Source organism: Pleurodeles waltl, chromosome 9, assembly GCF_031143425.1.
Source record: "Pleurodeles waltl isolate 20211129_DDA chromosome 9, aPleWal1.hap1.20221129, whole genome shotgun sequence".
Lineage (NCBI taxonomy): Eukaryota > Metazoa > Chordata > Amphibia > Caudata > Salamandridae > Pleurodeles > Pleurodeles waltl.
In genome coordinates, this window is record NC_090448.1 from 1,175,958,430 (window position 1) to 1,176,874,649 (window position 916,220).

Below are 916,220 nucleotides of genomic sequence, written 5' to 3' on the forward strand. Positions count from 1 at the left end.
TAAACCTGAAGCACAACAAATAATCCTGAATTTGCATTCTCCGGGAAGACACTCTTCAGATCACATGCGGGTGACAAAATGTTGCTTATGAAAACCGAAAGACACCTTTAAAGCTGTAGGTTTAGAGAAGAAGAAAGAATACAAGAGAAGATGCAGGTCCTATGACAGACGTTACTGCCCTCAGAGGGTTAAAACCCCTCTGCTCTTATCGCTGACAATAACTTCAATAAAGGCGGTCTTACCACCAACGCAAAACCTCTAGATGGAGAAGAGGACAACATCAGCTGCCTGCAATCTCGGAGGACTCCCACGAAAAATAAGTTACTTCTTACCTCACCTCCGTTAGTCACTGGTTAGAGGAAGTATTGTCACACACTTTACAAGGTGGCATCTAATAACGGCAAAAAACTGAGTCTTGTATATTGTTCAGAATGTATAGTTTCTTCACTACAGCATCTCCCTCCACCAAAACATAATGCCAAAACACCGAAAGTTCTTAGAGTTTACAGACGGGTCCAGACATTTTCAATACAAAGTCCTACCATTTCACTAAAATCAACTCCGCGAACATTTGCAAAATGTCTGTCATTGCAGCACATCTAGGCAAACAAAAGATATTTGTCTGCCTTTACCTAGACGACAAGTTAATAAAATAAACAAACCTTGAACCATTTTCGAATATGCCTCAACACTCTGGCCAAATTGGGACTGCATGGGGAACCTCTGGAAATCCGTTGCCCTCCGTCTTAAAAAAATAATAATACCCTATGCAAGAGGTATAATAGATACCCAGTCCATCAGACTGCAGCCTTCAGTGGCGAGACGTTCATCAGTCCAATTGAAATGTATTGTTCCATTGCAAACTCCTCATCCAACAGCTCGACAAATATCAAGCCTAGTGGGATCAATAGCATATCCTGTTTTTCTGGTCCCTCATTCCAGGCTTCACATAAGGCCTTTGGAGCACTGTCTAGAGGACCAGTGGAACCAGTTTGAGGACAACTGGGAAAAGAAATTGACTCACGTTTGGCCATTCAGACACTTCCATGGTGGATCAGGTTTAAACATCTAATGAAAGGGACCTCATTCCATCAGAATCTCCCAGTACAAACTCACATCACATCTCTTTCCAAAGATATGGAATACTCCTGGGCCACTTAAGTAACAAAGTTTTCGATTGCATCTGTCGCTGTAGATACACATGTTGTGCATAGCCCGCCATCTGGTGTTGGGTCGGAGTGTTGCAAGTTGTTTTTCTTCGAAGAAGTCTTTCGAGTCACGGGACCGAGGGACTCCTCCTCTTTGTCTCCATTGCGCATGGGCGTCGACTCCATCTTCGATTGTTTTCTTTCCGCCATCGGGTTCGGACGTGTTCCTTTCGCTCCGGTTTCGGAACGGAAAGTTGGCTCAAAATCGGAAAATTACGTCGGTATTGTTGCGTTTGGGATCGGGTTAGATAGCATCTACATCGAATCGAAACGATAACATCTCCGTTGCCCTTCGGGGTAGTTTTCGATCCCCCGTCGGGGCCTGGTCGGCCCGACCGCGTGTGACATCGACGCTGATGGAACGGACCCCGTTCCGATTCTGTCCTAAATGCCACAACAAATACCCATATACAGACCAACATTCGGTCTGTAACCTGTCGCCCGAGCACAGGGAAGAAACTTGTGAGGCCTGTCGTGCGTTCCGGTCCCGAAAAACGCTCCGTGACCGACGAGCTAGAAGACTGCAAATGGCGTCCACGCCGACAGGACACCGAGAATTCGAGGAACAAGAAGAAGTAGAAGCCTTCTTGATCCATGAATCGGACTCAGACGAATTCGATGACCATGAAACAGTGAGTAAGACGTCGAAGATTGCACACAAGAAAACTGACAAGGCCCAGGGGACGCCACTGCCATCAGGCCATGGCTCAACCCATAAAATCGGTGACTGACCATCGGCACCGAAGATGGCCGAAATAGTGCCGAGATCGTCCGACTCGGGTCGAGACACAGGCACCCAGCCATCTCGGGACCGAGATAGTGCTGCCGACAAAGATCGACACCGAGATAGCGGAGCCGAAGCTGCTCGACGCAGAGACAGCGGCACCGAGGAGGATCGACGCCGAGAGGGTTCGACTCCGAAAAAGAGAAAAGTCGCCTCAGAGCTGAAAAAGAGCGTGGACATAGTTTCGGTGCCAAAACGACCCGCAACCGAGCCAACTACCGGTTCCTATTCAGAGGAACAATCACTGTCCTCTCAAATGCGAAAGCATAGATTCGAGGAGGAATTACAATCCACCGAGGTAGACCACACTCAAAAACGGATTTTTATACAGAGTGGAACAGGGAAAATAAGCACCCTTCCCCCTATTAGGAGGAAGAGGAGACTTGAATTCCAACAAGAACAAGCACCACAAACAAAACTGGTGAAGAAGGTAACTCCGCCACCCTCTCCTCCACCTGTAGCTCACATTTCACCGGCACAGACTCCGTCACATTCACCGGCTCACACCACCTTAAGCCAAGGTGACCAGGACCAAGATGCTTGGGACTTATACGACGCCCCAGTGTCAGACAACAGTCCAGAGGCGTATCCTACAAAGCCCTCACCACCAGAAGACAGCACAGCATATTCACAATTGGTGGCTAGAGCAGCAGAGTTCCATAACGTGTCTCTACACTCGGAGCCTGTCGAGGATGACTTCCTCTTCAACACCCTCTCTTCCACACATAGCACCTACCAAAGCCTGCCTATGCTCCCAGGAATGCTAAGGCACGCAAAGGACATATTCAAAGAGCCTGTCAAAAGTAGGGCAATAACACCGAGGGTGGAAAAGAAATATAAAGCACCTCCCACAGACCCAGCTTTCATCACCTCACAACTGCCACCAGATTCGGTTGTGGTAGGGGCAGCTCGCAAGAGAGCAAACTCTCACACTTCGGGCGATGCACCACCCCCGGATAAGGAGAGCCGCAAGTTCGATGCAGCCGGTAAAAGGGTCGCAGTACAGGCTGCAAACCAGTGGCGCATCGCTAACTCTCAAGCGCTTCTAGCGCGATATGACAGAGCCCACTGGGACGAGATGCAACACCTCCTTGAGCATCTACCCACAGAACTACAAAAGAGGGCAAAACAAGTGGTTGAGGAGGGCCAAAACATCTCCAATAACCAGATACGCTCCTCTATGGACGCAGCGGACACAGCAGCAAGAACAATTAACACGGCAGTAACCATACGAAGGCACGCGTGGCTACGAACATCTGGTTTTAAACCAGAAATACAGCAGGCGGCGCTCAATATGCCATTCAATGAGCAACAATTGTTCGGACCTGAAGTGGACACGGCAATTGAGAAGCTAAAAAAGGACACTGACACTGCAAAAGCCATGGGCGCGCTCTACTCCCCGCAGAGCAGAGGCACTTTCAACACCTTCCGCAAGACAACCTTTAGAGGGGGGTTTCGGGGTCAAGCCACACAAGCCAGTACCTCACATTCAACACCGTCCACCTACCAGGGACAGTACCAAAGGGGAGGCTTTCGGGGACAATACAGAGGAGGACAATTCCCTAGAAGCAGGGGAAAATTTCAAAGCCCCAAAACACCTACAACCAAACAGTGACTCACACGTCACTCATCCTCTCCACACAACACCAGTGGGGGGAAGAATAAGTCAGTATTACCAAGCGTGGGAGAAAATAACAACAGACACTTGGGTCTTAGCAATTATCCAACATGGTTATTGCATAGAATTTCTACAAATTCCTCCAAACATACCACCAAAAACACAGAATATATCAAAACAACATTCAGACCTCCTAGAAATAGAAGTTCAAGCATTACTGCAAAAGAACGCAATAGAACTGGTACCAGATACACAAACAAATACAGGGGTTTACTCACTGTACTTTCTAATACCAAAGAAGGACAAAACACTAAGACCAATCCTAGACCTCAGAACACTAAACACATACATCAAATCAGAACACTTTCACATGGTCACGCTACAGGAAGTGTTACCATTGCTAAAGCAACAAGATTACATGACAACCTTAGATCTCAAAGACGTGTATTTCCACATACCAATACATCCGTCGCACAGAAAATACCTAAGGTTCCTATTCAAAGGAATACATTACCAATTCAAAGTATTGCCGTTCGGTTTAACAACTGCACCAAGAGTCTTCACAAAATGCCTAGCAGTAGTGGCTGCACACATCAGAAGGCAGCAAATACACGTATTCCCGTATCTAGACGACTGGCTAATCAAGACTGACTCACTGACAAGGTGCTCACACCACACAGATCAGGTCATACAAACCCTCTACAAACTCGGTTTCACCATCAACTATGCGAAATCACACATTCTGCCGTGCAAAGTACAACAATACCTAGGAGCGACAATAGACACAACGAGGGGAATAGCTACTCCAAGTCCACAAAGGGTTCAAAATTTCCAAAAGATTATACAACGCATGTATCCAACACAAACGATACAGGCGAAGATGATATTACAACTCCTAGGCATGATGTCCTCATGCATAGCCATTGTCCCGAAGACTACACATGATGCCCTTACAACAGTGCCTAGCATCACAATGGTCACAAGCACAGGGTCGCCTTCTAGATCTGGTGTTAATAAACCGCCTAACATACCTCTCGCTTCTATGGTGGAACAATATAAATTTAAACAAAGGGCGGCCTTTCCAAGACCCAGTGCCACAATACGTGATAACAACAGATGCTTCCATGACAGGGTGGGGAGCACACCTCAATCAACACAGCATACAAGGACAATGGGATGTACATCAAAGAAAGCTGCATATAAATCACCTCGAACTACTAGCAGTTTTCCAAGCATTAAAAGCATTTCAACCAATCATAACTCACAAATACATTCTTGTCAAAACGGACAACATGACAACAATGTATTATCTAAACAAACGGGGGGACACACTCGACACAGCTGTGCCTTCTGGCACAAAAAATATGGCAATGGGCAATTCACAACCACATTCGCCTAATAGCACAGTTTATTCCAGGGATCCAGAATCAACTTGCAGACAATCTCTCTCGAGATCACCAACAGGTCCACAAATGGGAAATTCACCCCCAAATTCTAAACACTTACTTCAAACGTTGGGGAACACCTCAAATAGACTTATTTGCAACAAAGGAGAACGCAAAATGCCAAAACTTCGCATCCAGATACCCACACAGGCAGTCTCAAGGCAATGCCCTATGGATGAACTGGTCAGGGATATTTGTGTACGCTTTTCCCCCTCTCCCTCTCCTTCCATATCTAGTAAACAAATTGAGTCAAAACAAACTCAAATTCATACTGATAGCACCAACATGGGCAAGGCAACCATGGTACACAACACTGCTAGACCTATCAGTAGTACCCCACGTCAAGTTGCCCAACAGGCCAGATCTGTTAACACAACACAAACAACAGATCAGGCATCCAAACCCAGCATCGCTGAATCTAGCAATCTGGCTCCTGGAATCCTAGAGTTCGGACACTTAAACCTCACACAAGAATGTATGGAAGTCATAAAGCAAGCTAGAAGACCATCCACTAGACACTGCTATGCAAACAAATGGAAAAGGTTTGTTTGCTACTGTCATCATAATCAAATTCAACCATTACACGCATCCCCAAAGGATGTAGTGGGTTACTTACTACACTTACAAAAATCGAACCTGGCCTTCTCTTCCATTAAAATACACCTCGCAGCAATATCTGCATACCTGCAGATTACCCATTCAACTTCACTATTTAGGATACCTGTCATTAAAGCGTTTATGGAAGGCCTCAAAAGAATTATACCACCAAGGACACCACCCGTTCCTTCATGGAACCTCAACATCGTCTTAACAAGACTCATGGGTCCACCCTTTGAACCTATGCATTCTTGCGAAATACAATTCCTAACCTGGAAAGTTGCATTTCTCATCGCCATCACATCTCTAAGAAGAGTAAGTGAAATTCAGGCGTTTACAATACAAGAACCTTTTATCCAACTACACAAAAATAAAGTCCTAAGGACCAATCCTAAATTTTTGCCAAAGGTTGTTTCACCGTTCCACCTAAATCAAACGGTAGAGCTACCAGTGTTCTTCCCACAGCCAGATTCCATAGCTGAAAGGGCACTACATACATTAGACGTCAAAAGAGCACTAATGTACTACATCGACAGAACTAAAAACATCAGAAAAACTAAACAACTGTTTATTGCATTTCAAAACCCTCACGCAGGAAACCCAATATCGAAACAGGGTATAGCCAGATGGATAGTTAAGTGCATCCAAATCTGCTACCTTAAAGCAAAAAGACAACTGCCCATTACACCAAGGACACACTCAACCAGAAAGAAAGGTGCTACCATGGCCTTCCTAGGGAATATTCCAATGCACGAAATATGTAAGGCAGCCACATGGTCTACGCCTCACACATTTACCAAGCACTACTGTGTAGACGTGCTATCCGCACAACAAGCCACAGTAGGTCAAGCCGTATTAAGAACCTTATTTCAAACTACTTCCACTCCTACAGGCTGAGCCACCGCTTTTGGGGAGATAACTGCTTACTAGTCTATGCACAGCATGTGTATCTACAGCGACAGATGCCATCGAACTGAAAATGTCACTTACCCAGTGTACATCTGTTCGTGGCATCAGTCGCTGAAGATTCACATGTGCCCACCCACCTCCCCGGGAGCCTGTAGCCGTTTGGAAGTTAGCTTCAACTTTGTACATTTGTAAATATATTAAATCTTAAATAGGTACATACTTATTCACTCCATTGCATGGGCACTATTACTAACAAACAACTCCTACCTCACCCTCTGCGGGGAAAACAATCGAAGATGGAGTCGACGCCCATGCGCAATGGAGACAAAAGGAGGAGTCACTCGGTCCCGTGACTCGAAAGACTTCTTCGAAGAAAAACAACTTGTAACACTCCGACCCAACACCAGATGGCGAGCTATGCACAACATGTGAATCTTCAGCGACTGATGCCACGAACAGATGTACACTGGGTAAGTGACATTTTCATTATGGTAACTGAAAGAGAGAACCTACCACATCAACCTGCTAGAATTGAGAGCAGTTCATCTGACATTGAAATATGTTCTTCCTTCAATCAAAACAGCTTTTCTGCTTGTTCAGACAAACAGCTTAACTATAATGTACTACCTGAACCTGCAGGGAGGAACACATTCAAGGCCTCTGTCTTATATGGAAGGCAGCTGCCTTAATCACTATTACCTCTGTACGCAGAGTGAGTTTCAGGCTTTGTTCTAGAAACAGAGTGGTAATTAGAACACACCCCGCTTTTCTTCCTTAGAAGGTTTCAGATTTCCACTGTAACCAAGCCATTTATTTTCCTACATTCTTTCCTTATCCGTTTACACCGCTGAGAAACCTTTTCATTCTGTGGATGTGAAATTGTATTTAGACAAACCTAACGGTACACCACAATCAGATCATATTTTCATTAATTAACGTACAGTAAGAACAGGCTTACCTTCTTCAAAACATTCCATTTCTTGATGGATAGTTTGCTGTATACTTCTTTCATACCAGCCAGCTAAGAAGCCCCTACCTGGTAGGCCTAAACGCACGTTCCACAATCTTTTGCTAGACACCCTTGTCTAGATTCGGACTTGAGAGCGAATACTCAAGTAGGGCAGGCTTCTTTGAGGAACGTTTTTGGGTGATTACTGAAGCTGTTTCCACTGCATGTCCCCTTATTTATGGGCTAGGATTGCTATTCTGTTCAGTGCTTATGGCCATTGATGAGGGTCCCCTAGACGTGAAGCAAAACTTTCTCACCTGTAATCCTAGTTTTCTTCCAGAGGAATCCTCATAAAAGTCATAAGCAACCCTCCAACCTCCCTGGACAAGAAATCACAGTTTTCAGCAAACCTTTACCCAGGAACCTCGACCTGTCCTGTCACTGGTGAGACATGATCTGATTCGGGGGGTACTGTGAGGTTCGTAAAGGGACAATGCCAGTTTTTCCTCTGCTGTGCTTTGCATTCCAGCCTATTGGCCATCACTGTCATAGATTCCCTTTCCTTTTCTTTAAAAAAAATAAAAGTTTATGAAAGATTTTTTATGGTCACTTTTCTATCAGTGACTGATTTTTGTGTGATTGGCTTATTTTTGTAAATGAAAATGAAATTATTTCTAGCCTCCCTTTGGGGTACAGACATATAGGTAATGTGCTGTTGTACAATGTTATATATACACATGTTTAATTTTTAAAGGTGCTCTGGGATTCCTGTGTGTGGACGGGGACTATTCAGTGCTTATGACTGTGATGAGGATTTCCCTGGAAGAGAACTAAGGTTACAAGTGAGTAACCTTTCCTTCTCATTAGGTCTCCATTACACATCGTCAAGAGGAGGAAGCCTCGACCCACGTGGGAAGAGAAAAGAAGAACACTATTGCCACTACCTTCTGGCTCCTCAGTCCTGGAGGACCACATGTGTCTCTGCATGACCTTGGGAATCAGATTCCACTAGTGAACCTGGCAGTGTTCTCCTCCAGAGGACGCCACTATTGGACCCACACGCAGATGACTGCCCTCAAACCAGTAGTAATTGGTAAGGTGGAAGGGCCTTGTGGTGCAGGCAAGCACTGCTTCTCGCTGCCTGACAGCGAGGGAGCAAGGAAGGTCAAGAATGAGCCCGTCCACCCAGAATGTTGAGGTGACCTTAGGAGCTGCACACCGACTGTGGGAACACAGTAAGAGCATCCTGAAAGTAAGAACAAGAGCTTTGATATTCTGTCCTCAGCCAGCAGTCAGGCTCTCCTAGAGGGCATCACTTGTGCCTTTTCACCCTACCACGAGTTTCCATGATTGAAAATAAAGTGAATTGTGATGCCCTGTGAACCGTGAAACCCAGCACACTCAAAGTGAGAGCAGACATTGTCAGCACCCATGTTAGAGGGAGACTCCTTACCCTGTCCCCTGGAAAGCAACTCAACCAGGGGTGGGGAGCATCACCCTGTAGTCACACACTGTCGTCATAGGGAACCAAAACCAACACATTGGATATGTCTGATTACGCCACTTTGTGTTATAGCTTTTCTATGTGGTTTGTAGTTTAGACTGCTTGTTACCCTGTTTTCAGACCTGACATCGCGGTACAAACGTAGGAGGAGCCTACCCTCGAATAAGAGAAACACACCTCAGAAATGCCCCACATGTTTGTGTCATTTTCCTTTACTGTAATCGTAGTGAGTGATGATAAACCGTGTGGCTGAAACACATACAACATCAGATATACCCACACTTCTCAGTTTCAAGGATATCTCACCCAATCAAACATGCCATGCAATACACACATTGAGCTGTTTAAGGTCACATGCGAAGAAGGGATAATGCAGCCAAAATATGATCTCGGGGCCATGCAACGATCCAGTCCTACTTGTCATGACCATAAGACTACCAAAGACATCGGTGTTGGGCGCCTCGAATTTCGCTAGAGTCCGTCTCGCTTACTTCATCCAGGGTCCGGTGCTGCATTTAGGCCAATCTTCGCCCTACACCAGTCCAGGGAACGCTAGCTTGTATAAATGCAGTCCGGCGGAGGCACTTCAGAGATGCCTTACTTCGGGACATCAAGGCGTCCATTTTGAAGGCAGCTAAACCACTAACTCTACTCACTCGGTGGCGCATGACTGAACTCCTGATGTCAGCATCCATTTTTAAAAAGCTACACCGCTAATTGTATGAGGTCAAAGGCAACTTTCACAGCAATTGGGAAAATGTGGGGTGCTATGTTCTTCGTCTTGGTAATCCCCTCCATTGTCCTTAAATCTGCGTAACCCTTCTCTCTGTGACTGTTGTGATAAAGTTCATATAAATGACAATAATCACAGTGCATAGTTAAAAAGGCGCCAGAACGGAGGAAAATCCAGACAGGACTGTAGCATTGTCCGGCTCGAAGGCATATTCATGGAGCATATTTTAGCCACTATTGAGATGATGCCGGGGTGTGGTCGTTGAGTCCTCTTAGATGGCTGCTAAGCCTAAATATCCAACATTATTCCCGTTTAAAAAGGAAATGTTGCATATCTCTCTGGCCCATTGGTGTGGTTGGCTTGTTCAACGCAGCCCAACTGAAACCATTGATAGTGTTGGTTTTGTTACAAAAAGAAGTGTTGTCCGTTTTTGTCTTTTTACATCTGATGTTACTTCTGTGCTCCATTATCCTTCTCTTCACCTTCCTGGTGGTCCTCCCCACATAGACAGGCTTATGTGGACAAGTGATAAGGTTTTTAGCGTTCTCTGAGCTACATTTCGTATTATTATTTAGATATTCAGAATCTGTGGATCTTTCAAGCCCATGTGTCGCCCATGCTCTGAGAGTCACACTGACCTGTTAGAGGGGTGTGAATGACAGGGTGGTGGGGTTTGTTTCATCAAGGTCATCAAATCCATAGTAACTCCTCCACAGTCCCCCCTATTGTCCTACATTCCTGTGGCCTGCGCCTATCCTTGTGGGGCACCCGTCACCACAGCGGCCATGCGTTGGTCCATCTGGACTATGTGGGAGATACTTGGTTTCCACACGCCCTTGTAAGATCCTGTTGGAGACTGAGCTCCAAGGATTTGAATAGGTCTGTATTTCTGGGTAAATCCATGGGGCATTGCCATTCTCACCAAACTTTACCTCATACCTGTCAATTCTTCCAGTATATCACTCCAATACCTATGGATCACCCTGAAATCCCGAGTGCGTGCAGGAGTATCCTCTGTCCTTCCTCACATTCCAGGCACCCATCACTTGTGATGGAGTTCTGTGCTTCCTCACATTCCAGGCACCCATCACTCGTGATGAAGTTCTGTCCTTCCTCACATTCAAGGCACCTGTCATTCGTGATGAAGTTCTGTCCTTCCTAACATCCCAGGCGCCCGTCACTCGTGATGAAGTTATGTCCTTCCTCACATTCCAGACACCCATCAATCGTGATGAAGTTCTGTGCTTCCTCAGGGACGCATCACTCGGGATGACGTTCTGTCCTTTCTCACATTCCAGGCGCCCGTCACTCATGCTGAAGTTCTGTCCTTCCTCACATTCCAGGTGCCCGTCACTCGTGATTAAGTTCTGTCCTTCCTCACATTCCAGGCGTCAATCACTCGAGATGGAGTTCTGTGCTTCCTCCCATCTCTTGTGATGAAGTTCTGTCCTTCCGCAAATTCCAGGTGCCCGTCATTCGTGATGAAGTTCTGTCCTTCTTCACATTCCAGGCGCCCATCACTTGTGATGAAGTTCTGTCCTTCCTAACATCCCAGGCACAGATCACTCGTGATGAAGTTCTTTCCTTCCTCACATTCCAGGCGCCCGTCACTCGTGATGAAGTTCTGTCCTTCCTAACATCCCAGGCACAGATCACTCGTGATGAAGTTCTGTCTGTCCTCACATTCCAGGCACCCATCACTCGTAATGGAGTTCTCTGCTTCCTCCCATCACTCATGATGGAGTTCTGTCCTTTCTCACATTCCAGGTGCCTGTCACTCGTGATGAAGTTCTGTCCTTCCTCACATTCCAGGCACCCGTCACTTGTGATGAAGTTCTGTCCTTCCTCACATTCCAGGCACCCGTCACTGGTGATGAAGTTCTGTACACCCTCACATTCCAGGCACCCGTCACTTGTGATGAAGTGCTGTCCTTCCTCACATTCCAGATGCCTGTCACTCGTGATGAAGTTCTGTCCTTCCTCAGATTCCAGACACCCATCAATCGTGATGAAGTTCTATCCTTTTTCACATTCCAGGCGCCTGTCACTCGTGATGAAGTTCTGTCCTTCCTCACATACCAGGCGCCTGTCCCTCGTGATGAAGTTCTGTCCTTCCTAACATCCCAGGCACCTGTCACTCGTGATGAAGTGCTGTCCTTCCTCACATTCCAGGCACCCGTCACTCTTGATGGAGTTCTGTCCTTCCTCACATTCCAGGCACCCGTCACTCTTGATGGAGTTCTGTCCTTCCTCACATTCCAGGCTCCTGTCACTCGTGATGAAGTTCTGTTGTTCCTCACATTCCAGGCGCATGTCACTCGTGATGAAGTTCTGTCTAGGCGCCCGTCACTCGTGATGAAGTTCTGTCCTTCCTCACATTCCAGGCACCCGTCACTCTTGATGGAGTTCTGTCCTTCCTCACATTCCAGGCACCGGTCCCTCTTGATGGAGTTCTGTCCTTCCTCACATTCCAGGCGCCTGTCACTCGTGATGAAGTTCTGTTGTTCCTCACATTCCAGGCGCATGCCACTCGTGATGAAGTTCTGTCTAGGCGCCCGTCACTCGTGATGAAGTTCTGTCCTTCCTCACATTCCAGGCACCCGTCACTTGTGATGAAGTTCTGTCCTTCCTCACATTCCAGGCACCCGTCACTTTTGATGGAGTTCTGTCCTTCCTCACATTCCAGGCACCTGTCACTCGTGATGAAGTTCTGTTGTTCCTCACATTCCAGGCGCATGTCACTCATGATGAAGTTCTGTCTAGGCGCCCGTCACTCGTGATGAAGTTCTGTCCTTCCTCACATTCCAGGCACCCAGGCACCCGTCACTCTTGATGGAGTTCTGTCCTTCCTCACATTCCAGGCACCTGTCACTCTTGATGTAGTTCTGTCCTTCCTCACATTCCAGGCGCCTGTCACTCGTGATGAAGTTCTGTTGTTCCTCACATTCCAGGCACATGTCACTCGTGATGAAGTTCTGTCTAGGCGCCCGTCACTCGTGATGAAGTTCTGTCCTTCCTCACATTCCAGGCACCCGTCACTCTTGATGGAGTTATTCCAGGCGCCTGACACTCGTGATGAAGTTCTGTTGTTCCTCGCATTCCAGGCGCATGTCACTCGTGATGAAGTTCTGTCTAGGCGCCTGTCACTCGTGGTGATGAAGTTCTGTCCTTCCTCACATTCCAGGCACCCGTCACTCTTGATGGAGTTCTGTTCTTCCTCACATTCCAGACCCCTGTCATTTGTGATGAAGTTCTGTCGTTCCTCACATTCCAGGTGCCCGTCACTCGTGATGAAGTTGGGTGCTTCCTCACATTCGAGCACCTGTCACTGATGATGACATACTGTACTCCCTCACATTCCAGGCACCTGTCACTCGTGATGAAGTTCTGTCCTTCCTCACATTCCAGGCGCCCGTCACTTGTGATGAAGTTCTGTTCTTCCTAACATCCCAGGCACAGATCACTTGTGATGAAGTTCTGTCTGTCCTCACATTCCAGGCACCCATCACTCGTAATGTAGTTCTCTGCTTCCTCCCATCACTCATGATGGAGTTCTGTCCTTTCTCACATTCCAGGTGCCTGTCACTCGTAATGTAGTTCTCTGCTTCCTCCCATCACTCATGATGGAGTTCTGTCCTTTCTCACATTCCAGGTGCCTGTCACTCGTGATGAAGTTCTGTCCTTCCTCACATTCCAGGGGCCTGTCACTCGTGATGAAGTTCTGTACTTCCTAACATCCCAGGCGCCCGTCACTTGCGACGAGGCTCATCTTGTTCAACCTGCTCTTGTTGTACTGAAGTTTGTTAAAAAATGTTGTTGAATGAGCACATGCTCTTATTGCACCCTCTATTATTGCGGCCTTCCAGGCTGCATTCTCCAGTGGTGCTGCATCATTCTCCCACGAGCTTCTCAGACGTGGTAGACCGTCTGGTGCGTTTGTGATAGGGGTTTTGTGTACGGACGATATGTTTGCTAGGGAGAAATCTATATATTTTTTTGCATTTGATTAGGTCATCGGTTCCCCTTCCCCATGTTTGTCTCCCAGTTTGAATACGCCTATACCCCATGATGAGTGTTTTTCTTGCCATTTTCCACACCAGATTCTGAGTGCGTTAGCTCGCTCCCATCCCTGTATCATTGTGGTAGAGTGGCCCCTGCCCATGTTCTAGGCAGTGTTGAACCTCCTGGCTGGATGTGGCATGGTGTTCCCCTGCTCTAGGAAGCATTGGGCCTCTTGGCTGGATGTGGTAGAGCATCTCCTGCCCCCGATCTAGGCAGTGTTGCCCCTCCTGGATGGACCGCTCTGTCTAGGCCACCAACGCTATTTGTCGGATCTCCCCTCCCACACAAAGCCTGAATTTCTGCCTCAAGGTTTTGTAAAGAAGGTGTTTGGGATCAGGGATGGAGTGTTTGACAGTACATAGCAGTGTTTTGAACAACGTTGCAGTTTTATATAAGGCAGGTGTTTCCTGGCATTAAAATTGAAAGTATACGCCATCTCCCCACTTCATCAATGACACTAATACCGACCCCCAAACCCCCTACCTTTCAGCTCCTGTCTCCAGGTATTTATACCCTCCCGGGATGCATTCCCATCTTTGGTTTGTATCTCTTCTGTGTCCAAGTGATTTATTTTCAAAATAACCGATTCCCTTTAGGCTTAACTCGCTAACTTGTTTTAGTCCTTGTGTCCAGCTCTCTGGCAGACCCGGGTTGCGAGTGCCGTGTTTCTGAGTACCTCCGCTGACTGCCTTACCCTGCCCCTTGTCCTTTCCTTGCCGCCGTCCTTTCCGTTTCCGCCTTAACGTCCGACTTGTGACATGGCCGGAAAAGTTGGGGATGGGGTGCTTGCTTCTTTGGGGGCACATCCGCTCCCCCGCCATCCCTTTGTTTTTTTTTGCATGCCGAAACCAGCGCGTTTTATCTCTGGGCCGCGGTGTGGTTTCCGCTCCGGCCCCATCGAGCTCCCTGTGGTTGCCGGCCTTCGCTCAGAACAAAGGCAGAGAGGAGGCAACAGTGTTTGCTGATTGTGCATCCTCGGCCCTGCCCCACCTGCCGCCTTGAAGACCGGTCCTCCAGGAGAATGAGGAAGAAGTAAAGAGGGAGCAGAGTCTCACTCAGCCTGAGGCCTGCAGGCTTCAAAGGAGACTCTCTGAAGTGCAGTATTTGTATTTGCCGAGGATCACACCATTTGGTGAAAAAGGAAAGGCGAGATTGAGGCCAGATTTTACCTTTTTACACTGCACAATTAAGCTAACATTTGCGCTTAATGGTTTTTATCGACTTAATAAAGGGATAGATTACAACGTGGGTTTTCTGCTTTAACATTCTTCTTTCACTTGTATTATATATTTTTTATTTTCAAGTTTCATGAGTACAGACAGAAACAATTGGCAAATAAAGAATAACAGTTAGATGTGAATACATTGTTAATAGATCCACAGGAATTATGCGGCAGGAGAGGGCTAAGTTATGTAGAAGTGTTGACTAAATTAAGCGGCAAACAGGCAAATTATGCAGCATGTGATAGTATTTTATTACTTTGACATTTGTGCACTTTTTAACACTCTCTGGGTTTAGGCTACACCTCATTAGCCAGTTTAACACCTAAATATAGCAACAAGCAAAAGAAAGGTGACCAGTCAACTTTTGCAAAGGGGCCTTCCACTGTGCAGCAACTTGTCCTGCTAGTGTCCCAAAGGCAAAGGGTCTGCTGAAGCCCTGAACTGGAAGGCTAACGTGTGTCCAGAGTAGAGACTCTCTTCTTCAAACGCATCAGCAGAAGTAAAACTTCTCCGAGTGGCAGGAAAGGTACCGTGCTTCGAGTATTTTAAGACAGACCCAGCAAAGCCAAAGGCCTGTAGCAGAGGGGCCTGGGCCCTCCAGGCCACAATTCAAGAAAAGTCAATATCTCTTACAATACATTGAAAACAGCATTACTCCAACACCGGTAACCAATAGAAACAAAATATATGTGTCTATATATGTGTGGAAAAAACCAAAGGTCACAGGGACGTTATAGTTAGGCTCACATTTCAAACATACAAAACCATAGAAATTGAGCTGGTATAGTTAGTTATTTCAAGTAACTATAACTCGTGCACTAAGGTAACTATAACTTGCACCCCCACATGCACAGGTTTCTCATTAATAATGTTACTGCAGCTTATACAGTGATATTATCAATGATGTCATCAAAGATCTCTGCAGCCTCCTGGATCTCTCTGCAGCCTTCGACACGGTCTGCCACCGCACCCTGATAGACCGCCTCTGCAGTGCCGGCATCAGAGGCAAGGCCCTGGAATGGGTCATCTCCTTCCTCTCCGGAAGGACCCAGAGAGTCCGCCTCCCCCCCTTCAGATCCGCAGCCACGGAGATCATCTGCGGCGTACCCCAAGGATCCTCCCTCAGCCCCACCCTATTCAACGTCTACATGACCCCCCTGGCAAACATCGCACGCAAACACGGACTCGACATCATATCCTACGCCGACGACACCCAGCTCATCTTATCCCTCACCAACAACCCCACATCAGCAAGGACCAGACTGCACGACGGCATGAAGGAAGTAGCGACCTGGATTACAGACAGCCGACTGAAACTGAACACAGATAAAACGGAGGTCCTCATCCTCGGCCCTACCCCCTCCGCATGGGACGACTCCTGGTGGCCCCCCGCCCTAGGCAGCACTCCCCAACCGACCACCCACGCACGCAACCTCGGCTTCATCCTGGACTCCTCCCTCTCGATGACCAGACAGGTCAACTCAGTGACCTCAGCGTGCTTGTAGGAGGCTGGACTGGCTTGTAGTGAGTACCAAGGGGTACTTGCACCTTGCACCAGGCCCAGTTATCCCTTATTAGTGTATAGGGTGTCTAGCAGCTTAGGCTGATAGATAATGGTAGCTTAGCAGAGCAGCTTAGGCTGAACTAGGAGACGTGTGAAGCTACTACAGTACCACCTAGTGTCATATGCACAATATCATAAGAAAACACAATACACAGTTATACTAAAAATAAAGGTACTTTATTTTTATGACAATATGCCAAAGTATCTTAGAGTGTACCCTCAGTGAGAGGATAGGAAATATACACAAGATATATATACACAATAGCAAAAATATGCAGTATAGTCTTAGAAAACAGTGCAAACAATGTATAGTTACAATAGGATGCAATGGGGAAACATAGGGATAGGGGCAACACAAACCATATACTCCAAAAGTGGAATGCGAACCACGAATGGACCCCAAACCTATGTGACCTTGTAGAGGGTCGCTGGGACTATTAGAAAATAGTGAGAGTTAGAAAAATAACCCTCCCCAAGACCCTGAAAAGTGAGTGCAAAGTGCACTAAAGTTCCCCTAAGGACAAAGAAGTCGTGTTAGAGGAATAATGCAGGAAAGACACAAACCAGCAATGCAACAACTGTGGATTTCCAATCTAGGGTACCTGTGGAACAAGGGGACCAAGTCCAAAAGTCACAAGCAAGTCGGAGCTGGGCAGATGCCCAGGAAATGCCAGCTGCGGGTGCAAAGAAGCTTCGACTGGACAGAAGAAGCTGAGGTTTCTGCAGGAACGAAAAGGGCTAGAGACTTCCCCTTTGGTGGACGGATCCCTCTCGCCTTGGAGAGTCGTGCAGAAGTGTTTTCCCGCCGAAAGGACGCCAACAAGCCTTGCTAGGCGCAAATCGTGCGTTTGGCGTTTTTGGACGCTGCTGGGGCCCAGGAGGGACCAGGAGGTCGCAAATTGGACCTGAAGAGAGAGGGGACGTCGAGCAAGACAAAGAGCCCTCACTGAAGCAGGTAGCACCCGGAGAAGTGCCAGAAACAGGCACTACGAGGATGCGTGAAACGGTGCTCGCCAAAGTTGCACAAAGGAGTCCCACGTCGCCGGAGACCAACTTAGAAAGTCGTGCAATGCAGGTTAGAGTGCCGTGGACCCAGGCTTGGCTGTGCACAAAGGATTTCCGCCGGAAGTGCACAGGGGCCGGAGTAGCTGCAAAGTCGCGGTTCCCAGCAATGCAGCCCAGCGAGGTGAGGCAAGGACTTACCTCCACCAAACTTGGGCTGAAGAGTCACTGGACTGTGGGGGTCACTTGGACAGAGTTGCTGGATTCGAGGGACCTCGCTCGTCGTGCTGAGAGGAGACCCAAGGGACCGGTAATGCAGCTTTTTGGTGCCTGCGGTTGCAGGGGGAAGATTCTGTCGACCCACGGGAGATTTCTTCGGAGCTTCTGGTGCAGAGAGGAGGCAGGCTACCCCCACAGCATGCACAAGCAGGAAAACAGTCGAGAAGGCGGCAGGATCAGCGTTACAGAGTTGCAGTAGTCGTCTTTGCTACTATGTTGCAGGTTTGCAGGTTTGCAGGCTTGCAGGCTTCCAGCGCGGTCAGCAGTCGATTCCTTATCAGAAGGTGAAGAGAGAGATGCAGAGGAACTCGGCTGAGCTCATGCATTCGTTATCTGAAGTTTCCCAGAGACAGAGACCCTAAATAGCCAGAAAAGAGGGTTTGGCTACCTAGGAGAGAGGATAGGCTACTAACACCTGAAGGAGCCTATCAGCAGGAGTCTCTGACGTCACCTGGTGGCACTGGCCACTCAGAGCAGTCCAGTGTGCCAGCAGCACCTCTGTTTCCAAGATGGCAGAGGTCTGGGGCACACTGGAGGAGCTCTGGACACCTCCCAGGGGAGGTGCAGGTCAGGGGAGTGGTCACTCCCCTTTCCTTTGTCCAGTTTCGCGCCAGAGCAGGGGCTAAGGGGTCCCTGAACCGGTGTAGACTGGCTTATGCAGAATTGGGCACATCTGTGCCCAAGAAAGCATTTCCAGAGGCTGGGGGAGGCTACTCCTCCCCTGCCTTCACACCATTTTCCAAAGGGAGAGGGTGTCACACCCTCTCTCAGAGGAAGTTCTTTGTTCTGCCATCCTGGGCTAGGCCTGGCTGGACCCCAGGAGGGCAAATGCCTGTCTGAGGGGTTGGCAGCAGCAGCAGCTGCAGTGAAACCCCAGGAAGGGCAGTTTGGCAGTACCAGGGTCTGTGCTACAGACCACTGGGATCATGGGATTGTGCCAACTATGCCAGGATGGCATAGAGGGGGTAATTCCATGATCATAGACATGTTACATGGCCATATTCGGAGTTACCATTGTGAAGCTACATATAGGTAGTGACCTTTATGTAGTGCACGCGTGTAATGGTGTCCCCGCACTCACAAAGTTCAGGGAATTGGCTCTGAACAATGTGGGGGCACCTTGGCTAGTGCCAGGGTGCCCTCACACTAAGTAACTTTGCACCCAACCTTTACCAGGTAAAGGTTAGACATATAGGTGACTTATAAGTTACTTAAGTGCAGTGTAAAATGGCTGTGAAATAACGTGGACGTTATTTCACTCAGGCTGCAGTGGCAGGCCTGTGTAAGAATTGTCAGAGCTCCCTATGGGTGGCAAAAGAAATGCTGCAGCCCATAGGGATCTCCTGGAACCCCAATACCCTGGGTACCTCAGTACCATATACTAGGGAATTATAAGGGTGTTCCAGTAAGCCAATGTAAATTGGTAAAAATGGTCACTAGCCTGTTAGTGACAATTTGAAATAAATGAGAGAGCATAACCACTGAGGTTCTGGTTAGCAGAGCCTCAGTGAGACAGTTAGGCACCACACAGGGAACATATACATGCACACCTATGAGCACTGGGGCCCTGTGTGACAGGGTCCCAGTGACACATACATATAGGCCACAAACCTATGAGCACTGGGGTCCTGACCAGCAGGATCCCAGTGACACATAACAAACATACTGAAAACATAGTGTTTTCACTATGAGCACTGAGGCCTGGTTATCAGGATCCCAGTGAGACAGTGAAAACAGTGACAAACACCCTGACATACACTCACAAACAGGCCAAAAGTGGGGGTAACAAGGCTAGAAAGAGGCTACCTTCTCACACAACCCCCCCCCAAACGAAGGACAATAAGGCTAACCTTGGCCAGTTGAGACTTTATTGTCTAAGTGGTGATAAGTAGAGAGTAGCTCTGCAATAGACTGGTTACTCCCTTTATCATCCACTATATGGTTACTTCCCTGTGGGGATGTAAACCACCCTGTTTGAAGTTTTTTAGCTAAGCAACAATGTGAAGATGTATTTTTAGAGTTTCTATCAGTAAGTTTTAGTTTAGAGCAGTGGGAATTGTCCACTGAACCTATTTGTAGTGATGGAAATGCCAGACAGGGATGCTGTCTCAGAAAAGCCATAGCTGGGCAAAAACTTTGTCCATGTGGCTGGAAGAGAGAACAGGGATGCTGTTTCTCTTGGGTTGGAGCAGGGCAGGGATGCTGTCCTATGAGCTCCACACTAGGGCAGGGATGCTGTCCTAAGTGTTGTGAGGCAGTGCAGGGTTTCTGCACTAAAGTTTCTCTGGTAGGGTTGGAGGGATGCTCCATGTTAACTAAAATGGTGCTCTTTTTCTCACCAATGTTAGTTATCCCACAGAGAGGTACTTCCACCTCAGGGAGTCCAGCTTTGCCAGCTGATGATTCCCTTGGAACAGGTACCACCCCAGGAGAGGTTTCTCCCACCACAGGAATGGTATCCTGAATGGTAGGGTGGTTAGGGGATACTGTGATACCCTTTTTACCTGTTGATGGAGAGGGATCCTGAGTTTTCAGGCCTTCTCTCCTTTGCTTTTTCATTTCACTTGAAATGAGAGGGAACAATTCCTCAGGGATGCCCAGCATGGCTGCATGGGCATAAAACTCTACATCAGCCCAACCTGAGGCCTCTAGGTCATTACCTAAGAGACAGTCTACAGGTAAGCTAGGTGATACCACCACCTGCTTAGGGCCAGTAACTCCACCCCAACTAAACTGAATTATAGCTAAGGGAAGAAACTTAGTGGAGTTATGGACATCAATAATCTTATACTGTTGTCCAATGATGTGTTGTTCAGGAGCCACAAGGTTTTCAGTCACCAAAGTGAAACTGGCACCTGTGTCCCTGTAGGCCAAGGCCTCAACACCATTTATTGAAACTGTATGCCTGTACTTATCCATTGTAAGGGGACAAGCAGCCAGTGTGGCAAGGCCAATGCCACTAGGTGTGACAGAAACTGTCTTGGGACTGATTACTTCAGTTTCCACTATGGACCCATAAGTGAACCCAACTACACCCTTTGCTTGACTGTTGCCAGCAGTCCCACCACTAGTACCACTACTGCTAGGGGCACTAGAGCTTGATGTATTAGTGGTGGTAGGCTCAGGGGGTTTACCTGGACAGGACTTATCCCCTGGCCTATGGCCTCTGTTTTTACACACAAAGCACCAAGGCTTTTTAATGTGTGCAGGTTGAGAAGAAGAGGAAGAATTATTTTTATCCCCACCCTCTGAAGAGTGTTTAAGATTTGAAGTGGGATCTTTGGTTTTACCCTTGTCCCCATGCTTATCTTGAGATTTTTCACCATCTTTCTTCTTATTGCCATCTTTGTCACCCCCTGTATGAACTTTTCTGTTCACCCTTGTTCTGACCCATTTGTCTGCCTTCTTTCCCAATTCTTGGGGAGAGGTCAGATCAGAGTCTACCAGGTACTGGTGCAACAAATCAGACACACAATTATTAAGTATATGCTCTCTCAGGATTGTGTTATACAGGCTTTCATAATCAGTAACTTTACTGCCATGTAACCACCCCTCCAAGGCCTTCACTGAATGGTCAATGAAATCAACCCAGTCTTGTGAAGACTCCTTTTTGGTCTCTCTGAACTTTATCCTGTACTGTTCAGTGGTTAAGCCATAACCATCCAGGAGTGCATTCTTAAGAACTGTAAAATTATTAGCATCATTTTCTTTCACAGTAAGGAGCCTATCCCTACCTTTTCCACTAAATGATAGCCATAGGATAGCAGCCCACTGCCTTTGAGGGACATCCTGTACAACACAGGCCCTCTCAAGTGCAGCAAACCACTTGTTAATGTCATCCCCCTCCTTATAAGGGGGAACTATCTTGTGCAGATTCCTGGAATCATGCTCTTTTGCAGGATGACTATGGGGAATACTGCTGCTGCCACCATGGGTATCTAAACCCAACTTCTGTCTTTCCTTCTCTAATTCAAAAGACTGTCTATCCAAATCCAGCTGTTGCTTTTTAAGCTTCAGTCTGGTTTGTTCCACCCTCAACTTATTGAGTTCCCTCTCTAACATTCTGTCATCAGGGTTGGTGGGAGGGACATTTCTAGAAACAGAGCTATGATGGGAATGAACAGAAGGAGACCTGTCCCTTACAGAAGCCACCCTAACAGCTTGGTTTACAGAAACATTACTACCAGTATGGTGAGAATAAATGCTTTTGCTATGATGTGAGACAACACTATTTATTTGGTGTGGCTCATCATCATTACCATCTATGCTAGATTGTCTAGTAATGGGCAGGCTAGGAAGTTTCTTTCCTGAATCTTTTCCTGGGGGAGTCCCTGAATCAGATTGAGAACTATTAGGTACTTTTTCAACAGATGGGGCACCTATGGCCTTATCCTGTTCTCTAAGCATGTTAAGTAACAGTTCCAAGGAAGGATTCTTCCCTACACTCAAACCTCTCTCTATACAGAGACTCCTTGCTCTTTTCCAGCTAAGGTTGTCATATGCAAGTTTGGACAGATCAACACTTTGGCCTGTGCCAGACATTTTTTAGAGAGAGTTAAAGTGATAGAAAAAGAGAAAAAAGTTTTCAGAACTTTTTGGAAAGACAGAAAAAAACTTTTTAAACTTTTAAGAACTTTTTGAAAGTTTAGGAGTACTTTTCAGCACTTAGAAAAGAGTGAAAAGAGGAAATGCAAAACTTTTTGGCTATGTGTATATACACTGACCTTGTTTTGTATATTTTTCTCTTATGAAAAGTACAATGACAAGAGTGGTAAGTAGTCTCAAGCACTTATCCCACCACTGCACAACCAATGTAGGAGGCTGGACTGGCTTGTAGTGAGTACCAAGGGGTACTTGCACCTTGCACCAGGCCCAGTTATCCCTTATTAGTGTATAGGGTGTCTAGCAGCTTAGGCTGATAGATAATGGTAGCTTAGCAGAGCAGCTTAGGCTGAACTAGGAGACGTGTGAAGCTACTACAGTACCACCTAGTGTCATATGCACAATATCATAAGAAAACACAATACACAGTTATACTAAAAATAAAGGTACTTTATTTTTATGACAATATGCCAAAGTATCTTAGAGTGTACCCTCAGTGAGAGGATAGGAAATATACACAAGATATATATACACAATAGCAAAAATATGCAGTATAGTCTTAGAAAACAGTGCAAACAATGTATAGTTACAATAGGATGCAATGGGGAAACATAGGGATAGGGGCAACACAAACCATATACTCCAAAAGTGGAATGCGAACCACGAATGGACCCCAAACCTATGTGACCTTGTAGAGGGTCGCTGGGACTATTAGAAAATAGTGAGAGTTAGAAAAATAACCCTCCCCAAGACCCTGAAAAGTGAGTGCAAAGTGCACTAAAGTTCCCCTAAGGACAAAATAGTCGTGTTAGAGGAATAATGCAGGAAAGACACAAACCAGCAATGCAACAACTGTGGATTTCCAATCTAGGGTACCTGTGGAACAAGGGGACCAAGTCCAAAAGTCACAAGCAAGTCGGAGCTGGGCAGATGCCCAGGAAATGCCAGCTGCGGGTGCAAAGAAGCTTCGACTGGACAGAAGAAGCTGAGGTTTCTGCAGGAACGAAAAGGGCTAGAGACTTCCCCTTTGGTGGACGGATCCCTCTCGCCTTGGAGAGTCGTGCAGAAGTGTTTTCCCGCCGAAAGGACGCCAACAAGCCTTGCTAGGCGCAAATCGTGCGTTTGGCGTTTTTGGACGCTGCTGGGGCCCAGGAGGGAGCAGGAGGTCGCAAATTGGACCTGAAGAGAGAGGAGACGTCGAGCAAGACAAAGAGCCCTCACTGAAGCAGGTAGCTCCCGGAGAAGTGCCAGAAACAGGCACTACAAGGATGCGTGAAACGGTGCTCGCCGAAGTTGCACAAAGGAGTCCCACGTCGCCGGAGACCAACTTAGAAAGTCGTGCAATGCAGGTTAGAGTGCCGTGGACCCAGGCTTGGCTGTGCACAAAGGATTTCCGCCGGAAGTGCACAGGGGCCGGAGTAGCTGCAAAGTCGCGGTTCCCAGCAATGCAGCCCAGCGAGGTGAGGCAAGGACTTACCTCCACCAAACTTGGGCTGAAGAGTCACTGGACTGTGGGGGTCACTTGGACAGAGTTGCTGGATTCGAGGGACCTCGCTCGTCGTGCTGAGAGGAGACCCAAGGGACCGGTAATGCAGCTTTTTGGTGCCTGCGGTTGCAGGGGGAAGATTCCGTCGACCCACGGGAGATTTCTTCGGAGCTTCTGGTGCAGAGAGGAGGCAGGCTACCCCCACAGCATGCACAAGCAGGAAAACAGTCGAGAAGGCGGCAGGATCAGCGTTACAGAGTTGCAGTAGTCGTCTTTGCTACTATGTTGCAGGTTTGCAGGCTTCCAGCGCAGTCAGCAGTCGATTCCTTATCAGAAGGTGAAGAGAGAGATGCAGAGGAACTCGGCTGAGCTCATGCATTCGTTATCTGAAGTTTCCCCAGAGACAGAGACCCTAAATAGCCAGAAAAGAGGGTTTGGCTACCTAGGAGAGAGGATAGGCTACTAACACCTGAAGGAGCCTATCAGCAGGAGTCTCTGACGTCACCTGGTGGCACTGGCCACTCAGAGCAGTCCAGTGTGCCAGCAGCACCTCTGTTTCCAAGATGGCAGAGGTCTGGGGCACACTGGAGGAGCTCTGGACACCTCCCAGGGGAGGTGCAGGTCAGGGGAGTGGTCACTCCCCTTTCCTTTGTCCAGTTTCGCGCCAGAGCAGGGGCTAAGGGGTCCCTGAACCGGTGTAGACTGGCTTATGCAGAATTGGGCACATCTGTGCCCAAGAAAGCATTTCCAGAGGCTGGGGGAGGCTACTCCTCCCCTGCCTTCACACCATTTTCCAAAGGGAGAGGGTGTCACACCCTCTCTCAGAGGAAGTTCTTTGTTCTGCCATCCTGGGCCAGGCCTGGCTGGACCCCAGGAGGGCAGATGCCTGTCTGAGGGGTTGGCAGCAGCAGCAGCTGCAGTGAAACCCCAGGAAGGGCAGTTTGGCAGTACCAGGGTCTGTGCTACAGACCACTGGGATCATGGGATTGTGCCAACTATGCCAGGATGGCATAGAGGGGGTAATTCCATGATCATAGACATGTTACATGGCCATATTCGGAGTTACCATTGTGAAGCTACATATAGGTAGTGACCTATATGTAGTGCACGCATGTAATGGTGTCCCCGCACTCACAAAGTTCAGGGAATTGGCTCTGAACAATGTGGGGGCACCTTGGCTAGTGCCAGGGTGCCCTCACACTAAGTAACTTTGCACCCAACCTTTACCAGGTAAAGGTTAGACATATAGGTGACTTATAAGTTACTTAAGTGCAGTGTAAAATGGCTGTGAAATAACGTGGACGTTATTTCACTCAGGCTGCAGTGGCAGGCCTGTGTAAGAATTGTCAGAGCTCCCTATGGGTGGCAAAAGAAATGCTGCAGCCCATAGGGATCTCCTGGAACCCCAATACCCTGGGTACCTCAGTACCATATACTAGGGAATTATAAGGGTGTTCCAGTAAGCCAATGTAAATTGGTAAAAATGGTCACTAGCCTGTTAGTGACAATTTGAAATAAATGAGAGAGCATAACCACTGAGGTTCTGGTTAGCAGAGCCTCAGTGAGACAGTTAGGCACCACACAGGGAACATATACATGCACACCTATGAGCACTGGGGCCCTGTGTGACAGGGTCCCAGTGACACATACATATAGGCCACAAACCTATGAGCACTGGGGTCCTGACCAGCAGGATCCCAGTGACACATAACAAACATACTGAAAACATAGTGTTTTCACTATGAGCACTGAGGCCTGGTTATCAGGATCCCAGTGAGACAGTGAAAACAGTGACAAACACCCTGACATACACTCACAAACAGGCCAAAAGTGGGGGTAACAAGGCTAGAAAGAGGCTACCTTCTCACAGTGCTTCAACACCCTCCGCATGCTCCGCAAGATCTTCCGCTGGATCCCCATCGACACCAGGAAGACCGTCACCCACGCCCTCGTCACCAGCCGCCTGGACTACGGGAACACTCTGTACGCCGGCATCACCAACAAGCTGCAGAGGAAACTTCAACGGATCCAGAACGCCGCAGCACGACTCATCCTGGACATACCTCGCCACCACCACATCTCCGGACACCTGAGAAAACTCCATTGGCTCCCGGTCAACAAGAGGATCACCTTCAGACTCCTCACCCACGCACACAAAGCCCTCTACAACCTCGGACCCAAACTCATCAACTCCCGCGTCTCCTTCTACACTCCTCCGCACACTCTGCGCTCCACCGGTCAGGCCTTGGCAGCCGTTCCCCGCATCCGCAAAACCACTGCCGGAGGAAAATCCTTCTCTTTTCTGGCAGCGAAGACCTGGAACTCCCTGCCCAGTCACCTTCGCGCCATACCCGAACACCTCCCCTTCAGAAGGCAGCTCAAGACCTGGCTCTTCGAGCACTGACCCCCTCCCCCCCAGCGCCTTGAGACCCTTATGGGTGAGTAGCGCGCTTTATCAATGTGATTGATTGATTGATTGATTGATTGATTGAAAGATGCCAGGAGTGCTGTAATTTGTGGGGTAATTAGCAGTGCATGGCGAGGGTGTGAGTTATAGTTACCTTACGGCACGAGTCAAAGTTACTTGAAATACCTCTAACCATTACTAGTGAATGTCTATGGTTTTGTATGTTTGAGCCTGACTATAACATCCCTGTAACCTTTGGTTTCTTAAGTGACTTTCTAAGGTTTTTATAATTCTGTTTCCTAACCATAAAGTCCCTGTCACCTTTGTTTTTTTCTGTGAATTTCTATTTTTTTATTGTTATTTTAAAGTTGAGTAATTTTGATTACTTTAATCCAACCACCACCGTTCACGGGGTTGGCCTGAGGGCTGTGGCCAACCCCTTATAACCACTTGACCACAGGGCCACGTGGGGTCCTTTTAGTAAGCTGTGCATCATCCTGGGCAAATGGCAGAGGATGTTGCATACCACTAATGTATATGAGGAGGGGCCAAAACGGTGGGGCTTCAAGGCCATTTTACATGCTTGTAGTTTTAAAAGGGAGAACACGATCTCTGGTTTCAGCAGCAAATTACACGAGAGAACCCACTCGTCACACCTCCATCAAGGATGGTGGAAATGCAGAGAAAAACACTTGCTTTGCCTTGAACATGCACAAGAAGGCAGGATGATTAGTACTTTACAGAAGAGGGCCTTCGACATGGGCACCTGCTTTGTTTATATCTTTTGGGTGGGGTGCAAACAGGTATGCCTTCTAGGCCATTTCACATGTTTGTAGTTTTTAAAAGGGAGAACACAATCTGTGGTCTTAACAGGAGACGACAAGGAAGACCCCACTCGTCAGAGTCACTACTTGAGATATTGCGCTATAAAAAGCAAGGGTGCAAACACCTCATCAAGGATTACAGATAACACTTCATGGCGGAATTGCAGAGAGAACCCTTGCTCTGCCTTCACCGTGCGCAACAAATTAGGGTTCTTAGTACTTCACAGAATTGAAGCTTCCTTGGGCACCTACTTTGGTTATATCTCTAAGTGCTTCCCGTTGAGGCTTTATTTCTATAAAAAGAGCATTGTGCCAGAAGTAATCCTGCCCTTCATATTTATCTAACATAAATAAGCAGGGCTGGAATAATTTTTTTCTTAAATAAATGTCGGGGACCACAGGAGGGGGAAGCCTCAAGGCCGCTGTGGTCCCAGCTGGCTTTCTGCCTCCTGTGGGAGCCGGCATTGCTCCCTTATGCAGAAGACAGCTCGAAATGTGTTGTGGAGCAATACTTTCCTCTCTTTCGGGCAGGGAGAGAGATGAAAACTCTGCTTTCAGCAAGTGGGAGCATTTTGACAGCTTGTGCTTGCTGGAAGCAGAGTGTTTGCTTTTGCTTGGCAGGAGCTGGCCCAACCCCAAACTGATCCAGGTGCGTGTGTTGAAGAACCTTGCCGCACTGCAAAAGACGACTCCACAAGTCTCTAGGTCTCAGTTACGTGGATGGTCCCGGACTCACTATTGGTGTTGTTCCTGTTGGTCATTGTCAAAGTCAAAATCTTAGTCGGGTAAGTCCCACGAGAAAAGAACAACCAAGCAGTTGAAGAGTTCTCTGACTTCAGTATGCCAGTCCAAGTCAACAGACTAGCCATGGAAACAATGTCACAAGTCTCGGCCACCCTCCCACACTTCCTCACAGAGCTTGAGCCTGCGCCCACTCCACGGCTCACAGAATTTCCCACAGGCAGACCGACCTCCACCAGGTGGATCTGAGGGTCCTTATGGTTATGCTGGAATCCTTGGCTGAGGTAACTGGTATGAGGACCTTGCTGATGCCAGTGATCTGGGCACCTCACCTCCTAGTGTGGCTATGGCAGAAGGGGGGTCTTTGCCATGGTACTGTGGAGGGCAGCTGGAGGTCAAGAACAAGTTCTTCAACCTGGGGTATCCCAAACAGACTCTCTTCTCTCCTCCAATTAATCCCTCACTGTGTCTTGCTTGGGGCCTGGGCCAAGCCCTGCAGAAGCACCCCTGTTCACAGGATGATCGCCCGTCGCCACCACCCACTCCAGGGGATCCAGATCCAGACTGCTGCTCTGTCCGCTAGGTTTCACTCATAAAGCACCGTGAAATTGAACTTCACATTATGGAACAAAGCCAAACCCATGTAATGTGTGAGTTATGACTATCTATACAAGCCATAATTCATGCTCCGCCATCCCCTGCTCATGTTGCACATTACCTCACTGATTAATCTCAAATTAGATCATTGATATCTGAAGCCAGGTCCTGCATCCAACTCACAGGACAAGCAGCACTGGTTCTCGGAGTCTTGGGTTGTGTGCAGACAATATGATATCGGCTCTTCACCGTGTGATAGGAGCTGATATCGTGTGACTCACAGTGGCACCGCGTGAGTTGGCACGTCTGGATATCTGAAGCCAGGCCCTGCATCCAACTCACTGGACAACCAACCCTGCTGCTGCGAATCTCAAGTTGTGTGCAGGTTGGGGGTTAGTAAAGGCCTGCTTCCATCCCACCAGCTGGCCAACGCCCACTACACATGACTTTCAGCTGTGTACAGAGACTGGTTGCTGGCTCAGCCCTCAGTCCAAATTACCTAGTGACCAACCCCTCCTACCCTGGGCAGCAAAAGTACCTGCGCCCCTCTCACTGTGTAGCGAGTGAGATATATATATATATATATATATATATATATATATATATATATATAACTGTTGAGCATGATTCCTAGTCGGACCCAGTGCCCTCTCACCAGGTGTCTGCTGTTGCACACGTCCTCTGTCAGTGTGCTGCTGGGTTAACTTAAGAATGTGTCCTTTGGGAGGCCTATACATCTGATATCAATCAGGATTTATAAAGCGCAGTAAATCACCCATGAGGGTGTGGAGGCGCTAGAGCTGCTAGCTGCTTTTTGATGCTCTATTCATTCGAACAGTTAGGTCTTGAGTCCTTTCCTGAATTCCTGGACGGATGAGGCTGTCCTAAGGTGCAGGGGATGGTCACTCCAGGCTTTGGCTGACAGGTGAGAGAAGGAATGTCCTCCTGAAGCCTTGGCTTGGGTGTCTGCAAGAAAGAGGGAAGCCTATTGCAGGTGTCTGGTTGGTTGGTGGAAAGTTATTTGTTTGTTGATGTCTGCTGGTCCTTCCTTGTGTAGGGCTTTGTATTCGTGAGTCAGCCTCTTGAACTCGCATCTCTTCTGGATCAGGAGCCAGTGTAACTTCTTGAGGTCTGGTGTGAAGTGGGTTCGGCTGGGAGGTCGAGGATGAGTCTTTCTGCTGAGTTTTGTAATGTCTAGTTTCTTCAGGCGGCGTGAGGTGATTCCTGCGTAGAGAGTGTTCGCGTAGCCCAGCCTGCTGGTGATGAGGCCTGTGTGACGGTCCTTCTGGTGTTGACTGTGAGCCACCTGATAATCTTACGGAGCATGCGTAGGGTGTGGAAGCAGGTGGATGAGACTGTTTATCAGTTTCTTCATCAATAACTTGCTGTCCAAGATGATGCAGAGGTTGTGGGCGTAGTCTGTCGGAGTGAGGGATGGGCCGAGGTCTAGTCAAGTATTGATAATCAGTCCCCTATTATGCACCAATTTCATAAGAAGTCCAGTTTACAAATGTACAGGGTGTCGGACAAGAGGTAAGTTGTCCATATAAAATGTGGAAATGAGAGGGTAAAAAGTCATGTTTTTTGTAATCAAAGTATTTGGTAATCATAAGAACCCTTTTTTGTGGTGCTGTGGGCTTTTGCAATTTTCTCTTTTTTCTGTTATTTCCCCAGCGTTCAATGAATTTACCAAATCTTTCTTTCTGAAGAGTCTAGGGAATAGATCCTGTTGCCATATTATTGGCTGCTGCTACATCTCAGGCTGTGTGAAGAAGAGGTCAGTTGCAGGTCCTAGCTGCTTGCTAGGCCCTACCCCAGCCCACCGTGCACCAGAACCCCCTGTGCATGGCCTTTGCAGTGCACCACAGGGGCTCCCTGCCTACTGTCACACTACGGTTGGTGTAATTATGTTCAGCAGGTCTTACTGCAGCGTTGAGTAAAAATTCCTAGGGAAACTGGAAATTAAAACAAACTTTCACAACCCCTTTCACCCCAGCAGGGATCTGTATGAAATGTGATCTTCCAAAACTGAGCCCGACAGAAGTGCTAAGTTTTGTGCAAATTCATCAAATGGCGCCAACGTTATGAACATATATAAATATATATACATATATATATATATATATATATATATATATATATATATATATATATATATATATATATAAACAAAACAGACTAAAATTCCCCTGGGACAGTAAATAATAATGATTTAAAAAAGCCAAGCAAGGAGTACATTAATACAGTAGGAAATAAAAAAACAGGGGGATTAAACATGAGTGGCGCAAGGACTGTTTCCTCTGAGTCAATGAGATTCTCAGCGAAAGTCAACCTCTCTGATGTTATAATGAGTCAGTTTCGGTCAAACCAGTGCTTAATTTGTATTTAAAAAAAGTGTCAGGTCCATAGCCAGGAGGCCACTTCCGCTTGTACCGCGCATTGCTGCGGTCAGTGCTGCCGGTTACCATAACAACACAACTAACAACCCTCAGACACCTACAAGTGTGACAATTCTGACAATTCCAGGCTCCCAAGGGGAAAACAAGGGCTCTGGCAGCTGGTATTAGTCATTCATAGTGTATGTTTAATTAATTAACAATTGTTGTGCTTGTCTCTAAGTTACACAAACAGTGCCACCATGTGGCAGCTGTCATAAGTGCCGGTGTCAAGCTCTGGAAACCACCGGCTCAAATTAAGCACTGGGCCGATGTAGGAAAGTACCATCTTGCCTGGCATGTTACCCCCATTTTTCACTGTATATATGTTGTTTTAGTTGTATGTGTCACTGGGACCCTGGTAACCCAGGGCCCCAGTGCTCATAAGTGTGCCTGAATGTGTTACCTGTGTAGTGACTAACTGTCTCACTGAGGCTCTGCTAATCAGAACCTCAGTGGTTATGCTCTCTCATTTCTTTCCAAATTGTCACTGACAGGCTAGTGACCATTTTTACCAATTTACATTGGCTTACTGGAACACCCTTATAATTCCCTAGTATATGGTACTGAGGTACCCAGGGTATTGGGGTTCCAGGAGATCCCTATGGGCTGCAGCATTTCTTTTGCCACCCATAGGGAGCTCTGACAATTCTTACACAGGCCTGCCACTGCAGCCTGAGTGAAATAACGTCCACGTTATTTCACAGCCATTTTACACTGCACTTAAGTAACTTATAAGTCACCTATATGTCTAACCTTTACCTGGTAAAGGTTAGGTGCAAAGTTACTTAGTGTGAGGGCACCCTGGCACTAGCCAAGGTGCCCCCACATTGTTCAGAGCCAATTCACTGAACTTTGTGAGTGCGGGGACACCATTACACGCGTGCACTACATATAGGTCACTACCTATATGTAGCTTCACCATGGTAACTCCGAATATGGCCATGTAACATGTCTATGATCATGGAATTGCCCCCTCTATGCCATCCTGGCATTGTTGGTACAATTCCATGATCCCAGTGGTCTGTAGCACAGACCCTGGTACTGCCAGACTGCCCTTCCTGGGGTTTCTCTGCAGCTGCTGCTGCTGCCAACCCCTCAGACAGGCAGCTGCCCTCCTGGGGTCCAGCCAGGCCTGGCCCAGGATGGCAGAACAAAGAACTTCCTCTGAGAGAGGGTGTGACACCCTCTCCCTTTGGAAAATGGTGTGAAGGCAGGGGAGGAGTAGCCTCCCCCAGCCTCTGGAAATGCTTTGTTGGGCACAGATGTGCCCAATTCTGCATAAGCCAGTCTACACCGGTTCAGGGACCCCTTAGCCCCTGCTCTGGCGCGAAACTGGACAAAGGAAAGGGGAGTGACCACTCCCCTGACCTGCACCTCCCCTGGGAGGTGTCCAGAGCTCCTCCAGTGTGCTCCAGACCTCTGCCATCTTGGAAACAGAGGTGCTGCTGGCACACTGGACTGCTCTGAGTGGCCAGTGCCACCAGGTGACGTCAGAGACTCCTTGTGATAGGCTCCTTCAGGTGTTAGTAGCCTTTCCTCTCTCCTAGGTAGCCAAACCCTCTTTTCTGGCTATTTAGGGTCTCTGTCTCTGGGGAAACTTTAGATAACGAATGCATGAGCTCAGCCGAGTTCCTCTGCATCTCCCTCTTCACCTTCTGATAAGGAATCGACCGCTGACCGCGCTGGAAGCCTGCAAACCTGCAACATAGTAGTAAAGACGACAACTGCAACTCTGTAACGCTGATCCTGCCGCCTTCTCGACTGTTTTCCTGCTTGTGCATGCTGTGGGGGTAGCCTGCCTCCTCTCTGCACCAGAAGCTCCGAAGAAATCTCCCGTGGGTCGACGGAATCTTCCCCCTGCAACCGCAGGCACCAAAAAGCTGCATTACCGGTCCCTTGGGTCTCCTCTCAGCACGACGAGCGAGGTCCCTCGAATCCAGCGACGCTGTCCAAGTGACCCCCACAGTCCAGTGACTCTTCAGCCCAAGTTTGGTGGAGGTAAGTCCTTGCCTCACCTCGCTGGGCTGCATTGCTGGGAACCGCGACTTCGCAGCTACTCCGGCCCCTGTGCACTTCCGGCGGAAATCCTTCGTGCACAGCCAAGCCTGGGTCCACGGCACTCTAACCTGCATTGCACGACTTTCTAAGTTGGTCTCCGGCGACGTGGGACTCCTTTGTGCAACTTCGGCGAGCACTGTTTTCACGCATCCTCGTAGTGCCTGTTTCTGGCACTTCTCCGGGTGCTACCTGCTTCAGTGAGGGCTCTTTGTCTTGCTTGACGTCCCCTCTCTCTGCAGGTCCAATTTGCGACCTCCTGGTCCCTCCTGGGCCCCAGCAGCGTCCAAAAACGCCAAACGCACGATTTGCGTGTAGCAAGGCTTGTTGGCGTCCTTCCGGCGGGAAAACACTTCTGCACGACTCTCCAAGGCGAGAGGGATCCGTCCACAAAAGGGGAAGTCTCTAGCCCTTTTCGTTCCTGCAGAAACCTCAGCTTCTTCTGTCCATTCGAAGCTTCTTTGCACCCGCAGCTGGCATTTCCTGGGCATCTGCCCATCTCCGACTTTCTTGTGACTTTTGGACTTGGTCCCCTTATTCCACAGGTACCCTAGATTGGAAATCCACAGTTGTTGCATTGCTGGGTTGTGTCTTTCCTGCATTATTCCTCTAACACGACTTCTTTGTCCTTAGGGGAACTTTAGTGCACTTTGCACTCACTTTTCAGGGTCTTGGGGAGGGTTATTTTTCTAACTCTCACTATTTTCTAATAGTCCCAGCGACCCTCTACAAGGTCACATAGGTTTGGGGTCCATTCGTGGTTCGCATTCCACTTCTGGAGTATGTGGTTTGTGTTGCCCCTATCCCTATGTTTCCCCATTGCATCCTATTGTAACTATACATTGTTTGCACTGTTTTCTAAGACTATACTGCATATTTTTGCTATTGTGTATATATATCTTGTGTATATTTCCTATCCTCTCACTGAGGGTACACTCTAAGATACTTTGGCATATTGTCATAAAAATAAAGTACCTTTATTTTTAGTATAACTGTGTATTGTGTTTTCTTATGATATTGTGCATATGACACTAAGTGGTACTGTAGTAGCTTCACACGTCTCCTAGTTCAGCCTAAGCTGCTCTGCTAAGCTACCATTATCTAGCAGCCTAAGCTGCTAGACACCCTATACACTAATAAGGGATAACTGGGCCTGGTGCAAGGTGCAAGTACCCCTTGGTACTCACTACAAGCCAGTCCAGCCTCCTACATTGGTTGTGCAGTGGTGGGATAAGTGCTTGAGACTACTTACCACTCTTGTCATTGTACTTTTCATAAGAGAAAAATATACAAAACAAGGTCAGTGTATATACACATAGCCAAAAAGTTTTGCATTTCCTCTTTTCACTCTTTTCTAAGTGCTGAAAAGTACTCCTAAACTTTCAAAAAGTTCTTAAAAGTTTAAAAAGTTTTTTTCTGTCTTTTCAAAAAGTTCTGAAAACTTTTTTCTCTTTTTCTATCACTTTAACTCTCTCTAAAAAAAATGTCTGGTACAGGCCAAAATGTTGAACTGTCCAAAATTGCATATGATCACCTTAGCTGGAAAGGAGCAAGGAGTCTCTGCATAGGGAGAGGTTTGAGTAGGGAAGAATCCTTCCTTAGAACTGTTAATTAATATGCTTAGAGTACAGGATAAGGCCATAAGTGCCCAATCTGGTGAAAAAGTAGCTAATGGTTCTCAATCTGATCCAGGGACTCCCCCAGGAAAAGGTTCAGGAAAGAAACTTCTCAGCCTGCCCATTACTAGACAGTCTAGCATAGTTGGTACAGAGGTTGAATCACACCATACTGATGGTGTGCTCTCACATTATGCTGGTAGCCAAGCTGTTAGGGTGCCCTCTGTAAGGGACAGGTCTCCTTCTGTTCATTCCCATCATACCTCTGTATCTAGAAATGTCCCTTCCACCCACCCTGATGACAGATTGTTAGAAAGGGAGCTCAATAGATTGAGAGTGGAACAAACCAGACTGAAGCTCAAGAAGCAACAGCTGGATTTGGATAGACAGTCTTTAGAATTAGAGAAGGAAAGACAGAAGTTGGGTTTAGATACCCATGGTGGCAGCAGCAGTATTCCCCATAGTCATCCTGCAAAAGAGCATGATTCCAGGAATCTGCACAAGATAGTTCCCCCTTATAAGGAGGGGGATGACATTAACAAGTGGTTTGCTGCACTTGAGAGGGCCTGTGCTGTACAGGATGTCCCTCAAAAGCAGTGGGCTGCTATCCTATGGCTATCATTTAGTGGAAAAGGTAGGGATAGGCTCCTTACAGTGAAAGAAAATGATGCCAATAATTTCCAAGTTCTTAAGAATGCACTCCTGGATGGTTATGGCTTAACCACTGAACAGTACAGGATAAAGTTCAGAGAGACCAAAAAGGAGTCTTCACAAGACTGGGTTGATTTCATTGACCAGGCAGTGAAGGCCTTAGAGGGGTGGTTACATGGCAGTAAAGTTACTGATTATGACAGCCTGTATAACTTGATCCTGAGAGAGCATATTCTTAATAATTGTGTGTCTGATTTGTTGCACCAGTACTTGGTGGACTCTGATCTGACCTCTCCCCAAGAATTGGGAAAGAAGGCAGACAAATGGGTCAGAACAAGAGTGAACAGAAAAGTTCATACAGGGGGTGACAAAGATGGCAACAAAAAGAAGGATGGTAAGTCTTCTGACAAGGGTGGGGACAAATCTAAAAATGAGTCTTCATCAGGCCCACAAAAACACTCTGGTGGGGGTGGTGGGTCCAAATCCTCCTTTAATCAGAACAAGGAAAATAAACCATGGTGCTATTTATGTAAAATAAAAGGCCATTGGACAACAGATCCCAGTTGTCCAAAGAAAGGCACCACAGCTCCTACCACTACAACCCCTACTGCTACACCTAGTGTCCCTACTAATAGCAGTGGTGGTGGGAGCAAACCTACTAATAGCCAATCCAAGGGAGTAGCTGGGCTCACTTTTGGTAATTTAGTTGGGGTTGGTCTGATTAGGGAGACCACAGAGGCTACTTTAGTCTCTGAAGGGGCTATTGATTTAGCCACTTTGGTTGCTTGCCCCCATAACTTGGAGAAGTACAAGCAACTAACCCTAATAAATGGTGTTGAGGTCCAGGCCTACAGGGACACAGGTGCCAGTGTCACAATGGTGATTGAGAAACTGGTGCACCCTGAACAACACATACTTGGACACCAGTACCAAGTAACCGATGCTCACAACATAACACAAAGCCACCCCATGGCTGTTGTAAATCTCAACTGGGGGGGGGTAACTGGTCCAAAGAAAGTTGTGGTAGCTTCAGATTTACCTGTAGACTGTCTATTAGGGAATGATTTGGAGACATCAGCTTGGTCAGATGTGGAGTTGGAGGCCCATGCAGCAATGCTGGGCATCCCAGGGCATATTTTTGCTTTGACAAGGGCTCAGGCCAAAAAGCAAAAAGGACAGGGAAGCTTGGATCCTGGAACAATGGACCAAGTGCTCCCTAAAGCTAGGGCTAGTAGAAGCAAACCACTTCCTACTATCCCTCCCTCTACAGTGGATTCTAATTCTGAGGAAGAAGAATTCCCTCCCTGTGCAGAACCTACACCAGAGGAGCTGGAAGCAGACACTGCTGAGCTTTTGGGTGAAGGGGGGCCTGCCAGGGAGGAGCTGAGTGTGGCACAGCAAACCTGTCCCACATTAGAGGGTCTCAGACAGCAAGCTGTCAAACAGGCTAATGGGGATGTCAGTGACTCTCACAGAGTTTACTGGGAGGACAACCTCTTGTACACTGAGCATAGGGATCCTAAACCTGGAGCTGCCAGGAGATTAGTGATTCCTCAGGAGTACAGAAAGTTCCTCCTAACACTGGCACATGACATTCCCTTAGCTGGGCACCTGGGTCAAATGAAAACTTGGGACAGATTGGTACCATTGTTTCATTGGCCTAGGATGTCTGAGGACACAAAGGAATTTTGTAAGTCCTTTGAAACCTGTCAAGCCAGTGGCAAGACAGGTGGCACTCCAAAGGCACCCCTTATCCCACTGCCTGTGGTTGGGGTTCCCTTTGAAAGGGTAGGGGTTGACATAGTTGGCCCCCTTGACCCTCCTACTGCTTCAGGCAATAGGTTTATCTTGGTGGTAGTGGACCATGCCACAAGATATCCTGAAGCTATTCCTTTAAGGACCACTACAGCACCTGCAGTGGCAAAGGCCCTCCTGGGAATATTTTCCAGGGTGGGCTTCCCAAAGGAAGTAGTATCAGACAGGGGAAGCAATTTCATGTCTGCATACTTAAAGGCCATGTGGAAGGAGTGTGGTGTAACTTACAAGTTCACAACACCCTATCATCCACAAACAAATGGACTGGTGGAGAGATTTAATAAAACTCTCAAAGGCATGATTATGGGTCTCCCTGAAAAACTCCGCAGGAGATGGGATATCCTTCTACCATGCCTCCTTTTTGCCTACAGGGAGGTACCCCAGAAAGGAGTGGGCTTCAGCCCCTTTGAACTTCTTTTTGGACACCCTGTTAGGGGTCCACTCACACTTGTAAAGGAGGGTTGGGAACAACATTTAAAAGCTCCTAAGCAGGATATTGTGGACTATTTACTTGGCCTCAGATCAAGGATGGCTGAGTACATGAAAAAGGCCAGTAAAAACCTTCAGGCCAGCCAAGAGCTCCAGAAGCAATGGCATGATCAGAAGGCTGTTTTGGTTCAGTACCAACCAGGGCAGAAAGTGTGGGTCTTGGAGCCTGTGGCCCCAAGAGCACTCCAAGATAAATGGAGTGGACCCCACACAATTGTTGAAAAGAAGGGTGAAGTCACCTACTTGGTTGACTTAGGCACTGCCAGGAGTCCCCTTAGGGTGCTCCATGTCAACCGCCTGAAACCCTACTATGACAGGGCTGATCTCACCCTGCTCATGGCAACAGATGAGGGACAGGAAGAAGACAGTGATCCTCTACCTGATCTCTTCTCTTCCACAGAACAAGATGCTCTTGTGGAAGGTGTAGTTTTGGCTGATTGTCTTACTGCTGAGCAGAAAGATAATTGCATAAATCTCCTAGGACAATTTTCAGAACTCTTCTCCATTGTGCCAGGCACCACTTCTTGGTGTGAGCACACTATAGATACTGGAGACAGTTTACCTGTCAAAAGTAAGATCTATAGGCAGCCTGACCATGTCAGGGACTGCATAAAGCAAGAAGTTCAGAAAATGTTGGAACTAGGAGTAGTTGAGCACTCTGACAGTCCATGGGCTTCTCCTGTGGTACTGGTACCAAAACCCAATTCTAAAGATGGAAAGAAGGAAATGAGGTTTTGTGTAGACTATAGAGGTCTCAACTTGGTAACCAAAACTGATGCTCACCCTATACCCAGGGCAGATGAGCTCATAGATACACTGGCATCTGCCAAGTATCTAAGCACTTTTGATTTGACTGCAGGGTATTGGCAGATCAAATTGTCAGAAGATGCTAAACCTAAGACTGCATTTTCTACCATTGGAGGACATTACCAGTTTACTGTAATGCCTTTTGGTTTGAAAAATGCACCTGCCACTTTTCAGAGGTTGGTGAACACAGTCCTGCAAGGGCTGGAAGCTTTCAGTGCAGCATATTTGGACGATATAGCTGTCTTTAGCTCCAGCTGGGATGATCACCTGGTCCACCTTTGGAAAGTTTTAGAGGCCCTGCAAAAGGCAGGCCTCACTATCAAGGCTTCAAAGTGCCAGATAGGGCAGGGTAAGGTGGTTTATCTGGGACACCTTGTTGGTGGGGAACAGATTGCACCACTTCAGGGGAAAATCCAAACTATTATTGATTGGGTTCCCCCTACCACTCAGACTCAGGTGAGAGCCTTTCTAGGCCTCACTGGGTATTACAGGAGGTTCATTAAGAACTATGGCTCCATTGCAGCCCCTCTTAATGACCTCACATCCAAGAAAATGCCTAAAAAGGTATTATGGACAGCAAGCTGTCAGAAAGCTTTTGAGGAGCTGAAGCAGGCCATGTGCTCTGCACCTGTCCTGAAAAGCCCTTGTTACTCTAAAAAATTCTATGTCCAAACTGATGCATCTGAATTAGGAGTAGGGGCAGTCCTATCACAACTTAATTCTGAGGGCCAGGATCAACCTGTTGCTTTTATTAGTAGGAGGTTGACCCCTAGAGAAAAGCGTTGGTCTGCCATTGAGAGGGAGGCCTTTGCTGTGGTCTGGGCTCTGAAGAAGTTGAGGCCATACCTGTTTGGCACTCACTTCATTGTTCAGACAGACCACAAACCTCTACTTTGGCTAAAACAAATGAAAGGTGAAAATCCTAAATTGTTGAGGTGGTCCATATCCCTACAGGGAATGGACTATACAGTGGAACATAGACCTGGGAGTAGCCACTCCAATGCAGATGGACTCTCCAGATATTTCCACTTAGACAATGAAGACTCATCAGGTAATGGCTAGTCTTATTGTCCTTCGTTTGGGGGGGGGTTGTGTAGGAAAGTACCATCTTGCCTGGCATGTTACCCCCATTTTTCACTGTATATATGTTGTTTTAGTTGTATGTGTCACTGGGACCCTGGTAACCCAGGGCCCCAGTGCTCATAAGTGTGCCTGAATGTGTTACCTGTGTAGTGACTAACTGTCTCACTGAGGCTCTGCTAATCAGAACCTCAGTGGTTATGCTATCTCATTTCTTTCCAAATTGTCACTGACAGGCTAGTGACCATTTTTACCAATTTACATTGGCTTACTGGAACACCCTTATAATTCCCTAGTATATGGTACTGAGGTACCCAGGGTATTGGGGTTCCAGGAGATCCCTATGGGCTGCAGCATTTCTTTTGCCACCCATAGGGAGCTCTGACAATTCTTACACAGGCCTGCCACTGCAGCCTGAGTGAAATAACGTCCACGTTATTTCACAGCCATTTTACACTGCACTTAAGTAACTTATAAGTCACCTATATGTCTAACCTTTACCTGGTAAAGGTTAGGTGCAAAGTTACTTAGTGTGAGGGCACCCTGGCACTAGCCAAGGTGCCCCCACATTGTTCAGAGCCAATTCACTGAACTTTGTGAGTGCGGGGACACCATTACACGCGTGCACTACATATAGGTCACTACCTATATGTAGCTTCACCATGGTAACTCCGAATATGGCCATGTAACATGTCTATGATCATGGAATTGCCCCCTCTATGCCATCCTGGCATTGTTGGTACAATTCCATGATCCCAGTGGTCTGTAGCACAGACCCTGGTACTGCCAGACTGCCCTTCCTGGGGTTTCTCTGCAGCTGCTGCTGCTGCCAACCCCTCAGACAGGCAGCTGCCCTCCTGGGGTCCAGCCAGGCCTGGCCCAGGATGGCAGAACAAAGAACTTCCTCTGAGAGAGGGTGTGACACCCTCTCCCTTTGGAAAATGGTGTGAAGGCAGGGGAGGAGTAGCCTCCCCCAGCCTCTGGAAATGCTTTGTTGGGCACAGATGTGCCCAATTCTGCATAAGCCAGTCTACACCGGTTCAGGGACCCCTTAGCCCCTGCTCTGGCGCGAAACTGGACAAAGGAAAGGGGAGTGACCACTCCCCTGACCTGCACCTCCCCTGGGAGGTGTCCAGAGCTCCTCCAGTGTGCTCCAGACCTCTGCCATCTTGGAAACAGAGGTGCTGCTGGCACACTGGACTGCTCTGAGTGGCCAGTGCCACCAGGTGACGTCAGAGACTCCTTGTGATAGGCTCCTTCAGGTGTTAGTAGCCTTTCCTCTCTCCTAGGTAGCCAAACCCTCTTTTCTGGCTATTTAGGGTCTCTGTCTCTGGGGAAACTTTAGATAACGAATGCATGAGCTCAGCCGAGTTCCTCTGCATCTCCCTCTTCCCCTTCTGATAAGGAATCGACCGCTGACCGCGCTGGAAGCCTGCAAACCTGCAACATAGTAGCAAAGACGACTACTGCAACTCTGTAACGCTGATCCTGCCGCCTTCTCGACTGTTTTCCTGCTTGTGCATGCTGTGGGGGTAGCCTGCCTCCTCTCTGCACCAGAAGCTCCGAAGAAATCTCCCGTGGGTCGACGGAATCTTCCCCCTGCAACCGCAGGCACCAAAAAGCTGCATTACCGGTCCCTTGGGTCTCCTCTCAGCACGACGAGCGAGGTCCCTCGAATCCAGCGACGCTGTCCAAGTGACCCCCACAGTCCAGTGACTCTTCAGCCCAAGTTTGGTGGAGGTAAGTCCTTGCCTCACCTCGCTGGGCTGCATTGCTGGGAACCGCGACTTCGCAGCTACTCCGGCCCCTGTGCACTTCCGGCGGAAATCCTTCATGCACAGCCAAGCCTGGGTCCACGGCACTCTAACCTGCATTGCACGACTTTCTAAGTTGGTCTCCGGCGACGTGGGACTCCTTTGTGCAACTTCGGCGAGCACCGTTTTCACGCATCCTCGTAGTGCCTGTTTCTGGCACTTCTCCGGGTGCTACCTGCTTCAGTGAGGGCTCTTTGTCTTGCTCGACGTCCCCTCTCTCTGCAGGTCCAATTTGCGACCTCCTGGTCCCTCCTGGGCCCCAGCAGCGTCCAAAAACGCCAAACGCACGATTTGCGTGTAGCAAGGCTTGTTGGCGTCCTTCCGGCGGGAAAACACTTCTGCACGACTCTCCAAGGCGAGAGGGATCCGTCCACAAAAGGGGAAGTCTCTAGCCCTTTTCGTTCCTGCAGAAACCTCAGCTTCTTCTGTCCAGTCAAAGCTTCTTTGCACCCGCAGCTGGCATTTCCTGGGCATCTGCCCATCTCCGACTTTCTTGTGACTTGTGGACTTGGTCCCCTTGTTCCACAGGTACCCTAGATTGGAAATCCACAGTTGTTGCATTGCTGGGTTGTGTCTTTCCTGCATTATTCCTCTAACACGACTTCTTTGTCCTTAGGGGAACTTTAGTGCACTTTGCACTCACTTTTCAGGGTCTTGGGGAGGGTTATTTTTCTAACTCTCACTATTTTCTAATAGTCCCAGCGACCCTCAACAAGGTCACATAGGTTTGGGGTCCATTCGTGGTTCGCATTCCACTTCTGGAGTATATGGTTTGTGTTGCCCCTATCCCTATGTTTCCCCATTGCATCCTATTGTAACTATACATTGTTTGCACTGTTTTCTAAGACTATACTGCATATTTTTGCTATTGTGTATATATATCTTGTGTATATTTCCTATCCTCTCACTGAGGGTACACTCTAAGATACTTTGGCATATTGTCATAAAAATAAAGTACCTTTATTTTTAGTATAACTGTGTATTGTGTTTTCTTATGATATTGTGCATATGACACTAAGTGGTACTGTAGTAGCTTCACACGTCTCCTAGTTCAGCCTAAGCTGCTCTGCTAAGCTACCATTATCTATCAGCCTAAGCTGCTAGACACCCTATACACTAATAAGGGATAACTGGGCCTGGTGCAAGGTGCAAGTACCCCTTGGTACTCACTACAAGCCAGTCCAGCCTCCTAGAGCCGATCCATGCTTTTCCCTTAAACAAAACTAGGAATGTATCCGGGGAAAGGCATGAAGGCACCAAACTTCTGCAGGGTGACCAGGCGTCCCAGATTTGCCGGGACAGTCCCTGTTTCTCACCAGGCGTCCCGGCAGGTTTCAGGAAATTTAGCTCATGTCCCGTTTTTTAGAAAAGTTCAACTGAAAATGATGGGAGGTGAATTGTTTTTGTTTTCCAAAGCAGAGCTAGTTAGAAGGTTTTATCAGAAAACAACTTACTTAAAAGACATTACACTGGCTTTAAAAATCACATTTTGTTTATGTTCTTAGTGTCCCTGCTGTAATTCTGTGCTGGTGAGCGCTGCCATTCTGTGGCTCCGTTGGAATAAAATTGTGGCCCTTCTGTTTTTATAACATGTCCCAGTTTTTGGCTTTAAAATTCTGGTCACCTTCTGTTAGAACGAAGATGAACCCTCCCTGGGTTCTGAGGCTGGTCCCAATGAACCTGGGCAGTGCCCCTGTGCCTGGCTTGCACCTGGTCTCCTGGCTGCCACAGACATTCCCGGCAGCCGTTTTATAACACGGGCGAATAATTCATGAGTCGCTTCGGTGCCCGCGCCATGTGCTGTTTGCAAACATGTCCTTCATTAAGGCAGCGAGTAACAACTTTCCTGTGCACTTGATAAGCGGCTCTGTGCTCAGATGTGCCCTGATGGTTCACACGTACCCAGATGTGCCCTGATGGTTCACACGTGCCCAGATGTGCCCTGGTGGTTCACACGTGCTCAGATGTGCCCTGATGGTTCACACGTGCTCAGATGTGCCCTGGTGATTCACACGTGCCCAGATGTGCCCTGGTGGTTCACACGTGCTCAGATGTGCCCTGATGGTTCACACGTGCTCAGATGTGCCCTGATGGTTCACACGTGCACAGATGTACCCTGATGGTTCACACGTGCTCAGATGTGCCCTGGTGATTCACACGTGCCCAGATGTGCCCTGATGGTTCACACGTGCACAGATGTACCCTGATGGTTCACACGTGCTCAGATGTGCCCTGATGGTTCACACGTGTGATTAAACGGCGCCTCTGGAAGGTTCTCCCGAAGAGGCGGGGTAATTTGCTTTCTGGTAGGCTGAAGACAGAGGAGGGGGCCATCGAGCATGCCAGCATCATACATGCCAACATGTTCAAGCGTAGAGAGGTGACCCTGGATAGAATCGGGGGAGTTTATTTTCATCATTGGGTTACACGGAAGGGAAGCAATCTTAGTGGGGAGACAGCGGAAATTAAACCGCTTTGGCTTGAAACCTGGGGGGTCTCTGGCCTGAATGGAGTGGGCTGGTAGTGTGAGGGTCCGAGAAGGGGCCACTGCAGACCCCACTGACCCGGGTTACCTTTGACCCCGATCCTCGCAGGAGCCCCCAACCGTGTCAAGAGGAATGAAATAGGAGCCGGTGCCGAGATAAAAGTGCCCCCCATTAGTGAATTAGTAAACAAAAGAGGCCATGTTTGCAAATTGGTGCAGTTTTCAATTTGTACAGACAGGCTGTATAAGGTATAAGTGTTCTGAAAGATATAAGAGACTGTATGCGTTTGTGTTTGCTGATGCCAATGTTTGTTTTAATATCAGGGAAATCAACATTAAAATCTAGACCATAAGGCCCACAAAGCGCCTAAAAGCCTGCCCACACTCTACTCGCCCAGCTCATCAGGCACTGCCTGACAGCCCTACAGGCTGGTGCACAGAGGTTGACCTCCTAGTTAAAGTGCAGTGGCACAGAGTGCAGTGAGGCAGAGTGCAGTGGTGCAGAGTGGAGGTTGACCTCCTAGTTAAAGTGCAGTGGCGCAGAGTGCAGTGGCGCCAAGTGCAGTGGTGCAGAGTGGAGTGGTGCAGAGTGATACAGGGTGCAGTGCCACAGAGTGCAGTGATGCAGAGTGGAGTGGCATAGAGTGGTGCAGGGTGCAGTGGCGCAGAGTGCAGTGGTGCAGAGTGCAGTGACGCAAAGTGCAGTGGTGCAGAGTGCGGTGACGCAGAGTGCAGTGGTGCAGAGTGCAGTGGTGCAGAATGGAGTGGCATAGAGTTCAGTGATACAAAAGGCAGTGGCGCCGAGTAGAGTTGAATGGTTTAGAGTGCATTGGCATGCAGAGTATAGTACCATAGAGTACAGTGCCATAACGTGCAGAGTCGTAGAGTGGCGTAGTGCAGAGTAGGGTGCCTAGAGGTGTTCAGTGGCGTAAAGTGCAGTGTTGCAGAGTATAGTGTCAGAGTGCAGTGACGCAGAGTGCAGTGGTGCAGAGTGCGGTGACGCAGAGTGCAGTGGTGCAGAGTGGAGTGGTGCAGAGTGATACAGGGTGCAGTGATGCAGAGTGGAGTGGCATAGAGTGGTGCAGGGTGCAGTGGCGCAGAGTGCAGTGGTGCAGAGTGCAGTGATGCAGAGTGCAGTGGTGCTGAGTGCAGTGACGCAGAGTGCAGTGGTGCAGAGTGCATTGGTGCAGAATGGAGTGGCATAGAGTTCAGTGATACAAAAGGCAGTGGCGCCGAGTAGAGTTGAATGGTTTAGAGTGCATTGGCATGCAGAGTATAGTACCATAGAGTACAGTGCCATAACGTGCAGAGTCGTAGAGTGGCGTAGTGCAGAGTAGGGTGCCTAGAGGTGTTCAGTGGCGTAAAGTGCAGTGTTGCAGAGTATAGTGTCAGAGTGCAGTGGTGCAGAGTGCAGTGGTGCAGAGTAGAGTAGAGTGATGTAGAGCAGTGGTGTAGAGTACATTGATGCAGAGTAGAGTGCAGTGGCGTAGAGCACAGTGACAGAGTGCAGTGGTGAAGAGTGCAGTGACGCAGAGTGCAGTGGTGCAGAGTTGAGTGGCATAGAGTGATGCAGGGTGCAGTGGCACAGAGTGCAGTGATGCAGAGTGGAGTGGCATAGAGTGGTGCAGGGTGCAGTGACGCAGAGTGCAGTGGCGCAGAGTGCAGTGACGCAGAGTGCAGTGGCGCCGAGTGCAGTGGTCCAGAGTGGAGTGGTGCAGAGTGATACAGGGTGCAGTGGCACAGAGTGCAGTGATGCAGAGTGGAGTGGCATAGAGTGGTGCAGGGTGCAGTGGCGCAGAGTGCAGTGGTGCAGAGTGCGGTGACACAGAGTGCAGTGGTGCTGAGTGCGGTGACGCAGAGTGCAGTGAGGCAGAGTGCAGTGGTGCAGAGTGGAGGTTGACCTCCTAGTTAAAGTGCAGTGGCGCAGAGTGCAGTGGCGCCAAGTGCAGTGGTGCAGAGTGGAGTGGTGCAGAGTGATACAGGGTGCAGTGGTGCAGAGTGCAGTGATGCAGAGTGGAGTGGCATAGAGTGGTGCAGGGTGCAGTGGCGCAGAGTGCAGTGGTGCAGAGTGCGGTGACACAGAGTGCGGTGACACAGAGTGCAGTGGTGCTGAGTGCGGTGACGCAGAGTGCAGTGGTGCAGAATGGAGTGGCATAGAGTTCAGTGATACAAAAGGCAGTGGCGCCGAGTAGAGTTGAATGGTTTAGAGTGCATTGGCATGCAGAGTATAGTACCATAGAGTACAGTGCCATAACGTGCAGAGTCGTAGAGTGGCGTAGTGCAGAGTAGGGTGCCTAGAGGAGTTCAGTGGCGTAAAGTGCAGTGTTGCAGAGTATAGTGTCAGAGTGCAGTGGTGCAGAGTGCAGTGGTGCAGAGTAGAGTAGAGTGATGTAGAGCAGTGGTGTAGAGTACAGTGATGCAGAGTAGAGTGCAGTGGCGTAGAGCACAGTGACAGAGTGCAGTTGTGGAGAGTGCAATGGTTAAGAGTAGAGTGGCGTAGAGTGCAGTGGTGTACAGTGGTGCAGAGTAGAGTATAGTGCCTTGGAGTACAGTGCTGTAGAGTGGAGTAGCGTAGAGTGCAGTAGTGCAGTAGTGCAGAGTAGAGTGGCATAGAGTTTAGTGGCCGAGAGTGCAGTGTTGTACAGTAGAGTAGAGTGATGTAGAGAGCAGTGGTGTAGAGTACAGTGATGCAGAGTAGAGTGCAGTGGCGTAGAGCACAGTGACAGAGTGCAGTTGTGTAGAGTGCAGTGGCGTAGAGTGCAGTGGTTAAGAGTAGAGTGGCACAGAGTTCAGTGGCGGAGAGTGCAGTGTTGCACAGTAGAGTGTCAGAGTGCAGTGGTGCAGAGTGGAGTAGAGTGATGTAGAGAGCAGTGGTGTAGAGTACATTGATGCAGAGTAGAGTGCAGTGGCGTAGAGCACAGTGACAGAGTGCAGTTGTGGAGAGTGCAATGGTTAAGAGTAGAGTGGCGGAGAGTGCAGTGGCATACAGTGGTGCTGAGTAGAGTATAGTGCCTTAGAGTACAGTGCTGTAGAGTGGAGTAGTGTAGAGTGCAGTAGTGCAGAGTAGAGTGGCTTAGACTTCAGTGGTGGAGAGTGCAGTGTTGCACAGTAGAGTAGAGTGGAGTAGAGTGATGTACAGAGCAGTGGTGTAGCGTACAGTGAGGCAGAGTAGAGTGCAGTGGCGTAGAGCACAGGGATAGAGTACAGTTGTGTAGAGTGCAATGGTTAAGAGTAGAGTGGCGTAGAGTGCAGTGGTTGAGTAGAGTGGCATAGAGTTCAGTGGTGGAGAGGGCAGTGTTGCACAGTAGAGTGTCAGAGTGCAGTGGTGTAGAGATCGGTGGCCTAGAGTACATTGATGCAGAGTAGAGTGCAGTGGCGTAGAGCACAGTGACAGAGTGCATTTGTGGAGAGTGCAATGGTTAAGAGTAGAGCGGCGTAGAGAGCAGTGGCATAGAGTGGTGCAGAGTAGAGTATAGTGCCTTAGAGTACAGTGCTGTGGAGTGGAGTAGCATAGAGTGCAATAGCGCAGAGTAGAGTGGCATAGAGTTCAGTGGTGGAAAGTGCAGTGTTGCACAGTAGAGTAGAGTGGAGTAGAGTGATGTACAGAGCAGTGGTGTAGAGTACAGTGATGCAGAGTAGAGTGCAGTGGCGTAGAGCACAGGGATAGAGTACAGTTGTGTAGAGTGCAATGGTTAAGAGTAGAGTGGCGTAGAGTGCAGTGGTTAAGAGTAGAGTGGCATAGAGTTCAGTGGTGGAGAGGGCAGTGAGGCACAGTAGAGTGTCAGAGTGCAGTGGTGTAGAGTGGTGTAGAGAGCGGTGGCCTAGAGTACAGTGATGCAGAGTAGAGTGCAGTGGAATAGAGCACAGGGACAGAATACAGTTGTGTAGAGTGCAATGGTTAAGAGTAGAGTGCAGTGGCGCAGAGTAGAGTGGCATAGAGTAGATTGTTTTATAGTAGAGGGAAGTGGTGTAAAATGTAGTGGTGCAGGGTGGAGGGCAGTTGCGTAGAGTGGCATAGAGTCGAATGCCATAAAGTGAAGTGGTATAGAGTACAGTGGCATAGATTGCAGTGGTGCAGAGTAGATTAGACTGGCATGCAGTGGGTTAGCGTAGAAGGTAGGGGCATAGGGTTGAGTGTTACAGAGTGAAGTGCATTGGCATAAAGTGCAGTGGCATAGAGTGCAGTGTTGCAGATTAGAACGGCCAAGAGTGCACTGGCATGGAGTAGAGTGGTACAGGGTAGAGAGGTGTAGCGTGAAGTGGCGTGGAGTGCAGTGGAGTAGGGTGAAGTGGTGCAGAATGCAGTGATGTGGATTGGTGCGAAGTGGAGTGGTGTAGAGTGGAGTATTCTTGGTGTGGTAGTGCACTGCCATTACAGACAACACTTTTGCAACTGAAATGAGCATTACATTTGTACAGACATACAGTTTTACAAATAAAACTATAGAGTGCACTGAAGAAAATGTGTGGAAATTGCATCACCTAGTGTAATGATTTGTTTGATCGTATTCAAGTATTTGTCTCCAACCGACTTCAGAAATAAAAATATGCTGCATTTGTGTTTCTAATTCTGATATATTCTGAAATACCTACACAGTTCATTTAAATGTTGTTGTGTGCTAGAAAAAAGCTTTCCTTCCCCCAGTGTCCACGAAGATTGTCACATAAATTCATTTGTGTTGTCGTGTGCTAGAAAAAAGCTTTCCTACCTCCAGTGTCCAGCAAGATTGTCCCAAAAATCTGGCCACTTTGAAGTCACAGAAAGAAAAGTAAATAGGTGCCCTCGGAAAACAGCGTCTGACATTGCACCTCATTCTTTGAATGCACAGCAAATGCAACAACATAAGAGCATATCCAAAAGGGGACAGTTCACGTGGCATCTGACAGTCTGCACATCAGTTAACTCACTTAGGTATCTATGCAATGTAAATATATACTGGGCGTAGGATAATTTCTTACCCTTTCTACCCCTACTTTTGGGAAGCTCTTGGTCCATTGTTCCAGGGTCCAGGTTTCCCTGTTGTAGGAAGCTGGCTCTGTATATACTATCTCAGAGTGAGAGATAGTGTGCACAGAGTCCAAGGGTTCCCCTTAGAGGTAAGATAGTGGCAAAAAGAGATAATTCTAATGCTCTTTTTTGTGGTAGTGTGGTCGAGCAGTAGGCTTATCAGAGGGTAGTGTTAAGCATTTGTTGTACATACACAGGCAATAAATGAGGAACACACACTCAAAGACTTAACTCCAGGCCAATAGTTTTTTATATAGAAAAATATGTTTTTCTTAATTTATTTTAGAACCACAAGATTCAGAATTCAAGTAAGTACATAAATTGTAAGGTACTTGGCATAGGTAAGTATTGAACTTTGAAATAAAACTGTAAGAATGTTAATACACTATTTTAAAAGTGGACACTGTGCACAAATCAACAGTTCCTGGGAGAGGTAAATACAAGTTAGTTTGTCAGGTAAGTACTTCAGTCTCCGGGGCATAGGCAGCCCACCGTTGGGGGTTCAAGTCAACCCCAAACCCTCAGCACCAGCAACACAGGGCCGGTCAGGTGCAGAGGTCAAAGAGGGGCCCAAATAGCATAGGCGCCTATAGAGACTAGGGGTGCTCCGGTTCCAGTCTGCTAGCAGGTAAGTACCTGCGTCCTCGGGGAGCAGACTAGGGGGGTTTGTAGAGCACAGGGGGGTTCCCAAACAGGCACACAAAATACATCCTCAGCGGCAGAGGGGCGGCCGGGTGCAGTGTGCAAAGTAGGTTTCGGGTATTGAATACAAATCAATGGAGGGACCTGGGGGTCACTCTGGCCATGCAGGCAGGGCACAGGGGGCTTCTCAGGCCAGCCACCGACTGGGCAAGGATGAGGGCTGCCTGCTGGTCACTCCTGCACCATTAGTTGGTTTCTCTCCGGCCTGGGGGCTGCGGTGCAGTGCTTCTTCCAGGTGTCAGGTTGTTTGTTACTGGGCAGTCGCGGTCAGGGGGATCCTCTGGATTCTCTCTGCAGGCATCACCATGGGGGTGCAAGGAGGTCGTCTCAGGGGGTCCTCGCTGCAGCATTAGTTTCTCTGGACAAGAGCCGGGGGCATTGGGTGCAGAGTTTTGGGGACTCACGCTTCTGGAGTGAGGCTGGAGTCCCTTTAAAGATGGTTTCTTTGTTGTTTGGACAGAGCCGGCGTCCGCGTGAGTTTCTTGGTCCTTTGGGTGCAGGGCAGTCCTCTGAGTCGGCACAGGTCACTGGTCCCGCTGGATGCGTCGCTGTTGCAGGTTCTTGGAGTCTGGAGACAGGCCGGTAGGGCTGGGGCCAAGTCAGTTGTCGTCTCCGTTGTCTCTGCGGGGCTTTCAGGTCAGCAGCCCTTCTTCTTCTTTAGGTCATCAGGAAATCTGTTTTCCTGGGTTCAGGGTCGCCCCTAAATAATAAATTTAGGGGTGTGTTTAGGGCTGGAGGGCAGTAGCCAATGGCAACTGTCCCTGAGGGTGGCTACACCCTCCTTGTGCCTCCTCCCTTTTGGGAAGGGGGCACATTCCCTAATCCTATTGGGGGAAATCCTCCAAAGCAAGATGGAGGATTTTCTAAGGAAGGGGGTCACCTCAGCTCAGGACACCTTAGGGGCTGTCCTGGCTGGAGGGTGGCTCCTCCTTGTTTTTCTCATAATATCTTCTGGACTTGCAGACAAAAGTGGGGGCTGTGTCTGGGGGGCAGGCATCTCCACTAGCTGGAGTGCCCTAGGGCGCTGTAACACCAGGCTTGAGCCTTTGAGGCTCAGCGCCAGGTGTTACAGTTCCTCCAGGGGGAGGTGAGAAGCACCTCCACCCTGTACAGGCTTGTTCCTGGTCACAGAGTGCACAAAGGCACTCACCCCATGTGGCCAGAAACCCGTCTGGATGTGTCAGGCTGGCAGAAACTCATCAGCCTAGCACTAGTAGTTTGGCTGGTATGCAGGGGACATCTCTAAGATGCCCTCTGTGTGCATTTCTCAATAAATCCCACACTGGCATCAGTGTGGATTTATTGTGCTGAGATGTTTGATACCAAACTTCCCAGTATTCAGTGTAGCTGTTATGGAACTGTGAAGTTCATGTTTGACAAACTCCCAGACCATATACTCTGTGGCTACCCTGCACTTACAATGTCTAAGAATTGTCTTAGACACTGTAGGGGCATAGTGCTCACCTGTGGTATACCCTGCCTTAGGACTGTAAGGCCTGCTAGAGGGATGACTTACCTATGCCACAGGCAGTAAGAGGTTGGCAGGGCACTCTGAGGGGAGTGCCATGTAAACTTAGTCATTTTCTCCCCACCAGCACACACAAGCTGTGAGGCAGTATGCATGTGCTGAGTGAGGGGTCCCCAGGATGGCATAATACATGCTGCAGCCCTTAGAGACCTTCCCTGGCCACAGGGCCCTTGGTTCCATGGGTACCATTTACAAGGGACTTATCTGTGTGCCAGGGCTGGGCCAATTGTGGAGACAAAGGTTCAGTTTTAGGAAAAGAACACTGGTGCTGGGGCCTGGTTAGCAGGGTTCCAGCACACTTTCAATTATAACTAGCATCAACAAAAGGCAAAAAGTTAGGGGGTAACCATGCCAACAGTGGCATTTTCCTACACCTGTCCTCTTTGTCTCTTGGCCTGAGCCCTGGTGAGAGCAAAGACGTGCCCAGGAATGCCCAGCATTGCTGCATGAGCCTCCACTTCAGCCCAAGCTGAAGTCTCCAAATCATTGCACAAATCATTGCCTAGTAGACAATCTACAGGTAGGTCAGTGGATACCACAACTCTCTTTGGACCAGTAATGCCCCCCCGGTTGAGATTCACAACAGCCATGGGGTAGCTAACAGTATTGTTAGGGGAGTCAGTCACTTGGTACTGATGATCAAGTAGGTGTTGCTCAGGGGGTACCAGTTTTTCAGTCACCATAATGACACTGGCACCTGTGTCCATGTATGCCTCTGCCTGAACACCATTTATTAGGGGTTGTTACTTGTACTTATCCATATTAAGGGGGCCAGCAACAAGGGTGGCAAGGTCAATGCCACCATCGGAGACTAAACAGCCTCAGTGGTCTCCCTAACTAAACCAACCCCACTACACTTCCCAGAGTGAGCCCTGCCACACCCGTGGATTGACTATTGGTAGTGTTATTTTTCCAACCACCACTGCTATAGCTAGGGGCACTGGTTGAAGCAGTGGGGGTTGTGGTGGTGGGAGGCTTGGTCCTTTCTTTGGACAAGTACTATCACTTGCCCAATGGCCTTTGTTTTTACACATATAGCACCAAGGCTTTTTATTCTGTTGGTTGGAAGAGGTTTTAGACCCACCACAGACGATGTTTGTGGTCCTGATGAAGTCTCCTTGTTTTTGTCTTTGTCCTCACCACTGTCATGAGACTTACCATCCTTCTGCTTGTCCTTGTCACCCCCTGCATGAGCTTCGCTGCTCACCCTTGGTCTGACCCATGTGTCTGCCTTCTTTCCCAATTCTTGGGGGGAGGTCAGATCTGAGTCTACCAAGTACTGGTGCAACAAGTCAGACACACAGTTATTCAAAATCTGCTCTCTCAAAATCAGATTGTATAAGCCCTCATAATCAGACAATTTGCTGCCATGTAACCAGACTTCTAAAGCTTTAACAGAACAGTCCACAAAGTCAACCCAATCCTGTGAGGACTCTTTTCTGGTTTCTCTGAACGAATCCTGTGTTGTTCTGTGGTTAAACCAAATCCATCCAGGAGTGCAGTTTTAAGAAAACCATAGTTGTCTGAGCCGCTTCTCTTACAGTGAGAAGTCTATCCCTCCCTTTGTCAGAGAAGGACAACCACAGAATAGCAGCCCCTCCTTTGAGGAACCCTCTGAACTTTGCAGGCCCTCTCAAGTGCAGCAAACCACTTATAGATGTGATCCCCCACCTTGTATGGGGGGATCATTTTTCACAGGATCCTAGAATCAATGAGTAGTTGCGGTTTATAAGCCATGATCTGATTTGATAAAGAACTTGTCACTGACAGGGTTGCACTGGACTGGCACAGGAGTGAAGAGTCTGGCACCACCAGGGTTGCACTGGACTGGCACAGGAGTGAAGAGCCTGGCACCCCTAGGGTTGCACTGGATTGGCACTGGGATAAACAGCCTGTCACTGCCAGGGATGCACTGGATTGGCACAGGAGTGAAGAGCCTGGCACCGCTAGGGTTGCACTGGATTGGCACAGGAGTAAAGAGCCTGGCACCCCTAGGGTTGCACTGGACTGGCACAGGAGTGAAGAGCCTGGCACCCCTAGGGTTGCACTGGATTGGCACAGGAGTGAAGAGCCTGGCATCCCTAGGGTTGCACTGGACTGGCACAGGAGTGTAGAGCCTGGCACCCGTAGGGTTGCACTGGATTGGCACAGGAGTGAAGAGCCTGGCACCCCTAGGGTTGCACTGGACTGGCACAGGAGTGAAGAGCCTGTCACTGCCAGGGATGCACTGGACTGGCACAGGAGTGAAGAGCCTGGCACCCTTAGGGTTGCACTGGACTGGCACAGGAGTGAAGAGCCTGTCACCACCAGGGTTGCACTGGACTGGCACAGGAGTGAAGAGCCTGGCACCCCTAGGGTTGCACTGGATTGGCACAGGGATAAACAGCCTGTCACTGCCAGGGATGCACTGGACTGGCACAGGAGTGAAGAGCCTGGCACCGCTAGGGTTGCACTGGACTGGCACAGGAGTGAAGAGCCTGGCACCCCTAGGGTTGCACTGGATTGGCACAGGGATAAACAGCCTGTCACTGCCAGGGTTGCACTGGATTGGCACAGGAGTGAAGAACCTGGCACCGCTAGGGTTGCATTGGATTAAATGAAGAGCCTGTCACTGTTAGGCTTCCACTGGACTGGCACAGGGGTGAAGAGCCCCCCCACCGACAGGGTTGCACTGGACTGGCATAGTGGTACAGAGCTGTGTTTGAGGTATAGGACTATTTTGTAGACGAGAGGTAGGGAGCCTGTCACTTTCATGATTAGGTGAGTTGGGAACTGGCTCAGATGTCCTGCATTTCTTGGGATTACAGACACTCCGAGCCTGCCACCTCTAGGACTGGGTGGTTTGGGGTTGCACAGTGGCACAGTCTCCCACATTGAGGAGTGAATGACAAGGTGATTATTCAGACCTACAATCTGCCACTTGGGGCTGAGTGGTTTGGGGTTGCACAGGGGCACAGAGCCTGCACCTCTGGGACTAGGTGGACTGGGGTTTGCACAGTGGTAGAGATGTGGTTTGGGGTTTGCACGGGGTACAGAGCCTGCCACCTCTAGGAACTACTGTTTTGGACTTTGCACGGGGTAGAAAGTGGGTAGAAAACCTACCACCATTGGAACTGAATGGCTCAGGGGATTGAACGGGCTAGAGAGCCTGTCTCCTCTAGGAGTGGATGGTTTGGATTTGCACAGGGGCACAGAGTCTGCCACCGTGAGGACTAAGGAGCATATTTATACTTTTTGATGCAAAACTGCACTAATGCAGTTTTGCATTGAAACGTTTAGCACCGGCTTGAGCCATTCTTGAGCGCCAGCTGGGCGCCATATTTATGGAATGGCACAAGCCGGTGCAAAGGGTGGGCTAGCGTACAAACAAAAATGCCGTTAGCCAGGTGGGGGTGGCGGTTTGGGAGAAGGGCGTTTTGCAGCAAAAAAAATGCTCTAACCAGCCTAGCGTCATTTTCTGACACAAAACCATCCATTCCACATGACTCCTGTCTTAGAAAAGACAAAGTCATGCCCACCAACCCAATAGCCAGCACAGGGGACCAGGTTGGGCCCCCAATGGCACTTTAATTTAAAATAAATAATACTTACCTATACATACCTGGGATGGGGTTCCCCGTCCTCTGATGTCCCTCTTGTTTGGGTGGGGGTGTTTCTGGAGCTTGAGGAGGGCACCTGTGGACCTATTCCATGGTGTTTACCCATGGAAATGAGTCCACAGGTCCCCTAACGCCTGGTGTGACCCAGGCGTTAATTTATGGTGCAAAGCAAGCTTTGCACCATTATCTAGCCCCTCCTCCCACCTCTGCATCATTTTAGCATGGGGATAAATATGGGGCTATGGGGTTAGCACCATTTTTTAAATGGGAACGCCTACCTTGCATCTCATTGACACAAGGTAGGTTCATGCATCTAAAAAATGGTGCAAACTCCAATATTTTGAGGTTAGACGTGTCTAACGTCAAAATATAAATATGGAGTTAGTTTTGTGCCAAATTTGCATAAAAAAGACGCAATTCGGCGCAAATTGAGTATAAATATGCCCCTAGGTGTTTTGGGGTTTGCACAGGGGCACAGAGCCTGATATCTTCAGGAATGCGTACTTCGTAATTACACAGGGGTAGAAACCGGGCAGAGAGCCTGCCTTTATTGGGGCTGAATGGCTTTAGGGACAGGATGGGCTACAGAGCCTGTGACCTTTAGGACTGAGTGGTTTGGTTTTGGCAGAGGGGTAGAGAGCCTGATTTTAGATTTTCAAAGGGGTACAGGGTCTTCCAACTCTAGGACTGGGAGGATTGGGTTTTGCACAAGGCTACAGGGTCTGTCACCTCGAGGGCTGGGCGGTTTGGGGTTTGCACAAGGGTACAGAGCCTGCCACCTCTAGGGCTGGGCGGTTTGGGGTTTGCACCGGGGTACAGAGCCTGCCACCTCTAGGGCTGGGAGGTTTGGGGTTTGCACAGGAGTATAGAGCCTGCCACTACTAGGTCAGGGTGCTTTGGGGTTTGCACAGGGGTACAGAGCCTGCCACTTCTAGGTCAGGGTGCTTTGGGGTTTGCACAGGGGTACAGAGCCTGCCACTTCTAGGTCAGGGTGCTTTGGGGTTTGCACAGGGGTACAGAGCCTGCCACTTCTAGGTCAGGGTGCTTTGGGGTTAGCACAGGGGTACAGAGCCTGCCACTTCTAGGACTGGGTGGTTTGGGGTCTGCACATGGATGCATAGCCTGTCACCCTTGTAAATGATTGGTTGGGGTTTGCACAGGGGTACTTTGGGGTTTGCACAGGGGTACAGAGCCTGCCCCTTCTAGGTCAGGGTGCTTTGGGGTTTGCACAGGGGTACAGAGCCTGCCACTTCTAGGTCAGGGTGCTTTGGGGTTTGCACAGGGGTACAGAGCCTGCCACCTCTAGTCAGGGTGTTTTGGGGTTTGCACAGGGGTACAGAGCCAGCCACCTCTAGGACTGGGCGGTTTGGGGTTTACACGGTGGCCCACATATCTAGGAGTGAGTAGTTGTGGGTTTGTGCAGGGGTACAGGGCATGTGACCTTTAGGGCTGAGTGGTTTAGTGTTGGCACAGGGCTAGAGAGCCTGTAACCTGTAATGCTGGGAGGCTTGGGGTTTCTACAGGAGCACAGAGCCTGCCACCTCTAGGACTGGGTGGTCTGGGGGTATGCACCGAGGTACAGAATATGTGACCTTTAGAGCTGAGTGTTTTGGTGTTGGCACAAGGGTACAGAGCCTGGCACCTCCAGACCTGGGTGCTTTGGGATTTGCACAAGGGTTCAGAGCCTGCCACCTGTAGGTCTGGGTGGTCTGGTGGTATGCACCGGGGTGGGGTACAGCACATGTGACCTTTAGAGCTGAGTGTTTGGTGTTGGCACAAGGGTACAGAGCCTGGCACTTCAAGGCCTCGGTGCTTTGGGGTTTGTACAGGAGCACAGAGCCTGCCACCTCTAGGACTGGGTGGTCTGGGGGTATGCACCGGGGTACAGCACATGTGACCTTTAGAGCTGAGTGTTTGGTGTTGGCACAAGGGTACAGAGCCTGGCACCTCCAGACCTGGGTGCTTTGGGGTTTATTCAGGAGCCCAGAGCCTGCCACCTGTAGGACTGGGTGGTCTGGTGGTATGCACCGGGGTACAGCACATGTGACCTTCAGAGCTGAGTGTTTGGTGTTGGCACGGGGTACAGAGCCTGGCACCTCCAGACCTGGGTGGGTTGGGGTTTCTACAGGAGCACAGAACCTGCCACCTGTAGGGCTGGGTGGTTTGGGGGTATGCACCGGGGTACAGCGCATGTGACCTTTAGAGCTGAGTTTTTGGTGTTGGCACAAGGGCACAGAGCCTGGCACGTCTAGGACTGGGTGGTCTGGTGGTATGCACCGGGGTATAGAGCATGTGACCTTTAGAGCTGAGTGGTGTTGGCACAAGGGTACAGAGCCTGGCACCTCCAGACCTGGGTGCTTTGGGTTCCTACAAGGGTTCAGAGTCTGCCACGTCTAGAAGTCGGTGGTCTGGTGGTATGCACCGGGGTACAGAGCATGTGACCTTTAGAGCTGAGTGTTTGGTGTTGGCACAAGGGTACAGAGCCTGGCACGTCTAGGAGTGGGCGGTCTGGTGGTATGCACCGGGGTACAGCACATGTGACCTTCAGAGCTGAGTGTTTGGTGTTGGCACAGGGGCACAGAGCCTGGCACCTCCAGACCTGGGTGCTTTGGGGTTTATTCAGGAGCCCAGAGCCTGCCACCTGTAGGACTGGGTGGTCTGGTGGTATGCACCGGGGTACAGCACATGTGACCTTCAGAGTTGAGTGTTTGGTGTTGGCACGGGGTACAGAGCCTGGCACCTCCAGACCTGGGTGGGTTGGGGTTTCTACAGGAGCACAGAACCTGCCACCTGTAGGACTGGGTGGTTTGGGGGTATGCACCGGGGTACAGCACATGTGACCTTTAGAGCTGAGTGTTTGGTGTTGGCACGGGGTACAGAGCCTGGCACGTCTAGGACTGGGTGGTCTGCTGGTATGCACCGGGGTATAGAGCATGTGACCTTTAGAGCTGAGTGGTGTTGGCACAGGGGCACAGAGTCTGGCACCTCCAGACCTGGGTGGTTTGGGTTCCTACCAGGGTTCAGAGTCTGCCACGTCTAGGAGTGGGTGGTCTGGTGGTATGCACCGGGGTACAGCACATGTGACCTTTAGAGCTGAGTGTTTGGTGTTGGCACAAGGGTACAGAGCCTGGCACGTCTAGGAGTGGGTGGTCTGGTGGTATGCACCGGGGTACAGCACATGTGACCTTTAGAGCTGAGTGTTTGGTGTTGGCACAGGGGTACAGAGCCTGGCACCTCCAGACCTGGGTGGTTTGGGTTCCTACAAGGGTTCAGAGTCTGCCACATCTAGGACGAGTGGTCTGACGTTCGCACAAGGGCACAGACGTTGTCATAGCCATGATTGGGTGGTTTCTGGCACATAGCCCACCGCGTTAAAGGCTGGATCGTTTGAGGAATAAGTCGGAAAGAAGTTAGATGCTCTCACGCAAGTCCCCAGAAGCCAAACACCGCCTGGGTTAGAGGAAACACCCCCTAAAAGGACGCGTTGGCCTCTGTGGCATCGCCAATAATGAGCCTGTGGGTGAGGGGATCCCCACAAGCTGAGGAGAGGCTGAAGCAAAGAGCCCCGCCTTCCTCCCCACCCCTTGTACCACCGAGCATGAAACTGGGGGGCAGTCTGAAGTCAGGTGAAGGGCGGCTACACCCCCACCTCCACAAAAACCCATAAAGGAAGATAAACTTGTGGTCTCTGGCAAGCACTTGGATGTTTTCAATAACAGCATTCACCCCTAGAGCCAGGGACCGCTGAGTGCCGCTTCTAGGCACTATCTGAAGCCGCTTTATTGATCTAAAAGAAGACATGGGCCTACTCTTGTCACCAACACAAGGCGGATACCTCACCCTGGACAGCTCTTCAAAGCTGCCATCCTCCTGAAAACCATGAGCTGCATTCCATTCCACCATAACCACGCCTGGGTGGTCATCACACACGTCACTTCCCACACAGGATGAAAACAAAGGCAGCACACTTCCCACCAGGCTGCCTCAGCGCCCCTCATCGAGTTAGTAGGCGCTATGTAAATGTTGCAACACAAAGCACTTTATTGGCATGACGCGTTGGGCAACTGGTGCCACATATATGATAAATACTACACTGGTCCCAGCTGGGGACATTTCAGATTCTTTTTTTTTATTTCTCCATTTCCTTGCAGATAGTGTCACAATAGGTGCCAGGAGGAGAAAATGTCTTCCAGTCTTCAACAGCTACAACCCCAACACCAGTGTGCCCCTTCTCCCTAACCCAGACCCCCCCCAGCAATACGTCACTAAAACAGCAGATAGGATATTAACGCCTATTCACTGAGTGGTAATACATCATCAAAAGCAAAAGCTGTTCTAAATTAAACGATTTAAAAGGAGGGCCCAGCACTAACCTTTTGGAAGTCACACATAAATGCTTTAAAAGTAATTTGAGTTGGATGATATGCCTACTGTCAATGGGATGATGTGCTCTCCTAGTGGTAACCTATGGCCAGAGATCCTAAACATTTTTATAGTTTCAAACACTCCTAGTCGGAGCTTGGGACCGCGCAAACATTTTTCCAAATATGCTACACCTATTCACATTCACGTGTAAAGATTTACTAACCTCCTAAACCTCCTGAAATGAGTTCAGAGTGTTTTGCACAAGTTCTTTCCAAATAGTGATGACATTCTGTGGTGTCTTACAAGTTCTATGTCAGAACCTTTTTGGCTCTGAACAGACTCTGTAGTTGTGACGTAATCGCCGGAGTGGGATGTAATGAAAGATTGGCTTAGAATGTTGGAGTTCACAGGTACGCGCAGAGCAATAAAGACGTGTGATTTACAGCTCCCTGTGTGGCTGGGGAGGACCCTACACATTCCATATGTATCAATGATTTGGGGCCAAAATAGGCTGTAAAACATTGAAAAGTTACCAACCCCTAAGTTGAGTTGGTAAATTATTAACAAAAGTCAGTGGATCCCCTTTGAACCTCTTCTCTTTGTAACAAAACGTTTCGGAGGGGTAGGCAGCGATCCAGGGGGCCGCAGCCTTCTCTCAAATTTATAAAGATAGTCAGACTTGGTGGTATGTTGAGCCTTGTCCCCTTCTATCCCTGTGATAGCTACCAATAGGAGTCAGCCACAATTTGTAACCTCTCATGAATATTAATAAGGTAGGTTGGATTGCGGCCTACTTCAATTCAGAATTTTGTCAACCAACCTACTTGTACATAGATTGTTTTTCAAAACTCCATGCTGATTGCAAAAATATTGGTTGCAAATTATGACCAATTTTTGTCACTAGTCTATTTGTAAACCTGGCTGTAGATTTTATGAGATCAACATGAGCAGGATAAATCATACTCATTTATGCTACTCTGCCTCTCTATAAATGTTCTTTTCTAGTTTCACTACCACAACCCCACTCTCTCCTGCCTCTGTCACGTTAGTAGGAGCTTCTTATTTAGAGCGCTCCGAATATGCCCTTTAAATATGGGTTTTAATGTGCATCTCAAAATGGCCAGCCATTTGGAAAAACTTTGCAAATTTTCAAGCTAGCTACTTTTCAGCTGGGTCTGCGATCTTGACCATGTCTCATCTCATCAACTCAGCTGGGTCTTTTTCTTGCTAAGAAGGTTTGTCTCTCCTCATCTCCATGTCTCCCAAGTTTTCATGTTTTAATTTTAACGTTCTTTGGCCCCCAAGCATCCGATGCTTCCAAAATATAAATAATCAATGCATCAGCAAATAACAAAAACAAGAATTGGCAAATGGAAGCATAGATTAGGGAGTTAAGGAAGGCTCTGTACAGAGTCAGTGAATTTCAGGAATTAAGAGGCTCAGTTGAGGGGATGAGGCCTTTTTATTCCATGAAAGAGTCGAGAAAGGAATTTACTTTGCTTTACTGCATTGTCCAAGTGAGTTTAGTTCAAATGTTGTACTTATTAATTTGGGTTCTTGTATCACTGCATGCCTCTTGAAGGCAGACTTGCAGAGCAGAGGAGGAACAGTCTGATTGTACATGTGCAGAGGAGGAAATGTTCAAGCAGATATGTGAGCCTAAAGTGGTTTGCGCTGGGACGATGGTGGTAGCCAAGCCACAGACGTTGAGTTGAACAAGTACAGGAATGACGAGCGTCTTCGGCGTACGATCATTGACAGTGGCGTGCAGGAAGCTAGACTGAAGGGAAGGGGTTCCACCACAGATGAGTCTGGTTCTTACCCAAATATGAACCAGTGGAGGTAGATTTGCAAGTGTCTTAAAATGTAGGAGGTTTGCATCTAGTCTACAGTGTGTCGGGCCGCAAACCTGTGTCTCGTTTACTTGCCCAATGCACACCAAGCGGTGGGACGAGAGCGGTGTAGTCCCTAATGGACTTTGATGCTCCCACGTGGACTTGTCTCTACTTTATTAAATCTCACATATTAGAATTAAGTTGTAACCACTCTCAATAAGAATGGCATACGAGGGATAACATTTAAAAGTTTGCACGAAGCATAGAAGTACAGAAACACATAACCTAGACCATCAATCAATTAAGCATTAAGTTATAAAAATCGTAGAGAACAAAATAACTCAGTAAAGTTCTTCAGAAATTCCAGCATAGATTCCTCTTGTGTGAAAGGGGAGAGTGGGGGCTCCCAAACAGAAAAAGCAGGTCCTTTTATAGGACTTTAGACAAAAGATTTCAGGCATTCACTACACCGCTAATCGATTTTCATGAATGCACCAATAAGAGACATGCAAGAAGGAAGATTTAACCACAGAAGACATTTGATTATACTCTCACAATTCTACTATATAAGATCAAGATGTTCCCAAAATCTGTCCTGGTGATGTGACTTGTTGCGTAGTCGGTTATTCAGTCTGGGACAGGGTTGTCCTTGATTAGGTACATCACGTTCAATGCGACTGGGAACATCTTAGGGCCTGATTTAGATATTGACGGATGGGTTACTCTGTCACAACTGTGACAGATGTCCCATCCGCCGAAATATAAATCCTTTTGTTTCCTATTGGATTTATATCTCGGCGGATGGGATATCCGTGACGTTGTGACACAGTAACCCATCTGTGAAATCTAAATCAGGCCCTTAGGCTTTCATTGTAAGCCTGTAATTCTTTATTACAGCAGAAAAACAACAGTGGCAGTGTCCAGGGAGTACATTACAGTGTCACAGCCAAAACAGAAACAAGCAGAGATTTGTCTTAAGTTAGTCCGAGCTTGATTTCTGGTGTTTTGAACACTACCAACATGAGAACAGATCCCACGGGTGTGTTAGGCTCTAATTCCAAGATGTGAAGCCTTGGATATGTGGAGATTGTTGGGCAAGCTGGAGCTCTGGCCTAGTTCTACAAGGTTTGGCCCTCAAATCCACAGGTGCCAGAACTTAGTTCAGTGCGCCCACACTTGAGCGTGAAAGTCCAGGTTGTTGTAGACCCAAGTGACATACTTGTCTTTGTGGTGTCCGTGCTTTCTGTCGCCGGAGGCTCCTCCGTTATGGTGGAGGAGCATCGCCCCAAAGATGGAGCCAGCAGATGAAAACGTGTAAAATAAAATTATACCTAAGCAATTAATAAAACAGCTTTATTATAATTTTATTTTACATGATGGAGTCGGAGCCGACTCTTGAGGGCGGGGCCATCCCTCGACAGCAGCAGGAGGAGTGGTGGGCACTGCAAGTGCGCATGTCGGTTTGTCCGGCTGTCTTAGGACGGCCAAAATGACATGCGCACTTAGATATCTCCAGGCTGTTGCATGGAGAATAGCAGGCCCTGGCGCCCACTCCCTGTTGGAGCATAATATCAGCCTGCTCTACCCAAACCCACCACTTCTCTCATGCTGGGTAATGCCAGCCAGAGAGCAGCATCTGGATTGGCACAGGGGAGTCTGGGAGCCTCTGCATCAGGAACTGGAGAACACCGACAGCGAGGCGGCGTGAGGCAAATAAGTTTTAGTTTTTTGGTCTTCTCCATGCTGCCTCACCACTTTTCCCTGCTAACAGCTGCCAGTGCTTTCTGGGTTACTAACAGATGGAATAGTAATTCAAACCCAGTTTTGTTCTCCATAATAGCACACGCAAGTACTGTACTAAGAAAACGACACTAAGGGCCTGATTTCGACCTTGGCGGATGGGATACTCCGTCACAAACGTGATGGATATCCCGCCCACCGTTTTACAATTTCCATTGGGTATAATGGAACTTGCGATATGGCGGACGGGATATCCGTCACTTTTGTGACCGAGTAGGCCTTATCCGCCAAGGTCATAATCAGGCCCTATATATCTAAATATGTAAAAGTCTTCGTTTCAGTCTCATCCTGTTGGTTAGTACATGAGCAATAACACGTAGAATATAATTAAAACAGCAGTAGTACATGTGCAGTATCGTTTTTATAAAACGTATGACTGTGCAAATGTGCAATGTTAAGTAAAAAATTATTTCATAAATGTTGGGGTTTTAATGATGCATTGAGTCGTAATTACTGAATTCATGACGATGCACTTGAAATGAGTTTACTGAGTAATCTAGACATGCAGTTAGCACTGTGAAATGGTTACGCCACATTTTCGCATGAAATGCCATTCGTTTTATTATGGATGAAGTTTATGGTCTGTTCATCTTGCTCCTGCTCGTTCCGCGTCCCAATCACTGTCCCGCTGCAAACCATGTGCCATCTTGTTTGTGCGGAGCATCGAGTGAATGACGGGAATGATATAAAGTGAACTACGGTGTTAGGAAATGTGCATTGAGACTGACTCTTCCGTCGTGTACCCAAAGTATCATATTCAAGGTCTCCCCTCCCCCCTCCACCTCAGCGCCTTGAGACCCTCACGGGTGAGTAGTGCACTTTACAAATTCCTGATTGATTGATTGATTCCACTGGAAGTTCTGGTGCAGTCACGTTGGCGTTGATTCAATGAGCAGCTGCTGAGAAATGCTTAATTTTCTGCTAATAATCTCCGGAGGGCAGGTGCTGAGAGCAGGTGAAAGACTTCTCTTACCTTAAGAAATGGGTTGGTTCTAAATAATTACATGGTTTTAGTTATTACGTTGCTATTTCTGATTTGCCAATACGAACTATGATCATACCATGCTGAATTTGCAGAATATATTAAGAGAAATGTGATTTGTTTCAAAAGATCTTGGGTCTTGCTATCAGGGTGCTATTTTGTTCATATTAAAAAGTCATAGTCGACGTCGAAGTACCATTTTGACTTTTTAAGATAATTTGTGCCAAGCCTTCATCAGGAATATATATTTTTTGGGTACAGAATGATATCACTTTTGTCTGGTGCAATGGAAGAAATCTTACTGTGACTGACAAATATGAATACTTCTCTTTTCATATTGGTCAGTGAGATATCCCTCATCGATGCGGGTGCAATATTCCTGAGGAATAACTGAGGGACCGCTGTGAGCCACAAGTTGTAGAGCGAGGTCGCTCGCCATGACAAAGAATTGTACAGCAGCCAGTGGAAGGGGAGAGCAAGCGAACTGTGGTGGCAACTCCAGATGAGTCAACCGTCCATGCGACCCATCGTGAACCACCAGAGGAAGCGGTGTTCAAGCGGTTCAGCTGTGGTGAGTAACCTGGTGGGGTGACCCGAGAAGATCGCACCATCGGAGGCAGAAGTCCAAGCTGTCCGAACATCTGCAGCCCCAATTCATGCACCATGAACGCCTGGCTCACTCAGATGGATGTTAGAGGAGCAGGTAAGTGGGAAATTCATGTTATAATGTTTGTGAATACGCTTGAAGCTGTCACTCTGAGGTAGTACATCCCTCACCGTGGGATGTCATCACACAGTAACACAACAAAACGGTACATTCCCTGTGTGCCAGAATACATTCCCCATTCCCAATGACACCATACCTGCTTCTCCCAACACATCCCTTATTTTCCATACCCTATTCTCTATTTCTCTATCTCAGTCAGTAGACAAGCTGACCCTTTTTTTTGCATTTTTATGTAGCGCAAACTCAACCCGAAGGTATTGGAGCCCTTGACATGAGCACCAGTTACAATACATTACCCAAGGACATATTCATTTGTTTTTGTTTTTTTCAGCTTGGGGGCGACTAAGCCCCAGAATTATTAAGGGCTTGCATTGCCCTTGCATCACGCAATGTAACGCAAGCCGTCAAGTTGGATTTACTAAGCCACGCAGAGTAAATCTAGAGTAACGCAAGGCAGTGCAAGTCGCTGTCTTGCGTTATTCTGTGTTGGGAAGGTGTCCATGGGTGGAGTGACGGCGTTCCCACACAACCACCCACAGAGTTTGGTGCATCCTCAGGTTTACTAAGAGAAGTAAACCTGGGAATTCTGAATGATCCGCCTTCCCTACAGAGTTGTGAAGCAAGGAAAGGAAATATGCTTACTTCCCCTAGTTATTTCCTTTGTCTACGCGTGCTGCACTCTGCCTCTGAGGATTGTTTTTGTGGCGGAAGGTGCTCCTTCCTGCACAAAGCAATCCTGCTGTAACACAGGCGCAATGGACCACTCAGTGCACCAGCGCAGGGAGGGAGCGGGAATGCGTCATATCTTAGCACATGTGGTGCATTCCTGCTCATTCCCTGTCATGCAGTCCAGCATGTTGTCTTGCTGCGTTGTGAGACTTTTTAGTAAATTTGGGCCAAAGTGGTTTGCCTAGTATAAGAAAATACTGAGCTGACGCCGAGACTCAAACCTGGGGCCGTATTTATGGGCAAGTGACTCAGTGCAGGAAGTCACTTTCCTCCACTGCATCATAGGGAAGACCGGGAATGTGCTGTATTTAAAAGAATGTGGCACGTTCCTACCTTTGTCCCTGCACTGGCATTGTTTTTGCAGCCTAGCGCCAATGCAGGTACCCTTGCACCACTGTGCCAGGGTGCCTCCGTTGTAAGGAGGATTGTTTTTGTGCAGGAAGGGGTGCCTTCCTGCGCAAAAACAATCCCCTGATGCATATTCCTCTTTCTATGTGCGCTGCAGGACGCAGCACACATAGAAAGAGGGAGTGACAAGAAGACATACAGATATTTCTCCTCGTTACGCCTCATCGGGGCAGGCGTAGGTTTTTGTCGCATTCCCAGGTCTACCACTTCTGGCAAATCTGGGAATACGTCAAATTCCATAAGTTTTGCATGGGAACACCCACGCAACACCTTCTAGGCGCAGAGTAACGCATCGTAGCAATTTGCGCTGCGTCGCTTTAGTCCAGGTTTTTGAAGCGGCCTTGCGTGGCTTTGTAGATCTGACTTTGGGCTTGCGTCGCTCCTGGTTACGTTGCGTGGTGCAAGAGCGATGCAACGAGGCTCATCAGTGGCCCCCTGGTTTTTCCGATTCAAAGTCAGCAGCACTGGCAGTTACGCCACATCCTCTGCCGCCTGCAGATTAGGGCTCAGTGTGAGACTGCCCCCCCCCCAGTGACGTCAGTGACCCCCTAATGGGGAAGATGGAAGGAAACCTTTCTATTAAAGTTAGTCCCTGAACAGGAGAGCTGTGATGACTGCAGTACAAGGTGCAAATGATGTTTTATTATCCATTGCCGTTTAACATATTCCCAAAAACCATGAAACTGCTAACTGGATCTGGAAACCCGTTGTAAATGGTCAACTGGGGCTTCTGAAAGACGTTTTATGCCACGGTGTTCTGAGACCTTTTAAGACAAAGGCAAAGTGGGCAACCGCCCGGGGCACCGACTTTGAAAAAGATGCCCCTGATAAAGTGATCTGTGCCTCCGACCCTCTCTCTCAGGCCCCTGTCTCTGCCTACCCTCACCTCTGACGTTCACTGCCCCGTGTCATTTTCAGGGTTTGTGGTGCCCCGGGAAAGACCTTCAGTTGTTTTTGTGTGAAACTTAAAGTATAAAAATAGTTTGGCATGGTATGAGTGAACTAGCTGAAAATAGGCAACACATAACATTCCAATTAGTTTCAAACAGTGGCCCCATAAATGTCCTTGTCCAGGTCCCCGGAGGTCTTCCCGATGGCACTGGTGTGCCGTGGGGGGCAGCAAACGTTGTAGAAGAGCTGGGAGGCAGGTGGGGGGCTGGGGATCCCACAGGTGGAGAGGAACTGCTGCAACGTGAACAGATCCCGCACTTGGGAGAATGATGGGGGCAGTTTGTGGAGCTGGCGCTCCCTCTGCTGGATAAAGTGCAGTACAGCGCCCTCCTTCGGCAGGACGAGCATTGTTATCAATAACAATAATATGATGTGAATGACTTGTGGAGCTGCGGTTCACGCTCAGGGTGCTTAGATGCACTTTATACCGCTATATCTGTTGAACCATGGTGACTACAGCTCCGGAAAAGAGGGGGCTGGCCTTCTCTGACAGGATGACATCTCTGCATCCCTCCGGGGCTAGTAATTGGGAAAATACACACACCTGCAGAGCTCCCCTGCCAAGTTCCCAGGTCCTTGCGTGGTGCTGCTCCAGTCTGGGTTTTTCACTTTTAATTCTGGGACTTGTACTCTTGTTTATTGCATTATAAAACAGGACTACAAGTCCCACAATTCAAAGAAAAAGAAACCTGAACTGGAGCAGCGCATCAGGCATGGCCCTGGGAAACGTGGCAGCTATGAGAGAGTAAAGGATGGTTCTGGGTGGGTTGGGACGATGCAGGCTCACCCCACTTGCTTTCCGGATGTCCACTCTCATCTGGTTGCACAGATGTGTTTTTGGGACGGCTCAAGGTCGTGGCCACGCAATCCGGATGTATTACCTCAAGGAGATCTGAAGGTCACCTACATGCAGGCTTCAGTCAGCTGTACATTCCCTCTTTATCTCCCCTGTCAGGGGTCTGCACCTCTGTCTCCACACCTGTGTCCTTCCCTTCCAGGTCACACGAGCAGCTCCTCCTTCCAGCTTCGTGGCCTAAGCACTTTGAAAGGTTAGCGCGCTTGCTAAATCAAACCAGAATAAATAGGTATTTTTTAAGTGTCTCTATCTCCGAGGCCTTGCACAGACTGGCTGAACAGCCTGGGCTTGCTAAAAAAATCAGAAAACAAGTAACAAACTGGTTAATTTGTAACTCTAGACAGTGTGTGAACTCTCCTGAAACGTTCGTGGGGGGCACATTTGAAGGCGGGGGCCCTGGCCCAGAGCCCAGTGTGCCCATGCCTTAAAACGTCTCTGCTTAGACTGAACCCAGACTCTCTCTGCCAATCTACCTCTTTGCTGCTGGTCGGTGCCTAGTAAAACTCTGAGAGAGGGAAGGCGCTGTCCGGGGGCTCAGCATCGAAGTCATTGATATGTCCCAAGCCCACCTCATATCTACAGGCTCCCTCGAGGAAACGGATGCAGCGCGGCCCAGCTTTACCAGCCACCTCGGAGTCTGTCTCTACAAAGATCTACTCCCTCCAGACAAGTCCAGACATTCACTCATTCTGTCAGTGAAAGACACTTGTAGCCCCATGCCCCTAAAAGGTGCAGTGTTACGCTCAGCCAGAATCCGCACTGTCACGCCCAGCTGAAAGATGCAGTGTCACGCTCAGCCAGAAGCCCACAGTGTCACGCCCAGCTGAAAGCTGCAGTGTCACGCTCAGCCAGAAGCCCACAGTGTCACGCCAAGTCAGAAGAAGCAGTCACACCCAGCCGAACGCCAGTGTCACTCCCAGCCCAAAGTTGCAGTGTTATACTCGGTCACAATCTATCCAGAATCAAGTGTCACGCTGAACCAGAAGCCACTGTGTTATGCCACGCCAGAAGCCACCTTGTTACAGCAAGCAGAAGCCACTGTGTTATGCTCAACCAGAAGCCACCGTGTTACAGAATAGATTTTGAAGGTAGCAGATAGGTTGAACGCTGTGGTGTTTGTAGGAAATTTTATTTTCGACCAATAGAACTCGTTTCAGGCTATGCTTTGAGGGGTTTTGGACATGCATAATGCTAGCCCCCTGTCTTGACATAAATGATCAATTCCTATAGGTTTCACTGCATAGAGATTTGTAATTTTATTACCTTTTGGGAGGGGTTATTATTTTAAAGAAACAAGTTTGAGGGAAATTTGTGAGTAAGACAAATATATTTAGTATGGTTTGCTTGTTGTAGATACTGAGTATTAGCTTCATGTGCGAAAGTGGGGAAAGATATGCTGTTTTTGTGTTTCACAGAATAAGGAGAGTGCTTTGAAGTGGAGGAAAGAAGTAAGATCTATTAGAAGGAACAAACAAAAGAGGAAAAATATGGTGGACAGGAGGATTTTATTGGACTAAGGCCCATATTTATACTTTTTTAGCGCTGCTTTTTGATGCAAAAATGGCCCAAACTAACAAAATACAATTGTATTTTGCAAGTTTGTGCCACTTTTGCGTCAAAAAATGACGCAAATGTGGCGCTAAAAAAGTATAAATATGGGCCTAAATGATTTTACTGTGTTGCATGTTCATTCTGTGTTGTATTTCATGATTCTTTGAAGAGTTTGCTGCTCAGAAGTGGTGAATAAACGTTAATGCATAATGCTAGCCTCCTTGTCTTTAAAAAAATTGAGATTTTCTATCCAGAAAATCCTATGAAAATTGTCATTCCCAAGGGAGATGTAACTGAAAAGTTATCACTTTGGACCAACTCATCCTGCAGTGTTCACACGATGATGTGGCGTGACGTGTTATTAGCAGCTCCTTTACATCGAAATACATACATCTCTAGGGAATAAAATTGAAAATGTTTGAAAATAAAAAAATCAAGGCTGGTAGAGGTAAATATAGGTGAAAGATAAGGGTAAATTGATCAGTAGTTAATAAGGGATTTGGTCAAATGGATTTAGAGGAAATGGGTAATTTTACAGGATGTAAGGGGGTTCAGGGGTCTGCATTCTTAACTGAATTAAAAACAGAGATTGCCCAAATATTGTAATGATAATGAAGATCACAGGAGGTCGACATTATTCACTCTCAGATTAATGAAACAAGGTAAATCTGGAAATGATTAATGACCTTAAAATAACACTTTGAACCGATGCCCCCCAACTTCTCCTGTCCAGTCCAAGGTGTGCTCTGCTTTAGGGACCAAGAGTACAGAGGCCTCTGGGTTCCAATAGAAACCTCCCCTGTGGAATATACAATATACATTTATGGAGGGATTTCTAAGAAGCCTGAAGGTAGATCTATATTAGGAGAAAAGAAGGTCCCATCCACTTGACATCGGTTCTTCCCAGCAACTGATAATATTCAGAACATAACACTCTATGCTCCTGGTGATGACATGCCCGGTGTTCTATATCTTGCTCTCAGACTCTAACAAGTGTAAGATTCTGCAGTTGCGGAGCCAGATACCACACACCTCCCTCCTTTCACAAAAAATAACAAATATTTACACAATAAACATTTATTTGTCTATTAATTACATAATATTACAAACTAGAGAGCAACCAAAAAAAAAGCCACAGGATGGACAGGGAAAGAAGGTAAATTTTCTTTATTAGAACATTTTTCACCCTCCAGGGTTCTCCCTTGGTGGCATGCTTCATCATTGGGTTTCTTCCCGCTCCGCTGCGGAGCAGGGCGTGCTACGACCAATGAATTACGTGTGAGCACTGTTGTAGTCTCATCAACGTGGATCACAAGAGGGATAGGAGTGGTGGGGTCTCGGGTGAGTTAAAAATACCTGCCTCCAAGTGATTTCGATGAGTTAATAGATCTCACGGAGACGGTATAATTAAAAGGTGGGCATCAGAAGTGAGGTGTGTTATGTACCCCACTTCGGGGTCTACATGTTTCGGAGCCTTACCCCTATGCTCCTCTTCAAGAGCAGAGTTGACTCCCTAATGTCACTCCTAGCATGACTACCATTATTAAGAGCACTGGTGTATTACATAGATTATGATAGTACTGGTGTATTACACAGATTACCATAGTACTGGTGTATTACATGGATTACGAAAGTACTAGTGTATTACATAGAGTATGAAAGTAATGGTGCATTACATAGATTACAATAGTACTGGTGTATTACATAGATTACGATAGTACTGGTGTATTACATGGATAACGATAGTACTGGTGTAATACATAGATTACTACAGTACTGGTGTATTACATGGATTACAATAGTACTGGTGTATAATATAGATTACGATAGTACTGGTGTGTTACATAGTGTAGTATTGGGTATTTCTCTGTTGTATTTTGTATTGCCCTTGTCTGTTCTTTGCATGTGTTCTTTTTCTATATATACTCTGTTAATTGGTACATTCCTGCCACCCCTACTCTGTTATTGTTTCAGTAGCTTGGAATGTTGGGTGACATTCCAATCTGACTGAGGATCGTGGTGAGAGAGAGATCCTGGGCGTTGTGGAAGGAGTTTCCTTTTCCCTGGCTTGTAACTTTGAATAAATTCAAGTCCTGCTTTCAGCACATCGAACGTGTTCTTCAATTTCTTGGATATCGTACACCTCACTGCATTTTGGCGATGATTGGCGCTTTGAACCTACTTCAGGATTTTAAGGAAACTCCAACTCATCTTTCTTGTCGGCTCACCTTCAACTTTATTGTATATTATCTATTCTCTACTGCTCAAGGTACTGTGTTTCATTGTCTTGTGTACACGTTTTAACTTTCCTTTGTGAAATTCGCATTTTTCTCCTGCTGGCGCCAGCGTTCCTTGGCAACAGTTACTCTTTTTGAGACGTTTCCCGTGCGCGTGCTCTCTTCAAGAGACTCTTGGCAACAGTTACACGCACGTGTGTGTGTGCGTGCACCCTGCAAGCTGCTCCCCTTCACAGCTGACCGACGTTTCTTAGCAACAGTTAGATGTGCATTTTGTGTGCGCGCGCATCTTCTCAGTCCTCTTCAGATCTGCCTGATGTTTCTTGGCTACAGTTAGACACGCATCTTTATTGAGCGCGTCCTTCAAGTTCTATTCAAGTTGCTGGGCTCTCTTCAGACCTGCACTACGTTTTATGACTACTGTTGCTCTATGTTTAATGTGTGTCTTTCGTGCGTGTATAATTACTGTGTTTATGGTTATTAAACTTATTAAGCACCCATTTTTTTAAATTCCTCGTTCCAGGAACATTTTCAACTATTTTGCTTTCTGCGCACAGCATTTACTGCTTTCAAGTCATTTTTTTATTTCTAACCAACTTAGTTTTTTTTTGCAAATTAATATGCAGAACATTACTCCACCTCCTTTCTTTTTATATATTCCTGGAGATCCTGCGATACCTTGGCCCAAATGGAAGAAGGTATTTTTAACATACATTCGTGTTTGTGGTAGTAACTTATCAGCAGATAGGAAAACATCTGTTTTACAGCATTGTCTTGGAGCAGAAGGTCAAAAAGTTTGGAAACACTACCTACAATTTCTTCTCCTCATGGCGCTGAAGGAGATACTTCATTAAACGAATTTGAGTGAACCTTGGTTAGGTTGGACAGACATTATTTGCCAAAAATTTCCATCATTCTTCAGAGGTATTATTTTGGAAAACGTAAACAAAATGAAGAAGAATCTGTTGAAGACTATGTCACTGCATTACACAAATTAGCTGCTCTCTGCAATTTTGGGGAGAGTGTTGATGAACGCATTCATGATCAATTTATGCTTGAGTGTAAAAGTGATAAGGTCAGAGAAGCTTTGTGGTCAAAATCTGACCCTACGTTAGATGAAGTATTGACAGTAGCTAAACAGGTTGAACATTCCATGTCATGCATAGAAGATTTGAAAAAATCTAAAAGTGCTAACATTAATGTGCAAGTTCTTGATACCAAACCTAAATGTAAAACTCTAGTAAGTTCTAAAACACATTTTATTTATTTTAGGTGTGGTCCATGACTCATCTGGCTAATAGCAAAGAATGTTCTGCACTCAGTGCGGTTTGCAATAAGTGTGGGAAAAAGGGTAATTTTGCTAAATGTTGTAAATCGCTTGCTAAATCCAAGTTCAAGATTCACAAAGTTGATTGCAATGAGAATGGTGAAGATTATGATTTCATTCTTCAAATTGTTAATGATGTTAATTGCGTTTCTAATATTCATTGTGAATATCCTTCAGATTTTGTTGATGTGAATGGTATCTCTGTATCTATGATGATGGATTCTGGAGCGAAATTGTCTCGTGATGCAAACTGATTTTGCCAAATATTTTCAAGGGAATAAATTGCATTTAGATCCTGATGTTACATCCTATAGTCACAGAGGGAAACCCATAGAACTGAAGGGGTACTTTAATGCTACTATTACTTTTAGAGAAAACAAGATCTGGGGTAAAGTCTGTGTCCCTGTTGTTGGTGATACCATTTTGAGCTGGCCTCATCAGAAGTTGTTAGGTATCATTTTGAATCCTAATGCTGTTCCACAAGTGCAAATACACAAAGTAGGAGATATAGGTACTGATCTCATGAATGAATTTCCTGAGGTTTTTAACTCCAAAGTTGGATGTATAACTGGGTACAAACATTGCATCTGTTTGAAGGAAGGCTCTAAACCTGTGGCATGTGAAGTGAGTAGTATTCCTTTTAACTTGCAGAGTAAAGTAAAACTAGAACTTCAAAGGTTACAATCAGAGGGTGTTATTGAAGAGGTTGACGCTGCACAATGGATTGCCCTGATTGTGGTTGCTACGAAAGATCTGGGGACATCAGATTGTGCATTGACCTCATGCATCTCAATAAAGCTATTATTGAACATAAGTTTCCACTGCCAAAACATTAACGAAATGGTCAGCTCGTTAGGTAAAGCCAAGTATTTTACTACTTTAGACCTGAGTTCTGCGTATCATCAGGCTCAGTTGTGTGAAGAATCAAAGTTATTAACCTCATTTATTACTCCATTTGGGGTTTATAAGTTTAATAGGATGTCTTTTGGCTTATGATCAGCAGCTTCTGTCTTCCAGAGGATTATGAATGTGATTCTTGGAAAATTGGAAGGCGTCAAATTCTTTCAGGATGATGTACTTGTCTTCTCGTACACTCTTGAACAACAAACAGGCAAGGCAATAGACCCTTCTCAATTGGGATCCTGGGCAGCGCATCCGCTTCACAGGTGAGTTTCTGTTTTAGCGCCACGTCTCCCCATCTTTTATCCCTTAAACTAACTCTAGAGGAAGATTCTAGTAACCTCCTCCCTTCTGTTATGGAATTCAACGCTGGCTGTACTTTGTCTGTGTCAAAAACACGCAAAAGAGCTGCCCAGGCTCTGGTGCTTGTGTTGAGGCGAAACTGTACATTCCTCTGATAAGACGTTCTTAACCTTGTGAGTCTGCATCCCCCATCATATGTTCCAGCACTGACTGACCCTGTTCTTGTAGAGAGAAAAACAAGTTCTGTGTGGAAAAAACACCTGCATGACCCTGCATTCGCAACAGGGCACAAAATGGAATCACTTGCACAAAAATAGAGTCGATGGTCAAATGATGGCTAAATCTAAATAGCATCACACTTCACCCTTTAACCATTGACTCTCATAGCATACTGGTTTAAAATCCATCTTTTTAGGTTGAAACATAGAGATTAGGTACGCATTGGACACAGCAGCATAGCATTATTATAATACAGATTACCATAAGTATCCCACCCAAAATCAGGGAGCCATCCAAAGAACCAGCCCCACTGTTTTTTGTCTACATCTTGTGTCACCCCATTTACCAATTCATGCAAGGCTCCAATGTGAGACTGGATAGGTTTAGAATGGTCTGACAAGTTAAAACAACACATTCCTTCAAATTCTGAGCAACCGGGGCCATGCTTTATAAGCAAGTAGTCAATGGCTGCTTTATTTTGTAAAGCAGCTTTTCCAATGCCTCGTATAGCTAGTAATAGTTCTGCCAAAGCAGCACATGTATGATTAGATTGATGTGAAGGAGTCGCAATTTTCACTGAGTTGAACTGTTTCCTCTGTGTTTCAAGTACGTAATGCTGAGTGTAATGGAAACATCATAAGTCCTAGCTGCGTGAAAGCACATGACCCTCCTGTTATATTTGCAGGTATGTACGTATATGTGACATTTCCACAAGAAAATAACCATCCGACTGGCAACTTGATGCGCTTCATATAACTAGCAGCAGGCGTTTTACTCTCGCAGACCACGCTATTAGTTACATTGATGCACATTTTCTCAGTTCTAGTCTGAGGTTGTTTGAGTCTTTTCGAGTCTGGGCCCATTTGCCAATGTGGTTGGCATCACAAGTTAAATTATAACACATGTCACTGGCAGTGACTTTGTAAATAATCACCTGTATTAGATTGTTCAATCTGTCATCAGTTGTTTCTTGACAAAACCGACAGTACTCATAAGGTGAAAAATTAGTCAGTACACCACTTTCCTCCACCGCCTCTTCTTTATTGGTATCATTAAATACTTGCAGCAAAACACTATCAGGAGTTGGAATGGTGACGAGGCAGGTGGAAACGACATCTGTGGTGCTTTTCTTGTTCATCATACAAAAATCCAACCTGTTAAGCACAGTCTGTGCTAGGTAGGTACAGACGTTTTCAGGCTGGTGCAGCAGAGGTGTCGATTGGTGCTCTCGGTCGGTCACTTCGGAGCAGGAGGCCTTCGGTCCCTCCTGACCCCACTCGGACATCCCAAAAAATACCCCATACAGCACAATCATCACAACGGCACCTCGTAGTATGATCTGTAAAAGAGACAAGTATGATCATTCTTGCAAAATTTGCAGCTGGTACATGTTCCCACTTTTCCTATCCTGGTTTCATGACTAATAGAATGTTATCTTTTCCTTTTGAAATGACTTCTGCTTGTTCAGGGGGACAATTTGGTGAGTCTATCCATGGCTTGGCACCGGGATTCTTCTCAGTGGAGCCAAAGCCTTCCTCCCCTCACACTGTAAGAAGGGACGGAGCATCCTCCTTTTTGACTATTCCTCCGTATACAGGAAAGATCACTTTTTGAGCAATTCTTTCTCCAGGTTGTACTATCAAAAAGCGTATCCACTGTTCAACAAAATTACCTTAATTTTGCCTTGGTAGTCTGCATCGATTACCCCGCCCTGCAACCTGAATACCCTTGAGTGCCAACCCAGATTGAGGAGCAATCAATCCGAAATGCTCCAGGGGAATTTGTATCCCGACTTCTGTTTCAGTCAGTACCATATCTCTTGGTTTCAGTCTGTACAGGTTCAAAGTAGGCAAATTAAGACCTGCAGCTTCTGGAGTTGCTTGGTACTGAGCTAAAGCTCCTGTTTTTGTCTCCCAACACGTAATAGGATTAGTCACCACAGGAGTTTTTATCTGTAATGTTAGGGTCAACTTTTGCGTCAAAGGAGTTTCTGCATTTGTCACAGGTCTATTGTTTAGTATTAGTAGTGCTTTCTTTATATGATCTCTCCAATTTTTCAGCAATCCATCTGACAGCTTATGTAACTGGGATTTCAACAGTCCATTCATTCTCTCAATCAATCCTGTAGCTTGTGGGTAATATGGAACATGATAAATCCATTCTATATTGTGCTGCCAACAGTAATCTTGCACCAAGTGACCTTTAAAATGTGAACCGTTATCACTTTGGATCTGGAGTGGAACTCCATAGTACAACATCACCAAGTCTAGGGTCTTAATCATATTGAACTGAGTAGCACATTAACATAGACACTATCAGATAGCCAGAATAAGTATCTAACACTGTGCAGGCATACTGACAACCACGACCAATGGGCATTGGCCCAATGTAATCAGTCTGCCGTATCTGCTCTGGCAACATTCCTCTTCCCAACTGACCTCTAACTGTCTGCAGGACAGAAATCTTTTGTATGTGTTGACAAATAGGACATTGCATGATAATTGTCTTAATCATATCTGGGGTAATTTGCATCCCTCTAAACTCTGCCCAGCCGTTAGTGGCCTTCTTTCCCAGGTGTCCACATTTTTGGTGCGCCCAGTTAGCCATCCCCACCAAATCAGAATCCTGTGTCACCCTGCGAGACTTTGGCCTTTTCGTCTGCAAGGGAATTAAATCATCGTTCTAGTGAGTCAGTGGGACAGTCAACATCTACATGGTATACAGTGACGGTACTTTGCTGTAACATGTCCCAGATTTCCTGCCACAATTCTTTACCCCACACCTCCTTCTAATGTATTTGTCAGTTATGTGCATGCCATGTGGGGAGCCACGTAGCTAGCCCGTTGGCAGTAGACCAAGAATCAGTACAAATGTGACATTTCCCACGTGACTCTTGTTTTAGAGTTTGATATACAGCGTACAATTCTGCATTTTGGCTGCTCTTTCCTTCTCCAGTAGTGGAAAGCAACTTTTTTGTTACTGTATTGAATGACACTGCTTTCCAATGTCTCTTGTGTAGGAGGTTGGCCCCCTATGTAGTGTGCAAAGCTTAGCACACTGTGGAGGGGGTCCAGGCAACCACACATTGGTTTACAGGGACAAAAAGTAGATCAACTAATGCTCTAAATTTTAAGGTACCTTGGTTGAGCAGTTAGGCCAGTCTTGGAGAAGTACTCACAGCATCAATCTTGCAGCTCACACACTCAAAGGAATAACTGAAGATCAATTTATAAAAATACTTTAGATTTTTATGTAAAATTTTAAGACCAAGATTATTAAAATTGGTTAAGTACTTTTTGAGATATGAATTTTTGAAGTTTCATAAATATAGACTTTCTGTGCATAATTATGCACCATAGGAACCACAGGTGGATCACCTGTAAAAATACATATGAAATCAGTGGGTTTACCAAGTTTACCAAGTTCTTGGTCGAGGTTGTCGGTGGGCATGCTGTGCCAGCTGGAGAAGTTTGGGTGGCTCCTGCTTCCGACTAGAGCAGCCGGAAAAGATCTCTGGAGCTGGTGCAGGGCCACTGTGGGGGACCACTTGGAAAAGCACTGCACAGGTAAGTTTAATCGTGAATCCATGGGGTCCTCTTGTATTCTCGAGGTCACAAGGGGTGGGCGACCCTTAGAGCACAGTTGGTTTTTTGGTGCAGGGCACAGGGTGCAGATTGGATCGGTGAGCCAGGAGCAGTGTGCAAGGATGCCGTCAGGAACAGGAGGTAGGTTGGTTCAAGGGTTGTTTGCAGGACAATGGGGGCACACTGGCAGGGGTTACAGGGTGTTCCTAAAGTACCTCAACTGGGGCTTCCTTCTGGTCCTTTTGCAGTCCCAGGCGGCCTGTTTTTCTTGGTGTTTGAAGTTGGCTGACCAATACCCAGGGTATTGGCACGGTTTGACCGCAAGAGGACAAAATGCCACCAAACTTAACACACTGGCAGTGTTTGTCCTCGCAATTATTGGGATGGAGTTTGGTCTGGTGCGGCATCCGGTCCGATAGTTAGCTTCCAGTCAGTTAAGTGAACCTCACTGACATGTTGGTTTTCTGTGGTTTTAGAGTGGTACCTCCATTCTGGAGGGAGTTCTCTGGTGATTTGCAAAGCCTGGAGGTCGTCAGGGGTTTTTGTGGCATTGTCCAGTTGTCCAGCAGCTCCTCAGCTGTGATTGTCGGGCAGTGGCTTTTCTTTGATGCAGCAGGTCCACAGTTCTCATGCTTCGGATCTTCTTGGTGCTGGTCTTCTTTTGTCTGTCAAATCTGATTTCTTGGTCTAGGGATGCCCACTAAATACTGTATTTAGTGGGCGCTTTAGGGGGAACCTGGTAGTGACCAATGTGTCATCTACCTTGAGGTGACTACACCCACTAAGCGACCACTTCTTGTGGGCAGGGGTCAGTACCCTAACCCTGATTGGCTACTTTCCTTCCATCCACGATGGAGGAAAATGAAATAGAGGGTTCACATTGCAGGCAACACCCTAGGGGTGGTGCATACCAAGTGGGATGACGCATCCTGTCCTTTGTTTGAATTTCCCACTGTTGCTCCCACCAAAAGTGGGGGTTTGCAATGGGGGTGACCATCTGCTGCTAGCAGTAGGCCTGGGGGTTGAGTTTCAAAGGCGGTAAGCCCTTTGAAGCTCACCACCAGGGCAGTGCACACTCCTGATGGAAGGGGTGTTGGCACCCCCCTCCCAAGAAGGACTTTGTTCTGCAACCCAGAAAGAAGGATCTCTCACCCCAAGGTTGTAGATTGGCTGCCTGGCAGTGGCAGGCTGGTTAGGGCCAGTCAGCAACCATGCCTGGATAGTTAGCTTTTGCAGGGGGCACCGCTAAGGTGACCCCTGGGTACATTTAGTAATACATGTAATACTGGTACCAGTTTGTATTTATCTTTCTGAGTTGTTTGATACCAAAGAACCCAGGGTTCAGAGTGGTCATCCTGTAGCTGTGAACTCGTACTGACCAGTGCCCAGCACATGCATTTAGAATGGCTGCTCTGTTCACTCACGATGTCCCAGGTTTGGCAGGGACACTGTGGGGGCATATTGCTCATGCAGCTATGCCCTCATGTACATTATAGTGCACCCTGTCTTAGGGTTGGAAGGCCTGCCAAAGGGGTGTCTTACCCATAGTATATGCACTGTATATTGGGCAGGGCACACAACTAGTGTGCCATGTCGTGTTTGTGTTTTAGGTTTGCCCCAGAGTACTCAGCCTACAATGGTAGGACTAGATACATCTGGATGCCTGGCCCCAAAGGATGGCACAGTCATTGCTGCTGCCCTCAGGGGCCTACCCTTAGTACCCCATGCCCTGGTACCTAAGTACCTTTTTACTAGGGACTTACAGTGGCAGCTACAGGTGTCTCCAATTGTGCCAATGCATCACAACAGTTTAGGGAAAGAGCTCTGACCGAGGGAACCTGGTTAGCAGGGACCCTGGGCACAACAATTTCTAGGCTACGTCATACACCAGGCAAAATGTGGGGGCTAACCATGCCAAAAAGAGGCCTTTTCTCACATCTTGGCCCCTACATATTTTGTTGAACCATTGGTGAACCATACATGCTTCCTGTCCCCAGGGGACAAGGACTCAAATGGCTCACCCCACCTCCCTGGTGACTCTTTTACCTGTGGTACCTCCTATACTACCTCCACATCCTCCACGGGAGATTGTACCACCTGTTCATGCAGGACAGCAGTTCCAATGCCATAAACATATCTCTCCCAGATACTCAGTTATTATCTGTGTGACCTTCAGACCAAGAGGCTCTCTCAGGTTTCGTCCATTCTCCCAGCTCTCCCAACTCACGGACAGCCTCCAGTACATCCTTTAAGGGATTGAGGGGCATATTTAAGAGGCCCTAGCGCCATAGGAGAGTCACTTTATGTGACGCTCCAGTGACGCTAACCTCTGCTCCATATTTACAAGGAGATGTAACACCACTTTTTGTGGCATTACGCTTCCTTGTAAATACGGGCCCCTCTGATGCAGTTTTCTGCGTCATAGGGGTGAGCAATGGGTGTTGGTGCGAGTGTGCCACAGCAACACCCATTGCATTTCGATGCTGCCTCAGATTTACGAGATTTTGTAAACCTGAGGCAGAGCCAAAATCTAACTACACCCTGGAGGTGGCGTTAGGAAGGCGCAACAAGGAGGAATGCTTTTATTCCTCCCCGTTTTTTGCTTTTCTTCTGTGTGTTCTGCTTTCTGCAGCACACACAGAAGAAGCAAAATGCCATGAATGATTGTTTATGTGCGGGAAGGTGTACCTTCCTGCACATAACAATCATTTGAAAATGATGCTTTGGCATATCTTGGGACAACACAGGGGTGCGCCGTATTCAATTAAATATGGTGCATCCCTGCGTTGTGAAAATGACGCAGCGCGGCGCTGCCAATTTTGGCCCAGCATTCCGCTCCGTCACTTTCCTATAAATATGGTCCTCAGTGTTTTCTGTAGTGTATGGAGTCAGGCTGCACGGCGTGGCGCTGTGTAAATCTAGCTCCTGCTCAGACAAACACTTTCTCTAAGACAGCCTCAGACCTCTACCCCTTCATAGCACAGGAAGGCAACTTCAGAGAATGTGTGTTCAGGTTAACAGAACCAGCAGACACTTGCATCAAGAAACCACTCAGTGAAGCTCCCAGAGCAACTTAGCTAAAAAAAAGTATTTTATGATCACACTAAGACCAAAACGGCAAACATTGGCTCAGTCACTGCAAAACTGTTGCTTTCTAATGTGACATTTCTGTTGCATATGGCTTCTGCATTCTCCATGGAGAGTCAGTGAAAGTTCCTGTGCAGTACTCAGGTGTGGTCTCTGGAGGCTTTGTTTACCTCCAGTCCCACAGCAGGAGTCCCTGCTCCCTCTGGCACTCAGCCAGACCAGAGGGGCTGGATGGCAGTCAGTCGTCTTGGCAGTAAGACTCTGTTCTCAGCTTCCAAACTTCACAGAGTTCCTCTAGGGGTGCCTCTGGCTTGTGTCTCTATGGCAGACAGAGTGTCTCTGGTCTTTCCAAGTTTACCTAATCAACAGACCAATGCAAGTTGCTATTGACCACTCTTGCTTCAGCAAACATTTTTAAAATGTTAATATATGAACAAAGTAGCGACCTTTCATTCTTTACCTTTCACTTTATATAGTTTTACTTCATCATTACGCTCTTTTCTACTGCTGGTTCCCGTGTTCAGAGGCACTCTGCAGTATTTCCTTCGAACTGCACTGACTTCTGACCCCTAGATTTCCTACACAATCCTCAGCTCCCTGCCCATTTGTTTTTAGTATCGACACGATCGCCATTTTTACTTTGCTGCTCCATTTTCCGACCGCCATCTTGGTCGGCAGTCTAGTTGTTGGGCATCCATTTTTTGGATGCACTATTTAAACAGCTGTACGTGCCGGCCGTGCCGCTGGCACGCCTGGGAGAGCCCAGAGGCCAGTTATTCTGTTGGAAAGACCTTTAAAAGGTTAGTTTACTCACGCCAACAACTGTTGGCCTATAACAATATCCCTTTGGACATATCCCACTCGGTTTACACTCTTGATTCTGTAAATTGGGCATGCCACAGCTGCCTCTGGACCCTTCTACACGTCTTGCCACCCCCCACTACTAACGTTACTAAACACCTGGGCAGACTCTTTTTGGTCAACTGTCGTTCCTTGTCTGCCCACATCCTACATATTTTTTCATTACTAGAAGATTATCGTCCAGACACGTTATTTCTGACGGAAACATGACTCAATGAAGACTCCTCCCCCGAAGTATTAAGGGCTCTACCACAGGGCTGAGAACTCAGGCCAGGGGTAGAGGTATTGCCATCATCCATAAAAAGTCCATCAAATGCTCCACTACTCCCCTAGACATCCCTGGATACGAAAGCTTGTTTTTTTCTTTATATCTTAGTGCAACATTCACCTTCTCAGGAATACTCATCTATCCTTATGGGAGCTTTTTACAGGCCCTGACAGACTTTGTAGCAGGCATTTCTTGCAAACCCCCCCAATTTTACCATACTCAGAGACTTCAATATTCATGTTGACAATGCACACTGTTCTTCTGCCAAAACGCTCCTTTCGAACGCGGCAGCACTAGACCAGACTCAGCACATCACAGAACCCACCCATAGTAAAGGCCATACTATCGACTTAGCCTTCTCTGACTTTCTTTTCTATACTCCTATGCCTCTTATTTGGACAGACCATTACTTACTTTCATTTACACCACTATGTGGAGCTCCTTCCTTCCACCAACCTCCTCTAAAGACAACTTCTCGCCAATGGTCAAAATTAGATCCTAGAGGTTGGCAGGATACTCTCTGTCTTTCATCTTTTAACCACAATGAACCTAATACTGGTCATGTAGAAAACTTTAACAACTGGATCTCTACTTCTCTAGATACTCTCCTTCCGGTTAAGGCGATTGTTAAAAGGCCCAAGCATAAGGCCAAACCCTGGTTCACACCTCAACTGCTGGAACTAAAAAAAGAGTGTAAGAAGTTAGAAAGACGTTGGAGGAAAGACTACAGCATCCCCTCAAAAAAATATATAGGGTGGCTATTATAATCTATCATGAGGGAATCAAATCAGCTCAATCTTCATTTTACAGTACTAGAATAGAACAATCTGCTAATTCTCAGAAAGAGATTTTCCATATTTTCAAAGAATTTACTCATATTTCCCCTGATGATCCTCCTATAGAGGCCTCTATTGATCATAGTAACAATCTGGCAGATTTCTTTCAGAAAAAGATCACTGATATCTACTCCTCCTTTCCGGTCATTTCTGGTCAGGAAATACATAGTGACCCATACATTAGCACCCAGCCCTCACTGTTTCCGCTTGCAGTTTTTCAGCCTCCAACAGAGGCGCTTGTTACGTGGGGCCAGATGCAGGAAACGATTAGCGAGTCGCAAACGGCAAAATTTGCCATTTGCGACTCGCTAATCGCATTTCCTGATGCAGAAATGCATATTGCGAGTCGGGACCGACTCGCAATATGCATTTCAGAATCGCAAATAGGAAGGGGTGTTCCCTTCCTATTTGCGATTCGGAGTGGCATGCAATACCATTAGCGACCGCATATGCGGTTGCAAATGGTATCGCAGTTACCATCCACTTCAAGTGGATGGTAACCCACTCGCAAATTGGAAGGGGTCCCCATGGGACCCCTTCCCCTTTGCGAATGGACCCAAAACCATTTTTCAGGGCAGGTAGTGGTCCAAGGGACCACTACCTGCCCTGAAAAAATACCGAAACTAAAGGTTTCGGTTTTTTTTTTAAGTGCAGCTCGTTTTCCTTTAAGGAAAACGGGCTACACTTAAAAAAAAAAACTGCTTTATTGATAAAGCAGTCACGAACATGGAGGTCTGCTGACGACAGCAGGCCTCCATGTTTGCGAGTGCCTAGACTCGCTATGGGGCCGCAATTTGCGACCCACCTCATTAATATTAATGAGGTGGGTCATTGCGACCCCATAGCGACTCGCAGACGGTGTCTGAGACATTGTTCTGAATACCAATTTGCGAGTTGCAAATTGCGAGTCGCAGGGACTCGCAATTTGCAAGTCGCAAATTGACATTTTCCTACATCTGGCCCTAACTGTCTCCACAATATAAAATCAGGATCTCCCCTTGGCCCTCCTCCTCCCTCTATTTTAGCGCTGGCCTCCAACATAATATCTCCTCCTCTGACAAATATTCTTAACCACTTCTTAACGTCAGGATTTATACCCCAATCCCTTAAACATGCCGTGGTCAAACCCCAGCTGAAAAAACATAAGCTCGTCCCCACATTGCTAAGCACCTACAGGCCTATTGCTCTTCTTCCGATTCTGGCTAAGATTATGGAAAAGCATGTCAATAATCAGCTGACATGTTTCCTCGAAGACCATGAACTTCTGGACCCTTTTCAAATGGGATTCAGGCCCCAGCACAGCTCAGAATCAGCTCTACTAGCAGTCAATGAAAGCACCCGCCAATTGTTCGATCGCGGTGGACACGCAGCCATCATCCTGTTAGATCTCAGTGCCGCATTTGACACAGTAGACCACAACATCCTCCTCCAAAGACTTTCTGCTATAGGAATAGAAGGCACAGTATTGAGCTGGTTTTCCTCATTCCTGAAAGGCAGAACCTTTCAAGTTCTTGACCGATCGTTTCTGTCTAAACACTCCCCCTTACATGCGGTGTCCCTCAGGGCTCCTGGTTGAGCCCTACACTTTTTAATATCTATCTCTCTTCTTTAGCCAAAGTCGTGGAACTCCATGGCCTTTCCGTGGTCTCATATGCTGATGACACACAGTTAGTAATGTCACTCTCCAACGTCAAGGGTCCGTCTCATATGAACCTTTCACTCAGATGTAGCCAAATGGATGACTGAGTCCAAACTTAAACTTAATGATGGAAAGTCAGAAGTAATGATTGTGGGTAACTGTGCCCCCTCTAACTTCCCGGCACTACTTCCAGAAGATTTTAATAATCTTCTGCTCCCTAAGGATCAAATAAAGAGTCTAGGCTTCTGGCTAGACCGTTGCCTTACGATGGAGCAGCAATCTAAAAAGATTGCCTCATCATGTTTTTGCCTCTTAAGAGCCTTAAGGAAAATTCTTAATCTCCTGCCTCCTCTTTCCAGGAGAATTCTTATCCAGGCCCTGATATTGTCACGAATGGACTATGGCAATTCCCTCTTTCTCAGCTCCCCTGGCTATGTGATAAGGAGACTGCAGGTTGCGCAAAATGCGGCTGCAAGATTACGCATGAACATACCTGAAATATCTATCAGATAAACCTGCTTTAGTCTCCCTTCACTGGCTACCCATAGGACATCGGATTAACTTTAAGGCCCTATGCATGACACACAAAGCCCTTCATAATAAAGGCCCTACATTTTTTAGGCAAAACACCTCATTTTACGTTCCTACAAGGAACAGCTAGTCCATATCGCTCTAGTCATGAGATCCTCTTGGGGAGGTAACTCTTTTTTAGTTAACGCTGCTCATCTTTGGAATTCCCTGTCCCTAGAACTCCGACAAGAACCTTTGGAACTACCTTTCCGTAAAAAATTGAAGACCTTTTTATTTTCATCACAGTTCTTCTCTTCGGCTTTCTGTTCTGAGCTGTCACTTACCTTTCAGTGCTGGGAGGCCTTCGGGTAGCCATGTGCTTTACAAATTACCTAAACTAAACTAAACTATTTCCAAAGAAGACAATTAAACAAGAAATGTAAAACCGTTGACATTGGGGCATGATCCATCTCCATCACACAAGGGTTGTGTGCGCTTCTCCTATCCATTAACTAGTTAGGGCTTCTCATTATAAAGTGAAATAGAGCAAACTTTTTATATTAATATTTACGATATTCATAAATACTCCCCCAAACCAAAATTCCTTCACTGAACAGGGGAGCTGAAATGCTTCATAAGTAACTCACATTTAAGGTTTGTTCCAAAAGCAAAGTATGACGATACATTGAAACAAAACAAAAAAAAGTAATTTGGTGATAAAGAAATAGGCGACAACAAGTATTGGCCGAGCTGCGGAAACTGCACATTCTCTCTTTCACTCCCTTCCAGCAGTAAATGTGCACAGAGTGACCATCAAGCTGGAGTTAGAGGCTCACATTTTTTTTAAATATTGTTCTGTGGTTTTGAGGGCCTTACTTTGAGGATCAAGGGGCAGGTTGGTTGAAAGAGGTGAGGCTGGGATGTAAAGAGGAGATGCAAACATGAATGTTGTAGGTTTCCTCTGAATGTTGTCTACATTGATGCAAAATCTGAGCCACCAGCCCTGACCTCAGGAGTTCCTCAAGGTTCAGCTTTGAGCCCATTACTATTCAACATCTATGCCGCCCCCTAGCAGATCTAATAGAGAGCTGCGGGATCTCTCTTTTTACATATACAGATGACACACCGATTATTTTCTGTCTGTCATCGGCCCAGAACCAGGACTTGTCGATCTTGAACCTGGGCTTCAGGAAAATCTCAGGATGGATGAATAAAAACTCCCTCAAGCTCAATGGTGATAAGACAGAGGTCATGGTTCTGGGTAAGAACGCCGCTCTCTGGGGCCCTAGACATCGGCCAGCTTCTTTAGAGAACTTGCCTACTCCATCCACAAAGGTGAAAAACTCGGGCATCCTTATAGATGGTGAATTGACCTTGAAACTGCAGGTGACTAAAGTAACGGGCACCTGTTTTATGGTTCTCAGATGGGTAAGAAAGATCATCTGGCTAATTCCCCCTGCAGCTCAGAGGGCCGTAATCCAAGCTCTAATTATATCTAGACTGGGTGACGGAAACATGCTCTCTCTTGGCGTTGATAAGTCAACGATTCACTGCTTACAGTGCAGAATGCTCTTCAACTTACCCAAATCAGACTCAGTTTCTCACCTGCTACAGGGACCTACACTGGCTTAGGATAGCCAGGACACCTTTGGCTTGATAGTGATTGTTTTCCTTTCATTACTCATTAAGGGGGTCATTACAACATTGCCGCCCACCAAGTTGTAACCGCCGGACGGCCACCAATGTGGCCGCACTCACGCAGTGCCCATTTCGACATCCCCACTGGGCCGGCGGGCGGAAACCGAGTTTCCGCCCGCCGGCCCAGCGGGGATGTGGGCCGCAACATGGAGCCGGCACCAATGGAGCCGGCGGTGTTGCGGCCGTGGGACGGGTGCAGACAGTGAAAAGCCGCATGGGGCCCTGTCAGGGGGCCCCTGCCCTGCCCATGCCAGTGGCATGGGCAGTGCAGGGGCCCCCAGGGGCTCCGCGACTCCCCATACCGCCATCCTTTTCCTGGCGGTTCAAACCGCCAGGAAAAGGATTGCGGTCGGGGACTCGTAATCCCCTGGGCAGCGCTGCAATTACTACCACCGGGGCCATTGTGGCGAAAACCGCCGGCCCCGATGGTGCGAACGCGGCGCTTCTGCCGCGGTCGTAATCCCCCAGGAAGCACCACGAGCCTGTTGGCAGTGCTTCTGTCATTTTAGCCCTGGCGGTCTCGTACCGCCAGGGTCAAAATGACCCCCTAAGTCTCTAGGCGTATGGATCTTACAGTATACCCCCCAGCTTCAGACTAAACTCTGAGCGACCTTTGACCCTGTCACCAGGCAGGCCGCCCCCCCCATCTGCCACGCAGCCCCCTGTGGGTTGAACCTCCGTTGCCGCTTTGCCGCCTGACTACTCGCTCCCTTTTTTTCTGTACCCCTGCGCTTGGCTTCTGCGCCACTTAGTTTTTTCATTCTGTGCCCCTGTGTTTTGCTTTCGGTACCCCTGTGCTCTGTTGTCCCTCTCCAGCCGTCTTTTCCTGCCCTTTTTTCCCCGGGTTTTTCCCTCGCCGCTGAGCCCCTGCTGCCCCGCCCCCTTCACTCCCATTAGCTGCCCCGCTCCCACCTCCCAGCTGCTCCTCCCTCCCTCTGCCCTCATATGGAGGCCGCAAAGCGGTGGTAGAGAGCGACCTTTGACCCTGTCTCCAGGCAGGCCGCCCCCCCCATCTGCCACGCAGGCCCCTGTGGGTTGAACCTCCGTTGCCGCTTTGCCGCCTGACTACTCGCTCCCTTTTTTTCTGTACCCCTGCGCTTGGCTTCTGTGCCACTTCGTTTTTTCATTCTGTGCCCCTGTGTTTTGCTTTCGGTACCCCTGTGCTCTGTTGTCCCTCTCCAGCCGTCTTTTCCCGCCCTTTTTTCCCCAGGTTTTTCCCTCGCCGCTGAGCCCCTGCTGCCCCGCCCCCTTCACTCCCATTAGCTGCCCGCTCCCACCTCCCAGCTGCTCCTCCCTCCCTCTGCCCTCATATGGAGGCCGTGAAGCAGTGGTAGAGAGCGACCTTTGACCCTGTCACCAGGCAGGTCGCTTCCCCCATCTGCCACGCAGCCCCCTGTGGGTTGAACCTCCGTTGCCGCTTTGCCGCCTGACTACTCGCTCCCTTTTTTCTGTACCCCTGCGCTTGGCTTCTGTGCCACTTCGCTTTTTCATTCTGTGCCTCTGTGTTTTGCTTTCTGTACCCCTGTGCTCTGTCGTCCCTCTCCAGCCGTCTTTTTCCCGCCGTTTTTTCCCCGGGTTTTTCCCTCGCCGCTGAGCCCCTGCTGCCCCGCCCCCTTCACTCCCATTGGCCGCCCGGCTCCCACCTCCCAGCTGCTCCTCCCTCCCTCTGCCCTCATATGGAGGCTGCGAAGCGGCCGCGCAGCGGCCGCGCAGCGGCCGTGCGCAGCGGGCGTGCCACTGGCACACCGTAGGCGCGCCTAAGGCAAGCCCGTCTGCGCCTGTCCGCGCCTGGACCACACCCAGCACCAGAACCCCTGGAACCCGCACTCACTGCAACACCAGACTGCACTACGACGCAAGCATCCTCCACGCACTCAACACCAGACAAGACCACCCCTGCTACCGGGCCACCCTGAAACGCACCCAGGGGCCTTTCGCCTGCCGGAACTGCAGATTCACCAGCATCCAACCCTCCACACCACCAGCCAGAGAACCCAACCACCTCCGCTGCATCCTCCTCAACACCTGCTCCGCTCGCAAGCACGCCATCGAACTTTGGGACCTCCTAGACTCCACCGCCCCCGACGTTGCCTTCCTGACGGAGACCTGGCTAAACGCCACCTCAGCACCAGACATCGCCATAGCCATCCCACAGGGCTACAAGATCTCCCGCAGAGACCGCACCAACGGAGTGGGAGGAGGAATCGCTATCATCCACAAAGACTCCATCAAAATCTCAACGAACACCGATGACACCCTCACCACCGCCGAGCACATGCACTTCCAGATCGACACCGACCCCAACACCACCCTCAGAGGAACTCTCATCTACAGACCTCCCGGACCCCGCCCACAGTTCAGTGACACCATCGCCGACCTCATCAGCACCCACGCCCTCGCTTCCCCGCCTACATCCTCCTCGGGGACCTGAACTTCCACCTCGAGAACAACAACGACGCCAACTCCACCGCCCTGATCGCCAACCTCGCCAACCTCGGACTCAAACAGCACGTAACGACACCTACTCACGCCGCTGGACACACGCTTGACCCCATCTTCTCCGCAAGCCCCCACGTCTCCTTCAACCACACCACTGAACCACACTGGACCGACCACAGATGCGTCCACTTCACCTTCGGAAAACCCACCACACACCACCGCACCCAACAGCTACCACGCCGCTGCTGGGGCAAGGTCACCGAGGACCTACTGACTACCGCCCTCGCCCTGAGACCACCCACCGACCCCACCGACCCAGACACCGCCGCGACCAACCTCACACAGTGGATCAACAACTGCACCAACACCCTCGCCCCTCTCAAGACCTCTACAACCAACCACACCAACAAGAAAGCCGCCTGGTTCACCGAGGACCTCCGGATCTCCAAGCACACCTGTTGGAAGCTGGAGAAGAAATAGCTCCACGACCGAACACCAGACAACCACACAGCCCTCAAGAGCGCCACCCGCAGACACCACCAACTCATCAGGACCGCCAAGAAGACCGCCTTCAAGGACCGCCTAGACAACAACGCACACAACACCAAAGAGCTCTTCAGCATCGTGAAAGAACTCTCCAACCCCAGCTCCATTACCAACGACATCCCGCCATCTCAAGACCTGTGCGACTCACTGGCCACCTTCTTCCACCGCAAGATCACCGACATCCACGACAGCTTCAACCCCGACCCCCCGCACCCACCACCGAGTCCACCACCCCTGCGACTACCACTTGCACCAGTCGCCTGACCGTCTGGTCCAGCGTCAGCGACGAAGGCACCATCAAAACCATGAACTCCATCCACTCCGGATCCCCATCGGACCCCTGCCCTCACCACGTCTTCAACAAAGCCAGCGCAGCCATCGCACCCCAGCTCTGGAAAACAATCAACTGTTCCTTCGAGACAGCAACCTTCCCAGAAAGCTGGAAGCACGCTGAGATCAACGCCCTTCTGAAGAAGCCCAAGGCGGACCCCAAGGACCTCAAGAACTACCGGCCCATCTCCCTGCTCCCTTTCCCGGCAAAAGTGACAGAGAAGATTGTCAACAAACAGCTGACCCGCTACCACATCCTTCCTCTCCAGCAGAACCCAAAGCGTCCGCCTCCCACCCTTCTGCTTCAAAACCACTGAGATCATCTGCGGCGTCCCACAGGGATCTTCCCTCAGCCCGACACTGTTCAATATCTACATGGCCCCCCTCGCCCACGTCGCACGACAACACAACCTCAACATCATCTCCTACGCCGACGACACCCAGCTGATCATATCCCTCACCGAAGATCCCCACACCGCCAAAGCTAACCTCCACCGAGGGTTGAAGGCCGTAGCCGACTGGATGAAGGACAGCAGACTGAAGCTGAACTCAGACAAGACGGAGGTCCTCATTCTCGGACCCACCCCATCAGCCTGGGACGACTCTTGGTGGCCCACGTCACTAGGCACAGCCTCGGAACCCACGGACCACGCACGCAACCTGGGGGTCATCCTCGACTCCACTCTCTCCATGACCAAGCAAGTCAACGCTGTCTCTGCATCCTGCTTCAACACCCTCAGTATGCTCCGCAGGATCTTCAAATGGATCCCCCTCGTCACGAGAAAAAACGTTACCCAGGCCCTCATCACCAACTGACTCGACTACGGGAACGCCCTCTACTCAGGAACTACAAAAAAGCTCCTGAGGCGACTCCAACGCATCCAGAACGTCTCGGCCCGACTCATCCTCGATGCCCCCCGCCGCAGCCACATCACACTCCACCTGAGAGGCCTGCACTGGCTCCCCGTCAACAAAAGGATCACCTTCAAGCTCCTGATCCACGCACACAAAGCACTGCACAACACCGGACCCACCTACCTCAACAACCGACTCAGCTAACACACCCCCACCCGAAGCCTCCGCTCAGCCAACCTCGCCCTCGCCACAGTCTCCCGCATCTGAAAAACCACCGCTGGTGGCAGATCCTTCTCCTACCTCGCCGTCAAGACCTGGAACACTCTCACCACCATCCTAAGACAGACCCAGGACCTGCTGGCCTTCAGAAGACTCCTCAAGACCTGGCTCTTCGACCAGTAGCACCCCCCCTCCCCAGCGCCTTGAGACCCTCATGGGTATGTAGCGCACTTTACAAATGCAGTGATTGATTGATTGATTGAAAGAAACACACAGTCTGTCCCATTGGGTTCTCTTTACTCAGTCATATTCTTCCTTCCCTTGAGGAGATAAAAAGACCGCCTTTGGGATCCTTTGCAAGTATCTGGTCCTGTTACTTTGCCCCGTTTCTGATCTGTCCATACATTTGCAAGGAGGAGTGTTTTGCTCCAAAGCCACCACCAGGTCGCTTATTGGATCTTGCATATATGGATTTGACGCATGGGGCTTGAGAGCCAATGCAAGTTCTAGGAACTGCTGTCCATTGTTTCTGGGGAGAAGCCTGTTTAAAATTAAGCTCCACCTCCCCGTCTTAGAGGATGATAGAGTGTCTTTTCCCTTCTCTCTAGGACTGTGAATACCTGCAGGGTCTCTGTGGCTGACCTGAAGCCAGGCCAGCGGCAAGTACAGAAGGTTGACTTCCTGACCTCCAGTTGCGCCCTGATGCCCCACCCACAGGAGCCAACATTGCCCATGGTCTTCTGTTTCATGAGATACAGCCTAAGGACATTTTATGCTCCTGAGCTGGTGCGCATGTCAGGACCTGCTCGCATCCAACATCTCTACGATTATTGTTCCTATCCATTTGGGCTTTGGAATACCTAAGTGTTTCCCTAAAATGGGTACAAATCTGGAATGTTGGGCTCAGGGATGGGATGACTATTGGCAATAGAGGCCATAGGTGGATGGGGTGTTTTCTTTAGTAAATGGTGGGCACACGGTTACAGTCCACTTCTGCCTCAGAAAAGGGTGTCTCCTCCCTGTAGCCATGGTGCCAACCTGCCCAGAGGAGTGGACATGAAATGTGTCAAGTTTCTCCTTCAGAGGTAAAACCCCACCAAGGGGGAAACTTCATTGCCATAGTTTAGCTTTGATTGAAGATGAAGATTTATACTGAAAAACTCAACAATTAATGAAACCCCCCCTGAAAGCAAGAAGGAGAAATGAGCTGAGAAATAATTCCAGGTGTAGAATTCAGAAGAAGATTAAACTGCTAATAGCAAGAACCTGGGCAACGTAGTGGCAAAGGACCGTGTAATATGATGGGAAATAAGGGAACAAATGTGTTGTGGTGCTCTTCCTCATGTTAGGGCCTGAATGTGAGCACATGGATGGCATCGTCCATCTTGGAACGCTGACAGTCTTGGATACGTCCTTGACGCGGCTTTCGGGATGGATGTAGCAACACCTTAGTGTTGAAAGTAAGTGCTGTCTCTGACATGAAATACTTTTTCACTCCAGGTTTGTAGGGTAATTTGAGTATTATTAAGATTATGACAGTAATAATGATACATAGGATACATAGGATATCCATTAGTTTAAATGTATACAGATATTTTAGTTTACTCAGGAGTTCTGTGGTCATATAGAAGCACAAATCTGCATTCCAAGGTCATGCGACTCCAAGGTGAGTTGCAACATCCTCTTCCTGTATGATTGGGTGTATGCAATTTATTCTGAAATATTGCAACTGCTGTCTAAAAATTTAATTAAAAATGATATAAGCCTTCAAAAAAGCTACGTTGGTTCGCGAACATGTGTAGGCTCAAAGTTTATGAAACACCAATGAAGACTGGGACATTTTTTGACAGTTCTGTAGCGAACACTTAGAGCTGTGTGATGATAATCTATTTGTGATTGGTCATTGACTCAGTGTCTCTAACCTTATTTACAAGTATTTATTGTACTCCTAGGTTGTAGTATTAAAACAGGACAGCACTCGTCTCATCTAATAGTAGTGAAAATCCAAAGTGAACCCTTCACTCCCTTATGGGCAGCAAGGGGAACATTGGAGAGGTACAGAGACAACAAGAACACAGCTGGTGCAGCATTTTTTGTAGAGTTGGTTTTTAGATTGTCTGTTTGAAAAATGCCACTTTTAGAAAGTGGGCATTTTCTTGCTTAACCATTCTGTGCCTCTGCCTGCCTATGGAATCCACATCTGGGTCAGACTGACAGGTGGGCTGTTTGTGAATTCTCTCTAGACAGTGACACAAAGGGAGCTGAGGTGTGTCCTGCATATCCCGATGAGTTTCCTGGGCTAGAGTGGGGAGGGAGGAGCTGACACTTACACCTGCATGGGCTGTGCCTGTCCTCACACAATGCCGTCTCCGACCCCCTGGAGTGTGTCTGAAGCCTGGCCTGGGCAAAGCAGGATCTTGTCAACAAAAGAGACGTTCCTTTGAAGTTTGCCTACTTCAAAGGCAGAAATGAGTATTAGTAGTGGACCCAAAACCCCAGATTTTTAGATCACTTCTGGATCAAAACGAACATCTGCCAAGGAGAAGAGCTGAAGAGCTAGAGGAGGAGTGCTGCCCTTTTGCTGTGTGTGCTTTGCTGGGTTGGCTTGCAGTTGCTACTTCTGCATCAAAGAGGACAAAGTCTGGACTTTGCTGTGTATCCTGCTTGTGAAGATTCTCCAAGGGCTTGGACTTAGCTTGCCTCCTGTTAAGAAGTCTCAGGGACATTAAAGACTTCATCTGCCGGCACCTGGGCTCTTTTGCTGAGACCCCTTAATTCGCCAAGTGGTGCCACATTCAGTCCCTGGGTCCTGGAAGAAGAAGCTGGCAGAACCAGAGAGAAAATCCAATCACCGGAGCCAAGCAGCAGAAAAATCGAAGCAGAGTCTGTACCACAGCTGAAAAATCAATGCTGCGCTGGTGAAATTGATGCATCGCCAGCTCAGCGCAGATTCATCACTGCCGTGCGTCCAGATTTTCCACGCATCGTCTCTGTGCATCAGAATTTTCAACATCTCCACATGGACCCGAGGCTGCTGGTCCAGAAACTGGTGCATTGCTTACCCGATGGAGAAAGAATCGACGCACGGCCTCACTTGCGAGTAAGGAATCAATGCATTGCTTTCTTTTCAGATGCACACTCGCCTGTGCTGCTTTATTTTTCACGCATACCAGGTACTTTGTGCTAAAACAATGCATTGATTGATTTCTATGGTTTAAGACTCTTTTTTACTTTAAAAATTCATATCTCTGCTTGTGAATGTTGGATTTTTTTTGTTTTGGTCTTGTTTGGTTTAGATAAATATTGGCTATTTTTTAAAACAGTGCAGAGTGCACTGTATTACTGTGTGTGTTTGTGCAAATACTTTACACATTGCCTCTGACATAAGCCTGACTGCTTCTGCCAAGCTACCAAGGGGGTGAGCAGGGGTCATCTGAGCTGTGTAGCTTCCTTACCCTGACTTACCCTGACTTGAGTGAGAGTCCCTACTTGAACAGGGTGTAGACTGACTGCCAACTACAGACCCCATTTCTAACACTCATAAACAAATGCCAGAGGGTGCTAACAACATTCAGAAGTTCTTTCCAGAATTTTGATACAAACTGGGTTCCTGTCACCCAAGATCCCATCCTGCACAAATTTTTTTTTGGTGAAAGATTTCGCTATTAAAAACAGCTGCGAAGATGGTGGCGTTGGCAATTGTTTTAGAGGTATAAAGTATTCCATTCTTTGAATTCAGGTTATTATTTGCGAAGGATGTGAGTCGCTCACAAGTAATAAGTCTGAAATTGTCTTTTTACTAGGATCCAAGAACCCTATTGTGGCACTTGGCCTACTCAGGGGAAGTGGTGTGGGCTATTAACCCCAGTCCGCTGCAACAACAAAACTCTATAACTCTTTGCCCAGTCAGTGCTTTTCCTTCTGAAAAAGAACAGTACTATTATTACATACACATTACTAAATGTTAAGCATGAAATTACAAATATGTTCATTAGGTAGATGAGGACACCTTTGTGACACCCTGTGACGGGCCGATCGGAGACAGCCCGCACACAACACCAACTTGTGCTGACACTGCCCCAGGTGCTTAGGAACATCCTGGGGCAGGAACCAATCAGACGTCCCGGCTGGCCGTGACCCTGCGTCCAGGAAGCAGTAACACAGATCCTGGAGGAGAAGAAAAGGTGGCGTCTCACAGACGTGAGGGGCGCGATGAGGAGGAAGAGGAAAGCGTTGTCGTTGGATTGCAGACAATTTTCACCCGGAGAGAAGAAGACGAGGGGCAGGCCAACGGAGGAACGAAGTCCGCGGTGGCCCCGGGAGGCAGACCAAGAAACCCCGCCACGCTTCTGGAGAAGCGTGGCATAATCAGGTGCATGTCCATACCCAAATGAGGGGAACCAGGGTGGCGGGAGGACGGGAGTGGACGGACTAATAAGCAAGGGGGAGTGGGTAGCGGGTATAACGAAAAGGAGAAGCAATACAGGCACTTTAAGGGCATAACCCCGATAAAAGAAGGCACCAAGGTATAAAGCCACTACATTACAAGGTCCCACAGTAGACCAGCACCGAGAGGAAGGGCTCCAGCAACAAACTACCAAAAAGAGCAGCAGAGGAAGGAGAAGGAGCCATACGAGGAATGAATACCTGAAAGATAGAAAGGGCAAGAAGAGGACAGTAAAGGCTAAGCAAATGAAGGAAAAGCCAGTATAGCAGAAGATAGTAGCAGAAGTAAAGAGACGCAGAATCCTAGTAAAGAAAGAGACAAGAGAGAGAGAGAGAAACATTCGTAAGCTAATCCAGAGCTTCGTGTCGTCCTTTAACCCGGCCAACCACACACCCTAACATGATGTTAAACTCCTAGTGGGTCCTGAAACTGATTGTCACACCACTCCCACGTATACCAGATGTAACATCACAATATATGGGGATGTAATTTGAAACAAGACAACCCTACTGGTTTTGTCAGGTTATCACCACATTAATAAAATCTGCCACATTATGTTTTAACATGGCACCTCCTTTAAAATCACCAAGAACAGTATTAATCATCAATAGAGTGCACCATAATGGCAAACATTGTACTGTCAGTATCCGTGTTAATAAAGAATTTGAAATTCAAAAACATGGGTGTGGGATTCTTCTTTTTACTACAACTAGAATGCTGCTACAATCACAGAACCCACCACAAGTGGTCCACACACTCCAGAGTCTCTGTACAATAGTACAGGCTCTAGGATTGCTTGAAATCAGTGCAAAACTCTCCCTGGGTCATTGATTAAGGGCCACATGTACGTATATTTGGAATTGCGATTCCCTAATTGCGATTCCATGCGAATCGCAATTGGGGAATAGCAATTCCAAATGCAAGAAACTCCATTGAGTTTCTTTTGTGATTCCCGGTGGGTCGCAAATAGACCTGCCTCATTAATATTAATGAGGTAGGTCGCAATTTGCGACCCACTGGGAATCGCAAAAATCACAGGGATGGTGGCCTGCTGGTGTCAGCAGACCACCATGTCTGTGATTGCTTTTAAATAAAGCAATCTTTTTTTTTAAACGCAGCCCGTTTTCCTTAAAGGAAAACAGGCTGCCTTTAAAAAGAAAATGAAACGTTTCATTTTTGAAGAGTAGGCAGTGGTCGCACCAATTTGAAATTGCTAACTGCGATTGTTTTGCGACCTCATTCACGGTCACTCAACAATCATACATACCATTTATATTCGGTATTAGGAAGGGACACCCTGAACACGCCCCTTCCTAATACCGAATCGCAAAACACAAATTGCGATTCAGTAACAAGTTACTGAATTGCAGTTTGGGCCTTGTACATCCCAAAAAGCATTTTGCTAGTCGCAAACGGGCCGATTCTGCGAATAGGCCCTTTTGCGACTAGAATAATGCTTTGTACATGTGGCCCTGAATTCCTTGGGAGAGGAGGGATAACTTCTGTGAAACCATTTGCAAACCCCTATGGGGGGAGCCCAAAGCCCAAGAGCATCATCTGCAGAGTTCCCAAGGATCCTCCCTTAGCCCCACCCTCTTCAACGCCTACATGATGCCATTGGTTGACATCATCCACACCCATGGACTCAAAATCATCTCATATGCTGACAACACCCAACTAATCCTTTCGCTCATGGAGGACAGAGCCACCACCAGATCCAACTTTCAGAACGCCATGACCAATGTCGCCGACTGGTTGAGGTCCTACTACTAAATCTGAACACTGACAAGATGGTAGTGCTTATCTTTGGAAGGAACACGTCCCCATTGGGATGACACTTGGTGGCCCACTGCACTCGGACCCTCACCTACCCCCTCCAACCACTCCCGCAACCTCTGCATCATCCTGAACAGTGATCTCTACATGAAGCGTCAGGTCAACGCAGTAGCCTCCTCCTGCTTCCACACCCTCTGCATGCTTCGTAAGGTTTTCAGATGGATCCCCGTCAGCACCAGGATAATGGTGACTCAAGCCCTCGTCACCAGCCAACTGGACTACAGAAATGCACTCTATGTCGGAACCACTACCCATTTCCTCAAGAGACTTCAGACCATACAGAACGCCACAGCCAGACTCATCCTCGACCTCCCCAAGTGGACTACCATCACCCCCCACCTCAGAAGCCTCCACTTGTTCCCCGTCCAGAAGGGATACCAGTTCAAGCTGCTGGCTCATGCCTACAAGGCCCTTCAGAACTCCAGCATCAACTACCGCCTGACCTTCTACCAGACGACCAGACAACTCTGATCCGCCTCCTTTGTATGCGTCTCCTTCATCCGGCAGAGCCGTGGTGGAGGTCATTCTTTTTCTTACCTTGCAGCTAAGTCCTGGATCGACCTCCCGCTCCACCTCCATATCTCCCCTTTGCTCACCAACTTCAGAGGGGTACTCAAGACTTGGCTCTTCAACTAAGACCCTGGAAACCCCGGGGTGATTTGCCATGCTATAAAACACTGATTGATTGATTGACTGGCCCAGGCAGTCACCGCAGTTTCTCTGCGCATTCATACACCTCGTGTGTTGCGTGTGGGAGTTGGCATCTTTAATTCTGCTCCCTCCAAAGCAGGAGGAAAGTTTTTTAGTCCTGCTGTGCACTCTCTTCTGCCCAGGAGGTTGGCATGACCTGCCCCAAGACATGATCATGAGGGATTGGCAATGCACCATCTCACTGCCTCACAGGCACCAGGGAGTAGGGTGCCCAGGACCCTATGGCTTGTGGCAGTCTCTGTGGAGATAGGGCCTCTTGGGGCAAGAATGTGTTTGGGGAGGGGGCCCCCACACATACCTCACTTCCCAGGCACCCATAAAATAACATTGTGCTGACTCCCAGAAGATTGGCCCTCCCCGAGGTATATTTTAGGAGATCTAGTGAAGCCCTCCTTCCTTTGCTTTTCTTTCAGTTTTGTCCTTGGAGGCACAGCTTCATAGGGCTGTTTCTCAGGCCAAATTAGGCCAGTTTCAGCACGTTTGGGCTCATTTTGCTCCCAGCGACCAGCAATAGCCACCAGAAGCATTTTCTTTAGGTCTTATGGCCTCTAAAGGAGTGCTCTTCAGGGGAATCTGAAAAGCACCACTTCTCCAGACCTCTCCCTTGCTTGAATTCTGGTGCCATTCTCCTGCCAGTGGGGGCATCTTGTGCCACCCCTCTGCAACCAACATGCAAGCATCCTCCCTGCCATACTTCTGAGGCCTCAGGGCCTCCTGGCTTATTGAAGGGCACCAGTGGGTCAGCAGAGTACAGGACCAGTCCACAGCAGTCCTAGAGTGATCATCCAGGGTGCTCCAATAGGTCTATTTCTCCAACTATTCCTCAGGGGGCATAGGAAGACCAGCAGCACTGCCCCTGAAGAGACCCATCCTAGTCCTGAGGGTGAGCTGGGGAGTCAACTTCCTTAGTTCATCCATGTAGGGCATCAGATGGCTTCTCCTTCCAGCTATGCATTCTTGCACTGTTGTTGCTTCCAGTTTCAGGGTCTTCTCATCTATCTCTCTCTTTTGCAGGGGTTTATAAGTGGGGGTGGAGAGTTTTAGGGGCCAGGGACTCTGGCCAATCATAGGACAACACCCCATACCTCCACCCCTGCCCCAACCCTCCTGCACCACAAGGCAACTGAGGCGAGTAAGTAGTTGTCCTACAGGGCTCTGTTGAGCAACTTTGGCCTGAGCAAACGTCAGACTCTTTCATATGAAGGACTTGACAGTTCTGGCTGTAAAGGGACACAAACAATGTCAGGTAAGCTGATCATTAGTCTTTCTTCCTGCTGGATGCATTGCTGTCAGGGAATCGTGGCACCATTGGATGGCAGTAACTTGTAGTTTTCTGCAAGCAAGTATAATCAGTTCTCATGGAATAACAAACCATCTTGATGTTTCCTGATGTGTAATACTTTTCTTTGATGTGAGTATTACCCTTCATTTTTTCATATGCTCTGCATTTTCTTGTGACGCTGCCAGAACAGAAGGGGCTTGTTCTTTCGTCCTGTGGCTGGCCAGCATCCTGAGAGAGTGCATCTGCTTAAACATGTTGGGTGCGTGGACAGTGGGAAATAAAGTATAGGAAAGAGGAAAAAAACAATGCCACCGAGTATGGCAGGGATTGACACACTTCAGAGTTTTAAGAAATTAAAGAGTCTTCTAATCAGTCAAAACAAGAACTGGTTTCAGTGCTGCTTCCAAATAATGTCTGCAACAAGCAAAGGCTTCCTTGATTGCCAAACGCTCTTGGTAAATGGTGTGAATTTTGTCTGCATCCATAAGTGCCCTGCAGTAGAAGGATAAAGGGTTTAAGCTACAGTTATTCAGTCTCTTTGCAATGGTGTTGACCCACTGCCCCACAGTCTGTGCATCCTTTTCCATAAAGACCTGTGGATTGGGAGCTAGAAGTCGTGAGATAGGTTCTGTTGTGAATTCCCTTTTAGGATTACACAAAGTCACCTCTTGCTCTGCACCCCATATGGAAGGTGTCCCCTCTGAGTAAGGTTCACAATGGGTTTGATAATATCAGAAAGGTTTAGTGTGAAATGGTGATACAGATTCACAAACCCAGTGAACCTTTGTGTCTCCTTCATAGGCTTGGGTTGAGGCCACTTTTCTACAGCTTTGATTTTGACATGGTCTGTGCTTTTTTCAGAGACAACGAAACACAAAGGTATCACTTCAGTGGCTTGAAATGTACCTTTCTCCATCTTTGAGTAGAGACGGTGCTTTCTTAGATGATATAATGCTTCACGAAGATGTGTTCGATGTTAGTCTTTGTTAATACCTCACTATCATCAAGTAGATGATGAGATCTAATAGTCCTCTAAAAATGTAAGTTACAAGGTGTTGGAAGAGGGCTGGAGCATTACTCATTCCAAAAAGCACAAACAGATGTTGCACTCAATTCCCTTTTAAGTGTGCACTAGATTAAAACACCTCTGAGATCCAACCTAGTGAATTCTCTGACATCTTGATCTAATTCAGCAAAGCAGGTATTAATAGAAGAATAATGGTTGTGGATTGTGACAGAACTTTATTTCCTATTGTGCATACAAAATCCATACTCTAATCACATCTGGATGTGGGAAAAAGGATGATTTTAGCCCCAGGTGAGGATCTGGAGTGCTGAATGAAATCCTTTTCTAATCTATTTTACAAATATTCCTTTAAAACTTCAGGTACGTTAACTGTGAGCAGATAGATTTTGCCTTGTAGTGTACTTGCTCCAGAAATTATACTCATACAATCATGCTCCTGATGAGGGCGAGAGTATCCACCCCTTCATTGGTAAATATATCCAGAAAGTCTTTATATGCATCTGGTAATCCTGATACATTAAGCATCTGTAATTGTAATTGCAAATTGTATTTATATAGCACTTACTACCCTTGACAAGGCATTGAAGCACTTTTTCAGTGAGTAGCACGCTACTCGGGAACCCAGAGGATTAGTGGTGGACTAGTACAAGTAAATATAAATTGTCCCTGTTGGTGTCAAACTTGAAAATTCAGTATGGTTTTTCCTCTGGCCACTTGACTACTGGGTCATAACACTGAAGCAACAAAGTCCCAGGAACATGGCAAACCCTTCACAACCTATAATATTTCACTTCCAGCCTTCCAAATGTCCTGATTGTTTTAAAATGACCAAATTTTCAGTTTAATAGATTTCATCCCCTGAGGTTGGATTAGTGTAATCGCACTAAAAATAAGTTGGTGTATTTTTCCTTTGGATGGGTGTGTTGTTCTGTTAAAAGGTTTGATCCCTAAATATGCCACAAGGTACAGAATCGGCTGAGGCTAATGAGGCAAGAGGATATTGCCTACCAGCAGCTAGAACTGGAAGAAACAAATGTGCTTTCTTTGAAACAGGTTTATCCAAAGGGACATGCTTGGTCCTGTCTTGTCTTCAGGACTAAAAGGGCTCCCTCCAACTAAATCATGGCAAGTCAGTAAAATGGCTGAGGTGTCCAAGCCTTCAGGTCTTCCCTCTTTCCAGTTTGGGTCAAGGGTTTGTGCATGTTTCCTGTATGTATAGTTTCTTCCTTTGTGTCTTCTACTGGTGGTGCCTCAATTGTGAACAGAACCGAAGGTGTCTTTGTTGAGCATTGACATATAAAAGTAGGTCCACCAAATCTGCAGAGGCTGTAGGTCAGTTCTCTGCTAGTGAGAGGGTGTCCTTGAGATCTTCCCTCAGGTCTCAAAAAAAGCTGTCACCTCGGTAGTCCACCCAGTTTCTCCAAAGAGTTGCTGGGAATGAACTCTCTAGCTAATGAGATCCCTGGGCCCTTGGTGAGGAGGCAGCAGCCCTGTTTGGGCTGATTATAGCGTCAGATGTTTACCAATGATGGCATGAATTGTTAGATAGTAAGGTTATAAGTTTCCAACCAGGGTCTCTTACTCAGTATGACGAGAAGCCAGCAGCATGGCATCCTTGTTCAAACAGGGGAGAATAAAGGCCACCCGCTCGTTGTGAGTCTGAAAATATTATCTGCGACCCAAGAAGTGAGGATTGCATTGAGTGAGGAAAGTCTGGAAAGTATATGGGTCATGTCTATGTTTATCAGGGAAGGCTAACGGAGAGCTACCCCCTCATAGCAGAGGAAGATTCTAGGAGTGAGCATTAAATTCCTTTTTGCTGGTGGAGTTGGCAGACTTTTGGCTATTCTCCGTTACGTGGAGTTCTGACCAAATTCCGCCCACCGCCGCCGTTTCCAACTATAAGATGGTGAGCAAGAATTTGGGTCCCTCAGCGTGATTTTCGGATGCTAGGAGGGCACCTGGGGAGATTTTCTCACCACAAACTGTTGCAAGTGTTCGCTGTGAGAAAGCTGTCGCTCAAGCAGAAAATCTACTCTATCTGCAACAAAATCAAGTCGAGCAGCAGCGCGCTGTGGTGCACCTTGTTGAGCATGTCGGCTTGGAACAAACTCCTGGTGCCATAAATCAGTACAACCAGCGTGATGTGCTGATTCCTGTCAGTTTGTGGAACTCTGCGGAATCTCCTGGAGTTTTCATATAACTCAGTGGAATTCCATGGAGTGAAACTCTGCGAGTTCAGCCCACCCGTAGAAGATGCCACCAGAAAGCATATCACTATTAGCACTATTTCCCGCTGAGGAATCAGGACTAGCATTGGCCCTGCCGTAGGGTCTTGAAATAACTGAGGCACTGGTTGTGATTGGTGGAGGAGGTCACGCCAACTCATTGATCTCCTCTAAAAGAAACCCCCCCTTTTTTTTGTTGTATAGTTTCCAAGTCATGTCGGATTTTAGATATTGCTTGAGGCATCGCCTCTAAAGGGTTCAATCCGATTTGTTGGAGACTGTAAACTTCTCAAGGTCTAAAAGTGATGAGAACCTGACCCAAGCCATCCGCATCCGTCACTGGGGTAAGTGTCTCTGGTAGATGGCTAAAGGCAGTGACCAGTAAGCGGTGCATGTGGAGGATAGAGAGACGCAGGAAGAGAGGGCGCAAGAAGACACAGCTGTCCCAGCATCTCTTCGTGTCTCGGCTCGTGCCTAACTCCCTCATGACAAACGGTGCTCAAGAGATAAGTTTGTGCTGGATCGAAGCCTGAGCCTTAATACCTGGATGGCAATCACAGATAAATGCAAGTAGTGAGCACATAACACTAGTAACACAATTCTTCAGCGGTCTATACTCCTATCAGTACTCACACCTCTGATGCTGTGATGGTCGCTGCGATAGACCAGGAGATATTCCAACCAACCCAACGAAAGGAGAGGATACAAGAGACCCGTACCTCCCGAGGAGGAGAAGACGCTCAAAACACATCCATTCTAACCACAGTAGGAGAAACAAGAAAGAAAGGCCCTATAAAGGGAACAACACAACAAACACAAAGAGGGAGAAGACTGGGTAACAAACTTTACCTTTTCTCTGCTTCTACACATCAGGGCTTCCATCTCTCTTCTTGAATCCAGAAAGCAGCTGATGGCCTGGTTTTTCTAGTAGTCCCACTAGGCCCTTGGTGTGCCTAGACTCACATCTGCTCAGCGCTAAGAGACACTCCTGTGTGATAGTGCGCGCTACAAATCTGCATAACAAAAGAGCAAAAAAGTGTGAATGTACTATAAGAAACTGGCCTTTGATGCAGTTACCCCCCTCGTTTTGCCTGATGCTGATGCTGTCTTGCCTGAGAGTGTGCTGCGACCCTGCTAACAAGGCCCCAGCACCATTGTTCTCTTCCTAAAAACTGTACCATTGTGTCCACAATTAGCACACCCCTGGCACACAGATAAGTTCCTTGTAAAAGGTACCAGTGGTACCAAGGGGTCTGTGGCCAGGGAGGGTCCCTAAGGGTTGCAGCATATGTTGTGCCACCCTAAGGGACCCATGCACACTGCCACTGCAGATTGTGTGTGTTGGTGGGGAGAAAAAGGCAAAGTCGACATGGCATCCCTCTCAGGGTACAATGTCCACAAAACACTGCCTGTGGCATAGGTAAGTCACCCCTCTAGCAGGCCTTAAAGCCCGAAGGCAGGGTGCACTATACCACAGGTGATGGCATAGCTGCATGAGCAATATGCTCCTAGAGTGTCTAAGTCCATTGTTGGATATTGTAAGTACAGTTTGGCCATAGTAAGTTCATGGGCCCCGAGTTTTTCATTACGAACTCCACAGCTCCATGATGGCTTCACTGAAGGCTGGGAAGTTTGGTATCAAACTTCTCAGCACAATAAACCTATACTGATGTCAGTGCTGGATTTCTTGTAAAAAGCACACAGAGAGATATTCCCTGTATTTTACCCAACCCTCTAGTGTAGGGCTGACTGGTCTGTGCCAGCCTGCCACTAGCAGACACGTTCCTGACCCTATTGGATGAGAACCTTTCTGCTCACTGAGGACAGGAACAAAGCCTGCTTTAGGTGGAGGTGCTTCACACCTCCCCCTGCAGGAACTGGAACACCTAGCAGTGAGCCTCAAAGGCTCAGGCTTCCTGTTACAGAGGCCCAGGGCACTCCAGCTAGTGGAGATTCCCACCCCCCAGACAAAGCCCAACTTCGGTGGCAAGTCTGGCGGGGAAACTAGGGAAAACAAGGAGGAGTGACTACTTCAGCTGGGACCACCCCTAAGGTGCCCAGAGCTGAAGTGACCCCCTCCTTGCAAAATCCTCCATCTTGGTTTGGAGGACAGGGACCAAAAGGGTTAGGTCTGTGTCTCCCTCCACAAAGGGAGGGGACACCGGAAGGGTGTAGTCACCCTGAGAGACAGTAGTCATTGGCTACTGGCCTCTGACCTCTGGAACACCCCTAAATCCAGGATTCAAGGGCTCCCCTGAACCTAGCACGTCAGATTTCTGGTGATCTCACAAGAAGAAAGAAGGACTGCTAAGCCGATCCCCAGCAGAGAAGACTGAAGACCCCAACTGACTTGGCCCCAACCCTACAGGCCTGTCTCCAGCTTCTGAAGCCCTGCAACCAAAAGGTGACGCATCCTGCAGGACCAGCGACCTCTTAAAAGCCTCAAGAAGACTGCCTGCACCTCAGAGGACCAAGAACTCCCGTGGACAGTGGCCCTGTCCAGAAAAAAACACCAACAAGGGACTGCAGAACTGCCTCGATCCGCAAGTCCTGCCCACTCTGCTCCCGACGCCCATGGCCTGTGTCCAGGTGGTCCAACCGACTAGAGCTGGTCCCCAGAAGATTCGGGCCTAGGGCCTGATTCTAACTTTGGAGGACGGTGTTAAACCGTCCCAAAAGTGGCGGATATACCACCTACCGTATTACGAGTCCATTATATCCTATGGAACTCGTAATACGGTAGGTGGTATATCCGCCACTTTTGGGACGGTTTAACACCGTCCTCCAAAGTTAGAATCAGGCCCCTAGTGTCCACACTAGGTTGACCCCTCCTGCCCAACACGACGACACCTGCAGCCTAAATCCAGAGGACCCCCCTGACCACAAGAGAACGGGACGAAGATACTCAACGCCCAAAGGCAGCACTGAACCTGCAGCCCCCTGACCTTGGGGAATCTGACCACCAGTCCACCGATGTCTAGCAGGTGGCCCTCCTCCTTGTCCCGCCTTTGGTTTTCTGGAACCGACCTCCTGGACTTAGCCTGCAGCATCTTTTGTGACCCCGGGGTCCTCCTATGGGAAAGCATTAGGGGCCCTATGCTGTGTTTGCGCCCTGCACCCGGCTGCCCCTGCGCCGCTGAGGGTGTGTGTTTGGTGCTGACCTGTGCCTCCTTCCCCTGGTGCTGCTCTAAACCCCCCAGGCCTGCCCTCTGAAGACGCAGGTACTTACCTGCAGGTAGGTCTGATCCCAAGTGCCCCCAGTCTCCATAGGAGCCCAGGTTAAATCCACCTCAACTTTGACCTCTGCACCCGGCCAGCCCCGTGTTGCTGGTGGTAGGTGTTTGGCGTTAACTTGAACCTCAACCTGTGGACATCCTAACCCCGAGCGTGAAACTGTAAGTCTTGTACTTACCTCGAAACTGAGCTAACTTTTCTTTCCCCAGTACAGTCTTTGAAAATTGCAGTGTCGACTTTTCCTTTACAAAGAGCACCGTAGTAGACAATACAATAAAATCGGGACCAAGCTAAAGTTACATTTCACAACATCATCATTGTGCCATTACCTGAAGTTCTCTTAAACTAGTGTGGACTTATAACACCAAACTTGGTTATGGTTATAGAATGCTAAATGACGTATAGGTGATCTTTAAAAAGGTAACATACCCACATCTTGCGATACATAGTAGTTACTTCTGACATAAGAAAAATTACCTGCATCTATTAAAATTGTAGGATCTGGGTGCACGTATGAGAACTTATTGGAAGGAATTATGTAAAAGTCACCTCAATATGTATGGGGTGTGCAAACCTACACGGAAGATAAAACAAATTTAATTACAAACATATAGATAAAACTAATGCCTAAAAAAAGTATAATAAAATACCAAAGAAATAAGTGAATTAAGCCAAACCTATAACCATATGTATAAAAAATCACTAAAAAAACGTTTACAACGGAAATACAGGTATCCTGCAATACATAATCTGCCTCAAATTCAGGTCATGCCACTTGTAACAGTGTACTAATGTACAGGGTCTGTGTTTTAGGTCTCATATGTAAGTGCCGATGGAGCGTACAATTGCCCATTTGAAACTATTCTCAGTCAACATTTGGGGGGGGGGGGTGACAGCTGCCTCCCACTTTTTAATTCCTGTAAATTGTTGGGCATGTGCTTGCAGACGGTTTCTCCTCATGATGATGAAGAATTTCCCAAGACGAGCAAGCTTCATGGGAATCTCTGCAGTAAATATGTATTTAACGGCTTCTTTACATGTCCTTAGACCATATTTCAGAAAAAGAGGTTTTAAAAGTCGGTGTCTCTCTGAGGCTAAACCCAGGCAGCAGCATATTAAGTGACAAATGGATTCAGTGTGGTAATTAAATAGGATGCATTTCTAAGCGTGTCGCCGTATGTAAAATGCTTTGAAAAGTTCGAGCTCCCAGGGCTGCTGTCATATACGGCTGAAGGTTAGCAACACTATGCGACACAGCTAAACCCTCTTCCCCCCTGATTTCCAGGATTATGGTGATGTCTGTACTCTTGAGATTTGCGTACCGTGATCTTTCAGTATCTTTTTCAAAAGGGTCTTCGATACTAAGGGATCCGATGAACACGAGAGGACTAGATCAAAAAGACCCTCGGCGTGCCTGAGATAGATGGCCCGCTGCTGGAGACGCCTTCAAAGATTACTTTCGGCGAACCCCTCAAACTATCGGTATTGGCCCTTGAAACAGCATGAAATAACTTCATTATATCCATTTTACAATTTATATCCATACTTGTTATGTTAAATTCTTGGCGTATCCCTGCATGTCTGGTGGATTTAGGGATTTGAAAAATCATTTTGTTTGATCTCATTTGACATTTCTCCAGAGTTTTTGTTATCCTGCCAGGGCATGCTAAATGGCCATATGTAATAGTGGGTAGAAGTTTAGCTTTTATACCTCTCCTTATTGATTCGGATGTAGAGGCTTGGAGCCGGAGATAAAGTTTAGCTAAGGCTTAGCAGGTTCTCTCTGCCTTTGTCCTTAGTGCTGTTGCCTGGTGTAATATTTTACCGGCATTAGATAGCCATACCCCAAAGTACTAGTATTTTTCCTCCATGTCTATACGTAAAGCGCCAAGCTTCCATACTCTTGGATATTTCTGTGACTGGCGTCCGAACACTAACACCTTGGTTTTCGCTGCATTAACCTTCACAGCGTTTTTTTCATTGAGTCCTGCAGGATGTCCAGGCCCCTTTTCAAGCCGAGTTGAGTCTGGGCGAGCAGGACTAGATCATCAGCATATTGGATTATTGGAAGCACTGTCTTTCCCAATTTTGGGGGAAATCTGTTTCCTCTGAGTAGGTCTTTACCAAGGTCGGCCGTATGCAGATTGAAAAGGGTGGGGGCAATGACACAGCCTTGTTTTAGGCCTTTGTTAGTATATATTCTTTTAGTCACATGTGTGTTCGAAACCTTTACTCTCACCTATGTATCAGAGTTGAGTGCCATTATTGCCGCCAGTAAATTCCCAGGTATCGCCCAGGAGGCCAACTTCTTCCAGAGTATGTGGCGTACTACGCCATCAAAAGCCGCACAGTAGTCGATGAAGCATGCAAAGAGTGGTTGAGCTGCTGGTTTCAAGGTTTTCTGACCTAAATATGTGAGAGCCAGCACATTATCTAGGGTGGATGAGCCTGGCGTAAATCCTGTTTTAGTACGTTGGTATAATGTGATCTAATGTTCCAATTCCCAAAGCAGGACCCTTGCATAGGCCTTGCCATCCACATCCAATAGGGCTATTGACCTGTAATTTCCTGGGAGGGTAGAGTCACCTTTTTTAAGAACGGGATGCAATAGTGAGCCTTTCCAGGCTCCAGGAATGTCTGATTGACTTAGGCAGTTGTTAAAGAGGGTGGCCAAGGGGACTGCCCAAAAGTCTTGGTCATCCTTAAATATGCTCCCGGGTAAACCATTTGGGCCTGGGGCTCTGTCCCGCCTAATACTACTTAGGATAATTTTAGTCGACTTGGCTGTGACCGTTAATGTGCTGTTTTCTAGACCTTCAAGATCGAGTTTCCGCCCGATAGTACCCTGGATTTCAATGCGTCCTGGATCTACATTAAGGGAGCCCACATGTTTTTCCCAGGCACTGGCTGCTATTGCGTTAGCCTTACTCGCTTGCCCAAGTTCTAGGGCGTTTATGTAATTCCAGAACTCTCTACTTTTGTTAGGCGGCAACAAAGCTTGTAGGTGGATCCAGTGTTCTTCAATCTCCTTCTGCTTCATTTTCCATATCTTCCCCTTAAGATCTTTCCTCGCCTGTCTCCTGAAGATTTCTACTGCCGGGGATTTGTTCCGTCTGTATCTTTTTTCTAGCTGCCTGCATTTTCGTTTGCTCTGAACGTATTCCCTTGTTGAATTAGGCAGCAATACCTTTTGTCTGTTGGTGTCTATGAGCCCTTGTTGAGCTGGGCCGCTTAATGAGGAACGTAAGGATTTTATCATATATGCTCACTGTTTACCAATCTTACTAGTCTCTCCTTCTAAAGTTGGAGGACCGTGGGCCTTCTTCCAAAGCTCGCATTTTTCCTTATCCTTCTCACTCCATTTGATTCTCTTTGTCAATGGACACAAGTTAGTTACGGATTGCTGACCACTAGCTATATAGGACGGCAGACTTGTTGCTTCCAAAGTGATTTATATTGTAATGAGGTTGTGATCACTCTCTGATCTTTGAACCACTTTGTAGTTTAGGCATCTATGCCATAGGGCCGGACTCAGAAAGATATAATCTAAAGTAGAGACGTTTTTAAATGTTGGAATAGATGGGCCCTGCCTCGTCGTCTTAACATGTGATGATCTCAGATGGTGTTCTGTAAAAAAGGACTTTAGGGCAGATCTCGATGCGTCTCCAGGGAGACTTGCGACCTGCCCGAGTTGTCGAATGTTGAAATCACCCGCAATTAGAAGTTCATGATCTGGGTACTCATATACATATTCCTTTAGTGTAGACAGGATTGACTTCAGTTTTGTCTGTTTAGTTTCTCGGTTAGGATTTAAATATAAATTTATAATTGCAATTGGTGTTGCTTTTTTAGTCAAGATGAAGCCATATATGGTTATTACATGGACCTCGTTGGTTGATTTCTCCCCCGGGACTGATTTTACCACTCGTTCTAAGTTAAGATATGTTGCGAGACCACCCATGTGTCTTCCAAACAAATTTTCTTTTTTTTGCGGGAATATGAGTGGTTTGCGAAACCGGCAATGGTTTGTGGTTCCTTCATCCAGGTTTCCTGGAAGCAGAGAATATCTGCATTTTTTAGGAAGTCCTCAATGCTGGGGCTAGCAATGAGAGAGGCTAGCCCCGCTCGACCCAGCTGATTTCCTTAATCGGATTGTCCATGTTGCTTGGTGGGGGACCAAGAATGTTAAAGACACCTTTTTCCATTGATGGTCAAAACTGTAGGAAGCCAGTCCCAGGTCGACTTACCCGAGATACAATAGTCTGTTCTTACGTTCTCCTATTGGGGCTTTCCAGTGTGTTTTTGTTAGCTGTATGGAGATCTTCTTATCTATTTTCAATGGTTCTACCACCGGAGTGCCTCTCAAGGTGCTGAATGTTTCTTTTGTCAGGCATATGGCTTGAGTTTCCCTGGTCAGCACTTGCGGATAACGCTCCTTTCTTGGTTTACTAATTTTTATGCCCCATTCATCCAGGAGTCCCTCATGTTCGAAACTTTTATCAACCAAGGCCTGGTTGGCCCAAGATGTTAATGTAGATTTTCCTGGGCAGATCCGTGGGTATTCTTTAAAGTTTACTGTGAGGAGGTCCCCTGGTGTGAGAATCCGTAATGATGGTATGTGATGCAATAATCGCAGGATATTTGCCCTGTTTAGTATATCCTAGCAGCCCTGTCATGCGTACAGAGGGGAGAATATTATTGTCGGCTGTTTGCCGAATTCTTTCCAATTTCTGCTACTTGTATTTGAAGACCCCTGGTACACCCGCTCTTTCTCTAACTTATTTATGATGCAGTGTTCTGATTGGACGGTGTGTACAAGTGTTTGCTGTCTATGATCTCTGCTCCGGGCGTCCCGCTGAGCAGCCTCCCTTGCGTCTGTACGTGCAGGTAATTCCTCGTGAGCTTCTAATCAGCTCTTTTTTTGCTTGGGCTAGGTTCCCGGAGGTATTCCTCCTGTATCCCTTCCATTCAGTTGGTTACTGCGTCCTTGTGTGAGTGGGTCCTGGAATTGGTATCGGGTTGCGGGACTCGTTGTGACCTTTCTATTGGACATTTCATACAGTTTGAGAGCGTCATTGTTAATATATAAGGATGTTTCTGTTTCCTTATCCCATTTGATGCTCCTTCCAACAACTGGGGCCGGCTGACTGGTTGAGAGGGGCTGCTTTTTGTTAACTGCCCCTTCTACGACGGCCACGCCTCCCACAGCCGTGGCCAGTTGTTCTAGGGCTGTCACAGCCTCTGTCTCACCAGTCGATGAGGCTGCTTGTTCTCCTGTTGGAGTTGAGTTATTCTTTACTATTCCATGCTCATTGCCATTAGGGAGTGTTGAATCCGTGGCTGCTTTGTGTTCAATCATCGCTATGGTGGAGCACTCATTCGTTTCAATGCCCTTGTGAAGCTTTACCTTCCCTGTTCCAGCCTGATCGATTGCTCTACCAATCTGAGCCTGGACCCAGGATTCATGTGTCATATTTGATTGTGGCCTCCGTCGGAAAATTGGATAGGACTCGATCTGCCCGGGTGGCTGCTGAGGGTCCCCAATTCCGCTGTGTCTTTAATTTTTGTTTTTTTGCTTCGCGACTTTAAGTGTTTTTTCAGCTTCTTTTTCTGCTACCTTGTCAATTGTGGTTGCTGCTTGACCCTAAGATCATGCTGGCACAATGATTTGTGGTTAACGTCAGGGACTTGCTCTTCTATGCTGGTTACTGACATATTGGTTACTACAGACTAGTAGTCGGTTCTAGGGGTTCCGCTTTTTGGTGCATATTGTCTAACACCCCACTTCCCTCTTCCCCTTCCGTGGGCACTGTTGGACCTTCTTTGGAGGGTAACTCGATGGGAACAGTCTCTTGCCTGTTGTCCACTGCTCCCATACCAGATGTTTTTTTTACAGTTCCCTGCAGCTGTTCTGCAGCGCTGGATAATACTGGTTAGTAGATCTGGGAGGGTCGCCAGTGTATCTATTATTTCTTCATTTCGTGCCCCCATGGCCGCCTTCTCCTCTCTCCCCCTGTGGTCCCAGTTCTCTATCTTCCCACACAATGAGCTCAGTTTACTATCTATAGTTATCATGCTTTGGGTCAGCATGTGGGTGAATTCTGGGTGGATCTCTATTTTGTGTGACTGCCAGGTTAGAGCTTTTATGTCGGCTAACAGGGAGGCGTTGATGGTTTCTACAAAGTACTCTGGTCTAGTCACATCTCCCCTGTCCTTGTGGGGGTCGTTTTGGAGTAGCTTTTCCTCCTTGGGATTCTTGGACCCTTCCTCGTGCTTTGTGATCCCATATTTATTTCTCGCAGTGTCCAATCATCTTGCTCTAATAAGGTTGGCCATTCCCGTGAGGCTTTAATTAAGCTGTGTAACAGAGTAGAACAAGCTCACCCCTTGTCTGTAGAGTCATTTGCAAATGTACTTAACTGTAAACTGAATTTTGTGGTTCTAGAGATAAATTAAGAAAATAATATTTTTCGATACAAAAACCTATTGGCCTGGAATTGTCTTTGAGTGTGTGTTCCTCATTTATTGCCTGTGTGTGTACAACAAATGCTTAACACTACTCCTTTGATAAGCCTACTGCTCGACCACACTACCACAAAGAGAGCTTTAGAATTATCTACTTTTGCCACTATCTTACCTCTAAGGGGAACCCTTGGACTCCGTGCACTCTGTCTCTCACGTTGAGATAGTATATACAGAGCCAACTTCCTACAAGTACTGCTAGGTATAAGCTAATAACATGCGAATAAATCTACATTCCTTTAGCATTCCTGAATAGGGTCCTGTATATTGTTTACTTTTGTACAAACTCCGGAATCTCTTGCTGCACAGGAGACCTTCATGCTACAAGAGCCTGGGTCCGTCACGAAATGTTCTCACCTGAAGCTTTGTCGCGACAGACACAGCATAGACTCACCCCTCGCGCGGGTGCGGATTATAAATGCTTTTTGTAAAGGCAGCGCTGGGATCACCCCTGCACTTGCCCTCGCCCTTAACAACCTCCCCCGGCCTCAGGTGTGCGGCTCTTGGGACCCTGTATTTTGTGTTTTTATTTCATACTAGGGCATGTTATAAAAGGGGTGTATCATTACAGCTGAACCCCAATGCAGCGCTTTGGATCCTGCGCAGGACTTCGCCCCGCATCTATTTCTAATGATTTCACGTGAAAAGGTCGCTGGAATAAAGCCGAGCCTTTCGAAAAGGGGGCAGATGCTGACTTTAGTGATGTATATCCTGTTCGTCTGGGTTTCTTATAGCGAGATTGGGTTTGTTGGCAAAAGCAGCTCTGACTCCCTCTAACACGTGTCTGCGCTCTGATTGGTCCGCGCACAGTTCTCATCCCGCCCCTGGAAGGGAGGACCAGTATCCAGCTCATCCCGTTGCCCTGGTGACGACAGCCCTTCCCAGCATCTCCATCCCTCGGTGACGACAGAGCATCATGCAGCAGGGCCCAGCGGCCACACCCGCAGCCACAGACCTCCAGGCGCACCGGGCCCGTGAGGACAGGGCGCTGACAGGTGAGCCCCGCGTGGCTGGGATGGTGGGTGCCATAGCGCCACGAGGCGCCCAGGACTTCTCTGCGGGTTATTCAGCGGATAAATGCATCTGGGGGTGCTTGTTGTGCGGCAGGGAGGGTGGGTGGGGCTGAACACAGGGCACAGCTTCTCACAGTGCGGATTCAATAGCGCTGAGTGGGGTGCCCTGGTGACTTTGTAGCGCCTTATCGAACGTACAGTGACAGCTGGGTGGAGGTACGGAGGGGTGCTGAGGATCACAGGGTGGTGGGATGTTGGGGTGCTCTTGGTATTGTCTCGAGCTATCACCACATGGCTCTCGGGGCGCCTGGGAGTCTTTCTGGGGGCGCCGCATCGAGCGTACGGTGATGTGTCAGATGGGGGAGGTGGGGGTCGTGGAATGGGAGGATCGGGGCCGGCCTTCTCAGACAGGCTGGGACAAAGGCCCGAGCCTTCCGAGGGACGGAAGGGCTAAGCTGTTCTCTGATTGCGGTGGCTCTGGTTGATGTCCTTCCCATGTGATGGGGACGGGGCGGGGGTGCCTGACTGGCGGGGGTGTCTGGCTGGGGTACCCCCGGGGGTCTGGCGCTGCATGAATACATATGACTTTTTACAGGGTATGTGAGATGCTTGTGTTATCGGGGCCGGGACCCTCGGTGCAAGGACAGGGCTTGGGGGCTGGGGAGGGGCTTGTTTACCTCCAGCCCTTCCGCGGAAGGATACATAGCAGTCTTGACTATACGGGGTCCTCCCCATTCTCCCGGGCGGACAGGGGCCCCCCAACCCCGGAAGAAGATGCTGCGCCCCCCGGGGTGATGTGCAGTCGGTACCTGAGGCTGGGGCATGTCGATGCTGCTGGCACGCAAGGCACTGGGTGGCGAGGTGCCTGGTACCCGGGGAAAGAGACGCTGCTCGTGGTGCAGGTGTCAATTAGAGCACGGGTGATGTACACGCACGTGGTACCTAGTGTCCCAAGGGAAGGAGCTGCAGAGGTATTGGGCGCCTCGAGGACGGAGATGCAGGTGTTACCCGGCCTGGGTACCACCTGCATCTCCGTCCCCGAGGATGGGATGGAGATGCAGGTGCTAACCAGGACCCCAGGATAGAGTTGCAGGTGATATCCAGGGCTCCAAGGATGAAGATGCAAGTGGTAATCAAGGCCCCAGGGATGGAGACCCAGGGCGGGGCTCCTAGGAGTGAGATGCAGGTGGTACCCTGGGCCCCAGGAAAGGAGATGCAAGTGGTACCCAGGGCCCCCAGGATGGAGATTCAGGTGGTACCATGGGCGGGGCCCGTAGGATTGAGATGCAGTTGGTATTCCGGGTCCTAAAGATGGAGATGCAGGTGGTACCCAGGGCCCCAGGGATGGAGATGCCAGGGCCCCTGGGATGGAGATACAGGTAGTTCCCAGGGTCCCAAAGATGAAGACGCAAATGGTACTCAGGGCAGGGCTTCGGGGAGTGAAATGCAGGTGGTACTCAGGGCCCCAAGGGATAGAGATGGTCCCTAGGGCGGGTTACTTAGGAGTGAGCTGCAGGTGGTTCCCAGAGCTCGAAGGGTGGTGATGTAGGTGGTATCCAGGGTCCCAGGGATGGAGATGTCAGGGTTTTTGAGATGGAGATACAGGTGGTTTCCATAGCCCTAGGGATGGGCATTCAGGCGGTACACAGGGCTCCAGATGGAGATGCCCTGGCACCCACGATCGTAGGAATGGAGATGCCAGGGCCCCGGGGATGGCGGTTCATGCGGTAGCCAGGTCCCTCTGGATAGAGAAGCAGGCGGTACTCAGGAACCCGAGGGCGGAGATGCAAACGGTTCCTAGGGCCCTAGGCATGGGTTTTCACGTGGTAACCAGGACCTCAGGAATGGAGATGCAAGAGGTACCCAGGGCGGGGCCCCCAGGAGTGAGATGGAAGAGTACTCGGGGCAAGAAGGATGGAGTTGCAGGTGGTACCCTAGGTAGGGCCCCCAGGAGTGAAATGGAAGTGGTACCAAGGGCCCCAATGGTGGAGATACATGTGGTACCCGGGGGAGGGGAAGGAGTCAGATGCAGGTGGTACCCAGGGCCCTAAGGATGGAGATGCAGGTGGTACCCAGGGGTGAGATGCACGTGGTACCCAGGGCGGGGCCCGCAGGAGTCAGATGCAGGTGTACCCATGTCCCCAGAGATAGAGAAGCAGGTGGTATCCAGGTCCCAAGGGATGGAGATGCGGGTGGTACCCAGGGCGGGCCCCATGAGTCAGATGCAGGTGGTACCCAGGACCCTAAGGATGGAGATGCAGGTGTTACCCATCGCGCCAGAGTTGGAGATTCATGAGGTATACAGGGCCCCAAGGGAGTGAGATGCAAGTGGTACCCAGGGCGGGGCCCCTAGCAGTCAGATGCAGGTGGTACCCATGGCCCCAGAGATAGAGAAGCAGGTGGTATCCAGGTCCCAAGGGATGGAGATTCAGGTGGTACCCGGGCCCAAAGAGATGAAGATGCAGGTGATACCCAGGTCCCAAGGGATGGAGATGCAGGTGGTACCCGGGCCCCAAGGGATGAAGATGCAGGTGGTACCCATGGCCCCAGAGATAGAGAAGCAGGTGGTATCCAGGTCCCTAGGAATGGAGATGCAGGTGGTACCCAGGTCCCAAGAGATGGGGATTCTGCCGGCATCCAGGTCGCAGGGGGTGTAGAAGGAGCTGGGTTCCTGGCCCCTCTCGGCGCGTCTGCCTTTCAGATGCAGACCTTCCTCTGCGGTGTTCTCCGTCTCCGCTCTTGATGCCAGACTTCCCTCCATCGCCCTCTGTCTCCCCCCGTCCTCTGCTAACACTGGCAGGGAATGGCTGCCGGGGAGGCCGGAGGAGGCGGTGGCCTCTGGTCCGTCTCAGCCTTTTACACGTCATTTTATTATTTATAGCGCTCGGAGTTCCTCTGAGCGCTATATGAAAGATATTATTATGTGCTATTCGTGTGCCTGCTGTGTTAGGCATCCTGAATGCTTGGGTCCAAATCAGAGCGAGTTCCCTGTATAATGACCACCCCCCCCACCCCAAAGCTAGGCCTGTCTTCTCTACCCACCCCCTGACTGCGAGGGTTGTTTCTAGGCCCCTCTAGGCCGTGTGTCCTATTTAGCTGCTGTGGGAAGTAGTTCGAGGGTGGCCCTAGGTCTGTCGATTCCACCTGTTGACCTGTGAGTGCTGGTCTTAGGGACCCTTAAGCGACTCGATCTAGTCCTGTGCTGGTCCCGGGGACCCCTTGGCCTCTCAATTCCACCTCTACCTCTGTGAGTACTGCCTCTAGGCACGCCTAGACCTCTCAATTCCACCTCTACCGCTGTGAGTGCTGTCTCTAGGCACATTTAGGCCTCTAATTCCACCTCTGCTTCTGTCAGTACTGGCTCTAGGCACCCCTAGACCTCTCAATTCCACCTCTACCTCTGTGAGTGCTGTCTCTAGGCACCCCTAGACCTCTCAATTCCACCTCTACCTCTGTGAGTAATGGCTCTAGCCACCCCTAGGCCTCTCAATTCCACCTCTACCTCTGTGAGTACTGCCTCTAGGCACCCCTAGGGCTCCCAAGCCCCCATCTGCCTCTGTGAGTACTGGCTCTAGGCACCCCTAGGGCTCTCAATCCCCCATCTGCCTCTGTGAGTCCTGGCTATAGGCACCCCTATGCCTCTCAATTCCTCCTCTGCCTCAGTGAGTACTGGCTCTAGCACCCCTATGCCTCTCAATTCCACCTCTACCTTTGTGAGTACTGGCTCTAGCCACCCTAGGGCTCTCAATTCCTCCTCTGCCTCTGTGAGTACTGGCTCTAGGCACCCCTAGGGCTCTCGACCCCCCATCTGCCTCTGTGAGTCCTGGCTCTAGGCACCCCTAGGCCTCTCAATTCCACCTCTACCTCTGTGAGTACTGCCTCTAGGCACCCCTAGACCTCTCAATTCCACCTCTACCTCTGTGAGTGCTGTCTCTAGGCACATTTAGGCCTCTAATTCCACCTCTGCTTCTGTCAGTACTGGCTCTAGGCACCCCTAGGCCTCTCAATTCCACCTCTACCTCTGCGAGTACTGCCTCTAGACACCCCTAGGGCTCCCAAGCCCCCATCTGCCTCTGTCAGTACTGGCTCTAGGCACCCCTATGCCTCCACAATTCCTCCTCTGCCTCTGTGAGTCCTGGCTCTAGGCACCCCTAGGGCTCTCAATTTCACCTCTACCTCTGTGAGTACTGCCTCTAGGCACCCCTAGACCTCTCAATTCCTCCTCTGCCTATGTGAGTACTGGCTCTAGGCACCCCTAGGGCTCTCGACCCCCCATCTGCCTCTGTGAGTACTGGCTCTAAGCACCCCCAGGGCTCCCAATTCCTCCTCTGCCTATGTGAGTACTGGCTCTATGCACATCTAGGCCTCTAATTCCACTTCTGCTTCTGTCAGTACTGGCTCTAGACACCCCCAGGGCTCCACAATTCCACCTCTGCCGTGTGAGTGCTGGCTCTAGGCACCCCTATGCCTCTCAATTCCACCTCTGCCTCTGTGAGTACTAGCTCTAGGCACCCCTAGGGCTCTCAATTCCACCTCTGCCTCTGTGAGTACTGTCTCTAGGCACCCCTATGCCTCTCAATTCCTCCTCTGCCTCTGTGAGTACTGGCTCTAGGTACCCCATGCCTCTCAATTCCACCTCTGCCTCTGTGAGTACTGCCTTTAGGCACCCCTAGGGCTCTCAATCCCCCATCTGCCTCTGTGAGTCCTGGCTCTAGGCACCCCTAGGGCTCTCAATTCCTCCTCTGCCTCTGTGAGTACTGTCTCTAGGCATCCCTAGGCCTCTCAATTCCACCTCTGCCTCTGTGAGTACTGCCGTTAGGCACCCCTAGGGCTCTCAATTCCTCCTCTGCCTCTGTGAGTACTGTCTCTAGGCATCCCTAGGCCTCTCAATTCCACCTCTGCCTCTGTGAGTAATGGCTCTAGCACCCCTATGCCTCTCAATTCCACCTCTGCCTCTGTGAGTACTGGCTCTAGCCACCCCTAGGGCTCTCAATTCCTCCTCTGCCTCTGTGAGTACTGGCTCTAGGCACCCCTAGGGCTCTCAATTCCTCTTCTGCCTCTGTGGGTACTGGCTCTAGGCACCCCTAGGGCTCTTAATTCCTTCTCTGCCTCTGTGAATACTGGCTCTAGGCACCCCTAGGGCTCTCAATTCCACCTCTACCGTGTGAGTGCTGGCTCTAGGCACCCCTATGCCTCTTAATTCCTTCTCTGCCTCTGTGAATACTGGCTCTAGGCACCCCTAGGGCTCTCAATTCCACCTCTGCCTCTGTGAGTACTGGGGCTAGACACCCCTATGCCTCTCAATTCCTCCTCTGCCTCTGTGAGTACTGGCTCTAGGCACCCCCAAGGCTCTCAATTCCTCCTCTGCCTCTGTGGGTACTGGCTCTGTGCACCATACGCCTCTAAATTCCACCTCTTCCTCTGTGAGTACTGGGGCTAGGCACCCCTGGCCCCTCAGTTCCACCCTCCCCCTTATGGGTACTGGTTCTCATGGCGGTTTCATGTGAAAACACAGTGTAAAACCCAGACTTGTTAAACCTCGACATTGAAAACTCCCAGTGCAGCAATGCCCTATAGTCTATTTCCAAACACTACCAACATCACATCATGCGAACATTAGAAGTGGGTTAATTGACTAATCTAACTCCAGTCTAGGTGGATATTTTTGCAGGTTGTTATAAGATAAACATTTTGGTGGTCTATGTTTCAAATTATGTTTCTAGAAAATATGTTTCTGGTGTTGATGGTTTCACATGCTACTCTAGGGGTCTGTTGATTTCACACTTTTTCCCTAGGGCTGTTGATCTCACCACCTTACTGTTGGTGCAGGTCCTAGGGGTGCCCTAGCCCTGCCAGTGTCACCCACATGTCCACCTGTAGGTGTTGTTACCAGCAGAGGCACAGGCTTGTGGTTTGCACCCATCCTCCTGTAATGTGCAACTTACACTTGTCTATAGTGAGAAGGGGGCTGACTGCACTCTCTCACCACCCACAGGTCCCTCTGCTCCAGGTATTATTTGGAGGTGGGCACCTGTCAAAAACTGGTGTACTTCCCATCTTCCACCAATCAGCTTCCAGCCTCACGTGGCGTCAGGGGATCCGCTCAGTTTCTGAGGGTGGAGCGTCTGCTCGCGCCACCCAGCAGACCAGTCGCCGGAGAGCCACGCCTTTCCTACTAGGGCGAGGCTTCTAGGGCAGCGCTCCAGGGCGCTCTGTCCTGCAGGGGCCGCCATGTGTCCGCCACATTCTGAGGAGAAGTCCCAGCATGTCAGGGACATTATTTTTGTTTTGCCAGAAACAACCCCCTGCTTTTGGGGTTAGTTTTTGAAAAATAAAAGTTAACACTGACCACCATTGAACTGTGACATGGTGGATATTGAACAAATTTGCCGAAAGTGCGCCTGCCGTGTTGCAGTAGTATGTTTGGTGAAAAATAACCTGGCCTTCTGGCAGGGATGATTCAGTATGGGGGCAGGAGATGGCTGGACTGACTGAGGTCACATCTGTGCTGCCAGGAACGTCTCCGTGGCTGCTCTGAAGGCTCTTCCTTCCAGAAGATACATTGTCTTTTTTGGGGGATCGAAAGCCAGTCCAAACACAGCGCTCTGCAGCTGAGACGATCTGAGCTTGACCAAGCCCAACTAGCGGTACTGAACTCCAACCTGGAGTTGCCTGCGTCTCCAAGTGAGATCACAAAATCATTTGGAACATGATGATCTTGTGAGGGTGATCCTCCAAATCATCTATAGTAAAATATGCCTTTGTGTAGACCTTAGATATTTCACTTCAACCCTAGGCCAGAAGTTGTTGTTAAAGAATGGGATAGTAACGCAGATGGTTCTGTGATGCCAAATCTGACTTCAGGCTGAGAAGACACTGAGGGGGTCATTCTGACCCTGGCGGTCATGGACCGCCAGGGCCAACGACCGCGGAAGCACCGCCAACAGGCTGGTGGTGCTTCCGGGGGCATTCTGACCGCGGCGGTAAAGCTGCGGTCAGAAAAGGGAAGCCAGCGGTTTCCCGACGGCTTCCCGCTGTCCCAGGGAATCCTCCACGGCGGCGCTGCAAGCAGCTCCGCCATGGGGATTCCGACCCCCTTCCCGCCAGCCTGGTTCTGGCGGTTCTCACCGCCAGAACCTGGCTGGCGGGAACGGGTGTCGTGGGGCCCCCTAACAGGGCCCCACATTGATTTTCAGTGTCTGCGTGGCAGACACTGAAAATCGCGACGGGTGCAACTGCACCCGTCGCACACCAGCAACTCCGCGGGCTCCATTCGGAGCCGGCTTCCTCGTTGCTGGTGCTTTCCCGCTGGGCGGGCGGGCGGCCTTTTGGCGGTCGCCCGCCAGCCCAGCGGGAAAGTCAGAATGACCGCTGCGGTCTTTTGACCGCGGTACGGTCTTCTGGCGGTTCCCGCCAGGCCGGCGGCTTCCGCCGCCGGCGGGGGTCAGAATGACCCCCTGAATCTTACAGCAAGCTGCGATTCCCCCAGTGTTCAATATTGTTAAAGTCTGAAAGATTGAGAAAGGGGCAGTTGCAGTTGAACCTTTACCGCAACTAAGAATCATTAAAAGACTGGAAACTCACATCGTGGGTGTGGACGGTTTAATTCCAGATTGAGAGTGGAGCCCTGAGGACCTCAGTGAGATCGAAATGTTCCTACACAGAAGTGTTGATCGCTTTGTCGATGAAAAGTGAAGAACTACTGCATGATGTAGGAGTTTACCCCAGCTTCTGCTTTTAGGTGTTGGCCACTAATCCATAGTCCCCTGTGTCGAAGGCCGTTGACAACTTGACTCAATGTAAGGGATCAACAAGCCAATACCTCTATTATCCATGATTTCTAGAACATTTGTCGACTAGCGCAGGCTCAGTTTCTTCCCTCAGCAAGCACCTGATTGATTACCATCCACAATGTTTCAGTTAAGGTGATGGGCCCATAATTGATGATTCACCACTTTCTCTCAGATCTTACTGAATTTGGAGTAGGCAAAAGGACTGCTGTGTTTGATGTTTGTGCAGTGGAAAGAGAGACAGCTCTTCTATAGTGAGGCGAGACAGTGAACAAATTAATGATGACATTGACTTCAAAGGTGCCCAGAAGCAGATTTCTAATTGTGGTCAGTTTTACCCTGACTTTTCAGAGTAAATTCAATTTCATTTAAGACAAGCAAGTTTGCTAAGGATTGGGTGTGGAAGAGTGAGGGCCAACTGTGGGCTCAATAGGCTTAGCTGTTACACAAAGGTCAATCCGCATGGTGTTCATTTTATTCTGGACGGGAGGTGGCCACGCTGGACAATTCCATTGTAGGGTGGCATGGAGTCTTGGTAGCTCTGAGTTTCAAGGATGTCCGAAGAGAGCCAAAAGGTGTCACAGCATTCCAGGCGTCCTCACCCGGGCCACCATACCTACTTCACAGAAGACCAACCTTTCGAATGAGTTTGTTTCCTTGATTGTGTTTTGCGGGTAAAAGCAAACTTGGTAGTGTTGTACATGAGTATATAGAAAAAATGCCCAATTGGGGCTCAGAGTGGCAAAGTTTCTACAGTGACCTTAATTCTGTCTCATTTTTCACAGGGTTTAGGAACAGTAAAAATAGCTATTATGGGTCAAAACTTGATCCAAACTCTGCTAACCGCTCAGAAGAAATGACCACAAATACTTTAGGGGTGAACGAAAGAATATTGGGGTGGGGTTGACCATGGACACCTGTCTCATCCTAGGGAGGATTGTTAAAAGTAAAATCTTTCCCTAGCAGAGCCTTGTAGTTCGGTCCGAGGTAGTGAAGTTATTTCAGGAGCAGGACCGCGCCGAGATGCCACGAGTCACGATATAAGGTCCTGAAGCCCAAAGTTACCACAGGGGTAAACCGGTTGTTGTTTTTCGATATAGTGCTGCTTTCTCATATTGGAGAAGATAGTGAATTCAGGGCAGCACCCACCTACAGACACAGCAACACAGCTTTTGGGAGCCTCCTGAGAGGATCAGTAGTGCTTTTGCAGGCACTGTGACTTCAAAGCCCTGGAGACTTAAAGGCAGGTCTGAGATGGCAGTCCCACACTTTCAGACACTACATATCAGACTTCGCAACGCTACCGCATGGCGACTGCATCACCTGAAGACAGTGCAGGTTAATTGTTAATAACGTTATCGTAAGATCATCTGTCAAGGACATCACACCACTAGAGTTTGTAATAGACAATCTACACCCAAGGGGACAACTCTTTTTGTAAACGATATTTAGGAAAACATATTTATGTCAGCCCATATTTCTGCCATGATGTGCTGACATCTGAGCATGGTAGGGGTGGGGCATAGTAAGATCATCCTGTGACGTCACTGGGAATAAGGACAGAAAGAGGCGTTACTTTTTCTAGTGAGGTGATCACATTTCTGGGTCATAAAGACCCAGTGCTTAATTTGAGCCGGAGTCAACACCGGGGCTTGTACCAGTCTGTCACATGGTAGCGCTGCCTGTCTAATTTAGAGATGAGCACGTCAGCCGTTCTTATACCTCTGGGGGCCTGGGATAGGCTGAATTGTCGCTCTCATAAGAGTGTGATGATTAGTAATTGTGTTGGTTCTGCCATTGGTTGAGCTGCAGCGACCTCCTGATGAGGGCCCTGGCACTCACTGTTCTACAAATTAAGAACCGTGAAGGCCTGTACTGGCAACCCACACAGGACCTCTACGTGTCCTCATGCCATTGTTAACCTGACCTTTGACATCGTGTCACCAACATGTGACCCCATCTGACCGCGAGTGAACTGCACACGGCCAGCGTGAGTGTCTGATGTCACGCTTGTGCTCACACTGGTGTGTGACATCACACGCATGCTGCACATGTGATTCGTTGAATGGGTCGGGACACAAGGCCGTCCACCATTAAGGAATATGTAAAGCAGGTTGTCGGTTCCACTCATCGCTAGTGGACAGTTATGTCTGATTAGGTTCTGATTTAGCCATTGATTCATATTATTTTCATATCATTTGCTAAAAAATTGGACGTGGGAAAAATCTTTGAAAATATGACACCATTTTTATGGCAGGTAAGTCATGGGGACCTTCCACAGAAAATGAAGAGAGAGACAGACTTCTGGTTCAGTATCTTGTAATTTTTTTAAATGTCTTCTCTGACTACAAGTTCCTATCAATGTTTCTACTGTATTAGGTGGGCCGAGGGCATTACAATGAGGGATCTCAGTCTTGAGGAAGGCGTTCGATCTTAGATGGAGCTGGTCTTTAGGCTGAAACATGTCGACAAATAGTATAGGAGCGATGCGTCCCCAGCCTCATTTACCGGCTCCCAATTTTAGATTTTTTTTTTTTAATTTCCGTCTGTATTTATCCATATTTATTTTTTGGTAATTTTATGTGTATTTATCCATATTTATTTTGGGTATTGTGAAAAAAATGAAGCTGGAGAGGGTATATATCTACATTGATTTAACTAAAAAAATTTAAACTTATGCCTTGAATGCCTGGCAGTTTTCAGTGATATAAACACACTCAGGTGATATGTTATGTTCTTATAAGAAATCATTCAGATTTTAGTTTGTGCACATCTACTGCTGTATAAGGCTCTTTACTCAAATGAATTTCTTTTTTCCAAACCCCCCCCTTACCTGTCAATCCGTACAGCTCTGGGCTTGGCAGTCATGGCGGACGGCATTTAGAATCACTAAAAAAACACAACACAAATTCCGTTTTTATCCACATTGAAAAATACAGACATTAAAATCCATTTTTGCGTGTCTATATTTATCTATAAAAAAAAATGAGTAAAAACGGAAAACAGAGAGCCTTACTTATAGTTTTTAAACGTACCCTAGGGAGACAACAGTGCATGACTCTTTCTGTCTAACATTAGATGATTTCATTGCTGGTACACAGCCCCCTTCCTTTTTGAAAGCAGGGCATCTGATTCAGCTGTAAGTATTTTCAGGGGATAAAACATTCTAGCCCCTTAGAATTTCCATGTAGGAGCCCACCCGGCACAGAACCTCTGCGAGTGTGCGGAACAGACCCTATGATGAAGCATGCCACCCAGGCGGGTGAGGATCATGCGTCCTAAGAAATACATGTATTAAACAATGAATTATCTTGTTCTCCACCTCATGATTTACACTGAAGCCACCTTAATAGTCCCCACTTTCCAGTCTTTGTCACCTTATGTTTTTGGAGTTAGTACCTGTGATATCATGCTCATATCTGACCTCAGTGGTTGAGCTATGACACCATACCAATGTCTGGCAGTACCTGACTCATGGATGCTGCTACATCTAATAATGCCTGCCCTGTGATCTAATTTCTACATCTGACAGTGCCAACCCTGTGACATCACGCTAACATCCATCTGACATCACCTGTCAGTCCCCGAGTTGTGATTGCATGCCAACATCTAGCCTTCTTCTCTGCCTGGGCTCTCTATGATGCCACCTTCCACACCCTGTGGGCTCAAGGGTGGTGATGTTTGTTGATGCATTTTTGGAGAGTACTTGCTCACTCATCTTCACCGCCACCACGGATGTGGGTGAAGATGGGTCTGGGGTTGATTCAGCTGTCTTGGTGGGTGAAGGAAGCGCTGAAGGAGCTGTGCCTGCAGGAGGTGGCATGGACATGTCTGCATCAGATGCTTCAGCTGGGACATTTACAGATGTTTCCTCACTGGTTTTCCTTGAGAAGGAGCACAGTCATCTTTTGTGCAGGTGAAATGCAGAATCCATGCCTGAGGCTCATTGTCATGTCTGAGGTTCGGCAGGCGTGAGTGTTGGCTGTTTGCCTGGGGAGGATGGTGGTGGTAGCGATGCCATTGACAGTGTGGCTGGTGCTGGGATGGGTGCCACGGATGCTGGTGGCTTTATTGCAATTGATGCTGGCGGCCTTGTAGTCTTCTTTTCCAAATTTGTCCTGTAGCTGCAATAGTTGGGGGTCAGACTTCCGGTGTGGCTGGTGGCACAGAGAGCACCTGATCTGGGTGAGGGCAGCAGAAGCGGGCAGAGAAGCAATAGTGTTAGTCACGGCAGATATGAATGCACCTTCTTCTCTAACTTTTGGGATGGCAAATGTGGGTGGGGTCCGCAAGGAGATGGTCATGGCAGATCTGTTCACATCTGAACAAATGTCAAAGATATTCTTGACCTTCACAATACTCATGTGTACCTTCTGGCATCTTGATCACAGTTTCAAAGCAATTCTCAGGTCACATCCACTGTGAGTCTAAGGACCTCACCCCTTGGGGAACCTGAATCCAAGGCCCCCCACATGCAATGGCCTTAGGGGTGGGTATGGCCCTACTCTGAAATGCCTTTCCTGTGCGTCCTGTTTTATTCACGCCTTCAGCTTGTCATGACTGGAGAATACAGAAGCCTACACCAGTGGTCACTGACAACACAGATGCACAGACCTTCTTCCACAGACCCTGGTACTCTTGCCCTCTAACCTTCCTCCCAAATAGCTTAGCTCTCTTCATCAATCTCTTATCTGACACCTCCCCGTGGCCCCTACCTCGCCACCTGCTGAGCCTGGGTGAATGGAGCTCTCAGGAGACCTAGCAGCAGCAATACACACTAAGGCCCCTATTTATGGGTTTTTGGCGTAGCAGGGTGAGTTGTCGCACTGCCATGTGTCAAAAGGAAATGGCAGGAATGCCCCATATCTATAGCATACAGCACATTTCTGTCCTTTCCCCCTGCACTGGCACACAATGGGCAGCCTAGCGCCAATGTAGGCACCCTTGCACTATGGTCCAAGGGTACCTGCATTGCATAAAGGATTGTTTTTGTGCAAGAAGGGGCAAATAAACAGATTTCTCCTTGTTACGCCTCCCCTGGGAGGTGTAAGATTTTGGGGCATCCTCAGGTTTACAAGTCCTTGTAAATCTGGGGCTGCATCAAAATCCATGGGTGTTGCATAGGGAAACCCACCGCAACGCCCATGGAACACCTTCCTAGTGCAGAAAAAGGCAGCGCAGCGACTTGCGCTGCCTCGCCTTACTCCATATCTATGAGGCCACGCAAAGCCACGCAGAGTGGTTGCAATGTTTGTGCCACCGTAGCACCAAAGACAGTGACACAACGGCAGTGCAAGGGGCTCGTGAACATGTCTCTTACCTCGCAGAAAGAACTGGTACAGCCTGGGCAACAAACCCTGAGCCTGGCGGGTCGCTGACCCCAGCAGTGTGTGCCGGCTGGTGCGAGGGCTAGAGTGGGCAACAAACCCTGAGCCTGGCGGGTGCCTGACCCCAGCAGTGTGTGCCGGCTGGTGCGAGGGCTAGGGTGGGCAACAAACCCTGAGCCTGGCGGGTGCCTGACCCCAGCAGTGTGTGCCGGCTGGTGCGAGGGCTAGGGTGGGCAACAAACCCTGAGCCTGGCGGGTGCCTGACCCCAGCAGTGTGTGCCGGCTGGTGCGAGGGCTAGGGTGGGCAACAAACCCTGAGCCTGGCGGGTGCCCGACCCCAGCAGTGTGTGCCGGCTGGTGCGAGGTCTAGGGTGGGCAACAAACCCTGAGCCTGGCGGGTCGCTGACCCCAGCAGTGTGTGCCGGCTGGTGCGAGGGCTAGGGTGGGCAACAAACCCTGAGCCTGGCGGGTGCCTGACCCCAGCAGTGTGTGCCGGCTGGTGCGAGGGCTAGGGTGGGCAACAAACCCTGAGCCTGGCGGGTGCCTGACCCCAGCAGTGTGTGCCGGCTGGTGCGAGGGCTAGGGTGGGCAACAAACCCTGAGCCTGGCGGGTGTCTGACCCCAGCAGTGTGTGCCGGCTGGTGCAAGGGCTAGGGTGGGCAACAAACCCTGAGCCTGGCGGGTGCCCGACCCCAGCAGTGTGTGCCGGCTGGTGCGAGGTCTAGGGTGGGCAACAAACCCTGAGCCTGGCGGGTGCCTGACCCCAGAAGTGTGTGCCGGCTGGTGTGAGGGCTAGGGTTTGTGGGGAGGAGGCCTCCTGGCCTTGGAGTATGAGTCCAGAGCTGTAGAGGTGCAGAAGTCCCCGCAGTGGATACAGGCAGGAGGGTGAGGGTAGATGCCAGCTCAGGTTCTCGGGATAGTGGCTTCCTGCCGACACCTCTGTCTCCCCTGTCTTCCCTCGGTGCTGATCTGTAAGCCGTCCAGCCCTGACATGTGGCATGTTTTCTCCCCACCTGTAGGAGGTGATCAGTCAGCTGTTGATACAAGCCCCAAGTCACCTTCACAGACTGTTTGCTTGGTCTCAGTGGACTGGGGTTGAGCTCTCTTACGCACTCTTGTGGCCCTTGTAGACACTGATACAATATAATTGGCTTCACAGCACCAAGAAAACACAACTAAACACTATAAAATGTGGGTTATACTTTAATACACTAGGATAATTTTATAGACTTTGTTGGAAAGCAACTGAACAGTTTTTTAGCTGCATTTGATGAATACTTATTACAGGTATTGGTATCAATGAAAGTGTTGCTGGGTACCCCAGTGTTATTTGTGGGTGGCGTGGGATGTGGTAACAGCAGCATTGAGCCTGCCTGCTTCCACCTGTCCACATTAAATAGTAAAACGTACCCCTTTTTTATTATGGAATTGAAATAATCATGTTGTGTGATGATAACATGGATTTGTATTTGGTGATGCAGTAAATGTCTTCGCAGGAATGCCTCTATCGTGGGTGAAAGTGAGGCCAGCAGCCCCAGCCAAGCCAGCTGACCCTGAGCGGGCCCTCTCGGCCCAAGGATCCTTGCACACGGCTGCACATACATGCGGCCAGTGACCCACTGTGGTGCACACAGTGCCCTGCAGATCATGGAATCTCTTCATGACGTCCTCCATGTTTTGAAGAAGATGGCTCAGCGTTTACCTTCGTAGCGAGCCCCTCCCCCAGCCTGGTGCATCAGCATCAAACGACCCATCAACCCCTCAGCCACTCCAACCTCTAATCCTTGGTCTGAAATGTGCTTTTCTTTATTTCCTGGCAGCCATGATTCAGCGCTGAGCACTGCCAGGGGCTAACACTGCCTCTGTGGTGGTGGGTCCAGAAGACATGCCAGTTCAAGATGCTGACCCACGCATAAAAAGCCCTGCCCAACTAAAGACCAGCATGCATCAACAAATGAATGACCTTCCACCAACCACCAGACACCTGCAATCTGCCTCTCATTTCCTCGCAGACATCCTCCTGGATCTGTCGATCCAACAGCGGAGGACGCTCCTTTTCTTATCTGGTAGCCAAATCCTGGAAAATCCTTCCCCTGCGCATCATGAATGCTGCATCACTTAGGGAATTCAGAAAAGGACTCAAGACATGGCTGCTTGCAACTCCAGGGTCCTCAGACCCTCTGGGGTGTTTGCTGTGCTTTATAAACCCTGACTGATTGATGGCAGCGGATTGCTCCGGCTGCTCAGTGCCTTAGATCAGCAGCTTCCAACATGGCCACCTCCTGGTGACTGCCTGTTGTAGGGGGAGGCAGTGTGGTGCTGGCCTGCCTGTGTGGTTCGTCAGTGTAGTGTGTGTGTCTAGGGCCCTAGAGCAAGGAAGGACATTGGCACTATAGCCATTGATTGAATGATAAAATCCAGCAATAATCAGTCTCAGTGGTCCCCGGTACTCCTGCACCTGTCGCACCCATGGAGGCCACGCCCCTGGTGTGGTTATGGATGCCAAACTCTGACTTATACACACTGCAGTCCCTTGGTAAATACTGGGTGCAGTAAATATCACATGTAATGTTTTACCCATGCCATTTTTAGTCCATACAGTCTTTAACAAACATATTAAATAGCAATTTAGTAGGGTGCTTTAAAAATCATGATGGCACGATTTTCACCCCACAGAATTGGTATTTACCAATACAGAGGCGAGTGTGGTGTTTTGAATCATTCTCCTGATCTTGACTTACGTCAATAATTTCCATTTAGGAGTATAAAAGTGTATGTAAATTTATATCATCCTGAAAATCAGTCATACATTCTGCCCTTGTGGACACTAAGCTGGACACCGCTGCTTTAAGAAGCAGTTCAGTGCTCAGCAACCACCATAGCCAATTCAGCCAGCGCCTCGAGACTGGGCTTCTTGGCACTGGGAAGCAACCCTGTTGGGGTTTTGTTCAGGAACCTGCTGCCTTCCTGTTTCTCTTCTTTTCTGGGGTTCAGCAGCTTAGCACAAGGGTCTAGCCATGGAACCTCTAGGCACTGGGGCACAATGCAGTCAGACATAGCTCAGTGGGCAGAGGGGATTCATAGACTGGCCACCTATGCCAAGGCCCAGTGCTCCACAAGGACACTCTTGTTGGTATGCAAGGCAGCTCCAGGATGGAAGAATTGTGCCCATTGCTGGTTCACTCTGCTGTGTTCATCAGTAGAGCTGGTTTGGGGCACTAGAATGGCTTCCAAGATCCGCGGAGGAGATCAGCACCAACTTCCATGGGGGCACCAGAGCTTGGCCCCAAAAATATTTTCAGGTTAGGATAGTGGGGCTGCTTTCCATCATTACTTCAGAAGACCAGTCCTTCCAAGGTCACTTGGCTCCACCCAGGAGAGTATTTTTCTCTCTCACCTCATATCATTGGCTGTTCAGTGTATCATTCCGCCTGCTATGGAGTGCTTGCATTGCAATGCGGGACTATTTTACATCTCAAAAACACACTGAATCAGCACACACTAAATCCTTTCTATTATAAATGTGCTGTCTACAAAAGACAACTAGTTTAGCTTCTTTCACCATAACAGGCTTTTTTAAGTTTTACTGAGGACCCACACTTAGGGTTGCCAACCTCTCTTCTCAGGACACTTTGTGTGTGTCACACATACTGAGCACAAACAGACATGAGAAGTTGTTGGTGGGTGCGGGGGCCATGTCATGATCTGGGTCCCCCTTGGAGCCACAAGCTCTTAGTGCATAAAATACGTGTGGTATCCACAGAGTGCAAAAATAAATGCAGCAATGCGTGACATAACCAGCGAAACCAATGTAAACATTCCTAACATGGTTAGTACAGTCCTAGCCTTCTAACAGCCTATCATTCAAACTTAGCAGGAGCAGGAAATAGCAAAACCATAAATCTAGATTCTTAAGATGGATTGCACAGGATGCCCATCACTTTAACTGTTCTCTGGCACTGCCCTTACCCAGGAATGATAAGCAATGCCAGGCTGAAGGCTACTTCTCTGTGTCACTCTGAGCCCCTGAGCAGCCCCCCATTGGGGTTAGTTTGTAGCAAACCGGCGTGACCTCTGGCCTGATAGTTCACCCACAAAGCCACTCCAAACTATGTCCAAATTCTGTTTTTTTTATCTCATGTTCATCAGGTTGGCAGCACTAAAGTCCCAGTAAGACAAAATAAGTATGAACCTCAATGCGCCATTTCAGGCCAAATGTTGACATTTTACCCTCCGCCGGATGTGTCCATATTAGTCTGACAAGGACCGTAAGATACACAATGGAAATATGTCAGCCTTGGTGGGGGGCAAACATGATGCTAATCCTTCTAGGTGTGCTTAAAACTTCACAGTCTGATAGAAAGAGATAGCAGAGTTTGCAGGGCAGCATAGAGTATGAATACAAGAGGTTAAAACTGGGCCTGTCACAGTGCTCGCATTTTTGGGGTTTCATTCTAAATCAGCCATTTACAAAGATTACTCGCCTGAAGATTGAATTTATCGGGCGCGATTACTCCTCACACTGTATTTGAGGTCTAATCTCTTTGCCTCCTCCTTGGCAAAGGCTTCACTTCTCATTGTTGCAACTTTTGAGAATCAGATTTAGAAAGTGAAGATCTCTGCTTTGAACATGGAGCAGGCACACTGCCCAGTAACCACCTACTGCCCAGGACACAAAGGAAAGGGAGTGAGTGCTGTTACAGACCCCCTGACAGGAGCACCAGCAAGGAGGGGGGGCAGACCTAGAAGTGGCCGAATGGGCGTGCTTCTGCCTGGAGCTGGAATTCTTACCCTCTCATCTCTGCTTTGCCACTTCACCTAAACATGCTGGAAGTAAACACTGTGGGAATGACTCACAAACTGCTGTGCAGAACTCACTACAAGGTGCTGTTCACAAGCTGCAGTCCTGGAGTAACTTACACCTTTGTAGTAACTTACACCTTTGTAGCAAGTATCTACCTCCATCACTTTCTGGGGAGGGCGGGGCAGCGCCAGTGGTTGGCCACCTGCGGTGCTGGAATTACTACAAAATTGTAAATTACTACAAAAGTGCAGTTTGTGAATATCAAAAGGTAGTAAACTTACTCAAAAGCGTGAGTTACCTATGTGAATCAGCCCCGTGGTTTCAATGCCGGCCTCCGTTTGGCCAGTTGGGCGCTCGTGGGTAATCACTTCTTGGACGGATCCCCCTCCTCCTTTTCTAGCAGCATTGGCAGCATTTAGAATCATTGGAAAAATTGCTATTAAGTGTCAACTTAAAAAATGACTGAATATTACCCAGAGGTTGGGAAAGTGCCCACTCATTCAATGTTTACCAAAATGCAAGTGGCATAAGGTATTGCCCTTTCAGCGAGTTGCAATCCTCTGCAGACTCAGGTCTACTACCTTAACCAACTGTTTGATCCTGGGCAGATCCTACTCTCCCTGTGCCTCTGTAGACTGATCTGACCATATTTTTCATCACTGAGAGAACCTTAATGGAAGAAATAAGCAGACACTCCCAGGACAGGTAGTCAGCATGGCTTTCATCTACACATTCAGAGTTGTGTTTAGGCGGGTTGTAGGGTTTGCATCTCAATATCTGAACAGCTCCTGAGGCTGGATGGTGCAGGGCCCCTTCTGAGCTGCAGATCCTGCCTCCCAGCCACCAATAGGCATCTCCTTTACAGTTCATAAAGGCCTGAATGAGTGAAAGTTGCTTGTCCTTTGAGAAGGTTGAAGATTGTGGGAACAAAATGGGGGGCAATTGGTGTCCATTAGTGCCTCTGTTCTGGCAGCAGGACAGGGCACACGATTACAGGACAAACCTGCAAAGTGCAGGACATCTGGTGGCCCTAGGTTAGGGACCTAGATACAGGGCCGGCTTTAGGGCCCTGTGACTACTGCTGCCTCTTGGGCATTAAGCTCGAGTGGGTGCCCCGGGCATGACAGGCTGAGGCCAGATAAGAGCAGCCTGAGAGCTCTCTGGGCGCCCGGCAACTATCAGAGAATAATAACAATGGTTTGATAACTCTGGTGGTTAATGCACCTGTTGGTGAAATCTGTGATTTGTCTATTCACAGTTTTGACTCACGATAAAGTAGCATAGAGGGTAAATGTTCCTGCTGCAAAGAACAACTTGTGCCATGCAGATCACAGATTTCTACTTTGTATAGATAGCTCAGGGGGTGTTTGCTTTGGTCACAGAGGTCCTTTTGTTACTTGGAGTTCATAAGTTACAATCGGTCTAATGTAGCACATTGAACTATGAACTGGCATCAAAGCGCTGCGTGCAAATTGAAAAGGTATAGGTTTAGAACGTTCTTATGTTTTTCCTCATTCTTTTATTATTCTGAGTTTGCAAAAAAGTGTTCATTTGGGTAGTAATATGAGACCCAAATCATTGTGTTACTTTTCAAATCCTGAGTTTAGGGGGTGGATTTGCTAACACTTTGTTACTGTTGCAAGTGTGTGTTTTCCAAAATGTGTACACATGATCCGAATGGAAGCAATCTGTAGTAACACATTTATAGACGTAGAAGAACATAGCTTGGGAATCAGAAACTTGATATCTCCACCTGGTTCCATTCATTGCACATATTTATTTCCTCTGATTAGTAATGAAGAATCTATATGGAAATGGACAAAAGTCCTCACGTTGACAATCCTGGCACCCATAGAAGTAATTATATACCCCTGACTGCATCCCAAGGCAGCATCTTGTGGTAATTGTCCTTGGTGATATTCACCTTGGCATCCTAGTGTCTCACGTTGGCGCCATACACCGCGAGAGGACCGCAGAGGCAAGATGCGGACAGGTCGATTGGAGAAGTTGCCCAAACCCTCAAAATAGTGGAATATTTCTCCTTGTTGAACTGAACAAAAAAACACAAACCAAGGGTATTAGTGAGTAGGTCGGAGTGTCGGGCCTAAATGACATTGTTTACTAACTCTTTGTACCTGGGTTGTATCACAAAGTCACACAAAGAGCTGTTTTGAGGTTCACTTTCCAGCACAACTCCTGATTGCATCGGTGAGTAGCTCTGAAGTAACACGAGGAAGCATCACTCAGTATGGGCATCACGGAGGCACACCAGGGGTAGTACATGCATGTTCCCATGCACTCGCCAGTGGAGTTAGGGATGCTAATTCATATCTATTATCCTTGATACAAAGGGATCTTCATCAAAATATTACACCTTCTTGAGGCAGGCGTTATTTGGAGAAAAGATGTGTGTACTCCAAGCTTTGCATACATGCTGCATGGTACAGCACACATGCAAAGTGGTAAAGTGTTGTGCTCTCTCCTTTTTACGCAATGCAGCACAGTAACTTTGAGTTTTGTGCTGTTAAAAAACTTAGTAAATCTGCCCCTTTGTTTCTAATGCCTACCGCTGTGGGTGACACGTGACTCCTATACTGTGTAGCGCTCATTGTCTTTTTTTTATAAACAAAGTTTTATTGTTTTGTGGACAAAACAGCAACTCACTATTACAGGTCAAATAAATATCAGCCCGCCCTGTCCGTGGTTCGTGTATACCCATTATATCAGGTACATATCATGCAATACGTAAGACAGCATCACCGTAATAAGACGATCATCCCCATTGTTACAGCAGTTCAGTGTCCACTCCTGTACCATGGAACAATTTATTCTAGCTCTTGGCATGTTTTTTTGGACACCCCTGTGCCAATTACACCACTCCTTCCATCTGGGCACACCAGTCTACCCCTCACTTCAAAACTGCAGGAGGGCCAGGTGCCTTCCAGTGCACCTCAATATCTCTTTTAGCAACCATTAGGAGGATGCGGAGCAGAATCTTGTCTGCCCATGAACCCCCCCGCCATCCTTCACTCCCAATAGAACTGCAAGTGGGGAGAGGTCCATTGTTTGACCCAGCACCATGGAAAGCTGAGCCAGGATTGCCTTCCAGTAGCGTGCTATGACTGGGCATGACCAGAACATATGGAAGGAGTTGGCTGACGAGTGGGAGCAGCGGTTGCACTGTGGAGTGGCCCGAAGACCTGCCCTATGCGTCTGACAGTGGTAAGATAAGCACAGTGTAGATCGTATACCTCCACCAGTCGTAACCTGGCAGAGATCGTGCTGACTCTAGGCGCCATCAATGGATCCCACCAGTCTTCCTTCTCCAAGTGTCAAGTCCAATTTCCCCAGCGGGTCTTAAGGGAATGGAGAGCCTCAGGGGTGCTTAGAATCAGGCATCAGTATATCTGAGAGACCCCTCCTTTACCAGGGCCCCCATTACCATCTTAGCTTCCATAGGACTGAATTGTGGTACAGAGGTGTCGGGGGATGTGTACTCTCAATGCATGATACAGCTGCAAGAATTTATGAAATTTATGGTTGGATAATACATAGCTCTGTTGGAGTTCTTGGAAAGATACCATGTTCGTGCCTATCCACATGTCTCCCACAAGGGCGATTCCTATGGTCTCCCATTGGATAAAACCTTCTAAAGTGACCACATCCCGCAACGACGTACCATGCCACAGAGAGGTATGTTGAGTGATTTTCTTCCACCATCCCGTGTGTCGCTGGGGGGCTCTCCACCCATAAAATGCCACCCTAGTAACCTCTGGAATGCTCGCAGAAATGGGGCCACAATAACGCAGTTTCATAATACGAAGGAAGCCCAACAAGGTAAGTTCTTGTCAGTAAGCTGGGTCTGTCCAGCCCCCAGTGAGGCAATCATTAATAACCAGGATTTGGGGCGTAAAGTAGTAGAAGTATAGGTTGGACATGTCCAACCCTCCCTCGTACGGTGCGCGTGGACAGGTGCGCAGAGCTAAGCGTGATCTGCTGTTATGCCGGAGGAAACAAATGGCCATGGAATCCATTTCCTTAAACCAGTGGCAGGAGTTGCTGATTGGAAAGTTTTGGAAAAGATATAAAAAGGAGGCCATACCATCATCTTATATAATGCAATTCGTCCTGGGACGTTTAGTGGTAAAGATTGCCACTTTCTGAGATCTGTTTTGACCTTGCGGACTCTCTGTGTAATGTTGAGGGACCAGTTCAGGAATGGGTCAAGAGCTACATGCCTAGATACCGGACGCAGAGGCGTCAGATTGGTACGACGCTTGCCAGTCCACATTGCCCTCCTTGTCTTGAGTAACATTTCCTATAGACTGATTTACACACTTGCTAGACTCTTTGTCGCTGCATAATATGTTTTTGATTGAAAGCGCTTTAACACTCTACAGCAGAGTGAGTAGTGCTATAAATTAAATAAATGTGAGGTTGGGCCAAGGAGAGATGAGGGGCTCCATTTCAGGGTGGTAGTGAGGGAATACGTGAAGAAGAAGGCCATGGGGGGGGGGCAACAAAGATTGCTACACTGGGTGCATCAACGCTAAAGCTGGCCCTGCTTAGATAGTGGGGCAGGGTCTGGGTGAGTCTGTCCTCCGGGCTTTGCTCTTGGAGTGAGTCCTGAGATCCGAGCCCTTCACTTCCTAAGCTGACAAGGGGTGGTCCTGCTGCTTAAGCAGCTGCTATGTCACGGAGCAGAAGGGACCCTGTGCAAAGGGGGCTGGGATTGTGAGGAGATAGGCCAGGGAGCACAGAGGCTAGTGTGCTAGCAAAGGGGGCAGTTGTGAGCAGATGGGGCCAAGGGCAGTGTGTGAGCAGAGGGGGCAGGGAGCAGGGTGTGAGCAAAGGTGCAGTGTGTGAGCAGATGGGGCAAATTGCAGTGTGGGAGCAGAGGGGGCAGTTGTGAGCAGATGGGTCCAAGGGCAGTATGGGAGCAGAGGGGGCCGGGAGCAGAGTGTGAGCAAAGGGAGCAGTGTGTGAGCAGATGGGGCAAATGGCAGTGTGGGAGCAGGGAGCAGAGTGTGAGCAAAGGGGGCAGTTGAGAGCAGATGGGGCCAAGGGTAGTGTGGGAGCAGAGAGGGCAGGGAGCAGAGTGTGAACACAGGGAGCAGTGTGTGAGCAGATCGAGCCAAGGGCAGTGTGGGAGCAGAGAGGGCAGGGTGTGAGCAAAGGGAGCAGTGTGTGAGCAGATGGGGCAAATGGTAGTGTGGGAGCAGAGGGGGCAGAGATCAGATTGTGAGCAAAGGGGCAGTGTGTGGGAAGATGGGGCAAATGGCAGTGTGGGAGCAGAGGGGGCAGGGATCAGATTGTGAGCAAAGGGGCAGTGTGTGGGAAGATGGGGCAAATGGCAGTGTGGGAGCAGAGGGGGCAGGCAGCAGGGTGTGGGCAAAGGGGCAGTGTGTGAGCAGATGGGGAAAGGGAGCAGCATGTCAGCAGTAGAGGACTGGGTTCACATGGTCAATATGTGAGCAAAGGAGGTGGTGTGGGAGTAAAAGCGGCAGCGAGCAGATGGGCAGTATATTGACAAATGTGGGAGTGTGTGAGCAGGGGCAGAGTATGAGTAGAACACGAAAGGAGCAAAGGTGACGTGCATGAGCAGAAGGGGCAGGGAGTGAGAAAAGTGGGCAGTGTGTGAGCAGAAGGGACAGAGAACAGATGGGGCAGTGTTTGAACAGAAAGGCAACATGCAAAGGGGGCAGTGTATGAGCAAAGTAGGTAGTGTGTGAGCGTAAGGGACAGGGAGCAGCGTGCTAGCAGAACAGGCAAGGACCAGATGAGGCAGAATATGAGCAGAAGAGGCAATGGGGGAGTAAAAGCGTCAGGAAGCAGATTGGTCAATGCATATTAGATGGGACAGTGTGTGAACAGGGGAAGTGTGTGAATAAAAGAGGGACGGAGCAATATGGGCAGTGCACGAGCAGAGGGGGAAGGGTATGAGCAAAGTAGGGCAGTGGTGGGCAGAAGCGACTGGAGCAGAAGGGCCAAAGTGTAAGCAGATCAGGCAGCGAGCAGAAGGGACAGTGTGTGAGCTAAGGGAAAGTGTGTTAGAAAAAGGGGCAGAGATTGGGGTGGTGTGTGAACAAACGGGACAGTATATGAACAGGAGTGGCAGGTGGCAGAGGAGTGAGTGTGGGAGGAAAGGTTTTCCAGCGTCCATCAACATTACAGCACAGAAACAGTCCTTCTAGGAGCTACAGAATCCATTCAGACAATCTTAGACAAGGAACAAGGCTGCTCTCATTCTCCTGGACCTCTCTGCTGCATTTGATATGTTTTCTCATGCCATCCTTCCAGACAGAGGGGGTTATTCCAACTTTGGAGGAGGTGTTAATCCGTCCCAAAAGTGACTGAAAAGTGACGGATTTACCACCAGCCGTATTACGAGTCCATTATATCCTATGGAACTCGTAATACGGCTGGTGGTATATCCGTCACTTTACCGTCACTTTTGGGACGGATTAACACTCCTCCAAAGTTGGAATAACCCCCAGAGTGTCTAACCTAGGACTCTGCTGTGCCGCACTTCATTGGTTCCGCTCTTTTCTTTCAAATTGCTCTCAGAAGGTCTCTATATACCCCTTCCTATCTTCCAGCTTTGACCTGCCCTACGGAGTACCACAAGACTCGCCCCTCAGTCCTACTCTGTTCAACATATATATACGGTTTCGCTCGCAAGCCTTGTTCACTCCTTTGGCATTTACATTTTGTCCAGTGCTGATGATACTCAACTCATTGTTACCCTCTCAGAAACTGACTCTACCTTCCAAGTGAACTTTAGAAACTATTTGTGCTCAGTAGCCAGACAGAGGACTTCCAGCTGCCCATTCTGTCCAGGCCCCCATCCTTGATCTGTCTGTGGCCTGGTGGCCAGAAGAACGTGGCCATCCTTCAGAACCATCCTATGCAGTCAGAAATCTGGAAATCAGGACTGATGTCAAGGTCTATCTTTTCCCACTGATTACCTCTATATCTGCCTGTTTCTCTCTCATGGAATTGCTTAGAAAGATCTTTGAGAATGTCCCTCCACTTTAGAGGGAGAGGTAGTATTTTCAACTTTGGACCTTGCCAGTGCCTATCATCAGGTGGTCTTGGAGGGACATCTCAGGCATCTTAATGGTTTATTAACATCAGAAGGAATCTTCCATTCCAAAAGAATGCCCTTTGCATTAGTGGATGTTGCATTTGTCTTCCAAAGTATCATGAAAGAAGCTCTTGTTGGTGTAGATGGGGTAATAGCCTGTCACAATTATATTTTGGTGTTTGGTAGGGACAATATCACCATGATCTGAGGTTGTGCAAATTCTACAAGGCTCGTTAGCCAAAGGTGTTCTTTGATATTAAAGAAATGTTGTTCCAGGTGTGATGGAGTGAAACATCTAGGACATACACTATCCTGGGGGGGAATTAGACTAAAGGATTCAGGCCATTATAGAAGCTCCTGATCCAACCACAAACGTTTCCTTTCTTGGTCTTTCACAATTCTTTGAAAAGCTTGTAGAAAACTGTTCTTCTAAAGCTGAGCCTAGGAGACTATTGTTAAAGAGAAAGGATGAATTCATCTGGGTGGATATACAGAGAGAGTGTTTTGCAGAAGTAACACATGACATTGTGCAAGCTCTGTCGCTCAAACATTTAATTGTGGGTAAATAATGTTTATCAGCAGTAGATGCGAGTACCAAGGGGTTGGGGTCTGTACCACAGCAGACTGATGGGTGAGGGGAAAGGGGAGTAAGCTGTGGGTCGAGTGGTTTGCGTGAGACGAGTCTGAGAAACACTACTCAGTAACAGAGAAAGAACTGTTGACTGGTTTGTTGGTCGTGGATGATGTTTGCATGTTTCTGCGAGGAACAGATTTGTACTGCGGACAGATCACAAACTCCTGGTCCACATGTTTGCTCCTTGTGGGGGGAAGAGATATGACAAGCAGGATGGCCAGACTTATGGCAAGACTTCAAAATTAGAAATTGGACATTGAGCAAGTCTCAGGGAACATGAACACAGGCAGACGGCTTATCTCAGTTGTCCTCACCGCTTTCTGAAGCCAAGCTAGATGAGGTTGAAAAGGAAGTGGGTTTTATGCTCCAAGATATGTCTGCTATTTACTTTGACTCAAGGAGGACATGTTAGAGTGGAAACAGGTGACTGAGTATGATCTTGTCTTTAAGAGCACACTGTGCAATCTTGAACATGATTGGTGCGACATAAGGATACGCAAGGAGAAATTAAGTAATTTGCAAAAAAGTCATGCTGAGCTTTACTGGGAAGCAATGAAGGGAGATAAGAATTGTGCTGCCTGTTGGTGTTAGGCAGCGGCGGCTGGTAACCTTTAAAAGTGGTGGGCGTGATCCATGGCTTGATTCCAATGAGCTTCTTCTTGAAGGTTCTCTCACACCTTCTTGCACTGAGGGCCTCATTTACAAAGATTTGGCGTTGCCAAATGTCTTTTTGATGCTCTGCCGGACACCAAATTGAAAGGGCAGGAATGCACCATATCTATGAGATACTGTGCATTCCTGTCCTTTCAGCCAGCGCACCATTTGCTGCCTAGCACCAACGCAAGCACACTTGCCCCATGGCGCAAGGGTGTCTGTGTTGTTGGCTGGAGTGTTTTTGTTCAGGAAGGTTTTGTTTCTGCACAAAAAGAATCCATGGAGGCGTTTTCCTCTTTCTGTGTGTGCCGCAGTGGGCTAAAGAATGTTTAGGTGATTTTGTAAATCTGGGGCTTCATCAGAATCCATGGGTGTTGCGTGGGAACACCCACTGCGACGCCTCCTTGACGCAGAGTAGAGCATCGTAGCACTCTGCACTGCCTTGCCTTACTCCATATCTATGAGGCCGTGCAAGGCCACAATGGGTGGCTTTGCGTCGCCTCATAGATATGATTGAGGGGCCTTTGCCACCGGGACGTCTAAAAAAGTGACACTCCGGCAGCGCAGGTCTCTTGTAAATAACACCCTACATTCACTGTCTCACTGAGACTCGCTCAGTCTCACTAATTCATGCAGTCTCACGCATTCTACTCTGACCGTCTGTCTCACTCAGTCCCGAATTACTCAGTCTTCCTGTGACTCACTCTCCCTCACTCACTCACATTCATTCTCACACATGCTTGTCCTTACTGTAACTCATTCCCACTCACTTTGACTCACTCCTTCTCTGACTCTCTCTCACTTTCACTGACGCACAAAGTCACGCCAACATGCTCACGGTGCTGGGATTCCACCAGCTCTGAACAGTATCTCCGATGGCTGACGCAGTCACCTTCATGCACCCGTGCCAACAATCAAACAATGTCACAAGCTGCCTCAGTTTGTTGCTGGACTCAAAGCAGGTCTGCATTTTATTTTTATTATACCAAGAGTGAATAATTATTCACTGTTGATACAATAAAAATGGACCACAAAACAAGGAGGGTGTAGTGTAGCTGTGGAGGCCATCACTGTTCCAGGGATACCTATGTATCAAACATACCCATCCACTCAATCATTCACCCTTTAACTTATCCACCCTCTTTCATCCATCCATTCATCCATCTTTTCAATCAGCCATCCATCATTTCAATCCTCCATCTATTCACCCTTCCATCCATCCATCCATCCACCCTACCATTCGCTCATACAGCCTCTCTCTGTTTCACTCTTCCATTCTTACATCCATCCTTTCACTCATTCATTCATGCATCTATCCATCCATCATTTCATCCATTCATCCATCCACCCATTCTTCCTTTCACTCACTCACCCTCCCAAGTTAATTAAGAGCCTTTTTCTATCCATCTGCACACAGAAGAAGCCCATCAAGGGCCCCACCCCGCCTGTATGGAGTGGAGTGGAATGGGGTGGGGTGGGAGGGTGACGGTGCCCCTGATGTAGAAGCTTTACTGCACACTTACCTCTTGGTCCACTGGTCCAATTGTTGTGCAGCTGGTTCCCTCCTTCTCTTGGGCCTCTACAGAGCTGAGATAAGGAAACAGTCTGTTGTGGTCAGCTCCATAATGTTATTTTTCAAAGTGAAACCAAATGTAGTACTAAATGTGTCACTGCAAGGAGAGCAGCCCCCTGCACTCCTCCTACAGCCTGTCCCTCTGTGAAGGTTGTTGCCACCCACTTACTCTTTGTCCTCATGGCCTGCCCCACCCCCAGCGATTGAAGTGAATGGAGCTTTGAAACCCCTCCCAGGCAGAGCTTAATTTGTAAATGGAAACGTGCCGGTGCTCAAAGCCCTCCCCTGAAACACGGGGCTACTGCATTTATATTTTCGAGCACGGAATACTGAGGCATCGTAATCCTGAAGCCATCTCGGGCCTCTTCAATCTATTCACAGCCACTCTCTGCCCCTTCAGCTCACTCTTGCAGCTTTCTACCATTGTGACGCTTTTTCGTTTTCCTCTTCCTCCGTCTTTCCCATATGTGTCTTTGGCTCTCAGCAAATGCTTGAGGCTGAAGAAAAAGCCCCCGCCCTCAAAAAAAAGTGCTGGTGCTCAGCACTGGAAACAACAAGCACAAATTAAGCACTGCTCCCAGGGCTACTGTTTATGCGCCCAAAAGCAACCGGATCTATGGCTTTCTAATTCAACACTCCCCCTCTGATGATGTCACTGATGATGTCACTGCTGTAGCTTGTGCCTGTGGGTAGTGGGACTTCTGCAAAGTTCTCTAGAGCTCACCCAAGAGATTCACGCAGCGCCTCGGAGCAGTGATTTCTTTTCAGCTGCTCTGCGTTTGTTTTCGCTGTTCTTGCCTCTCCCCGGAGGGTGGCGGGCAACGCCCCTTGTGCCCATGCACACCAGTCGCCCCTGATGTCAGGTTGCAAATAATTGAACATGGCCGTCAGGGGAATATTGGCATGTCAGCAACTAAACGGAGGGTGTGCAGATATTTTGGGTTGTCCGGATTGGAAGACATGGCAGAGGGTGTAGTGCAGAGGTGTGGGACTTGTAATAAGAGTGACATGTCCTGTGTAGTGAAGGCCTCTCTGTTCACATTGCCAGAGAGACCTTGGAGAAAACTGGAAATAGATATTATGGGTTCTTTTAATAGGACAACTGGAAGGGATTCATGTGCTGTTGTGCGATATTGCACAGTGGCCGGCAGTTGGAGTGGTGCAGAGCGTCACTTCTGATGTGGCACCTAGGGCCTGATTGATGAACAGTGGCACAGCACCCAGTGCCGCACCTCTTTTCTTGTGCCTCTTAGCCCCACTAACGCCACCTTGTGTGCGCCATATCCAAGATATGGCGCACCTTGGCGGTAGTTACGGGAACTAAAGTCAACATTTTTTATGCTAGTTCGGAGCTTTGCAGGATTAGCATAAAAAATGTTGACGCTGATCCTGCAAAGCCCATTGAGGTCCATTGTACACAATGCTCTGCCTCCTTTTAACGCCTGCTCTGAGCAGGCGTTAAAAGTTCCGAAAAAAATGACTCAAAGAGATCTCTTAGGTTTCTTTGTGCCTTTTTTTGGCCTCCCTAACGGGGGAACCCCTCCTTTGCATACATTATGCCTGGCACAGGCATAATGTAGCGCAAAGGGTTACAAAGTGGCGCAATGCATGCAGTGCGCAACTTTGTAAATTTGGTGTGGCGACTTTGACCTTGTTGGGCCACATTAGTGTAAAAAAAAATGACACCTATGTGGTGCAAGGGGGCACTAGGGGTCTTAAATCTGCCCCTTAGTTTCCTTGAGGATGTTTTTTGTTTTGATGATCTTCCAAAAACAATTGTTACTGATACCGGACGTCAGTTCACCAGCACCAAATTTACAACTTATCTCAAGAGGTTTGGGATTCGGATATCCGTAGGTCATCCTCAAGCTAATGGGCTAGTAGAACAATTCAATCATGTTATCAAACAGTCAATTCAAGTGGCTGTTTGTGGAGAGTTGAAATTGTGTGTATTCACACCTAATTCTGTGACAGGGGTTTCCCCATTTTAGCTACCCAGAACGCGTAAACTAGGATCTTGTTTAGTTCCTTGGGGTCTCAAGAAAGATCTAGGTATCTCTGGATCCCTGAGTAGAGGTGAGTCGTCCATTCATGAAACAACCCTACAGAGAGTCAATGATTATAAAGAGAGGGTGTCATAATTTGGGTGTACAAAGGGGTAAGTCCACTGCCAGGGACATTCTCATTGGTCAGTTAAATGACGTGTAGATCTAGTCAGGAAGCGGTCTAGACCAGTCAGAGTTGTAGAACTATTCAGTTGTTCCGTGACAGTGGAACAGCGAGTAGGGCAGAACTTGTACTAATCCAGAATTTAGGACTCTTCTGATGTGGAGAGCTTGTCTGGTGGGATAAGAAAATGATGGATGAATCAGTGAATTAAACTTTACGTTCAGCTGACAGTGCTAAAGAGTCTAGCCTCTGTGTATGTGTGTGTGTAAATCTTTCTTTAAAAAGGTTGATTACTTTGCATTATCCTAGAAAATTGTTAAATCATTTTGTTCATGCTATATACATATTTCCATAGATAATATACACTATGCTGCGGGTAGGCGGTCACCTTTAAGCGAAGTGTTACAAAATGTGTTATCTTTGAGGAACATGTTACCTTTTTTTTCACCTCGTATCGGTCTGTTTGTAGAGGAGTAAGGTGTGGGGTGCTGTCTGTGTGAAGCATGGAGTCTTCTGTGTTTATGAGTGGAGTGTTTGAGTTTAACTAGTTAGGGTTGTGAAAAGGACTGTTCTGTGTGTTTGGACTTTACTTCCTAAATAAAGTCTTTACTGAAGAAACATCAGCTTACCTGTGTCATTTCAACAAAAGGCACAAGCTTTTGGTGTTATCAATCAATCAATCAGGATTTATGAAGTGTGGTGAATCACCTGTGAGGGTCTCAAGGCGTTGGAGCTGCTAGCTGCTTTGCGGTGCTCTGTTCATTCGAACAGCAAAGTCTTTAGTCCATTCCTGAATTTCCGGAGCAATGCAGCTTTCCTGAGGTTCAGGGGAAGGTAGTTCCAAGCACTGGCCATTAGGTGACCAAAAGAAGCCCTCCGCTGTTGGATTGGCAGATCCGGGGGGTGTCTGCGAGGAAGAGAGAGGCGGATTGCAGGCGTCTGGTCGGATGGTGGAAGGCCATTCGTTTGTTGATGTACGCTGGTCCTTCGTCGTGCGTGGCTTTGTATGCGCGGGCCAGCATCTTGAACTGGCGTCTCTTCTGGATCTGGAGCCAGTGGACCCTCTTGAGGTGCGGGGTGATGTGAGTCCGTCTGGGCAGGTCAAGGATGAGTCTTCCCGATGAGTTTTGTATTGTCTGTAGTCTCTTCAGGAGGCGTGCAGCGATTCCTATGTGATATTTCAATGATTCCTATGTGGAGATGTAGTGATTCCTATGTGGAGATGCAGTGATTCCTATGTGGAGATGCAGTGATTCCTACGTGTTTCTATGTGAAGATGCAGTGATTCCTACCTTAAGATGCAGTGGTTCCTATGTGGAGATGTAGTGATTCCTACGTGTTTCTATGTGAAGATGCAGTGATTCCTACACGAAGATGCAGTGATTCCTATGTGGAGATGCAGTGATTCCTATGTGGAGATGCAGTGATTCATGTGTGGAGATGCAGTGATTCCTACGTGTTTCTATGTGAAGATGCAGTGATTCCTACGTTAAGATGCAGTGGTTCCTATGTGGAGATGTAGTGATTCCTACGTGTTTCTATGTGAAGATGCAGTGATTCCTACACGAAGATGCAGTGATTCCTATGTGGAGATGCAGTGATTCCTATGTGGAGATGCAGTGATTCATGTGTGGAGATGCAGTGATTCCTACGTGTTTCTATGTGAAGATGCAGTGATTCCTACGTTAAGATGCAGTGGTTCCTATGTGGAGATGCAGTGATTCCTACGTGAAGATGCAGTGATTCCTACGTTAAGATGCAGTGGTTCCTATGTGGAGATGCAGTGATTCCTATGTGAAGATGCAGTGATTCCTATGTGGAGATGCAGTGATTTCTACGTGTTTCTATGTGAAGATGTAGTGATTCGTACACGAAGATGCAGTGATTCCTATGTGGAGATGCAGTGATTCCTATGTGAAGATGCAGTGATTCATGTGTGGAGATGCAGTGATTCCTACGTGTTTCTATGTGAAGATGCAGTGATTCCTATGTGGAGATGCTGTGATTCTTATGTGGAGATGCAGTGATTCCTACGTGAAGATGCAGTGATTCCTACGTGGAGATGCAGTGATTCCTATGTGGAGATGCAGTGATTCCTATGTGGAGATGCAGTGATTCCTACTTGAAGATGCAGTGATTCCTATGTGAAGATGCAGTGGTTCCTACGTGAAGATGCAGTGATTCCTATGTGGAGATGCAGTGATTCCTCCTTTAAGATGCAGTGATTCCTATGTGAAGATGCAGTGGTTCCTACGTGAAGATGCAGTGATTCCTATGTGGAGATGCAGTGATTCCTATGTGAAGATGCAGTGGTTCCTACGTGAAGGTGCAGTGATTCCTATGTGGAGATGCAGTGATTCCTACGTGTTTCTATGTGAAGATGCAGTGATTCCTACGTGAAGATGCAGTGATTCCTACGTGAAGATGCAGTGATTCCTATGTGGAGATGCAGTGATTCCTACGTGTTTCTATGTGAAGATGCAGTGATTCCTACACGAAGATGCAGTGATTCCTATGTGGAGATGCAGTGATTCCTACGTGTTTCTATGTGAAGATGCAGTGATTCCTACGTGAAGGTGCAGTGATTCCTATGTGGAGATGCAGTGATTCCTACGTGAAGGTGCAGTGATTCCTATGTGGAGATGCAGTGATTCCTACGTGTTTCTATGTGAAGATGCAGTGATTCCTATGTGAAGATGCAGTGGTTCCTACATGGAGATGCAGTGATTCCTACTTGAAGATGCAGTGATTCCTATGTGAAGATGCAGTGATTCCTATGTGAAGATGCAGTGATTCCTATGTGGAGATGCAGTGATTCCTACGTGTTTCTATGTGAAGATGCAGTGATTCCTACGTGAAGGTGCAGTGATTCCTATGTGGAGATGCAGTGATTCCTACGTGAAGATGCAGTGATTCCTATGTGGAGATGCAGTGATTCCTACTTGAAGATGCAGTGATTCCTACATGGAGATGCAGTGATTCCTATGTGGAGATGCAGTGATTCCTACTTGAAGATGCAGTGATTCCTACATGGAGATGCAGTGATTCCTATGTGAAGATGCAGTGATTCCTACGTGAAGATGCAGTGATTCCTATGTGGAGATGCAGTGATTCCTACTTGAAGATGCAGTGATTCCTACGTGAAGATGCAGTGATTCCTATGTGGAGATGCAGTGATTCCTACTTGAAGATGCAGTGATTCCTACATGGAGATGCAGTGATTCCTATGTGAAGATGCAGTGGTTCCTACATGGAGAGTGTTGCCGCAGTCCACCCTGCTGGTGACGGGAGCTTGAGTGAGTGTGGAATAGGCGATCAAGACTGCGGCTGTGTTTGCCTGTTTCTGCATAGATATCTTGCTGTCCAAGATGATGCTGAGGTTGAGGGCGTTGGGCGAGGGGAAGAGTTCAGCAAGCTACCAAGTGACATTCCATGGCGAGGTGTTGTTCCCAAAGATTAGGACTTCCGACCTGTCCGTGTTGAGCTTGAGAGAGTTGTGCTTCATCCAGTCGGTGACATTCATAATACATCCGTGGAAGCTGGCTCCGGTGGTCGAGGGGTCTTCTGACATCGAGAGGATGAGCTGGGTGTTGTCAGCATAGGAGATGATGTTGAGTCCATGCGATCTGACGGTGTCGGCCAAGGGGGTCACGTACGTGTTGAAGAGGGTGGGGCTGATGGACGATCCTTGGGAGACTCCACAGATGATCTTCTTGGTCTCTGAGATGAACAGTGGGAGACGGATCCTTTGGGTTCTGCCAGTGAGGTACGAGGCGATCCATTTGAGGATGCTTCCTTGAATGCTGATGTTGTGGAGTCTGTTTATCAGGATGTGGTTGGAAATGGTGTCAAACGTGGTGGACAGGTCCAGGAGGATGAGGGCTGCTATTTCCCCATGGTCTGGATGGGCCCTGATGTCGTCAGTGGCTGCGATCAGGGCTGTCTCTCCGTAAAGAGAGGGGCACAGAAGGTTGTCGTGTTCCAGGTGTTGGTGAGTTGCTGGTTGATTGCCTTTTTGTTACTTTCTTTGTCAAACCCTGGCTGCAGTGCTTTAAATGGGCCGGTACTCTCCGGTACTGAGTACCGGCACTTTTTTATTTTGAGAGGGAGAGTACCGGCACATCTCAAGAAAAACGTAATACTTTTAATTGGAGAGTACCGGCACTTCTCAGAAACAAGCAGGTACTCTATCACAGAGTACCTGCACTTCTATTGTTCCATTTAAAGCACTGCCTGGCTGTAAATGATAGCGAATAGGACAGTGGATGAGCTGACATCAGCTGGTGACTCTGGCAACCTATGAATAACCACATTTTGCTCAATCACATGTGCTCATCTGCCTTAATATTAGTGCAAGTTAGTGCCAAGCCTTGTGGACGAGGCATGGAGTTTTGCATTTAATCTTTTTCTGTGTTTTTTTCATTTCTTTCCTTCACCTGTTTGTATTTTTTTAGAGCGCCTGGCTGATCCGAAGACATTGCTACCAAACGTCTCGCTTGTTGCTCATTTCATCTGCAGTGCACCGCAATACTTGTGGCCACTGCTTCTAAATCAGGTGGTAGCTTGCAATGGTACTGTCCTTAGTGTACTGGTGGTATTGTTCCAAGATGGGTGACACATTTAGAATCAACATGTCTGCCGTCTTGTATGAGCACAGCAAGCAGGACCTGCTTTGTGGGTGAAGGAGTTGTGTGTTGACGATGCGTATGCAGGACCTGCCTGTGTGAAGGAAGCTCACACTTTTGCGGCATATGCAGGGCCTGGTCTGTGTATGAAGGAAGCTTGCACCGAGGCTGCCCATGCTGTTGCACATACTGTGTGTGCAGGAAGCTTGCAGGGTGCTCCCTCCTCTGTGTCTATCCTCTATGTATGAGGCTTGCACTGTCCCTGTGGATGCAGGGCCTGTTCTCTGTGTGCAGGAAGCTTACACTGCCCGTGCTGTGTGTGCAGGAAGCTTGCAGGATGCTCCCTTCTCTGTGTTCGTCCTCTGTGTAGGAGGCTTGCACTGCCCCTTTGTATGCAGGACCTGTTGTGTGTGTGAAGGAAGCTTGCACTGCCCGTGTCTCTGCAGTACCTGTTTTGTGTGTGAAGGAAGCTCACACCGAGGCTGTCCATGCTGTGTGTGCAGGAAGCTTGCAGGATGCCCCTCCTCTGTGTCCGTCCTCTGTGTACGAGGCCTGCACTGCCCCTGTGTATGCAGTACCTGTTTTGTGTGTGAAGGAAGCTTGCACTGCCCCAGTCTATGCAGGACCTGTTCTATGTGTGACGGAAGCTCACACCGGGGCTGCCCAGGCTGTGTGTGCAAGAAGCTTGCAGGGAGCTCCCTCCTCTGTGCCTGTCCTCTGTGTAGGAGGCTTGCACTGCCCCTGTGTATGCAGGACCTGTTCTGTGTGTGAGGGAAGCTTGCACTGCCCCTGTGTATGCAGGACCTGTTCTGTGTGTGCAGGAAGCTTGCAGGGAGCTCCCTCCTCTGCATCTGTCTCCTCTGTACCACTGTTGCCTGCTGCAGTGTCTGTGGTTACTCGGGGACTCGAGAGAGATCTCAGCTCCGAGGTGGTCCTTCGGTGACGTCAGCAGCAGAGCCCGGATGGTGAACGCACAATCTCAGGAAACAAACAATTTCCTGTTGAAACGAGTCTGAAGTCCTGGCTGCTGGCGGGCGGGTGACTCGCTGCTGATGTCAGCGGTTGTGGCTCGCACAGGCGTCGCAATTACTGCACTTTTATTGCGGTGCCGATACATTTAGCGTGAGGTGACATTACTGCATTAATGCGCATCACCTGCTATAAAAGCGGAAAACAGGAAAAAACACCAGAGGTGTGGTAATGTCCTCTTTGTAAGGTTATTATTCACCTTTCCCGAGTGACCCTCGTCCAAACTGTGCGATTAGGGTGACCACCCGTCCGTAAATTTCACGGCCTGTCCGTAATTTCGCCCTGCCGTCCGTTGTCCGTGATGAAACCTTTAACGGACGGCATTTGTCCGTAATTTTAGCCTTTCCCCTAAAGGGCAACGGAGGCAGGGCGAAATTACGGGCAGAGGAGTTTCCCCAGCTGGACTGGAAGGCAGGGGGTCTCCAGTGCTCTGAGGGAGGGGCAGACAGATAAGAATCAGACCTTCTTGCCAGGGGGTCTCCTTCCCTAAAGACATGCAAATGTGCCCAACTGGTAAATCTGCAAATACAAAGGGGCTTGAAAACCTGCATTGACTTTACTAAAAGGAGTCACTTGAAGTTTTCTGGTGGCAAATATATTTCTTTTATAGAGGTATTGTAATGGTGTTCCAAGGTGAGCTGTGGAGTGTGTGGTTTTAATGGAGTGTTATAACATTTTTTGGTACTAGGTATAAACTGTATATTATTCAAATCTGTATTTCAGTAGCACTTTTTTTTATTTAACCAAAATGTATTTGTGCATTTTGTAGCAGCCTTTATTATGATGTAATTGTATTTTTCACAGTTCTTTCAGGTACCTCGGTACCTCATAGTACTAACAAACATTGGCAAAGCCAATAGGTCTCATCTACGAAAGAGTTATTGGCTTTGTTAATGTGTTTTAGCCATTAGCCATGTTATACACCAGAGTAGCTGCTGTTCAGCATGGCTTAAAGCTAGTGGCATAGTGGTGTGGAGTGGAGTAGAGTAGCATAGGAGCAGTGGCGTAGAGCCCAGTGGTGCAAAGTACAGTGCAGTGGGGTACAGTGCAGTTGTTTAGAGTGTGTTAGCGTAGAGTGCAGTGGTTTAGAGTGCTGTGGCATGGAGTGGTGTGGGACAGAGTAGAGTGGCATAGAGTGCAGTGGAGTAGAGTTGCATACATTAGAGTGGCAGAGAGAGCAGTAGCGTAGAGTGGTGCAGTGGCATAGATTGCAGAGTAGACTGACGTTGCAGGGAGTGCAGTGGCATAGTGTAGAGTGGTGCAGAGTAGAGCAAAGTGCTGTAGAGTGGAGTGATGCAGAGTACAGTGGCATAGAGTGCAGTGGAATAGAATGCAGTAGTACATAGTACATAGTACATCGGTGTATAGTACAGTGGTGGAGAGTGCAACGCTGCCGAGTAGAGTGTCAGTGCAGTGATGTAGAGTGGAGTAGAGTGGCACAAAGAGCAGTGGTGTAGAGTACAGTGGTACAGAGTAGAGGGCAGTGGAGTACAGTGCAGTTGTTTAGAGTGCATTGGTGCAGAGTGCAGTGGCATAGAGTGGCACAGGGTAGAGTTGCATAGAGTGCAGTGGAGTAGTGTGGCATACAATAGAGTAGCAGAGTGCAGTAATGCAGAGTGGCGCAGTGTCATAGAGTGCAGAGTAGACTCATGTGGCACAGAGTGCAGTGGTGTAGAGTGGTACAGAAAGGATTATTGTAGAGTGGTGTAGAGTAGAGTATAGTGCCTAGAGTGCAGTGGCATAGAGTAGAGTGGTGTAGAGTGCAGAGTTGCAGAGTAAAGTGTCAGTGTAGTGGTGTAGAGTGGTACAGAGAACAGTGGCATAGAGTACAGTGGTACAGAGTAAAGGGCAGTGGCATACAGTGCAGTTGTTTAGAGTGCACTGGTGTAGAGTGCAGTTGCATATAGTGGCATTGGGCAGAGTAGAGTGGCCTAGAATGCAGTGGAATAGAGTACAGTGGTACAGAGTAGAGGGCAGTGGCGTACAGTGCAGTTGTTTAGAGTGCATTGGCGCAGAGTGCAGTGGCATAGAGTGGCATGGGGTAGAGTTACATAGAGTGCAGTGGAGTAGAGTGGCATACAATAGAGTAGCAGAGTGCAGTAATGCAGAGTGGTGCAGTGTCATAGAGTGCAGAGTAGACTCATGTGGCACAGAGTGCAGTGGTGCAGAGTGGAGTATTGTAGAGTGGTGTAGAGTAGAGTATAGTGCCTAGAGTGCAGTGGCATAGAGTAGAGTGGTGTAGAGTGCAGAGTTGCAGAGTAGAGTGTCAGTGTAGTGGTGTAGAGTGGTACAGAGAACAGTGGCATAGAGTACAGTGGTGCAGAGTAAAGGGCAGTGGCATACAGTGCAGTTGTTTAGAGTGCACTGGTGTAGAGTGCAGTTGCATAGAGTGGCATTGGGCAGAGTAGAGTGGCCTAGAATGCAGTGGAATAGAGTATATTGGTGCAGAATGCAGTAGTACAGAGCAGAGTGGAGTAGAATATAGTGGCGGCCAGTGCAGTGTTGCAGAGTGTCAGCGTGCAGTGGTGTAGAGTGCATTGAACTAGAGTGCAGTGGTCAGAGTGGTATAGAGTACAGTGGCGTAGAATAGATTGTTTCAGAGTAGAGTGCAGTTGCATAGAGTGGAGAGGTGCAGGGTAGAGTGCAGTGGCACAGAGTGCAGTGGCATAAAGTAGATTATTTCACAGTAGAGTGAGGTGGCTTAGAGTGGAGAGGTGCAGGTTATAGCAGAGTTGCATAAAGTGGCATAGAGTGTGATGGCATAGAGTAAAGTAGTGTAGAGTGCCGTGGCATAGAGTGCAGGGGTGCAGAGTAGATTATAGTGATGTACAGTGTATTGATGTAGAGTGCAGGGGCATAGAGTTGAGTGTTACAGAGTAAAGTGCATTAGCATAGAGTGTATTAGCTTCGAGTGCAGTGGCGTACAGTGCAGTGTTGCAGAGAGGCAGAGAGTGGAGTTGTGCGGATTAGATTGGTGTTGCCTAGACTGGAGTGGTATGGCGTGCAGACGAGCAGAGCGCAGTGGTGTAGAGAGGCGTAAAGTGCAGTGGCATAGAGTAGAGTGGTACAGAGTAGAGAGGCATAGTGTGAAGTACCATAGAGTGCAGTGGCATAATGTGCAGTGGTTCCGAATGGAGAAGAGTGCAGTGGCATGGAGTGGAGTAAAGTAGAGTGATACAGAGTAAGGTGCAGTAGCGTGTAGCGGTGCAGAGCAGAGTGGAGTGCAGTATGGATGGTATGCTAACACACTGCCATTACAGACAACACATTTTTGATTGAAATGACCGTTACATTTGCACAGATATAAAGTTTTTCAAATCAAACTATACTGTGCACAGATGATGATGTGTGGAAATTGCATCACCTAATGCAATGATTTGTTTTAATCATGTAAAGGTATTTGTTTCCAGCACAGTTCAGAATTAACAAGAATGTGCTTCATTTGTACTCCTAATTCTGATATATTCTGAGGTTTATTTAAATGTTGTCATGTGATAGAAAAAACTCTTTCCTAACCCCAGTATCCAGCAAGATTGTCGCATAAATCCTCTCACTTTGAAGTCAGAGAAAGGAAAGTAAACACTAAGTTCCCACCGAAGACAGAGCCTGACATTTGACTTTGTTCTTTAAATGCACAGCAAATATGATAAGATAAGAACAAGATTTACAGGCCTGTTTACAGAAAGGGAGCACTCGGCAGGATACTGTAAATAGGGTTTTGGCAAGGGAAGGGACGAATTCAAGCTGCATAGCCTAAAACAAATAAAGCCAGCAAATTGAAAGCAACAAATTGTGAGTTACAAACCACAAGGCCAATGGCAAGCAACGGACAGAATGCATTCACAAGGAAGCACTATGAATTTACTTAAAGTGACAGCTGTGGGATACTTTGTGGGGAAAGTCCAGTATTTTAGTCCATATCTCGCAGAGGTTTGGCTACATCAATCACCCAGGTAGTATGACGAGAAGACCTGGAGTGGTTTCCATGTTGCAGGATAGGTCTGCACACCCATTCTATCAGTTTGCCACCATTTCCTATGGTACAGAGCTTCTGGCACACCTCTTGTAGGGTTAGTGCTAGGTGGCAGACATGAAATAGGGCATTTAATGATTATTTAAGGTGGTTGTAAGTAAGGAGTTGACCGGGGTGAAGATGGTAGTCTGCCACAAGGGTTTGGAAATTTAGTACCTCACTGTTCAGAAACAAAGTCCCCAATTTTAAGACACCTGCAACATGCCACTGATGGAGTTGCACTGAGCACAGCCATCCTGTGCGAGTGGGAAGGCTTAGCAAAGGTAGTGCAGGAGCATAGGGTTTCTTTGTGTCAGTTTACAGGTTCTGGCCAGGCAAGAGAAAGCCGTGCATGATAACCCCGGATGGTGATCCATAGAATGGTCAGCAGGAAACAATGAGCAGTGCATTAAGCCCTCCTTAAAAGTCTTTACTGGTAAACCCCACCTCATGCAGGGAGGTGGGCAGAAAGCCAGTGAGCCACCCATTGGACCTGTGCAGCTGAATAAAAGCATTCTAAGTCCAGAAGACCTAATCCACCCGCAGTCACAGTTAGCTTTAGAGTGGAAAGAGCTCCAGATGGCGCCGCAGCGACCAAATCAGATGTGTGGCCTGTCTGAAGAAGCAATGAAGGACAATCAGGGGAAGGTTTGCAAAATAATACTATCATCGGGGTAGCACACCATCTTCACTAGTGCCACGTGGCCTCTACAGAAAGCAGAAGAGAAGACCAAAAAGCAAACTGGGCTTGGAGGGACCATTCGCTCTGCCGAGATTTCCATCCTGGAAATCAGTGTAAGAATGGTAGATATTAATCACTAGGTATCAAAAGGTAACTGGTTCCCAGTTCAATCTGAGATCCAATTGTATATGAAGGTGAAAACAGTGCCATATGTTAAAGAAACACTAATTACATTTTAAAATTTGTACATTTTGTTTGTGCAATTTACATCCCAAATATTTTGAAGATTCTATGTGTACTTGACACTTCGGGATAACCCAGATCACTAGTTTGGCTTTTGCTCAATTTCAAAACCATTTAAAGACATGGACAAAGCAGGCAATTGCCTTGCACAACCTTGCAAGGGGTCTGGCCCCTGCTCACCCTTCACAAGCACGAACTGCGGAGCATTGCACCAGAAGAGTTTGCCAAGGTGGATGGGTGTTACTTGTTCAACCACTTGACAGTGCCCCTTCTGTTTCACTCCTGTGTGCAGACAACTCCCCAGGTACCCAATACCTTTGAATAGTCTTGGCGGACCCATCTTGTCTGATTTTAGGAATTGTCCCACCTTGTTCTTCTCTTCTTTATTTGTCCAGTTGTTAGCAACAACCCTTTGAATTACTTGCCGTGGATCTCCCATTTGATCTCTGTTTCATCCTCCTCTTTTATTATCTTTGATTGGTGGTCCGGGCTCCCATTTCTGAGATAAATGTAGAGTCCCTTTCATACACTCTAGTGCAGTGAGACTACAGGCAAGTTATGGGTACATCACATCCTGACATTAGGTGTGAGACTGTCGTCCACACCATCTGCCTCTTTAAAAAAAAGTTAGGTTGAAAGTCCATGGGCGGTTGGGGTAAGCCAGATGTTTTTGTTCAATTTGTTTAAACTAGCATAAGGTTAATTACCTTAATGTTTCCCAAACTGTTTGCCAGGGGTTTTAAAATGTTCAGAAACATAATCAAACTTTTGCTGTTACTTTCTCTTCAGGAAAGATCGGGTAGATTTGGGTAGGGGTGATGGCCTTGCCATGAAGGGCATTAATTTACTACTGAACAAGGACGTAATGTGACACCTGAATGTAGCACACCAGGAGGCAATCACAAAAGGACCACAGTGAATAACTAGTGCTATGTTAAAAAAGAGTAAATAAATGCACTGACAACATAGTGAGGCATGGCCTCTCTTGCGCGTGTCTGTAAAACTGACATTTGTTCTTGAATTTTTTACCCTTTGTCCTGAATTTTTGTCCTGAATTTTGACCCTTTGTCCGGAATTTTTGTCCTGAATTTTGACCCTTTGTCCGGAATTTTTAACAGTCCTCTCCAGAATTTGCCTCAATGCCAGGAGGTCACCCTATGTGGGATGCACCAAAGGTGAATATACACCCCCCCTCCCTCATCAAAAGGGTCTTCCGGCCCCCATGATCCTCCGCGGTAGGACTGTTGTTGTAGGAACACCAGAGCCCCCCGACCCACTGCGGTGTGAGCACCAAAGAGAGCTCAGTCAGTGAATTAGGGCTTCAGCTGGGCCGGGTCCTGCCCTGTTCTTACCTTGACGGCCAGAGACACTGATGAATGTCTCAGGGATGAGGGTGACACCCCTAGGGTGATCATGCGAGCGGCGCCGCCCCCTTTAGTTTCACGTTCAGCTTCATCCATCACCCAATAAGGGTGTTTACATTTTACAGATTTGTGTTCCTCGTGTCACACTGGACTCCTATAGGTTGCATACTGTGCCTTGAGTCGCCCTTTCGGCGCCTTAGGTTGTGGGTGGTTGTTCACAACAGGACACGATGTAACAGCCCGGGCTGAGGCTGGAGACAGTGTGAGTTCCTCTCACTGCCTCTCAGGGGGTCGGAAAGGTGTTCAGACCTCATGCTCATACAATCCCTGGCCTCTTTGCTGAGGGCACAGACCGATGGTCACGAAAAGGCTCTCCGGACACTTGAGGAGAGAGTGAGTATCTGTGGATGTCTGTGAGAGACAGGCATAGTGTCTGTGGATGTCTGTGAGAGACAGGCATGGTATCTGCGGGTGTCCGTGAGAGGTAGGCATGGTGTCTGCGGATGTCCGTGAGAGACAGGCATGGTGTCTGTGGGTGTCCGTGAGAGGTAGGCATGGTGTCTGCGGATGTCCGTGAGAGACAGGCATGGTGTCTGTGAGAGACAGGCATGGTGTCTGCGGGTGTCCGTGAGAGACAGGCATGGTGGACGCAGGTGTCTGTGAGAGACAGGCATGGTGTCCATGAGAGACAGGCATGGTGTCTGTTGATGTCTGTGAGAGACAGGCATGGTGTCTGCGGGTGTCCGTGAAAGACAGGCATGGTGTCTGCGGGTGTCTGTCAGAGACAGACATGGTGTCTGTGAGAGACAGGCATGGTGTATGTGAATGTCTCTGAGAGACAGGTATGGTGTCTGCGAATGTCTGTGAGAGACAGGCATGGTGTCTGCAGGTGTCTGTGAGAGACAGGCATGGTGTCTGCGGATGTCTGTGAGAGACAGGCATAGTGTCTGTGGATGTCTGTGAGAGACAGGCATGGTATCTGCGGGTGTCCGTGAAAGACAGGCATGGTGTATGTGAATGTCTCTGAGAGACAGGTATGGTGTCTGCGAATGTCTGTGAGAGACAGGCATGGTGTCTGCAGGTGTCTGTGAGAGACAGGCATGGTGTCTGCGGGTGTCTGTGAGAGACAGGCATAGTGTCTGTGGATGTCTGTGAGAGACAGGCATGGTATCTGCGGGTGTCCGTGAAAGACAGGCATGGTGTCTGCGGGTGTCTGTCAGAGACAGACATGGTGTCTGTGAGAGACAGGCATGGTGTATGTGAATGTCTCTGAGAGACAGGTATGGTGTCTGCGAATGTCTGTGAGAGACAGGCATGGTGTCTGCAGGTGTCTGTGAGAGACAGGCATGGTGTCTGTGACAGACAGGCATGGTGTCTGCAGGTGTCTGTGAGAGACAGGCATGGTGTCTGCGGGTGTCCGTGAGAGACAGGCATGATGTCTGTGGATGTCTGTGAGAGACAGGCATAGTGTCTGTGGATGTCTGTGAGAGACAGGCATGGTGTCTGTGAGAGACAGGCATGGTGTATTACCCCGCAACAGCCACATCTCCGCACACCTGAGACACCTGCATTGGCTCCCAGTCAGCAAAAGGATCACCTTCCGTCTTCTCACCCACGCACACAAAGCCCTCCACAACAAGGGACCGGAATACCTCAACAGACGCCTCAGCTTCTACGTCCCCACCCGCCCCCTCCGCTCCGCTGGCCTCGCACTTGCTGCCGTCCCTCGCACCCGCCGCTCCACGGCGGGTGGGAGATCTTTCTCCTTCCTGGCGGCCAAGACCTGGAACTCCCTCCCCACCAGCCTCAGGACCACCCAGGACCACTCCGCTTTCCGGAGACTCCTAAAGACTTGGCTGTTCGAGCAGCGATAACCCCCCCTTTCCCCCCTAGCGCCTTGAGACCTGCACGGGTGAGTAGCGCGCTTTATAAATGTTAATGATTTGATTTGATTTGATTTGTATGTGGAAGTCTGTGAGAGACAGGTATGGTGTCTGCGTGTGTCTCTGAGAGACAGGTATGATGTCTGCGGATGTCTGTGAGAGACAGGCATGGTGTCTGCAGATGTCTGTGAGAGACAGGCATGGTGTCTGTGAGAGATAGGCATGGCGTCTGCGGGTGTCCATGAGAGACAGGCATGATGTCTGTGGATGTCTGTGAGAGACAGGCATGGTGTCCATGAGAGACAGGCATGGTGTCTATTGATGTCTGTGAGAGACAGGCATGGTGTCTGCGGGTGTCCGTGAGAGACAGACATGGTGTCTGCGGGTGTCCTTGAGAGACAGGCATGGTGTCCCTGGATGTCAGTGACAGACATGCATAGTGTCCGCAGATGTCTGTGAGAGACAGGCATGGTGTCTGTAGATGTCTGTTAAAAACAGGCATGTTGTCTGCGGGTCTCTGTGAGAGACAGGTATGGTGTCTGTGGGTGTCCGTGAGAGACAGGCATGGTGTCTGTGGGTGTCCGTGAGAGATAGGCATGGTGTCTGCGGATGTCACTGAGAGACAGGCATGGTGTCTGTGAGAGACAGGCATGGTGTCTGTGGATGTCTGTTAGAGACAGGCATGATGTCCGCGGATGTCTGGGACGGACAGGCATAGTGTCCGCAGATGTCTGTGAGAGACAGGCATGGTGTCTGTGGATGTCTGTTAGAGACAGGCATGGTGTCTGCGGGTGTCGATGTGACAGAGGCATGGTGTCTGCGGGTGTCGGTGAGACACAGGCATGGTGTCTGTGAGAGACAGGCATGGTTTTCTGCGGGTGTCCGTGAGAGACAGTCATGGTGTCTGTTGATGTCTGTGGGTGTCTGTGAGAGACATGGAATGGTGCAGAAGGGATGGTCCGAGGAAGTACACGCGCAAGGACAGAGTAAAAAGGGATGACGGGGAACGAGATGACGTGAGACATGCAGAAGGAGGATTTCAGAAGGATGTCTGGAGGACAAGCGCCTAGTGGGAAAATACACCTTATTTACAAGATGTGGCGCATTCCTGTCCTTTCCCCCTGCGCTGGCACCATTTTGGCAGCCTAGCGCCAACGCGGGCACCCTTGCAAGATGGTGCTAAAGTACCTGTGTTGCAGACAGGCTTGTTTTTATGCAGGAAGAGGCACCTTTCATCACAAAAACAATCGATGGAGGCGTTTTGCTCTTTCTATATGTGCTGCAGAATGCAGCACACATTGAAAGAGGAAACAAGCATTTGCAATGCAGTGGGTCTCGTGTTTGCTAGAGTTAGAGCTATTAGCGTCGTAAATTCCTAACTGGACTTTTCTTGCCACATAAATTGAAAATTAAAAGTAAAACAGGTGACATAAGCGAGCTGATTCAAAGCGCCGCCGTGAGCATGAGCGCGAAGGAGAGACACAAAAGGAAAAAGAAGTTTGCTCGCAGTCAAATGTATCGGCAATCGTGCAATTATCCATGTAACGGGATCGGTGTCCAAGGAGGTAACAAAACTGCCCCAAGGAGGGAAAACATAAAGCATTTACCAATGATAACAAAGGATTTTTGAAAGGCAAGCCCACGAACGAGTGATAGTGATGGGCGTGCGGTGGGCGTGGTTAAAAGTCCACAGATTGTATACAACAAATCAAAGCCATTTCACGTGCGACTTAAAAACGAGGAGAAATAAAGATATTTCTCCTCATTACGCCTTTCCTGGGGAGGCACACGGTTTTGACGCATTCCCAGATTTACAGATTTATGTGAATCTTGAAATGCGTCAGAACTCTTGCGCGTTGTGTGGTAACACCCACTGCAATGGCCATGGAGCGCCTCCCTGACACCATATCTACAAAGAAGTGAATAGTTATGCAAAGTGGCTTTGCGTGGCCTAGTACATATGGGTCTGCACTAGGCATCGACGCATGTGATGCACGGGGGCACATAGCTTGTAAGTATGCCCCTATGTGTTCAACGGCGGAAGACAGAGGTGGACTGGCCTGACGGCAGTCTAACACTCTGGCACTTCCAGATAGACCAATGTGTAGCTCGTGGCCGGGTTTAGGGCGGTGCGACTGGTGCTGCAGCACAGACACCTGGGGGGGCTTAGGCACTATGTTTTGAAATATATAATGGGCTTAAAAGTACCAGCTGCAGAAGGGCTTGTGTGTCCAGAAATTTTCAGGCAACAGTAAAATGTCGAGATACCTCTGGTGATTAAAGCTCCTGCTGCAGAGAGACAGGGTTTTGTCTAGTGGCAGTTTTGACTCTTCATAAAGGAGTATAGAGGGTCAATATGCCTGCTGCAAAGAACATGTACCATGCAGATCACAGAACAGGATATTAGGTAACTCAGTGTGTTACTGCTCTTGTCACAGAGATCCTTTTGTTACTGCGCAGTTCATACGTTACAATCCTAATCTAGCTCAGTGAGCTATGAACCGCCATCAGAGAGCTGCATGCAAACTGCAGGGTAAGGGTTAGAAAGTTATGTTTCTCCCGTCTTGCAATATCCTTATGTTGCTAAAAAGGAAATTCTTATTAGTAAATTCATCACCCACCGCTCAGCCGTGTAACTCAGGCCCCTGCAGGAATGTTCCTTGTTGTGTGATACATCTGGAGTCAATAACAGAAAACTTACAAAGAGCCCCAAAACTGCTGGTGAGGGGGTGGGGGGCGTGGCTTGTAAAGCACAGGGTTTAGTTTACAAGCTATAAGCCACACCTCGTAGCCCCTCAACCACGCCCCTTGGAAAGGACTCCTTGTTGCATCTATGGCCAGGTCCCTGTCAGAGACACCCGAGCCTTCCCGTCCCCTGGCAGGTGCCGAGCTCACCCAAGGTGGCTTGCCCCGGCCCGTTCTGAGATGCCAAGGTCCTGTATCCGCGCCTGTGTGCAATGAGGCGGCATGTCTTTGCACAGGTCCAAGCCCCTGTGTTCGGCTTTGGTAGCTCGAGACTATTATGCAGCACAGTATGTGGCATAAGCCCCTCCCCCCGGTGAAAGTTTTATTAAACTCGGCCCCTCTGGCCCACTGCTGCCTGTCAGACAAGAGAAGACAAGCGGGCCATTCTGTGGGTGAAACTGGGGTGCATTACAGGGCATTCACACTGGAGATGGTTATAGTACTTTAAATAGACCTGTCAAAGGTCACAAGTACTTCAAATAGATGTGTCAAAGGTCACAAGTACTTCAAATAGATGTGTCAAAGGTCACAGGGTTACACTTGCCTGACTAGAGTCTTTCTGGAATAGCCTGCATCTTGGGAGTGTGTGGCTGGGTAGGGAAGTTGTTTCTTCTGAAAGTCCCAGGAGACGCCCCATCCCTCCTGCTGTGTGTCCTGGCTCTAGCAGCTCTCGGGTTTGGTGGCCAAGGGCAGGTGACAGATGTCCTGTGTGCATCCTGAATGTGGGCATGGCAAGACCTTGGTACCAACCACCCTCGAAACGTCTGTGACCAGGAAGATCTGGGATGGAGAACCTGCCCCAACCCTGGTCCTTCCATGGCAACATTATAGGAGCCAAACCTCTAGGGTGGCAAAGGCCTTCACAGAGCCTGAAAACAGTATCCTTCCCCAATGACATCACCCCACGCCCTGGAGATCCAACCTCAGCCTCCTTCTTGGTTCGACAGCCCTGACCCTACACGCCTTGGTGGCGGTGTCCACCTCGTGTGACAATGTGCCACTGTACAGATCCTTAGTGTCCGGCGACCCTACACCAGTTCCAAAATGTAGACCCCACCCTCTCTGTCACAGGACAGAAGGTATGCACCCCAACCCGTCCCCACCTGTGAAGTTTCAAAGGGATGTGCTGTCTGCTCTGTGCAGTTACTCAGTTACACGCAGGAGGATGCCAAGACATAGAGGCAATGCTTAAAAACAGACTCTTGTTGGCGAGGACTGAGAACAAGTGCTTCCCGTGTCAAAGGTCAGTTCTCTTCCATGCAAGCGGCGGATGATTAATCCGCTGCGTTTTATATTTTAACAGAACCCATTTCTTTGTATGGCGTTGTTCCGGGATATCTATAGTGCCTCGTGCCCTTAAGAAGAACCCTAAGCGCTTCTTCTGTGGACCGTGGAGAGACTCCTCCTCTATTGGTTGTGATTGGCTGGTACAGCGTTGGATCGGTGTCCGCTGTGTGTGTGTGTGTGTGGTGGAGGGGGGGGGGGGGGGGGGGGGGCACACCTTCACTGCCCCTTTCAGAGTGTCAGGGGCCACACCCCGTGCAAGTGAAGAATTGGGCTCTAAGCTTTGACATTCACAGAGGGGCCCTGCATGTCCGTGTTTAACATCTAGCAGCACACAGGGCCCCGGAGCCAGCGGGGCTGATGTAAAGTGAGGGGGCCTGGAGGCCCTCCTGGGGAGGGGGCTGGAGAGGAAAGGCTGCTGGGGTCAGCACTCCGTCCACCCCAGCTCTTATGTGCAGAGTCCTGCCAATAAAATAATCTTTCACCTGTAGAAGTGAGTTACTGTTGGAACTGTGTCAGTGTCAATAAACAGATTGATAATAACCTGAAATGCTGCTTTCTGTGGAGCTTGCAAACCTGTCTCTTTGCCTGCCTAGAGATATTATTTGACTGTTTAATCAAACCTTTGTAATCACCCAGGGCTTGTTTCAATTTCTTTGTGTACCTTCGCCGTAGTTTCGCTGGAGAGCTGTTCCCATTGGTGTAAAGCCGGGGTGGCTTTACTCCACCTGAATACCAAGGTGCTGGTTTACTACCCTTTGTAACTGTTTGTAGAAGTCTGCCAGGGGAGAGGGAGTTCACAGGCGTATCCCCAAGCCCAGCGGAGGAAGGAGTTCATACTGCTGCTGCTTGTGGATTCCAGCCCCCGTGCCGGCCTCTACAAGTTACCCCTTGTCTGGACCTCCGGCCTCGGACTGGCGGCGCATCTTCCTTGGCTCACGGGCTAGTTGTGATAGACAGAGACGGTAGTGGGCGGCAGATGCCACCGGGATGGGGCACAACGACAGCCATGTTGTGCCAGCATGCACCATCCATTAGTCACCCACAGGGCCCAATCCAACAGGGCACAGCCATGCAACACGCAGACGTCACAGGTGGGTGAGGGGAAAAGCGGGTCCCATTTACAAAGTGTTCCATTTTAAACGTGGACAACAGTCATGCCACATAGGGGGACTTTACGGGGAACACGTGAAACAAGCATTGGCAAAGCCAGTAGGTCTGATGGTGGAGGTCAAACCTTCGGCTTTGTCAAAGTTGTTTTTGTGATGCTTTTTGTAAAACCCCATTACAAAAACGATTCCAGAAAGGACCGTCCATTAGTGCACACAGAGGCAACCACCTTATGATATTGTTAGTGATACAGTTTTACAAAAACCATTGAAAGATGGCCGCCTGTGTGTGCGCACGCTCACTCATGGAAGCGCCATCTCTGATGGGCAATGGTCTGCTCCTCTAGGTTTCAAGACTGATGGTGGCATGTGTTCTTGCCTTCTCTAAGCCTCCTAAATTATAATTTTTTGGGGGGAGGTATATTGCTGCACTGATTTGGATGCATTTGTAGGTCATGACGTGGGTTCTGACAATGTTGTGAGCTTTGAGTAGCAGACGAAGCAGGTCCTTCAGGGAAGGAGTATTGTTACCATGGCTAGGATGCTGCCCTGATAGGCCAGTGGAGGTGACATTACCCGTAGCCGCCCTGCCATCATTAATGTGCCATGATGTACCTGGGGCTGCTGGTGACATCACATGACACCAGGTGTGCTGCTCTGATATGCCCAGGGGAGCTGCAGCCTTGAGCCAGTGCTGATCTCTCACCTGGAGCTGCCATCTCGTGCCAGGAGGCTACCTTTGTATGTGATAGGGGCTCCATTACATACCTAGGGTACGCTGCCGTTGAGCTGTCTGTGCCCTACCTCTCCACCTCAGGGTGGCACCATTGCTGAGTGGCATCATACCGCGTGTTGCGCCCACCCTCCGGCTCTCCAATGCTCCCACCTGCCGCCTGGCACCAAACCCTCTTGGTGCCTTCTGCTCAAGCTCTGGGGCGAGGAGGGAGAATGCAGAAACTTCCTAGTTTCACGCCTAGTGCCCAGGCCACAAGGCCACGGGGGGCTCTGGAGAGGCTTTGGTGGTCTCCTTCAGTAAGAGTTTCTCTTGAACCTAGGGAAGGGACTCGGCCATTGCAGAAGCCAACACTTCCCAATCAGCTCACAGCTGCCAGGGCTGGCACTGACAGCAGGTGTGACAGAGGGAGCCATAGGGGTAACAAGGGGCATTATGGATGCTTCAGTGTGAATCTATAGGGACCCTCCATAGCCACCCCTCGGTGAGAAGTGATGCAGGCACTGGGAGCAGCACGCACCGAAGCACCCCATTAAATTATTAAACCTGATTGTTAAAACAAGAATCATTCATAAGTAAATGAACAGAAGTCTGGGGAGATTTTCTCTGTTTTTTTTCTGAGAAATGACTGGGTTATATGATGGAACCACGCATGCCTGAACAACACGTTTGGAACAACAACTGCGTTGTTTCCACGCATGCCTTTACCACGCATGCCTTTACAATGACTTTTCATTGTAAAGGCATGCCTTCTAAAGGCATGTGTGGAAACGGCATGCGTGGTTGTCGCATTCCACCCCCACCCCCAAAAATAAAACAACCCAACCCCTAAAAACAAAATTTCCTCGACCCCCCACTCCCACCCCTAAAAAAAGAAGTACCCCGACCCCCACTTTTAAAAACTACCCCCCACCTACCCTGAGCCCTAAAACCGACCCCACTCAAAAAATAAAATAACTCAATCCCTAAAAACAAAATTAGCCCATCCCCTCACCCCGCCCCTAAAAACCTGACCCACCCTACCCACCCTAAATTCAAAATGACCCCAACGCTCACCCCTAAAAATCCACCCGCCTTAAATTCAAAATTACCCTGACCCTCACCCCTAATAACCCACCCCCCACCTGCCCTAAGTAAAAAATTACACTGATTCCCCGCCCCTAAAAACCTGACTTCTCCACCCACTGAAATACAAAATTACCCGACCCCCCCCACCCCTGCCCCTAAAAACAAAATAACCCGACTCCCCGTCCTAAAACCCATAGTACCGACCCCCATTAAAATAAATACATATATAACCTAACCACCCAAACCCCTGCACCCCCACCCCTAAAAACTACCTCCGACCCTGTCCCAGCCCCTCTTACCTGACCGCGTCCTCTCCTGATGGAGCTTCCTTTTTCTCTGCTTTAACCACACATGTGCGTTGTTCAGCACATGCGTGGTTAAGGGAGAGAAACAGGCCTGCGTTGTTCAGCACATGCGTGGTTAATGGAGAGAAACAGGCCTGCGTGGTTCAGGGTGCGTTGTCCCTGATCTTTTCCAATGAATGTGGCTGTGAAAGACACTTAGGGGGTCATTCCGAGTTTCTGCCGCCCGCCAAGCAGGAACCGCCAATTGGCCGCACCGCGGTCAGAAGACCGCGGGGGCCATTCTGACTTTCCCGCTGGGTCGGCGGGCGCCCGCCAAGGGAGCGCCCGCCGGCCCAGCGGGAAAGGGCCTGCAACACTGAAGCCGGCTCCGAATGGAGCCGGCGGTGTTGCAGGTGTGCGACGGGTGCAGTTGCACCCGTCGCGCTTTTCACTGTCTGCTAAGCAGACAGTGAAAAGCATACTGGGGCCCTGTTAGGGGGTCCCTGCACTGCCCATGCCAGTGGCATGGGCAGTGCAGGGGCCCCCAGGGGCCCCAGGACACCCGTTCCAGCCATTCTGTTTCTGGCGGTGAAAACTGCCAGAAACAGGCTGGCAGGAAGGGGGTCGGAATCCCCATGGCGCGCTGCTTGCAGCGCCGCCATGGAGGATTCGCCCAGCCGGGGCTAATCCGTCGGGAAACCGCCGGGCCCGGTTTTCCAACCGCAGCTTTACAGCCGCGGTCGGAATGGGCAATGAAGCACCGCCAGCCTGTTGGCGGTGCTACAGTCGTTCTTGGCCCTGGCGGTCAGAGACCGCCAGGGTCAGAATGACCCCCTTAAAGAGTTGACCTTCAATTTATGGCACAAATTGAGTAGGTATTATTCAGTTTTAGTCAGTTTATTCGGTTATTATTAACCGATAACCACAAAACTAAATAAAATATAAAAACAGATACACAAATAAATAGATTGACAAGTAGTTTAAAAATTCACAGAGTTGAGCCAACATATTGCACTTCTGAGAAACGAACCCACAGCGAGACAGGCAGGAACATCTGCTGGCATGCGCAAAAAATAAAAGGCCAAGCCCTGTTCTTTTAAAATGGGCAATAAAACCCTAATCCTGAAAGGATCACAACATTAACAAAATCTAAGTGCAGCTGTAGGAAGTTGGCTCTGTATACTGTATACTATTCGAAGTAAAAAATAGCGTGCACAGAGTCCAAGGGTTCCCCTTAGAGGAAAGATAGTGGAAAAATTAGATAATACTAATGCTCTATTTGTGGTAGTGTGGTCGAGCGGTAGGCTTATCAGAGGGTAGTGTTAAGCATTTGTTGTACACACAGGCAATAAATGAGGAACACACACTCAAAGACAAATTCCAGGCCAATAGGTTTTTATATTGAAAAATATATTTTCTTAGTTTATTTTAAGAACCACAGGTTCAAGATTTGCAGTAAACACATTAAATGCAAGGTACTTCACTTAGATACTTTAGGTACTTTGAATAAAAGCAATATCATATACAGTCTTTGTAAAAATGGCAATAAGCTACTTTCAAAGTGGACACAGTGCAAAAATCAACAGTCCCTGGGGAAGGTAAGTAAAGGTTAGATTAGGAGGTAAGTAAAACACTTACAAGTCTCAGTTCTGGGGCATAGGCAGCTCACCGTTGGGGGTTCAAGGCAACCCCAAAGTTACCACACCAGCAGCTCAGGACTGGTCTGGTGCAGAGGTCAAAGAGGTGCCCAAAACACATAGGTGCCTATGGGGAACAGGGGTGCTCCGGTTCCAGTCTGCCAGCAGGTAAGTACCCACGTCCTCGGGGGGCAGACCAGGGGTGTTTTGTAGAGCACTGGGGGGGACACAAGTAGGCACACAAAACACACCCTCTTCGGCACAGGGGCGTCCGGGTGCAGTGTGCAAAGCAGGCATCGGGTTTTAGGTAGAAAACAATGGAGGGACCCCGGGGTCACTCTAGTGGTGCAGGCAGGCACGGGGGGCTTCTGGGGACAGCCACCATCTGGGCTAGGCAGAGGGTCGCCTGGGGGTCACTCCTGCGCTGAAGTTCGGTTCCTTCAGGTCCGGGGGGCTGCAGGTGCAATGTTAGTTCCAGGCGTCGGGTCCCGTGTTACAGGCAGTCGCGGTCAGGGGGAGCCTCTGGATTCTCTCTGCAGGCGTTGTTGTGGGAGCTCAGGGAGGTCGTCTCTGGTTACTCAAGGGCTCGCAGTCGCCGGGGAGTCCTCCCTGAGGTGTTGGTTCTCTGAATCTCGGGCCGGGGCGTCGGGTGCAGGGTCAGAAGTCTCACGCTTCCGGCGGAAAACGTGCAGTCTTTGGAAGTTGCTTCTTTGTTGCAAAGAAGTAGCTGGTTTTGAACAGGGCCGCTGTTCACTGGAGTTTCTTGGTCCTTTAGTCCAGGGCAGTCCTCTGAGGCTTCAGAGATCGCTGGTCCCTGTTGGATGCATCGCTGGTTGCAGGTTTTCGAAGTTGGAGACAGGCCGGTAGGGCTGGGGCCAAAGCAGTTGTCGTCTTCCTCCTTTTCTGCAGGCTTGTAGGTCAGCAGTCCTTCTTTCTTCAGGTTGCAGGAATCTGATTTCCTGGGATCTGGGGAGCCCCTCAATACTGAATTTAGGGGGGTGTTTAGGTCTGGGAGGGCAGTAGCCCATGGCTACTGTCCTTGAGGGTGGCTACACCCTCTTTGTGCCTCCTCCCTGTGGGGAGGGGGGCACATCCCTAATCCTATTGGGGGAATCCTCCAAACTCAAGATGGAGGATTTCTCAAGGCAGGGCTCACCTCAGCTCAAGACACCTTAGTGGCTGTCCTGACTGGCCAGTGACTCCTCCTTGTTTTTCTCATTATCTCCTCCAGCCTTGCCGCCAAAAGTGGGGGCAGTAGCCAGAGGGGCGTACATCTCCACTAGCTTGGATGCCCTGGGGCGCTGTAACAAAAGGGGTGAGCCTTTGAGGATCACCACCAGGTGCTACAGTTCCTGCAGGGGGAGGTGAGAAACACCTCCACCCAGTACAGGCTTTGTTCCTGGCCATAGAGTGACAAAGGCACTCTCCCCATGTGGCCAGCAACATGTCTGGTGTGTGGCAGGCTGGCAGAAACTGGTCAGCCTACACTAGAAGTCGGATTGGTATTTAGGGGGCATCTCTAAGATGCCCTCTGTGTGTATGTTACAATAAATTGCACACTGGCATCAGTGTGCATTTATTGTGCTGAGAAGTTTGATACCAAACTTCCTATATTTCAGTGTAGCCATTATGGTGCTGTGGAGTTCGTGTTTGACAAACTCCCAAACCATGTATTCTTTTGGCTACCCTGCACTTACAATGTCTAAGGTTTTGCTTAGACACTGTAGGGGCATAGTGCTCATGCACATATGCCCTCACCTGTGGTATAGTGCACCCTGCCTTAGGGCTGTAAGTCCTGCTATAGGGGTGACTTACCTATGCCACAGGCAGTGTGAGGTTGGCATGGCACTCTGAGGGGAATGCCATGTCGACTTAGTCTTTTTCTCCCCACCAGCACACACAAGCTGGCAAGCAGTGTGCATGTGCTGAGTGAGGGGTCCCCAGGGTGGCATAAGACATGCTGCAGCCCTTAGAGACCTTCCCTGCCATCAGGGCCCTTGGTACCAGGGGTACCAGTTACAAGGGACTTACCTGAGTGCCAGGGTGTGCCAATTGTAAAGACAAAGGTACAGGTTAGGGAAGGAACACTGGTGCTGGGGCCTGGTTAGCAGGCCTCAGCACACTTTCAAATCAAAGCTTAGCATCAGCAAAGGCAAAAGGTCAGGGGGGGTAACCATGCAAGGAGGCATTTTCTTACAGCAGCTAAGTCTGAGAAGATCCCCCCTTGCAGGGACACAAAGGGATCCTTTTCGGATCGAAGGGGCCCAAGGGAAACAGAAATCGCACCTAAGGGAACCCAGAGAAATCTGGTCACAAGCGCCCTCTCCCATGCATTATTGATCTGAAATAGGTAGGGCTCGGTCCCTTGGCATGTCTTTATCATGGCCGAATCTCGCACGGACCATTTCTCCAATTCACTTGATTCTCTATTAGCCTTGGCCAGTTTTTAGGGGCGAGCGCAGAGCGCTCCGTCCCTCTTCTAAACTCTCTTTAGGGGGATTTTAACCACACCCATGTTACGTCAGTCACTTTCATTGGTTCGTGGGCTTGCCTTTTAAAATCTGCTTGTTTTCACTTGTGAAAGGCATGCATACGTCATGCCCTTTCTGGTGTTTAGCCCTCCTCGAGAGCACCGGCCAACTACTGAAAACATACGTGGCTCCATGTTTTCCGTATGGTTTCCGGACTACTTTTTCCATTTATTTCGCAGCGCGATCGCGCTGTGTTTTATACAGCGCGATCGTGCTCATTTTTTTTTTTCTTTCAATATGGCAAGAAAAGTCAGCTTACGAGTTTACAACGCTAATAGCTCTAACTCGGCGTAATAAGAGACCCGTTGCATTGCAAATGCTTGTTTAAACTCACTCTTAGCCCAACCCTTCTCCCATTTATTCAGTGATTGCCGGGAAGTGAATAGCTCTGATGGGCCCAAGCTGTTAGCAATATTTCTAATACAGTTCAGCCAAGGAGTATGTATTATTCATTTGGGATGCCCCACTTTAACTTTATTAATAACTAGTGTTCTTTGGCATGAAGACTTTATTTAGTGGTTCAGAAATAAAGTTTACAAGAAAACTGAATAATTTATTGAAGCTTTGAAATATGTCTCCAGTCAGAGGATGTCTGACATGTGGTTACATGTGTTTTGAGATTGTTTATTGAACTTCAATTTAATTGTCGCTGATATTCTTGTCCTGAAGAAGAAATGTGCCACTCATCATGGAAGCCGAAACGTTGTCAATGCTAACTCTTTAAAAACGTGAACATTTGATCTTAGAGATATTTAGCTTACAGGATAAAATCTTGTGAAATAATTCAGATTCTGTTCTCCCCTACAAAATATCGTCAGTGGTATAAATGAGGGAATAGTCTATTAGTGTTTTGTGCATGAAGTTATGTAGGTCAACATGGTAGAGATTTTTAATGTATTTCATGTAAAATTAGGATTATATAGAGACTTGTTGTAATTAATATTAGTTATGCAGTGGGAGGAGGAGAGGTCAGGACTTGTTACCTGGGGGCCTGGGCTCTACTTATGTGTAGTGCACTGATTTACGCCACCTCGCGCTGTCTCAATTATATGTTATCATCCATCCGTCATTCAGTTATTGTATTCAGTCTTAACTGGGCCACACATGCCTCACTCCTCTTGTAAACAGCTTGTGCGTGGGGTGGTCCTGCTCCAAAAAGGATGCTCTCAGGTGGGTGTTCCTGGGGCCAGGTGGACTCTGCCTCAAATACCACATATACCACAAGAATGATGGGGCTTCGAGGCACAATTTAGAAGGGTTTATTAGAGTCCAAGGGGACTCTGCACTTTTCTAAGCTCATGAGTGCCCAGTGTTAATATCTCTAAGAGAGTCTCTTTGCATGTCTGTATATATATATATATATATATATATATATGTCTGTGTTTATGTACGCATGTATGTGTTTACAGAGAGCGGCAGAGACTGTATCGTGCAGCGAGATGCTGTCTCATACAGCTGTCTCATACAGAGAGCAGCAGAGGCTGTCTCAGTGGTGTGGGGATACTATCTCATACAGCACTCATACAGAGAGCGGCAGAGGCTGTCTCGTGCAGCGGTGGGGAGATGCAGTCGCATACAGAGAGCGGCAAAGGCTATCTCGTCAGTGGTGTGGGGATACTATCTCATAAAGCACTCTCATACTGAGAGCGGCAGAGGCTGTCTCGTGCAGCGGTGGGTAGATGCTGTCTCATACAGCACTCTCATAGAGAGAGCGGCAGAGGCTGTCTCGTACAGCGGTGGGGTGATGCTGTCTCATACTGAGAGCGGCAGAGGCTGTCTCGTGCAGCGGTGGGTAGATGCTGTCTCATACAGCACTCTCATAGAGAGAGCGGCAGAGGCTGTCTCGTACAGCGGTGGGGTGATGCTGTCTCATACAGCACTCTCATACAGAGAGCGGCAGAGGCTGTCTCGTGCAGCGGTGGGTAGATGCTGTCTCATACAGCACTCTCATACAGAGAGCGGCAGAGGCTGTCTCGTACAGCGGTGGGGTGATGCTGTCTCCTACAGCACTCTCATACAGAGAGCGGCAGAGGCTGTCTCGTGCAGCGGTGGGTAGATGCTGTCTCACACAGCACTCTCATAGAGAGAGCGGCAGAGGCTGTCTCGTGCAACGGTGGGTATAGGCTGTCTCACACAGCACTCTCATACAGAGAGCGGTAGAGGCTGTCTCGTACAGCGGTGGGGTGATGCTGTCTCATACAGCACTCTCATAGAGAAAGCGGCAGAGGCTGTCTCGTACAGCGGTGGGGTGATGCTGTCTCATACAGAGAGCGGCAGAGGCTGTCTCGTGCAACGGTGGGTAGATGCTGTCTCACACAGCACTCTCATAGAGAGAGCGGCAGAGGCTGTCTCGTGCAGCGGTGGGTAGATGCTGTCTCACACAGCACTCTCATAGAGAGAGCGGCAGAGGCTCTCTCGTGCAACGGTGGGTAGAGGCTGTCTCACACAGCACTCTCATACAGAGAGCGGCAGAGGCTGTCTCGTGCAGCGGTGGGAGAGATGCTGTCTCATACAGCACTCTCATACAGAGAGCGGCAGAGGCTGTCTCGTGCAACGGTGGGTAGATGCTGTCTCACACAGCACTCTCATAGAGAGAGCGGCAGAGGCTGTCTCGTGTAGCGGTGGGAGAGATGCTGTCTCATACAGAGAATGATAGAGGATGTTGGCTGCTGCTGGGCGAGGGATACTGTGTTATACAACCGTGTGGCAGAGGTGGACTCATTCGGAGAGTGGCGCGGGCTGTCGTAAACAGAGTGTCTGATGCTGTCTAATGTACCGGTGTGGTGGGGACTGTCTCTTACAGCAGTATGGCACATGTAGTCGTAAACAGCCGTGGGACCCAGGCTGTCTCATGCAGTACTGTGCCACAGAAGGTCTCATACTACAGGGTGGCAGAGACTGTCTCATGCAGCAGTGTGACCCAGGGTGTCTCATGCAGCAGAGTGCCACAGAAGGTCTCAGACCGCAGGGTGGCAGAGACTGTCTCCTGCAGCAGTGTTACCCAGGCTGTCTCATCCAGCGGTGTTTCCCAGGCTGTCTCATCCAGCAGTGTGACCCATGCTGTCTCATGCAGCAGTGTGACCCAGGCTGTCTCATGCAGCAGTGTTACCCAGGCTGTCTCATGCAGCAGTGTTACCCAGGCTGTCTCATCCAGCAGTGTGACCCAGGCTGTCTCATGCAGCAGTGTTACCCAGGCTGTCTCATGCAGCAGTGTTACCCAGGCTGTCTCATGCAGCAGTGTGACCCAGGCTGTCTCATCCAGCAGTGTGCCACAGAAAGTCTCAGACTGAAGAAGCAGACACTAAACAGACCTCAGGTGGCAGCCATCCTGGTATAATCAGTTTCTGCTCACAGCTAAATTGGTGCCAGGCCTATTTTTATCCCTCCTGGGGCTCCAGCATGGAAGACAAGTGACTTTACCAAGGAGGGCACAGCTGGCAGACACTGTGGGGAGTGAATCCCTCTGCCCTCCCAGGCCCTGCCTGACTCTGGTGCCCTGCACCCCCCCGGGGCCACGTGCCAGGGCACCGTGTGAATGCGGGCGTGGGCACGGTCTTCCCAGGGAGAGGCTCCCTGACGCACTAGAGCCTTGCAAGCAGCGCTACTATGGCGAGGCGCTGTATTCTCCTGAGCCAGGACCCACAGAGAAGGAGGATCCGGGCACACAAGCGCACCACAGACCCCTCCAGCGACAGGTAGGCACCACAGACCCCTCCACCGACAGGTAGGCCACCGCAGGCACCACAGACCCCTCCACTGACAGGTAGGCCACCACAGGCACCACAGACCCCTCCACTGACAGGTAGGCCACCACAGGCACCACAGGCCCCTCCACCCGCAGGTAGACCACCACAGGCACCACAGGCCCCTCCACCCGCAGGTAGACCACCACAGGCCCCTACACCCGCAGGTAGACCACCACAGACCCCCCCACACGCATGTAGGCTCTGGGCTTCCTCGAGGGCGTTGGGTTCAGAACAGGTCGCCCCTGGCGTGGGTGGGCCTTTCGCGCAGCGTCACAGCTGGCACTGCTGGGCAGCAGCGGGTGCCCCTTCCTGTCCCAGCTTCTCTCGCCAGCAGAGCTCAGTCTTTACAGAAACATCTCTGGCGCCTGCTGACCCATGTGCTGGACAGCTGGGCCCCACCAGGCCCCAACCCATGCCAACCCAGGCCCCACCCAGGACCAACACATGGCCCACCACAGCCCAGCCCCCACTCAGGTTCAACCCACGTCCAGCACAAGCCTCACTAGGGCCCAACATAGGCACCGCACAGTCTCCACCAGGGCCCAACCCAGTCCCCGCCCTGAGTGCACGAGGCCAAAGGGCGGGAATCGATCAGTCAGAGCGGGAATCGATTAGTCGGCTGGCTGTGCATTGGAATGGTGCTGTGAGCTCTCACTAAACCTCACCAGGAAGCCTGGGTTCAGGCACATTTTATGGATTTTGGGGGCCCTGAGCCAAATTATTTTGGAGGCCCCTTTTTTCCAAGATATTTGAACTTATGATCCAGTTTCAGTTCGTCCATGCCCTCCGTGTCCAGGTCGTTTACAGTGGAGACCCCCTCGTTCACATTCTAAATGTGTTTACAACTAATATTCAGGGATAGTGACGCGTTCTCAATCATGGGACAGACCAGCAACTCAGTAGCATTACTGCAATCACCTGACACCTCCCATTTCACATATCATATGCGGGGTCCTTTTTTGACCTAAGAAACCCTTTTTATTGATGTTGCATGAAACATAAACACAACATTTCTCTGCAAAATATTTGTAATATACTCTCAAACATCACCCACATTAAAATATATTAAAAGAAAACCGCATTTAAAACAACCTGTTTAAGAATTATTCAGAGTCATCAGGGCGAGACTCTTTGCGGAACAGAGGTGGCTCTATCAGGGGCCCCTGAAAAGCTGGGGTCCGGGGCCAGACCCCACTTTTTCCTGCCTTTAAACGTCTCTGCCTGGGTTTGCTCCGGTTGGGCCACTGGGTCTTGGGCACTGAACCCCCCAAAACGTACTCAAAGGCACCTGGCACCATTCACAGTCCTAAAAACCCGGGGGAAGGTTTTCCAACCCTGGCGCAGGGGCTGGTGTGACGGAATATAATTTGGCTCTGCGCTTGCAGACCTTTGTAGTGCATAGTAACTAGGCGCTACATTTTGTGTGGCATTGCGCCACGTGAGCACCTACAGAAAACTCTCATAAATCTAGGCCATGGGGTTTCAAAAGGAGAGGGCCAAACTCTACTCCAGTCCCAAAGTCCTCCAGTTTGGACTTCGCCACCGCCGCCGTGATTGGAGCCTCCGGCGCTCAAAGTAGAGCCAACCTCGGCAGCAAGGCTACCTCGAAGCACTACACTGACTGAGCGCATCTCTCCAGTCGTACGAGGAGCTGACGTATACTCACGCGTGCAAAACGTACAACACTCGACCATGGCCTGCCTAGCACAGAACTAAACATTCTTGGGGAGAACTGAACCCCCAGAAGCAAAGAAAGGCTGATGCTTGAAATTGCAAAATTTAAGATACTGCCTCAGTCCGTCCTTTTTGGGGACGCGCCTAGAATCTGGAGCGGCAGTCCTCAGGATTGCACCCTCATAAATTTCTTTTAGGAGAGGAACGCGGTATTAGGTACTGTAAAACAGTTCTTCACACTGACAGCTCATCATCTCCTGATAGCAGGAAGTAACACTGTCCGTTTCTCCCGGCCCCCTTTACGCGTGTGACAAGTTCTTTCTGTAGACCCTGCCTCAAGTTAAGAGCAACTAGTCCACGTGACCTGGTTGTAAGTTTAACCAGGACTCCTTGCTGCGTTTTGAGTCTTTATGAGGAATGATAACAAGGAGTCCATGTCATCTAGCTGTAAGCTTAACCAGGAACGAAGAATAATTGTACAGTCTCTCAGATTCCTTGTAGAGTCTGGAGCCTTAATGAGGACTGATAACAAAGGGTCTGATTCCCCCGGCTGTATGCTTAACCAGGAACCAAGAGTAATCGTAACGTCTCTGGGATTCCTTGTCCCGTCTCGAGTCTTAATGAGGAGTGATAACAAAGGGTCTGATTCCCCTGGCTGTATGCTTAACCAGGAACAAAGAGTAATCGTACCGTCTCCGGGATTCCTTGTCCCGTCTCGAGTCTTATTGAGGAGTGATAACAAAGGGTCTGATTCCCCTGGCTGTCTGCTTAACCAGGAACAAAGAGTAATCGTACCTTCTCTGGGATTCCTTGTCCCGTCTTGAGTCTTAATGAGGAGTGATAACAAAGGTGCCGATTCTCAGAGAGTGCACTGTGCTTACTGTGGCAGTGTCCCTGCCTACCTCCGCATCCCATCAATAGGCGGAAGTGTTCCCAGATTCCAGCAGTAAATCATGGATATTCCCAGTTCACTCTTGGGATTCTGGAGAGACCCCGGGGTCGTGCACGAGTGAGTCGCACCTACTGATAGGACACCCTTTGTGAAACGGGTCCAGAGTCTTTGGGGTGCCTCTGGTGCATCCCTGGGCCGTGAGCACGGGTCTTAAGCTCCCAGAAACCCTTTGTGTGCGTCGCTGCGCCTTGTTCTGAAGGACTGAGTCCACCCTCAGACGAACCCCCTTCTTCCGTTCCCCTTTCCAAGGTCCGAGAGCCCCCCTGCGTCCTGAGTCCCACAGCCCTCGAGTGGGCCTGGCCATCTCGCACCCTGTCACCGGGACATGGGCTGTGGCTGCTCTTCATGCTGCCCGAGTCCTCACCAGATGCTGCTGGTCTGCAGGGGGCGCTGGAGCCCGCTTTCCCACAATCTGTAGAGTCTGCAGGTGTCTCGTCTTGAAAGAAGGACTCACATCCCGCTTGTTGACTGCGAGCACGAGATGGAAACACACCAAAAGATGGAGCACGGCCTCTCTGCTCCCTAAGTTACTCAAGGGGTTAAAGGCCGGTTCCCAGTACACACCTCTGTGGATACCTACTCTCCTCTGGGGTTGAAACACTGATGTCTGAAGTCCACATCTGCTCCTGTGTCAGTCTGTAATATCTGACGTCAATCAATCAATCAATCAAGGATTTATAGAGCGCACTAATCACCCGTTAGGGTCTCAAGGCGCTGGAGGGGGAGCTACTGGTCGTAGAGCCATGTCTTGAGGCGTTTCCTGAATGTCAAGAGGTCTTGGGTCTGGCGAAGGTGGAGCAGTAGGGAGTTCCAGGTCTTGGCGGCAAGGTGAGAGAATGATCTTCCTCCGGCGATCGTGTGACGGATGCGAGGAACGTAGGCGAGGGCACAGTTGGCGGAGCGAAGGTTGCGGGTGTGAAAGGTGAGTCTGTCGTTGAGATAGGCTGGGCCTGTGTCGTGGAGGGCCTTGTGTGCGTGGATGAGGAGTTTGAAGGTGATCCTCTTTGACACTGGTAGCCAGTGAAGGTCTCTGAGGTGGGGGGAAATGTGGTCACGGCGTGGGATGTCCAGAATGAGGTGGGCGGATGCGTTCTGGATTCTTTGCAGCTTTGTTAGGAGTTTGGTTGTTATTCCTGCATATTGGGCGGTTCCGTAGTCCAATCGGCTGCTGACCAGGGCGTGGGTGACAGTTTTCCTGGTTTCGACGGGAATCCACTTGAAGATTTTGTGGAGCATGCGGAGAGTGTTATAGCAGGAAGAGGATATGGCGTTGACCTGCTGAGTCATGCTGAGTGTGGAGTCCAAGACGAAGCCCAGGTTGCGTGCATGGGTGGTGGGTGAGGGCGCTGTTCCTAGGGAGGTGGGCCACCAGGAGTCAGTCCAAGCTGAGGGGTTGGTGCCAAAGATGAGGATTTCTGTCTTGTCTGTGTTTAACTTGAGGTGGCTTGATTCCATCCAGCTGGCGATGGCGTGAAGTCCGTTGTGGAGGTTGTTCTTTGCAGTTGCAGGGTCTTTCGTGACGGCGAGGATGAGCTGAGTGTTGTCTGCGTAGGAAACTATGTTGATGTGGTGGGTTCGTGTGATGTTGGCGAGGGGGGCCATGTAAACGTTGAAGAGCGTGGGGCTGAGCGAGGATCCTTGGGGAACGCCACAGATGATTCTGGAGGCTTCTGACAGGAACGGTGGGAGGCGGACTCTCTGGGTTCTGCCTGAGAGAAATGACGAGATCCAGTTGAGTGCCTTGTCACGGATTCCAGCATTGTGGAGGCGTGTGCAGAGAGTGTGATGACATACCGTATCGAAAGCTGCGGAGAGGTCCAGGAGGATGAGTGCTGCTGTTTCTCCACCGTCCACCGTAGCTTCTATGTCAGTCACTAATGTCTGATGTCCACCTCGGCTCCTATGTCAGTCACTAATGTCTGAAGTCCATGTTGGTTTCTATGTCAGTCATTAATGTCTGATGTCCACCTCGGCTCCTATGTCAGTCACTAATGTCTGAAGTCCACATCTGCTCCTGTGTCAGTCGCTAATGTCTGGGGTCCATGTTGGCTCCTATGTTAGTCTCTAATGTCTGAAGTCCACATCTGCTCCTGTGTCAGTCACTAATGTCTGAGGTCCACCTCAGCTCCTATGTCAGTCACTAATGTCTGCGGTCCATGCTGGCTCCTGTGTCAGTCTCTAATGTCTGATGTCCAACTGTGCTGAAGTCCACCTCAGCTTCTATGTCAGTCACTAATGTCTGAGGTCCATGTTGGCTCCTATGTCAGTCACTAATGTCTGAACTCCACCTCGGCTCCTATGTCAGTCACTAATGTCTGAAGTCCACATCTGCTCCTGTGTCAGTCACTAATGTCTGATGTTCACCTCTGCTCCTATGTCAGTCTCTAATGTCTGACGTCCACCTCGGCTGCATATGTCAGTCCACGTGCATTCCTATATGAAGGAACTCGTGTGTGCACCAGTGCGTGATGTCACTTCCGCTACCCCTGTCAGTACGCACCTAACAAACCTTGACCAGTCGAGAGGGAGGGCAGTGCGGCCTTTCACCACTCGTAAAGGCATTCATTATTCAATGTGTGTGTAAAGCTGGAATTAAAGAACTCGACACGTCCTAGATAATACTTTGTATTACCCCTCGTTATCCAACCCCCTGGCAGCGGCCCCTGGTCCGAGGAGGGAGGGGTCACATGGGCCCTTGTCACTGCCACAGCAGAGCCACCTCTGCTAAGATAGCGCCCTGGGCGGAGAGATATTTGGCCCCTTGCTGATGGTGGTGAATTAATTGCGTCAGCAGGGGGTCCCTCTTGTGTTCCTTGGTCAGTACCTGGGGGAGCAGGGACTGGCCCCTGGACTCAAACATCCTCCTGGGGGAGCTGATGATCCGGGCATGAGGGGGAAAGATGACCTGCGGCTGCGGGCACTGCTGACATATGGAACCTCTGTCGGTGGCTGTACATGACACTCATGCAGCACAGCTAGCAAAGAGTGACACCCTAGTGCTTGCTGTAGGAGCCTGGCCTGGCTTGTAGTGGGTACCAAGAGGTACTTACACTCTGTACCAGGTCCAGTTATCCCTTATTAGTGTAGAAGAGGTGTTTCTAGCAGCTTAGGCTGATAGAAGGCAGCTATAGCAGAGCAGTTTAGGCTAAACTAGGAGACATGTAAAGCTCCTACTATACCACTGGTGTCATATGCACAATATCATAAGAAAACACAATACACAGATATACTAAAAATAAAGGTACTTTATTTTTATGACAATATGCCAAAAGTAACTCAGTGAGTACCCTCAGTAAGAAGGTAAGTAATACACACAAGTTATATGTACACAAACCCAAAACAGGTAAGTAAGAGTCAGAAAAGTAATGCAAATAGTGTAGAATTACAATAGGATGCAATAGGTGAACATAGGTCTAGGGGCAACACAAACCATATACTCCAAAAGTGGAATGCGAATCACGAATGGACCCCAGACCTATGTGAGCTGGTAGAGGGTCGCTGGGACTGTAAGAAAACAGTCAGGGTATCCAAGATACCCCACCCCAAGACCCTGAAAAGTAGGAGTATTTAGGTACCCCTACTACCCCAAAAGAGCACAATAGTCGTGATAGGGGGATTCTGCAAGAACAACAAACACCAGCAGTGCACTGAAAACGGATTCCTGGACCTGAGGACCTGCAAAGCAAGGGGAACAAGTCCAATAGTTGCAACAGTGTCCAGGGGGGCAGGAGCCCAGGAAACCCCGGATGAAGGTGCAAGTAAGCTGTCTCTGGACGGAAGAAGCTTGGAATTCTGCAAGAACGAAGAGGACTAGGAACTTCTCCTTTGGATGGAAGATGTCTCACGTTGCGATGAAGGTTGCAGAAGTGTTTCCACGCAGAAATACCGCAAACAAGCCTTGCTAGCTCCAAGGGTTGCGGTAGAGGTTTTTGGGTGCTGCTGGGGACCAGGAAGGACCAGGATATCGCCCCTTGGAGGTGGAGACAGAGGGGGCACTCAGCAACTTAGAGAGCCCCCACAGAAGCAGGCAGCACCTGCAGAAGTACCCGAACTGGAACTTAGAAGATTTGTGAACCGGAGCTGGCTCAGAGTCACGAAGGAGGGTCCCACTACGTCGGAGGCCAACTCAGAGAGTTGAGCACTGCAGGACGGAGTGCTGGGGACCCAGGCTAGGCTGTGCATGAAAGAAATCCTGGAAGAGTGCACAGGAGCCAGAGCAGCTGCAAATCACGCAGTACACAGGTTTGCAGTCTAGCGTGGGGAGGCAAGGACTTACTTCCACCAAACTTGGACTGAAGAATCCCTGGACTGTGGGAGTCACTTGGATAGAGTTCCTGTGTTCCAGGGACCATGCTCGTCAGAATGAGAGGGGACTCAGAGGACCGGTGATGCAGTCTTTTGGTGCCTGCATTAGCAGGGGGAAGAATCCGTCGACCCACGGGAGATTTCTTCTTGGCTTCCAGTGCAGGGTGAAGGCAGGTGACCCCCAGAGCATGCACCACCAGGAAACAGTCGAGAAAGCCAGCAGGATGACGCGCTACAATGTTGCTGGTAGTCGTTTTGCTACTTTGTTGCGGTTTTGCAGGCGTTCTGGAGCAGTCAGGGGTCGATCCTTGGTAGAAGTCGAAGAGGGAGATGCAGAGGAACTCTGGTGAGCTCTTGCATTCCTTATCTGAAGAATTCCCCAGAGGAGAGACCATAAATAGCCAGAAAAGGAGGTTTGGCTACCAAGAAAGGAGGATTGGCTACCAATAGAGGTAAGAGCCTATCAGAAGGAGTCTCTGACGTCACCTGCTGGCACTGGCCATTCAGAGCAGTCCAGTGTGCCCCAAACACCTCTGTTTCAAGATGGCAGAGGTCTGGGACACACTGGAGGAGCTCTGGGCACCTCCACTGGGAGGTACTGGTCAGGGCAGTGTTCACTCCCCTTTCCTTTGTCCAGTTTCACGCCAGAGCAGGGCTGGGGGATCCCAGAACCGGTGTAGACTGGCTGATGCAGAGATGGGCACCATCTGTGCCCATCAAAGCATTTCCAGAGGCTGGGGGAGGCTACTCCTTCCCAGCCCTGACACCTTAATCCAAAGGGAGAGGGTGTAACACCCTCTCTCAGAGGAAATCCTTTGTTCTGCCTTCCTGGGCCAGGGCTGCCTGGACCCCAGGAGGGCAGAAACCTGTCTGAGGGGTTGGCAGCAGCAGCAGCTGCAGTGGAGACCCCGGAAAGGCAGTTTGGCAGTACCCGGGTTCTGTGCTAGAGACCCCGGGGATCATGGAATTGTCCCCCCAATACCAGAATGGTATGGGGGTGACAATTCCATGATCTTAGACATGTTATATGGCCATGTTCGGAGTTACCATTGTGACGCTGTACATAGGTAGTGACCTATGCATAGTGCACGCGTGTAATGGTGTCCCTGCACTCACAAAGTCCGGGGAATTTGCCCTGAACAATGTGGGGGCACCTTGGCTAGTGCCAGGGTGCCCACACACAAAGTAACTTGGCACCCAACCTTCACCAGGTGAAGGTTAGACATATAGGTGACTAATAAGTTCCTTATGTGCAGTGAAAAATGGCTGTGAAATAACGTGGACGTTATTTCACTCAGGCTGCAGTGGCAGGCCTGTGTAAGAATTGTCTGAGCTCTCTATGGGTGGCAAAAGAAATGCTGCAGCCCATAGGGATCTCCTGGAACCCCAATACCCTGGGTACCTCAGTACCATATACAAGGGAATTATATGGGTGTACCAGTGTGCCAATGAGAATTGGTAAATTTAGTCACTAGCCTGCAGTGACAAGTTTAGAAAGCAGAGAGAGCATAAATACTGAGGTTCTGGTTAGCAGAGCCTCAGTGAGACAGTTAGGCATCACACAGGGAACACATACATATAGGCCACAAACTTATGAGCACTGGGGTCCTGGCTAGCAGGGTCCCAGTGACACATAACAAACACACTGACAACATAGGGTCTTCACTATGAGCACTGGGCCCTGGCTAGCAGGATCCCAGTGAGACAGTGAAAACACCCTGACATATACTCACAAACAGGCCAAAAGTGGGGGTAACAAGGCTAGAAAGAGGTTACCTTCCTACACTTGGGCACTGCGCCTTTTATGGAAGGCCTGCTAAGCACAACACGTGCAGCCAATTGCCTGACCAAGTTCTTCTCAGTTGAACAGGCACATAGGACCGCAGTATCACTGCTGCCATCGAGGGGGGCAGCCAGACCTATAATCTGTAACCTGTTAATCTACAGCCAAAGAGGCATTATCCTGCAGGGGGCTAGGCGACCCCAGCACTGTCAAAAAGTGGGCCAGCAGGGCAGTGTTCTTCAGCTTCTGCTCCTTGAAGAGACCCTGCGACGCACTATAGGGGATCACACACAGAATTTTTCACAGGGTGAACGGGTAACTGTAATCATGGTCATGGTATGAAGCTGACCTTGCCCATGCTGTGGCAAAAACCTCACTTCCAGTTGACTCGTGGTGGCAGCGAGGTGTGGAATGCATGCACTGAAATGTATTTGCACATTTTGTAGCAGCCTATATTATGATGTAATTGTATCTATTTAGCGCTTACTACCCCTGACGAGGCACTGAATGCATGTTTCAAATAAGGACTTACACATTCACAGTTCTTTCAGGGACCTTGGTACCTCATAGTACTAACAAACATTAGAAAAGCCAATAGGTCTATGCAAATGTTATTGGCTTTGCTCATGTGTTTTAGCCATGTTATACACCAGAGTGGCTGCCGTTCAGCATGGCTAAACGTTAGTGGCATAGTGGTGTGGAGTAGAGTGGCATAGGAGCAGTGGCGTAGAGCCCAGTGGTGCAGAGTACAGTGCAGTGGGGTACAGTGTAATTGTATAGAGTGCATTGGCGTAGAGTGCAGTGGTTTAGATTAAAGTGGCATGGAGTGGTGTGGGACAGAGTAGAGTGGCATAGAGTGCAGTGGACTAGAGTGGCATACAATAGAGTGGCAGAGAGTGCAGTAGTGTAGAGTGGTGCAGTGGCATAGAGTGCAGAGTAGACATGCGTGTCAGAGAGTGCAGTGGCGTAGTGTAGGGTGAGTATAGTGCTGTAGAGTGCAGTCGCATAAAGTGGAGTGATGCAGAGTAGAGTGGCATAGAGTGCAGTGGCAGAGTGCAGTGGCATAGAATGCAGTAGTACAGAGTAGATTGGTGTGCAGTACAGTGGCGAGAGTGCAATGCAGAGTAGAGTGTCAGTGCAGTGATGTAGAGTGGATTAGAGTGGTACAGAGAACAGTGGCGTAGAGTACAGTGGTGCAGAGAAGAGGGCAGTGGCGTGGGGTAGAGTAGCATAGAGTGCAGAGGAGTAGGGTAGCATACAATAGTGTGGCAGAGTGCATTAATGCAGAGTGGTGCAGTGTCATAGAGTGACATAGATTGAAATTACCATTACATTGCACAGATATACAGTTTTTCAAATCAAACTATATTGTGCACAGACAATGATGTGTGGAAATTGCATCACCTAATGCAATGATTTGTTTTAATCATATAAAGGTATTTGTTTCCAGTTCAGAATTAACAAAATGTGCTTCATTTGTACTCCTAATTCTGATATATTCTGAAGTTTATTTAAATGTTGTCATGTGATAGAAAAAAACTCTTTCCTAACCCCAACATCCAGCAAGATTGTCGCATAAATCCTCTCACTTTGAAGTCAGAGAACGAAAAGTAAACACTGAGTTCCCACTGAAGATAAAGCCTGACATTTGACTTTGTTCTTTGAATGCACAGCAAATGTGATGAGATAAGAACAAGATTTATAGGCCTGTTTACAGAAAGGGAGAACTCAGAAGTATATTGTACATAAGGTCTGGGCAAGGGAAGGGACAAACTCAAGCTGGACAGCCTAAAACATATAAAGCCAGCAAATTGAAAGCAACAAAATGTGAGAGAAAGTCGTGCATGATAACCCCGCATGGTGATCCGTAGAATGGTCAGTAGGAAACAATGAGCAGTGCATTAAGCCCTCCTTAAAAGTCTTTACTGGTAAACCCCATCTCATGCAGGGAGGTGGGCAGAAAGCAAGCGAACCACCCATTGGACCTGTGCAGCTGAATAATAGCATTCTAAGTCCAGAAGACCTAATCCACCCGCAGTCACAGGTAGCTTTAGAGTGGAAAGAGCTACCCGACGGTGTCACAGCGACGAAATCAGATGTGTGGCCTGTCTGAAGAAGCAATGAAGGACGAGCAGGGGAAGGTTTGCAAAATAATCCAATCATCGGGGTAGCACACCATCTTCACTAGAGCCACGTGGCCTCTACAAAAAACAGAAGGGAACACCAAAACGCAAACTGGGCTTGGAGGGACCGTGACACTCTGCTGAGATTTCCATCCTGAAAATCAGTGAGAGAATGGTAGATATTAATCACTAGGTATCAAAAGGTAACTGTTCCCATTTCAATCGGAGATCTAATTGTATAGAAAGGGGAAAACAGTGCCATATGTTAAAGAAACACTAATTACATTTTAACATTATTACTTTTTGTTTGTGCAATTTACATCCCAAATATTTTGAAGATTCTATGTGTACTTGACACTTCGGGATAACCCAGATCTCTAGTTTGGCTTTTGCTCAATTTCAAAACCATATAAAGACATGGACAAAGCAGGCAATTGCCTTGCACAACCTTGCAAGTGGTCTGGCCCCTGCTCACCCTTCACAAGCACTAACAGCGAACCATTGCACCAGAAGAGTTTGCCAAGGTGGATGGGTGTTACTTGTTCAACCACTTGACAGTGCCCCTTCTGTTTCTCTTCTGTGTGCAGACAACTCCCCAGGTACCCAATACCTTCCGTTAGTCCTGGTGGACACATCTTGTCTGATTTTAGGAATTGTCCCACCTTGTTCTTCTCTTCTTTATTTATCCAGTTGTTAGCAATAACCCTTTGAATTACTTGCCGTGGATCTCCCATTTGATCTCAATTTCATCCTCCTCTTTTATTATCTTTGATTGGTAGTCCGGGCTCCCATTTCTGAGATAAATGTAGAGTCCCAGACATACACTCTAGTGCAGTGAGACTACAGACAAGTTATGGGTACATCACATCCTGACATTAGTTGTGAGACTGTCGCCCACACCACCTGCCCCGCCTCATAAAATTATTTTTCGGTTGAAAGTCCATGGCCGGTCGTGGTGAGCTAGATGTTTTTGTTCAATTTGTTTAAACTAGCATAAGGTTAATTACCTTAATGTTTCCCAAACTGTTTGCCGGGGGTTTTAAAATGTTCAGAAACATAATCAATATGTTGCTGTTTCTTTCTCTTCAAGAAATATTGGGTAGACTTGGGTAGGGGTGATGGCTTGACACAGTAATGAAGGGCATTCATTTACTACTGAACAAGGACGTAATGTGACACCTGAATGTAGCACACCAGGAGGCAATCACAAAAGGTCCACAGTGAATAAATAGTGCTGTGTTAAAAAAGTAAATAAATGCACTGACAACATAGTGAGGCATGGCCTCTCTTGTGTGTGTCTGTAAAACTGACGTTTGTTCTTGAATTTGTGTCCTGAATTTTGACCCTTTGTCCTGAATTTTTACAGTCCGGTCCGAATTTGCCTCAGTGCCAGGTGGTCACTCTACTATTGGCGCCCTGTGCCTGGGCCCAGCTCGCCCAGGCTTAAGGCCGGCCCTGGCTGTATGAACCCCTTGGGCTCGTCCATGGCTTCGAGGAGGGAGGGAGGTGCATCGCTGGGCACCCCCACACAGAGAGGGGAGAAAGCTACCCGGGGCAAGCTCTGCGTGTGAGATTCCGTGAAAAACTAGGCCTGGCCTTCAAATTATTATGGAAGAAACGTTCCTCACATCCGACCACCTCCACAATCTGAATGAAAAGTACTTTAAAGGTTGACGTGAGAGAGTGGCGCATCTCTCATCAGCACCAAATATTCATTACTGGCGAGGAAATGAGCCACTTTGAGGGGGAAACTTGATGTAAGTGACCGAAAAGACAGAGTTAAACCTGGGAGCCGCTGGCTGGCGGGAGACGGGATTTCCGCGAGACTTTACGCGCGTTAATAAAAGCTGCGCACCCCTAAATCCAGAACTCGAGGCCAGAGTGAGAATGAGGCCTGTTCCTGCCCGTCCTGATGAAGTAACCACATTCATAATTAATCTTTCGGTCATTCCACCAGAGGGGAGCCCCTCCCCCTCCTGCGCACCCCAGGGACACTGCGCATGCGCCGACCAGGAGGCTGCTTGGGGCATCTTAGGTTACCCTCTTATCGACGAGGATCTGTAAACTGGTCTGCGCTCTGGGAGCCATTAAGGATGCAATTCCCATAGCAACCCAACACTTGGACCACTTGACGAAATAGAGCATCCTCTTAAAGGGGTAGCGGGCTTTTATTAGCCTGACAATAAATATACGTAAGTCATGGGACTCTTATTAACTTAGCACTCTTGACCAGTGCTTTAAATGGAAAAATAGAAGTGTTTCTGAGAAGTGCCGGTCCTCTCCAATTAAAAGTATTACGTTTTTCTTGAGATATGCCGGTACTCTCCTTCTCAAAATAAAAAAGTGCCGGTGCTCAGTACCGGAGAGTACCGGCCCATTTAAAGCACTGCTCTTGACGCTATAATGAATTGGCCTGTTATTAGCCTGGCACTGCGGTGTGTATAATAAATGGGTCTTTTATCACCCTGGCATTGCCTGTATCTGCATTTGGCCCTATTGTCAGCCTGGCACTGCGGTACGTGGAATAAAAGGGCCTTTTATTAACCTGGCACTGCGTTTGTACAACAAATGGGACTGTTTTCACCCTGGCACTGTTGCAAGTAGAGCATATAGTCCTACTGTAAGGTTGCCACTACAGTATGTATCATAAATGGGGCTTTTATTCGCCTGGCACTGCATGTGTATACAAATGTTCTTAGTCTGGCACTGTGGTATGTATTATAAATTGGCCTTTTACCAGCCTGGCACTTTTGACTGTACAATCAATGGCACTGTTATCATCATCCTGGCACTGCTGTCTGTGAAGTCATAGACCGGTTACCAGACTGGCACTGCTGTCTGTGAAGTCATAAACCGGTTACCAGACTGGCATTGCTTCTGAAATCAAGGGGCCGGTTACCAACCTCACACCAGTGAGTGTGATCAATGGCTCTGTGATAGCCTGGCACTGCAGTATGTATAATAAATGGCTCTGATATTAGCCTGGCTCTGCAGTATGTATAATGAATTGGCCTTTTATTAGCCTGGCACTGCGTGTGTATGCAAATGGCTGTGATATTCGTCTGGCACTACGGTATGTAGAATGAATGGATCTGTTATTAGCCTGGCACTGTGGTTTGTATAATAAATTGTCATTTTATTAGCCTGGCACTACGTGTGTATGCAAATGGCTGTGATATTCGTCTGGCACTACAGTATGTATAATGAATGGATGTTATTAGCCTGGCACTGCGGTTTGTAAATACATTGTCATTTTATTAGCTTGGCACTGCGTATGTTTGCAAATGGCCCTGTTATTATCCTGGTGCTTTTGCCTGTATAATTAATGGCACTGTTATCGTCAGCCTGGCACTGCTGTCTGTGAAGTCATAGACCGGTTATCAGACTGGCACTGCTTTTGGAATCAAGGGGCCGGTTACCAACCTAACACTGGTGATTGTGATCAACGAGGCTGTTATTGGCCAGGCCCTAATGGTTGCTCTCAGCCAGGCACTGAATCCTGTAACTTGTGAGTGTGTTTTAGGTCTGCCCTTGCTGGGTCTGCCAGAAGCATTTGTCTTGTGCCTGTACCAGAGGGGCTGTTTCTGGCCTGTAATCGTTGGCCCTGTTATCCGCCCGGCACTGTTGTCTGTAACACACGGCCTGTTATCAGCTTAGCACTGCTATTTGCATTACAGGTTGGTGTGTTATCAGCAGGCACTGTTCTGTGTAATTAATGAGACTATTATCAACAGGCACTGTTCTCTGTAATGGGACTATCATCAACAGCCACTGTTCTCTGTAATGGGACTATCATCAACAGGCACTGTTGTGTGTAATTAATGGGACTGTCGTCAGCAGGCACTGTTCTCTAATGGGACTATCATCAACAGGCACTGTTGTGTGTAATTAATGGGACTGTCGTCAGCAGGCACTGTTCTCTAATGGGACTATCATCAACAGGCACTGTTCTCTGTAATGGGACTATCATCAACAGGCACTGTTCTCTGTAATGGGACTATCATCAACAGGCACTGTTCTCTGTAATTAATGAGACTATTATCAACAGTCACTGTTCTCTAATGGGACTGTCATCAACAGGCACTTTTGCCTGTAAAACAAGTTCTGCACTGAAAAGTAAATTGGGGAAAAAACATTTTGTGCTGATTAGCGTCATTTTTGTGCTGCTACCCCTGTGCAAACTGTTAGTAAATCTACCCCTCTGTCTATCCCGGGTGAAGGTGTGAAAGGTAAAGATTGATGCACAGTCACCAGGGTAGACTGGGAGGCAAAATCAGCCACGGATAAAATGGCACAATCAGGCCACAGCCTTGTCTCCCTGCACAATCTCCCTCCTTCCATTCTCACCTCACGCCCCCACTTCTCCCTCGCCCCATCACTTTCTCTCTACCTGCCCCCCACCCTGCCTGCTGCAGGTACCCTGGGAGAGCTGAGAGACACCAGGCCCAGCCCTGTGCCCAGTAGAATGAAAGGCCTGTCCGGCCCTGCCGGTCAGTGACCAGATGCAGGAGGGGCTGGTGTGGTGCAGTCACCATAGTAGGGCACTCCTGACGCGCTGCCGACCTCATTTCCGGTGCGCGCGTAATCGGGTCCTAGAAACAGGAAGCCGAGGAGGGCTAGGGGCAGAATAGTGTTCGACCAGACGGGAATCATGTAGCGCCTGGATTCTAACGCATCTGGGCGCTAGCCATCAATTTGCCTCTAAACTCTCATTATGAGGCGCTCTGCAGCTGGCCTGGGAGTAATTTTAATAATCCTAACAGGGGCAATGTAAGCAGTGTAATTTTGTTGACCCTGCAATACTCTTTGACAAGGAATTACCAATAATTACGTGATTATGTCCTCTCTTATAATTAAGAGAAATTTAGGGGCCTGGGAAAGAAGCACAGAAACAAATGAATTCAGCCAGCACTAGTGTTGCATTTAGCGCTATTTTCGTAGCGCAAACTGCACCTCCATGTCCATTTTGGATGCAATGGTGCATGTTGTGCTAAGAAAATAGAATAAAATGTCGGGAGTAAGTTCAGGGAATAATCACGCTGCTATTCGTGTTCTGTTGCATTAAGCGGTAGTTCTGACTTCGAACTGCATCCTTGCGCCCATTTTGGATGCAAGGGGGAATTTTTACTCTAAGAAAATAGCACTAAATGGCAAATTATTCGTGTTGCATAATTATGCAGAATCTCGTATAATTTTCCACTAATTCTGTGAAAGTACGCTACAACAAATTACACGTGTTACGCCCACCCGTACAATAAAGTACTTCCTTTCCAGGGTCTGTGGTGATTGGATAATACAGTGGCGACCAGGCAGTTTCCTCCAAGGCATGAGCTGCCCGCATCTTCATCCATTACCTCCTCGTACGTCTTCCTCACCCAGTCCTTACTGCATCAGCAGGACTCTACTCTCACAGAAATTCATTAACTTGACCAGTCAGAAAATACCACCAACACGGCGATCCCTAGCCTAGCATGCTGTAAACAGGAAGCCCCACCTACCCACGTCCTGCCATATCCAACCCAAAAGAACCAAATCCAGGATGTAACCGGGGCAGGGAATCCAGGACTCAGACGAGGAAGACCTGTACTCGGAGTAATGACGTTTTTACTGGTAAGTAACCGGGCATGACTGGTGATCTCACCTCACTTGGTCCAACATCACTGAAGGATGTGTCAGACGCAGGTCACACAGTACACAAGGGGTGGGTGCCTCCAAGTCTCTCGCCAGGGCTAGTGCGCTTGGCCCCTTGTCCTGGGGGTTCAGCCATCTCTCACCTGGATGAAAGCGGTCAATCTGGCCCAGATGATGTCCTGGGTGAAAGACTTTGACCTGTGCTCTGACACTCCCAGTACAGAGAACAGAGAATGGTAAGCGCTTAGAGGCTTTATTGATGAAACGTGCAGCGCCTGGCACCAGGGACATTATACTGCAGATTCCAGGCCAAGGTCACAAGCGCCGATGCTGGGTTTAAGAACGGCCTCATGAAGTATCAGACGCCCCCAGGATAGGTGGACTTTGAGTGTTACGTCATACACCGCAGGCATCAGCACCTGGGTGGGAGCATTGATTCATTCATCACGCGCCTGGAAGGGGGCATCAAGCACTGTGATCTTGGCAAATATGCTGTGAGAAAGCGCTGAGACCTCGGATCTTTGCAGGATGTGAGTCGCTACAGCGTGGAAGATGGAAAGGCACATTACACAGTAGTAACATATCTTGACGTCTTGATATATTCCAAAATCCTGCTGAACATGACGGGAAAGTCTTGAAGCGCCTAAAGAAAAATAGTTTTCTGGTTACACCTGAAAAATGCTTGTCTGGTCATTCAGCTGAGTATTTGACATTTTTTTGCAGATCTATATAGCGTGAACTCCACCCAAAGGTATTGGAGCGCTTTACATGAGCACCAGATACGTTACACAAGGACACATTCATTTTTGGCCCGCACGGGGAGATTACGCGGTTTGCCCTGAATCATAGGATGTTGAATCAACACAGCGACAGCTCCAAAGTCGAGAGCCCCAACGTCGACAGCTCTGGCGTTACGCCACACCCCAACCACCCAATTTAATATTTCCACCCAATGAATTGCTGTGGATGACAAGAAGGTTAGAAATATTCTTGAGTGGCCAGTTCCGTCTACTGTAAAAGAAACTCAGAGTCTAATTGGATTAGCCACTTACTGTCGGAAATTGTGAAGAACTTGCCTGAAATTCTTCTTTGCGTCACTGATCGATTCAAGAAGCGGAATCCATTTCAGTGGCCAGAAGAAGCATCTCAGGCCTTTTCGGAGATTGAGGCAAGACTAGCGGAAGTCCCATATTGCTTTCTCTTTTCTCCAGGAAACCACTAATCATCAACACAGATGCTTCTGATCGGGCATTTGGAGCAGTCCTGCTTCAGGAGAGTCCGGACAAGGAGGAACATTCAGATGCCTACTGTTCCCACAAACTAACGCCACCAGAAAAAAATTACTCAATCCTAAAAACGAAATGTTAGCAGTCAAGACTGTGTTCAAGGAATGTAGACATTTTGGGCCTGATTACAACTTTGGAGGAGGTGTTAATCCATCCCAAAAGTGACGGTAAAGTGACGGATATACCACCAGCCGTATTACGAGTCCATTATATCCTATGGAACTCGTAATACGGCTGGTGGTATATCTGTCACTTTACCGTCACTTTTGGGACGGATTCACACCTCCTCCAAAGTTGTAATCAGGCCCTTTGTCTTGGGAGTTCCACAGTCTACAATTGCTAGGATTTGTCATAGAACCATACGTGTCTTACAACAAGAAGAATGTAGGAACAGCTCTCCAGCTAGATGGGCCTATGGTTCAGCAGTTTCATTTCATCATCACTTACACACCCGGAACAAGTGACTCTAGCTGATTGCCTCTCCAGGATGTATCCTGACCAAGGAAAGAAGTCCTTCCAGAAAAGGGTCTACGCTCTAAAGGAATCATCGCTCTCAACCCTCAAGTTGGACCTTTTCTAAATCAGTTAAAAGCTAAGAAGGAAGATATTAAGAAGTTTGCGATGAGTTATTATTTTTCAACCAAAGATTGTTTCTTCCATTTAAAGATCTTCAGTTGATAATTTTGTAAGATAGTCATGACACAGAGTTGGTTGGGTATCGTGGACAAAGATTTATGAAAGATCTTGTAAATCAAAAAATGTGTGGGCCATCGATAGGCAAATATAGGAAGTTAATTAAGTCTGGTGATACATATGTTTATGTGAAAGAGAAATTATAGAGCCTCAGGGCACTTACAATCAACAGAAATTCCTGCTTGACAGTAAGAGTTTATTTCAACTCATTTTATTATCCTTTTGCCTTTATCCACATTAATGGCAGTAACTAATTCTTTTTTTAAGATGGCTCATTTTGTTCCTCTAGCCAGTCTTCGGTCGACAGCTAAAAATGATGCTCATTTTCTTCTGGTGGTTAGGGTGCATAGATTGCCACAGAAGATTATCTAAAAAAAACGGTCTCAATTTGTCTCTAGATTTTGGTCCTTATTATTATTCAGATAGGAGTAAAGTTTAATTTTTTTTCAAAATAATTTATACAAAAAAACTTCAATTGAAATGCGTTTCAGTTTTTTAAATCACTGAGGATATGTTTCTCACAAAATGTTTCTATCAAAAGACCCATTGCAAAAAATCCTTTCTAAGTCCCTAGTTATTTACACCGGAGCAGACACAGCCTGGACTGAAACTGCTGATTGTTGCCAGGAGTGCTTTGTAATTAGGGCTCCCGGTTTTATGGTATTTATTTTTTGAACATTTCCGTCTGTATTTATCCATATTTATTTTTTGGCCATCTGATTGGTATTTATCCATATTTGTTTTGTGTTTTGTGACCAGATGAGGTTATAACTGGTATTTTTCCGCATTTCTTTAACAGATAAACGTGCACACATAATTTGATGCCTGCCAAGTTTTAGCACATTACACTGCCAAAAAACATAAAATAATAAAACAACATGAAAATAGCATAATAGCAAAAATGCATGTTGAGATACGCAGTCATTTAAGCAAATCTCATTCTCGTTTTAACTCCCCATGCTGCCAATACGTACAGCTAAAACTCATTAATCGCAGCACGGAGAATCACTCAAAATAAGCCAAATTATCTGTATTTTTCTGTTTTTAAAAAGTAAATACAGTCAGGAAACACAATGTTTTCTGTCTGTATTAGCTGTAAAAATCTGTAAAAAATGAAAACAGGGAGCCCTGTTTGTAATTCAGCCTGCAGAAAAGTGTGGCTGTGCAGATCTCAGTAGGTTTGTGGGAGCAGAGGTGGCTTTACTGCTGACTCATGCCAGGAGTGACTTGTAATCAGCCTGGGGGAGGGGGTTTGAATCTGCTGAGTCACAGTAGGTTTGTGGGAGCAGAAGAGGCTTTACTGCTGACTCATGCCAGGAGTGTCTTGTAATCAGCCTGGGGGAGGGGGTGTGAATCTGCAGAGTCACAGTAGGTTTGTGGGAGCAGAGGTGGCTTTACTGCTGACTCATGCCAGGAGTGTCTTGTAATCAGCCTGGGGAAGGGGGGTGTGAATCTGCAGAGTCACAGTAGGTTTGTGGGAGCAGTGGTGGCTTTACTGCTGACTCATGCCAGGAGTGTCTTGTAATCAGCCTGGGGGAGGGGGGGTGAATCTGCTGAGTCACAGTAGGTTTGTGGGAGCAGTGGTGGCTTTACTGCTGACTCATGCCAGGAGTGTCTTGTAATCAGCCTTGGGGAGGGGGTGTCATGCCAGGAGTGTCTTGTATTCAGCCTGGGGGAGGGGGGAGGGGTGAATCTGCAGAGTCACAGTAAGTTTGTGGGAGCAGAGGTGGCTTTACTGCTGACTCATGCCAGGAGTGTCTTGTAATCAGCCTGGGGGAGGGGTTGTGAATCTGCAGATTACACTGCAAGAACCAGTGCACCACAGCCCTCTATATCCCAACTCGGATTACACTGCAAGAACCAGTGCTCCACAGTCCTCCATATCCCAACTCAGATTACACTGCAAGAACCAGTGCTCCACAGCCCTCTATATCCCAACTCTGTTTACACTGCAAGAACCAGTGCACCACAGCCCTCCATTTCCCAACTCTACTTACACTGCAAGAACCAGTGCACCACAGCCCTCTAAATCCCAACTCTGCTTACACTGCAAGAACCAGTGCTCCACAGCCCTCTATATCCCAGCTCTGCTTACACTGCAAGAACCAGTGCTCCACAGCCCTCTATATCCCAACTCGGATTACACTGCAAGAACCAGTGCACCACAGCCCTCTATATCCCAACTCGGATTACACTGCAAGAACCAGTGCTCCACAGCCCTCTATATCCCAGCTCTGCTTACACTGCAAGAACCAGTGCACCACAACCCTCTATATCCCAGCTCTGCTTACACTGCAAGAGCCAGTGCACCACAGCCCTCTATATCCCAGCTCTGCTTACACTGCAAGAGCCAGTGCACCACAGCCCTCTATATCCCAGCTCTGCCTACACTGCAAGAGCCAGTGCACCACAGCCCTCTATATCCCAACTCAGATTACACTGCAAGAACCAGTGCACCACAGCCCTCTATATCCCAACTCAGATTACACTGCAAGAACCAGTGCACCACAGCCCTCTATATCCCAACTCTGTTTACACTGCAAGAACCAGTGCACCACAGCCCTCTATATCCCAACTCTGCTTACACTGCAAGAGCCAGTGCACCACAGCCCTCTATATCCCAACTCAGATTACACTGCAAGAACCAGTGCTCCACAGCCCTCTATATCCCAACTCTGTTTACACTGCAAGAACCAGTGCACCACAGCCCTCTATATCCCAACTCTGTTTACACTGCAAGAACCAGTGCACCACAGCCCTCTATATCCCAACTCGGATAATACTGCAAGAACCAGTGTACCACAGGCCTCTATATCCCAACTCGGATTACACTGCAAGAACTAGTGCACCGCAGCCCTCTATATCCCAACTCTGCTTACACTGCAAGAACCAGTGCACCACAGCCCTCTAAATCCCAACTCTGCTTACACTGCAAGAACCAGTGCTCCACAGCCCTCTATATCCCAACTCGGATTACACTGCAAGAACCAGTGCTCCACAGCCCTCTATATCCCAACTCGGATAATACTGCAAGAACCAGTGCACCACAGCCCTCTATATCCCAACTCGGATTACTCTGCAAGAACCAGTGCACCACAGCCCTCTATATCCCAACTCTGCTTACACTGCAAGAACCAGTGCACCAGAGCCCTCTATATCCCAACTCGGATAATACTGCAAGAACCAGTGCACCACAGCCCTCTATATCCCAACTCGGATTACTCTGCAAGAACCAGTGCACCACAGCCCTCTAAATCCCAACTCTGCTTACACTGCAAGAACCAGTGCTCCACAGCCCTCTATATCCCAACTCTGCTTACACTGCAAGAACCAGTGCTCCACAGCACTCCATATCCTAACTCGGATTACACTGCAAGAACCAGTGCACCACAGCCCTCCATATCCCAACTCTGTTTACACTGCAAGAACCAGTGCTCCACAGCCCTCTATATCCCAACTCTGCTTACACTGCAAGAACCAGTGCACCACAGCCCTCTATATCCCAACTCGGATTACACTGCAAGAACCAGTGCTCCACAGCCCTCTATATCCCAACTCGGATTACACTGCAAGAACCAGTGCTCCACAGCCCTCTATATCCCAACTCGGATAATACTGCAAGAACCAGTGCACCACAGCCCTCTATATCCCAACTCTGTTTACACTGCAAGAACCAGTGCACCACAGCCCTCTATATCCCAACTCGGATAATACTGCAAGAACTAGTGCACCACAACCCTCTATATCCCAGCTCTGCTTACACTGCAAGAGCCAGTGCACCACAGCCCTCTATATCCCAACTCGGATTACACTGCAAGAACCAGTGCTCCACAGCCCTCTATATCCCAACTCTGCTTACACTGCAAGAACCAGTGCTCCACAGCCCTCTATATCCCAACTCTGCTTACACTGCAAGAACCAGTGCACCACAACCCTCTATATCCCAGCTCTGCTTACACTGCAAGAACCAGTGCTCCACAGCCCTCTATATCCCAACTCTGTTTACACTGCAAGAACCAGTGCACCACAGCCCTCTATATCCCAACTCTGTTTACACTGCAAGAACCAGTGCACCACAGCCCTCTATATCCCAACTCTGCTTACACTGCAAGAACCAGTGCACCACAACCCTCTATATCCCAGCTCTGCTTACACTGCAAGAGCCAGTGCACCACAGCCCTCTATATCCCAACTCAGATTACACTGCAAGAACCAGTGCACCACAGCCCTCTATATCCCAACTCTGCTTACACTGCAAGAACCAGTGCACCACAGCCCTCTATATCCCAACTCGGATTACACTGCAAGAACCAGTGCTCCACAGCCCTCTATATCCCAACTCGGATTACACTGCAAGAACCAGTGCTCCACAGCCCTCTATATCCCAACTCGGATTACACTGCAAGAACCAGTGCACCACAGCCCTCTATATCCCAACTCTGCTTACACTGCAAGAGCCAGTGCACCACAGCCCTCTATATCCCAACTCGGATTACACTGCAAGAGCCAGTGCACCACAGCCCTCTATATCCCAACTCAGATTACACTGCAAGAACCAGTGCACCACAGCCCTCTATATCCCAACTCGGATAATACTGCAAGAACCAGTGCACCACAGCCCTCTATATCCCAACTCGGATTACTCTGCAAGAACCAGTGCACCACAGCCCTCTATATCCCAACTCGGATTACACTGCAAGAACCAGTGCACCACAGCCCTCTATATCCCAACTCGGATTACACTGCAAGAACCAGTGCTCCACAGCCCTCTATATCCCAGCTCTGCTTACACTGCAAGAACCAGTGCACCACAGGCCTCTATATCCCAACTCGGATTACACTGCAAGAGCCAGTGCACCAGAGCCCTCTATATCCCAGCTCTGCTTACACTGCAAGAGCCAGTGCACCACAGCCCTCTATATCCCAGCTCTGCTTACACTGCAAGAGCCAGTGCACCACAGCCCTCTATATCCCAACTCAGATTACACTGCAAGAGCCAGTGCACCACAGCCCTCTATATCCCAACTCAGATTACACTGCAAGAACCAGTGCTCCACAGCCCTCTATATCCCAACTCTGTTTACACTGCAAGAACCAGTGCACCACAGCCCTCTATATCCCAACTCGGATAATACTGCAAGAACCAGTGTACCACAGGCCTCTATATCCCAACTCTGCTTACACTGCAAGAACCAGTGCACCACAACCCTCTATATCCCAGCTCTGCTTACACTGCAAGAGCCAGTGCACCACAGCCCTCTATATCCCAACTCAGATTACACTGCAAGAACCAGTGCTCCACAGCCCTCTATATCCCAACTCTGTTTACACTGCAACAACCAGTGCACCACAGCCCTCTATATCCCAACTCTGTTTATACTGCAAGAACCAGTGCACCACAGCCCTCTATATCCCAACTCGGATAATACTGCAAGAACCAGTGTACCACAGGCCTCTATATCCCAACTCGGATTACACTGCAAGAACTAGTGCACCACAGCCCTCTATATCCCAACTCTGCTTACACTGCAAGAACCAGTGCACCACAGCCCTCTAAATCCCAACTCTGCTTACACTGCAAGAACGAGTGCTCCACAGCCCTCTATATCCCAACTCGGATTACACTGCAAGAACCAGTGCTCCACAGCCCTCTATATCCCAACTCGGATAATACTGCAAGAACCAGTGCACCACAGCCCTCTATATCCCAACTCGGATTACTCTGCAAGAACCAGTGCACCACAGCCCTCTATATCCCAACTCTGCTTACACTGCAAGAACCAGTGCACCAGAGCCCTCTATATCCCAACTCGGATAATACTGCAAGAACCAGTGCACCACAGCCCTCTATATCCCAACTCGGATTACACTGCAAGAACCAGTGCTCCACAGCCCTCTATATCCCAGCTCTGTTTACACTGCAAGAACCAGTGCACCACAGCCCTCTATTTCCCAACTCTGCTTACACTGCAAGAACCAGTGCACCACAGCCCTCTAAATCCCAACTCTGCTTACACTGCAAGAACCAGTGCTCCACAGCCCTCTATATCCCAACTCTGCTTACACTGCAAGAACCAGTGCACCACAGCCCTCTAAATCCCAACTCTGCTTACACTGCAAGAACCAGTGCTCCACAGCCCTCTATATCCCAACTCTGCTTACACTGCAAGAACCAGTGCACCACAGCCCTCTATATCCCAACTCTGTTTACACTGCAAGAACCAGTGCTCCACAGCCCTCTATATCCCAACTCTGTTTAGACTGCAAGAACCAGTGCACCACAGCCCTCTATATCCCAACTCTGCTTACACTGCAAGAACCAGTGCTCCACAGCCCTCTATATCCCAACTCTGTTTACACTGCAAGAACCAGTGCACCACAGCCCTCTATATCCCAACTCTGTTTACACTGCAAGAACCAGTGCACCACAGCCCTCTATATCCCAACTCGGATAATACTGCAAGAACTAGTGCACCACAGCCCTCTATATCCCAACTCGGATTACACTGCAAGAACCAGTGCACCACAGCCCTCTATATCCCAACTCTGTTTACACTGCAAGAACCAGTGCTCCACAGCCCTCTATATCCCAACTCTGCTTACACTGCAAGAACCAGTGCACCACAGCCCTCTATATCCCAACTCGGATTACACTGCAAGAACCAGTGCTCCACAGCCCTCTATATCCCAACTCGGATTACACTGCAAGAACCAGTGCTCCACAGCCCTCTATATCCCAACTCGGATAATACTGCAAGAACCAGTGCACCACAGCCCTCTATATCCCAACTCGGATTACTCTGCAAGAACCAGTGCACCACAGCCCTCTATATCCCAACTCTGCTTACACTGCAAGAACCAGTGCACCAGAGCCCTCTATATCCCAACTCGGATAACACTGCAAGAACCAGTGCTCCACAGCCCTCTATATCCCAACTCGGATTACACTGCAAGAACCAGTGCTCCACAGCCCTCTATATCCCAACTCGGATTACACTGCAAGAACCAGTGCTCCATAGCCCTCCATATCCCAACTCGGATTACACTGCAAGAACCAGTGCACCACAGCCCTCCATATCCCAACTCTGTTTACACTGCAAGAACCAGTGCTCCACAGCCCTCTATATCCCAACTCTGTTTACACTGCAAGAACCAGTGCTCCACAGCCCTCTATATCCCAACTCTGCTTACACTGCAAGAACCAGTGCTCCACAGCCCTCTATGTCCCAACTCGGATTACACTGCAAGAACCAATGCTCCACAGCCCTCTATGTCCCAACTCGGATTACACTGCAAGAATCGGATTACACTGCAAGAACCAGTGCTCCACAGCCCTCTATATCCCAACTCGGATAATACTGCAAGAACCAGTGCACCACAGCCCTCTATATCCCAACTCGGATTACTCTGCAAGAACCAGTGCACCACAGCCCTCTACATCCCAACTCTGCTTACACTGCAAGAACCAGTGCACCAGAGCCCTCTATATCCCAACTCGGATTACACTGCAAGAACCAGTGCTCCACAGCCCTCTATATCCCAACTCGGATTACACTGCAAGAACCAGTGCTCCACAGCCCTCTATATCCCAACTCGGATAATACTGCAAGAACCAGTGCACCACAGCCCTCTATATCCCAACTCGGATTACTCTGCAAGAACCAGTGCACCACAGCCCTCTATATCCCAACTCGGATTACACTGCAAGAACCAGTGCACCACAGCCCTCTATATCCCAACTCGGATTACTCTGCAAGAACCAGTGCACCACAGCCCTCTATATCCCAACTCGGATTACTCTGCAAGAACCAGTGCTCCACAGCCCTCTATATCCCAACTCTGTTTAGACTGCAAGAACCAGTGCACCACAGCCCTCTATATCGCAACTCTGCTTACACTGCAAGAACCAATGCTCCACAGCCCTCTATATCCCAACTCTGTTTATACTGCAAGAACCAGTGCACCACAGCCCTCTATATCCGAACTCTGTTTACACTGCAAGAACCAGTGCACCACAGCCCTCTATATCCCAACTCGGATAATACTGCAAGAACTAGTGCACCACAGCCCTCTATATCCCAACTCGGATTACACTGCAAGAACCAGTGCACCACAGCCCTCTATATCCCAACTCTGTTTACACTGCAAGAACCAGTGCTCCACAGCCCTCTATATCCCAACTCTGCTTACACTGCAAGAACCAGTGCTCCACAGCCCTCTATATCCCAACTCGGATTACACTGCAAGAACCAGTGCTCCACAGCCCTCTATATCCCAACTCGGATAATACTGCAAGAACCAGTGCACCACAGCCCTCTATATCCCAACTCGGATTACTCTGCAAGAACCAGTGCACCACAGCCCTCTATATCCCAACTCTGCTTACACTGCAAGAACCAGTGCACCAGAGCCCTCTATATCCCAACTCGGATTACACTGCAAGAACCAGTGCTCCACAGCCCTCTATATCCCAACTCGGATTACACTGCAAGAACCAGTGCTCCACAGCCCTCCATATCCCAACTCGGATTACACTGCAAGAACCAGTGCACCACAGCCCTCCATATCCCAACTCTGTTTACACTGCAAGAACCAGTGCTCCACAGCCCTCTATATCCCAACTCTGTTTACACTGCAAGAACCAGTGCTCCACAGCCCTCTATATCCCAACTCGGATTACACTGCAAGAACCAGTGCACCACAGCCCTCTATATCCCAACTCGGATTACACTGCAAGAACCAGTGCTCCACAGCCCTCTATATCCCAACTCGGATTACACTGCAAGAACCAGTGCTCCACAGCCCTCCATATCCCAACTCCGATTACACTGCAAGAACCAGTGCACCACAGCCCTCCATATCCCAACTCTGTTTACACTGCAAGAACCAGTGCTCCACATCCCTCTATATCCCAACTCTGTTTACACTGCAAGAACCAGTGCTCCACAGCCCTCTATATCCCAACTCTGTTTACACTGCAAGAACCAGTGCTCCACAGCCCTCTATATCCCAACTCTGCTTACACTGCAAGAACCAGTGCACCACAGCCCTCTATATCCCAACTCGGATTACACTGCAAGAACCAGTGCTCCACAGCCCTCTATATCCCAACTCGGATTACACTGCAAGAACCAGTGCTCCACAGCCCTCTATATCCCAACTCGGATAATACTGCAAGAACCAGTGCACCACAGCCCTCTATATCCCAACTCGGATTACTCTGCAAGAACCAGTGCACCACAGCCCTCTACATCCCAACTCTGCTTACACTGCAAGAACCAGTGCACCAGAGCCCTCTATATCCCAACTCGGATAACACTGCAAGAACCAGTGCTCCACAGCCCTCTATATCCCAACTCGGATTACACTGCAAGAACCAGTGCTCCACAGCCCTCTATATCCCAACTCGGATAATACTGCAAGAACCAGTGCACCACAGCCCTCTATATCCCAACTCGGATTACTCTGCAAGAACCAGTGCACCACAGCCCTCTATATCCGAACTCGGATTACACTGCAAGAACCAGTGCACCACAGCCCTCTATATCCCAACTCGGATTACTCTGCAAGAACCAGTGCACCACAGCCCTCTATATCCCAACTCGGATTACTCTGCAAGAACCAGTGCTCCACAGCCCTCTATATCCCAACTCTGTTTAGACTGCAAGAACCAGTGCACCACAGCCCTCTATATCGCAACTCTGCTTACACTGCAAGAACCAATGCTCCACAGCCCTCTATATCCCAACTCTGTTTACACTGCAAGAACCAGTGCACCACAGCCCTCTATATCCCAACTCTGTTTACACTGCAAGAACCAGTGCACCACAGCCCTCTATATCCCAACTCGGATAATACTGCAAGAACTAGTGCACCACAGCCCTCTATATCCCAACTCGGATTACACTGCAAGAACCAGTGCACCACAGCCCTCTATATCCCAACTCTGTTTACACTGCAAGAACCAGTGCTCCACAGCCCTCTATATCCCAACTCTGCTTACACTGCAAGAACCAGTGCACCACAGCCCTCTATATCCCAACTCGGATTACACTGCAAGAACCAGTGCTCCACAGCCCTCTATATCCCAACTCGGATTACACTGCAAGAACCAGTGCTCCACAGCCCTCTATATCCCAACTCGGATAATACTGCAAGAACCAGTGCACCACAGCCCTCTATATCCCAACTCGGATTACTCTGCAAGAACCAGTGCACCACAGCCCTCTACATCCCAACTCTGCTTACACTGCAAGAACCAGTGCACCAGAGCCCTCTATATCCCAACTCGGATTACACTGCAAGAACCAGTGCTCCACAGCCCTCTATATCCCAACTCGGATTACACTGCAAGAACCAGTGCTCCACAGCCCTCCATATCCCAACTCGGATTACACTGCAAGAACCAGTGCACCACAGCCCTCCATATCCCAACTCTGTTTACACTGCAAGAACCAGTGCTCCACAGCCCTCTATATCCCAACTCTGTTTACACTGCAAGAACCAGTGCTCCACAGCCCTCTATATCCCAACTCTGCTTACACTGCAAGAACCAGTGCACCACAGCCCTCTATATCCCAACTCGGATTACACTGCAAGAACCAGTGCTCCACAGCCCTCTATATCCCAACTCGGATTACACTGCAAGAACCAGTGCTCCACAGCCCTCTATATCCCAACTCGGATAATACTGCAAGAACCAGTGCACCACAGCCCTCTATATCCCAACTCGGATTACTCTGCAAGAACCAGTGCACCAGAGCCCTCTACATCCCAACTCTGCTTACACTGCAAGAACCAGTGCACCAGAGCCCTCTATATCCCAACTCGGATAACACTGCAAGAACCAGTGCTCCACAGCCCTCTATATCCCAACTCGGATTACACTGCAAGAACCAGTGCTCCACAGCCCTCTATATCCCAACTCGGATTACACTGCAAGAACCAGTGCTCCACAGCCCTCTATATCCCAACTCGGATAATACTGCAAGAACCAGTGCACCACAGCCCTCTATATCCCAACTCGGATTACTCTGCAAGAACCAGTGCACCACAGCCCTCTATATCCCAACTCTGCTTACACTGCAAGAACCAGTGCACCAGAGCCCTCCATATCCCAACTCGGATAATACTGCAAGAACCAGTGCACCACAGCCCTTCTTATTTCTGCTCCGATTATACTGCAGTAATCATCTGTGCTCTTTCCTTGCATTCCCTTTCCGAGGGTGCCTGGCCTGCTAGTTTGGGGTGGGCTGTTCCTATTGGAGCAGGACCAAGGCTGATTTGCATACGGCTGGTTCCTGTCTGAGGTGGCATGATGGGCAAAAAACAGATGGCGTGGCTTGCAGCCCAGAGTGATTACCAGTGGCTGAGCTTAATTCAAGGGATCCTGCCATCGCTTTATTGCTCTCCCTCTAAACCAGTGGTCTTCAAAGTGTGGGGTGCGGACCCCCAGGGAGCGGTACCTCACTCTAGGGGGTCACCAGCCTGACAACAAACCCCACAGGCTTTGTTTTCTCTGTTTGCGGTAGATCTTCTAACCAATGCTGAACTACCAGTGAAAAAGCCCCAAACAAGTTTAACCCACACAGTGGCGATGATACATACGTCACAGTCATTGTGTGGCTTGTTTTGGTCTTCTTTCCTTTAGCAGTTGGGCTTGTTCTGGGAGATGGGTCACTTGCTCTCACAGCAGATGCAGTCCCTGGAGTTGGGGAGAGGTGAATGAGCTGAGTAGTAACAATATGAAATATTCAGTGTTTCTGCTGTATAAAATAAACAGAGCACAAGAGACCGAGAGACCATGAAGATGTATCCGTCTCCAGGCCTCTGAAGGCAGGGTTGGGCTGGAGGGGAGTCAGTTGCTTGGCAGGCTGGCTGTGCCCAAGCACCAGCCTTTCAGAGGCACCTGTCAGGGCAGGGGGCAGAGTGACAGGAGTGGTGGCAGCAGGAAGGAGAGACAGCAGGAAATGGGGGCAGCCTAGGAGGACAGGAGCGGAAAGGGTGGGGGCAGGACCGGCTTTAGGTCAGTGCGACTTGTGCAGCCGCACTGGGAGCTGGCCTGGGGAAGGCGGTGCTGACCTCAGGGGTGCCCTGTCTTTAGCAATAAGGTACTATTTAAAACACCTGCTGCAGAGTTCCTTTTGCATCCAGCTTTCAGGCAACAATAAAAATGTATGTCAAGATAGCTCTTGTGATTTATGTTCGTGCTAGAGAGAGAGAGAGATGGAGTTGTGTCCAGGGGCCATTGCTTAATTTGTGCTTGTTGTTTCGGTGCGGAGCACCGCGGGCCGGCGCTTAGTCTCAAGCATTTACTGCAAGCAAAAGACACATGGGAAAGACGGAGGAAGAGAAAAACAAAAAAGCGACAGAAAGGGGAAAGCAGAAAGGTGTAAGAGTGAGCTGAAGGGGCAGGGAGTGCCTGTAAATGGATTAAGGAGGCCCGAGATGGCTTCAGGATTACCCTGCCTCAGTATTCCGTGCTCGCACATTTAATTGCAGCAGCGAGGAGGGCTTGAAGCACCAGCACTTTTTTATTTACAAATTAAGTACTGCCAGGGGCAGCTTTGACTCATGCAGTAGCGCAGAGGGTTAATGTCGCTGCTGCAAAGACTGTGTACCATGCAGATCACAGATCTCTATGTTATGTGGATATCTGAGTGGATTACTGCTATTACACAGAGATCCTTTTGTTACTGCAGTTCATAACATACAACCCTAGTATAGAACAGTGACTGTGATAACTGTCATCAAAGACCTGCATGCAAACTGCATAAAATAGGTCAGGACGTTATGTTTTTTTGCTAAAAAAGGGTTTGTTTGGGTGGATGTACATTCATATTAGTAAAGCCAGCCTTTACCAAAGTTTTGAAACAAATGAATGTATGTGAGAGAGGGGCTACGGAAAGATGAGGGGCACTCCTGCAGGGTGGTAGTAAAGGAATCCGAGCAGGAGGTCATGGAGAGGGGCTATGGAGAGATGAGGGCACTCCTGCAGGGTGGTAGTGAGGGAATCCGAGGAGGAGGTCATGGAGAGGGGCTACGGAGAGATGAGGGGCACTCCTGCCGGGTGGTAGTAAAGGAATCCGAGCAGGAGTTCATGGAGTGGGGGCACAAAAGGATGTGGCACTGGGTGCCACCAACGCTAATGCCGGCCCTGGTTACAGGTGAGGGGATGTGATGGGGAGGAAGCAGTGACGTGTGATGTGGGAGAGAGAGGAATGCTACGCTCATACGGGGAAAAAGTCCTCAACCACGTGCTGTAAACAACGCATACGTTTCCTGCGCAAGCGTAACCATGCTTGCCTGAACAGCGCATGGCTTTTTCTGTGCTTTAACCACGCATGTGCTAAACTTCGCATATGCGTGGTTAAGGCACAGAAAAAGCCATGCTTTGTTTGGGAGAGTACGCGGAGATCGCAGTGAGGTAAGTGGGGCTGGGGCAGGGGTGGGGGGTGGATTAAGGGATTCAGGTGGGTGGGGGCTGGGGGCGGGCTATTTTTTTTAAGGGGCAGGGTGGGGGATTGGGCATTTTTTTTAAGGGATTAGGGTGGGGGTCGGGCTATTTACTTATTCAGGGGCAGGAGTGGGGGGTTTGGGTAGTGTATTTTTAAAGGGGTTGGGAAGATTTAAGGAAGGGAGGGAGAGGAGAGGAGGAAGAATCAGGAGAGGACGCAGTGAGGTAAGTGGGGTTGGGGCAGAGTTGGTATGTAGTTTTTAGCCCTGGGGTGGATTTAGGGCTTAGGGTGTGTGGGGGGTTTCGGGTCGGTTAGCTTTAGTTTTAAGGGGCAGGGGTGGGGGGTTGGAGTATTTTTTGTATGACTCTGGGTGGGTGGGGGGTCGGGGTAATTTCGTTTTTAGGTGCTGAGATGGGGGGTCGGGATAGTTTTTTTTTTTAGGGCTTAGGGTGGGTAGGGGTTCGGGGTAGTTTAATTATTTGGGGAAGGTTTTAGGACTCAGGGCGGGTGGGAGTGTCGGGTAGTTTAGTTTTTAGGGGTGGGGGTACTTTTTGCTTAGGGCTCAGGGCAGGTGGGGGTCGGGGTAGTTTACTTGTTAGGGGTAGTTGTTGGGATCGTTTTTTTTTTTAGGGCTCAGGGTGGGTGGGGGTGTCAGGGTAGTTTACTTTTATGGGGCAGGGGTGGGGGGTCAGATAGTTTTCTTTTAGGTTTGGGGCAGGTGGGGGAGTCGGGGTACTTTAGTTTATAGAGGTAGGGTGTTGGGATAGTTTTTTTTAGGGCTCAGAGTGGGTTGAGGGGTCCGGGGTGGCTTTGGTATTAGGGGTGGGAGTAGTTTTGGGCCTCAGGGTGGGTGAGGGTGGTATGATAGAACCACGCATGCCGTTTTGCATGTCGTTTACACACATGCCTTTACTAGGAATGCTTTTACAATGAAAATTCGTTGTAAAGGCATGCATGGTAAAGGCGTTTGTGGAAACAATTCAGTCGTGGTTCCGACTGCGTTTTTAAGGCATGCGTGGTTCCAGCATACAACCCTCATACGAGCATCTACAGCAGGCAAAACATTGGCAGCAGCACAGCAGGCTGTGCTGCCACATACACAGACAGCAGCTGTGCAGGCTTCCCTCAAACACTCAGACAGTATCAGGCTGAGGCAGGGCAAGCTTCACCCATACAGAACAGGTACAGCAGAGGCATCTGCTGCGAAGCTTTTCTCACATGCAGAACAGGTAACAGCACAATCAACCGCGGATGCTTTACACAAAACATCACACAAGTATCGCGCAGGATGAAAGAGTGAAAATCAAGGCATTGCAACGGCAATAGTGCAGATTCACACACACACACACATGCACACACATACACATACACGTACACACACAGACACACACACCCATACACACACAGAGACACACAGACATACAAACACACACACACATGCACACACATACACATAAACACACACGTACACACACAGACACACACAAAGACACACACATGCACACACCCATACACACACAGAGGCACACAGACACACACACACACACACACACAGACATACAAACACACACACACATAAAAAGACACACATAACGCACATGCACACACAGACACACATACACAGACAGACACACACACATACACATAAACACACACGTACACAGACACACACATGCACACACACACCCATACACACACACAGACATGCAAACACACACACACACATACAAAGACACACATAACGCACATGCACACACATACACATAAACACACACATACACACACAGACACACATACTCACACAGACAGACACACACACACAGACACACATGCACACACTAAATTAAGCTGCCTCCGCCAACGCAGGCATTCTTGCCTTTAGTGCACGGATGTCTGGGTTGAGGGGAGTGATTGTGCATGTGCAGGAAGTAGTCCCTTCCAACAGATAAACAATCTACAGTAGTGACTGGGCACTTCTATGTGTGCTGCAGAATTCAGCACACGTAGAAGTACCAAAGTATCACTTTTGGATGATTGTTTACCTGCAGGAAGGGACACCTTTCTGCACATGAACAATCATTTCTGGCTGTTTGTTACTCCTATGTGTGCTGCAGGGTGCAACACACATAGAAAAAGCAAAAAAGGAGGAGGAATAAAAGTATTCCTCCTCATTGTGCCATTCTAACGCCACCCGTGGGGTGGCGTTAGTTTTTGGCGCTGCCACAGATTTACGATTTCTTCTAAATCTGGGGCAGCGTCAAAAGCAATGGTGTTGTGGTGGCGCACCCACTGCAACACCCATTGAACGCCCCTCTGATGCAGAAAACCGCGTCGGAGGGGTCCACATAAGGAGGCACATTGCCACAAAACGCGGCGTTACACCTCCTTGTGAATATGGAGCAGTGGTTAGCGCCACTGGAGCGCCACAAAAAGTGACGCTCCTGGTGTGATAGGGCCTTGTAAATCTGGCCCTATGTGTTTGTGTCTTCTGCCCCAGCGTCGGTGTCTCCCGCCCCAGCGTCTGCGTCTTTAGCCCCAGAGTCTGTGTCTCCTGTCCCAGCGTCTGCGTCTTTAGCCCCAGAGTCTGTGTCCTCATCCCCAGTGTCTGTGTCTCCCAGCCCCAGTGTCTGTGTCTCCCAGCATCTGTGTCTTTAGTCCCAGTGTCTGTGTCTCCTGCCCCAGTATCTGTGTCTTCAGCTTCAGTGTCTGTGTCTCCCAGTATCTGTGTCTCCTACCCCAGCATCTGTGTCTTTAGTCCCAGTGTCTGTGTCTCCCAGTGTCTGTGTCTCCCAGTATCTGTGTCTCCTACCGCAGTATCTGTGTCTTCAGCTCCAGTGTCTGTGCCCTCATCCCCAGTGTCTGTGTCTCCCACTGTTTGTGTCTCCCACTATCTTTGTCTTTGGTCCCAGTGCCTGTGTCTCCCAGTGTCTGTGTCTCCTGCCCCAGTATCTGTGTCTTCGGCCCTGGTGTGTGTGTCCTTCAGTCACACTGCCTGTCTCCCAGTGTCTGTGTCTCTGAAGATTTGTGTCTCCGAGACACTGTCTGTCTCAGTGCCAGAGCTTGGATCACGTGTTGTCTGTGTCCTCCGCGGTTTGGTTTTCCAGATCCTGTGTCTTTCAGTGGCAGTGCTTGGATCAGGTGTTGTCTGTGTCCCCTAGGGATTGTGTCTTCCAGACTCTGGGGGTGATTCTGACCGCGGCGGACGGCGGTCGCCGCCCGCCAAGCGGTTCCCGCCGAAAGACCGCTCCGCGGTCAAAAGACCACGGCGGTCATTCTGGCTTTCCCACTGGGCTGGTGGGCGACCGCCGAAAGTCCGCCCGCCAGCCCAGCGGGAAACACCCTTCCCACGAGGAAGCCGGCTCAGAATGGAGCCGGCGGAGTGGGAAGGTGCGACGGGTGCAGTTGCACCCGTTGCGAATTTCAGTGTCTGCAAAGCAGACACTGAAATTCTTTGTGGGGCCCTCTTACGGGGGCCCCTGCAGTGCCCATGCCATTGGCATGGGCACTGCAGGGGCCCCCAGGGGCCCCACGACACCCCATACCGCCATCCTGTTCATGGCGGGTGAACCGCCAGGAACAGGATGGCGGTATGGGCTGTCAGAATCCCCATGGCGGCGCAGCAAGCTGCGCCGCCATGGCGGATTCCCATGGGCAACGGAAAGTCGGCGGTACACCGCCGGCTTTCCGCTTCTGGCCGCGGCTGTACCGCCGCGGTAAGAATGCCCGGCGGAGCACCGCCAGCCTGTTGGCGGTGCTACCGCCAACCTCCGCCATGGCGGTAATTACCGCCAGGGTCAGAATGACCCCCTCTGTGTCTGTGTCTCTCAGTGCCAGTGCTTGGATCAGGTTTTTGCCTGTGTCTTTCAGTGGCAGTGCTTGGATCAGGTTTTTGTCTGTGTCCCCTACGACTTGTGTTTTTCAGACTCTGGGGCTTATTATGACTTTGGCAGATGGAAAAGCCCATCCGCCAAAGTCCAGACAAGTAGGTTGCCACCAGTGTGGCAGTCCCCGCCGGGCCCATTACGAGTTTCCTGCTGGGTCAGCGGGGGAAACTCAGTTTCCACCCACTGGCCCAGCAGGAAATGGCCTACAGCATTGTCTCCGGCTAGTAATAGAGCTGGTGGCAATACTGTAGTGTGTAGGGTGCACCAGCCCCCGTCGCAATGTTCACTGGCCCCTGCACTGCCGCCCCAGCACTGCCGTGAAACCGCTGGTGGAGAAGGGGATCGTAATCCTCAGGGCACGGATTAGGACCGCCAGCACCGCCAGACTGATGTGAAGTCGTATTGTCCGACTGAGGCGCTATCGCCACAGTCGTAATATGGCGCTCAGACCACTGCATTGGCAGCGGTCCGACCGCCACCACGACCTCGGCGCTCATTTTACCACCAGGGTCGTAATGAGGCCCTCTGTGTCTCTCAGTACCAGTCGTTGGACCCGGTGTTGCCTTTGTCTCCCATGGCTTGTGTCTCCCATCTCCAGTGCCTGTGACTTCAGCCCCCAGTGTGTGGGCGCTCAATCTCCAGTGCCTGTGCCTCCTAGTGTCTGTGCCTCCCACCCCAGTGCCTGTGACTTCAGCCCCCAGTGTGTGGGCGCTCCATCTGCAGTGCCTGTGCTTCCTAGTGTCTGTGTCTCCCACCCCAGTGCCTGTGACTTCAGCCCCCAGTGTGTGGGCGCTCCATCTGCAGTGCCTGTGCCTCCTAGTGTCTGTGTCTTCAGCCCCAGTGCCGGTGACTTCAGCCCCCAATGTGTGGGCGCTCCATATCCAGTGCCTGTGCCTCCTAGTGTCTGTGTCTCCCACGCCAGTGCCTGTGACTTCAGCCCCCAGTGTGTGGGCGCTCCATCTCCAGTGCCTGTGTCTCCTAGTGTCTGTGTCTCCCACCCCAGTGTCGGTGACTTCAGCCCCCAGTGTGTGGGCGCTCAATCTCCAGTGCCTGTGTCTCCTAGTGTCTGTGTCTTCAGCCCCAGTGCCTGTTACTTCAGCCCCAATGTGTGGGCGCTCCATCTCCAGTGCCTGTGCCTCCTAGTGTCTGTGTCTCCCGCCCCAGTGCCTGTGACTTCAGCCCCCAGTGTGTGGGCGCTCCATCTCCAGTGCCTGTGCCTCCTAGTGTCTGTGTCTCCAGCCCCAGTGCCTGTGACTTCAGCCCCCAGTGTGTGGGCGCTCCATCTCCAGTGCCTGTGCCTCCTAGTGTCTGTGTCTCCCACCCCAGTGCCTGTGACTTCAGCCCCCAGTGTGTGGGCGCTCCATCTCCAGTGCCTGTGTCTCCTAGTGTCTGTGTCTCCCACCCCAGTGCCGGTGACTTCAGCCCCCAGTGTGTGGGTGCTCATTCTCCAGTGCCTGTGTCTCCTAGTGTCTGTGTCTTCAGCCCCAGTGCCTGTGACTTCAGCCCCCCTGTGTGCGCGCTCCATCTCCAGTGCCTGTGTCTCCTAGTGTCTGTGTCTTCAGCCCCAGTGCCTGTTATTTCAGCCCCAATGTGTGGGCATTCAATCTCCAGTGCCTGTGCCTCCTAGTGTCTGTGTCTCCCACCCCAGTGCCTGTGACTTCAGACCCCAGTGTGTGGGAGCTCCATCTCCAGTGCCTGTGCCTCCTAGTGTCTGTGTCTCCCACCCCAGTGCCTGTGACATCAGCCCCAGTGTGTGGGCGCTCTATCTGCAGTGCCTGTGCCTCCTAGTGTCTGTGTCTCCAGCCCCAGTGCCTGTGACTTAGCCCCAGTGTGTGGCAGCTCCATCTCCAGTGCCTGTGTCTCCTAGTGTCTGTGTTTCCAGCCCCAGTGCCTGTTACTTCAGCCCCCAATGTGTGGGCGTTCCATCTCCAGTGCCTGTGCCTCCTAGTGTCTGTGTCTCCAGCCCCAGTGCCTGTGACTTAGCCCCAGTGTGTGGGCACTCCATCTCCAGTGCCTGTGTCTCCTAGTGTCTGTGTCTTCAGCCCCAGTGCCTGTGACTTAGCCCCAGTGTGTGGGCGATCCATCTCCAGTGCCTGTGCCTCCTAGTGTCTGTGTCTCCAGCCCCAGTGCCTGTTACTTCAGCCCCCAGTGTGTGGGCGCTCCATCTGCAGTGCCTGGGCCTCCTAGTGTCTGTGTCTCCAGCCCCAGTGCCTGTTACTTCAGCCCTAGTGTGTGGGCGCTCCATCTCCAGTGCCTGTGCCTCCTAGTGTCTGTGTCTCCCACCCCAGTGCCTGTGACGTCAGCCCCAGTGTGTGGGCGCTCTATCTGCAGTGCCTGTGCCTCCTAGTGTCTGTGTCTCCCACCCCAGTGCCTGTGACTTCAGCCCCCAGTGTGTGGGCGCTCCACCTCCAGTGCCTGTGTCTCCTAGTGTCTGTGTCTCCCACCCCAGTGCCTGTGACTTCAGCCCCCAGTGTGTGGGCGCTCCATCTGCAGTGCCTGTGTCTCCTAGTGTCTGTGTCTTCAGCCGCAGTGCCTGTGTCTCCTAGTGTCTGTGTCTCCAGCCCCAGTGCCTGTGACTTCAGCCCCCAGTGTGTGGGCGCTCCATCTCCAGTGCCTGTGCTTCCTAGTGTCTGTGTCTCCCACCCCAGTGCCTGTGACTTCAGCCCCCAGTGTGTGGGCGCTCCATCTGCAGTGCCTGTGCCTCCTAGTGTCTGTGTCTTCAGCCCCAGTGCCGGTGACTTCAGCCCCCAATGTGTGGGCGCTCCATATCCAGTGCCTGTGCCTCCTAGTGTCTGTGTCTCCCACCCCAGTGCCTGTGACTTCAGCCCCCAGTGTGTGGGCGCTCCATCTCCAGTGCCTGTGTCTCCTAGTGTCTGTGTCTCCCACCCCAGTGTCGGTGACTTCAGCCCCCAGTGTGTGGGCGCTCAATCTCCAGTGCCTGTGTCTCCTAGTGTCTGTGTCTTCAGCCCCAGTGCCTGTTACTTCAGCCCCAATGTGTGGGCGCTCCATCTCCAGTGCCTGTGCCTCCTAGTGTCTGTGTCTCCCGCCCCAGTGCCTGTGACTTCAGCCCCCAGTGTGTGGGCGCTCCATCTCCAGTGCCTGTGCTTCCTAGTGTCTGTGTCTCCCACCCCAGTGTCGGTGACTTCAGCCCCCAGTGTGTGGGCGCTCAATCTCCAGTGCCTGTGTCTCCTAGTGTCTGTGTCTTCAGCCCCAGTGCCTGTTACTTCAGCCCCAATGTGTGGGCATTCAATCTCCAGTGCCTGTGCCTCCTAGTGTCTGTGTCTCCCACCCCAGTGCCTGTGACTTCAGCCCCCAGTGTGTGGGAGCTCCATCTCCAGTGCCTGTGCCTCCTAGTGTCTGTGTCTCCCACCCCAGTGCCTGTGAAATCAGCCCCAGTGTGTGGGCGCTCTATCTGCAGTGCCTGTGCCTCCTAGTGTCTGTGTCTCCAGCCCCAGTGCCTGTGACTTAGCCCCAGTGTGTGGCAGCTCCATCTCCAGTGCCTGTGTCTCCTAGTGTCTGTGTTTCCAGCCCCAGTGCCTGTTACTTCAGCCCCCAATGTGTGGGCGCTCCATCTCCAGTGCCTGTGCCTCCTAGTGTCTGTGTCTCCAGCCCCAGTGCCTGTGACTTAGCCCCAGTGTGTGGGCACTCCATCTCCAGTGCCTGTGTCTCCTAGTGTCTGTGTCTTCAGCCCCAGTGCCTGTGACTTAGCCCCAGTGTGTGGGCGATCCATCTCCAGTGCCTGTGCCTCCTAGTGTCTGTGTCTCCAGCCCCAGTGCCTGTTACTTCAGCCCCCAGTGTGTGGGCGCTCCATCTGCAGTGCCTGGGCCTCCTAGTGTCTGTGTCTCCAGCCCCAGTGCCTGTGACTTAGCCCCAGTGTGTGGGAGCTCCATCTCCAGTGCCTGTGCCTCCTAGTGTCTGTGTCTCCAGCCCCAGTGCCGGTGACTTCAGCCCCCAGTGTGTGGGCGCTCCATCTGCAGTGCCTGTGCCTCCTAGTGTCTGTCTCCAGCCGCAGTGCCTGTTACTTCAGCCCCCAGTGTGTGGGCGCTCCATCTCCAGTGCCTGTGTCTCCTATTGTCTGTGTCTCCAGCCCCAGTGCCTGTGACTTCAGCCCTAGTGTTTGGGCGCTCCATCTGCAGTGCCCGTGTCTCCTAGTGTCTGTGTCTCCAGCCCCAGTGCCTGTGACGTCAGCCCCAGTGTGTGGGCGCTCCATCTGCAGTGCCTGTGCCTCCTAGTGTCTGTGTCTCCAGCCCCAGTGCCAGTGACTTCAGCCCCAGTGTGTGGGCGCTCCATCTGCGGTGCCTGTGTCTCCTAGTGTCTGTGTCTCCAGCCCCAGTGCCTGTGACGTCAGCCCCAGTGTGTGGGCGCTCCAGCCCCAGTGCCTGTGCCTCCTAGTGTCTGTGTCTCCCACCCCAGTGCCTGTGACTTCAGCCCCCAGTGTGTGGGCGCTCCATCTCCAGTGCCTGTGTCTCCTAGTGTCTGTGTCTCCCACCCCAGTGCCAGTGACTTCAGCCCCCAGTGTGTGGGCGCTCATTCTCCAGTGCCTGTGCCTCCTAGTGTCTGTGTCTCCAGCCCCAGTGCCTGTGACTTCAGACCCCAGTGTGTGCGCGCTCCATCTGCAGTGCCTGTGCCTCCTAGTGTCTGTGTCTCCAGCCCCAGTGCCTGTGACTTAGCCCCAGTGTGTGGGAGCTCCATCTCCAGTGCCTGTGCCTCCTAGTGTCTGTGTCTCCAGCCCCAGTGCCGGTGACTTCAGCCCCCAGTGTGTGGGCGCTCCATCTGCAGTGCCTGTGCCTCCTAGTGTCTGTCTCCAGCCGCAGTGCCTGTTACTTCAGCCCCCAGTGTGTGGGCGCTCCATCTCCAGTGCCTGTGTCTCCTATTGTCTGTGTCTCCAGCCCCAGTGCCTGTGACTTCAGCCCTAGTGTTTGGGCGCTCCATCTGCAGTGCCCGTGTCTCCTAGTGTCTGTGTCTCCAGCCCCAGTGCCTGTGACGTCAGCCCCAGTGTGTGGGCGCTCCATCTGCAGTGCCTGTGCCTCCTAGTGTCTGTGTCTCCAGCCCCAGTGCCAGTGACTTCAGCCCCAGTGTGTGGGCGCTCCATCTGCGGTGCCTGTGTCTCCTAGTGTCTGTGTCTCCAGCCCCAGTGCCTGTGACGTCAGCCCCAGTGTGTGGGCGCTCCAGCCCCAGTGCCTGTGCCTCCTAGTGTCTGTGTCTCCCACCCCAGTGCTTGTTACTTCAGCCCCCAGTGTGTGGGCGCTCCATCTCCAGTGCCTGTGCCTCCTAGTGTCTGTGTCTCCAGCCCCAGTGCCTGTGTCTCCTGGTGTCTGTGTCTTCAGCCCCAGTGCCTGTTACGTCAGCCCCCAGTGTGTGCGAGCTCCATCTCCAGTGCCTGTGCCTCCTAGTGTCTGTGCCTTCAGCCCCAGTGCCTGTTACTTCAGCGCCAATGTGTGGGCGCTCCATCTCCAGTGCCTGTGTCTCCTAGTGTCTGTGTCTCCCGGCCCAGTGCCTGTGACTTCAGCCCCCAGTGTGTGGGCGCTCCATCTGCAGTGGCTGTGCCTCCTAGTGTCTGTCTCCAGCCGCAGTGCCTGTGACTTCAGCCCCCAGTGTGTGCGCGCTCCATCTCCAGTGCCTGTGCCTCCTAGTGTCTGTGTCTCCCACCCCAGTGCCTGTGACTTCAGCCCCCAGTGTGTGGGCGCTCCACCTCCAGTGCCTGTGCCTCCTAGTGTCTGTGTCTCCCACCCCAGTGCCTGTGACGTCAGCCCCAGTGTGTGGGCGCTCCATCTCCAGTGCCTGTGCCTCCTAGTGTCTGTGTCTCCCACCCCAGTGCCTGTGACTTCAGCCCCCAGTGTGTGGGCGCTCCACCTCCATTGCCTGTGCCTCCTAGTGTCTGTGTCTCCAGCCCCAGTGCCTGTTACGTCAGCCCCCAGTGTGTGGGCGCTCCACCTCCAGTGCCTGTGCCTCCTAGTGCCTGTGTCTCCCACCCCAGTGCCTGTGACTTCAGCCCCAGTGTGTGGGCACTCCATCTCCAGTGCCTGTGCCTCCTAGTGTCTGTGTCTCCAGCCCCAGTGCCTGTGACTTCAGCCCCAGTGCGTGGGCGCTCCATCTGCAGTGCCTGTGACTTCAGCACCAGTGTGTGGGCGCTCCATCTCCAGTGCCTGTGTCTCCTAGTGTCTGTGTCTCCAGCCCCAGTGCCTGTGACTTCAGCCCCAGTGTGTGGGCGCTCCATCTGCAGTGCCTGTGCTTCCTAGTGTCTGTGTCTCCCACCCCAGTGCCTGTGACTTCAGCCCCCAGTGTGTGCGCGCTCCATCTGCAGTGCCTGTGCCTCCTAGTGTCTGTGTCTCCAGCCCCAGTGCCTGTTACTTCAGCCCTAGTGTGTGGGCGCTCCATCTCCAGTGCCTGTGCCTCCTAGTGTCTGTGTCTCCCACCCCAGTGCCTGTGACTTCAGCCCCCAGTGTGTGCGCGCTCCATCTGCAGTGCCTGTGCCTCCTAGTGTCTGTCTCCAGCCCCAGTGCCTGTGACTTCAGCCCCAGTGTGTGGGCGCTCCATCTCCAGTGCCTGTGCCTCCTAGTGTATGTGTCTCCCGCCCCAGTGCCTGTTACTTCAGCCCCCAGTGTGTGGGCGCTCCATCTCCAGTGCCTGTGCCTCCTAGTGTCGGTGTCTCCAGCCCCAGTGCCTGTGACTTCAGCCCCAGTGTGTGCGCTCTCCATCTGCAGTGCCTGTGCCTCCTAGTGTCTGTGTCTCCCACCCCAGTGCCTGTTACTTCAGCCACCAGTGTGTGGGCGCTCCATCTCCAGTGCCTGTGCCTCCTAGTATCTGTGTCTCCCACCCCAGTGCCTGTGTCTCCTGGTGTCTGTGTCTTCAGCCCCAGTGCCTGTTACGTCAGCCCCCAGTGTGTGGGCGCTCCATCTGCAGTGCCTGTGCTTCCTAGTGTCTGTGTCTCCCGCCCCAGTGCCTGTGTCTCCTGGTGTCTGTGTCTTCAGCCCCAGTGCCTGTTACTTCAGCCCCCCGTGTGTGGGCGCTCCATCTCCAGTGCCTGTGCCTCCTAGTGTCTGTGTCTCCCGCCCCAGTGCCTGTGTCTCCTAGTGTCTGTGTCTCCAGCCCCAGTGCCTGTGACTTCAGCCCCAGTGTGTGGGCGCTCCATCTGCAGTGCCTGTGCTTCCTAGTGTCTGTGTCTCCCACCCCAGTGCCTGTGACTTCAGCCCCCAGTGTGTGCGCGCTCCATCTGCAGTGCCTGTGCCTCCTAGTGTCTGTGTCTCCAGCCCCAGTGCCTGTTACTTCAGCCCTAGTGTGTGGGCGCTCCATCTCCAGTGCCTGTGCCTCCTAGTGTCTGTGTCTCCCACCCCAGTGCCTGTGACTTCAGCCCCCAGTGTGTGCGCGCTCCATCTGCAGTGCCTGTGCCTCCTAGTGTCTGTCTCCAGCCCCAGTGCCTGTGACTTCAGCCCCAGTGTGTGGGCGCTCCATCTCCAGTGCCTGTGCCTCCTAGTGTATGTGTCTCCCGACCCAGTGCCTGTTACTTCAGCCCCCAGTGTGTGGGCGCTCCATCTCCAGTGCCTGTGCCTCCTAGTGTCGGTGTCTCCAGCCCCAGTGCCTGTGACTTCAGCCCCAGTGTGTGCGCTCTCCATCTGCAGTGCCTGTGCCTCCTAGTGTCTGTGTCTCCCACCCCAGTGCCTGTTACTTCAGCCCCCAGTGTGTGGGCGCTCCATCTCCAGTGCCTGTGCCTCCTAGTGTCTGTGTCTCCCACCCCAGTGCCTGTGACTTCAGCCCCCAGTGTGTGCGCGCTCCATCTCCAGTGCTTGTGCCTCCTAGTGTCTGTGTCTCCAGCCCCAGTGCCTGTGACGTCAGTCCCAGTGTGTGCGTGCTCCATCTCCAGTGCCTGTGCCTCCTAGTGTCTGTGCCTTCAGCCCCAGTGCCTGTTACTTCAGCCCCAATGTGTGGGCGCTCCATCTCCAGTGCCTGTGCCTCCTAGTGTCTGTGTCTCCCGCCCCAGTGCCTGTGACTTCAGCCCCCAGTGTGTGGGCGCTCCACCTCCAGTGCCTGTGTCTCGTGGTGTCTGTCTCTTCAGCCCCAGTGCCTGTGACTTCAGCCCCAGTGTGTGGGCGCTCCAACTCCAGTGCCTGTGCCTCCTAGTGTCTGTGTCTCCCACCCCAGTGCCTGTGACTTCAGCCCCAGTGTGTGGGCGCTCCATCTCCAGTGCCTGTATCTCCTAGTGTCTGTGTCTCCACCTCCAGTGCCTGTGTCTCGTGGTGTCTGTGTTTCCCGCCCCAGTGCCTGTGACTTCAGCCCCCAGTGTGTGGGCGCTCCATCTCCAGTGCCTGTGCCTCCTAGTGTCTGTGTCTCCCACCCCAGTGCCTGTGACGTCAGCCCCAGTGTGTGGGCGCTCCATCTCCAGTGCCTGTGTCTCCTAGTGTCTGTGTCTCCCACCCCAGTGCCTGTGACTTCAGCCCCCAGTGTGTGGGCGCTCCATCTCCAGTGCCTGTGTCTCCTAGTGTCTGTGTCTCCCACCCCAGTGCCTGTTACTTCAGCCCCAGTGTGTGGGCGCTCCATCTCCAGTGCCTGTGTCTCCTAGTGTCTGTGTCTCCCACCCCAGTGCCTGTGTTAAATCCCCGTACATGCTGCACCTTCTGTTACCAGACTCCTGAGTTTCACTTCAAACACCTCACCCCTGCTACAGCCGCTGAGATTGAATAGGAGGGGAATACCTGGTAAATACCGGGACATACAGATTTTGGTGCCTTAGGCCTCAAAATCAGCCTGTTGCGCCCCCTTTCTGAAGGCATAACTTGGAATATGTGAGGAGTATCACACCGATCATCAGTGTGGGATTCCATCGGTGCAGGTCAGCACTTTAAGAAGGCTCTCAGTCCTAACACCACGCTAGGAATGTGACCCTACTAGGAGGACATTGTACGTCACCTTTTATCCTCTGATCTCCATCAGGTATCTACGCGAGGCGGGATGTAAATAATAAACTCAAAGATGGCTGACGCACCTCTGTGAAGACCGTGGATGAATGTCCTCTTCACATTACAGAGACGCAATCGCACACTGTGCGTCAGATAAATACTAGGGGTGGGCGTAACTCGCGTAATTCCGTGTACCATCATCACGTGGAATTATCTAAAAATTCTGCAAGATTAAGTCATTCTGTATTTAGCGCTATTTTCTTAGTGCAAAAATGCCCTTCACATCCAAACTGCACATCAAAGATGCGCTTTGCGCTAAAAATAGCGCTAAATACAACAAAACACAAACAGCGGCACTCGCTAAATGTGCTCTTGAGTTAGAAGTCCCCTCCCCAAATTAATCTTAGTTACATGAGTAGGCTTAATTGCATTATTACAAAGAATAACCCCGAATTACAGAAATTACTCTGATTACTCTGGCGTAATTGAAACTCCGCCCGGCCCAATAAATGCCCTTGGAAGCGTGTTTCCTTTGTTTGTACTTGGGCAAAGTGTTGAGCCTTTTCGTGTCAAAGGCACAACGTAATTAAAAAACCTGGATCACTACAATGCCTAAGTGTAAACGCGTAAATGATGACGCTCATCACACCTATGCAGCAAAAGAGTTCAGCAGGTTAAGTGCCTGCTGCCACTATCTACTGCAATCAGCAGGTTGGGGGTTCAAATCAACCTTTTATCATTTTGAGGTCGATAACTTGAGTACCAATAAGTGATTAATAGTGGTTAGAATTTTTAGAGCTCCAGTACACCACACTAGCACTAGAAAAGCAAACCACGAATCTACAATCGCTGTGACGTGTTTTGTTTTACGCCAACCATACACTGGGAAGTTTTACTCAAAAATGTGCAGGTGTTTTGCTTTGAAGAAGCTGTGCTTGTAGCAAGAGGACTGTGTAGTGCACACGTTGGCTGAATGTATATGTCAGTTACACTGGTGGTTGCATGTAAGTGATATTCTGCCCCGTCATGCCACCTTGCACCCTGGCTGCTCCGAGCTGTGCCAGGAGTTCCCGCCTCAGGGATCCCTGCAGCGTAGACTCAATCCTGCATCTTAAACTAATAGGCTTTGTGGCTGACACGGGGCCTCTGCAGGTGCGGCCTCAGCAGCCCCCCCCAGCGCCCCGCCCTACAGAAGCGGCGCCCTGTGCGGGTGCGGTGTGCTGCCCCCCGGGGGCGCCACGTGGACTCATCCTCTGCCCGCCGCATTCATTTGGGGGGAGTAAGTCTTTTATTTTTACCCCTATTTTTTATTTTGTATACACTTGAAGGCGAGTACTTCCAGGCGCTTTCCATGATAGTTTCAGCGGCGTACAGCTTCTTTTCGGTGATTTCGGGGTGTTGCAGATGCAGTGTGTATGTGTGTAGGTATATCCTTCGATAACCCCCACCCCTCCCCGGCTGACCCCAGGCAGGCCCTTGGGGTTCTCCCAGTGAGTGGAGCACTTCTCGTGGGCGGGGGGGGGGGGGCGGCTCCCATCAGTGGTACATGACCGAAGTCACACGGATTTGTGGCACCTCCAGCGTCAGACACAGGACAGGGTCCACGTGTCGTCACCAGGAGAGGGAGGGCTTGGTGTGGTGCGGTGTTGTATCACACTGCCACAAATGTATCACAAAACACAGCGTGGAACTGCACTAGCTGCGCATGTTCTATTGGAATTATCACTAAACTACAAAGTGTAAGAATTGGCTTTCAGGAAACATTCCATTTACCTATCACCAAATGTATTCATCTGTTGTGATCATATTAAACCCTTTGTACCCTACACACTTCAGAATCACAAAATAGAATCTTCAAGTGAGCTTTCACGACCTGCACCGAGTGCCCTGTCCGCAGCCAAAGGTCATCCCTGGGGCTGCTGAGACCTGAGCACCTGGTCACTGACCACAGCCTGGGGGTTCTGTGCCCTTAGCACCTGGGCACTGACCACAGCTAAAGGGCAAGCCTGGGGGTTCTGAGACCTGAGCACCTGGTCACTGACCACAGCCTGGGGGTTCTGAGACCCGAGCACCTGGACACTGACCACAGCTAAAGGTCATCCCTGGGGGTTCTGAGACCTGAGCACCTGGACACTGAACACAGATAAAGGGCAAGCCTAGGGGTGCTGAGACCTGAGCACCTGGTCACTGACCACAGCCTGGGGGTTCTGAGACCTGAGCACCTGGTCACTGACCACAGCTATAGGTCAAGCCTGGGGGTTCTGAGACCTGAGCACCTGGTCACTGACCACAGCCTGGGGGTTCTGAGACCCGAGCACCTGACATTGACCACAGCTAAAGGTCTTCCCTGTGGGTTCTGAGATCTGAGCACCTGGACACTGAACACAGATAAAGGGCAAGCCTGGTGCAGGAAGCCTGCTGTGTAAGACAAAAAAGCCAGCAAAGGGGATTTAGGGGCAAAGGGACCTGTGGACAGGGGTTAGACTATACAATAAGGACACACACACATAGGAAAAAACATTTTAAAAGGGAAATAAATGTTCTTTGATTGTATTACAAAATAAAATGTGCTGCAGAAACATAAAAATTGCCACAACTGCTGTAAATGCACTGTGTGTGACCTAGGCCATGAAGTCTCGGACGGACGTAGAAGCCTCGTAGAAGGCTGTGGCCATTCCATAAGGGCCCTAGTCCTGTGCCCCCCAATTACATTTTCCCTTCTCCCCATGTGATTGTGAGTTCTGAGTGTAACCTTTGTTCACTTCCAGCACTGGACCGAGGTCATGACCTCAGATCTGAATGGACTCTGTTTCAGAAGATTGGCTTACACCCAGTTCCCTCGTGCAGCACTCAAGGGGAGCCTGGCCCACACTCAGTCCTCTCGTACAGCACTCAAGGGGAGCCTGGCCCACACCCAGCCCCCTCATGCAGCACTCAGGAGGAGCCTGGCCCACACCCAGTCCTCTCATGCAGCGCTCAAGAGGAGCCTGGCCCACTCCCAGACCTCTCGTGCAGCACTCAAGAGGAGCCTGGCCCACACCCAGTCCTCTCGTGCAGTGCTCAAGAGCAGCCTGACCCACATCCAGTCCTCTGGCCCACACCCAGTCCTCTCGTGCAGCACTCAAGAGGAGCCTGGCCCACATCCAGTCCTCTCGTGCAGCACTTAAGAGGAGCCTGGCCCACACCCAGTCCTCTTGTGCAGGATTCAAGAGGAGCCTGGCCCAGTCCTCTCATGCAGCACCAAGATGAGCCTGGTCCTCTCGTGCAGCACTCAAGAGGAGCCTGGCCCACACCCAGTCCTCTCGTGCAGCACTCAAGAGGAGCCTGGCCCACACCCAGTCCTCTCATGCAGCACTCATGAGGAGCCTGGCCCACACCCAGTCCTCTCATGCAGCACTCAAGAGGAGCCTGGCGCACACCCATCAAGAGGAGCCTGGGCCACAGCCAGTCCTCTCGTGCAGCACTCAAGAGGAGCCTGGCCCACACCCAGTCCTCTCATGCAGCACTCAAGAGGAGCCTGGCGCACACCCATCAAGAGGAGCCTGGGCCACAGCCAGTCCTCTCGTGCAGTACTCAAGAGGAGCCTGGGCCACCCCAGTCCTCTTGTGCAGCACTCAAGAGGAGCCTGGCCCACACCCAGTCCTCTTCTGCAGGATTCAAGAGGAGCCTGGCCCAGTCCTCTCATGCAGCACCAAGATGAGCCTGGTCCTCTCATGCAGCACTCAAGAGGAGCCTGGCCCTGTCCTCTCGTGCAGCACTCAAGAGGAGCCCGGTCCTGTCCTCTCGTGCAGCACTCAAGAGGAGCCCGGCCCTGTCCTCTCGTGCAGCACTCAAGAGGAGCCCGGCCCTGTCCTCTCGTGCAGCACTCAAGAGGAGCCTGGCCCTGTCCTCTCGTGCAGCACTCAAGAGGAGCCTGGCCCACACCTAGTCCTCTCGTGCAACGCTCAAGAGGAGCCTGGCCCACACCCAGTCCTCTGGCCAACACCCAGTCCTCTCGTGCAGCACTCAAGGGCCCCATTGGTGAGGTGGGTCTTCAGGTGGCGGTGCCGTGGGGCGTGAGATGCCACCGTCACTCCAGCTGAGGCCCACAAAGCAGGTAGGAGGTTGTCGTTGTGTTCCTGTGTAAAGAGGGTGTGGACAAGCACTGTGGATGCACTGCTACATCTGGGGCAGGCAGAGGCTCATTGGCATATGTTTGGTCCTCCTAGGTAACGGTGCCCATGAGTTATAAAAACGTGGAATGAAATGCTACCTGGAGGCATTACAAGTGATTAAGATTCATTCTCGTGTCTGTGCATCCTTTCTCTGGTCGCCCAGGCCAGTTTCTTCCTTTCAGACACTCTGCAGTGTAGCCTGGCTGGTCCATTCTCTATACCTCCTCTCCACCCTAGGGTGTGACCAGCCCAGTCTCCATGGCAATGCTTTCTTCTGCTTTCACATTGACTCCGCCTCCTGTCCATCACCATCCTGCCTGCGTGACTCTAAGCGTCTCAGGCCTCCCATGCATGGGGCTGTGACTCAGCTGTAGCAGAGCCACACCATAACATGAAGCCTGGCTCCTAAACCACATCCGGTGTCATCAGTCATTGTTTCCTGTCCTGGTTGCATCAGACAGTGCACAGTGCACCCGGTCTCTGCTGCCAGTGACCTGCCTGTCTCAGGCCTGAAGCAACGGCCTGGTTTCTCTGCCTGACCCAGGGAGGGTCCTATGGGGACATCAGGCCTGACCCAGGGAGGGTCCTGTGGGGACATCAGGCCTGACCGAGGGAGGGGCAGGGATCTGCGGACTCAGCTGTGCTTCAAGGCTCACTGTGGTGTAGACAGAGAGCTCCCCAAGGACCCACCAGGGTGGTGCCCAACCAGTGGTTAACAAAACTTGAGGGCCCTCTGCAAAGAAAATGGAAGGGACCCCCTCCCAACCTTGTCAGGAACTCTCAGGCCAGGGGCCCACCGCCCGTGCACATTGCTGTGAGTGCTGAGGGCCCCCTTGAGCACGGGTTCCCTGCACCACGGGAGCTGTGGGGTCTAAAGTTACACCACTGCGCCTAACCACAGTGTGCTGTCGGTACGCTCTAATGAGAGCCAGTGTACAGCGTGTCGTCAGCTGTCAACATAGGCAGCGGAAGTAGTGGTGCATGGGTGGGTTGGGGCTGCAGGACCCCTTAACTAGACATGCTGGAGTTCAGAAGGGGAATGAAAGACAAAGATGCCTTCAAATTTTGTTTTTATCCTGTCACATTTGCTGTCTGTTCAAAGACAGAGGTCAGATGTCAGGCAGTGTCTTCTGACAAATTGCTGCTTATTCTTTTAACATGGAGATTGGTTTATTTTTCATTCACTGGCTACAAAGTTTGGAGATTTTGTGACGTGAACTAGGTGACAGTCTTGCTGGGACACAGGGAATGTGACAGGGAAGGCTCTAGGATGCCAGTTTTTCCTAACACATAAAATGAAAATACCTGTAAATGAACTGTACAAATATTTCCGAAAATACCAGTTGAAGACCCACCTCAGGGATGGGGCCAAGACAGGCTCCTCTTGAGCGCTGCATGAGAGAACTGGATGTGGGCCCATCTTTTGAAACAGAATACATTCAGGTCTGAGGTAATGACCTTGGTCCAGTGCTGGAAGTGGACAGAGGTCCCACTCTGCACCCAGTCCCTTGCCTCAGCTCAGGGCGCCCATAGGGCATAGCCTTCATCTGTGATTGGTGAGCTTTGGTCACAGGGTGAAGGGTGTGGCCTCTGACCATGCACTGTGCCCAGTCTCCAGACCCACAGGGCCCACTGGGCATGAGCATCAGCCATGCCCCTTGAAGTGTGGGTGCATAGTGTGACCTTTGGCAATGCCCTACACTCAGTCTTTCCACTGCAGACCACCAGGACAGGGCCTTTGGCCAGGGTCCGTGCTGACAGGACATAGGTAGTGGTATTCAGCCACACCTTGCAGACCCATAGTTTCCAACAGCTGACCCCCATGACCCACAGAGCCCTCAGAGATGGTGTTTAGATAGTTTCAGCAGGTTTTAGACACAGGGTGTGGCCTTTGACCATGCTCTGCATCCCCCCCCCTCACCCCTCCTCACCCCCTCCCACAGCCCAATGAGCAAAGGGCAAAGAATGTGGTTATACCTTTGGTGCACTCCCCCTACCAGTTGAAGCTTTTGGGCATGCCCTTTGGCCATGGACTGGGTACAAGGTGTGGTCGCCAGCCACACCCTGTACTCAGTACCCCACCTTGGAGGGTACTGTGCACATAGCACTACCTTTGGGCATGCCAGGAGTGCAGGCTTCACATCTCAGTACCCACTGGGCACACAGTCTAGACTTTGGACATGCCCTCTGCCCAAAATACCCACTCCCAGGGCCTGATTCACAAGGTAAAAAGATTGGTCTATTATGTGCAGAGACTGCACACTCGCAAAGATGGTACTGTGGAATCGCATTTTACAGTTCTTAGGTATGCTAGGCCTAGTGGCCCCTGTGATACACAATGACAATCTCTGCACAGGCCTAGCATTAAGTAAAGAGGCCTACAAATGTAATTCGCTACTGCTAGGAACGCATTATGTTGCAAGGCTTCCCTCTGAACAGCCACCATAAAACATCCTCGTCATTGCATGCTAACTGAAGCAATCTCCCTTCTGGAAAGTACCAGTCTGAGTACGTGATGTTCTCAAGTTCTGTCACAAGATGGACCATGTGATATTAGGCAGGTAGGCCACCTTGTGTAAAATCCTTGTCTATGCTTTACATTGCTATATGTGGTGTGATAGGAAAGAACCACCTTCCGCCATAATGTAGAAATAATCATACGTCAATGCCTAAGAACCAATAGAACGTCAAATTATGTTTGTGGTTTAATGTTATAAAAGAACGTGTATTACTTCCTTTAATCAGGCTGTTCGTGTACAACTAGTACCGAGCATCCTCCATGTACATGTCTTTCTATTCTATCCCTAATAAATTCTTTATGTTTATCTAGAAGAGCTGGCTAACGGTCGTTTGTATTCTGGATGGGTTCTGAATAATTAGGCTTCTACAGTACTCGTAAGTCCCTTTGTGAATAGCAAACAATTGTAAACTTACACAAAAGTGTACATTTACCTTTGTGAATCAGGCCCTCGGTGACAACTGGCAGAGCTGTTGCACGTGCCCAGTAGCAACTGGACTCAGACCACAGTCTCCAGCCCTGCACAGTGCTCTCTCAACAAGGGCTAGGCCATGTCCAGAAGATACTGGTCACAAACCGGGGCCTTGTGCCTCAGACTGCTGCGATTCCTCCACCTCCATACAAACTTGGTCTAGCCTTAAGCAACCGGTTTTGCAATTTTCCTTGTTATTAATTCACTATGGGAATTTCAAGGAAAAATGAAACCCATTTTAACTTTCCCCCTGTTTGACCAATGTTTTCCTAATACACCCTACGTTTGTCCGAAAAAACAGGTGAAGGGTAAATTGTTTCTGGCAATGGGTAGCAGATTGTGGAACAACCTGCCAGTAGACATTTGTGGTTCCCTACAATTGCTTCCTTCTAGGTAGAGGCTAAAAACCTTTATTATTTGAATAAACATGAGCTTCCGTCAAAGGTTGCTTGTACATAGCCAGCTGTTGGGCCACTCGCGCTACGTAAGTTTCTGATCTGTTCTGATTTGAATGTGTATGGATCTTTCCAAGATCAAACCAAACTGGACATATTTTGTTTTGAAAGATTTTGTGCAGATTCTTCATATACATATATATATATTCGCAAAAAACACTGGTTAAAGTGATGTTACAGTTATGTATGGTAATTAGATCTTAGCTTGTATTAAAATGCATAGAAATTCACAAAAAACAAAGATTAAAGTAACGTCAGAGTTAGGTGTTTGAAATATAGTAAACATTTTATGTGTAAAAAACCTAAAACACTAAAATTCACCAGTTAAAGTTTACTGATCGAAATGTAAATGGCACCCCTGCCATACATTGCTTATGACCTCGCATATTACACCACTCATTACTCGAATCACTGATGACTACTCAAGTGTTTGAGTTGGTGAGCGTAAACCTTGCAGGAAAGTGTAATTGTGCTTGCTGAACGTTGTAGAGTACACCGTTTGTGCAGTGCAAGCATTGGTCTATGATAAACGAGATGGAGGCCGAACGCAGCTGAGGCGGATGCAGAGGTATATTTGAAAATAGGTTGAGGCTTAGAGGTAAATCTTGTTTCAAAAGTCTGCGAGAAAGGCCAAATATTCTCTTAACAATAGATTATTCACCCATGGGTATCTGGACACAGCCCCATATTAAATAGTTGTAACACAGTTGTTATAGACACATTTTGTGTAGCGAGGATGTTTATAGGGAGTGGATGTTTATTTCCAGAACGCCGCTGAAGATTTTGAAGCGCTGGAGATTGCTGAGTAATGTAGAATGCTGGGGTGTCCCACTCAGAGGTGGTTTATCTCATGGCTCCAAGTGTGTTTGCCGTTGTTGCCGTTTCAGGAATGTGTGTAGTGCATTTTACTAAACTGCTGAGCATTGTCCATAGGGCCTGACAGAAGTTGTCTTTTCAGTGGCAAATGTCTATCTGTAAACCTCTTGAGGTCAAATTGCAGGTCTTGTGAACATTTTAACAGGGTGATCCGTTACGGTGAATAGAAAATGTCCCACAGATGTAGCTTGTTGATTTCCTTCATCTCCACAAACCCTATAGGAGGGTGTCACAATGATTATATGACATCATCAGTGATGTCATCGATAAAGTAATTTGGCATGTCATCAGTGATGTCATTTAACATGTCAACAGTGTCATGTGAAGTTATAAGCAGTGCAGTGGGAGGTGCGGTTATAGTTAGCTCAGTAAACTAAAGTTGGTGAATTTCAGTGTGTAGTTGGTTTTAAATATCGGCTTTTACCATCTTTTAATACTCAGCAATAATGCCACTTTAACACTTGTTTTTTCATTGAATTTCAGTTTTTTTCTTATTATATTCAGCCAACTCCTATTCAGGCCCAGTGCCCAACCCTGCCCCCAACTCTGAAGCCGGCAAACCTCTGATTTGCATGTCCTTTGGCCTTAGGAAGTGGGTGATTAGCTGCAGACACTCAATCACCCGCCGTGCAGGTCTTTAGCTGTGCGCTGCGAGGGGTTAGCCACAGGGTATGACCTCTGGCCTTAGGAAGCGGGTGATTAACTGCAGACACCCAATACCCGGCCGCACTGGTCTTTAGCTGTGCGCTGCGAGGGGTTAGCCACAGGGTCTGACCTCTGGACTTAGGAAGCGGGTGATTAACTGCAGACACCCAGCCACGCAGGTCTTTGGCTGTGCGCTGCGAGGGGTTAGCCACAGGGTCTGACCTCTGGCCTTAGGAAGCGGGTGATTAACTGCAGACACCCAGCCCCCAGCCGCGCAGGTCTTTAGCTGTGCGCTGCGAGGGGTTAGCCACAGGGTCTGACCTCTGGCCTTAGGAAGCGGGTGATTAGCTGCAGACACCCAATCCCCGGCCGCACTGGTCTTTAGCTGTGCGCTGCGAGGGGTTAGCCACAGGGCCTGACCTCTGGCCTTAGGAAGCGGGTGATTAACTGCAGACACCCAGCCCCCAGCCGCGCAGGTCTTTAGCTGTGCGCTGCGAGGGGTTAGCCACAGGGTCTGACCTCTGGCCTTAGGAAGCGGGTGATTAACTGCAGACACCCAGCCCCCAGCCGCGCAGGTCTTTAGCTGTGCGCTGCGAGGGGTTAGCCACAGGGTCTGACCTCTGGCCTTAGGAAGCGGGTGATTAACTGCAGACACCCAGCCCCCAGCCGCGCAGGTCTTTAGCTGTGCGCTGCGAGGGGTTAGCCACAGGGTCTGACCTCTGGCCTTAGGAAGCGGGTGATTAGCTGCAGACACCCAGTCCCCGGCCGCACTGGTCTTTAGCTGTGCGCTGCGAGGGGTTAGCCACAGGGCCTGACCTCTGGCCTTAGGAAGCGGGTGATTAACTGCAGACACCCAGCCCCCAGCCGCGCAGGTCTTTAGCTGTGAGCTGCGAGGGGTTAGCGACAGGGTCTGGCCTTAGTAAGCGGGTGATTAGCTGCAGACACCTAATCCCCGGCAGCGCAGGTCTTTAGCTGTGCGCTGCAAGGGGTTGGCCACAGGGTCTGGTCTATGGCCATGTCCATAAGGGGCTGGCGGTATGGCATGATCTTCGGTAGATGCGGAATTGTTGGCCCTTAGTGCTTGGCCTTTGGCAAAACTTTCATTTTTTTCTATTTTCTCTCCTACATAGGATTCACAACTCTGATGCAAGCTTCATACCCTGAAGCCTTCCTTGAATTGCCAGCCCTATTTCTCACTCACACATCCTCTACACTTAAAATGATGGCTGGGGCCACAGTACTGAGACAGGTGTAATCAGACTTCCCCATTATGTGGCTTTTTTACTTTTTGTAGCAAATGTAAACTAAGAGGAGCCCTATAAGAGTCCTCCTTCTCCCCCAAAGGCGCTCTGCCCCCCCACTGTGGACTTGGGGGTGGGGGGGCAGGATGTGGTTACTCTGTAGCCTTACAGGCTATTCTTTCATGAAGTTTCAGACACAGGGACTGAGCCCTGCACCCTGTATCAGTTGTTACAAGATAAATGTCTCTTTTGCAGCAGCCAATCAGATCTTTCTGTACTCCTGCAGTACTAAACAATAATAGGAGAAAGGGCCCCATCTTCAAATTAGATATATTTTTGTAATTTCTGTCCTAGGGAATCATTTGCAAATCCCAAACGGAAGCGATGTACAAAAATGTTAACACTTTAAAACCAACTCTGAACTTTTTGAAATTTTAATACCTCAAAAACTACTGAATGGATCTACACCAAACCAATGAACAGAAGTATCCTGGGTATTCTTTTAACGCTGGTTAATGTCTGGCGAAGGGTTTGTAGTGGGTCGTTATTTATGGTCGTCTTCAGGATTCATACATTCCGCGGCCTTACTGGGGAGCGATTGCGCAGAATAGACTCTAGGTGCACAGAGCACTTGTTTAATAAGGTGGCAGGTCCAGCCGGGCTTCTGTTTTTGGAGCGATGCTGTGAGAGGCTTGTTTATGAGAGGCTTGTGCCGCCGAAGTGTAATGTTTTGTGACGGCTTTGGTACCGCAAACCTCTCAACCATATCTATGAGGCCACAATAAGCCCCTTTGCGTGGCTTTGAATGGCCTCATTGATATGGAGTGAGACGAGGCAGCAGAAGTCGCTGCCGTGCCTTACTCTGCACCAGCGAGGCGTTCCATGGGCGCTGCGGTGGGTTTTCCCACGCAACACCCATGGATTCTGACACTGCCCCAGATTGACTTAATCACTTAAACCTAGGGAATCGCCAAAACCTTACGCCTCCTGAGGTGAGGCGTGACAAGGAGAAATATTTTTATTCCTTCTCATCTCTTCCTCTTTCCATGTGCGTTGCACTCTGCAGTACACATAGAAAGAGGAAAACGCCTCTCAGGTGTCCCTTCCTGCACACAAGCAATCCTGCATGCAATGCAGGCACCCTCGCATCATGGTGCAAGGGTGCCGGGGCGGGAAAGTAATGCAATGCATTAATGCATAATATTGCATAAATATGGTGCATTCTTGCCCTTTCACATTGGCGTAGGGCAGCGCAGCAAGAAGGCTTGGGGCGATGCCCAGCGCCAAGCACCCCGTAAATAAGGGCCTAAAAATGAATTGCACTGTGTTTCTGAACTGGTGAGGCATACGCCATTGAAGGCTAGAGACAGATGCCATATATAGGCCCTGGCTTATTTGTACCCTTTGTTGCTCCTTTGGAGGAGATACATGTGACTCAAATCCCTCAAAACGATGCCTGTCATTGTCTGTATTCCCAATAAATATACTTTTAGAGCAAATGCTAGCAGGGTGGGGCCTGATTTCAAGGATGCATGTGGGAGGGGGCGATAGTGTTTAATTAATGGAAATGCCACCATTTCTGTCTTTGTGCTCACTAGTGTTTGCGCACTAACTGAGCTTTGTCAAATCACTTATGCCACATTAGGAGAGTAAATAATCCTCTTCCACTGCTTTGTTTCCCACAGTGTTATTCGGAATGATTGTGGTGCTGGAGTTTCACTTTCGGACATGAGTATTGCGCTTTCCCCCATGATGTCTCAAGACCTGCACGCCCTGGTGGCCAGCACGTCCCCAAGGATGGCCAGTGGGCTGGACACAGGACCGCCCAGTGGGGACTATGGCCGCGCCAAAATGGACGACCATGGACAACGGTATGAGAAGCCGCCCCCGCTGCACACTGGGGCGGACTGGAAGATCGTCCTACACCTGCCGGAGATAGAGACGTGGCTGCGGGGCACCACGCGGAGGGTGCAGGATCTGACCTACTCGGTGCAGCAGGACTCTGAGAATCGCCACGTGGACGCGCACCTCGTGCAACTCAAGGTGAGCACTGCCTGAGTGGGGCAAATCCCAGATTTCACTCCTGTAATAATGCATCTATGGAGAAGCCACTGTGGCTCTTGCAACTTTTCAATATCAGTTGGGATGAAATAAAAGTACAAAGCAGTGACCTTAAATAAAAAAATAGTGGATTCAAGATTGGAGAAGGCCTTGTGTGGGACTAAGGAGAGACATTTGAGTAAAGATGCACAATATAGTTCTATAGTAAAAACAAATATTTACAGCTGTATGTAAACAATATGGTCATAATGAGCTTGATTTAGTATGTATCATATTATATAACCATTATGTTATGGTAACTAAAAGAGTAAATAGATTCCTGTTCTTGACAAATGCATGCGTAGGGGCCTATTCACAAAGGCAAATGTATGAGTGAGTAAATCTACACGTTTACCCTCACACTTTGTAGTACATTTATGCCTTTGGCTGAGTGTAAATTTACTAAAACGTGTAGACTTGCATGTCTCTACCCTCAGAAAGAGAGGCCGGAGCCAAATGTATGCGTGCAAAGCTACAAACAAAACAGAACAGTAGTAGCTCAGACCTGGAGTAAGTAATGCTTAATTTGGTCGCCAACGAGGTGGGAAGTTGACTGGGTGGGTAAAGAGACATTTCCACCTCTAACTGTAGATGTGGCTTTACCAAATATTTTGGTGATGAGATGTGAGCAGGTCTCTCAACCCTGGCATTTCCCTGGGTCAGAGCAGTTTTATTCTTCTTCAGGAGGTGAATGTCAGAACTAGAAGCCCCCTACGACCCTCCGCCAATCCCCGTTTATTTCCTCTCAGGGAAGAGGGGTCGCCCCCACCTGTGGGCGTGGAGCGAGTCCATTGGCTTGTCACGCTTGTGAGATGTGACTCAACCCTACTCCAGGCAGGCTGGGGAGGTCTGTGGGGCTGGATGCATGAGGAAGAACCTTTGCCCACCTGTCAGTAAGGCCAGTAAGGTGAATGCACCGATGTGTGACCTGCACCTGCGGGGTGACGTACACCTGTAAATCTCTATCCTGGTTAAGTAGGGTCACCTCTAATTCCATGTGAGAGAACATCTCAGGAGTATCTGTCTCAGTGTCTGAGTCCCAACTCCGTGCCTTGGCTCACGATTTACTGGTGTGAAAAGATGAATAAATGATAAAACCACATGTCATTGATCCTCTGCATCAAAGGGGACATGACTGACGAATATCGGAAAGGCCCTCCCTCCACAGTCAGACTCCAAGAACCCCACAGAGCTGACCTTTGCCTAAAGTCCACTGCTGTGAAGTAACTGGAATGATCTGAGGGCAATGCCATGATAGCAAGCACTGGCCGCAGGTGGGGCTCATACCTGGTCCACGGGAGGGGGGGGGATATGCCAGCATTATGCTTCTGCTGGAGTTTACTTTCAAACATTGCATCCTTTCCTGGGACACCATCAAGACTGCGCTTGGTGTTCATTGTCTGCCATGGGTCAGCGGGGTCGCCTGGGGGCTGTGCCCCTGCTGACCACCAATGGGCTCTGCCGTCTCCTGGTCACAAGCTTCGTGAAGCCCGCCCACCCGTCCCTTGATGTTTGGGGAGGTGAGCGGGAATTGTTATTGACATGGTTGGTTGTTTCTCTAGTTTTTTTTTCCTTAAGTATGTCCTCATGATTTGTCATATTTGTTGTGGGAGGAGACAGATTTGTCCACAAAGCCAGCAGACACCTTGGCACCTGGAACAGGAAGTCAGGCAGGTGACCTTGGCTTTCCGTGTCTCCAGTGCACTGCCCTGGGGATTGTGGGAAGGTGGAACTTGCGCCATGAGACCAAGACCTGGCCCGGCTGCCCAGGCCCATCTGATGGAGGGTGCTGGGGACCTCTCCGCTCTGGCATGGATGTTCAGGAGCTCAGCTGACTTTCAGGCCTTGTCTCCTCTCCTTGTGAGGGAGCAGAGGACTTCGCCTTGTAAGGACCATGTTTCGAGAGGCTCAGTGGCTCGCACTCGTGCTCCCCAATCAATTAGTCGGGGCTGTATCGGCCATTGGGGTGGACAAGTGTGACTCCAACAGTGTGGGTTAACTGATTCAAATGTGTAGCAGTTTTACAACTCTTTTTCATGAACATGTAGAATATGTACAATGTACTGTGGAAATCAAATGTCTTAATGTGATTCTGGTATGTAAGAAACATGGCCTGAGATTGGAGATTCTCGAATGCCAAATATGGTTAACTCAGGACAATTCTTTATCCTTGTCTGAGGAGGAGGTGGGGGCCCACCAAGTACTGGTGCAACAAATCAGACACACAATTATTAAGAATATGCTCTCTCAGGATTAAGTTATACAGGCTGTCATAATCAGTAACTTTACTGCCATGTAACCACCCCTCCAAGGCCTTCACTGCCTGGTCAATGAAATCAACCCAGTCTTGTGAAGTCTCCTTTTTGGTCTCTCTGAACTTTATCTTGTACTGTTCAGTGGTTAAGCCATAACCATCCAGGAGTGCATTCTTAAGAACTTGGAAATTATTAGCATCATTTTCTTTTACAGTAAGGAGCCTATCCCTACCTTTTCCAGTAAATGATAGCCATAGGATAGCAGCCCACTGCTTTTGAGGGACATCCTGTACAGTACAGGCCCTCTCAAGTGCAGCAAACCACTTGTTAATGTCATCCCCCTCCTTATAAGGGGGAACTATCTTGTGCAGATTCCTGGAATCATGCTCTTTTGCAGGATGACTATGGGGAATACTGCTGCTGCCACCATGGGTATCTAAACCCAACTTCTGTCTTTCCTTCTCTATTTCTAAAGACTGTCTATCCAAATCCAGCTGTTGCTTCTTGAGCTTCAGTCTGGTTTGTTCCACTCTCAATCTATTGAGCTCCCTTTCTAACAATCTGTCATCAGGGTGGGTGGGAGGGACATTTCTAGATACAGAGGTATGATGGGAATGAACAGAAGGAGACCTGTCCCTTACAGAGGGCACCCTAACAGCTTGGCTACCAGTATAATGTGAGAGCACACCATCAGTATGGTGTGATTCAACCTCTGTACCAACTATGCTAGACTGTCTAGTAATGGGCAGGCTGAGAAGTTTCTTTCCTGAATCTTTTCCTGGGGGAGTCCCTGGATCAGATTGAGAACCATTAGCTACTTTTTCCACAGATTGGGCACTTATGGCCTTATCCTGTACTCTAAGCATGTTAATTAACAGTTCCAAGGAAGGATTCTTCCCTACACTCAAACCTCTCTCTATGCAGAGACTCCTTGCTCCTTTCCAGCTAAGGTGATCATATGCAAGTTTGGACAGTTCAACATTTTTTCCTGTGCCAGACATTTTTTAGAGAGAGTTAAAGTGATAGAAAAAGAGAAAAAAAGTTTCCAGAACTTTTTGGAAAGACAGAAAAAACTTTTTAAACTTTTAAGAACTTTTTGAAAGTTTAGAAGTACTTTTCAGCACTTAGAAAAGAGTGAAAAGAGGAAATGCAAAACTTTTTGGCTATGTGTATATACACTGACCTTGTTTTGTATATTTTTCTCTTATGAAAAGTACAATGACAAGAGTGGTAAGTAGTCTCAAGCACTTATCCCACCACTGCACAACCAATGTAGGAGGCTGGACTGGCTTGTAGTGAGTACCAAGGGGTACTTGCACCTTGCACCAGGCCCAGTTATCCCTTATTAGTGTATAGGGTGTCTAGCAGCTTAGGCTGATAGATAATGGTAGCTTAGCAGAGCAGCTTAGGCTGAACTAGGAGACGTGTGAAGCTACTACAGTACCACTTAGTGTCATATGCACAATATCATAAGAAAACACAATACACAGTTATACTAAAAATAAAGGTACTTTATTTTTATGACAATATGCCAAAGTATCTTAGAGTGTACCCTCAGTGAGAGGATAGGAAATATACACAAGATATATATACACAATAGCAAAAATATGCAGTATAGTCTTAGAAAACAGTGCAAACAATGTATAGTTACAATAGGATGCAATGGGGAAACATAGGGATAGGGGCAACACAAACCATATACTCCAAAAGTGGAATGTGAACCACGAATGGACCCCAAACCTATGTGACCTTGTAGAGGGTCGCTGGGACTATTAGAAAATAGTGAGAGTTAGAAAAATAACCCTCCCCAAGACCCTGAAAAGTGAGTGCAAAGTGCACCAAAGTTCCCCTAAGGACAAAGAAGTCGTGTTAGAGGAATAATGCAGGAAAGACACAAACCAGCAATGCAACAACTGTGGATTTCCAATCTAGGGTACCTGTGGAACAAGGGGACCAAGTCCAAAAGTCACAAGCAAGTCGGAGATGGGCAGATGCCCAGGAAATGCCAGCTGCGGGTGCAAAGAAGCTTCGACTGGACAGCAGAAGCTGAGGTTTCTGCAGGAACGAAAAGGGCTAGAGACTTCCCCTTTGGTGGACGGATCCCTCTCGCCTTGGAGAGTCGTGCAGAAGTGTTTTCCCGCCGGAAGGACGCCAACAAGCCTTGCTACACGCAAATCGTGCGTTTGGCGTTTTTGGACGCTGCTGGGGCCCAGGAGGGACCAGGAGTTCGCAAATTGGACCTGCAGAGAGAGGGGACGTCGAGCAAGACAAAGAGCCCTCACTGAAGCAGGTAGCACCCGGAGAAGTGCCAGAAACAGGCACTACGAGGATGCGTGAAACGGTGCTCGCCGAAGTTGCACAAAGGAGTCCCACGTCGCCGGAGACCAACTTAGAAAGTCGTGCAATGCAGGTTAGAGTGCCGTGGACCCAGGCTTGGCTGTGCACAAAGGATTTCCGCCGGAAGTGCACAGGGGCCGGAGTAGCTGCAAAGTCGTGGTTCCCAGCAATGCAGCCCAGCGAGGTGAGGCAAGGACTTACCTCCACCAAACTTGGACTGAAGAGTCACTGGACTGTGGGGGTCACTTGGACAGAGTCGCTGGATTCGAGGGACCTCGCTCGTCGTGCTGAGAGGAGACCCAAGGGACCGGTAATGCAGCTTTTTGGTGCCTGCGGTTGCAGGGGGAAGATTCCGTCGACCCACGGGAGATTTCTTCGGAGCTTCTGGTGCAGAGAGGAGGCAGGCTACCCCCACAGCATGCACAAGCAGGAAAACAGTCGAGAAGGCGGCAGGATCAGCGTTACAGAGTTGCAGTAGTCGTCTTTGCTACTATGTTGCAGGTTTGCAGGCTTCCAGCGCGGTCAGCGGTCGTTTCCTTATCAGAAGGTGAAGAGAGAGATGCAGAGGAACTCGGCTGAGCTCATGCATTCGTTATCTAAAGTTTCCCCAGAGACAGAGACCCTAAATAGCCAGAAAAGAGGGTTTGGCTACCTAGGAGAGAGGAAAGGCTACTAACACCTGAAGGAGCCTATCAGCAGGAGTCTCTGACGTCACCTGGTGGCACTGGCCACTCAGAGCAGTCCAGTGTGCCAGCAGCACCTCTGTTTCCAAGATGGCAGAGGTCTGGAGCACACTGGAGGAGCTCTGGACACCTCCCAGGGGAGGTGCAGGTCAGGGGAGTGGTCACTCCCCTTTCCTTTGTCCAGTTTCGCGCCAGAGCAGGGGCTAAGGGGTCCCTGAACCGGTGTAGACTGGCTTATGCAGAATTGGGCACATCTGTGCCCAACAAAGCATTTCCAGAGGCTGGGGGAGGCTACTCCTCCCCTGCCTTCACACCATTTTCCAAAGGGAGAGGGTGTCACACCCTCTCTCAGAGGAAGTTCTTTGTTCTGCCATCCTGGGCCAGGCCTGGCTGGACCCCAGGAGGGCAGCTGCCTGTCTGAGGGGTTGGCAGCAGCAGCAGCTGCAGAGAAACCCCAGGAAGGGCAGTCTGGCAGTACCAGGGTCTGTGCTACAGACCACTGGGATCATGGAATTGTACCAACAATGCCAGGATGGCATAGAGGGGGCAATTCCATGATCATAGACATGTTACATGGCCATATTCGGAGTTACCATGGTGAAGCTACATATAGGTAGTGACCTATATGTAGTGCACGCGTGTAATGGTGTCCCCGCACTCACAAAGTTCAGTGAATTGGCTCTGAACAATGTGGGGGCACCTTGGCTAGTGCCAGGGTGCCCTCACACTAAGTAACTTTGCACCTAACCTTTACCAGGTAAAGGTTAGACATATAGGTGACTTATAAGTTACTTAAGTGCAGTGTAAAATGGCTGTGAAATAACGTGGACGTTATTTCACTCAGGCTGCAGTGGCAGGCCTGTGTAAGTATTGTCAGAGCTCCCTATGGGTGGCAAAAGAAATGCTGCAGCCCATAGGGATCTCCTGGAACCCCAATACCCTGGGTACCTCAGTACCATATACTAGGGAATTATAAGGGTGTTCCAGTAAGCCAATGTAAATTGGTAAAAATGGTCACTAGCCTGTCAGTGACAATTTGGAAAGAAATGAGAGAGCATAACCACTGAGGTTCTGATTAGCAGAGCCTCAGTGAGACAGTTAGTCACTACACAGGTAACACATTCAGGCACACTTATGAGCACTGGGGCCCTGGGTTACCAGGGTCCCAGTGACACATACAACTAAAACAACATATATACAGTGAAAAATGGGGGTAACATGCCAGGCAAGATGGTACTTTCCTACACAACCCCCCCCCAAACGAAGGACAATAAGACTAGCCATTACCTGATGAGTCTTCATTGTCTAAGTGGAAATATCTGGAGAGTCCATCTGCATTGGAGTGGCTACTTCCAGGTCTATGTTCCACTGTATAGTCCATTCCCTGTAGGGATATGGACCACCTCAACAATTTAGGATTTTCACCTTTCATTTGTTTTAGCCAAAGTAGAGGTTTGTGGTCTGTCTGAACAATGAAGTGAGTGCCAAACAGGTATGGCCTCAACTTCTTCAGAGCCCAGACCACAGCAAAGGCCTCCCTCTCAATGGCAGACCAACGCTTTTCTCTAGGGGTCAACCTTCTACTAATAAAAGCAACAGGTTGATCCTGGCCCTCAGAATTAAGTTGTGATAGGACTGCCCCTACTCCTAATTCAGATGCATCAGTTTGGACATAGAATTTTTTAGAGTAACAAGGGCTTTTCAGGACAGGTGCAGAGCACATGGCCTGCTTCAGCTCCTCAAAAGCTTTCTGACAGCTTGCTGTCCATAATACCTTTTTAGGCATTTTCTTGGATGTGAGGTCATTAAGAGGGGCTGCAATGGAGCCATAGTTCTTAATGAACCTCCTGTAATACCCAGTGAGGCCTAGGAAGGCTCTCACCTGAGTCTGAGTGGTAGGGGGAACCCAATTAATAATAGTTTGGATTTTCCCCTGAAGTGGTGCAATCTGTTCCCCACCAACAAGGTGTCCCAGATAAACCACCTTACCCTGCCCTATCTGGCACTTTGAAGCCTTGATAGTGAGGCCTGCCTTTTGCAGAGCCTCCAAAACTTTCCATAGGTGGACCAGGTGATCATCCCAGCTGGAGCTAAAGACAGCTATATCGTCCAAATATGCTGCACTGAAAGCTTCCAGCCCTTGCAGGACTGTGTTCACCAACCTCTGAAAAGTGGCAGGTGCATTTTTCAAACCAAAAGGCATTACAGTAAACTGGTAATGTCCTCCAATGGTAGAAAATGCAGTCTTAGGTTTAGCATCTTCTGACAATTTGATCTGCCAATACCCTGCAGTCAAATCAAAAGTGCTTAGATACTTGGCAGATGCCAGTGTATCTATAAGCTCATCTGCCCTGGGTATAGGGTGAGCATCAGTTTTGGTTACCAAGTTGAGACCTCTATAGTCTACACAAAACCTCATTTCTTTCTTTCCATCTTTAGAATTGGGTTTTGGTACCAGTACCACAGGAGAAGCCCATGGACTGTCAGAGTGCTCAACCACTCCTAGTTCCAACATTTTCTGAACTTCTTGCTTTATGCAGTCCCTGACATGGTCAGGCTGCCTATAGATCTTACTTTTGACAGGTAAACTGTCTCCAGTATCTATAGTGTGCTCACACCAAGAAGTGGTGCCTGGCACAGTAGAGAAGAGTTCTGAAAATTGTCCTAGGAGATTTATGCAATTATCTTTCTGCTCAGCAGTAAGACAATCAGCCAAAACTACACCTTCCACAAGAGCATCTTGTTCTGTGGAAGAGAAGAGATCAGGTAGAGGATCACTGTCTTCTTCCTGTCCCTCATCTGTTGCCATGAGCAGGGTGAGATCAGCCCTGTCATAGTAGGGTTTCAGGCGGTTGACATGGAGCACCCTAAGGGGACTCCTGGCAGTGCCTAAGTCAACCAAGTAGGTGACTTCACCCTTCTTTTCAACAATTGTGTGGGGTCCACTCCATTTATCTTGGAGTGCTCTTGGGGCCACAGGCTCCAAGACCCACACTTTCTGCCCTGGTTGGTACTGAACCAAAACAGCCTTCTGATCATGCCATTGCTTCTGGAGCTCTTGGCTGGCCTGAAGGTTTTTACTGGCCTTTTTCATGTACTCAGCCATCCTTGATCTGAGGCCAAGTACATAATCCACAATATCCTGTTTAGGAGCTTTTAAAGGTTGTTCCCAACCCTCCTTTACAAGTGTGAGTGGACCCCTAACAGGGTGTCCAAAAAGAAGTTCAAAGGGGCTGAAGCCCACTCCTTTCTGGGGTACCTCCCTGTAGGCAAAAAGGAGGCATGGTAGAAGGATGTCCCATCTCCTGCGGAGTTTTTCAGGGAGACCCATAATCATGCCTTTGAGAGTTTTATTAAATCTCTCCACCAGTCCATTTGTTTGTGGATGATAGGGTGTTGTGAACTTGTAAGTTACACCACACTCCTTCCACATGGCCTTTAAGTATGCAGACATGAAATTGCTTCCTCTGTCTGATACTACTTCCTTTGGGAAGCACACCCTGGAAAATATTCCCAGGAGGGCCTTTGCCACTGCAGGAGCTGTAGTGGTCCTTAAAGGAATAGCTTCAGGATATCTTGTGGCATGGTCCACTACCACCAAGATAAACCTATTGCCTGAAGCAGTAGGAGGGTCAAGGGGGCCAACTATGTCAACCCCTACCCTTTCAAAGGGAACCCCAACCACAGGCAGTGGGATAAGGGGTGCCTTTGGGGTGCCACCTGTCTTGCCACTGGCTTGACAGGTTTCACAGGACTTACAAAATTCCTTTGTGTCCTCAGACATCCTAGGCCAATGAAACAATGGTACCAATCTGTCCCAAGTTTTCATTTGACCCAGGTGCCCAGCTAAGGGAATGTCATGTGCCAGTGTTAGGAGGAACTTTCTGTACTCCTGAGGAATCACTAATCTCCTGGCAGCTCCAGGTTTAGGATCCCTATGCTCAGTGTACAAGAGGTTGTCCTCCCAGTAAACTCTGTGAGAGTCACTGACATCCCCATTAGCCTGTTTGACAGCTTGCTGTCTGAGACCCTCTAATGTGGGACAGGTTTGCTGTGCCACACTCAGCTCCTCCCTGGCAGGCCCCCCTTCACCCAAAAGCTCAGCAGTGTCTGCTTCCAGCTCCTCTGGTGTAGGTTCTGCACAGGGAGGGAATTCTTCTTCCTCAGAATTAGAATCCACTGTAGAGGGAGGGATAGTAGGAAGTGGTTTGCTTCTACTAGCCCTAGCTTTAGGGAGCACTTGGTCCATTGTTCCAGGATCCAAGCTTCCCTGTCCTTTTTGCTTTTTGGCCTGAGCCCTTGTCAAAGCAAAAATATGCCCTGGAATGCCCAGCATTGCTGCATGGGCCTCCAACTCCACATCTGACCAAGCTGATGTCTCCAAATCATTCCCTAATAGACAGTCTACAGGTAAATCTGAAGCTACCACAACTTTCTTTGGACCAGTTACCCCCCCCCCAGTTGAGATTTACAACAGCCATGGGGTGGCTTTGTGTTATGTTGTGAGCATCGGTTACTTGGTACTGGTGTCCAAGTATGTGTTGTTCAGGGTGCACCAGTTTCTCAATCACCATTGTGACACTGGCACCTGTGTCCCTGTAGGCCTGGACCTCAACACCATTTATTAGGGTTAGTTGCTTGTACTTCTCCAAGTTATGGGGGCAAGCAACCAAAGTGGCTAAATCAATAGCCCCTTCAGAGACTAAAGTAGCCTCTGTGGTCTCCCTAATCAGACCAACCCCAACTAAATTACCAAAAGTGAGCCCAGCTACTCCCTTGGATTGGCTATTAGTAGGTTTGCTCCCACCACCACTGCTATTAGTAGGGACACTAGGTGTAGCAGTAGGGGTTGTAGTGGTAGGAGCTGTGGTGCCTTTCTTTGGACAACTGGGATCTGTTGTCCAATGGCCTTTTATTTTACATAAATAGCACCATGGTTTCTTTTCCTTGTTCTGATTAAAGGAGGATTTGGACCCACCACCCCCACCAGAGTGTTTTTGTGGGCCTGATGAAGACTCATTTTTAGATTTGTCCCCACCTTTGTCAGAAGACTTACCATCCTTCTTTTTGTTGCCATCTTTGTCACCCCATGTATGAACTTTTCTGTTCACTCTTGTTCTGACCCATTTGTCTGCCTTCTTTCCCAATTCTTGGGGAGAGGTCAGATCAGAGTCCACCAAGTACTGGTGCAACAAATCAGACACACAATTATTAAGAATATGCTCTCTCAGGATTAAGTTATACAGGCTGTCATAATCAGTAACTTTACTGCCATGTAACCACCCCTCCAAGGCCTTCACTGCCTGGTCAATGAAATCAACCCAGTCTTGTGAAGTCTCCTTTTTGGTCTCTCTGAACTTTATCTTGTACTGTTCAGTGGTTAAGCCATAACCATCCAGGAGTGCATTCTTAAGAACTTGGAAATTATTAGCATCATTTTCTTTTACAGTAAGGAGCCTATCCCTACCTTTTCCAGTAAATGATAGCCATAGGATAGCAGCCCACTGCTTTTGAGGGACATCCTGTACAGTACAGGCCCTCTCAAGTGCAGCAAACCACTTGTTAATGTCATCCCCCTCCTTATAAGGGGGAACTATCTTGTGCAGATTCCTGGAATCATGCTCTTTTGCAGGATGACTATGGGGAATACTGCTGCTGCCACCATGGGTATCTAAACCCAACTTCTGTCTTTCCTTCTCTATTTCTAAAGACTGTCTATCCAAATCCAGCTGTTGCTTCTTGAGCTTCAGTCTGGTTTGTTCCACTCTCAATCTATTGAGCTCCCTTTCTAACAATCTGTCATCAGGGTGGGTGGGAGGGACATTTCTAGATACAGAGGTATGATGGGAATGAACAGAAGGAGACCTGTCCCTTACAGAGGGCACCCTAACAGCTTGGCTACCAGTATAATGTGAGAGCACACCATCAGTATGGTGTGATTCAACCTCTGTACCAACTATGCTAGACTGTCTAGTAATGGGCAGGCTGAGAAGTTTCTTTCCTGAATCTTTTCCTGGGGGAGTCCCTGGATCAGATTGAGAACCATTAGCTACTTTTTCCACAGATTGGGCACTTATGGCCTTATCCTGTACTCTAAGCATGTTAATTAACAGTTCCAAGGAAGGATTCTTCCCTACACTCAAACCTCTCTCTATGCAGAGACTCCTTGCTCCTTTCCAGCTAAGGTGATCATATGCAAGTTTGGACAGTTCAACATTTTTTCCTGTGCCAGACATTTTTTAGAGAGAGTTAAAGTGATAGAAAAAGAGAAAAAAAGTTTCCAGAACTTTTTGGAAAGACAGAAAAAACTTTTTAAACTTTTAAGAACTTTTTGAAAGTTTAGAAGTACTTTTCAGCACTTAGAAAAGAGTGAAAAGAGGAAATGCAAAACTTTTTGGCTATGTGTATATACACTGACCTTGTTTTGTATATTTTTCTCTTATGAAAAGTACAATGACAAGAGTGGTAAGTAGTCTCAAGCACTTATCCCACCACTGCACAACCAATGTAGGAGGCTGGACTGGCTTGTAGTGAGTACCAAGGGGTACTTGCACCTTGCACCAGGCCCAGTTATCCCTTATTAGTGTATAGGGTGTCTAGCAGCTTAGGCTGATAGATAATGGTAGCTTAGCAGAGCAGCTTAGGCTGAACTAGGAGACGTGTGAAGCTACTACAGTACCACTTAGTGTCATATGCACAATATCATAAGAAAACACAATACACAGTTATACTAAAAATAAAGGTACTTTATTTTTATGACAATATGCCAAAGTATCTTAGAGTGTACCCTCAGTGAGAGGATAGGAAATATACACAAGATATATATACACAATAGCAAAAATATGCAGTATAGTCTTAGAAAACAGTGCAAACAATGTATAGTTACAATAGGATGCAATGGGGAAACATAGGGAGAGGGGCAACACAAACCATATACTCCAAAAGTGGAATGCGAACCACGAATGGACCCCAAACCTATGTGACCTTGTAGAGGGTCGCTGGGACTATTAGAAAATAGTGAGAGTTAGCAAAATAACCCTCCCCACGACCCTGAAAAGTGAGTGCAAAGTGCACTAAAGTTCCCCTAAGGACAAAATAGTCGTGTTAGAGGAATAATGCAGGAAAGACACAAACCAGCAATGCAACAACTGTGGATTTCCAATCTAGGGTACCTGTGGAACAAGGGGACCAAGTCCAAAAGTCACAAGCAAGTCGGAGATGGGCAGATGCCCAGGAAATGCCAGCTGCGGGTGCAAAGAAGCTTTGACTGGACAGCAGAAGCTGAGGTTTCCGCAGGAACGAAAAGGGCTAGAGACTTTCCCTTTGGTGGACAGATCCCTCTCGCCTTGGAGAGTCGTGCAGAAGTGTTTTCCCGCCAGAAGGATGCCAACAAGCCTTGCTACACGCAAATCGTGCGTTTGGTGTTTTTGGACGCTGCTGGGGCCCAGGAGGGACCAGGAGTTCGCAAATTGGACTGGCAGAGAGAGGGGACGTCGAGCAAGACAAAGAGCCCTCACTGAAGCAGGTAGCACCCGGAGAAGTGCCAGAAACAGGCACTACAAGGATGCGTGAAACGGTGCTTGCCGAAGTTGCACAAAGGAGTCCCACGTCGCCGGAGACCAACTTAGAAAGTCGTGCAATGCAGGTTAGAGTGCCGTGGACCCAGGCTTGGCTGTGCACAAAGGATTTCTGCCGGAAGTGCACAGGGGCCGGAGTAGCTGCAAAGTCGCGGTTCCCAGCAATGCAGCCCAGCGAGGTGAGGCAAGGACTTACCTCCACCAAACTTGGACTGAAGAGTCACTGGACTGTGGGGGTCACTTGGACAGAGTCACTGGATTTGAGGGACCTTGCTCGTCATGCTGAGAGGAGACCCAAGGGACCGGTAATGCAGCTTTTTGGTGCCTGCGGTTGCAGGGGGAAGATTCCGTCGACCCACGGGAGATTTCTTCGGAGCTTCTGGTGCAGAGAGGAGGCAGACTACCCCCACAGCATGCACAAGCAGGAAAACAGTCGAGAAGGCGGCAGGATCAGCGTTACAGAGTTGCAGTAGTCGTCTTTGCTACTATGTTGCAGGTTTGCAGGCTTCCAGCGCGGTCAGCGGTCGTTTCCTTATCAGAAGGTGAAGAGAGAGATGCAGAGGAACTCGGCTGAGCTCATGCATTCGTTATCTAAAGTTTCCCCAGAGACAGAGACCCTAAATAGCCAGAAAAGAGGGTTTGGCTACCTAGGAGAGAGGAAAGGCTACTAACACCTGAAGGAGCCTATCAGCAGGAGTCTCTGACGTCACCTGGTGGCACTGGCCACTCAGAGCAGTCCAGTGTGCCAGCAGCACCTCTGTTTCCAAGATGGCAGAGGTCTGGAGCACACTGGAGGAGCTCTGGACACCTCCCAGGGGAGGTGCAGGTCAGGGGAGTGGTCACTCCCCTTTCCTTTGTCCAGTTTCGCGCCAGAGCAGGGGCTAAGGGGTCCCTGAACCGGTGTAGACTGGCTTATGCAGAATTGGGCACATATGTGCCCAACAAAGCATTTCCAGAGGCTGGGGGAGGCTACTCCTCCCCTGCCTTCACACCATTTTCCAAAGGGAGAGGGTGTCACACCCTCTCTCAGAGGAAGTTCTTTGTTCTGCCATCCTGGGCCAGGCCTGGCTGGACCCCAGGAGGGCAGCTGCCTGTCTGAGGGGTTGGCAGCAGCAGCAGCTGCAGAGAAACCCCAGGAAGGGCAGTCTGGCAGTACCAGGGTCTGTGCTACAGACCACTGGGATCATGGAATTGTACCAACAATGCCAGGATGGCATAGAGGGGGCAATTCCATGATCATAGACATGTTACATGGCCATATTCGGAGTTACCATGGTGAAGCTACATATAGGTAGTGACCTATATGTAGTGCACGCGTGTAATGGTGTCCCCGCACTCACAAAATCCGGGGAATTTGCCCTGAACAATGTGGGGGCACCTTGGCTAGTGCCAGGGTGCCCACACACTAAGTAACTTAGCACCCAACCTTTACCAGGTAAAGGTTAGACATATAGGTGACTTATAAGTTACTTAAGTGCAGTGTAAAATGGCTGTGAAATAACGTGGACGTTATTTCACTCAGGCTGCAGTGGCAGGCCTGTGTAAGAATTGTCAGAGCTCCCTATGGGTGGCAAAAGAAATGCTGCAGCCCATAGGGATCTCCTGGAACCCCAATACCCTGGGTACCTCAGTACCATATACTAGGGAATTATAAGGGTGTTCCAGTAAGCCAATGTAAATTGGTAAAAATGGTCACTAGCCTGTCAGTGACAATTTGGAAAGAAATGAGAGAGCATAACCACTGAGGTTCTGATTAGCAGAGCCTCAGTGAGACAGTTAGTCACTACACAGGTAACACATTCAGGCACACTTATGAGCACTGGGGCCCTGGGTTACCAGGGTCCCAGTGACACATACAACTAAAACAACATATATACAGTGAAAAATGGGGGTAACATGCCAGGCAAGATGGTACTTTCCTACAATAACTATATATTCTGCAGCAACCAACACCATTAACCTGCATGTTGACACAAGAGGATTTCTAATTAGATTAATTAGCTACCAGTTTTAAGTGCTGACATTCTGTATGCACGTTTTACCCTTTTAATCTGTTTCACACAGCTCAGCAATCCTGGCGGACTCACAGACACGTTGTGAACACTGTGAATTTCACACCTTACTGAATGGTGAACTGCAGTTACACAACAGAGAGAACAACACTTAGGGCCTGATTACTATCTCGGCAGATAGCAACCTCCGTCACAAATGCGAAGGATATTCCTTCCGCCGTATTACGACTTCCGTAGGATATAACGGATATCCATCATGTTTGGAACGGAGTAATCCCATCCGCCAAGGTCGGCCCTTAGATACTAAACGTTTAAATGTTCCTTTCTTACACCCTTATCTTAGGGAGGTTGAGCCTTCGCTGAGGCCTGGCCACGTCCTGATACAGTGCCCGCATCAAGGCTGGCACTGCCTCTCTTCCTTCCTCAAGGGGAGTTGAGGGCGCCAGGGTGGAGGACTGTACAATGGTACATCTTCTGGGAAAGGAGCCATGTCTATCGACCAGGTGAAATGCATCTGCAGAGAAGCGGAAGAGGCGGGCGGGAGGATGGAGGGGACCGATGGAGAGATGGCAGGACACAGTGAACACGTCCCTGCTCTTGGCTGCAGCTCCTACAAGGTGCAGGAGAGCAGGAAGACTTTGTACAGCTGGAGAACTCAGCAAGGAGGAACATAACATGCACATACATCACTTAGGGCAGTGGTTCTTAACCTGTGGTCCGGGGACCGCTAGGATTTCACGGAATCCAACTCTGGGGACCCCAACACCTGCGTAGAAAAATAAATAATATTAACAAATTAATAAAGTGTATATAAATAAAGAAGCAGACCATTTTAAAATGTTCTCTAAATGTGAAGGATTTTTTTTAAATAAAAGCTAAAAATTAAATTAGCCTCCTCAGATGGATTTGTGGGACAAGTGCATCAAACAGAATACAGCAAGGACACTGAGTGCCCTCAATTGGATTTAGAAAAGCTCCAACCTTCCCATTAAAATTAAAATTTTCCTTTTTTTATATTTGTTTGCAAATTACGTAAAATATTTTATCATTTGTCTATTTGTTTGGTGAATGGTTGTTTCTATTTTTGCTGTGTATTATTTTGCGGTTCAAACGACTGAAAATGCTTAGGGTAGGGTTCGCGGCTTCCAGTCATGACTCATTGGTGGTCCAATAATGATTTAGAGGGGGTCCCGAGTTCCAGTAATAGCTATGTGGGCTTCCACAGAAGTCAAAAGGTTAAGACCCACTGACAAAATCACAAGTATTTCTTGCTCCACTCCTGGTTTCCTTCCCTCCTTTATGGATGGTAAAAGCATTTAGTCCCCCTGCGGAGAATCAGTCGGACCCCCCGCTGCTAGGGGGCTGCTGACAGGAGCCCACCATATTTAGGGTGATTCTTCTGTGCTGCGGTTTCCTGCAAGGAAATGCCAAGCACCGGTGCAGCGGGCAACTCACAATTTACTAAGCGAGCAGAGGGGGGCCCTCATTACCCCCTTTTAAATAGGGGCTCCTCCCCCTGTCCCTTTTACCTCTCCCCCACCATCATAGGATAGTCACGCTCTTCTCTGGGGTCCTCGCGCTCTCTAGCCTGAGCTTCACATGCTGTTGAGCTGGGCTCCTGGTCCCTGGCTCTCCCTGACCTCACCCCCGATCTCTGGCACAGCAGAATACCAAGGATGCCGAGGGCCCTGGTGCAAGCAAGGAAAATGCCCCCTTTAAATGAGCAGCATACCATGGATGCCATGGGTCCTGGTGCAAGCAAGGAAAATGCCCCCTTTAAATGCTGTTGGAATAGTAAAATACAGCAATGTTTGTAGTTTACAAAACTAGTTTACAGCCATAAACTACAGCAACAACTGGCACGAAAATCATCAGGACATTCTTAATTCTTTCCCAGAGACTATGAACAGGAAAAGAGCCACACTTGGGTGGGAAAGAACTACTGGCATATAGGAACGCTTTCGTTGTTGAATAATGCATAAGAAAACGTGAACGAGTACCCCGATGCACTAAAAGGAACAGGATGACATAGATGTATTTAAAATTACACACTGATGAGAAACCCTGAGTGTTATGTTTTAATAATCTTAAAAGACTTTATATTAACACTTTCATCAAAGAGTAATGAACTAAAATACTTTTAAATAAACGTTAGCGAATTCAGCAGTCACAGGCTTAGATGGTGTAATGGGTCAACAAATCTATTTAAATAAACACCAAACTGAAATGAGTGCCAGAACACAAAAGCTATGATTTCACGTTTGCACGGAAGCTCCAAAGTTTTACAATTAAGTTAAAATGCAGATCAGAAGACTACGACGTATTAAAACCCAAAGCTTTCGCGGAGCATGTGCAGAGTGACTGGGCATGACACACACACACACTGCCATATAAAGTACAGACAGGGAACAGGGCGTATTTCCACGGCGTCTTGCCTACACCGAGGAGCACAGGCAGGTCGACTCTCCTTGATATAGCCTATCAGAAAGCGCACACTTTCCAGTACTCCGAGCCCTTTTAAAAGTAGCATGACCATGCGAGATCCCTACTGCTGCAGCACCCATACGCTCTGGGACAGTTAACACAGCGAAAAAGGTTCACTGACTACTTGAAAAGCAGACCACGAACAACTATGTAAATAAAAATCAGGTGCATACAGTCCTGCACCATAGCACTACATGGCCCCGTAGAACCACAACCACGTCTCTCCTTCTCACTGTAGTCACGCCCTATACTTCTGATTTTACGTACTTCAAAGCGCCATGGAGCACGAAACGGACAGAGAAAAGAAAAAAGTAGTTTGCACACAAAAACATTTAGGCAATGGTGCAATTATCCATCTAACAGGGCCAGTCTGCAAGGCGTGGCAAAGCAGCGTCAAGGCGGGGCAAACGTAAAGCATTTACCAATGACTTCACAATATTTTTGCAAAGCTAGCCAAAGGACGAATGAAAGCAGTGGGCGTAGTTAAAGCCCACAGATAGATAACAACACATCAGAAAAGCAGGGCTTGCACACTGCTACACTCCACCTCAAAATGACCTTCACTAATGGGGGGAAATCTCATGCTGTGGGTGGTCATTAGTTTTTTATTTTTCAAAACCAAGCTCCTGCTTTGGCAGTTTGTCTTTGAAAAATAGAAACTTTGGAAATGTTCTATCGGAAAGCCGTCATATTTGACAGATCTGTCCATCAAGTATTTCTTACATAATGGGAATCGCCATGATGGGGTTCCTGCCAGTGTATAGAGATATCCATGGGACCGATGGACATCTCTAAATTTTAGAGGCGGAGTAAACGCAGGTTATGGGATGTAAAGTCTTCCATCATTCTGCCTGCCTTTACTCCGTCTCTATGTCTTTTACTAGTATTCAGGAACGTAGGGCACTTAGAAAAACAAAAAGGTGATAGGCGGAAATCTTGAATTAATCACAACCTATGGTAGTTACTGGAGCCACATTCCAGTCCATGTTTTTTGCCCACTTTTAGACCTGGCCTCCTTGGCGTGGTCTCCCCTGTCTTTTTTGCCTCTGCTTCCCATGTTTTGACTGTGTGCTGGACTCTGTTTTTGCTGTTATTGGTACTCTGGGCACTTTACCACTGCTGACCAGTGCTAAGGTGCAAGTGCTCCTATGTAAAATGTATGTGTAATTGGCTTTTCCATGATTGGCATATTTGATTTACTAGTAAGTCCTTAGTAAAGTGCACTGGAGGTGCCCAGGGCCTGTAAATCAAATGCTATTAGTAGGTCTGCCGCACTGGCTGTGCCACCCACCTAAGTACCCTGTAAAACTGTCTCAGACCTGCCACTGCAGTGTCTGTGTGTGCACTTTTAAACTGCCAATTCGACCTGGCAGTGTACCCACTTGCCAGGCCCAAACCTTCCCTTTTGCTACATGTAAGGCACCCCTAAGGTAGGCCCTAGGTAGCCCCATGGGCTGGATGCAGTGTATGTTACAAATGGGATATGTACTGATGTGTTTACATGTCTTAACAGTGAAATACTGCCAATTTTGTTTTTCACTGTTGCAAGGCCTGTCTCTCTCATAGGTTAACATTGGGCTGCCTTTAAATATTCTTAAAGTGCAGTTTCCCTTTGAGAGCAGATAGAAATTTGGAGTTTGGGGTTTCTGAACTCACAATTTAAAAATACATCTTTTAGTGAAGTTGTTTTTTAGATTGTTAGTTTGAAAATGCCACTTTTAGAAAGTAGGCATATTCTTGCTTTAACCATTCTGTGACTCTACTTGTTTGTGGAGTTCCTGTCTGGGGCAGACTGCCAGTTGGGCTGTTTGTGAATCTCTTCTAGACAGTGAAAAAAAGGGAGCTGGGGTCTAGCCTGCATAACCAGATTAGCCATCTGGGCTGGAGTGGAGGGAGGAGTGGTCACTTACACCTGAAAGGACTGTGCCTGCCCTCGCACAATGCAGTCTCCAACCCCCTGGTGTGTGTCTGGGGCCTGGCCTGGGCAAGCAGGATCTTGTAAACAACAGAGACTTTCCTTTGAAGTTTGCCTACTTCAAAGGCAGAAGGGGGTATAAGTATTGGACCCAAAACTCCAGACTTTAAGATCATGTCTGGATTCAAGAGGAACCTCTGCCAAGGAGAAGAGCTGAAGAGCTGAGGAGAAGTGCTGCCCCTGCCCGTGACTGTGTTTTGTTGGGCTATCCTGCAGCTGCTGCTTCTGCCTGTGAAAGGGGACAAAGACTGGACTTTGTTGTGCATTCCTGCTTGAGAAGAATCTCCACGGGCTTGGACTGAGCTTGTTCGCGGTTCTGGAGTCTCAGGGCCATCAAAGACTTCCTCTGCCAGCACCTGAAATCACAGCTGACACTCCTGCCCTGCCGAGTGGTGCCCATCCAGTCCCTGGGCCCTTGAGAGGGGAAGTTGGCAGAACTAGTACTGAAATCCCTGGACTGAACACCGTGCAGGGAAATTTTCGATGCACCTCCTGCAATGCGGCTGATAAACGACACGCCACCTGCTTCGCGGTAAAGATCGATCCTCCACGTGCATCGTGGCTGGGAGATTGACGCATTGTTGCTGGAGAAATGACGCAAAACCTGCTTGCGGCTGCTGATAATGACGCAATCCCTACGCAGCGGGGTTTTCCAACACTGTGCGACCGGATTTCATGCGCATCGCCGCTGGGTGTCAAAGTCATCGTGAACCTGAGCGGATCTGAGGTGCCCCATCTGGAAATCGAGGCATCCCTCTCTTGCGATGGAGAAAAACGACACATCGCTGACCCGACTGGAGAAGGAATCAATGCATCGCTGACTTTTCCGACTCATGCTCACCCATGGGGCTTTATTTTTGACGGAAACCAGGTGCAGAGTGTAAAATCAATGTTTCCATTGTTTTCTATGGAGTAAGACTCTTATTCTTTTGAAAATTCATATTTTGACTTGTGTATGTTGGATTTTTGTCAATTTGGTCTTGTTTGATTTAGATAAATATTACCTATTTTTCTAAACTGATGTGATGTCCATTTTGTAGTGTTTTCACTCTATTACTTTGTGTGTTGGTACAAATACTTTACACATTTCTTCTGGGTTAAGCGTTTCAGCTCGTGCCAAGCCACCAAGGGAGTGAGTGGTGGTTAACAAGGTGTGTTCTCCTTTGCTCTGACGAGAGCGAGGGTCCTTGCTTGGACAGAGGACAACCTGACTGCCAACCAAAGACCCCATTTCTAACACCCACTATGGAGCTAGAGCTCGGAAATCAGATTTCACTCTGCTCCAGAAGGAACAATCTAGCTCTGACTGCCAGGCCAGGGTCCCTGCAGATGGAAACACAAGTAATGCCAGACTGGTTTCTGTCCTGTTGGCCTTATGGCACAGTGAGCATGTGGCCCACATCTGGCCATAAGCATCACACTTAGGGCACCTCACTTAGAAAAAACATTGCCTATGTTCATTTGTTGCCAGTCCAGACTGCGACCAGCCATATGCAAATGAAGCTTGGTCCTGCGCCAGTAGAGACATTTGGCTGGTACTGCCAGGCTAAGCGTTATGTTTATAGAAACACAAGCAGCAGCAAACTGGTTTCGGCCTTTTTGGGCATCATCAGCGTAATGCAGTTTTACAGCCAAGGCATACTGAGCACGGGAACCTCGCCTGGGCATACATGCCGCCCGTGGAAATACAAAAAGCAATGGGTGGACAGCTTGAATTAATTTCAGTCACTGGTAATTACTCAGGCCTTATACTTTTCTATAGTTTTTGGTCCACTGTGTCAGTGTGGACAGGGACCAGTCTTGGTCTTGGTACAACAGGAACAGTTCAGACCTAGCAGCCAGGTCAGGTCCCTGCAGGCAGAAAAAACAAACCCAGAATGTTACAGCCTTGTTGGTCATGTAGCAGAATTTGAATTAAGAACAACTGCGAAACCACATGATCCTAGCACCTTCTGGGGTAAAGTTTCCTCTCCCAAAAGATTTTTTTAGAAGAACTACTTTTGAAACCAAAGGTAGTTTTTTTAATAGAGTTAGCAAACCTTGTTTTGAGGTTTTAAATGATTTTTTTGGGACAAGTGTAATTGTAATCACAACATTACTTACATTTTCTAGTGTGTTAATTCTAATAACAACCATTGGCTTCCGCAGAAATGTTTTCAGGGAGTGGGGGCATAATTTAAACATCATCCAATCTCCGACCCTTTTTGACAGTGTCAATAAGGGCAGAGGCATAGTTGTTATCAGATAAAGCACAGGCAGGTAGAGGGGTGCATGCCTGCGCTTTATGTGACAGGGTTACACCAGGCTGTACCTAAATCCGGGGGATGGAGGGCAAGCCCCCCCTCTTCCCCTTCCCTACAGACGCCAATGATAACCACCATGGTAGTCCCAGGCATGTCAGATGCTCAGTCTGCCCTGTGCCACGTGCTTCTAAGTACACTTTCTCTCCAGGGCAGCTCTAGCGCATGGCGCAATCAGGTGGTTTTCTGTGTTTAGCTGAATCTTCATTAATAAACAGATAAGCTTCAGTTAAAGACTAGTAAACTTTCTTTGCAGCAGGTGAGCTTCTACGGGTGGCGCCTGGGGTATCATCGCCCTCTGCACGTCGCTGGCGATGGCACTGGGCAGGAGGGTATTCCAGTGATCGCGGCTGAGTGGACCGTGAAGTGATCCCTACTTACCCAATAAGACATGACATTCTCCATGCACCTTTAAACACTGTGTAAACACATAGGGCCTGGTTTACAGTGTGGAGTATGGGGTTACTCCATCACTAATGTGACGGGTATCCCATCGCCGTCTTACAATTCCATTATATCCTATGGAAATCGTAATACGGCCGACGGAATATCGGTCACGTTTATGACGGAGTAATCCGTCTGCCAAATTCTGAATCAGGCCCTTAGAAAAATTACGTAACTTCTTTCCCTTCAATATAGTAAGACTGTTATAATCTAATCCAGACTTTGCATCTACATTCTAAGGGGCTCATTTACCGTATGGAGTACAGAGATAGTCTGTCACACACGTGACGGGGCACCCTGGTTACAAAACCGCGGCTTGCGACACGCTGACCGCCTAATTTCTGGAGGCAGAGCCACGGTTGGCTTCATCGACGGAAAGCTCCCTCCGATGGCCCGACGGAGTAGGGGCTTGCAGAGAACGGGCACTACAGCGCTTACCCTACTTGAGGTGTGGAGAGTCATTTGTCTTTGATTTTTCACAAACAAACTTCCACTTTGGGAGTTTTTGAAAGGCAGTAAACGTTATAAGTTTAGAGTATGGTTGACAAAACTGACAGTGGACATCCACCAATCTTCTTGTACCTTAAAGGGAAGCCCTGAGACAACGGTTCCTTTCGAGGTACAGAGATTACTGTTGGGCCTGTGGTCATCCCTAAATTTGAAGGATGAAATACCATCAGGGTATCAAAGACAATATCCTCCATCTGCCAGTTTCTAAATTGGCCCCATAACTTTTATACAGCACAAAGCACCATCACTGGAGTAATAACTTCAGACTGTGCAGTTGGTCACAAACTCTCTTGAACTTCTGTTATATAATATTATGTTCTGATGAAGGCCTGGCAAGGGACCTAGCCGAAACATTCTGACTCGTTTGTGAAGCAGGTCATCGAATAACATGCACCGTGTTGAAAAAAGAATGTACAAAAAAAAGGATAAATAATAAGACCAATGACAGAACTTTTTGAGCACACAGCAGTGCTTAATTTGAGCCGGTAGTTTCCGCTGCTGAGCACCGGCACTTCTTTTTGAGGGCCGGCACTTATTTTTCTGCAGCAGGCTTTTACTGCGAGCAAAGGACACATATGGGAAAGACGGAGGAAGAGAAAAATTAAAAAGCGTCACAAAAGAGAAAGCAGAAAGCTGCAAGAGTGAGCTGAAGGGGCAGGGAGTGGCGGTAAATGAATTAAAGAGGCCCATTAAATGGGTTTAGGATTGCGCCACCTCAGTATTCATTGCTCACAAATTTAAATGCAGCAGCCACTTTTTTCAGAGGAGATCTCTGGGCACATTTTTATTTACAAATCAAGCACTGCCCCTATGGTGCTTGGAATAGTTTTGAACGGGTGCATATTCTCTCAGGCTTTGTGGTACAATCTTAATTAAGCATGTTCTTACACTATAAACCATAAAGTATCGTGAGTGTCAACTTCCCTTAAAACCCTATCCTCTCCCCGAATGATGCGCCATCTGTTGAAATGAATAAAATAATTGTTGCAATATTAAGCCACTGTTCTTCCTAAAACAATCTACCTTCAACCCTCGGACAGTCTCATTAAAAGCATTTGATAATCAAATATTATAAAATAGTACTAAACAAACGAAAAAATTGGGTTTTCAGAACCAAAGATGCGAGAGACATAGTATTAACTTGTTAAAAAAATGTTACTGTGTCCAAATGTTCTAGATGGCGCACTGACTGCCTCGTTTAATTACCATCTACATTGACATAATGATAATGAACCTAATACTTATCAGACAAAATAATAATTTAAAGAGAGATAGAAATTTTATGGACTTGAATACGCAAATGTGAGATTATTAATAACAATTAGAGAGGGTCTTTTCTTATAAACAATTTTGTCACCAGAGGCGCTTTAAAAGGCACACACAGAAGAAATCTACACAAGGGGACAAAAAGTTTTTTTTTTTAAACTGATATTGGGAAAGATTTGATGGTAAATAAATGAGTTTACATGCTGGTCTTAAAAGTATGTTAAATGTGAGAAACAGGCTTGCATGTAAAATGATTTTCGATTTCAACATTCAGTGAGTACCTTTTACAATGTAGCTTGTTTCCGCAAAGATTTGGTAGAACTTTACCCAAGCTCTGTTGTTATATATGTATTTGTTTGTTTTATAAAGTGCCTTGCGACACATTCATGGCGCTTTGATGACAGATAAATCGTTTAAACCAAAAGAAGGAGCTGGTGATGTAACAGGCGTGAGGTCCCTTACAATGTACAGGATTGCTCCTCGAAGGCCATATCCTGCTGGCCATATAGCGCTTGCTACTGCAGTCTTGCAGTTCTGTAAATAACACGTTATTACTATGCACGTCAGCGCTGCTAAATGTATCGATCTTCGGAGGATGACGGGGAGAATCGGCCCCACTGGGATGCCAAAGCCTTGATGTCATCCCAGGGACTTGTGGGTTAAGGGGACAAGCAGAGCTTTGCACGTCACTAGAATGGTCTGTCTTATGTTGCAAGTGTCAAAATGCCAAGATAAAGTGCGCCCCGGTGCATCATGGGGGTCACCACTGGAAGATACTTCAGCTCACTTCATTAAAGCCGTATTACCATCAATCGTTGTTTCAAAGTCAAGTATTCTCGACGGTTTATGTATTCCTGAGTCCTGCCAAAGCTCGTTCTACTGCTAAGTATTGGCAAAGCTTTACAGCATTATCAACAAGCACTGGAAAAGCCAGCTGGTCGGCCTTGGCAAGCTAGTGCAAGGATTCTTTTAGCGCAAGCATATGTCACAAAAAAAACAAAACAGCTTAAATGTGTTCGTTATGTGCCTGCAATCCAGTTTTAAACAACCACAGAATATAGACAGTATGGGTTTTCCTAGCAGGGGTGTGTGATCCAAACATGTAGAGAACCTGTTTTTAGTTTAACGCTCATCATGGGAAAATGTGTGTTTATTTTGACATTACTTTTGGGTTTGAATGACTGTGTCCTGAAGACATAGTTTATAAACACAAGGGTGACTAAAACAATAGAATAAGAAATGCAAAAGGAAAACGCATTGGCAAAGTGAGGTATTGGTTCCCAGCCCTGGCACGGGAGTGCACTTCTTTTTAGGCGGATGTGCACATGTGAGCGGACTAATAACTCTCTCACGGTGCAAGAAGACAATGGCGGAAGTGGGCGGGACATTTGCCCCATGCTGTGGCGAACAAAAGGAAAGTATGAATGACAGCTGACTAGACTAATGAACGAAGGGGGCTGACCCAATCAAAGCGTGCACTATTTGTTTAAGAATTCATCGTTATGCAGTGCTGGGAAGACGCCCTCTGGCTGTTGCTCAGGCCTGCTTCAGACCACAAAATATAAAGACTTCAAAACTCTACAGATTCCAGGGTACATCCAAAGCGGGTCAGAACTGCACAGACCCCATGCTTTGTGTATTTCATGGTATTACAAACTTTAAACAGTTCAGATATTACAGAATCACAGACATATTCAAAGCTGCACAGATTCCAAATTATTGTCACATCTTCACAGATTGCAAAGTTTCCCATTTTACAGAGTATTACAGACACAAAAACATTGGATGTGTTGTTTTAGCCATGCTGTTTTTTTATCCATTATACATTCAGGTATTTAACCGGAACAGCATACATAGGGTTCCAACTGTGCAATGCAGTAAACTCACAGTGAATAGTCCCTCGACTGTTGGCAGAGATGTTTTCTTCCGTAAAGTCATTGAGGGTGCATTCTGGGGAACTGATTCCTCACTTCCGCCGCTCTGTGCTAGAGCAATCAGGTACAACTTGGCCATTGCGCTGTCGTGATAAATTTGAGAATGTGACATTCCAAATTGATCTTATAATATTTCCAGGACAGTCTTGGAATCTTTGATCAAATCATCAAATTTATGTGAACTATTGGGAAGGTATGAATTACAAATTGGGATTCGCAATTTGAGGTTATTTATGTATTTTTGAAAAAGAATTGCTTTTAGAAATTATTGTATGAATGTCATATAGATCTGTTTTTTATGTAATGGATGTGGAAATACATTAGAAATAACATTGTTATAAATGACCCCTTCCGTGGTATTTTTGTTGAGGGTGTGGTATACAGGAGTGAATTTATTGAAGATTAAATTTACATGTATATAGTGTACATTTGTGACAGAGGGTAAACTTTAGGTCTGTTTGGAGTTTCCATTTATTTGGGCCCAGTGCCCTGTTCACACTTTCAGGTACGAAGCGTTGCTCTGTTCCTAGGTGCTTCTGTGTGTTTTCCGTTTCTCCTTCGGCTCACTCAGCCTGTTCTTTGTTAGAAAGGCCCTGTTTTTCCAATCCCCAGGTCTTTGTGCATGTCTGACAGTCAGTCTGTGATCACTCAGCTTGTACTTTGTTAGGATTTCCTTGTGGTTTCCATCCCCAGGTCTTTGTGCATGTCTGACAGTCAGTCTGTGATCACTCACCCTATAAATACTTCCCTGTATTTTCATGAGTTTGGAATTCTTATGGGAACATAAACCAACAACCAAACACTGAAGGGGGGGGGGGATGCCGACCTGAATGACAGCCCCTGGCAATTATTGGGGGCCACAGACATGCAGGTTCCTCTCTGCATCTGCAGGTCATTGGTCTTGATGTTCCTTTTGTATTGCTGCAATGTTTGAGCGCCCTCTATTGGTTTCCAGGCATCTCTACAGCACTCAAGCCCATAAGTAAAACAAGCACTGGCAATGCCCATAGTCCTGGCTTATGAATGAAAATGTCCTTTGGGTCATTGATGGGTTTTAGGCAATCAATAAGTCATCATACGTGTACTCGGTCACTCATCTTTGCATTCATGCATGCATGCATCCATCCACTGACTCAGTCTTGCATTCACCTTCTGAAACAACCACAATAGAAAACACACAAACTAAACAACATATGCAAGATAAATGAATAGAATGCAAGCAGAAAAAAGAAAACATGCTGCTGTTCAAACACAATGGGAATATGTTTGCAAAAACAAAACTGAACACAGCAGTGAGGGTCTGTCTTGCAGGTATCATAAAGTCTGTCATTGTTTTAAAGTTCCCGCATGGGCGCAACACTTAGAACAAACATGTTGCCCATCTTGGATAGTAAAACCATGACAGACAATGGACAACAGCACGTCACAATGGCCAGTTGGTTTAGAGGCAGTGCCCCGCACGATGCGTCGCGTTGCACGTGAAAAGAGCTGCAAGCAGGTGGCCCCCTACCACAGTTTGGGGAGCTATGGTACCCTTTGAAGAAAATTCAAATTAAAAGAAAGGGGCGGATGTAGGAGGCTGGACTGGCTTGTAGTGAGTACCAAGGGGTACTTGCACCTTGCACCAGGCACAGTTATTCCTTATTAGTGTATAGGGTGTCTAGCAGCTTAGGCTGATAGATAATGGTAGCTTAGCAAAGCAGCTCAGGCTGAACTAGGAGACGTGTGAAGCTACTACAGTACCACTTAGTGTCATATGCACAATATCATAAGAAAACACAATACACAGTTATACTAAAAATAAAGGTACTTTATTTTTATGACAATATGCCAAAGTATCTTAGAGTGTACCCTCAGTGAGAGGATAGGAAATATACACAAGATATATATACACAATAGCAAAAATATGCAGTATAGTCTTAGAAAACAGTGCAAACAATGTATAATTACAATAGGATGCAATGGGGAAACATAGGGATAGGGGCAACACAAACCATATACTCCAGAAGTGGAATGTGAACCACGAATGGACCCCAAACCTATGTGACCTTGTAGAGGGTCGCTGGGACTATTAGAAAATAGTGAGAGTTAGAAAAATAACCCTCCCCAAGACCCTGAAAAGTGAGTGCAAAGTGCACCAAAGTTCCCCTAAGGACAAAATAGTCGTGTTAGAGGGAGAATGCAAGGAAAACACAAATCAGCAATGCAACAACGATGGATTCCTGTCTGAAGGTACCTGTGGAACAAGGGGACCAAGTCCAAAAGTCACAAGCAGCTCGGAGATGGGCAGATGCCCAAGAAATGCCAGCGGTTGGTGCAAAGAAGCTCTTACTAGGCTGAAGAACTGTGAATACTGCAGGAACGACAAGGGCTAGAGACTTCCCCTTTGGAGGATGGATCCCCCACGCCTTGGAGAGTCGTGCAGAAGTGTTTTCCCGCCGGATGGACGCCAACAAGCCTTGCTACACGCAAATCGTGCGTTTGGCGTTTTTGGACGCTGCTGGGGCCCAGGAGGGACCAGAAGGTCGCAAATTGGACCTGCAGAGAGAGGGGACGTCGAGCAAGACAAAGAGCCCTCACTGAAGCAGGTAGCACCCGGAGAAGTGCCAGAAACAGGCACTACGAGGATGCGTGAAACGGTGCTCGCCGAAGTTGCACAAAGGAGTCCCACGTCGCCGGAGACCAACTTAGAAAGTCGTGCAATGCAGGTTAGAGTGCCGTGGACCCAGGCTTGGCTGTGCACACAGGATTTCCGCCGGAAGTGCACAGGGGCCGGAGAAGCTTGCAAAGTCGCGGTTCCCAGCAATGCAGCCCAGCGAGGTGAGGCAAGGACTTACCTCCACCAAACTTGGGCTGAAGAGTCACTGGACTGTGGGGGTCACTTGGACGGTGTCGCTGGATTCGAGGGACCTCGCTCGTCGTGCTGAGAGGAGACCCAAGGGACTGGAGATGCAGCTTTTTGGTGCCTGCGGTTGCAGGGGGAAGATTCCGTCGACCCACGGGAGATTTCTTCGGAGCTTCTGGTGCAGAGAGGAGGCAGACTACCCCCACAGCATGCACAAGCAGGAAAACAGTCGAGAAGGCGGCAGGATCAGCGTTACAGAGTTGCAGTAGTCGTCTTTGCTACTATGTTGCAGGTTTGCAGGCTTCCAGCGCGGTCAGCGGTCGATTCCTTATCAGAAGGTGAAGAGGGAGATGCAGAGGAACTCGGCTGAGCTCATGCATTCGTTATCTCCAGTTTCCCCAGAGACAGAGACCCTAAATAGCCAGAAAAGAGGGTTTGGCTACCTAGGAGAGAGGAAAGGCTACTAACACCTGAAGGAGCCTATCACAAGGAGTCTCTGACGTCACCTGGTGGCACTGGCCACTCAGAGCAGTCCAGTGTGCCAGCAGCACCTCTGTTTCCAAGATGGCAGAGGTCTGGAGCACACTGGAGGAGCTCTGGACACCTCCCAGGGGAGGTGCAGGTCAGGGGAGTGGTCACTCCCCTTTCCTTTGTCCAGTTTCGCGCCAGAGCAGGGGCTAAGGGGTCCCTGAACCGGTGTAGACTGGCTTATGCAGAATTGGGCACATCTGTGCCCAACAAAGCATTTCCAGAGGCTGGGGGAGGCTACTCCTCCCCTGCCTTCACACCATTTTCCAAAGGGAGAGGGTGTCACACCCTCTCTCAGAGGAAGTTCTTTGTTCTGCCATCCTGGGCCAGGCCTGGCTGGACCCCAGGAGGGCAGCTGCCTGTCTGAGGGGTTGGCAGCAGCAGCAGCTGCAGAGAAACCCCAGGAAGGGCAGTATGGCAGTACCAGGGTCTGTGCTACAGACCACTGGGATCATGGAATTGTACCAACAATGCCAGGATGGCATAGAGGGGGCAATTCCATGATCATAGACATGTTACATGGCCATATTCGGAGTTACCATGGTGAAGCTACATATAGGTAGTGACCCATATGTAGTGCACGCGTGTAATGGTGTCCCCGCACTCACAAAGTTCAGTGAATTGGCTCTGAACAATGTGGGGGCACCTTGGCTAGTGCCAGGGTGCCCTCACACTAAGTAACTTTGCACCTAACCTTTACCAGGTAAAGGTTAGACATATAGGTGACTTATAAGTTACTTAAGTGCAGTGTAAAATGGCTGTGAAATAACGTGGACGTTATTTCACTCAGGCTGCAGTGGCAGGCCTGTGTAAGATTTGTCAGAGCTCCCTATGGGTGGCAAAAGAAATGCTGCAGCCCCTAGGGATCTCTTGGAACCCCAATACCCTGGGTACCTCAGTACCATATACTAGGGAATTATAAGGGTGTTCCAGTAAGCCAATGTAAATTGGTAAAAATGGTCACTAGCCTGTCAGTGACAATTTGAAAGTAATGAGAGAGCATAACCACTGAGGTTCTGGTTAGCAGAGCCTCAGTGAGACAGTTAGGCACCACACAGGGAACATATACATGCACACCTATGAGCACTGGGGCCCTGTGTGACAGGGTCCCAGTGACACATACATATAGGCCACAAACCTATGAGCACTGGGGTCCTGACTAGCAGGATCCCAGTGACACATAACAACCATACTGAAAACATGGTGTTTTCACTATGAGCACTGAGGCCTGGCTATCAGGATCCCAGTGAGACAGTGAAAACAGTGACAAACACCCTGACATACACTCACAAACAGGCCAAAAGTGGGGGTAACAAGGCTAGAAAGAGGCTACCTTCTCACACAACCCCCCCCCAAACGAAGGACAATAAGGCTAACCTTGGCCAGTTGAGACTTTATTGTCTAAGTGGTGATAAGTAGAGAGTAGCTCTGCAATAGACTGGTTACTCCCTTTATCATCCACTATATGGTTACTTCCCTGTGGGGATGTAAACCACCCTGTTTGAAGTTTTTTAGCTAAGCAACAATGTGAAGATGTATTTTCAGAGTTTCTATCAGTAAGTTTTAGTTTAGAGCAGTGGGAATTGTCCACTGAACCTATTTGTAGTGATGGAAATGCCAGACAGGGATGCTGTCTCAGAAAAGCCATAGCTGGGCAAAAACTTTGTCCATGTGGCTGGAAGAGAGAACAGGGATGCTGTTTCTCTTGGGTTGGAGCAGGGCAGGGATGCTGTCCTATGAGCTCCACACTAGGGCAGGGATGCTGTCCTAAGTGTTGTGAGGCAGTGCAGGGTTTCTGCACTAAAGTTTCTCTGGGAGGGTTGGAGGGATGCTCCATGTTAACTAAAATGGTGCTCTTTTTCTCACCAATGTTAGTTATCCCACAGAGAGGTACTTCCACCTCAGGGAGTCCAGCTTTGCCAGCTGATGATTCCCTTGGAACAGGTACCACCCCAGGAGAGGTTTCTCCCACCACAGGAATGGTATCCTGAATGGTAGGGTGGTTAGGGGATACTGTGATACCCTTTTTACCTGTTGATGGAGAGGGATCCTGAGTTTTCAGGCCTTCTCTCCTTTGCTTTTTCATTTCACTTGAAATGAGAGGGAACAATTCCTCAGGGATGCCCAGCATGGCTGCATGGGCATAAAACTCTACATCAGCCCAACCTGAGGCCTCTAGGTCATTACCTAAGAGACAGTCTACAGGTAAGCTAGGTGATACCACCACCTGCTTAGGGCCAGTAACTCCACCCCAACTAAACTGAATTATAGCTAAGGGAAGAAACTTAGTGGAGTTATGGACATCAATAATCTTATACTGTTGTCCAATGATGTGTTGTTCAGGAGGCACTAGGTTTTCAGTCACCAAAGTGAAACTGGCACCTGTGTCCCTGTAGGCCAAGGCCTCAACACCATTTATTGAAACTGTCTGCCTGTACTTATCCATTGTAAGGGGACAAGCAGCCAGTGTGGCAAGGCCAATGCCACTAGGTGTGACAGAAACTGTCTTGGGACTGATGACATCAGTTTCCACTATGGACCCATAAGTGAACCCAACTACACCCTTTGCTTGACTGTTGCCAGCAGTCCCACCACTAGTACCACTACTGCTAGGGGCACTAGAGCTTGATGTATTAGTGGTGGTAGGCTCAGGGGGTTTACCTGGACAGGACTTATCCCCTGGCCTATGGCCTCTGTTTTTACACACAAAGCACCAAGGCTTTTTAATGTGTGCAGGTTGGGAAGAAGAGGAAGAATTTGTTTTATCCCCACCCTCTGAAGAGTGTTTAAGATTTGAAGTGGGATCTTTGGTTTTACCCTTATCCCCATGCTTATCTTGAGATTTTTCACCATCTTTCTTCTTATTGCCATCTTTGTCACCCCCTGTATGAACTTTTCTGTTCACCCTTGTTCTGACCCATTTGTCTGCCTTCTTTCCCAATTCTTGGGGAGAGGTCAGATCAGAGTCTACCAGGTACTGGTGCAACAAATCAGACACACAATTATTAAGTATATGCTCTCTCAGGATTGTGTTATACAGGCTTTCATAATCAGTAACTTTACTGCCATGTAACCACCCCTCCAAGGCCTTCACTGAATGGTCAATGAAATCAACCCAGTCTTGTGAAGACTCCTTTTTGGTATCTCTGAACTTTATCCTGTACTGTTCAGTGGTTAAGCCATAACCATCCAGGAGTGCATTCTTAAGAACTTGGAAATTGTTAGCATCATTTTCTTTTACAGTAAGGAGCCTATCCCTACCTTTTCCAGTAAATGATAGCCATAGGATAGCAGCCCACTGCTTTTGAGGGACATCCTGTACAGCACAGGCCCTCTCAAGTGCAGCAAACCACTTGTTAATGTCATCCCCCTCCTTGTAAGGGGGAACTATCTTATGCAGATTCCTGGAATCATGCTCTTTTGCAGGATGACTATGGGGAATACTGCTGCTGCCACCATGGGTATCTAAACCCATTTTCTGTCTTTCCCTCTCTATTTCTAAAGACTGTCTATCCAAATCCAGCTGTTGCTTCTTGAGCTTCAGTCTGGTTTGCTCCACTCTCAATCTATTGAGCTCCCTTTCTAACAATCTGTCATCAGGGTGGGTGGGAGGGACATTTCTAGATACAGAGGTATGATGGGAATGAACAGAAGGAGACCTGTCCCTTACAGAGGGCACCCTAACAGCTTGGCTACCAGTATAATGTGAGAGCACACCATCAGTATGGTGTGATTCAACCTCTGTACCAACTATGCTAGACTGTCTAGTAATGGGCAGGCTGAGAAGTTTCTTTCCTGAACCTTTTCCTGGGGGAGTCCCTGGATCAGATTGAGAACCATTAGCTACTTTTTCTACAGATTGGGCACTTATGGCCTTATCCTGTACTCTAAGCATATTAATTAACAGTTCTAAGGAAGGATTCTTCCCTACACTCAAACCTCTCTCTATGCAGAGACTCCTTGCTCCTTTCCAGCTAAGGTGATCATATTCAAGTTTGGACAGTTCAACTTTTTGGCCTGTGCCAGACATTTTTAGAGAGAGTTAAAGTGATAGACAAAGAGAAAAAAGTTTTCAGAACTTTTTGGAAAGACAGAAAAAAACTTTTTAAACTTTTAAGAACTTTTTGAAAGTTTAGAAGTACTTTTCAGCACTTAGAAAAGAGTGAAAAGAGGAAATGCAAAACTTTTTGGCTATGTGTATATACACTGACCTTGTTTTGTATATTTTTCTCTTATGAAAAGTACAATGACAAGAGTGGTAAGTAGTCTCAAAGCACTTATCCCACCACTGCACAACCAATGTAGGAGGCTGGACTGGCTTGTAGTGAGTACCAAGGGGTACTTGCACCTTGCACCAGGCACAGTTATTCCTTATTAGTGTATAGGGTGTCTAGCAGCTTAGGCTGATAGATAATGGTAGCTTAGCAAAGCAGCTCAGGCTGAACTAGGAGACGTGTGAAGCTACTACAGTACCACTTAGTGTCATATGCACAATATCATAAGAAAACACAATACACAGTTATACTAAAAATAAAGGTACTTTATTTTTATGACAATATGCCAAAGTATCTTAGAGTGTACCCTCAGTGAGAGGATAGGAAATATACACAAGATATATATACACAATAGCAAAAATATGCAGTATAGTCTTAGAAAACAGTACAAACAATGTATAATTACAATAGGATGCAATGGGGAAACATAGGGATAGGGGCAACACAAACCATATACTCCAGAAGTGGAATGTGAACCACGAATGGACCCCAAACCTATGTGACCTTGTAGAGGGTCGCTGGGACTATTAGAAAATAGTGAGAGTTAGAAAAATAACCCTCCCCAAGACCCTGAAAAGTGAGTGCAAAGTGCACCAAAGTTCCCCTAAGGACAAAATAGTCGTGTTAGAGGGAGAATGCAAGGAAAACACAAATCAGCAATGCAACAACGATGGATTCCTGTCTGAAGGTACCTGTGGAACAAGGGGACCAAGTCCAAAAGTCACAAGCAGCTCGGAGATGGGCAGATGCCCAAGAAATGCCAGCGGTTGGTGCAAAGAAGCTCTTACTAGGCTGAAGAACTGTGAATACTGCAGGAACGACAAGGGCTAGAGACTTCCCCTTTGGAGGATGGATCCCCCACGCCTTGGAGAGTCGTGCAGAAGTGTTTTCCCGCCGGATGGACGCCAACAAGCCTTGCTACACGCAAATCGTGCGTTTGGCGTTTTTGGACGCTGCTGGGGCCCAGGAGGGACCAGAAGGTCGCAAATTGGACCTGCAGAGAGAGGGGACGTCGAGCAAGACAAAGAGCCCTCACTGAAGCAGGTAGCACCCGGAGAAGTGCCAGAAACAGGCACTACGAGGATGCGTGAAACGGTGCTCGCCGAAGTTGCACAAAGGAGTCCCACGTCGCCGGAGACCAACTTAGAAAGTCGTGCAATGCAGGTTAGAGTGCCGTGGACCCAGGCTTGGCTGTGCACACAGGATTTCCGCCGGAAGTGCACAGGGGCCGGAGAAGCTTGCAAAGTCGCGGTTCCCAGCAATGCAGCCCAGCGAGGTGAGGCAAGGACTTACCTCCACCAAACTTGGGCTGAAGAGTCACTGGACTGTGGGGGTCACTTGGACGGTGTCGCTGGATTCGAGGGACCTCGCTCGTCGTGCTGAGAGGAGACCCAAGGGACCGGAGATGCAGCTTTTTGGTGCCTGCGGTTGCAGGGGGAAGATTCCGTCGACCCACGGGAGATTTCTTTGGAGCTTCTGGTGCAGAGAGGAGGCAGACTACCCCCACAGCATGCACAAGCAGGAAAACAGTCGAGAAGGCGGCAGGATCAGCGTTACAGAGTTGCAGTAGTCGTCTTTGCTACTATGTTGCAGGTTTGCAGGCTTCCAGCGCGGTCAGCGGTCGATTCCTTATCAGAAGGTGAAGAGGGAGATGCAGAGGAACTCGGCTGAGCTCATGCATTCGTTATCTCCAGTTTCCCCAGAGACAGAGACCCTAAATAGCCAGAAAAGAGGGTTTGGCTACCTAGGAGAGAGGAAAGGCTACTAACACCTGAAGGAGCCTATCACAAGGAGTCTCTGACGTCACCTGGTGGCACTGGCCACTCAGAGCAGTCCAGTGTGCCAGCAGCACCTCTGTTTCCAAGATGGCAGAGGTCTGGAGCACACTGGAGGAGCTCTGGACACCTCCCAGGGGAGGTGCAGGTCAGGGGAGTGGTCACTCCCCTTTCCTTTGTCCAGTTTCGCGCCAGAGCAGGGGCTAAGGGGTCCCTGAACCGGTGTAGACTGGCTTATGCAGAATTGGGCACATCTGTGCCCAACAAAGCATTTCCAGAGGCTGGGGGAGGCTACTCCTCCCCTGCCTTCACACCATTTTCCAAAGGGAGAGGGTGTCACACCCTCTCTCAGAGGAAGTTCTTTGTTCTGCCATCCTGGGCCAGGCCTGGCTGGACCCCAGGAGGGCAGCTGCCTGTCTGAGGGGTTGGCAGCAGCAGCAGCTGCAGAGAAACCCCAGGAAGGGCAGTATGGCAGTACCAGGGTCTGTGCTACAGACCACTGGGATCATGGAATTGTACCAACAATGCCAGGATGGCATAGAGGGGGCAATTCCATGATCATAGACATGTTACATGGCCATATTCGGAGTTACCATGGTGAAGCTACATATAGGTAGTGACCCATATGTAGTGCACGCGTGTAATGGTGTCCCCGCACTCACAAAGTTCAGTGAATTGGCTCTGAACAATGTGGGGGCACCTTGGCTAGTGCCAGGGTGCCCTCACACTAAGTAACTTTGCACCTAACCTTTACCAGGTAAAGGTTAGACATATAGGTGACTTATAAGTTACTTAAGTGCAGTGTAAAATGGCTGTGAAATAACGTGGACGTTATTTCACTCAGGCTGCAGTGGCAGGCCTGTGTAAGATTTGTCAGAGCTCCCTATGGGTGGCAAAAGAAATGCTGCAGCCCCTAGGGATCTCTTGGAACCCCAATACCCTGGGTACCTCAGTACCATATACTAGGGAATTATAAGGGTGTTCCAGTAAGCCAATGTAAATTGGTAAAAATGGTCACTAGCCTGTCAGTGACAATTTGAAAGTAATGAGAGAGCATAACCACTGAGGTTCTGGTTAGCAGAGCCTCAGTGAGACAGTTAGGCACCACACAGGGAACATATACATGCACACCTATGAGCACTGGGGCCCTGTGTGACAGGGTCCCAGTGACACATACATATAGGCCACAAACCTATGAGCACTGGGGTCCTGACTAGCAGGATCCCAGTGACACATAACAACCATACTGAAAACATGGTGTTTTCACTATGAGCACTGAGGCCTGGCTATCAGGATCCCAGTGAGACAGTGAAAACAGTGACAAACACCCTGACATACACTCACAAACAGGCCAAAAGTGGGGGTAACAAGGCTAGAAAGAGGCTACCTTCTCACAGCGGAGCAAAGAAATGAATAAGAACTACTGAATGACTAAATTGAAAAACTAAAAGGCTGACCAACCAGCCCTAGCACTGAAGTGCTCTCATTTTCAAGGACGCGTACGTGATCAGAAAATGCTGTCATTCACAGGGCAAGAGAGCCAATGACCAATGTGGACGGGACCATTATCCCGCTCAGTTTGCTGTCATGGATGGAAGGACAGAGTAAGTGACGCTCAGGCAGACCAATCAAATCAAATCAAATCATTAACATTTATAAAGCGCGCTACTCACCCGTGCGGGTCTCAAGGCGCTAGGGGGAAGGGGGTTACTGCTGCTCGAAGAGCCAGGTCTTGAGGAGTCTCCGGAATGCGGAGTGGTCCTGGGTGGTCCTGAGGCTGGTGGGGAGGGTGTTCCAGGTCTTGGCTGCCAGGTAGGAGAAAGACCTCCCACCCGCCATGGAGCGGCGGATGCGAGGAACGGCAGCGAGCGTGAGGCCGGTGGAACGGAGGAGATGGATGGGGGCGTAGAAGCTGAGGTGTCGGTTGAGGTATTCAGGTCCCTTGTCGTGGAGGGCTTTGTATGCGTGGGTGAGAAGTCGGAAGGTGATCCTTTTGCTGACTGGGAGCCAATGCAGGTGTCTCAGGTGTGCGGAGATGTGGCTGTTGCGGGGTACGTCGAGGATGAGGCGGGCGGAGGTGTTTTGGATACGTTGCAGACGTTTTTGGAGTTTTGCGGTGGTCCCAGCATAAAGGGTGTTGCCGTAGTCCAGGCGGCTCGTGGTGAGGGCGTGGGTCACGGTTTTTCTGGTGTCAGTGGGGATCCAGTGGAAGATCTTGCGGAGCATGCGGAGGGTGAGGAAGCAGGAGGAGGACACGGCGTTGACTTGTTTGGTCATGGTGAGAAGAGGGTCCAAGATGAAGCCGAGGTTGCGGGCGTGGTCTGAGGGGGTCGGTGCGGTGCCAAGGGCCGTGGGCCACCAGGAGTCGTCCCATGCGGTCGGGGTGTTGCCGAGGATGAGGACTTCCGATTTGTCTGAGTTCAGTTTTAGACGGCTGAGCCTCATCCAATCTGCGACGTCCTTCATGCCGTCTTGTAGGTAGGTCTTAGCGCTGGCGGGGTCCTTGGTGAGGGAAAGTATAAGTTGAGTGTCGTCGGCGTAGGAGGTGATGATGATGTTGTGCTTGCGTACGATGTCGGCGAGGGGGCTCATGTAGACATTGAAGAGTGTCGGGCTGAGCGAGGAGCCTTGAGGGACGCCGCAGATGATCTCGGTGGGGTCTGAGCGAAAAGGTGGGAGGTAGACTCTCTGAGAGCGGTTGGAGAGGAAGGAGGCGATCCAGTCCAGGGCCTGGCCTTGGATACCGGTGGAGCGGAGGCGGGTTATTAGGGTGCGGTGACAGACGGTGTCGAAGGCAGCCGAGAGGTCGAGGAGGATGAGGGCGACTGTTTCACCATTGTCCATCAGGGTTCTGATGTCGTCTGTGACTGAGATGAGGGCGGTTTCAGTGCTGTGGTTGGTTCGGAATCCGGATTGTGAAGGGTCGAGAAGGTTGTTGTCTTCCAGGAAGTTGGTAAGCTGTTTGTTGACGGTCTTCTCTATTACCTTGGCAGGGAAGGGGAGGAGCGAGATGGGGCGGAAGTTCTTCAGGTTGCTTGGATCAGCCGTGGGTTTCTTTAGTAGGGCGTTGACTTCGGCGTGTTTCCAGCTTTCGGGGAAGGTAGCAGATGAAAATGAGGAGTTGATGATGGTCTGGAGGAGCGGGGCGATGATGTCGTCGGCTTTATTGAAGATGAAGTGAGGGCAGGGTTCCGAGGGGGCGCCGGAGTGGATCGAGTTCATGGTGGTTTTGGTCTCTTCAGTGTTGATGTGGGTCCAGGCGTTGAGGGTGATGGCAGGGGGTGTGGGTTCGGTGTTGCTTGGCTGGGTCTGGTGTCCGAAGCTGTCGTGGAGGTCGGTGATCTTGCGATGGAAGAAGGTGGTGAGGGAGTTGCACAGGTCTTGTGAGGGCGTGATGGCGTTGGGGTTGGAGAATTCTTTAACGATGCTGAAGAGTTCTCTGCTGTTGTGACTGTTTTTGTCCAGTCTGTCGGTGAAGAAATTCCTTTTGGCTGCGCGGATCAGGTGGTGGTGTTCGTGGGACGCGTTCTTGAGGGCGGTCATGTTGTCAGCGGTGTGGTCCTTGCGCCAGGCTTTCTCGAGGGCGCGACAGGTTTTCTTCGATTCCCTAAGGGTGTCAGAGAACCAGAGAGGTTTTTTGGTGTTGGCCTGTCGATGCGTGCGTCTGAGGGGAGCAAGGTTGTCTGCGCAGTTGGTGATCCAGTTCATGAGGCTGAGGGCTGCGTCGTTGGGGTCGGTGGTGAGGGTAGGTTGGTTGACGGTGAGCGCGGAGAAGAGCTGTTCTTCGGGGATTTTGTTCCACTGTCGACGAGGGATGGGTTGAGTGCGGAGGTGGCGGGTCTCGCGTCGGAATGTGAAGTGGACACAGCTGTGGTTGGTCCAGTGTAGAACGGAGGCGTGGCTGAAGGAGACGTGTTTGCTGGCGGAGAAGATGGGGTCAAGCGTGTGTCCGGCGATGTGGGTGGGGGTGTTCACCAGTTGCTTGAGGCCGAGGTTGGCGAGGTTGTCGAGCAGGGCGGTGGTGTTGGGGTCGTTGTTGTGTTCCAGATGGAAGTTGAGGTCGCCTAGGAGGATGTAGTCCGGCGAGGCGAGGGCGTGCGGGGAGACGAAGTCGGTGATGGAGTCGCTGAAAGGGGCGCGCGGTCCGGGGGGGCGGTAGATGAGGGATCCTCTGAGGGTGGTCCTGGGGTCGGTGCGAATCTGGAAATGCAGGTGTTCTGCGGCGAGGGGGGTGTCTTCGGTGGAGGTGGTGATGCTGATGGAGTCCAATGGTAGAGGAGAGCTGACTCAAAGCCCCCCTATGTTTCTAGAGGGATCTATAGTCATATGTGTTGTAGATACCACTGAATGGTTTCTCTTGTTACAATATCCTGGAGACAGCTAAGCTTGTCAGGCGCTCCAGAGATAGCAAGAATTATTACGGTGTAAATGTTCTACTCCCAGGCCTTGCCAAAGGGAGTCACCACACAAAAATCCTTCCCTGCAAAGGTAGTCTGTGAGATTTTGTGTAACAAAATACCTGAATGTGGGTTTGAACATGGGGCAAAAACAACCCACCCTTAAAACCTATTGGTTTTAACACATCTAATACACAGTAAGTAAATCAGGGCTACTGCCTGTGTAATAATTTTTTATAATAAACAGATCAGACCTGTGGCATCTCAAATCCATTTTTCTAATGAACCAATCCAACCTGTAGTAGTTATCGCTGGCTAGTCACCACAACCAACTCGGTCTGCCGTATTGACATGCAGTTTGTCCACAAGACAACCAGCAGGTGTACAGTCATAAAACTACAAATGTATACAGAATTACTATAAGAAAAGGCAAAATACAATCTCTCTTCTAAGAGGTTCTAACAATGATTCTCACATTGCAAAACTTCTATATCCATGGTTTGCCGAAGGGGGTAACCAGAGCCAAAACTCTTGCCCACTGCAGTAATCTGTGAGATTCCATGTAACAAAATAACTATCGCTAGGCTTCAATACATCATGATAGCAATCCACCCGTAAGTGCTTCCCGACATTAACATAATACGTCAGTCCTACTGCCTTTGTCATAACGTTTCTTAATAAACCATTCAGCCTATGTTTATTATTGGTTTGTCACCATAACTAACTCAGGCCTACTGTCATGAGCATAAACTTTCCCACAAGGCAACCGTAAAGCATACAGTCATAAAATTGCAAATGTTTACAAAATTACAGTTGGCAAAGCAAAATACCGTCTCTCCTGAGAGAGTGAACAAGGATTTTCGCACCGCGAATCTTCAGTTTTCAAGGCCTGTTAGAAAGTGTAACAACAGAACGCTCTGGCCTACTCCAGTAGTCTGTGAGATTCCATGCAACAAATTACTTGCTGTCAGGCTTTAGCACAGTTTTTTAACACCCACCATTAAAAGCCTATTGGCTTTACCAAATGTTTTCACAATCACAATATGTAAGTTAGGCCTACCGGCTTTCTCATAACCTTTCATAATAATGATCAAACCTATGGAATTTAGCATAACTGTTTCCAATGAACTGATAACACCTATAGCCTTTGACTGACACCATAACCAACCAAGAAGTGCACATAAACTGACAACCATAATGCATACGGTTATAAAATTACACATATGTACAAAAATACAGTTTGCAAAACAATGTACTACTCCTGTCAACAGGACGTAACAAGAATGATCTCAGTGAAAACCTCCAGGGTTTGCAAGAGTGTGTGTCCAAGGCCCAAACCTTTGACTACTACTGTAATCTGTAAGATTACAAATTACAAAATACCGGTCTATAACCTGTAACACATTGTGGTGACAACCCGCAGTTAAAGGCCTCCTGGTTTTAATAAGTGTTTTTCACAATAACTGAGCTGGGCTTAATGCCTGTGTCATAACTTTTCAAAAAAAGCAGATCACACTTTTGACATTGGGCCTTGCTTTTCTCAAAGCAGCAATCAGTCCTGCAGCCCCTCATCATACCCACGTAGGGCTACTGTCCTGAGTGTAAGGGTTCCTATGTTGCAACCATTAGCACACTGCCATAAATTTGTAGAAGAATACAGGAGGATACGGTGCCCCCTTGGAGGGCCTAAGAAGGATTCTCACAGAGCAAATTTGTATCTGTGATTTGTCACACGGGATGACCAACACCAAAATGTTTGATGACTACAGTAATCTGTGAGATTCTATGTAACAAAACCGTACTCTGGAGGCTTTCATACAGCGCAATAACAGTCCACCTTTAAATGGGTGAATGTTATATGGTTTTCACAATACATACGTCAGGCCCACTACCTTCAAGGTAACATTTCACAATACACAGGTCAGCCCTTTAGCCATGATCATTTGCTTGCCACAGTATCCAGCTCACTCCAGCTGTATTAAGCATAAGCTATGCCCAGGGACCTGGAATTATGTGGCAGGACAAGGCCAAATTATGCAACAGGGTTGAGTAAATTAAGCTCTAAGAAAAGGCAAATTATGCTGCTTAATGTGCCCCATTTTGCAATAATATTACTTCATTAGTTCATCATTTTTAAACTTGCAACACTGTCTGGGCATTGACTGCACCTGATTAGTACCAGTTTAACACCCAAATACAGCAATAAGCAACAGAAAGTAGACCAGTCCGGCTTTACAAAGGACCTTCCACTGAGCAAGAACACGTGGCACTGAATTGTTATTAACTTTTAAACCATTTGAGTTGAGTTGGAAACAATTTCTTTAATTAAAATCTGCAGAGGATGTGACAAATGATGAGTTATGTGGGAAATGCGACAAATTAATAATTGTGTGAAAATCACATAATTCCAGTGACTCGGGCTATGCCAGAGGCCAAAGTTGTAATGCTAGCACTCATCGCAGTGGAGGCACGCATATTCTGCCCTATAAAATCCTAAACCCATATCTACGTGGAGCCTAAGCCCCTCTCTCAGTAACACTTTGAAAACTCTTTTTTAGGTTGTTCACATAAGGTCTGGTGACAGCTGCCCTGCCAAGCCAGACCTAAAAAGAGGATAGTCTGCAGTCTGGTAATGGGCCAGACTAGATTCATTTTAGGTCCAGCTTGGCAGTGCAGCACTAGAATGTTATGTGATCTAAAGAAAAAATGTTTTAAGGATCACTGCCGAGGAGGAGGCTTTGGCTCTGTTCACATTAATTTCCCTCACTAGAGCATTGATTAGAGAATTTGATTGGGAAGAAATTGTGCGCTCCCGCTGAGGAAGAATGTGTCACACTTTGTGCCTTGTTGGGAAGCTTATGCTAAGAGCAGTTGGCCGCAGTTGGTTAGGGTGACAAGCTAATGATGTCATAAGCAGAGCCACTGGAATTATGTGAATATGCGGCTACAGCGATTTTCACATATTTATTTATTTGCCGCATCTGCCAAATAATCCATTTTATGCTGCATAATCTGCAGTTTTTAACAAAAAAAAACTATGTTTTTCTAGCACAAACAGATCAAAAGTTACTGAAAATGTAGCAACACGTGTTGCTGCAAAGTGAAAGCCCCTTTGCAAAGGCTCACTGGTCATTTTTCTGTTGATTATTGCTATATTTGGCTGTTAAACTGGTCCTAATGAGGTGGAACCAATACCCAGACAGGATTAACAAGTGTTGAAATGAGAAAGTAATGACGTCATACTACCACAAAATGTGCCGCATTATGTGCCTAATTTTCCTTTTCTTGCCACATAATTTACTCAACCCTGCCACATAATTTGGCCCTCCCCTGCTGCATAATTAGAGTGGGCTTAGTCATAAGTAGGATGCCAGGAGGTATTGACCAGGGAGTATCTGTAAGATATGGGAGCCCTCCCTGGTGGACAGGTAGCTATGGTATTCGTGCATATACAAATAAAGTTGCAAAGATGCCGCTCCTGTTAGGTGCCTTTTTCAAAGTCATTAGGATCAATGGACCCCTTGCTGTCCTACTGGGTAACAATGTGTTAGTTTGGCGCATACAGAGGGTGAGGCTTGTTTCCCCTCTTTTGCCAGGCTATCTATTAACTTCACAGACATTGATCAGGTCGTTATTCGTTGAGTGTACGCGAGGGTTCAACAACAGTCGGCCCAGAAGAGAGAAAAACTTGCCTCTTTTCCGTGACCCCTTGCAACTGGGAGCAGCTCGGAGAGATGCCATCAGAAGGGGCACTTTCTGGGTTGTACAGTTGGACTTGGCTCAGCAGTGAGAAGTGGCCACATCATGTGGTGACCTTGTAGAAGAGATGCAGAGTAGTGCCTTAGAGTCACCTGAGAGATCGAGTTGTGACGTTTTCCCCATCAGTCAGGATCTACGCTACTGTCGTCTCCACCCACTGGGGAGTGCTTTAGTTGGGGTACCTGAAGATTCAAGTGGAGGTTGATTCTGTTGTGTAGAGGTACACCACACCAACAAACAAAGGACCTGATGTAGAAATTGACAGACACATTACTCCGTCACAACGGTGACTGATATCCAGTCCGCCGAAATCTAAATCCCATTATGTCCTATGGTATTTAGAATTTAGCGGACAGGATATTCGTCACCGTTGGCATGAAGCATCCCATCCACCAATATCTAAATCAGGCCCAAAGTGTGGATTTTTGGTGAAAAGGCAAGGACGGCTCAGGCGTTCAGTGTGGAATGCAGTAATCTCAGATGGTGATGCAGCGACAAACAACTGCACTGCATCGAGGGCCCTTGGGCAGGTGTGATACCAGGGGGGTGGCTAGGACGTGGATGGTGAAGACAGTACTGGAGCGTGTAAGCATGGAGTCTGGTTACATGGACCCACTCAGGCGAGAGGCACCTCTGGAGGAGGTTTATGTTTTATGGACAGTGAGAGGAGATGGGTGGTCTCCAATATGGCTGCCAAGTGACCCACGTCTGGCACCTTTATCCATTTGTGGGTTTTTATCCAACAATGTTATTATAGTACTGGAAAGAGAAGGCTACAACTCCCAGAATTCAGCGTCTTACTGGTTAAAAACCAAGTACATTTTCACATGTGGCGTTGTGGTCTAGACCAGTGGTTCGCAACCTGTGGTCCGCGGACCCCCAGGGGTCCGTGACACATTCCCAGGGGGTCCGCAGGCATGGGCTGGGAGGAAGGCACTTTTCCAGCTGGGGCCTCTGACAAACACTTCTGTGCATGTTTTTATATTTATTACTTCCTTTGTTGAGCAGTTTTAAACTGACTGCAAAGCTCCTTGTACTTCAAAAATAAAAGTGTCAAGCTAACTCAAGTGATTAATGTATCTGCTGGAGAGAGTTTTGTGCAGTGGCAGTTTTGACTCAAAGGTAGCGCAGATGGTTAATATGCCTGCTGCAAAGAATGTGTATCATGCAAAAACCAGTATTTTATGAGCATGGCACAGTTGGTTACTGCTTTTGTCACAGAGATTCTTTTGTTACTATGCAGTTCATAATCGTAATTTAGCACAGTGAGCTGTGAACTGCCATTAAAGAGCTGCATGCAAACCGCATGGCACAAATTAGAAAGTTATTTTTTTCCTAGCCTTTCATTTTCCTTATGCTGCTAAAAAAGGTTTGCTTGTGTAGAAATACATTCTTATTGCTAACGCATTGCTCAATTTGTGCTTGTTGTTTCCGGTGCTGAGCACCGGCACTTATTTTTGAGGGCCGGGGCTTATTCTTCTGCCTCAAGCATTTGCTACGAGCAAAAATCACATATGGGAAAGACGGAGGAAGGGAAAAACAAAAAAGTGTCACAAAGGGAGAAAGTAGAAAGCTGCGAGAGTGAGCTGAAGTGACAGGGAGTGGCTTTATATGGATTGAAGAGGCCCAAGATGGTTCAGGATTCTGCTGCCTCAGGATTCCGTGTACCCACATTTAATTGCAGCAGCCGCATGTTTAAGAGGAGGGCTTTGGGCACCGGCACGTTTTTATTTACAAATTAAGCACTGTGCTAACGTCATCGCTAATCACTGTGCTGTGTTATGAATTCTAAGTTTGTGCTTCTCCGGACCAAGCACTCTTAGAAAATACCTACCAGTGTGGATGACGTGAATCCTACACCTTGTAGTCCCCTGTAAAGTGCCCTGACACCCTACAGTGGTATGAGAAATGCTATAAAACAAATGAAGTACTTGTGAAAGAGAGGCTAGGGAGAGATGAGAGGCCCTTATGGTTTATTTAATTTCCGCTTCACTTATTTATGTGAAAAAGCTTTCTCAGATCTAGAATCCCTCAAAATTAAAAACAGAAATCGCTCCGGGAATGTAGAATCTGACCTGAGGATTCACCTTTTCTAAATAGAACCCAACATTGAAAAGGTAGTTGCCGAGATGCAGCGTCAACCTTCCCAATAAAATGTTTCGATTTTTGCATCTTTTTTTCAATATAAAAGAATTTTATCTTTAGTAATATGAGTATTTGTTTGGTGTGTACTTGTTATATTTTTTGCGAATTACTGTTTTAATGTTTGAAAATTAAATCGTACAAATTGCTGGGGGTCCCCGGCTTCCAGAAATGATTCATTGGGGGTCCTCAGGAGTCAAAAGGTTGGGAACCACTGGTCTATATGCTTCTCTTTATGCACATTGGATTGTACTTCCTTGTATAGGGAGTTACGTAAATTAAATTAAGATAAAAATGAAAGACAACAAAAAAGTGTACACAGTCTATGTATATTCATATACAGCACAGTTGTGATTGTCTGACCATGAAAATATTGCTCCATGTATTTACATATAGTGAGGTGTGAGCTGACAGCTCCCACCAAGCAAAAGCAAACAAAGTTCCCTTTCTGACTGTGGGAGCTGTCAAACAGCTCCCGCTGTCAGAAGGCGGAGATTTAATCAGTTTCCCTGCACGCAAATATGCGTGCAGGGAAAGAGGTGAAAACATTGCTTCCACAAGCAGGAAGCTGCTATTAAAAGCATCTCCCTGCTTGTGGGAGCAGTGCCGGCTCCCACAGGGCGTAAGGGTCCGGCTAGGATCGCAGGGCCTTCAGGCTCCCCGCGGTTGTGTCACTCTTTCTCTTTCTCTGTATCTATCTCTTCCATCCCATAGTGGGATTAGCCAAGAGTGACACAACCGCGGGGAGCCTGAAGGCCCCCGCGATCTTAGCGGGACCCTTACACCCTGTGGGAGCCGGCCATAGTGGGATGGAAGAGAGAGAGAGATTGTCATTGCAATGGTCTCTCCATGCAATGAGTTCAAAGTGTCAATCTAGCAAGATGCTTGGTACGAATGTTATAGTTACATTTCAATGCAGAGCAGAACAGTGTCATTTCTGGCCTAATTGTCAGCCTACTGAGTGACAGCAAAAGACCTTGACCACTAGCCAAGAAGTGACTCTGTTCTGCTCTGCATCCAAACATAACTTTAACATTGGTACCAAACATCTTGCTAGTCTTAGTCTTTGAAGTAATTGCATGGAGAGACCATTACAATAACAATCTCTCTCTCTCCCATCCCACTAGGGGATGGAGGCGAGAGAGTGTGACAGGACTGCAGGGGAGCCTAAAGGCCCTCACCGTCCTAGCTGGCTCTCCACATCCTGCGGGAGCCGGCATAGCTCCCACATGCAGAGAGCTGCTTTAAAAAGTAGCTCCCAGCTTGTGGGAGCAATGTTTTCATCTGTTTCCATGCATGCATGTTTGCATGCCGGGAAACAGATGAAAACTCCGCTTTCTGCCAGCGGGAACAGTATGACAGATCCCACTGTCAGAAAGCGGACTTTGTTTTCTGGAGGATTTGTGGACCCTTCGCTTCCATATATTTACTAATTTGGATTTTCTTTCATTTCTCAACAACTACTGAAAGGATTTACACCAAATACAAAAAGTGCAATTTCTGGACCAAGAGCTAAATTTTTGCCAAATTTGGTGTAATTCTGCCAAGTGGTTCGTGCTGTACACCTGTTCAAAATTCCTACGGGAATTAATATTGGAGACGCACCTTTATTTACCTCCCCTTTTTCTCGGCTCCCGCTTGATGGATTACCCTCAAACTTTCCAGACAGCAGCTGACGTGACTGTCAAATGTTTTTGAAAAATTTTGTGAAGCGTCACCAAGTGGCGTCAAAGATATAGGCAAGACAAAAAATGCTTTTCCTATAGAAAATATGTCCTAACTATAACTAACTAGTGGCGACCACCACTAGGTAATATATATATTTATATAGATATATATCCAAAGAAAAAGCGCTCCTTCAGGACTCGGGAGGCCCGTGAGGGGTGGTGCGTAAATCGGCAGAGCAAACCGATATATAAATCCACAAGCAAAAAACAATAATAAACTCAAACTCAGGACCTCAGGGACAGCATCACCATGGCAGGTTTAATCACACACAACGCGCTTCAGCTGACAACAGCAGCCTTGATCACATGCACTTGTCAAACAAACAGAATAACATAAATAGGACATGTTCATACACATAGACACAGGACAGCGAAAAATAAACAATTGAAATAAGTGATGTTTCTAAAAGTTACTTCCATAAACAAAGTCAAGAGAATTCAAATAAAAACATGTACATTTTCCTCTCTACTGGCATACTATATCAATTTAAAGGCTAATATATATAAAGCTCTTGGAGGAAGGGTTATACAGTTCATCTAGAGTTCAACGAAAACCTTTCTGGTTTCAGTTTCATATGTAGAAAGAAAATGTTTAAAATCAACTCTGGTGACAGTGCAATCAAGTTCATCCAAACCTTTTCTGGTTTCATTTTTACTTTCAACAAATAAAATGTTTCATCTGAGGCTGCTTTTATCTCTGAGAACAGTTTTTTTTCTTTTCTGAAACCAGAAAGGTTTTTCTTTGAACTGTAGATGAACTGTATAACCCTTTCTCCAAGTTGCATTCCTCTCCTCCCTCGTCTTCACCCAGCACATGCAGTGGAAAGGATGTTTTTCAGTGAAATAGAATGCAGGCCTCTCTCACAACTCTGATTGGCTGTTGCCAACCAATCAGTGTGAAGGTGTGTTTCACAAAACTGAAAATGTGTTGGTATGACTGAGGGATGAGTAATGAGGAATAGGGATGAGGTATGAGGAGTAGGAATGATGGAAGATGGATGAGAAGTAGGGATGAGAAGCAGGGATGATAATGAATAGTAGGGATGAGAAGCAGGGATGATGGATGAGAAATAAGGATGATGGATGAGTAATGAGGAATAGGGATGGGGTATGAGGAGTAGGAATGATGGAAGATGGATGAGAAGTAGGGATGAGAAGCAGGGATGATAATGAATAGTAGGGATGAGAAGCAGGGATGATGGATGAGAAATAAGGATGATGGATGAGAAGTAAGGATGATGTATGATGGGTGAGAAGTAGGGATGATGGATGAATAGTAGGGATGAGAAGCAAGGATGAGGGATAAGAAGTAGGGATGATGTATATTGGATGAGAAGCAGGAATGATGGATGAGAAGTAGGGATGATGTATGATGGATGAGTAGTAGGGATGATGGATGAGAAGCAGGGATGATGGATGAGAAGTAGGGATGAGATGCAGGGATGATGGAAGAGAAGTAGGGATGATAAATGAGAAGTAGGGATGAGATGCAGGGATGATGGAAGAGAAGTAGGGATGATAAATGAGAAGCAGGGATGATGTATGAAAGATGAGGAGTAGGGATGATGGATGAGAAGCAGGGATGATGGATGAGAAGTAGGGATGATGTATGATGGATGAGAAGTAGGGATGATGGAAGAGAGGCAGGGTTGATGGATGAGAAGCAGGAATGATGGATGAGAAGTAGGGATGATATATGATGGATGAGAAATAGGGATGATGGATGAAAAGTAGGGATAAGAAATAGGGATGATGGAAGAGAATTAGGGATGATAAATGAGAAGTAGGGATGAGATGCAAGGATGATGGAAGACAAGTAGGGATGATAAATGAGAAGCAGGGATGATGTATGATGGATGAGAAGTAGGGATGATGTATGATGGATGTGAAGTAGGGATGATGGATGAGAAGCAGGGATGAGAAGTAGAGATGTGGGGTGAGGGTGTCATAAAATAGATGCTGTATGAAAGGCTTTAGACTCACACCTAACCAATGAAACTAAGCTTCAAAGTATGAGACTTGTTGAGAGTCAGTGAACTGAACTCCAGTGTGTGAGACTCATAACCAGTGAGTGATGCTGTGCAGCAAGGTGTGACACTGACAATCAGTGCGACTAGGCTTCAAGGTTTGAGTCCAATAATCAGTGAGTGAGATCTGCTGCAGGGTGTGAGACTCACAGCCAATGAGTGTTCATTAACCAGTGAGATCTGCCTTTCAGTCCTTTGAGCGAGCACAGACATCAGTGAAGTCTTCAGCCTCTCCCTTCAGTCCTCCTAGTGACGAATCCTGGCGCAGCCTGAGATCTCAGCCCCCAGGTGTGGCCGTGTACAGTTTCAGAATACACTTTAGGAGAGGGGCGGTGATTTAGGTAAACAGTTTGCTAGATACTGGGAGGCAGCAGAGATCCTCTGGCCTCGGACACCCGATCCCTTTCCAAGGCCCCAGAGACCCCCTGCAGCCTCACACACGGCCGCCCTGGGTCTGGAGCCAGCAACTGAGGTCTTGGCAGAGGGGCCCTGACAGCTGAGGGTGACATCACTGCGCAGCTGCACCCTGATCTGAATAATCAATGAGGCCTACCGGGAAACTGGAAGAGACCAAGGCTGACCACTCCCACCAAAAGGCCAGCGGGGCCGGGGCACAGTCTCTCAGACACACCTCGGGGTGCTTAGAATCTGGCGTTACTCTGAGGATCTGGCACTGTGGGGTCGTGTGTCGCTTCGATGCTCTGGCTCTTGGAATGCTGTGTCTCTGGCACCCTGGTGCTTGGAATGTCGTGTCGCTTCAGTGCTCCCCTGGTGCTTGGAGTGTTGTGTTGGTTCAGTGCTCCTCTGGTGCTTGGAATGTTGTGTTGCTTCAGTGATCCCCTGGTGCTTGGAATGTCGTGTCGCTTCAGTGATCCCCTGGTGCTTGGAGTGTTGTGTTGGTTCAGTGCTCCTCTGGTGCTTGGAATGTTGTGTTGATTCAGTGATCCCCTGGTGCTTGGAATGTTGTGTTGGTTCAGTGCTCCCCTGGTGCTTGGAGTGTTGTGTTGGTTCAGTGCTCCCCTGGTGCTTGGAATGTTGTGTCTTTTCAGTGCTCTTCTGGTGCTTGGAATGTCGTGTTGCTTCAGTGATCCCCTGGTGCTTGGAGTGTTGCGTTGGTTGAGTGCTCCTCTGGTGATTGGAATGTTGTGTTGCTTTGATGCTCTGGAATATAGTATTGCTTTGATGTTCTGGTGCTTGGAATGTTGTGTTGCTTCAGAGCTCCTCTGGTGCTTGGAATGTTGTGTTGCTTCAGTGCTCCCCTGGTGCTTGGAATGTTGTGTCGCTTCAGTGCTTTTCTGGTGCTTGGAATGTTGTGTTGCTTCAGTGCTCCTCTGGTGCTTGGAATGTTGTGTTGCTTCAGTGCTCGTCTGGTGCTTGGAATGTTGTGTTGCTTCAGCACTCCACTTAGGCTTGGAATATTGGTTTCTTCAGTGCTCGCCTGGTGCTTGGAATGTTGTGTTGCTTCAGTGTTTGTCTGATGCTTGGAATGTTGTGTCGCTTCAGTGCTCCTCTGGTGCTTGGAATGTTGTGTCGCTTCAGTGCTCCTCTGGTGCTTGCAATGTTGTGTTGGTCCAGTGCTCGCCTGGTGCTTGGAATGTTGTGCTGGTCCAGTGCTCGTCTGGTGCTTGGAATGTTGTGTTGTTTCAGTGCTCGTCTGGTGCTTGGAATGTTGTGTTGCTTCAGCGCTCCACTTAGGCTTGGAATATTCTTTCCTTCAGTGCTCGCCTGGTGCTTGGAATGTTGTGTTGCTTCAGTGTTTGTCTGATGCTTGGAATGTTGTGTCGCTTCAGTACTCCTCTGGTGCTTGGAATGTTGTGTCGCTTCAGTGCTCCTCTGGTGCTTGGTATGTTGTGTCGCTTGACTGCTCCTCTGGTGCTTGGAATGTTGTGTTGCTTCAGTTCAGTGCTCGTCTGATGCTTGGAATGTTGTGTTGCATCAGTGCTCCTCTGGTGATTGGAATGTTGTGTTGGTCCAGTGCTCGCCTGGTGCTTGGAATGTTGTGTTGCATCAGTGCTCCTCTGGTGGTTGGAATGTTGTGTTGGTCCAGTGCTCGTTTGGTGCTTGGAATGTGGTATAGCTTCAGTGCTCCCCTTGGGCTTGGAATGTTGGTTCCTTCAGTGCTCGCCTGGTGCTTGGAATATTGTGTCACTTCAGTGCTCCTCTGATGCTTGGAATGTTGTATTACTCAAGTGCTTCTCCGGTGCCTGGAATGCTGTGTTGTTTAAGTCCTCCTCTGGTGCTTGGAATGTTGTGTTGCCTCAGTGCTCTTCTGGTGCTTGGAATGTTGTGTCGCTTCAGGCCTCGACTGGTACTTGGAATGTTGTGTTGCTTTACTGCTCATCAGGTCCTTGGAACATGGTGTCGCTTTGGTGCTCCTCTTGGGCTTGGAATGTTGTGTTGCTTCAGTACTCTTCTGGTGCTTGGAATGTTGTGTCGTGTCAGTGCTCCTCTGGTGCTTGGAATGTTGTGTTGCTTCAGTGCTCGACTAGTGCTTGGAATGTTTGTCACTTCAGTGCTCGACTGGTGCTTGGAATGTTGTGTCGCTTCAGTGCTCCTCTGGTGCTTGGAATGTTGTATTGTTTTAGTGCTCCTCTGGTGCTTGAAATGTTGTGTTGCTTCAGTGTTCCTCTGGTGATTATAATGTTGTGTTACTTTGATGCTTTGGAATATAGTATTGCCTTGATGTTCTGGTACTTGGAATGTTGTGTCTCTTCAGTACTTCTCTGATGCTTGGAATGTTGCGTTGCTGCAGTGCTCCTCCTGGCCTTGGAATGTTGTGTCACTTTAGTGCTCTTCTGTTGCTTGCAACGTTGTGTTACTTTGATACTCCCCTCCCCCATGCTTCCTCGGTTTTAGGGTTGAGCACGCGCAAGCGCCCTGGAACATGTTGTAATCTCTCTGTGGGCTTCTAACCACACCCATGTCACGTCAGTCACATTCATTGGTTCGTGGACTTGCCTTTTATTTAAATGTCGCTTTGTTCCATTTGTGAAAGGCATGCACATGTCATGTCTTTTCCGCTGTATAGCTCTCCTTGAGCACACCGGCCAACTACTGAAAACATACGAGGCTCCAAATTTTCAACTGGTTTCTGGACTACTTTAACTTTTCATTTTCTGTGCAGCGCGATCTCACTTTGCATGACATTGACCCTGTTACATGGATACCTGCACTTTTGCCAGTTACATGGATAATTGCACTTTTGCCAGTTACATGGATAATTGCACTTTTGCCGGTTACATGGATAATTGCACTTTTGCAGATAAGTTTCACTGCAAGTGAACTTCTGTTTCCTTTTCTGTGTCTCCTTCACGCTCATGGCAACCATCGGCTTGCATATGTGAAACTGTTTTACTTTTCATTATTAGTTTATGTGGCAAGAAAAGTCTGGTTCAGAGTTTACAACGCTAATAGCTCTAATGCGAGCAAACACAAGACCCGTTGCATTGCAAATGCTTGTTCTGTTTGAAATGTTTTCACAGGGTCCACAAATCCTTTCTCAGTTAGTCATGCACACTCAGGAGTAAATCAGGAGTAAATCCAGAAACAGGCACACCTTCTAAGAGCACTTCACACACACCTCTTTGTGAATCTGCCCCTTTGTGTTTTAATGCATGAGACACACATGTCCCCTGACACCTCCACCCCATGCCTCAGTGCTTCAGCCTGCATTCCTGGCACCCTCGGTCACTGCTGAGAATAGATCCCCAGTGAGTGCTCCGAGTGTGCAGGGACATTCTGCAGAGTGCAGCCCGGGTCACCGGCTGCTGCCTCCACTGGGAGCCTGGAGCATGTTTGAAGCAGCAGCTCAGAGCACAGACTGTGGACAGACACTGCACCAGGACCAGCTCAGAGCACAGACTGTGGACCCACACTGCACCAGGACCAGCTCAGAGCACAGACTGTGGACCCACACTGCACCAGGAACAGCTCTGAGCACAGACTGTGGACCCACACTGCAGCAGGAACAGCTTTGAGCACAGACTGTGGACCCACACTGCACCAGGAACAGCTCTGAGCACAGACTGTGGACCCACACTGCAGCAGGAACAGCTTTGAGCACAGACTGTGGACCCACACTGCACCAGGAACAGCTCTGAGCACAGACTGTGGACCCACACTGCACCAGGAACAGCTCTGAGCACAGACTGTGGACCCACACTGCACCAGGAACAGCTCTGAGCACAGACTGTGGACCCACACTGCACCAGGAACAGCTTTGAGCACAGACTGTGGACAGACACTGCACCAGGAACAGCTCTGAGCACAGACTGTGGACCCACACTGCACCAGGAACAGCTCTGAGCACAGACTGTGGACCCACACTGCACCAGGAACAGCTCTGGGCACAGACTGTGGACCCACACTGCACCAGGAACAGCTCTGATCATGTAGTGAAGATCCACCTCCTGCCGCTGCAACAGGACCAGCTCTGAGCACAGACCGTCGACCCACACTGCCTGCCCCTGCACCAGGACTGGCTCTGAACATGTTATGAGGGTCCACACCTCCTCACTTCCTGCACCAGCACCAGAACCAGCTCTGAGCAGGTTGTGAAGATCCACCTCCTGCCGCTGCAACAGGACCAGCTCTGAGCATGTTGTGAAGATCCACCTCTTGCCGCTGCAAAAGGACCAGCTCTGAGCTTGTCGTGAGGGTCCACACCTCCTGCATCAGCTCGAAACATGTAGTGTGGGCCGGCACCACTTGCACCAGCTCTGTGGCAGGACTGTGACTTGACAAGGACTCATCACACCAACTTGGAACACACTGCCAGCACCAGCTTAGAACCAGTAGGGTGATCTGGCAAGGCTTGCACCCGGATGGAACATGTAGGGAGGGTCCACACCGCCTGCATCAGCACCACTGTGGAACACGGTGTTGTGTGTAGTAACACCACCTGAATCACTACCTGGTTAGAACATGTAGGCTGGAGTGGCTGTGCATGCACCAGCCTGGGACACCTTGGCCGCAGCGGAGCCTGGGCAGAGGACCCCTGGTGGAGCTGCTTTAGGAGGGTACAGATCCTAGGTGAAGCTCCATGGGCTGGGCCTTGGAAGGTGAGGATTCCTTTTTGACTTCCATGAGCTGGACCTAAGCAGATGATGTCCTTTGATGGAGCACCAGAGCTGGACCTAAGCAGATGATGTCCTTTGATGGAGCTCCATGAGCTGGACCTAAGCAGATGATGTCCTTTGATGGAGCACCAGAGCTGGACCTAGGCAGATGAAGACCTTTGATGGAGCACAATGAGCTGGACCTAAGAAGATGGTGTCCTTTGATGGAGCACCAGAACTGGACCTAAGAAGATTAAGACCTTTGATGGAGCTCCATGAGCTGGACCAAAGAAGATGATGTCCTTTGATGGAGCTCCATGAGGTGCACCTAAGCAGATGATGTCCTTTGATGGAGCACCAGAACTGGACCTAAGAAGATGAAGACCTTTGGTGGAGCTCCATGAGCTGGATCTAAGAAGATGAAGTCTTCTGATGGAGCACCGGAGCTGGGCTAAGGAAGGAGAGGACCTTGGTGGACCTTCACGAATGGATATAGTGCCGCCATTTGGCGGCGCTGTATGACTGGACAGGAGGCGGGCTGGTGGAGCTGTGAGGCTGGGGTGGACATGGCATGCTTGGGTCATTACTGCATCCGCCCTTCCTGGAAGCGTCATCCGTTGGATGAGTACGTATCAGGCGGAACCGGAAGAGGACATTGAGGCCTGCTCTACACTACTAATCCTCTGACTGACCCCCAGAGGCTCACTCTGGGAATGCCGCTTACTCTGTGGATCCGGTGCTCCGTCCCTCCAGGTGACTGGGAATAACTTCTGGAGACCGGGGCCCTCACCAAGAGGCGTGAACTCATTCTGAGGGACATGGGCTCCCCCCGTGGCACCTCAACCCAACCTGGTCACTGTGGACTGATACGCTGGGGCCCGGGCTCACACTGAGGAACTTGGGTTCGAGAAACTTGAAGCTGCAAGGTTGTCTCACCCTGAGGGACGGAAATTGAACCTAAGGGACCTGGGCTCACTCTGAGGAACCTGGATCACGTCTGGTGAACATCGTCTTCTCCTGAGGGGTCCGAACTCACTCTGAGGCACCAGAGCTCATCCTGGGAAATGTGGACTCACGTCGTGGGACTGGGGTTCACTTGGTGACACTGGGGTCACACTCTAAGCAGGTACTGTACTTGTGAGTGTGGATGTGAGTAGAAGGGTTTATGTTGCACCAAAGAGTTGGACACATAGCGCTACAAGGCGAGCAGATGGAAAGAACAGCAAAGATCTTGTCCTGGGTGGCTGAGTGTGTTATGTTATGTATTTGTATAGCGCACAACTCACCCACGAGGGTATCCTGACGCTGAATGGTATCCTGGTGTGGTTAGAGGCAAATCCATGGGTACAAGGTGATATGTGTCTCTGGGCGAGGAGGGCAATGCCCAGCCATACATATTGTAATGTCATTTATTTTAAGAGTTAATTCCTGGTTTTGAGAGGCAACCCCAGTTCTTGGTGAGACATTTTAATGGAGTGACCAGGAGCTGGTTCAGGTCTCGGAGGGCCCTTTCCGCCCTAGAATCAGGAGGGGTGCAGACCCTAGCTTAACACCTTAAACTGAAATAATAACTCTACCCCGTTGTTAGACAGACCCTGAGACGAGGTGTCCTCTGACATGGGTTGCGTAAAACTAACTCTGCAGGCTGTGACCATCAGGAACCTTCAGCCTCTTAGCGTCCACCACATTGTAAACAGTAAGTGTAAACAAAAACTGTTTCCTGTATCAATCTCTGGATAGCTGGAGTTGCCTCTAGGCCAAAGAGTCAATAAACTACAGATGCTGACAGTGCAGATCTCTACATGTCTGTGATACTGCACTGAGCGCGTTTACTCTTTGGAGTTCCTGATAATGAGTGAGTGCTGATGAAGGCCGGTTTATTAGAAAAAGACTGACACATCCCAGACTGATTAACCCTGGTTCATTAGAGAAAAGGTAACAGAGTAAAACCAAATGATTTCAGACCACTTTATACAAACAATTCACCTTCTTAACTACCATTGCACACTTACACAAAAATGGTATCTCAGCGCCTGCAGAATATGTTGCTAAACGTTCGTGGGTACTGGAGGTAATATCACTGATGACATCACAGGGTTTATCCCTTGTCCCTGGTTAGCCCCCTCTCCCACCCCCACCCCAATCAGCTTCCTATTTGCTGCTTTGGGACCAGTGGAAGGGACAGAATTGGAAATTACAGAGAGTAAACATTCCAGTAAACACCCTGCCCTGCTACTGCCTTCATGGTGCCTGAGGGCACAGGGCTCAAGAGCAGTGCCAGGCAGGCCAAGGAGCAAACCAGGGGTGGCGTGGGGTAGTATCAGGGAGAGCCAGGGCCTTGGGTACTGTTTCAGTACTTGGAGTTTGGACAATATGGCACTTGCCAATGTTGTGTTGTTTTGTATAGTGCTTTATACCACCCTAATGCCGCCTCAAAGCGCTGAGGAGGACACCAGACGTGAACATGAGGGCCCAGGGCAGAAAGGAGGGAGTCAGGGGTGCAGGGAGCGAGGAAGGATGATGTTTGCAACGGTGTTTGTACCTCACAAGACTGAGGGGGTGTACACTGTGGACACTGGGTGAGTGGGTGAGTTAGTGACATCTTGGGAAGGAGGGAACAGGAAAGATACTGAGAGGGGGGTTTGGGGGGCAGAGGGACAGGAGAAGGGAGCAGAGAGGGTGCTTCAGCCCTAAGAGGGATCCAGGACTGACAGATACTTAGAATACATGGTTCACTGTTACAAGAGTACTGAGGCATCACACAAGCCCCCAGGAGGCAGGGACCCCCTGCACCCCCATACTGATCACACCGAGGCCATCCACTGAACTCCCTCTGCACGGTTACAGGGCTCCTAGAGTCACCCCAGGGAGCCCCAGGGAGGCAGGGAACCCTGCACCCCCATACTGCTGTACTGCTCACACCGAGGCCATCCACTTACCTGCCTGTGCACGGTTACAGGGCTCCTAGGGTCACCCCAGGGAGCCCCCAGGAGGCAGGGACCCCCTGCACCCCCATACTGCTGACACCGAGCCATCCACTCACCTGCCTGTGCACGGTTACAGGGCTCCTAGGGTCACCCCAGGGAGCCCCCAGGAGGCAGGGACCCCCTGTTCGTGCACGGTCACAGGGCTCCTGGGACATCTCCGAGAGCCCCTGGCAGAGGGGGTGGGGGGCCTCCCCACACGTTTTGCAGTCAGACCATCCACGCAGCATCTTTCCAATCGTCATATGTCACCGAGGGACCAGAGCAGGCGAGAGGGGGCAGGTGGGATACCGTGCAATCCCCCCCCTCCTCCCAAAGGTTTGCCCGGCACTCACCTGCCCACTGAGGGCTGAGCTCCCTGAACTCACCCTCGCCCAGGAGCCCCGCCTGCCTCCCTGGTGCGCCCCGGAGCTGCGGCCTGCTGAGGGGCTGAGCTCACGAATGAGACAAGGGGTGTCCGGGGTCGCATCACGAAGCATTGACAGCGCTTGTTGACACACTAGTGGGTTGGTGGTTGCCCTTGCAATGCAGTACAGTACAAACATGTTTTTGTTTCTGCAAGTCAAACAGGTCTTGCCCAAGGAAGTTCATGGGGCAGAGATAAGGCCTCATTTGCAGTTTGGTGGGCAGGGGTCGGCATCACAGCAGCGACAGAGCCCCCTGCTGGGTATCGGAGATAAATCATCCAACCGCCTGCCAAATCTAGTCTGGGCAGTCCGATGGCTTTTTTTACTATCCGTAAATATTTTTAAAAATGACCCCTACACTAGGGTAGAAAACTCCTACAGTGTTGGGCCATTAGTTTTTACTTTTCCCAAAACAAACTCTCTCTTTGAGAGTTTGTGTTTGAAAAAGGTCAAAACTTTTTTAAAGTTTGGTGTAAGCGTCCACCACCAATGACAGGCACACCACACTTTGGAATGGCTTTGTATGGACTGCCAGGATGGCTGTTTACACAAATCTACAGAGTTCACCAAATTACAGGTAGTGAACTCTAAAACTGGTGGGCGGAGTAAAAGCAGAGCGACGGACGTAAAGTCCTCTGCCAACCTGATTACCTTTACTCTGTCTGCTAAACTCTAAATCAGGATCCAGGACTCATACATGACAATTACACATGCTGCCCTTCGGACGCACTGAGGACTATATTACATCTGAAAAGTATGGTCAGTCACATTATATATTCTGTTCAGCAAAAGAACAGTCATTTCTGAGGTGCCGGTGCCCAAAGCCCTCTCTTAAACACGCGGCTGCTGCAATTAAATGTGCGAACACGGAATACTGAGGTGCGTAATCCTGAAGCCATCTCGGGGTTCTTTAATCCATTTAATCCATTTACAGACACTCCCTGCCCCTTCAGTTCACGCTTGCAGCTTTCTCCCATTGTGACGCTTTTTCGTTTTCCTCTTCCTCCGACTTTCCCATATGTGTCTTTTCCTTGCTGTAAATGCCTGAGGCAGAAAAAGAAGTGCCGGTGCCCCGCACCGGAAACTACAAGCACAAATTAAGCACTTGATGTTCATGTGTCCTGCTGCCAGGCACTGCTGTTAAGGGCGCCCAGCGGCTTCCTCCAGCCACACACAAACACATGCCAAGCCAATGGTTAGGGCTTATAAATCACAAAGCAAGCCAGACCTTTTGGTTTTGCCAGTGCTTGTCTTGGTTGTCATGTTTCTTTTGGTCGCATAGAGATCCATACATTGGCTCCCTCTCTTTACACGCCTTTGCCCTGTGCCAGAGCACCCCGTGCCCGCCTACATAGGCAGGCACTGCTGCTCACTCAGCCACTCAGGCTCTCCCTCAGCAGGTGCCCGCATCCCTCCTCACCCCTCTGCCTGCCCATGGTAGCTGGGGGCACTCCCCTGGGCATGCTTCTTTGTGCAGCAGGTGTGGGGCGTTGTAGCTGCCCCCTGCCACAATGGACGGGCCCATCGTGAAGTCGATTCTTGGGAGGGCCAATTCAGTCTTTCATCTTTCGAAATGAATAAAGTGCGCACTTTTAAACTGATAGATACCACCTGCTATTCATGGTGCTAGGTCTTTGCCCGCTCCCTCCCGTGTGCCTCGGTCTAATGTGCTTACACTGCACAGGTTAACGCAGACCTATTGCCCTTGCCAATGATTATTTTTAATGTGCTTCCTTCTGAGTGTAGTTCGACTTGCGCCATTATATATTCAGGACCACATGTCCCAGAATGCACAGTAAAACCTGGCCGGGTGAGCTTCCCTCCCCTGCCAACAGACAGCTGAAGATGTCGGTGGGTTATTTTTGCCTCCCTGGGTGTCAGGGGGCTGCCAGGGCCCAAGATAGGCCTCAGCAGGTGGGTGGGGCCCCAGCTGTCTGGGGTCTGAGTGACGGGGGCAGTTGATGGGCTCGTGTCGATGGCAACAAACACCCCGGGGCTGTCTGGACTCAGGGCAGGGCATGCAGTATGAGCTGGCGGGCGCCGAGGACTGAGTGGGGATTATTATAGCGCCAAGATGCCTCCGTACCAACTCCGGAGCGCTTCAGACCCCACACTGAAGGGACACACGGGGGTCTGCGACATACACAGGGATAAGGCGCGCCTGGACAACTTTCAGAAACTTCAGGGGCCCGAGCCACGGCCGAGGTAAGCTGGTTTTATTTCAGTGGAATTACTTATTAAGGTTATCATAGCGGTACAATACCCTCCCCGGGCCTCTAGGCGCGTTGGTAATGACTCGGCAGACAAGGCCTGGCCTCGGGCAGGGTAAGGACACTCTCTCCCTTACGGGCGCTTTTCAGCTCAGATGTGGGTTGGGTCCAAGAGCGACCTTTAGTGTAGACGAGACATCTTATCCAGTTCGGTGTTCGTGAAATGTCAGCGGGGCCGGGGCACACACCGGACAACGGAGGGACAGGGAGGAGGTTTTGGTTCCACCTGTAAAGTGACGCGGTGTTGACCCCTGTAGGAGCACATCTGTTGTTAAGGCGGGGTCGGGGGAGGTGGTGAGGGGGTCAGTGACAATCTAGGATACAGGGTCAAAGTTCAGGAGAAAGGGCCAAGTTTACCAACAGGTGTGTAAGTCAAGCAATACACCTACAGTAAATAAACACACAGCAGCACCGAGCAGCGTCCGTAGCTGGACTTGTTTACAGATGAAACAAACTAGCAAACCATGGCCAGATGTGACATTGAGAGAAGGGGCAGGAACCTCTGGATTCTGCCCGGACCCTGTCTGACAGGGGCAGGGCTCTGTTGATAATCCTGGATTCCCAGCTCCGAGGCAGTGACAGTCCCAGAGGAGGTCAGACATGTAGGGTGAGGGCTGTAGTGATGCTGTGTGAGGGCTGCTCACCTCTCAGGGACGAAGATGCAGACTCTCGTTGTGTAAGTGTGCGGTGTAGAGATGCTTTGTGTGGTGTACTCACCTTGTAGGGCACACAGTTGTGGAATCATTGTCCGTGTGTACATGTGAGGTGTACAAATGCGGTGTAGGGAGTAGGGTCTACTCACCTTGTAGGACGCACAGTTGTGGAATCATTGTCTTTGTATACCTGTGGGGTGTAGAGATGCTTTGTGTGGTGTATTCACCTTGTAGGACGCACAGTTGTGGAATCATTGTCTTTGTATACCTGTGGGGTGTAGAGATGCTTTGTGTGGTGTACTCACCTTGTAGGACGCACAGTTGTGGAATCTGTCTTTGTATACGTGTGGGGTGTGCAGATGCAGTGTAGGGGGGATGCTGTACTCACCTAGCAGGACAGATTGTTGCTGGCTTTTTGTCTTTGTACACGTGTGGGGTGTTGAGATGCGGTGTAGAGCGTGAGTGGTCTACTCACCTTGCAAGACACATTGTTGCAGACTCTTTGTGTAACGAGGGTGTGTAGAGGTGCATTGAGGGGTGTGTAGTTTAGTCACACAGAAGGACACACTGCTGCAGACTCTGTCTTTGCATAGGTGCTGGTGTAGAGACACAGTGTGGAGTTTGTGTGGTCCACTCACCTTGTAGGACAGCACTGCAGAACTATTATAAATGTGGAGTGAAGCGATGCAGTGTGGGGTGTGCGGTCTGCAGTGCGGGATGTGAGGTCTCCTCACCTTGCAGGGTTCACAGCTGCAGAATCGGTGTCTTTGTATAGTGATGCAGTGTGGGGTGTGAGGTCTCCTCACCTTGCAGGGTTCACAGCTGCAGAATCTGTGTCTTTGTATAGTGGTGCAGTGTGGGGTGTGAGGTCTCCTCTCTCTGTCTTTGTATAGTGATGCAGTGCGGGGTGTGAGGTCTCCTCACCTTGCAGGGTTCACAGCTGCAGACTCTGTGTCTTTGTATAGTGATGCAGTGTGGGGTGTGCGGTCTGCAGTGCGGGGTGTGAGGTCTCCTCACCTTGCAGGGTTCACTGCTGCAGAATCTGTGTCTTTGTATAGTGGTGCAGTGTGGGGTGTGAGGTCTCCTCTCTCTGTCTTTGTATAGTGATGCAGTGCGGGGTGTGAGGTCTCCTCACCTTGCAGGGTTCACAGCTGCAGACTCTGTGTCTTTGTATAGTGATGCAGTGTGGGGTGTGAGGTCTCCTCACCGTGCAGGGTTCACAGCTGCAGACTCTGTGTCTTTGTGTAGTGATGCAGTGCGGGGTGTGCGGTCTCCTCACCTTGCAGTGTTCACAGCAGCAGAATCTGTGTCTTTGTATAGTGATGCAGTGTGGGGTGTGAGGTCTGCAGTGCGGGGTGTGAGGTCCCCTCACCTTGCAGGGTTCACAGCTGCAGACTCTGTGTCTTTGTATAGAGATGCAGTGCGGGGTGTGCGGTCTCCTCACCTTGCAGGATACACAGCTGCAGAATCTGTGTCTTTGTATAGTGGTGCAGTGTGGGGTGTGTGGTCTGCTCACCTTGCAGGGTTCCCAGCTGCAGAATCTGTGTCTTTGTATAGTGGTGCAGTGCGGGGTGTGAGGTCTGCTCAGCTTGCAGGATACACAGCTGCAGAATCTGTGTCTTTGTATAGTGGTGCAGTGTGGGGTGTGTGGTCTGCTCACCTTGCAGGGTTCCCAGCTGCAGAATCTGTGTCTTTGCAAAGTGGTGCAGTGCGGGGTGTGAGGTCTGCTCAGCTTGCAGGGTTCGCAGCTGCAGAATCTGTGTCTTTGCATAGTGGTGCAGTGCGGGGTGTGAGGTCTGCTCAGCTTGCAGGGTTCGCAGCTGCAGAATCTGTGTCTTTGCATAGTGATGCAGTGCGGGGTTTGAGATCTCCTCACCTTGCAGGGTTCACAGCTGTAGACTCTGTGTCTTTGTATAGTGATGCAGTGTAGGGTGTGTGTGGTCCGCTCACCATGTAGGACACAGCTGCAGAATCTGTGTCTTTGTATAGTGATGCAGTGTGGGGTGTGAGGTCTGCTCACCTTGCAGGGTTCACAGCTGCAGAATCTCTGTCTTTGTATAGTGATGCAGTGCGGGGCGTGAGGTCTGCTCACCTTGCAGGGTTCACAGCTGCAGACTCTGTGTCTTTGTATAGTGGTGCAGTGCGGGGTGTGTGGTCTCCTCACCTTGCAGGGTTCACTGCTGCAGACTGTGTCTTTGTATAGAGATGCAGTGCGGGTGTGAGGCCTCCTCACCTTGCAGGGTTCACAGCTGCAGAATCTGTGTCCTTGCATAGTGGTGCAGTGCGGGGTGTGAGGTCTCCTCACCTTGCAGGGTTCGCAGCTGCAGAATCTGTGTCTTTGCATAGTGATGCAGTGCGGGTTGTGAGGTCTCCTCACCTTGCAGGGTTCGCAGCTGCAGAATCTGTGTCTTTGCATAGTGATGCAGTGCGGGGTTTGAGATCTCCTCACCTTGCATGGTTCACAGCTGCAGACTCTGTGTCTTTGTATAGTGATGCAGTGTAGGGTGTGTGTGGTCTGATCACCATGTAGGACACAGCTGCAGAATCTGTGTCTTTGTATAGTGATGCAGTGTGGGGTGTGAGGTCTGCTCACCTTGCAGGGTTCACAGCTGCAGAATCTCTGTCTTTGTATAGTGATGCAATGCGGGGCGTGAGGTCTGCTCACCTTGCAGGGTTCACAGCTGCAGAATCTCTGTCTTTGTATAGTGATGCAATGCGGGCGTGAGGTCTCCTCACCTTGCAGGGTTCACAGCTGCAGAATCTGTGTCTTTGTATAGAGATGCAGTGCGGGGTGTGAGGTCTCCTCACCTTGCAGGGTTCACAGCTGCAGACTCTGTGTCTTTGTATAGTGGTGCAGTGCGGGGTGTGTGGTCTCCTCACATTGCAGGGTTCACAGCTGCAGACTCTGTGTCTTTGTATAGTGATGCAGTGTAGGGTGTGTGTGGTCTGCTCACCATGTAGGACACAGCTGCAGAATCTGTGTCTTTGTATAGTGATGCAGTGTAGGCTGTGTGGTCTCCTCTCCTTTCAGGATACACAGCTGCAGACTCTGTGTCTTTATATAGTGGTGCAGTGCGGGGTGTGAGGTCTACTCACCTTGCAGGGTTCACAGCTGCAGACTCTGTGTCTTTGTATAGCGATGCAGTGCGGGGTGTGAGGTCTACTCACCTTGCAGGGTTCACAGCTGCAGAATCTGTGTCTTTGTATAGTGTTGCAGTGTGGGGTGTGAGGCTGCAGACTCTGTGTCTTTGTATAGTGATGCAGTGTAGGGTGTGAAGTCTCCTCACCTTGCAGGGTTCACAACTGCAGAATCTCTGTCTTTGTATAGTGATGCAGTGCGGGGCGTGAGGTCTGCTCACCTTGCAGGGTTCAGAGCTGCAGAATCTGTGTCTTTGTATAGTGATGCAGTGCGGGGTGTGAGGTCTCCTCACCTTGCAGGGTTCACAGCTGCAGACTCTGTGTCTTTGTGTAGTGATGCAGTGTAGGGCGTGTGTGGTCTGCTCACCGTGTAGGACACAGCTGCAGAATCTTTGTACTGGGGCGGGGTGCAGAGGTGCAGAGCTGGCTGTGTGTGGTCTGTTCACCTTGCAGGACACACTGTTGGAGACTGTTTTTGTATAGATGCGGATTATAGAAATGCAGTGTTGTGTGTGTGTAGTCTGTTCACCCAGCAGGACACATTGTTGCAGACTCTTTGACTCTGTATAATTGTGGGGTGTAAAGATGCAGTGTGGGGTTTGTGGTCTCACCTTGAAGGACACATTTGCAGGCCCTATGTGTTTGTATAAGTGTGCAGTGTATGCAGTGTGGGATGTGTGGCCTACTCACATTGAACATTAGTAAGTGCAAACTTTGGCCAGGAAGGGGGAAGTATAAACCTAGACTCCCACGGAAAACAAATTGTGATTCTATTCAATGGTGTATTTTTAAGTTGCTATGCATTTGATTTCTTTGCAACAACATCCAGTATGACCTTTTACATTGTAAATAAGCTTAAAATTAGTTCTTAATCATTCATTTCTAGGTGCTCTAAAAATAACAACACAGTGAAAGTGAATGTTGTGATAAATAAAGTGCTGGTGTTACGTACAATATATACAAAAATGTGGTTAAAAACAACAAACAATGAACTTCAAAAGGATTCCTTCAGTCCAGGATTCTTGAAGTCACTATATTATTTCTACAGTAATCCACATTGATAATTTTTTTCGACGTTTCGACCCTTATTAAGACATAAATCAGAAACGGGTGATCATCAGGACAGGGGATTCCTCTGAATTAGTAGCACCTATATTATCCGAGGTCATCCAGTGCCATAATCCCAGTATATTTCTTACATTAATCAGTGTCCTGCAGCGCGGTGTTCTTATCCGAAAAGAAGGAACATGAGCCTTAAAGTTACCCTTCGTCAGGGCAGCAAAGTGTAAGACGAATAGATTGATGCTATTCAAAACATCTCGGCTCTTTCATTGGCATCCCTAAGAAGATCATTTTTCAAATCTTGGATCTATGAAAAGGATAAATATTGCTGAAAACCTCCAATAAGAAACATACTGGGATTACAAGGTCCTCACTGAACCAGAACACGAGCAACCTAGGACCGGTTTCGCCCTGATAAGGGCTCTTCGGCCAGGTATAGCTTGGTTGCGGGTTGTAGCGATGCGTGTTGTCTATGGGTGATCCTCTCACCTTGTAGGACCGAGTTGCAGAACATTTCTCTCTGTCTAAGAAATGTTTTTTTTTGTTGAGAGGGGTGGAAGCCCCACTTAAATAATACACACAATCCTTGTGAGGGTGAACCACGAAAGCCACTAAATACACACAATCCTAGTGAGGGTGAACCACGAAAGCCACTAAATAAGCCTCTGCCTACAACTCTGGTGGCTTGGCAAGGGAGCAGCCAGGTTTAACTTAGAGGCACAGTGTTTATGCAGCGCACAAACAGTAACCAAGTGAAATCGCAACAAAAGAAAAATCTTAAATAATTTAATAAAATAGAGTAAAAATGTAATAATACAAAGACACTACAACAGCAAAAATCCAAGTAGATGAAACTATTGTCACAAAGCACCCCTTTTGGTTATCTGGTTGCACTGGAGCATGGGGTGGGGGTGGGGTGTTGCGAGGGCTAGAGTCACACATTCATGCTACCACGATTGTTTACGGTTCAGATACAGGGACCAAGTTGGCTCCAGGGAAGAAACCCTAAGGAAATGCCTCCTGTTGTATGGTCATCCCCAAAGTTTTGGACTGATGCTGCTGGTTTTCCGACTCAGAGTGCACTGAATCCTGCCAATCAAACCTCAGTGCCAGCGTTCTGACCCTACCAAGTGTATGGTTCGTTGACTTCCACCTACTTGGTATAATTGTACTTACTTGTACGTCCCATGGACATAGTATCAGTAGTACTCAGGGTCTGTAAGTTAAAGTATCCCAACTATGCTACAGTACCTATTGTGCCATCTGGAAGTGACAACGTGATTACCTGTCTGCCAGCCTGCCACTGCAGTCTGGCAGAGCACTTTTAAACTACTAACTCAACTTTGTCATTTTAACTGATGCCAAGCCCACACCTCCCTCTTTAATACATACGTCACCCTACAGTAGGCCTAACGATTCCTAAGCCAGAGTGCTGTTTAATGAAAGCATTGAACATGCATTTTGATATGTCCTAACACTAAAAACCCCAAATTGTCACTTTTACAGCGTAAACGTTAGTAGCCCCATTGGCAAGTACAATTTTACATGCTGACAACTCAATGGCGCGTACCTCTGAAGGGTACTACAAAAGTTGATACAAAGTTGATCATAATACTCGTAGCATTAAACCCGACTTGATGCTCAAGTGTGATTGGCTTGTATCGACAATGTAACTTTTTTTTGAAAGAAATGCAACTTTTAGAACGTTGGGACTCTGTTGCCCAAGTTGCCCCGTTGCCACTTGCATATGTTTTCCATAAGACACCCTTCTGCCCTCCTGGAGAGAAGTGTGAATGACTCCCAGGAGTACAAAGAATAGAAGTCTGCCTTCGGAAGGGGTGTTGCCTCATCCCCAGGAAGCCACACCGGAATTGAGCCCAAAAGGCGAGTTTCAAAGGGGAAGCCTACACAAGAAGGGCTGCTCTTTTTATGAGGAAAATGGGTTGGTGTCGGGAGCAGAGAGGCTAAACCAGTTGCCAAACTGTTTTTTCCCATGGGTGTGTAGCCTTCGGGTAGCCACGCCTCTAGGGGGCCGACCAATCTCCACACACTGAGAGAAGGGGCCTGACGTCATGAGAGTGAATGGAATAGTGCACTCTGGGATAGCTAGATACCACAGATTACAGGAAGTCATCATCAGGTGATGAGGGTCCTAGTAGCCCAGTGGCTAGTAATTTCTTCATCCCCCTAGAGCACTATCTGGGTAAAAATATGGCAACCCAGGCACCCAGGCCTGCAATCACATATGGACTAGAGAGACGACTAAAGGAGGACTGACCCTCTTATTCCTGGACCTGGCAAAGAGAGGTTGCACCAAAGACTTGATGGCACCTGCTGACCCTTGTGCTAGCAAAGATAAGACTGTGCCTGTGGTCCATGGCTTCCAGAAACGTCACTCCTGAGCCCCAGACAGAAGAGGTGAACACGAAGAGCAGGTCCTCATGCCAACTCTTCCTACAAAACCGCTGGTTTTGCTGTGACCGAAGACCAGTAGTCCTTTGGCAACTGGACTGTTGTTGGACCAAAGAAAACTTTGAGGTACATCGACCCTTTGGCAAAGACACCCTCCTGGACCATGAACCAAGGATTAGCCCCAGGAAGACCCCGGTCGACCTCATCACATCCTCAGCATCTTATAGCATCTTCTACATCCAGTATCCCTTGCATCAAGACCACTCCATTAAAGTCCAGGGCAGTTCGCCCTACAGCCTAGAACCTGACTTGAGACTGCTTTGGTGCCAAGGTAACAGTCCAACTACTACTCATTGGCCCTCCTGGCCTTCCCCCTGTTGGATATGGTAGAGCAGAGTGGGCAGGAGAAGCTCAACACAACTCTTTAAAAGTTTTCCAAAGTTTCCAAACTTTGTGGTTACCAATTCTTGATTGTGTTTTTGAGTGATATGCTGAGGTTTATCTTTTTCTTAAAAATCTGTATCTAATGGATTTTGTTTGTTTTGGTTTCTAAAAATTCTTAAAAATCATATACATTTTTATCAATTGGCATAGTTTTTCTTTCAATTTGTATCTTTCTTATTTAGTTGTTTTGGTACTTCTAAATGCTTTACACGTGTGCCCTTGTTTAAGCCTTGCTGCTCAAAGCCACGGTACCAAAGGCTGAGCTAAAGTTTAACAAACAAACCTGACTGGACCCAAGCCAGTAACCTGAGTGTATTTCATGGTGATGTCACACAACTATACCATATATAACACCACAATGACTCACAGTTCCCTTCTCACGTCTGGTGCAAAGGATGCTGTTGGATTTGGCTGGGGCTACAAGGAGGAGGCTATGGGTGCAAAGAGCATCGCAGACAATCATTTTTCTAGCACGAAGATCTGGTTGCAGCTGGGGGTTTGCATTGGTTGATCGTGGCGGATGGTCGCTATCAGCGTGAAGTGCATCTCTTGTGTTACCATTTATAGTGGATGGTTACTGTGGGTGCGAAGAGCAGGTCCCACTGAAGCTTTGCGTTGGCAGTCAATGTGAGCAGTTGATTCATGGTCACAAGGACCCAGAACTTCTGTACCTTTCCCTTGTTGTCAGAATGATTTCTCACTGATGCCAGTCAAGGGTGCAGGACCTGGGAGGCACCTCTTACGGGACAGGACTCACCCCAGCGGAGTTCAGTAACAGGGCTCCTGCAGGTACTCTTGGTGCTGGTCAGCTGGGCAGTTGCCCAGAGGCCTCTGGAAGCTTGTTGTGTCCCGGTAGCTCACACAAGTGGTCAGCAAACCGACCATTGGAGGCACTCTGGCAAGCCTAGGGTCAAGGCAAGCAGATCCAATCTTCCTTCTTCAGTCAGCAGGGCACTCTCTTTACTCCAGGCAGCAGGGCAGTCCTTCTGCTGAATCTTTTGCTGGTACAGGAGTGTTAAAATGAGAGATTCTGGAGATGCCACGTTTATACCTGTTGCCAAGCTTTGTGTGGGAAACTCACTGGCCTACTCCCAAAACTGGTTCTGGTTCATGCTCCTCCTCCCCTCGATTTGGCTTTAAACTGTCTAGGGTGTCAGCTTCCTTCGTGTGTGCTACAAGCAGGGCCCTTTGAAATGGAATTAGGACACGGTACGGCTCTCCCCCGGCCATCCTGTGAGGAAGAACCTCACACTTATGCCTCTTTTGCCTATATGCCTGGATGCGATGCACAAAACCCCACTGAAGAACCCTTCAGTCATGAGAGCCTGGGCACAGGCCGAAATGAACATTTGGGTAAGGGCAGAAACATGCCAACTTTCTAAACGTGGCATGTTTAGAATAGTAATTTAAAATCCAACTTTCCCACAGGATTCTAATTTACAAATAAGTTGAGTGTAAACATCATATCTCTATCTGGTCCAAAACAGAAGTTAGCACTTATTAAGTGTAATATGGTAAACAAATGTTACTCTATGGGAGAGATAGAATTATAACACTGAAAAACAACCTTAGGAGTTTTTTGCTTCTAGGATATGTAAAACTTAAACACGTATGTCCTACTTTTTGAGCACCATGCACCCTGCCCTATGGGTCTTTATGGCCTACTTTCGAGATAACCCATAAGTATTAAAAAGGAAGGTTTAGGCTTGAAAAAAGGTTTATTTTGCCAGGTCGAAAGTGCAGTTTAAAACCGCACTACAGGCTGCAGTGGAAGGCCTGAGATGTTTTAAACGGCTACTTAAGTGGTTGGCACAATCAGTGCTCCAGGCCCACCTTGGCGTTTAATTTACAGTCACTGAGTAAATGTAGTACCATTTACTAGGGACGTATAAGTAAATGAAATGCACCAATCAGGTGTAGGCCAATTTTACCACGTTTTCAAGGGTGAGCACAAGCACTTTAACACTGATGAGCAGAGAAAAAATGCAGAGTCCCAAAAGCCAATAAAAACAGGTTTAGCAGAGGAAGGCAAATATCTACAGTCACCCTCCATAAAGTGCCAGGTCCAACAGTGAGGTATACAGATGCATTATGGGGTGTGAGGTCTCATCTCCCAGCAGGGCACACTGTGGCAGACTCTGCCTTTGTATAATTGGAGGGTGTGTGTTGTTTACACACCTTGCAGGACACACTGTTGCAGATTCTTTATCTTTGCGTAAGTGTGGGGTGTAGTGACGCAGTGCTGGGCGTGTATGGTCTACTCACCATGGAGGACACAGTTGCAGAATCTTTGTAAGTGCGGGGTGTGGTGGTGCAGTGTTGAGTGTGTGTGGTCTACTAACCTTGGAGGACACAGTTGCAGAATCTCTGTATAAGTGAGGGGTGTGGTGGTGCAGTGTGGAGTGTGTGTGGTCTACTCACCTTGGAGAACACAGTTGCAAAATCTCTGTATAAGTGCGGGGTGTGGTGGTGCAGTGTGGAGTGTGTGTGGTCTACTCACCTTGGAGAACACAGTTGTAGAATCTTTGTATAAGTGAGTGTGTGGTGGTGCAGTGAGGACTGTGTGTGGTCTACTCACCTTGGAGAACACAGTTGCAAAATCTCTGTATAAGTGAGCGGTGTGGTGGTGCAGTGTGGAGTGTGTGTAGTCTACTCACCTTGGAGGACACAGTTGCAGAATCTTTGTATAAGTGTGGGGTGTGGTGGTGCAGTGTGGAGTGTGTGTGGTCTGCTCACCTTGTAGGACACAGTTGCAGAATCTCTGTATAAGTGAGGGGTGTGGTGGTGCCGTGTGTAGTGTGTGTGGTATGGTCACCTTGGAGAACACAGTTGCAGAATCTCTGTATAAGTGAGGGGTGTGGTGGTGGAGTGTGGAGTGTGTGTGGTTTGCTCACCTTGGAGAGCACAGTTGCAGAATCTGTATAAGTGAGGGGTGTGGTGGTGCAGTGTGGAGTGTGTGTGGTCTGCTCACCTTGGAGGACACAGTTGCAGAATCTCTGTATAAGTGCGGGATGTGGTGGTGCAGTGTGGTGTGTGTGTGGTTTGCTCATCTTGTAGGACACAGTTGCAGAATCTTTTTATAAGTGTGGGGTGTGGTGGTGCAGTGTGGAGTGTGTGTGGTTTGCTTACGTTGGAGAGCAGAGTTGCAGAATCTTTGTATAAGTGTGGGGTGTGGTGGTGCAGTGTGGAGTGTGTGTGGTCTGCTCACCTTGTAGGACACAGTTGCAGAATCTTTGTATAAGTGCTGGGTGTGGTGGTGCAGTGTGGGGTGTGTGTGGTTTGCTCACATTGGAGAACACAGTTGCAGAATCTGTATAAGTGCGGGCGTGGTGGCACAGTGTGGAGTGTGTGTGGTTTGCTCACCTTGTAGGATACAGTTGCAGAATCTTTGTATAAGTGCGGGTGTGGTGGTGCAGTGTGGAGTGTGTGTGGTCTGCTCACCTTGGAGCACAGTTGCAGAATCTTTGTATAAGTGCGGGTGTGGTGGTGCAGTGTGGAGTGTGTGTAGTTTGCTCACGTTGGAGAACACAGTTGCAGAATCTGTATAACTGTGGGGTGTGGTGGTGCAGAGCGGAGTGTGTGTGGTCTGCTCACCTTGAAGGACACAGTTGCAGAATCTCTGTATAAGTGCAGGGTGTGGTGGTGCAGTGTGGAGTGTGTGTGGTTTGCTCACCTTGGAGGACACAGTTGCAGAATCTCTAAGTGCAGGGTGTGGTGGTGCAGTGTGGAGTGTGTGTGGTTTGCTCACCTTGCAGGACACAGTTGAAGAATCTCTGGATAAGTGAGGGGTGTGGTGGTGCAGTGATGAGTGTGTGTGGTTTGCTCACCTTGGAGAGCACAGTTGCAGAATATTTGTATAAGTGCGGGTGTAGTGGTGCAGTGTGGATTGTGTGTGGTCTACTCACCTTGAAGAGCACAGTTGCAGAATCTCTGTATAAGTGAGGGGTGTGGTGGTGCAGTGTGAAGTGTGTGGTTTGCTCACCTGGGAGAGCCCAGTTGCAGAATCTCTGTATAAGTGGGGGGTGTAGTTGTGCAGTGTGGAGTGTGTGTGGTCTGCTCACCTTGGAGAGCACAGTTGCAGAATTTCTGTATACGTGAGGGGTGTGGTGGTGCAGTGTGGAGTGTGTGGATTGCTCACCTTGGAGAGCACAGTAGCAGAATCTCTGTATAAGTGCGGGGTGTGGTGGTGCAGTGCGGAGTGTATGTGGTCTGCTCACCTTGGAAAGCACAGTCACAGAATCTCTGTATAAGTGAGGGGTGTGGTGGTGCAGTGTGTGTGGTTTGCTCACCTTGGAGGCAGAATCTCTGTATAAGTGAGGGGTGTGGTGGTGCAGTGTGGAGTGTGAGTGGATTGCTCACCTTGGAGAGCACAGTTGCAGAATCTCTGTATAAGTGAGGGGTGTGGTGGTGCAGTGTGCAGTTTGAGTGGTTTGCTCACCTTGGAGAGCACAGTTGCAAAATCTTTGTATAAGTGCGGGGTGTGGTGGTGCAGTGTGGAGTGTGTGTGGTCTGCTCACCTTGTAGGACACAGTTGCAGAATCTTTTTATAAGTGCGGGATGTGGTGGTGCAGTGTGGTGTGTGTATGGTTTGCTCATCTTGTAGGACACAGTTGCAGAATCTTTTTATAAGTGTGGGGTGTGGTGGTGCAGTGTGGAGTGTGTGTGGTTTGCTTACGTTGGAGAGCAGAGTTGCAGAATCTTTGTATAAGTGTGGGGTGTGGTGGTGCAGTGTGGAGTGTGTGTGGTCTGCTCACCTTGTAGGACACAGTTGCAGAATCTTTGTATAAGTGCTGGGTGTGGTGGTGCAGTGTGGGGTGTGTGTGGTTTGCTCACATTGGAGAACACAGTTGCAGAATCTGTATAAGTGCGGGCGTGGTGGCGCAGTGTGGAGTGTGTGTGGTTTGCTCACCTTGTAGGATACAGTTGCAGAATCTTTGTATACGTGCGGGTGTGGTGGTGCAGTGTGGAGTGTGTGTGGTCTGCTCACCTTGGAGCACAGTTGCAGAATCTTTGTATAAGTGCGGGTGTGATGGTGCAGTGTGGAGTGTGTGTAGTTTGCTCACGTTGGAGAACACAGTTGCAGAATCTGTATAACTGTGGGGTGTGGTGGTGCAGTGTGGAGTGTGTGTGGTCTGCTCACCTTGAAGGACACAGTTGCAGAATCTCTGTATAAGTGCAGGGTGTGGTGGTGCAGTGTGGAGTGTGTGTGGTATGCTCACCTTGGAGGACACAGTTGCAGAATCTTTAAGTGCAGGGTGTGGTGGTGCAGTGTGGAGTGTGTGTGGTTTGCTCACCTTGCAGGACACAGTTGCAGAATCTCTGTATAAGTGAGGGGTGTGGTGGTGCAGTGATGAGTGTGTGTGGTTTGCTCACCTTGGAGAGCACAGTTGCAGAATAGTTGTATAAGTGCGGGTGTAGTGGTGCAGTGTGGATTGTGTGTGGTCTACTCACCTTGAAGAGCACAGTTGCAGAATCTCTGTATAAGTGAGGGGTGTGGTGGTGCAGTGTGAAGTGTGTGGTTTGCTCTCCTGGGAGAGCCCAGTTGCAGAATCTCTGTATAAGTGGGGGGTGTAGTGGTGCAGTGTGGAGTGTGTGTGGTCTACTCACCTTGAAGAGCACAGTTGCAGAATCTCTGTATAAGTGAGGGGTGTGGTGGTGCAGTGTGGAGTGTGTGGTTTGCTCACCTGGGAGAGCACAGTTGCAGAATCTCTGTATAAGTGGGGGGTGTAGTGGTGCAGTGTGGAGTGTGTGTGGTCTGCTCACCTTGGAGAGCACAGTTGCAGAATCTCTGTATAAGTGAGGGGTGTGGTGGTGCAGTGTGTGTGGTTTGCTCACGTTGGAGAGCACAGTTGCAGAATCTCTGTATAAGTGAGGGGTGTGGTGGTGCAGTGTGAAGTGTGTGGTTTGCTCACCTGGGAGAGCACAGTTGCAGAATCTCTGTATAAGTGGGGGGTGTAGTGGTGCAGTGTGGAGTGTGTGTGGTCTGCTCACCTTGGAGAGCACAGTTGCAGAATCTCTGTATAAGTGAGGGGTGTGGTGGTGCAGTGTGTGTGGTTTGCTCACCTTGGAGAGCACAGTTGCAGAATCTCTGTATAAGTGAGGGGTGTGGTGGTGCAGTGTGGAGTGTGAGTGGATTGCTCACCTCGGAGAGCACAGTTGCAGAATCTCTGTATAAGTGAGGGGTGTGGTGGTGCAGTGTGCAGTTTGAGTGGTTTGCTCACCTTGGAGAGCACAGTTGCAAAATCTTTGTATAAGTGCGGGGTGTGGTGGTGCAGTGTGGAGTGTGTGTGGTCTGCTCACCTTGTAGGACACAGTTGCAGAATCTTTTTATAAGTGCGGGTGTGGTGGTGCAGTGTTGAGTGTGTGTGGTTTGCTTACGCTGGAGAGCAGAGTTGCAGAATCTTTGTATAAGTGCAGGGTGTGGTGGTGCAGTGTGGAGTGTGTGTGGTTTGCTCACCTTGGAGGACACAGTTGCAGAATCTTTAAGTGCAGGGTGTGGTGGTGCAGTGTGGAGTGTGTGTGGTTTGCTCACCTTGCAGGACACAGTTGCAGAATCTCTGTATAAGTGAGGGGTGTGGTGGTGCAGTGATGAGTGTGTGTGGTTTGCTCACCTTGGAGAGCACAGTTGCAGAATATTTGTATACGTGCAGGTGTAGTGGTGCAGTGTGGATTGTGTGTGGTCTACTCACCTTGAAGAGCACAGTTGCAGAATCTCTGTATAAGTGAGGGGTGTGGTGGTGCAGTGTGAAGTGTGTGGTTTGCTCTCCTGGGAGAGCCCAGTTGCAGAATCTCTGTATAAGTGGGGGGTGTAGTGGTGCAGTGTGTGTGGTCGACTCACCTTGAAGAGCACAGTTGCAGAATCTCTGTATAAGTGAGGGGTGTGGTGGTGCAGTGTGAAGTGTGTGGTTTGCTCACCTGGGAGAGCACAGTTGCAGAATCTCTGTATAAGTGGGGGTGTAGTGGTGCAGTGTGGAGTGTGTGTGGTCTGCTCACCTTGGAGAGCACAGTTGCAGAATCTCTGTATAAGTGAGGGGTGTGGTGGTGCAGTGTGGAGTGTGAGTGGATTGCTCACCTTGGAGAGCACAGTTGCAGAATCTCTGTATAAGTGAGGGGTGTGGTGGTGCAGTGTGCAGTTTGAGTGGTTTGCTCACCTTGGAGAGCACAGTTGCAAAATCTTTGTATAAGTGCGGGGTGTGGTGGTGCAGTGTGGAGTGTGTGTGGTCTGCTCACCTTGTAGGACACAGTTGCAGAATCTTTTTATAAGTGCGGGTGTGGTGGTGCAGTGTTGAGTGTGTGTGGTTTGCTTACGTTGGAGAGCAGAGTTGCAGAATCTTTGTATAAGTGTGGGGTGTGGTGGTGCAGTGTGGAGTGTGTGTGGTCTGCTCACCTTGTAGGACACAGTTGCAGAATCTTTGTATAAGTGTGGGGTGTAGTGGTGCAGTGTGGAGTGTGTGTGGTCTGCTCACCTTGTAGGACACAGTTGCAGAATCTTTTTATAAGTGCGGGTGTGGTGGTGCAGTGTTGAGTGTGTGTGGTTTGCTTACGTTGGAGAGCAGAGTTGCAGAATCTTTGTATAAGTGTGGGGTGTGGTGGTGCAGTGTGGAGTGTGTGTGGTCTGCTCACCTTGTAGGACACAGTTGCAGAATCTTTGTATAAGTGCTGGGTGTGGTGGTGCAGTGTGGGGTGTATGTGGTTTGCTCACATTGGAGAACACAGTTGCAGAATCTGTATAAGTGCGGGCGTGGTGGCGCAGTGTGGAGTGTGTGTGGTCTGCTCACCTTGGAGCACAGTTGCAGAATCTTTGTATAAGTGCGGGGTGTGGTGGTGCAGTGTGGAGTGTGTGTAGTTTGCTCACGTTGGAGAACACAGTTGCAGAATCTGTATAACTGTGGGGTGTGGTGGTGCAGTGTGAAGTGTGTGTGGTTTGCTCACCTTGTAGGACACAGTTGCAGAATCTTTGTATAAGTGTGGGGTGTAGTGGTGCAGTGTGGAGTGTGTGTGGCCTGCTCACCTTTAAGGACACAGTTGCAGAATCTCTCTGTAAGTGCAGGGTGTGGTGGTGCAGTGTGGAGTGTGTGTGGTTTGCTCACCTTGGAGGACACAGTTGCAGAATCTCTAAGTGCAGGGTGTGGTGGTGCAGTGTGGAGTGTGTGTGGTTTGCTCACCTTGCAGGACACATTTGCAGAATCTCTGTATAAGTGAGGGGTGTGGTGGTGCAGTGATGAGTGTGTGTGGTTTGCTCACCTTGGAGAGCACAGTTGCAGAATATTTGTATAAGTGCGGGTGTAGTGGTGCAGTGTGGATTGTGTGTGGTCTACTCACCTTGAAGAGCACAGTTGCAGAATCTCGGTATAAGTGAGGGGTGTGGTGGTGCAGTGTGGAGTGTGAGTGGATTGGTCACCTTGGAGAGCACAGTTGCAGAATCTCTGTATAAGTAAGGGGTGTGGTGGTGCAGTGTGGAGTTTGAGTGGTTTTCTCACCTTGGAGAGCACAGTTGCAAAATCTTTGTATACGTGTGGGGTGTGGTGGTGCAGTGTGGAGTGTGTGTGGTTTGCTCACCTGGGAGGACACAGTTGCAGAATCTCTGTATAAGTGCGGGGTGTGGTGGTGCAGTGTGGAGTGTGTGTGGTTTGCTCACCTTGGAGAGCACAGGTGCAGAATCTCTGTATACGTGCGGGGTGTGGTGGTGCAGTGTGGAGTGAGTGTGGTTTGCTCACCTTGTAAGACACAGTTGCAGAATCTCTGTATAAGTGCGGGGTGTGGTGGTGCAGTGTGGAGTGTGTGTGGTCTGCTCACCTTGTAGGACACAGTTGCAGAAAGTTTGTATAAGTGCAGGGTGTGGTGGTGCAGTGTGGAGTGTGTGTGGTTTGCTCACCTTGTAGGACACAGTTGCAGAATCCGTATAAGTGAGGGGTGTGGTGGTGCAGTGTGGAGTGTGTATGGTCTGCTCACCTTGAAGGACACAGTTGCAGAATCTCTGTATAAGTGAGGGGTGTGGTGGTGCAGTGTGTGTGGTTTGCTCACCTTGGAGGACATAGTTGCAGAATCTCTGTATAAGTGCGGATGTGGTGGTGCAGTGTGGAGTGTGTGTGGTTTGCTCACCTTGTAGGACATAGTTGCAGAATCTCTGTATAAGTGAGGGGTGTGGTGGTGCAGTGTGTGTGGTTTGCTCACCTTGGAGGACATAGTTGCAGAATCTCTGTATAAGTGAGTGGTGTGGAGGTGCAGTGTAGAGTGTGTGTGGTTTGTTCACGTTGGAGGACACAATTGCAGAATCTTTTCCTGTGTTTTTGCTTGGATGTCATCCATGGTGGCTGCATCACCCCAGGAGCCTAGGAACCATGGAAGTAGGCCGCGGAGCGTAGATTGGTGTCAGCGCCACCTGTAACGTGAGATTCTTCTATCCTTTGTGACTGAAGTGGATGCAAGGGCCCCTCAGGTGGCTCCTTGTGGGTTTGTGTTTGGCATTGATGGTCCACTCTGGTGAGGAAGAACCTAGCACTGTGACACCACTGCCTCTGTACTTACTACTGGGGTGTGGGGAGGTAAGCCGGTGTCCACCTGGTGCTTGGACGCAGAAGTGACTTACCACAGCCTTGCAGCGACATGGCTGTGAGTTACCCACACTGTCGGGTGTCTCTTCGTGGGCATCCAGTGACATAGTAGTGTAGTGTACGTAGTGACAAGGTCTCTGAGGTCATGATGTGAGTTGGGTGTGAGATGGGACTTGAACAGGTGGGTGTGAAAGGTTTGCTGATGCAGACCTGCCAGGTAACCCCATGTCAATGGTAATATCTTCAGCCACTCCTGGCTCAGTAGTCAACAACACTGTGTGTTGTATGATTTCATGTAGTACTGGCAGTGTTAAAAGTAAAACTACAAGTCCCATGATGCAGTTTTCTGTCATCTAAAAACCAGGACTGGCCAGAGATGTCAAACATCTGGCCTCGTGCCAACCAGTCATTGCCTGGGGCCTCCTTCTCCTGTGTGTCCTCTGAGTGCACAGCTGCACTTCTGTGAAGTTGTCATCATCTGGGAAGTCACTTGGTATAAAGCTTTCTCCACGTATTGAGGGCAGAGAGGCGAGGGACTAAAGTACCCTCTGTGCACTTGTAGCTGTTGCAAGTGAGCGCCCGCAGAACTGCCAAGTTTCCCAGGGCCGTGCCTGGAGTGCTGATCCAGTCCACGTTTTTATTTTTAAACTCTGAGACGGGCAGTCCTGGTTTATAAAGGGATAAGTTTCCCAGATCCGCTCCTGGAGTGTTTATTCAGTCCAAGTTTTTCTTTTTAAACTCTGAGACGGGCAGTCCTGGTTTATGAAGGCATAAGTTTCCCAGGTCCGCTCCTGGAGTGTTTATCCAGTCCAGGTTTTTCTTTTTAAACTCTGAGACGTGCAGTCCTGGTTTATAAAGGGATACGTTTCCCAGGTCCGCTCCTGGAGTGTTGATCCAGTCCAGGTTTTTCTTTTTAAACTCTGAGACGTGCAGTCCTGGTTTATAAAGGGATAAGTTTCCCAGAACCACGCCTGGAGTGTTGATCCAGTCCAGGTTTTTCTTTTTAAACTCTGAGACGTGCAGGCCTGGTTTATAAAGGGATAAGTTTCCCAGGTCCACGCCTGGAGTGTTGATCCAGTCCAGGTCTCGGGACGTATAGTCCTGGTTTATAAAGGAATGTTTCCACGGTCCACGCCTGGTGTGCTGATCCACTCCATTTAAAAAACAAAACAATTCTTGGACGTGTGGTCCTGGTTTAAAAAGGAATAAACAAGACTGCAAGTCCCATAATTCAAAGAAAAAACCTGGACTGGAGCAACACATGACGATGGTGCAGTCTGCCCGGGCTCACACCATCCTGGCATCAAGGTGCATTGAGAGTGGTGTTGTGACATTGTGGGAGGGGTCCCCTGTAGGTGGTCTCGTCCCCCCCTAGATCTCTGCTAATCCACCTTTGTTATCGATATTCCACCCTGTGTGGTCTTTCCACGTTAGCTTTACTCTAAATAAAAGGACTTTTGTGCCATGTTCTTGTCTGCCCTGTACCAGTTCCTGGGTTCCACTTGCGAGGAGCTCACCCCGTCAAGATGTTTTCTTTCCATTCTGGTTCTTGTGATCCTGAATTTATTAATGGATAGATCAGTGCTTAATTTGTAAAGAAGTAAGTCCCAGGGCCCTGGTCAGTAGGCCACCGCGGTTTGCACCGCCCATTGCCCGTGCGAGCGCAGCCACCACAGTACCTACCCAACTACTGACCATCACACCCCGCGTGTGACAATTCAGACTATTCCAGGCCCCCAAAGCAATAAGAATAGCTCGGGGGGCAGGTGTTAGTTGGTTTTAATGCATGTTCAATTAATAAACAACTGTTTTTGTGCTCACTTCTAAATTACACAAACAGCGCCACCGTGTGGCAGCTGTCATAAGTGCTGGTGTTGACAATTAAGTGCGGGTGCCATGCACCGGAAACCACTGGCTCAAATTAAGCACTGGAGAAAGTAGGATTACAAATAACTGGACATGATTACCTACTCACGCACAAGAATACGGGGAACCCGGTAAATCACACAGTGGGTGTATGGGAAAAGCACCTTTTGTGCACCTTACATTTTGCATGCATCACGTGTGTGTCCCTATTTGTATCTGATGTGGCAGGTGGTTTGGGCTGCCTGATGGTAGAGTTTGCTTTTGGGGGCTTGACTGGTCCTGCAACTTTGGTCTTAAACGTTGATCCAGGCAGCGGCGAAGTCCGCCTCCAACACCTTCTCCACAGAATGTCACGAAGGGCCCTCAGGTCTCCAATATCTCACAAATATTCATAGGCTTTGGGCTCAATGGTGGCCCCCGGAAGGTCTGGGGTCCCCGAGGGGGCCTGTGTGACGCCTCTGGATCCAGGTCTTCGGGTGCCTTATGTTTTACTGCACACTGTGGTGTACTCGGCCTTGGCCTCAGCTTTTCAAAGTCCACCTGCCCTTCCTGTGGCCAAGGCTTAGTGTTTTGTGGCTGTGGAGTGCTGTCTCACCTTTCTCTCGTTCTTGCTGATTATTTGATTTCCTGAGTGGGGCTGTTTCTGCTCACTTAAAGTGTTCAAAGTCAAGTGACAGTTCTGCCAACAAGTATTTTGAACTTTTTGTAAATATATACAGAGTACTTTGTGAAATTAAACAAGGAAAACTTTGTAACCATGAAGTATTTGTTAATTTCACCTTCTGAGTAACGTTCTTGGATGTCTCAACCCCATTGGGACGGGAGCTTTTTCAAGCTTAAAACTCATTTACTTTCAGAAGCATTCGTTCAGTGAGTTGTTTGAAGCTGGGACCACATGTTCCAGAATGCACTGTTCTGTTAACTAAAGTCCAGGATGGAGAAAGATCTCTAGCAGACTTGGAGTCAGCCGGACTTTCATAGCAAAAGTATTAACAAACACTATAAACTCGTGCAGACACAAACGGCCAGCTGTACCAAGCCACTTAGCAATTCTGCCCCTTAAGAAATGCTATTTCTGGCCATTAAGAAATGCTAAATAGGCTTTACATATGTACCGCAACAGAAACGCAGTTCTGCAGTTCTACCCCGTAGAAATCCCAATTTGCGATTACCAAAACACGAAATTGCAAATAGGGAATTTCTATTTGCAATTCCTTAAGCACATGTACCAAGCATTTCCCAAATGTGAAATGAAATGAAACTTCAAGTTCCAGTACGTTTCCTCAGTGGATCGGAAAAGGGCAGTGGTCAAGTGGGCTTCCGGCAGGAGGCGAGGGTCGAAACAACCTTCTGGGGTTCTAAATTTTAAAAATCTAGTAAGCTGTAGTCCAGGCCTGGTGATTGTACAAGGTGACCAGAGAAACACCTCAGTTGATTTCACCTTGACAGGCTCCCCCAAGAGACAGGTAGGGCTGGGGAAGTGTCACTCTGAGTCAAATTGCACTTCAAGCTGACTGACTCTACACCAGCCCTACAGGCCTCAGATGCCCTGGCCTGCCAGCATGCTTCTGATTTCCTTATTATCAGATGCTCCAGTCATGGCCTTTTCATTTACAAATTATTTTCCGGTGAGTTGGCCCAGCCGAAAGACATGCATTAGCATTACCACGCGAGCGGAGGAGCGTCACCCCGCTAAGAAAAATGCTGCCAGGACAGCAAAATAAAATGGTAATAAACTCTGCTTATAACCCCTTTATTTTTCAGCTCCTCGTCCTGAACCGAGAGTCAGGACGGGGTCTGGCAATTGCTGCTGAGTGGCAGCAGTGAGCTGTGCACTTGTTTAAAGTGAGCATGTCCTTTTGGCCGGCCGTTTTGGGAAGGCCAGCCTGACATGCGCACTTTAATCTTCTCTAACACAACTGTCTTAAGACAGCTGGGATACAGAAAGCACTTGTGAGCGCTGACAGAGCCCGCTCCCACCAATCATGACGCTGCTTTCATGCTGGTTACCAGCATGAAAGAAGCGCCAGGATTGGCTAGTGCAGTTTCCTGGGTCCCGTCGTGCACTGGACTCTGGAGAGAAGGAGAAACATTGAGAGGAGGACGTCCAGCCTAAGGCAAGTGCCGTTTTTTTTCTTTTTTCTTTTATTTTTGGAACCCATTGTAAAGAAGAGCCAGTCGCCGCTGTGCATTAGGATCTTGAAGGACTTCTTGTGACAAATGTATCCGGCATCCATACCCCGTTGGCCCATGCACTTCTGATGGTTAAAGGTACTGGAGTTATGCAGTGAGGCGGGAGAGGGGAGGGGCTGCCAAGAGGTCTGTGATTAGAGCATGGGTACTCATAAACATTTTCCCGGGGGCCACAAAAGTTGGTCTTTGATGTGACCGAGGGCCGCATTGATGCCCGCGAGGTGGCTTTCGGAGTTTGGGTGTAGGGAGTTGGTGGTTTGGTGGGTGTTACCGAAGCAAAGGGTATACAACTAATGTCTGAATTGCACAATTTGAAACCAAAAGCCTGGGTTAATCCCAGCTTCTCCATTTAAGCAAATTGTGTGATCCTAGGCAATTGTTTTATTTCACTTCCCTCCTTTTTTCAGTATCACATATGAGGTCCTCGAAATACATGACTTCAGGATGTCTGCTGTACTAAACCATCTCTGGTGTTTGATGTAATAAACTTTAATGTTGTTCATGTATGTTAGAAACCCAGGCCACCCCAAGAGTGCACATAACTGACTTGCCTCAGTTCACTATGGGCATTGTCAATGTGTGGGGTAAGAATGAACATTTCTAAATTCATGGTTGAAAACATTTTACTTAAAAAATGCTTCTCAATGCTCTTATATACTAAGTCGAAACGGTTCTGCATGTTAATGAAATAAACCTTTTGCATTTTGAACCGTCTATGATACTTTTACACTCTTGCTGAAGGATGTCTTAAAAAATGGAGGTGTTTCTAAAGTTAAGTGGAGCAGGACACCCTAGGTACATCATTTCTTTAACTTCAGTTAACCTTTAAATAAAAGCTTGCCGGTTTAATATCTTTTTAATCGTAGTGCTGAGTCGAGAGCTGCTGTGGACCAGGGGCCACATGTAAAAGCCGGAAGGGCCGCATGTTGCCCTGGGCCCTAATTTTTAATATCACTGGTTTAGAGCATGCAGACATAAGAAATATTAAATACAGAGGGGTCGAACCCAGGGTGACCAGATGGCCGCATGTCACTGGGATACCAATCTTCCATTCCTGGGCTGTGTTTCTACAAATCATTGTTATCTGGGGTGTTGGTCCAATAACACAATCAAAATCAATACGACTGCAACTTCCAGAATACAGAATATGTTCAGTCAGTGGGCAGGTCCCTCCAGCTGTCAAGTAACCGCTTGGGCTAAGGGTGAGTTTCCTGCAGCTCTCAATGGGAAGGTCCCTCCAGCTGTCAAGTGGCCCCTTGGGCTGAGGGTGAGTTTCCTCCAGCCTTCAGTGGGTATGTCCCTCCAGCTGTCAAGTGGCCTCTTGGGCTCCTGGTGAGTTTCCTCCAGCCCTCAGTGGGCAGGTCCCTCCAGCTGTCAAGTGGCTCCTTGGGCTGAGGGTGAGTTTCCTCCAGCCTTCAGTGGGTATGTCTGTACAACTGTCAAGGGCCCCCTATGGCTAACAGTGAGTTTCCTCTAGTCCTCAGTGGGCAGGTCCCTCCAGATGTCAGGTGGCCCTTTGGGCTAAGCATGAGTTTCCTCCAGCCCTCAGTGGGCAGGTCCCTCCAGCTGTCAAGTGGCCCCTTGGGCTGAGGGTGAGTTTCCTCCAGCCTTCAGTGGGTATGTCCCTCCAGCTGTCAAGTGGCCCCCTTGGGCTCCTGGTGAGTTTTCTCCAGCCCTCAGTGGCCAGGTCCCTCCACCTGTCAAGTGGCCCCTTGGGCTAAGAGTGAGTGTCCTCCAGTCCTCAGTAGGCAGGTCCCTCCAGCTGTCAATTGCCCCGTAGGGCTAAGAGTGAGTGTCCTCCAGCCCTAAGTGGGTATGTCCCTCCAGCTGTCAAGTGGCCCCTTGGGCTCAGAGTGAGTGCCCTCCAGCCCTCAGTGGGCAGGTCTGTACAACTGTCAAGGGCCCCCTAGGGCTAACAGTGAGTTTCCTCCAGCCCTCAGTGGGCAGGTCCCTCCAGCTGTCAGGTGGCCCCTTGGGCTAAGGATGAGTTTCCTGCAGCCCTCAGTGGGCAGGTCCCTCCAGCTGTCAGGTGGCCCCTTGGGCTAAGGATGAGTTTCCTGCAGCCCTCAGTGGCCAGGTCCCGCCTGCTGTCAAGTGGCCCCTTAGGCTCAGGGTGAGTGCCCTCCAGCCCTCAGTGGCCAGGTCCCTCCAGCTGTCAAATGGCCCCTTGGGCTAAGAGTGAGTGTCCTCCAGCCCTCAGTGGCCAGGTCCCTTCACCTGTCAAGTGGCCCCTTGGGCTAAGAGTGAGTGTCCTGAGGTAGGCAGGTCCCGCCACCTGTCAAGTGGCCCCTTGGGCTAAGAGTGAGTGCCCTCAGCCCTCAGTAGGCAGGTCCCTCCAGTATCACACAGTTTGTCAAGCCGGGTAGGTAGGATTGGTCCCAGGTTTTCTTGTTTCACTGTGCAGTTCAGCCACTAGATGGGTATTTCTTTCTCACACCAAAGGTTAATCCTTTGGTTTTAATTACTGCCATATGAGGTTAGATGTGGGTGACAGACAGAAGACAGATTTTTGACAGTTGTTTATAGCACAGTCCTGGCCCAAGGACATAAGAGCACTTCCCAGGAGACCCCAAACACTTTTCCAGCAAAGATATATTAAGTGATTTGCTCTTCACTCACAGAATGTTACTTAAGCTAATGTTGGGTTTTGAACCTGGCTCCCAACGTGGCAGGATCAGGTGCTCTAGATACTTTGGGCCGGATTCACAAAGGTTTGGCAAATTGGTATTTACGTTGGTTTCTATGGAAAAGTGACGCCAGGCAGCGCGAAAAGCTGCTTCGCATTACTTTGCGTCGATTGGGCGTTACTTGGGTGGTACGTGGGGGTACCAGGGCTACCACCCATGCTTTTTGATGCTAAATCTACTAACATGAGTAGACAGGGTTTAGCACCAAAAACTAACACCACTTGAAAGCAGGCGTTAAACGCAGAAATGTTTTCATTTATCCGTGCTTTTCCGACTTTGCATGCGTGCTGCAGGTGCAAGTGGGAACAGCTTCTAAACTTGTTTGGTCATAGAATTTTGTACAGGAAGGGCACCCTTCCATACAAAACCTAGCTAGACTCATGCACACACCCTTGCACTGTGGCGGTAAGCTGTGTGTGTGGCGCGCGGCAGCTGAAATCAGCGCTGGCACTAGGGATAGGGGAGGAGAGAGCCATAGCTCTGTGAATATGGTGCTCGCCTCTCTCTCCCTGTCGCGCGATACAGCATCTCTGCGTGCTGCGCTGCGTTGCGTGACAGCTTTCAGAATCTGCGCCTTTGCGTCATATCCGCCTGTGAAAGCTCGGCTCGTTTTGGGCTTGAGGTTCCAAGAGGGCATCGAGCTGAGGCCGAGCCAAGCATCTGCCTCGAGCCTGGTCAAGTTGTTACTGGCTTACACAGCACTAGAACATCAGGCTTGTATTTTTTTAATTTTTATCTACACAGCTGGAATATACTGTGCAGATAAAACTCCAACTCCGCCTTTGTTAATTAATACATCTGCACACCATATCCTGTGGGAAAATGGAAAACTTTGTGCTCAAGCACTGCAGATCTTTTATTTTGGTAATATTTGTTCTTGCTTTGACGTAAGATTCACCCAATGTTGTTGTTGTGTGTGCTGTCATGTGAACCCTTGGTTGAAGGATTTTCTACATTGGTGACATGCAGACTGCATCAGTGGAGATCAATCATGCATGGAGGTTAGAGTTTTGGTTATGAATTTGTATAGAGTCCACCAAAGAAGCCGCGTGCCGGGCAGTTCATGGGGCAGAAGGGGGCAGAGCGGACAGCAGCATTGGCACAGTGCCACCACCAGGCATTATCCAACCTAGGGCAGCCCATAGTCATGTTTCTGGATAGGCCAGTGCCTCTGAGAGGCTGGTAGAGCTGGGGCAGAGGCAGACACATCGTATGTGGTTGACCCAATCCCCGCCGGACCTCCACAGAGTTGGAAAACTAAATTGTGTCCACATGGTGGAATACCTCGGTTTAGGAGGGAACATGTATCTTTCACCTTTTAATAATCTCTTCCCTCACTGGCTTCCCATCTACCTTTCCACGACCATTCAATATCGCTGATCTGTACCATTGTGTTGTCTTGGATGACCTTTTCCGCTGTTGCCAGGGATGCCAAGAAGTTCAAAACCTCTACAATATCTGCTGAACTGGGGGACCCCCCACCAATAGCAGCCATTCCATGACCCTCAGGCTGATTTGTAAGCACTGACCATGCCCCTAGCCCAAGAAGCCCTGGATATTCCCAGGAGCTGACTCTGAAAGTCCTGGATTGTCAGTGCACACCCTGAAAGGTACCAGGCCACCAGCACCCATTTGTGGTGACCTAGAACGCTGTGACTCAGAATGAACGAGCTTCGCAACATCTGAGGGATATACTGGAAGGTGACCGGGGCAGGCGTTGGACAGTTCCAACAAAATTGGGTACCAAGGGTGACTCTTCTACAAAGGGGTTACTACCACCAATGATGCTTGCGGATCTGGGCCAAACATCTGGAGATTATGGCAAACGCAGGAAAAGCATAATCATCCCCCCACCCCACTCTAACCCTCCACTCCCCCCAAACCCAGACCAGTCTTGGAGAACATCATCCATTGCCAAGGTGTCCGGATCTGGTCTCCAGCTGAAAAACATGTCCAGCTGAGTTATTACTCTGGAAGCGACAAGTCTATATCTAATGGCCCCATATTAGCATTCAGAGGTTTGGGCACCTGCCCCTCTAATCACCACTCTCTGCTGAGGCCCAGATGTCTTGAACACCAGTTGGCCCCTCTGTGGTCTGACCCATGGAGGAACCCGTTTAACAAGATACACCTTGCTGGGGATATAATCCTCACAAGGCTTTGGCTAACTCTGCCACAAATTTTCACTTTGTCCCTTCTGACATTTTTATGTATTTTACTGTGGTTAGGATGCCCATTCTAAGGAGAGCCACACACCCTGCCCTGCATTTTACAAAACTCTGGATTGCAAAGGAGCTTGTAAGAAGCTCTAAGAATTTATATGCTCCCTCTTGGACCCCGCTACTGAAAAAACGTATCTTTGCAGCAGGAAGAATTAATGGGGTCTAACATGGGATTTAGTTTTTAACGCACCAAAATCCACATGATACATCAAATACTGTATGTTTTCCCCTGTTGAAATACTTTGGCCCCTAATCGTTGGACGCAAACATGATAGCGCACTGAGTCGTGTATTACTCTCCAGTATCCCTCCATCCACCAACCGTGACCATATTTTGACTTTCTTTTCCTTATTTGAATTTTTCGTCTCCATGTCCACCTTTAATGTGCGGATAAGGACATTGAGCCTATTTTTGCAGGTTTTTCCCAGCATTTCTTACAAACCTTATGCAGTCTGTGGAAGAAAGCATTTGCAAACACTAAGAACATATTCAGTTATTGGGAATGTAGTCGTGATTTGATTGGTAATAGAAGTTAAGTCCTCCCAAAAAACATTAAAACTCCATGTCCCTGGGAGTCCACCTCTGGTATGGTAAAACACGCTGGCTGTACACTGAATACATATTTGTAGTTTAATGGTGTCTGTGCAACAGCACTGGAGGGCTGGTGTGCCCCTGTTACAGCCTTAACGCATGAACATTCCGCCCTAAATTTAGATTGGGCGTAAAATGGTGCTGTATTTTCAGTAAAGCGTTTGCATATTCAGTTAATTTTGGGTACAAACCATAAAACACACAGAAAACACCCGCGCAGTAGTAACATGGACAACGAATTTAAACCGGTAAGACAGTGATAGTCACTGCGCGCCAACAAACCGCTGCCTGGCAAGCTAGGCAGTGAAAGGGTAACTGGCCACAGCAGACACCATGTCAGTATGTGGTGGGACTTCAGTGTCTCCAGAGCAATTTTTACATTTTGGACACCTGTGTTTTTTTTTGTCAGTGCAGCAGCCATATGTGTGCCTCGTCTTCAGCAGCACCAGGGCAAACTAGACAACAAATGAATTGAGAAGCAGGGGTGTCCCGTTTGGAAATAAAGCTTTCTTTCTGAAGTGCCCCGTCCCTCACCCTGTCCATTCCTGCACCTGGCTGAAGTGCTCTGTCCCTCACACTGTCCATTCCTGCACCTGGCTGAAGTGCTCCGTCCCTCACACTGTCCATTCCTGCACCTGGCTGAAGTGCCCTGTTCCTCACCCTGTCCATTCCTGCACCTGGCTGAAGTGCCCTGTCCCTCACCCTGTCCATTCCTGCACCTCTCTGAAGTGCCCTGTCCCTCACCCTGTCCATTCCTGCACCTGGCTGAAGTGCTCCGTCCCTCACACTGTCCATTCCTGCACCTGGCTGAAGTGCCCTGTCCCTCACACTGTCCATTCCTGCACCTGGTTGAAGTGCCCTGTCCCTCACACTGTCCATTCCTGCACCTGGCCGAAGTGCCCCGTCCCTCACCCTGTCCATTCCTGCACCTGGCTGAAGTGCCCTGTCCCTCACACTGTCCATTCCTGCACCTGGCTGAAGTGCCCTGTCCCTCACACTGTCCATTCCTGCACCTGGTTGAAGTGCCCTGTCCCTCACACTGTTCATTCCTGCACCTGGCCGAAGTGCCCCGTCCCTCACACTGTCCATTCCTGCACCTGGCTGAAGTGCCCTGTCCCTCACACTGTCCATTCCTGCACCTCTCTGAAGTGCCCTGTCCCTCACCCTGTCCGTTCCTGCACCTGGCTGAAGTGCCCTGTCCCTGACCCTGTCCATTCCTGCACCTGGCTGAAGTGCCCTGTCCCTCACCCTGTCCATTCCTGCACCTGGCTGAAGTGCCCCGTCCCTCGGCTGAAGTGCCACGTCCCTCACACTGTCCATTCCTGCACCTGGTTGAAGTGCCCTGTCCCTCACACTGTCCATTCCTGCACCTGGCTGAAGTGCCCGGTCCCTCACACTGTCCATTCATACACCTGGCTGAAGTGCCCTGTCCCTCACCCTGTCCATTCCTGCACCTGGCTGAAGTGACCGGTCCCTCACACTGTCCATTCATACACCTGGCTGAAGTGCCCTGTCCCTCACACTGTCCATTCCTCCACCTGGCTGAAGTGCCCTGTGCCTCACCCTGTCCGTTCCTGCACCTGGCTGAAGTGCCCCGTCCCTCACACTGTCCATTCATACACCTGGCTGAAGTGCCCCGTCCCTCACACTGTCCATTCCTGCACCTGGTTGAAGTGCCCTGTGCCTCACCCTGTCCATTCCTGCACCTGGCTGAAGTGCCCTGTTTCTCACTCTGTCCATTCCTGCCCTAATGCAGGCTGGGGAGATGGTGAGGCAGCTGGAAGCCCTCCATGATGCCTCACTGCCCAGTGATTCTGGAGAGGCAGCTGGCATTCTGCTGTCTGCTGTCCTCCCACTGCTTACCGTTGCCTGGTACTGGTGGGTGGGGTGGCAGAGGGCACACTGTCTAGTCTTTCTCACTGCGCCTACTCCTTGCCAAGGCAGTTGCTGGGATCACATTTCTGCCCTCCCCGGACATGCCCAGCCTAATCCAGAAGCAGCTTTAGAAAGCATCAATCTCACTGCTGGAAAATTTAGAGGCCAAGGTCAAGTGGGCACCCGAAAAGGGCACTGGGACACAGGCTGGACATGGACACATAGGAGATATCAGATACCCATCGCAGGGCCCGTCTCTAGTGTGGTCAGGGTGGCCACACAAGACCCTCTCGAGGCCAGTGCATGGGTGCAGTTTCTTGCCCATGTACCACTTGTAGGAACAGCCAGGGGACGTGTAACCACCATAAACTTTTTGTGAAATATGAAACTCTTCTTTACGGAGGGCACGGTGGGGCTGTGAGAAGGCCTGATCTCATAAATGGACTAATATTAGGTCTGGCCTGACAGGGCAACCGTCTTAAAGATGTATTGTTACCACTGTTTTGAAATATACACAGAGTAGCTTTGCTCCACACAGAGGAGTATCGCCCTGTCACCGCTTTCTGTTGACTAATTTGTGTATCATTCCACCGTTCAGGAAGTGGTTCCATTGCAATGCATGGGGAACTACTTAACATCTAAAGGTGCACGCAGTCTTCACACTGTTCCTTACACGTCTTTGTCACTGTATGCACTCTGTGCAGAAGGCGCCCCTTTACTCTACTGCTGCCCTGTAATTGGCCACGTTCATAGGAAGGCTTTCATGTGATAAGCAGCATTTCTAGATACAACAAATGTGAACCGCATTTAGAAATACTTGTATAAGAATGTTTACGTGTGTTGGTACATTAAAACCAGAGCTATTGGATTTGCCAGTGCTTGTTTATATATACGCTAAAGCCCCTTATATCCCATACTCCCCTTGTGTATGATCTGGGTAGTGCAAGTCTCCAGGTAGTCCAGTGTCATTTAGGGGAGCTAATTCCAAGGCCGAATTCTTTCGGAAGGCCGCAGAACCCCCAGGGGTCTCCCAGCATCCCTCTCATGCACTGAGTGTAGTATGTGGAACCTCTTCAACACCCGATGCCATGGTTAGACTTGGCATCATGCTGTGGAAAAAGCGAATCTGTTTGTAGAGTGCCATTATAGCAGCACTGAGTTATGGGCCAGTGTTCAGAACATACTTGCGTAAAGGCAGCTTCGTGGCACCATAAGCAGAGTACATAAGAGATCTTAAAGTGTACATTTCACATTGTCACTGCATGTCACTTTAGTGACAGCTGTAAAGTGCTGAAGGTGGGGGCTGGTTTGTTCCAAGGTCAGAGCAGATGGTCCCATAAACGGACCCTAGAGACTGCCTTCCTGCCCGTCAGGGTCTAACCTACAGAGGGCTCACTTGAAAACTTACCTCTTCCAATCTGTACGGGTTTTCCTAAGCTTGCAGCAAATTTCCAAGTTTCATTACATTTTTAAATAAAGCCAGGAATATTTCTGGCTATCTGAATCTCTGGAAATGGGTGTGTAAGCCTGTCCTGTCTGTAGAGGAATGTTTTGATCACAGGTTAGGGTGTCAGTGTTATTCTGGGGCTGTGGAGAGATGCTTGTATCGTAGTTGGGGTGTAAATGTTCTCCTGCGGCAATGGAGGGATGTTTTTATTGTGTGTGGGACCATGGAGAGATGTTTTTTTTATCACAGGTTGTGGTGAGAGTGTAGAGTTGGGGCTGTGGAGAGATGTTATTGTGTGTTAGGGTGTATATGTTCTCCTGAGGTCATGGAGAGTTGTTTATATCATGTGTGGTTGTGTGAGTGTTCTCCTGGGGCTGTGTAGAGATGTTTTTATTTGTTGTGTGTGCTGGTGTGAGTGTTCTCCTGGGGCTGTGGAGAGGTGTTTTTTATTGTGTGTGGCGGTGTGAGTGTTCTCCTAGGGCTGTGGAGAGATGTTTTTATTTGTTGTGTGTGGTGGTGTGAGTGTTCTCCTGGGGCTGTGGAGACATGTTTTTATTGTGTGTGGTGGTGTGAGTGTTCTCCTGGGGCTGTGGAGAGATGTTTATATTGTGTGTGGTGGTGTGAGTGTTCCCCTGGGGCTGTGGAGAGATGTTTTTAGTGTGTGTGGTGGTGTGGGTGTTCTACCTGGGCTGTGGAGAGATGTTTTTATTTTATTGTGTGTGGGGGTGTGGGTGTTCCGCTGGGGTTGTTGAGAGATGTTTATTGTGTGTGGTGGTGTGGGTGTTCTGACGGGGCTGTGGAGAGATGTTCTTATTCTATTGTGTGTGGGGGTGTGGGTGTTCTGCTGGGGTTGTGGAGAGATGTTTATTGTGTGTGGTGGTGTGGGTGTTCTGCTGGGGCTGTGGAGAGATGTTCTTATTTTATTGTGTGTGAGGGTGTGGGTGTTCTGCTGGGGTTGTGTAGAGATGTTTATTGTGTGTGGTGGTGTGAGTGTTCTGCAGGCGCTGTGGAGAGATGTTTTTATTGTGTGTGGTGGTGTAGGTGTTCTGCTGGGGCTGTGGAGAGATGTTTTTATTGTGTGTGGTGCTGTGGGTGTTCTGCTGGGGTGGTGGAAAGATGTTTTTATTGTGTGTGGTGGTGTGAGTGTTCTTCTGGGGCGTGGAGAGATATTTTTATTGTGTGTGGTCGTGTGGGTGTTCTGCTCGGGCTATGCAGAGATGTGTTTATTGTGTGTGGTGGTGTGAGTGTTGTGAAGGACCTGTGGAGAGTTGCTTATATCGTGTGGTGGTGTGGGTGTTCTGCTGGGGCTGTGGAGAGATGTTTATTGTGTGTGGTGGTGTCGGTGTTCTGCTGGGGCTGTGGAGAGATGTTTCAATTGTGTGTGGTGATGTGGGTGTTCTGCTGGGACTGTGGAGAGATGTTTTTATTGTGTGTGGTGAAGTGAGTGTTCTGCTGGGGCTGTGAAGAGCTGTTTTTATTGTGTGTGGTGGTGTGGGTGTTCTGCTGGGGTTGCGCAGAGATGTTTATTGTGTGTGGTGGTGTGAGTGTTCTGCCGGCGCTGTGGAGAGATGTTTTATTGCGTGTGGTGATGTGGGTGTTCTGCTACGGCTCTGGAGATATGTTTTTATTGTGTGTGGTGGTGTGGGTGTTCTGCTGGGGCGGTGGACAGATGTTTTTATTGTCTGTGGTGGTGTTAGTGTTTTGGTAGGGCCGTGGAGAGTTGTTTTTATGACAGGTTATGGTGAGAGTGTACAGTTGGAGCTGTGGAGAGATGTTATCGTGAGTTACGGTGTATATGTTCTCCTGGGGCAGTGGAGAGATGTTTTTATTTTGTGTTGTGGTACAGGTGTTCTCCTATTGTGTGTGGCGGTGTGAATGTTCTGCTGGGCCTGTGGAGAGTTGTTTATATCATGTGTGATGGTATGGGTGTTCTGCTGGAGCCGTGGAGAGAAGTTTTTATGACAGGTCAGGGTGTGAGTGTTCTCGTGGGGCTGCGGAGAGATGTTTTTATTGTGTGTGCTGGGAGTGTCCTGCTGGGGATGTGGAAAGTTTTTTTTATCACAGGTTAGGGTGTGCGTGTTCTCTTGTGACTGTGGAGAGAAGTTTTATATTGTGTGTGGTGGTGTGAGTGTTCTCCTGGTGCTGTGGAGAGATGTTTTTAATGTGTGAGGTGGTGTGAGTGTTCTCCCGGGGGCTTGAGAGAGATGTTTTTATTGTGTGTGAGTGTTCTCTTGGGGCTGTGGAGAGATATTTTTAATGTGGGTGGTGGTGTGAGTGTTCTCCAGGTGCTGTGGAGAGATGTTTTTATTGCATGTGGTGGTGTGAGTGTTCTGCTGGGGCCGTGAAGAGATGTTTGTATGTTGTGTGTGGTGGTGTGAGTGTTTTGCTGGGCCTGTAGAGAGTTGCTTATATCATGTGGTGGTGTGGGTGTTATGCTGGGGCTGTGGAGAGATGTTTATTGTGTGTGGTGGTGTGAGTGTTCTCTTGGGCTGTGGAGAGATATTTTTAATGTGTGTGGTGGTGTGAGTGTTCTCCTGGTGCTGTGGAGAGATGTTTTTAATGTGTGAGGTGGTGTGAGTGTTCTCCCGGGGGCTTGAGAGAGATGTTTTTATTGTGTGTGAGTGTTCTCTTGGGGCTGTGGAGAGATATTTTTAATGTGGGTGGTGGTGTGAGTGTTCTCCAGGTGCTGTGGAGAGATGTTTTTATTGCATGTGGTGGTGTGAGTGTTCTGCTGGGGCCGTGAAGAGATGTTTGTATGTTGTGTGTGGTGGTGTGAGTGTTTTGCTGGGCCTGTAGAGAGTTGCTTATATCATGTGGTGGTGTGGGTGTTCTACTGGGGCTGTGGAGAGATGTTTATTGTGTGTGGTGGTGTGAGTGTTCTCTTGGGCTGTGGAGAGATATTTTTAATGTGTGTGGTGGTGTGAGTGTTCTCCTGGTGCTGTGGAGAGATGTTTTTATTGTGTGTGGTGGTGTGAGTGTTCTGCTGGGGTTGTGAAGAGATGTTTGTATGTTGTGTGTGGTGGTGTGAGTGTTCTGCTGGGCCTGTAGAGAGTTGCTTATATCGTGTGGTGGTGTGGGTGTTATGCTGGGGCTGTGGAGAAATGTTTATTGTGTGTGGTGGTATGAGTGTTCTGCTGGTGCCGTGGAGAGTTGTTTTTATCACAGGTTAGGGTGAAGTGTTTTCCCGGGGCAGTGGAGACATGATTTTTTATTATAGTTTGGGGTGTCAGTGTTCTGCTGGGGAAGCGAGGAGACGTTTTTACTATGTGTGGTGGTGTGAGTAACCTGGCTTTTATTGCAAGTTGGGGTGTTTGTGAGTGTGTTTGTGTGATTGTTGCCAGAACTGTTTCTAACAGTAGTCTTGTGTCACAGTGGTCTGTGTCTATGAAGGGGTGAACAGGGAAGGGTACAGGGTGTGGAACAGCTGTTGTCTCAGTTACTCCGCCCCATGAGAGCTAGCAAGGACCTGCAGTTGGGCGTGTGGGGAGAGGTATGTAGATGGCAATGTCACTTACAATGTGCACATCGGTCACATCGTGCACTGTATATTCACAGGGAGTAACAAAACTACCTGCAAAATAATATATAGGCAGGCCACAGTTTGTGACACCCTTTGACTGTAAATGCAGGTCTGGAGGGATGCAAGAGGCAGCAGACTTCCTCCCGGCATTTGTATTCAAGAATGGGAACAAGCCCTGGCAATGCCAATGGGTCTAACTCACCAATGAAAGTCCCTTTTGTGTCATTGAAGGATTAAGGCACTCAGTCATCATACATGCACTCTGTCACCCATCCTTGTACTTGGGCACTGATTTTATCCATCCACTGACTCCTTCTTGCATTCAACCTCTGAGACAACTGGAATAAAACACATGCATACAAGGTACATTAAAAGTCTAATGGTAGAGCAGCAGAGAACATGCAGCATATGCGGGCATATGCTTGCAATAACAAAATGAAACACAGCAGCGCAAGTCCTTCTTGCAGAGATATAGTACATGGCCTATTATTGTTTTAAAGTTTGTGCGTGACAGCCACTTTAGAACCAACATGTTGGCCATCTTGGAATAGTAAAGCAATCAATCATACACTATAAACAACAGAACTCATAAAGGTTTTCTGGTTTGGAAGAAAGGGCCCGATGGAAGAACAGAGCTTACCCAAAAGCCATCTGTGTCTTTCTACAAATATATGTTTATAGTTATGGATGTCTGTATTGGTTAATGATTTTTGTATTGCATGAACCGGGCAGACATCTAAGAAGAGATTCTAGCAAGCAGTAACAGTGCAAATTGTGTCCCCCCCAGCGTTTGTCAGAGGCAAGAATCAAGACCAAAATCATTCATTCCCCACATCTGTGCCATTACTTGTAAAAAAAAAAGAAAAAAGTACATATCTGTAGGCTTCGATACAGAGAAATAAAAATCCACCCCTAACTGCCTAATGACTTTAACAAATGCCTTTCACAATCAATATATCAACCTGTTGCCTTTAGCATAACATTTCACATTAGACAGATCAGACCTGTGGCATTTGAAATATTTTTTCCCAGTGAACCAATCAGACCTCCAGCTGTCACTAGATTGTAACCATGACCAACTCAAGTCTCCAATGCTGAGTTGAAGCTTTCCCACAAGGCAACCAGCAGGAACAGTCTTACAAAGTACACAGTATATAAAACTACAGTTGGCAAAGCAAACTACTCTCTCTCTGGTTAGAGGGCCCAACAAGGGTTCTGACAGCGCAAGTCTTCTGTGCCTATGGTTTGTCAGAGTGGGTGATCAACACCAAAACTCTTCTCTACTACGGGAATCCATGACATTACATGTAAAATAAATTCCTGTCAACTGTCAACATTGTGGAATAACAATGCACTTTTAGAGGCCTACTGGATTTAACACATGCTTTTCACAAAACAGCCAGGACTACTGCCTCTGTCACAATTTTTCATAAAGCCTCATAGCCCGCCGTAGCAGGCTATACGGCCATTAAATGGCCGTATAGGGAGGCGTATGTTAATGAGCGGTATATCCCAGCTACCAAGGGCTATAAGGCTATTAGAACACTCTGGCCCTCATTCTGACCCTGGCGGATACAATCCGCCAGGGCCAACGGGCGCGGGAGCACCGCCGACAGGCCGGCGGTGCCCCTAAGGGCATTCTGACCGCGGCGCTAATGCCGCGGTCAGACAGGGAAAACTGGCGGTCTCCCACCAGTTTCCCGCTGCCCTGGGGAATCCTCCATGGCGGCGCAGCATGCTGCGCCGCCATGGGGATTCCGACCCCCTTCCCGCCGGCCTGGCTCTGGCGGTTCTTACCGCCAGAACCTGGCCGGCGGGAACGGGCGTCTTGGGGCCCCTGGGGGCCCCTGCAGTGCCCATGCCCATGGCATGGGCACTGCAGGGGCCCCCTAACAGGGCCCAACTAGGCTTTTCAGTGTCTGCGATGCAGACACTGAAAAGCGCGACGGGTGCTGCTGCACCCGTCGCACGCCTTCCACTCCGCCGGCTCGATTCCGAGCCGGCTTCCTTGTGGAAGGCGCTTTCCCGCTGGGCCGGCGGGCGATCTGAATCAGATCGCCCGCCGGCCCAGCGGGAAAGTCAGAATACCCCTCGCGGTCTATTGACCGCGGGGCGGTATTCAGGCAGCTTCCGACGGGCGGGCGGCAACCGCCGCCCGCCTAGGTCGGAATGACCACCACTATCTCCTCAGGCTCCCTGAGGCCTTTGTTTTATTTATTAGAACATATTGCCCTCTAGTGGCAGAATGTTCTAATAGCCGTGTAGCCCTCCGTAGCTGGGAAATTAAAGTCCCACTCCCTTGTTAAAGGCCCTCGCCTTCGCTTGGGCCTTTAACACTGGAGCGGGCCTTTAGTGGCTGGTATAGCCTGCTTTTCACAAAAACTCGGTCAGGCCTACTGCCTTTCAAGTGCACATATACTGGCAACCATCATGCATAGAGTTATAAATCTGAAATACAGAAATATACAGTTTGCAAAACAACATGGAACCCCTTTCAATAGGGCCTAACAAGAATTGTTACAATGACCCTCTGCCCCCTCAGTGTTAGAGTGGGTGGCCAAAGTAAAACAAAGTTGCATACTACCATAATGTTTTAGATTATATGTAACAAAATACCTATTTATAGGCTTTAATTCAGAATAATCACAATCCACCCATAAATGCTTATTGACCTTAACAAATGCTTTTCATAATAAACACGTCAGGCCTAGTGCCCGGTACTTAACATTTCATAATAACATTGGCTTGCTATCATAACCAGCCCAGTCCTGCTGTATTGAGTGCAATCTTTCCCACCAGCGAAAAAGTGCAACACAAGCAATCTTTTTTGTATTGAAGTACACAAATTCCACCAAATCAAATCCTGTTTGAAGGGAAATCAATATGCGGGTGTAGATTAAGGCCTTTATTTGGTGGTACTTGGAAAGCTCTTTTACGTTGATCACATAAGGTTGGGCAACAGCTGTGATGTCAAGTCAGACCTACAAATCCAAGTAGATGAGCGTAGCCCCGACATCCTATATAGCTGTCAAACACACAACTGCAATCTGAAGTCTGAACTTACTGATGGATCAGAGAGTGCCGGGACTGGAAAACAATACATTCCTTATGCTAATGCGTCCCTTTATGACTAATTTACTCACTTTGGGACTCGTTTTAGGCCAATGAATTTTTTGACCCTGATTGAAGACACCTTAGGACGAGACAACTAATCAGCATGTCAATCAATAATTCAATAACGTCATCAAGGTTTACTGTAATAAGACAATTCAGATTAGTTAAAGACATTAATAAAACTCAGAAACCACCATGACCTTTCAGTCATGAATAACCACACTAGTTTAGTAATATTATATGAAGTTTATTCCCCTAATTGATTACAATTCTACTAGTAAGTTTAAGAATCTCAAAACCAAGAAACACATTAGCATAGTCACAATATGGCAACTCTGATAAGATTTCATCAAAGCAAGAATTTCAAACATTAGAATATAGCACGATGTCAACAATGGTTATCCTTAGCAGAGAATCATTATCACATTATTCAACAAAGCATAGATTCAGTCATTTGTCTGTTTGCGTCCGTTTAGTGAACCCCTTGTTTAACCTCGAATTAGCATTGGCATGTTGGGCTTCATGCAAACAATTTAGCAACACCAATTTAGAAAACATCTAGCTATGGTCTCTGTCAAAAGAAGCAGTTGGTAGCTAGAAAGGAAAAGCAAACAGACAATTACAATTTCCTTGTCATATAGTTACCCTCCGTATTGGGTCAGCACTCAGGTTCAGTCTTCGTCCTCAGGACATCAGTTGATTCGCCATGAGGAATTCAGCAATCGGGTAAAAAGGGCACTTCCCTCAAAGGAGGTAAAGTGTAAACGGGCAATATAAGGCAAGAATGGTTTTAAGAACCAAACAGCAAAGTCTCTATGCAGAGTGACAAAGTATCTGGGTCATAGCAAAACGTGACAGCATCTCCCTCTCATCTATCTCCTAATCTCCTATTCTCCTGTTCTAATTTACTTCCTTGTGTCAAGGGTTTTTATCCCTTTTCTGTTGTACAGTCCCCTAATTCTTCATTGGTTGAGGGGTTGCACCCCACTATCTCTATCCAATAGATTGCCAATTAGCTCATCAAATTTGTCACCCCATAACAGATCTCACGTAGTTTATTGGTCCTTATGATTGACGTCTTCAGCGGGTAGAATGTCCGGTATGATGTCATACTCTTGTGGTCCTCTTTGCATCTTCAGTCAGTGGCTCCATTGTCTGTACCGGTTTAGGAGACCTTGTACCTGCGAGTGGTCTACACTGTTGCATTCAGCAAGAATGTTTCACTAAGCAAGTCGAATTTCATGAGAACGGATCTACTACAGTTTCATTCATCTCCTAGCTTTGGACAAACAAGAGTTCATGTCCTTCAGCAAGTCAGCACACTGCACGTTAGAAAAATACATTTAATATGAAAGCCAGGCAGCTAGGCCTCGACTCATGCTAACTAAGGCCTAATGATTTATTAGCAGAACTTTTGCATATAACCTTTTATTATTAGTGCAAAATCATATTCTAACATAACTTATCAACATTATTAATCAGTTTCATTAGTCATTGTATATATTGGCGGCCACTCCCCGTGGGCACATTTCAAGCACACGTTTAGCAAAATACATTAATACATTTTCTATGCTGCATTATTACGCATTAGTTCATAAACATTACATGTTAATTTCTAAGTGAATAAGCTATGCTCTCTCACTTATAACTGTACTCCTGCGATCTGTAATGCTGACCAGGAAAAACAAAAACGTATCTAAGACACTTCAACAGCATTACAGTGACGTATGTACTCCTGTATGTTCAAGCTCTATTCCATTGCAAGCTTGGCACTTTATGCGTGTTACTGTGACACCTCGAGGCAGCCATGCTGCTGTGTGCACAGGCAGCTCAATAAACAAACAAAATAATCTCTGCTGCATGCACTGGAAGCACTTTTTGCCTGTGGAAGCACACAACTTCTACCCAATGAAATAATTTGCTCCTGCCCACCCACATGTGGGTGGAACCAAAGCCCTCTCTGTCGTAGTCCTAAAAGCTCTTTTTTAAGTTGATTACGTAAGGTTTGGCAGTAGCTTAGCCGTCAAGCCGTACCTACAAACAGAGAAACTTCCCACAGACAGCTTCCTCTTTGTGGCTTTAGGTGCCGCCCCCTTTGATCAATAGTTTGTGACCCCCTCTGCTTAAAAAAAACATTGATATTTCCCTCTCTGAATTGCAAAAAGGGGGTGGGGGATTATCTTTTTTTGGACGGGGTCGCAAAAGCCCCTTTACAGATCAGAAAGACTTTTCTGACCCATTAAAAAGAAAACTTCTGTGAATTGAAAAAAGGTATTTCCAACACACTAATCCTATGAGTTTGCAAATGACAGGCTTTGTGATAGTAAATACCTTTGCACATGAGGCCCTACAATATTAAGATACTTACTAAATGCATCCTGGTTCCCCTTAACAATTGGATGGAGGCAGTAAATAAACCCATCCCAATAAAAGTAGGCTCTAGAAACAGCTTGTTTTTCAATCAAGCATTTGTCGGACTCCCCTTTGTTGAGGAATTTAGTTCAACCAAGGAAATGTCACCGTACTTGTTATTCATGGACGAGAGCAGGGGGCGTGACAGCATCACTGGCAAAATCCTGTGGAAGAAACTGGAAAAAATGGCGATTAAACAGATCCCGAGAGCAGCAATACTGCAACTTTATAAGGATACCTAAGCCCAAGCGGGGATCCATCTGAATGCAGAGATGTCAGACTCAGTGAGATGTAATCGAGTTCCGAATGGTTTGTAGTCTTATAGGTAGTTGCTTGGTGATCCGACATAGAGAGTGTTCCCGTAGTCCAGCTTGCTGGTCACTGGGGTGTGATTGACAGTTCTTCTAGTGTTGGGTGGGAACCACTTGAAGATCTTGCTTGTGTCGCTGTTGACTTCTGCAGTCATGTCCAGTTTGCTGTTGATTATTCTGAGGTTCCTGGCATAGGTTCTAGGTGTGGGTTCGAATTCGGCCGGCCGCCAGTTGGACTCCCATGGTGAGGTGTTCGTGCCAAAGATCACTGCTTCTGTCTTGTTGGTGTTGACAGTTGGCTTTCATCCAGGTGGTGAACTTGTTTCTGGTGTTGGGGTGTTGCTTGAGAGGCAGAGTATGAGTTGTGTGTCATTGGCCTAGGAGAGGATGTTGATGTTGTGTGCATGGATTACATTGGCCAGAAGAATCGTCTAAGCGATGAAGAGGGTGTGGCTGAGCGATGAACCTTGAGGACTCCACAAGTGCGTTTGCAGGCTTCCGAGGAGAGAGGTGCCAGCTGACAGGTTGTGTTCTAGCCTATTACTTTTCAACCACCTTCACTTACGCTTTCATGCCTACCTTTTCTGCAATGCACTTTATTTTAATGTTTTCTACCAGACTCAGTATTTTATCCATTAATGACTTCCATCATTTTCATAATCTGGTGTCACCTTTCTTTGATTACACTGTTACCTAAGTCTTCACTCAATTCATTCTAATTATTAAATTGTTATTAAATCACTTAGGGCCTGACTTAGCACCCGGCGAATGAGTGGTGGACGTATATGCTATCTGCAGAAATACAAATCCCATAGGACATAATGCGACTTAGATTTCAGCGGACGGGATATCCATTACCGACAGAGTAACCTGTCCGCCAAGTTCGTAATCAGGCCCCTAGTTCTCTTTTAATGCGCCTCGTGTTGCCACTTGTTTTTCTCCTCTGTTCACTGGTTCTTCTATCTCCGTTTCCCTCACTCCTTGCCTCGTACATTCCCCATGTTCCTACCGTCATGGCGTTCTACTAGCATTGTTTGACTCGCCAGCTGTCATCAGTCAGGGGCTGCAATAAAGCTACTATCTTAAGTTCCTTTTCTGGACCTCTTAATTTCAACAATATGTTTCTTTAATTTCACACTCCGCCTTTTTTTTGTGTGAATGCCGAATACCTTAAATAAACTGGTTTGATTTGCAAATTGTAGGCAACCAGGGAAAAAGCAGGTTTTCCTACAAAAATCCTGAATGCTGAGCGTGTTCATGCATTTGCTGCAGCGATCCTGAGGTCACATGTCCCATTCCTGGCAAGATACTCAGTGGGTTATGCGCCTACGGCTTACACCTGCTTGTACTGTACAGTGCATTCGGCCTATTTATTAATTTTACTGTTTTAAAGTGCTGACTTGTGCCATGTTGCCACTTTGTAGCGCTAGATCTTTCATATGTTGGTGAGCTTTTCACGTGGTGTCAGCTGGTGGAGAATCTAAGGCATTAGGTTAATAGCTGAGGGGAGTTATGTACCCACCCCAAAGAATAATCACAACCCTTATGAAGGTGAACCCTCAAAGTCGCTAAATTGACCTGAGCTCAAACCCTTGCAGCCCTGGCGCAAAGCAGACAGGCTCAACTAAAAGGCACTGAGTAAAGTATTTATACTGAAACAGTAATAAAGTTGAAATGCAAAACAATAACAATCCCAAAAGGAGTTCGAAAATAGAGTAAACTTTAATAAACAAAATGACACCAAAAAGGGAAATATCCAATAAGCGGACGAAGAGATACGTTTTTTAAAGTGTCAGTAAGTGCCAAATAGTGCCAGTAAGTACAAATTGCCATGGTAGTCAATGGCTGTAGTTGAACAAGACCTAGTCGCAAGTTGATGCTGACCAGAATGGAGCACAGGTTGGCACGAGACCCAGGTTTCTTCTGATCAAAGATTGTACTTTCTGACTTTAGTCCTTTACGTCCCAAGCCACGATAGGAGTTCACTGCTAAAGTCCTCCAAGACCTCAAGGGAGGCATTAGAGGCTCACCTGGCGGCCAGCAGAGGCCAACAGGAGGGTCCAGTCCAGATGCAGCCACCACTGATCACAGTGCAGTTGCAGAAAAAGGACTCGTGTATCTTGTTGCGCGTCTGTAGCTTTAAAAGGAGGTTAGCCCTTTGACCCTTGAAGTCCACTCATCTGCCCTGGGTATAATAGAGAGAGCGGGTCCAGCCTTCTCTGGCATTGGACAGCAGGTTCAGTCCTCTTCTGACCTTCCACGGACCCAGGCGTGTTCTGAAGTTGGTGCCTGGAGGTGGTACATCTATGGATGGCAGGAGCTAGAGAGTGCGAATGACCGCTGGCGGCACCCTAACCAATGGGGAAAGGTTTGTCAGGGCCATCCATATCCAGTGGGCATTTTCAAGATAGCAACATACTTCAGCCACACTGAACTAGGTCTCTGAGGGGGTGAGGGTGGTGTGTGTAGTCTTCTTTAATAATCCTAGTGGCCTCCCTCATCTAACATTAAAATTCAGTTTTAGGCAGTCTGTGTATCACAAACAAACCCGGACACAGAAGTCTGGGAGGACAAAGCAAAGCTTTCAGTAACCAGACAGCAGATGCACACAAATTATTTTGGCATTCTGTTTCACTCCTTTAAAGTGCACCCCCAATGTCATATGAAAAACCCCAGCAGACCTGCCAAGCAGGCCTTGACACCCCAGCAGGATCTGGCACTGTGATGTAAACAAGGACTAACTGGGATGGAGCCTGGTTTGTCTGGAGGAACAAAAAAGGGTGCAGGCCTAGGCGTTAGGTAAATCTGCTTTGGAGGCCCATTTGAAGTTAATCAAGTCCTTGGGCCCAGCCCACAGGCCATCCTTCAAGGCTACAGCAGCACATCCCCACACTCATGGCCTTTTGTCCCTGCCCTGGGAACAAGTTCACACCTCATTCATGCTCACTGAAAAGCTAAGTAGTGGCTGGCAGAAGGGAGAGAGCAAAATGCCTATTTAGATTCCAGGGACTTCAGGCAGGGCAAAGGTGGCTTTTAAAAAGTCACCATTCAGAATTATGTATTACAAATCCGATTTCACCTATGAATTTGGCTTGTAATAAATGTTTTAAAAAATCCCAAATTTAAATTTTTAGCTGTTTCATTGGTGGATGTAAACCTAATATTGTATCCCACAGCTTTCCTATGCACAGCCAAACCTGCAACAGTGAAAATAGTTTGAGTTATTAGCCACTGTAGGGATATGTTTAATAATAATATTTATAGGTCCTACTTTTAAGTACCACGCACCCTGCCTTAATGAGCAGTAAGGCTTACTTAGGGGTGACTTATAAATATTTAAAAGGATAATTTTATGCCTGTCAAAAGGAGTTATTTGGACAGGTTGAATTTGCAGTTTAAATCTGCACAGCCAAGCTACTGATGGAAGGCCTACAAACGTTTTTACATTGTCACTGTTGTGGATAGCCAATGGGCGCTGAAGTACACTTATGACATTTAACGTACAGACCCTGGGTACACCATGGTATCCTGTACTAGGGACTTATAGGTAAATTAAGTATACCAATTAGAGGTGTATACCAATGTAATCATGTTGAAAGGAGGAGCAGAAGCACCTCACTGCGTCTTAACAGATCTATAGACAGCAAAAATTAGTTTCAACAAAAAAGAAAAAAAGAAAAAGAATCTGGGGTGACTCCCTGTGAGAAAGCGTACATTTCCAACAGAGTGCCACGGTCTGTCAGGAGTTCCGAGCAATACTTGTGTCATTTGTTGACTAGTGTAAGTGGGGCCATGCCTTCTAGAGAGAGGGGAGGTCTTGAGGTGTCTAGCTGGGAAGGCCTCTTTGAAGAGCCTGGTTTTCAGGCTTCTGTTGAAAGCCATCAGGTTATGTTGGCTTCTTAAGTCTGGACTTAGTAACTTCCACAGGTTCTTATTGTGTCTCCTCAAGGGATTTCCGGGTGAATGTGGGCTGAACAATAGTTTGCTTTACCTGATCTGAGGACCTAACTGTGTAAATTTGAAGTTGTGCTTTGTAGGTATTTCGGGCCTGTTCACCTCTGAGATTTGAAGACTGTACACAGGAGTTTGAATTTGACAGCCTAGGTCACCAGGAGCCAGTGCACATCTTCTAGAGCGGAGGTGATGTGAGTAGATTGAATGCCTGTATGGCTAAGTGAGTTTCTTTTGGCACTCAAAACAGGGGCTTATCAACAGTCAAGGTACTATTAAGTAATGGATGTTTTCTTTTGCTCTTGTGTGGTGGTAACACCCTGCTCCATGGCCTCCTAAAACATAACCATCTTCCAGAATATTTTATGTAGATTCTGCCTGCCTCCCTGACACCCTAGAGTGTGCTCCATAGTGAATAATGCCCCCGGCTCCCACATTGGGACCCATCTAATCAATGAGACGTTCTTAAGTTGTTTCACCTCATGCTACAGAGATCTGTGTTGAACTTTCAAGCCATGGGTTCAAATCCTGGACAGGTTGACTCAGCCTGTAGCCTTCGAACACTCCACAAACTAGCACCATTGAGTTGTGGGCTGATGACACCTAATATTAAAAAGACAAAGATGTGGTGGTGTCAGATGTGCACTGTGCGATTGGGAACATTTATTGTGGCTTCTCTCTTCTGCAGGACATCTGTGAGGACATCTCTGACCATGTGGAGCAGATCCATGCACTCCTGGAGACTGAGTTCTCACTGAAGCTGCTGTCCTACTCAGTGAGCGTCATTGTAGACATCCATAGTGTGCAGCTGTTGTGGCACCAGCTGCGCGTGTCGGTGCTGGTTCTGCGCGAGCGCATACTACGCGGGCTGCAGGACAGCAACGGTAACTACACCCGTCAGACGGACATCCTACAGGCCTTCTCTGCAGAGCCCACTGAGGTATGTATCTAGATTTCTTGGGTGGGGAATTGAGGGAGTGGTGGAGTATCTCGGGGACGGGAAGTAATGGTGAGAGATTGAGTAGAATTTTTGTGCCAATTGGTGAGAGCTGACCTGTACCATCATGATGGGACAGAGTAAGACATAGACCCAACACAAGCAAGATAAGAACAGCTTGCCCTAGTAAGATGGAGCTGACAAATTCAGGGTTAGCTGAGCTCTGAACCATAGTGAGTAGAAGGGATTGAGAAGCATGGTCTAACCGATCTGCAGACAAGGATTGATGGTGTAACTTATGAGGGAGAGGGAAGGACAGGTTTAATCAACCAAGTGGTGCTAAATGCAGAAGGACATTTATGGACTGACCTGACCAACCACAAGGAAGATACGAAAAGCATGACTAATGGTGGAAGTTAAGTTGGAGCCTCATAAGTGAGTGAGCACTGAGTCATGATTTTACAGAAAAGAGCATGACCTACACCTTTGAAGTTTATGTTTAATAAGCAAAGCATAGCAATTCCACAGCCATGATAGTTTACAGAGCGGAATACAGCACCTCTGCAGCAGTGTTAGTTTACAGAGCAGAATGCAGCACCTCTGCAGCAGTGTTAGTTTATGAAGCAGAATACAGCACCTCTGCAGTAGTGTTAGTTTACAGAGCAGAAAACAGCAACTCAATAGCAGTGTTAGTTTACAAAGCAGAATACAGCACCTATGCAGGAGTGTTAGTTTACAAAGCAGAATACAGCACCTCTGCAGCAGTGTTAGTTGACGAAGCAGAACGCAGCACCTCTGCAGCAGTGTTAGTTTATGAAGCAGAATGCAGCACCTCTGCAGCAGTGTTAGTTGACGAAGCAGAATGCAGCACCTCTGCAGCCGTGTTAGTTTACAGAGCAGAATGCAGCACCTCTGCAGCAGTGTTAGTTTACAAAGCAGAATGCAGCACCTCTGCAGTAGTGTTAGTTTACAAAGCAGAATACAGCACCTATCCAGCATTGTTAGTTTACAGAGCAGATTGCAGCAGCTCTCCAGCAGTGTTAGTTTACAGAGCAGAACACAGCACCTCTGCAGCAGTGTTAGTTTACGAAGCAGAATACAGCACCTCTGCAGTAGTGTTAGTTTACAGAGCAGAATACAGCACCTCTGCAGGAGTGTTAATTTACAAAGCAGAGTACAGCATCTCTGCAGCAGTGTTAGTTTACAGAGCAGATTGCAGCACCTCTGCAGCAGTGTTAGTTTATGAAGCAGAATACAGCACCTCTGCAGCAGTGTTAGTTTACGAAGCAGAATACACCACCTCTGCAGTAGTGTTAGTTTACAGAGCAGAATACAGCACCTCTGCAGCAGTGTTCATTTACAGAGCTGAAATAGCACCACTGCAACAGTGTTTGTTTACAAAGCAGAATACAGCACCTCTGCAGCAGTGTTAGTTTACAGAGCAGATTGCAGCAGCTCTGCAGCAGTGTTAGTTTACAGAGCAGAATACAGCACCTCTGCAGCAGTGTTAGTTTACGAAGCAGAATACACCACCTCTGCAGTAGTGTTAGTTTACAGAGCAGAATACAGCACCTCTGCAGGAGTGTTAGTTTACAAAGCAGAGTACAGCATCTCTGCAGCAGTGTTAGTTTACAGAGCAGATTGCAGCACCTCTGCAGCAGTGTTAGTTTATGAAGCAGAATACAGCACCTCTGCAGCAGTGTTAGTTTACGAAGCAGAATACAGCACCTCTGAAGTAGTGTTAGTTTACAGAGCAGAATACATCACCTCTGCAGGAGTGTTAGTTTACAAAGCAGAGTACAGCATCTCTGCAGCAGTGTTAGTTTGCAGAGCAGATTGCAGCACCTCTGCAGCAGTGTTAGTTTACGAAGCAGAATACAGCACCTCTGCAGTAGTGTTAGTTTATGAAGCAGAATGCAGCACCTCTGCAGGAGTATTAGTTTACAGAGCAGAATACAGCACCTCTGCAGGAGTGTTAGTTTACAAAGCAGAATACAGCATCTCTGCAGTAGTGTTTGTTTATGAAGCAGAATGCAGCACCTCTCCAGTAGTGTTAGTTTACAGAGCAGAATACAGCACCTCTGCAGGAGTGTTAGTTTACAAAGCAGAATACAGCATCTCTGCAGCAGTGTTTGTTTATGAAGCAGAATGCAGCACCTCTCCAGTAGTGTTAGTTTACAGAGCAGAATACAGCACCTCTGCAGGAGTGTTAGTTTACAAAGCAGAATACAGCATCTCTGCAGCAGTGTTAGTTTATGAAGCAGAATGCAGCACCTCTGCAGCAGTGTTAGTTTATGAAGCAGATTGCAGCACCTCTGCAGCAGTTTTAGTTTATGAAGCAGAATGCAGCACCTCTGCAGCAGTGTTAGTTTATGAAGCAGAATACAGCACCTCTGCAGGAGTGTTAGTTTACAAAGCAGAATACAGCATCTATGCAAAAGTGTTAGTTTATGAAGCAGAATGCAGCACCTCTGCAGCAGTGTTAGTTTATGAAGCAGAATACAGCACCTCTGCAGGAGTGTTAGTTGACAAAGCAGAATACAGCATCTCTGCAGCCATGTTAGTTTATGACGCAGAATACAGCGCCTCTGCAGCAGTGTTAGTTTACAGAGCAGAATGCAGCACCTCTGCAACAGTGTTTGTTTACAAAGCAGAATACAGCACCTCTGCAGCAGTGTTAGTTTACAGAGCAGAATGCAGCACCTCTGCAACAGTGTTTGTTTACAAAGCAGAATACAGCATCTCTGCAGCAGTGTTAGTTTATGAAGCAGAATACAGCACCTCTGCAGCAGTTTTACCTTGCAGAGCAGAATACAGTAGCTCAGCAGCAGTGTTAGTTTACAGAGCAGAAGACAGCACTGCTGCACCAGTGTTAGTTTACAGAGCAGAATACAGTAGCTCAGCAGCAGTGTTAGTTTACGAAGCAGAATACAGCGCCTCTGTAGCAGTGTTAGATTGAGAAGCAGAATGTAGGTCCTCTGCAGCAGTGTTACTTTGTTGTGTTGTATTGGGAGTGACTCCCTGTTAGAGGGAGTCACTTTTTGCTGGCCATTTTTGTTTGCAGTCCAGTTGTTAGGAGGAGAGTATAAATTACCTAGGCTTGCGCGACCTGTGGTGCCACCTGCGCACGGAGGGCGGGCCAAGGGCAAAGCCATCTTCGCCCATTCACGCACCAACCATGCACACGCCAGCCGCGCTACCGGTCGATTCACAGGCCACAAGGTAATTCCAAAGGCCTGTACTCGGTATTCTAGGGAACAGCAATTGGATATTGGGGGTGGGAGTCCCACTGGCCTCAAACTGGCCTGGGGGGAACATGTTACACTGGGCTTAGCTAGCAGCAAGAAGACTCATCTCGCCACCACCCTAAGATGTGGACTTCTGAATTTAAGGTCCCTAGTAAAGCATGCATCAGAGGTTCATTTGCCCCTCTAGTTAGGAGACTGGACGCGCTCTTCTTAACTGAAACCTGGACCTCTGCTGATTCTGCGGATGACCTGGGCATAGCCTGCCCGCTGGGTTCTAAGGTTTTTCACAAACCCCGTCTGAACAGGAAGGGAGGTGGTGTGGGCATTATCTTTAAGGACAAGTGGGATTTGGCCCAGACAGGTCTGAATGAACCAGCGGGTCCAGAACTCCTAGGTTTCTCTTTAAAGCTAGGTGGAGGTTGCTCATGTTCAGGCATTTTATGTTATCCACCCTGGACTTGCAATTTCACACTTACAGCCCCTCATTGAGCTTCTCAGCAATATGTGACGCAGGGTATCGTACATCCCGCTGCATTGTGAGTTTACAGAGCAGGTTAATGCAGCTATGCCTGCAGTGTGTGTTTACAGAGCAGGGTATGGTATATCCCGCTGCAGTGTGAGTTTACAGAGCAGGTTAATGCAGCTATGCCTGCAGTGTGTGTTTACAAAGCAGGGTATGGTATATCCCGCTGCAGTGTGAGTTTACAGAGCAGGGTATGGTATATCCCGCTGCAGTGTGAGTTTACAGAGCAGGTTAATGCAGCTATGCCTGCAGTGTGTGTTTACAGAGCTTGGTATCATGCATCCCGCTGCAGTGTGAGTTTACAGAGCAGGTTAATGCAGCTATGCCTGCAGTGTGTGCTTACAAAGCAGGGTATCATGCATCCCGCGGAAGTATGAGTTTGCAGAGCATGTTACTGCAGCTATGTCACCAGTGTGAGTTTACAGAGCATGTTACTGCAGCTATGTCACCAGTGTGAGTTTACAGAGCAGGTTAATGCAGCTATGCCTGCAGTGTGTGTTTACAGAGCTTGGTATCATGCATCCCGCTGCAGTGTGAGTTTACAGAGGAGGTCATGGTGACTAACTCTATAGTAAGAGTTTCCAGAGTTGGCTACTAGAGTAGTGCATGTCCCTCAGCAGCATGAGTGTGTTGAGCAGGATATTGCATCCCCTAGTGTTTTACCTCAGTATTATTTCTTTCTCCCTCAGGACCGCCTCGATGCGCTCACTGAAGTAGACGACTCAGGACAGCTCACCATACGATGCTCCCAGACCTACCTCTCCTTAGATTGTGGCATCACAGCCTTTGAACTGTCGGACTACAGCCCCAGTGAGGAGCTAATCAACGGCGGAGTGGGCGAGGTGGCCCCCGGGCTGGAGAGAGCCCCAGACCTGTGGGCCTGCACTGAGATGGAGCAGGATGTCCCAGACCTGGTGAAGAATGTAGGCCTGTTGACTGTTGTGACAAACCCTGCTGAAGTGGAGGTGCATGACAAGCCTTTGGCAAAAGGCAGTGAGACCCCTACCTCAGCAGGAGGTGGGAGCGCGAACAAGTCCATCGAAGACTCAGGTACATCAAGTGTTCTTCCTTCCTTACCTGTGGGCTCATTTTTAGGTGTTGATAGGGCGCCACATGTCAAAGGTGGACTGGCTGCTGAGGCCGATGCATTGTGGTCTCTTGTTGCCAATCAGCAATGCAGTACCCCACTGAGTGTTGAACCACATTGCAGGACCTCCCATCACTGTGAGAGCGCCCCTCCCAAGAGACCAATCAGAGACTGTTTCAACTACACCGAGGACTCACCCACGCAGCCCACCATGCCCAAGAGGGGTTTGTTTCTAGAAGATGTGGAGGTCTCGGAGAGAAGGACGAAGACCACCGGGCGGACAGCCAGCTCTCTCCTCGCCTTGAAGACCGAGCTGAGCCGCAGTTCTCCTTCACTACTGGATGTTCCTGACCGGTCCAAGCTGTGTCTGCCCCTGAAGGCATCTTACTGCAATGGCCCGTCCGGCATTAGCCAGTCATACGATTGCTTGTTCAGAACAGGAGATCAGCGATTGGAGGAGAAGCCCAAGAAGTCCCACAAAGCCACAAATCCCCACCCTGGAGAACATGCTGCATGTGGACGTCCAAACGGAAAGGTGAGGCAGAAGGCACTTGATGGGAAAGAGGGGGCTACCTGCCAAAAGAGGACAAGTGTGCCTGACTCAACCCCATCATGGCAGGAAAGTTCACACAGGGGAAGGGAGCTGGTGCCAGCCGCAGTACCCTCATGGACCTACCAGCTGGTTGATGGCCAGGATGTTGTGCCCACCCCTGTACCCCGTGACCTCCCAGCCTCACCGTCCCACAACAAACTAGAGAAAGCAGTTATCCCTCCAAGCAGTCTTAGGAGCTGGTCCTCGGAGGACTCAGGGACCTGGAACTGCTCCCCGCCTGCCCTGCAGGATGGTGGGGCCAAGGATGGCTCCTCGTCGGTCAGTGGGGAGAGCACCACTGGCAAGCAAGTGGGTGCCTGGTATGGGTCTGATGAGTACCTGGCCCTGCCATCTCACCTCAAGCAGACGGAGGTGCTAGCTCTCAAGCTGGAGAACCTGGCCAGGCTGGTGCCCCCCAGCTCCACTGGGGAGGCCATCCAGAACATTGATGACTGGGAACTGTCGGAGATGAATTCTGATTCCGAAATGTACCCCATCTTCCCCCTCCGCAAGAAGCAGCACAGGCTGGGCCGCGTTTCGCCCAGCTCTTCCAGCGACATGGCCCCATCTCTGGACGACAGTATTGAGTCCGGGCCTCTCAGCGACATTTTCTCTGACGAGGACATCTTTGTTCCATCACCTGGACCCAAAAGGTGTGACGCCTCCAGTCTGGACCACACTCCAAACCACCTTGGTCTGCCAACAGCCAGCAAAACTAGCCTCATCCAGCAGCTGGTGCAGGACATCCGGCACCAGGACAACTATGAGGCGGTCTGGGACAAAATTGAGGTAAGTGCTACCCCTTACCCTTCTGTTCTTGGCTTCATATTGGCATCAGAGCCAAAAGTTCGATGAATTTAGTATAATAGTTTGGCCGGCGTCTCAGGAGCATTCACAAGTGTGGATGCACGCTTGCAGCATCAAGTGTGCATCCCCGTAGGAACAGTATTTTCATATATCTGGCTATTTACACCAGGCATACAACCAGATTCATTTTTTAGGTACATTTTACAACATTATTAGGAAGGGATGAATTCTGATGAGTGTCATGAACAGATTCGAAAACAAAACATGTATCTTCTGGCCACGTTGGAAGTTGAGATGTTTGAGGTGGCCAGGGTGTCTTTCTCAAAGGTGGCTTTTCATGGAATTGTTCAGTTGGTTGAAGCAGGAGATACCATCATGGACAGTTTAAAGGGTTGTATGTCACTGTACCGGGCCTGACGGTTCAACTTGACTAAATACTGCAGCCACAATACCAGCCACGACCACATCCTCAAGGTGACGGCATGCAGGTGAGTGTAGCGGGACGTCTCTTCCCGCCACATCTGATTACCTGGACAGTACTGTGTTGTTTACAGGGTGATATTTCAGACACGACAGAGTGAAGTAACACACAGGCCGAGCTCCATAGCTGAGGCGCGTCATGAGGCATCTCGAGATGAATCCGAGTTCTCCCTGAAGTGTTGGGTCTGAAGACAGCAATTTCCTTTGCTTCCAATTATGGTCCTGATTTAGACTTCGACAGATGTTTTACTCCAGCACAACGGTGAGGGATGGCCCATCCACTGAAACATAAATCCAGTAGAATATAATGGGATTTACATCTCGGCGGAAGGGCTATCCATCACCGTTGGGACGGAGTAACCCATCCGTTGAGGCCTAAATCAGGCCCTATGTGGATGCTCCTGGAGGTGAGTGTTCGAGACAGATATTTTGGGGGTGTTAGATGGGAGGTAAGTTACACCCCTGCTTCACAGCAATCCTCAGCTGGTTTGAAGAGTTTGCAGTTTCAGTGTAGTTTGAGTTTGAAAAAGGTGCTTTGTACCAGGGTTTGAATGGGAACATGTAGGGTAAGGTTCTTCTCCACTAGGAGACCTAGGGGTGGAGCTGATTCTACTATTCAAGGGTGGAAGGCAACTTTCTGGGCTGCTTGTCTTTATATATCATTTAAGTAGAAGTTTGAGTTTGGAGAGAGGGAAGGAAGTTTGTGTTCAAGGTCATTTAGCAAGGACACAGTCACAAAATGAGGAGGGAGCACACTGCCTGGCATACCACCAAACAATTAGCCCAGATGCATTGTGGTAAACGTAGTCCATGATAACACTCATGTCAGTGACAGTCTTTAGTATTCACCGTTGTTGGTGCAAGCAGTGCTGTGTATCTCTAGACACATGTTTCAGGATTGTTGTCCTTCAGTAGAGAGTAACAAGTGAAATTTGGGGTGCTGGCAACACTGCACAGTCTTCTCAGGTTAAGTACCACTCCCTGAGCTCAGGTGCATCCCAGAGCTCGTCAGCCCAATAACTCAGCAAGGAGCCAATCACAAAAGGAGGAGGGAGCAAACTGCCTAGTATACCAAAAATGGTGAATACTGAAGAGGTTCAACTGAAGTGAGTGTTATCATGCACTGCATTTACCACAATGGATCTGGGCTAATTGTGTGCTGGTATGCCAGGCAGTGTGCTCCCCCTTCCTCAAGTTCATTTAGTTTCTGGAGCCTGCTGAGTGGTCGGATGTTGAACTGTGAGGCATAACTGAGTGATCCACATGGCGCTGAGAGTGCTCCCCACTTTTGCCAGGATGGCTCCAAGGGCATAGGCATAGACTGAGAGAGTTGCTAATGCTGCGCTTTGAGGTATCTTGCAGGACACAGGGACAGATGTGGATAGATCTCCAATGTGTGCGCTTTAAATATTGCGTGAAGCAGGATCTGTCCTTGTGGCGCTGACCAGTAGAGCTCTGAATGGCGTTGGCACGTGTGTGAAATGTGAATCCGCCATTTTTATGCGATTCTTCGGGGATGACAACAAGACTCAGGGGTCTACTCTTATGTCGTTGCTGGGTTCCTGAAAGAGCAGTGGTTCTTCTGTGGACCCCCACTTTTTCATTATTGGGACCTGTGAACCCCCTCTGAATCATTACTGGAACCCGGGCACCCCTGCTGAATCATTACTGGATCCTGAGCACCCGCACTGAATCATTACTGGAACCCGGGCACCCCCACTGAAACATTACTGGTACCCGGGCACCCCCACTGAATCATTACTGGAACCCGAGCACCCCCACTGAATCATTACTGGAACCCGAGCACCCGCACTGAATCATTACTGGAACCCGAGCACCCGCACTGAACCATTACTGGAACCCGGGCACCCCCACTGAATCATTACTGGAACCCGAGCACCCGCACTGAATCATTACTGGAACCCGGGCACCCCTGCTGAATCATTACTGGATCCTGAGCACCCGCACTGAATCATTACTGGAACCCGAGCACCCGCACTGAATCATTACTGGATCCTGAGCACCCGCACTGAATCATTACTGGAACCCGGGCACCCCCACTGAATCATTTCTGGATCCTGAGCACCCGCACTGAATCATTACTGGTACCCGGGCACCCCCACTGAATCATTACTGGATCCTGAGCACCCGCACTGAATCATTACTGGTACCCGGGCACCCCCACTGAATCATTACTGGAACCCGAGCACCCACACTGAATCATTACTGGATCCTGAGCACCCGCACTGAATCATTACTGGGAACCGTGCACCCACAATGAATCATTACTGGTACCCGGGCACCCCCACTGAATCATTACTGGAACCCTAGCACCCGCACTGAATCATTACTGAAACCTGACCACCCATACTGAATCATTACTGGAACCCGAGCACCCGCACTGAATCATTACTGAAACCTGAGCACCAGCACTGAATCATTACTGGAACCCTAGCACCCCCACTGAATCATTACTGGAACCCGGGCACCCCCGCTGAATCATTACTGGAACCCTAGCACCCCCACTGAATCATTACTGGTACCCGGGCACCCCCACTGAATCATTACTGGTACCCGAGCACCCGCACTGAATCATTACTGGAACCCTAGCACCCCCACTGAATCATTACTGGAACCCGAGCACCCCCGCTGAATCATTACTGGAACCCTAGCACCCCCACTGAATCATTACTGGAACCCGAGCACCCCCACTGAATCATTACTGGAACCCGGGCACCCCCTCTGAATCATTACTGGAACCCGAGCACCCCCACTGAATCATTACTGGAACCCTAGCACCCCCACTGAATCATTGCTGGAACCCGAGCACCCCCACTGAATCATTACTGGAACCCGAGCACCCCCACTGAATCATTACTGGAACCCGAGCACCCCCACTGAATCATTACTGAAACCCGAGCACCCCCACTGAATCATTACTGGAACCCGAGCACCCCCACTGAATCATTACTGGAACCTGAGCACCCGCACTGAATCATTACTGGAACCCGGGCACCCCTGCTGAATCATTACTGGAACCCAGGCACCCACGATGAATCATTACTGGAACCCGAGCACCCCCACTGAATCATTACTGGATCCGGAGCACCCGCACTGAATCATTACTGGAACCCGGGCACCAACACTGAATCATTACTGGAACCCGGGCACCCCCACTGAATCATTACTGGAACCCGGGCACCCGCACTGAATCATTACTGGAACCCGGGCACCCCCCACTGAATCATTACTGGGATCCGGGCACCCCTACTGAATTATTACTGGGATCCGGGCACCCCCACTGAATCATTACTGGAACTTGGGCACCCCCACTGAATCATTATTGGAACCCGGGTACCCGCACTGAATCATTACTGGGATCCGAGCACCCACACTGAATCATTACTGGAACCCGGGCACCCCCACTCAATCATTACTGGAACCCGACCACCCGCACTGAATCATTACTGAAACCCGACCACCCATACTGAATCATTACTGGAAACCGGGCACCCCCACTGAATCATTATTGGGATCCCAGCACCCACACTGAATCATTACTGGAACCCGGGTACCCATGCTGAATCATTACTGGAACCCGAGTACCCGCGCTGAATCATTACTGGAACCCGAGCACCCCCACTGAGTCATTACTGGAACCCGACCACCCGCACTGAATCATTACTGGAGCCCGACCACCCACACTGAATCATTACTGAAATCCGACCACCCACACTGAATTATTACTGGATTACCGGGCACTTCTGTATTATATAAGGGTCCGCAGACGCTTGTGTGGCCCTTTCTTTAATATAGATAGAGCTGATGCGCATATAGCACCAGTGTTATCACCAGAAGGTGTTCCCTCATTTGCGTGGGGCGTGGTCCATGCGGATGAGGGAATCCCTTTTCTTCTGCAACCCCATCGTATTATGGACACAGGGCAGAGGCCAAGAAGCTGATGGAAGGTGCACTGACAGCACACCCACTGATGGTAGCCCTCTGGAGGGGAGAAGGGGGTCACTCACTGCACTCGCCTGCAAGGGGATCTCTAATTGCCCTTAAAAGTGCTGACGGGTTGCTGCCTGCACAGTGAAATGTGGAGCGGCTGCTTCCAAGCCACTCTGTATTTCACTTGAATGCGCTACCCCTAGGGCCACGCGAGCTTGCGGCTCCCCTGGTGATGGCACATTCAAGGTATGGGGGTGCACTTTCTATGTTTGTGCCCGGTGCACCTGTTTTAAGGTGCACCATGGCACAAACAGAGAAGGTGCGCCCTGTGTGTGATAGGGCCCCAGGAATGTATGCACCATGTGGCTGTTTGGGCAGATGCAGCCAATGCTTTTATGCAGAGCCTGACGTCACAAATAGGACCGACTCTGTCAGGTGACTGGTTGGGTGTCTTTCCTGGCCGCTCTGGAAATGCAGGTAGGTGATGTTTTCAGTTCAGGCCTGATTACCTGTGCAGTGCATGCGTTGGACAGAGGGCCGCAGAGGAACACAGTCGCGGTTTGAAGCCCTGCTCCTCGATTCTCTGCAGGAGAATTTCTCCTCCTCAAGCTGCACCCGTTCCCATGGAGAAGGCCAAGACCCACTTTAGAGTTGGGATCCACTAGGGACACTGTCTTTGTGCTTTATTCACTGTGGTTGAGAAGGGTGGCCAGGAACCCCACCATCAAAAACCCTGTGTGAGGACCACTGGCATCTAGGCATAGTTGGCAAACCCAATGCCTTCTGTGCCAATTCAGCTGGTTCTGTAAATGGCTGCAGGTGCTTGGTCAAAGACATCCCCTTATTTGCATGATGCCACGCCCTTATGCAAATGTGGGACTCTCCCCACTTCACATTGCAGGGGCGTGGAATGTGCACCGGTGCTCTGGGTGTTACAGAAGGGGCCGCACAAGCATCTTATGCTCATTCTCTTACGCGAGTGCCCCAGGAAGTGAACATTGTTCCGTATAGTGTCCTAAGGCGGGGTTGTGCCTGCACCCAGTCTCTACACAAAATCAGGCAGCCAGCTTTTGCTCAGCTGGTAATTTGCACATTTGGTTGTGCGCAAGACAGAGTCACAAGTTTGAGGGTTTTTAAGACTCATTTGTTGGCATTCCCTCTGTGCTAATGTCGTCATAGGGAGGGTCTCTGTCTATCTGGTCCTAATTATTCTAAATGGGTCAATGCTACTTTTACCCAGTAATGCGACAGCCCACCGAATGGGGCACTTGGGGGTTATTAACAAGCCCTGTGCGCTGCTGCTGTGCCACTTTGTGGCTCACCGGCAGCACATTCTGCAGGCCCATATCTAGAGGGCCACGCAAAGCCACTTTGTGTGGCTTTTCATGTTCGTGCAGATATGGTGTAAGGTATCGCACCACAAGTCCTGGGTTCCCTTACCCTGTATCAGGGAGGAGTTCCATGGGCGTTGTGGTGGGTTTTTCCACACAACACCAATGGTTTTTGCCGCATTCCCAGATATACAAGGCATTGCAAACCTGGCAATGCGTCAAAATCTTACGCCTCCCCTGGAGAGGCGTAACGAGCAGAAATATCTTCATTTCTCCTCCTTTGTTCCTCTTTCTATGTGCGCTGCCTTTGTGATGGAAACAATCCTGTCTGTGACGCAGGCAGGCACCGTGGTGCAAGGATGCATGTGTCCACGCGAGGCAGCCCATTGTGTGCCAGCGCAGGGGGAGAGGACAGAAATGCACTGTATCTTGTAAACAGGGTACTTTTCTGCCCTTTCCCTGTGCACAGGGCAGCGCAGGAAGGGCCCCTGCTGCGCGGTTCTGACCCACAGGGCTTGTAAATAAGTCCCTCCGTGTCCAGGTCACTCCTGGTCGGGAGGGCAGAGGTCACTCTTTGTACCACCAGCATTTGGATGAGGGCTTGGCCACCGTCTCACACCTCATTACACAGGATCTCAGATTGCCACCTACAGTGGACCCCTCGGGAGGGGCTGCAGGACAGACCTCTGCCGCAGGGTGGGGGTGGGTGAACAGGTCCGGGTGGGCAGCTAGTCCATTGGCGCAAAAGTGACACGATTCATCGTGCCTCTGTTTTCAGAGATAATTCACAAAAGCCCCGAGTAAAGCACGAGCCTCTTGTAAGTTTTGTTTAAGATCCATGAAATCACTTAGGATTTGCCTGTGAGATAGACCAGTGGGTTGAACGCCTGTTGCACAGATCGAACTTTAACCTATAGGCCACAGTGTCTGGCTATATAAATAGGAATGATTTGTTTACTGCAGTGCTTGGATGCTGGATTTCCATTGCTCACAGCTGAGACTGAGTCACCACCTGCTATGCCCAAGGGGGGTGGCAGGGGCTGAAGGTAACACGTCTCTGCAGTGTGGAGACATCTGCCGTCCTCCCCTCCTCACAGGTCCCCCCAGCACGGGGGACAAGAGTGCTCCACGTCACTTTCGTTGTTTATGAACTATTTCTCCATCAGTACAAACATACTTTGTGCCACTTCTGTAAGTGGGAATGAAAATGAAGGAAATCTCTAAAGCGGCCTGGCCAAGGAAGAGCATCCAACGATCCTGCACAAGAGGCGTGGCCTGTGTAATCATGGGCGGGGCCTTACACAGGGGAAGTAACATGCATGTCTTTACACAGTGTGCTACCTAAAGGTATTTAGGGGCCACTTTGTGAATTTTCTACCATAGCATCCACACAGGTCACGCAATGTTTAGATGCCCCTGAAACAAGTCAGACCCATTGGCTTTACCAATGCTTGCTAGCACTGATTTTTACCAATGTCAGATGAATGAATAAAAACTCCCATGAGGTAATAAAGGGATTGCATCATTAACCGTCTGTGTGCATGTAATCCTCTAGGTCCCAAGCAGCTCAGGACTAGGGAGTCCCACAAACCTTGGAACTTCTCTAGGGAACGTACACCATGTTTACCTTCTGGGAAGGATGGGGAGGAGGGGCCGATGATGACGTTTGCCATCTTGGAGGTGAGGCCTCCATCTTTCTTAGGGGACGCCCCAAACATGGACCAGATACAGTTTATTTTGTACATGCACCAGATAGTTATTTTATACTTGGATAAGATACAGTTTATTTTATACATGCACCAGATACAGTTTAGTTTGTACATTCACAAGATACAGTTTATTTTTTACATGCACCGGATACAGTTTATTTGGTACATGCTCCAGATACAGCTTATTTTTTACATGATCCAGATACAGTTTATTTTGTACATGCACCAGATACAGTTTATTTTTTACATGCACTGGATACAGTGTATTTTGTACATGCACCAGATACAGTTTAGTTTGTACATGCACCAGGTACAGTTTATTTTATACATATTCCAGATACAGTTTATTTTGCACATTCACAAGATACAGTTTATTTTTTACATGCACCAGATACAGTTTAGTTTGTACATGCTCCAGATAGTTTATTTTATCCATGCACCAGGTACAGTTTATTTTATACATATTCCAGATACAGTTTATTTTGCACATTCACAAGATACAGTTTATTTTATAAATGCACCAGATACAGTTTATTTTTTACATGCACCGGATACAGTTTAGTTTGTACATTCACAAGATACAGTTTATTTTTTACATGCACCAGATACAGTTTATTTTTTACATGCACTGGATACAGTGTAGTTTGTACATGCACCAGATACAGTTTAGTTTGTACATGCACCAGGTACAGTTTATTTTATACATATTCCAGATACAGTTTATTTTGCACATTCATAAAATACAGTTTATTTTTTACATGCACTGGATACAGTGTAGTTTGTACATGCTCCAGATAGTTTATTTTATCCATGCACCAGATACAGTTTAGTTTGTACATGCACCAGATACAGTTTATTTTGTACATTTGTCAGTGGCACTGGCTCGCAAAGGGCCGATGAGACCCACGGCGGCACCTGGCTTCAACAGTCCCTGCTTGGCCAGGAGGGTCAGGGCGTATAGTTAGGGTCTCAGCCACAACTTCAAACGTTAACGTCACTGATTCAGACGACCCCCTTCACCTGAAAGAACTGGCCCCTGCGCTAGGAGTGTGAAGGCAGACTGCCCCCTCACCCATCTAGGGCTGGGGAGGGTCTGATACAGGCACCCCCTGCGTCCAAGAGGGGTCTGGGGTGGTGTAGGCTCGCCAGCACTTCCACTGTAGTAGCCCCTGGTTCTTCCGAGCCCTAGATTGTGGATCTGCACTGTTTCTGTGGCCCCTTGGAAAATGAGGTCATTAAGACAGATTTCATGCAGGTTTTTCAGTCAGCTCTGTCTTTTGAAATTCTTCCTCAGTGCTTAATTTGAGCCGGTGTGTTGTAGTACTCAGCACCGGCTCCTAATTGTCAGCAATGGTACTTATGGCTGCCTGCCACATGGTGCTGCTGTTTGCCTCATTTAGAGACAAGCACAACAACAGTTGTTTATTAATTCACTATATATTAAAAGGCCTAATATCTGCCGCCAAAGCCAATCCTATAGCTTTGGAGGTGAGGAGCAGTCAGATTTGTAACACTTGTAGAAATGTGATGTGTTGCTCTAGTGATTGGCACCGCTGACAGGGACTTTTGGCGGTGCACGTGGAAGTGGCCTCCTGATGAGAACCCTGGTACTTATAATTTTACATGTTAAACACTGGTCTTCCTAAGAGCAGGGTCTGTCCTTCTGGTAGGTGAATCCTAGCTCCTTGTGCAGGCAGCTAAGCATGTGAATCCTCCTATGGTCACAGTGCTGCCAGACATAGGCCTAGTCCTCGACAGAGGGTCTCCACCTGCCAAGGGGTCTTGGTGTTCGCACCCACGGAGTGCCCAGACAGTCCAGGAAATATTGGCCCAAGGAGGCCTGTATTTTATTTCTCCTCCAGTGACCACCTCTGGAAGCCAAACCAGATGTGTGCTGGATTTAAAAGCTCAGATACTGCTCCACTCCTGGCGAAGGGCGCCTTCCAGTTGTCCACGTTTTCCTGCAGTTTGGAGCCAAGAGCCACGTGCCAGACCATATTAGACTAGAAATGGTGGATTGCGTATCAGACCGAGCTCTGTCTGTGTTCCTGGTGCCTCGTAGACAACTAGGGATGCAGTAGGACAGCCTTGGACAGAATGCCAGTGAAATACATTCCACAACATGCACATTTTAAAATGCCACGAGCAGGACACGTGGCGGGCTTTGATTTGTCATTTTTTCACAAAAGCACACAGTGATTTGCGCTGCCTTGCGTTACTCCAGATCAAGCAAGCCATGCAGGACCACGCAGGGGGACCTTGTGTGCCTTGGTAAATCTCACTAACGTTTTAACTTGCACTTGAGCCCCCTGCGTGGCGCAAGGGCGACCAAAACCTTGATAAATTTGGCCCTAATGGTATTAATAGCGCAGAATGATTTTCATTGACCATAAGTAGCTGTTATTACAGAACGGACTGGAAACATCTGCCGTATACTAACTCCGAGAAATTCTTGGTTAAGGGTCCGAAAATGTACAATCCAGTAAAAGGAGGCGAAGCGCGCAGCTGTAACTTCGCACAGGGACTCTGGGTCTCAGTTAGATGTCGGTGGAGGGCATACTCCGTCACAGACGTGATGAATATCCCGTCTGTCGTATTATGATCCCCAGAGGCTATAATGGGATTGTAATCTGTCTCGTTTGTGATGGAGTAGCCCCCTCTGCCAACCTCTAACTCAGGCCCTCTGTGTGGTACGGATACTCGATTTCAAGCTGAACGATTTACAAGCAGGCCTTGGGCTCCCCCGTGTGGATATTTGTGGAATCACACATTTGTGTTTTTAAAAACATGGGAATAGAATGTCGGTGGGATAGAACAAGAGAGGGCCCTCGTTCTGATGGCTTTACCGCATCCGGTAGACACAGATACCCTATCTGCGGTATGTACTCAGGGTGGCAGGGCCTACCTATTCCGAGCTCAGCAGGTGGAGTGAGGCGGAACAGGCAATGGCAGCATCTGTGCACCTGGTCATCGCATGCTTTCACTTTCCCAAATATTTTATAACGAACTTCCATGTTTTTTTTTTTCTTTAATGGTGAACTGTGCCTGGGAATATTGTGACTATCCAAGAGTTACTTGTAATTTCCCTTGAATTGGGACTCACACAGCACTTGGTGCGAGGGACCATACCTGTGGAACAAAGCTAAAAAGGTAGTATTGGCAAAGCCAACAGGTCTGACTTGCATTGAATACTGACTAAAATTGCAAAAATATTAAATGCTTTTTTTATTGATAATAGTTTTTTCTTTTGAATTATTTATTTTTAATGCTGAAATTCAAAATGCATGTTTTGTGCATCTTCGGGGGAAAATATATCGCAATCACGACTCCAGGCCTGCACCCAGCTGGAGGGGAGAGGGTCATATTCACCTCAAGTGCCATTCATGGCAGGAAGCTGCAAGGCTGCGCCTCTGTAGTGTTTTCTTTAAAGTGTTTCCTACGATGTTGTCAGATAACTCGGCGCGAGTAGCAAACCAAGCAGCACTGACCTGTGTGAGTGGTTCCCAGCGCGAGTGATGGTCTGAAGGCAGACCTCTGCTGCCCCCTGCACCAACCTGATGAGAAAAAACACTCCACCAGGGGGAAGCACTGAGGGGTGGGGGGAGAAAACGAAGAAAGTGGGGGAGGAGAAAACTGCCCGCTTGCTCGCTCTTGGCCGCCCCCTGGAGTACTGGGGGTAGAGCACATCACATACCACGAGGAAGGGTCGATACCCCTGGAACACACGTAATTCTGAGAACGAGAGAGGTGTATAAACATAAACTGCACTTAAGACACTGCGCCATATAATGACCTGTAACACGTAAGGCCGACCTAGAACTTGTGCAATGTAGGTGGAGTTTCCAGGACGTGAGGGTGTGAAACAAATTTGGTGGGGGGGGGAAGGGGATGATTGGTAGTAGGGCTCAGGATGCAGGAGTTGTTCTTCAAATCAGAGTTTAAGGGCAGAGGGCAGACTGGGTGACGGCGCACCAATGGCCCTTGGCAAACTTCTCAGATGTTTGTTGGGCAGAATAGATTCCTCACCACCAAGGATCGATGGGGGCCTAGGACACGCGCTTCTGCATGCAGTTAATACAGCCTCCACTCACAAACCCCATAGTTAGCAGCAGTTCTTTGAAAAACCACACAACTACAAAGAGAGTGGTTAATTCAACTTTGTGGTTTGTTATTAAATAAAAAGCACAATAACATCTACTTAAAACATACTATGCCAAAGCCCTTGATGGGGCTGCTCTCTTATTAAAATAATTTCAGAGCAATTAGGGAATTCCTAATATTCTATTCAGAATCAGATTCTACTGGGTAAAAGTCCCACCCCTTAGGGAGGGGCGGCGAGCACACTAACTAGTTATATAAAAGTCAGGTCTGATGGACTGCCCGAGCCTATCAGCAAAGGCTCTGCCCCTTCACACAATGCGCCGCCCTTAGGGCGGTCCCAAATGACATGAAAGAATGCGGCTCCAGAGCCCCCACATTTTATGCAGGCTACGCTCCTCTACGGTTATTTATATGCAAAAGTGGAAGGACGGATTGATGGGTTGCGGCAGCTTAAATCTAGCGTTGCTCAAGGCCTGTTTCATGTCCCAGAATGCCAGCTAAGGGGGAGCATAAATCAGAGTAACTGAATCAAAAAGAATTACCTGCACATTCTGCAAGATTAGGTGGAATTATGCAAGAAGAGTAATTCTGCATTTAGCACTATTTTCTTAGCACAAAAAGTGCACTTGGGTTTGGATTTTTCCTCCAACTTACTCTCGGCATTTACTGTTAGTTTCTTACCGCAAAATACAGCAGAATTTAAAGAGCACTGCACAAGTGGGCCTAATCGCATTATTATTATTAACTCTGCATCAAACAGTGATGGGGAACTACGGAAATGTCTCTGATTACTCTGGCATAATTAAAATGACTCCCCGGTCGAGCTCCAGCCGTCTTTGGAAATGCTATTTGCGTTTAGTAGCCACTGTGTTGTGGCTTGTAATATACCTGACTGCGAGTAAACAATAAACAGACCTTTGCTTTTAGTAACACCTTTGGGACATTGCGCTCTTTATTTGTTTAATGGTTTTGCTGTTTATGTTGTTGCGTTGCTGTCCCCTAACTCGTCAATCTCAAGCAACACTACTGAAGCAGAAGAGAGAGACATTGGAAAGGAACCTCTTCTCCACCTCTGTGGGATGTCTCTGGTATGGGGGCTTCACCCTAGCTTTAAGCATCAATGGGGACTCCACCCTCCAGCCCAACATTGTGTATTCTCCCTCTAGTTCTGTTTGAAACTCATTTCCCTCAATCTCTGTGTTTCCCGGCTCTGTGTCAGTCCCAGTTCCCTCCTTACAGCCTGTTGGCGTGTCCTTTCATTTCACAGTCCCTGAGCTCCTCATGCCCCTCCCACTCTTGACACTTATTCATCTTTTACCCTTGTTAGGCCAAAGCTTCCAACTACTCTCTGGAGATAGACCTATTGTTTTAATATATATACCCTTACTCATGATTGGATGAAATTGCTGTCTGCTTTGATTTAGTGGCTTTCTTCTGTTCTTGTGTTTCTCCCACCCAGGAGCATGTTGGTCTCTCACTGCCCAGTTTGGATGAGTTGTATCGTTTCATGGCTCACTTGATGGAACTCTTTTTTTATTATTTATTTAGCACTCAGCACTCCATGGTAGTTCATTACCCTCTTCCCCGCTGTCGCTCATTCATCTCGCCACTATCATCTCTCTTTTCACTTACCTTCCCCTTCCCTGAAGCCCCCCATCCCCATCCCTGTCCGCTCCCCATCCAGCTTCGCGGTTTCAATGTTCACACTGTTCGTTGCCCAGTACCACTCTCATCCTGAGGGATGCCTAAAGATGGATCTCCTGTTCCTCACACACCTCCCCTCACTCTGGGAACACATTCCCTCCAAATAACTGGCACTGGCTGAGGTCACAAATGTCCCACGTAGGGGAAAACTCATTCTTCCCTCTCCAGCTGCACCCTGTGGAAACCTACGTCTCTTGATCTTCAGCAACAGTGAGATAATGAGTCACTCAACAGATGAACTCCTGGCAGTCTGTGACTACACATTCAAATCTCTCCTTCTCTCCATTTCTTCCATCTCCACCTCCCACCTCCTCTTGGAACCAACCCCCTCTATCTTCACATACCCGGTCTGTGATCTCCAACGCTCCTCTCCTCCCCCATCACCATCTCCATCTCCATGGACTTCTCTTGGTCCCACTCACTCTCTTCCCTGCAGGACACTTTTAACCCTCTTCTCATCTTCCCTCCCCTAACATCACCTGCCTGCTCCTTTCATCACAGTAGTACCATCTCCACCTACGTCATGTTAAAATTAATTTATAAAGCACACGTTCACCAAAGGTCTCTTGGGGCTGTAGTAAGACCCTGAAAGGGAGGTTTATTTTCAAAATAAATACAATCTTAAAGGCCTGTTTAAACAACAAGGTGTTTATGTTTTTGTGAACAACAAAATATCGACAGCTTGCCGAACTGTCCAAGGTGGAGAATTCAAGGTGATGGCGACCAACACTGCAAAGTTCGTGATCCTGATCTGCTCTCCTGAAATTGGGGAACAACAAGTAAATTAGAATGGCAGATCTTAAATTGCAAGAAGGGACATTAGGCCATATGTATGAATACATTTTCACACATGGGGGCCATGTGTTTAGCAAAACAGCATGTCGGAAAAGAGAAACATCTGCCAGAACTTTCATGCATGAAAACCACAAAAGCGTGAAAATACATCCTCCAATCAGGGTTGAGAAAACGGTGATTTCTTCATCACTACGGGCAAATACATGGCATGATGTTCATTAGAAGATGCATATATTAGGTGTCTAACCAATCACAATAAAACAACTTTTCGTGATGGCAGCGTGATACAAGATGACCACAAGTGTGACCTTCACATTACATTACATTACAATGGTTGGGACTTTCCAAGACATCACCAAAACACTTTCTTCACAACCTCTGTCCAATCGAACCCAGGCTCTTGGCCTCAGACCCATGTGGACATCCAGATGTCTGTCTGCTGCTGAGCGGATGAAGCGATGCATGTCACATGAGGTGCCTCTTTTGAGCAAGCCTTGCGTCACAAGCTATCTGTCTGGGTACATTGCTTTATCTGTGGTCATCCCAAATCTGAACATAGTTTGCAGGCCTTTGTCATCATCAAATATCATAAATCATGAACAAGATAAGATGGATTCCAAATAAAATAAATCATGCTTCTACACTGGACTGTCTAGTAAAGATACGTGTGGAGTAGGAGAGTGGATGATGGAGTGTAGGGTCGGGAGGTGGGAAGGGAACTGCCTTCAGGAAGGGAGGGGGCCCAATATCAGGAGGAGTTGTGAGGGCTTTGCCAGCGTTTGGTGAGAGGGTGTATTGAGAACGAGAGGAAAGCCTCTTTAGAGTGAGAGAATGTTTCTCTCCGAGGGAGACATGGGCAATTTTAAAGCAAATGTTTGACCTGCTCTGTCCACTGTCTGTACAATACTCACAAATATTGGTAATTGGACAGTTTAGTTTTCGAATTGAACCAGAGGGCATTGATAATAAAGGTCAAAAGGTTTTTAGAATCCATGATGTCCTTGAATTTTCAAGAACACATTACTGGGCCTACGCATATCAGGGGTCATATGCTGGATCTCGTCTTGTCACAGGATATTCAGGTGGCCGATATTAAAATGATCCTATGCATATGGTCCAATCATCATTTAACTGAATTTACTCTCCCAAACCGGAGACCGCTATCCACCAAGGTCTCAGTGACCAGGCAACTACGTAAGTGGCAGTCAGTTATTGGAAGAGAAATGGAACTTATACTCCAACAGTTTAAACCTGAGGGGAGTGTTTCTGCTCTGGAGGGTGGATGCAAAATCACACATTGGTTAATGGCAGAGGTCAACCTCCATGTGTCACCACCTGAGCAACAGACTCCGGTTAGGCCTAAATCCGCCCGTGCTTTACGGAAGAGTAAAAGGCGGCCAAACGCAAACCAAGGGCCTGATTTAACTTTTCGATGCAGGGGTTACTCAGTCACTACAGTGACACATATCCCATCTGCTGAAATCTAAATCCCATAGGAAACAATAAGGTTTAGATTTCGGAGGATGGGATATCTGTCACCGTTGTGAAAATATGAGGAAAATCTTAAAGTAAAATATAAGGAGGGATTAGCAAAATACAAAATGCTGCTAACTAAGTAAATGAAATTGCTATTCCAGTAAGATTATGGAAACCTCAAATAAGCAGACAGAAATTTTTAAAAATTTGAAGTAACTTACTTCCCCTAAAGCAGTGAAAGTTAAAATGATTCCTACTCAGGACTTTAATGGTGAACTTAATTTACTTTATTAATTAAATTCAGAATATTAGAGAGAGCATGTCCATTTACTCTTATCAGCTAAAGTGAAAATAGGCTCCCTGTGGGCCCTTGCCCTCCGGAATTGATAAAGTTTAAGGCTATAATCTTTCTGCCTTTATTAAATCTCTTTCTTCTATCGCTCTGGCAATAGGCGGTGTCTGGTATATTCAGTCACATGCAAGTGATTCCATTACTGAAAAAGCAGGGATTGGATCCAATGGAGTAAAACAATTACAGACCCATATCTCTGCTTCCCTTTCCTGCTAGGCTATTGGAAGCTCATGTTGCCTCCAAACTGTGTAAGTTCTTACAGGATTCAGAGTTTCTGCTCCCTGTTCCGGAAGGTTTCCATCCTTTACATGCCACAGAGTTGGTTTTACTGTCTGTAATTGATTATCTAAGATCGAAAAAGATCAGGTTGAAGACGCAGCATTGTTACTGTTTGATCACTTAGCGGCCATCGACATGGTCGATCACAAGATATTGATCGATTGTGTGAAGGACATGGAGATTCATGAAAGTGCACACTGCTGGACTGAATCCTTAGTTGGGGACCGCACTCTGTCATTGAGGCTAGGGCTAGGGCTCAGGCAAAAAGTTTGGAATGAGGTGTCCTTCCGGGATCTTCACTGTCTCCACATTTATTTAATCCTTATGTAAGGCCTCTTGTCACTGGACTGGTAATAGAGGTTGCAATGTTTATAACTACGCGCATTACTCTCAGTTATTATTTCCCTTGCACGGCACGGCTTCAGCACATGCACTCTTTCACGACGCCATGAGATACATTTCTGGTTGGATGGAGCTGAGCCAACGCACGTTAAATGCAGATAAAATGGAAGTAGTCTTGCTAAAAAAGAAGGCTAGGGTTTGGGATCAAGGCTATTGGCTTTCAGACTTAGGGCCTGGTTTAGATATTGGCAGACAAGTTACTGTGTCACAGCGGTGACAGATATCCCATCTGCTGAAATCTAAATCACATTATATCCTATGGGATTTTGATTTCGGTGGACAGAATATCCATCACCGTTGTGACTGAGTAATTAATTTGCCAATATCTAAATTAGGAGCAAGAAGACCAGCTACCATCTCCCTCATTGACGGTTAAGACTGTGGGGGTGATGACTGATGGCAGCTTGTCAATGCAGACTCAAGTGGGATCTCTGGTGTCTAAATGCACCTTCCTTTTAAAGCAATAAGGTAAACCCTCCCCCACCTCCCACAGTGACAATGGAAGTATGTAAAGTCATGATTATGGCTTCTATTTTATCCAGGTTGGATTCTGCTAGCGTGGTTTTTGCCGGCCAGCCTATCACTGTGGTACATAAACTTCAGGTGATGCAGAATGAGGCAACTCGGCTAATTTTCAGTGTTTCAAGAAATTCTCATGTCACACCATTGCTGAAAAAGCTACATTGGCTTCCCATGAAACAAAGGATAGATTTTAAACTTTGCTGTATGTTTTTTAAGAGGGTAAATTTAGCACCAAACGTTGTGGTGGATAACATTAAAAATCATGGTCTAGATGTATCAAAGAGTTTTACTCATTCTGTGGATGGATACAGCTACATATGAAACTTGACTTTGCCCGTGTGTCTTTATTTTGCTTCGACACTAGCATAGCTCTAGCACCAAGAACGTTCACAGAAGAGACGTAACGCCTCCTCTGAACTTAACGTACCTCCTCCTCTTCCAAGATGATCCCTCTGAACTTAACGTACCTCCTCCTCTTCCAAGAGGCTCTCTCTGAACTTAACGTACCTCCTCCTCTTCCAAGAGGCTCTTTCTGAACTTAACGTACCTCCTCCTCTTCCAAGGGGATCCCTCTGAACTTAACGCTACCTCGCTACATAATCTCACAACATGAGTACTGTGCAACCATGCCACCATGAGCCCCACTCCACAGCCAAAAAACACTCCCTCCTCCCAAACCCAGTACAAATTGCTCTCATGGACAACTTGGACTCCCTACTCCCTGAGATAAACTCTTTATCTTATTCCAGACTTCTCCTGTCCAGTACCTTGAAATGCCAGGAACTCACCTCCAACTCCCACCTACTGTCGCTGAACCCCCAAACAGATCTGATGACTCCACTAATTGTAATTCTAATTGTATTTATATAGCACTTACTACCCCTGACGAGGAATAGAAGTGCTTTTAGATGAGTAGCATGCTACTCCGGAACCCAAAAGGGATCAGCGATGGATTAGTACGGGGAAATGTGAGTTAATTTGAATGGTGGACATGTGAGTCTGTTAGTTGAGTTGAATAGGATAAGGAGAGATAGCAGTGCTTAATTTGTGCTTGTTGATTCTGGTGCGGAGCACCAGCACTTATTTTTGAGGAGCAGCACTCATTTTTCTGCCTCAAGCATTTACTGCGAGAAAAAAAACACATAAGGGAGAGAACAGAAAGCTGCAAGAGTGAGCTGAAGGGGCAGGGATTGGCTTTAAATGGGTTGAAGAGGCCCGAGATGGCTTTAGGATTACGCTGCCTCAGTATTCCATGCTCACACATTTAGCTGCAGCAGCCGCGTGTTTAAGAGGAGGGCTTTGGGCACCAGCATGTTCTTATTTACAAATTAAGCACTGAAGGATAGAGTAGGTAAGAGTCCGTAGAAATGTACTAGGGATATCATAGTAGTAAAAGTTACGACGAGTCAAAGGGCACATAGAGGCATGAAGCGCTTTGACAGGGTTATTTTGGAGACCACAGTAGTAGAATGAGGTTTGCAATGAGCCGGAGAGTGGAGAGGGGTGTGAAGCTGAGAACCCCCAACTCTCAGCAAACAGTGTAATGTGCCCAGCTGAAGAGGGTGTTATGCTGAGCTGTTCTGAAGGAAGAGGGTGAGTGCTAAGGTGGGTAGATTGGAGGGACAAGAGTGGAGAGGTAGATGAGGGAGCAGTGTTCTGAAAAAAGAACATCATTCCTGACAGCATCACTACAGAGACACAAACCAGAGACACAGGCCATGGCACAAAAAAGCACAGAACTTTTTAATGTTATTTTTTATTGTTTGGTATTTGCTATCCCTTGGTAGCAGCAAAACCATTTTGAGACGAAATATGGATTCACCAAAAAGGTGATCCTTCACAGCCGCCTTGAAGGAACAGGGATGTAGACTACACGTGAGCCTGGAGAGAGGTCCAGTGCTGGAGAACCAGTGACCAGAAGGCTGGACCCAGAGAGAACCAGTGACCAGAAGGCAGGACCCATAGAGAACCAGTGTAAGGAAATGCCTCCTTGGCATGGTTGCCCCCTGACTTTTTGCCTTTGCTGATGCTATGTTTACAATTGAAAGTGTGCTGAGGCCTGCTAACCAGGCCCCAGCACCAGTGTTCTTTCCCTAACCTGTACTTTTGTATCCACAATTGGCAGACCCTGGCATCCAGATAAGTCCCTTGTAACTGGTACTTCTAGTACCAAGGGCCCTGATGCCAAGGAAGGTCTCTAGGGGCTGCAGCATGTCTTATGCCACCCTGGAGACCTCTCACTCAGCACAGACACACTGCTTGCCAGCTTGTGTGTGCTAGTGAGGACAAAACGAGTAAGTCGACATGGCACTCCCCTCAGGGTGCCATGCCAGCCTCTCACTGCCTATGCAGTATAGGTAAGACACCCCTCTAGCAGGCCTTACAGCCCTAAGGCAGGGCGCACTATACCATAGGTGAGGGTACCAGTGCATGAGCATGGTACCCCTACAGTGTCTAAACAAAACCTTAGACATTGTAAGTGCAGGGTAGCCATAAGAGTATATGGTCTGGGAGTTTGTCAAACACGAACTCCACAGCACCATAATGGCTACACTGAAAACTGGGAAGTTTGGTATCAAACTTCTCAGCACAATAAATGCACACTGATGCCAGTGTACATTTTATTGTAAAATACACCACAGAGGGCACCTTAGAGGTGCCCCCTGAAACTTAACCGACTATCTGTGTAGGCAGACTAGTTTTAGCAGCCTGCCACAAACCGAGACATGTGGCTGGCCCCATGGGGAGAGTGCCTTTGTCACTCTGAGGCCAGTAACAAAGCCTGCACTGGGTGGAGATGCTAACACCTCCCCCAGGCAGGAATTGTCACACCTGGCGGTGAGCCTCAAAGGCTCACCTCCTTTGTGCCAACCCAGCAGGACACTCCAGCTAGTGGAGTTGCCCGCCCCCTCCGGCCAGGCCCCACTTTTGGCGGCAAGGCCGGAGAAGATAATGAGAAAAACAAGGAGGAGTCACTGACCAGTCAGGACAGCCCCTAAGGTGTCCTGAGCTGAAGTGACTCTAACTTTTAGAAATCCTCCATCTTGCAGATGGAGGATTCCCCCAATAGGGTTAGGATTGTGACCCCCTCCCCTTGGGAGGAGGCACAAAGAGGGTGTACCCACCCTCAGGGCTAGTAGCCATTGGCTACTAACCCCCCAGACCTAAACACGCCCTTAAATTTAGTATTTAAGGGCTACCCTGAACCCTAGAAAATTAGATTCCTGCAACTACAAGAAGAAGGACTGCCTAGCTGAAAACCCCTGCAGCGGAAGACCAGAAGACGACAACTGCCTTGGCTCCAGAAACTCACCGGCCTGTCTCCTGCCTTCCAAAGATCCTGCTCCAGCGACGCCTTCCAAAGGGACCAGCGACCTCGACATCCTCTGAGGACTGCCCCTGCTTCGAAAAGACAAGAAACTCCCGAGGACAGCGGACCTGCTCCAAGAAAAGCTGCAACTTTGTTTCCAGCAGCTTTAAAGAACCCTGCAAGCTCCCCGCAAGAAGCGTGAGACTTGCAACACTACACCCGGCGACCCCGACTCGGCTGGTGGCGATCCAACACCTCAGGAGGGACCCCAGGACTACTCTGATACTGTGAGTACCAAAACCTGTCCCCCCTGAGCCCCCACAGCGCCGCCTGCAGAGGGAATCCCGAGGCTTCCCCTGACCGCGACTCTTTGAACCTAAAGTCCCGACGCCTGGGAGAGACCCTGCACCCGCAGCCCCCAGGACCTGAAGGACCGGACTTTCACTGGAGAAGTGACCCCCAGGAGTCCCTCTCCCTTGCCCAAGTGGAGGTTTCCCCGAGGAATCCCCCCTTGCCTGCCTGCAGCGCTGAAGAGATCCCGAGATCTCTCATAGACTAACATTGCGAACCCGACGCCTGTTCCTACACTGCACCCGGCCGCCCCCGCGCTGCTGAGGGTGAAATTTCTGTGTGGACTTGTGTCCCCCCCGGTGCCCTACAAAACCCCCCTGGTCTGCCCTCCGAAGACGCGGGTACTTACCTGCAAGCAGACCGGAACCGGGGCACCCCCTTCTCTCCATTCTAGCCTATGTGTTTTGGGCACCACTTTGAACTCTGCACCTGACCGGCCCTGAGCTGCTGGTGTGGTGACTTTGGGGTTGCTCTGAACCCCCAACGGTGGGCTACCTTGGACCAAGAACTGAACCCTGTAAGTGTCTTACTTACCTGGTAAAACTAACAAAAACTTACCTCCCCCAGGAACTGTGAAAATTGCACTGTGTCCACTTTTAAAACAGCTATTTGTCAATAACTTGAAAAGTATACATGCAATTTTTATGATTTGAAGTTCCTAAAGTACTTACCTGCAATACCTTTCGAATGAGATATTACATGTAGAATTTGAACCTGTGGTTCTTAAAATAAACTAAGAAAAGATATTTTTCTATACAAAAACCTATTGGCTGGATTTGTCTCTGAGTGTGTGTACCTCATTTATTGTCTATGTGTATGTACAACAAATGCTTAACACTACTCCTTGGATAAGCCTACTGCTCGACCACACTACCACAAAATAGAGCATTAGTATTATCTATTTTTACCACTATTTTACCTCTAAGGGGAACCCTTGGACTCTGTGCATGCTATTCCTTACTTTGAAATAGCACATACAGAGCCAACTTCCTACATTGGTGGATCAGCGGTGGGGTACAAGACTTTGCATTTGCTGGACTACTCAGCCAATACCTGATCACACGACAAATTCCAAAATTGTCATTAGAAATTGATTTTTGCAATTTGAAAAGTTTTTCTAAATTCTTAAAAGTCCTGCTAGGGCCTTGTGTGTTAAGTCCCTGTTTAGCATTTCTTTTAGAGTTTAAAAGTTTGTAAAAGTTTGAATTAGATTCTAGAACCAGTTGTAGATTCTTAAAAAGTATTCCAACTTTTAGAAGCAAAATGTCTAGCACAGATGTGACTGTGGTGGAACTCGACACCACACCTTACCTCCATCTTAAGATGAGGGAGCTAAGGTCACTCTGTAAAATAAAGAAAATAACAATGGGCCCCAAACCTACCAAAATACAGCTCCAGGAGCTTTTGGCAGAGTTTGAAAAGGCCAACCCCTCTGAGGGTGGCAACTCAGAGGAAGAGGATAGTGACTTGGAGGACAATTCCCCCCTACCAGTCCTATCTAGGGAGAACAGGGTCCCTCAAACCCTGACTCCAAAAATAATAGTCAGAGATGCTGGTTCCCTCATAGGAGAGACCAACACCTCTGAAATCACTGAGGATAGCCCCAGTGAAGAGGACATCCAGTTAGCCAGGATGGCCAAAAGATTGGCTTTGGAAAGACAGATCCTAGCCATAGAGAGGGAAAGACAAGAGATGGGCCTAGGACCCATCAATGGTGGCAGCAATATAAATAGGCTCAGAGATTCTCCTGACATGTTGAAAATCCCTAAAGGGATTGTAACTAAATATGAAGATGGTGATGACATCACCAAATGGTTCACAGCTTTTGAGAGGGCTTGTGTAACCAGAAAAGTGAACAGATCTCACTGGGGTGCTCTCCTTTGGGAAATGTTCACAGGAAAGTGTAGGGATAGACTCCTCACACTCTCTGGACAAGATGCAGAATCTTATGACCTCATGAAGGGTACCCTGATTGAGGGCTTTGGATTCTCCACTGAGGAGTACAGGATTAGGTTCAGGGGGGCTCAAAAATCCTCGAGCCAGACCTGGGTTGACTTTGTTGACTACTCAGTGAAAACACTAGATGGTTGGATTCAAGGCAGTGGTGTAAGTAATTATGATGGGCTGTACAATTTATTTGTGAAAGAACACCTGTTAAGTAATTGTTTCAGTGATAAACTGCATCAGCATCTGGTAGACCTAGGACCAATTTCTCCCCAAGAATTGGGAAAGAAGGCGGACCATTGGGTCAAGACAAGGGTGTCCAAGACTTCAACAGGGGGTGACCAAAAGAAAGGGGTCACAAAGACTCCCCAGGGGAAGGGTGATGAGACAACCAAAACTAAAAATAGTAAAGAGTCTTCTACAGGCCCCCAAAAACCTGCACAGGAGGGTGGGCCCAGAGCCTCTTCACAAAACAATGGGTACAAGGGTAAAAACTTTGATCCCAAAAAGGCCTGGTGTCATAGCTGTAAACAGCATGGACACCAAACTGGAGACAAGGCCTGTCCCAAGAAAGATTCCACTCCAAACTCCCATCCAGGTAACACTGGTATGGCTAGTCTCCAAGTGGGATCAACAGTGTGCCCAGAGCAAATCAGGGTCCACACTGAAGCTACTCTAGTTTCTGAGGGTGGGGTGGATTTAGCCACACTAGCTGTCTGGCCGCCTAACATGCAAAAATACAGACAGCAACTCTTAATTAATGGGACTAGAATAGAGGGCCTGAGGGATACAGGTGCCAGTGTCACCATGGTGACAGAGAAACTGGTTTCCCCTGGCCAATACCTGACTGGAAAAACTTACACAGTCACCAACGCTGACAATCAGAGAAAAGTACATCCCATGGCAATGGTTACTTTAGAATGGGGAGGGGTCAATGGCCTGAAACAGGTGGTGGTCTCCTCTAATATCCCAGTGGACTGTCTGCTTGGAAATGACCTGGAGTCCTCAGCATGGGCTGAGGTAGAACTAAAAACCCATGCAGCAATGCTGGGTATCCCTGAACTGGTGTGTGTGAAAACAAGAGCACAATGCAAGGCACAGGGTGAACAAGTAGAGCTGGAGTCTGGAAGAATGGCCCAGCCTACCAAGAGAACAGGAAAGTCAGTTGGGAAACCAACTGCAACACAGCAAAAGAAAGGGAACCTCTCTTCTCAGGAAGAAGTTCTGCCCTCTGAGGGAACTGAGCCTTTGGAGCTTGAACCTTATCAGGTTGAGCTCTTAGGCCCAGGGGGACCCTCAAGGGAGGAGCTGTGTAAGGGACAAGAAACCTGTCCCTCTCTTGAAGGCCTTAGGCAGCAAGCTGCTGAAGAGTCCAAAGGCAAGAAAAATGGAACGCATAGGGTCTATTGGGAAGATGGACTCCTGTACACTGAGGCCAGAGACCCCAAACCTGGTGCCACTAGGAGAGTGGTAGTGCCTCAGCTGTTCAGGAAGTTCATCCTAACATTGGCCCATGACATTCCCCTTGCTGGACATTTGGGACAAACCAAGACGTGGGAGAGGTTAGTCAACCACTTCTACTGGCCCAATATGTCCAACATGGTTAAGGAGTTTTGCCTCTCCTGCCCCACCTGTCAAGCCAGTGGTAAGACAGGTGGGCATCCAAAGGCCCCCCTCATTCCACTTCCAGTGGTGGGGGTTCCCTTTGAAAGAGTGGGTGTGGACATAGTTGGTCCACTGGAACCTCCCACAGCCTCAGGAAATATGTATATCCTGGTAGTAGTGGATCATGCTACCAGGTATCCTGAAGCTATTCCCCTTAGGTCGACTACTGCCCCTGCAGTAGCCAAGGCCCTCATTGGTATCTTTACCAGAGTGGGTTTCCCTAAGGAGGTGGTGTCTGACAGGGGTACCAACTTCATGTCAGCATACCTAAAGCACATGTGGAATGAGTGTGGAGTGACTTATAAATTCACTACACCTTACCACCCACAAACTAATGGCTTGGTTGAGAGATTCAACAAGACATTAAAAGGCATGATCATGGGGCTCCCAGAAAAGCTCAAAAGGAGATGGGATGTCCTCTTGCCATGTCTGCTTTTCGCTTACAGAGAGGTGCCACAGAAGGGAGTAGGATTCTCACCCTTTGAACTTCTGTTTGGTCATCCTGTAAGGGGACCACTTGCTCTTGTTAAAGAAGGCTGGGAGAGACCTCTCCATGAGCCAAAACAAGACATAGTGGACTATGTACTTGGCCTTCGCTCTAGAATGGCAGAGTACATGGAAAAGGCAACCAAAAACCTTGAGGCCAGCCAACAGCTCCAGAAGATTTGGTATGACCAAAAGGCTGCACTGGTTGAGTTCCAACCAGGGCAGAAAGTCTGGGTTCTGGAGCCTGTGGCTCCCAGGGCACTCCAGGACAAATGGAGTGGCCCTTACCCAGTACTAGAGAGGAAGAGTCAGGTCACCTACTTGGTGGACCTGGGCACAAGCAGGAGCCCCAAGAGGGTGATCCATGTAAACCGCCTTAAGCTCTTCCACGACAGGGCTGATGTCAATCTGTTGATGGTAACAGATGAGGATCAGGAGGCAGAGAGTGAACCTCTCCCTGATCTTCTGTCATCAGACCCAAAAGATGGTACAGTAGATGGAGTGATCTACTCAGACACCCTCTCTGGCCAACAGCAAGCTGATTGTAGGAGAGTCCTACAACAGTTTCCTGAACTCTTCTCCTTAACCCCTGGTCAGACACACCTGTGTACCCATGATGTGGACACAGGAGACAGCATGCCTGTCAAGAACAAAATCTTTAGACAATCTGACCATGTTAAAGAAAGCATCAAGGTGGAAGTCCACAAGATGCTGGAATTGGGAGTAATTGAGCGCTCTGACAGCCCCTGGGCTAGCCCAGTGGTCTTAGTCCCCAAACCTCACACCAAAGATGGAAAGAAAGAGATGAGGTTTTGTGTGGACTACAGAGGGCTCAATTCTGTCACCAAGACAGATGCTCATCCAATTCCAAGAGCTGATGAGCTCATTGATAAATTAGGTGCTGCCAAATTTCTAAGTACCTTTGACTTGACAGCAGGGTACTGGCAAATAAAAATGGCACCTGGAGCAAAAGAAAAGACAGCATTCTCCACACCTGATGGGCATTATCAGTTTACTGTTATGCCCTTTGGTTTAAAGAATGCCCCTGCCACCTTCCAAAGGTTGGTGAATCAAGTCCTTGCTGGCTTGGAGTCCTTTAGCACAGCTTATCTTGATGATATTGCTGTCTTTAGCTCCACCTGGCAAGATCACCTGGTCCACCTGAGGAAGGTTTTGAAGGCTCTGCAATCTGCAGGCCTCTCTATCAAGGCATCCAAATGCCAGATAGGGCAGGGAACTGTGGTTTACTTGGGACACCTTGTAGGTGGAGGCCAAGTTCAGCCACTCCAACCCAAGATCCAGACTATTCTGGACTGGGTAGCTCCAAAAACCCAGACTCAAGTCAGGGCATTCCTTGGCTTGACTGGGTATTACAGGAGGTTTGTGAAGGGATATGGATCCATTGTGACAGCCCTCACTGAACTCACCTCCAAGAAAATGCCCAAGAAAGTAAACTGGACTGTGGACTGCCAACAGGCCTTTGACACCCTGAAACAGGCAATGTGCTCAGCACCAGTTCTCAAAGCTCCAGATTATTCTAAGCAGTTCATTGTGCAGACTGATGCCTCTGAACATGGGATAGGGGCAGTTTTGTCCCAAACAAATGATGATGGCCTTGACCAGCCTGTTGCTTTCATTAGCAGGAGGTTACTCCCCAGGGAGCAGCGTTGGAGTGCCATTGAGAGGGAGGCCTTTGCTGTGGTTTGGTCCCTGAAGAAGCTGAGACCATACCTCTTTGGGACTCACTTCCTAGTTCAAACTGACCACAGACCTCTCAAATGGCTGATGCAAATGAAAGGTGAAAATCCTAAACTGTTGAGGTGGTCCATCTCCCTACAGGGAATGGACTTTATAGTGGAACACAGACCTGGGACTGCCCATGCCAATGCAGATGGCCTTTCCAGGTTCTTCCACTTAGAAAATGAAGACTCTCTTGGGAAAGGTTAGTCTCATCCTCTTTCGTTTGGGGGGGGGTTGTGTAAGGAAATGCCTCCTTGGCATGGTTGCCCCCTGACTTTTTGCCTTTGCTGATGCTATGTTTACAATTGAAAGTGTGCTGAGGCCTGCTAACCAGGCCCCAGCACCAGTGTTCTTTCCCTAACCTGTACTTTTGTATCCACAATTGGCAGACCCTGGCATCCAGATAAGTCCCTTGTAACTGGTACTTCTAGTACCAAGGGCCCTGATGCCAAGGAAGGTCTCTAGGGGCTGCAGCATGTCTTATGCCACCCTGGAGACCTCTCACTCAGCACAGACACACTGCTTGCCAGCTTGTGTGTGCTAGTGAGGACAAAACGAGTAAGTCGACATGGCACTCCCCTCAGGGTGCCATGCCAGCCTCTCACTGCCTATGCAGTATAGGTAAGACACCCCTCTAGCAGGCCTTACAGCCCTAAGGCAGGGCGCACTATACCATAGGTGAGGGTACCAGTGCATGAGCATGGTACCCCTACAGTGTCTAAACAAAACCTTAGACATTGTAAGTGCAGGGTAGCCATAAGAGTATATGGTCTGGGAGTTTGTCAAACACGAACTCCACAGCACCATAATGGCTACACTGAAAACTGGGAAGTTTGGTATCAAACTTCTCAGCACAATAAATGCACACTGATGCCAGTGTACATTTTATTGTAAAATACACCACAGAGGGCACCTTAGAGGTGCCCCCTGAAACTTAACCGACTATCTGTGTAGGCTGACTAGTTTTAGCAGCCTGCCACAAACCGAGACATGTGGCTGGCCCCATGGGGAGAGTGCCTTTGTCACTCTGAGGCCAGTAACAAAGCCTGCACTGGGTGGAGATGCTAACACCTCCCCCAGGCAGGAATTGTCACACCTGGCGGTGAGCCTCAAAGGCTCACCTCCTTTGTGCCAACCCAGCAGGACACTCCAGCTAGTGGAGTTGCCCGCCCCCTCCGGCCAGGCCCCACTTTTGGCGGCAAGGCCGGAGAAGATAATGAGAAAAACAAGGAGGAGTCACTGACCAGTCAGGACAGCCCCTAAGGTGTCCTGAGCTGAAGTGACTCTAACTTTTAGAAATCCTCCATCTTGCAGATGGAGGATTCCCCCAATAGGGTTAGGATTGTGACCCCCTCCCCTTGGGAGGAGGCACAAAGAGGGTGTACCCACCCTCAGGGCTAGTAGCCATTGGCTACTAACCCCCCAGACCTAAACACGCCCTTAAATTTAGTATTTAAGGGCTACCCTGAACCCTAGAAAATTAGATTCCTGCAACTACAAGAAGAAGGACTGCCTAGCTGAAAACCCCTGCAGCGGAAGACCAGAAGACGACAACTGCCTTGGCTCCAGAAACTCACCGGCCTGTCTCCTGCCTTCCAAAGATCCTGCTCCAGCGACGCCTTCCAAAGGGACCAGCGACCTCGACATCCTCTGAGGACTGCCCCTGCTTCGAAAAGACAAGAAACTCCCGAGGACAGCGGACCTGCTCCAAGAAAAGCTGCAACTTTGTTTCCAGCAGCTTTAAAGAACCCTGCAAGCTCCCCGCAAGAAGCGTGAGACTTGCAACACTACACCCGGCGACCCCGACTCGGCTGGTGGCGATCCAACACCTCAGGAGGGACCCCAGGACTACTCTGATACTGTGAGTACCAAAACCTGTCCCCCCTGAGCCCCCACAGCGCCGCCTGCAGAGGGAATCCCGAGGCTTCCCCTGACCGCGACTCTTTGAACCTAAAGTCCCGACGCCTGGGAGAGACCCTGCACCCGCAGCCCCCAGGACCTGAAGGACCGGACTTTCACTGGAGAAGTGACCCCCAGGAGTCCCTCTCCCTTGCCCAAGTGGAGGTTTCCCCGAGGAATCCCCCCCTTGCCTGCCTGCAGCGCTGAAGAGATCCCGAGATCTCTCATAGACTAACATTGCGAACCCGACGCCTGTTCCTACACTGCACCCGGCCGCCCCCGCGCTGCTGAGGGTGAAATTTCTGTGTGGACTTGTGTCCCCCCCGGTGCCCTACAAAACCCCCCTGGTCTGCCCTCCGAAGACGCGGGTACTTACCTGCAAGCAGACCGGAACCGGGGCACCCCCTTCTCTCCATTCTAGCCTATGTGTTTTGGGCACCACTTTGAACTCTGCACCTGACCGGCCCTGAGCTGCTGGTGTGGTGACTTTGGGGTTGCTCTGAACCCCCAACGGTGGGCTACCTTGGACCAAGAACTGAACCCTGTAAGTGTCTTACTTACCTGGTAAAACTAACAAAAACTTACCTCCCCCAGGAACTGTGAAAATTGCAGTGTCCACTTTTAAAACAGCTATTTGTCAATAACTTGAAAAGTATACATGCAATTTTTATGATTTGAAGTTCCTAAAGTACTTACCTGCAATACCTTTCGAATGAGATATTACATGTAGAATTTGAACCTGTGGTTCTTAAAATAAACTAAGAAAAGATATTTTTCTATACAAAAACCTATTGGCTGGATTTGTCTCTGAGTGTGTGTACCTCATTTATTGTCTATGTGTATGTACAACAAATGCTTAACACTACTCCTTGGATAAGCCTACTGCTCGACCACACTACCACAAAATAGAGCATTAGTATTATCTATTTTTACCACTATTTTACCTCTAAGGGGAACCCTTGGACTCTGTGCATGCTATTCCTTACTTTGAAATAGCACATACAGAGCCAACTTCCTACAACCAGTGACCAGAAGGCAGGGCCCAGAGAGAACCAGTGACCAGAAGGCTGGACCCAGAGAGAACCAGTGACCAGAAGGCAAGACCCACAGAGAACCAGTGACCAGAAGGCAGGGCCCAGAGAGAACCAGTGACCAGAAGGCAAGACCCAGAGAAAACCAGTGCCCAGAAGCCTGGAAACAGAGAGATCCAGTGACCAGAAGGCAAGACCCAGAGAGAACCAGTGAGCAGAAGGCTGGACCCAGAGAGAACCAGTGACCAGAAGGCTGGACCTAGAGAGAACCAGTGATCAGAAGGCTGGACCCAGAGAGAACCAGTGCAGGAGTACCAGTGACCAGAAGGCTGGACCCAGAGTGAACCAGAAGCCTGGAAACAGAGAGAATCAGTGATCAGAAGGCTTGACCAGAGAGAACTAGTGACCAGAAGGCTTGACCAGAGAGACCAGTGACCAGAAGGCTGGACCCAGAGAGAACCAGTGACCAGAAGGCTTAACCAGAGAGAACCAGTGATCAGAAGGCTGGACCCAGAGGGAACCAGTGAGCAAAAGGCTGGACCCAGAGAGACCAGTGACCAGAAGGCAGGGCCCAGAGAGAACCAGTGACCAGAAGGCTGGACCTAGAGAGAACCAATGATCAGAAGGCTGGACCCAGAGAGAACCAGTGCAGGAGTACCAGTGACCAGAAGGCTGGACCCAGAGTGAACCAGAAGCCTGGAAACAGAGAGAATCAGTAATCAGAAGGCTTGACCAGAGAGAACTAGTGACCAGAAGGCTTGACCAGAGAGACCAGTGACCAGAAGGCTGGACCCAGAAAGAACCAGTGACCAGAAGGCTTAACCAGAGAGAACCAGTGATCAGAAGGCTGGACCCAGAGGGAACCAGTGAGCAAAAGGCTGGACCCAGAGAGACCAGTGACCAGAAGGCTTGACCAGAGAGACCAGTGACCAGATGGCTGGACCCAGAGAGAACCAGTGAGCAGAAGGCTGGACCCAGAAAGAACCAGTGGGCAGAAAGCTCAGCCCAGAGAGGTCCAGTTCAGGAGAACCAGAGAGCAGAAGGCTGGGTTCAGAGGAAACCGGTGACCAGAAGGCTGGACCCAGAGAAGTCCAGTGCAGGAGAACCAGTGACCCGAAGGCTGGACCCCTGGAGGCTGCACATGCAACTCTGGGGCTGACTGGGATATCGTGGTCGTATCAGCGTAGGTTATGAGTTGATACGTATCTGCCAAGGCTTGGGAGAGGTAAGTTAGGAACCATCTATTTATGGCTTTGAAAGGGCTCAGCCACCCTGTGAGTAGCGAGGAGGGTGGCACGACTGTTCAACACTGGTCCTTCAAGAATTCCTTCGAAGGAAGGTGCGTGGGGAGACTGGCTGGGACTTAGCAGGGGCAGAACAGCCAGCTACGTGCTCTGATACCCCAGTACTGAGACATTCTCAGGCCTCTCACAGTGCACTGTAATTAATCAAATGAAGGCGGTTGAAGTATTGGGAGTGAATCCACTCATCTTCCGAAAACAAACAAACAAACAGTGAAGAGTGGAGCCATGATTACGCCCCTTCTGACCCAGGAATCCCTTAGTTTTTTTTAAAAGGACCCCCACCCACTAACACTCTTTAGTGGCTTGTTTCATCATCGACTCCTCACCCAAACCACCTGGTGTGTCTGGGTGGGCTCAGTCTTCTGAAGGAGGGAGTTGCTAGTGGGATCTGTATTGCATAAAATTACCATGTATCTGGGTGCAATGTTTTCTAGTCTATGGGTATTAGGAAGTACTTGAGTAAGGTTAAAAATAAGGAGGATACCAGTGGGGATATGTCAATGGTCTCCTGCATCTCTATCAGGAAATATCTACAAGTGTCAGCCACCTAAGCCCGGAGCGGGTCTAGTGGCCTTCCTCGGGACCTATATCTAGCAGCTCCCTATTCTCCTAAGTGTGAAGAAGTAACCCACAATCAGGGCCTGGTCCACAGAGGTGAAGTTAGACTTCTGGTCTAAGTTTAGACAAAAAGTCTAACTTTACTATTTTCCAGTATTCACAAAGGTAAGTTCCAAGTAGTAGCTTTACGTTCGCACTTGGTGCAGAATCTCTGCACATGGGCGGAGATTCCCTAAGAGTGCGGCTATACCATTCGGAGTGCGGAGATTCCACTCTGGGTATGGAGAGGAATCTCCGCACTCGGGTGGAGATTCTGCCCTGAGTGCAGACATAAGGAAGCTACTCATAACTTACTTTTGTGAATACCGAAGGTGGTAAACTTAGACTTTTGGTCTAAGTTTACCTTCGTTAATCGGCTCCACTGCATTGTACCTACAGTTTTTAGTATCCAAAAGAATTGTCATGCATGTGCTGGGTGAATACATGAGTTCATGCATATCACAGACTTACACACTCCTTGGCCTGTGAGCTAACTCAGTACAGGGCACATTGAGGCCCCATAGGGCATATTAGAGGCGGGTGGACCCTGCAGTCACACATTCATCAAGGGAACTAATCCGGCTTTTGTGACTAAAGAAAGCGTCTAAAACCCCGCACCTTCAATATATCAAGGTGTCAACAGGTTAATTTTAAATCCTGGACAAGATTCAGGTTTTCATCAGTCAAAGGTTGATAAAATAAATGCCACTGAGTTTAGTGATCATAAAATCTGTTATTAATTGCCTCAAGATAATGTAAGGTGCTATACAACTGCTGTATGACCTACGTATCTCAAGTGACTACACTCTAATAAGTGAGGTAGAAAGAAGACCTCCCTACCTCTCCAAGCATTGGCATCTTTGTGCCTAGAAGCCCTCCATACCCCCTAAGCATTGATGTATTTGTGCCTAGAATCCCTCATACCTCTCCAAACATTGATGTGTTTGTGCCTAGAATCCCCCATAACTCTCTATGCATTGACGTATTTGTGCCTAGAAGCCTTCCATACCTCTGGAAGCATCGACATCTTTGTGTTTAGAGGCCCCCATACCTCTTCATGCATTGGCGTCTTTGTGCCTCGAAGCCTTGCATAACTCTCCAAGCATTTACTTCTTTGTGCCTAGAAGCCCTCCATGCCTCCCCAACCATTGATGTATTTTTGTCTACTATTCCTCATACCTCTCCAAGCATTGATGTCTCTGTGCCTAGAAGCCCTCTCTAAGCATTGAAGTGTTTGTGCCTAGAATTCCCCATACCTCTCCATGCAGTGTTGTATTTGTGCCTAGAAGCCCTCCATACCTCTCGAAGCATTGGCATCTTTGTGTTTAGAAGCCCTCCGTTCCTCTCCAAGCATTGTCGTCTTTGTGCCTTTGTGTAGGGTCCAGGCAGGCATAGCCTGGTCAGTGGGATGGGCAGCCTACTCTAGCCTCTGTGTGCGCTCTGTGTGTCTGTGCGCAGCAGGGAGGCAGCACTGGTCCCACGCCACATATCCATCCAGATGCACAAGAGATTGTCCACGAGGCAGATAAAGTGCTCGAGGAGCTAGAACAGAAAGTGCTTTCCAGATGTCACAGTTTTCTTCTTGTTTCTTTGTTCGCATGGAGAACCCACTTCCTCTCCTGCCCCTGAAACCTTTGAAGGCCCCTTTCCCTTTGTTACCCAGGAAAACACACTCAAGAGTTGATATAACCCATGTACGTGGCGTGTGCTCTGCAAGCGCAGCTACAAACCACCGGGCATCTGATGGTTTACAGTGAGTAGTGCATAAGATGGAGGGGGCACTATCTGTGTAAGGTTTCGCGTGGGGGGTGGAGGGGTTCGGGTGACGCTTGTGAGGATGGCCACGGAGGAGCCACAATCAATCAATCAGTATTTATAAAGCACGGCTACTCACCTGTAAGGGTTTCAAGGCCCTGGGGGGGGATGAGGGGCCCTCTACTGAAGAGCCACGTCTTGAGGTTCTTCCTAAAGATGGTGAGCGACGGGCTTTCTCTGAGGTGCAGGGGGAGGTTGTTCCAGCTCTTTGCTGCACTGTAGGTGAAAGATTGTCCTCCAGCGATGGTTTTGCGGATGCAAGGGATGGTGGCCAGGGCCATCTGGGCGGAGCGGAGGGATCTGGCAGGGAAGGAGATGCGGTGGTTCAGGTAGGCTGGTCCTGCGTTGTGTATGGCATTGTATGTGTGGGTGAGAAGCTTGAAGGTGATTCGCTTCTCGACAGGTAGCCAGTAGAGGGTCCTCACGTGTTGGGAGATGTGTTCTTGGTGAGGGAAGTCCAGAATGAGTCTGGTGGCGGCATTCTGGATGAGTTGAAGTTTTTTATGTTCCTAGTTGAGGTGCTGGCATAGAGGGCGTTTCCATAGTCGAGCTTGCTCATGACTACCGCGTGCGCGACAGTCTTGCGACAGCCTGCTGGGATCCATCTGAAGATCTTCCGGAGTTTGCGGAGTGTGTGCCAGTAGGAGTAGGTGACAGAGGTTACCTGGCAGGTCATGGATAGGGAGGAGTCGAGGATGATTCCTAAGTTGCGGGCGTGCTCAGTCGGTGCAGGGGGGGTGCTGATGGATGTGGGCCACCATGAATTGTCCCAAGCTGAGGTGGCATTTCCGAAGATGATGAGCTCCATCTTGTCGGAGCTGAGCTTGAGGCAGCTTTCTCTATCCAGGTGGCGACGGCTTCCATGCCTGTGTGAAAGTTCCTTTTGCCCGTGTCCGGGTCTTCGGTGACATGATGTTCATACCGTGGCTCCTGATGATGGCAGAAAGAGGGGGCATGTATACGTTGAACAGAGCAGTGGTGAACTGGGGGAGCTCTTTAGGGGTGAGGGTGCATCCCACTGATAACCGGGGTGTTGCTTGAAGAAATGTTTACCCAGCAAGGGAGGAGCCAGAAAATTACAACAGACCCCACTTGAAACATATCTTTTATCAAGCTGTGCGTGCATAGCAAGCAAATGTGACCCTCCTACGAAGCAATCTCTTTTCACTCCTTCCATCTATCCATCCATTCACCCATCAATCTGCCCGTACCATCACATACACACCCGTCCAACAAGCAATCCATCCATTCACCCATCAATCTGCCGTACATCACATACACACCCTAGTCCAACAAGCAACCCATCCATCCAGCCATCCATTCACCCATCAATCTGCCCGTACCATCACACACACACCCATGTCCCAACAAGTAACCCATCCATCCATCCATTCACCCATCAATCTGCCCGTACCATCACACACACACACCCATGTCCCAACAAGGAACCCATCCATCCATCTTTTCACCCATACACCCACCCACGTTCCCACGTATCATCTGTCTTTTAACCATCCATCCATTCATTCTTCACCTGTGCATTCTTCCATTCACACTTTCACTCATCAAACCTTTCACTCTTCCATCCATTTACATTTCCTTTCTGTCTTTTTACTTTGTCCTTCCCTTCCTTTTCACTTTGTATCTGCCCTTCTTTTTGGTCTCATCCTTACTTTTTCTTTCATATCTCTGCCACGCTCCTTATTTTCCACTGTGCTCCCCTCTGCGTTTCCCACCATTTAAGTTTTTTCCTTTAAGTGTTTCCTTCCCTCTCGTGCCAGCTGGCCCCCCACGGGCTCTCGTCCTGTGTCCTGCAGTGCTGCTTGTCAGCAGAGTCTGCAGACACGAGGCCGAGAAACAACTAATTCATGTTCATGTGAACCCACTTCACCGGTTGTTCGGGCCCAGTGGGCGCCCCCGCTCAAGCCGCTAAGGTTGGGGGGTTCCCTACGCCCCTGGTACTCAGCTCGTTGCAGAAGTGCGCAAGGGATGCTGCTGGGCTGACCTGCGCCGGGATCCATCATTCACCCGTACTCTTCCGGCCGGGAAGTGACGTGGAGAACGTTTGTGAATCCCCAGAACTCCCGCTTTAAAGTTTGCATTGATTTGACTTTTTGCATGGTAAAGTGTCTTTAAGTGCAACCAGTGTGATGAGTGCAACCCACAGAGGGCAGTTCTCTGCCCCGGCTGCTGCCATCCCAGCCCCAGAGCCCTGGCCGGGTGCCCTTCTGCTGCCATCCCAGCCCCAGAGCCCTGGCCGGGTGCCCTTCTGCTGATAGCCCCAGTCCCAGCCCCAGAGCCCTGGCGGGTGCCCTTCTGCTGCCATCCCAGCCCCAGAGCCCTGGCGGGTGCCCTTCTGCTGCCAGCCCCAGAGCCCTGGCCGGGTGCCCTTCTGCTGCCATCCCAGCCCCAGAGCCCTGGCCGGGTGCCCTTCTGCTGCCAGCCCCAGAGCCCTGGCCAGGTGCCCTTCTGCTGCCATCCCAGCCCCAGAGCCCTGGCTAGGTGCCCTTCTGCTGCCAGCCCCAGCCCCAGAGCCCTGGCCGGGTGCCCTTCTGCTGATAGCCCCAGTCCCAGCCCCAGAGCCCTGGCGGGTGCCCTTCTGCTGCCATCCCAGCCCTAGAGAGCCCTGGCCGGGTGCCCTTCTGCTGCCATCCCAGCCCCAGTCCCAGTGCCCTGGCCGGGTGCCCTTCTGCTGCCAGCCCAGCCCCAGAGCCCTGGCCGGGTGCCCTTCTGCTGATAGCCCCAGTCCCAGCCCCAGAGCCCTGGCGGGTGCCCTTCTGCTGCCATCCCAGCCCCAGAGCCCTGGCCGGGTGCCCTTCTGCTGATAGCCCCAGCCCCAGAGCCCTGGCCAGGTGCCCTTCTGCTGCCATCCCAGCCCTAGAGAGCCCTGGCCGGGTGCCCTTCTGGTGCCATCCTAGCCCCAGAGCCCTGGCGGGTGCCCTTCTGCTGCCATCCCAGCCCCAGAGCCCTGGCCGGGTGCCCTTCTGCTGATAGCCCCAGCCCCAGAGCCCTGGCCAGGTGCCCTTCTGCTGCCATCCCAGCCCTAGAGAGCCCTGGCCGGGTGCCCTTCTGGTGCCATCCAAGCCCCAGAGCCCTGGCCGGGTGCCCTTCTGGTGCCATCCCAGCCCCAGAGCCCTGGCCGGGTGCCCTTCTGCTGCCATCCCAGCCCCAGAGCCCTGGCCGGGTGCCCTTCTGCTACCAGCCCCAGTCCCAGAGCCCTGACCGGATGCCCTTCTGCTGCCATCCCAGCCCCAGAGCCCTGGCCAGGTGCCCTTCTGCTGCCATCCCAGCCCCAGAGCCCTGGCGGGTGCCCTTCTGCTGCCATCCCAGCCCCAGAGCCCTGGCCGGGTGCCCTTCTGCTGATAGCCCCAGCCCCAGAGCCCTGGCCAGGTGCCCTTCTGCTGCCATCCCAGCCCTAGAGAGCCCTGGCCGGGTGCCCTTCTGGTGCCATCCTAGCCCCAGAGCCCTGGCCGGGTGCCCTTCTGGTGCCATCCCAGCCCCAGAGCCCTGGCCGGGTGCCCTTCTGCTGCCATCCCAGCCCCAGAGCCCTGGCCGGGTGCCCTTCTGCTACCAGCCCCAGTCCCAGAGCCCTGACCGGATGCCCTTCTGCTGCCATCCCAGCCCCAGAGCCCTGGCCAGGTGCCCTTCTGCTGCCATCCCAGCCCCAGAGCCCTGGCCAGGTGCCCTTCTGCTGCCATCCCAGCCCCAGAGCCCTGGCCGGGTGCCCTTCTGCTGATAGCCCCAGTCCCAGAGCCCTGGCCGGGTGCCCTTCTGGTGCCATCCCAGCCCCAGAGCCCTGGCCGGGTGCCCTTCTGGTGCCATCCCAGCCCCAGAGCCCTGGCCGGGTGCCCTTCTGCTGCCAGCCCCAGTCCCAGCCCCAGAGCCCTGGCGGGTGCCCTTCTGGTGCCATCCCAGCCCCAGAGCCCTGGCCGGGTGCCCTTCTGGTGCCATCCTAGCCCCAGAGCCCTGGCCGGGTGCCCTTCTGCTGCCATCCCAGCCCCAGAGCCCTGGCCAGGTGCCCTTCTGCTGCCATCCCAGCCCCAGAGCCCTGGCCAGGTGCCCTTCTGCTGCCATCCCAGCCCCAGAGCCCTGGCCGGGTGCCCTTCTGCTGATAGCCCCAGTCCCAGAGCCCTGGCCTGGTGCCCTTCTGGTGCCATCCCAGCCCCAGAGCCCTGGCCGGGTGCCCTTCTGGTGCCATCCCAGCCCCAGAGCCCTGGCCGGGTGCCCTTCTGCTGCCAGCCCCAGTCCCAGCCCCAGAGCCCTGGCGGGTGCCCTTCTGGTGCCATCCCAGCCCCAGAGCCCTGTCCGGGTGCCCTTCTGGTGCCATCCTAGCCCCAGAGCCCTGGCCGGGTGCCCTTCTGCTGATAGCCCCAGTCCCAGCCCCAGAGCCCTGGCGGGTGCCCTTCTGCTGCCATCCCAGCCCTAGAGAGCCCTGGCCGGGTGCCCTTCTGCTGCCATCCCAGCCCCAGTCCCAGAGCCCTGGCCGGGTGCCCTTCTGCTGCCAGCCCAGCCCCAGAGCCCTGGCCGGGTGCCCTTCTGCTGATAGCCCCAGTCCCAGCCCCAGAGCCCTGGCGGGTGCCCTTCTGCTGCCATCCCAGCCCCAGAGCCCTGGCCGGGTGCCCTTCTGCTGATAGCCCCAGCCCCAGAGCCCTGGCCAGGTGCCCTTCTGCTGCCATCCCAGCCCTAGAGAGCCCTGGCCGGGTGCCCTTCTGGTGCCATCCTAGCCCCAGAGCCCTGGCCGGGTGCCCTTCTGGTGCCATCCCAGCCCCAGAGCCCTGGCCGGGTGCCCTTCTGCTGCCATCCCAGCCCCAGAGCCCTGGCCGGGTGCCCTTCTGCTACCAGCCCCAGTCCCAGAGCCCTGACCGGATGCCCTTCTGCTGCCATCCCAGCCCCAGAGCCCTGGCCAGGTGCCCTTCTGCTGCCATCCCAGCCCCAGAGCCCTGGCCAGGTGCCCTTCTGCTGCCATCCCAGCCCCAGAGCCCTGGCCGGGTGCCCTTCTGCTGATAGCCCCAGTCCCAGAGCCCTGGCCGGGTGCCCTTCTGGTGCCATCCCAGCCCCAGAGCCCTGGCCGGGTGCCCTTCTGGTGCCATCCCAGCCCCAGAGCCCTGGCCGGGTGCCCTTCTGCTGCCAGCCCCAGTCCCAGCCCCAGAGCCCTGGCGGGTGCCCTTCTGGTGCCATCCCAGCCCCAGAGCCCTGGCCGGGTGCCCTTCTGGTGCCATCCTAGCCCCAGAGCCCTGGCCGGGTGCCCTTCTGCTGCCATCCCAGCCCCAGAGCCCTGGCCAGGTGCCCTTCTGCTGCCATCCCAGCCCCAGAGCCCTGGCCAGGTGCCCTTCTGCTGCCATCCCAGCCCCAGAGCCCTGGCCGGGTGCCCTTCTGCTGATAGCCCCAGTCCCAGAGCCCTGGCCGGGTGCCCTTCTGGTGCCATCCCAGCCCCAGAGCCCTGGCCGGGTGCCCTTCTGGTGCCATCCCAGCCCCAGAGCCCTGGCCGGGTGCCCTTCTGCTGCCAGCCCCAGTCCCAGCCCCAGAGCCCTGGCGGGTGCCCTTCTGGTGCCATCCCAGCCCCAGAGCCCTGGCTGGGTGCCCTTCTGGTGCCATCCTAGCCCCAGAGCCCTGGCCGGGTGCCCTCTGGTGCCATCCTAGCCCCAGAGCCCTGGCCGGGTGCCCTTCTGGTGCCATCCCAGCCCCAGAGCCCTGTCCGGGTGCCCTTCTGGTGCCATCCCAGCCCCAGAGCCCTGGCCGGGTGCCCTTCTGCTGCCAGCCCCAGTCCCAGCCCCAGAGCCCTGGCGGGTGCCCTTCTGCTGCCATCCCAGCCCCAGAGCCCTGGCGAGTGCCCTTCTGCTGCCATCCCAGCCCCAGAGCCCTGGCTGTGTGCCCTTCTGCTGCTAGCCCCAGAGCCCTGGCGGGTGCCCTTCTGCTGCCATCCCAGAGCCCTGGCCAGGTGCCCTTCTGCTGCCATCCCAGCCCCAGAGAGCCCTGGCGGGTGCCCTTCTGCTGCCATCCCAGCTCTAGAGAGCCCTGGCCGGGTGCCCTTCTGCTGCCATCCCAGCCCCAGAGAGCCCTGGCGGGTGCCCTTCTGCTGCCAGCCCCAGTCCCAGCCCCAGAGCCCTGGCGGGTGCCCTTCTGCTGCCATCCCAGCCCCAGAGCCCTGGCCGGGTGCCCTTCTGCTGATAGCCCCAGTCCCAGAGCCCTGGCCGGGTGCCCTTCTGGTGCCATCCTAGCCCCAGAGCCCTGGCCGGGTGCCCTTCTGGTGCCATCCCAGCCCCAGAGCCCTGGCCGGGTGCCCTTCTGCTGCCATCCCAGCCCCAGAGCCCTGGCCGGGTGCCCTTCTGCTGATAGCCCCAGTCCCAGCCCCAGAGCCCTGGCGGGTGCCCTTCTGCTGCCATCCCAGCCCCAGAGCCCTGGCCGGGTGCCCTTCTGCCGATAGCCCCAGTCCCAGCCCCAGAGCCCTGGCGGGTGCCCTTCTGCTGCCATCCCAGCCCCAGAGCCCTGGCCGGGTGCCCTTCTGCTGCCATCCCAGCCCCAGAGCCCTGGCCGGGTGCCCTTCTGCTGCCAGCCCCAGTCCCAGAGCCCTGGCGGGTGCCCTTCTGCTGCCATCCCAGCCCCAGAGCCCTGGCTAGGTGCCCTTCTGCTGCCATCCCAGCCCCAGAGCCCTGGCTGGTGCCCTTCTGCTGCCATCCCAGCCCCAGAGCCCTGGCCAGGTGCCCTTCTGCTGCCATCCCAGCCCTAGAGAGCCCTGGCCGGGTGCCCTTCTGCTGCCAGCCCCAGTACCAGAGCCCTGGCCGGATGCCCTTCTGGTGCCATCCTAGCCCCAGAGCCCTGGCCGGGTGCCCTTCTGGTGCCATCCCAGCCCCAGAGCCCTGGCCGGGTGCCCTTCTGCTGCCAGCTCCAGTCCCAGCCCCAGAGCCCTGGCGGGTGCCCTTCTGCTGCCATCCCAGCCCCAGAACCCTGGCGGGTGCCCTTCTGCTGCCATCCCAGCCCCAGAGCCCTGGCCGGGTGCCCTTCTGCTGCTAGCCCCAGAGCCCTGGCGGGTGCCCTTCTGCTGCCATCCCAGCCCCAGAGCCCTGGCCAGGTGCCCTTCTGCTGCCATCCCAGCCCCAGAGAGCCCTGGCGGGTGCCCTTCTGCTGCCATCCCAGCCCTAGAGAGCCCTGGCCGGGTGCCCTTCTGCTGCCAGCCCCAGAGCCCTGGCGGGTGCCCTTCTGCTGCCATCCCAGCCCCAGAGCCCTGGCCGGGTGCCCTTCTGGTGCCATCCTAGCCCCAGAGCCCTGGCCGAGTGCCCTTCTGGTGCCATCCCAGCCCCAGAGCCCTGGCCGGGTGCCCTTCTGCTGCCAGCCCCAGAGCCCTGGCGGGTGCCCTTCTGCTGCCATCCCAGCCCCAGAGCCCTGGCGGGTGCCCTTCTGCTGCCATCCCAGCCCCAGAGCCCTGGCCGGGTGCCCTTCTGCTGCTAGCCCCAGAGCCCTGGCGGGTGCCCTTCTGCTGCCATCCCAGCCCCAGAGCCCTGGCGGGTGCCCTTCTGCTGCCATCCCAGCCCCAGAGCCCTGGCCAGGTGCCCTTCTGCTGCCATCCCAGCCCCAGAGCCCTGGCGGGTGCCCTTCTGCTACCAGCCCCAGTCCCAGCCCCAGAGCCCTGGCCGGGTGCCCTTCTGCTGCCATCCCAGCCCCAGAGCCCTGGCGGGTGCCCTTCTGCTGCCATCCCAGCCCCAAAGCCCTGGCCAGGTGCCCTTCTGCTGCCATCCCAGCCCCAGAGCCCTGGCTGGGTGCCCTTCTGCTACCAGCCCCAGTCCCAGCCCCAGAGCCCTGGCCGGGTGCCCTTCTGCTGCCATCCCAGCCCCAGAGCCCTGGCGGGTGCCCTTCTGCTGCCAGCCCCAGAGCCCTGGCCAGGTGCCCTTCTGGTGCCATCACAGCCCCAGAGAGCCCTGGCGGGTGCCCTTCTGCTGCCAGCCCCAGAGCCCTGGCGGGTGCCCTTCTGGTGCCATCACAGCCCCAGAGAGCCCTGGCGGGTGCCCTTCTGCTGCCAGCCCCAGTCCCAGCCCCAGAGCCCTGGCGGGTGCCCTTCTGCTGCCATCCCAGCCCCAGAGCCCTGGCCGGGTGCCCTTCTGCTGCCATCCCAGCCCCAGAGCCCTGGCCGGGTGCCCTTCTGCTGCCAGCCCCCGTCCCAGAGCCCTGGCGGGTGCCCTTCTGCTGCCATCCCAGCCCCAGAGCCCTGGCCAGGTGCCCTTCTGGTGCCATCACAGCCCCAGAGAGCCCTGGCGGGTGCCCTTCTGCTGCCAGCCCCAGAGCCCTGGCGGGTGCCCTTCTGGTGCCATCACAGCCCCAGAGAGCCCTGGCGGGTGCCCTTCTGCTGCCAGCCCCAGTCCCAGCCCCAGAGCCCTGGCGGGTGCCCTTCTGCTGCCATCCCAGCCCCAGAGCCCTGGCCGGGTGCCCTTCTGCTGATAGCCCCAGTCCCAGCCCCAGAGCCCTGGCGGGTGCCCTTCTGCTGCCATCCCAGCCCCAGAGCCCTGGCCGGGTGCCCTTCTGCTGCCATCCCAGCCCCAGAGCCCTGGCCGGGTGCCCTTCTGCTGCCAGCCCCAGTCCCAGAGCCCTGGCGGGTGCCCTTCTGCTGCCATCCCAGCCCCAGAGCCCTGGCTAGGTGCCCTTCTGCTGCCATCCCAGCCCCAGAGCCCTGGCGGGTGCCCTTCTGCTGCCATCCCAGCCCCAAAGCCCTGGCCAGGTGCCCTTCTGCTGCCATCCCAGCCCCAGAGCCCTGGCCTGGTGCCCTTCTGCTGCCATCCCAGCCCTAGAGAGCCCTGGCCGGGTGCCCTTCTGCTGCCAGCCCCAGTACCAGAGCCCTGGCCGGGTGCCCTTCTGGTGCCATCCTAGCCCCAGAGCCCTGGCCGGGTGCCCTTCTGGTGCCATCCCAGCCCCAGAGCCCTGGCCGGGTGCCCTTCTGCTGCCAGCTCCAGTCCCAGCCCCAGAGCCCTGGCGGGTGCCCTTCTGCTGCCAGCCCCAGAACCCTGGCGGGTGCCCTTCTGCTGCCATCCCAGCCCCAGAGCCCTGGCCGGGTGCCCTTCTGCTGCTAGCCCCAGAGCCCTGGTGGGTGCCCTTCTGCTGCCATCCCAGCCCCAGAGCCCTGGCCAGGTGCCCTTCTGCTGCCATCCCAGCCCCAGAGAGCCCTGGCGGGTGCCCTTCTGCTGCCATCCCAGCCCTAGAGAGCCCTGGCCGGGTGCCCTTCTGCTGCCAGCCCCAGAGCCCTGGCGGGTGCCCTTCTGCTGCCATCCCAGCCCCAGAGCCCTGGCCGGGTGCCCTTCTGGTGCCATCCTAGCCCCAGAGCCCTGGCCGAGTGCCCTTCTGGTGCCATCCCAGCCCCAGAGCCCTGGCCGGGTGCCCTTCTGCTGCCAGCCCCAGAGCCCTGGCGGGTGCCCTTCTGCTGCCATCCCAGCCCCAGAGCCCTGGTGGGTGCCCTTCTGCTGCCATCCCAGCCCCAGAGCCCTGGCCGGGTGCCCTTCTGCTGCTAGCCCCAGAGCCCTGGCGGGTGCCCATCTGCTGCCATCCCAGCCCCAGAGCCCTGGCGGGTGCCCTTCTGCTGCCATCCCAGCCCCAGAGCCCTGGCCAGGTGCCCTTCTGCTGCCATCCCAGCCCCAGAGCCCTGGCTAGGTGCCCTTCTGCTGCCATCCCAGCCCCAGAGCCCTGGCGGGTGCCCTTCTGCTGCCATCCCAGCCCCAAAGCCCTGGCCAGGTGCCCTTCTGCTGCCATCCCAGCCCCAGAGCCCTGGCTGGGTGCCCTTCTGCTACCAGCCCCAGTCCCAGCCCCAGAGCCCTGGCCGGGTGCCCTTCTGCTGCCATCCCAGCCCCAGAGCCCTGGCGGGTGCCCTTCTGCTGCCAGCCCCAGAGCCCTGGCCAGGTGCCCTTCTGGTGCCATCACAGCCCCAGAGAGCCCTGGCGGGTGCCCTTCTGCTGCCAGCCCCAGAGCCCTGGCGGGTGCCCTTCTGGTGCCATCACAGCCCCAGAGAGCCCTGGCGGGTGCCCTTCTGCTGCCAGCCCCAGTCCCAGCCCAGAGCCCTGGCGGGTGCCCTTCTGCTGCCATCCCAGCCCCAGAGCCCTGGCCGGGTGCCCTTCTGCTGCCATCCCAGCCCCAGAGCCCTGGCCGGGTGCCCTTCTGCTGCCAGCCCCAGTCCCAGAGCCCTGGTGGGTGCCCTTCTGCTGCCATCCCAGCCCCAGAGCCCTGGCTAGGTGCCCTTCTGCTGCCATCCCAGCCCCAGAGCCCTGGCGGGTGCCCTTCTGCTGCCATCCCAGCCCCAAAGCCCTGGCCAGGTGCCCTTCTGCTGCCATCCCAGCCCCAGAGCCCTGGCCGGGTGCCCTTCTGCTACCAGCCCCAGTCCCAGCCCCAGAGCCCTGGCCGGGTGCCCTTCTGCTGCCATCCCAGCCCCAGAGCCCTGGCGGGTGCCCTTCTGCTGCCAGCCCCAGAGCCCTGGCCAGGTGCCCTTCTGGTGCCATCACAGCCCCAGAGAGCCCTGGCGGGTGCCCTTCTGCTGCCAGCCCCAGAGCCCTGGCGGGTGCCCTTCTGGTGCCATCACAGCCCCAGAGAGCCCTGGCGGGTGCCCTTCTGCTGCCAGCCCCAGTCCCAGCCCCAGAGCCCTGGCGGGTGCCCTTCTGCTGCCATCCCAGCCCCAGAGCCCTGGCCGGGTGCCCTTCTGCTGATAGCCCCAGTCCCAGCCCCAGAGCCCTGGCGGGTGCCCTTCTGCTGCCATCCCATCCCCAGAGCCCTGGCCGGGTGCCCTTCTGCTGCCATCCCAGCCCCAGAGCCCTGGCTGGGTGCCCTTCTGCTGCCAGCCCCAGTCCCAGAGCCCTGGCGGGTGCCCTTCTGCTGCCATCCCAGCCCCAGAGCCCTGGCTAGGTGCCCTTCTGCTGCCATCCCAGCCCCAGAGCCCTGGCGGTGCCCTTCTGCTGCCATCCCAGCCCCAAAGCCCTGGCCAGGTGCCCTTCTGCTGCCATCCCAGCCCCAGAGCCCTGGCCGGGTGCCCTTCTGCTACCAGCCCCAGTCCCAGCCCCAGAGCCCTGGCCGGGTGCCATTCTGCTGCCATCCCAGCCCCAGAGCCCTGGCGGGTGCCCTTCTGCTGCCATCCCAGCCCCAGAGCCCTGGCGGGTGCCCTTCTGCTGCCAGCCCCAGAGCCCTGGCCAGGTGCCCTTCTGGTGCCATCACAGCCCCAGAGAGCCCTGGCGGGTGCCCTTCTGCTGCCAGCCCCAGAGCCCTGGCGGGTGCCCTTCTGGTGCCATCACAGCCCCAGAGAGCCCTGGCGGGTGCCCTTCTGCTGCCAGCCCCAGTCCCAGCCCCAGAGCCCTGGCGGGTGCCCTTCTGCTGCCATCCCAGCCCCAGAGCCCTGGCGGGTGCCCTTCTGCTGCCATCCCAGCCCCAAAGCCCTGGCCGGGTGCCCTTCTGCTGCCATCCTAGCCCCAGAGCCCTGGCGGGTGCCCTTCTGCTGCCATCCCAGCCCCAGAGCCCTGGCCAGGTGCCCTTCTGCTGCCAGCCCCAGCCCCAGAGAGGCCTGGCGGGTGCCCTTCTGGTGCCATCCCAGCCCCAGAGCCCTTTCCAGGTGCCCTTCTGGTGCCATCACAGCCCCAGAGAGGCCTGGCTGGGTGCGCTTCTGCTGCTAGGCTGCAGGGGGCGCTGTCGCTCCACGCCACTCACAGCCTTTAGTGGTTCTCCTTCTCCTGTAACAGCTTTCAGGTTCAGAGCTTTATTGCTGTTTACGGCGCTTTTACTGAGGTGTCTGTCACTCACTTTTATACCAGCCATTAGAAGGCGCGTGCCGGTGATTTAAATGTCTGGTTGCGCACGGGGTATCTTCTGCTATCCGAGGCTCCTGTGAAGGACATGGGGGGGGGGGGGGGAGGGGGTGCAGGGCTGGCAGAGTGTGGCTGAAGGGGTGGTGCTCGCTGCCTGGCAGCCTTTCAACCTGTGGGATTTCCTTCAATCCTCCTGTGAGACCTCCCTCCACGTGAGATCACCTTCAATCCCCCTGTGAGACCTCCCTCCACATGTGAGATCACTTTCAATCCCCCTGTGAGACCTCCCTCCACATGTGAGATCACCTTCAATCCCCCTGTGAGACTACCCTCCCACCTCTGATACCACCCTCCACCTGTGAAGCCATCCTCCACCTGTGAGATCACCTTCAATCCTCCTGTGAGACCACCCTTCACATGTGAGGCCATCCTCCACCTGTGAGACTACATTCATCTTGTGAGACCACCCTTCACCTGTGAGACCACCCAGCACCTGTGAGGCCACCCTCCACATGTGAGACCACCCTCCACCTGTAAGACTTCCCTCCACCTGTGAGATCACCTTCAATCTTCCTGTGAGACCACCCTTCACCTGTGAGGCCATTCTCCACCTGTGAGACTATCCTCCACCTGTGAGACTACATTCATCCTGTGAGACCACACTTCACCTGTGAGACCACCCACCACCCATGTGACCACCATCCACCTGAGATACCGTCCTCCACCTGAGAGATCTCCTTCAATCATCCTGTGAGACCACCCTCCACCTGTGAGATCTCCTTCAATCATCCTGTGAGATACCCTCCACCTGTGAGATCACCTTAAGTCATCCTGTGAGACTGCCCTCCACCTGTGAGACCACTCTCCACCTGTATGACAGCCTTCATTTTGTGAGGCCACCCTCCACCTGTGAGACCACCCTCCACCTGAGATATTGTCCTCCACCTGAGAGATCTCCTTGAAACCTCCTGTTAGATCACCCTCCACCTGTGAGATCACCTTCAGTCATCCTGTGAGACTGCCATCCACCTGTGAGACTGCCCTACACCTGTGAGACCACTCTCCACCTGTGAGACAGCCTTCATCCTGTGAGACCTACCTCCACCTGTGAGACCTCCCTCCAGCTGTGAGACCTCCCTCCACATATGAGACTACTCTCCACCGGTGAGACTGTCTTCATCCTGTGAGACCTCCTTCCACCCGTGAGACTGTCTTCAACCTGTGAGAACTCCCTCCACCTGTGAGACCACTCTCCACCTGTGAGAAAGCCTTCATCCTGTAACACCACTCTCCACCTGTGGTACTGCCTTCATCCTGTGAGACCTTCCTCCAGCTGTGAGACCTTCCTCCAGCTGTGAGACCTTCCTCCAGCTGTGAGACCTCCCGCCAGCTGTGAGACCACTCTCCACCAGTGAGATAGCCTTCATCCTGTGAGACCACTCTCCACCTGTGATACTGCCTTCATCCTGTGAGACCTACCTCCACCTGTGAGACCTCCCTCCAGCTGTGAGACCTCCCTCCACAAATGAGACTACTCTCCATCTGTGAGACTGTCTTCAACCTGTGAGACCTCCCTCCACCTGTGAGACCGCTCTCCAACTGTGAGACAGTTTTCATCCTGTGAGACTTCTTTCCACCTGTGAGACCTTCCTCCACCATTGAGACCACCTTTCACCTGTGAAACCACCCTCTAACTGTGAGGCATTCTCATAGCAGTGAGACCACCCTCCACCTGTGAGACTGTCTTCAACCTGTGAGACCTCCCTCCACCTGTGAGACCTCCCTCCACCTCAGTGCACTGGGGCAAAACCACCCTTCATTGTGCCTTTTTGAGGAGCGCTTCCTGTCTGGTAGACGTGTTACACGAGATGGCCGCTGTAAGTTAGGCATTACAGCGAGTAGTTGTGCACGTGGAAAGAGTGGTCTGGAGTCAGAGCACCAGTGGCGATACAACTGGGCATTAAATTACGGGGTGCCTGGACAGAGGTGCGCCATAGCACACGCAAACATAGGGGTGTCCCGGAGAGGCTTCCGCCACAGGCTCTCCCGCCCCTCTTCAGCACCCCATTTCCTGCCAGCCGGGTGGGGTATGTTTGTGGAAAGGTGGGGTGAAGGCCGGTATCAGGCACATTTAGTGGTGGTCAAGCCGCTGAAGGCTCGAGCCAGACTCAGGCCTGAAGCCTGGCTCTGGGTTAGCTCGAGGCCCTGTTGGAGCCTCGAGCCCAGAACGAGCCGAGCTTTTATGTGGCTTCTCTCCGCCTTCCTCCCGGGGCGCTGGATGTGGCTGTCAGCCAGAGCGCACGACTTCAGCCTCGGCTCAACATCCTGTGATCCTGGGAAAATCACCCAATCTCCCTGTGCCTACGAAGAATGAATGTGCCCTTGTGTAATGTAACTGCTGCTCACGTAGAGCGCTCCGAAGCCTCTGGGAGGAGTTCACGCTATATAAAAAAAATGCAATAAGAGGTTAAAACAAAGCCTTAATGTAAGCAAAGACACTAGAATACACATTTTTCTGGCTGCTTTGTACGAAGTGAAACCAGAAAACCTAGATAAATCAATCAATCAATCATGGATTTGTAAAGTGCAGCCAATCACCCCTAGAGTCTCAAGGTGCTCTTAAGTGGCTTCCCAACTTAAATTCTGTGAAATTAGGTAAATATTTTATTTCACCAAAACGCCTTTTTTCATTATTGCATATAAAAGCACTTTGAAATATGAGATTTAAGAATGCAAGTTGTACAGAAACACATTGTGCTTGATTAAATAGACTATAGGATTCTACAACAATCTGGGATAGGAACAGGGTTTACATGACAATCGACTTGTCTCAGTTCACTGATGAGTCATGCTCATCAGTTGCAACAAATACTTCCAAGTGCAATGCTATAATGTGACTAATAAGGACAAAGTTTCCCCAAGTTAAAGAACTACACATTTTTTAATTTTGAAGAGACTTTGGGCCTGGTTTAGATGGCGGATATACCGTCTGCCGAGATCTCAATCCCATTGTGTCCTACGGGATTTAGGTTTCGGAAGCTGGGATATCCGTTACTGTTGTGACGAAGTAACCCGTCGGCCGAGTTCTAGAGCAGGCCACTTACCATATTCTGCGTGATGTTTGTTGTATGAGTTACATAGCGAACATGTTCGGGGCTCGGCACGTCAGCGGGCTCTAAGAGTCTCTGCCTCGGCTCTCCCTGTTAATTTGTTGGCTCGTCCACCTCTAGCCACGTTTAACTGTCTCTCTCCTTGGATCTGTCGCCCCCAGGGGTTCGTGGGCCAGCTGGACGAGTTTATCCGCTGGATGCAGGAGGCCATGGCGACCACCGAGAACTGGATCCCACCCAAGGCAGAGACCGACCGTCTGAAGCTCTACCTGGAGACCCACCTGGTAAGAGAGATCCGCGGCTTTGGCATGTCAAGGGCCGCATGGCCATCCCACCTGCCCTAGGCAGCAGGACGGCCTACTCCACATAGGGAGATCTGTCCTTTGCACCTGCCCTGGCCATCAGGCATGACTGTCCCATCCACCTGCCCTAGCGGACAGCGAGGAAAACTCAGAGAGGGCAGTCCCATCTACCTAGGTCCTGCCCTTTCATCCTACCTCAACAGCCATGAAGGTCTGCCCTGACCCTCTGTACAGACTACCAGGGAGCTCTGCCTGCCTCTCTGTACCAACCACCAGGGAGGTATGGCTGCCTCTCTGTACCAACCACCAGGGAGGTATGGCTGCCCCTCTGTACAGACCACCAGGGAGGAATGGCTGCCCCTCCCAGACCACCAGGGAGGTATGGCTGCCCCTCTGTACAGACCACCAGGGAAGTATGGCTGCCCTCTGTACCATCCACCAGGAAGGTCTGCCTGCCCCTCTGTACCAACCACCAGGGAGGTATGGCTGCCCTCTGTACTATCCACCAGGGAGGTCTGCCCTCCATCCATGTATGTTTCTACCAAGGAGCCCTTCCCTTCCCGCAGGAGTTCCTCAGTTATTGCAGGCACTCCCTCCATGTGTCTACCTCTGTTGTGGAACTCTCCCCAGCCCCAGCCTTGTAGCAACTCCCTCCAAATACCTGACAGACCCACAACCGGAAGTCACCCAGTCAGATGATGTACCCCCTCCGCACCCCCCTGATGCACTGGTACACCAGGGATGAGCTGACCCCCTCCTCTGCCCTGAGAAGTCTCAACCCCACCCCTCTCCCAGTAAGCACCAACCTGCTGTGCCTATTCTGTGCATGAATTTACCCACCCTCTCCCGCATGTTACATACATGTGTACCAGAGCTGCACATGTGCACCTTCAGTAGCAGAAACCTACTTACATGCATGTACACAGTGCCTAGCTGACCTGCTCCTTACTTGTATTACACTGTGCCTAGCTGGTCTTTCCTTTACATGCATGTACAGTGTGACGAGCTGGGCTGTTCCTTACATGCATGTACACCATGCCTAGCTGGTCTGTTCCTTGCATGCATGTACACTGTGCCTAGCTGGGCTGTTCCTCGCATGCATGTACATTGTGACTAGCTGGGCTGTTCCTTGCATGCATGTACACTGTGACTAGCTGGGCTATTCCTTACATGCATGTAAAACATGCCTAGCTGGTCTGTCCTTTACATGCATGTACACTGTGCCTAGCTGGGCTGTTCCTTGCATGCATGTACAGTGTGACTGGCTGGGCTGTTCCTTACATGCATGTACACCATGCCTAGCTGGTCTGTCCTTTACATACATGTACACTGTGCCGAGCTGGTCTGCCCTTTACATGCATGTACACTGTGCCTAACCAGTGTGTTCCTTACATGCATGTACACTGTGCCTAGCTGGCCTGTCCTTTACATGCATGTACAGTGTGACTAGCTGGGCTGTTCCTTACATGCATGTACACCATGCCTAGCTGGTCTGTCCTTTACATGCATGTACACTGTGCCTAGCTGGGCTATTCCTTGCATGCATGTACACTGTGACTAACTGGGCTGTTCCTTACATGCATGTACACTGTGCCTAGCTGGTCTGCCCTTTACATACATGTACACTGTGCCCAACCGGTCTGTTTCTTACATGCATGCACACTGTCCTTAGCTGGTCTGGCCTTTACATGCATGTGGACCTGCCTTACAGGGGGCACTCATCACACATGTAGTCCAGACACCTATGATTTTAATGGTATTGTGCTCCCCCCGCAGAGCTTCAAGCTGAACGTGGAGAGTCACCGCACCCTGAAGGACTCCGTGACGGAGGAGGGGCGCCAACTGCTGGAGCTGATGGTGTCGCACAAGTCAGGTACTTACCGCCCTCCCCAGGGTATGAGCCCCCTCTACAGTCCCTCCCTCCATCAATCTCACCTCTCCCTCCTCCCCAGGGGCTCTACTGGCCTCTAGGGTGACCAACTGGCATGAGGCAAATTCAGGACATGACTGCTGAAAAATCAGGATAAAGGGTCAAAATTCAGGACAAAGGGTCAATTTTACAGACACGTCCGAGATGTGCCTACGTACTCCACTAATTTATCAGTGCACTTATTTACTATTTTTGTGCACTGTGCTATATGCGATTGGCTCTAGGGACGCTGCATTCATTCGGTGCATTATGCCCGGGTTCAGCAGTACATTGATGCCCTGAGCATTGTATCAAGGGCATCACCCATGGTTCATCAGTACATTGATGCCCCGAGCAATGTGTCAAGGGCATCACCCATGCCCAAGTACACACAATCTTTCTTGGAGCGAAAGCAACAGCAACATTTTGATTGTGTTTATAAACATTTCAGTACCCATGGCAAACAGTTTGGGAAACAATAAGGTAAGTGGCTTTTTCAGCTTTTGCTAGTTTAGGGAAGTTGGACAAACATCTCTCGCCTCTCCCTCCACGACAGATCAAACCTAAACAAATTAACGCAGCAGAGCAGGTGATGTGAGTGAGTGTCCCACCAAAGGTTAGGATGTGAGGAACCCACAACTTGTCTGTAGTCTCACAGCACCAAGAAGACCCGACTGATACATTAGAGTGTGCGTCAGGGACTCTACATTCATCTCCCACCAGACAGAGAACTAAAGAGCAGGATGAAGTCACGATCAGACGGGACAGGATCATTGCTAAGAACTAGACACATTAGAGAGAAGAACAAGGCGGAACATTTTTTAAAAAAATCAGATGGCCCTCCGTGAGTACTGGAAAGTACTGCATACCTGAAAGTCTCAGCAGAAAGCCCAGAAACAGAAGAGACACTGACAAATGTTTGTATAAGTAGCACTCCCCCACCCGGGTAAACTCTGCAGGTGGGATGGTCCATTGGTAGAGCTTGTGGAGGGCAGGCAGGGGCCGGACCCATTGGAATTCCAGGCCCGGAGCAATTGCCCACTCTGTTCATGTCTTGAAATGTCTCTGCAGTTGAGCCAACCCTGGACCAATGGTTTGGCTCATCCTTAAGTGCCAAAGAACATGCAGGCTCTTCAGAATATTTGGGAAGAAAATTACACAATAACCAAAATATAAGAACATGATAAAGACTTGGAAATGTAGAAAGTGTTTCTTTAACACATGGGAGTGTTTCAGTTTAGAACATTAGATCACAAAATTGCATTAGTATTTATTTGAAATGAAAGTTTCTAAACATGAGCTTTAAAACATTTACTAACCCTCCCTCTTGACAACACCATGAGTGAGCAAAGTGAACCAATTGCCAGGAGTCCCTTATATCATGGCCAATAATATTTTTATGATTGGTGGAACATTACAGACCATTAAAGCATGTACAAATGAGATTTTTTTATAGGATCCACCTTGAACTGAATTACTTGAAAGTGCTCTCAAATGTCATTATCAAGTAAACTAGACCCATGAATTAGGTTAATTTGGCTTAAACCACACAATTTAGCCATGTGCTTGAGCTGGGATTTGAACATAGGTTTCCTGGCCACACACGGTGTGTTTAAGCAACTGGCTAGATTGCTTTCTTTTTTTTCAATTGCCTTTAGTACCAAAGGACAGTTGCTTTGTACAATTCTGTCAGATATATAGAAGACTGTTTTAAGTAAATACAGATCACAGGTGCATTTGACACAATAGCTAAGAATAGGGGCGGTTCCTCCTAAAGAGTGGAGAAGCCAACCCTCCTGCTGAGGGCGCAGCAGGCAAACACAAATAAATTAAATGGCATAATAATGCCACTTCATTTTGCAACCAGCTCGCGCTGTGTACAGCGTGAGCGTGAGGGCAGAGGACGGGGCTGAATCCTGCTATTGCAGGATGACTGCTGCCCCTTTCACTGCTCATGTTGGGTTGGCCGGCTGTTTTGCTACAGCCAGCCAGACATGCGCACTGCAGACCCAGAAATCCCAGGGCTGTCATACTGCTGGGGGATTGCTGGCACAGGCCCCCAGCCTCAAAATGAGCGCTGGGTTAGCCTGCTCTCACCAATCCTGGATCTTCTCTCATGCTGAAAACAGAGCAGCTCCAGGATTGGTTGGATTTGTGTTCCACTCAGCAGGAAGGAAGGCCTTCCATTCCTGCTCGTGGACGCTGGGGGAGAAGTTCTGCACCAGTGGGAGCTGCAAATAGTGAGTTTGGCTCCATTGCGCGCCACCATATTTTAGTCCTGCTGTCCGCCACTGGCTGGAAAAAGGTACACAGAGAGGGTGAGTGACTGGGGAAACCACACGCTAACAACAGCTGTCTGCAGCCCCTCTCTTCAGCTGAGCCATCAAAACCGTTGTCCTTCAGCACAAACACTAAACCGAAGGACAAATGTCCATCTGTGGAACCTTCCGTGGACAACGGACATTAGAGTCAATCCCTGAACAGTCTCTGTAACCTGGGGACAGGTGGTCACTCTACTCACCTCCGTTTTACAGGGGTTGCAAGGTTTGGGGTGCACTGTCAACTGTTACCTGACTGTCCCCAGGGTATGAACCCCCTCGACAAACTCTCCTCTCAGGTCTGACTTTCCTCTACCAGCCCTGCGCACTGCCCTACACCCCTGGTGTGCTCCTCCGTCTCCAGGTCCGAGAGAAGCAAGGTTTGGGGTGCACCGTCTAACGGCTTCTTCACTGCCAACGGTCAATTGACCCTCCCTAGGCCCAGGTCCACCACTTCGTCTCCCACCTGTCCTAGATGCATTCCTCCACCTCCATGTGAGAAGGCAGCAAGGCTTCTTGGGCTGCATTAAGGGCAGCAAGACTTGGGGTGCGTAAAAAGGGCAGCACAGCTTAGGGTACATTAAAGGGCAGCAAGGCTTGGGGTGCATTAGAAGACAAGACAGCCTGGGTGCATTAGAAGGGAGCTATCCTCACGGTGCATTAGAAGAAAGCAAAGGTCGGGGTACATTAAAGTGCAGCTGGGCTAGGGGTGCATTAGAAGGCAATAAGGTTTTAGCTGCATTAGAAGAAAGCAAGGCTTGGGGTGCATTAGAGTGTAGCAGGGCTTGGGGTGCATTAGAGTGTAGCAAGGCTTGGGGTGCATTAGAGTGTAGCAAGGCTTGGGGTGCATTAAGGGGCAGCTACGCTAGGGGTGCATTAGAGTGTAGCAAGGCTTGGGGTGCTCAGAGGCATGGGCACAAAAGAGCAACCCCTCCGTGTAGTTGACTCTGTTGCATGTTGACCGGATGAAGACCACGCATACAAACGATGGTTGTTATAGACTCCTGCCTTAACATTCAATTTTTAACCTAATTTATTATGTCTCAACTACTAGACAAATATTAGCTGTGTGTAGGCAAAGACCACACCAACACATCCAGTGGGCTTAGAACCCACCCGGCACTTACCAGTGGTTGTCTTTATTGTCACTCTTGTTTGCTTGGTATTCCTCTTCTTGTGTTTGTCCCTCCTATGGAGCATAGCCTCTTTACTATCCTTTGATTGGATTACTTGTATTCTTCCACTGTTCACAGCCAGGACTCTACCCTTTTTTCTTTTTCTTTCAGCCCTCCATGAAAGTTCACATGTTTTTGTAGCTCTTTCCCTCAAATGTGCTGCTTCCTCCCTCCAAGCGGCCCTCCAGCTAGCTCATTGCTTTCCTCATCCACTCCCCCCCTGGCTTTTCTCTTTAATAATTGGTGTTCCTTTTCCCCAGGCCCAGCTTTAAGCAACTCCACTGCTTCCTTCAGCTCCACCCACTCTGTGGCTTACCCTCAGTCCTCCACCGGTTCCACCATTGCCTCCTCATGGTCCCTTACAGTTTTTTTATTTAATTGTAATATTTTTTTTGCTGGGCCACTCCACCTTACAAAAATCAGTTTCATGCAAGTTAACTAATTTGTGTATTTATTGAACTAAATGCATCCTGCGTCATTTTATAGGAGCGTGCATGCACACGGATGCCTGCATGCGCATGCATGCATGGACAGATCTCACCATGAATGTACGCACCTGCCATCAGCAGCTGCATCACCATGCCTCTTTCTTTTCCTCATCTTCTGGGGATGCTGTACAGCATCAGCAACAAAATTACTTTTTTGTTGATGCTGCATAGCAACACCAGTCAGTATTGGCAAAGCCAATAGGTCTTTCAAGTGAGACCTTTTTGGCTTTGCCGTTGCTTACTGTCGTGTGGCGAATGCTTTTGTTCATTCAGTCCCTTTATGGTGCCCAATGTATTGATGAAACCCAGCACGCAGGCCGGGTGATTATCCAATCATACCATGGTCTGCAGTTCACTTGTGCCGTCCAGCTCTAGTGGGACAGAAAACCCACTGGTGCCTGTCAACAGACTGTCCCATGTACACCACCTCTCCCTTAACGAACACTATGAAGATCTACTCACTGCCCTGCCGGGACCTTTCTCGTCTTCTCTTTAGTTAGTCACCTTCTTTCTCCCTCTTCTCCTGATCATTGGTACTTTCTCCTCGTCATCCCCACTTGAATTTGCCTCTTATTTCAACACCCAGATTGACAAACCTTCATCTTTGTTTTCTTCCAGGCTTCCTCCCTCATCTGCCCCTTTTGCTCTGTAGACCGCTTCTGCTTGTTTCTTCTCCACCCCATTGTCTTTGTTCTGTCCATTTTCTGAAGCTTGGCTCCTGCTCTGCCCAGGTAAACCCCAATGCTACCTTTGCTAGTCATGTATTACGCTGGCGCTCCACCCAACCGAGACAGAATTCCTGTTATTTGCAAAGAATAAGAAACAAGATACAGTACAAACCTGGCGCAATGATGTGAACGTTGACAGCTTCAGACTCATCTTTCACTGAATGTCAAGTCACTTGGATTCTACCTGGACATCAGCTTCACCCTCAAGGAGCACAATATTAAAAAACACAAAGGCAGTCTGGTACCCGCTCCCTGTTCTAAAGAAAGCCAAAGAGTTTCTTCCAGAAAGTGACTTCAGAACTGCTGTTCAGGCCCTGGTACTCTCATATCTAGATGGTAACGCCCTCCTTCACAGCCTCCCATAGTCCACAATGGCACCCCTTAAAGGCATCCAACACGCCGCAGCACATGTCATCCAGGGCCTGAAGCAATGTGATCACATCACCCCCATCCTGATGGAACTCCATTAGGTCCCATTGCTGGCCCGCACCATAGTTAAGATCAGCTGCATCATTTATACAACATCATGACCACCACCTTTCTTATCTTGCAGACAAGATTATCATCTTTGGTGGTTTTCAGCACACCTGCAGCCAGAGACCATCAGACAGCATACTGACAAGTGTAAAAAAAACACATATGTACATGGAAGGATGCGAGGCGAGCTGGTCACTCCAGCTCAGCACATGTGCATATATGTACAAGGCACTGATGCAAAGCTGGCTGATCACTCCAGCTCAGCACATGTGCACATATGTACATGGGAGAAGGCAAGACGGGCTAGTCACTTCAGCTCAGCACATGTGCATATATGTACATGGAAGGATGCAAAGCTGGCTGATCACTCCAACGCAGCACATGTGCATATATGTACATGGAAGGATGAGAGGCGAGCTGGTCACTCCAGCTCAGCACATGTGCATATATGTACAAGGAACTGATGCAAAGCTGGCTGATCACTCCAGCTCAGCACATGTGCATATATGTACATGGGAGAAGGCAAGACGGGCTAGTCACTCCAGCTCAGCACATGTGCATATATGTCCATGGAAGGATGCAAGCTGGGCTGATCACTCCAGCTCAGCACATGTGCATATATGTACATGGGAGAAGGCAAGACGGGCTAGTCACTCCAGCTCAGCACATGTGCATATATGACCATGGAAGGATGCAAGGCAGGCTGGTCACTCCAGCTCAGCACATGTGCATATATGTACAAGGCACTGATGCAAAGCTGGCTGATCACTCCAGCTCAGCACATGTGCAAATATGTACATGGGAGAAGGCAAGACGGGCTGGTCACCAGCTCAGCACATGTGCATATATGTACAAGGCAGGGATGGAATGCAGGTAGATCATCCTGGCTTAGCACATTGTGTAGGAAAGTACCATCTTTCTTGGCAAGTTACCCCCAGTTTCTGCCTGTTTGTCAGTGTGTTTTTACTGTCTCACTGGGATCCTTCTATTCAGGACCCCAGTGCTCATAGTTTGTGGCCTTTGTGTGTTGTCTGTATGCTTGACTGTGTCACTAGAGTTCTGCTAACCAGAACTCCAGTGCTTATGCCCCAACTGTTTACCAAATTTGTCACTACAGTTTAGTGACTCCATATTTCAATTCAGATTGGCACACTGGATCCCTCTTATAATTCCATAGTATATGGTACCTAGATACCCAGGGCATTGGGATCCAGGAGATCCTTATGGGCTGCAGCATTTCTTTTGCCACCCATAAGGAGCTCATACAAACACTCCTTCAGGACTGCCACTGCAGCCTGAGTAAAATAGTGCACACACTATTTCACAGACATTTTCACTGCCACAGGTAACTTATAAGTCCCCTATATGTCTAACCTTCAGTTACTGAAGGCTAGGTGCAAAGTTACTGTGTGTGAGGGCACCCTGGCACTAGCAAAGGTGCCCTCACATTGTCCAGGACCAATTTCCCGGACTTCGTGAGTGCGGGGACGCCATTATAAGCGTGCACTACATATATGCCAAAACATATATGTAGCTTCACAATGGTCACTCCGAATATTGCCATGTGAGGTGTCTAAGATTGTGAAATTGAACCCCCAATCCAAATCTGATATTGGGGGGCCAATCCCATTGACCCCCAACACTGCCAAACCAGCTCTGAGTTTTCCACAGCAGCCCCAGCTGCTACCACCTCACAGACAGGTTTCTGCCCTCCTGGGGCTTGAGCAGCTCAATCCCAGGAAGGCAGAACAATGCATTTCCTTTAGGAGAGGGGTGTTACACCCTCACCCTTTAGATAAAGTAGCAAGATGACTACTAGCAACCTTGTATCGCTTCATCCTGGCGGCTTTCTCAACTGTTTCCTGGTGGTGCATGCTCTGGGGGTAGTCTGCCTCCTCTCTGCACTAGAAGCTCCGAAGAAATCTCCCGTGGGTCGACGGAATCTTCCCCCTGCAACCGCAGGCACCAAAAGACTGCATCACTGGTTCTCTGGGTCCCCTCTCAGCATGACGAGCGTGGTCTCTGGAACTCAGCAACTCTGTCCAAGTGACTCCCACAGTCCAGTGACTCTTCAGTCCAAGTTTGGTGGAGGTAAGTCCTTGCCTCCCCACGCTAGACTGCATTGCTGAGAACCGCGTGATTTGCAGCTGCTCCGGCTCCTGTGCACTCTTCCAGGATTTCCTTCATGCACAGCCAAGCCTGGGTCCCCGACACTCCTTCCTGCAGTGCACAACCTTCTCAGTTGTTCTCCGGCGTTGTGGGACTCCCTTTTGTGACTTCGGGTGGACTCTGGTTCACTTTTCTTCTAAGTGCCTGTTCAGGTACTTCTGCGGGTTCTGCCTGCTTCTGTGAGAGCTCCCTGAGTTGCTGGGTGCCCCCTCTGTCTCCTCCTCCAAGTGGCGACATCCTGGTCCCTCCTGGGTCACAGCAGCACCCAAAAACCTCTACCGCGACCCTTGCAGCTAGCAACGCTTGTTGGCGGTCTTTCTGCGTGGGAACACCTCTGCAAGCTTCATCGCGACGTGGGACATCCATCCTCCAAAGGGGAAGTTCCTAGTCCTCTTCTTTCTTGCAGAACTCCAAGCTTCTTCCAACAGGTGGCAGCTTCCTTGCACCCTCAGCTGGCATTTCCTCGGCTCCTGCCCACTCTTGACACTGTTGCGACTATTGGACTTGGTCCCCTTGTCTTACAGGTACTCAGGTCCGGAAATCCACTGTTGTTGCATTGCTGGTGTTTCTTCTTCCTGCAGAATCCCCTTATCACGACTTCTGTGCTCTCTGGGGGTAGTAGGTGCACTTTACACCTACTTTTCAGGGTCTTGGGGTGGGCTATTATTCTAAACCTCACTGTTTTCTTACAGTCCCAGCGACCCTCTACAAGCTCACATAGGTTTGGGGTCCATTCGTGGTTCGCATTCCACTTTTGGAGTATATGGTTTGTGTTGCCCCTATACCTATGTGCTCCTATTGCAATCTACTGTAATTCTACACTGCTTGCATTACTTTTCTTGCTATTACTTACCTAAGTTTGGTTTGTGTACATATATCTTGTGTATATATAACTTATCCTCATACTGAGGGTACTCACTGAGATACTTTTGGCATATTGTCATAAAAATAAAGTACCTTTATTTTTAGTACTTCTGTGTATTGTGTTTTCTTATGATATTGTGCATATGACACCAGTGGCATAGTAGGAGCTTTACATGTCTCCTAGTTCAGCCTAAGCTGCTTTGCCATAGCTACCTTCTATCAGCCTAAGCTGCTGGAAACACCTCTTCTACACTAATAAGGGATAACGGGACCTGGCACAAGGTGTAAGTACCTCTGGTACCCACTACAAGCCAGGCCAGCCTCCTACATGGGACAGCACCAGGGAGGTGGAGCAGTGTGTCTGGAGGGTTTGTGGAATGTCAAATATTAACCCACCACCATCCCCTGTCTGTTCAGCTCTCTCATGGCTGGAACTTTTGTTTTACAGCTGAGAGTTTTAAGGGTCTTGTGTGTAATATGATTATAGTAGGCCTGCTAGCCTTGAAAATGTGTAATGCACTACACCCTCTAGGGGCTAAATATATGGTTGCACTGTATTATTTTCTGCCATTCTGTTTTCATGTGGTTATGCCCTGAAGAGAGTAAACTACCTTCTGTTCTCTGCCCATCCCCTAAACATGTGACAACTTCCTACAGTGAGAATGCACCCCATTGGATTATTTGTTTATCTCATAAACAGGAGATGGCTCCCTAAAGTGGGAATGCAAACCCTTCCTTTATCCGTCCACCGCATAAACACGAAATAACACCCTGCGGTGGGGATGCCCTCCCGGTCTTTGTCTATCCAGCCCTTAAATCTGAGTTGGCTCCCTACAGTGGGGTGTGAGCAAACTGCCACTCCATAGACATGAGACAGCTCCCTATGGTGGGAACTGGCTCGTCTTTTTTATGGTTACATGACCATGTTTTTTAGAAATGCTGTATTTATTGTGGTGTCTTCTAGGGGCTGTTTTGAGCAGTACAGTCAACATACTACAATATGTGCGGCACTCGGAATCTCACCTAAAACATTTGTGCTCAACTCAGGCTATGGTGGTCCTAGGACTATGGAACCACCTTCAAAACGTGTTGTGTTCTTTCTGCCTACTTCATATTTGGGTCCCCACACTAGGTTAGTGGGGATCCCAAAATAATAACCCATCCCCCATTCAGTGTGTTTATAAGTTCTCTTATGGCTCGAACTTTTGTTTTGCACCTGGGAGTAGTTTGAGTTTTAAGGGCCTTTTTGCAGTGGGCCTACTAGCCCTTTAGTTATATGCAGGGCCACTGGAATTATGCGCAGAAAGGACCACAATATGCAGCAGGGTTGACCAATTAATGTGGCAAAATAAGTCCAGTTATAAATGTACAATGCCAATAGCTCCACCTCAAGTAAATGTGAGACTGGTTGCACTGCAAATGCTTGTTGCCTTTTACAACTGCGCTAGGGAAGGAAAAAGAAAAGGCCTGTTATTCTTGGCTTTGCTCTGATTTGGCTTGCCAGTCCCAGTGGGTCAAGGGCTGGGCAACAGTCAGACACTCAGCCCGAGCCAGGCTTGGCTTGCCCACCACCGATAACAAGCATTGGCAAAGCCAAAAGCTCTTCCCTTTGTAACCCGTTGGCCTTCTTTCCCATCGTTTTTAGCCACACTGCACATCATCCACATGCTGCACAGCATTCCCAATGCTGTGCAACATGGCTAAACTTTAAAAAAAGGATTTGAGGTGCCCACCCACATCATTTTGTAGCCACACACACTACATGTACGCACCATGAAATTACGTGTATGCTTTTTTTTTTTAGTTAACAATCAAAATTGAAACAGTAACTAAAAAAATCAAGTGTGTGAAAGTATTGTTTTTAGAGCGAGCAGGTAACGCAACAAGGGGTTGGGGGAAGGCAACACAGTGGGTGCGGGTAGGGGTAAGGAGCAAGAAGGGGAGAGAAGGTGGGCGCAGGTGGGGGAAGCAGTACTGAGGGTACGGGGAGGCAACAGGGAGAAGCACACAGGTGAGAAGAGCAGGTGGGGAAAAGTTCTAAGGTGAAACAGAGCAATATGAGCGCAGAAGGACAGAAGTACATGAGGGAGACAGCTCAAAAACACATGCACTCGCACAAAGTACCCAATACAAAATAAAACAAATAGTGCATGAAAAGTAAGCAGTCGAAACAGAGATGCCAGCCAGTCAAAGAGATGGAAAAGAGGCAATGCTCCATGGGAGGGACAAACACAAGATTGACGAGCTGGTTCATGAATAATAAGTAGGCAAATGAATGGCACAGGAAAGCCAACCAATGGCAAGCAAGTGCCGGGCTTCAAGCTCCTCTGTGTTCATGGTAAACTACAATATGCCTCTCAACAGAGGGCACATGGGCCGTCCAGTGGGCTGAACCTAAAATATGGTGAAGCCCTGAGAGTGCACATAGTTGTTCCGACGGGCACACACTCACGCCCTCCATAATGTGTTAATACACTCCCTTTTCCCATTCTTCTGGGGTGATTCTTTGTACTGTGAAGTCTCGTCATCTGTCCCCACAACCCATGTGTCGTCCTGTAGTGGACGTCGTCCTTGTGAGGCCTGCCTTGTTAGTCCGCCCTGTAACTACACATTGGCTCCCAGTGGTGGACCTGGCCCCTCTGATGGCATCTCTCTCTAGTGTGCATGCCATCTCTTGTCTTGCCTGTGCCATACCCATGCCAAGGCAGTCCACAGTGGGAATACACCCCGTGTGCTGTACATCCATCCGCGAAAGAAGTCATGCTTCCCTATGGTGTGAATAAACTGCCTTGTATTGCCTCTCTGTTCCATAAACATGAGACGTATCTCTACGGTGGGGTGTGAGTAAACTACCTCCTGTTGTCTGTCCATCCCTTAAACATGTAACAACTTCCTACAGTGGGAATCCACTCCATTGCATTATATGTTTATCCCATAAACAGGAGATGGCTCCCTAAAGTGGGAATGCAAACCCTTCCTTCGTCCATCCACCCCATAAACATGAAATAGCACCCTGTGGTGGGGATGCCCTCCCTGTCTTTGTCTATCCATCCCTTAAATATGAGTTGGCTCCCCACAGTGGGGTATGAGTAAACTACCTTCTGTCATTTATCCACTCCAGAGACATGAGACAGCTCCCTATGGTGGGAACTGGCTCGTCTTTTTCACCTACCTTTAACCATGCAGCGGCCCTGGTGATGCCTACAGACATAAACTGGTCCTTCCCTTCATTTCATAGCCTTGGGGCAGCCCAGATGATGTAAAGATACCAGTTGGTCTTTACTACGTCTTCTTTACCCACACAGCACCCCACAGCGACATAAACACACTCAATCTCGAGTCTTGATCATCCCTGTGGTACTCATGCAGCAACCACTAATGACATCAACGAATACCCTTGTCTTATCCTACCCGTTAACCACACATTGTTCTTTAATGGGAAAACCATAACTACTGGCCCTTCTCCTAGTAGAGACAACCACTGTCCTCCTTGTGCAGCCCATATTAATCCAATGGCCAACAATGCAAGCATGCCTGGTCTTTCCCATTACATCTCTATCCGCATGGTGCCCCTCGATGACCTAGACTCTGCTCATAGGCTCTTGAGATGCTTTGTATCTGAACTGCAGTTTCATCCAATGTGTTCCGTGATCTTGTCCATCTGGATACCACGCAGCTCCCCTCGATGTCCTTCCCGGGTGGTCTTCTGTGACAATAGCACAGACCCTGCCCTTGGCCATCCACCCTGGAACTAAACAGCTTCTCCTTGTAACGTGAACGCGGGTGCTGGTGGTCATGCCTTCATTAACCATGTGGGGGGGGCACTACGATGCAACCAACGATCCAGTCCTTATCCATCAATTTTGCAGCCAAACAACATCTTCTGACAGTGCTAATGCAGCCATTTGGTCTTGTTAAAATCTAATACCCAGTCAATTGCCTCACACCTCCCCCACATTGCAATGCTTCCTCTGGTCTTGTCCATCCAGCAATTACTCAGTGGCTTGCTCATGTGAAAATATAGCCTCTGAGCTGGCTGTCCATAGCTATGTGATGGAACTTAATGATGTGCACACTGCCCCTTGCCTCATCATCTCATAACCACCTGGTAGCCCCCAGTGATGCCTCTAGTGGCCTTGCCCATTCAATAAACTCTGGTCATGCTCGAACAGGACAAACTCACAAGTTCAGGCCGACTGCATTAGAGTGTGAGCCAGATACAGGGTCCAGCTTACTCCTCCTGTAAAAGTTACCTTCTCAAAGTCTAGTGCACAGAGTTCAACATTTCAGGATATCACACCAGGAGCTCAACTAATGCCAGCCAAGTGTCCAAGACCTGGGGAGGCACCTCTTGGGGATCAGGAATGCACACCATCAGTGCTCAGGCAGGACCAGCTGCAGCAGGTCTTCTTGCAGGTTCAGGCAAGGCCAGTTGCAGCAGTTCCGCTAGGCAGTTGCAGTGAGGCCTCTAGAGCTTGTTGTGTCTCTGTTGCTCACAACAGGAGGTCAGCCAACTGACCCTTGGAGCCCCTATGATAGTCCTGGGTTCAAGGAGATGGACATCTCTCCTTCAAGAAGCAAGGCACACCCAAGCAGCAGGGCAGTCCTCTGGAGTACAAGGCAGTCTTCAGCAGGTCCAGGAGTGTACTGAAGAGTGAGCCTGAGAGTCTTAGTTCTATACCCCGTGCCAGCTTTGAAGTTGAAGGCATTTCTGGATTTTACCACCCGCAGAAATTTCTAATTCCTGTCTCCCTGCCCTGCTCCCAGGCTATCTGGAGTCACAAAAGGCTAGTGTGAAATTTTGAGTGTGTGAGCTAAGGCAGTGGCTTTGAAGGGCAGTTGGGGCTGTGCAGAGCTCCACCCGCCATCCTGTCTGGAATGCCCATCCTGCCAAAACCCAGTCCCCTATTGCGTGGCTTTCTGGGAGGAATAAACAAAGGCCACTACACATAGTCATGACCCAAGAAGCAGACTGCAGGAGCAAAATGGTTAGGACAAGAAAGCACCAAATCCTAAATATATCATTTTCAGAATTGTGACTTAAAATCTTCAAATCTGACATTACAATTAAAGAGGATTTTAAATTATAATTCCTTAGACACCAAACATGAATTTTCTACCTGCTCCCAAACATGGATTATCACCTATTAAATGTCACAAGGTAACCAAATGTTATCCAATGGGAAATATAGGCCTCCTAGTAGTAAAAAGAAATTTGTGAGCTTTTCAGTACCAGGGCATATAAAACTTAAAGATACATGTCCACCTTTTTAAATACAATGTACCCTGCCTTATGAGCTGTTTAGGGCCTACCATACAGGTGATTTATATGTAATAAAAGGGAGTTTTAGGCCCGGCAATGGGTTTGTTTTTCCAAGTTGAATGGACAGTTTAAAACTGCACACAAGCTGCAGTGGGAGTCCTGAGACATGTTTTAAAGGGTGGCACAATGCTCCACGGCTCACTGTTTTGTGGGTGGCAAAGTAACTGCTGCATGTGCACTGTTTTGTGGGTGGCACAATAACTGTTGCAGGCCCACTAGTATCATTTAATTCTAGAGGGTGTGAGCATGGCACCTGCTCTTGGTATCTGTCCATGTTGTGGCCTTCAACGATGCACACTTTTTGCCTGGCCTTGTTCATTCAGTACCCACACAGTGTCTGCCTGGAGTGTGACAACTTTTCCTAGGCGTGTTCCTCCATCTAGTAACCCTGTGGTTATTCCCTGGGGTGCGACCAGATCCCCTGTGCTTGTTCCTTCCTCCAATAACCACAAGGTTGTCTTCCTGTGGTGTGCAGATACCCCCTGGTCTCGTACCTCTATCCTGAGGCCTTGCCATAACTCCATGTGACGTCCGTACTCTATGTACTGTTCCTAATCCGCACTCGTTCGTGTTTTTTGGCGCGCAGGTCTCAAGGACATGCTGCATATGATAGGGAGTCAGTGGAAGGAGCTGCAGCGGCAAATCAAGCGTCAACACAGCTGGATCCTCCTCGCCTTGGACGCCATCAAAGCCGAGATCCTGGCGACTGATGTATCCGCGGAGGACGTGGCCGTCGAGGGGAGCCCTGAGGTAAGGCGACGCGCCATTCCCTTTCACTTCCGTTGGCTGTTTGAAGTCCTTGTCACTCAAGTCTCCTCCTTGCCTTAGGGCTTGTACTTTCTCCCACTCCCCACCTGTGCTTTTCACAAATAAAAATCAACAATGTCCTTCAATGAAGCCATGAAAGGGCTAGAACCGCCCACCCTGCCCCCACCTTCCAGAACATTCCCTGTGCCAAGCAGAAGCACAAAGGGCCTTAATCACAAATACAGACCCCACAACTTCTAAAAATCTTTCATCCTTTGAGGAGGGAGTGAGGACTGGAGGGGCTAGGGTTTGTTCCAACCACTTACAACAGGAAAAATCCTGCTTAACCTATATACATCATTCAAGTGGACAGGTGCATTAGACAAAATGACATAACATTTCTTTAAGCAAACATATTTTTTATTTTCTGATAGTCTTCACAAAATATCTAATTTCATAATGTTATCACTGTTTTCCATTTTTTTCATTTCATATTTACATTGTCTGAAAGTATTATTGCTGTATATATGGTGTGCTTCCAATGTTCTTTATAAGTCCAGTCCAAATCCACAAAGAAAGCATTAAAAAAAAATACTCTATAATCTCATGGACACTGCTAAAAGTTTTTTGTTCCGACACTGACTGTGAGGCACTTCTACCCTCCCCTCCCTTCCAAAAAAAGGAAGAAAAAACCAAAATCTTCTCAGTCCGCCGCCAGTGTCCTGTGGAGAAGTACAAGGCTGTGATGGACATCAGCCGTGCAGACTGGCCAAACATGAGCTGGAACCCCCCCTATGTGCTGGGGCTTACATGTCACCTTCTGTTTCACCGTGTGATATCGGCTCCTCACTGGGAGGCCGTGTGAAGGGAGCCGATAACATGTGACACATGGTGGCGCTCCGTGTGTGTTGGTAGGTCTGCAAGTATATGTTTGTTCGTGTGACTAGGCTCATCTAGCCCACTAGCCCTTTGGAGGCAGTGGGAGCAGCCCTGCCAGGTTTCACAGGTCCATGTGTGATGTACTGCTCCAGTACAGGTTTTTGGGACTTGTAGTCTTGTTTATTCCATTATAAAAGAGAAATACAAGTCCCAGAATTCAAAGGAAAGAAAATCTGGACTGGAGCAGCACATCATGCATGGACCTGGGAAACTTGGCAAGTATGTAGAAAAAGTCAGGTGGAGGGTGGCACTCACCAGCGGACTGAAGGGCTCGCCTCTCAAACCTGCCTTTATCATTCCCCCTTCGCAGCTCCTGGGACCTTGGTGCCCCCTTGCTCAGGGTTGCACTGGGGCACAAAATAGGCCCGGCACCAAACTGAAAGTGGCCACCATTAGTGAATCAGATGGCTAAAACAAGTGGCCCATCTTTCCAAATGGGCACAGTTTTGAACTTGTGAAGCCACTCGGTATAGGTAATTTGCAAGGTCTGGGATACTGCGCGCGTTTGTGCTTGCTGCAGGCAATGGCTGTGGTAATGTCAGAAAACTCAGCAGTAAAAATCGGCCCAGCAGACTACAAAACAGATCCACAAACTGCCAGAAGGCACAGCCCATGCACTGATCAGTCAGATCAGCTCTTCAGGCTCTGCCAGATTGCCCTATAGGCAGGGCCACTGAAATTATGCAGCAGGAGAAGGCCAAATATGCTGCGGTAATGAGTCAATTATGTGGCAAGAAACTACAAATTATGCGGCATAATGTGTCATAGTTTTAAATAATATTACTTGATTTGTAAACATGGTAACATGGCAACATTGGTTGCACTTCGGTAGTACCACATTAACACCTAATTATAGCTAGTAGCAACAGGATGGTGACCAGTCCTGTTTTGCAAAGGGCCTTCCAGCGCACTGCAACATGTCGCTGCATTTTTGGTAACTTTTGAACCATTTGCAATAGAAACATTTTTTTTTGTTTAAGTCTGCATATTATTTGGATGATAATGACTTATGTGGGAAATGCTGCAAATCTTTATCGCTGTGGCCGCACAATTGCATAATTCCAGTGCCCCTGCCTATAGGCCAGTATGACTCTGTCCTTGCGGCAAGATTAGAACCTGCTTTTTAGGATTTTAGACCCCAGGGTTGATTCTCAAAGCTATTTAAGTGTGCTGCTGATGCCTATTTTAGGTGGTCTGTGTATTCACAACAAGAGCAGGGAGCCTGTGTTCCAGAGTGGGGAGGCACTGACAGTTTAGGAACAAACTCTCAAGTTTGTTGATGCTCACAAACATTCTTTCAAACTATTCCCTCCCACCACCCCCAACCGCCCCCCACCCCGCTACGTCCACCGCCACCATGGAAAAGGTTGTAGCTTTACCCCTGTCAAGGGAAGGAGTGAGTGCCTATCCAGGCTGGGATTGGGCTTGGAGAAGCTCCACAACTTGTTTGGGGTTTAGAGCAAGGAGTGTCTACACAAGGACACATTACACAGAGAAATAAAAATATAAGTAAAAGGACCCCAGCACAAACATAATACCGTCTCCACATGGGCAGTAACACATCTGTGGCCTCCATGGTCACTCGCCCTCCACTCATGACCCCGGTGTACACCCCTCTGCAGGTCCCTGCCTTTTCACACGGTTTACACTGTAGTCGACCCTGGAAAGTCACTCACTGCCCGTAGGGCTCAGAACCAACTGTTTCCGAGTGGAAATCCAACTTCCAGCACCGACCTAGCACATTATGTGCGAGTTGGTTTCAATGAACCAACCAGGAGTCTCTTCTTACATGACATTGTCCTGAGAGCCTTCACAGCTCTGACCCTGTGAACCAACTCACCTGGGACAACGTGTCACAGATCAACAAGAAAACAAAAGCGGAAGTAAACAGTTTAAGGACAGTGTGGGGTGATGGGGCTCAAGGCTGGTACCCAAAGCCAGCAGTGTCAGACCCAATGTGGCTGCCAGAGAAGGACAGACCTGCAGCCCCAGAGGGGGCCGTGCACTCCGTGGAGGGCAAGGGCTTTAGAGCCAGTGGTGCATATGTGGCTTGTACCCCGTAGCGCTGCCGGTCCGCAAGGGAGGCGCTACGCCCCAAGAGGTGTCCCTCAGATGTGCAGCCGAGGAGCCCTTCTACCATTCTGCACCGAGTGCACTAGAAGGGAAAGGGTCCCTCGTTGAAAGGGAAACACGTTGAGAGAGCACCCCATGTCCTGGCCCAATCCTGGGGCTCTTGTTGTAAATTACTGGTGGAGCCCAGGCTCCACAAGCCCTTAGAACCTGGCACCTATGGGTGAATTTATACAGAACCTTACCCCTGCCTGTTCCCACGGGATGCAGGATGGGACGGTGAGGTGGTGCCATGGTTTCAGATGCGCCCATGAGGTGTAGGAGGTGGTGTACCCATGGGACGGTGAGGTGGTGCCATGGTTCCATATGCGCCCATGAGGTGTAGGAGGTGGTGTACCCGTGGGGCGGTGAGGTGGTGCCATGGTTCCATATGCGCCCATGAGGTGTAGGAGGTGGTGTACCCGTGGGACGGTGAGGTGGTGCCATGGTTCCAGATGCGCCCATGAGGTGTAGGAGGTGGTGTACCCATGGGACGGTGAGGTGGTGCCATGGTTCCAGATGCGCCCATGAGGTGTAGGAGGTGGTGTACACATGGGACGGTGAGGAGGTGCCATGGTTCCAGATGCGCCCATGAGGTGTAGGTGGTGGTGTACCCATGGGACGGTGAGGAGGTGCCATGGTTCCAGATGCGCCCATGAGGTGTAGGAGGTGGTGTACCCATGGGACGGTGAGGTGGTGCCATGGTTCCATATGCGCCCATGAGGTGTAGGAGGTGGTGTACCCATGGGACGGTGAGGAGGTGCCATTGTTCCATATGCGCCCATGAGGTGTAGGAGGTGGTGTACCCATGGGACGGTGAGGAGGTGCCATGGTCCCAGATGCGCCCATGAGGTGTAGGAGGTGGTGTACCCATGGGACGGTGAGGAGGTGCCATTGTTCCAGATGCGCCCATGAGGTGTAGGAGGTGGTGTACCCATGGGACGGCGAGGAGGTGCCATGGTCCCAGATGCGCCCATGAGGTGTAGGAGGTGGTGTACCCATGGGACGGCGAGGAGGTGCCATGGTCCCAGATGCGCCCATGAGGTGTAGGAGGTGGTGTACCCATAGGACGGTGAGGTGGTGCCATGGTTCCATATGCGCCCATGAGGTGTAGGAGGTGGTGTACCCATGGGAAGGCGAGGTGGTGCCATCATCCCATGTGCGCACACGGTGCGCAGTATGGACAGAAGAGCGGTTGCCGTAGAGCCTCACGTACCCGTAGGGTGTGAGTGGCCCCCACCTTAGACCCATATGTACAGAGGATGAGCATGAGAGCCCGTGACATAGCCCTATATAGAGTAGGGGTGGGCGGAACTCAAGGAGATTTACTCAGCGGAATTCCACAGAAAAACATAAAAACTCTGAGATTCTGTGGAGTTGTGAGCTGGCGGAATAGGGCAAGTCCCGCCGATTTTTAGCATCAGGAGTTTCTTCTGCGTTGTAAAATCAGGATGAACAGCAGCATGTGCCACACCAGAGGGCGCTGCTTCTAGATGAGATTTTCTACTCGAGCGGCAGCTTTCTCAACGCAAACGGTCGCAACCTGCTGCAACCACTTGTGTTAAGAAATCTTGGCAGGAGGCATTCTGGTGCCCAAAAATCGCATTAGGGGATGCAAATTCACCAAATTAACATTGGTGAGCTGCACACAGGAAGAACTCCACCACGCGTTGGTTGGCGCAGATTTGCCTCAACTCCTCACTCCAAGCGGAACGCCTAGTGGGCAAAACTCTTCGAACTTTCGTTGGTGGAGGCGAATTTTTCACACACCCCTAATATAGACAAGCATGTGGGATGAGGGGGTGACTTTGTGCTATAACCCTGGGGTACCAATGGCGAACAAAATGGGGCGTGATGCCATACTAAATCACCTCTGATAAATGTGGCATTCAGGATGGTGTGGTGATGCCGTACCATAGCCCCTTGTATACATGTGGGGTGCAGGATCGGTTTTTGGCGCCATGGCACAAATGTACATTTGGAGCGCAGCCAGCCAGAGCCCCGGATACCCAAGGGGTGCAGGATGGACAGGTGAGGCTGTACCGTAGCACTTCAGTAACTACAGAGAGCAGTAAGTCATCCCACACCTCCTCAGTACCCCTGGGGCACACGCGAGCGCATCGAGCCATCCGAGGACACACTGGAGATAAAACCGATATTTATGGATTATTACAAAGATGTATATTCGAGCTGCGCACTTGTTTTGTTGGCGCAATAAATCACTCTAATCAACGCAGTCACTCAGCTCTGGCGTCCATTAACCGCTTGGTTACAGCAAATTAACAAAGAGAGAAAGTGATTCATTATCTCATTGCTCTTAATGAGTATCAGATGCATCGCCTAATTAGGGACCGGTCACTGCAGCGGGAGGAAGGTCGCCCACGCTGATGCAAATCTCTCCCCCTCCCCCAAACTCTACGTCATCCCAAAAGGAACATTCCAGTAAATGCCAATTTTTTAATTATTAAGCACCGCATAATGCTGTCTCCAGTGGAACATCCCCTGAGGGCGACCATTTTAGATATGGAGCGCCACAAAATGGTGTCTGCAAAGGAACATCCCCCGTTTAACAATATGGAGCGCCACATAGTGGCGACTCCAGGGAAAGGTCTCTCCAGGGCAGCCATTTTGAAATATACAGCGCCCCATAATGATGTCATCAGGGTAACATCTCCCCAGGGCGGCCATTTTAAATATGGAGTTCCACGAATTGGTTTCTCATTCCTCAAGAGCTGCCCTTTTAAAACATGGAATAGCATATAATGGTGTCTCCGGGGAACATCCAATGAGGGTTACCATTATAAAATATGCAACTCTGCCTAATGGCGTCTTCAAAGGAGCATCCTCCAAGGGGCGCCATTTTAAAATATGGAGCTCCCTGTAATGGTGTTTCCAGGGGAATGTCCCCTTTTTAAAATATGGAGCACCACGTAATGATGTCTCCAGGAGATAATTACCCAAGGGACGTAATTTTAAAATATGGAGCGCCACGTTCTACTTCCTCCAAAGGCCATCCCCAATGGCCCTTATTGTAAAATATGGAACACTACATAATGGTCTCTCCAAAGGAACATCCCCCGAATGCCGCCATTTTAAAATATGGAGCACCACATTCCTTGGATCCTGGTGGTAAGATTGTTCCACTCCCATAATAATAAAAGCCTCCATTAAACCTTTAAGAACAGCGTGATACTCATTGAACCTAGAAATATAGGGTGGATCTCCACTGAAACTCAAAGAACCAGGTTATGTGTGGACCTAACCTCAAATAACAGGTTCAAGGCCCACATTGAATTCACATGAGAGGCTTACAGTCGCCATGAAGCTTATAAAACATGGTTATAGACCCCCTTAATGTTGAAATATAAGGTCATACCCCCTACTCCTCAGATAACATAGCATCATTCCTGGGGAAACCTTAAAACCTGAAATACCGGCTGTTCCAACACTGACCCTCATATTACAGGCTTACAACCCCACTTAGCGTCATACAACAAGGTGAAGGCTGCCTCTACACCTGCAAGTAAGAAGTTCTGTCCCTGTAACGTCAAACAACCGCTTATACCCTCCGCTAAGATTCAAATATAATGATGGTGGTCCTCAGAGGGTCATATCTCCCACTAAGTCTCAAACTACAGGTCTATCGACCCAAGGGTCATGGAAAAGTGGGGGTTTAGCCTCAACTTAATCTCAAAGAAAATTCTTGTAACCCCCACAGAACTGCAAGTAAAGTTCCATTTACCTATTGAAACAGTGGGCTACATCTCCCTTTAAACCTGAAACAACCGACAGATAGCCCCCAAATGAACTCAAATAGCAGATTTATTGGCACTACGAACCCTGGAATTAAAGGCTGACACCCCCACTAACTGTGGAATTAAAGGGTGACACCCCTACTAACTGTGGAATTTAATGGTGACACCCCCACTAACCCTGGAATTAAAGGCTGACACCCCTCTAACCCTGGAATTAAAGGATGACATCCCCACTAACTGTGGAATTAAAGGCTGACACCCCTACTAACTGTGGAATTAAAGGGTGACACTCCCACAAACCCTGGAATTAAATGGTGACACCCACACTAACCCTGGAATTAAAGGGTGACATCCCTACTAGCCCTGGAATTAAAGGCTGACAGCCCAAATAAACCTGAGAAATCCTGGTCATGTCACCCATCATATATCACAAAATATTGTTATTATCCACTAAAACTGTACACACAGGGCCCCCCCTGAGCCCCAGATAATGAGCTTATAACACAACTAAATTTCATATAATTAACTATAGTAGGTGAGAGGGTTCTTTCTCTGCTAACCCTAATCTAACAGACATGAAATGAGCTAACTTTGCACATCACAACTCATATAACCTGTAAATCCAGGGTGATTCCCCCGCTAATACTCAACTAACAAGCCTGTGACAGCCGGTAAACGAGGAATGCAGGGGTTTAACCCCTCAAACTGCATTTATCGGTGACATAGTCCCAGAAAACCCTACACAGTAGAGTTACGTGACCCCATCCCTCACTCAACAAACGTCCAGCTCCAACTAAACTTCAAGGAGGAAACCTTAACTTTCTTATGTCCACACCCCTGGAATTATGTGGCAATGGACAGCAGTTTCTGCACCAGGTTTGACTATATGATGCAGCAAGAAATGGCAAATTGGGCGACATAACGCAGCACATTTTGGTGAATTATTATTTCACTATTTTACACTTTTTAATACTGTCTGAGTAAAGGTTTCAACAAATTTGCTGTGATGAAATATACAAACCATGGGGCATTTGATGGATTATGTGGCATGGGAGGTAGATCCCTAATTATGCAGAAAACCCAGTGACTGCAGAATTGCATACTTCCATTGGCCTTGGTTATACCCCTGGTAAACCTCAAATAACCGTTTTTTATCCACCGCTAAACTTTGAAGGACAAGTTTTAAACGTGGAAGTACGTGGTAAAATACCCCACTAAACCTCGCATTCCTGGATTATACCCTGTCTCTCCAGTTTCCAGAAACATAGCTTTAATCCGCCACGAAGCCTGAAAAGCAGGGAATCACTCCACCAAGGAGGGTTATTCTTTTAGGTTTTGTGAAGCATGTTTCAGACCTTATCTCAGGGTCCTCTGGAAGTCATGGGTTTCTATCGTCCACCGCTGGTGTTTGAGGGCCCCCAGTGGAATAACCAAGTTACTACAGTTGTAGACTTACGTCTCCAAGGGCAGTGAGTTGAGCCATGGCTACTCTCAGGGGCTCAAGAGGGTTCAGCATGAGATGACTTCTCACACTCCAATGGCTCGATGTCCAGTAGAAACTCTTGGGGTCACTGAGACCTCGACTTGCGGTTCGCTAGCCTCCCGGGTCAGTGAGGCATAGGCCCCACCCTCCCAGCAAGGACTGGCAGCTGGTTGGAGACCACCAGCTGCCTGTCAAGGAACTCTTTGATGAAAGTCCATGCACCGCCGCGTTGGATGCTCTATTAGAAAAAATAAGTTCTGAGCAGGACGCCATGTTTGTTTGGTCGGCTTGGCGCAAGTGCTACAATTGACCTGGTTCTCCCATCCTATGAATCTCCAAGTGATCGCTCACTTGTTATAGGAAGAATAAGTAGGGAACAAGAGCTGTTAACTTAAGAACAAAACCAAAACATAAGGTCCTAGCACCTTCTGGGTCAAGTGCATTACCACAAAATAGAAATACAACATTTATGCATTTAGGCGCTACAATCCAGAAACCATCTGGCGGAACGGATGTTGTTTCCTCCTGCTGGGAAGTGTTTGGGTGCCCATTCTGCATAAACCCTGGTTTCCTGGGACTCTGAAGCTCCTAGAAGGGTTGTCATGTTTGGTGGTATTTGGCACTGTGTATAGCAAATGATGGGGCAGGTGTCTCTGTGTAGGGTCTCGGGCACTTTCTTATGACAAAAGGCTGTCATATGGGTTATTGAATGGACCAGTAGCCCCAACTATTTGAGGCCTGAATAGTTCTTTGGTGGAGGCCATTGACTCGCTGGTTTTGAGCAGTGATTGAACCCTGTTCCGCCCCCTCTTGTGTGCTTTGTTCCAGTGTTTCATTCTTCGGCGTTCATTTATGAATTTACTAGGTTTTCTGGGTTTTAAGGGACCAGGCAGTTGAGGGCAATCATCACTTCCATCCTTTCCAGGTAGTCGAGAGTAGCTTTTTTGCCTTGGAAGGAGGGACATTGAAGGCCAGGAGTAGCAGAAGGAGGCCCATTTGCCTTTCCTTCCAGGTTGGAACTGACCTGAGCCCACCTTCAGTGGGGATCCTGGTGCAGACGACACCGGTCCGCAAGACTGAGGGGTATCTAGAGTTGTAAGGTCTGTGGGAACTGGAGGCCCAATGTTTGGCCAGATGAGGAAACCAGTTGCCGTGACAGCAGGAGGAAGACCAGATTGTCCATGCTGCAAGTGGTTTCTTGAGTGTGGCTTCCATATTGGTGGTACCTCAGTATGAAGGCGGCTTCGAAGGCTTGTGCCACACCAGGGTAGGCTGCCACGAAGATGCTAAGGAACGTATGGGGGAGAGCGAGCCCAGGGCATTTGACGAGCATGACATAAATTAGTTGCTTGCAGTTCCAAGTGTTTTCTGCTACAGACTTTGTGAAGGTATTCCACAACTTGAAAAGACTTACCCAAGTCACGAGGCACATTGAGAGGCTACTACGTCAAAGTTATTGCACTGGAATTGTCACTTATGCGAATGTCACTACACTGAATAAGGTACGCAAAGGGAACGCATTTGTATTTCAAGTCTATTTAATAAATTAATTTAAAATTATAAAAATGTATTTACGGATAAGGTTATGGTAAACCTACTGAATGTATTTTAATTTTATTTAGTGCACATGACTGATATGGGATAGGGTTACTGTTGGAGTTTGAAGAGGGCTAGTTTTTTTCAATAGAATATAATATTTTTATTTATTTAAAGTTAGGCTTGCCAGCATAATTAAATGAAGGGTATTTATTTAATTTTAATTTTAATTAAATTGGGGCCAGCATTAAGATTAGGTTAATGTTACGTTTATTAATAAAAGTCATTTAATTTGTGTTGAGGGTTAGAATTAGGGTTAGGTTGAGTATTTAATCTGACTAAATTAGATCTAATCTAATGTTATTTCTGTTAACGTTGGAGTTGGCTAGTGTTATCTTCAGGATTAAGTAAGGATTATTTACGTTTTTAAAAATTAAATATTGTGTTTCATGACATTTGAATTAGTCGCGTATGGAAGTTAACAAAATTGCTTTAATTTAATATTTAATTTAATGTGGTTTAATTGAATAGGTTTAGGTTGGGGTTAGCATCGCAGTTCGGTTTAGGTCACCTGCCCAGGTGCATTGCATTTGATTGAATTTGGTGTAGAGTAGTGGTTCCCAACCTTTTGACTTCTGTGGACCACCACTTTATCATTACTGGAACCCGGGGACCCCCCTCTGAATCATTATTGGAATCTAGAGACCCCCCACCTAGTCATTACTGAAAGCTGGGGACCTAATCTGTTAAGTATTATTTAAGTTTCTAAGCAGTCGCAGACCCCCTGAGGAGGCTTGTTGCCCCCAGGGGTCCCCGGACCACTGGTTGGGAACCACTGGTGTAGAGGGTGGTGGTGCGATGAATGTATACGGAAGGTGGGTCCAGTGGGTGGCAGTCACAGTACATTTCATGGAATTCTCTTCTTGTGGAAGTTGTGTTTGTCCTAGTAATGTCTGTAATGCAGTGGAACAGGTGGTAACGTACACCTCAGGGCGGTGGTACTCTGTGGTTTGTTCCCCGGTGGGGGTCTCACCTGTGCGGACTGTCAGTTCTCTGCCCAAGTCCCCTTTTGAGGTTACCCCGTGGGGGGGTGGGTCTGGGGGGGTGACAGTGGCCAGGCAAAGGATTCAATCTGGTGAAGAATTGTTTAACTCTCCAAAGTATAAAATGAATTTTGTTGTGGAAACCTATTAAATGTTTGCTGACAAGCTATCTCTGTGGAGGGTTCTCTCTTAAGGGATTTGAATGTTTGGGTTTCTTTGTAATTACATAGGCCCCCCCACCGTCCTCTCAACCATTCCACGTGTGTGTGGCTTTAAGGGCCCCAGATCCAGAGCTGCTCTCAGGTGGAGAGGGTGAGAGTCAAGGTGATGAGAGGGGCGGAAAAACTCAAAAAATATACTGAGCTTCAAGCTCAGGCCTTTGTCTCTTTACCCCAAGCCCTGCTATGTGGTTGCTTATAAACAGGGCCAGCGGAGTTATGCGGCAGAGGAGGACAAATTATGCGGCAAGAAAAGGTCAATTATGCGGCACAATGTGGCACATTTTGTGATAATATTACCTCATTACTTTGTCATTTTTACACCAGGTAACAGTGTCTGAGAAAACAGTTTACCTTAATTAGTACCAATTTAACACCCATATATAGCAGTTAGCAACTGAAAAATGACAAGTCAGCCTTTGCGAAAAGCCTTCTAGCGCCCAGGAACCCAAGCCGCCATATTTTTTTATAACTTTTTATCCGTTTGTGCTAGAAACTATTTTTTTTTGTTAAAATCAGAGGATTATATGGCAGCTGATGGATTATCTGGGGAAATCTTAATTATGTGAGAATCGTCGCAGCCGCAGAACCGCATTATTCCAGTGACCCTGCTTATAAAGCACTTAGGGCACCCTTGGAGCTGCTTCAAAGCACTGGATGGTGAGAGGAAATGAGGGAGGGGGCTTGTGAATAGACGGGGTTGGCCCAAAAGGCTGGTACGAGGAATGTTTGGGGGCTGTTGCCCTGCGGGGGCCCCATTGCATTGCCTGACATAGTCCATAGGACAGGCTCCGCTCCACGGTATTTCCTGTCTGTCCACCCCCTATCCTCGTGCTCTCATCAAACCGTTTTCTTGAGAGGGGGCCTGGCTGGTCAGGATGGGTCCCACTGACAAAGATGTTGCTGTGAATAAGAGGGACCTAGACTGAGTTACTCTTGGGTTCTAGGCTTACTCGTAAAACCCAGGACTACACATGGAGAGGGCGTTGTGTGTGTGCACGCACGTGTGCGTATCTGCAGCAGCCTCGAGAGGATGAAATGGTGCTTTTCTCATCTGCAATGCAACGCATTTTTCGTCTTCCTATAGAATGACAATGTTATCCGGGTTGCACCCAAGTGTGTGTTGGAAAGATTATCCCCTGGTGAGTTTATCCCTTGTACAGTCCCAAAACTGTGACCGTACGGCGGCCATGAGGGGACAAAGTGAAGCTCTGCGTCATCCACCTATGTGTGACCTTGTGAGGATGCACCACACATAGGCCGGACCTTCTTTCAATAGACTCGAGGCGCGCGCTCCTGGTGTGGCCAAATGGACTTTCCAAGAGGCTTGAGGAGCGCGCTCGTGGTGTGGCCAGGTGGCCACCCTGGCCTTCCTGCCCATAGACCTGAGGGGCGCGCACCTGTGTGGCCAAGTGGCCACCCTGGCCTTCCTTCCCATAGACTCGAGGCGCGCGCTTCTGGTGTGGCCAAATGACCACTCCGACCTTCCAAAAGGCTTGAGGAGCGCGCTCGTGGTGTGGCCAGGTGGCCACCCTGGCCTTCCTGCCCATAGACCTGAGGGGCGCGCACCTGTGTGGCCAAGTGGCCACCCTGGCCTTCCTTCCCATAGACTCGAGGCGCGCGCTTCTGGTGTGGCCAAATGACCACTCCGACCTTCCAAAAGGCTTGAGGAGCGCGCTCGTGGTGTGGCCAGGTGGCCACCCTGGCCTTCCTGCCCATAGACCTGAGGGGCGCGCACCTGTGTGGCCAAGTGGCCACCCTGGCCTTCCTTCCCATAGACTCGAGGCGCGCGCTTCTGGTGTGGCCAAATGACCACTCCGACCTTCCAAAAGGCTTGAGGAGCGCGCTCGTGGTGTGGCCAGGTGGCCACCCTGGCCTTCCTGCCCATAGACTGGAGGCGCGCGCTCGCCGTGCTACCCAGTGGCCCCCAGAGCCCCCTCACTCCGGCTGCGGAAGCGGATAAGCCGCTCACGTCAGGATCCGATGTTCCGGTGGGTGGGTGAGGGTGGTGGGTCCTGGTGGCGTTTGATGTCAGGAGCGTAAGTGGATTTCAGCCTTTGAAGTGAGCTACGCAGCCCGGAAATTACTGTAAAGCGGGGCTGCCAGGAAACCACCGGTTTCTTTTAAAAATAAACCCATATTACCGAACTAAATGTATGCCAAACTAATGCCACGAGGCTTAGTTTCCAGATGATTTGTGTCAAGGCATCAACATTTGTCCAAAGGGTAACAGTGACGTGTTGCGTGGTTTGACCCGTCCCTCCCTTTGTGGAGTGAGAATCTTTTCACACCTCGAAGTGCAGCTCCCCCTCGTTCCTTTCGCTTAATTTTATCCGGTGCTGCGCACTCTGCACATTTTCACCGCCCGTGCTTAGGAATGAGTCTCCGTTTCCTTCTTGGCGCGTGGCTCGAGTTTCTGTGTCAGAATACAGAGCTTAAAAATATTGGCCTGCAAAAACATCGTGACCCAAATGTTGCCAACCAGAATGTCGTGACTATAATCAATCAATCAATCACTTGTTAAGCGCGCTCATCACCCAATAGGGTCTCATGGCGCTGGGGGGAGTGGGGGTGCTACTGCTCGAACAGCCAGGTCTTGAGACGCTTCCTGAAGGTCAGGAGGTCCTGGGTCAGACGTAGGTTGAGGGGGAGGGAGTTCCAGGTTTTGGCGGTGAGGTGGGAGAAGGATCTGCCGCCGGGTGTGGTACGGTGGATGCAGGGATGGTGGCGAGGGCGAGGTTGGCGGAGCGGAGCTGGCGGGTGGGAACGTGGAAGCTGAGACGCTCGTTGAGGTAGGTCGGGCCTGCGTCGTGGAGAGCCTTGTGAGCGTGGATCAGAAGTGGATAATCACTGTTCTGCACTCCACATGTACAGTCACAATATATATAATTATTGGGCACTTGTGAGGTGGTAAATATTAGCAAACGTATATTTACATATGTATAAAGTTATCTTCACAATATTCTAGTCGGCATATTTAGCTTGTCGATATTTTTAGCTCGATATTCTGGTGTCAGTGGGTGTGTTCTTGTTCCTTTCCACGCCTGTAGTGGATGTTACATGGTGGGTGGGTGCCTCGTTACATGGTGGATGGGTGCCTCGTTACAAGGTGGGTGTGTGCCTTGTTACATGGTGGGTGGGTGCTTCGCTGGAAGGGGGCCTCATGTGTGCGCATTGATTGCCAGGCACACGGTGTGGCGTTTTCCTACGCTTCGGACCCATTACTTATACCCACGAAGGCACCTCACATACCCGCTGCCCATGCGCAGCGCCCACTGAGTGCAGGTCACGGAATTCTACAGCGCCTCGCACCGCTCTCTCTCTCTCAGTGCCTCCTTAGGCGCTACTTTTTAAGGCAGTGGTCTTCAGACTTTTTAATGGCACACCCCCCCTTGGTGAAAAAAATAGCGATGCCTCCTTACTAATTTTTCACAATTATTCTACTATATTGGCAATGTTTAAGTTGTGCAGACTTATTTAAACATTGCAGTTAAGTTCTGTTACTGGTGTACAAACGCAATCACACACATGATGCCAGACATACTGTTCTGATCAGGTAGGTCCTACTGACTGGTAAAAGAGTCCACAGTGTGATTATTATAAGAGGGTGAAGTGGGGGGATCCCCCAAATTGAAGACCCCTGTTTTAAGGTGTGTACAATCACCTTAAAATGGTGACAACTTTTAACCCCGATGAGAACCGCCACCTTTTTAGGGCCAACATCGTCACCATAAAGAGGTCCCTTCTAGTGTTGGAATTTGGCCTAAATGATTTCCCCTCTTGGTCTCTTTTGGATTGAACTGCGTTCACCTGCCCCCCCCCCCCCCCTTCCTCGTGCGTGTTCAAGTGCTGGTGTGACGTCACATGGTGTGACAGCATCCCCTCCATGTGTGACTTCACTGTGGAATGTTGGATAGTCCGGGGCGGAGTCAGGTGAACACTGGCTATGATTGGCTCTTGGGAACAGGGATTGAGCAGTATAAAAAACATGCCTCTCAAGTATTTGTGAAGTGGTAACAACACGCTGTTGCCTTTGTTTCCCTTCCCCTGCATCTAGGTGTGAGGCTCAGTTACCAGGTCACAATAAGTGGAACAGAAGGAGGCCTGATTGCCCCTTAAATTCGGCCTTTGTTATGGGCCCAGTTGGAGTCTGAAACATGAAAGCCCCCTCCCACCTGCTCTTTGCTGCTGGAAAACAAGGTGCAGACCCTGAGGGTTGTGTCCCTGTGTCTGAAAATGACACTGGGACAAGTTCAGCCTGTTTCAGTGGGGCCCACTTCTTCCTGGGTGGTCGGCGTCCACCTGTAAAAATAGTGGGTGGACACTGTGTACCCGCGTGTACCCCCAAATTGTGCCCTAGTGTTTGCACAGTGCAAACCTAGCCAAGAGGCAAAAGAGGGCATACCAGGTGCAGGGCAATGACACGGTCAAGAGTGATTGGAGGGGTCGCTGGGTTCTAAGACTGAATGCACCATTATGTAGCGCTATATACAGCAGTGCGTTTCTAGCGCTTTACTCGTAAACAATATGGGCTCCATCAGCCACGCACCACACACCCACATGCTCTTGACATTCACACAGGATGTCAGCATAGGGTGTGGGCGTGACACATACTTGAAAAATTACTCAAGCGGGTTTGTGGACATTGTGCCCTGGCTAGGCATGGGCATAACTTGTGTAATTCTGTGTAGTGTAATCACGCAGAATTACCCAAAAATTCAGCAAGATTCCGCAGGAATACAAAAGAAGAGTAATTCTGCATTTAGCACGATTTCTTAGCTCAATAAGGCCCCCTTGTGCCCAAAATAAAGCGATTCCGAGCCCCCCCTCGCAGTCACTGAATGTGCACCAGGGGGGGGTAGGTTTCCCCCTTAGTCCAGCCAGTTAGCAATATGTTCTTATTCCAAAATGGACACAAGGATTAATTTTGCGATAAAAATAGTGATAAATGCGAAAAAAGAATAGTTAACGGGCACTCACGCTCGCTAAAGGTTCTCTTGCAGCACAGCCCCCCCCCAAATTACTCTTAATGATGCGAGCAAGTGAAATCGCGTTATTATAGGTAATTCCACGTGATTAAGTAATGCGTAATTACTGAAATTACTCTGATCACTTTGGGTGTAATTAAAATTCCTCACAGGCCTACTCATATTCTTGCATGCAGGATTTGTATGTATGTAATATTTCTATAGCACAAACCTAGCCAAGGTCAGCACAGCGCTATACAGGGTCAAAGACAAGCCTAAAGTGGACGTGTGATTGGAGAGGGAGCTGGTCCTTGGATGCTGATGGGGTGCGTTGTAGTGTTCTTTAAAAACGCGAGACTTGAGCTCTTTCCTAAATTCACGTCACCTGGTCTCCGGCCCTCATCATCACAGGTGCGCCAGGCTCTTTGGTTCATTGGATGCGAGGCATGACCACAGCGCCTAGAAGGCCTCGGTTCCGGAGAGTGTGCCAAGCTATGGCGAGGTGTGATGCGGTCAGTGACAGAACCATAGGCGACCAGTGGCAGTTTGGGCTGCCCCTGGCCCTCCCCACGATAGTCCATTGCACGGAGCACAGCAGCACCGCGGCCGAAGGTGAGACCTGTAGTAGGTAAGTGTAGAAACAGGGACCGCGGCCAATGCTTGAATGATGTAGCGCCCTGATGACAAGTGGCACTCTGTAAAGGGGAAGAAGAGCCATGTGTGCCCCTCCGCGGCTGGACTGCGCCAGGAACCCCGGTCCTTTCCGCACCCCAGAGATCTCCTGCGCCACCTAAAAACGAGGGAAAGCAAACTTCGTGCAGCAATTTTTATATGAACCTTTTCAGGACAATTATATTTGTGATCAAATTCAGTTTTGTGCCTGTTCGAACCAGCACAAGTCCCAATATAGAAGTTTCCACCGCTCCTAAGGCGCCCCCATAACTCCGTCTTAAAAATTAAATTAAATTAAATTACACGCAGCTGAATTCACGTCGATGACTAAAGAAAAATCTGAGCTCTTTGAATATCTTGAATCCTATAGCCCGATATTTACTTCTTAAGGGAAAGTTGGCCAGATAAGTTTTCAGCCCCCGACTTACTCATAGCTTTACCCACCGGCTACGTAGTGAAGAGACCGGCTAGAGGGGGAGGGGCAGTAATATACAGAGACTGCGTAAATATCATTTGCGGTCAATTAATTAGCGCCGATTGTGAAGCTCATTCTTTTAGCTGCAAATTAGACCACAACTCCATGTTGTATGGGCTACTGGCCTACAGACCCCAGGTCCTAGAACTAAGCGCTTAGAAGCCCTCAGTGACTTCCTCGAAGGGAGCATCAGCCTGGAGACTTCACACTGTTAGGGGATTGTAATTATTGACAATTTCATGGGATTTGATCTTAAAGAGTTGGTGAATTCGCCGGCACATCCCGCAGGTCACACGCTGGACGGTGTTTTCTCAAACCACCCAGAGTTACCGCTGGAGGACCCCCTTCCGGTCAGTGGTCAGATCACAAGGCCGCGCGGCTTAGTATTAATGTGAATCTTAACAAATGTCCGACAAGCAATAGCAACCAGTAACTTGGAGTAAAAGGAAGAGGAGTGAGTTGTCTGGAGGTCTGGTGGTCTCCCAACCATCATTCACTGGTGACACAAAGCTACCGGCTTCTAGCTGCTTTAATTGGATGCATAAAGCAGTAAACAAACTGGCCTGATAAGACGGTTAATAACCACAGGCCTGGTCCCCCGGCCCCCCGTACTCCTCCTTGCCTAGGGGCCTGAAGAAGAGATGCCCACGACAGGAAAGGGCCCGGAGGAGCAAATATGCCTTAAAAGAAGAAACTAAATGAGAAGTGCTCGTTCAGGAATACAAAACATGATACTGGAGAGACCCAGCTATTTCACAGAAAATATCAATTATGCTATTAACTCACCCAGGGGATTGTGTCAAACAGCCCAGATGCTTTCAAGCTCCCCTGCTGCCGTTACACCCCCATCCAACAGCTGTGTGACAACTTAGCTGAATTTCTCAGACATAAAGTTGAGGGAGTGTACCCGGATTTTAATGTAATTAGGTGTGCCGACTTTTCACCTTTGGCGGGTACCCCCTCAGATCTCAGCCACCCATCTCCTGCGATTCACGTCTCTTACGGTAAATGCCTTCGACACAGTGGGTCACCCGGTTGTGAAGCACCGGTTGGCCGAGGTAGGTGTTCGAAGCTCGGCCTTCAACCTGCTAAGCTCCTTCCTGGAGGAAAGGGGGCAGTCAGTTACTATGGGAAATGTCACCTCTGAGGCTTTCTCGCGACCCTGGGGGGTCCCGCAAGCGCCTCCATGAAGTCCCACCTTATTTAACATTTACGTGGATCCTCCTTTGGAACTGATAAGGACGTTTGGATTTTCTACTGTCTCCTCGGCCGACGATGCCCAAACCGTGGCGCCTGTCACCGCGGACACGGTGGCCTCGCGTCTAAGAACTGCACCACTGCAATAGTCAACTGGACGAGCTGCCACTGTCTAAAACTGGACCCTGGAAAGACAGAGATGCTCCTTTTTGGATGGGAGGCCTCCTTTTTTGGAATAAGTGTTGGTTTCCGCAGTCCCTCGGTTCTCTTCGTACCCCAGTATCGAAAGTAAGGAACTTGGGGATCTTTCAGCCTTACTTCTATAGATCAGACAATTCAACTTATGTCTTCATGTTTCTTCATTTTAAAAACATTGAGGACAATTCTTCCCCTCTTCCCCCTTGATCTGCAGAAGACGGTCCCTCCTTCTCTTGTCCCCTCACGGCTGGAGTACTGCAACGCGCTGTAGGCTGGTGCGCAGCAATGCATGTTTAAATAAACCTCCGGGAGAGAGTGCAGCAGTCCGGCTCCTTAGGAACATTAGGGGGTTTGAACCAGTCTCCGAGGCCATGGGAGATCTACACTGGCTCCCCGTTAAAAAGAGGGAGCTTTCAAAGCGCTCTGCACTGCACGTGAAGTTCTCAATCACTCCGGCCCAGTTTCTCTTAAGAGCAAAATGTCATGGTACATCCCTAAGAGATGCCTCCCATCAGCCACAGCCAAAAAAGTGATGACCCCCAAAATGCATGAAGCCTCCTGGGGTGGCAGAATCCTTCTCAGGAATGAAGGTCTGTGGCATTTGAGAAGTCAACCAAATCTACAGGTTTCAGAAAACATCTCAAAACGTGGTTATTTACTCTTCCCATTAAGTTTAAACTTCAGGCAGAGTTTAGCCTCCAGGTAGATGGCAGTGCCAAGAAGCCCACGGGCATATCTCGCGCTCTGCAAAACTTAAATAAGAAACAAAGCAGAAACATTGAATAAGAGCTTTTGTCTGTGTGGTTCATCACCGCCACTATGACATATTTGTGCCTATAGAGCACAGAGGACACATACCAAGAGGCGCTATGTGCACTATATTGTAACTAAAGATTTGGGGTTCCTTGGCAACTTTTGTGTGGGTAGTGGCGGGGGATGGGGGCTCCCCTCCCTCTCTCTTCTCTCTCACACACCTCCGCTCCCCGGACCCTTCCAGCTCAGCTCTTCCAAGCACCCCCCAGGCTCCCCGGGGTAATTTATTCATGGCTGCACCCCCGCACCCCGAGGAGCCTCGCCTGCTGCCAGCCCGGCAATTCATTATCTTTTAAACACACTCCTGGCCGGCCGTGCGCATCCTCCCGGTGCGCGGGGCTGCGCCCGCGCCCCTGACAGCTATAATCCTGTGCTCTGATTGCGCGGAACAGCTGTTCCTGTTGTTTTTCCTCTGAATTATTCTAGCCGGGGCTGTAAACTTTTAATGTTATGGGCTGCTTTTGGGCTTTCGGCTCCTTCTGCCGTGTAACCTTCGAGGAGGTGTCTGGGCAATTAAAAACTAAGAAATGGGGGAGGGGCGGGTGCATCGCCCCTCCCTCAGCACAGCTGGAAAGGTGTCAGGGGCACAAGAGCACCGAAGCCCTGATGCACAAAACATCTTGTGAACCAACATCGAACTTAGCTGCACGAAAACTGCACCTTGCTCAATTATCTAGGTTCAAATACGTGCAAATTAAAGGTTGTTTGCAGGGAGAACCTGAGGCTGGGTGTGTTACGGGATGGGAGAAGGAAATTACCGGCCCACTGAGCCAAAAGAAAGAGGTTTCAAAGTGGTATTGGGCATTTATACACGCTGAAGATGCATCTTGCCCACCCCCAGAGGGATGGGACCTGGTGTTTCCCGCACTTGATCTTCCGTATCTCTGCGGGCCTCCATCAAGATTCTCTGCTCTGTGGTTAAATCTGCCCCCCTGCGGCGGAACCACCTGTTTACCTATATCGGGATTACCGGACCCCTGAAAGGCTTGCTAGAATAGCTCTTCAAGGTAAGACTGATGATCCGAAATGTGACCTAGAGGGGGCAGATGATACTCATCTTTGGTGGCAGTGCCCAGGGATTCATACTTTTTGGGAACACGTGGGTACGTCGATCTTGTCTATTATAAATAGGCGTAACAAGATAACTCTTCCAATGGTTGTATTTGGGGTATATGAGACTGCCGAGAGGAGTCTGCGTGATAGATTGGGGAGACCTCTGATGCATCTCGTTTTCTATTTGGTTTTGATAGCCCGGTGGGAAATATGTATTAAGTGGATCTCTAGTCCCCCCCCCCCCCACTTATAGTGATTGGTTGTTGTCAGTTAAGACAATTTCTGATTTAGACTGTAGTACTGGCTCGGATCGGTCCCTTAGAATGTGGGAGCCCTTTTTTGTTTTTTATAAAACCATCTCTGCAGGCATTAGGCCAGTGTGAAATAATTAGACTTGAGTTTTGGTTTCAGTAAGAGTCCAATGATTAAGGCCCTCATTACAACATTGGCGGGCGGCTACTGCCGCCCGCCAAGTTGTAACCGCCGTTTGGACATCCCCACTGGGCCGGCGGGCGGAAACCGAGTTTCCGCCCGCCGGCCCAGCGGGGATCTCGGCTGCAACACAGGAGCCGGCTCCAAATGGAGCCGGCAGTGTTGCGGCTGTGCAACGGGTGCAGTTCCACCCGTCGCACTTTTCACTGTCTGCTATGCAGGCAGTGAAAAGCTCCATGGGGCAGTGCAGGGGCCCCCAGGGGCCCTGCGACTCCCCTTTCCGCCAGCCTTTTCCTGGCGGTTCAAACCGCCAGGAAAAGGCTGGCGGGAGGGGGACTCGTAATCCCCTGGGCAGCGCTGCAAGCAGCGCTTCACTGGCGGATTACAACCGCCGGGGCCATTGTGGCGGAAAACCGCCGGCCCCGGCGGTGCGACCGCCGCGCTACCGCCGCGGTCGTAATACACCAGGAAGCACCGCCAGCCTGTTGGCGGTGCTTCCGTCAAAACAGCCCTGGTGGTCTTGGACCGCCAAGGTTGTAATGAGGGCCTAAGTCTTTAAGATCTAACAACAAGGAGGATGGGGGCAGCCTAGCTCTGCCCTTCCCCTAAGGCTGATGGGGTCCGCTCGCTATCTGAGCTCTGGTGGACTACCAGGCCGAGGTCCTGGGCCGGAACATAATGTGGCTTCTCTTGTCTGTATTTGGCTAGATATGAGGACTCGATAACAAAAAAAAGGAAGAAAACTGCACCTTGTGAGTGTCACATTCATACATTCATTCATAGATTCGATCCAGCCAGAAAGAGGTATTTTACCATCGTGAGTGAGGCATCCCAGATAGAGACCCTGTCCTGACCCCCGTCCTTGAGACCATAACCCCTCCCAGATCCCCCTCCCGGCCATTCTTGGTTTAAAACCACCCCCTTCTTATCCCACCAACAAAACATGGGGAGATTATGCTGGGATTCAAAGGGCCACAGTTTATTCAATGTACATCATCAAAACAAAACATCTCATCTCCTGCAGGTTTTAAGTTTGGTAGAACATAATGCTAATGCATTCTGCATTCTCCTGTCCTTTCAGTGTCCTGGTGGTTAGCTGCTGGTCATCGGTGTCCCCGTGCAGCCTTTCCTCCAGAGGGCACTTGGCCAGCCCTACTGCGGCCTGGCTCCCCTTGTTACCAATGGCAGTGGGCAGCTTGGCCTTGCCTGGGCCGCAAGTGCTGTGTCCCCCGCTGCTTGCCCTTGTTGGGTTTTGTCTGCTGCCTGTGTCCCTGCTGTGAGGCATCCCAAGGTCGCTCCCTGAGTAGCTCTTGTTCTTTCGGCTAATGTGCGGTCCATCAGGCTGAGCACTCTCCGCCCCAACCCCAGGCAAGATATTAGCCGGATGTGAGGCCTGCGCTGCTGGGAAGGGTGGGTCAAAGCTGGCGGTAGCAGTGATCTGGGGGTGCTGCCTGCACCCCGTTTATGCAGTGCAAAGCCCCTTACCTGCACGCTTAATTGGCCTGTTCAAAGCACGCTAGCCAATCAGCGTGCCTGGAATTTGCGGGCATCGACCTCCAATGGACATGTGTTCGCGCCCTCAGTAGGCATTCGCCGTGAGCCCTTCACTGGCCCGCAGCCCGGCCCACGGACTCTCCTGCCCCCAGTCCTTGAAACCATTAACCACCCACAGTCCTTGGCAATTTATTTGACTTGAACAGTGCTTTGAAATAACCGTGAAGCAGCGTGCAGCGCTAAATAAAACTTGCAAACTAAGGGGCATATTTGTACTCTGTTTGCGCCAGATTTGCGTCATTTTTTTACGCAAATCTGCCGCAAACTTAACTCCATATTTATATTTTGCCGCTAGACATGTCTAGTGCCAAAATGTTGGAGTTAAAGTCATTTTTGCCTGCGGAAAACTACCTTGCTTCAATGAGATGCGAGGTAGGCGTTACTGGGCAAAAAACGGACTCTAAGGCCCTAGCGCCTTAATTATCCTTCTGTGCAAAAACCATGCACGAAGGGGAGGAGGGGTCAAAAAATGGTGCAAAGCTTGCTATGCACCATTTTTTAAAGCCTGGGTCACGGTAGGCATTAGGGGACCTGTGGGCCTATTTCCAGTGTGGAGCACCATGGAATAAGCCCACAGGTGCCCTCTCGAGGCCCCAGGGACACCCCCACCCAAACCAGAGGACCCCATCCCAGGTAAGTAGAGGTAAGTACAGGTAAGTATTATTATATATATTTTTTTAAGTGCCATTGGGTCCCTGAAATGGGCTCCCCTACATGGCACTGGGTGCAATGGTCATACCCAGGGGACCCTGGCCCCCTGTGCTGGCCAATGGGGTGGTGGGTGTGACCCCTGTCTTTTATGAGACAGGAGTCATGTGGTATGGATGGTTTTGTCTCAGAAAATGACTCTAGGCAGGTAAGAGTCGTTTTTTTTTACTCTAACCTGCCTAACGTCATTTTTTGGTGCAAAACCCCCTTCTTCCATACCGCCAGCCCACTCGACTAACGTCATTTTTTTTTTGCTAGCCTACCCTTTGCACCTGCTTGCGCCATTCCATAAATATGGTGCCCGGCTGGCACTCGGGAATGGTGCATGCCGGTGCTAAACTTTTTGGTGCAAAACTGCGTTAGTGCAGTTTTGCACCAAAAAGTATAAATCAGGGCCTAAATATATAGGCTGCTAGGATGCATTTCCGAATGTGCGCTGTAACTTGAGGGTGTATAATGGCGGTCGTGTCTCAGCTCGCAGCTGCGAGGCCTGGGACATGTAAGGGTCGCCTCGCAGGGTCAGACGGTCCTGTCCAGGGCACGGGGTCCATGGCGCGGCATGTCAAAGCCCAGCTCTTAAGAGGAGGTGTGAAGAATTCACCAAAAGCAAACTAGGCTGTTATGATGGAGGGGGAATGTTTATTAACCAGACAAAGGGGGACACTTTAAGGGTGTCAAAGAGTAAAAACTTAACCGGAGAGAGTCTGATGACCTGGCCATGAAGGCAGTGCTTAATTTGTGCTTGTTGTTTCCGGAGCTGAGCACCAACACTTAATTTTGAGGGCTGGAGCGTGTTCTTCTACCTCAAGCATTTGCTGCGAGCAAAAGACACATTTGGGAAAGATGGAGGACCAGAAAAACGAAAAAGCGTCACAATGGGAGAAAGCAGAAAGCTGCAGGCGTGAGCTGAAGGGGAAGGGAGTGGCTTTATATGGATTGAAGAGGCCCGAAATGGGTTCAGACTTACGCCGCCTCAGTATTACGTGTTCCCACATTTAATTGAAGCAGCCGTATGTTTAAGAGGAGGGCTTTGGGCACGGCACGTTTGTATTTACAAATTAGGAACTGGACGAAGGGTCACACACTTATGACCAGGACTGTTTTTGTATAAGTGCCCGGGCCGCCCCCCTTTGGGTTGGTTCACTCCGATCCGGGATCTCTCCCAGGACAGAAGGGGTTAATGTTTCTGTGGGTCTCGGTACCACGGATGGTTCAAGCGCTGTCCCGGAGCACTGAGAGTGGTACTCTCCCTTTCACATGGAGAAAGTGCAGGTAGTAGGTACTTAGCACCGGACAGTACCTGTCCATTTAAAGCACTGGGTGTGGGTCAGTCTTGACTGTCAAGTGCCCCGGATCTAACTCCCTGGCACTCAGGTCTTTGTCACCAGTGCTTTAAATGGGCAGGTCCTCCCTGGCGCTGAGCACCCGCGCGTCTTCAGTTTGAAAAGGAGAGCACTGGCACTTCTAAGCACTGGTGCAGTACATGTCATGGGAGAGTACCTGCACTTCTCAACACTGGTGCAGTACATTTAATGGGAGAGTACCTGCACTTCTCAGCACTGCTGTACTAATTTAATGGGAGAGTACTGGCACTTCTCAGCACTGCTGCAGTGCATTTAATGGTGGAGTACCTGCACTTATTAGCACAGCTGTAATAATTTAATGCGAGAGTACCAGTACTTCTCAGCACTGCTGCCATACATTTAATGGGAGAGTACCTGCACTTCTCAGCACTGCTGCAATACATTTAATGGGAGAGTACCTGCACTTCTCAGCACTGCTGCAATACATTTAATGGGAGAGTACCTGCACTTCTCAGCACTGCTGCAATACATTTAATGGGAGAGTACCTGCACTTCTCAGCACTGCTGCAATACATTTAATGGGAGAGTACCTGCACTTCTCAGCACTGCTGCAATACATTTAATGGGAGAGTACCTGCACTTCTCTGCACTGCTGCAATACATTTAATGGGAGAGTACCTGCACTTCTCAGCACTGCTGCAATACATTTATAGGGAGAGCACCTGCACTTCTCAGCACTGCTGCAATACATTTAATGGGAGAGTACCAGCACTTCTCAGCACTGCTGCAATACATTTAATGGGAGAGCACCTGCACTTCTCAGCACTGCTGCAATACATTTAATGGGAGAGTACCTGCACGTCCCAGCACCACTGCAGCACATTTATTAGGGAGTACACAGGTATTGTGCAGTGAGTACCACCACTTCTGTATTTCCATTTAAAGCACTGTTTGTAAGCCTATCTTGCACCTGAGCCACGATCGCTGATCGCTGTCGCTCTCTCCATCCTCCACAGAGACATGAACCCCCTCAGCTGCCTCTCCAAAGGCTCTTTGTTGCAACAAGTGCTACATTTTAAGGGACCTTTGTTTCATGTCTTGCCGCATTGACTCTGGCAGCTTGGTCCCCTTGGAGGTGTCTCTCAGCCCTGTGAAGGTTGAAGCGCCCTGACCCCTGTGAAGGTTGAAGCGCCCTGACCCCTGTGAAGGTCAAAGAGCCCTGACCCCTGTGAAGGTTGAAGCACTCTGACCCCTGTGAAGGTTGAAGCACTCTGACCCCTGTGAAGGTTGACCCCTGTGAAGGTCAAAGCGCCCTGACCCCTGTGAAGGTCGAAGCGCCCTGACCCCTGTGAAGGTCGAAGCGCCCTGACCCCTGTGAAGGTCGAAGCGCCCTGACCCCTGTGAAGGTCGAAGCGCCCTGACCGCTGTAAAGGTCGAAGTGCCCTGACCGCTGTAAAGGTCGAAGTGCCCTGACCGCTGTAAAGGTCGAAGTGCCCTGACCCCTGTGAAGGTTGAAGAACCCTGACCCCTGTGAAAGTCGAAGCGCCCTGACCCCTGTCAAGGTTGAAGCACCCTGACCTCTGTGAAGGTTGACCCCTGTGAGTGTCAAAGCGTCCTGACACCTGTGAGTGTCGAAGCGCCCTGACCCCTGTGAGGTCGAAGCACCCTGACCCCTGTGAAGGTCGAAGCGCCCTGACCCCTGTAAAGGTTGAAGAACCCTGACCCCAGCGAAGGTTGAAGAGCCCTGACCCCTGTGAAGGTCGAAGCACCCTGACCCCTGTGAAGGTCGAAGCACCCTGACCCCTGTGAAGGTCGAAGCACCCTGACCCCTGTGAAGGTCGAAGCACCCTGACCCCTGTGGAGGTTGAAGCGTCCTGACCCCTGTGGAGGTTGAAGCGTCCTGACCCCTGTGGAGGTTGAAGCGTCCTGACCCCTGTGAAGGCTGAAGCGTCCTGACCACTGTGAAGGCTGAAGCGTCCTGACCACTGTGAAGGTTGAAGCGCCCTTACCCCTGTGAGGGTTGAAGCGTCCTGACCGCTGTGAAGGTTGAAGCGTCCTGACCGCTGTGAAGGTTGAAGCGTCCTGAACACTGTGAAGGTTGAAGCATCTGACCCCTGTGAAGGCCGAGGTGCCCTGACACCTGAGAAGCGCCCTGATTCCTTGAAGGCTGAGGCGCCCTGACCCCTGTAAAGGCTGAGGCGCCCTGACCCCTGTAAAGGCTGAGGCGCCCTGACCCCTGTGAAGGCTGAGGCGCCCTGACCCCTGTGAAGGCTGAGGCGCCCTGACCCCTGTGAAGGCTGAGGCGCCCCGACCCCTGTGAAGGCTGAGGCGCCCCGACCCCTGTGAAGGCTGAGGCGCCCCGACCCCTGTGAAGGCTGAGGCGCCCCGACCCCTGTGAAGGCTGAGGCGCCCCGACCCCTGTGAAGGCTGAGGCGCCCCGACCCCTGTGAAGGCTGAGGCGCCCCGACCCCTGTGAAGGCTGAGGCGCCCCGACCCCTGTGAAGGCTGAGGCGCCCCGACCCCTGTGAAGGCTGAGGCGCCCCGACCCCTGTGAAGGCTGAGGCGCCCCGACCCCTGTGAAGGTTGAGGCGCCCCGACCCCTGTGAAGGTTGAGGCGCCCCGACCCCTGTGAAGGTTGAGGCGCCCCGACCCCTGTGAAGGTTGAGGCGCCCCGACCCCTGTGAAGGTTGAGGCGCCCCGACCCCTGTGAAGGTTGAGGCGCCCTGACCCATGTGAAGGTCGAAGCGCCCTGACCCCTGTGAAGGTTGACACTGTGAAGATCAAAGCAGCCTGACCCCTGTGAATGCTGAGGCGCCCTGACCCCCTGTGAATGCTGAGGCGCCCTGACCCCCTGTGAATGCTGAGGCGCCCTGACCCCCTGTGAAGGCTGAGGCGCCCTGACCCCCTGTGAAGGCTGAGGCACCCTGACCCCCTGTGAAGGCTGAGGCGCCCTGACACCCTGTGAAGACTGAGGCGCCCTGACCCCCTGTGAAGACTGAGGCGCCCTGACCCCCCTGTGAAGACTGAGGCGCCCTGACCCCCTGTGAAGACTGAGGCGCCCTGACCCCCTGTGAAGACTGAGGCGCCCTGACCCCCTGTGAAGACTGAGGCGCCCTGACCCCCTGTGAAGACTGAGGCGCCCTGACCCCCTGTGAAGACTGAGGCGCCCTGACCCCCTGTGAAGGCTGAGGCGTCCTGACCCATGTGAAGGCTGAAGCGCCCTGACCCCTGTGAATGCTGAGGCGCCCTGACCCCTGTGAATGCTGAGGCGCCCTGACCCCTGTGAATGCTGAGGCGCCCTGACCCCTGTGAATGCTGAGGCGCCCTGACCCCTGTGAATGCTGAGGCGCCCTGACCCCTGTGAATGCTGAGGCGCCCTGACCCCTGTGAAGGCTGAGGCGCCCTCACCCCTGTGAAGGCTGAGGCGGCCTGACCCCTGTGAAGGCTGAGGCGCCCTGACCCATGTGAATGTTGAAGCGCCCTGACCCCTGTGAAGGCTGAGGCGCCCTGACCCCTGTGAATGCTGAGGCGCCCTGACCCCTGTGAATGCTGAAGCGCCCTGACCCCTGTGAAGGTCGAGGCGCCCTGACCCCTGTGAAGGTCGAGGCGCCCTGACCCATGTGAATGTTGAAGCGCCCTGACCCATGTGAAGGCTGAAGCGCCCTGCTTCCTTGAAGGCTGGAGCCCCCTGTGAAGGCCGAGGCGCCCCGAGAAGGTCGAAGCGCTTTGTTCCCTGGGGTCGGTGTGTAGGTCACCGGGCACCCTTGAACTGTGTTACGCACTCTGTCCAGTGCCAACCTCCACACTACCCACTGCGGGAGGGGAGGCTGGACTCCTGGACCACCGCCCCCACCATAGAGCCAAGGGGACATTATACATCCCTGGGCCAGTCAAGAGAGTGCCTGTGACTAGGGGTGGGGGGGGGGGTCCCTTCAGTGACCAGGGTCTGAAGAAAGGCCAGAGGGCATCGTTAAATGTCATTACAGGCGAGAAATCCGACTGTAAAACAGCAGACTTATTACCGAAATTACAGGCCCATGCTGGGACACACATGCGGACCGAGGGCCTTGTAGCGCCTTGACACAGACGCGCAATCGCGAAACCCACGCGTGCTCCTTAGATTAAAGTTGTGGATAAAACTAGCCTCCGGTCTCGTTAACACTGAGTTAAAGCGGCCCCTCCCAGTGCCCCGATTCCCCAGTGAGTCCTTTCCAGGGCCCTCGCTGCCCCGGGGCGCCCCCTCCGGTCACTCGACCTCTGTACAGGAAAACGAAGCACGCCATGTGAATGAAAGCTGGCTGGAGGCACCCAGTGGCCGGAAGGGTTTTGCTTTTGGGAGTGGAACTGAATGACTTCTTCAGAAAGTTTCAGCTGAATTTGAAAAAGACTCCTCACATATACAAAGTGGAGGGGCGCGATAACACAGGACTTCTGATGCAGGGTCACCTGCTGTAGGAAAGTACCATCTTGCCTGGCATGTTACCCCCATTTTTCACTGTATATATGTTGTTTTAGTTGTATGTGTCACTGGGACCCTGGTAACCCAGGGCCCCAGTGCTCATAAGTGTGCCTGAATGTGTTACCTGTGTAGTGACTAACTGTCTCACTGAGGCTCTGCTATCCAGAACCTCAGTGGTTATGCTCTCTCATTTCTTTCCAAATTGTCACTGACAGGCTAGTGACCATTTTTACCAATTTACATTGGCTTACTGGAACACCCTTATAATTCCCTAGTATATGGTACTGAGGTACCCAGGGTATTGGGGTTCCAGGAGATCCCTATGGGCTGCAGCTTTTCTTTTGCCACCCATAGGGAGCTCTGACAATTCTTACACAGGCCTGCCACTGCAGCCTGAGTGAAATAACGTCCACGTTATTTCACAGCCATTTTACACTGCACTTAAGTAACTTATAAGTCACCTATATGTCTAACCTTTACCTGGTAAAGATTAGGTGCAAAGTTACTTAGTGTAAGGGCACCCTGGCACTAGCCAAGGTGCCCCCACATTGTTCAGAGCCAATTCCCTGAACTTTGTGAGTGCGGGGACACCATTACACACGTGCACTACATATAGGTCACTACCTATATGTAGCTTCACCATGGTAACTCCGAATATGGCCATGTAACATGTCTATGATCATGGAATTGCCCCCTCTATGCCATCCTGGCATAGTGGGCACAATCCCATGATCCCAGTGGTCTGTAGCACAGACCCTGGTACTGCCAAACTGCCCTTCCTGGGGTTTCACTGCAGCTGCTGCTGCTGCCAACCCCTCATACAGGCATCTGCCCTCCTGGGGTCCAGCCAGGCCTGGCCCAGGATGGCAGAACAAAGAACTTCCTCTGAGAGAGGGTGTGACACCCTCTCCCTTTGGAAAATGGTGTGAAGGCAGGGGAGGAGTAGCCTCCCCCAGCCTCTGGAAATGCTTTCTTGGGCACAGATGTGCCCAATTCTGCATAAGCCAGTCTACACCGGTTCAGGGACCCCTTAGCCCCTGCTCTGGCGCGAAACTGGACAAAGGAAAGGGGAGTGACCACTCCCCTGACCTGCACCTCCCCTGGGAGGTGTCCAGAGCTCCTCCAGTGTGCTCCAGACCTCTGCCATCTTGGAAACAGAGGTGCTGCTGGCACACTGGACTGCTCTGAGTGGCCAGTGCCACCAGGTGACGTCAGAGACTCCTGCTGATAGGCTCCTTCAGGTGTTAGTAGCCTATCCTCTCTCCTAAGTAGCCAAACCCTCTTTTCTGGCTATTTAGGGTCTCTGTCTCTGGGGAAACTTTAGATAACGAATGCATGAGCTCAGCCGAGTTCCTCTGCATCTCCCTCTTCACCTTCTGATAAGGAATCGACTGCTGACCGCGCTGGAAGCCTGCAAACCTGCAACATAGTAGCAAAGATGACTACTGCAACTCTGTAACGCTGATCCTGCCGCCTTCTCGACTGTTTTCCTGCTTGTGCATGCTGTGGGGGTAGCCTGCCTCCTCTCTGCACCAGAAGCTCCGAAGAAATCTCCCGTGGGTCGACGGAATCTTCCCCCTGCAACCGCAGGCACCAAAAAGCTGCATTACCGGTCCCTTGGGTCTCCTCTCAGCACAACGAGCGAGGTCCCTCGAATCCAGCGACTCTGTCCAAGTGACCCCCACAGTCCAGTGACTCTTCAGCCCAAGTTTGGTGGAGGTAAGTCCTTGCCTCACCTCGCTGGGCTGCATTGCTGGGAACCGCGACTTTGCAGCTACTCCGGCCCCTGTGCACTTCCGGCGGAAATCCTTTGTGCACAGCCAAGCCTGGGTCCACGGCACTCTAACCTGCATTGCACGACTTTCTAAGTTGGTCTCCGGCGACGTGGGACTCCTTTGTGCAACTTCGGCGAGCACCGTTTCACGCATCCTTGTAGTGCCTGTTTCTGGCACTTCTCTGGGTGCTACCTGCTTCAGTGAGGACTCTTTGTCTTGCGCGACGTCCCCTCTCTCTACAGGTCCAATTTGCGACCTCCTGGTCCCTCCTGGGCCCCAGCAGCGTCCAAAAACGCTAACCGCACGCTTTGCAGCTAGCAAGGCTTGTTAGCGTCCTTTCGGCGGGAAAACACTTTTGCACGACTTTCCAAGGCGAGAGGGATCCGTCCACCAAAGGGGAAGTCTCTAGCCCTTTTCGTTCCTGCAGAAACCTCAGCTTCTTCTGTCCAGTCGAAGCTTCTTTGCACCCGCAGCTGGCATTTCCTGGGCATCTGCCCATCTCCGACTTGCTTGTGACTTTTGGACTTGGTCCCCTTGTTCCACAGGTACCCTAGATTGGAAATCCACAGTTGTTGCATTGCTGGTTTGTGTCTTTCCTGCATTATTCCTCTAACACGACTACTTTGTCCTTAGGGGAACTTTAGTGCACTTTGCACTCACTTTTCAGGGTCTTGGGGAGGGTTATTTTTCTAACTCTCACTATTTTCTAATAGTCCCAGCGACCCTCTACAAGGTCACATAGGTTTGGGGTCCATTCGTGGTTCGCATTCCACTTTTGGAGTGTATGGTTTTTGTTGCCCCTATCCGTATGTTTCCCCATTGCATCCTATTGTAACTATACATTGTTTGCACTGTTTTCTAAGACTATACTGCATATTTTTGCTATTGTGTGTATATATCTTGTGTATATTTCCTATCCTCTCACTGAGGGTACACTCTAAGATACTTTGGCATATTGTCATAAAAATAAAGTACCTTTATTTTTAGTATAACTGTGTATTGTGTTTTCTTATGATATTGTGCATATGACACTAAGTGGTACTGTAGTAGCTTCACACGTCTCCTAGTTCAGCCTAAGCTGCTCTGCTAAGCTACCATTATCTATCAGCCTAAGCTGCTAGACACCCTATACACTAATAAGGGATAACTGGGCCTGGTGCAAGGTGCAAGTACCCCTTGGTACTCACTACAAGCCAGTCCAGCCTCCTACATTGGTTGTGCAGTGGTGGGATAAGTGCTTGAGACTGCTTACCACTCTTGTCATTGTACTTTTCATAAGAGAAAAATATACAAAACAAGGTCAGTGTATATACACATAGCCAAAAAGTTTTGCATTTCCTCTTTTCACTCTTTTCTAAGTGCTGAAAAGTACTCCTAAACTTTCAAAAAGTTCTTAAAAGTTTAAAAAGTTTTTTTCTGTCTTTCCAAAAAGTTCTGAAAACTTTTTTCTCTTTTTCTATCACTTTAACTCTCTCTAAAAAATGTCTGGCACAGGCCAAAGTGTTGATCTGTCCAAACTTGCATATGACAACCTTAGCTGGAAAAGAGCAAGGAGTCTCTGTATAGAGAGAGGTTTGAGTGTAGGGAAGAATCCTTCCTTGGAACTGTTACTTAACATGCTTAGAGAACAGGATAAGGCCATAGGTGCCCCATCTGTTGAAAAAGTACCTAATAGTTCCCAATCTGATTCAGGGACTCCCCCAGGAAAAGATTCAGGAAAGAAACTTCCTAGCCTGCCCATTACTAGACAATCTAGCATAGATGGTAATGATGATGAGCCACACCAAATAAATAGTGTTGTCTCACATCATAGCAAAAGCATTTATTCTCACCATACTGGTAGTAATGTTTCTGTAAACCAAGCTGTTAGGGTGGCTTCCGTAAGGGACAGGTCTCCTTCTGTTCATTCCCATCATAGCTCTGTTTCTAGAAATGTCCCTCCCACCAACCCTGATGACAGAATGTTAGAGAGGGAACTCAATAAGTTGAGGGTGGAACAAACCAGACTGAAGCTTAAAAAGCAACAGCTGGATTTGGATAGACAGTCTTTTGAATTAGAGAAGGAAAGACAGAAGTTGGGTTTAGATACCCATGGTGGCAGCAGCAGAATTCCCCATAGTCATCCTGCAAAAGAGCATGATTCCAGGAATCTGCACAAGATAGTTCCCCCTTGTAAGGAGGGGGATGACATTAACAAGTGGTTTGCTGCACTTGAGAGGGCCTGTGTTGTACAGGATGTCCCTCAAAGGCAGTGGGCTGCTATCCTATGGCTATCATTTAGTGGAAAAGGTAGGGATAGGCTCCTTACTGTGAAAGAAAATGATGCTAATAATTTCCAAGTTCTTAAGAATGCACTCCTGGATGGTTATGGCTTAACCACTGAACAGTACAGGATAAAGTTCAGAGAGACCAAAAAGGAGTCTTCACAAGACTGGGTTGATTTCATTGACCATTCAGTGAAGGCCTTGGAGGGGTGGTTACATGGCAGTAAAGTTACTGATTATGACAGCCTGTATAACTTAATCCTGAGAGAGCATATTCTTAATAATTGTGTGTCTGATTTGTTGCACCAGTACTTGGTGGACTCTGATCTGACCTCTCCCCAAGAATTGGGAAAGAAGGCAGACAAATGGGTCAGAACAAGGGTGAACAGAAAAGTTCATACAGGGGGTGACAAAGATGGCAACAAGAAGAAGGATGGTAAGTCTTCTGACAAGGGTGGGGACAAATCTAAAAATGAGTCTTCATCAGGCCCACAAAAACACTCTGGTGGGGGTGGTGGGTCCAAATCCTCCTTTAATCAGAACAAGGAAAAGAAACCATGGTGCTATTTATGTAAAATAAAAGGCCATTGGACAACAGATCCCAGTTGTCCAAAGAAAGGCACCACTGCTCCTACCACTACAACCCCTACTGCTACACCTAGTGTCCCTACTAATAGCAGTGGTGGTGGGAGCAAACCTACTAATAGCCAATCCAAGGGAGTAGCTGGGCTCACTTTTGGTAATTTAGTTGGGGTTGGTCTAATTAGGGAGACCACAGAGGCTACTTTAGTCTCTGAAGGGGCTATTGATTTAGCCACTTTGGTTGCTTGCCCCCATAACTTGGAGAAGTACAAGCAACTAACCCTAATAAATGGTGTTGAGGTCCAGGCCTACAGGGACACAGGTGCCAGTGTCACAATGTGGATTGAGAAACTGGTGCACCCTGAACAACACATACTTGGACACCAGTACCAAGTAACCGATGCTCACAACATAACACAAAGCCACCCCATGGCTGTTGTAAATCTCAACTGGGGGGGCGTAACTGGTCCAAAGAAAGTTGTGGTAGCTTCAGATTTACCTGTAGACTGTCTATTAGGGAATGATTTGGAGACATCAGCTTGGTCAGATGTGGAGTTGGAGGCCCATGCAGCAATGCTGGGCATTCCAGGGCATATTTTTGCTTTGACAAGGGCTCAGGCCAAAAAGCAAAAAGGACAGGGAAGCTTGGATCCTGGAACAATGGACCAAGTGCTCCCTAAAGCTAGGGCTAGTAGAAGCAAACCACTTCCTACTATCCCTCCCTCTACAGTGGATTCAACTTCTGAGGAAGAAGAATTCCCTCCCTGTGCAGAACCTACACCAGAGGAGCTGGAAGCAGACACTGCTGAGCTTTTGGGTGAAGGGGGGCCTGCCAGAGAGGAGCTGAGTGTGGCACAGCAAACCTGTCCCACATTAGAGGGTCTCAGACAGCAAGCTGTCAAACAGGCTAATGGGGATGTCAGTGACTCTCACAGAGTTTACTGGGAGGACAACCTCTTGTACACTGAGCATAGGGATCCTAAACCTGGAGCTGCCAGGAGATTAGTGATTCCTCAGGAGTACAGAAAGTTCCTCCTAACACTGGCACATGACATTCCCTTAGCTGGGCACCTAGGACAAATGAAAACTTTGGACAGGCTTGTTCCCCTGTTTCATTGGCCTAGGATGTCTGAGGACACAAAGGAATTTTGTAAGTCCTGTGAAACCTGTCAAGCCAGTGGCAAGACAGGTGGCACACCAAAGGCACCCCTTATTCCACTGCCTGTGGTTGGGGTTCCCTTTGAAAGGGTAGGGGTTGACATAGTTGACCCCCTTGACCCTCCTACTGCTTCAGGCAATAGGTTTATCTTGGTGGTAGTGGACCATGCCACAAGATATCCTGAAGCAATTCCTTTAAGGACCACTACAGCTCCTGCAGTGGCAAAGGCCCTCCTGGGAATATTTTCCAGGGTGGGCTTCCCAAAGGAAGTAGTATCAGACAGAGGAAGCAATTTCATGTCTGCATACTTAAAGGCCATGTGGAAGGAGTGTGGTGTAACGTACAAGTTCACAACACCCTATCATCCACAAACAAATGGACTGGTGGAGAGATTTAATAAAACTCTCAACGGCATGATTATGGGTCTCCCTGAAAAACTCCGCAGGAGATGGGATATCCTTCTACCATGCCTCCTTTTTGCCTACAGGGAGGTACCCCAGAAAGGAGTGGGCTTCAGCCCCTTTGAACTTCTTTTTGGACACCCTGTTAGGGGTCCACTCACACTTGTAAAGGAGGGTTGGGAACAACCTTTAAAAGCTCCTAAGCAGGATATTGTGGATTATGTACTTGGCCTCAGATCAAGGATGGCTGAGTGCATGAAAAAGGCCAGTAAAAACCTTCAGGCCAGCCAAGAGCTCCAGAAGCAATGGCATGATCAGAAGGCTGTTTTGGTTCAGTACCAACCAGGGCAGAAAGTGTGGGTCTTGGAGCCTGTGGCCCCAAGAGCACTCCAAGATAAATGGAGTGGACCCCACACAATTGTTGAAAAGAAGGGTGAAGTCACCTACTTGGTTGACTTAGGCACTGCCAGGAGTCCCCTTAGGGTGCTCCATGTCAACCGCCTGAAACCCTACTATGACAGGGCTGATCTCACCCTGCTCATGGCAACAGATGAGGGACAGGAAGAAGACAGTGATCCTCTACCTGATCTCTTCTCTTCCACAGATCAAGATGCTCTTGTGGAAGGTGTAGTTTTAGCTGATTGTCTTACTGCTGAGCAGAAAGACAATTGCATAAATCTCCTAGGACAATTTTCAGAACTCTTCTCTACTGTGCCAGGCACCACTTCTTGGTGTGAGCACACTTTAGATACTGGAGACAGTTTACCTGTCAAAAGTAAGATCTATAGGCAGCCTGACCATGTCAGGGACTGCATAAAGCAAGAAGTTCAGAAAATGTTGGAACTAGGAGTGGTTGAGCACTCTGACAGTCCATGGGCTTCTCCTGTGGTACTGGTACCAAAACCCAATTCTAAAGATGGAAAGAAGGAAATGCGGTTTTGTGTAGATTATAGAGGTCTCAACTTGGTAACCAAAACTGATGCTCACCCTATACCCAGGGCAGATGAGCTCATAGATACACTGGCATCTGCCAAGTATCTAAGCACTTTTGATTTGACTGCAGGGTATTGGCAGAATCAAATTGTCAGAAGATGCTAAACCTAAGACTGCATTTTCTACCATTGGAGGACATTACCAGTTTACTGTAATGCCTTTTGGTTTGAAAAATGCACCTGCCACTTTTCAGAGGTTGGTGAACACAGTCCTGCAAGGGCTGGAAGCGTTCAGTGCAGCATATTTGGACGATATAGCTGTCTTTAGCTCCAGCTGGGATGATCACCTGGTCCACCTATGGAAAGTTTTGGAGGCCCTGCAAAAGGCAGGCCTCACTATCAAGGCTTCAAAGTGCCAGATAGGGCAGGGTAAGGTGGTTTATCTGGGACACCTTGTTGGTGGGGAACAGATTGCACCACTTCAGGGGAAAATCCAAACTATTATTGATTGGGTTCCCCCTACCACTCAGACTCAGGTGAGAGCCTTCCTAGGCCTCACTGGGTATTACAGGAGGTTCATTAAGAACTATGGCTCCATTGCAGCCCCTCTTAATGACCTCACATCCAAGAAAATGCCTAAAAAGGTATTATGGACAGCAAACTGTCAGAAAGCTTTTGAGGAGCTGAAGCAGGCCATGTGCTCTGCACCTGTCCTGAAAAGCCCTTGTTACTCTAAAAAATTCTATGTCCAAACTGATGCATCTGAATTAGGAGTAGGGGCAGTCCTATCACAACTTAATTCTGAGGGCCAGGATCAACCTGTTGCTTTTATTAGTAGAAGGTTGACCCCTAGAGAAAAGCATTGGTCTGCCATTGAGAGGGAGGCCTTTGCTGTGGTCTGGGCTCTGAAGAAGTTGAGGCCATACCTGTTTGGCACTCACTTCATTGTTCAGACAGACCACAAACCTCTACTTTGGCTAAAACAAATGAAAGGTGAAAATCCAAAATTGTTGAGGTGGTCCATATCCCTACAGGGAATGGACTATACAGTGGAACATAGACCTGGGAGTAGCCACTCCAATGCAGATGGACTCTCCAGATATTTCCACTTAGACAATGAAGACTCATCAGGTCATGGCAAGTCTTATTGTCCTTCGTTTGGGGGGGGGGGTTGTGTAGGAAAGTACCATCTTGCCTGGCATGTTACCCCCATTTTTCACTGTATATATGTTGTTTTAGTTGTATGTGTCACTGGGACCCTGGTAACCCAGGGCCCCAGTGCTCATAAGTGTGCCTGAATGTGTTACCTGTGTAGTGACTAACTGTCTCACTGAGGCTCTGCTAATCAGAACCTCAGTGGTTATGCTCTCTCATTTCTTTCCAAATTGTCACTAACAGGCTAGTGACCATTTTTACCAATTTACATTGGCTTACTGGAACACCCTTATAATTCCCTAGTATATGGTACTGAGGTACCCAGGGTATTGGGGTTCCAGGAGATCCCTATGGGCTGCAGCATTTCTTTTGCCACCCATAGGGAGCTCTGACAATTCTTACACAGGCCTGCCACTGCAGCCTGAGTGAAATAACGTCCACGTTATTTCACAGCCATTTTACACTGCACTTAAGTAACTTATAAGTCACCTATATGTCTAACCTTTACCTGGTAAAGGTTAGGTGCAAAGTTACTTAGTGTAAGGGCACCCTGGCACTAGCCAAGGTGCCCCCACATTGTTCAGAGCCAATTCCCTGAACTTTGTGAGTGCGGGGACACCATTACACGCGTGCACTACATATAGGTCACTACCTATATGTAGCTTCACCATGGTAACTCCGAATATGGCCATGTAACATGTCTATGATCATGGAATTGCCCCCTCTATGCCATCCTGGCATAGTGGGCACAATCCCATGATCCCAGTGGTCTGTAGCACAGACCCTGGTACTGCCAAACTGCCCTTCCTGGGGTTTCACTGCAGCTGCTGCTGCCAACCCCTCAGACAGGCATCTGCCCTCCTGGGGTCCAGCCAGGCCTGGCCCAGGATGGCAGAACAAAGAACTTCCTCTGAGAGAGGGTGTGACACCCTCTCCCTTTGGAAAATGGTGTGAAGGCAGGGGAGGAGTAGCCTCCCCCAGCCTCTGGAAATGCTTTCTTGGGCACAGATGTGCCCAATTCTGCATAAGCCAGTCTACACCGGTTCAGGGACCCCTTAGCCCCTGCTCTGGCGCGAAACTGGACAAAGGAAAGGGGAGTGACCACTCCCCTGACCTGCACCTCCCCTGGGAGGTGTCCAGAGCTCCTCCAGTGTGCTCCAGACCTCTGCCATCTTGGAAACAGAGGTGCTGCTGGCACACTGGACTGCTCTGAGTGGCCAGTGCCACCAGGTGACGTCAGAGACTCCTGCTGATAGGCTCCTTCAGGTGTTAGTAGCCTATCCTCTCTCCTAAGTAGCCAAACCCTCTTTTCTGGCTATTTAGGGTCTCTGTCTCTGGGGAAACTTTAGATAACGAATGCATGAGCTCAGCCGAGTTCCTCTGCATCTCCCTCTTCACCTTCTGATAAGGAATCGACTGCTGACCGCGCTAGAAGCCTGCAAACCTGCAACATAGTAGCAAAGACGACTACTGCAACTCTGTAACGCTGATCCTGCCGCCTTCTCGACTGTTTTCCTGCTTGTGCATGCTGTGGGGGTAGCCTGCCTCCTCTCTGCACCAGAAGCTCCTAAGAAATCTCCCGTGGGTCGACGGAATCTTCCCCCTGCAACCGCAGGCACCAAAAAGCTGCATTACCGGTCCCTTGGGTCTCCTCTCAGCACGACGAGCGAGGTCCCTCGAATCCAGCGACTCTGTCCAAGTGACCCCCACAGTCCAGTGACTCTTCAGCCCAAGTTTGGTGGAGGTAAGTCCTTGCCTCACCTCGCTGGGCTGCATTGCTGGGAACCGCGACTTTGCAGCTACTCCTGTGCACTTCCGGCGGAAATCCTTTGTGCACAGCCAAGCCTGGGTCCACGGCACTCTAACCTGCATTGCACGACTTTCTAAGTTGGTCTCCGGCGACGTGGGACTCCTTTGTGCAACTTCGGCGAGCACCGTTTCACACATCCTTGTAGTGCCTGTTTATGGCACTTCTCCGGGTGCTACCTGCTTTAGTGAGGGCTCTTTGTCTTGCTCGACGTCCCCTCTCTCTTCAGGTCCAATTTGCGACCTCCTGGTCCCTCCTGGGCCCCAGCAGCGTCCAAAAACGCTAACCGCACGCTTTGCAGCTAGCAAGGCTTGTTAGCGTTCTTTCGGCGGGAAAACACTTCTGCACGACTCTCCAAGGCGAGAGGGATCCGTCCACCAAAGGGGAAGTCTCTAGCCCTTTTCGTTCCTGCAGAAACCTCAGCTTCTTCTGTCCAGTCGAAGCTTCTTTGCACCCGCAGCTGGCATTTCCTGGGCATCTGCCCATCTCCGACTTGCTTGTGACTTTTGGACTTGGTCCCCTTGTTCCACAGGTACCCTAGATTGGAAATCCACAGTTGTTGCATTGCTGGTTTGTGTCTTTCCTGCATTATTCCTCTAACACGACTACTTTGTCCTTAGGGGAACTTTAGTGCACTTTGGACTCACTTTTCAGGGTCTTGGGGAGGGTTATTTTTCTAACTCTCACTATTTTCTAATAGTCCCAGCGACCCTCAACAAGGTCACATAGGTTTGGGGTCCATTCGTGGTTCGCATTCCACTTTTGGAGTATATGGTTTGTGTTGCCCCTATCCCTATGTTTCCCCATTGCATCCTATTGTAACTATACATTGTTTGCACTGTTTTCTAAGACTATACTGCAGATTTTTGCTATTGTGTGTATATATCTTGTGTATATTTCCTATCCTCTCACTGAGGGTACACTCTAAGATACTTTGGCATATTGTCATAAAAATAAAGTACCTTTATTTTTAGTATAACTGTGTATTGTGTTTTCTTATGATATTGTGCATATGACACTAAGTGGTACTGTAGTAGCTTCACACGTCTCCTAGTTCAGCCGAAGCTGCTCTGCTAAGCTACCATTATCTATCAGCCTAAGCTGCTAGACACCCTATACACTAATAAGGGATAACTGGGCCTGGTGCAAGGTGCAAGTACCCCTTGGTGCTCACTACAAGCCAGTCCAGCCTCCTACACCTGCCTCTTAGGAGAAAAAGTCTCCATCAAGAACTTAGGTTCTCCTTCCATTGGACGGATGCTGCTTATTTATTTGCTTTCAACGTTTCTATGCTTACCAGTGCTTTATTTGTAAATAAAAACGTGCCGGTGCCCAAACCTCTCCTCTGAAACTGCAATTAAATGTGTGAGCACTGAATGCTGAGGCAGTAATCCTGAAGCCACCTCGGGCCTTTTTAATCCATTTTCAGCCACGCCCTGCCCCTGCAGCTCACTCTTGCAGCTTTCTGCTTTCCCCCTTTGTGATGCTTTTAAATTTTTCTGTTCCTCCGTCTGTCCAATATGAGTCTTTTGCTCGCAGTGAATGCCTGATGCCAAAATTTAAATGCCAGTCCTCAAAAATAAGTGCAGGTGCCCCACACCGTAAACCACTGGCTCAAATTAAGCAGTGGGTCTGCCTCGTGCCCCAGTGACCCTCTAATACCCAAGGAAGTGGTTGAGGGTGATCTGCTGGTGCCCTAAGGTGCCCCCGGACTGGGTTTCCCCTCTAACCCAGAACGCAAACAAGAAGAAACGAAAGTGTGGGTGCCAACGCCAATGGGACCTTTTTATTGTGCTTCGGAATTTGACGTCATAAATAATCAACAAAAACACACATTATACAGAGAACCGAAGCTTCCGATTGTGTGTAATCGTCCTATGCTAGTTAGGTGTCCTTTAGTAAATCCAGAGTTACTTTAAGGATGCCCCCCAAATCTTTGGTTTAACGTTATCATTCCTAATGTTTGTTAGACTTGACCCCCCTCCCCAAACACCCCTAGAGCCACAATAACACGTTTGCGTCTTACTCATTTACTGATGAATGTTCATTTTTTGTGAAATCCGAGTTGTAACGTGTTCTGTCACCTCCCCCCCCCCCCCCCCGCCCCTCAACATCCCGATGGGCAGAGTCCTGGTGCCCAATGCTCGCTCTGCACAATTCTTCATACATTGGTGCCGTTTTTTAACACCGCAGATGGCAGACACTTCCTTGGAAAGTGGCCCTTTTTGTGCCAGGATTGTGAATTCTGTAGTGCAGAGTCCATCCTGGTGAACTGTCCTGTTCACAAGTGAACCGGCCCATAGGCCCTGGTGCTGCAGGCTCCCGGATATATCAGCACCTGGCACGTGTCCTGGTAACAAACACACTCTTGGGTGAAATCCACTCTTTCACTTACTTTGTACTGTCCCAAGATCAGATTTGAAATGCAGACTTCTCTGCCTGGACTTTCAGTATGTCCTGGGTCCATCTCACTTGCCTGGTGTGGGTCTCGGTTGCAAAAAACATTTTTGAGAACTTAAAGAAAGAACATTTCCTGTCTGCAGATTTCACTCAGGCCTGATGTCAGTGGGAGTTTCTACATGATGTGTTGTCTTTGTACGTTGTAAAAAGATGATGTATTTATCCCGAAAACCTCATTTATAGGCAGAGAGATGAATCCGTGGTCTCAGCAGCTGTTGTATCATTGCAGAAAGCGCTTGGTGGCTTCTTGGGGCTCGCTGGGTGTCTCCAAAGCACTTTTTCACCAGCAAGGTTTTGCAGACTTCCCGATTTACCTTAGAAAATTCTGCGAAGCTTCCCCTTCTACAGTCACCCATGGAAAGTGTTTCTGATTTTCACTCTAATTCAACCAACCTAAGATGAAAAATATATGCCAAGTTTTTCTCTGCAAGTTTCCAGTCTGTGAGCTCTTACTCTGTCCGTAGCATTGGACTGCAGCACAACTATTTTTTGCAAAGTCTTTATGACCGAGTACTGTTTTGTGGTAAATAAGGATACAGGAGATGTGAGTTGTTGTAAAATTCTCAACTTACATATGAATGTGGCAAAGCGACAAAGTTTTACACTTTTGTAAAGTTTCCAAGTCCTCTGTACACCTAAGCAAAGTTGGCAGAAACAATCTTTGCAGTGTTGAGCTCCACTGGTGCTTGACTGGAAGCTGGTAACAAGGGGAGGAAGAGGTTAATCTGGTTGTGAGACATTGAGGTATTAGTTGAGAGGGGTGGGAGTCCTACTAAAAAACTACACACAGTCGTTCTCAGGTGAACCACAAAAGTCTCTAAATAAACCTGTGCGTTACCCTCTGGTATCTGGCACAAAAGCAGTCCGGCTTAACCTAGAGGCACTGTGTAAAGTATGTGTGCTGCGCACAAACAGGAACCAATTAAGAACAAGGAAATCCTGACCCAATTTACAAACATAGAGTACATTATAGTAAATAAAATGATACCAAAACTAACAAAATCCACTCAGTAGAGCCGGAAATATTAATTAAAAAAGTTTTATGTGAAAACAAGAAGCACAAAATGTTGCTTGTGGTTATCTGGTCGCGCTAAACTGGGGGAAAGTCACTGGGTGTAGGAGGCTGGACTGGCTTGTAGTGAGTACCAAGGGGTACTTGCACCTTGCACCAGGCCCAGTTATCCCTTATTAGTGTATAGGGTGTCTAGCAGCTTAGGCTGATAGATAATGGTAGCTTAGCAGAGCAGCTTAGGCTGAACTAGGAGACGTGTGAAGCTACTACAGTACCACTTAGTGTCATATGCACAATATCATAAGAAAACACAATACACAGTTATACTAAAAATAAAGGTACTTTATTTTTATGACAATATGCCAAAGTATCTTAGAGTGTACCCTCAGTGAGAGGATAGGAAATATACACAAGATATATATACACAATAGCAAAAATATGCAGTATAGTCTTAGAAAACAGTGCAAACAATGTATAGTTACAATAGGATGCAATGGGGAAACATAGGGATAGGGGCAACACAAACCATATACTCCAGAAGTGGAATGCGAACCACGAATGGACCCCAAACCTATGTGACCTTGTAGAGGGTCGCTGGGACTATTGGAAAATAGTGAGAGTTAGAAAAATAACCCTCCCCAAGACCCTGAAAAGTGAGTGCAAAGTGCACCAAAGTTCCCCTAAGGACAAAATAGTCGTGTTAGAGGGAGAATGCAAGGAAAACACAAATCAGTAATGCAACAACGATGGATTCCTGTCTGAAGGTACCTGTGGAACAAGGGGACCAAGTCCAAAAGTCACAAGCAGCTCGGAGATGGGCAGATGCCCAAGAAATGCCAGCGGTTGGTGCAAAGAAGCTCTTACTAGGCTGAAGAACTGTGAATACTGCAGGAACGACAAGGGCTAGAGACTTCCCCTTTGGAGGATGGATCCCCCACGCCTTGGAGAGTCGTGCAGAAGTGTTTTCCCGCCGGATGGACGCCAACAAGCCTTGCTACACGCAAATCGTGCGTTTGGCGTTTTTGGACGCTGCTGGGGCCCAGGAGGGACCAGGAGGTCGCAAATTGGACCTGCAGAGAGGGGGGACGTCGAGCAAGACAAAGAGCCCTCACTGAAGCAGGTAGCACCCGGAGAAGTGCCAGAAACAGGCACTACGAGGATGCGTGAAACGGTGCTCGCCGAAGTTGCACAAAGGAGTCCCACGTCGCCGGAGACCAACTTAGAAAGTCGTGCAATGCAGGTTAGAGTGCCGTGGACCCAGGCTTGGCTGTGCACGAAGGATTTCCGCCGGAAGTGCACAGGGGCCGGAGAAGCTTGCAAAGTCGCGGTTCCCAGCAATGCAGCCCAGCGAGGTGAGGCAAGGACTTACCTCCACCAAACTTGGGCTGAAGAGTCACTGGACTGTGGGGGTCACTTGGACGGTGTCGCTGGATTCGAAGGACCTCGCTCGTCGTGCTGAGAGGAGACCCAAGGGACCGGAGATGCAGCTTTTTGGTGCCTGCGGTTGCAGGGGGAAGATTCCGTCGACCCACGGGAGATTTCTTCGGAGCTTCTGGTGCAGAGAGGAGGCAGACTACCCCCACAGCATGCACAAGCAGGAAAACAGTCGAGAAGGCGGCAGGATCAGCGTTACAGAGTTGCAGTAGTCGTCTTTGCTACTATGTTGCAGGTTTGCAGGCTTCCAGCGCGGTCAGCGGTCGATTCCTTATCAGAAGGTGAAGAGGGAGATGCAGAGGAACTCGGCTGAGCTCATGCATTCGTTATCTAAAGTTTCCCCAGAGACAGAGACCCTAAATAGCCAGAAAAGAGGGTTTGGCTACCTAGGAGAGAGGAAAGGCTACTAACACCTGAAGGAGCCTATCACAAGGAGTCTCTGACGTCACCTGGTGGCACTGGCCACTCAGAGCAGTCCAGTGTGCCAGCAGCACCTCTGTTTCCAAGATGGCAGAGGTCTGGAGCACACTGGAGGAGCTCTGGACACCTCCCAGGGGAGGTGCAGGTCAGGGGAGTGGTCACTCCCCTTTCCTTTGTCCAGTTTCGCGCCAGAGCAGGGCTAAGGGGTCCCTGAACCGGTGTAGACTGGCTTATGCAGAATTGGGCACCTCTGTGCCCAACAAAGCATTTCCAGAGGCTGGGGGAGGCTACTCCTCCCCTGCCTTCACACCATTTTCCAAAGGGAGAGGGTGTCACACCCTCTCTCAGAGGAAGTTCTTTGTTCTGCCATCCTGGGCCAGGCCTGGCTGGACCCCAGGAGGGCAGATGCCTGTCTGAGGGGTTGGCAGCAGCAGCAGCTGCAGAGAAACCCCAGGAAGGGCAGTCTGGCAGTACCAGGGTCTGTGCTACACACCACTGGGATCATGGAATTGTACCAACAATGCCAGGATGGCATAGAGGGGGCAATTCCATGATCATAGACATGTTACATGGCCATATTCGGAGTTACCATGGTGAAGCTACATATAGGTAGTGACCTATATGTAGTGCACGCGTGTAATGGTGTCCCCGCACTCACAAAGTTCAGTGAATTGGCTCTGAACAATGTGGGGGCACCTTGGCTAGTGTCAGGGTGCCCTCACACTAAGTAACTTTGCACCTAACCTTTACCAGGTAAAGGTTAGACATATAGGTGACTTATAAGTTACTTAAGTGCAGTGAAAAATGGCTGTGAAATAACGTGGACGTTATTTCACTCAGGCTGCAGTGGCAGGCCTGTGTAAGAATTGTCAGAGCTCCCTATGGGTGGCAAAAGAAATGCTGCAGCCCATAGGGATCTCCTGGAACCCCAATACCCTGGGTACCTCAGTACCATATACTAGGGGATTATAAGGGTGTTCCAGTAAGCCAATGTAAATTGGTAAAAATGGTCACTAGCCTGTCAGTGACAATTTGGAAAGAAATGAGAGAGCATAACCACTGAGGTTCTGATTAGCAGAGCCTCAGTGAGACAGTTAGTCACTACACAGGTAACACATACAGGCACACTTATGAGCACTGGGGCCCTGGGTTACCAGGGTCCCAGTGACACATACAACTAAAACAACATATATACAGTGAAAAATGGGGGTAACATGCCAGGCAAGATGGTACTTTCCTACACAACCCCCCCCCAAACGAAGGACAATAAGACTAGCCATTACCTGATGAGTCTTCATTGTCTAAGTGGAAATATCTGGAGAGTCCATCTGCATTGGAGTGGCTACTCCCAGGTCTATGTTCCACTGTATAGTCCATTCCCTGTAGGGATATGGACCACCTCAACAATTTAGGATTTTCACCTTTCATTTGTTTTAGCCAAAGTAGAGGTTTGTGGTCTGTCTGAACAATGAAGTGAGTGCCAAACAGGTATGGCCTCAACTTCTTCAGAGCCCAGACCACAGCAAAGGCCTCCCTCTCAATGGCAGACCAACGCTTTTCTCTAGGGGTCAACCTTCTACTAATAAAAGCAACAGGTTGATCCTGGCCCTCAGAATTAAGTTGTGATAGGACTGCCCCTACTCCTAATTCAGATGCATCAGTTTGGACATAGAATTTTTTAGAGTAACAAGGGCTTTTCAGGACAGGTGCAGAGCACATGGCCTGCTTCAGCTCCTCAAAAGCTTTCTGACAGTTTGCTGTCCATAATACCTTTTTAGGCATTTTCTTGGATGTGAGGTCATTAAGAGGGGCTGCAATGGAGCCATAGTTCTTAATGAACCTCCTGTAATACCCAGTGAGGCCTAGGAAGGCTCTCACCTGAGTCTGAGTGGTAGGGGGAATCCAATCAATAATAGTTTGGATTTTCCCCTGAAGTGGTGCAATCTGTTCCCCACCAACAAGGTGTCCCAGATAAACCACCTTACCCTGCCCTATCTGGCACTTTGAAGCCTTGATAGTGAGGCCTGCCTTTTGCAGGGCCTCCAAAACTTTCCAAAGGTGGACCAGGTGATCATCCCAGCTGGAGCTAAAGACAGCTATATCATCCAAATATGCTGCACTGAAAGCTTCTAGCCCTTGCAGGACTGTGTTCACCAACCTCTGAAAAGTGGCAGGTGCATTTTTCAAACCAAAAGGCATTACAGTAAACTGGTAATGTCCTCCAATGGTAGAAAATGCAGTCTTAGGTTTAGCATCTTCTGACATTTTGATCTGCCAATACCCTGCAGTCAAATCAAAAGTGCTTAGATACTTGGCAGATGCCAGTGTATCTATTAGCTCATCTGCCCTGGGTATAGGGTGAGCATCTGTTTTGGTTACCAAGTTGAGACCTCTATAGTCTACACAAAACCTCATTTCCTTCTTTCCATCTTTAGAATTGGGTTTTGGTACCAGTACCACAGGAGAAGCCCATGGACTGTCAGAGTGCTCAACCACTCCTAGTTCTAACATCTTCTGAACTTCTTGCTTTATGCAGTCTCTGACATGGTCAGGCTGCCTATAGATCTTACTTTTGACAGGTAAACTGTCTCCAGTATCTATAGTGTGCTCACACCAAGAAGTGGTGCCTGGCACAATGGAGAAGAGTTCTGAAAATTGTCCTAGGAGATTTATGCAATTATCTTTCTGCTCAGCAGTAAGACAATCAGCCAAAACTACCCCTTCCACAAGAGCATCTTGTTCTGTGGAAGAGAAGAGGTCAGGTAGAGGATCACTGTCTTCTTCCTGTCCCTCATCTGTTGCCATGAGCAGGGTGAGATCAGCCCTGTCATAGTAGGGTTTCAGGCGATTGACATGGAGCACCCTAAGGGGACTCCTGGCAGTGCCTAAGTCAACCAAGTAGGTGACTTCACCCTTCTTTTCAACAATTGTGTGTGGACCACTCCATTTATCTTGGAGTGCTCTTGGGGCCACAGGCTCCAAGACCCACACTTTCTGCCCTGGTTGGTACTGAACCAAAACAGCCTTCTGATCATGCCATTGCTTCTGGAGCTCTTGGCTGGCCTGAAGGTTTTTACTGGCCTTTTTCATGTACTCAGCCATCCTTGATCTGAGGCCAAGTACATAATCCACAATATCCTGCTTAGGAGCTTTCAAAGGTTGTTCCCAACCCTCCTTTACAAGTGTGAGTGGACCCCTAACAGGGTGTCCAAAAAGAAGTTCAAAGGGGCTGAAGCCCACTCCTTTCTGGGGTACCTCCCTGTAGGCAAAAAGGAGGCATGGTAGAAGGATATCCCATCTCCTGCGGAGTTTTTCAGGGAGTCCCATAATCATGCCTTTGAGAGTTTTATTAAATCTCTCCACCAGTCCATTTGTTTGTGGATGATAGGGTGTTGTGAACTTGTAAGTTACACCACACTCCTTCCACATGGCCTTTAAGTATGCAGACATGAAATTGCTTCCTCTGTCTGATACTACTTCCTTTGGGAAGCCCACCCTGGAAAATATTCCCAGGAGGGCCTTTGCCACTGCAGGAGCTGTAGTGGTCCTTAAAGGAATTGCTTCAGGATACCTTGTGGCATGGTCCACTACCACTAAGATAAACCTATTGCCTGAAGCAGTAGGAGGGTCAAGGGGGCCAACTATGTCAACCCCTACCCTTTCAAAGGGAACCCCAACCACAGGCAGTGGGATAAGGGGTGCCTTTGGAGTGCCACCTGTCTTGCCACTGGCTTGACAGGTTTCACAGGACTTACAAAAATCTTTTGTGTCCTCAGACATCCTAGGTCAATGAAACAGTGGTACCAATCTGTCCCAAGTTTTCATTTGACCCAGGTGCCCAGCTAAGGGAATGTCATGTGCCAGTGTTAGGAGGAACTTTCTGTACTCCTGAGGAATCACTAATCTCCTGGCAGCTCCAGGTTTAGGATCCCTTTGCTCAGTGTACAAGAGGTTGTCCTCCCAGTAAACTCTGTGTGAGTCACTGACATCCCCATTAGCCTGTTTGACAGCTTGCTGTCTGAGACCCTCTAATGTGGGACAGGTTTGCTGTGCCACACTCAGCTCCTCTCTGGCAGGCCCCCCTTCACCCAAAAGCTCAGCAGTGTCTGCTTCCAGCTCCTCTGGTGTAGGTTCTGCACAGGGAGGGAATTCTTCTTCCTCAGAAGTAGAATCCACTGTAGAGGGAGGGATAGTAGGAAGTGGTTTGCTTCTACTAGCCCTAGCTTTAGGGAGCACTTGGTCCATTGTTCCAGGATCCAAGCTTCCCTGTCCTTTTTGCTTTTTGGCCTGAGCCCTTGTCAAAGCAAAAATATGCCCTGGGATGCCCAGCATTGCTGCATGGGCCTCCAACTCCACATCTGACCAAGCTGATGTCTCCAAATCATTCCCTAATAGACAGTCTACAGGTAAATCTGAAGCTACCACAACTTTCTTTGGACCAGATACCCCCCCCCCAGTTGAGATTTACAACAGCCATGGGGTGGCTTTGTGTTATGTTGTGAGCATCGGTTACTTGGTACTGGTGTCCAAGTATGTGTTGTTCAGGGTGCACCAGTTTCTCAATCACCATTGTGACACTGGCACCTGTGTCCCTGTAGGCCTGGACCTCAACACCATTTATTAGGGTTAGTTGCTTGTACTTATCCAAGTTATGGGGGCAAGCAACCAAAGTGGCTAAGTCAATAGCCCCTTCAGAGACTAAAGTAGCCTCTGTGGTCTCCCTAATCAGACCAACCCCAACTAAATTACCAAAAGTGAGCCCAGCTACTCCCTTGGATTGGCTATTGGTAGGTTTGCTCCCACCACCACTGCTATTAGTAGGGACACTAGGTGTAGCAGTAGGGGTTGTAGTGGTAGGAGCTGTGGTGCCTTTCTTTGGACAACTGGGATCTGTTGTCCAATGGCCTTTTATCTTACATAAATAGCACCATGGTTTCTTTTCCTTGTTCTGATTAGAGGAGGGTTTGGGCCCACCACCCCCACCAGAGTGTTTTTGTGGGCCTGATGAAGACTCATTTTTAGATTTGTCCCCACCCTTGTCAGAAGACTTACCATCCTTCTTTTTGTTGCCATCTTTGTCACCCCCTGTATGAACTTTTCTGTTCACTCTTGTTCTGACCCATTTGTCTGCCTTCTTTCCCAATTCTTGGGGAGAGGTCAGATCAGAGTCCACCAAGTACTGGTGCAACATATCAGACACACAATTATTAAGAATATGCTCTCTCAGGATTAAGTTATACAGGCTGTCATAATCAGTAACTTTACTGCCATGTAACCACCCCTCCAAGGCCTTCACTGCCTGGTCAATGAAATCAACCCAGTCTTGTGAAGACTCCTTTTTGGTATCTCTGAACTTGATCCTGTACTGTTCAGTGGTTAAGCCATAACCATCCAGGAGTGCATTCTTAAGAACTTGGAAATTGTTAGCATCATTTTCTTTTACAGTAAGGAGCCTATCCCTACCTTTTCCAGTAAATGATAGCCATAGGATAGCAGCCCACTGCCTTTGAGGGACATCCTGTACAGCACAGGCCCTCTCAAGTGCAGCAAACCACTTGTTAATGTGATCCCCCTCCTTGTAAGGGGGAACTATCTTATGCAGATTCCTGGAATCATGCTCTTTTGCAGGATGACTATGGGGAATACTGCTGCTGCCACCATGGGTATCTAAACCCATTTTCTGTCTTTCCCTCTCTATTTCTAAAGACTGTCTATCCAAATCCAGCTGTTGCTTCTTGAGCTTCAGTCTGGTTTGCTCCACTCTCAATCTATTGAGCTCCCTTTCCAACAATCTGTCATCAGGGTGGGTGGGAGGGACATTTCTAGATACAGAGGTATGATGGGAATGAACAGAAGGAGACCTGTCCCTTACAGAGGGCACCCTAACAGCTTGGCTACCAGTATAATGTGAGAGCACATCATCAGTATGATGTGATTCAACCTCTGTACCAACTATGCTAGACTGTCTAGTAATGGGCAGGCTGAGAAGTTTCTTTCCTGAACCTTTTCCTGGGGGAGTCCCTGGATCAGATTGAGAACCATTAGCTACTTTTTCTACAGATTGGGCACTTATGGCCTTATCTTGTACTCTAAGCATATTAATTAACAGTTCTAAGGAAGGATTCTTCCCTACACTCAAACCTCTCTCTATGCAGACTCCTTGCTCCTTTCCAGCTAAGGTGATCATATGCAAGTTTGGACAGTTCAACTTTTTGGCCTGTGCCAGACATTTTTAGAGAGAGTTAAAGTGATAGACAAAAGAGAAAAAAGTTTTCAGAACTTTTTGGAAAGACAGAAAAAAAACTTTTTAAACTTTTAAGAACTTTTTGAAAGTTTAGTAGTACTTTTCAGCACTTAGAAAAGAGTGAAAAGAGGAAATGCAAAACTTTTTGGCTATGTGTATATACACTGACCTTGTTTTGTATATTTTTCTCTTATGAAAAGTACAATGACAAGAGTGGTAAGTAGTCTCAAGCACTTATCCCACCGCTGCACAACCAATGTAGGAGGCTGGACTGGCTTGTAGTGAGTACCAAGGGGTACTTGCACCTTGCACCAGGCCCAGTTATCCCTTATTAGTGTATAGGGTGTCTAGCAGCTTAGGCTGATAGATAATGGTAGCTTAGCAGAGCAGCTTAGGCTGAACTAGGAGACGTGTGAAGCTACTACAGTACCACTTAGTGTCATATGCACAATATCATAAGAAAACACAATACACAGTTATACTAAAAATAAAGGTACTTTATTTTTATGACAATATGCCAAAGTATCTTAGAGTGTACCCTCAGTGAGAGGATAGGAAATATACACAAGATATATATACACAATAGCAAAAATATGCAGTATAGTCTTAGAAAACAGTGCAAACAATGTATAGTTACAATAGGATGCAATGGGGAAACATAGGGATAGGGGCAACACAAACCATATACTCCAGAAGTGGAATGCGAACCACGAATGGACCCCAAACCTATGTGACCTTGTAGAGGGTCGCTGGGACTATTGGAAAATAGTGAGAGTTAGAAAAATAACCCTCCCCAAGACCCTGAAAAGTGAGTGCAAAGTGCACCAAAGTTCCCCTAAGGACAAAATAGTCGTGTTAGAGGGAGAATGCAAGGAAAACACAAATCAGTAATGCAACAACGATGGATTCCTGTCTGAAGGTACCTGTGGAACAAGGGGACCAAGTCCAAAAGTCACAAGCAGCTCGGAGATGGGCAGATGCCCAAGAAATGCCAGCGGTTGGTGCAAAGAAGCTCTTACTAGGCTGAAGAACTGTGAATACTGCAGGAACGACAAGGGCTAGAGACTTCCCCTTTGGAGGATGGATCCCCCACGCCTTGGAGAGTCGTGCAGAAGTGTTTTCCCGCCGGATGGACGCCAACAAGCCTTGCTACACGCAAATCGTGCGTTTGGCGTTTTTGGACGCTGCTGGGGCCCAGGAGGGACCAGGAGGTCGCAAATTGGACCTGCAGAGAGGGGGGACGTCGAGCAAGACAAAGAGCCCTCACTGAAGCAGGTAGCACCCGGAGAAGTGCCAGAAACAGGCACTACGAGGATGCGTGAAACGGTGCTCGCCGAAGTTGCACAAAGGAGTCCCACGTCGCCGGAGACCAACTTAGAAAGTCGTGCAATGCAGGTTAGAGTGCCGTGGACCCAGGCTTGGCTGTGCACGAAGGATTTCCGCCGGAAGTGCACAGGGGCCGGAGAAGCTTGCAAAGTCGCGGTTCCCAGCAATGCAGCCCAGCGAGGTGAGGCAAGGACTTACCTCCACCAAACTTGGGCTGAAGAGTCACTGGACTGTGGGGGTCACTTGGACGGTGTCGCTGGATTCGAAGGACCTCGCTCGTCGTGCTGAGAGGAGACCCAAGGGACCGGAGATGCAGCTTTTTGGTGCCTGCAGTTGCAGGGGGAAGATTCCGTCGACCCACGGGAGATTTCTTCGGAGCTTCTGGTGCAGAGAGGAGGCAGACTACCCCCACAGCATGCACAAGCAGGAAAACAGTCGAGAAGGCGGCAGGATCAGCGTTACAGAGTTGCAGTAGTCGTCTTTGCTACTATGTTGCAGGTTTGCAGGCTTCCAGCGCGGTCAGCGGTCGATTCCTTATCAGAAGGTGAAGAGGGAGATGCAGAGGAACTCGGCTGAGCTCATGCATTCGTTATCTAAAGTTTCCCCAGAGACAGAGACCCTAAATAGCCAGAAAAGAGGGTTTGGCTACCTAGGAGAGAGGAAAGGCTACTAACACCTGAAGGAGCCTATCACAAGGAGTCTCTGACGTCACCTGGTGGCACTGGCCACTCAGAGCAGTCCAGTGTGCCAGCAGCACCTCTGTTTCCAAGATGGCAGAGGTCTGGAGCACACTGGAGGAGCTCTGGACACCTCCCAGGGGAGGTGCAGGTCAGGGGAGTGGTCACTCCCCTTTCCTTTGTCCAGTTTCGCGCCAGAGCAGGGCTAAGGGGTCCCTGAACCGGTATAGACTGGCTTATGCAGAATTGGGCACCTCTGTGCCCAACAAAGCATTTCCAGAGGCTGGGGGAGGCTACTCCTCCCCTGCCTTCACACCATTTTCCAAAGGGAGAGGGTGTCACACCCTCTCTCAGAGGAAGTTCTTTGTTCTGCCATCCTGGGCCAGGCCTGGCTGGACCCCAGGAGGGCAGATGCCTGTCTGAGGGGTTGGCAGCAGCAGCAGCTGCAGAGAAACCCCAGGAAGGGCAGTCTGGCAGTACCAGGGTCTGTGCTACAGACCACTGGGATCATGGAATTGTACCAACAATGCCAGGATGGCATAGAGGGGGCAATTCCATGATCATAGACATGTTACATGGCCATATTCGGAGTTACCATGGTGAAGCTACATATAGGTAGTGACCTATATGTAGTGCACGCGTGTAATGGTGTCCCCGCACTCACAAAGTTCAGTGAATTGGCTCTGAACAATGTGGGGGCACCTTGGCTAGTGTCAGGGTGCCCTCACACTAAGTAACTTTGCACCTAACCTTTACCAGGTAAAGGTTAGACATATAGGTGACTTATAAGTTACTTAAGTGCAGTGAAAAATGGCTGTGAAATAACGTGGACGTTATTTCACTCAGGCTGCAGTGGCAGGCCTGTGTAAGAATTGTCAGAGCTCCCTATGGGTGGCAAAAGAAATGCTGCAGCCCATAGGGATCTCCTGGAACCCCAATACCCTGGGTACCTCAGTACCATATACTAGGGGATTATAAGGGTGTTCCAGTAAGCCAATGTAAATTGGTAAAAATGGTCACTAGCCTGTCAGTGACAATTTGGAAAGAAATGAGAGAGCATAACCACTGAGGTTCTGATTAGCAGAGCCTCAGTGAGACAGTTAGTCACTACACAGGTAACACATACAGGCACACTTATGAGCACTGGGGCCCTGGGTTACCAGGGTCCCAGTGACACATACAACTAAAACAACATATATACAGTGAAAAATGGGGGTAACATGCCAGGCAAGATGGTACTTTCCTACACTGGGTCAGGTTGACCACAATGGAGCGTGGGTCGGATACAGAGACCGGGCTAGTCCCGCTGGAGAGCTGTCTTCTAAGTCTGGCACAAAGAGTTTCGTTTACATCAGAGGGGGCTTCTGGAACGAGGAGTAGGTCGAACATCGTGGATCGTTGTTGCCGTACTGCGAGGAGCTGGTCGCTGCAGGGGCTTCAGGTTGGTTGGTCATCACAGACGGTCGCTGTAGGAGTGAAGTGCAGATTTTGCTAGATCTGCGCATTGGCGGATGTTTCTCAGTGGGAAGAGGTCACTTCATGGTCAACTGGAGCCCAAACCTCAGGATATTCACTTTTTCTTCAGGAGGCAATCCCACTATCAGCCAAAGGTCTAACACCTAGGGGGGCACCTGTTTGGGATCAGAACTCACTTCAGCAGAGGCCAGCAGCGGGGCTCAGGCAGGTCCTGTAACCTCCAGTTGGTGCTGGTCAGCTGGGCAGTTGCAGGGAGGCCTTTGTGTCCATGTAGTTCACACAGGTCAGCCAGCTGACCCTTGGGGTCACTCTATGTAGCTTAGGATCGAGGTAAGTGGGTCCAATCGTACTTCTCATACAAACAAGCAGGCCGTCCAGCAGCAGGACACCCCTTCTTCTGAATCTCCCACAGGTCCAGGAGTGTTCTGTGAGAGGTTCTGAAGGCACCACTTTTATACCTGGTGCCACCCTCTGAGTGCGGAAATTCCTGACCTCCCCCCAACCTGATTCTGGTCAGTTCTTCCCCTGGCGCCGGAGACAGGGCTGGCCTGGTGTCCGGTTCCTTGGTGTGTGTTGCAGACAGAGCCCTTTGTAGTGCAATCAGGGCAGGGTACAGCTCCTCCCCAGCCACCCTGTCAAGAAGACCCTCCCCCCTCGGACCCCTTTGTCTCACCCCATGGAAGCAACACACAATCTACAACAGCCGGGCCGTTTAACATGAGCATATTTAAACATCTTAGTACAAGCAGGACAGCAAGAACTACCAATCCAGACAAGCAGGGCCCCAGACCCAACTACCAAACCAAGAATGCATTTATTTGGGGGGTGTCACACCCCAAACACCCCACTGAAGCTACATCTCCCTGGTTGTCTCCGCTCCAAATCTCCCCATAAAATGTGTGCAGTTTTTGTTGCTCTGAATGTAAACAACAGGGCCCGGGGCCCATCTTCGTTGGGAGGAGCAACCATGTTTATTTCTATTATTGAAGGTTTGTGTGTCCAGGGTCCCGCCTCACAGTCGGAGCACAGTCTGGGGCTTTCAGACTCCCTGGTTCTCTCCACTGCCCCTTTATTCGTGTTTACAAACATTGCTTCAAGGGATGTGGAAATGAGAGATCCCCAGGGCACCTGCTCGGCTCCCAGCTGCTGCTGCCAAGGCCTGGTACCCAGGCAGCTGGTGATGGCACAGATGAGTGAGCCGAGAGGCGGGGGCACAGCCCCCCCTTACTGTACGTCACTCAGAGGCTTTCTCTGATAGTTTCTGGCTGGAACAGGCACCTGTACATGGCTAGCTTCCTTTATGCAACTCTGAGATGACTTTTCTTTTAAAGGACCCTCAAAGTTGGCAGATACACTGACAACACAGTGACTTTAATGTGGCTGACTAGGTAGGGTGACCATATCTTCAAAAGCAAGGTTTGGGACAGGCCAGACATAGAAGTAGGACTAAACGGTGACGATGAAATTGAATGGGCATGAAAGGAAGGATGAATAGATAGTTAGATCTACTTTTACCGGGAGAGTTTAGCACTTCGATGCAGCTATCGAGGATCATTCCGCATTCTTTGTAAAAACCGGGACATGTCTTTAATACTGTGAATAATTTATGACCCCAGGACAGACCTCTGAAAACCGCGACTGTCCAGTGAAACCTGGGACATCTAGGCTATCAGGGTCACACAGTTTACTAAAGTGGGCAACGAATTAACCAGTACAGTGCTTAGCTTCCAACTAAAAACTTGCCGGTGCCCAAGCTGCCCCATTTAAACAAGCGAGCGCAGAACACCGGAGAGAGCGTAATCCTGAAGCCATCTCGGGCCTCTTTACAACATTTACAGGCACCCCCTCCCCTTCAGATCACACTTGCAGCTTTCTGCCTTCCCCCTTTGTGGCGCTTTTTCGTTTTCGCTTCTTCCGTCTTTCCCAAATGTGACTTTTGCTCGCAGTAAAGGACTGATGCAGAAAAATAAGCGCCGGTGCCCCGCACCGGAAACCACCGGCTCAAATCAAGCACTGAAGTAGTTCAAGGTTGTTGTAGGAAAGTACCATCTTGCCTGGCATGTTACCCCCATTTTTCACTGTATATATGTTGTTTTAGTTGTATGTGTCACTGGGACCCTGGTAACCCAGGGCCCCAGTGCTCATAAGTGTGCCTGAATGTGTTACCTGTGTAGTGACTAACTGTCTCACTGAGGCTCTGCTAATCAGAACCTCAGTGGTTATGCTCTCTCATTTCTTTCTAAATTGTCACTGACAGGCTAGTGACTATTTTTACCAATTTACATTGGCTTACTGGAACACCCTTATAATTCCCTAGTATATGGTACTGAGGTACCCAGGGTATTGGGGTTCCAGGAGATCCCTATGGGCTGCAGCATTTCTTTTGCCACCCATAGGGAGCTCTAACAACTCTTACACAGGCCTGCCACTGCAGCCTGAGTGAAATAACGTCCACGTTATTTCACAGCCATTTTACACTGCACTTAAGTAACTTATAAGTCACCTATATGTCTAACCTTTACCTGGTAAAGGTTAGGTGCAAAGTTACTTAGTGTGAGGGCACCCTGGCACTAGCCAAGGTGCCCCCACATTGTTCAGAGCCAATTCACTGAACTTTGTGAGTACGGGGACACCATTACACGCGTGCACTACATATAGGTCACTACCTATATGTAGCTTCACCATGGTAACTCCGAATATGGCCATGTAACATGTCTATGATCATGGAATTGCCCCCTCTCTGCCATCCTGGCATTGTTGGTACAATTCCATGATCCCAGTGGTCTGTAGCACAGACCCTGGTACTGCCAAACTGCCCTTCCTGGGGTTTCTCTGCAGCTGCTGCTGCTGCCAACCCCTCAGACAGGCAGCTGCCCTCCTGGGGTCCAGCCAGGCCTGGCCCAGGATGGCAGAACAAAGAACTTCCTCTGAGAGAGGGTGTAACACCCTCTCCCTTTGGAAAATGGTGTGAAGGCAGGGGAGGAGTAGCCTCCCCCAGCCTCTGGAAATGCTTTGTTGGGCACAGAGGTGCCCAATTCTGCATAAGCCAGTCTACACCGGTTCAGGGACCCCTTAGCCCCTGCTCTGGCGCGAAACTGGACAAAGGAAAGGGGAGTGACCACTCCCCTGACCTGCACCTCCCCTGGGAGGTGTCCAGAGCTCCTCCAGTGTGCTCCAGACCTCTGCCATCTTGGAAACAGAGGTGCTGCTGGCACACTGGACTGCTCTGAGTGGCCAGTGCCACCAGGTGACGTCAGAGACTCCTTGTGATAGGCTCCTTCAGGTGTTAGTAGCCTTTCCTCTCTCCTAGGTAGCCAAACCCTCTTTTCTGGCTATTTAGGGTCTCTGCCTCTGGGGAAACTTCAGATAACGAATGCATGAGCTCAGCCGAGTTCCTCTGCATCTCCCTCTTCACCTTCTGATAAGGAATCGACCGCTGACCGCGCTGGAAGCCTGCAAACCTGCAACATAGTAGCAAAGACGACTACTGCAACTCTGTAACGCTGATCCTGCCGCCTTCTCGACTGTTTTCCTGCTTGTGCATGCTGTGGGGGTAGTCTGCCTCCTCTCTGCACCAGAAGCTCCGAAGAAATCTCCCGTGGGTCGACGGAATCTTCCCCCTGCAACCGCAGGCACCAAAAAGCTGCATCTCCGGTCCCTTGGGTCTCCTCTCAGCACGACGAGCGAGGTCCCTCGAATCCAGCGACACCGTCCAAGTGACCCCCACAGTCCAGTGACTCTTCAGCCCAAGTTTGGTGGAGGTAAGTCCTTGCCTCACCTCGCTGGGCTGCATTGCTGGGAACCGCGACTTTGCAAGCTACTCCGGCCCCTGTGCACTTCCGGCGGAAATCCTTCGTGCACAGCCAAGCCTGGGTCCACGGCACTCTAACCTGCATTGCACGACTTTCTAAGTTGGTCTCCGGCGACGTGGGACTCCTTTGTGCAACTTCGGCGAGCACCGTTTCACGCATCCTCGTAGTGCCTGTTTCTGGCACTTCTCCGGGTGCTACCTGTTTCAGTGAGGGCTCTTTGTCTTGCTCGACGTCCCCTCTCTCTGCAGGTCCAATTTGCGACCTCCTGGTCCCTCCTGGGCCCCAGCAGCGTCCAAAAACGCCAAACGCACGATTTGCGTGTAGCAAGGCTTGTTGGCGTCCATCCGGCGGGAAAACACTTCTGCACGACTCTCCAAGGCATGGGGGATCCATCCTCCAAAGGGGAAGTCTCTAGCCCTTGTCGTTCCTGCAGTATTCACAGTTCTTCAGCCTAGTAAGAGCTTCTTTGCACCAACCGCTGGCATTTCTTGGGCATCTGCCCATCTCCGAGCTGCTTGTGACTTTTGGACTTGGTCCCCTTGTTCCACAGGTACCTTCAGACAGGAATCCATCGTTGTTGCATTGCTGATTTGTGTTTTCCTTGCATTCTCCCTCTAACACGACTATTTTGTCCTTAGGGGAACTTTAGTGCACTTTGCACTCACTTTTCAGGGTCTTGGGGAGGGTTATTTTTCTAACTCTCACTATTTTCTAATAGTCCCAGCGACCCTCTACAAGGTCACATAGGTTTGGGGTCCATTCGTGGTTCACATTCCACTTCTGGAGTATATGGTTTGTGTTGCCCCTATCCCTATGTTTCCCCATTGCATCCTATTGTAACTATACATTGTTTGCACTGTTTTCTAAGACTATACTGCATATTTTTGCTATTGTGTATATATATCTTGTGTATATTTCCTATCCTCTCTCTGAGGGTACACTCTAAGATACTTTGGCATATTGTCATAAAAATAAAGTACCTTTATTTTTAGTATAACTGTGTATTGTGTTTTCTTATGATATTGTGCATATGACACTAAGTGGTACTGTAGTAGCTTCACACGTCTCCTAGTTCAGCCTAAGCTGCTCTGCTAAGCTACCATTATCTATCAGCCTAAGCTGCTAGACACCCTATACACTAATAAGGGATAACTGGGCCTGGTGCAAGGTGCAAGTACCCCTTGGTACTCACTACAAGCCAGTCCAGCCTCCTACAGTTGTGGTTACTCTGACATTGTGCCGTCTGATCTCTTTTCCGTGAAGCTGGACTGGGGTTAGCTCCTCCGGCCATGGGCGGGGAGGGCTCACCTTCCCCAGTACAGATTCTCTCCTCGGGGGATTGGCGTGGTCAGATACTTATTCCATAGATGGGTCTGCCACAGCTCCTCGTTCCCCGCCACAGCTCCTCGTTCCAATGACGGCTCTGGCACAGCTCCTTACCTCATGAATGTCTGGCACAGGTCAGCCCCTCAAGAAAATGTCCGCACAACTCCTTCTAAGGATGAATCTAGCACAGCTCCTCCTTACCAGGATGCGTTCGGCACAGCTCCTCATCCCATGGATGGGTCTGACACAACTCCGCATCTCATGGCCAGCTTTTCATCACAGGACCCAACACAGCTCCTCCTTCAACGATGTCCAACATAACTCCTTCATCCACAGAGGGGTCAGGCACAGCTCCTCCTCTCAACGACGGGTCTGGCATATCTGTTCACATCACGGATGGGTCAGGCACAGCTCCTCATCTCATGCATGGGTCAGGCACAGCTCCTCATCTCATGCATGGGTCTGGCACAGCTCCGCATCTGATGGATGGGTCAGACACAGCTCCGCATCTGATGGATGGGTCAGACACAGCTCCGCATCTGATGGTTGGGTCAGACACAGCTCCGCATCTCATGGTTGGGTCAGACACAGCTCCTCATCTCATGGTTGGGTCAGACACAGCTCCTCATCTCATGGTTGGGTCTGGCACAGGTCCTCGTCTCATGGTTGGGTCAGACACAGCTCCTCATCTCATAGATGGGTCAGGCAGAGCTCCTAATCTCATGGTTGGGTCTGGCACAGCTCCTCATCTCGTGGTGGGGTCAGACACAGCTCCTCATCTCATAGATGGGTCTGGCACAGCTCCTCATCTCATGGTTGGGTTAGGCACAGCTCCTCATCTCATGGATGGGTCAGACACAGCTCCTCATCTCATGGTTGGGTCTGGCACAGGTCCTCATCTCATGGATGGGTCTGGCACAGCTCCGCATCTGATGGATGGGTCAGACACAGCTCCTTATCTCATGGATGGGTCAGACACAGCTCCGCATCTCATGGTTGGGTCTGGCACAGCTCCGCATCTGATGGATGGGTCAGACACAGCACCGCATCTCATGGTTGGGTCAGACACAGCACCGCATCTCATGGTTGGGTCAGACACAGCTCCGCATCTGATGGATGGGTCAGACACAGCTCCTCATCTCATGGTTGGGTCAGACACAGCTCCTCATCTCGTGGTGGGGTCAGACACAGCTCCTCATCTCATGGTTGGGTCAGGCACAGCTCCTCATCTCATGGATGGGTCAGACACAGCTCCTCATCTCATGGATGGGTCAGGCACAGCTCCTCATCTCGTGGTTGGGTCTGGCACAGCTCCTCATCTCATGGTTGGGTCAGGCACAGCTCCTCATCTCATGGTTGGGTCAGGCACAGCTCCTCATCTAACGTATGGGTCAGGCACAGCTCCTCATCTTGTGGTGGGGTCAGACACAGCTCCTCATCTCATGGTTGGGTCTGGCACAGCTCCTCATCTCATGGTTGGGTCAGGCACAGCTCCTCATCTCATGGTTGGGTCTGGCACAGCTCCTCATCTCATGGTTGGGTCAGGCACAGCTCCTCATCTCATGGTTTGGGTCAGGCACAGCTCCTCATCTCATGGTTGGGTCTGGCACAGCTCCTCATCTCATGGTTGGGTCTGGCACAGCTCCTCATCTCATGGTTGGGTCTGGCACAGCTCCTCATCTCATGGTTGGGTCAGGCACAGCTCCTCATCTCATGGATGGGTCTGGCACAGCTCCTCATCTCATGGTTGGGTCAGGCACAGCTCCTCATCTCATGGTTTGGGTCAGGCACAGCTCCTCATCTCATGGTTGGGTCTGGCACAGCTCCTCATCTCATGGTTGGGTCTGGCACAGCTCCTCATCTCATGGTTGGGTCTGGCACAGCTCCTCATCTCATGGTTGGGTCTGGCACAGCTCCTCATCTCATGGTTGGGTCAGGCACAGCTCCTCATCTCATGGATTGGTCTGGCACAGCTCTGCATCTCATGGTTGGGTCAGACACAGCTCCGCATCTCATGGTTGGGTCTGGCACAGCTCCTCATCTCATGGATGGGTTAGGCAGAGCTCCTAATCTCACGTTTGGGTCAGACACTGTTCCATTTCCTAAAGATATCTGGCACAGCTTATCCTCCCAATGTTTGGCACAGCTCCTCGTTTCATGGGTGAGTCTGGCACAGCTCCTCTCCATGAACATGGACCATGTACAGCTCCTCACCCTTAGAACGGGACGGGCACAGCTCCTTACTCCTGGAATGGAACGGGCACAGCTTCTCACCCCTAGAACAGAACTGGCACAGCCCCTAACCCCTAGAACAGAACTGGCACAGCTCCTCATCCATAGAATGGGACGGGCACAGCTCCTCACCCCTGGAACGGGCCGGGCACAGCTCCTCACCCCTGGAACGGGCCGGACACAGCTCCTCACCCCTGGAACAGGCCATGCACAGCTCCTCACCCCTGGAACGGGCCGGGCACAGCTCCTCACCCCTGGAACGGGCCGGGCACAGCTCCTCACCCCTGGAACGGGCCGGGCACAGCTCCTCACCCCTGGAACGGGCCGGGCACAGCTCCTCACCCCTGGAACGGGCCGGGCACAGCTCCTCACCCCTGGAACGGGCCGGGCACAGCTCCTCACCCCTGGAACGGGCCGGGCACAGCTCCAGAACGGGCCGGGCACAGCTCCTCACCCCTGGAACGGGCCGGGCACAGCTCCTCACCGCTGGAACGGGCCGGGCACAGCTCCTCACCCCTGGAACGGGCCGGGCACAGCTCCTCACCCCTGGAACGAGTGGGGCACAGCTCCTCACCCCTGGAACGGGACGTTCACAGTTCCTCACCCTTGGAACCGGTGGGGCACAGCTCCTCACCCATGGAACGGGCCGGGCACAGCTCCTCACCCCTGGAACGGGCTGGGCACAGCTCCTCCCCTCAGGCCGAGCCTCTCCTGGAGGTTGGTTCAGACTCAGCTCCTCTCGGTCAGTTCTCCTTCAGGTTGGGCCGGAGTCACTCGAGCATTTTCGTTAAAAATAGTATTTTTTTCCCCAACACCCTCAGAAGCAGGCTTCAGTGAGGAGCTGTTAGCACAGTGTTATATCTTAGAAGCAGGCTCCAGTGAGGAGGAGCTGTTAGCACAGTGTTATATCTCAGAAGCAGGCTCCAGCGAGGAGGAGCTGTTAGCACAGTGTTATATCTCAGAAGCAGGCTCCAGCGAGGAGGAGCTGTTAGCACAGTGTTATATCTTAGAAGCAGGCTCCAGTGAGGAGCTGTTAGCAGAGTGTTATATCTTAGAAGCAGGCTTTAGTGAGGAGCTGTTAGCACAGTGTTATATCTTAGAAGCAGGCTCCAGTGAGGAGCTGTTAGCACAGTGTTATATCTTAGAAGCAGGCTCCAGTGAGGAGCTGTTAGCACAGTGTTATATCTCAGAAGCAGGCTCCAGTGAGCAGCTGTTAGCACAGTGTTAAATCTTAGAAGCAGGTTCCAGCGAGGAGGAGCTGTTAGCACAGTGTTATATCTCAGAAGCAGGCTTCAGTGAGGAGGAGCTGTTAGCACAGTGTTATACCATAGAAGCAGGCTCCAGTGAGGAGCTGTTAGCACAGTGTTATATCTCAGAAGCAGGCTCCAGTGAGGAGCTGTTAGCACAGTGTTATACCTTAGAAGCAGGCTCCAGTGAGGAGCTGTCAGCACAGTGTTATACCTAAGAAGCAGGCTCCAGTGAGGAGGAGCTGTTAGCACAGTGTTATACCTCAGAAGCAGGCTCCAGTGAGGAGCTGTTAGCACAGTGTTATATCTTAGAAGCAGGCTCCAGTGAGGAGCTGTCAGCACAGTGTTATACCTAAGAAGCAGGCTCCAGTGAGGAGGAGCTGTCAGCACAGTGTTATACCTCAGAAGCAGGCTCCAGTGAGGAGTTGTTAGCACAGTGTTATATCTCAGAAGCAGGCTCCAGTGAGCAGCTGTTAGCACAGTGTTAAATCTTAGAAGCAGGTTCCAGCGAGGAGGAGCTGTTAGCACAGTCTTATATCTCAGAAGCAGGCTTCAGTGAGGAGGAGCTGTTAGCACAGTGTTATACCATAGAAGCAGGCTCCAGTGAGGAGCTGTTAGCACAGTGTTATATCTTAGAAGCAGGCTCCAGTGAGGAGCTGTTAGCACAGTGTTATATCTTAGGAGCAGGCGTCAGTGAGGCGCTGTTAGCACAGTGTTATATCTCAGAAGCAGGCTCCAGTGAGGAGGAGCTGTTAGCACTGTGATATATCTCAGAAGCAGGCTCCAGTGAGGAGGAGCTGTTATCAGAGCGTTATATCTTAGAAGCAGGCTCCAGTGAGGAGCTGTTAGCACGGTGTTATATTTTAGAAGCAGGCTCCAGTGAGGAGCTGTTAGCACAGTGTTATACCTTAGAAGCAGGCTCCAGTGAGGAGCTGTCAGCACAGTGTTATACCTAAGAAGCAGGCTCCAGTGAGGAGGAGCTGTTAGCACAGTGTTATACCTCAGAAGCAGGCTCCAGTGAGGAGCTGTTAGCACAGTGTTATATCTTAGAAGCAGGCTCCAGTGAGCAGCTGTTAGCACACTGTTATATCTCAGAAGCAGGCTCCAGTGAGGAGCTGTTAGCACAGTGTTATATCTCAGAAGCAGGCTCCAGTGAGAAGGAGCTGTTAGCACAGAGTTATATCTTAGAAGCAGGCTCCACTGAGGAGGAGCTGTTAGCACAGTGTTATATCTTAAAAGCAGGCTCCAGTGAGGAGCTGTTAGCACAGTGTTATATCTTAGAAGCAGGCTCCAGTGAGGAGGAGCTGTTAGCACAGTGTTATACCTTGGAAGCAGGCTCCAGTAAGGAGGAGCTGCTGTTAGCACAGTGTTATATCTCAGAAGCAGGCTTCAGTGAGGTGAGGAGCTGTTAGCACAGTGTTATACCTTAGAAGCAGGCTCCAGTGAGGAGCTGTTAGCACAGTGTTATATCTTAGAAGCAGGCTTCAGTGAGGAGGAGCTGTTAGCACAGTGTTATACCTTAGAAGCAGGCTCCAGTGAGGAGCTCTTAGCACAGTGTTATATCTTAGAAGCAGGCTTCAGTGAGGAGCTGTTAGCACAGTGTTATACCTTAGAAGCAGGCTCCAGTGAGGAGCTGTTAGCACAGTGTTATATCTTAGAAGCAGGCATCAATGAGGCGCTGTTAGCACAGTGTTATATCTTAGAAGCAGGCGTCAGTGAGGCGCTGTTAGCACAGTGTTATATCTCAGAAGCAGGCTCCAGTGAGGAGTTGTTAGCACAGTGTTATATCTCAGAAGCAGGCTCCAGTGAGCAGCTGTTAGCACAGTGTTAAATCTTAGAAGCAGGTTCCAGCGAGGAGGAGCTGTTAGCACAGTGTTATATCTCAGAAGCAGGCTTCAGTGAGGAGGAGCTGTTAGCACAGTGTTATACCATAGAAGCAGGCTCCAGTGAGGAGCTGTTAGCAGAGTGTTATATCTCAGAAGCAGGCTCCAGTGAGGAGCTGTTAGCACAGTGTTATACCTTAGAAGCAGGCTCCAGTGAGGAGCTGTTAGCACAGTGTTATACCTTAGAAGCAGGCTCCAGTGAGGAGCTGTTAGCACAGTGTTATATCTCAGAAGCAGGCTCCAGTGAGGAGCTGTTAGCACAGTGTTATATCTCAGAAGCAGGCTCCAGTGAGGAGCTGTTAGCACAGTGTTATATCTCAGAAGCAGGCTCCAGTGAGGAGCTGTTAGCACAGTGTTAAATCTTAGAAGCAGGTTCCAGCGAGGAGGAGCTGTTAGCACAGTGTTATATCTCAGAAGCAGGCTTCAGTGAGGAGGAGCTGTTAGCACAGTGTTATACCATAGAAGCAGGCTCCAGTGAGGAGGAGCTGTTAGCACTGTGATATATCTCAGAAGCAGGCTCCAGTGAGGAGGAGCTGTTATCACAGCGTTATATCTTAGAAGCAGGCTCCAGTGAGGAGCTGTTAGCACGGTGTTATATTTTAGAAGCAGGCTCCAGTGAGGAGCTGTTAGCACAGTGTTATACCTTAGAAGCAGGCTCCAGTGAGGAGCTGTCAGCACAGTGTTATACCTAAGAAGCAGGCTCCAGTGAGGAGGAGCTGTTAGCACAGTGTTATACCTCAGAAGCAGGCTCCAGTGAGGAGTTGTTAGCACAGTGTTATATCTCAGAAGCAGGCTCCAGTGAGCAGCTGTTAGCACAGTGTTAAATCTTAGAAGCAGGTTCCAGCGAGGAGGAGCTGTTAGCACAGTGTTATATCTCAGAAGCAGGCTTCAGTGAGGAGGAGCTGTTAGCACAGTGTTATACCATAGAAGCAGGCTCCAGTGAGGAGCTGTTAGCACAGTGTTATATCTTAGGAGCAGGCGTCAGTGAGGCGCTGTTAGCACAGTGTTATATCTCAGAAGCAGGCTCCAGTGAGGAGGAGCTGTTAGCACTGTGATATATCTCAGAAGCAGGCTCCAGTGAGGAGGAGCTGTTATCAGAGCGTTATATCTCAGAAGCAGGCTCCAGTGAGGAGCTGTTAGCACGGTGTTATATTTTAGAAGCAGGCTCCAGTGAGGAGCTGTTAGCACAGTGTTATACCTTAGAAGCAGGCTCCAGTGAGGAGCTGTCAGCACAGTGTTATACCTAAGAAGCAGGCTCCAGTGAGGAGGAGCTGTTAGCACAGTGTTATACCTCAGAAGCAGGCTCCAGTGAGGAGCTGTTAGCACAGTGTTATATCTTAGAAGCAGGCTCCAGTGAGCAGCTGTTAGCACACTGTTATACCTTAGAAGCAGGCTCCAGTGAGGAGCTGTTAGCACAGTGTTATATCTCAGAAGCAGGCTCCAGTGAGAAGGAGCTGTTAGCACAGTGTTATATCTTAGAAGCAGGCTCCACTGAGGAGGAGCTGTTAGCACAGTGTTATATCTTAAAAGCAGGCTCCAGTGAGGAGCTGTTAGCACAGTGTTATATCTTAGAAGCAGGCATCAGTGAGGCGCTGTTAGCACAGTGTTATATCTTAGAAGCAGGCTCCAGTGAAGAGGAGCTGTTGTTAGCACAGTGTTATATCTCAGAAGCAGGCTTCAGTGAGGAGCTGTTAGCACAGTGTTATACCTTAGAAGCAGGCTCCAGTGAGGAGCTGTTAGCACAGTGTTATACCTTAGAAGCAGGCTCCAGTGAGGAGCTGTTAGCACAGTGTTATATCTCAGAAGGAGGCTCCAGTGAGGAGCTGTTAGCACAGTGTTACATCTCAGAAGCATGCTCCAGTGAGGAGCTGTTAGCACAGTGTTAAATCTTAGAAGCAGGTTCCAGCGAGGAGGAGCTGTTAGCACAGTGTTATATCTCAGAAGCAGGCTTCAGTGAGGAGGAGCTGTTAGCACAGTGTTATACCATAGAAGCAGGCTCCAGTGAGGAGGAGGTGTTAGCACTGTGATATATCTCAGAAGCAGGCTCCAGTGAGGAGGAGCTGTTATCAGAGCGTTATATCTTAGAAGCAGGCTCCAGTGAGGAGCTGTTAGCACGGTGTTATATTTTAGAAGCAGGCTCCAGTGAGGAGCTGTTAGCACAGTGTTATACCTTAGAAGCAGGCTCCAGTGAGGAGCTGTCAGCACAGTGTTATACCTAAGAAGCAGGCTCCAGTGAGGAGGAGCTGTTAGCACAGTGTTATACCTCAGAAGCAGGCTCCAGTGAGGAGTTGTTAGCACAGTGTTATATCTCAGAAGCAGGCTCCAGTGAGCAGCTGTTAGCACAGTGTTAAATCTTAGAAGCAGGCTTCAGTGAGGAGGAGCTGTTAGCACAGTGTTATACCATAGAAGCAGGCTCCAGTGAGGAGCTGTTAGCACAGTGTTATATCTTAGAAGCAGGCTCCAGTGAGGAGCTGTTAGCACAGTGTTATATCTTAGGAGCAGGCGTCAGTGAGGCGCTGTTAGCACAGTGTTATATCTCAGAAGCAGGCTCCAGTGAGGAGGAGCTGTTATCAGAGCGTTATATCTTAGAAGCAGGCTCCAGTGAGGAGCTGTTAGCACGGTGTTATATTTTAGAAGCAGGCTCCAGTGAGGAGCTGTTAGCACAGTGTTATACCTTAGAAGCAGGCTCCAGTGAGGAGCTGTCAGCACAGTGTTATACCTAAGAAGCAGGCTCCAGTGAGGAGGAGCTGTTAGCACAGTGTTATATCTTAGAAGCAGGCTCCAGTGAGCAGCTGTTAGCACACTGTTATACCTTAGAAGCAGGCTCCAGTGAGGAGCTGTTAGCACAGTGTTATATCTCAGAAGCAGGCTCCAGTGAGAAGCAGCTGTTAGCACAGTGTTATATCTTAGAAGCAGGCTCCACTGAGGAGGAGCTGTTAGCACAGTGTTATATCTTAAAAGCAGGCTCCAGTGAGGAGCTGTTAGCACAGTGTTATATCTTAGAAGCAGGCTCCAGTGAGGAGGAGCTGTTAGCACAGTGTTATACCTTGGAAGCAGGCTCCAGTAAGGAGGAGCTGCTGTTAGCACAGTGTTATATCTCAGAAGCAGGCTTCAGTGAGGTGAGGAGCTGTTAGCACAGTGTTATACCTTAGAAGCAGGCTCCAGTGAGGAGCTATTAGCACAGTGTTATATCTTAGAATCAGGCTTCAGTGAGGAGGAGCTGTTAGCACAGTGTTATACCTTAGAAGCAGGGTCCAGTGAGGAGCTCTTAGCACAGTGTTATATCTTAGAAGCAGGCTTCAGTGAGGAGCTGTTAGCTCAGTGTTATACCTTAGAAGCAGGCTCCAGTGAGGAGCTGTTAGCACAGTGTTATATCTTAGAAGCAGGCATCAATGAGGCGCTGTTAGCACAGTGTTATATCTTAGAAGCAGGCGTCAGTGAGGCGCTGTTAGCACAGTGTTATATCTCAGAAGCAGGCTCCAGTGAGGAGGAGCTGTTAGCACTGTGATATATCTCAGAAGCAGGCTCCAGTGAGGAGGAGCTGTTATCAGAGCGTTATATCTTAGAAGCAGGCTCCAGTGAGGAGCTGTTAGCACGGTGTTATATTTTAGAAGCAGGCTCCAGTGAGGAGCTGTTAGCACAGTGTTATACCTTAGAAGCAGGCTCCAGTGAGGAGCTGTCAGCACAGTGTTATACCTAAGAAGCAGGCTCCAGTGAGGAGGAGCTGTTAGCACAGTGTTATACCTCAGAAGCAGGCTCCAGTGAGGAGCTGTTAGCACAGTGTTATATCTTAGAAGCAGGCTCCAGTGAGCAGCTGTTAGCACACTGTTATACCTTAGAAGCAGGCTCCAGTGAGGAGCTGTTAGCACAGTGTTATATCTTAGAAGCAGGCTCCAGTGAGAAGGAGCTGTTAGCACAGTGTTATATCTTAGAAGCAGGCTCCACTGAGGAGGAGCTGTTAGCACAGTGTTATATCTTAAAAGCAGGCTCCAGTGAGGAGCTGTTAGCACAGTGTTATATCTTAGAAGCAGGCTCCAGTGAGGAGGAGCTGTTAGCACAGTGTTATACCTTGGAAGCAGGCTCCAGTAAGGAGGAGCTGCTGTTAGCACAGTGTTATATCTCAGAAGCAGGCTTCAGTGAGGTGAGGAGCTGTTAGCACAGTGTTATACCTAAGAAGCAGGCTCCAGTGAGGAGGAGCTGTTAGCACAGTGTTATACCTCAGAAGCAGGCTCCAGTGAGGAGGAGGTGTTAGCACTGTGATATATCTCAGAAGCAGGCTCCAGTGAGGAGGAGCTGTTATCAGAGCGTTATATCTTAGAAGCAGGCTCCAGTGAGGAGCTGTTAGCACGGTGTTATATTTTAGAAGCAGGCTCCAGTGAGGAGCTGTTAGCACAGTGTTATACCTTAGAAGCAGGCTCCAGTGAGGAGCTGTCAGCACAGTGTTATACCTAAGAAGCAGGCTCCAGTGAGGAGGAGCTGTTAGCACAGTGTTATACCTCAGAAGCAGGCTCCAGTGAGGAGTTGTTAGCACAGTGTTATATCTCAGAAGCAGGCTCCAGTGAGCAGCTGTTAGCACAGTGTTAAATCTTAGAAGCAGGCTTCAGTGAGGAGGAGCTGTTAGCACAGTGTTATACCATAGAAGCAGGCTCCAGTGAGGAGCTGTTAGCACAGTGTTATATCTTAGAAGCAGGCTCCAGTGAGGAGCTGTTAGCACAGTGTTATATCTTAGGAGCAGGCGTCAGTGAGGCGCTGTTAGCACAGTGTTATATCTCAGAAGCAGGCTCCAGTGAGGAGGAGCTGTTATCAGAGCGTTATATCTTAGAAGCAGGCTCCAGTGAGGAGCTGTTAGCACGGTGTTATATTTTAGAAGCAGGCTCCAGTGAGGAGCTGTTAGCACAGTGTTATACCTTAGAAGCAGGCTCCAGTGAGGAGCTGTCAGCACAGTGTTATACCTAAGAAGCAGGCTCCAGTGAGGAGGAGCTGTTAGCACAGTGTTATATCTTAGAAGCAGGCTCCAGTGAGCAGCTGTTAGCACACTGTTATACCTTAGAAGCAGGCTCCAGTGAGGAGCTGTTAGCACAGTGTTATATCTCAGAAGCAGGCTCCAGTGAGAAGCAGCTGTTAGCACAGTGTTATATCTTAGAAGCAGGCTCCACTGAGGAGGAGCTGTTAGCACAGTGTTATATCTTAAAAGCAGGCTCCAGTGAGGAGCTGTTAGCACAGTGTTATATCTTAGAAGCAGGCTCCAGTGAGGAGGAGCTGTTAGCACAGTGTTATACCTTGGAAGCAGGCTCCAGTAAGGAGGAGCTGCTGTTAGCACAGTGTTATATCTCAGAAGCAGGCTTCAGTGAGGTGAGGAGCTGTTAGCACAGTGTTATACCTTAGAAGCAGGCTCCAGTGAGGAGCTATTAGCACAGTGTTATATCTTAGAATCAGGCTTCAGTGAGGAGGAGCTGTTAGCACAGTGTTATACCTTAGAAGCAGGGTCCAGTGAGGAGCTCTTAGCACAGTGTTATATCTTAGAAGCAGGCTTCAGTGAGGAGCTGTTAGCTCAGTGTTATACCTTAGAAGCAGGCTCCAGTGAGGAGCTGTTAGCACAGTGTTATATCTTAGAAGCAGGCATCAATGAGGCGCTGTTAGCACAGTGTTATATCTTAGAAGCAGGCGTCAGTGAGGCGCTGTTAGCACAGTGTTATATCTCAGAAGCAGGCTCCAGTGAGGAGGAGCTGTTAGCACTGTGATATATCTCAGAAGCAGGCTCCAGTGAGGAGGAGCTGTTATCAGAGCGTTATATCTTAGAAGCAGGCTCCAGTGAGGAGCTGTTAGCACGGTGTTATATTTTAGAAGCAGGCTCCAGTGAGGAGCTGTTAGCACAGTGTTATACCTTAGAAGCAGGCTCCAGTGAGGAGCTGTCAGCACAGTGTTATACCTAAGAAGCAGGCTCCAGTGAGGAGGAGCTGTTAGCACAGTGTTATACCTCAGAAGCAGGCTCCAGTGAGGAGCTGTTAGCACAGTGTTATATCTTAGAAGCAGGCTCCAGTGAGCAGCTGTTAGCACACTGTTATACCTTAGAAGCAGGCTCCAGTGAGGAGCTGTTAGCACAGTGTTATATCTTAGAAGCAGGCTCCAGTGAGAAGGAGCTGTTAGCACAGTGTTATATCTTAGAAGCAGGCTCCACTGAGGAGGAGCTGTTAGCACAGTGTTATATCTTAAAAGCAGGCTCCAGTGAGGAGCTGTTAGCACAGTGTTATATCTTAGAAGCAGGCTCCAGTGAGGAGGAGCTGTTAGCACAGTGTTATACCTTGGAAGCAGGCTCCAGTAAGGAGGAGCTGCTGTTAGCACAGTGTTATATCTCAGAAGCAGGCTTCAGTGAGGTGAGGAGCTGTTAGCACAGTGTTATACCTAAGAAGCAGGCTCCAGTGAGGAGGAGCTGTTAGCACAGTGTTATACCTCAGAAGCAGGCTCCAGTGAGGAGCTGTTAGCACAGTGTTATATCTTAGAAGCAGGCTCCAGTGAGCAGCTGTTAGCACACTGTTATACCTTAGAAGCAGGCTTCAGTGAGGAGGAGCTGTTAGCACAGTGTTATACCTTAGAAGCAGGCTCCAGTGAGGAGCTCTTAGCACAGTGTTATATTTTAGAAGCAGGCTCCAGTAAGGAGCTGTTAGCACAGTGTTATATCTTAGAAGCAGGCTCCAGTGAGCAGCTGTTAGCACACTGTTATACCTTAGAAGCAGGCTTCAGTGAGGAGGAGCTGTTAGCACAGTGTTATACCTTAGAAGCAGGCTCCAGTGAGGAGCTCTTAGCACAGTGTTATATTTTAGAAGCAGGCTCCAGTAAGGAGCTGTTAGCACAGTGTTATACCTTAGAAGCAGGCTCCAGTGAGGAGCTGTTAGCACAGTGTTATATCTTAGAAGCAGGCATCAATGAGGCGCTGTTAGCACAGTGTTATATCTCAGAAGCAGGCTCAAGTGAGGAGGAGCTGTTATCAGAGCGTTATATCTTAGAAGCAGGCTCCAGTGAGGAGGGGCTGTTAGCACTGTGTTATATCTCAGAAGCAGGCTCAAGTGAGGAGGAGCTGTTATCAGAGCGTTATATCTTAGAAGCAGGCTCCAGTGAGGAGCTGTTAGCACAGTGTTATATTTTAGAAGCAGGCTCCAGTGAGGAGCTGTTAGGACAGTGTTATACCTTAGAAGCAGGCTCCAGTGAGGAGCTGTTAGCACAGTGTTATATCTCAGAAGCAGGCTCCAGTGGGGAGGAGCTGTTATCAGAGCGTTATATCTTAGAAGCAGGCTCCAGTGAGGAGCTGTTAGCACAGTGTTATATTTTAGAAGCAGGCTCCAGTGAGGAGCTGTTAGCACAGGGTTATACCTCAGAAGCAGGCTCCAGTGAGGAGCTGTTAGCACAGTGTTATATCTTAGAAGCAGGCTCCAGTGAGGAGTTGTTAGCACAGTGTTATACCTTAGAAGCAGGCTCCAGTGAGAAGGAGCTGTTAGCACAGTGTTATATCTTAGAAGCAGGCTCCACTGAGGAGGAGCTGTTAGCACAGTGTTATATCTTAAAAGCAGGGTCCAGTGAGGAGCTGTTAGCACAGTGTTATATCTTAGAAGCAGGCTCCAGTGAGGAGGAGCTGTTAGCACAGTGTTATACCTTGGAAGCAGGCTCCAGTAAGGAGGAGCTGCTGTTAGCACAGTGTTATATCTCAGAAGCTGGCTTAGTGAGGAGCTGTTAGCACAGTGTTATATCTTAGAAGCAGGCTCCAGTGAGGAGCTGTTAGCACAGTGTTATATCTTAGAAGCAGGCTCCAGTGAGGAGCTGTTAGCACAGTGTTATATCTTAGAAGCAGGCATCAGTGAGGCGCTGTTAGCACAGTGTTATATCTCAGAAGCAGGCTCCAGCCAGGAGGGGCTGTTAGCACTGTGTTATATCTCAGAAGCAGGCTCAAGTGAGGAGGAGCTGTTATCAGAGCGTTATATCTTAGAAGCAGGCTCCAGTGAGGAGGAGCTGTTAGCACAGTGTTATACCTTGGAAGCAGGCTCCAGTAAGGAGGAGCTGCTGTTAGCACAGTGTTATATCTCAGAAGCAGGCTTTAGTGAGGAGCTGTTAGCACAGTGTTATACCTTAGAAGCAGGCTCAAGTGAGGAGCTGTTAGCACAGTGTTATATTTTAGAAGCAGGCTCCAGTGAGGAGCTGTTAGCACAGTGTTATACCTTAGAAGCAGGCTCCAGTGAGGAGCTGTTAGCACAGTGTTATATCTTAGAAGCTGTAGGAGGCTGGACTGGCTTGTAGTGAGTACCAAGGGGTACTTGCACCTTGCACCAGGCCCAGTTATCCCTTATTAGTGTATAGGGTGTCTAGCAGCTTAGGCTGATAGATAATGGTAGCTTAGCAAAGCAGCTCAGGCTGAACTAGGAGACGTGTGAAGCTACTACAGTACCACTTAGTGTCATATGCACAATATCATAAGAAAACACAATACACAGTTATACTAAAAATAAAGGTACTTTATTTTTATGACAATATGCCAAAGTATCTTAGAGTGTACCCTCAGTGAGAGGATAGGAAATATACACAAGATATATATACACAATAGCAAAAATATGCAGTATAGTCTTAGAAAACAGTGCAAACAATGTATAGTTACAATAGGATGCAATGGGGACACATAGGGATAGGGGCAACACAAACCATATACTCCAAAAGTGGAATGCGAACCACGAATGGACCCCAAACCTATGTGACCTTGTAGAGGGTCGCTGGGACTATTAGAAAATAGTGAGAGTTAGCAAAATAACCCTCCCCAAGACCCTGAAAAGTGAGTGCAAAGTGCACTAAAGTTCCCCTAAGGACAAAATAGTCGTGTTAGAGGGAAAATGCAAGGAAAACACAAATCAGCAATGCAACAACGATGGATTCCTGACTGAGGGTACCTGTGGAACAAGGGGACCAAGTCCAAAAGTCACAAGCAGCTCGGAGATGGGCAGATGCCCAAGAAATGCCAGCGGTTGGTGCAAAGAAGCTCTTACTAGGCTGAAGAACTGTGAATACTGCAGGAACGACAAGGGCTAGAGACTTCCCCTTTGGAGGATGGATCCCCCACGCCTTGGAGAGTCGTGCAGAAGTGTTTTCCCGCCGGATGGACGCCAACAAGCCTTGCTACACGCAAATCGTGCGTTTGGTGTTTTTGGACGCTGCTGGGGCCCAGGAGGGACCAGGAGGTCGCAAATTGGACCTGCAGAGAGAGGGGACGTCGAGCAAGACAAAGAGCCCTCACTGAAGCAGGTAGCACCCAGAGAAGTGCCAGAAACAGGCACTACGAGGATGCGTGAAACGGTGCTCGCCGAAGTTGCACAAAGGAGTCCCACGTCGCCGGAGACCAACTTAGAAAGTCGTGCAATGCAGGTTAGAGTGCCGTGGACCCAGGCTTGGCTGTGCACAAAGGATTTCCGCCGGAAGTGCACAGGGGCCGGAGTAGCTTGCAAAGTCGCGGTTCCCAGCAATGCAGCCCAGCGAGGTGAGGCAAGGACTTACCTCCACCAAACTTGGGCTGAAGAGTCACTGGACTGTGGGGGTCACTTGGACGGTGTCGCTGGATTCGAGGGACCTCGCTCGTCGTGCTGAGAGGAGACCCAAGGGACCGGTAATGCAGCTTTTTGGTGCCTGCGGTTGCAGGGGGAAGATTCCGTCGACCCACGGGAGATTTCTTCGGAGCTTCTGGTGCAGAGAGGAGGCAGACTACCCCCACAGCATGCACAAGCAGGAAAACAGTCGAGAAGGCGGCAGGATCAGCGTTACAGAGTTGCAGTAGTTGTATTTGCTACTATGTTGCAGGTTTGCAGCCTTCCAGCGCGGTCAGCGGTCGATTCCTTATCAGAAGGTGAAGAGGGAGATGCAGAGGAACTCGGCTGAGCTCATGCATTCGTTATCTAAAGTTTCCCCAGAGACAGAGACCCTAAATAGCCAAAAAAGAGGGTTTGGCTACCTAGGAGAGAGGAAAGGCTACTAACACCTGAAGGAGCCTATCAGCAGGAGTCTCTGACGTCACCTGGTGGCACTGGCCACTCAGAGCAGTCCAGTGTGCCAGCAGCACCTCTGTTTCCAAGATGGCAGAGGTCTGGAGCACACTGGAGGAGCTCTGGACACCTCCCAGGGGAGGTGCAGGTCAGGGGAGTGGTCACTCCCCTTTCCTTTGTCCAGTTTCGCGCCAGAGCAGGGGCTAAGGGGTCCCTGAACCGGTGTAGACTGGCTTATGCAGAATTGGGCACATCTGTGCCCAACAAAGCATTTCCAGAGGCTGGGGGAGGCTACTCCTCCCCTGCCTTCACACCATTTTCCAAAGGGAGAGGGTGTCACACCCTCTCTCAGAGGAAGTTCTTTGTTCTGCCATCCTGGGCCAGGCCTGGCTGGACCCCAGGAGGGCAGCTGCCTGTCTGAGGGGTTGGCAGCAGCAGCAGCTGCAGAGAAACCCCAGGAAGGGCAGTCTGGCAGTACCAGGGTCTGTGCTACAGACCACTGGGATCATGGAATTGTACCAACAATGCCAGGATGGCATAGAGGGGGCAATTCCATGATCATAGACATGTTACATGGCCATATTCGGAGTTACCATGGTGAAGCTACATATAGGTAGTGACCTATATGTAGTGCACGCGTGTAATGGTGTCCCCGCACTCACAAAGTTCAGTGAATTGGCTCTGAACAATGTGGGGGCACCTTGGCTAGTGCCAGGGTGCCCTCACACTAAGTAACTTTGCACCTAACCTTTACCAGGTAAAGGTTAGACATATAGGTGACTTATAAGTTACTTAAGTGCAGTGTAAAATGGCTGTGAAATAACGTGGACGTTATTTCACTCAGGCTGCAGTGGCAGGCCTGTGTAAGAATTGTCAGAGCTCCCTATGGGTGGCAAAAGAAATGCTGCAGCCCATAGGGATCTCCTGGAACCCCAATACCCTGGGTACCTCAGTACCATATACTAGGGAATTATAAGGGTGTTCCAGTAAGCCAATGTAAATTGGTAAAAATGGTCACTAGCCTGTTAGTGACAATTTAAAAGTAATGAGAGAGCATAACCACTGAGGTTCTGGTTAGCAGAGCCTCAGTGAGACAGTTAGGCACCACACAGGGAACATATACATGCACACCTATGAGCACTGGGGCCCTGTGTGACAGGGTCCCAGTGACACATACATATAGGCCACAAACCTATGAGCACTGGGGTCCTGACTAGCAGGATCCCAGTGACACATAACAACCATACTGAAAACATGGTGTTTTCACTATGAGCACTGAGGCCTGGCTATCAGGATCCCAGTGAGACAGTGAAAACAGTGACAAACACCCTGACATACACTCACAAACAGGCCAAAAGTGGGGGTAACAAGGCTAGAAAGAGGCTACCTTCTCACACAACCCCCCCCCCAAACGAAGGACAATAAGGCTAACCTTGGCCAGTTGAGACTTTATTGTCTAAGTGGTGATAAGTAGAGAGTAGCTCTGCAATAGACTGGTTACTCCCTTTATCATCCACTATATGGTTACTTCCCTGTGGGGATGTAAACCACCCTGTTTGAAGTTTTTTAGCTAAGCAACAATGTGAAGATGTATTTTCAGAGTTTCTATCAGTAAGTTTTAGTTTAGAGCAGTGGGAATTGTCCACTGAACCTATTTGTAGTGATGGAAATGCCAGACAGGGATGCTGTCTCAGAAAAGCCATAGCTGGGCAAAAACTTTGTCCATCTGGCTGGAAGAGAGAACAGGGATGCTGTTTCTCTTGAGTTGGAGCAGGGCAGGGATGCTGTCCTATGAGCTCCACACTAGGGCAGGGATGCTGTCCTAAGTGTTGTGAGGTAGTGCAGGGTTTCTGCACTAAAGTTTCTCTGGGAGGGTTGGAGGGATGCTCCATGTTAACTAAAATGGTGCTGTTTTTCTCACCAATGTTAGTTATCCCACAGAGAGGTACTTCCACCTCAGGGAGTCTAGCTTTGCCAGCTGATGATTCCCTTGGAACAGGTGCCACCCGAGGAGAGGTTTCTCCCACCACAGGAATAGTATCCTGAATGGTAGGGTGGTTAGGGAATACTGTGATACCCTTTTTACCTGTTGATGGAGAGGGATCCTGAGTTTTCAGGCCTTCTCTCCTTTGCTTTTTCATTTCACTTGAAATGAGAGGGAACAATTCCTCAGGGATGCCCAGCATGGCTGCATGGGCATAAAACTCTACATCAGCCCAACCTGAGGCCTCTAGGTCATTACCTAAGAGACAGTCTACAGGTAAGCTAGGTGATACCACCACCTGCTTAGGGCCAGTAACTCCACCCCAACTAAACTGAATTATAGCTAAGGGAAGAAACTTAGTGGAGTTATGGACATCAATAATCTTATACTGTTGTCCAATGATGTGTTGATCAGGGGGCACTAGGTTTTCAGTCACCAAAGTGAAACTGGCACCTGTGTCCCTGTAGGCCAAGGCCTCAACACCATTTATTGAAACTGTCTGCCTGTACTTATCCATTGTAAGGGGACAAGCAGCCAGTGTGGCAAGGCCAATGCCACTAGGTGTGACAGAAACTGTCTTGGGACTGATTACATCAGTTTCCACTATGGACCCATAAGTGAACCCAACTACACCCTTTGCTTGACTGTTGCCAGCAGTCCCACCACTAGTACCACTACTGCTAGGGGCACTAGAGCTTGATGTATTAGTGGTGGTAGGCTCAGGGGGTTTACCTGGACAGGACTTATCCCCTGGCCTATGGCCTCTGTTTTTACACACAAAGCACCAAGGCTTTTTAATGTGTGCAGGTTGGGAAGAAGAGGAAGAATTTGTTTTATCCCCACCCTCTGAAGAGTGTTTAAGATTTGAAGTGGGATCTTTGGTTTTACCCTTATCCCCATGCTTATCTTGAGATTTTTCACCATCTTTCTTCTTAATGCCATCTTTGTCACCCCCTGTATGAACTTTTCTGTTCACCCTTGTTCTGACCCATTTGTCTGCCTTCTTTCCCAATTCTTGGGGAGAGGTCAGATCAGAGTCTACCAGGTACTGGTGCAACAAATCAGACACACAATTATTAAGTATATGCTCTCTCAGGATTGTGTTATACAGGCTGTCATAATCAGTAACTTTACTGCCATGTAACCACCCCTCCAAGGCCTTCACTGAATGGTCAATGAAATCAACCCAGTCTTGTGAAGACTCCTTTTTGGTCTCTCTGAACTTTATCCTGTACTGTTCAGTGGTTAAGCCATAACCATCCAGGAGTGCATTCTTAAGAACTTGGAAATTATTGGCATCATTTTCTTTCACAGTAAGGAGCCTATCCCTACCTTTTCCACTAAATGATAGCCATAGGATAGCAGCCCACTGCTTTTGAGGGACATCCTGTACAGCACAGGCCCTCTCAAGTGCAGCAAACCACTTGTTAATGTCATCCCCCTCCTTATAAGGGGGAACTATCTTGTGCAGATTCCTGGAATCATGCTCTTTTGCAGGATGACTATGGGGAATACTGCTGCTGCCACCATGGGTATCTAAACCCATCTTCTGTCTTTCCCTCTCTATTTCTAAAGACTGTCTATCCAAATCCAGCTGTTGCTTCTTGAGCTTCAGTCTGGTTTGTTCCACTCTCAATCTATTGAGCTCCCTTTCTAACAAGCTGTCATCAGGGTGGGTGGGAGGGACATTTCTAGATACAGAGGTATGATGGGAATGAACAGAAGGAGACCTGTCCCTTACAAAGGGCACCCTAACAGCTTGGCTACCAGCATAATGTGAGAGCACATCATCAGTATGATGTGATTCAACCTCTGTACCAACTATGCTAGACTGTCTAGTAATGGGCAGGCTGAGAAGTTTCTTTCCTGAACCTTTTCCTGGGGGAGTCCCTGGATCAGATTGAGAACCATTAGCTACTTTTTCTACAGATTGGGCACTTATGGCCTTATCCTGTACTCTAAGCATATTAATTAACAGTTCTAAGGAAGGATTCTTCCCTACACTCAAACCTCTCTCTATGCAGAGACTCCTTGCTCCTTTCCAGCTAAGGTGATCATATGCAAGTTTGGACAGTTCAACTTTTTGGCCTGTGCCAGACATTTTTTAGAGAGAGTTAAAGTGATAGATAAAGAGAAAAAAGTTTTCAGAACTTTTTGGAAAGACAGAAAAAAACTTTTTAAACTTTTAAGAACTTTTTGAAAGTTTAGAAGTACTTTTCAGCACTTAGAAAAGAGTGAAAAGAGGAAATGCAAAACTTTTTGGCTATGTGTATATACACTGACCTTGTTTTGTATATTTTTCTCTTATGAAAAGTACAATGACAAGAGTGGTAAGTAGTCTCAAAGCACTTATCCCACCACTGCACAACCAATGTAGGAGGCTGGACTGGCTTGTAGTGAGTACCAAGGGGTACTTGCACCTTGCACCAGGCCCAGTTATCCCTTATTAGTGTATAGGGTGTCTAGCAGCTTAGGCTGATAGATAATGGTAGCTTAGCAAAGCAGCTCAGGCTGAACTAGGAGACGTGTGAAGCTACTACAGTACCACTTAGTGTCATATGCACAATATCATAAGAAAACACAATACACAGTTATACTAAAAATAAAGGTACTTTATTTTTATGACAATATGCCAAAGTATCTTAGAGTGTACCCTCAGTGAGAGGATAGGAAATATACACAAGATATATATACACAATAGCAAAAATATGCAGTATAGTCTTAGAAAACAGTGCAAACAATGTATAGTTACAATAGGATGCAATGGGGACACATAGGGATAGGGGCAACACAAACCATATACTCCAAAAGTGGAATGCGAACCACGAATGGACCCCAAACCTATGTGACCTTGTAGAGGGTCGCTGGGACTATTAGAAAATAGTGAGAGTTAGCAAAATAACCCTCCCCAAGACCCTGAAAAGTGAGTGCAAAGTGCACTAAAGTTCCCCTAAGGACAAAATAGTCGTGTTAGAGGGAAAATGCAAGGAAAACACAAATCAGCAATGCAACAACGATGGATTCCTGACTGAGGGTACCTGTGGAACAAGGGGACCAAGTCCAAAAGTCACAAGCAGCTCGGAGATGGGCAGATGCCCAAGAAATGCCAGCGGTTGGTGCAAAGAAGCTCTTACTAGGCTGAAGAACTGTGAATACTGCAGGAACGACAAGGGCTAGAGACTTCCCCTTTGGAGGATGGATCCCCCACGCCTTGGAGAGTCGTGCAGAAGTGTTTTCCCGCCGGATGGACGCCAACAAGCCTTGCTACACGCAAATCGTGCGTTTGGCGTTTTTGGACGCTGCTGGGGCCCAGGAGGGACCAGGAGGTCGCAAATTGGACCTGCAGAGAGAGGGGACGTCGAGCAAGACAAAGAGCCCTCACTGAAGCAGGTAGCACCCGGAGAAGTGCCAGAAACAGGCACTACGAGGATGCGTGAAACGGTGCTCGCCGAAGTTGCACAAAGGAGTCCCACGTCGCCGGAGACCAACTTAGAAAGTCGTGCAATGCAGGTTAGAGTGCCGTGGACCCAGGCTTGGCTGTGCACAAAGGATTTCCGCCGGAAGTGCACAGGGGCCGGAGTAGCTTGCAAAGTCGCGGTTCCCAGCAATGCAGCCCAGCGAGGTGAGGCAAGGACTTACCTCCACCAAACTTGGGCTGAAGAGTCACTGGACTGTGGGGGTCACTTGGACGGTGTCGCTGGATTCGAGGGACCTCGCTCGTCGTGCTGAGAGGAGACCCAAGGGACCGGTAATGCAGCTTTTTGGTGCCTGCGGTTGCAGGGGGAAGATTCCGTCGACCCACGGGAGATTTCTTCGGAGCTTCTGGTGCAGAGAGGAGGCAGACTACCCCCACAGCATGCACAAGCAGGAAAACAGTCGAGAAGGCGGCAGGATCAGCGTTACAGAGTTGCAGTAGTTGTATTTGCTACTATGTTGCAGGTTTGCAGCCTTCCAGCGCGGTCAGCGGTCGATTCCTTATCAGAAGGTGAAGAGGGAGATGCAGAGGAACTCGGCTGAGCTCATGCATTCGTTATCTAAAGTTTCCCCAGAGACAGAGACCCTAAATAGCCAAAAAAGAGGGTTTGGCTACCTAGGAGAGAGGAAAGGCTACTAACACCTGAAGGAGCCTATCAGCAGGAGTCTCTGACGTCACCTGGTGGCACTGGCCACTCAGAGCAGTCCAGTGTGCCAGCAGCACCTCTGTTTCCAAGATGGCAGAGGTCTGGAGCACACTGGAGGAGCTCTGGACACCTCCCAGGGGAGGTGCAGGTCAGGGGAGTGGTCACTCCCCTTTCCTTTGTCCAGTTTCGCGCCAGAGCAGGGGCTAAGGGGTCCCTGAACCGGTGTAGACTGGCTTATGCAGAATTGGGCACATCTGTGCCCAACAAAGCATTTCCAGAGGCTGGGGGAGGCTACTCCTCCCCTGCCTTCACACCATTTTCCAAAGGGAGAGGGTGTCACACCCTCTCTCAGAGGAAGTTCTTTGTTCTGCCATCCTGGGCCAGGCCTGGCTGGACCCCAGGAGGGCAGCTGCCTGTCTGAGGGGTTGGCAGCAGCAGCAGCTGCAGAGAAACCCCAGGAAGGGCAGTCTGGCAGTACCAGGGTCTGTGCTACAGACCACTGGGATCATGGAATTGTACCAACAATGCCAGGATGGCATAGAGGGGGCAATTCCATGATCATAGACATGTTACATGGCCATATTCGGAGTTACCATGGTGAAGCTACATATAGGTAGTGACCTATATGTAGTGCACGCGTGTAATGGTGTCCCCGCACTCACAAAGTTCAGTGAATTGGCTCTGAACAATGTGGGGGCACCTTGGCTAGTGCCAGGGTGCCCTCACACTAAGTAACTTTGCACCTAACCTTTACCAGGTAAAGGTTAGACATATAGGTGACTTATAAGTTACTTAAGTGCAGTGTAAAATGGCTGTGAAATAACGTGGACGTTATTTCACTCAGGCTGCAGTGGCAGGCCTGTGTAAGAATTGTCAGAGCTCCCTATGGGTGGCAAAAGAAATGCTGCAGCCCATAGGGATCTCCTGGAACCCCAATACCCTGGGTACCTCAGTACCATATACTAGGGAATTATAAGGGTGTTCCAGTAAGCCAATGTAAATTGGTAAAAATGGTCACTAGCCTGTTAGTGACAATTTAAAAGTAATGAGAGAGCATAACCACTGAGGTTCTGGTTAGCAGAGCCTCAGTGAGACAGTTAGGCACCACACAGGGAACATATACATGCACACCTATGAGCACTGGGGCCCTGTGTGACAGGGTCCCAGTGACACATACATATAGGCCACAAACCTATGAGCACTGGGGTCCTGACTAGCAGGATCCCAGTGACACATAACAACCATACTGAAAACATGGTGTTTTCACTATGAGCACTGAGGCCTGGCTATCAGGATCCCAGTGAGACAGTGAAAACAGTGACAAACACCCTGACATACACTCACAAACAGGCCAAAAGTGGGGGTAACAAGGCTAGAAAGAGGCTACCTTCTCACAGAAGCAGGCATCAGTGAGGCGCTGTTAGCACAGTGTTATATCTTAGAAGCAGGCTCCAGTGAGGAGGAGCTGTTGTTAGCACAGTGTTATATCTCAGAAGCAGGCTTCAGTGAGGAGCTGTTAGCACAGTGTTATACCTTAGAAGCAGGCTCCAGTGAGGAGCTGTTAGCACAGTGTTATACCTTGGAAGCAGGCTCCAGTAAGGAGGAGCTGCTGTTAGCACAGTGTTATATCTCAGAAGCAGGCTCCAGTGAGGAGGGGCTGTTAGCACTGTGTTATATCTCAGAAGCAGGCTCAAGTGAGGAGGAGCTGTTATTAGAGCATTATATCTTAGAAGCAGGCTCCAGTGAGGAGCTGTTAGCACAGTGTTATATTTTAGAAGCAGGCTCCAGTGAGGAGCTGTTAGGACAGTGTTATACCTTAGAAGCAGGCACCAGTGAGGAGCTGTCAGCACAGTGTTATATCTTAGAAGCAGGCTCCAGTGAGGAGGAGCTGTTGTTAGCACAGTGTTATATCTCAGAAGCAGGCTTCAGTGAGGAGCTGTTAGCACAGTGTTATACCTTAGAAGCAGGCTCCAGTGACAGTGTTATACCTTAGAAGCAGGCTCCAGTGAGGAGCTGTTAGCACAGTGTTATATCTCAGAAGCAGGCTTCAGTGAGGAGCTGTTAGCACAGTGTTATACCTTAGAAGCAGGCTCCAATGAGGAGCTGTTAGCACAGTGTTATACCTTAGAAGCAGGCTCCAGTGAGGAGCTCTTAGCACAGTGTTATATTTTAGAAGCAGGCTTCAGTGAGGAGGAGCAGTTAGCACAGTGTTATACCTTCGAAGCAGGCTCCAGTGAGGAGCTGTTAGCACAGTGTTACACCTTAGAAGCAGGCTCCAGTGAGGAGCTGTTAGCACAGTGTTATACCTTAGAAGCAGGCTCCAGTGACAGTGTTATACCTTAGAAGCAGGCTCCAGTGAGGAGCTGTTAGCACAGTGTTATATCTTAGAAGCAGGCTTCAGTGAGGAGGAGCTGTTAGCATAGTGTTATATCTTAGAAGCAGGCTCCAGTGAGGAGCTGTTAGCACAGTGTTATATCTTAGAAGCAGGCTCCAGTGAGGAGGAGCTGTCAGCACAGTGTTATACCTAAGAAGCAGGCTCCAGTGAGGAGGAGCTGTTAGCACAGTGTTATACCTCAGAAGCAGGTTCCAGTGAGGAGCTGTTAGCACAGTGTTATATCTTAGAAGCAGGCTCCAGTGAGGAGCTGTTAGCACACTGTTATACCTTAGAAGCAGGCTTCAGTGAGGAGCTGTTAGCACAGTGTTATATCTTAGAAGCAGGCTCCAGTGAGAAGGAGCTGTTAGCACAGTGTTATATCTTAGAAGCAGGCTCCACTGAGGAGGAGCTGTTAGCACAGTGTTATATCTTAAAAGCAGGCTCCAGTGAGGAGCTGTTAGCACAGTGTTATATCTTAGAAGCAGGCTCCAGTGAGGAGGAGCTGTTAGCACAGTGTTATACCTTGGAAGCAGGCTCCAGTAAGGAGGAGCTGCTGTTAGCACAGTGTTATATCTCAGAAGCAGGCTTCAGTGAGGAGCTGTTAGCACAGTGTTATACCTTAGAAGCAGGCTCCAGTGAGGAGCTGTTAGCACAGTGTTATACCTTAGAAGCAGGCTCCAGTGAGGAGATCTTAGCACAGTGTTATATCTTAGAAGCAGGCTTCAGTGAGGAGGAGCTGTTAGCACAGTGTTATATCTCAGAAGCAGGCTTCAGTGAGGAGCTGTTAGCACAGTGTTATACCTTAGAAGCAGGCTCCAGTGACAGTGTTATACCTTAGAAGCAGGCTCCAGTGAGGAGCTGTTAGCACAGTGTTATATCTCAGAAGCAGGCTTCAGTGAGGAGCTGTTAGCACAGTGTTATACCTTAGAAGCAGGCTCCAATGAGGAGCTGTTAGCACAGTGTTATACCTTAGAAGCAGGCTCCAGTGAGGAGCTCTTAGCACAGTGTTATATTTTAGAAGCAGGCTTCAGTGAGGAGGAGCAGTTAGCACAGTGTTATACCTTCGAAGCAGGCTCCAGTGAGGAGCTGTTAGCACAGTGTTATACCTTAGAAGCAGGCTCCAGTGACAGTGTTATACCTTAGAAGCAGGCTCCAGTGAGGAGCTGTTAGCACAGTGTTATATCTTAGAAGCAGGCTTCAGTGAGGAGGAGCTGTTAGCATAGTGTTATATCTTAGAAGCAGGCTCCAGTGAGGAGCTGTTAGCACAGTGTTATATCTTAGAAGCAGGCTCCAGTGAGGAGGAGCTGTCAGCACAGTGTTATACCTAAGAAGCAGGCTCCAGTGAGGAGGAGCTGTTAGCACAGTGTTATACCTCAGAAGCAGGTTCCAGTGAGGAGCTGTTAGCACAGTGTTATATCTTAGAAGCAGGCTCCAGTGAGGAGCTGTTAGCACACTGTTATACCTTAGAAGCAGGCTCCAGTGAGGAGCTGTTAGCACAGTGTTATATCTTAGAAGCAGGCTCCAGTGAGAAGGAGCTGTTAGCACAGTGTTATATCTTAGAAGCAGGCTCCACTGAGGAGGAGCTGTTAGCACAGTGTTATATCTTAAAAGCAGGCTCCAGTGAGGAGCTGTTAGCACAGTGTTATATCTTAGAAGCAGGCTCCAGTGAGGAGGAGCTGTTAGCACAGTGTTATACCTTGGAAGCAGGCTCCAGTAAGGAGGAGCTGCTGTTAGCACAGTGTTATATCTCAGAAGCAGGCTTCAGTGAGGAGCTGTTAGCACAGTGTTATACCTTAGAAGCAGGCTCCAGTGAGGAGCTGTTAGCACAGTGTTATACCTTAGAAGCAGGCTCCAGTGAGAAGCTCTTAGCACAGTGTTATATCTTAGAAGCAGGCTTCAGTGAGGAGGAGCTGTTAGCACAGTGTTATACCTTAGAAGCAGGCTCCAGTGAGGAGCTGTTAGCACAGTGTTATATTTTAGAAGCAGGCTCCAGTGAGGAGCTGTTAGCACAGTGTTATACCTTAGAAGCAGGCTCCAATGAGGAGCTGTTAGCACAGTGTTATATCTCAGAAGCAGGCTCCAGTGAGGAGGGGCTGTTAGCACTGTGTTATATCTCAGAAGCAGGCTCAAGTGAGGAGGAGCTGTTATCAGAGCGTTATATCTTAGAAGCAGGCTCCAGTGAGGAGCTGTTAGCACAGTGTTATATCTTAGAAGCACGAGGGCACAAGTGACCTCCACGCTGCCGCCAGGATTACACTGGGTGCAGCTTTGCAGAAAGTGTCAATGAACTCAGTAAAATATTAAATATACACAGAAGCAGAAACTGTTCTTGATTTTGAGACATTACTCAAGAGTTTTGGTCCCACAAGCAGGTCCAAGATTCTGCAGAGGTCAAAGGCCAGATGTCCAAAGTAAAACAAAAAAGCGTGAACACAGCCAGAAGATGGTCTTTCTCATAAAATAAATTTTGATTTTCACTTTAAATTGTTTTGGAATATCCATCCTGTGTAATCTACCCCACTTTGTCTCTGCCCTTCTAGTATTTCTCTCTGCCCAGTATCTAACCGTATACCACCCACGTACCCTGCACCCTCCTATACATTATAAATCAATCAGAGTTTATAAAGCTCAGCTACTCACCCGCCTGGATCTCAAGGCGCTAGTTATCATGTACATTATCAGTACATTTGGCCTCTTCATACATATTATCTAGCAGAATATTTGAGCATCTTGCATGCCAAGGAGACAACACACACTTTACAGGCGTGAAATCATTTGTTTTAGCAACACAGACCACAGGGGTGTTGGTTCCACTGCGGCCCTCATCAGATGTGTTCACTTTGGGAGGATGCAGGGGAGGGGGAGGGAACAAATCAACCAAATTAATCTGTTGCTCTCTGTGCCATCTAGGGGGCATGTTTATGAGCCCCTCGGGTCGCTGGAGCTTCACTTTTTGTGGCACAACGGTGGCACAAAACTAGAATTCATATGTACGAGGCCACGCAAGGCCACTTAGCGTGGCTTTGAACGGCCTCGTAGTTATGAAGTAAGGCAAGGCTGCGCAAATCGCTGTGTTACATTATTCTGCACAAGGGAGGCGCTGCGGTGGTATTTTCACGTAACACCCATGCATTTTGACACATTCCCAGATTTACAAGAACCTATAAACCTGGGAAAGTGCCAGAATCTTATGCCTCCCCAGGGGAGGCGCACCCAGGAGAAATCTCTCTATTTCTCCTTGTTTTGTCTGCTTTCTATGTTTGCTGCATTCTGCAGCACTCATAGAAAGAGAAAAAAGACTCCCAGGATTGTTTTTGTGCAGGAAGGTACCCCTTCCTGCACAAAAGCAATCCTGCATGGAACACAGACACCCTCGCACCACGGTGCTAAGGTGCTTCATTGGTGCCAAGCTGCCAAAAGAGCGCAACGCAGGGACAAGCACAGGGATTAGTTGCTGCGCTGCCCTGTGCCAAAAAGCCCATAAATAAGCGTCATAGTTATAAAGCTGATGCATGCGAATGGGGAACACACTCACTTTCTCTAGTTGCACCTTGCAAAGCTATTGTTATTTAGTTAAACCGCACAGACACAGTCACACAAAGACACACAAATATAACCACACACTCGTGCCTGTGTGTGTGTATATTTACATTTGTGTGTGTCTGTATGGGTGTGTCTGTTTAACAACACATAGCAAGATGAGTGTATTCACCATTCATATACTTCGCTATGTAAACAAGATGGCCCAATGTGTGTAATAATTTATATTACATAGAACATCTCTCGAGCATGGACCGTGGCAGCATTATATCCAGAGTTTACGGGCACTCATGGGATTGCCAGGTGAAGAGATGACTGGGGGAGCTGTGAATAAGCTTCACCCAACGTGTTTCCCAAACGCCTTTGTCATGGGTGACTAAACTGTGCATCCTTCGTAATTTTCAGGTGAGACAAAAATGGATATTACAGACATAAACACCAAAATAACAGTAATAGAGCATCCATAATCGTCACCAAAATAAGCTGCATCTTGAAATTAAGGATTAACTATATATATATATATATATATATATATATATATCAATCATATTTTTATATTTTTATTATTTATTTCATTGTGAATGATACATAGTCCAATAATCTCAGAATTGTATTTCTTCCACTTAATTACCACTATTGGAATAGATGGAAGAACCTCTGCAGATAGACTGAACACCCATAGGTAGAGGAGACCACCACAGTCAGACTAGACCCCACAGATACATGAGACTCCCACAGATAAATGTAGACGAGACCTCTACAGATAAAGCAGACCCCCACAGATGGCCAAGACTCCTACAGATAGACTGAACACCCATAGAAAAGCAAGACCACCACAGATAGACTACACCCGACAAACAGATGAGACCCCACAAGTAAACAAAGACTAGACCTCTACAGATAAACGTAGATGAGACCTCCACAGATAGACGAGAACCTCACAGATGGATGGGACCCCTAAAGATAGACTTAACAGAGATGGATGAGACCCACACATATACATGAGACCCCGCAGATAGACAAGACTGACACAGATGGATGAGACCCCAAAAATAAACAAAGACTAGACCTCCACAGATAGACATAGAGGAGATCTCCACAGACAGACAAGACTTCCATAGATAGACGTAGATGAGACCTCCGCAGACAGATAAGACTTCCATAGATAGAGTAGATGAGACCTCCGCAGACAGATAAGATTTCCATAGATAGAGTAGATGAGACCTCCACAGATAGACGTACATAAGACCCCCACAGATAGAATATTTGTGCTGGTTCCATGGGTGCGGACACCCACTTACTTGCTGGCAGTGACGAGCGGGGCGTAGCTTGGTCAGTGAGATTGGGAGGATGTGAGTTTCAGATTTTCCAACAATCACGCTGGCTTATAATGTTTAAACACATCATACAACAAGCAAGCACAGTGTATGAGGGGGGCTACGGGGGAGTGGAAAGGGAAAGGAGTGCGGATTGGTAGGGGTACTAAGTGAGATGAAGCACAATATTTTGTAAAATAACCAACATTTGCGAGGACTTTGAAAACGGAGAGGGAGAGAGTGTGTGCATTTTTGTCAGTGTGAATGTAAAAATTCCTGGTGAAATCTGACAGACACCTCACCATACCCAACTGAAAGCACCTGTCCCCAACCATTTATCAGAAAATACATTTATTGGGGGGGTGTAACACCCTAAATACCCCATCCGCGCCGAAGCTACGCCCCTGCTGACGGGTGGATTAAGTGAGGAGAAAGGACATTGCCCCAAACTCCCAGCCCTCCGGACCCATATTTGTGGACATTGATGAAGGGCAGGGGTGCAAGCCTTCTTGTTGCGCTGCCCTACGCAAAAGTGAACGGGCAGGAATGCACCGCATTTATGAAATACAGAGCAACCCTGCCTTCCCCCTGCACTGGTGCACAGTTGGCTGCCTAGCGCCAACAGAGGCACCCTTGCACCATGGTGCATGTGTGCCTGCGTTGCACGCATGTTTGTTTTTGTGCAGGAAGGGGCACCTTCGCACAAAAACAATCTTGAGAGGCGTTTTCCTCTTTCTCTGTGTCCTGCAGAATGCAGCGCACATGGGGAGAGGAAGAGGAGAAACTAAAATATTTCTCCTGGTTACGCCTGCTCTGGGGAGGAGGAAGGTTTTGGAGTTGCCCCAGGTTTACGTGATTAAGTAAATCTTGGGCGGGATCAAGAACCTGTGGGCGTTTGCGTGGTAAAACCCGCCTCAATGTCCACGCACACCTTCCTGATGCAGGGTAAGGAACGCAGCGACTTAAACTGCTTTGTCTCTCTCCACATCTATGAGACATTGAAAATCCACACAAAATGGCTGTGTGTGGCCTCATAGACATGGTTGAGACACGTGAGCCACCGGAACGACAAAAAAGTGACGCTTTGGCAGTGCAAGCCTCTCGTAAATACGCTCCCGAGCTTTAAATTGCGCGCGTATTATTTCTGAAATCACAATAGCCGAATAGGCTGAATAAAGATGTCGGGTGGCATGAAATATATTTCATAAACGAGCAGCGCAGGGCTGCCAACCAGCGTGCCTACGAGGCGCGAGTGGCGGAGCGTGTGTTAGTGTCCCGGGGGTGGGAGGGCTGGCGGTGAATGTCACTCCCGCCTCAGACATCTCTCTTCGCGTCTTCTCAGCTGATCTAAAATTCAGATCAGTGCCCTGTGAATGTGGAGTTCAGCGGTGGGAGGGGTGCCAGAGCCAGGCACCTCTACCGATGCGTGGCACAGAGAGAGTGCCAGGCGGGCAAGGCTCCCTACTCCCTCAGCTAGGCCCTATGGACAGAGGGTGTGCCCATTGCTTTAAATGGAAATATAGGCGTACAGGTACTCACTATACACAGTGCCTGTTTGCTCCTGAGGAGTGCAGGTACTCTCCCATTCAATGTATTACGGCAGTGCTCAGACGTGCAGGTACTCTCCCATTCAATGTATTACAGCAGTGCTGAAAAGTGAAGGTACTCTCCCATCAAATCTATTGCAGCAGTGCTGAGAAGTGCTGGTACTCTCCCATTCAATGTATTACGGCAGTGCGGACAAGTGCTGGTACTCTCCCATTAGATGTATTGCAGCAGTGCTGAGCAGTGAAGGTACTCTCCCATCAAATCTATTGCAGCAGTGCTGAGAAGTGCTGGTATTCTCCCATTAAATGTTTGTGACAGACGTGACAAGCACAGGTACTCTCCTATTAAATGTATGGCAGCAGTGCTCAGAAGTTTATGTACTCTTCCATTAAATGTATTACAGCAGCACTGAGAAAGGCTGGTACTCTCCCATTAAATGTATTGTTGCAGTGCTGAGAAGTCCAGGTACTCTCCCACTGAATGCAGTGCAGCAATGCTGAGGATTGCAGGTACTTTCTCATTAAATGTATTGTTGCAGTGCTGAGAAGTGCAGGTTTTCTCCATTTAAATGTATTGTGACATGGCTGAGAAGTGCAGGTACTCTCCCATTAAATTATTACAGCTGTGCTGACACGTGCCAGTACTCTCCCATTAAATGTATTGCAGCAGTGCTGAGAAGTGCAGGTACTCTCCCATTAAATGTATTGAAGCAGTGCTGAGAAGTGCAGGTACTCTCCCACTGAATGTATTGCAGACGTGCTGGTACTCTCCCACTAAATGTATTACAGCAGCGCTGAAAATCGCTGGTATTCTCCTATTAAATGTTTTGTGACAAAGGTGAGAAGTGCAGGTACTCTACCATTAAATGTATGGCAGCAGCACTAAGAAGGGCTGGTACTTTATCATTAAATGTATTGTTGCAGTGCTGAGAAGTGCAGGTACTCTCCCATTAAATTATTACAGCTGTGCTAAGACGTGCCGGTACTCTCCCATTACATGTATTGTAGCAGTGCTGAGAAGTGCAGGTACTCTCCCATTAAATGTATTGCATCAGTACTGAGAAGTGCTGGTACTCTCTCATTAAATGCATTGCATCAGTACGGAAAGGTGCAGGCACTCTCCAATTAAATGTATTACAGCAGCACTGAGAAGGGCTGGTACTCTCCCATTAAATGTATTGTTGCAGTGCTGAGAAGTCCAGGTACTCTCCCACTGAATGCAGTGCAGCAATGCTGAGGATTGCAGGTACTTTGTCATTAAATGTATTGTTGCAGTGCTGAGAAGTGCAGGTTTTCTCCATTTAAATGTATTGTGACATGGCTGAGAAGTGCAGGTACTCTCCCATTAAATTATTACAGCTGTGCTGACACGTGCCAGTACTCTCCCATTAAATGTATTGCAGCAGTGCTGAGAAGTGCAGGTACTCTCCCATTAAATGTATTGAACCAGTGCTGAGAAGTGCAGGTACTCTCCCACTGAATGTATTGCAGACGTGCTGGTACTCTCCCACTAAATGTATTACAGCAGCCCTGAAAAGCGCTGGTATTCTCCTATTAAATGTTTTGTGACAAAGGTGAGAAGTGCAGGTACTCTACCATTAAATGTATGGCAGCAGCACTAAGAAGGGCTGGTACTCTCTCATTAAATGTATTGTTGCAGTGCTGAGAAGTGCAGGTACTCTCCCATTAAATTATTACAGCTGTGCTAAGACGTGCCGGTACTCTCCCATTACATGTATTGCAGCAGTGCTGAGAAGTGCTGGTACTCTCCCATTAAATGTATTGCATCAGTACTGAGAAGTGCTGGTACTCTCCCGTTAAATGTATTGGAGCAGTACTGAGAAGTGCAGGTACTCTCCCATTAAATGTATTGCAGCAGTGCTGAGAAGTGCAGGTACTCTCCCATTAAATGGATTGCAGCAGTGCTGAGAAGTGCAGGTACTCTCCCATTAAATGGATTGCAGCAGTGCTGAGAAGTGCAGGTACTCTCCCATTAAATGTATTGCAGCAGTGCTGAGAAGTGCAGGTACTCTCCCATTAAATGTATTGCAGCAGTGCTGAGAAGTGCTGGTACTCTCCCGTTAAATGTATTGGAGCAGTACTGAGAAGTGCAGGTACTCTCCCATTAAATGTATTGCAGCAGTGCTGAGAAGTGCAGGTACTCTCCCATTAAATGTATTGTAGCAGTGCTGAGAAGTGCAGGTGGTCTCCCTGTAAATGTATTGGAGCAGTACTGAGAAGTGCAGGTACTCTCTCATTAAATGTAATGGTTTTGTAGTAGTGCTGAGATTTGTAGGTACTCTCCCTTTCACATTAAAGAAGTGCAGGTACTCAGTACCCGACAGTACCTGTTAGGTTACCTGTTAATTTAAGAACTTGTTAAGTTAAGAACTTAAGGGTCATATTTCATGCTGAACTGTCATTTGCAGAACAGACTAACAAACTCTCCTCACCAAGCTTTTTGTTATAAAAGTGCTAAGCAAGGTATTACCCTTTATCCCTCCCGAGTTGCACAAGTCAGTGGTCATCTCCCCAGACAATTAAATAAGCACAAAATGCTGCAGAGCCCGTTTGTCAGCAGGTTAAAAACACCCCAAGATGTCAGTCTGTAGAGGGCGCTCTGGCGAGTTCACTTGCTCTGTTAGAGCAGGATTGCTTTTGAGGCGCTGTGCCTGGCACGTGGAGCGCTGCGTGGAAGGTGACCAGAGCACCTTGGGAAACGCTGTGCCTGCCACGTGGAGCGCTGCGTGGAAGGTGGCCAGAGCACCTTGGGATGCGATGTGCCCGCCACGTGGAGCGCTGTGTGGAAGGTGACCAGAGCACCTTGGGAATCAGTGTGACCGGCACGTGGAGCGCTGCATGGAAGGTGACCAGAGCACCTTGGGAAGCAGTGTGCCTGGCACGTGGAGCGCTGCCTGGAAGGTGACCAGAGCACTTTGGGAAGCGCTGTGCCTGGCACGTGGAGCGCTGCGTGGAAGGTGACCAGAGCACCTTGGGAAGCAGTGTGCCTGGCACGTGGAGCGCTGCCTGGAAGGTGACCAGAGCACTTTGGGAAGCGCTGTGCCTGGCACGTGGAGCGCTGCGTGGAAGGTGACCAGAACACCTTGGAAAGTGCTGTGCCCGGCACGTGGAGCGCTGCGTGGAAGGTGACCAGAGCACCTTGGGAAGCAGTGTGTCCGGCACATGGAGCGATGCGTGGCCTGGCACATGGAGCGCTGCGTGGAAGGTGACCAGAGCACCTTGGGAAACAGTGTGCCCGGCATATGGACCGTGGCGTGGAAGGTGACTAGAGCACCTTGGGAAGCAGTGTGTCCGGCACGTGGAGCACTGTGTGGCCTTGCACATGGAGCACTGCGTGGAAGGTGACCAGAGCACCTTGGGAAGCGCTGTGCCCGGCACGTGGACCGCGGCGTGGAAGGTGACCAGAGCACCTTGGGAAGCACTGTGCCCGGCACGTGGAGCGCGGCGTGGAAGGTGACCAGAGCACCTTGGGAAGCGCTGTGCCCGGCATGTGGAGCGCGGCGTGGAAGGTGACCAGAGCACCTTGGGAAGCAGTGTGCCCGGCATGTGGAGCACGGCGTGGAAGGTGACCAGAGCACCTTGGGAAGCGCTGTGCCTAGCACGTGGAGCGCTGCGTAGAAGGTGACCAGAGCACCTTGGGAAGCGCTGTGCCCGCCACGTGGAGCGCTGTGTGGAAGGTGACCAGAACACCTTGGAAAGCGCTGTGCCCGGCACGTGGAGCGTGGCCTGGAAGGTGACAAGAGCACCTTGGGAAGCGCTGAGCCCGGCATGTGGAGTGCGGCGTGGAAGGTGACCAGAGCACCTTCAGAAGCGATGTGCCCTGCACGTGGAGCACTGTGTGGAAGGTGACCAAAGCACCTTGGGAAGCACTGTGCCCGGCACGTGGAGCGCGGCGTGGAAGGTGACCAGAGCACCTTGGGAAGCGATGTGCCCGGCACGTGGACCGCGGCGTGGAAGGTGACCAGAGCTCCTTGGGAAGCACTGTGCCCGGCATGTGGAGAACTGCGTGGCCTGGCACATGGAGAGCTGCGTGGAAGGTGACCAGAGCACCTTGGGAAGCAATGTGTCCGGCACATGGAGCGCTGCGTGGCCTGGCACATGGAGCGCTGCGTGGAAGGTGACCAGAGCACCTTGGGAAGCAGTGTGCCTGGCACGTGGAGCGCCTCATTGAAGGTGACCAGAGCACCTTGGGAAGCGCTGTGCCCGGCAAGTGGAGCGCGTCATTGAAGGTGACCAGAGCACCTTGGGAAGCAGTGTGGCCAGCACGTGGAGCGCTGCGTGGAAGGTGACCAGAACACATTGGGAAGCGCTGTGCCCGGCACGTGGAGCGCTGCGTGGAAGGTGACCAGAGCACCTTGGGAAGCGCTGTGCCCGGCACGTGGAGCGCTGCGTGGAAGGTGACCAGAGCACCTTGGGAAGCGCAGTGCGCGGCACGTGGAACGCTGCGTGGAAGGTGACCAGAGCACCTTGGGAAGCGCTGTGCCCGGCACGTGTAGCGCAGCGTGGAAGGTGACCAGAGCACCTTGGGAAGCAGTGTGCCCGGCACGTGGAGCGATGCGTGGCCTGGCACATGGAGCGCTGCGTGGAAGGTGACCAGAGCACCTTGGGAAGCGCAGTGCGCGGCACGTGGAGCGCAGCGTGGAAGGTGACCAGAGCACCTTTGGAAGCGCTGTGCCTGGCACGTTGAGCGCTGCGTGGCCTGGCACATGGAGCGCTGCGTGGAAGGTGACTAGGACACCTTGGGAAGTGCTGAGCCCGGCATGTGGAGCGCGGCGTGGAAGGTGACCAGAGCACCTTGGGAAGCGATGTGCCCTGCACGTGGAGCACTGTGTGGCCTTGCACATGGAGCACTGCGTGGAAGGTGACCAAAGCACCTTGGGAAGCACTGTGCCCGGCACGTGGAGAGCGGCGTGGAAGGTGACCAGAGCACCTTGGGAAGCGCTGTGCCCGACATGTGGCGCATGGAGTGCGGTGTGGAAGGAGACCAGAGCACCTTGGGAAGCGCTGTGCCCGGCACGTGGACCGCGGCGTGGAAGGTGACCAGAGCACCTTGGGAAGCACTGTGCCCGGCATGTGGAGAGCTGCGTGGCCTGGCACATGGAGAGCTGCGTGGAAGGTGACCAGAGCACCTTGGGAAGCAATGTGTCCGGCACATGGAGCGCTGCGTGGCCTGGAACATGGAGCGCTGCGTGGAAGGTGACCAGAGCACCTTGGGAAGCAGTGTGCCTGGCACGTGGAGCGCGTCATTGAAGGTGACCAGAGCACCTTGGGAAGCGCTGTGCCCGGCACGTGGAGCGCGTCATTGAAGGTGACCAGAGCACCTTGGGAAGCAGTGTGGCCAGCACGTGGAGCGCGGCGTGGAAGGTGACCAGAACACATTGGGAAGCGCTGTGCCCGGCACGTGGAGCGCTGCGTGGAAGGTGACCAGAGCACCTTGGGAAGCGCTGTGCCCGGCACGTGGAGCGCTGCGTGGAAGGTGACCAGAGCACCTTGGGAAGCGCAGTGCGTGGCACGTGGAACGCTGCGTGGAAGGTGACCAGAGCACCTTGGGAAGCGCTGTGCCCGGCACGTGTAGCGCAGCGTGGAAGGTGACCAGAGCACCTTGGGAAGCAGTGTGCCCGGCACGTGGAGCGATGCGTGGCCTGGCACATGGAGCGCTGCGTGGAAGGTGACCAGAGCAGCTTGGGAAGCGCAGTGCGCGGCATGTGGAGCGCAGCGTGGAAGGTGACCAGAGCAACTTGGGAAGCGCTGTGCCTGGCACATGGAGCGCTGCGTGGAAGGTGACTAGAGCACCTTTGGAAGCGTTGTGCCTGGCACGTTGAGCGCTGCGTGGCCTGGCACATGGAGCGCTGCGTGGAAGGTGACTAGAGCACCTTGGGAAGCGATGAGCCCGGCATGTGGAGCGCGGCGTGGAAGGTGACCAGAGCACCTTCGGAAGCGATGTGCCCTGCATGTGGAGCACTGTGTGGCCTTGAACATGGAGCACTGCGTGGAAGGTGACCAAAGCACCTTGGGAAGCACTGTGCCCGGCACGTGGAGCGCGGCGTGGAAGGTGACCAGAGCACCTTGGGAAGCGCTGTGCCCGACATGTGGCACATGGAGTGCAGTGTGGAAGGTGACCAGAGCACCTTGGGAAGCGCTGTGCCCGGCACGTGGACCGTGGCGTGGAAGGTGACCAGAGCACCTTGGGAAGCACTGTGCCCGGCATGTGGAGAGCTGCGTGGCCTGGCACATGGAGAGCTGCGTGGAAGGTGACCAGAGCACCTTGGGAAGCAATGTGTCCGGCACATGGAGCGCTGCGTGGCCTGGCACATGGAGCGCTGCGAGGAAGGTGACCAGAGCACCTTGGGAAGCAGTGTGCCTGGCACGTGGAGCGCGTCATTGAAGGTGACCAGAGCACCTTGGGAAGCAGTGTGGCCAGCACGTGGAGCGCTGCGTGGAAGGTGACCAGAACACATTGGGAAGCGCTGTGCCCGACACGTGTAGCGCAGCGTGGAAGGTGACCAGAGCACCTTGGTAAGCAGTGTGCCCGGCACGTGGAGCGCAGCGTGGAAGGTGACCAGAGCACCTTGGGAAGCGCTGTGCCCGGCACGTGTAGCGCAGCGTGGAAGGTGACCAGAGCACCTTGGGAAGCATTGTGCCCGGCACGTGGAGCGATGCATGGCCTGGCACATGTAGCGCTGCGTGGAAGGTGACCAGAACACATTGGGAAGCGCTGTGCCCGGCACGTGGAACGCTGCGTGGAAGGTGACCAGAGCACCTTGGGAAGCGATGTGCGCGGCACGTGGAGCGCAGCGTGGAAGGTGACTAGAGCACCTTGGGAAGCGCTGAGCCTGGCACATGGAGCGCTGCGTGGAAGGTGACTAGAGCACCTTTGGAAGCGATGTGCCTTGCACGTGGAGCACTGTGTGGCCTTGCACATGGAGCAGTGCGTGGAAGGTGACCAAAGCACCTTGGGAAGCACTGTGCCCGGCACATGGAGCGCGGCGTGGAAGGTGACCAGAGCACCTTGGGAAGCGCTGTGCCCGACATGGGGCGCATGGAGTGCGGTGTGGAAGGTGACCAGAGCACCTTGGGAAGCGCTGTGCCCGGCACGTGGACCGTGGCGTGGAAGGTGACCAGAGCACCTTGGGAAGCACTGTGCCCGGCATGTGGAGAGCTGCGTGGCCTGGCACATGGAGAGCTGCGTGGAAGGTGACCAGAGCACCTTGGGAAGCAATGTGTCCGGCACATGGAGCGCTGCGTGGCCTGGCACATGGAGCGCTGCGTGGAAGGTGACCAGAGCACCTTGGGAAGCAGTGTGCCTGGCACGTGGAGCGCGTCATTGGTGGTGACCAGAGCACCTTGGGAAGCGCTGTGCCCGGCACGTGGAGCGCGTCATTGAAGGTGACCAGAGCACCTTTGGAAGCAGTGTGGCCAGCACGTGGAGCGCTGCGTGGAAGGTGACCAGAACACATTGGGAAGCGCTGTGCCTGGCACGTGGAGCGCTGCGTGGAAGGTGACCAGAGCACCTTGGGAAGCGATGTGCCCGGCACGTGGAGCGCTGCGTGGAAGGTGACCAGAGCACCTTGGGAAGCGCAGTGCGCGGCACGTGGAACGCTGCGTGGAAGGTGACCAGAGCACCTTGGGAAGCGCTGTGCCCGGCACGTGTAGCGCAGCGTGGATGGTGACCAGAGCACCTTGGGAAGCAATGTGCCCGGCACGTGGAGCGATGCGTGGCCTGGCACATGGAGCGCTGCGTGGAAGGTGACCAGAACACCTTTGGAAGCGCAGTGCGCGGCACATGGAGCGCTGCGTGGAAGGTGACTAGAGCACCTTTGGAAGCGCTGTGCCTGGCACGTTGAGCGCTGCGTGGCCTGGCACATGGAGCGCTGCGTGGAAGGTGACTAGAGCACCTTGGGAAGCGCTGAGCCCGGCATGTGGAGCGCGGCGTGGAAGGTGACCAGAGCACCTTGGGAAGCGATGTGCCCGGCACGTGTAGCGCAGCGTGGAAGGTGACCAGAGCACCTTGGGAAGCGCTGTGCCCGGCACGTGGAGCGCGTCATTGAAGGTGACCAGAGCACCTTGGGAAGCAGTGTGCCTGGCACGTGGAGCGCTGCCTGGAAGGTGACCAGAGCACTTTGGGAAGCGCTGTGCCTGGCACGTGGAGCGCTGCGTGGAAGGTGACCAGAGCACCTTGGGAAGCAGTGTGCCTGGCACGTGGAGCGCTGCCTGGAAGGTGACCAGAGCACTTTGGGAAGCGCTGTGCCTGGCACGTGGAGCGCTGCGTGGAAGGTGACCAGAACACCTTGGAAAGTGCTGTGCCCGGCACGTGGAGCGCTGCGTGGAAGGTGACCAGAGCACCTTGGGAAGCAGTGTGTCCGGCACATGGAGCGATGCGTGGCCTGGCACATGGAGCGCTGCGTGGAAGGTGACCAGAGCACCTTGGGAAACAGTGTGCCCGGCATATGGACCGTGGCGTGGAAGGTGACTAGAGCACCTTGGGAAGCAGTGTGTCCGGCACGTGGAGCACTGTGTGGCCTTGCACATGGAGCACTGCGTGGAAGGTGACCAGAGCACCTTGGGAAGCGCTGTGCCCGGCACGTGGACCGCGGCGTGGAAGGTGACCAGAGCACCTTGGGAAGCACTGTGCCCGGCACGTGGAGCGCGGCGTGGAAGGTGACCAGAGCACCTTGGGAAGCGCTGTGCCCGGCATGTGGAGCGCGGCGTGGAAGGTGACCAGAGCACCTTGGGAAGCAGTGTGCCCGGCATGTGGAGCACGGCGTGGAAGGTGACCAGAGCACCTTGGGAAGCGCTGTGCCTAGCACGTGGAGCGCTGCGTAGAAGGTGACCAGAGAACCTTGGGAAGCGCTGTGCCCGCCACGTGGAGCGCTGTGTGGAAGGTGACCAGAACACCTTGGAAAGCGCTGTGCCCGGCACGTGGAGCGTGGCCTGGAAGGTGACAAGAGCACCTTGGGAAGCGCTGAGCCCGGCATGTGGAGTGCGGCGTGGAAGGTGACCAGAGCACCTTCAGAAGCGATGTGCCCTGCACGTGGAGCACTGTGTGGAAGGTGACCAAAGCACCTTGGGAAGCACTGTGCCCGGCACGTGGAGCGCGGCGTGGAAGGTGACCAGAGCACCTTGGGAAGCGATGTGCCCGGCACGTGGACCGCGGCGTGGAAGGTGACCAGAGCTCCTTGGGAAGCACTGTGCCCGGCATGTGGAGAACTGCGTGGCCTGGCACATGGAGAGCTGCGTGGAAGGTGACCAGAGCACCTTGGGAAGCAATGTGTCCGGCACATGGAGCGCTGCGTGGCCTGGCACATGGAGCGCTGCGTGGAAGGTGACCAGAGCACCTTGGGAAGCAGTGTGCCTGGCACGTGGAGCGCCTCATTGAAGGTGACCAGAGCACCTTGGGAAGCGCTGTGCCCGGCAAGTGGAGCGCGTCATTGAAGGTGACCAGAGCACCTTGGGAAGCAGTGTGGCCAGCACGTGGAGCGCTGCGTGGAAGGTGACCAGAACACATTGGGAAGCGCTGTGCCCGGCACGTGGAGCGCTGCGTGGAAGGTGACCAGAGCACCTTGGGAAGCGCTGTGCCCGGCACGTGGAGCGCTGCGTGGAAGGTGACCAGAGCACCTTGGGAAGCGCAGTGCGCGGCACGTGGAACGCTGCGTGGAAGGTGACCAGAGCACCTTGGGAAGCGCTGTGCCCGGCACGTGTAGCGCAGCGTGGAAGGTGACCAGAGCACCTTGGGAAGCAGTGTGCCCGGCACGTGGAGCGATGCGTGGCCTGGCACATGGAGCGCTGCGTGGAAGGTGACCAGAGCACCTTGGGAAGCGCAGTGCGCGGCACGTGGAGCGCAGCGTGGAAGGTGACCAGAGCACCTTTGGAAGCGCTGTGCCTGGCACGTTGAGCGCTGCGTGGCCTGGCACATGGAGCGCTGCGTGGAAGGTGACTAGGACACCTTGGGAAGTGCTGAGCCCGGCATGTGGAGCGCGGCGTGGAAGGTGACCAGAGCACCTTGGGAAGCGATGTGCCCTGCACGTGGAGCACTGTGTGGCCTTGCACATGGAGCACTGCGTGGAAGGTGACCAAAGCACCTTGGGAAGCACTGTGCCCGGCACGTGGAGAGCGGCGTGGAAGGTGACCAGAGCACCTTGGGAAGCGCTGTGCCCGACATGTGGCGCATGGAGTGCGGTGTGGAAGGAGACCAGAGCACCTTGGGAAGCGCTGTGCCCGGCACGTGGACCGCGGCGTGGAAGGTGACCAGAGCACCTTGGGAAGCACTGTGCCCGGCATGTGGAGAGCTGCGTGGCCTGGCACATGGAGAGCTGCGTGGAAGGTGACCAGAGCACCTTGGGAAGCAATGTGTCCGGCACATGGAGCGCTGCGTGGCCTGGAACATGGAGCGCTGCGTGGAAGGTGACCAGAGCACCTTGGGAAGCAGTGTGCCTGGCACGTGGAGCGCGTCATTGAAGGTGACCAGAGCACCTTGGGAAGCGCTGTGCCCGGCACGTGGAGCGCGTCATTGAAGGTGACCAGAGCACCTTGGGAAGCAGTGTGGCCAGCACGTGGAGCGCGGCGTGGAAGGTGACCAGAACACATTGGGAAGCGCTGTGCCCGGCACGTGGAGCGCTGCGTGGAAGGTGACCAGAGCACCTTGGGAAGCGCTGTGCCCGGCACGTGGAGCGCTGCGTGGAAGGTGACCAGAGCACCTTGGGAAGCGCAGTGCGTGGCACGTGGAACGCTGCGTGGAAGGTGACCAGAGCACCTTGGGAAGCGCTGTGCCCGGCACGTGTAGCGCAGCGTGGAAGGTGACCAGAGCACCTTGGGAAGCAGTGTGCCCGGCACGTGGAGCGATGCGTGGCCTGGCACATGGAGCGCTGCGTGGAAGGTGACCAGAGCAGCTTGGGAAGCGATGTGCGCGGCACGTGGAGCGCAGCGTGGAAGGTGACTAGAGCACCTTGGGAAGCGCTGAGCCTGGCACATGGAGCGCTGCGTGGAAGGTGACTAGAGCACCTTTGGAAGCGCTGTGCCTGCCACGTTGAGCGCTGCGTGGCCTGGCACATGGAGCGCTGCGTGGAAGGTGACTAGAGCACCTTGGGAAGTGCTGAGCCCGGCTTGTGGAGCGCGGCGTGGAAGGTGTCCAGAGCACCTTGGGAAGCGATGTGCCTTGCACGTGGAGCACTGTGTGGCCTTGCACATGGAGCAGTGCGTGGAAGGTGACCAAAGCACCTTGGGAAGCACTGTGCCCGGCACATGGAGCGCGGCGTGGAAGGTGACCAGAGCACCTTGGGAAGCGCTGTGCCCGACATGGGGCGCATGGAGTGCGGTGTGGAAGGTGACCAGAGCACCTTGGGAAGCGCTGTGCCCGGCACGTGGACCGTGGCGTGGAAGGTGACCAGAGCACCTTGGGAAGCACTGTGCCCGGCATGTGGAGAGCTGCGTGGCCTGGCACATGGAGAGCTGCGTGGAAGGTGACCAGAGCACCTTGGGAAGCAATGTGTCCGGCACATGGAGCGCTGCGTGGCCTGGCACATGGAGCGCTGCGTGGAAGGTGACCAGAGCACCTTGGGAAGCAGTGTGCCTGGCACGTGGAGCGCGTCATTGGTGGTGACCAGAGCACCTTGGGAAGCGCTGTGCCCGGCACGTGGAGCGCGTCATTGAAGGTGACCAGAGCACCTTTGGAAGCAGTGTGGCCAGCACGTGGAGCGCTGCGTGGAAGGTGACCAGAACACATTGGGAAGCGCTGTGCCTGGCACGTGGAGCGCTGCGTGGAAGGTGACCAGAGCACCTTGGGAAGCGATGTGCCCGGCACGTGGAGCGCTGCGTGGAAGGTGACCAGAGCACCTTGGGAAGCGCAGTGCGCGGCACGTGGAACGCTGCGTGGAAGGTGACCAGAGCACCTTGGGAAGCGCTGTGCCCGGCACGTGTAGCGCAGCGTGGATGGTGACCAGAGCACCTTGGGAAGCAATGTGCCCGGCACGTGGAGCGATGCGTGGCCTGGCACATGGAGCGCTGCGTGGAAGGTGACCAGAACACCTTTGGAAGCGCAGTGCGCGGCACATGGAGCGCTGCGTGGAAGGTGACTAGAGCACCTTTGGAAGCGCTGTGCCTGGCACGTTGAGCGCTGCGTGGCCTGGCACATGGAGCGCTGCGTGGAAGGTGACTAGAGCACCTTGGGAAGCGCTGAGCCCGGCATGTGGAGCGCGGCGTGGAAGGTGACCAGAGCACCTTGGGAAGCGATGTGCCCGGCACGTGTAGCGCAGCGTGGAAGGTGACCAGAGCACCTTGGGAAGCGCTGTGCCCGGCACGTGGAGCGCGTCATTGAAGGTGACCAGAGCACCTTGGGAAGCAGTGTGGCCAGCACGTGGAGCGCGGCGTGGAAGGTGACCAGAACACATTGGGAAGCGCTGTGCCCGGCACGTGGAACGCTGCGTGGAAGGTGACCAGAGCACCTTGGGAAGCGCAGTGCGCGGCACGTGGAACGCTGCGTGGAAGGTGACCTTGGGAAGCGCTGTGCCCGGCACGTGTGGCGCAGCGTGGAAGGTGACCAGAGCACCTTGGGAAGCGCTGTGCCCGGCACCTGGAGCGCTGCGTGGAAGGTGACCAGAGCACCTTGGGAAGCAGTGTGTCCGCACATGGAGCGCTGCGTGGCCTGGCACATGGAGCGCTGCGTGGAAGGTGACCAGAGCACCTTGGGAAGCGCAGTGCGCGGCACGTGGAGCGCAGCGTGGAAGGTGACCAGAGCACCTTGGGAAGCGCTGTGCCTGGCACATGGAGCGCTGCGTGGAAGGTGACTAGAGCACCTTGGGAAGCGCTGAGCCCGGCATGTGGAGTGCGGCGTGGAAGGTGACCAGAGCACCTTGGGAAGCGAAGTGCCCTGCATGTGGAGCACTGTGTGGCCTTGCACATGGAGCACTGCATGGAAGGTGACCAAAGCACCTTGGGAAGCACTGTGCCCGGCACGTGGAGCGCGGCGTGGAAGGTGACCAGAGCACCTTGGGAAGCGCTGTGCCCGACATGTGGCGCATGGAGTGCGGTGTGGAAGGTGACCAGAGCACCTTGGGAAGCGCTGTGCCCGGCACGTGGACCGCGGCGTGGAAGGTGACCAGAGCACCTTGGGAAGCGCTGTGCCCGGCATGTGGAGAGCTGCGTGGCCTGGCACATGGAGAGCTGCGTGGAAGGTGACCAGAGCACCTTGGGAAGCAATGTGTCCAGCACATGGAGCGCTGCGTGGCCTGGCACATGGAGCGCTGCGTGGATGGTGACCAGAGCACCTTGGGAAGCAGTGTGCCTGGCACGTGGAGCGCGTCATTGAAGGTGACCAGAGCACCTTGGGAAGCGCTGTGCCCGGCACGTGGAGCGCGTCATTGAAGGTGACCAGAGCACCTTGGGAAGCAGTGTGGCCAGCACGTGGAGCGCGGCGTGGAAGGTGACCAGAACACATTGGGAAGCGCTGTGCCCGGCACGTGGAGCGCTGCGTGGAAGGTGACCAGAGCACCTTGGGAAGCGCTGTGCCCGGCACGTGGAGCGCTGCGTGGAAGGTGACCAGAGCACCTTGGGAAGCGCTGTGCCCGGCACGTGGAGCGCGGCGTAGAAGGTTACCAGAGCACCTTGGGAAGCGCTGTGCCCGACATGTGGAGCATGGAGTGCGGTGTGGAGGGTGACCAGAGCACCTTGGGAAGCGCAGTGCAGGCACGTGGAACGCTGCGTGGAAGGAGACCAGAGCACCTTGGGAAGCGCTGTGCCCGACACGTGTAGCGCAGCGTGGAAGGTGACCAGAGCACCTTGGGAAGCAGTGTGCCCGGCACGTGGAGCGCTGCGTGGAAGGTGACCAGAACACATTGGGAAGCGCTGTGCCCGGCACGTGGAGCGCTGCGTGGAAGGTGACCAGAGCACCTTGGGAAGCAGTGTGTCCGGCACATGGAGCGATGCGTGGCCTGGCACATGGAACGCTGCGTGGAAGGTGACCAGAGCACCTTGGGAAGCGCTGTGCCCGGCACGTGTAGCGCAGCGTGGAAGGTGACCAGAGCACCTTGTGAAGCAGTGTGCCCGGCACGTGGAGCGATGCGTGGCCTGGCACATGGAGCGCTGCGTGGAAGGTGACCAAAGCACCTTGGGAAGTGCAGTGCGCGGCACGTGGAGCGCTGCGTGGAAGGTGACCAGAGCACCTCGGGAAGTGCAGTGCGCGGCACGTGGAGCGCTGCGTGGAAGGTGACCAGAGCACCTTGGGAAGCGCAGTGCGCGGCACGTGGAGCGCAGCGTGGAAGGTGACCAGAGCACCTTGGGAAGCAGTGTGGCCAGCACGTGGAGCGTGGCGTGGAAGGTGACCAGAACACATTGGGAAGCGCTGTGCCCGGCACGTGGAGCGCTGCGTGGAAGGTGACCAGAGCACCTTGGGAAGCGCTGTGCCCGGCACGTGGAGCGCTGCGTGGAAGGTGACCAGAGCACCTTGGGAAGCGCAGTGCACGGCACGTGGAACGCTGCGTGGAAGGAGACCAGAGCACCTTGGGAAGCGCTGTGCCCGACACGTGTAGCGCAGCGTGGAAGGTGACCAGAGCACCTTGGGAAGCAGTGTGCCCGGCACGTGGAGCGCTGCGTGGAAGGTGACCAGAACACATTGGGAAGCGCTGTGCCCGGCACGTGGAGCGCTGCGTGGAAGGTGACCAGAGCACCTTGGGAAGCAGTGTGTCCGGCACATGGAGCGATGCGTGGCCTGGCACATGGAACGCTGCGTGGAAGGTGACCAGAGCACCTTGGGAAGCGCTGTGCCCGGCACGTGTAGCGCAGCGTGGAAGGTGACCAGAGCACCTTGTGAAGCAGTGTGCCCGGCACGTGGAGCGATGCGTGGCCTGGCACATGGAGCGCTGCGTGGAAGGTGACCAGAGCACCTTGGGAAGCGCAGTGCGCGGCACGTGGAGCGCAGCGTGGAAGGTGACCAGAGCACCTTGGGAAGCGCAGTGCGCGGCACGTGGAGCGCAGCGTGGAAGGTGACCAGAGCACCTTGGGAAGCGCAGTGCGTGGCACGTGGAGCGCAGCGTGGAAGGTGACCAGAGCACCTTGGGAAGCGCTGTGTCTGGCACATGGAGCCCTGAGTGGAAGGTGACTAGAGCACCTTTGGAAGCGCTGTGCCTGGCACGTTGAGCGATGCGAGGCCTGGCACATGGAGCGCTGCGTGGAAGGTGACTAGAGCACCTTGGGAAGCGCTGAGCCCGGCACATGGAGCACTGCGTGGAAGGTGACCAGAGCACCTTGGGAAGCAATGTGTCCGGCACATGGAGCGCTGCGTGGCCTGGCACATGGAGCGCTGCATGGATGGTGACCAGAGCACCTTGGGAAGCAGTGTGCCTGGCACGTGGAGCGCGTCATTGAAGGTGACCAGAGCACCTTGGGAAGCAGTGTGCCCGGCACGTGGAGCGCTGCGTGGAAGGTGACCAGAACACATTGGGAAGCGCTGTGCCCGGCACGTGGAGCGCTGCGTGGAAGGTGACCAGAGCACCTTGGGAAGCGCTGTGCCCGGCACGTGGAGCGCTGCGTGGCCTGGCACATGGAGCGCTGCGTGGAAGGTGACCAGAGCACCTTGGGAAGTGCTGTGCCCGGCACGTGGAGCACTGCGTGGAAGGTGACCAGAGCACCTTGGGAAGCGCAGTGCGCGGCACGTGGAACGCTGCGTGGAAGGTGACCAGAGCACCTTGGGAAGCGCTGTGCCCGACACGTGTAGCGCAGCGTGGAAGGTGACCAGAGCACCTTGGGAAGCGCTGTGCCCGGCACGTGGAGCGCTGCGTGGCCTGGCACATGGAGCGCTGCGTGGAAGGTGACCAGAGCACCTTGGGAAGTGCTGTGCCCGGCACATGGAGCGCTGCGTGGAAGGTGACCAGAGCACCTTGGGAAGTGCTGTGCCCGGCACGTGGAGCACTGCGTGGAAGGTGACCAGAGCACCTTGGGAAGCGCTGTGCCCGACACGTGTAGCGCAGCGTGGAAGGTGACCAGAGCACCTTGGTAAGCAGTGTGCCCGGCACGTGGAGCGCTGCGTGGAAGGTGACCAGAACACATTGGGATGCGCTGTGCCCGGCACGTGTAGCGCAGCGTGGAAGGTGACCAGAGCACCTTGGGAAGCAGTGTGTCCGGCACATGGAGCGTTGCGTGGCCTGGCACATGGAGCGCTGCGTGGAAGGTGACCAGAGCACCTTGGGAAGCGCTGTGCCTGGCACATGGAGCGCTGCGTGGAAGGTGACTAGAGCACCTTTGGAAGCGCTGTGCCTGGCACGTTGAGCGCTGCGTGGAAGGTGACCAGAGCACCTTGGGAAGCGCTGTGCCCGGCACGTGTAGCGCAGCGTGGAAGGTGACTAGAGCACCTTTGGAAGCGCTGTGCCTGGCACGTTGAGCGCTGCGTGGCCTGGCACATGGAGCGCTGCGTGGAAGGTGGCTAGAGCACTTTGGGAAGCAGTGTGGATGGTAAGCACCTGAGAGATCACTACAATTGGCTACATCAAGATCTGTGTCCAATCCTAGAATAAGAAAGCGACCTGAGGCGGCCCTGGTTTTGTCCACTCTGCCTGGAATCTTTGGAATAGGTTGCCCCAGGCCCTTAAAAGTCGAGTCAACTCTCTTCACTTCCATAAGGTGCCAAGCACCTGCAGAGTGAATGTGACTTTAGTGTCAAAACCCTGGTGGGAACTAGGATGAGGACACAGTACCGTCAGCGCCGAGATGCCTCTGGACATTGGGCGCTCTGTAGAATTACATCAAATCAAAGCTGCCCATTGAAAGCGTCCGGTGTCCCCAAGACACCGTCCACTCCTGCGCGGCCTTGGTGTGCGGAATACTCACTCCCTGAAGCACCAGCCCCCGCGCAGCAGTACTGAGTGTGAGAGTCGCCCCACAGTGTAGTAGCTACTTTACTACTCAGGAAAGGTGAGATGGGAGGTAACCCCAAGGGCTCGTTCTAGGGGCTCCCCAAGCCCGCTCACTGGGGGGTGGGAGACCGGATGGAGCAGCCTGTGGGGGTCAGAGGTCCTGTGTATTCGATGCTTGGGTGGGGGGCTGGATGAACAGAACAGCCCCCCCCCCCCCGTGAGTCCTGGCCCGAGGGCCTCAAACTCTGATGTCCAGAGAATCTCTGAGGACAGGGCTGCTGTGTGCTCGGATAGAAGGTGGAAGGAGTCCAGTGCAGGGGCTGGACGGTGCCCCCAAGGGTTTCTCTCCCGGGGGCGCTCTCACGTTGAGCCCCTTCATGGCGAGTTAAGCCACGGCTTCCCCGTGAGCTGCAGCACAACAGCCATTATTTCCTGATCAAACACACAAAAGGTGAGGGGACGATGCTTGAAGATAACCTAAACCGCTGGCATTCACTCCGGGTTTCATTCCAGTCCATCGTTTTTCACCCACAGAGCCATTCTAGAGTGAGGCCTGTCATATGCAAATCAGTGGCGACCCTGGTCCTCATTGGAAGAGCCCACCCCGAGCTGGCAGCCAAGGAGCCCTGCAAGTCACCACAAGCAACCCCCGCCCAGTTTCTGCGTTAGTAGGCCTCATGAGTGAGGTAGAGTGAGGTATAGGTCGAAGCACCCAGGGACCCTGAGGTACACAACCAGGGCTGTGACATCTTTATTTCAAGCACTGCGTTTTGTGTTCTGGATTGTCAATGCAGACTGTGCAACATTCACTCTATACATAGTGCATTGCTATTTCAACAGCTTTATTATAAAGTTAAACATTTATGCGGATCACATATACATACAGTAAATATACAAAACAACGCATAAAGGACTCTGTGTGTCATATTGCGTTGCTGGACTGCACTATTCTTTTGTTGGTGCTAGAAAGACTAACACATGCTGAATACTGTTTTCTATGACCTATGTTAGTTAACTTAAGTAAACAATGTTTCAGCCTTTAACCAACTTTAAGAGGCCTGCCTCCGGAGAAGGTAACAAGTTAACCGTAATGTATTATTTGGGCAGTGACACTCTGGTTTTGTTCTATGCTTCCGGAGGTGTGAGGGTGGTATTTTTGGGTACTCATTTTAGAGGCTCTGTGAGGGTAGCCCAGTGTTACCCCATGTGAGCTTTGTGGTTCCCTACATAATTCTTTCTTGGTGAGTTAGAGTTATATGCCTCATGATGTGGTCCAATCTGAAGTCACTGGTTACTTATGAATGAATTAAGCTGTATCAGGGTGGGCTAAAATATGTGGACAATGCCGGTCTGTGTCCAGCCCACCTCAGGTTGACCTTAAAGGGGCATCCGGTGAATGATGTCACAATACATCTCAAAACCTCAGCGGATATCGCACAAAGCCGCAATCGGGGATGTTGGTTGTCGATGATTGTTTGCGATGCGGGGTTGGGTAGAGAGGACTGTTTTTTCCTCCACACTGGATGTTCTCGTAAGGGCTGGAAGCTTCCTGATTTAAAACAGGGTTCCCTCCCCTCTGAAGGTGTAAAGCGTGCAGTCTTCTGGTGGTGGTAGTAAGCAGATAATGTGGAAACGTGCACTCCCAGTCTGCGCGAATCCTTCTACGCTTAAAGAAAAGCAGTAGATTCTCCAGGATGGCTCTAGGTCCCTGAGGACCATCGTTTTTCATCTCTAGAGGGACAGCACCAGCACTTACCGGCAGTGCTTAAACGGATAGTGCAGGACCATGACCATCACTAGGGTGGGGCTGGTGGCAGAGGGGGTGGGGGAGGTATAGAGAGGGGCTAGAACCTGCCTCAAGGACTGTTCAAGGGCAAAATGTCCTCTTCTCGGGATGTTCACCTGCCTTGGAAGGGGTTGAAAGGGACAGTAGCAGAAGTAGCCTGAAGGAACTGTAAACCAGTGCCCCCCTTTCCAGCATTTGCCTCTCAGTGGTAGGTGCAACACTAGTTTCTTCAGACGTTTAAAGGGACTGCACCTCTCTCTCTCTCCAGGGCTGCAGGGGTAGTTCCAGGATCAGTAGTGAAATATCTACACAGACTATTTGTAGAGTTCTTGAAATTACGAGGCAGGAACTCATTGAATTAGCTGAAGGAGTTTATTCTTTGTAGAAGAATAGATCCATATATGAAGCCCACTAAGAACTGAAAGGAGCCTTCGGTGAATCCCGACTGAACAACAGCAGTAGCCAGGGAAACAGAACTTTAACACAACACGAATCAAAATAACACAAACCTATTACAAAGGCATACACAAATAATTACAACACTAAAAGGAGCATAAGATACAAATAAAAATAAAAAAAGAACATCTCCCTCCTTTCAACCCAACACACAAAAAATTGAATACAACTGAATTTAGATGTTAAATCAATCTTCCTCTTAGAAGTACTGACTGAAGGTCCCTGATTTACAAAATCATGAACATTAACAACAGAATTGTGCTCTGACTCTTGCAGACGTTCACTAGAGTTTTTTCCAGAGTGAAAGTGCGACCCGGTAGCAGCATGAGTCAAACTCCATCCAGCCCAGCTCTCCTCTGAATCACCACTCCTTACATTTATTTTTCTTTCAATGATATCGTTTTGAAAAGGTCCGATATTCACGACAGCATCTTTATTCCACCATCGACAGTGTGACTTTAACAATTTCAGCAGGATCAGAAAAACAGGATTCTCCTTTTTTTTTACCAACACCCATTCCCCCATTTCAAAGTTGTTCACAGCTTTACCTGGAGCGCCCCTAAATCAGATCTCTCATACTCACCTTCAGCGTCATCCTGGCACTTTCATCCACACTGGAGTAATCCTTCACTCTCCTCTCACGCTATATGACATTTCCCAACACTCCAGCTTGGAGTCAGAATAGTTTTTGGTTTCCTTCCCTTTACCAAAATAAAGGTGAGAATCCAGTGATAGAGTGAGGTGTTTGAATAACTTGTTCACGTATGTGCATGCGAACATCAAGATTCGCAGCAAGGGCTGCTTAAATCCCTTCCTTGAAAAATATATTGTACCTTTCTACTAAAGCATTTGCTGCTGAAAATAAAGTGGAGTCCTTTCATGCGTTTTGTAACATACGTGTTCAGAAATGCACTCATTTTAGCAGAAACAAAAGCAGAACCATTATCTGAAACCAACATTTTGGGACTTCCCTCAGTAGTAAACACTGTTCTCCAAAAATGGTGGGCATCTGCACAAAATCATAAATAACCCACTTAGAATAATGATCTGTCAGGACTAATAAATATCTCATGTTAGAAGGACGTTTCTGGTAAGGTCCAGAAAAATCAATAACTCACTTAATCCAAGGTCCTTCTGGGAAGGAATTAACATTTGTCTTGCATTTTGTAAGTTTCCAAAGTTTATCAGAAACAAGACAATCTAATCACTTGTTAATGAAATGCTCATCTGGGGCATCCATCCCTGGCCACCAATAATACTTCCGCCGGAGTTTGTTTTGTACCAGACATGCCAAGATGGCCTTCATGGGCAATTTGAATTAACCTGCACCTTAGTTTTTCTGGTGGCACAATTAACCCTTGTCTGATAATTAAACCATCCTCCAAGAACAGCTCAGAAGAAATTTGCTCAAAAGGAACCAAAAACGTATCCACATTTCTTACTGGTGGCCAACCTCTTAAAATGTATTGTTTGACAAGAGTCAAAACAGTGTCTTCCTGGGCATAACTTACCCATCCCTCCTTACTAACACTTCCACCTGAAAACTCAGAGGCATCAATAGCAGATAGCGCACCCTCCAAACCTTGACAATCATTAGTTTCACTCTTGATAGGCATACAAGACAGTCAGCCCCAAAATTCCTTCCACCAGATATGTGTTTAATAGTGAGATCATGCTCTTGTAACTTGGATAATAATCTTACCAGTCTGGCTGAAGATGTACCAGTTCCATTCTCTCTCATGAGATAAATGAGGGGTTTGTGATCAGTAATAAGATCAAAATTTTGTCCCCATAAATACGACTTAAATTTTCCTACCACCCACGTACAACAAAGCCTCTCTTTTTATGGTGCTATAATGCAACTCTGATTTACTTAATGACATGGAACTAAAAGCTATATTGCGTTCTTGTCCATGATAAATTTGACTTTGAACAGCTCCAGGACCAGCAGAACTGGTATCCACAATCACAACACACGTATCCAAGCTATTGAGTGGTTGTAGTGCCGGTGCTGTCAAATCAATTTCTTTGATAACTTTAAAAGCCCTTTACGTTCTTCTGTCCAAATGAACCTTTCTATCTTTCTAAGCAAACAACGTAATGGCTCAACATGTGTATAACCCTTCACAAGCTAGCATAGTTCACTCAGGCCCAAAAAAGATCTGAGTGAATCTTTACCAGTTGGTGAAGGTGCTTTGCTAATAGCATCCAATAAGTCTTATTTTGGTATTATACCCCCTTCAGTGATAATGTGACCTAAATCATCCAATTATTTGACCAGGAATTTGCACTTTTCTTTAGAAACGGCAATCCCTTTATCACTTAGAATACGTAGAACATTTTTCAAGATGACATGTTCAGCAACACTTTTACCATAAATGAAAATGTCATCCTGACAATGAGACTTGATGGTGGGCCAACTTTAAATCAATAATGGAGAACTGTGTGGCTTCTCCTATAGCCATGAGCATTTGCTGGATTTTTGGCAAAGGATGGCAGTTTACCAGAATATTGTTATTCAGGGAGCATAAGTCAGCACATAAACATAGCTTTCCATTTTTTTTTAGCTAGTACAATAGCCGATACCCATTCAGAGGAATCATTGGGAGCTACAATCCCATCCTTACACATTTCATCCAAGAGTCCCTTTAGCTCATCTCTAACACTCAGTGGAATGGGTCTAACTTTGTTTCACAGGCACAGCATTATATTTAAGTTTGATGTCAAGTACAACTCATTTTACAGAGCCTTAGCTTAAAAAATGTTAGGATATTTTTCAATCATGCAATTCATTTCATGAATTGACTTATCATTGTCAATTTCAATAGAGGCTACTGGCGTCTCTCCTAACACAATGCGCTGATCACACCCTGGCTGGGAATTATCCCAATTTTTTCGAAATCACACCAACCCACAATCTCGTGCCCATTCTTGGCAACAAATATGTTGCTTTGGATTCTATGCTCTAAAACATTCAATTCATCCTCAAAGTAACCCAACATTTCAATTTCCTGACCACCAAATGTTTTAGGGTGAATATCTGTTTCATTTAAAGTCTTATTGAAATGTTTCTTGTAAAATGTAATATCTGACAAAATCAAAATAGGTAACCCTGAATCAACCATTATTTCTACCATAACAGTACCAATGAGTGCAGTACCTAATGGTGCCCTGAAAGAAGAGGTATTAGTACTATCATCAACTGTTAATACAAGAGTATTTACCGTGTCTCCTTGAAAATCATCTGTAGTTGGCTCAACAACGTTGACTCTGATGGGCGCACCATTGGACGTGTTCATGGACTTGCACACACGTTGGAAGTGTCCAAGTTTCTTACATTTGTTACGTTTTTGTTTCTTGCCTGACAATTAGAAGAACTTCAGAGATGTTGTTTAGATCCACACCTGTAACAAACAAGCTTCCTAGAGTTTTCAAAATTACCTCCTTTGTAAATGTCTTGTAGACGGGCCTTGTTCATTACCACACAAACAGCACCAGTGTTTGCCTCAGGAGTAGCAAGGGCCTTTGTAGACAAAGCTGAACGTTCTGTACCTTTAGCTTTATCGAGAACGTCACTCAATGTTGGATTCCTCCAATCAAGTAAAGGTGCTTGTATTTTTTTACAGTGATGATATAAAATAAACTGATCATGTAAATATATGCTCCCATTTTCCCCAAATTCACATTTTGAAGCTAATGTGCATAAATTAGAAATTTACTCTTCAATAGTTTCTTCTACAAACTGTTTCCTTCGAAAGAAACTAAATCTTTCAGTCATAATGTTAGGCTGTTCGCAAACCTTTTCTCCAGTCTTTTACCAGCTTCAGTATAAACATTCCAGGGTGAATCCCCAGGAGGGCATTTGTACTCAGGTAAACTCTTTAAAAATTCTTGACCAGCATCACCTAAAAGTCCAAATAACAAATCTTTTTTTCTTTCATTAGAGTAGTTTCTTCCATCAATGGCAACAATAACATTTTTTAAAGCTCTGTACCATTGCTGTCACTTAATATGTGGCTTTCCTGGAATTTGTAAAAATGGACTAACCTGAGCCAGGTGGAAGTTGTTAGACATGTTTCTGCACAGACTGAGATTTTCACCAACAAGCAGTACAAATATGTATCCCACGCTATTTATGATTATATTACTCCTCGTTTCAGTACGGTTTGTAAAAAATAAAAAAAAAGATTCTCACCGCTTTAAAGTTCATGAGGTAGCACAAAATAAGTGCTCACTGAAAACAAGGGTTTAAGCCGTGAGCCAACACAGTCCAGTGCGTGCTGCGAAGCGCTTATAAATGCGCTGACCGAAGGACTGGATTCTAGCTGAAGACACTTAAAAAAAAAAAAACTCGCCCCAGAATCCTTAGCAAGAGGCGTGTTCTAGATGTGGTAGGTGGGAGCGTACAATCCGCACTGATGAATGAATGATCGCCTCAGAATTCTATGCGAACGAGCATCAGAACGTCGCTGCGAGCTTGGAGCCTTGCGCATGAAAGCGAGAGCAATGGCCATCGCCTCAGTAAGGGTGTCTTTTAAATTAATATTAATGCACCCGCCTCACTGTCACTAGAAAATCCTCTCTATGGCAAGCAGGAACAAAGTAGAATTGGGAACTGAGTTACGTTGCTGACATACGGTAGTGTTCACTAGAAGCCCCGATCTGTAGACAAGGCAGGACCAGGGGTGGCTCCTCCAAAAGGGTGTAAACAGTGTTTATTATTGTTTTTGGGGAAAAGGGGTGGGGGCACGGAGTGACAAGCAATGAGGGGGAGTGCTGAGCACTCCCTCTCACTGCGCATGTTTGGTTGGCCGTCTCGGGCCGGTCAAACACACATGCGCAGAAGGGTCTCTCCAGCCCAGCTACACAGTTGCTGGGCTGGAGAGAGCAGGCACAGGCTCCCAGTCTGCCTGGGAGCACCCTGGCTGGGCGCTCCCAGCCAATCCTGACGCTGCTCTGAGCAACATCAGGATTAACCGGAGCGCAGGCTGGGAGCCTGTGTCTGCAGCGAGATGGAGGAGCGGAGCGACGAGTTGAGGAGCGAGGTAAGTTTAAATTTTTTTTTTTTTTTTTATAGTGTAATGCCAACCTACGCGCACGCTGCCCGCCCCTTCTGTGACCTGCGAGCCGTGACTGGCCAGGACACGAAGAATTCTTTGGTGGTCAGGGATATATTTAATTTTCCCTCATCGCCAAAATAGCGTTGAGTTCTTGAAATTACGAGGCATAAACACGTCGAATTAGCTGAAGTAGTTTATTCTTTGTAGAAGAATAGATCCATATATAAAGCCCACGAAGAACTGAAAGGATCCTTCGGCATATCCTGCTACTCAGGTGAACAACATAGGCGGAACGCCCGACTGAACAACAGCAGTAGCCAGGGAAACAGAACTTTAACACAACATGAATCAAAATGACACTATAACAGGGACCATACATGGCTTTCAGAGAAGGTTTCTAGTGTACTTTTAGGGAGGGGGTGGCAGTACCTCCCTACATACACTTTCAAAGAGAGAGCACTTGCAGGTGTTGCAGGGAATTGACCTAAGACAGAAGCGCAATACCTGTGCGTTTTAGAGGAGTTTTTGAGGAACCTGTGCATAATAACCGTCCTTCTTACAAGAAGTTGTAAGGGGGATGGGGCACTGTACCTGCACTACTTACAGAAACATGGGCACTTCTAAGGGGAGAGAACCTGCCCTTGTTATAAGAACTCTTAAGGAGATGGTACCCGCACTTCGTACAGGACCTTTCGATGGATAATAACTTGTTCTTATAGGGTCGTTTGAGGAGCAGTAACTGCACTTGAGAAAAAACAAAGGCAACACTTCTCCACCTTAACCTTTTGACGTGCAGTTACTGCACTTCTTACAGGATATTTTGGGGCAGTAACTCCATTCTTACAGGAACATTTGAGGGGCAGTTGCTGCACTTCCTACAGGATCTTTTGAGGGGCGGAAGCTGTACTTACAGATTACAGGAGATGGTTTGGACACTGTGGGGCTCCGCAGGTTATAGGGATCTTTTGTGACGTGGAGATGCCCATGTGAACTAACCGGTGTCAGCTGGAAAGGTAGGAGGCGAACCAGTGATGGACACTGCCGTTGAATCCCATTCGAGGCGCCAGGGTGCACATGAGGGTGGGATGTTTGGCTGTGTGGAAGGCATCTGTGAGGTCCAGGAGGAGCCGAGGCAGAGGTCATGTCCAGCTGTGGTCTGTAGGGCATCGTCTACGATGTGTAGGTTAGCTGGCTTCATCCTGCAGTGTGATCCGGTGCAAGGTCGGTAGTCGTGAGGAGATGGTTAGCATTGATGTAATTCTGGAGTTGAACATAGACTACTTTTTCAGCCATCTTGCTGATGCATGGTAAGTGAGTGATGGGCCAATAGTTGCGAGGTCACATGGGTAGGGCAGGTTTGTTTAGGAGTGGGAGGATCTAACCTGTCTTGAGAGCTTCTGGGAAGACGCCTTGAGCGAGATATTGAAAACAGGGAATGGGGTCAAAGAGCGTCTGTAAAGAGAGCCTTGGCGAAGGACGAGGACAAGGCGTCATCTCCATTGGAGGTGGCTTTGAAGGAGTTTGGAAACATCTTCAAGAGAAGGGGCTTTGAAGGATTACTGTTGTAGGAATGCAAGGGAAGAGGTGGGCGTAAGACATGAAGCAGCCTTGGTGCTGTCAATGTAATGTCCGGTCTTCTGTAAATTTTGACTGAAGAAAAGGTTGATGGTTTTGCACTTTTTCTGTGGCATGAGGAATAGCTGGTTCCGGCGGGGGGTTGATGCAGTGGTTGATTGTCTTGAAAAGTGCTCTGCACCTGCTGTACTAATCATAGCGACGTCCTTGTAGAAAGGCTTCCGAGCACCTCTTTACAGAGATCTTCGAAGAGATCTTCGAAGAGGCTCTATTGGCACTTTTCTAAAGGGACATTTAAAGGGACAGCAACAGCACATCTTTGCAGATACCATCTAAGAGACACAGCTGACACTTCCTTACAGACCGTATCGCTGTCTCTTTAATGACTCCTTCAAGGGCTCTCTATTGGTGCATATTTACAGAATGAATTTATGGGACTTCACAGGCATCCTTTTCAGAAACACCACTGACGGCTCTTTACAGTATTCTTCAGGGGACAGTACTGGTGCTTCCTTACAGAATTGATTTAGGAGAAACTATTGACACTTTACAGTATTCGTCAGGGGGCATCCTTGGCACTTCTTTACAGAGTCCTTTTAGGGACAGTACTTGCACTCATTTACAGAATCCTTTTATGGGACAATACTAGCGCTCATTTACAGAATCCTTTTATGGGACAATACTAGCGCTCATTTACAGAATCCTTCTAGGGGACAGCACTGACACTCATTTACAGAATCCTTCTAGGGGCACTCGTAGCACTCATTTACAGAATCCTTTTAGGGGACAGCACTGACACTTATTTACTGAATCCTTTTAGGGGCACTAGTATCACTCATTTACAGAATCCTTTTAGGGGACAGCACTGACACTTATTTACAGAATCCTTTTATGGGACAATACTAGCGCTCATTTACAGAATCCTTCTAGGGGACAGCACTGACACTCATTTACTGAATCCTTTTAGGGGCACTAGTATCACTCATTTACAGAATCCTTTTAGGGGACAGCACTGACACTTATTTACAGAATCCTTTTAGGGGACAGTAGTAGCACTCATTCACAGAATCCTTTTAGGAGACATCAGTAGCACTCATTTACAGAATCCTTTTATGGGACACTAGAGACACTCATTTACAGAAACCTTTTAGGAGACACTAGAAGCACTCATTTACAGAATCCTTTTAGGGGACACTAGTACCACTCATTTGCAGAATCCTTTTAGGGGACATAGGTAGCACTCATTTACAGAAACCTTTTAGGGGGACAGTAGAAGCACTCATTTACAGAATCCTTTTAGGAGACAATACTGGCACTCATTTACAGAATCATTTTAGGGAACACAAGTAGCTCTCATTTACAGAATCCTTTTAGGGGACACTAGACCCACTCATTTACAGAATCCTTTTAGGGGACACTAATAGCACTCAGTTACAGAACCCTTTTAGGGGACAATACTAGCACTCCGTTACAGAATCCTTTTAGGGGACACTAGTAGCAGAGGTTTACAGAATCCTTTTAGGGGACAATACTAGCACTCATTCACAGAATCCTTTTAGGGGACACTAGTAGCACTCATTTACAGAATCCTTTTAGGGGACACTAGACCCACTCATTTACAGAATCCTTTTAAGGGACACTAGTAGCACAGGTTTACAGAATCCTTCTAGGGGATAATACTAGCACTCAGTTACAGAATCCTTTTAGGAGACAATACTAGCACTCAGTTACAGAATTATTTTAGGGGACAATAGTAGCACTCATTTACAGAATCCTTTTAGGGGACACTAGACCCACTCATTTACAGAATCCTTTTAGGGGACACTAGTAGCACTCAGTTACAGAATCCTTTTAGGGGTCACTAGTAGCACAGGTTTACAGAATCCTTCTAGGGGATAATACTAGCACTCAGTTACAGAATCCTTTTAGGGTACAATACTAGCACTCAGTTACAGAATCCTTTCAGGGGACACATGTAGCACTCATTTACAGAATCATTTTAGGGGACACAACTAGCTCATTTACAGAACCCTTTTAGGGGACACTAGTAGCACTCATTTACAGAATCCTTTTAGGGGACACTAGTAGCACAGGTTTACAGAATCCTTCTAGGGGATAATACTAGCACTCAGTTACAGAATCCTTCTAGGGGACAATAGTAGCACTCAGTTACAGAATCCTTTTAGGGGACACTAGTAGCAGAGGTTTACAGAATCCTTCTAGGGGATAATACTAGCACTCAGTTACAGAATCCTTTTAGGGGACAATACTAGCACTCAGTTACAGAATCGTTTTAGGGGACACTAGTAGTACTCATTTACAGAATCCTTTTAGGGGACAATACTAGCACTCATTCACAGAATCCTTTTAGGGGACACTAGACCCACTCATTTACAGAATCCTTTTAGGGGACACTAGTAGCACAGGTTTACAGAATCCTTCTAGGGGATAATACAAGCACTCAGTTACAGAATCCTTTTAGGAGACAATACTAGCACTCAGTTACAGAATTATTTTAGGGGACAATAGTAGCACTCATTTACAGAATCCTTTTAGGGGACACTAGTAGCACTCATTTACAGAATCCTTTTAGGGGACAATAGTGGCACTCAAATTAAATAAGTCTTTATTTAACCAAATGATTTGGACATAAAAGCACATTTAAAATATTTCCAATACATAAAATGTACTAAAAACAAAGGCAATATATCACTGTACACTAGAATGCATAAACTTATCAGAATTAAAAACAAACGGCATAACATTATGTGTGTTAAGATGCATAAAATGTTCTCAAGTGAAGAGCAGCAGTGACAAAGTTGAGGGCAGCAGTGCAAATTTCAATGGGAGAGAGAGATGCAAGAATGTAAGCCCCTCTTTCAGAGGTGAAATGTTTTGATAAAAAGAAGTGGTTGCAGGAAGCATCACCCCAGAGCTTTGTTTAAAGTGCCTAGAGGAATGAGGGGTGCTATCATCACAGATACCACACAGGAGAGAGCCGCGCCAGGAATCTCTAAGGGGAAAATCCTCCGGATAGCGCACAGTGTTGAGGTGGGGCCCTGTAGGGTAAAATCTGTGCTGGGGTTTATGGATCCAAATTAAGGGCCTGATTACAACTTTGCCAGAGGGTGTTAATCCGTCCCAAATGTGACTGAAATCCTGCCCACCGTATTACAAGTTCCATATAATATAATGAACTCGTAATACGGCGGGTGTTAATCCGTCACATTTGGGACGGATTAACACCCTCCGCCAAAGTTGTAATCAGGCCCTAAGTCTGGTTCCAAGCCTGCTGTTGGGGACATTTTCATATACTTGATTACTGCCTGGCCAATAGCGGCGAGACTGAGTGACTGGTGAGTCAGAACCAGAAAGAGATTTCTCTAAATAACTGCGTATGCGCCCATGGGTTTGTATTCAGTTAGCAGGTTTCTAGGGTCCTTGCTAGATCCAAGGTGTGATCCTCTGCTTCACACGAAGCCAGTCTAAACGTTACAGGTTACAACCAAGAGAGACAATACTTAATGGGGGAAACAATCTCACAAAGCAAAATTGAGAGGGCGGAGTAACCCAGAATGACCACCAGATACAGGGTACATAGGTGGGCACTAAATATAGTATAGGTGAGATACCTAGGTATAGTGTAGTTGATCAGAGTGCAGTTGTATCCAATGTGGCTTCTCGTAGTGCTAAACCAGACACACACCCACGGGAGTGGTTTAATAAATGTCTTGGTTATATCCCACTTATAAATCTGCTAGCTGTATCCTAAATTTGTTCTTAGCAAAATTCAGTATAAAAATATATAAATACAGATAAGATGGGCAAAAACTAAATGTGGATGACTACAGATGGAATTGTTGCCCAATATATGGGATAAAGTACCCCATGCTCCAAATCATAAGGATATTGCAAGTCACTGAGTAGTTGTACAGCTATATAGGAGAATGAGGCCGTATGCAAAGTTCTTTTATAAAATCGTGAAACACTGATGTGATCTGAAGCTGCTTACTATGTAAGGTAGGGGGTACTTTATTCCCTAAAATACATGGTTGCACCATCACCCTTCCCACAAACTGCTGAAATCATTGGTGTATTGCTATTTCATATGCAATAAATAGGATGGTACTAGACATGACAAATAAAGGTGGAATCTACTGCAAAATTAAACTCTTGAAATGCAATTAGTAATTTCTTGCAATAAAATATTAAAATCAGTTGAATGTAATTTAGATGAAAAAAGTGCTGAGGCTTAGAATGTGTAGGAAAATGGTTATAGGATCTATTTTTCTTGTAATAGCCCTTAGTGTGCAAAAAATAAATATATAGTGCCATAAATATCTTCCTTCTGCTCATCCCTGTTTGATTAAAAAAAAAAGAATCAGAAGAATAAAAAGTCAGTTTTCGCTGTCGCTGATGCCCTGTGATCTGCCTCACACTTCGGCACTCGGGCAGCAGACATTAAGACATCACAACTCAACTGCAATATTATTACAGTAGAGAAGATGAGTCATTTCTTTATTACAGGTGACTGGCGATGTCACAAATTACCTGTAAGAAAGAAATTAGAGACCGGCTTACATATAGGTCTGGGCGCAGGGGTGTGGAATTGAATAAAATATCTACTTGTCCATGGGACAGGTAGCTTCATAAATGTACTTGTCCTATAAAGAAATCTACTCTTCCCTTTGGTGCCATGCAGTGCATCAACAAATTATGGCAGCAATATCAATATATTAGAGCTCTGATAATGGCCTCTCTGATTATGTCAGGGTTTGCACTATAGCAGGGCTTGAATAGCAGCAATTTCTTTAATTTGCCAACTTTCTGCAGATCTACATACTGGGGCAGAAGGTAGTGGTATGCAATAGTTCGAAGCTTGGAATGCCTTTTTTTTAATCAGTGCAAACCTATTAACTTGTATGTTTTAAGGGTTTTCACCAGCTCTTCTCTAATCTTTTACCATACTGAGAAAGGTTGGAAATTAACTCCTGACAAGGGTCAGAAGTAAAACTTCTTCCAGGGTTGGGGAAAAAAGTGGTTAAAGGGAAAGTGAACTTGTAAAACGCTAAACAAATTTTCACAAGAGCAAATATACACATTCATATTTGCTTTTGCTAAAATACAGTTCACAAATATGTTCTAGAAGTAAGATTTCATAGTCTACTTCTGTAATTTTTTGTGAACTTATGAAATACGCAAATCTGCACTAATTCAAACACATATACCATGATGGCACTTTTGTGACTTTTTTTTAGAATTGGGCCCCTAGTTAGGGCTCGTGTTAACCAAGACCTCTTGTTTTATTAAAATTCCATCTCTCTCTATCCATCGGCTGGATTCACTGTGACTGATCCTACTTGCAGAACCCGCTCCTTCCTATCCTGCTTTCGTCTGGATACACCCACACATGACAAGTTCCACGCTCTACAAATCCATGTTACACAATATTGCAATGGTCACAATTTGCTCTTTCACAAGGAGCATGTCAGCACACAAAGTAGTTTGGTTCAGTGCCTGGAACTACTGTGGCACTGTGTGCTTTTTGCCCCCAAAAAATAATTTTGCTTTTTGCTAACATTTGTTACAATGGTGAGGGCCTGGCAGCTCCCACAACAATAAAGTTTTAAAAAAGCCAATTCAAAACAGACACTCGTCGAGAAAACCAAAAGACTGGCCACCAATGTAGGACCTATTGGCTTTGCTTATATTCATGTTTCCCATAGTGTTGTGAAAATTGTTACGCTGATTTTCCATTATAAATATTTTTGGGAAATACTAGCATGCATAAACACATTTTACTAAATGATACTTGAAAGAAAAGTTACCTACAATTTCACAGTAGTTTAGCTAAATGTTTTTTCCTAGTGCATTTTTTTGTAAATATTTTATTTTGAAAGCAAAAAATCATCAATCCTGTATTCAAGTGTCTGCAAATATTTAAATTTAATCAGGGAGCATTCTGAGACCATTATACGTAGCCTCATATTTTAAACTTTGCAAACATGTGCACCCATTTTATTACTGGAACCACTGTCAGGAGTGCAGTCCGAGCTCACAACATTTATTTAGAATGCTCATCCCAATAATAAATGCATTAATGAACCATACATACAAGTTCGAACAGCATTAGTATATGGACACAAATATCACTTCAAACGCAGACAATTCCTTTCCCTGCTCTGTGACTGTGATGTGGCACTATAAATTGGCAGTATAAATTTGTGCTGCAGGGGGTTGGGCCTACTTGTCCCAAGGACAAAAGAAACTTGAAAACTTGTTGTCCTTGACTCAAAACAATATGTCCTGGGCATTGGGCCATGGGAATTCCACACCCCTGTGGATAGTGAAGTCCACACTGCTGTCGGAGTTTGCAGAGTTTTGCCCACTCCACTATCTGTTTGAAGAGCTGAGTTCACTAAAAACTCCACTGCGTTGCAGAACTTTTTTCACGCACTGCTCGCTGGTGTTAAGTTGGCAAGCTCAAGAGCGCTAGACTGCTGGTGAGATTTCTCAACGCAGGTGGTCATGGCAGCTCTCACATTGCCAAGGTGTCACAAAAAGAGACCACTTACAAGTCGTAGGAGTAGCTGAGAGTCGGTCATCGTGTAGCTGCAAGTCTTAAGGTGCTTTCTGAAAATAGTATCAGACTCAATGAGTCTCAAATGCAGTGCTTAATTTGTAAATAAAAATGTGCCAGTGCCCAAAGCTCTCCTGTGAAACACGCGGCTGCTGCAGTTCAATGTGTGTGCACCGAATACCGAGGCAGCGTAATCCTGAAGCCATCTTGGGCCTCTTCAATCCATTTGCAGCCACTCCTTGCCCCTTTAGGTCACTCTAGAAGCCTTCTGCTTTCTCCCTTTGTGACGCTTTTTCGTTTTTCCTTTCCTCCCTCTTTCCCATGTGTCTTTTGCTTGCAGAAAATGTTTGAGGCAGAAGAATAAGCCCCGGTCCTCAAAAATAAGTGCCGATGCTCAGCACCAGAAACAACAAACACAAATTAAGCACTGCTCAAATGTCTGGGGAGGGAATTCCAGGCCTCGATCCCGAACACAGTGAAAGCTTTCTCACCTTTAGTTTTAAGCCTAAAATGGACGGGCTTTACTAGATTAACGTGTGAGGATCAGAGTTTTCTGCTTGTGTGGTAAGGTATGAATCTTCCTGCTACAAAGTTTGGCCCCATATTATTATGAGCTCTGAAAATGAACAGAAGCCTTTTGAACAATACTGTCTCATGGACAGGTAGCCACTGTAAGGTCCTACGTGCAGCAGATGTTCTCCTTGATAGCTTAAGTACTGCTCTTGCTGCCGCGTGTTGGACTAGTTGGAGCTTTTTAAGATCTGGTTTAGAGGAGCCCGCATAACGACTATTGCAATAGTCCAGCCTTGAAGTAATTAGAGTGCACGCTACAGACTTCCTAGCTATAGGAGGCAGAAGGTCGAAGAATCTTTTAAAGATTTTATGAGGTTGAAACAGGATCTTGTGATAGTCAAAGCGTGCACCATAAAGGTGAGCTGGGAGTCAAACTTGACTCCCAGATTACTGACTGCCTCTACCTTGGCTGTAGGGGACGGAGTATCTCCTGGCCACCAGAGAGAGGGACCGATATTGTTCACCTTTCCGAATACCATGATCTCTCTTTTATCGGTGTTGCGTTTTAGATGGTTTGCCTGCATCCATTTAATGGCTGCACTTTGTTTGTAAAGTTGATTTCCGAACCCAAAGAAGATTTGTCTGATGGTAGAATTAGTTGTGCATCATCGGCATAAGAGAAGGTACCAATCCCGAAAGATATCATGAGGGACATCAACGGTGCCTAATAGATGTTAAATAGGGCAGGGCGTAAAGAAGAGCCCTGAGGGACACCAGTGGCTGCCAAGGTTTCCTTAGACGTATAAGGACCTAGCCTCACCATGTGCTTCCTGTCCGGTATAAATGATTTTAACCAAAGATAGGTGGATCCTCCGATTCCAAACTCTCTAATACGCTGAAGGAGGATTTCATAAGAGATGGTATTAGATGCCGGCCACAGGTCTAGCAAGATCAGCACAGCGTTCTGTCCTGCACCTAACGTTAATTTAAGTGTGTCGGCAACCTGCGACCAAGCGACTTCGGTGGAATGTTGGGGACTATTGAAGAAAATGGAGCACATGACTTACTTCAAGATAGGTTTTAAGTTGACGGTTGACCAATTTCTCTATGATTTTACTTAAGACTGGCAGGAGAGAGATTTGTTGCAAATTAGAAAAAGTAAATTAACCAGTCGTAGGCTATATATGGGGACCACCAGCCCCAGATCTCAGTTACGACACCCGCGAATATCGGCCCCACCCTCGAAATCCAAAGAAAACTTTTACATTTGTTTCTGGACTTAGGACTTAGATTATAGTTCTGCTTTCCTTAGAGTTGCACGCTTCGCTGCAGAAACCACATCACCCAAAGAGATAAGTTTAAGAGAAAACTATGAAATTTCTTTATGCATAAATAAAAATTAAAATTGAAGTTTTGAAATGTAAGTGGCAAGTCGCTCTTCCGAAGAAGGACTATTTAATTATACTAAAAATGACATTTTTAATTAAAGACCAAGGTAAGTAGAAATGGCTTTGGAAATAATTAATTAAACATTAAAAAACTGGAAACCGTTTAATTCTGCTTGGGCTGCAGAAATGAGAGGCAGTCAGAGGCTCCGAGAGATTCAATCTCATTCCATTCCCCGTCTTCTCTAAATAAACATCCCGAAAACCCCTTTTTTGTTCCCTCCTCCCTCCCATCTGGGCGACTGCGGATGAGAGCAGCCGATCAATATTTCCAGCATTTTAATTAAATCCGTTAGCGGAATAAATCCATTTAATTATCACCTAATGAGAGACAAGGTCATTTACCTGCAGTGCTTTCAAGGTGGATTACAGGCCTTTTGGGGGGAGGGGGCACTGCTTAACTTCTGACACATTTAAGGGGAGAATCTTTTCATGGTGGTTAACCCCTTGCCTCCCGGTAACTTCCTCTTCTCAAACTTTGGGAAGTTTCGCTCCACGGTGCCAGTTTGGGAAAGGCGAGCTCACCCTCCTGTGCCCTGGAGCATTCCAGTGCGGCGGTTTTACAGCTCATAACTCTCAGCCCTTCTTACCTACAAAAGAGCACTGATTGTATTATTTTCATTTAATTCTTATTTTAAAATTCTCTGGGCCTGATTTAGATTTTGACGGACGAGTTACTCGTTGTCCCGTTGTCCAAAATGAGAATGCCATAGGATATAATGGGATTTATATTTCAGCGGATGGGATATCCCTCGCCATTGTGATGGAGTAACTCGTCCGCCAAGATCTGAACCAGGCCCTCAGGCCCTCAGGCCTGTTACTTTCCAGATCCCCTGACCTCCCGGAGATCAGCCGATCCCTCCCTTCCAAAGGAGGGTGCCCACACTTTGAAGACCACTGTCCTATTTTGATTGTCTGTAACCACTATAGAACACCAATGACACTATGGGCCTGATTTAGATATTGTCAGACGAGTTACCATGTCACAATGGTGAAGAATATCCTGTCCGCCAAAATCTTAATCCCATTACATCCAATGGAATATGGATTTCGGTGGACAAGATATCCGTCACTGTGGTGATGAAGTAACCCGTTTGCCAATATCTAAATCAGGTTCTACATTGGTGGTTATATGCTGATAGATAAAACCCTTGGGTGGTTACTGGGTTATCTAAGCCCGGCTGCCTGAAGTCTAAATACTGGACTTTGGGACCTCTTCCCAACTAGCGGTAGGTGAGGGTCTTCGAAGCCCCTTCCGGGGGGGCATGCAGTGGTGGTTCTAGATGCCATCACACGGCTGGGCAGGTGCCTTGAAGCTCACCACACACCCCTACAGAGGAGATTGGGTTTGAAATTAATAAAAGCCTGTCCTCCATATAAATAGGTACCTTAGTCTGCTTGAAATCATATTTAAAATCTAGTATATAATCATTCTGTTTTATCTTGGATGGAACATAAATAGTGAGGCCGAAAGCGGAAACCCTCCCTACACCGCTGCTCAATTTGAAAGCTCTTGAAAAGAGACCCTTGCAAAAATGTAGGCGTGAGGTGATGAGTACAATATATAATACAGTATATAATTTAGGATCAAAACCGGGAAAATAAATGGGCAGTTCTTGTGGTTAAACACTTTTTAGGATCCAGTGCAACTGCAGCTAAAGGAGTTTTTAAACTTTTAGAGTTACTTGAAATGTCAAGGAAAAATATTTTGTTTACTGACATAAGCTTCCCTCTGACAAAAGCGCATTGGTCTTGCTTTAACATATCTGGTAAAAGGGGTATGAGAAAGAGCACTCATTTTTACAATATTTCATAATCAGTGTGAGCGATTGACATTGGTCTGTTGTCAGGAACCCTAGAGTTTGTGGGTATTTAGGGATCTCACCCAGCGGTGACTGTTCAGATGAAGGAGGGTGGAGTCGCAGGACAACAGAGAGCAGGACTTCCGAACAAGGTAGAAAGAGCCAGAACCTTCCAGAAGAGCCAGAACCTTCTGGAAGAGCCAAAGCATTCCAGAAGAGCCAGAACCTTCCAGAAGAGCCAGAACCTTCCAGAAGAGCCAGAACCTTCCAGAAGAGCCAGAACCTTCCAGAAGAGCCATAGCATTCCAGAAGAGCCATAGCATTCCAGAAGAGCCAGAACTTTACAGAAGAGCCAGAACATTCTAGAAGAGCCAGAACCTTCCAGAAGAGCCACAGCATTCCAGAAGAGCCAGAACCTTCCAGAAGAGCCATAGCATTCCAGAAGAGCCAGAACTTTCCAGAAGAGCCAGAACTTTACAGAAGAGCCAGAACATTCCAGAAGAGCCAGAACCTTCCAGAAGAGCCAGAACCTTCCAGAAGAGCCAGAGCATTCCAGAGGAGCCAGAGCATTCCAGAAGAGCCAGAACATTCCAGAAGAGCCAGAACATTCCAGAAGAGCCAGAACTTTCCAGAAGAGCCAGAGCATCCCATGAGCCTGTTCATTCCAGATGGTTCTGAAAGGTTCCGGATACTTCAGACATTGAGAGCTGGGAGGATTTAAACCCCAGCCACAACACTACACTTTGTCTGGGGACAGCTTTACCTGGATCCTCTGCTTCAGTTGCGTAGTTTGCATCATCGTTTGTGTCCCTGATAGTTTTGTTTCGCTTCTCTTGAGTTTCCTCATGTGGTTAGGGCATTCCAGGTAAACCCTTTCCTCCACAGGCACTGAGCTTTGCTTCCTACCGTCCTGGAATTCCTGCTCTGACTTCCAATCCTCCAAGTCACCCTGGCTGGTGGCATCTCCACTCTTTGAGGCAGATCTTCATATTCAGTTTCCAGACTGTATCTTGGTGGTCCGGGCTGGTCACGGCCTTTCCACCTTCACCCCCTGCATAATGGGTGTTACTGGTCAGAATGAGGGTGCCACTGCACATATTTCACAAGCCAGGTACAGCGGTTCGAGGCTTGAGGTGGCCACGGAGGGCCTTTTCTCTCAACCTCCCCTCCCCTTCTGGCCTCTGTACAGTCACTTCAGATTCAAGAAATCATTGCAGATCATACTTGACTGCAAGGGAAAGGAGGGGGTTCGCATTGGAGTCCCTGGCTTGAATCCTGGTGAATTTATTTATTTTCTACGCCACCTAGACTCTCTACCATCCTTTAGAATTACACAAATGAATGCATCCTGGAGTGCACCTTGGGATGACCCTGTAGCTGTGAATTAAAAATATGACATGTAATTTAGGCATTAATACTTGGGAAAATGCAAATAAAGCTCAGAAAACCCATCTGAGCCTGGTGCTCTACAATGTTAACAGATCTGATTGCATTAGTAATTTCTTCAAGTGAAATATGTCTCTCGATAAGCAAGATCAATACACTTCCCTAGGTCTGATCAGAGCGATGCCAAGCAATCTGAAATGTGATCAATCGCGGGCAATGATTCGGGAGTAGACAGGGGTTTACGGTATTCAACAGACTCATTTAAGATACCTCCCATCTTTAAAAATATTAATGCTCAATCTTTTCATATCATGCACAACACTACACCATTGTTCACATTGTAACTTTGTTTTCATTATTACATAGGAGACAATGAAATCGCTGTCTGACTCCTTAAAAGAATCTTGTACAGTTTGTTTAGCAACATTACTAGTACATTTGAAAATAAAAAAAGGTGAACAGTTCCTGAGCGTTCTGGTGAAGGCGTTGCCTAATGAAATAGCATTATTAGAGCGCCCTCATGTTTTGCACGTGGGGCTTGTGACAGGCCATGTTCAATAGCTCCAGGGGGGTGATTACATATTCAAATTATGCTAATCTCATAATTTCATTGTGATACATTTTTAATGACAAATATATTATCAATTCTAGATTGGGACTGATATACAGGGAAGAAAGGAGTACTGTTTAATGTAGGAGTACATACTCTCCAAGCGTCAGTGAGCGTCCTTTAGGATACAGCATTAATAAATTAACTTTTCATTTTGTTTGGAGTGTAGGAAAAGTTAGAATTTGTATCTGGAAATGGATCAGATGTTGCTTGCAGTCACCTCCCTCCAAGATGAGATTCTCTTCTAAGTATCCCTTTAATTCACTAGCAATTTTAGAACAAAGGGGGTTATCAGTCTGAGTTGGGCCATATAGATAACATATAGATAAAGCAATATCTGTAATATTCGGTTTAACTACTACCTACCTTCAAGCAGTATCATTTGCCTGAGAAACAACTTTTCCCTGAAGAGATTTATCACATTTCCCTGATTCGGGTGAGTAGAAGATATTGCCCGCTGAAAATGTCTTAAACTTCAGTATTTCCGATTCCACTAAATGTGTCTCCTGCAATATTCACTTTAAACTGGGAAAGATGTTATAAAACTCTATTCTTTTTAATCTGAGTACCTAGCCCACTGATCTTTCACAAAACAACTCAAAGAACTATTTTGAAGAAGTAATAATTTAACCTTTATGGCTTCAAACGTAAAAAGAAAAGGTAACATTAATTGTCTCACGTGAGCATATGTGACCTGAGATATCATTAGATGCACAAAAACAAATACACGGTTGATGGTTTTGGAAGAAACAAGACAGGGCGAAGGGTTGAGATACAGAGAGCGAGTAAAGGACAGAACAAGACATCATAATAATATGAACATACGTGGAGGAGAAACACAAGGTTGAGGGTGGTGGATCCACGTGATGAGGACGACATGTCTGCACTCCAAGATGGATCGAGGCTGACCTCATAGGTAAACAAATGATATGCACAAACTAACATACAACCCGCAAGGGAAAAGGGAACAAGGGTTATTTTGACATCAACACATATAAATTACATCATAAAAAGTCCAGTGACAAGAAGAATGATTTTCAAAATGGAAATCTAGTTGTTTCCTTTGATTCCTCTGTGCAATCTTTTAGAAATGTCCTCAGCCTGGGTGGGTTGTCACACATCATGGTTTTGTTTTTAAGTGATTTTGATGAGACATGAATGGAAAAGACCAAGCCTGGCACTTAGCACCCTAAGTTCTGGATGCGTGTCTAAAAGCTTCCTTCTACAATCAGCAGTAGATGTTGCAATGGCTTCAGAGAAGAATAGATTGTGCTTGGTCCAGGAAACTCTTGCTCTGAGGGCCATCTTTAGGAATTTTATATTTTTAAGAATATTGTTTAAAAAATCTGTGTCTTTAGCAGATGCAGTAGAAAAATGTGATTTAAGATTTAGTCTATGTGTCCTTTAAAGAAACTAGTCCTGGTATATCTAAAACACTGGGTGTGATAGAATGAAAATATTAGTGGGGTACTTTCCCTCTAGTCCTTCTGATACACCATATATCCAGAGATTGTTCTGTTACTGTGGGTTTCCAAATCCTCAGCTTGTTTCTATATTAGCACTATTTCCCGTTGCAACTTATCAATGGTCGTCATAGAGACCTGTAATTTTCTTACTTGCCGCTCAGCTTCACGCACTCTCTTATCCATGAGATACAGTTTGTCACTGAGTCTTTGTAGCTGACCTCTTCCAGGCACAGTCTCAAAGCTGTGATCCCCTCTGTAAGAAATCTTGCAGAGCTGGGAGGTGTCGCTTTAACCAGAGACAAAGGGTCATGTTTAGGCCTTTTGTTGGGAGACTCACTCCGATTACTAAAAGATTCTGGTGCAGTAGTGTTGGGTACATTTGACGAAGGACCAATCTGGGAAAGGAAGTTGGAGTACTGAAAACTTGTTTGGTCAACATATTTTCTTCCATGGTACCAGGCGATGCAGATGTTTCCATGAAGACAGAAGCCTCGCAGGGGATTTAGACAAACTGGTAGTAACGATTAATACGTTTCCTTGTTTTCCCGTACTGAAAGGAATTAAACTACCAACGCCTTATGCTTTCACAGACTGTCAGTGTTACCATAGAGAGCAGAAACAAATTGCAAAAGTCAAGAACAAATGAGGCAATATGGGCAATTGTTTCTTGGAAAAGTTGAGAGCTGGTTTCCTTAAAAGACATTGTTAACGATGAAAAATAAGAAAATATTGTTATTCGTGTGATTTAACAACAGCTCTGATATATATGTCTGCAAATCCAATAAGAAAATGAAGTCATCCACGCATTGAAAAAGAGATTCAGATGGAGGCAAGCTATGTGGAGATGCGTCTGTTCAAATTTATTTGCATCCACAGGTCTTCCATGTTTTCCAGGCCCATGCGTAATGCGCTGCTAAAGTCAAGGTTTTCTCTTTGAATTCTGGAAACTGTAGGCTTTTTATTTCATTATTAAACAGGACTACAAGTCCTAGAATTCAAAGGAAAAAAACTGGACTGGAGCAGCAGATCACACATGGACCTGGGAAACCTGGCAGGTGAGCATTCGTTGAAAAATGCGCCTTGAGACCCTAGCGGGTGAGTAGCGTGCTTTACAAATGCTTGATTGGATTGGATTGGATTGGATTGGAATGACCCTTTCTGAAATGAAAGGAGACGAGTCTGAAGAAAATCACTGAGCACCCACCCGCTCGCGCAGTGTGACGTCGTAAAAGGAAGTGAAAGGGGAAAGGGTGAAGCTGCCCGGGTGCTGTCATATGACAAAAATCAAAATGGCGGGAGCTGTTTGAGGAAGAATGTGCCCTCGATGAACACAGGGCAGTTGCATTTTCCTGGTGGCCCCCTTCTACTCCAAAGAAAGGTTCGGGGGTACCCCCGTGACCCCAGATAATAAGTCTGTAAACTGAAGGAGTTCAAAACCAATGTGTCACCTTTGTGGGGTACCTTCGAGTCTACCAGTTTACCGGTGGGGGGGGGGGGTCTGCAGTGGGACATATACACTTTTATAAACTTACATAAAGTTATACCAGTAGAGTTCATTGATCTAAATCTTAGTTATCCCGAACGGCTCTGAGTACTCCGGGTAAAGGAGAAACATGGTGGAGCCAAATTAAATAGTGCTTAGAAGCGTCAGGAGGATGCGACGCGTTGATCAGTCAAGAGAATCAAAGGGAAAGGGCAGCAGTCAAGTGACGCCCTGTCTCCAACAAACAGGAGTGAGGGGCGTGGGGGGGGGAGTGAGGAGGACGCGGCATTGGGGAATCTGCTCTCAAAATCCATCCATGGTGTGGGGGGGGGGGGGGGGCAGGGTGTCACCTGTGGAGACACACTGGGGTGCAAGGGATTCCACTCACTAGCTACATAGTGGAAAGGGGCACCATCATAGGCCCAGAGCGCCCTCTCGCTGCCACAGGTAGTCGGTGCCCGGCAGGTGGGCAAAAGAACATTACACACCAAGATCTGGGATGAGAACTCTCTGAAAGGCAAGATGAAAGGTTACCAGGCCAGGGCTTTACGGAAGGGAGACCTCTAAGCCTTGCACGAGTTCTAGTGCAGAGGCCCTGCACGGTGCTTGTGGGCAGGCTAAGTGATGGAGAGGCCTTCGTTGCTCTGGTGATGAGGCGCTGCACGGTGCTTGCGGGCAGGCTGTGTGCTGGATGGTGCTCGTGGGCAGGCGGTGTGATGGAGGCTGTGGTGATTAAGCCTTGCACGGTGCTTGTGGGCAGGCTGTGTGATGGAGGCTCTGGTGATGAAGCCCTGCTCAGTGCTTGCGGGCAGGCTGTGTGATGGAGGCCCTGCATGGTGCTTGTGGGCAGGCTCTGTGATGGAGGCTTTGGTGATGGGGCCCTGCACGGTGCTTGTGGGCAGGCTGTGTGATGGAGGTTCTGGTGATGAGGCCTTGCACGGTGCTTGTGGGCAGGCTGTGTGATGGAGGCTCTGGTGATGAAGCCTTGCACGGTGCTCGTGGGCAGGCTGTGTGCTGGAGGCTGTGGTGATGAAGCCTTGCACGGTGCTTGTGGGCAGGCTGTGTGATGGAGGCTCTGGTGATGAAGCCCTGCTCAGTGCTTGCTGGCAGGCTGTGTGATGGAGGTTCTGTTGATGAGGCCCTGCACGGTGCTTGCGGGCAGGCTGTGTGATGGAGGCCCTGCATGGTGCTTGTGGGCAGGCTGTGTGATGGAAGCTCTGGTGATGAAGCCTTGCACGGTGCCCGTGGGCAGGCTGTGTGCTGGATGGTGCTCGTGGGTAGTCTGTGTGCTGGAGGCTGTGGTGATGAAGCCTTGCACGTTGCTTGTGGGCAGGCTCTGTGATGGAGGCTCTGGTGATGAAGCCTTGCACGGTGCTTGTGGGCAGGCTCTGTAATGGAGGCTCTGGTGATGAGGACCTGCACGGTGCTTGTGGGCAGGCTGTGTGATGGAGGTTCTGGTGATGAAGCCCTGCTCAGTGCTTGCGGGCAGGCTGTGTGGTGGAGGTTCTGGTGATGAGGCCTTGCACGGTACTTGCGGGCAGGCTGTGTGATGGAGGCCCTGCATGGTGCTTGTGGGAAGGCTGTGTGATGGAGGCTCTGGTGATGAAGCCCTGCACTGTGCTTGTGGGCAGGCTGTGTGATGGATGGTGCTCGTGGGCAGGCTGTGTGCTGGATGGTGCTCGTGGTGATGAAACCTTGCACGGTGCTTGTGGGCAGGCTGTGTGATGGAGGTTCTGGTGATGAGGCCCTGCACAGTGCTTGTGGGGAGGCTCTGGTGATGAGGCCCTGCACGGTGCTTGTGGGCAGGCTGTGTGATGGAGGCCCTGCATGGTGCTTGTGGGCAGGCTGTGTGATGGAGGCTCTGGTGATGAAGCCCTGCACTGTGCTTGTGGGCAGGCTGTGTGATGGAGGCTCTGGTGATGAAGCCTTGCATGGTGCTCGTGGGCAGGCTGTGTGCTGGATGGTGTTCGTGGGCAGGCTGTGTGCTAGAGGCTGTGGTGATGAAGCCTTGCACGGTGCTTGTGGGCAGGCTGTGTGATGGAGGCTCTGGTGATGAGGCCCTGCATGGTGCTTGTGGGCAGGCTTTGTGATGGAGGTTCTGTTGATGAGGCCTTGCACGGTGCTTGCGGGCAGGCTGTGTGATGGAGGCCCTGCATGGTGCTTGTGGGCAGGCTGTGTGATGGAGGCTCTGGTGATGAAGCCTTGCACGGTGCTTGCGGGCAGGCTGTGTGATGGAGGCCCTGCATGGTGCTTGTGGGCAGGCTCTGTGATGGAGGCTCTGGTGATGAGGCCCTGCACGGTGCTTGAGGGCAGGCTGTGTGATGGAGGTTCTGGAGATGAGGCCTTGCACGGTGCTTGTGGGCAGGCTGTGTGATGGAGGCTCTGGTGATGAAGACTTGCACGGTGCTCGTGGGCAGGCTGTGTGCTGGATGGTGCTCGTGGGCAAGCTGTGTGCTGGAGGCTGTAGTGATAAAGCCTTGCACGGTGCTTGTGGGCAGGCTCTGTGATGGAGGCTCTGGTGATGAGGCCTTGCACAGTGCTTGAATGCAGGCTGTGTGATGGAGGCTCTGGTGATGAGGCCTTGCACAGTGCTTGTGGGCAGGCTGCGTGATGGAGGCCCTGCATGGTGCTTGTGGGCAGGCTGTGTGATGGAGGTTCTGTTGATGAGGCCTTGCACGGTGCTTGCGGGCAGGCTGTGTGATGGAGGCCCTGCACGGTGCTTGTGGGCAGGCTGTGTGATGGAGGCTCTGGTGATGAAGCCCTGCACGGTGCTCGTGGGCAGGCTGGGTGCTGGATGGTGCTCGTGGTGATGAAACCTTGCACGTTGCTTGTGGGCAGGCTCTGTGATGGAGGCTCTGGTGATGAAGCCTTGCATGGTGCTCGTGGGCAGGCTGTGTGCTGGATGGTGTTCGTGGGCAGGCTGTGTGCTAGAGGCTGTGGTGATGAAGCCTTGCACGGTGCTTGTGGGCAGGCTGTGTGATGGAGGCTCTGGTGATGAGGCCCTGCATGGTGCTTGTGGGCAGGCTGTGTGATGGAGGTTCTGTTGATGAGGCCTTGCACGGTGCTTGCGGGCAGGCTGTGTGATGGAGGCCCTGCATGGTGCTTGTGGGCAGGCTGTGTGATGGAGGCTCTGGTGATGAAGCCTTGCACGGTGCTTGCGGGCAGGCTGTGTGATGGAGGCCCTGCATGGTGCTTGTGGGCAGGCTCTGTGATGGAGGCTCTGGTGATGAGGCCCTGCACAGTGCTTGAGGGCAGGCTGTGTGATGGAGGTTCTGGAGATGAGGCTTTGCACGGTGCTTGTGGGCAGGCTGTGTGATGGAGGCTCTGGTGATGAAGACTTGCACGGTGCTCGTGGGCAGGCTGTGTGCTGGATGGTGCTCGTGGGCAAGCTGTGTGCTGGAGGCTGTAGTGATAAAGCCTTGCACGGTGCTTGTGGGCAGGCTCTGTGATGGAGGCTCTGGTGATGAGGCCTTGCACAGTGCTTGAATGCAGGCTGTGTGATGGAGGCTCTGGTGATGAGGCCTTGCACAGTGCTTGTGGGCAGGCTGCGTGATGGAGGCCCTGCATGGTGCTTGTGGGCAGGCTGTGTGATGGAGGTTCTGTTGATGAGGCCTTGCACGGTGCTTGCGGGCAGGCTGTGTGATGGAGGCCCTGCACGGTGCTTGTGGGCAGGCTGTGTGATGGAGGCTCTGGTGATGAAGCCCTGCACGGTGCTCGTGGGCAGGCTGGGTGCTGGATGGTGCTCGTGGTGATGAAACCTTGCACGTTGCTTGTGGGCAGGCTCTGTGATGGAGGCTCTGGTGATGAGGCCTTGCACGGTGCTTGTGGGCAGGCTGTGTGATGGAGGCTCTGGTGATGAGGCCTTGCACGGTGCTTGTGGGCAGGCTCTGTGATGGAGGCTCTGGTGATGAGGCCTTGCACGGTGCTTGTGGGCAGGCTCTGTGATGGAGGCTCTGGTGATGAGGCCTTGCACGGTGCTCGTGGGCAGGCTGTGTGATGGAGGCTCTGGTGATGAGGCCTTGCACGGTGCTCGTGGGCAGGCTCTGTGATGGAGGCTCTGGTGATGAGGCCTTGCACGGTGCTTGTGGGCAGGCTCTGTGATGGAGGCTCTGGTGATGAGGCCTTGCACGGTGCTCGTGGGCAGGCTGGGTGCTGGATGGTGCTCGTGGTGATGAGGCCTTGCACGGTGCTTGTGGGCAGGCTCTGTGATGGAGGCTCTGGTGATGAGGCCTTGCACGGTGCTCGTGGGCAGGCTGGGTGCTGGATGGTGCTCGTGGTGATGAGGCCTTGCACGGTGCTTGTGGGCAGGCTCTGTGATGGAGGCTCTGGTGATGAGGCCTTGCACGGTGCTTGTGGGCAGGCTCTGTGATGTAGAGGTCTTCGTTGCTCTGGTGATGAGGTCGTTCGTGGGGTTTTAGTGAGACTTTGTACTGTGACTGTGGCGTAAAGTCCTTGCACTTTTCTGTGGCTATGTCATCTGGTGAAGAGGCCTTGTGTGGCGGTTCCTGTGAGGCCCTGTATGGTGCTTGTGGTGAGGAGGCCTTGCACGGTTCTTATGGAGTGGGCTGACACAGAAGAGGCCGCACCCAGTGTTTGTGAAAAGGCCTGGGGGTGGAGAAGCTTTGCACTTTTCTCGTGGATAGGCCTTGCGCGATTGCTGAAGATTGGCCTGGTGATGAGAGGCCTTGCACTTTTCTCGTGGATAGGCCTTGCACTATTGCTGAAGATTGGGCTGGTGATGAGAGACCTTTTACTTTTCTCGTGGATAGGCCTTGCACTATTGCTGAAGATTGGCCTGGTGATGAGAGGCCTTCACTTTTCTCGTGGATAGGCCTTGCACTAATGCTGAAGATTGGCCTGGTGATGAGAGACCTTGCACTTTTCTCGTGGATAGGCCTTGCGCGATTGCTGAAGATTGGCCTGGTGATGAGAGGCCTTGCACTTTTCTCGTGGATAGGCCTTGCACTATTGCTGAAGATTGGGCTGGTGATGAGAGACCTTGCACTTTTCTCGTGGACAGGCCTTGCACTATTGCTGAAGATTGGCCTGGTGATGAGAGACCTTGCACAGCAGTTCAGTGAGGCCTTGAATTGTGGATGTGGTGGAGAGGCTTTGCACGTTCCTGACAGAGAGGTCCTGCACGATTCTTGTGAAACTGCCTTGGGTGGTTTTGGTGGCAAGACTTTGAACTGCTCTGAGGAGACGCCTTGAACTGCACTTGGCAGTAGAAAAGCTTTGAACTGTTCTAGGGGTGAGGACTTACACAAGTATTATGGAGAGGAATTGCATGGTTCTTATAAAGGGGGTTTGCACTATTGGAGTGAAAAGTCCTTGCACAGCTCCAGTGAAGAGGCCATGCAGTGAAGAGGACACGCCCGTTTCTTGTGTACAGACCTTGCACAGCTCTAGTGAAGAGGCCACGCCAGCTTCTTGTGTACAGACCTTGCACAGCTCCAGTGAAGAGGCCATGCAGTGAAGAGGCCACGCCAGCTTCTTGTGTACAGACTTTGCACAGCTCTAGTGTAGAGGCCACGCCAGCTTCTTGTGTACAGACCTTGCACAGCTGCAGTAAAGAGGCCAGTTCCAGTGAGGAGGCCACGCCAGCTTCTTGTACGGAGTTTGCACAGCTCCAGTGAAGAGGCCACGCCAGTTTCTTGTGTACAGACCTTGCACATCTCAAGTGAAGAGGCCACGCCAGCTTCTTGTACAGACCTTGCACAGCTCCAGTGAAGAGGCCACGCCAGCTTCTTGTACAGACCTTGCACAGCTCCAGTGAAGAGGCCACGCCAGCTTCTTGTACAGAACTCGCACAGCTCCAGTGAAGAGGCCACGCCAGCTTCTTGTACAGACCTTGCACAGCTCCAGTGAAGAGGCCACGCCAGCTTCTTGTACAGAACTCGCACAGCTCCAGTGAAGAGGCCATGCAGTGAAGAGGCCACGCCAGCTTCTTAGACAGAGTTTGCACAGCTCCAGTGAACAGGCCACTCCAGCTTCTTGTGTACAGATCTTGCACAGCTCCAGTGAAGAGGCCACGACAGCTTCTTGTACAGACCTCGCACAGCTCCAGTGAAGAGGCCACGCCAGCTTCTTGTGTACAGGCCTTGCACAGCTCCAGTGAAGAGGCCACGACAGCTTCTTGTGTACAGATCTTGCACAGCTCCAGTGAAGAGGCCACGACAGCTTCTTGTACAGACCTCGCACAGCTCCAGTGAAGAGGCCACGCCAGCTTCTTGTGTACAGGCCTTGCACAGCTCCAGTGAAGAGGCCACGACAGCTTCTTGTGTACAGATCTTGCACAGCTCCAGTGAAGAGGCCACGACAGCTTCTTGTACAGACCTCGCACAGCTCCAGTGAAGAGGCCACGCCAGCTTCTTGTGTACAGGCCTTGCACAGCTCCAGTGAAGAGGCCATGACAGCTTCTTGTGTACAGATCTTGCACAGCTCCAGTGAAGAGGTCACGCCAGCTTCTTATACAGAGTTAGTACAGACCTCGCACAGCTCCAATGAACAGGCCACGCCAGCTTCTTATACAGAGTTTGCACAGCTCCAGTGAAGAGGCCACACCAGCTTCTTATACAGAGTTTGCACAGCTCCAGTTAAGAGGCCACACCAGCTTCTTGCACAGACCTCGCACGGCTCCAGTGAAGAGGCCACGCCAGCTTCTTGTGTACAGATCTTGCACAGCTCCAGTGAAGAGGCCACTCCAGCTTCTTGTGTACAGATCTTGCACAGCTCCAGTGAAGAGGCCACGACAGCTTCTTGTACAGACCTCGCACAGCTCCAGTGAAGAGGCCACGCCAGCTTCTTGTGTACAGGCCTTGCACAGCTCCAGTGAAGAGGCCACGACAGCTTCTTGTGTACAGATCTTGCACAGCTCCAGTGAAGAGGCCACGACAGCTTCTTGTACAGACCTCGCACAGCTCCAGTGAGGAGGCCACGCCAGCTTCTTGTACAGACCTTGCACAGCTCCAGTGAAGAGGCCGCGCCAGCTTCTTGTGTACAGACCTCGCACAGCTCCAGTGAAGAGGCCACACCAGCTTCTTGTACAGACCTCGCACAGCTCCAGTGAGGAGGCCACGCCAGCTTCTTGTGTACAGACCTCGCACAGCTCCAGTGAAGAGGCCACACCAGCTTCTTGTACAGACCTCGCACAGCTCCAGTGAAGAGGCCGCGCCAGCTTCTTGTGTACAGACCTCGCACAGCTCCAGTGAGGAGGCCACGCCAGCTTCTTGTACAGACCTTGCACAGCTCCAGTGAGGAGGCCGCGCCAGCTTCTTGTACAGACCTTGCACAGCTCCAGTGAGGAGGCCACGCCAGCTTCTTGTACAGACCTTGCATAGCTCCAGTGAAGAGGCCGTGCCAGCTTCTTGTGTACAGACCTCGCACAGCTCCAGTGAGGAGGCCACGCCAGCTTCTTGTACAGACCTTGCACAGCTCCAGTGAAGAGGCCACGCCAGCTTCTTGTGTACAGATCGTGCACAGCTCCACTGAAGAGGCCACGCCAGCTTCTTGTGTACAGATCTTGCACAGCTCCACTGAAGAGGCCACGCCAGCTTCTTATACAGACCTCGCACAGCTCTTGGCGCCCACGCGCGGCTCTCAGACATGTCCCGTGAAGATCTGACTTTCTTTAAATGTTGCCTAATGCCTCTCTAATTAGAGTGTGCATGTTAATTAAAGCAAAGGCTAATGTTAATTACCTATATTAATGGAATCGTGTATCGCACCTGCCTGGAGCAATGCCTACATTTCTTAAAAATATCTCAATTACTGAGTTGGATGTCTGATCCGCAGACAGGCTGCAGTGACATGTGTCAGAAATGTAACCTGGTGCTCTGCTAATGGCACTGGGAGCAGCTGGGGGGGGGGGGGGGGCACAGGGTGGTGGGGGTCACCCTAGGAGACGAGCAGCCCGCAGGCCAAGAGGCACCCCGAGAACAGAAGTATGGTATCAGTGGTGTCACTCGGGGTGAGAGCAGAATAGGTGGTAACTCTAGCCTCGGGCCTTGGCATTAGTGTCACTCCTTTGGCGTGGTGTCACTCAGGATGAGTGGGCCTCATACTATAGGGGTAGCCCTAGCTTCCGACCTTGGCGTGGTGTCACTCCCTTGGCGTGCCGTCACTCGACTGACATGGTGTCACTCAGGACGGGAGTGGCCCTCAGACTAGGAGGTAACCCTAGCCTCGGGCCTTGGCATCAATGTCACTCCCTTGGCGTGGTGTCACTCAGGATGAGTGGGCCTCATACTATTGGAGTAACCCTAGCCTTGGTGTGGTGTCACTCCTTGGCGTCAGTGTCACTCAGGATGGGAGTGGCCCTCAGACTAGGAGGTAACCCTAGCCTCGGGCCTTGGCATCAATGTCACTCCCTTGGCGTGGTGTCACTCAGGATGAGTGGGCCTCATACTATTGGAGTAACCCTAGCCTTGGTGTGGTGTCACTCCTTGGCGTCAGTGTCACTCAGGATGAGAGGGAGCCTCAGACTAGGAGGTAACCCTAGCCTCGGGCCTTGGCATCAATGTCACTCCCTTGGCGTGGTGTCACTCAGGATGAGTGGGCCTCATACTATGGGGGTAGCCCTAGCTTCCGACCTTGGCGTGGTGTCACTCCCTTGGCGTGCTGTCACTCTACTGACATGGTGTCACTCAGGACGGGAGTGGCCCTCAGTCTAGGGGGTAACCCTAGCCTCGGGCCTTGGCATCAATGTCACTCCCTTGCCGTGGTGTCACTCAGGATGAGTGGGCCTCATACTAGGAGGTAACCCTAGCGTTGGTGTGGTGTCACTCCTTGGCATCAGCGTCACTCAGGATGTGAGCGGCCCTCTGAGACAATAGTCTCTTTAAAGTAAGAGGCCTCGACCCTGAATTCTCTAGCTCTTTTCCCAAGCGCTCTAAATTAGTTGAGTTAACATATATTTATCTAGCGCTGTATTGCTATCAGCATTGCCTCACAGCGCTGTCGGGTTCTGGTACTTTCCCTTCCGGTCTGTTTTCTGCACTCCGGAAGAGGCTGAGGTCGCCCTCTTTCGACTTTTACTGTTGTAAGCTCGATTCATGGCTTTAAGTGGCTTTAAAGGGTCCCCCCCCCCCCCCCCCCCCCCCCCCCCCCGCTCATGTGCTGTTGTAGTGGGCAAACATTGACGGACTCATGGGCCAGATGTAGCAAAGGGTTTTTCCCATTCTGTGTCAATGGGACAATGCGTTGGTACATATGGCCCCATGAACCTAAGAAGGGGGGGGGGGGGGGGAGGGGGGCATTGTTAGGGATTTACCTCCTGTTTATGTTCCACACCTGCCGTTAATCTTGCACTCGCTAAGAGTATTAGCGTCCCCAGGCTGATCTCTCGGTATGTTTCTGTGTAGCTCGGTAACCTCTGTTCAGTGCATGTTTTAAACTGAGTCGCCTCCAGGTGTTTACACCTGAGAGCTCTGGGGCGGAGGCTGAAGCCAGGGACTCGAAGCGTGTTCAGAATCCGTGCCCATCCGATCCGTGGCCTCTCTGCAGAGCGCACCGAGCAATGCGCGCGCGCTTCAGCGGCAACTCTGATCCTCTGCAAATGTATGCGAAGGGGGTGCACAGTTCTCCAAATATGAACAAGGCGGGAGTAAATTAAAATTCAGTGCTTGCAGGTGAGAGGAGGCGTTGTATATGCTGGGGGAGGGGGTGCGAGTGATTAAATGAAGGAGATGCGAGGAAGTATATTTAGGAGAGGGTGGAAAGGGGCTCAGGAGAGGAAAGAGATGAGGTGTAGGAAACCAGAGGGAGGAAATGTGGAAAGAAAGATTCTACGTGTCTCGCGCAGAGTGAGACCCTCGAAGACCTCTGCCTCTTCCACAGGCCTCAGTGGGGTGTAATTCAGTCTCACTCTTTCAGAATTCAAACATTTTAAATATTCATTATCTGCAACAAATGCTTTGTTACTCTTTTCTGTTAAACATCTAAGAAACATTGACAACGCGGGTGGTGGTGCGTGGTTTGTGGGCGCTCAGTCGTTGTGTTGTATATCTGGATACCACAAGAGGAAGCTCAAGGAGGCACCTGCTGTGCAGTTCCACAAATGTGCTCTACGTGTTTAAGCCACGCCCCTGGTGACCCAGGCTCCTCTTAGGGCCCCCGACCCCCCACTGTTTTCACCCCACTTGAAGCCCTGGGCTCGATGATTGGAGTCTCTATCTTGGAGGAGGTTCTTAGACCCGTGACCTTTCCCTTGACCTTCACCTCTGGGCAGCAAAAGTGACAAAGTACAAAAGGCCTGGTCAGGGACACTGGTGCCCCCGGCTCTGGGGGGCGTGTCCGTCAAATCACAGCAACATCAAAGCATCTTAAAGCAGTGGAGCTCTGGGCAGAGGCGGGGGACAGGCCGGGGCAGGCCCGAAGGGAGGCGGGGTGGGCTAGGGCTGAAGGGGGTGGGCCACGGCTGGGGCAGGGCTGAAGGGAGGCGGGGTGGGCTAGGGCTGAAGGGGGTGGGCCACGGCTGGGGCAGGGCTGAAGAGAGGCGGGGTGGGCTAGGGCTGAAGGGGGTGGGCCACGGCTGGGGCAGGCCTGAAGGGAGGCGGGGTGGGCTAGGGCTGAAGGGGGTGGGCCACGGCTGGGGCAGGGCTGAAGGGAGGCGGGGTGGGCTAGGGCTGAAGGGGGTGGGCCACGGCTGGGGCAGGGCTGAAGGGAGGCGGGGTGGGCTAGGGCTGAAGGGGGTGGGCCACGGCTGGGGCAGGCCTGAAGGGAGGCGGGGTGGGCTAGGGCTGAAGGGGGTGGGCCAAGGCTGGGGCATGCCTGAAGGGAGGCGGGGTGGGCTAGGGCTGAAGGGGGTGGGCCACGGCTGGGGCATGCCTGAAGGGAGGCGGGGTGGGCTAGGGCTGAAGGGGGTGGGCCACGGCTGGGGCAGGCCTGAAGGGAGGCGGGGTGGGCTAGGGCTGAAGGGAGGTGGGGTGGGCTAGGACAGGGCTGATGGGAGGCGGGGCGGGGTGGGCTAGGGCTGAAGGGGGTGGGCCACGGCTGGGGCAGGCCTGAAGGGAGGCGGGGTGGGCTAGGGCTGAAGGGGGTGGGCCACGGCTGGGGCAGGCCTAAAGGGAGGCGGGGTGGGCTAGGGCTGAAGGGGGTGGGCCACGGCTGTGTGAGGCCTGAAGGGAGGCGGGGTGGGCTAGGGCTGAAGGGGGTGGGCCACGGCTGGGGCATGCCTGAAGGGAGGCGGGGTGGGCTAGGGCTGAAAGGGGTGGGCCACGGCTGGGGCAGGCCTGAAGGGAGGTGGGGTGGGCTAGGGCTGAAGGGGGTGGGCCACGGCTGGGGCAGGCCTGAAGGGAGGTGGGGTGGGCTAGGGCTGAAGGGGGTGGGCCACGGCTGGGGCAGGCCTGAAGGGAGGTGGGGTGGGCTAGGGCTGAAGGGGGTGGGCCACGGCTGGGGCAGGGCTGAAGGGAGGCGGGGTGGGCTAGGGCTGAAGGGGGTGGGCCACGGCTGGGGCAGGCCTGAAGGGAGGCGGGGTGGGCTAGGGCTGAAGGGAGGTGGGGCGGGCTAGGACAGGGCTGAAGGGAGGCGGGGCGGGGTGGGCTGGGTCAGGGCTGAAGGGGGTGGGCCACGGCTGGGAGAGGACTGAAAGGAGGAGGGTGGGCTATGGGAGGGCTGAAGGGCGGTGGACTTCCGGTTTGCTTCTGCAAGAGGCAGTCTCGAGGCAGCAAGATGCTCAGTCTCCTCCTTGGAGTCTGGACTGAGGGCAAACTCTCAGCTCTTTCTTCTAGGAGGGGCTGAAACTTCAGGAGTTGGCATGTAGTAAAGTTAGTTGTCCTGTAGATGGCGCAGCTGGCTTTGCAGAGGGTGCAGACAGGTGCCGCAGGGCCATTGGAGAGTTTCCAGCATATTCTATCCGAGTTGCGCTTTTGTGGGTTCTGGGTTACAAAGATGGCCTGAGTCCCCTCCCTGGTGGTAAGTACAGCGTATTCAAATTAAAAACGAATTCCTCAGGCACGTTTAGAGGCAGCCACAGCTGAGGAAGCCACATGCAGGGCTTTCTTACTGATTTTTGGGCCCCTGAAAAGAAATGAGTTAGTGGTGGCTTATAAGAATCAATTTTTATTTCTTTTTTCGGTTTGCAGTGTGACGCCAAACAATACTAACATTAATCTTTCGGAGGGACGCGTGAACACAGCTGAAAGCTCACAGTGCCAGCCATGTACCAGCCAAATAGCTCCAAAGGAAACATTGAACAAGCATAAGTAAAGTCATTCTTTTTCACTAGGATCTAGATTTTTTAAGTTTTCTGCAATCACAGTATTTTAAGAGAATTTAGTGTTTAACCAGCCTGGTCCTGCCGTTGTTGGAAGGGCAGTGTGGGATCAGCTGGTGGAAGGCTGGTGAACTAGTCCATGCCAATGACAGAGGACAGATGTACCTAGAGCTTGAATTACTGGATATTCACAAATAAACCCCCTTCACAACTTGCATTCCCTCTGCACAGTGAAAACCAAAGCAAGGCTGAGAGGCTGTGACCATTTCATTAGGTGAATCGAATCTGATACTTTTCGCCTCAGTTCTCTTTTCGCGCCTTGTCCGTCTGGTCCTTCCATGCGACACTTGTTACCTACACTCTGAGCTCCAGCTCTATGGAGTAAGAGAAGTGTAGGGACGGGAGACCAGAGAAGGACAGAGGGGAAAACAGAACCATGAGTTGAAAGGTGGAATAATGTGAGGAAGGAGCTAGAGGTGAGGTAGGGTACGAGGTAAGGCTGAGAGAGAAAGGGAGGCGGTCGGGGCACATCGAGGAAGAGCTGGAGATGTAGCTTAGGTTTGAGGTAGAGAAAGACAGAGATAGGGAGAATAAAATGTTGCGAGAGGAATCGGTAGAGGGAGGCAGACGGGTGGAGAAGTGTCGGACTGAGTGCAACAGAGAGATGCAAGGTGGAGATGCCATCGATGAAGCTACTGACCGAAGCGGAGCGCTGTTCAAGACAGTCAAGCAGAGCATCAACCCCGACCGGGCCATCTATTCCTCACTCCACATAACTGCACTGCCATCAGCCTCTTCTTCAGTGAAAAAATACAGAAGATCCAACAGCACATCAATGACACAAGCCTGCTTCATCCTTACACCCACTCCTTCCCACAGAATCCCATGGTGGTCAACCTTCAAGGCCATATCTCTCCCAGAGCTGGAAGACATACTCAACTCCCTCAAAGCCACTTCTTTTTAATTTTTTTTAAAGATGATTTCTTACCATCTTAAGCTCCCTCTGGAGATGCTGTCTTACCCCTAAGCACCTCTGTTAACGCTTCCCCCATTCAAGGCATCGCCCCACAAGCTCTCAAGACTGGCCAGATCCTCCCACTCCTAAAAAAAACCTACACCAGACCTTGACGGGCTCGCCACCTGCCGACCATCCCTCACATACCATTCATTTACAAGATTATTGAAGAAACAGTCTATGTTCAACTCCAGGACTACCTCAGCGCTAGCCATCGCCCGCACTACTACCCATCAGTTCACATCGTAGCACAGAGGCCACCACCGAACACATCGTAGATGATGCCCTCCTGACCACAGATGAAGATGGCCCGCCTCCTGATATTACTGGACCTCTCGCCCGCATGCGCACCTTCGAGTCTCAATTGCGAGTCACCAGCAATGTGCGTCATTACTTCTCCTCCTACCTTCAGGACCAACACTAGTTTGTTCACATGGGCTCCTTTAGGTATCAAAAGATCATTATCATGCAAGGAGTCCCCCTGGGGTCATTACTGTCTCCTGTCATCTTCACCCTATACATGGAGCAGCTTGACGGCCTACTCAACAGCATCAGAATCCACCAATATGATGATGATACAACGCTAGTTGAAAGTCTCCTCTGCTTCAGACACCAAACGCCTCAAACACTGCCTGCACATCATCCATACCTGGAGGTCCTGGTAAACACTGCCTGCACATCATCCATACCTGGAGGTCCTGGTAAACACTGCCTGCACATCGTCCATACCTGGAGGTCGAGCGTCTACCTAAAGCACAACCAACAAGACAGAATTCCTGTTATTTGCCTAGAACAATGAACAAGCTACAGAACAAACCTGAGACAATGACATGAACCTTCAGGACTTCAAACCGCAACTTTCAACAAATATCAAGTCACTTGGATTCAACATGGATGCCGACGTCTCCAAAAAGGAACTCATTGCCCAAAAAAAACAAAGCTGGCCTGGCACCAGCGCTGTCTTGTAAAGAACGTGAAAAGGTTTCTTCCAGAAAGTGACTTAAGAACGGCTGTTCAGGCCCTTGTTCACTCATATCTGGATGGTGGTAACATCCTTCTCCAGAGCCTCCTGGGCTCCACGCCGGCACCCCTGGGAGGCACCCGACATGCTGCAGCATGTCTCATTCAGAGCTTGGAGGAATATGATCACGTCGCCCCCCATCATAATGTAACTTCATTGACTCTCCTTGCGGGCACGCACAGTCTTCAAAGCCAGCTGTATCATTTACAAAGTCATCACAACCAGCATCCCCGGTTAGCTCCAGAGAAGCTCACCACCTCTTCAGTCCAAGAAGTGTAAAAAACATAGTCAAGGCGGAAATCATTTACCATCTATACATCCAGGATCTGAAAAAACATCCCTGTATCCATCAGGACGGGCCAATGCTGCTCTATTCGAGAGAGTTGAAGACTCACCTCTTTAAAGAACACTACATCACACACCATTACCCGTTCACGTCCTGCTGCGTCGTCCATCACCTGCTGACTTTAAGCTTGTCCTTGACCATGTCCAGGGCTCCACTGCTTTTGGCTAGGTTTGCGCTAAAGAAATACCATATACATACGTACATACTCATACAGGGTGAGTGGTAAGATGGAAATCGACACGGCTGCCAATTTACCAAAATGCCAGGGGTAGCGTAAGTGACATCACATATCCCTTCACCTTAATGAGATCACAAGAAATTACATTATATCACCCTTGAACCTAATTTGTTGGCAGGAATGCATGTCACATGACCCTAGCATCACAATTGAGATTGTTCTATAATAACTGCCTGAGTATTGTAACAAAACACAGACAAATATCTCTTTTAGATGCCACCGATGTTGTAGTGCTCACCTGATCTTTGAGAGACCTGGGATAATCCTTACCTTAGGGAGATGTTATGGCGCCCACCTAATCTTTGAAAGACCTTGGGATAACCCTTACCATAGTGGTGAGATGTTATGGTGCTCACTTGGCCTTTAGAAGATCTTGGGATAATCCTTACTGTAGTGGGATGTTATGTGCTCTCCTGATCTTTGAAAGACCTGGGGATAACCCTTACCGTAGTGGGATGTTGTGGTGCTCGCCTGATCTTTGAAAGATCTTGGGATAAACCTTACCGTAGAGAGATGTTATGGTGCTCGCCTGATCTTTAAAAGATCTGGGGATAACCCTTACCATAGTGAGATGTTGTGGTGCTCGCCTGATCTTTGAAAGATCTTGGGATAATCCTTACCATAGAGAGATGTTATGGTGCTCGCCTGATCATTGAAAGATCTTGGGATAATCCTTACCGTAGTGAGATGTTATGTTGCTCGCCTGATCTTTGAAAGATCTTGAGATCATCTGTACTGTAGAGAGATGTTATGGTGCTCGCCTGATCTTTGAAAGATCTGGGGATAACCCTTACCATAGTGAGATGTTGTGGTGCTCGCCTGGTCTTTGAAAGATTTTGGGAGAATCCTGACCACAGTGAGATGTTGTGGTGCCCGCCTGACTTTGAAAGATCTGGGGAAAACCCTTACCATGGTGAGATGTTATGGTGCCCGCCTGATCTTTGAAAGATCTGGGGAAAACCCTTACCGTGGTGAGATGTTATGGTGCCCGCCTGATCTTTGAAAGATCTTGGGATAAACCTTACCGTACAGAGATGTTATGGTGCTCGCCTGATCTTTAAAAGATCTGGGGATAACCCTTACCATAGTGAGATGTTGTGGTGCTCGCCTGATCTTTGAAAGATCTTGGGATAAACCTTACCGTAGAGAGATCTTATGGTGCTCGCCTGATCTTTAAAAGATCTGGGGATAACCCTTACCATAGTGAGATGTTGTGGTGCTCGCCTGATCTTTGAAAGATCTTGGGATAATCCTTACCATAGAGAGATGTTATGGTGCTCGCCTGATCATTGAAAGATCTTGGGATAATCCTTACCGTAGTGAGATGTTATGTTGCTCGCCTGATCTTTGAAAGATCTTGAGATCATCTGTACTGTAGAGAGATGTTATGGTGCTCGCCTGATCTTTGAAAGATCTGGGGATAACCCTTACCATAGTGAGATGTTGTGGTGCTCGCCTGGTCTTTGAAAGATTTTGGGAGAATCCTGACCACAGTGAAATGTTGTGGTGCCCGCCTGACTTTGAAAGATCTGGGGAAAACCCTTACCATGGTGAGATGTTATGGTGCCCGCCTGATCTTCGAAAGATCTGGGGAAAACCCTTACCGTGGTGAGATGTTATGGTGCCCGCCTGATCTTTGAAAGATCTGGCGACAACCCTTACCTTAGGGAGATGTTGTGGTACTCGCCTGATGTTTGAAAGATCTGGGGATAGCCCTTACCACAGTGAGATGTTGTGGTCCTCTCCTCATCTTTGAAAGATCTTGGGAGAATCCTTACTGTAGTGAGATGTTATGGTGCTCGCCTGATCTTTGAGAGGTCTTCGGATAATCTTTATCGTAGTGAGATGTTACGGTGCTCGCCTGATCTTTGAGAGATCTGGGGATAATCCTTACCGTAGTGAGATGTTATGGTGCTCGCCTGATCTTTGAGAGGTCGTGGGATAATCTTTATCGTAGTGAGATGTTACGGTGCTCGCCTGATCTTTGAGAGATCTGGGGATAATCCTTACCTTAGAGAGATGTTCTGGTGCTCCCCTGATTTTTGAGAGATCTAGGGATAATCGGCACTGTAGTGAGATGTTATGGTACTCACGTGATCTTTGAAAGATCTTGGGATAATCCTTACCGTAGAGAGATGTTGTGGTGCTCGCCTGATCTTTGAGAGATTTTGGGATAATCCTTACTGTAGAGAGATGTTGTGCAGCTCGCCTGATTTTTGAAAAATCTGGGGATAATCCTTACCGTAGTGAGATGTTATGGTGCTCAAGTGATCTTTGAATGATCTTGGGATAATCTGTAGCGTAGTGAGAGGTTCTGCTGCTCGCCTGATCTTTGAGCGATCTTGGGATAATCTTTACCGTAGTGAGATGTTCTGGTGCTCGCCTGATCTTTGAGAGATCTTGGGATGATCTTTATGTTAGAGAGATCTTATGGTGCTCGCCAGATCTTTGAAAGATCTTGGGATACTCTGTACCTTAGAGAGATCTTATGGTGCTCGCCAGATCTTTGAAAGATCTTGGGATACTCTGTACCGTAGTGAGATGTAGGCGCTAAGAGTGGTGAGATGAAGATGTGGGAGAAAGATGTGAGTTGTGCTGGAGCGAGAGGTGAGAGACATGCTGTAGGTGAGGGAGACAGCTGAAATAAAGAGACGGTAAGTTTGTAGCAAGAAGTGGAGAGAGGTAATGTAAGATAGGTGAAGTAGGACAGGTGAGGTGCAGGAAAGAGGGAGAAACAAGCCTTTAGTTTCCACCAGATGCCTGAGAGGAGGAGGGTGGAGGTTGGACAGGCCAGCCATGGTGAGATGTAAAACTGAGGAGGAGTCTGCTTTTCACGCACACCAGGGTCAGTCACCAGGCCCCGCCCACTTAACCCAGGCCTTACTGCGGCCTCCTAGAGGTACCAGGCACTACATGGCTCACCCTGATATATCACAAGTCTGTCGTTTTTATATATAAATAAATTAAGCGGGTGCAGAGCGCTGAAAGAGGGGGGTTCTGGGACAAAGCGCCCTGGCTGCCTCCCCGCCCCCTGGAGATGGCCCAGCCTGCAGAGGTTGTTGAGGCTTTTGACGAATTTAGCGGTTTCCTAAGATGCTGCAATATTCTTCAGTGACGCAGTGCACTGCCTTGTGCTTGTTACCGTCCAGATTACCCGATGGCTGCATGTCGCCAACGGCGGAGTGCCTCAGTTCTGGGTTTTGTTTAACAACCTAATGCATTCTGGGACTTGGAGTCCCAGGTTGGTCTGTTGATCCAATTGAATCGGTGTGTCATGATATGAAAGGAAAGCTCGAAACTGGCGCTTGCTGCCACGGATGGCGTGGGGGTCTCTTGTACTGTGCACTGCAGAGCAGGCGTGTCACCCCCTTGTCACCTAGGCAATGCCCCGCTGCACCTGCACTCCTGTCAGAGCAGCACCATCTCACGTGCAACAATCAACCAGTCCCTAACAGTTCTTTGCATTATAGGGAGGGCCAATAGAATTATGCGATTATGTGGCAATTTTTGCATAATTATACATTTGCCATATTTGCCACATAATCCATCATCTGCTCCATAAACTGCAGATTTTAACCAAAAAACAATTGTTTCTAGCTGAGACAGTTCAAAAGTTACTAAAAATGCAGCGTCACGTGTTGCCACATAGTGGAAGGCCGTTTGCAAAGCTGGACTGGTCACCTTGCTGTTGCTTATTGCTATATTTGGGTGTTAAACTAATACTACTGAGGTGTAACCAATGCCTGCTCAGTGTTACCAAGTTGAAAAATGATGAAATAAGTAATACTGTTACAAAATGTGCTGCACCATGCCACATAATTTGCTTTTTTTGCCACGTAATTTGGCTTTTCTTGCCGCATGATTCACTCAGCCCTGCCACATAATTTGCCCTTAACTGCTGCATAATTCACCCAGCCCTACCACATAATGTGGTCCTCTCCTGCCGCATGATTCCAGTGGCCCTGATTATAGGGTATGGAGCCTTGCAGCAGCCTGCACAAACACATGCCTGCGTCTCGGGGACTCGAGAGTTCTTGGATGAAAAGCCGGGACTGGCTGAAGGTTTCACCCAGGAGTCGGGCTGCCCCTGTCTGGTGTGAGCTACTGTCTGTCTGTCTCTATCGCGCTCCAACTCACTCTAACTGAAACTACCCGAAGTTTTTGCCTCTGTTTCTATTTACTTATCTCCTTCTGCAAACCATGTGTGCTCACCACCGCAAATGAACTATAGCGCCCAGGGAGATGCCGAGAAAGAAAGCGCCTGCCGCCTTCCGCTAATTATCCAATTAACTATTCCAGAGATTTACACACAGAGCTGCAAACCCAAAGTCCAGCGGGAGCACAGAAAACAAACACACCTCCCACAACCAGACAATGCAGACGGCTGAAAAGAAACTGTGCATGGAATGTGTATGAAACAAACCTCCCTCCCCCAAATTACAGAGAAAACCAACACAGAGTCTGCAACCTAAATAAAGAAACACACAGGCTTCAGTGAACACCGAATAAACAGTCAGTGATGGGAGAGCCCAAAATCAGACAAAGAGCCCCTCTGAAAGCGCAGGTCAGTGAATAGAAATCAGTGTGAAGAGAGCCCCAAAAGTGCAGCAACACAGAGCTCTGAGCAGAAAACAGTGTAGAGAGGGTGTGCAACCCGCCCAACCCACCCACCTCCCTGTGCACAAGATGGAACAGCAGGCACACCCTCACTCTACAGAAACACCTGCACCTCCCACAGAGACGCAGCACTAAAATATACAATGCAACCCACCCGAGATGCACATACCCCAGCCTCCTGCACCCCAAAACAAAACCTCTGAAAATAACACACACGAGAATACTGCAGACAGAGATCTCACAAGGCACTGAAAGAAACCCTCCCACACAAAAACTCAAAGCTACGACCACTTCCGCACATCACAAAACACTGAAAGCACACCGCACCTAACACAAAGCAATGAAAACATTAGGGGTGGGCGCAACTCGCGTAATTTGCTGTAGCGTAATTATGATGAGATTACGCAGGATTACGCGAGGAGCGCGGCCCGGCATTTAGCACTATTTGATTATTGCTAAAAGCAGCCTTGCTTCCAAAACGGACCGAGGATGAATTTTGCACTAAGAAACTAGCACTAAATGCAAGAAAACATGAACTGTAGCTGCTCGCGCTCTCTAAATGTGTTGTTCCTGGTAGGACTTTTGTGCCAGATTATGCAAACCTCTATCACACCTATGTAACACATGAGTGTTGGCAAGGTATCCTTCCTAAAAATAAATAATAATAATTCCGTTCACCTATGCACTGTCCTAAATAGACCTTCCTGTTTCCTAGTGTTTCACAGTGACCCCACACCAAAGATAACCAGTGCTCACCCAGGTACCTTGGCATAGACAAGTCAGCCTATCCCCAGAGGTCATGCTTAAAGCGTTCACACCAGCACGCAATAAATACACCACAAAAGGGACTCCACACAGGATTATAGATAAAAATATGTTTCTATTTTGTGGTATATCATAGGTCAGAAATTACACATCGATGCCACAAAATGCCAATACCGTGGTAACACTCAGAACCCTGACGGCAAGGGCCAGAATGCTAAACATTAGGCAATACCCAACAATGTGAATGAATGGCTCATCTGGCCAAGTGACATGAGTTAGTGCGAGCAGTGCCGGAGACAAGCCTACTCGCAACCTCTAGATCAGCACCATACTAGAGCAGTATCTCTAGATCAGCATTATACCAGGGCAGTGCCTCTAGAACAGCACTATACTAGAGCAGTGCCTCTAGAACAGCACTATACTAGGGTATTGCCTCTAGAACAGCACTATACTAGTGCAGTGCCTCTAGAACAGCACTACACCAGGGCACTGCCTGTAGAACAGCACTATACTAGGCAGTGCCTCTAGAACAGCACCACACTAGGGCAGTGCCTCTAGATCAGCACTATACTAGAGCAGTATCTCTAGATCAGCACCATACTAGGGCAGATCCTCTAGAACAGCACTATACCAGTGCCTATAGAACAGCACTATACCAGGGCAGTGCCTCTAGAACAGCACTATACTAGGGCAGAGCCTCTAGAACAGCACTATACTAGGGTATTGCCTCTAGAACAGCACTATACCAGGGCAGTGCCTCTAGAACAGCACTATACTAGAGCAGTGCCTCTAGAACAGCACTATACCAGAGCAGTGCCTCTAGAACAGCACTATACCAGGGCAGTGCCTCTAGATCAACACTATACCAGAGCATTGCCTCTAGAACAGCACTATACCAGAGCAGTGCCTCTAGAACAGCACTATACCAGGGCAGTGCCTCTAGAACAGCACTATACCAGAGCAGTGCATCTAGAACAGCACTATACCAGAGCAGTGCCTCTAGAACAGCACTATACTAGAGCAGTGCCTCTAGAACAGCACTATACTAGAGCAGTGCCTCTAGATCAGTCCTATACTAGGGTAGTGCCTCTAGAACACCACTATACCAGGGCAGTGCCTCTAGATCAGCACTATACTAGAGCAGTGCCTATAGAACAGCACTATACCAGGGCAGTGCCTCTAGAACACCACTATACTAGGGTATTGCCTCTAGATCAGCACTATACTAGAGCAGTGCCTCTAGAACAGCACTATACCAGGGTATTGCCTCTAGAACAGCACTATTCCAGGGCAGTGCCTCTAGAACAGCACTATACCAGGGCAGTGCCTCCAGAACAGCACTATACCAGAGCAGTGCCTCTAGAACAGCACTATACTAGAGCAGTGCCTCTAGAACAGCACTATACTAGAGCAGTGCCTCTAGAACAGCACTATACCAGGGCAGTGCCTCTAGAACACCACTATACCAGGGCAGTGCCTCTAGATCAGCACTATACCAGGGCAGTGCCTCTAGATCAGCACTATACTAGGGCAGTGCCTCTAGAACAGCACTATACCAGGGCAGTGCCTGTAGATCAGCACTATACTAGGGCAGTGCCTCTAGAACAGCACCATACCAGGGCAGTGCCTCTAGAACAGCACTATACTGGAGCAGTGCCTCTAGAACAGCACTATACCAGGGCAGTGCCTCTAGAACAGCACTATACCAGGGCAGTGCCTCTAGATCAGCACTATACTAGGGCAGTGCCTCTAGATCAGCACCATACCAGGGCAGTGCCTCTAGAACAGCACTATACTAGGGCAGTGCCTCTAGAACAGCACCATACCAAGGCAGTGCCTCTAGAACAGCACTATACTAGAGCAGTGCCTCTAGAACAGCACTATACTAGAGCAGTGCCTCTAGAACAGCACTATACCAGGGCAGTGCCTCTAGAACAGCACTATACCAAGGCAGTGCCTCTAGAACAGCACCATACTAGGACAGTGCCTCTAGATCAGCACTATACTAGGGCAGTGCCTCTAAAACAGCACTATACTAGGCAGTGCCTCTAGATCAGTCCTATACTAGGGTAGTGCCTCTAGAACAGCACTATACTAGAGCAGTGCCTCTAGAACAGCACTATACTAGAGCAGTGCCTCTAGAACAGAGCAGTGCCTCTAGAACACCACTATACTAGGACAGTGCCTCTAAAACAGCACTATACTAGAGCAGTGCCTCTAGATCAGGACTATATTAGGGCAGTGCCTCTAGAACAGCACTATACCAGGGCAGTGCCTGTAGATCAGCACTATACTAGGGCAGTGCCTATAGAACAGCACTATACTAGGACAGTGCCTCTAGATGAGCACTATACCAGGGCAGTGCCTGTAGATCAGCACTATACTAGGGCAGTGCCTATAGAACAGCACTATACTAGGGCAGTGCCTCTAGATCAGCACTATACCAGGGCAGTGCCTCTAGAACAGCACTATACTAGAGCAGTGCCTATAGAACAGCACTATACTAGGGCAGTGCCTCTAGATCAGCACTGTACTAGGCAGTGCCTCTAGGACAGCACCACACTAGGGCAGTGCCTCTAGATCAACACTATACTAGGGCAGTGCCTGTAGAACAGCACTATACTAGGCAGTGCCTCTAGAAAAGCACCACACTAGGGCAGTGCCTCTAGATCAGCACTATACTAGAGCAGTATCTCTAGAACAGCACTGTACTAGGCAGTGCCTCTAGAACAGCACTATACTAGGGCAGTGCCTCTAGATCACCGCTACACTAGGGCAGTGCCTCTAGATCAACACAATTCCAGGCAGTGCCTCTAGGTCAGCACTGTACTAGGCAGTGCCTCTACGACAGCACCACACTAGGGCAGTGCCTCTAGATCAACACTATACTAGTGCAGTGCCTCTAGAACAGCACCACACTAGGGCAGTGCCTCTAGATCAGCACTATACTAGGCAGTGCCTCTAGAACAGCACTATACTAGGGCAGTATCTCTAGAACAGCACTGTACTAGGCAGTGCCTCTAGAACAGCACTATACTAGGGCAGTGCCTCTAGATCACCGCTACACTAGGGCAGTGCCTCTAGATCAACACAATTCCAGGCAGTGCCTCTAGATCAGCACTGTACTAGGCAGTGCCTCTAGAACAGCACCACACCAGGGCAGTGCCTCTAGATCAGCACTATACTAGGGCAGTGGCGTAACGAAACTGGAGCCTCCCCCCCCCCCCCGCAAAGAACGTGCACGGGACCCCCTCCAGACTCACTCAGGCCAGGTGCTTTGCTGAGGGCCACCTGGAGCTCAGGGCCCTCCCCCTCACTGCGGGGGCTGTGGGGATCTTTGTTACGCCACTGCACTAGGGCGTGAGACGCAGTCCTTAGGCTAGAGGTGAAACCCATGAACCAGTAAAGTAACCCTGCAGTACATCAGTCACCAAGTAACGCTATGAGCCTGTCGGAGACAAGGAATCTGCACAGGTTCAGTAGACTCTGCGCTCCTACTAGCAGGGTTACGGTAGATCCCCGAGTCTAAGCAGATCCAGTGAATCTGATTTGAAACGATGACCCCTGGAACTCCTGCGCGCCTTTGACGTGTACTACGGTGGTCCCAGTGAAAACCATAGATTCATGACACAGGGGCCTCCCTGGGGGTCTCACCCCGTCACTATCACTGCAGGTATGTGACCCCTCAGGCAGGGGGAAACGCATCCCCTAGGGCCCCAAGGGGAGACCTCACTGGGTCCCCCCATCCAGGACCTCCAGCAGCGAGGGCACGAGTGAGGAGATGCACCTCCACTCGACCAGTGGTACCCCACCCCTGGCCCCCTCAGTGGGGTGAGGGGTTTGAGTGGTGGTGGGTGAGCGAGTGCATGCCCACTGGAGAAAATGCCCCACATGTGATGACAGCCCGGGTGGACTTTGGGGGGTCCACCTCAAGGATACCAGGCTCCCAGGACGGAGTTGCTGGTGCACTCAGAAGGAGGGGGGCTGTGCTCAGCCACCAGGAGTCGCACTCCCCACTCTCTGTTTGGGGCGTCCGCACCCCAGTTGCCAGTAATCTTCCCCAGCCGTCTCAGTGCCTCTCATCGACCCTTCCCTCATCCAGGGGCGGCTCCTCTGCTAGGGTGGGGGAGCATCACCCCCCCACCAGCAGCAAGAGCTGGAAAACTTTTATAGTAAAAACATTATAAACGGGGCGCTCCCAGCCAATCCTGATGCTGCTTTGAGCAGTGTCAGTATTGGCCGCAGGCCAGGCTGGGAGCCTGTGCCTGCAAGGACGGAGGAGAGCAGAGCGGATAGACCGCCAAGGCATGGAAAAAAGGTAAGTTTTACTTTTATTTTATTTTTTATTTTTTTAAGGTCCCCACCATGTGTCGCACCACCTGTCCCTTTTCCCTCCTGTGAGCCGCGCCTGCCCTCGTCTCAGGGAGCACAATGCTGTGGCCACACACTCCATGCCCAGGGGCATCAGGGAAAAGAAGGCCCTTGTAAAGCATCATGTTTCATGTTCACACAGTCCCAAAAGCGCTCACCATGCGCTAAGAGGGACGTGAAGCACTAGTCACTTATGGAGAAGAAGGGCTCTGGGTGAAAGCAGACTAGAGCGTGGCTGCTCAGTCTGAGCAGCAGCGCCTGTCCTCCGGATTTAGCAGAACTAAGAGCACTCAACACACGCTGGTTTGTAGGTCACAGGGCAAGTCCCCACACCTCGGGAGAACACTTAGAGGGGGATGTGTACTATGCAGACCAGGACCATCAAAGCATGCAGTCTTGGAGAAGATCCCTTCTTGCAGCACCACATTGTCCTTGCAGAAAAGGGTCAGAGAGCAGCTGGCAGCAGGGTAAAAACAGAAAAGCAATCCAGGGAGTCCTTTGTGCCACCCAACAAGTAGTAGGCAGCAGGGTAACAACAGAAAAGCAATCCAGTGAGTCCTTTGTGCCACCCAACAAGTAGTAGGCAGCGGAGCAACAGCAGAAGAGATGTCCAGATGAGTCCTACGTGCAGCACAGCAGTCCTTCTGACAGAGGTTCAGTCCCAGTTCCAAAAGTGCCCTGAAAGTCATGAGGTCAGAGCCCCTGTACTTATACTGAAAAATGTCTTTGTTCACTGGGTGACTTCAAAGAAACCCTTTGAAGTGGAACACAACCCCCTTTCAGCCCATCCCTGTTTCCAGACATTAGTAGTGGGTAATCAGCCCATTGTGTGAAGGCAAGATACAACCTATTCACATGTAAGGTGTGAATGACCATCCCTCTCCCCAGCACACGATAAGTATCAGTATGCAGCTGGATGCAGACGCCTCTTCTATCACATCCAGCCCCTCCTGTGTGATGGCTGTGTGGACAGTATGCACCAGATGGAGCTGTCACTCTGTCCTAGACGTGGTTTAGAGTAAGGCTGCAAAGCGCATAGAGTTATAAGCACAGAGAAATGCCCACTTTCTAGAAGTGGACATTTATTAAAATAGTAATGTAAAATTCAACTACTCTCATAAGTAGGATAAAATAGTAATGTTAAATTCAACTACCCTCGTAAGAGGGATTGTTCACTACCTTTCCAAACATACCAAACATGCCCATGTTACTCCTCACAGATCGGAAATTACCACTTAGACATATATAAGGGAATTCCGAATGCTGACCTATGAGAGGAGCAGCCATCACAGTAGTGAAAAATGAAATAGGCTGTATGTTAATACTAGGACATGCAAAGCATAGCAGTACATGCCCTACTCTTTACAAACACAGTACCCTGCACATAGGGCTACCTAGCGCCCACCGTAGGGGTGACTTACGTGTACTAAAAGGGGAGTTTAGCCCTTTGTAAGCAATTTGACTTACCAAGTTAATGTGGCAGTAAACTTGTGCATGCAGGCCCTGAGTGTCAGGCCTGAGACAAGTTTGAAAGTCTACATCTGTGGGTGGGTGGCGCGATCTGTGTTGCAGGCCCACTAGCAGCATTGAATCTACAGGGCTTGGTATATAGTATACCACTTTAAAAGGGACTTATAGGTAAGTTAAATATGCCAAACAGGTATAAGCCTATTATATCAATGTTTTAGGGGAGAAAACATGTGCACTCCAGCATTGATTAGCAGTGGTAAAGTGCCCAGAGTCCTGAAGCCAACAAAAACGGAGGGCAAAGGCAAAAAGTTTGGGAATAACCCTGCAGAAAGGGCCATTTCCAACACACCTGATGACGGGTTTTCCAAAAATGCACCAGGTCCTGGATATAATTGTTTGAATAAGAAACTTGGCGCAGTGTTGTTCTGAGACATTTTTGATTCTACAAGTGTGGAGCAACATTTGGTTTAAATCATAAAGACTGGCAACTTTCTGTAATAAAGTGTTAAAGGACTGAGAAGTATCAACTTAGTGTCTAGGAAGTGGAGAATTATTGTCAAGGAGAAATGAAGCCTGCTTATATCGGAAGTCCCAGGGCCATAAAGTTGTGCGTTTTCAGCCTTCTCCGCCATCGGGAACCAGCTATTAATGAATGACTACATGGGCACCGGGCGAAGCTCGTACCATAGCAGCACGCTAAAAATGTGTTCTTTTGAAAAAAATGTTAACGATATTTATTAATTTGGTTTATTGTTTGATAATGTCTGTATAGAACGCATGTGCTTTATAACCTATTTGTCTAATTGAAACTACGCAAACAGCCATAATTGCTTACGTTTTGGTAATTTCGTATCAAAAGAGTAATGTGAAATTACCAAAATTACTCTGATTACTCCGGCATAGTTAAGATTTCCCCCAGGCCTAGGAAACACCAATATTCCCTACACAACCCAAGCAACTTCCATTACACAACACAAACTAATGCAAAGAAGAACCTTCCCACACAACAAGAGTTGTGAAAATGTGCAAGTCCCTGGTAATCTTTCTTTCTTCTTGTCCTGGTCTTCCCACTTCAGTCATTACATTCAGAGTGAGCCCTCCCCTGGAACACATACCCCTAGGGCACACATCTTGGAAGAAGGCTACTTTCACACTGTCGGCCTAGGCTGTGGAGTCTTTCTTCCTTTTTTATTGTCTTAAAGCCCGCCTCTTCTCACGTCATCATCTAACACTCCATGCTCCATCTGAAGGTACCAAGCGCCAAACACAGAGAATATGGCCTGCAACCTGGTGAGGTGCCCAGGAAAGTGTCACAGAAAGATGGGGGAGGGCGCGAGCAGTGGAGCTGGGACAGCCCGGGTAGGCATAACTGAAGCACCCTAGAGCCAAAAGAGCCCTCTTGGGACCTCTGTACATCAAGACAAAAGAGGGGAGTACAAGTATTGGGGTAGCCCAAGACGTAACGCTACAGATCCCATATAAGGGAACCCCACTCACCTCTGTTTGGAAGACAGCCTCTCCCCCAGTCAAGCAGCTCTGGGGCCTGGCACAGTATGATCCACCCAAGCTTGGGTGGACTTCACTAACCACCCTCTGACCCACCTTCTCAAGGTGGCTAAAGTGGGGCGTCTAGCCCCGGCCGGCTGACCCCTAGGCTACAGACAGTGAAAGAGAAGATTGGGGGTCCGCATCCAGTAGAGTAAGGGGCAGGGTCCACCGAACATCATGAAAATGGAGATCACACCCCTGACCCAAAGAATCAGAGGAAAAAGCATGAGACTATCGGAGGACTTGATGGGAAGACCAGCCTGCCGGGAAAAGAGACAAACGGTGGTGACCATCGGGGTGTGATGTTCACCCAACCTCCTGGCTGATGTCAGAGCCACCAGAAAGACAACCCTTACTGGAGCCAGAGCAGAGGAGCGGAGTGCAAAGGCTGGAAGGGAGAACCCCAAAGACCCCACAAGACCAGAGGACGTTACCGCAAGGGACCCTGGACAAACACTGAGAACCCTAAATGGGCAGATCTACCACTCTAGAGCAACCTGACCTCTGAACCCCACCGTACCACAGCCAGACCATGAGGCGAAGCTGGTGATTGACTGCAGAAGTTGGACCGAGGCTCCCTGGGTCAGAGCGAAGAAACTGACAGTGGAAAGGAGTGGGTGATATAGTCCGCTTTATTGGGGGAATTGGCGAAGTAAACAAGTTCCGCACAAATTCCAGCATCCATAGCATGGCAGAGCTTTTTCTCATATGCAGCTCAAAAACAGTAAGTTGGTGAGCACAAGTGAGATTTGGTTTCCCCTCGCATGATTTTTGGTCCCTAGAAGGCCACCCGGAGAGATTTCTCCAATGCGGGTGATCGTGACCGTTCACGGTCAGAACGTTGCTGCTCGAGTAGAAAATCTGCTTGAATGCCATGAAAATCATCTCAAGGATCTTTGCCCTCTGGCACGGTGCAAGGTGCCATTCACACGGATTTTTCAGTGCAGAATGAGCTCCCAGCGCTAAATCACAGAGCAAGCAGCACAACATGTCTATTTCCGTACATTTGCAGAATTCCCTGGAATATCGCATAATTTTCTGGTAACTCCGTGGCATTCCAGAGTAAAGCTCCACGAGTTCCACCCAGGCCTAGGAAAGAGTTCCCACAGGCAGCTGGAGGAGGGCTGAGAACCAGTGGCACTGTGGTCAGTAGGATTCTCCCCAATCATCGTCACCGCCTGGCCCTCAGTCTTCTCCTACACCCTCGGAGGATGTAAGGCGTTGGAGCGAAGGCTTAAAATCGTCCCAGTGACCAGAGGAAGGACAGCGCATCCACCTGAAGCCCCCAACGCCAAATCTCCAGGTAGAAGGGGGTCATGTCTGGGAAACCAAGACAGGGAGAAGGGATCTGGAAGCCCCCGGGACACAGAGCCTGTTTGAGCTAGGAGGGAATACTGCTGAGTTTGTCCACGTGTAAATTCTCCCACCCTGGGATATAGGAAGCTCTTAAGGGCAACAGATACCCCTCCACCTAGGAGGAGATATTCTGCGCCACCCAACCTCCACCTGCCAACTCGTGCCCCCTGGAGGCTTAAATAGGCTTTCACACTCCAGTTGTCCATCTGAAACAGGACTGATGATCGCTGGAAGTGAGTCACAAACTCCTGAGGAACCCGAGGAATGGCCGAAAGTTGCTGCCAGTTTGAGTATTTGTTGGCCTTGAGTAGAGTCCAGTGAGCTTCCCCTCCAGACAGTCCAAGGTGTCCCCAACTCCGAACACACGTGTAAAGTCAGACAGAGCTGAAGGTAACAGAGAAACACCCTCCTGTCCCTGGGTCAACCACCAGGCCAGGGCATGGACTCTCTGGTGTCGCTGGGATTGTCACCATCCTGGTAATCCAAGCTCTGGACCCTAGAGAGGTACGAGATGGACCTCCAAGGGCTCGGGATGAAGATGGACCCAGAGAGCCATCGCGTGGTAGCAGCCATGAGGATCTGAACCCTCTGCATCTAACTAGTCCACGAGGAATAGCCTGCTAACAAGTCTCAGACTGTCCTGGAGGTGGACCCCTCTTCCTCTAGAACAGAACAAGAGCTCAGCAAGTGCTGACTCTCCGGGAGAATTGTGACATGGAAGTAGGCATCCTGCAGGTCGACTATCACTAGAGCCTCCCTGGGAAATTAGCGGATTAACCAAAGTGGTGGGCGGCCATTTTGAAATGGTGCTTCCTGCACAAGGCTGCTCTCTTTGGTCCTTCCTGCAGGAGTCTGCCCACTTTGGTCCTTCCTGCAAACAGGTGTCTGCCACCTTTGGTCCTTCCTGCAGGAGTTTGCCCACTTTCGTCCTTTGTGCAGGACTCTGTTCTTTAGTCCTTCCTGCAGACAGGAGTCTACTCCTTGGTTGTTCCTGAAGAAGTCTGATTCAATTGATTCTTCCTGCGGGAGTCTGTTCCTTTTGGTTCTTCCTACAGGAGTCTGGCTCATCCTGCAGGGGTCTGCCCCCTTTACTTCTTCCTGCAGGAGTCTGCTTTTTTCGGTCCTTCCTGCCCACTTTGGTCCTTCCTGAAGACAAGAGTCTGCTGTTTGGTCCTTCCTGCAGGAGTCTGCCCACTTTGGCCCTTCTTGCAGGAGTCTGCTGTTTGGTCCTTCCTGCAGACATTAGTCTGCTCTAGTTGACTCTTCCTGCAGGAGTCTGATCTCTTCGGTCCTTCCTGCAGGCGTCTGCCCCTTTTGGTCGTTCCTGCAGGAGTCTACTGTCTTTGGTCCTTCCTGCAGGAGTCTGCTCTCTTTGGTCCTTCCTGCAGGAGTCTGCTCTCTTTGGTCCTTCCTGCAGGAGTCTGCCCCCTTTGGTCCTCGGGCAGGAGTCTGCTCTCTTTGGTTCTTCCTGCAGGAGTCTGCTACCATTGGTTCTTCCTGCAGGAGTCTGTCCCCCTTAGTTCTTCCTCCAGGCGCCTGCTCTCTTTGGTCCTTCCTGCAGGAGTCTGTCCCCCTTAGTTCTTCCTCTAGGAGTCTGCTCTCTTTGGTCCTTCCTGCAGGAGTCTGCCCCCTTTGCTGCTCGGGCAGGAGTCTGCTCTCCTTGGTCCTTCCTGCAGGAGTCTGCTGTTTGGTCCTTTCTACAGGAGCCTGCTCTTTGGTCGTTCCTACCGAAGTCAGTTCTTTTTGGTCCTTCCTGCAGGAGTCTGCCCACGTTTTTCCTTCCTACAGATAGGAGTCTGCCACTTTGGTCCTTCCTGCAGATGTCTGCTCCTTCTGGTCCTTCCTGCAGGAGTCTGCTGTCTTTGGTCCCTCCTGTAGGAGTCTGCTCTCTTTGGTCCTTTCTGCAGGAGTCTGCCCCCTTTGTTCTTCACTCTTTTGTCTGCAGGGTTTATTCAGTGGTTCTTTCCAGCAGTTTAGGTTTTCCTGTGAGACTGGTTTGGGGGCAAGTGCTGAAGTTCACCTTGGTGGTTTGGAAACTTTTTTAGGTCTAGTGCGCAAGCGCCCTGACGTGTTGTAATCTATCTGCGGCCTTTTAACCACGCCCACCGCACGCCCATCACTAGCACTCGTTCATAGGTTTGCCTTTCAAAAATCCTTTGTTATCATTGGTAAATGCTTTACGTTTGTCCCTCCTTGGGGCGGTTTTGTTACCTCCTTGGACACCGACCCTGTTACCTGGATAATTGCACGATTGCCGACACGTGTGACTGCGAGCAAACGTTTTCCTTTTGTGTCTCTCCTTCACGCTCATGCCCATGGTGGCCGTGGCGCTTTGAATCGGCTCGCTTAGGTCAAGTGTTTACTTTTTATTTTCAATTTATGTGGCAAGAAAAGTCCAGTTAGGAATTTACAGCGCTAACAGCTCTAACTCCATCCAACGTGAGACCTATTGCATTGCAGATGCTTGTTTATCCATGGGCCTGACTTCAGGGTCCAGTACTGTGCACTTATCTTCTGCGGGTGCAGCTCGTTATGGGGTCCAGTCCTGCACAGGCTGGGTTGGGGTTCACTAATCTGTGAGGCTAGGTGGCAGGGCAGTGAGCTTTATTTGTCTCCGGTGTGCTTTAAGGCGCCCTACAGTTGTGTACATGAGACGGGCTATGGGTTCAGGAGTGCACAGCTTTATTTGTCTCCGGTGTGCTTTAAGGCGCCCTACAGTTTTGTACATGAGACGGGCTATGGGTTCAGGACTGCACCGATTTATTTCATCTGCAGCATCGGTCCCTTCTCCCTACGCTGGACTCAGTTTCTCCCATACCGAGCGCTCCGAGGCCCCTACGGCGACCAAAGGCGCTTTATAAACCCACCACCATCCCAAAGCCCCTCATTTTCGCTCGGGCGGTCTTTGTCTGGTCCTAACCCTGCTCCCATCCGTCGGCCCCGGTTCCAGGACGCCCCGTCCGCAGCCCCCCTTCAAAGGCATCCTGGGACTTCCTGATGTTTCTGGAATATTCCATTCCATCAACATCTGTGTCCCCGATGTGAACGCCCCGTGATCCTGTCCTCATGGCACAGCCTCTCTTTTCTTTCGTATCTTTCATTATTATAGCGTTGCATGATGCTTCAACCCGCTTCAGGGCGCGTGTGGGTTCGACAGTCCGAATGCTTCTAAATCGAGGCGCTCTGGGGCAGAGTAACACAGATCACTTCTCCTGGGTGGATCTGTGGGTGAAATGTCCCTTCCCGTCTGGCCACTCCCCTGAGAGGCTGGTAAGGTTGGGGTGAGAGCGACCTCCGACCTCCACGTCATCACAGTCACCCTCTAGGCCTCCCGTGTCCCCTTGAGGCGCTCTGGGGTTGCACTCCAGGTCTGCTGCTTGAAGTAACTGGGCCCTGATTTCAGGTTTTACAAACCCTCCTGGCCCAGCCCTCTCCCAGCAGGGCCCCCCATCCCGTAGACACCCCGGGGCCCAAACTGTGCAGCGTGGCTTCAGAAGGCCTCTCCTCTCGGGTACCGTGGATTTGGAGGCATTGCCTCGACCCACGGCCACTGGAATTTTGCAATTGTGCGGCCGCTGCGTTTTTCGCATAATTAATGGTTTGCCGCATAATCCGTCATTTGATGCATAATCTGCAGTTTTTAACAAAAAAAATACATTTTGTTTCTCACTCAAATGGTTCAGAAAATACTAAAAACGCAGCAATGCGTGTTGGCGCGCGGTGGCAGGCTCTTTGCAAACGTTGACTGGACACTTTCTGCCGCATGTTGCAATATGTGGGTGTTCAACCGGAAGTAATGAGGTGCAGCCGATGTCCAGACAGCGTTAACAAGTGTACAAATGGCAAAATCATGAAGAAAAGCTATCACAATATTTACCGGAAAACATTGCATAGTTTGCCTTTTCTTGCCGCATAATTAAGGTTCCCGCTCTTCTTTTTTTACAGATTTTTACAGACAGAAAACAATGTGTTTTCTGTCTGTATTTATTTTTTTAAAGCGGAATAATACTGAAGATTGTGCTTTGAATGAGTGACTTTCTCTGTCTGTTGTGATTTCCAAGAAATAGATGAGCAGAGAGACAGCATGGGGAGCTCTAAAAACAGGTTACAATATATGTAAAGTAAGGCAATGCATTTTATATATTCACAGCAAATTGCTAATCTTTACCTGAGGGTGCAGTGTTTCTCTATATTTAGCTGCTGAATTTCCTAAAATTCCATAAGCATGAAGTATGAGTGTATGTTTATTATTTAAATCAGATATGAAATGTCCCATTTTTAGTTCAAGTTATCCAAAAAACACATAATAAATATGGATAAACACAAATCTGATGGCCAATAAAATACATAGGGATAAATACAGATGGACATGTAAAAAAGTAGAAATAGCATAAAACCGGGAGCCCCATGCATAATTGGGCCCCCCCTTGCTGCCTATAGACCCACCGCCCCCTGTGTCCACATAGGTGGTCAGAACATGAAGGTCTAGGCCGGATAAGACCTAGCGCTTCGAAGCTCTGGACACGGGCTTCACAGCTCTGGTCTCAGCTGCACAACTCACTGCGCCGGGGAAGTGACTGGACATGTGAGAGATCAGCTGAGCGACTTGCCCAGGATCACACGGGGTGCAGCGAGGAGCTGCAGCGGCGGTACCAAAATAATACAGAATGGTAAGAGGAGCCCCTGAGTCTCGGGTGTCGTTGATCTGGGTGAAGGGCGGGGGGAGGAGGACAGAAAGGGGTGGGGCTGTCCATGTGAAGCTGGGAGACTCCCCGACCAGCCTCCAGTGGTTCAGGGGGGCGAGCCTCTCCTTCGCCCCAGGCCTACCCGCCTTTCACAGACATGAGGCGGACATTACACAGGTAGATGGATGAATGAGTTGCTGATGTTTAGATGGATGAAGATTGAAAGGCCGTCCGTCAGGCGCAGACAGACGGGTGGCTTGGCAGAGAGATGGGTAGGCACACAGGTAGGGTGTCCGGCAGGTAAACGTGCAGGGACCCAGGCAGGCGCACCGACAGGTAGGCAGGTGTGTTTGCAAATAGCAGGCGGTTGCACCTGTATACAACAAGGCAGGTAGATGGGCTGTCAGCAGAGACGTTCTAAGGCAGGGGCAGAGTGGGCTCTGGCCCCGGGACCCCCCCAATAGAGCCAGCTCTGTCCTGCACAGACTCGTGCCCTGATCACCCTGAATAATTCTTAAACAGCTCTGCTAAGATACTGGTTTTCTTGACTTCATTTTCAATAGGTGATGTGTGCGAGTCTATTACAGACATTTTGCAGAGAAATGTTGTCTTTATGTTTTATGAAACATCCATTAAAATGTTTCTTTTAGTTCAATGCAGGGGACCTCACACGAGAAATTGGGGGTGTCACAGAGATTATTGTAATGTTAGTGAGCTGCTGCTGTGTTACAAATATTAAAAGAACATCTCACTCAATCAATCAGTGTTTGTAAAGCGCAGCTACCCACCCGTTAGGGTGTCAAGGCGCTAGGGGGGGAGTGTAGTGTGTACCGGTGAGGTGGATTAGAAAAGCCATGTCTTCAGTTCCTTCCTGAAGCTGGGGAGGGAGGTGGTTTGTGTGATGTGGATGGGTGGGGCGCTCCAGGCGGTGGCTGCGCGATGGGAGGAGCGTCCTCCTGCTCTGGTAATCTGGTAATCTGGTAATCTGGTAATCACTAATCCTAAATATTAGATGTAAACAGGTAGAAATTGGACTTGCCTGGGCGGTGAGACTGACCGGTCCAGAGGGCGTGAAAGAGCTGAAACTGCACCATAAATTCAAAGCTGTTCCAACCAGGGGCCCCCAAAATACGTTTGGCCCTGGGCCCCACAAATCCTTAAGATGTCCCTGGCTGTCAGGCAGACAGATGTGTATGCGTTGCATATAAGCAGGCAGTTAAATCTATACACAGCAAGACAGGTAGATAGGCTGTCAGACAGACATGCAGACAGCTGGGCATGTATGTAAACTGCTAGATAGATAAACATATAGGGAGCACACAGATAGGCAGAGAACTGGACAGGTATATAAACTGATAGATAAACATATAGAAAACACATAGGTAGGCAGAGAGCTGGGCCTGTATATAAACTGATAGATACACGTATAGAAAACACACAGGTAGGCAGAGAGCTGGGCATGTATATAAACTGATAGATAAACATATAGAACGCATACAGATAGGCGGGCAGATACGGAGAGAGCTGGGCATGTATATAAACTGATAGATAAACTTATAGAAAGCAAATAGGTAGGGAGAGAGCTGGGCCTGTATATAAACTGATAGATACACATATAGAAAGCACACAGATAGGCAGAGAGCTGGGCATGTACGTAAACCGATAGATAAACATATAGAAAGCACACAGATAGGCAGAGAGCTGGGCATGTACATAAACCGATAGATAAACATATAGAAAGCCCACAGGTAGGCAGAGAGCTGGGCATGTATGTAAACTGATAGATACACATATAGAAAGCCCACAGGTAGGCAGAGAGCTGGGCATGTACATAAACTGACAGATTCACGTATAGATGCTGTTAAATGCCACTGCACTGGTGGCATATGCCAGGGCACAGTGAATATTCCTGAGTGCTGATGAAATGTTTCAGGGTTCTGCCTGCTATATTATAGTTCTGCTTAAGTATTGGAATATGCTGTTAGAATAGGATGCTAAATCCGCTGGCCTGGCAGGGGCTCTTCTTAGGTCGGCGGGTACCATTCCCCTGGCATGATTACCAGTACATAAAACAAAGGTTCCAAGCCAGTATGGCTGTAGCTGGTGAGCTTGGCCCTAACAAGCAGTGCAGCCCCTCTTCTGTAACAGCAATCTTCTCTACAAACAGGGTGACCATTCTAGGATCAGTAAAGACTTGTAGATTGTGAACTTGTCCCTCTAGAGGGAATGCATTCCCTCTCGCAGCACCACAGACGTCCAGCGCTGGTGAGCATTAGGGCTGTACGAAATTAAATCTGGCCTGCTTGGCTGGTGACGTGGCTCCTAGAGTTGGCACACCCAAACTTGTCCAGGGGCTGCCTTAGCCTTGAGAATGAAGTGTCATTGGTGTTGTTTTAGGGAGCATGTGATTTCGAAGCCAACCGGCTAGCTGGTGGATGTCTTGAAACGTCAGCAAACCTTTGCAGGTGCCACCCTGTCATGGGCACGCTAGGTGGCTCTACCTGCTGGCGGACGCCCCAGCCTGCGGGCACCGGGCCTCTACTAGGTGAAAGCCATTGCTTCACCTGCCTCTCACTGGGGATTATTGGAACTGTTCAGCCCAGGGGACCTCCAGACTGGTGCCTGGCCTGACCCCACCCTGACCCAGGCCAGCTAGGCGGCTCTGCCCAGTGACTGAAGCCATGGCCTGGGGGACCTGACCTCTGAAGCGATAGTCATTGCTTCATCCACCTCTCACTGTCCAAATTATTGGAGCTGGTCAGCCCGTAGGACCTCCAGACTAATTCTCGGTCTGATGCCACCCTACCCTGGTTAGGGAGGGTGACCCTTCCCAGTGCCTGCAGCCCTAGCCCGTATGGACTGGGCCTCTCAGGCAAAAGCCATGCCTTTTCCTGCCTTTCACTGTTTGATTCTGGCTGTTCAGGCCAGAGGAGCCCCAGACTGCTCCCTGGTCTGACGCCACCCTGTTCCCCGTCCTGGGTGCTAAGTGACACAGCATGCCGGAGAATGGAGCCCAGGGGTGGAGGCTTCCAGCATCGGGTCAGCTGGAGCTCTGATCTGGGACCCAGTTACATTTTCTTATTCTGGCAAAGCAGGGGAGATCTCCCAGGGCCCGAGGAACCCCATAGTAGGCATACTGCAACACAGTGGGCCAGAGAATGGAGCTAAGTCCCGTGGCCTTCCACCCCAGGGCCCACATGAGCTCTGGCCCAGCACACGGTCAGAGCTTCTTAATCCTCCCAAGGAGGGGGGCCCTTCTAGGGTCTGTGGGACTTTGTATTGCTCACTGTGCAACAAAGCAGGCTGGAAAATGGAGACCAAGGCCAGAGGCTTCCACCTTCTATCCAGATGGCGCTCTGATCCTGGGCTCAGTCAGAGCGTCTTAGCCTGCACAAGCAGGAGAGACCATTCCGGGCCTGAAGGACCCCGTCCTGTGTACTTTGCAACATGGCGGGCTGCAGAATGGGAGCCAGGGCTGAAAGCTTCCATCCCACTGTCAGAAGTAGTTCTGACTCTATGCCCCGTCAGAGCTTCTTAACCCAGTCAAGCAGGGGAGCCTTCCAGGTGCCTGCAGGACCCTAACCTGGGATTCAAGTGACTCAGTGTCGATGAAGCAGAACAAGATCAGTGGATCTTGCAATCTGGGTCTTCTTGGTCGCTGACCCTATGGTGCCCGCCCGAAAGCGTTGAGATTTGGAGACTCTGACAACGGTCCAGCTGGAGCTTGGTCAGAAATTCTTATCCTGGCTAAGCAGCAGAGACCTCCATGGACCTGCAGATATCCATTCTGGGCACTGAGACACTGGATCGGCACATGGCCCCAGGTCCTCGCCATTTTCACCTGGTGCATGCCAGAGCTCTGACCCGGGGCCTGGTCAGAACCTTTCAGCTCAACAGAGCATGGGAGCCCTCTGTGGGCACTCTGCAACACAGCGGTACAGCTCCTGGACCCCAGGCCCGGCCCTACTGCAGCTCTGGCCTGCTGTCCTGGAAGAGCTTTCCAACCCATCGAGAGACCGGCCATCTGGTTGCTTGTATGGGGCTGCCAGGACCTTTGCGCCATCCTGGGAGTGCAACCAGATGGGCAGCAATTCGTCCACTCTCTTACGCTACTAATACAGAGGAAGCCCACTGACCATTCTTGTAATGCACCCAGAGTGACAGACATTATAGAAAATGCATCGACGTCCTGGGACCCTAAGTGGGCATGAAACTTTAAATAAACCCTCATTGGGAGTTGCAAGGCAACTTGGAATTCTGAACACTGATTAATGCCTGGAAGTGATGTTTTTGTTTTAATTTGTTTTGAGTTCAAAATGTCATTAGTGATGTTGACACAACACATTTTGCACCACCAATGGAGTTTTTCTAAACGTCTTGCAGGTGTAATTTGACACACTCTTAATTATAATGTGGGTACTGTGAGAAGGTAGCCTCTTTCTAGCCTTGTTACCCCCACTTTTGGCCTGTTTGTGAGTGTATGTCAGGGTGTTTGTCACTGTTTTCACTGTCTCACTGGGATCCTGATAGCCAGGCCTCAGTGCTCATAGTGAAAACACTATGTTTTCAGTATGGTTGCTATGTGTCACTGGGATCCTGCTGGTCAGGACCCCAGTGCTCATAGGTTTGTGGCCTATATGTATGTGTCACTGGGACCCTGTCACACAGGGCCCCAGTGCTCATAGGTGTGCATGTATATGTTCCCTGTGTGGTGCCTAACTGTCTCACTGAGGCTCTGCTAACCAGAACCTCAGTGGTTATGCTCTCTCATTACTTTCAAATTGTCACTAACAGGCTAGTGACCAATTTTACCAATTTACATTGGCTTACTGGAACACCCTTATAATTCCCTAGTATATGGTACTGAGGTACCCAGGGTATTGGGGTTCCAGGAGATCCCTATGGGCTGCAGCATTTCTTTTGCCACCCATAGGGAGCTCTGACAATTCTTACACAGGCCTGCCACTGCAGCCTGAGTGAAATAACGTCCACGTTATTTCACAGCCATTTTACACTGCACTTAAGTAACTTATAAGTCACCTATATGTCTAACCTTTACCTGGTAAAGGTTAGGTGCAAAGTTACTTAGTGTGAGGGCACCCTGGCACTAGCCAAGGTGCCCCCACATTGTTCAGAGCCAATTCACTGAACTTTGTGAGTGCGGGGACACCATTACACGCGTGCACTACATATAGGTCACTACCTATATGTAGCTTCACCATGGTAACTCCGAATATGGCCATGTAACATGTCTATGATCATGGAATTGCCCCCTCTATGCCACCCTGGCATTGTTGGTACAATTCCATGATCCCAGTGGTCTGTAGCACAGACCCTGGTACTGCCAGACTGCCCTTCCTGGGGTTTCACTGCAGCTGCTGCTGCTGCCAACCCCTCAGACAGGCAGCTGCCCTCCTGGGGTCCAGCCAGGCCTGGCCCAGGATGGCAGAACAAAGAACTTCCTCTGAGAGAGGGTGTGACACCCTCTCCCTTTGGAAAATGGTGTGAAGGCAGGGGAGGAGTAGCCTCCCCCAGCCTCTGGAAATGCTTTGTTGGGCACAGATGTGCCCAATTCTGCATAAGCCAGTCTACACCGGTTCAGGGACCCCTTAGCCCCTGCTCTGGCGCGAAACTGGACAAAGGAAAGGGGAGTGACCACTCCCCTGACCTGCACCTCCCCTGGGAGGTGTCCAGAGCTCCTCCAGTGTGCTCCAGACCTCTGCCATCTTGGAAACAGAGGTGCTGCTGGCACACTGGACTGCTCTGAGTGGCCAGTGCCACCAGGTGACGTCAGAGACTCCTGCTGATAGGCTCCTCCAGGTGTTAGTAGCCTTTCCTCTCTCCTAGGTAGCCAAACCCTCTTTTCTGGCTATTTAGGGTCTCTGTCTCTGGGGAAACTTTAGATAACGAATGCATGAGCTCAGCCGAGTTCCTCTGCATCTCCCTCTTCACCTTCTGATAAGGAAACGACCGCTGACCGCGCTGGAAGCCTGCAAACCTGCAACATAGTAGCAAAGACGACTACTGCAACTCTGTAACGCTGATCCTGCCGCCTTCTCGACTGTTTTCCTGCTTGTGCATGCTGTGGGGGTAGTCTGCCTCCTCTCTGCACCAGAAGCTCCGAAGAAATCTCCCGTGGGTCGACGGAATCTTCCCCCTGCAACTGCAGGCACCAAAAAGCTGCATTACCGGTCCCTTGGGTCTCCTCTCAGCACGACGAGCGAGGTCCCTCGAATCCAGCGACACCGTCCAAGTGACCCCCACAGTCCAGTGACTCTTCAGCCCAAGTTTGGTGGAGGTAAGTCCTTGCCTCACCTCGCTGGGCTGCATTGCTGGGAACCACGATTTTGCAAGCTTCTCCGGCCCCTGTGCACTTCCGGCGGAAATCCTGTGTGCACAGCCAAGCCTGGGTCCACGGCACTCTAACCTGCATTGCACGACTTTCTAAGTTGGTCTCCGGCGACGGGGGACTCCTTTGTGCAACTTCGGCGAGCACCGTTTCACGCATCCTCGTAGTGCCTGTTTCTGGCACTTTTCCGGAGGCTACCTGCTTCAGTGAGGGCTCTTTGTCTTGCTCGACGTCCCCTCTCTCTGCAGGTCCAATTTGCGACCTTCTGGTCCCTCCTGGGCTCCAGCAGCATCCCAAAACGCCAAACGCACGATTTGCGTGTAGCAAGGCTTGTTGGCGTCCATCCAGCGGGAAAACACTTCTGCACGACTCTCCAAGGCGTGTGGGATCCATCCTCCAAAGGGGAAGTCTCTAGCCCTTGTCGTTCCTGCAGTATTCACAGTTCTTCAGCCTAGTAAGAGCTTCTTTGCACCAACCGCTGGCATTTCTTGGGCATCTGCCCATCTCCGAGCTGCTTGTGACTTTTGGACTTGGTCCCCTTGTTCCACAGGTACCCTCAGTCAGGAATCCATCGTTGTTGCATTGCTGATTTGTGTTTTCCTTGCATTTTCCCTCTAACACGACTATTTTGTCCTTAGGGGAACTTTGGTGCACTTTGCACTCACTTTTCAGGGTCTTGGGGAGGGTTATTTTTCTAACTCTCACTATTTTCTAATAGTCCCAGCGACCCTCTACAAGGTCACATAGGTTTGGGGTCCATTCGTGGTTCACATTCCACTTTTGGAGTATATGGTTTGTGTTGCCCCTATCCCTATGTTTCCCCATTGCATCCTATTGTAACTATACATTGTTTGCACTGTTTTCTAAGACTATACTGCATATTTTTGCTATTGTGTATATATATCTTGTGTATATTTCCTATCCTCTCACTGAGGGTACACTCTAAGATACTTTGGCATATTGTCATAAAAATAAAGTACCTTTATTTTTAGTATAACTGTGTATTGTGTTTTCTTATGATATTGTGCATATGACACTAAGTGGTACTGTAGTAGCTTCACACGTCTCCTAGTTCAGCCTAAGCTGCTCTGCTAAGCTACCATTATCTATCAGCCTAAGCTGCTAGACACCCTATACACTAATAAGGGATAACTGGGCCTGGTGCAAGGTGCAAGTACCCCTTGGTACTCACTACAAGCCAGTCCAGCCTCCTACAGGTACACCCTTAGTAAGTGTGCCCCTCTAGGAACGGTGCAGCCCCTCTAGAAGGATACATACTTCCATAGCAGACAGTGTTCTGCCTTCCTACTTATCTCCTATCGGAGCTTACAGAACCTCTCTGGAATGCACTTCTGAGTTCAAAGAAGACCTTTATTGTTGTTAATTCTTCCCCACCCACAAGTTCTTGAGAGACGAATTAATAGATTTCAAGCACAAAAGTAGTCTCAGCAAGAGAACAAAATATACCACAGTACTTCTCAGTTGCAATGTACACAGAATATATGTTATATGATTATGGTAGCAAAGCATAAAAATTAAAATTCATCACCGTATGAGCAAGTAGGACCTATCTTCAGCTTAATCTTTCTGGGGTCTGCAAGTTGATGACTCCGGTCAACTGCGAGAAAGAGATTATCTACCCACACGGGAGACTGGCAACTGGCGCCTAGTTCCAGCCTGAAGTCAAGCAGATTTGAATCTAACTCACTGTAGCCCAGAGTCATCCTTACAAAAGCGTGCCCCCTCCTCTCAGACTCGGGAAAACTACGCAAGCCTTTGGAGACTGGCCAGATCTCCTAGACTTCTCCTCTTCCCGAGCCTGAGCAGAAAGGAAAACACCAAATGTACTCTCTCTTACCAGGTCTAGTCTGGTGTGAAGAAAACAGCTTGGTTCATCTCGTGGAAAAACATAGCTTGGAAAAATACAGCTTGGATTCTCAACTGCAATGTCTAACTCCACGTTAAAGGCAATAGGCAGCTAACCTAAATATCAAATGTAATGTCTAAGGTCATGTCAAAGCCAATAGGCAGCTAGCCTAAATATCAAATGTAATGTCTAATATCATGTCAAAGCCAATAGGCAGCTGAACTGAATACAGAATGTAATGTCTAATATCATGTCAAAGCCAATAGGCGGCTGAACTGAATACAAAATGTAATGGCTAATGCCATGTCAAAGCCAATAGGCGGCTAGGCTGAACAAAACATACAATGTGCTACTAGTGAGCACTGAGCAACTAATATGCGCAGTAGTGAAACACAGTCATTGGTCAAACACAATTAATAGCATCACAGACAGGCATACCCCTCTAGGAGCAGCGCAGCGCCTTTTGAAGCAGCTATACTTTTAGAGCTGATAAGAATATCCCTCTAGGAGATATGGAGCACCTAGAAGTCCATTTTGGACGCAAGTCTTTTTTCAGCTAAGATACTATTGATAAATGCTAATAGTAAATTTTGGGAAAATCCTACCCCAAGGGCACATTTAGCAAGTGCAAGGGGCTGCTCATGCTTCTATTCATGTTCTGTTGCATTTAGCGCTATTTTGTAGCACAAAATATAACCCTCTGCCCATTTTGGACACAAAGAGGCATTTTTGCCCTAGAAAAATAGCTCAAACTTGAGAATTACTCTTCTCATATAATGCTGCATAATTTCTCTGAATTTTTAGGTAATTCTGCGTGATTACGCTATACATAATTATGCGAGTTACGCCCACCCCCAAGCGAGACATATCATAACCACAAGAACGTCTGTGCATGGAGATTGTATCTCTCTGCACAGATTTAGCCACTTTGCTGACGTTGTAGTATGTCGTCACCATTCAGCAGCCCTTTGGGGGCATGAAGATGCAATGAGAATGTTTTTGAAAGTATCTACCTCCACACCTTCACCTGTATGTCCCCCTTTCCCCTTCTGCAGGCTGAGGTGCAGCTCTGCTCCCTGGAAGCCAAGAGGGATGCAGTGGACCAGATGTCTCTGAAGCTGTTCAGCGAGCAGTACGCCCGCAGCAGTAAGCGCAAGGAGGAGTTTGCGGACATGTCGAAAGGCAGTACAGCAGGCAACAATGGGTAAGGACCTAAGGCGCCGTCCCCTACGCATAAGTCTGCATGTGCATGGAGGGGGCAGCAAGTGGTAAGGGCCTAAGGCACTGTTCCCTACGCATGAGTCTGCATGTGCATGGAGGGGGCAGCAAGTGGTAAGGGCCTAAGGCGCCGTCCTACGCATGAGTCTGCATGTGCATGGAGGGGGCAGCAAGTGGTAAGGGCCTAAGGCGCCGTCCCGTATGCATGAGTCTGCATGTGCATGGAGAGGGAAGCAAGTGGTAAGGACCTAAGGCGCCGTCCCCTACGCATGAGTCTGCATGTGCATGGAGTGGGGGAGCAAAAGGTGAGGGCCCAGGACAGTATCCTTTTATCCTTTACTGATATCTCATCATGTGTGGGGGGGACACAAAGAATAAGGGCCTAGGGTGAGGGCACACTAAGTACTTGTATAGATTCCGCCTGACGTTACTTCCTGGTGGACAAGGCAGCTAATATCTTGCAAGAATTCCTGTTGAATCATAGCTCTGAACGGCAGAGTCTTGGAATATGCAAACTAGGGGTGGGCGAAAAATTCTGCTCCACTGGCGGAATTCACAGAGTTTTGGCCACTCCATGTTACTCATGTAACATGGGGTTTTGTCCAAATTTCACACTCTGCCTTGTGGTGGAGTTTTTCTCATGCACGGCTTGCCAACGCTAAGTTCACGGGTGTGAATTAGAATCCCCTGGAGCGATGTCGGGTTCTAGGAGGGCACCCAGCAAGATTTTCCCAACTCAGGCGGTTGCTACAGTTTGCATTGGAAAAGCAGCCACTCGAGTAGAAAATCTACAGAGTGGCAACAAAGTCAACTCAAGCAGCAGCGCCCCCTGGTGTGCCGTGTGGTGCCATTCAAGCTATAATCATTTGATAGTGCGGAACAAGCTCCTAGATCCAAAAAAAACAGCGCAGTCAGCTCTACGTACCAATTTCTACCCACTTGAAAAACTCCATGGAATCTCGCTGACTTTTTATGTAATTCCATGGAATTCCATGGAGTGAAACCTGTCGAGTTCTGCCCACCCCTAATGTAAACTCAATTCACTTGCCATCCCCTCCGAAGGTGTCTTCTGCCGCAGCAGGTTGCCTATCCAGGGCGACCACATCCAACCTCTGCTGAGATCTCTTCGCTGGCGACTCATACGTGCAGGGTCTCCTATGAAGAGGCGGTCATTGATCGCACCTAAAGCCAGGACCTGAGTCTGCCTTCTATATCCTGGACACATGTCCAGGCACTTCAAATCAATTCCTCCTCCGGGGGCATTTTCTACATACGCCCGAGGTTTGTGTGTGTACGATCCTGCCCCCAATGTGACTGGAAGGGGTACGTGTGCCTCTGTGAGGAAGAAGAAGGCTCATGCTCCTCATCCTATGAGTGTCCAGGCAGCCCATCTCCGCTGCATGCCCTCCATGACCCTTCAGGTGTGGGCGGGTGCACCCCCTCTTCTGGCCTGCAGAGGGCAGGGTAGGATCACATTCAGAAGAGTGCAGGGCAGGAGCCCTGGCCTGGGGCAGTCACTGGGTGTAAGAAAGCTGCCCGCAGGACGGGCCAGGCCTTGCATTATGCATCGTCATGGTGGTGGTGGTGGTGGTGGTGGAGGGGAGGTATGTTTGTAGGCTGGGGACCCCCCCGGGGCATTTCAGCCGTATATGGGGGAAGAGCAGGTCAGAATACCAGACGTCTATACAGCTGTGGAGACTCCCTGGCAGGCGCGTCTCTTCCCCAGCCCCGTCGGCCTTTCCAAGCCAGCAGGCAAGACCCATCCATGTGGACACTTCAAATGTGCCAATGTCATAGCCGCCTCTGACCCAGTACTTCTGGCCTCAGAGCAGGGCCAGTCTGTCCTGGGACTGGCCTGGGACAGACCCAGATCAGACCTAAGAAAGATGTTCACAGTGTCAGAGGAGCAGGTCCTCAGGGGGGCGGGGCCTAGGCCGTCATTCTCTTACCAGTAATGGGCGGGGCGGGGAAAAGGAGGGGGTAGAAATTAGAGCCCTACAGGAGGCACGAAAACCTTCCTAGCCTCCCCCAAAACAGTAACAAAGGCTTCCAAGACTGCCAGACGGTTCCTGGGGAGGCTGCAAACCCCCTGATGGGCGTCCATTAAGCAGAGTCTCCACACACAGGATCTGGAAACCCTCCCTGTGCAGGGACTCCCAGCTCACCTTGCCCTCCACTGTGTGGTTTTGGCTGAGGTCACCGGGTGTGAATAAGTATTCAGAGGGCTGCAGTTAACCAAGAAGCGACGAGGCCGCTGTCCTTGGTGCGGGCCCTGCCGTCTCCCCTTCTGCATGGAAATATCCGGGAAGACGCCTGACCTGGATGTTGGTAGGAGCTGTACTTTTTGAAGGTTGCACACCTTGGAAATGCCTGCTGGCTTCCACAAGGGGTCCCGGACTTGGATCAGCAGGGGGTCTGCATCTCAGCTCACGGAAGAGATCTGGCCAGTTCTTCTCAACAATGGGACCAAACCTATGCTAATGATCAAAACACGACCAAAGGGCCAAAATCTAATCAGCTACTGGAAAGTTACATCTTCTTAAAGTGACGGCTGCGATTTTCAGGACTTCTCCATTCTGCACGGACAGTCAATGAAAGTTCCTGGGCAGTACTCACAGGTGGTCCCTGCAGGGTTGTCTCCTCCAGTCACACAGCGCGACTCCCAGATACAGGCCTCTCTCCTCCGGTCAGGCCGGTGGGGCTGGGGGAGTCAACCACCTTGTCCATGCAGGTTCGGCTCACAGCTCCCAACCTTCACAGAGTTCCTGTGTGGGTGTCCCTGGCCTGCGTCTCCACACACCGAGAGTCTCTCCTGGTCCTTCCAAGCCTGCCCCGCCCAGTAAACCACACTCCTCCTCAGGGGCCAGTTTGGTCCTTGATGTTGGCACCAAAGACCTTGCCTTCCCCTGGAGGAGCCTCTTTCTGGACCCCAGCTCACAGTGAGGGTAAGTTGACCTTCTCAGTTTGACTTTGTCACTCGTTCCCAGCTCCAACAAGGACCTGTTACCAAGTCTAGTGCCAGGCGAGTTACTGAGGGTCATCTGGTCTGCTTCACAAGAAGAGTTTTTTGGGGTACTCTTGTGGCCCAGCGAGCTACCCGGAGATCAGTCAACGCTTGGCTGGGGGGGTCTTATACCCACCCAGAGTTCAGCAGTTTCTTGTTTGCTTCTAAGTCCTTCACAAAGCATGTTTGTTGGATGTTTGTCTCTCTATATTCTGCCTCTTTGGAGCCTCAGAAGTCTAACCGGCCACCAACGACCCCCCCTCTGCTTCCTTCTGGCAAGGGGGTCTGTGCTCCGGTCTTGCCTATGTAGGTTCAAACACTCTCATCTGAAGTACCCTCAGGTAGAGCAGGAATGCGCCCACTCTGATCCCCCCCCACACTTTACTGCAGTCTCTGACGTAGGTGAAAACTCTGCTCAGTGATTGGTCAATTGTTCCTCCCATGGAACCAAGGCTGGTCTCACCCAGACAGGTTTGGTGAACAGTGATCTTGGCTTCCATGAAAGAAAAGGCTTGAGGTGTTTATCTGCTCCTCTAAGATCCCAGTTTAGCTGTCCTTGGAGGTGTCCGTCCATCAGTGGCCTAGCTTAGCCCATACACACTCCTCTCTGATCTGCTTTGGGGGCTTCCTAGGGAGTGACTGCCACCCCCTTCTCCAGACACACAGAAGGTAATGGAGAACGCTTGCAATGAGTCTAACAATTGCTTGGGTGGCATCCCCACGTGCCGCTTCTGTTGGGACCCAGCCTGAGCCCGCTCTAGGAGGGACTGTCCAGCCTGAACTGCCAGGTCCCTCCTGAACTGAAACTCAGCCAATCCAGGACCGGATTCCCCATGATTGGGGCTCATCGCCTGGGTGCAGCTCGGTTCCAGTGGCACAGTGAGCAATGGATCCATGTCGGGCATACCCTTGGCCACTTAGGGTGGTACATGAAACACAGAAAGGGTGATGAGAGGGAATGCCTGCAATAAGTCCAACCACTGGTAATCACCCCAGTAGCATTTCAACCCATCGTCCTTTTGCTCACCGTGCAACTTCAGCTTGGACCAAGCATATGCAAATCAGTCTTGATCCTGCTCCCCATGGGAAGAGTCCAGCCTGAGCTGCCAGGCCAGGTCCTCCCTGGACTGAAAGACAAGCCACCCAGACTGGCCTTACCCTGACTGCGGCTCATCTGTCACGTGCAGCTTCTCCAGCTTAAGAATGCAGGATGGGAAACTAACCACAAATATCTGATGTGCCATAAAGAGAACACACGTGCTCCTAAACTAACAGATGGTTTCTCGCTGCACCCAGTCAAAATACAAGCAGCATCTATCAGATAAAAATGACAGGAAGAATGCGTAAAACATATTTTCTACACCCTCTTAAGTTTGTGGGAGCATATATCAGTGTGTCCAGCCCACCAGGGACACCAAAGCTTTTTTCTCTTGCGGTCTATATCCCTGCCGGGCCTCCTTTAAGTAACTGCTGGCCACACCAGCCACCCGATGCTTGGATGACATGACATATCCTCTTAGATTCTGCGATTCTGCACACACCATGGCTCGAAGGGGTGGCAGCATCCTAACCAAAATCTCAGTTCCTCCAGTTGCCAGTGGGAACCAGAGGGTGCGACCGGCGCTCCAGTTACTGTGGAAACTCCCTCCATCGATAACTTCTAACCTCAGTCAGCGGTTTGGGAGATTTTAGGGCCTAATTTAGAGTTTGGCGAAGGCGTTACTACGTCACAGCTGTGACGGATATCCCATCCGCTGATATCTAAATCCCATTATATCCTATGAGATTAATGTTTCGGCGGAGGGGATATTCGTCACTGTTGTGATGGAGTAACCCCTCCTCCAATATCTAAGTCAGCCCCTTGGTCCTCATAAGTGTGCGCCCGCAGATGACATGCTGTGGGCATGAAGTCCATTCCAGAAGCAGCCTTCCCTCTGCTGCAGTGCTGACTCTGGAGACCAGTTGGTGCTCTAACTGGTCTCTCCTTGAACAGTCTTTTTCACACTAATCCTCGCCCCCGGTTGTCGAGTGTTTCTGAGTAAATCACTTCACCTCCTTGTGCCGGAAAAAAAAAAAAAATGTAACATGCCTCTGTAGATATATGGAATTAAATGTAAGTTTGTAATTAGATGACGTAACTCCCCCCTTGATGTACACATGACGTTTCATCATCATCGTCCAACACACTCCACAATGTACACTGCTCCGGCATGCTCTGCGCTATGTGACTAACTATACTTACAATCATACTTACATCATCTTTGTAGATTCAGTGTCCCAGTTCACTTTGAATGTTGAATTTTAGTTTTCAGCCATGTGGGCTCAAACACACACAGCTGTGCCTCCATGCACGTAGGTCTACAGAGAAACTGCACCTTAACTACCCCTGATGTCTCCGTGCACCTTCCAGCCCCAGTGGACACCCCTTAGGTATCTCCTTGTATCTCACTGCAGGCAACCTCTGCTTTAATATCAGGGAAATCAACATTCACCCCCGCTCACCACACCATAAAGCAGACCAGCCCCTCGGGCACTGCCTGGTGACCCTGTAGGCCAGTCCGGCCCTGTCTGTGCTGCTGCAGGCAAAGTTTGTGGTAATATCCTGGAAATCAACAAACTGGACCACCAGACCGGAAAAACGACCCACAGACAGCCGAAAAACACATGCACACACTGACCTGTCCTTCTGGCATTGCCTGGTTGCACTATACCCAGGGCCACTGGAATTATACGACTGTGTAGTCGCTGCGATTTTCACATAATTATAGATTAGCCACATTTGCCACATAATCCATCATCTGCCACATAATCTGCAGATGTTAACTCATTTTTGCTTTTAGCTCAATTGGTTCAAATATTCCTAAAAATGCTGCGACTGTTGCCGCTCAGTGGAAGGCCCTTTGCAGAGGTTCACGGATTGCTGTGTGTGGGACTAGAAATGAGGCGCAACCAGTGCCCAGAGGGCGTTAACAAGTTCAATCAAAATTAGATAATAACACAGTGATACTATCACAAAAGGTGCCCGCTTAATTTGCCTTTTCTTGCCGCATAATGTACTCAACCCTGCCACATAATTTAGCTCTCCCTTGCCGCATTGTTCCCGTGGCCCTGAACATGAGCCTGATCTCCTTGTTATATGGCTCTGGGCTCGTTGTTAGTCTCTGACCTTCTAATAACAGACCGGGGCTGGTACCCCACCGCCCCTCTCTGTGGGGCTCTCCCGCGCCTTCATCCACGTCCTCTGGGGTCCCCTGTCCGAAGACACTGCCGGCTGTCCTGCCCGGATCCACTCCAGCCTGTCCACGCAGCGCCGCGAGGCCCACTCACCCGTGAACAAGCACTGTAGAGTCTCTAGGGAGGGCGGGGGGAGCCGCCCCCTTCAGATATTGATGGATGTTGCTCCAGATTCTATTTCTATGTGAGTTTTCATTGCCTCGCTTTGTTGCGTGCAGAACGGACTAATTCGGGCTTCGAGGCGCTGTACAGGATCCGCCCCCTCACCCCTACATGCGCAAAACAAGTCTGGAAATGGATGTTTCTCACGTAAACGTGTAATCAGCCGGGATGTGCCTGTAACCGAGTCTGTGCGCTCAGAGCACGCGATCCAGGCTTCATCGGGGCAGTAGAAGGTGGAATTCACCCCCCCCCCCCCCTCACACACACACCCACACACTTTGGTGGATACATCTATAACTGCAGGTCAGTCCGCAAACGAACATGTAAAGTGCCAAGAGGACGATCGTTGTGCTATGAAATAGGACGTTAGAAGTTTTCTATAGCGCCTCGTAGCGCATTATTGCAGTTTCTAGGTGAGATCCTGCCAAGAATTGCCGGGGATGACCCCTCCCACCCCGTCATCTGCCTGACGCCCCCCGGGGTCCCCCGCCCCTACTGATCCCTCCTCATCCATCAGTTGCAGGAAGGTCTCTCTGGCAGATTCCCTCAGATTGTGGCATTTGGTGCAAAATGTTAACCAATATGTCAATATGGCCGGGGATGTGTCCTTTAGGAAGGTCCGGGCAGCGGTGCACCTGAAGGGCGGGGATGGGGGGGGGAGGGGGGGGGGGGGTTTAGGGTCACGTGCTTTAGAAAACGTCACACAGTACAGTATGTTTGGTAAACAATGCGTGAACATCTGGTTGTGGCCTACATCTGGGCTATCCTTCTTTGGGGAGGGGATGAGTGGAAGGAGCCCAGAGAGTGGACATTTTGCGTTCCGATTACTTTATTGAAACTTTCTTCATTAATCGGAGAACTCTTCTTTTAAACGCCTGTCAGCATGGGGGGGGGGGGGGCGTGCCAGACCCACGGAGGCGCAAAACTAACTCTACAGACCCCCAAAGACTTCCGGGGCGCCACTTAACCATGCAAAGCTCCCAGAAGCAACAGACCAAGGTGTCTAGCTCCTCCGTGGGTCTTCGTGGTGGTCCCGTGTCCACAACACACACGTGTCTGTCAGAGTCAACAGAAATTAAAAAACATACAAGTTATGTAAAATATATTTAATTTGAAGTTCAGTTGAATGGAAAAGCCGTTGCAGTGACTGTAAAAAGCATATGTATTTTGATAACCAACTTTATTTAATTTTTACTGTGAGAAAATGCACTCATAGTACAAAAACGGAACTTATCGATTACGACATCAGATGCCAATGTTAAGCACCGAAGGGCAAATAACCAGAACAAAAGACATAATCAGGGGAGCAGAGCACAAACATTACCCCCGTTGCCCCAGTATTTCCCCCGGACCTGGACACCCCGTCGCTTCGTGCACAGATGCGAACCCCTCTGCGCCCCTTCGCCATGAACCAGTACTAGGTAAAGTCACGTGTGCACCGTACCCTGCGGTACATTCATTGTGCGTTCACGTCTGTCACGTCTCTGTCGCGATATGCCCGTCACTCCACGCAGCAGAGATAGGCGAAACCTTTGACCAATCGTGATATCAGGTGCATCATACCAAGTCTGAATTTACAAACGTACCAAAGGCACGCACGCGGCATCAGAATCCGGGCCACTAGAATTATGCGGCAGGGAAGAGCCAAAGTAAATTAAGCCCCAAGAAAAGGCAAATTATCTGGCACATTTTGTGATACTGTTACTTCATTATCTTGTTATTTTTTAACTTGTCAGCGCTGTCTGGGCATTAGTTCTACCTCATTAGTACCAGTTTAACTCCTAAATGTGGCACTAACGTACAGAAAGGTGACCAGCAACCTTTGCAACGGGCCTTCCACTGTGCAGCAGCACGTGCTGCTGGGTTTCTAGTAGATTCGACTCGGTTAGAAACATTATTTTTGTTAAAACCTGTAGATTATGCGGCAGACGATGGATTAGGTGGTAAATGCGGCAAATCTTCAATTATGCGAAAACATCAGTGCGGCCGCACAATCGCATAATTCCAGGTCCCTGATCAGGATACAGAGGCCGTCCCCGTTTGCTTCTCCTCCCTGCATTCATTTACTGTCCTTTTCAACACGTTTGTCGTCTGTGAGGCCTCTCCTGGGGCAGGCCTGCTTTTAATGCCAGATTTTATCCCGAACTATGTTCCTTGGCGCCTGACTGGTGCCCGCAATGAAAGCAAGTCCTCCCGCAGTATCGTTCATGTAAACTCCTCTGCAGGAGAAAGCTGTGGGCAGGAGACCAGAGCGCAGTGACAAGAGGACCCCACTGGAAATCCCGGCTCAGCCACATGTCCTGACCTTGGGCACCCCAGGTTCACCGCTCCCCTCGGTGCCATCCAGTACACAATCCGCGCAATGCAAAGACGTTTACTTGCCAGACATAGCTTTTGTCATGAGAATTATTTCGAAATTCATGTTTTTTTGGTTGTTTTCTTGAACTTTGTATCTTTTTTTTAGAAATCGTAGCAAACGCGTCATTTATCCTTAGCAGACCTGGTGTCGTTCTGACCCTGGTGGTGTACTGCTCCATTTTTCGACTCCATAATCTTTCATAAATGATTCTTAAGCTCGTGAACGCACCTCGCTTCCGCCTCAGCATTGCACCGGCGACTTTAAACACCTTTGTACATGCGTACTCCTCTGCCCGGATCCATGTGTCCCTCCTGGGTTGGGACAGGGTGTTGGGCCTTCTCTTTGCGCTCGCTGTGCGGGCTTTTGTCGCTGGTCTGTGCACCCCCTCCGACAGCCCCAGGGGATCTCTAGCTGATTACGAGTCAATATCCTGACATGATTGATAACCAATAATGCTTACAGCCTCTGCAATGACTAGGTCATTCACTTCTCAGGACACCTCAGCTGCCCCCTTCCCAGCTCCACCGACCCCCCCTCAAGGAGCGTTGGACGGAGCTGAACCCCCTTTGGTGTGTCACCGCGCCTTATCAGCGGTTTACCCCCTAAGACGGCATGACCTGATGTCAGCGTCATCTTTGGGGGGGTCCTGGATGATGGAAGCGTGGAAGGCGACTGATGTCCGGATCCTTGGAGCGCCCCTCAGAACTTCAAGGGAGGTGGAAATTGAATTGAATTGGTCATCGTGTTGCTTCATTGTCCAGTCATTGGGTGAATCTGAGGTCTTGGGACCAAGAGTGGATCTGCACTGCGGGTTTACATCTTATGTGGGCCATCCGTGGACACAGTGAACACCACTTGTGATAACGCGGGGTACATGCCACTGTGTTGTTCTAGACACATGGACATCTCCTTATCCCACCTCAATCACTTAATCAAGGATTTATAAAGCGCAACGACTCACCCGTGCGGGTCTCCAGGCGCTGGAGTAAGCTAACTGCTTCGTGGTGACCCGCTCACTCGAACAGCCGTGTCTGGAGTCCTTATTGCTGGAGCGATGAGGCCGTCCGGGGTGCAGGGGAAGGTTGTTCCAGGATTTGGCCACCAGGTGAGCGGAGGCGCGTACTCTGCTGCTGTTTCAGCAGCTCCAGGGGTGTCTGGGCGGGAGAGGGAGGTGGATCACAGCTGTCTGGTCGGCTGGTGGAAGGTCATTCGTTTCCTGATGTACGCTGGTCCTTGAGCGGGGCCTTGTATGCGCGGGTCAGCATCTTGAACTGGCATCTCTTCTGGGACGGCAGCCAATGGAGCTTCTTAAGGTGGGGTGTGATGTGGGGCCCTCTGGGGAGGTCAAGGAATCTCACACCCCTGCACCTTGTATCCTATGTGTACCCCAACCGATGACACATAGACCTCAATGAAGCCGTCTTTAGCAGGGTGAAGCAGTTGTATTTAAGCCTCGACCAGAGATGGGGTGCAGTAGGGCAGGGCCGGCAAATAAATGTTGGGCGCCCACCGTGGCACAGCTCTGGGGGTCAGTGCATTTGGTTGGTGATCTAAAGTTTCTGACTGAGGCCAGTGTTTATCACAGGACTTTGTTCGCTTGTATAGACCACGTCTTAAATAAGGGTGCGCCTGAAACCTGTCCGGGGGTGGGGGGGGGGGGGTTCTGACCATGCATTTCTGTGTCGACATGGGGATACCTAGGAAAGCAGAGTTTGATTTTCGGGGTGCTGCCTTACTTCCCAGTGTCAAGCTCTGTTCTTGTGCCTGGGTTCCCCTGTCCAATGCTGGGGTCTCCCCTTCCGGGGGCAGTGTTCTGCCCCCAGTATTCCTCATTCCTTCCCCATGATCAGTGTTTCCATGGCCCAAAGACTGTGTGTCACTTTCCCAGAGACAGTGTGTCTCTCTCACAGTCTGAATGTCTCTCTCTCTCCCAAACACGGTGTATCTCTTTCCCAGTGACAGTGTATCTCTCTCCCAGTGACAGTGTGACTCTCTCTCTCAAAGGCAGTGTATCTCTTTCCCAGTGACAGTTTATCTCTCTCCCAGTGACAGTGTATCTCTCTCTCCCAGTGACGGTGTGTCTCTCTCTCTCTCTCCCAATGACGGTGTATCTCTTTCCCAGTGGCAGTGTATCTCTCTCCCAGTGACTGTGTATTCCTGTCTTAGTGACGGTGCATCTCTCTCTCCCAGTGACGGTGTATATCTCTCCCAGCAACAGTGTATTCTCTCCCGGTGACAGTGTATCTCTCTCCCCGAGACGATGCAACTCTCTCCCAGTGACGGTGCAACTCTCTCCCAGTGACTGTGTATTTTTCTCCCGTGACAGTGCATCTCTCTCCCAGTGATGGTGTATCTCTCTCCCAGTGATAGTGTATCTCTCTCTCCGTGACGGTGTATCTCTTTACCTGTGACAGTGTACTAGGGATGGTGTATCTCTCTCCCAGTGATTGTGTAGCTCTCTCCCAGTGACAGTGCATCTCTCTCCCAGTGACAGTGTACCAGTGACAGTGTATCTCTCTCCAAGTGACAGTGTACCAGTGACTGTGTATCTCTCTCTCAGTGACAGTGTATCTCTCTCCCAGAGATGGTGGATCTCTCTCCCGGTGACAGTGTACCAGTGACAGTGTATCTCTCTCCCAGTGACAGTGTACCAATGACGGTGTATCCTCTCCCAGTGATGGTGTATTCTCTCCCAGTGACGGTGTATCTCTCCCCCAGTGACAGTGTGCCAGTGACATTGTATCTCTCTCCCAGTGACAGTGTATTCTCTCCCAGTGATGGTGTATCTCTCTCCAAGTGACAGTGTACCTGTTTCAGGGTATCTCTCTCCCAGAGACGGTGTATCTCTTTCTCTCTCAGTGACAGTGTATCTCTCTCTCTCTCCCGGTGATGGTGTATCTCTTTTCTAATACCAGGGTATCTCTCTCCCAGTGGCAGGGTATCTCTCTCCTAGAGACAACATGTTTGCTGTCGTGTGACTGCACCAATTCTACATGCATTATTTTCTACGTGCACTGTATCTATATCCCGGTATCTGTGATTCTGTGTCCCATGTCTGCTTATTTCTGCTCCCCGTGTTCGGGTTTCCCGGTATCCTGGCCTGTGTTTCCCTCGTCCTTTGTAGGGCACTGCGCACAAGCGCTCTGGCCCCTGTTGTAATCTCTCTACGGGCTTGTAACCACGCTCATGTCACGCCCATCTGTTTGGTTGGTTCGTGGGCTTGCCTTTTAAAATTTGCTTGATTTAATTAGTGAAAGGCATGCATATGTCATGCCTTTTCCGGTGTTTAGCTTTCCTCGAGCGCACCGCCCAACTACTGAAAACATACGAGGCTCAGTGTTTTCTGTATGGTTTCTGGACTACTTTTTGTCGTTATTTCGGAAGCAGCGCGATCTCGCTGGGCAGTAGTCGAGTACTTTGCATGACATCAACCCTGTTACATGTATATTTTCACTTTTGCCGGTTACATGGATAATTGCACTTTTGTTGATACGTTTCACTGTGAGCGAACTTCTGTTTCCTTTTGTGTCTGCTTCGAGCTCATGGCAGCTGTCGCCTTGCTTATGTGAAACCATTTTACTTTTCATTTTCAGTTTATGTGGCAAGAAAAGTCCGGGTAGGAATTTACAACGTTAACAGCTCTAGCTCGACTAGACACGAGACCCATTGCATTGCAAATGCTTGTTAGATATGTTACTGTCCCAGTGTCCGTGCCTTCCTGTCCCCGTGCCTGATTCCTTGTGGACACCATTCTCTATCCATTCCCCAGTGTTTCTCTGTTCCTCTATATGTTTTTCCTTCCCTCTTGTTGCCTCCCCGTGTCTCCCTGTGTCTGTTTTACGGACCCAGTGCCCTCCTCTCCTGCCCCAGTGCACCTTTCTCCCACAGCTCATATACCCATGTCCCCCTGTCCTTTGTCACTGCCCAGGTGTCTCACTGTCCTTGTGTGTCCCTTCTCCTGCTGCCCCTTTACCCATGCCCAGGTCTAAGTGTCCCTCTGTCCTTTGTCCCTGCGTCTCCCTCTCCGAATGCACCCTTCTCCTACAGCCCCACCTTGTGCTCCCTCCCCCCACAACCTTTATACCCATGTCCAGGGCCCAGCATCTTCCTGTCCTCTGTTCCTGCGTCTCCCTGTCCCAATACACCCTTCTCCCGCAGCCCCCCTTGTACTCCCTTCTGCTACAGCCCCTAGACCCATGCCCAGGTGTCAGTGTCCCCCTGTCCTTTGTCCCTGCGTCTCCCTGTCCCACTGCACCAATGCTTAATTTGTAAGTAAAAACGTGACGGAGCCCAAAGCCCTCCTCTTAAACATGCGGCTGCTGCAATTAAATGTGCGAACATGGAATACTGAGGCCGCGTAATCCTGAAGCCATCTTGGGCCTCTTCAATCCATTTGCAGCCACTCCTTACCCCTTCAGCTCACTCTTGCAGCTTTCTGCTTTTCCCCTTTGTGACGCTTTTTCGCTTTTCTCTTCCTCCGTCTTTCCCATGTGTGTCTTTTGCTCGCAGTAAATGCTGGAGGCAGAAAAATAAGCGCCGGCCCTCAAAAATAAGTGTCGGTGCTCAGCACCGGATACAACAAGCACAAATTAAGCACTGCACCCTTCTCCCCCTCCCCCCTGTACTCACTCCTCCCACAGCCCTAATACCCATTCCCAGGTCTCAGTGTACCCTGTCCTTGTGCGTTCCTTCCCTACATTCCACACAGAGAGGACACATTCTGTTTTTCTGTTTTTTTGTTTTTTTGTTTTCACTGCTATTTTTGAACATTTGAGATTCTCAGTTGTGAACAGCTTGTACCCTGGGTATTAGCGTATGTTTGATAGCTGATTAGTCGACCAACCAGCTGTAATTGTCTGTGCTGTGAGATGTTACCGAGGTTCAGTCTGCACAGCTCCCGGTTTCTTCGTCGCAGTTATAGATGTTCCCAAATCCCGCCCCTTCCATCTCTTGACCCCTTGTCCCTCATCCCGCAGCCTCCTGGACTTTGACTCGGAATACCAGGAGATCTGGGACTGGCTGATCGACATGGAGTCTACGGTGATGGACCGACATGGCCTGATGATGTCCGAAGACCAGCAACAACACCTGTACAAGGTGAGAGCCTGGTGTCTCAATGCGAGCCCCGGGGGCACCAGCTAAGAGTGTACTTTCATTAATGCATGCCCCGGGGGCACCAGGTAAGAGTGTACTTTCATTAATGCATGCCCCGGGGGCACCAGGTAAGAGTGTACTTTCATTAATGCGAGCCCCGGGGGCACCAGCTAAGACTGTACTTTCAATAATGCGAGCCCCGGGGGCACCAGGTAAGAGTGTACTTTCATTAATGCATGCCCCGGGGGCACCAGGTAAGAGTGTCCTTTCTTCAATGTATGCCCCGGGGGCAGCAGGGAAAATTGTTATTTCATTGATGCTTGCCCCGGGGGCATCAGGAAAAGTGTTCTTTCATTAATGCATGCCCCGGGGGCACCAGGTAAGAGTGTCCTTCCTTTAATGCATGCCCCAGAGGCACCAGGGGAAAATGTCCTTTCTTTAATGCCCTGGGGGCACCAGGTAAAAATGTCCTTTCATGAACGGATGCCCTGGGGGCACTTGGGAAAAGTGCCCTTTCATTAATGCTTGTCCCGGGGGCACCAGGAAAAAATGTCCTTTCATTAGTGCGTACCCCAGGGGCATCAGGAAGAGTGTTCTTTCATCAGTGCGTGCCCCAGGGGCACCAGGGAAAAGAGTGGTTTCTTGATACACGTCCTGGGGCACAGCAGAGAGCGGAGGTTCGAGTGAGAGTGCACTTCTTAGGACTCACCTACCACATAACACAAGCAGTCTGGTTACAAAAGATGTTTTGTGTCTTTACCAAAAGCTCATGGGGGGCTGACAGCCTGTCCGTTGCTTACCAGTGGGTGATTTTTACTTGTTACTCTCGTTTGCATGCGTCTTATTCAATAGTTTGCCTTCCTCTACCTGTGTTTGTCCCTCTCCTGAAGCATAAACCATTTACCATACTTTGGGGTGACTGACTTGAATGCTCCCACTGCCCACTTTTAGGGAACTAAGGACTTGATTGAGATCTTGGCAGACGAGTTACTCCGTCACAACGGTGGCGGTTATCCTGTCCACCGAAATATAAATCCCTTAGGATATAATGGGTTTGATATTTCGGTGGACAGGATATCCGTCAACGTTGTGACAGATGAACTCGTCCGCCAAGATCTCAGTCAGGTTCTAAGTTTTTTTCTTTTTGGTTAAGCACTCCAAGAGAGTGCATGTGTTTTTCAGCTCCCTTCCACATGTGCTTTTACCCCCTGCCAAACACCCACCTTTCTGTGTTCCGTGTTGTCCTCTCCCTTGTGTGCTTGTTGCTCACTCTTGTATGTTTCTTCCCCACCAAGCTGTCCTTTGCTCTATGTTGCTTTCTCCCCTGTATGCTACTGGCTCTCTCCCGTGTGCTTCTCCCTTGCCAGACTACCCACTCCCCTGCTCCCCTCGCTGCTCTCTCCCTCGTATGCTTCTCTCCCGGCCCTGAATTGCTCTGTCCCTCATGTGCTGCTTTCTCCTTCTCATCAAAGTCACTCCCTGCTGCTTTCCGAACCCACTCCCCTGCTCCCCTCGCTGCTCTCTCCCGTCCCTGAATTGCTCTGTCCCTCATGTGCTGCTTTCTCCTTCTCACCAAAGTCACTCCCTGTTGCTTTCCGAACACGCTCCCCTGCTCCCCTCGCTGCTCTCTCCCTCGTGTGCCTCTCTCCCGGCCCTGAATTGCTCTGTCCCTCATGTGCTGCTTTCTCCTTCTCCCCAAAGTCACTCCCTGCTGCTTTCCGAACCCACTCCCCTGCTCCCCTCGCTGCTCTCTCACGGCCCTGTATTGCTCTGTCCCTCATGTGCTGCTTTCTCCTTCTCATCAAAGTCACTCCCTGCTGCTTTCCGAACCCACTCCCCTGCTCCCCTCGCTGCTCTCTCCCGGCCCTGAATTGCTCTATCCCTCACGTGCTGCTTTCTCCTTCTCACCAAAGTCACTCCCTGCTGCTTTCCGAACCCACTCCCCTGCTCCCCTCGCTGCTCTCTCCCGGCCCTGAATTGCTCTATCCCTCATGTGCTGCTTTCTCCTTCTCACCAAAGTCACTCCCTGCTGCTTTCCGAACCCACTCCCCTGCTCCCCTGCTCCCCTCGCTGCTCTCTCCCATCCCTGAATTGCTCTATCCCTCATGTGCTGCTTTCTCCTTCTCATCAAAGTCACTCCCTGCTGCTTTCCGAACACGCTCCTCTGTGGCCTCCCGACCCACAGTATTTAAAACATTTTGTTAGAGGGGCAGGCAGCATGTTTCTTCTGTCCGCTCTGCCTTACATGTATGTGTGAAATATGATTTTTTTGGGGGGTTTTATCAATCTATCTTGGATCACTAAAAAATGGCTCTGTTATTTTGTAGGCCCACTCATGCATGGGGATGCATTTCATCATGTATGCATGTGTCTACAAAATCATATATGTGGGCCGATGTTGCACAGCATCAGCAAACAGCTTTGGTACTAGGTCCAAAAGGTGAAACCTGTTGGCTTTGCTAATGCTTGTTACTAGGTCTGGCATTAACCAAACCCTTTTGATTTTACTAAAATGATATGTATATTATACTTGAGAGGCTTTCACTCAGCCCACTTCGAGTTATAACTCACACCCTCACCATGCACAGCTAATTAGCCCACACTCTACATCATTCATGACACCGGGATTTGCCAATAGTTGATATATTCGTACCAATGTTTGTTCTGATTGCATATGTTGAAAACCACAATAAAATGTATCGAAACCAAATATGATTTTGCATGAGTGTGTGTGTATATATGTATGTATATATATATACACACACACACACGTTACAAGTATGTGTGTGTGTGTGTATATATATATATAAAAGTTACACATACACACAGAAAGTCAGTTTTAAACATTTCAAGCAAGCGTATAGGTGCGTGCATCGCCTGAAACAAATGCTGCTTTGCAGTGGAAGGTTGATGGAGACATACACACGTGAGTCAAACGTCAGTGAGTGTTTTCCTCTGCTGCCTGACACGTTCAACAGACAGCTGCAGTGGTGTGCACAAGGAGACTGGCGTGTAGGACAAACAGACCTGGGGTATGGGCCCCTTGTGGCCCCTGACCACCCTCTAGTGATGCCATTGTTTGCAACCTCTGGACCCGGGCTCAAACCCTGGCCTCGCTCTGAAACCAAAGCCATGTAATTCTGAGCAATTTTTGAATATTCCTGTGTCTACAAATGTGAAATGCAATTATAAATATGTGTGAATATCATGCACATTTGGTGCATCTGAAAGATGAAAATCCCACTTGATGTACATGGTGTAATATTGTCTAACGGCTTCCCCTATAGCAGTGCTCATCAAACTTTTTAATGCTGCGCCCCCCCCATGGAAAAAAAACACCGGGCCCCCCTCCAAATTTATCACAATTATTCTAAAAAATTGGCAATGTATAAATATGTCCAGAGTTATTTAAACATTGCAGTTTAGGTCTGTTCCTGTTTTAGAAATGCAATCAAATACATGATGCCAGGCATACTGTTCTGGTCAGGCAGGTCTTACTAATGTGTGTACCCCAGTAAGAACATTGGAAGTGGGGGTAAGGTGGGGGTTTGAAGAATATTTGGAGTCCCTTCCCTTTGACACTCACTCCCAGCTTGGATATGAATGATTAAACCTGTGAGTGATGGTCCAGTACAGAACGTTTTACTGCTCATGGTTTTCAGCTTAAAACAAACCCCTTTGATCTGCAGACAGCCCCCAACGGGTCTACGGGGGAGGGGGCCACCTGCAGCTACTTTGCAGGGCCCCCCTCTTAAGGTTTGTTCCGCCACTGAGCCTGGCGCACCCCCCATCATTTGAGCCCCCCTAGGAAGCTCCCCCCAGGGTTGAAGACCCCTGCCCTGCACTCGTGTTGTCCCCGCCAGCTGCAACACAGAAAAACATACACACAGAATAACCAACTCAGAGACTGACAACCCCACATTCACCCCAAAACAACAGCTAACACGTGAATGAAGAGACATCCCAAAGCCACACGTGCAAGGGACAAGCCCGCAGAGGCAGGAGTACCAAGGGTCCCTAAGAGAGTACCGACTGAGCAAAAACACACGTACTCACAGCTAAACATGCTGGGGTACATGGATCACACACACACGTCTCACCAAGGTGTACAGCCATTATCACGCACATGCCTGCATTGTGTGTCTGTTCATATTGGTGGCCTGTGGTTCTATGCCCTCTCAGTGCCTGTGTGCACGTGTGACTGTGCGCCTGTCAGTGCCTGTGTGTGAGCCTGTGGCTCTGTGTGCCTGTCAGTGCCTGTGCTGTCAGTGCCTGTGTGTGAGCCTGTGGCTCTGTGTGCCTGTCAGTGCCTGTGACTCTGTGTGCCTGTCAGTGCCTGTGTGTGAGCCTGTGGCTCTGTGTGCCTGTCAGTGCCTGTGTGTGAGCCTGTGGCTCTGTGTGCCTGTCAGTGCCTGTGACTCAGTGTGCCTGTCAGTGCCTGTGTGAGCCTGTGACTCTGTGTGCCTGTAGTGCCTGTGACTCAGTGTGCCTGTGCGCCTGTCAGTGCCTGTGTGTGAGCCTGTGACTCTGTGTGCCTGTCAGTGCCTGTGCTGTCAGTGCCTGTGTGTGAGCCTGTGGCTCTGTGTGCCTGTGAGTGCCTGTGTGTGAGCCTGTGGCTCTGTGTGCCTGTGAGTGCCTGTGTGTGAGCCTGTGGCTCTGTGTGCCTGTGAGTGCCTGTGTGTGAGCCTGTAGCTCTGTGCGTCTGTAGTGCCTGTGACTTTGTGTGGCTGGAGTGCCTGTGACTCAGTGTGCCTGTCAGCGCATGTGTGAGCCTGTGACTGTACGCCTGTAGGGACTGTAACTCTGTGCGCCTGTGTGAGCATGTGACTCTGTGTGCCTGTAGTGCCTGTGACTCAGTGTGCCTGTCAGCGCATGTGTGAGCCCGTGACTGTACGCCTGTAGTGACTGTAACTCTGTGCACCTGTAGTGCCTGTGTGAGCCTGTGACTCTGTGTGCCTGTAGTGTCTGTGACTCAGTGTGCCTGTCAGTGCCTGTGTGAGCCTGTGACTCTGTGTGCCTGTCAGTGCCTGTGCTGTCAGTGCCTGTGTGTGAGCCTGTGGCTCTGTGCGTCTGTAGTGCCTGTGACTTTGTGTGGCTGGAGTGCCTGTGACTCTGTGCACCTGTAGTGCCTGTGTGAGCCTGTGACTCTGTGCACCTGTAGTGCCTGTGACTCAGTGTGCCTGTCAGCGCATGTGAGCCCGTGACTGTACGTCTGCAGTGACTGTAACTCTGTGCACCTGTAGTGCCTGTGTGAGCCTGTGACTCTGTGTGCCTGTGACTCAGTGTGCCTGTCAGCGCATGTGAGCCCGTGACTGTACGTCTGCAGTGACTGTAACTCTGTGCACCTGTAGTGCCTGTGTGAGCCTGTGACTCTGTGCGCCTGTAGTGCCTGTGACTCAGTGTGCCTGTCAGTGCCTGTGTGAGCCTGTGACTCTGTGTGCCTGTAGTGCCTGTGACTCAGTGTGCCTGTCAGTGCCTGTGTGAGCCTGTGACTCTGTGTGCCTGTAACTCAGTGTGCCTGTCAGTGCCTGTGCTGTCAGTGCCTGTGTGTGAGCCTGTGGCTCTGTGTGCCTGTCAGTGCCTGTGACTCTGTGTGCCTGTCAGTGCCTGTGTGTGAGCCTGTGGCTCTGTGTGCCTGTCAGTGCCTGTGTGTGAGCCTGTGGCTCTGTGTGCCTGTCAGTGCCTGTGACTCAGTGTGCCTGTCAGTGCCTGTGTGAGCCTGTGACTCTGTGTGCCTGTAGTGCCTGTGACTCAGTGTGCCTGTGCGCCTGTCAGTGCCTGTGACTCTGTGTGCCTGTCAGTGCCTGTGCTGTCAGTGCCTGTGTGTGAGCATGTGGCTCTGTGTGCCTGTGAGTGCCTGTGTGTGAGCCTGTGGCTCTGTGTGCCTGTGAGTGCCTGTGTGTGAGCCTGTAGCTCTGTGCGTCTGTAGTGCCTGTGACTTTGTGTGGCTGGAGTGCCTGTGACTCAGTGTGCCTGTCAGCGCATGTGTGAGCCTGTGACTGTACGCCTGTAGGGACTGTAACTCTGTGCGCCTGTGTGAGCATGTGACTCTGTGTGCCTGTAGTGCCTGTGACTCAGTGTGCCTGTCAGCGCATGTGAGCCCGTGACTGTACGTCTGTAGTGACTGTAACTCTGTGCACCTGTAGTGCCTGTGTGAGCCTGTGACTCTGTGTGCCTGTAGTGTCTGTGACTCAGTGTGCCTGTCAGTGCCTGTGTGAGCCTGTGACTCTGTGTGCCTGTCAGTGCCTGTGCTGTCAGTGCCTGTGTGTGAGCCTGTGGCTCTGTGCGTCTGTAGTGCCTGTGACTTTGTGTGGCTGGAGTGCCTGTGACTCTGTGCACCTGTAGTGCCTGTGTGAGCCTGTGACTCTGTGCACCTGTAGTGCCTGTGACTCAGTGTGCCTGTCAGCGCATGTGAGCCCGTGACTGTACGTCTGCAGTGACTGTAACTCTGTGCACCTGTAGTGCCTGTGTGAGCCTGTGACTCTGTGTGCCTGTGACTCAGTGTGCCTGTCAGCGCATGTGAGCCCGTGACTGTACGTCTGCAGTGACTGTAACTCTGTGCACCTGTAGTGCCTGTGTGAGCCTGTGACTCTGTGCGCCTGTAGTGCCTGTGACTCAGTGTGCCTGTCAGTGCCTGTGTGAGCCTGTGACTCTGTGTGCCTGTAGTGCCTGTGACTCAGTGTGCCTGTCAGTGCCTGTGTGAGCCTGTGACTCTGTGTGCCTGTAACTCAGTGTGCCTGTCAGTGCCTGTGCTGTCAGTGCCTGTGTGTGAGCCTGTGGCTCTGTGTGCCTGTCAGTGCCTGTGACTCTGTGTGCCTGTCAGTGCCTGTGTGTGAGCCTGTGGCTCTGTGTGCCTGTCAGTGCCTGTGTGTGAGCCTGTGGCTCTGTGTGCCTGTCAGTGCCTGTGACTCAGTGTGCCTGTCAGTGCCTGTGTGAGCCTGTGACTCTGTGTGCCTGTAGTGCCTGTGACTCAGTGTGCCTGTGCGCCTGTCAGTGCCTGTGACTCTGTGTGCCTGTCAGTGCCTGTGCTGTCAGTGCCTGTGTGTGAGCATGTGGCTCTGTGTGCCTGTGAGTGCCTGTGTGTGAGCCTGTGGCTCTGTGTGCCTGTGAGTGCCTGTGTGTGAGCCTGTAGCTCTGTGCGTCTGTAGTGCCTGTGACTTTGTGTGGCTGGAGTGCCTGTGACTCAGTGTGCCTGTCAGCGCATGTGTGAGCCTGTGACTGTACGCCTGTAGGGACTGTAACTCTGTGCGCCTGTGTGAGCATGTGACTCTGTGTGCCTGTAGTGCCTGTGACTCAGTGTGCCTGTCAGCGCATGTGAGCCCGTGACTGTACGTCTGCAGTGACTGTAACTCTGTGCGCCTGTAGTGCCTGTGTGAGCCTGTGACTCTGTGTGCCTGTTGTGCCTGTGACTCAGTGTGCCTGTCAGCGCATGTGTGAGCCCGTGACTGTACGCTTGTAGTGACTGTAACTCTGTGCACCTGTAGTGCCTGTGTGAGCCTGTGACTCTGTGTGCCTGTAGTGCCTGTGACTGTGTGCCTGTCAGTGCCTGTGTGAGCCTGTGACTCTGTGTGCCTGTCAGTGCCTGTGCTGTCAGTGCCTGTGTGTGAGCCTGTGGCTCTGTGCGTCTGTAGTGCCTGTGACTTTGTGTGGCTGGAGTGCCTGTGACTCTGTGCACCTGTAGTGCCTGTGTGAGCCTGTGACTCTGTGCACCTGTAGTGCCTGTGACTCTGTGCACCTGTAGTGCCTGTGACTCAGTGTGCCTGTCAGCGCATGTGTGAGCCTGTGACTGTACGCCTGTAGGGACTGTAACTCTGTGCGCCTGTGTGAGCATGTGACTCTGTGTGCCTGTAGTGCCTGTGACTCAGTGTGCCTGTCAGCGCATGTGAGCCCGTGACTGTACGTCTGCAGTGACTGTAACTCTGTGCACCTGTAGTGCCTGTGTGAGCCTGTGACTCTGTGCGCCTGTAGTGCCTGTGACTCAGTGTGCCTGTCAGTGCCTGTGTGAGCCTGTGGCTCTGTGTGCCTGTAGTGCCTGTGACTCAGTGTGCCTGTCAGTGCCTGTGTGAGCCTGTGGCTCTGTGTGCCTGTAGTGCCTGTGACTCAGTGTGCCTGTCAGTGCCTGTGTGAGCCTGTGGCTCTGTGTGCCTGTGAGTGCCTGTGTGTCAGTCAGTGCCTGTGCCTCCTCCTGTGAGGGGTGGAGACCGCAGCGCATCTTCCCACTGAGGCGGCTTTTCTTGCATTGATTGACAGCTCCTCGTGAATGCTGCACACGGCGGGTCTGGCAGCAGCTTGTAAAGCATTAAAAGGGAAATGAACAAGTAAGGCAGAGTCCACGCAGCCTCGCCAGGGGCTCCACGGCCACAGGCATAGGTGTGAGTTCCATCTGTGCTGGAAAAAAGGCCCGACTGAGGTCGAAGGGGCCACTGCCACACCTCCTGGTGGTCGAAGCACCGTTGCCACACCCCACAGAGGTCAAAGCGCCTCTGCCACACCCCCCTGGAGCTCTAAGCGCCGCTGCCACACCCCCCGGAGGTCAAAGCGCCGCTGCCACACCCCACAGAGGTCAAAGCACCGCTGCCACACCCCACAGAGGTGAAAGTGCCACTGCCACACCCCACAGAGGTCAAAGTGCCACTGCCACACCCCCAGAGGTCGAAGTACCGCTGCCACACCCCCCGGAGGTCGAAGCGCCACTGCCACACCCCACAGAGGTCGAAGCACCGCTGCCACACCCCACAGAGGTCAAAATGCCACTGCCACACCCCACAGAGGTTGAAGCGCCGCAGCCACACCCCCCGGAGGTCAAAGTGCCGCTGCCACACCCCACAGAGGTCAACGCGCTGCTACCACACCCCGCAGAGGTCAAAATGCCACTGCCACACCCCACAGAGGTCAAAGCACCGCTGCCACACCCCACAGAGGTCAAAGTGCCACTGCCACACCCCACAGAGGTCAAAGCACCGCTGCCACACCCCCCGGAGGTCGAAGCGCCACTGCCACACCCCCCGGAGGTCGAAGCGCCACTGCCACACCCCCCGGAGGTCGAAGCACCGCTGCCACACCCCACAGAGGTCAAAATGCCACTGCCACACCCCACAGAGGTTGAAGCGCCACTGCCACACCCCACAGAGGTCGAAGCACCGCTGCCACACCCCACAGAGGTCAAAGTGCCACTGCCACACCCCACAGAGGTCAAAGCACCGCTGCCACACCCCCCGGAGGTCGAAGCGCCGCTGCCACACCCCACAGAGGTCAAAGCACCGCTGCCACACCCCGGAGGTCAAAGTGCCACTGCCACACCCCACAGAGGTCAAAGCACCGCTGCCACCCCTAGAGGTCAAAGTGCCGCTGCGACACCCCCAGAGGTCGAAGTGCTACTGCCACACCCCACAGAGGTCAAAGTGCCACTGCCACACCCCCAGAGGTCGAAGCACCACTGTCACACCCCACAGAGGTCAAAGTGCCACTGCCACACCCCACATAGGTCAAAGTGCCACTGCCACACCCCCAGAGGTCGAAGCACCGCTGCCACACCCCACAGAGGTCAAAGTGCCACTGCCACAGCCCACAGAGGTCAAAGCACCGTTGCCACACCCCCACATAGGTCGAAGTGCCACTGCCACACCCCACAGAGGTCAAAGCACCGTTGCCACACCCCACAGAGGTCGAAGTGCCACTACCACACCCCACAGAGGTCAAAGTGCTACTGCCATACCCCACAGAGGTCAAAGTGCCACTGCCACACCCCCCGGAGGTCGAAGTGCCACTGCCACACCCCCAGAGGTCAAAGTGCCACTACCACACCCCCAGAGGTCAAAGTGCCACTGCCACACCCCACAGAGGTGAAAATGCCGCTGTCACATTCGGAGAAGCAAGCACCGCTGCCACGTCCCCATGGAGGTCAAAGTGCCACTGCTACACCCCTCAGAGGTCGAAGTGCCACTGCCACGTGTTTAAGAGGAGGGCTCTGGGCACCGGCACGTTTTCCTTTACAAATTAGGCACTGAAAACAGCTCTTCAGCACTTTAAACAAAAGGTTACAAAATGCAATTGTATATTCAATCTAGGGATACGTGGTCACCCAAAACTAAAAAAAAACCGGTTGAAGGGTGGAAATAGTTGCCAAATATAGAAGAGCGAAGACTGTTGAATACAGTAAATACAATTCCTACATTTGTTTAAGACAGTACGACACTATAAGTTTTAAAATAAACGCCTACTTCCCTCATACACAGCGTCATATAGACTACACCGAATGACGGTAAGCACTGGTAAGAGAGAAGGAAGGCAGAACATTAACACAAAAGCCACGGGACAACCCCCAAGGTTCAGAAATACTACAGGACTCTGAAAAATAGTGTAAGGGACTGACGGAAGAGACTGTATGTTAATTAAGACCCATGTTAGCATCACATAATCCCAAGAAAGGCGAAAGCACAGTGTTCAACGATCATGCAGAGACGAGCAAGTACCCACACCAAAGTGAAAGACAGACCATAAGAGAGATGGTGCCTTCATGACAAACATGGAATATCTGAGGACTCAGGCAAATGTGAATGTTCTGACCTTCGTGGTACCTGAACCAGCAAAGGTACAGAACTTTGCTGTAAAATGTAAGAAAATACCACATATCGGTTAACAGGGAAAAGCAACAAGAAAAATGGCAGAACTAGAAAATATTCTCTAAAAACACAACCACTTAGACCATTAATGTGGGCGAAAAGCCATCCTCCTTGAAAAGTATAAGAAGTTATTTCAAGGAATACATCCTCTGCGCTGTACAAGTCCATCAACAGAACCTCTTGCTACTGACAGATAACGAGGGCAGCTCGGTAATGAATTTGGAAAGAAGGGAGACGGACATTACAGCCAAAGACATGACTAAAGCCCTCATTATCTAAATGGCAGTAATGACCAACTTCCGCAGCGACGGCCACAAAAAACCGTCGCCGTACCTACCTACCGTCCGCCATATTATGACCGTAGCCAGAATTCCAACAGAAGGTTGGCAGAATCCCGGCGGCGGCGGACGGCGGTAAGGTGTTGCTGGTGCCAGCAGTAGCACCACGCCAGTAGACCGCCTCAGACCGTATCATGATCCATGACACGGCCTAGTGGTGTTCTGCTGGCGGATGCTGCTACTGGTAGCAGCGCCACGTCCCGTCTCCTGCCGGAGGACCCCCTGCAAGTAGGTAAGTCGGGTGCTCCGACAGGGGTGGTGGGTGTGGGGGTGTGAGTGTATGTTTGTGTGTGCGTGCATGCGGGTGTGTGGCGTGTGGAATGCGTGTGTGCATGAATGGGTGCGAGTGTGCGTGTATATTGTATTGTGTGAATGTGTGTGTGCTTGTATGTATGTCAGTGGGTGTGGATGTTTGTGTGAATGGATGTATGCATGCATGGGTGAATGTGGGTATGAGTGTGTGTATGCATGTGTATGTTGATGCGTGAATGTGAGTGTGTGTTGTGTGGGGGTCCGAAGGGGGAGGGTGGGGAAGGCCTCTGGGGAGGTGGAAGGTGAGGGGGGCGGGGGAGACCCCTGTCAGTGACAGGGAAGGAATTCCCTGGCACTGATAGTGCCTACCGCCATGGTTTTCGTGGCGGTCAGGAAGCCATGATAACCATGGCGGTAGGCGGGGTCATAATCCCGCAGGTGGGACAGTGACGGGCACCTGGCTGGAGACTGGAGTCTCCAGCCCGGCGGCTGTTACCACCCTGGCGCACGGAGTGCTATATTGGCAGTTTGGCTTGACCCAAACCGCCAATGTCATATTTTGGGGAAGAATACAGCCAGCCTGTTGGCAGTACTTTTCTGCTAAATACCGCCGTCCGCCAGGGTCATAATGAGGGCCTTAGTGTCTCGGTCACGCTGACCATCTCCAACTCTCTGTAATGCAGAATCGGCATGTACGTCAACAGATACACACCATCAGAAGGCATATCCTTCCGGGTATTCTGGACAGCCTCTGAAAACCCAGATTGGCACAGCCATGTGTGCCGCGTAGCCCAACTGACTGAGCCATAGCTGCGCCCACCGAGTCTATGGTATTCATACCGCATTTCATCGCAAATCTAGCCGCATCTCGGCCATCCTTCACTGTCTGTAGGAGTTCACTCCTAGCTTACTCTGGGAGAGAAGCTAGTAGAAGGGCCACCAAACCCCACAATCTGTGGGAAAACCTGGCCAGGACACTTGCAGTGTTTAATGGCCATAATTCTGAAGTGTCTGAAGGCAAAATATTTCTCCAACAATTTTCCAGCCACCTGGACTCCTTGTCTGGTCTAACATGAGGGTGGACACTAGGGTGCAAGGAAGCTGTAGCTGCCTTCACTCCAAAACTTTTTGTAGTAGGATGTCTTAAGAGACAAATAGGGTTCCAGGGGGCAGGTCGATGCCTATGGGCTTTAGCGCGATCCACTAGTACTCCCGTAACTGGCTGAGCCCAGGCCCTAAACAAAAGGCCAAATAAAGATTCATTCAAAGGGAGCAGAGGCTCTAGCCCCGTCTGTCCCTGGTGAAGTACACGCACTAAAGGGTCTGTGGATAATTCCAAGGAGGGACACTGCCAGTCCAAGACCACAGCCACCCTCCTCAACACGTCAGCATAAGAGGAACTCACCTCTGTAGCCATACCAGGGGGAGAAAGATCTGAAACTGGGGAGGACTCAAGTCCACTAGCCTCGCCCAGCTCTGTCAACCATGTTACCTCCAAAGGAGGCTGAACAGTGTTATCCAAAGGGTTTTGACACCCTATATCCTCTCCTACACCTCCAAAACCGTGTGCCCCGTAGTAACTGGTTAAGTAGAACAACACAGCAAAGTGTCTGAGCCAATCGGCTCCATCAGCACTGCATCTAATGCCGTCAGGCAGCGCTGCGTCATCGTCGCAGCATCGGAGAGGGTGATTGGTTCATGTCGACTGGCACCACCGTTAGTATAATTGGCTAACCAGACTCCGACATCGCAGGTGAGAACCACGAAGGACTGTGCACCGGTGCCAGTAGAGATCCGATAACAGATCCAGATGGCCTAACTGACACCGAAGGTGAACCCACCTGCGCGGATTCAGTCAACACACCTCATCTCCTTGGGGCTAGAAAGAAGCCAGAGGGAGGCTGTGGCCCAAAGAGTGTCATGGAGGGAATTATAATATTCTTTTGTCTGGGCCAGAAACACGTGGCTGCTGCAATGAAATGTGCAAGCACGGAATACTGAGGCAGCGTAATCCTGAAGCCATCTCGGACCTCTTCAATCCATTTAAAGCCACTCTCTGCCCCTTCAGCTCATTCTTGCAGCTTTCTGCTTTCTCCCTTTGTGACGCTTTTTCGTTTTTCTCTTCCTCTTTCTTTCCCATATGTGTCTTTTGCTTGCAGTAAATGCTTGGGGCAGACAAATAAGTGCCGGCCTTCAAACATAAGTGCTGGTACACCCCACCGGAAATAACAAGCACAAATTAAGCACATGTATGTGGGACTCTACTCCTTATGTATGTGGGTCTCTACTCCTTATAGGTCCACACAATAACCGTGTTTTCTCTATGCTAACAGGGTTTCTGGTCACATTTACTGTTCTATTCAATCTTAAGCTGGCATTGGCCTGAGGTGAGACCGCCCCCTCCCTCCGGGTACATGGCTGTGGGGAGACCCTTTGCCACAGCTCCCACAGGCCTCTCCCTCCAGGAACATACCTGTGAGGAGACCCTTCTCCACAGCTCCCACCGGCCCCTCCCTCCGGGTACATACCTGTGAGGAGACCCTTCTCCACAACTCCCACCGGCCCCTCCCTCAGGGGACATGGCTGTGAGGAGACCCTTCTCCACAGCTCACACCGGCCCCTCCCTCTGGGTACATACCTGTGAGGAGGCCCTTCTCCACAGCTCCCACTGGCCCCTCCCTCCGGGGACATGCCTGTGAGGAGACCCTTCTCCACAGCTCCCACCGCCCCTCCCTCCGGGGACATGGCTGTGAGGAGACCCTTCTCCACAGCTCCCACCAGCCCCTCCCTCTGGGGACATACCTGTGAGGAGACCCTTCCCCACAGCTCCCACCGGACCCTCCCTCTGGGGACATACCTGTGAGGAGACCCTTCGCCACAGCTCCCACCGGCCCCTCCTTCGGGTACATGCCCGTGAGGAGACCCTTCCCCACAGCTCCCTCTGGCCCCTCCCTCCGAAGACATACCTGTGAGGCGACCCTTCTCCACAGCTCCCCCCGGCCCCTCCCTCCGGGGACATGCCTGTGAGGAGACCCTTCTCCACAGCTCCCACTGGCCCCTCCCTCCGGGTACATACCTGTGAGGAGACCCTTTTCCACAGCTCCCACCGCCCCTCCCTCCGGGGACATGCCTGTGAGGAGACCCTTCTCCACAGCTCCCCTGGCCCCTCCCTCCGGGGACGTGCCTGTGAGGAGACCCTTCACCACAGCTCCTACCGGCCCCTCCCTCCGGGAACATGCCGGTGAGGAGACCATTCTCCACAGCTCCTACCGGCCCCTCCCTACAGGTACAGACCTGTCAGGAGACCCTTCGCCACAGCTCCCACCGGCCCCTCCCTCTGGGGACATGGCTGTGAGGAGACCCTTGTCCACAGCTCCCACCGGCCCCTCCCTCCCGGGACATGGCTGTGAGGAGACCCTTGTCCACAGCTCCCACCGGCCCCTCCCTCCGGGTACAGACCTGTGAGGAGACCCTTCTCCACAGCTCCCACTGGCCCCTCCCTCCGGGGACATGGGTGTGAGGAGACCCTTGTCCACAGATCCCAATGGCCCCTCCCTCCCGGGACATGGCTGTGAGGAGACCCTTCGCCACAGCTCCCACCGACCGCTCCCTATGGGGACATGCCTGTGAGGAGACCCTACTCCACAGCTCCCACCGGCCCCTCCCTCCGGGGACATGGCTGTGGGGAGACCCTTCTCCACAGCTCCCACCGGCCCCCCCCTCCGGATACATACCTGTGAGGAGACCCTTGTCCACAGCTCCCACCGGCCCCTCCCTCTGGGGACATGGCTGTGGGGGAGACCCTTCTCCACAGCTCCCACTGGCCCCTCCCTCCGGGGACATGGCTGTGAGGAGACCCTTCTCCACAGCTCCCACCGGCCCCTCCCCCCGGGTACATACCTGTGAGGAGACCCTTCTCCACAGCTTCCACCGGCCCCTCCCCCGGGTACATACCTGTGAGGAGACCCTTCTCCACAGCTCCCACCGGCCCCTCCCTCCGGGGACATGGCTGTGAGGAGACCCTTCGCCACAGCTCACATCGGCCCCTTCCTCGGGGGACATACCTGTGAGGAGACGCTTGTCCACAGCTCCCACTTGCCCCTCCCTCCAGTGAGATCCCTGTGAGGAGACCCTTCTCCACAGCTCCCACGGCCCCTCCCTCCGAAGACATACCTGTGAGGAGACCCTTCTCCACAGCTCCCACCGCCCCTCCCTCCGGGGACATACCTGTGAGGAGACCCTTCGCCACAGCTCCCACCGGCCCCTCCCTCCCGGGACATGGCTGTGAGGAGACCCTTCTCCACAGCTCACACCGGCCCCTCCCTCTCGGGACATGGCTGTGAGGAGACCCTTCTCCACAGCTCACACCGGCCCCTCCCTCCCGGGACATGCCTGTGAGGAGACTCTTCTCCACAGCTCCCACCGGCCCCTCCTTCCGGGTACATACCTGTGAGGAGACCCTTCTCCACAGCTCCCACCGCCCCTCCCTCCGGGGACATGCCTGTGAGGAGACTCTTCTCCACAGCTCCCACCTGCCCCTCCCTCCGGTGAGATGCCTGTGAGGAGACCCTTCTCCACAGCTCCCACGGGCCCTCCTTCTGGGTACAGACCTGTTAGGAGACCCTTCTGCACAGCTCCCACCGGCCCCTCCTTACAGGGACATGGTTGTGAGGAGACCCTTCACCACAGCTCCCAGTGGCCCCTCCCTCTGGGGACATACCTGTGAGGAGACCCTTCTCCACAGCTCCCACCGGACCCTCCCTCCGGGGACATACCTGTGAGGAGACCCTTCTCCACAGCTCCCACCGCCCCTCCCTCTGGGGTCATGGCTGTGAGGAGACCCTTCTCCACAGCTCCCCCCGGCCCCTCCCTCCGGGGACATGCTTGTGAGGAGACCCTTCACCACAGCTCCCACTGGCCCCTCCCTCCGGGGACATGGCTGTGAGGAGACCCTTCTCCACAGCTCCCTCTGGTCCCTCCCTGTGGGTACATGCCTGTGAGGAGACCCTTCTCCACAGCTCCCACCTGCCCCTCCCTCCGGTGAGATGCCTGTGAGGAGACTCTTCTCCACAGCTCCCACCGCCCCCTCCCCCCGGGTACATACCTGTGAGGAGACCCTTCTCCACAGCTCCCTCTGGTCCCTCCCTCTGGGTACATGCCTGTCAGGAGACCCTTCTCCACAGCTCCCACCGCCCTCCCTCTGGGGTCATGGCTGTGAGGAGACCCTTCACCACAGCTCCCACTGGCCCCTCCCTCCGGGGACATACCTGTGAGGAGACCCTTCTCCACAGCTCCCCCCGGCCCCTCCCTCCAGGTACATACCTGTGAGGAGACCCTTCTCCACAGCTCCCCCCGGCCCCTCCCTCCGGGGACATGCTTGTGAGGAGACCCTTCTTCACAGCACCCACCGGCCCCTCCCTCCGAAGACATACCTGTGAGGAGACTCTTCTCCACAGCTCCTACCGCCCCTCCCTCTGGGGTCATGGCTGTGAGGAGACCCTTCTCCACAGCTCCCCCCGGCCCCTTCCCATGGGTACATACCTGTGAGGAGACCCTTCTCCGCAGCTCCCACCGGTCCCTCCCTCTGGGTACGTACCTGTCAGGAGACCCTTCTCCACAGCTCCCCCTGGCCCCTCCCTCCAGGTACATACCTGTGAGGAGACCCTTCTCCGCAGCTCCCACTGGCCCCTCCCTACGGGTACATACCTGTGAGGAGACCCTTCTCCACAGCTCCCACCAGCCCTTTCCTATGGGTACATACCTGTCAGGAGACCCTTCTCCACAGCTCCCACAGGTTCACACTTGTGGGGAGAACCTTCCCCACACTAGGGACATCTTAAGGATTTTGGGGACCGTGGGCCAAAAGTGTTTTGGGGGCTCTTGTTCACAGCAGCTCTGCATTTAAGACCCAGTTTCAGCTCTTACAAGCCCTTCTTGTCCAGGTCACTGACACTGCACAGGCACTCTGGTCCAAATTCTGAATGTGTATACATCTAATATTCAGGGATAGTGACGTGTGCCTTTTAATATTGTAACACATCAGCAGCTCACCAATATTACTGCAGATAATCTGTGAGACGCCCCGTTTCTCATATGCGAGGTCCTGTTTTGACCTAAATTAAACTTTTTGTATGCATGAAACATAAACTCAACATTTCTCTGCAAAATGTCTGTAATAGACTCGCCCACATCACCCATCTTAAAAATAAATGAAAGTGAAACGGGATTTAAAACAATCTGTTTAAGAATGATTCAAGGTCGTGAGGTCAATACTCTCTACAAAGCAGAGCTGGTTCTATCAGGGGCCCCTGCAAAGCTGGGGCCCAGGGCAAGAGCACACTTTGCCCTCCCTTAACCGTCTCTGCTCCACACCCCTGGGGGCCTCCCTAAGGGGACGCCCTTCGCCATAGCCCCTCCCTACAGGTACCTGTCTGTGGGGAGACCCTTCCCTGCGCCCCCGCCGCCCCTCCACGGTAAAGCGATCATGTAACACCCCAACCCTCTCTTGACCCCCCTCATTGGAAGGGCCCAACCTGTCTCCCCGCCCTCTCTGGCCTCTGATGGACCCTTCCAGATCAGCCCAAAGGTCACAGGATGTCCACCCTGGATCAGCCGACTTGACCTTTCCGGTGACCTTCCAGGGAAAGGTCAGACGGAATCAATTCCTCCTCCTGCCACGGTCACGGCTGGTCGTCCTGGGGGAGGGGGTGTTTGGGGAGGGGGGAGTAGGGCAGGAGCAGTGACGATGGTTTGGCCGCTTTGTGTCGGGCCCACGTGGGACCCACTGGATGATTAAAATGGTGAGCAGTCAGCCCTGGCGAGGAATTCATTCCCTAGGGCCTAGAGGCTGGCCTGGAGGATTGAGAATGGAAGTAAAATATATACATTAATTAAACATGGCGGCCTTTGTAGGACATTTGCTGTTGCTGGTGGGTGATTAAGTGGGTCTGTCTGTTGTGCTCCTTGACCTGGTCTTGTGCGCACACCCAGGGGCATATACATAATCTTTTGGCGCAGGGCAGGCTGCAAGTATCCCTGCCCTGCCTCAAAAGGAAAGGGCAGGAATGCACCTATCTATGAGAAACGACGCACTCCTCCCCTCCCCCCCGCATTGGCGTACAACCTGCTGCCTAGAGTTAACGCAGCCACCCTCGGTGGTGCAAGGAAGCCCGCGTTGCATGCACGATTGTTTTTATGCAGGAAGGGATATCCTCTGTCCCTGTGTGCTGCAGAATGCAAAACACCTAGAAAAAGGAAAGACGTGGAGAAATAAATCTGTCTCCACGCTGCGTCTCCCTTCGCCTCCCCGTAAGCTTTTGACACATTCCCAGGTTGAAAACCCGTAAATGTAGGACTGTGTCAAATGCCATGGGTGTTACATGGGAACACCTAGCGTAATGCCCATAGCACGCCGCCCTGACACAGTGAGAGGCAACGCAATGACTTGCACTGTGTTGCCTCGGTCCATATCCTCAAGACCATTAAAAGCCATGCAGGGAGACTTTAGATGGCCTTGTAAATATGGCCCTGCAGTGTGAGCCGCCGGACCATCACTGAAAGTGACGTTTCCATAGCGCACAAGCTTGTAAATAAGACCCCGAGACCCCCCAAGGCACCATTAAATTATTGAAGACTTTTTTATAAAGTGCTACATGTTGACTGTTAGTCACTTCAGAGCGCTTGAGAGCGGACACTGAAGTTTGCTGATGAGGGGAGGCTGGGTCCAGGAACCATGTCCACAAATCCTTGCTCACATCCCCTCGTCTGTTGTGGGTTCAGTTAAAGGCCAGTTTGAAAAGTTCAGTGTTCAAAAGGTTCCCAGAGCATAAGTGTGTGGGTAAGATTTTGGGTGTGAGCTGAGGGTATTGTGGAGCCCAGTTCCTTGCATCCCCTGAGATCTACTCCAGTGACTTGCTTTTTTAACCCAGGGTTGTCTGATTCAATGGACACTCCTTGAAGGAAAGGCTCTGGTGAGGTCACGACAAGTTTAGCCCAAGGGACATCTCAAGGATTTTGGGGGCCCTGGGCCAAAAGTATTTTGTGGACCCCTGTTCGAAACAGCTTTGAATTTATGATTCAGTTTCAGCTCTTTCGTGCCCCTTTTGGCCATGTCGCCGATAGTGCGCAGACGCGCCGCCCAAATTCTAAATGTGTTTACATCTAGTATTCAGGGATAGTGACCTGTGTTTTCAATATTGCAACTCAGCAGCAGCTCACTGATATGACTGCAAATAATCTCTGTGACCCCCCGCCCCTTTCTCATATGTGAGGTTCTGGTTTGAGCTAAAATAAACTTTTCTATGGATGTTGCTTGAAACATAAACACAACATTTCTCTGCAACATGTCTGTAATAGACCCTCACACATCACCCACCTTAAAAATAAATGAAGGAAAAATTATTTAAAATAATCTGTTTAAGCATTATTCATCAGGGCCAGACTCTGCCGAACAAGGCTGGCTCTATCAGGGGCCCCTGAAAGGCTGGGGCCAGGGGCCACGGCCCACTTTACCAATGCCTTAAAACATTCCTCTCTGATTAGCCCTTTGCCCCAGGATCCTCTGGGCGGTACATACAATATTGAATGTAATCCTGGCGTCCAGTGAGAGCCAATGGCGTGCCCCCAGGGCATCCTACGCAGATGACGTCACAGCTGCACCACTATATTCATTAGGTCTCGCGGATCCAGCTGCTTGTGCTCATGCACAGAGAGTGGGCGTTGTGACAACCGCCCCTCAAACCACTGGCTTGCATGAGTGCACCCCCTTCTTACATGTATTTGAGGCATTTTTAACCAAGTTTGGGTCAGCCCAGAGGACAGGCTGGCGGTGCTCCTAAGGGCATTCTGACCGCGGCGGTATGGCCGCGGTCAGAACCGGAAAACCGGCGGTGTCCCGCCGGTTTTCCGCTGCCCTGAGGAATCGCCCATGGCGGCGCAGCTTGCTGCGCCGCCATGGGGGATTCCGACCCCCTCACCGCCATCCTGTTCCTGGCGGTTTCGATGGGCACTGCAGGGGCCCCCGTAAGAGGGCCCCACTTTGAATTTCAGTGTCTGCTTAGCAGACACTGAAATTCGCGACGGGTGCTACTGCACCCGCCGCACACCTTCCACTCCGCCGGCTCCATTCGGAGCCGGCTTCCTCGTAGAAGGGTGTTTCCCACTGGGCTGGCGGGCGGCCTTTTGGTGGTCGCCCGCCAGCCCAGTGGGAAACCCAGAATGACCGCTGCGGTCTTTTGACTGCGGTATGGTCTTCTGGCGGTTCCCGCTTGGCGGGCGGCTCCTGCCGCCCGCCAAGCTTGGAATGACCCCCTTTGTGTTTCATTCAGTTATCTCGCGCACAGATTGTATTCTGAAAGCAATGCCTGTTTTTTGGTCATTTGTATTCACTGCATTGCAAATTGGTTCACTTTGCGGAACAGTAAATAAATTGTTAGGACATCAAGGACTTCACTGCTGGGCCACTGATACGATTCAGCAGTGGCCTGCCCCTGCTGCTAGTCCACTGCTAACATTCACATTTTTCCTTCAAACAGCACCCTTGGCAGATTTGGCGAAGGCAGTAGGCATGGCTTCAAAGTGAAAATGCTTACTAGATCTATTGGCTTTGCCAATGCTTGCTTTTACTTCCTATAATTTACCCCCGACCCAGTCAAGGAAAACTTTTTTTAATTCCAGGTTAAAATAAGCCATTTGAAAGACCAATGTGTGTGAATCAGAAAGAGCCGGTCTGCACCCAAGCAGCTCCCTTGTGTCCAGACAGCAGCTCTCGTGTGTGCAGGAACATGTGAAACCTGCGTGCAACCCAAAAAAGATCTCAGCCACACCTTAAGAGCTTGCTAGCACCTCAAGGCAAGCTCGATTGCACCCTCAGGATACTACCTGAGAGGCTACCTTCACCCCAAGAAGAGGGTGACTGTGCCCCATTGAGGAGCTTAACTACTCCCAACAAAAGTCTTCCAAAGTTATAACAATTCGAAATAACTAAATATGGATTCACCTGCAGTTCCAGGGGCACAAGTACACCGGGTATTCCTGCTGATCCTCAAAAGTAATGATTTAAAACACTTCAAACCCTGGTTCCCTGGTTACACAGGAGTAAGTGACTATATCCAGGGCCACTGCAATCTTGAGATTGTGTGGCTGCAGCGACTTTCGCATAGTTGTAGATTTGCTGCATTTGCCACATTACGCATCATTTGCAGTCTACTCTGCAGATTTTAGCAAACAAAATGTTTCTACCTCAAACGGTTCAAAAGTTACTAAAAATGCAGCGACACGTGTTGCAGTGTGCTGGAAGACCCTTTACGAAACTGGACCGGTCGCCTTTCTGTCGCTTAGTGCTGTACTTGGGTGTTAATCTGGTACTAATGAGGTGCAACCAAGCCCAGACAGTGCTATCAAGTGTAAAAATGAAAAAACAATTAAGTAATATTATTATAAAATGGGCCACATTGAGCCTCATAATTTGTGTTTTCTTGCCACATAATTTACCCAACCCTGCCACATAATTTGGCCCTCTCCTGCCGCATAATTTCAGTGGATCTGACCATATCTGGTAACGCCTATTGTGAGGGGAAGGTATCGGATGGCTTTTCATTCTCAGACCAGTTTGCAATTGGCTTGTGTCCTTTTATCAGCAGCACTCATTGGTCAGAGTCTAACTTTGCAGACAAGCTGTAGACCTCCTCGGTCCTTGGCAAACGGGGGGCCTCGGTTGTATGTCACAATATTTCAGTTGAAATATCAACCTGAAGTTTGTGACCATAAAATCAAAATATTGTCAAAGTAGGTGTAGATTTCTTATTAATAGGTCTGAGGCGACAGTATCTTCGGAATCAATGTTAATGCAGTGATATGTCTGCAGGTCAGATAATGGGCCATAAAAGTTCTGGAAAGAGAGAACTTCAGAGCTCACTTTGCTGGCCTCTGCAGATTCCCAGTGGAACTTGGTGCCAGCTGCCATAGGAACTGGCCCTAACTTTCTAGGATATGACAGGGGTGATCCTGACAGTTTGTGATGCCCACCCCTCTTCTGTTGAGGGTGACTTCTGATTACTTAGTTCAGTTACTTTTGTAACACTCCATAAAACTGGTCTGTTACCTGCATCACTTTTGCAAACTTCACTGTGGAGTGTACTTTTTAGAAAACAAATGACAATTTATAAGGGATAAATATTGGACTTGAAGTGGCAGACCTCATTAGGTATTCCACATTTCCATTGTGACTTTTCATCTATACCTTCACGTACAAGAGATCTGGATGGAGCTTGCACCTGTATTCAGCAGTTGCCAAAACTTCCCTTGGTGCATCTCTCACGCAGGATACTAACTTCAGAAACTGTGGGCAGCTAGGGTAATAGTGGTGCACACTCCCTTCTCCTCAACAGTAGTTTACCACAATTGCAAATTAACATTCACCCAGATCTGAATTGAGTCTAAAGGCCCAACTTCGATATTGGCAGATGAGTTACTCCGTCACAACAGTGACGGATATCCTGTCTGCCGAAATCCAAATCCCATCATGTCGTAATGGGAATTAGATTTTGGTGGACAGGATATCCATCACCGTTGTGATGGAGTAACACATCCGTCAGTATCTAAATCAAGTCCTAAACCTTTCGCGAGAACCTGTTACTCAATTGATCTCTAAACAGGAGCATAGCGATTGTCTTGATTGTATTTAATATAATTGCTCGTTCTGCAAAGTATGCTTCATGTTTAACATGCAAAATTAGTCCTTAGAATTTCCTTCTCCTGCAAACACCACAGATCTCTATACAGTATTTGATCTTTTACTGAATCCTCCAGTCAACGTGTTTCAGCTATCTGTTCAGTCACCCTGAGACTTCATCAGGGCTACAAGGAACTTTCAGACATTTAAAAATTAAAAACAATACAACTACTCATAAACCACTAATGATAAAGCAATTCTTTCTCAGTCTGTGCCCACCACCAACAAACACAACTTAATATTTTAATCAAAACATTGGGCCATCGTCCAGGAATTTTATATTCAAATATCCACTATGTACTTTTTTATATGAACTTCTAATTCACATAAATAACAAACACATAACCATTCAGACTTCTAAACAGTGACCCCTGCACTAATGTTCATACCTCCAGCAAACAATAACTAAAGCCAGGTGCTTGTGTGAATCCCACTTTTATAAGTTTGACTGGCGGCCCTTGTGGGGCAGCACTAGGGGTGGGCGGAATGTTTTGTTCTGCCGGTGGAATTGGCAGAATTCTGGTCACTCTGCATTACTATTTAATTTAGTGTTCTGCACAAATTTCTCCAGTCCTCACGTGGCAGAATTTTTCTCCCAGGAGCCCCCAGAAAATGTGTGCTGGGGAGCTCAAGCGAAATTTGGCATCCCCTTACATGATTTTCTAACACAGGTAGTCGCTGACGTTTGAGGAGATTTGCTGCAGCTCGAGTAGATTTTCTACTCGAGTGGCAGCAAAATCCACTTGAATGGCCACGCTCTTGCACATCACATGCCAATTTTCAGCCCTTCTCGCGCTACTGGTGCTTAATTGCAGCTTTAGTTGCATATTTTCTGCCTGTTGGCGGAATCCTTTGAATCTTTCAGAGTTTTTATGTAACTCCGCTCAGCTCACCTCTTGGCAGCACCTGCAGCATGTGCTGCATTTGTTCAAAGAAGAGCACTTCACATTTATGGCATAAGCATGCTACCTAACATGCACCAACGTGCTAGGCCAGGTGGTGCTTGGAAATGGGTGGTGACTGATCATTACTTTTCTTTTTTCTGTGCTTGTAAACAGCACAAACTGCTGCTTCTCCATCATTCTTGTGAATGCCTTGTTTGTTTTTAAAGGGAGTGTTATAGTTAATACATTAGCACTGAGATGCTGCATTTGCCTCTGATTGGCTACCTCTGCCTTCTCACCTACTAAGCTGCTAACCCGTGATTGCCTACAAGAAAAACAAGCCTTGCCAAAGCCAAATCATCTAGCGATTTGAAAAGTCAAAGTGCTTTTTCTTTGATTGGCAAGTGTGTGTGGCTGTGTGATTGGGTGAATGCGAAAACAAGCCCAAGGCTCGCAGGATGAGTGAGTGTGTGGATGATGGGATGAATGAATGTTAGAGTGCATGGCTAGCTAAGAGTATACATGAATGTTTTAAAGTTTTGATATTGACCACAAAGAAGGCTGGATGAGGGTGATTAAGTGCACGGATGGAGGCAGGGAAGTTGTAACATTACAGGCTGAAGCTTCAGACCATAACAGTGGTGATGCTATAAAGGGGACAAGAGTACAACTTTATGCTACTTCGAGCATTGCACGTTTCTCTCAGTTGAACCATTGAGTATAGCAACACAAACATGTGCAGCTGAAGCAGTGTACATGGGAAGTCATCACTCATCTGAAAATCCGCCTCCTCCTCGAAGCAGGGATCCAAGACCAGGCCATCGACTGGACCACATTCTTCCTCTCCGGCAGAACCCAGAGAGTCGACCTCCCCCGTTCCAATCTAAAGCCTCCAACATCATCTGCAGTTTACCCAGGGCTCATCCCTTAGCCCGACGCTGTTCAACATCTACATGGTCCGCCTCGCACAAGTGGCCCGTCAACACAACCTCAACATCATCTCCTACACCGATGACACCCAACTCATCCTCTCCCTCGCCATGGACCCACACACCGCCAAAACCAACCTCCACGAGGGCTTGAAAGCCATCGCCGACTGCATGAGATGCAGCCGGCTGAAACTAAACTCGGACAAAACAGAGGTTCTCATCCTTGGGCCCACCCCTTCTGCTTGGGACGACTCGTGGTGGCCAGCCTCGCTGGGTACCCCACCGACACCAACCGACCACGCGGGAAACCTCGGCTTCATCCTCGACTCATCCCTCTCCATGTCAAAACAAGTCAACGCCGTCTCCTCTTCCTGCTACAACACCCTCCGCATGTTTCGCAGAATCTACAAATGGATCCCAACCAAAACAAGAAAAACAGTAACTCAGGCCCTCGTCAGCAGCAGGCTCGACTACGGCAACGTACTCTACGCTGGCATTCCGTCCAAACACCTGCAACGCCTCCAACGCATCCAAAACGCCTCCGCCCGACACATCCTCAACATCCCTCACCATAGCCACATCACCCCCCACCTAAGAGACCTCCACTGGCTCCCCGTCGACAAGAGGATCACCTTCAAGCTCCTCACCCACGCACACAAGGCACTCCACAACACCGGACCAACATACCTGAACAGCAGACTCCGCTTCTAAACCCCTACCCGGCAACTCCGCTCCGCCAACCTCGCCCTCGCCTCCATCCCCTGCATCCAGCGCAGATCCTCCGGGGGCAGATCTTTCTCTTACCTCACCGCCAAGACCTGGAACACCCTCCCGTCTGACCTAAGACAGACCCAGGAGCTGCTCTCCTTCAGAAGACACCTCAAGACCTGGCTCTTCGAGCAGTAGCAGCACTCCCCCCCCCCAGTTCCTTGAAACCCTCACAGGTAATTAGTGCGCTTTAGAAATAGACTGATTGATTGATCACAAATTCATGAATCAACCCAAAAGGTCCCTCTTTCTCTCAGTAGTGGCCTGCACCTCTACAGGGCCAAAGGGGTCCTGTCTTTTCTAATTATTTTCCTTAAACAAGGCATTAAAAACAAAATAAAATGTTGACTGTTTCAGCAGATATCAATGTCCTTCTGGAGACAGAAAGGGAGTTAACCACCAGTGAACTTTTAAATGCACACGGTAGGAAGGGTGGTCTGAGAGGCAACATGGCCCAACCTGCAGCATCCTCTTGACATGTCCCTTCCGTGTGTCTGTAACCCAGTGACACTACTTAGACTTCACACCTGAAGAACCAGAACCTTATGGGCCTGGCGGCGCAGGGTACGCCTGAAATCTCCTTGGATTCACCTGCCTCAACTAACAGAGACATGGGACACTCTGTCAGGCGTAAAAGATCAGATTTTATTAGCTGCAGCTAGTACAGTTGTCCAAGAAGTACACAAGGTATGTTCTCAGGAGACTGCCACTTTACTTTGTGGCACACAATCTTATATACCGTATAAAAACCATTTATTAACTACATACACTCCCAGAACACATAGAAAGGAGCCAGTAAGAATAATGTAAAGATAGAACAGAGCCAATAGAAATGTCGGAAAACAAGACAGAACAAAGTATCAAGTGACTTAAGGTTGCCTCCCCTCCAGCTGTGTTTGTCACCCCTCCCTTGAACTAATTCATTAACTGATCCACAACGAAGTTGCATGTGGTGCGATAAGTTTTGTGTGCGTTTGGAGGACAGTTGTGAAATGAGAGAATACTAGCAAAGGACAGCGAAGGCCAGACGATAAGATAAGATCGGCGGAGAATAGTGTGAGCCTACAGATAGTTGAAACAAGGATTAGAAAACCAGACAGGGATTAGTGTACTCGGTCAGACCTTAATACCAGCCTTGTAAAGATAGAGGCAGAAGGCTGTTTTGAACACCATGTTGCAGAATAAGCAGAAAAGGCAGAATGGACTTCGTTCGCTGTGCTGCCTGAGTGAAGGCAACATAAAATGGCGGCGGGCCACAAAATGGCGGGTCGATACGATCGTATTAAAAATCGAATTTCCTCACACCTCAAAGGACAGGGAGCAGAGGTGTATTTGAATTATTGCCATGAGACTGGCCAACGGCCCCTGCTCAAACCTATGAACTTAGGCATTGCTGCTCCTACAACCCTGCTCTAACCATCATGTGTGATTGTGCAGCTGTGCACACAAGCACACACCATGCAACCACATAAATATAGCATAACCTGTAAGGCAGCAGCACAGTGTGTGTCAGAGATGCAATACCCATCGCTGCTCTTCCAACCCTGCTCTCACCATCATGTGTGATTGTGCAACTGTGCACACAAGCACACACCATGCAACCACATAGATATAGCATAACCTGCAAGGCAGCAGCAGAGTGTGTGTCAGAGATACAATAGCCATTGCTGCTCCTCCAACCCTGCTCTCACCATCATGTGTGATCGTGCATCTGTGCACACAAGCACACACCATGCAACCACTGAGATATAGCATAACCTGCAAGGCAGCAGCACAGTGTTTGTCACAGATAGACTAGGCATCGCTGCTCCTCCAACCGTGCTCTCACCATTATGTGTGATTGTGCAGCTGTGCACACAAGCACACACCATGCAACCTCATAGATATAGCATAACCTGCAAGGCAGCACAGTATGTGCCAGATATATACTAAGCATCACTGCTCCGCCAACTCTGCTTTCACCATCATGTGTGATTGTGCATCTGTGAACACAAGCACACACCATGCAACCACTGAGATATAGCATAACCTGCAAGGCAGCAGCACAGTGTTTGTCACAGATAGACTAGGCATCACTGTTCCTCCAACCATGCTTTCACCATTATGTGTGATTGTGTAGCTGTGCACACAAGCACACACCATGCAACCTCATAGATATAGCATAACCTGCAAGGCAGAAGCACAGTGTTTGTCAGATACACTATCCATCACTGCTCCGCCAACTCTGCTCTCACCATTATGTGTGATTGTGCATCTGTGCACACAAGCACACACCATGCAACCTCATAGATATAGCATAATCTTCAAGGAAGCACAGTATGTGCCAGATATATACTAGGCATCACTGCTCTTCAGATACCGCTCTCTCTCCCATGTGCACCTATGCACATGCTCAGACACAGCACACCCTGCCCCACACACCATGCACCCCTCATGCAACCATATGCACCAACCATGCAACCAATATACATATACACATACTGTACAACACAAATATACACCATGCACCCCAGATAAAAACCCACCCACAAAGCACCTCACACACACATACACAAATATTATACCATGCAACACACATAGAAACATGCACCATACACCACATATGAATACAGTGCAGCATACACACGTCATCGTCCCCACACAGATCATGCACCTCACACTCTACACATACAGAGCAAACTTAAAAGCACAGCATCACAAACAAATTAGGTGTGGGTGGAGCTCTGGAGTTTTACTCCACGGAATTCCGCAGAGTTACCTTAAAACTCTGCGAGATTCTGCAGAGCTCTGCAAGCGGTGGAATTCTGGTCAGCCATGCTGCTCGCGCTGATTTTTAGCACCGGGAGCTTGTACCACGCTGCAAAATCAGCAAAAACTGCACCACACAGCTCACCAGAGGGTGCTGCTTTTTTCTGCCACTCGAGATTTTCTACTCGAGCGGCAACTTTCTCATTGCACGTGGTGGCGACCTGCAAAGACCACCCATGTTGAGAAATCTCGTCGGGAGTCGGTCTAGCACTCGTTTTTCTCACTCATGCTCATGAACTTAATGTTTGTGAGCCGTGCATGAGCAAAACTCAACCATGCGGGGGTAGATAGAGGCTTTTCCCGAACTCCGCGCTCTACGGCCAGTGCGGAGTGGGTAAAACTCTGCAAACTCCGCAAGTGGAGCAGAGTTTACTGCCCACCCCTAAAATAAATACACATTGCCCCCAACACATCAGACTCTGCCCACACATCATGTTCCACACAATGATTGCACGCACTTTGCACACAGCTTTAGCTCACTGCACCCCAAAAACACAGACCATGCATCCAACACACCACATATATTCACACCGACACTCCCTACACAGCCTGCACTACAAACACCCTTGCACAGTGCATCAGCGTCTCCCATGCTTCCATTGCAGCCTGTAGGTCCCTGCTTACACCTCCCTGCATCTGGCCTCCTGTCGGATCAGTGTCTGTCTGTCTGCAGACTCCCCGCTCATTCTGCACACAGGTAGGCCAGCCCTCTCATTCGTATGCACAACGCTTCTCCCTCTTTTAGGGGGCGCCGCCTGGCAGGTTCCCACTCCCTCCTGCACCCTATTTCCATATGGGGGTCTGCGAAGGTTGAGACAGATTTCACTCACTTCTTGCTGACGCTGAATGTTAAACATATGTAAATTATCGTTTTATATTCATTATTGGACCTCAGAAGGAAGAAATTCAGCAGGTAACTGGGAGCAGGAGCTGGTGCACTGTGAATGGAAGCAGAGTATGTGGCTCGTGCACTGTGGAGAATGCAAGCACAGCATGTGCCTGGTGCACTGTGGAGAAAGGGAGCACACTATGTGACTGGTGCACTGTGGAAAAAGGGAGCACATTATGTGACTGGTGCACTGTGGGGAAAGGGAGCACAGTATGTGACTGGTGCACTGTGGGGAATGGAAGCACAGTATGTGACTGGTGCACTGCGGAGAATGGGAGCACACTATGTGACTGGTGCACTGTGGAGAATGGGAGCACAGTATGTGACTGGGAGCTGGTGCACTGTGGGGAATGGAAGAACAGTATGTGACTGGTGCACTGTGGAGAATGGGAGCACACTATGTGACTGGTGCACTGTGGAGAAAGGGAGCACAGTATGTGACTGCTGCACTGTGGGGAATGGAAGCACAGTATGAGACTGGTGCACTGTGGAGAATGGGAGCACACTATGTGACTGGTGCACTCTGGAGAATGGGAGCACACTATGGGGGTCATTCTAATCTTGGCGGGCGGCGGGAGCCGCCCGCCAAGCGGGAACCGCCAGAAGACCGTACCGCGGTCAAAAGACTGCGGCGGTCATTCTGAGTTTCCCTCTGGGCTGGCGGGCGACCGCCAGAAGGCCGCCCGCCCGCCCAGCGGGAAACCCCCTTCCACGGGGATGCCGGCTCCGAATGGAGCCGGCGAAGTGGAAAGGGTGCGACGGGTGCAGTTGCACCCGTCGCGATTTTCAGTGTCTGCTATGCAGACACTGAAAATCTTTGTGGGGCCCTGTTAGGGGGCCCCTGCAGTGCCCATGCCATTGGCATGGGCACTGCAGGGGCCCCCAGGGGCCCCACGACACCCGCCAGGGTCGGAATGACCCCCTGTGTGACTGGTGCACTGTGGAGAAAGGGAGCACAGTATGTGACTGGGAGCTGGTGCACTGTGGGGAATGGAAGCACAGTATGTGACTGGTGCACTGTGGAGAAAGGGAGCACAGTATGTGACTAGTGCAGGAAGCACAGTATGTGACTGGTGCACTGTGGGGAATGGAACCACAGTATGTGACTGGTGCACTGTGGAGAATGCAAGCACAGTATGTGACTGGTGCACTGTGGAGAATGGAAGCACAGTATGTGACTGGTGCACTGTGAAGAAAGGGAGCACACTATGTGACTGGGAGCTTGTGCACTGTGGAGAAAGGGAGCACACTATGTGACTGGGGCACTGTGGGGAATGGAAGCACAGTATGTGACTGGTGCACTGTGGAGAATGGGAGCCCAGTATGTGACTGGTGCACTGTGGAGAAAGGGAGCACACTATGTGACTGGTGCACTATGGGGAATGGAAGCACAGTATGTGACTGGTGTACTGTGGAGAATGGAAGCACAGTATGTGACTGGTGCACTGTGAAGAAAGGGAGCACACTATGTGACTGGGAGCTTGTGCACTGTGGAGAAAGGGAGCACACTATGTGACTGGTGCACTGTGGGGAATGGAAGCACAGTATGTGACTGGTGCACTGTGGAGAATGGGAGCACAGTATGTGACTGGTGCACTGTGGAGAAAGGGAGCACACTATGTGACTGGTGCACTATGGGGAATGGAAGCATAGTATGTGACTGGTGCACTGTGAAGAATGGGAGCACAGTATGTGACTGGTGCACTGAGGAGACTGGAAGCACAGTATGTGACTGGGAGCTGGTGCACTGTGGAGAATGGAAGCACAGTATGTGACTGGTGCACTGTGGAGAATGGAAGCAGAGTATGTGACTGGTACACTGTGGAGAATGGAAGCACAGTATGTCACTGGTGCACTGTGGAGAATGGAAGCACAGTATGTGACTGGTGCACTGTGGACAATGGCAGCCCAGTATGTGACTGGGAGCTGGTGCACTGTGGAGAATGGAAGCACAGTATGTGACTGGTGCACAGTGGACAATGGAAGCACAGTATGTGGCTCATGCTCTGTGGAGAAAGGGAGCACAGTATGTGACTGGTGCACTGTGGACAATGGCAGCACAGTCTGTGACTGGGAGCTGGTGCACTGAGGAGAATGGAAGCACAGTATGTGACAGCCCTGCATGGCTTGCTGTTATTCCCCACACCTGTACCTGTATTCTGCTGTCCCCTACACCTGGGCCCTGTATTCTGTTATTCCCCACACCTGGGCCCTGTATTCTGTTATTCCCCACACCCGGGGCCTGCATTCTGTTATTCCCCACACCTGGGCCTGTATTCTGTTTTCCCCACACCTGGGCCTGTATTCTGTTATTCCCCACACCTGGGGCCTGTATTCTGTTATTCCCCACACCTGGGGCCTCTATTCTGTTATTCCCCACACCTGGGCCTGTATTCTGTTATTTCCCACACCTGGGCCTGTATTCTGTTATTCCCCACACCTGGGCCTGTATTCTGTTATTCCCCACACCTGGGCCTGTATTCTGTTTTCCCCACACCTGGGCCTGTATTCTGTTATTCCCCACACCTGGGGCCTGTATTCTGTTATTCCCCACACCTGGGGCCTGTATTCTGTTATTCCCCACATCTGGCCTGTATTCTGTTATTTCCCACACCTGGGCCTGTATTCTGTTATTCCCCACACCTGGGCCTGTATTCTGTTATTCCCCACGCCTGGGCCTGTATTCTGTTATTCCCCACACCCGGGCCCTGGATTCTGTTATTCCCCACACCTGGGCCCTGTATTCTGTTATTCCCCACACCCGGGCCCTGTATTCTGTTATTCCCCACACCCGGGCCCTGTATTCTGTTATTCCCCACACCTGGGGCCTGTATTCTGTTATTCCCCACACCTGGGCCCTGTATTCTGTTATTCCCCACACCCGGGCCCTGTATTCTGTTATTCCCCACACCTGGGCCCTGTATTCTGTTATTCCCCACACCTGGGCCCTGTATTCTGTTATTCCCCAGACCTGGGCTGTATTATGTTATTCCCCACACCTGGGCCCTGTATTCTGTTACTCCCCCACACCTGGGCCCTGTATTCTGTTTTCCCCACACCTGGGCCTGTATTCTCTGAGCCCTGCATGGCTGCCTCTCACTCCCAGCCCTGCACATCTCTCTGATTACTTTGCTGCAGGGCTTTCACTCCCAGGCGTTTTGGGCTCCACGTTCTGAGGAATTTAATTACGTTGTAAAATCTGGTTAGTAGTGTAGTAAATAAAGGGGATTGCTACAGAATTGTATTCGGGAGGGACAGGGATTGGATTTCAGCCGGAGCTGACACTCAATTAAAATCTCCATATATCTGGAGGGAGCCTGTTGTGAGGGGATGAGGGGGCAGTGTGTATGCCGGGGCGGTGGAGGTGAGAGGGGGGCTTATGTGTTGACATTGTGTGTGGGGGGTGCGTAAGGGGAATTGTATGGAGAGTGGGGGCATTGGCGTGTGGAGGGGGGCAGTGTGTGCAGGACAGAGTGCATGGGCATTCTTTATGCAGGGCAGTGTGTGTGAGGCATTGTGTGTGTGGTAAATGGGCAGGGGGTGTCTGTGTGGAAGTGTGTATTTAAAGAGCAGTGTGTGAGGGCAAATGTTCGCGGGCAGGGGGTCTGTGTTAAATTTTATAGGACTTTTCCTATGTCTATAGCCCATCCTTTAACTAACCTTAAACATATAAAGAAGGCAAACTCTCTATGCCGCCTTATTGCGATTACTATGGACACAATGGGATTTATATTTCAGCAGACGGGATATCCGTCACTGTTGTGTAGGAGTGACCCCCTCCCCAAACTCTAAATCATGCCCTAATTGTTTAGTACACCTGCACTTTTTGATGGGTGGGGGTAGTTTGTGTGAGTGTGTGTAGAGGGGCACCATGCCTAAATAGTGTGGGTATGTGTAGGCGGGCAGTTTGTATGAAGAGTGCTCGCGTGTGAACAGCATTACGTGTGTGGGGAGAAGAAGGGTTATGTGTGTGGGTGGTTTACAGCGTGTTTGTGGGCAGAGTCTAGGGAGGTGCTGTGTATGTGGGCAGTGTGTGTGGAGAGGGCAGTGTTTATGTGGGTGATGTTTGTGTAGAGAGTCCTTGTGAGGCGGCAGCATGTGCTTGGATGGACTGGGTGTGTATTTTTTTGCAAAGTAGGTTGTTTTCAATTTTCTATGTGATTCCACCATGCTCTGTGTCCCGGGGGTAGAATGTGGTTGAAAGGAGACAGTATGTTTCTTTGCAGGTCTGTGTGGCAAGAGTAATATGTGGTTTATGTTTGGGACCAGTATGTCCAGCAGTTGGTGAGTGCATTGTGTAGGGGAAGTGACTGTCATTGTGTGCGGGGGTAGTGCATTTGTAAGGACAGTATAGTTTTTGTGTAGCAGCAGCATCTGGGTCAGTTGTGTATGTGGAGGCAGTATGTCGGCTGCATATAAGGGCAGTGTGTATGGGCTGTGTGATGTGTGTGTGGGGCTTTGAGTACAGGTAGTGTGTGGTTTGTGTATAGAGCTATACGATCTCTGTGTGTGAGGGAAGTATGTGCAGAGGCACTGTGGAGTTTGTGTGTGGGCAGTGTGTGTGTGTGTGTGTGTGTGTGTGTGTGTGTAAGCAGTGTGTGATTCATTTATAGGCGTGTGTGATATCTGTGTGGGGGCAGTATGTGGGAGGGATGTGTGTGTGTTGCATGATCCCTGCCTATGAGTTCAATGTGTGTTGAAATATTGTGTGGTTTGTGTTAAGCGGCTGTGTGAGGGCAGTGTGTGGTGTATGTGTGGAGGTAGTTTGTGGCATGTGTATGAGGGCACTGTGTGAAGGCAGTGTGTGGTCTGCATGTGAGGGCAGTGTGCAGGGGCTGTGTGATTTCCTGTGTGTGGAGGCAGTGTGTGTGTGGAGAAAACTGCGTGGTTTGTGCATATTGGCTGTGTGATCTCTGTGTGGATGCAGTGTGTGTATGAGGGCAGTGTGCAGGGGCTGCGTGATCCCTGTGTGAGAGCAGTGTGTGTGTGTTGAGATAGTGTGTGATTTGTGTCTGGGGTCTGTGTGATTTCTCTGTGAAGGCAGTGTATGTGTATCTGTGGAGGCAGTGTGTGGTGTATGTGTGTGTGGTCTGCATGTGAGGGCAGTGTGTGTGTGTTGATATATTGTGTGATTTGTGCTTGGGGTCTGTGTGATTTCTGTGTGAAGGCAGTGTATGTGTATCTGTGGAGGCAGTGTGTGGTGTATGTGTCTGTGGTCTGCATGTGAGGGCAGTGTGCAGGGCCTGTGTGGTTCCATGTGTGTGGGGACAGCGTGTGTGGTTTGTGTATATTGGTTGTGTGCTCTCTGTGTGGATGCAGTGTGTGGTGTGTGTATGAGGGCAGTGTGCAGGGGCTGTGTGGTTCCATGTGTGCGGGGACAGCATGTGTGGTTTGTGTATATTGGTTGTGTGCTCTCTGTGTGGATGCAGTGTGTGGTGTGTGTATGAGGCAGTGTGCAGGGGCTGTGTGGTTCCATGTGTGTGGATACAGCGTGTGTGGTTTGTGTATATTGTTTGTGTGCTCTCTGTGTGGATGCAGTGTGTGGTGGGTGTATGAGGGCAGTGTGTGGGGCGTGTGTGGTCTGTGTGTGAGGGTAGTGCATGTGGGGGGTGCACCTGGGGCCGGTGCATGGAAAACCAATCAGCATATATAGAAGGTAGGTGCAGCGCATGAGTGCATAGAGGCAGCGCGTGAGGGGTTAATCGCAGGAGTAAGTCTGGAGAGTGCATGCGCTGGCTTCTGTGTGCAGCAGTGTGTAAAATGAATATCATGCAGATGAGCTAAAAATGACAAATGGTGAGAAAATGAACTTTGAGCCACGGTTCAGAGACCCCATGGCAGTCAGGGTTTACTGGTTGTCAGTTGTGTTAACTGGAGCCTTTTACCCAGTGCTTTCTTTAAACATAATAATAATAATTATTATTATTATAATAAAATAAAATACAAATAATTGCCAGGCCTCTCTCTGGGAGGCCGCCGAGGGTTGCACCACCAGTTGTACTGCAGGCACTACACAACTACTAACCCTCGCACCCCTGCAAGTGTCACAATTCAGACTGTTCCAGGCACCCGGAGCTATGAGAATGACTTGGGCGGTGGTTATTAGTTTTTTTTAAATGTGTATTGAATTAATGAGCAACTGCTTTTCTGCTCATTTTTAAATTACACAAACAGCGCCACCATGTGGCAGCTCTCATTAGTGCCATTGTTGACAATTAAATGCTGGTGCTGAGCACCGGGAACCACCGGCTCAAATTAAGCACTGCGCTTACCGCTGTTGCTGGGGGTGGGGGGCTAACTAAATATCGACCTGTCAAAGTATTGTGGCCAAAACATGCACTACCAGAATATTGTTTGACGATATGGCACCTTCAAGGAATGTACATGTGGGGTTCCCAAAAGTTACTGTAGATTTACCTGTTTGTACTTACCTTCACAATATTGTGGTATGAGCAAGACACTTAACTTCCGGACATTGTGTTGCTGAAGGTTAAATTCCCTATTAACATATAGGTAGACAGCGATCAGTCACTGATTGCGACCGCCCACTAGGAAGGATCGAATGACCGCATGGAGGGAGACACTTGTCGTGATGTCCAGTAGGAGGGAGACTCAAAGGTTCCAATGACCACTTGGAGGGAGACACGTCCTGATGTCCAGTAGGAGGGAGACATCTGCTGATGTCCAGCAGGAGGGAGATCAAAGGATCCAATGACCACTTGGAGCGAGACACTTGTAATGTCCAGTAGGAGGGAGACATCTGCTGATTTCCAGCAGGAGGGAGACTCAAAGGATCGAATGACCACTTGGAGGGAGACACTTGTCCTGGTGTCCAGTAGGAGGGAGACTTCTGCTGATGTCCAGCAGAAGGGAGACTCAAAGGATCGAATGACCACTTGGAGGGAGACAAGTCCTGATGTCCAGTAGGAGGGAGACTTCTGCTGTAGTCCAGCAGGAGGGAGATCAAAGGATCCAATGACCACTTGGAGGGAGACTTCTGCTGATGTCCACAAGGAGGGAGACTCTTGCGTTAATACCGTCTAGGTGGGAGACTCATGCTGGTGTCCACTAGGCGGAAAACGCTCACATGGATGTCCACTGTGAAGGAACCAATGTTCGGTAGGAGGGAGACTCTTGTGGTAATATTCAGTAGGGGGGAGACACACAGATATGCAGTTGGAGGAAGACTCTCACACTGATATTAACTAGGAGGGAGACTTTTCTTGTGCTGATACCACAAGGAAGAAGACTTACGTTAATGTCCTCTAGGAGAGAGACTTCCACTGATGTCCACAAGGAGGGAGACTCGAGCTGATCTCCACTAGGAGGGAGACTCGAGCTGATGTCCACAAGGAGGGAGACTCGAGCTGATGTCCACAAGGAGGGAGACTCGAGCTGATGTCCACAAGGGGGGAGACTCAAAGGATCGAATGACCACTTGGAGGGAGACTTCCACTGATCTCCACTAGGAGGGAGACTCGAGCTGATGTCCACAAGGAGAGAGACTCGCGCTGATGTCCACAAGGAGGGAGACTCGAGCCGATGTCCACAAGGAGAGAGACTCGAGCTGATGTCCACAAGGAGGGAGACTCGAGCCGATGTCCACAAGGAGGGAGACTCGAGCTGATGTCCACAAGGAGAGAGTCGAGCTGATGTCAACAATGAGGGAGGCTCGAGCCGATGTCCACAAGGAGAGAGACTCGCGCTGATGTCCACTAGGAGGGAGACTCGAGCTGATGTCCACTAGGAGGGAGACTCGAGCCGATGTCCACAAGGAGGGAGACTCGAGCCGATGTCCACAAGGAGGGAGACTCGAGCTGATGTCCACAAGGAGTGAGACTCGAGCCGATGTCCACAAGGAGGGAGACTCGAGCCGATGTCCACAAGGAGGGAGACTCGAGCCGATGTCCACTAGGAGGGAGACTCGAGCCGATGTCCACAAGGAGGGAGACTCGAGCCGATGTCCACAAGGAGGGAGACTCGAGCCGATGTCCACAAGGAGGGAGACTCGAGCTGATGTCCACAAGGAGGGAGACTCGAGCCGATGTCCACAAGGAGGGAGACTCGAGCCGATGTCCACAAGGAGGGAGACTCGAGCTGATGTCCACAAGGAGGGAGACTTCCACTGATGTCCACAAGGAGGGTGACTTCCACTGATGTCCACAAGGAGGGAGACTCGAGCTGATGTCCACAAGGAGGGAGACTCGAGCTGATGTCCACAAGGTGGGAGACTCGAGCTGATGTCCACTAGGAGGGAGACTCGAGCTGATGTCCACAAGGAGGGAGACTCGAGCTGATCTCCACTAGGAGGGAGATTCGAGCTGATGTCCACAAGGAGGGAGACTCGAGCTGATGTCCACTAGGAGGGAGACTCGAGCCGATGTCCACAAGGAGAGAGACTCGAGCTGATGTCCACAAGGAGGGAGACTCGAGCCGATGTCCACAAGGAGGGAGACTCGAGCCGATGTCCACAAGGAGGGAGACGAGCCGATGTCCACAAGGAGGGAGACTCGAGCCGATGTCCACAAGGAGAAAGGCTCGAGCCGATGTCCACAAGGAGAAAGGCTCGAGCTGATGTCCACAAGGAGGGAGACTCGAGCTGATGTCAACAATGAGGGAGGCTCGAGCCGATGTCCACAAGTAGAGAGACTCGCGCTGATGTCCACTAGGAGGGAGACTGGAGCCGATGTCCACTAGGAGGGAGACTTCCACTGATGTCCACAAGGAGGCAGACTCGAGCTGATGTCCACAAGGAGGGAGACTCGAGCTGATGTCCACAAGGAGAGAGACTCGAGCTGATCTCCACTAGGAGGGAGATTCGAGCTGATGTCCACAAGGAGGGAGACTCGAGCCGATGTCCACAAGGAGGGAGACTCGAGCCGATGTCCACAAGGAGGGAGACTCGAGCCGATGTCCACAAGGAGAGAGACTCGCGCTGATGTCCACTAGGAGGGAGACTGGAGCTGATGTCCACTAGGAGGGAGACTCGAGCCGATGTCCACAAGGAGGGAGACTCGAGCCGATGTCCACAAGGATGGAGACTTCCACTGATGTCCACAAGGAGGGAGACTCGAGCCGATGTCCACAAGGAGGGAGACTCGAGCCGATGTCCACTAGGAGGGAGACTCGAGCCGATGTCCACAAGGATGGAGACTTCCACTGATGTCCACTAGGAGGGAGACTTCCACTGATGTCCACTAGGAGGGAGACTCGAGCTGATGTCCACAAGGAGGGAGACTCGAGCTGATGTCCACAAGGAGGGAGACTCGAGCCGATGTCCACAAGGAGGGAGACGAGCCGATGTCCACAAGGAGGGAGACGAGCCGATGTCCACAAGGAGGGAGACTCGAGCCGATGTCCACAAGGAGAGAGGCTCGAGCCGATGTCCACAAGGAGGGAGACTCGAGCTGATGTCCACAAGGAGGGAGACTCGAGCTGATGTCCACAAGGAGGGAGACTCGAGCTGATGTCCACAAGGAGAGAGACTCGAGCCGATGTCCACAAGGAGGGAGACTCGAGCCGATGTCCACAAGGAGGGAGACTCGAGCCGATGTCCACAAGGAGGGAGACTCGAGCCGATGTCCACAAGGAGAGAGACTCGAGCTGATGTCCACAAGGGGGGAGACTCGAGCTGATGTCCACAAGGGGGGAGACTCGAGCTGATGTCCACAAGGGGGGAGACTCGAGCTGATGTCCACAAGGGGGGAGACTCTTGTTCTGGTACATACTGATATTCAATAGGGGTGAGACCCTCACACTGATATTCACTAGGAAGGAGATTATTGTGCTGTAGCTGATGTTCACTGGGGGAGACTCTCACACTGAACCAAAAGGAGGGAGACTCCCACTGATGCCCACCAGGAGGGATACGTATGTGCTGCACTGATATTCAGTAGGTGGTGAGACTCTCACACTGATATTCACTTGGAAGGAGACTCTTGCGCTGATGTTCACTTGGGGGAGACTCTCGCACTGACAGACATGAGGAGGGAGACGCGTACGCTGAGGCCCACCAGGAGGGAGACGCTTGCGCTTCACTGATATTCAACAGGGATGAGACTGTCACACTGATATCCACCTGGAAGGAGAGTTTTGTGCTGATGCCTCTAGGAGTGAGACTCTTGGTCTGATGCATACTGATATTCAGTAGGGGTGAGACTCTCACAGTGATATTCACTTGGAAGGAGATTCTTGCGCTGTTGCTGATGTTCCCTGGAGGAGACTCTTGCACTGAACCACAAGGAGGGAGACTCCCACTGATGTCCACTAGGAGGGAGTCTCTTGCTAACACCGTTTTAGAGGGAGACTACTGAACGCTTCCTACCGGAAGAATACGCTTTTCATTCACACGTTGGATTACATCTTCACAAACAAATTATGATCACTAGGTGCCTTGCTAGTTCGTGTTTCCTTGCACGAGCCTCAAACATGGCTGCATTTGCGTTCTTGGTCGATGATAAACTGGGTGAGCCCCGGCACCGAGCGGGCTTCCGGCTTATCTTCGGAGGCGCTGACCAGCTGATGTCCAGCGCAGGGTTGGAAAGCACCGGAAGACATCGGCGGGTGGGGAGAGGGGGCAGGAGTGCCTCAAGGCCCGCCTCTTCCAGGGCCCCGCCGTCTCCGCACCCCTCAGGGTGACGTCAGCAGGTCCGTAGCAGCCGGTGTGTCATCATTACACGTCATCAGTAGATGTCCTGTATATGCCATCGGTATTCTTGTCTTTCTCAGGAGTAGAAATGTTATATCCATCATTGGTACATGCAACCTTTGCATGCCATTGGTACACACAACTTCATACGACATTATTACATCCATATGTGATCATTACATGCATCTTTCATATGTGACCATTACAAATATTTCCATAAACGTCATCAGAATATGCATCCTTCAAACATCATCGATGCACTCAAACCAAATACGTCTTCAGCACACACATCTTTTTCACATCATCCTTCATATGTCAATAATACACACGTTTTATATATATTGTACACATGTTCCATTTGTATGTATTTTCTACAGCGCTTACTACCCCTGATGAGTTAGTACACACATACGTCATAGTCATACATCAGTCCACACTTATTTTACATCTTGAGTACATGCATCCTTCATACGTCATCAGTACATTCATTCTTCGCACATTATCAGTACATCCATCCTTCATACGTCATCAGAACACGGATCCTTCAGATATCATCAGTGCATGCATCCTTCAGACCTCATAAATGCATGCATCCTTCATACCTCATTAGTACATGCATTCTTCATATATCATCCGCACATTCGTCCTTCATCAGCACGTGTATCTTTCGTACATCATCAGCACGTGTATCTTTCGTACATCATCAGTACATGCATCTTTCATAAATCATCGGTACATGCATCCTTCATACATCACTAGTGCATGTATCCTTCGTACGTCATGAGTGGATGCATCCTTCGTACGCCATCAGTACATTCACCAGTCATACATCGTCAGCACATGGATCCTTCATAATTCATCAGTACATGCATCCTCAGTACATGCATTCTACATACGTCATCGGCATATGGATCTTTCGAACGTCATCAAGACATGCATCCTTCATGCAGCATAAGTACATGCATCAGTCAGTACATGCATCCTTAATACGTCATCAGTACATTCATACTTAAGTAGTAAGTCATAAGTACACGCCTTATTTTGCGCCCTCAGTGCATGCACCCTCTATACATCATCAGAGCACACCTTTTCTATACACCATGAGAGTACCCACCCTGTACGTGTCATCAGCACTGTAGGAGGCTGGACTGGCTTGTAGTGAGTACCAAGGGGTACTTGCACCTTGCACCAGGCCCAGTTATCCCTTATTAGTGTATAGGGTGTCTAGCAGCTTAGGCTGATAGATAATGGTAGCTTAGCAAAGCAGCTCAGGCTGAACTAGGAGACGTGTGAAGCCACTACAGTACCACTTAGTGTCATATGCACAATATCATAAGAAAACACAATACACAGTTATACTAAAAATAAAGGTACTTTATTTTTATGACAATATGCCAAAGTATCTTAGAGTGTACCCTCAGTGAGAGGATAGGAAATATACACAAGATATATATACACAATAGCAAAAATATGCAGTATAGTCTTAGAAAACAGTGCAAATAATGTATAGTTACAATAGGATGCAATGGGGAAACATAGGGATAGGGGCAACACAAACCATATACTCCAAAAGTGGAATGTGAACCACGAATGGACCCCAAACCTATGTGACCTTGTAGAGGGTCGCTGGGACTATTAGGAAATAGTGAGAGTTAGAAAAATAACCCTCCCCAAGACCCTGAAAAGTGAGTGCAAAGTGCACTAAAGTTCCCCTAAGGACAAAATAGTCGTGTTAGAGGGAGAATGCAAGGAAAACACAAATCAGCAATGCAACAACGATGGATTCCTGTCTGAGGGTACCTGTGGAACAAGGGGACCAAGTCCAAAAGTCACAAGCAGCTCGGAGATGGGCAGATGCCGAAGAAATGCCAGCGGTTGGTGCAAAGAAGCTCTTACTAGGCTGAAGAACTGTGAATACTGCAGGAACGACAAGGGCTAGAGACTTCCCCTTTGGAGGATGGATCCCCCACGCCTTGGAGAGTCGTGCAGAAGTGTTTTCCCGCCGGATGGACGCCAACAAGCCTTGCTACACGCAAATCGTGCGTTTGGCGTTTTTTGGACGCTGCTGGGGCCCAGGAGGGACCAGAAGGTCGCAAATTGGACCTGCAGAGAGAGGGGACGTCGAGCAAGACAAAGAGCCCTCACTGAAGCAGGTAGCACCCGGAAAAGTGCCAGAAACAGGCACTACGAGGATGCGTGAAACGGTGCTCGCCGAAGTTGCACAAAGGAGTCCCACGTCGCCGGAGACCAACATAGAAAGTCGTGCAATGCAGGTTAGAGTGCCGTGGACCCAGGCTTGGCTGTGCACGAAGGATTTCCGCCGGAAGTGCACAGGGGCCGGAGTAGCTTGCAAAGTCGCGGTTCCCAGCAATGCAGCCCAGCGAGGTGAGGCAAGGACTTACCTCCACCAAACTTGGGCTGAAGAGTCACTGGACTGTGGGGGTCACTTGGACGGTGTCGCTGGATTCGAGGGACCTCGCTCGTCGTGCTGAGAGGAGACCCAAGGGACCGGAAATGCAGCTTTTTGGTGCCTGCGGTTGCAGGGGGAAGATTCCGTCGACCCACGGGAGATTTCTTCGGAGCTTCTGGTGCAGAGAGGAGGCAGGCTACCCCCACAGCATGCACAAGCAGGAAAACAGTCGAGAAGGCGGCAGGATCAGCGTTACAGAGTTGCAGTAGTCGTCTTTGCTACTATGTTGCAGGTTTGCAGGCTTCCAGCGCGGTCAGCGGTCGTTTCCTTATCAGAAGGTGAAGAGAGAGATGCAGAGGAACTCGGCTGAGCTCATGCATTCGTTATCTAAAGTTTCCCCAGAGACAGAGACCCTAAATAGCCAGAAAAGAGGGTTTGGCTACCTAGGAGAGAGGAAAGGCTACTAACACCTGAAGGAGCCTATCAGCAGGAGTCTCTGACGTCACCTGGTGGCACTGGCCACTCAGAGCAGTCCAGTGTGCCAGCAGCACCTCTGTTTCCAAGATGGCAGAGGTCTGGAGCACACTGGAGGAGCTCTGGACACCTCCCAGGGGAGGTGCAGGTCAGGGGAGTGGTCACTCCCCTTTCCTTTGTCCAGTTTCGCGCCAGAGCAGGGGCTAAGGGGTCCCTGAACCGGTGTAGACTGGCTTATGCAGAATTGGGCACATCTGTGCCCAACAAAGCATTTCCAGAGGCTGGGGAGGCTACTCCTCCCCTGCCTTCACACCATTTTCCAAAGGGAGAGGGTGTCACACCCTCTCTCAGAGGAAGTTCTTTGTTCTGCCATCCTGGGCCAGGCCTGGCTGGACCCCAGGAGGGCAGATGCCTGTCTGAGGGGTTGGCAGCAGCAGCAGCTGCAGTGAAACCCCAGGAAGGGCAGTTTGGCAGTACCAGGGTCTGTGCTACAGACCACTGGGATCATGGGATTGTGCCAACTATGCCCGGATGGCATAGAGGGGGCAATTCCATGATCATAGACATGTTACATGCCCATATTCGGAGTTACCATTGTGAAGCTACATATAGGTAGTGACCTATATGTAGTGCACGCGTGTAATGGTGTCCCCGCACTCACAAAGTTCAGTGAATTGGCTCTGAACAATGTGGGGGCACCTTGGCTAGTGCCAGGGTGCCCACACACTAAGTAACTTTGCACCTAACCTTTACCAGGTAAAGGTTAGACATATAGGTGACTTATAAGTTACTTAAGTGCAGTGTAAAATGGCTGTGAAATAACGTGGACGTTATTTCACTCAGGCTGCAGTGGCAGGCCTGTGTAAGATTTGTCAGAGCTCCCTATGGGTGGCAAAAGAAATGCTGCAGCCCATAGGGATCTCCTGGAACCCCAATACCCTGGGTACCTCAGTACCATATACTAGGGAATTATAAGGGTGTTCCAGTAAGCCAATGAAAATTGGTAAAAATGGTCACTAGCCTGTTAGTGACAATTTGAAAGTAATGAGAGAGCATAACCACTGAGGTTCTGGTTAGCAGAGCCTCAGTGAGACAGTTAGGCACCACACAGGGAACATATACATGCCCACCTATGAGCACTGGGGCCCTGTGTGACAGGGTCCCAGTGACACATACATATAGGCCACAAACCTATGAGCACTGGGGTCCTGACCAGCAGGATCCCAGTGACACATAACAACCATACTGAAAATATAGTGTTTTCACTATGAGCACTGAGGCCTGGCTATCAGGATCCCAGTGAGACAGTGAAAACAGTGACAAACACCCTGACATACACTCACAAACAGGCCAAAAGTGGGGGTAACAAGGCTAGAAAGAGGCTACCTTCTCACAAGCACACACACCTCTGTATACAGATGCTGTACACACCAGCACCCGCGTCCTGTATCATGGCCGCCTCCTCTCTGTCATAGAGATGGCCCAGCGCGCCTTGTGCTCCGTACATGACTTCCCCTGCAGTTACAGGTGGTTACATGTCCATGGTGCGTCATATCCCATCTCGTGCCCAATACATGATTTCCCTGCAGTGACAGGCGGTCACATGTCCAGGATGCGTCATATCCCGGCTTGTGCTCCATACATGACTTCCCTGCAGTTACAGGTGGTTACATGTCCACTGTGCACCCTCTCCCGCCTCGTGCTCCATACATGAATCCCCTGCAGTAACAAGTAGGTTACATGTTCATGGTGCATCATATCCCGCCTCGTGCTCTATGCATGACTTTACTGTAGTATTTGGTAACATGTTCATGTTGTGTCATATCCCGCCTTTTGCTCCATACATGACTCCCCTGCAGTAACAGGTGGTTATGTGTTCACGGTGCGTCATACCCCGCCTCGTGCTCCATACAGGACTCACCTGCACTAACAGGTGGTTACGTGTCCACGGTGCGTCATATCACGCCTCGTGCTCCATACATGACTCCCCTGCAGTAACAGATGGTTACGTGTCCACGGTGCGTCATATCCCACCTCGTGCTCCGTATATGACCCTCCTGCAGTAACAGGTGGTTACATGTTCACAGTGCGTCATACCCCACCTCGTGCTCCATACATGACTCCACTGCAGTAACAGGTGGTTACTTGTCCACGGTGCTTCATTTCACGCCTTGTGCTCCATTCATGACTTCACTGTAGTAACCGGTAGCATGTTCAGGTTGTGTCATATCCCACCTTGTGCTCCATACATGACTTACCCTGCACTAAAAAGTGGTTACATGTCCATGGAGCGTCATATCCCTCCTTGTGCTCCATACATGACTCCCCTGCAGTAACAAGTGGTTACATGTTCACAGTGCGTCATAGAGTGCCTCGTGCTCCATATATGACTCCCCTGCAGTAACAGATAGTTACATGTCCACGGTGCGTCATATCCCACCTCGTGCTCCATACATGACTCCCCTGCACTAACAAGTGGTTACATGTCCACGGTGCATCATATACCGCCTTGTGTTCCATACACGACTTCCGCTGCAGTAACAGGTGGTTACATGTCCACGGTGCTTCTTATCCCGCCTTGTGCTCCATACATGACTTCCCCTGCACGAACAAGTGGTTACATGTTCACTGTGCGTCATATCCCACCTTGTGCTCCATACATGACTTCCCCTGCAGTGACAGGTGGTTAGATGTTCACAGTGTAATACCCCGCCTCGTCCTCCATACATGACTTCTGCTGCAGTAACAGTTGGGATACATGTCCACGGTGCATCATATCCCGCCTCGTGCTCCATACATGACTTCCCTGCAGTGACAGGTGGTTACATGTCCACAGTGCTTCATATCCCGCCTTGTACTCCATACATGAATTCACTGTAGTAACAGGTGGTTTACATGTCCACGGTGCTTCATATCCCGCCTTGTGCTCCATACATGACTTCCCCTGCAGTGACAGGTGGTTACATGTCCACTGTGCTTCATATCCCACCTTGTGCTCCATACATGACTTCCCCTGCAGAACCAGGTGGTTATATGTTCACAGTGTAATACCCCGCCTCGTGCTCCATACATGACTTCCGCTGCAGTAACAGGTGGGTTACATGTTCACGGTGTGTCATACCCCACCTCGTGCTCCATACATGGCTTCTGCTGCAGTAACAGGTGGTTACATGTCCACGGTGCATCATATCCCGCCTTGTGCTCCATACATGACTCCCCTGCAGTTACAGGTGGTTACATGTCCACCGTGCTTCATATCCCGCCATGTGCTCCATACATGACTTCACTGTAGTAGCCGATAACATGTTCACATTGTGTCATATCCCACCTTGTGCTATATACATGACTTCCCTGCAGTAACAGGTGGTTACATGTCCACGGTGTGTCATATCCCACCTCGTGCTCCATACATGACTTCCCCTGCAGTAACAGGTGGTTGCATGGCCACTGTGCATCATATCCCACCTCATGTTCCATACATGACTTCCCTGCAGTAACAGGTGGGTTACATATCCACGGTGCGTCATATCCCGCCTTGTGCTCCATACATGACTTCCTCTGCAGTTGCAGGTGGTTACATGTCCACTGTGCGTCATATCCCGCCTCGTGCTCCATACATGACTTCCTGTGCAGTAGGAGGTGGTTCTTTGTCCACTGTGTGTCATATCCCACCTTGTGCTCCATACATGTCTTCGCCTGCAGTAACAGGTGAGTTACATGTCCACTGTGCTTCATATCCCGCCTCATGGTCAGTACATGACTTCCCTGCAGTAACAGGTGGGTTACATGTTCCTGGTGCGTCATATCCCGCCTTGTGCTTCATACATGACCTCCTCTGCAGTAGCAGGTGGTTACATGTCCACAGTGTGTCATATCCCGCCTCGTGCTCCATACATGACTTCCTGTGCAGTAGCAGGTGGTTCTATGTCCACTGTGCGTCATATCCCACCTTGTGCTCCATACATGAATTCCGGTGGTTACATGTTCATGGTGCATCATATCCTGCCTCCTGCTCCATATATGACTTCCCTGCAGTGACAAGTGGGTTACGTGTCCACGGTGCGTCATATCCTGCCTTGTGCTCCATACATGACTTCCCCTGCAGTAACAGGTGGTTACATGTTCATGGTGCATCATACCCCACCTCGTGCTCCATACATGACTTCCCCTGCAGTAACAGGTGGTTGCATGGCCACTGTGCATCATATCCCGCCTCATGTTCCATACATGACTTCCCTGCAGTAACAGGTGGGTTACATGTTCCTGGTGTGTCATATCCCGCCTCGTGCTCCATACATGACTTCCTGTGCAGTAGCAGGTGGTTCTATGTCCACTGTGCGTCATATCCCACCTTGTTCTCCATACATGAATTCCCCTGCAGTAACAGGTGAGTTACCTGTCCACTGTGCTTCATATCCCGCCTCATGGTCAGTACATGACTTCCCTGCAGTAACATGTAGGTTACATGTTCATGGTGCGCCATATCCCGCCTTGTGCTCCATACATGACTTCTTCTGCAGTAACAGGTGGTTACATGTTCATGGTGCATCATATCCCGCCTCCTGCTCCATACATGACTTCCCTGCAGTGACAGGTGGGTTACATGTTCATGGTACGTCATATCCCGCCTCGCGCTCCATACATGACTTTCCTGCAGTGACGTGTGGGTTACATGTCTACGGTGCATCATATTCTGACTTGTGTTCCATACATGACTTCCCCTGCAGTAACAGGTGGTTACATGTTCATGGTGCATCATACCCCACCTCGTGCTCCATACATGACTTCCCCTGCAGTAACAGGTGGTTGCATGGCCACTGTGCATCATATCCCGCCTCATGTTCCATACATGACTTCCCTGCAGTAACAGGTGGGTTACATGTTCCTGGTGTGTCATATCCCGCCTCGTGCTCCATACATGACTTCCTGTGCAGTAGCAGGTGGTTCTATGTCCACTGTGCGTCATATCCCACCTTGTTCTCCATACATGAATTCCCCTGCAGTAACAGGTGAGTTACCTGTCCACTGTGCTTCATATCCCGCCTCATGGTCAGTACATGACTTCCCTGCAGTAACATGTAGGTTACATGTTCATGGTGCGCCATATCCCGCCTTGTGCTCCATACATGACTTCTTCTGCAGTAACAGGTGGTTACATGTTCATGGTGCATCATATCCCGCCTCCTGCTCCATACATGACTTCCCTGCAGTGACAGGTGGGTTACATGTTCATGGTGCGTCATATCCCGCCTCGCGCTCCATACATGACTTTCCTGCAGTGACGTGTGGGTTACATGTCTACGGTGCATCATATTCTGACTTGTGTTCCATACACGACTTCCCTGCAGTAAAAGGTGGTTACATGTTTGTGGTGCGTCATATCCCACCTCCTGCTGCGTACATGACTTCCGCTGCAGTGGTTACATTGGTTACAAGGTTACTTAAGATGAAGTTGAGCACTGGTATCACACCCACACACCTAGGTACAAAGCTGTGGAATTCACTACCTTTATTGTTACGGCTCACTGACCAGGAACTAATCTTTAGGCGGCTACTGAAACATGGTTATACTGACCTTCCCATAAAATTGCTGAGAGGTTCTGCTGAAGCACTGGAAAGCCTTCGGGTAGCTATGCGCTATAAAAATAGGTTCACATAGCATAACATACTTATCCATGGTGCGTCATATCCCACCTTGTGCTCCATACATGACTCCCCTGCAGTAAGAGGTGGTTCCATGTCCACTGTGCGTCGTATCCCACCTCGTGGTCAGTACATGACTTCCCCTGCAGTAACAGGTGGGTTACATGTTCACGGTGCATCATATCCCGCCTCATGCTCCATACATGACTTCCGCAGCAATAACAGGTGGTTACATGTTCACGGTGCGTCATACCCTACCTCGTGCTCCATACATGAAATCTCCTGCAGTAACAGGTGGTTACATGTTCACAGTGTCATACTCCGTCTAGTGCTCCATACATAACTCCCCTGGAGTAACAGGTGGGTTACATGTTCACGGTGCGTCATATCCCGCCTCGTGCTCCATACATGACTTCTGCTGCAGTAACAGGTGGTTACATGTTCACGGTGCGTAATACTCCACCTTGTGCTCCATACATGACTTCCCCTGCAGTAACAGGTGGTTAAATGTTCACAGTGCGTCAAATCCCGCCTTGTGCTCCCTACATGACTTCCCCTGCAGTAACAGGTGGTTACATGTTCACAGTGTCATACTCCGCCTAGTGCTCCATACATGACTTCAGCTGCAGTAACAGGTGGTTACATGTTCATGGTGCGTCATATCCCCCTTGTGCTCCCTACATGACTTCACTTTAGTAACCGGTAACATGTTCACGTTGTGTCATATTCCACTTTGTGCTCTACACATGACTTACCCTGCACTAACAAGTTGTTACATGTCCACGGTGCGTCATATCTCGCCTCGTGGTCAGTACATGACTTCCGTGCAGTAACAACCTGTTCACGGTGCGTCATACCCCGCCTCGTGGCATCTGTGACCCCCGGAGAGGGCAATGCATTTCATCTGCCTCTTCCTCCTCAGATGCCCACAGGCCCATTCCGGGCCGAGTGTCGCGTCTGGCACCAGCTCCCAGGGCCGGCACCGGAGCTTGGCTTTGTGCCATGACCAGGCCTTGCCAGGCAGTGATGTCATCCTGCCAGCCTCTTTACATTCTGGCTAACAAAACCAAACAACAGAGAGGATAACCAGGGGTTCTGAATAGCCCGGGGCGGGAGGTGGCCACCACACTATGGCCACTTGGCGCGCCTCCAGGGCGCACCGCTCTCCCGCCACATTCCACGCGTTTTCCCCGCTTTTCCCCTGATATTCTGATGCATTTCATCAATACTGAAAGGGCCCTCCCCGCTGCCCTCGTACCCTCAGCCCCCACTCGCCCGCCCGATGCAGAAGACGTCAGCTCCGCTTTAGGAGACCAACGAGCCGTGCTTGTCCCGGCGAGTGGGGGGTTCATTCTGCGCTCTGCATATTCCCGTCCCCGTTCCCTGGAGGTCGAGCCAAGGTGACTGGGAATTCATCGCAGATTAAGGCTCTTTCACAGCCCTTTAACTCGACAGCCCGCTCCGAGGGGGATTGGGGCTTGGAGATCCGAGGCCTGAGCGCATGTGCGCCGCCCCTCCCATAAACTGGCGCACCCCACCGCTCCGAGGGGGATTTGGGTCAGGGCCAGCTTTAGCGCTGGTGGTGCCCGGTGCGACAATTTTTTGCCCCCACCACCATATTACCACCTCCTCGGATTCCCTCACTACCATCCGGGAAGAGTGTCCCTCATCTCGCCACAGCCCTTCTCTCTCATACATTTCATTCGTTTTAAAGCTCTGGTAAAGGCTTCACATCTCCACTCAGCTATCCACATAAAATACCGATCTGCTCTTCGCAGCAGGCACATTAACCCTTTGTTACTTTAAAGTGAGTCAAAACTGCTACTAACCAAAACTCTTATCGGCCTCTCTCTAGCAGGTACATTAATCACAAGTTGTCATGACAATTTTATTACTGCCTAGAAGCTGGACACACGGTGAACTCTGCAGTAGGTGCTTTTAAATCATACTTTATTGCTAAATACGGCGCCCCTCCTTTGCGGTCAGTTCCTCCTCTCCAGGTCAGCGCCCGGTGCGGCCGCACCAGTCGCACTGCGCGGCAGTGTTTGGGTCATAGAGTTCCGAGGGCTGTGCCAGGACCCCCCTTCTTTTGTAAACTGCCCAGCCCCACCAGCCCTCTGGCCGGACCGCGTCTTCAGCTATCACAGCGCCTCCTTCGACTTTCATTTGGAAAGATTGCAACTCTGGTTAAGCGGGCCATCCCCTCTTCTAGAATATTCAAAAGCCAGGTTTTAAGGTCCTTCCTGAATTGGGGTAGTGATGGTGACTGCCTGAAGTGTTCCAGCTCTTTTCCACGCTGTGGGCAGAGGATCTCCCCCAGCCGAGGTCTTTCATATGCGCAGTACAAGCGGAGAGGTCTGGTGGGGGAGTAGAGGGTGATGCAGTGGTTGAGGTAGGCGGGTCCAAGGTCGTGGAGGGCCTAGTAAGCATGGGTGAGGAGCTTGAAGTTAATTCTCTTGTCGATAGGGAGCGAGTGGAGGTCTTCTGACACAAGTGTCCATTTAACTGACACCTGAGGTCCTCACCTGGACCCCAGATTCCTCACCTGGACCCCAGAGTCCCTCAGCTACACCCCAGAGTCCTCACTTGGACCCCAGAGTCCACTCCTGGAACCCAGAGTCCCTCAGCTACACCCCAGAGTCCTCACCTGGACCCCAGAGTCACTCAGCTACACCCCAGAGCCCTGTGCGCCACCCCTTGTCCTTTCACCCTCATACCGGAGCCTTTCACTCACATCCCACAAACTTTAGCTGCTCCATGGGCCCCTTTATCCTCGGCGTGGTACTCACCACCCATAGCCAGGGCCACTGGAATTATGCGGCAGGAGAGGGCCAAATTATGCGGCAGGGTTGAGTTAATTATGCTGCAATAAAAGACAAATTATGCAGCATAATGTGGCACATTTCGTGATAGTGTTACTTCATTACTTTGTCATTTTTACACTTGTTAACACCGTCTGGACATTGGTTACACCTCACTAGTACCGGTTTAACCCACAAAAATTGCGATAAGCAACGGAAAACTGATCAGTCAACCTTTGCAAAGGGTCTTCCACGGTGCAGCAGCACGTGTGGCTGCATTTACGGTAACGTTTGCATCGTTTGACCTGCAAATAATTTTTTGTGTGAAATCTGCAGATTATGCAGCAGATGGAAGATTATGTGGCAAATGCGGCAAATCTATAGTTATTTGAAAAACACCTGCAGCTTCACAATCACATTCTAGTGGCCCTGCTCATAGCCAAGATAGATAGACACACCTACTATGTGTAGGAGGCTGGCCTGGTGTGTGGTGGGTACCTAAGGTACTTACACCTTATACCAGGTCCAGGTATTCCTTATTAGTGAAATGTAGCCAGTGCCTAGAAGCCAGGCTCTCTAGGGGTAGCTGTAGGCAGAGCAGCCAAGGCTGAACTAGGAGACATGCAAATCTCCTGCAATACCACTGTAGTCACACAGTACTCACACACATGAAAGACAATACTCAGTGTTACCAAAAATAAAGGAACTTTATTTTAGTGACACAAGGCCAAATATACTTTGGAGACTATACTCCCTTAGGAGGTAAGTAAATTACACAATATATACACTAGTAACCAAAAACAGATAAGTGAATAGTCAGAAAATAGTGCAAATAGTGAAAATCACAATAGGTTGCAATGGGCCATGGGGGAACACAAACCATATACTAAAATAGAGGAATGCGAAAGCCGGTTTCCCACCTAGGCAAGTGTAGTGTGCAGAGGGGCGCTGGGTGTGTAAGAAAACACCAAAGGTAAGGAAAATACCTCACCCGGAGCCCAGAAAAGCAGGAGTAAAACACAGCAAGTTTCCTAAAACACACTAGAAGTCGTGGTAGAAGACAGTACAAGAACCAGAAGAGACTGCAAGACACCAACAATGGATTCCTGGACCTGAGGACCTGTGGAAGAAGAGGACCAAGCCCAAGAGCACAGAAGAGTCCAAGGAGAACAGGAGCCCCTGCTAACCCGGATGAAGGTGCAAAAGGAGAACCACTGGTGACAAGACAAAGTCACTATTGCACCAAAGAAGACAGATGCAGGTTCCGGGTTGGTGCAGAAGATGTCCCACGCCGGATGGATGAATGCAGTCTGGTTTGCATCACTGGATTCCGCCAACAAGCCTTGGCTCATGCAAAACACGCGGATGGTGGAAAATGGTGCTGCCCGGGACCTGGAGGGACCTGCTGGCCTCTACCCAGGAGGGGGAGACAAAGGGGGCTCTCAGCAACTCAGAGAGTCCTCAGAAGGCCACGCAGCATGCACAGGAGTCCCACAGCACGGGGACAATGAAGGTGCAAATGGAGGCCCACGCAGCACAACACAAAGGTTTCCCATGCCGCCGAAGAACCACTCAGGTAGCTGAGCATCATAGGATGGAGTGCTGGGGGCTGGAGCTGTGCTGCGTATTAGGAACTTCTTGGAAGGTCGCACACAAGCCTTGGCAACTGCAAGCCATGCAGTGCACAGGGATACTGTCTTGTGTGGGGAGGCAAGCTCTTACCTCCACCAAAGTTGGACAGCTGGATGTTGGGACTATCAGAGTCACTTTAGTCAATCAACTGTGTTGCTGGATCCACGCCTGTTGTCTGGAGACAGGACCAAAGCCACCAGTCGTCGCTGCAGAGAGGTGCCTGCTGAAGCAGAGAAGTGACTCCTTCACTCTGCGGGAGATTCCTTCAGTTCTTCTGGTGCAGGATGAAAACAGGCAGCCCTCGGAGGATGCACAACCTGGAAACTGTTGCAGTTGCTGGCAGGAGCTGAAGATACAATGTTGCAGAAGTCATCTTAGCTTCTTTGTTGCAGTTTTGTAGAGTTCCTGGAGCAGTCAGCAGTTGATCCATGCCATGGGTAGAAGCTGAAGCAGAGGTTGCAGAGGAGTCCTGGTGGAGTCTTGCAATCCGAATCTGAAGAAACACCCAGAGGAGAGACCCTAAATAGCCCTGAGAGGAGGATTGGTCACCTAACCAGGCAAGCACCTATCAGGAGGGGTCTCTGACATCATCTGCTGGCACTGGCCACTCAGATGCTCTCAGAGTTCCCTGACCATCCTGAAAACAAGATGGCAGAACCCAGGGATACTCTGGAGGAGCTCTGGGCACCTCCCCCGGGGTGGTGATGGACAGGGGAGTTACTCCTCTTTCCTTTGTCCAGTTTCACACCAGAGCAGGGACTGGGGTTCCCTGAACCAGCGTAGACTGGATTATGCAAGGAGGGCACCATCTGTGCCCTTCAAAGCATTTCCAGAGGCTGGGGAGGCTACTCCTCCCAAGCCTGTAACACCTATTTCCAAAGGGAGAGGGTGTAACACCCCTCTCCTAAAGGAAATGCATTGCTCTGCCTTCCTGGGATTGAGCTGCTCAGAAAGCTGGTATGGCAGTACTGGGGGGCCATGTTGGAGCCCCCAGAGTGCATGGAATTGGCCCCCCAATACCAGAATCAATATGGGGGTACAATTTCTAGTTCTCAGACACCTTACATGGCCATATTCAGGGTTACCATTGTGAATATGTATTGACCTATATGTAGTGCACACTTATAATGGCGTCCCCGCACTCACGAAGTCTGGGAAAATGGGCCTGGATGACGTGGGGGCAACTCTGCTAGTGAGTGCAGGGGTGCCCTCACACAAAGGTACTATGCACCTAGCCTTCAGGGTCTGAAGGTTACATATATAGGTGACTTATAAGTGACCTGGTGCAGTGAAAATGGCTGTGAAACAGTGCTTTCACGCAGGCTGCAGTGACAGTCCTGAAGGAGTGTTTCTATGAGCTCCCCATGGGTGGCAAAAGAAATGCTGCAGTCCATAAGGATCCCCTGGAACCCCAGTGCCCTTGGTACCTAGGTACCATATAGTAGGGACTTATAAGGGGGGTCCAGTGTGCCAATCTGGAGTGAAATATGTAGTCTCTAGACTATAGTGACACATCTGGAATGAGAGAGAGCATAAGTACTGGAGTTCAGGTTAGCAGGACTCCAGTGACACAGTTAAGCAAACTGACGAAACAGTGAAACAGACTGACAAGTAGGCCACAACTTATGAGCACTGGGGTCCTGGCTAGCAGGATCCCAGTGACAGAGTCAAAAACACACTGACATCAGGCAGAAATTGGAGGCAACATGCCAAGAAAGATGGTACTTTCCTACACCCAGCCCTTCCCTCCTGTTATAACACCTCTCTCTCCATAGCCCAGCCACTCCCTCCTGTTATAACCCCTCTCTCTCCAAAGCCCCAGCCACTCCCTCCTGTTATAACACCTCTCTCTCCATAGCCCAGCCACTCCCTCCTGTTATAACCCCTCTCTCTCCAAAGCCCCAGCCACTCCCTCTTGTTATAACCTCTCTCTCCACAGCCCCGGCCACTCCCTCCTGTTATAACACCTCTCTCTCCACAGCCCCAGCCCTTCCCTCCTGTTATAACCCCTCTAACCCACATCCCTAGCCACTCCCTCCTGTTATAACGCCTCTCTCTCCAAAGCCCCAGCCACTCCGTCCTGTTATAACCCCTCTCTCTCCACAGCCTCAGCCACTCCCTCATGTTATAACTCCTCTCTCTCCACAGCCCCAGCCCTTCCCTCCTGTTATAACACCTCTCTCTCCACAGCCCCAGCCCTTCCCTCCTATTATAACCCCTCTCTCTCCACAGCCCCAGACCTTCCCTCCTGTTATAACCCCTCTCTCTCCACAGTCCCGGCCACTCCCTCATGTTACAACCCCACTCTCTCCACAGCCCCAGCCCTTCCCTCTTGTTATAAACCCTCTCTCTCCACAGCCCCGGCCACTCCCTCCTGTTATAACCCCTCTCTCTCCACAGCCCTAGCCCTTCCCTCCTGTTATAACCCCTCTCTCTCCACAGTCCCGGACACTCCCTGCTGTTATAAACCCTCTCTCTCCACAGCCCCAACCCTTCCCTCTTGTTATAACCCCTCTCTCTCCACAGTCCCGGCCACTCCCTCCTGTTATAACCCCTCTCTCTCCACAGCCCCAGTCCTTCCCTCCTGTTATAACCCCTCTCTCTCCACAGTCCCGGCCACTCCCTCCTGTTATAACCCCTCTCTCTCCACAGTCCCGGCCACTCCCTTCTGTTATAACCCCTCTCTATCCACAGCCCCAGCCACTCCCTCATGTTATAACTCCTCTCTCTCCACAGCCCCAGCCCTTCCCTCCTGTTATAACCCCTCTCTCTCCACAGTCCCGGCCACTCCCCCCTGTTATAACCCCTCTCTCTACACAGTCCCAGACACTCTCTCATGTTATAACCCCTCTCTCTTCACAGCCCCAGCCCTTCCCTCCTAGCAGTGAGGCCTCTTCTAAGAACACCCCTGTATACTCGCCCTCCACAGCCCACCATACAGAATGTAATTGGCTCTATGCCCTCTGGCATTTTATCATTCCTGTTCTAATAAAATTTCCTTTACAAGAACATTGTTTTCTGGTCCCAGGGGTGTTTTTCAATAAGAGTGTGCAGTACTTTCTGCAGACGGGAATGTTTAATATTTATACAATATAATAACATTACCGAAGGCGAGAGCTAATCTAATAATGAGCAGAGACTGCTGTATGCAGCGCCTGGTGAGCTAGACCCCTCTCCCACCATGACACGCTATCTGTTCTGCCACCGGCCCCTGGGGCAGGCTGGGTGGGTGGCAGCAGGCCGGGCCCGAAGACAAGCTCCGTGGGTGGGTGTCAGCAGGCCGGGCCCTTCGGGGCAGGGTGGGTGGGTGGCAGCAGGCCGGGACCCGAAGACAGGCTCCCTGGGTGAGTGGTAGCAGGCTGGGCCCTGAGGGCAGGCTCTCTGGGTGAGTGGTAGCAGGCCCGGCCCTGAGGGCAGGCTCCCTGGGTGAGTGGCAGCAGGCTGGGCCCTGAGGACAGGCTCTGTAGGTGAGTGGCAGCAGCCCGGGCCCCGAGGACAGGCTCCCTGGGTGAGTGGCAGCAGGCTGGGCCCTGAGGACAGGCTCTGTAGGTGAGTGGCAGCAGCCCGGGCCCCGAGGACAGGCTCCCTGGGTGAGTGGCAGCAGGCTGGGCCCTGAGGACAGGCTCTGTAGGTGGGTGGCAGCAGGCCGGGCCCTGAGGGCAGGCTCCCTGGGTGAGTGGTAGCAGGCTGGGCTCTGAGGACAGGCTCTGTAGGTGAGTGGCAGCAGCCCGGGCCCCGAGGACAGGCTCCCTGGGTGAGTGGGAGCAGGCCGGGCCCTGAGGGCAGGCTCCCTGGGTGAGTGGTAGCAGGCCGGGCCCTGAGGGCAGGCTCCCTGGGTGAGTGGTAGCAGGCCCCAGCCTTTCCCTCCACAGCTCCAGCGTGCCCCCTCCGGTGGAACTGGTTCACCAAGAGGAACATTAACTGTCAGGGCCCCTCAGCAGAGCCACTCAGCCCCCTCCTGACAGCCCTCCATGGCCCTCCATGGCCTAACCTCACCATGGACAACGAAGCCTGCCCTCTCTGCTGTGACGTCTGTCTGCCTGTAGGTGGACAGGCTGCTTGACCCTCCCGTCTTCCTCTGATGCCCACGGCCATGTTTCTAGTGTTTCTCATGAGACCGGAAGTAGCTGGGGTCTAGAGAGACACCAGCCCTGCCACAAGACCCTGAGGGTTCAGAGGTGAAGAGACAATTCATGCCACGTGCACTTCCAAGGCTTGTTTCCAAGTGGGGACTCCAGCACTGAACCCCGGCAGCTGTGTATGTGCACACAGTGCTGGTACTGAGCGGAACCGGAAGGAATCCTGTGGCTGCAGCCATTCTTAGGCAGGGTCCAGCTTCCTGACAGCCAGTTGTCCTGAGTGTGCATTGGGGCTGTAGCTGCAGCAGCCCACAGCCGTGTTGTGTCTAAACTGCTAGTTCTGAGGCGACCCCGGGCTTTAAGTGAATGAAAGATCTGGTGAGGAGGGTCTCTTAAAGGGGCGTGGACTGTGTAAATGAGGGCGTGGCTTAAAACAGTTCAGCTAAAAACCTGTGCCTAGCATAGCGCTGTGACAGCTGGTGACCTTTAAAAGTGGTGGGCGTGATCCTTGGTTGGAATTCCAATGAGCTTCTCCTTGAAGGTTCTCTCACACTTTCTTGCACTGATCTGTTGCTGCACTGTATCTACGAGATAAGGTGCATTTCTGTCCTTTCAGCCGGTGCACACTTTGGTGCCTAGCACCAACGCAGACACCCTTGTTCTGCATTGAACAATCCTGCACAAAAACAATCAGTGAAGGCGTTGTCCTCGTTCTATGTGCGCTGCAGGATGCAGCCCCCATGGAAAGAAAAAAAACGAGGAGAAATGAAAGCATTTTTCCTTGTTACACCTGCTCTGGAGAGGCGTGAAGTTTTGGCACTGCCCCAGGTTTATGTGTCTTTGTGAATCTGGGCCAGCGTCAAAATCCATGGGTGTGGGTGAGAACGCCCATGGAACGCCTCCCTGGTGCAGAGTGAGGCAACGCAGCGACTTGCGCTGCCTTGCCTTACTCCCTATCTATGAGCCGTGGAAACCCACGACGGGTGACTTTGCATCGCCTCATAGATGTGATTGAGAGACCTGCGCCACCGGAGCGTTGGTGGTGCCAGTCTCTTGTAAATAACCCCCTAAGTTTACTGTCTCACTTTCACTCAGTCTGTCTCACTAATTCACGCAGGCTCACTCATTCTTCTCTGACCCACTGTTTCACTCAGTCCCACTAATTCTCAATTACTCAGTCTTACCGTCCCTCACACACAGTAACACTCAATTACACTGTCATTATTCCTCACTCACTCACATTCATTCTCACACACACTGATCCTTACTGCCAGTCATTCCCACTCACTCTGACTTACTCCTGCACTGACTCCCTCTCACTTTAACTCACGCACATATTCACACAGACATCCTCACAGTGCTAGAATGGCGCAGGCACCTTCATGCACCCGTGTCAACAATCAGACCATATCACTGGCTGCCTCAGTTTGTTGCTGGACTCGAAGCGGGTCTGTGTTTTATTTCTATTATACCAAGAGTGAATAATTATTCACTTTTGATACAATAAAAATGAACCTACAAAACAAGGAGGGTGTAGTGTAGCTGTGGAGCCTCTAAAAAGGAGCGCTGCCACTGGTCCAGGGACACCCATCCATCAAACCAATCCATCCACTTAACCGTCAATCCTTTCTCTTATCCATCACCCTTTCACCCATCCTTTCAATCATTCATCCATACTTTCATTTCATATATTCATTCTCATACTCCATCCATCCATCCATCCATCATCCTTCCTTTGGCATATCTATCTCACCACCCTTTCACTCACCCATCCATCCTGACACCCATGCATCCATTCATCTATCATCCATCCATCCATCCTTTCACTCATTCATCCACTCATCCATCGACCAGGCCTTTCGCTCATTCATCCATTGTTTTACTCATCCATCTTTACATACTTCCTTACATTCATCCATCCTTTCACTCATCCATCCATATTTTCACTCCATCCATTCTTCCACTCTTCTTTTACACTTTCACTCACTTCTCCATCCTTTCACTCATTCTTCCATCCATACTTTCTTTCATCATCCATCGACCCATCCTTTCACTCCTTTACCCATTCACCTATCCATCCATCCATGCTTCCACCCTCCCTTTGAGTCATACACAATCTCTCCTTTTCACTCTTCCATTTTTACACCCACCCTTTCAGTCATTCATGCATGCATCTATCTATCCACCATTTCATCCTTCCATCCAATTACCCATCCTTCCATTCACTCACTCACCCTCTCATGTTCATGATGAGCCTTTGTCTGCCACGCTGCAGACAGAAGAGTCCCATCAAGAACCTCATCACTCCCGTAGCTGCTAAAGCAGGGTGTGGTGCTGGGTTGGGGGGTGACGATGCCCCTGATGCAGAAGCTTTACTGCACCCTCGCCTCTTGGTCCACTAGTGCAGTTGTTGTGCAGCTGGTTCCTTCCTTTTTCTTGGGCCTCTCAGGTTGAGATTAGGGGCACTCTGCCATGCTCAGCTCCACAATGTTCTTTTCATGTTGTTTTCATAGTGAAACCAAATGCAGTACGGGTTACTTCCAGGAGAGCAGCCCCCTGCACCCCTCCTACAGCCTGCCCCTTTGTGATGACCAGGAAATAGTTGCCACCCACTTCCTCTTTGTCCTCGTTGGGTTGCCCCACCCCCGCCATTGAAGTGAATGGAGCTTTGCCACCTCCTCCCAGGGCCACTGTTAATGCAACCCAAAAGCAGCCGGATCCATGGCTTTCTAATTTAACATGCCCTCTGATGATGTCACTTCCCTAGCCTGTACCTGCTGGTCAAAGAAAACCTCGCCCAGCTGGCGCTTGTACAGTAGGACATCTGCAACATTCACTAGAGGCCACCCAGGAGATTCAGGGCCATATTTATACTTTTTGACGCAAAACTGCGCTAACGCAGTTTTGCGTCAAAAACATTAGCGCCGGCTAACGCCATTCTGAAGCGCCCTGCGGGCGCCGTATTTATTCAATGACATTAGCCGGCGTTAGCCGCCGGCGCTGCCTGGTGTGCGTGAAAAAAAACGACGTACACCAGGCAGCGCCGGCGTAGGGGGATATGGAGCTTGGGCGCCAAAAAATGGGGCAAGTCAGGCTGAGGCAAATTTTTCGCCTCAACCCGATTTGCGCCATTTTTTTCGACTCCCAACCCCCATAGAAATGACTCCTGTCTTAGCAAAGACAGGAGTCATGCCCCCTTGCCCAATGGCCATGCCCAGGGGACTTCTGTCCCCTGGGCATGGCCATTGGGCATAGTGGCATGTAGGGGGGCACAAATCAGGCCCCCCTATGCCCCAAAAAAAAAAAAAAAACACTTACCTGAACTTACCTTAATGTCCCTGGGATGGGTCCCTCCAGCCTTGGGTGTCCTCCTGGGGTGGGCAAGGGTGACAGGGGGTGTCCCTGGGGGCATGGGAGGGCATGCCCAGAGCCCAGAGGTCCCTTAACGCCTGCCTTTTCCAGGCGCTAAAAAACGGCGCAAAAGCGGCCGTACGTCATTTTTTTTGACCCGCCCACTCCCGGCGTGAATTTTGCCCGGGAGTGTAAATACGGCGCACATGCCTCAGAGTCACTTTTTTAGACGGGAACGCCTACCTTGCATATCATTACCGCAAAGTAGGTGTCCACGCTAAAAAATGACGCAAACTCCATGGACTTTGGCGCTAGACGCGTCTAACGCCAAAGTATAAATATGGAGTTAGTTTTGCGTCAATTGCGTAAAAAAACCCGACGCAATTCCGGCGCAAACAGAGTATAAATATGCCCCTCAGTACATTGTCTCCAAGCAGTGATGTCTTCTCAGCTGCTCAACTTCCCTGTTCTTGCCCCTCCCCGAGGGTGGAGGGCAACGCCCCTTGTGCCCATGAACACCAGTCGCCCCTGGCACAGTGAGCTACCCTACGGGTATTTTACTGTTTCTTTTGGTCATTTCTTCCACATATGTAATACAACAACTGACATTACACCTAAAACACGATAGGACTATTGGCTTTGTCAATGGTTGTTAGTTGCATAAGATAAACAAGTACAACAGAGGTTTTGTTGTATATAATAATGAAAATGCTTCAGTTCTGAAAAGACAGAACCCTGAAAGAACTATAACAAGTCGCCCTGAAGTTACATCACAGATAGTGAAGGGCGGGGCTGCTGCCAAGTTAGGATTTTTTTTCCATCTTGAGGGTGAGGGCAACAATGGAGACCCATAGGGACGCGTCTCAGCACCTGCTCTTTAGTACTGCGAGCGCTGAGCACCGGCAGGACCCGGCCCACTTAAAGTCTTGAGGTGACCAAATGATACGAAGCAAAAACCGGGACAGGCTACACATGACAGTAGGACTAAAGCTTTTAAACTTATTTCCCTATTTTTGCGTAACCCTGGGAAAAAAACAATTTATACACATATATATATATGTGTATGTATGTATATATGTATATATATATATATATATATATATATATATTTCTTTTTTTTCTTTTTTTTCTCTACCCTGAGCCCTTTGTCCTTCATCTGCTGCAGCATGCATGCAGCCGATGTCAACCTGTCCTGCCTGAATCAGATAAACTATTTAACAAGAGTATACCTTTAAATTCTTCTGTGCATGATAACTTTGTCCCAAAATCCAAGACATGTATTTAAAATCATGTGAAATGTCGGGACTCTGGGATAGTCCTCTGAAAACTGGGACCGTCCACTGAACTCCGGGGCATCTGGTCACCCTAGGTAGTGTACATACATTTAGAGTTCCGATGGGTTTAGAAAATGACCCACTTTGCAGTTTCCTCTGTCTGTCCTGGTGTGGTGCACTGCCATCTGAGAAGAGGCGCGACTGTGCTGTCCTCGTATGACTGCCCATAACCTCCAGGCTCTTTTGTGGTCATTTCACCATAATTGTTGTGTGCGGTTCTTCATGCAACAGCTTTCCTGGGAGCACACTCTACAGATGTGTAAAGACCACAAGGTGCAAGGGGTTCCAACTGTATGGGATAAGTTCTGTTTGTGATTAAGGAACCAATGGACCTCCAACCCCTCTAATATGCGCACACCCCGTCTGTTTCTTGCCTCTGCCAGAGATACAGCGTGGAGATGACCATCCGGGAGCCCAAGATCCGTGAGCTGCTGGGGAAGATTGCGGCGCTGAGTCGCAGTGGCCCTCCGCTGCCTGGAGATGTCCTGCAGAGGGTGGACCTGATCCGGGAGAAGTGGGACCTCCTCGGGGTAGGTGCCCTGTGTTTCTGTCGCTGCTCCCCCGAGCTCTTGAAAAGTTGGGGTGCATGTGTTAAGTTATGGTTTCTTATTAAGCGCAACAAATCACCCTTTAAAGGGTCTCTTGGTCCTGTTAAATCTCTACTGGTACTGAGGCAGAAAGTTTGCGACAATTGAATTTCAATAGATATTAAAAGGCCATGTTTTAAGAGATTTTTTAAACCGCTCAAAATCAGGGTATGAACGTAAATGTAGCAGATGCTGATTCTAGAGCTGGAGGCCAAATATGAAAATGAATGGTCCCCCATATATCTGGTAGTACGGATGTGCTGAGGCTGTAGCAGAAGTGGATTGGCTTGTTGCCACAAAAGTGGTTTCAGGGCCAAGAAGGAATCCTACTTCAAGATAGAGCCTCATGCCTGTAGTCTGAGGAAGTCCTCGCTGACTGAGATGCTGTGGTCATCAGGACCACTGAGAGCCTCATTATACACCACAGCGCCTTGAGACCCTCTGGGTGATTAGCCGCGCTTTACAAATCCTTGATTGATTGATTGTCCACAAGCCGACGATAGTTGTTATTGGTCCGGCAGCTCTCGCCTGCAAATCACTGCGGTGAACGACAGGACCTGCATTCATCCCCAAACCTCAGATACACTTACCTAGGTTACCGATAAACATTCACCTTCTGTCTTTTATTTACAAGTGCAGTTAATAAACCCAGCTATTCTCAAAGTATTTCCAGAATGCCACTGTCATGCGTACAGGTTTATGTTGAAAAAAGCCACAATATGGTCTCATGGTGTTGTATTGAAGTTGGTTGTCTGAAGCAAAGTAGATGAGATTTTAGAAGTATCCAGGTTGTTTTGATATGATATCAACAATTTGTATTCATGGATAGTACAGTAAACAAACAAAATGCTGTTTAACATTTCTAACACAAAGAGCCAAGTGTGGTTGTGGTTTTCGGAGCTGTCAGAATTGTCCTTTTTTCATCCGGTACAGGCGACACGTGTTTCACCGCAAATGTGTTCTTTTTCAAGACTGTAACAACAAAGGGCCTGATTTACATTTCGGGGGATAAGATAGTTTGTCACAACGGTGACGGACAGCCCGTCCACTGAAATAGAAATCCCATTGTATCCTGTGGGATTTATATTTCGGCAGACGAGCTATATCTTACCCGTCTGCCGAATCTAAATCAGGCGCAAAGATTGTTGATACCTTAACAATGAACCTCTGTTATTTAGCGCCAAGATACCCTTCTGGGTGAACGCGTTACAACTACACGTTATGTTAATTGGAGATGTAAAAGGGGAAAGTCAATGCAGGTGTGGCCAGCGAGGACAACAGACAATTCCCCTCCTAGTGACACACAACAGTAAAGGACAAGTTGTGGATGCCCTCCGGACTGGTGAGAATTTCTTTAGGGGGGACACTGGGAGGAGATTAATAGAATGGGGTTCCATAGGAAGTGAACTCCTGGAATACAAGTCTTCCTGTTGTGTATGCCAAACTGCAAGGGTGGCTCCTTCTCCGGGGCTGCCGGGCACAGCCCTGCCACCTGAGAGCCCAAGGACCCAGTGCCAAATTACATTTTTACTCCTATGATAATTTAATTTAGCAGCATTCATGCAAAGAGGACTTTGGCGGTCATTCTGACCCTGGCGGTTGATTACCGCCAAGGCCGGGGACCGCGGATGCTCCGCCAACAGGCTGGCGGTGCATCCATGGGCATTCTGACCGCGGCGGTACAGCCGCGGTCAGAAACGGGAAACCAGCGGTCTCCCGCCGGTTTCCCGCTGCCCTTGGGAATCCTCCATGGCGGCGCTGCAGGCAGCGCCGCCATGGGGATTCCGACCCCCTTACCGCCAGCCTGGTTCTGGCGGTTTTGACCGCCAGAACCTGGCTGGCGGTAACGGGTGTCATGGGGCCCCTGGGGGCCCCTGCAGTGCCTTTGCCAATGGCATGGGCACTGCAGGGGCCCCCTAACAGGGCCCCACCAAGATTTTCAGTGTCTGCTAAGCAGACACTGAAAATCGCGACGGGTGCAACTGCACCGTCGCACCCCTTCCACTCCGCCGGCTCCATTCGGAGCCGGCATCCTCATGGAAGGGGGTTTCCCGCTGGGCTGGCGGGCGGCCTTCTGGCGGTCGCCCGCCAGCACAGCGGGAAACTCAGAATTACCATGGCGGTCTTTTGACCACGCAGCGGTATTCTGACGGCGGGCCGCCCGCCAAAGTCAGAATGACCCCCTTTGTGTTTATCTGAACTCTGCATTGTGCAGGTCAGCTCTCTCGGCCTCTCCACCAGGCTCTTGATGAAAGGAGGGGAGTGTGGGTGCTGAGAGAGTATCCAGCTACAGAGGGTTGTATTAAACTCAGCACCCTGTCCATGGATGTCTGGACTCTGGAGGGAAGGTGCATAGTTCAGCTACAATACCCTAACACAGTCCTCTTTATGTAGCAGCCATACTGCACATGCCCCAGGCCGCACAGTTCATCCGCTAAAATGAGACTTACAGGTTGCACGTCAGTGCATCCCCGAGGCCGATGAGAAGCCACACAGAGCAGCAGGGGCGGGATCCCCAGCACTGTGCACCTTCTGATAGGATGGACTTTCAGGTCTATTAGGAAACTGGGAGGGGTTGAGCTGTGCCTTCCTCCTGAACCTGGCCCTGCCGGGCTCCTTGTTAGGAGTCAGGGCTTGCTGGTTGCGATGTCCGGTATTGGATTCCTGCGTTGCCGCAGCCATGGAGCCTCCGAGGTGCCAGAAAAGGAAGAAAGGAATGTAAAACAAAAAAAAGTGTTGTTTCTCTGTATGTTTGTGAGTGAAAGTCAGTACTTCATTTCTAAAGAATGGGTTTCAGGGCCTTTGTCAGGAGAGCACTGCAGCTTGAACTACCCATAGCTCTACTAATGACAATATGAACTTTTTATGCACTAAAAATGGCTGATACCCCCCACCCAAGCAACTTTTATATTTTTGGGTGGCAGGTATTGGTTGATTTTAAGGTGTATAGAATTATTGAACAACTGTTCCTGTGTCCATCACAAATGTGGACAAACAGTGCCACCATGTGGCTGGCTGACAAGAGTCTCGGTGTTCACAATTAAGTACCGGTGCTGAGCACTGGAGACCACAGGCTCAAATTAAGCGCTGGTGAAAGTGTGTTTGTGAGTGATTTAGAGAGAATGACATTTAGTGAGAGTGTGTGTTAGTTTATTGTGTTCACAGTGACAAGAAGATTGAAAGAGAGAGAACCAATGAATGAGTGAGAGTGAGTATGAATAAGGGAAAGCGAAGGAGTGAGTATTGCAGTGTGAGTGAGTTAGAACTAGTGAGTGAGAGGGAGATTGTGAGCGGGAGTGAGTCAGAGGTATCTCTTATCAACGGTGCAGCAGGTGCAGTTGGACCAGGGCACAGAGGCCCTGGTGCTGCTGTACCTGCCTCACTCTTAGAGAGGGACACGTGTTCCCCAGGATTCCAGATCAGAGCCCCTGTACACCAGTAGTTGTGAGTGAGGGTCAGTGATTGTGAAAGTGTGAGTGTGTGCAAGTGTGTTTGTGGATGAGAAACAGTGAGTGTGAGTGTAGGGGTACATTTGTGTGTTAGGACACCCAAGGCAAATTTTGAAAACATTGAGGTGAACCTGTGGCAAGTATTACACCCCCCACTTTCACGGATCAGCAGCTACCATCACACCAAAGAGTGGGGCTGTGAGAGGGTGGAAGGGGCCTGTACCTGAGATTTATCAGAGATGAACACGTGCTGAGAATCTGCTGGGGCCAGCACAATACACATGTGTATTTGTGAAGTGCACATTCATCCAGAAGGGTATCTTGGCTCTGAATAATAAATGTTTATTGTCCTCCAACTCAACGGTATTAATTTTGTTGACCTCAGAAGGATGAAAGGCTGAGTGGACCCGCCGGGACTTGAACCTGTGACCATGAGATCAAACACTGGCCCCTGCAGTGGTGATGTGTGGTTTACGCTGTCACTGATTGGAAGGGGCTCTCCTAGTGTTGGGCGGGGGCAGAGCAGCGCCCTCTCTGGACACAGAGTCCGGCAGGAGCAGAAAGCATGGATTTCACTGGAGGTTGGATGGACATCAGTGTAGGTTCGAGGGAATATAAAGCAACCAAATTCAATTATTTTGTGAGAGTAACATGAAGGGTAAATTGAACTTCCAACAGCGTGCCCAGATCCAAAATGTGCTCCAATACACACCGGAGCTGGTGGGCGCTATATAGATGTAATAATGTGCTGAATGTCCCAAGTTGCCCTTGCAGCCCATGTCTCTTCTGTTTCTGGAGAGGTATGTGAGCAACCCTCCCCTCTGTGCAGGTGTATGTGAACACACCTCGCCTTACTGAAGGGGTATGTTCATACCCCAGCCCCCCACTTCTCTCTCTGGAGGGGCATGTGAACACCCCTTCATTCTGTGGATGGGTAGTTGAATACCCCTCCCTTCTCTGGAGGGGTATGTGATATCCTCTCACCTCTCTGGAGGGGTATGTGATCTCCTCTCACCTCTCTGGAGGGGTATGTGATCTCCTCTCATGTGATCTCCTCTCACCTCTCTGGAGGGGTGTGATCTCCTCTCATGTGATCTCCTCTCACCTCTTTGGAGGGGTATGTGATCTCCTCTCATGTGATCACCTCTCTGGAGGGGTATGTGATCTCCTCTCATGTGGTCTCCTCTCACCCCTTTGGAGGGGTATGTGATCTCTTCTCACCTCTCTGGAGGGGTATGTGATCTCCTCTTACCTCTCCGGAGGGGTATGTGATCTCCTCTCACCTCCCTGGAGGGTTATGGGATCTGCTCTCACCTCTCTGGAGGGTTATGGGATCTCCTCTCACCTCACTGGAGGGGTGTGGGATCTCCTCTCACCTCTCTGGAGAGGTATGTTATCTTCTCTCACCTCTCTGGAGGGGTATGGATCTCCTCTCAGCTCTCTGGAGGGGTATGTGATCTCCCCTCACCTCTCTGTAGGAGTGTGGGATCTCCTATCACCTCTCTGGAGGGGTATGTGATCTCCTCTCATGTGATCTCCTCTCACCTCTCTGGAGGGGTGTGATCTCCTCTCATGTGATCTCCTCTCACCTCTCTGGAGGGGTATGTGATCTCCTCTCACCTCTCTGGAGGGGTACATGATCTCTCACCTCTATGGAGGGGTATGTCTCACCTCTCTGGAGGGGTATGGGATCTCCTCTCACCTCTCTGGAGGGGTGTGTGATCTCCTCTCATGTGATCTCCTCTCACCTCTCTGGAGGGGTACATGATCTCCTCTCACCTCTCTGGAGGGGTACATGATCTCTCACCTCTATGGAGGGGTATGTCTCACCTCTCTGGAGGGGTATGGGATCTCCTCTCACCTCTCTGGAGGGGTACATGATCTCCTCTCACCTCTCAGGAGGGGTATGTGATCTCCTCTCACCTCTCTGGGGGGTATGGGATCTCCTCTCACCTCACTGGAGGGGTGTGGGATCTCCTCTCACCTCTCTGGAGTGGTATGTTATCTCCTCTCACCTCTCTGGAGGGTTATGGATCTCCTCTCACCTCTCTGGAGGGGTATGTGATCTCCCCTCACCTCTCTGGAGGGGTGTGTGATCTCCTCTCATGTGATCTCCTCTCACCTCTCTGGAGGGGTACATGATCTCCTCTCACCTCTCTGGAGGGGTACATGATCTCTCACCTCTATGGAGGGGTATGTCTCACCTCTCTGGAGGGGTATGGGATCTCCTCCCACCTCTCTGAAGGGGTGTGTGATATCCTCTCATGTGATCTCCTCTCACCTCTCTGGAGGGGTACATGATCTCCTCTCACCTCTCTGGAGGGGTACATGATCTCTCACCTCTATGGAGGGGTATGTCTCACCTCTCTGGAGGGGTATGGGATCTCCTCTCACCTCTCTGGAGGGGTACATGATCTCCTCTCACCTCTCTGGAGGGGTATGTGATCTCCTCTCACCTCTCTGGAGGGGTATGGGATCTCCGCTCACCTCTCTGGAGGGGTACATGATCTCCTCTCACCTCTCTGGAGGGGTACATGATCTCTCACCTCTATGGAGGGGTATGTCTCACCTCTCTGGAGGGGTATGGGATCTCCTCTCACCTCTCTGGAGGGGTACATGATCTCTCACCTCTCTGGAGGGGTACGTGATCTCCTCTCACCTCTCTGGAGGGGTATGGGATCTCCTCTCACCTCTCTGGAGGGGTATGGGATCTCCTCTCACCTCTCTGGAGGGGTACATGATCTCCTCTCACCTCTCTGGAGGGGTACATGATCTCCTCTCACCTCTCTGGAGAGGTATGTTATCTCCTCTCACCTCTCTGGAGGGGTATGGATCTCCTCTCAGCTCTCTGGAGGGGTATGTGATCTCCCCTCACCTCTCTGTAGGAGTGTGGGATCTCCTCTCACCTCTCTGGAGGGGTATGTGATCTCCTCTCATGTGATCTCCTCTCACCTCTCTGGAGGGGTGTGATCTCCTCTCATGTGATCTCCTCTCACCTCTCTGGAGGGGTATGTGATCTCCTCTCACCTCTCTGGAGGGGTACATGATCTCTCACCTCTATGGAGGGGTATGTCTCACCTCTCTGGAGGGGTATGTGATCTCCTCTCACCTCTCTGGAGGGGTACATGATCTCCTCTCACCTCTCTGGAGGGGTACATGATCTCTCACCTCTATGGAGGGGTATGTCTCACCTCTCTGGAGGGGTATGGGATCTCCTCTCACCTCTCTGAAGGGGTGTGTGATCTCCTCTCATGTGATCTCCTCTCACCTCTCTGGAGGGGTACATGATCTCCTCTCACCTCTCTGGAGGGGTACATGATCTCTCACCTCTATGGAGGGGTATGTCTCACCTCTCTGGAGGGGTATGGGATCTCCTCTCACCTCTCTGGAGGGGTACATGATCTCCTCTCACCTCTCTGGAGGGGTATGTGATCTCCTCTCACCTCTCTGGGGGGTATGGGATCTCCTCTCACCTCACTGGAGGGGTGTGGGATCTCCTCTCACCTCTCTGGAGTGGTATGTTATCTCCTCTCACCTCTCTGGAGGGGTATGGATCTCCTCTCACCTCTCTGGAGGGGTATGTGATCTCCCCTCACCTCTCTGGAGGGGTGTGTGATCTCCTCTCATGTGATCTCCTCTCACCTCTCTGGAGGGGTACATGATCTCCTCTCACCTCTCTGGAGGGGTACATGATCTCTCACCTCTATGGAGGGGTATGTCTCACCTCTCTGGAGGGGTATGGGATCTCCTCTCACCTCTCTGGAGGGGTGTGTGATCTCCTCTCATGTGATCTCCTCTCACCTCTCTGGAGGGGTACATGATCTCCTCTCACCTCTCTGGAGGGGTACATGATCTCTCACCTCTATGGAGGGGTATGTCTCACCTCTCTGGAGGGGTATGGGATCTCCTCTCACCTCTCTGGAGGGGTACATGATCTCCTCTCACCTCTCTGGAGGGGTATGTGATCTCCTCTCACCTCTCTGGAGGTGTGTGGGATCTCCTCTCACCTCTCTGGAGGGGTACATGATCTCCTCTCACCTCTCTGGAGGTGTGTGGGATCTCCTCTCACCTCTCTGGAGGGGTATGGGATCTCCTCTCACCTCTCTGGAGGGGTACATGATCTCCTCTCACCTCTCTGGAGGGGTATGTGATCTCCTCTCACCTCTCTGGAGGGGTATGTGAATACCCCGGCCCTCCACTTTTCTCCCTGGAGATATGTGTTCAGCCCTCTTTCCCAAGGCCCCCCTCCCGCTCAGGTGGGGGTATCCACGCCACGCTCCGGGCCCCCACTGGTCCCCCCTCTCGTTGGGCCCCGTATGGTGCCTTTCATCATCACATATTACACAAGATACCAAAGAAATCCGTAAGTAAGGAGAGAGTGCCCCCGCCAGACTGATATGCACTGATTGTCACGGATGAGCGGCCCTTAATGGGATTTATTCTTCAAGTACGGGGTGTGGGGGCGAGTCGGCCTCGGGCCCTGGGAGGGGGGCGCCCCCCCCACCGAGAACAGAATCTCCATTTTATATGGACTCAGGCGGTGAGGGATGGAAGGCGCCACGGGAGGGGCTGATGGGGCTGATGATGTCATGGGGATCCCCTATGGGAGGTCCGACTGCGGATGACGTCACAACATTCACTCGCTCTGGGGTGGATTTGTGTGCCCAAGCGCTGCTTCCTGGATGTGTCTAGGCGCTAATATTAGTTCACAGAAATAATTACATTTAGGAGAGATGTGATTTTAAGTTATTGGATGTAGGGCAGAGAGTTGCATGTATGTACGTTAGTAAGTACGTTACATGTGTATTCTATAGCGTGTAACCGGCTCAAAGGCATTGGGGCGCACTGTAGGGTCAAAGGTGAAGGTACAGTCACAGAGTGATTGGAGGGGTAGCTGGGTTCTGAGCGTGGGGTGGACTTACTGTGTCATTATGTAGTGTTTTTTTTAAATTGGGGCGTCATCAGATGTTTCCTATATAGGAGCAGCGTTGGGGGTGTTGGGGTGTTGATCCCGGGTGCCTACTGCACAGCTGGAAAAGACCTGTTGTCGTGTTGGTTCGTTTGTGCCCCTCTTGGGCTCCAGTCTGATCATATCCTGGCTGCGGGTGTAGCATGGGCATGGGTGGGTGAAAAATTGGTCTTCGCTGGCTGAGTTTGCGGAGTTTTGCCCACTCGCCTTCCTCTTGGAGTTATGAGTTCAATCACACCTTCGCCAACCACACATGGCAGAGTTTTTTCTTGCACATGGATCGTCAACGTTAAGTTGGTGAGTTTGAGCAAAAATTAGCATCCTCTATCATGATTTTCAGGCACTTGAACACCTCCTGGCGAGATTTTCAATGCGGGCACACGCGGCAGGTGGTGACCATTCGTGTTGAGAAAGACGCCGCTAGAGTAGAAAATCTACTCGAGCGGTAGGAAGAAGCAGTGCCCTCTGGCATGGTGTGGTGCAGTTCGCTCTGATTTTACAGCGCAGAAGAAGCTCCTGGTGCTAAAAATCAACACGAGCAGCTCAGTGTGCTCGATTTAGCCTGCCTGCAGAATCTCATCAGTTTTCATGTAACTCATAGAATTCAGTGAAATAAAATTCTGCAAGTTCCGCCCAACCCTATGAGCCACCAGACATGGTGATCTAGACTGCCGTATAGGCGGGGATGCTGACGTTAATGAAGTTGGTCCTGATGAGGGTGTGGACTGGCAAGGGAAGCCCAGTGGAGTTCCACCAGTCTAGTGGTGATGTGGTCCTATTTCTTCCGAGTGTTGATGAGAGTTGCTGGCATGTAGGATGCCCTGGAAGGGGGCTACTGCGGAGTCCGGCAGGCCATGGGGCACGGTGTTACCACAATCTAGTACAAACGCTTCAACAGCAGCTGTGAAGTTGCTTCCTGGGAGGAACACAGTTACTTTCTTTAGTAGGTGCTATGACATGGGGTGGGGAGCTACTTCCAGACATAAATACCTTTTGTTGAAAGAATATAGACTCCTTTTGGGGATACCTCAAGCTGGGATAACATATAGGATAACATGATTTTGCAAGCTGGTCAACAGCAGGGCAGCTGCTATGAACATCTGCTTGAACCCTAATGCAGAGAAGACAATGTTCATTCATGGTTAGCGGTGTACGAGTCTGACGGCAATGGAAGGAGTGACCCCCAATCTGAGGAGATCAAGGAATCGCACTGAGGCCCTACATGGTCCTGATTAGATCTTTCCTGAGCCTGGACTGGCATAGTGCTCAATGGCTTGGTATAGATGATGTTCTCTTATGGATTGTGACATGCATCAGAGGAGGCCCACCCAAAGGAGACCTCTGTCTTCAGACCAGTGTGCCAGGCCTCCTGAGACCATGGAGCTGGCCAGGCCTGGTAAAAACTGGGTGCACCTGCAGGAGAGCTAGCGTCACTCCCATAAAGCTCCTAGAAGCTGTGAGTGGAGCAATGCTCCCTAGAAGGCATCAGGGCAACCAAGCAGGGTCCCAGGGTGGGAGAGTGGTGCCCACCTGTGCTAGTGGGAAGGGTCCCTGGGTGGGAAAGCGGTGCTTACCTGTTCAGAGGGGCAGGATCCCTGGGTGGGAGAGTGGTGCCCATCTGTGCAGTTGGGAAGGGTCCCTGAAAGGGAGACCGGTGCCCACCTGTGAAGAGGGTCAGGATCCCTGGATGGTAGACCGGTGCCCACCAGTGCAGGTAGGCAGGGTCCCTGGGAGGGAGCGCGGTGCCCACCTGTGAAGAGGGTCAGGATCCCTGGATGGGCGACCGGTGCCCACAGGTGCAGGTAGGCAGGGTCCCTGGGAGGGAGAGCAGTGCCCACCTGTGAAGAGGGTCAGGATCCCTGGATGGGAGACTGGTGCCCACCTGTGAAGAGGGTCAGGATTCCTGGATGGGAGACCGGTGCCCATCGGTGCAGGTAGGCAGGGTCCCTGGAAGGGAGCGCGGTGCCCACCTGTGAAGAGGGTCAGGATCCCTGGATGGGAGACCGGTGCCCACCGGTGCAGGTAGGCAGTGTCCCTGGGAGGGAGCGCAGTGCCCACCTGTGCAGAGGGGCAGGCTCCTTGGATGTGAGACCGGTGCCCACCGGTGCAGCGGGGGTGGTGTACAGCGATGCCAGCCTCACCCACAGTAGCAGGAGGCGAGCCTGCAGCAGTGCTGCTTGGAGGGAGCTGTAATGTCATTATTTTGCTCTGCCTTGGCACAGACGCCCGCAGACGGTGGCTTCGTGCACTTCATTTCACGCTGGGCTGAGCTGGGCCTGGGCCAAGGCCGGGGAGGTACAGAGGTGACCGGGCAGAGGACGCCGCGCTGCCCACGGGTGCTCTGTCCAGGGAACTTTCCATGTTTCAGAATGAGGTTCCCTTCATCAAGGCAGCAGGGGTTCGGGGGGGCGCACCCCGGGATGGTGCGTTATTGCCCATGTGACTGTTCGTTACAGCAATGCTCTCTGTCTGTGCCCCCACACCCCTCTCCCCCACCCCTTTCCTCCAGATGCACTGGTCTCTGCCTACTGCAGGGCCAGAAAGGCGCATTTATGGATAAATGTTACCATCTTACTCGTAAAGCACCCCCCAGAGCGCGTGGCGCAGAGTGAGGCGCTAGTGATGAGGTGACGTTGAGCGTGAGGTGAGCGTGAGGATCCTCCACTCACAGGGTGTATGAGAGTGTGAACGTGACGGGTCACACACATCGTGTGTGCAGGACAGACGTCATACAGAGTGCATGCGCAATCGCTGCTAAGGGTGGGCAGAACTCGTGGAGTTTCACCGTGGAATTCCGCGGAGTTACATAAAAACTCAGCAAGATTCCACGGAGTGGGCGGAATTCGGGCACATCGCGCAGCTCCTGCTGATTTATAGCACCAGGAGCTTGTTCCACATGTTAAAATTAGGGCGAGCGGCACCACACGGTGCTGCAGAAGGCCCTGCTTCTTTCTGCCGCTAGAATAGATTTTCTACTCGAGAGGCAGTTTTCTCAACGTGAAAGGTCGTGACCTGCCATGACTGCCCACATTGGGAAATCTCACCAGAAGGCGTTCTAGCTTCCAAAAATCACACTAGTGGTTGCAAATTCTCGCTTGCACTCGCCAACAAACCGCATACGAGAAAAAACTCTGTCACGCGGCAGTTGGTGGAGTTTTTCAGGATCTCTGCGCTATACGCAGAGTGCGGAGTGGACAAAATTCCAAAAACTCCACCGGCGGAGCAGAATTTTTCACCCACCCCTAATCATCGTGGCAGTGCATTGAGATAAATGTCACAGTGATGGCGTGTCAGTTAATGGCCTCTTGCTGGACAGAGAGACAAGCAGTGGTGACAGAAGGACAGACCGGGTTGAGATCTTCACTCCATCGTATGGGACATGGGTGGAGGGGGAGTGTGTGTGTCACTGTGTGAGGTAGGTTAGTGCGTACCGTCCTCTGTATAGGCACAGGCCTTCATGTGTCGACAAACAGAAGATGGAGGGCTTGGGTGAGGCTGACCAGGTCCTTTCTTCAAGGATTCCTGAACCTTCCTCAGAGATATTTCCCCTAGCGGCACCCTGGTGGATAGGACAGAGGTATCCTTCCAGTTGCCTCACCTGGGTACCCCCTGCCCATCCTGACCCATGCCCGTCTCTCAAGGGATGTCACTGCAGGCGGGTTACAGCGGTAGTTAGTGGAGGCGCCTTTTATGCCCCTCCGTGGTATGTCCACTTGTCTCCTGTGATGGTGCTCTCCCTTCCAAGCCCTCTTCCTCCTGCATGTGGCTCTGCCAGGGTGGAGCTAAGTAAAAACAAGCCATGAACTTCCCCAAATCACTCCAGAGAGAGGTTTCTGAAAATCACACAGTTTAAGCACAGAAGAAAAAAGGTTGGAAAAACCGAGAATTTAAAATGGTCAGTTTATCTGCTCTAGGTACCAAGGATTCTGGCTGACCAGTGCCAGCTCCACACACCAGAGTGGAGGGAGCAGACGTTTGTGTGTTACCACTTGGGTATGTGATTGTTAGGCTCCTTTGCAGGTTAGAGACAAACCCAGAGGCAAGACCCTACGAGATGAACTGCAGACATCCTGGAGCAGGAGGAGCTGCCTGGTGGAAGCAGGGGGTTGCTTTACTCCACCCCAACAGACGAGCCTGGCTTCTGGAGTCTTCATCCCGGTTCCCTGATAACCTAGGAGCATCATCCTAGCTACCTGGTAACTAAGGATCATAGCCATCATCCTGACTATCTGGTAACTAAGGACCATCATCCCAACTACCTGAAAACCACGGAGCATAATCCCAGCTGCCTAGTAACTAAGGAATATCATTCCAGCTACCTAGTAAACAAGGAGCATCATCCCAGCCGCCCGGGAACTAAGGATGCTCATCATCATCCCAGCTACTTGGTAACTAAGGAGCATCATCTCAGCTACCTCCTATCTAAGCTGGCTGGTAACTAAGGATGATCACCATCATCCCAGCTTCCTGGTAACTAAGGAGCATCATCCCAGCTACCTGGTAACTAAGTAGCACCATCCCAGCTGCATGGTAACTAAGGAACATCATCCCAGCTACCTGGTATCTAAAGAGCATCATCCCAGCCACCTGGTAACTAAGGAGCATCATCCCAGCTACTTGGTATCTAAGGAGCATCATCCCAGCTGCATGGTAATTAAGGCGCATCACCATCATCACAGCACCCTGGTAACTAAGGAGCATCATCCCAGCTACCTGGTAACTAAGGAGCATCATCCCAGCTGCAGGGTAACTAAGAAGTATTGGCATAATCGCATCTTCCTGGCAACTAAGTATCATCATACCAGTTTCCTGCTAATTAAGGGGCATCATCGTAGTTAGTTGGTAACCAAGGAGCATCATCCCAGGTACCTGATAACCAAGGAGCATCATCCCAGCTACCCGGCAACTAAGGCTCATCATACTGGATACATACTAAGGAGCATCATCCCAGCTAACTGGTAATTAAGGAGCATCATCTCAGCTACCTGGTTACTAAGGAGCATCATCCCACTTACTTGGTAACCAAGGAGTATCATCCCAGCTACCCAGCAGCCTGGTAACTAAGAAGCATCGCCATCATCCCAGCTGCCTGGTAACTAGGGAGCATCATCCCAGCTACCTGGTGGGGTATAGTTTCTTCAAATCAGTAACGTTACAAACTAGATAATTGCAATCCAAAGCCTATGTGGGTCAAAGCTTGAGGCTTAAGACCTGGAGAAGGCAGAGGAGGGAGGGTGGTTCATGCTAAGCACAGCTTGTAGTGACAAGTGAGCTATGGAACGGGCATGGGAAGAAGAGGGGCATGGCATACAACCGTAATTACAAATATGTAGTAGTAGGCACAGATGGGAAAACAATGTATAACTCCTCCTGAATGGGAATTATAGCTATTATTGTAGTACACATCTTCTACTGCCAGGGCTTGTCACAGTGGACAGGCATCATGATAAGTCTTGCCTTCTACAGAAATCTGAGAGATTCCATGTAACAAAGTACTTGCCTACAGGCTTTAGCACAGTATAATAACAGTTTACCCTTAAAGGCCTATTGGCTTTAACACACATATATATATATATAAAAAAAAAAAAAAAAAAAAAAAATATATATATATATATATATATATATATATACACATATAATCACAATAATTGTCATACCTACTGGCTTTGTTGTAACTTTTCACAATAAACAGATTAGGCTGAATACATCTAATATGACTTTTGCGGACCACCAATCAGGGACATATCATCATTGGCTTGTCACCGTAACCAACCCAGGGCTGCTGTATTGAGTACATGCTTCCTCCCAAGGCGTAAAGAGCACTACACACCCTCTTCTTTCAGTGGGAGCACATGCCTTCTGAGCAACTAAAAGCTTGTAGGGAAGTAGTCCAACAGGCTGGTGGAGCAGAAGCTCCTCTCGTAGTCAGATGTCTAAGAGCTGTTTTTTTCGGGTGATCACATAAGGTATAGTGACAGCCGCGCCATCAAGCCAGACCTAAATATAAGTCCAGAGTTTCACTTAGGACTCCACCAATGTTGCTGGGGTGGCTGAACTCCCAGGCTGGCTAGTCTTGAGTCAAGTTCAGTCTTTCTTCTTCCACCAGCCTCTTCTTCCTGTCTCTTTATCTCATGAATCCCAAGGCTGCCTGGTCTTGATTCCAACCCATGCCTCTTTCTTCAACACACTTCACTTCTGGTCTCTTTATCTCATGAAGGTCAGTGCTGCCTTTCATTCCACCTTATGCCAGTTATCCAACACCCTACACTTGCTGCCTCTTTATCTCATACATTTCAATGCTGCCAGAATGTGATTCCACCTCATGTCTTATTGTCTCATTCTTCTACCACCGTACACTTCCTGTCTCTTTATCTCATGAATACCGAGGCTGCCTGGTCTTGATTCCAACTCAGGCCTCTTTCTTCCACCAGCCTCCTCTTCCTGTCTCTTTATCTCATGAATTTGTGGCTGCTTAGTCAGGATTCCAACCCATGCCTCTTTCTTCCACACACTCTACTTCCTGTCTTTTTATCTCATTAATCTCAGTGCTGTCTAGTCATGATTCCACCTCAGGCCTCTTTCTTCCACCACCCTACACTTTGTCTCTTTTTCTCATTAATACCCAGTGGCTAGTCTTGATTCCACCTCATGTGTCATTGTCTCGTTCTTACACCACCCTACACTTTCTGTCTCTTTATCTCATGAATCCTAAGGGTGCTGAGTCTTGACCCCACCTCGGTCCTCTTTATTCCATCGCCCTACACTCTGTCTCTTTATCTCATGAATCCTAAGGGTGGTGAGTCTTGATTCCACCTTAGACCTGTTTCTTCCACCACCCTACACTCTGTCACTTTATCTCATGAATCCTAAGGGTGGTGAGTCTTGATTCCACCTTAGACCTGTTTCTTCCACCACCCTACACTCTGTCTCTTTATCTCATGAATCCTAAGGGTGGTGAGTCTTGATTCCACCTTATACCTGTTTCTTCCACCACCCCACACTCTGTCTCTTTATCTCATGAATCGGAGGCTGCCTAGTGTAGAGACCACCTCAAACCTCTTTTTTTCCATCACATGAAACATCTGGTCTCTTAATCTCATGAATCCGAGGCTGTCTGGCTTTGATTCCACCTCACGCCCCTTTCTTCCACCACCCTACACTCTGTCTCTTTATCTCATGAATCGGAGGCTGCCTAGTGTAGAGACCCCCTCAAACCTCTTTTTTTCCATCCCATGAAACGTCTGGTCTCTTAATCTCATGAATCCGAGGCTGTCTGGCTTTGATTCCACCTCAGGCCTCTTTCTTCCTCCACCCTGCACTTCCTTGTCACTGAATTTTACTCCTGCAGGTTAGTTTTCATTTCTGCCACCGACCCCACCCCCCCCCACCCTCCACCCCACACTCTCACCGTGGTGTTCTCTGTCCCCTCCTCCTTGGTCCCGTGGGCCACTGCACAGCTTGTGCACAGGGCCCTCGGGAGTAGCTGGTGGGTGTGAGGTCAGAAGAGGCCACTGTACAGGGCATTAATAGGACACTCAGTGAGTAATCAGTGAGTGAGGAGATGGGGAGGCCGCAGCACACATCATTGTGGCCTGGATCTATGCACTTTAGTAATGTTTTGCTTTTTGCACATATGATAGTTGAGTCCTTCTGATGACGCCAACGGCACCGCCTGCCCGGGTCTGTGCCCTGGAGGAGTGTTCCGGCTGCTGAGCGAGAATGACATGCTGAATGAGCGTTTTGTGTTTTGGTACAAAGAGCGCATCATTCTTGCAGGAGGCCACTGAGTACCAAATCCGTTTCCTGCACCGAGGGCGAGTTCACCTGCTCGGTGGTGACGTGGCTTGGCCTCTGCGCACCGCGGCTGAAACTTTTAGGGAAGTTTTAAAGTTTGGATTCCGGGAGCGGAACACTCGGGGCGTCCCCGGCACTAATGTCTTTCGATTCTCTGTGCTGGGGAAACGGGTTCAGACGCATAGAAAGTTATAATAAGTTTTAATGTTGCAGATGTCTGAATGAACCGTGAAAATAAATAAACTTTTAACAATCCCATCACTGATGAGTCCGTGGAGTATGAGCGGCGCCGTCTATCCCAGACTTGGGTCTGAAGCGGTCTCTTGTGTAGGGACAGTGGCTACGGCCCTCTCACTCCCTCTCTCTCTCCATCTGTCTCTCTCTCTCTCTCACTCACACTCTCTCATTCTCCTCTCATGCTCCCTCTTTCTCTCTCACTTCCTCTCTATCTCTCTCAACGTCTCTCTCTTTGTTTTTCCATCTTACTGTCTCTCTCCCTCTCACTCTCTAACTCTCCCTCTCTCCTCTCTCTCCCTCTCTCTCTCTGTGCCTCTCTCATGCTCTCTCTCTACCTCTGTCGCGCTCTCTCTCTACCCCTCTTCCTCCTGTCTGTCTTATCTTCCTCTCTCCCCTGCTCTCTCTCGTCTCTCTTTCTTCCCCTTTTTTCTCTCTCTCTTGCTCTCTTTCTGTCTCTCTTTGCCCCTCTCTCTCCCCCTCTATCTCTCTCTCCATTCTATCTCTCTCTATTTTCTCTCTCTGTCTCTCTATTCTTTCTCTCTCTTCTCTATCTCTCCCCGTTTCTCTCTCTATCTCTCCGTCTCTCCCTCTCTCCCCCTCTCTTTCTCTCTCTCTCCCCATCCCCTTTCCCTCTCTCTCTCTCTCTCCTCCCTCTCTCTCTACCCCGTCTCTCTATCTCTGCCTCTCTCTCCTCTCTCTCTCTCTGTCGTTCTCTCCCTCTTTTCTTTCTCCCTCTTCTCTCTCCCCCTCTCTCTCCCTTCCTCTCTATTCCTCACTGTCTCTGTCGCTCTCTCCCCCTCTCTCTCTTTCTCTCTGTCTGTCTCTCCCGTCTCTCTCTCCCTCTCTCTCACCCCTCTCTTTTTCTTCCTGCGACAGACGGCCCTGGGGGTGAAGATCCTGGGCGCGGTGCCGGGCCCCTGTGACCAGGGCCCCCGGGAGCTGCTGTCCCCTGAGAGCGGCAGCCGGGTCAAGCAGCTTGAAGTCCGCATCAAGGAGCTGAAGGGGTGGCTGAGGGACACCGAGCTCTTCATCTTCAACTCGTGCCTGAGGCGCGAGAAGGAGGGCGCCGTGGACACGGAGAGGCAGGTGCAGCACTTCAAGGTACGGCCACGTGGGGGGGTCCCCGCCTAACATGGGGGTTCACACACGGTACTCAGACACACCCCGAGACTCCCGCGCGAAGAGGGACCCCATCACCTCACGCAAGGGAACACGGGGGATCCTACCGCGCTCACACAGAGGGACCCCAAGAATATCACGGGGTGAGGGGCCAAATGGGTGTTGGGGGAACTTACTGGGGGGTAAGGAAACCCTCTGCTTTCAGGCAGAGGGCACCCGAACACCTCACAGGGAAATAGGATTTCATACAAAGAACACAGGCTTTTACAAAGGGAGAGGAGAACCTTACACAGAGGACCTGAGAACCTCGCACAAGTACCCCAAGAACCTCACAGGAAGAGGACCAGGGAATCCCACGGGGAACCCAGTCCTTTCAAGTGCAGGATACCCGAGTATCTCACGGGAAACCTAAGGATGTCAGACTAAGAAGCCGAGAACCTCACACAGAGAACATGAACATCTTACAGAGAACCAGAGAACCTCACACAGAGACCCAGAGACTCTTACATAGAGAACCAGAGACTCCTACACAGAGAACATGAGAATCTCACACAGAGAAACAGAGACTCTTACATAGATAACATGAGAATCTCACACAGAGAACCAGAGGCTCTTACACAGAGACCCAGAGACTCTTACACAGAGAACATGAGAACCTCACACAGGAAACATGAGAACCTCACACAGAGAACACAAGAACCTCAGAGAACCAGAGAATCGTACAAAGAGACTCAGTGAGTCTTACACAGAGAACATGAGAACCTCACACAGGAAACATGAAAATCTAACACAGAGAACCAGAGAACTTCACACAGAGAACACAAGATCTCCAGAGAACCAGAGTATCTCACAAAGAGACTCATGAGTCTTACACAGAGAACAGGGACCCTAAGAACCTCACAGGAAGAGGACCAGAGAATCCCACGGGGAACCCAGTCCTTACAAGTGCAGGATACCCGAGTATCTCACGGGAAACCTAAGGATGTCAGACTAAGAAGCCGAGAACCTCACACAGAGAACATGAAAATCTTACAGAGAACCAGAGAACCTCACACAGAGACCCAGAGACTCATACACAGAGAACATGATAATCTCACACAGAGACCCAGAGACTCTTACACAGAGAACATGAGAACCTTACAGAGGAAACATGAGAATCTCACACAGAGAACCAGAGAACCTCACACAGAGAACACAAGAACCTCAGAGAACCAGAGAATCGTGCAAAGAGACTCAGTGAGTCTTACACAGAGAACATGAGAACCTCACACAGGAAACATGAAAATCTAACACAGAGAACCAGAGAACCTCACACAGAGAACACAAGATCTCCAGAGAACCAGAGTATCTCACAAAGAGACTCATGAGTCTTACACAGAGAACAGGGACCCTAAGAACCTCACAGGAAGAGGACCAGAGAATCCCACGGGGAACCCAGTCCTTACAAGTGCAGGATACCCGAGTATCTCACGGGAAACCTAAGGATGTCAGACTAAGAAGCCGAGAACCTCACACAGAGAACATGAAAATCTTACAGAGAACCAGAGAACCTCACACAGAGACCCAGAGACTCATACACAGAGAACATGATAATCTCACACAGAGACCCAGAGACTCTTACACAGAGAACATGAGAACCTTACACAGGAAACATGAGAATCTCACACAGAGAACCAGAGAACCTCACACAGAGAACACAAGAACCTCAGAGAACCAGAGAATCGTACAAAGAGACTCAGTGAGTCTTACACAGAGAACATGAGAACCTCACACAGGAAACATGAAAATCTAACACAGAGAACCAGAGAACCTCACACAGAGAACACAAGATCTCCAGAGAACCAGAGTATCTCACAAAGAGACTCATGAGTCTTACACAGAGAACAGGGACCCTAAGAACCTCACAGGAAGAGGACCAGAGAATCCCACGGGGAACCCAGTCCTATTAGGTGCAGGACACCGGAGTATCTCACGGGAAACCTGAGAATGCCAGACTAAAAACCCGAGAACCTCACACAGAGAACATGAGAATCTTACACAGAGAACATGAGAACCTCACACAGAGAACACAAGATCTTCAGAGAACCAGAGAATCTTACAAAGTGACTCAGTGAGTCTTACACAGAGAACATGAGAACCTCACACAGAGCACGTGAGAACCTCAGAGAACCAGAGAATCTTACACACAGACCGGAGAGTCTTACACAGAGAACACGAGAACCTCAGACAGAGAACATGAGAACCTCGCACAAAGAATCTTACACATCGACCCAGAGAGTCTTACACTGAGAACAAGAGAACCTCACACAGAGAACATGAAAATCTTACACAGAGACCAGAGACTCTCACACAGAGAACATGAGGATCTTACACAGAGAACATGAGAACCTTACCTCACAGGAAGAGGACTAAAGAATCCCACTCGGAACCCAGTCCTTTCAGCTGCAGGATACACCAGCATCTCACGGGAAACCTGAGAATGCCAGACTAAGAACTCGAGAACCTCACACAGACCACACGAGAACTTCAGAGAATCTTACACAGAGACTCAGGGAATCTTACACAGAGACCCAGAGAGTCTTACACAGAGAACAAGGAACCCAAGAACTTCACAGGAAGAGGACTAAAGAATCCCACAGGGAACCCAGTCCCTTCAGGTGCAGGATACACCAGCATCTCACGGGAAACCTGAGAATGCCAGACTAAGAACTTGAGAACCTCACACAGAGCACACAAGAACTTCAAACAGAGAATCTTACACAGAGACTCAGGGAATCTTACACAGAGACCCAGAGAGTCTTACACAGAGAACATGAGAAGCTCACATAGAGAATCTTACACAGAGAACCATAAAATCTTACACAGAGCACACAAGAACCTCAGAGAACCAGAGAATCTTACACAGAGACCCAGGGAGTCTTACACAGAGAACATGAAAACCTCACACAGGAAACATGAGAATCTCACACAGAGAACCTCACACAGAGAACACAAGATCTTCAGAGAACCAGAGTATCCTACAAAGAGACTCTGTGAGTCTTACACGGAGAACATGAGAACCTCACACAGAGCACATGAGAACCTCAGAGAACAGAGAATCTTACACAGAGACCCAGAGAGTCTTACACAGAGAACTCGAGAACCTCACACAGAGCACACGAGAACCTCACACAGAGAACATGATGATCTTACACAGAGACCCAGAGAATCTTACCTAGAGACCCAGAGAGTCTTACACAGAGAACATGAGAACCTCACACAGGGAGCCCAAGAACCTCACAGGAAGAGGACTAAAGAATCCCACTCTGAACCCAGTTCTTTTCTGGTGCAGGATACACCAGCATCTCACGGGAAACCTGAGAATGCCAGACTAAGAACTCGAGAACCTCATACAGACCACACGAGAACTTCAAACAGAGAATCTTACACAGAGACTCAGGGAATCTTACACAGAGACCCAGAGAGTCTTACACAGAGAACATGAGAAGCTCACACAGAGAACCATAAAATTTTACCCAGAGCACACGAGAACCTCAGAGACCCAGAGAATCTTACACAGAGACTCAGAGAATCTTACACAGAGAACAGGGAACCCATGAACTTCACAGGAAGAGGACCAAAGAATCCCACGGGGAACCCAGTCCTTTCAGGCACAGGACACCTGAGTATCTCACAGGAAACCTAAGGATGTCAGACTAAGAACTCGAGAACCTCACACAGAGCACACAAAAACCTCACACAGAGCACATGAGAACCTCAGAGAACCAGAGAATCTTACACGGAGACCCAGAGAGTCTTACGCAGAGAACATGAGAACCTCACACATGAAACACGAGAATCTCACACAGAGAGCCAGAGAACATTAAACAGAGAACACAAAAATCTTACACAGAGAACCAGAGAATCTTACACAGAGAATCAGAGAGTCTTACATAATGAACCTCACACAGAGAAAACAAGAATCTTACACAGAGAACCAGGGCATCTTACACAGAGAACCAGAGAATCTCACACAGAGAACACAAGAATCTTGCACAGAGAATCTTACACAGAGAACACGAGAATCGTGCGCAGAGAACCTTACACAAATAACCAGAGAATTGTACATAGACAACCAGAGAATCTTAGACAGAGAACCAGAGAATCTTATACAGAGACCAAGAGAGTCTTACACGGAGAACCTCACGCAGAGAACACAAGAATCTTACACAGAGAACCAGAGAATCTTACACAGAGAACCAGAGAATCTCACACAGAGAACCAGAGAATCTCACACAGAGAACACACAATTCTTGTAATAGAGAAAGAGAACCAGATAATTGTACATAGAGAATCAGAGAATCTTATACAGAGAACCAGAACATTGTATATGGAGAACCAGATAATTGTACACAGAGACTCAGAAAATTGTACATAGAGCACCAGAGAATCTTATACAGAGAAACTTACACAGAGAACACGAGAATCTTACACAGAGACTCAGAGAATCTTACACAGAGAACAGGGAACCCAAGAACTTCACAGGAAGAGGACCAAAGAATCTCACGGGGAACCCAGTCCTTTCAGGCACAGTACACCCGAGTATCTCACAGGAAACCTAAGGATGTCAGACTAAGAACTCGAGAACCTCACACAGAGCACACGAAAACCTCAGAGAACCAGAGAATCTTTCACAGAGACCCAGAGAGTCTTACACAGAGAACATGAGAACCTCACACAGGAAACACGAGAATCTCACACAGAGAGCCATAGAACATCACACAGAGAACCAGAGAATTGTACATAGATAACCAGAGATTCATACACAGAGAACACAAGACTTTTACACAGACAAAATGAGAATCTTACATAGAGAGACAGAGAATCTCACACAGAGAACACAATAATCTTACTCAGAGAATTGTACATAGAGATCCAGAGAGTCTTAAACAGAGAACATAAGAATCTTACACAGATACCCAGAGAGTCGTACTCAAAGAACACGAGAATCTTACATAGAGAACAGAAACTTTTACACTGAGAACCGGATAATTGCACACAGAGAACCAGACAATCTGAGTTAGAGAACATGAGAATCTTACATAGAGAATCTCTTTCACATAGAACATGTGAATCCTATATACAGAACCATAGACTTTTACACTGAGAACCAGAAAATTGTACACAGACAACCCTACACAGTGAACATGAGAATTGTGCACAAGACATGCAAATCATACACAGAGAACACGAAAATTTTACACAGACAACATGAGAATCTTACATAGAGAGCCAGAGAATCTCTCACAGAGAACACGAGAATCTTACACAGAGAATTGTACATAGAGATCCAGAGAGTCTTAAACAGAGAACATGAGAATCTTACACACATACCCAGAGAGTCGTACTCAAAAAACACGAGAATCTTACATACAGAACAGAAACGTTTACACTGAGAACCAGATAATTGCACACAGAGAACCAGACAATCTGAGTTAGAGAACATGAGAATCTTACATAGAGAATCTCTTTCACATAGAACATGTGAATCCTATAGAGAGAACCATAGACTTTTACACTCAGAACCAGAAAATTGTACACAGAGAACCCTACACAGAGAACATGAGAATTGTGCACAAGACATGCAAATCTTACACGAACAGCCAGATACTTTTACACAGAGAACCAGAGAATCTTACACAGAAAACCTGACAATCTTACCCAGAGAACCAGAGACGTTTACATTGAGAACTGGAGACACTTGCACAGATAACTAGGCAATCTTACATAGAGAACATGAGAATCTTACACAGAGACCCTGAGAACCTTACACAGAGAACATGAGAATTTTGCACAGAGAACATAAGAATCATATATAGAGAACCAGAATTTTTTACGCAGCGAACCAGAGAATCTTACACAGAGAACATGAGAATCTTACTCAGAGAAGCAGAGACATTTACACTGAAAACTGAAGAATTTTACACAGAGAACCAGAGAAGCTAACACAGAGAACCTTACACAGAGAACATGAGAACCTTACACAGACAACCGGAGGAGAATTGTGCATAGAGAACCAGAGACGTTTACACTGACAACAAGAGAATATCACACGAAGAACCAGAGATTTTTACACAGAGAATTTGAGAATTTTGCATAGAGAACGGAAGAATTTTAAAACGAGAACCAGAGAAGTTGACCAGATAACTAGAGAATCTTGCATAGAGAACACGAGAATCTTACACAGAGACCCAGAGTCGTACACAGAGAACTTTACATAGACAAGAAGACTTGAGCATTACACACAGGAGGTCTGAGCATTGCACACAGGAGGTCTGAGCATCACACACAAAAGACGCGAGCATCACACACGAGAGGTCTGAGCATCACTCACAGGCATAAGCATCAAACATAGGAGGTCTGAGCATCCACATACGAGACAGAGCATCAACCACAGGAGACGTGAGCATCACACACAGGAGACACAAGCATCACATACAAGACATCTGAGCATCACACACAGGAGACACGGGCATCAAACACAGGAGGTCCGAGCATCACACACAGGAGACACGGGCATCAATCACAGGAGTTCTGAACATCACACATAGGAGACACGGGCATCAAACACAGGAGTTCTGAGCATCACACGTAGGAGACAGGAGCATCTCACACACAGGAGTTCTGAGCATCACACATAGGAGATGCGAACATCTCACACACAGGAGTTCTGAGCATCGCAGACAGGAGTCTGAGCATCACACACAGGAGATGCGAGCATCACACACAGGAGACACGAGCATTACACACACAGGAGGACTGAGCGTCGCAGACAGGAGTCTGAGCATCACACACAGGAGATGCGAACATCTCACACACAGGAGTTCTGAGCATCGCAGACAGGAGTCTGAGCATCACACACAGGAGATGCGAGCATCACACACAGGAGACGCGAGCATTACACACACAGGAGGACTGAGCGTCGCAGACAGGAGTCTGAGCATCACACACAGGAGATGCGAGCATCACACACAGCAGAACGCGAGCATTACACACAGGAGGACTGAGCATTGCAGACAGGAGTCTGAGCATCACACACAGGAGACGTGAGCATCACATATAGGAGACACAGTATCCCCCACAGGAGATGCGAGCATTACACACAAGACGCAAGCATCACCCACAGGAGACGTGAGCATCACACACAAGAGACATGGGCATCACCCACAGGAGATGCGAGCGTCTCACACAGGAGGTCTGAGCATCACACATAGGAGATGCGAGCATCACACATAGGAGGCACAGCATCACCCACAGGAGATGCGAGCATCACACACAAGAGATGCGAGTATCACCAACAGGAGACGCGAGCATCACCCACAAGAGACGCAAGCATCACACACAGGAGACGCAAGCATCACCCACAGGAGATGCGAGCATCACACACAAGAGATGCAAGCATCACTCACAGGAGATGCGAGAATCACACACAAGAGACACAAGCATCACCCACAGGAGACGTGAGCATCACACACAAGAGACATGGGCATCACCCACAGGAGACGCGAGCATCTCACACAGGAGGTCTGAGCATCACACATAGGAGATGCGAACATCACACATAGGAGACACAGCATCACCCACAGGAGACGTGATCATCACACACAAGAGACGTGAGCATCACCCACAGGAGATGTGAGCATCACACACAAGAGACGTGAGCATCACACACAGGAGACTGGAGCATCACACAAGGGAGACGCGAGCATCTCACACAGGAGGTCTGAGCCTCACACATAGGAGATGCGAACATCACACATAGGAGACACAGCATCACCCACAGGAGACGTGATCATCACACACAAGAGACGTGAGCATCACCCACAGGAGACGTGAGCATCACACACAAGAGACATGGGCATCACCCACAGGAGACGCGAGCATCTCACACAGGAGGTCTGAGCATCACACATAGGAGATGCGAACATCACACATAGGAGACACAGCATCACCCACAGGAGACGTGAGCATCACACACAAGAGATGCAAGCATCACACATAGGAGACACAGCATCACCCACAGGAGACGCAAGCATCACACACAAGAGACGCAAGCATCACGCATAGGAGACACAGCATCACCCACAGGAGACACGAGCATCACACACAAGAGACACAGGCATCAAGCCCAGGAGACACAGCATCACCCACAGGAGACGCGAGCATCACACACAAGAGACACAGGCTTCAAGCACAGGAGACAAGCCATCACCCACAGGAGACGTGAGCATCACACACAAGAGACGCAAGCATCTCACACAGGAGGTCTGAGCATCACACATAAGAGACGCGAGCATCACACACAGGAGACGCGAGCATCACACACAGGAGACGCGAGCATCACACACAGGAGACGTGAGCATTACACACAGGAGACGTGAGCATTACACACAGGAGACGTGAGCATCACACACAAGAGACACGGGCATCAAACACAGGAGACACAGCATCACCCACAGGAGACGTAAGCATCACACACAAGAGACGCGAGCATCACACACAGGAGACAGGAGCATCACACTCAAGTGACACGGGCATCAAACACAGGAGGTCTGAGCATCTCACACAGGAGACATAAGCATCCCAAGCATTACACGGAAGGCCCATGCATTACATATAGAGGACATATAGATCACTTGAGAGTAACACACTGGGTCCCGGGACATCACACGTAGGAGGCCAGAGAACCACAAATATAGGAGGCATGAGCAGCACACCCGGGGGTCCGGCTATCATAAACAGGGACCCAAGCATTACACATGGGAGGCCCATACGTTACATATAGAGGACATACAGATCACCTGAGGCTCACACATAGGGATCCAGGGCATCACATGCAGGAGGCCAGACAACCACAAACATAGGATGCATGAGCAGCACACCCAGGATTCCGGCTATCAAAAACAGGGACCCAAGCATTACACATGGGAGGTTCATCCATTACATATAGAGGACATATAGATCACCTGAGAGTCACACACTGGGGCCCGGGACATCACACATATTACGCCAGAGAACCACAAACCTAGGACGCATGAGCAGCGCACCCAGGGGTCCGGCTATCATAAACAGGGACCCAAGCATTACACGTGGGAGGCCCATACATTACATATACTAGAGGACATATAGATCAGCTGAGGCTCACTCACTGGGACCCAGGGCATCACACGCAGGAGGCCAGACAACCACAAACATAGGACGCATGAGCAGCACACCTAGGAATCTGGCTATCAAAAACAGGGACCCAAGCATTACACATGGGCGGTCCATCCATTACATATAAAGGACATATAGATCACCTGAGAGTCACACACTGGGGCCCGGGACATCACACATATTAGGCCAGAGAACCACAAACATAGGACGCATGAGCAGCACACCCAGGGGTCCGGCTATCATAAACAGGGACCCAAGCATTACACATGGTAGGTCCATCCATTACATATAGAGGACATATAGATCACCTGAGAGTCACACACTGGGGCCCGGGACATCACACATATTAGGCCAGAGAACCACAAACATAGGACGCATGAGCAGCACACCCAGGACCCGGCTATCATAAACAGGGACCCAAGCATTACACATGGGAGGTCCATACATTACATATAGAGGACATATAGATCACCTGAGAGTCACACACTGGGGCCCAGGACATCACACATAGGAGGCCAGAGAACAACAAACATAGAACGCATGAGCAGCACACCCAGGGGTCCGGCTATCATAAACAGGGACCCAAGCATTACACATGGGAGGCCCATACATTACATATAGAGGACATATAGAGGACCTGAGGCTCACACACTGGGGCCCGGGACATCACACGCAGGAGGCCAGAGAACCACAAACATAGGACTTATGAGCAGCACACCCAGGGATCCGGCTATCATAAACAGGGACCCAAGCATTACACACGGAAGGCCCATACATTACATATAGAGGACATATAGATCACCTGAGGCTCACACAAAGGGACCCAGGGCATCACAAGCAGGAGGCCAGAGAACCACAAACATAGGACGCATGAGAAGCACACCCAGGGGTCCGGCTATCATAAACAGGGACGCAAGCATTACACATGGGAGGCCCATACATTACATATAGAGGACATATAGATCACCTGAGAGTCACACACTGGGGCCCAGGACATCACACATAGGAGGCCAGAGAACAACAAACACAGGACGCATGAGTAGCTCACCCAGAGATCCGGCTATCATATACAGGGACCCAAGCATTACACATGGGAGGTCCATACTTTACATACAGAGGACATATATATCACCTGAGAGTCACACACTGGGGCCCGGGTCATCACACGTAGGAGGTCAGAGAACCACAAACATGGGATGCATGAGCAGCACACCCGAGGGTCCGGCCATCATAAACAGGGACCCAAGCATTACACATGGGAGGCCCATACATTACATAGAGAGGACATATAGATCACCTGAGAGTCACACACTGGGGCCCAGGGCATCACATGTAGGAGGCCAGAGAACCACAAACATAGGACGCATGAGCAGCACACCCAGGACCCGGCTATCATAAACAGGGACCCAAGCATTACACATGGGAGGTCCATACATTACATATAGAGGACATATAGATCACCTGAGAGTCACACACTGGGGCCCAGGACATCACACATAGGAGGCCAGAGAACAACAAACATAGAACGCATGAGCAGCACACCCAGGGGTCCGGCTATCATAAACAGGGACCCAAGCATGACACATGGGAGGCCCATACATTACATATAGAGGACATATAGAGGACCTGAGGCTCACACACTGGGGCCCGGGACATCACACGCAGGAGGCCAGAGAACCACAAACATAGGACTTATGAGCAGCACACCCAGGGATCCGGCTATCATAAACAGGGACCCAAGCATTACACACGGAAGGCCCATACATTACATATAGAGGACATATAGATCACCTGAGGCTCACACATACGGACCCAGGGCATCACACGCAGGAGGCCAGAGAACCACAAACATAGGACGCATGAGAAGCACACCCAGGGGTCCGGCTATCATAAACAGGGACGCAAGCATTACACATGGGAGGCCCATACATTACATATAGAGGACATATAGATCACCTGAGAGTCACACACTGGGGCCCAGGACATCACACATAGGAGGCCAGAGAACAACAAACACAGGACGCATGAGTAGCTCACCCAGAGATCCGGCTATCATATACAGGGACCCAAGCATTACACATGGGAGGCCCATACTTTACATACAGAGGACATATATATCACCTGAGAGTCACACACTGGGGCCCGGGTCATCACACGTAGGAGGCCAGAGAACCACAAACATGGGATGCATGAGCAGCACACCCGAGGGTCCGGCCATCATAAACAGGGACCCGAGCATTACACATGGGAGGCCCATACATTACATAGAGAGGACATATAGATCACCTGAGAGTCACACACTGGGGCCCAGGGCATCACATGTAGGAGGCCAGAGAACCACAAACATAGGACGCATGAGCAGCACACCCAGGGATCCGACTATCATAAACAGGGACCCAAGCATTACACATGGGAGGCCCATACATTACATATAGAGGACATATAGAGGACCTGAGGCTCACACACTGGGGCCCGGGACATCACACGCAGGAGGCCAGAGAACCACAAACATAGGACGCATGAGCAGCACACCCAGGGATCTGGCTGTCATAAACAGGGACCCAAGCATTACACATGGGAGGTCCCTACATTACATATAGAGGACATATAGATCACCTGAGAGTCACACACTGGGGCTCCGGGCATCACACGTAGGAGGCCAGAGAACCACAAAATAGGACTTATGAGCAGCACACCCAGGGATCCGACTATCATAAACAGGGAACCAAGCATTACACATGGGAGGCCCATACATTACATATAGAGGACATATAGAGGACCTGAGGCTGACACACAGGGCCCCCGAGGCCCAGGGCATCACACGCAGGAGGCCAGACAACCACAAACATAGGACGCATGAGCAGCACACCCAGGGATCTGGCTATCATAAACAGGGACCCAAGCATTACACATGGGTGGCCCATATATTACATATAGAGGACCTGAGAGTCACACATAGGGGCTCAAAGCACTACACACAGAGGGCCTTGTTGTCTCTGCCGCAGCCTTAGGGGCACCGACCTGTCCAGAATTAACCTGTCTGTACTGGCCCCGGGACCCTGAAGGTCAAGTGTGACAGAGCCTTACATAGTGAATTCGAGGTCAGAGGTCATTTTATGCTGTAATGTTAGTGCAGGGTCGTAGTTGTGTATCTTAAGTCACTTGAATGCTCTACGTAAAAGGGGTCAGAGTTCAGGTCCTCCTGAATTTTATTACAGTGAATAACCTGCGTCACTTGAGTGCTATAGGTTAAAGGGGTCAGAGGTCAGGTCCTGCTGAATGCACTTGAGTGCTATATGTTGAGGGGGTCAGAGGTCAGGGTCTTCTGGAATCTTAGTACAGTGTGTAACCTAAGTCACTTGAGTGATACATGTAGAAGGGGTCAGAGGTCAAGTCCTGCTGAATGTTAGTACAGTGTGTTACCTAAGTCGCCTGAGTGCTATATGTAGAGGGGGTCAGAGGTCAGGTCCTGCTGCATTCCTCTTTGAGTGTCATAGGTACAACAGATGTACATGGACGGGACAGGCTCTGAGCAGACTTCTTACGTCACCTGAGCACTATTTGTAGATGGGGGCGAAGGTCGGGTTCTGCTGGATTCCTAGTTGACTGTCGTAGGTGCATCGTTGGTGGTAGTGTTGTCTTGAGGTTAGAGGTCGGATTGTGTTGGGCTCATTCTGTGCCATGAGTGTGCACCCCGAGTGTCTTTAGACCTATGTGATTGGGGTCAGAGGTCAGTTAGTGCGCGACTCCTAGGTCAGTAGCTATAGGAGGAACATGCATCCTGGGTCACAATGTTGCATTGAGGTCAGGTTGTACTGGACTCCTCTTTGAGTGTGCTTTCCAAGCCACTTTAGAGCTATGTATGGTGGAGGTCAAAGGTCATGTTTTATGACTTTCTAGTTGAGTCCTAGCCATTCATGTTGATATGTCGTGTGGTCTTGAGGTCAAATTTTGGTGTCTTTCTAGGTCCCTCAAGACCTATATGTACATATAGATAGGGGCAGAGGTCAGGCTTTGCTGGAATGCTAGCTGAGTCTCTGGTTTGCACCCTCACCATTGGTTTATTCCTACTTACAGACCTTGTGTGCTGAGATCAAGCTCCGGCGGCGCGACATCGCCTCCATCCTCCGCCTCTGCCAGCATCTCCTCGAGGACCAGGAGACGTGCCACTTGGATGCTGACCACCAGTCCATGCAGCTCATCATCGTCAACCTGGAGCGGCGGTGGGAGGCCATCATCATGCAGGCGATGCAGTGGCAGAGCCGGCTGCAGAAGAAACTGGGCCGCGAGCAGGTGAGAGAGGGCTCCGGGGTGTGTGGTGGTAGGGTGAGAGAGGTCTGTGGGCCCCAGGGTGTGTGATGGTAGTGTACGAGATGGCTCTGGGCACCTAGGATGAGTGGTGGTAGGATGAGAGAGGGCCGTGGGAGCCCCAGAGTGTGTGGTGGTAGGATGAGAGAGGGCTGCTAATCCCCAGAGTGTGTGGTGGTAGGGTGATAGAGGGCCGCCAATCCCCAGAGTGTGTGGTGGTAGGATGAGAGAGGGCTGCAAACCCCCAGAGTGTGTGGTGGTAGGATGAGAGAGGGCTGCAAACCCCCAGAGTGTGTGGTGGTAGGGTGAGAGAAGGCTTTAAGCACCCAGGGTGTGTTGTGGTTGGATGTGAGAGGGCTGTGGACCCCCAGAGTGTGTGGTGGTAGGATGAGAGAGCGCTGCAGACCCCCAGAGTGTGTGTGGTGGTAGGGTGAGAGAGGTCTCTGGGCACCTAGCATGAGTGGTGGTAGGATGAGAGAGGGCTGTGGGATCCCCAGAGTGTGTGGTGGTAGGATGAGAGAGGGCAGAGTGTGCAGTGGTAGAGTGAGAGAGGGCTGTGGGCCCCAGGGTGTGTGGTGGTAGTATACGAGATGGCTGTGGGCCCCAGGGTGTGTGATGGTAGTGTACGAGAGGGCTGTGGGCCCCAGGGTGTGTGGGGGTAGGTGAGAGTGGGCTGTGGCCTCCAGGGTGTGTGGTGGAAGGTGAGAGAGGGCTGTGGGCCCCAGGGTGTGTGGTGGTAGGTGCGAGAGGGCTGTGGGGCCCAGGGTGTGTGGTGGTAGGGTAAGAGGGAGGGCTGTGGGCCCCAGGGTGTGTGGTGGTAGGGTAAGAGAGAGGCTGTGGGCCCCAGGGTGTGTGGTAGTAGGGTAAGAGAGAGAGCTGTGGGCCCCAGGGTGTGTAGTGGAATGGGCGAGAGGGCTTTGGCCTCAGGGTGTGTTGTGGTTGGATGGGAGAGGGCTACAAACCCCCAGAGAGTGTGTGGTGGTACGGTGAGAGAGGGCTATGGGCACCTAGCATGATTGGTGGTAGGATGAGAGAGGACTGTGGGATCCCCAGAGTGTGTGGTGGTAGGATGAGAGAGGGCAGAGTGTGTGGTGGTAGGGTGAAAGAGGGCTTTAGGCACCCAGGGTGAGTGTCGGTAGGATGGGACAGGGCTGTGGACCCCCAGAGTGTGTGGTGGTAGGATCAGAGAGGGCTGTAGACCCCCAGAGTGTGAGGTGGTAGGATGAGAGAGGGTTTTGGACCCCCAGCGTGTGTGGTGGTAGGGTGAGAGAGGACTGCTTGCCCCATGGAGTGGGGTATCAGGGTATGAGTAGGTTGAGAGACGTCCTGAAGATTTCAGTATGTGGACAATAGGGCGGTACTTCCTGTGTCGTGCTGCAGGTCCCAGGGTGTGGGGCCTCGGACATCAGGGTGTCACTGGACTGAGAGACATGCTGCGGATCCCACAGGGTGGGGCCGTAGGGTGCTGCTGAGCATAGAGACCTGCCGCTGGTCCAAGGATGTGAGGTAGTAGAGTGGTGCTGAGCTGACAAATGCGCTGCTGGTGTGTGTGTGTGTGTGTATCCCAGTAGTGTCGCCACTAAGTAATTATAGTTGGGTCAGTGTTTCCATAGGAAATGCTTTTTTGTATTGCTAATAACTTTGGCACCGTTTGATGAATTTTCTTCAAACTTTCAAAAAAGTGCTTTGTTTACCTGCTTTGTGCATGAACAGTTTCAGGGTGACCCATCAAATGGAAACTGATCAAAAAGGGGATTCCCAAAACACAAAACCCTCATACTTTTTCTTTAAGAAGTGCTACCGCAAAAACTGCTGAATGGAATTACACCAAGGGAGGAAGCTAGTTCTCGGTCCACAGATTGTGTTTTTGTGATTGGGTATAAATCCGTTCAGTAGGGTTTGCGAAATTAAGTTTTAAAAATAATCGTATAGCTGGACGGTTGGGTCTATGAGAGGCTCTAGAAAGTCTCATGGGAGCTCCACTTTAAAATTGGAGCGCTCTGATTTGCCCAGGGAAGTTTATTTTCCTTGGGCTTCCTCACTCCCGTGGGAGTCAGACTCCCACAGGAGCGAGCGCTCTGATTGGCTGTCAGCAACATATGACAAATGTTGCTTGGAGCTTTACAGGACTCAGGGACTTAGGGCCTAATTTAGTTTGGCAGATGGCGTTCCTCCATCACAAACGTGACGGTTATCCCGTCCATCATATTACGATTCCATAATCTCCTATGGAAATCGTAATATAATGGACGGGATAACCGTCACGTCTGTGATGGAGTGACCCGTTTTCTAACTCTAACTGAATTTAAAAAAAACAAATAACATAAGGGGGCATGGCAGGGACACCCTACCCCCCCAGGCACCATTGGGGGGGACATATTAAATATGGGGTGGGAGCATGCAGCACCCCTCCCCAAGCTGAATTTGCCTCAGGAACCCCACCCCCTGGGGTTTACAGTACTTTTCTAAGGGGAGGGGGCCATGTGGCCCCCTCCTTCAGCCTTTAAAATGCCCTGTGCACGTCATTCCCCAGAGCTGTCAGTGTACTGTAAAAGGAGAGGGGGCTGCGCGGATCCCCTCCCTGAGCCATTAATGGCTTCTAGGGTCGGCTCACTTGCAATGTCCTGGGGAGGACACATCAGTGGGCAGGGAAACGTGGGTTTGCTTCCACCTAGTGGGAGCATTTTTGAAAGCTGCACCAAATGGGAGATAACACAAAGGCCCTCATTCCGAGCCTGGCGGGCGGCGGAGGCCGCCCGCCAGGCTTCCCCCCTCCGAAATACCGCTCCGCGGTCGTAAGACCGCGGAGGGTATTCCGAGTTTTCCCCTGGGCTGGCGGGCGGTCTTCACAAGACCGCCCGCCAGCCCAGGGGAAAACTCCCTTCCCACGATGACGCCGGCTCGTAATAGAGCCGGCGGAGTGGGAAGGTGCGACGGGTGCAGTTGCACCCGTCGCGTATTTCAGTGTCTGCTTTGCAGACACTGAAATACTTTTAGGGGCCCTCTTACGGGGGCCCCTGCCGTGCCCATGCCATAGGCATGGGCACGGCAGGGGCCCCCAGGGGCCCCGCGACTCCCCCTCCCGCCATCCGGTTCCCGGCGGGAGAACCGCCAGGAACTGGATGGCGGGAGGGGGAGTCGGAATCCCCATGCCGGCGCAGCATGCTGCGCCGGCTTGGAGGATTCCTTTGGGGCAGCGGGAAACCGGCGGGAGACCGCCGGTTTCCCTTTACTGACCGCGGCTAAGCCGCCGCGGTCAGAATGCCCCGCGGGGCACCGCCGGCCTGTCGGCGGTGCCACCGCGTCCCACGGCCCTGGCGGACTTGTTCCGCCAGGGTCATAATGACCCCCAAAGTCTGCTCCCAGCTGGTGGGAGCTTTAAAAATGCTCCCGCTGGTTGGGAGCAGACTTTTGATCTGTTTCCCCGCCTGCACTAATGCGAGCAGGGAAACAGATCAACATATTGCTCCCGCCCAGCAGGAGCAGCCTAAATAGCTGATCACTGCGGGTGGGAGAAATGCTGACTCCTGCAGCATATGGGGAGCAGTCTGAAATTGCGGGGGCTTGGGGGATGTGGCCCCTAGGGCCTAATGAGGCTTGAGGAGGGGGACCACATGGCCCTTCTCCTCTTTAAAAAAAAAAAAAAGGCCCTGGGGGATTGATTCCCCAGGGCCTATTAAGCCAGGATGATGGGGGGCACATTACCCCCCCTTCCTTTTAAGATACTTAAGCCCTGGGTGATATGGTCCCCAGGGCCTGAGGTTCAGGGAGTGGGGCACATGGCACACCTTCCCTTTAAAATAAAAAACAGGCCCTGGTGGATGAAGACTCCAGAGTCTGATGAAGCTCAGGCAGGTGGGGTCCACGTTAGCCCCCCTCCTTTTTAAAAACAAAAGAAAATGGCCCTAGGGGTTGGGGTCCCGGGGGCCTAATGAAGCTCATCAATGAAGTCATTTGAGTTGTCATTATTGATCTCATAAATGATGTCTTATAACACCTCATTATTGATGTAATATGTGAGGGCCTGAGCAGTGCAAGGGGGGTGTAAGCTGCTAGCAATGGTGAATTTTCGTTTTTTTAGTCCAAAACGTTAATATTGTCACTGACATATTCACCTGACTATAACATTACTTTAATATATACATGTATATATCTACATATACATACATGTATATATCTATATAACGACTGCCAGTAGGTAATATATATACACCTTACATCTATATCTCTCGCTCTCTCTCTCTCTATATATATATATATACATGTATATATTAAAGTAAGGTAAGGTATATATATTACCTACTGGCAGTCGTTATTGTTAGGACCATGTTCCCAAAGCGTTTTTTGACTTGCCTATATCTTTGGCTCTGTTTGACAAATCTTCACAAAATCTTTTAAAAAAAGTGTTGCGGTGATTCTTGTTGCTCATGGAAAGTTTCAGGGTAATCCGTCAAGGAGGGGTGAGAAAAAGGGGGCTCAAAAAACGCTGCGGATCCCCGGGGCTTCTAATTAAATACATGTGTGGTCCCTGCAGCCCCCCAGCGCCCCGAGGACCACCACCACCCGGGGAAAAATGTAAAAAAAAGAAAGGGGGTCCCTATGGGACTCCAGTGCCCTAGGGACCTCCACCTCCTGGGCTATGTCCTGTTGGAAGGGGGCCATGGAGCCCCCCTTGTGGAGCCACTGATAGCCCTTGGGACCACCACCCCCCAGGGCCGGCTCCTGCTATGCCTCAGGGGTTTCCACTGTTTGGTGTGGCTTGGCTGCAGCCAAACCACAGCAAACACTTCAGGTTTTCACAGCAGGACCTTTAAAGCAGGTCCCACTGTCAAAATCCGACATTTAATCTCTGTCCCCTGCACATGTGCCAGGTAGCCTGTAAAGGGCATTTTTTTGTATTTCTTTTTATTTAATTAAAAATATATATAGGGACCAAAGGGGAAGCCCTTAAAGCTTCCCCTGCGGTGCCAGATACCCCATAAAGGGCTTTTTATTTTTTTTATTTTTTATTTGAAATAAATACTATGAAAGCCCATGAAGTTCTAGAAAAAAATAAAAATAAAATAACCCCCCATAGCTCAGTGTGAAGGTCGCAGGATTCGAGTTCAGCTGGACTCATTTCAATTGTTTTTTGATTTTTTTAAATAAGAAAAATATATATTTAAAAAAAAAACTCATTTTTTTATCTTAAATTGGAGACAAATAACTCATTCTAAGTATCTCAGATGTCAAAGCCTAAAAAACTCTATCTCTCTCCCTCTCACTTTCTTTCTCTCTCTCTCTATCAATTCTCCCACTCATACACCCACTCAGACACTTACGCACCCACTCATAGAGCCAGTCAGCCACTCATGCACCCACTCACTCACGTAGCCACTCACAGACCCACTCAGACCCTCATGCACTCACAGCCCAAGTCAGACCCTCATGCACCCACGCAGACCCACTCAGACAGTTACATACTCACTCAGATCATCACACACCCACTCACACACCCACTGACACCCTGATGCATCCACTCACAGACCCGGGCACATACTCTCTCTCTCACTAAAACACTGATGTACACACTCTCACACCCAGACAGACACGCTGACAGCCACTCTTAGCCCCAGATACAGCCTCTCACTCCTATTTTCACACCCACAGAGGCCGGAGCCTACTCCCGCCGTGCATGTGCTGTGCACATCATCGGGTTGGGTAGTTAGGAGGGTTGGCCGCAGGGACTGGCTTCAGGCCAGCCCTTGTGAACAACCCCTACTGTGCACAGGAGAAGGCCATGCACAGTGCAATGTTGGGTACTTATAAGGGGATGGGTTCAGGGCTGGGCCGCTGGCCAGGCGCTGTGGTCACCCACTGCCACGCACGGCCTTTGGCAGTGCGCGGTGGTGGTTGGATTCATGTATAGCAATTAAAATGACTATACATTAAAAAACAACATACAAATTCACTGAAAAAAAACAAAGGTTACAGGGATCTTATAGTTAGGTTCTGAATTTACTTGTACAAAACCATAGAAATTCAGCAGCTATAGTTCTTTCAAGTAACTAAAACTCGCACCCTAAGGTAACTATAACTCACGCCTTCGTCATGCACAGCTAATTATTCCACATATGACATTCATGACATATTCTATGCCATCTTTCATACTCTCACTGCTACATTTGCAATAAACTGATTGATGAGACAACTGTGCATGGTAGGGGAGCGAGTTATAGTTACTTTAGGGGGCAAGTTCTAGTTACTTGAGAGAACTCTAACTACAACTGCTGAATTTCTATGGTTTTGTATGAGTACATTCAGAACCTGACAATAATATCCCTGTAACCTTTGTTTTTTTCAGTGAATATATATATATATATATATATATATATATATATATATATATATATATATATATATATGCCTGCCTGTCTATCTACCTGTCTGTGGGGGGGTTGGGGAGGTTCCTCCAATTTAAAAAAATAAGTAATATTCACATATACATGATTTCACTTACCTCAGATACACTTACCTTGCATTGTATGGGCATGTGTGGTAAAGGCAAATGCATGGTAAAGGCTTGCGTTGTAAAGGCAGTGCAGGGTAAAGGCATCTGTGTGGAATGTATGTGTGGTAAAGGCATGCGTTGTACACTGATGCGTTGTTAAGTGATACATCTGTGGAGCAGTAGGATGGAGCTGATGGGCTTGGAGTTCTACTGGTAATTCCAGTGTATCGGGCAGAACGTGGCTTTAAGCTTGAACACCTGCTGCTGCCATGTTCCAGCGGATGGTGTGGTCAGGCAAAGGGGAAAGGCGCATTGCTGGCCTCTTGTCATGGCACAGTATGCCTGCAGTGTAAATGTAACTGCGTTACGTCTCTGTGCTGCACAGTGTGCTTGTGGTGTGACTGTAACTGCAATACTCTGCTGTACCGCAAAGCCCTGCGTCTGTAATTGATCCACAGTGTAATAAGTTGCTGCCCGTCTCACAGACGCCGGCTCTAATTCTCTGGCTGCAGACTCTGTGGAGCGCAGTCCACCCTCAGTGCACCCTCAGTGCACCCTCAGTTCGCTGTGCCTTCTCCCGCCTTGTATCTGTTGGTAGATGTGGTTGGCTGCTGAACGCTTACTCATGGTCTACCCTTGTCTTCACAGGAAACCCAGGGACTTCTGGATTCTGATTGGATGGATCTGAATGGTACGGGGGAGGATGACTGGGAGTGGGACGAGACTGACTTCCACCCTAAGATGATTGGTGAGGACTCCAGTGATGGCAACGAGAAGACTCACCCCGCTGTGCCCCGCCTTGAGGTGGAAGCCTCGAATGACTCTGAGACCAAGGAAGATGGTGTTGTTGACCCCGCAAGCTCCTTGTGTGGTCCCAGGGTCCCTGCCCCCTTCGCTCCCCCCGTGTATCAGGTCTACAGTCTTCACAATGTGGAACTGTTCGACAAACACCAACAGCCCTTCCTGCAGAAGCCCCTTGTGGCTCTGCACCCAAAGTCACTGAGCTATCTGCAGAAGAGCCTGAATCAAGACTCCTCCTTCTCTTCCACCAAATCTTTGCCAGAACTGTTGGGTGGTATTGCCTGGACCCCGCTCGAACAGACCATCCAGCGAGGATCTGTAAGTAGGCACTCGGAGTGTGAGAGCGGAATAGCAAGTGAAGGAGACACTGAGACAGCTGCCAGTTCGGAAGCCTGCTTGTTGCTAGATGGAGAGGGCACCTGTGCCATGCAGGCTGACCGTGCGGAGACTCCTTGCATACAAGAAAGGCCCCAGCCTGCACATCAAACTGGAGAGAACGATGGGGTGGAAGGTTTGGGGACGTGTCACCCCAGATCTGCCTTGTGCTGGATGAAAAATAAGACAGAGGACTTTGACCGAACTACTGAGCTTGCACCTCAAGCTTCGGAGGAAGGGCTCCAAGCCAAGCGGGATCTCCTCACATTTTACGATTACTCCTATCTCCAAAGTTCTTCCAAGTTGCAGTTACCCACCATAGCGACCCCTTCTCAGGCTAGCGATAGCACTGGGACCTCCCCAGCCACACAACAGGGCTTGTACCACGACACCATCAAGCATCAGCTGAACCATTCAAATTTAAAATCCAATGCCATCATGTTACCCCTTTCCCCAGATGACCCAGACCACAATTCAGTGGAAGGAGTAAAAAAATGGATCACGCAACAGGAAGGGAAGCAGATGCCATCTTTCTCCTCTGGCTCTTCACTTGAGTCCATCTCTCCCGCTGGAGATTTACTGGGCTCCAGAACTTTCAGAAGCAGCGACTGCCTTCAGCGTAGCACATCCCTAGAGAGTTGGCTTGTGTCCTACAAAAGCAACGAAGACCTCTTCAGTGGACATGGCTCGGCCGACAACAGCCTGAGCAGTGATTCTGTGGGGGAACTGAGTAAAAGAACTCTTGATCTCTTGAAACGCCTGGAGGACATTGAAAGTCCTTCTGACCAGAAGATAAAACGCAGCATCTCTGACATAACTCTCCAGAGCAGTTCCCATAAGATGTCCATCACTGGCCAGCATTCACTCGACATCGCTTCTTCGGTCAACGAGGATTCTGCATCTTCACTCACAGAGCTGAGCAGCAGTGAGGAGATCTCGCTGTGCTCTGAGGATATCATAGTGCAAAAACACACCATCCCGGACTCCAATGCTTCCTTCCGTAAGCACCTGACCCGGTCACTTGCTGAGGAGAGTGATGCCAATGTCAGTATGATTGTCAACGTGTCCTGCACCTCGGCTTGTACCGATGACGAGGATGACAGTGACCTGCTGTCCAGCTCTACCTTAACCCTGACGGAGGATGAGCTGGGAATGAAGGATGAGGAAGACGAAGTCTCGAGCATTGCTACAGATGAGGACATCCACGACGAAAGTGGCTTGATGTCTGGGATTGAATACATCAAGAATGAGCTTCAGACCTGGATTCGACCGAAGTTCATGCTGCCGCCAGACAAGAAAAGGGCTAGTCCTTGCAAAGCACTCAAGTGCGGCAAATGGGGGTCGAGCAACCGCATGATGGCAGTGGCTGAAGCCCTAAGCATTGAGGAGATCTTAAAGGGGTCTGCACAGAAGGTGTCACAAGACTTTAGTCAACGCAAGCAGGTAACCATCAATGAGGAGTTAGCCTGCAGGAATCCACTCAAGGACAATTCACAGGTGAGCAAGGACACGCTGGTGGATGATGTTGAGAATGGCAATGTGGAAAGTGTACAAGAACAACTTGGGGAGGAGCTACGCAGATCTCAAGGGCCTGGAGTCAAAGACTCAGTTGCTGAGCAAAATCCAGACAAAGAAAGCCATGTTCCTGAGCAACAAAAACATATTTCTGCTCCGAAAGAGCACAAGCTGGGCGTTAGCTGGAGATCTCTATCACCACGTGTCACAAGGGACCTTCAAAAAGATTGTGAGGGTGGCCGTCATTGCGACCAGAAAGCATACTGTCCATCCGTCACCAAGTCTTGGTATGTACCCTCTTTAGAGGCCGGAGGCCAAGATATGCAGACTGCTCAATCACAAGCTACTGTCCCCGATGGACAGCCGGGTCGAACAGACCTTCTGGACAAGCCTTATGATGGCTGCACAGCTTCAACAGATAGAGATACCTCAGGGAGCCCAGATTCCTGCTGCCATGGCCACAGCACACTTTCTGAGGAGCCAATGGAAGACGATTCCTCGGTGCATGACTTTGTGAAGGAGATTATAGGCATGGCTTCAACTGCCCTGAAGAACAAGTCCCAATCTGAGAGCGAGGTGGCCAGCCCAAGCTCCCTGTCCAAGATCAGGGAGAAAGTACTGGAGCATTCGCACAGGTCCCTGCAGCTCAGGAAAGGTGACTTCTACTCCTACCTCTCCCTGTCTTCGCACGACAGTGACTGCGGAGAGGTGAGCAGCTATGCAGAAGACAAGAGCAGTACGCCTGTGCCATCGGATGATAACATTGAGTGCTTCTTTGAAGCATGCACGGAGGATGAACCTTCTGCACAAGAGCCCATTTCCCCAGACTGTAATGTGGAGACTTCAGCGGCAGAGAACGGTGCCCCTGCCTGGTCACAAGAATCCAAAGCGTCCATTGAATGTATTGCACCTTCTCCGTTGAGTGTTCAGCCTGACCTTGAAGCGTCGTGGTCTCCCAGCCAGCAGGTCCCAGGGACATCTAAGGGGGAGCCAGCCAGCTTCCAGGAACACATTGAGTGCCATTCCACAGACTCTGCTTGGGGTGGCCCCAGAGGAGGTGTCATGGAGGAGCCATTTTACTCCAGGAGGCCTAAGTCCAGCGATGCTGGTCCTACTGGGGCCATAGCATTGGACCTTCGCTTCACACCGTCATATTCAAGAAGGAAGGAGCGACCGCACCATGACACCCAAACTCTTATGTGTGCCAGCACCCTTCACCATCTGCATCAAGAGGCCCCCCACCACACAAATGCTGTGGGCAACCACTTTCCACAACCTGCATCCACATATGTCAAGGTATGTATGGGTGCGTATGTATAGCATTGAGTGATCAATGTGTCCCTTGTTACATGTAAATTGATGCCAGTTACAGGACATGGGCATAAGTCATCAATTCATTTTCAGCCCCTCACCCAGAATTCTTGAAAAAGCCAAGTAAGCTTTTTTAGGGTCGAGCCTGAGTTGCATGCGCTCGCGCATGCGTATCGCAGCGAGACTCTTTAGTGTTCAGAAAAGGGCTCAGAGCCCTGTCAACTTCACGTCAGTGTTTTTTATTGGTTCGTGAGCTTGCCTAATAAAATCTGCTTGCTTTCATTAGTCGAAAGGCAAGCATAGGTCATGCCTTTTCCGGTGGCTAGCCCTCCTCGAGCGCAGCGACCAAGTACAGAAAACATGCGAGGCTCGCTGTTTTCCATCGGGCTCGTGGACTTCTTTTTCTCTAATTTACGAGCGCGATCTTGCTTGGCAGAAGTCGAGCGATTTACATACTTGATTTCACTTTTTCGGGTTATGTACATAAATGCACTTTTGCCTGATAGGTGAAAAGTCGGGTTAGGAGTTTACAACGCGATCAGCTCTAACATGAGCAAACGCGAGACCCGTTGCATTGTAAATGCTTGTTTTGTTTTAAGGTTATATTTTGATTAAGCCAATGGTGTAGCATCACTGGAGTACGTATGTCTCGCCACATTCTCTGTGTGCCTCCACCTACTCATATGACCCACCAGCTTCTGTGGCTTCTTCTTGTCCGAGTGTCTCTGCCTGCCTGACTTCACTAACTCCTAGTCACCCCACCTAACCCCAGCATTGGTGCCAGTAACATTCTCCCTCTGCTGCGTCCGCACTGAGACCACCTCAGAAATGATAGAGACCACACTGCAGTCTTTAGTGGACATCCAGTCCCTGTCAGCTCACATGAAACAATTCCAACTAGGTCAAGTCTGCGCAATGCTATCTGCGGACAATTTAACTTACAAAACATCATATTGTACAAGCGGTTCACAGGAGTGGTGACCAGGCATGGCAGTTCCCTGGACCACTCAGCTGTCAGCCGCCTTCCAGCCAGGCTTCACTCCCCTCCGATGCTCTTTAAAGAAGTTATTGACAATTTGTTCAGGCAAACTATTGCTGTCGTTTCCTAGGCAGTGAGTGGGGCGTGCCATGAAGGAAGTCCATGGCTCACTGCTTCTTTGGCTCCTGAAGCCACCACCCTTTGGCGTCCCAATGGCTCAGGCGGGCCGGGACACTCCTTTCCCTTCCTGCTGTGCTGGATTTTGGTGCCCCTTTCCATCCCACTGATTGCCATGTGTCCCTTGTGTATGTCTGCTGTGCTTAGTACATCCTGTCCTCATGCACAAATTAACTAGGCCTGGGCAGAACTAACAGAGTTCCACTCCACGGATTCCACAGAGTTACACAAAAACTCTCTGCTGCATCCCAGGCCATGGTTATTTTGCACACCATGCCACCTCAGTCTGGACTCAAACTCTCTGATGCGTCCCAGTCCATCGTTATTTTGCACACCATGCCACCTCAGTCTGGACCCAAACTCTCTGCTGCGTCCCAGTCCATGGTTATTTTGCACACCATACCACCTCAGTCTGGATCCATCCATATGCAAATCAGCCTTCACTCTGCTCCAGTGGGAGCAGTCCAGCCCGAACTGCCAGGCCAGGTGGCATTGCACTGGAACACAAGCAACCCAGGACCGATGGGTTTGGTTGGGTCCAAACTGAGGTGGCATGGTGGGCAAAATAACAATGGATTGGGATGTGGCTCAAGTGATTACCAGTGGCTGAGATTAATTCAAGCATTCATCCATCACATTTGAGTATACTGTGCAGCAACACAGCGTTGCCAGCACTTGATCAGTTCGCCATGACCTCTGTCACACCCATTGAACTCGCTGACATCAGTTTTGGAGACACAGTGGATGAGATTAATTTAACCATTCATCCATCACGTTTTAGTATACTGTGCAGCAACACAGCGTTGCCAGTACTTAATCGGTTCACCACGACCTCTGTCACACCTATCGAACTTGCTGACTTCAGTTTTTGAGACACAGTGGATGAGATTAATTTAAGCATTCATCCATCACGTTTTAGTGTACTGTGCAGCAACACAGCGTTGCAAGTACTTAATCGGTTTGCCAAGACCTCTGTCACACCCATCAAACTTACTGACACCAGTTTGTGACACACAGGCAGTAGAGAAGCACTGACACACTGCTGAACCATACACAAATACGAGCCATATCAGGCCACAGTCTATGATTCAAACCAAACTTTTTAAACTTAGTTTTATTAAATATGTTTGCAAAAAGAAAATCTCATCCATTTGATGTAATTTACATGCAATTATGATATTCAATTATGCGTCTTACAGACTCATGAATATTCATGAAGTATCTGCAATATATTAAAGCATCTGGTGTGTGTGTCTATGGCACTACAGATGTAGCATGAAACAGAGTAAACTTTCCAACAAGTGTGAAAGCAGGTCCTGGTTTAAGTAGGGCGTGAGAGTGGTGGTGCATGTTGGCTGTGGAAGACGGCGGTGTGGGGGTGGTACCTGGGCCGCGTACTCACTATGCGAGCATAGAAGAGGTCGGTAGGGGGCGGTGTAATAGTTTACACGTGATGGTCTTCTTTTACCACCTTTGTCCTTTGACCCGAGTTCATGCTATTGCACCCAGGCCATGCCCACTGTGTCTACCACAGGGTGCGTGTAGAAGGAGAGGTGCGCTTACCTTTGGCCTGGTATCACCCGGAGTAGATTTGTGGGTGCACTTGCCCATCCTGAGACACTCATGTCTTCCTTACCACCCCATCCCTTGCCCTGAGTTCATGCTCGAGCTTCCTTGCTCAGCCCAGCACTCTTCAATGCAGACATGGCCCTACCCACCGGCATCGTCTAATCCGACGGACTCAGCATTACATCCTATGCAGATGACACTCTCCCTCTGACAGCACCTCCAACACCCAAATGAAGTTCACCAACTGCAGTTCAGATGTTCCAAACTGGATGAGGACCAACTCCCTGAAATTGAACTCTGACAAGATGAAAGTGGTCCTTCTTGGAAAAGACACCCCCCCTCTGGCCTCTTCTGGCCCTCAGCCTGGTGATGCTCCCTGTCGAACTTTTCAAGAAGCCTCGGATTGTGATCGACAAGCAAATCTCAATCTTTAACCAGGTCACCATAGTCGCTTCCACCTGATTCTACACCCTCAGACTCCTGAAGAAAGTTTTCTGATGGCTCCCACTAAACACCGGGAGATCCGTCACTCAAGCACTGATCACCAAATGACTGGACCCTGGAAACGCCCTCAAATTCGGAATCACGGTGCAACTCATCAAAAGACTCCAGGCCATCCAGAATGCAGCAGCTAGACTCACTTTCAGTCCTCCACTCCACACACACATCTAAGCCCTCCATTGGCTCCCCTGCACAAGCATGCCATCTTCAAGCTCCTCCCCATCTCCTACCAAGCACTACACATTCAAAACCACGCATACCTGAACACCTGCGTCAACTTCCACACCCTGAACAGACACCTGCACTCTGCCAACCTCCTGCTCGCTCACGTTCCCCTGCGTCTGGAGAGCCAGCGGATGCCTCCTTGTCTTACCTGGCAGCTAAAGCCTAGTGCAGGCTTCTCCGAGGGGTCCTTGTGAGCTACTGGTAGCTCTCCACCTACCTGGGAGTATCTCCTCGATGTGCAGCCCAACCTACTAAATAAGACACCTTGTGAGCTACTGGTAGCTCTCCACCCCCTTGGGAGCATCTCCTCGATGCGCAGCCCATCCTACTAAATAAGACACTTTTACTTGACTATTTCTGTTGAAAATGTGTGTATTTTCAGAACTCACTAAATGATGTTTCGAGATAAATGGCTGCATTTTCAAAACATATTTAAAGCTGATATTTGAGCGATGCATCACGTGGCATTGGGCAGACTTGTTACTAATATGGTTGTGTTGGTGCCGGGGGCGTTGCAGCTCTCGCCGCTATGTAATATTCATGTTGAGGCATTCGAAATCGATAAAGCCTTTTTGCATTACTGTTGGTAATCCTGGCTGATGCACCGGGGTGATGACTGCAGGTATTCATGCATGCGGTGGCCGCTAATGTCATTATGTGTGGTACGGTCACTGTTACGACACTAATAAGCCTAGTTTTACATTGGACATAAGTAGCGATCGCTACAGAAAACGTTGGAGTCCCCTGGCCTAGACCAACCTCCTGTTACACATGAGATCTTCCACCTCCCTCCTAGAACTTACAAGAGACTGAACACCTGTTTTTTCCATTAGGCCTCAGCCAGGGTAGCTCCTCCTCCTTAGGCGCTAGGATACCCCCGGGTAATATGAGCACCACACAAATCTTCATAACATAACATAACATAGCATTGCACCCAAGCCACGCCCACTCTTACTACCACAGACTGTGTGGGGAAGTAGAGGGGTGCTGAGCTCCTGCCCAGGGACATTTTAAGGATTTTGGGGGCCCTTGGCCAAACATATTTGGGGGTCCCTGTTCAGAACAGCGTTGACTTCATGATTGAGTTTGAGCTCTTTCATGCCCTCCCTGACCAGGTCACTAACAGGGCACCAGACCCACCCCTCCAAATCCTAAATGTATTACCATCTAATATTCAGGGATAGTGACGTCTGTTTTCAATATTGTAAGACAGAACCGCTCACTAATGTCACTGAAAATAATATCTGTGACGCCTTCCCATTTCTCACATGTGAGGTCCTGTTTTGATCTAAAAAATAAACTTTTTAATGAAACATAAACACAACATTTTGTCTGCAAAATGTCTGTAACAGACTCTCACACAACACCCAAATTAAAAATAAATCAAAGGAAAACGGTATTTAAAGCAATCTGCTTAAAAATGATCCAAGGTCGTCAGGCAAGACTCCTTGCAGAACAGGATTGGTTCTATCAGGGGCCCCTGAAAGGCTGGGGCCCGGGGCCAGAGCCCAATTCACCCATGCCTTAAACCGTCTCTGCTCCAACCTGGTGTCTCGTGAGATAGCCCTTGCCTGGTGCATCATGCACCTGATGCACCCTCCCCCCCTCCCCGGATCTGAGTTTGTACTGTTTTCTCATGCCACGTCACTTCCGCTCTGTTGAGGAGCCGCCATCTTCCCATACTGTGAGCTGCCCCACACAGGACCCAGGCGCAGGCCCCTCTGCCGCAGAGGGCCACACAGCCCTTCAGGGGTCCCCTAATCAGCTCAAGGCCAGTGTATATCTGTGTGATATGATAGTCTCCGGAGCCCATCATCTCATCCTGCAGGGGGAACCCCATTATTTTGTGTTATGCCACTGGCCTTACACACAGTACAAGATCAAAGGCAGGAGTTGAAACCCCGCCCACCTGGCCTAATTCTGAGGGCGTGGGATGCGTGCTCACGCAGAGCCCCCCAGGAACAGCCGCCGACGTCCTTTCTGCACTAATCTTGTTACCGTATTCCATCGTATTTCTCCCTAATCCCCTCATAAGCCAGAGTCTTTCATGAATGCTTTACTCCTGAGCACCAAGCAGGACTCGCCAACTCCTGGCTGCACTTTGACGCAGTACCTCACTTCAGCTTTTTTCCTTTCTTGCAGTTTTATATAGCGCAAACTCGACCTGACGGTATTGGAGCGCTTTACATGAGCACCAGTTACATTACACAAGGACACATCCATTTTTGTAGGCACTGGGAGATTAAGCGATTTGCCCAGAATCACAGGATGTTGAGCCGAAGCCGAGACTCGAACCTGGTTCCCCAGCTCCAAGGTTGGCAGCTCTGGCCGTTGTGCCACATCTTCTCCCCAAAATCTGTTATGGGGAATATTATATTCTGACCCCCCTTTTAATTCTATTATTTGATACTCCCACGCTTGCGTAATACATGTACCCAATGGATGTCATGTTACCCATACTTATGTAGTGACAGTACTGGAATAGGACACAATTTACTCCGGGAACTCATAAATTTGGGGGTCAAGGTGTGGCAGGAGAAAGGGGTGGAGTCACGAGGGGCGGAGCTGGAAAAGCAGAGTCTGACAGCCAACAGACATTTATTTTACAAAATATGCTAAGAAATTGGAAACAAGGACAAATTTGAAAGTAAATCTGTTCTAGATCACTTAATTGGCCAGAAAGCTGCTCCATTTTAAATTATCTTACAGGTTTACAACGCCTGCTGTAGAGATACATTTGTGCGCAGCAATTCTGAGTGAACGGATTAGTGGTAAGATACTCTAGTGGTTGACACCCTTCTGGGAGAGTTCTGTGTTTTGTCCAGTCACAGTTTTGGACGGTTAACGTGCCTGCTGCAAAGCACTTTGCAGATCATATATTTGTATTTTCTTTAGAAAGGGTGGTGGGCTGCTGCTTTTGACACCAAGATCATTTTGTTACTTCCAGTTCATAAGTTACAATCCTTCTAACATAGCACAGTGAGCAATGATCTGGCGTCAAGGAGCTACATGCAAACTATAAGTCATGGGTGTAGATCCTTTTGGGTTTTATTTCTCAATCTGCTGTTATTTCAAGACTACTAAGAAGGTTTTTTGGAAAGTAAGAAAGTCTTGGACACATAACCACAATCACTGCACACACTGTGTATACCAACATCCTGCTTCTCCCTATCATTCGCTCTTAACATGTAATGCCTACAAGTATTGACAAATGTCATTCTTGTGACTCCTCCCCCTCATAACCCTCATCGTCTTATGGAACATTTCCTGTACATTACCCACTTGTATCATTTACTGTGCCTCTGTGTGTGATGTAAAGCGCCCTGACACCCTACACTCAGATGAGTAGCGCTGTAAAAGAATTCAGTTAAAAAAAGGTAGGTGCCATTTAAATTAGTAATGACTCATTCACACAGATAGATCTTGCATACTTACAGTGCAACCACATCTCTTACATAGCGGGTTGAACAAAGTACAAAACCTGCCTCCAAGTCATGGATTATCTAAAGCAGTGGTTCCCAACCTGTGGTCCGGGCACCACTGGGAGTCCGCAAAGCCTCCCCAGGGGGTCCGCGACTGCTTAGAAAAATAATAATAACAGATTAGGTCCCCAGCTTTCAGAAATGAGTCAGTGGGGAGTCACCAGATTCAAATTATGAATCTGTGGGGATCCCCGGGTTCCAGTAATGATAAAGTGGGGTCCACAGAAGTCAAAAGGTTCGGAACCACTGATCTAAAGACCGTGTGAAGTGATACGCTTTGTAACTTTGTTTCCTTCAAGTGCATTGGTATCTAGGTAATAAGCTCAAGATAGTTCCCAGCCAGGGGGATGCACAAACAAAAGATGGGCTGATGGGCCTTTAAATCAGGCCTTTGTTTAAGACTCGGCTGAAAGTGAAAATAAGAAAGCCCCTTTGCTGCCTGCAGGTTGCAGACAATGTGTAGGCGTTGTCCCAGTGTTGGAAAATTACACCATGGCAAATTCAGCAGGTGTCACTGGATTGGCTCAGCCACAAATGGCTGCTGGAACTGAGATCTGGTGGAATTCCCCCTACTTTCCAGCAATGTGTATTTCTGCAACGCTAAATGATTTCCATGAGCAGCTGAATGATCCCTCCCCTAGCAGTTGCCCCTCCACCCCCTAGAAACCAAGACTTAAGAATATTCACCATCTTCCCTGGTCACTGAGTGTCAGGGCTGCAGCCGGGTCACCCTGACCCAACGGGTTCACAGTACATGCATGTCTACGACAGGCCACTGGATGTCGCTGTTGAACCAGTCTGCGTCTGCTCAGTACTGGTACCTATTAATGAAATATCATGGTTAGCTGTCTCCTGTCCCTGCTGCGTCTTTATCTGTTTCCTCCAGGCCCTAGTCCAGGGACATGCTGTGACTGGTCTCCGGGCGTCACTGTTGCACCATTGTTAGATCCAACAGGGTCACTGTAAATGCAAGTCGTTGACTGGCCACTGGGTGTCGCTGCTGTCTCAGTGTTTCTGTGCTCCTTGCTGGGCCTCATCTGCTGATATATTGCAAGTGGCTATTGGAGGGGGCGAGGCACTGCTGCACCAATGTCTGCTGCTCCCTCCTGCCATTCGGCCAATAGCATATTGTAACTAACCACTGGGTGTCTTTGTTGCACCAGCGTCTGCTGTTTCCTTCTGCCCTTCGGCTAATACCATACTGTAACTAACCACTGGGTGACACTGTTGCACCAGTGTCTTCTTGCCCTTCCTGTGCCCCCTCCACTACTTAGATCCAGCCAGGGCTCCAATAGTGTCCATGGGCTCCCGTAGGCCTTCAGCCAGTGCCTGCCATGGCACAGAGCACCAGTATTTGCTAAGGCTCAGACACCCAGTACATGCCAGGGCTCAGACAACAAATACAGGCCAGGGCTCAGACAACCACAGAGACCAGGGCTCAGACAACCAATAGAGGCTAGAACTAGAGGCCAGGGCTCAGACAATCAGTAGAGGTCAGGGCTCAGACACCCAGTACATGCCAGGGCTCAGACAACAAATACAGGCCAGGGCTCAGACAACTAATACAGGCCAGGTCTCGGACAACCAATAGAGGCCAGAACTCGAGGCCAGGGCTCAGACAACCAATAGAGGCCAGGGCTCAGACAACCAGTTGAGGCCAGAACTAGAGGTCAGGGCTCAGACAACCAATAGCGGCCAGGGCTCACAAAACCAATAGAGGCCAGAACTAGAGGCCAGGGCACAGACAACCAGTACAGGCCATGGCTCAGACAACCAGTAGAGGCCAGAACTAGAGGCCAGGGCTCAGACAACCAGTACAGGCCATGGCTCAGACAACCAGTACAGGCCAGAACTAGAGGCCATGGCTCAGACAACCAGTAGAGGCCAGGGCTCAGACAACCAATAGAGGCCAGAACTCGAGGCCAGGGCTCAGACAACCAATAGACGCCAGGGCTCAGACAACCAGTAGAGGCCAGAACTAGAGGCCAGGGCTCAGACAACCAATAGAGACCAGAACTAGAGGTCAGGGCTCAGACAACCAATAGAGACCAGAACTAGAGGCCAGGGCTCAGACAACCAGTAGAGGCCAGAACTAGAGGCCAGGGCTCAGACAACCAATAGAGACCAGAACTAGAGGCCAGGGCTCAGACAACCAGTAGAGGCCAGAACTAGAGGTCAGGGCTCAGACAACCAACAGAGACCAGGGCTCAGACAACCAGTACAGGCCATGGCTCAGACAACCAGTACAGGCCAGAACTAGAGGCCATGGCTCAGACAACCAGTAGAGGCCAGAACTAGAGGTCAGGGCTCAGACAACCAGTAGAGGCCAGAACTAGAGGCCAGGGCTCAGACAACCAATAGAGGCCAGAACTAGAGGCCAGGGCTCAGACAACCAATAGCGGCCAGAACTAGAGGCCAGGACTCAGACAACCAGAACAGGCCAGGGCTCAGACAACCAATAAAGACCAGGGCTCAGACAACCAGAACAGGTCATGGCTCAGACAACCAATAAGGACCAGGGCTCAGACAACCAGAACAGGTCATGGCTCAGACAAACAATAAGGACCAGGGCTCAGACAACCAATAAGGACCAAGGCTCAGACAACCAGAACAAGCCAGGGCTCAGACAACCAGTACAGGCCAGGGCTCAGACAACCAGTACAGGCCATGGCTCAGACAACCAGTACAGGCCATGGCTCAGACAACCAGAACATGCCACGGCTCAGACAACCAGAACAGGCCAGGGCTCAGACAACCAGAACAGGCCAGGGCTCAGACAACCATAACAGGCCATGGCTCAGACAACCAGTACAGGCCATGGCTCAGTCAAGCTCTGTTCAGTGGTGGTCATCCATTAGGATCTAACTCTGGGATCAGTGAGAAACCACACTCAGTCAGAGATCTCCTCTCTCATACTAGCATAATTCCCTCATTTGGGTAGAAACCAGGCCACCTGTTCTTCCAAAGCTTTGTTTATCTTCATAATTAAAGGTAAGTCCACTTCTGTCCTCTGGCACTTGGGTCTGAGCCATGGCTGCCATACACCTTCTGGGAGATGTGAGTCAAGCACTCAGCGCCAACCTCATTGGGCTAGGGGTGCCACCTGTAGGAGGTGACATCACACACCCTCTGCTCACTTCTGAAATATTTCATTCATGTTTAATCTACAACGTCATTGGTCACAGTCTTGGGCTCTAGATCCGGTGTACCCCAGTTATCCACTGATGCAGTGTGCTCCTTATTAGCACCTAGAGGAACCGCTGACATCCCAGGAACGCTTGCAGTGGTTTCAGGGCGCTATGCCTCATCTCATAGATTCTGCCAGAAAGTGTCTATTCGTGTCACTAGGGTTACCTGGGCAGTGTTAGCAGTTTAAACTGGTCACCTACAAGACAAGCCAGAAACTCAGCAGGTCACCAGAGCTATGTCAGAGGAGTTACTAGCTGTCTACTGACAGGTGAGGTACCATCCATATAGGACCCCTGGCTCCTGCCCCTCAGAGCACGACTCCACAGGGCACAGGATCCCTAGTGCCTGCTCCTCAGAGCACAGCTCCGCAGGGCACAGGATCCCTAGTGCCTGCTCCTCGGAGCACAGCTCCACATGATCCCTAGCGCCTGCTCCTCGGAGCACAGCTCCACAGGATCCCTAGCGCCTGTTCCTCAGAGCACAGCTCAACAGGATCGCGCTTGTTCCTCAGAGCACAGCTCCACAGGATCCCTAGCGCCTGCTCCTCGGAGCACAGCTCTACAGGGCACAGGATCCCTAGCACCTGCTCCTCAGAGCACAGCTCCGCAGGATCCCTAGCGCCTGCTCATCAGAGCACAGCTCCACAGGATCCCTAGCGCCTGCTCCTCAGAGCAAAGCTCTGCAGGATCCCTAGCGCCTGCTCATCAGAGCACAGCTCCACAGGATCCCTAGTGCCTGCTTCTCGGAGCATAGCTCCACAGGATCCCTAGCGGCTGCTCCTCAGAGCACAGCTCCACAGGATCCCTAGCGCCTGCTCCTCAGAGCACAGCTCCACATGATCCCTTGCGCCTGCTTCTCAGAGCACAGCTCTACAGGGAACAGGATCCCTTGTGCCTGCTCCTCAGAGCACAGCTCCACAGGATCCCTAGTGCCTGCTCCTCGGAGCACAGCTCCGCAGGGCACAGGATCCTTACCACCTGCTCCTCGGAGCACAGTTCCACAGGATCCATAGCGCCTGCTCCTCAGAGCACAGCTCTACAGGGAACAGGATCCCTAGTGCCTGCTCCTCAGAGCACAGCTCCACAGGATCCCTAGTGCCTTCTCCTCGGAGCACAGCTCCGCAGGGCACAGGATCCTTACCACCTGCTCCTCGGAGCACAGCTCCACAGGATCCCTAGCGCCTGCTCCTCAGAGCACAGCTCCACAGGACACAGGATCCCTAGCACCTGCTCCTCAGAGCACAGCTCCACAGGATCCCTAGCGCCTGCTCCTCAGAGCACAGCTCTACAGGATCTCTAGCACCTGCTCCTCGGAGCACAGCTCCACAGGATCCCTAGCGCCTGCTCCTCAGAGCACAGCTCTACAGGGAAAGGGATCCCTAGTGCCTGCTCCTCAGAGCACAGCTCCACAGGATCTCTAGCACCTGCTCCTCGGAGCACAGCTCTGCAGGGCACAGGATCCTTACCACCTGCTCCTCAGAGCACAGCTCCACAGGATCCCTAGCGCCTGCTCCTCGGAGCACAGCTCCACAGGATCCCTAGCGCCTGCTCCTCGGAGCACAGCTCCACAGGATCCCTAGCGCCTGCTCCTCGGAGCACAGCTCCACTGGATCCCTAGCACCTGCTCCTCAGAGCACAGCTCCACAGGATCCCTAGCGCCTGCTCCTTCGGAGCACAGCTCCACAGGATCCCTAGCGCCTGCTCCTCGGAGCACAGCTCCACAGGATCCCTAGCACCTGCTCCTTGGAGCACAGCTCCAGAGGATCCCTAGCACCTGCTCCTCAGAGCACAGCTCTACAGGGAACAGGATCCCTAGTGCCTGCTCCTCAGAGCACAGCTCCACAGGATCCCTAGCGCCTGCTCCTTGGAGCACAGCTCCGCAGGGCACAGGATCCTTACCACCTGCTCCTCGGAGCACAGCTCCACAGGATCCCTAGCGCTTGCTCCTCGGAGCACAGCTCCACAGGATGCCTAGTGCCTGCTCCTCGGAGCACAGCTCCACAGGATCCCTAGCGCCTGCTCCTCAGAGCACAGCTCCACAGGATCCCTAGCGCCTGCTCCTCAGAGCACAGCTCCACAGGATGCCTAGCGCCTGCTCCTCAGAGCACAGCTCCACAGGATCCCTAGCGACCTGCTCCTCGGAGCACAGCTCTACAGGGCACAGGATCCCTAGCACCTGCTTCTGAAGACACAGCTCCAAAGGATCCCTAGTGCCTGCTCCTCAGAGCACAGCTACATAGGATCCCTAGTGCCTGCTCCTCAGAGCACAGCTCCACAGGATCCCTAACGCCTGCTTCTCAGAGCACAGCTCCACAGGATCCCTAGCGCCTGCTCCTCGGAGCACAGCTCTACAGGGCACAGGATCCCTAGCACCTGCTTCTGAAGACACAGCTCCAAATGATCCCTAGCGCCTGCTCCTCAGAGCACAGCTCCATAGGATCCTTAGTGCCTGCTCCTCAGAGCACAGCTCCACAGGATCCCTAGCGCCTGCTCCTCGGAGCACAGCTCCACAGGATCCCTAGTGCCTGCTCCTCGGAGCACAGCTCCACAGGATCCCTAGTGCCTGCTCCTCAGAGCACAGCTCCACAGGACACAGGATCCCTAGCACCTGCTTCTGAAGACACAGCTCCAAAGGATCCCTAGCGCCTGCTCCTCAGAGCACAGCTCCATAGGCCACAGGATCCCTAACACCTGGTCTTCAGAGCACAGATCCATGGGCCACAGGACTCCTGGTGCCTGCCTGCTCAGGGCACAGCTCCGCAGGGCACAGGACCCCTAGCGCCTGCTCCTTTGAGCACAGCTCCTCAAGGCACAGGACCCCTAGCGCCTGCTTCTTTGAGTACAGCTCCTCAAGGCACAGGACCGCTTCCGCCTTCTTATCATTGCAGAGCTCCAGAGGGCACTGGATCTCTAGCGCCTGTTCCTCAGAGCACAGGTCCACAGGGCACAGGACCCCTAGTGCCTGCTCCTCAGAGTACAGGTCCACAGAGCACAGGAGCCCAGCACCTTCTCCTCAGAGCACAGCCCTCTGAGCACAACTCCAAGGAGCACAGGGCCCCTAGTGCCTGCTCCTCAGAGCACAGCACCACAGGGCACAGGACACCTAGGGCCTGCTCCTCAGAGCACAGCTTCCCAGGATCCCTAGCACCTGTTCCTCAGAACACAGCACCACAGGGCACAGGACACCTAGGGCCTGTCCTCAGAGCACAGCTTCCCAGGATCCCTAGCTCCTGCTCCTCAGAGCATAGCTTTATAGGGCACAGGACTCCTTGTGGCTGCCTGCTCAGGGCACAGCTCCACAGGGCACAGGACCCCTAGCGCCTGCTCCTTTGAGCACTGCTCCTCAAGGCACAGGACCTCTTGCGCCTTCTCATCAGTGCAAAGCTCCACAGGGCACTGGATCTCTAGCGCCTGTTCCTCAGAGCACAGCTCCACAGGGCACAGGACCCCTAGTGCCTGTTCCTCAGAGCACAACTCCACAGGGCACAGGACCCCTAGTGCCTGTTCCTCAGAGCACAGGTCCACGGGTCACAGCGCCCTTAGTGCCTGCTCCTCAGACCCCAGCTCCACAGGGCACAGGGCGCCTAGGGCCTGCTCCTCAGAGCACAGTCCCCTCAGCACAGCTCCACTGGGCCCCTAGTACCTGCTCGTCAGAGCACAGCTCCACAGAACAGGACCCCGGCAATTGCTCCTCAGAGCAGAACCACGTGAGCGCAGCTCCACAGGGCACAGGACCCCTAGGGCCTGCTCCTCAGGGCACAGGTCCATGGAGCACAGCTCCCCTAGTGCCTGTTCCTCAGACCACAGCTCCACAGAGCACAGGACACCTGGCACCTGCTACGCAGATCACAGCCCCCTCAGCACAGCTCCACAAGGACCCTAGTACCTGCTCCTCAGAGCACATCTCCACAGAACAGGACCCCGGCAGCTGTCATCAGAGTAGAGCCCCGTGAGCACAGCTCCACACGGCACAAGACCCCAAGCGCATGCTTCTCGGAGCACAGCTCCACAGGGCACAGGACCTCTAGTGCCTGCTCCTCAGGGCACAGGTCCACTGGACACAGGGTCCCTAGCACCTGCTCCTAAGAGCCTAGCCCCACAAGGCACAGGACCCCTAGTGCTTGCTCCTCAGGGCACAGCTCCACAGGGCACAGGACTCCTAGGGCCTGCTCCTCAGAGCACAGCTCCAGAGGGCACAGGACTCCTAGGGCATGCTCATCAGAGCACAGCTCCACAGGGCACAGGACACCTAGGGCCTGCTCCTCTGAGCACGGCTCCACAGGGCAGAGGACCCTCACAGCTGCTCCTCAGAGTAGAGTCCCACGAGCACAGCTCCACAGGGCACAAGACCCCTAGTGTCTGCTCCTCAGAGCACAGGACCCCTAGGGCCTGCTCCTCAGAGTACAGCTCCACAGGGCACAAGACCCCTAGTGTCTGCTCCTCAGAGTGCAGCCCCACAAGGCACAGGACCCCTAGGGCCTGCTCCTCAGAGCACAGCTCCACAGGGCACAGGACCCCTAGTGCCTGCTCCTCTGATCACAGCTCCACAGGGCACAGGACCCTCACAGCTGCTCCTCAGGGTAGAGCCCCGCGAGCACAGCTCCACAGGGCACAAGACCCTAGTGTCTGCTCCTCAGGGCACAGCACCACAAGGCACAGGACCCCTAGGGCCTGCTCCTCTGAGCACAGCTCCACAGGGCACAGGACCCCTAGGGCCTGCTCCTCTGAGCACAGCTCCACAGGGCACAGGACCCCTAGGGCCTGCTCCTCTGAGCACAGCTCCACAGGGCACAGGACTCCTAGGGCCTGCTCCTCTGAGCACAGCTCCACAGGGCAAAGGACTCCTAGGGCCTGCTCATCAGAGCACAGCTCCACAGGGCACAGGACCCCTAGGGCCTGCTCCTCTGAGCACAGCTCCACAGGGCACAGGACCCTCACAGCTGCTCCTCAGGGTAGAGCCCCGCGAGCACAGTTCCACAGGGCACAGGACCCCTAGTGTCTGCTCCTCAGAGCACAGCCCCACAAGGCACAGGACCCCTAGTGTCTGCTCCTCAGAGCACAGCCCCACAGATCACAGGACCCCTAGTGTCTGCTCCTCAGAGCACAGCCCTACAAGGCACAGGACCCCTAGGGCCTGCTCCTCAGAGCACAGCCCTACAAGGCACAGGACCCCTAGTGTCTGCTCCTCAGGGCACAGCCCTACAAGGCACAGGACCCCTAGGGCCTGCTCCTCAGAGCACAGCCCCACAAGGCACAGGACCTCTAGTGCATGTTCCTCTAGGAACAGCTTCACACACCATACACGCTGTCATCAGAAAATGTCCAGCTGAATGCGGGGGTTGCTCTTTTGACCAGCTCATGGAATACACCATTTGGATGCAGATTAAGCTCAAACCACATCTCAGGAACACCCCGCAATTATGCCCATGTGCCACCAAGAAGGGGTGCCATCACTTCTTCAACAGTGTCATCCTTGGGGGACCATTGATGCCAACATCTACATGGACACCCATGGTGCCCCCTCTATGTTCACGTCACCAGAAGACTTAAAGATAACGCAGCAAGAAAGGGGCGGGGTCATCCCTGCCATGCTCCTTGGCATGCCATTGGCCAGGCGCCATGTCTGCGATTCTGGAATAATTCTAGGAAACATGGAAAGTCCAGCAGATCTGCGTCCACTAGAAAGAGGCCTGCAGATGTGCCTCTCGCACGAAGAGTACTGGGGGTATCCAGAATTCCATCACCACGGGAAGAGATGTGCAGGAACTCACTGCCCAAATCTCAGCTTAAACCACAAACAGAAAAGGGGGAACTTCTAAACAAAAAGGAGAGGAGCTAAAAACAATCTGAAAGATTCAGCTAGAACTAGAGACACATTCCTTGATAGGAGACCTAGATCCCAGTATGGAGGAGAGCCCCAAAGGGGCCATAATATCCAAAGAAAGACCTATAAATGGAATATGCAGCTTTACCCAGGGAGTCCCCAAAAGGTATCAAATAGTAGATCACATAATGTCAAATTCAGTCTCTTATTTCTGATTCTGCGCCACATCTCTAGCTCCTGGACACAAATGTCTCTCTAAATCCCTATTCCCGTTCTACCCCATCCTCTGTGTTCACCTTGGCTGCTCCGCGTCTTCTTGTCAGGGCTGGTGGTTGTTTATTTACATGTTTGGCATCAATAGCATTTGCTGCTGCCCTTGAATCCACAAGGGACAGAAGTCTTTTTACACTGGAAATTCGTTTAAATTATGTTTCTGTGAAATTGAGTAGTCCTGCAAATAATGTCCTCATAGGAGAGGGCTTTCATTGGTCGTCAGCTCATCGCTCTTCCCTTGTGTGATGAGCCATCTCATTTCATCTCTCAGAATCGGCCATTTATTCCAAAGTAACATTTGTACCCATAATAAATCTGTCTGGCTCAGTGTCCTTCTTCGGAGAGCATCTCGTGCGGAGGTGTCCTTCTTCGGAGAGCATCTCGTGCGGAGGTGTCCTTCTTCGGAGAGCATCTCGCACGGAGGTGTCCTTCTTCGGAGAGCATCTCGCGCGGAGGTGTCCTTCTTCGGAGAGCATCTCGCGCGGAGGTGTCCTTCTTCGGAGAGCATCTCGCGCGGAGGTGTCCTTCTTCGGAGAGCATCTCGCGCGGAGGTAGCCATTCTTTTCATCTTCTTCCTTGTCAGCAGGTGGCATGTCCTGGGCCCTGGCTGGGCTGCAAGACTTAACTGGAATAGTTTTCAGTCTGGTTGGCATTGATCTAACAGTTTCACCTCCCTCCTTCCCTGAGGGCTACCTGCTGAGTAAGTTTCTTCCTTCCCTACCAAGACAGCCCATAGTTTGGCTCATTGACTCCCACCCTTGATCAGTGGTTCTCAACCTTCTGACTTCTGTGGATCCCCACTTTATCACTACTGGAACCTGGGGACCCCCACTGATTAATTTTTTGAATCGGGGCACCGCCCACCCACTGAGTCTTTACTGGAACTTGGGGACCCCGGCCTAAACGTTGTCCATGATTTGAACTGCAAAACAATACACAAAAAATACAGACACAAGTATTCAAACACTTACACAAAGGATAACACATATTGAATTTGCAAATAAATAGAAAACTCTTAATAGCAAGGTTGGAGCTCTTCTAAGTCCGATTGAAGCCTTCATCCGTACTTTATTCTGTTTGATGCACCTGGGCTGCTCCCACAAATCCATCTGAGGATACTAATTTAATGTTAGCCTCCAATTTCAAATTCCTTGACATTTACAGTACGCTTTAAAGTTTTCAATTGTACATCTAGCCACTTTATATAAACTTGATCAGTCTGTTAATATCATTTAATTTTCTAAGCAGTTGCAGACCCCAGGGGTCCCTGAACCACAGGTTGGAAACCCCTACCATAGACAATCCACTTCAGGTGAAAGGACCTCAGACATTAGCATCTTCCAATGAACCCCAATTACACTGAATCTCACGCTCTTGGCTTTCTGTAAACAAGCCTTGCTGCCCTAGTCTGGGCACACCTGTTGAACAACCATTGTCTTCCTAACATACTCCTATTGATCAACAATGAATTATCAATCTATCAATCAATGTCTTTATTCGGCTAAATTTAGCCATAAAAGTACACACTAATAAATACAGGCGATGTTAAAAACAGAGTTATAAAACCTATTCAGTAAAATGATTGCATTTTTGTCTTACAATAGAGTTTTCCTTCACTGCTATACAAACAGGTGCCCACTCCATATGTTGCAGGGCCGGACTGGCCATAGTGGGGATCGGGCATTTCCCCGGGAGGCTGGAAGGGTGGGGGCCGGTTTTGCAGTGGTTGTGCAATATCAGCCCCCAGGAACAAAAGCAGCAGTGCTTCACACTTGAGCACCCCCTGACCCTGGGGCTGATCCAACAAAATTCCCTGGGCTGTCTTGGGTTCCCAGTCCGGCTCTGATATGTTGTCCTGACAATTAAGATCATCTAATGTAGGTAACTGCAGTGTGGCAGGTTTGTTTTGATCCCAACTGTTGTAAAACTTGAAGCCCAATTTTATGCTGTCTAATTTAAGCTTCCCTTGTCGCAAGTATATTTAGGAAAGTTTTGGAACCAAGTTCCCTGGACTGGGAATGAAAACAAAAAGTGCTGGAGGTTTAATCTAAATCTCATGAAATTAGACATTCAGGATTAAACCTAAATAGGGCTCCATATTTCCATGTTGTAGTTGACAAGCCAGGATATGGATCTACTCTCTGCACTTTCTGTGCCCTTTTCATTCAAGCAGTGTAAGGAAACAGGCTTTTTGCAGGTTTCTCCTGACTTCTTGCCTCCGTTTGGACCACTAGCTGCGGGCTTTTCGACTCTGAGAGTGCACTGAGGCCTTGTAACCAGACCCTGGTGCCAGTGTTCTGACCCCAAGCAAAGCACATGTTGAATTAAATACACACAATTGGCGAGGCCTGACTTAGTGCTAAGTCCCTAGTATGTGGTACCCAGGGTGTGTAAGACAGAGTGTCCACTCAGGGACGCAGCACTGTTTGTGCCACCCTTCGTGCGACAAGGTACACAATGGCTCCAAGCCGCCACTGAAGACTGGAAGGGCAGTGGTTGCACTGTCAGTTCGACTTTGCCATTTAAAGCTATGGCAAAGCCCCCATCCCTAAACAATATATGTAAATCTTCACTAATGAAAGCCTATGGGATCTTAGGGCAGGGAGCTGTAGTTTGTTAAGTAAGACATGTGCTTTACGATATGCCTTAGGAGCAACACTCCCAAACTGTTGTTTTGCTGCTGGTAAAGGTGGGAGCTCCATTTGCTAATGCAGGGTTACCGGGTGGCAAACTTTTGACTGGGACTACCAAAGTGGGGCATTTAAGGTATCAGATTAATTGTGGCATTAAATGCAACTTGATGGCCAAGTCAAAAACTAATGTCACTTTTAAAGGTAAGCAACTTTCATGAAGTTGCCACTCTGTGCCCCAGCTAGTCAAGTGGCTTCACAAAGGCAATGACACACAGACAGCTTTCTGTCCACCTGGGGAGACGTATGAATGACTCCCAGGCCAGGAACAAAGACTGCTGCCACACTGGAAGGCGTGTCCTCCTCCCACAGGATGACTGCCGTGGTGGGGTGGGGTGGGGAGGTTAGCCCCAAAGGCAAGCTTCAGAGGTGAAGCTGCCTTCGAAGGGCCGCTGTGACCACACTCCCGTGCAGTATGCCTTTTATTTCCTGCAGACAGAGTAGAGCCAGGGAGAGAGGAGGGAAAACCAGTTCACAAGCCGGTTTTCCAGGGACGTGTAGCCCCATAGTAGCCTGTTTCTCTGGGGGTGGGCTACCAAGATCCTTACAGCTGAGGAAGGGTTCTGCCATGTTGATTGTGACAGGAATGTTGCAATCTGTGATAGCCAGATGCCGACCATTACCGGAACTGTGTCACCAGAGAGGAGGGGACCAACTAGCCCACTGGCTAGTGACAGTGTTGTCCCCTCTGGGTGCTTTACTGGGATATAGTGGGCACCCCTGGCACCTGAGACTTCAGTACTCACTGGACCTGGAGAGAGGAAGAGAAGGAGGCCACTCTGCACCCCTGGCACCTGAGACTCACTGGACCTGGAAAGAGGACGAGAAGGAGGCCACTCTGCACCCCTGGCACCTGATACTCACTGGACCTGGAAAGAGGACGAGAAGGAGGCCACTCTGCACCCCTGGCACCTGAGACTTCAGTACTCACTGGACCTGGAGAGAGGAAGAGAAGGAGGCCACTCTGCACCCCTGGCACCTGAGACTCACTGGACCTGGAAAGAGGACGAGAAGGAGGCCACTCTGCACCCCTGGCACCTGAGACTCACTGGACCTGGAGAGAGGACGAGAAGGAGGCCACTCTGCACCCCTGGCACCTGAGACTCACTGGACCTGGAAAGAGGACGAGAAGGAGGCCACTCTGCACCCCTGGCACCTGAGACTCACTGGACCTGGAAAGAGGACGAGAAGGAGGCCACTCTGCACCCCTGACACCTGAGACTCACTGGACCTGGAGAGAGGACGAGAAGGAGGCCACTCTGCACCCCTGGCACCTGAGACTCACTGGACCTGGAAAGAGGACGAGAAGGAGGCCACTCTGCACCCCTGGCACCTGAGACTCACTGGACCTGGAAAGAGGACGAGAAGGAGGCCACTCTGCACCCCTGGCACCTGAGACTTCAGTACTCACTGGACCTGGAGAGAGGACGAGAAGGAGGCCACTTTGCACCCCTGGCACCTGAGACTCACTGGACCTGGAAAGAGGACGAGAAGGAGGCCACTCTGCACCCCTGGCACCTGAGACTTCAGTACTCACTGGACCTGGAGAGAGGAAGAGAAGGAGGCCACTCTGCACCCCTGGCACCTGAGACTTCAGTACTCCCTGGACCTGGAAAGAGGACGAGAAGGAGACCACTCTGCACCCCTGGCACCTGAGACTCACTGGACCTGGAAAGAGGACGAGAAGGAGGCCACTCTGCACCCGTTGCAAGCACACAAAGAGAGGCGGTGATACCCGAGCAACCGCACCTGCTGCACTTTGGGCTAGTGGAGTTCGGACCCTGCTTTGCATGCCTAACTTGGGAAAATGCTGATTTCAGCCACATTCCAAAGCAGAGACTCCAAGGGTTAGTTGGCTGGCCCCCCAAAACAGCACTAGGGACATTAAAGCTGCAGGAGCTCAAGCCGCTTCTCTGGTAGCCCCCACAGACGCCTTGCTGCTATCGGACCCTGGGCACCACCAGAAACAATTCAGTGAGAGCCAAAAGGTGCACTTGTGTCTGCAGGACTCATGAGTGTTTGCTGTGACCGGATTTGTTACCTGAGAGGAACACCAGCCTCCACCAAATATTTGCCCTGTGGCCGCTGTGTTGCAAAAACACAAGGACTGCATCAGCAGCCTTTAGAACCCTGCAAAGAGGACTTTGTGGGACTCTGAAATCCAGGACCAGAGTAGCTTCCACTCACCTGTGAACCAAGGACTCAAAGGACTTCACCCCCATGGATGGCACAGTATCTAGAGCATCCTTGTACATCTTTGAGCTTGCATCACTCAACATCAGGACCACTCTGTGATTGTTTATGTGGTCATCCAGGAAAGTTTGGATCTTGATGAAAATACACTCTGGTGGCCAGGTAACTGTCCAAAGTATCCTCTCTGGAATCCAGGATCTCTGTCTTGCCGGACGTGGTCACCCAACTCTGGCCAAAGTTGCTAAACTAACTTCTCCAAACGTTTCTAAAGTTTCCAAAGTTTTTGTTGACCAATGCTTGTTTGCGGTTGATGCTAAAGTTGTTTATTCCTTTAAAATTCCATATCTCTGGAACACTGTAGTAGATTGTGATGATCATGGTCTGTAAAGATACTTAAAAATTTAATCTGTTTGCCTAACCTGCTGCCTTGTTTCTTTTATGTTGTGTGACTTTCTTATTCTGTTGTTTGGTGCTGTTAAATGCTTTGCACATTGTTCCTTTGCTAAGCTTTACTGCTTGCAGCCACAGCTACCCAGGGTTGTGCTTAAGGTTGAGTGAATGTACCTGACTGGACCCAGGATGTAGTACACCACAAATCTCCACAAACATCAACACAATTATTATAAAACGACTGCTTTACGTGCTCTTTAGAGGTCTCATCTGTTCTCTCAGGGTTAGTAGATGACGCTGGAGCCCCCAAAGTAGTAAATGCCTGCTTCACATATGAAAGCAGAGTTACTGCCAGAATATTGTTCAAAGCTAGACAATCTTTTATAATATCTCAAAAAAAAGTTGGCTTCTGCGTGCTCCCAAATTCTAAGCCATAATAGCAACGTGCTTACTTGATGTTGTCTTAGAGATAACCAGAACCTACACTGAGGGACAAAAGCATGATACCGACATTTGGGGAAAAGCTAAAAGTCTATGTCTGAAGTTATTCTCCGCCCTTGCGAGTTTTGATATTGACAGACTTCCCTATTGGGAGGTGTAGCTGAAGTCATCAGTCTGCAGTTGCCAGTCCCGGCGGAAGTCAAATTGACCGTCGGATAAGATGTTGTTTTCTTGAACCCATGCCTCCAGTCTAGAGAGGATAACTCTGCCTAGGATTTTGGTGGTGGAATCTAACAAAGGGATTGGTCAATCACACCTGGGCAAGTTCCAATCCCCATTAAAAAAAAAAAAAACGGGGACTATGGCTCTCTCTTTCCAATATGATACATTTGAACCAACTATAACAGTGATAAATATATAACTAAGTACTGGTCCCAGAGTATAATATCCTCTTTAAAGGGGTCCAGAGGGACTCCATCCGGACATTGACCAGGATTCAGGGCTTTGATCAAATTCTCTATCCAGATTTCAGCTGGATTACACTCTGAACCTTTGGAGATTTATAGTTGGAGAAAAAAGGACCATTTGTTTTTATCCTGAAAATTTTCATCAGTAGGTTTCATCAGCAAGCGATGAAAGATCATGGGTCAAGAGTTGGTGTGACTATTAAATGGACAATAGTGGTCAGTTATCATAGGACACTGGTGCCGCCTGCCGTGCGGGTACCAGAGGCCGGACAGGAGCATCACACACACACACACACACACACAAACGTTCGTACACCTCTTGCTGTTCAGCATTTAACTACATCACAGTGTCGTTAGCTACCAATGAGATGCCCAGATCCTCGCACATTTGTCTCCAGTCTCTCCTCCTGTATCTTCCTGAGTGGCTGCCACCAGCCAAGCAAACTCTTGGGCTGTTGTTAAACTAAAGATTCCTTCCTTGGAAGGAGTTGCCCCTTCTGAGAAGCTTAGTAGTGTCCAGTGGAGCAGGTCAGTGCCCAACACAAGACCACCAGGGGATGCAGGTACACAAGGTAGGAGGAGCCACGCTCTCCCTCTTGCAATGTCCATAACATATCAGGAGTTCATATCCCAACCGCTGCACATTTTGATGCATGTTTGCTGACTGAAAATTTTGCAGACCAGGGTCTCAATTGTGGGAAGAAACATAAACAAGCATTTGCAAATGCAACGGGTCTCGCATTTGCTCGAGTTAGATCTATTAGCGTTGTAAACTCTTAACTGGACTTTTTTTGCCACGCAAATTATAAGGAAAAAAAAACACAGCAGGATTGCGCTATGTGAAATGCTGTGCAATCGCACTGAAAATGAAAATGGAAAAACCAAGCGCGATTACGCTATGTAAACCCCAGCACTGCGTGGAAAATAAAAAGATAAAGTAGTCCGGAAACCTTACAAAAAACATTGAGGCTCGAATGGTTTCAGTAGTTTACCGGTGCTGTGTAGGTGGGCTAAACACCGGAAAATGCATGCCTTTCACAAATGAAAGCAAGCGGATTTTACAAGGCAAGCCCACGAACCAATGAAAGTGACTGACGCGCATGGGCGTGGTTAGAAGCCCAAAGAGAGATGACAGCATGGGACGGAGCGCTTTGCGCTCACTCATAAGAACGTATACATTGCTTTGTGGTAAAATCTGCAGCGGCCGGCCTGAGACGTGTTTAAAGGCTGCGTAAGTGGGTGGCTTGATCCGTGCTGCAGGCTCACTTGGGGCATTTAATTTACATGCCCTGGGCACATGTAGTGCACTTTACTTGCGACTTAGAAGTAAACTAAATGTGAGGATTGGGAGAAATTCGATTTCACCTTGTTTAGAAATGAAAGCACACGCACTTTAGCATTGGTTAGCAGTGGTACAGTGCAGAGTCCTAGGGCCAAAAAAAGCCTGGGAATTAAGCTAATTTTGTATTTTTTTGTACTAATGCATGCTAAGGCCATTTTACCTCTTAAGTATGTAATAATTTCTGGATGTCCACAGCACTTTGAAAGTTCCACAAGGTGGCACATTGGCACTCAGCACCTGATAACCGAATCAACTCGCTCGCTCTCGCCATCAGCCCCATTTCACTCCCTCACTCACCCTCTTACTCATTCACTCTATTTGCACCGATTCTCATCAGTCCCTCATTCTTTTACTTCCTCACTCTCTTTCCTTCATTCACCCACTGATGTAGACACTCTGGGCCTGATTTATGGAAAGTTAGCGCCGCCTTTGTGTCATTTTTTTTCCGCAAAAGCAGCATAAACTTACAAAATATATTTATATTTTGTAAGTTTAGGCCTCTTTTGCGTAAAAAAATTACGCAAAGGCGGCGCTAACGTTTCATAAATCAGGCCCTCAATTCCTCAGTTACTCATTCTCTTCATTTACTCTCCCTCATTTACTGTTTCAGTTGGTGACTCCTTTACTCCCTTCATTCACCTACACTCAGTTGCTCATTTACTCATTTCCCTCATTTACTCACCCACATTTACTATTTCACTTGCAGGCTTCCTTACTTCTTCCCTCACTCCCTGACTCACTCTTGGTTCAGCCTCCAATGTCAACCCTTCCTCATTGAGTTTCTTCTCTTGATCATTCACATCTTCACTTACTTGCTAACTTTCTCACTCACTCCATCACATAGACCACTCGTAAAATCACTGCCCTCCTACTCATGCGCAGCAATTGAGCAGCCCCTTACCCAACTGTTCCAAAGCTCTTTGGTGCCCTGTTGGGGGGTAGGAAAGCGCTATACAAGTGCTTCAAAAACACAATACAGTATTTGCTCACCTCTTCAGTCTTTTTCTTGCCATGTACTCAGGACCCACCCCGATGCTCCTTTCTTCCCTCACCACTAACTCACTCTTCGAACCCTACAAACTCACTTTTTCCCTGCTGACCCAGACTCATCCCGTCTTTATTTCTTCTCTCCTTTAGGAGCCGGAGTCACCTTCGAACACAGGCACATCCTTCAAAACCCGGGATAACCTATGATGAAACCTATACCTGGTGCCCGTCAGGGAGCTGTGAACATTGGAAGATGTTCAGCCCCCTGTGGCCAGGGAAGGTCCTCTCCGCCGGTCCTCAGGCTGCCCCTCCCTCCTCTATGCCAACCCCCACGGATATGTTTCCTTTGCGTGGACTCCCTGCTGAAGCTACCTCCATGGACAAGGAGCCTGGCTGATTCTTGGGTGTGCCCATCATGCAGCAGTCTTATTTCGAGTGGTCTGCCAAAAGAGAACATTTCTCTCAAGTGTTGCTTCAAAAAGATGGGTTTGGAAGCCAACTATGTCTCTTGAATGATGTAGGTAGCTGGGAAAGGGGGCGCTTTCCTGGCAGGTTGGCACCTGTGAAAGGCCACCAGGCATTCTGTCCCTGCTGACCCGTGCCTTTGATCCTCTGGTCTAGAGTGCTCTGGAAATGACTTCTCACCCCCCCCCCCTTGGATGCTGAACAACACTTCCCTGTTTCTATGTTTAGGATCCGAGTCTCTGACACTCCAGCATGTTGCCTCCCTGCATGACAGTGCATCCCTCTGTTGTGAAGAGTGAGGGAGAGGAAGCAAGGGCCCCCACACCTCCTGTCGAGAGGGGAGAACTGGACAAGGCAGGGTACCAGGAAAGGAAGGGAGTGAGGGGAGGGGAGGGGAGAATGATGGGGAGAGAGAGACAATCCCCTTTGTGTGAAAGCTCAGTCCTAGAGGTCAGTGAGACCAAAATAGAAGAGGGGAGGGGGACTGTCAGGTGAAAAAAGAAAATAAACCAATTAGGGAAGCAGATATTTAGAAGAAAGAAAAGACTGATTTTGTGAAGAGGGAGGAGATCTGGAGCAGAAGGGGTAGACTGTTCAAGATAAGGGGAAAGAGTCAAGAAAACTGAACTTTAGTGAGTAGAAGAGGGAACTTTATCAAAGAGAAATTTAGCCAATGGAAGAGAAAGATTCAGACAGGAAAGAAGAGATTTAGGGAATGTACATGAGAGATCTAGAGAAAGGATCCAAGATTTAACAATTCAAAGGGAATTAATCTGCAAGTGGAAGAGATTCAGCAAATGCCAACGTGAGATTTAGCAACGAAAACTGAAAGTTGGCAATAGAAGTGAAGCATTAAGAAGAAAGGAATTTGGCAAAGGCAAACCCTAGATGAGCATGAGAAATGAGTTAGTGTGTGGGAATAGAATGTAGAGATTTCACAAAAAGAAGGCCAGATTCAGTGGGTCAGTAGATGTGGACAGAGATGAGGACAGCCTTAGAATCCTTAGGCCAAACCTTCGAGACCCCGCACCCTTCCCCCTAAAACAGAAAAAAAAACAATGCAACCCCTTGTATGGAGAACTCTGCCTCTGTTCTGTGCCAGCCTCAACCCCAGGCGCGAGAGGGGGAAGCGGAGATGAAATCCTGTAACCTGCCCGCCAGGCCACGCCCCTTATCTGATTTAATACTTGTTCCTCCTCAGTGTTTTATTTTTTTATTTTTATGTCCTGCGCTATATAATAAAATATTCATTAGGCACTGAGGTGTCCAGGCCCTTTCTTAAGACCCTTTGGCTCTCTGTGCTGTGGTTGTATTACCTGCCATCTCATTTCTAGGTCTTCTGCAGCAAGATCCATTGTTCTGACATTTTCTTTTCTAGAGGCCAGAGCTTCTGTTGATGCACTCAGTTGCGGCCAAAGACCTTGCACTGTGAGAAGGAGGCGAAGTGGACCTTGCTGTGTGCAAGGAACAAGGAAGGCTACATAGGGAGAGTGCTGCTACCCCTTTGTGCCTCGCTGGGACAGTGGAAAAGCAGAGGCAGGAGTATTTTTTTTGTTGTGTTTCCATCAGATCTTTCCAATCCTGGAGGCCTTCCAAGTTGTCGACATAACCTTTAGCGAGGGCTTTAGATTCAATGTGTCCGATGGTCCCTCTTAAGATGGACGTTGATGCAATGTAAGTGGTGAGTGCCTTATGATGGTGTCAATATTCCTGACGTACCCTCTTATGAAGGAGTTAGGTTCAATCTGCCCAACATTCCAGCGTTAGATTCAGTCTACCCGACATTCCATCTTTAGATTCAATGTGCCTGACATACCCTCTTATGAAGGACTTAGCTTCAATCTGCCTGATATAGCCTCTTTTGAAGGACTTAGGATCAAGCTGCCCTACATTCCATCTTTAGACTCAATCTTCTTGAAATTCCACCTTTAGACTCAACCTCCCTGACATTCCATCTTTAGATTCAATGTGCCTGACATACCCTCTTAAGAAGGGGTTATGTTCAATCTGCCCGACATTCCATCTTTAGACTCGTTCTCCTTGACATTCCATCTTTAGATTCAATCTGCCCGACATTCCATCTGTAGACTCATTCTGCTTGACATTCAATCTTCAGAGTCAATGTGTCTGATATACTCTCTTATGAAGGAGTTAGGTTCAAGATGCCCAACATTCCCTCTTAGACTCAATCTGCCTGACATTCCATCTTGAGATTCAATCTGCCCAACATTCCATCTTGAGATTCAATCTGCCCGACACTCCATCTTTAGATTCAATCTGCCTGACGTACCCTCTTATGAAGAAGTTAGGTCCAATCTGCCCACGTACCATCTTTAGATTGTCTGCCTGACAGACCCTCTTATGAACGCTTTAGGTCCATGTTCCAATCCTGACATACTTCCTGGTATGTGCTTTATATTCGGTGACATTAGCATACCCATTTACAAAGGCCTTACTTTCAATCTGCCTGACATAAGTTCTTAAGAAGAGTCAAATCAAATCAAATCATTAACATTTATAAAGCGCGCTACTCACCCGTGCGGGTCTCAAGGCGCTAGGGGGGAAAGGGGGGGTTATCGCTGCTCGAACAGCCAAGTCTTTAGGAGTCTCCGGAAAGCGGAGTGGTCCTGGGTGGTCCTGAGGCTGGTGGGGAGGGAGTTCCAGGTCTTGGCCGCCAGGAAGGAGAAAGATCTCCCACCCGCCGTGGAGCGGCGGGTGCGATGGACGGCAGCAAGTGCGAGGCCAGCGGAGCGGAGGGGGCGGGTGGGGACGTAGAAGCTGAGGCGTCTGTTGAGGTATTCCGGTCCCTTGTTGTGGAGGGCTTTGTGTGCGTGGGTGAGAAGACGGAAGGTGATCCTTTTGCTGACTGGGAGCCAATGCAGGTGTCTCAGGTGTGCGGAGATGTGGCTGTTGCGGGGTACGTCGAGGATGAGGCGGGCCGAGGCGTTTTGGATGCGTTGCAGGCGGTTTTGGAGTTTGGCGGTGGTACCGGCGTAGAGGGTGTTGCCGTAGTCCAGGCGACTCGTGACAAGGGCGTGGGTCACGGTTTTTCTGGTGTCGGCGGGGATCCAGCGGAAGATCTTGCGGAGCATGCGGAGAGTGAGGAAGCAGGCGGAGGACACGGCGTTGACTTGCTTGGTCATGGTGAGAAGAGGGTCCAAGATGAAGCCGAGGTTGCGGGCGTGGTCTGCGGGGGTCGGTGCGGTGCCGAGGGCCGTGGGCCACCAGGAGTCGTCCCAGGCGGACGGGGTGTTGCCGAGGATGAGGACTTCCGTTTTTTCAGAGTTCAGCTTTAGGCGGCTGAGCCTCATCCAATCTGCGACGTCCTTCATACCCTCTTGTAGGTTGGTCTTGGCGCTGGCGGGGTCCTTGGTGAGGGAGAGTACAAGTTGGGTGTCGTCGGCGTAGGAGGTGATGATGATGTCGTGCTTGCGTACGATGTCGGCGAGGGGGCTCATGTAGACATTGAAGAGTGTCGGGCTGAGCGATGAGCCTTGAGGTACGCCGCAGATGATCTTGGTGGGTTCTGAGCGAAACGGAGGGAGGTAAACTCTTTGGGAGCGGTTAGCGAGGAAGGAGGCGATCCAGTCCAGGGCCTGGCCTTGGATCCCGGTGGAGCGTAGGCGGGTGATTAGGGTGCGGTGACAGACGGTGTCAAAGGCAGCCGAGAGGTCGAGGAGAATGAGGGCGACTGTTTCACCGTTGTCCATCAGGGTTCTGATGTCGTCTGTGACTGAGATGAGGGCGGTTTCCGTGCTGTGGTTGGTTCGGAATCCGGTTTGTGAAGGGTCGAGCAGGTTGTTGTCTTCCAGGAAGGTGGTCAGCTGTTTGTTGACGGTCTTTTCTATTACCTTGGCTGGGAAAGGTAGAAGAGAGATGGGGCGGAAGTTTTTCAGGTCGCTTGGGTCAGCCGTAGGTTTCTTTAGTAGGGCGTTGACTTCAGCGTGCTTCCAGCATTCGGGGAAGGTAGCAGAAGAAAAAGAAGAGTTGATGACGGTCTGGAGGTGCGGGGCGATGATGTCGTCGGCTTTGTTAAAGATGAAGTGCGGGCAGGGGTCCGAAGGGGCGCCGGAGTGGATAGAGTTCATGATGGATTTGGTTTCTTCCGTGTTGATGTGGGTCCAGTTGTTGAGGGTGATGTCCGGGGAAGCGGGTTCAGTGGTGTATGGTTGGGTCTGGTGTCCGAAGCTGTCGTGGAGGTCGCTGATCTTGCGATGGAAGAAAGTGGCGAGGGATTCGCACAAATCCTGTGAGGGCGTGACGGCGTTGGCGCTGGCGCTGGGGTTGGAGAACTCTTTGACGATGCTGAAGAGTTCTCTGCTGTTGTGGCTGTTTTTGTCTAGTTTGTCGGTGAAAAAGTTCCTTTTGGCAGTGCGGATCAGGTGGTGGTGTTCGCGTGTAGCGTTCTTGAGGGCGGTCATGTTGTCTGCGGTGTGGTCCTTGCGCCAGGCCTTCTCAAGGGCACGACAAGTTTTCTTTGATTCTTTGAGGGTGTCAGAGAACCAGAGAGGTTTTTTGGTGTTGGTCTGTCGATGCGTGCGTTTGAGGGGAGCAAGGTTGTCAGCGCAGTTGGAGATCCAGTTTGTGAGGTTGAGAGCTGCGTCGTTGGGGTCGGTGGTGAGGGTGGGTTGGTTGGCGGCGAGAGCGGAGAAGAGTTGCTCTTCAGGGATCTTGTTCCACTGTCGACGAGGGGTGGGTTGAGTGCGGAGGTGGGAGGTCTCGCGTCGGAATGTGAAGTGGACGCAGCTGTGGTCGGTCCGGTGTAGGGCAGAGGTGTGGCTGAAGAAGACGTGTTTGCTGGCGGAGAAGATAGGGTCGAGCGTGTGTCCGGCGATGTGGGTGGCGGTGTTCACCAGTTGTTTGAGGCCGAGGTTGGCGAGGTTGTCGAGCAGGGTGGTGGTGTTGGGGTCGTTGTTTTGTTCCAGATGGAAGTTGAGGTCGCCTAGGAGGATGTAGTCCGGTGAGGCGAGGGCGTGCGGGGAGATGAAGTCGGCGATGGCGTCGCTGAAAGAGGCGCGAGGTCCGGGAGGACGGTAGACGAGGGATCCTCTGAGGGTGGTCCTTGGGTCGGTGCGAATCTGAAAATGCAGGTGTTCAGCGGCGAGGGGGGGGTCTTCGGTGGCGGTGGTGACGCTGATGGAGTCTTTGAAGATGATGGCGACACCTCCTCCTACTTGGTTGGTGCGGTCTTTTCTGGAGATCTTGTAGCCTTCGGGGATGGCGGGTAGCGATGTCTGGAGCAGAGGAGGCGTTCATCCATGTCTCCGTGATGAAGGCGACGTCCGGGGCTGTGGAGTCCAGGAGGTCCCAAAGTTCAACGGCGTGCTTGTGGACGGAACGAGCGTTGATCAGGATGCACTTGAGGTGGTTGATGGCGCGTGGGCTTGTGGTCGTGGTAGTTGCGTGGTGGAAGATGCGTTTGCAGGAGTTGCAGGCGAAGGGTCCATGGGTGCGTTTGGGGTGAGCTAGGAAGCAGGTTTTGGAGCGCCCTGGGTTGAGGGCGTGGAGGGTGGTGGGGTCGTAGCGGATCAGCGGGGCTTGGGGGAGCTGGGGACCAGGGGTCGTGGCGCTGGGCGCGGGCCAGGCGCGGACGGGCGCAGACGGGCTTGCCTCTGGCGCGCCTCTGGCGCGCCAGCGGCGTGCCCGCTGCGCAGTCGCGCAGCGGCCGCCATAAGAGGTAGGAGGGGGGGAGGGGTCAGCTGGGGGCGAATGGGAGCTGGGGGGCGGGGGCGTGCAGGAGGTCGCGGCGGGAAAGCGCGAGGGAGGGGGGGGGACAGGTAGAGTGAGAGGAGCTGGGGGAGGGGGTTTAGGGTGGAGGAGGGTGAGTGTTAGGAGGTTTGGAGATTAGGGAGAGAGATAGGAGTAGGGTTGTGAAGATAGGGGAGGGGGGGTTGTAGAGGTGGGTGAGGGAGAGAGGTAGAGTGAGAGGATAGGGAGATAGGTAGTAGAGGGGGTGGCGGGAGGGGGGGAGAGATAGAGAAATAGATAGAGAAAATAGATAGAGAAGTCGATAGATAGGGAAATAGATAGATAGACAGATAGGTAGGTAGGAGGAGGTGGAGAGTGGGGGAGTTAGATAGTGAGATAGGGAGCTAGAGAGATAGGAAGATAGGAGGAGTGAGGGAGGTAGATAGCGAACGGGTTAGCTAGGGGTGAGAGAGGGGGAGGCGAGTGAGGGAGGGGGATGAGGAAGGAGCAGGAGGGCAGGCTCGGGGGAAGAAGACGGAGGAGGTAGAAGAGCCGAAGACAGGAGAACAGAAGACAGAAGAACAGAAGACAGAAGAACAGAAGACCGGAGGAGCAGAAGAACAGAAGACCGGAAGAGCAGAAGACAGAAGACCAGAAGACAGAAGAACAGAAGAATAGAAGAACAGAAGAACAGAAGAACAGAAGAACAGAGAAGAACAGAGAAGAAGAACACAGAAGCACCGAGAAGAACAGAGAAGAAGAACACAGAAGACCGGAAGAACACAGAAGAACAGAAGGGAAGAACAGAAGAACAGAAGAGAAGAACAGAAGAACACAGAAGAAGATTGCAGAGGGGGAGCGAGGAGGAAGAGACAGAGAGGAGGAAAAAGAAGCAGGAGCAGGAGAGAAGGTGAGTGGCGCGGGGCAGGGCGAGGGGCTGGGAGGAGGGGGGTACTTACAGTTAGGTGGGTCTCAGGAACACAGGAACTCGGGAACTTGGAGGAGCTGCAGCGGCAGGGGGAGCGACCTACCCTTGGGTCAAGGGTCGCTACCACTGTCGCGCAGCGGCCGCCATAAGAGGTAGGAGGGGGGGGAGGGGTCAGCTGGGGGCGAATGGGAGCTGGGGGGCGTGCAGGAGGTCGCGGCGGGAAAGCGCGAGGGAGGGGGGGGACAGGTAGAGTGAGAGGAGCTGGGGGAGGGGGTTTAGGGTGGAGGAGGGTGAGTGTTAGGAGGTTTGGAGATTAGGGAGAGAGATAGGAGTAGGGTTGTGAAGATAGGGGAGGGGGGGTTGTAGAGGTGGGTGAGGGAGAGAGGTAGAGTGAGAGGATAGGGAGATAGGTAGTAGAGGGGGTGGCGGGAGGGGGGGAGAGATAGAGAAATAGATAGAGAAAATAGATAGAGAAGTCGATAGATAGGGAAATAGATAGATAGACAGATAGGTAGGTAGGAGGAGGTGGAGAGTGGGGGAGTTAGATAGTGAGATAGGGAGCTAGAGAGATAGGAAGATAGGAGGAGTGAGGGAGGTAGATAGCGAACGGGTTAGCTAGGGGTGAGAGAGGGGGAGGCGAGTGAGGGAGGGGGATGAGGAAGGAGCAGGAGGGCAGGCTCGGGGGAAGAAGACGGAGGAGGTAGAAGAGCCGAAGACAGGAGAACAGAAGACAGAAGAACAGAAGACAGAAGAACAGAAGACCGGAAGAGCAGAAGACAGAAGACCAGAAGACAGAAGAACAGAAGAATAGAAGAACAGAAGAACAGAGAAGAACAGAGAAGAACAGAGAAGAAGTGGCTAGCTTCTAATCTCTAATGAAAGCATAGTTCCCTCAAAAAGAGAAGTTGTCTTTTCAATGCACTCCATTCCAGTGCTACATATTCACAACAGGATTTAAAGCATATGCGTTAATTTAACAGTCCTCAAAATAACATACTTAAAGATAAATGGTGTACATATATTAACATATTTATGGCTAGAAATGAATTTAAAATGTCATAAATCAAAGTAATTGAGAACATCTAAATAAAATAGCATCAAACAGAAAATACACAATACAAATGTACTTTTAGTTGTACAATGTAAGACGTTCATTAACAGATTAGAATAAAGTACAACACTCTTTGCAAATTACAATGCATTGAAATTAGAGAGACTCCTCATATTAAATTATGTGTAAAACTTAATAGAATAGAATGCTTATGTGGACACACATGCTTTAGCAGTGCTCGCTATGTACGAGGGTGCCTAATTGATACATCAGGTAATTGTATAAATGTTTATATTAATACATACACACTATGACCAGTGAAATGAGAAACCTTTAGTAATTTACATCTCAAAGTACTAGTGGAAAACAGACCGAGTTAAACACAGAGTTAAGGTGACATTCAATGTTTCTAAGTTTCAAATAAGATGTTTATGTGTTGTAGCTTAAACTATCTTTGGTCCAATCTTTCAAGTTTGAGTCCATCGTGGTAATATAAGAGTTTACCCTGCGTTTTAAGTAGGATAACCCCCTTCCTTTTATCATAACATGTCTTAAGTAATACTTACACATTTGACATTCAATATTAAGAAATCAGAACACAGAGATGTAAAGTTGCATTGCAATTGAAAGTAAGAGAAAGGTAAAATTCGACCAAACCGGAAAATAAGAGACCAAAATGTAACAGTGAACACAATTCAAAATGAGGAGAAAAAAACACATTAATATTCAAGAAGCTTTAACAAAAGGATATTCACATTTAAGCAATTGCTTCTGACAAAATCATCATCCATCAATGAACTTGCATAAAAAAACTGAAGACATTTATGGTAATAGAAATGTGAGTTACTGAAGGAATTCAATTGTGTTAGAATGGTATCAGGCAGGTGGCATTAGCCACAAGGGTTGGAAAGTCTGAAAGTGTTACAATGTGAATAAATGTAGGGGTTTACAACGAAATGCAAAGGTTCTGATACATCACCCAAGCCCACCATGAACGAGAAGAGCTCATAAGTGTTTTTATCCAGGTAGAAGTGTTTGTATTTATTCCTTCTGCAGATTGAATGTCGGCAAAGTAATTATCAATTTTGGATGGGGATAAATGAAAACCAGCAAATATTAGAACAAAAGTTTTAAAGGAGTCTGGCTAATTTGTACTCCGAAAGAGTTGGATCAATGTCAACATGCATATCCTCAAGGAGGGTCACAGAGTGCATTCCTTCGTGATTAAGGGGCTCCTTTTTTAAAGTTGTTTGGGTTTCAAAGAGAGTTCTCAGATGGATAAGGTGGGGTAGCTGATGGTTCTACGTTGAAGACATAGGTTCCTGTCATTTTTTTGTTTTATTTTTCATTTATGAGTATCTACTTCTTCAAGCCTTAAAACTCATTACACATTTAGCATAATTTTTTCCCTAGAAGCTGGTTCATAGAAAGTTCACTAAATGTGGGAGGCTTTATAAATAGTTTTTATGAGCACAGCACATTGTTGATTAACGTAATTAGTTCTACATAATCACACACGTCATGGAAATGTAATATGTTAAATCTTTTAATATCAGTAAAAAGGATACATTTTCCATTGTTGACACATGATATGGACCGCTCTTGCCACATAAGTGTTGTTTGATCCTCGCTTGATGAGTTTTCTCCCAGTGAAGGAAAGCCATTCTGCCATCCAAGGTTGGTATAAGTTATTAATTTTGGGGTGCTCAATGTATTAGAAGACATAAGTGAAGTAGGCTGGATAAGTTCATATTCAGTCTTGATCCAGACTCCAACGGACAAGCTATCATGATAGCTGAGGAGTGCATTGAGTAGGATTTAAAGCCCAGCCGATTGACAGAGTCTTTTATCCTTGCTGGTAGTTAGTTTCTTTCCAGGCATTTTTTTGTCTCTCCAAGGTTTGGTTGAGAGCTCTCCTACATCACTGATGACGGACCAATCGCGATTTGGCAAGTTAAACCCTAGTTGGGCTCTGTCATTATCTTTGTATTGTCAGCTGTGCCTCTCGACGAGAGACCCGCCAGGGTGATGGTACTTCATACATACAGTCACACAATCAGCCGGGTGCAGCAGACCCCACCTTTCAATCAGGACATGTGCTTACTCAGTCCAATTATTGGTGTTCGGTTTAGTAGTTTAAATGGTACATTTAGTGAAAAAAATGCCTAAATATTTGATTCAGTCAGGATGCCAATATACTCCAAAAAGGCTAACCATGTCTATTTTACTGTGGTTCGTAAGGACCATAAGGAGATAGACATTGGGTTGATTTTACTGACGTGGTATTTGTGTACACTTTGATGGTGCCCGTGGCTTAGGGCAAGGTTGAATTGCCAACAAAAGTCAGTGAACTGTGGGAACCAAACAAGGGTGGTGAAGGAGTGGATGTAATGTTGATAACAGTTGGCAAATCCTGTATACATCATTTACGTTGCGGGGTCTGGCTACTCCACTATCACCGACACCTTTTGTGGATCCACAGTGATTCCTTTGTCTTATAAGACCTCAGAAATAAAACTAGCTGAACCTCAACTATGCACTCCTACAACTTAGCATAAAAAGAGCAAGTTGTAAAGATCCTTAGAATCTCTTGTGCATGCTGTTGATTGGTTTTCAAATCTTGGGGAAAAATCTATATATTGTTAAAATAAATAATTAGGAACATATTCAACATTTCTCTAAATGTGTAATTGATCCAGTATTGAAAAGAGGCAGACACGTTACATGCACCAAGGCATGACTAAATATTCAAGGTGATGATACCTCGTAATAAAAGCAATTTTCCAAACCTCACCAGTTTTTTATCCAAACTAGATTGTAAGTTCCTCTTAAGTCTAACCTGGTGAAAATCTTGGCACCCAGGCATGCTCAAACATCTTTATTGAGATGGCAGTCATTTCCTAATAATTCACACATGGTTTTAGGTCCCCATTTGATTTGGTGGCAAAGAATATGGGTGGACCTGTCTGTGATGTGAAATGTCTATCGAAGACTTTAGCTAAATTCTCATGAAAACATTTCTTCAAATGTTTAGGCCTGAACAGAACTCACGGAGTACAGGTGTAAGTACCGGTGGTACCCACTACAAACCAGGCCAACCTCCTGCACTGGTGGTGCAGCAGTGGGATAAGTACTTGCAATTGCCTTATCACTCTGTCACCAGTGCTTTCCATAGGAAAGTGTACTCTGTACTTGGAGCTATACATACGTATACCTAGCAGTTTCACTTGCATTCTAAAGTTCTAAAAGTTAGATAAAGTAGGTATTTTCTTTCCTTTCACTTTACTCTAACTTTTCTCACACTATGTCTTCCCTCTGAGGCCACCCCTAGGGTTATCAAAACCACTTATGAGAACCTAAACTTTAAAAGTTTGAGCGGGCTCTGCTTAGCGAGAAGCCTAGGGATTGGGAAGAACCCTAACAAAGACTTCCTTTTAAATCTCCTTCTCCAGGATGACCAAGAACAGTCTGGTCACCAGATAGGGGAGGTAAAGGGGGATTCTGACCAGGTAGAATCCGGAGAGGGTCCTGAGGACGCAAGTGAGAGTCCTTCCCAAGATCTTCCCCCGGTAAACTTTCTAGTGTAGCTGGTAGTGGGAAGGGGTCACACACAAATAGAACTCCCTTCACACCTAGAGGACAGGCTACCAAAGTTACACAAGTCCGGGAAAGATATGCGTCTGCAAATTCCCATATCACCCCCGTCTCTGAAGGGTCTCACACATCTAATGCTGAGGGTAACTCCCTAGATAGGGAACTCAGAAAGCTGAGATTGGAAGAGGCTAGACTGAGGCTGAAACAGCAACAGTTGGCCCTAGACAGGGAAACCTTAGCTGTAGAAAGGAAAAGACAGGAGTTGGGGTTAATTCCCCATGGTGGCAGCAACAACAGTAGTCTCAGAAGTTATGAGGTCAGGGAGGACAACATTAACTCCAGAAACGTACACAAAATTGTTCCCCCATACAAGGTGGGTCATGATATTCAAAAGTGTTTTTCTGCACTTGAGAGGGCCTGTAAGGGTCAAAGGTCCCTCATAGGCAGTGGGCGGCTATTCTTTGGTTGTTCCTCTCTGATAAAGGGAGGGACAGACTCCTCACTGTTAGGGAGGAGGACTCAGACAATTACAACATTCTGAAAAATGCACTCATTGATGGTTTTGGGCTCACCACAGAGCAATACAGAATCAAGTTCAGGGAAACAAAGAAAGAATGCAAAGCTTTAGGTAGTTGGTTGCATGACAACAAAGTGTCTGATTACCAGGGTCTATATAATTTTTTTTAGGAGAGCATATATTGAATAGTTGTGTGTCTGATGTGTTACACCAATACCTAGTGGACTTAGATCTGACCTCTCTCCAAGAATTGGATAAGAAGGCAGACAAATCAATCAATCAATCAAATAATTTCTTAAGTGCGCTACTCACCCGGTAGGGTCTCAAGGTGCTGGAAAGGGGGTGGGGGGTTGAGGGGAGGTTCTGCTCAAAAAGCCACGTTTTTAGGGGCTTTCTGAAAGTTAGGAGGTCCTGGGTCTTGCGTAGGTTGGTGGGGTGGGAGTTCCAGGTCTTGGTGGCGAGGTGGGAGAAGGATCTGCCGCCGGAGGTGGTGCGTTGGATGCGGGGGACTGTAGCGAGGGCGAAGTCGGCGGTGCGGAGCTGTCGAGTTGGTATGTGGAAGTTGACTCGTTCGTTGAGGTAGGCCGGTCCAGTGTCATGGAGAGCTTTGTGAGCGTGGACAAGGATTTTGAAAATGATCCTTTTGTTGATGGGCAGCCAGTGTAGGGATCTGAGGTGGGTGTATATGTGTTCGTGGCAAGGGAGGTTGAGGATGAGACATGCGGCTGCGTTCTGGATTCGCTGGAGTTTTCTTTGAAGCTTGGCCGTGGTCCCTGCGTAGAGGGCGTTGCCGTAGTCCAGTCTGCTGCTTATGAGGGCGTGCGTGACTGTTCTTCTTGTTTCGAAAGGAATCCATTTGAAAGTCTTGCGTAGCATGCAAAGGGTGTTGAAGCAGGAGGCTGATATGGCGTTGATTTGCTGGTTCCTGGAGAAAGACGAGTCCAGTATGATTCCAAGGTTGCGTACGTGGGTGTTTGAGGTAGTCCAAGAGTGGTGGGCCACTAAGAGTCGTTCCATGCTGCCTTCTTGGGCCGAAGATGATGGTCTCTGTTTTGTCTGAGTTCAATTTGAGGTGGCTTACTGTCATCCAGTTGGTGATGTTGAGCAGTCTGGCGTGCAGGTTATTCTTGGCGGTAGCTAGTGAGGGAGATGATGAGCTGGGTGTCGTCAGCGTATGAAATGATGGTGATGCCGTGGGGGCGGAGGATGTTGGCGAGAGGAGCCATGTAGATGTTGAAGAGGTCAGAACAAGGGTGAGCAGAAAATTTCATACAGGGGATGACACAGAAAAGAAGAAAAATGGTGACAAATCTCAGGATAAGCATGGGGATGAAAATAAGCATAAAGATCCTTCTTCAGGTCCACAACACTCTTTTGGGGGTGGGGATAAAAACTCTTCCTCTTCCTCTTCTGCACATAATAAAAAGCCTTGGTGCTATGTGTGCAGAAGTAAAGGCCATAGGCCAGGGGATAAGTCCTGCCCAGGTAAAGCCCCTGAGTCTACCACCACTAATATATCGACTTCAAACTCAAGTGCCCCTAGCAGTAGTAGTAATAGTGGTGGGACTGCCAGCAATTGTCAAACAAAAGGTGTAGTTGGGTTAGCTTTTGCGTCCATTCTAGAAACTGGGGTAGGTGTAGAAACCCCCAAGACAGTTTCCGTCTCACCTGGTCACATTGGCCTTGCCACCTCGGCTGCTTGTCCCCTTAACATGGACAAGTACAAGCAGTTAATTCTTATAAATGGTGCTGAGACCAAGGCCTACAGGGACACAGGTGTCAGTATCACGTTGGTGACTGAAAGCCTTGTGTCACCTGCACAACACCTCCTTGGACAGAAGTACCAGGTTACTGATGTCAACAACTCCACTCAGTCTCTACCCTTAGCTGTAGTGCAACTTTGTTGCAGTGGATTTACTGGCCCTAAGCAGGTGGCGGTGTCACCTAGCTTACCTGTAGACTGTCTCTTAGGTAATAACCTAGAGGCCTCAGCTTGCGCTGAGGTAGAGTTTAGGACCCATGCATCCATGCTGGGTATCCCTGAGGAATTGCTTCCTTTCATTTCAAGTGAAATGAAAAAGCACAGAAGAGAAGGACCCCTGAAGCCTCAGGATCCTCCTCGCCCCACAGGCAAAAAGGGTATCAAAGTATCCCTTCCCCACCCTACCACTAAGGATACCATCCCTGTGGTGGGAGAGACCTGGAGTGGAACCTGTACCAAGGGAGTCCACAGCCACCGCAGCTAAACTCCCAGAGGTAAAAGTCCTCTCTGCGAAACCACTAAAACAGATAAGCAGAGCTGCACTGTTTCAGTAAATTTGGAGCAACCCTCCAGCCCTCCCAGAGAAACTTTAGTTCAGCAACCCTGCACTACCTCTGAACACTTAGGACAGCAGCCCTGCCCTAGTGTGGAGCTTATAGGACAGCATCCCTGCCATGCTCCAACCCAAGAGAAACAGCATCCCTGTTCTCTCTTAGAGCCATATGGACAAAGTTTTCGCCCAGCTCTGGCTTTGCTGAGACAGCATCCCTGTCTAGCACTGCTATACTTAGGACAGCAGCCCTGTCTTGACATAGGATCAGATGGACAATCCAACTGCCCCACTTTAAACCTCTTAAATCTTACAAATAGGGAATCTCAGAGTACGCACTTGCACTGTTTTCTAGGTAAAAATCTCCAAACAGAGCGGTTTACCTCCCCACAGGGAAGTAACCATTCAGTGGATGATAAAGGGAGTAACCATTGTAATGCAGATTGTAAGAGTCTGGCCTGGTTTGTAGTGGGTACCTAAGGTACTAACACCTTATTCCAGGTCCAGTTATCCCTTATCAGTGAAATGTAGTCAGTGCCTAGAAGCCAGGCTGTCTAGAGGTAGCTGTGGATGAGCAGCCAAGGCTGAACTAGGAGACATGCAAAGCTTGTGCAATACCACCGTAATCACACAGTACTTACACACAAGAAAGACAATACTCAGTGTTACCAAAAATAAAGGTACTTTATTTTAGTGACACAATGCCAAATATATCTTAGAGGCTTTTCTCCCTTAGGAGGTAAGTATTACACACAATATATACACTAGTAACCAGAAATTGGTAAGTACACAATAGGAAAACAGTGCAAATAGTGAAAAACACAATAGGTTGCAATTGGACTAGGGGGAACACAAACTACTAAAATAGTGGAATGGGAAAGTCGGTTTCCCACCTAGGTAAGTGTAGTGTGTAGAGGGGCACTGGGAATGTAAGAAAACACCAAAGGTAAGTGAAATACTCCACCCCAGAGCCCAGGAAAGCAGGAGTAAAACACAGCAAGTTTCCTAAAACACACTAGAAGTCGTGATAGAAGATAATGCAAGAACCAGAAGAGACTGCAAGACACCAACAATGGATTCCTGGACCTGAAGACCTGTGGAAGAAGGGGACCAAGTCCAAGAGCACTGAAGAGTCGATGGGAGAACAGGAGCCCCTGCTAACCCGGATGAAGGCGCAAAAGTGGAACCACCAGTGAGAAGACGAAGTCAGTATTGCAACAAAGAAGACAGATGTGGGTTCCTGGTTGGTGCAGAAGATGTCCCATGCCGGATGGATGAATGCAGTCTGTTTGCGTGGCTGGATTCCGCCAACAAGCCTTGGCACACGCAAAGCTCACGGTTAGTGGAAAATGGCGCTGCCTGGGACCAGGAGGGACCTGGTGGCCTCTACCCAGGAGGGGAAGAGAGAGGGGGCCCTCAGCAACTCAGAGAGTCTCAGAAAACAAGGCAGCATGCACAGGAGTCCCACAGCATGGGTACAAAGAAGGTGCAAATGGAGACACATGCAGCAGGACACAAAGCATTCCCACGCTGCTGGGAACCACTCAGGAAGCTGTGCGTCACAGCGTGGAATGCCGGGGGCCTAAGCTGTGCTGTGCACAAACAGCTTCTTGGAAGGTCGCACACAAGCCTTAACAACTGCAAGCCATGTGGTGCACGGGGGTACTGTCTTGCGTGGGGAGGCAAGCTCTTATCGCCACCAAATTTGGACAGTTGAACCTTTGGACAGTCTGAGTCACTTTGGTCCACCACCTGTGTTCCAGGATCCACCCTCGTCGTCAGGAGAGGGGACCCAGAGTACAAGTCGTCGCTGCAGAGAGGTGCCTGATGAAGCAGGGAAGTGACTCTGTTATTCCTTCGGTCCTTCTGGTGCAGGATGAAGACAGGCAGTCCTTGAAGAGTGCACAAGCTGGAAACTGTTGCAGTTGCTGGCAGGAACTGATGTTACAGAGTTGCAGTAGCCTTCTTGGATACTTTGTTGCAGTTGTAGAGTTCCTGGAGCAGGTCTGCATTGATCTGACGGTAGAAGGTGAAGCAGAGGTTGCAGAGGAGTCCTGCTGGAGTCTCGCAAAACCGAATCTGAGGAAACACCCAGAGGAGAGACCCTAAATAGCCCTGAGAGGGGGATTGGTCACCAAACCAGGTATGCACGTATCAGGAGGGGTCTCTTACGTCACCTGCTGGCACTGGCCACTTAGATTCTGCCAGAGTTCCCTGACTATCCTGAAAACAAGATGGCAGAACCCAGGGACACTCTTGGAGGCACTCTGGGCACCACCCCTGGGGTGGTGATGGACAGGGGAGTGGTCACTCCCCTTTCCTTTGTCCAGTTTCGCACAAGAGCAGGGACTGGGAGTCCCTGAACCAGTGTAGACTGGATTATGCAAGGAGGGCACCATCTGTGCCCTTCAAAGCATTTCCAGAGGCTCTGGGAGGATACCCCTCCCATGCCTGTTACACCTATTTCCAAAGGGAGAGGTTGTAACACCCCTGTCCAAAGGAAATGCTTTGTTCTGCCTTCCTGGGATTGGGCTGCCCAAGCCCCAGGAGGGCAGAAGGCTGTCTGTGAGGCGACAGCAGCTGGGGCTGCAGTGGAAACCTCAGAGAGCTGGTGTGGCAGTACTGGGGGTCCATGGTGGAGCCCCCAGGGTGCATGAAATTGTGTAACCAATACTGGAAATGCTAAAACATCCCATAAGGCCTTGCAACATTCCCAATGTGCTCGTAGGTTATAACGTAGCACACAAGACTAGTATGTGTCCTTTACTCTCACCAGATAATTTACATCCTAAAAAGATCATACTAAGACATGTAATCTTACATTTGCAAATATTTAGGTTCTTAGCATGCATGTTGTGCATACTCCTGCCATCCAATGTTGTGCCCAGACAATTGCAAGTTGTTTTTCTTTAAAGTTGTTTCCAAGTAAGAAGACCTAGTGTGATTCCACCCTTATCCCACAAAGCACCAGGACAAAGACTCCACCACAGATTATTTTCTTCCACTATCAGTTCGAACATTTGAATGCCAGCTCTTGGACGAGCAACACGTTTTCACCAGGAACTTTGGTGCCAGCTGTGGGGATTTCAACCCCAGTGACAAGGAAATATTAGTGAACCTCTTTGGTGCCAACCACAGACACTTTCTTTTTGAGAACCAACCAGCTTCAATGTACCATGACCAAAAACTTTGTGGAAGGCTGTGACTAGGAAAACTCACTAACGATCAGCATTGACAACACCTTTGAGAGTTCATGTTGTACTTAGGGAATGACCGTGACTGTGGTGCTTCGGCGAGAACATTTCCCTACGTACAATGCAAAATTCACTTGGTCAGATCAACACAGGGTTTGTAACTTCTGCTTGTCCTTCGCCATTAACAAGGTCATATGCATTATCTACAAGGAATTCTGGTACAAATAGCCCCCTCTGTACCAAAAAAGAGACACTGGAGGCACCACAAGATGCTCCACCAGTAATCACCTGTGACTCATGACATCTTTGGTCAGGAACATATCTTTGGCGTCAAGAAAAGTAGGTGGCTTGTCAGGTCTTCCTGTGGTGCGGGGCAGGAGAGCCTAGAGGTGCCATCCTCTGAGGACTGAATCAGATTACGAGGAGGATGAGGTCTCTGCCCTTAGCCCCATAGGTCAAAAGATGAAAAATCATGCCCAAGGCCCCTATCCAACCACTGATGCATAAGGGTCAACCCCAGATGATTTGACTTCAAAAGCGTCCACAGGCTGAAGATGTTTTTAAACAAGCAATTAGAGGAAAGGAGGGATAGTAGGAGAAAGATCATTGCATATCCTTGGACCTAGTTAAGTAAAAGTTTTAACCCTGGAAAGAGCAGAAGATTGCTAAGGGCAGGAAATGCCAGTAAGTGTTTGAGCTGAGCATCACAAGTTGTGTTTTTGTATTTTGCTCTTCTCTTACCTTCTTCATATAGCTACTCCTGCTGATCGAGACAGGCAGCAACCCGCACCAGCCTATCCACCAATAATTAAACAGGAGACAGCCACCCAGCTGCAGCAGCAAAAGCTGGAGACGGTGGCTGCTGAATATCGCTGGCTGGTGGCCCTAGAACTTGAGGAGCAGGAGGTTCAGGCCCAGATCCAACAAGAAGAAGGTACCTCAGGCCGCCAGCCAGGCCTACCTCCAACTCGGCAACGCTACTGCTGCCGTCTGCAGCCAGGGCCCTCCACTGCCACCCATACCACCACCACCCTCCCTTCCACTGATGTAGCACATACCCCCTCCACCGCATCCTACGACAGGCTTGCACACCTCACATTTGAGACGGCCCGCTCAGGTATAGACAGCAGGACTTGCCGTGAATTTGATGCCTTCAAGGCCCTTTTTTATTTATTTTTTTATTTTGGTGGGAAGGCATGTTGTGGGTGGCGAGGGTGGGGGCCCAAAGTTGGGGAAAGGGTTTTATTTTTGGACATTTTACTTTTGAATTTGCACTAACTTTTTGGGACATTTTGTCTTAAGTAGGGGTGGGCCTGTTGTGGGTGGAGAGGGTGGGTTCTAAAAATAAATGTTACCTGTTCAAATATAAGATAAATCTTTCAGAGCAGGTAAGAAAAATCAAGAAATTACCTAAACTTAACATGCACCCAACAAGCAGTGGCACCACGCAGATACTTATGCATACCACCTGTGATTTCATTTGTTTTACAATCATTCTTACCAGTAAAGTATACTGTTTTTTTACTAGAGTAATTTTCTTACAGAGAAGTACTATAATCTCTGTTGAATTCTTTGAGTTGGTCACTCCTTGAGGCAACCTTAATCACTTTGGCAACATTCTACCAATGATGACCCTTAACTTGGGCAGCACTGCCACATATTTTATTTACAACTATTGGTTCAGGGACTTTGCTTTCCCCCTTTGAGAATTTTTTATGTGAGTAAGATTCCCCACAGTTAAGCAGTTAGCACAAACATTTTTCTTTTCATCATAATAATGTTTTTGTTTAGATTGTGCATATTCAACATTTCTCCTCACAAATGAATGGGTATCCCAAATAGCTACCCTTTGCTTCAGCCACCTAGACATCCACGCAGGTTTAAGTTCAGTAGCAGATATTCACCTTTCAACAATTCAAAAGGGGAAACAGTGGATGAATGGGGTGTGGTTCTGTAAAACCGTAAGATGGTTCTGACAGCATTTGACACCACACACAAATGTAACAAACCTCAATGCATACATTCTCCTAAAACCCTAGTTATTTGTTATACAAGACCATTGGTCCCAGGATAATAAAGATAACTTTTGTGATAGCTAATACCACTAATTTTAAGGAACTCTTCATCTTCTGAGGATGGAAATTAAACCCCTTGTCCAGGACAAGTACTTCTGGGAAACCTTCTCTCTTAAAGGTGCACTTAAGAAAACCTAACACAGCCTTGAAATTAGGCTCACCAACAAATCTGCCCACTGCCCACTTGGAGTAATAATCAACAAGCACCAGAACAAAATGAGTTTTAGGTGGTAGAGAGCTAAAATGTCCCATCATGTCAATGCAAACCTTTGGCCGTGGTCCCAAAGATAGTTCAATGGGAGTCAAAGGAGGAGAGGGCAAGTTTAATACTTTGGGGGTCATTCCTATCCTGGCGGTCCAAGCCCGCCAGGGTAGGGGACGGAGGAAGCACCGCCAACAGGCTGGCGGTGCTTCTGGGGCTATTCTGACCGCGGCGGTAAAGCCGCGGTCAGAAAAGGGAAGCCGGCGGTTTTCCGCCGGTTTCCCGCCGGTTTCCCGCTGCCCCTGTGAATCCTCCACGGCGGCGCTGCAAGCAGCGCCGCCATGGGGATTCCGACCCCCTTCCCGCCAGCCTGGTTCTGGCGGTTTTCACCGCCAGAACCAGGCTGGCGGGAACGGGTGTCATGGGGCCCCTGGGGGCCCCTGCAGTGCCCATGCCACTGGCATGGGCACTGCAGGGGCCCCCTAACAGGGCCCCACATTGATTTTCAGTGTCTGCTTGGCAGACACTGAAAATCGCGACGGGTGCAACTGCACCCGTCGCAAACCAGCAACTCCGCCGGCTCCATTCGGAGCCGGCTTCCTCGTTGCTGGTGCTTTCCCGCTGGGCGGGCGGGCGGCCTTTTGGCGGTCGCCCGCCAGCCCAGCGGGAAAGTCAGAATGACCGCCGCCGTCTTTTGACCGCAGTACGGTCTTCTGGCGATTCCCGCTTGGCGGGCGGCGACCGCCGCCCGCCAAAGTAGGAATGAGGGCCTTTGTCACTACATGAACATATAAGGCACTCTTTGATAAACAGATCTATTTCTTTTTCTATGTGTGGCCAACGTAACACAGTACATACTCTGGGGCCAACGACCGCGGAAGCACCGCCAACAGGCTGGCGGTGCTTCCTGGCCAATTGGTCAGAAAAGGGAAACCGGCGGTTTCCCGCCGGTTTTCCCCTGGCCATAGGAATCCTCCATGGCGCCATCCTGTTCCTGGCGGTTCTTACCGCCAGGAACAGGATGGCGGGAATGGGTGTCGTGGGGCCCCTGGGGGCCCCTGCACTGCCCATGCCACTGGCATGGGCAGTGCAGGGGCCCCCTAACAGGGCCCCATAATGATTTTCAGTGTCTGCTTAGCAGACACTGAAAATCACGACGGGTGCCACTGCACCCGTCGCACCCCAGCAACTCCGCCGGCTCCATTCGGAGCCGGCTTCATCGTTGCTGGGTCTTTCCCGCTGGGCGGGCGGGCGGCCTTTTGGCGGTCGCCCGCCCGCCCAGCGGGAAAGTCAGAATGACCGCCGCGGTCATTTGGCCGCGGTGCGGTCTTCTGGCGGCGGAGCTTTGGCGGGCGGCCTCCGCCGCCCGCCGAAGTTGGAATGACCCCCTCTGTGTTTAGTGACATTAGCCTTATAATGGCCCAATAATGGCCTTTCTTGCAATGGGATTCCGCTGAGGTCTTATAGAGAGGTGCTAGGGTTGGTGTTGGTGCATTCGGAGATCCATTGGTGGAAGTTCCGTGCCGAGATGTTAGCATCTGCCGTGAGGGGTGGGGGAGACTTGCTTAGGGTATTGGAGAGCTGTTCCTCGGTGATCCAGTTCCATTTCCTTCTGGAACCACATTCCCACCAAGGCATTTCATACTTTGGCAAACTTTTGCAAAATAACCCAGCTTGTTGTGTGACCAGCAAAGCACATTTTCAGCCAGACAAGACCCCTCTCCCCCCAAATTTATGTTTGGGCTTTATTTTCACACCTGAAACATACATTTGTTTACATGAAAAATTATTTAGGTTCACTTTGGGCCTGATTACAACTTTGGAGGAGGTGTTAATCTGTCCCAAAAGTGACGGTAAAGTGACGGATATACCACCAGCCGTATTACGAGTCCATTATATCCTATGGAACTCGTAATACGGCTGGTGGTATATCTGTCACATTTGGGACGGATTAACACCTCCTCCAAAGTTGTAATCAGGCCCTTTGTCTTTTACTCTTGTTAGCATCAACTGATAGACGGAGTGAATTAACATGCTCTGAAATTTCCCAGCTCTGTAGCAGATTTCTGAGACATGTCAGTACTTTTAGCTTTTCTGATAATTTCCTCCAGTGAGGGGTTCCTCATTGAAAGAAGCTTTTGATCAGTACCTTTGTCAATTGAACGACTTATAAATTAATCAGGAACCAGTTGGCCACTACATATTTCAAATTAGCACTCTGAAACAAGTATACGTAAGGCTGTGATGTATGTGTCCACATCTTTGCCAGATTTTTGCACCTTTCTGAAAAATATATGTCTAGAAAGCACCAAAGGAAGCTGGACAGCATATCTGTTTTTAAGTTCCTTAACAGCTTCCTGGAACTCATCCAACTTTTCACCATCAGCTAACACTTGGGGCCTGATTTGCAGTTTGGCGGAGGGGGCTACTCCATCACAGACGTGATGAATATCCCATCCGCAGAATTACGATTAAATTATTTCCAATGGAAATCATAATACGGTGGTTGGGATATCTGCCACGTTTAAGACCCTAAACCTAGACGATGTGTAAATGTTGACCTCCCCTCAAATCCAAGAAAGTGCATTCATAGATATTTCATTCGTTCAGGTCTGAACCTGAATGTTTCATTTGCCCCCAAATAAGTTTCAAGGGCGTCATACTATTGCCTCGACTGAATAGGTGGGCCGCCTGGAGTGCCACGAAAAGGAGGCAGAGGATAAACCACACAAATGGGCATTATTTTACTCTATAATACTGAGCAAGCTAAAAAAAAGTTTAAAAACTATAGTTCACCGAATATATATGTCTGAAATGTCCATGACCTAAGAGCTAGTAAGTTCCCACACCCTTCTTCCCTGGGGTTGTTTGACACAATTTCCATGTAGTGATTAGATGACAGAAGACCGCTTGGTCCTGGGTAAGGTTGTGTTTTACAAGTTAAAGAGGACTGAAACCCCCCGGAAGCGTGCAGTCCTGAGTCAGCACAAACCTGCCCCTACTCTCCGGCACACTTTAACGCACCGCATCCACGTGAGTTCTCCGACACAGTCATAAGAGTACTAGAAAGACCAGTCGGAGTGAGATATTCCAAAGTGCTGCTGCATTGAAATACTAAGGGCCTGATTTAGAACTTGGTGGACCATTCTACCCAATGGGATTTATATTTCGGGATACCCATCACCACTGCAACGGAGTAACCCATCCGCAGAGTTCTAAATCAGGCCTTTAGGTTGTTTTGCTCAGTTTTGCAGTCAGCGCTCCAGCCCTGGGCACTGGAGAGAATTCTAGTCCCCGCATCTGGACACCCCTCAATCCCAGGAGCTTTGCATGAGTGATGAGGGTGGGTGCTGAGGAGGGGTTGTAGTTTGGGCCACAGAAAGTATGAAGATCTCTCCAACATGGCGTGTGTAGATCTGCTGGACTGGGGATGGGGCGTGGGGGATGGACGTCAGGTGGGTGCTTGCATATTCACTCAATACCAGCATGGATCAAAGGGGACCCCCTCTTCTCTACCACAAAGGTTACTCCGTAGCCACAAAGGGGTCGCCACGGACTGAACCTCAGAAGCTCAACCCGCTCACCAGCTCAGCCTCTTCCCAAAACATGAGCTGCTGCCTCCTACGTCTTCACCAGTGCTTAATTTGAGCCAGTGGTTTTAGGTCGGGGCACTCGCATATATTTATGAGGGCCTTTCGGCATCAGGCATTTACTGCGCCCAAAGGACACATATGGGAAAGAGAAAGGAAGAGAAACAAGCATTTGAAATGCAACGGGTCTCGCATTTCTCTGAGTTATCAATCAATCAATCAATCAGATAATTTATAAAGCGCACTATGTACCCGTCAGGGTTTCGAGGCGCTGGGGGGGGGGGGTGCTGCTAGCGTAAGAAGAGCCAAGTCTTGAGGAGTCTCCTGAAGGTGAGGAGGTCCTGGGTCTGGCGTAGAGAGGTGGGGAGAGAGTTCCAGGTCTTGGCGGCGAGGAAGGAGAAGGATCTGCCGCCGGAGGTCTTGCGCTGGATTCGGGGGACGATGGCGAGGGCGAGGTTGGCAGAGCGGAGTTGACGTGTGGGGATGTAAAAGTTGAGTCTGGTGTTGAGGTAGTTGGGTCCGGTGTTGTGTAGAGCCTTGTGGGCGTGGATGAGGAGTTTGAAGGTGATCCTTTTTTCCACAAGGAGCCAGTGGAGGTCCTTCAGGTGGGGGGAGATGTGACATCGGCGGGGCATGTCGAGGATCAGGCGGGCGGATGCATTCTGGATGCGCTGGAGTCGTTTGATGTCTTTCGTTGGGATGCCTGTGTAGAGTGCGTTGCCGTAGTCAAGTCTGCTACTGACGAGGGCTTGAGTCACCGTCTTTCTGGTTCCTGTTGGAATCCACTTAAAGATTCTGCGGAGCATGCGGAGGGTGTTGAAACAAGAAGAGGAGACGGCGTTGACTTGTTTGGACATGGTGAGAGCGGAGTCGAGGATGAAGCCGAGATTTCTTGCGTGGTTGGCTGGGGTGGGTGGGGGTCCGAGGGCAGTGGGCCACCAGGAGTTGTTCCAGGCCGAGGGGGTGCGTCCGAGGATGAGGACTTCCGTCTTGTCGGAGTTGAGCTTCAGGCGGCTATTGTTCATCCACTCGGCGATGGATTTCAGTCCCTCGTGGAGGTTGGTTTTGGCGGTGAGCGGATCTTTGGTCAGGGAGAGGATGAGCTGGGTGTCGTCGGCGTAGGAGATGATGCTGAGGTTGTGTTGACGGGCCAGTTGTGCGAGGGGGGCCATGTAGACGTTGAACAACGTTGGGCTAAGAGAGGAGCCTTGGGGGACGCCGCAGATGAGGTTGGTGGCTTTGGAGCGGAAGGGGGAGAGTCGGACTCTCTGGGTTCTGTCGGAGAGGAAGGATGAGATCCAGTTGAGGGCTTTGTCTTGGATGCCGGCTTTGTGGAGACGGGCCAGTAGGGTGCGGTGGCAGACTGTGTCGAAAGCGGCTGATAGGTCGAGGAGGATGAGGGCTGAGGTTTCGCCGTTGTCCATTTGTTGTCTGATGTCATCTGTGGCGGCGAGGAGTGCGGTCTCAGTGCTGTGGTTTCGTCTGAATCCAGATTGAGAGGGGTCTAGGATGGAGTTGTCTTCTAGGAAGTGGGCGAGCTGTGTGTTGACGATCTTCTCGATGACTTTCGCTGGAAAAGGGAGGAGAGAGATCGGTCGGAAGTTTTTGAGATCGTTGGGGTCAGCCTTGGGTTTCTTGAGGAGGGGTTGGATTTCTGCGTGCTTCCAGCTGTACGGGAAGGTGGCGGTGTTGAAGGAGAGGTTGATGATCTTGCGGAGTTTGGGGGCGATGGTGGCGATGGTGGAGTTAGAGCTATTAGCAGTTGTAAACTCCCAACCAGACTTTTCTTGCCTCATTAACTGGAAAAAAATAGCGCGATCGTGCTGCTACAGGTCACTTGTAGTGAAACCTATCGGCAAAAGTGCAATTATCTACGTAACCGGCAAAAGTGCAACTAACTATGTAACAGGGTCGATGTCATGCAAAGCGCTCGGCTTCTGCCAAACGAGATCACGCTGTGAAAAAAGAGAAAAAATAGTCCACAAACCGGACAGAAAACAGCGAGCCTTGTATGTTTTCAGTAGTTGGTCGCTGCGCTCGAGGAGGGCTAACCTGTGGAAAAGGCATGATGTATACATGCCTTCACCTAATGAAAGCAAGCAGATTTTAAAAGGCAATCCCAGGAACCAATGAAAGACACTGACGTGAAATGGACGGGGCTCCGAGCCCTTTTCTAACTACTACAGCGTCTTGAAAGCGCATGCTAGCGAGGGCTCGACCCTAAAAACGACAAAGCGTCACAAAGGGAGAAGTCAGAAAGCTGCAAGAGTGAGCTGAAGGGGCAGGGAGTGGCTGTAAATGGATTAAAGAGGCCCGAGACGGCTTCAGGATTACGCTGCATCAGTATTCCGTGTTCGCACATTTAATTGCAGTAGCCGCGTGTTTCCGAGAGCTTTGGGCACCGGCACTTTTTTATTTACAAAGTAAGCAGTGTGTAACCCCCTGAGCCTGAGGCATAGTGAACAAACAGCCTTTAGGCAGAGGTTCGGCTGTTATGAAGCCCTCTTGACAAAGGCAATAGTAAAGGGCATTTGTATTGTGATAAACTTATTTAACACTGCCTTTTGTTTTCCGGTGTACATTTAGATTTTCTCTGTGCCATATTTACCTGCTGGTGTCATAAAGAGCTGTGTTGTTAAGTAAGACACATTTAATGGCTTAGTTGCATGTGTGGGTGTTGTTACTAGCTCGCCTAAGTTCAGAGGTCTGGTCTGCACACCCTAGTAAGCCTCGGACCGCCCTGCCTCGGGCCCTGTGGTTTGTCTCACCTCTCTGAACACTCCTGTTTTTGGCGCCCTAGGGCTGCTGCGCCTTGCTTGACGTTGTTGAATTCCAAGAAAAACACAACTCGGGACCGAGTTATGGATCTGGAACACTTGGCATCTCTGGTCGGTGGTCAAGCAGCCCTCTCCGAACAGCCACTCCCAAGAACAGCCCCCCGGAGAGGCTCAAACTGGATGCTCCAGGCCAAGGAGACCCCCCAAGCAGCTCCAGGGCGCCATTTCTTTTCTGCAATCCCATTTTCTTCTTATCTGGGGCTGAGAAGCAGCCATTCTTGTGCAGCACAAAGCCCCTCGGAGAGGTACGAGGAACAGCGCATCCTGGAGAAGATATTTCAATCTCCTCTACAGCTGTTTCCAGCGGATACTCTGCCAGCAAATTGTTATCAGAGTATTAAAGTACAAAGGGGTCGCGCGGCAGATTCTTAAAGCCCAAATACATTAATATCGATTGGTAAATCAGAGCAGCATTGGTGAGCTGCTGCGAGGGGGAGGCGGGGGCTCTTCAGAGATCAGCGATCTGTAAGGCCAGAAGCTTCTAGAAAAACTTTATAGAGATGTCCAGATTAGGGGTGCGCAATATGCGTTCGCATAATGACCTCAAATTAAATATATATATATATATATATATATATATATATATATATATATAAATGCATAATCACGGGTAATTAAATACAATTAATCTCCAGTGCCTCTCATTAATCCATTGCCAAATCCAATAGGTCTTATCTATGCGAGAGCTATTGGCTTTGCCAATGCCTTTTAATTATGTTGTGCAGCAGCGTGGCTCCTGCTCAGTATGGCTAAAATGTAGTGTCTTAGCAGAGATGCGTAGAGGAGACTGGAGTAGAGGGGCGTAGAATGGAGTAGCATGGAGTTGTGTAGAGTAGAGCGGAATGGAGCGGCGGAGAGTAGAGTGGCCTAGTATAACTGAAATTGAGTGGGTGGCTTGAAGTGTTGTTGAGTCGCGTAGAGTGGAGTGGGATTGAGTAGGTTGGCGTGGATTGGCATAAAGTGGAGTGTCATAGAGTTTTAGTACGGTAGAGTGCTGTGGAGTGGAGTAGAGTATGAAAGCATAGAGTGGAAGGAGTGGGGTGGCGTACACCGCCGTACAGTTGAGCGGCATGCAGTGGAGAGGCATAGAGTGACATAGATTAGAGTGACATATAGTAGAGTGGCATAGAGTAGAGTGGCATAGAGTAGAGTGGCATAGAGTGGAGTGAAATGGAGAGGCGTAGACTGCCGTACAGTGGAGTGGCATACAGTAGAGTGGAATGGCGTGGAGTACAGTAGCATAGAGTGGAGTGGCACGGTATATAGTGGAGTGTCGTGGAGTAGAGTGACATAGAGTAGTGTGGTAAAGAGTGGCATGAAGTGGTCTTCAGTGGGGTGGAGTGGCATAGAATGGCATATAGTAGAGTGACAGAGCGAACTGGAGTAGAGTGCTGGCAGAAGGTAGAGTGAAGTAAAGTGATCCAGAGTCGAGCAGCATAGACTAGAGTGGAGTGATGTAGAGTGGAGGGGAGCAGTGTGACATAGAGTACAGTGGAGTGATGTAGACTGGAGTGGAGTGGCATAGAGTAGAGTGGCACAGAGTGAAGTGGCAATGAGTGCAGTGAAATGGAGTGGCATTGAGTGCTGTACAGTGGAGTGGTGTAGAGTGACATAGAGTGAAGTGGTGTAGAGTAGAGTGGCATAGAGTGGCATACAGTAGAGTGGAATGGTGTAGAGTGCGGTAGCATAGAGTGGAGTGGCATAGAGTGGCGTTGCGTGTTATAGTGGAGTGGAGTAGAGTGACAGAGTAGTGTGGCATGGAGTGGTGTGGAGTGGCATAGAATGGCATAGAGTAGAATGACAGAGTGAACTGGAATAGAGTGCAGTGGCAGAGAGTAGAGTGGAGTACCATAGAGTGGAGTGTAGTAGAGTGACCTAGAGTGGAACAGCATAGACTAGAGAGGAGTGGTGTAGAGTGGAGGGGAGTGGTGTGGTGTGGCATAGAGTAGACTGGGGTGGTGTAGACTGGAGTGAAGTGGCATTGAGTGGCATAGCATAGAGTGCAGTGAAGTGGAGTGGTATAGAGGTGAGTGGCATAGAGTGAAGTGGTGTGGAGTGGCATAGAGTGGCATACAGCAGAGTAGAATGGCATAGAGTGCAGTAGCATAGAGTGGAGTGGCATAGAATGGAGTGGCATAGAGTAGTGTCATGTGGTATATAGTGGAGTGGCATAGTGTGACATATAGTAGTGTGGCAATGAGTGGTGTAGAGTGGGGTGGAGTGGCAAAGAATGGCATAGAGTAGAGTGACTGAATGAACTGGAGTAGAGTGTAGTGGCAGAGAGTAGAGAGGAGTGGCATAGAGTAGAGTGAAGTTGAGTGACCTAGAGTGGAACAGCATAGACTAGAGTGGAGGTGTGTTGAGTGGAAGGGAGTGGTGTAAACTGGAGTGGAGTGGCATAGAGTCGAGTGACAGAGTGAACTGGAGTAGAGTGCAGTGGCAGTGAGTAGAGTGGAGTGGGATAGAGTAGTGTGAAGTTGAGTGACCTGGAGTGGAACAACACAGACTAGAGTGGAGTGGTGTGGCAAAGAATAGAGTGGAATGATGTAGACTGAAGTGGTATAGAATGGATTGGCACAGAGTGGAGTATCCAAGAGTGTAGTGTCATAGAGTAGCAAAGTTGTGGGTGTAATTACACGAGTAAGCCAAAGATGCACGTGTAGATAAATAATGCCCAAAAATTTGTTTAAAAACAGATGGAAAAACCAGCACGAGCACTGGAAACCAAGGAAGTGTCCTGAAACATATATGCTGATAAGCAATGTAAAAGTATAAAAAAGATGTATATTAAAAAAGTGCAGCTGTGAAAGAAATAGTACCTTAATCACAGCCTGAGCAGCAGACAGACACTAATTAAGATGCATCAATTTGTGCTCGGTCCATGCTCTTCACAAAGAAAAGGAACCAACACTTGGCATTGGCTGACCAGTTAGGAGGCAGCAAAGAAGACTGACAATGCTGGCAATGAATGGTAAGCAATGGGCGCGCCCCAAACCCTCTATAGTAAACAATACTCGCCCAGTGGACCGCCCATGCACGGCCGGCAGTCAAGACCTAAAAATAATGCCGGGGATGCACTTTGCATTAAACAAACAGCATGAAAGACCAAGCTGGTTTGTACAAGCGTGTGTTCCGTTTCTTTACTTCAACATGTTTGCTCAGAGGCTGGACCTCACGTTTACCTGCTTCCCAGGCCCGTCCACCCCCATCCACCCTATTCTTGTCCCCTTCCATCTTTTTTCAACTTTATTTTCACTTTTGTAACTTTTGAGCATCCCTGTTATTTTCATTTTTGTTCCCCGTTTGTCTTTCCATTTCCCTTTAGTTATCCTCATTTTGTTATTCCCAGCTACGGCCCAGACATGCAGCACCCCCTGTGCTCCCAGACTCCCTGTGGTCCATGGCGGCACAAACGGGTAACGCCCGCCCACATTTTAATGAGGCAGGGTGGCAGTGCTGAATGTTTTGTGCAGCGCCACATCCCCCTCATGCTGGCAGCAGATGGCAGGTCCGGATAGAGGTCTGGTCTGCTGAGCGCAAGCTGCGCGTCTCATCACACCAGGGTCGCCCGCACCCAGCAGCCGCCGAAGCACCGCCGGACCGACACGGCTGTGGGGGAGGAGCTGCTCGATCTGCTGAGGTGACGGGGCTGGCTGAGTGATGTGTACATTATTATTAACGTCATATTTATTACTTTTCAGATGGCACTATTACATCAAAGTTATGTTTATGTGATATATATTTAGTTATTTAAATATATATATACAAAATGTGTAATATATATTCACTGAAAAAACAAACATTAAACTAATGTTATAGTTAGGTGAAAATTTCAGTGCCAACGTAAAGTTTTGAACTAAAAAAAAAACACTGAAATTCTCCAGTTATACTTTTCTTAAATAACTATAAGTCGTACTCAAGGTAAGTACATTTTACTCCCCTACCAGCCACAGTTTTCTCAGCATCAGTTTCATTGCACATGTTGCAGTGGTGTTGTCAGTAATATACTAGATGTCACGAGTGGTGTAATGTGTGGAGTAATTAGCAGTGCCTTGCGGGCGCAAGTTATAATTACCTTAGGGCATGAGTTATAATTATTTGAGAAAACTATAACTGTTACTGGCGAATTTCAATTATTTGTTTTTGTTCAAAACGTTATGTTGTCACTAAAGGTTTCACCTAAGTATTATGTTATTTTAAACTTTGTTCTTTTTCAGTGAATTTCTAGTTTTTTTTTGCGTAAAGTTATGTTTTATTACCATACGTAAAGCCAACACCGCTGCCCATGGCATTTGTTCATTCGAAGTGGGGTGGTTGGCTACAGGATCTGGGGCACACCCTGCATCGAAGCAGCCCCATGCCACACCTGCACCGAACCCCCGCGAGCAGGCTGATGCCCTGTGGGCTGCTTGTACTTGAATTAATTTCTGCTAAAATGTATATTAGTAGTTTTATATGTTGCAAATCAGCTAACTTCCTGTAATTCAAAGAACCTGCATTCAAATATCTAACTTGGGGTGCCTCCTACAGAGGCCTGGTTCCAGGAATTTATGTCTGGATGGGCCATTGGTGCACTTGGGTGGGCCAATGTGTGCCCAATTTTCGACAATTGTGGAGGTAGCCTACAACCTGGGCTCTGGCGCCACTGCACCTGCTGCATCATTGGAAGGTAAACCCCCGTCTCCTCTCCCCCCAGCACACCTACCCCCTGCAGCTTGCCTCAGACATGAGCTCAGGTCGCCACGGGCTGCTTTCTTTTTACGGGCATGCCCAGAGTTTTGTCTCAGACAGTAGAAACATTGGGAAAATCATCTTAAGGCGGTATTTTTCTCCCTGTCAGCACACACGTAAAACAGCTATTATTAAAATAATGCATTAAAAATGTATTCTAGAGACTTCTCGTTGACTCCTGACTGATAATTAAACAAAAGTGAAAAATAAATCACATTTGCTTTTTCTGTGGCCTCTTTTGCTGTTACTGGGAGGATCAAAGGTCATGTTTGGGTGGGCCTGGCCCACCCGCTAGAACCGAGCCTGCACCCACCTCTGTTTACGACCCAGCGGGGTGCCACCGCCACAACACCCGCCATTCCAGCTGGTGCTGGTAAGTCATGTTTATTATTTATTAATTAGAACAGTTATCGCCTAGTATTGACTATGGCCTCCTGTACTTCCCATTTCCCTACTTCTCCTTACCTTTAGTGTTTCCTTTGATCCCACAGCTGACTTCTTCTGGTTTGTCAAAGAACCTGAGGTCTGAAAATATAGTTGGTGAACTATTGGCAGGGGATCAATATATCTTAGGTTGTAAATCCTCACCTACTCTTGGGTGGCATGCTTCATTATACGGTTCGTCTGCACGCCATACATGTGGTTTATGGTGCGCCTTCAACTGCCCCGCAGGATAGGAGCTCTGTCAGTGGGCATGCCTTATGTGGGAAATGAGGTGGGAGATGGGTGCAGCGTGCAATGATCAGAGGAAAAATGAGAACAGTAGAAAAAGATGAAAACTTCACACATACTTGGGGTACAGCTTCTTCCCCATTGTTTTTAATCCTTCCCTTCGGGAAGGAATAAAGATAGTTTCAGTTCCACCGAGAGGTAGTTGTAATCTTTTTCTGCCCTTCTCATTGTCGCTGATCATCGCACTCTGCACCATATTTTCAGACCTCAAGTACCTTGGTGTTTGTACGCCCTTCAGTGCCGGCATACCCTAAAATTTGGAACTGTTCATTTTCTTGATCACCCGTTTTCCTGATTGTATGAAGAGCGGGCTGGTGTGTGGTGGGTATCTATGGTACTTACACCTTATACCAGGTACAGGTATCCCCTCCTAGTGAAGTGTAGGCCGTGTCTAGAAGCCAGGGCTCTCTAGAGGTAGCTGTGGATGAGCAGCCAAGGCTTATCTAGGAGACATGCAAAGCTCTTGCAATACCACTGTGTAGGAGGCTGGACTGGCTTGTAGTGAGTACCAAGGGGTACTTGCACCTTGCACCAGGCCCAGTTATCCCTTATTAGTGTATAGGGTGTCTAGCAGCTTAGGCTGATAGATAATGGTAGCTTAGCAGAGCAGCTTAGGCTGAACTAGGAGACGTGTGAAGCTACTACAGTACCACTTAGTGTCATATGCACAATATCATAAGAAAACACAATACACAGTTATACTAAAAATAAAGGTACTTTATTTTTATGACAATATGCCAAAGTATCTTAGAGTGTACCCTCAGTGAGAGGATAGGAAATATACACAAGATATATATACACAATAGCAAAAATATGCAGTATAGTCTTAGAAAACAGTGCAAACAATGTATAGTTACAATAGGATGCAATGGGGAAACATAGGGATAGGGGCAACACAAACCATATACTCCAGAAGTGGAATGCGAACCACGAATGGACCCCAAACCTATGTGACCTTGTAGAGGGTCGCTGGGACTATTAGGAAATAGTGAGAGTTAGAAAAATAACCCTCCCCAAGACCCTGAAAAGTGAGTGCAAAGTGCACTAAAGTTCCCCTAAGGACAAAGTAGTCGTGTTAGAGGAATAATGCAGGAAAGACACAAACCAGCAATGCAACAACTGTGGATTTCCAATCTAGGGTACCTGTGGAACAAGGGGACCAAGTCCAAAAGTCACAAGCAGCTCGGAGATGGGCAGATGCCCAAGAAATGCCAGCGGTTGGTGCAAAGAAGCTCTTACTAGGCTGAAGAACTGTGAATACTGCAGGAACGACAAGGGCTAGAGACTTCCCCTTTGGAAGATGGATCCCCCACGCCTTGGAGAGTCGTGCAGAAGTGTTTTCCCGCCGGACGGACGCCAACAAGCCTTGCTACACGCAAATCGTGCGTTTGGCGTTTTTGGACGCTGCTGGGGCCCAGGAGGGACCAGAAGGTCGCAAATTGGACCTGCAGAGAGAGGGGACGTCGAGCAAGACAAAGAGCCCTCACTGAAGCAGGTAGCACCCGGAGAAGTGCCAGAAACAGGCACTACGAGGATGCGTGAAACGGTGCTCGCCGAAGTTGCACAAAGGAGTCCCACGTCGCCGGAGACCAACTTAGAAAGTCGTGCAATGCAGGTTAGAGTGCCGTGGACCCAGGCTTGGCTGTGCACACAGGATTTCCGCCGGAAGTGCACAGGGGCCGGAGAAGCTTGCAAAGTCGCGGTTCCCAGCAATGCAGCCCAGCGAGGTGAGGCAAGGACTTACCTCCACCAAACTTGGGCTGAAGAGTCACTGGACTGTGGGGGTCGCTTGGACAGTGTCGCTGGATTCGAGGGACCTCGCTCGTCGTGCTGAGAGGAGACCCAAGGGACCGGTAATGCAGCTTTTTGGTGCCTGCGGTTGCAGGGGGAAGATTCCGTCGACCCACGGGAGATTTCTTCAGAGCTTCTGGTGCAGAGAGGAGGCAGACTACCCCCACAGCATGCACAAGCAGGAAAACAGTCGAGAAGGCGGCAGGATCAGCGTTACAGAGTTGCAGTAGTCGTCTTTGCTACTATGTTGCAGGTTTGCAGGCTTCCAGCGCGGTCAGCGGTCGATTCCTTATCAGAAGGTGAAGAGGGAGATGCAGAGGAACTCGGCTGAGCTCATGCATTCGTTATCTAAAGTTTCCCCAGAGACAGAGACCCTAAATAGCCAGAAAAGAGGGTTTGGCTACTTAGGAGAGAGGAAAGGGTACTAACACCTGAAGGAGCCTATCACAAGGAGTCTCTGACGTCACCTGGTGGCACTGGCCACTCAGAGCAGTCCAGTGTGCCAGCAGCACCTCTGTTTCCAAGATGGCAGAGGTCTGGAGCACACTGGAGGAGCTCTGGACACCTCCCAGGGGAGGTGCAGGTCAGGGGAGTGGTCACTCCCCTTTCCTTTGTCCAGTTTCGCGCCAGAGCAGGGGCTAAGGGGTCCCTGAACCGGTGTAGACTGGCTTATGCAGAATTGGGCACATCTGTGCCCAACAAAGCATTTCCAGAGGCTGGGGGAGGCTACTCCTCCCCTGCCTTCACGCCATTTTCCAAAGGGAGAGGGTGTCACACCCTCTCTCAGAGGAAGTTCTTTGTTCTGCCATCCTGGGCCAGGCCTGGCTGGACCCCAGGAGGGCAGCTGCCTGTCTGAGGGGTTGGCAGCAGCAGCAGCTGCAGAGAAACCCCAGGAAGGGCAGTCTGGCAGTACCAGGGTCTGTGCTACAGACCACTGGGATCATGGAATTGTACCAACAATGCCAGGATGGCATAGAGGGGGCAATTCCATGATCATAGACATGTTACATGGCCATATTCGGAGTTACCATGGTGAAGCCACATATAGGTAGTGACCTATATGTAGTGCACGCGTGTAATGGTGTCCCCGCACTCACAAAGTTCAGTGAATTGGCTCTGAACAATGTGGGGGCACCTTGGCTAGTGCCAGGGTGCCCTCACACTAAGTAACTTTGCACCTAACCTTTACCAGGTAAAGGTTAGACATATAGGTGACTTATAAGTTACTTAAGTGCAGTGTAAAATGGCTGTGAAATAACGTGGACGTTATTTCACTCAGGCTGCAGTGGCAGGCCTGTGTAAGAATTGTCAGAGCTCCCTATGGGTGGCAAAAGAAATGCTGCAGCCCATAGGGATCTCCTGGAACCCCAATACCCTGGGTACCTCAGTACCATATACTAGGGAATTATAAGGGTGTTCCAGTAAGCCAATGTAAATTGGTAAAAATGGTCACTAGCCTGTCAGTGACAATTTGGAAAGAAATGAGAGAGCATAACCACTGAGGTTCTGATTAGCAGAGCCTCAGTGAGACAGTTAGTCACTACACAGGTAACACATTCAGGCATACTTATGAGCACTGGGGCCCTGGGTTACGAGGGTCCCAGTGACACATACAACTAAAACAACATATATACAGTGAAAAATGGGGGTAACATGCCAGGCAAGATGGTACTTTCCTACACACTGTAGTCACATTTAGTACTTACCTGCATGAAAGAAAACACTCAGTTGTACATAAATAAAGGTACTTTACTTTAAGGAACAAATCACCACAAAATACTAGACAGGTGGCCCACCCTTGGGAGGTAAGTAATACACTAAATATATACACTAGTAAACAGAAACCGGCATAGAAAAGGTTAGAACAGCAATAACCAATAGTGACGCTAGGGGGAGCATAAGCCATCTACTAAAAAAATTGGAATGCGAACAAGGTACCCCCACCTAGGTAAGTAAAATGTGTAGAGGGGACCTGTGAGTACTAGAAAACCACAAAGGTAAGTGACACAGTACCCCCCAGCGACTAGGAATGCAGGAGTAAACACTGGATTTTCCCCAAACCACCCAAAAAAAGAAGACACTCAGAGAAGACTGCAAGAAACCAGCGGTGGATTCCTGAAGAAAGAAGACCTGAGGAGAGAGGGGACCAAGTCCAAGAGTCACGTTGGAGTCCAGGAGGAGTAGAGGCTACTACCCACTCAGCTGTGGATGCAGGAGTTGGTCGACGGTGATGAAGATCTTATCAGCACTGCAGCCCTGGAGCCAGACAAGAGTTCCTGATGGATGCAGATGAAGCCCCACGCTGGAAGGAAGATTGCAGATGCGTGTCAGTGCAAGAATTCCACCAAGAAGCCTTGGCAAAGGCAAACTTGTGGTTACTGGAAAAGAGGTGCTGCCAGGAACAAACAAGGCCCAGGAGGGCTCAACCCAGGACGGGGAGTCACAGGGGACCCTCAGTGTCACAGAGAGTCCACAGGAGCAGAGGCAGCACCCACAGGAGTCCCACAGGACTGGTACACAGGAGTCGCAGAGGAAGCCCACATAGCACTAGAAAAGAGAGGATCCAATGCCGCAGGCTGTGCTTTGCAGGATGGAGTGTTGGGGGTGGGAGCCACGCGTCACCTGTAGATCCCTTGGAGGAGATCCAAACAAGCCTTAGCAGCTGCAAGAGACTTAGTGCACAGGGAAGGCAAAGGCTTACCTCCACCAAAGTTGGACAGCTGGCAGAGAGGACCAAGAGGACCACTCCGGACCACTACCCGTGATGAGGGATCCATGCAGCTCAGCAGGAGAGGGCATCCACGCAGCCGGTCGTCACTTGTCATAGGTGCCTGCGGTTGCAGGGAAGTCACTCCCTCACTCCAAGGGAGATTCCTTCTTCTTCTTGTGCAGGCTAAAGAGTTGCAGTCTTCTGAGGATACACGGCGAGGGAAATGTTGCAAAGCTGGCAGGAGCCCTGGAATAAATGTTGCTGAAGATTCATTTCTTCTTGGAAGCAGCTAGTCAGGTCCTGGATGTTCCCGATGCAGTTCCAGAGGCCAGAAGTTGACTCAGAGGTTGCAGAGGAGTCCTGCTGGAATCTTCCAAGCCGAATCTGAGGACCCACCAAAGAGAGAGACCCTAAATAGCACTGAAAGGGGGATTGGTCATCTAACCAGGTAAGCACCTATCAGGAGGGGGCTCTGATGTCACATGCCTGGCCTGGCTACTCAGATGTTCCCAAAGTTCCCTGGCAACCTTGCAAAGCAGATGTTAGAACCCAGGGACCCTCTGCAGAGCTTTGGGCACCACCCTCAGGGTGGTGATGGACAGGGGAGTGGCCACTCCCCTTTCCATTATCCAGTTTCGCGCCAGAGAAGGGACTGGGGTCCCTGAACCAGTGTGGACTGGTTTATGCAAGGAGGGCACCAAATGTGCCTTTCAAACCAAAACCAGTGGCTTGGGGAGGCTACTCCTCCCAAGCCAGTCACACCTATTTCCAAAGGGAGAGGGTGTATCCTCCCTGTCCTCATGGAAATCCTTTGTCCTGCCTTCCTGGGCTTGATCAGATCAAGCAGCAGGAGGGCAGAACCCTGCCTGTGGGGTGGCAGCAGCTGAGCTGCCCAGAAAACCCTGTAAGACTGGTGGTAGCAATGCTGGGGGTCCTCTAAGGAGCCCCCAGAGTGCATGGAATCATGCATCCAATACTTGCAACAGTATTGGGGTATGATTCCAACGTGTCTGATACCAAACATGCCCAGGTTCGGAGTTACCATTATGTAGCTGGAGATGGGTAGTGACCTAGGTCCAGTACACGCGTAAAATGGCGTCCCCACACTCACGAAGTCCAGGAAAATGGAACTGGAGTTTGTGGGGGCACCTCTGCTAGTACAGGGATGCCCTCACACTCAGGTACCTGCACCCTGCCCTCTGGGCTGAGAGGGCCTACCATAGGGGTGACTTATAGTGACCTGGTGCAGTGACCTGTAGTGAAAACGGGTGCATGTACTCATTTCAGGCAGGCTGCCATGGTAGGCCTGCAGAACCCTTTGCATGGGCTCCCTTTGGGTGGCAGAATAACTGCTGCCGCCCATAGGGATCCCCTGGAGCACCAATGCCCTGGTTACAAGGTACCATATACCAGGGACTTCCATGGGGGGACCAGAATGCCAATTGTAGGAAGAAAAAGGTACAATTTAGAGGAGAGAGGAAAACTACTGGGGCCTTGGTTAGCAGGATCCCATTAGACATAGTCAAACACACTGACAACAGGCAGAAAATGGGGGTAACCGTGCAAGAAAGAGGGTACTTTCCTACACTGATGATACAGTTTTGGTTAACTCAGACATCCAGTGTCAAGAGAGAACTGAAAGTAGCCAGCGCTTTTCAGTACCATGGATTCAGTATTGTGCACAGAAGTGCTCTTCGGAGGACACCATCGCTTTTTACAGCCTTTGATTTGTTTTCAAGCAAAGGATTAACCTTTTTACCAAAGGAGCTGTTTCTTCCTTGACATTGCTAAATGTTTGTTCCAACTTTTTCAAATGTTCCTGCAGCAGGTGCAACAACGGAATTGCTTGGCTCATGATAAAGTCTCCTTGGTGACGTCCTGCGCCATAATCTCAAAAGGCAGTAGGATTTTGGATCAGGCACTCGACTAGCCCCATCTGCCCGCCTCCGCTGTCATGGCTTTCGCAGTTGCATCCCCTCTCCATTGTAGCATGTAATGATCGATAAGCCTGTCATGCTCAAACAGGTGTTGCAGATTGTGCTAGGCGGAGTTCCAGTGTGTTGGCACCTCCTATATGAGCGCTCTTATATGAACCTGAACAATGGCAAGGTATCATAACGACCTTACAGGAACTTTCTAAGCACAGTGATTGATCCTAAGCTGCTTCTTGGCTTTGATCGAATGACTAAAATACGTGCAAATTCTGCCACAGGTGACAAGTATGTTTTTCACTACTTTTTTGAGGAAGTCCTGCACAATTAAGTTTATGCAATGACCTTCACATAGGACTCTGAAGAATTCTCCATCATTTTGGCCTGCTTCCAATGGTATGAATGGACTTTATCATGGGTTTGGTTACACAATGAGGCGTTGGTAAACATAGGGCCTAAATATGACCTAGGGTCACGGTTGCGGTCTTCCCGCCGCCAAATTGGCTGCCTGACTGCGAGTTTACGACCGCCAGGTTGCCACCAGTCGACAGCCTGGTGGTCTCTGTGGGTGTAATCCGCAGGGCAGTGCTGCTTGAAGCGCTGCCCTGGGAATTACGAGTCCCCTTTCCGGCGGCCTTTGCATGGCGGTAGCCCTGTCATGCAAAGGCTGGCAGAAAGGGTGTGCCGCGGGCCCCCATGGGGGCTCCCTGCACTGCCCATGCTCATGGCATGGGCAGTGCAGGGAGCCCCCATGGACAGCCTGTTGCGCTTTCCACTGCCCAAATTAAGGGCAGTGGAAATCACGACAGGTGCTGCTGCACCTGGCACACTGCCACATTAGCACCGGCTCGATTACGAGCGTCAATGTTAAAGCACTGTTCACCGCAGGACTGGTGGGCAGAAATGCTGTTTCCGCCCTCCGGCCCTGCGGTGAACTCCTAATAGGGCTGGCGGTGTTCAGGCCGCACAGGTGGCCTGATGGTGGTACGAGTTTGGTGGTATGAGTCTGTAAAAAAAAAACTAGGGGTGGGCGGAAATTGTGGAGTTTCACTCTGTAGAATTCTACGGAGTTACATAAAAACTCTGCGAGATTCCGCAGGGTTCTTCGAGCGGGTACAAATCGGTACGCTGCAGTGATTTTTAGTGCCAGGAGCTTCTTCAGCACTGGGAAATCAGTGCCAACGGCACCACATGGTGCGCCAGAGGGCACTGCTGCTCAAGTTGATTTTACTGCTGCTTGAGTAGATTTTCTATCGAGCAGCGGCTTTCCAAATGGAACGGTTAAGACCGTCTGCGTTGGGAAAATCTGACCTGTTGCTCTCCTAGTGCCCCAAAATCACGCAAGGGGATGCCAATTCTTGCTCACCAATTTACTGTTGGTGATCCGTGCTCTTGAAAAAACTCTGCCATGCGGGGGTTGGCGCAGTTTGCTGGAACTCCGCGTTACTTACATGCGTAACACGGAGTGGCTAAAACTCTGCGAACTCCATCGGCAGAGTAGAGTTTATCGCCCACCCCTATAAAAAAACATAATCCCACATTGGTCTTTACTGCAACACATCTTGAAATCCAGCAACATGCAAACAAAAAAACAAAACAAAAAAGGAACAAACCTAGTGGTGCATTTCTTCCATCAAATAACAACATTTTTGCAAATTACTGCATTGAACTTACTTGATTTTTCCCACAAAATAAAGAATCAAAGGGCCTGGGTGCAGTAGAGATTACAGACAGAGAGAGTGACTTTTTCCTTCCAAAATCCAAATCCAAAATGACCAAAGGCAAAACAAAGCAGAGGGAGGAGTCTTCAGGGCAGGAAGAGATAGTTAGTGTATGCACAGATGCCTCCCTGTCTCTATGGTACGTTCCTCCTCTGTGTAAAAAAAAAAAAAAAGAGTTATGTGCTTAAAAAAGTTACCTGAATGATCCGCTTGGGTAAAAATTCAATTTGAAAATATATTACCTTTTTGACTTTTGGGTTTCTTCGTTAAACTGTAGCTTGTATTTGGAACTGCATTTATTTGTTCAAAAAATTACGTGAACAGTCCACTCGGGTAAAAAAAATCAATCTGAAATATTTGGATAGCACCTGCATTAAAGAACTGCTGCGCGCGCTTGAAGAATCCTGCTCATGTTTGTGCCGATCACGTTGTTCTGGTGCTTTTTGCATTAGGATTTTTCTTGAACGGAGTTCTCGTTATGTGACGTGGTGTAGTGGCATAATCTTGGGCATGGTGTACATGTCATCACACGAAATTCCCCAAATTACCTGAATTACACCAGCATGATTGGAATTTTGCCCAGGCCTGGCCCAGATCTCTTCACGAGGTTCACGTTTATGGGACATTGCAGCAGCCTTTGTGAAATGTGGGAGACTTCCAAAGGGAACTGATTGATTGGCTAATGCAATGCTGCTTGATTAATCTGTGCTTAATTTTGCCCACCCTGTGCAGGATGTTGCTCACCATGTGGTGTTGCTCCGCTTTTGCAGGATGTTGCTCACCATGTGCAGGATGTTGCTCACCGTGTGACGTAGCTCACCCTTTGCAGGATGTTGCTCACCCTGTGCAGGATGTTGCCCACCATGTGATGTTGCTCACCCTGTGCAGGAAGTTGCTCACCCTCTGCAGGATGTTGCTCACCATGTGATGTTACCCATCCTGTGCAGCATGTACCTCGCCCTGTGCAGGATATTGCTTTGCTTTTGCAGGATGATGCTCACCCTGTGCAGAATGTTGCTCACCCTGTGCAGGATGTTGCTCACTCTGTTCAGGATGTTGCTCACCATATGATGTTGCTCCGCTTTTGCAGGATGTTGCTCACCCTGTGCAGGATGTTTCTCGCCTTTTGCAGGATATTGCTCACCATGTGATGTTGCTCATCATGTGATATTGGTCACCCTTTGCAGGATGTTGCTCACCATGTGATGTTGCCCACCCTGTGCAGCATGATGCTCACCCTTTGCAGGATGTTGCTCACCATGTGATGTTGCCCATCCTGTGCAGCATGTTGCTCACCCTCTGCAGGATGTTGCTTATCTTGTGATGTTCTTCACCATGTGCAGAATGTTGCTCACCCTGTGCAGGAAGTAGCTCACCCTCTGTAGGATGTTGCTCTCCCTGTGCAGGATGTTGCTCACCCTCTGTAGGATGTTGCTCACCCTGTGCAGACAGTTTCTCACCCTCTGTAGGAAGTTGCTCACCCTGTGCAGGAAGTTGCTCACCCTGTGTAGGAAGGTGCTCACCTTGTGCAGGAAGTTTCTCACCATGTGCAGGATGTTGCTCACCGTTTGACGTAACTCACCCTTTGCAGGATGTTGCTCACCATGTAATGTTGCTCACCGTGTGCAGGATGTTGCTCACCATGTGATGTTCGTCCCCCTGTGCAGGATGATGCTCACCATGTGATGTTCCTCACCCTGTGCAGGATGTTGCTCACCCTGTGTAGGAAGTTGCTCACCCTGTGCAGGAAGTTGTTCACCATTTGACGTAGCTCACCCTTTGCAGGATGTTGCTCACCATGTGATGTTGCTCACCCTGTGCAGGATGTTGCTCACCATGTGATGTTGCTCACCCTGTGCAGGATGTTGCTCACCATGTGATGTTGCTCACCCTGTGAAGGATGTTGCTCACCATGTGATGTTCCTCACCCTGTGCAGGAAGTTTCTCACCCTGTGTAGGAAGTTGCTCACCATGTGCAGGAAGTTGCTCACCCGGTGCAGGAAGTTGCTCACCATGTGCAGGACGTTGCTCACCCTGTGTAGGAAGTTGCTCACCCTGTGCAGGAAGTTGCTCACCCTGTGTAGGAAGTTGCTCACCCTGTGCAGGAAGTTGCTCACCATGTGCAGGAAGTTGCTCACCATGTGCAGGATGTTGCTCACCGTGTGACGTAGCTCACCCTTTGCAGGATGTTGCTCACCATGTGATGTTGCTCACCCTGTGCAGGATGATGCTCACCGTGTGATGTTCTGCACCCTGTGCAGGATGTTGCTCACCATGTGATGTTGCTCACCCTGTGCAGGAAGTTTCTCACCCTGTGTAGGAAGTTGCTCACTATGTGCAGGACGTTGCTCACCCTGTGCAGGAAGTTGCTCACCATGTGCAGGATGTTGCTCACCGTGTGATGTAGCTCATCCTATGCAGGATGTTGCTCATCTTGTGATGTTGCTGACCATGTGCAGAATGTTGCTCACACTGTGCAGAATGTTGCTCACCATGTGATGTAGCAGACACTTTGCAGGATGTTGCACATCATGTGATGTTGCTCACCATGTGATGTTGCTCACCCTTTGCAGGATGTTGCTCACCGTGTGATGTAGCTCACCCTTTGCAGGATGTTGCACATCATGTTATGTTGCTCACCATGTGATGTTGCTCACCCTCTGCAGGATGTTGCTCACCGTGTGATGTAGCTCACCCTTTGCAGGATGTTGCACATCAGATGATGTTGCTCATCATGTGATGTTGCTACTCATGAGCAGGATGTTGACCATCATGTGCAGAATGTTGCTCACTGGCTTTTGGATGAGCACAGACTGTGTCCAGTTTGTGCTGATGCTGGAGTTGTGGCTTCATTCAGCTATTTCTGTTTTTGGTACTTTTTCATAAATGTTCTGCATCTTTTGCTTTTATCAAACATTAGTTACAATTTTGAATGTGCTTACTTGGGACGTTGGCAGAGCACCGAACGCCTCCTTGTGATTACTTCAGAGTACTGCAGGTCTTGAAGATGAAATCCTGCTCAGATCGTACATGGGAGCATTAGAGCCCGGCCCCATACATTGGAAACTGGTCTGATGTCCTGCACAACCCCTTTCCTACTTGAAACTCAAGATAGGGGCATGTTTGAATTTTGATTTTGTTTGGAATTATTTTCGGAATCTCTGCAGTTTGGTACCACGCTTAGGTTCATTCGAGGGTGCCCCCACAGCCTCGGGCCCAACTTTAGAGGATCTGATTTGGTGTTTGATCCATTTCAGAACTCATTGGGTGATGAGGGGTTTCACCGATGAGTGATGATTTATGGATGGTTTACATTGGGGGATGAGAGGTTCCACCACTGAGTGACGATTTGTGGTTGGTGCACATCAGGTGATGAGAGGTTCCACAGATGAGTGAAGATTCCTAGTTGGTTTAGATTGGGTGATCTTGATAAGTGGAGGTTCCTGGTTGGTCCACATTGAGGGATGCTAATGATCGTTTCATATTGGGGGATGAAGGGTGACAGCAATGAGTAAACACTCATGGATGGTTCCCATCAGGTAATGAGGGGTGCCACTGATGAGTAAAGACTCCTGATTGGTTAACAATGGATGGGGGGAGGGACTATGGACCATAAGTATTTTGGACCCTCCCCCAATAGGCTTTGTGGTCATGGTTGAACCTAACCTTTGCATTCACCAAGAGCCACTGGAGTGCTTTCAGGGCTGCTTGGGTGTGGTAGCCCTTTGGCAGGTTCAGGCTCATTCTGGTTGCCTCGTTTTGCAACTTTTGGAGCCAGTCAATGAGTTTCTTTTGGAGCTCTTTGTGAATGACGTTGCTGAAGTGAAGGTATCTCATGACCATCAGTCTGGTGAGATCTACACATTGGTCAGTTTGGACAAGAAGTCAATTGTTTTGGAGACAGGAGAGCTGCATCTTTCCCCCTTTATTCGCTGTGCGGCCTGGAGCCCTAATCAGAATTGTTGTCAAAAATGACCCCAAGGATCCTCGTGTTTAGTTAGATGTGGGTAGCCCCAGGCCTGAGGACCAGCTAAAGGGCACTAAGTATGGTTCTGTTGCATTGTAACAAAAGACGAAGGAATGCTTAGAATGGCTGACTTCATGATTTTCCATAATGGTTTTGACATGGTTTGCCATGGCTAACAGACACTGATTGGCTGCACAGAGTACACACTAGTGCAAGTTATTTGTAAGCAGGTGAGCTGATGTTTAGAAGGTCCTAGTGTATGCAATGAGGAACTCTAATGCAACTCTAGGTGCCTCAATACTTGTTAGAGTTTCCAACAGCCACAGATAATACCATATATCAGTGTTTCTCTAACTCCCGGCATGCATCTGGCTCCAAACGCACTCTTGTTGAACCAATGTGGTAATGCCAAACGAGGGATGTTGGCCACAGTTCCTGTAGGACAATTCCCTGATGCACAGTGTGCAATCTAACGCCTGGGAATTAACCTTGCTACTCTCCTGAGCACCTGGAAAATCTTTCATACCCAACATGACCATTGGTGCAACGATGAGTCGACACAGTGACATCTGAAGTACCTTCGCCTGGCACTGAAGGGGCAGGCGAAGCTGGCAGGTCCTGGACACCTTCACCTTGGCAATGTTGGTATTTTAAATGTTCATTGCTATCCTGCTGGTTCTTAAAGGTTTTTCTTGGAAAGCCAATGCTTGCCCTTCTATGAACTGAAGCTGCGTTTGGGTCATTGCCTACTTGGCTGTGTGATCAGGAGTCTGACAGTTTGACTGCAAGAGGCAGACTCTAGGCAGACACTATCTTTGGAGGATAAAGAAAGAGCCTGCTCTTGTCATCCACAAGCCCCAGTCGTGCTCCCGAAGGCTACTAAAGGTTCACAAGCACCAAGGCTCAGACCCAAGTCAGACGTGCTAGGCTGAGAAACGAAGCGCTTGGTAGGCTGCTGCCCTGAAGAGTGAAGAGTGAAGAGCAAATTACCCTCCCTGACGTTACCCTTCTGTCCCCAACTTTCCATGTCAGCCCAAGACTTTCCTTGGATCCCAGATACCATTGTTCTTCCTAGTTCACATAAGGAGGCCTCTTCCTGACTTTTTACAATATTCTCCCAAAACAACTTCTTTCTTTGTCACTGGTGAACGTAGTTTCAGGGTCAAAAGAGGCAAAGTGATGAAAGGAGACCTACCCTGCTGTCATTGTTGCAAATATCCTGCTGTCATTGTTTCAACCTATCCTGCTGTCATTGTTTCAACCTATACTGCTGTCATTGTTTCAAATATAATATGCTGCTGTCATTGTTGCAAATATCCTGCTGTCATTGTTTCAACCTATCCTGCTGTCATTGTTTCAACCTATCCTGCTGTCATTGTTTCAACCTATCCTGCTGTCATTGTTTCAAATATAATATCCTGCTGTCATTGTTGCAAATATCCTGCTGTCATTGTTTCAACCTATCCTGCTGTCATTGTTTCAACCTATCCTGCTGTCATTGTTTCAACCTATCCTGCTGTCATTGTTTCAAATATAATATCCTGCTGTCATTGTCGCAAATATCCTGCTGTCATTGTTTCAACCTATCCTGCTGTCATTGTTTCAACCTATCCTGCTGTCATTGTTTCAACCCATCCTGCTGTCATTGTTTTAAATATCCTGCCGTTATTGTTGCAAATATCCTGCTGTCATTGTGTTATATGTATGTTGATATTGTAGTTATTATTTTCAGTTCCTCGAGATGTTTGCCTCGTGATGGAGGATTATGGATTGTTTATTTGTGTTCTGTGCTCCACGTTCTGGCTTCAGACGCCGCTCGATGATTCAACGGTTTCTATCATCGTTGAACAGCTGGTAGGCGTGGGAAGTCGTTCGTGAGCTTAGGATTGCTTTGGACGAATAAACCTCATTTAAAGTTCCTGCTCCACTTGCATCTTTATTGGGAAGGATTTTCTACCTCAACACATTGTTTCAACCTGTCCTGCTTCCGTTATTTCAACCTATCTTGCTTCTGTTGTTTCAACCAATCCTGCTTCCACTGTACCGACCTATTCTGCTTCTGTTGTTTCAACCTATCCTACCCTCATAGTGGTAAAGGGCTACTACCCTTACCAAGCACTATGTAGCCTGAACACAGTGGTGGCAGCCAACTGTTTCTTTAATGATCAGTAGCATAGCAAGACCTGTTACCTGTGCCATGGCAGTGAGGCCTACTGTCCTACTGAAAGTTCTGTTGCTGTGTGCTTAGCTCACCTTTGGCCCCTCTCAGGACAGGCGTAGGGCCAGGAAAGTGTGCGTCTTTACACGACCTGCTGTTATGCATGTGTGCCCATGGCAGCAGTACATGGAAGGCTACATGCGGCTTGCATGCAGCACTGAGGATGCACAGGTGCCTGAGAGTCAAACAGTGCATGAGTCCTTTGGGTCTAGATTGAAAACCCCAGGCCTGGCTGGAGGAACAGGTGGAGGTAGAGCATCTCCCTCAGACAGTTTTGTGGGTTGATGCTTTCCTGAGAGCTGAGTGGGGCACACGCTGGAGGAAGGAAGAGCCAGGCTCGTTGCTGTACTTCAAAAGGGGCACTTTGATTCTGCCACAGGTCGCTGGCCAAAGGAGGCCTGGTCACATCTCAAGAAGGAGATGGAGCTGACAAGGCAATCACAGAGAATAGGGCCAGAACCCTTTGGTAAACATTTGAGGCACATACCATTGAGGATGACATCCATGTGTGAACGTGTAATCACTCCCATGGCCTGTGTTTGAGACTATCAGCATTGGAGACTGTACTGCTGTGATAGCCCTGTGGAGGACGAGCACAACAGAGGAGGGGGCACCTCAAAGTTGATGACCCCCAGAACACGTACTTCAAAGGCAGAGACACTGAATCGCATTTGTGTTTGGAAATGGAGTATAAAAAACAGAGGTTGAAACTCCCAAATTGGTAAAGTGAAGCCGTGCATCAGTGTGGAGGAGCTCAGCATGGGTTCTGCCTCTTATGACCAGGACTAAGGAGGAAGGCTACCTCAGTCTCCGATGCTGGGTGAGAGGACATCACCCAAGAGAATCAAAAACACTTGCCTGGAGCTTCTCGCACCAGCTTCTGGCTAACCCAAGACCAGAGGAGCCTGTGAGGAGAAGGAGATCACCTGGTGGGGAGAGCAAGGCCCAGCGTGGACCCAGCCAAATGAATCCCAAGAGTGAAGTGTCATACTCTGGTCAAGTGGGACCACCCAACTGATTGGGCTGTCTGCCGTGTGCATTGACATGACTCCTGTGTGACAGGCGTGGGCCACGGTGAAGAATAGGGGTCATTGGTCTTGGTGCCTCGCTGAGATGAGGAGGGCCTTCGCTCTGTGCAGTGCTATAACCTGAAGGGGCTGTTGCCTTGTGTGCTACTGTCCATGACCTCTAGAATGCCAGGACTTGGGAGGGCATGTTGAAGTGATAGGGCCATCACCCTGAAGCAGTGAGCAGGCATAAAACATGTGTAGGACGTGACACGAAGAAGAAGAAAAAAATTCAACTACTCGAGTCCAGGAGCACCCAAGACTTGCCTAAAGATTTAGGAAGACTTACCATATGACCAGAGGAGCCCTATGGTAGCCGGCCAGATTCAGGTTTTGGCTTATTGCCAGGCTGCATGTGCACGCTTGTACAGTCCATCCTGCTGTAACAGAGATCAGGTAAGACTGAATACTGGTCCATTGCACCTCTGACGTATGCGCTATGAAATGGGGACACTTTGACTTTTGATAAGCCATTGTGGAACCTCTAAGACTTGAACTGTGTAGCAGGGCTTAGCTTGGATGTCATCTCATGTAATGGGTGAATAACAACAGAAGAATAGATCTTAGGCAGAGAGGCGGGACTTGAGAAGCTGACCCGGGGAACAGTAGTAAGCCTGCCTTGAGAAGACTGTGGGACTGATTCACAAAGGTAAACTTACATTTGTAGTATGTTTACTACTGCTCTGGTAGTCACAACTTTGAGGGTAATTAACTTCTAGTAATTTTACGACTGTGGAGACTCTGCACTCGTGGTGAAAGCAACAAACCACAGAATGTGAGGGACTGTTGTTCTCTGTGCCTTTAATCGAGGCATCCTCACACCAGCAACTGGTGCACAAATGACGGATTTGCATTTCATGTAATACAGTACGTGCTGTTTTACAAAAGCCAGTTACAAAATTACCAAAGCAAATTATGTGAGCTACGCACACACGCCTACTTTTCATCTACTGTGTATCTGTGGCAGTGGGACTGAAGCCCACTACCCTACGTGAATGAAGTTCCGCTGTTATGTGTATACCCAGAACTTTGCGTTAGCATCACATGTGTATGTCAAGTGCATAAACGTGTGATGCGTGTAGCACATGTGTAGTATTAGGCAATGTGTGTATGATGATGCCTGAGTAATGAAGCCAGTAGTATCCATTTTGGACACCCCTCGCCTAGCATAGCATAACCTAGAGGCTGAGGACTCTTGCCCAGACATGGGAGTGTTTTTCATGCCTCTCTGTGGCTGGAGGGGGGTGATCCAGGCACTGAACGGAGGAATGGTGAAATGGCTGTCTTTAGAAGTTTCATGATTTCTATTGTTAGCAATGGTTGATCATTCCTTCTGAGGACTGCCATGCGGTGGATGGGAGGGATGACGGCTGGGACTCCAGTTCTGTTGTGTGAGGGGGGAAGTTTCTATGTCAGGCCTGCTTTTTGTCTGTCCTGATTACTCCTTTGTTTAGGCTGATGTCAGCGAGGTGCAGAAACCTCACCCCCTTTTCCTGCCACTGTGGTGGGTTTCAGTCTGTTGGCAGCTCCAGTGCTGCCTGCTGTGTGAGAAGCATCACTCTACACAAATGCTGTGTCCGGAGAGCAGCCCGAAGAGGACACTAGGCCCAGGTACAACAATCAAAGGAGCCCCCATTCATGAACTGCTCATTTGCAGTCCGTGGCAACTTGGATATTTGAGGCATGCTTTCTGGATTGTCACTGAGAGGAAGGGGCCTGCAGGCAGGTGCACTTGCATTTGAGATCATTAGTGGTAATCTCAGGGATAATGAAGCAGTTAAAATCATCATGTCCCTTTTACATCAAAAGGATAAAAATAGAAACATACCTGCTGTTGCATTAATGTGTGTTTGCTCTGTTAATACAGGCTTTGATGAGCAAAGTTCCTTAGACCCTCAATTGTGTCCCACTTATTTCCTTTCCTGTGGCTCCACTTTTCCACCACACTTAGCCCTCCTCTCCCCCCCCCACACACACACCCACACTTTCAGGGGACCTCATTGAAGGCCAGCATAAGCCCTAAAGTGATATTTTAAAAAGCATGCTTTTTCTTTGACTTGGACATGTGACACTTCAAAGCTGATCGAAGAAAGAGAGGCCCAGTCCCTTGAGGTATTTGGCAAGTGATTTTTGGATCCTTGACAATACATCAAAGTTAATAGTTTTGAAACTGAAGCAGGGAGAACTTCCGTAGTGAAGACCGTAAAGGATACCTAGCAGGTCCACCTTCTGCTGAGAACCTTAAGTAGATAAAAAGGACGTCCAGACACCTGTTCACTTTTAAGCCACCTCTACTTGTATTCTGCAACGTACAGCTTCAGGTTTGCTATGAAGAGTAGGGCTCAGATGTCTCAACATAGAGAGCATTGTGTGCTAAAAACAGTGCTGAATTTGAGCCGGTGTTTTCCAGTGCTCAGCACCAGCACTTAATAATCAACACTGCCTGTTATGGCAGTCCACCACATGGAGGTGCTGTTTCCTTCTTTTGACATGAACAGCTGTTTAAAAATGTAATATACATTAAAATGACAAATACCTGGTGTCGCAGCCAGGCTTATACTTTTTAGTGGCCTGGAACAGCCTGAAGTGTCACACTTTTAGGAGTGTGACACTAAGTACTTGTGTTGATACAGTCATTAGCAGCGCTGGCAGAGGCAAGGGCGATGCAAGCTGCCTTGGCCTTCTGTGTTTACAAATTAAGCACTGGCTAAAAATCTAGTGCAGTTAATACGTGGCCACTGAACAACTGCCTGCAGTTATGAACATGGAGAGGCCCATGTTTCTTCCCATTTTCTTCCCCATCCTGCAAAACCAGTTTGTTAACCCCTTTACTGCCAAGCCTTTTCCCCCTCCTGCGCCAGGCCTTTTTGTTGGCTATTTGGGGCAGTTTGCGCTTAGGCCCTCATAACCTTTTGTCCACATAAGCTAGCCAAGCCAAATTTGTGTCCTTATTTTCCAACATCCTAGGGATTCTAGAGGTACCCAGACTTTGTGGGTTCCCCTGAAGTAGGCCAAGAAATTAGCCAACATATAGTGACAATTTCGTTTTTTAAAAAAGAAATGGGAACAAGTGGCTGCAGAAGAAGGCTTGTGTTTTTTCCCCTGAAAGTGGCGTCAACAAAGGGGTTGCAGTGCTAAAATCACCAGCTTCCCAGCTTTCAGGAACAGGCAGACTTGAATCAGAAAACCCAATTGTTCAACACAAATTTGGCATTTTACTGGGACATACCCATTTTTACGATTTTTTGTGCTTTCACCCTCCTTCCAGTTATTGACAGAAATGGGCGTGAAACCAATGCTGGATTCCAGAAACCTAAACATTTCTGAAAAGTAGACATAATTCTGAATTTAGCAAGGGGTAATTTGTGTAGATCCTACAAGGGTTTCCTACAGAAATTACAACTGAAAAAAATAATATTGAAATTGAGGTAAAAAAACAGCAAATTTTCTCTACGTTTTACTCTGTAACTTTTTCCTGCAATGTCAGATTTTTTAAAGCACTATACCGTTACGTCTGCTGGACTCTTCTGGTTGCGGGGATATATAGGGCTTGTAGGTTTGTCAAGAACCCTAGGTACCCAGAGCCAATAAATGAGCTGCACCCTGCAGTCGGTTTTCATTCTATACCGGGTATACAGCAATTCATTTGCTGAAATATAAAGAGTGAAAAATAGGTATCATGAAAACCTTTGTATTTCCAAATGTATTTGTATTTCCAAAATGGGCACAAGATAAGGTGTTGAGGAGCAGTGGTTATTTGCACATCTCTGAATCCTGGGGTGCCCATACTAGCATGTGAATTACAGGGCATTTCTCAAATAGATGTCTTTTTTACACACTCTCTAATATTTGGAAGGAAAAAATTTAGAGAAAGACAAGGGGCAATTACACTTGTTTTGCTATTCTATGTTCCCCCAAGTCTCCCGATAAAAATGATACCTCACTTGTGTGCGTAGGCCTAGCGCCCGCGACAGGAAATGCCCCAAAACACAACGTGGACACATCCCATTTTTTGACAGAAAACAGAGGTGCCTACCTGTAGATTTTGGCCTCTAGCTCAGCCGGCACCTAGGGAAACCTACCAAACCTGTGCATTTTTGAAAACTAGACCTAGGGGGATCCAAGATGGGGTGACTTGTGGGGCTCTGACCAGGTTCTGTTACCCAAAATCCTTTGCAAACCTCAAAATTTGGCTAAAAAAACACATTTTCCTCACATTTCGGTGGCAGAAAGTTCTGGACTCTGAGAGGAGCCACAAATTTCCTTCCACTCAGCATTCCCCCACATCTCCCGATAAAAATTATACCTCACTTGTGTGGGAAGGCCTAGTGCCCGCGACAGGAAATGCCCCAAAACACAATGTGGACACATGACATTTTTTGACAGAAAAACAGAGGTGTTTTTTGCAAAGTGCCTACCTGTAGATTTTGGCCTCTAGCTCAGCCGGCACCTAGGCTAACCTACCAAACCTGTGCATTTCTGAAAACTAGAGACCTAGGGGAATCCAAGATGGGGTGTCTTGTGGGGCTCGGACCAGGTTCTGTTACCCAGAATCCTTTGCAAACCTCAAAATTTGGCTAAAAATACACATTTTCCTCACATTTCGGTGACAGAAAGTTCTGGAATCTGAGAGGAGCCACAAATTTCCTCCCACCCAGCGTTCCCCAAAGTCTCCCGATAAAAATGATACCTCACTTGTGTGGGTAGGCCTAGCGCCCGCGACAGGAAATGCCCCAAAACACAACGTGGACACATCCCATTTTTTTGACAGAAAACAGAGGTGTTTTTTGCAAAGTGCCTACCTGTAGATTTTGGATTCTAGCTCAGCCGGCACCTAGGGAAACCTACCAAACCTGTGCATTTTTTTAAACTAGAGACCTCGGGTAATCCAAGATGGGGTGACTTGTGGGGCTCTGACCAGGTTCTGTTACCCAGAATCCTTTGCAAACCTCAAAATGTGGCTAAAAAAACACATTTTCCTCACATTTCGGTGGCAGAAAGTTCTGGAATCTGAGAGGAGCCACAAATGTCCTCCCACCCAGCATTCCCCCAAGTCTCTCGATAAAAATGATACCTCACTTGTGTGGGTGGGCCAGGTGCCTGCAACAGAATAAGGCCAAAAACCTGTGGAGATAGAGGGGATAGCACAGCTAGTTGATAAGGACATATTCTTCTTTTATACATCTTTAGGCTGACTCTGCTTTGGGGACCCACACAAGTGAGGTGTCATTTTACTTGGGAGACTGAGGGGAATGCTGGGGAGTAGGAATTTTGTGCTGGAGCGGGGATCGTACAAACAAAAGTCAGGAAAATATGCTTTTTTTAAGCACATTTTGAGGTTTGCAGAGGATTCTGGGTAAGAAAATGTTGGGGGATACACGCAAGCCACACCTCCCTGGACTCCTTGGGGAGTCTAGTTTAAAAAAAATTCTGGGTTTGGGAGGTTTCCCTAGATGAAGGCCACACCCAGGACCAAAAACATAGGTGCCCCCTCCCCACCAAACACAGGTAGTTTTGTAATATATCGCTTTGATGTGTGCACATACGTCTGATGTGCCCAACACTAAAATTGTGAAAAGAAACGCACTTAGGTTATGTGAAAAACACCCCTCACCCACCAACCAAGTTGGTGGCATGCTTCATCATCGGGGTCCCACCTGAGACACCTAGCGTGTCTCAAGTGTGCTGCGACACCTGATTACAGCAGAGCAGGTTTTGTCATTTGTTCCACACATACTGGTTGGATTTGGCACGAGAGTGAGTGATGGTTCTGTAGATCAATTTTATTAACAAGAGATTTCACAAAAGTGAAATGCACTGGTAATAACTGAAAGGCCAAACAACTGAACCAATGACTCACAGCTTGTGAGCTGTGAAGCCACGGCAAGGCACCAACCGCTTTACAGTCCATTCACATACCTTTCATACATGACATGCACAAGACCATTCACGCCGCCAGCCACGGGCCCAGCACATTACAAGACTCACATCCACAGACAGCGCCAGTCAAGGGCCCATCACTTTCATACGCCCACATGCCTGATACAGCAATCACACCAGCTGATGAGTGTGTGGAATGGCGTTTGGCTGGCACCGCTAGCCAAGCGCCACCCCACCCATACCGCCAGCCAAGCGCCACCCCAAGCACACCGCCAGCCAAGCGCCAGCCCACGCACACCGCCTTGTGTGGTAACTTCTAAAACAGCTGGGCACACACAGCCCAGGCTTTGAAGGGCATTCGGGGCAGTACATCCGGCTCTCCCTCCGGATTGATCTCCGGGCACATACTCTACATTTCTTTGTGGGCAAGTCTTTTTTGGGAGTGGGAGGAATGTGATCTGGAAAGTGGCGATCTTTCAATTTAGCCACATCCTCCACCACTTCTACTCTAGGAACTGTTGCCTGTTCCACCACAATAAGGCTCTCTATCACTGACTCCTGAAATTTAACAAATGTCATCCTTGACGCAGGTGAACAATCCTTGAACACAATAAGAGCATTAAAAGTTGCCAAATGAAATAAATGTAGAGCCAACTTTTTATACCACACGTAAGACTTATGAAGAGCAGGGTAAGGTTCCAACCTCTGATCTACTCTATCAACACCACCCATGTGCTTATTGTAGTCCAAAATGCACGCAGGTTTGCTCACTTCCGCAACCTGACCCCAAACAGTCACAGGGGAAGTACTCTCATCATGGATGGTAGATAGCATGTACACATCCCTCCTGTCTGAGAATTTCAGAGCTAACAGCTCATCATTCCGCAAGGCACTGCACTGTCCCCTCTCAAGTTTTTTACAGACAAGCTCCCTTGGATAGCCTTTCCGGTTAGAACGGATTGTGCCACAAGCAACAGTGTCCACTCTAAACAACTCCTTGAACAACTGCACTCCAGTGTAGAAATTATCTATGTACAAATGTTGACCACTAAGTTCCCACACAATTTTTTCGCTAACTCCAAAAGTGGCCGGACAACCAGGAGGGTCAATACTGGAATCCCTACCAGTGTAGATCCGGAAATTATACACATATCCTGTACTGCTTTCTGACAGCAGATACAATTTAATCCCATACCATGCCCTATTACTAGGAATGTACTGCTTAAAAACTAAACGCCCCTTGAAAAGGACCAAAGACTCGTCCACACTTATCTCTTTGCCTGGAACATAGACCTCTGAAAACCGATCTACAAAATGATCAAGGACAGGCCTAATCTTAAAAAGATGGTCACAATCAGGGTGATCTCGTGGCAAGGCTAAAGCATTGTCTACAAAATGCAGCATACGAAGAAGAAGCAAATACCGATTACGTGTCATAGTTGCAGGAAATATAGCCGTTGTCATCAAGGGACTAGTAGACCAATAAGAAGCCAGTGACACCTTCCTGATCAACCCCATCAAAAAAGTAAAACCTAAACATTTTTCATCTCTTCCAGATATGTGGGAACCCACTGAGTAGCTCTAGACTGAGGCTTAAGTCTGGCAGCGATGACCCGCAAATATTGCTCTGCATACAAATTAGTCTGCTCCACAATCTCTTCCAAAAATACATCGTCCATAAACAAGTGAAAGAAATGGACAGGCAAAAAGTTTTCCGTATTAACTCTACACCCTGGGAGACCAGTAAATGCAGGTAACTGTGGCTGCTCCATGTTTGGGGCAATCCAGGTGTCAGGTCTTCTAATGGGAAACCCTTCAGCCCCAGGCTGAGGCACTCTTGGCACATCAATGTCCTCCTCTACAACAGGCCCTTCATCTGCACTGAGAGTAGCTTCCTCATCAGAAGAATACTCTCGGACAGAAAACTCACTTCCAGAATATCCCACTTCCTCTTCTGCCTCAGATGCAGAGTCAGTCTCGTAATCATGGTATGAAGACGACTCAAAGAGCATGCCAACAACCTGCTGAGCGGTCACTCTGTGATCCTCACTAACAACACATGGATTGCCAACAACCACTAGCGCTAAAATAAGTAATAAACAAAGTGTAGCTTTATCACAAAGAGTTATGTACTAAAAAACTATACCACTCACTTGCCTGAAAAAGCTACTCTCCAGCAACTACTCTGCACAGACACAGCAATCACCAATGATGGCCCACTAAAAAGAAAAAAGAAAAAAGAAAATTAGACATATGACAACACAAATAACATTGTGCTCAAATTTAAGGACAATTTCACACACAATACTGCATTTAGTACACCACCTACAAACATGTCATTCATGCATGTCAACAATACTCCTTTGCCAAACAATATGCTGTAAATAAAACATCACTGGTGTCTAGTGGTTTTTCGACCACGCCTGGAGGCAGATCGGCCAAAAATCGGTCGATCTGCCCCCAGGGGGGGCTGAAAAGGGAAAAAAATGCTCCCCAATGGGAGCGACCCTTGCCCAAGGGGTCGCTCCCCAAAACAACCAACATAGGAAAATCCCTGGTGCCTAGTGAGGATTCCTGCTCCAGGATCGCGGGCCCCGTCCACGATCCTGGAGCAGGAATCCACAGAAAACAGGCACGGGGGAAAGGAAAAACCCTTTCCTTTCCCCCCTTGTCTGTTTTCCCCTACCCCCAAAGAAGAAAGGCCTCACCTTGTTGATCCTTTCTCCTGGACGCACTGGAAGCAAATGGCTTCCAACACATTCCTCTGCAATATTTGATGACGTCGTGCGCTGTGCGCGCTGATGTCATCGGATTGCCGAGGGGGGATCGGGGGTGGAAGGGGAAGGGCTTCCCCTTCCATCCACGACCGGGGGGTGGGTGGGAAGCCCAAGGGGGGAGCGCCAGCGCTCTTCCCAGTTCCCGGGTGCAGGACGAGGTGATCTCGTCCAAGGCACCCGGGAACCGGTGCCTTGGACGAGATCACCTCGTCCAAAGCACCCTAGGGGTTAATGCTGACAGTTTTTGGGATGTCAGGGAAAGTGGGGGTCATGGCGACAACAGTCACGGCTGGTGACTGCAAAGTGGCGGGGCGGGGGAACAAAAATAAAATAAATATATTTAAAAAAATGTACCTTCTCTGCACCTCCGACCTCAGCTCTCTGCCGCGCTGCATGCACATGCTCCCAGTTTGCCCTGCTGCCAATCATGACGCTGCTCAGAGCAGCGTTATGATTGGCTGGAGCGCTCTGGCTGGGCGCTCCAACGCAGACTGGGAGCCTGGGCTTGCTCTCTACAATCTGGCAACACAGTGAAGGGTTGGAGAGAGCCCTGTGTGCATGTGTGTTTGGCTGGCCCGAGACAAACATACATGTGCACTGAGCGGAGTGCTCTGTGCACTCCCCTCAGTGCTTGTCACCCCCATAGCCCTGCCCCTTTAAAAATAAAACATTAATAAACATTGTTTATTATCATTTTATTTTTGAAGGTTTGCAGCTGCTGCTGCTGCAGGGGGGCGACGCTCCTCAGCCCTAGCGGAGCAGCCGCTCCTGGGTGACAATTGTTGGCAGAAGAGGACCTGCTTCTTAGGGTCTGCCATTCGGTCCCTACCTTCCAGGTCCCCTCACAAGCCTGTTGGAGATGGCACAGGCCTAGGTAAGGACAAATCCCTTAACATGGTGGAGTCTTCACCCCTGCATTGGTGAGACCAATGTCTCCATCAGCGCAGCCTCAATGTTACTGTCTTAGCTGGAGAACAAACAACATCCTGTGTGTGGAGTCAGGATGCAGTTCCTTGTGCCAGATTCTTTTTTTCTCATTGTTCACATAACATGAATGTAGCATGTACACATCAACGGGCACATTTACCAAAAAGTCATGCAGCGCAGTTGGTCACCATGCTGCATTCCACTGTGTGCTGGGAAGGGGCAGGAACGCGTAGTATCTGACATTATACGGCACAATCCTTTCTTTTCCCTGTTCACGTGCACAATGTGCCACCTAGTGCCAATGCAGGCACCCGTGCACCATGGCGAAGGGTGTCTGCATTGTAAGCAGGGGTGTTTTTTGTGCAGGAAGGTATACTTTCTTGCACAAAACAATCCTGAGAGGCCTTTTCCTCTTTCCATGTGTGCTGCATAATGCAGCACACATTGAAGGACAAAAAAAGTGGATGAGAAACGAAGAGAAATGAATATATTTGTTCTTGTTCTGCCTCACCTGGGGAGGGGTTTAGCAGTGTTGGTGCATTCCCGGGTGTGCCTCATATAGTAAATCTGTTGGAACACCCACACACCACCCATGGAACGCCTCCCTGGGGCCGAGTAACGCAACACAACGATTTGCGGTGTGTTGCATTGCTCTGGATTTATCAAGGCAGTCAGGGCCAAGCAAGGTGGTCTTACATGGCTTGATAAATCGCACTTCATGGTTTGCGTCGTGCTTGCACCCCAATGCGTGGCACATCCTCAAAGGGCTTGATGGTGTCAAAATATATCAGGATGATGTTCTGATATTTGGTTCTGATATTGCCCTGGATTGAAGGCTCAATTTAAAAATTGTGGAAGGAAGGGTCATTTTACAAGGTGCTGTTGATTGGCGAAGAACCAAAAGAAAGTACAAGAACTGGACTTTGTTACCAAAGGAGAGGAGTTCGAAGATGAAAACTACATTTTTCAGATTAAGAGTTTCTCTGGCAATGGCCCTTTGGAGATAGTTAAAGTCAACGGGAATTGTGTTAAAATGTTGTTTGACTCTGAGGGCCAAGATTACTCTCATCCCAAAAACACTTTTTGTGCAAACCTTGGATGGTAGTGTTCGACTCTTTAAACAGGACAATAAACCGAGAGGTTATGGAGGTGAACCAATTTGCCTATTAGGATACTTTTGGGGCACCTTAGAATTTAAAACATGATTATTCCAGGAAAAATCTACGTCTCCATGAAAGGAGATTCCCTTATTAGTTGGCTACATCAAAGGGATCTGAATGTATATTTAGATCCGAATGAAGATCCTCCAGTATGTGTCAGAAAAGATTTTATTAAAAATGTGTATGATGTGATGAGTGTTGTGCGGAATGATGAGGTGAAGTGGATGCAAGAATTTCCAGATGTGTTTTCTAAAAAGATTGGCTGCCTCAAGAACTATCATCATCTTATGACGTCACGCCTAAAGTTTCTAAAGTCAGGAATGTACCTTTGTTGGTGCGACAAGACATGAAAACTAAATTAGATAGATTGGTGAATGAAGATATCATACAGGAAGTGGAGGCTACAGAATGGTTGTCTCTAGTAGTTATGGCGCGGAAGGCTAATGGGAGTGCAAGGTTATGTGTGGATTTAAGAGAGCTCAACAAGGGTGTAATAGTAGATCATTATCCTCGTCCCAACATTTGCGATTTATTGTGCTCACTTGAGGGGGCGTTATATTTTTCATCCCTAGATTTAGCCTCTGCGTACTATCAAATTACTTTGCATCCAGACTGTCAGGAATTAAACGCGTTCGTGACACCTTTCGGTACATTTCAACTTGTGAGAATGACTTTTGGTTTAATTTCCGCTGCAGCAGTGTTCCAAAGAGTAATGGAACACATCCTCAAAGGGCTTGATGGTGTCAAAATATATCAGGATGATGTTCTGATATTTGTGTCTGATATTGGGCAGCATGATCACCGTTTGAGGAAAGTTTTATCACGGTTGCAGGCTGTTGGGTTAACATTGAAGGCAGAGAAGTGCAAGTTTGACGTACAGGAAATTGAATATTTAGGCCACATGGTGAGTGGTAAAGGGATCAAACCTAAAGGTGAGTTAGTTAACACAATCTGCAAACTTGACAGTCCAAAAAATAAGGAGGAAGTGATGAAGTTTTTGGGCATGGTACAGTTTTATAGTAAATGAATTCCCAACTTAGCTCAGAAGACGATAGAGGTTAGAGAATTTCTGCAGAAAGGTAAGGAATTTAAATGGACAAAAGATTGTGAGGAGGAGTTTGGTATGTTAAAACAGTGTTTAAACTTAGCTAAAAATCTAGGCAGTTTTGATACTTCAAATGAATCGTGGATATTAACTGATGCTAGTTCTAAGGGTGTAGGTGCGGTACTTCTGCAAAGGAAGGAGGGTGTTGAGCTTACTATTCTGTTTGTCTCTCGTGCATTGAGAGGGGCAGAATATAATTAGTCGGTGGTGGAGAAAGAAGCCCTTGCAGTCTATTGGTCAATGCGTAAACTGAGGAAGTTTCTGTGGGGAAAGAGATTTCAAATCAAAACTGATCACAAGCCACTTGAAGAAGTGTTTGGGAAGAAAGGGATAGATTTAGTGTCCCATAGAATATAGAAATGGGTGGTGGCACTCCAGGAGTTTAATTTTGAAGTCTTGTATATTCCTGGTGTTGATAACAAAGTTGATGATTGCCTTTCAAGAATGGTGAAAGTAGAAAACAGCGAAGATGGTGGTGAGAGAGAAGATGATGAGGAGGAGGATGAAGGTGTGAGTGTTTGCAATATATCAGAAGGAATTATATCTGAAGAAATGTGGCGTGATGCATTAAGAAATGACATGGTATTGGGGAAAGTGATGTCCTTAGTGAATAAGGGGTGGTGTGAGAAAAATAGATGTGATGATACCTTGAAAGGGTTTTGGCAAGTCAAGGATGAATTGTCAGTTACAGATGGTTTACTTATGAGAGGCTCAAAGCTTATTTCCCCGACAAGCTTAAGAGTAATTTTAGTGGAACATGCTCATGCGAGTCACATGGGCATAGCCAAGACCAAGTAGAGGGTGAGAGAAGGTTATTGGTGGCCAGCTATGGATGTACAGGTGGAACGCATGGTAAGGGAATGTCTTGAGTGTTTGACTTGTGACAAAGGGTTGAAGTGCAGGACACAACCAATGGTGTTGAGAGATCAAGCTAGTAAACCTTGGTCTGACATTACTATTGACATTTTTGGTCCAGTGAGGATCAATTCATATGATCGTTATGTGTTGGTGTGTCTGGATATGTTTTCGCAGTGGCCAGAAGTTAAGATTGTGAACTCTGTGGAGTCAAGGATGGTTATTGAATTTTTAGAAGATTTCTTTGAAAAGGAGGGATTTCCGAGTTCCATACTTTCCGACAACGGTGTGGAATTCACTTCAACGGAGGTTGAAGGTTTCCTTCAGGAGAGGGGTGTGAGGCATAAAAAAGCTGCTCTTTATCATCCTGAAAGCAATGCTGTGGTTGAAAGGTTTGTTAAGGTGCTGAAGGAATGTATTCAACAAGCACAATCATCAGGGTGTAAATGGGAGGTAGCTATAAGAAAGAAGGTGAGAGAATATTGGTTTACCTCACATTCTTCTACTGGTGTTGCTCCATTCTTGTTATTTAGAGGAAGGAGGCCCAACACAGAGATGCTTCCTCAGTGGGTCTCTGAAAAACAAAAGATGGTTGACAGTGAAGTTGATAAGGCAGGAGATTGGAGAGAGAGAGAGAGAGAGAGAGAGAAGATGTTAAGCAGGAAGGAGTTGTATGATGTGAGGAAAGCTGTGAAAGAGACTGAGGTGTCACACACAGTGATTGGGTGAAGATAAAGTTGCCCAGGAAAGGTGGTATTTCCAAGTTTAGCCAACCTTTTGAGGTAATCAAGATTTTTAAGAATGCTGTGAAGTTGAGTGATCATAGGATATGGACTTGAATAGAGTGGCAGAGGTTAAGCAAGGAGGTCAGAGCAGTGAGAGTGGTGGAAATGGACGTGAGAATGATAAAGGTGTGATGGGTGAAACGTCTAGGCCCCAGAAGGTGAGGAAGAGTCTGGCATTTCTGAAAGATTATAGAATTAATATTTAGAATAGTTTTTTAGAGTTTTTGAAGGTTCATGCTAGGTAATAAGTAAAAAAAAAACAAAAAAAAAAACTATTCTACTATTTAAAGTTTGACATGTTTTATTGTTTGTGTAATTAGGTTACTTTCTAGTTTCATCTATTTTGGGTAACTTGTAGATAGGATATGTGCATTGTTAAGTGGTGTAGTGAGGGAGGTGGTGTGGTGTTTACCTTTGAGTACTGGAACTTGGAACCCATCTTCGAGAACTGGGACCCGCCCGAGGTTGGAAGCAACGGATGAGCCCTTGAGGCTGGCTGTTGACTGCTGACTAGGTGGCTGGGGTTTTATATATCTCTGTCTTCATTCCTGACATAAATCATGTGATTTTCAACCTACCTGGATTTTAGCGTCGATACTTCAAGGGGGCAATAATAACAGCCCCCAATATTGTGAACGAACCGGAAGTACTCTGAAATAGTTTGCCTTTTAAGGCTTAAGGTATTGTGTTGTGAGTACCCCCAGTCCAGGGTACACCTCACTGCAGGCAAGTGTCATTTTTTAAGCAAAGCTTTTTACCAAGGACCTATGGGGTCTCAGAACGCGCAGAGCTCCAGTGAGAATCTTATAAAAGTTGTGGTGCAGCCATTGTACCTCACATGTCTGTATGGAGACTGTCCTGTCATTCCTCCTCACATCAGTGTGCAGTGCTCGGATTGTAAGCGCCCTAGTGACCGAATAAGGGTGTTATAATACCAACGACATCAGTCAGGCAGGGATGCAAACATGAAACAAGGAAGTGACACATTCAGAAACACTCCTGGCCACAGTGGGCCTGACGTGGCGCTTCACAGACCCCATCCCAACAGACCCCAACTGATCCTTGAGACCCTATGGGTGATCAGCCGCGCTCTACAAACCTCTGATTGAGTGATTGATTGAACTGACCGGGCTCAGCCTTATCAACGCACCTGAGACTCGCCCCAGGTCAGCTGGAGTCTGTAATGCTAAAATCCATACATTTCTGTGCTAAATTCTACTCTGTTTCCCAATGCAAACAAAGGGGGAGAGAACAGCTGATGAAGTTTAGCTAGGCGCTAATCAGCGCTGGGAAGGATGAGAGAGGAGCTTGAAGACTTGGGCTGGGGTGAAACTGCCGACCACTCCTTTCTGCATCTCCCGCTTTATTGAGCCACATTCAGGAAGGCGTAGCTCTGACTGGAGGCACAACTTGGAGTAACAAGACGACTGGGCACTTCACATACACGTAAATGTGCAGCAGTGATAAGGATGTAAGATGCTTTAAGCAGGCGGTGTTCACGTATAGTGGAAGAGACACGACCGCACGACTTATCAAGGTCATAGCACGAAACTTGATTCGGAGCGCATTTTACGCTTTTTGTATACATGACATACATTAGACATGGTGAGATGTCCAGAACACAGGATACTTGATACAGTCTTTACAGTATTGGTTCATGCCTTTCGTTGATGCCTTGAATAAGTATTTTAGATTAAACACGTGTCGGCTGTTTGGCTGTTGTTGCCATTGAACCTACGTTGCCTTGATTTGACTCTCTTGCCAAGGGGTGAATAAAATCCTTTTTATGCACCATATACTCGTTTCACGCACTGACCCGCAAGCATAGAAAAGTTTGGACTTCTTGGACTTTTAGGATGTGCCCCAGTACATATTCTTCACATGTTGTTGGCTGCTGTTTTCACCAACTAATTTTGTACCTGTAGTGGCTAGGTGCTAATACTGACGGGCACCCTTGGCTTGATCAAGGTCGTTACATAAATAATACATCGATGTGTACACATAAGGAGGTGCGAACCATATGCAGGGCCACAACCTTGTTTGTTTTACAGTAAAAACAATATTGCATTGTTAATCCAAAGTGATATATGACATATTATGTTCTCAGGACCAGACGTTTTCACTGTAAGGTGAACAACAGTTCAATAGCACAGAGCCTAATAACTTCAGTTTTAAATTCCTGATAGTTACATATTTCATCACCCCCTCAAGAGTCCCCGGTGGATAAGCTTGGGTGATACTTTTTACTGTGAGCATGTTAGATGATGCTCAGACTTAATCAAATCATACTGGGTTATTACAACACAAATCACTGACAATAATATTTAAAAATCTTCTTTCCTCAATTGCCAAATACCCAAGTCAACCGAGACCAGATGCCACCCCTGTTGACGTCTAAGCCACTTTGAATCTCACATAATTATCTTGCATTACTCTTAATGTGTGTTTCCATTAATGGATACCGAAGGAGGCGTTAGGAAGATGGGTGTAGTATTCTTACCCTACAGGTAGCCTAGCCGCCCCCTTTTGCTGATAGGGCAGAGTCCAGGGCCAATCTATTCTGCAGGACCATTGTTTTCTGGACACCTAATTGACTGGATGTCAGCTAAATGCCTGGCTTTGCATTGGCTACTTCTTCTAGTATTTGAGCATTGTGTCCTCTGTCTCTGATAGCCTGTCCTAAGCCACAGCGGGGGACCAAAATGAAAAATAATCTGTTCATTTCAGAGACCTTGTGGCAACAGTAACAGCTGCTGGAGAGGATAAATGTCAGAATGTGTAATGGCGGGGACAGGCAAAGAGGGTGGGCCTTGGAGATCTGTCCCACTTGCAGTAGACAAAGCAAAACAGGAGCAGCTCCAGAAGAAGCCCCTGGCCTAGGATTTGATGCAGGTCCACAGATAAGCACTGGCGGGCATGTATCGTGTGGTAGTGCAACATGCTTGCAATGAGAAGCGAGAACCCACATCCGTAGTCCACGATAACCCATGGCTGTGTTGGTGATGCGTAACACCAGAGATGCACCAGCAGGGCTGCAGGACAAAGTCTTTCATGCATATCTCCTGCACTACTTATGAAATGAAGCAGGATTTATGTCATGCAAAAGGCAACTCAGATATGTTTCCACCCATCCCAAGAAACATATAAACTATTATGGGCACATGCGAATATGAAGAACATTTGGATGAAATCCATGTGGAGGAGTATGAAAGGTTCCCAAAGAGGAGCAGTGGGAGTGATCCTAATCCTCTTTCCAGGATTATGGGACTGGCACGTGGCAAGGAAGTGTCAATATTTCTGGGCAATTTAAGGAAAGAAAGGAGCAAATGGATGGGTTGCAGTGGCACAGATCATGCCATCCCCGCTGACATCCGCAATTCCAAGTTATGTAATGTTGGAGAGTGGCCTTTCTGGCACGACCACCCACCTGAAGCTGTCTCTCCATACTACTTCCGGGCCCCTCGTACAGCTCTGTTTGGTCCTACACTGTTTCTCACGTTCAGAGGTTTGCACCTCCAGCAGTGAGAGATCACTTAGGGCACGTGAAACAAATTAGTTTGCTCAGCATACATAGCAGTGTCATTTGTTTCCAACAAGGTTGCTCCTGTAGAAGCTGAGTGAGCAAGGGAATTCTGTTGGGGCACATTATCATGTGGGGGTTAGCGGGCTGCTTATTTCCTGGGGTAACAGTAACCTTTTCAATATATTTCATACATACAAGCCATTGTCTATGGAGGTATGTTCCCCAATCAAAAGTCGCCTCTGCATACCCAGAAGCCCAAAGTTGTGCATTACTCTAAATGAATACTTTGAGTCTGTGAATAAAGTTACACTTATTTTCACAGCTGCGACATGGGCTTGTGTGACTGCGACTGGCTCGTCAACCTGGACAGATCTCATATGGTGCAAGTGGCGGGTTCAGGCAATTTGATAATCAGTAGATACAGCGTAGTCGATGACCAGCTCAACTTCATCATTTCTAAGGCATGGTCCGTCTACAAAATACATTAGTTCACAATTGCAGTTTTTACTTTGAAGTCTTATGCTCCTTCTCAGCCAATTCAACGCAGAGATCGACATAGTACATTTTACAGTGATCTAAAGTAACCGATGCCAACAGTATCAATGTACTGCACAAAAGTAGAGCCCCTGGGAAGAACCAAAGGGGCCACATTTTTCTATAAAGCACTGGAAGAAGATTGATGGAGTCTCCTTACAGCCTTGAGGGAGCCTCCCCTACTAAGCTTGAGATCCACCGAATGGGAAAAGGAACCGACTCTCCTCTTAGATAGGAATGATAAAGAAGGCGGAGCACAGACCTACAACTGCAGATCATTAGGCATTGGCGGGGGTGCACAAAAGGATGGTGGCCGGGCTGAGGGCCACACAAAAACTGGGGCTATCCAGAATGTCATTAGCGAGCGGATCCTGCATGAATCTGTACACATGTCCATGAAGAACGGACATTTTACATCTGCGAACCATAAGCACCAAACAACCTTGCATAATGAAGTCCATCATGGAAGATCGAACCCCTTCTTTGGGTTCTGGTTTCAGGGGATCCTGAGGAGTTTATAGCAGGTGCTTCGTTGAGTTGATCTTTCTTTTCGCGGGGTTCATAGAAGATATATACTGCATATTTTTGGCCCCTGTGGACCATAACATGGAGGGCACATGAGAAAATGAGTTGGTTCAGCCTTTGGACACTTCAGTGCTTTTGTACAAGACTGACAAGTTGTTTAACACAGCAAAGCAAGCACTTCATTCTCTGTGTTTTGGGATATATTGAGATAGACTCCTTCGAGTGTTCAAAAGACAGTGCAGTTGTGCTTGGAGAGAATGTTCCAACCCAATAGATTGGCCTGTAAGGAAGGACTCAATGCTTATCTGTCATGGGACCAAGGATGATGGGGACAGAATCAGAAATCTGGTGTGGAACATGCTGCTATGAAATACTGACTGCGTCCAAGGACAGACCTGAGCAAGGTACAGAAGGAACTTCAGAGGTTTCCAAGGTAGATCCTCTGGTGCTGGTATCAAGGAGGCATGTAGTGTTTTTTAATTGATCATACAGTCAGCATAGGAACCTTTCTTATCGACTGGAAGCAGTATTTAAGGCACAGTTGCACCTCTTGGGCTGTCCTGGTATTCAGAGTAAGGGTTCTTTGTGACCTGGTTAAACTTGAACAGTTCAGTGAGACCAGACACACCCAAAGCAGGATTCCATCCATCCCTGCTCCAATGGCCCAAATGCCCACATGCAAAGCAAAGCCCTCCCGCACCAGGCGATTCTGCTCTGCCTTTCTGGTTTTCCTCTCTATTCTCTCTCCCACTTGTCTCCTGTTTTTTCCCCCCGGTAATGGGGACCCCCGTCCTCTCCCCTTCAAGTTGTGGTGCATGTTTTGTAATTTCAAAGACATCAGTTTAGATTCAACATCTCTTTCTTTTGTTCTTGTGAAACAACGCAGTGGTTTGTGTCAATCAATAACTCAGTCATTCTCCCAGTGTCCCATCCCAAGCACAAAGTTATTGACTAATTTCACACATTCAGTAACAATCCCCGCACAAAAGAAGCCCCATCAGCTCTCTGAGCCGTCTCTGCTAGATGGGCAATGCCTGAGCACCTCTGAAACACATCCCTAAGCCTGACTAGGCAACCAGCTGGTGAGTCACATTTATTCTGTTTGCAATTTGAAATGTTAGTATAATATGTGTTCACAGGGTTCACATCTGCAAGTGCATTGAGCAGCACATCTTCTGTTGTATGCAAGGCTCCATCATTCCCGGGAACCTCACTCTACCAAACTGACTTTAGTTTTTAACCGATCTGTCTCTTACCACCCTGGATACCACCAAGCACAGCAATTGATTCACATCAGCCCAGTTCTGTCTGTACACTTCAAACACACTTTGCAATTATTCACAAAACTGTCTGAGATTTTCTCAAATGTTAGGGAACCAGTGCTTATTTTGTGCTTGTTGTTTCCGGTGCTGAGCACCGGCACTTATTTTTTGAGGGCCGGCACATATTTTCCTGCCTCAAGCATTTACTGCGAGCAAAAGACACACATAGGAAAGTCAGAGGAAGAGAAAAATGAAAAAGCGTCACAATGGGAGAAAGCAGAAAGCTGCAAGAGTGACCTGAAGGGGCAGGAGTGGCTGGAAGTGTATTGAAGAGGTCCGAGGTGGCTTCAGGATTGCGCTGGCTCAGTATTCCATGTTCGCACATTTAATTGCAGCAGCCGCAAGTTTAAGTGGAGGGCTTTGGGCACCGGCGCGTTTTTATTTACACATTAAGCACTGTAGGGAACAGATTCCTAATGCTTGTTAAATGAGTAGGGGTCCAAGGGGTGGGAACAGTGACTCTACTTCAAAGGGTTGAGTAGTCTCCTAATGGAAGGAGGTCATCAAATTGGCGGAATGGGAGTCTTCATCATCCCCATTCCTAGAGGTAGGCGCAGCCTCTGCCCCCTCTTTGAATTCTGCTCCTAGTCAGTCATCTGCACTACTTCCCAGGATGTCTTGGGTAATTTTGAGCTGCGTCCACTGTGATTTCTGCACCCAGCTGGGACTGAACGCTCTCTTGGTCTAAACCACTTCCCTGTAGCGGAGTCTGCGTCTTGTCTGGTTATTCATCTACTTCTGGTTGGCGCTCTACTGTCACTCACTTGCATTGCAGCACTCAGTTGCACATTACCTCCTGTGCTCCATACCAGGGGGCAGATTTAAGGATGCAGCGCCACTTTTCGTGGTCCCCTTGGCGACCCCCCCAACACCACTGTATGTGCGCCGCATTAAACATACAGTGCACCATGGCGGTAGTTAGGGAACTAGTGTGAACATTTGTTACACTAGTTTGGTGCTTTGCAGGATTAGTACCAAAAATGTTGACGCCAGTCCTGCAAAGTATATGGAGGCCCATTTTAACAAATGGCGTGCCTCCTTTTAACGCCTGCTCAGAGATTACTTTGCGCCATTTGTTCAGCCCTCCTAAAGGGGGAAAGCCCCTATTGCAAACATTATGCCTGGCGCAGGCATAATGTGGCACAAGGGGTCACAAAGTGGTGCAATGCATGCATTGCACCACTTTGTAAATCTGACGCAGTGATTTTTGAAGCCTAACGCCACATTAGCGTAAAAAAATGTGTCACTAGAGCTTCCTAAATCTGAACCCAAGTGTCATACTGGTGTTACCCCTTTTCCAGGTGCATCTGTGGGTGCACCCTCTGCCCCGATGGCTGTCATGGGAGAAACATCCAGAAACCCTCCCTCTTGTGTTGTTGCTCTTCCCTTTAGCTTGTCATTCAGTGATCGGGGGATACATAGGAGGAGACGCAGCAGAAGGAGCCGAAGCCGAACTCTGCCCTGACGGGAACTTACTCCATGGTCCAGTTTTTCCTGGGCCTGTTTCATTCCCTGGACTTGGGATTTATGTTTGCGCTTAGGTGCTCCCTCATGCCAATGTGAAAAGGCTGCTCATTGTTCAGCCTCTGTATTAATTTAAGGATCTCTCAACTTCCAGGAAAGATTTTCTACCTGTCCTAGTGAGTGAGTCCCGTTTAATATTTCAGAAATGTGCACGTGACCTCAGCATTCGGGTAACACACGACTTGGAGAGGAGTCCCTTTCGGTGGTGGTTAACATCATTTAGATTTCTCTGCCTCCATCACTGGTCCTTTATTCCTGGACAGTAAACAAGCAAGGGCCTGTGGCTGCCGCACCTCCTGTGGAGAGGGTGTGGGATACAGTCAGAAAGCACGGTACGGCCCCCCTAGGTAATTTTTCTAACTGACTTTGTAGAGGGAGGAAGGAAAGATATTGTACACTCACACCCACAGATCTGCTTGTATTTGTCGACCTTCATTTGTGGTCCCAGAGCCAGGGCAGCTGGACCAAAGGGCCTCGTTAGCAGACACATTGTAATAAAGTGAATCCACACCAGATGAAGATATGTGGTAGGAGGTATTTATTACAGCCTCAACCAACAGCCAGCATATCAACTGTCATGCAGAGAACCCTGCATGACAGAACCTCAGAACAAGCTGGTTCCATGCCCAGTGTTCTGGCATGGAGCCCTGTTACATCATTACACTTCTTCCTCTTTACATTAGAACAGAAATAACATGAGAACAAAAAACACATTTGAACAGAAAGAAAAAGAGGGTAGAAAGAACTACACAAAATCACGCAAATGTAAAGGAAACCTGCGTGTTCTGACACTCCTACAAGTGTTATCAGACCTTAAATCAATGTCAGGGGGAAAACGATAAGAAGTATCATCTCTCCTGTCGGCCACACCACACCCCCCAAAATGTGCTACACGACTATGATTCCAGATGCGACCATCATCCGTCTTGACAGCATTTTTAAACAGCTTAATGATAGTTTTTGGAGAGGTATATTTTGACCAATTTTGACACCCAACAGGAGCTTTGACCTTTACTTTATCTCCAACCTCAAAATTTGTAACTTTCGCATTATTCCTTTTATCAACATAAATCTTCCTTTTGCTTTGCAGAGACACTTCTTTGTCTCTCCATTCCCCAATACCATTGTTTTTCAAACCCTTCCCAGCAACCATCCAGCCAGGACACAAACAAGTATTTGGAGACCTTCCCCTGAGCAGTTCCAAAGGAGTCTTCCCCGTTGATGCATGAGGAGTGTACCTGTAAGCTGTTATACGACCCTGCAGTTCTTTTCTCCAATCTAAACAGTTTACCTTTGCTAATTGTATACTCTCTTTTAAAGTCCTGTTAAATCTCTCCAAAGCACCATTCGCCTCTGGATGATATAACGCAATTTTTTTATGTACAATTCCACATTTTACAAAATACTCCTCCATCTGAGCAGAACAGAACTGCAGACCATTGTCAGAAAGAATAGAGTTAGGAAAACTCTCGCGTTTGAACACAGATTCTAAAAAACTGATCACAGATTGAGAAGTGATCTCTCTCACCAAACTCACCTCCACCCATCGTGAATACAAATCCAGCAACACCAACAGGTAAGGAGTCTGATGTTCTCCATGCAATGGCCCCACAATATCGATAGCTAATTCATCCCATGGACTTTTTGGTAAACTTCTACAAACCATAGGTGAACATCTTGGTTTGAGTACCTTATCACTAGCTTGACAAGGTGTACACTCCCTAACAGTACGTTCCACCATCCAATCTAATCCAGGCCACCAGAAATCCTGACGGATGCGCTCTTTGGTTTTAGAAATGCCCATATGCCCTTCATGAGCCATGTTCACGATGACTTCTCTCAAACTCAATGGGGGAATCATTCTTGTGCCCCTCATTAGAACACCATCAACAACGGCTAACTCATTCGCAACTAACGACCAAGGTTTAACCAGACTTCGAGACTTATGCTGATCCAAAAGAGACATCACAGAACACAATTCACTATCCTTTTGCAACTCATCCCTCCATTCATCTTCCTTTACAGCCCCCAGCGTAACATCACAAACTCTTATGCCACACTCAGCATCACATTGATCATTTTCATCCTGAGATTTATCATTCTCTACCACCTCCACCAACCTCGACAGACAGTCTGCCGTTACATTTGTCTTTCCCGGAATGTATTCAAACATGAAGTTATACTCCTGTAAGGAAATGACCCATCTCCTGATCCTCGAGGAAATTGAGTCCAAACCCTTCTTCTCAAAAATTTCTTTCAGGGGTTTATGATCAGACCTGACTACGAAAGAAGATCCCCACACAAATTTTCTGAACTTGTTTATGGCCCAGAAAATTACCAATGCTTCCTTCTCTATAACAGAATACCCTATCTCTGCCCCTTTCAAGCATCTTGAAGCACAAGCTATTAGCACCTCTTGGCCCTTCCTGATCTGAAAAAGAAGAGCACCCAGCCCCTCTATACTCGCATCAGTAACAATGAAAGTGGGATTGCAAGGCACAAAAGCTTGTAAGTTTGGTGCATTCCTGAGATCATTTTTTACTTGTTTAAATTCTGTACCACACTCTTCCGTCCAAACAAACTCTGCATTCTTACACATCAACTTCCTTAGATTTACTGTCTTATCTGCAAAATTTCGTATAAATTTGTTATAAAATTCTGCCATACCTAAGAATGAAGAAACCTCATCTTTTGTACACGGTTCTTTTAACATTTCGATAGTGTCCACCAAATCCTTTTTAGGACTCACCCCCCGCCGTGAAATATGATGACCCAAATAATCCAGTTCAGTGACTCCAAATTTACAACTTGAAGCCAACTTCCGTAAAGCCGTAATATATTCTTCAACACTCTCCTCTTTCCCTTGCTCCCGCAAACCAAAATGGTACCTTTCCATAATAGTACTAATCTTTGGCAAGTAATGTAAATCTAGTTGTCTTGCACATATTTCATATTCATTCAACCCCCTCTGATCAGCTTGCGACAATGGAGGTAGATTTTCCAACACCTCCTGTCCTTCACCCCCTAAACAATGTAACAAAAGTGCCTGCTTCCTTTCACCACTCAAATTCGTAAAATCTTCCTTTTGCTTTGCAGAGACACTTCTTTGTCTCTCCATTCCCCGCGTGGGTTCGGATCCCATCCTCGTCGCCAGTGTAATAAAGTGAATCCACACCAGATGAAGATATGTGGTAGGAGGTATTTATTACAGCCTCAACCAACAGCCAGCATATCAACTGTCATGCAGAGAACCCTGCATGACAGAACCTCAGAACAAGCTGGTTCCATGCCCAGTGTTCTGGCGTGGAGCCATGTTACATCATTACACACATTCTCCATGCAAGGCTCTGTGTTCCACACTCTGGTCATATTCCTAGAGCCCGCTTGTCGTAAGCCATGGATTGCACACACAACGGGCCTGATTCACAAAGGTAAACTTACACGTTTGTGTCAGTTTATGCTTTTTTAGTATTCACACAACTGCATTTCAATAGTAGGTTTATGAGTGAGGAGACTCTACAGCTGGGCTTAGAACCCTGCACATAAAAAATAGAGCAGGCCTATCTTTTTATGTGTAGAGTCCTCAGCTCCCCCGTGGAGTCGCTGCACTCATACAGTTACTCTTAAAATGCAATATTGTGAATACCGACAAAAGCGTAAACTTACACCAACTTGATTCACAAAGACACCTTTGTGAATGAGGCCCAGATTTGTTGCTGGGGGACTTCTCCCATCCCTACCCCAACCAACAGAGCAAAACCATACGTGCAGAGCAAGGCAAGCAACACATGCCGTAACCACGGTTAGACCTCACCTTCTTAGCTTGGTTAAACCTACTTACACTGGAGGAACCATCAGGCTCACTCCTGGACTGTGCTGCACCATGAAACCCTGTATGTAGAGATCTTCCCTTACCCCATGAGCATTGCGTCATCATGCGGAGTCCTGTTGAGTGCCTGCCCTGCTCGCCGAGTAAAGACGTTTGTTGCCCAACGTACTAGGGCTCATACTCACAAAAGTCTTGCTTCACGTTTGCACTACACAAAGTGGTACATGCCTGATGCAAGGCTATCATAAATCTTTATGAGACCATGCAAAGCCACTTTGCGTGGCTTTGAGTGGCATCATAAATCTGCAGTAGTGCATTGCAGCGCACGTCACTGCGTTGCGCTACTCTGCCCTGGGAATGCGTTCCAAGGCCACTGCAGTAGGTGTTCCCACGCAACTCTGATGGAATTTGATGCATCCCCAGATTTACAAGATCTTGTACACCTGGGGATGCGCCAAAAACATTGGGGGAGGCGCTAGAAGAAGAAATATCTTTATTTCTCCATATTGTTTCCTCTTTCTATGTGTGGAAGAGAAAATACACAGAAAAAGGAAAATACCTTGCGGAGGAAGGTGTTCCTTGCGACACAAAAACCATCCTGCGTGCAGCTCAGGCACCCTTGCACCATAGTGCCTACGTTGGCGCTAGGCTGCCGAAAGAGCACCAGCGCAGGGGAGAGGACAGGAATGCACCTCAGGCCAAAGGTACAGGGCATTCCTGTCCGTGCCCTGTGAACCATGGCTGCGCCGCGCCACTAAACCGTAAATATGCCCTTAGGTCTTGTAAAACAAAACCTACACTCAGGGTAGCAAATAGAAGCCTTACACAAAGCAGCCAGCAGGCAGCAAATAAAAGGGGAGGGGCAAAATGCCACATCAACAATCCAGAGTGTCACATCCGGCCAGTGGACGCATGCAATGAGAACATCCACATATTTGGGTGTTGTGTGGTTCCAGTTTGTGTGAATACAAATGATTGGAGGAAAGAACTTGTACTAAACGAAACTTCAAGGGCTATTGAGCAGGCTCTTCTCCTGGAAGAATGTGAAAGGATCTTGAATATTTGTTCCAGTCATCTGGGGTAAAACGGTGGCTAATCCCTGCAGTCCTCGCTTCATTGCGCCCAATTCAGAACAGCTGAGCACGAAATACCACAATTCAGTGCATTGGCAATAGGTGTAAAGTGCAAAAGCGCTGCCTTAGTGTGCTTTAAGCACTGATAAAAAAATGCATTGAACTTGTTAATACAACCCAAGAGTGATGTATGGAGGTCTACATTATCAAACGAGTTCCAAATAGTAACTGTTGTATGGTATGGATGGGAGCAAGTACATGTATGTTCTAAGCATGTACACGTGGTACACCTTCCTATGAGTCTGGTCGGCTACATGGACTTATTTTAATTTCTCTGGTGCTCAGAATGAAAGCCCCCTAGTACTTACCTTGCGGTCGCACCTGGGTTCAAAGTTGTGGTGAAGACTTGAGCACTCAAGAACTGCCAGCTATAGTCCCTACCTCACCATTCCAGCTTCCACTGTGGATCGAGTTGGGTACAGTGGTGTAACAAAGGCCCCCGCAACGCAGGAGGGGGTGAGCTCAAGGAGGGCACCTCAGTACAGTACACTGGTCTGAGACCTCCTGAGTGAGTCCAGAGACGGGGCCCTCCATATACTGCTCCAGGGGGGCCCCACTGGTTGGGTACACCATTCCTTGATGGGCTGGAACTGGCATCACACTCTGCCTGGCTTCATAACTGAGCAGAAAGTGGAGAGAATGAGGGTTGGGAAGTAAGCACTAGAGTTCGACATATACTCCGATGTCATGCTAACACCTGTGCCAACACCGTGCCTGAGGCAAGCCCTAGAGCTTGAACAGCCGTGCCAACACCATGCCTGAGGCAAGCCCTAGAGTTTGAACAGCTGTGCCAACACCATGCCTGAGGCAAGCCCTAGAGCTTGAACAGCCGTGCCAACACCATGCCTGAGGCAAGCCCTAGAGTTTGAACAGCCGTGCCAACACCATGCCTGAGGCAAGCCCTATAGTTTGAATAGCCGTACCAACACCATGCCTGAGGCAAGCCCGTGAATTTAAGCAGCTGCTCTCATGCCATGCCTGAGGTGACCCCTAGAGTTTAAGCAGCTGTACCAACACTGTGCCTGAGGCGAGCCCTAGAGTTTAAGCAGCTGCTCTCATGCCATGCCTACGGTGACCCCTAGAGTTTAAGCAGCTGTACCAACACTGTGCCTGAGGCAAGCCCTAGAGTTTAAGCAGCTGCTCTCATGCCATGCCTAAGGTGACCCCTAGAGTTTAAGCAGCTGTACCGACACTGTGCCTGAGGTGAGCCCTAGAGTTTGAGCAGCTGCTCTCATGCCATGCCTGAGGCGAGCCCTAGAGTTTGAGCAGCTGCTCTCATGCCATGCCTGAGGCGAGCCCTAGAGTTTGAGCAGGTGCTCTCATGCCATGCCGGAGGCAAGCCCTAAAGTGTGAGCAGTTGTACCAACACCGTGCCTGAGGCGAGCCCGAGAGTTTGAGCAGCTGTGCCAACACCATGCCTGAGGCGAGCCCTAGAGTTTGAGCAGCTGTACCAACACCGTGCCTGAGGCGAGCTCTAGAGTTTGAGCAGCTGTGCCAACACCATGGCTGAGGCGAGTCCTAGAGTCTGACCACCTTCTCTCATGTCATGCCAGAGGCGAGCCCTACTGCTTGAGCAGCTGCTCTCATGCCATGCCTGAGGCAAGCTCTAGAGTTTTAGCAACTGTACCAACACCGTGCCTGAGGAGCGCCGTAGAGTTTGAACAGCTGTGCCAACACCATGCCTGAGGCGAGCTTTAGACTTTGAGCAGGTGCTCCCATGCCATGTTTGAAGTGAACCCTTGAGTTTGAGCAGCTTCTCTCATGCAATGCCCGAGGCGAGCTCTAGAGTTTGACCAGCTGCTCTCATGAAATATTTGAGGTGAACCTTTGAGTTTGAGCAGCTGCTCAGATGCCTGAAACAAACTCTACAGTTTGAGCAGCTGCTCTCATGCTGTGCCAGAAACAAACTCTACAGTTTGAGCAGCTGCTCTAATGCTGTGTTTGCAGTGAGCCCTAGAGTTTGAACAGTTGCTCCCATGCCATGCCTGAGCGGAGCTATAGACTTTGAGCAGATGCTCCCATGCCATGTTTGAGGTGAACCCTTGGGTTTGAGCAGCTGCTCTCATGTCATGCCTGAGACGAGCTCTAGAGTTTGAGTAGCTGCACTCATGCCGTGCCTGTAATGAGCTCTACAGTTTGAGCAGCTGTTCTACTGCTGTACTTGCGAGGAGCCATAGAGTTTGAGCAGCTGTTCTCATGCCATGTCTGAAGCAAGCCCTAGCGTTTGAGCAGCTGCTCTCATGCTGTCCCTGCAGTGAGCCCTAGGATCTGACTAGCTTCTCTCATGTCATGCCAGAGGCGAGCTGTAGTACTTCAACTACGTTGAGCGGGAGCAGGTGGAATGTTGGATCTTGGGGTTGCTAAGCATCGGGCATGGAATGGGAGCGCGAGGGAGAAAAGAATGTTTAGGGGGTGCCAGGTGTTTCCTGACCGCTCGGAGTATTTATTACCGACAACTTATGATACCAATAAAAACATTGAAGTGAAGAACTCTCTTCTCCTTACTTCATATTGGCGACGAGCGAACTGTTCCACCGAGCGGTGCGAGCCCAAGTGCATGCTGATTCCCCTCATCCAGGTTGGCAGTTTCATGGTGTCTTCATCGTGAGCTACGGCGGTCTGGGCGAGTAACAGGCGAGCTTCACTCCGACACTGCCAGGGGTGTGAAATATTTCCCATAGCTGGTTTGTACGAGAGCATCTCGCCCTGCAGTGTCGATGGCAGGTATTACACATCGAAGCAAGACGCTCTACGCTCTATGCTCCACTCACCTTAAAAACAAAAAAATTAACCGGAGCCATTTTGGAGGAGTGGTTTCGTTTACAGGTTGTTGCCCCCATCAGCCGTGAAAAGAACCTAATGGTTCAAGTGTAAAATGGAACTGGTTGGTATGTGAAAGGAAAGTCTGGTCTACTTGAAATAAATGAACACAAAAATAATACGGAAATAAAAAATAAAACATAATTTGAAGTAAGAAAAATAGAAGATTATTAAATTAAACGCGTTGCAGTTTGGAAGGAGCAGATTTTATTGAGAATAAACATACCATATTGGAGTGAACCATGCAATCTGTAACGCCACCTCTGCCATTTTTAGAGAGCCCTGTTGAACCACTTATAGTTTGGAGGCAGTGGTTTGATGCCTTTGAGACCTATTTAGGAGCAATAGGAGCAGCATGGTTTAGACCAGAACGCAAAAAATGCCTTCTTCTGCATTTCATTGGATTTGAAGGAAGAGCAATTTTCAAGCATTTACCAGATTTACAAATGGATGAGTACGAAATAGCATTGAAGAAAATGAGTGATAGGTTTTATGCACCTCCCAGTTTGGTGGTGGCCAGACACTAGTTTTTTAAAAGAGAACAGCATTCTGGTGAAGATGTGGACACTTATATTTCTTCTTTTTGCTTTTTGGCTGCAGAATGTCAATTTGGAGAGTTGGGCGATCAACTGATCAGGGACCAATTTATCTGTCAAGGAACGGATAGGTCTATCAGACAGAAATTGCTTTCTTTAGACAATCCCACTTTGGTGGAAACAATAAGAATTGCAAAGAGTATTGAATCTTCTATTAAATCTACAAGAGAAATAGAAAAGGCAACAGTAAGCAGAGTTAGTGCTGTCAGGAACAAAGATGACAAAAGTGGAATGGACAAGTCGAGTGGACGAAAGAACAATAAGTTCACTTATTCTAAAATAAAAATCAAACAAAGAAATGTTTGTTTTAGATGTGGAAATGCGGTACATCAAAAAGGGGTTTACGAGTTGTACTGCTTTGAGTATTCAATGTAGGACCTGTGGCAAAGTTGGCCATTTTGCTAAAGTGTGTCAAGGTGGGAAATGTGAGTCAGCAATAACGGTGATGGAAGAGAATGACAAAGTACTTGAACACCTCATGGTAGAGGTTCAGGATATGGCATTGGTAGTTGATGGTGGTGGGGTTAAGTCTGGTGATCCTGAAAAGTATGTGGACCCCTATGTGTGTATAAAAGTAGGAGACAAACAATTACGCCTCCTGGTCGACTCGGGGCTAGGATTACCATGATAACCCAAGAATTGTTTGGGGAAAATTGGAAGGAGTGACCACTTGAGCCACCTGATGGAGCTCCTGTATCTTATGAAGGAAGGAAGATTGAGCTTAAAGGTTTCTTTGAGGATATCTTAGAGTTCAGGGGGAGACGCATACATGGGAAGATTTATGTGGCAGTAAGAGGCCTGAACATTTTAGATTGGTTCCACCAGGCCTGTTTGGAATGATTTTACAACCTGGTACGTCTGATCAAGTAGCAGTGATTAGAGAGTCAGAAGAAATTGAAGATCTTCTCAATGATTTCCCTAATGTGTTTTCAGGAGAATTAGGGAGGTTAAAGCATTTGTTTGCATAAAATTAAAGTGAAAATAAATGTCACGCCAGTTGAACATAAAGTTAGGAGTGTACCATTTAGTGTAGGGATGACTTGGAAAGGGAATTGGAAAGTTTACAGAACAAAGGGATCATAGAGCCCATTAAGTCTTCTCCTTGGCTTTCTCCATTGGTGGTGGCTAAGAAAAAGAATGTTGAATTGAGAATATGTATGGACCTGAGAGCACTCAACAAAGAGATATGGGTGGACTCACATCCTCTACCTAACATTAGTGAAATGTTGTCTACCATTAAAGATGCAAAGATGTTTACAAAGTTAGACTTGGCTAGTGCATACCATCAGGTGGAATTGGATCAGGAGTCTAGGTACTTGACAGCATTTGTATTGCCTTTTGGAGTTTTCCAATTTTGCTGTATGCCATTTGGGTTGGCATCTGCAGCATCGGTTTTTCAAAGGATTATGAGTGCTCTTCTAAAGGATATTTCCAATGTAGTGGACTTTCAGGACGATGTACTGATTCATGTGCCTGATCAGCAGGTTCACAACAAAATTCTAAGACAAGTGTTACAGAAATTCATGGCTCATGGCATTGTTCTTAGAAGAGAAAAGTGCCAGTTTGTGAGGTCGCCTGTTGAGTATTTGGGTCATGTGATTTGTGCTGAGGGTGTTTGCCCAAAACCTGGTTTGATCGATGCCATTAAGGCAGCATCTCCACCCAACGACAAAGCTGGTGTGAAAACGTTTTTAGGCATGTGTGAGTTTTATTCTCGATTTATACCGGAATATGCTAGTCGTGTCAGAGCCATATCTAATTTGTTGAAGGATAAGACAAGTTTTGAATGGGGCTCTGAGTGTGCAAAAGCGTTTGAGGATATCAAAGTCCAGTTAACTCAAGCAAAAGTATTAAAACCTTATGAACCGCATTTTCAATGCTGTCTCACAGTGGATGCTAGCAATGTAGGATTGGGTGCTGTGTTGACTCAAACAATAGATGGTGCAGAAAACACAAGTGGTTTTGCATCCAGAGGGTTAAGAGAACCAGAAACGTATTACTCTGTTATTTAAAAAGAGTTACTGGCTTGTGTTTGGGCTATTGAAAAGTTCAGAAGCTATGTTTGGGGCAGGCATTTTGTACTAAAAACAGATCATAAACCTTTGGTTTCAATTCTAAATGGAACCAACAACACAACGGGTACACCTAGGCTTGCTAGATTGGTGGCAAAATTGATGCAATATGATTTTGAAGTCATGCATATTCCTGGTGGGAGGAACGTCAGAGCAGACTGTCTGTCAAGATTTCCAAGTTAGATTAATCCTTCTGGTGATGAAATTGTGGATGATGAAAGTTTCTTGATTGCAGCCGTTGAGGTTGAACATGTTTGTGTTTGCTCAGAGAAAGAGTGGAAGGAGAAATTGGTGGGTGACAAGGATTTGTGTGAAGTGATGAGGTTTGTCAAAGACACAGCTGGCCTTATGAGAAATACATGACTGTGGGTGTTCAACCCTTCTGGAAAATATCAGATGACTTAATGATTGAAGATTACTTACTCTTGAGGAATGATAAATATATTCCTCCAGAGGAATTGAAGTGTTCCATTATGGAGAAGACTCACGAAGGCCATTTGGGTGCCACTTTAACCAAAAGAAGAATACGTGACAGTTTTTGGTGGCCACGTATGGACAGTGAAATTGAGCAATTAGTAAGAAACTGTATCATTTGTTCCAATTCTGACAAAAGTCTGAAAACTGTGACACCACCTCTCATGCCTATTGAGTGCCCTGTAGGTCCGTGGAGAAAACTGGGGGTCGATCTGGTGGGACCATTTCATTCTCTGAATTACAGTCTACGGTATGCATATGAAGTTGTTGATTACTTTTCAAAGCGGCCTTATGTCAAATTTGTACAGGAACCCAATGCTAAATCACTGGTAACATTTTTAAGAAAATTATTTATGAATGAGGGGTTCCCAGAAGAAGTCATTTCTGACAATGGTGTACAGTTTGTGTCTGAGGAGTTTAAAGCGTTTCTGAAGGAAGGTTCTGTTAAACATTTGAAGTGCTTACTTTATCAACCCCAGACAAATGGTTTAGTGGAGAGATTCAATTGTGTGTTGGGAGACTGTATTAGGTGGGCTTTGAAGAGTGGGTGTGAGGTTCAGGTGTCAGTTCAGGCAATGTTGTGGTTTTACAGAATGACTCCGCATTCCACTACAGGTGCATCTCCTTTTGAAGCTTTGAAAGGAAGAAAAACAAATACTCAAGTTAAACCTGGGTGGATGTCTACATTTTTCAAACAAATGCAAGTGAGGGATTGTTCTGAACTTATCAAAGTTAATGTTGAAAGTAAACAAAAAACACAAAAGAGGTACTTCGACAACAAGAAAGGGGATAAAGAGTCTTTCATATCAGAAGGTGATTGGGTAGTTATAAAACTGCCAACTTTTGTTAAGAAAGGAAGCTCCAAATTTTCAGAACTGGTTAAGGTGGAATTGTTTTCTGGCAATGCAGTCAGGGTTGAGGGCAACAAGTGGTAAAAAACAAGTCTAAAGTGGTGAAACTGAGGCAGGAGTTTGATCCTCAGCTTATGTGTGAGCGGCCATTGGTGAAACAATCAGACCTGGATCAAAGAGATGGAGGTGGTCATGGATTACCTTTACGAAGGAGTAATAGAGTACAAAAACTACCTTGAAAATTGTGTCAATAATGAAAAATTTTATGTTGGGTTTGTATATCTCAGGTGTTTATGTAAGGGTATTTTAAATATGTTGGGGTAGAAGTTTATTGTGGTTTTGTAAAAAAAAAAAAAAACACTCAATGTAGTACTTTAACTACATTGAGCGGGTGGAATGTTGGATCTTGGGGTTGCTAAGCATCGGGCATGGAATGGGAGCGTGAGGGAGAAACAGATGTTTAGGGGGTGCCAGGCGTTTCCTGACCGTGTTGGAGCACTCTGAGGATTTATTACTGATAACTTATGATACCAATAAAATCATTGAAGTGAAGAACTCTCTTCTCCTTACTTCACGAGCCCTACAGTTTGAGCAGCGGCTCCCATACCATGCGAGAGGCGAGCCCTACTGTCTGAACAGCTGCTCCCATGCCATGCATGAGGTGAACACTATAGTTTGAGAGGCTGCTCTCATGGTATGCCTGAGGCAAACCCAATGGTTTGAGCAGCTGCTCTCATACCGTGCCTGAGACGAGCCCTACAGTTTGAGCAGCGGCTCACATGTTGTGCCTAAGGTGATCCCTACATAATATGGGTCAAAAATTCTACAGCAGGAGTACAGGACCAAGGGTATAAAAGTGAACCAGTTCATCTTCTTCAGCATTCAGTGCTATATTCTCGGATCCATTTTGGACGCAAAGGTATGTTTTGCAGTAAGAAAATAACGCTAAATGCTGGATTACGCTTCTTATGTAATACATAATTTTGAGTAATTTTGCTGTAATTATGCCAGAGAGAATTATATCAGTTACATCCCCCCTTAGATTTGATTATATAGTTTTGTCCATTCTTCTTCAGGTAAGGGGTGTAGTTCTGCTAAGCTTTAAGGTCTCCATATTCAATCTAGGCGGGATATTACTTTTCGTAATCGTTGTATGTGAATTTCTATTTGAAATACTGCTGCATCAAATCAAGTGGTGTTTCTTAATCTTCGGTGACATGTTTTAAAGTTTATTACTTGTCAATGGTTAGTGTTTCCTTTAGGTCTCATGTAGAAAGGTAATGGAGTTTTTGAATTATTTTTCTACTTTTAAGGCTGAGCTCATTGCGTTTATGCTTTCTAATATAAGGAGTTTCCAATTAGCTCTCCAAACTCTTTGTGGGTGTTGATTTTTAAATTTCTAAACGTTTTTTTTGTACTGTCATCTTTTGTACACATTAGCTTTGTCAATGACTTCTCTGCCTTGCTTTTTTGCATGTTTTGTATTTAACCAGTCCTTTTAAGTTAGAATTAGTGTTTCAGACTTAACTTAATTTGGCCTAAATATATAATTAATTGAAATATATTAAATTAAAGGTTTTTTCTGAAGTTTAAATTAATAAACACTTAAAGTAAAAAATATTTTTATTATGAATTAATCATTATTAAAAGTGGTTTATATAGAGGTCTGACTGCGTCTTCTGCAAGTTATAGCACAGTTTGGGTGTGTTCTGAGAGGTGAGGCTTGGGGCCCAGCTAGTGCAGCCTTTACATAGTCATCCCTCAGAGGAGGCACAGCCAGTGCTTGATTTGAGCCGGTGGTTTCTGGTGCTCAGTACCTAATCATCACCACCAGCGCTTGTGACAGAATTCCACAAGGTGGCACTGTCTGGCTAATTTAGATATTACCACAACAGCAGTTAATTATCAATTCAATATACATTAAAAATCACTATTACCTGCCACCCACGCCATTCTTATAGCTCCGGGAGCCTGGAATTGTGGCACTTATAGGAGTGTGAAGGTCAGTGTTTGTTTTGTTCCTATCATTGGCAGCAGCAGAGGACGTGGGTTGTGCAAGATGAAGTGGCCGCCTGATGAGAGCCCTGGCTCTTGCTTTTTTTTTACAAATTAAGCATTGGGCAAAGTGACACTTCTGATGGAGGGGGAAGGTGCTCCAGGCACCGTGCCTAGCTGGCAGCCTGTGTGTACATCAGGGCCTCAGTGGGTAGAGTTTTAGTGGTTTTCATTAGTTCTGAAGAGGTCCTCCACTGATGTCAGAGTGAACTGGTAGCTGCGCTTAGGCGTGAAGCGAGACGACAAGGGTAAGAGGTACAGCTGCGTTTTGATTGAATTAATATACAGAATTCTCTGAGGATCTGAGTTAGAGAAGTGTACACCACGACCAAAGTGTACAGCTTGTTCCTGCAGAAGGACAGGCTGTGTGATGGGAAAAGCATTAGTACCACAGTGCGTACGGATACAGAAGGTCAGCAATATGTATTTTATATAATGGGCAACCATTATGGGTGCAGATATTTTGTTTTGGATTTAGGCACCTTGGTGGCCCAATTTAATGGGCCTTATTCACAAACGGTATTTTGTATTTCATTAAGTAGTAATACTAAAGTACTACAAAATGCTATTCACAAACCTACAGTTATGACAGCCACAAAAGGAGTAAATTACTCCAGCTCAAAGCTGAAGTGAGACTGCCACCCCACAATGCTGACCACTGGCACCGCACACCCTCCAATAGAATACATGCAAGCAGTGACTTACAGTAAAACCCACAGGAAATAATGTTACATTAAATTGCAATATTTACAATGGCTAAAATATAAACAAATTAAATGTTAAAGATATCTAAAAATGGTGCAGTTGTATTATTTGTGTCATTTTGCAATTATTTTTTTCAAGTTTAAAAATGATGTAATATTAAGGGTTTCTTAAAATATAATTAAATGTCTTTTACTTTATTCAAAACATCTAATTTAATAATTGTGAATACATACGAAAATAAATCTTATTTTTATTTCAGGAATTTATTTTGAATTTAAACTTCAGAAAAGTTTAATTTAAGATATTCAATGACAATGTAACTTTTAATTACGTTAACCGTGCTGTAGTGAGTTTTTATTTTGCTCTACATTTAACATAAAAATAAAAAAATATATAAATACTTTTACTAATCTTTTGAAGTTAAAAAACTTTCTTACTTTTCCCAGAGCTCTCCCTATGGTAAAATATAGTGAGAATTTTAAACTTGAAAGCAACATAAAAATATGTTGATGTTAAATATCAATATAAATTATTTGTGCATACTTATTTTAAATGTAGAGCAAAATAAAAAAATGCTGCTGCATTATTTTTTTATTTGAATTAAAATAATTAATTAAGATATGTTAAATAAAAAGTATTTTTGTCGTTAAAATGAATGAAAAACAGCTAAAAGAAAAATACATAGGCCCTCATTATGACCCTGGCGGACGGGGGAGAAGTGGCGGTAATACCGCCAACATGCCGGCGGAAAAAAAAATGGAATTCTGACCATGGCGCTGCCACTTCTCCACTCCGACTGCCAGGGCGGTGTCGACCGCTGGGTTGGAGACTTCGGTCTCCAGCCCGGTGGCCGTCACCAGACCGCCGGCGGTATCACGACCCTGCATACCGCCATGGATTTCGGGTGGTTTGGAACCGCCATGAAATCCATGGTGGTAGGCACTATCAGTGCCAGGGAATTCCTTCCCTGGCACTGATAGGGGTCTCCAACCACCCCCCTCCCCCACCCTGAGTCCTCTCCCCCCACACCCCCCCACCCCCCTGCCACCCCCCAAAGGTGGCAGGACTCTCCTTCCCACTCCCACCCCCAACATTGAAACACACCCCCACCCTACACGCATACAGACACCACCATTACACATACCCGCACACATACCCACAAACATACCAACAGACACACACACAGTCATACACGCACACATACATACAGACATACACGCACACATACTCACAGACATACAAACAGACAGACACGCACACATTTTCAAACACACAACACCCCTGCATGCTTACACGCACTCACACACCCCCTCTAAATTCTCACATGCACACCCCCATGCACGCACACAACACACAAGACCCCTCCACCCCCCTCCCTAACAGACGATCAACTTACCTGGTCCATTGATCCTCCGGGAGGGGACGGGATCCATAAGGGCTGCTCCACCGCCAGCACCCCGTCACCAGAACACCGCCACACCGAATCATGGACCGTGATTCGGTGGGCGGTGTTCTGATGACGGGGTGGTGGAAGTGGAGCAACCTCCACTTCCCCGCCGAGCGCCAGTATGGCTGCTGGCGGCTCTCCGTCCAAAAAAGGACAGGTGGCTGCCAGCAGTCATGATACGCCGCACGGAAAATCGCCTGCACTGGCGGTCTTCAGCACGGCTGAAGACCACCGAGGTCGTAATGAGGGCCATAGTGTTTAATATGTATTCATAATTAGTTAAAGTGGTATGCAGAATTACTTAAATGTCACAGTAAAAAATTTGGGGCACATCCATATTAAATTTAAAAAACACAATATTAAAATATTCTAAAATGAAATAATGATTTTGATTTATTTTGATATTTTTAATTAAATTTAATGTATATATATTTCTAAAAAGTCAAAATGAGTTATTTTCATTGAACATTATTTGCTAATGGATTCTATTTTAAGTGCCTGTCTCCTTTACTTTATATGCTGGGGGGGTTGCATTGCATTCTGTCTATAGTAACTTTCTACTCATGAATTTGGTTCCAATTAGGGGATGGAGAAGTGTGAGTCTCCACTTTTGAGTAGTTTCACATTTGTAAACGGTGAAAATCCAAAAGCAGTATTGTTACTCGAAAGCGTAAGAGTAAATATACAGGTGTATATCACTCCCAAGTTACCTGTGTGAACAGTCCCCAGTGTGTTTACGAGAGTATGTTGAAGATACTGGCGTTGAGCTTCACCATCTGCCTGCTCTGGCTGGTGAGTGGTGAAAGGGTCAGAAACTCCACAAAGAGCTATCTGTGAATGGAATCTTACAAATGCCACAGTAAATGTAAGGTTACCCTTCCTTACTCTGGTGGAGAGCTCCTTCCTCTTCAAAGGTTAGTTCCACTATTTATAGAATCCATTGCTCACTGATCACTGTCTTCCAGGATCACACATGGCGCCTAGAAAGCCAGGAACAGAGCTGGGCTCTTATTGAATACATTTTTCCAGGACTTATGTACAGAGTACAAATAAGGGGCATACTTATGAGATTGTCATGCAGAGCAGCATGCCACCTTCCTGCGCTGCACTGTGTGACAGGGAAAGGGGAGCACTGCACCATATTTAAGTCAATTCGGCACAATCTTGCCTTTTCCCTTGAGCTGGTGCCCTTTTGGCTGCCTAGTGCCAACGCAGATAACCTTGCACTATAGTGCCAGGGCGTCTCAGTTGCATGCAGGGCTGTTTTTGTGCAGGAAGGGGCACCTTCCTACTCAAAAACAATCCCCTGAGGCATAGTCCTCTTTCCATGTGTGCTGCAGAATGCAGCGCACCTAGACAGAGGAAATTACGAGGAGGAATAAAGATATGTCTCCTCCTCACGTCTCCCCTGGGAAAACGTAGCATTTTGGCTCATTCCCAGGTTTGCCAGTTCTGTTTAATCTGGGAATGTGCCAAAATCCATCGGTGGATGCCTGGGAACATCCACGAAGCACCCATGGAATGCCTTCCCTGGGCAGAGTGAGGCAACAAAGCGATTGGTGCTGCATTGCTTTGCTTCAAATTTATGGAGCCACTCAGGGGCGTGCTAAGTGGCCTTTTGTGGCTTTGTCAGTCTCATTTTTCAGTTGCATTGATCTTGCACCACATTGTGTGGTTGCAAGAGCAACACAAGGGAGCTAGTGAGTAGGCCCCTAAAGATGCAACGAGCTTCTCTGAACTCTGGCTGTGCATGGATCCACGGGCTAGCTGCGGGCTAGAGACTAGCACTCCATGTGGTGGTGGGGGCAGTCCCCAGGGTGACTGACAAGGAGGAGAAGTGTAGAGAACTGGACAGATCCTTACAGAAGAACTCTAGGTAGGCCTTCCCAGGAGAGCTGGCAGCACCTCTTACTGCCTCGGCGCCCACAGTGGCGAGCACGTGTCTCCTCCAGGGACAGCATCCTCTCTCTTCATCATTTCCTCAGAGATGCCACCTTGGAGGCCTCACTGCTGACAGGTGAACAGCGCCAGGCTTCAGTGCTGCCCTACTACTGGGTTCCGGAAGGTATAACCAGTGAGCGCCCGCAGGAGCGTGATTTACAATCTCATCTGGTGGATCTTTTTAAGTTGACTGAGACATCGGGGGAATCAACATTAATAAACAATTTAAGTTTCTTTGAAGCTCGTTTGGCCACACAATGAGGACAGGAATCACAAATTAAAGTTAAGTAGTTTATTTCCAATTAGTAATTAATCCAATAAAAGGCAATTATGAGAGGATGGTTCTGACTATCTGGTCTGCCCTGATTTTTCACTTTTGGATCACCTGGTTTTTGACCTTTTACTGTGAGGGATCCTCATAGTTTGGGACTCCCCCACAGCAAGCTTATGGAAAAATGGATGCCTGTGTTTACGGCTGGTGCTGCTTTATGAAGGAAAGGCTGCTGTGGGCTCAGGGGATGTCCCCAAGAAGAAGAGGAGCTGGAGGAGTGCCATCGCGCTCCCATTGTTGCCAAGGAGGGTGCCACAGACCCCATCCTGGGGCCCCGTGGAGACTGGCCCACTCGTGGAAAAGGAGGGTGGCGCTGCCCCGCAGCCCCCCTCGCAGTAATGGTGACTGAGCCCCGGATCCCATCTCCGGGGCCCTCATGCAGTCGAAAACAAGTTGGGGAGCACACGCTGAAAGTGCTGGAAGAGGGCCCCGGATCCCATCCTGGGGCACTGCCAAGAAGGAAGTCCGGGGGGGTGCCATTGTGCCCCCGGTGAAGATGGCCGCTGGCTGTGAAGATCGTCCCGGGGCCCCGGACCCCATCCCCGGCCCCACCCAGAAGCAAAAGAAGTTCAAAATGGCCAGAGGGGCCCTAGACACTATCCTGGGGCCTCGTGAAGGGGAGGATGGCAGGGAGCACCACCACAGATCCCGTGACAGTAAGGATGGGCCCCAATGGTGTGGAGGAAGAAGGGGGAGGGCTAGCATACTCCCCCAAGTGGCCGCCCAGCTGCAGCAGCTGCACACATGAAGGGCCGGCTCCCGCTGCAGCACCTGGACGTCCTGGCCGTGCGGGGAGATGGTAATGGTGGCTGAGGTTGGCCTCCTTAAGCTGCTCCCCAACAAGGGACCACATACCTGGTGCAGGGGTTTGGGTGGGACCGGGCACACCTAGAGGGTGCAGAACAAATCCTGCGGTATTGCGTCTCTCTCCATCGCAGCTGAGAGCCACTCATCTCATATGCACCCCGCCCCACAATGCCCTGCATGGAAACATGGTTCGTTTTGGCTCCTCACCAGCTTGTGGTGGCCCCAGGAAGATGGGGTCATCACCAATGAAAAGTAAATGAATAGGGGGACCTGCAGCCTCCCCCAACACAAAGTATTGTGTCCCCCACCCTAGGTTGGGTGGGACGGAACCTGTCCCTGTTGGAACTTTTGTTCATTTGGTGAACGCTGTAAGTGCAAGGGTTTTCACAGCAAAGTGGAAATGGTAGCATGTTATGCTAAATGTATTTTGAAAATGTATTGGGACCAGGGGTATGATTTAGGAACGGTCAAAGGTCAAGGCATCCTCAAGGGCTACAGGATGGTATTACACCATGTTTGTCAAGAGCAATCTAACAGTAATCTGAGAATAATCTGAAAGTAATCTAAGAGTAATCATAACAGCCAAATCATTTCAACATGTCTCTACTTGCTCTTGTTCATGCTTATTTGAGTAACGAGCCTGACAGCCTTCAGTGATCAAAGTAGATGTGCTTTATTGAAAGATTTAGGTGCTCTCCCCAAGTTCCAGTCAAATGTTTTACTGGGATACAAGTAAATGTGTTGCCATGTGGGTTATTGGAGTATATTTCCCCTTGGGGGAGACAAGAATGATTAAGGGGGTAATTTTGACCTTGGCGGACGGCGGAGTCCGTCCGCCAAGGTACCGCCGCTGAATGACCGCACCGCGGTCAAAAGACCGCGGCGGCCATTCAGACATTTCCTCTGGGCCGGCGGGCGCTCTCCAAAAGAGCGCCCGCCGGCCCAGAGCAAATGCCCCTGCAACGAGGACGCCGGCTCAGAATTGAGCCGGCGCAGTTGCAGGGGTGCGACGGGTGCAGTTGCACCCGTCGCGTATTTCAGTGTCTGCTTAGCAGACACTGAAATACTTTGCGGGGCCCTCTTACGGGGGCCCCTGCAGTGCCCATGCCATGGGCATGGGCACTGCAGGGGCCCCCAGGGGCCCCACGGCACCCCCTACCGCCATCCTGTTCCTGGCGGGAGACCCGCCAGGAACAGGATGGCGGTAGGGGGTGTCAGAATCCCCATGGCTGCGGAGCACGCTCCGCAGCCATGGAGGATTCACAAGGGCAGTGGTAAACCGGCGGGAGACCGCCGGTTTACCCTTTCTGGCCGCGGCTGAACCGCCGCGGTCAGAATGCCCTCGGGAGCACCGCCAGCCTGTTGGCGGTGCTCCCGTGGTCGGTGACCCTGGCGGTCACCGGCCGCCAGGGTCAGAATGACCCCCTAAGTCATGTCATCCAAAAGTAATTCCATAAACGTGTATCTTTGTAAATTGTTGCATAGTAGTGAGTAGTATGTGTGTAATTGTGCTTTTACTTTATCAAAAGCAAAAGCAAAAGCACAGACTGGACAATCATTTATTGGGTGTTGTTCCTGTGTGCTCATGAATAGTGATTACCAGCCCACACCAACTCCCTTGAGTAAGCCTTGGACTCCTCTGCAATGCTACCCAATGAGAGTCAAGCGCTACAATGGGGTGTTTGGTTCCCAGTGGTGGTCGAGTGCGGATCCGTGATTTGTGCAGGGCTCACAACTAATGACCCACCTCCCAACAGCTTGTCATGAAAGCATTAAAAAGATAGAGGATTACAGCTGGAACGCTTATGAATCGCATGTGGATAAGGAATACATGAAAGCTTTTTCACATTAACTTTAGTGTGTACGTTTATAAAGCTTCAGTCTTTTAGGGGTTGTATTTCACGAATGCATTTAAATATGCACACACATTAATAATATTAAGGCACACAATAAGTATAGTGTCAACTATAAATGCCTATTTCCGCAATGATGACGTGTAAAGGATGGAGTCTAAATTACACTGCTCCACCAGATAAAAGTATTTCTCAGGGTGGGGGCACAGTCTGACATCACCCAACCTCCATGCTCCCTAGTGGGCACCAAAAAACATTACCAGCTCTCGGAAGCTCCCACAGGCGTGGATCATCACAGGACTTGGCCACTAGGCCTCGGCGGCTGCCACAGGCAGGCACCATCACAAGACACGGCCACCAGGCCTCATGGCTGCCACAGATGGGCACCATCACATGACACAACCACCAGGCCTCGTGGCTGCCACAGATGGGCACCATCACAACACATGGCTTTCAGGCCTCGGCTGGCTGCCACAGGCCGGCTGGCACCCACGGGCACCATCACAAAACATGGCCACCAGTCCCCGCCACAGACAGGCACCATGACATGACATGGCCACCATGTCTCAGTGGCTGCCATGGGCAGGCACCATCACAAGACATGGCCACCAGGCCTTGGTGGCTGCCACAGGTGGGCACCGACACAAGACATGGCCATCAGGCCTCGACGGCTGCCACAGGCGTGCACCATCACAAGACGTGTCCACCAGGCCTCGGTGACTGCTGCAGGGAGGCACCATCACAAGACATGGTCACCAGGCTTTGGCAGCTGGCTCAGATGGGCACCATCATGAGATATGGCAACCAAGCTACAGCAGCTGCCACAGATGGCACCATCACAAGACATGACCACTAGGCCTCTGAGGTTGCCCCAGACAGGCACTATCACAAGACATGGCTACTAGGCATCGGCGGTTGCCACAGATGGCAACATCACAAGACATGGCCACCAGGCCTTGGCGGCTGGCACAGCTGGGCACCATCACAAGACAAGGGCCACCAGGCCTTGGTAGCTGGCACAAGTGGGCATCATCACAGGATATGGCCACCAGGCCTTGTCGGCTGCCACAGATAGACACCTTCGCAAGACATTTTCACCAGGCCTCGGCAGCTGCCACAGGCAAGCACCATCACAAGATATGGCCACCAGGCCTCAGCGACTGCAGTGGAAGGCATCATCACAAGATATGGTCACCAGGCCTCCGCTGCTGGCACTGGTGGGCACCATCACAAGATATGGCCATCAGTCCTTGGATGCGGCCGCAGATGGACACCATCACAAGACATGGTCACCAGGCCTCTGCGACTGCAACGGGTGGGCACCATCACAAGGCATGGCCACCAGACCTTAGCAGCTGGCACAGACACCATCACAAGACAAGGCCACCAGGTCTCGGGGATGTCACAGATGGGCACCATCACAACAAATGGCCACCAGGCCTCGTGGCTGGCACAGATGGGCACCATCACAAAACATGGCCAGCAGGCCTTGCTGGCTGGCACAGGTGGGCACCATCACAAGGCATGGCTACCAGACCTTGGCATCTGGCATAAATTTGCCCCATCACAAGAAACAGTCACCAGAAGACATGGCCACCACTCCTTGGTGGGTGCCACAAATTACCATCGCAAGACATGGTCACCAGGCCTTAGCTGCTGCCACAGACGGGCACTATCACAAGACATGACCATTAGGCATCAATTGCTGCCACAGATGGGCACCATCAGGAGACAAGAGCCACCTGGCGTTGACAGCTGGCACAGGTGGGCACCATCACAAGACATGGGCACCAGGCCTCAGTGGCTGCCACAGACAGGCACCATCACAAGACATGGCCACCAGGTCTTGGCAGCTGCCACAGATGGGCATCATCACAAGACATGGCCAGCAGGCCTTGCTGGCTGCCTCAGACAGACACCATCACAAGACATGGCCACCAGGCATTGTGGCAGCCATAGATGGGTACCATTGCAAGACATGGTCACCAGGCCTTGGCTGCTGCACAGACGGGCACTATCACACGTCGTGAACACAAGGCCTCAGCTGCTGCCACAGATGGGCACCATCAGAAGATATGGCCAACAGGCCTCGTCGGATCCCACAGGTGGGAACCATCACAAGGCATGCGTCAGGCAACATCACAAGACATGGCCTTCATACTCGGTGGCTGCCACAGGCAGGATCACAAAACATGACCACCAGGTCTCGCTGGCTGGCACAGGCAGGCACCATCACAAGACATGGCTACCAGACATCAGTTGCTGCAGGCACCATCACAAGACATGGCCACTCCTTGGCAGCTGCCACAGACAAGTACCATCACAACACATGGCCACCAGGCCTCAATGTCTGTCACAGGCGCGTACCACCACTCGACATGGCCACTAGGGATTGGTGGTTGCCACAGACAGGCAGTATCACAAGGCATGACCACCTGGCCTCGCTGGCTGGCACAGGCAGGCACCATCACAAGACATGGCCAGGTGGGTACCATCACAAGGCATGGTCACCAGAACTCGTGGCATGCCAGGGGTGGGCACCATCATAAGATTTGCCTAGCAGGCCTCGGCTGGCTGTCACAGGCAGGCACCATCACAAGACATCACCACCAGGCCTTGCTGGCTGGCACAGGCAAGCACCATCACCAAACATGGCCACCAGACCTCAGTGGTAGCCACAGGAAGACACCATGACAAGACATGGTCACCTGGCCTCAGCTGCTGCCACGGACGTGCACCATCACAAGACATGGCCACCAGGCGTCATGGTTGCCATAGATGGGCACCATCACAAGACATTGACACCAGGCCTCGGTGTCTGCCACAGCTGGGCACCATCACAAGACATGTTCACTAGGCCTTGGCTGCTGTCACGGATGGGCACCATCTCAAGACATGGCCAACAGGTCTCGGCAGCTGCCACAGATGGGCACCATTGCAAGACATGGCCACATGGCCTCGGTGACTGCCACAGGCAGGCACCATCACAAGAAATGGCCACCAGGGCTCGGTGGCTGCCACAAGTCGGCACCATCACAAGACATGACCTCAACTGTTGCCACAGATAGGCACCATCAGAAGAGATGGCCACCTGGTCTCGTGGCTGCCACAGACGTGCACCATCACAAGACATGGCGACCAGGCGGTGGCTGCCACAGCTGGGCACTGTCAAAAGACATGGTTGCCAGGCCTAAGCTGCTGCCACAGGCGGGCACCATCTCAAGACATGGTCACCGGGCCTCAGCAGCTGCCACAGATGGGCACCATCACAAGACATGACCAACAGGCCTTGGCGGCTGGCACAGGCAGCCACTTCACAAGACAAAGGACACCAGGCCTCGTGGCTGCCACAGATGGGCACCATCACAAGACATGTTTACCAGGCCTTGGTTGCTGCCTGTCATAAGACATGGCCACCAGGCCACAGTGGCTGCCGCTGGCAGCCACCTTCACAAGACAGCCACCAAGCCTCGGCGGCTGGCACCGACGGGTATCATCACAAGACATGGCCACCAGGCCTTGGCAGTTGCCACAGACAGGCACCATCACAAGACATGACCATCTGGCATCGGCAGCTGCCACAGAGGGGTGCCATTACAAGACATGGCCACCAGACTTCTGCAGCTTCCCGAGACAGGCACCATCACAAGATATGGTCATCAGGCCTCGGAGGCTGCCACAGATGGGCACCATCACAAGACATGGCCACTTGGTCTCACTGGCTGTCACAGGCGGGCACCATCACAAGACATGTCCACCAGGCCTCAGCAGCTGCCACATGCATGCACCATCAGAATACATGTCCACCAGGCCTCAGCAGCTGCCACAGAGGGGCGCCATCATAAGACATGGCCACCTAGCCTCGCCGGCTGTCACAGGCGGGACCATCACACATGTAGAGGCCTCAGTGGCCTCTACATGTGTGCACCATTAGAAGACATGGCCCCCAGGCTTCAGCAGCTTCCACAGAGAGGCACCATCACAAGACATGTCCACCAGGCTTTGGTGGCTGCCACAGGAGTGCACCATCACAAGAAATGGCCACCAGGGCACAGTGGCTGTCACAAACGTGCAGCATCAGAAGACATAGCCACCAGGCCTCATCACAAGACATGGCTACCTGGCCTCAGCAGCTACCACAGAGTGGCACCATCACAAAACATAACCACCAGGTCTCGCCGACTGCCACAGGCTGGCACCATCCCAAGACATGGCCACCAGACCTCGGTGGCTGGCACAGGTGGACACCATCACAAGACAGGGCCACTAGGCCTCGGCAGCTGGCACAGGAGGGCGCCATCACAAGACATGGCCACCAGGCCTCAGTGGCTGGCACAGGTGTGCACCATCGTGCTGCAGTGCAGTCAGTCCGCTGGGACACAAGACACAACCACTGGGCCTCAGCGGCTTTTGTCTTACTAGCCGACAGCAGGCGTAACTACGACGCAGAGATGTCAGCCTCCTGGGCACAAGTTGGCATCCATGACCCAAGAAGCCATTAGGATCATTTTCTATGCTCATTTACAACCTGTCTCCCAGGCTAAAGCCACCCAGGCTTTAACCAACTCAGTAAAGAGGGAACAGTGGCCATTATTAAATCCTATCCGACAGATCACTGTCAAGAACTCCAACACAACACAAACAACTTACACTTTTGATACACTTGGGATCTTTCCTAAACGGAGTGGAGGGGAAACAGAAAAGAATATTATTGAAATGATTAATGAGTCATTTCATTCATAGTCACTCGATAACTGTGGCCTCTTTTTAGTGATCAGTAATTGTGACTGAATCTTACTTTGTGTCATTTTTCATGGCTATGAATATTCCAGTTTGTTCTTGTTGTTCCAGAGCCTTCAGTATACAAAATGTCATCGAAAATTGTTGTGTTGCATTCTTCATAGAAGGAAGTCGGTTTACATATGAGAGAAGTTCCCAGTGACTAGAACAGTCTTTTGCACTTATTAAACAGGTTGTTTTCAGTCACGGCTGGCAACGGGACAAAGTGGCAGGGTGGAGGCAGGAGGGGCCAAAAAAAACAATAAAAAATAATTTAAAAAATAAACTTACCTTGACCCACCACACCGCCGCTCTTCTGCTCTCCACTGCACTGTAGGCAGACACAGGCTCTCAGCCTGCCTTCGGCCAATCCTGACGCTGCTCTCATGCTGCTGGCAGCATGAAAGCAGCGTCAGGATTGGCCTGGGCACCCTGGCTTTGCACTCCCAGGAAGACTAGGAGCCTGTGCTTGCTCTCTCTCCGACCCAGCAACACAGTGCCAAATAGGAGAGGGCTCAGAGCGCATGTGCATTTGCCAATCCTGAGAGGGCTGGCCAAGCACACATGCGCACTGAGGGGAGTGCACACCACTCCCATCTACGGCTGTCATCCGCCCATGGCCCCACCCCTTTAAGCAATAAACATTGTTTATTATCGTTTCATTTTTTAAGTTTTGCAGCTGGTGCTGCTGTTGGGGGGGGGGGGGGGGAAACTCCTCCGCCATAGCAGAGAAGCCGCTGCTGTTTGTTTTTAAATTAACAATAAACTGAATACAATATTTTCCAAGAGTAACACAAAAGTGAATCTTCTGCATTGTGTACACCGCCTTATTTCTTTCTTTAAGAGGCAGCCTTCTGAATGTAGTACCTTGATCAGTGTTGTAATCAGGCCTGCGTGAAATTTTAATTGCAGAAAATTACATGATTACGCATGTTTGCATAATTATGGGTAATTTGACAAAACCCATCCTGTAGTAGCAAAGGACCCATGAAAGTGTGTGCGAGCGGCAGCTGCTCATCTTCTGGTACCTTCCGTGCTTTTTTCTTTCTTCAAAATGCATCATCAACTCCATTATTTAGTGAAAGGAAATAGTGTAAAATGCTGCATTAAGCTCCTTGTGTAATTCTGCGTAATTTTACACGCATAACCTCACGTAATTACGCCACTGGAAATTACGCATGTTATGCTGTCCCTAATTGCAATAAAACCATGTGTCAAGCCTATGATTTCATAAGGAGTAAATAGTGACATGTCAAACCACTGTACAGAGACTGAATAACAAGCTGAGACATGTTTACTTATTTTTTTTAAGCTCACTAACTTTATATGATGCAAAAAATTTGGAGTCGTTGATCAGGTTCCTTGGCACTCTGTGTGATTTTAACACCTGCATTGTCAATATAGCCTTATTTTGCTATTGCTCATTCAGCCCAGGTCAAAATGTAAATTACGCCGGTATCCTTTGCGTAATTTCAGGAATTTTGCTTTTTGAGAAATACCCCCAATAGTGCAGTTGGGGCCACTTTGTTTAATTACGTGCCATTCGCAGTAAGCATTTACCTCAAATGCACAAGAACGACAATTGTTTGTGGTGCTTTTTTTAAAAGCATCGGTACTCCAAAAATTGATGTAAAGACACATTTTACACTGAAATATAGCACAAAACTATGGATTTGCATTTGCATAATTACCCGTAATTTTGCTGAAATCTCGCAGAATTACCCACCTAATAGGTTTCTAACTTCCTTCAGAATATTAGGGGAAATCGATGATAGTTCAGCAACTGAATATATCCTTTCTTTCAGCAATCTAAGATCACCATCTGTCACCCGAATACCCTTGAATATTCCCAGTGTCTATTTTAATAATTTTCCAGGCTACTGTCCTTGCATAATTGGCTGATTTCTGCACAAGGGCCAGAGGATTCCATGATGGTCGATCCCTTTAATAGCAACTTTATGATACCTTCAAGATAAACCTTCACCCTCATTTCTTCATGAAACCTCTGTGGGTTGAGTGATGGCATTAATTGAATTATTCTTAACCGAGTGCAGGTGGGACCAGAATACCTCAACAGACGGCTCTTCTTCTACACCCTGACCCGGCATCTCCGCTCCGCTGCCCTCGCAACCGTCCCACTCGTCCGCAGAACTACAACTGGCGGTAGATCATTCTCGCACCTCGCCGCCAAAACGTGGAACACTCTTCCCACCCACCTTCGCCAGACCAAAGACCTCCGTACCTTCAGGAAACTTTCCAAGACCTGGCTGTTCGAGCAGTAGCAGCACCCCCCACCTTCTCCCCTCACCCCTCCTCAGCACCTTGAGACCCTCACGGGTGAGTAGTGCACTTTACAAATTCCTGATTTATTGATTGATTGAGGTGTCACTTACAGAGCGACAGGTATTAATATGTACCTTACCACACCTAGGATGCTTCTTTCATAAATCTTTGATGTCATTCCTTTCCTTGTAAATTTCAAACAGGTATATCATTATCTCTCCCCGTTTTTTGCTCTTTCCATGTGTGCTGCATTCTGCAGCACGTATACAGGGAAACACCTCCAGGGGCTGCTTTTTATGCAGGACGGTGCTTCTTCCTGCACAAAATAATCCTGCATGTAATGGAGGCACCCTTGTACCATGGTGCAAGGGTGCCTTGCCTGCGCTGGCGGTAGGCTTCCGAAACGGTGCCGGCGGACGGGGAAAGGACAGGAATGCACCGTATTGCATAAATACAGCACATTCCTGCCCTTTCACTTTGGCGCAGCGCAGCACGGCGACTTGCTGCGCTGCCCTGCACCGAATCCCTATAAATTTGGGCCCTTAGTGTATTTCACCGTAGTCTGAGTAGTCGCTGTTTGCACAAGCTTGCTCTCGGCTGGCAACCAGGGCTGGTGTTTCTGCTCTGGTCCATTCACAAACATCTTTCTGCCTTGATTCCAGACTTGGAGGCCGACAGCCATCGGACTCATAACTATATTCCTTTCAGCCAATACTAAGGCAAGTTCAACAAATCTGCATACCTGGTTATTCTTTTTAGGTCGCAGAATCAGGCATCACAGTCACAACAGTGCGGGCATTGTGAGAATACCACCAGTTGAACCATCACTTGCACAATCTCCCTCCAACAGCCTTGTGGCCCGTCACACGTCCATGCCATATAGTAGACGTCCGCCTTCAGTGCTTGGCTTCTGCGGCACTTGCCACTCGCGTTTGGGAGTACGTGGGCTATTCCAGCAGCGGCCAAGTAGGTTTGGTGGAGGCGTTTGAGCTGCATGGATTTAAAGTGCTGGTTCCTAGTCAATCTCTTAACGTACAAGGAGCTGTGCTTTCGAAAGCAACTTAAGACCTGGCTTTTAAAGATCTGGCCCTCCAGGTGGCACTTCTGGCCTTAGTGGAAAGTTCTTTGTCAACTAGCGCTGCCTACGGGTCACCATGTGCTACACAAATCGCATAACATAGCATAGCATAACATAGCGTGACACAGCATAACATAGCATAACATCGCATAGCATAACATAGCATATCATAGCATAACATAGCATAGCATCGAGTAACATAGCATAACATAGCATGACATAGTGTAACATAGCATAACAGCATAGCACAGCGCAAGATAGCATAAGATAGCATAGCATAACATAGCATAACATAGCATAGTGTAACATAACATACCATAGCATAACATAGCATAACATAACATAGCACAGCATAACATAGAGTAGCATAACATATCACAACATAGCATAACGTAGTATGGCATAGCGTAACATAGCATAACATAGCATAGCATAGCATAACATAGCGTAACATAGCATAACATAGCATAGCATAACATAGTGTGACATAGCATAACATAGTATAGCATAGCGTAACATAGCATAGCATAACATAGCATATCATAGGATAACATAGCATAGCATTGCGTAACATAGCATAACATAGCATAACATAGTGTAACATAGTGTAACATAGCATAACATAGCATAGCCAGCGTAAGATAGCGTAACATAGCATAGCATAACATAGCATAGCATAACGTAACATACCATAGCATAACATAGCTTAACATAGCACAGCATAACATAGAATAGCATAACATAGCATAACATAACATAGCATATCATAACATAGCATAACATAGCATAGCATAGCGTAACATAGCATAACATAGCATAGCATAGCATAACATACCGTAACATAGCATAACATAGCGGAACATAGCATAGCATAGCACAACATAGCATAACATAGCATAACATAACATAGCATAGTATAACATAGCATGACATGGCGTAGCATAGCATAACATAGCATAACATAGCATAACTTAGCGTAACCATAGCATGGCATAACATTGCATAACATAGCACAACATAACGTAACATAACATAGCATAACATGGCATAGCATAACATAGCATACCATAGCGTAACATAGCATAACATAGCATAGCATAACGTAGCGTAGCATAGCATAACATAGCATAGCATAGCATAGCATAACACAGTGTAACATAGCATAACATAACATAGAATAGCATAACATAGCATAACATAGTGTAAAATAGCAAAACATAGCATAAGATAGCATAACATAGCATAGCGTACACCAATGCTGTTGTCCACGCACCTTCCTTTATTTATCTATCTGTGGTCTTCTCTCACTGTGTTTTACCTACGGCTGTGCTATGATAGTAAGCTGGGGCTAGTCCCTTGTATTTATGGTCCCTGTGGGTCCGACCTCTCTGTAGGTCACAAATATAAACAGGCTTTCCTCCTCCTCCAGCTCAGAGTTTTCTATTCATCATGCAAGAGTAATAGCTCTAATCAGTGCATTATGGGTATTAAGGTGCCCTGGACACAATCCGAATTCATCTCCCCACAACCCAGAGCAGCGGAGATGTCCATTCTGGAACAGGTCTCCATTTTGAGCATTCCTGCATCCTGTCATGGACTTCTTCAAATTTCATGTAATTATGTGAAACAAATTATGGAAATTTCGCTCCCCCATAGTGGTTACCGTGCAGGGTCCGGGGGAGACATCGTTGTTTATCATTGGTGTCTCAATGAAGAGTATTTCATTCCCTTTCTATAGCAGAGTTTTGTAAACTTATAGCCAGCAGCTAAGCCTTACTCCAAGTGGAATATATGACAATCTTGCAGGGTACCGAGAGCGAAGGGAAACTCTGGATGGTGTCAGTTTTTATGAAAACCCCAATAAATCACAATACGATTTAAATACTTGTAAATTAACTGTACAAATGTTTCAGAGGATAGCAACAGCTAGCACATTTGTTTGTAATTCTGAAGTGTGATGGAAACAAAGATTTTAATAGGATCAAAACAAAGCAAGACCTGCTCATTACCTGAGTTGATTTCCACTCATTGTCATCTGTGCGCCTTTTATCATCCACAGCCGCCTGTCTGTGCTGATTTAGCAGCTGTTCCGATGGAAGTTGTGCAGTCTGCAAGTGAGAGCGTGCTGCCACACGAGGGCTTCGTGATATACTTGCGAGAGCGTTACCGCTACATACTACACGATGCCAATCTCCGACTGAGTGCATTTGCCACACGTGTATTTAGGGGTGGGCAGAACATTTCACTCTGCTGGCGGAGTTTGCTGAGCTTTGACCACTCTGCATTCTGCTTGGAGCTGAGAGTTCTGGCAAAACTCCACCAGCTGCCGTGTGGTGGAGTTTTATTTCATGAGTGGCACGCCAACCTTAACTTGGCAAGTGCAAGCTGGAATTTGCCTGCCCTTGCGTAATTTTCGAGCACTAGAATACTTCCCTGCACGATTTCTCAGTCGGGCAATCACAGCATGTCGCTACTGCTCGCGTTGGGAAAGCTGCTGCTCGCGGTGAGAACGCTGCCACTCGCATTGGGAAAGCTGCAGCTCAAATAGAAAATGTACTCGAGCGGCAGGAAGAAGCAGCACCCTGTGGCGTGCCACGTGGTGCTGTTGGGCTGATTTATTTGCGCAGAACAAGCTCCTGGTGCTAAAAATCAGCGCTGGTAGCACGACAGACTGAAATTCCACTGCTCGATGAACTCCGCAGAATCTCGCAAAGTTTCTAGGGATCTCCACGGGTTCCATCCAGGCCTACTTGTTTTTTGTGTGACACTTGGATTGTTCACAATCCCAGGGAGTTGAGTGATGTAACATTGATGACAGGACATTCACTCTGAACATTTTTGCAACACTTCTGAATAAAAGCACCTTGATGCACATGGGAGGAGCGGTACTGAGTCGGGGGAGGATCTCTTGCTGCACTTCCGGGCGCTGTCATTGTGGAATCACCTTGAAGCCTCAAGCGAAAAAGATGCTGCAGGACCCAGGCCACTTGAGGCCCCTCCATCAGAAGTCCGCCATCTTCTGCTCTTGGCCGTGCCCGAAGTTACATCTTTTAAAAGGGCCTGATTTTGAGCAGATGGTTATCAAATGTAATGCCAAACATATGTCCTAGGTTTCTTAACCACCCTCCCAGCATTCCAACGGGCATCTACTGTGTATCCGTGCGCACAAAGAGCCAGATTTCAAAGGCCCTAGGGCCACTGGAGCTCCACTTTCAGTGATGTTCTGGTGGCGCTTTTCACAGCTCCATATTTACCAGGCAGCGCTAAGCCACTTTTTGTGGTGTTACGCCTCCTTGCAAATATGGGCCCCTCTGAAGCAGTTTTCTGCATCAGAGGGACATGCAGTGGGTGTTTCTGTGAGCGTTCCACTGCAACACTCATTGCTTTTGATGGTGCCCCAGATCTACGAGAAATTGTAAATCTGTGGGAGTGCCAAAAACGAATGCCACCCAAGGGTGGCGCTAACATGGCAAAACGGGGAGGATTACTTTTATTCCTCCCTGTTATTTGCTTTTTCTATGTGTTTTGCATTCTGCAGCACGCATAGAAGAAGCAAAATGCCACGGATGATTGTTTATGTGCAGGAAGGTGTCCCTTCCTGCACATAAACAATCATTCCAAAATGACGCTTTGGCACTTCTACGTGTGCTACATTCTGCCGCACATATAGAAGCGCCAAGTCGCCATTATAGATTGTTTATGCGCCGGGAGGGACACCTTCCTCCACATAAACAATCACTCCCCTCAATGCTCCCCACTATGGTGCAAGGATGCCTGCGTTGGTGCAGGCGGCTTAATTTAGCGCCGGCGCAGGGGGAAACGCAGAGCTGCGCTTTACACTTGTGAATACGGCGCCGCCCTGCATTTCAGAACTGGCGCGGCGCTGCTGATTTCTTTTAAATCTAGGCCAAAGGGTCCTGTGAAGTGATGATGGAAGGCTGGCCACCCCAGGACCCCGGGGTGTAATGCACGGTGTTCCCCCATGTGGAGGTGAACACAAAGGCCGGAAGCTTGTGGACTGGATCCTGCGGGAATGATCCTGGAGGGGGGTCGGGTGCAGACATGGTTTGGATGTGGATTCATTCGCAGTCGGTCCTTTCCTTTCCAGCTGTAACTGGGAGCGCGCCTGCCCCAGGCACAGCAGAAGTCAGTGCCTGCTGTGGCCTCTCTGGGCTCCCGGGCCACGGGTGGCTCGCTGAGGTGATGGTGTTGTGGTGGGAGGGAGCGCCCTGGGGTCCGCGTGGCCTGGTTTCTGACAGTCGGTGACTGCTGTGGCCTCTCTGGGCTCCCGGGCCACGGGTGGCTCACTGAGGTGATGGTGTTGTGGTGGGAGGGAGCGCCCTGGGGTCCGCGTGGCCAGGTTTCTGACAGTCGGTGACTGCTGTGGCCTCTCTGGGCTCCCTGGCCACGGGTGGCTCACTGAGGCGCTGGGAGAGAGCGCCCTGGGGTCCGCGTGGCCTGGTTTCTGACAGTCAGTGCCTGCTGTGGCCTCTCTGGGCTCCCGGGCCACGGGTGGCTCGCTGAGGTGATGGTGTTGTGGTGGGAGGGAGCGCCCTGGGGTCCGCGTGGCCAGGTTTCTGACAGTCGGTGACTGCTGTGGCCTCTCTGGGCTCCCTGGCCACGGGTGGCTCACTGAGGCGCTGGGAGAGAGCGCCCTGGGGTCCGCGTGGCCTGGTTTCTGACAGTCAGTGCCTGCTGTGGCCTCTCTGGGCTCCCGGGCCACGGGTGGCTCGCTGAGGTGATGGTGTTGTGGTGGGAGGGAGCGCCCTGGGGTCCGCGTGGCCAGGTTTCTGACAGTCAGTGCCTGCTGTGGCCTCTCTGGGCTCCCGGGCCACGGGTGGCTCGCTGAGGTGATGGTGTTGTGGTGGGAGGGAGCGCCCTGGGGTCCGCGTGGCCAGGTTTCTGACAGTCGGTGACTGCTGCTGGGGATACAGGAGAAGACGGAGCCGTAGGCTCTGGGTGAAGCTATCCTCAGACAGACAGACAGACATGGCACGCACGCCCACCCGCAGGCACGTGCGTGGGCGGCCGAACTGTTTCTCAACTGCAATTACTCACTCCAAGGGGGGAGCTTCCTTTAAGGCAGGGATCAAGCCTTCAGTATATTACTCCCCCATCCTCGCGCACACTGCAGTGAGAGTTGAGGAGCTGTGCCTCCTGGATGGAGCTGTGAGCAGTGACTGCCCCAGAGATGCTGCAGTGAGAGCTGTGAGGCTGTGTCCCCTGCACAGAGCTGTAAACAGTGATTGTCCCAGAGATGCTTCAGTGAGAGCTGTGCCTCCTGGATGGAGCTGTAAACAGTGACTGTGCAGAGACCTGCAGTGAGAGCTGTGAGGCTGTGCCTACTGCACAGAGCTGTGAACAGTGACTGCCCCAGAGATGCTGCAGTGAGAATAGTGGAGCTGTGTGTTGTAGGTAGGTTGAGGTAGAGTTTAGAAGGCAGTGGAGCACTGCTGGGGGGTTTGTAGCGGCAGTTGGAGACTTCTGGACGAGCTGTGAGGTGGGTCTTATTTTGTGTACAATAAACATACTTCATGACCTTCCCTGGTGAAGATGTTGGCCCTCATTACAACCCTGGCGGTCGGTGTTAAAGCGGCGGTTACACCACCAACAGGCCGGCGTTAAAAGAAATGGGATCACGGCCTCAACGGAAACCGCCAACACAGCCAGCCACTTTAACACTCCGACCACCACAGCGGTAGCAACAAACACCGCGGCGGTAACCGCCAACAGACAGGCGGAAGACAATGTACCACCCACCCCATCACAACCCGCCAATCCGCCAACTTTTCCGGGGTGGTACCAACGCCATCAAAAGCATGGCAGAACAGGACTTGTAAGGGAAACCACTCACCTCTCGACACTCAATGAAGAACCAGGACGCCATGGAGCCCGAGCTGAACGTCCTGCCCATGCTGGTCTACCTCCTCATCTACCAGGAACACCAAAGGCGGTGGCGATGACCACGGTGAGTACTGCACCTAGTACACAGGAGAGGGGGAGGAAAAGAGAGTGCCACACACACGCAGCACGCAGCACCCCCAACCCCACCCTCACCCACAACACCATACACACAAACACATGCAGCAACATTACATTTACACCCTGTAACCCCCTGGAAGAACGCAAGGATAAAAGGAATTGAGTTAAACCGTGATATTTTAGAAATAGGCAGATATACATAATAAATAGAAAAACAGTACACACAAAAATATAAAATATATACATAAGGTGGTACATTGTCCATTCAAAATGTCCGTGGGCCACTGAGCCATAAATCATGGGCCAAGCCTACACTTGACTCCTGCCTCAATACGGAGAGAACACTGCAGGGGCATCAGGTCGAAAACACGCAGGCACCTCCGGGGGATGGGAAAGGGGGGGCACCTCAGCCGGAAGATGGAATAACGCCACTGCTCCTCGAGGGGGCTCCATGCCCACTGCTTGGTCCTGGGGAGTGCAAAGCCACAGTCTCACAAGTCTCTCAAGTGGGTGGTTTGCCCACTGCTTGGTCCTGGGGAGTGTAAAGCCACAGTTTTCCAAGTGGATGGCTTCTTCCACTGGTCAGGGAGGGGGCTTTGTGCCCAGTGTGCTTCATCCTGCCAAGGATAGGGTGAGTGGATGTATATCTCCACTGGTTCTGGAGGGGGCTTTGTGCCCAGTCTGCTTCATCCTGCCAAGGATAGGGTGAGTGGATGCATATCTCCACCGGTTCTGGAGGGGGCCTTGTGCCCAGTGATGCAACACTTGGGGTGTGGCAGCTCACAGTCGCTCACCTGGGTGTCTGAGGCACGAGATTTGCAGGGAACAGGTTCCATGTTAGTCCATGGAGGCAGGGCCAGACTCCATCCTGCGGTGGCTAAGGCTGCAAACTGGTGGTAATGCCGGTGCAGGAGGCGGTGCTGCCAGGGGTGGTGGGAGGCTCCAGCCTGTCACCTGCAGCCTCGGATGGATGCCTACTGGGGCTGCTGCTGCTGGTAGTGGTCCTACTGTCATCAGTGCATGTGGCGGTGCTTGCGGCGAGGCCTGTGGTGGTGCTAGCAGCGGGGCAGGTGGTGGTGCTGCCAGTGGTGGAAAGAGGCTCCAGCCCTTCTCCTGCAGCCTCGGACGGCTGCCCATTGGGGCTGCTGCTGCTGACAGTAGTGGTGCTTGTGGAGGTGCAGGTGGCGGTGCGAGCAGCAGGGCTGCTGGCAGTGCTGGTAGCCCCCACGCCTTTACCCGCAGCCTCCGATGGCTGAAGTGCCTTGTCTGGTGTTTTCTGCCCCTTCCTCACCTTGGCAGATGCTGTTGTGACCTTGGCTCTGGCAGCTGGAGTTTTGGAGGAGGCCTAGCTGGGTGGTTCGTGCTCCTTGCCCTTGCTGCATGCTGTCCCCCACTTCACCTTGGCAGGTGGCAGAATGGTGTTGTCCTTTGCAGGGGTTGGTGGCACACTGGATGGGCTGACAGGTGCCACCTTTGGGCTTCTGTGAGTTGCAGGTACCACAACTGACATCGACTTGGTGGCTGAGGTGCTGGCCTGGCTTCTGGACACCCTGGCCCGAGGGAAAGGACGGGGGGAGGGGGAGGGAAAAAATCAATGTTTGCCTGGAAAAGCCTCTTAGACACACTGGGGCGGGAAGATGGAGGGGATTTGGGAGTGGAGGAAGAGGGAGTGGTTGTAGGAGGTGTCTGTCTGCTGTGTTTGGGTGCAGGTGCCTTGGCTGGATGTTGTTGTGAGGTGGATGGCTGTTGGGTGGGTGGGTGCTTGCGTTTGTGTACTTTGGGAGGAGGGGTCACAGACACACTGGGAGAGGACACATGGGACTTGTGCATGGATGTGGGGGGAGTGAATGCCCGTGAGGGGTGTGTTGTGAAGGGCGAGCTGGTGATGGAGGTAGTGGATGAGGATGTGGTGCATTCAGGTGTGAGTGGAGATGCTAGGAGGGAGGTGGACGATGAGGAGGAGGGGGACACAGTGGAGGCCGTGGATGTTGGTGTGTCTGCATGGGGATGGTGCTTGTGTGAGTGCCTGTGAGATGAAGTGTGGTGCTTGTGTTTGCCTGAGCTACTTTTGTGTGTTGATTTGGGTGAACGCCGGTCTGTGATAGGCTGGGGTTGAGGGGATTGCGTCTGGGTAGAGGAAGTTGGAGGGGAGGCTAGAGACAGGTACAAGGGCTGCCATCAGTGCTGAGGCCAGGGCCTGAAATGCTCTCTGTTGGGCCACCACGCCAGAGTGAATACCCTCCAGGTATGCATTTGTTTGTTGCAAATGCCTCTCGACACCCTGGAAGGCATTCAGTATGGTTGACTGCCCAACAGTGAGGGATCTCAGGAGGTCAATAGCTTCCTCACTGAAGGCAGCAGGGCTGACGGGGGCAGGGCCTGAGGAGCCTGGGGCGAAGGAGATGCCCACCCCCCTGAGTGAGCGGGCACGGAAAACACGCTGAGGGGGCTGCTGGGAGGGTGGTGCTGGTAGGGGGGTGGCGGCTGTACCTGTTGTTGGGGTGGGCACAGAGGTGTCCGCCACTGCCAGGAGGCTTCCATCGGAGAAGGAGTCGCTGTCTGTGGTCTCCCCTCCTGTCCCTGTCTTAGTGCTCCCCTCGCCCTCCGTCCCACTGGTGCCCTCACCCTCGGTGGATTCGGCCTCCAGGCCCATGTGGGATGCAGCTCCCTCCGTCGCCGGTGCCACTGCTCCTCCACCAGATGATGCTAATGCACACAAGGACAGGGTGACAAAACAAAAAGGGGGGGGACAGAGGATACTCTTGGTCAATGCCAGCAACACCACTACCGTTGGTGTGCACAACACACAGGGAGCAGCCCTATGCACTAGGCCATGCACTACCAGTTACTAAGACAGTCACCAGCCCATGGGGTATAATGCCTACCGCCATTAGCTGTACACCTGAAACCAGCAGGACCCTGCCCAGTAGTAGATGCCCACTAACACTATTGGTGTCGGAGTGCTTCTGAGCCTGCCCAACAAGGGACCTACCCTGCCATCTTCGCCCTGGCCTAGGGGCACCCATAGCCCCCACCCAGGTAACTCTTAAGGCGCGCATAGTCAGGATTCAGAATCTGTACTCACCCCCTTGTGGCTGCTGTGATGCCTTCAAGCGCCCATCCAACTCCAGATAGGCCACCGCCAGGATGCGGAACATCAGGGGGGGTCATGGTGCTACGGGCACCCCTTCCTCGTTGGGAGGCCAGCCCCAGCTGGGCCTCCTCCGTCTTCTTTGCCCAGCGGCGCAGGTCCTCCCACCTTTTGCGGCAGTGGCTGCTCCGCCTGTCAAAGACCCCCAGGGTCTGCACCTCCTTGGTGATGGCACATCAAATACCCTTTTTGTGGTGGATGCTGACTTGCAGGGAAAAGACAGCAGTAAAGGATTAGTCATACCGTCCAGACTATCATACTCATGGCCCACCATATCCCTCCTATCCCCTTACGCACATACATTGAGCACCATACATGCAGCACCCTGCCCAGACCCCTCTCGCCCCCACTAAATGTGACTTACACACACAGCACTCCATCCATTCATGGCCCACGCATCATGCTCACAGAGTACTCACCTGTTGGTCTGGAGGACCGTAGAGTAACGTGTACTGGGGTAGGACCCCATCCGCAAGTTTCTCCAACTCCTCCGCAGTGAACGCAGGGGCCCTTTCCCCAGACACATGAGCCATTGTCGCTTCCAGACACAGGTCATAGCAGCACTTGCAGTGTAGGTCCTCTCCTGTTGAAGGTCAGGTAGCAAGTGAGTGAACAAATAGAAAATGGCGGTCACGTCGACGGCAGTGCGTACTGTCACCGTGGACGTACATCACCATTGGCTCCTGGAACCCATAGGGCCCAATGATAACCAATGCGATGTTGCACAGTGGTCTTCGACCGCCTACCCCGATGGCGCACAACGCCAGTGGAATTACCTAATTTCCACTTATCCCTCCTCACAGGTCAATCAGCCGCCATTTCAGGGGGCACAAGGCATGGCACCTAACTGTGTCACAGCAGACACTGGCACAGCCACTGACTGTCGGATTCACATACTGGTTCTGTAAAGGAACAAAATCATCATTAGTGCAATTGATGTGTGAATATGACCTCTGCTCACCGTTTTCTTCCATAGGCTTCAACCGCTGAGGCTGAATATGAGATGGCAACATCCTCCAGCGGAGAGACACCTGGTGGACCTTGCGACAATGGAGGACAGACACATTATCATTACATCAGACTTGATCGGGCCACAATCCAAGAACTGTGTGCCCAATTGGAGCCAGACCTGATGTCAACTATCCGCCAGCCCATAGGTATCCCCCCTCTAGTGCAGGTCCTGTCAGTGCTCCATTTCCTGGCTAGTGGTGTGAGAAGGTAGCCTCTTTCTAGCCTTGTTACCCCCACTTTTGGCCTGTTTGTGAGTGTATGTCAGGGTGTTTGTCACTGTTTTCACTGTCTCACTGGGATCCTGATAGCCAGGCCTCAGTGCTCATAGTGAAAACACTATGTTTTCAGTATGGTTGTTATGTGTCACTGGGATCCTGCTGGTCAGGACCCCAGTGCTCATAGGTTTGTGGCCTATATGTATGTGTCACTGGGACCCTGTCACACAGGGCCCCAGTGCTCATAGGTGTGCATGTATATGTTCCCTGTGTGGTGCCTAACTGTCTCACTGAGGCTCTGCTAACCAGAACCTCAGTAGTTATGCTCTCTCATTACTTTCAAATTGTCACTAACAGGCTAGTGACCAATTTTACCAATTTACATTGGCTTACTGGAACACCCTTATAATTCCCTAGTATATGGTACTGAGGTACCCAGGGTATTGGGGTTCCAGGAGATCCCTATGGGCTGCAGCATTTCTTTTGCCACCCATAGGGAGCTCTGACAATTCTTACACAGGCCTGCCACTGCAGCCTGCGTGAAATAACGTCCACGTTATTTCACAGCCATTTTACACTGCACTTAAGTAACTTATAAGTCACCTATATATCTAACCTTTACCTGGTAAAGGTTAGGTGCAAAGTTACTTAGTGTGAGGACACCCTGGCACTAGCCAAGGTGCCCCCACATTGTTCAGAGCCAATTCACTGAACTTTGTGAGTGCGGGGACACCATTACACGCGTGCACTACATATAGGTCACTACCTATATGTAGCTTCACCATGGTAACTCCGAATATGGCCATGTAACATGTCTATGATCATGGAATTGCCCCCTCTATGCCATCCTGGCATTGTTGGTACAATTCCATGATCCCAGTGGTCTGTAGCACAGACCCTGGGACTGCCAGACTGCCCTTCCTGGGGTTTCACTGCAGCTGCTGCTGCTGCCAACCCCTCAGACAGGCATCTGCCCTCCTGGGGTCCAGCCAGGCCTGGCCCAGGATGGCAGAACAAAGAACTTCCTCTGAGAGAGGGTGTGACACCCTCTCCCTTTGGAAAATGGTGTGAAGGCAGGGGAGGAGTAGCCTCCCCCAGCCTCTGGAAATGCTTTGTTGGGCACAGAGGTGCCCAATTCTGCATAAGCCAGTCTACACCGGTTCAGGGACCCCTTAGCCCCTGCTCTGGCGCGAAACTGGACAAAGGAAAGGGGAGTGACCACTCCCCTGACCTGCACCTCCCCTGGGAGGTGTCCAGAGCTCCTCCAGTGTGCTCCAGACCTCTGCCATCTTGGAAACAGAGGTGCTGCTGGCACACTGGACTGCTCTGAGTGGCCAGTGCCACCAGGTGACGTCAGAGACTCCTTGTGATAGGCTCCTTCAGGTGTTAGTAGCCTTTCCTCTCTCCTAGGTAGCCAAACCCTCTTTTCTGGCTATTTAGGGTCTCTGTCTCTGGGGAAACTTTAGATAACGAATGCATGAGCTCAGCCGAGTTCCTCTGCATCTCCCTCTTCACCTTCTGATAAGGAATCGACCGCTGACCGCGCTGGAAGCCTGCAAACCTGCAACATAGTAGCAAAGACGACTACTGCAACTCTGTAACGCTGATCCTGCCGCCTTCTCGACTGTTTTCCTGCTTGTGCATGCTGTGGGGGTAGTCTGCCTCCTCTCTGCACCAGAAGATCCGAAGAAATCTCCCGTGGGTCGACGGAATCTTCCCCCTGCAACCGCAGGCACCAAAAAGCTGCATCTCCGGTCCCTTGGGTCTCCTCTCAGCACGACGAGCGAGGTCCCTCGAATCCAGCGACACCGTCCAAGTGACCCCCACAGTCCAGTGACTCTTCAGCCCAAGTTTGGTGGAGGTAAGTCCTTGCCTCACCTCGCTGGGCTGCATTGCTGGGAACCGCGACTTTGCAAGCTTCTCCGGCCCCTGTGCACTTCCGGCGGAAATCCTTCGTGCACAGCCAAGCCTGGGTCCACGGCACTCTAACCTGCATTGCACGACTTTCTAAGTTGGTCTCCGGCGACGTGGGACTCCTTTGTGCAACTTCGGCGAGCACCGTTTCACGCATCCTCGTAGTGCCTGTTTCTGGCACTTCTCCGGGTGCTACCTGCTTCAGTGAGGGCTCCTTGTCTTGCTCGACGTCCCCTCTCTCTGCAGGTCCAATTTGCGACCTCCTGGTCCCTCCTGGGCCCCAGCAGCGTCCAAAAACGCCAAACGCACGATTTGCGTGTAGCAAGGCTTGTTGGCGTCCATCCGGCGGGAAAACACTTCTGCACGACTCTCCAAGGCGTGGGGGATCCATCCTCCAAAGGGGAAGTCTCTAGCCCTTGTCGTTCCTGCAGTATTCACAGTTCTTCAGCCTAGTAAGAGCTTCTTTGCACCAACCGCTGGCATTTCTTGGGCATCTGCCCATCTCCGAGCTGCTTGTGACTTTTGGACTTGGTCCCCTTGTTCCACAGGTACCTTCAGACAGGAATCCATCGTTGTTGCATTACTGATTTGTGTTTTCCTTGCATTCTCCCTCTAACACGACTATTTTGTCCTTAGGGGAACTTTGGTGCACTTTGCACTCACTTTTCAGGGTCTTGGGGTGGGTTATTTTGCTAACTCTCACTATTTTCTAATAGTCCCAGCGACCCTCTACAAGGTCACATAGGTTTGGGGTCCATTCGTGGTTCGCATTCCACTTCTGGAGTATATGGTTTGTGTTGCCCCTATCCCTATGTTTCCCCATTGCATCCTATTGTAACTATACATTGTTTGCACTGTTTTCTAAGACTATACTGCATATTTTTGCTATTGTGTATATATATCTTGTGTATATTTCCTATCCTCTCACTGAGGGTACACTCTAAGATACTTTGGCATATTGTCATAAAAATAAAGTACCTTTATTTTTAGTATAACTGTGTATTGTGTTTTCTTATGATATTGTGCATATGACACTAGGTGGTACTGTAGTAGCTTCACACGTCTCCTAGTTCAGCCTAAGCTGCTCTGCTAAGCTACCATTATCTATCAGCCTAAGCTGCTAGACACCCTATACACTAATAAGGGATAACTGGGCCTGGTGCAAGGTGCAAGTACCCCTTGGTACTCACTACAAGCCAGTCCAGCCTCCTACATTGGTTGTGCAGTGGTGGGATAAGTGCTTGAGACTACTTACCACTCTTGTCATTGTACTTTTCATAAGAGAAAAATATACAAAACAAGGTCAGTGTATATACACATAGCCAAAAAGTTTTGCATTTCCTCTTTTCACTCTTTTCTAAGTGCTGAAAAGTACTTCTAAAACTTTCTAAAAAGTTCTTAAAAGTTTAAAAAGTTTTTTCTGTCTTTCCAAAAAGTTCTGAAAACTTTTTTCTCTTTTTCTATCACTTTAACTCTCTCTAAAAAATGTCTGGCACAGGAAAAAATGTTGAACTGTCCAAACTTGCATATGATCACCTTAGCTGGAAAGGAGCAAGGAGTCTCTGCATAGAGAGAGGTTTGAGTGTAGGGAAGAATCCTTCCTTAGAACTGTTAATTAATATGCTTAGAGTACAGGATAAGGCCATAAGTGCCCAATCTGTAGAAAAAGTAGCTAATGGTTCTCAATCTGATCCAGGGACTCCCCCAGGAAAAGGTTCAGGAAAGAAACTTCTCAGCCTGCCCATTACTAGACAGTCTAGCATAGTTGGTACAGAGGTTGAATCACACCATACTAATGGTGTGCTCTCACATTATACTGGTAGCCAAGCTGTTAGGGTGCCCTCTGTAAGGGACAGGTCTCCTTCTGTTCATTCCCATCATACCTCTGTATCTAGAAATGTCCCTCCCACCCACCCTGATGACAGATTGTTAGAAAGGGAGCTCAATAGATTGAGAGTGGAACAAACCAGACTGAAGCTCAAGAAGCAACAGCTGGATTTGGATAGACAGTCTTTAGAAGTAGAGAGGGAAAGACAGAAGTTGGGTTTAGAAACCCATGGTGGCAGCAGCAGTATTCCCCATAGTCATCCTGCAAAAGAGCATGATTCCAGGAATCTGCACAAGATAGTTCCCCCTTATAAGGAGGGGGATGACATTAACAAGTGGTTTGCTGCACTTGAGAGGGCCTGTGCTGTACAGGATGTCCCTCAAAAGCAGTGGGCTGCTATCCTATGGCTATCATTTAGTGGAAAGGGTAGGGATAGACTCCTTACTGTGAAAGAAAGTGATGCCAATAATTTTACAGTTCTTAAGAATGCACTCCTGGATGGTTATGGCTTAACCACTGAACAGTACAGGATAAAGTTCAGAGAGACCAAAAAGGAGTCTTCACAAGACTGGGTTGATTTCATTGACCATTCAGTGAAGGCCTTGGAGGGGTGGTTACATGGCAGTAAAGTTACTGATTATGAAAGCCTGTATAACACAATCCTGAGAGAGCATATACTTAATAATTGTGTGTCTGATTTGTTGCACCAGTACCTGGTAGACTCTGATCTGACCTCTCCCCAAGAATTGGGAAAGAAGGCAGACAAATGGGTCAGAACAAGGGTGAACAGAAAAGTTCATACAGGGGGTGACAAAGATGGCAATAAGAAGAAAGATGGTGAAAAATCTCAAGATAAGCATGGGGATAAGGGTAAAACCAAAGATCCCACTTCAAATCTTAAACACTCTTCAGAGGGTGGGGATAAAACAAATTCTTCCTCTTCTTCCCAACCTGCACACATTAAAAAGCCTTGGTGCTTTGTGTGTAAAAATAGAGGCCATAGGCCAGGGGATAAGTCCTGTCCAGGTAAACCCCCTGAGCCTACCACCACTAATACATCAAGCTCTAGTGCCCCTAACAGTAGTGGTACTAGTGGTGGGACTGCTGGCAACAGTCAAGCAAAGGGTGTAGTTGGGTTCACTTATGGGTCCATAGTGGAAACTGATGTCATCAGTCCCAAGACAGTTTCTGTCACACCTAGTGGCATTGGCCTTGCCACACTGGCTGCTTGTCCCCTTACAATGGATAAGTACAGGCAGACAGTTTCAATAAATGGTGTTGAGGCCTTGGCCTACAGGGACACAGGTGCCAGTTTCACTTTGGTGACTGAAAACCTAGTGCCTCCTGAACAACACATCATTGGACAACAGTATAAGAGTATTGATGTCCATAACTCCACTAAGTTTCTTCCCTTAGCTATAATTCAGTTTAGTTGGGGTGGAGTTACTGGCCCTAAGCAGGTGGTGGTATCACCTAGCTTACCTGTAGACTGTCTCTTAGGTAATGACCTAGAGGCCTCAGGTTGGGCTGATGTAGAGTTTTATGCCCATGCAGCCATGCTGGGCATCCCTGAGGAATTGTTCCCTCTCATTTCAAGTGAAATGAAAAAGCAAAGGAGAGAAGGCCTGAAAACTCAGGATCCCTCTCCATCAACAGGTAAAAAGGGTATCACAGTATCCCCTAACCACCCTACCATTCAGGATACTATTCCTGTGGTGGGAGAAACCTCTCCTGGGGTGGCACCTGTTCCAAGGGAATCATCAGCTGGCAAAGCTGGACTCCCTGAGGTGGAAGTACCTCTCTGTGGGATAACTAACATTGGTGAGAAAAACAGCACCATTTTAGTTAACATGGAGCATCCCTCCAACCCTCCCAGAGAAACTTTAGTGCAGAAACCCTGCACTACCTCACAACACTTAGGACAGCATCCCTGCCCTAGTGTGGAGCTGATAGGACAGCATCCCTGCCCTGCTCCAACTCAAGAGAAACAGCATCCCTGTTCTCTCTTCCAGCCAAATGGACAAAGTTTTTGTCCAGCTATGGCTTTACTGAGACAGCATCCCTGTCTGGCATTTCCATCATTACAAATAGGTTCAGTGGATAATTCCCACTGCTCTAAACTAAAACTTACTGATAGAAACTCTGAAAATACATCTTCACATTGTTGGTTAGCTAAAAAACTTCAAACAGGGTGGTTTACATCCCCACAGGGAAGTAACCATATAGTGGATGATAAAGGGAGTAACCAGTCTATTGCAGAGCTACTCTCTACTTATCACCACTTAGACAATAAAGTCTCAACTGGCCAAGGTTAGCCTTATTGTCCTTCGTTTGGGGGGGGGTTGTGTGAGAAGGTAGCCTCTTTCTAGCCTTGTTACCCCCACTTTTGGCCTGTTTGTGAGTGTATGTCAGGGTGTTTGTCACTGTTTTCACTGTCTCACTGGGATCCTGATAGCCAGGCCTCAGTGCTCATAGTGAAAACACTATGTTTTCAGTATGGTTGTTATGTGTCACTGGGATCCTGCTGGTCAGGACCCCAGTGCTCATAGGTTTGTGGCCTATATGTATGTGTCACTGGGACCCTGTCACACAGGGCCCCAGTGCTCATAGGTGTGCATGTATATGTTCCCTGTGTGGTGCCTAACTGTCTCACTGAGGCTCTGCTAACCAGAACCTCAGTAGTTATGCTCTCTCATTACTTTCAAATTGTCACTAACAGGCTAGTGACCAATTTTACCAATTTACATTGGCTTACTGGAACACCCTTATAATTCCCTAGTATATGGTACTGAGGTACCCAGGGTATTGGGGTTCCAGGAGATCCCTATGGGCTGCAGCATTTCTTTTGCCACCCATAGGGAGCTCTGACAATTCTTACACAGGCCTGCCACTGCAGCCTGCGTGAAATAACGTCCACGTTATTTCACAGCCATTTTACACTGCACTTAAGTAACTTATAAGTCACCTATATATCTAACCTTTACCTGGTAAAGGTTAGGTGCAAAGTTACTTAGTGTGAGGGCACCCTGGCACTAGCCAAGGTGCCCCCACATTGTTCAGAGCCAATTCACTGAACTTTGTGAGTGCGGGGACACCATTACACGCGTGCACTACATATAGGTCACTACCTATATGTAGCTTCACCATGGTAACTCCGAATATGGCCATGTAACATGTCTATGATCATGGAATTGCCCCCTCTATGCCATCCTGGCATTGTTGGTACAATTCCATGATCCCAGTGGTCTGTAGCACAGACCCTGGGACTGCCAGACTGCCCTTCCTGGGGTTTCACTGCAGCTGCTGCTGCTGCCAACCCCTCAGACAGGCATCTGCCCTCCTGGGGTCCAGCCAGGCCTGGCCCAGGATGGCAGAACAAAGAACTTCCTCTGAGAGAGGGTGTGACACCCTCTCCCTTTGGAAAATGGTGTGAAGGCAGGGGAGGAGTAGCCTCCCCCAGCCTCTGGAAATGCTTTGTTGGGCACAGAGGTGCCCAATTCTGCATAAGCCAGTCTACACCGGTTCAGGGACCCCTTAGCCCCTGCTCTGGCGCGAAACTGGACAAAGGAAAGGGGAGTGACCACTCCCCTGACCTGCACCTCCCCTGGGAGGTGTCCAGAGCTCCTCCAGTGTGCTCCAGACCTCTGCCATCTTGGAAACAGAGGTGCTGCTGGCACACTGGACTGCTCTGAGTGGCCAGTGCCACCAGGTGACGTCAGAGACTCCTTGTGATAGGCTCCTTCAGGTGTTAGTAGCCTTTCCTCTCTCCTAGGTAGCCAAACCCTCTTTTCTGGCTATTTAGGGTCTCTGTCTCTGGGGAAACTTTAGATAACGAATGCATGAGCTCAGCCGAGTTCCTCTGCATCTCCCTCTTCACCTTCTGATAAGGAATCGACCGCTGACCGCGCTGGAAGCCTGCAAACCTGCAACATAGTAGCAAAGACGACTACTGCAACTCTGTAACGCTGATCCTGCCGCCTTCTCGACTGTTTTCCTGCTTGTGCATGCTGTGGGGGTAGTCTGCCTCCTCTCTGCACCAGAAGATCCGAAGAAATCTCCCGTGGGTCGACGGAATCTTCCCCCTGCAACCGCAGGCACCAAAAAGCTGCATCTCCGGTCCCTTGGGTCTCCTCTCAGCACGACGAGCGAGGTCCCTCGAATCCAGCGACACCGTCCAAGTGACCCCCACAGTCTAGTGACTCTTCAGCCCAAGTTTGGTGGAGGTAAGTCCTTGCCTCACCTCGCTGGGCTGCATTGCTGGGAACCGCGACTTTGCAAGCTTCTCCGGCCCCTGTGCACTTCCGGCGGAAATCCTTCGTGCACAGCCAAGCCTGGGTCCACGGCACTCTAACCTGCATTGCACGACTTTCTAAGTTGGTCTCCGGCGACGTGGGACTCCTTTGTGCAACTTCGGCGAGCACCGTTTCACGCATCCTCGTAGTGCCTGTTTCTGGCACTTCTCCGGGTGCTACCTGCTTCAGTGAGGGCTCCTTGTCTTGCTCGACGTCCCCTCTCTCTGCAGGTCCAATTTGCGACCTCCTGGTCCCTCCTGGGCCCCAGCAGCGTCCAAAAACGCCAAACGCACGATTTGCGTGTAGCAAGGCTTGTTGGCGTCCATCCGGCGGGAAAACACTTCTGCACGACTCTCCAAGGCGTGGGGGATCCATCCTCCAAAGGGGAAGTCTCTAGCCCTTGTCGTTCCTGCAGTATTCACAGTTCTTCAGCCTAGTAAGAGCTTCTTTGCACCAACCGCTGGCATTTCTTGGGCATCTGCCCATCTCCGAGCTGCTTGTGACTTTTGGACTTGGTCCCCTTGTTCCACAGGTACCTTCAGACAGGAATCCATCGTTGTTGCATTACTGATTTGTGTTTTCCTTGCATTCTCCCTCTAACACGACTATTTTGTCCTTAGGGGAACTTTGGTGCACTTTGCACTCACTTTTCAGGGTCTTGGGGTGGGTTATTTTGCTAACTCTCACTATTTTCTAATAGTCCCAGCGACCCTCTACAAGGTCACATAGGTTTGGGGTCCATTCGTGGTTCGCATTCCACTTCTGGAGTATATGGTTTGTGTTGCCCCTATCCCTATGTTTCCCCATTGCATCCTATTGTAACTATACATTGTTTGCACTGTTTTCTAAGACTATACTGCATATTTTTGCTATTGTGTATATATATCTTGTGTATATTTCCTATCCTCTCACTGAGGGTACACTCTAAGATACTTTGGCATATTGTCATAAAAATAAAGTACCTTTATTTTTAGTATAACTGTGTATTGTGTTTTCTTATGATATTGTGCATATGACACTAGGTGGTACTGTAGTAGCTTCACACGTCTCCTAGTTCAGCCTAAGCTGCTCTGCTAAGCTACCATTATCTATCAGCCTAAGCTGCTAGACACCCTATACACTAATAAGGGATAACTGGGCCTGGTGCAAGGTGCAAGTACCCCTTGGTACTCACTACAAGCCAGTCCAGCCTCCTACAAGTGGTTCCTTCCAAACAACAGCGGCTATGGCATCAGGGATGTCTCAGCCAATGTTCTCAAACGTGTTGACCAGAGTGTTGTCAGCCCTGCTGAAACACATGCACAGCTGCATCGTATTCCCCCAGGTGGAGGATTTGGCCACAGTGAAAGCTGACTTTTATGCCCTGGGACATATCCCCAACATCATTGGTGCCATTGATGGTACACATGTGGCCTTTGTCCCCCCCCCCCAGAGAAATGAAGTGTTCAGGAATAGAAAAAGCTATCACTCTATGAATGTGCAGATGGTGTGTTTGGCGGACCAGTACATCTCCCATGTGAATGCCAAATATCCTGGCTCTGTGCATGACACCTTTATCTTGAGGAATAGTAGCATCCCATATGTGAGGGGCCAACTCCAGAGGCACTGGGTGTGGCTAATAGGTGAGCCCAAGGTCCCCACCCAGTATAAGTAGGTGTCTGGGTATGGGGTTGTCCCTAAGGGTTACTGTATGTCTAACAGTTGTCCCTCGACGTGACTCTGGTTACCCCAACCTCTCATGGCTACTGACCCTGGTGAGGAATGCCAGGACAAGGGCAGAGGAACGTTACAATGAGGCACATGGGCGAACAAGGAGGATTATTGCAAGGACCTTTGGCCTCCTGAAGGCCAGGTTCCGGTGCCTCCATCTGACAGGTGGATTCCTGTACTACTCACCCAAGAAGGTGTGCCAGTTCATCGTTGCATGTTGCACAACCTGGCCTTGAGACGCCAGGTGCCTTTTCTGCAGGAGGATGAGCCTGGAGTTGGACGTGTGGCAGCGATGGAGCCTGTGGACAGTGAGGAAGAGGAGTTAGAGGGAGAAGATGTGGACAACAGAAGTAATATAATTCAGCAGTACTTCCAGTGACACACAGGTAAGACACTGTAACTTCACTTAACTTTTCAGTTTTCTGTTAGACATTGTACATAGGAGCCTGATTTCCCTATGTCTATGGCCACTTACTGTACCCTTTGGCATCTCTATTTTCAGATATCTGTGTCCCACTCTGGCTCCTGGTATGTTTACTGCTGCTCACCAAAGGTCATTCCAAAGTATATTTAACTTTACATATGACTTGCAATGCTTCGATAATGTTGAACTAATACATATTTAAATCATTGGATAGACTCCAGATTTGTATTTGTTCCAAGGGTGTTTAATTAAGTGCTCATAAGTAGAGGGGGATGTGCAATGGGCTGGGGTGATGGTGGAGGAAAGTCCAGGGTAGAGTCCAGTCTCTTGGTATCACAGGTGCATTGTCCAATGGGGCATAGGAAGGGGAGTAATGGCAGTCCAAGGTGGACAGGGTGACAGAGTGGGACAGAAGGGTGACAATCAGGAGAGTCCTATTTCCTGGCGGGGGTCTTGGCAATGTTCTCTGGCTTCTGCCTGGATCGCAGGGACCGTTTGCGGGGTGGTTCTCCTTCTGCAGGGTGTGGGGTGCTGGTGGCCTGTTGGTCCTGTGGCGGTGCCTCCTGTACACTAGCGCCGGCGGAGGTGGAGGGCTGTTCTTTGGTGTGCCTAGTGTCAGGGGTCCGTTTGTGTGCCACTGCCTCCCTCATGGTCTTGCCCATGTCAGCCAGCACCCCTGCAATGGTGACCAGGATGGTGTAGATGTTTTTGAGGTCCTCCCCGATCCCCAGGTACTGTCCCTCCTGCAGCCGCTGGGTCTCCGGAAACTTGGCCAGTACCGTGCCCATGGTCTCCTGGGAATGATGGTACGCTCCCATGATGTTGGAGAGTGCCTCGTGGAGGGTCGGTTCCCTGGGCCTGTCCTCCCCCTGTCGCACAGCAATCCTCCAAGTTTCCCTGTTGTCCTGTGCCTCTGTCCCCTGACCCGTGTGCCCACTGCCACTGACCCTAGGTCCCTGATCATCCAGTGTTTTTGCGGTTGCCTGGGGTCCCTGTAGTGGTGGACACACTGCTGATTGACGTGTCCTAGAGACAGTGGCATGGGCCCGCTGGGTGGGTGCTGTGCTGGTGTTTCCTGAGGGGGGAGGCTCTGAGGTGGTATGGGACTGTGGCAGGGGAACCAACTGTCCAGGGGTCCTTGATGGGCCAGATTGGTCATCATGATCCAGGCGTGGAGAGCTGCTGTCATCACTGTGGGCCTCCTCTGGGGGGGGGGGGTGACTGGGTGTTGGTGGCTCCTCCTCTCTGGTGACGTTGAGTAGGGGTCCTGGGGGGATGAAAATGCAATGTTATTGTATCTGTGTGTGCCATTTTGTGCATGGGCGTGTTTCCCTGTATGGTTGTGATTGCTCTGTCAGCTTTGCCTTGTGTGAGTGGTGATTTTGTGGACTGGGAGAGTCTCTCTAATGGGCATGCTGTGGTGATGGGTGTCCATGCAGGTCTGTGATGGGGGTCCATTGATTGGTGTTACATGCAGGGCTTGGTTTTGGGATGGGTGGGTTGTGATAGTGGGGTATATGTGAGGTGGTGGAGTGATGGGGGTGAGGGTAGGGGTAGGAGTTTGTGATGGCATGCAGGTAGGGTGCGGGATATAGTAGTAAAGATTTGACTTACCAGAGTCCAGTCCTCCTGCTACTCCTGCGAGGCCCTCAGGATGAATTATTGCCAAGACTTGCTACTCTCATGTTGTTAGTTGTGGGGGAGGAGGTGGGGGTCCACCGCCAGCCCTCTGTACGGCTACCTGGTGTCTTGCAACCACAGAACGCACCTTCCCCTGTAGGTCGTTCCACCTCTTCCTGATTCATGCCTTGTTCTGGGGTGCAGTCCCATGGCGTTGACCCTGTCCACGATTCTCTGCCATAACTCCATCTTCCTAGCAATGGACGTCTGCTGCACCTGTGATCTGAATAGCTGTGGCTCTACCCGGATGATGTCCTCCACCATGACCCTTAGCTCCTCATCTGAAAACCTGAGGTGTCATTGGGGTGCCATGGATGTGGTGTGAGTGGTATGTGTGAGGATGTGTGGGGTGATGTGTGGGGTGTTGTGTTGTGAGGTGCATGGATGGTGTATGGGTGATAACGTATTGTGCCTCTGATTGAGTGGGTGCTCCTGGCTTGTCTCTCTCTGCTTGCTATCTATTTTTTTCACTGTAAGAGGTTGTGGGTAATGTGGGAGTGTGTTTTATAGTGGTGTGGGTGTGGTGTGTGTATGTGTGTCAGGTGTGTGTAGTTTGAATTGTCCAATGTGGTGGTGTCTTGTCATTGTGTGTGTATTTTGAGCGCAGTGGTGTGTACTGCCAATGGTTTACCACGATTGAAAGACCGCCGCGGTGATTCGTGGGTCGTGATACTGTGGGCGTATTCCTGTTGGCGTAATGGTGTGGGTTTTGCTATCGCCAGTTTATCACTGACCTTTGGGCTGGCAGACTTGTGTGGGTGTCTGTATAGTGGCAGATTTCTCAGTGTGGGTCATGATACCTGTAGCGGAATACCGCCGTGGTCACGGTATGTTGGCGGCCCTCGGCACGGCGGTAGGTGGCATTTACCGCCAGGGTTGTAATGAGGGTCTTTGTCTTTCATTCACCACATAATTTGGGGACGAGGGACCTGAGCCATCTGAGGGGCCCACGCCATATCATTGCAGCAGGAGACAACGGATCGAGCAGAATCGCAAGTAGCAAGCTAGCAGTACTGATGTGGTTTGATGCTACGGATGGTGCCTTAATAACAGCTAATCTTTGATCAATACCTGATTGAAGGTGTCTCCAGAGGTACGGGGGAACAGTGAGCACTTCATTTCATTAGCAGCTCGCTCTCATGCTCACACGTGGCTCATGCTGGCCATCGAGATTAGATCTGACTCAAGACGCACGGGAGGAGTCAGGCCTAGCAACACATTCCACAACTGTCGCTAAGCAATGAGTAACGCAGGCATTTATGTCCCGATAGTAGGAACGATTGATATAACTCATATTTGTTAACGCCGACACGCACGACCTGTTTATTGTCCCAGCGTGTCAGTGCAGTCTGGAAAAGTCATTACTGTAATCAATACGCTGACACGCACAGCTTATTGTGTCAGAGTGTCAGTGCTACCGGTCAAGGAAATATTTACAACATTTTATATGCTGACACGCACAGCAGATCAGATCTGCGTGCAAGGAGCGTGTGAGATGTGCAGAACGATATAGGTTGTTGTATTCGGGCACACGGACACACACAGCTAGTACTTGTTCAGTGTGTGGAGAATGCATGGCACAGTGGTGCTTTAAAAATCAAAATAGATTAACACAACTATGACATGAGCATAAAGCTGATACACGCAGCTATATGCTCAAAACGATGACGACGGAACCACGAAAGAGAGCTACTGGGGGTACCACGTGTGTCTTTTTCATATAGAAAGGTGCTTGTTCACGCTGATAAGCACAGCTAGTTAATTTATTCTTTGTTTAAAGTAGGAGCAGGTGCTGCCATTTGGTAGGTCCCCTTAGTCTCTATTCACTTTTAGAGCAGATTAAGAGGAGGTGTCAGTTTTAAATATGCAGTCAGTGAATGCACCACCACCTTCGTCAGAATCTCCTGGCAACCCTCCAGCCTTCTGGAAGCAATGGTTGGACGTGTTTGAGACTTATTTGGGTGCCATAGGTGCCTCAAGTTTCAGGCCTGAGAGGAAAAAAATCTTATTGCTACACTCTCTAGGTTTTGAAGGCGGAGAGATCTTTAAGCATCTACTGATTGCTGTGCTTGGAGATGATGAAGATAAGGATGAATATCAAGAAGCTTTAAAGATGCAGACTATAAGGTTTGACAGTCAACCTAGCCTAGTGGTGTTCCGTCACAAGTTCTTTAAAAAGCCCAATTACACAATGAAAATGTGGATGACTATATTAGTGCCCTAAGGAAATTGTGTTCACAATGCCAATTTGGTGTGTTTCATGATCAGTTGGTCAGGGATCAGTTTGTTGGTCATTGTATAGACAAACACATTGAACAGAAACTGCTGACTAATGGAGACCCTTCTCTGGAAGAGGTGGTTAGGGTTGCAAAGAGTATCGAACTAATGCAACTTTCTCACAAGGAACTTGCCATACAGCCTAACATGGATGAGAAGATTAACGCTATTACAAATACAAATGTTTCTACATGAAAGGATAACAAAAGTATGGATAAACATTTCTTTAAACGTACAAACATATGTTTTAGATATGGCAATGCTCCCTACGGGAGGGATGTCAAAGGGTGACCAGCAAGGGCAGTTATATGTCGCAGATGGGTCATTTTACGAAGGTGTGTCAAAGTGGGTCTAACAAAATCTTGAACGTCAACAGCACCATAGAAGCTGACCATGTTACAGACCAGCAATTGGCAATGGATTTTCAAGACATGATTGTTGTGGTGTCGGATGACAGTGTAGTCACAGGTGATCCGAGTGAGTGTGTTGATCCCTATGTGGATGTTGTGGTTGGTGGGAAGACATTACATTTACTGGTGGACTCAGGGGCACACATAACTATGGTGACTTCAGAATTATTTAAGAGGACAGAAGGTAGCAGGAAGATGTTCCCACCTGATAGAGCCCCGGTTTCGTATGAAGGCAGGAGAATTGAGCTTGAGGGATATGTTGAGGATGTCCTGGAATTTAAGGGGTGCAAGATACAAGGCAAGGTCTATGTGGTGGTCAAGGGACTCAATATATTAGTGTGGTTCCATCAGAGCCTTTTTTAGCATGGTACACAAACCTGGTACTAGTGAACAGGTGATGGTGGTCAAAGAATCATTAGTATTTGATGTTGACACTCTATACAAAGAATTTCCTAAAGTTTTTGAGAGTAAGTTAGGATGTATTGTTGGAGTCAAACACAGAATCAAAGTTAAACAGGGGCCAGTTCCTATTAAACACAAACTCGGGACAATCCCATTCAGTTTGAGAGATGATCTTAAACAAGAGTTGGAAAAATTACAAATGACTGGTGTGATTGAACCTGTTGAGTCTAGCTTACGGCTTTCACCTATCGTTGTAGTGCATAAGCGTAATGGTGAGATGCATCTGTGCATTGGCCTAAGAAGCCTGAATGAGGAGATTTGGGTTGATTCATTCCCTCTGCCTAAGATCAGTGATCTATTAGAAGAACCTAAAGGAGCAGAATGGTTTTCCAAAATTGATCTTGCATCAGCGTACCACCAAGTTGTGCTTGAGGAAAATTTGAGGCATTACACTGCTCTCAACACACCTTTTGGCAGTTTCCAGTTTTGTAGGATGCCTTTTAGTCTGGCATCAGCGGTTTCTGCTTTCCAGGATGTTATGTTTCAGCTACTAAAGGAGGTTCAAGGAGATTTCATTTTCCAGGATGATGTGCTCATATTTGCAAAACACCTGGAAGAACATGATTCAGTGCTCAGGTCAGTACTGCATATTTTTGAGAAAAGTGGTGTGGTACTGAAAAGTGAAAAATGTGAAACTTTGGAAGAAAAACATTGAGTTTCTAGGGCATGCTATATCCAGTGAAGGCATTAGCCCCAGACCAGGGTTGGTCAAAGCTGTCAGAGGGTGTCCTACTCCCAAGAACAAAGACGAGTTATGCTCCTTTGTTGGGGTGTATGAATTTTACGCTAGGTTTATTCCTGATTATGCTATCAAAATGAGGAATTTAACCAATATGCTGAAAAATGATGTTGCTTTTGAGTAGGGCAAGGATTGTCAAGACACTTTTGATTTGGTTAAATCAGAAATGACAAACGCTAAGGCGTTGTGTTCTTATGATCCCCAGTTGACTTGTACTACTACAGTAGTTGCCAGCAAATACAGTCTAGGGGCAATTCTAACCCAGGAATCTTCACAGGGTGAAGCTACCATTAGTTATGCATCAAGGGTTTTGAGAGAAGCTGAGCTGAGCTACTCAGTAATTGAAAAGGAACTTATAGCATTCTTTGGGCGAGTGAAAAATGTAGAACTTATGTGTGGGGCAGAAAATTTGTAATGCAAACCGACCATAAACCCCTTGTGTATATTTTGAGAGGGGACAAGGTTAAATATACCACTCCACGCATAGCTCGATTAACTACAAAATTGCTGCAATATGACCTAGAAGGTAGGTATATCCCTGGCAGAGATAATGTAGGGGTGATTTCCTATCAAGATTACCTACTTGTGAACCGGACAAGGTGGATGTGGAGAAGAACAAAGAAGACTGTTTTGTTGCAAGTATGGATTTACGTGTAATGAAACTGACTGGAAGGAAGCTGAGAAGGTAGATGCGGTACTAGCTAAAGTGAGTGAATATGTGGTAAATGGTTCACCGAAAGAGAGAACCTTGGAGATGCCATTGCAACCATTTTGCAAAATTGCAGAGGAAATTTCTATTGAGGATGGGGTACTAATGAGGTGTGAGAAGTGTATTTCACCGTATGGTGTTCGGGCTGGATTGATAAACACAGCACATGAAGATCATCTTGGGGCAACAATGACGAAACGGAGACAATGGGAGCATTATTGGTGGCCTTCCATGGATAAAGATGTTGATGCAGTGGTAAAAGGGTATGTAGTTTGCAGCAGTGCTGTAGGAAAGTACCATCTTGCCTGGCATGTTACCCCCATATTTCACTGTATATATGTTGTTTTAGTCTATGTGTCACTGGGACCCTGCCAGGCAGTGCCCCAGTGCTCATAAGTATGTGCCCTGTATGTGTTCCCTGTGTGATGCCTAACTGTCTCACTGAGGCTCTGCTAATCAGAACCTCAGTGGTTATGCTCTCTCTGCTTTCCAAATTTGTCACTAACAGGCTAGTGACTAAATTTACCAATTTACATTGGCATACTGGTACACCCATATAATTCCCTAGTATATGGTACTGAGGTACCCAGGGTACTGGGGTTCCAGGAGATCCCTATGGGCTGCGGCATTTCTTTTGCCACCCATAGGGAGCTCTGACAATTCTTACACAGGCCTGCCAGTGCAGCCTGAGTGAAATAACGTCCACGTTATTTCACAGCCATTTACCACTGCACTTCAGTAACTTATAAGTCACCTATATGTCTAACCTTCACCTAGTGAAGGTTGGGTGCAAAGTTACTCAGTGTGTGGGCACCCTGGCACTAGCCAAGGTGCCCCCACATCGTTCAGGGCAAATTCCCTGGACTTTGTGAGTGCGGGGACACCATTACAGGCGTGCACTGTACGTAGGTTACTACCTATGTACAGCGTCACAATGGTAACTCCGAACATAGCCATGTAACATGTCTAAGATCATTGAATTGTCACCCCAATGCCATTCTGGCATTGGGGCGACAATTCCATGATCCCCCAGGTCTCTAGCACAGAACCCGGGTACTGCCAAACTGCCTTTCCGGGGTCTCCACGGCAGCTGCTGCTGCTGCCAACCCCTCAGACAGGTTTCTGCCCTCCTGGGATCCAGGCAGCCCTGGCCCAGGAAGGCAGAACAAAGGACTTCCTCTGAGAGAGGGTGTAACACCCTCCGCCCTTTGGAAATAGGTGTGAGGGCTGGGGAGGAGTAGCCTCCCCAGCCTCTGGAAATGCTTTGATGGGCACAGATGCTGCCCATCTCTGCATAAGCCAGTCTACACCGGTTCAGGGATCCCCCAGCCCTGCTCTGGCGTGAAACCGGACAAAGGAAAGGGGAGTGACCACTCCCCTGACCTGCACCTCCCAGGGGAGGTGCCCAGAGCTCCTCCAGTGTGTCCCAGACCTCTGCCATCTTGGAAACAGAGGTGTTTGCAGCACACTGGACTGCTCTGAGTGGCCAGTGCCAGCAGGTGACGTCAGAGGCTCCTTCTGCTAGGCTCTTACCTCTCTTGGTAGCCAATCCTCCTTCCTTGGTAGCCAAACCTCCTTTTCTGGCTATTTAGGGTCTCTGCTTTGGGGGTCTCACCAGATAACGAATGCAAGAGCTCATCAGAGTTCCTCTGCATCTCCCTCTTCACCTTCTGTCAAAGGATCAACCGCTGACTGCTCAGGACGCCTGCAAAACCGCAACAAAGTAGCAAGACGACCACTAGCAACCTTGTATTGCCTCATCCTGCCAGCTTTCTCTACTGTTTCCAGGTGGTGCATGCTCTGTGGGTTGCCTGCCTCCTCTCTGCACCAGGAGCTCTGAAGAAATCTCCTGTGGGTCGACGGAATCTTCCCCCTGCAACCGCAGGCAACAAAAGACTGCATCACCGGTCCTCTGGGTCCCCTCTCAGCACAACGAGCGTGGTCCCTGGAACTCAGCAACTCTGTCCAAGTGACTCCCACAGTCCAGTGACTCTTCAGTCCAAGTTTGGTGGAGGTAAGTCCTTGCCTCCCCACGCTAGACTACATTGCTGGGTACCATGTGATTTGCAGCTGCTCCGGCTCCTGTGCACTCTTCCAGGATTTCCTTTGTGCACAGCCAAGCCTGGGTCCCCGACACTCTAATCTGCAGTGCACAACCTTCTGAGTTGTCCTCCGGCATCATGGGACTCCCTTTGGTGACTTCGGGTGGACTCCGGTTCACTCTTCTTCCAAGTGCCTGTTCAGGTACTTCTGCAGGTGCTGCCTGCTTCTGTGAGGGCTCCCTACGTTGCTGGGTGCCCCCTCTGTCTCCTCTTCCAAGTGGCAATATCCCGGTCCCTCCTGGGCTACAGCAGCACCCAAAAACCCTAACTGCGACCCTTGTAGCTAGCAAGGCTTGTTTGCAGTCTTTCTGCGTGGGAACACCTCTGCAAGCTTCATCACGACGTGGGACATCCATCCTCCAAAGGGGAAGTTCCTAGTCCTCTTCTTTCTTGCAGAACTCCAAGCTTCTTCCAACCGGTGGCAGCTTCCTTGCACCCTCAGCTGGCATTTCCTGGGCTCCTGCCCACTCTCGACACTGTCGCGACTATTGGACTTGGTCCCCTTGTCTTACAGGTACTCAGGTCTGGAAATCCACTGTTGTTGCATTGCTGGTGTTTGTCCTTCCTGCAGAAACCCCCTATCACAACTTCTGTGCTCTCTGGGGGTAGTAGGTGCACTTTACACCTACCTTTCAGGGTCTTGGGGTGGGCTATTTTTCTAACCCTCACTGTTTTCTTACAGTCCCAGCGACCCTCTACAAGCTCACATAGGTTTGGGGTCCATTCGTGGTTCGCATTCCACTTTTGGAGTATATGGTTTGTGTTGCCCCTATACCTATGTGCTCCTATTGCAATCTACTGTAACTTTACATTGCTTGCATTACTTCCTTTTGCTATTACCGGCATAATTTTGGTTTGTGTACATATATCTTGTGTATATATCTTATCCTCATACTGAGGGTACTCACTGAGATACTTTTGGCATATTGTCATAAAAATAAAGTACCTTTATTTTTAGTACTTCTGTGTATTGTGTTTTCTTGTGATATTGTGCATATGACACCAGTGGTATAGTAGGAGCTTTACATGTCTCCTAGTTCAGCCTAAGCTGCTTTGCTATAGCTACCTTCTATCAGCCTAAGCTGCTAGAAACACCTCTTCTACACTAATAAGGGATAACTGGACCTGGCACAGGGTGTAAGTACCTCTGGTACCCACTACAAGCCAGGCCAGCCTCCTACAAGTGCTGAGAAAGGTTTTAAAGTTAGCTGACTGTCGCTAGAACCTATAGGTTTTCCTGAGAAACCTTGGCTAAAACTCGGTATTCACATGGTTGGCCCATTTAATTTTCTTCCTCATAATTTACGCTTTGCGTTTGTATTGATGGATTATCACAGTAAATGGCCGGAAGTACGTTTTTGTGCCACACCATCTGCGTCCAATGCGCTGAGGTTCCTGAAAGCCATTTTCATGAGTGAAGGTTTTCCAGAAGCAGTTATATTAGACAATGGAGTGCAATTTGTTGAGATGGAGTGTTTCTTGAAACATTCAGGGATTAGACACCTAAAGAGCTCTCTTTATCATCCTCAAACTAATGGTGTGATTGAGAGAATGAATAGATGTGGTGGATGAAGACAGGTTAGAGAGAGTTGTGTTGGGTTAAAATAGAATGAACAGGTATGATATCATGAAATCTACAAAGCAACAAAATATACACCTAGGGGACAGAGTACATATAAAAAACAGTACATTTGTAAGAAAGGGGGAAGCTTGTTATAGTGATCCTGTGAGAGTGAAGAAAACAAGTGTCAATGCGGTAATGGTGAATGGGAGTCAATGGTGGGATATGGCTAAGATTATAAAGATATAAGAGAAGTTTCCCACAAGTGTTGAGAGTAATGGGTGGTCTGGATGTTGTGTGGCAGAGGGTCTCCCAACAGAAGAGTCAGGGACCCTCAATGCACAATGGGAAGTGAGTTGTCCACCAGGTCCCGGGACAGATTCTAATGTAACAGAGAAAATGAGCTTACACAGATCTACCCTGGAAAAAATTATGGGCCTGATTACAACTTTGGCGGAGAGGGTTCATCCGTCCCAAATTTGACCGATATCCCGCCCACCGTATTACGAGTTCCATAAGATATAATGGGCTCGTAATACGGCGGGCAGGATATCCGTCACATTTGTACCGCCAGTTGGAGACATCGGGAAGAGCTGTGAGGTGGCTCCTATTTCATGAACAAAGAAACATACTTCATGACCTTTCCTGGTGAAGATTTCGTCTTTCATTCACCACACTGTGCCTCCTGGATGGAGCTGTAAACAGTGACTGCCCCAGAGAGGCTGCAGTGAGAGCTGTGCCGTCCTGGATGGAGCTGTAAACAGTGACTGCCCCAGAGAGGCTGCAGTGAGAGCTGTGCCGTCCTGGATGGAGCTGTAAACAGTGACTGCCCCAGAGAGGCTGCAGTGAGAGCTGTGGGGCTGTGCCTCCTGGATGGAGCTGTAAACAGTGACTGCCCCAGAGACACTGCAGTGAGAGCTCTGTAGCTGTGCCTGTTGGACGGAGCTGTAAACAGGGACTGCCCAGAGATGCTGCAGTAAGAGCAGTGCCTCCTGAACAGAGCTGTAAACAGTGACTGCCCCAGAGAAGCTGCAATGAGAGCTGTGGGGCTGTGTCTCCTGGATGGAGCTGTAAACAGTGACTGTCCAGAGACGTTGCAGTGAGAGCTGTGGGGCTGTGCCTCCTAGATGGAGCTGTAAACAGTGACTGTCCAGAGAAGCTGCAGTGAGAGCTGTGGGGCTGTGCCTCCTGGATGGAGCTGTAAACAGTGACTGTCCAGAGACGTTGCAGTGAGAGCTGTGGGGCTGTGCCTCCTGGATGGAGCTGTAAACAGTGACTGTCCAGAGACGTTGCAGTGAGAGCTGTGGGGCTGTGCCTCCTGGATGGAGCTGTAAACAGTGACTGTCCAGAGACGTTGCAGTGAGAGCTGTGGGGCTGTGCCTCCTGGATGGAGCTGTAAACAGTGACTGTCCAGAGACGTTGCAGTGAGAGCTGTGGGGCTGTGCCTCCTGGATGGAGCTGTAAACAGTGACTGCCCCAGAGAAGCTGCAGTGAGAGCTGTGGGGCTGTGTCTCCTGGATGGAGCTGTAAACAGTGACTGCCCCAGAGAGGCTGCAGTGAGAGCTGTGCCGTCCTGGATGGAGCTGTAAACAGTGACTGCCCCAGAGAGGCTGCAGTGAGAGCTGTGGGGCTGTGCCTCCTGGATGGAGCTGTAAACAGTGACTGCCCCTTAGAAGCTGCAGTGAGAGCTGTGGGGCTGTGTCTCCTGGATGGAGCTGTAAACAGTGACTGCCCCAGAGAAGCTGCAGTGAGAGCTGTGGGGCTGTGTCTCCTGGATGGAGCTGTAAACAGTGACTGCCCCAGAGAGGCTGCAGTGAGAGCTGTGCCGTCCTGGATGGAGCTGTAAACAGTGACTGCCCCAGAGAGGCTGCAGTGAGAGCTGTGGAGCTGTCTCCATTGCCTTTTTTTGTCAGAGCTGTAATCAGTGATTACCCCAGTGTCAGGATGCAGTGTGGGACATACTGACCTGGTGCGCTGTACCTGTGTGACGTAATACTCTGGGGCAGCTGAGTGCGCATGCGCAGGAGTGTTTGAGGAGGGAGGGGTGTGAAGGGTATTGGGAGCTGCCTGGGCAAGAGTAGGAATAAATGGGCATATTTATGAACCCCTTGTGCGCCGCTACGTCACTCTTTGCCAATCCTCTTCGTGGAGATTGTGCCAGGAGTGCAGAGACCCCCCCACGAGTGCAGGGCATCGGGCACAAGTGCGTAGCCCTTTGTGAATCAGGCCCTCGGTGTCTAACTATAGGTACACTAAAGCGCTTTACTTTTTGAAGATCACCCCCAGGGAGTGCAGATGAAGCTTGTGATGGGTCCGGTGTCTCAGTTTCTCTCTTTCCTGCCACTCCTTGCCCCGATGCCTGCTGTATGCCTCCATGACAGTGCCAGGGATCGGCTGCGGGTTCAGTGGAGCGTGGAGACTGTGCTCGCTGCTGGCAGGCCCAGGGTGCCAGGCTCCCTCATGCCACTGAGTGAGATCTGTTCTGTCTCTTGTCTGTCCTTCTTGGCAAGCAGTAGGAATCCTCCCTCGGGTAGCTCGTGCTTCAGGAGGGCGCAGGGCGCGCAGCTCTGCATCACGTGCAGCAGCGCTCGAGGCCTTGGATGTGTACAGCAGAGCACCCATCAACCAGAGGTGAGGTCACACATCAACCAGAGGTGAGGTCACACATCAACCAGAGGTGAGCTCACACATCAACCAGAGGTGAGCTCATACATCAACCAGAGGTGAGGACATACATCAACCAGAGGTGAGCTCATACATCAACCAGAGGTGAGCTCATACATCAACCAGAGGTGAGGTCACCCATCAACCAGAGGTGAGGTCATACATCAACCAGAGGTGAGGTCACACATCAACCAGAGGTGAGGTCACACATCAACCAGAGGTGAGGTCACACATCAACCAGAGGTGAGGTCACCCATCAACCAGAGGTGAGGTCACACATCAACCAGAGGTGAGGTCACCCATCAACCAGAGGTGAGGTCACCCATCAACCAGAGGTGAGCTCATACATCAACCAGAGGTGAGCTCATACATCAACCAGAGGTGAGGTCACCCATCAACCAGAGGTGAGGTCATACATCAACCAGAGGTGAGCTCATACATCAACCAGAGGTGAGCTCATACATCAACCAGAGGTGAGCTCATACATCAACCAGAGGTGAGGACATACATCAACCAGAAGTGAGCTCATACATCAACCAGAGGTGAGCTCATACATCAACCAGAGGTGAGGACATACATCAACCAGAGGTGAGCTCATACATCATCCAGAGGTGAGCTCATACATCAACCAGAGGTGAGGACATACATCAACCAGAGGTGAGCTCATACATCAACCAGAGGTGAGCTCATACATCAACCAGAGGTGAGCTCATACATCAACCAGAGGTGAGGACATACATCAACCAGAGGTGAGCTCATACATCATCCAGAGGTGAGCTCATGCATCAACCAGAGGTGAGGACATACATCAACCAGAGGTGAGCTCATACATCAACCAGAGGTGAGCTCATACATCAACCAGAGGTGAGCTCATACATCAACCAGAGGTGAGGACACACATCAACCAGAGGTGAGCTCACACATCAACCAGAGGTGAGCTCATACATCAACCAGAGGTGAGGACATACATCAACCAGAGGTGAGCTCATACATCAACCAGAGGTGAGCTCATACATCAACCAGAGGTGAGGTTACCCATCAACCAGAGGTGAGGTCACCCATCAACCAGAGGTGAGGTCACCCATCAACCAGAGGTGAGGTCACACATCAACCAGAGGTGAGGTCACACATCAACAGGTGAGGTCATACAGCTTTACTTCAAATACAATAATAACATGATTTAAAACAGCAGTACAACTAATAAAACAGGGGAGCTCCCCTACAATTCATATTTCCTCCACATCTAAGTCCATTTCCTGATATTTAAACATAACAAAAGTGCAGTGCTCAGTGCAAAAACATCCAGCGGATTCCATAATAGGACACAATGTCCATGACAACAATGTCCAAAGTGCAAACCTACCCAAAATGCATCGCCTGCTGTCACTCCATTCGCTCGCATTGTTTAATCTCCTTTGCCCTTGAATGCCAAACACTCCCCAAAAGTTTTGCCACTGCAAGGGGAACACAAGGGTTTCGAGTCTGACCTCAAAATCCTCAATGCCAGAGCACTATTGGAGTGCCTAGAGCCCCGACAAGTGGTGGAATCCACCTTCCGCGTGGTCTGCATAAGCCAGAATGCAAAGACAACATGTCCAACGGATTCCTTTGTTAACTCACATCCAGGGCATCGTGATGACATTGAGGGACACGCCTCCCAGCTGCTCGTAAGAGGCCTCAGCGGAAGGGATGCCATTCTATACTGTGTATAAAACCACCTATTCCTTGGTACTGAGATACAATCCAGCTAAGGATCTAGAGCGCTACTGTCTTTGAAGGCCAGAAACGAGCCTGCTAAGGTTCCTCTCCCTCCAGATGCTCTACCCTCCTGCAGGATCGAGGCCCAGTAGTGTCTCTTTAGTTCAGCTTTTGTGGGAATCAATTCTTGGTGCATTGCGCCCCAGCCAGTCTGGAACCCTAAGGCAGATAGCAGCTTCTTGACATTCGCAAACCCCAGACTCCTGACTACCTCCCTACAAGCAGCGGCATACTGCTCAAACTCCTGTGTCACCCTCAGCCTTCTCCATACAGCAAGGGGCGCGACCTTGCCCTGTCCCCATTGGACGTCCAGCCCAAATCTAATTTCAGGGGCAGGAGCGGTGTACTGGCAGGTGATTGGATAAGGCTCCTAACCTTGTGCTCCATCCAAGTCAGCTCGCAGGCACCTTGAAGCCCCCAAAGCCCGGCACCATCCAAGGCAGATGCCACAGCTTTTGCTTCATAATTCTGTTTGGGGGCTGCCTCTGGCCTGGAAAAGGAGGATCTGTGTTCCTGTGCACCTTCTACTTGTCTTAATTTAATTCCCATTTTGCTAATATGAGATTGCCATACCATATTATGTGCCAGCTTGATGCCTGGATAATCAACGGTGGCCACTCTCTCTAAATTATTACCCCCCCCCCCCAGGGTCAGCCTCCCCCTAAAAGGCTTGTGCAGATGAATAGCCATGAACTTGGTCTTACTGCTAATAATGACCAGGCCCCTAGTTTTATAGAATTCTTCAGATGTGATCAATAACCTTTGGGGACCTGCTGCAGTCTTGGATACCAATAAGGTATCATCCGGGTATGGTTGCCACTTGAATGGGCGTCTGCCAGTGGGATGGACAAGAAGTTTACCACCTCATTCACAAACAAGGAAAAAAGGTTTGGGGCAAGAGCGCATCCCTGCCTCACGCCTTTGTCAAAAGCAACAGGTTCCGTAACTAGTCCTTGGGTCCCCCACCTAATGACTGCTGGTTATTCTTGTGCAAACGGATGATTACCAACAAGATGTCACCCGGATTACCCATATCTGCTGGAGCAGACCATAGTTTTCCCTGTGGAACCATACCAAAAGCTGATATGAAATCAGTGAACTCTCTACATTAGGGGTGGGCGGTGAGCTCCGATCCACTAGTGGAGTTAAGGGAGTTTTTCAAACTCTTTGGCAAAAATCTCTGCTAGCCCCGCCAGCGGAGTGGAGCTGAGCTCACCGGTGGGGAGAGAGAGCCTACCTGAGGCTTTGTTCTCTGACTGTCGACGTCGAGCTGCTGTTGCAAGCTGCTGCTGAAGGCTGCACCAGCTCTGGTTCCAGGCCTCACTCCTTTTACTATCCTCACTGCAGCTGGGGGGTGGGGGGCAGAGGAAGGCCCTAGTAGCATCAAACCCTTGACAGTGTCTCTTTTCTGTGCCCCAGAGTCACTGGGCCAGGACATTATTTACATATGATGGGGGTGTGCTTGGAAAAAAGGAAACTTGAAGTCAGAACTCTATGGAAAAAAAAAAACTGTCTCCACAGACTCCCTGAAGACAGGTTCTTTTCCCTGGAGCTCTGACTGCAAGTTTTTTCTTTTGCATTGCACCACAGACCCCCGACCTCACCACATATGCATACAATGTCCAGGCCCGGTCCGCAGTTGAACCTGTCTCCCCAAGTCCCGGCGCAGGAGTACAGTGCGATGGCCAGCAGGGAGAGCGGAGACCAGGTGAGTAGTCCCCGCCTGCGATGTGTGTCACATGAGAGAGTGCCTAGTCCAATGGGAAACAAGGCTAGGGACTTTGTGAAAATGGCAGACTGCTGGCGCTAAGCTGGTTTGCTGCTAGTGCTGGACCCTAATGAAAGGGTGGTGTGAGGCCATGTGCAAGTACAAGGCTGGTGCACTGAAAGACTGGGGGTGTGCACGGCCCTCCGTATCAAATCTGTGAAGGAGGGCAGTTGGTGAAGGGAAATGAGCAGCCCCCGATCTCGCAAGCGCTAGGCAGGGTCAGGCCATCCAACCCCGCTTAGCGCTTCTGAGTTTGGGCGCATTATAGGCCAGGCAGGCTGAACTAGGCTGCTCTCGGAACTCCACGGAATCCCATAGAGTTCTTTCTCAACTCAGGCTTCCAGAGAGTACAACTCCATGTGATCCGCCCGGCCCTACTCTACCTAGTGTGAGAGGAGGCCTCTTTTTGCATGGCTAGCCCCCCACTTTTTGCCTGATGTTGATGTGTCCTAGACGTTTTAGTGCCCAGGGCCCCCCTGCTAACCAGGTTCCCTGGGCCAGAGCTCTTTCCCTAAATCTGTTGTGATGCTTGGCACAATTGGGTACACTCTTAAATATCACTGTAAGTCTCTAGTAAATGGGTACAACTGTACCCAGGGCATGGGATAGTAGGCCCCTGAGGGCAGCAGCACTGATTGTGCCACCCTCTAGGGCCCTGCACCCAGCTGCACTCAGCACTGCCATTGCAGGCTGAGTGTTCTGGTGCAAACCTAAAAGACAATTTTGACATGACACACTCCCTGTCTGCCCTGTCTGCCCTACACTGCATATGTTATGGGTAAGTCACCCCTCTAACAGGCATTTCAGCCCTAAGGCAGGGTGCACCATACTATATGTGAGGGCATAGTTGCATGAGCAATATGCCCCCACTGTGTCCTTGTCAAACCTTAGTGAGTGAACAGAGCAGCCATTTTAAGTACATGTACTGGACACTGGTCAAACACGAGTTCCCCAGCTACATGACGGCCACTCTGCATCCTGGGTTGTTTGGCATCAAAGAGCTGAGGATGATGAATCCAAACTGGTACCAGTATTAGATTGAACCCTAAATGTACCCAGGGGTCACCTCAGAGGTGCCCCCTGCAGAAGCTAACCTAACCTAACTGGCATGGTTGCTGACTTGTTCCATCCAGCATGCCGCCTCCAAACAGCCAATTTACAAACCGTGGGGGAGAGCCCTGTCTCTCTGGTTTGAAAGACAATGCCCTTCCTGGGTGGAGGAGCTAACACCCCTCCCTCAGGAATGTGCACTCTCCTGGCGGCGAGCTTCAAAGGGCTACTGCACTTGACGCTCGAGCCCCCAGGCCTGCTGCTAGCTGCAGATGCTTCCCCCTTTGTCAACCCCCACTTTTGTTGGGAGCAAAGGCAAGAAACCACACAAAGGGTAGGAGGAGGGGTCTCACTGAGCATTCACCACCCCTAGGGGCTTGCAGGCGAAGTGGACACTCCATTTAATTTTCCTCTATGTTGGATGGCAGGAAAATAGCCAATGAGGTTTACGATAGTGCCCTTTCCCACAGGAAGTGGTCACTGTAGTAGGTGTAGCCATCCAAGGGTAAGTGTCCCATTGGACACTACCAGGTTCCCCCTAAAACGCCCACTAATTTCAGTATTTAGTGGGATCCCCTAGACCAAGACACTAGATTCATCAGGGAGAAAGTAAGACAGCATGAAAGAACCCGACAGGATGGGAACAGAGGACCTGCTGCACCAGTAGAGGCAATAAGACCCCTGCTTGCTGCACCAGAGTCCTGACAATCGCCGCTGCGGAGGAGCTGACGACTGGGCTGACCTCAAAAGACCCAGAGGAGCTCCAGGCTTCGCAAACAGCCCAATGTCTCCCTCCTGAGTGGAGGCACCACTCAAGAAACCAAAGAAATCTGCAAAGAACCAGTAAACCAGTGATGGTCACTTCACCGACCGGACGATATCTCCACAACCGGAAGTCACAGCCGGACCCGACAGCACACCAACAACAGTCCAGGCAAGACCTACAAGTGTGATGACTTTGGTGGCACTGTGCCTTCCTGTGGCCAAGTTGTGCCCCAGGTACTGATCATTGCACATCGGACAACTGCAAAAACAGCTCACCCAGAGCTGCAACTAGACCAGGAGGAAGCCCCAGTCAAGGGACTTCAGGAACACCCTGGACCTCCCACCAGAGCATCCTCGTCATTCTGCAAGGCCCCCGGAAGAAGACTTACCTCCAGCTTCAAAGGGTACCATTGCGCGAAGCCTCCAAGACCTCCAACTCGCCCTGCATCCGGCCTCCCTGAGCCTGCATCACAGAACCAGCTGTGTGCCTTGGGTCCCTAACCCCTTGCAACCGTGACAGCCCAAGGGGACACAAAGGCACCACCTTTAAATCTGCAAACCAGCTGCTTTTCCAGGTGGCCCCTCCAAGTGACCCTGTGCCAAGTGACTTTTCAGCACTACTCCCGCTGTAACTGGGAGCCGCCCGAGACTCTCCAGCTGGCACAGTGTGCCCACCATCTTCATTGACCATCCTGCAAAAGAAGAGACTGGTAACTCACTTGTGTGATTTTATATGCTTTTTTATAGGTGCCTTCCATTGATTCATATGGTACGTAATTACGCACAGAAGGACTAACTTTATTAAAATTTTGAAAAATCATACCACAAAAAGTACTTAATGTATCTCAACCATCTTGTTCTTATAAATTATATAAAAATCTGAAGTAGTTTTTTAAATTTAATCTTGAGTTATTCATTGAGTGTGTGTGGATGCCGTGAGTACCACAAATGCTTAGCACGTCTCCTGGATTAGCCTAACTGCTCGACCAGTTACCTTAAAAATTGGAGCATTAGGTGGTCTCATTTTTACCTCTGGAAACCAACGTGTGGTTGCCTGGACTCCCTACACAGCCTAGTTTTGCACACTACATAGAGGGCCAGCCTTCTACACATATGAGCTGCCTTTGCCTTTTAATATATTAGCATAAACCTGGAAACTTGATCTATAGTACTTATCCTGGGCCTGAAGCCAGCATGGTAAGGGGACAAGATGTTATGGTCCTCAATTGACTTCAAAATCGTACCCAGTAATGCCCTGCTAAAGACTTTCTTCCCTTCATCTATCAGGCTTATGGGTCAGTAATTTGTAAGGGAATCCCTTGCCCCCTTCTTATAAATCGGTACCACCCCTGCTATCTTCCAAGGAGTGGGAATGGGCACACCTTTAGCAATTTGGTTAGCAAGCACCAACATATATTTTACCCAGACTCCCTTATCACCCGGGATGCCATCCGGCCCTGAGGCTTTACTGGTCATAATAGAATCATTAGACATAGGGGATCATTCTGAACTTGGCGGAGTAAATGGAAGACCGCTGCGGCGGCCATCAAAACACTGTCATGACGGCAGACATACGTCCGACGTATTATGAACCACACAGTGAACATCACCACAAAACAGCCATTTATCCAAAACTGACAGGACAATGGATGACTGAAAAGAGGTGGTCCCACCACTAGCACCTCCAGCCTGACAAAAATCCACCCATCAGTTTGCGATCCACAGATCACGAAAGCGGTACTTCCATGACGGAAAACCATTGGTGGTGCAATCGGCCACGGTCGAAACTCACTTTGTTTAGAACACAACACCGCATTGGATAGTATGAAAACCCCACACATGACACACATCCACACACCTAACACACCTACTCACTGCACTATAAAACACACCCCTACACAACCCACAATCCCTTGCAATTCAAATGCCACTTGGCCTCACTGAGCAGCCCAATTACCGCTATGTTTTTTTTATCGCTTTACACACTCTCCACACACACACACCTCTCACAAAGCACACACCCCACAACTGCACAACCCACACATTACACACCACCAGCACACACAACCCTCCATCATCCACCACCCATCACAGTCCAGCACCCATACCCCACCACACACTAACCACTGCTCCCTTTCACTCACAATACCCTCACACACCTACCATACCACCATGTCACGTCAAAAACACTCCTGCTTCATAGATGAGGAGTTAAGGGTCATGGTGGATGAAATTGTACGGTTAGAACTACACCTGTTTAGAGCACAGGTCCAGCAGACCTCGATATCCAGGAAGATGGAGTTGTGGCAAAGAACAGTCGACAGGTTGAATTCTGCCCACGCACAAGGGAGGACATAAGGAAGAGGTAGAACAACCTCAGGGGGAAAAGTCCATTCCTTGGCCGCCACGCACCAGCTGGCGGTCCACATGACTCCCGAGGGCCTGACAGGAATACCTGGGGGAGTGGAGTCTGGTAAGTACCCACAACATGCATGTCACACTATTGTCTTGTCCTGCATGCCCCCTCACCACCGAAACCCACAACCATTAACATTTCACCCACTACACCTCCGTCTAAATCACTTAATAACCATCTTGTGCATGTCACTTCTCCACTGCACTCATCGGGCCCCCCTGCACTTGGAAATGGCACCAGCACCACTGGCCATTCACATCACTCTAACTCCCAGAATGCAACTGTCTGCCTTACTGGAAACATAGAAAGAGCACCATTTTTCACGTGTCATGCATGGATTACCAGCTCAATGTGAACACCATATCGTATGTACCTGTGTGGAACAGTAAATGGCAATGACAGCAATGTAACACCCACTCACACAGGCATCCCAAGCATACCACAGCAACAGCTGAGGGCCCAAGTATCATGGCAACAGTACAATGATACCGAGCTATAAATTGCCACCCCTGGTTTGTTAAGTCAGATGGCTGAATCAATACATATGAGGGAAAGGCAGATGTCCCTCTCAAAACTATATTCTGTGTGACAACAAGGATGACATCTTGCATCGTTCTGCTCCATTTGTGCCATCCAACATGCCAAACAGTGCCCTAGGTAACAGAGGTGAAGAGCCATGTGCACGAATAGACAGCCACTGATGCCATCAGCTGTAGCATCACTATCAACCTAGTTGAATAACTCTTCACATGCAGTACAGAGTCCAAGTCACAGGGTAGTATATGCAACATTGGTATGCTGTGAAACAGCTGTCTGTGTCATTGCTGTGAATCATGGGTACGCCACTGTCTGCCTCTCACACAACTGCAACATTACAAACACTAAAAGCTAACCTCTGTATCCCACACCCTCCACAGGTAACCTTGCCTTAGCCCACGTTGACAGGACACCAGAGACTGACATTTCCTCTGGATAAGGCCCCAGTGAGGACAACACCCATGGATGTCTGGACATGCACGACAAGCCTGGACCATATGGGACCCCTGGTCAGTCCTCCACGTCCTGCCTCACCCTGCACACATCTACACCTCCCAGCCCGGTGCTGTCCACTTCTCAAGCTACCATCGGCCTACAAACCTGTGCCCGAGGACAGGTCAATCATTAGTACGCGCCACAGTGCAGAGACTGCAGTCACACCTCACCACCTCAGACAATGAAAGAGCTGCACCCACTGGGAGTGGGCACACTGTGCCAGGAGCATCGCCACATGGAAGTGGGGTGTCTGGGAGGGAAGTTGTGGACCAGAGGATGGGGCAACCAAGATCATTGGCTGACCATGCAACCCTCTCCCAAGCCTTGGGAGACTACGAAAGTTTCCAAGGTATGATGGCCCAAGTTATCACCATGTTGGGAGACCTCATCAAGCTGCAGAGAAACAACCACACACAAGTCATGGGGCAGTTACAACAACACAACGTCACAATGGCTTCCATAGCACAGATGCTGACGGACTTGAATTCTACTCTATGTAGGTTTTGTCAACAACAGCTAGCCCCTTCCATCAGCACTCTTCCATCTGCCCCTTCAACATCTGCAGCCGCTAGTGGGATGGTGGCCCTATGCGGGGAAGGGCAGGCCTCAGACACCCCTCCCTCTGTAGCTGAGGAACCCCCCCTGTAAACGTGGACGTCCATCCAGACATCCTGCAGGAGCAGATGTCAAGACCAAATCCACTGCCAGGAAGTGATCCTCTACTGATATGCTCCCCTTGTGTGTCACACAAACACCCTGTTGACTGTTCCAATACCCGGCTCCATTTTCGTATGCTACAAGGAAACTGGACTTGTGGTAATAACTGGTGTAGTAGTGACGTGGAAGATTTAATCCACCATGACTTCACCCATCACTTTTGTTTTACTCCCTTCTGTCAATCAATTATTTTTTTCACATGTGCACAATAAAGTACACTGTAACACAGTTCCTGCACATGTCTCTTTCATCATGCACGTAAAGTCGTTACGCATGTCAATTATGGTCTTCCAATGTGTACACAACAGTAGTTTTTTATTGAACTACACTGTGCTAAGCCGGTGGCCATGACGGTTCAGCATGCTCGGTACAACCCATCCCTCCATCTGATTCCACATTTACATCATGACAATGGTAGTCCTTCACATACCCATTAGTCAATGGAAGTACTGATTGATGAGGCCTGCCCTGGCGTTTCCAGCTTCCTCTTGCTCTGATTCATCGTCACTTGGCAAATCAGCATTTCTACCTGCATGGCCTGCCGCCTTCCCCTCATCTGGTATTAATGATATCTGACGTCTCAAGGCTAGGTTGTGGAACATGCAGCAGGCAAATACGATTTGACAGACCTTGTTGGGTGCGTAGAGGAGAGCTCTCCCTGACATATCAATGCACCAAAATCTTGCCTTCGGGGGACAAAAAGTCCTCTCTATCACACGCCTTGTTCTACGGTGGGCCTAATTGTAGCCGACTCCCCTGGCGTGGTTGGGTCCCCACTGGTGTCAACACCCAAGGACGGTGTGGATAGCCAGAGTCGCCTGTGAGCAAAATAGATGTACAGCACAAACATGTATGTGGGGCCTGAAACATAGTCATGGCAGGAGTCAGACATTGACAACACGCATTACTAATGTCCCTTATCAACTAGCCAGGCCCCCTTTGTAGAGAGTTGTGTCATCAGCAGTGGGACATTGCTGTTCCACATGATGAAGGAATCATGGACTGATACAGGATACTTGACTGTGACTTGTGAGATGTACTGGTCTGCCAGACACACCACCTGAACGTTGATTTAGTGGTAGTTTTTACTGTTCCTGTACACCTGTTCATTGGCACTGGAGGGAACTAAGGCTACATGTGTGCCATCAATGGCTCCAACCACATGTGGAATATGTCCCATAGCATAAAACTCTGCCTTCACATAGGCCAAATCTGCACATTGGGGAAACCTGATGTAGCTGTCCAGGTGTTTCAACAATGCACACAGTACATCCCTCAAAACCAGACTGAACATGGGCTCAGACATTACTGCACTTAGGGCCACTGTATTCTGAAAGGATTCAGTAGCCAGGAACTGTAGCACTGACATGACTTGTACTAGGGGAGGTATGCGGTAGCGATTCTGATTTCCAGGCAACAAATCAGGCTCCAACTGTTGAAAGAGATCCTTGATGGTACGACGATTGAGACAATAAGGCCATATTTATACTTTTTTTGCGCCGCGTTTGCGCCGCTTTTTGACGCAAAATCGGAGCAAACTTACAAAATACAAATCCTAAGTCTGGATGCAATGCCGTTCGTCCATTGTCTCCAGGTGAACCAGTTGTTGATACACTGTCTCGCTCTCCTCATAGCAGCATAACTATGTGGAAAGAGTTAAACAGAGAATGTAGAATGCCGCTATTGCCCTTTTCCATTCTCCTCTCCCACCCTGTGATACCCCCACACGATCTCTTGTCACTCCACAATTCTGGATCTTCCATCTCCCAAACCACCACTTCCCCACCTGCAAGTACCCATGCCCCTATCCCCGCATAGTCATCCACCCCTCCAAGGGGTCTCCAACCCACCCCTAAGCCTAAGACTTAATTCCACCTTCCCATGGGCAATACTATGGGTCCCCCTCCTACCCCAGAGCCCAAACCCTCAGGTGCCCACCTGCCCCATTGAAGCCCCTAGCTGTGGTGGTCATCTGGCAGTCAGGAGCCAAGTAGTGGGCACACATTTGTAGATACGGACAGGCCATGGGCTAGCTCTGGTACACATATCATAAATTCTAACAAGTCACGAGCAACATGTCGCTGGTAAACAACAGCTATCTTTGTGATACATGTCAATAGCATGGAGTTGTTCCTGCCAGACATGGATTGTGTGGATTGGGTAAGCAGTTTATGAGAATGTGTGCAGTTACACTGTACTCCAGTGGTTTGGTGGTGATGTCATTGCTTTGGTATGTTCTCAGTTGTGGTGGTGTTGTGTGCTTAGGTGATGTTGTGTGTCTCACGACTCATTCATGTTTAACAGTCACATATTTCAGAGTCAAACAGAGGCTGAAGATGTGCCAACATTTTTTATTAGAATAAATACATCCCTGACCTTGAGGCATGACTTGCCAGAAATTGGATGATGCGTCACACAACGGACATCTTTGTGACATGAAGAGTGTTCCACATCTCTCCCCTTGCCGCAGTAAAGCATGAAAAAGCCTTTGATACACATGAGAGCTAGTAGTAGCTAATCTACAGCGCATGTCTTTTGGGCACCAATTCTGAAAAGTCTAAACCACACATGAGTTTGATGAGTGTACGTGCTAAAGGAGTGGTCCATGTCACACATTCCCGACAGGAACAGCTTGTCTTAAAAGTCATTTTCATTGGTAAAGTCACCCATTACACCAGGCACAATTGACGCCAGTAACGGTCCAACTTCGGCTGGTGGCAAGGTCACCAAATCATCCCCAAGGATCTCCAGGAAGCACTCATGTTCCAAATCCTGTGCTCCAGCTGAGGTGGCAGAATTTTGTGGTGTGGCCATTTGGTGTCCAAGGGCAGCCTGGTCCACAAATGGCAGCTCATAATCCACTTCATGTACCAAATGCAACCTCATCGGACATAACTGGGAATGAGCCCTCACAGAGAACGTCAAGAGATCAGCGTTCGGTGTGAGTAAACGTCACGTGGTAAGACACACTTTTACTGCACACTCTAACTGACACCACTTGCATCAGAAAATGGGCTGGACATATTCCAATACCGGTCTGAATGTCAATGATCAGTTGCACTACAGTTCTTCCGGGCATGGTGCCCTGAAGTACAGCATCATCCGTTCACAACAGAGTTGTACTGGCAGAAGCACTTTCTGTCCCCCTTGTTGTGATGGCACAGCCATTGCATCGGTTTAGGTTCCAAATGCAAGATGCCATCCAAACTTGCCAAGGTAATAGGGAATCCCCAGTCGGAGATAGCAAAAAAGGTGTATATGGCTCTCAGTGTTCGGCCAGTTACTGAGGTGTGGTCATGTACATAACCAGCTCCAAAGGCTTCACGTACATGCGTTATCCCAGTAGCACTGTGCGAGTTATATAGTCCCACAACAAAATAATAGAGTTGTGCCTAACAGTTTACACTTAAAAGGGACATGATTTTGGATGATTGCCTTGGAGGCAGGAGCACATTGCTCACTGGCATAGATGCACGCGTCACATGTTTTTGCAACAGTTGGGCCTTGAGTCTGCTCAACTTTTCAAGATATATATTTGCGGTTGCATTATGAGGCCAATCGTCAGCAATTGCAGTCTGATGTGTGGGAGCTACATGGACATTCCGGCTACAGGTGGACATCTGGAAGCTTTTGGCAACAAAAGCTATTCCAGCTCACATCACTCAACAACTCTCACTGTTGAAGCGCATTTTGCGCCCATTCAATGACACCTGGAAGTAGCTTTGGTCAAGGGGACTGTGACTCCCTTCAGACAGCAAGCTTACTTCACCGCAGAGAAGTTGCAAGCCCCATGCAAATACAGCTGCATCCAAAACGTTGTATGGCTCACAATAGTGACATGCAGGCAGGCAGGCCTCCTCCATGACAATGAAACAAATCTATGACAGAGGGAAGCACCCACACCTCGTCTATGCCACTATCACGTAGCCTTTTATAACTGCCTACTGGAGTGTTGAATTCAGGGTGTTGACTGCAATTTTGAATGTGCCATATTTTTCAACCGGTATGGCTCACATCACACAAGTTGCGTTTGTGCTACAGTGAGGTATCTGTGTGGCATACAACATTGTCATGGCAGGAGTATTACAATACACTCACAGTTTGCAATATGCACTTTCAAATCAGCCTGGCACTGTATGTGTGGAGTCATGTCATCTGCAATGGGACACTTCCATACATGTAGTGTGCCTTCAGATGGCAACCGCCAGTCCCGCTGTTGTGGACATGGAGAAGTGTCCTTATTCCGCCAACGTCTACGGTCCAATGCCTGGTGGACATGCCCAAGGAGGGTGGGTGTGTCCTCCACTGCAGCCGCATCTACCACTGCCCCTGTCAGCCTTGGTCCCCTCAGTGATTGGCAATGTGTTCCTGGCTAACCCCAAAAAATAGTGCTTTTTTATGTGTGTGTTTTGTTTGGCCTACATGTTTTGGTTTGGTAGTGTATGTAGTTGTGTGCGGTGCATTATTTCCCTAGTTATGGGTGTGTGTTGTGTGATGTCCATGTGTGTGCTGGGGGCCTGTGGTTGTGATGGTGTTGTGTGGTGATTGTGGTGCCATGTGTTTGTTGCAGGGTTGTGTGTTAATATGTGTGTCTGTATGGTGGGAGTCACGTTAGATATGCTGTGGTGTGTGTTTGCTGGGTTGGTGGATGGCTGCGTTGTGTCCTTGTGTGTTTCAGTGTGTACATTCCCTGTTGGTGGTACATTATGTTGTTTGTGTGACTTGTCGATGGGTGGTGTGTCTTGTGGGTGCATGTCAATGGTTTGCTGTATATGTGGTTTGTAGTGTTGTTGTGTAGTTTGGTGGTGTTGTGTGTGGTTATGCCGGAGATGTGTTTCTTGGGGTAGCTGTGCACATGTTTTGGTGTGTGTGTGATGGCCATATGTGAGGTACATTTGTGCAGGTGTGTTTGGGGCTGTGTGTGGGAATGCAGGTCACTCTGAGGTTATGTGTGTCTCGGCCTTGCCCCCCGTTTCTGACTGGTATGTGGTGTGTGCATATGTACTTGGAAATTTCGAACAGTTACAGGTAGCTCTGTGTACGTACGGTTGCTGTTGTCGTGGGGGTCGCCGCCGCTGATTACAGTGTCTCTGGACGAGCATAAGCAGTGGGAACACGTGTAGTTCGGGTTCCATGTCGGCTTTGGATGAGTGTGGCTTCTGGTAGGTGGGTGTCTCCTTTATATATGTTAGCATCCGCCTGGGTTTAGGTGGTGGTGCTACCGCAGTGGAAACCTTGGCGGTATGCAACTTTGTAATCTGTCCGGTGTCAACATGGCCTCCTCTGGCCTGCAGGTGGCAAGTAGAGCTGTAGTACCGTGTCCGCAGTGGCAGTGCAGGCGGTGCATTGACTGTCTTCCGTGGGAAATCCCGCCATGTTGATAATTTGGGAGTCTTCCCCAGCAGCCTGTTGGCGTTATGTCTGCCTCCTCCAACATGACAGAATTGGCACTGCCAAGTTCGTAGTGAGGCCCATAGTAATCTCCTTCAGATTAAACATATCGCTGCAGCCGGTAAGAACACTGTGAGATTGAAATTGTATGAAGCATCCCAGTGACCAGCCAAGTAAAATGGTCCATTCACGCCTCCAGGGCTATCACACTATCAGGCTCTATGCGTGATGTTACCTCACACTCCCCTCTGTTTACTATAGTTGCTTCATTTGCATGCTACTTTGAGGTCCTGCCATCTGCTTTTGTCTGAAGCCTTCTCAGTAAGCACCTGGGCCACCTTGTAGGATGCCCTAAACTTCTGGATGCTATTTCCATCTCTCAGTGTGATGGCCGTAGCCAGGTGAGCCCTAGCCAGTCTACACCGCTTGTCATACCACCTTGCCTGACCAAATATCTGGGATTTCCTTTTCATAATAATTGCTTCTGGGGCTGTAAAGAATAAACAAATTCCATCAAAGAGGGCTGCAAGTGTGTCAACCAGATCATCCCAATTCCCATCACCAGATGCCCTCACGTTCAGCGCACACAGCACAGAATCCACTAGCATTGAGATTTCCCTGAGCACCTCAGTTTTTAGGGCGACTCTCTGCCATTTGAGGTGGCGCCTATCATTTGCAGGACAGAGGTCTTGGGTACAACTGATAGGGTGACCGTCACTTTCATGTAACCCTGAAAATGGTTTCATTGAGAGGCACAGGGGATTATGATCACTTTCGACATGTTCCCTTCCTGCCATGTCCTCAACAAGAGCCCTCAGTCTGAGGTCCACCAGTACATAATCTATTCTGCTAGAACCCTTGCAGCCATGAAAAGTGGGCAAGCCAGCTTGGTAGCTCCTGGTTCTGCCATTCAGGGCCTGAATTTGAGTGTAATGGCATTTACTTGTAGTGCTATCTTAGTTCATTTATTTACAGGGGTAGGAGGCTGGCCTAGTTTGTAGTGGGTACCTTGGGTACTTACACCTTATACAAGGTCCAGTTATCCCTTATTAATGAAATGTAGTAGTGTTCTAGCAGCTTAGGATGATAGAGGTAGCTATAGCGGAGCAGCTTAGGCTGAACTAGGAGACATGCAAAGCTCATGCAATACCACTTATAGTTACACAGTACTTATACACAAGTAAAGACAATACTCAGTGTTACCAAAAATAAAGGTACTTTTAGTGACACAAGCCCAAAACTATCTTAGAGGCAATACTCCTTCTGGAGGTAAGTATTATACACAATATATACACTAGTAACCAAAATCAGGTAAGTAAACAGTCAAAGAATAGTGCCAACAGTAAAAAATACAATAGAATGCAATTGGCCAAGGGCAACACAAACCATATACTAAGAAAATGGAATGAGAATCACAAATTCCCCCTTGGCAAGTATAGTGTGTAGAGGGGCACTGGGAGTGTAAGAAAACATCAAAGGTAAGCAATGTACCCCAACCCAGAGCCCAGGAAAGTAGGAGTAAATACTGCAAGTTTCCTCAGGACACACTACAAGTCATGATAAGAGATTTTGCAAGAACCAAGCAAGACTGCAATCAACAAACAGTGGATTCCTGGACCTGAAGACCTGTGGAGAGAGAAGACGAAGTCCAGAAGACGAAGAAACGTCCAGGAAGGACAGGAGCCCCTGCCAACCTAGAAGAAGGTGCAAAAGTGGATTCTCCTGTAAGAAGAAGAGTACAGAAGAGCACCAAAGAAGATGGCTGCGGGTTCCTGCGTGGTGCAGGAAATGTCCCACGTCAAGTTGTTGGACGCAGGCTGCTTGCGTCGCTAGATTCCGCCAACAAGCCTTGGTTCATGCAAGCATGCAGTTTGTGTCAAAACGGAGCTGCCTGGACCCAGGAGGGATCTGGGGGTCTCAACTTGGACTGAGAAGAGCGAGGGCGCTCTCAGGACTTAAGAGAGCCCACAGAAGACCAGACAGCAGCCACGGGAGTCCCAAGACACAGGGACAAAGAAGATGCAGTCTTCACAGTGTGGTCATCACAGCACTACAAAGGAAGGTCCCACGCCGCCGGAGAACAACTCAACGAGTTGTGCGTCGCAGGATGGAGTGCTGGGGTCCTGGGCTACACTGTGCACAAAGGATTCTTGGAAGAAGTGCACAGAAGCCCAAGGAGCTGGAGATGATGTGGTGGACAGGGGTACTGTCGCAGCCCCGGGAGGCAAGCTCTTACCTCCACCAAATTTGGACAGCTGGACCTTAGGACAGTCTGTGTCACGTCGGTCCACCACCTGTTTTCCAGGGAGCACACTCGTCATCAGGAGAGGAGTCCCAGAGTACCGGTCATCATCGCAGAAGGGTGCCTGCAGAAGCAGGGAAGTGACTCCATCACTCCACAGGAGATTCCTGTGGTTCTTCTGGTGCAGGGTGAAGACAGGCAGTCCTCAGAGCGTGCACACCTTGGAAACTGTTGCAAATGCTGGTTGGAGCTGAAGTTGCAGGTCACAGGTGTCGTCCTGGATACTTTGTTGCGGTTACAGCGGTTCCTGGAGCAGTCTGCAGTTGATCCGATGGTCAGAAGCTGAAGCAGAGGACACAGAGGATTCCTGGAGGAGTCTTGCAAACTGAATCTGAGGAAACACCCAGAGGAGAGACCCTAAATAACCCTGAGAGGGGGATTGGCTACCTACCCAGGTATGCACCTAGCAGGAGGGGTCTCTGACGTCACCTGCTCGCACTGGCTACTCAGAGTCCTCCAGAGTGCCCCCACACCTTGCAAAGCAAGATGGCTGAAGTCTGGGACACACTGGAGGAGCTCTCGGCACCACCCCTGGGGTGGTGATGGACAGGGGAGTGGTCACTCCCCTTTCCTTTGTCCAGTTTCATGCCAGAACATGGACTGGGGTCCCTGAACCGGTGTAGACTGGATTATGCAAGGAGGGCACCATCTCTGCCCTTCAAAACATTTCCAGAGGCTCTGGGAGGCTAACCCTCCCTAGCCTGTAACACCTATTTCCAAAGGGAGAGGGTGTAACACCCTCCTCCCAAAGGAAATGCATTGTTCTGCCTTCCGGGGATTGAGCTGCTCAGACCCCAGGAGGGCAGAACCCTGTCTGTGAGGTGGCAGCAGCTGGGGCTCCAGTGGAAACCTCAGAGAGCTGGTTTGGCAGTACTGGGGGGGTCTATGGTGGAGCCCCCAGGATGCATGGTATTGGCCCCCCAATACCAGATTTGGAATGGGGGACAATTCCATGATCTTAGACACTTCACATGGCCATATTCAGAGTTACCATTGTGAAGCTACATATATGTATTGACATATATGTAGTGCACATGTGTAATGGTATCCCAGCACCCACGACCTCCCAGGAATTGGCCCTGAACAATGTGGGGGCACCTCTGCTAGTGCAAGGGTGCCCTCACACACAGTAATTTTGCACCCAGCCTTCAGTAAATGAAGGTTAGACATAATAGGTGACTTATAAGTTACGTAGTGCAGTGTAAAATGGCTGTGAAATAGTGTGTGCACTATTTCACTCAGGCTGCAGTGGCAGTCCTGATGAAAGGTTTGTATGATCTCCTTATGGGTGGCAAAAGAAAAGCTGCAGACCATAAGGATCTCCTGGAACCCCAATGCCCTGGGTACCTAGGTACCATAGACTAGGGACTTATAAGGGGGGTCAGTGTGCCAATCAGAATTGGAATATAGAGTCACTAATAGTGACCAATTTGGTAAGTAGAGAGCGCATGAGCACTGGAGTTTTGGTTATCAGAGCCTCAGTGACACGGTGAAGCATACTGACAACATACACAATAGGCCACAAACTAAAAGCACTGGGGTCCTGGCTAGCAGGATCCCAGTGAGACAGTAAAAGCATACTTACAAACGCTCACAAACAGGCCAAACATGGGGGTAACCATGCTAGAAAGAGGCTACTTTCTCACAACAGGTGCTAAATTAAGGTCTGGAATTGCCCACCGTTCATCTTCCTCAGCCGTGAGGTGTATATCATCACCATCTGCAGACTCAAACGTGGTATTAAAATCGCCACCAATAGTTAAGGAATGCCCAGGCAGCGCCTTATCTAAGCTGGCATCTAAACTCTGCAATGTAGCAGATTGAGAACCGCCTCTTACCCCCTTCACGTAAAGATTGTAGATGTCTTTCTAAGAGTTGAAGTCTGGCATTGGGATAGGACACCATCCAGTTACTCATAAGATGGTTCCTCTGAACATGACTTTACCCGATGGACAAGAAAACATGGTTTCAGGAGCTTTAGATTCAGTAGCTTCAGGAAATGACACAGATATAAACATTGCTCAATTCTCATAATTACTGTTGATTATTAAAAAGCTCCAGAAGAGGTTATGACAATAGATGGTTTGAATATTATCTTTAGAACCAGTTGAGTTTAGACACACATAGGGGGTCATTCTAAGCTTGGCGGGCGGCGGGAGCTGCCCGCCAAGCGGGAACCGCCAGAAGACCGTACCGCGGTCAAAAGACCGCGGCGGTCATTCTGGGTTTCCCGCTGGGCTGGCGGGCGACCGCCAAAAGGCCGCCCGCCAGCCCAGCGGGAAACACCCTTCCACGAGGAAGCCGGCTCCGAATGGAGCCGGCGGAGTGGAAGGGGTGCGACGGGTGCAGTAGCACCCGTCGCGAATTTCAGTGTCTGCTAAGCAGACACTGAAATTCAAAGTGGGGCTCTCTTACGGGGGCCCCACGACACCCCATACCGCCATCCTGTCCCTGGCGGGCGAAACCGCCATGAACAGGATGGCGGTATGGGGGTCAGAATCCCCATGGCGGCGCAGCAAGCTGCGCCGCCATGGAGGATTCCCCTGGACAGCGGAAAGTCGGCGGTACACCGCCGACTTTCCGTTTCTGCCCGCGGCTGTACCGCCGCGGTCAGAATGCCCAAAGGAGCACTGCCAGACTGTTGGCGGTGCTCCCGCGGACCCCGGCCCTGGCGGTTTTTACCGCCAGGGTCGGAATCACCCCCATAATTCCTTTGGTTTATTTTGGTAGACACCATGAATAGTTTCGTTTTGGTTTGATTGAGAAATCTCAATTTAAAGTAATTGTAGGCATGCCATAGTTAACCCTGCATAATCCTCATATTGATTGGATTGCTAGAAACTGGAAATTAAATTCTGATTAGTGAAGTAAGCATTATTTACCTAATAATGGACCATCTTCTAATTAGCTATCTATGGCACAAGTGTGCAGTGCACCATACCATGTCATTAGTTGGGCAAACTTTTTATTAGACTGTTATGAATGTTTTCATGATTGTTTGATAACAGTGAAAACAAGTCTCTTACCCCAGCATAGGGTTTATGATGCAAGATTGGTTCAGCACCTAGAGCAGCAGTACCCTGTGGTTGAGTTGAGACACCTACAGAGTCCGAGACAGAACATCTCAGGCAGTATATTGATGAAAATATTGCCAGTGAGTTTATCCGGCCACCACACTCCCCAACGTCTTGACCTCTGGATTCTGTAGACAAGAAAAGGGGTTGATTTGGGAACATCACTTGATTGCAGATCGTCAACAGAATTACAGACAAGAGTAGAGATCTGTTAACTTTGATATCAATCCTTTTAGATCAGTTCAACCAAGCAAGCATTATGAATAGGCTCTAGCTTGGAGTAGACTGTCTTGTGGTCAGACTCAGGAAGGGTGATGAGTGAAGACAGCCTTCCGTACTTAGAGCATGATTTAGAGTTTGGCAGATGGGTACTCCATCACAAGTTTGACGGCAATCCTGTACACATTATTAGAAGTGCATTAAGAAGATATTTTAATGCACTTCTAATACGGTGGACGAAATAACTTTTACATTTGGCCATGTACCAAACCTAAATCTTGTCCTAGCTTTTGGTTCATTTGAGAACCATCATTAGTGAATCCCTCTTGAGGGTGTAAAACAGAATATAAAACATTAATTTGGTAGCATTAATTAATGTGGCTCCCGTCTTTACTAAGGTTCATATAGTGTTATAATCTATTGATAAAAAGAAGTGTGGCTTAGAGGAAAAGGAGATATAAGTGAGAATGCGACAAACTGTATCAAGGAGAGACTCTGCATGTGCCATCTCTGAAGTTAAGAGACTTTGGGGGTTATTACAACTTTGGAGGAGGTGTTAATCCGTCCCAAAAGTGACGGTAAAGTGATAGATATACCACCAGCCGTATTACGAGTCCATTATATCCTATGGAACTCGTAATACGACTGGTGGTATATCCGTCACATTTGGGACGGATTAACACCTCCTCCAAAGTTGTAATAACCCCCTATGAGTTGGCTTCAGGATTCTAAAACTGCAGGACGTCCTGTAATTGAAAAAACTATAGCTGCAGTTAAAACAAAAACTAATTCTGATGTGAAGCAATATGTGCAGACATGCCACAGATTAAAAGTTCACCCACAAAGCCTTTGGGACTTGCAATAGAATTATCTAAAAGTCAAAACTATACAGAGGTTCTGGTTGTTCTTCATTTAACAAAGACGCAGTGTAAATTGCTTTACATATGTTGCCTTTCCCTGTGGAATTAGCACAGATTTTAGCAAATCACATTATTTGTTTATGTGAAATTTCACAGGACTTGATAAATGACAGAGATTCTTACTTTACATTAAAACTCTGACCTGCTTTGAGTAAGGAATAAAGGATCTGATTTATGAATTTGCGCTAAGAATACTCCATGGCAATGGTGACGGAGTATCCGTACCGCCAAGATTGTGTACCGCCCTCCCAATTTAAATGCGGGCGGACCTTTCGTTTAATCATGACGTCTCCATCATGATAAAACCCTCCAAAGGCCCGACGGAGTAACGACTGTCGAAGGTTGACCTCCAATTCCACCCACCTCCTTTAGATGGGTGGAAATAAGGATCTGTTTTCACTGCCAAGAAAACCTTGGAGGTAAGGGGCAGCGAAAACTACAAAATGTTCCAGTCGCCATGGGGGAGCACTCCCATAGTGAGGGAAGCATTGTCTTTTTTATCTTCAAAAACAAAATTCTGCTTTTCAATTTTGTTTTGGAAAATAATTTAAAAAAACAGTTTGCAATATGGCTCCATCGTGGTTCATGGAGTTGTGCATCAAACTGCGAAAAGCATTGACAGGAACCGCCATGATGGTGGTTGATGGCAATGCTTTAAAAAGGACTCCCCCCGGGCGGCAGTCATTTCATAATTTGGCAGACAGAGGTGCAGTCAAGGCAATGGTATAAATTACTCCATCGTCCTGACCGTCAAACCTCCCTCGCCAAATTATAAGTCGGCCCCTAAATATGGAAGTTCATTTGTCAACTAGTTATCATCCTCAGACAGACACACTGACAGAACGTTTGAATCAATGTGATTTACAAAATTTTAGATATCAGGCATTGGAGGAGGCTAAGAATTTGAGTAAGACTTTGGGTTTAGATATAGGGGTTTACAGAATTACCTTATAACATCACTGAGCATCCTTTATCAGGGGTATCAGCCTTCCTTTATATGTATGGCTATCAACCTAGAATTCTATTTTTGGAATTGCCTTCTTATACACCAGTGCCTTTTGTTCGTGGACACTTAGATAAACTCCAGAAAATTCAGAAGCCCACACACGAGTCATCAGAGAAAACTAGAGCTACTTATATGATATATGCTGACAAGAAAAGAATTCCTGCACCTAGATATGTAGCAGGTAAATAGGTTTGGCTACTCACTAAAAATTTGCATTTAAAGAAATGTTTCTAAATTGCAATCTCAGTTTGTGAATTAATTTACCTTTGGACGTGTGTTGAATCTGTTGGCAGTCTGTTTAGTTTAAAGCTGCCCAGTCAATGAAGATTAATCCAATGTTTCATGTCTCCTTGCTCTAAGACTGTTGTGCATTGCCTGACCTTGCTCCAGATTCCTGAAAGTAATGGATGCATGATAGAAGCTGCAGTACTGTGATCATGCTCATGCAGTGCTCCCTTGGATGGAGGCAACGTAATGGGAGCATTATAAAAGCTGTGTTACTGTGATCAAGCCCCTACTCTGCGTTAATGATGCTCTCTTGGATGTAGCTGAAAGTAATGAATGCATGATAGAATCTGCACTTCTGTGATCACGCTCCTGCAGTGCTTTGATGATGCTCCCTTGAATGTAATGCATGCATGATAGAAGCTGTGCTACTTTGATGATGCTCCTGCAGTTCTTTGACGATGCTCCCTTTAATGGAGCTGAAATTAATGGATGCATGATAGAAGCTGCGCTACTGTGATCATGCTCCTGAAGTCCCAGGATGATGCTTCCTTCGATGGAGCTGAAAGTAATAAATGGATGATAGAAGCTGTGATTCTGTGATCATGTTCCTGCAGTGCTTTCATGGTGCTCTTTTGGATGGTGCTGAAAGTAATGGATGCATGATAAAAGCTGTGCTACTGTGATCAAGCTCCTACTGTGTTTGATGATGCTCCCTTGGACGGAGCTGAAAGCAACAGATGCATGAAAGAAGCTGTCCTACCGTGATCCTGCTCCTGCAATGCTTTGATGATGCTCTCTTGGATGGAGGCAAAATAATGGGAGCATTATAAAAGCTGTGCTACTGTGATCATGCTCCTGCAGTGCTTTGATGATGCTCCCTTGAATGGAGGCAATGTAATGGGACCATTATAAAAGCTGTGTTACTGTGATCATGCTCCTACTGTGCTTTAATGATGCTCCCTTGGATGTAGCTGAAAGTAATGAATACATGATAGAATCTGCACTTCTGTGATCATGCTCCTGCAGTGCTTTGATGACGCTCCATTGGATGTAATGCATGCTTGATAGAAGCTGTGGTACTTTGATGATGCTCCTGCAGTTCTTTGATGATGCTCCCTTTAATGGAGCTGAAAGTAATGGATGCATGATAGAAGCTGTGCTACTGTGATCATGCTCCTGAAGTGCTCAGATGATGCTTCCTTCGATGGAGCTGAATGTAATAAATGGATGATAGAAGCTGTGCTTCTGTGATCATGTGCCTGCAGTGCTTTCATGGTGCTCCTTTGGATGGTGCTGAAAGTAATGGATGCATGATAAAAGCTGTGCTACTGTGATCATGCTCCTACTGTGTTTGATGATGCTCTCTTGGGCGGAGCTGAAAGCAACAGATGCATGATAGAAGCTTTGCTACTGTGATCATGCTCCTGCAGTGCTTTGATGATGCTCCCTTGGATGTAATGGATGCATGACAGAAGCTGCGCTACTGTGATCATGCTCCTGCAGTGCTTTGATGATTCTCCCTTGGATGTAATGGATGCATGACAGAAGCTGCACTACTGTGATCATGCTCCTGCAGTGCTTTGATGATGCTCCCTTGGATGGAGTTCAAAGCAATGGATGTTTGATAGGAGCTGCACTACTGTGATAATTCACCTGCAGTGCTTTGATGATGCTCCCTTTAATAGAGCTGAAAGTAATGGATGCATGATAGAAGCTGCACTACTTTGATCATGCTCCTGCAGTGCTCTGATGATGCTCCCTTGGATGGAGCTGAAATCAATGAATGCTTGATAGGACCTCTTCTACTGTGATAATGCACCTGCAGTGCTTTAATGATGCTCTCTTGAACGTAGCCGAAAGCAATGGATGCTTCATAGAAGCTGCACTAACGTGATCATGCTCCTGCAGTGCTCTGATGATGCACCCTTTAATGGAGCTGAGATTAATGGATGCATGATAGAATCTGTGCTATTGTCATCATGCTCCTGCAGTGCTTTGATAATGCTCCTTCAGAGGGATCTCATAATAATAAATGCTTGAAAGAAGCTGCCCTTTTGTGATCATGCTCCTGCAGTGCTTTTATCATGTTTCTTTGGATGGAGCTGAAAGTAATGGATGCTTGATAGAAGCTACACTACTGTGATCATGCTCCTGTAGTGCTTTGATGATGCTCCTTCGGAGGGAGCTGATAATAATAAATGCTTGAAAGAAGCTGCTCTACTGTGATCATGCTCCTGCAGTGCTTTGATGATGCTTCCTTCGATAGAGCTGAAAGTATTAAATGGATGACAGGAACTGCACTTCTGTGATCATGCTCCTGCTGTGCTTTGATGGGGGCTCCCTAGGATGGAGCTGAAAGTAATGGATGCATGATAGAAGCTGCAATACTGTGATCATGCTGCTGCAGTGCTTTGATGATGCTTCCTTCGATGGAGCTGAAAGTATTAAATGGATGTCAGGAACTGCACTTCTGTGATCATGCTCCTGCTGTGCTTTGATGGGGGCTCCCTAGGATGGAGCTGAAAGTAATGGATGCATGATAGAAGCTGCAATACTGTGATCATGCTGCTGCAGTGATTTGATGATGCTCCCTTGAATGGAGCTGAAAACAATGAATGCTTGATAGGAGCTGTACTACTGTGATCATGCTTCTGCAGTACTTTGACGATGCTCCCTTGGATGGAGCTGAAAGCAGTGAATGCTTGATAGAAGCTGCAATACTGTGATCATGCTTCTGCAGTGCTTTGACGATGCTCCCTTGGATGGAGATGAAATCAATGAATGCTTGATAGAAGCTGCACTACTGTGATCATGCTCCTGCAGTGCTTTGATGATGTTTCTTTGGATGGAGCAGAAAGTAATGGATGCTTGATATAAGTTGCACAAGTGTGATCATGTTCCTGTAGTGCTTTAATGATGTTTTCTTATATGGAGCTGAAAGTAATAAATAGATGATAGAAGCTGCGCCTCTGTGATCACATTCCTGCAGTGCTTTGATGATGCACACTTGGATGGAGATGAAATCAATGAATGCTTGATAGAAGCTGCACTATTGTGATCATGCTCCTGCAGTGCTTTCATGGAGCTCCCTTTCATGGAGCTGAAAGTAATGGATGCATGATAGAAGCTGCGCTACTGTGATCATGCTCCTTAAGTGCCTTGATGATGCTTCCTTTGATGCAGCTGAAAGTAATAAATGGATGATAGAAGCTGCATTACTGTGATCATGCTCCTGCAGTGCTTTGATGGGGCTCCCTTTAATGGAGCTAAAAGTAATGGATGCATGATATAAGCTGCGCTACTGTGATCATGTTCTTTAAGTGCTTTGATGATGCTCCCTTAGATGTAATGCATGCATGATAGAAGCTGCACTACTGTAATCATGCACCTGCAGTACTTTGATGATGCCCACTTGGATGGATATTAAATCAATGAATGCTTGATAGAAGTTGCACTACTGTGATCATGCTCCTGCAGTGCTTTGATGATTCTCCCTTGGATGGAGCTAAAAGCAATGAATGCTTGATAGAAGCTGCACTACTGTGATCATGCTCCTGCAGTGTTTTGCTGATGCTTCTTTTGATGAAGCTCAAAGTAATGGATGCATGATAGAAACTGTGCTACTGTGATCATGCTTCTGCAGTGCCTTGATGATGTTCCCTTGGATGGAGCTGAAAGTAACGAAGACTTGATAGAAGCTGCACTACTGCAGTCATGCTCCTGCAGTGCTTTGATGATGCTCCTTTGGATGGAGCTGAAGTCAAGAAATGCTTGATACGAGCTGCACTAGTGTGATCATGCTCCTGCAATGTTTTCATAATGCTTCCTTGGACTGAGCTGAAAGTAATAAATGGATGATAGAAGCTGCGCTACACTGATCATGTTCCTGCAGTGCTTTGATGATGCTCCCTTAGATGGAGCTGAAGGTAACAAAAGCATGATAGAAGCTGCGCTACTGTGACCATGCTCCTGCACTGCTTTGGTGAGGCTCCCTTGGCTAGAAGTAACAAATGCTTGATAGAAGTTGCACTACTGTGATCATGCTCATCCAGTGCTTTGATGATGCTTCCTTGGATGGAGCTGAAAGTAACAAATACTTGATAGGAGCTGCACTACTGTGATCATGCCCCTGCACTGCTTTGATGATACTCCCTTGGACGGAGCTGAAAGCAAGGGATGCTTGATAGAAGCTGCACTACTGTGACCATGCTCCTGCACTGCTTTGGTGAGGCTCTCTTGGCTAGAAGTAACAAATGCTTGATAGAAACTGCACTACTGGGATCATGCCCCTGCACTGCTTTGATGATACTCCCTTGGACGGAGCTGAAAGCAAGGGATGCTTGATAGAAACTGCACTACTGGGATCATGCTTTGCTGTGTTTGGTGCTTCTTTAAATGGAGGTATAACCACAGCTCCCCCGGAAGGCCTGCACTGAGTCTCTTGCTGTGTCTATGCTCCTTTACATGGAATTGTAATCAATGAGCGCCCCTGAAATATTTGCGTGAGAGATGCTGGGATATTGTCATGCTCCTGCTGGTCTGTGATGATGTGTCTTTGGATGAAGCTGTTAACATAGAATGCTTCGGAGAAGCTGCTGTGAGAGTTGCAGAGCTGTGTCTGTGTAACTATAATAAATGCCAGGAGAAGCTGTCGCGAAAGCTGGATGGAGCTCTCATCAAGCGATGCTCAAAACTAACTTCAATGTGAGCTGTAGTGCTATAATGTTGCTCATTTGGATGGAGGTGCAAACAGGAAATCCTCTGGAAAACCAGCAGTGAGAGCTGCAGGGCTGCATCGGTACTCCTTTAGATGGAATTGTAATCAGTGACTGCTCCAGAAATAATTCTGTGAGAACTGCACCAATATCATCAAATGCCTGCTGAGCTGTGATGATGCTCTATTGAACCGATCTGTAAACACTGAATGCTGTGAAGAATCTCCATTGCGAGCAGTAGAGCTCTGGCTGTGCACAGATTTTGAGCCTGTTTTGTGTGCTCCTCTGAATAATAACCTAGCATTATTTGTGCTCGCCACTCTAATGCCAAGATTTATTCTCTTAACAGCGAAAATGTGGCAATAGCAATTTCAAAAAAGGCACTAACTCTGTATCCATTATTCCTCCTATTTTGTACAAATGATAAATCAGGCAATTACAGGGAGTATTTGTCTCCATATTTAGCACTTTGATTTAAAGATGACTGAAAGCGGTCTTCTAGTGTAGACAAAAAAAGTACACTTTACCCAGTCATGTATCACTAGCAATCACTAACAATGGGCATTCCAAAAATGGCCTTTTTTGATGATGTCTGCTTGTGGAATGCAATGTATTGTGACATCATTCAACGGACGGCCCCATTAAATATTTGAGTTTCTCAAGTCTTAGAAGTCACTTTGTAAATGTAGCACAGACAAAACTAATTTCAGGGGAACACATAAATCACTGCACCTCTACCACTTTTCTTAAAACAGTGGTACTCTTGAAGAGTAATTCAAAAAAACATTTGCAAGTATGTATAATAGATTTCTTGTAGTACCACTTAACATACTCACAAATGCCATTCTCAAAGGTACAGATGCAGCATTAAACTTACGACGGTCCTATCTCTTTTATGCTTAGTTCTCCGTCAAGAGTATGTAGAACACTGAATGCTCTGCCTCAACCTTGGCATATAGGGGGTCATTCCGACCCTGGCGGTCAGTGACCGCCAGGGCCGGGGACCACGGAAGCACCGCCAACAGGCTGGCGGTGCTTCCAGGGCCATTCTGACCGCGGCGGTAAAGCTGCGGTCAGAAAAAGGGAGCTGGCGGTTTCCCGCCGGTTTACCCTTGGCCCAGGGAATCCTCCATGGCGGCGATGCTTGCAGCGCCGCCATGGGGATTCCGACCCCCTTCCCACTACCCTGTTTCTGGCGGTTTTCACCGCCAGAAACAGGATGGCGGGAACGGGTGTCGTGGGGCCCCTGGGGGCAACCCCTCCCAGCATTTTCCCTGTTCTTTTTTCTGCCTCTACTCCGCCAGGCAGGAGTCATACTGGAAATATTTTGAATGCACTTACTCAGTGGATGCCTCTTCTGGGATTAGGCACCGTGGGTAGGTTCTAGACATCCTCCATACCTTGACAAGTGGGAGGAAATGTTTTTGGCGGTGTGTGATTTTTGGCCGCATTGATACAGCTGTACTGCTGCAAACCAGGGCAAATGTGACCATGGTTTTCATTGGTGCTCAGCTTTTGTGCACGGAGGGGAGTGCACGACAGCTTTCCTTGTGGACACACGGACTAGAGTCTTGGAGTTCTGAGCTGCAGAGGAAGCCTTCTACGCTTCTGCACTGATGACGACGGGGGAGCTGTGCTCCTTCCGGATTCGGTCCTGAGCTTGTGCGAGCTCCAGGGTGAACACGCTTGCCCAGATTATGACGACTTCACTGCCCTGTATAATGAAGGTGAAGGTTACCGGCGGCTGCCGTTTCCAGGTAGGTCCGATTAGCAGTGCTACACTTTTTCACAACAGGAGGTGTGCCGTTTCCTCCTCCAGTGAGTCTTTTTCCTCTCCTCCCCTGAAGCGTGCTAAGCAGGGGGAGGATTATTGCCTTTGCAGACTTATTAGAGAGACCTTGTTGGAACCTAATGTGGCTAAATCTACTACCAGATTTGGTATGAAGGAAGGGTTTGGAGGAGGAACTGCCAGCATCTGTGGATGAGCAGAAGGAGAGGTATATTAGAAAGGACTTTCTCCCTGAGCTTCTAACCCATGTTATGAATAATATGGGTTTTCATGATGATAAACCCCCTGAGACATCTTCTTCGGTTCTCTTGAGACAACTCCAGCAGTTTGCACTATTGGATTTTCCAGTGCATCGTGACAGTATTGGGGGCTTGCACCAGAAGTGGAAGGACCCTCCTAGGATTATGATGCCTCGCTTCATGTCTAAGCTATATTCAATTACTGAATTGCAGAAGGGTCTGCCTGACTCAGTTCCTATTAATTCATTTGTGGCGAGTCTAGAGGGATGCACTTTTCCCTCAGAGGTGCCTGTGATAAAGGACCAGATAGACAAGAAGGTGGATTCTTCGCTGAAGGTTTATTCTGGGGCACATCTGCCTCTGACAGCTGGTATCTACAGTTCCAATGTCTGCCAGGCGTTGATTTATGACTTTAAACAACCCTTCAAGGCTGTGGGAGATGGAATTGACTGTTCTTCCTTGCTTGAGGTGATTGAGAGGGAGTTCATGTTGGGCATTTCATTTGATGTGGTCAGGGCCTCAGCACTGTCTGCTGGGGTTTCAATTGCAGCTCGCCGCAACCTTATTTTGAAAGACTGGCGCACAGACTCTGGCTAAAACTCCTCCATTCTTTGATGGCTATTGAGGGTTCCCATCTATTCGGAGAGGAACTGGAATCTAGGCTACATAGGCTTTTTAAGGAGAAGAAGCACTCTTCTTCTTTGAAGCAACCTTGTTTCTCCTGCCTAGGAAAGTCTTTCCTTGTGTGTCAGCCCTCCTGGTGTCAGTTTTCAGCCCAGCAGGGGCGGTTTAGACCAAGGAAAAAGTAGGAGAGGAAACCTAAGTTTCAGAAGAATCAGTGCTCCTGACTATCTCGGAGATGGCCTGCCTTGTGTGGTCAGAGACAGGCTCAGGTTTTTTTCTACCAGTATGGATCAGGTCCACTTCAAATTCTTGGGTGCTTCAGGTAATCCGTTTAGGTCCCCAGATCTCGTTCACGTCTCTTCCCCAGTACTCAGGAATCCGTCCTACTCCTTGGCCATCTTTCAGGGAGAAGAGGCTGCTGATTCAGGAGGGTGTGGTGACCCTTTTGCAGAAGGAGGCTATTTCGGAGTTTCCCCTGTTGTCCAGATGACGGGTCTTATACTCCATCACCTTTCTAGTCAGGAAGGTCACGGGGGGTTCGGAGTGATGCTGGACCTCAAGTGCCTGAACAAGTTCATCCAGTCTTTTCATTTTAAGATGGAAACACTGCAGAGAATTATTCCTTTGGCCTGCAGGGGTCATTGGATGGTGACCCTGGACCTGCAAGACGCCTACTTTCATATTACGATCCACCCTGAGCTCCGTCAGTATCTTCGGTTCCTTGTGAACAACGTCCATTGCCAGTTCAATGTTCTGCCCCTCGGCCTGAAGTTTGCCTCTCAGGTTTCACCAAGGTGTAGATACTTTGGTGGTCTCTCTTCATCTCCAGGTGGTCCACCTTTAACCATACCTCGACGACTGGCTTCTACATGCTCCTACCGAACAACAACTTCTGCCCCATCCAGCTCCTTTATACTTTCACTCTGTTTCCTCTGATTCCCATGTGACTGTTCAGGCTCCAGCGGGAGGGCAGGGTGATGATCCTTGTGGTTCCCTTTTGGCCCAGGAGGGCGTTGTTCCCGATCCTCAAATCCCTGGCCCTTCATTATCCCCAGTTTCTTCCACTTTGCTCCTCTCCGGTTTTTGCCCAGAGTCCTCTCCCAGAGGCTGCAATTGGTTTGGAGGTTGAGAGGAGGGGGTGGATGAGGCAAGGTTTGCTTGACCAGTTGGTGGTGGCTGTTCAAAATTCCCACGTCCTTCTACCTTGGCTTCTTATGAGCATCATTGTGCTAACTTTCAGTCTTGGTGTGAATCTCATTTGGTTTCTCCAGTTGCCTGGTCCCTCCGTTAAGATTGTTTTTTTGTGGCAATTACTTTGGCCAGGAGGATTGGTGAGGTAGCTGCTCTTACGGCCAGAGAACCTTTTCTCTCTTTTTTTGAGGATGGGGTGGTGCTTAGTTTGGCTCCTTCTTTTGTTCCTAAGATAGCTTCTTCTTTCCACTGGAATCAGGAGGTGGTGTTGCAGGAGCTGTTGAAAGCTTCTGAGGCTTCACAGGAGTTGGGGTGGCATGTTTAGGATGTGAAGAGGGCTTTGTAGGTGTATCTGGATAGGACTTCTTCCTTCTGGAAATCATTCTCCTTTTTTCTTCTTTGTGTCTTCTCATAGGGGTGAGAAAGCTTCTCTGGTTTCCATTAGCAGATGGATCAAGGAGGCAGGTGCAGGGTTGGTCCACTAGGAGTCTGTCCTCTTCCTGGGCTGAGGCAAAGGGGGTGTCCATTGTTGAAATTTGCCAACAGCTACCTGGGCTGGTTGGAATACTTTTGGTCACCATTATCGCTTGCAGAATGGTATGAATACTCTTAAGAATTTTGAGATTGATGTGCTGAATTCCAATTTTCCCTGATTATTTCTGTTTCTGCTTTTTCTTTTGATTAAGCCTGTTTGTGTTTGCAGCATTGTGGTTTATTGGTGTCCTTTATGTTTGTACTTCTATTGTCTGAAGGTCTGGCTGGGATGCTTTGGCATTCCTCATTAGTAAGGAATTGGAAGGGGATGGATGGGCGTAGAGGTAATGCCTGAATTACTTACCGGTAAACTTCATCACTCCTAGTCCAGAGGTTCCTCTGGAGCTGGTGTAGGGCCATTGTGGGGGACCACTTGGAAAAGAACTGCACAGGTAAGTTTAGAGGTGGTTCCTTGGGGTCCCTTTGGAGTGTCAGGATCGCTAGTGGTGAGGGACCCTTAGGGCACAACAGGTTCTTCTTTGCAGGGCACAAGATGGCCAGATGCAGAGTGAATTGGTGAGCCAGGAGCTGTGCACAAAGATGCCCTTTGGAGATGGAGGTAAGTCAGTTCAAGGGTTGTTTGCAAGACAACGGGGCACTCTGGTGGAAGGGCCAGGGTGTTCCTGAAGTCCTTCAACTGGGGCTTCCTCCTGGTCCTTTTTCAGCCTTGGGAAGGCTGGTTTTCCTGGTGTCCAATGTCAGCTGACCAATACCCAGGGTATTGGTATGGTTCCCCCACTGGAGGGTGCAGTGCCACCAAAGTTGGCACACTTACAGGGTTTGTCCTTGCAGTTGTTGGTGTGTTGTCAGGTGCAACTGCAACTGCCGTTTTGCGACTTAGCAGCTGGTCAGTGAGGTGACCCTCAGTGGTTTGCTGGTTTCTTCTTGTTGCAGAGTGGGACCTCCACTCTGGAGGGAGTTCGTAAGTGATTTTTGAAGCCTGGATGTCCTCTGGGCTTCTTTAGAGTTTTTCCAGTTGTTTATCAGCTCCTCGGCGGTGATTTTTTGGTCCTGGGTGCAGCAGCCAGAGTTTGACACCTTTTCTTTGTTGCAGCAGGTCCACAGTCTCATGCATTGGATCTTATTGATACGGGTCTATTTTTTTGTCCATTGAAACTCATTTCCTGGTCTAGGGATGCCCAAGAAATACTGTATTTAGTGGGCGTTTTAGGGGGAACCTTGTAGTGTCCATTGGGTCATCTACCGTTGGGTGGCTATTTCCACTAGAGTGACCATTTCCTGTGGGAAGGGTCACTTCTCTATCCCAATCCAAGATGGAGAAAAATGAAATGAAGTGCCCACCTCTCAGGCAACACCTTTGGGGTGGTGCATGCCAGGTGGGGCCAATCCTCCTACCATTTGTTTGGTTTTTGCCATTGCTCCCACCAAGGTGGGGATTCCAACAGGGGAGGCCTTCTGCTGCTAGCAGCAGGGCTGGAGGTGGAGTTTCAAGGGCGGTAGCCCTTTGAAGCTCACCACCAGGGCAGTGTACATTCCTGAGGGAGGGAGGGTTAGCTCCTCCACCCAGGAAGGGCTTTGTTATGTATCCCAGAGGGCTGAAGCCCTCACCCGAGGGGTAGAGACTTGTGTCAGGAATTGGCAGGCTGGTTGGGACCAACCAGCAACAATGCCAGGCTTGTTAGCTTCTGCAGCGGGCACCTCTAAAGTGAACCCTGAGTACATTGTATAATAAAGCCAATGCTGGCACCAGTTTGGATTTATCATTCTGAGTTGTTTGTTACCAATCAACCCTGGGTTCAGAGTGGCCATCATGTAGCTATGAAACGCGTACTGACCAGTGTCCAGCACATGCATTTAAAATGGCTGCTCTGTTTACTCACTATGTCCCAGGTTTGGCAAGGGGGCGTATTGCTCATGCAGCTATGCCCTCATATACAATATAGTGGACCATGCTTTATGGCTGAAAAGCCTGCCAGAGGGGAGACTTACCTATATGTTTGGCAGTGTATAGTGGACAGGGCACACAGGCATTTTAGGTTTGCTCCAGGTCACTCAGCCTGTGATGGCAATGGTGGGTGCATGGCCCTAGAGGGTGGCTCAATCAGTGCTCCTGCCCTCAGGGACCTACCCTTAGTACCCCATGCCCTGGGTACCTATGTACCATTTACTAGGGAGACATAGTGGCAGCAGAAGGTGTTGCCAGTTACCTTTGCAAAGTATAGGAAAAGAACACTGGCACTGGGAACCTGGTTAGCAGGATCCCAGTGCACTCCAGTCCAAGCTGCATCAAGAAGTCAGGCAAACAACTGGGGGGTACTGCAACAAAGTGCTAGTTTCCCACATGCACCCCACATTTTGCTGCAACAGTCTTATGGAAGACATCCTGACAAACCATGAGCTTCACTGCTGATACGGTGACCTTGGAGAAGGGACACTGTCAGGAAGTGAGCCTGGAGACATTGGTTACTGCTTGGTACTGGGTAAATGTGGAAGAGGAATACTCCTTAGTTTGTCTGCAGTCGCGTCTAGTGACATCTGAAAGTGGCGGGCCAGTCAGCGGGTCTCGGGGCTCACGGCTAATGCATACATGCCATGGAGACTGTGGCCTGATAGCAACAAAAGTACTTACTCATGTCCATTTCTGGGACCACCATCCGGTTGGTGTCTTCAGAGAAGGCACTGTTGGCCTCTGCTCCTGTGTATCCTATCTCCCCCTGTACAAACACATGGTTCCCAAGGATAGGAAGGTCTTTACTCCTCTGTATTTCACTCTGGGCCAGGCTCTTTTCCAAGCAGTTGCATGTGAAAGCGCCGGCATGAAAGAAATTTCATTACCTTTGTCCAGCAAAGATTTCACAATCCCAGAGCCCATGGTGCTAGCCCTCCCAAAACCACGACTACTCTGTCTGAGGTCATGTTGGTGGGCAACCGGCAGCATCAGGAGGTGACTGTGGGCACAGGCATAGTAAGCTCTCCAGGAGGCAGTGTGGCCACCCATGCCCGTCGAAGCTTGCCTTTCACCAAGGAAGCCACTCCTCGCATTTTTTTCTAACCCACCACAGATGTTGGTGCATGGCTAGCCAGTCATTGAGTATTCCACCACGAAAAGTTACCACGGCAGCTTGGGTCACACTTGCTGCCCATATATGGATGCGCAAGTGTGAGCATCATGCGTGTCGCGGACTGCTGTGGTCTGGTCCAATTTGTTCAGCCATTGATCAGTGTGATGCCAACGTACGCCTAAAGGCTGCATGCTACTGGTGCTAAGAGATAGACAAGTGCTACTGGTGCTAAGAAGTAGGCCGCATGCACTGCAATCCCCAGCAGGCCATGCCCCCTCCCATATTCTGGTGGGATGGGGTCAATCTTGGCTACCTGTGTATAATTTAATTCATGGTCCATGGCATCTTTGCTGGCAATTGTGATGGGATCATGGTTCCGGGAGGACTTTGCGACATGCTTCCCAGATGTTACGAAGACCCATTTGTCTTCCTGTAGATTTGTACTGAAGAACATTGGGAATACAGAGAGGCAGTCAGAAGGCTGTGTTGTTGATTGAAATGTATTTTGAAGTATTTTGTGAAGATCTGAATGAATGAATGAATGAATAATCTTTATTTGCATGATTATTTAAAACCTTTGCAAAACACAACAGTTGTAGATAATTAAGACGACGGCAAAATTAAAATTGCACTGCATCATAAAAAGCCATATCCTTCGCGACACCTATCGTCACGCCATTACCTGAAGTTCTCTTAGACTAGAGTAAACGTAAATCACAGACTTGGTTATTATTTTTTTTAAATGCTTTATGGCGTGAAGATAATCTTTAAAAATCTAACATACCGACTCCTAGCGATACATGTTAATAACTCATTACCTAAAAATTCCCTGAGTCTACTGAAATTGTAGAATCAGGGTACACTGCAAAAGCTTATTAGAGGGGGTTATGTGGCAGAAGTCACTATATGTATGGAGTGTACAAAGCCTACGAGACATGAATTAAACTTGATTGTTACAAGCATACAGAAAGTTATTACCCAAAAGGAGTGTAATAAAAAATACCAAAAAGTATAGAGTAAGAAAGATATGTAACAATGAATGTGAAAATTCTCTAATAACTTTACAATGGGGATACGGTGCCCTACAATGCAGTATCCCCCTCCATTCAGCTCCTACTCCCTGTAGCAATGTGCTGATGTTCAAGGTCTAAGTTCGGCCTCATGTGTGAGTGCTAGTACAGCGAGCAGTTGTCCTCTTTGAAACTGCTCAAAGTTAACATTTGGGCGGGGTGCATCAGCCACTTAGTTAGCAACATGGCTTTAGGTGCTTCCTTCCCCTTTTTTAATTTCTGTACATTGGTGGGCACGTGCTAGCAGTAAATTTGACCTCATGATGATGAAAAATTTCCCGAAATGGGCAGCTCCATCGGAGTCTCAGCAGTAAATATGTATTGAACAGCTTCTTTATATGTCCTTAGGCCATATTTCAGAAAAAAAGGTTTTAAAAGTCGGCGTCTCTCTGAGGCCAGACCTGGGCAGCAGCATATCCAATGACAAATGGATTCGATGTGATAGTTGCTTAGAATACATTCCCGAGAGTGACCCCACATTGATTTCCAACTGCATCTAAATTCCCAAGTCGGTAGTGTTAGGAGTCACATATGTGAAATACTCTGAAAAGTTCGAGCTCCCAGGGCTGCTTTCATATATGGCTGGAGGTTGGCGACGCTGTACGACTCAGCTAGACCCTCTGCCCCCCTGATTTCCCTGATTGTGGCAATGTCCTTTTCTCTGGAGATTTGCGTGCCATGATCTTTCAATATCTTTTTCAGGAGGGCCTTGGATATTAGGGGATCCAAGGAATACGTGGGGACCAGGTCAAAAAAAATCCTCGACATGCCTGAGATGGATGGCCCAGCAACTGGAAGCATCTTTAAGATTACTTTCAGCGGGCCCCTCAAGCTGTCAATATTGGCCCTGGAGACACCATGAAATAACTTAATTATGCCCATTTTGCAATTTATGTTATGTTAAATTCTAGACGTATCCCTGCATGTCTGGTGGATTTAGGCATTTGAAAAATCTTTTTGTGTGTTCTCATTTGACATTTCTCCAGAGTTTTTGTTATCCTTCCGGGGTATGCTAGATGGCCGTAAGTAATGGTGGGTAGAAGTTTTGCATTTATAACTCTCCTGATTGATTCGGATGTAGGTGCTTGGAGCCGGAGATAGAGTTTGGCTAAAGCATAGGTGGTTCTCTCTGCCTTAATTCTTAGTGCTGATGCCTGGTGTACTATTTTACTGGCATTGGATAGCCACACTCCGAGGTACTAGTATATTTCTTCTGTGTCTATTCGTAATGCACCAAGCTTCCACACTCTTGGATATTTCTGCGACTGGCGTCCAAACACCAGAACCTTGGTTTTCGCTGCATTAACCTTCAGTGCGTTTTTTTCATTGTAGTCCTGCAGGATGGCCAGGCTGCTTTTCAAGCCTAATTGAGTCAGAGCAAGCAGGACTAAATTGTCAGCGTATTGGATTATAGGAAGCACTGTCTTTCCCAGTTTCGGGGGAAATGTATTTCCTCTGAGTAGGTCTTTACCAAGGTCGGCCGTATGCAGATTGAAAAGGGTGGGACCGATGACACAGCCTTGTTTTAGGCCTTTGTTAGTATATATTCTTTTGGTCACATGTGTGTTCGAAACCTTTACTCTCACCTATGCATCAGAGTCGAGTGCCATTATTGCCGCCAATAAATTTCCTGGTATCCCCCAGGTGTCCAGCTTATTCCAGAGTATGTGGCGTACTACGCCGTCAAAAGCCACACTGTAGTTGATGAAACACGCAAAGAGAGGTTGAGCTTCTGGTTTCAAGGTTTTCTGTCCTAAATATGCGAGTGCTAGCACATTGTCTAGAGTGGATGAACATGGCCTAAATCCCGTTTGGTACGTTGGTATAATATTATTTTCTGTAATCCAATGTTCCAGTTCTCGAAGTAGGACCCTTGCATAGACCTTGCCGTCCACATCCAATAGAACTATTAACCTATAATTTCCTGGGAGAATGAAATCTCCCTATTTAAAAATTGGATGCAATATTGAGCCTTTGCAGACTCCTGGAACGTCTGATTGATGTAGGCAGTTGTTGAAAAGAGTGGTCAAGGGGGCGGCCCAAAAGTCTTGATCATCCTTAAATATGCTCCCGGGTCGGAGCTCCTTCCCGCCTAATGCTGCTTAGGACCATTTCAGTCGATTTGCCTGTGACCGTTAATGTAGTATTTTCTAGGCCATCGAGATAGTATTGCCTCCTCATGCTGCCCTAAGCTTCAGTGCGTCCTGGATCCACATAAAGGGAGCCCATGTGTTTTTCCCAGACACTGGCTGCTATTGCGTTAGCCTTACTTGCTAGCCCGTGTTCTAGTGTGTTCATGTAATCCCAAAACTCTCTACTTTTGTTAGGAGGCAACAAAGCTTGTAGGTGGATCCAGCGTTCTTCAATCTCCTTCTGCTTCAGTTTCCCTACCTTCCCCTTGAGAGCTTTCCTCGCCTGTCTCCTGAGAATTTCTACTGCAGAGGATTTATTCCTTCTGTGTCTTTTTTCTAGCTGCTGGCACTTTCGTTTACTCTGAAGATATTCCCTTGTTGTGTTGGACAACCATGCCTTTTGTCTTTTGTTATCTGTGGGCCCTTGTTGCACTGAGCAGCTCAATGAAGAATGTAGATTCTTTATCATTTGTGCCCACTGTTTACCAATGTTACTAATCTCTCCTTCTAAGATTGGGGATCCATAGGCCTTCTTCCAAAGCTCGCATTGTACCTTATCCTTATCACTCCATTTGATTCTCTTTGCCAGTGGACATAAATTAGTTACGAGTTGCTGGCCGCTAGCTATGTAGGACGGCAGACTCGCTGCTTCAAGGGTTATTTCTATTGTGACAGGGTTGTGATCACTCCCAGGACTTTGGGTCACCTCATGTTTTATGCATCTATGCCATAAAGCCGGGCTCAGGAAAATATAATCTAGTGTAGAGATGTTTTTAAATGTTGGAATAGATGGGCCGGGCCTCGTGGTCTTAGCATGTGATGATTTCAGTAGGTCTCTAGGGCGGATCACAAGGAATATCTGGGGAGACTCGCACCCTGCCCAAGGTATCGGGTATTGAAATCTCTAGCAATTAAAAGTTCATGTTCCAGGTACTCATATACGTATTCCTTTACTGTAGACAAAATTGACTTAAGCTTTGTCTGTTTGGTTTCTCAGGTAGGATTTATGTATAAATTTATGATTGCAATTGGTATTACTTTTTTAGTCAAGGCAAAATCGTACGTGGTTATTAGGTGGACTAATTTCACTGCTCGATCTAATTTGACGTATGTTGCGAGACCACCCATGTGTCTTCTGAACAAGTTTTCTTTTTTGTGGGGGTGTGAGTGGTTGCAAAATCAGCTATGGTTTGTGGTTCCTTCATCCAGGTTTCCTGGAAGCACAGGATATCTGCGTTGTTTAGGAAATCCTCAATGTTAGGGCTGGCAATGAGAGAGGCCAGCCCTGCCGCATTCCAACTGATGACCTTAATCACATTATCTATGTTAGTTTGTAGGGGGCCGAAGTAGTTAGAGATATGTTTTCTCTTTGATGTTCAAAGCTGTGGGGAGCCAATCCCAGGTCGGCCTACCTGAGATGCTATAGTCCGTTCTTGCGCTCTCCAGTTGGGGCTTTCCAGCGTGCTTTATTAACTGTACGGAGATCTTCGTAGCTATTATCAAGGCTTCCGCCGCCGGAGTGCCCCTCAAAGCACTGAATTGTTTTTTGGTCGGCGTGTGGCTTGAGTTTCCCTGGTCAGCACGTGCGGGAAGTGCTTCTTTCTTGGTTTGCTGATTTTTTTGCCCCAGTCTTCCAGGAGTCCCTCATACTCAAAGATTTGATCAACCAAGGCCTGGTTAATCCAAGATGTTGGTGTAGATTCTCCTGGGCAAATCCATGCGCATTTGTTGAAATTTACTGTTAGAAGGTCCCCTGGTGCGAGGGTCAGAGGTGATGGTGTGTGGTGCAATAATCTCAAGGGGTTTGATATGTTTCTTATATCCCAGGAGCCCTGAGATGCGTACAGGGGGGAGAATGTTGTTGGCTGTTCACCAGTTTCCTGCCAATTTGTGCTATTTATGTTTGAAGTCCCCTGGTACACCGCTCTTTCTCTAGCTTATTTGTGATGGGGTGTTCTGATTGGGCAGTGTGTACGAATATTTGCTGTCTATGCTCTCTGCTCCAGGCGTCCCCCTGAGCAAACTCCATTGCATCTGTGCAGACAGGAAATTCTTCATTGGACTTCCAGTCGACTCTTTTTTCACTTAGACTATGTTCCCGGAGGTATTCCTTCCTCCTTCCTGTTCCAGTCTATGCGGTTGGTTACTGCGACGTTGCATAGATGCTTCGTGGTGTTGATGTCAAGTTGCGGGACTCGTCATGACCTTTCTATTATATGTTTCATACCGTTTGGGAGCATCATTGTTAATATATGAGGGAGTTTCTGCTTCCTTATCCCATGAAATGCTCCTTCTATCGTTTGGGACCGGCTGATGGGTCGGGGGGGCTGCTTCTTGTTGACAGCCCCTTCTATGACGGCCTCGCCTCCCCCACCGTGGCCAGTTGTTCTAGGCCCGTCACAACTTTTATTGCGCCGGTCAATGGGGCTGTTTGTTCTCCTATTGCAATTGAGTTATCCTTTGCTGTTTCATGAACATTGCCATTGGAGGGTGTTTGATTGGTGGCCACTTTGTATTCTTCGGGCCATGCATTAGAGCAGTCTTCCATTTGTATGTCCTTATAAGACTTTCCCTTCCCTGATCGATTACTGTACAAGTGAGTTCCTGGGCACAGGTTTCATGTATCACATTTGATTGTGGTCTCTGCTGAAAGATTGGATGAGACTCAATCTGCTCAGATAACTGCTGGGGATTCCCAAAGCTGCTGTGTCTATGTTTTTTTTTGTTTTGCGACTTCAAGTGTTTTTTTCAACTTCTTTTTCTGTCGTCTTGTTAATTGTGGTTGTTGCTTGGTCCTGAGATTATGCTCACACGGTGATTTGTGGTTTACATCAGAGGCTTGCTCTTCTATACTGTTTGCTGGCGCATTAGTTGCTACATAAGGCTGAAATTCCAGGGGTTTCACTTTTTGTTGCATATTGTTTGGTTCCGACTCCCTACTTTCCTCTTCCTCTAAGCACTGTTAGGCCCTCTTCGGAGGGTAACTCAGAGGGCACAGCATCTTGCTGGTTGTCCGCTGCTCCCATACCAGTTGTTTTTTGTAGTTTCCGGCAGCTGTTCTGCAGCGCTGGATAATGCTAGTTAGTAAATCTGGGAGGGTCGCTAGTTTATCTATTATCTCATCATTTCGTGACCCCCACAGCCACCTTATCCTCTCTCCCACTATGGTCCCAGTTATCTAGTTTCCCACAAAGTGAGTTCACTTTGCTGTCTAGGGTTAATACGCTTTGGTCTAGCATGTGGGTCAATTCTAGGTGGATCTCCATTTTATGTGACTGCCAGGTTAAGGCTTTTACTGCGGCTAAAAGGGAAGCGTTGAGGGTCTCTATGATGGAATCTGATCTAACCACATCTCCCCTTCCTTCTGGGGGACATTTTGGGGTGGGTTTTCCTCCTTTCCCGGTGCTTGGTGCTCCCGTGTTTGTTTCTCGCAGTGGCCAATCATCTTGCATTATTATGGTTGGCCATTCACGTGAAGCTTTCAATAAACCTTGTCACGGGGTGGAGCAAACTCGTCCATTTTATGTGGGTTCATTTGTTTGAACCACCACTATTACCACTGCAGGTGAATCTCAACCACTATTACCCGGTTATTTCCACTTGGAGGTTCCGTATTCCTTTTTCCTGGTTCCGGATTGACGCTCCTTCTAGTGGATGCTGGTCCTGATGCCTCAAGCTCGTACGCGGAACTCACCAAGTACAAATTGCTTCCTTTGGCTCCCCCACAAAGTGCATTTTTGTCATTGTCTTTATTGTTATTTTTACAGTTGGGGCTATTCCTGCACTCTTCCAATGCAGTGGCTGCCAATACAACCAACTCTTCAGTTATTGAGGAGCCCGTACCAAAGCTTGTCGCACAGCTAATGGAGTCCGGCTCTTGCTCCTGCTTCTGTCCGTGTTCTCGTTTGTGCTCAGTTCGTGTCGGCCTTGGTACTGGGTCACGCTCCAGTATCGGGAATGGCAGAATAACTAGAGGCTTTGGAGCCTGTGGAGTGGGGTCATCCAAGGGAACAATGGGGTCTCCCTCTTTGTCTCCTTCTCCTGCCCGCTTCTTGCTCTTGTAAAGTAGTTGTGGATGTACATTTTCTTAGAGCTAGAAGCCTTCCGCTTAAGGGCAGACTGGGGTCCATTGGAGTTTTGTTCTCATCTGCTAGTTCCGTAGCGCTTGTTTTGTTGTCCTCTCTTTCATTGTACTTCATTCCTATCAGTGCTGCAGTGCTCGCAGTGAGCAGTATGTCTAGCAGAACTCCGGACCAGGAGGGGGGATGCTACATGATCGAACTGTGTGGACTGCACTGGGCGTATGCTAGGACGTATGCTAGGGTGGGTTAAGCGCCGCCACACGCGCCCTTGTGGGAGGGGGCACGAGCACACTACCCACGCCACTCGATGCTGCTTGCAGCTTGCTTTTTTCCCCAGTTTTGGGCCCTTTGACCTTTGCCAAGTCTCACCCACAAACTCGACGTGGATGTTAACGTTGGTCGCAGGTACTAGGTTTTCTGATGTCGCTAATAATAGTGATGATGATAGTTTCAGTCCTTGCCTGTGCCTGCACTCCTTGTAGTGCCACGTTGTGAAGTTATCAGTGGCAGGGGCTGGGGGATTGAGGGATTGTGCAGGGACCCTTCCCCTGGCCCGTGGGTCTGTGGGCCCGTGGGTCACACCGGGCTAATAAGGTCTCTATAGGGATGAACTGACTTGTCAATATTTCCATCTCTTTCATTTTCAATTTTCCAAGACTTTCCAGAGATCTTTCCCAGAAAGAGGCAGGCAAGGCAGAGCAAAGCAAACTGACTGACGGGCAGGCGGGCCAGCAGGAAGAAATATGCTGGGACACGCAGAGATGAGTATAAATGGGTATAGCTGGGTATAGCTGGGTATAGATGGTCATCAGTTGGAAGTCACTGCGTCTTGTCGGGTCACCGTTATGACCTCCATACCTCCATGCCGCCCCTGCACAGCTCCGCTCCGCTCTGCCCGGAACTTTCCTGCCCTCCCAGCCCAGCATGACACTGGGCTCACCGACAGTGGAATGGGGGGGGGGGGGCTTCAGCGGTCGGCATCGCAGAATGTGCTCCGGCGTTTCCCCCGGCATTTTCCAGGCATTTCCTGGTACTCGGTACTCGGTTCTTACTTGCCACCAGCTTGCTCCCACAGCCTGCCTGTTCACCCCACCCCAAGTGTGAGCAGCGTCCGCAGCGTCTCTCTGCGTCTCGTCCGTGAAGTTCTGTATACATTCCTGCAAGACTTGGGGTTGTTACATGTACTTAAGGTTAGCCGGTAATGGAACCGGAGGGATTTAGATTGGGCAATGCTCCTCGTGCTGTGTATGGCGTCAGCTAAAGGTATTAGAGTTGGAGTACTTACGTACACACTGTGAGAAGTGGGCATAGCAGACGTCTAACTTTCTTGAGTAACTAACATGTGTAAAACCTATAACTCATCTTCCACAGAGGGCGCATAGTGATGAAGCCTGAGGTAATTATTTAAGTGTTGTATAGACGTGTTAATGAACGTATATTTGAGCCACTCATTCAATGTAATTTTAGGTTTGAGGCATTACAAGTCCTACATCAGGTTGCAGAGAGTTGGTGACACGGAGAGATTGCTAATTTTGACCATTCACTGTTTGGGTTCAGCTTAGAACCTTCTATGACGAGTGACTCCAGACACTGCTTGTCTTTAGGTCTGGGTACACCCTGCAGGTATCCCTGATCTTCAGAAGAGAGGGGCAGAGTGGGACAGAGCAGCGCCCCGGTCTGCTCCCATAGCCTGTTTCCCTTTCCCATGTCCTCCCACCGGTCCGTGGACTCCTGCGTAAGTGGTCGCTGGTGGAGACAGCAAAAGAGCCAAAAGGATCCTGGACACAACATGAATACATCCTGGCACAGGGGCTGTTTTAGAACTTGGTGGACAGGTTACTCCTTCAGAAATGTGACGGATATCCCTACCCCGTCCGCCATATCACAAGTTCCATAGGCTATAATGCGATCGTAATAGGGCTGACGGGATACCTGTCATGTTTGTGAAGAGTAACCCCCTCCGCAAACTCCAAATCAGGGCCTTAAACTAATCTTTCCTTAATGATGAAAACACAGTTCAGAAATTAATTTCCTAAATTACTCCCAATACCAGAAAATCTTTGAATAACAAACATTACTTTCATATTACACTGGCTGCATAGAGCTGCTATTCAGGAAGCAAGCATCAGAGAAGGAAACTCATGGTGGATGTCGACCTCCTGTGCATGTCTGGGGGTGCACCTCAGCTTTCAAATTACACAACCTTCAACCAACCATTTATGCAGTGAAGCAAATGAAGCCCGTTGTATTGCTTTACTGCAATGTCATGACATTCGCATTCACACATTCCATTTTACATCAGTATGGGTGTTTCCAGAGCGATTAGTTAATTGGCCAGCTTCAGAGCCTGTGTGAACATTGTGGGCCAGATGCAGGAAACGATTTGCGAGTCGCAAACGTCAAAAATTGCCGTTTGCGACTCGCAAATCGCATTTTCCTATGCAGAAATGCATATTGCGAGTCGGGACCGACTCGCAATATGCATTTCAGAATCGCAAATAGGAAGGGGTGTTCCCTTCCTATTTGCGATTCGGAGTGGTATGCAATACCATTTGCGACCGCATATGCGGTCCCAAATGGTGTCGCAGTTACCATCCACTTCAAGTGGATGGTAACCCACTCGCAAATTGGAAGGGGTCCCCATGGGACCCCTTCCCCTTTGTGAATGGACCCAAAACAATTTTTTCAGGGTAAGGTAGTGGTCCAAGGGACCACTACCTGCCCTGAAAAAATACCAAAATTAAAGGTTTCGTTTTTTTTTTAAGTGCAGCTCGTTTTCCTTTAAGGAAAACAGGCTACACTTTAAAAAAAAAAAACTGCTTTATTTAAAAGCAGTCACGAACACGGAGGACTGCTGAATACAGCAGGCCTCCATGTTTGCGAGTGCCCATAGTCGGTATGGGGCCGCAATTTGCGACCCACCTCATTAATATTAATGAGGTGGGTCTTTGCGACCCCATAGCGACTCGCAGACGGTGTCTGAGAGACCGTTCTGCATTGCAAATTGCGACTTGCAAACAGCGAGTCTCTCCGACTCCAATTTGCGAGTTTGCTCCATCTGGCCCTGTGTGTAGCAGTCTCTGAGGAATGCACGTGTGTGGCTATCAGTGGTAACATGCACAGCGGTCCGTCCTCCCACGGAGCTCCTGCTTCTGTCAGCCCTAAGAAACTTTTAACAAACTCTCTACATAAACATCTTATTTTGTCTTCTTGCATTTCAAGGGGACCGAGAAACAAATGCAAACTCGAAGGACCTTCCCCTCTAAAAAATAGAGTGTGCTAATTGAAGCCAATGAATTTCCCCAATTTAAACTTAGGCTGGTTTTCAATAGGTTTCTTGTGGGATTCCATGAGACTATTCTGCTGTGGGGGATCATTAGCCAGTACGTCTTGCAGTGCGGTACAAGGGATCCCTCACTGGACTTTTCAAGGTCGGTTTGAAGACTTTGGCTGGTGCTGGTCGCCTGGGTGACATTGCCCTGTTCTGGTTGGTGAGTGGAGGGCGCATCCCTCTGCAAGGTTACAGGAAGGAGGACACAGCCAGCTCCCAAAGGCTTTTACATTCTTGACTTGACAGAAGTCAGCCTCGCTCTGATTGAGAGGTCAGAGGGCACCCACAGGAGGAGAAAAGCCTCGAGGCAAGATCCCAAGGCTCTGCTCATCTTATTCTAGACATAGCCTTGGCACACTTTTTCAGAAGCGGGTCCTAGAACACGAGAGATGCAGCTTCCTAACTAGATGATGGGTTTTCTCAAACCTGTTTTGGGACAGCGAATCTGGGTCTTTCTGGAATTTTCCACCTGATTCAGGTAATTAATCACGTGCATGTTTGAGTTTCCCAGGCAAGTATTAATCTTGACTATTTTGTCTGAGAACATTAGATTGGAAGGAAGGTAACAGAAAACACTTATACTTGCGTCATACATCTTTGAATCTGTGCAGAATTTAAGATATTTTCACGATAGTGTGGTCTTTTGCAGCTTTGAAACCTAAACACTAAGGGACATATTTCTGAGAAGTTTGCGTCATGCTTGCATCATGCATCGTGGTAAATGCGCAACACGAACCACTAAGTCATATTTTTTGAAGCCACACAAAGCCACTTTACGAGGCTTTCAGTGGTTTAAAAAATCTGAAGTAATGCGATGCAGCGCAAATGGATGCATTGCAGTATTTGCACAAGGGAGGCATTCCATGGGCATTGCATGGGCGTTTTCACGCATCTCCAATGTTTTTTGACACACTCACAGATTTACCAAACCTAGTAAAGCTCGGAATGAAACAGAAAGATACGCCTCCCCAGGAGAGGTGTATCAAGGAGAAGTATCTTTATTTCTCCTGGTTTACTTTCTCTCTTTATGTGTGCGGCACTCTGCAGCACACTTAGAAAGAGGAAAATGCCTCTGAGGATTGTTTTTGTGCAGGAAGGTGCACCTTCCTGCACAAAAACAATCCTGCTTACAACGCAGGAAACTTTGTACCACGGTGCAAGTGTGCGTGCATTGGCCCTAGGCAGCACATTGTGAGCCATTGCAGGGGAAAAGGACGGGAATGCTCGGTACGCCTTAAATACGGCGCATTCCTGCCCTTTCCCAGTGACGCAGGGAAGTGCAGCAAGGTGACTTGCTAGACATGTAACATCCATGGAATTCCATTTAGAGTTTGCTGAAGGATGCGGAATGAAATTTGCAGCTTTCCAGATTCTTCTCAGTTGAATGGAGAGGATCAAACACATTGTAAAATATTGCTCAAACATGGGTGTTTGATTCTTAATATGTCTAATCTAAGTTATGTGTGAATCATTTTTTTCACAGTCACTGCAAAGATAATAAGTAAATGACGCATGCCACACGGCATAAATGCCCCCCACAGAAGGCCCCACACAGAGCCACTCTTCTATGGATCATAGCAAACCTGTTTTTTACATCAAGAGTTTAGCAAACCCTCCATTTGTAAAGCATGTGAAGGGGTGGGAACGAGACAAAGGGGTAGGAAAGGGAGGGAAACGAAGGCAAAAGAAAACACCAGAGAAAAGGAAGGGACTGGAAAGGATGGATATACAGGATGCAATAGGGAAGGGAACCACCTTCACTCCTTTTTGTCGCTCGTCACTATATAGTTATCCAAAGTCCCCTTGCAGGCCCCTCATTGGGCGCTAATGCTCAGCAGAGGGCTGAGGCAGCACCAACCATCCGGCACACGTGGAATTGCATCAGGAGAGGAGCGATTCAGCTTGACTTGGTCCAGAAGGGCATGCACAGCCTCCACCCGGGTAACCACAAAGGTCACACCACCCCATAATTCCTTTATTTGAGCTGGATGCCACATCAAGGCAAGAAGCCCCTAATTTGCAAGCTCTTCACAAATCTTCTTGTTCACCTCCCTCATATCTCGCAATGCTGGGCTAAGGTCTGAACAGAAGAAAACACATCGGCCTCATTTTGGCAGAGTTTGCTTCGGTCAAGTTGCCATCTTTAAAACTGAGGGTTTTGGCGCAGGGCAGCAAGTCACCTTGCTGCGCTGCCCTGTGTCAAAGGCAAAAGGTAGCAATGTGCCATCTCTATTGCATACGTCTCATTCCTGTCCTTCCCCACTGCGCTGGTGCTGTTGTGGCAGTCTAGTGCCAACACAGGCACCCTTGCACCATGGTGCAATGGTGTCCGTGTTGTAGGCAGGATTGTTTTTGTGCAGGAAGGAGCACATAGAAACAGTAAAAATGAGGAGAAGTGAAGATATTTCTCCTTATTGCACCTCCCCTGGGGAGGTGTAAGGTTTTGGCTCATTTCCAGGTTTACGAGGTCTTGTAAATCTGGGGATGCATCAAAGTCCATGGGTGCTGCGTGAGAACACCCACTTCAAAGCCCATGGAATGCCTCCCTTACGTAGAGTGAGGCAACACAGTGACTTGAGCTGCCTTGCCTTACTCCATGTATATGAGGCCATTCAAAGCCACGCAATGTGGCTTTGTGTGGCCTTGCGGATATGATTTCAAGGTTTGCACCACTATTGTGTCACAAAACATTATGCAACCACAATGCAAAGGGCTTATAAATATGTCCCTGAGTCTCTCAAATCTGGGTGACAAAGTCTCCTTTTTATCCCACCACCACAAGAAGTTTCTTAGTTTTTCAGGGATCTAGCGAGCAGACTAAGGCCCTCATTTTAAACTTGGTGGTCTTTTTGCAAGACCGCCGACGTACCGCCATGCTGAAGACCGCCAGTGCAGGCGGTTTTACGCACAGCGTATTATGACTGCTGGCAGCCCTCTGTCCTTTTTTGGACAGAGAGCCGCCAGCAGCTATACTGGCGGTCGGCGGGGAAGTGGAGGCTGCTCCACCTCCACCGTCACAGCATCAGAAGACTGCCTACCGAATCACATCCCATGATTTGGTGTGCCGGTGTTCTGGTGACGGGGAGCTGGCGGCGGAGCAGCCCCCATGGATCCTGTTCCCTCCCGGCGGATCACCGGACCAGGTAAGGTGATCGTCCGTTAGAGGAGGGGGGTGGGGAGTGTTGTGTGTTGTGTGCGTGCATGGGGGTGTGCGTGTGTAGAGGAGGTGTGTGAGTGCGTGTATGCATGCGGGGGTGCTGTGTGTTTGGAAAATCTGTGCGTGTCTGTCTGTGTGTATGTCTGTGAGTATGTGTGCGTGTATGTCTGTGTGTGTGTCTGTTGGAATGTCTGTATGTGTGTGGGTATGTGTAGTTATAGTGTATGTGTGCGTGTGGGGGGGGTCGATGTTGGGGGGGTGAGGAGGGGGGTCCTGCCACCTTTGGGGGGTGGCAGGGGGGTTGGGAGTGTGGGGGACGACTCGGGTGGGGGAGACCCCTGTCAGTGCCAGGGAAGGAATACCCTGGCACTGATAGTGCCTACCGCCATGGATTTTGTGGCGGTACAGAACCCCACGAAATCCATGGCGGTATGCGGGGTCGTGATACTGTTGGCGGTGTAGTGACAGCCGCTGGTCGGGAGACTGAAGTCTCCAGCCCAGTGGTCGTTACCACCCTGGCGGTCGGAGTGGAGAAGTGAGAGTTTAGTATGGCGGTAATGGCATTTTTTTTCCGCCGGCCTGTTGGCGGTATTACCGCTATTTCTCCACTGACCACCAGGGTTGTAATGAGGGCCTAAATGCCTTCTTCATCAAGCACCCTTCATTATGGTCTGATGGGGAGTCATGCTCTGTAAAAAGCCTTTCATTGGTTCCAAAAACGTTTTTGTTGTAGGATTTCAGGAAAACCCAGTACCGGAGCCTGGCCTGTTGCTGAGGTTCTCATCATCTGCACTCTGCGGTCAGACAGCTGCAGTGCTGCAGATGTCCGGGCCCTGAAGTCCACCTGATATAATCTTCATATATTTTTTATTTAGATGTCCCTTTTGCATTATACATTTCCATTTACTTAGGTGTACCCATTTAAATCCAAATACACAATTGGCAATGTTGTTAAAATATTTGTTTCAGTGCAATTTTCTACCTCAGGTTCCGCAGATATATTGTTTAATGTGTATTCTAGCCTGCTTCGAGACCTTGAATTCCTAGTTAAATAATTATCAGCGCTTCATGGAATCTGCTATCTTGATTTCTCAGTTATTGTTTGTAAACAGTACACAAAGTTTCACAGAACATAAGTAGGTGAAAGACTAGAGGGACTTCTATGTTGATTGTTTTGAAAACTTTCAACAATGTTCAAGACAAAACATATAAGCTACACTGACACTGTTTGCTTGACAGGAACTTCGCTCCAGGGACTGCGGGCTGAGGGTGGCATCGACAAGAGCTTTAGCAGTAAGCACCTTTCCCTGCTGAAGTTACAGAAGACACATGGGCTTGTGAGGGGGAAAATGGGGTTCAATAAAGCTATTGTTAACCTTCTTACGAAACTTTATGCGGGTACCACAGCCAAAGTTAGGCGCAGCAGGGATGGAGCATGTTTTGCTGAGTTGGGCATTATTTGGGGGGTCAGGTGGGGATGCGTCATTACTCTGTTCTTATTCACTCTCTTTATCAACAACCATGAAGGGGCGCTGACTGAAGGTTGCAGGGACGTGCACAGATTGGTCACCGACCTGTCCTAGCCCTCCTCTAGGCTGACGATGCTGTTCTTATGGCCCGTACACCAATCTGTCTCCAGTAGATCTGAGACGAGTTTGTAGCCTTCAGGCTGGTACTGAACCTTCAGGTAGGTCAGGGGGAATCATTGACTATGACGTTTGGATACAGACCCCCTAAACTGGGCTCATTTAAGCTTAGAGAGGACTGCATAGATGAGATCAGTTCATTCTTATATTTAGGGGTCATATTTGGTGTCAAGAGACCATGAAACAACTACTGACAACTAGAAGCCACCAATGCAAGAAAGCAGCAGCCTCCCATGTTCACCTTTCCTTAAAATGAGGAATAAAGCAGTTTAGGCAAATGCGTGTGATTTATTCCTCAAAGTCCATCTCAACAGCAGCGTATGGAGCGGGTGTTTGGGGTTGTACAAATATAAACAACTAGTTGCCTGAGAAGATTGTTGGTGGCCCCGTCCTCTTGTACCATGTCTATATCCCAGAGAGAACTTGGTATAACCCATCGTGCTGGTTTATTTAGGACTGCCCCGCTTCTCTTGCCGCATAGACTATGGACAAGGGAGGAAACCTAATTGAATGAACTCATTCTTAAACCATTTGTTGGATATCCCTTGGCTGAAATACATACGTACACAATGTCACAAGTTGAATGGTCCACAATTTTTTACTGACCCTTATTCTTTTTTGGACGTGAGTCAAGGGGACTTCAAGATGTTATGTCTTGCTCTTTTCAAGGATGAGATGCTGCCAAAGCCGTGCGAAGCGCATCTAGTGACATTGATAGGGATAGGATTCAGCCGAATCTCAAGCCTGTGACAGATATCCAGCGCAGATTTCTTTTAACAAGATTTCGGCTTGATGTGGCCCATTGATTTTTCTGAGATTGAACGATTGGGGTAGAACCTTGATTCCTAGCCAAAGTGATCGGCCTTCAAAACAGAGCAAATTTTTTTTTGTAATTTTACGTCCTGGAGAGAAGGACATATAATAAGCCTTTTAAATAACATATAGTCCGAGGCATTGTAGGGAGGATATGTTAGTCATGCAGCAGTAGAGCACATTTGAATTCTGCACAGTGGTCACATCTTTTCTTCTTCTTGTCTTACAAACTTGAGCTAGCTTGGGAGATTATATTAATTAATATATATATATGTACAAGTTTAAAAGATAAATATATATATATATATAAATTTATCTTTTAAACTATGTATTTGTTATGTATACTTTTTACATGATGTTACAGGCCTTGATCAGCTTATTAATACTTGTTGGATTAATTATTGGTATTAATGATTGTTCTTGTGTGACTGTGATGGGTACGTTTTTACTTTTGTGTTTTTTTAACCAAAACCCAAATAACAGTTACGGATATCCCATTAATTGAAATAAAAATCCCATTATATCTTACAGAATTTACATTTCGGCAGAGGGGGTTGTGAGAAACGGCCTCTTTTTGACATGGTTAGCCCCCACTTTTTGCCTGATGTTTGCTCCAGCCTAGAAGTTGTAGTGCCCAGGGCCCCAGCTCACCAGGTTCCCTGGGCCAGGACTCTTTCCCTAAAACTGTTGTGATGCATTGGCACAATTGGAGACACCTTTAGCTGCCACTATAAGTCCCTAGTAAATGGTACTTATGTACTCAGGACATGGAGTACTAGGGGTAGGACCCTGAGGGCAGCAGCACTGATTTTGCCACCCTCCAGGGTCATGCATTCAAGTGCACCCAGCACTGCCGTTGCATGCTGAGTGCCCAGATGCAAACCTAAAATGTAAACTCGACAGGGTACACTGTCTTTGTGTTCTGCCCACTACACACTGCACACTTTATGGGTGAGTCACCCCTCTGGCAGGCCTTCCAGCCCAGAGGCGGGGTGCACTATGCTGTCAGTGAGGGCATAGCTGCATGAGCAATATTACCCCACTATACCCTTGCCAAACCTGGGACATAGTGAGTGAACAGAGCAGCCATTTAAGTACATGTGCTGGACACTGGTCAACACAAGTTTCACAGCTTAATGATGGCCACTCCAAACCGTGAGTTGTTTGTGATCAAACAACTCAGAATGATAAATCCAAACTGGTGCCAGCATTGGGTGTATCACTAAATGTACCCAGGGGGCACCTTAGATGTGCCTCTTTCAAAAGCTAACTACCCTGGCATTGTTGCTGACTTGTTCTAACCAGCTGCCACCGCCAGACTGCCTATCTACAACCTTGGGGTGAGAGATTCATCCCTCTGGATTGCAGACAAAGCCTTTCCTGGGTGGAGGTGCTAACACCCATTCCCTCAGGAATACACTGCGCTGTAGGTGAGCTTCAAATGGCTTACCGCATTTGAAACTCAACATCCAGGCTTGCTGCTAGCAGCAGATGGCCGCACCCATTGCAAAGCCCCACTTTTGGTAGGAGCAACAGCAGGAAAACTACACAAGGGATAGGAGAAGTGAGCCCACCTGGCATGCGCCACTTCTAAGGTGTTGCCTGCAAGGTGGGCACTCCGTTTCATTTTCTTCCATCTTGGATGGACGAAAAATAGGCAATCGGATGTAGGGATGTGACCTCTGTCCACCGGAAGTTGCCACTTAGTGGGTGTAGCCACCCTCAGGTAGATGACCCATTGGCCACTACCAGGTTCCCCCTAAAACGCACACTAAATACAGTATTTAGTGGGCATCCCTGGACCAGGAAATCAGATTTGACAGACAAAAGAAGACCAGCACCAAGAAGAACCGAAGCACGAGAACTGAGGACCTGCTGCATCAAAGAAAGGCACCAAACCCTGCCTGCTGCAACCAGGACCCAACAATCATGCGGAAGAGCTGCTGGGCAATTGAACAACTCTACAAAAACCACAGAGGACCTCCAGGCTACATAAAGTGCCACAGACCTCCCTCCAGAGTGGGGGTACCACTCCAAAACCAAAGAGATCCAGTAAGCCATTGAGAGTTACTTCACTGACCAACCGCTAACTCCTGAACCGGATACCCCAGCTTCAACTCCAACAATCCAGAGGAAAAACACTGCCAGTGTGCCATGTTTGGTGGCACTGCACATTCCTGTGGTCAAACCATGCCAAAATCCTGGGTACTGGTCAGCTAACATCGGACACCAAGAAAAACAGCCCTCCCACGATTGGAAAAGGACCAGGAGGAAGCCCCCATTGTGGGACTCTAGAAGTAACCTAGACCTCCCACCCGAGTGCCCCCTCTGTCCTGTAAACGACCCTTGAACCAACTTACCTCCTGCTCCTGAGGGCATTTTTGCGCACAGCTTTTGGCTCACCGATTCGCTCTGCACCCGGCCGCCCTGTGCTCTGCACCGAAGAACCTGGTGTGCCGTAAGGGTCCCCCACCCCTTGTGATTATGACACTCCAAGGGGACCCCAATGATCCATCTTTAAACTTACCAGTGCAGTGCTTTTCCAAGTGGTCCCCAGCAGTGGTCCTGCACCAGCTCCGGAGACCTTCTTCCACTGCTCCGGCCAGAACCATGAGCCACTCAAACCCCTACAGCTGGCACAGCGTGCCCACAAATGACTTAAACCAACCTGCAAAGGAAGAACTTGGTTGACCAAATGTATGATTTTATATGTATTTTTAAAGGTGATCCTCCATTGATACCTATGGTGCGTAATTATGCACGAAAATACTATTTTTATTAAACTTCAAAAAGTACTTAACAAATTCTGATGATCTAGGTCTTCAAAATTATATAAAAATCTAAAGTATTTTTATAAATTGGTCTCAAGTTCTTCCTTTGAGTGTGTGAGTTGCATGATTGATACTGTGAGTACAACAAATGCTTTGCACTTCTCCAAGACCGGCCTAACTGCTCAATCAGGCTACCTCCAATATTAGAGCATTAGGTGATCTAGGGCCAGATGTAGGAAACGTTTAGCGAGTCGCAAACGGCAATAATTGCCGTTTGCGACTCGCTAAACGCGTTTCCCAATGCAGAAATGCATATTGCGAGTCAGTACCGACTCGCAATGTGCATTTCAGAATCGCAAATAGGAAGGGGTGTTCCCTTCCTATTTGCGAGTCTGAGTGGTATGCAATACCATTTGCGACCGCGTACGCGGTCGCAAATCGTATCGCAGTTACCATCCACTTCAAGTGGATGGTAACCCACTCGCAAATTGGAAGGGGTCCCCATGGGACCCCTTCCACTTTGTGAATGGACACAAAAATATTTTTTCAGGGCAGGGAGTGGTCCCAGGGACCACTCCCTGCCCTGAAAAAATACCGAAACTAAAGGTTTCTTTTTTTTTTTTTAAGTGCAGCTCGTTTTCCTTTAAGGAAAACGGGCTACACTTAAAAAAAAAAAACTGCTTTATTGAAAGCAGTCACGAACATGGAGGTCTGCTGACGACAGCAGGCCTCCATGTTTGCGAGTGCCTATACTCGCTATGGGGCCGCAATTTGCGACCCACCTCAGGAATATTCATGAGGTGGGTCATTGCGACCCCATAGCGAGTTGCAGTCGGTGTCTGAGACACCGTACTGCATACCAATTTGCGAGGTGCAAATTGCGAGTCGCATGGACTCGCACTTTGCACCTCGCAAATTTTTAAGTTCCTACATCTGGCCCCTAGTTTTTACCCCTGTAAACCAATGTGTGGTTGCCTGGACCCCCTTCACAGTGTGGCTAGCTTTGCACACTACATGGAGGACCAGCCTCCTAAAGGGATATCTGTCACCTTAGTGACAGAGGAACCCCTGTGTCAAACTCTAAATCAGGCCTAAAGTTATTTTGAACTTTGACACATTGAATCTTCCAATAGGCGTATCTGACTGCCTGAGGACCATGCAGCTTCTTTAATTGTTTAAAGATGAAGTTTCTTTGTGTTCACTTAGCCCACTTTTTTTACTTTTTTAGCCCCGCATTTGCATCATTTTTTGACGCAAAAGTGGCACAAACTTACAGAATACAATTGTGTCTTGTAAGTTTGCGCCTCTTTTGCATAAAAAAGCGGCGCAAATGCGGTGCTAAAAAAGTATAAATATGGGCCTTTGGGGGTCATTACAACATTGGCGGTAAAAGCCGCTTACTGCCGTGCAGAACACCACCAACACACCGCCGTGGATTTCCGCCACAGCTATTACGACCCACATCTCGAAATCCGCCAAAATTCAGACACCCACACAAGTCCGCCACACCAAAGGTCAGTGATAAACTGACGAAAACAAAACCTCCACCATCACGCCAACAGAAATACACGACCCACGAATCCACGCGGCGGTCTTTCAACCGCGGTATTCCATTGGCGGTACACACCGCCGCGCTCAAAATACACACACTTCTACAAAACACCGCCAAATTGGACACTTCAAACACCTGATACACATACACACACCACTCCCACACTCCCAATCCAATATAAAACACACACCCACATCACCCACAAACCCTTACGACAACAAATCACGAACGAAAGCCAGAGAGAGACAGCACCAGCAAGAACACTAGCATCCACAGGCACACAACACCATCACCCACACTACTTCCACTCACAAAACACCACACACCACTACATATCAGCACACTTATCACCACATACACCACCCCACACATCACCTACACCACCCCATGGCACGGCAAAGACCCCCCCAGGTTCTCTGAGGAGGAGCTCAGGGTCATGGTGGAGGAAATCGTACGGGTAGAGCCACAGCTATTTGGAGCACAGGTGCAGCACACCTCCATAGCTAGGAAGATGGAGCTATGGCGAAGAATAGTCGACAGGGTCAACGCAGTGGGACAGCACCCAAGAAATCGGGACAACATCAGGAAGAGGTGGAACGACCTACGGGGGAAGGTGCGTTCCGTGGTCTCAAGACACAACATTGCGGTACAGCGGACTGGCGGCGGACCCCCACCTCCTCCCCCACAACTAACAACATGGGAGGAGCAAGTTTGGACCATCATGCATCCAGAGGGCCTCGGAGGAGTCGGTGGAGGAATGGACACTGGTAAGTCAAATCTTAACTATCATATCCCCCACCCTACCTGCATGCTATCACACCCCCCCACCCTCACCCCCTCCCCTATCACTACAACTCCTCACTAATGTACTAATAACACAAACCACCCATCCCAACACCAAGCCCTGCATGACACAACAAAGCATGGACACCCATCAGTAAAGCATGCCCACTGCACATACCCATAACACCCCCCTCAACCATCATCACACAAGCCCACACACAGGAATGCTAGCACTGGGGTACACGCTCACCCACCCATTGCCCACCATGACACACACAGATGCAGTATTCATGCCTTTATACCCCTGCAGGACCACTACCCAACTTCACCAGACAGGAGGGTCCAGACATCTCCACCCCCACAGAAGAGGCCCACAGTGATGACAGCAGCTCTGTCCAACTGGATCCAGATGACCAGCCCGGACCATCGTGGGCCTCGGGACAGTCGGTTCCCCACACCCAGTCACAGGCCACCACAGACCTTCCACCCTCTGGTAACACCAGCACAGCACCCACCCAGCGGGCCCATACCTCTGTACCCAGGACACGTCAATCAGCTGTCTGTCCACCACTACAGGGAACCCAGGATAACCCACCACCCCAACAACAACAGGGACCTGGGGGCAGCGGAAGTGGGCACACAGTCCAGGGGATGGAGGCACAGGAACACAGGGGAACTGGGAGGGCTGCTGTGCGACATGGGGCGGACGGGCCTAGGGAACCCACTCTCCACGAGGCCCTCTCCTCCATCATGGGAGCCTACCACCACTCCCAGGAGACAATGGCAACGGTACTGGCCAAGTTTCAGGAGACCCAGCGGCTGCAGGAGGAACAGTATTTGGGCTTCAGGGAGGAACTCAGAACCATCAGCTCCGCCCTGGGCACCATCGTAGGGGTGCTGAAGGAGATACTTAACACCAGGAGGGACAATGTGGCACTGCAAGGGGCCCCTGACACTAGCATGGACGATAAACTGCCCACCACCTCCGCCGGCGCTAGTGGACAGGACGCCCCGCCACAGGACCACCACATCAGCACCCCACCCCCTGCAGACGGAGAACCACCCCGCAAACGGTCCCTGAGATCCAGGAACAAGACAGAGCACGATGCCAAGACCCCCGCCAAGAAATTAGGCCACCCTGATTGTCATCCTACTGTCCCACTTTGTAACCCTGTCCATCTTGGAACTGCCCCAGCTCCACTTCCTATGCCCATATGGGCAATGCACCTGTGAGACTAATAGACTGGGCTTTGCCATGGACATTCCTCCACCATCACCCCTCACCATTTTACAACCCCCCTCCAATATTGAGCACTTCAATAAACACCCTTGAACCACAAAACAATCTGGAGTCAGTCTGTGATTTTGAAAATGTGTATTAGCAATGACAGTGACAAAATGCGTTTTCAAATGTAATGTCAACATACCTATGTCACACGTCTCAAGTCCATGAGGAATCTAAGCAGATGACACACGTTGTAAACCACACCTGTGAAACCGTAAGGGAAATGTACAACTCAGTTACCATATACTGGGTGAAATCGACAGACAGGATAGAGGTAGAAGTGTGAAAGTACTTGTAGTAGACAGGAATGTGTTCTCACCTGTGTGTCACTGGAAATATTGCTCGATAACTGAGTCCCTGTTGTCAATGTCTTCTTCCTCTGCTTCCTCCTCATCACTGTCCCCTGGCTCCACAGCTGCTACAACACCGTCATCTGGACTATCCTCCTGCAGAAAAGGCACCTGTCGTCGCAAAGCCAAGTTGTGAAGCATACAGCAGGCCATGATGATCTGGCACACCTTCCTTGGTGAGTAGAATAGGGAACCACCGGTCATATGGAGGCACCTGAACCTGGCCTTCAGGAGGCCGAAGGTGCGTTCGATCACCCTCCTAGTCCGCCCATGGACCTCATTGTAGCGTTCCTCTGCCCTGGTCCTGGGATTCCTCACTGGGGTCAGTAGCCATGACAGGTTGGGGTAACCAGAGTCCCCTAATAGCCACACCCGGTGCCTCTGGAGTTGACCCATCACATAAGGGATGCTGCTATTCCGCAGGATGTAGGCGTCATGCACAGAGCCAGGGAACATAGCATTTACCTGGGAGATGTACTGGTCTGCCAAACATACCATCTGTACATTCATCGAATGATAACTCTTCCGGTTCCTGTACACCTGTTCACTCCTGTGGGGGGGACCAGAGCTACATGGTCCCATCAATGGCACCTAGGATGTTGGGGATATGTCCAAGGGCATAGAAGTCACCTTTAACTGTAGGCAAATCCTCCACCTGAGGGAAAACGATGTAGCTCCGCATGTGTTTCAGCAGGGCAGACAACACTCTGGACAACACGTTGGAAAGCATAGGCTGGGACATCCCTGATGCTATGGCCACTGTTGTTTGAAAAGACCCACTTGCAAGGAAATGGAGCACTGATAGCACCTGCACTTGAGGGGGGATCCCTGTGGGATGGCGGATTGCTGACATCAGGTCAGGCTCCAACTGGGCACACAGATCCTGGATTGTGGCACGGTCAAACCTGTAGGTGATGATTAAATGTCTTTCCTCCATTGTCGACAGGTCCACCAGTGGTCGGTACACCAGAGGATTCCGCCATCTCCTCACATGTCCCAGCGGACGGTGCCTAGGAATGACAACAGCGACCACAGAGTCAAACAACTCAGAGGTATGTATGCACAGTCTACACAGAACACCATTCATACACAAAATCTGGCCTGTATTTGTGTTGCGCGACAAGGCCTAGGTCTGTGTGAGGCAGTTGGTAATGAGGCCATGTGGGCCCCTGAAATGGCGGCTGCCTGACCTCTAAATTGGGACAATGGGATGTGAGGTAACTGCGCTGGCATTGTACACCGTCGCGGTAGGCAGTCGAAGACCGCGGCGCAATGCTGCATTGGTCAACATTGGACCCTATGGGTCCCAGGAACCAATGACGATGTACGCCGGCGGTGATGGTACGCACCGCCGCAGACGTGACCGCCATTTTCTATCTGCTGAATCACTCGATGCTTGATCTTCGACAGGAGAGGACCTACACTGCAAGTGCTGCTGTGACCTCGGTCTGGAAGAGACAATGGCTCATGCGTCTGGGGAAAGGGCCCCTGCCTTCACTGCAGAGGAGTTGGAGAAGCTCGTGGACGGGGTCCTCTCCCAGTACACGCTAGTCTACGGTCCTCCAGACCAACAGGTAAGTACACAGGGAGCACGTTGTATGGGCTATGCCTGTGTGGAGAGGGCTGGTTGTAAGAATGAAGGGGGCACAGTTCTGCATGCATGAAGGGCTGTGAATGCATGTGCCACATGGCAAGGGTAGGGATGTGGGCCACTCACTTCGATGGTGCAGTTGGGGATGGCCTCCCAACGTGGGAGGGGTGCCCGTTGAACCATGACCCCCCTGATGTTCCGGATCCTGGCGGTGACCTACCCTGAGTTGGATGGGCGCTTGAGGGCATCACAGCAGACACAAGGGGGTGAGTACACTCTCATTCAGCGGACTTTGCGCGCAGTGAAGGTGTCTGGGTGGGGGAGGAGGGCTGTGAGTTTCCCTAGGCCAGGGCGAGTTCCGTAGGCTATGCCCCTCCATAATGCAGGCCATGTGGCACTCCACCCCACCTCTGTAGAGTGCCAAGTGCAGGTATACATGCCCCTGTGTCATCTATGTGTGCAGATGTCGACCATAGCAATGTAGGCCATATCCCAGGAATTGCATCTGTAGAGCCCAAAAGCGCGATGTAGTGCAGGGGGCTGCTGTGTCTGTCTTGTCCGCCAACGGTAGCGGTAAGCCATGCACTCAACCTGTCTTTCTTCTGTAGCCCCCCCCCTTTTGTGCTCTCCCTGTTCTTGTGTGCATCAGCATCATCAGGCGGAGGTGCAGTGGCACCGGAGCACGAGGGAGCTGCATCCCACATGGCCATGGAGGGCCACACCACGGACTCGGAATACACCAGTGGGACGGAGGGCGAGGGGAGCTTCACGTTGGGGACAGGATCAGCAACCAGCGACACGGACTCGTCGTCCGATGGGAGCTCCCTTGTGGAGGCGGCAAAATCTGTGCCCCCCACTTCTACAGGTACAGCCGCCACCCCCCCTACCAGCACCGCCCTCCCAGCAGCCCCTCAGCCTTCACCCCGTGCCCGCTCACCCAGGAGGGTGGGCATCACCTTCGCCCCAGGCACCTCAGCCCCTGCCCCTGCCACCTCTGCTGCCCTCAGTGAGGAGGCCATTGACCTCCTCAGGTCCCTCACTGTTGGGCAGTCTACCATTTTGAATGCCATCCAGAGGGTAGAAAGGGAATTGCAACACACAAATGCATTCCTGGAGGGCATTCATTCTGGTCAAGCTGCCCTTCATCGAACCCTGCAAACTCTGGCCTCAGCACTGATGGCAGCCATTGTCCCTGTCTCTAGCCTCCCCCCTCCAACTTCCTCCACCCAGACCCAATCCCCTGTACCCCAGCCTATCCCAAGCACACCATCAGACCAGCCTGCACACGCCTCAACACACAAGGGAGGCTCAGGCAAACATAAGCACCACACATCGCACAGGCACTCACGCAAGCATCACACACATACAGACACACCAACATCCACTGCCTCCACTGTGTCCCCTTCCTCACCGTCTCCCTCCTCCCTCCCAGTCTCGTCTACACTCTCACCTGCATGCACTACCTCTACAGCCACTACATCCCGCACCAGCACACCCACCACCACACCCCGCTCACGTGCACTCACCACCTCCACTCCCATTTACACGTCCCCTGTGTCCTCTCCCAGTGTGTGTGTGATGCCCCCTCCGAAGATACACAAACGCATGCACACACCCACCCAACAGCGCATGCACCTTCACCCAAAATCACCAAAACGTACACCTCCTACAACCACTACCTCTTCTTCTACTCCCAAACCCCCTCCAGCTACCCGTCCCAGTGTTCCTAAGAAACTTTTCCTGGCCAACCTTGACCTCTTTGCCACCCCCCCTCCAACTCATAGGTCCCGTACTAGCACCTCAGCCAAAAAATCGCCGGGACCAGTGGTGCCTGTTCAGGTATGTGGAGTGCACCGGCCACCAGGCCAGCCAGTTTGGCACGGAGCCACAGCAAAGCCAGTCCCCCCCTGTGAAGCACCAGAAGTTGGACAGTGCCCGGTGGGATAGGGGGAAGACTCCAGCCAGCAAAGCCGCTCACAAGGGTCCTGGGGGTAGTGTTGACTCAGCTGTGACTCCTCCCAAGGTGGGGAAGGGGCAGAAGAAATCTCCAAAGTCTGGGAGGGGCAGCACGGCGGAGAAGACCGCCATCATCCCCGCTGCCCAGGAGGCCATCGCCAGAGTCACTGGCCAGGAGGCCACCACCAGAGTCACTGCCCAGGAGGCCAGCCCAATCGTCACTGGCCAGGAGGCCACCGCCAGAGTCACTGCCCAGGAGGCCAGCCCAATCGTCACTGGCCAGGAGGACCCCGCAAGCCACAGCCCAGCTGACCCATGAAGGACCGCCAGCCACAGGCCTGCTGGGCAATGAAGGACCGCCTTGGCAAGCACCGCTGAACAGGCCAGGGACCGCTGAACAAGGCAGAGACTGCCATGGAATGCACCGCTGACCAGGGCAAGCACCGCTGAACAGGTCAGAAACTGCCAACTCAAGCACCGCTGAACAGGGCAAAGACCGCCATGGAAAGCACCGCTGAACAGGGCAAGCACCGCTGAACAGGTCAGAAACTGCCAACTCAAGCACCGCTGAACAAGGCAAAGACCGCCATGGAAAGCACTGCTGAACAGGTTAGAAACTGCCAACTCAAGCACTGCTGAACAGGGCAATGACCGCCATGGAGTGCACCGCTGAACAGGGCAAGCACCGCTCAACAGGTCAGAAACTGCCAACTCAAACACCGCTGAACAGGGCAAAGACCGCCATGGAAAACACCGCTAGCCCATTAGCGGCAGGGGCAATAATAGCATCCAAGGTTCACATCTACAGTAACAAGGTCATTTATGTCCGGCGAAGAATTGAGAAGGTGTTGATGGTGGTAGCACCAGTCGAGAGAGAATATTTACTCGTATGAGGTGGAGGAATCCCTCGAATAAATTGATCTTCAAACTTGTTCTAGGTTTTACAACTAAGGGTACTTTCCTTTAAAAACCCAAAGTTGCAACAGTGAGGAGGAAGGACTGGCTCGCTGTATGCAGGATGAACCAAAAAGAGAGGTTTGCAATAGAGGGAGACATTGAACCTGAGGGGAGCCACTGAGATGACACCTGCATTGAGCTGGTCCAGACAGTCCATACTGAACCTGAAAAGACCAGCATCCTGGTGCACCCGAGGGGACTGTACTGGATGTAGAAGGATTACCGGCGGGAGTGTAGTAGGTTGTTGGTTTCAGTGAATAACTGGAGGTGATATAAACATATTCAAGCATTTGTTAACTAGGTCTAGCCAATGTATTGTTTGCCTCTCAGGACAGGACTTGTTGTTAATGTTCACACAAAGGTTGTCCTAGTGCTCCATAGGCAGAGGCTTTAGGTAATGTCAATGGTGTTTAAGCTTGTTGTTTCAGTTAACCTATGAATGCTTTGTCAAAGTCAGTAGGCCGTTCTTATTTTCCTTTTAACTGTGATTGCACAGACAAAGGCCCAGATTTCCAAACCAGTCACACAATGCAGCTCAGCACCTAGAGCCGCTGTGCTGTGGTGTGTGACAGGGAGAGCAGGAAAGTGCCACACGTACAGTGATATGGCGCAGTCCTGCTCTCTCCCTGGTGTCCGGGCACAATCAGGCTGCCGAGCCCCAGGCACTCACCTTTGCACCATAGTGCAAAAGTGTCTGCATGAGTTATCCCATTCCAGGCCAAAATACTATGCTTAAACTAATGTTAAACGTTTCCCACGTTGGATGTGGGCTGTACACTGCAGTACACGTGCAAAGGGCTGTACAGTGCAGCACATGTGCAAAGGGCTGTAGAGAGCAGCACACGTGCAAAGGACAGCACTGTGCAGCACACGTATGTGAGAAGGTAGCCTCTTTCTAGCCTTGTTACCCCCACTTTTGGCCTGTTTGTGAGTGTATGTCAGGGTGTTTGTCACTGTTTTCACTGTCTCACTGGGATCCTGATAGCCAGGCCTCAGTGCTCATAGTGAAAACACTATGTTTTCAGTATGTTTGTTATGTGTCACTGGGATCCTGCTGGTCAGGACCCCAGTGCTCATAGGTTTGTGGCCTATATGTATGTGTCACTGGGACCCTGTCACACAGGGCCCCAGTGCTCATAGGTGTGCATGTGTATGTTCCCTGTGTGGTGCCTAACTGTCTCACTGAGGCTCTGCTAACCAGAACCTCAGTGGTTATGCTCTCTCATTACTTCCAAATTGTCACTAACAGGCTAGTGACCATTTTTACCAATTTACATTGGCTTACTGGAACACCCTTATAATTCCCTAGTATATGGTACTGAGGTACCCAGGGTATTGGGGTTCCAGGAGATCCCTATGGGCTGCAGCATTTCTTTTGCCACCCATAGGGAGCTCTGACAATTCTTACACAGGCCTGCCACTGCAGCCTGAGTGAAATAACGTCCACGTTATTTCACAGCCATTTTACACTGCACTTAAGTAACTTATAAGTCACCTATATGTCTAACCTTTACCTGGTAAAGGTTAGGTGCAAAGTTACTTAGTGTGAGGGCACCCTGGCACTAGCCAAGGTGCCCCCACATTGTTCAGAGCCAATTCCCTGAACTTTGTGAGTGCGGGGACACCATTACACGCGTGCACTACATATAGGTCACTACCTATATGTAGCTTCACAATGGTAACTCCGAATATGGCCATGTAACATGTCTATGATCATGGAATTGCCCCCTCTATGCCATCCTGGCATAGTTGGCACAATCCCATGATCCCAGTGGTCTGTAGCACAGACACTGGTACTGCCAAACTGCCCTTCCTGGGGTTTCACTGCAGCTGCTGCTGCTGCCAACCCCTCAGACAGGCAGCTGCCCTCCTGGGGTCCAGCCAGGCCTGGCCCAGGATGGCAGAACAAAGAACTTCCTCTGAGAGAGGGTGTGACACCCTCTCCCTTTGGAAAATGGTGTGAAGGCAGGGGAGGAGTAGCCTCCCCCAGCCTCTGGAAATGCTTTGTTGGGCACAGATGTGCCCAATTCTGCATAAGCCAGTCTACACCGGTTCAGGGACCCCTTAGCCCCTGCTCTGGCGCGAAACTGGACAAAGGAAAGGGGAGTGACCACTCCCCTGACCTGCACCTCCCCTGGGAGGTGTCCAGAGCTCCTCCAGTGTGCTCCAGACCTCTGCCATCTTGGAAACAGAGGTGCTGCTGGCACACTGGACTGCTCTGAGTGGCCAGTGCCACCAGGTGACGTCAGAGACTCCTGCTGATAGGCTCCTTCAGGTGTTAGTAGCCTTTCCTCTCTCCTAGGTAGCCAAACCCTCTTTTCTGGCTATTTAGGGTCTCTGTCTCTGGGGAAACTTGAGATAACGAATGCAAGAGCTCATCCGAGTTCCTCTGCATCTCCCTCTTCACCTTCTGATAAGGAAACGACCGCTGACCGCGCTGGAAGCCTGCAAACCTGCAACATAGTAGCAAAGACGACTACTGCAACTCTGTAACGCTGATCCTGCCGCCTTCTCGACTGTTTTCCTGCTTGTGCATGCTGTGGGGGTAGCCTGCCTCCTCTCTGCACCAGAAGCTCCGAAGAAATCTCCCATGGGTCGACGGAATCTTCCCCCTGCAACCGCAGGCACCAAAAAGCTGCATCACCGGTCCCTTGGGTCTCCTCTCAGCACGACGAGCGAGGTCCCTCGAATCCAGCGACTCTGTCCAAGTGACCCCCACAGTCCAGTGACTCTTCAGCCCAAGTTTGGTGGAGGTAAGTCCTTGCCTCACCTCGCTGGGCTGCATTGCTGGGAACCGCGACTTTGCAGCTACTCCGGCCCCTGTGCACTTCCGGTGGAAATCCTTTGTGCACAGCCAAGCCTGGGTCCACGGCACTCTAACCTGCATTGCACGACTTTCTAAGTTGGTCTCCGGCGACGTGGGACTCCTTTGTGCAACTTCGGCGAGCACCGTTTCACGCATCCTCGTAGTGCCTGTTTCTGGCACTTTTCCGGGTGCTACCTGCTTCAGTGAGGGCTCTTTGTCTTGCTCGACGTCCCCTCTCTCTGCAGGTCTAATTTGCGACCTCCTGGTCCCTCCTGGGCCCCAGCAGCGTCCAAAAACGCGAAACGCACGATTTGCGTGTAGCAAGGCTTGTTGGCGTCCTTCCGGCGGGAAAACACTTCTGCACGACTCTCCAAGGCGAGAGGGATCCGTCCACCAAAGGGGAAGTCTCTAGCCCTTTTCGTTCTGGCAGAAACCTCAGCTTCTTCTGTCCAGTTGAAGCTTCTTTGCACCCGCAGCTGGCATTTCCTGGGCATCTGCCCATCTCCGACTTGCTTGTGACTTTTGGACTTG

The 916,220-nt window shown here is 49.6% G+C and overlaps 1 protein-coding gene and 1 long non-coding RNA gene across 2 annotated transcripts; one reads left to right on the top strand and one right to left on the bottom strand.

Moving 5' to 3' along the window:
• Positions 1-74,844: 74,844 nt before the first annotated feature.
• LOC138260507 (uncharacterized) lies at positions 74,845-159,540 on the bottom strand. The gene is made up of 4 exons (XR_011198863.1): positions 159,481-159,540; positions 123,607-123,662; positions 103,064-103,227; positions 74,845-75,150 (listed from the first exon to the last, which is right to left on the bottom strand). It is a non-coding gene; the product is annotated as an uncharacterized lncRNA (long non-coding RNA).
• On the top strand, positions 112,859-721,945 carry AKAP6 (A-kinase anchoring protein 6). Its single transcript, XM_069209097.1, has 14 exons — positions 112,859-112,965; positions 228,725-229,082; positions 333,249-333,500; positions 337,958-339,736; positions 388,029-388,151; positions 389,946-390,042; positions 404,207-404,370; positions 577,737-577,885; positions 591,635-591,755; positions 653,729-653,875; positions 671,258-671,482; positions 684,773-684,988; positions 692,142-695,480; positions 720,374-721,945. Exons 2-14 carry the CDS (start codon positions 228,768-228,770, stop codon positions 720,428-720,430), a joined length of 6,984 nt encoding a protein of 2,327 aa, XP_069065198.1. The 5' UTR covers positions 112,859-112,965; positions 228,725-228,767; the 3' UTR covers positions 720,431-721,945.
• Positions 721,946-916,220: the final 194,275 nt, after the last annotated feature.

What these genes read in the sequence shown, in the direction of transcription:
- AKAP6 (XM_069209097.1), top strand. Translation starts at nt 228,768, where the DNA reads ATGAGTATTGCGCTTTCCCCCATGATGTCTCAAGACCTGCACGCCCTG. An exon ending in TCTACCTGGAGACCCACCTG is followed by an intron (nt 388,152 to 389,945) that starts GTAAGAGAGATC and finishes CTCCCCCCGCAG; the next exon opens with AGCTTCAAGCTGAACGTGGA. An exon ending in GGCAGGTGCAGCACTTCAAG is followed by an intron (nt 671,483 to 684,772) that starts GTACGGCCACGT and finishes TCCTACTTACAG; the next exon opens with ACCTTGTGTGCTGAGATCAA.